Source organism: Lissotriton helveticus, chromosome 12 (assembly GCF_964261635.1).
Source record: "Lissotriton helveticus chromosome 12, aLisHel1.1, whole genome shotgun sequence".
Taxonomy (NCBI): Eukaryota; Metazoa; Chordata; class Amphibia; order Caudata; family Salamandridae; genus Lissotriton; species Lissotriton helveticus.
In genome coordinates, this window is record NC_136073.1 from 687,594,520 (window position 1) to 688,580,339 (window position 985,820).

Genomic DNA, 985,820 nt, shown 5'->3' on the forward strand with positions numbered 1-985,820 from the left:
TGATATTTTTATTTCGTCCTATTTGGACGACACAGTTCCAGAATATGCAAATCCTGTTCGTGCTCCGCCCGTCCCTGTAAATCAGGCACTTCCCGTTCCTCCAGACACCGGAGTACCTGTTACGGTACCCCCGGGTCAGCCTGCCATACAAGTTCAACCCACGTTACAATTACCGACCCTGCAAGCACGAAGAATGTCAGTCGACGATTCTAGTCTAGGGGCCGCAGGAGGAGGTCCTCCTCAAACCCCGCCGCCACACAAGCGTTTATCAGCACTCGAATTACATGCTCAAGCATCACAGCGTACTCCTAAAAGTAATAAGTCTGTTACAGAAATCAGACAAGCCCTTGCCGAATGTGTCTATGACGCAGTCCCAGGCGAGTATAATATGGTTTTATATTCCGTACGCGTAAGAAGGGTGACCGAGTATCTAGTTACCTTGCCGAATATGAAAGAAGATCTAGACAGAATATATCGTTTCATCCGTACAGGGGATGATCCAGAAAGTATTGGCGAGATTATGTCCCAAAGGAAAGCCGAGATTCAGCTCATGATATTAAAGTTCCTGATCAATTGTCTAATAAGAGAACAAGATTACCCGTCTAAAGATCCCGCCGAAATGAGAATCCTAACAAGGTGGAGTGATAATATAGCCGAGGGTAAGCACAAGACCATTAGTGCTATGGAAAGTATGTACAAGAAAATTCGTAAAGAAATAGTAAGGTTACACGAACAGCGTAAAGCAGCACAAGTAAGCGAGAAAGAAAGTATCTCTGATCCTGAAGAGGAAGACGAGAATCCCGCCAGAATAGCGTATGTAGGAAAATCCAGATTTCCAGATCGCCATTTACGTCCAGAACCTAAGTCTATTTTTCATCATCCAGCACCAGAACAAGGTTCTCTAGAACAAGTATTTCAAGCTACCGATCACATTCTGAAATCACGAGTCGGTTATAGTGAGTTAAGCACCATGCATGAACAAGAACTAGCCCGATCAGCAGTCCGATGGATTACTGATTCTACCACTTTTCCAGACGAAATAGTGGCACAAATGTTTCTGAAACTGCCCCCAGCCGAGCAACGACTGGTGGGTATGTATATGATCCAGCACCTCATTACTCTGTATGAGGGTCAACACTCTGATCCAGGCCCGTTACACGATATCCTGAACGAGTTACTCCAGTACAGATGGAGAGGTCTAGGTACCGATTTAATTATTGTTATTCTAGAACAGCGCCACAAGTATAGAACGTTCCTGAACCCGCATTTTGTTCATGTCTCACCCCCAGAAAGTAAACCATTCTACATAGACAGACAGAATCCGTTACGAGAAGTCCACCCAGTCCAAGGGGCGGGTGGCGTAATGCAACGAGTGTTTGTATACACTCCAATTTCAAAGATGGAACTTCTCGAAATGAAAAAATTAATTCCCTGTCATGACAAAGATCCAGCAGGGTTCCATAGAGAATTAAAAGACATGCTCCGTATGGGAGAATACACTTATCCAGATGTCATTAAAATGTTAAAGGTCCTGTTACCCGCAGGGGTGTATGAAAAGTTAAAAGAAAAAGAATGGGAGGTGGGAGAGAAAAAGATCGATTGGGCAGCTCTAGAAGCTGAAGACAAGGCACGAGTACCAGGTACCGGTCTTGGAGATAAATGTAAAGAGTTACCAGAATTATTGATTCAAGTTTTACCCAGATTATTGACAACTAGGAAAGAAGACTGGGATGCAATCTCAGCCTGTAAACAGAAACAAGATGAAGACATTAGTGATTTTTATTCTAGATTCGAGAAATGTTTCAGTATTAATAGTGGTCTCAAGACAAGTAGTGAGTCATACCCTCATCTTTTCGTTACCAAATTAGTCGAGAATTCAAGTCCACAAATTAAAAACCGAGTTTTGAAAGTCGAAAGCACCTGGCAAGCAAATACTCCGTCCCAGATGCTCCAGATGCTTCAATATCACCAGAATAGAATCAGAGAAGAGCAAGAACACGAAAGAAAACGTATGAAAGACACGAAAATGAAAGTGCTAGTTGCACAATCTATTCCTCAAGACAGTCAGAAGAGGGGTCCGAATCAAGCCAGTCATCCTGCGGCTCCCGTTAAAGGGAACTGCAATTATTGTAAACAGCCAGGTCATTTTATAAACGAGTGTGCAGTTCTGAAGCACAACATAGCTACTGGTAAGACTAAAGAAAGACAACGTCCGCCGAGACAAGAACAAGTTTCACAGATTCCTCAGCCACAGAATGCACAACAGACAGTTACCGTACCGCAGCCTATTGCTGCAACACAGCACGTTACTTCACAGATGTACCAGTATGCACAGTCCGAGTATCCAGAGTACCAGTCATATTCATGAAACAGCCTAGAGAGGGAGGTAGGCTTGCCTCCCATCGAGATACCTGTAGACCAAGAAGGTCCCTATGTTCATAGTCAAGTATTAGTGAAAGACAGAAAGTTTTTGATCGATACAGGGGCAAGTAGGACCACAATTAGTCACGCCGAAGTTCCAGGGGCTCCGCTCTCAGGCTCAAGAAATGTTTCCCTTGGATTTTCAGGAAAACCCATAGTTAATGAGATTTCAAAGCCAGTTACTCTAGAAATAGGTCCATTGTCCCGTACTACTGATCTGTTACTTACTAAGTCATGTCCAGAAAATTTATTAGGCATTAAGACACTGAAAGAATTAGGTGCAGTTATTTGCTGTTCCCCAGAGGGAATACGTCTGTTCCTACGTGACTTTAAGGGTCACTATGTATTACGAGATTTTGATTCAAGGTTGTCTAATGTTCCGCAGCATTTATGGGCGCAAGGTCCAACTGATGTAGGTTACATGCAAATCACACCCTATCGTGTGACTCTCAAGCCAGGTGTAGTGTTACCACGAATCAGGCAGTACAGATTGCCACCTGAGGCTGTAGCAGCCTTATCCAAAATTATTGACGAGCTCATGGCTCAAGGAGTAGTTGTAGAAACTGACTCCAATGTATGTAATTCTCCGATCATTCCAGTCATGAAACGTACTGATCCAAATGCACCCCCAGTATATCGATTAGTGATTGATTTACGAGAGCTTAACAAATGTATTATTCCTCAGTACCCAGTTGTCCCAGACATTTCTTCCCTGTTAACAGCCATTGATTCTGAAGCCATGTTTTTCACTGTTATTGACCTCAAGAATGCATTTTTTAGTGTTCCAATTCATCCAGACAGCCAGTTTCTTTTCGGATTTTGTTTAAATGGAAGGAGCTATATGTTTACACGCGCTCCTCAAGGTTTCACAGAAAGCCCTAGCATTTACAGTCAAGCACTCAAGAGACAACTAGACAACATTCACATGCCAACTGACACTGCCCTGCTCCAGTATGTCGATGATCTACTGATCACAGCCCGTTCTGAACGTGACTGCGAGCGTGCATCACTTACAGTTCTGTATTTTCTAGCCGAGATGGGGCACAAGGTGTCACCTTCGAAGCTTCAATTCTGTGTCCAGCAAGTGGTATACTTAGGACACTTGCTGTCCAAGAGGGGTAGGCAGTTGACACCCGATCGTATCCAGTTAATAGCGAGTCTTCCCCAGCCCAGAACCCAGAAGGAGGTACGTGCCTTTATCGGCCTTACTTCTTATTGTAGACAATGGATTCCCCAGTATGCATTTCTAGCCAAGCCACTGATACAGTTAACGACACAGGAGGCAGCCGTATCGACTGTCCTCCCTTGGACATCTGAACATACACTTAGTTTCAACGAGTTAAAGAAAGCCCTATGTCAGGCTCCAGTTCTAGCTACACCGAACTACAGTAAGCCTTTTACACTTTTCGTTACAGAACGCGAAGGTACAGCATTATCTGTTCTCACACAAGATCAAGCAGGTCAATACAAGCCCTGTGCTTATTTTTCGAGCACATTAGATCCAGTCGCCCAGGCGTTGCCTGCGTGCCTCAAGTCAGTTGCAGCCACAGCACTAGCTATCAGACAAAGTGATTCTATAGTTTTAGGACATTCCCTGACAGTACAGGTCCCACATTCAGTAGAAGTTCTTTTAAACCGAACACAAACTCAGCACTTGACAATTGCACGTTTAACAGGTTATGAATTGACACTGTTCCAGCCACACATAGAAATTAGACGCTGCAACGTCCTGAATCCTGCTACACTGTTACCATCAGTTAATTCAAATCCAGACCCACATGATTGTGTGGAAGTAGTTAACATTACGACAAAGCCAAGACAAGACCTGACAGATATTCCGTTACCAGATCCTGACCTGACACTTTATGTGGATGGTTCATGTATGAGAACTAGTACAGGAGAACTAGTCGCCGCGTATGCAGTGACTACTGACACTGAAGTTATTGAAACACACCGTATTGATACCCTGTCCGCTCAAGCAGCAGAGCTAGTCGCTCTGACACAAGCCTGTATACATGCCAAAAACCTGAAGGTTAATGTTTACACAGACTCACGTTACGCATTCGGAGTTGTACACGACTTCGGAGTGCTCTGGCAGGAGAGAGGTTTTATGACTTCTCATGGAACCAAGATTCAGCATGGTCTCCTTATTCAAGCTCTGTTAGATGCCATACATTTACCGACATCTATTGCTATCATGAAGTGCAAAGCACATACGAAAGTTACTGACATTATTTCCCAAGGTAATGATTTAGCAGACCGCACAGCCAAGCTTACAGCACAGACTCCAGACATTCCAGTAAACATGACGCATATTCCAGATCTGACTACATGCATGACAGTTAAGGACCCTACACAAGATGTCATAGATATTCAGTCACATGCTACTCCCGATGAAATCAAGAAATGGTCTGTACAAGGAGGGGTCCAGACAGATCAAGGATGGTTAACGAAGGGTAGAGCCACATGGTTTCTCCCCGATTCTATGGTTCAAGTCATTATCAATACCGCACATAGTCCAGCACATTTAGGAGAAAAAGCTATGTTAGACAGTATCCAGAACATTTGGTTCAACAAGCATTTACGAGCTGCAGCCAAGCAGAAAGTCCGTACCTGTATGATATGTTGTCAGTTTAATCCAGGTAAAAGTGTCCCGGTGGAACAAGGTGGTTTCCAGCCCCCTGACCACCCTTTTGAGGTCCTCCAGATGGATTATATTCAAATGGAGCGATGTCGAGGTTTCAAGTATGTCCTCGTAGTTGTATGCGCTTTGTCCAGGTGGACAGAAGCATATCCAGTCCCAGATTACACAGCCGCGACCACTGCCAAGCAGCTGGTTCGTGAATTTTTCCCTAGATACGGACTCCCTAGAGTCGTATATTCTGATAACGGTCAGCCATTCTCATCCGAACTCATGAAACATGTTTCCCTTTTGTTAGGGTACCAGTGGAAGTTCCATTGTGTACGCCATCCAGAAGCAGCTGGACTAGTCGAAAGACATAATCAGACTCTGAAAATCCGTATAGCAAAAGTTTGTAAAGACAAGGGTGTGGACTGGTTAGTAGCTTTGCCAGTCGCTCTGTTTTATATGCGTATGGTCGCACATTCCAGATCAGGTCTGTCCCCGTATGAGGTCGTTTTCGGCCGCCCCCCTAACATGTGGGGTACTCCTAGACCCCGAAGTATTACCGATGTTTCATGTAATATGCTGACAGATTACCTAGCTTCCTTGATGTCTGCCCTCAACTCATGTCGTTCACAGGTTGCCGCCGCATTTCCAGACAATACCGAGGTGGCACCGCACGAGATCGTTCCAGGGTCCCTAGTGATGATCAGAAATTTTGACAGATCAAGTCCGCTGGAACCACGTTGGAAGGAGCCACGTCAGGTCCTCTTGACCACCCGAACTGCCGTCAAGTTGGAAGGCAGGAAGGGGTGGGTCCACCTTTCTCATGTAAAACTTTTCAAAGGATCGGAACCAGACATTGCCAAGAACATTTCCCAGGATTCGAAGGATTGCCAGAACATTGTTTTAAAGGACTGTCCCGCACCAGACTTTATTACAACCCCTCCCTTGTTAGAGAAAACTCCGCAACAGGAGTATAAGTTAAAGCTCAGGTCTAATAAGTCAGCCAGTTTGATTGTATAAGTCCTCCCCTAGGTGAAACGGTTAGACTGTTTCTGACATGTATAAAATAGACCCCCATAGTGAGAGAGTCAGTCGAAGTTCACTTCAATGCATCGTTTTTCTAAGTTTCATATTATTTCTTAGCATAATGATTTCCTGCACCAGTTATGCTTTCTATCTGTGTTTTCCAGTTCCTCATGTAAATATGTCTGCTCATGCTACAGTAGAGCACACGTTTAGTGATCTGCCTCCTCACGAATATTCATACCGCCTCGCCATGCGTAATAACACATTCATCCGTATGTTACATTATTCACACCAGACCAGCAATGCCACTAATTGTTGGGTGTGTGGTCGACTCCCCCCTTTCCAGACACCGAAGGGAGTTCTGCCACTTTTTCCTTATCCATTCTCACACAATGGTTCGTGTGGAGCATGGTCCACGCTAACGTCATCCTCAACAGATATGTCTTTTCTTAATAGTACATGTTTCCCAGACAAGCAAGGTTTCCCCCACAGAACAGGTTTAGATTTAGAAAATGAAGTATATAATTTAGGAAATTATTCGTCGAATTTTATGGTTCTGAATGTTCAGTCTGATACTACTCCAGACTCACCCGCTATTTCAGTACTACCAGTCAAAGGCGAATTATGTGTCCGTAGTTATGGTTCTGTATATATAGGTCATAGTGAATGTACTACTGTTATCCAGTATAGTGACAGTGGGAAATCTATTTTTATAGCTTCACGTCATTCTTATTTTGTTTGTGGTCAAACTGCATATGTCCGTCTGCCCCTCGATTGGGAGGGAACCTGTTACATTGCTTTCCTACTGCCACCTGTTTTTCTAGCCCCACCTGACTATCATAGGAATTCTTTCTTAGTACACACTAGACACAAGAGAAATCTCCCGATTGTCGATTATACTGAAACCGCCGCAGAGCAATTCATTGATATAGATAAAGGTGTTTTCCCTTATTTAGGTACAGTTGTAAATAGTAAGCTAATCCGTAGGTTAACAAGAACCCTTGAAGCAGTAGTAGATGAGACTGCCTCCGCTCTAGGTAACTTAACTGAAGAGCAATCCTTTATGAGAATTGTCGTTTTACAGAATCGTCTCGTCCTTGACGTCATACTGGCCGATAGGGGCGGGGCCTGTAGAATTCTCGGATCCAGCTGTTGCATTTTCATTCCAAATAACGCGCCGTCTGTTTATTCAGCTATAACCAGACTCCATAAAATTGCCCATCTGTTACATCAAGATCCAGGCACCTGGACATGGTCCGGTTGGTTCTGGAATATAATTTCCGCATGGGGATGGAAAGTCCTGTCCTTCCTAGGTATTGCAGTAGCGATTATATTCAGCTGCTGCCTCTGTATACAATGTGGCCCTGCGATTTGCAGCATGTGTGCTACCTCTTGTATTCCCCGTCCCAAGCCCTGTTCTAAATCCCGTTCCAAGACAATTCGAGACGAGCAAATGGTACTGTATGAAATGATAGACGGTATCATGAATATTGATGTTTCCTGATGGAAACGTAGTGACAAGGAGGGAATGTGGAAAAGTAAATTTTGCCATGTTCTGTGTCCCTACGCCCCATCCATCATATGTTATGTGTGCATGATCAATATGCATATGTTATTCCCCATTTCTGATTGAAGACGCAATTACAGTTGTGTCCACCTCTAATATGTTAGTTTCCAGTTCTCGTGAATACTACGAATATCAGGCCTATGTAAGTAATGTTGCCACGTTTCCCAGTGTGCACGTTATTCCATTATAAAATCCCCGTTTCTAGGCCTCAAAAGGGCCCGGACCCTGGATTCAGCTCCTGTCTCCTGAAAGCCTCGCTGAGGAGCGATACAGCCCCCACCTGTATCCTCGACCTTTCACTTACTTCCTGCCTTGCAGTGCCCGGTGCACCCCGGCTCTGCCTCTGAGTCTGCCAAAAGTATGTTATAGTTCCAGCTATCAGTTCAGTCCTCCTCCTCTGCATTCCTAAGCTACTGAACTGCATCAATAGTTTCCGTCATTGTCTAGCCTTCTCGTCTCCATGTTAGAGAGATACTGTATTTAATGGTCATTTAATATTCTTCATCACGCACTACATGTAGAATAATGCATGGTCCAGTCTTAGAATCAGGTTAGCCTCTCCCCTCATGACTTCTAGTTTATATCAACATGTTCCCTAAACATTAGATACCAGATAGGGTTTAGGTACATGTCGCTCCGACCCTCCAGACTTTAGTCTCTGCTCCTAGCACAGAGTTCGTAGCCCCCAGCTTCTCCTAGTAACACGTCATTGCCAGTTTTCGCGCACCATTAGGTTAGAGGTCCCGGCTCCTTAGGTAGCCCCCTCCAATGTGTCCGCCCATTCATGACATATTCTGTTACGTTTACATCACATGTCTAAGTAAACTCCCAGTTACACCTACTTTTACTCTTATCTCTCGCGACTGTTACACGTCACGCCTTCTGCTCCACCCACTGTTACGCCTACTGCAATGTAATGCTATGTGTTTGCGCTATGTATATAAATCAATGTTATGTTATTAAATGTTAGCGCGCTCATCCCAGACCCAGCCCCAGCAGCTGCTGGGATCCTTTTGTTCTGCTGGGCCTCTTTTCCCCTGCTGGGCCCCAGTTGTCCTGCTGGGCCCTGTCATTCTGTTCCTATGCAGGTTGTCCTGATCCTGTCCTTATGCTGTAATAAAACCTGCAGAAACTCCTACTACCTCGAATCTTGACTCTTATTTATTGAGCTATCTGTTATGCTATAAGTCTAGTCAAAAATAGGGTATTATTTATTTATTTACCACAAGTTAACTGGGACAAATAGTCAGTCATCAACACATGGGGTACATCATGTAGAGGGTGAGGCTTAGGGGACCCCCCTAAAATTCATGGGCCTCCCAAAGACTTTCATGCGGTGTAAGGCCAGACCGTGTATGTGATATGGATCTGATGGAAAGCAGAGCTAGGGACAGTGCATCAGGCCATTTCAAAGACGTGGAAGCTTGTATTTTAGCCAATTTCAATTTTAGGGTGGAGTTGTAACGCTCCACCAGGCCTGCTGACTGTGGGTGAAAAGCGGCATGAAATTTCTGCTTAATCCCCAACCCTTTCATGACATATTCTACAACTTGCCCAATGAAATGAGGTCTGTTGTCCATTTGCTGGACCTCAAAAGGTGCAGTTGGTGTCACAAACCCTCCTGTTGGGGTTTGCGTTCACTTTCCAGTAATATACTGGAGACAGACCAGATAAAACTGGACTATCTTTTTAGCAGTGCCGGCAATATCAGGATGATCCCAAACTCGCATAAGGCATTTTGCTATTGAGGATGCACCAACATGGGCCGGCCCATGTGCCATGTGGATCATAGGGTATAAGTAACCTGTGGGTAACTTCGATTTGGTCATATCTTCCTTCCTCCAACAGCCCTCATCATCCAGTGCTCCCTCCTTAGACCGTTGGTCTAGTTCATCAGCGGAAGCAGATTGTTGCATGTCCAGCACCTCTTGCCTGGCATCATGCCAACATTCAGCTTGTGACTTCACCACATACATGGAGGTGGTACTTCGCTGCATTGCGGTTTCACGTGCTGTGTGATCTGCAAAGGCATTACCTGCTCCTAATTTATCAGTCACTTTCTTGTGTGCACTACACTTAACAATTGCTACTTCCTTAGGATAGGTTAGGGCAATAAGAAGATTATGCACTAATTCTCCATGCACTATCTGTGTCCCATGTGAGGTGAGGAAACCCCTTTCTTTCCATAAGCCCTGCCTACATTAGTTCGAGGTTTGCCTTCTACTCTCCTAGGCGTCCTCTTCGTTCCGCCCTCCAACGGCGGCTGGTGGTTCCCAGATTTCAACGATCGCGGCTTGGGGGGCAGTCTTTTGTGGTTAAGGCAACCACACTATGGAATTCCCTGCCAGATGACCTACGTCATACCAAGGAACTTTCCACTTTCAAAAAACTACTCAAAACTCATCTGTTCAAACAGTCGGTCTAGTTCTTTTGCTCCCCTCTGTCACTGTTCTCCTTCGCGCCAGGACACTCTCGAGTAGCAGTGCGCGGTATAAATCTCCCTATAACATATAACATAACATAAGCGACCAAAATTATATGCCACCCCGAATGCATACTGGCTGTCTGTAAAAATATTGACAAGTAAGTCTGTACAAAGCTCACATGCTCTTGTCTGTACCAAGCTCACATGCTTTTGCTAGTGAGTGTAGTCTGGAGTTCCTAACACTGGTGCAGAACAAAGAGCTTGGTTTGACTGTTGGAAGGCCTTCTGACATTCAGTAGTCCATGGGAAAGGCATCGGAGTGTCTTTAGTCAAAAAGGGCCTACAAAGGTGTAATAATGTGTGAAAAACTGCCAACAAAAAGAAGTGAGGCCAATCAGTGCACAGACATCCTTCTGAGTGCGGGGTACAGGAGTATCTAGAATAGTCTGAATGCGATCTGTTGTGGGTGCACGTCCCTCCTTAGACAGGAGGTGATCTAAATAGGTAACCTGCTGTCTACAAAATTGTAATTTCTTTCTAGAGACTTTGTGATGATGGGAGGCAAGAAATGATAACAATAACAGTGTTCCTTTTTTACACTAGGTAAGGACGTGAAAGCGGCATCCTCATTGATAAGACAGGATCTCCGAACCATTGAATAAATTGAATAATTGTTATTTAAAATAACACACACACCTTCCGGAGACCAACGTATTGTGGTACTAAAATATTAAAGTATATCGATGCCCACAATGTTGTCCGGCGTGTTAGGGGAAAACAAAAATGGACATGCTGCAGTTAATTTATCAAGCCTGAATTCAAGTGGCTGTGAAAGTGGGCTAGGTGTAGGTGTCCCATCGAATCCTATCAATGTTATCATTGTGCCAGACAGGAGAGCCCTAGGAACCAATTTTTTAGACAGCACTATGGGTAGCCACTGTATCAACTAAAAAACGATCAGTAGATCCCAGACGTTTGCATCAACATAAGGACCCATTTGATCTACTGGCACCTCAACCGGTCCCTTACCCCATCCTAGGCATCCCTATGCATAATCGGAATCTCATCAGAATAATCAGACATTTAATTTTGATTTCATCTATCAAAGGTATTAGAGTAATTTGGTCCTTGTTCAACTGCTTCAAATCTGGGGCAAGCTCCTGTACCTCCCCTGTTTCCTGAATTCCCTGGGCGTCTTCTCACACTACCCCTTCCCCGTTGGTACTGCTGATCTCGCAAAAGAGGGCACTCAGAATGCCAATGCCCGGTCTCTTTACAATAAGCACACTGATCAGGGGACAAATTTGCTTGAGGGAAAGAGGCGCTCCATGTCTATACATTACACGTCCTCCTCTTCCACCTCCCCTAAATGGTGGACCATATATTTGAGCCAACATAACTTTTGTTTTTAACTCCTTAACCTTCTTATACTCCCTGCCTTTTGCTTCCTGTTCCTGCCGCTCATAATATTTAAGCGACTAGCTATTTCCGGTAACTTATTAGCACCAAATTTATCAACAAACAAATGCCTACCCGTATCATCAGCCAATGACTGACCACTAAAATCATGGAATGTTTCCTCAAACCTTGAAAAGAAGTCAGAAACTGACTCATCCGTTCTCTGTTTACAGGACGCTAACGTAGTCCAATCTATTTTCTTAGGGGGTATGAGAGTCTTTAACTTAGTCACAATAGCTTTAGGAAGATCTAATATCTCTTTCTGAGGTTTCTGCACAGGCTCCCTTTCCTCATCTATTTGTTCTAAATGTTCCCAGGTATCACCATAAGCTACATTGTCATCTATTTTACGTATTGTTCTTCAATTGTCAGGAGGCAAAAAATTCCCAAAGAACATATCAATATCTGGCACGGTCATAGTGCAGGAGCTAATGACTCCTTCCACCTCCTCATAGAAGGTGGCAGGATTTTTACAGGGGTCGGGCAAAGCAGCTTTTTTTATTTTTATTATTATTATTTATTTATTTTTTGTCAGCAAACAGTAAAAAAAAAAGACAGAAATGGCACAAATAAATACAAAAAAAATGCCAAAAAGAAGACATAAAGAGAATATCTCAAGTACCCATAGCAGAACTTACAATCAATCCTTGATCTCTAGTTACAAGTTTTTTACACACTAAATCATTAATACATAATTTCATATCCAATTTGCTACAGGGGACCACAATTTCTGGCCGAATATCTTTCTTCTCCTACCCTTTGACTTATACATTGCCATCTCTAGGTAGTATATCCATAAAAGTCTGGATTGCTAATTACTAAAGATAGGCGGATCAACGTCAAGCCATTGAGTTGTTACGCACAGACGATAAATTGTAATGCATATAAAAATGAATCCTTCCTCAAATTCAGACCTGGGCCCCCCCACATTTTCTAGCAGCCCAAATATAACCAATTCCGTCGACAATTGTATAGAAATGCCTAAGCGGATATTCAAAAAATATTCTATGTCCTTAATGAATTTGCTCAATTTAGGACATAGAAAAAAAATATGTATAGCATCTGCGGCGATTTCACCACATCGACTGCATTTACTCCCTCCATGAGCATTCCATCTAGCTATTTTCCCTGGGGTATAATATAGATAAAATATTGACATAAAGTGCTGATTCTTCAGTGACCCATTAAATAGAACTTTAATGGACACTTCGATTATTCTTTCCATATCAATTTTATCCACCACTAATCTACCTTGCCATTTTTCCTCCCAGAGATATATATCATCCTCTAAATTATTAATCATTAGTTGGTAGATAGGACCGATTCTTGATCTTTGGCGAACAGCTTCCAAAATTTTGGTTTTATTTATTATAACCTGGTTTTGAGATATTTTCTGTTCGACAAAGCTGCGGACCTGCAGATATTTAAAAAACTTTGTTTGTGCTATATTATATTTTTGTTGTAAAAAAGAAAAAGGAACTACCTGACCCCCTTGAATTAAATCCCCAAGTGACATATACCTCCCTGATTCCATCTAGCCATTACTTGGTCTCTAAAAATGTCTGGTAATAAAGGACAGTTACTTAAGGGAGTATAATAACTCAAATTCAATTGTACACCAATTCCCTTTTTTATCTTACGCCAGACATCAAAAGCCGTCATAATAATTTTAAATTTAGTTTTTTTATAACAGCTCGGTTCGATTATACGTACCAGACATTGTCGTGCCTCCCTAACCAATACCATCTCATATATTGAAGGGGTAGATGCCTCTTCCCTGTCAACATCTGGTTGCAGCAGGACCCCCATATGTTGCAATAGTGCAGCCCAATAATATATTCGAAAACTAGGGATCCCCCAACCTCCTCTGCCTCTAGGTAATATACACCATTTCATGGACCTCCTACTCCAACGAAAGCTCCACAAAAATCTACCACACATTCTATCGATTTGTGCAAAAGCAGCCACTGGAACAAATAGGGGAATTGTGCCAAATAAAAACAAACATTTTGGAAATATGAGCATTTTTAAAACATTGCTGCGCCCATATAGGGAAAGATGTAAATTATTTAGCCGCTCCAAAGTCTTTTTTGCTGAACCCAAAATTGGGTCAAAATTTAAGCGAACAATCTCGTCAATTTTTGGAGAGATTTTAATTCCTAAATATATGGCACTTGAATCTAAAACCATATCAATTGGACGCCCAGCTTCTGAGTGAAGTGGCTGTGTCTTTGCTACATTCACTTTGTACCCCGACTGTGCACCAAATATATCTGCAGTTTCCACTATCGTGGGCATTGCCTTCTTGATGTCAGCCGTAGCTATGGCGATGTCGTCCGCATATGCGAACACTTTATATGCTATATTATGAATCCTGACAGGTTCTATTCCAGTGTTATTTTCTAGCCTAATTAAAAAGGGCTCAATGTATAAAGCAAATAACAAGGGGGAACAAGGACAACCTTGTCTCGTCCCGCTAAATAGTGCTATGTTTCTGGAAAGCCTACCCGCGATACGAATAGATGCCTTAGGCTGGGCATGCAAGGCCTGAATTGCTGTTAAAGTTTCCCTCGGGAAACCTTTCCAGACCAAAACGGACCATAGAAACCCCCAAGACACCCTGTCAAATGCCTTTTCGGCATCTAACAGGGCTATCGCTACAGGGGAGTCAGTGGCTTGAGACCAATCTAGCATGGATATAATTCTTTTAATATGGTCCGTTGTGTCTCGGTTCTTTATGAACCCATGCTGTCTTTTAAAGACCAAACTGGGCATTATGTCGTTTAATCTATTCTATTATTTTAAAATGGATTTTGATATCTACATTGAGCAGTGAAATTGGTCTATAGGACCCCATATCCAATTCTGACTTCCCCTTTTTCTTAAAAATTACTATAACAGCTTCCGACCAAGAATCAGGGGGGGGGGGGTTACCCATGAATGATTGCTGACAGATTTCTACTAATTCTTTTTTTAGGATATGTCTAAAAGTGCGGTAGAACTCTAAGGGAATACTGTCAGGACCCATAGCCTTACCTGAAGCTAGACCTAATATAGCAATCTCACATTCTTCCCACGTTATGGGTGCAGACCGAAGTGTTCTTTGCACTTCTGCGAGTTCTATAGATTCTAAATCTCTCAGGTAATCCCCACCTCTTGGACCCCCTGTCTCATCAATCGGAGCACTATAGAGTTATTGGTAGAAGCATTGAAACGCTTCTAAAACGCCCTCTTTGGTTTCTTGAAGTACATCATTTATGTCGATAATCTTGGATATATCGCTGAAGGCGGCTTTTTGCCTTAGTCTTTATGCTAAAATTCTGCCCGTTTTCCCCCCAAATTCATACGCTTCGTTTTTATTTTGGGCAGACTTTATTGCCCATTGATTAGCCATATTTGCGTAAACTGCTGCTCTCTTGATAGTAAGCTCTCTTTGAACCTTCAAGCCCTTGCCTAATTACATCTGCTAACTTATGTTCTGCCCCAAAGAACATATCAATATCTGGCAAGGTCATAGTGGAGGAGCTAATGACTCCTTCCACCTCCTCATAGAAGGTGGCAGGATTTTTACAGGGGGCGGGCAAAGCAGCTTTAAGAGCCATCACATCAGCTCTACTCCAAGGAGTATAAACCCAATTATATATAAAATATCCCTTTGCATCATTTGAAGTTTTATCATCATTTGTTCCCGCACCCTTAGGAGGAACATGCAGGGGTGCAGCTTCACGCATAGGTCTCATAGCAGACTCATTACTGCTGGGATCATTCGCATCCACTGGAATATCCGTCTTCTTTGAGATTCTGTTGTCTCAACGCCTACTTGCTGTTTTGTAGCTAATTCATTTTCCTTTTGCATTTGTAATTATCATCCCATAATGTAACCGCTCTTCTAATTGTGTCAGATATATTTTTGAAGGTTAAGTCCCATCTCTTAACTGCCTATAATCTGTCTTGAAATCATTTGGGCCTGATTTGTCAGAGATATGTTGCCAATTATATAATATCTCCCAACAGAACTTTTCTAAAAAAGATGACTGTTTTGTATTTTCCCAAGCCTGAACTGTAGTTGTGAGGATCGTCGCTGTAGTCTTCTGACGAGATTCTTCTCTAGCACTGCTCTTTAATTTATCTTTATCTGCACTAGACAGAGTAGAGCGAGTCTGACGCCCAACTTCCTTATCTTTATCTTTTTCATCTGAAGAGAAATGCTGGTTGTCAGAAACCTCATCCTCAGGGGCACTTGGAGTTGGAAATGTATACGGGGTGGGGGTCATTCTAATAGGATGCAGTCATCCTGAGGTTTATTAAGTATGGGATAAATAGGGTGCCTAATAGAATACTGGCCATTTACCTCTAATCGACATTCCCTATCTTCTTTTTTTCTCACGTGAGCTATCGCGGAAGAGATACCTGGACTCCCTTCTACTGCCACGACGTGACGCCCGATTAATTACAGGCGCCAAGACTGCTGCACTGCAAAAGCGACCTTGCTAAGCGAACCCCTTCTACTAACTTCGGGTTCTCACAGTTAAACCCCTCAAATTCAAGTAGGACCCTCGGCAAAGTAGATGTGACCGAGCGCTACTTGTTCCCTTCAGTGGAAGATCCATGCTTTCACTAAGTAAACAATTCAAATTGAGTACAGCAACATCTACTGTATTGCCAACTAATCATCCTTGCCTTAAAGAGCACCGGCAAGTTTCAGGAGGCTCATCTGTCCTGATGATGATCTAGATTAATATAGATCGAAACGCCGTCGACCCACCCAAGGAATTTCACCCGTTCTATTTGTATATAATTGTTGTGTTTTTATCCTTGTTGTTGTTGTGTGACAGTTCGTTCACTTTGATCACTTATGTCACGTCCTGCACCGTACTATTCACTTGAGCACCTGCAATACAGTATAATTATTTATGTATACCCTTAAGAAAAGAGAGTAAAATAAAAAACTCCTACCAATACCTACTACCTCTGCTCCCCAGCGACTTATTAAGCACTCGCTCTCTGTTCTATTCCTCGCTAAGGACCTCTTAAGGCCTACCCTGAACCATTGTTCTTCCAAAGCATGGGGGCGGGGGCTGGCAGGAATACACAAGAAAAGGGGGACATATGAGGGGGCATGTCGTCTGAAACGGAAGTGCGTCAGTAATGCGATAGTAAAGAAGTGGAATGACAACATCGTAACAGGTTGGAGGCTGGCACTTTCCATGAAGCATTTAGGGTAGCATTAGAATATACGTGTGGAGGGCTTTGCTGGAAAGTGAATGGAACACTATCACTGAGTGAGAGAGAGAAAGCAAAGTGTTCCTTAGCATTGTGTATGGGGTCACAGTGAAGTATGCGCTGAGAGGCGTACAAGAAACAGGCGGGCAGCTTCATAGGGAGAGAGAAAGGCAAGGACAGCATGACTGGGAGGCATGCATGGAAGCATGATCCTAGAGATGAAGTGATGTCTCCATAAGTACATGAGAAGTTGTTGGGCTCATGTAAACACTATAATAAGAACAGACGTTTTACTTTTAAACCTGTCTGCTCTTTTCTCCAGATTCTTGACATTACTAAGTAGTTATTTTTAAGTGGGGCCACAAGGGGTCGCAGATAACTTTTGAGGAACCACCTATTATAGGCAATTGCGTAGCGAGTGTCCATTGAATTTATATAAACTTACACACACCAGTGTATATAACATTTAAGCAACCATTCATCATGAATGGTCAGTGAACAGAGATTTATGGCGGCATCAGATTCACATAGTCATTTTCCGTGTATGTGGAAAACCCCTAGTCTTTATATAACTTATTTACAATTTGTTGGGAATGCTTTACGGATATATGGTCTGTCTATAGAGAACCTTCTAAAAAAGCGCTGCATATATAGTTATTAATCATTACATTGACAGTTACAAATGGATGAACAGCACAAAGATTGTTTTTACATATTATGCAGGGCCATTAGAATTATGCGGCAGAGGAGGACCCCATTGTGCAGCAGGGCTGACTAAATGTTTTGGCAAGAAAAGTGATATTTGGTGGTGTAATGCAGGACATTCTGTGATAGTATTACTTTGTTTTGTCATTTCTATTCATGGTAATACTGGCTAGGAATATATGGCCCCATATGAGTATTAGTTTAACACCCATATACAGCAATAAGCAACTGCAATAGGACCAGTCAACCTTTGATTCTCGACAAACGGCCAGTACAGTGGTTGGCATTACCATAATAATATGTACCTCCATCCTGGTCCCATATATCTTTGACTGCTGTACTGTTGAGCCCGGTGGATATTCTGTGCACCTTTGCTACTGTGCTAATATGACTGTGATGCCTCTTCTGCTCACTGCTAATATCCTATCCTCTTTTCCACTATTGAGATGCACCTCTACAACAGAACTTCTCACACAGGTGGTTAGCTAAGGAAAACATATTTAGGTAAATCTGCAGAACAGGGGTAATACAGGAATAGATCCACATGGCGTCAGCGTTCACCGTCAACTGTCCACATTAAAACTGCATATTATCTTCCACCACCTTAACACCATTCCACATTCTAAACCCCTTTCCATTCTCATTCAGCAAAAAGATAACTCAGAGTCCCCCAGGGTTACATTCTTTCCCAGTAGCCTTTAACTTCTACCAGGAGCCCCTTGGGATTCTACTTGCTATTAATGCCATCAAAATTTATAAACCTACTAATTACACACAACTCTACTTGAAACTCTCCTTCACTCCAGGCATCCAATGCCTGAAATACTTCTACACCTCACCTAGACCTGGATGTCCAGCACGTACTTGAAGCTCAGCCCAACTAATACAGAATCCCTACTATTTAATGCAAGCAATAACTAGCACAAACATTGCTTAATAACACAAAAACCAAGATGGCCAGGTTCTATACTAAAGAAAGTAAAAGCGGTCCTTGCATAAAGTGACTTCAGAACTGCTGTTCAAGCCCTTGTACTCCTGTAGACGGACATTGACGATGCCGTGTTCCACAGTCTCCCAAGACTGCCCCCCTTAAGGTCATCCTTCACACCACAGCATGCTTCATCATGGCCCTGAAAAAATACCCACATTACCCTTGTCCCGGTGGAATGCAAGAGGCTCCCTTTGCTATCCTATACCATCTTCAAAATCAGCTGCTTCATTAAACAAGCATTGGCATAGCCAATAGGTCTCGCCTTTGGGACCTTATAAGTTTTTAGCTATGCAACAGTTGATGTTGCACCAAGGATATTGTGCTGCATAATTAAATACTTATAAAGTCCCAAAGGCGAGACCTATTGGCTATGCCAATGCTTGTTGCTTGATGTAAATGCTGTTTCTTACTAGTCTGACTGGGATCCTGCTATTCAGGACCCCAGTCTCTGTGCTTTCTCCCCTAAATTGGTTTGGTAAGTACTTAGGTAGATCCCAAATTGGACAATGGTGCAACCTTATCAGTCCCTAGTATATGGTACTAAGGTACCCTGGGCATAGGTACACTTGGGGTCCCCCATGGGCTGAAGCATGTATTATGCCACCGATGGGGGACCACTCAATTTGTAACTACAGGTCTGCCATTGCAGCCTGTGTAAGCTGGTGATAACATCACTCACGAAAGATATAGGTTTCCCTATATCTAAGGTCACTGAACTTAAAACCTATAAGTCACCTCTACAGCAAGCCTTTGCAATCCTGAAGGTTCTAAGTGTGAGGGTGCCCCTGTAGGTGCAGGACACCCCTACGACCTACGGAGGCCATTCTCCTGGGTACTGCGTCATAATGTGATGGCATCTCAAAACTGGCTATTACGAATCCTATCATATTTTCTATTAAACATGTTGGAATCATACCTCCACACCATTAAACAGTGTGAGAAGTATGATTCCATGCACTGTAAAGCTCCTCTGGGAGGCCCTCTGTGCTCCCAGTACCAGTCTTCAAGACCTGGACTGCAAGCTAGGGCTGCTGCCGGCCAGAGACACATTTCTGCCCTCCTGATGCTGAGCCAAGTTCGGGCAGAGGAAGGCAGAACAATAGGTATCCTGTCACAGGGAGTTGTGACCCCTTCCCAGACAGGATTTAGTATATTGGGGCAGGGTGGGAGCGCTTGCCAGCGCCACATAGTCTGCGTGCAGGGCACACTTGGTGCCCTCCATGCATAGTGAAGTTCAAACCAGTTCAGGGAACCGTTGGCTCCCACTCTGGCGCAAACCTGGACAAAGGACAGGAGAGTATCCTCCCCCTTGTCCAGCCCCTTCTTAGGGAGGGACCCCTGTATCGTCCCAACCCTTTCCTTAGGGTATTTAAGTGCTTACCTGTGGGTGGGTCCTCAGATTCGTCGTGGGACAAGATACATTTCCGACACCATTTCTTCAACTGTCCGGGCACTCTGGACTTCGCTGAACTTCGCTCTGGGCATCAAGGCTGCAACTAGGAAGACTCCTGCTGCTCCTGATCTCGTCTCCCTGCTCATCTGCTCGAACGTCTGTGCCTGTGCACCATCCAGGAACCTTGCAAGGCCTGTGGACATCCAAGACACCTGAAGTAATCTCACTTGAAGTGAAGGAATCACTTCCCTGCATCTGCAGGCACCACAACTAAGCTGACTGGTCTGCTGATCCTGGGCTCCCACGGACTCCGAAAGGCTCAGCAACACAAGTGGGGGTTCTACACATCCCTCGAGGCCTGCCCTGTCCTCTCACCAAGTTTGAGCTCAGTAACCCTTGTCAGAGCCTCAGGAACTGAACCCCTGTGCCTTGTGTCGACTTGCAGTTGCAAAGGCTTGTTGGCTTCCTTCCACCAATTTATTTGGGCTTCAAGTAGCCCCAACCTCAAGCATCTCCAGTGATCAAGATCTTCACCCTCACTGCATCTCTTGCATCGTGGGCTTGCATCTTTGGTGAGCTGCTCGAGGTCCTCTTGTGACTCCAGTGCTTTTGGCCTGTGGGTCCTCTTGAGAGTCATCTTCGTATTTTTTGGGCACCACTGATTGTTCAGGGCCGGTCCTGACACCCCTGCTTGTGGTGAGTCTCCTGGACCTTGCTGGTCCCGACATTGCACCTTTCTCCACTTCCACGTTGGTTGCAGTTGCCAAAGCTTGTTTGTGCTTTTGCTTGACACCGACTCCTCAACTCTCGACATCCAACGTGGGACAGTTTGTGTACGGCTCCTGATCTTCCACAGCGTCGCCTGGTCCACACAGCTGCAGCTCCAAGGTCACCGTCAACTCTCTTGCAGTACCCGACATTGGTGGACATTCGTCTTCCGTGCCTCCTTGTCACTTCCAAGTGGCATAGACTTTGTCCCCTCTCCTTTCAGGTACTTCTCTACTTGAATCCACATTTGGGTTCCACCGGACCCTTTCTCCTTCTCCAGCAGTGGCATCTTCCTGAAGTCCTTCATTGGGTTCAACAGCGGTTTCCGACGCCACTTCACACCTATGCACCCGGCTTCCCTGGTGTAGGTATCCTGGTTGCTAGGGTATCCACGGGTGTGGTGGGTCTCCAACCTTCTGCCTTCCACAGAGTTTCCTCTGGGTCCACTGGGAAGAGTCCTTCTTCTTGAAAATTGCAACCTCAAGATACTCATTGACTTGCATTGATCATGTGGTTGTGTTCCCACTCTGCACACAGCCTCCGTGGGGCTCCTAGTTACTCACTTTGGGTGGTTCTTTGGGTCCCCAACACTTCTACGTCTTCTTAGTATAGTCTTGACTCGAGTCGTGGTTCGCATTCCTCTTATTTTAATATATGGTTTGGTCTCCCCCGCCCGCTGGTCACTGTGTATTACGTGCTACTTACCTGTTTCTATTGAAATGTATTGTGAGCATTGTGTGTATCTCCAGCTAGAAGATATCTGTATGTGTTAGTGAGTGTTGTATAATAAGTACATATTTTCATAGATTTTTCATATTCATATTTTCATAGGTTCTTTTTCTTTTAATCTATATCAATAAGATTATGTTCTGGTAAAACAAGCTGCTTTACACTCCTTCTGGAGTAAGCCTGAAGGCTGCTCTCCACTGCTATCTCTCAGAAGAACCACCATAAGGGTTGTCTGGATTGGTGCAGGCTGCTCACTAACATACGTGTGCATCATATACCAAGCCAGCTTCTCACACTGGGCAACAAAGACAACATGTAACATTGAATATAGAGGTATGTTTAATGTTACATGTTTCCTTTGTTGCAGTGACTGTTTCCAAATAGGATGTGGAGACAACATACCACAGGCATCTCCATTTAACATGTTAACTGACTAAGTGGGGTGTAATAATATGTTAGACTTTATTTTGAATCCCAAGAATTCCTGTTTTTATCCCTAACAGAGGCACCGGAATAAAGGGATGCCTAGGGGACATCTAGGTATTTTTTTATCTATACTACAGTGGACCCTGTCTCGAGTTACATCTCAAACGTGCCCATCCTGGTCTATAGGTACCATGATGGGACCCTCTGGTGAAGCACGACACCAATAGTTCATGTGAGGGTCAACAAAAACAACACAGGGTGACCCGAGGCAGGATTGCTGACTGATACAACACGGTCTTTAAGGTGACAGTTACAGACTGGGAGAAAGTATCCTATATCTCCACAACATTTCTCACCCCTTAGCAGAATAATTTAGGATCTGGGTATATTTTTTCAGTACCTTATCAAATACATTATAACCTGACAGCGAGAATCCACGACATTTGGCCTGACTCTTCCCCAACGCTCTTGGCATTTCGAGTCCAGGCAAGAGATCTCGTGACACTAGATTCCCCCAGAATCTGACAACGCAGCCCTTGGCATCCTCGAGCCAAGAACGGAATTTCCCCGGACTTGCCCTTAGCTGTGGTCTGCCTGTGCCCTTCTAGTCCCTCCCTCCTCGCCTGCCTCTCGCTGCTGCATTAATCCCATTGCTGTGACAGCGGATCGGGGGAGTCTGGCGGTGGGATTGCATTTGCAGCTGAACTTGGGCCACTCAAAGGGTGTCTACAACAGTGGCTCAGGGCTGCTGTGGAGAAGAGGGGCGCCCCACCGAGAAACAGGAGAAGCGAAGAAAACAGAGAAGATTGACGGGTCCTTGTAGGTAACAGGAGAAAACGAAAGAAAGACGATAACGAAAGAGAAACAAAAAGTAGAAATACGATTAAAGAGATAATCTAAACAAAAAACCATAAGTGGAAAACAAAGAGGGAGGAAGGATCGACAGATAAATGCACAATACAGAACGATATAAGGTGAAACAAAAAAGTAAATAACTCGAGGAAGAGCAGGGGGTGTGTTGGGATCTGTTAGACGCTGCTTCCGGCTGTCCTATCTAGACTGTGCACGGAGGGAGTCGGCCGTGCAGGGAGTGGGCGCGTAACCTGCAGGACGGGTTCGTGCTCTCTCGACGCTGGGGGCAGACGAGGCTCTTTTGACACTGAGGACATGTGCTGCAGACTCAGAGACGGTCATTGCCAAAGATCCGGCGAAGCCTAGTTTTCTGTGCCTGCTGCTGACATGTAGGACCTAGCCCCCGGGCTGGAGTGCAGCATGACCCTTCTCCGGAGCGCCGAAGGCCGCGCGCTCCACTGGCTGCAGTGCCTGATACTCCTGGGTAAGTGAAAGTCTCGCCGTGCTGCTGCTCAGCTGTCCAGTGTCCACGACACTTCTCGTTAACAAGGCTTTAAACTCAGCACAGTCATTTGCAGCGCACGCTTCCCTCGCGCTCATGACACGTACCGAAAGGACGGCAGCGTTAAGAAGCTTCCTTTACGCAACTATACGACGCACGGCAGAGGTGCAAGCTTCACGCACACACCCAGGACAGTTACTGCAGAGGCAACACGCGTGCCAGGCCCCGTTGGGTAGAAGAGGCACGTGCGTGCACACACCCCACGCTCCATGAAGTGCAGGGCTATCTTTAGAAGGCTCTCTGTGGAGGAAGTATTAGCAGAGTGAGTGCCCCCCTCATGGTTTTGTTCATGAGACGCCCCTTGCCTACTGGCCAGTATGATCAGGATAATTCCTTGCATTTTGCCACTGAAATGCAAGCGCGTCGTTTGTTTTGGCAGCACACCAGGTGGCTATTTTTTCAAATGTATTGTTTACATTTCGTAATTCTAGTTTCCTGAATTCATTGAAGGGGCCCAGCAAAGGGGGAGATTTATTAAACGTAGCTGTGGGAGTCGTTGATTGGGTATGACATCCCTAGAGACTTACTAAGGCTGATACAAGAACTTCATACTTCGAACTGGGCGCAAGTAATTTTAGATACAGCGGGGGCCTGTCACAGAAAATACAGATTGGAAATGGGCTGAGACAGGGGTGTTTTATTGGCCCCTCTATTATTTTCCCTATTCATTGCAGATCTACCATCAGTCTGAGGCAGAGAAAGGGGGGCCAGCCCAAAGGTAGATGGAAAACATATCTCCTGCCTTTTATATGCGGATGACCTGGTAATAGTAGACCAAACAGAGATTGGTCTACAAAGAAAGTTGAACAACTTTAACAAATACTGTGGGTATAAAAAACAAGTAGTAAACATGGACAAAACAAAGATCATGAGATTTGGAAGAAGGAGAATAAGGTTCAGTTGGTACTTGGGTCCCACAAAGCTGGAAATAGTAGACAAATATAGGTACTTGGGCATGTGGTTTCAGAAAAATATGAACTGGTCTACCCACCTCGAGGCGTTGAAAGTAAGGACATCAGCCTCTATTGGTGGTTTAAAGAAATTTAATGGAGTATATGGAGAAAAGTCGGACAGACCGGTTTTAAAAGCATATATAGCAATGGTGCCACCGCAGTTCCTATATGGAGCTGAACTACTTTACCTGAGTGGGAAAACTGGATGGGACGGAGAAGAGGGGAAGGCCCTAAAAAATGTATTATCTTTGCCCAAATCCTCAATGGTGCAAGCGGTGAGGTTAGAAACAGATATCACCTCTTGGAACATAACGGTCTGCACGGCTTTATTAAGATTCTGGCAGCGCCAGGGACTAGGTGAGGACAATAAAGTCTCACAATGGTGCAGGTACGAGATAGTGAGGAGTGATCTAACATGGTTAAAAGGGGTAAGAAAAACTCTGATAAAAGCTTGTAAAATGTTGAGGCTTAAGATTAGACCCCTGACCCTACAAATTGAGGCTGAAAGGAGGGACCTTAGGTCTCTGGGCAAATAAACCTCTTGAATCAAGGACCAGGAGTACCTCAGGGAGAAAAAATGAGTATGCTGTATGGCTTCTTCATGGCAAAAAGAAGCCATCTTCCCGTACATCGATAGATTACCATGCCGAAGACTGAGAAGAGAAGTTTTAAAACTGAGGATTGGCGTTAACCCCTGTTATACCAACTATGAAGTAAAAAGAGTAATGATCAATAGTAATGGGAAATGTAACTGTTCTCTGGGAACAACTTGTGATTTAGTACATATTTTATTAGATTGCCAAGTGGTTTTAGATATACGGAAATAAATTTTACGTCCAATTTTTATCAAGTATAGTATAAAAAATAGGGCACAGGGAGCAGAACTTTTACGTGAAATGCTTTGGGAAGGTTTATACAAAAAGTAAAAGAATTTCTGAAATGTGACTAGCATCTGAAGCTCACTTGCCTACAGGATATGGGTAGGATTCATGGTTGAAAAAGGAATATTGTTCTCACCTTGGAAGTGCAGGATTATGCATTTAAAGTTGTGCCCTATGGGAAAGTTTTAAAATAAGATAAAAGTAATTTGAAATGGGCCCAATAATGTATTTTGTTTTAAACTTATGATACGTTTAGGATGTTTTAGGGATGGAAGTTAATAATGAATAATTTTAACGTGCCTCTTGTGATGTGGTTTTATGGTGTAAATTGTGATTTTTATGAATCGTACTTTATAAAGATTTCTATGTTTAAGGACTAAATAGTCCAAATAAACTTAGTTTTGAACTGAACTGAACTGATTAAACGTAGCACAACTCCGTGCTGCAACCAAAGATGCTGCACTGCGTTGTGCCAAGAGTAGAAAGCAGGACAGCACTACATCTGTTTAAATATGGCACAGCTGCCCTTTCCTCCACTGGTGGTGATCTCTAAGAGTGACACAGGCTACGCACACCGTAGTGCAGGGTGCAGGTGTGTGCATGGTGTCTACCGTAGTTTTGTATTGGGACAGTATTCTCTCTTAAAGTACAAAATACCTTGCTTAACAATACAACTTTTCAAACCTATGTTTGCTGTACAGTGCAGAACACATGCAAAGTTTGAAATGTTTGGAGAAATTAGAATATACCTCCAAGTTAATAGCTGCTTCAAGCTGGCATTATTTTTTTGAACGAAGCTCTTTCTACAATGTGATTAGATAGGGCTTTTAATAAAAAAAAATCATAGTTTGCAGCATGGAAATGCCCATGGGGCACTTCCCTGATGCTAAGAAATGCAAAAGAGTGCAAAATCCTACTTTACCTTACTTTTAGCCAAATTTAGACCGTAAAAAAGGCAAAAAGTTTTGCGCTAGAAAAAAAGAAATCATCACTTTGCACCTGTTTGCCTCTCTTTTGGTGACATTGAATTGGGGCAAAGTTTTTATAAATTTGGCTACAGTCTTATTACCCAGCGCAGAAAGCAGACCGGGAAGGCATTCTGGCAGTGACGTAACAAAACATGAGAGGGCCCCCTGCAAGATATGCTGAAGGGCCCCCTCACACAAATCAGTAGGGACTGAGGGGACCCCTCCAACATGGGTAAGCCTGGGGGGCCCTCAGCACTGCGGGGGGCTTTGCTACACCCCTGCATTCTGGGAGCAGCACAATTTGCACAATGAAAGAGAGACAAAGTGACTGGGCTGTCTTTAGCACACTCTACTAACAGAAATGTTATTGTCCGCTGCCCAACCTTTGACCAGAATTGTTCACAGGTCCCCTGCTTGCCAGGTCCAGGTATAAAAAGCTTCCTGGCTGTGGCAGCCTTTAATTTGAGAAGGTGGGGAACTGGGGGTGGAATGCACACGTACTTCCACTCACCCATCCATACAGATATTCACTCACACCCATACATTCACAAGCACTCCCACATACACTCACCACTCACAAGCACTTATACACGCACGCACCCATTCACAGCACAAACACTAATGCACATGCATTCATACATGCACGCATGCACCAAACATTAAAAAAACTAACTGGGCTGCAGCAGTGATCTCGGGTGGTGGGAGGGAAGTCTCCGAGGTTGCTGGAGGGTTGGGATTGCCGCCACCTTGTTATGGCCAGCCAATGAGAAGAGGCCGTCCCATACTCGTCAACGAGTGGGATGAGGTCAGTGAGACTGCTCACCCAACCCCACTCTGTGATGAACAGCACTAATGGACAGTCGTCCCTAGGCACTTTGGGGCTTAAAACTGAAACGCCTAAGTCTGAGTCTGTTAGTGGCGCTTCCCCTTGCCATGAGGGGGGGAAGACCTCCAAGCGATTTGCCAGGCTGAAGAGGTCACACCCACAGAGCTGTGAAATCCTTAGCCAGGCAAAGTTCAGTTCAGGCAGCCAGGCGCCTACGTATTTAGTGCATGAACAGGCTGTCTTACCTAAAAATGAAGAGTGTCTGTTAGGCTGGCCTTTGCTCACCCTGACAGACACACTTCATATCGGTTCCATGTTTAAATATCAATAACTAAAATATAGTTAACAAAAATATAGATGTAAAAATATCGATTACAAAAATATCGACTCCATATACTTAAACAGGTAAGTACAATAATATCGACTCAAAAATATAGATGTAAAAAATATAGATGTAAAATATATCGACTTTAAAAATAACATAACTTAAATTAAATAATTAAATAATATTAATATTATTGACAAATAAATTAAATTAAATTTATATTTTAACTAATTATAACAAATAAACTTAATTTAATAAATATGAACACAAAAAATGTGTACATATACATATATTTACTTAAATACATTTTATTAACTATTATCTTTATTTAATTTATAAACTTTAATAATTATATAAAAATAAAATAAACACATATATAAAACATTTTGAGTAAAATCAAATATTCTATATTTAATTAACACATTCAAGTATTAAAAAAATAATACGTACATTTAATAACAAAATAAAAACATTAGTAGTTAAAACATTGGGTAGCAAAGGGGTAAAAATTACTATTCCCACTCCAGTGAGTGCAACACTAGGGAAAGCGCTGGATAGTGTAGGGGTAAAAATTACTATTCCCACTCCAGTGAGTGCAACAGTAGGGAAAGCGTTGGATAGCGGGAGGGTAAAAATTACTATTTCCACTCCAGTGAGTGCAGCAGTAGGGAAAGCGTTGGATAGCGTAGGGGTAAAAATTACTATTCCCACTCCAGAGAGTGCAACAGTAGAGAAAGCGTTGGATAGTGTAGGGGTAAAAATTACTATTCCCACTCCAGAGAGTGCATCAGTAGGGAAAGCGTTGGATAGCGTAGGGATAAAAATTACTATTCCCACTCCAGAGAGTGCAACAGTAGGGAAAGCGTTGGATAGCGTAGGGGTAAAAATTACTATTCCCACTCCAGAGAGTGCAACAGTAGGGAAAGCGTTGGATAGCGTAGGGGTAAAAATTACTATTCCCACTCCAGAGAGTGCAACAATAGGGAAAGCGTTGGATAGCGTAGGGGTAAAAATTACTATTCCCACTCCAGAGAGTGCAACAGTAGGGAAAGCGTTGGATAGCGTAGGGGTAAAAATTACTATTCCCACTCCAGAGAGTGCATGCAACAGTAGGGAAAGCGTTGGATAGCGTAGGGAAAGCGTTGGATAGCGTAGGGGCACAAATTACGATTCCCACTCCAGTGAGTGCAATAGTAGGGAAAGCGCTGGAACCCAAAACAATAAAAAACAAAACTATCAACATTTTTATTTTTTTTTTATTTTTTTTTAAAACCTTTATTGTGCACCAATGGTATACAGTTACGGGCCCACAACCAATCTGGCCGGCCTCGAAAGCAAGTCATTGCCCGTAAGACAACCATAAGAAAGAAATCTCAGCAGTCCCCAAGGACAAAAACAGCAAGTATCCTAAATCTCACGTAAGGGGAATGGGACCACCGAGTGTAGGAGTAAATAAGGTTCATTTTCTAAATTATAAAACAAGAAGGATCAGAGACCATACAGTCCATCGAAAAACACAGAGTGGGCAATGTACACAGCAGGAAGTCGACAAGGCAAAAGAATCATAATCAGGATAGCGGCACAAGATTATACTGGGCAGGATAAAAGCATACAATCAAATTTCGTACCTAGCATTACCCACCTCATATACGTAGGACAATCTCAATAATGTGAATGTGGACACCAAAAAAAGAAACGGCAAATGGCATAACACCCAGCCTCCATACTGACCCAAGAGAAGAAGGAAAAAGAGAAGAAGAACTAAGAAAAGAAGAGAGAAGAAATAAAGGACCATAGAAACTAAAAAGGACAAAACAAAACCCCTCCCCCCAACCCCCCACCCCGCACGCATGTAGAGGCTACGGCCCACCCCCCCCTTAACAGTGTGCCTGTCGCCCGAAAAACGAGTACCCGAAATATAGAACAAAGAAAAGAGAAAGGAAGAAAAGTTATATATAACAAACTGGAGGAGGGCCGATCATGCACACAGGCTCCCGGTCTCCCCGGCCATGTATTTATCCTCTACCCCAAAAGCCACAGTAAGCATCAATAATCGAGTAATACAATAAGAAATGGGGAGAACCATCATGCACTGCGCCAAGAAGTATATCACAGGAGCGCGCCAAACCGCTCCTCCGCCAGCCACACAAATGTCAATCGGTAAAGAAATCCACCTAGCCCTGGCCTGATCTTATAAGTCCCCCGAGGCATGCCCGCCGAATAAGTCCCGTCCCAGCCGATCTAGGAGAGCGGAGTGTCCACACATAGTAGAAGAGCGACATGGGAATCCAAAATGGACGTCGCCGACCACCGACAGAGTCATCTTCACTGACGACCCGCACCCCCAGGTCCATCTCATGACTCGTAGTCCATAGCAAGAATACAAGGGCGAGGAAAAAAGAAGCAGTCACAGGAGCCAACCGTTGCTGAAACAGTGTCTGGGCCATTAGCGGCGTTACGATAGACGAGGCCACCATCCCCTGCCGGGAAGGGAGTCCTTCAGGATAGTTGAGGGATACGGACATCTGTTCATAAGTACCAACACAGTCTAGGGTCTTCCGGTCTCCACCGCACCCATGTGCAACCACCGTATGCCCCTCAAAAACAGTAAAGGGCCAGCCCTCACGCACCGGAGAGCCATCCGATCGCAGTCGCCCCGGTGTGAGCGTAATATCGTCAAGCTTCTTCCCCAACGCTTGAAAACCAACCTTCCAAACGGACTGTAGGTCATCGAGAGCAGCCAGAATATCACCGCAAGATAACGTGGGCTGTGTTTCCCTCATCTCAGCACTACTCGGTAACTCGCAGTCCCAAGCACAGTGTGTTGCAAGAGGCAGGTTAATACGCTGCATCTCGTTCAGGCAGCCATTACGCGGTTCCATCTTGTAGGGAGAGTGAAGGTAGGACAGGGACGAGTCCGGCTCGGATGGACAACAATCCGACTCTCGGGGGCCTGCAAAACACACATCCAAGGAGCGGTATACAGTGATGGTCATCCCCACTCCGAGTCAGCGCTCGCAGCAAATTCGGGAGCATCCCATGAACACCGGGCAAAATCGAAGACGGAGCGGACACAGCGCACCCTCAGCGCTCCTCAGGCAGACAGTATTTCCAGCAAGCCCCCACCTCGAGGATGCAATCCGGCCGCGTCGTGTAGCAACCAGAGCTCCTGCCATAAATTTGCCCCCTCGGCATTCACAGCGTCCGGCGGACCGACTCCGCCCAGGCCCGGCTGGCCGTTGTTGACAAGCTAACACCCGGCCATGTTTCGCGGCCGAGGTCGCGGCTTCAGGGTCGCTGGGGCCGCAAATCAGTCTTGCGGATATCTCCGGTTAGAAGGCCGGCAGAGGCTACGGGATTGCGCGAGCGATGTCGGCGCATATTCACCGTCACCCCGCTGCAGTTCAATTTCAGGATCGTGAACAGGATGTCCGTGCGGGGCTCGGAGGCTTGAGGAGCCGGGAGCCTACACTTCCAGTCCGGTCGCCATCTTGGCTCCTCCCTTCAACTATCAACATTTTTAATAAATTTGATTTGCAATATAAACATAATTAATATATAAATTAAAATATATTATTATTAACAAAGATAATAAAAAATAATTAATTACACATTATTTAACACTATAATATCCACAACACACACCTAAAATTAATTACACAATTACATTTAATATTTACTAATTAATTAATGAAAATAAATGTATTATTGTTTATTAATTAATCAATAAACAATTAATTACTTACTAGATTTCACACCATATAAATATATAAACACCACAACACACACCTAAAATTAATTACACACTTACAATTATTAATTACTAAATAATTAATGGTAATTAATTTGAAAAGTATTTCATAATAAATCAATAACAAATTAATTACACCGTTCACACCATATACTCATATAAACTCCACAACACACACCTAAAATTAATTAAACAATTAACATAATTAATTATTAATTGACTAATCAAAGTTAATTAACAACTAATTTTTAAACTAATATTAATAAATTAACACATTAATTAATCAATTAATTTTATATAATTAAATAACTTCCCACCCTATTCCCCTATAATCCCACAACCCGCTACGGAACTAATAACGCAAAATTAAACATAAAATACATTAATAACTAGTACAATTCCAAAACATAAAATAAAATGACAAACAATTCTCATTAAAAACACTAAAATACATAACATTGTTAATAAATCGATATTTTTGTAAACTATATTTTTGTAAACGATATTTATTACAACTATATTTTTGTAATCGATATTACTTACCTGTCAGTCGATATTCTTGTCAAACTATATTTTTGTTGTCGATATTTCTTCCAAACGATATTTCTGCGGAGATATTAATGTCCCACGATATTTATCCGTCGATATTCCTGCTCTGCACCCTTCATATCAACAAAAAAGTGGGTGGGCGGGGCCACTCCGCTCATAAGGACGGGGCGATCCTGCTTGATTTGATTTTTATATTTATAGAGCACAACGAATGCCCAGAGGCGTCTTGGCGCTAAGGACTCAGAGAGCATGTGCGGCTAGAATGCAGGCAATCTTAGAGGTCAGATTGAAATAACTATGTTTTGACTGCCTTCCTGAATGCTTTCAGATCAGGGCTGTTTTTAATTGTTGATGGAAGGTTCCAGGTTTTAGCAGATCTCAACAAGAAGCTCCAACCTCCCCAACGTACTTGTTTGAACCTAGGGATTTGCAACAGTTTTTGTTGCGCAGATCTAAGGTTCTTAGACGGCACATAGAATTTTATTCGTGATGTCAAGAATGAGGCACCCTTTCCCTGAAGTGCTTTGAACGTAATGCACAATGATTTAAATATTATTCTTTTCTGAACCGGTAGCCAGTGCAGTGCTCCGAGCTGCTGGGAGACTGACTCATGTTTAGGGATATCCAGAATCAATCTGGTTGCTGCATTCTGCAGACGTTGTAGCTTTTTCAAGAGTTGAGTTTGGATCCCTAAGTAAAGTGCATTGCCATAATCCAACCTGGAAATGGCAAGGGCAATCACCACTGTTTTTAAAGCCTCAGGGGGAATGAAGGCACAAATTTTCCTAATAATTTTGAGGATTGCTCAGAAACTGTAGGTAAGGCAGTTGATTTGGCTATCAAAGGTCAGCCTACAGTCGAAGGTAATCCCCAGATTTTTTGCCTTTGAGACGGGTGTAGGGCACTCACCCAGCTCTGGAGGCCACCATTTCAAAGACCAGGCCAGGGGGTTGGCACCCAACAATAAAACTTCGGTCTTGCTGCCATTAAGTTTAAGATAGTTAGATTGCATCCAAGAGTTAACATGGAGCATGCAGTTGTTAAAGCAGTCGGCAATCTCCTCCTCATTATTGGTTAATGAGACGACTACCTGCGTGTCGTCTGCGTATGATACTACAGAGAACCCGAACTGTCTTATCAGAGCGGCCAGGGGGGTCACGTAAATATTAAACAGCGTAGGGCTCAAAGACAAACCCTGCGGTACTCCGCATTGCAGATTGAAAGTTTGAGACCTGGATTCGTTTAGTTCAACTCGAAAATACCTCTCAGTAAGTTAGGATGTTAATAGAGTCGTTGCAGATTATTGAATGCCCATATCAGACAATCTGGTGATTAAGATTTTATGCTTCTTGGTTTAGAACTTTAGATGGTGTCTGTGGTTTGTGGTATAAGTGGTGAGGTAGCAGACTTGCCAACTTCCACGGTGCCACTGTGTGTGGCACGATATCTGCTCTCTTCACAGGGTCACTCGATGAGGAGCCGATATCAAACGGTGGGCAGGTTTCCAGCTAATTGTTTGGAGCTTCAACTCAGTCAATGTCCATTACGAGGGATGGAACCTCTACAGGATATCGGTGGCAGACACACAAGCTTTGATTTTGGTTTTAGGCAGAGGGAGAGGGGTGTATCGTGGGAGGGGGTGTGTTGTCATGGGAGAGAAGGCTCTGGATTTAGATGTGTCTCGTGATGTGCTCTGCCCTAAGCCCTGCCTTCTACACGGCCACATCCCCTCCTCACACAGTGAAAAACAATGACAAGTTGGCAGGTCTGAGGTAGCATGGTGTGCCAATTTGTGTGCCACTTGGTTACAATACTGGTAGTTCTGACTCAGATCAATCAGTGGTTAAGATGTTGACTTGAGTGAAAACAATGTTCATTGAATCCCGGCGCTCTAATTTCTGTGATCCATAGAAAATCTATACACTACTTTAGTCTTAACACTATAATTTGACAAAAGTTGATGCAATGACACAAGGGCTAAAGGTAAGTATAAAAAGTGGCAAATTATATTGTTATAGGTGATTAATAACCCTGGATCCGTGCAGCACTTGGAGGAATTATAACACATCTACTTTATTATTTGTATACACTTTTTAAGTCCTGGGCAATGTGAGCAATTGTCTTAAGCCCCTACCTTCCATGGGGTCCCTTAAAATGAGTGAGACAGTAGAAAAACTTGCTTTAGCAAGTGCTTATAAAAAATAGCTTTTTTTTCTAATATGATAATTGAGTATGTTTTATACAAACTTAGAGGCAAATTGATCAATTTTTCGTGCAATGCAGAACATCAACTAAAGTTGCAGTTCTGCGTTGCCTGAAAGGGCAGTGCAGGACTGCACTATATTCAGTAATATGGCACTGCTTCTGTTTTATGGCACTGCTGCTCTTTTCCAAAGCACTGGTGATCAGACTGCCAAGCTCCACACGCACACCTTTGCACCATAGTGCAATGGTGTCTGTGTGAGTCTAGCATAGGTTTTGTACTGGTAAGGTATCTTTAGTACAAAATACCATGCTTAGGCTTACTTTTAAACTTTTCCCACTTTATATGTGTGTTGTACAGTACAGCGCACTTACAAAGTTAAACAGCTTTGAAGAAAATAAAATGTTTCTTCTGGTTTGCGACTGACTTGCATTTTCTTTGGAGCTAAACCCTGTTTATAATTTTAGTAGATATATCTTCGCATGACAAAGCATTGTTTTGTGCATGGCAGTGCCTATGTACCACTCATGGGAGACCTCCTTGAAGCAAAGTAACAGAAAGCAGCACAAAGCACTGCTTTGCGTTTAAGCAACTTTCCAGTGCAATAAAGATATATGCTGTAAGATAAATCTCCTTTCAACAATTTGCTCCAGCACGCATCACGTTTGGTAACTTCGCACTGGTGCAAAGCATTGATTAATTCAGCCATTAGTGTGCATGCTTGGCCTGCCAAGGCACAGCCCTCACAATCTCAGGCAATTGGAACTACTTTGAAAAATAATCTTTCTGCACCAGTTCTCTCTCCTTACATCACCTCACCTCGTCTACCATAACCCTATCCCTGAATGTCTCTCACTATCTCCGTATCTCTAGGTTTCTTCATCTTTGCTCTCTATCTCAGTTCTGTCTACTGCACCTTCATCTACCATAACTCTTTCTGAATACACCTAATATACCTCACTCAACTTCAGCTCTCTTTCATACCCTTGCTTCTCTCTCTGTCACTTTAAATGTCTACCCCTATATCTATCAGTCTGGATCCACTCTCTCTACCTCTTTCCTCACTGCTGTTTTCCATCTGAACACCCCAGATCTCTCTTCTACCTACACAACCTCATCACTATCTTTACCTGACATCCCTGTCTTTCTCTCTCTTAAAGTCTATGTTCTCTTACCACTCTCTCATCCCTTTCTCTCTTCCTCACCACTCTCCCCCACCTCTTTATCTCATTTCTCTCACTGTCACATCACCCTCAATACCTCGCCTCTCTCCTCACCGCTGGTCTCTCCTACACTCCCAACCTATCAATTTACCTCACCATTACTTCACTTCCTCGCCTCTGCAGCTCCTCTTACTATGTCTGCTCCCTTTCCTTCACCTCTATATAGCTTACTTCTTGCTGGCTACCTACATTTCTATAACTGTATCTCTTTTCCTCTTTCATCAGCTCCTTTTTCTCTCTCTCTCACACTCTCTCTCAAGCAAACACATATTTGTCTCTGAACTTTCTACTCCATTTCAAACCTCCACTTCAACTATAGCTCTCAACCTCTTTCTTTATAGATCTCTCTACTTCACTGTCTCTACCTATTTCTCTGTCTCACACAACTATACCTGTTTTTCAACGTCACAGCTCTATCGCCATTTCACATCCTTCGTAACTTCCTCTTTTTGCTGTCACCACATTTCTGTTTCTATCTTTCACCCTCTCTCTCCAACTTTTTTCCCCAAGTACTCTTTTTACCGCACCCATTTTTCTGTACCTATTTTTATTTTGTACTCTACCTTGCATCTCTTTGTTTTTCCTCAAGCCTCTGTTTCTGTCTGTCTCTACCTATTGCTGCGTTACCTCTTTCTGATTCGCCCCTTTTTTAGGTCTCGCCTACCGATGCAGCGCCATGCGCAGTAGCGTAAGCGAGACCTATTGTTGCCGGGTAGCTTAGCGAAGTGGGATAGGAGAGGTGTACGAGCATGGAAACACATTGGAGACATGCGCTGTGAACGCGCGCTTTTGGAGACATGAGCCGTGTACGACGGCGTTAGCAGCGTCTGTTCTTGCGCTCCCCCACGCTTTCACTTTTGCTCACATCGATGTGCACGCTTACAGCTTGTTGTTACCGCCCTTGTTATGTCCACTGCCATTGTGCTTTTCCTCTCCACTGTCTGTATTTTCATGAAGTGGTGATGACATTGCGCCTGACTGAAAAATGTTCCTTGGGCTCCCTACGTGCATATGAGCATGCGCAGATTATTAGTTGAGCCGCTCTGCTGCTCCGACTTTCCGAGCGTCTGTGTTGATGTTGTTCCCGTGGGCCACGCTCCTGGTCCCAGCGCTCCCGGCTCTGCTGTCCCCCGGTGTTTGAGCCGCCGCAGCTCTAGTGACTGTCGCGGAACCCCCTTCACCTGCCCCCCTGACAGATATGGCGGCGGCTCCCCCCGCACACCCACCCCATGGTCCAGGTCTAGCCCCGATCGGATACTATGAGCTGGAGCGGACCATCGGCAAAGGTAACTTCGCCGTAGTGAAGCTGGCGACGCACATCATGACTCGCGCAAAAGTAAGCCCCCTTGCACCCCCACACCCAAAGGTGGACTGCTTCCTACGCAGACCTTCGAACCTCACTTTCCACACCTGCAATGACCATTGCACTTCTTACAGAGGCACCCCACTGTAAAGCCTACCTGTACCTGGGGACCCTTGTTTTCTAAGTGGTTTCTTAGCTGCAATACGACAGAATGCTGACTACCTTTTACCCTTTACATCTACGAGCAAGTCAAAGAAATAGCATGTATCTTTAATTCTTTATTGTTGGTGGATCTCTGGTGCCAAAGGCTGGCTACCAGGGCTTTACTCTGTAAAAGTGCATTTGACCAAATATTAAACCGCCTTGAAAGTAATGAGCAGCCGTGAGTTACATCAAAACAATTCTGATGCATGGAAACAGTCCACATCCGGATGTTCTTTATTGTGCATGACCCTGACTCCTTGCCTCTCTTGGGATCTTGTAGAGGTGGGAGAGAGTTTTCCTTTCAAGGATGTTGGTAGGTGCCCACACAATAGTTCTAAACAGTTCTAAATAGGGGCTTTCTGCTCATTGAGACTTCCCATGTAGCCCTAGTTGAAAATGATATTTAGTATCACATAATATTGCTAATAGCCAAGTATGTCTCACTGGTTCAGTGGTTTGGGAGAAGTGTAAGGTACACGTATTGTGTTTTCTCTCCTAAACCTGCTTCTTGATTCGGTGAGGGTCTGGGGTGTATGAAGTCCCCACAGACTCGATCTCCCACACTGTAGTTTTTTTCATCTCTAAATTTGTTTGCGGCACAAAGATTTCAACAACTTTTTTTTACTGAAGCTTCCATCTGCAAGTAACGTTTTTGAGGGGGAAAAAGTTACAACTTCACAAACTGGTGTAGGGGAAACTACTTCACAAGTTTAGAATCAGAATCTGAAATAGCTTTATTTGATTTAAAGTAAATCATAAAAGCACAGAAGTAAAATACAAATTTACATTAAAAAGCTATTTTAACATAAAATGCATAAATTCTGCATGGTCCTACCTTTAATTTTCAATTACACATATATTTCATATACTTAAAGACATTTTTTAAGTTTGTGAAGTTGTACGTTTTTCACCCTCAAAAATTGTGGATGAATTTATAATTTCATTTTTCCCTTGAAATATCCCAGTTCCCCAAAAACTTTAAATCAGAATTGTTATATTTTTTCCTTGTAAAGTGTGGTATTCTCTGACTGTGGTATCTCACTGCAATGGATGAAGCTGTTGAACTTGTTTAACAGATGTTTAACAGATGTTAATGTTGAAGCTCCCTGAACAATTAATGTGCACATTCCTATCTATTCAGAAGGTTGGAATGACATATATGATTTTTTGCTAAAAGTAGTCAGCATTCTGCTTAAGTTCCATGCATGAAATTATTTTGTTCAAGTTTATAAAGTAGCGATAATGGACTAGCCGCCGAATGGAATACAGTTGAAGGATAATGTCTGCGTTTCACAAACATCCGGTTATATGTGCCATACAACGCAGTATGTGGCTACCTAAAGAAAATGGGATTGTTCAAAAGAGCTGCCTTGCTCATTTTTTCAATTTTCATAAAATTGAACAGAAATAATTGAAAGTCACATGCAAGGCACCGATTTCTAGCAAGCGTAGGAAATGTTGTGAATAGCTTATATCTGGCCTTTTGTTGAAGTCGTAATTTGGAAAAATGTAGAGGAAAGTCACAGTTGTAGATGATTTTTTTTGTATAATCAAGTTAGTTATCTGTTCGCTTAGTGAGACTATTGCTGTGGCTTTGGTGCGCGAAGGGAGACAGGAGGTGGCACACGCAGACAGGTGTTGTGCACGCGATGGTTTGTCTCCTCTCTGCCTACCATTGCGTGCTTGTTTTCTGAGGGATTGCCTCCCTCCTCCTGTCCACCGCCACAGAGGCCCGGGTGTTGTCGAAGATTTATGACTGCACTTCCTTCACTTTCCATGTGCTTCTACTCACCTGTAGTTCCTCAAGCTTGCAGCTGAGCGCTCCTGGGTCCCACACCAAGCCCCGCACAGGCCGCGGGCCCGCACAGCTGAGGGGTGTCTATTTCGGGCCTCATCGGATGACACTCCGGTTTGTATAAACACATTAGCAGAATCCGAGCGATGCCCCCAGGAAGTGAAATCTGCCCTAGGCCTAATTATGTGCCAATGCATTCTGAGAAATGTCACTATCATCCCACTGAGTCACTTTGGTAAACCGTGGCAAGCGAGTTTCCTCCTTCCAAAAAATTACAAGTCTGAAGCACGGACTGGCGGGCTCAATGATGTATACCACAAGTGCACGCAGGCTATGGAAGATGCCGATGGAACACACATGCAGGGCCGACTGTAGTGCTGGTGGCGCCTGGTGCGAAAATCATTTTTGGTACCCCCACACCCCATGACCGCCTCCTTGGATTCTCTCACTACCATCGGGCAAAAGAGCCCCTCATCTCTCCAATCATAAGTTATTGCTAAACAACAGTGCCCCCCCTTTTAGGTCTGCGCCCCCTCTGCAGATCAGTGCCCAGTGCCGCCGCACCGGTGGCACTGCCCTAAAGCCTCGGTCCCCAATTAGAAGGGAACAAGTGTGGACGCACGAAAGATTGTGACATTAAATACATCATTAGCTGAAAGATATAGCTATTGAAATGTAGATCGTCACAAGGAAAATAAATAAAGTTGTTGTACGAAATCACTTCTATACTAATGTTTAAGCGTTTAAAGAAGACCGATGGCCCAGGATCAAAATATATGTTACTGATACATTTTTTGTTAGGATTATGTGGAACTCTCTCTTCCCCCCTACCACAGGCATGTCTTGCTCCAGCCACCGGAAATAGGTATTAGCAGGTAGAAGTGTCATTTTGCATTTCAACAGGACTGTGTCTCTTTAAAGGTTGAGTTTTGTTTGTATCTTTCTCCCATCGCTCCGCAACAAGATGGTTCAAAGCACTATATGCTTGTTTTCCCTTGTGTGCAGCAGCGGAGGGGGTGAAGTAAAGCTAAGTGACAGTTTTAGTGCTGGGCTGGATCCTGCTAGGAGGGAGGGATCCTGGGAGCACTTTAGCAGCAGGAAGTGCCGTTCTCGGAGGATGCCTTTGAATGAATGGCAGTTGTTTCTTGTTATAATTTCGCAAAGTATTCTATATTCAGTGGGAGTCCTTGGGGTAGGAGAGGAAGGGCTGACAGGGTGGGGGTCCTGGTGTAAGCGAGGTAGCCGCCTTGCCTCAGGGTGGGTGATGTGTAGTTCGGTTGTGTGGATTTAAGTTGTGAAAGTGTCTCGGCGCGAGAAGTGGTGTCATGCTGGCACCCTCTGATCTCAGGGTGAGACCCTGATGCAAGTCTTAGCATCTCTGACCCCAGCAACCCTTGCCATGATGTGAGAGTGGGGGGTCTCTGCTCGGGGTGCAGCAGTGAGATCTCAGGGTTGTGACAGTCTAAATGCCTTTGTATAACACGTAATGTGTGTGGGAGGTCTGATATATTGAGCATAAAACTGGTCATGTGAATGGAAAAGTGTGCACTAAGTCTTGACCTGATTATCCTCAAAGAAGTGCTAATGTTTAATAACATTGACATTGTAGTGGTGAAATACACCTGATGTAAACCCACAGTGCTTATAACAGTATTTCACACAATGCCATTTATTTAGAATCGCATTGTCTGAACAATTAGGACCAAATTACATGCCCCGAAGGGAAGGTGCTATTTATCTCACCCCATAAAATCCAATGACTAGCTTGGGTTTGGAATGGACCTGGTGCGATCAATCGTATCTATTCTGAGTTTTTGGAAATATTTGCGGATTTTGATACTTAATGCACCAAATTCTTCATGTGACTGTATACACCGTCCATATTCTTCACCCCTGTTAAGTTGCAGTAAGTTTGCCATGCCTGCAATTTACCGAAGGGTGCAGACAAGCGGTAATTTCCAAGTGCAGTAAACTCCACACAACTCCGAAATTCCGACCCCTGAGTTAACGCTGCTTTGTGAAAGGATCAGAAAATGCCGCCCAGACAAGCAAATATTCACTTAGTTGTAATGCTTGACCCATTGCTCAACAAACCAAAGGCTGGATTATCATTTTATGATATTAAACTATTTTTTTCCCCATTTTTTGGACAGGTTTGAGGTCAGACCTTATGCGATCAACATAACGTGGCTTTGGACCCACCCGCCTGTTGATTTTCGTCCTAACTAAATTTAATGAGACAGAAGTCGTGTCTATGCTAGAAAGAAATTATCCTTGGCACACACCAGCATAAATCAAACACCCTTTTGATATCAAGGTTGTACAGGGATTCCCCATTCACTGCCAATCTGTAGCCTACGTCACCAATCCTGCAGTGAGGGACTTCCCAGTTCGGCTTCCAGGAAATTACCCAGTCTGTCTCAAGAATTGTGGCAAAATAATTGAGATTATTTTTCTTATATATATCAGAAGAAGAAAAAACAATGCTTCTAGAAGTTTGGTCCCTCTGTCGTCATAGCTGGAACGGCAACAAGTTACAGGGCTCCTGGGAGCTTAACACCTATCTGTTTCTTGCCTCATATTTGCAGACCAGCTATGTATGCAGTTTGAGAATTCGTTAAATTGGTGAAAGACTCAAAAGAAACAAGTGTTGAAACTCTTGAAAAAAGCAGTAGGAGACAAAAATGTTCTCACCTGAAGAGACCAACAGTAAATACTCATTGAATATTCATAAACATTAATGTAACTGCGTGCATCATTTATGAAGTCTCTACCGCCTCGACGCCGGAGGGGTCTCGCTCCATTGGTTTTTTTTCTCCGCTGTGAACAGGATGCCCCTTTCAATGTTTTAAATGCCTCCCTGGGAGTACTTTCAGCTAACGAACACATCATTGGATTTTGAATCCCAGCTCGACCCACAATGACAGACATCTTGAGTGACCGCAGACGAGTCACTCGTTCAAGCTATGTTCAGTGAATGGCCATGAGCCGATGGGGGAGGGAAACTGAAAGCGCGTGATGCACGCACTGTCAGCCTCCGAGGACAGGAGATGTGCACGCGTACAGGGTGCACAACTCCTGTCCGCGCGTGCCACCTCCTGTCTCCCTTCAGGACAGAAAGCGGCAGCAATAGAGCCTCGCTAGGCGAAGCAGTGCATGCGCTGGTTCGCTAGCGAGACCTAAACAATTGTAATGTATGTTTCGTTCCCTTTACATGCCAGCCCACCTCCCACGCCTCTCTGTCATGGTATCCCCTAACAGTGTTATTTATGAGCTTTTTGTCTGCAGAGCTGCAGACAGAAAACGCCCATAAACAACTAGCTAATGTTTTAGTGGTACCCAAATCTCCTGCCACGGGGGCCGAGGGCCAGTTCTCGACACTTTAGCTGCTTAAGTGGGGAGTTCCCTGCTCCTTAGGCACATACACATATTCATTCTAATACATCGTTAATTTTGTGGTGCCTTTGCTGCAATTAGGAGTACTGTGCTGCTCTTTCAAGATAAACAAGCATTCGCAATGCAATAGGTCTCGCATTTGCGAGAGTTTAACCTATTGGCATTGTAATTGACAATGCCTTTTATTTACGTTTTAAAAACCAACACATAAATAAAAGGCAGTGCCAATTACAAATGCCAACGGCTCAAACTCTAACAACTGCGAGACCTATTGCATTGCAAATGCTTGTTCTACATTACCTTTATCACTACCTCACCTCTTTGAGTACTGTACTGTTCTGACTTTCTCAAAAAGAACAATTGATGGACAGTTGTTGAACAATGTCAAACATTCACCCCAGTACAGAGATCTGGGCCTTAATCCATAGTTTGTTTTTCTCCCCATGCCATTCAAGTTTAAACCCCACCATATTCAAATCCGTCTTGATCCTGTTCCCCATGGGAACAGTCCAGCCCGAACTGCCAGGCCAGGTTCTCCCTGGACTGGAAAACAAGCAACCTAGGACCGATTTCGGGCCATCACCCCATATCAGCCAGGCTAGCTTGACTCCAATGGCATGGAGAGCATGGGACCCACATATGGGCTTTCCCGTCCCACCCGGGGTGACAAATGCAAAAAGAACAATTGATGGACAGACTGTTGAACAATGTCAAACATTCATACCAGTATAGAGTTTTGGGCCTAAATCCATCATTTCTGTTTGCTCCCCATGCAATTCCTGTTGAAACCCAGCCATATGCAGATCAATCTTGACACTTTTCCCAATGGGGACAGTCCAGCCTGAACTGCCAGGCCAGGTTCTCCCTGGACTGGAAAACAAGCATCCTAGGACAGGTTTCGGGGTTTCACCCCTCATAAGCCAGGCCAGCTACACTGCAGTGACATGGCGAGCACGGGACCCCTGTCTGGGCATACCCGTCTCTCTCGAGGTGACAAATGCAGAAAGAACAATTAATGGACAGAATGTTGAACAATGTCAAACACTCCTCCCAGTACAGAGATCTGGGCCTAAAGGAACAGGGTCAGGACTAATTTGCATATGGTTGGGTCTGAACTGGGGTGGCGAGGTGAGGTGAGGTGAGCTAAAGAATGATGATGGCTTCAACCCAGACTAGGGGTGAGTGTCTGAAAAGTTTCAGCGCACAGTCCATCATCTCCTTGTGTTTGCTTTGTTCGCCCTAAGTTGGCAGGGATTGGCCACACATGGGTCCCTTGCTCACTTTGGCACTGGATTCAAGCTAGCCTGGCGGATGAGGCGTGTTCCCATGAAACTGGTCCCAGGATGCTTGTTTCCAGTGCAGGAAAGACCTGGCTTGGCAGTCGGGCTGGACTGTTCCTATGTGGAACAGGGACAAGACTGGTTTGCATATGGCTGGGTCTGAACTGGGGTGGCGAAGCGAGCTAAAGAATGATAATGGATTCAACCCAGATCTGTGACAGGTGATGAGTGTCTGAAAAGTTTTAGCGCTCCATCCATCATCTCCTTGTGTTTGCTCCTCCGGCTTTCTCTACATTTACTTCCTCCTATCTCTATCTCCTGCACTCTAAACCCATATCTATTTTTCTACCTTTCCTTCTATATCTACATCATCCTCTTGCTACCTCTCTGTATCTTTATTTCTGAATACCATTACCTTTCTTTATTTACTTTACCTCACTCCCTACCTCACATATCTTTCTACATCTCTGTATCCATCCCTTCTCCCTCTTCTTCACATCTTTCGCTATACTATTCTCTTTATGTCTGTCTTTCTCCTATCCTGCCCCTTTCCATATCTCTTACTCAGGTGGGTCACAAGTAAATGTTTAGCCAGAGAAGTGCATATATATAAAGAGGAGAAGAGGTACAGGGCAGAAGAGAAATTAGGAGATAATTATCAGATTTTAGCCAATGAATGGTCAAATCCTAAGAACAACTTTGTATTTTTCACAGTTGCTGGAAGAACACTAGAAGAGAAGATGCATATATTTGTCATTACAAATATCTGGCAACTAAAGCTACCATTTCTAGCATTATGTCCATTTGTCTTATTTTATAATAATGCACTAGTCCACTAAGTAGCTACCAAGTAATCCAAAGCATGTTTTCCCTACAATAGGAGAAACATACTGGGTAAACACTCAATTTCACATTCAATGCTGTTATTGCAAGTGAAAAACTCTAGATCCAAACTCAAGAAGACATGGCTTTATTAATGTCTGTTCTAGCTTTCTGTTGGTACTATTTGGATGTCAGACACTAGTCAGTTGGAGTTTTCAGTTGTTTTTTCATGCATCTGTTTTTGAAGGATTAAAAAATAATCAGGGCCACTGGAATTATACGAGTCTGTGGATGCTGTGTTTTCCACATAATTATGTATTTGCTGCACTTGGCATATAATCTATCATCTGTTGCATAATCTGCAGATTTTAACACAACATATTTTGGTTCTAGCTCAAAAGGATCAAAAGTTACCAAAACATGGAAACGCATATTTCTGTATAGTCAGATGCTCTTTACAAAGGCTGATTGGGCAAGTAGCTGATTGCTATTTTTGGGTGATTAGCTGGTATTAGTAAGGTGAACTGTAAATAGTAAGGTGTGCTGTTCCAAAGGGAAGAAAAAGGAACAGGGGTGGAATAGCTCCTATAAGGAGCAAGGGCCCTCACACACCTCGAAGGGTATCATGCTTCATCATAGGGCAGCTCCTTGTTGGGCCGGCCCGGCAATGCCCAATGGGCCCCATAGGGGGGCTCTTTGCCGGAGGTCTTTTATCCTGTATTCCTGGCCATAGATGAAGCGGGTGTGTGTAGGGCATGTGGTGTATATTCAAATGTGTGCAGTATGTGAGAAAAGTGTGAGTTTAAAAATAACTATGGGAACTAGCTGAACTAACTTTAATTAGCATGTTCCATATCATGATTATAACTTAGCTGCGTGTATGCGGAGATTCTAATAATCTCATCAAGCATTAAGTGAGGATAGCGGGCAACATGTTTCATGCCTTACGTTGTCTTAAAGATTGTGGCATTTCATCAGGACCTAGAGAAACTATTAACTACTCATAAGTTGGTATACACACACTATATATACACGCACTACTCAACCTTAAGTTACCATATACCAAACATCTCTGATGGCATTGACTCAAAAAAATATTAAGATAATATCTCTGAATGTAAAAGTTATCAATCATACAGTCAAGAGAAAGTAGATTCTTGATTACTTATATAAACAGAAAAGCAACATTATTCTCTTTCAGGAGACGTAGATTGATTCCAAACATTTCAACTCATTTAGAAGTAACTTTTACTTTTAAGTGACAGGTTCTGCAGCCTTAGATAAGAAAAACGGGGTAATAATACCCATTGCAAAGAAAGCAAACATTGACCTAGTCACAAGCAAAGCTGACTTGCAAGGTAGATGGGTTATCTCTAAATTAGTTAAACACGGAGTTGTACATCACAAATATATATGCTCCAACCTAAGATGGAGGGACTCACAAAGCAACTCAAAACAATCCCTGACTCAGCCACACACATACTTGCGGTGGACTTTAACCTACCACTAGACCCAGCTCTAGACAGAAAATCACACTGCCAGTTCCGATCCAGTAAATCACTCAAAATTCTTAGAAATATGTGTAAGCAATTTAACCTGATTGACACCTGGAGAACACGGGAATCCAACAGAATTGGATTATACTTTTTTACTCGTATCCTCAAAATTTGTACTTGCGTTTTGATTACCTTGTCATAACAGGTAAATCCTTAAATAGGACAGATCAAAACTCTATTGATACAAGAGTAATATTAGACAGTTCTTGCATCACCTTATCCATCTCTGACCCCTCTCCTCATAAAAACAACCCCTTTGGAGATTCAATGATGAAGTTATCTTGTCCAAAGCAAATAGGCAAAGCATTGCAGAAGCGATTAGTAATTTTCTTAATAAAAACAAATTATGCGACACCCCTGACCTCAAGTGATGGGAGGCACTAAAAAGTACACTTAGAGGAGAAATTCTTACAATAAGAGCCGCCATGAATAAAGAAGCTAACAGCAATCTCCTGAGACAAGAACAATTGCAGAGCTTGAAAAAAAACATATCTCCTCTAGAGATGGCCTACTCCTCAATGAAATCGTGAAGAAGAAATAAGAGTATAAAAAATTGAAAGCACCGGAAGACTCTAGCCTCATACTTGAAATTCAAACTCCAGAAAAACACAATAAATGCTTTATTAGACCCAGACGGAGTTACACATACCAGCCCAAACAAAATTGCAGAAATATTTTGAAACAATTATCACAATTATCAAAATCTATATGAGAAAAAATCAGGGTTGAATATCTCTAAATGCCAAAGCTACTTGAGTATTTGCAAACTGCCCACTCTATCCAAACAAGATAAAATATCAATCAATGGACCAATAACCTCGGAAGAAATTGTTGACACAATTCAAAAACTTTAAACGGGAAAAGCTCCTGGACCGGATGGGTACAGTGCCAATTTTTTAAAGACTTTTGCTACTCCTCCAATTCTTCCTCTTCTGAACCTGTTCAATCATTTTGCCAACAAAGGCCAGGTAACGGGGACCCCGGCAGAAGCAATCCTCACGGTAATACCCAAGGAAAGAAAAGACCCTTTACAGCCTAAAAATTATAGACCAGCTCGCTGATACATTTAGACTGTAAGATATATGCTATGATCCTTGGTAATTGACTACAGAAACATATTTTGAAACTTATACAACCCTCACAAGTGATTTTAGAAACAGACTCTCCAGCGACAACACCCGAATCCTATGTCATGCTTTAGAGAAGACCAAATTAACAGAACCCTGCACAGTAGCTATTACTTTGCATGCTGAGAAAGCGTTTGACAAAGTCGATTGGACATACTTAAGAGCAACACTTGAGAAATGTAATATTGACGAGGATCTAATCCGCATGATAATGGCCCTATACCACTAGAGTACGAGCTGGCGGTACTATTTCCTCACCTTTCAACTTAAAACAAGAAACCAGACAGGACTGCCCACTTTCACCCTCCGTATTTCTACTAGCTATAGAACCCTTCTTATACCAGCTAAGGGAAAATAAAGATATTTCAGGTCTCCATTTCAATGACTGCACAATCAAGATTACTGCAAACGCTGATGACATATTAGTTATCTCGGAAAATGCAGACACTGCTATCCCGGCGTTAATGTTCTCTGTACAAGAATTCTCTGACATCTCCGGATATACCCTCAACAAAGATAAAACAGAGGTTAAACTACTCAATAACATTGGCAACAAAAATAGCATTGGAAATTTGGGCCTGACATGGCAACCAGGATGCATCAAATATTTAGGATTAGAATTTGCAAAATATCTAATCACCACCCAACAGAATAACGAAAATGCCCTTGTCAAAAAAATCACCACACATCTAGATGGTTGATCACCCAAATTTTTGTCATGGTGGGGCAGAGTTCAAACATTAAAAATCACCCCACTAGTTAACTACCTAACCAGCATGCTCCCTATGACCCTATCTGACGAATTCTTAATGAAAACAGACAATATCTTCAATTCTTTCCTTTGGCAAAGGAAAAAGCCCAGAATCTCTCTTAAACAACTCCAACTAGTTAAAGAAAAAGGGGGATTAGGTCTCCCCAATTTCAGAAATTACCAAACCGCATACCTCTGTAAACAAGTTTTCAACTGGTTTGTTACTGAACCAGAGTACCTTCCAGCATCAGTGAATATAGAGAAATCACTCATAAACAATATCCCCCTGCCCACATTATTAACAATGGAAATTTCACGCCTCCCTCACTCTAAAAATATCCTCGAGAACACGAGACAAGCCCTCCTATGCGTAGATTACCAATCTAATGTAAAAATCAGCTAATCCAATCTGTCCTCACTATGGTACAACCAGAGCCTAAAAACAGACTCAGTAACAATATATACTGGCAAAAATGGTCGACCAATGGCATAAACCTAGTCAAAGACCGGTTTGCAGACAAGCTCCCACAACCTTTCTCCAACCTACAAACACCTTTTGGTCTAGATACCATGTACTTTTTCAAGTTCCTGAAACTTAAAGCCCAATTAACGTCACACTCAATTCAGCCTTTAAATTCAACAATCCTTACACTATTGGGTCACCTTCAAAAGTTGAGCCACATCGTGTCTAAAATCTGTAAAAATTGATACTACCAAAACTGAGCAAATCGCATTCTCATAACGAATTGAAATCGAATCAGAATCAAATACCAGGAATATTTCTTTTGACAGGATTAAGATACATGAAACCCCTTTCTCAAACAAGATCTCAACCTTACTATCCTAAACAACATTTTTGGTAACCAGTAGAACATTTTGGACTCCATCTAGACTTTTTAAACTCAATCTCATTCATAACCCGGCCTGCTGGAATTGCAATCTACATGAAGGGGGCTTAGCTCATATGCTATTCTACTGTCCTACATTACAAACATACTGGAACAAAATATTTAGCTGTATAGAAAACACTTTTAATATCGGGCCCTCCAGAGAATTCTTCTATATCCTTATGGGCTTTCTTGACCTCAACTACAAAAAGAAAATCACCACCTTCTTTTGGACTTAATGCTTACACTTCCATGCAAACTAATTCTCTATTATTTTTAAGAACTCCAAAGCAGTCTCCTTCAAGATGGGGCAAGAATGGCTTTCCTTCCTCAGAGAAGCTGATGATATCTCCCTACAATCCTCACCATGGTGTTCTCCCCACAGGAATCTATGGGCCTCTCCCAATGCCTGCTCCTTTAAATATGAACCACCTTGAATACAATTGGCACATCCATTCTGGCTAATTAAGAACAAACAATACACACGGAATAAAAATATAGCTATGAAGCATAATTTAATGGTCTCACTTGGTGATAATAAGTTTTGTCTACTTATTTAATGCTGACAATTTTCTCTTAAGGCATATATTTACAATCACATTCTCCTTCTTTTGTTCCACCACACAGAGTTTGTATCAATTCAGACATGCTACATACTCCCTACCAGAGGATTTTTAAACAAAGTTTTAAGATAGAAATAATGATGAGATATGAGTGGAATATGTTAAATCTGCTAACTATTATATCTCATAGAATGTACACATAAACATGATAAGTTTAATTTGTTTGTTATATCACTCGAAATAGTGTTATGGTTTTGTTCTCTACCAGCTGTACATCTAAGCAGAATATATATAAAAAACAAATGGCCTCTGTAGGAAGCTGGGTTTCTGTTGCAGTACCCTCCCCCCCCCACACTTTTTGCCAGACTACTGATGCACTTTGACTTGATGTGCCCTGGGTCCCTGTCAATCAGGTTCCCAGGGCCTGTGTTCTTTCGCAAAATTGTACCTTATACCCACAGTTGGCACCTCTCTGGCCGCATGTCAGTCCCTTGTAAAAGGTACCAAGAGCACTGTGGCCAGGGAAGGCCTCTAAGGGCTGCATCACTTATTGTGTCACCCTGTGAGGCCCTGTACCTTTACACTCACACACACACACTGCCATTGCAAGCTGCATGTTTTGGTGCAGAACAAAGTGAAGAGTCGACATGGCACACATCCCTGTGTGCCATGCCTACAACGCACTGCCCTGGAATAGGTCAGCCACCCCTCTAGCTGGGTGCACTATTCCCGTGGTGAGGGACAGGTGCATGAGCTCTGTACCCCTACAGTGTCTAAGCCAATTCTTAGACATTGTAAGTGCAGTAATGCCATTAAGAGTATATGGTGCTGGGAGTTAGTCATTACAAACTCCACAGCACCATAATGGCTTTACTGAAAACTGGGAAGTTTGGTATCAAACCTCTAAGCACATTAAACCCACACTGATGCCAGTGTGGGATTTAATGAAAAAGTACTCAGAGGGCATCTTAGAAGTGTCCACTGAAAAAGGACCAGCCTCTATTGAGTTCCCTGACTGTTACACACTAGCCTGCCACCACGAGGCATGTTTCTGGACCCCTGGAGTGGGAGCCTTTGCTCCCTGAGCCCAGAAACAAAGCCTTTCCTGGGCGGAGGTGTTCATACCTTCCCCAGGCCAGGAAGAGCCATCTGTGGCAGTGGAGCTTCAAAGGCCTTGCAGCCTTTGTAATGCCACTCCCAGCCTCTCCTGCTATCAGGAACAGGGCCCCTTCCTGTCTCTCCTCCTTTTCATCTGGAAGACAGGCGGTACAAAAATTAGCCAGCCCAGATGGTGTGCCCACCTCTGCCAATCCCACCCGTCAGGTGGGGGAGGCGAGGTGAAACCCACTCTTCAGTGCCCACCATCTTGCAGATGGCAGGTACTCCCCAATCAGGATTAGAGATTGTGCTCACTCCACCACGTGGGGTGAGCACACCAAGGGTGTAGTCATCCTAAGATCAGTAGCCCATTTGCTACTGACCTCGAGACCTCTAAAACGCCCCCTAAATACAGTATTTAGGGGCAGCCCTGAACCAAGAAGACAGATTCCCGCAACCTACGAAGAAGGAGGACAAAAGAAGACGCTCAGCAGAGGAGGCTGCAGAGAATAGCTGACTTGGCCCCAGCCCAACCGGCCCTCTGCAGTTTTCAGAGATCCTGGACCAAAAGTCGCCTTGTCCTGCAGCCAGCGACCTCCAGAACCCCTGGGAGGACTTACTGCCTTCTGCAAAGACCAGATCTCCCTTGAACAGCAGCACCTCCTAATATGACAGCCTCCTCAGTCAGATGCGACGAAATTGCCCATTTCTTCTCTGAAAAAATTGCCAAAATTGATCAATCCTTCCTTCCCACACAACCACCCTCCAACCCGCTCCCTAACGACCCTTCTCACCCACCCACTTCTCAACCCCCCCAACCACTCCACTGGCCTCCCTCCTACCACTTCACCGGCTACCAACTCCCCTAACTCACAACCAAAGAACAATGCATCCTTGCTCAACTTCCTCCCCGTCACTGAGCTAGAAGTCCTCAAAATAATTGGCAATCTTAAACCGTCCACCCACAGAAAAGACCCTGTACCCTCCATTCTTGTCCCTACCCTTAAGCACATCATCGCCCCATTCTGGACCAAAATCATAAACACCTCTCTCTCCATGGGCTGTGTCCCCACCTCCCTTCAACTTGGACAAATCTTGCCCATAATTAAAAATCCAAATGCTGACCCAAATGACCTAAACAATCTCCGCCCTATCACCAACCTCCCCCTTCTCTCAAAGGTCCTTGAAAAATGTGTCCTACTACAACTTGACAAACACATCGAAAACTTCAACCTATTCGACCCCCTTCAGTCTGGCTTCAGGAAAGGCTGCAGCACCGAAACAGCAATGCTCAATGTCATTGATGACATCTATCAATCACTTGATAATGGCGAGACATGCCTTCTTATCCTCCTTGATCTCTCCGCAGCGTTCGATACGGTAAACCATTCAGCCCTACTTAATGTTCTTAGGACCCGTTTCGGCCTTAATGGCACCGCCTTGAAATGGATCACTTCTTACCTTCAACACCAAACTCAGCAAATCAAAATTCAAAATTGTCTCTCTAACCCCACTCCAGTCTCCCTTGGAGTCCCCCAAGGATCTATTCTCTCTCCTTCCCTCTTTAACCTCTTTATGGAACCCCTCACTCCAATTCTTAAACAAGCAGGCATCAACAACCACCTATACGCCGATGACACCCAAATCTATTACAAGATTAAAACTCATGCTGACATCTTACACCTGAACAATACCCTTTACAAGATCCAATCCTGGTTCCATTCAAATCATCTCAAACTAAACCCTAATAAAACTGAAATCATTCTCTTCTCCCCTAAAAAGAACCCTCTCCCCGTTCAATCATGGATTTCACACCTTAAACGCACTCAACTGCTCACTCACACTGTCCAACTCCATCAAATCTCTTGGCATTACTATCAACAACACCCTCACCCTTAACGTTCACATCAAAAACTCTGCCAAAGGAGCCCTCTTCACTTTGAGCAAGTCTTTATAAAATCATACTGTTTGTAGTGGCTCTGCATTGGGCAATAGACAAGAACCAACTGAACGTGTTAACTTGCACAGATAGATTGAGTTGTGAATGTTTATGAGGTATGAGTGAGTGAGTGGATTGTTTGTGTTGTTTGTGTTAGTTCTCTATCTGGTAATAAATGTATTAGAGTATGAATAATGAATTTTGTATTATGATTCATTGATGACAATTATGTATTCTTTGATGACATTTTTAAGCTGAAAATAATTATATGAAAATAAGTACTAATGAAAAAATTATTTAAAAAGAAAATGAGAAAGTAAAATGATTTTGTTATTGGATTTTGGTTGTGCCCATGTCTGAATTTAGAGGTTAAATCCCGTAAGAAAATAGAGAGGTCACGAGGGAGTTGTTTCATAGTGTTTGTTGCTTTTTCCCCTCTTCTCCCTGACCTGAAAGTAATTATATTAGAGGGGGGTCCCATAATTCTTACTTAGCCCTCTTCACTCTCCGTCACCTCAAGAAATCAAACCATTCATACCCACCGATGATTTTAAACTTGCAGTTCAATCACTTGTTCTTTCACATATTGACTATGGCAACGGCATCCTCAACGGAATCCCCAAGGTCCACCTTGCTCTAATTAAAGCTGTGCTCAACCTTGCAGCCAGGCTCATCACAGACTGCAAACGCTTCGATCATATTTCCCCAGCTCTCAAATCTCTTAAATGGCTCCCTATCGAAGGGAGATCAGCTTACAAAACTGCCTGCATTACTCATAAAGCCCTACACCAAAACACTTCGCAGTACCTCTCCAAGAAACTCCTCATCGCTGGTACCACTCGTCCTCTGAGAAGCACCAACGCCCTCCTCCTAATCCCACCTCTGCATAAAAAGAAAACCACACTATCTCGCTCCTTCTCTGGCAATGCCCCACCTATCTGGAATACCCTCCCAAAAAACCTGCGCTGTAACCCCTCCTACGCCAGCTTCAAAAAAGACCTCAAAACCCACCTCCTTAACTACTATTGGGGATCCTAACCTGTGCCCGACTCCTGATCTCTTTTCACCATACCATATTTGTTTAAGTAATATATGTCCCTCTTCCTGTACTCCACTTTACCTAAATTACTTGTAATGTATTGCTCCAGCTCCTGTTTTATTCCTTCTTGATTTGTAATTATGTTGTTTTTTACTTTGATAATTCACACTGCTTTTCCTTACCCTTGTTTTTATGCTTTTATACCACGTATGCCTTATACTATCCTAATCATGTAAAGTGCTCTGATACCTCTGGGTCTAGCCAGCGCTATATAAAACTTTTAAAATGAATAAATAAATAAAAGCAAGATTTGGAGCCTGCTGAGGACAAAGAAACCCGACGCCTGGAATTACCACTGCACCCGTTGCCTACGGCCCGAGTTAGAGTGGCCCACTGGTCTCAGCGAGGTCCCCTGGCACTCCAGAGTCCGAGTCCACAGTGGGTTGATCCCTCCAGGACTCCCCGACGTCAGGTGCAGCCTCCGCACGGAGACCCCTCCCCAACCACGAGTGACACGGTAAGGTGAAATCCAACCTCAAAAGACACCCCTGCATCCAGCCGCCCTGCGCCCTGGAGAAAAGAACCCAAGGTGCACCGACGTCCCCGAGCCCTCCAACGTACCTGCCCAGCTGTTGGTTCCTCCCGGAAGTTTTCATGGACCGAGCCTGCAGCTAAAAAACAAAAACAAAATCCCCATTGAAAAAATAGGGCACCCAACGCCAAAACAGCACCCTGCTCCCAACCGCCCCTGCGCCACTGCGAGTGCACTATGTGTGCTAAACTGGATCCCCCTTTACAGTGAGCCTAATACCAGGAGCTTTGCTCCCACAACCCAGTGGCCTGCTCGTAAGCAGCCACCAACTGGAGGCTCCCTATCCCCCATTGGATAACAATGGACCTCAGCACTCTGCACCCGACCGCCCTAGTGCTGCTGAGGGTGTTTTGAGAGTGCAACCCTTGTTCTAACCCCAGAAACACAACTTAATTTCTCTCCATACAATTTTGTCATGTAGTTCCTATAAACCTATGTAGGATCTGCGCATTTAGACAGCATACACTGGTGGATTGGTGTCCGGACTGATTCTAGACACTCCCACCGGATATGTTAGCCTGTTGTACCTGCTAGCTCACAGTGCCTTTAGAAACCTCTGTTACCAAGGAGATAATATTTCTTGGCAACTATCGAACATGACAACCCTGATCCCTCAGGATCGTGGAAACTGTGCATCACTTTTCACTCAGTCACTCGTGCTCACTGTGTCTCAGAGAGATACACGGAATAAACGGTGGGGGCGTTTTTCAATAAGCATTTATTGAGCAGTGTCATTCTAGTATAAAATAGGTGTGCTTAAACAACCACTAGACCGTAACAGATATAAATGATTATAAGCACTAACAGAATAAAAGTATGGTAGATTTCTACAAACGTGCTAAAACAATGAATACAGGCAAGTATTTAAAATACATGACAGTAGAATGCGTACTCCTACGATGCGACTAACCAGATGTACCTCAGGGTACCTAGCATGTATGTGAGTGTAAAGCCAAGAACTCCCTCTAGGATAAAGTCAACCCCATTACCTGACGTGAGAGACTGTGGGACCCCGTCTTGGGCTCGAGATGGACACCCCGCAAGGGATGTCAGACCACTGCGAGCTGGAGTGTCTGCGTGCAGGAACCTCAAGTTCTCGCGTCAGCGTGTCGGCATGGAAGTCCTTTAGTCCACTGACTACCTCAGCAAGATAAGGTGTATATATATACCTGAAGTGGTACACTCAGGGTTCTACCTTACTGTGTCATGTCGGACTTAGGATGACGGAAGGAATGACCCTTGTACATAGTTATTATGCAGGAGATGGTAGTCCTGCTGAGTTTCCAAGAATCCTCATGCATAATGGATGAGGATAGTTTTCGGGGAAAACCCCACGTTCTGTATGCAGTACCGTAACTAGGTAAAAGGTCAGTCCCAAGAACCGTTATGTAGTGTAATTGTAGGGGAGAATATAGGTGAAAGGTGAAGTTGCCACCTGAGCCTATATTGGGGTAACTATATGAAACATAACAATCCATTGTTTGTTTTTCTATGAAAAATGTTCCAAGTGTGGAGTTGATTTGTATGGAAACCTGTAAAATTACAATTGTGCAAAACTGATTTTACTTACATTCTCTCTAGGAAATGTCCCAGTGTGATATCTAGGCATATCACACTGAGTAGAAAAAGTAACTTAAAAAGTAATCTGAATGTAACTAAAAAGTAATCTGTACAGTAATTTCAATACCACGAATTTTAAACAACTGCAGTTGAACTTGAAATCACTTGTAAACACAGCATAATATTTTGCAAAGCATTTATTTCACTTCCCTGTGCCAGGCTTGGCTTGGTTCTAGAAATAAAATAACGTAATAATATTTTTATAGAAACAAAATTGGTCTGAGTTTAGTCTTTGAGTGTGTGACATCATTTGCTGATTGAGTGGGTACAACAAATGCTTAACACTACCCTCTGATAAAGCCTTACTGCTCGCCTACACTACCACAAATAGAGAGTAAGGTGCTATCTACTTTTACATCTACCTACTTATGGGATTCCACTAAAATCTGTGCACACTATACCTCATTTTGGTATAGTATATACAGAGCCAGCTTCCTACAGCCTCCACTTTGTATTTTATGCTTCTCCATCATAAGCATGTCTGTATAAAAGACCCTACCTTACTCCTTGTATTTTGCACTTATTATTTATTTTTGTTTCTTGTTTTTTTCCCCACTTTTGTTCCAATTTGGAAAATATCAATAAAGACTATTTGAACAAAAAAAGAAACCTACTCATAAGAAGGTAGTTCACATCTAGGTGATCTAGGTGTAGAAATAGAAACCATGCCCTCACCAAATACACCTTTATAAAGGACAAGGGAACCCAATATGATAGGTCAGGAACCTTGGGTAGAAATGAGTTTTAAACACCATGATCCCTAAACAAGGACAATAGAGCTTGAAAAATAAATATAGAACCAGAATCAGCACTATATTTGAAGCTGTCCAGCTGGACAGATATACTTTTAATTCATAAAATAGACACACGAAACAATAAAGTGGGACACAAGCCTGTGTCCAACTAGGTGTACATACAGTATATACGTAAAACAGACAAATAAACAGCAAAGCTCAGGCAAAGCGACTTGCTTGCAGGTTATACATTTGATTAGTGCAAGCAGAAATATCGTGAGGCACCGTTACAAATGATAAATGTACAATGAGAAAGTGTTTACGGAGTAGATGTGGTCAACGACGTTTTCGATTCCTTTTAGACAATATTGGGATCATCATCAGGACATAGTATTTACATGCCTGAGTAAAAGATGCCTGAAAAAGAGATAATAAGAGAAGGAAAGATTAGGGAAGACAGTTAGAATGAGCTTTAAAACTGCGTAAAAAGGTATGCAGATGCAAGTGAGTCGTAAAAGGGTTTACGGCATATCTATCATTCAGCGTGGGTCATCTTGAAGTGAGGACGACCGCTTGTGTCATGCTGAGAAGTGCTCTGAATGCAAAACGGAGAAGCAATGAACGGCCATGGAAGAAGATGTGCATAGGCAGTGCATAGAGTGTCCGAATGCACACTGTGCAAAGTCCTATGTGAAAGTTGAGCGTATCCTCATGCTGAATACTTTTATAACCATGCCGAAAAGTTGTGTCCCATACTTGTATAAACATGCCGAAACGTTGTCTGTATTGAATAGACTACACGGTATTGAGTGGAGGCAAATAACCATGCATAGTGAAAGAAGGTCTCTTGTACCGGTTTCCAGTAGTGAGTGGCTGAAAATGTTGTGTATCATGTCTGCGGTAACACTGCTTAGTTGAGAACAGCGAAGGATCTAGTTCATACGAGACCTAAAACAGAAAACGAGGTGTCATTGCTAGAGGCCAGTTAAGCGGCCATGTTGCATGCAGGGAAAGGGTATGAATCGTGATAAGAGGACGACCGCTTGTGTCATGCTGAGAAGTGCTCTGAATGCAAAAAGGAGAGCACTGAGTGGCACAGAAGAAGGGGTGCATAGGCAGTGCGTAGAGTGTACGAATGCACACTGTGCGTAGTCCTATGTGAAAGTTGAGCCTATCCTCATGCTGAATACTTTTATAACCATTCAGAAAAGTTGTGTCCCATACTCGTATAAACATGCCGAAACCTTGTCAGTAGTGAATAGACCACAGGGTATTAAGTGAAGGCAAATAATCAAGCTTAGTGAAAGAAGGTCTCTTGTACCGGTTTCCAGTAAAGAGTGGCTAGAAATGTTGTGTACCGCGTCCGCGGTTACACTGCTTAGTTGAGAACTGTGAAGGATCTAGTATATCCGATGACCTAAAACGGAAAGTGAGGTGTAATTGCTAGAGGCTGATTAAGCGTCTGTGTTGCATGCAGATAAAGGGTATGAACCGTACCGTAATCCTGTGGGGTTAGGCTGGAAGGTGGTGAACCGCGTTTGCGGTATAATCTCCAGATGCAGCTGTTGCGGTGAACCTTTAAGGGGGCAGGTGGAAGTAAATACAGTGAATCAAAAAAGCATTGAGGGGACTGTAAGAGTAGGGGTCGAGTACAAACCTAGTGAGGGTAAGGACTGAAGGGTGATGACCCGCGTCCACCGTTAAACGCCCAAAGCGGCGGTTGCAGTGAACCTGAAGGAACAGGTGATTGCCAAAAGCAGTAGATCGTGGATACAGTAGAGTGGTATGAGGGGTGCGGTATCAAGCTTACCGGATGGCACGAAACGCTGAAATAGCGGGAGCGTCTTCACAGCATGCAATCCCGAAGAGATTTACAGGAAAGTACGGTCCTGCTATGGGACCAGATGAAATAACGGAAGTAAAGAGTCACGTGACAAGTCATGTGAGCGGAGTGAATCATGTGGTAATTTAGTGCTCAATACGGCGGCCATATTAGAGAGGTAGTGAGGTGGAGATCGGAGGGTCTTAGGAAAGCATATAGTTTTAGGGAAATTGAAGCATGGAATACATTTTAAAAGAAACATTGCAATCAATATGGTATTTGAAAACCTTTCGACGTGGCACTGAGATATGTTGTTCAATAGAAAGAGTTATCAACAAGACAGGGGAGAAGGATACGGTTTGTGAACAATGAAACAATTGGAAAGCATAGCTCAATTTTGGACAAACATGACATTCTATATTGAGGAATTTGGGACAGATATTCCATAATAATAGGAACACGCCTGAGGGCATTTCGCATGAAATGATGAGTTAGCAAACAACACAAAGGAGAGAAAATTGGAAAAATCATTGTTAATAGTATCAGAAATGCCAATTCCTAGAGGAGCATAATTATAATGTGTTAGTGACAAAATAGCCTACAATGCAGGCAGGTGGTAACAGTCTAATACGTTGCAGAATAGGTGGGACAGACCAATGCAGTGTGGTTTATAGTAGAGTGGTCCAATGCTCAAGGCGATTAAGTCCTGTTCGTATGCTGCCTGTGCGTAGAATCCACTTTTTAAAAAAAACATATTTTATTGATTTTCTGGTCATTTCCAACACATATATTTAGAGCATTGTTTTTTGATACATTCGCATCCAGGTTTGATGTGGATTACATTTGGTTACAGGTGATCTACATTCGTTAACTGTTATTGCTCTTATCGTTTGTCATAACTGTACATTATATTCCTGTGGTTACAACTTGGCAAGAGAGTAAATTGTGAACAATATTGTTTAAACCACCCCTCCCCCCACCTACGACCTGGTAATCTTATTACCCACATGTGGGTGCTTTACGGTCCAAACTATTGAGCACGACGCTGTTAGCAATGTTGTCCGCATTTCTTGGTTGACCTTTAATATAGACTGTATCTCAGTGTAACTCAGCTATGCTATGTCCTTCTATTCTGTAGGGGTATTAGATATGGGGGCCGGATCTATCCCTTTAAATGCCTCTAGTAGCCCGTCCCACTCCATAGATATCTGTTTTTTTCGCAGCCCCGAGCCTCTTCCCTAAGGATTGCAGCGCTTTTACCCCCCCCCACGCATCATTCACTATGCCAGGCGAATATGAGGGGGTGTTTTGCTGACTTCCATCCCATAGTTATGGACCGTTTGGATAGGATGAGGGCAAGATCCAGAAATCTGAGTTGTGTTTTCTCTGGGGCCAGGCGTCTGCGTGTTCCTAGCAGGCACTCCGCTATCGAGTCTTAATTGTGTAAGTGTGTGGCTGTCTCTATGCTATGTCGGACCTCCCCAGAACCCTCTTAGACGCGGGCAAGCCCATAGCATATGGGCTAAGTCTGCCTCCAATAGCTGACATCGGGGGCAATGATGTGGCGTGTTTGGGAACATCCGCTGTAAGCGGTGTGGTCAAATAAGCCCTATGAAGCACTATGCATTGTATAAATTTGATTTTTGCATTCCCGGTTACTTTTTTGGGGTATTCCAGGATGCCGGTCCATTCTTTGTCAGTTATTTCCCGTCCTATGTCCTCAGCCTATTTGGCTTGTAGATCAACAAGGGGCAACACAGCGTGCACCCTGACACCCACATACAGCCATTTGATGAGGTGGCACCACTGTCCCATGTAATATAGAGATTTAACTAGTTCATGTGTCAGGGGTTCCTCGCTCTGGGGGGGGGGGCAGTGTTTCTGTATATATTGTAGTATTGATGCATGTAGCATATAAGTGATTAGGCACTCCATTGTCCCACAGAAAATTATTGTGATCCATTAAAAACTTATTATTAAACAGCACTCCTACGGTGTCTACTCCCTCGTTGGTCCAGGCCGTAATCCTGCGTCTTGTAAGCAGCCCACTAGGTAAGGGGATATAAGTGTATACCCATATATTTGAACGTATTGTGCGCTACTTGCAGCGAGTGTTGACCAAAGCCAATTTCCTCTGGGCGGGCCTGGTCTCAGAGGACGAAGGCAGTTGATTTTGTTTCAGTAATTGCAAGACCTGATACACGTTCAAACCAGGAAAAAATTCTGGGAATAGGGTGTAACTCTCCCAATAGGTCCTGCACTTAATCGATTATGTCGTCTGTATATTCAGATATCAGGTGTGTTGTATTCCCTATCCTTATCCCCAGTTGAGCAGCCTCCTGGCGCAGGCGCAGAGCCAGTGGTTCTAGCTCAAGTACAAATAATAGTGGGGACAAGGGGCATCCCTGACCCGTTCCCCTGCATACTGGGTACTCTCTCGATATATGTCCACCTGCACGGATTCTCGCAGTGGGGGCCTCGTATAATAGGCGCATCCATTGAAGGTACTCAGGAGGAAGACCAAACTTTCCTATAGCCTTGAACATATATTCCCATGTGAGCGTGTCGAACGCCTGCCGCAAGTCTATGAAGATGCAGCCAGCATTTTCACATCGCTTGGGGTAGAAGCCATTATGTGGTGCAGCCGCCTGATGTTTAAGGACGTGCTGCGTGCTGGGATAAAACCACATTTATCTATGTGTATGAGCTTATTTAAATAGAGAAGGAGCCTGCTCGCTAAAATCTTACTTAGTATTTTATACTGTCGCCAGAAGCGATAATGGTCGGTACCCCGCCATGTCTGTCGCAGCCCTCCCCAGTTTGGGAAGTGAAACTACTAATGCTTGCGTGGTGGTAGAGGGGAGGCGACCAAGTTCTAGAGACCTGTTGAACAGTTCGAGTTGTGGAATCAAGGCTTCAGATTAAGCATCCTAGAACTCCACAGGTAGACCATCCAGCCCGCTGCTTTGTTACGTGGGAACCCCTTTATGACCGCTTTTATTTCAGCCCCCATGATGGGGCCAGCCAATATGTCCCTGCAACTGTGGTGAGCGGGGGGAAGGGCAGGTCCGTTAAAAAGGCGTGCGTATAATCCACTTAAGTTCTTCTTTGTTGAGCAGTTGCCTAATGTCCGGCCTCTGGGGGGAGTTTTGATCACACTGATAATGGTCCAGCGGATGTCATCTTCAGTGTGTCCAGTGGCCAACAAGGGGGGCATTTGGCGTTTTGCAACGTAAGCGGCTGCGATGCTGGCAAATCCTGATACGTGCTTTCTGAGAGGTCTGTCCAATGTAAATTTTGTCACTGAAACATAGAATGGCGCAAATAACATTACTGGTGTTACAATTGGAAAATTGTTTTAACTGTACCTTAATTTTACCAAAACAAAATTCCTTAACATTCAATTGTGAATTTACACGCAATGCAGTTACCGCATTTCACACGGCCTAAAATAGGTTCAGGATCCCAATGTTCGGTCAATGTCTGCCAGCACTTCGTACCCCCTTGCTTCACTTCGCCGCCATGGTCTCACCAACGCCGTCGCTGACTTCGACAACCGTGAACGTAGCTTGGAGGCACTGCTCGTAAGTCTTGTGACACACCGCCCTGTCCCACACCGCAGTCCGGACCGATCGACGCCAGCTCCCCACAACCGGCACTGTCACCTGCACCATAATCTGTCAGCACCGCAATGAGCACTGCCTTCACTTCGCACCGCAGCCTTGGTCTGACCGATGTCACTAGATGACCGTCACCGAGCTGCTGCCAGCCCCGCGACATGAGGGCACTGCACGCCGCCCCGCTCCGCTTTACACCACAACCACGGCGGTGGCCATGACCGGCCCGCACCAATGTCATCGCTGCAACAAAAAGGTACTGTTTACAAATCTGCGAACACCCCGACCTACGCGGTCAGACAGAACCGTTGGATTCTGTTGTTCTCAGCACCATGTAGCACCGGGCGGAGCTACCAACTTCAAGGAACTGCATTTTTAAGGTTATTCTTGCAAAGTGCATATTTTTAAGTACTGTATGGTGGATTTTTATTGTTTTGATCATGCTTTGAATGTATAAAGTATTGGATATTTTTCCAAACTGGTGTGGTGTCCTTTTGTAGTGTTTTCACTGTATTACTGTTGGTTATGGGCAAATCCTTTACACACTGCCTCTGAAATAAGCCTGACCGCTGGTGCCAAACTACCAAAGGGGTGAGCAGAAGTTATTTCAGTAGTGTATCCTTCTTACCCTGACTAGAAGGAAGGGTCCCTACTTGGACAAAGGTGCAAACCATTGTCAATTAGAAACCAGATTCCTAACAGCCCACAATTACCACAGCAAATAATTTTTACGGTGGGGAAATTATATTAAAAAGTGTTTGTAGCAAACCAAAGGTCATTGAGCGTATGGGTATAGCCAATGGTTTAGCTAAAAACAAAGAGCCTCATTTATGAGTACTTGGCGTAGGGCAGTGCCGCAAGTTTTCTTGTGGCACTGCCCATGCCAATTTGAAAGGGCAGGAATCCACCGTATTTATGAAATTCGGTGCATTCCAGTTCTTTTCCCTTGTGTTAGCACACAAATTGCTGCCTAACACCAACATAAGCAGGATTGTTTTTGTACCGGAAGGGGCACCTTCCTTCATCAAAACAATCCCGAGGGGTGTTTTCCTATTTCTATGTGTGCTGCAGAATGCAGCACACATGGGAAGAGTAAAAAAGGAGGAGAAATTAAAACATTTCTCCTTGTTACACCTCCACTGGGGAGGTGTCCATTTTTGGAGCTGCCCCAGGTTTACGTGATTTTGTAAATATGGGGCTGCATCAAAATCCATGAGCTTTGTGGGGTAACCCCACGCAAAGCCCATGGAACACCTCCTTGACGCAGAGTACGGCAACGCAGTGACTTGCGCTTCAAAGGCTTACTGCATATCTATGAGGCCATGCAGGGTGACTTTGCACTGCCTCATAAGTATGGTTGAGGCGCTTGCACCACCAGAGCATCTTAAAAAGTGATGCTCTGGCGATGAAACCCTCTCATATATAAGCCCAAAATATTCTGTACGTTTTTTTAGGTCTTTCACCATCTGGTATCTACATATAAAATAATGGGCAGCATAAATGAAAAATAAATAAAAAAGTTATTGCTCAGTGGGAAATGCACTGTAGTACATTATGAAACCTCTATTAGTTAACACCATCGATGCGGTGCATTTTCCCGCTGTGCGCTGGAAAATTCAAAAACCCACGGTTCATGACGAGCTCAGCTCGTCATGAGCGTACAAGAGGTGTACTTCATGACGAGCTGAGCTCGTCATGAGCGTCAAAGGGGTTAATGCACTGCAGAGGTCTGTGTGTAATCAGAGAACCACAGAATTAAATCTTGATTGGTGCAGTGGAGAATAGTGAAGTGTATTTTTAGTGCTACGAAGTCACAGCCTGTTGACAGAAAGCACTGCAAATAGGTACATACATTTTTTATACTTGCATTACACACAGGGTAAGATAGAATGCTGCAAAACGTGCACATAGTTTCACGATGAAATGGTGCTTTCAAAATGTAGATTTTAATAATACCAGAGCGTATGTATTGCAATTTTTCTTTTATATAACTATTCCTTCAACACCTCTTTAGGGGCACTAAGGATTGTGTAAATGCAGTTAAATTTAAAAAACAAGAACTTTCCAGCCCAGTTGTTAACTCTGTGCACTTCCACTCAAAAAAAAAATCTTTGTTATCACAAAGAGCCAGAACTGCTCCCAAGCATCCTTTACACTTGCAGATTAACTGATAAGGGACATTTGCCTTTCATTCAGGCAAGCAGCTGATAATGATCTAAATTAGCCGTCCTGGGACGGCTGTCTTTTTGCAGGGCCAAGTGAAGCTGGGGAATCTGCGACCCCCTTCCCAGGACCCCACGACCCCCCTGGGAGTCGCGCCCCACACATTGAAGACCTCTGTTATAGAATGTAATGTTTGTCCACAATTGAGCTATGCTTTCCAATTGTTTCATTGTTCACAAACAGCATCATTCTCTTGTGTCTTGTTGATAACTCTTTCTATTGAACAACATATCTCTGTGCCACGTCCAAAGGTTTTCAAATACCATATTAATTGCAATGTCTATTTTAAAATGTATTCCATGCTTCAACTTCCCTAAAACTATATGCTTTCCTAAGACCCTCCGATCTCCACCTCACTACCTCTCTAATATGGCCGCCGTATTGAGCACTAAATCACCACATGATTCACTCTGCTCACATGACTCGTCACGTGACTCTTTACTTCCGTTATTTCATCTGGCCCCATAGCGGGACCGTACTTTCCTGTAAATCTCCTCAGGATTGCATGCTGTGAAGATGCTCCCGCTATTTCAGCGCTTCGTGCCATCGGGTAAGCTTGATACTGCACCCCCTCATATCCCTCTACGGTCTCCACGATCTACTGCTTTTGACAATCACCTGTTCCCTACAGGTTCACTGCAAACGCCGCTTTGGGCGTTTAACCGTGGACGTGGTTCATCACCCTTCAGTCCTTAACCTCACAGGGTTACGGTATGTAATCGACCCCTACTCCTCTAGTCACCTCAACACTTTTTTGATTCACTGTATTTACTTCCGCCTGCCCCCTTGCAGGTTCACCGCAACCGCCGCATCTGGAGATTATACCGCGAACGTGGTTCACCACATTCCAGCCTAACCCTACAGGATTACGGTGCAGTTCATACCCTGTCTCTGCATGCAACACGGCCGCTTAATCGGCCTCTAGCAATTACACCTCCCTTACCGTTTTAGGTCTGCGATATACTAGATCCTTCACAGTTCTCAGCTAAGCACTGTAACTGCAGACGCAGTACACAACATTTCTAGCCACTCTCTACTGGAAACTGGTACAAGAGACCTTCTTTCACTAAGCATGGTTATTTGCCTTCACTCAATACCATATAACATCATTCTCCTGTGTCTTGTTGACAACTCTTTCTATTGAACAACATATCTCTGTGCCACGTCAAATGGTTTTCAAATACCATGTTAATTGCAACGTCTAGTTTAAAATGTATTCCATGCTTTAACTTCACTAAAACTATGTGCTTTCCTAAGACCCTCCGATCTCCACCTCACCACCTCTCTAATATAGCCGCCGTATTGAGCACTAAATCACCACCCGATTTACTTTGCTCACATGACTCGGCACATGACTCTTTACTTCCGTTATTTCATCTGGCCCCTCATCGGGACCTTACCTTACTTTCCTGTAAACCTCCTCTGGATTGCATGCTGTGAAGACGCTTCTGCTATTTCAGCGCTTCGTGCCATCGGGTAAGCTTGATACCACACCCCTCGTACCACTCCACTGTCTCCACGATCTACTGCTTTTGACAATTGTGAGAAGTTGGCCTGATATGTGATGTCCACTATTGTAGTGGGCACCCTGTATCAGTCCAAACAACCCTTATGGTGATGGTTGTAAAGTCAACCTTATAGACCAGCTATCCTAGTGGTAGCATGGACAAAGCAGTCTTAGGCTAAACTCAAGAGGGCATGTGAAGCCAGCTGTTTTACCATATGCAATCCCTTTAATACCAAATGTAAGGACACAACACAGGATATATATAAAATATATATGTATTTATTACTAAATTAATCCTCTGAACTCTTCATGAGATCAGAGGCACAAGCACATAACAAGATACTTAATAAACATACAATAAGTTGCACAAAATACAGTAATGCCCTAGGGGCACTTTGAACCATATACTAAAATAGTGGTACAAGAACCACGTCACGAACAAAGGAAAGGCCTAGGGCCTGGAGAATCGCTGGAGCTACACTGTACTACCAAAGGATAGAGAGCAGGAGGCCCACGGGATGCACGTGCAGTGTCTGTACACGTACGCGAGTTACCATAGAGTTAGAATGGGAACGAAAGAAATGGAAACTAGTTCTTTTAGGACACTTCCAGATGGACTAGGGAAAAGCTACTTGAAACTAGGACACTAGGATAGTCAATACCCACAGGAGTACCGAAATACTCGCGTTACCTCACCCACAGAAAGCGGGTGCATAGGTGTCAAAGTGTGTCGGGTTTCGTCGCTGATTCCTATGGAGCCTTGGAGAAAGATGCTGCAGGCGACCAGGAGAGAAGTGTCCGGTTGGATCCAAGGGCGGATCGAGGATGAAGAGTACCTGAAAGCAGAGGGGACAGAGTCTGGGTCACTAGCCAGTGACCAGGATGGAACAAGGAAGGAACCAGGCAATGTCGCGAAGCAATCAGGTGATGTCGTGAAGCTTGTCTCTGCAGCCACGTGGACCAGGAGGTGTCGACGACGACCAGGCGCTGGATACGGACTGTCCCACGAAGGCTGTCGCTGTCGGCGGTGTCGGCTTCCGGATTGGAGTCAACAAGCCTTGGCAAAGGCAACCCACGCAGGAATCGAAGATGGCTTCTAGATCAGACCAGCAAGGTCTGATGGAGTTCTCCTTTTCAGGGAAGCAAGGGCCAGTCTGGAGCAACCAAATCAGCGGTGTAGATTCAAGGTTTCGTCGTCACAGAGGCCACTAGCCAACGGGCAAGTGACCGGACAGACGCGTCGAGCAGGAAAATGCAGAAGGGCCCCACGCAGAACACGTGGAGGGCTGATCTTCTATGCATTTGGTGCTCGGGCTTTTTAATCCCCAATGCACAACTTCGAGGGTGCCTCAGAAGTTGCACGGAAAGCAATTCGCTGGCTTTCCAAGATGGCCGGTCCCATGTCTCTCGTCGCCTCCACGGGTCTCAGCTCTGCTGTGACTGTGGATCGGGATGTTGGAAGTCTGGAAGTCCAGGTCTTGTCAGGCTCTGTGCTCGGGCTCCGGCGGGAGCGTCGACAAAGCAAACCGTTGATCGCTTGATGGTGCCTGCTTGTGCAGGGTGGTCACTCCTTGACCACAAGGGAGATTCTTCAGTCGTCTCCTTGCAAAGTAGATCGTCGAAGGTCCAGAGTTTCGTTTCAGAGTTTCAGTCAGGATAAATCTAAAGTCTTGGAACTCAGCTCCTACCTATATACCAAATTTAGGGGCTGGATTACCTGCTAGGTCCCTCCTATGGGTGGGACCCAGGAAGGAGGTGGTTACACCCCTTTCCCTTTGTCCAGTTTCGCGCCAGAGCTGGGGCTGGAGTGCCCCAGCACCGGTTTGAACTGGACTATGCATGGGACACCTTGTGTGCCCCAGGCAGTGTCTCATTTCATTCAACCCTCCCTGCCCTAATACACTATGGCCTGTCTGGGGTGGTGCTAGCACCTCCCAAGACAGGAAACCTATTGTCCAAGCCTCCCTCGCTGGAAGGACTCCCAGCAGCAGGAGGTCAGACTTGTGTCTGCGGCAGCAGCATCCATTTTGTGATGCTGAGGCTCTGGTTAACTTTAACCGGGATTAGTAGGTACAACATGTCTTCTCCCGCTAGAAGGGTGGAATGCTACCCCCGTCGCCAGAACTGGCGAGGGGGTAGTATTTCAAAGCGTATGACACCTTACACGACATGTTTTGATAAAGCCAAACCAAAGTTAGCATTTAACCGCGAGGTTCATAATGCACTTAAGAGTATATGGTATGACAATATCCTACACAGCTATAAGGACATGCTTCTGAAAGCTGCAGACAGGCTCAGCTCATCCTAGAGCCTCCTCTCACATAAAACCAAGCACTCTGCCTTCAGGATTGTTAAGGCCTGCCATAGGAGTGACTTATAGGTGCATATGTGTCTAGATATAAGGTTAGATATAGGAATACTATATCTAAGCAAGGGGTGATTACACAACCTTGCCCCAGCTGAGTGATCAGCCAGTTGTGTCAGTTTGGATGGCCAGCCAGGGGTGGCAAAAGATATGCTGTAGCCCCTGGTAGGCCTTGGGTGCACCTATGCCCTGGGAACCTATAGTACACTGTACAGGGACTCACAAGAGTGACCCAAATCCCAATTGGTGATGTACCTAAAGTACATGTGTGAATTTAGAGAGAGAACAGCAGGGCTGTGGGTCTGATTAGCAGGCCCACAGCCACATCTAAGTCGAAAACCAGTAAAGCAAAAAGCAAAAGGTGGGGTGACCATAGGAAAGCAGATCCTACTCTCCTACATAACCCCCCCCCCCCCAAACGCAGTGACATTAGACTAACCTTGACCAGTTGTGTCTTCATGTTCTAAGTGGAAGTACCTGGAGAGACCATCTGCATTGCCATGGTCAGTCCCTGGTCTGTGCTCCACTGTAAAGTCCATCCCCTGTAGGGAAATGGACCACCTGAGCAGTTTGGGATTCTCACCCTTCATCTGATTTAGCCACAAGAGGGGCTTATGGTCTGTCTAAATTTTGAAGTGAGTGCCAAACAAGTATGACCTCAACTTCTTCAGGGCCCAAACCACAGCAAAGGCCTCCCTCTCAATGGCTGACCAACGTTTCTCTCTAGGGGTCAGCCTTCTGCTAATAAAAGCAATGGGCTGGTCTTGACCATCTACATTAAGTTGTGAAAGCACAGCTCCCACCCCCAACTCAGAAGCATCTGTTTGGACAATAAACTCTTTGGAGTAGTCAGGACTCTTCAAGATAGGTGCAGAGCACACGGCCTTCTTCAGGTCATCAAATGCCTTTTGACAGCTAACTGTCCACTGAACCTTTTTTGGCATCTTCTTTGAAGTCAAGTCATTAAGTGGTGTCACAATGGACCCATAATTCTTAACAAACTTTCTGTAATAACCAGACAGGCCCAAGAAAGCTCTGACCTGTGTCTGGGTGGTTGGAGGAGCCCAGTCCTTGATGGTTTGGATCTTACTCTCCAGTGGTTGAACCTGATCCCCACCTACAAGGTGGCCCAGGTACACAACCTTACTCTGCCCTATCTGGCACTTTGTGGCCTTGATAGTTAGGCCTGCCTTCTGCAGGGCCTCTAAAACCTTCTTCAGGTGGATCAGGTGATCCTCCCAGGTGGAGCTGAAGACAGCAATATCATCAAGATAAGCTGCACAAAAGTCATCCAACCCAGTGAGGACTTGGTTCACCAACCTTTGGAAAGTGGCAGGTGCATTCTTCAAGCCAAAGGGCATCACCACAAATTGATAATGACCTCCTGGGGTTGAGAATGCAGTTTTGGCCTTGGCATCCTCAGCTAACCTGATTTGCCAATAGCCAGCTGTCAAATCAAATGTGCTCAGAAACGTGGCAGAAGCCAATCTATCAATGAGCTCATCTGCTCTTGGAATTGGGCGAGCATCTGTCCTAGTGACAGCATGGAGACCTCTATAGTCCACACAGAACCTAATCTCTCTCTTACCATCTTGGGTGTGAGGTTTTGGTACAAGGACTACTGGGCTGGCCCAGGGGCTGATGGCTCAATTACTCCCAGCTCCAACATATTTTGTACCTCAGTCTTTATACAGTCCCTGACATGGTCAGGTTGCCTGTAGATCTTACTCTTCACAGGCAGACTTTCACCAGTGTCCACCTCATGGGTGCACCAGTTAGTCTGACTAAGTGTCAATGAAAACATATGTCTAAAGGACTGTAGAACTTGTCTGCAATTCTGTTGCTGCTGGTCAGTGAGGCTGCCAGCTAAGGCCACACCATCAACTGAACCATAATCAGGATTCTGAGTCAACAGGTCTGGGAGAGGGTCACTCTCTTCCTCCTGTCCCTCATCTGTAGCCATGAGCAAGCCCATGTCTGCCCTGTCAACATATGCTTTGAGTCTGTTGACATGGAGCACCCGGTTGACATGGAGCACAATGGTGTGGGGTCCAGACCGTGTGTGCTGGAGTGCTGCTGGGGCCACTGGCTCCAACACCCACACCTTCTGTCCTGGTTGGTACTCAGTCAGCACAGCCTTTTGGTCATGCCAAGATTTTGAAGTTCTTGGCTAGCCTCAAGGTTTTTAGAAGACTTCTTCATATACTCAGCCATCCTGGAGCGGAGATCAAGTACATAGTCAACTATGTCTTGTTTAGGCTTTTTGAGAGGTAACTCCTATCCTTCCTTCACCAGACATAGGGGTCCCCTTACAGGATGCCCAAACAAAATCTCAAAAGGGCTGTAGCCAACCCCCTTTTGTGGCACCTCTCTGTAAGCAAACAGAAGGCAGGGTAGAAGGATGTCCCATCTTCGCCTAAGCTTTTCAGGTAAACCCTTGATCATACCCTTGAGGGTCTTGTTGAATCTTTCAACAAACCCATTGTACTGTGGATGGTAGGGTGTAGTGAATTTGTAATTAACACCACACTTCTTCCACATAGCAGTCAAGTACCCAGAAATGAAGTTTGCACCTCTGTCTGAGACAACCTCCTTTGGAAATCCCACTCTTGAGAAAACTCCCAGGAGTGCTCTTGCCACAACAGGTGCTGTTGTGGTCCTTAGGGGAATAGCTTCTGGATACCTGGTGGCATGATCCACTACCACCAGTATAAATCTGTGCCCAGAGGCTGTTTGGGGATCCATTGGTCCAACAATGTCAATCCCAACTCTTTCAAAGGGTACCCCCACCACAGGTAGTGGTATATGTAGGGCCTTTGTTGTGCCACCTGATTTGCCACTGGCTTGGCAGGTCACACAGGAGCGACAAAACTCCTTAGTATCTTCTGACATATGGGGCCAGTGAAAGTGAGGGAGAAGCCTGTCCCAAGTCTTGTTCTGGCCTAGATGTCCTGCTAAGGGAATATCATGGGCTAAGGTAAGAAGGAAACCCCTAAAGGCCTGAGGTATGACCAACATCCTGGAAGCACCAGGCTTGGGGTCTCTACCCTCAGAATAAAGGAGTCCTTCATCCCAATAAAGTCTATGGGTACCTGTAGCATCCACAGCAGCCTCAGAAGCAGCTTGCTGTCTGAGGGGTTCAAGAGAGGGGCAGTCTAACTGTGCCTGCCGCAAGTCTGCCCTTGAAGGTCCCCCTGTCCCAAGAAACTCAACCTGGTCAGGTTCAAGTTCTTCTAGGACAGTTCCTTCAGGAGTCTCAGAATCAGCTTCCTGTGAAGGCTGATCCTCACTTGTAGGTAGGGGGGAAGGGACTGCCTTAACCCTACTGCTCTTTCTCTTGGATGGCACTTGGCCCATAGTTTCAGGATCCAAGGCCTGTTCAGTTTGGCACTTTTTGGCCTGTGACCTGGTCACAGCAAGGACATGAGCTGATATGCCTAACATCTCTGCATGAGTCCTATACTCCACTTCTGACCATACTGAGGATTCAAGATCATTGCCCAACAGACATTAAACTAGGAGGTCTGCACTTACCACAACTCTTTTGAGGCCAGTTACCCCTCCCCAGGAGAAGTTAACAACTGCCACACTATGGGTAGTAGTGACATTGCTTGCATTGGTCACCAGGTAATTATCACCCAGTACAATCTGTCCAGGGTCCACAAAGTTAGGTGTCACCATGGTGACACTGGCACATGTGTCCCTGTAGGCCTGAGCCACTTTGTCATTGATTAAAGGCGTTTGCCTGTACTTGCCCAGGGTACTGGGACTCACAGTAGAGGACATAGCCATGTCCACATTACAGACAAGAACAGCATGGGTTGGTATCCTGACTAATCCAGAATCCACCTCAGTACCCATGGTTAACCCCACTATAGCCTTGGGTTGTGAACTAACACTGTTAACTGTACTAGGGGGTGCAGATGCCTATGGGGCTACAGTGGTAGGGGCTGTACCTTTCTTGGTGCACTCACTAAACCAGTGAGAGCCAGATTTACAATAATTACACCAAGGTTTCTTTGGACCTTCTTTCTCCTTCTTCTTAGAAATGTGGGTCCCCCCTTCATTAGAATTTTGGGGGCCTGATGAAGACTTCTGGTCTTTTGGTTTCTGATCCCCACCTTTTTGGTTTGCCTTTTTCTGATCACCACCTTGGACCTGGTTTTTCTGCTTAACCCTGGTTCTGACCCATTTGTCTGCCTTCTTTCCCAATTCTTGGGGAGAGGTCAGATCTGAGTCAATCAGGTGTTGGTACAACAACTGGTTCTGACAATTGTTAAGTATTTGTTCTCTCATGATCAAATTATACAATCCTGTATAGTCCTTAACTTTACTTCCCAGCAACCAGCCTTCCAGAGCCTTGGTGGCACAATCAACAAAATCAGTCCAGTCCTGAGTCTGTATCTTCTGGATATCTCTGAGCATCAACCTCTACTGTTCAGTGGTTAGGCCAAACCCATCAATCAGAGCACTCTTCAGGACAGTGTAATTGTTAGCATCATCATCACTAACTGTGAGGAGCTTGTCTCTTCCTTTTTCTGAAAAGGAGAGCCACAAGATTGCTGCCCACTGACTTTGGGGTACCTGCTGTACTTTGCAGGCCCTCTCCAAAGCAGTTATCCATTTGTGGATGTCATCCCCAACTTTGTAGGGGGGCACAATCTTACTCAGGTGTCTATTGTCATGGGACATGTCTTTATCCTTAGGGATATTGCTGCCACCAGTGGAATCTAATCCACTTAACTTTTGCTCCCTTGCTAAAGCAAGTTTTGCTTGGGCGAGGGCAAGTTCTTCCCTCTCTATTCTGATTTGGACTTCCCTCATCCTAGCCTCATGTTCTCTCTTTTGAGAGGAAGTCATTCCTCTCTGAGATTCTCTAGAGGCACTGGAGTGGAGAGATTCACCTGAGTGAGATCTTTCCCTCCTATACCTCTGGTTAAGTCTACTGACAGGTCTGTATGGGGCTTGCCCCTCTCCAGCCCCATGTAGGCTTAGGTTGGCCTGGCTAAGTCTTCTAACCTGAAACTGGCCTTGGCTACCCTCCCCATCTTCAGAGTCCTCTACCTCCACATCATCCTCATTATCTAGGATCAGGGGTATCCTCTACTGAGGGCAGGACCTCATCTGCATTCCCTGTAGGACCTGAGCCAGATGCCTTATGAGCATCATACTCCTCTAGGATTTCCATCAGGTGCTGAAGGGTAGGGTTGGAACCCTGTTTCAACCTCCTTGTGGTACACAAGTGTCTCAGCTCTTGGACGTTGAGTATTTCATATCTGTGGGGTGCCCTTGGAGGGTCACTCCCCACAGGTAGAGGCACACTTGGCTCACCTGTGGTAGACATGATCTAGTGAGGTGTGGTGACATCGTCAATATCTGAACCGGCGCTGCTGCTAAATACAAGGAGCAAGGCTTAACAACCCACGCCTCGCGGTACCCCCTTCGCGGGTCCCGCTTCGGTTTCACTTGCCTGACGTTCTTGACTTTCCTGCACCAGCTGTGCTTGTGGGGCGTGCTTGAGGCTGCAGGGCTGCGAGCGTGTACCGGGACTCGCATTCCCAGGAGTCCCGGTGTCAGTGGCCGAGTCACCTGGCCCCGCTCTCCCTGACCACCCCGCCCCTCCTCCACCCATTGAAAAGGGTCAAGGATTCTCTGCTTCGTGGGACACCCTTTGCAATATCTGAACCGGCGCTGCTGCTAAATACAAGGAGCAAGGCTTAACAACCCACGCCTCGCTGTACCCGCTTCGCGGGTCCCGCTTCGGTTTCACTTGCCTGACGTTCTTGACTTTCCTGCACCAGCTGTGCTTGTGGGGCGTGCTTGAGGCTGCAGGGCTGCGAGCGTGTACCGGGACTCGCATTCCCATGAGTCCCGGTGTCAGTGGCCGAGTCACCTGGCCCCGCTCTCCCTGACCGCCCCGCCCCACCTCCACCCATTGAAAAGGGTCAAGGATTCTCTGCTTCGTGGGACACCCTTTGAATATCTGAACCGGCGCTGCTGCTAAATACAAGGAGCAAGGCTTAACAACCCACGCCTCGCGGTACCCGCTTTGCGGGTCCCGCTTCGGTTTCACTTGCCTGTCGTTCTTGACTTTCCTGCACCAGCTGTGCTTGTGGGGCGTGCTTGAGGCTGCAGGGCTGCGAGCGTGTACCGGGACTCGCATTCCCAGGAGTCCCGGTGTCAGTGGCCGAGTCACCTGGCCCCGCTCTCCCTGACCGCCCCGCCCCACCCCTACCATATGGTCCAATGGCCTTTGGCCTATAAGTACTAGAGTCCTACACTGCGCGGGAGCGCCCGGGGTTAAGCCCGGGACAAGGGCGGGACCGTCTGTGGCCGTCCGGGGCCGACGGAGGCTGGGCTGGGCCACCGCCCTTTTATATGTTTTCGTGGGTGTTGTGGTATTGTAACCCTGACTTATTACATATCCCTTATAACTTTGTATTTTATTGTGTGTGCCCCCAATTTGTATTATCTTATGCCTAAGGGATATTCTTATTAGTTGTAGCTTTCTGACATTGCCATAAAGCAACCATGTCCACCCCAGCCTCTAACACTCTACCTAGTTCTGTTGGGGTATCTATTCTCGGCCCACTAGATAAGTACTTTGCCAGAGCCAAAATAGAGGTGGACAGAGAGATTAGTCTTGCGGAAAGGCGTGCTGAACGCAGACTCTCAATTGAATTACTTAAGAAGCGACCACCTACCTTACCGCAGATTGCTGAGACCACTACCATTACAGATTCACCAATCCAAAATGATTCAGATGCTTACTTATTTAGTACGGACAATATTCCCCTTATCTTCCAAGACACCCATATAGTAATAGACGACACTCTAACTCCTCACGATCCAAATACCCTGGAGAGAACCCAAATATCGAACTCCCTGGTGGACTTAAGTACTCCTCTGCCGAGCGAAGCAGCTCCTTTACATAACATAAATGTACCATCCCCGATATTCACCCCCTGGTTCCTGATGCCCACCTAACCAACATTTTGGGCAAAAACCTAAAAAAATCTTTACCGACAGGGACCAGTAGTGTTAATCGTTCTCCGCCTAGAAAACGGAGAAGAAAGGGATGGGCAAACAAGGGGGGTAGATTTCCACCTTTTATCACCAGTAATATGTATCCATCTCATAAGAGAATTACAGAGGTAGAGAAGGTTGATACAAACTCTGCCCCTAACTATGAAGGGTTGCTTGAGGGCATTGAAAATCTTCTAAAATCATTAGTAATTCCCCTTATTGAAAGTATTAAAAGGTTGGGGGAGGTCATGGAACAGATCAGGACAGGGAAAAATACAACACCCCAACAGTCACCTAAAAATTCTAGTAAAACACAGACTACTAATCATCCAGGTCCACAGATTGATACCAGCTCAAAGAACAAAGCCATAGTAGCTAATACACGGACCAGCCGAGTGACTAGTAACACTGCTACAACTGCACTGATTCCAGATAAAGATAAGTCACATTTTGGTGATACAAAATTTGAACATAAGAGGACTGATCCCCCACTTAGGGCCGCTAGAACACTTAAATCCAAAGTTACTAACGTGGCGGATTTACCTCCTGAGTCAGCAAATTATGTTATTATACTCACCGGTGTTCCAACTCTATCAGGTGGAACTACCGAACATAATTCTAGTCTCAGGAATAAGGTAATTCACTGGCTGAGTAAAAACAGACCTCTTCCATCCCATCTTAATGGTGACATCGTCTCTGTGAGACGTTGTAATTGGGTGGGCATTCAACCAAAAGAGACAGACGGGGATGTGATCATAGTTAATTTTAAAGATCACAGATTGGTAACATATATCAGCGACTGGTTCCCTGGGAAATGCGAGGGAGGCATATCCACACGGAACCTTAGCTATTTTTACCCAGAAACCCTGATGACGCAATCCAGTATGCCTTCACTGAGATCTGTGCGCCATCCTCTAATCATTAAAAGATCCAATGCACCACCTATACCTGATACATTTTGGAACCAGCCAGCCTCAAGTTTTCATGATACACACGACATAACCGCGTACCAACAAATGCCTACTAATGATCCATCAACGACGCGTAATTCGCATTGAGACAATATCCTGTCTCCAACCAGCGTGCCCATTGTTATGATACCCAGTATGACAACCTTTTGCCCCAGTATAGGGGTGTTAACCGACAACAATATGTGGCTCCCAATAAACACCCCAATTACATTAATCCTAGGGATTACTGGGCTCCCAATAAACACACCAATAACATTAATCCTAGGGATTACTGGGACATACCACTAGCAAACTTCTTTCACCCCCTGTCCAGTTTGGATGAAAAAAAATGACTTTATGTCTCTCATTCTAAAATTAAGGTATGTAATTCTGAGCTTGGGAAGGGTAACATCGACTATAGAAGCAGTAACTTGAAAAGGGATAAACACTTGGTAGGGAGGCAGGAACACACTGGGGGCGATTTTTGTAACGTAATTAAGGATAATTTACTGGAAGTTAATAGCGGCCCTTCTCTATCCCTAGAAGACCCTATAGGTAGGGAGAACACGGGAACCAGTTCCGAGGCCATTATTGAACATAGTGTCCAGAGCACTACCGGTGGTTCTATTGACAAATTTGATAAACAATGGTCCATTAATTTCTGGAATATAGCCGGTCTTCTGTCAAAATTAGAGAACCCTGACTGGAAGTTATTCATGGACAATAGCGACGTAATCTGCTTACAAGAGACTTGGGTGAAGAGAGATTATCATTTATGTGGTTTCAAAACAGTGTCTACCCCTGCTGTTAGTTCTATACACGGGCGAGCAAAAGGGGGGATATGTACGTACATTTCGAATCGTTTATCTTGTAAAATACAAATGCTCTTTCAGAATTCTTTCTTCCATATTGTGGGGGTTTATTTTGGTGATACGGCTTTTATATTATTGGTTAATTTTTATAATAACATTCCAACAGCCGATCTAGGGACAGTTTTCAAAACCATGATTTTCAAACTCGATAGTATTTTAAACGCTTCAAATAGATTGTATACGATAATTTGGGGTGGGGATTTTAATTTTACCCTTTGTGACAGATCTGGCACAGGAAATTGTGGACTTTCTATGGAAAGCGATGATAATTCATCCCACTTTGAACATTCATTGTTGGGGAATGCCCTAAACGAGATCTTATTTAAATATGACTTAGGGTTCGCTAACGAAATATGCCAAAACAAGACCAATTTCTACCCAACTTTCAATGGCAGAGGTTCAATGTCCATCATAGATTTTATACTTGTTTCATCATGTTACAGGGATCGTGTAATTAAATGTAATGTTTTGAATTCTCCTCTGAGTGACCACTTTCCCATCAGGCTAGTACTCAGGGATGCAAGGGTAGCCGTGCAAATTAGAGCTGCTGTTTTTTCTACGGGCATAGACATCCACAGGCAAAATGGATATGCTCTTAAATGGACCAGGGTGGTCCCCGAGGTCTTTTTAAGCGCTCTTGTTAGTACCTGTGGCTCAAATTTTGATGTTTGTCTGGATCACGACTCTGACGATGCCAAAATTATAACTAATTTCAAAGTAATAATATCAAACATCAAAAAGGGGCTTTGGGTCAATTTTAGGTCCAATAATAAACAAACCAAAGTTAGAGGATGGTTTTCACCGGCCTGTAGTAAGGCATATAAAAAACTTAAATTAGCATTGCAACAGACAACTAGAAACCAACCACTTATAAAGACCCTTCGTAAAGATTATAAGATGGCACTTAAAAACCAAAAACTCCAGCTAAAAAATAAAGCATGGTCCGACATTTTGACGGCCGTAGAATCAAAGGATATGACTTCCTTCTGGAAAGCAATCAATGCTCCCTTTTTTAAAGATAGTACTAAAGCTTGTATAGAGATTGCCATTGATGAAAGGGAATGGGTCAAGCATTTTGAAAAATTATATAACCCTGTACCGGTTAGCACAGACTCTCCTTTAGTGTCCCAGGACATGATCAAACAGTCAGCAGGATTACAACTTGACTTCACGCTCGAGGAAGTAACTAAGGGCATTAAGTCGAGCCTTGGGGGTAAGGCACCAGGACCCGATGGGGTTCCGGTAGATATTTATAAGAAGGACATTAGCCTCTGGGCCCCGTTACTCACCAGATCTTTCAATGCTGCTATCTCTCAGGGCCTTCTTGACACATGGTTTAAATCAATCATTATCCCAATTTTTAAAAAAGGAGATAGATCTAGCTGTGCCTGCTACCGGCCTATTTCTTTGCTGGATTCTAACATAAAAATTATCGGTAGAGTCATCCTAGATAGACTCCAGAAATGGGCTGAGGAATCCCATATAATTACCGACCTTCAATATGGGTTCCGAGCAGGGGTTGGCACTATCGAGCAAGCTCTAAATCTTTCGATATTAACAGAAAAGTATATAACAGCTAAGAAAGGTAGATTATACTTAACTTTTCTAGACCTTACCTCAGCCTTTGATTTTGTAAATCACAGCAAACTGTGGACTATTTTAACTAACTTGAGTGTAGACCCAAACATTATCTGTTTTTTAAGACAACTATATAGTAAAGCCAGTGCAATGGTCAGATATGGCATGAGGGGTGAATGCACAAGGGAATTTAGCATCAGTAGGGGTGTGAGGCAGGGGTGTGTCCTTGCCCCCTTTTTATTTTCTATATATATCAATAACCTGGAGGCCACACTTTTGCAGGAATGCATTGATATGCCAACTGCCTCAGCCCGTCGGCTACCTGCACTTATCTATGCAGACGACACGGTGCTCATGGCTAGAACCCCGTTAGCAATGCAGACCATGATCTCATCCTTTAGCGCTTTCATGGAGAAATTGGATTTACAGATTAACTGCACAAAGACATTTGTAATGAACTGTGGTGGGAACATTCGCCTTAAGAAAAAAACAATGTTCATCAAAGGTACCCCTATACACCATACTCCTAGTTTTCCATACTTAGGCATTTTGTTTGATCAAACTGGAAACTGGACGAATGCAATACAGGCAAGAAACTTACTATTTTCTAAATCGATCATGGCAGTCAAATCTTTTAGTAAAAAATTGGGCAAAAAACCGGTCAAAGAACTTATTTATATATATAAGTCTAGCTGTGTCCTAGTAGCACTTTATGGGGCTGGCTTATGGGGAAACTCAGATGTTCATAAATTACAAGTGACTGAAAATGACTTCCTACACTACTTATTGTCTCTCCCTAGGAGCATGTCCAATTATAATTGCCATACTGAATTGGGAATACCATCCCTAGAAGACCTAATCAGAGTTCAACCTATTTTATTATGGCATCGTGTTTGGTGTAATGAGAAATGTCATCTAAACAGACTTATACTGAGAGATGTGTTAAAACTTGATGGGGTAAAAGGGATAAAATGGTTTTGTTACATTAAATTAGTCTGTAAGAATATCAAACATCCAGAGTTTTTTGATGACCCTGAAACTCTGTTAGGGATCACTAGAAAAAACCTCAAAACTTTGTGTTTGGCTTTTTTCCTCGACCAACGAAAAGTAGGTGAATTAACGAAAAAAACTGTGATCTCTCACCAGTCGGCTACTAATGTTAACTCCATTCAACCCTATCTCAAATTACACATGAAAGAACAGGAAAGATTTTTATTAATTAGATTTAGATTTGGAATTCTCTTCAGATCACTAAGTTTCCCCGTTATGAATGACTGGGCAAGGGTCTTGACTAAATGTCCCTGTGATAGTATCTCTGATCAATCAGATATACATATATTATTTTTTTGTAGATTTTATTCGTTATCCAGAAAGAGATGGATTGTGCCCATCTTAAAAGAGATGGATGTGAGATTTTGTCGCCCAGCCTTCTTGGCTATTTTGACTTTGGAGGACATTTTCACTGTTTCTTCTATTGTGACTTATCCCAAAAGTGTATTTTATTTGCGTAAAACTATGCTAATGTGATTTCCATTTACGTTTTTACTTTCTATGAAGTATGCACATCTCTTATCTGTGTCTATAATTGTTTTACTCTTGTCTATTTTGTAATGTGATTTTATGTACTTTTATGGCTATGAAATATAGTCGAATAAAGTTTATTGACTTGAGGTGTGGTGTGTGCACCTACCTACACTAAGTGTTTCCTACTGAACCTCCCTAGGAGTTGTAGTCAGGGTGTGCTAGGCCCTTTGGTCTACAACAACTAAGTTCAGTAGAACTTAAGTATTCTAAGTCTTGTTATTTGTACCTATGGTACCTATGTGATCTTTCAAATGATATCTCAAAGATTACAATTGGTAAAACAACAGCAAGCTCAAATCCCAACCGCTGCACACCAATGTGAGAAGTTGGCTTGATATATGATGTCCACTATTCTAGTGGGCACCCTGTATCAGTCCAAACAACCCTTATGGTGATGGTTGTAAAGTCAACCTTATAGACCAGCTATCCTAGTGGTAGCATGGACAAAGCAGTCTTAGGCTAAACTCAAGATGGCATGTGAAGCCAGCTGTTTTACCATATGCAATCCCTTTAATACCAAATGAAAGGACACCACACAGGATATATATAAAATATATATGTATTTATTACTAAATTAATCCTCTGAACTCTTTATGAGATCAGAGGCACAAGCACATAACAAGATACTTAATAAACATACAAGGTTCAAAAGGTTCAAAATATGCTTTATTCGATATTCAACAAGGAAATATCATATAAGCGTACAATTTCATAAAATATCATACAAAGATACAGTTACAAAAATAATTTAAAAACAAACAATTTGGTCAATTCCTTAAAATAAGTAAATGGCAACCAATTACAAAAAAAGCAAGATCTGGAGAGCCAATCCTTTAAGATAATTAAGAATTAATTAGGAGAGCAGCAATCAATTAGGAAGGAGGATGTACGACAAGATACATATATACAATTGTTAAGAGCATGTTTGGCTTTTCCATTTTACATGTCTGGGTATAAACACATGATGGCCAGAGTCCCCTTTCACCAAGTGTTATTGTTCATTACTCTGGGGCCCGGGTAAAAATCGAACAAGTCCCAAGTAGAAATAAGGCCATCACCGGGTTTTGGTTGGAGAAGTCTTAAGAAGGGGACGATGTTCCTGTGTTTAAATCTGATCAATATCAGATCTCCCGAAATGTCTTTAGGCAATCTGCCTAACCACCCCACCCTCCTGACGCTCACAATTCCGCCATCTAGGGTGGGCGGCAGCGGTCTGTTGTTGTTAAGCCAAAAGATGGTCTTATTTAGCAGCTCCTTGCTTGTTTCGTGATTGCCCTGACCAAGTTCGGGCACCCCGGAAAGAACGGACACGTAGGGGGCAGCCTCTGGGGGTAAATTAATTCTCTGCCTTCTTGGCTGAGGATGTTTAGGGACTTTGGAAGTATGATTACTTTGGCCCCTTGGGAAGGGTAAACTCAAGGCAGGGTCAATTATTCGAGCTTTTTTAAGTTCAGTAGGAATTGAGTTGTCCGAGTTGATACAGAGTGTAGAACGTGGGGAGACAGCCGAATTTACAGTTGATGGATGAGTCATTTTTACTATTTGTTCCACACTGGACAGCCTGTCTCCCAACTCCTTGATTTTTGTAACCAGGGGTAACAGGGCAACATTCAGCAGACGTTCAAATTCGGCCAATAGGGTCGATTGAAGGGGGGAAACAGGATTATTTGATGTGGTCCCTGCTTTATGTGGCGTTAGGACAATTGGATTGGCGGGGGGGATGAAAAGCTAGAACACAATAGATTGACATTTGAAGGAGTATCCTGGTTGTTAAACAAGATTAAATCAGGGGATACAGGAACAGCTTGGGTAGTACAGGTTACGGGATCAGTGGCGTTGCCCACTCTGGGGGGGGGTTAATATATCAGGGACATAGTTAGTGCCGCACACGGCATTTAGCTCTTCCCAGACAGACATCTTGGGAGGACTATGTAGAGCCCGATGACGACCCAGGACGATTGAACATAAATAAGTATGCAGTATTATGTCTCTCTACCTCTTATGTTGGGACCATGTGGGGTGGCCCGCCCCGTCCTCCTCGGGTCCTCGGAGGGCCACAGAGGGCCCGCCCTTTGCCCGGGCTTAGCCCGGCGTCCCGCTCGCGTCCCGCGAAGCTGGGCGTGTCTCCTCTTTTGGGCGCCTCCTGGCGCTTCCCCCGTGATGCAGGAAGCTGCGCCGCCGCTAGGGCCGCCGGGAGATGTAGTCCCGGAGCGGCGGCGCTGTGGACTGCTGACTTGGACTCCTGGCGGTGGCGGCAATGCTGTGGACCAGCTCGGCACACCCCTGCTCCAGCCCGGTGAGATCAAAATGCCCCCGCGCTCCGCCGAGCGTGTCTCCCCTTTTGGGCGCCTCCTGGCGCTTCCCCCGTGATGCAGGAAGCTGCGCCGCCGCTAGGGCCGCCGGGAGATGTAGTCCCGGAGCGGCGGCGCTGTGGACTGCTGACTTGGACTCCTGGCGGTGGCGGCAATGCTGTGGACCAGCTCGGCACACCCCTGCTCCAGCCCGGTGAGATCAAAATGCCCCCGCATACAATAAGTTGCACAAAATACAGTAATGCCCTAGGGGCACTTCGAACCATATACTAAAATAGTGGTATAAGAACCACGTCATGAACAAAGGAAAGGCCTAGGGCCTGGAGAATCACTGGGGCTACACTGTACTACCAAAGGATAGAGAGCAGGAGGCCCACGGGATGCGCGTGCAGTGTCTTTACACGCACGCGAGTTACCATAGAGTTAGAATGGGAACAAAAGAAATGGAAACTAGTTCTTTTAGGACACTTCCGGATGGACTAGGGAAAAGCTACTTGAAACTAGGACACTAGGATAGTCAATACCCATAGGAGTACCGAAATACTCGCATTACCTCACCCACAGGAAGCGGGCGCATAGGTGTCAAAGTGTGTCAGGTTTCGTCGCTGATTCCTATGGAGCCTTGGAGAAAGATGCTGCAGGCGACCAGGAGAGAAGTGTACGGTTGGATCCAAGGGCGGATCGAGGATGAAGAGAACCTGAAAGCAGAGGGGACAGAGTCTGGGTCACTAGCCAGTGACCAGGATGGAACCAGGAAGGAACCAGGCAATGTCGCGAAGCAATCAGGTGATGTCGTGAAGCTTGTCTCTGCAGCCACGTGGACCAGGAGGTGTCGGCGACGACCAGGCGCTGGATATGGACTGTCCCACGAAGGCTCTCGCTGTCGGCGGTGTCGGCTTCCGGATTGGAGTCAACAAGCCTTGGCAAAGGCAACCCACGCAGGAATCGAAGATGGCTTCTTGATCAGACCAGCAAGGTCTGATGGACTTCTCCTTTTCAGGGAAGCAAGGGCCAGTCTGGAGCAACCAGACCAGCGGTGTAGATTCAAGGTTTCGTCGTCTCAGAGGCCACTAGCCAACGGGCAAGTGACCGGACAGACACGTCAAGATGAAAAATGCAGAAGGGCCCCACGCAGAACTCGTGGAGTGTGGAGGGCTGATCTTCAGTGCAGTTGGTGCTCGGGCTGGCTCTTCTCAATCCCCAATGCACAACTTCAAGGGTGCCTCAGAAGTTGCACGGAAAGCAATTCGCTGGCTTTCCAAAATGGCCGGTCCCACGTCTCTCGTCGCCTCCACGGGTCTCAGCTCTGCTGTGACTGTGGATCGGGTTGTTGAAAGTCTGGAAGTCCGGGTCTTGTCAGGCTCTGTGCTGGGGCTCCGGCGGGAGCGTCGACAAAGCAAACCGTTGATCGCTTGATGGTGCCTGCTTGTGCAGGGTGGTCACTCCTTGACCACAAGGGAGATTCTTCAGTCGTCTCTGCAAAGTAGATCATCGAAGGTCCAGAGTTTCATTTCAGAGTTTCAGTCAGGATAAATCTAAAGTCTTGGGACTCAGCTCCTACCTATATACCAAATGTAGGGGCTGGATTACCTGCTAGGTCCCTCCTATGGGTGGGACCCAGGAAGGGGGTGGTTACACCCCTTTCCCTTTGTCCAGTTTCGCACCAGAGCTGGGGCTGGAGTGCCCCAGCACCGGTTTGAACTGGACTATGCATGGGACACCTTGTGTGCCCCAGGCAGTGTCTCATTTCATTCAGCCCTCCCTGCCCCAATACACTATGGCCTGTCTGGGGTGGTGCTAGCACCTCACAAGACAGGAAACCTATTGTCCACGCCTCCCTCGCTGGAAGGACTCCCAGCAGCAGGAGGTCAGACTTGTGTCTGTGGCAGCAGCATCCATTTTGTGAGGCTGAGGCTCTGGTTAACTTTAACTGGGATTAGTAGGAACAACATGTCTTCTCCCTCTAGAAGGGTGGAAGCTACCCGAGTCGCCAGAACTTGCGAGGGAGTAGTATACCAAAGCGTATGACACCTTACACGACATGTGTTGATAAAGCCAAACCAAAGTTAGCATTTGACCACGAGGTTCATAATGCACTTAAGAGTATATGCTATGGCAATATCCTAGAACAGCTATAAGGACATGGTTCCGAAAGCTGCAGACAGGCTCAGCTCATGCTAGAGCCTCATCTCACATAAAACCAAGCACTCTGCCTTCAGGATTGTTAAGGCCTGCCATAGGGGTGACTTATAGGTGCATATGTGTCTAGATATAAGGTTAGATATAGGAATACTATATCTAAGCAAGGGGTGATTACACAACCTTGCCCCAGCTGAGTGATCAGCCAGTTGTGTCAGTTTGGATGGCCAATTAAAAGGAAAAATTCCCTTGAGCAAAGATACAATTTATAGTGCAAAAAATTTAATTTGAGTGAAAACAATTACACAATTCATATATGAAAATATGACCACAATTTATTAAACATACAGTAATTAAAAAAGTGGACAGAGTACCACTTGACACAGTTAAAACAATTTAACCAAAAAACCATAAAACAACTGACATTCAATGTTGACCAGCAAGATTGATACATAAAGACAGAAAAAACAGTAAGACAAAAACTTGTACAATACTAAGCGTATTTCCAGGCTCTATTTCTGACACCAATGTTATGTACACAGCAATACAGTGTATCCACAGGGGTATCCGAGACAAGAATTATACTGGAGAGTGCGTCGACGCGTTTCGGTGGTTTCTCACAATTCTATCCACCTTTGTCAAGACTATAATTATTGTCTGTCGTAGTTCAAGGGCCAATAAAGTCTCCCTTTAAATCCACTTTTGGCTGTTGTCAGGTTTCCATTATTTTAAAATATGATCTGACCCACGGAGAATATGCTCCATATGTCCGTTTTGGGATTGTGTCGCTTTTTCAAGTTACAGGTCCTGTTTTTGCGAGCACTAAACATACGCAGTAATCGTATCCAATAGTTTAAGCCTCATGTAACGGTTTTCTTTCCATTTGAAAAGGGAACCAGGGGCGCTTACGTCATGTCCTTGCGGTGTGAGCGAAGGTTTCACTTTAGACCCGCAAAGGACTGCCTGCTTCTCTGGTTCCGTGGCATTACACGACCTTGCCCCAGCTGAGTGATCAGCCAGTTGTGTCAGTTTGGATGGCCAGCCAGGGGTGGCAAAAGATATGCTGCAGCCCCTGGTAGGCCTTGGGTGCACCTATGCCCTGGGTACCTATAGTACACTGTACAGGGACTCACAAGAGTGACCCAAATCCCAATTGGTGATGTACCTAAAGTACATGGTGTGAATTTAGAGAGAGAACAGCAGGGCTGTGGGTCTGATTAGCAGGCCCACAGCCACATCTAAGTTGAAAACCAGTGAAGCAAAAAGCAAAAAGTGGGGTGACCATAGGAAAGCAGACCCTACTCTCCTACAACTATCACCTGTTCCCTACAGGTTCTTTAACCACGGACGCAGTTCATCACCCTTCAGTCTTTACCCTCACAGGGTTAAGGTATGTACACAACCCCTACTCCTCCTGTCACCCCAACGCTTTTTTTGATTCACTGTATTTACTTTTGCCTGCCCCCTTGCAGGTTCACCACTACCGCCACAACTGGTGATTATACCGCGAACGCGGTTCACCACATTCCAGCATAACCATACAATATTAGGGTACGGTTCATACCCTTTCCCTGCATGCAACACGGCCGCTTAATTGGCCTCTAGCAATTACACCTCATTTTCCGTTTTATGTCTACGGATGTACTAGATCCTTCGCACTTCTCAACTAAGCAGTGTTACCGCAGACGTGGTACACAACATTTCCAGCCACACTCTACTGGAAACAGGTACAAGAGACCTTCTTTCACTATGCATGGTTATTTGCCTCCACTCAATACCGCATAGTCTATTCAATATAGACAACGTTTCGGCATGTTTATACGAGTATAGGACACAACTTTTCGGCATGGTTGTAAAAGTATTCAGCATGAGGATACGCTCAACTTTAACATAGGACTTCGCATAGTGTGCATTCGGACACTCTAGGCACTGCCTATGCACCTCTTCTACCGTGGCCGTTCAGTGATTCTCCTTTTTGTATTCAAAGCACTTCTCAGCATGACACAAGCGGTCGTCCTCACTTCACGACGACCCACACTGAATGATAGATATGCCATAAACCCTTTTGCGGCTCACTTGCATCTGCATGCCTTCTTACGCAGTTTTTAAAGCTCATTCAAACTTCCTTCCCTAATCTTTCCTTCTCTCATTATCTCTTTTTCAGGAATCTTTTACTCAGGCATGTAAGTACTATGTCCTGATGATAATCCCAATAGTGTCTAAAAGGGATCGAAATGTCGTCGACCACATGTACTCCGTAAACACTTTCTCATTGTACATTACTCATGTGTAACGGTGTCTAACCATATCTCTGCTTGCACTAATCAAATGTACAACAAGCAAGCAACTCTGCCTGAGCTTTCCTGGTTGTTTTTCAGTTTTACGTATATGCTCTATGTACACTTAGTAGGAAGCAGGCTTGTGTCCCACTTTATTGTTTTGTGTGTCTATTTTACTAATTAAAAGTATATCTTTCCGGCTGGACAGCTTCAACTATAGTGCTGATTCTGGTTCTATATTTATTTTTCAAACTCTATTGTCCTTGTTTAGGGATCACTGTGTTTAAATCTCACCAAATACACCGACAGCTTCAAGGGTCCTCTCAGTTCAGGGCACTAGGTAAAGCTAAGGGAAGACCAAGGGGATAATCTTCCGTTTGGGCAGTTCCTGCGGCCCATGTCGAATCATCAGTGATTACAAAGAGCAGGCAAATACTCTCACCACCAATCTGCAATCTGACCAGTCGGAGATACCCCTCCAGAGTGGTGGAACAAGCGTACAAGAGAGCCAGAAATACCCACAGGTAGGCCCTTCTGGAAACTAGGAACCGAAGGTAGACAGTTCTCTTACATATATTTCAAACCTAACTCTACAGAGATTAAGAAAATCATAAAGAAACACTGGCCAATATTACACACAGGGAGACTAACCCTGGCATTACCACGATTTGCCTTCAAGCGCACCACCAACCTGAAGATAATATCGTATACACGAAACCAAGACGCCTCAATAGAATAAGACCCAATACTCTATGGGGTCTCCCACCTGTTAAAGGACACTACCCACGTGGGTCATGTGTATCCCACATGACAAAAGCTTCAAAAGAAATTCAGGTGAGCGCTACCAGCACATGGTCCCAGACAACCCATACGAAGTGCAACACAAAAAATTTAATCTACATGATCACGTGCAAAATGGGCACGGTGCCACAGTACTTACAATCTCTTGTCCGTCTCTATGCTCCCACTCGCCATCTACAGTTTACAACTCATGAAATTTCACTATACCTAGAGTCAAACTCTCCAGGATGGGTGGGAGATCTTTTTCCTACCTTGGCAAATCACTATGGAACTCTCTCCCCCCTGACATCCGCAAAGAAACCATCTACACACGGTTCTGCAGATCCCTCAAGACATGGCTATTTAACCAGTAACTCTGTCTTTGGTATAAATACGCTATAACCTTCACTTAATCGGTCCAGCGCCGGGAAACCCTTTTTGGGTAGCTGCTGCACTCTATAAGCTTAATAAATAAATAAATACATTGGCATGACTACCGGACAGGTGAAGACAAGAATAACAGAACACAGCAGTAATGTCTCATGTAGAAAATACACCACTATGATGAGCTACCACTACAGAGAGAAGGGCCACTCACCATATGATTTGAACTGGACAGTCCTAGAAACCCATACACCCACAAACAAAGCGGACCTGTTCCGCAGAGAATAACGCTGGATTTTTCGCTTGTCAGCGAACCTAACAGGGTTAAACGATGAGATACCTTGGAGTAAGCACCAACAATAAAACTGTGTCTTGTCTGGGTAGTTCTATTCCCCCTGAGGGGCATGAAACCCATATAATCCAGCTCTGTCCCACATTATTTGCCGATTCTGAGTGAATGATTGACATATACAATTATATATTGTCAATAACACACATATTCCTCCACCTGGAACCCCCCCACACACTTTCTGGCATGTAACTCACTCATTCACTCTGATGACCATGCTGACCAGTCCATTGTGGCCTCTGCATAACACTACACTAGGCCAGTGCTGACACAGACTAACTCAAGCCTTTAAAAAACACCCTTCTTTCTTCTCCATCCGCCTGCCCCGTCTAAATCTTCTGCCGCCATGGGTGGAATTTATTTGAGAGACCTTGTTGACCCTTCAATTTAGATACCTGCCCACTGACCCTTCCACACATAGAGGTTTTTGTGATAATTGACCAGACACTCAGTTTTTCCATTACTAACAGTGTCACGCCCTTTCCAAAATGGCGCCCGCACCACACCTTGTTTGTGGTCAGAATTCCCCCTCTGTCACGCTCTAGCTGTCTACCGAAAGTAGCAGCACTTCGGCGTGGCACCTTCCAGTTGAAAGAATTATCCTTAACACCGTAGAACCACAAGACCAAACTGGACTCCCGAATCTACATAGGGTATATTGTCCACCACAAGCGTAACCAAACGACCGTGAGTAACCTCTGAGGTTCCTCAAACCCCTATGTCCCCTGTTTTTCCTCCCAGCCTGAAGTCGCAAAGGACTCTGACTATGCGCTCTCCCCTTGACTTGCAACTTGCAGGAGTCGGTCGCGACCCGTGACTCCGGAGATTTAGGCTCTCGTAAAAGTTTCTTCCTGCTAAGTTTCCAGAATTCAGCAAAGTCTCCACCTTGGGACCTTCACTTAACTTTGTTGATGGTCTGCTTTTAGTCACTACTCTATAAATCGCCTGTCGCTTGATGGAGATCGGGGATACCAATAGGGGGTAATAATTAGACTTGCACTTCTCCCTTATGGCATCAAGTAGATTGATCACGCACTATGTTGATTGAATACGCTTACACCCAGCTTAAAAGCGCACTCCACACTCGCAGTTCTTAAATGGGAAACATCACTTACAACGCAACTTTTACCACGCAATGCTTTTACATCGCAACTTTTACAATGCAAACCATTACAACGCATTGCGCTGGGGGGCGCTCTAGGATAGGGAATAGATTTAATTTACTATCCAACACCTTCCCTAGTGTCCACGGGGACTGGAGTTGGAATAGTAAATTAAACTATTCACTATCCAGCACCCCAAAGCGCTATGCGTTGTAAAGGCATGCGTTGTAAAACTTGCGATGTAAAAGCATGCGCGGTAAAAGCATGCGTTGTAATGTCATACATCCTTCTTAAATTGATATAGATACTGCACAAGTACGAATAAGATGTAAGAAAGACATGACGGCCACCGAGACACAGGGTGAATTGCAGACGCATGCTAAGTTTTGTTGTTACTTCACCTTTATACCAAATTTATGACTCATAAAATGTTTGTCTAGTTAAGAATCTGGTCACCTTATTAAGCAGCAAATGACAAGTGACTCCATGTTGATATCTTAACAAACGTGTTGTTTACCTTCTACCCATTCCTTCCCTTTTCTTCCCCTTTGTTTCCCCTTCTTCCCTTTGCTTTACCTAGGGCCCGAACTGGGAGGGCCCTTGAAGCTGTTTGTGTATTTGGTGAGGGCATGGTTTCTATTGCTTCACCTAGATGTAAATCACCCCTTTATTGATGATTAGGTTAAAGACAACCTTTATTGAAAGCTATCCTAGTGGTAGCTATGGAGAGAAGCCTTCAGGCTAAGTCTCGAAGGAATGTAAAGCAGCTTGTTTTACCAGTCTATAACCTCCTGAATGACCAAATGAAAGGGAGAACCACACAAGGTATATATATAAAATATATGTATTTATTACTAAACACTCTCTACTAACCTCTTTATGAGATTAGAGAACAAAGCACACAATATTACTGTACTAGAACTACAGTAAATAGCACAATACACAGTGGGTTCCAGGGGGAGACCGAACCATATACTAAGAAAGTGGTATAACAACCACAACCTGACTAGACACAGTGCCTAGAGCACGTAGAATCGCTGGGACCCCAAGGAACCACCCAAGGTATTGACACCCACGTGGGACGCGTGCAGCTTGAGAACACAGTCGCGAGCTCTGTACAATCCTATGGGAAAGACGCGGTTTGAATTTTAAAGTTTAAGGACACTTAGGAGAGGACTTTGAGCAAACCCTTTCAGACTCAGAAGGTTTTAAGGGCAGCACTCTTGTGAGCACCGGAGTACTTGTGTTTCCCAACCCAGGTAAGCCGGGTGCATAGGTGTCAAATGGTGTCGGGAATCTTCATCATTTTCAATGGCGTGATGCTGCAAAGTGCTGCTACCGTAAAGAGGAAAAGTGTCCGGTGTGAACCAAGCCTGTTTCAAAGCTGAGAAGAACCTGAAAGCGGAGGGGACAGAGTCTGGGTCACTTGCCCGTGACCAGAGGCTCGGTAGATAAATGCTCACCGATGTCGGGTGTTTCAGGTGCAAACAGGTGAAGCTTGACTCTGCAGCCACGGGGACCAGGAGTTATCGTTGACGACCAAAGTCTGCAGGCGAGCTGTCCCACAAAGAATGTCAAGTGCTGGGGGGTCAGTGTCCGGATTGAACACCAACAAGCCTTGGCAACTGCAACCCATGCGTTCAGAGAAAAGATGCTTCGGTGAGGACCAGCAAGGTCCTGGGGACTCCCCAAGCGATGGAGAGTCGGGGCACGTCTGGAGCAACCAGGTAAGCCCACTGAAAGTTAAAATTTCCTTCACAGGGACCCACAGGCCAACGGACCAGGGATCGCGAAGGGACCTCGAGAGGAACCACAAAATACCATCCCACGGAACACTTGTGGAGTGTAGGCCAGAAATCTTCGGTGGAATCACTGCTTGGGGTCTGGACTACAAGTAGCCCAAAGCACAGCTTCAGGGGTCGCTGGAAAGGAGATGCTTCTGCAAATGGACACGGTGCCCAGGGGTTTGGGTTGCACGGTCCCCATGAGGGATACGGGTCTCAGGTTTGCTGAGCACACTAGTCGACCTCGGGGACCCTTGGAAACCCACCTCTTGTATTGCAAAAGTCTTCGGAGTCCTCAGGAGCTTTGGAGTTGCAAACCGATCAGATGTGTCTTTGGTGCCTGCTTAGCAGGGGAGTAACTCCTTCACTCCAAGAGAGATTCTTTTGTCATCCAGCGTCGTGCAGATCGTCGAAGTACTTGGTTTCTGTAGCAGAGTTTAGTGCAGGTAATATATAAAGTCCTGTAGCCAGGGATTCCTACTTTATACCCAAGGAAGGAGTGGGACAAACTCTGGGGACCCACCTATGGGAGGGTCAGGGCAGAGGGGTGGCTACACCAATATCTTTTGTCCCGTTTCACACCAGAGCAGGTAGCCCCTGCAACCGGTTTGAGCTGGACTATGCACAGGGACACCAAATGTGCCCCCAGTGCAGACATTAAAGCACTCTTGGAGTGCACCCACCCAGCCCCAATAACTAAAGCCTGTCTGGGAGGTGGTCACACCACCCTGTGACAGGAAACCTTTTTTCCAGCCTCCCCTGGCGGAGTTTCGTCCAGCAGCAGGAAGGCAGACTCGTGTCTATGGCTGGCAACATCCATCTTGTGATGCCAGGGATGAGAAAGCTGGTACCAGGTGTACCAGTGTTGTCATATTTCTCCCTCTAGGAGGGTGGAATCATACCTCCCACACCAGTTACTGATGCGGAGGTATGATTCCAACTTGTTTGACACCAAACACTACAGTTTTCTGTGCAGCCTTTTTAAAGTTAGAATTCACCTCAAGGTTATAATGCACTAAAGTGTATATGGTATTGCTGCATCACAGAACAACCCCAGCGAATAGATTCCGAAGGCTGCAGAGGGGTACTGCTCATGCATAGGCACCCTCTCACATAAAACGAACCTATATCTAATTAAGGGGTGCACGCACCACCTCACACAGGTTGCAGTTGCAGACCTGTGATGTCAATTTGAGTGGCCTCTCAGGGGTGGCATAATACATGTAATACATGCTGCAGCCCCTGGGAGGCCTCTGGGGTACCTGTGCCCTGGGTACATAGTATACCATATACTAGGGACTTATAAGGGTACCCCAGAATCCAATCTGGAGTGTACCTAAAGTACATGAGCAACCAATTTAGGGAGAAAGCAGATAGTCTGGTGTCCTGATTATCAGTATCCCAGTCAAACTAATTCGAAAACCAGCATAACACTAGGAAAAAAGTGGGGGTAACCATGCAGTCAGATTCCACCTTCCTACAACCGCTATCCACACTTAATGCTTGATGAGATTATTAGAATCTCCGCTTACAATCAGCAGGTTTTTAATCATGACATGGAACCCTCTAATTAAAATTAGTTCAGCTGGGTCCCATAGTTATTTTTAAACTACTTTTCTCACACATTGCTCACATTTGTATATACACACACGCCCTACACACACCTGCTTCATCTACGGCCAGGAATACAGGATAAAAGACCTCCGGCAAAGAGCCCCCCTGCGGGGCCCTTTGGACATTGCAGTGCCGGCCCAACGAGGAGCTGTCCTATGATGAAGCATGATACCCTTCGAGGTGTGTGAGGGCCCTTGCTTCTTATATTTATTTATTATTTAATTTATTTATATGATTTGTAGAGCGCCCGAATCACCCCATCAGGGTATCTCCGCGCTGTGACTACTCGTGACCAACCCAGAAAGATGATTCAGAACAGTGAAGTTTTCAGCAGCTTTCTGAAGGCCAGGAAGTAATGTAATGTATGTAATGTAATGTAATGTAATGTATCCAATATTTATAAAGTGCTCTATAACCCCACGGGTATCCTGGCGCTGAAGATAGAAGTTCCAATACACACGCAGAGTTAGTTAGCTGCAGGTGATGTAGCACTACACCCTGGGAAAAAGATGGGTTTTAAGTTTTTTTCTAGACTGTACGAACTCCTCTGATTCTCTGATGTTAAGTGGGAGGTTATTCCACAACTGTGCTGCTGTCCAACTGAATGCTCTGCCACCAAATCTAGAAGTTCGTGCTCAGGTGGTACAGGCCAGGTAAGCAGTAGAGGAGCGAAGAATTTGTGAAGGGGAGTACCAGACACATTTTTTCTGCAGAGGCTGGGGTCCGAGTCCATGAAGGGCCATGAACACAATGCATGCAGCTTTGAACTGGATCCAGTGGGCCAGAGGAAGCCAGTGGAGATCGATAAGAGCCGCAGATGCATGCAGAGTCATCCAATCTCCTCTTTAAAGCTAACTTGGCGGCTATTGTTTGAATACTTTGTAGTCTCTTGATGAGAAAATTAGGTGCTCCAAAAAGCAGGGCGTTACAGTAGTCTAGCCGACTCAAGATGACGCTTCTGACTACTAGAGCCCTGGCTGACAGAGGCAAGGCCTTGATAAGGGAGAAACAAGTACCAACTGTTTTATTTACATGTTTCTCTTTACTCAGCTTGTTGTCTAAGACTACCCCCAGATTGCGCACATCAGCCGCTGGTATGGGAGGTGTGCCTGTCTGGATAGGCCAAAATTCATCTGGAAGTGGGCGAGGGACTTTTTTCACTGTAAAGTGCAGAATTTCTGTTTTCCCACCATTAACTTGCAGGGAATTGTCCATGAGCCAACTAGCCATCTTCTGCATGCACTCGTGGAAGTCACTGAGTGACGCAGACTCCCTGCCTTCCAGAGACAGGATGAGCTGCGTATCGTCCGCATAATTCACCAGCTTGATGTTATAGGATTTAATGATGGGGATCAGAGGTCTTAAATATATATTGAAAAGGATCGGACTGATGGAGGATCCTTGAGGGACCCCATGCTCAATCGTTCTAAATTTGGATGAAAAGGGGGGAGTCGTACTGGTTGTTGCCTATTCTCCAAATAGGACTTGAGACAGTTAAAAGCGAGGTCTTCCAGCCCAAGTTCCGCAAGCCGCCTCAATAAAATGTTGTGGTTGACCGTGTCAAAAGCGGCAGACATATCGAGTAAAATCAACACAGTTGATTTACCTCTGTCTGCTCTCATTCTAAGTTCGTCCAAGACCACAACCAATGCTGTCTCTGTCCCGTGGCCTGGTCGAAAACCAAATTGCTCATCTTCAAATCTCAAATTGGTTTCACAAAAGGTAGACAAAGCTCTGCTGACCATGCATTCGAGAATTTTTACCGGGTAAGGGAGAAGTGATATTGGGCGGTAGTTGTTGGGACACTGAGGGTCAAGGGTAGGTTTCTTCAGTAGGGGTGTCATTAAAGCGGTACAAAAGGGGGGTGGTGATGGACGGAGCATCAGAACCAATCAAACACTCACACCCAGTCAAAAGATCTGGGTTTGATCCATCACCGTTCTTTAGCCCACTCTGCCACCCCAGTTCAGACATGGCTATATGCAAATCAGTCTGACCCTGTGCCTCAGGGGAACAGTCCAGCCAGCCCTGCCAAGCCATGCCTTCCCTGGACCGGAAACAAGCTTCCGAGGACCGGTTTCTGGCATTCCAGCCGTCTTCAGCCCGGCTTGCTTGAATCCAGTGGCAAAGTGAGCAAGGGACTCACGTCTGAGCATACCCTGCCACACTTATGGCGGCCAAAGAGGTACAAAAGGGGGGTGGTGATGGACGGAGCATCAGAACCCGGTCCCAGGATGCTTGTTTCCGGTCCATGGAAGACATGGCTTGGCAGTTCGGGCTGGACTGTTCCCATGAGGCACAGGGTCAGACTGATTTGCATATATCCATGTCTGAAATGGGGTGGCTGACTGGGCTAAAGAATGGTGATGGATTAAACCCAGATCTGTTGGCTGGGGGTGAGTGTTTGATTTGCTCAAACGCTCCGTCCATCATCCCCTTTTGTATTGGGGTGTCATTAAAGCCTGTTTCCAACAGGAAGGAACTATCCCACTGCTCAAGGATTGACTGCAGATCCTATGGAGCTGTGGCAGTAGCTGTCTGCCATAATCCTTCCAGACCTTGGGGGCGGAGGGTCCAAGGGGGATCCAGATTTAGTGCTCATAGCCAGTTTGTAGAACTCATCGTCTGTAGGAAGAACAAACTGGCTTAGAGTTATTAGTTTGTACTTGTGAGCCTCTTCATTTATTTGACCTGCAGATGACTGATCATAAGTCTCAGAGGCCATATTACTCGAGTTATCCTGTTTTTCTGCCAGTCCAGTTATTATCTTGGAAATTTTCTCCTCAAAAAAAGTAGCTATGCTGTCGCAGAGCTCTTTAGTTGCGACTGTTTTATTTTTTAGGGAGTCAGGTTTAGATAATTCTTCAACTATTTTGAAGACCCTACGGGTTTTATTAGGGGCCTCTAAAATAGAGTTGGCAAAAAATTCCGCCTTAGCTTTGGAGATTTCATTTTGTTTTGTAGTTGTTCAAGGTGATTTTGGAAAAGGGGGGTGGTGATGGACAGAGTTTCTGAATGATGCAGAATACTCTTACCAAGTCAATAGATCATGGTTTTAATCCATCACCGTTTTTTAGCTCACTGCACCATCCCAGCTTAGAAGCTGGCTATATGCAAATTAGTCTGTTCCTGTCCCAGTGCATGATGGGAACAGGGCAAACCAAACTACCAAGCCAATTCTTATACTGGGAAGGAAACAAGCTTCCGGGGACCGGTTTCTGGCATCACAGCCTTCTTCGGCCCGGCTTGCTTGAATCCTGATGGTGCAATGAGCAAGGGACTCACGTCTGAGTATACCCTCCCACAACTAGTGTGGATAAAACCGATTTTGGAAAAGGGGGGTGGTGATGGACAGAGTTTCTGAATGATGTTCAAGGTGACCTTCAACGCTTCTTTATCGGCAGTAGCATAGCCTTTCCTCCATTTTCTTTCTGCCAATTTGCATTTGTGTCTGAGAACTTTCAAATTCTCGTTAAACCAGGGGGCAGATTGTTTATGTTTAGTTCTTAGATTTTTTTATAGGAATAATCTGGTCAAGCGTCTTATTGATCTGCTTACAAAATTCCTGGTAGTTGATTACATTGGCGCAACTGGATGGGAAGTTGGTTCCAGTAACGCGGGGCATGGTGGGAGGAAGCTTTACCGCCCATGCTGTAGTGTAGTTCCTATCATCCCAATAGGCTCTGCGCATTGGAATAATACCTACAGCAGTAAAGGCCTAGGCCAGACGTTAACTAGGTCTACTACTGTCGATACTAGACTTAAAGTTTTGGGTTTGCCAGCTTAGCTCAGAGTTCACTAGAAACTTTCTCGAATGTTCAGGAAAGAATTAACTCCCCTGATTAGACAAGAAGGGATTTAGTTTCTGACAACCATAGAACATGACAACTTTGCTCTCCCCTAATCAAGAGTATATCTCGAGAGTCGTGTGAACAAAAGGCAATTTATTTTACTCAGTCAGTACGTGCATTCTTAGTCTCATCAGAATGTAGAGAAAAGGAAGAGACGGGCGTGTTCAATAAAAAGGTGTTATTTATTGATCAGTCTCTTTTCTCATACAAGAGAAATGGATCGATATTATTGCAATACTTATAGCTAAGTAAAGTGCATACATTAAAAGCAATAGTATAAAATAATACTGTAAAAACATTGATATGGTTTCTAAGCCATAAGATGTTTTAAAATGAATAAAATATATTACATACACATATACATTTGACTAAACGTACTCAACTGGTGTTTCTAGATACGCCTACCCCGTGTACCTGACCTAAGTCTAATGCGTGGGCGGGAATAGAAAGTTACAGTTTAAGTTAAGTTTGTTTTTGCCAAGTGAATAACTAAAGAATTCTCTGTGAGGGGTTATTCAGTTCTGTACCTGGAAGTTAGGATGAATGAGGGATGGTATCTCTCTCTCTGGTCTCGATATTCCAGGCTGCCTGCGAGGGCTACCCAGAAACGCCGGGGCTGGATTTCTCGGCAGGAGAAAGCAGCGCGTCTCTCAGCGCGTCAGGAAGGCGGGGCTGCTGCCAGCGGGGTCTGCTCTGCTCTTGGCTTCGGCAAGTATGGCTGCTCCGTCTCGTCACCACGCGTGTGTTTGCATAGGGCAAGATCGGTAATATTTATACCTTTAAGGTGCCGAGATTGACGTAAGGATGGACATAGATACGTCAATAAGGATGTCATACGACTTGCTCGTTAGCACATTCTTTTACTGAAGTTCTCGGTGAAATCAAAACAATGGCCGCAGGGTTTTGCCCAGGTTGTCATAGGTTTGATTTGTTATGAGAACTCCGTATGCCTTATCAGGGGCTGGAGGAATATCGCTTGTCTAATTAGATCGCAAGCGTTATGACCTAATCAGATAACACGTTCCTGTGCCGTAGTGTGACTGCGTCAGATAACGGTATCTGCATCATGGGGGTTTTCTGCCTCATGGGCTGACTGCTAGTTAACTTGTTGGTTTGTTTAACTAGAATAGGGTCAGGAATAGGGGGATCGATTCAGAACCTATAGGAATACATGACACCCACTCCACGCTAACTATGGACATATTTACTAATCTAGGCATAGTATAACATAGTACAACATACTATAGAGTAGTGTGTATACCTTACCACCCCAAAATACATAAATGCATTTTGAAATTCTTCAAATATACGGAAAATTTGCAGACATATATATCGTATGCACTCAAGCTATGGAATAATGCTAAAGTAATCATGCATTTGTATACATTATTGCTTATTAGGTATATGAGAATTACACATGAAATGGTTTCTTAAATACAGAAAAAAGTTTCGAGACCATTCCATCACAGAATAAAATATTTGTGAACATACCAGCGGGCAGCTAAAGTCTATAAAGTATCTAAAAATAGAAATCTTAGTTCTTTAGGAATAGTTTCTTACTTTAAGCAGAAGATAAGTGTCCCGAAAAACCGAAAAAATGAATTGGGGCTTCTGAAAGAGTTGCTGTCCGTGAACTGGAGTGAAAAATAGTTCATGTGACTTTATTATTTAAAGTTGAAGGCCGAATTCAGGGAACGCCGTGTGCGAGCTTGCTCAAAAGTCTCTATTTCTGTTCGGGTGAGAACATCATATCATTCAGGCTTTCGAAAAAACTGTCAACAGCTTCCTGGGAAAGTTCCACTAACTCGGAAATAGGTGTAATCATGCATTCTTGTGCATGATTGTCTCCATTGACATTCTGATTCGCATTGCTGACAGAAGGTCGTACCTGTTCGATGCTGCTTTCATCTTGAACTTCACTACCCATCAATCGTAGTGGTGAAGCTTCCACGAATGCCGTCATCAGGATTGGTAGCCTTTGAGGGCAGCACAAAGCATGAACCTTGATCGGGCTCAACAATGTTTCTGCATCCATCGGCGCATCCGATTGTAGCGTCAGACAGATGTCTAACACGCATTCTTCTCCGCATAGCAGACACCTTAATACAGGTAAAACACATATTTGCCACATTGGTCGAAATGATAGAAACCAAGTCATGTTCAGGTCTCTAAGCCGGGAGAGTCCCAGGATTTTTGATATCCGGTCCCGGTATCCAATGGCTAGGATTGTTTCTTCCCTTGTCGCAAGAGTTTTGTCTGTGACATGGGTTGCCATAACGAAAAATAAGGACTAAGAATAGGATTCCTGCAATTAGTCCCAAGATCAGGGGAAGTCCGCCAAAAATCGAATGGACGAAATCTGGAAAAATACCCAGTATGGCTTTGAATGGTGTTAATGCCATCGAAAATACTGTCTTAAATACCTTTGAGACCCCATTGGTATCAGAAATATTTAAGATTTCATTCAGGATTTCCGCGAAATGTACGGGGGAATTAGTTGATAATAATGTATGTATCTCTGCAGTCGTCCTTGCGACTTGTAGATCATACGTTTCTTTTGATGACGAGAGCCTGGTAGGCGTCTGAAGAAGCACTGTTTTCATTCTGCTTAAAGTATCAATTCGAATAGAAGTAATTTTCAAATCGGGCCATGCCCTTCCCTCCCTGTCTGGGAAGGAGCTGGGGAACAACGAGCGTCCACAGCACTTGACCTTCGCAGTAGTAGTTACTAGATAAGGAGTCCCGGGCATAAGACTACAACATCTGCGGTCTACAATAAGAATGTAACTCCCATTATAGAGTCTTTGAAAGAATGGTTCTATTTCCGTTGCAGGTGCGCCTTGCTGGTTACATGAAAGGTTGTATGAATTCCCTTCACAGGCTCCATGCAAACTAATTCCGTTACACAGAAGTGTGCCACTTAGTGACATCGCACAATTGTTGCCACTAAGAAACACTTTCTGTCCTTTATTACTGACACATGCATGTGAATAGGGCAGGTTCCATGTTGTTTTAAGGTACCCCTTTCCCAATTTCTCGTACATGCCAGCCTGTATATATTTTTGGCAGTATTGAAACCTGAAGGTTGAGATTGGAATATTTATTATCCCATGTATTATCCATTCACTGACAGGTCGTTCTGACATTGTCACTGGTAATCTTTCGGGTTTTTCAATGCTCAAGATTGTATAATCAGCACCCTTTTGTGCCATACTGATTTGTCTATCAGTAAGGTTAAAGATTTGGAATAGTGACGTTGTGTTGATTAAACGCCAAGGCACATAGCCTGAACGCAGATTTTGTAACGTCCAGCCAAGCTGTACAATAGAACGCAATTGTGACTGACCGTGTTGTAATAACAGTAAGTCTTGCGACAATATATCGATTGCTGAAGACACAATGCTGTCCAAAGAAAAAATTCTGGAGGACAGAGTCATTAACCCATTGTCCACTACAGAAAGTGATTTTTCCAAATTAATACGGTCAATTTCCCGTATTCTCTCTGCTGTTTCAATTTGAGTAACCTTCCAGGCCTCATTGTATGCTGCATATACAGAGGCTGCTATGAAACGCTTTTGACGCTGTTTGCGTGGTCCCATAGTGAAATCACGCAAGTCAGCACCATCAGTAAGTAAAGTTAGGTGTTGCTTAATTTCTGCCAGTGTGGAAGTTTGTAGCCATTGAAGGCATAATTTGCCCACACTGTAGGTGGTTATTATCCCTGGGTGATGTCTTTGGGGATATCTAGGGTCTGGCCTGGTCATTTTGAACCCCTGCGTTTTGTTCAGGAATCTGTCTTGACAGTTATTAGTATCTGTGGGCCAGATCAACCACTGTTTCCAATCAGGATGTGTTCTGTTTTGGTTTAATATATGGTTTACGTCTATCTCTTCATCTGTATCAGAGTTATTGCTAAACATTGTTGGCTTTGGAATAGACGGTTTATTTAAATCTTTGATTTTGGCTAAGCCAAGACAGGTGGTCTGTTGAACAGTGTCATTTAAAAATATCATTTGTTCTGGGATCATGCAGGCTCTAAACAAACCTTCTATACCCTGTACTTGCCATTCTTTTGTACCCCAAACACTTTTCAATTCAACATTTTTGTCCCAATAATCAAATCCAAAGGTATTCATTTTTTCAAAGAATGAGTCTGAATATAACAATTTTGTGTTGGTTATCATGGTCTTGGTCCCTGTCTTGTTTGACAATTTAAAATAAAATGCTTCAGCATTACTTGTGTTAAAACCTGAAAAATATGAATATTTGTCGTAAACGGTTCTTGAGCTCCCTTTTGGAGGTGTTGCACAATGTTCCCATTGATTATAATTTAAAACATTTCTAGGTTGTGCAGATCTATGTAAAAAATGGTTACCATAGTGGTTATAACAGTACATACTATCATAATTGGTAGAACCCTGCAAATAATCATGTTTGGTAAATTTAGCAGACATTACTAAATCAGACATCATATTATTAATGCTTTCGAAGTCCCAATCATCAGCAAATGAGTTTGGTTTTACAAAGTCACTCAAGGAGATCTTAATTTGGTGTGGATATTTCAGGATCTCGACCGGACCATAAATTTCATAGTCAGTGTTGTCCCAGGCTACCCCACCAGGTATCGGATTGGCTGTGAAGTTGGCTGAAGAAAGTTCTCTTTTCTCGACGTGTGAAGATGTGTGTGGTTTGAGGATCAAGTTGATTTTCTGACTTGCTGTGTCCATTTTAGCATATTTTCCCTCAATGAAGCGTCCCAAAGTAAGTACCATGATGAGCCAAAGTATGAGGATAAATGCACCAAAACCCACCCAAAATTCAATCCATGGAGAAATCAGATATGTTTCTTTCAGTTGTTTCAAAAGTTCTTTAGCTTTATCTTTAAAGGTTTTTGATGATGGCTGTGTCTTTGATTCAGTGAAGCCTTCAGAGGAATCATCGAAGTTTATGAAGTAGCCGGAAGCAGTTCTGTCAATTGTTCCAATTGGTTCATTGGTTGCATTTTCACTTGGTACTTCATTATAGATTGGTGTGTCTCTGCTAAATGTTTTTATTTGGGTTTTCAGAGGTCTGAGTTCTATTGCATTGCTGCATAGTCCTTGTTGTTCTTCTGTAGGCGTTTCGAATGTGATGAGCCTCTTTGTAAGAACCTCTGTACTGGTAGCAAACCTTGGTGTTCTGCTACTTATTGGGAGTCCACTTGGCCTACTGTTTGTTATCGGCCACATGTTGTGGTTTTACCAGGTCGATGGATACAACTCGGTTCTCCTTTTTACCAGCAAGTGGCGGTAGTACAACTGATCTTGTCCCGTTGACAGACAAGACAGGAACTGCTTTTCTGTAAGAAGGCCCAAATTCCTTCTTTACCGCGATCTTCTCCCTGACTAGATCCCCGACTTTAGGAATCCAGACAGGTCTTGCTGGGACAGGTGGTGGTTCTTCAGTGGTTGTTGGCTGTTGCTTCAACTTTATGTTGCTCAGGTCTTTTCTTGTTTTGTTTAAGTCCTGCAAAATAGCCAAACGGTCTTTGATATCAAAGCTTTTTTCTTTCACCACTGAAGTCTGACTGTCAAGGTCAGAGATAATCATCCTAGTTCCGAATAATAATTCGTACGGACTGAATCCCTTCAGAGAATTTCTTGGCAAGTTATTGAGACTACGTTGGACACTTATTAGATGTTTGACCCACCCAGCTCCCGTACCTAATATCCTTTCCGTTATAGATTGCTTTATGCCTTGGTTTTTTCTTTACACCATCCCGTACCCTCAGGAAGGAAGTGAGAAGATTCCCGCTGGGCTATGCTCATTTGGCCATGTTTCCCCCCATGCTTGAGGGCTAGAGTGGAGACAATGGTCAAACATAGCATGCTCTTAGCGTATATGCCATTTAGACTCGCAAATCTTTGTATAACAGTCCGGACGTCAGCCGAGTGCTGGTGATCTACATTATAAGTGGAACTAGCCTGTATAAGTTAATCGCAACCCTTCCTTTTTACTCCTGATTTTTCCTGGAGTAAACCGACGAGGTATTAAACTGTTTCTCTCCCCACTGCGATCTCTGTTGCAGTTTGGGCAGTTTTTTACAAACATGGTGTGACGCAGACTCATGCCTGGCCACCAGTACCGTGATTGTAATTCTTCCAGAGAATCTTTTAGTTTGAGGTGTCTGAGACCCTCGCCCATATGTGCGTCTGCGATTAACAAGTTTCTCCTGTCCATGTTTGGAATCACTCTATCCCCCACTCCAGGGATTCGAGCAAAAGGGACGGAGTTTGCATCGATTATGTATGTATAATTGAGTGGATAGTTGATCGGTAACGCTGAGCAGTCGCCTTTTGATGACGTTTTCACTGCCAGCACTGTTTCACCGTCAATGTATTTTAATGTACGCTTTTTTCGATCTACGGGAGCCGATTTAGTGGCTGCCGCTGTGGCTGTCTCAGCCAATGAATTCCCTGCAACGTGAACGCCATCACGCTGATGACTCAGTGAGTGTGTCACGTGAGTCTTTGGTAGTTCTTTCTGTAAAAGAGCTATTTGTTCCCAGAGCAGTTTCTGCTTTATTGGTGCATCTGTGTCATCTTTGTAACCGTTTTGAATCCATGTCTGCAAATCCTTGTTATATGATTTGACGCAGTAATATGAATCTGACACTATAAGTGTCGGGAATTCGCGATCCGCATTATCTAGCGCCATTTTCAAAGCTACTATCTCAGTTTGTTGTTCTGAATTAGTTTCTACTGAGGGTGTTTTTGTTAATAGAGGTTTTAGTTTACCTCCGCGCCACACTTCTTTTGTAATCCCACATGTGGGGTTGTATGCTTGTTCTCCCCAAACGGGAGGTTGAGCATGTCCGTCTGTATAGATTACACAGGCGTAATGTCGTAAAGGCAGAATGTCGATTGGCAGAGGGTATATTTTTTCATATTCTAGATTTTTCAACTCTTCTAGTTCTTAGAAAATTGTCAGCCAGGCTATACTTGATAATTCATATCCTACGTATAAGACTGTTAGATGGGCAATTCTGGATTTTTTAAAGTTGAATTTGTAACCCTCTGCTGCGAACCCAAGTATTATGGTGTTCACTCTTTTCAAGTGAGTCTCCAAGTCGTCATCTGTTAAGTAGATGTCATCGACATAAGATAATGCTTCATCATCATATAGTTGTAGTAATTCTGTTACTCTCGCTGAGAATACCCCCGGGCTGTTCTTGTACCCCTGGGCTAACCGACAGAATTGTTTTTGAGTGCCATTTATTGAGAATGCAGTTAAATATCTGCTCTCTGGTGCTATGTTTTGACAAAAGAATCCATTAGAGATGTCCAAGGTTGTTTTGTATTTTTTGCGCACTATGTTATTCATTAGTGCAGCACTGTGTGAGTTTTGCATTGCAAAAGTTTTGCAACATGTGTTAAGGTGTCGGTAATCCAAAACTAGACGATATGAATTGTCTGGTTTGGAGACCGGAAACAAAGGGTTGTTCATTTGTGAGGTGCAAGTTTCAATCACCCCCTGGTATTCTAGCTGATCTAGTATTTCATTTACCTGTTTTTTAGCTTCTTGCTTAATTGGGTACTGCCTTTGTGCAGTTGGTTGTGATTTTAACTGGATTTTGTGAGGAGGAGAGTCCTCATCCCATCCTACATGATTTTTATATAAGGCAGGAGCTAAAGCCACTGCCCATTTTCTGGCAAGTGTGTATTTTTTATGAATCGGGATATGATTCGAGAAGGCAGGCATAATTATTTCTTCGCCATGAGGGCACTCCCTAACAAACTCTGGTGGCCAGTCTTTTTCAGCTAGAAGGATGTCATAGCCCTCGGATAGGTTATCCCAAAATAGTCCCCTTATTTTCCTAGTCTTATCTCCCTCTATACGTAATGTTATCTCGTATATCTTGTGAGGTTTGCTAACTCTGGTGTCCGCAGTTTCCACTTGAAGATATTCATTCGTGTCCACTGTCTCCAGATGATTCATAAGGACTTTGCGAGCTATGCTCACTTCTGCTGCACTGTCAAGCATTGTCTGAGCCCACTCTCCGTTTTTCAGTTGTGTCCTCAGTATTCTCGCCATTGTTAACTACCTTGATACTGGCTACCTTCTTTTTTGGAAATTGTAATTTCTTTTTTAGCTGAGCAGGTTCCTTGTCTTTGGACTTGGCGTGCTCTTCTCTTTGTTCTGATCGTCCTCTTCTTTCCGATTTCTGCGAGGAAGTCTGAAAAGATTGAGAGGGACGGGTATCAAAGTCTTGATATCTATCAGGCTTTTTTATATTATCCCTATTTCTAAGGTTATATCTTTTCCCAGAGGGGTCACTCTGGGGTGACCTGTGTCTTTGGTTCGGAGATTTCTCTCTTCGCCTAGGAGACCTTCCTCTGGACTGGAATTTCTTTTCTTTAGGATTGGATTGTTTGTTTCCATCCCAGTTCTTTTTTGGTGAATTATTATTAAAAAATATTTTTTCTGGACTTTCAGTCAGTTGTGGTTTTACTGGTATTCCACCTAAACTATCTCTACCTAGTTCCTCATAGGATTTTTCTATGATTCTGGCAATTTCAGCTGGTTGGTCTGCTATATCTGTCTCTTTTAACCTCTGGCGGATCGCCACGTTTGCTGCTTCTCCCTTTATGTTGGCTAATAATATAGCCGAGACCTGCTTGAAGTCTTTTAGTAATTTCATACCAAGAGTTAAAGCGGGTTCAGGACCATATTCATCTTGAATTTGTTTTAGCACATCTGGTATTACCGAAATGGATGGAACACCGTGCGTTTTTGTGTAGATGGAAGCAAAGACTGTACCCCAAGTGTCACAGTCCTCTATGTGTGGTGCGATTCCCATTGGGAGACAGATAGTCAGAATCCTGTGTTTTTCTAGCGGGGTGGTGTCAGGAAACACCGCCTCTATTTGGGTAATTTTCTGTGCCAACCAGAATGGTATTTGTTCCCGTTTAGCCGGTACTTTACCTAGGCAGGATTGGATGTTCTGTGGTGTAATTTTATTTGTGTTCCCCTGGTGAGGGGTCAGCTGTGGAAGTTTAATCGCTGGCTGAATTGTTGATGTCCGCATCACATACTGAACTAATTGTCTATGAATTTTTATTAATTGTTTTAGCTGTGTTAAAAGGTTTGGTGCAGACATCCCATCGATGTCTGGATGTGGTGTGTATCCGGCTAGGACCCGCCACGTTGCTCCTGGTCTACCTAAAGGACCGAGCCTGGTGATGTGATTGTTATGTTTTAGGGCGCCATCAAATAAGAGCAAATGCTCTTGAAATTTGAGTGGTACTTCCACCTCCTCGAAAGGAGTGTACTCATTAGGAGGTTCCTCTATTTTGTAATAGTGGAAGTACTTTGTTACAGCATTTGCTGCTGGAAAATGTATCCATGAATAGTATACCTCTGTCTGCCGATATTCGTGTGCCTCAATTACGAATATGACTGTGCCACCTCTAGGTGTCAGTCCATTTTCTATAAGTTTCAGGGTTATAGATCTCCTTTTGATGACCGGGATGAGTATTATATCCCCGTCCGCATCTAGTGCTGCAGCATCAGCCGCTGCGAGTTCAGCTGCTAATCTAACTGCCTCTCTTTCTTCTTCATTGTCTGACATTTTACTGTCCTGAAGGTTATTTCTTTTGTTTGCAGATCAGGTTTCTTATGGAAACGAAAGATTAGATGCACAATATTTTGGAACAGTGTATCCTTCAACGTTGACTATACCAAGAACCATACATAGGAGTTCCCTCCTGCGAGGTCTGGCGGATATAACCTTTCACCCACTCCAGACGTCTTTGGAGTATTTGGGAAAAGGGGTCTGAGTGAGAAAGCACGACTGAGTTACTCTAAATGTCTTACGTTAGTTTTATCGCCCTTTCCAAACGCGTTGGGCGCCATGTAGTGTAGTTCCTATCATCCCAATAGGCTCTGCGCATTGGAATAATACCTACAGCAGTAAAGGCCTAGGCCAGACGTTAACTAGGTCTACTACTGTTGATACTAGACTTAAAGTTTTGGGTTTGCCAGCTTAGCTCAGAGTTCACTAGAAACTTTCTCGAATGTTCAGGAAAGAATTAACTCCCCTGATTAGACAAGAAGGGATTTAGTTTCTGACAACCATAGAACATGACAACTTTGCTCTCCCCTAATCAAGAGTATATCTTGAGAGTCGTGTGAACAAAAGGCAATTTATTTTACTCAGTCAGTACGTGCATTCTTAGTCTCATCAGAATGTAGAGAAAAGGAAGAGACGGGCGTGTTCAATAAAAAGGTGTTATTTATTGATCAGTCTCTTTTCTCATACAAGAGAAATGGATCGATATTATTGCAATACTTATAGCTAAGTAAAGTGCATACATTAAAAGCAATAGTATAAAATAATACTGTAAAAACATTGATATGGTTTCTAAGCCATAAGATGTTTTAAAATGAATAAAATATATTACATACACATATACATTTGACTAAACGTACTCAACTGGTGTTTCTAGATACGCCTACCCCGTGTACCTGACCTAAGTCTAATGCGTGGGCGGGAATAGAAAGTTACAGTTTAAGTTAAGTTTGTTTTTGCCAAGTGAATAACTAAAGAATTCTCTGTGAGGGGTTATTCAGTTCTGTACCTGGAAGTTAGGATGAATGAGGGATGGTATCTCTCTCTCTGGTCTCGATATTCCAGGCTGCCTGCGAGGGCTACCCAGAAACGCCGGGGCTGGATTTCTCGGCAGGAGAAAGCAGCGCGTCTCTCAGCGCGTCAGGAAGGCGGGGCTGCTGCCAGCGGGGTCTGCTCTGCTCTTGGCTTCGGCAAGTATGGCTGCTCCGTCTCGTCACCACGCGTGTGTTTGCATAGGGCAAGATCGGTAATATTTATACCTTTAAGGTGCCGAGATTGACGTAAGGATGGACATAGATACGTCAATAAGGATGTCATACGACTTGCTCGTTAGCACATTCTTTTACTGAAGTTCTCGGTGAAATCAAAACAATGGCCGCAGGGTTTTGCCCAGGTTGTCATAGGTTTGATTTGTTATGAGAACTCCGTATGCCTTATCAGGGGCTGGAGGAATATCGCTTGTCTAATTAGATCGCAAGCGTTATGACCTAATCAGATAACACGTTCCTGTGCCGTAGTGTGACTGCGTCAGATAACGGTATCTGCATCATGGGGGTTTTCTGCCTCATGGGCTGACTGCTAGTTAACTTGTTGGTTTGTTTAACTAGAATAGGGTCAGGAATAGGGGGATCGATTCAGAACCTATAGGAATACATGACAATGCGGCTAGTTTGAAGCGCGGGGTATGAAGGAGCGCTTGGTGGCTCTACCGCTAGGGCCTGGACAGTATGTATCTGACCAACTTTTCTGTCAGATAGCTTGGACCTATGTTATTTAGGGAGTTGTACACCATACAGCAGACTTTAAATTTGATTCTCTTTTTCACTGGGAGCCAGTGTCGTTTTTGAAGTAACGGAATACATGCAGTTCTGGGATGGGCATTGGTCACCAAACAGGGTGCGGTATTTTGAACTACTTGTAGTTTATTGAGGGAGGTTTTCTTTGCAGAAATCAGCAGGGCATTGCAATAGTCCAGGCTGCTAATGATCAAATCCTGGGTTAGGGTTTTACGTGTGGATAGTGGCAGGAGAGGGAAAACCCTTTGGAGGAGGCTGAGTGTGTGATAGCATGCCCCGGCAGTAATGTTCACGTGCTCCTCTAATGTAAGTTTCTGGTCTAACTGCACTCCTAGATTTTTAGCCACCTGTTTAGGGGGAGGGGCTGGTCCTAATTCCCCAGGCCACCAACTGGGGAACCATCTCACTGTTGCTTCTCCAAACAACATAATTTCGGATTTTTCAGTATTAAGCTGAAGGAGGTTTTCTCTCATCCAATGCGCAATGCCTTTCATACCCTTCGAAAAGGTGGATTGAATGTTGAGGTCGGATTTATCAAAGAAGAGAAAAAGTTGCGTGTCCTTGGCATATAAGATTGGAATGAATCCTAATTTCCTTAAAAGGCCAGCCAAGGGGGTAACATAGATGTTGAATAATGTGGGGCTCAAACACGAGCCCTGCGGTACCCCCTTGGTGACTTTGGTGGTCTGTGAGCGAAAAGAGCCCAGATTGATGGTTTGGGTTCTATCGGTTAGGAAACTGGTCAACCATTTTAAGGCCTTCCCCTGGATGCCTATGTCCTCAAGACGCTTGAGCAGGATCTGGTAGGAATTGGTATCGAATCCTGCAGACAGGTCAAGCAGCACCAGGAGTACTGCCCGACCATTGTCCGCTAGCATTCGGATGTTATCAGTGACTTCCACCAGCGCCGACTCAGTGCTGTGCCTAGGTTGAAATCTGGGTTGTGAGTGGTCTAGACGATTTGAGGATTCAACAAACTCAGACAAATGCTTCTTTATGTGCTTCTCTAAGAGTTTGCTGTGTAAAGGAAGCAGAGAGGTCGGGGGATAATTAGAAACATCTTCCGGGGCGGCTTTAGGGTTTTAGCTGTTGGGGAAGATCTGAGCCACTTTCCACTCAAGGGGGAGGCTGCCTTCCTCCATGGATCTATTAAGGATTGAGCAGATGGGAGCAGCAAGTGTCTTAGATAGCAGGGTGGAGGGCTTGGCATAAGGTCCTGGCAGGTATGGGGTCAAGTGGAGGCGCTAATATTCCACCCCTGTTCCTTTGTCTTCCCTTCGGAACAGCACACCTTACTATTTACAGTTCATATCTTGGGGCTTCTGTGCTGGACCGTTATTACCCCCGATCACCCTCTTTGATGTGTTATAATTAGTAAGGTGAAACATGTGCCCAGACAGTATTAATGTGTAAAAAATACAAAATAATGAATTTTTGACTATTTCCAAATATGCTGAATGCCACTGCATGGTTTGCCTTTTCTTGATAAGATATCTTTGATTATTTGCATATTGTGTGTCATATCTCCCTAATTAGTTGGGAAACTGGTCAATTTTCTTTACAAACTTAAATATTTCTCTCCTTTATTTTTTACTGTTTCATACTGTTATCCATGACGGAGAGTTTTTCTTTCTCCTTTAACCATCGCTTTTCCTCCAGATGGGACAGGTAATCCTTTTTAAGGGCCTTTCTGGGGATAGGTGTCATGCACTCCGGGTTTACAAAGAATTCTGGGTGGCCAATTTCATCTGCCATGTCCTTAATGTGTCATAGCCATGGGATGTGATGCGCATTATCCAGTTTTAAACAGTCCATAATCACATCCTGGTTAAAAACTGCTTCAGGGGTGTTCCATATCTTGTGCCAAAGTAATAAGGGGCAAATCTTTATAATATCAGCAATATGATTGATGCCTACTTCAGAATGGCAAATGTATGTGGCAGTTATTATTAATATTATGATTGAATTTTATACCGCGCACGGTTACCCAGGGGCATCCCAGCGCTTATAGAACCAAGGGCAGGCAACTAATGGAAGAAGAGAAGCTGTGTTTATTCTGGAAAGAGATGCGTTTTCAGATGCTTTCGGAATCTGAGAAGATTAGGTTCGGAGCGTAGTGCGAGCGGGAGGGAGTTCCAGGCCCGCGCTGTGAGGACAGAGAAACTCCTGCCCCCTGAACGGGCTCTCCTAATTCTCTTTGTCTGAAGGAGATGTTTATTTTCGGAGCGTAAAGCTCTTGTGGGCTTATAGGGCCGGATCATGTTCTTCAGGATAGCTGGTCCTTGCCCCTGTATGCTCTTATGGGCGATGCAGAGGGCCTTAAAAGTAACTCTCTCCCTAACAGGGAGCCAATGGAGTTCTTTTAAAGCAGGCCTGGCTGACTGCCTGGCCGGAACGTTCCGCAGCAGCCTTGCTGCTGCGTTCTGCACTTGTTGCAGGATCTTAAACGTTGACTCTGGCGCTCCGAGAAAGAGTGCATTACTGTAGTCCAGGCGAGAGATGATTAAGCCTTGGACTAACAGCTTCCGGGAGAGTTCTGGCAGCAGGGGGAGAACCTTGCGGGCCGACCGGAGCATTCCATAACACACGCCAGCGGTCTTCTTGGCGTGTGTCCTAAAGGACAGATCCGGCTCCAGCCAGACCCCCAGGCTCTTAATCTCCTCCTTTGGGTCTGGCAGGGTGCCCATACAATTGGGCCAGCTGCTCGCCGAGAGGGCAAAACTGGACTGGCCCAGGATCATCAGCTCTGTTTTTGATCCGTTCAATTTGAGCGATGACCTGGACATCCAATCGAACACCTCTCTTAAGCAAGAATGGAGCACCTCAGGTTGTTTCTCAAGCTGTGTCAAACTCACCACAAGCTGAGTGTCATCCGCGTAGCTTTATGGTCTTAAAGCCAAACGGAGACACCACATCCTCCAGGGGTGCCATGTATACGTTAAATAACGTGGGGCTCAAGGATGAGCCCTGGGGCACCCCGCACTGAAGTGGGAGGGGGGGAGATTTTGCGTTTCCTTCCCAGACCTCGAAGGTGCGCCCCTCCAAAAAGGAGGCCAACCATTCCAGGGCCACTCCAGCGACACCAGACTCAGCTAGACGTTGTATCAACACCCCATGGTTGACGGTATCGAAGGCCGCACTGAGGTCCAGGAGGATCACTGCCACTGACCCCCCTGCATCCAAAGTGCTCCTGGCCTTCTCCACCACTGCTAGCAGAGCCGTGTCAGTTCCATGGCCCGGTCGGAATCCCGTCTGGGAGTCCCTCAACCGCCCATTCTCCTCAAGGAAGTTGGATAACCGACGGTTCGCTAGCCTCTCGGCGATCTTACTAACTCCTGGTAACAAGGAGATGGGCCTGAAATTGGCCAAATTTTGCGGGTCCAAGCCAGGCTTCTTCAGAAGCGCTTTAACAACCGCGCTTTTCCAATCAGGCGGCACAGTCCCATGAGAGAACGAAAGATTGACCAAATCGGTCAAGGGTTCTCCTATCACCAATGCGGCCTGCTTTAAGTACCGCATTGGGACTGGGTCCCGCGGTGAGCCACTTTTCAGACTCCCGAGGACCTTCAGTACTTCACCTGAAGACACAGGGCCAAAAGACGTCAGTAGATTTTCCGGCATGCTGAGGACCTCAGAAGGAGCCACTGATCCCATCATCACAGGGAGAGAACTAATAATAATATCAATTTTGTTCTTAAAACAGTTGAACTAGGTATTGCTAGTAAGTAACGCAGGAAGATGTTTTCACAATTTTGCACACCCTGTGCATTAGTAAACTCCCATATACCTGCGCCATATGTGGCTGTTGAACACACATTTCGATTTAGAAATTGCTAGCAATTCTGGGACAGGTTGACAGCCCAATTGTCTTGGCAGACTTATAAGTGCCCCAGTAGCTCTTGAGAACATAGTTTTCCGTGCTAGTATTGCAGCTGGCCAAGTTCCCTTCTGATCAAAATGTATCCCTAAATAGGCACATTTTTCCACACACTCAATTTTTTTGCCATTAATGAAGATATTGCATTTCTTTGCAGTTCTTTTCCCACACTTCATACTAAATGTTGTGCTTATATTCACTTGAAGCCCCCTCACCTACATATTGTTAACAAAACGTGTGACTGTTTTCTGGAGACCTAGTTGAGTCCTTGACATTAAAACCGCGTCATCCGCATATAATAATATTGGGACCGGGTTTTTATTTATTATTGGGTAGTAATAAGGGAGCTTGGCCAATCGTTCACCCAGGCTATTGATATATAATGAAAAAAGGAACAGGGCAAGGACACATCCTTGCCTCACTCCTTTGCCAATGCCAGATCTGGCCGAACACTCACCATTTATCCCATATCTCACCCTTGCTCCGCCTCCCGGTAAAGTTTTCTAATAAATAACAATATGCCTTTTTCTACTCCTAGCTCAGATGAAGTGTCCCATAATTTGTTGTGTATGACACAATCAAATGCGGAAGATAAATCTACGAAGGTTAAAAACAAATTTCCGCTTTTTGCCCTGGTATATTTATCAATTATTAGGCTAAGATTCAGGCCTTGCCCAATTGTGCCCAGTCCAGTTCTAAAGCCATATTGTAACTGTGATAGCACACCCATTTCCTCTGCCCATAATTGTAATTTGTTTAAAATTACCCTCCCCACCACCTTTAAAAAAGAATCTAACAAAGATATAGGGCGATAGCATTTAGGATCATCACGGTTTCCCTTTTTAAAAATGGGTATTAAAATAGCATCTGACCAGGACTTTATAAAACCAATATGACAGCACCTGTTTAAAAAATTCATTATAAGTGGTACCCATATGTCGGTATTTCACCGATACACGTCCAGCCCTGGGGCCTTACCCGGTGCACTATTTTGTATAGCACAGACTAACTCATCCAGGGTAAAGCTGATATCGAGAGGGTATACAGGTATCCCCTCATTCTTCTCAAAAACACCATCCTCCTCATTACCTCTTTCTTGGGATATTTCCCTCTCCATCTAATTTTCTACTAGATTCACGCCGTCATTGTATAGACCACTGAAATAATGAATCCAGCTATCTTCTGTGATGGCTATATCCATATTATCACAATCCCTCTCAGAGAGGTACGGGGAATTCACTATCTTCCAAAACTTAATATTGTCTTTCTTTATACATGCTTCGTGTAAATCTTGCCTTCTCATTCAGGGGACACTCATCAATAGTCATAATCTATGAACAATACCCACCCATGTGCGGGATCCCGGAGCATATAGAAAATACATATAAATATATATGTATACATATGTGAAAACATATATTTGCAGCCTAAAACATTTCCCAACTGGCAAATCTGCCGCAACATTACATAAATTAACATACACACAGTAGTACTCTCCCAACCCCTAAGAAGGAAAGAGAACAATAAACATTTGCATACAACAATGCTTTATTACCATAGGAAAACCTGTAATTGCAGGCATTTGCCAGTAGGCTGCAGTAGAGTATAAAGAAACAAAGAAAGACTTACACCTTGCCTTTAAGGCATTAGAGTAGGGGTACCGTGCCTTTAAGACTTGAAGGCGACCCCCTGCTCCCATGATGCACCACAGGTGGCAGTTGGGTCAGTTCTTTTTTCCGGCTTCTTCTGTGAGGATCCTGGAGCTTGAGCTCTTCAGTTTTTGACTGAAATTGTTAATTTGAGTGAATTTTTTCAGATAATTCGACATCTTCTGGTTTATTAAGGCTTCTACTTTGTTTTTTTTGTGGTATTCCACAAAAATTTCCTGTCAGAATGCCTGCTTTATTCCGGAAGTGTCCGTCTTGTGACAAGAAGATGGCACTGGATGACCCACACTCAGTGTGCATTGTGTGCCTTCCATCTGCACACAACCCTGACCAGTGCCACCACTGTCAGAAGTTCTCAAGGCGGACCCTTCGTGACAGAGAACGTATCAGACTTCATGCCATGTTGGAGAAAGACAAAGGTCATCAGGTGGGTGGCCATGGAGGCCCCAGGACGTCTTCTTCAAGCAAGCATGGCCAAAAACGGCGACGTTCTGCATCTCCTGCCTCCAGAAAGAGGAAGGGAGGACAAAGATCACCGTCGACGTCGAAGTCGCCTTCGAAGAGGCCCAGACGCTCTTCTGGATCACCATCGCGACGTCGAGAGTTTCCGCCACAGCCAAGTAAGTCGGCGTCGAGACGCCACACTTCGAGCTCGAAGTCTGTGGCTGCTGGCATGTCCAAGTCTCCGTCTCCGTCGAGGCTTCCGTCGACGTCGAGACACTCTCCGCCGTCCTCGAGGGGGTCAGCGTCGAGAGTTATGACGGCTTCCAGATTGCCACCGGCTGGCGTGCCGCTGTCGAGAGGGTCGTCAAGATCCCACCATTCGACGTCGACGTCTAGGTGACGTCAGGAAGGGTCGCCGTCGACACGACGCTGAAGAAGGTCATCGTCGACATGAAGCCATGGAGGTTCGCCGTCGATCCGACGCCGAGGAAGATCGACGTCGAGGTCACCGACTCGACGCTGAAGATCGCAGTCGAGGTCACCACGGCGTAGACGATCGACGTCAAGAGCATCAAGGCCTCGCTCGAGTCCATTGGTCACACAAACATCTTCGACGTCGAAGCTTTCGCCGTCGAGGGAACAGGTCACGGTCATTGTGGAGTCACCTGGGTCCAGGTCAGCAGGAGACAGATCTTCATCTCCTGGGTTGAACATCATGGAGATCTCTCCAGAAGCTTCCCCCAGATCTGCGGACAGATCACGCAGTGTGTCATCTCACCATCCTCAGGGGGCTGTATCGGGCGGTCGCAGTAGTCCGGGCTCTGATTACTCCAGTGCATTCTCACAGTCTGGTCCAAGGACAAGTACTCCGGTCAATCCATCTAAGGCTCCTCCTCGGAGGCCACGACCCTCATCCAGACCAAGATCTCCTGCCAGATCACGCTGTCCAGCACGGCCAAGAACGCCTGCCAAGCCAATATCTCCCCCCAGGCCAAGATCCCCGTCTAGACATCGGTCTAGATCCAGGGATCGGCACAGCCGTCATCGCGACAGGTCCTATAAGAGAGGACGCACAAGATCTCCAACTTGGTCCTCTTCTACGAGGTCTACGGTCTGGGACTATTCTCTGACCTTTTCCTCTACTCCTCCCTCACGAGTCTCACCTATTGATGACATCGCAACTTTTACAGATGTGCTGGGCAGGGGAGCAAAGAAACTTAACATCTCTCTGCATACTCCTGTGGTACCCACCTCTATAATCTTTGATACCCTTCATCACCGGACAGCGCCCAGACCTCTGCTGCCTCTGGTGCCTGGCCTCATTGAACCGGCGATGGCTACCTTCCTCACGCCTGCAGTGGTAGGTTCTGTTCCATCTCGAATTGCCAAGAAGTACAAGGCTCCCGCAGAGGACCCCTTGTTCCTCAGATGGGATCCACCAGCTGACTCAGTTATCGTGGCGGCTGCCATGAAGTCCCATTCGGCCTCCACCTCATCCTCGGTACCCCCAGAAAAGGACAGCAAACTCATGGATTCGTTTGGCAGGAAGGTATGCAACACCTCAGCTTCATATATGAAGGTGGCCAGTGCCTCTGCTCTTCTCGGAAGGTACGATAGGTCCCTCTGGGACTCCCTCACTCGCTTCACAGAGAAGCTTCCTAAGGAAGACCGACAGGACTTCGTCGAAATCCTACAGGAGGGAGGGCTCATAGCCAACCAGGTAATCAGTGTCACAGCGGATGCTTCTGACCTTGCGGCCCTTGGCTACTCCCATGGAATCTGCTCACGGCGTTCGGCTTGGCTCCGCCTTACGGGCCTCAAGCCGGATCCTCTGAAGAAGATCTTGAACCTCCCCTTTAATGGTACATCTCTCTTTGGTTCACCCGCTGACGATGAGATGACCAAAATGAAATCGAAATGGACACTATTAAAGCTGTGAGTTTGGAGAAGCGTAAATAATTTAAAAAGCGCTTTCGTCAGGGGGGCAAGCGATCTTACCAGCAGAGGGTTCAAACCCCTCAATGGTCATCCCAAACACAACAGAAAACCCAATTTCAGCAGAGACGCCCTGGCAGAGGCAGAGGCAACAATAACAAACAGCAGTCTGCCTCCAAGCAGCCTCCCAAGCCCTGAGCTGTTGCTTCCGCCGCAACTGTTCGCCACTCCGGTGGGAGGGAGTGTTTCTCATCATCTGGAAGAGGGGAGATCCATAACAAAGGACAGATGGGTGCTGGGTATTGTGCAGCATGGTTACTTGCTGAGGTTCAAGTCCCCCCATCCGCAAGTATTCCCTCAAATAAATCACCTTCCCCGATTCCACAGTCAACTTCTGCAGGACGAAGTCTCTGTCCTCCTCAAGAAGAAGGCCATAGAGGAGGTTCCTTCCATGCAGAGAAATCAAGGAGTCTACTCCTGCTATTTTCTTGTCCAAAAAAGAGGAGTAGTCAAAGAATACAGGCCCATTCTAGACCTACGAGTACTGAACTTTCATCAAAAGAGAAAAATTCTGCATGCTAGATCTGCATCAGATCTTCTTGCATCCTCATCAGGGAAACTGAATGTGTGCCTTCGACCTGCAGGACGCTTACTTTCACATACCTGTCTCAGTAAAGCACCGAAAGTTTCTCAGGTTTCAGATTGGACGCCATCACTACCTGTATCGAGTGCTTCAGTTTGGCCTCAAATCCGCGCCACGGACATTCTCCAAGTGCATGGCGGTGGTGGCTGCTTTTCTCCGCAGGCGGAAGATCTTCGTCTATCCCTATCTAGACAATTGGCTGCTGAAAAGTTCCACTCCGGCTCTGCTTCAGAACCATCTTTCGTTCTGTCTCAACCTGATGAACTCATTGGGGTTGCTGGTCAATTTCAAAAAGTCAGTACTCAACCCTTCCCAACGGATTCATTACCTGGGCGCTTCCCTGGACTCCGTGCAGGCAAGCGTGTGTCCTTCGGAGGAGAGGTTGTCATCCATGCTCCTGAATTGTCGTCTTCTACTGGACAATCACAGTCCCACAGTCAGGCAAGTGTCCTCTCTCCTGGGATCGATGGCCTCGTGCATCTACATCGTGCCCAATGCACGCCTTCACATGAGGCCTCTGCAGCAGGCTCTCGAGGACCAATGGTCTCAGAGGTCAGGTCACTGGGAGGACCGTGTTTCTCTTCTACAAGGTGCCAGAGACTCAATCAGATGGTGGATGAAACGTTCCAATCTTCTCCGGGGAGTTCCATTCCATCGCCCTCCTACATCTCAGTCAGTGGTTACGGATGCCTCTCTTCAAGGCTGGGGTGCTCATATGGACCAGCTTCAGGTCCAAGGTCTCTGGTCCGATGGAGAGCGAGGCTACCACATCAACTTCCTAGAGCCGTTCATCTGGCGCTCAAATCTCTTTATCCTTCTCTGGGCACCAACTACATCCAAGTTCAGACGGACAACACGACAACTATGTTCTATCTGAACAAGCAGGGAGGCACCAGGTCAAGAGTCCTATCCCTGGAAGCGTAAGCCATCTGGCACTGGCAAGAGGTCTATCCATCGTGGCAGTTCATCTACCAGGGATCCAAAATGTCCAAGCGGACTGCCTAAGCAGAGACTTCGTAGTAGCGCACGATTGGGTGCTCAACGAAGAAGTCACACAGGAGGTATTTCAACAATGGGGCGTACCGGACATAGACCTGTTCGCAGACGCGGCAAACGCAAAATGCCTCGTCTTCGCGTCCAGGTTCCCCCAACAGGGCTCACGGGGGAATGCACTTTTGATCAGCTGGTCGCAGACATTGCTGTACGCCTTTCCTCCCCTGTCTCTGATCCCAGTGGTGATTCAGAAATTCTACAGGACCAACACCAGGATGATCCTGATAGCGCCGGAGTGGCCACGCCAGTGGTGGTACCCGGATCTCCTCCAGCTGTCGGAAGTCCCGCACCGGCGACTTCCTTGCCATCCAAACTTGTTCACTAAGGACCAGGGGAAGGTGTTTCACCCCAACCTTCCTTCCCTTCGCTTGACGGCATGGCTCCTGAGGTCATCCAGTATGGACACCTAGACCTCCCAGCAGACTGCATGAACATTCTCAAAGAAGCCAAGAGACCCTCCACTAGGAAGTCATATGCTTTCAAGTGGAAGAGGTTTTTCATATGGTTTCTTGACAACTCTCTTGACCCTATCCACGGTCAAGAGCAGGTGATTCTACCCTATCTATTGCATTTAGCAAATTCAGGCCTCAAGTACCCCTCCATCAGGGTTCACTTAGTGGCAATCACAGCCTATAGGAAGTCACCTTCTCAGACATCATTCTCCCTTATGCCTGTGGTTAAAGATTTCTTAGAGGGGCTTAAGAAAGTGTTTCCACCAATGAGGTCCCCCTCCCCTCCCTGGGAGCTTAACATCGTACTTACTAAGCTGATGGGTGCTCCTTCGAGCCTATACACAAGGCTTCTATGCAGCACTTGACCTGGAAAGCCGCTTTTTTAGTGGCGATTACCTCTGCTCATAGGGTTAGCGAAATCCAGGCCCTGTGTTGTAAGGAACCTTACACAGTGTTTCACGCCAACAGGGTGGTACTGAGGACACACCCAGCTTTTCTACCTAAGGTAGCCTCAGACTTTCATGTCAACAAGTCTATCACCCTGCCTACCTTCTTTCCTCAACCTGCCACTCCTCCGTAGAGGTCTTTACACTCTCTAGATCTCCGGAGGGTTCTGAAGTTTTACCTGGCTAAAACCCTTCCACTTAGGAAATCTGACCGGCTTTTTGTTAATTATGGGACCACTAATACTGGTCTGTCAGCCTCGAAAAGGTCCATTTCTCGCTGGATAGTCTCCTGTATAGCTCTGCCTTACCAATTAGCTAACAAGGCTTTACATGGCACACCTCATGCACACTCCACTAGAGGGAAAGCTTCTACTGCGGCTCTCCTTCGTAATGTTCCAATCTCCGAAATTTGCAAGGCGGCTACATGGCGTTCGGTGCATACCTTTACCCACCATTACTGCCTAGATTCAGATACACAGGCCGATGCCCAAGTGGGACAGGCCTCTTCGAGAAATTTATTTGCATAGTTGTATGTAAAATGTGAAGTTTATTCATGTCTCTATGTATACTTATTTGCTCGTCCGCGAGACTTTGGGTATGAGCTTGCTAATCTATTCATAGATTATGACTATTGATGAGTATCACCTGGATGAGAAGGATTAGTAACTTACTTGTAATCCTAGTTCTCATCCAGGGGTATACTCATCAAAGTCATAAACTCCCGCCCACCTCCCTGGACGAGCATGATCGTAAAGTTATGAAAGGTTTCTATGGATTTACTCAGGTGTCATGCACCTCCAAAACGAACTGACCCAACTGCCACCTGTGGTGCATCATGGGAGCAGGGGGTCGCCTTCAGTTCTTAAAGGCACGGTACCCCTACTCTAATGCCTTAAAGGCAAGGTGTCAGTCTTTCTTTATTTCTTTATGCTCTACTGCAGCCTACTGGCAAATGCCTGCAATTACAGGTTTTCCTATGGCAATAAAGCATTATTGTATGCAAATGTTTGCTGCTCTCTTTCTTCCTTAGGGGTTGGGAGAGTACTACTGTGTGTATGCTAATTCATGTAATGTTGCGGCAGATTTGCCACTTAGCAAATGTTTTAGACTGCAAATATATGTTTTCACATATGTATACATATATATTTATATGTATTTTCTATATGCTCTGGGATCCCACACATGGGCGGGGATTATTCATAGCTTATGACTTTGATGAGTATACCCCTGGATGAGAACTAGGATTAGAGGTAAGTAACTAATCCATACCTCCTCTTGCAATTGTAACCTTTTTTTTAGCCTGTTTATAGAGCAGTCTGGCGTCCCTTATCTCTTCTCTATTTCTACTGGTCTTTTTCAGGGATTTTTGTAAGTTCTGTGTGCTTTACTACATTCATGATCAAACCACCCCCGTCTTTAGCTCATTGTCGACTTCTGTTTGACCGTAAGGATTTCTTTAATTTTAGCTGAAATATTCAAGAAGGTTTCTATCACGTCTGCATCCTTATTCTCCTCAGCTAAACACCCATTAAAATCCTCTTGTGTTTCCTTTACAAGCTGCCCCAGGAAGGTGGTGGGATCAACCTTCTGCCATTTCAATGTATAACCATTTGTACTCGATACATATATTTCCGGGTTATACAAAATACCCACTTTTCCCATTCCATTGGGGGTGCAATTCTCAAGTTCAAGGCAGACACTATTAGGGTAATGATCGCTCGCCACATTACAAAATGTCAAAAATTTTCAAATCCTTATAAAATTCTTTTTATTATACTGTGTGGCCCACTTTTTGAAAATAAACGTATCCAAAAGTAAAATTTTAATTTTGAAAAGTTCTAAAAGTAGAAAATCATATAATTTTAATTGGCAAATCCGTCCTGATAGACTGGAGGTAGTAGATTCATACCTCTATTTAGGGAAATTTTTAACAAGCAGCTTGAAAAATAATCCTCACATTTTACACTGCTCTAGTAAAGCTACTTCGCGTGCCAACGGCTTGCGCATTTGTTACAGCGCTATGGGTAGGAGACATTTCATACATTTACTGACGGTTTTTATGGCAAAAATCCCCCCAACCCTGCTTTATGCGATAGAATCAATCCCTGTTAAGGACTGGAGTTTTTTGGACAAGGTTGAAGGCCAGATACTACGAAAAATATTTAATTTTAACACCTTAGTTCCAACGGCAGCAATCATATTGGAATTTGGCTTGATAAGCTCCTATACTCAAGACTTATCCAGGGTTCTACGTTGGGGTTATCAGCTAAAACATAGTGACCCTGATTCACTAAGAGGTGTCTTATGCCATGAAGTCTTTGATGTTAAGGCAGGTAACTACTCCTTTTACCGTGATTTCTCTTTGGCATTAAAAGTCTTTAGTATACAAGTAGAATCAGTGCTTACCCTTCCATCATTAGGATTTAAGTCTCTCCTAAAAACTCTGAGTGGCAGAATTAGTTTCGATAGAGACATTCAATCCTGTAATTCTAAAGAAAGATTAAAACTAATAATTACGACAAACTTTCCGAGAATTGCACAAAAATATTTATTTTGGCACTTAGAACACAGCATTCGTCGCTTACTTATTTTAGGTCGCATGAATCTTCTGCCCTTAAATGACCTTACAGCAAACTGGTCTCAAAATCCGAATAATGGGAAAATTTGTAATTTCTGTATGCTGAGCAATCAGACTCTGGACCATGTTTTGTTTGTATGTCCAGCATTGGCATTGAGCCGTTATCGTTGGCTCCGCCCGATGTTTTTACAAAACTCCATTAAAAATGTAGCATCAGCTCGAGATTATCTCTTTTGTCCTAAAAACGAAGCAGTGTGCGTAAAATTATTTAATTATTTTAAGGAATTTATGTATATATTTTAACCTGTAATGATGTTTTTATAAGATTGTGTATAATGTAGCACCAACCCGAGATTACCAATTTTGAACAAAAAACTAAGCAGTGGGACTAAAACCTTTTAATTTCTCTTGCCTTTTTAGTACACTTTTCAAACGGGTGGTTATCCCCTTAGCCAGCCTTTTAGCTAGCACTCCATCTGTAGTAGTCTTTAGTTTTATTAATCTGTATTTTGCACATTGATAGGCAGCTATTAACAGCTATTTTCTCATAATTAGGGTTAGGTTGCTTTATGGTTCCCACTATGTTCTGTTGTTCATTCTAAAAACTTATATGCAGTGGGATTCAGGAGGTTTTTCTCTTGTGAGCTGGTTGCTACTGAATTGACTTTTGCACAGGTCTGATTATGCCCATGTTTTATTCTGTCTCTAATTTTAAATTGATTCTCTAGTTTAAATGGAACTTTTGCTTTTTATTAAATGAACTGTCAGCTTATATAATGTCCAATATATCATCCTAGGAGTTATAATGTGGAAAATCTCAAGTACTGTATGATCAGGTTTTCTGATAATATTGTTTGTTTCTTCTTATCGAAATTTAGCTAATCGAAGGCAGGCTCTTGATAATTTGTATGATGGTTTGTGATTATGCTTGTTATGTGTTTCTGTTTTATTTGTAATTCTATGAATGTATTTTATGTGGACCTCCTAGGAGTTCCAAATCTTTAATAAATATATTGAATTGAATTGAATTGATAATAACACAAAATCAATCGTCGTATTACATCCTCTCCCTATATATGTGGGCTTAAATTCTACTGGAGAAATACATCATTCATTTGCATAATCTAGATTGAATTCAAACATAATTTCGTTTAACATATCTCCCAAAGAGGAGTGTGTAAAATGGGGTACAGCTTCATGTGTTTCCTCCCCTAGACCACATATACCACTCTGATAGTGCCTACACAAGTAACAGTTAAAATCCCCACCCTATATGAAGCACAATTCCCCTTTGGACCTCTCTTGAAGTTTCCTCAGATCCCTTTGTAGTTGGGTCAGAACACTCAATATCATATCTTTCTGTACATTATTATAAAAATTAATAATTATCAAACAACCGTCTCCTTTCAGCTGTAACTCCACAATCTGGTAAAAATCATTATGTTTAACAAACTTTGATTTATCGATACTTAACAAATTTGAAATATAAGTACATAGGCCTCCTTTGGGTCTGCCAGAATTACTAGGAAGAGCTGGACAGTCATTTCAGCCTGGGCCCTGTCGTTTACCCTGTCTGGCTCACTGCTTCCCCTCCATGTCACATGGCATCAGACTCTCTTTGCTTATAGTTAGGCTGTAATGAGTGAGGTTTCTTATATTTATGTTACCCTCCTATTCCTTGCTTGATTTTTCCCGCGGGTGTCATTCATAGTGGTTGAAATGTCACTCATAATTACGCTGAAATTATGGAAATGTCATAAAAAGTAATCTGAAACCATGGCAGCTGTGCCATTTATAGCAAAGGGATTCTCCACAGCATCCAGCATGGACACAAAATGAGAGTAAGCAAATTCTCTGCGCCAAACAGTACTCTGAGGTGTTAGAAAGGCTTCACAGACCATATCTTGGTGTATGGACAGTTGTATGCTAAGTTGTGATATATACAGCCAGTCTGTTGCATCTAAAAGGTTGTGACTAGGTTACTGAGTCCCTCCAACCTTTCACAAACAGTTGACCTGCAGTGAGATCTCCATATTTCACCACAGCTACCTGCTCTACATCTCTAACAAACAATGTGACCCATTTTCATAAAAGGCAACAAGATAGGTGTGAGTCGGATGAGTGGGAGAGGGCAAATAGTGTGGAAACAAGAGGAATTGGGAAGGAAGTGGTGTCTTGAACAACCTCACCCAACTCCTGCTTAAGGCCAAATTTAAACCCACCCCCTAACAACTATGTTTTCTGAAATGGACCAAGACCCTGAAGTGAATGGGAGCACTTTGTGGCCTTAATAGGGTTAAAGTGCTATATAAATTATATATTACAATGAAATAATTAATTGTTAAGAAGTTGAAGTGGCTGATCGTTGGATGCATTTCAGGAGTCCCTTTTAGGGTACTTAGTGCTGTGTAAATATAGTCAGTCAGACCATTTACATTCCTGCCCAGTAGTACTTCTTCAGTCTGTCCTTGCTTATGGACAACATTAGTTTGCATCTAGAAGTTGTAGTCAATTTTGGGTAATATAAAAATCCCAAAATGCAAAGTGCTGCTAGCTAAAACACTGATCTGGTTGAATGTCTCACACCTGACATAGTGCCACTTCATAGCATTGCATGAATAAACCGCATGTGACAGACAAGCGGTTATGTGAAATTATTTGGCGTGGGGATAGCAGGAAAATTGGAGGATCCTGGAAGGGCATGATATGAAAGGCAACAAGGGTATGATGCATTCGAATGTAACACAAAAGCCCAGAAGTGGCAACAATGTCTGTAATGACATCACGTGGGATGGCACCCTATTGCAAAGTGAAAGACATATGTCAGAATGTAGTTGGCAGTGAGAGAAGGGGTGCAGGGTGGACTTTTGTAGCTGGAGAGATTAAAGTGTGGTTCAAATTGTTGGTTATGTGCGCAAGGTGTGTTTTGTGCTTTGAGCATGCATATGCTACATCATTGGAAAACAGTCCAGGTGTAAGGAGTTGTGGACACCTGGTTGGTGCAGGAAACATGTGGTGTAATCCCACCTTCCACTCTTCATTGACCTACCTGATCTAATGCAACTCGCTCTGTTTCACCCGACATTAGACACGGGCTGTTAGCCTTGTTAAACTGCTGCATGAAGATGAACAAACGAATGATGACTCCAGCCACATGTCTGCATATTTAGGTAAACAGAGGCAGGGCAGCCAAGCTGTGTCAGTATGAAACCTCACAAAATGTGATACAAAAAGATCAGTCAATTATTAAAAGGATTTTCTTAAGTGGAGAACTAATTTACATTTGTAGCAAGTGTCCTTTGTTTAATAGTGGGCTCGTTGAATACTTGCCATTTTTAAAATGCGGCTGTTGCATGTGTAAACTCCTTAGTGGTATCTAGCTGCACACAGAAGGACCCTGGATCTTGGAACCAAACAAAAACTGTTGGCATGGGCTCGTCTCTGGCTTAGCTCTGCCTCTAAGTTTTCTGGACTGCCCACTGCTCGCACTATTTAACTTCAATGGTCAAGAACCGAAGAGTTGGCAGCAATAAAGGTAAGAAAGGACAAAGGGCAGAAATGACACTGGCATGAAAACAAGGAGTTTAAAGCGGTGCCATCTTAACGATATTTGGGGTCCCTGGCAAGCCACATTTTAGAGTCCCCTGTTCGTAACAACTTTGAATTTATTAACTATTTTCAGGTAATCCAACCCCTTAGGATGCCACACAATATTTAATTAATCATTAAACTTTCAGGAAAGAGGACACTCAAAAGCCGCCGAAAGTGGGGGGGCGGAGCCAGGCCGGCGACCAAGATGGTCGCCCGAGCTCCCGGCTCCATCGACCTTCTTCCCCTACCGCCGGATTCTGCCGTCCATGCCGCGCTGCTGCCGGAATCCCGAATGTCGGAAAGGGTGCTGCCTCTCCGTGTGCGACTCCGGCGGATCTCCGAGCCCTGAGGACGAAGATATGCCCTCCTGAGTACGATGGCCTGCGAGAGCCCCGGAACCGCGACCCTGCGTAATGCGGCTGCCGGCTGTGAATCGAACAACAGCGGCCTCTCAGACCCGGAAGGTGCCGGTCGACTGTTACGGATGTCCGCCCGCCGCTGAAATGAGCACTCGCTTCCCGCCCTATTGTGCCTGGTGTCTCCCCGTGTTACTCCGCGGCTCCATGCCAGTCATGCCCCCCCCTCTCGCTGGCTGCTTTGTCGACCAGGAAACTATGCCATTGCTCTTTGTCTCCCTGCCATGGCTGTGTGCAACCCGCGTACAGTTAACTATATTTCGCACTCTAGGGGACAGGAGCCGACTGATTTGCCGCAGCCTGATGGCGCTTTGAGACCTAGGGGGCGCATATATGACTTCCTGCGGGGGACTGGAGATGGCTCCCACCCTGTGTGCGGCGTGGAGAAACTGGTGTTGGGCCCCCCTTTTCTTGTATCTTGGGTTGGCTGCTCTGGTATACACCCGTGCGGCATATCTGCTGGGGGTCCCAGCCTGTGCGGTTGCCTTCATTGAGCCGTGCCTGCCCGGGGTGATGGTGGCGCAAGCTGAGGATTGGGGAGCGGTGATCGGACGCCCCCCCCCTTTTGTGTGCTGGTGGTTTACAATTCGGACTGGATGGCCATTGTGCTCTAACCTCAACACGTCTGTACTGAGGGAAAGCCTGATCTTGGTATCGTCTTTGGAGGCTTCGCTTCTGTTGTCCCCTCTGAAGGTATTGGTGGAGACATTGCTATGGAGTGTTGCCGTGATTTTCCTTGTGGCCGAGATGTGAGATTCCGCTCGTTGTGAGTTTCCCCTTTTTGTCCCACTACGACTCGCCCCATTGGCATCGACTTCCTTGGGTGCCTGGACTGTCGGAAAATCCATGGGCTGTGCTTGTCTTGGAGTCTCGTGCCATGTCCTTTCATCGGTGGCTGGTCTCGTCATCCACTCCTTACGCAACGCCATGACTACCCCCTTTTTTGGGACGGTACTTTGTTTATTTGCTCTGAGGCTGCCAGTTGGGTTGTGATGACTTTCGAATGTGTTATATCCTGGTGTATCGCAAGCTTCCCTGGCTTTCTTCGACCTTACTTGTTTGCATTATTTTCGATATCCTGCTTGACTGCTCCTGCATCAAATGTACTGTGATATGGCTATATTACGATTGGGTGGTTCTGGGCTCTATGATGGCTATCTGTTTCCTTTGATTGCTGCACGGGGGGCTCTCGTCTTAATTATGTTACTTGTGGAACTGAAGGAGTACCCTCTATCCTGCTATATTTTGTAGCCTTCGGCATCTTGGCAGCGGCACTGGGGTAATTGAATTGTTGTGCGGCGGTGTGTGGGGGGGGGGCGGGGGCCCGAGCTGGGGACCCCTCAATTTTTTTCTTCTCTTATATTTCTCCTTCTTTCTATATTTCCTCTTTCTGCTATATTTCGGGTTTAGGTGCTGGGCGACAGGCACACTGCAAGGGGGGGTAGGCCGTAGCCATTAGCAGAGGTGCGGGGTGGAGGGTTGGGGGAGGGGTTTATTGTTTTTTCTTTTTTGTTCCTATGGCCTTTTTCCTTGCTTTTTCGGTTTTCCTTTCACTTTTTCTCTTTTTCTGGGTTTGGGATCTGTTTATTGTGATGATCGCTGAGTCTCCATTGTATTGTCGTGATATGTGTCTCCGTTGTTGTTATATTGTGGGTGGAACTGGGTGGACGTATACTCGCACTCATCGTAATTGTATGCTGCTGTATCCTGATTCCCTGATGTAGTGCCCATGTCTTCTCCATTGGACTTTTTTGTTTTGCCTGCCTGTCCCATAGATGTGACCTGTGGTTTGACACCTGATCCCTATTTTTCTTTAAGCTATATTGCAACTTTTTACGTTTTTGTTGTCATCCTGCTCGAAACAGTAAAATTAAACCTCGCATATCCGGACTTTTGATTGATGTGTGCCTTCATATTGTGCCTTTAACGAGCTGCCGTGCCCCCGGGATGTTCGGCTGAATAGCGGTGTACACTTTTCCGTAAATAAAGGTTTTTCCAAAAAAAAAAAAAAAGCCGCCGAAAGTGCGAGCTGCCCTCTGTCTGCCTACCAGGTAGTACTGACTAACCATTAATAACGTCCTTGCTGTTTGCACTGCGATCTATGTTTTTTTTGTCTTTCATTTTTATGTACAATTCGGTGTCTAGCCAGCCTATCCCTCCCACTATCGAATCGAAAGGGTGACAGTGACGTGGTGGCTGTTAAGTGGACTAGTGCATCGTATTATAATAAGACCTATGCACATAGAACTTTAAAATGTACTTTGATTGATGTATACTTGTAATCACAAGTAAATCCACCTTTGCACCGGCCATTCTCACTGCAGCAGTAAAAATCAGATTATTAGGGGTGAAATCTATCCATTTTCTCTTTCATTCTCTGAACTTGCCTCGTCTTCCTATCATCCTTTTACATGTACACTTCCTTGGTTAGAAAGAGGTAAGGGAGGTAAGGACGAGAGAACGTTGGGGTAGCCAGAAACAAAGATGCAGAGTTAGGGAAAAAAGAGAGGTAGAGAGATAATAAGGTTATAGAGTGAGGTAGAGAAAGACTTCGAGATAAGGAGAAAGAAATGTAGAGAGTGAATGGAATATGCAGAGTGATGAGGTACAGCGAAAGCTAAGATGGAAAGACTTGAACTAGTGAGAGAAATACAGAGAAAGGCACACTTGAGAGTGCTGATGAAGATAGAAATGCAAAATGAGAAGTGAGGTATAGAAAGCTATATCTAGTAAAGAGAGCTCTAAGGCAGGCAGGAAAATATAGGGGGTGAAAGGTACACTGAGGATGGGGTATAGTAAGAGGCAAAGTAGAGAGAGTTGCGTTAATGATGATATAGGTACATTGAGATGTAGAGAGAGCAAGAGAGGTAAAGCAAGAGGGCTGAGGTAGAAGAGGTATGTTGAAGAAAGGAGACAATACCTAAAGGCGATCTTTATCAATCTGAACATTCGCTCTAGCAGACAAGCAGTGATAAGCTGGCTGGAGGGCTCGTCATGCATCTTGTCTTGCCGAGGAGTCAAGTTTATGAGATTAGTCAACAGCTGTCTATTGCAAGCAGATGATCTTTAACCATAATTGCATGTAACATATCCCCATACTTTTAATTTGGTTGGTATATAAATTTTAACTTTTCTGCTGTAACCTGATCTAAACATAGTTTTAGAATGATTTTATAATAACAGAATTTTATACACTTTTAATGTATGGGAGACAGAGTACAGATGCAATATGATCGCTGCATAATGATACTCCTAGCTGTTTGAGTAGATGAAGCTCACTTATTTTATGTAGGGGGGGTTCTGTGATGATTTTAATTAATCAAGCAATAAACATTAAACTTAAACTTAAGGTATGTTGAAGTAAGGAGGAGACATGAGAAAGAAAGATGGGTGAGGCAGAGAAGGAGAGGTAGTACAGAGAGCTGACAGATAGTCAAAGATAGTTGGAGGTAGAGAAGTTCTGCACAGAGAAAGGCAGGGGTATGATGATTGGTGAGGTACAAAGATGATACAACAAGGCAAAGAGGCAAGAGAGAGAAGTAGAGAGTAGTGAAATAAAAAGAGAAAAGAGAGTTAGATAGAGAGAGACAATGGAACAATTTTGATATAGGTAATGTTAAGGAGCTTTACTAATGTAACTTAAGAATTGTGAACACTGATATATTATGGAGCTGTTCTTACTAATGCACTGAACATTGGGACTGGGTAATGAGAAAAATGTCATCATGACATTGACTACAGGTGGATTATTCTACTTTATCGGGACAGATTCTGAAAGACTAGTAATCTGAGGGTATTAAAACCTAAACCAAAGTGAGTGACAACCCTAGCGTCCCGAATGAATGCTTGCCATCTGGACCCTTCCAAGCACAGTGAACTCCATTGGCCTGTTTGATCTTCAGTGATTACACCTGATCATCTTGCATATTGAGCAGCAATATGAATACCTGTGCAGCTACTTAATAAAGGATGCAACATCATTAAATATTTGAGCAGTACTTTTATCTGTATTTTAATTACCCCCATATAGTATGGAAAAAGCCTGTAGCATAAATCATAATGGTATTTTACTTTCTGGAACAACACTCAACTCCATCTTGAAATCTCCTCAACCAATAACATAAAAAGCCTGCCTCCAACGCATCCAGTCCTGGGTGTTAAAAAATTACTGATGCTAATCTCCACAAAGACCGAGTTCTTGCTGTTTGTCAACAATGTCAAACATTCTTTGATTCAGTTATGGCTCTCCGACTTAAACCTAACAGGCTTCACACCCAAACTGATAGAACAGGCCAAACCCCTTGGAAAAAAGTGAAACCTTTTCTCCCAGGAGAAGACTTCAGAACGGTATTCCAACCCCCAATCCTCTACCACCTGGATGGTGTCTACGACCTGTTCAGTGGCATCACAGAGACCACATCTGCTCTCCAGAAAGGCATCCTCCATGCAGCAGTATGACTCATCAAGGAGCTGAAGATGTCCTACTACATCACTCACACATGAAATGATTTGCACTGGCTCCCCCTACAAGCATGTTTCTTCTTCAAGATGAGCTGCTTCACTTCCACTGCCCTCTCCACCAAGATCCCTGTTTAAATAGCTACTGAACAAATGAAATCTGGCTGTCAGTAGAAGACAAGGAGCTCTGACAAAGCCAGATTAGAGACTAAAGACTGCAGGAAGGAGAAAACAACAATTCCCCCAGATCTGGAACGCCGCCTCCAACTTCAGAGCAACCTAATCAATTTAAGGATCACTACCTCAGACAGGCTGGCTTCTCACATGCACGTCAATTAAGGGTCTCCAGTGGTCGCAGTTGTGACATATTGCTTGTCCTGTGCTGCCCCTGGCAGAGTTTCTGTGAGCGCTAGTTCAGCAATGATGCCAGCAGATAACAGTAAAAAAAGGGCTCACTGAGAGAAGCATGCATTTTGGCTGCAGTGATGCTTGTGTTTATAACACTGTCTCCCAGGTGAAGGGGTAAGTCCCCCCTGAGTTAAGGCCCTATGACGTAAGAGCCCTTTGAGGTGAGACCCACTGTCACATCATCACAGAGAGAGCGATTCCAGCTACCCATTTAGCAGAATAATTTTTAGGTCTTGCCTAGGGTGCTCAATGCACTGTTTCTCGAGACATGCTGTATCTGCTGTGTGGGCTTTCAGCACGCCCATCCCTTTTCATTCGTTCCTTCATGCGCCTTTCAAAATTCTTTTTTTTTTTGTTGGTGAATAGTTTACATTTGTCCCTTCACTTGCTGTTTTGGTCATTCTCTGGAGACTGCCCCTGTTACATGAATCACTTCACTATCCGCTATATAAGTTAGTTTTGGCACACTGCTTTTTCTTTTGCTTGGGCTTGTTTTGGCTTTCCGAACGCACTCAGCCAAGGGCTGCAAATCATATCCTTATCTTGTTTTCTTCTGTCTTTGGTTTTACAAGCGCTTTTTCAGCTAGAGGCTAGATTGTTTTTCATCCTATAACATTTTTATCAAACGATTTACATTGTTCTTTTGACAGTGTGATTATTTGGATACGGTTAAAGAGGTAAACAAGCTGTTATTGCTCCGTTTTATGAAAATGGAAGCAACTTTCAGTTGTGCGCCTTCAACTTTGAGGCTTTCTTTTAGGTTTTAATCATTGGTGAAATAAAACCAATATCAAGGGATGCCTCCTCGTGCTCTCCAAACGTAATGCGAAGTTAACTTTATAAATAAATAAATAAATACTTAGCAATATATCCTGCAAGTAGATAGTGCAACACCCTATCAGCATCAGTGCAGCATCACTCAGCAGCACCAGAGCACCACTACAACACCAGCATAGTACCACCTCAGCATCACTCAGCCCCATTGCAGCACCACCTCAGGGCCAACACAGCACCACCTCACCACCACCACAGCATCAGCACAGCACCATCTCAGCATCAGCACAACACCACCTCCACAGCAGTGCATCACCACATGTGCAGCCCCACCTCAGCACCAGAGCAACCCCACCTAAGCAGCAACACAGCACCACTTCAGCATCAGTGCAGTACCACCTAAGCACCACCTCCGCTTTAGCACAGCCCCAGTATTCAATAAATCAATGAATCAACTAGTATTTGTATAGTGCAACTCATCACCCGGGGGTCGGGGAGGGGGGGGGGGGTTATTCAGGCGCTGTGCTGCAGTTCTCAGCTGAAGAGCCAAATCTTCTTGAAGTGGTTCAGCAGCGGTGAAGTGCGGAGGTGGAGAGGGAGGATGTTCCAGGTTTTGGCTGCGAGGTGGGATAATGAGCTTCTCCAGTGCGCTGTGGCAGATGCATGGCGTCTGAGGTAGAGGTGTGAGAAGCGAAGGTTTGTGGAAGGTTGGTGGAAGGTCAGTCATTGGTTCATGTAGTGTGGTCTTTGGTTGTGGGGGGCTTTATAGGCGTGGGTCAGGGGCTTGAACTGGCATCTTTTTTGGACGGAGAGATAGTGGAGGCCCTTTAGGTGCTATGTGACAAATGTTCTCTTGGGCGGGTTAAGGCTCATCCCAGCTGCTACATTCTGGATTGTTTGGAGTCTTTGTAGGATTTCAGAGGTTGTGCCAGCAGAGAGTGCATTGCTGTAGTCGAGCCGGCAGGTGATGAGGGCCTGCGTTATGGTTTTCCTGGTGCTGATGGGGAGCCATGTAAAGATTTTTCAGCGCATGCGATTCACGTGGGAGCAGGCTGAAGCGACTGCGTTGACCTGCCATTTCATGGAGAGTTTGCTGTCAAGTATGATGCCAACTTTGCGGGGGTGGTCTTTTGGGGTGGGTCCAAGCTCCTCTGCCCACCAGGATTCGTTCCAGAAGGCAGTGTGTCTGCCGAAGGTCAGGGCGTCCATTTTTTCTGTGTTGAGTTTGAGGCAGTTGTCTCTCATCCATGTTGCAACGTTCTTCATGCAATTGTGTAAATTGATCTTTGTCGGGGTGGGGTTTGCCGAGAGTGAGAGGACGAGTTGGGGGTCGTCGGCATAGGAAATGATGTTGATGTTGTGTGATCTGACAATGTCTGGCAATGGTGTCATGTAGATGTTGAAGAAGGTGGGGCTGAGGGATGAGCCTTGGGGCACTCTGATGATGGTGTGCTTGGGGTGTGAGGTGAAGTGTGTCCTATGAGGAAGGATACCATCCATCTGTGTGCATCATCTGTGATTTAGATCTAGCGAAGTCGCTGAATGAGTGTGTGGTGGGACGCATGTTGAAAGCTGCAGAGAGGTCCAGGAGGAGAAGGGTGGCTGATTCTCCTTAGTCAAGTAGGGCTTGGATACAATTAGTTGCTGTGATCAGAGCTGTAACATGCTGTGGTTGGTTCTGAAGCCTGATTGGGAAGGATCCAGTAGTTTGTTTCTTTCCAGATGATCGGTGAGTTGGAGGTTGATGGCCTTCTCCAGGACTTTGGCAGGGAACAGGAGGTGGGATGGTAGTTCTGGAGCTCTCTTGGATCGACTGAAGGTTTCTTGAGGAGGGAACCACCGCTTGCTTCCATGCATCGTGATATGTGGTTGTGGTTATGGAAGCATTGAGGATGGGGTTGTGTGCGATGGGCTGATGATGGTGAAGTGTACGAGGGTGTCATCAGTCCAGGTGAGTTCCGATTTGTGGCTGTATCTGATTCTGTTGCTGGATGTGAAGATGGGGTCCAGTGTGTGTCCTGCTCTGTGTGTGGGTTTAGTGACAATCTGCTTGAGGCCAATGTTATCTAGTCTTTCCGGCAGTGTTGGTGTCAGTGGAGTCGTCCAGGTGAAAGTTGAGGTCTCCAAGGAAGATGTAATGTTTGTATTCGACGGTGAGCTGGATGATGAATTTGGCAATGGCGTTGCTGAGGCGTGTTCGTGGTCCTGGCAGGTCTGTATGCAAGGCTTTTGCGTCAGCGTGGAGCTGGAAATTCATGTGTTCCATCGTCGGTGTGGGGTCGTCGTTGGTGATGGTTTTCATCTTGCAACTGTTGAAGGTAGTCATGGCGATGTCAGGTAGACATGAGGGTGAGCCAGATCTCGGTGATGAAGGTCACATTGGGGGCGATAGTGGAGATGGTGTCCCATATTTCAGTGACATGTTTGCCGAGTGATCTGGCATTGATTAGGAGGCAGTTGAGTTGAACCATCTCAGCATCAGCACAGCACCACCTCCTTAGTGCACCACCACCAGTGTAGAACCAACTCAGCATCAGCAAGCACCACCTCATCACGAGAACAGTACCACCTCAGCACCAGCACAGCATCACCTCAACATTAGCACAGCACCATCTCAGCATAATCAGAGCACCACCTCCGCATCACTGCACCAGCACCAGCGCAACCCCACCTCAGCAGCAGTTGAGCACCAATGCAGTACCACTTCAGCATTAGCGCAGCACCACCTCAGCACCTGAGGTAGAGGCTCACCCTTCACAATGTCATGTTTCTTTTAGATTCTTATTGTGGAAACCACCGCTAGCGGTAAAAAATGATAAAAAACGACTGGGTAAGCGGGGCTAGTGCATGTTCTCATAAGCACGCCTGTACATAATTAATGCTGAAGCAGAGGCTCTCCCTTGACAATGTCATGTTTCTTTTAGATTCTTATTGTGGAACCCAGCCCCTCAAAGTTATCACTCTGGTTATTACACCACTGATCCTAGGCAGGATAATTAACCTACCTTGCCTTGTGACCTTACAAGCTCCTAAACCGGTAAGGACCCTTGTCTTTCATAAAAACGAGATCTTCACCCGCACGGCCAAACTTCCTCTTTTTCATTCATCTTGTTGCCTCTTAGTGCCTTCTATTCTTTTAGTCTCGCTTGCCTCTCCCCACGGCCATTAAACTCACCAGTCCTAATTTCGTTTCGCCGCTTAACACGTCACAAATGCAATTTTCTATGTGTATACAGGGCTCACTAGCTCCTTGATAACCAATTGGTTCTTTTTCCCTCCCCAGTTTTTTCCCTCTTCCTTCCCATCGTATGGTTTGCGCCAAATGTAGTAAACTTGCTACTGAATGTACTAAGACAAGAATTATGTACTGTCGGGCGTGGCCAACAGCATGGCCGTGTAAGTCGGGAGCCTCCTCAGCTCCGGCGAGCCGACTAGATCCGACGATAAAAACGGCGTCCAGAAGTCCCGTCTTGGCTACTGAAGGAAGTCTGAAGGTTCCGCCACGACTTGGGCGTGAGTGAAAGTGGGTGCCGTAGTGCTCACGGCACTTAATTACAACAAAGGGCCGAGGCGCTCCTGAGACCGAAGTGAAAGTCCTAAGATGGCGGCGCCCTGATGAGGGGGCTGAGGCGTCCGGACCTGCTGTGAAGGGCATCGGTGGTGGCAGGCGGTGCCAGACGAGAGGCCTGGGGCTCCGGACTTGACTGTCGACGCACGAAACTGAGCAGGGTGACACCGGGCTCCGACGGCGAGCTTCGTGGCCACGTTGTGAGCGGGAGGCGCTAAGGTGACGGGAGACTGGTGGCTGGGACGGAGGCCTGGTGCGGAGATGCGGAGCCCTGCCTATGTTGCCCGGGTAAGCTGGGAGCTCGAGAGGGCCATAAGGGACGCCACGCGGCGAGAAAGGAGCGCCGCCCCACAGTTGAAGCTGGCAACCGGGGTGCAGAGGCTAGACCCAGCACGACAAAGGGAGGCCTAGCGGGCAGGTCCCCATACCAGGAGAGATCTGTCCCTCAATTGGACACTCTGAGGCCTCTGAGGGGCTTGGAAGAGGTGGGACACGTCTTGGACGTTACAATTAGAGGCAGGAGAGAAGCGCCTGAGGCCAGAAGGCAGAGACCGGCCTCGTAGACTGGTACCTGGTACCTGGGGAGGGCAAGACCACAGACTGATCGAACCTTACCCCCCCTCATTCATCGTCCTGCTCTAGCGCCTGCAGACGGGGGGGGCCTTCGGACCAGGATCTGTCCAGGAGGTGGAGAGCTGGAAGATCCAGCGGACCGGGGATCTGATCCTGGTGCGTCCTTGGCAGGAACCGGGCTGCAGGGCACAAGCGAGGCCAAAGCCCCACGCCATGGGACCCTGGATCGCTATACTACGCCCGCCCCGATACAGCACCAAACCTATATATACAAAACACCTGAGCACACCAGTTCATTATTTCCAATAGATCGGATGTATAGGTATTTCTCCAAACAATCCGATGACGTATCAGCACCCTATGTATTCTAGGTCCATATTGTCTCAAAAAGGAAAATCAAGTAGTCCAAATAGATCTTCTTAGGTTGAGGTCTGTATTTAATTTCCACAATTCACAAGAAGTAAACAGCAGCCGACGCGCGTTTCGCCCACAGGGCTTTCTCAAGGCTTATTGCTAATCACTCCAAAAGTCTGTAATTGTAACTATTCTCTAAATGGCGTTTCTCTGACGGATGGATGATAGCCCGGATGTTTGCTCAGGTGTTTTGTATATATATGTATGACCTGGGTTTGGCTGAATCCTGGGACTGAATGACACTTTGGTGGGTAGGTGTCATATACCTTCAGAGCACCCCGGCCATAGTTGCTTTTTGTTATTAATAGATGCTTTCATTATAACTGGCATAACATCGTGATGTGCGGCTCAATCTAAGCCAACCCATTCTCTGCATATGTACAGCACCAAACCTATCGGGACCGCGCTCGGATACGGAGCTCTTGATGGGAGCTATACAAGCGTCGCAGGAAGACATACAGGCGTCCCGTGCGGCCCTGGAGGTCAAGATCGGTGAAGTGGGCTCCGAGGTCACACTATTGAGACAGGACTTTCGCAATTTGACAGAGCGAGTGACCACGGCAGAGACTAGAGTGGGTGCGGCGGAAGATATCATCCACGGTCTACAGAGGGACGTGACGGAACTCTAGGCCTCGCACAAGCAGCTTCAATGGAAGGTGGACGACGCAGAAAATAGGGCCCGCCGTAATAACCTCCGCTTTGTAGGTTTTAGGGAAGGAATTGAGGCGACTAACATGGCGGAGTTCCTGCACTCCTGGCTGCTGAAGACCTTCCCAAAAGCGAAATTCTCCAACTGCTTCGTGGTAGAAAGAGCGCACCGGGCACTGCTGGTGAAACCACTGGTGGGGGCGAGACCAAGGCCGGTCATTGCCCGAGTCCTGAACTTTGCAGACCGCGATATGATATTGAGAGAAGCCAGAAGACTCGGGGAGATCCAAATGGAGAACTCGCAGATCATGATCTTCCCGGACTATAGTCAAGAGGTGCAGAAGCAGCGGCGCTCCTTTGACACAGTGAAGGCAAATTTGAGGGACTTATATATTCAATATATGCTGCTCTTCAGGGCAAAACTGAAAGGTATATACAAGGAAAAGACATACTTTTTCAAGCACCCTGAAGATGAGTGGCAGTGGCTGGAGGAGCGCCCGCCCATGCGGAGACGGGAGGAAGAGATGCGTAAGCCGATAGTGGAGGAGACCGACGCTGGATCCCAGTGGGAGTCACCTAAGTCACAGAGACGAACGCGGGGAAGCAGAAGAGTGAAGACGACGCCCTACCCTGTGCAGAGCTCGGTCAGTCGGCGGAAACAAAGTCCGGCACCCCTTGACAATGGGGATCAAGCGGGATCCAGGTATCGTTGCCTGGCTGGGAACGCCCGCTCGGAAGGAGAGGAGGAAACTGCTGGCAACTCGTCTGGAAGTGAGGACCTGGAGGATCAATCAATGCATCCGCAAGTGGCAGCAATCACCGAGATGGAGCAGGAGTCGGTCAAGGCGACGAGGGCCTCGCAGGAGGACATTCCAGATTCCAATTCTTGAACTTGGGACGTTCTGGACGGTCAAGATGCAGGCTCATAGCCGGGAAGCACGCAAGTTGTTTCACACTCTATAAACATTGTTTTATTGTTCATGGACACATGTTATTCTCATATCTGTAATTGTAAGTGAAGATAGTGTTGTATGTTCTCCGGATAGACATTTCGGAGCTGGTTTGATGGGGGTAATTCTGGGGAGGGCGACAGACTTTCTCTACCCGGTAGTCCTGTACGTAGCACTTGGCGATGATGGGGCTAGTGGGGGGGAGGTGGGGTGGGGGGAATGGGGGGACAGGGTACTTGTCTGAGGTTTGGGGATTCACGGGGGTGGGATGGGGGTTTTGGAGTTCTGCAGGGGACGGGAGTTGGGGGAGAGAGGGACAGTTACAACATGTCACAATGGTCATACATACTTGCAACCTTGATGCTCTACTTCCACAGATTTTAAGCACCTCGCACCGTGAATCAGGGCAAGATGCAGGACAACCATATAGAGGAAGCCCGGGCTCAAAAGGGGACTAAGATAATAACATGGAATGTTGATGGACTGGCAGTAAGATAAAGAGAGGGTTAGTCCATGCATACATGAAGCGGGTGGGCCCCGATGTAATCCTGTTACAGGAAAAACACTTACAGGGCACCAAATGCAGCTTTTTGGCCAGAGGGCAGTATAAAGTTCTTGCACATGCGGGATTCATCACGGGCTCCAGGGGGGTTGCCATAATGATTAAAAAGAACCCACCATTTCAGATAGCACAGACCTGGATAGATCCTCTTGGGACGTATGTGGGGGTGAGGGGCCATTGGGGAAGGCAGGAATATACTACAGTCTCGGCCTATGCACCACCAAAATTGCAGGCAGCTACACTCAAGGGTGTCACGGACATCCTCCTAAACACGTCAGATACCCTGCAGGTGTTAGGGGGCGACTCTAACGACGTGATGACCCCGGCAAAAGATAGGACGGGGGACAGGACCAGAGACCCAACCCTAACCCTGCCATGCAGGACGATAACTGCCTTAGGACTGGTTGATGTATGGCGATGGCTCCATCCCGAGACTACTGCATACTCGTTCTTCTCTGGCGCACACAAGGTATACTCTAGGTTAGATTACATCTTCATGGCTAGACATGCTTTAACTGTCAATGACACGGCGCAATATCAGGCATGGGGCATATCGGATCACTCACCTCTACTAGCGATGGTGGGGAGGAGAAAGGAAGGGAGGAGCATGTCCTGGAGGCTAACGGCCGGGGACCTCCAGAATGCGGTCATATTAAAAGGCCTCCGGGCGGATGTGAAAGTCTATATCGCTGAGAATGAGGGCTCTGTCTCATCGCGGATGGTGTTCTGGGAAGCCCTTAAGGCGGTCTGGCGCGACAGAGCACAGAGTAGGTTGGCGGGGGAAAGGAGGAAATTGCAGGAGGAGGCTAGGTCCTTGGAAGTCCAGATACTGGCTCTGGAAAGGGAGCACCAACTCACTAGAGCAACGGGGACCCTCAGACGGTTGGCGGATATGCAGCGCCAATATAGAGACTTGGTGGCTGGGGAGGCTAAGACACAGGCGTTGGCAACGCTACATCATTTATATGATGTGGGGGACAAGTCAGGAAAGTTGCTGGCATGGCTCAGCAGGAAGAAGCGAGAGGCAAGATGGGTGGAGCAGGTTAGAGATGCCCAGGGAAAACTGGTGAGGAAGGATGAACAGATAGCGGAGACCTTTGCTGAATACTACAGGTTATTTTATGAAGCGAGAAACTTAGGGACGCAGGAGGACGCAATGCAATACATGGCACACATTGAGCTCCCAGCCCTGGTGGAAGAAGATCAACGAGATTTAGAGGAAGGCATCACACTAGCTGAAATTAGAGCAGCCCAAGCCAAGCTCTGGGCGGGGAAGTCCCCTGGCCCCAATGGATTCCCTTCAGAATTTTTTTTTAAAACGACTGACTTATTGGCCCGTCATCTGTTGGGGCTCTTTGAAAAGGCGGAGCAGGAGGGGGAGTTGCCACCAGACCTCCGAGTGGCCACAATAATCCCGATCTATAAGGAAGGTAAGTCGGCGGACGACTGTGCGTCGTATCGCCCCATCTCCCTCTTAAATGTAGAGGTGAAGCTCCTCGCGACTATACTAGCTCTCAGACTGAGGCGGGTGATATCGGGGCTGGTCCACCTAGACCAGACGGGTTTCCTCCCTGAGAGGGCCATCAGATTCAACCTTAGACGGACCCATAATTGACTGCAGGAGGTGAGTGACAGGCGAGACCCACACCTGTTTCTATCCCTTGACGCAGAAAAAGCAATTGATGCAGTCCACTGGCCCTTTCTTGAAGGGTGTGCTGGTTCGGTGTGGCTTCGGCCCTAAATTTAGGACGTGGGTAAAGTTACTATATACTGATCCCAGAGCAAAAGTTAAAGTTAATGGGGTATTATCCGGGGACTTCCCGGTACGGAGGGGTACCAGACAGGGGTGTCCCTTATCTCCCCTGCTCTTCGCTCTCACTATTGAGGTCCTGGCGTGTGCGGTTCGGCAGAATGGAGACATTAGGGGATTCTAACTAGGGCAGACAGACACTACGGAAGAAAAAAAATCGTTATATGCGGACGATGTCCTTCTGTACATAACACACCCTGCTACCACAGTGGTAGCACTGTTTTCTGAGTTAGATGGATACGGAGCCCAGGCGGGATACCGGATAAATTGGCACAAGTCGATTCTTTATGATCCCCAGGGACGGGAAGAGTGGTTCGATTTACCAGGGAGGCTGCAGACGACAGGCAAGGGGTTTGTCTACCTCTGGATATTCTTGACCCTTGACAGCAACCTGTCATACGTACGAAATATCAGACGGATAGTGAATAATTTTACAGAGGATGCGGCCAGGTGGAGGATGCTCCCTCTTACAATCCTAGGCCGTGCAGCTATGTTTAAAATGATGACGCTCCCGAGGTTTCTGTACGCATTTCAGAATGATTACTACCCCCTCCCGCGACGGGTGTTCCAGGACATAAATACGGAATTGAGGGCCTTCCTATGGCTGGGTAAACACCCCCGGGTGGCACTGACGACCGTACACAGACACCAATACAATGGCGGAATCTCATTGCCTAATATCGAAGCCTATTACTGGGCAGAACATCTGGTGCCTATTAATGACTGGATACACGTAACTGCCACACACCCCACTTATGCACTAGAGAGACACGGCATGGCGAAGCGCACCTGCACTCACTATCTGTATTGGGGCAAAGGTAAAGGTATGTTGCTTCCTGCCACCAGAGTTACCCTGTGGACCTGGGACCGGGCGACAAGGACTTTAGGCTGGGAACGAAAGCCCACGAGGCAGACACCATTATGGCGATGTGCTTGCCTGAAGGAACTAAGTAAACTGCGGGGGTTCCAGAAATGGGATGACATAGGCATATCGACACTAGGTGACGTGATGAAAAAAGGGGTACTGAAGTCATTCCAAGCGCTAAGGATGGAATATGGGCTACACCACACACAATATTTCAAGTATCTGCAGTTGAGGCATGCCTGGCGGGCGGAAGGGACACTGACGGGAACACTCCCAGAATATTCACCACTGGAGGGCCGTCTCCTGCAGGAACAGATCACGAGTAGGGAAGTTTCTCTGACGTACAGAACCGTGATGAATAACATACCGGACGGGTTGGTAAACCTTAAAACTAACTGGGAACATGAGGTGGGGGAAATGGATAAGGTGGATTGGGAGACGGTCCAGATGCACCCGAGAGAGGTAGCCATTAAGTCCCGACTACGACTTATCCAATACAATATCCTGCATAGGACCTACTTTGACAGAGTACGCCTACACAAAATGGGAAGGGCTGGGGATCCGAACTGCCTAATATGTGGCTGGTAAAAAGGAGATTTTTATCACATCATTTGGTCTTGCCTGGAAATTCAGACCTATTGGGTCGAGATCCTGAAGGAACTGGGGAGGTGCTGGAGACCACCCTGCCGATGGACCCCAAATTGGTCATATTGGGAATGTCTAATGATGTGGACCTGACGCGCCCACTGCTAATATTTTTAGCCCTGGCTTTGGTGGTCGCCAAGAGAGATGTAGCAAGGAATTGGGGGGCAGCCGCATTGCCACAGCTGGAGGACTGGAGGAGAGATATGGACTTATATATGGCAGCGGAACAAGTCACATATAAGGCACGAGGATGTCCTAAAAAGTTTGGCAGATTGTGGGTGTAACGTGGGCTAGAAGTAGACTAGGACGCAAAGTGGTGGTTTGTTTATCAAGTACTTTTTTATTCGTACTTCTGACACCAAACGGAACTAAAGAATTCTCAGAGAACCCGATATGACAATAGTCCACACACTGTCTTTATCCCAGGGCTTATGGGAATTGTAGTCCACTGTTTCTTTCACAGGTCGGGGAAGTGCGTAGGGGTATCGTCTGCTGGTCCGGGTCTAGTTGTGCTCCAAATCGCAGTAGACCAAAAGAAAAGAGAAAGAAAAAGGACCATCAGGAAGGGATTCTCCTTTCCTTACTATGTTGCGGGATGCAGGGGGAAAGTGAAGGGAGGTCACCACAGTCACCACTGTGTAGCGCTCTTTGCAGCCTTAACGGGTTTCTTATGCTTCCCCACTCGTACCTCCCCCAGCCTTCCCCGGAACCCAGGCCCCTCCCGGCAATAGTCCGAGGCGCCCCCGTACCTTGTAAAGCCACGACCCTTCTCCTGGGCCGCGGCGGGCTTCAGCGTAGTGCCAGCTAGGGTCTGGCTGCCCTTCTCCTTGTTCGTCCGCGCTCTCGTCCTGCTGTGAAGGCTGTCCGGCCACGGCTGGCTCCGTCCTCTCCTCCGACGCATTGTTCCACGGCGGCACCTCAAAGGTCGTTACCAACGTCTGTTCCTCCCAGGCAGGTCCCGACGAACGACGGTCTTTCTCGGCATCTTCCTTTTGCAGAAAACCTGTACCACGTGATCCGATCAGCTGACCAGCCCCGGCAGAAGAGTTAAAGGGGCCGTACTCATTCTGTAAACATAGAACAGGAGAACAGTGAGGGGAAAAACGCCCCGACTGGGCATCCACAGAGTCCATGTCCTCACACACCCCTACCCCAGTTTGTTCACGGTCGGGGAACAAAGGAAGACAGGAAAGAAAGTCAGCATTGCCATTGTCAATTCCCTTCCGATGGATCACCTCAAAGGAATAGGGTTGAAGGGACAGGAACCATCTCAAAATGCGTGGATTGTTGCCCTTGTTGCGGCTCATCCACTGCAAGGGAGCGTGGTCTGTGTAAAGAAGGAAATGGGTCCCCTCCAGATAATACCGTAATTTCTAAATTGCCCATTTAATGGCCAAGCATTCCTTTTCAATGATAGGATATTTCTGCTCCCGAGGAAAGAGTTTTCTACTAATGAAAAGGATGGGATGTTCTGTACCATCAGATGATGATTGGGACAATACCGCTCCCAATCCATGTTCGGAAGCGTCTGTATGTAACAGGAGGGGTTTCGAGAAATCAGGAGACCTCAAAATGGGGGCAGAAGTTATGGCCTTTTTCAGGTTCACAAATGCCGTTGTGGCGCTCAAGCTGGGGTGTTGGAAATCTTTGGTTTTAACGTTCTTCTGTAGCAGGTCGGTCAAGGGAGCAGCCAGTTCGGAATATTGTGGAATGAACCTCCAGTAATATCCCACAAGGCCCAGGAAGGCCCTAACCTCTTTTTTTGTTGAAGGAAAAGGGGCCTCTACTATTGCTTTTACCTTTTCAGACTGAGGTTCGATGACACCGTTTCCCAGAAGGAACCCGAGATACTTCACCTTTCTGTAGCCTGCCCTGGATTTTTTTGCATTGATATGTAATCCTGCCGCTTGCAGGGACATAAGAACCTGTGTACAATGTTGTAAATGGGTGTCCCAGTCAGGGCTAAATATGACGATGTCATCAAGGTATGCAGAGGAATACTCCTGATGCTGTTGTAAGACTTTGTTCATAAGGCGTTGGAACGTGGCAGGCGCTCCATGTAAGCCAAAGGGTAAGACCGTAAACTCATACAAGCCAGTTGGTGTGACAAAGGCAGTCTTTTCCTGATCTTCTTGTTTGAGGGGTACCTGCCAATAGCCTTTTGTGAGGTCAAGGGTTGTAATGTATTGGGCCTCCCCAATTTCTCTATTAACTCATCGACTCTAGGGATGGGATATGAGTCACACTTTGAAATAGAGTTAACTGCGCGAAAGTCAATGCAAAAGCGAACTGAACCATCCGGTTTTGTCACGAGTACTATAGGAGAGGACCAGTCGCTTTTGGAGGGTTTTATGACCCCCAGGTCTAACATACTCTTTACCTCCTCCTCAATGGCTTGTCTCCTGGCAGCTGGAATGCGGTATGGTTTCTGTTTTACTTCTTTTCCAACCTGTGTGTCTATGGCATGCTCAGCTAACTGTGTTTTTCCTGGTAGATTGGAAAAAAGATGGGAAAAAGGATTCAGGGCATCCTGAAGGGTTTTGCCTTGTTCTTCAGTCAAATCAGGATTGACGTTTAGCTCCTTCAGGGTGGTTTCGCTCTGGGGCGAGATGCCTACGTGTTGTATATTTTGGGGGGGTGGCCCTAGCCACTTTTTAAACAAATTTATATGATACAATTGGGTCTTTTTAGGTTTGATCTGTACCTTGTATGAAGTTAACCCCACTTTTTCTGTGACCTTATACGGGCCTTGCCACCCTGACCTTGGTTTCCCTAGGTTGGATGGTAAGAGGACTAGTACCCAATCTCCTACATTGAGGTGGCGCCACTTCTTTCCCTTGTCATATAGGGTTTGTTGTTGTCTCTGAGCCTTTTCTAAATTGGCATCAGCGAACTCCCTCAGTTTTCCAAGTCGGGTGTGAAGGCTTTGGGTATACTCCAGAAAGTGTTTAGTGTCTTCTTCTTTCTCTTGTTCCCACACTTCTTTGGTGATCTCCAAAAGACTCCTGGGCTCCCTCCCGTAGAGGAGTTGGAATGGGGAACACCCTAGACTGGCTTGTACCTGGCTACGGATTACATACAAAGCTAAGGGAAGCAATTGATCCCATTCTTTGCCCTCAACAGTAAGGAGTTTCTTCAATGTCAATTTCACAGTGGCGTTATAACGTTCACAAAGTCCAGCCGTTTGAGGATGATATACGGATGTTTTGATGTGGGATATGTCCAGAGACTTACAAATCTGTCCCATCAACTTGGAGACAAAAGGAGTTCCCTGATCGGTCAGTATTTCCCGAGGGAAACCGACTCGTGAAAAGAGCTCCAAAAGCTTCTCAGAAATATTTCGGGTTGTGGGAGTGCGCAAAGGAAAGGCTTCGGGATATCTCGTGGCATAGTCAACCACAACCAAAGCATAGAGGTGGCCCTTCTTGGTTCGTGGTAAGGGACCAATGAGATCCATACCGATTCTCTCAAATGGATTACCCACAATCGGTAAAGGTTGTAATGGGACGGCCGGTGGCCTGTAGGGATTCTTTTTTTGGCACACTTCGCATTCTTGGCAGAATCGAGTGACTTGTGCAAATATGCCAGGCCAATAAAAATGGTGCAACAATATCTGCATAGTCTTTTGGGCCCCCCTGTGCCCTGCGAGTAGAAGCGAATGAGCGAAAAAAAAGGACCTGTTCTCTAAAGGCTTGGGGAACTAACAACTGGGGATTATCCCCTTGGTTTCCTATGCGATATAACAAGTTGTTTTTTTATTTGAAAAGAAGGGTAGCTATTGGGTGTTTGTTGTACTTGAGTCCATGCTGGTTGCAGGGTTGGGTAATGTTTCTGAGCGTACCTGAAACTTCGGTCAGTGACCCAGGGAGCTTGGGTTAGAAGAGTAGGCTGTGCTCTGGATGGGGAAAGGTTGTTTTGCAGCTTACTTCTTAACATATTAAGGAATGAGGGATTGTCTTGTCCTATTATCATTTGTTCCGGTAGACTAGGAACAACCCCGAGCCTAATATCTGCAGTCTGACCTTGGGGAGGAGTGACAGGGATTTGGATGACGGGATAAACCTTCACATCCCCATGAACACATCTAATTGGTACAGAGTCTTCTACTGTTTCAAGAAATGGACTTACAATTGACTGCAGAATAACTGACTGTTTACACCCAGAGTCTAGTAATGTCCTTACTTGCACTCCTTTGACTTGGACACTTACGTGGTACTGGGGCCAAGTTCTGCGGAATACAGGATGGAGCGGGGTATGCATCCGATGTCCATCGGTTCTTCGGGAGGTTTCTTCCGGGGACAATTGTGTGCAATATGACCCCACTCTCCGCAGTCAAAGCATTGTGGATTGCGTAGGGGAGGTGGTTCTAAACGTGGTGTTCTTGGTTTTGCTAACTCTAGTGGGGCTTTTATTGGTTTCTTTTCTGGTCTTACCGGACCACTGATTGGTTTTATGGACTTGTCAGAGTCCCAAGGTAAGGCCCTAGGTTGTGCCCTATAAAACGTAGTAGCCATTTCCACAGCCTGTTCAGGACTCAAGTGTTTATGTTGTTTCAACCATCTTTGAATGGGGTATGGCAGGGCCTCTAAGAACTGCTCTAAATAAATCATGTCCATGATTTCATCCTTTGATTGTGAACGAGGTCTTAGCCATTTGTCTGCTGCTGCTTTTAACTTAAAGTACAGAGTCTTGGGATTATCTGATGTGGTGCCCCGTTCTTTCCTGAAGCGTACCCTATATGCCTCTGCATCCATGCCCATATGGTCCAAAATCAAGTCTTTTATTTCCGTATAAGGAGTATTGCCATTAGGGTTAGCCACTTGGTAAGCAGCTTGTGCTTCCCCCGTAAGAAGCGGTGCTAAGAAAAAAGGTCACTTTGCTTCAGACCACCCAGATGCCCTTGCCGCCCTTTCGAAGTTAAGTAGGAAAGCATCGGGGTCTTCTCCTGTTGTATACTTCTGGAGAGATACATTTGGCCCTGTTCCTGCCCGTATCTGGAGTTGTGTTGTTAACTCCCATCTGTCATCTGCTACTTTCTGCATTTGGTCTGCATGGTTAGCCAGACTGTCTCTCATAGGTTCTCTATCTGCTTGAGCAGAAGTCATTTGTTTTTCTACTGCCCATTCCAGTTTTTCCTGCCCACGGATTAATTGCTGAATCATTGTGAGGCGAATCAGAATCCCACTTCTGACACCACGTGTAACGTGGGCTAGAAGTAGACTAGGACGCAAAGTGGTGGTTTGTTTATCAAGTACTTTTTTATTCGTACTTCTGACACCAAACGGAACTAAAAAATTCTCAGAGAACCCGATATGACAATAGTCCACACACTGTCTTTATCCCAGGGCTTATGGGAATTGTAGTCCACTGTTTCTTTCACAGGTCGGGGAAGTGCGTAGGGGTATCGTCTGCTGGTCCGAGTCTTGTTGTGCTCCAAATCGCGGTAGACCAAAAGAAAAGAGAAAGAAAAAGGACCATCAGGAAGGGATTCTCCTTTCCTTACTATGTCGCGGGATGCAGGGGGAAAGTGAAGGGAGGTCACCTCCGTCACCACTGTGTAGCGCTCTTTGCGGCCTTAACGGGCTTCTTATGCTTCCCCACTCGTACCTCCCCCAGCCTTCCCCGGAACCCAGGCCCCTCCCAGCAATAGTCCGAGGTGCCCCCGTACCTTGTAAAGCCACGACCCTTCTCCTGGGCCGCGGCGGGCTTCAGCGTAGTGCCAGCTAGGGTCTGGCTGCCCTTCTCATCGTTCGTCCGTGCTCTCGTCCTGCTGTGAAGGCTTTCCGGCCACGGCTGGCTCCGTCCTCTCCTCCGACGCGTTGTTCCACGGCGGCACCTCAAAGGTCGTTACCAATGTCTGTTCCTCCCAGGCAGGTCCCGACGAACGACGGTCTTTCTCGGCATCTTCCTTTTGCAGAAAACCTGTACCACGTGATCCGATCAGCTGACCAGCCCCGGCAGAAGAGTTAAAGGGGCCGTACTCATTCTGTAAACATAGAACAGGAGAACAGTGAGGGGAAAAACGCCCCGACTGGGCATCCACAGAGTCCATGTCCTCACAGTGGGGAAAATGGCGCCAATACCATGGTCTTGATGGAGGTCTCTCACCTTGAGGGGAGGAGAGGGTATCCAACCCGAGACAGGAGGGAGTGCGATGATGAACAGTATGGCAAAGTAGGTGAGGGACTAGGGAGAAATCTGATGGTGCTAATTGAGGCGGAGGGGAGTGACTTGCTTTTAAAGATTAATCTGGGAGGGTGGGGGGAGGAAGGGTGGGGTGTGATGATTATTGATGACATGCTTGTTATGTTTATGCACAGTAAAAAGCAAAAAAAAAGTTTTTAAAAAAAAGAATTATGTACTGTCTTGGGCAAAAAGTATACAGGCATGGAATTTCTAATGTCCTGGAGATGATTTGTACACCATATGCATGTCAATATACTGTATAGCTTTACCGGCAATGGTTTCTCCATGCTATTTAAATCTACTACAATTCTATGTTCACAGACTTTTTCCCGTTGCCTGAACCTTCTCCCTTATTTGTTGTTTGTCTTAATGTGGTAGTAGGACCCAGGTGGTGTCCCACTTGAATTGTGTATGAATGTTTCTCTCTATATATTTGTTGAATATTAAAATTCTGTCCGGCTGGACAAAGAATATAGAACCTATCTAGTCTATATTTACTATTAAGTATATCTAGAAGATGTCTAAGGACCAATGTCTTTAGCAATTATATACGTACCCAAGGTCCCTGACCAATCACATATTGGGTTTCCCTTGTCCCTTGAAAAAGAGTTGAACCATCTCAGCATCAGCACAGCACCACCTCATCACGAGAACAGTACCACCTCAGCACCAGCACAGCATCACCTCAACATTAGCATAGCACCATCTCAGCATCAGCAGAGCACCACCTCCGCATCACTGCACCACCACCAGCGTAACCCCACCTCAGCAGCAGGTGAGCACCAATGCAGTACCACTTCAGCATCCGCGCAGCACCACCTCAGCATCAGTGCAGCATCATCTCAGCACAGCACCCACTCAGGATCCCTCAGCACCATCTGAGCACCAGCATAGCACCACCACCTCAGCATGCCTCAGAACCTCCTCAGCATCACTAACCACCACGACCACATCATCACTTAGCCTCATCACAGCACCACCTGAACACAACCACAGCACCAGCACAGCACTATCTCAGCACAGCACCATCTCCTCATCAGTGCACCAACACCAGTGCAGCACCAAACACCAACTCAGCATCACTGTGCAACCTGAGCAACAGCTCGGCGCCACCTGAGCACCAGTGCAGCACCACCACCTTAGCATGATTCAGCATCACTCAGCACGAGCACAGCATCCCCTCAGCATCACTCAGCATGCCACAGCACTACCTCAGCATCAATACAGCATCACCTCAGCATCAGTCCACCAGCATATCACCAACTCAGCACCAGAGCAGACCTACCACAGCATCAGTGCAGCACCACCTCTGTAGTTACTCAGCACAAATGCAGCACCACTTCAGCATTAGCACAGCATCAACTTAGCACCAGTGCAGCATCACCTCAGCACATCATGAGCACAGCACCACCTGAGCACACCACCTGAGCACCACCAAATTATCACTCAGCACCACCTCAGCATCACTCCACACTACCTCAGTATCACTCAGCACCACCTCAGTATCACTCTGCACCACCTCAGCATCACTCAGCACCAGCGCAGCACCAGCGCAGCACCACCACTGCATCAGTGCAGCACCAGCTGAGCACCACCCCAGCACCAGCTCAGCACCACCTCAGCACCTTCTCAGCATCAGCGTATCACCTCAGCATAGCGCCTACTCACCATCACTCAGCACCACCTGAGTACCTGTGCTACATCATCACCTCAGCATGACTCCGCATCACCTCAGCATGACTCAGCCTCAACTCAGCATCACCTGGCACCACCACTGCACCACCTCAGCACACCATAATGTTACCATCAGCACAGCACCGCCTCCTCATCAGTGCACCTCCACCAGTGCAGCACCAGCTTTAGAGCAGCACCACCTCAGCACCCTCACAGTACCACCTAGGCATCAGTGCACCACCAGCGCAGCCCCATCTCAGCATTAGTGCTGTCCCACCCCCTCAGCCCCACCTCAACAGCAATTAAGCACCAATGCAGTCCCACTTCAGCATCAGCACAGCATCATCTCAGCACAGCGCCTACTCGGCACCACCTGAGTACCAGTGCTGCACCACCCCTCATTATCATTCAGTACCACTCAGCACCACCTCAGCATCACTCAGCCTCACCTAGCATCACACAGCATCACCTGAGCACCACCTCACCATCAGCACAGCACTATCTCACTATCAGCACAGTACCACCTTTACGTCAGTACACACCACGAGTGCAGAACCAACTCAGAAACAGAGCAGCACCACCTCAACATCAGTACAGCACTATCTCAGCATCAGCACACAGTGCTGCCAAATACCACTCATCAGGCGTTAGACTAACACATTTCAGTGCGGCGGTCCGCATCACCGCACTGAAATGCAAAGTCAAGCATTATAGCACCTCCTCAGCTGTTAAGCCGGATCGCTGGCTGCTAATGCTCCATTTATAGATTGAAAGCTGCTGGAGTGTCACGGTAATACATTTCACTGACCTCAGGAGCCAGTGCCCATTAGCTACTATGGAGATGGTGTCAGGGCATTGAGGGTCAAACTCTGTAATAGGTGGGCCCTGCCACCTGTGCACTAGCGGGCGGCAGTTTGAAAAAGAATACACTAGTTTTGGCAATAATCTGAAAATCACCAAAGCGTCGGTGCAAAGGTAGTCGAAGAAGGAAATCCGTCGCCGAAAACAATGAAGTTGAAGGTTCACAAAGGAGAGTTAGTGCAAAAGGTAGCTTTAATCCACAAATCCAGACGCCCACAACAAGCTGCATTCAGCTGCTTCAGATGTTCAACCGCAACTAACTCGTTACAGTTAGAATCCTTCCCCAGAGTCCGCTGCACAGGCGAGTCACACATTACAAACAATAACATAGCATGATGACGGACCCAATACATGTGCGAGCGAGGCAATCATTACAACAATGATATAGGGTGCTGCTCGCACGCCCCAGTAACCCGTGACCAGACCCTACCAGCACCAGCGACTGAGACAGTGTGTGCCCGGCCTGGCTGAGTCTCAGGAATAAAGGGGGGAAGATAGCGAATATGTCTGTTTTTGATATTTAAAAAGAACCCAAGATATAGGCAGCGTACAAATGTGCCGGATGATGATAAGTTGTCGGGCAAATACCTGGCTTACACGAGCGGATTGCTAGCTTTGTTTTTACGGTGTTTACTTACACTATCAATACAGCTGTGGGGGATTTAAGACTTGAATGATGGATTCGGTAATATGGTGGTATAATAACAAATATGCCTGTGCTTGGGCAGCATACAGTGTGCCATGTGGTGATTTGGCCTGTTGCAACGTGGCACATGTTTGCATTATCAGAGCACAGTCACTCTGAATATAGTGGTATTATGCTCCTAACTGCCCGAAGCTCTGCACCCCCTGTGTCCCGGCAGCGTTAGAGCCCGGCTCAATAGCTCCAGTGTGTGTGTGTCACAGGCAGCTCCAGTGTTGAGCCAGACCCAGGGTAATAAGAGGACTGTGGTTGGCATCGATTCAGTCATTTCAGCCTGGGCCCTGCCATTTACCTTGTCTGGCTTACCGCTTACCCTCATGTCACGTGGCATCTGACCCGCTTTACTTATAGTTAGGGTGAAATGGGTGAAATGTCTGATATTTGTTTCCCTCGTATTCATTGTTTGATTTTGCTCCCGAGTGTCAATCCTAGTTGTTGAAATTATACTGAAGTTATGGAAATGTCACACATAGCAATACGAAACCTTGGCAGCTATGAGCACAGCACCACCTCCGCATCAGTGCACCACCACCAGTGCAACCCCATCAGAGCAACCCCACCTCAGCTCAGCTCCACCTCAGCACTAGCGCAGCCCCACCTCAACAGCAAATCAGCACCAATGCAGTACCCTTCAGTATCAGCACTGCATCACCTCAGTACAGCACCAACTCAGCACCTCTCAGCATCACTTGAGCACCAGTGCAGAACCCCTGAACACCAGTGCAGCACCACCACCTCAATATCACCTGAGCATCACTCTGCACCAGCACAGCACCACCCCTGCATGTCGCAGCACCACCTCAATATCACCTGAGCATCACTCTGCACCAGCACACCACCGCCCCTGCATGTCGCAGCACCACCTCAATATCACCTGAGCATCACTCTGCAACAGCACACCACCACCCCAGCATGTCGCAGCACCACCTCAATATCACCTGAGCATCACTCTGCACCAGCACACCACCACCCCTGCATGTCGCAGCACCACCTCAATATCACCTGAGCATCACTCTGCAACAGCACACCACCACCTCAGCACCTCTCAGCATCACTTAAGCACCAGTTCAGAACCACCTGAACACCAGTGCAGCACCACCACCTCAATATCACCTGAGCATCACTCTGCACCAGCACAGCACCACCCCTGCATGTCGCAGCACCACCTCAATATCACCTGAGCATCACTCTGCACCAGCACACCACCACCCCTGCATGTCGCAGCACCACCTCAATATCACCTGAGCATCACTCTGCAACAGCACACCACCACCCCTGCATGTCGCAGCACCACCTCAATATCACCTGAGCATCACTCTGCAACAGCACACCACCACCCCTGCATGTCGCAGCACCACCTCAATATCACCTGAGCATCACCTCTGCACCAGCACACCACCACCTCAGCATCACTCAGCACCACCTGAGTATCATTCAGCATCTCCTGAGCATCACCTACGCACAAGCACACCACCACCTCAGCATCATTTCATTCTGCCCTTGGAATCTGGCATCTGTTGATTCTCCCCTAGTGTTTGTCCGCTACTTGGGTTGTAATTCAGGCACTATTTCCCAACCTCCACCCTCCCATTGTTTATGTCCCCTTCCCTCAATAACAAAAAAAAGCTATAACAAACAAGCATTAGAACAAGCATGAAGAAGTTGCCAGCATTGCAAGGTCAAACAAACTGGAAGACATTTTTTATGTTCATTCATTCTTTTTTTCTTTCAAATCTGTTTTATTGTTTTCAAATGACTTCAAGAACAGTTATCACACATAAAGCATTTTCAACAGTTGTACAGTATGTAAATATCTTAACAAATCCTGCCAATACACCTCTAATAGCCCACAGTGCCCGAGGGATCTTTTCGAGGTACAGTGGATTCAGGTGTGCGGCAATGTCTATTGAGTCTAGGCAGATGCCCCAATTTCAAAGGATAACGCACATAGAGTAGGTCATCAATAGTAAGTAGGCAGGAGAGAGAAAAGGCTTATCATGCAATCCCATAAGGTAACATTTTATTCTTGATCATACAGTTGTGGCTTACTCCATGTCACCATAAAGCTGTGTGGCAATCTCAACAGACCCACCCGATGATATCGCTATGAAAGATCTATTGCTTCTGGCCAGATTGTGTAAGGTATGGAAGCAACTGCTCAGCGCATGCTAGGTAGTAGGGCTACACCGCTCGAGTTAAGAAGTGGGTTGCAATCCAGATGCGAGATACCGTTCATGTCCCACTGTACAGCCAAACCAACAAACAAAATAAAAAGAAAGAGGTAACGGGGAAACAAAGGGGGACAGGAGGTTGGGAGAAGGGTTAGGGGTCCTTGAAGGTCGTCACCCAACATCTAGCCATAGTTGAAGTGAAGCATGGATGTATGAGACGGGTGCTGAGAGGTTATGACCGTGTCACTGGGGGTTGGGGGGGTCAGGTACAAGGTCCCTGGACTATGCTAAAATGGGTCAGCTCATATGGGGAACTCAGCCCAGCGCGGCAGAAGAATATCGTCAAAGCGTTGCAAAGCTCTGAGGCGGGGTTGGGCAAAGCAGCAATGTTCTAGCTTAGAGAGGTGATCTAATAGTAGTTGCCATGCATGTGTAAATTTGGTTTCAGAGTGTGTGATACGGCAGGTTAGGAGCTCAATTGCCATTGTGTGCCACTAGTGAGTGAGCCATAGCGAGGGGTGGGGGGGAGGGGGTCGTAGGCTTTGTCCACTGCAAGGCAATAGTTTGTTTTGCTGCTCCTAGCATATGCAGAACCGGACGCCAGTCAGTATTTGTCATAGACTGGAGGGATTGGGGCTGGATCCCTAAGATAGTTACTTGCGGCGTGTTCAGTGGATCACTGAAATAATATCGACTGCCAAAATATCGACTACCCAAAATATCGAGGAAAAAATATCTACAGCCAAAATATCGAGTTTGTATGTACAAACAGGTAAGTACAAAAATATCGAGTACAAAATATAGTTTACAAAAATATAGATGTAAAAAATATCGACTTTATTAAAAACAGTGTAAAATTAAATTAAAATGTAAAATTAATTACTAAAATATACTTACAAAGACTTAAATTAAAATATAATAATTAAATATTTAATTAAAGTTATTAAAAAATTGACAATCATATTTATTAAAACACATATATATATTAACATAATATAATTAAATAAAATCCAATTTTATTTACATACAATAGCAAAATGTAAAAAAATACTATTCCCACTCCAGTGGGTGCAACAGTAGGGAAAGCGTTGGATAGCGTAGGGGTAAAAAAATACTATTCCTACTCCAGTGTGTGCAACAGTAGGGAAAGCGTTGGATAGCGTAGGGGTAAAAATTACTATTCCCACTCCAGTGGGTGCAACAGTAGGGAAAGCGTTGGATAGCGTAGGGGTTAAATTTACTATTCCCACTCCAGTGAGTGCAACAGTAGGGAAAGCGTTGGATAGCGTAGGGGTAAAAAATACTATTCCCACTCCAATGGGTGCAACAGTAGGGAAAGCGTTGGATAGCGTAGGGGTTTAAATTACTATTCCCACTCCAAAGAGTGCAACAGTAGGGAAAGCGTTGGATAGCGTAGGGGTTTAAATTACTATTCCCACTCCAAAGAGTGCAACAGTAGGGAAAGCATTGGATAGCGTAGAGGTAAAAATTACTATTCCCACTCCAGTGGGTGCAACAGTAGGGAAAGCGTTGGATATCGTAGGGGTAAAAATTACTATTCCCACTCCAGTGAGTGCAACAGTAGGGAAAGCGTTGAATAGCGAAGGGTAAAAATTACTATTCCCACTCCAGTGGGTGCAACAGTAGGGAAAGCGTTGGATAGCGTAGGGGTAAAAATTACTATTCCCACTCCAGTGAGTGCAACAGTAGGGAAAGTGTTGGATAGCGTAGGGGTAAAAATTACTATTCCCACTCCAAAGAGTGCAACAGTAGGGAAAGCGTTGGATAGCGTAGGGGTTTAAATTACTATTCCCACTCCAAAGAATGCAGCAGTAGGGAAAGCATTGGATAGCGTAGAGGTAAAAATTACTATTCCCACTCCAGTGGGTGCAACAGTAGAGAAAGCGTTGGATAGCGTAGGGGTAAAAATTACTATTCCCACTCCAGTGGGTGCAACAGTAGGGAAAGTGTTGGATAGCGTAGGGGTAAAAATTACTATTCCCACTCCATTGGGTGCAACAGTAGGGAAAGCGTTGGATAGCGTAGGGGTTAAAATTACTATTCCCACTCCAGTGAGTGCAACAGTAGGGAAAGTGTTAGATAGCGTAGGGGTAAAAATTACTATTCCCACTCCAAAGAGTGCAACAGTAGGGAAAGTGTTGGATAGCGTACGGGTTTAAATTACTATTCCCACTCCAAAGAGTGCAGCAGTAGGAAGAGCATTTGATAGCGTAGAGGTAAAAATTACTATTCCCACTCCAGTGGGTGCAACAGTAGGGAAAGCGTTGGATAGCGTAGGGGTAAAAATTACTATTCCCACTCCAGTGGGTGCAACAGTAGGGAAAGCGTTGGACAGCGTAGGGTAAAAATTAATTAAAAGTAATTACGAATTTAATATATTATAATAATTAATCAATTAAAATTACAAATTAAATTTAATTAGCAATTCTAATTTATTAATTACCCATAAAATAAATAATTAACAATTAATTCTACAACAATACCAATAAATATGTTGACATATTTAATTAATTATAAATAAATTACTTCCCACCCAATTCCCCTATAAATCCACAACCCACTACAGATTTATTTTTAGAAAAATGAACATAATTAACAATTAATTAATTAATTTAAATTAATTGCCAATTACATTTTAATTAATTACCAAATAAAAATTAATTAACAAATAATCAAACATTTATAACAATAAATACATTTACATATTTAATTAATTATTATTAAATTACTTCCCACCCAATTCCCCTATAAACCCACAACCCGCTACAGAAAATAAATTAGAAAAATTAACATAATTAACAATTAATCAATTAATTTAAATTAATTGCCAATTAAATTTTAATTAATTACCAAATAAAAATTAATTAACAAATAATCAAACATTTATAACAATAAATAAATTTACATATTTAATTAATTATTATTAAATTACTTCCCACCCAATTCCCCTATAAACCCACAACCCGCTACAGAAAATAAATTAGAAAAATTAACATAATTAACAATTAATCAATTAATTTAAATTAATTGCCAATTAAATTTTAATTAATTACCAAATAAAATTAATTAACAAATAATCAAACATTTATAACAATAAATAAATTTACATATTTAATTAATTATTATTAAATTACTTCCCACCCAATTTCCCTATAAACCCACAACCCGCTACAGAAAATAAATTAGAAAAATTAACATAATTAACAATTATTCAATTAATTTAAATTAATTTCCAATTAAATTTTTTTTATAAAATTTTTTATAAATTTTTTTAAATTTTAATTAAATACCAAATAAAAATTAATTAACAAATAATTAAAATTTTATAACAATAAATTAATTTACATATTTAATTAATTATTATTAAATTACTTCCCACCCTATTCCCCTATAAACCCACAACCCGCTACAGAATTAAATAACGCAAAAATTTAAAAATACAAATTTCATTAATTATTATTATTTATAACATAAATACACACTTTTCACACATATAATAACATAAAACACACTATAAAAAATTCAATATCATTAAAAAATAGATAATTTTAATAACCTATATTATATACTTTAATATTTTAACTGTCTATATTTTTAACAGTCGATATTACTTTACTTACCTTAAAAACGATATTTTTGCTGTCTATATTCTGTCCAGTCGATATTTTGTCCAGTCGATATTTAAAACTCGATATTATGTCCAGTCGATATTTTGACTGTGCACCGTGTTGAGTATGGGGAACCCCACTGCGTCTTTAATATGACTCAGCAACTCCTTCTAGAAAAGTGTAACGAGTGGGAAGAACCACCAGATGTGGAGAAAGGAACCCATAACAGAGTTGCATCACCAACACAGAGGTCAAGAAGTGGGAAAAAGTTTCTGCCGTCGAGTTAGGGTGTAATACCAGCAGGTCATAACTTTGTAGGCTGTTTCGCACTGGGAGACACTTCTATATATTCTAGGGATGTCACGCCAGAGCTGTTACCATTGTTCGGGGAAATGTTGTCCATAATGTCAGAGTGCCACTGTAATTGATAGGGGTGAAGGGATGTCAGACTGTAATGCTGCAGAACCTGCTATGTACGTGAAATGAGCCCCCGGGAGCCATCAAAGGATTGCACAAGCGTCTCAAAGGAGGTGAGCTGATGCGTGGCTCCTTGTGCAGTAGTGGGTGGAAGCAGCCAGTGTCTAAGTTGAAAGTATTGTAGTCATGTTGTGGCAGGGAGATGATCATCGTGGACGCATTGAACAAAGGTCTTAAAAGTTTTCTCTACAAAGAGATCCCCGATTGTATGGCATTCCCCTTCCCCCAGGCTGGGAAGGAGTGGGGTTGCAAAGCTGGAGAGAAATCAGGGTGCTGGGATATCGGAGTATTAGGGGAGGGGGAGGAAGTGAGGCCCCTAGTGACAGCAAGCTTGTCCCATATATCCAGTACAGTTTTTGTGGGAGTGGCAATGTAAGTGCTACGAGGTCTTAACCTTTTAGTTAGCCAGGCCAAGTCCCAGAGAGGTCTGCATGCCACCGCTCTGTCCATATGGAACTATTGTTTTTCTCTCTCACGGACAACCCATTCCGAAATGTAGCAGAGATGGGCTGCCCAGTAATAAACAAGCAGATAGGGACAGGCAAGCCCCCCCCGATCTCGGGGTAGCATACTTATTTTGTTGGAGAATCGTGGATGGCCCTTTCCCCAAATAAAGCACTTTATATCCCTCTGAAGGCCCTTGAAAGATATTTGGGGATGGGCATGGGAAGGGTGTGGAAAAGATAGAGCATTTTTAGCAGTATCGACATCTTCACCACGCTAAGTCGCCCATGCTACGACATAGAAAGTGGCTACAGCGCCTCAGATCGTTCAAGACAGAGCGTCGACATTCAGGCCAATTGGCTTGGGACTAAGTAGCCTGCATGGGTGTCAGGTTGAGACCCAGATACTGGATCGAGTGAGTCGCCCATTTTAAAGGAGCGTGTGACTGCAGTTCCAAGACCTCCTGTGGCGAAAGTGTCAAGTTTAATGCCTGTGATTTGGCAGTATTAATCTTAAGACCAGAGATTTGCTCGAATGTACAAAGAAGCGAGATTAAGGCAGGAAAGGAGTTGTTGGGATTGGTCAAGGTCAGCAAGAGATCATCCGCAAATAGTGCGACTTTGTACTCGTCGCTGCCAAAGGAAATACCCTTGATACTGGACGCTTAGCGGATCGCTATCCCCAGTGGTTCCACTGCTTAAGCGAACAGTAGAGGGGAGAGAGGGCATCCCAGCAGATTTGCCCTGGAGCAGAAAGAAGACCATTGACCCGAATGTGGGCAGTGGGAGCGACAAAGGCTGCCATTATCCGGGATATCATATTCAGCCCAAGCGCAATCTTTTGCAGCAGCCCTTCAAGAAAGGACCAGTCCACCCTGTCAAAGGCTTTCTTGGGGTCCAGGGGGAGGAGGCACGCTGGGATATCCAGTCGCTGGACCTTTTACACCACGTGGGCCAGGCGCTGGATATTGTCCGCTCCCTGTTGCTGGCGAATGAACCCAACCTGGTCAGGATCAGCCAGGCCTGACAGGTTGGGCTCCAGTCGGTTTGCCAGGATCTTGGTGTAGATCTTGGCATCCGTGTTGAGGAGGGAGATGGGCCGATATGATGCACAGAGCGATCGGTCCTTCCCCTGTTTGGGTATTAAAACTATCTTAGCCTGTTGTCATTGTATGTGTCAGGCTAGTGCTAGCAGAGAAAGATTTAAAAAGATTTAGAAGGTGATCCTGCATTTAGGGCAAGAAAAAGCGATAGAAGGACACCGTAAGCCCATCTGGAACCGGGGTTTTGCCCATCTGCAGGTCTTTCAGTGCTCGGTGCACCCCATCTAGCGTAACCGGGGTTTCCAAGCTATGGGTGAGAGTAGGGTCTAGGGGCAGCCATGGGCAAGAAGCAAGGAAGGGCCCCAATGCAGCTGGGGACGTATACCCTCGGTCATAGAGGGCGGGGTAAAATTTATGAAACGCCCGCTGTTTGTCGCTTTCAAAGGTGGCCCAGATACCGTCCTCATTTTTAATCTTAGAGCTATGAGTTCTGGAGATTTGGGAGCGGATCTGATGGGCCAGAAGAGAGCTGATCTTGTCTCCTCCTTCGTAATATTTTTGTTTTAGCTTGAGGAGTGAGCGATCTGCTTTGTTTACCCTAATAGCCCGTATTTGGCCCCTTAGTAAAGCTAACTGCTTTTCATGTCGTCTCGAGGGAGCAGCATGGTCTAAACGCTCCAGGGTCTTAATGTCTTTGGCCAGCCCAGTTTCCACCAGCCGGGCCTCCCGAGTGCAAGCAATCGTGATGGATGTGACAGTTCCGCGGATGGTTGCCTGAAAGGCATCCCACAAGGTGTGCTTCTTAGAGTCGGGGTGAGCGTTAGTCCAGAAATAGGCTTGGATCTCCTGCCGGAGCACTGCAACATTGACTGGGTTGTGTAGGATACGGGGGGTGGAGATGCCTCCAACATGGTACAGAGCGGGGTGCCCTCCCAATCTCCTACAGGGTCATGTCGAGGTGTGCATGGTCCGAGATAGATATGTCCGAGATACTTGCCGATTCAAGGGCCCGAAGTAGGGAGTGTGACAGAAAGAAGTGATCTATGCGTGAGTATGAGCGGTGAACGTGGGAAAAGATAGTATTGCACATCTGGGAATTTATACCGCCTTGCATCTACCAAGCCCAAATCCGTGATATCCTTTCTCAGGGCTGCTGACTTTGCCTCCGCTTCCTGAAAGGAAGTCGCACTGCGATCCATCTCCAGGTCCCATACCAAATTGAAGTCCCCTCCAATGAGAAACTACTCATCGCCTTGCAGGGCTAGCTCCTTAAAAAGGTTCTTGAGGTATAGATCCTGCGATTAGTTAGTGGCGTAAATATTAATCAAGGTGAGGGGTCTATTATTCATCTGGAAGCTGATTTTATGATAGCGTCCTTTCCCGTCCCACACCACACGCGGCCCTTATAAGGTAATACATGCCTTGAAAAAGATGCTCACCCCTGCTGTTTTTGTTGTTGAGGGCGCACCAGTATTGAGTGGGGTATTTAGGGTGTGCCATGTGTTGTGTGTCAAAGCATAGGAGATGTGTTTCTTGTAGAAAGGAAATATCCTGGTCTTGCAGTAAAAGATAGCACCAAACTTGTCTGCGTTTGTTGGGGGCATTAAGACCTTTCACATTTAATGAGAGAAACTTAGTCTGTGCCGTGACTGTTCGTGTGAAACATAGCAATGAGCAGTAGACCCATCTCCACTTGACCCCGAAATACCCCCCCTGTCTGTAAGCATAGGGGTAAGGTGAGGAACGCTGCACGCTTAGTCGTGGACGCTCAGCGTCCCACAATAGAGCGTGCCCTCGATGGCGAAAAGGAGTAGTAGAAAGAGGGTTATAGCAACCAGCAAGCCCCCGGGCCCCGGGATCTGAGTAAAGGGAGAGGAAAAGGAAAGGGGTGGAACAATCAAAACAACTACGAAAAGGCCAACAGGGCCATAGGGGAAACATCCTTTACAACGCAACTTTTACCACGCAGTACCTTTACGACGCAACTTTTACAACGCAAACCATTACAACGCATTGCGCTGGGGGGCGCTCTAGGATAGGGAATAGGTTTAATGTACTATCCAACACCTTCCCTACTATCCACGGGGACAGGAGTTGGAATAGTAAATTAAACAATTCACTATCCAGCGCCCCAAAGCACCATGCGTTGTAAAGGCATGCATTGTAAAAACCGCGTTGTAAAGGTATGCGTGGTAAAAGCATGCGTTGTAATGTCATACATCCGGGCCATAGATAGCCATTCAAGACCTGGAATGATCCATTGGTGATACTCATTGAATATGGGGGAGCCGAGAAGATCTTCTTTGTATGTTCTGGCCTCCGAACTCTGTAGCCAGCCACCAACACCGGTGGTGAGGTGATCTCTCCTGAACCCGGGAGAGCGTTAAGTGAGTTCCAAGCGTGAATCGCTCAAGAATGGGGGATGCCCACTCCAGCCAATATGGACATCATGCTCTGCACATCTCCTGACAGCATGTCTTAGTAAGGGGCCTCCAGAGCAGGGGCCCGAGGTGAGCCGGTACATGCCTATTAATTGTCTCAGTAATCAAGGTGTGTGTGGGAGGGACGCCCCCAAGGCCGAATGAGAGCACATGGGTGACTGAGCATCAACCATGGAGCGTAGGTGCTGTATGAAGTCTTGCTTGGCTTGGAGAGTTAACTTTCCTTTGGTCTGGGGCCTGTGTCTTGGGCGCGGGGCAGTTGTCCACTCCGGGCGTATGGGGTCTCTGGGCCGTGCATGGCGCTGATCTGGCCTGGTGGGGAGAGATTCCGTCGTGATATGAACGAATTGATCTACATTTACCTTCCCATATGAAGATCAAGGGAAAGCGATGGCCCCATTGGTACTTGATGTTAAGCTCTTGCAGCTTATCAGTAGCTGATTTAAATTTCCTGCGACGCCATAGTGTCACCATGGAGAGGTCCTGGAAAATCTGGATGCCGGGGCCATTGTAGATGAGCTCCGCCTTGTCTCTGGCTGCACGTAGAAATACCTCTTTCTCTGTAAAGAAGTTCACGCAAGGGAGTATGTGTGGCACAATGTCCGCCCCCCGGGGGCCACCACCCGGTGGGGTCTATCCAGGGCAGGTGGAGAAGTATCATCGTCACCTTTAACAGCCTGGAGCAGATCCGCTGTGTACGTCATGATGTCTGATCCCTCTTCGCCCCTGGGGATCCCCCTAATGCAGAGGTTGTTCCTCCTGCTCCTATTTTCAAAGTCCTCCTGTTTCATTTGGAGTTATATATGTTGCTCCTCCAGCGTGTTCATCCTGTGCCATAGTTCCTCTTGGTCCTCCATCCTCGGATCCAGAGTACATTTAAGGTAATCAACCCTACCACTGATTACCACCACATCTCGTCTAAGATAATGGAGGCAGGCTTTGAAATCTTACTTGAGGGAGCCAATCTCCTCTTTTATTTCCTGTATAAAATTGGTCATGAAGGCTGGCGTGAGAGGATTCGAAGCTGGTTCTCCAGAAGTAGGGGTCTGGCAGGGCCGTGGCAAAGGAGCTAAATTTCAGCCACATGGCTGGAACTGTGGTGTCCTTGGAGGGTGCAACAGTTTTCTCCTTTCCAGATTTAGTACGAGGCATGTTCTCCTAGGACCTGCACTCCACGGGACCCTGTCGAAGAACTACCACCTCCAGGATGGGCGCCGCTGTCCACAGTCAAGAGTGTATGGGCTATAGATCCAGGGTCTCCAGAAGGTCAAAAGAGGAGGGGGTGGTGTGAGCATCGCACCTCCCCCGATGTTGTCCCCCTTTAGGGCAAAGTCTTTTGGGGCACAACACACCAGTCCAGCGATGAGTCCCTACGTCGCCTCTAGGCCTAAAGCAGGGGAAGAGGTGAGTAAAGTGAACAACAGAGGGGCCCGGAGCCGAGTCCGGACACAGGTCCATGTGCCCAGAGCACCTCAGGAAGGAAGTCTCGGCACCAGGACCTCCGGCCCAACAGAATGAGAGAGCCAAGGAGGGGCCCCAGACCAAACCCTCCAGCCCATGCGTGGGAAATTCAGTTTAGAGAGTCTCCGCCCCTTGACCCAAGATTAAGGCAGCAATCCAGCACCACCGACCGAGAAGATAAGGGGGGCAGGTGCACGCCGCCCCTACACGGGGATTCCGCAGCAGGTCGGGGCAGGAGGCCATCGGCTGCGTAGCAGGAGCTTGAGCGAAGAAAGGGCCCAGATACCCCCTCCGGGCAGCAGTAAGCCCCAGGCAGGCTCCATCTCCAATGTTGGTTGTAAGGCCCAGACTGCAAGGACCATTGTGCTCAGTCATACAGGAGGATGGGTGGGGGAGGCACCCGCCACCCAACAGTGCAGCCGATCACACCCAGCTCCACAGCCAGGTGTAGGAATGTCCAAAGGCAGGTCAGAGAGTAGCCCCACCGCAGCAGCTGCCTCACCTGACCTGAATGGTGGCCCAAGATGCAGGTTCAATGCTCTGTCGATGGACCTCGCCCAGGCTGCACCAGTCCCCGATGCACGAGTGTTCTGGGGAACAGGAAGGCCCACCGCTGTGGTCTAGGCCCATCGCCGCCACCAGGGGAGGCCGCTGTCCTCCAGCCTGCTCCCCAAGGTCTGGGCACACTGGCAAAAGAATGCCTGTTGCTCTGCCCTCTGGGCTCGGTCCAACCCTCTACCCTCTGAATGGGCGGAAGGGAAGGCAAAGATGCCGGGGTCACAGCCCCGCTGGGCGGCCACCTTCACACGGGCAAGGAAGCAGTAGCGGGAGGCAACCCTCCCATGCCGAGGCTCTGTAAGGCAGGGGGGGTCCTGACCGGAGGCCCGAATTTTCTCAGAGGCCAGGTCCCGGCTCTCAGAATCCGTCCCTACCTGACTTCAAAATAGCGGCTCCGGCCGGCCCCGTCTCCTAAAGTGTGCCGCCGAAGAAAGGCAGACCGCCCCCAGCGGTCCTCAGCACTTGCAGAGGGCTGCTGACAGCATGTGGCAGGTCAGTGGGGGCTCCGCCACCAGGTCCCGGGTCTCGATGCTGCACAATATGCTGAGGCGGGTTGCGGGAGAACAGAACTGCCGAGAGGCACATCCTATGCCATCGGCAGCCCGGCCACGCCCAGTTCATTCTTTTTTTTTACTAGGGTTGTTCAGTTGTACATAGTGTCTTCTTGGTTATATATAAGGTAACAGAAATGCTTATAACACTTTTTTTATTATACCTTTTGAACATGCCGCACAGTAGCCACAATGCTCTCTACAACATAGCTTAAAGACATTGGCAAACTCAATAGCTCTGGTTAAACACTTATAAGGTCCTAAAAGTGAGGCCCATTGGCCATGCCAGTGATGTGAGAGGCTGGCCTGGTATATGATGCCTACTAACGTATGTGGGCACCTTGCACCAGTCCAGACAACCCTTATGGGGGTTTAAGAGGTCTCAGACAACCTTAGAAAGCTATCCAAGTGGTAGCTGTGGAGAGCAGCCGTCCGGCTTAGTCTTGAAGGAGTGTAAAGCAGCTTGTTTTACCAGAATGTAATAATGTAATCTTATAGTATAGATTAAATGAAAGAGAACCACACAAAGTATTTATAAAAATATGTATTTATTATATAACACTATCTGGTATATTACAGTATCTCCTACACGGAGATAGACACAAAGCACACAATACTTAAGCAAAGAAATGACAGTATATATCACTAATACACAGTGGGCCGGGGGGGGAGAAGGGGGGGAGAACCAAACCATATACTAAGAAAGTAGTATCAGAACCAGGATTTCGGTCAGGACAATATCGGGAGGACGTAGAATTGCTGGGGAGCCACAGAACCGCCCACGTTAAGTAGATAGGGACCCCACGGAGAGCGTGTGCAGTGTATGAACACGACTGCAGTCTATGTGCAAGTAGTGGTTGGATTTTTAAAGATTAAGCACCCTTCCCAGTGGACCCTGAAGAAACCATGTGGAACACAGAAGGTTGGAGAGCCACCCCACCCGTGGATACTGTGGTGCTAAAGTTACCTATCCCAGGGAAGCCGGGTGCATAGGTGTGAAATGGCGCCGGAAACCGCTGTCAAACCCAATGGAGGACTTCAGGAAAGTGCCGCTGCTGGAAAAGGAGAAAGTGTCCGGAGGAATCCAAATGTGGATTCTGGAAGAGGAGTACCTGAAAGCAGAGGGGACAGAGTCTATGTCACTTGGACGTGACCAGGATACTTGGAAGACTGATGCCCCCAATGTCAGGTGCTTCAAGTAAGATGACGGTGACTTTGCCTCTGCAGCTGCGGGGATCAGGCGACGCTGAGAACAACCAGGACCCGGATACGAGCTGTCCCATGAAGGATGTCGAGTGCTGAGGGGGTTGGTGTCCGACAGGAGCACCAACAAGCCTTGGCATCTGCAATCCACTCAGGAAGTCAAGAAGGGGCACGGTTGGGACCAGCAAGGTGCAGGAGACTCACCACAAGCAGGGGAGTCAGGGCAGGACTACAAGCAATCACGGGAGCCCAAGGAAAACAAAAGTGACCCTCAAATGGACCCACAGACCGAAGGCCCAGGAGTCACGAGAGGACCTCATGCAGTTCACCAAAAGAGGCAAGGCCATGATGCCCACAGTGCGGTGTGGCCAAAGATTCTGGTCACTGGAGGTGTTCAAGGTTGACGCTACTTGGAGCTTGAAGCTCGTCTGACAAAGATGTCAACAAGCCTTTGCAACTGCAAAGGGGACGCGATACCCAGGGGTTCGGTTATTGCAGCTCCCACAAGGACTACTGGCCTCAAACTTGGTTAGAGGGTAGACCAGGCCTTGGGAGCAGAGGAAAATCACCACCTGTGTTGCAGATCCCACGGAGTCTGGAGGAGCTCGGGACCTGCAGACTGGTAATCTTTGTTGCGGTGCCTGCAAATGCAGGGGAGTGACTCCTTCACTCCAAAGGAGATTACTTTGGTTGTGCTTGATGCTTCACAGGCCTTGGAAGGTTCCTGTATGATGCACAGGCACAGGCAATGCAGCAGACTGGAAGGGAGACGAAGTCAGGCCCAAACGAAGTCCAAGGTGCCCAGACGGTAGAAGTGCAGTGGTTTCAGTTCTGAATCTTATCCCATGACAAATCTAGGGACCTACACCCAAGTAAGCCCTTAAGTACCCTAGGGGAAGGGTTGAGAAGATTCAGGGGATCCTCCCAGGGGAGGATCTGGACAGTTGGAGATTACTCCCATGTTCTTTGTCCAGTTTTGCGCCAGAGCAGGAGCCGACGGGTCCCAGACTGGTATGAGGTGGACTATGTACAGGGACACCAAATGTGCCCCTCATGCAGACTTTCAGGCTCTGGCAAGCACACCCACCCAGCCTTAATACACTAAATCCTGTCTAGGAGGTGGTCACACCTCCCTGTTACAGGATGCCTATTGTTCTGCCTTCTCCTGCTCAAGCCTGGCTCAGCAGCAGGAGGAAAGAAATGTGTCTCTTGTCGGCAGCAACCATTTTGGGCTCTCCGGGTGTAGAAGGCTGGTACCGGAAACACTGAGAGCCTAACGTAGGGCTCTCCCAGTGCTTGGAATCATGCCTCTCACACTGTTTACGGTGCGGTGGTATGATTCCAACATGTTTGATACCAAACACGATAGGATTTGTTGCAGCCGTATTCGAGATGGTCCTCGCGTGATTATGCAGTGGCCCTCTATATAGTATATGGCTGCTTCACTGACAACCCGGGAGAATGGACTCCGTAGGCTGCAGGGGTGTCTGGCTTGTACAGGGGCACCCTCTCACTTAGAAACAAGCACCCTGCCCTAAGGATTTTAAAGGCCTGCTGTAGGGGTGATTTTTAAGTTTTAAGTGCAGTGACACTTAGATATGGTAAACCTATATTTTTAGTAAATGGTGCATGCACCAACTTACACAGGCTGCAATGGCAGGCCTGTAGTTCCATTTTGAATGGTCTCTCATGGGTGGCATACTGCATGCTTCAGCCCATGGGAGACCTCTGGGGTTCCTATGCCCTGGGTACATGGGTACCATATACAAGGGACTGACAAGGGTACCCCAGTATCCAATCTGGGCTGTACCTAGGTACTGAACACAACAGGTAAGGCAGAAAGCAGATAGACTGGGGTTCTGATTAGCAGGATCCCAGTCAGATTAGTCAAAAACAGCATCACATCAAGCAAAAAGTTGGGATAATCATAAGAAGCAAATCCTACTTTTCTACACTAGTGCTTGTTGCTTTTTCAGCTGCTGATATTTCAAGAGCTGCAGGAGAGCAGTGACATGCCTAGACCGATAGGTCTCCCTCAATCTTTCGTTTTTTTTTTGCGTGCTTCGCACACTTTAGTGTGGCGGAAATAGAATGACTCCCTTATCCTGCTGCTTTGTGTCTATGAGGCCCCTAGCTGACTTTTTTCCAGGGTAGCCCTAACTTCATCATTATCATCTCTTTTTAATTTAATGTTGTGAGTCGCAGACTGGGCTAGACATGAACAAATGCGAAATCCTTATGGATTTACAGCCAGCTCCCATTACAATATGAATGTAAAAGAGTTTAAAACAATGCCAGTGTAAAAGATCTTTAAGATGATGCCCAATGAATGTAGCAGATCGCTGAAAAAAGTTTTGCGATATCCGTTTTGGGCTCAAAACCTAATTTCAAAATTAGAGTCGAACTGAACTGGAAATTACTTTGACAGTAAATATACTCAGTGTTGCTGTTTAATGATCACATTTAACTGTGTGTGTCTGGCATATTTCATACAGTATGATACGCTTTCGGTCAATACTTGTATTTTAAGTACTTTACCTTGTTTTCTGGTTAGAATACGTAGTCTTCTTGTCAACATTAGTCGCAAGGTCTTGAAAATGAAAGCTTCAAAAGTTTTAGCCTACAAAAGACTAGTTGAAGGTCTGAGATATAGCAAAGTCAATTTGGGAGCTGTGTACTTTTATCCTTCAATGAGCTTCTATTTGGCAGTTGACCACGGTGTACCTGTTTTGTGATACAGGCGTGTTCTAATGTTGCCTGTACTGCACTTAATTTGTGTGTGGGTGGCTTCTTCTGCCCCTGCTTTACATGCTTTTTGCAGTGCCTGTTGTTTTTAAGGCAGCCTGCATGGCTCTAACTTGTGCCAGAAACATGCAGTTTGCGTTTTCTGCTGCAATTGTTTTGTGTGAGTGGGGCCTGCTCCACTTCCTTCCGTGTTGTATCTGTTTTATGAATTAAGCCTGTTTTTCCATGCCATGTTTCTTCTGCATAAGTTAGGTCAAAGCAGTCTTTCCATACCTGCTTTGTGATGGAGGCTTGCAGTGCCACATCCCAAGATGTGCTTGTTTTTTAGGTCTTGCCTAAGCAGTGCTTGCGCTGTCTCTTTGAGACATGCTGTATTCAGGATATGGGCATAAAGCTCCACCCACTTTCCACCCATCTTTTTAATTGGCTCCTGTCCCTGGCCTTTGTAAATGGTGGCTTTTCATTGGTCAATAGGATTAGTAATCCCTCTTTAGTACCGTTTTGTCTCTTCTTGTAACTTCTCATGAGGACACCCCCTGTTACATGTGTTGTTACTCCCTAGGTTTTAATTACAGCCTTAAGGCACTATTTTCTTAAAAGCCTTCAGGCAGGACACACACTTGGTCCTAAGCTAGGCTGGCAGTGGATCCTTCACTCACTAGAACATCTCACATTTATATGAGACCATCTATAAGTTTCCCTTCATCAGCTCCACACAGAGTGCAACCAAATCCGAAATTAATGTAAACATTATTTTGTCACATTTCAAAGCTACTAATTGTATATATCGACATAGCTATTTGAATGTACTTGTAGTACTGTCTTGCATGCAATGCCTTCCTTATAGGTAGGGTGGACTTACCATATCTTCTGCATGGTGCCGTACATATGGGACCAAAGGAGGTCATCTTTTGGCCACATATGGTACTGCACCCTGTAACAAGGATAGGTAAAAAACATTGCTATTTATAATGCCAATAATTCCAACTTAGTAGACATGCAGTGCTGGTGCCTTGCTCGCCAGGTACATCTAGGAGCAGTTTGCGGTACTACACTTAGACATGCAGTTCTGGTGCCCTGCTCCCTAGGGATCTTTAGGAGCAGCTTGGGGTACTGCACCAAGAGTTGCAGTGCTGGTGCCTTGTTCACTAGTGACCTCTAGGAGTAGCTTGCGATACTGCATTTAGACATGCAGTGCTGGTGCCTTGCTCACTAGGGACCTCTAGGAGCAGCTTGCAGTACTGCACTGAGACATACAATGCTGGTTCCTGGCTCACTACGCAAGCATTTGCAATGCACTAGGTCTTGCATTACTGAAAGTATGAGCTATTAATGTTGCATTATTATTTGCAACGCCAATACCTCAAACTATCAGTAATGCGAGACCTATTGCATTGTAAATGATTGTTTTATGATGCAGACTGCACAGCTGGTTCCTTACCGTACCTCTTTGGTGAGGGAAACTTGCTCTGCTGCTTCGCAAACTTTAGCGGTTTAGTGTAATGGAAGCCTGCACAACTGTTTTTTGTGCCTTACCTGGGGGAGTGGGGGGAGTTTACACTAATGCATTCTATCATGCACCTATTTTGTACATGTGAAACTTGCACAGCCGATTTGTTTGCTATCTATGTTTTGTGTGAAGCTGATTTTCACATTTTCTAGCCATGTGGCACCCCTTAATCTCCTTTTCTTAAGGGCTGCTCTTGATTTAAGTTTCTATGACGATAGGAGTACATACTGTCAATTTGGTAATGAAGTAATGCTAAAAAGTATTTACAGTATACTATACTGCTACTCTTACATCAAGACATATTGGTGTCAAATAGTTATCAGTGGTTCCTTAGACCTTAATCAAATTGCTTAAACCCCCTTATATATTATTGGGGCGGATGCCAGCAGGAAAATAGTACCACACGAAAGATGGCTGAGTGACTGTATGGAGGGCACCCCTCAGCTTTCAGTATGCCAAAACCTAGAGCACATTAAGTTTCTTTCTGAGCACTGTTATTCTGAAAGAGTTAGGTTTTAGTGCTGTTGTTGGCATTATTTAAAAAAGCAGTGAGATGGCAGGTCATAGGTTCAAGCATGAAACTATTAACACCAATATCTGTGTGTCACAGAGATGTGTGTGCACACCAGGAACCAATGTGTTCTCCTCTCCCAGTGACAATCAGTTGTAACAGTTGGTCTAACTCAGTCAGTCAAAAAAGCTTTATTATCGGTTAAAAACCATAAAAGCAGAGAATACATGAAAAAAAATTACAATGTGGGCATCAGTAGGCTACATACAAAGGTACATGGTTAAACAGAATAGCTAAACAATATTTAAAAAAGTATTAAAAGGTTAAAACTGGTGGGTGGATATAAAACAGGCCATTGAGGATTGAGTTGCAGTTCCCAAATAAATTCATGAAGGAATAAAATCAATTAAGGCGAGTTGGGTATTAATTTTAGCTCCTCTTAATACACCACATCAAGAACAAGTATCTGTAGGTCGCTAACACAGTAAGAGCAGAAGTATCATATTTCAGCATTCTAAACACATCTCTCTGAAATCCCTGAAGCCCCTAGACTTGCATAACTGTAGGATCTATTTGGCTCTAGCCTTGGAGTACAAAGGGCAGAAGAGCAGAACGTGCAGATCTGTCTCCTCCGCCTGTTCGCACCCCGGACATAAGCTTGATGCGTGCTGAGCCATAGACCATTTATATGTTACAGCCCTCACTGGGAGAGAAACATGCCTAAATTGAACATATAGTTTCTTCGCCAGTGGGGGCTGGATGTTATCCAAGTATTTCTCAAAGTAGTACTTATCCTTGACTTCAAGAAAATTACTTGTCAGCCTACCCAGAGATGGATTCACTACCAGCTGGTCCAGTCGGAATTGGTTAAGCACTTTGGTCAGTGTTCTCCTCGGGGTCGAGAAGGAGGGAGGTTCCGGGGAAAGCCACAAATCCCCCCTCCCCAAGGCCTGACATACCTGTTTCACGTGCTTAAGCCAAGGGATTTTCCCCACACCCCCCAGCCTCAGTAGGTAGCTAAGTTCCTCCCTGTAGCTAGATAGGTCGGGTGTTGCCCACAGCCTCCTCCAGTAGAGAAGAGGGCGATTAGGGATGACTTCATGTAGGGGGGCCAGCCCCAGGTCAAGGCGTAGAGGGATCAGGGGTGTGCTCTCTGTGAGTCTCATTAGGCGCCTGATGAAGCTATTTTCCGTAGTAGAGAGCATAGAGGCATTAGCATGGCCCCATAGCTCTACTCCATAGAGTGCCTGTGCCTGTGCTTTTGGGGCCGATTTGTTTGCCATCTATGTTTAGTGTGAAGCTGATTTTCACATTTTCTAGCCATGTGGCACCCCTTAATCTCCTTTTCTTAAGGGCTGCTTTTGATTTAAGTTTCTATGATGATAGGAGTACATACCCTATACTGTCAATTACATACTATACTGCTACTCTTACATCAAGACATATTGGTGTCAAATAGTTATCAGTGGTTCCTTAGACCTTAATCAAATTGCTTAAACCCCCTTATAAAGTATTGGGGCGGATGCCAGCAGGAAAATAGTACCCCCCGAAAGATGGCTGAGTACCTGTATGGAGGGCACCCCTCAGCTTTCGTTATGCCAAAACCTAGAGCACATTAAGTTTCTTTCTGAGCACTGTTATTCTGAAAGAGTTAGGTTTTAGGGCTGTTTTTGGCATTATTTTAAAAAAGCTGTGAGATGGCAGGTCATAGGTTCAAGCATGAAACTATTAACACCAATATCTGTGTGTCACAGAGATGTGTGTGCACACCAGGAACCAATGTGTTCTCCTCTCCCAGTGACAATCAGTTGTAACAGTTGGTCTAACTATAACTATAACTATAACTCGCTTCTTCTCCATGCACTTGCTTATATCCTTTTATATTACATCGCTTGTACCATTTGAAATCATACCATTTATAACAACACTTATAACATCTCAAATGACATCATTGGTGAGAACACAGTGAATGGTTGGTAGAGAAGGCGAATTATTGCTGTGTGGTTAGGTAGCTGAAAACAGTGTGTACAGGGTACTAGGTGTGCTAGTAATAGTAATGTGAAGTTAGTGCATACATTCAGATTGAAAGTATAACTTTTAACATTTCTACTGTTTTTATAGTTTGTTTGGTTTGAATAGAATAAATACAATTTTTCTAACTATAACTAAGTTGTTTTTTTCATTGAATTTCAAAGTTTTTGTTCTTTTTTTAATGAAAATGTTTTTCAAATAGTCCAGTCCAGTATTGTCGAGTGGAGTGTTGTTATGTGGAGTAATGTAGAGTGTAGGAGGGTGTCATAAAGTGGAGTGTCATAGAATGTAGTGGGGTAGAGTGTAGTAGAATCGAGTGGAGTACAGTGGGATGGCGTAACATAGGGTATAGTGGAATAAAGTTTCATACAGTATTGTGGTGTCTCATAGAGTAGAGTGAGTTGAGTGGAGCGGCGGAGTTGAGTAAAGTGTAATAAATTGGAATGGCGTCTCGTGCAGTACACTGGAGTGCTGTGTCATAAAGTGTTGTAAAGTGAAGTGGAGTGTTGGAAAGTGGATTCTAGAGGGATACAGTGGGGTACAGAGTTCTACAATGAAATGTACGGGGAGTGAGTGGAGCAGAGTGGCATAGTGTGTAGTACAGGTTTGTAGAGTGGAGTTGCATAGAGTGGAAGAGAGTGTCATACAGTGGTGCCGTGTAGAGTCGAGTGTGGAATAGTAATGTAGAGTGGGGTGAAGTTTTGTATAGTGTTGTAGAATGAAGTGGAGTTGAGTGAAGTCACGTAGTATAGAGTACAGAAAAGTGTCATAAAGTGGAGCGTTACATTGTAGAGTGGCATTGAGTGAAGTAGAGTGGCCTGGCATAGCATAGAGTAAATTGTCATAGAGTGGAGGGATGTGTCGTACAACAGAGTGGTCTGGCGTTTTGTAGAGTCTTGAAAAGTGTTGTAGAGTGCGGCAGAGTGGAGTGCCACAGAGTGGATTATAGTTTGCACAATGGAGTGGCATGGAGTAAAGTGTGGTGCAGTGTAGTAGAGTAGAGTGGTATAGAGTGGAGTATAATTGAGTGGCATAGAGTAGCGTAGGCTGGAGTGCTGTAAAGTGGAGTAGAGTGAAGTAGTGTGTCAGAGTTGAGTGCAGTAAAGCAGGTTGTAGGGGCATAGAGGGAGTAGCGTAGAGTGTTTTAAAGTTGAGTAGAGTATCATACAGTGCCATACAGTAAATTAGAGTGCTATATACTTGCATAGGACTGGAATACAATGCTGTACATTGGAGTACTATAGAGTGGAGTATTGTGTGGTAGAGTGGAGGGGCATGGAATGTCCTTGAGTGGAGTAGAGTGTCATATAGTGGATTAGAGTGGAGTGGCGTCCAGTGGAGCAGTGGACTATAGAGGAGCAGTGTGTCATAGAGTAGAGTGGAGTAAAGTGGGGTGTAGTGGTGTAGAGTAGAGTGAGTTTCGTAGTGTGTCCTAGAGTGGAATAGAGTGTCGTAGAGTGGCATACAGTGGAGTAGAGCATTGTACAGTGTCAAAGAGTGGGGTCGTGTGTTGTGCAGTGGAGTGTAGGGGTATAGAGTGTAATAGAGTGCTGTAGAGAGGAACTGTATACAGTATAGTAGAATGTCGTGGAATGGAGTACAGTGGGTAGAGTGTACATTGGAGTTGCCTGTCATAGAGTGGAGTAGCGTGTTGTACAGTAGAGTAGTGTGGAGTACAGTGGAATGGCATAGACTGAAGTGGCATACAGTCGAATAGTCTGTTCTAGAGTACAGTGGACCAGCACAAAGTGGAGTGATGTAGAATGGGATGGCATACAGCTGAGTAGCTTATAGTGGAGTGCCGTGGAATGGAGTGGTGTACACTGGAATTGCTTATAATGGAGTAGCATACAGTGGAAAAATGTACAGTGGAGTGGTGTACAATACAATATCATAGTGGAGTGGCGTACCCTGGAGTGGCATACAGTAGAGTGCTATACAGTGAAATAACGTAGAGTGTAATGGCAAAGATTGGAGTGTCATAGAGTTTAGAAGACTGTCGTAGGGTGAAGTGGCATTTTGAAGAGTTGAGTAACTTGTCATACAGTGCAGTGTTGTGCCAATCAGCGAAGTGGAGTGGTGCGTCATACAGTGGAGTGGAGTGGCGTTTCGTGCCGTAGAGTCTAGTGTAAAGAGTGTGAAAATGGATGTGAATAATGGGTTTCATGAATGGTGTGCAGAGTAGTGCAAGGTAGCGACCTGTGCTGCCTTGCGTTTCTCCAGATTTACCAAGCAATGCAGGATGATGCATGGTGGCCTTGCATTACATGTTAAATCTGACTTAAGTATTGTGTTGCCCTTGCAAGGGTAATGCAATACAATAATAAATCTGTCCCTTCGTGATATATTGTGCCACGGTATACTTGTGGTACCTCCGTGGTATACTGCGGTGCATGCCGATGACAAGGCTGTATATAATTGGCTAATGGGTGCCTTTACAAAATTAAAATGGCAGGCATAATTTTTACACTACACGTTAGCTGTGTTCTGGGTTAGGTCCTAAAATATAGGTAAGTAGTAGGTTTTATTGTTGTTCCCTACTTATTACCACTTTAATAAAGTGTTAATAGGAAAGACAAAGTGTGTATATTTTTCTATATATTTTTTTAAAGTTTACAGAGCACCGTCGTAGTACCTAGGAAGCACCATGTTTTTTGAGAGATGCACTTTTTTATAAAAAAATGTTTATTTTGGGCAGTGATTTCTCTGTATTTCCACGGGACACAGTACACTTTCCGATAAACAATTCAATATTTAAAAATAAAAAATACACTGTACTACACTTTGTGAAAAATAGTGTAGTACAATGTTTTTAAATTTTTTACATTTAAAAAAAACGTTAAGTATACTTCTTAGGTAGTCTTGGGGAACTCTGTGAATTTTTTAAAAAATATATAGAAACTATATATAATTTCTCTTACTACTTTAATTAAGTGGTAATAGGTTGGCTAAAATGATAAAACCTAATACCTATATCTAAGCTCCTAACCAAGAACACAGGGAAAGTGGGCTTAAAACAACACGTCTGCCTTTAACTGTTGTAAAGGCAGTCATTAGCCAATCACATAATGACTTGCCATTGCCGTGTTCGATGTTAGTTTTGTGAAAGTTCGTGAAACAGGGCACCGTGAATAGAATCATGGGGGATGTCCCTGTAAATGGTGGAATCTGCCAAAGAGAATTCAGGGTTGAGCCGAATCCTGTAGTGAAGGCAGAGCCTTGCGTGCACACATTGCTATGTTAGCATAAGCTTATTAGATGTTTAAACACCATTTTGCAGCTTTTGCACACAACACTGCATGTAACTGTTGTTGTAAGTTAGACTGCTGAATTTCTTCACATGAGCTTGTTTTGAACATCCCTAGACTTACATCGCGACCTCAGTCTGTACAGTGTGTGCAGAAGCCTCCAAGGTTATCATAACAATGTAAGCTGTTATTCCGGCTGATCGGCCCACGCTCTAGACACAACATGCACACAGCTGCAGCTTACTGAAATTCTAGCGCCTTTAATGTTGCACTGCATGCATGATTAGGACACTTGGAGAAAATCAGTTTCCAGGGAGAGAGAGAGATCTTTTGCTGATCCTGATGTGATTCACCTCTACTGATCTTTGAGGTATGGGGTTCCCCATTCAAGCCTAAGAAACCTATTATTTTATAGAACCTAGTTCCTAGCTGGGGAGGGTGGTATACAAGGCACTATAAGACCTCTTTCCACTATCATTATAATATGATTTCTCCCTTTGTGTTTTATGGAATTGTAACAATGCTGATCGTATTATTTTTAATCATATGCCTGCTTATGTTAGCAAAAATACTGCATCTTAGAGCATGTCGTTAAAATAAACATTTTAAATGTTCCTGTGTGTCTAATTACTCATGTTGTGGACTGGTATGAGAATAACAAACGAGAGAGTTCTTGATTCCCACAATTCCTGAGAGTATCCTAAGTCGCATGTTTTGGTTTGTCTTATTATTGGTAACTCCGCTATAGGACGGAGAGCTAATGAGACACTGATGCTAGTCGGTTAGGGGTTCTAGGTACTGAGGTGAGTTTTTTGGTACACCACAATTTACTGAGGTCCTGGATCTCTGTGCACAGTTCTGTGTATGAGCAGAATCCCCGCAACAATCCAAGAACCACCAAGTGAGCATGGATGAGCTAGGACATCATGCATAAGCTTCCTTCTGAGGTACTTGCTAATTTTCCGCACCACCCTCACCAGATTCTGGGGAGATATTGATGCCCATGTGTAATTCACTGCAGGCCAAGTGTATACAGATCACTTCACCAATGCCTGCAGAGGTTTCTCATGGACAGATGCCAACGCTTCAGCAGGTAGCAGAGGCTGGAGATTATTTTATTTTTTTCCAGGTTATATTGCACTAACTCGACCCAAAGGTATTAGAGTGCTTTACATGATCACCAGTTACATTACACAAGGACACATTCATTTTTGGTAGTCTTGAGGTGATTAAGTGAGTTGCCCAAAATCATAGGATATTGAACCCACGACGAGACTCAAACCCGGTCCTCCAGTTCCAAAGTCAGCAGCTCTGGTTGTTACGCTATATCCTCTCCAGAGGATGACTTGAGATTAACGGTTGTGGGTTTTACCTGTGCTTCCTTAGTGCACAGCGCGTCTACTATTATACTCTTCTGTTTGTGCTTCCTGGGCATGTCCAATTGAGGCAAGGACACACAATTTGAAAGCGTGGAAGTATTTATATATAGCCTATCAAGCCAGAATAAATACTAACCTGAGGGAGCTTACGTTCCCTCCCCCGATGTACCAGAGACCAGACCCAGTGGCGTAGGAAGAATACCAGGGCACTAATATAAGCGAGAACATACGCCCTCTGATTCTTGAATGGGCAATAAACGAGACCCATTTATGGAGTGCAGTGGCCCCTTCGCATGGCTGGAATTTAGTGCTACTGCATCTGATGCATGAACAATAGCTACTCCACCACTATACATTGTGCCTACAATGGGGGACATTTATACAGCTATAGCATGTCGCTCAATAAATGGTGCCCATGAGAGCCTGGCCTCTGAGCTTGAGGGTGGGCATCTGCACGTAGTGATCTCAGCCAGACACTAGTCTTAAACGCTTCTATGATATAATATCAAGGTAAAAAACATTGTGATAAAAAATATGTTGGAAAAAATAGACGACAAAAATATTGACTTTATATTCATAAGTATGTTTATTTAAAAGGTAATGTTATGATAGCTATAGAAAAAAATAAATTAACTATAAAAAATGCATTTATATAAATATGATAATGAACATTTTAAGATAAATGTAATAACTTAGAAATAATAAAAAGTAGCTACCGAAATAAATGTTAACATAAAATTGAAACTATACTAAAATGAATATATAAATACCTAAAAGTATTAAACAAAATATAACCATGAAATTACAATATACAAATAATTTACGTTATAAAAAGCACACTATTTATAATTAATACATTATAAAAAATGTAAAGTGTAAAAAATAATTTCAATAATTGAAATTAAATATATGAAAAACTATTTTTTTAAATAGCAAAAAAACTAAATATGTAACATAAAAATAAAATATGAACTTTAAAATAAAAATATAAAACTATATCTAAATAGTAAAACAAATGCAAAAGAATTACCAAAATTAAAAACAACAATTATAAATATATACAAATACGACTATACATTAAATCCTACAAACTTTAATATAAATAGATACTACCTAAAATAGACAGACACATATTCACAATTTTAACTCCAATCTTATAAACCTTATAAAATACATATAAAAAGAAACAAACCATTATAACTCCATTCCGAAAGTGATTGATAAAAAAAGACATACTTCAAAGAAAATCAGATTTAATTTGATTAAAAAAAAACTGCAAAGAAAATCTGTCTTAATATTCACACTCCTGCTTGTGCAACAGTAGAGAGGTAGGGAAAGTGTTGGACTTAGGAGCTGCCAGTTGTACTATTCCTTCTCCAATGTGAGCAACAGCAAAGAAAGTGTTGGACTTTGACGGCATCAGATTTACTATTCCCACTCCAAACTGGGCAACAGTAGGGGAGGTGTTGGACTTGGGAGAGGTCAGATAATCTATTCTCACTGCACACTTAACACAATTGGGGAAAGTGTTGGACTTTGGAGGGGTCGTATTTACTATTACCACTCAACGTGAGCAACAAAAGGAACACTGTTGGGCTTTATGGGATAGAAATGTAGTATCTCCACTCCAAACTGAGCAACAGTAGGAAAAGTGTTGGACTTTGTAGAGATCTGTGTACTATTCTATCATGAGCAATAGTAAAGAAAGTATTAGAAGCTGGAGGCGTCAGGGTTATTATTCCCCCCCAAACTAAGCAACAGTATGCAAAGTGTTGAACTTTGAAGGAGTTATATATACTATTCCCAGTCCAACCTAACAACAGTAGGTAAAGTGTTGTACTATGGAATGGTTATAGTAACTATTCCCTCTCCAACCTGGCCAGTGGTACACAATCTTAAATACTTTAGAAAAAATAATGTACAAATGTCAATCCTAAGTAAGAGAAAAAAATAAAATGACATAGAATCGAACTAATATAGACAAATATAAAAAATGCTACTAAAATCATATTAAACCAAATATATTGATGACTTTTATTACATATATTATTAGTTAATATTCATTACAATTTCAATTGACCACATAACAAATATGATTAAAATAAGTTTCAATAAAAAATATTTTAAAAAGAAATAAAACATAAATACCTATAAAAACATAAAATTAAGCATAATAGTTAAATATGAAAACTAGTTTTAATCAAATAAACAGAATTGTATGAACCCTATATGAAATATTTAAACACATAATGTACAAAAATAATAAACAATTTCATCAAATAATACTTATTAAATAAATGTCAACCTTAATAACAATATAATCTGAAAGAGACACGTTAGTGATAGATTTCTTACCTTAAAATATCCCCAGGAGTCTGGATCTGGAAAGTTTTGCTTAGCAGTACCCCTGGGCGTCAGTAGGTGGCGTCCTGCGGCTTCGCGCCCGTCACTGGCGTCGTAAGTGCCGAGATGACGTCATGGAGACTACTTAGGCGCCACCCATGCGCGCTGACGTCAGTTCTTTCTTTTTCCGCGCCAGTAAGTGCAGATCTGGATTGAGCACGTACCTTAGTCACTTTTTGACTGCTATTTTGAGACTTTTGTCTCCCCCTTTTTTCTCCTGGTGCACGTAGGGATGCACGGCTTTAAGTCTTGTCGGGCCTGTCGCCGTAATATGTCGGTGGTGGACCCCCACGATGTTTGCCTCTACTGCCTGGAGACCGATCACGACTCCCGGGACTGTTAAGCCATGGCCTCTTGCGGGAGCGGCGCCGGAAATTGCTGAGGTCCAACATTCGTCACATTGCTGCTAGGGTCTAGGGGCGTTCCCGAGACCGCTCGCGGGACTGGAGCCGTCGCTCCTGGGCTCCAAGTCTTTGCCTTTGGATTCCGGTAAGCGACACCATAAAAAGAAGTCGAAGAAGCTTGTTCGCTCTCTCCAACATCCCCCGACGCTCCTTGAAGTGGACGAGGGGGACAGGGGCTCCGCCCCTGCGGCTCCTCTGGAGCCTGGGAGTCCCACGGCCTACCCCCATACCCGGGTCTATCGGTGACTCCCGAACAGCTGCAAGAGTTCCTTGCTGCCATGGACCGCCTTGTTAGGCCTCGGGCTCCCTGCGGTGTGCCTTCGGGCCCCGCGGTCTTATGTCCAAATCGTGTTGGCCCGGCGGCTCTGCCACTGGCTCCAGCACCGGCGCCACAGGATCCTACGCCACTGGCTCTGGCCCCGGGGCCTAGAGGTGCAGCGTTGTCGGCTCCGGCGCCACACTGGGTGCCATTTATCCCACCCTTGCTCCGGTTCCAGGACCATTTTGTTCCGACCTGGGATCCGCATTGGGAGGCGGCGGCGGTTCGGCCCCGGCCAGCGCCGTTCTCGGCGCCGTTCGTCCCTTCTCCGGCTCCGGCTCTGCCGCCTCGACTGGTCCCCTCTACACCAGAGGCGGACGATGACTGAGAAGGGTCCGAGGACCCGCTTGCCCGGCAATGTGACTCCGAACAGGATAGGGTGGACGACTTGGAGGATGCAGGCGACCTTGATGTCTCCTCTGACCTGGGGTTCGCCTCTCCCCCGCCTACGATGGAGGAGGGTGCCTCCTACACGATGGTGCTTCGTCGCGCTGCTGAGGCCCTCAACCTTGACCTCCCCACAGTGACCCTCAAGACCAACCTTCTCACCGAGGTGCTCCAGACGGTGTCTACTTCGTCGGAGCCATTGCTTCCCTTCAATGACGCCCTGACAGAGGTCCTCTTGGGCACTTGGTCGAGGCCGGCCACGGGGACCCAGGTGGATAAAAACGTCGCCAGACGCCACCAACCGGCGCACGGCGACTCCGCTTTCTTGACCACTCACCCTATGCCTGAGAGCCTTGTTATTCAGGACTCGACGTCGCAGAGTGCCTTTCCCACAGCCCGGCCGGATAAGGACTCTAAAAAACTGGACCAGTTTGGGAAGCGGTTGTTCTCTTCGGCCAGCTTGGTGCTGCGGTCGGTGAACACCACTTGCTTGTTGGGCCGCTACTCCCACTTGGTGTGGGATGACATTGCGCAGGTGTTGACCCAGTGTCCTGAGGAGGTGCAGGCTGTCCTTTCTCAGGCGATTGAAGAAGGTAAGGATGCTGCTAAGTTCGCCATTCAGTGTGGGTTGGACCTCGCTGACTCATTGGACAGGGCGATTTCTAAGACTGTGGCGTTGCAGCGCTACGCCTGGTTGCGTTCGACTAGGTTCTCACCCGATGTCCAGAGCTCACTCATGGACATGCCTTTTGATGGCACCCGCCTGTTTGGCGACAAGGCTGACAGTACACTGGAGCACTTTAAGGACTCGCGGGCTACGGCCAAGTCCTTGGGTCTTTCTACTCAGAACCCAGCCACTCCTGGTTTTCGTTCCTTTCGTGGCCAAGGTAGAGGCACCCAGGCACGCCCCTCCAACAGGCCTGCGCAGAACCAGCCTCAGCGCGGCCTTGGTCGCGGTTTCCGCAGGGGCGGGGAACCAGCATGCGGGTCTGTCCACCTCCATCCCTGCTGCTTCCACCTCCGAACCTTCCTAATCAGAGCTTCGGGGAGCACCCCATGCCGGTGGGTGGCAGGATCCGCCACCACCTGTGGATAGGCCACTTGGGAGAGGCGGAGATCAGAGGCCTCTGGTCTCCTGCAGAGACCCGGCTCCATATCAACCTTCTGGAGCTGCGGGCGATCCGACTTGCACTGAAGGCATTCCTTCCCTCTGTGCGGGGAAGTGTGGTGCAGGTGTTCACTGACAACACCGCTGCCATGTGGTATTGCAACAAACAGGGCGGGGTGGGGTCATGGACCCTATGTCAGGAGGCTCTGCGCCTCTGGACATGGCTGGAACATCAAGGCATTACCTTGGTGGTTCAACACCTGGCAGGTTCTCTGAAAGCCAGGGTGGACGAACTCAGCTGCCGGTGCATGATGGATCACGAATGGCCTCTGAACTCAGACGTGGTGCAGGGTCTCTTTCTGCAGTGGGGAGAGCCCTGGTTAGATCTATTCGCCACAGAAGAGAATGCGCCATGTCAGTTCTGCGCGTTGGAATTTCCATGGCGGCACTTGCTCTTTCCGCCGATACCACTTCTGCCCAGAGTGCTGAAGATCAGGCGCGACCGGGCACAAGTTATTCTTGTGGCTCCGGACTGGGCTCGAAGAGTATGGTATCCCAAGCGACTCAGTATGAGCATCGATCCCCCAATCCGTCTGCCTCTTCGGGCGGATCTTCTGTCACAGCAGCAGGGGACAGTCTTCCTCCTGAACCTGTCCAGCCTCCACCTCCATGCGTGGAGATTGGGTGGCGACAGTTGACGGCTTTCGACCTTCCTCCTGAAGTCTGTAATGTCATTCTGGCAGCCAGGTGTCCCTACACTAAAAAGGTATACGCCTGCCGATGGAACAAATTTGTGGCATGGTGCACAGCAAAGGCTGTGGATCCCCTTTCTGCCCCTCTTTCTGGGGTTCTTCTGTTTCTTCTGTCCTTGGCCCAGCAGGGCTCTGCTCTGGGCACTATCAAAAGTTATCTTTCAGCCATCTTCGCCTTTCTAAGGCTTCCTGATCAGCCTTCTCTTTTTAAGTCCCCGGTTGTTAACCGTTTCCTCAAAGGCATTAGGCACACGTTTCCTCCCGTGCCTTTCATAATGCCACAGTGGGACTTGAATCTTGTCTTGGCTTACTTAATGTGTGCTCCCTTTGAGCCCCTTGTTAACTGTCCCTTACGTCTTCTCACCTTAAAGACGGCTTTCCTGGTAGCTATCACCTCTGCCAGAAGAGTGAGTGAGCTCCAGGCTCTTTATTCCAAACCTCCCTTCCTTTCAGTTCATCCGGACAAGGTGGTTCTAAGGATCCGTCCTTCTTTTTTGCCAAAGGTTGTCACGCCCTTCCACATTGGGCAGACCATCACTTTGCCCACTTTCTTTCCGCCTCCGCATCATTCCAGGGAAGAGGAGAGGCTCCACCATCTGGAACCAAAATGTGCGCTCGCATTCTATCTGCAGTGTACACAACAGTTCCGGTTGGACAATCAGCTCTTTGTTGGCTACGTGGGTGCCAAAAAAGGTCGGGCTGTGCACAAACAGACCATTTTCCGGTGGGTCGTTCTGTGCATCGCAGCATGTCACTCCTTGGCCAAGAAGGAGCCTCCTGTGGACCTGCGTGCCCATTCGACCAGGGCAACTGCAGCCACTACTGCCTTCGGACGTGGTGTTCCCTTGCAGGACGTTTGTCAGGCAGCTACGTGGGCCTCGCTGCACACGTTTACCAAGCACTAGTGCTTTGACAGTCAAGTCCGGAGAGACAGCTTCTTTGGTTGTTCTGTTCTCCGGGACTTCCTGGTGTAATTTTGTTTGCAGACCCTCCACCGGGGTTGGTATTGCTGGGGTATCTATTCTAAGATAAAGAATCTATCACTAACGTGTCTCTTTAGGATGCACAAGTTACTACTTGTGTAACGATATATCTGTAAGAGATTAGTTAGTGATAGATTTCTTACCGCCCCACCCATCCTCCCCGTTCTGCGAACTGATTACTAGGGTTAAGGTCATCCCATTTTAGGGCCCTGGTTTTATGCACAATGGTCAGAATCTTGCATGGGTCTGCGTTCCTGGCGCGGAAAAGTCGTGTACAGAACTGACATCCGCGCGCATGTGTAGTGCCTAAGCAGTCTCCGTGATGTCATCTCGGCACTTACGACACCAGTGACGGGCACAGAGCCACAGGACGCCACCTACTGATGTGCAGGGGTACTGCTAAGCAAAACTTTCCAGATCCATTCTGACCCCTGGGGATATTCTAAGGTAAGGAATCTATCACTAACTAATGTCTCTTACAGATATATTGTTACACAAGTAGTAACTTGTGCTTTATAAACACTTCCCCTTCCCACACTACTACCAAACAAACACAATACAGCTAAATAAAAGTAAAATAAAGATAAATATTAGAATTTATCAAATATAATGCACACAAACACAATGGGCCCTATTTTGAAATCGTTCGTAAAGTCACCGACCTGTGGTCGGAGGCTTTCCGACCGACATCAAAGATTTCACTTTCAACTGCCGTTTTACAATGACGACGACCAGAAGTGAAATTGGCCAGTCATTTTGACTGGCTTCCGACGGGCTCAAGAAACCCATTGGCCAGTCGGAACCAGCACGTAATCCCTTCAAGATATAATTTTTGCCATGTGGATTACGATGTCATTTTCGCACAGGCTTTCCATGTCAGGCTTTCTGACACGGAAAGCCTGTCGGAAAGCAACTTTAGGGGCTTCTAGGGAGCCCTTTCTCCCTGCAGCCTCCGGTTGGGGACAGAGGAAGCACCTTTGGTGCTCCCTTGTTAATCCCTGCACTGTGTGGTGCCTGCCACGTGGTGCAGGGATTAACAGAAACTCCCATTTCTCTATGGGATCTTGTGCTGCAGCCGGTTTACGGCTTCAGCGGTGAACAGCCATTAGTACACGGCTATTACACCGCATACCATTAGTTTGCAAGCTTTACAATGCATGCAATGTAACAACGCGTAGCCTTTACAATGCAAGTTGTTACATCGCTTGCGTTGTAATGCTTTCTCAGCCGCATACTAATGGCTTTTCACCTCGGCGCAAACATCGGTGTGTTTACTCGATTTCAAAGGCAGGGCTACACAATACCTTTAAATATCTGTGTCTGGGGGCGTGGCCAAGCACTGGAGCTAGATGGCTGCCTAATCTATTAGCTCCGAAACAACTGTCTTCCCCACGTCTCTCCGACGCAATAATCGGGTTCCCCGAGGTAGGGAAACGCACCTGAAAGTAAACGGGGCGATTTACACTAACTCCTGATATCGAGGATTGCCTGTGTCCACAGTTGTGGGTCCCGCTCGTCGAGGGCCTGCAGAAGCGCCGGAGCCGGGGGCTCAGTTTCCGCCCGCTGCCACTGCAGAGACAGTGAGGTTCGGCCGGCGCTACGCGTGCGCATTGAGTTTTGCATGAACTCTGGGGACTTGCACATCCGGAGCAGATGCTCGCATTCAACTCCCAAAGCGTAGCTGAGCCCATCAGGAAATTGGTGACAGTGAGACCCGCCAGCAACTACCGGGTCGGAGGGGAGGAGCGGGAGCCACGACCAGCTGCTGCGATACTCCGACCGGCGGAGCACGCCGAGGGATGCAGTGAGTTGGTGAGGGGCCCCCGGTGTTGTGGCTGGAGTCGCAGGACTCACCACCTCCCCCTGTTTCCCGCTCTCTGCATACTGCCTCCATACATCGCGGGCAAACGACTGAAAACGTGGAGCCCGCCCTTCCCCCACCTTCCCAGGGACACAGCAGTAGTGCAGTGAGCTGCGGAGGCTGCAAATAGTTCTCGGCCTTTTGGACCCTTCGTGTGGCGCTGGGGGTCTCCCAGGCAGCCGGGTGTCGACTCGCCTGCATTTGAAAGCCACGATAGTGCTCTATGCTGTAGTGTGTCCGTCTCACACCGAGTTGGATGTGGCCAGATCCGTTCACCAGGTTTGTCTACCACGAGGGAGGTTGAGCGCTCGTGCAGCGGTTGGTTGCGACATCATCCTTCCTTGCTCCCTTGCCTTGGGGTTCGTCTAGTGACCGATAACCAGAGACTGTGACACAACACCGCACCGTGTAGGTTTACTGCTGGAGTCAAGAACAGAGGCATACCAATCTGGGAGGTCCTGAAGGTACAACGGAGCAGTAATGGAAAAAGGCAAATCTGCAGGTGCAAAAGGGCCCAAAACAGTGCAATCTAATAAACTGGACTGCTATGCCCTCCCCAAAGATATGCGTCAGAGCCGCCAATCCAGGGGCAGATACACCAGCGATCATGGAGGGGAAGACCAAGAGCTGTCGCTAAAGGATGTCATGGACACAATAACCAGTGTTAAGACCTCTTTGGAGCATAAAATGGATACCATTGCTATTGATGTAAACCTGTTCCGAGTGGACCTCACGAAACGTAATGAAAAAGTCAAACAGGTGGAAAGCACCACAACTAGCTTGGTGGGAGACGTCGCTCAGCTCCAGGGGGAGATTCATGACATACAATCTATCCGTAAATTTACCGAGCTCAAGCTGGACTATTATGAGGGGTGCCTACAGCGCAACAACCTAAGTATTTTAGGAGTGCAGGAAAAGGTAGAGGGGCAGACCCCTGATCTCTTCGTGGAAGACCTTATCCTAAAACACCTACAGCCCAAGGGCCTCAGTAAGTTCTTTGCCATCGAAAGGACACATAGGGTCCCGGGGGGGGTCGTCCAAAGCCAGATACTAGGGAGATTACTGAATTTCCGGGACAGAGACGTAATCCTCCAGAACGCCAGGATGGGGGGCGCTCTCCACTACGACAACACTGACAACTCCTTCTTCCCGGACTTCATGCAAAGAGTGCAGAGACAGAGAAGGACATTCACTATGGTGAAACAGAAACTCTCAGGGAGAGGGGCTTGAAGTACTCCATGCTCTTCCCGGCGCGCCTTTGTGTGGAGGCAGAGGGACGAACCTGGTTCTTCGAAGAACCGGAGGAAGCGGCTGACTGGATTGAGCGCCGGACAGATCGCGCCTCACGTGACCCCAGTGATGGTGACGATGCAGTCTCCCAGCCCCACGGCTGACAGGGCTAGAATGGACGCAGTAACTCTGCTGAACGCACTGACTCCTGGGACATGCTGAGACAGTTAATGGGCCACGCCGTGGCCGATCTCCAGGGTGGCCTCCCCCTAATGGCTGACACCCAGAACTGTGGTGCGTGACTCTCCTTGGAGACTTCATGGTTACAATTTGGGAGGGGGACAGGAAAACGGTATGCTACGTCCCTACACTTTCTAATTTTAGTTCTTCCACAGGGCGACACGCATTCTGCAGTTTTACATGGGCAGTTCTACGCCCAGAGTGCAGGGCATGGGTGGGGGAGTTGTTGGGTTGGGGGTTTGTGTTCTTTTGTTATTATGGTTTTAACATCGGTAATTGGTTTGATTCTATCGCAGAGGACACTGAGACTTACGCATTAACCAATGAGTGCACAGGGGGACAAAAATGTTAAAATATTGAGTTGGAATGTTAACGGGCTTGGGGACAAGATCAAATGCGGTGTGGTTCTCCAATTTACTAAACGGCAGGCCCCGAATATTGTCATGCTTTAGGAAACACACCTGGTCGGAAATTCATGTATAGCGATGCACAGATGGGGATATAAAATGATTGCACATGCAGGATTTACCTCCAGCTCGCGGGGTGTTGGTTTCATGTTGAAAAATTAATTCCCCCTTGCTGTAAATTCCACATAGTCGGACGAACGAGGCAGATACATAGGGGTGACGAGCACAAGGGAGGGGCGGTCCATAACACTCATGTCCGTTTACGTTCCACCAGTCATACAAAGCACCACCTTTAAAGATCTGGGCACTGTTCTACTCTCCTTACCAGATGGCCTGTTAGTCCTCGGGGGCGACTACAATGCGGTGGTTTCGGGCACACTGGACCGACATCCCCCACTGGAGGTGGGGCATTCTTCCCGATGGCTGCCTGATTTTCTCGATGCCATGGGGTTAGCAGATGGGTGGAGAACATATCACCCAGATAGGGTACAGCACACCATTCATTCCGGGGTACACCATAGTCTTTCCCGTTTGGATTACTGCCTAGCCCCCGCCTCACAAGTTACCCACATCCACGAAATCAGACACATAGCCAGGGGCATCTCCGACCACTCACCGATATGGATCCACATAGTCCTCAACCAGATTACAGTGGGAAGACTCGCCCCAATTAATCCATGGTACCTCCGGGATCAGAAAATCCGTAAAGACCTCATCAAAGCCATGGATAACTACTTCTTAGACAATGAAGGGTCCGTGGCCTCATCCCAACCATAATGGGAAGCATTTAAGACTGTAAACCGGGGTCATGCCTTGTCTTTGATCTCTGGAATGAAGAAAGATAAACAAAAAGAAGTCTTGGACATCGAGGACGAGCTTTACCGATTAGAAGGAGACCTAGAAACTGGAATTATGCCTGAGAAACTCCATTTACTGAGCCTACAACAACACAAATTTAAGGCACTTGTGACTGATAGAGCTAAAATTCTGGGCAGGGAAAGACTCGTCAGAATGTACGACCTGGGAGATAAAGCAGGGAAACTCATAGCGTGGCTTGATAAAAAAAGAGTGGGCGAGCAGACTGGTTCTGGAGCTCAGAGACAATGGAGACACTCCCCTCACAGATCCGCAGCAAATAGTTGATAGATTCGCCAGGCATTTCCGTACTGTTTATATAGCCGTAGCCCCACACACTGAAGAGGAATCTCATGAATTATTCCAAGACATTAGGCTCCCCAAACTCTCTTTAGAAGACTGTAATTTTATGGAAAGTGCCTTGACAACAGATGAGATAGCGCAAGCAATCCGATCTTTAAACTCTGGGAAAGCCCTTGGTCTCAATGGACTCCCCATCGAGCTGTACAAGCTTCGACCCGATAAACTTGCTCCATATTTAAAATCTATGTTTGAGGAATGCAGGGATGCTAGGACACTGCCCAGGGAACAGAGGCTTGCCACCATAGTCACTATATATAAAGAAGGTAAAACTAAGACTGACTGTGCCTCGTACAGGCCGATTTTCCTCCTGAATGCCAAGCCCAAAATTCTGGCCAAGCTCTTGGCTAATCGCATGGTCAAAATAATTGGGGCCCTAGTTCACCCAGACCAATCCGGCTTCATGCCCCACAAAATTACGGCCTTGAACTTGCGTAGAATCCATGGTGTGCTGGGTAGAGCAAACCACCATCCAAGTGCCAGCTGTGATCGTATCCTTGGACGCGACCATGGCATACAATACTATTGAATGGCAAAGATGGGATTTGGCCCAAAATATATCCAATGGATACGTCTCTTGTACAATGAGCCCTTGGCTCAGGTGGTAGTCAATAACAAACAGTCAGCCACGTTCAGGCTTAGTCAAAGGACCCGTCAGGGGTGACCACTTTCACCTCTCCTTTTTGCCCTAACACTAGAACCATTAGCAGCTTGGATCCGAAGAGATCCAATGATATGAGGACTGAGATGGTCCCCTGATTGGGAAGACCACATCTCACTTTATGCGGACGATATATTGCTCTACCTGGCCTCCCCATAGAAATCCTTGGTGGCTGTACCAGATATCCTGGCAGTATTCGGTAGATTTTTTTGATTCACTGTCAACTTGAGCAAGTCCCTCTTGAATGTCCTCAAAGGGGACCCACCCATCCCGCAGAGAGACTGTTCAATACAGGTTAACACAATGGGCTTTAAGTACTTAGGGATATTTATCTCCCTTGACCCCTCACTCCGATATACCCGCAACCTTCTCCCACCTTTGCATAAGCTCAAAAGGGACATAACCAGCTGGAAGTCACTTCCCATCTCTCTCTTGGGGAGGTCTGCCCTGTTTAAAATGTACTTTGCTGCGATTCTTCTATGCCCTACAGAACACCCTGGACCCTGTTCCAATTACATACTTTAGGGAGGTTGAGGCCACCAGAGAGACTTGCTATGGGATGGAAGACCTTGTATCGACCCGAATAAGCTGACATTGAACTGGTACGATGGGGGCATTAGCCTCCCGACATCAAAAAATAGTATCGGGCGGCGCATTTAGCAGCCATCAATCATGGCACCTATGGTCGCCCCGACGACTCCGGCTATATAACATGGATAGGTGGCTCCTTCCTGGAGGGAACTATAACAGGGCACTATACTCAAGACCTAGACGAAACACATTAACAGGCCCCACCAAACACTCCGTCCAAATATGACATGACGCCACTAATTCTCTTGGATGGGAACATAAACTGACCTTAGCGACTCCACTGTGAGACTCTGAGAAACTTGGCAACCTATGGAGGTCAAAAGGGTTCGACAGGTGGGACCTCATTGGCATTTCACGTATCAAAGACATTTGGGGAGAGGGAGAGGCTAAGTCCTTTACCACGCTGCAAGCACAACACGAGTTGGCCGACACTGAACATTTTCGGTATGCACAGATTCTACACTCCCTTCGGTCTCTTCTACCAAGGGGTTTTACTCCCCCCGAATCTTTACCATTGGAGAACAGAATATTAGACGGCCACATACCCGAAAAAACGATTTCCTTAATATACAAGAAATTGATAAATAACATGGCGGATCCCCTCCAATCAATACGGGAGAAATGGATAAGGGATGGTATCGAGATGGATGCCGAGGACTGGCGGGAAGCAGTATCCTTCCCTAGAGTGGTCGCAATTCCAGTGCGCCTTAGAGTAGTACAGCTCAAAATCCTTCATAGGGTGTATATCCCTGGACCCCGTCTGATACAAATGGCGGAGGGCTGACGGAGGGGAGTGCAAGAGACGATGCGGCCACATAGGAACATTCAAGCACATTATATGGGAGTGTGACTACATCAGTTCCTTCTGGCGCAAGGTACACAACACAATCAATGCAGTGCTCCCAGTCTGTCTCCACCCAGAGGTGCGGAGGTACCTCCTGAATGTATGAGAACCTACAGACCTGAACACTCATCAGACACAATGGGTCACACTGGGGTTCATGCCAAAAGAAATATCGCACAGCTATGGGGCGCAGCTCAACCACCCACGATAGGAACCTGGAAAAAAAGGCCTTGATTGGTGCATGTACAGGGAAAAGACTGTGTATTTGGCCAGGGGCTGCCACAAAAAGTGGTCCCGCTTTTGGAGCCCCTGGAACCTCTATCGTGGAGAGATATGTCCACCGCCTCCGAGTATTGAACAAGATGACCTCCTCAACCCGTAGCACCCCCTCACTATGTAATGCTGTGAACTATTTTCCCATATGTCATCACCGTGCACAATTTTGTTGATTCCTCTGCATTGTATATCTGATACCGATGTATGTGAAGAAAAAGATTTATTAAAAAAAAGAAATCTATATTATCGGTTGGCTGGAGTAATAACAAAATGTGTGCACCATTTTTTAAATAAATGACATGTTTTTGATTATATCTACGTGGCTAATTTTTCATATTTTAGAACAATTTAGTGCATTTACAGTTAGCCTCTCCCCAGATATCAATCAAGCAGGGCACATGAAAAAAGTCAACCCCCGTAACAAACAAAAAAAGCCTCAGTACCAAAGCCACTTCACCTTCAATGGAAGTAGCAGACTTTTTTTATTTCTATGTTAATACACGGCAAAGGTGGTCGTAGGCGTGCGAGATGCGTTTGCCTCTGCTTACTCACCGTTTTCAAGACTCCGTGCATCTCTGATGACGCAGAAAGCCGGAGAAGAGAGGAATCACTCTTGGGGAGAACGGTAAGAGGGGTTGTGTGGTTTTTAGGGGAGGGGGAGGGGTAGGGTCGTGCAGGGGTAGTCTTTTAGGTTTTAGGGTAGTGTAGTTGTGTTTTTGTAGTGTAGAGTAGTGTATTTGGGTTTAGGGTACTGTCGGGTGGTCGTGCAGGGTAGTTTTTCAGTGTAGGGAGCGGACTGGGGGTAGGGGCAGAGTCATGCTTGGGGTAGTGTTTTAGGGTTTAGGGTAGTGTTTGTGTAGTGTAGGGTAGTGTCTTAGGGTTTAGGGTAGTGTTGGGGGGTCGTGCAGGGTAGTGTTTGCATGTAGGGACTAGTGGGAGAAGAGAGAGGGTCGTGCTGGGGGTAATGTTTGAGGGGTTAGGGTAGTGTTGTGGAGTATGTGTTATGTAGGGTAGTGTATATGGATGTAGTAATTAGCGTAGTGTTGGGGGTTATTTTTAAAAGAATGCATTGTAAATGTATGCGGGGAATTGGGATCCATTGAAAAGACATTTTATATGCATTTTAAAGCAATTGCAAAGTAATGGTATGCGTTATATAAAAATACGTTGTAATGGTACTTGCCAACTAAAAACAATGTTGTAAAAGTATGCGTTGTTTTAGTTTGTGAAGTATCTAGATATTTTCACTGCGGCACAAGCTCCCATAGAGAAATGGGAGTATGCGGCTGCCGCATGTGTGGTCGCATTGTAATATCGGTGTCGTGACCGCCAACCAGAGGTTGGTCAATCCCGAGACCGCAACGGTGTCCCGACTGACATCGTAATGAGGCCCTAATGTATGCAAATTTCTTTTTTTTTTTTTTTTTTTTTTTTTTTTTGCGTAAGACCTTTATTAACATAAAGTAGAATACACAGCATGAGCCCACAACCCTGAGGCCGGCTCGCCACTGCACCTTGTTAGATCAGTACAATCAGAAATGAATATGCAAAGTCATCTGTTAACGGTAGATAGAACCATCCGGTATTTTCCAGTCAGGGCACGCATTGTACAATCAACATGAGTCTTACATTTTGTGATTTTATCAACCAACCTCTAACTTCCCCAACTTAAGACCTGCTATTGCCTTCAGTTACATCCTATACAGTGAGCTAAGCAGTGTTCCATAATTCCTTCTAAATAGTCTTCAGGGGCCATAACCACACGACACTCACTCACCTCACGGCGTCACCCGCACATCAACTAATCCTCCCCATTCTCCTGTAAGGAGTTCAAATAGTCTGTCAAAAAGCACCATACATCCTTGGGCTTAGATTTAGCAGGTAAGTCCTCTTCATACGTTTGTAGGTTATCCCTACAAGTAGACATGCTATGCATCCACATCTTTACAGTCGGTACCTTACGGCTGTGCCAACATTGTGCCACCTGTCTTTTGGCCAACAGCAGTGCGATAGCACAGAATTTGCGCTTCAGCGCCCTGAGTTGGGGTATAATACCGAGCAGACAGACCTGTGGTGTGCAGTGCACCTCGTCATCCAACATGCTCGACAACGCGGCTGTGACCTCCTCCCAGTAACTCGCCACACGCTCGCACTTCCATGCCAAATGTACAAAGTCTGCCCCATCCCTGTTGCAGCGCTTACATTTGTCTTCCTCTTGAAGCCCATATCTGCGCATTTTCACCGGTGTGTAATAGCTTTGGTGGATGAACTTGAAATGAATAATCCTCAGATTCCCGTTTGGTGTAAGTATCTGAGTCAGTGCGCATGAACTGTACCATTCCGCCTCCGTCAGTGGAGCCTCCAGTAGTGTATCCCATCTTTCTTTGGCTTTAAGTGTGTGGCCTGCTATGTCCGATTGTGCAGCAGAGTAAAGTTTGGATACCAAATGAGACATATCGCTCGTGGTGATCAGCATCTGTAATGGCGCTAGCGTTTCCGGCTCCTCTGGGAATGAAGGGTAATGTCCCTTCAATGCCCTAGTCAATCTGTAATATGAGAAGCGGAACATAAGAGTCTGATTTCGTATGTAATCTAGTTCATCAAGTTCTATAAATGTGCCCCCCTGAAACACGTCGCTCATTTTGTCGATCCCGGCTCTGGACAGTAGTGACATCCCCACTTTCTCGCTAGTGACTGATAAGGCCTGATGGTGCTGTAATGGCATGTTCGGTGCATATAACGGGGTCTTGTGGGCCAATTGTCCTAGTTTATTCCATGCCTTGATCGTGGTGTCTACCGTGTTGATGTCTTTTGTATGAAGCGGGGGTCTAGTGTGTGTCAATATCGCCGATAGTGGGACCGGATGGGCATCCCCTTCCTCAATGGCCACGTGTGTAATGTAGGGGACTTCGTGATACCAGTACGCTGCGTACTGAGCCTGAGCACAGAGATAATATAGGAGAAAATCGGGAACCCCGAAACCACCCTTTGCCACTGGGAGCGTTAGGGTCTGTAATTCAATGCGAGCCTGCTTACCCGCCCAGATCAAGTTTAGTACTAGTGATTTGATGCGCCGAAAGACCTCCCGTGTAGGCGTGATTGGGATGTTGTTGAAGAGATACAACAACTTAGGCAGGATGTTCATTTTGACGATCGCTATTCGATCAGCTATGGACAATGGCAAGTGTATCCAGCGATTGACCTTATCTTCCAGTTTGGCGATGACCACTCCGTAATTCGCACGTATGACTTCGTCTGGGTCCCTATGAAACATGACACCTAGATAGCGTATGGGGTCGCGCTGCCACGCTAGTGGATAATCTATTGCAAAGGAATCAGTGGAATCGGTGAGGGGTATTAGCGAGGATTTGGACCAGTTGATCGCCAACCCTGAGTGACCCCCAAAGCGGATGTACTCCCTAAGGAGCGGGTTTAAATGTGTTTCTGGATCGCGAACATAAAGCAACATGTCGTCCGCATAGAGCGATATGTGCAACGGTCTGGACACAAATTGCAACGCCGATTCCCTGTAATTTTGACGCACTATGCACGCTAGTGGTTCCAACGCTAGCGCGAAGAGCAGGGGTGACAGGGGGCAGCCTTGTCTCGTTCCCCGACCAATGTCGAATGGCGCCGAAACGTACCCATTTATCCGGACCCTCGCACACGGTTTGGTATACAACAAGGAGATCCACTGAATAAATCTTTTAGGAAAACCCATCCTATTGAGGACGGTCAACATGTATCTCCATTCTATTGAATCAAACGCTTTGGCGGCGTCGAGTAGTACAGCCACTGCTTTAACCGAGGGTTTTAGATAGTGCGCCAGAGCAAACAGGGACCTTGTGTTATGTGAGGTGGATCTCGTGGGGACAAACCCTGCTTGGTCCGGGAGCACTAAGCGAGTCATCAGGGGGGACAATCTGACAGCTAGCAATTTTGCAAGTATTTTTGAGTCCACATTTATTAGGGATAGGGGCCTGTAGGAGTCACAGTAGTCCGGGTCTTTAGCCGGTTTGAGGAGCGCAATGATCATAGCTTCACGCAGAGTGGGGGGGAGCAGTGAACCTTCAAAGGAGGTGCCGTACATGTCCACCAAATATGGGGCAATGATATCGACAAATTTTTTGTAAAATTCGGACGTGTATCCATCCGGACCCGGCGCTTTACCGTTTGGGAGCGATGCAATCACTTCAGTGACCTCCTCTACCGTGATCGGCCGAGCCAGATATTCCCGATGGGCATCTGACAGCCAACCAATCGCCACATCATGGAGGTAGTCGTAAGTTTCCTCCGCTGTAGCCGTTGGCTGAGATTGGTATAGTGTGCAGTAGGAGTCCGCAAAACATTTGACTATGTCCGCCGAATGTGTGTGAACTACACCCGCCTCAGATTTGACCCGAAGGATCGCCGAATGCCCCCGCCCTTCACAAATTTTCCGCGCTAGTACTCGCCCTGGCCTACCCCCTTCACCAAAAGCCCTTGCGGAGTGTTTGCGGTCTAGATACTTGATTTCTGACGTTAGGAAGTCGGCATGTTCTGTGTGTAAGTCTCGTAGTTGGGATAATAGCTGTATGTCCCGTGTATTTTCATATTGCAGTTCCAAATCCCTCATCTGACTTTCGCAGCGGCGGATCTGGCTCCTAATGTCTTTGAGTACACCTATGGTGGTGCTAATGCAGACGCCCCTTATCGTGGCCTTAAAGGCTTCCCAGAGTAGACATGGGTCGTCCGTAGTGTGAGAGTTATTAGTGAAGTAGTCCTTGATCGCCGTAATCAGGGTGTCAACATATACGGGGTCTGTGAGGGCCTGGGAGTTAAAACGCCAGTGAAAGGGGGGAGGTGTGTAGTGCGGAATGTCTAGTTGCAATACTACCGGATTGTGGTCCGACAATGTGCGTGGAAGCACCTTTACCGTACGAGCCCATAGTGCAATATCCCTGGACCCTAGCCAATAGTCCAGTCTGGACCAACTATTGTGCGATGCTGTAATGTGAGTAGCGCCTGGCTCGTCGGTATGTTGTAGTCTCCAGATATCCGCTAACGCTAGATCGCTCATCATGTGGTCTATCATAATCCTCGCCTGCTTGTGTTGTTCCACTGATTGGGAAGATCGATCCAGCCCGTCCCGTAGTGTTACGTTCCAGTCCCCCCCACATAAAATGTGTGTGCCAGTGTGGTCCTGTAAGTGTCCCCAGATTTCCCGATAAAAGTCAGGTGCGTCGGTGTTCGGGCCATATATGTTGAGGAGTGTAATGTGTTGCCCCCTGAGCTTGCCGGACACCAGCACGTATCTACCAGCTGGGTCTTGAGTCACATGTCTCTCTTCGAAGTGTACCCCTTTCTTGACCAAGGTGATCACCCCCCGGGAATAGGAGGAATATGAGGCTCTGTAGGACGATCCCGCCCATCTCGACCCCAATGTAGCGTGAGTATGCGGAGCCAAGTGCGATTCCTGCAGGAATGCAATGTCAATATTCCACCTGGTGAGACTGGCAAACACTTGCCTAATTTTCTGTGGGCGTGAGAACCCTCGTATATTCCACGTAAGGACGTTTAGTCCGTACTTGCTACCAGCATTGGAACCTGGCGTACCCATTTAACACAGTACCATTCAATCCTAAGCACGCAAGCAATCCACCCCCATCCCGACCCCATCCAGCTCCATGAACACCACTTGCAGACACAAGCCCCAGCAGGGCTAACACGTAACATGCACTGGTTTGCAATACCTTCGGTCTTAGTAAACAGTTAAACATCCCTCCTCCCCAGATCCCTCCCACTCCAGCAACCCCAACCTGCCGAAGCCTTACCCTCTCAGAGCACAATTCCCTCAACAGTGTAACCAACAACTTGGTGCTCATGGCAAAACTCGTGTAGGGTTGTACCCTCATGGAGGACCGCTAGTGGCGCAGCACGGCACCCGACAGACAGGTGCAGGCGACATTAACATGAATCTAACTGAAACGCAAAGTATGTGTCCATTAATCCACATGCCCACATTCCCAGTACCACCCCTGCTTTGGATGTAGGCAATGATGCCGCCCAGAGAAAACAGAACCCCCTTCCATAATGTACAGACGTGTAGGGGAGGGGCCAATCTCACTCAAAGCAGTGTGTCTCTGTCCCCGCACTTAATTATTGCCCGGCCCCACCCAACCTGGACCTCAGCCGCCAGTGCGGTCGAGACGCCTCCAGGAGTGCACATCTCTCGACGTGGGACGAAGCACAATTTCCACCAGTCTGCTACGTTATAGGCTGTTCCCCTTCCAGTTCTGAGGGCTTGTGAGCACAGAGTACACATAAGGACCCGATCCAGTGCCCCAACGTGCGGTAGGAGCAGGCGCTTCATGGCCGTTGGTTCTGAGCTCCCATGTGGGAGGTCTGGTAGTTTAGGTCGAACATGAGTGCCCGCTACAGGTCAGGGCAGGATAGGGCTCTAGTCACAGTTAGTTCAGCCGCTCCCCACCCTTTCACCGCCCAATGCACAATTCAAAAATAAAACGCCAGCAGCTCACCTCAAGCAGATGTTCATCAACAAACCTTATATAGATAGCCGAAAGTGACAATGTGGCAGAACCTCGTGGCAGTTTGTGCAGAATTCTCCACCGCTCTGCAAAGTTTGAGTGGTCTAGGCGCCTCAGTCCGATTCTCCGTTCTGGTCTCGTCGGGCTTCCGATCTCGCCTCTTGCTGTATTTTCTTGACAAGTTCGAGGGCCGCCTTAGGTGTCGGTAGCACTATCGTCTGCTCCTTCCACACCACTCGCAGCCGGGCAGGATACAACATGGAATATCCAACGTTTAATTCTCGCAACTTGGCCTTGACCGCAGTGTATTCCCTGCGTGCTTGCTGCACAGCGACCGTGTGGTCGGGGTAAAATTCCAGAGTGTTGCCCTGGTGAACGATTTTGCCCTTCTCCCTTGCAAGCCTTAGGATCACGTCTCTGTCCCTGTAATTTAGGATCCTCGCAACTATCGGCCGGGGCGTGGCACCTGGAGGCGGTTTGGGGCCTAGCGATCTATGGGCCCGCTCCACAATGAAGATCTGCGATAAGGCTTCCGGTCCAAATATATCCCTGCAGAGTCCTTCAACATACTGTTCCATGCGGCCCGTGTTGGTGGATTCTGGCAGGCCCGCTATTCGCACGTTATTGCGCCTCGAGCGCGCTTCCAAATCCTCCTCCTTTGCTTTTATTACCTCCAGGATGCGCTCCATTCCCGCGCATTTTGAGGTGGATGTGCGCGCCTCATCTTCGACCGCAGAGATCCTAGTTTCGGCTTCATCCAGTCGTTCTCCGTGCTGTTCTTGTCGGGCAGCCATGCCATCCATCCTGCACGTTAGATTGTCCAACTTCCCGTTGATGTCCTGAAGATTTGTTTGGATCGCCAGTAGTATTTTCTCCATGTTGGTAGACGGTGGCGAGGCCGAAGACCCGCCAGCCTCCGCTGCGTCATCCACTAGCTTAGCCCCCTTCCTATTGTCAAAGGAGAGTTTTGGCTGTTGTTTGTCAGGCTTGCCCATGGTGGCGGGCGGCGAAGGCGCCTTACTCAGCTGGGGTCTAGCCGCCCTCGTCACCCTGGTCGACGTCGCCGTGTTTCCGTCTTGATGGCAGGCAGTAGACGTACTCAATGGCTAGGTCGTTCCCAAGGTGGCCTTCTCCTGTTGTAGTAGCCCTGCAGCGTTATGGAAGCGATGTATATCTGCCAGTACCACAACGTTGAGGGTCGAGAGTGATGGTTGCGTACGTGCCTGTGCATATAGGGCGCCCTGTTGTCAATCCATCCGGGGCCACTGCCCCCTGTGCGTGTGGTTCGCTGCCCCCGAAGTCTGTCCTCCCTCCAGTCTCCTGCTCCTCGGCCTGCAAGTCGACGGATGCCAGAAGGCCCTCAATGCGCTGTGCCCAGCCGCTATGCGTGCTGTAGTGTGCCCAGATCCTCTATGCGCCGGTCCGCCGTTGGGTCCGCCGTTGGGGCGCCTCGTTATTCGAGCAGGGGTCCGACGGCGTTAGGCCGCCGATACCGCCACTACTGGAGGGGGTGCCGCCATCTTGTCAGGCAAAACAGGAGGTGTGGTGGCGGACTCCGCCGCTAGTGCTCAGGTATGCAGCGTTTCGTTCACGCTCTCCGGCCCTGGTGGTCCGCGTGCAAGGATGGGCGCTGATGTTGGGGTTAAGCGGCTCTCCCGCTCACGCCCGTGCTCTGCTCGCAACGTACCTCCAGGCGGCCGCCGGCCATGTTGTCAGGCAGTCCGATGCCGGTCACCGCGACCTCGGCTTTTCTCCGCGATGAAGGGGAAGCGGCCGCCTCCGCACACATCCAACTGTGCTCCACATCATCCCACACTAGAACGTGGTCTTGCAGGGTGGTATGGTGGGGTTTTAGTGGCAATGAATCACATCGTGTGATATCGCCCGGCGGAGCTGCAGTTCAAGCAGCCATTCCGCTGTGCGCCCCCTAGCGCCTCCAATGTATGCAAATTTCTTAACATAAATTAAAAAAAGAATGATCAAAACAATCAAATATTCACAACATTTTCCCAAAAACTAATTGTAATAATCTGCATATCTACTAAACAAATGTATCAATTACAAACTAATTGGTTAAAACCATACATATATGAGACAGGACGCGTTTTCACATTCTCAAAGAAATTTGATAATATAAAGCGTTGAGCGCTAGCAAATGAAGGTAGTAAAAACAGCGCATCAACATCCATAGTGCAAGCGGATTGTAATTTCTCTTCAGCGGAAATCAGCAGTGTAGATAGCAGTATCGAATCTGATGACATTGTGGGACAAAAAATACCTCAGGTGCCTACGAACTTTGCCCCAGGAGAGGAGCTCACTTTTTTAGTAGAAGGCCACCGGCAAACTCTAAGACCGCGCAATCAAGCGCAGAAACATGGAGCAGAAGGAACCAAGGAGAAAACAGAGGCGGAAACTAAAACTACAGAGGAAGGGGGAAGAAAAGCTTCAACAACAAGAAATAAGTAAGGTACCAAAGGATTTTATTGATAATACAGTGATCAATTTATCAGAAATAACTTTGTTGATCGCAGAGAAACAATTACTTTCTCTTGGCTTGTCGTACTGTCCCACCAATTGTTTTAAATACACACAAACGAGAGTAGATGTTTTTAAATTTATCCAAAAGTTAAAACTGAGAAAACATTTTCAACTTAAAAATGCAGTGAGTATTGCATCCCAAACCAGACCTACTCAAGGACTCTGTTCTAATTTACAAGCTGCTGATATTGGCACCTTGTTAGCAGCACAATCATTGGCTAATGACAATGATATATCAAGAAATTCTACAGAGGAAAACCTATGTGAAGCAGGCATTATTTGTAACACTCCGACCAATAGCCCATTCAGACCTTCATCTACCTTTATCCCAATGATGCCAAGGGACATTATTGATGTTTTTAATGATTGTATGGTTGAGGATCTAAAAACGTTGAATTGTACTGTACTGCAACAAAATAGACATCGCAAACACTCAGAAATACAGTACACAAAACTCGTCCAAAAACTACAAAAACATTCGGAAGTAATCATTAATAAGGCTGATACGGGCGGGAACATTGTGTTGTGGCCGAGATCATTGTATATGGAAGAAGCATGGCATCACTTCAATGATATTAACTGTTACAGAAAAGCTAGCTTCCAGGAACTAAGACAGAATAAAGACAACGTCTTCACAGAATTGGCACAATGGAAACGTGTGGGACTATTAACTAAAAATGAATACCGACTCCTATTTTATACTTTATCCCCAAAGTGGATAAAAATGTGGTACCAGTCCCAGGCTGACCAATCATTGCGGCACAGAAAAGTTTATTGGAGGCCATGTCAAAATATGTGGACCACTTTCTACACGAGTTTGTGGAAAGTCTGCCATCATTTATTAGGGATACTGGACACTTTTTGAGTAAACTAAATAAAGTTAAATGGGAGGATGACTATTATCTAATAGTGACGGACATTCGTTCGTTATATACCAGTATCCACCATAGCGATGGTATAAACGCAGTTCGCTATTTCTGGAAAAAGGAGTATCCATATGCACGAGCACAACAAAATGCTTGATATTTGTTTGACCCACAATTATTTCTTGTTCAACAAGGAAGTTTTCCAGCAGCTGCGTGGAGTGGCGATGGGGGCATGATTCTCCTCTAGCTACGCGTGTTTACACGTGGGCTGGTGGGAGGAGTATGTCCTGAGGGCCACTCACAAAGTTATTTTTGACCAGCATGTTCCCCATTGGTGGAGATTTATTGACAACGCTTGTCTGATTTGGAAGGGTTCTATTGAGGCAGCTAATAACTTTGTAGATGTACTCAATGTCAATACACTGAATCTTAGCAATGTTAAGGTACAATTCTTGGATGTTGAAATATATATAAGGAAAAATATGATTCGAAAAATGTTGCACAGAAAGTTAACGGCTGGAAACTCTGTGCTCCATGAGAATAGCTCACATCTCCAACATCTCATTCGAAGTATTCCCTATGGAGAATTCTGTAGTCATGATGATGATCTTAAGAATTGCCAGGCTGAAGCATATGAAAGATTTTTAAATAGAGGATACAAGGCCAATGATTTAAAAATAGCTTGTGATAAGACAAACAGTGTTAACAGAGACATCTATCCTCCTGCAATACCTAAGATCCATATATCATCAAGGCAGACCGATGATGATACTGATACCATTACTGTTGAATCAGTTAATAACATCAGATTGATAACTAATTTCTGTAGACAGGAGAGACAAGTTCCCAAGGTTCTATAACAATTGGCAGATAATTCGATCAGATATAACAATGTCATGAATCTTGGCTGAGCTTCCCACACTAACATTTAGAAGGGCACCTTCAATGAGGGATGCACTTGTAAGAAACAGTCCTGAGGTTATTGCATCCAATTCTTGGCTGTCGGTTAGATCAGGTTTCTTCAAGTGCAGCTCATGTCGCGCTTGTAAATTTGGAAAAAATGTTTCGGAATACATCACTGCTTTTAGCCCTGAACATGTTAAAATACAAGAACATTATACTTGCAGAACGGATCATGCCGTATACATTTTAGAGTGCACCTGCCATTTATTGTATGTGGGTAGCACTAAACTGCAAGTTTTTAACAGGATTCTGCAACATCTTAGAGCGGTGGTTAATTCAGATCCTAATTATCCTGTGGCGCGGCATCTAAAACTAGTACATAACAACATTCTTAATTACCTCAGGTATTATGTTATTAATTCAGTACCCAAGAACATCAGAGGGGTAACAATTTTATCATATTGAATGCACTTTAATCTGATGGCTGCTATATTTATGCTTTTTTTTATTGTGGTTAACAAAAGATATGAGCTGGTGTTGTGATGTTTTTACCTGGTGGGGTTTCGCTTTTACTTGGTTTTATCTGAGGTTTTCCTCGGTTTTACTGAGTTTTATGGAAGCGCTTGCCGGTTTTTAACATTATAATACCTGCTTCATATACTAAATTGGGACAACGGTCCACAATGTACAAAATTTAAATTTAAATTGATAACACATGAAATCTCTTTTTTGCTGCTAACTAGAATCCAATGGGTTGCCAATGTTTAAAATACATATTTTTTTCAATAGATGATATAAACAGTATTGTCTGATTAGTGGGACCTCTTTATACAACTGTCAACTGTCTCAAGAAACCAGAATAGGAAAAGATACGAGGGACGTCTGCTACAAAATGCTGCTATGTATTTATATGTATATATTTATTTTGAAACTTAGCACTTTCACGCTAGCACTTTTTTTGCACATTTTGCACATTTTATTATATCAGTTAGTGAATTAACAGATAATTTAAGGAGTACAAAATTAAGTATGTTATAGGCCTTATTTCTATACATACTGGTCAGTATAGCTCGAAAATCAGCACTGTGCTATAATTTTATTTCGAGTTATACTATTTCACATTATACAAAAAGAATAATTTGATTGTTTTTATCTGTGTTATGAGCCTAGAAGCACTAAGCTTTCAATATGCACTTATTAGCACAATAGGAAAACGCAACTTACAATAAGTATATGTAACTTGATCGGTTAGGTTTTTATTCCAGGAAATAGGCTCGTTTCTATTTCTATGTCTGTACTCTGTTCTGAACTAATTTGAATATTTGTATCATGTGCTCAACTCTGTCACTATATATATATGTACTGATAGGTCCAGCGCGTCATGTGATCAAAACTGTCGTTAGGCAGTCGAAATGCGTCAGGCTGGGCACTTGCGTGTTACTACTATGCTTTTACTTTATTATTCTTTATTTCGGTAAAATGTATTACCATAAAAGACATATGACATAGATAAAAACAATTAAAATGTTATAAAATACATCCAGACTATTACAAAAATTTTCATCACATTGTAATGTATTTTGTTTGTTAAGCGGCCTTAATACATTTACTCCTCAAGAACCACACGGCACCAAGGTACTTGGCTACTGTAAATACAATGTGGTTAGACAGGTCAGTTTTAAGGACTCTGAAAGCGGTCAGACATTCAGCAAATTTCAAGTTTCTGCATAAAGGAATAATCCATTTCCTACGTATTGCATGATATACAGGGCAAAAAAAGATTATATGAAGCTCAGTCTCATCAGCCAATTTACAAACAGGACATACACTGTTTGCATGGTCACTCCACTTGCTTGTAAACACGCGGAGTGGAAGAGTCCCATGTCTCCATTGTAAGTAGAGTTTCCTAAGCAAGGAGGGGTATAGGTTGTCTAACACTGGTTCAAAAGTATAAATGTCCTTGATCCGTAAAAATGTATCGGTTAGTGGACCTTTATTTTGGTGGCGGTACAATGCCAATAATTTGCTATCATGATATGTCTTTGCCAATAGCTTTTTGGGAAACAGTGGGCAGGTGGATAGAGGGTCGGACCACAATTTCAAAAGACCCAGACCCTCCAGCTCAGTTTTAACAAATTTCAGCCATTTAATTTCCCCCGCATTAGGGATTGCAAGCACCTCCTGAAGACCCTGTCTATAGCTGATCAGTTCCGGCACTGACCATATCCTACGCCAATATGCTATCGGTCGAAAAGCCAGTTCTTCATCAAGGGGTCGCATCCCTAGATCCATCCTTAGGGGAACAAGGGGAGTACTGGGGGGGAGAGCTACGATCCTCCGAATAAACTTGTTCTCCTCTTTCAGCAAGTCCTGACTGGGTACATGACCCCAGAGCTCACATCCATACATGGCGGCCCCCCTTGCCTGTGCCCTGTAGATCTGCAGAGGTGGGCCAACGGGCCGGATAGATGACTTATTATTGCACAGAAGCTTCATAATACCGCCCGAGTACTGAGTCAATTTGAGAAGTGCTTTCTCTTGATGGGTACACCAGGTCATTCTCTCATTTAGGATAATCCCTAAGTACTCAAAGGTTCTCACCCTTTCCAGTCTGTTTTGTGCAATATTAGGGGTGAAGCGGAATTTTGGGGGGGGATTAAACACCATAAATTTGGTCTTTGAGGTATTAATTTCTAGACCGTGTTCCCCGCAAAAACCCACAAAACCGTTGAGTACTCTCTGGATACCCATCATGGACTTTGAAAGTAACAGAGTATCATCGGCGAACATGATCGCCGGTACTCGGGATCCTGCTAGCTTGGGCGCATCGGAGTTGACCACCCCGTTGAGGTAAGGGATAACCCCGTTGACGTAGAGGCAGAACAGGGTCGGTGCAAGCACACAACCCTGCCTTACCCCCCTGTCAACGGGGAACCTATTCGACTAGGCACCCTCCTTGCCACACCTTACCTGAGCAAAATTAGCAGTGTGGAGATGAATGATCATCTCCAGCAGGCCCTTAGGGACCCCCAATTTGGCTAGTACCTCCCAAAGTTTTTTACGAGGGACCAGGTCGAAGGCCGCCCTCAGGTCCACGAATACAGAATAGAGGCTGCCACCCCCCAACTCTACCGTTTTCCAATGAATGAGGGCGAGCCGAAAGACCTGATCCATCGTTGAGATCTTCTCTCTAAAACCCGCTTGGAGGGGACTCAGTATGTCGTGTTCCAACATCCATTCCGACAGACGATCCAACAATAGCCTGGCGAATAGCTTTTGTGAAACGTCTATCAGACTTATTGGCCTGTAATTGACCGGGAGCAGAGGACAACCCTTTTTAAAAATGGGGACTATCTTTGCCCCCAGCCAAGTGGTTACTACTATGCACTTGCACGTTTGAATCTGCATAATAAAAGGATATTTACTTCCACGCTGTGGTCCGTACCTGCTTTGGATTGGAGAAGGATCGTTCTCAGGATTGTGGCATATATATATATATATATATATATATATATACATATATATATATATATTTATATATATTAATACACTTCTCATACTACTCAACTACAAACCCAACAACCTTCCCAAATAATATTAATCAAAAATCTATTAATTTACTCTATAAAATATACACTAAAATATTACTCTAAAAATTAAGAAAAATTTATTAACTATAAATGAAAACAAAAAACAATTTCTAAAGCGCGAACAGCTGCTTCCGAGGAAGTCTATGCTAACAGAATGCGGAACACTTCTACATTTCTCTGAAAAGAAAGGCCTTTAGGCCTGCCTTAAATGTAGATTCCTTTATAGCTGCTCAGAGATGTTCGGGCATGGCATTCCACAGGTTGGCCTCCTAGAAGGAGGAGGATTTAACACCAGCTCTTGCTTTGTGTGCCTAAGGTATACATAGATGGTTCTGAATTGATGCCCTATGGGGGTGTATATTTTTAACCTTATCCTCTATAAAACTGGGACCTTTTTGTGTGCAGCCCAATAAGCGATCATTAGCGCTTTAAACTTTACTCTTTGCTTGATAGGCAGCCAATGCAGCTGACTCAGTCTTTCCCGGATGGACTGCCATTTGGTAATATTCAAACCTAGTCTCGCTGCCGCATTCTGCACACATTGCAGCCTATTTAACAATTCAGCAGGTTTCCCCAGATGCAAGACTTTGGCGGAATCCAATCTGGACATGATAGGAGCATGCAAAATGTCTTTCCATGTGACAACCAAGACCTTTTTTAAAGATTTAAGGAAGGAAAAGCAGATAGCTGCAATGGACTGCACATGTGGTTTGAATTATAAGTCCGTATATAATGTCATCTCCAGGTTTCTAGCTACAGGTGCTAGGGCAGGGGGTTCACCCAGCTCGGTTGGACATAATCTCCTTAGATCCAAGAAAGGAGTCAACAAAAACCAAAATTTCCAATTTGTCAGAATTCAGCTTCAAACAGCTGCTATGCATACAATTAGCCACGGTCGAGAGACATCCCCGTAAATTACTTACCATGGTGTTATCCATGGTGTTATCCAGTTGTTGAAAAGCTAGACTCAGTGGTGTGGGACTAGGACCAATATTTAAATCCTAGGGCTCCACTTCCAGGGCCAGTCAGACCATAAAAATATTTAACAAGGTGGGGCTAAGCGCTGACCCCTCCGTGGGGGTGCCCTACCGGCATCAGCCCCTGCCCGGGCCACGTTGCTTCTCAGACCGGGAGAATCCCTGTGGCCTGGTTGCCCGTGAAATCCTCCGCGTTCACCGATGAGTGGGGGATGGGCCGAGCCTTTGGCTGCACTATTGAGCAGCGGGCTGGTGGGAGGGTGTGGGGCCCCCCCACATGGCCTTCCAGGGCGACCTAGCGTCCTGTGCGACTACATCTGACCTTACTCGATGAGACCCTGTGGTGTCCCAATGGCGCTGCATCTTGGATAGGAGGGCCCCCTCCTTCCCAGGAATCCGACGGGCCCTCCGCCTTTATCCCCATCCTGCTGTCAGGGGTGCAGGCCGGATGCTGTGCTGTCGCTCAGGCTTCGCCGCCGTTGCCCGGACCTGTGGGGCCTTCTCCTGGTGAGCCCGGCCTGCCTCTGTCGACCGCCGTGTCAGGCAGTGGGGTGCTTCTGGTGACCCGCTCCCTCCTCCCTGGGTGGTGACCGGCTGGGGGCTCACTGCAAGGGGTGCCTGTGGTTGTTGCTGCCACTTCACACCTCCCCCATCATACCACCAGCACGTCCTACCACGTGTCATCTTGATGGCTCCAATGCACCCCTTGTCGCTCTCCTGAATCAGTCGTGCCCACCTTGGTCTAGTAGCTGTTCGGTGGAGACTCTTGTGCCCACGATCGGGGCCTTCGTTGGGGTCAGCGTTCCTCCACCCAACTCCTGCGGTCCCTGTGGCCCGCCCTGTCCGGCCGACGCACATAGGCAAGGACAGGACCTCCAAATCTGTGGCTACCCCTACACAAACCAAAATAGACCAATTCACCACCTCTGGGCATGAGCCACCAGGGCAGGTAGATGGCGCTCCCCTCGTCCCGGGCACAGACCTAGCGATCATCCTGGAGACCATAGGTGCTTCACATGCATCTGCGGAAAGGAAGATAGAAGGGGTCAAGATGGATTTGTTTCTTCTCCGGCAAGATCTCCGGAATGCTACAGCCCGAATTACTGAAGCGGAATCCCGAATCTTGACGGCAGAAGATGATATTTGCCAACTTAAAGATCAGGTGGCCACCTTAAGTTCACATACCAAGGAGCTCCACCAGCGCGCACAAGAGGCAGAAAACCACGCATGCCGCAACAACCTCCGACTGGTGGGGTTCCCGGATGGGGCCAAGCAGAGCCGTGTGGCTGCTTTCGTGGAGGCTTGGTTCACCTCCTGGATGCCGAAGGATTCCCTCTCAGCTTGGTTTGTAGTGGAGAGGGCACACCAGTCCCTTGCTCCTAAACCACCCGTCGGGCCGCACCCTGTCCTATTATCCTGAAGATTCTCAATTTCAAAGACCGGGACGCCATCCTGCGCGACGCGCGCTCTCTGGGCCCCCTAAAATTCCAAAACCACACCATCATGGTGTTCCCAGACTACACCAGAGAAGTGCAAACCCAACGCCGCTCATACATAGAGGTCAAGAAGAAACTACGATCTCTGGGCCTCCAATACCAGCTTCAGTTCCCAGCTCGTCTGCGGGTTGTCTTTCATAACACAGCCCACTTCTTTGACTCTCCTCAAGCGGCCTGGACTTGGTTAACGGAGGAACAGCCCCTCAGGCCGCAGCGCAATCTGCCCCTTAGATCGCGGGGCTCCCGACCCACACAGCCCCGATCACCCGGAGACACACACAGTCCCGCAGAAGACACTGGTCTCAGGTGGCACCCCAGAGATCCTCAAGCCTTGCAGCACATAGACTCCGGGACTCTTCGAGTCCCTCGACCTCTCCTCCTGCCTCAAGCCTCTGTCCTCTGGTACCCCGCTCGTGGATCCCTCATTGCAGTCTCGGCACGTGTCCGCAGAGGCAGATACTGATCTCTCCCGTAGTCCGACTCTCTGAGGGGCAGGCGGGTGGCCGGCGTGCCTGCTGGCATTTGAGGGAATGCTCCGACCTTCTGGAGCCCGAAGATCTGGCAGACTGTTTGCTCTGACTCATAATTATTCTGCCGCAAACAACACGCATCCGTTCATAGGGAGGGGTCCTTCCACGCATCTCAACCCAAGCGTTTTAGTTTGGTTCCTAGTTTCATTAGGGGGTGCGACAGATGCTTCTGTTCTCGAAGTATAGGGTGGGGGAGGGGGTTGGGATTGTTCTTTCCCACAGTTTGTGTTTTTTTTTTTTTGTGTCCTCTCACCAACACTCACAACAAAAAGGGAGATACCCTTAAATCCAATAGGAACAGGGTGAAATCTTACAAAGCATACAAACGTCCCCAAATTAACAAAAATGTCCCTGACCACACTAGAGTGGTGTACTCTGATCTCTATTATCAGGCCACCAACCTACAACACAATCTAATACAGAAAAGGTACGTCGGTAGAGCACAGTAAAACAACCCAAAAAAACAATATTATGTTAAAAAAATATAGTATTCTTATTCTGACAATGATAAAAAGAGGGATTAACCTCCACAGTTTAAAAAAAATGTACAATACATATTCAGAAAACAAGGTTGACGCAACGTTTCGGTGAGTGTTCGATATATCACCTTTTTCAGGACAGTTTTCTATAACCTCTATACGAGGACTAGTGTTCAATCTTTAGAATAAAAACAAAGATTCAACAAGGTAATATGACCTTATGTTGGATCCCGATGATATCCAATTTTAAAACCTTATAATAAAAACAGTAAAATGGCATATGCTGCACGTTGGAAGCCACCATATTTAATTTATTCAGAAATGACGCACCATTGTTCTAGAAGAGAAATGATGTATCATGACTGGAGTTCTGCACCATCTACTATTTTCAGTGCTGGAATATACACGCACTGTCAGAATTTGATAGATGCAATCCGGCCCACCTTTATCTATTTAGGGGCCTCACTAAAATAGGACGGCCTCCCTGCTTCCACTCATACAGATTATACGACACCCTGACTCATTTCCCTGTGGGTCATCTCTGGCCCCTTCCTGGCACCTGGTCCAGCACGCTAACGTTCCCTCCCACGCCCATGGCTCCTGGTATAGTCTCCTTCCACCATTACAACCGCCTACCAGCATGACTGATACGCCCGTTCCAAGGGCCTCCCTTCACATATTGTCTTGGAACATTAATGGCATCCTGGATCGCTTCAAACGAAAGGCTGTATTGCGATATGCACAACGCCTCGTTGTAGAGGCTCTCCTACTTCAGGAAACACACTTACTAGGTAATCACTCTCCCTTTCTGGCACAGTGTGGGTATGATCAGGAATGGCACTCTGGGTTCACCAGGGGCTCCCGCGGGGTGGCAATCCTGTTGAAGCATTCCCTCCTCTTCTTGACCTCCAAGGTCATTTGTGACTCACAGGACACGTCAGTGGCTCTTTGCGGCTCATTGAACAGCAGCTGTACTTAGTATCCATGTACTCACCTCTTTCGATGCTCACAGCGACCTTGGCCAAATCAGCCGCACTCGTGTCATCGCTGCCTTTGGGTTCCACTTTCATTGGAGGGGACTTTAACGCGGTTTCCTCCCCAGACCTGGACACGTCGGACCCCCCATCCCACAATAGAACCGCACAGGCAAAGCAATTAGCGAGTCTCTGGGGCTCTGCGATGCCTGGCGTATCTGACATCCACAGACCAAACCGTTCATCCACACATTCATCCGCAGCCCATCAGACACACGCGCACATTGATGCAATCTTTGTCCCCTCGATGGACTGTGTCGCAATCCAAGATGTGCGTATTCTCCCCAGGGGCATATCTGATTCTTCTCCGGTCCTGCTTGGCGCTGGGCCCCCTCCTTCCTCCATGCGTCAGACTTGGAGACTGAACGCATGGTTCCTTCAGGATAAGGAGTTCCGTAAAGTGGTGGGACAGGAACTCAAGCAATACTTTCTGCCCAACGACGGGTCTGTGTCTATTCCGGGTACCCTATGTGAAGCATGCAAGGCCATGATCCGTGGTGTCGCTAAGGGTCATCTAAAGCGGCAGCGGCAGGAGCAACTGCAACACATTTCCACCCGTGAGGCGCAGGCCCTGCGCCTCGAACAGACCTTGTCCGTGGCTGCGGACCCGCCCGGGGAGAGACTTTTTGCTCGCCTTTGCGCTGAGATTGCCCAACTATCCACGGAGGCGGCCACACTTCTCTGGCGTTCATCCATTGCCAGGGTATACAGATGGGGCGACAAGAACGGCCCCCTCCTTCATAGAGGGGCCACATATCCCAGGGCGAACCACATTATTCCCGAAATAGTCGATCCGGATGGCTCAGTGTATCGCTCCTCTTTGGAGATGGCCCGTGCCTTCGCCTCCTTCTACTGCCAACTATACAGGGCCAGATCCCCGACACTCTCGCTCACGGGCTTGCTAGAGACCGTGGGCACTCACCTGCAGAACCTAGATCCCATCATCCAGGCGGACCTTGATCGCCCGATCACTCATGAAGAGATCGGTGAAGCAATCACCCTTACCTCCTCTGGTAAAACGCCGGGTCCAGATGGCCTTCCGCAAGAATATTACGCCCTGTATCGAGAGACCCTCATTCCATACCTTGCTGGGTTGTTTGAGGAGGCGGTTGACTAGGGCTCCTTCCCACCTGAGACAGACATGGCCACCATTGTGGTTCTTCCCAAATCCCTGCCACCCTCCCCGCAATGTGCGGATTACCTCCCCATCTCCCTTATTGATACGGAACTTAAACTTTTTGCCACCATCCTTGCCCGGCGGCTCCAACCACACCTGTCCACTCTGGTTCACCCTGACCAGTGTGGGTTTATGCCCTCCCATGGTACCCGACGTTGTCTCAGATGGCTGCACCTGGCACTGGCCCATCGTCATTTGCTCACCCCATATCTGGTGGTCCTCCTGGTGGACTTTGAGAAAGCCTTCGACTCGGTGGACTGGGGGTTTCTGGACGCCGTTCTTGCCATGATTCGGGCCTGGTCCATGTCCTATATGCCCATCCAAGAGCTTGTGTTCTTGTCAATGGGGTCTTGTTGGAGCCCTTTCCTGTCTGCCGAGGAACGAGGCAGGGGTGCCCTCTCTCCCCCTTGCTCTTCGCCTTGGTGATGGAACCCTTGGCAGCTCTGATAAGGTCCGAGCAGCGAGTGCAGGGATGGGAATGGCCCAATGTAGAGGCTGACAAGATCGCCCTCTACGCAGACGATGTTCTTATCTACCTAGCAGATCCCGCCCAGTCCAGACCGCACTACTTCCGGATTCTCCAGTCCTTCGAGCGGGCTTCCGGCCTTCGGCTGAACCCCGACAAGTCTGTCCTGGTCTCTCTATATCTCTCCAGAGAATGCTACGACTGGCAGTCCAACATACCACTCAGGCACCAATCGTTTAAATATTTGGGGATATGGGTGACTCTGCTCCCCGACTTGGGCTGGGCCATTAATGTTACTCCTTTGGTTAGGAAAGCCAAATCAGATATCCAGAAATGGCAGACGCTACCACTAAACCCCATGGGGAGAGTCGCCCTGTTTAAAATGATGATCTCTACGTTCTCCAAAACACCCCCTCTGCTTCCCGAGGGCCTGGTTCCGGGAACTGGACAGTATGGCCTCTAAATTCCTGTGGGGGAAAGGGAGGGCTCGCCTGCCCTAAACACCTGTAGGATACCATCATTTGATGGGGGTCTGGGGATGACTCACTTATATCTTTATTATCTGGCCACATGCCTACTCTCCATACTTAACTGGTTTAACAGAGGGTGGTCTGACCCGGCCTACAGGCTTGAGCTGCACACACTGGAGCTTACTGACATCCAATCTATTCTATATGGGTAACCCATTCCATCCCGACTACCAGTCGTGACACGCTCTGTGCTGCTTGTCTGGCAGGCTGCACTGCGACATACTCACTGCAACACACTCAGTGGACACGCAGACTGACCCAGTGCACCCCCCCCTGGCACTGCACCTGGCTTAAGGAGGTGAGTGACCTGCAGGACTTCCGGTCCTGGGATCTTATTGGGATCTCGCAGTTGGGTGATGTGTGGGCGAGCGGTCACATGCGCTCCTTCGCAGACCTCCAGACACAATATTCCCTACACCAGTCCCAATTTTACAAATATTTACAACTGCTCCATGCTCTCCACTTACACCTCCCTGAAGGAATGTGGATTCCTGTACATAGCCCGCCTGAGGCACAGTTCATGCTTTGGGACCTGTCAAGGGGGAATTTTTATGCATCTACCGCACATTGATCAATAACACTCCGACCACGTTAGATCGACTCCGGCAACAATGGGAGCATTGGGTGGGAACTCTGAATGAGGAGGACTGGTGTGGCGCCCTTATGGCCCCCAGGACTGTCACTGCCTCCTCCAGACTCAGCCTGGTCCGACTCTATTACTTGCATGCGGCCTACCTGACCCCGTCACGCCTTCATCAAGCTGCATTTCACCCGACCCCCGCTTGCGTCAGGTGCGTGCAGGAACCCGCTGACTTCTTCCATATGGTATGGGCTTGTCCCCAGTTGTCGCGGTTCTGGGGAAACATTGAAGAGGAACTCACGGAGGTGCTGGGTTGGGAGGTTCCCCATGACCCTCGACACACACTTCTGGGTATTACTGATGGGCTGGATGGGTCCAGGAATGAAAAACGTCTTTCACCACTGGAATGGCTGTGGCTAAAAGGGACATAGCTGCCTCTTGGAAATGCCCGGACCCTCCGAGCATTGGACGCTGGTGGAGCGGGATTGACTGATGCGCCAGGCAGGAGAAAACACTGTACGAAGCACGTGGTTGTCCCAAGAAATATCGCAGGGTGTGGGGGAAGTGGTTGGGGGAATTGGTTTAGACTTCCAGGGAATGTTTATGCATTTTATTCTGTACCTACCAGATCTGCATTTTGGGAAGTCTAACCTTTGAGCATACTTTCGCTTGTACAATGTATTGTGATAAGTGGCTGAAATCGTGTGTGAAAACAATAAAATTTGTTTCTCAAAAAAGAAATGTACAACTCGTATACTGATTTGCAGCCAGTGAGTCTACAGTAACACTGGTATTAGTGAAAGCCGCAGCACAGTTTGAAAAGTATAACTAATTTGCACACTACGGCCTCAAAGAAAACAACAGTTTTATATAATATGCAGCCTGTTTGTTTGCAGTTGTGAATCATCATAAAAACTTTCCACATGGTCAAAATTCCAAAGTTCATTAAACAATTAGTACGGCTGTTTACATGTGCCGCAGTTTTGAGTGGCTCATTTATGTCTTGATAGAGAATATCATGTGATTTCATTTTGAGTAATTCCGTTACATGTAAAATGTTTAAATGTTTCAACATTTACTTTCATTTTTTCACAAAATTTTGTACTACAGCATTTTAAGTTATGTAAACACTGTCTGATTATGCTGAAAGCATTTATATATATTCTTGGTGTGTATAGTAGTGACATACTGCTAACTAATATTGTAGTATTTCGTTCATGTTTATAAAATTTCAGAATATAAAGATGTTGAAATGATGGCGATTTGTAGATTAAAAAAGGCTGTCATAGGCGAAATGTGTCTCTCTATGTGCTGCTGGATCGGGAGAGGCCCAATTCATTACATTTGATTTACCTCTCCAGTCTTGAGTGCGTGCTCTTTTCTTCAAGGGAGTGGGAGGGAAGTATGGATATATATATAGTGAGCAAGGCGGGAGCAAGCCGCCGAAACGCGTCTGAGCAGAAACTGAATTTGAAAATAAACGCTTGAATTAAGATACACGGAGTCAGCGCCTTCTTTTGATGGAAAGTTTGGTATGGTGAGAATATATATATATATATATATATATATATATATATATATATATATATACATATATATATTACCTACTGGCGGTCGCCAGTAGGTATATATAGTTAGGATTGTTTTCCATAGGGAAATCGCAACATTCTATTGGGTATAACTTTGGCGCCGGTTGAGGAATCTTCCTGAATTTTTCCTTAACTTTGAATTTTTCCTTAACTTTGCCTCGCGACGCTCCGGTCCTTCCCTGAAAGTTTGGGGGGGATCCGTCAAGCGGGGGCCGAGATAAAAGGGGGGTCCCAAAACGTGTTTTCCCCATGTTAATTTCTATAGGGCGGTCGGTCTCACTTTTAGCCCGAACGGCTGAATGGATTTTCACCAAACTTGGCAAAATTGTAGGGACTGGTAGTCCGATGTGCCTTTGCTATGTCTCAAGATATGTGCTCCAGAGGATTTTGAGTAATTTAGGTTAAAAAAAATGTATATATCTATGGCAGCTTACCCGTGAGCTTACCCGTACGCTTACGGTACGCGCACGTATGCGTACCGTACGCGTACCTCTAGTGCGCGAGCTGCATTCTGATTGGCTGCCAATGTCTGTCAACACTCCAAAACAGAAACTGTTGGCAGCCATCTTGTGCCTCGGTAGACTGAGGTACAGGATGTGATGTATTCCTATAGGTTCTGTATCGATCCCCCTATTCCTGACCCTATTCTGGTTAACAAGTTAACTAGCAGCCATCCCATGAGGCAGAAAACCCCCATGATGCAGGAACCGTTATCTGATAAAGCCACACTACGGCACAGGAACGTGTTATCTGATTAGGTCATAACGCTTGCCATCTAATTAGACAAGCGATATTTCTCCAGCCCCTGATAAGGCATACGGAGTTCTCAAAACAAATCAAACCTATAACAGACCTGGGAAAAACCCTGCGGCCATTGTTTTGATTTCACCGAGAACTTCAGCAAAAGAATGTGCTAACGACCAGGTCGTATGACATCCTTATTGACGTATCTATGTCCATCCTTACGTCAATCTCGGCACCTTAAAGGTATAAATATTACCGATATTGCCCTATGCAAACACACGCGGTGGTGACGAGATCGGAGCAGCCAGACTTGCCGAAGCCCAGAGCAGAGCAGACCCCGCTGGCGCAGCCCCGCCTTCCTGACGCGCTGAGAACGAGACGCTGCTTTTCTCCTGCCGAGAAAATCCAGCTCCGGCGCTTCCGGGTAGCCCTCGCAGGCAGCCTGGAATATCGAGACCAGAGACGAGAGATACCATCCCTCACTCATCCTAGATTCCAGGTACAGAACTGAATAACCCCTCACAGAGAATTCTTTAGTCAGTCACTTGGCAAAACAAACTTAACTTAAACTGTAACTTTCTATTCCCGCCCACGTATTAGGCTTAGGTCAGGTACACGGGGTAGGCGTAGTTAGAAACACCAGTTGAGTACGATTAGTCAAATGTATATGTGTATGTATTCATTTTATTCATTTTAAACCTTCATATGGCTTAGAAACCATATCAATGTTTTTACAGTATTATTTTATACTTCTGCTTTTATTGTATGCACTTTACTTAACCATAAGTATTGCAATAATATCGATCCATTTCTCTTGTATGAGAAAAGAGACTGATCAATAAATAACATCTTTTATTGAACACGCCCGTCTCTTCCTTTTCTCTACAATCTGGTGAGACTAAGAATGCACGTACTGACTGAGTAAAATAGGTCGTCTTTTGTTTTCACACGACTCTAGAGATACACTCTTGATTAGGGGAGAGCAAAGTTGTCATGTTCTATGGTTGTCAGAAACTAAATCCCTTCTTGTCTATCCAGGGAGGTTCAACTCCTCCTTGCCTATTCGAGAAAGTTTCTAGTGAACTCTGAGCTAGCTGGCAAAACCCAAAACTTTAAGTCTAATATCGACAGTAGTAGACCTAGTTAATGTCTGGTCTAGGCCTATACTATTGAAGGTATTATTCCAATGCGCAGAGCCTATTGGGATAATAGGAACTACACTACATGGCGCCCAACGCGTTTGGAAGGGCGATAAAACTAACGTAAGACATTTAGAGTAACTCAGTCGAGCTTTTTCACTCAGACCCCTTTTCTCCCATAATACTCCAAAGACGTCTGGAGTGGGTAAAAGGTAATATCCGCCAGACCTCGCAGGAGGAAACTCCTATGTATGGTTCTTGGTTTAGTCAACGTTGAAGGATACACTGTTCCAAAATATTGTGCATCTAATCTTTGTTTCCATAAGAAACCTGATCTGCAAACAAACTAAATAACCTTCCTGTCGGTAAAATGGGAGACAGTGATGAAGAAAGAGAGACAGTTAGGATAGCAACTGAACTCGCAGCAGCTGATAATGCACTGCAAGACACAGACCCGGATATAATACTCATCCCGGTCATCAAGAGGAAATCTATAACTTTAAAACTTATAGAAAATGGACTGACACCTAGAGGTGGCACAGTCATATTCGTGATTGAGGCACACGAATATCGGCAGACAGAGGTATATTATTCATGGATACATTTTCCAGCAGCAAATGCTGTAACAAAGTACTTCCACTATTACAAAACAGAAGACCCTCCTAATGAGTACACTCCTTTCGAGGAGGTGGAAGTACCACTTAAATTTCAAGAGCATCTGCTCTTATTTAATGGCGCCCTAAAACATAATAATCACATCACCAGGCTCGGTCCCTTAGGTAGACCAGGAGCAACGTGGCCGGTCCTAGCCGGATACACACCACATCCAGACATCAATGGGATGTCTCAAGCAGAGCTTTTAACACAGCTAAAACAATTAATAAAATTACATAGACAATTAGTCCAATATGTGATGCGGACTTCAACAATTCAACCAGCAATTAAAATTCCACAGCTGACCCCTCACCAGGGGAACACAAATAAAATTACACCACAGAACATACAATCCTGCCTAGGTAAAGTACCAGCTAAACGGGAACAAATACCCTTCTGGTTAGCACAAAAAATCACCCAAATAGAGGCGGTGTTTCCAGACACCACCCCGTTAGAAAAACAAAGGATTCTGACTATCTGTCTTCCAATGGGAATCGCACCACACGTGGAGGACTGTGACACTTGGGGTACAGTCTTTGCTTCCATCTACACAAAAACGCACGGTGTTCCATCCATTTCGGTAATACCAGATGTGCTAAAACAAATTCAAGACGAATACGGTCCAGAACCCGCTTTAACTCTTGGTATGAAATTACTAAAAGACTTCAAGCAGGTGTCGGCTATATTATTAGCCAACATAAAGGGAGAAGCAGCAAACGTGGCGATCCACCAGAGGTTAAAGGAGACAGATAAAGCAGACCAACCAGCTGAAATTGCCAGAATTATAGAAAAATCCTATGAGGAACTAGGTAGAGATAGTTTAGGTGGAATACCAGTAAAACCGCAACTGATTGAAAGTCCTGAAAAAATATTTTTTAATAATAATTCAACATCACAAAAGAAGAGCTGGGATGGAAACAAACAATCCAATCCTAAAGAAAAGAAATTCCAGTCCAGAGGAAGGTCTCCTCGGCGGAGAGAAAAATCTCCGAACCAGAGACACAGGTCACCCCAAAGTGACCCCTCTGGGAAAAGATATAACCTTAGAAATAGGGATAATATAAAGAATCCTGATAGATATCAAGACATTGATACACGTCCCTCTCAATCTTTTCAGACTTCCTCGCAGAAATCGGAAAGAAGAGGACGATCAGAACAAAGAGAAGAGCACGCCAAGTCCAAAGACAAGGAACCTGCTCATCTAAAAAAGAAACTACAATTTCCAAAAAAGAAGGTAGCCAGTATCAAGGTAGTTAACAATGCCGAGAATACTGAGGACACAACTGAAAAACGGAGAATGGGCTCAGACAATGCTAGACAGCGCAGCAGAAGTGAGCATAGCTCGCAAAGTCCTTATGAATCATCTGGAGACAGTGGACACGAATGAATATCTTCAAGTGGAAACTGCAGACACCAGAGTTAGCAAACCTCACAAAATATATGAAATAACTTTACGTATAGAAGGGGATAAGACTAGAAAAATAAGGGGACTATTTTGGGATAATCTCTCCAAGGGCTATGACATCCTTCTAGCTGAAAAAGACTGGCCACCAGAGTTTGTCAGGGAGTGCCCTCATGGCGAAGAAATAATTATGCCTGCCTTCTCAAATCATATCCCAATTCATAAAAAATACACACTTGCCAGAAAGTGGGCAGTAGCTCAAGCTCCTGCTTTATATAAAAATCATTTAGGATGGGATGAGGACTCTCCTCCTCACAAAATCCAGTTAAAATCACAACCTACTGCACAAAGGCAGTACCCAATTAAGCAAGAAGCTAAAAAACAGGTAAAAGAGATCCTAGATCAATTAGAATACCAGGGGGTGATTGAAACTTGCACCTCACAAATGAACAACCCTTTGTTTCCGCTCTCCAAACCAGACAATTCATATAGTCTAGTTTTGGATTATCGACACCTTAACTCATGTTGCAAAACTTTTGCAGTGCAAAACTCGCATAGTGCTGCACTAATGAATAACATAGTGCGCAGAAAATACAAAACAACATTAGATATCTCTAATGGATTCTTTTGTCAAAACATAGCACCAGAGAGCAGATATTTGTCTGCATTCTCAATAAATGGCACTCAAAAACAATTCTGTCGGAGCCCAGGGGTACAAGAATAGCCCAGGGGTATTCTCAGCGAGAGTAACAGAATTACTACAAACATATGATGACGAAGCATTATCTTATGTCGATGACATATACTTAACAGATGATGACTTGGATACTCACTTGAAGAGAGTGAACACCATAATACTTGGGTTCGCAGCAGAGGGTTACAAATTCAACTTTAAAAAATCCAGAATTGCCCATCTAACAGTCCTGTTCTTAGGATACGAATTATCAAGTGAAGGCAAAAGCCTGGCTGACAATTTCCTAGAGAAATGTGCCGTACTCCAAGCACCTAGAACACTAAAAAATCTACAGTCAATTCTAGGCTTCCTAAATTTCGGAAGAACATACATTGCAAATTACGCAGAAAGGGTCAAACCCCTTTATGATCTAATAAAACCAGATTTTAAAAGAACTAATTGGACTCAAATACACACAGAAATTTTGAGATCCTTACAAACAGACATGTTAATTAAAACAAAATTAGAAACACGTGATAACACACGCAATCTTGTGATTCGAGTCATCCCAGGAAGATGCGGATTCACATACCTGACCTCTAATGAGGGAGAAAAGGTACCAATTGCATTCAAATCACACTTGTACACAGAAGCTGAAAAGAAATTCAGCATTAAAGAAAACATTGTTCATGCAGTTCAAACCGCAATAGCTAGAGAAAAAGATCAAGCAGACGGTAGACGTATCACAGTCAGAACAGCAGAATCAGCCTTTGAGGCACTAACAACACCTTGTAATTTACCAACAACAACATTGAATCCGGAATGGATACAATGGGTGAATTCAATTACAACGGACAAAGTATACTACTACTTTGATCCAGAACTAAAGGAATTGAAAAATCTAGAATATGAAAGAACATTCCCTCTGCCTATCGACATTCTGCCCTTACGACAATACGCATGTGTAATCTATACAGACGGACAGGCTCAACCCTCCGTTTGGGGAGAACAAGCATACAACCCCACATGTGAGATTACAAAAGAAGTGTGGCGCGGAGGTAAACTAAGACCTCTATTAACAAAAACACACTCAGTAGAAACTAATTCAGAACAACAGACTGAAATAATAGCATTGAAAATGGCGCTAGATAATGCGGATCGCGAATTCCCGACACTTATAGTGTCCGATTCATATTACTGCGTCAAATCATATAACAACGATTTGCAGACATGGATTCAAAACGGTTACAAAGATGACACAGATGCAACAATAAAGCAAAAACTGCTTTGGGAACAAATAGCTCTTTTACAAAAAGAACTACCAAAGACTCACGTGACACACTCACTGAGTCATCAGCGTGATGGCGTTCACGTTGCAGGGAATTCATTGGCTGAGACAGCCACAGCGGTAGCAACTAAATCGGCTTCCGTAGCTCGAAAAAAGCGTACAGTGAAGTATATTGACGGTGAAACAGTGCTGGCGGTGAAAACGTCATTAAAAGGCGACTGCTCGGCGCTACTGATCAACTATCCACTCAATTATACATACATAATCGATGCAAACTCCGTCCCTTTTGCTCGAATCCCTGGAGTGGGGGATAGAGTGATTCCAAACATGGACAGGAGAAATTTGTTAATAGCAGACGCACATATGGGCGAGGGTCTCAGACACCTCAAACTAAAAGATTCTCTGGAAGAATTACAATCAAGGTACTGGTGGCCAGGCATGAGCCTGCATCATACCATGTTTGTAAAGAACTGCCCAAACTGTAACAGAAATCGCAGTGGTGAGAGAAACGGTGTAATACCGTGTCGTTTCACTCCAGAAAAGATCAACAGTAAAAAGCAAAGCGTCCGATTAACATATACAGGCTAGTTTCCACTTATAATGTAGATCACCAGCACTCGGCTGACGTCTGGACTGTTATACAAAGATTTGCGAGTCTAAATGGCATATACGCTAGAAGCATGCTACGTTTGACCATTGTTTTCACTCTAGCCCTCCAGCCTGAGGGGAAACATGGCCAAATGAGCATAGCACAGCGGGACTCTTCTCACTTCCTTCCTGAGGGATACGGGATGGTGTAAAGAAAAAACCAAGGCATAAAGCTATCTATAACAGAAAGGATATTAGGTTCGGGAACTGGGTGGGTCAAACATCTAATAAGTGTCCAACGTAGTCTAAATAACTTGCCAAGAAATTCTCTGAAGGGATTCAGTCCGTACGAATTATTATTTGGAACTAGGATGTTAGTCTTAGACCTCGACAGTCAGACTTCAGTGGTGAAGGAAAAAGGCTTTGATATCAAAGATCGTTTGGCTGTTTTGCAGGACTTAAACGAAACAAGAAAAGACCTGAGCAACATAAAGTTGAGACAGCAGCCAACAACCACTGAAGAACCACCACCTGTCCCAGCAAGACCTGTCTGGATTCCAAAAGTCGGGGATCTAGTCAGAGAAAAGATCGCGGTAAAGAAGGAATTTGGGCCTTCTTACAGAAAAGCAGTTCCTGTCTTGTCTGTCAACGGGACAAGATCAGTTGTACTACCGCCGCTTGCTGGTAAAAAGGAGAACCGAGTTGTATCCATCAACCTGGTAAAACCACAACATGTGGCCGATAACAAATAGTAGGCCAAGTGGACTCCCAAGAAGTAGTAGAACACCAAGATTTGCTACTAACACAGAGGTTCAATCTAAGAGGCTAATCACATTTGAAACGCCTACAGAACTACAACAAGGACTATGCAACAATGCAATGGAACTAAGACCTATGAAAACCCAAATAAAAACATTTAGCAGAGACACACCAATCTATAATGAAGTAACAAATGACTATGCAAGAAACAGTAATCCTGAAGCAATTGGAACACTTGACAGAACTGCATCCGGCTACTTCATAAACTTCGATGATTCCTCTGAAGACCTAAGTGAATCAAAAACACAGCCATCAACAAAAACCTTTAAAGATAAAGTTAAAGTACTTTTGAAACAACTGAAAGAAACATATCTGATTTCTCCATGGGTTGAATTTTGGGTGGGATTTGGTGCATTTATCCTCATACTTTGGCTCATCATGATACTAACTTTGGGACGCTTCATTGAGGGAAAATATGCTAAAATGGACACAGCAAGTCAGAAAATCAACTTGATCCTCAAACCACACACATCTTCACACGTCGAGAAAAGAGAACTTTCTTCAGTCAACTTCACAGCCAATCCTATACCGGGTGGGGTAGCATGGGACAAAACTGACTACGAAATTTATGGTCCGGTTGAAATCCTGAAATATCCACACCAAATTAAGATCTTGTTGGGTGACTTTGTAAAACCAAGCTCATTTGCTGATGATTGGGACTTTGAAAGTATAAATAATATGATGTCGGACTTAGTAATGTCTGCTAAATTTACCAAACATGATTATTTGCAGGGTTCGACAAATTATGATAGTATGTACTGTTATAACCACTATGGTAACCATTTTCTACATAGATCAGCACAACCTAGAAATGTTTTAAATTATAATCAATGGGAACATTGTGCAACCCCACCAAAAGGAAGCTCAAGAACCGTTTATGACAAATATTCATACTTTTCAGGTTTCAACACAAGTAATGGTGAAACATTTTATTTCAAATTGTCAAATAAGACAGGGACAAAGACCATGATAACAAACACGAAATTGATATATTCAGACTCGTTTTTTGAACAAATGAATACTTTTGGGTTTGATTATTGGGACAAAAATGTTGAAGTAAAAAGTGTTTGGGGTACAAAAGAATGGCAAGTACAAGGTATAGAATCATTGTTTAGAGCCTGCATGATCCCAGAACAAATTATATTTTTAAATGACACTGTTCAACAAACTACCTGTCTTGGCTTAGCCAAAATCAAAGACTTAAATAAACCGTCTATTCCAAAGCCAACAATGGAAAGCAATAGCTCTACAGATGAAGAGATAGACGTAAACTATATATTAAACCAAAACAGAACACATCCTGATTGGAAACAGTGGTTGATCTGGCCCACAGATACTAATAACTGTCAAAACAGATTCTTGAACAAAACACAGGGGTTCAAAATGACCAGGCCAGACCCTAGATATTCCCAAAGACAACACCCAGGAATAATAACCACCTACAGTGTGGGCAAATTATGCCTTCAATGGCTACAGACTTCCACACTGGCAGAAATTAAGCAACACCTAACTTTACTTACTGATGGTGCTGACTTGTGTGATTTCATTTTGGGACCGCGCAAACAGCGTCAGAAACGTTTCATAGCAGCCTCTGTATATGCAGCATACAACGAGGCCTGGAAGGTGACTCAAATTGAGACAGCAGAAAGAATACGGGAAATTGACCGTATTAATTTGGAAAAATCACTTTCTGTAGTGGACAATGGGTTAATGACTCTGTCCTCCAGAATTTTTTCTCTGGACAGCATTGTGTCTTCAGCAATCGACATAATATCGCAAGACTTACTGTTGTTACAACACGGTCAGTCTCAATTGCGTTCTATTGTACAGCTTGGCTGGACGTTACAAAATCTGCGTTCAGGCTATGTGCCTTGGCGTTTAATCAACACAACGTCACTATTCAATATCTTTAACCTTACTGATAAACAAATCAGTATGGCCCAGAAGGGTGCTGATTATACAATCCTGAGCATTGAGAAACTTGAGAGATTACCAGTGACAATGTCAGAACGACCTGTCAGTGAATGGATAATACATGGGATAATTAATATTCCAATATCAACCTTCAGGTTTCAATACTGCCAAAAATATATACAGGCTGGCATGTACGAAAAACTGGGAAAGGGGTACATTAAAACAACATGGAACTTGCCCTATTCACATGCATGTGTCAGTAATAAAGGACAGAAAGTGTTTCTTAGTGGCAATAATTGTGCAATGTCACTAAGCGGTACATTTCTGTGTAATGGAATTAGTTTGCATGGAGCCTGTGAAGGGAACTCAAATAACCTTTCATGTCACCAGCTAGGCGCACCTGCAACAGAGATAGAACCATTCTTTCAAAGACTCTATAATGGGAGTTACATTCTAATTGTAGATCGCAGATGCTGTAGTCTTATGCCCGGGACTCCTTATCTCGTAACTACGACTGCGAAGGTCAAGTGCTGTGGACGCTTATTGTTCCCCAGCTCCCTTCCAGACAGGGAGGCAAGGGCATGGCCCAACTTGAAAATTACTTCTATTCGAATAGATACTTTAAGCAGAATGAAAACAGTGCTTCTTCAGACGCCGACCAGACTCACGTCATCAAAAGAAACGTATGATCTCCTAGCAAGGACGACTGCAGAGATTCATTCCTTATTATCAACTAATTCCCCCATACATTTCGCAGAAATCCTGAATGAAATCTTAAATATTTCTGATACCAGTGGAGTCTCAAAAGTATTTAAGACAGTATTTTCGATGGCATTAACACCATTCAAAGCCATACTGGGTATTTTTCCAGATTTCGTCCATTCGATTTTTGGCGGACTTCCCCTCATTTTGGGACTAATTGCAGGAATCCTATTCTTAGTCCTGATATTTCGTTATGGCAAACCATGTCACAGACAAAACACCTGCGACAAGGGAAGAAACAATCCTAGCCATTGGATACCGGGACCGGATATCAAAAATCCTGGGACTATCCCGGCTTAGAGACCTGAACATGACTTGGTTTCTTTCATTTCGACCAATGTGGCATCGATATGTTTTACCTATATTGCGGTGCTTGCTATGCGGAGAAGAATGCGTGTTAGACACCTGTCTGACTCTACAATCAGATGCGCCAATGGATGCAGAAACATTGTTGAGTCCAATAAAGGCTCATACTTTGTGCTGCCCTCAACGGCTACCAATCCTGATGACGGCATTCGTGGAAGCTTCACCACTACGATTAAGGTGTAGTGAAGTTCAAGATGAAAGCAGCATTGATCAGGTACGACCTTCTGTCAGCAATACTATTCAAAACGTCAATGGAGACAATCATGCGCACGAATGCATGGTTACACCTTTTTCCGAGTTAGTGGAACTCTCCCAGGAAGCTGTTGACAACTTTTTCGAGAGTCTAAATGATATGATGTTCTCACCAGAGCAGAAATAGAGACTTTTGAGCGAGCTCGCACACGGCGTTCCCTGAATTTGGCCTTCAACTAGAATAGCAAAATACCATGATCAATTTTCCCTCCAGTTCACGGACAGCAATTTTTTTCAGCAGCCCCAAAATATTTTTTACATATTTTTCGGGACACTTATCTTCTGCTTAAAGTAAGGACTATTCTTAGAGAACTAAAATTTCTATACTTTATAGACATTAGCTGCCCGCTGGTATGTTCATAATTATTTTATTCTGTGATGGAAACTTTTTTCTGTATTAAGAGCCATTTCATGTGTAAATTCTCATATACAAATTAGTGATAATGTATAGATATGCGTGATTACTTTAGCATTATTCTACAGCTTGAGTGCATATATTACATATGACAGTTTTTCCGTATATTTGATAATTTCAAAATGCATTTGTGTATTTTGGGGTGGTAAGGTATACACGATACTCTACAGTATGTTTTACTATGCATAGATTCGTAAATATGTCCATAGTTAGCGTGGAGTGGGTGTGATGTATTCCTATAGGTTCTGTATCGATCCCCCTATTCCTGACCCTATTCTGGTTAACAAGTTAACTAGCAGCCATCCCAGGAGGCAGAAAACCCCCATGAGGCAGGAACCGTTATCTGATAAAGCCACACTACGGCACAGGAACGTGTTATCTGATTAGGTCATAACGCTTGCCATCTAATTAGACAAGCGATATTTCTCCAGCCCCTGATAAGGCATACGGAGTTCTCAAAACAAATCAAACCTATGACAGACCTGGGAAAAACCCTGCGGCCATTGTTTTGATTTCACCGAGAACTTCAGCAAAAGAATGTGCTAACGACCAGGTCGTATGACATCCTTATTGACGTATCTATGTACATCCTTACGTCAATCTCGGCACCTTAAAGGTATAAATATTACCGATATTGCCCTATGCAAACACACGCGGTGGTGACGAGATCGGAGCAGCCAGACTTGCCGAAGCCCAGAGCAGAGCAGACCCCGCTGGCGCAGCCCCGCCTTCCTGACGCGCTGAGAACGAGACGCTGCTTTTCTCCTGCCGAGAAAATCCAGCTCCGGCGCTTCCGGGTAGCCCTCGCAGGCAGCCTGGAATATCGAGACCAGAGACGAGAGATACCATCCCTCATTCATCCTAGATTCCAGGTACAGAACTGAATAACCCCTCACAGAGAATTCTTTAGTCAGTCACTTGGCAAAACAAACTTAACTTAAACTGTAACTTTCTATTCCCGCCCACGTATTAGGCTTAGGTCAGGTACACGGGGTAGGCGTAGTTAGAAACACCAGTTGAGTACGATTAGTCAAATGTATATGTGTATGTATTCATTTTATTCATTTTAAACCTTCATATGGCTTAGAAACCATATCAATGTTTTTACAGTATTATTTTATATTTATACTTCTGCTTTTATTGTATGCACTTTACTTAACCATAAGTATTGCAATAATATCGGTCCATTTCTCTTGTATGAGAAAAGAGACTGATCAATAAATAACATCTTTTATTGAACACGCCCGTCTCTTCCTTTTCTCTACAATCTGGTGAGACTAAGAATGCACGTACTGACTGAGTAAAATAGGTCGTCTTTTGTTTTCACACGACTCTAGAGATACACTCTTGATTAGGGGAGAGCAAAGTTGTCATGTTCTATGGTTGTCAGAAACTAAATCCCTTCTTGTCAGTCCAGGGAGGTTCAACTCCTCCTTGCCTATTCGAGAAAGTTTCTAGTGAACTCTGAGCTAGCTGGCAAAACCCAAAACTTTAAGTCTAATATCGACAGTAGTAGACCTAGTTAACGTCTGGTCTAGGCCTATACTATTGAAGGTATTATTCCAATGCGCAGAGCCTATTGGTATAATAGGAACTACACTACAAGGAAAGCAGAAAAACAAACGTGTAGAACTCAAAAAAGGGGCAGGGTAGAAGCATCCTGACCCCCTAGGCCTGCTCAGGGGGTCCCACAAGGACCCCCAAGGCCCAAAAAAAAAAAAAACGGAAAATCGCGGGGTACGCTTACCGTGCGCGTACCGGTACGCGTACCGGTACGCGCACCGTAAGCGTACCTCAATTTTTTACAAGAAAAAAAAAAAAAGATTTGGGGGCCTTGTAGAAACACTCTGACCCCCCTAGGGCTGTTCAGGTGGTCCCATACGGATATTAACATATATAAATGTTATCCGCTAATAGAATTAGCATTTAAAAAACCTTGCGAGTTCACTGAAAAAAACAAAGTTTTCAGGCCTTATATAGTTAGGAATTAGCATTTAAAAAACCTTTGAAATTCACTGAAAAAAACATAGGTTTCACACCAGTTATAGTTAGGAATTAGCATTTAAAAAACCTATGATATTCCCTGAAAAAAACAGGTTTCACACCAGTTATAGTTAGGAATTAGCATTTAAAAAACCTATTAAATTCACTGAGAAAACCATAGGTTTGACACCAGTTATAGTTTTTTTTTTTTAAACCTTTATTTATCATTTTCGAAACAACAGTACAGTCAGTTAGGTTACATTCATGCAAGATAAAATACGTATTGCAATGTGATAGGTACATCTTTTCAATCATGTGGTCCGAGCAGGTACATTATCCACTTAGGCCTTCATAGCATCGCACTAACATACCCTGTATACAAGTGTAAATGCAGACACCGCAGGGGACCATCTGCGCAGTATTATAGTCTAGGCAGCTTCGCTCCCAGGAGACGGACATTTCAGTTTCTATACAGTGGATTGGTTCGCGGGCATGCAAATCAGCTGAAAGGTCAGAACCAACCCAACATCCCATGCTAAATATAGACGTGTACTCTATCTACGCCCCAACTCCCTGGACGTCAGCAGCAGGCCCCTCCCTCCTCGATGCAGTTGTCAACAAATAAGCCTGTAGTGGACCCCAGATGTCTTTAGGCCTGCTGCGTACAGGCAATAGGTCGGCATATAGGCTGTGTTGGTCCTGGCAGTAGAGCATGTCTCCCAGCCATTCCTTAAACTTCGGGGCCCTGCCTCTGCCCTACCTACATGCCACCCTTCGCTTTGCCAGTAACAGGGCCACGTCTATAAACCTCCTAATGGATTTAGGCACTTCCAATGTATACCCCATTAGCATCACTAGTGGGTCTTCGGCGATCACACCGTGCGACATAACCTGCAATGCAGCGTGCACCTGTGACCAGTAGTCGTGCACCGCGGGACACTCCCATGCCAGGTGTAAAAAACCCTCACCCTCCGCACGACATCTATCGCACCTGTCAGTAGTCGCCAATTGGAAGCGCAGCTTCCGAACTGGCGTGTAATAGAAGCGTTGCAAAAATTTATAATGTATAATTTTGAGCCTGCAACTAGCAGAGATATTGGCCGTAGCGGAGCAACAGTATTTCCACTGGTCCTCAGTTTTTTCTCTGCCTATGTCCAAACTCCACGACTCGCGCGCCGTACTCACCAGCCCGTCGCGTTGTAATCTGATATTATTATATAGACGAGAAACTAGATGGCGACCATCCGACATCAGCATGGCATGCAGTGGCAAGGCAAGTTCCGGTTCATTCGGAAAATTTGTTAAAACAGACCTCATCCCTTGTCTCAGTCTGATATAATAAAATACCTCTAAGGGGGTTGGCCTCACATCTCGAAAGAACTGATCCCGAGTGCGAAGCGTACCATCGAGGAATAGATCGCCCCATGTGACAACCTTCAGCCGCTTGCACATCAAGTGAAAACCTGTCTCCTGCAGTAGCGGAAGAAGAGGATGATAGGTTAGCGGCATCGCCAGGGAGTACAAGAACCGGGTGTGTAGAATCCGCGCCACTTTTCCCCACGCGTCTAACGTGCAGGTCACCGCGTTAGGCGGCATGTCCAAAACTTTCATCGTACCCTGTATTATCCCACTGACCGGGAGAGGACGCACTATCCAGTCCTCCGCCGCTAACTGCGGCATGAATGGGGTAGGTTTCATCCAGTGATACGCATATTGTGCCTGGGCACTTAAATAGTAGACTTCGAAATCTGGCACATCAAAGCCTCCTTTCTCGTACGGCTGTGTCAACGTGGCCCAGTGTACACGCGGTTGTTTACCCCCCCAGAACAGGCGCAGGAGTTCCGATCTCAAGCGTTTAAAGAAATAGGCGCCGGGATAATAAGGAATATTTTGGAATAGGTATAAAAATCGAGGCAACACCACCATTTTAATGAGCGATGCTCTCCCGGCCATGGAGAGCGGCAGCGACATCCAGCGTGTTACGTTATCAGCCAATTTAGTGATGGCCACTCCGTAATTAAGTCGGATAGTCTCTTCCTTGTCCAGCGACACCACTACGCCCAGATATCGAAGATCAGCGTCACACCATTCGAGAGGGTAATCGAGCTGGAACCGTGCAACCGCGCCCGTGAGCGGGAAGAATTGTGATTTTTTCCAGTTTATGTGCACCCCCGATAGCCTCCCAAACACTATAAATTCCCGCAGGATAGGATTAAGGTTGAATTGTGGGTCTTTCACATACAGTGTATCATCATCTGCGTACAAGGACACTTCTATTTGACGCTGGAGACAGTTAAATGCGCTATTCTTATGCAACTGGCGAATACGGCATGCCAACGGTTCTATCGCTATAGCAAACAATAATGAGGAGAGGGGGCATCCCTGCCTAGTACCTCTCGTGATAGGCATTTGGGCAGATATCACTCCGTTGATAATCACTCTAGCCACTGGCCTGGTGTAAAGCAGCTCGACCCATGCAACAAATATTTTAGGAAAACCCATCCGATGTAAGATAGCGAAAAGGTACTCCCATTCAACGGAGTCGAACGCTTTTGTCGCGTCAAGAAATATGGCGGCAACCGGGATTTCCGGGGCTATAGTCGGAATCAGAGAAAACAAGGTACGAAGATTATGCATGGTAGAACGCCCCGAGACAAACCCGGCCTGATCTGGCAGCACTATCTTAGTCATAAGCAGCGATAATCTCGTTGCAAGGACTTTAGCAAGTATCTTTGCATCACAATTGATTAAAGATAGTGGCCTGTAGGAGTCAACATCCACCGGATCCTTACCCGGCTTCAGCAAAGACGTGATTGCCACCTCTCTCATGGATCCCGGTAACACCCCTTCCTCCAATGACTCCTCGAAGACCTCCTTGAGCACCGGCGCCATAGTATCTATGTAGCATTTGTAAAATTCGGCGGGGAGCCCATCCGGGCCTGCCGCCTTGCCATTGCCCAGTGACATGATCGCGTCCCTTATCTCGTCCACCTCTAGCGGTGCTCCTAGAAACGACCTGTGAGCATCACTCAACCAACACAGCGCAATGTCATCTAAAAAACTCCTGTAGTCAGCACCCTCCATACGTTGAGAAGTGTACAGCTGTCGGTAGTGAGTCAGAAACTCGTCCTGGATCTGTGTCGTATCCTGACATCGTACACCCTCCGGCGTTACAATCTCCAGTATATTTGCACTAAACCGCGGCTGCCTAGTGATTGCTGCCAGTACTTTGCCCGGTCTCTCACCTTCGCAATACCTCCGTGCTGTCCAATATTTACCCCTGAATTTAACTTCAACACCAGTTATAGTTAGCTGAACATTTTACTCATACACACACACACACACCCCACACACATACCCCCACATACACACACCCCACACCCACCCCTCCCACACACACCCCCACACATACCTCACACACCCACACCTCCACCCACACCCAAACACCACACACACCCACACCCACACACACACCTTACACACCCACACCCCCACCTACACCCACACACCCCACACACCCCTACCCACACACACCTCACTCCCCCCCACACACACACACACCTCACAGACACACCCCACCCCTCCCCCACACACACACACCTCTGACACACACCACACACACACACACCACACACACACCTGTCACACACACACACCCACACACACACTCCTCACACACACACACACACACACACACACCTACACACACACACACACACCCCACACACACCCACACATCCTACACACACACACCCCACACACATACCCCCCACACACACACCCCCACACACACACACCACACACACACACTTATTATTTTTTTTATTTTTTTGAGGGGGTGCCCCACACACATACACCCACACACACACACCCCACACTCACCCACCCACATACACCCCCCACACATACCTCATACACCCACACCTCCACCCACACCCAAACACCCCACACACCCACACCCACACACACACTTTACACACCCACACCCCCACCTACACCCACACACCCCACACCCCCCCACCCACACACACCTCACCCCCCCACACACACACCTCACAGACACACCCCACACACACCTCACCCCTTCCCCACACACACACACCTCTGACACACACACAAACACACACACCACACACACCTCACACACACACACACACACACACCCACACACACACTCCTCTCACACCCCCACACACCCCCACACACACACACACCCCACACACACACCCCACACACACACCCACACATCCTACACACACACACCCCACACACATACCCCCCACACACACACCCCACACCCACCCCCCCACACACACACACCACACACACACACACTCATTATTATTATTTTTTTTTTGAGGGGGTGCACGCCCCGGTACACGTATCGGTACACGTACCGGTACGCGTACCCTGGAGAAAAAAAGAAAGACAGAGTTTTTTAAAAATGTAGCATTTTTATATAAATTGGAGGTAGTTCTGAAAATAACTGTTTTTTTATTCTTATTGTTATTTTATATTTTTTTATTGTTTTATTGTACCCCGCGACTTTAAAAAAATATATATATAATTTTTTTTGCCTTGGGGGTCCTTGTGGGACCCCCTGAGCAGGCCTAGGGGGTCAGGGTGTTTCTAATCTGGCCCCTTTGCGAGTTTCACACCTTTGTTTCACTGCTTTCTTGTGCCTTGGTTATAACAAGGCACAAGATGGCTGCCAGGGACACCCAGTATGCAAGGGGAATTAGTTCCCCCCTCTTCAAACGTGCACGGGGGCTGCGTTGCAGAGAGGTGTAAAAAAGTGTGTGGCCTCATTACACCTCTATGCAATGCAGCCATCTGGCGCATACTGGAGGCTCCTGGTGGGCTAGTTGGCCCCCAGGGACCCCCATTATGCAAGGGGAATTAGTTCCCCCTCTGCAAACGCGCCAGGCGGCTGCGTTGCAGAGAGGTGTAACAAGGGCATAGCCTCATTACACCTCTGCAATGCAGCCCCCTGGCGCATACTGGAGGTTCCAGGTGGGCTAGTTGGCCCCCAGGGGCCCCCAGTATGCAGGGGGAATGAGTTCCCCCTCTTCAAACATGATCAGTGATGTCATTTGAGATGTCATCAGTGATGTCACTGACCATGTCATGAATGATCTAATATGTGACATCATCAGCAGTGGATTGCGAGTGCGCGATATATACTTAGTACAACTAACTATATAGGAGCAATTTCAATGGTTTTGTATGAGTAAAATGTCCAGCTAACTATAACACCACTAAAACTTATAGTTTTTTGAGTGAATTTCAAAGGTTTTGTAAAAGCTAATTCCTAACTATATAACTCCTGAAACCTATGGTTTTTTCAGTGAATATATATATATATATATATATATATATATATATATATATATATACACACACACACACTAAAAAACAAAAATGTACATAAAAAATGAATTTGTTTACATAATTAATAATTGAATTAACCAAATTAAAAAAGAATTAACAATATTAATATTTAAAACAGATATAGGATTATACATTTCCCACTCAACTCCTACAAATCCAATGACCCGCCAAGATAATAATAATAATAGTTACATTTGTAAAGCGCCTGGTTACACTGAGGACAGTGTGTCCCCGCGCTAAGGTAGTAGCTAAAAGAACCAGCAACAACCGGAGCTAAACACAGAACAAATTAAGCAGCAGGAACCAGATGAGTCTTCAGACCTTTCCGAAAGACAGATTCAGAGCACTCCAGCCGGAGAGCCTGAGGAAGTGATAATAGATGTTGTTTTTATATATGTCGCAGTCCTTAAATGTTGCCAAATCAATAAACTATACTGAAAATAATTTTGTAAAAAATAACTTCTAACAGCCAGATTATTACAAGATTACAAAAAAGCTTCAATTAGATACTATATGCAATAATAAATTAAACAATATTAAATACTTCGATATTTTTAACAAAGTAAAAAAATATATATGTACATACCTGTGATATTATGACCCACGATATTCTCGACAGCATGATATGTGTGCCACACTATTAAGGTAAAACACTTTTTAAGGGGATTGACAGGGTGGGGTTGACCCCCCCTTGCTGCATGGTTGATAAGGGGAAAGATTGGTTCTCTGGGAGTGGTAGGGGCAGGGCTCGAGTCGGGGTACCACGCGGGTGGACGGCGTCCCCCCACTTATTTTACCTGGAGCTCGATAACTGGAGCAAATGGAGCCACACATTCACTCTTTGGCCTCTCTGGGGCGAGATCGGCGCTCATTCAGAACGCTGCTCATGCGCTGGCTTCTCTGATGCAATTGCATCCAAGAGGTGAGCAAGGGGAGGCAATGAGTCTGATGGTGCAAGCCACCTTTCGTGACGTCACTTCCTTTCGTGACGTCAGCATCCCCCCACTTCTTTTTTTAGGACTTGTGCACTGGGTAGGGGTCAGATGTCAAAAAGTGTTTATAAGGCGGAGGACACTTGTTCTATTGTCATTGTCCTATGCAGCAAGTTTATGGTTTGTCTTAAGACCCACTGACATTTCAGCAGTAGTTTATCATCTCTCTTCAATTTCAATCTCTCCCTCAGTGCAAGAACACCCTCTCTAGGTAGCTAGCATTGAGCTTTACAAGCATGTTAACGTAATATAACATAACAAGATAACATTACATAAGACAACCTTTTTTGTTCCTGTTTATTTGCAAGGAGATCTATAGAAAGTACAGGTTTCACATGATTTCAATTATTAGTTTACAAGGAATGTGTTAGAGTTTTCGGAATCCAGGTGCTATTTATTGCACCAGATAAATAACGAAACAGTGGGGTACATTATTTCTCAGAATAGCACCTATTCGGAGTTTCTGAGTAATACATGTGAATTTTTTGTCTTACCGCATCAACATCAGCATGATACATTAAATATCGTACACTGTTTGCCTTTTAAATTCGAGCAGGAATGACCTGTCGAAATGTAACTAAGGGTGAGATATTTACAGCACCTGGATGGAGTAAATACCACTCAACTCGTAATTCCAACCCCTCCACAAGCAGAGGTTCACTACAGGGTCGGAAAAACCAACCCACTTGTAATCTGGGGGTAATTATATTGCAAGACTAGGAATATTATATTGTAGCAATTGCTCACAACAGAAAACACGCTTGTATTTATTATCCCTTCTCTCACTCACAGTCCAGCATTAAAGGATTGAAATACAGGGTGCAAGGATGAGGTATTAAACTGAAGGGCATCTACTAGTTTTAGCATCCATACAAGCTAATGTTTAGAACAATGGCATGATTTGAGGACAATGCCATTTTAAGGATCTGATTACAAGTTTCCGTGGCGGCAGTCGACCACTGCTGCATTGAAGGACAGCGTGCAGTATTAGACAGCAGCGGTCGGACCGTCACAGGACCTCAGCAACTGCCAGGAATCTAAGATCTCGTGGTGTTCACGCAGCAGGCAGAGGCAGAAATATGTTGGTGGTGCCACAGCTGCACAGCCAAGCATATTTCGAGTTGCTTCACCACCACTCTTTTCATGAAAAGGGTGGCGGTGAGGTAACTAAGTGGGGTCTAATAGGGCCCTCTGCTGCCTCATGGCCCACGGGGTGCATGCAGGGGCACGTGTACTGCCCCCTGGACTTTCACCCCCAGTTCCTGCATGGTCTGAGATTGGCGGTCTGCATGTTAGCTCTTCTATGACCCTAACGGACTGCCGCTGTCAGACCTCTGCACGACCACCCACCAGACCAGCATTTAAGTCCTAATCTGGAAGGCAGTCGCACCAGTAGCTTGCCAGTCCTACTGGAGATGGCACGTTGCACCATTCGCTGTAGGACCGTCAAACTCCTAATCGGCCCGGCCCCTATGCCTATTTTTATCAGTGAAACATGCTCTCTCTCTCAAAGAAGACCAGTAATCACACTCATGCTGCAATGTTTGAAAATTATGAGCAGGATGTATATATCAGTTGTGCACACATGAACCTAATACTTATTCCCACCCTGGGACACTCAGCTAAGAATTGTCTTAGACACACTTCGTCAAACACTAAAACTGCTGACTTTGGAGCTGGGGAACCAGGTTCGAGTACGGGCGTCGGCCCAACATCCTGGGATTGCATTCTGGGCAAATCACAAAGGGCTAGATGTACGACGTAAAATTGCATGTGCAAATGGGTTTGCGACCCGTTTTAGTCTGGGCCATTTACTATAGTGTATTGTGACTTGCTATTAGGAATGGGCGTTCCTAATTGGGACCACAAAGCCATGTATGAATGTTTTGCAACTGCAATTGCGGTTGCAAAACACTCGCAAATTACTGCCCTCTTCAAGAGGGTGGTAATGAAGTCGCAAATGGGAATGGGTCCCCAGGGGACTTCTTCCCCTTGTGATTGTCTCCAAAAATATTTTTTAAGGGCAGGCAGTGGTCCCAGGGACCACTGCCTCCCCTTAAAAAATGAAAACATGCATCCAGTTTTCCTTTCATTTTAAAAAAAAAAGCTGCTTCATTTAAAAGCAATTCCAGACATGGTAGTCTGCTGAACCCAGCAGGCCACCATCCCTGGGAGGGCCTGTCATTCCCATTGGGCTTGTAAATTGCGAGAGGCTCATTAATATTCATGAGCCTCGCAATTTGCGACCCCATTGGGAATCGCAAACAGTGTTAAACACACTGTTGTACATGTAAAATAGCGCCTCGCAAATTGCGAGTCGTAAAAGACTCGCAATTTACGAGGCGCTATTTTGCGCGCCGTACATCTGGCCCTTAATCTCTTGGGCCTTCTGAAAAAATGTATTAAAAAAAATATGACCTTGTGTAATGTAATCAGGTGCTCATGAAAAGTGCTCTAATGACCTTGGGCCAAGTTTTCGAGGGCCCATTACCCCTGAAGACATTGATAGACACACATGCTTTTGTGTTCTAAAAGGTTCAAATCTAAACTCTATACAGTTTGGTATCCTCAGGAATTGAGTACCAACAAAAGGAAGTTTTGCAAACCTGGAACGAGCTGGCCTAAATTTGTTGTTAGAGCTAATCCCCCTGTCGTCAAAGCAACATATGTTTCCACTAACAAAGCGTTGCTACCACGGCTAGCTTCTACCTAGAATCCACCCTCAAGGCTAACAAAGAGAGGAAGGTGTTATAACTAAGCCAGGAAACGCTGCTCTTAATTGGAAACCTAAATCATTCATCATTAATGAATGTTGTTTTAACAAATTTGTGCGAACAATTATTCGTTTTGCAATTCATTTTATCAATAGTGTTTTGCGGGGATTATACTGTTTTGTTCATGGGGGCGGAGCTTGCCGGCAACTATGGCGGACGTGTGATCCCTGAGCTCCGCTTAGCTGCCCTTAATTATCCTTCATTATCCTGCATCAGCGCGATTATTTCTAGCGCCTACCTTTCAGCCTGACGACTCTGAGCTATCGGTAGACCACCGCAGCCAGTTACGCGCACAACGGGTGCTGCAACGACCAAAAAGTAATAGAGGCGAGACTGGCCGCGAGGAAGGCTGTGACACCGCGGGCTGGCGTGATCTCGAGGCCGAGCGACGTGCCTGGACGTGCGGCTGGCCTGGGAGCTGGAGACCGGTGAGCACGTAGCACTATACACCCAGGACTGCGAGCCCACTGAAAGCGGGGGGGGAGAGGCGCCTTCCATACACCCTACCGCCCCCCAGTGTCCTGCAACGCTCCGTCAACGCAGAGGGAGGTGTCTAGCCTCCGCCACCGCGGCCATCTATAAGGGACGACCCTGAGCCTTGGGGCGTAGCCGAGAGACGGGAGCCATTGCCTTGGGCATTTCGACGTAGCAGACGCGGGGCGCGACGGCACCCGCGACCATACCCACGCCGGATGGTTGAGCACTTGACTCGAGCAACCCAAGGCCCAGTGCTTCACCCTATAAAGAAGGCGGGTTCTCTATCGGGACCGCGGCCCCCGTCTTCAGACCACGTCGAGTCCAGACGAAGATCAGACCGGTGAGCGCTCGGCAATACACACGCAGTGCTGCGAGCCCACTGAAAGCGGGGGTAGAGGCTTCTCCCATACAACTTAACCTCCCCGGGTACTACGACAGCACGATGGGAGATATCCTGCTACCACCACTGCGGCCATTGAGTGGAGACGACCATGAGCCTCGGAGCAACACCAGGAGACGGGGGCCGCGGCCAGAGGGTGCTCGGCGAGGGAGACGCAGGGTGCGAAGACACCCACGGCCACAGCCACGCTGGACAGCTGAGTGGAGACTCCCGCACTTTGTAACCCAGCGCTCGGCCCTATAAAGGGGGTGAGCTCTCAATCAGGAGAGCGGCCCCCGCCTTGGGACCCCATTGGAGCTTGGCGCTCTGTCGGACCAGACAGAGAGCAACCGGGAGGCAATCCACGCAGGGCGGCACGGGCCTACAGTCACGCAAGTGGGTAGTCCGGGGGTCTTTATTGCATTGTGGACCCTGGGACTCGCGCTCAGTCACTGCGTGCCGGGAGATTGATTGCGACAGAGACGGCGCCGCTAACGCCTATGCGCTTACGGGGTGGCAGACGGGTATAGCCCCATCCTACGGCATATTGTCTCTCTGTCCGGAGGGGTCACACTAGAGCGAGGCCTGTGCTATCTGCTATCCCCCCACTACGACAACATGGGGAAAGTAGACAAGACCCAGAGTAAGCTCCCTTTCGAACAACGTCGCAACAAGACCCCGGAATCCCAAGGGGTGGGAACAGCTATTATGACTAATGGAGCGGGCACTTCGGATCACTCAGACATTAAAACCATGCTCACAGCCATGGAAAAAGGCCTACAAGACACCATGTCTTCGATAGGCACCAAGCTAGATGCCCTCACTTATCGTATGGACCGCATGGCGGAGCGTGTTGACAAGCACGCTGAACGCTTAGACATGTCCGAAAGACGTCTCACGGAGGTTGAAGAGGCACAAACTGAACTAGACTCGGATCACAAGAAAATAGAGAAGCTCATGCAATCACTCCAAGAGAAGACCGAAGACTTAGAAGCCCGCTTGCGACGCTTAAACCTGCGAATCACGGGGGTTCCGGAAACGACACAGACAGGAAACATGGAAAAGTTTGTGGAGAAGCTCTTGGTTGCCTTTCTGTGTGAAGGCCTGTTCTCACCAATGTTCGTGGTGGACCCATCATCGCCAAGCTCCTAAATTATAGGGACAGGGACACGGCACTCCGAGCTGCCAGAGATAAGAGGACTTTGCAATTCGAGGGCTCGGAAATCTCCCTATACCCTGACTTCACTGCTAGGGTGCAGGAAGCCCGCAGACACTTTGCCCCTTTCAAAAAACAGCTTCGAGAACTTGGACTGGATTATGCCATGCTGTATCCAGCGAAATCGTGTGTCAATCGGCAGGGCCATTCACACCTCTTCACAGACCCTAAAGCTCTACAGCAAGCCCTGAAGGGGTGGGCAAGGGGCCAACGCAGGGAAACCAACAGTCCAGCGGACTGCGACCACCAGAGGAGTCAGCTGGACGAGCAGGAATGACACGGTTCCCTGGCCTTCCTGGGGAGATGTGGGTTTCGGAGGATCTCAAACAAACGCTGTGCCAGGACTCCTGATGGGGGAACTAAGCGAGATGTCCTACGAGAGGCTCCTGGGCCGGCGAGCTGGCAGCGACTTCCGGACTGAGACCTGCAGACCCGGCTGAACTGGATGTGGGTGAGACACCTCTGATACATGGGGCGTAACTATGGGTCGCATTGTGTGGATGTTACTTGATGGCCTGCTCATGCAAAGACTGGAGGTGCAAAGAGGAGGATAGACAATGTTAACAACATTACCCTGCAGAGAGTGTATTACACGCAGTAATTGTTGTCCCAATGTATGTTTTTGCTGATGTTTCTATAGATGGTGCAGCTGGAAATTGGAGCTGGGCATTTTTCTAGCATTGTAACCGTATCTATTGTTGGTTGTTCGGCAACCTCGGCACCAGCGCGCGATGCCACTGGACTCCCGGATGGGTGGTCCAACAGTTTTGGGTAAAGTTGAGGGGAGGGAGGGTGGGGGACATGCATGCAAGGCCTTGTTGGGGGTGGTCTGCTGTGGGAGGGGGGTTGCGGGGTCTTTGGGTTGGGAATGTTTAGTGGGTAAAGGGGGGGTACAGTGTTTCTATTTGAGCACGCGGAAAAGCGTGGACACGTGCAGGACATTCACTCTCAGGATACACTTAGTATACCAAAATGGCTGACACAGCTGGTAACAGTAACAATATCTATAAACCCAAACTCAGGGCACTCACATGGAATGCGCGTGGTCTAAACGACCACAGAAAAGTTTGAAAAGTGCTTAGCTACCTGCAGCGTCAACAGTTCGACCTGGCTCTGCTGCAGGAAACCCATCTCCCCACGACCAGTAGAATGCTGCACTGCAGGGGCCTGGAGGGCAATATAGCAGCGCCAGGGTTCACGTCGCATGCTAGGGGTGTGATTACCTGGGCCAACCCGAAATCGAAGCTGTCCTTACAGACTCTGAGGGCGGACACGGATGGCAGATTCGTCATTTCCAAATGTACTGGACCAGGGATAGACTTTGGGGTAATTAACGCTTATGGCCCAAATTATGACTCCCCGGAGTTCTCTCAAGCCCTTGTCACCATTTCTAGACATTATGACAATGATCGTATACTATGGGGAGGGGACCTTAACTTGGCGCTTGACCCCGCACTGGATAGATCGGCTGGCCAACCCCGTAGGCCCTCGTCGGCCGCCCTGGCCCTGAGGAGTGCGATCACCAGTCTAGGCCTGGAAGATATATGGCGGATTAGACACCCGGAGCAGGGCGGGTACACTCATTACTCGGCTTACTATGATATTCACACCAGAATAGACTATTGGTTGGTGTCGTCCTCCAGGTCTGGGCAGATCACAGACTGTAGGGTGCTACCCAGGGCCTTGTCAGACCACTCCCCGGTGCTTCTGGTGCTGGACATCCCAGGGAAAGCCATCCCGCCTTTCACTTGGAGGTTCCCCCCATACTCCCTCCTGGACCCTACATTCAGAGGAGAACTGGCAGAGGCCATTGATACTTTTTTCGAAACCAACGTAGGCTCTGTGGACAGCTTCCAGGTGGTGTGGGAGGCGTTCAAAGTATATCAGGGGCATAGCGATGTCAAAGCACTCGGGTGTACTCAAATCCATTAGACAGAGACTAGCCGACCTGGAGCGCCAACTGACTACCCTGGAAAAAGTGCAGAGCAGAAGTTCGGATAGTGCAATAGGGGAAGAGATCAAGTTGCTTCTGGCTGAATACCACGAGGAAGCAGACCGGGAAGTGAAACACCTGGGAAAATATGCAATGGCTCGGACGTATGGGGAGGGTGAAAGGCCTGGTTCATTACTGGCTAGAATTCTGAGTGGGAAAAGAGGGCGTCAACATGTAACTGAAATAAAGACAGGGGACGGCACAGTATTGACGGAAGAATCAGATATAGCACAAGCCTTTAGGGCATTCTACACTGAGCTCTATTTGTCAAAATGCAGAGACCTCGAGAGCGACATCACTGATTACCTAGACCACATCAATATCCCTACATTGACAAACGCACACAGGGAATTCCTGATGCACCCGATAGAGAAAGACGAAATAGCTGAAGCCATGGCGGGCACGAGAGCTGGCAGCGCCCCGGGAACAGATGGCCTCACGGCAGGGTTCTATAAGGCGTTTCAGGGCAAACTGATCCCACACCTCTCGGCGCTCTTCGATGACATATGCGTTGAAGGCAGCATGACGCCATCAAAGAGGGAGGCCTTGCTTATCACGATACTAAAACTAGGCAAGGCGTGAGATGAGTGTGGCTCATATAGACCCCTTTCCTTGCTGAATGTCGACACTAAAATATTTGCTAAAGTACTGGCGAACCGCCTGGCGCTTTTGGAGCCTCGGTTGGTTGCGCCTGAACAGGCTGGCTTCATCCCGAGCAGGAACTTGTCGTACAACATCCGCACAGTCTTGGGCACGATACAACATGTTCGCCAGGATCGGAAGGCTCTAGCGGTGTTCCTTGACATGGAGAAGGCCTTTGACTCAGTGGAGTGGCCATTTATGCGGCTGGTACTACAGAGGATGGGCCTGGGGCTGTCGTTCATCCAAATGATAGGTGCCCTATACAACTGTCCGCGGGCTAGGCTCCGACTCGGCAATCTGGTCACCGACTCTTTCCCCATTTGCAGAGGCACCAGACAAGGATGCCCTCTGTCGCCCCTCCTATACGCCCTGGTTGCTGAACCACTAGCCTGTGCGCTGCGCGAATATCATGGCAATGAGGGCATAGGTTTCCCCTCATACAAGGTGCTGGTGTCAATGTACGCTGACGATACGTTACTGTACGTGCGTGACCTAGACAACAATTTAACCTCGGTACTGAGAGAAGTGGTACGCTTTGGCGCCCTATCAGGCCTAAAGGTTAACTGGACGAAGTCCATGGCCTTCCCCTTAACACCGGTAACTCAGAACATTGAAATAGAATACCCATTGCAGTGGACCACAGACACAGTTAGGTATCTGGGTATACAATTACACACTGATGCTGAGATCCTGTTCAGGGCAAACTATGGCACTGCCTTCGGCAAACTGGAGGATGATGTTGAAGCCTGGTGCAGGCTCCCGCTTTCTCTGCTGGGACGGATATCCATAATGAAAATGATCGTACTGCCTAGACTATTGTTTTTATTCATGACAATCCCAATAGTTCTTCCCAAGTCCTTTTTTCAACGGCTAACACAACTAATGGTTAAACTGGCATGGGCTGGTAAACAACCCCGTGTCAAGTGGACGCTCCTAACATTGCCATACAGTATGGGAGGGCTTGGTGCCCCTGACTTGGAGCTCTATTACAGAGTGGCTCAGGCGGCTCACCTGCACACCTGGCTGCACGGAGATAGCTGCATTCCACATGTCCGCATGGAAACACTTTTTGCTAGCCCTCTCATGCTTCCAAGCACAATTTTCCAACCGGTAGATCGTAGGACTGGCATCCTTGACTCGATAGCAGCAACTAACCATGAGTGGCACAATATTCTGCAGCTGCAGGGAGGCGCGTTACTATACTCCCCCATAATGCCAGTCGACTGGGCACGGTGGCTTCCTCCCATCAAAGAGAGAGGTGTGGTATGGGCGCTACACAAACTTAACGTTAAAGTTGCGGGGGACCTGTTTCAAGAGGGAGTGACAAAAACTTGGGAGCAGGTGTCCTCTGGCAGTGAAGGAACTCCCTTAATGACTCGCTTCCAATTCCATAGGGTCCGATGTGCTCTTGCAGAACTACTGGGGGAGGATATGGCAGAACCGCCCGAAGTCCCAGAACTCTCATATGTAATAAAAGCCGAGACCCCCCCAGAAACTACTGTCCAACCTGTATAAGCTGGCGCAGTCACATAGGGAGCACACATACACGAAAGCGCGGCTGGCACGGCAAACTGATCTGCAGGTGGTGATTGATGACGACATGTGGAGATACTGCTGTATTAATACCAGAAAGCTATCACTGAATGGCAGACATATATTAGTGCATTTCAAGTTTCTCAACAGGGTGTACTACACGCCAGCACGGCTACACAGGTATGGCCTCCGTGATACAGCGGAATGCGAGAGATGTCATGCCCCTGATGCGGGGTTCCTACATCTGGCATGGCAATGCCCGAGTATTGGGGACTTCTGGCAGAAGATTTTCACGGACATCAGTAACATAGTGGAGGTGGATCTCGCACCTGACCCCATGCTGGCTCTGCTAGGATATTCTAAGAGGCTCCCTAGAGCTACTCGGAGACTGGTGGACATGGGGCTGCTCATAGCTCGAAGGGTGGTTGCTTGCTGCTGGATGAGGGGCCCCGTGCCTACCCCTAAACGCAGGGCACATGATATGTTATATTGCTGTACACAGTCGGAGAACTATAGCGAGCTGCTGCCCCCCACTAACCGGCCGAAAAACTTCTGGGGACTATACCAGACATACCTAAGCAGTAAAGGTGATGCACACACCACAGTAGAGGACTAGAGACACTAGATTGCCACGGGGCGGAATGAGATGTTGTGCGGGCATGCTTTGTAGAGATGATTATCAAACTATGGGATGTAGTGGGGTACTGCATGAGTGGGGTGACCAACTGGCATTGGTGCAAATTCAGGACGGTGAGTGTAAAAATTCAGGACAAGGGGTCAAAATTCAGGACACAAATTCAGGACAGGAGGTCAAAATTCAGGACAAAACTTCAGGACAATAGGTAAGTTTTACAGACACATCAGAGGTCGCGCAATAGTATATAAGTAAGCCCAGCCATTTCCAAACATATTCAACCATTTGCAAACCTATCCATCATGTATCCTTCCATCTATCATTTCACTCATCCATCCCTTCATCCATCCTTTCACTCATCCATCATCCATCCATCCACCCTTTTACCCTATCCATCTGTACACTTATCCATCCACTCTTCATCCCATCCATCCATTCACTCATCCATCCAGCCATTTACCCTTTCACCAATCCAGCCATCCTTTCACTTACTAATCCTTCCACCCATCCACTCTTTTAGTCATCCATCCATCCTCCCTTTCTCTCTCCATCGACCTTTTCACTTAGCCAACCTTCCTTCCATCCATCCATTCATCCACCCACCCATCCATCCATCTACTCATCCACTCATGAATCCATCCATTGACCCTATCACTCATCCATCTATCATTTCACACCTTCACACATCTATTCATCCTTTTGTCCATCTACCCTCCCTTTCACTCACTCATCCATCCTTACATCCACCCTTTCACTCATATGTCCATTCATTCACCCTTGCACTTATCAATCCATCAATCCATCCATCATTTCACTCATCCACCCACCCACCCATCATCCACCCAACCATCCACCCACCCACCATCCACCTACTCATCCATCCTTTCACCCACCCATCCATCCTTTCACCCACCCACCATCCACTCACCCACCTATCCACTCATCCATCCTTTCACCCACCCACCATTCACCCACTCATCATCCATCCATCCACCCACTCCTCATCCATCCATCCTTTCACCCACCCACTCTCCATCCATCCATCCTTTCACCCACCCACTCACTCATCACCCATCCATCCTTCCCCTCATCATCCATCCACCCACCCACCCACTCATCATCCATCCATCCCCTCATCATCCATCCATCCATTCATCCTTTCACCCACCCCCTCATCATCCATCCCCTCACCATCCATCCTTCCCCTCATCATCATCCATCCTTTCACCCACCCCCTCATCATCCATCCTTCCCCTCATCATCCATCCATCCTTTCACCCACCCCCTCATCATCCATCCTTCCCCTCATCATCCATCCATCCTTTCACCCACCCCCTCATCATCCATCCTTTCTACCACCCCCTCATCATCCATCCATCCATCCTTCCCCCTCATCATCCATCAATCTATCCATCCTTCCCCTCATCATCCATCCATCCTTTCACCCACCCCTCCATCCATCCTTCCCCCTAATTATCCATCAATCCATCCTCCCCCTCATCATCCATCCATCCATCCTTCCATCCTTCCCCTCGTCATCCATCCATCCTTCCCCTCATAATCCATCCATCCTTCCCCTCATCATCCATCCATCCTTCCACCCACCCACTCATCATCCATCCTTCCCCTCATCATCCATCCATCCATCCATTCATCATCCATCCATCCGTTCATCCTTTCACCCACCCCCTCATCATCCATCCCCTCACCATCCATCCCCTCACCATCCATCCATCCTTCCCCTCATCATCCATTCATCCTTTCACCCACCCCCTCATCATCCATCACCTCACCATCCATCCATCCCCTCATCATCCATTCATCCTTTCACCCACCCCCTCATCATCCATCCATTCATCCTTCCCCTCATCCATCCATCCTTTCACCCATCCCCTCATCATCCATCCATTCTTCCCCTCATCGTCCATCTTTTCACCCACCCCCTCATCATCCATCCTCCCCCTCATCATCCATCAATCCATCCATCCTTTCCCTCATCATCCATCAATCAATCTATCCATCCTTTCCCTCATCATCCATCAATCCATCCATCCTTTCCCTCATCATCCATCCATCCTTTCACCCATCCATCCACCCATCCTTCCCCTCATCATCCATCCTTCCCCTCATCCATCCATCCTTCCCCTCATCCATCCATCCTTCCCCTCATCCATCCATCCTTCCCCTCATCCATCCATCCTTCCCCTCATCCATCCATCCTTCCCCTCATCCATCCATCCTTCCCCTCATCCATCCTTCCCCTCATCCATCCTTCCCCTCATCCATCCTTCCCCTCATCCATCCTTCCCCTCATCCATCTTTCCCCTCATCCATCATCCATCCTTCCTTTCATCCATCATCCATCCTTCCCCTCATCCATCCATCCTTCCCCTCACCCATCCTTCCTTTCACCCATCATCCATCCTTCCCCTCATCCATCCATCCATCCATCCCATCCTTCCCCTCATCCACCTATCCTTCCCCTCCATCCACCTATCCTTCCCCTCCATCCATCCATCCTTCCCCTCCATCCATCCATCCTTCCCCTCCATCCATCCATCCTTCCCCTCCATCCATCCATCCTTCCCCTCCATCCATCCCCTCCATCATCCATCCTTCCCCTCAATCCATCCATCCCCTCATCCATCCTTCCCCTCATCCACCCATCCTTCCCTCCATCCATCCATCATTCCCCTCATCCATCCATCCTTCCCCTCATCCATCTTTCCCCTCATCCATCATCCAGCTACCCTTCCACCCATACATCCAGCTATTTACATTTTCTATCATCCATCCTTCCCCTCACTCATCAATCCATACATCCTCTCTCATTATCCATTTATTCACTTTCATTCATCCATTTACCCTTTCACTAATTCATCCAGCCATCCACCCATCCCTTCACGTACTTATTCGCCCACCTTTCCATATTAATTTTGAGCTGAGCCCTTTTCAGAAGAGGCCCATCAAGAACTTCACCCTCGCTGCAGGAGCCATTTCAGGACTGGGACAGAAGCCACCCAGGGCGGAGACAGGAGCCATCACAGGTTGGGGGAGGGGGACAGGAGCCATCACAGGAGGGGGAACAGGATCCACCAGGGTGGGCACAGGGGTGGGCATGCAGTATTCTAGTATCATCTTGGGCTCCTCGCCCCCTCCTGCACAAGACAACGAAGACAGGCTCTCTTTCCAAAATGTCATCCCCCACTGTGATGTACAGTACTTACAGGAGATACTCTAAGAGAACCGTTTGTCCTCCATACTTTGTTAATCAGTGTGGGTGCGATTGCGCCTTTTCTTTATTTTATTACATCATAGACTGCATGTTTGAAGAATCGAGGTTTGCTTACAATTTAGTGACAGTAATTATGCTCGGTGAAGAGAAGCACGTGCTGCCTCCGTGTAATCTGGCTGAGCGGAGTCTAGGATGTTTGGGGCCCGGGGTAGAAATGGAATGTGTGAGCCCCCTCTAACTAGCAGATACATGATGCATTCAGGGCTGTTTGCATGTGAATAGATGTCGCTTCTCCTGGAGCTGCAGCCCCTCCTCTCAGTAACCTTCGAGCACGTCTTAACAGCTCATCAAGGGCTGGAGGTGTGAGGGGTGACATCCCGCTGTGCCTCTCCAATGCTGAAGGGTAACTGAGCTCTGGAAACAGCATCCTAGTCAAGAAGGGAGGTGGGGGGCAAGCTGTGCCGGCTTTAGGGTGAGGCGACCGGTGCCCGGCTAAAATGACGGACAAATGGTGTCCGTTAAAGAATCCTTCACGGACAACGGACAGACGGCCAAAATTACGGACTGTCCGTGAAATTTACGGACGGTTGGTCACCCTATGCATGAGGGACGGGAAGCAGCTCATCTGTGATAACACTAGTAGAGGTCTTCAGGATTGCCGCCTGCCCTGCTATGGGTTGTTGGCTAAATGGCTGTGTACAAAGCTGAGAAGGGGGTGTCACGTTGCTGTCCAGACAGACTTTGAGACTGCAGGCGAATGAGTGGGAGTTTTTTTTGTTTAATTGTAATGTTTTATGTATTGCAAACCCAATAAACATATTTTTTTTTAAATACTGTTTTGTTCATAAAGCACTATCAAATATGTTCTGGAGCTGCCTTAATGATTCATGACTGACAGTTAAAGTACAGAAAGTCAGATAGGCCATAGTAAAAAAGATAAGGGACAATGTCATATAAAGTCCTATTTAATTGGCATGTTCTGGCCTTTGCAGAACCTTAAAATAAGAACAAATGGCCAGTATTTTTCTCTGGGGAAGGTGGCAACCCCAAGCTTCGATCTGTGAAAATTGGCAGCTATGCAGATAACTTGCCAATTGTTATGCCACAAAAATCGTCATTCTGTTTCAAGGCTCTGAGCACTGCTTCTATGGATAACAGGAAGAGCAGTGGGGAAAATGGGAAGCCTTGTCTTGTATTTTGCCTGTAATCAAATGTATGAAACTTAAAGTGTTCATCATGTGTAGGAAGCTGGCTCTGTATATACTATACCAACGAGAGGTATAGTGTGCACAGAGTCCAGTGAGTCCCCAAAGGTATTGCAGGGGTTAAAATAGATAATACCTTACTCTCAATTTAGTGGTAGCTGGGCTTAGCAGTTGGGCTTATCAGAGGGTAGTTTTAAGTATTTGTTGTACACACTCAGGCAAGACATGACAGCACACATTCAAAGAATGAATCCAGACCAATTGTAAGTATAAATAGTTTATACTTTGTATTTTGTTAAAGAACCAAGTTATAATACTTTTCAGGAAATGCTGTACTGGTTGAAGAATGTCAAAATATATTTTTACGGTCTATTATTACTTTTGTAAATACAGAACAATTACAGTTTAGGTTTTGCAATGTAAAGAGTTTAATGCAATCCTATGAAGACAAGGTTAGTAACTTACAGGTAAATACTAGAGTTAGGAGTACAGTCTCAGGTTTGTACCACTGGCACAGGACAAAGGTCAGGTAGGTACAAAGAGTGCACCCTCAGTGGCACAGGGGCAGCTGGGTGCAGAGGATCAAAGGAGAGGCTGGATGCCCAATGCAATGCTATAGAGACAGGGTGTACTCCGAAGAGCGGCAGTCACAGGTAGGTACCTGCGATTTCAGGGCCTAGGTTTTCAGCACAGTGACGGTGCGAAAAATGGCATTGGGCTCCCTATGGAGGTCAATGGAGATCATTGGTCAGGAAGAAGGACATGGTGAAGGGCCCCAGTGACTTGAGGGTGAAGTTGAACGGCTGCTGGACACAGGGACATCATTGGTCGGGCACCCCAAGGCCAGGGGTGTCTTTTCGTGTCTGGTTTTCTCACCAAATCTGGTTGCGGTCGGGGGACCCGTCAAAGTAAGGCTGCAGGTATTGAAGTGGAGGTCCTCCAACATTGGATCCCAGGTCAGGGTCGCCAGAGGGACCTCACTGTGGTGTTGGGCCACTCAGGCTTGGGCCGAGGGCGTCGGGCACAGAGTGGTGTAGACCTGCGGTTCTGTCTGGATCCCGAGTCTGGACTTAAGTTTGTTGGTGCACAAATCCAGTGCCCTCTGGAGAGCAGAGTCATTCTCAAAGGCAGGGCAGGTCTCCGGGGTTTTTGGAGGCAGCTGGCTGCAGGACTCGCTGGTTTCAGCTTGCAGGGTCTCCGAAGCCGGAGACAGGTCGATGGGGCTTGGGTCTTGTCGTCGTCCTCTTCTTCTCTGCTGTACGGCTCCTAGGTCCTTCTTCTTCTTAGGTTGTCATATCTAAGGAGCAAGGTTCAGGGGTGCCCCTAAATACTAGATTTAGGGGTGTTACAGGGCTGTGCAGGTTGGGACCAATGGGTCCCTTTCCTGGGGTGTCTACACCCCCTCTTATGCCACCCTCCAGTGAGTGGGGGTATATGCCTCATCCTGATTTGGGGAGTCCCCTCATCTTCAAGATGGAGGGAACTGAGATGTGTGCTTCACTTCGCCTCCCCCAACTGAGGGGTGGGGTTGGCAAAGGGGGGCACACCTCTCTTTCTTCAAGGTTTTCCTGCTGATTCTCCCACTCAAAGTGGGGGTCAGAACCAGTTGCAGATAGCAGCAGATGCAAGGGGCAGCCGACAAAGGCGCGCCAAGCCTTTGAAGCTTCCCCTTCATGGACCCTGCCGATCCTGGGGAGGAGGCAGGAGACCTCTGCCCAGGATGTGCTTTGTTTTCTGACCCAGAAAGCGGGGGACTCTCCACCCGAGGGTCCAGAAACCTGTCTGGTGGTGGCAGATGGTGGGTAGCCACATCAGGGCTGGTTGTTTTTCAAGGTGCGTCTCTAAGTTGCCCTCTGAGAGCATTTTACATTAAATCCAACACTGGCATCAGTGTGGGTTTTATGTGCTGAGGCTGCGAAGTTTGGTTCCAAACTTCCCCGTTTCCAGTGAAGCCCTCATGGATCTCTGGAGTTTGCAATGACAAACTCCTAGCCCCTGTACTCAAAATGGCTTCACTGCACTTACAATGCCTGTGAATGGCACATACACTGTAGGGGCATATTGCTCATGCAGCTACTGGTGGTATGATGCACCCTGCCTTTAGGGCTGTAAGGCCTGCTGGAAGGGTGACTTACCCATGCCACAGGTAGTGTTAGTGGGCATGGCACCCAGGGATGGGTGCCATGTCGACTCTTTTAGTCTGCACCAAAATAGGCAGCCTCCAATGGCAATGTGTGGATGTTAAGGTGTGGGTCTCTGAGGGTGGCATAATACATTCTGCAGCTCTCAGAGTCCCTCTCTGGTTACAAGGCCCTTGGTACCAGGGGTACCTTTTACAAGGGACTTACATGTGGCCCAGAGGTATGCCAATTACGGGAACAAAGTTACAGTTTTGGGAAAGAACACAAGCACTGGGAGCCTGATTGGCAGGGACCCAGGGCACACTCAGTCAAGTTAGCATCAGGTATCTGGCAACATGTTAGGGGTAACCATGATGACACAGGGTTCCAAAAGAGTACCATGACCCTCCTATAGAAAGTCACCTAGACACGTCTTTTCAAGGTCACTAGCAGGAAGGACTCTGAATGACTTGTCAGTGCTCAGTGCAGTACCATCAGCTGGTTTGGTTGAATTCTATGTCAGGACCGGAGGCTTCAGATTATGCTTTTGTACCTTCTTCGCTGTTTTATTACAAAAGTCACAGCAGCCAAAACAAACCAAATAACAACAGCCCTACCTTAGACCAAAGGATATGGGCAAACAGAAAAACAATGTCCATCGACTACAACTCCCATGAGTATTACTAGGCAGTTCATATTATAGTCCCTTCTCAGTCTCCACTGCAGTTAGACAGGACGTCCCCTTCATGACCACTTCCTCTTTCTTCGCTGCTTCGCAGCCAGTTAAGTGTTTTTTTTTTCCTCTCTCCTCATTTTTAGTGATTGGGGATTGTTGGTTGATATCTTCTGGATTCGTTGTTGTGGGGTTTATTTTAATGCGCCGTTTTTGTTTGCAGAGCCCATTCTGGTGGCGGGAACATTTTCTGTTCCTACGCGACTTTGCCCGTTTTTCGGCCGCCTCCAGCCACTAGGGGGTGCTGGTGCGTCTCGTTCTCCTCGGCGCGTTTCCTGTCAGGGTGCGCGCTGAGGAGAACGTTTCTGCCGAGCCTTCCCCTGTCGCCTCACCCAGACGCTCGAGTTCGAGCCTGTATTGCCCCACATATTCACCTTTTACGCCCCGTTAGGGGTCTGTACTGCGGCCTGACCGCGTTGACACCTGCGGCGAGTAAGGGCACTTTCAGCTTTGCTTCCTGCTAAAAGTGTGAGCCTAGCGCGCGGGGAGGTGACGAGAGGCCTGGTCTTAATAAGAGGGCCTGCGCGCTAGTGGGGGTCAGTGTCCTCCCCTGATTCCCGGTTCTACTGGGCACCATCTGCCAGCAGCTTCGTTCTGCCCATTAATTACTGTACTGGCTTTAGCCTGCATCCCTATCAGTCAGGTTATTCTAGCCCTTCCTTAACCTTTAGGAACTTTAGATCTAGTGCGGGGCGCCTGGCACTGATGGGGGACGAATACTATGAGGAGGAGGAGTCGCATGGCTACCCCAACAACGACGAGTTCTACCAGGCTGTGGATAGCTCGATTTATAGGTGTGTCACAGAGATAGTGGGACCTATGGAGGAGCGCCTCTCGGCACGCATTATACAGGAGTGCGAGAGGGTGACTCAGGCACACTTAGGGGGTTCTGCTGGCTCTACCGCGTCAACGGGGACTACTCCCCCAGCCCCTAAGAAACCCTGTAGGGATGGGGTGTCGGGTAGCACGCAGGGTGTGGACAAAGACGCCTTTGAACGGCTGCGTGACGCATTCCTGGCTAAGGTGATAGATCCTACCCCTGCGTCCTCTCCGTCCCCGGGCCCTTCGGGCACCGCAGGGTCAGCTCCTTTGTCTCCTGGACCGACCACTCCAGCGGATACCGATGACGAGGATGGGTCGGAGCGTTCTTGGCGGCCTTCGGGCTCCGCCGCCGAACTTCCACGGGATGATTCGGGCATGTTGGACCCGGATGAGATAATGCATCCGCGGTCCGCGGCCTGGGCCCCCGGGGAGAAGGTGGCGAAGTTTGTCGCTGGCTGCCTCCGCAAGCCCTTGGAAAAGGAGGCGAGGAGCTGTTTGCGTGGGGAATGTCCTAGGCCTACACTGGAGGGTAAGGTTGCCCTGACCCCAGAGTTGGACCCGAAAATGGCCACATTCTTAGCGAAATTCGTTAAGGACCCCCGCAAAGGCATCGACCGCTCCTGGCGAGCTTGCCAGGATAAGCTCTTGGACGCCATAGGCCCCATTACGAAAAATCTGGACATGGCGGAAGAGGCCAAAGAGTCCGGGGTGGCCATTTCTCCAGAAGTCCTCTCTAACTGGGCGCAGAGAGTAGTGGTCTTCCTGGGTAACGCAAATTGCGCGCTTTCGACTGAGCGTAGAAGGTCCCTCTTAATTAAGTTAGACCCTAAGTTGGGGGACCTGGCCTCCTCTGAGGCAGGAGCTGTGGCCCAGGGGGGTCTCTTTGGAGAACCCTTTATTAAAGAATTGGGGAAGTTTATCAATACTTTCACGTCCCTAGACAGGGCCCAGTCGAATATCAAGCGGGTCTTCCACCAACGTTTCTCCAGGGGGGCCGGTGGCGGAGGGGGCCGCGCGACCGGCCATGGTGGTCAGCAAGCGACCAACAGGAATCAAGGCTCCGGACGAGGACAGTTTAACTCCTCCCAGAATTACAACACCTTCTACCCCACAAGAGGACAACGTTTCCGTGGCCGTGGTGGCTTCAAGAATGCTGGAAACACCTCCAACGGTGAGTGTTATCTCGGCGGACCAGGTCCGCGTGGGGGGTCGGTTGGCTTTATTTCCAGACGCCTGGGCCGCGATTACGGCAGACGCCTGGGTTTTGCAGACGATACGGGGTTTCCGCGTGGAGTTTTACGGTCAGCCTCGACAAGGCAGGCCGCCTCCTCCTATCGTTTTCTCTGCTGCAGACGCTCGGTTGGTAGACGAAGAGGTTTCAGACCTGCTTCGCAAGGGCGCCATTTGCCGCTCAGTTCGACACCCGGCAGGATTTTTGAGCAATTTGTTCCTGCTGGACAAAGCGGATGGTGGGAAACGTCCGGTGATCAATCTCAAAGAGTTCAACGGTTGGTTGGTCTACCAGCATATCAAGATGGAGGGTATCCATCTTTTAAGAGATGTTTTGCTTCCCAACGACTGGATGGTGCGCTTGGACCTCAAGGACGCTTACTTGGTGGTCCCCATTCATCCCCCACACCGGCGTTTTCTACAGTTCCGGTGGGGTGATCAGGTTTTCGAGTTTACCGCCCTTCCGTTCGGTCTTTCCTCGGCCCCTTGGTGTTTCACCAAGCTCCTCCGGCCGGTGGTGGAATTTTTGCGGAGCCAGGGTATCCGGATGATAGTCTACTTGGACGACATCCTGGTGACGGCGCAGTGCCCAGTACAATTGGATCTTCAGCTCCGCCAGACGGTTTCCTTACTCCAGAATCTGGGGTTTGTAATCAACAGCGAGAAGTCTGTTCTGGTTCCGTCTCAGACGGTGGTGTTCCTCGGTTTTACTGTGGATTCGGTACGGTGTACCCTGAGTCTCCCTTCCAAGAAGTTGGGGAAAATCCGGCACATCCTCCGCCAGACGGTCTTGCGATCGCACACCTCTCTCCGTCAGATTGCCCGGGTGGTGGGACTACTATCGTCCTCCATCCAGGCAATCTTTCCGGGGCCCCTGCATTATCGTGCCCTGCAGCGCCTCAAGGCGCACCATCTCCGGAGAGGCCTGACATACGATCAGGTGGTTCCCCTGTCGGACGAAGTGAAGGAGGAGATGCGCTGGTGGCTTGCTCACATGGAGGCCTGGAATGGCCGAGCGATTTTCGTACCTGTTCCCGACTTGGTGATAGAGTCCGACGCCAGCCGGGCCGGCTGGGGCGCCCGCTGTGGAGAGTTTTCCACAGGCGGCGCCTGGTCATCCGGGGAGCAGGAGCTCCATATCAATTGTCTGGAACTGCTGGCCGGGTCTTTTGCGGTTCGTTGCTGGACCAAGGACACGGTTCGTTCCTGCATCTTATTGCGCATGGACAATATCTCGGCGGTGCGCTACGTCAATCATCTGGGGGGTCCTCGTTCCACGGCCCTTTCGAACTTGGCGAAGGACTTCTGGAATTACTGCCTGGCGCATCAAGTGTCAGTGACGGCCGAATACCTGCCGGGTCGAGACAATCAGGTTGCGGATTGGCATTCCCGGTACCTGCGGGACTCCAGTCAGTGGAAACTGGATCCTCAGGTGTTCAAATGCCTGAATACCGCCTGGGGCCCGTTCTTGGTGGACCTCTTTGCATCTCGTCTGGATTTCCAGCTCCCGCGTTTCTTCAGCTGGAGGCCGGACCCTCTAGCGGAGGCCACGGACGCTTTCCTCCAGGACTGGAGCGGGGAGAAGTCTTACGGCTTTCCTCCGTTCTCAATGATACTGAGGGCGGCTGCCCACCTTCGCCGCCAGCAGGCGGACGTGGTGCTGGTGACTCCATGGTGGAGGTCTCAAGTTTGGTTTCCGGTTCTACTGGAACTTTCTTGGGATTCTCCAATCCTACTCCCCTGATTTCCACGGCTTCTTCTGAATGCGGAAGGGGAGCACCATCATCTGCCCACTCAGAGCTCCCTTCACCTCATGGCGTGGAGGCTTTCGTGCGACGTTGGTCGCTCCCGGGCCTTTCGAGACTGGCTGAGAGTTTCCTCTCGAAGGCCTGGGCAGGCAGCACCGCAAAACGTTATCGCTCTGCCTGGAATAGATGGTCACGTTGGTGTCTTCGACGGGACTTGGATCCCGTGGTCGCGGGTGTCGTTCCGGCGTTGAACTATTTGGCAGAATCGGCTTCGGCCGGGCTAGCCTACCGTACTATCAATGCGATGCTGTCAGCGATCTCGGCGGGCCACCAGCCGATTGCGGGTGTGCCGCTGGGGAAGCACCCTTTTGTGTTTCGCCTCCTACGGGGAATTCGCCTTTCCGTGCCCCCAGAACCGCGTTATTCGGTTCTTTGGGATGTCAATCTCGTTCTGAACCTTTTTTTGTCATGGCCTCAGAATAGGTATCTGTCGTTGAAGGAGCTTTCAGCGAAATTGGCGATGCTCCTATGTCTGGTGTCGTGCAGACGAGTGTCAGATGTACGCGCCCTGGATGTCGCGGCAAGAGTTTTTTCCCCTGATGGGGTAGTTTTCACGCTGGGGCGTCGCACGACGTGTGGCTCACGTACGATTTCCTACCCATGCTTCGCGGACATGCCCAAGTTGTGTGTAGTCCAGTGTTTGAAGGCTTATGAGGACTTAACCTTGGAACTTCGCCCTCCGGGCGAAAGACAGTTGCTAATCGCGCTGCGAAAGCCGCACAAGGCTGTCACTTCTCCCACCATCGCCAGATGGGTACGGTGGGTAATGCAGGAAGCAGGTATAGACACGAAGCAGTTTGGTGCTCATTCGGCTAGAGGGGCCATGGCCTCGAAGGCGTTCTCTTTAGGAGCTCGTTTGGAGGATTTGATGCGAGCAGCGGATTGGTCTTCGGACTCCACGTTTAAGAGGTTTTACTTTAAACCTGTGATTGACATTGCTCATTTGGTGATGAGTAAGCTTTAAACTAGCATAATCTGAAGCCTCCGGTCCTGACATAGAATCGAAATTTGCCTAGCAGTGTAACGGTAAGTTTCAATTCTATTAAGGACACGGAGGCGAGGATTATCCCTCCCGGTTTCCTGCGGAGATTGCCCGCCCGTACTGCAGTAAGTACTCAGGTTTTCCAGTCTTATGCTGATGTAACTTGACAGTGTTGCATTGTGTATGCTTTGGATGCCCTTTCACCGCTGACGCTGTGGCATTTTTTCTTGATAGGAAATGATGGTGCCAAGCAGGATCAGTAATGACATAGCGTGCCTCGCGCGAAGAAAGAGGAAGTGGTCATGAAGGGGACGTCCTGTCTAACTGCAGTGGAGACTGAGAAGGGACTATAATATGAACTGCCTAGTAATACTCATGGGAGTTGTAGTCGATGGACATTGATTTTCTGTTTGCCCATATCCTTTGTTCTAAGGTAGGGCTGTTGTTATTTGGTTTGTTTTGGCTGCTGTGACTTTTGTAATAAAACAGCGAAGAAGGTACAAAAGCATAATCCTCGCCTTCGTGTCCTTAATAGAATTGAAACTTATCGTTACACTGCTAGGCAAATTTCGATTCCCAGCATGGTTTATGTTGTGGCTTAAAAGAGTGGTGTTGTCAAATTGACAGTCAATTTGTCATAAATCTGGTCAGAGCTAGGCTGATAAATGATGGCAGTAAAGTACTGATTCTATTCTGTTGAATACTTTGTGATAACTCACTGATTTTTAGGTGCATTGTCCTTTATGATTCAGGATGAGTGAGTCATCACCAACTGTACCAGACATAGCAACCATAGATATAAAGTATCAGAAAAGGGTTTTGATACATACCTGGAATAAATGTATAATCAAACGTTGTGTGGAAGCAGTCAGGCAGCACATTTTGACCTGTGGCCTTACCTACTGGTAGTTAGGCCATAGGAATGAACACTTTCCTTTTTGTTCATCAAAGCCCAAATCAGTTTTGTTTGTTTAAACTTTGATATCTCAGGCAGATTTAGTTCATTTGGATAGGTGTGGAGAGCTGTTTTGCTCAGTATTGTTTGTGTATAATTTTTCATAGAAACCTTGGATAGTTTGAATGATTATTATTTTGTTTGTGGAGATGCTTCCATATGTTATGTTAATTGTGCTAATAAATTATCTTGAACCAGCTGTATAAAACCATTTTATGTCTGTAAACTCTGCCAGTCAACAAAATCCAAGGTTTGTGACCACAAAATGTTTATTTACAATTTACTGAAACCCTTTTTGTGATTAAAATGGATCTTGCGACCCATTCCACACATAGGAGAGGGTGTGAAAGGGGTGTCCCCTCCTATTTAATATATATGTACCTCTAAAGGACTCTTTTCCCTAAGACATCTTGGCTCTAAATTAAGCGTTGTCCTGAAAGCAAATAAGAAGGCTGCTATTACAACTTTAATGGAAAGAGACAGGTTTTGGTGAGCTTCTTAAAACATGAATGATTGCCAGTGTGTGATTTACTATGAGATGTATCAATTTAATGTGACTGCAATTATAGCTGAAAACCATTCAACAGTGAACAACATCTCAAAGGAGGTGGTAAGTGATTTGCAAAGGAGAAGCCATCCCCATTAGATAGCTTCCCCTTTGGGAATTATTTTGGCTCGTCTTGGAGGGAGTATGGCAGTGATCCAGTGGTTAGTCCCTGCTCTCCCAATGCCTTCCCAAACTGGAAACGTAATAAAACAAGCATTTGCAATGCAATAGGTGCCGCATTTGTGAGAGTTGGAGCTATTGGCATTGTAAATGATAATGCCTTTTATTCATTTGTTTTTAAAACCTGTAATCGGTGCATAAACACGCACTTTGAAATGATAGTCCTTGCTTACGAGAAGCAAGGCTGGCAGTAAAAGAGACTGCCAACCTTGCTTCTCATAAGCATGGACTATAAGTACAAAGTGCTTGTTTATGCACAGCTTGCAGGTTTTCAAACGCATAAATAAAAGGCATTGTCCTTTACAATGCCAATAGCTCAAACTTTCGCATTGCTTGTTCTGTCTTTCACTTCCTCTGTCTTTGCGATGTGTGTTTCCCTCTTGCTCCAGGGAAATATGTGGTGCGGAAAAATAAGTACCGGTGGCACCCACAGACAGCAACTGGCTCAAATTGATTACTGCCTGCAACCCCATAATGTCCTACTGCCCTCTTCACCCCACTTAGGCGACAGGGGTTGTGGACTATCCAAGTGCCCACAAGTATACTTTTTGGTGTAATGCCACTACCATTGCAGTGCTCACACAAGGACACATGTATTTTTGGTAGGCACGGGGAGATGAAGTGATTTGCCCAGAATCACAGGTTGTTGAGCCGACGCAGAGACTATACAACCTGTTTCCCCAGCTCCAAGTTCAGCAACTCTTGAGAAAGCCTAGGGTTTAGGTACCAACTGAAGAATATTAAGTGGAGTAGATACACCCCAGCTCACTGTTCACCTCTTTTTTTAAAAAATATTTTTATAATTTTTTTTCGAAAATGCTCACATTACAGTATTACATGTAAAGTCCAACAACCGGTGAGTGGGCAGTCGATCAGTGAACATATCGCCTATATTCGGCAGGAGTACACGAAGCATGAGTCCACTTGTCCTTACTGTAGAGCGAGTGTGAAGGGGAGGAACCAGGGGGGATAAACCGGGACTGTAACGTGGGGGGGGGGGCGTGTGGCCGGGGGTGGATCCCGTGGAGGGTATGCAAAGCGCGTCAGCATATAACTGTCAGTCCGGTTCAGTCTTGCTGCTATAGAGATATACCTGTAGTTATATATATGTGTGGGCTAGCTGCTTGGGGGCGCAACGGGGCCTGACTGGGGGTAATGGCGCAACTCAGCATATACACATTGCTCTGGATGACCTAGGGGGACCCAGAGGGAGCTGCCCTATGTCCGTCCTGTTGTGCGACTTGTGTTGTCTGGGTCGTAGGAGCGCTGTGAGGGACATCTGGGGTCGTACCCGGGTGCATTTGGTGAAACTGGTGGAGTAACATGGCCCATTCCATCGATATAGGATGTTTCCTCTGCCCTCTCGCCTCCTCCTCCCTCAGAGTTTCCTTCTCGGCTCTTGCCCACTTCCGTACAGCTCCCTTCCATGCCTCCATAGGAGGCCCTATCGCTGCTCGCCAGTGCATGGCGATGTTCCTTTTGGCCAAGAGTAGGGAAAGGGCTGCGAAGCGGATCGGCACTTTGTGTGATTTTGGCCTACGAAATATTCCAGGAGCCACCGCTTCCCAAGAGCGGAGCTCCGTGAGACCAGTAAGTGTTTGGACCGTGTCGAGGATGGTGGTCCAGTAGTGTTGCAGTGTGTATCAGCCCCAGAACATATGTTGGAAGTGCGCATCAGGGGAGTGACACCTGGGGCACAGGAATATAGTATCAGGATAGAACCGCTGGAGGCGCGCTGGAGTCTGGTATGCCCTATGCAAAATGTAGAATTGTATGTTTTTGAAATGCGCGTTCCGAGACACTTTCTTCGGGAATTCTAGCGCTCTGAGCCATTCCCTGTCATGGAACTGTCGCCCGCAATCGTCTTCCCATGTGGCCCGCAGGTCCTGCAGTGGTTTGTTTACGAGTTCCCTTATGGCTTTATAGATCCAAGTCACCAGGTGACGCCCTGTACCCATGTGCAGAATAGTGTGGATAACCGGGTGTGTCGCCGGTTCACCTACTGTGAGGTCGCCGTGTAGACGAAAGTTGTGTATGAGCCGTCGATGTGTCAAGAATTGTCCTGGGGGAAGGTCATAATCGTCCATCAGCAGGTTGTAGGGACGCAATTGCCCGTCCACGAATAGCCCCTCTGCCACTGTCAGTCCGCAGACAGTCCAGGCACGGAGCGTGGCCGGCGCGAAATAGGTCTCTCGCTTGGGCCAGCCGACCAGGGGCAGTCGAGGGGAGTAGCATGGGGCCTTGGGCGCTATGCGATGAATTCTGTGCATGCAGCGGCGCGCCACCGGCACCTGTAGCAGGTATGTCTGTCGTGGTTTGGTGCCCGGGAGCAGCAAGCGGCAGAGTTCAGGGGTAGGAACCGGCCCCTGCGCGGTGTGAGTTTCTCCGACGTGTCTGCTCACCGTCCAATATGACAGCCATTGAAGCTGTGCCGCCAAGAAGTATGACTCAAAGGACGGGGCCCCTAGACCGCCCTGCGTAGTGGGGAGCTGCGGTTTAGTGAGAGCAATTCTGTGATGACCCGTCCCCATATGAGTGTTCTAAGTAGTGTTTCAAGTTCACGAAAGAACGCCCTGGGTGGAATAACCGGTAAGTTTGTAAAGTAGTATAGTAGCCGAGGAACGATTATCATCTTGGCCATTGCTACCCGCCCGATCGGGGCCAAAGGGAGATTCTTCCAGAAGCCTACAGATGCCCTGATTCCTGCTAACATCTTGCGATGTTTGCCTTCATACATGTCAGCAGGGGAGTGGTAAAGGCGAACCCCGAGATATCGGGGAGCACCCGCGTCCCAGGTCAAGGTCTGCGTGCCCATCTGGACCGTCCGTGGCGCAAGGGAGTGGTGCAGTGGGTACACCAGAGACTTTTCCCAATTCACCCGCAACCCGGATGCCCCCGCGAACTCCGTTAGGGTCCTCCATATGGGTGTTAAGTCCATAGTAATGTCGCGGATGTACAGGAGGAGGTCGTCCGCGTAGAGGGACACGCAGTGAATAGTGTCCGCTATGGGTATGCCCCATGCAGTTCCCTCGCCGCGTAAATGGATCGCTAGGGGGTCCACTGCTAGGGCAAAGATTAGAAGGGACAGGGGGCATCCCTGCCTAGTGCCCCTCCCGATTCGGAATGGAGACGAGATGTAGCGACCGAGTCTGACCCGGGACGTGAGATTGGTGTACAGAAGACGCGTATAGTGGAGGAGGGTAGGACCGATCCCCGCACGTTGTATGACGGCAAAGAGGTAGGGCCACGTTAAGGTATCAAAGGCTTTTTCCAGGTCGAGGATTACACAGGCCGCATGGGGGTACAAGTCCTCGACCTGATCCTGGATATGAAATAGCCGTCTAATGTTTTGGGACGTGTTCCTGCCGGGGACAAACCCACATTGGTCCGGGTGGATCAAGGGGCGTAGAATTTGTTCGTAGCGGTTAGCGAGAATTTTCCCCAAAATTTTGCAGTCCGCAGAAAGGAGCGTTATGGGGCGATAAGATGACAGTTGTTGTGGGTCTCGGAGGGGCTTAAGAAACGATACTATGACCGATTCGTGTAGGGAACTTGGGAGTTCACCGTGCTCAAATGCGGCCGCGAACACTTCTGTCATTCGAGGGGTTAATATGGTAGAGAACGTGCTATAGTACTCGAGGGGGAAACCGTCCAGTCCTGGCGCCTTATGTCGGGCTAACGCGCGAATCGCGCCCGATATGTCAGTTGCTGTTATTTTTGCATCTAACGTGGCCTTGTCTGCGTCCGAGATGCGCAGGATCTGCAGTGGGTCTAGGAAGTGATCTATAGATTCTTGTCGGAGACGTGGTGGGGTGGCATAGACCGCAGTGTAGTGGTGTTGAAAAGCTATTAGAATGTCTATTTGAGAGCGCACTAGGTCCCCGGAGGGGGTGAGAATCCCAGTGATGGGTTTGGTGTCTGTGTCTTGCTTTGCCACCCACGCAAGGAGTGAACCCATCTTGTCCCGTTCTTTGTGCATGCGAGTGGCCTAGGCCCTGAAGTTATATTTGCGCAAGTCCGCGAGCGCAGTAGAGTATTTCGTTTTGGCCTCCGCTTCTTGAACCGCCGCGGCAGTATAGGCGTCTTCCAGTTTTGTGAGTGCTTGCGTTCAGTGTCAATGAGCGTGCGTTCCAATGTGCGGCGCACCCCCACTATTTGTTCAATACATTCCCCCCTGGCTACTATCTTAAACGCATCCCCTTCGACTAACCTAGTGGTTGCGGACCCTGCATTGTGAGTGAAATATTCCTGGATGCTATGTCTATGGTCATGTCGGAATACCTGGTCGGTCAGACAGTCCCTGGGGAGGCGCCACGTAGGTACCGGGGGTTGACAACTGTATGCGCATTATGTGTGCATCGTGATCAGAAAGGACACGCCCATAGTAATCTGAGTGCTGAACCTTAGGGAGCAGTGACGAGGTGCAGAGGAATCTATCCAAGCGGACACGCAAGTTGTGGGGAATGGAATGAAATGAGTATAGCTGTGTTTGAGGATGGTGTGCTCTCCATACATCTTCTAGCGCCCAGTGAGTCACCCAACGACGGAAGCGCTCTGTCTGCTTGATGGCCGGAGAGTGAATGGGGGGTGGGTGCGATCTGTCAAGAGCAATGTCAAGCGCGCAATTGTAATCACCCCCCAGGATCCACGGGATGGACGTAAATGGGGCCAGAACGCTGGTGAGGGAATCCCAAAACCTGTCCTGTTCGATATTTGGTGCGTATATACTACCCAATAGGATGGGCTGGCCATCTAGCGTCCCCTCTAGCAAGGCGTACCTGCCCTCTCTATCCACTACTCTGCACGTTTCCATAAATGGAGTGCCTGGGCGTATCCTAAGTAGTGCACCTCGTGTGAAAGCTGAGTAAGACGTGGCACATATGGTGCCTCGTCATCGAGTCCGCAGTTTGTCTATTTCGGGGGTTGTGATATGTGTCTCCTGTAGGAGTGCAATGTGTGCTTGTTGGCGCTTAATGTATGCATAGGTGGCGTACCTCTTGCGTGGTGTGTGGAGACCCCTTGCATTCAGGGTTAAGATGCTAACGTCTGCGCTTGACATTGGGATATCTGAGAGTCCTGGCCTGCGCCTCGTGGCGTGACGCTGTATGGGGTGGTCAGGTGTGTCCTGCACGGCCTAGCCCTTTGGTTCGCTCAGCTGACTGACATCTCCGCCCATCTAGTTGTGCTGGTATCGCTGCATATTGCGCCCCCCTTGTGACGTAGGGTGGAGGGAAATCGGGGAAACAAGACATTTAACTGGGTGGGGAAACCGTCCCAATACCTGGGACGTATTGGCGGGTCCGACACATCCAAACGAGCTCTCATGAAACTTGAGAGTAAACAGTCAATGTGTGGGGGTGGTGGTTCGCAGCTGCGAGGCTGTGTCCACTGGGAAGGTTGTAGGATCATTGATCGTCCGTTGAGATTGTGGTGGGCCGGTCATCTTGTGGCGTTGGATGGGAGCCACCAGTGATCTGGAGGGGCTGTTTCCATCTGTCCATCCGGGCAGAGGTGTGCTAGAGCTGCAGAGTTAGGTCCCTCAGGAGATGGTGTCATCCGTTCGTGGAAGAGCCGGTGTCAAGGTGATAGAGTCTGCCGAGGAGCGGGCTTTGTTGCTGTCATCTTCGCTTCCGGAAGCAAACAGGCGGGGGATTCCCACCGCGTCCTCTTTGGGTGGGGGGTCCGCAATTCAGTCACTGCTTGGAGGGCCTTGCGACGTTCCTGCATGATTTGTTCCACATCCGGGGAAACAAGCGTGTGGCGCCCAGTGGGCTCCCTCCAGCTCTGGGGGTTCTGCTTTTGTGGGGATTTTGTGGCGTGGTTTCTGTTACATGCTGGCCGTTGCGTGCGCCCACGCACTGCTTCCGTTGTAGGGTCGAGAGTGCAGTGGTGGTCCACCCAATCGCAAGCCTCCGCGGCGTCTGTGAAGAAGTGCGCGGTACCCGCGTGTAGCACCTTGAGGCGGGCTGGAAACAGCAGGGAATACTGAATGTTATTTGCTCGCAATCGGCGCTTCACCTCCAGGAAGGATGATCTTAACTTCTGCACCGCCCTCGCGTAATACAGGAAGATCATCACATGTTTATTTTCGACTTGGAGCGGACCCGTACGTCTGGCGGCCCGTAGTACTGCATGACGATCCTGGAAATGGAGGAATTTAGCTAATAGTGGGCGCGGTGCGTTGCCAGGTGGAGGTTTGCCGGCCGGTACCCGATGAGCCCGCTCTATGGAGAAGAAAGTGGTTAGTTCCTTGGGCGGGGTGAAGGATTTGACCCACGCCTCCACGTACTCGATGGGGCGCATCCCCTCAATGCCCTCCGGCAGGCCTAGGACGCAGATGTTACAGCGCCTGGAACGTCCCTCCAAATCGTCAATGCGCTCCTCCACTGTGGTCAGGCGCTCCAGCACTGTGCAAATCGTGTGTTTTTGCGCAGTAAGTGTGGGTTGAAGGTCAGCAAGGGATTTTTCCCTGTCCCTCACCCTGTCCGCTAGCTTCCGGTGGTCATCGCGGATAAGGCTGATGTCTGTGGTCAGGGTACCGAGGCGTTCCTCCATGGAGACACAAGATAGTTCAATGGCCGCCAGGACCTGGTCTAGTTTGTCCGAGATTGTTGGGTCAGGCTGGGTCGGGGGCGCTTTGGTCAGTGAACTGGTGCGAGGTTGATTTTCCGGCGCCGTTTCATGTCTGCTGCAGAGGTCTGGGCTTCCCCATGCTAGCAGGTAGGTTGATCTGTCTCTCGTCCTGTGAAGGATGTAGCAGCAAATGAGTCAGGGTAGAGCACCCCCGGGAGTTTGTCGCCCTATTTGTGGAGCGCTCAGAGTAGGGGGCGTAATGCGCTCGCAGATCACCGCGCCCCAGCGGGGCCTCTTCTGTCGCCCCGCCAGCCGTGTGAGTAGTCGGGTCCTCGTGAGGCATGTGCCCCCTGCGGGCGGCGCCATCCAGGTATCACTAGGGAGGGGGGCACACCACGATTGATGTATCTACAGTCCAGGAATCTGCGGGGGGAGGTGTGCTCTGATGCCCCCCAATCCGCGGTGTCCGGGGTAAAAGTAACTAGAGTGCGCCCTCTCAGGTCTGGGGTTGCTGTGATAGTTCAGTGGAGGCCGAGTGGTAGTGCCTGGGCCGTCCCGACTGGAGCCATGTTAGGGTCAGGCGCTGGCTGTCTCCATACCTGGGTGGTTGTGGCGACCAAGGGAGAAGGAGGTTGCGAGGGACGAGTGCTGGCAGGGATCAACTCGCTCACCTCCTGGAGTAGCGTGCATCTGAGGTCCCGGGGGAATCCGGCTGGCAGCCACGGAGATTGTCACATTGCCGGCGCCAACTTGGAAACAGGCGGTGAGTGGCGAGAAAGTCAGCTCCGGGGGTGGATGTCGCAGGAGGGGTATCCCCGGTGTTCGTGGCCTCAAGAGTCCGCCCCCCACGCTACAAGGGGTGTATCTCGGCTGTGGACCCTGGTGCCGATCGTGGGGGTGAGTTCCCCGTTGTCGCGGCCGCGACGCCGGTCTCTCACTGCTCCCGGTACTCCCGGTACTCCGCCAGTCAGTCCTCAGTCGGCGGTGTCAGGGCACACCACACCTGAATATCCCCCTGCTGCAAACGTGCCGGTCTTGCCCAGTCCTCTCAGTGGTCCCGGTGAGCAGTTCCCGTGTCAGACTGCATTAGGATCGGGTGGCCGCCATGGTAGGTCCCGGCCCGGATCCAGCCAAAATGCTGCTATCTTCGTTGGCGTTGTAGTTCGGATGGCTGCAGAAGCCTCTTCAGGTGCAGTCCCGGGTCCAATGCTGGTTTCTGCGATTACCGCCAAGGTTGACGATATTGAGCTGACGTTAGGGCTGCCAGGTAGCGGAGCCTCAGCAAAGCGTGACTGCCATCGTGGCTTGCGTAGCCATGCCCTTTCGCTGTTCACCTCTTATATATAAAACAAAACAACAATTATTTCTCAAGACCACTGCACGGCCTTTCTGTACTAACATTTAGCTCCTATAGTGCTTGAAATTACTTACTGCTCCAAATGCAGTCATGGGGGGGGGGGGGGGGGTCATAACCTTATAATGGTTATGCTTAAATTCTGCAAAATGATTGTGAAAAAATATGGTACCCACTCGTATGGATTTGATTAAAGTTACATTAGGAGAAACAACAGTCTCAGGAATACGGGCTAAAATGTGCACTCCTTGAATGTGCTCAGGCAAATGAAACAGCCGCTTTCAGCCGGAATGAGCAAGACAGCGTTGGCAAGGCGTGAGACCCGAGTTTTCCCGTTCGCCGGATTTTCTACATTTATCACATCTCAACACTCTTTTTTTCACTGTGAAACCAAAGTGATACAAGGAAGGAGGGGATGGGACTTGCTCAACTTACAAAAACAGACAGAAGTGTGTGGGACAAGACTCGTTTGCCGCACAGTGTGCACACAATGATCACAGCACTCAGGGCACTTGACAGTCGCAGAACAGTGAAAGCGTGCCATGCGCGCGCTGTGTTCACGTGGGGACAGGAGATGTGCTTGCGTACGGAGTGCACATCTCCAATCCCCTTCAGAAGAGACGTCAGAGAGGAGACGCCATGCGTGTGCACATCGCCTGTCTGTGCGCGCACATGGTTTGTCTCCCTTCGCTAGCAAAACCCACAACAATAGTCTCACCAAGGCAAAACAGTGCATGCGCTGCTGCGTTCACTAGGCGAGACCTAAACAGCACCTGTTCCTAAAACAGGACAGGGCACTTTAAATCTTGGGAATGCGAACGCAGGGACGGTGCAGGGCCGGCCCTTGGCATGTGCAAACTGTGCACCTGCACAGGGCCGCCAAACCCGAGGGGCCGCCACGACGACCGACCGAACGGAAGATCGGATCGGATTCGGAACTTGGATCACTGGCGCAGTGGCGGCCCCCCGGCAGGATTTGGCGGCCTCCGGGCAATTGCAGCGACGGCGCGCGTGAGCGCTGTTGTTGTTTACAGTATTCAATATTACTAGTCATGCCCAGGCAGCCAGCCAGCAGTTGGGTCCCAGGGCCGTCAATCTTCTTACCCCTATGACGACGTGATGGCCCTGGGACAGCCCCCGCGTGCTGTGCGCAGTGCGCAATTTAGCCGCTCAGTGACGCGTCACGGTGCTGTGTGTGGTTGGTCACGTCACGCTCCGCCCCGCGGCGCCTCACTGGGAGAGTGCGTCAGTGAGCGGTGCGTCGACTCCGAGCTCGTCACGGTCACATCGTCGTGTAGAGAAGATAGAATTAAAAATCATAAAGAACAAATAAATTAACCCCCCTGGTCCTCGTCCTGTCGCCCGATCATCGATAGAGACACTGGAACACCTGTCCGACTAGTCTCTTCCCCGAGAGTCCGTCGACTCCGACCCTTCAAATAACGCCGGTGAGAGACTGTGCTCACAAAATATATTTATAATGACTTGTAATAATTGCCGCTGCCTGTCTTTCCAGTTGAGCTGTCTTCAGCCTGGGGGTGGAAGATTCAGATTGTTCAGCGTTGCAGTTAGGGTGTCCACGTCTGTCCAAGTCGAATGGCACATCAAATGTTCATTGCTTTGTGCGACTGGGGTAAGATTATGGGAACACCTTGGTTGCAAAAAGTATTCTTTTATAGGCAAAGAAACTTCAACTGGAGCCCCGAGCCAACATCACTGCAACGGAGCGTGCCACACTTCACCACAGCCAAACTATATGAGGGCCCCTATGGAGCCCAAGCGGTGAGAGACTCAAAACCAATGCAGAGGAGAAAAAAAGAAAGCCCACACACACACACAACACCCACCGTACTATTGTGTTAAGCTGAATCAATCACATAGGTGAGGTGGCAGATCCGGGACCGGCTACCCCAAACAGAGAAGCAACTCTGCAACTGACCTCCGCAAAGAAGACCCCCTCCATAAAAGATTCAACAGGCGGATCTGCCCCACAAATCTACCGACTCAATAAAGAATAACACTCACCGGACCCCCGGCAGGAACAGCCTGATACGTGTGAAGATGAGGAGATAAGCCATATGTGTTCCCAGCGGCACCTCCAGACACCACTCATGACGTCAGGACATCCACCGGACCCCCATGTGAAGTGCCTGCTGCACAGCAAGAAGCGTCTGCGCATATCGAGGATCAGCTACGGGACGTAGAAGTTGAAAAAAATACGGACCCGGGCGATTTCCACCCAGCCTGCCCCCAAGATGGCGCCCAAGTAGGGACTCCCTATCTTCCTAGGAGAAATTAAAAAAGGATAAAATCTACATCCACCCTCCACGGGCCACACAGGATTAGCATTTGGTTGCACTCCGATACTCACAGATCGCGAACCAAGGAATCCGTCGATACGAGGTCCCAGCCGATCGCCCTCTTGCCTGCCCCCAAGATGGCGCTTATCTTCTTCTGGAATTCGTCCCGGTAACTGCTAGTAAACTCGTAATTGCACAGCAACTCTCTACATCACGTCGCAATAAAGGGGCAACAACCTCCCCTTTAGCACCAAGAGCAGAACGAGGTCAGAAATGGGACGAAGCAGCCGAACCAATACGGACCCAGACGAACATCATTCTGCCTGACCCCCAAATGGCGCCCAAGTCGGGACACCGCGCTGAAAAAACCTCTCGGTAATCCCTATCTGCCATGGAGATAGAGGGGATTAAAGCACACATCCTCCCTCCACAGGACTTACAGGGATAACCAATCGAGCTGCAAACTGTGGGGCATAGACTGTGACCTGAGATAAGCCGAGGAGAAGAGGTCCCAGCCGATCTCCTCCTTGCCTGCCCCCAAGATGGCGCTCAACATTCGGAACTCGTCCCGGTAATGCCCAGCTACTCCCTCCAATACGATGCAAGAAAGGGGTAAGAACCTTATCACCCTATCAGCAAGTAATAACAAAGGCTGCTCTCTGAGTATCAACTGAGGTCGCGGCTAAAACTCACGGATGGGGTCTGGCTCACTAAGCATTCCTGCTGGAGGTGCCTGACCTCAAAATGGCGTCCACGTGGTGACGGCGCTCGTACTCATCGGCCGACTCGCCCCGGAGGCTTAGAGCACGGTGCTTCAAAAGGTGAGCAGCGCGTGACATTGCCCCCCACTGCTCCTGGAAAAGCCCCCCCCCCTGTCTGGCTGGGACGCTTGGGGGCCAGATCACAGACTACCCTTGCCATGGCTGCCTGTCCTTAAGATGGCGGCGCCCGGGACAGGGCAGGCGCCTTTTGAAAATTGGCACGAATTCGTCTATTGAGGGCCCTACAAGTTCTCCACTGCAGGCAGTAGGGGGCCTTACATTGACTCAGGCCCAGGGCGCCTTGAGGAGATCTGAAGAGCATCCAAGTCAGCACCTGAGAAAACCACTCTTCCCTGTGCCTGGAAGGTGTCTGGTTTCTCTTGCAAAGCGCTGTAGTGCTCTCGAGCCAGAGTCGCGCTATATAAAACTGCAAAGATATAGGAAAACAATCTTTCGAAATTAAAGAGCCATTACTCAATGTGGATCATAAAATAGCGCCACCTACAGTCATTTATGAGAAAGGTGCTCCAAAATGGCGCCATCCGACTCCGAGCACAGCACTGCTGAAACTGCCTGAAACTGCCTGTTTTAGCTCAATCTTACTGACACAGCCTCAAACGGTCACCATCTTGGCTCAGTACTGCTGTTTCACGACCAGCCCATGCCACCTGACCTGAAATTGGCGGAATTTGAGACCTCGACGCTGCGCACGGCGGTGAGCCCGTGAAACTTTTACTCAGCGCGATTTCAATGCGCGTCCGGTGCCGCTTGCCCTTATGTTACACCGGCATACCTGCAGGCCCGCCTATTGGCACCTTAAATTGCGGAAGTGTGAGCGGAGAGCCCCTGTTGACTCCCGGATAAGCCCTATAGTTTGGCAGCACTTGCACATGTGCTCCAAAATGGCGCCGCCCGATTCCGAGCACTGCACTGCTGTAACGGCCTGAAACTGCCTGCTTTAGCTCAATCTTACTGACCCAGCCTCAAACGGTCCCCATATTGGCTCAGTACGGCTGTTTCACGACCAGCTCATGCCGCCTGACCTGAAAATGGCGGAATTGGAGACCTCGACGCCGCGCGCAGCGCGCACCTGCACGCCTATTTACCGAGCTGTATTAAGTGAGTCCACAGCCTGTCTTCCAGATGTTTCATCTTCACGGCCAGTGCTTCCTGCAGCAATCGGACAGCCCTGTGGGCGTCTGCGAGTAATGCATTCCTCCGTCAAAATCGCCATCCGCTTAACTCTTTAATTGTGTGGTATTTATTTTAAACACTTTCACAGCTGCGCAGCAAATAGTGCCAGCTGCACCGTTTAGGCCTTTTACAGCTGCGCAGCAAGTAGTGCAGCTGCATTGTTTAGGCCTTTTACAGCCTGACGGCACATTAACCTGGATTATGCGCCCCCTTTTTGCCCTCTTATTTCTCCTCACTACCGCTCTCCCAGTAACACCCCTCTCATCTTTCCCCCACCCTCCTTCGCCTCATCTTCCCAACATGGCGACCTCTCGAGTTAAGTCTGGAGCCAATTGCTACAAAATCATGTATCCTCCCGACCAGTCTAAAGCTACAATAAAACGACTGAAGCATAACACTATTGAACGTTTCCCGGACTCCCTTTTTGTGGATCAATTTTACAATGGTCGTCTTGGGAGGCTCAAAAACGATTTCATCTTCTTCACTCGCGACAAGCCCCCTCTTGGTCCAATAGTTTTTACAATTCCCTTAACGTCACCTCCTCCTCCTCTATCCCTTATGGGAAACAACTAAAAATTTCCCCCTCTGGGTGCTTCAATGGCTACCTCACTATCTCACTCTATAACAACGGTACTGTCATGATCCAAGGCAAAGACTCCTGCCTCTCGCTCTTTGACCACCTCTTCCCCTCCTTACTCCCCTTCTCTGCAACCGGGTTTCCCCTTGACTCTCCTTCCAGCTCCACCCATTACTCCCTTTCTCCTCCGCCGACCCCACCTCACTCCAATTGGCTGCACTCTCGAGAAGCGCAGGTCGACCCTTTTCCCTCCCCCCCCCCAACTCACCTCATCTCCTATTCCTCCCCCCCCACAGTATGTCCCCTCCCACATTACTTCAGCCTTACCACTAGCTAACACGCTCCTCGTCCCATCTGCACTATCACGATACTCCAATCTCTTCTCCTCCCCCATACTTCTTCCCATCACCCCCTTCTTCTCCTCCCCCATACTTCTTCCCATCACCCCCCTCTTTAGTCCACCTCTCCTCCAACACTCTCCCCCAATTAACTTTCCCTATGCTCCCCTTAGCCCTCCTTCCATCCCTCCTCTCCAACCCTTCATCCCCTCGTCATACACCCCGTTTTTGCCACATTCCCACTGCATCTCTCTCCTCCCTCCTACTCCTCCAGTACTGCCGCACTACCCCCTTTCCCCTCCTAGTAACCCCTTCCATCTCCCTCCCTCGGGCCCAGCAGAAACACTTCCCCTCCTCAACTTCCCTCTCTCTCAATCCCCCTCACTCTGCCAGATGACCGTTCCCTCACTGCTACCTCTCCTAACTGACAGGACCTCCGCAACCACTGCACCTTTTTTCCTCCCAAACCTCCTACATTCCCATAACGCCACACAGGCCTCCCCCTCCTACTTCCCTACCGACGTGTTCCGCACCTTTCTCCCTCTAAATTTGTCCTAAATTCCTCCCCCTCGTGCAACACCAACAATGACAACTCTCCCTTAACCCGCAATTCACTTACTTCCGCTCCCAACCTCCACCTTTCCCCACCTGTGAACCCCGCCCCCCGACTCACTTCCTGTCCCCCCACCTCTCCCTGCCTTCCACCACCAATTCCACCCCCCCTTATTTCAATCGAGCCACCCAACCTTCCGTGCTCTGCCTCTTTCTCACTGGAAAATACGCTAGGCTCTCTGATCACCTCCATCTCCCAGCTTACAGCTGCCATTTCACTTTTATGCTCTAAGATCTCCACCCCTCCATGCACCGCTACTCCCTCCCAACTTCCCCGGAGATGCACCTCGCCCCCTCACCCCAACACAGCTAAGCTCAACCTTTCGTCTGCAAACGTCGTTAACTCACACAAGCCCGTGAACGCCACCGTTCTTCAACAGGCATACCCTAGCAACCCCACTGTCTACACTATTCCGACCATCACCTCTGTCAGAACAAAGCGTCCACCTAAACCCTCCCGAGCACCCCCGCATATGTACAATATCCCGATCACCCTTCAGAGCCCAAGTGCCCCCGTCACCAAAACAGTCTTGACAGAGCTGCGCTGTATGCTTCACAACTGCAGATCTGCAGTAAAACACAAACTTGAAATCTCCGACACCATCACCCTTCACAAACTTGACATGCTCTTCCTCACAGAGACCTGGTTCAAAGATACCTCTCACTCTATTTTTAAACTCCTATTACCCACAGGTTATTCCATATTTAGGAATGACAGAACTGAAAACACGGGGGGAGGTGTTGCAGTCATCTTCAGAAACGCCCTCCAACTTAAGGCGTCTCCTATCAGCTCCCCCCACACCTTTGAATGCCTTTCTCTTGAGCTTCAATTGCAACACCGTTCACAGCTCAGATTCCATATCATTTACTGCCCGCCTCGTAGTGGCTCTTCGTTTATAGAAGATCTCAAAGACTTCATCAGCGACCAATACTCTCAAAGTGACAATCAGACCATCGTGGGTGACTTCAATCTCCACTGGGGCGCACCGCAAGACTCCTCTGCGAACTCACTGGCCACCTTTCTCTCTGCAAATGATCTTATCCAACACTGCACTGAATCAACCCACTCCAAAGGCGCAATCCTGGACCTTGTCATTTCTAAAGCAGGCATGCTTTCTACTACTACCCCAATTCATGTAGATTGGTCTGACCACCACCTCATCCCATTCTCTCTTCAGCTTTCACACTCTATAACTCTTGGCCAATCCAAGAGAGACATCTCCTGGTTCCGTGATGCCAAAAACATTGATGTCGGTCCCCTCTGTGAATCAGCTTTGCTATCACTTCCAAGGCTAGACCCGAACATAGCTGTTGACGATCTCACCTCCCAATGCCTCACAGTCCTTGCAGCTGAAATTAATAACGTCGCTCCACTCAAAAGCAAAAGGATAAGGCCCACCCCCTCAGCACCGTGGTTCAACAAATCCCTTTATGAGGAAAGGAAGCAGCTAAGATTCCTGGAGAAGCATTGGAGGCAATTGCCCTCCACTGACAATTTAGCCATGCTTCGCACAGCAAGATCCAAGTACCACAAGCACATCTTCCTTGAGAAAGCGACGCTCTTCAAAACCCTCCTTGATTCCGCCAAAAATAGACCCAAAAAACTATTCGATCTCATCAAGACTCCGAGCTGCTCTCCCCCAACCTCCAAGGTGGAGGATTCTACAAAGAGAGCAGCGGATTTCGCTATTTTCTTCGATGGAAAAGTGAAATCACTTGTGGATCAGGTTGCTCATCCTACACCTCCAGAGGAGCGCAAATCCTTAGCCATTTGGCAGAGCTTTGACCCCATATCTGAAGATGCCCTTCTCAAGTGCATACGCGAAACAAAGCCCTCCAACCATTCTCTTGACCCTATCCCCAGTGCCATTGCCTTTGACTTCTATACCCATTCCCTTTCCTATTGGACCACTCTGATCAACCTCTCCCTCTGACAAGGCTCCCTTCCTGTCTCCTTCAAAACTGGGCAGGTCACCCCTCTGCTTAAAAAGCCCACTGCTGATGCGAATGACCTCAACAACTTCCGCCCCATCACTAACCTTCCCTTTCTTGCGAAGATCACAGAAAGATGTGTAGCAAAACAACTCTCTCGTCATATCAAGGACAATGATCTTCTTGACAATTGTCAGTCCGGCTTCATCCAAAACTGCAGCACTGAAACAGCCCTACTGCAAGTGGTTGATGATGCGCTGAGGATACTCGACTCTGGGGGGTCCTGTCTGCTAATTCTCCTTGACCTTTCCGCAGCCTTCGACACTGTTAATCACAACACCCTCCTCAATATTCTTCAACAGAGAATGGGCATGGAGGGCACTGTGCTTAAATGGTTTGCATCCTTCCTCTCTGACAGATCTCAAATGATCAAAATAGCGAACAGTCTTTCTTCTCCTGTGGCGGTGGGTCAAGGTGTTCCCCAAGGCTCTATACTTGCACCCACATTGTTCAATCTCTACTTAGAACCACTGGGAAACCTCCTAAGCAAATCCGGGATTCACTATCATCTCTATGCAGACGACACTCAACTCTACCTCAAGGTTGCCTCCACTCATGATCTCTCCATCCTAAGATCTACTCTTGACTCCATTCAAAACTGGATGTCAACTCATCAATTGATTCTGAATTCCTCCAAAACTGAATTCCTCCTCTTCTCCTCCTCACTCTCTCCTCCCCCGGTTCAATCATGGATGGATCAGATGAATCTACTAAACAATAAACCCATCATTGTTGACAGCGCAAAATCCCTTGGTGTCATTCTAGACAAAAAACTCAATCTAACTCCCCACATCAATTCTACTGCGAAATCTGCTCGCTACCAACTGCGCCTTCTTTGGGGAATCCGTCGCTTTTTCCCGGAGCAGGACCTTATAACCCTGGTGCAATCGCTGGTCCTTTCCAGACTAGACTACTGCAATTCTCTTCTTACTGGCCTCCCCAAACCTCACCTGTCCCCACTTAAGTCTGTCTTCCATTCAGCAGCTCGTTTCATTTATGGGGCCAAAAGAAGTGATAACATCACACCGATGTTATCCACCCTCCGCTGGCTTCCCTTCGAGGCTAGAGCTATCTACAAGACCGCTTGTATCACCCACAAAGCCTTGCACTCCTCCTCTCCCCGCTACCTGGCGAATAAACTGAAACTCTCTGGAGGCTCCAGACCTTCACGCAATGCGGAGAATCTACTGCGTGAACCTCCCACTTTCAAGAAGGAAAGAACAATGGCCCAATCCTTTTCAGGCAACGCAGTGAGAATCTGGAACTCCTTTCCGCCTCAGCTCCGGACCACCGCCTCCTCCCAGGCCTTCAAAAGGGACCTCAAAGTTCTCCTCCTCCAGAGACACCTCCAAAAGTAATTCACGTCCTCTTGCTATTTGTGCGGAAAACTTCCCACTACTGATAATTTCTACTTTCCATGACCATGGAAGTGCCTTCCCAGTGTATTCCTGTGGTTGGAGTGTCTGCCTTTTGCAGTACTTTCCATGTACTTGTGTTCGGTGCCCTTTTGCAACATGCACACACCACTCTGCCCTTGTAACACACGGTTGCTACCTCTCACATGTTTTTACCTTTGATACTTGCACAAGTGCCACCTTGCCTACGTAACGCTTGTTCTTGTGCCTGAGTGTCTAGCACTTATTGCAGTACTATACCTCAAATTATACTCTGTTTTCTCTTATAACTGCACACTTGTCACTTTTCCTCTTGTGCACTTTTGACTACCTCATGTATTTTTGGTTGCTCACAATTGTCACTATTACCTTTACTACCTCATGTATTTTTGGTTGCTTACAATTTTTACTACCTCAAGTATTTTGTTTGCGCACAATTGTCACTATTAACTTTACTACCTCATGTATTTTGGATTGCTCACAATTTTTACTACCTCATGTATTTTGTTTGCTCACAATTGTCACTATTACCTTATGTAAGTAACGTATGTTTTTGTAATCTGTTCTTTTGTAATGTTTCTCATTATGTTTCATTTCTGTTCCTAATGTGAAGCGCTCTGACGCCTTCGGGTAAAGTCCGCGCTATATAAAAATGCATAAATAAATCCGGTCCTACACTGCAATGGCAACAGCGGTGTAGGATGTGCATTAACAAGAAAGCAATCATGACAGTTCATAAATTATACACCCCAACATTATGACAGCAAGCGCCTCCAGCATGCCCGTGGAGTAAGCGCTTTATAAATGTCCTATGAAAACAGTAGATACAAAACGCAAAAAGAATAAAAGTCAGCCAGCCTGCCCCATAATTTAAAGACCCAACATTACAGTGACAAGTGCTTCCACCTGGAGTTGCCACCTGACCGGTTTTCTACAGGCACTACCGGTGTTTTAATGTCCCGGCCGAAACATAAGGAAATCACTTAAAGCTGTTTGTGTGTGTTTTTTTATATACCCAACTTCAAACAGCAAGTAACATTAGAAAACACTTTTACGTGTGTTATAGATCTGCAATGAGACTACCCGGGCCTGACTAATATATAAAGTAAAGAAAGACAGACAAGCCATGATACAAATCAATACATACAATTTGACGTCATGCTTTGTAGGCTGCCTGCCCTCGCTGCCTCGCGCTGCTTGGTCACGTGCTGGTCTCGTGCAGGTCTCGTGCTGCTAGGCCCTGTTGCCTGTGAACCATTGCACAGTTCTCGTTTAGTGCTTCGTACTTCTGTAAATTTAAGGAGCTCCTGGTGTCTGCATGAGCTCTGCCTCCAGCTAGGTACATTGAGGAATGCAGCTCAAGTTATGTGTTAAATGAGGTAATTAGTGCTTTTCGCGCGCGCACTTGTCGCAGAACATAGATGCTTGTGTGCCACATTGCATTAGTCACTAAGCGCATGTAAACCCTATCCTCAATGACGTACCGTGGTACAGAGTGAGATCACAAGTGAATTCACAACCTGCTTCGTGGCACTGTGGGGTGGGTCCTGAATGCCTACAGAACTGAATTCCTCTCTTAAAAGCAAGGCTCAGTGGCATGAGATGCACAGGGAGCAACAGAAAAAGAGATGAGTGTAATGCTTGAATTCATCTCTGCCACTGTTCGTTATGCAGGCCGTGTCCCTGTGCATCCTGTTTGTGTTATCTTGCCAGTATGCCACTACAGACAGAACTCATCCATGTGGAATTCATTCCTGTTTCTACTCTGCTTCTTTAAGATGGCCTGTTTTATTGACCTGAGGATTTACCATTCATCCCTGAGTGTCCACACTTTTTTGACGATTGTTCCAAAGATATGGAATGGAACGGAAACCAGGAATGCAGCAAGTGTTCGATATTTCTACCCATGGCCATGGGGTGGCAGTGGCTGCAATTTTTCTTCATGACTTTCCCATGAGCCTTTGGAGCTGATCGAGAGTCCTGGTGGGAAGTGCTGGATTCCTTTTCTGCTTTCCCAATCACTCAGTTTGATTGTAAGTGCTGTTAGTGCCTACATTTAGCAAAACATGGCCATTTCCCAAGGTGTCACCTTCACATGAAGTATGTCATTTTGTGCATCTTCTTCTTGCATTGTTGAACCTAATGCATTCAGTATCACCATGCTGCTTACGCTGATCCCTCGTAGCACTTCCTTTTTTTTCTTTAAATATATGTTTATTTTCATTTAAGAGAAACAACACCCTAAGGTGCAAGCTTTTGTACACACGAATAACAACAGTCTGGACATGTTGATTCTATAATATTCGAGTGGGCCACAGCTGAAGATTTTTTTGTTTTTTACTTTAGACTGTTGCCTGAAGCATTAAAATAATTATATTGTAATAACAATAGAATTAAGATTGGATAAATTAACTGGAAAGAAACCTGAATTCATTTTCCCTGACAGCTGGCAGGCCCTTGTCTGAGGCTGATGTAAAACAAACTGGATTATTTTTTTTTGTATGACAATGAGGCGATCATGTACAGCATGCGTTCTCTGTCCTGATGGGTGCTGTAAATGTAATTAGATTGTACCAGCTTTTGACAACAATTCTACTATATGTGTAATGGGATAGCGCCTGCAGCCGTGAGTGCGTGTGTGCGTGCATGCACATTTGTGCGTTCGTGAGCACGCGAATGTGTGGTTGTTTGCGTGAGTGTTTGTTTCTGGCTGCCTTTTATATGCACTAGCCGTGCTTGTTGAGTTGAAGGGTGACATACGAGCAGCGAGATACGCCTTGGTTAATGGCAAAGTTCCCTCGAGCATACAATATTATTAGTAAAACACCTTCCTGAGTTCCGCCCCGTCCGGACCCCCTCTTCCGGGGGCCCCCACCTACGCTCCCTGCACAGGGCCACCATGAGCCTAGAGCCGGCCCTGGACGGTGGCAAGCTGTTCCTTGCAGGTCACCATCCATGTTTTCGTGGCCAATAGGAGGGTTTCGCATATTGTGACTTTTCTAATTTTAATAATTAGGCATGTAATTTTGCGACCCTCCGCAGCACGACATTTTGTGATGCAACCCATTAGTACATAGTCAGCTCACTATCTGTCCTCACTATTTGGAACTTGCCTTTTTGTGCATCAGAATCTTTGTGTGTTTTCAGTCTCAAAGAAGTTTTTCAATGACCTGGCTGTTCCGTTGGCCTCACAGAAGTGTTTTGCTCTCTGCAAGCCGACTGAGTATTATATTTATACTTTTAACTCTTGAATTCTGCATAAATGCCTTGGCTGCTGGAGGAGATATGTGGGACAGCTTGACGTTGGGGTTGGAGTTCTCTTTGAAACAGTTTCTGAAATTATTTTCTGTACCTTATTATGGTCCAAAAGTAGGTCCAGAATTTCCCTCTGGTCACAATCCTTGTTAGATTTAGTTTCAGTCCATTCGAAAAGCATTATCATCACCCCTTAAACCACGTGGCTTCTGATATTAGCACTTTAGTTGCCAAAGCTATTATGGATATATTGACCTAGCCTGCTGGTGGCAGTAGATTGACCCCGAACAGAAGGTCCAGTATCTGTGGTAGTTATTGCTGGTGCTGGGGTGCAAAATGTAATTGTCTCATCTGGTGTTAATTTCACTATCACCAGGCGAACTAAGAATACTACATTTGTGGTCTATGCTTCCTTTCCCTTACACCCCAAGTTATGTATGTGTGGTTCGTTGCAGTAAACCATATATTCATGTTAGAAGAGGCGTCCTTCAGTTGTTGATTTCTTTTTGCAACCCGTACACCGCAGTTACCTTAAATACGTTTAGTTATGGCTTAACATGGGTAATGTATTTGGCGGGAGCAGATACTAGCTTTTGCAGACCAATCTGCCAGTTTTGTTATGGCCACCAAAGCTCTGAGTTGGTGCGAGGTTGGAAGACATTCTCAGGTCCGTTAACTAACTGTTCCGTGGTTTCTACTTTTAAAATGTTGTATTGCAACCAATAGACCATACTTTGCAAGCAATAAATAAGATTTAAACATGCATACTAGAGCCCCTTATTTTGTAATAAAGTACAGTTTCTAACTGCTTAGCGAAGGAGAGTCCTGGTTTTGTAAGACTGATTGTTGTCATTTCCTTTGAGGTCAATTTAGAGTTCAGCCAATTACCACGGGTAAGAGTCTTTTTTGAATTTACTAATATAGATATTGACTACCTGTGCAACACACGTTTTTACTGGGTAATTGAACCCTTCTTTCAGAATTTCGCCCTTCTTGTAATTATTAAGGCTTTCAACCTTGGGCCTTCCTGGCTGTCAGTACCCTCCCCACTATAGGGTAAGTTGAACTTATATTCACAGCTGATGACTTCCAGGGTTAACCCCGTGTGCCCGTATGTATTTGAAATATTCCTCATTTCTCGTCCCCACAGTGCCCGGCTGGGCCTTATGTGGGTACTCCTCTTCCTTTTTCACCCCCACACGGTGCACACCACATTATCTGACAGTCATGCCCAGGTATGATTAGCAACTGAAAATCTACCTTTTTGATGCTTTTCTCTTATTTTTCACCACCAAACCATTACTTACACTATGGTTATTATTTTTTTAGGTGCCCCTTCATTGCTAGGTCCTGATGAGACCCCACATTGTTAAGTGGGTCGAAACGTTGTCGACTAAGTGAAGCGAACCATTGCCAGCCACTATTACTGTATTAGTAGGCTGTGAGCACATATTATGTATTGATTTAATGGTCGCTCTTGTACATCTTTGATGAAACCTTGTTTTTATGTCACAAAAAGTCACAGCCTTGAAATATAGGTTGAACAATCACTTGGGACACCATGCACCGGATTTAAAATAATGTGATTATGTTATAACAACGTATTTTCATATGAAATTCATGTTATATGCCTCTTCTCTCTCATACATCTATTTTCCTTCGATTATTGTGATTGTGTACTAAGGGGCCCATTATTATGGCGGGCGGATCGCCCCCACTAGGCCGGCGGTAGCCACTGCCGGCTTGACAGGGCGATCCGCCCGCCTCCATGCCGGAATGACCCCCCCGCTATATTAGTATGGCTGGGGGGTCCGCGGCGGACGTAAAGACCGTCCGCCACTTTTCCACCCCGGTTGCCTTGCGACCGGGGTGGAAAAGGGTTTATATGGTGGCGGTGTCTATCAGACACCGCCAGCCATATTACAATGGGCATTCCTGAATGCCTTTCCGTGGCGGCATTGAGGCATGCGGAGTCTACCTGCGGGGGCCTGTTGCGGGCCCCCAGGGACACCAGGGGGTGGGGGGTGCACATGGGGGTACCTAAGATACCCCCCAGCAGTTCCATGCACAACATGGCAGGCACCGCGAGCGGTGCCTGCCATGTTGTGCATGGAATGCCTTCCTGGCATTGTGCACCGCCCGCCACAATGTTAGGAATGCTGGATGCGCCCACCACTGTGGCGGGCGTATTCTAATGCCAGACACGGGACCCCCGCCCTTATGGCGGACGGTCCCTATCCACGATGGGATGACGGGCGGACTTTGTCCACTCGTCATCCTAATGGGCCCCTCAGTATCATTTGTTGATTGTCCACAGGAACCGTTGTTGTCTATAAGGCGAAGAATATTATCCCTCTCCTTGACTGAGAACCCTCCCAGACCAAGAAACTGACTTGTTTATTTGTCTTAGTCCGTCTTTGTTACCCCAGAAGCCTATGAGGTGGTGGCGTAGAGCGCCTTAGAAATTTGTTTTGTCGACTACTAGATGGACCCTTTTTTGACTTAAGATTATACAAGGCTAAGATTCTTCTGTTCCCGTTTGTATTTCGGTTGCTTTTACTTGTTTATGTTTTTCACTGTCTCTAATTCTGAGCAGCAAGAAACGAGGCAGTTCGTATGTAGAGCCTTTATTTATGTACTAGGAGGACCTTTCTTTGTGTTAATGGTTCCTGCCCAGGAGGGAACTATTATGCGAGTATTGTTTTGTTTTTCAGTTATTTGCTACTATAAATCTACAAGAATCGAACACAAAATATTCGCTTCTGTGTTTTTAATAAAATAAACTCTATCATTAAGCTGTGAGGAGAATCTGCAATTGTCACTTTCTTGTGTAATTGTTTTTCATAGTAGCTGCTTCAGACAAAAGAACCCCCTCACACCACTTTGTGAGACTTATGTTTCTTTCTGTTGACTTATAGTTTCTTGTAGCAGGCCAATATCACTGGTGCGCCGCCCACAATAACAGATTTTATTACAGATTTTTATTGAGTGCCAGGGGCCCTTTAAATTTAGAGGCAGATTGTTGATTACTCCTGGTTTAGTATTTGGCATAGAGTGTGAAAACAACATTGGTGGTTTGTGTGATGCACACAGAAGGGACACAGGCAGTTTCCTGTGAGGAGCGTTAGTGGCCTACATTTCAGTTCCGAAGGACCACGACAGATGCTTGCGTCTAGTGAAGGAGACTGCTCCTGGCTAAGAGATGAAGTTGGAGGAGTTGAGGCTCATCTCATTTCTAGCTAATTGAGAATGCAGACTGGAACCAATGAGGAGTATGTTTACACCGCAGATTGAGAATAGAAGTTCTACACACAATATGAGTGTGACCTCGACTACTTCGTAACCAATTACGTTTCCAACATGAAAGTTAGGCTTAAACAGCCAACCAGGTAGATCTGGGGGTTATTCGTTTTCATACGAAGGTTGTTTATTTGTGTTTAAGATGTACTTTTAGACTTGCTGCGCGCGCTTGTGTATGTGTGTGTGTGTATATATATATATATATATAAGTGTCAACTGCTTCAGGTTCTTTTTTGAGGTGTATCACATGGCCATTGTGTAATGAAGCTGTACACTTGCGAGACATGGTTTTAAAATAGCATCAAAATGGCCGCCACTGTACCTGCCATTACTGAATCGGAACATTCTTAAATTTTCCAATTATTTTGCTAATTCAGAGCTTTTGTCGTCCGCTTTTTTGCATTGCGGTGACAGTGTTTATGTGCTGCTAAACAATATATTCTCTAAATTTCTGTAAACTGGAGTGGAGTCAGGTACTTGTTTGTTAATTGTGTTTAAACAGTAATGGTGGCTGTCTGAGCAGCGTCGCAGTGAAAGAGACCCTGCTGTACTCAGGAGTGTAGGGGGGCTGGGGGGGGGGGGGGGGGGTACATGTGCTTTCTGTCGAGTATTGTGAGATGTCAGTCGGATTTCAGCAAGAATATTTGCATACACACAGACACTCTGCTTTAAAAGTCCTCAAAAATATTTATTTTACAAACATTGTATTTTCTCTCTTAGTAGTCCAACCAATCCGTATTCTTCTCCCTTTCCACTGACCCTTAGGCCCCATGCACCTTGCTAGTCGTATAATGTTTTTAAACATTATATGCCTGCCTGCTTGTCGGAAAATCTGAATCTCAAAACCCCACCGCCCTTTTTTATTGACCAAGCTACACCCCTGGCTGTACTGTAAATCAGCTGGTGACTCTGAGATGCAGCACTGTGCTTGAAAGCACCCTCTGCGAGCCGCTGCAGCCCACCAAGTGCTCTGCAGAAAGCCTGGTGGTGGCGTTCATGGCACCAGTTGAGCGGGGTGATGATGGTTTGAGTGGTAGAGTATAGGCAGAGTGGTTAAGCAGCGTCACTACAGCAGGGGCTCAATATAGCAGTACCATGAGTTTGTGAGAAAGCGCTGTGCAGTAGCAGTTATTTACTGTATGACAGAGCAGCTTATAAAGCTGCTTGTTCAGCTGTCTTGTTGCACTCGAAGTTGGAGGAGTCTGTGCGACTGTAAATATTGAAAAGGAGGGTCCCATGAATGGCTTTGTAATCCAGCATGCATACTACTCAGGTGTTCAACCACAATCACCGAAAGAAATCGGTTCCACACCATTTCATACTGAAACTCAACATTCCAAGGGGCTCACAGGAGAGGACAGTCAGACAGTGCACCAAAAACATAATGGCTCACAGTGAAGGGTGTAAGATTTCAGGGTTGAAAATCCATGGATTGATAAAAAGCTCAGGCAAAAGCAGTAGATAAACCTCCCTGGTGGAGACTCAACTAATCAGATTCCAGACCTTCATTCTCAAGCGGAGAACTGCCAGGGAGAAAACTGACCACTGTAACAGACTAGAGAAGAATGAATCCTGACGTGCTCATTCTCGGCCACAAGCAAACACCAGCAAGACCTGAGCACTGTCCGGCCTTCTCATCAGTAGCTTCAGGACAATCAAGAGAGTGGGGAAAAGCCAAAAAGAAGCTCCCTGAGATGGGGGAAAGACATGCTGTTCACCCGCTACACTTGAGCATCTAAATCCCTGAAACTATAGCCCAATACCATGGTATTCTCCTGCACTATGAAAGGGCCCAGCACAAGAGTCCAAAATCTCTGTCAAATTCTTGAAAACACGTTAAGTGACAGAGAGGAATTCAGCTTACAGAGTCACTTCAGACATTCCTTACCTTACGAATGTAAGACACCCAGATTGAGCAGATGCTGATACAGACCCAAATAGGTAACTGACTATGCCTGCCATGGCCCATTGCCTCCTGATGTCCCTGGTGTCTAGGACGACCCTTAAACATAGCAAAGAGCTTTCAATAAAGTGTTTTGGTGGTCCTTTAGTCGAGTAGTCAACTGAAATTGAAAGATGTTGAATGAAATTAATGGAGTATCCAAGATATGCTCCATCAGGCACCTTCTCACGTCTCTCACCTGGCCCTAACGGAAATGATGCCCAATGCCACTGGACAAGTGTAAAAATAAAAACAATATGGTCAGGATGGCCGAGGAATAGAAGAAGGGTAGAAATAGCCTTATGCCAGTACACTGGACTCCAAATTCAAACCGTTAACTCACGTTAGGACATGGATCTAAAAGAGGAATATACATGCCTGAATAAGGGATAAAAGGCAACTGACTGTGGTCAGGAACGATTCAGGAAATCTGTGCCTGAATGGGATGGCCAGATTATCCACCCACACCTGGCTGCTTCCGTTTCGCTTTCCTCGAGACAAGAACCAATGAGATTCTGTCCCCCTAAATAGAACTTCAAGAGTATTGTCTTTGCAAAGGGTCAGCTGCATTTCACTTGTTCAGTCAATAGTAGACATTACACTGTAGCCACAGAAACAACAGGCCAATGATGCTACTCTTGTGACCGTAATAGGAAACAGCCATAAGGTGGGCTCGTTTTTCTATAGTATCCAACAAGGAAATCTTCGGCACCCACTTTCTGCACCATCAGGAGCTTCAGAAAGTCCTTAGTGAGACATTATTTAGAGCACACAAGTTTTAGTTCTCATGGAAATGCCAAAACACTGTGCCTCCTTCACTGATGTTTCCACCTTTTTATCAATGTGCTCCACAGGGGATGCATTTTAAAATGTGCAGAGCACATAGAATTGCAAAAAGTCATTTTTTTTAATGATTGTTTATGTGAAGGAAGGAACACCGTCCTACACATAAACAATATTTCATGGAAATTAGCTGTTTCTATTTGTGCTGCACAATGCAGCACACTTAGAAACAGCAAAAACAAGGAGAAATAAAGCATTTCTCCTTGTTTCGCCATATTAAGACCATTTTCCTGGTCGTAATTATGGGGCTGCCTCCTATTTACGCCACCCTTGTAATTAGGGGGCAGCATCAAAATCAATGGGTGCTGCAGGGGAACGCTCACCGCAACACCCACTGCTCTCCCCTTTCACGATATGTATAGCATGAAAGGGTACAAATCACAGAAGTAAGGACAGGGAGCAGAAAAAAGAGGTCCAGTACCCATTTCCAAAGAACATGTATGTAGAACACTAAAGGGTAACTGTTCCTGAAGGGGAACCTGGCCTATTGACAATGCAGGTAGGATAAGAAAGAAAAGATAATTTTGAAATTAAGTGGGTCTCGGGATGAATATATGTTATTAGGGGAAAATCATCAATTTTGAAGAGATGGTCTCATACACCCGTTAAGGTGTCATCCTTCATCATTGGGTGTTTTTACTCCTCGTGGGGTTGGCGCTGCAATCCCCCACGGGACCCGCGAGAGGGCTCTTTGGCTGAGATTATTGTATGTAAAACTCCATAGTGGTAAGTGTGGGTGTGTGGGTTTGGTGCAGAGGTGGGTTAAAAATACCTTGGTAGTCCCCGAAAATTACTTTTTATTCCTGGGTCCACTTGGTATAATAAAAACAGAAATCAAACTGTGACCTTCCGCTGATGAGGAAGTATAGTTTGGTTCAAATCAAATGAGTGGTGATAAAGGTCATGGGGTCGACATGTTACACGCCCTGTTGGTCCGGAAAGGAACTTTGGCTTTTCATTAGGACGAGGTTGAATTTAAAGAAGTGTTGATGTGCTAAAAATCCCCGAATATCAAGTCTTAGTCAAACCTGTTGTAACGTTGCCAAAAACTATTTCAACAATCACCCAAGAATAATAATCCTACCGAGAAGAGACAAAAAAGAAAAGAAAAAATATACATGTGTAAATATAGCTGTGCCACATAGAGTGTAAAGTGGCAAAAAAGAATTTGGGAGGCAGATGGAGGATAAAAAACGTGATACACATAAAGCATGTAATCATATATCACAACTTAGGTCATTCATCTCAAAGGGCAACTGACGTAAGAGTTCAGTATCCAAAGGTACGAAGACACAGAGGTTATCTTAAATATGGTCAGTCACTCTCCTCTCAACGTGTTAAAAAAACTGGGTATGGGTTAGAGGATGTGACATAGGTTTATTTAATTTTATTTTACTTTATTTATAAAGTTTTATATAGTGCGAACTTGATCCCGAAGGATATCAGAGCGCTTTACAATTTGAGGCAAAGGTAACAAATCAAAACATGAGTCTAACAGGGGGAATCTAATAGGCATTGAATCAAATAGTACACACATAACAGCTCATTTATAAACCTGAGTGAACGAGTAGGAATGGGCTATACGATGGTGCATAGAGACATAAGAGGAGTATGTACAATAATCATATACAGAAATAATAACCAGTACCAAAACGATAATCAAAACATGAGTCAAATGGGGAGTCTAATAGGCATTGAATCAAATGTTGAACATCTAACAGATCATTTATACACCTGGGTGAACGAAGAACAGGCTAGACGATGGAGCATAATGACTTAAGGGGAGTAAATTCAATAATCATGTACAGGAATAATAACCAAAACAAAAATAATGATCATATACAAGAATAATAATCAATACTATAGTATGTCCGATGTGCTTAGAGCTAAAAATTGCCCCTCATGTTAAGGTAAGAACTTGGTCATGAGGAATCTTTTTGCTTCCAGTTTGAAAGCAGCCTTGGAAGAGATCCTCCGAATTTCCGGTGGAAGAGTTTTCCAAATTTTAGGAGCAGCGCCAGAGAAGGCTTGATGGTATGTTCTCTTTTTGCGTAAGATCTGTGGTTTCAAGAGGAGGGAATTAGCACTCCTTGACAGTCTACCCCCTCTGGATAGTTCTAGTTTTTGTGCAAGGTAGATGGGGATTTTGAAGTGGAGGGCTTTGTGTGATAGGCAGGCAATCTTCAGCAGAATTCTAGCTTCATAGGGTAGCCAGTTTAGCGATTTTAAAACCGGGGAGATGTGTGCATTTCGCTTGGTGCCCGTGATCAATCTGGCCGCAGCGTGCAGTGAAGCCTTTAGAGGGGCTAAGGTGTATTTGGGGAGGCCAAATAGCGTAGCACTGCCATAGTCAAGTCTCGGCAAAACAAGCGCTTGGACCACTTGTTTGAAATCTGCTTGAGGTAGGAAAGGTTTGAGATTCCTGAGTGTTCTCAGAAGGTGGTTAGCTCCCTTGCACACGTTGCTATGTGAGTCTTCATATTCAGATGCTTGTCCAGGGTAATCCCTAGAGATTTAGCTGAGTCGATAATGCGGGGGGAGCAGTTGAAGGCGGTGAGTTGGTTCATCCACAGGTCGATTTTAGGAGTATGTTTCGGGGGAAATGAGGAGGAATTCTGTTTTGGAGGTGTTTAGCAGGGGGTGGTTTGCAGTTAACCACTTTTGGGTAGTCAGTTGGGTAGAGTTGAGTGAAGTGATGTCATCCGGGGAGGAGATTTTCAGATAGAGTTGGGTGTCGTCTGCACAAATATGGAAGCAAATGTCCAAGGATTTTAGAACATTAGCTAATGGTTCCAGGAACAAATTGAAGAGAATGGGAGATAAGGAGGACCCTTGGGGAACCCCCATGCTGACTGGGGATGGCTGGGAGAGTGAGTGGTTTGCTTTAACTCTTTGGGTTCTGTGCTGCAGGAAGGACGAGAACCAATGCAGTACCTGACCAGAAAGGCCCATCCTATGCTCCAGAATGAATAGGAGGTTGTCATGATTGACAGTGTCAAATGCAGAGGAAAGGTCAAGTAGGATAAGGAGGCAGGATCAATTTCGCTCAAGCATTATTAGGATGTCATCCATCATGTGGGCGAGAGCCGATTCAGTGCTGTACCCACTATGAAAGCCAGATTGGTGTTGGTCCAGGAGATGAAAATTTTCGATGTGCGCACATAGTTGTGACTGGATGCATTTTTCAAGGAGTTTGGCTAGAGTGGGGATTCTGTAGATAGGTCGGAAGTTTTTAAGGTCTGTACTGTCGGCTGTGTTTTTTTTTTTTAATATAGGTGTTACCTGTGTGAAGGGGAGGGCCTCAATGGAGGTGACAGGCATATATAAAGGTAACCTGTAGGGTAAAGTAGCACTTAAGACGCCTTAATTTGACTGGACACCTTACTGTGTCTACTTGGGATTCGATCTCTCTTGTATTATTTGTTACACTTTATATATTAATATAATTTTTTTTGCCATACTCTTCGAGTGATTCTGATGCATTATGTGTTTTTTACCACTTAATGGAGCCCCAAATCCGCTCCAAAAAAAGGCTTTTTGTGACTCCTTTCTCTTTTGAAGATCGCCACCCACTCATCAGGACTACATCCTAGTGGGTCACAGACACACCCTCATGTGCGGTTTACTGATAGAATATCAACGTTAAAAATATAGATGTTCAAAATCTCGAGAAAAAAAATATAGACTACAAAAATATCGACTCTCATACCTAAACAGGTAAATACAAAAATATTGAATCAAAAATATTGATGTCAAAAATATAGATGTAAAAAATATCGAATTAAATATATATATAACATAAAATAATATATAAAATATATTAAATATTAATATTAATTTTAACATAATAAATCACATTTAATGTACTTTTTTCAAAATATAACTAATAAACTTAATTAAACAAATAAACACACAAACATAATAATTTATACATATATATTTGCGTTAAAATACTTAAACTATTATCTTTAATTTAGTTTAAAACTTTAAAATTATATAAAAATTATATATATATATATACATAATTTAAAATATAAAAAAAACATGCTAAAATATATTGAAACATTAAAAATGAAAAAATAATTAAAGTTAAAATGCCCAATACAATCAGTGCAACAGTAGGGAAAGTGTTGGATAGCAAAATAATTAAATTTTCTATTCCAACTCCAATGAGTGCAACAGAAGGAAAAATGTTGGATAGCGGAGGGGTAAAAATTACTATTCCCACTCCAGTGAGTGCAACAGTAGGGAAAGTGTTGGATAACGGAGGGGTAAACATTACTATTCCCACTCCAGTGAGTACAACAGTAGGGAAAGTGTTGGATAGTGGAGGGGCAAAAATTATTATTCCCACTCCAGTAAGAGCAACAGTAGGGAAAATGTTGGATAGCGGAGGGGTAAAATTACTATTCCCACTCCGGTGAGTGCAACAGTAGGGAAAGTGCTGGATAGCAGAGGTGTAAAAATTACTATCCCATTTCCAGTGAGTGCAACAGTAAGGAAAGTGTTGGATAGCAGAGGGGTAAAAATTACTATTCCAACTCCAGTGAGTGCAACAGTAGGGAAAGTGCAGGATAGCGGAGAGATACAAATTACTATTCCCTCTCCAGTGAGTGCAACAGTAGAGAAAGTGCTGGTTAGCGGGGGGGGTTAAAATTACTATTCACACTCTAGTGAATGCGACAGTAGGGAAAGTGTTGGCTACCCGAGAAAAATAAATTACTATTCATACTCAAACACTTTAAAAAAAATGTATATTAAAAAAAAGTATAACATCCTCTTTCACATACCCAGGTGTCTAAATACGTTAAGATAAGTGACTGACCATATTTAACATAACCTCTGTGTCTTCGTATTCTTTGATATTGATCTCTTACATCAGTTGCCCTTTGAGATGAATGACCTAAGTTGTGATACGTGATTACATGCTTTATGTGTATCACGTTTTTTATCCTCCATCTGCCTGCCCAAAAAAATGTAGCCCACTTTACACTCTATGTGGCACAGCTATACTTACACATGGATTTTTCTTTTCATTTTTGTCTCGTCTAGGTTGGATTATTATTCTTGGGTGATTGTTGAAATATTATTTTTGGGAAAGGTTACAAGTTTGACTAAGACTTGATACTCGGGGGGGGGTTTCTCCCCTGGCTCTTTTTAGTTAAGATAATTTGTTTTGCACATCAACACTTCTTTAACTTCAACCTGGTCCTGATGAAATGCCAAGGATCCTTTCCGGACCAACAGGACGTGAAACATGTCGACCCCATGACCTTTATCACCACACACACTATTTGAACAAAACTATACTTCCTCATTAGCGGAAGGTCACAGTTTGATGGTTGTATGACAGTACAACGTGGGCTATTACCACGCGTGCCATTACAACGCTGTTTTTACAAGGCAAGTCGTTACAACGACTTGCGCTGTAAGCGCTGGATAGTGGAATAGTTTAATTTTCTATTCTAACTCCAGCCCACGTTACAGTAGGGAAGGTGTTGGAATAGAAAATTAAACTATTCCTTGTCCAACAGCGCCCTCCAGCGCAAGTCGTTGAAACGACTTGCGTTGTAAAAGCAGCGTAGTAATGGCAGCGCGTGGTAATGCCCGCGTTGTAAAGGCTGTTCCCCCAGTTTGATTTGTTTTTATTATACCCCGGTGGACCTAGGAACAAAAAGCAATTTTCGGGGACTACCGAGGTATTTTTAACCCACCTCTGCACCAACCCCACACACACACACACTCACCACTATGGTGTCTTATAAAAAGAGATCTCCACCAAAGGGATTGCAGCGCCTACCCCACGAGGAGTAAAAACGCGCAATGATGAAGCATGACACCTTCACGAGTGTGTGAGGGCAACTCTTCAAAATTGATACTTTTCCCCTTATAACATATATCCATCCTGAGACCCACTTATTTTCACAATTATCTTTTCTTTCTTATCCTACCTCCATTTAGTCCGCAGCCTAATAGGCCGGATTCCACTTCAGGAACATTTACCCTTTAGTGTTCTACATACATGTTCTTTAGCGCATAGGTACTGGACCTCTTTTTTCTGCTCCATGTCCTTACTTCTGTGATTTGTACCCTTTCATGCTATGCAATACATACAGTGAAAGGGGTGGGCAATGGGTGCCTTATTTACATGGGGGCTTTAAGCCACATTAAGTGGTTATTGCCGCTCTGTAAATAAGGCAAACCCCCTATTGCCACAGGAACATCATTAAAAGTGATGTTCCTGTGGCGATCGGGGCTTGTAAATATGCCCCTTAGAGTGCTACTTTGTACGCCTGCTTCTCCAGCTGTAATCATGGAAGGAGGTAGAAAGTGACCCTCTCTCTTGAGAATGACACCTTTTAGTTATTTTTATTTGAGGACTAGTCTATCACCTTAACTTCACGGTTAACCGCTTAACCGCAGCGAAAATTCCGCCGCGGTGCGGCACTTTGATCAAGTTGGCGGGCCGCGTCGACAACGGACGTGCACAGCACTACGGAGGTAGGGCTCGCGATGGCCTTTGGCCGACAGAAGCAGCAAAGGGGTTATAGTTAACCATCTTACCAATCTCAGGGAATCAGAACAGTACCAAAATATGGCAGTGACAGTAGCCAGAAACAAAGGGGCTTATTTACAAAGAAGTGATGGACCGCGGTGGTAAAACCTCTTGGCTTAGCGCAGCGCTCCGCCACTTCTGAAATGCAGGGTTGCACCGTATTTACAACAATACTCTCTCGCCTGGATTATGGAAATGTATTATATCTAGGGGCCCCGGCAACAGTGACAAAAAAACTCCAAGTCACTCAAAACTGTGCCGCGCGTCTATTGTTTAACATCCCTCGCTGGCAGTCAGCGAGGACTGCCCTAAAAGAGCTTCATTGGCTCCCAGTGGCCGCCAGAACACAATTTAAGGCCATGTGCATCTTGCACAAATCTTTTCATCAAACCGGCCTGGCAGTGCTGTACCCTTTAGTGTTACCTTATGCGCCGTCTAGAACCCTTCGTTCGGCTTCACTGCATTTGGCAACTAAGTCAAAAATCAAGAAAGCCCGTTGGGGTGGCCGCTCTTTCACTCACACAGCGGCGAAGGTATGGAACTCCTTGCCTTTAACCCTCAGACAAAATAACAACCTGATGTCATTTAGGAGAGATTTAAAAACTTACCTGTTTTCAAAAGCGTACTAATCTACCCTGCAGCCGGACACAGTAATCAGTCTATAGCGCTGCGAGGCCTCCGGGTGGTTATGCGCTATATAAGTGGAATTTTTCATTTCATTTCATTTCAATACGGTTCAGCCCTACGTTTCCCCCTGCGCTTTCTCTAATTTCAGCTGCCTAGCTCCAACGCAGGCACCCTTGCACCATAGTGGAAGGGTGCCTGTTTTGGGAGGAAATTATTGTTTATGTGCAGGAAGGTGTCCCTGCCTGCACATAAACAATCTTAAATTCCAATTTATAACTTCTATGTGTGCTGCTTTGTGCAGCGCACATAGAAGTTGCTACTCGTCATTTTTTAAATTATTGTTGATATGCAGGAAGGGAAACCTTCCTGAACATAAACAATCATGCATGCCGTTTTGCTGTTTCTATGTGTGCTGTACAATGCAGCACACATAGAAACAGTAAAAACAATGAGACCTAAAGCATTTCTCCTCGATTCGTTATGTTAAGATCAGATTTTTATGGTCTTAATTTTGTCGCGGTCTTCTATTTACATCACCCTTGTAAATAAGGGGCAGCATCAAAATCATTGGGTGTTACAGCAACACCCATTGCCCACCCCTTTCACACTAAATACAGCGTGAAAGGATGCCTTATTTACACAGCAACGGTAACCCACGTTAAGTGGCTCAACACTGCCTTGTAAACGAGGTAAAGCCCCTACTGCCGCAGTAACGTTGTTAAAAGTGATGTTCTTAGGGGTGGGGGAGGGTATAGCTGTGTTCTTTTATAAATGCTTTCTCTTGACTCCTTGATTGGACGCTTGGTCCTATGCTGAAACTGTACCAAAATGCTTGGTGGTGTTCTCCTGATTGTGGGGAGCCACGTGTATTACTTGCCCGATCCTACAAATAAAATTTGTTGTGGAAAAAAAAAAGTGATGTTCTTGTGGCGATAGGGGCTTGTCGACATGTCCCAAAAATTATATCAAAGCACCGAGATGCCAGTCTCTCTAATGCACACACCACCAAACTACATCTTACGTGGTGGCAGCACACCTAGGTCTCTGCTGCTGCCAGGGCACTGCCACAGATAACATTGTCCGACTTTCCATCTACGAAAATCCAGCCCTGTGATGCTGCAAAACAATTTTGACCAGCAGATGCCCAGCACCAGTCCACAGAGGGTGCAGAAGGGACAACCAGGGGTCCAGGGCGTTCTCCCCAAATCATCTTGCCTTCTAGGTGGTGGGCGGCGCGGGAAGGCACAGAGCAGCTCAGCTGGTTTCCTGGTACCAGCTGCGTCTGCCCAACAAGAGCTTTTCAAGAACTCCACATAGGGTTCAAGAAGAATAAAGAGAATATTGTGGGATGGAGGTCTGAGGGTGCTCAGTATTAGGATGAAAAATGCCGACACGAAAAGCATACTCGGTAATCACAACAGCAGGCGGTGCGCAGAGTGAGCAACAGCTCGTCCCAACGGATGCTGGTGTATGAGGAGCAAACACGTGTGGAAACAAGAACCACACACTCAGCCACCACAGCAGGCTGCTTGTGCCCTCTAGCAACCAGTCACAGTGCATCCAGCTAAAACAAGAAGAGAGTTGCAGCTGACTTGGGTGTGGGAGGAAGGTTCACAGGGCAAAGGGCGGGTATGGTACTTAGGGCCAGGGGAATGCAACAGGTTAAGACTGTGCCTCAGCGTGTGAAGCCAACGCGCTACCCTGGCTGTACTTCAGGCAATGCTAGCGGGAAGTAGAGGACCAAAGGGCTGGGTCCTCACACTCGCAGTCAGCGGCAAATTATAGACTGAGACGGCGAGGCAAGGGTGAATTTGGCAATAGATTCTCTGAGGACCTAATCAGCATTCCTAAAATCCTCGTTGTATCATCACAGGAAGGGTCAGTGATGGTTGGGAGCATGGTCGCATCGGAGGGGGCTAAAAGAAGCAGGCTATGTCACAACTGGGTGTGAACACAAGAGTCTGAGAAACAGATTTTGACAAATATGTGATGTCCCAGTGCTTTAAGTGGGCAGAACCTGTCCGGTACTGAGTACCTGCACGTATTTAATTTGAAAAAGAGAGTACCTGCACTTCTCAGCACTGCTGCAGTGCTTTTAATGGGAGATTACCAGCACTTCTCAGGAGCAAACAGGTACTCCGAATAGTGAGCCTGAATGAGTATTGTTTTGAATGGTGAGTACCTGTAATTCTATATTTCCATTTAATGCACTGGATGTCCTACATGTTTTACTAACGAGATGTACAGACTAACATGTTGAAGAAAGGGTGACAATATATGGTATTGTCTTTGATGTGTTTTTAAAAGATTGTAGATTGTGGGTAGGAGTACTGCTAGGAGGATGAGGTAACTATCGTGGTATTTCATGTGAATAGCTGTGTGTTCTTCCTCCCAAAGCAAGAAGAGACATTTAGTGTAAGGTACTGTGTTCACGCCCCTATGAATAGGTACATTGAAGGTTAATCCTTTGTCTCGTCAGTGGATGATACACAGGGGATCACAACAATAGGATGTTCATTCAATACGTTTACTTTCACCCTCGTGTACATGTTTCAATTCTCCTCATGCTTTTGGTGTCCAAACATCAATCTATGCCCATGGCAATGCCGTGTCCCCCTTTAGCCCTCCCTCCCTTTTCCCACCATGTAAGTGGTAGGCGCCTCAGGCCGCGGCCCTTGGCTTGGACCACGGCGCCATGGGGCTCAGCATCCAGCACCTGGAGGCTTCTCTGTCTCCTAGCATTATGACTCAAACAGCTGATCCCACCAATGGGATTTTCCACTGCTGTGCAGTCTCCTCTTCCCAGTGTGAAGATCCCGTCATCTTTGCCTTTTTGGGCTTTGATGGGTCCTTCTTCGCCGGCTTCGCCGGCTTCTGTGATGGATTCGCTTTTGCGGGGTGTTTGGGCTGTTGTGATGAATCCTTCTTCCCCGGCTTCTTGGGCTGCTTTGGGTCCTTCTTCTGCGGAGTACTGGGCGGTGGTGATGATTGCTTCTGCACCAACCCCAGCGACCATGCTGACATCTGCCTTAAGTGGCCTGTCAAGGATATGGGTCCTGGCATTGTCCAGCCTCTTCCGAGAAGCAACATCTGGGTTTGCCTGACTAAGGGTGTGGTTATTTGGCGACTGGATCCAGATAGCCTGCGGTGGAGAATGCCACAACTCTGCCATCCTATCAGCCTGCCGAGCGTAGCACCGAAATATAGTATGGACGGCATCCGTCCGATCACTGTCCCCTATAACAGAAGAACACAAGAGGGAACATTAGTAGTTCATCTGGCCTGGCCTCCCACTTCTAGAGGCAAGTGTACACAATCACTGAGTAGGGTGAAGCAGAGTGGGGGAGTGCTTCACATCATAACCTAAACAATAGTTGTTGATCAAATTAAAATAGCTCTTAGTGATAATGCAACGAGGTTCCTGCATCAGAGAATAAGGACTATGACAAGCAATTGTATTAATCGTTTTATTTTCACCATATCACTGAAGTTAGTACATATCTATTATATACTCCCTAAAAAGTCATAAACGCCTAAATAAACAATGACATGCCCTAGAAACGTAAATCTATGGGTTCTCAAGGTGGACTGGATAACGCTGGACACAATGTAAACCTGAAATGTTGGCAAATTCCAGTCATGGACCCAAATTAACAACATGAAAGTTGGAAATGAGAGGCGAGTATTTGCATGTCTGACTAATTAGCTGGAGTGTAACACAACTTCAAATGTTATTATGCGGTTGTTTGTGTGGATATGTTTTGGTATCTTGTGAAATCCTGCGACATTGAGTTCATGATCGCTCTGTTCCTTGTTATAGTCATGAGGTATTATTCTACATTATAACATTCTCCCTATATGTCAGTGATAGACGTACGTTGGTTGTTGCATCAATTGTGTTACCATTTTTGCACCACAAAAAGTGGATTACTTCCATGTATTTATTTTATTTCTTTTCAATTTAATATAGTGCTTACCAGTTACACGTGGGGTGTCTGAGCACTTTACAGTAGGAAACAGCATTTCACTTGCAATTAAAAACTGATGGTAAATCATGGACTATCATACTTTGGCAGAAACTAGTAAACAATTCATAACTTGTGGTAATATATTTCTATTAATCCCTTACAGTGGACCATATTATCAAAAATAGGGAGGGGCAGAGCCTGACCGCCATGGTGTGAGGTGCGGTCATTGTCAGCTCCCGGCTGCCCTGGGGGATCTGATATTCACAGCCTTCTTTGCAGCTGCTGAGCCCCGAATGGGTTTGGACCTGGCAGTGCTACCGAGGAGGGAGCAACTGGACCGGCCAGGTGAAAAAAGGGGCATCCTTGGGGGGCTCTAGCGTTTCATTGGGGGGACCAGGCCCATTTTTGTCTTCTATTAACTACTGTCTGAGGCCCTACTCCATGTGGAAGTGATGTGGTGGGCCCACCTAGGGTGAAAGGACCTCCTACCTCACTGCGGTATTTTAGCACTAGTGTCTCCCATTCCGGTCTGCTGGACCCCCAGTGTTTGCTGCATTCTTGTCCCTGGACTTTTGACCATGGAGGGTTGCTATTGGCCTCCACGTTGTACCGCCCCTTGGGCTGAGCTCCGAGGGACTAGCATGGTGTGTGTATGGGCCCCGACCTGAAGGTGCCATGGGTGCGTGAACGGCGCTCCTGTTGAACGTACTACTACGGAAGGCTACAGGTTCCCATACCTCCTAGCTCTTGTTGCTGGAGGCCTGGCTTTGAACTAGGTTTGTTTCTGGAACTTGCAGTCCCTTGATCCTGCAGTAGTGGGGAAAGTACTGTGGGCCCTAGCGTGTGCTGTGAGGACTACTGGGCCTCCTTCTCTAAAGGCAGGCCTAGAGTATAATCAAACACTCCCTACACTTTGAGGTATCTGTTGCCCGTGTGTGTTGGAGCGGTTCAAAAGGGGGTGGTGATGGACGGAGCATCTGACCCAATCAAACACTCACACCCAGTCAAAAGATCTGGGTTTGATCCATCACCGTTCTTTAGCCCACTCTGCCACCCCAGTTCAGACATGGCCACATGCAAATCAGCCTGACCCTGTGCCTCATGGGAACAGTCCAGCCCGAACTGCCAAGCCATGCCTTCCCTGGACCGGAAACAAGCTTCCGAGGACCGGTTTCTGGCATTACAGCCGTCTTCAGCCCGACCTGCTTGAATCCAGTTGCAAAGTGAGCAAGGGACTCACGTCTGAGCATACCCTGCCACACTTATGGCGGCCAAAGCGGTTCAAAAGGGGGTGGTGATGGACGGAGCATCTGACCCAATCAAACACTCACACCCAGTCAAAAGATCTGGGTTTGATCCATCACCGTTCTTTAGCCCACTCTGCCACCCCAGTTCAGACATGGCCACATGCAAATCAGTCTGACCCTGTGCCTCATGGGAACAGTCCAGCCCGAACTGCCAAGCCATGCCTTCCCTGGACCGGAAACAAGCTTCCGAGGACCGGTTTCTGGCATTACAGCCGTCTTCAGCCCGGCCTGCTTGAATCCAGTGGCAAAGTGAGCAAGGGACTCACGTCTGAGCATACCCTGCCACACTTATGGCGGCCAAAGCGGTTCAAAAGGGGGTGGTGATGGACGGAGCATCTGACCCAATCAAACATTCACACCCAGTCAAAAGATCTGGGTTTGATCCATCACCGTTCTTTAGCCCACTCTGCCACCCCAGTTCAGACATTACCACATGCAAATCAGTCTGACCCTGTGCCTCATGGGAACAGTCCAGCCCGAACTGCCAAGCCATGCCTTCCCTGGACCGGAAACAAGCTTCCGAGGACCGGTTTCTGGCATTACAGCCGTCTTCAGCCCGGCCTGCTTGAATCCAGTGGCAAAGTGAGCAAGGGACTCACGTCTGAGCATACCCTGCCACACTTATGGCAGCCAAAGTGGTTCAAAAGGGGGTGGTGGTGGACGGAGCATCTGACCCAATCAAACACTCACACCCAGTCAAAAGATCTGGGTTTGATCCATCACGTTCTTTAGCCCACTCTGCCACCCCAGTTCAGACATGGTGTGTGTTGGAGCAGCAGAGGCTTGCTGTGTTGCTTGCCTGGTCTGGTGAGCTGTCATGGCAGGAACAGTGACAGATGGTGGTTAGTCTTGCGGAGTTGGATTGGAGAACTGTGCACGACAATGGGTAGAACTCAAAGGGAGGAGACCCAGGCGGAGACTGTAGGCCCTGGTTTGATGGCATGTATGGGATCTGCGCTCACTGCCCCAGGTAGGTCAGACACAAACAAACTGGATGTCATTATTGCAGGTATTAGATTCCCACCCTAGAGATTTACTGGAAAGCAAAATAGACGCCCTGACTCTTAATTTTGGCCTTTTACATAAAGACCATAAAAAATGCAAGATGCCTGATCCACGTGGAAACCTCTGAGGCGGAGCTGGTCCCAGTGACTGAGTACCTTAGGAGGCAACTTTCTGATACGACTGGTCAGGTCAGAATCATGGGGGGCCAGAGTTGAAGACCAAGAGGGGCAGCCCTGGAGAAACCACCTACGAAGAAGGGGTCTGCCAGAGAGGGAACTTCCATGATCTCATTTCTGGAGGACTGGCTGCAGGAGGTTGTCGCCCCAGTGGGTCTGTCTAAATGATATGCCTTCAAGAGTATGCAAAAGGTGCTGCTATGTTCACACTATTCCTGTTGCGCCACTGAGGCCAGTGGAGGCCAGAATTTTGACTGTAGGGATCGTGATTACATTCTGCGACAAGCGCACCAAGGGCCCAAGCACTGTTGACAATGCAAAGGTATCGGTGTTTGCAGACTTTACTGCAGTGGCTCAAAAACAAAGGGCATTGTTTATTGCTGTGAAGGAGATGAGGGATGTTAATCTTCAATATGTTGTTCGTTTGCCCTCAAGGCTCAGTTGCGCAGGACAATGGCAAGTTTGAATTCTTCTCCCTTCCCACAGGAGTCTTAGGACTGGCTTGATAGCCATAAGGCAGGTTGAAGTGTATCGGGGGAGGGAGGCAGAATACTCCCCCTAGGCCTCCAAAGTGGAGAAGACAGTTATCCCATAGATTGACTGGGTTGCACTACTCCTCTCAGCAGGTGAGGGCTAGACAGAACAGGCCGTCGCTACAATTCCATTGTTACAATACGCAGCGAATAACTCAAGAGGGACTCAGTCTCAAGCGTGGATTCTCACTAGGATGATGACAGTAATTTTCTGTCAGATGACATTGATGCTGCTCCTGCAGTTACGGTTGGAACCTTGGACGAGATCACTTGAACTTCATTAGTTGTTGCAGCTGTTTAATGTTCATTGTGTTTTGGCTACTGATATGAGCATTACTGTATCCTTTACTATGGATCCTTCTGGGCGGCCGGGGCGGCGCTTATTAGTTTACTTGCTTTGCTCCTTGCTGCCTGGTCCTCTCCCCAAATGGCACTTACTGGTAAGGGCTTTTCTGGTGGTGTAATATGGGTATGTTCATTCACAGTTTGGACTCCCAGGCAGAGGGGTGGGGTGGGGGGGTTGATGATTTTGTAAGTGTTGTAGAAGTTGTACTGTTTTTCTGCTGAAGAGTGATTTCTGTAACTGAGGCATGGTGGCAGAATGGCACAGGGGAAGGGGATGCTCAGTAACACATTAAGATAATTATTGGCTGGCAGACCTACTCCGGGGGTCCCTGAAGGTCCTGACGTGGAATTTACAAAGAGTCACTTCTCCCAGTAGGACCTATAATGTGGCAGTATATATTAAATGGTGGGGAGCACATAGTGCGCTTCTTAAGGAAGCGCACCTCACTGAGGCCGAGGGTCGGTCGCAGGGGGGCTAGAGTACTAAATGTCCTACTCTGCTTTGAATGTGGTGTCCTTCTCTGGAATAGACCCGGTATTGTGTTCCAACTCAAGCTGGTCAATATAGAAAGGGAGGGCCGGTATCTCGTAGTGGGCAGCAGTATAGAGTGAAAGAATATTGCGCCAATGAAAATGTACACACCCAACATGGATCAACATGTCTTCCTGGATGCTTTACCTCATCAGCTGACCTCAAGTTTACACTACCCATTCACTTTTTTCTTTTTTTAATTGTACTGCAGATGTGAACTTCAACAGGTCCCATTCTCCTCTCCTCTCCAAAAACTAAGGCATTTAAGGCATGGCAGGGACAGAGGGAAGTTGATGTTGGGTGAGCACTTAAACCACGCGTGAGGAAGCATTCTTATTACTCATCTGCACATCATTTAAAAGTCTGTCTGGAAAAAAAATCTGGGCAGTCCTTCATTTTATGATATCATTGTTGGCGTGGAATATATAAAACTTTCTTGGAATACAATTCCCATCTTACTCTCTCTACCATGGGCTAATATGCGGGCACCTACCTGACTTGAAAACTTAATGTAGAGGCGCTTGAAGATCAGGGGCCTGATTTAGATCTCGGTGGATGGGTTACTCCATCAAGACGGTATCCCGCCTGCCAAAATACAAATCCCATAGGATATAAAATGGGCATTATATTTCAGCGGACGGGATATCACCGTTGTCACGTAACCCGTCTGACAGGATCCAAATCAGGCCCGGAATTTTTAGATCTGAATTGTGTGGAATAATACATAATTGTTTTTTCAGTAAATGAGGGCACAGGGTCTTCCAAACGAATTGAATGGGAGGCTTTTACTACAGTGGTCAGAGGTCACAGCAAAGATGTCACAGTGGGCATTTGGGACCGATTCCACAGGTAGATCAGCCAACAAGAAACAGATGCTCAATGATGTGGAAAGGGAGGCAGCACACAAACCAGCGGTTGGTCTCTGACTCCGAGAAGAGAGAGAGGAACTACCTGCTTTAACTTAAAGGCTTAAAAGGTAGGATTATAAAAGTTGTCTGGCCAAGATGCATGACAATTGAGACGGGGCTGGTAGATTATTGGTGTGGCTTGTCAACCCTGATAAGAGGCGCTTCTCTATATTTGTCATTCGGGACGAGATGGGAGCTTTGGTCTACTTGCAGTTGTAAATTAATGGAGTGTTAAAATCATTCTGTGATAAACTATACTCCGTATGAGTGACGGGTCCTATACTGGGATTGCAGGAATATATTTGCAAAGCTGCGATGCCTGCTCTTCCACGGATCAGCCCTGAATTTTTGGGTTCCAGCGTGTCTGTGCAGTATTAAAGAGATTGATAATGGTAGAACACCCAGATTTGATGGGCAGCCCGTTGAATTTTACGCAATGTTTACTGACATGCTGGCTCCTAAGCTAAATGACATTATTAAAGAATCTCGCAGGATGACCTCCCCAATCCCATGAGAGGCGGTTATTGTTTCCATTCCCAAAAAAGGGAGAAACCCTACCCAGGTTTCTGCAGATAGACCTTTGTCGATTACAAAATATTGAGCAAGATATTGGCGAATCAACTATTGCCTCGAGCCAATTGCCTCAATCAGACTGGATGCATCCCCAAATGACTCATACACGTTCCAGATCGTGGGGTATCAGACCATGCTGAGGTCTTAGTGTTATCTATCGACATCAAAAGACATTCGACTCCCTTAGATATTCCTTGATGGATACCTTGGGACTGGGGCAGGGGTTCATAAAGTGTACTAAGGTACTGTACTGTAATCTGCATACTTCTATTAAAACAGGGAGAACTCATCTCTGAGGTCCACAATATAGGGAGGGGTACAAGACAGGGTTGTTCCCCTCTACCTGTTCTCTTTGCCATTGGAGTGCAGCCTTTGGCTTCCACTATTCAACAGAGAAGTTGTTACCAGGGGGTTGCTTGGGCAGTGGGACTCTTTATAAATGACATGCTCCTCTAAACCAGGGTGGGGGGAGAAAGACAATAGACGGGGAGCAAAGGCAACACTTGGGCTTTTAGGTGGGTTCTCAGGGTTGAAAATGAACTGGAGTAAATCATGTGGTTATCTCTCATGTGTACCTGTCACCGACAAGAGGCCTCTGGACCTGAGTAGCAGACTGCATTGGGAGCCAAATACCATCAACTACTGGGGGGGTGTGAGCATCGGACTAAAGAGCGCCTTTGGGAGGTAATATCAAAACAGTTGTGTTGTCCCTCAGGCAGTCTTTCAAATTCTGGCCAACTCTCCCCCTTTCACTCATGGTTAGAATAGCGCTCTCCAAAATGATCTTATTACCTAGACTGCTTTACTTCTGTTCTGCCCATATGGATTCCCCGGTAGGTATTCAGTGAGCTGGAAGGGGTGCTTATGGGGTTGATATGGAGCAATTATGGATGCAGGATAGCTTTGATCAAAATGCAACTTCCTACAAATGATGGTGGTCTGCCAATCCTGAATCCGGATCTTCATTCTCTGGTGGCACAGCTGCAATGGGCTGCTCGGTGAAGAGTGAATTTTTTGACAGATGCCACCTCCACGAGTAGTGATCATGCAACTCTTGTTGGATCCCTCATTGGTTCCCCAAATGCACATGAAAGATATCTTGATAAAGGCGCTACGGTATGTGCAGAATGACGCACTGCAGAGAACACATATGAATCCTCCTTACGCATGTCAAATTCATTTCACAGCATTGTAAGCGCTCCCTCATCAGGGCAATTAGTCTGGGTTGAAGACTTGGGAGGAAAGGAGCCTTACCCTAATAGGGTACTTGTACTTAGGGCTTGGTTCCGAGAAGAATATGGAATCCAGGGCGGGCATTTTTTTATGTCGGAGGCTGTAGCTGAATTTGTTCGCAAAATGTGGAAAACGTGTACACTAGAACCCATAGTTCACTCCTGTCTGAGCCACTTGTATACTCTGGATAGCGGAGATAAGCTGATCACTCTCCGGTATAGATGCTTACTGTCACAAGCTAAAACTGATCTTTCATTACTACATGCAAAAGATGACGATATAGGATCCCCACTGAACGATGCTGACTGGACTATTATCTTACAATATACACCCAAAACATCCTTGAACCAGAGGTTTAAACTAATTCTAATAATATTTGCACCTAGTGTATATTACCTCTAAGAGGATAAACTTTGTTTCCTGGAGCAAACGCAGGCCGCCCTAGATGTTGTACTTACGGTGCTGATTTCTTCCACATTGTGTGGGAATTGACCTCTTACTGAGCAAGTATGACTCTGTATACTCAAAAAGCTACAGATAGAAACATTCCGAATACTTCGGCCAACTGCATATTAGGGTTGTTCCCGAGGACCAAGGCTAACAAAGCCACCAGTAGGTTTATAGATCTTGCGCTTGTCTTGGCCTAATGATTGATCTCTATGAGCTAGAAAAGTGTAGCTGGTCTCAGATGTCTGAAATGATATTACAAGGTTAAGAAGTGGGCAGAGTGGGAAGAGGCAGTGCTTAAAAAAAGAGGCCAGGAGAGGAATTCGGCAACCTGAAGTTGCCCAAGCACGGGGTAGAATTGTGATGGATATGGCAGTCATTGATGGGACTGGAAGGACCATCTTCTTGGCAGCTGCGATGACGGTAAGGACGACTCTTCTTCTTTTCTGGGGACTGTTAGAGATTGTTAGCGTATTGAATGATTGTATTTAATTGTATGCACTCCACAGCTCCTTATTTATCTGTAAACCCTGCTATGCCAACGGCTTTGGTACATGCCTTGATTTAATAGTTTCCATGCTGCCACACTTGTTTATGTCCAAACAAGCCGACTCAACCGTCTTTTGAGGTTAAACACTCTGTGATCTGCTAGTAGAAATGTTTTATATTAAAAAGTATTATATTAAAAGACAGAATTAGAAAATTTACACCTATATAAGATAGTATTACAGTAATTTTTTCAACAGAAAACTACGCGTGTCATGAGCAACTTAATCCCTAGAGATATATTTTGTAGCAATATAATTGTCCCTTCCTTTTTGAAGGTCTCAGAGGGGTTTGTGAGAAGGGGGAAACGAGTCACAATTTTTGGGGTGCTTCCTGAAAATAACTCAGTTATGGTCTTTCTTTCTTGATCTGACTGTTATCGGAGAATGGACTCAAGAGACAGCCGCACGTCAACGTTTCTGCCGTCTTTAGATGATTTTTCATAAACAAAGTCATTAAAAGATGGCTGTCCTGTATGCATGCATACACATGGCGACCTTCTTAAATGTTTTTTCTTTTGCTTTAAGACAAATCATTACAAGATGCTGCTATACGTGCACCCGCAACTGTGATGGCTATAGTTTAGTGGATTAGTTTACTTTGTGTTTATTTTTAATTTACCATTCCAAGTTAGTGGACTGCCATCTGGGAATGGTGAATCCAAAAAAATAAGTATGCATGTCCCATGTGGAGCTCCCGGACCTATGGCAAAAGTAATAAAAGCAGTTACAATTAAATGAATGGGGGGGGGTGTATCAGAAGGCTGTGGGATGAAGATGATGGTGCAGGAAGGGGTCTTAAAGGTGATCCCCGGAAGCAGTGTGAGGAAACTGAAAAGAGGCCATGACGCAAGCCACAAATCTTATTTAAAAAAAATAAAGAAGTGGCAAAACCAACTGCCCTGAGTTCGGTGTGATAATGGAAGGAAACAGCATATGTGCATGACTGTCTGCATGCTTAGCACATTACCTATTAGCTTTGTCACACACAGCCCCATGCACTCAAAGCCAATCACACAGATGCATGTATATATACAGACCAACTGGTATAGCATGTATGTGCACAGAGGTGCAAATACACACACACCCACGACATATATGGCACACACACTATAAGGCTGCAAAGGGTGCATTTGAAGGTTAGTTTCTACTCCAAAGTCTGGTGCATTTTCAACAAGATGTGAATTGTCGGAAGCTGTAGAAAAGGGTGCTCTTTTGATGGGCAGGAGAAGCTGGATGGCGAACGCCATAAGAGAGAGATGGAGAGAGGGGACAAATGTGGTGGGGAAATGCCCTTTAACCCTTGAAATGGGTGGTAACAATTACAAATTCCAGTAAATAGACTGTGATTATTATCTCTCATCTAGGAGATATACTCTAAACCAGACAGGCAGCAATAGTTTTGTATATTTTTAAAGCTATTTCTAACTCTCATGAACGCCACTTCACATTAAATTAGTTCTCAGTATAGTTTACATTGGGCATGGAGAGAATATCTATAACACTCACAAATCAAGGTGAAAACTTTGGGAAATGTTGGCGTCCTTACTTATCCCTTCTAACACACGATTTCAGAGAACATGTCCGAAATATCTGCGACTCTTACGTTTGCCAGGCGCTACCCTCACCTCATGGGTAAATATGTATGCATATGAGGTAAAGCGGCTATGTATAAATTGATTATCAATGGTGATCCAGACTTTGGGGTTGGGAGGAGGGAGGGTTAATGCTGGGAATGTGTTGTTTTCCCTTTTTCTTCTTTCCCCCTTTTCTTACTTCCTATTGAGATGTTCCTCCCCTTCCTCTTATAGTTGAATGATGCCAATTACTACAGTGTTGATCCAGATGCATATAATGATGTAAATATTGCTTTGGCATGCTCTTCAATGAAACACTGGCGTGGTGCAGCATTGAGATTTCAGTCTCGAAGAAAGCCGTAGACCCAGGCAATCTCTGCTAGTTCCCAGATTCGACCAAATTCTTCATACTAAACTAAAGAATTATGTTCCCCAATTAAGGATTATTCAAGTAGCACAGTCATGGCACATACTTAAGACTCCCTTGAACCACGCCTAGTTCAATGTTTTAGAAACTTCTCCCCAGTTTGTGTTTGGCCAAGCAAGGGGGGCCCCTCCGCTAAGGTTCTGGGAGCGTTGCCCCACTGCTCTTTGAATAGGAAAAATACAATGCTAATAACGTTATTATAATTGTATTTTTCCCATGTTCGGGGCTTGGCTAGGGCTGGGTGGGGCTGGAAGCACAGGGGGAGGAGTGGTTTACACACTCCAAGTGTGCATGACTGTTTGATCAGCTGTCCTAGCCCGGCCAAACAGTCGTGCACACTTTGCAAGTTCCCCACCAGGCTGCATTACACAGCTTGGTGAGGAACATGCCCAGAGCTGCAGTCCCTCATCTGAGTGCCGATCCATGGCGCTTAGAACACTCACAGTGCTGCATTGCATTGTGATTGGCTATGGGGAGCCTGGGTGCTTCCTGGTTCCAGAGAAGCAGAGGAGAGATGCTGGTGAGGTATGTGGTATTATTATTTATTTTATTAATGTGCCAGATGGACTTTCAGTAAATGTATTTGTTAGGGTTTCTGGTTGGCTAGGGTACATACCTAAGCCAGACAAAACCCACCACTCTAGTCTGAGCAAGTAAATTACACATCAAAAATAACCTGTGCTCACCCTCTGGTAGCTTGGCGCAGAACAGTCAGGCTGATCATCAGAGGCAATGTGTAAACCATTTGCGCAACACACTCGCACTAGTGAGACAGTGAATGCACCACAAAAGAGGTCCCACGGCTTTTATAAAAATAGCTTATTGTATTATAAAGTCTTTAAGGCCAAAACAACATAAATATCACATATACTTTCCAAGTATGCAGATGCAAAGATAGGGCTTGTTATCTTGATTTAAACAAGCCCACAACATAAATCCAATAAATATATCCAGAGATATGCAATTTGTAAGTATAACTATACAAGCAGTGCCTAATCAAGCTGGGCTCATTTTGGAAGCCTTATGGTAATGCTTTTCCACTAGAAACGACAACAGTGGTTGTAGAGATTGAGAGGTCTGTCGGCAGTCTCAAGGAAGATTGAAATTTGTCCTCACAAGGACAGCGAGGAAGAACGCACTGCCATGCTGCGCTCTCCAGTTTGGCAAGCTGCGGCTGATCGTGCTCAAGGCGTGTCAAGCAGACTAACTGCCAAGTGGCTGTGATGAGCTGATCATCGTAGGTACCAGGACGGGGGAAGCAGCCATGATCAGCGCGTCTCGATGTGCCTGCAGTGGAGCCGCAGTGACGGCTGACTTTCCAGATAGAAGCATTGTCCCAGTCAACCTGTGCACGCAGCTGATGCCGGCTAGGGATCGCTCGTAGAAAAGGGGAGAACACTGCTCCTCCGGGTACTCAGCCAGCTTCAGCGCTTTTGGAAGAGGCATACCCGGGAGTGCCATTGAAACAGCTGATCGCCTTTGGGCGCTACTCCTCGAGTCAGGATGAAGCGATGTGCTAAAAAAGGGCTTTGCTCGAGGGTGAAAACAAATGCAGAGTTTTTGAGTGCAGCTTCACTGGGAAGAACTTTGGTATCCCTGAGAACTCCCAACAACAGGGGCTAGCCTTTAATGCACATTTCATAGGTAGTAGGCAGCAGAGCAGATTGCAAAGTGGCAATCCCTCCTGGCAGCACAGCAATTCCTTCTGGCAATGTGCACAGTGTAGCACCAGCGATGTCTGGTTACAGGTCCGAAACTGTCTGGTGACACCAGAGTCGGGGTGCAGCAGGCAGCAGTGCAACAAACAGAAAAACAGTCCAAATGAGTACTTTGGTCTGCGCCAGTCCTTCTGTCTGAGGTTCAAGATCTAAAAGTGCTTCCCCAACATGGGGTCAGAGCCCCTGTACCTATACTCAAAGCACCTTTGATGTAGGGGGTGATTTAAAAAGAAACCTTAGAAGTGCACAACGATCCCTTTCAACCCAGCCCTGACTGCCGACATCCGTAAGAGGTAAATCAACGCTTTGTGTGAGGGCAGGACATAGTGTGCCCTGCCTCCCTTTCTCCCAGCCCACGAAGACTATCAGTATGCAGATGTAGACCTGTCCCACCTAACCCTTCCTTTGTGATGGCTGTCTGAAAAGTGTGCACTAAGTGTTGCTGTCACCCAGCCCTAGATGTCGATTGGAGTCAGGCTGCAAAGCACAAAAAAACATAAGCACAGAGAAATGCCCACTTTCTAAAAGTGGCATTTCCAAAATAGTAATGTAAAATCCAACCACAGCAGTAAGCACAATTTATCACCACTATTCCAAACATGGCAACTCTACTCCTTTCAGATCAGGAATTACCACTTAAACATGTATAATGGAATTCCCAATGTGGGATTATAAGAGGAGGACTCACAGCAGTGAGAATCATAGGCTGTTTGTCACTACCAGGACATACAACACAATAAAGGCACATGTTCTACCTTTAAATGACACAGCACCCTGCTCATAGGTCTACCTAGGGCCTACCTTAGAGGTGACCTATATGTAGTAAAAAGTCTGCTTAAAGCTTGGCAAGTCATTTTTAATGGAAAGTCAAAGTGACAGTAAACTGCGCACGCAAGATGCTCCAATGGCAGGCAGCGCTGCAGGCCCACAAGTAGCATTTCATTTGCAGGCCATGGGTATATGGGATACCACTGTAGAAGGGACTTACAAGTTAATTAAACATGCCAATCGTACCATGTTTTAGAGGAGACAGCACATGTAGTTTAGCACTGATTAGCAGTGATAAAGTGCCCAGAGTCCTAAAGCCCAAAAAAACGATGGTCAGAAATATAGGAGAAAGAAGTCAAAAAGTTAGGGGATAAATCTGGAAAAAGAGTCAGGTCCAACAGTACTTTTGGCAAAGTTAAATGCCAAGTGGGACTTCTGGAAGAGAACAGTGGTCCTGATGTATAGGAGGCTTTCTCCCAGCATGTGGGGGCCATGTATTATTTTCCAGCCTGGTCTGTCAAGGCATGGGCATGACATGTATGCATTTGAAAGACCCCTCTACTAGCAGTTCTCCCAAAGCATCAAAGGAGGCTGCCCTATGGTAGACATGCTGCTCAAGCCATAGTCAGCTTATGTTTCTGTACCTCTAAAGGAGGTAAGGGAACTGTAGGGTCCCTGCTTCATAGTATCCACACATAATATTGTGTTGTAAATAAGGCCTCCAAAAATGTCATTGTCAGAATATCAAGCACCACAGTATTGTGAACTATATATAGGTACTTTTACTATTTTTAACTCCACATATAGGAATCTTGATGATATATCTTCAAGGCTTGGCTACTATTTTTAGGAATACTGTCAGAAAGGGAGACAGAGGTACCCAGGAAAAGAAGCTGCGGAGCAACCTAAAACTACATATCAACCTGAATGAACATGGAAACATTTATAACTACTACATCCACAGCAGGCAGATGCCAATTACAGAATATGTGGAAAATATAGCCTAACATTTCCTTACCCATAGCCAACTTATCAGTTCCTCACCTGTGCTTAGAAACATTCACTACTGTTAATCTCACCTATGTTCCTTTACACCACTTTATACAATTCTAAATATCTCTACCTAACACAGGGCTCCTGATCTCTGTTCATTCGTCCAAGTCTTCCATACTTCTGGTGTATGTGCTGCAGGGTGCCCACAGATGCCCCACCAATGGCTGTAGATTAAATCAGGCCGATGGCATCACTGCGATTCTGGCAACAATGACGCACTGAACTCAATGCCATTCTGTATTGGTGGCTTCCTGCTTGCTGAGAAGTACTTAAAAGTATTGTTGCTGAGAACCATCCACTACTAAGTAAGAAAGTCAGCTTTCGATTTAATCAGAACCTGCCCTCAAAAAATATTGACCCTTGTTTTGGTTGAGGGATCTTTTTCAGTTTATCAGAAAGCCCAAATGACTTGTATTGCAGACTTAACCAGCTTGCTCATACTTTAAAAAAGATGCACTACATAGCCAATCATCATCAAATGAAAACTCATGCCTTTCTTGCTCATGTAGGGTCTCACACCACCCCCCCTTTGGGTCTCACATGTAGAGCCATGAACTTGGTTACAGATTCCTAGAGTTAATAAAAGATCAAAGGGAATAGTCTGCACTGGTGGCAGGCGGGGCTGTGAAGATATGCATCTTACAGACACAAGGGGACTAGGAAGGGTTGTATGATAGAACAACGCAGAGAAATACATTGCATGCCTTAATCACACATTTTTTACCCTGCATTGTTTTACAACATATATGCTTTTACAACGCATTTCACTACTACACATTGTTTATATAAATATATAAAAACAATGGATTTGTGGGAGGAGACCCCCTCATCCCCCAACTTACCTTAAATGTATGGTAAAGGCATGCATTGTAAAGACATACATGTCGTAAAAACACTCATGCTAAAAAATGTGTGGTAAAGGCACAATGTGGTAAAAACCCTGTTGTAAAGGCTCTTTCCCCTAATGGTATAAACGTTATAAATGTGTTCCTCTCCCTCAAGTCTTTGAAACGCTGATTGTTTCCTGATGCTCTCAATAGGAGAAAAAGGCACACATATTCCACAGTTCCTGTTCACAGAATGAAACTATGATATTAGATCTTTTGTCCAACAACTCTAGTGTTTGCCAGCCTCTTGACCACATTTCTGAGCTTATACTAGGTACAGGCTGTGAATATGTGGTGAAGCATGCCGGCATCCAGCTTGTCGCATTTGCAAAACTCAAATCTACATGTTCTTATCTTTTGTTTATTTTAGTTGCTTCTGGCAGACTGTTTCTCTCCATCATGAATGACCTTGCATCTTTTTTCCAAGTTTACAAGTGTAGAAAAATGCCCCTTTCTGACATGCTCAACCCCATTTTGTACCTTGTGTTTGATGCACTGCTTGCACTGGGTTCCTGCTAACCAGGTCCACAGTGCCAGTGTTCTTTCCCAACAACAAGGTAACTGTGCAATTGTTCCACAAGACAATTGGCAATACTTTTAGCTCCCCATTAAGTCCCTAGTAAATGGTGCCCCAGGTACTTAGGGCATGGGTACCCCTAGTAAATGGTGCCCCAGGTACTTAGGGCATGGGTAATAATGAGGGTCCCTAAAGGCTGCCCCGCATGTATTGTGCCACCCTAAGGGACCTACCACCAAACCCATGCAGACGCCCATTGCAGGCTGTGTGAAATGGTGCAGACAAAATTGAAAAAAGAACTTGGTGCAGACAAAATCGAAAAAAAACTTGGCACACACCTGTATGCCAAGTCCCCAGGCACTTCATGTAATATATGTAAGTCACCCATACAGCAGGCCATACAGCCCTAAGGTAGGGTGCATTATATTACATGTGTGGTCATATCTGCATGAGCAGTTCTCTTCCAGGGGGTCCTCATCAAAGTCATAAGCATTGAATATTCCCGCCCACGTGCGGGGACCCCAGAAACAATATAAAAATATATATGTAAATCACATATAAACAGCCCCACATATGTGTATGCACATATATAATTTTTTCCTCACACCAATGCAGCCCAAAACTGAGGTTAAACAATGTAATTACTCATACATGCACTGAAATTAGCAAGGAAATAAAAAACACATTAGATCAAATAGCCCTTGAACTTTGTGATTTAATGAGCAAAAACACTCATTACTCCTGAAGATTGCTAATAAATAGACATTGTTAGCCACAGGCTGCATTGAAAACCAATAGCATAGAAAATGAAAGCATTTTCAACAAAAACTGGCACCGTGCCTTTAAGGCAGCCATGACCCCTGGGTTCCCATCATGCCTCAGGGGTGACAGTTAGGTCAGTTGTTCTTTCCGGCTCCTTCTGTCAGGACCCTGGTTTAACAGCTCCCACCTTTTTTGACTTTCTGTCAAAAATTATTGGTGTTTTTCTTCAATTTTTGATTTCACTCGGCGGTTTTTAACCTTAGAGAGTTAGTGCTACCTTTTTTGAGCTTCAAAATGCCTTCTCTTTTTGACAACTGCCCTTCCTGTGGGAAGAAGGCCAAGACTGATACACATCCTGTGTGTATCCCCTGTCTCCCTGAGACTCACTGCAAGACTTTGTCCAGAAGAACTCTCAAAGACAGAGAGAGGATAAGGATTTATGGACTCTCCGAGAGAGGTAGGTCTCCTAAGAGACAGAAAAAAACGAAAGACGTGGTCGACGTCGAGAGAAGTCCCGACTTGTTCTCCTTCGCGTCGGGATCGGCGTCGAAGATGCCGTCGGCGACAGCGAAGACGAATCACCTTCCTTCGACAACGTCGCGAGACAAGGTACCTCCGCTGCCGTCAACAGGGCGACGTGCAGCGTCGATAGAGAGGTCTCCGTTTGAGCATAGGAGCTCGACGTCGAGACAGCCGTCGTCGAAGCCTCATCATCAGTCTTCAACATCGCAGCTTCCTCCGTCGACGCCCAGTCATCGGCGTTCGACGTTGAAGCATCCTCCGTCGTCGTCCAGTCATCGACGCTCGACGTCGAGGCAACCTCCGTCGTCACCCAGTCAAGGCGATCGACGTCGAGAAACTCTCCATAGGCGTTCGACGTCGAGAAAGTCTCCGTCGACGTCACTCCATCGACGTTCGACATCGAAGCAAACTCCGTCGTCGCCCAGTCACCGGCGTTCGACGTCGAGAAGATCTCCGTCGACATCGCACCACCGGCGTCGACGCATCTGTCGTCGAGGCAAGTCTCTCCCTCATGTTCCCAGAGGAGGTCGTCTTCGGGACACAAGACTCTGGAGGGAGTTCATCAACCCTCGGCGCAGTCCCAATCCACAGCGTCTAAGCTTACCACGACGTCGAGTTTGCCAACTCCGTCGCCAGGTCATAGGCCTCGGTCACAACAGAGGTCTCCAAGGTCGGCTTCAGCTGCGGAAGGAGAATCCTTCTTAGGGAGAAGTCTAGATCGATAGAACATTCTCCAGTGACTATGAGCCAGGCGGCTAAAAGAAAGAGAATCAGAGGATCGTGCTTCTCTGAGCCACACAAGATCTCCTTCTAAGCACCTTCCAAGAGGAAACACGTCTACAGTGAGCCTGTCATCATCCTCTTCAGGCTCTCGTTCTTCTCACCGTAATAGATCGCCATATGTGGTCATCTATTCCTCCGACAGTGAGAGGTCAAGGCATTCTCCCGCACTTTCGCGGCATGAGCAGGCGGATTTACCACCCCCGGAAGAGCACACACAGAAGTCGCCTCCCATCAGGCTATCTCCAAGATGAAATAGGCCTCTTCATCACTGTGCTCCAGACAAGCAAACAGCGGCCAGGTTGCAAGCGATCAAGGCAGGCAAGTTTTGCAGCCCATAGAACGATCACGCTCCCAGGTGCGCACCAGTAGACGAAGGTCAAGGTCTAGGAGCAGGAGACGGGAGCACAGATCTCCAACTACTTCTTTGTCTTCCCCGACCCGCTCTCATAGAGATTATTCTCCGACCTTGACGGACAGTCCTCCATCGAGAATATCTCCAATAGACGATATTTTCACTTTTCAAGACATTTTGAGCAGAGGTGCTCTGTAACTGGGGGTGCCCATGACAACTCCTCAAGTCAAGACCTCGGTGATCTTTGAAGCGTTTCATCACAGATCTGCACCAAAGCCTCTGTTACTTTTGGTACCCGGGATTATAGAACCCGTGATGGAGGTATTCCTCACTCCAGCGACGATCAAGGCCGCCCCAGCGAGGATTCTCAAAAAGTACCGCTCGCTAGAAGGGGACCATCTTTTCCTCAGGGCCGATCCACCACCAGACTCTGTGATTATAGTGGCGGCGAGAAAATCCAGTGCGGTAGCTTCCTCCTCGACAGTGCCATCGAATAAGGAAAGTAAATCTCAGGATTCGTGGGGGAGAAGAGTCTGTAACCCTCAGCCTCATTTCTCAAGGTCTCGAATGCGGAAGCCCTCCTGGGGCGTTATGACAGATCCCTGTGGGGTTCTCCGCAGCTTTGTGTCGAAAAACTCCCGCAAGACGACCAAAAGGATTTTGAGGAGATTCTCTTGGAGGGCAGTCAGGTCTCCAATCAGATTATCGGCGCTGCAGCGGACGGCACTACCCTCGCAGCGCATGGCTTTGCGCATGGGATATCTGCCAGAAGGTCCTCCTGGCTGTGTCTTACAGCCTTAAAACCAGAGGCTCAGGCTAGAATCCTGAACTTGCCTTTTGTAGGGACATCTTTGTTTGGGGCAAGTACTGACGAGGAAATGCAGCGAATGAAGTCAGAGTTGGACACTCTTAAAGCCGTAGGGCTTGAGAAGAAGAAATAATTTCGGAGGAAATATCGCTCCTACAATAAGAGCTCTTCTAAAAAGAGGGTTCAAACCCCTCACTGGCAGAAGGGTCAGGACCAGCAGGGGCAGCAGAAGTCTCAGTTCAGAGGCAAGCGCAATTCCAGAGGAGGTGGAAATCAGCGCCAGGGCAACAATTCCAACAAGTCCTAGTCCAAGCAATGAGTCCTTCCTTCCCCCAGCGCCGTTGACCACTCCAGTGGGGGGGAAGCGTTGCGCATCATATGACAGAGTGGCAAAGCACACACAAGACCAATGGGTGTTAACTACACTTCAGAATGGATACTGTCTTCGTTTCAAACACCTGCCTCCACCCGTTCCTCCAATGCCAACATCAAATCATCAGCTGAACCTTTTGAAAAATGATATATGTGCATACACATATGTGGGGCTGTTTATATGTAATTTACATATATATTTTTATATTGTTTCCGGGGTCCCCGCACGTGGGCGGGAATATTCAGTGCTTATGACTTTGATGAGGATACCCCTGGAAGAGAACTAGGATTACAGGTAAGTAACTTATCCATATGCCCCTGTGCTGTCTTGTTTAATTACTAGATAGCACAAGTGAACAGGAAAGGCCTCTTAAGTACATGTTCTGGGCACTGGTTAATATGAGTTCCCCAGCTACATGATGACTTCACTGAAACATATGGTGTTCGGTATCAAACACCTTGTCTTAATAAAACCATACTGATGCCCGTAGTGGTTTTATTAAGACATGCGCCCAGAGGGCACTTCAGAGGTGCCTCCTAAAAACCTACCAACCTCTAATGTTCTGGCTAACAGGCGTAGAATAGCCTGACACCACAGATAGGATTCTGACCCCCTGCAGGTGAGAACCTATGCACTCTGGGGGCAGAAATAATGTCTGCTTAAGCCGAAGGTGTTGTCATTTGTTTCAAGCAGGATGTCTAGTAATCAGCATATCATGGCAGAAGGCTTCAAAGGCTTATGCTGTCTTTGATATGCAACACCGGCTTCCACAGACAGGGGTAATGCCACCCCCTGGCCCACAGCCCATTTGGCACCAGGACAGGTGCGAAAATTAGCTAGTCAGGAGATATGTTCACTATCAGGCTAGTTACACCCCTGATGTGGGCTACCTGAAGTGAACATGAAGAGAAGAATTCCACCATCTTGGTTTTTGTTGAAATCCGATACACTGGGTCAGGGTTATGCCCACTTCCCACAGTAAGTGATCATATAGGGGGTGTAGGCACCCCAAAGGTAAGTAGCTCATTGGCTACTACCTTACACTCCCCTTAATGCCCCTAAATTGAGTATTTAAGTGGCACCCTTGACACCAGGAACTCAGATTCGATGGACACAAGAAAAGAACAAAGAAAAGCGAAGAAAGCAAGAACTGATGACCAGCTGCAGATGTTTTGGTGCTAAACCCTGCCTGCACCTGTCCAAACAATCACGACAAATCAACTTGTCCTGCTGCTGTGCATCTGCCAAAAACCCCGGTGGACTGCCACCACTGCACAAATTGCCAACAATCACCCTTGGAGTAGAGGTGCTACACCTCGGCAGCTTACAGGCATCAAACAGCAAAGTATGGTGCACCATTCTGCTGCTCCCTGGTCTCACCAATTCAGCAGCTACCAAGGAAGAGTGTTTCCAAGATATAGGCAGGGATAAGGGAGCTTTCCTAAGTTGTATTCCTTTGTCTCGTGACCACATGCCTTTACTTTGGATTTTGCATGAATTATTATAATTTTGTTCCTGTACTCCAGGGTCCTTGATAGTAGTTTTAGTAGAGCTTTTGGGATTTTAGCCCCTAGAACAGTCATCTGTATGCAGTGGAATTGCTACTTTGACACTGATTTATGAAGTTAAAACCCTTGCATTTACAAAGGTTTGCCACCAAAATGGAATGATCTGGCACAAAGCCCACTGAAGCTCATTACTTGCCCAATAAATCAAAGAGTGTCATAGGCAGTTGTGTTCTTCACAGGGTCAAGTGATGGCCCGCCTAGGTTTAAGGCAATGAGTAATATTGACTCCTGTCACATATAGTAGTAATGCATTGGAATTCGTGGAGTATTATATGAGAGTTATCTAAATATCACACACACCGCTTCACAAATGGATGAGAACTTTAGTCTGTTTTACTTCCTGACACTGCTCTAATTTTCCCACAGGTGTCATGGTACAGTTGCTAGTTATTGTCAAGGTGGATGCTATTTCATTGGACTGTGTTGCTCCAGCAACTCTACACGCAAAACTGAAGTTCGAGAATCGAGTGACCTTTATGGTAAGATACCTATCTGATCCATTGACTATGCAATGTGTCTAATAAACACACACTCTGCCTTTCCATGCTGCACATGAGGCTCTTTATGCATCTCTTTTCACAGAAGACTTGCATTGCGCCCTTTACATCAAAAGGAGATTACATATAATCTCTGTACATCCGACTAAAGTTGTACCAAACCCATCAGTACACAAACAAGACCCCACAGGCTCTCCATATGGTAACGATCCTATTGTGCTCATTGCATACAAAGGCACATTTTATACATTTCCTTTTTAATTAGTAACAAACAGGAGCCAGATAAATGTTCTAGTCCCTCTATTTACATGTTAGCCCTGTTACCAGACCCACCCTTTACATATGAACCTTTTTTCTGGCCTATCACAAGACTTTGATACCATTCCTCCATAATGTGTTGTTTTGTCTTTTTAGGTTGAGCCTAGGCAGCGCTGTCTTTTCGAGACATGCTGTATTAAGTCTGTAGGCTTACAGCTCGAACATTGCCTTTGTATTCTACCCTTTCATTGTCCTTCAAAAAATGCTTACATGATAGTGGTTAGTCCTTCCTCTTTGTCCCTCCTTTTATTTCTTTTGGTTCCTCCCACGGAGCAATGTTGTTGTTTGTTTAGTCTCCTTCCTGTGTTTGCTGTTGCCTGTAAATCTTGTATCTTGTTACATTTCCCTAAAATCACCAACATTCTTCTAGCTCCCCGCGAGGAAAATTCTGAATACTGCTTTTATTCCTAATGATTCTCCCAAATTGCCAAGTCAAGACTGCCTCGCAGCAACGATGGCTCTCCTTCGAGCATGGATGGCCCCATGGTACACGACCCAGCTCCTCCAAGCCTCGACAGGATCGCACCAACCATGCAGCAGACGTACACGGTGATCTGCGGGCCTTAAAGACAAGAGACTAAAGTTTCAGAGCTGCGCGATTACAGGGAGTTAAGTGAGTGGCTGCTCCTGCCTATAGGTCCGCGGGCCAGAGCACATCTTACTGGCCATTCTCTGCCCGATAGGTCTCCCTGTCACTCCGCTCCATAATTACCTATGGGCATTTATCGTGTCATCTTGTTATCACCATTACTCCTACCAGTGCATTACAGTTAATCTTCCCTCTCCCCGTTTGCCCTGCCCCTGCCACCCTCCATAGTCTTGCTGTTTCTGCACGTCGCCCGCTTATTTTAGAACTCCTTCCAGTGCTTTGCAGTCAGTCTTCTTTCTCCCTGATTTCATTTACATCTTCCACCTTGTTGCTTGCGCTCCTCCTGCGTTGCTTGCTGCCCCCCTCCTGTATCGTTCATTTTCTAGTCCATGCTTGTTTGTTTATCGATCAACTTGTTGAGCCATTTGGTCTCCTAAGTAAGCAAGTTGTCACTAAGTAAGGAAACTATTTACTGTAACCGTTTAAGAAATGTCTTTCTAGTAAGTGAGACATCCTGGCATCAGCAGTGCAATCTACCTTACTATCTTACAGAGTGCCAGCTCTGTAACCTATACAACGCAGTGTGTGCTCAGGCGAGCATACTAATCTCATGCTCTTAAATAGTGACAGAGAAATATCAATTTCAGTGAGGTAAAGTCAACAGCCCTTCTTCAGGAATTCGACTAGTAAGTACTTCCAGGAGTACAGCCCACTTTGAGATACTTATCTGCTGCACAGAATGAATAATGGCTGCCATGACCTAGGTCTCTTCGCTGTGGTTTTTTTTGCGTCCTTTCTTGGCTGGTTGTGATCAGTTAATTAAGTGGAGTTTCATGCAGTTGAGGGACTTGTGCCTTGACAAAAGGTTGAGATCGCTCCCAAAGTCACACCATTGAGGACCTAAAAGTAATTTTACTCAAATAGTTCTGCATGATCTGGGCACCACAAGTACAAAAAAAACAAGAACAACAATGAGCATTTATTTGGCATGCTAAAGACATTTACTGTGACTTCCTTATTTCAAATTCATCTAATATTTCTTAAGGAGCGTCTTAAAATATCTTAGCAAAAAAACGCTTGCTTTTGAGGGTTATACGTGCTAGGCTGATTTGTGTGTTACTTTGTATAGTGCTACAACCAAGGAACCAACATTCAACCGCTTGTTCACTCTCAAGATATATTGTATCTTAAACATTCTGCACACTTCCATTTAATCTTCTACCTTCCCTCCATCTAGCAAACTGTTTACCTACCTAGCCCTCCAAGGCCATCAGTTAATGGAGTATTAGAGATATACCGATAAGTAAATAAATGTGAAAGAGCCCCTCATCACCATGGTTCTCAGAACAACTCAGATCTCTCCGGCAAAAATGCAGACAGAAAGAAAGAGCCTGGTATGCCCATCAAGACCCTTTAAGTAAAAACCTAGATAAGTCTGCCCTGAGAAAATATAAAAATGCTATTGACAAAGAAAAAAAAGAACTATTTTACCAAAATCACTACCTCTTTGAAATCCTCCAGGGATATTTTTTAAATTATCAATACCCTAGCCACTCCCAAATCATCTGAATTAGTGAATGAGTCGCAAGAACTATGCAACGATATCACAGGATTCTTTCATTCTAAAATCGAGGACATTTACAGCTCCCTTAAATCCTCCAATACTACATTAGACACAAACAGTACTCCCCTGCCCTCCCTCCCCTCGCCCGTACTCAGGGAGACTACTTATCCTTTGGATCCCCTGCCAAACTTTTCCAGTTTTCCCCATGTAACCCTTGAGGAACTTAACCACCTTCTTGATGCCACCAAATCCTGCTCCCCTCTTGACCCCTGCCCCCTTAAAATCTTGAAAGCCTGCAGAGTTTCTGTTCTACCTCCTCTTCTGCAAGTCATGAACTTGGCTATTGACGAGGGCTCGTTTCCAATCCCTGGAAAGCGGCAGCTGTAAAGCCCCTCCTAAAAAAGCCCTCGCTTAATCCGGAAGTCCTAAAAAACTTCCGACCAATATCCCTTCTTCCAGCCCCGGTAAAGATGCTTGAGGCCCACCTCAATTTGCATCTAACTTCCTATCTTGAAAAAACGGATTTTCTTGACATCTCCCAGCAAGGGTTCCAGGCTGCCCACAGCACCGAATCCGCCCTTACTGTAGTTGCTAATAACATCCGCACCGAGGTAGACAGAGGCTGGACAAGAATGCTGGTACTTCTGGATCTCACAGCAGCTTTCGATACCCTATCCCCTTCAATCCTGGTTGACCGGCTGAAGGGGATAGGGGTGAGAGGAAGCGCCCTAAGTCTTCTGTCTTCCTTTCTTTCACAGAGACAACACAGGGTTCAGCTTGGTAGGTTTCTGTCCTCCTCCAAAGAAGTGCAATGTGGGGTTCCTCAGGGCTCGGCCCTGAGTCCCCTGTTATTCAACATCTACGTAACCCCACTTGCCGAAGTAATAAGATCTTTTGGGTATCAAATATTATCTTATGCAGATGATACCCAAATTATTATCTCCTCCACCTCACCGATCACCGAGGCCGCTTTCAAATTTCGATCTTGTATGGAAGCGGTCTCAAAGTGAATGGTGCGCAATTACCTGAAGCTTAACGGTGAGAAAACGGAGGTCCTAGTCTTTGGAGGAAACCCCCACATCTGGTCTAAGGACTGGTGGCCTCCCTCTTTAGGAGACTGTCCCCAACCTACCAACTCGGCCAGGAACCTTGGTGTTCTCTTCGACTCGGCCCTCTCCTTTGAGCTTCAGGTGAACAGAACTGTATCCACCTGCTGTAACACCATCCGCATGCTCAAAAAAATCGCCCCCTATCTGTCATTAGACGCTCGCAAGCAGTCTACCGTTGCCCTGGTATCTTCCAGGCTTGATTACTGCAATGCGCTATATGGGGGCATAAACAAGAAAGCCCTCCACCGCCTTCAAATGGTCCAGAATTCTGCTGCGAGGATGGTTCTAAACCTTCCAAAGCTATCATCTGCTACTCAGGCCAGAAAGGACCTCCATTGGCTCCCCATACATTCTAGAATCTCCTTCAAAATTATATGTCTGGCGTACAGAGCCGTTTTCGGCTCTGGCTCCGAAGGCATGAAGGCCCTGGTCAATCCCTACTCCCCCAAGAGAACCCTCCGATCATCCTCAAAAAATCTGTTGTCGGTTCCCAGATTCAAAAAAGCAAAATGGGGAGGAAGAGCCTTTTGCACTCTGGCACCGAAATTGTGGAACAATCTTCCCCCTGAGCTCTCTAACCAACCTTCCCTGAATTCGTTTCGGAAGCTCTTGAAGACTTGGCTCTTCTCCCAGGCCTATCGCTGATTCCTTATTCTGCTGTCCGTTTTCTGTATCTGTAAATTGTCCAGTTATAGTTTATGTTTTAGTCTGCGCCTTGATGCCTTTGGGTTAAGTTCGCGCATTATAAATAATCATTCATTCATTCATTCATTCAAGTCTTATGACCGAATCATTGAAGGATCAAGTAAAGTTTCTTCTTTTCTCAGCTCATTAAAGAAAGCTATTGAGTTGGCATGGTGTGCAACCCAACATTTTTAATTGTCCTTTAATAAAACAATGTATCTACTTATCTGATTATTTTGTAAAGTGCCAACATCCCGCGTTCTAGCCACTTCCAAGCGCTTGACCGTCCTTGGTAAATAATTACGTAAGCTCAGACAAGAAAGTAAGTCGGTTAGAAAATCAGTGACCTTGCAGCCTCTGAAGTGGCTACATTATCTTTTTATTTGTTCTATTGTATGTACGTATTGTTTTTTTGTCACTGTTGTGGACAAGTCCCTGTGACATGAGGGAAAATTGGACAGTTTATAATGTTCGTCGCAGCGCACACTCTACTCAACTCTATCTAATGGCACACAAGCAGGGAATGCTCCTCCCCGATCTTTGCTCTCACCAGCACAACTCCCTACTTCCTTGTGTCACTTTAGCAAAACATGACACCCCCTCCTGAATATGTGACTGTAAACATTTCACCACATTACAAACTGCATCTTTCACTATGTTTATATTTGCACTGAGAGGCTGGGCACTGACAAAGCCAATATGTAGCTCTTTTCAGCTCAGTGTAGCCGTCGGGATAATTACTTCTGCACAATTGAGATCATGTGCTCACCACATACGCAAAACACACTATGTAAATAGTTTACGGCAAGTCATTGCAGCCAGACACAGACTGTAAACAATGCAATGCTCTTAGTACGATCGCGCATAGGCCTCATACACTGGAATAGCGCACCCTGAGACACACACACAGTAAAAAACTGTGTGTAATAATTGTATAGCTCTTCAATCCCTGGCGACACAGCACCCCAGGATAATGTGCTGCATGGCTACACACGTTCAAGGTTATGCCAATGCTTCTTTCATCTTTCAGCCATTGTCAGAGACGCCTGACTTTCCTCCTACCCCTCCATCCCCAGGGCAAGCTGCATTGACCAGCACATTTATTCTTTCTGTCGATTCCTGATCTTGCTCCCCACTAACATATGCCCCTCAGGCTACAGAGAGTCCTTTTGTGTGGATGGGCATTAGACGGGTGGTTGGTATCTAGACACATACAATGCCTTTAGGTGATCAATCCCTATGTCACATATTCACAATATGCATTAACTTTTTTCTGACAGGCCTTCCCTTTGAAAAGCCATGATGTTATGTTATGAGCATTTTTATAGCAAACGTCTCCCTTTTTAAGGTCCTTGCTATATTGTTTGTAATCTGTGCACGCCTTTTCACTTGTATTTTAGGTCTCGCATAGGCAAAAAGACCTTTTGCAATCGCTTCTGTTTTTCAGTCAAAAACGTACATGCATTGCATTGCTTTGAATGCAACGCGTGCACGTTTGGCGATTCCCTTGCGACGCCCTTTAACATATAGTTCCTGCTCACTCCTGCAAGGAAAACAGCCGCAGGCCCCCTCCTCTCCCTGCTGCCAGTGCGTGGCACGCGCTGGTTCTTTTTTGGATCCATTTCACCACCCTTAAAAACAGGTGCATTTCCTCACACGCAGCGGACTCGACAAGTAAGGCATTTGCAGGTCTTGCCACTTTAGCGGTAATTAATTAGCTGACATTCGCGTAACGTCTGGCAAAGGGCTCCACTGCTGTTCACGCTCTACAATCCTATTTCTCGCTTGTACTTTGAACTGCTGTGCTGCTCACTGCTTTAAAAACTTTTTAAACAACTCTTTCCTCATCTAACATTTGTCTTTTAAAAAAAAGATCACTGCGCCATTGTTATTTCACTCACCCCTTTCCCCGGTCCTCCGCTGAGATTCTCTCAGATTGGTGTGGAGGGAACTGGGAAATTTTTGATCGCCGGAAGTGACTACTACTTCCAGGGGTGGGGACGGAGGTTAGCAGACTAGTGCTCTCACCCTGACCACCCTTAAAAACAGATGCATTTCCTCACACGCAGCGGGCGCGCGCAGCGGGCGCGCCAGAGCCAAGCCCGTCTGCGTCTGTCCGCGCTCGACCCGCGGCCGGGGCCAGAAATGCTGCCTGTTCCATGCCAAAGTACATTTACACCAGGGAACAACTATATACTCTCAACACACAGGCTAAGGGCTGCAACATCCTATCGCCCACAAAATTAGACGGTAACACCCTGACCTGTGCCACATGCAAATGTGTGATAAACCCGAAACCTAGCCCCAAGGGGGAGTATAGTCTACCACATGAGACCAATAACTCGCACAAACAACTCCAGTGCGGTCTTTTAAACGTTAGATCACTACCAAAACATGCCCTGCATGTGTTTGATATACTAACAGATCACGCCCTTGACTGCCTCTTTGTCACCGAAACATGGCTGTCAGACTGCTCTAACCCAGACATTGCGCAGGCACTTCCCCAAGGATATACCATCTCTAGGCTAGACAGAAACGGGAAAAAGGGAGGAGGGATAGCCATTATCTACAGAGATCACCTGAAATGCTCCACATCGCACTCCACTGAATTAAAAGATGCAGAAAACCTCTGCTTTAAATTCAACATAGATACCCACACTACATTCACCGGAGTACTTGTTTACAGGCCCCCCGGACCAACAGGTAACTTTTTAGACACCAGTGGAGACTTTCTGAGTTCTCTGGTGGTGCGCTACTCTTATTTTACGATCTTGGGAGATTTCAACCTACACTTAGAGGTAGGTGAATGCCCAAATACCAAAACCTTTAGGGAAATCACTAATTCCCTGGGCCTGGAAATCCAGAACAAAGGGTCCACACATATAGCAGGACATACCCTTGACGGGATATGTACCAACGCCACCAACATAATAACTGCCTCCCCAGGCACCCTCACCTGGACAGACCATAAACGTATTCCCTTTAGATTCATCTATGATAATGGACACACTACGGAAAAACACACCATCATGGTCCCTACACGGAATTGGAATAATATGCTTGCCAATCCGGACCTACAGACCCTGGCGAAATCTACTAAACCAACTCTGACAGGCGATCCTGACATCGATAACGACCTATTCAATAAATGGATGCTCTCCATAGCTAATACCCTAGCCCTATAAAAAAGGCCAAGATCATAAGGGTAAACATCCTTTACAACGCAACTTCTACCACGCAGTGCCTTTACGATGCACCTTTTACAACGCAAACTATTACAACGCATTGCGCTGGGGGGCGCTCTAGGATAGGGAATAGGTTTAATGTACTATCCAACACCTTCCCTACTATCCACGGGGACTGGAGTTGGAATAGTAAATTAAACTATTCACTATCCAGCGCCTAAAAGCACTATGCGTTGTAAAGGTATGCGTTGAAAACTTGCATTGTAAAGGTAGGCGTTGTAAAAGAATGCGTTGTAACGTCATACATCCATCATAAGACACAAATCAGCTCCGTGGTTCACCCCCCAACTGAAAGCCATGAAAGGACAGTGCAGACAACTAGAAAAGCTATGGAGGAAACAATATGAGGCCGAGGATATGAAACGCTTTAGAACAGCCCTCAATACATATCACCTACAAATCAAAACCGAGAAGAAAATTCACTATACTAATCTCATCAAGGTAGCTGAAGACAACCAAAAAACTATCTTTAAAATAGGTAAATCCTTCACAAACCCGGCCAGCCTAGAATGTAAGATACCTCCGTCACAGGAACTGTGCGATGACATCGCAGTGTTCTTCGAAAACAAAATTAGAGACCTCAAAAAAGACTTCCTTGACAATTCACCCCAGCACCCCACAGCCCCAGACCTACGAATTAAAGAAGAACTCAAGGATTTCAAAGAAATCAGCCTCGAAATTTCCAGGAAGGCGATCCTTTCTTGCAAATCGGGCTCCCCTTTTGACCCATGCCCGCCCAAAATCCTACATTCATTAGTGGACATAGTAAATCCCGTCATTAACCAAATTATCAACACTACATTTAAATTTGCAAAAATCCCTGACCTTTGGAAAACGGCCGCGGTCAAACCCCTCCAAAAAAAGAAACTCTCGGACCCCACCACTCTCTCCAACTTAAGACCCATCTCCCTTCTCCCCTGTCTGAGTAAAATTGCCGAGAAAATAGTCAACTCCCAATTGAATGAGTTTCTGAAAAACTCAAACATCCTACACCCCAAACAATCTGGTTTCAGGCCGGGACATTCAACAGAGTCAGTACTGCTCCATACCTCAGACACCCTCAAGTTCGCACTGGACCAAGGTAGGGAGGCAGTGCTGATTCTGTTGGATCTTTCCGCGCCTTCGATACTGTCTCCCATCACATCTTGTTGGATAGATTGAAGCACATCGGGATAAACAGCAAAGCCCTCGCCTGGATAACATCTTTCTTGGAACAAAGAAACCAGATTGTCACACTTGGCAGCTATAAATCTGAGGGTAAACTGCTCTCCTCGGGAGTCCCTCAGGGTTCCTCCCTGAGCCCAACCCTTTTCAACCTGTACATGTCTCCTCTTCTTTCAGTAATTGACTCCTTCAATATTGAATCAATTGCATATGCTGATGATACTCAATTGATCCTCACCCTAGATAAAAATTCCATCGCAGCAGAAGAAAAATTCCATCTCTGCCTTACCGCAGTTATGAGGTGGATGGAAGCAAATCATCTCCGATGCAACAGCTCAAAAACTGAAATCATGCTGTTTGGAAAATCTAATGATTTCAATCCCACCCTATAGTGGCACTCAAATTCAGACCCCCCGCCCACCACAGTAGACAGCGCAAAAAACCTAGGAATTAAATTCGACCCCACGCTTTCCTTTCACAAACAGGCACTTACTGTGGCAGGTATGTGCTTTCAAACCATAAAAACTCTAAGAAAAACCCACAAGGTTGGTACTTGGGCTCCCAAAACGCGCCCCCTCAGCCGAGGCACTAAAGACTCTCCACTGGCTGCCTATCCATAAAAGGATCCTGTTCAAAGTCCTAACCATTACACATAAAGCAATAAAAGAAACCGGCCCACAATACCTGAGAGGCAAAATTAGGCCCTACAAAACTAAATGAACACTACGGTCTACTTCAGAAAATCTTCTCACCACCCCTAACTTTAAAATGAAAACCCATGGAGGAAAAACCTTGGCACCACTTGGTACTAAGACCTGGAACATCCTGACCACACAACTAACGAACCCACTTTCAGGCAACTTCTAAAAACTTGGATCTTTTTTTCACCCCGGACAATCAAACACTATCACTTATATGACCCGCCCTACCTTCCTTCTGTTGCTCGCCCCCCCCTCTTCCTCTTCCCCTCCCCCCTGCATTATTTTACTTCTGCTGATGTCCGAAAGCACCAGGATGCTCCTTGGAGTGAACGTTGCGCTATACAAAAACCCCCATCATTCATTCATTCATTCAAGCAACTAAATGAAAGAAGGAAAGAGAGGTTGTGAATCGTTTCTTCAAGTCACGGTTTTCAGTAAGTGAAGAACGAGGGGCGCGCTGGTTTTTTATAGATTTGGGGATTGTGTAGCAGGGTTTGCAAGCTTGTGCAGATTTATGGAGCAGTGTTGGGGATTACAGTTCAGAAATAGGCTTAGTAGGGAGGAGGAGCCTAGCTCGAGGACGTAATGGCCGCCTTTTAGCTCGGCTCCGTCGGCCCTCCGGACAACTTCGACTATCCTGCCATATATCCTGCACTGCGACGCTACTTCCATACAGAATTCGAACTTTAAAGACCCACTCTTACTCACCGTCTGGTCCGGAGGTCCCTGTGTGCTGTGGATCCGCAGCTGTGCCCTCGGTGGGATTGAGGCCTCCGGGCACTTGAGACCGGGACCTCGCCTGCGGGACCCGACCGGCGGAGAAGAGATTCCTGCGGGACCCGACCGGCGGAGAAGAGATTGCCGGCCCCGGCCGCGAAAGTGAGCCACTGGTGGGAACCGTTGTGCGTGTGCCCCGGAGATCCTGGACCGGCCCCGATGACTGAGCCGTGCAGCTGGAGGGGGACGAGATGTGTTGGGGGTTGACCGTGTGAAGGGGTCCCTTCGCCTTTGTCCTGTCCGGCGGTCCTGGACCCCGCGCCTGGCTCTCGCCTGTGGGGCCTGCCACTGTTTGGAGGGGGCCCCCCCCCCCATCGGGCGCTCGCCCATCCTGTGCCGATGAGGCCGTTGTTGGGAACCTCCGGAGATCTGTAAAGTCCTACATTTGGGAACTGTTTGGGGGCCCACGGTGGAGTGTGGGGCGGCGAAACTCACAAGATGGCTGCCGACAACGTGGGGAGTGCTCCGCTCTGCACCGACGCTCCTTGCCGGCCGGATTGTGCGGAGGCCTGGGTGTGTGCTCGGGCACCTTGCTGTCATTGCATGCTGTCTTGGCCCCCGGTGCCTCTACCGACCCCATGCGGCTCGCCGCCATTTTGGGCCGCCGCTCTTTCATGCACCCCTGTCGTCCTGATGCCGCCATTGCTTCGCCCCCTTCGGCTGCGCCAGGAGTTGCTGTTGTTATTGTTCGGCCGCTTGATGGGCCGGTGACTCTTGATCCACTGCTTCCTCGCCGCCTGGACTTCGAGGACTTTCACACGACGCGGAGATCTGCTCCTTCCCGGGTACCTGGAACTCATGGTGAGCCGCTGTTTGCTCCCGCTACGCTGGATTCGAACTTTTGTTCTGGAGGGGTACCTTTGTATTGTCGGATTGCGCACCTGGACTCCGGCTTGCTGTTGCTTGCCCTGTCGTTACTGCTACAATTGACTTGTTTAATTGACTATTTGTATTCCCTCCGTACGAAGGCTCTACCTGATTTATATCACTGCCGTGACTCTGGACTACGTTACGATTCTTTTGTGCTGGGTGGTACGCTCCACATTATCCTTTATTGGGTTGGTTTTGTGGTCAGGAAGGGTTGGGGGTGAGTTGCACGACATGATAGTCTGCTGGTCTACCTGCTCGTTGTATTGATGTTTGTACTCCCGACACGGTGAAACGTTACAATCTCTCCCCCCTCCCCCTCCCTGTGGTTTTTGCTGTATGTGAAGGTGTAGAACTGATTTGATACTTCTTCATTTGTTGGTCGGGGGTGGGTCGTGGCCAAATGTGTTTGCTCATATCCTCTGGCTCCTCCCTCATATTTTCTTTTTGTTTTGTATTTCCTTTTCTCCTCTTTTTGTCTTTTTCCTCTACCTTTCTTTCACTATATTTCGGGTTTCGGATTAGGGCGACAGGCACGCTGTTTGGAGGGTAGGCCGTAGCCTTCTGCAGGGGTGCGGGGTGGGACGGGTGGGTGGGGTCTTTCAGATGTTTTCTTTTGGTTCTATGGCCCTTTTCTATCCCTTTATAGCGGTGCCGCTTCTGTCCTCGCTTCTCAGGCATGGGTGGGTTGGGGTCTGTTGCTATGCCACTTTTCTCGGTTTCGATGCTTCGTCGTAACTGCCATACCCTTCTTTTCGCCAGCTTCCAATTTCTTCTGTACTATTAGCCGCGGGTCGCCTGGCCCGGGGTGGCGCCCATCTCGCACGATTGTGTTTTTCCTTTTATTTCTCTTTCTTTTGTTCTTTTCCCTTCTTTTCCCCCCCTTTCTGTCCCTTTTTGGTTTCCTCCCCCTTGTTTCCTTCCTATTTTTCCCCCCCCTTTCCTTCTTCCCCCCCCTCCCCTTTCCCCCCCCCCTCCCCCATTTTCCCAGGCTCGTATTGAAAGAAGTGGGCTCGATTCGTACAGTTTCCCGCTCCCCTTGCCTCCGTTAGCGTGTTATTGGGTGGGGGTCATGAGATCTTGGTAGCACTTGTATGCTTCTCCACTATATTTTGTGATTGTTTTGTGCTACGGTCATATCGTACCCTTACAACCTCTTCCCCCCCACCCCTTTCCCCCTCCTCTCGTTTTGGCATGGGTGTAATCCTGTTTTAGGGTTTTTCCGTATTTGTGAGTCAGTCATGAGCCTTGTCCCCTTATTATAAAATAGACCTCACTGATCCTGATGTTGGGCCGTTATTGCCGATTATCCCGTCACTAGCACAGTCCACTTATGTTTGCTTGTCTGCCAACTGGCCTTGTGTCGCTTATTTTGATTCTTGATCGTTTTTGACTTGTGGCCGGCCGGATTGGTTGTAGGCCCACACATGTTTAACCTAATAATGCAAATAAAGGTCTCCAAAAAAAAAAAAAAAAAAGAAATAGGCTTAGTAGTCCCTCCTGAGTACCGTTTTGTCTTTTTTTGTAACCTCCCATGAGGGAAAAATTAAAACGAAACAGTCTGATTTAGATGCAATAGATTCTTTACTTGACGAATTGGTCACATCTGTGGTCTGGGCTATAAAATGCAGACCGTTATACTTAAAGCGAGATTATTCAGATTCTTACTGCAGTAGGTAGTTCAGGCTACATATACGTTTTGTTCCTGTCAGAAAGGTGCGTTTCAGGCACACTTGGATTGGCATCTCGTACGCTGGCTTGGAGAGTTGTAAATTTAAAGCCTATTTAAAAAGGTAGACTTCAAGATTTAAAAAAATACAGGCAGATAGATGTTTTGCTTAGCTGGTCTTAGCCTTTGAGTTCCATAGGTAAGGATACTCACTGTAAAGCCTCTGCTGTCCCACTCATTGCTTTACAGACACCTAGAATAGCATAACTTGCTGTATAATCGACAAGCATAACATCACTTGAAAACAATCCCTTGTGCTCAGGGATTGCTGTAGCCATGGTTATGCTTTTCCTTAAGGATCGATTTTTGCAAGGAGGAGTCAACTTGTTGGTTGCACAAGCAGTTTGTTTTATGAGCAGTGTGCAGATATTTGCAATCAATGGACTATTTAGGGGACAGTACAGTTGATGTAGGAGAAATGCGCTCCCAGGATTTTATATGAGGAATGTTTTTTGCCTTAGAGCTCCCTACTAGGTGGAGAGTTTGGAATCCACCCTACAATGATGTCCATACTCTTAAAGTGAGTTGCAGTAGTCAAGAACTGAGTCTCAACAGGCGTGTGTGGCTTCCACAGTGCCTTGACATTTTATTAACAAGCATTGGCATAGCCAATAGGTCTCGCTTTTGGGACCTTATAAGTATTTAGTTATGCTGCATAATATCCTTGGTGCAACAACATAAACTGTTGCATGGCTAAACACTTATAAGGTCCCAAAAATGAGACCTATTGGCTATGCCAATGCTTATTTGGATTCCTCATTGACTGACGTCATGGTGAATAGTATTACTGTGGCTGGTCTGTAGTGGTGGTTCAATCTTTGTAGTGAGACTTTTGGTGGTCCATATAGGTTCCATGCGACAATTACATTTGGTCTTTGATTGGTATGTTGTGTCTGGTTGGTTTTTAAGTTCTTAAATACTTATGGCTTACCAGAGCCATCTATGCTTACAGGGGGTAACGCAGCAAAGGAAAAAACTTGGAGTGAGCGCTGTAAACCTGAGTTCATGCAAGTGCTCAAAAACATCTGGGTATGCATCAAAAGATGAGAAGGGAGGCAGATTTTGAACCTGGAGCTTAGGGTTGTGCAGACAACACAACTCAATGGCAAAAGTTGAGGGACTTTGCGTCAGACAATTACATGACTGCCCAGTCAGGAAGAGAATGTAAGCAAGCAAGCAAGCCCAAGCAAACACATACATGGATTACACTGGTAACTTTAGGTGGGCTCAGGGTAGGCAAGATCACATAGGTTCAGTGTCGGACAGGCAGCAAATAGGCTTGAGGTTGGACATACAGCACACAGGCTCAGAAGTGAGAGGGTAGCACACATGCTCAGTGGTGGGAAGCTAGCACACAGTCTCCGAGGTGAACATATTGCACACAGGCTCAACGGTGGGAAGGTAGCACACAGCCTTAGAAGTGTACAGATAGCACACAAGCTCAAAGGTGGTAAGGTAGGACACAGGCTCAGGGGTGGGAGGTAGCACACAGACCCAGGGGTGGACAGAAGTCAAGTGTTCAGAAGTTCCACAGTTCAGGAGCAAGTCTGAAATCTTCCAGGCCTTACTAGATGACCATTGATCTAGTAACGTGGTGCCTGAAACAAGCTACCTGTAATCCTGTTTATGTATAGATCGATAACAGAAAATCGTATAACTCCGTTCAGCTTTACGTGTGGTCTGTGTTCAAGTGTACGTCATGCCATCCAGCCTTTATTGTTCCACTTAGACATTGCTGTGGGCCCTCAGTAATATCAGAGTGGCGATTTGGAAGTCAGTTCAGTAGAGGGGCAAGTCTGAAAAGCAAGGCTTGGAGTCCCCTAGACAGGTGTCCCTTATCTCCAACATATAGAACCTGCTAAGTCATGATTCCTAGGCTTGGATCTACCCTCACTGTCCTCTAAGAGGCATCTGCCACAGTAGGTGGGTGAAAATTACTTGACTGAGGTGGGTGTGAGTTGCACTTACGACTCATTGTGCGTCTGTGGACAAAGAAGAGGGATGGGAAACAAGAGTCATCTTCACCCTCAGAAAAACAAAGGGTGGATTGGAGACCATAGATTGCGGAACTAGAGGGGGCCTCAAAAACTGCTGATGTCCGGGTACTCGAATCTCATAATTTAGCTGTTAATTTCGTTCTGGAATAATTGTCCATTGTTTGGCTAGTTTGGTTTTGTTAGAAGGCAACACCAATGCCAGCAATACACTTTTCGAGTTGTGTTGGTGGGAGGGTGGAGCAAGTTCTGACTGCAAAACTGTTGACTTTGATAGGAATGGGTGTGTGACGAAAGGGTTGTGCTGCTAGCATGGCATGCTTTGCCATCCTTATGGATATGATGCTGTGAGGAGTGCTTAATTGTGCAGATAGCCTGTGTGTTGTTATCATTGTGGACCTGATGTGTAGGAGAAGTGTGTTGTAATATTGTTGTGTATCATTTGTAAGAAATGTGGCGCTGGTGTTTTTTGTGTGCGTGAAGGTGATGGAAGTTCTGACTATCATATTTGTACTGTGAGCTAAACTGGAATGTACCTAAACATTTAGAGGAGGATGAGTTGGCCCAACCTCCAGAGGGTAGTGAGAACATTTGCATAAAGGAGGAGGTGCATTGTTTACTGGAGAAGGAATGACAAAAGGGCACACCTTCAATAAGATATGAGGGGTGGGGCATAAGCAAACACAGTAGTGCCTTGTCTCATTTACAGGAAAACAATGACTAAATCAACGTCAAACTAGAGGTAGTAAACATATTTAAAAAAAAGACATTGCATTTGTTGAATCAACTCTTCAAGTAGCATCTTACCATCAGAAACTACAGCTTGGCAGCACAACATTTTAAGACTAAGTCAGCTTAGGAGGTATACGAGTGGGTGAGGCAGAAGATACTGATCTAAGTCTTACTGTTAGAACAATTTGTTTCCCAGAGCAATAGCTCGGACAGTGGCCAGGGGTGTGAGGCTGGAGAAGGTGGTAGTCTACAAGAGGATGCCTACATGTTTTCAAAGTGGGTCCCACATCACGTCATTGAAGGACAGTGATGAGCATCTTCTGAACTAGAACTGTGTAATCCGCTCGTGGACCATGTGGCGGTTAAGTGTCAAGAAATACAAAGGTTCTCAGCATGCATTACGTGAGGCATGTTTGCATTTAGTGGATGTGGCAAGATGATGTTACAGCTGTTGCTGATGAAGGTGTTAGAGGCAGTGAGTGATGTAGTGATGACAGCTGCAGCAAGAGTGGTTCTGCCTTGCAATGTCCCAGGTTAACAGCACTGGAAACATGATGCCACGCTCAATGGCCAAAGTACCTCTGACATGGCTGGGACTTACCAGCGAAGCGAACCTTGTATTGCTATATTCAGTGATTCTCACCTATTGAAATGGAAACATAAGTGCTACCTGTACTGCTTCAGTCTCAGTGGAGACACTTGGTGCCTGCATGTTGACAGGGCTTTTGGTACTACCAGTGCATGCAGATTGGAAAGAGGACGTTCATCACACCAACTGATGTTCACGAGTTGGCCTTTCCCAAAATGGACCATAGGATTATACCAATTGAACTAGGCCATCTCGTGTGGAGAGGTTGCTGACTACAGTGCAGATTAAGATGATGATGATGAGTAAGGGAACCAGCTAAGTTACCTTACATGGACACACATTTCTTCTAGAAGAGTACTTGTCCTCTCCCATTAGCAATGTATGTCCATCTAAAGCATCGTGCACAAATGATGCCACAATAATCCTCTTGTATTGATCACCCTGACGGATTGTCTTATTTTACAAAAATCAGCTTCAGTCAGGGCACTTTGAGACTTGCTTTTGTATACAGTAAACTGCTGAGATACAAGTCTCACTGCATTTTCTTTGCTCCAGTGTAGCCATTCTGACTCCAGCTATGATGCTGCTGCTGGTGGCGCTTTGGAATTTGTGACTGCATTTGTGAGGCAAGGCTCCAACTTCGAGATACGAATTTTAGTTTTACAATTTTGTCATATGAAAATCTGTGTTTATTCAATATTTACTTGGTGCCATTAATGAACGGGAGATTATCCGCATGCTTTGTGGAGTTCTATGGAACGCCATCCAATAGTTTAATGGCTAAGGATGCAAAAGGAAATCTGAAATCTGTGTCACATATATAAGTACTGAGTGAACTGAATACTTACATAGACAGATAGAATAGTTCCACCTTTTATTTAGTGATTCGAGTGCACGGCCTTTCCAAGCCTTCCAGGGACAGAGAATATGCAGGACTGTTCACCGCCGACTATTTCCTCTTCCTTAGGAGAACCTTTGTCAAGAAAGCAACAGGGAACAAGAACAGAGTTAGAGAGAGAATAAGATATAGGGGCAGCAAACAAAAGAGTGAGGGCGTAGGGAGGTTAGTTCCAGTCCCAATGGCGCACCTTCAAAGCAGCACAAGCACTGGGTAGACGCAACAACTAGAATCACACATTGGCAACGCCGATTAAGTCTCACCTGCAAGAGCTATTGGCCTTGCCAATGTCTTTTAGCCATGGTCTACAGCAGTGCGGCTGCTGTGCAGCATTGCTGAAAGTTAGAAACAAGCACTTACAATGCAATGGTCTCGGCATTATTAAAGGTAGAGCTATTGGCATTGCCAATGTCTTTTAGCCATGGTCTACACCAGTGCGGCTGCTGTGCAGCATTGCTGAAAGTTAGAAACAAGCACTTACAATGCAATGGTCTCGGCATTATTAAAGGTAGAGCTATTGGCATTGCTCATGACATTTTTTTTTAAACATAAATAAATGGTATTGTCATTTACAATGGCAATAGGTGAGCATTAGAGAGTAGTAGAGGGTATTCGCGGACACAGAGCCACACACACACACACACACAGACAGAGTCGTGAACACACACCCAGACACAGCAGTGCACACACACACAGACAGAGCCGTGCACACACACACAGACAGAGCCACGCGCGCATACACACACAGACAGATCCACATGCGCACACACACAGACAGAGCCATGCGCACACACACACACAGAGCCACGCGCACACACACACACAGACAGAGCCACACGCACACACAGACAGAGCCGCATGCACACACACAGACAGCCACGCGCACACACACAGACAGAGCCACGCGCACACACACAGACAGAGCCACGCGCTCACACACAGACAGAGCCACGCACACACACAGACAGAGCCACGCGCGCACACACAGACAGAGCCACGCGCGCACACAGACAGACCCACAAGCGCACACACAGACAGAGCCACACGCGCACACACAGACAGAGCCACGCGCACAATCAATCAATCAATCATGCCATTTGTATAGCGCACTACTCACCCGGGAGGGTCTCAAGGCGCTTGGGGGGAGGGGTATGCTACTGCTCGAACAGCCAGGTCTTGAGTTGTTTCCTGAAGGCGAGATTGTCCTGGGTCAGCGGAAGGTGGATGGGGAGGGAGTTCCAAGTCTTGGCAGCCAGGTAAGAGAAGGATCTTCCTCCGGCGGTGGCTCTTCGGGTGCGTGGTACGGCTGCGAGGCTGGTGGACCGTAGCTGGCGGGTGGGCGTGTAGAAGGTCAGGCGGTCGTTGAGGTACTTGGGGCCCAGGTCGTGGAGAGACTTGTGTGCGTGGGTGAGGAGCCGGAACGTGATCCTCTTGTCGATGGGGAGCCAGTGCAGGTTCCTCAGGTGGCTGGAGATGTGGCTGCATCGGGGGACATCCAGGATGAGTCGGGCGGAGGCGTTCTGGATGCGCTGGAGTCTTTTCTGTAGCTTGGCTGTGGTTCCGGCGTAGAGGGCGTTTCCGTAGTCCAGTCGGCTGGTGACGAGTGCCTGGTTGACAGTCTTCCTGGTCTCGGTCGGGATCCAGCGGAAGATCTTGCGAAGCATACGCAGGGTGTTGAAGCACGATGAGGAGACGGCGTTGACTTGTCTGGTCATCGAGAGGGAGGGGTCCAGGATGAAGCCCAGGTTGCGTGCGTGGTCGGTTGGCTTGGGTGCGGTGCCCAGGGCTGGGGGCCACCAGGAGTCGTCCCAGGCGGAGGGCGAAGATCCCAGGATGAGGACTTCCGTCTTGTCCGAGTTCAGTTTCAGGCGGCTGTCCTTCATCCACTCGGCGACGTCTTTCATCCCTTCGTGTAGGCAGGTTCTGGCGGTGTCGGGGTCTCTGGTGAGGGAGAGGATCAGCTGGGTGTCGTCGGCGTAAGAGATGATGTTGAGGTTGTGCTGGCGTGCGATGGCTGCGAGAGGTTTCATGTAGATGTTGAAGAGGGTGGGGCTGAGTGAAGATCCTTGCGGGACGCCGCAGATGACTTCGGTGGCCTCGGAGCGAAACGGGGGGAGGCGGACTCTTTGTGTTCTTCCAGCGAGGAACGAGATGATCCACTCCAGTGCCTTCTCTTGGATACCGATGTTGCTGAGGCGCTGGACTAGGGTGCGGTGGCAGACCGTGTCGAACGCAGCGGAGAGGTCCAGGAGGATGAGGGCCACTGTTTCCCCCTTGTCGAGCAGGGTCCGGATGTCGTCGGTGGCTGCGATGAGGGCGGTCTCGGTGCTGTGGTTGGCTCTGAAGCCGGACTGCGAGGGGTCGAGGGATCCGTTCATCTCGAGGAAGGCGGTCAGCTGTCTGTTGACGATCTTCTCGATGACTTTAGCAGGAAAAGGGAGGAGCGAGATGGGGCGGAAGTTTTTGAGATCGGTGGGGTCCGCTGTAGGTTTCTTCAGGACGGCGCTGATCTCGGCGTGCTTCCAGCTCTCCGGGAAGGTGGCGGTGTTGAAGGAGGCGTTGATGATGTTCCGGAGTTGGGGTGCGATGGTGGAGTCGGCCTTGTTGAAGACGTGGTGTGGGCAGGGGTCGGTTGGTGATCCGGAGTGGATGGTGTTCATCGTGCGGGCTGTGTCTTTAGTGGTCACCGTGTTCCAGGTGCGAAGGGTGGCGGTGGGGGGCATTGGTTCGACGGTTGGGTGCGTGGGTGGGGCGCCGAAGCTGTTGTGGATGTCGGCGATCTTGCGGTGGAAGAACGAGGCGAGGGAGTCGCAGAGGTCTTGTGACGGAATGATGTCGTTGGTGCCGGTGCTGGGGTTGGAGAACTCCTTGACGATAGTGAAGAGCTCTTTGCTGTCGTGGGCGTTGTTGTCCAGTCGTTCCTTCAGGGATTTCTTCTTGGTGGTGCGGATGAGCTGGTGGTGCTTGGGGGTAGCGTGTTTGAGGGCGGTCATGTTGTCGGTGGTCTGGTCGAGGAGCCAGGCTTTCCCGAGGGTGCGGCAGGTCTTCTTGGAGTCCTTGAGGTCGTCGGTGAACTTAGGATGCCTTCTTGCTTCTGGGTCTGCTGGGAGGGTTCTTTAGTGGCGCGAGGTCGTCGGCGCAGGCGGTCAGCCACTGTGTGAAGTTGCGGGCTGCTTCGTTGGGGTCCGTTGTGTTGGCGGGTGGGCTCTGGCTGAGGGAGGTGGTGAGCTGGTCTGCGGTGATCTTGCTCCAATTCCTGTGAGGTACCTGTTGCGGGTGGTGGTGGGTCGTGGATCTTTTGAAGCTGAAGTGGACGCAGCTGTGGTCGGTCCAGTGGAGTCCGGTGGCGTGGCTGAAGGTGATGTACTTGCTGGAAGAGAAGACGGGATCAAGCGTGTGGCCAGCGTAGTGGGTGGGGGTGTTGACCAGTTGCTTGAGTCCGAGGTTGGCGAGGTTTTCCAGCAGGGCGGTGGTGCTGCGGTCCTTGTTGTTCTCCAGGTGGAAGTTGAGGTCACCGAGGAGGATGTAGTCAGTGGAGGGGAGGGCGTGCGGGCTGATGAAGTCTGTGATGTCTTCGCTGAATTGTGTGCGTGGTCCCGGGGGTCTGTAGACGAGGGTGCCTCTGAGGGTCGTCTTAGGGTCAGTGTGAATCTGGAAGTGGAGATGTTCGGCTGCGGCGAAGGAGTCGTTGGCGTCGGTCGTGATGCGGATGGTGTTCCTGTGGACGATGGCGATGCCACCTCCGGTCTGGTTGATGCGGTCCCTCCTGATGATCTTGTACCCGTCCGGGATGGCGATGGCGATGTCGGGTGCAGAGGAGGCGTTCATCCAGGTTTCCGTGAGGAAGGCGACGTCCGGTGATGTAGCGTCGAGGAGGTTCCAGAGTTCCACGGCGTGTCTGTGGACGGAGCGGGTGTTGATCAGGATGCACTTGAGGTGGTTGCTGCTGGTGTTTGTCTTGGCGGGTGCGGGGCAGGTTCGGAGGCAGTTGAACTTGCAGGTGCAGCAGGTGAAGGGTCCGTGGGTGCGTCTCGGGGTGGATCGGCAGCAGGCGTGGTTCCGGCCGGCATTGAGTGCGTTGAGAGTGGCGGCGTCGTAGGTCAGTCGGGTCGTCTTGCCTCGGCGGGGAGGGCCAGGGGTCCTGGCGCTGGGCGCGGGCCAGGCGCGGACGGGCGCACACACAGACAGAGCCATGCGCACAGACAGAGCCACGCGCACACACACACACATACAGAGCCACCCACACAGTCATTCACATAGAGCCACCCACACACACACAGAGCCACCCACACACACAGCCACCTACACACACAGAGCCACCCACGCATAGAGCCACCTACAAAAAAAGCTACACACACAGACAGAGCCACAGACACACACACAGAGTCCAACACACACAGAGTCCAACACACACACACAGACAGAGCAGAGGCAAGAAAAATGGGACAATCCGGGTGGTAGAGGCAAGAAAAATGGCACAATCAGGGGAGCAGAGGCAAGAAAAATGGCACAATCAGGGGAGCAGAGGCAACAAAATGGCACACCATAAATGAGCACCATAAATGAGCACCAAGAGCTGAGATCATATCAAATGTATCTACAAGAAGAACTGAGGACCGGAACTCCCTGGAGCCTGTTTGTTTGTAATACAAAGGTCGCCTGCTCTTCAAACCACAATCGCAATGATTTACTAACCTCAACACACACGAACAGAGCAGCAAAGCAAAGGAGCTTCACCTGCAGCCCGGAGCCCGCCATCTTCAGTTAAACTGGGCAGAGTGGGACACTCACTCACGGCTGGCACACACAGGGTGGGCTGTAGCACCCACAACCATGGGCGGCTTTAGAGCATGGATTCCACCCCCGTGGAAGGCGCAGAGCACACTGCACAAGAGCCGCTCCCCCCCTGCAGGTTAAAAGTCCCGGGCCGGCATCCGTGCCTAATGCGAAATACCACACATGTAAGCTCGGAGCACCGTGCCTGGCTGGCTTTCACGGGACCCAAACTGCCGAGTCCTGGAAGGGGGAGGTGGTTGCAGTTTACGGTGCGGCGGGCAAGGTCCAGCAATGCCATCTGCACTCAATGGTCACCGGCCCCAAAGTAAACTCTTGAGAGGTGAGATCATATCAAATGTATCTGCAAGAAGAACTGAGGACCGGAACTCCCTGGAGCCTGTTTGTTTGTAATACAAAGGTCGCCTGCTCTTCAAACCACAATCGCAATGATTTACTAACCTCAACACACACGAACAGAGCAGCAAAGCAAAGGAGCTCCACCTGCAGCCCGGAGCCCGCCATCTTCAGTTAAACTGGGCAGAGTGGGACACTCACTCACGGTTGGCACACACAGGGTGGGCTGTAGCACCCACAACCATGGGCGGCTTTAGAGCATGGATTCCACCCCTGTGGAAGGCGCAGAGCACACTGCACAAGAGCCGCTCCCCCCCTGCCGGTTAAAAGTCCCGGGCCGGCATCCGTGCCTAATGCAAAATACCACACATGTACAAGGTGCGTTTTCGGAGCACCGTGCCTGGCTGGCTTTCACGGGCCCCAAACTGCCGAGTCCTGGAAGGGGGAGGTGGTTGCAGTCTACGGTGTGGCGGGCAGTGTCCAGCAATGCCATCTGCTCTCAATGGTCACCGGCCCCAAAGTAAACTCTCGGCTGCAAGCAGTTTGCGTGCTCAGTTGCAGGAAGCACTTCCTCCGTCCCCCGCCCGCCCCGCCCGAAACTACCTGCACCCTGAGAGCTCAGCCAGCTTATCGCCGAGGCCATCATATGGCTGAGCCAGGCGCTGCATCAGAACACCGTCACCGTTAACGAAGAAGAGCGGGGGTGCCCCCGAAGTGATGGAGCCTCGTCGGGCTCGAAATGCAGCAATGCCCTCTGAGCCTCACTGGGCTCGAAATGACCAAATGCCCCCAACACTGGAGAACCGGAGCAGCACTCACCGGGACTCCTGGGGCGGATGCTTCTCCTCGCGCTGCTCCTCTGCTGTGTCTCCCGGTACACAGGAGAGCTCCCGCTCCTCGGGGCTCTCCCTCCACACTTCGCTTGGTTCTGCGGGCGGGGTTGGAGCGTTCCCGCTTCTCGGAGCTCTCCTCTCACTCGGCGGCAGTAATCTCTGGCAATGCAGGAGCGGCGAGTAGGCTCCCGCCGCTTCCTGCTTCGTCTCTTCCTTGGGCAACCAATCACCGCGCAGGTCGCCCGGCGAGCCTCCCGCAGCCTCAACTAATGGCAGCGCGGCTCCCGGGTGACATCAGCGGCTGCTCCCTCGGCTTCTCCTCGGTCCTGGTGCTGCGGCGGTGATATCAGGGCTACCACGAGGGGTAGGCTCCCTCTATAAATTACTTAATAAATGCCGGCAGGGTCAAATTAAAAAGCACTAAACACGGCAACATGCGGCAAGTCATCAACAAGAAAAACGCAAAATGGCAGCCGCAACTCCGAAAATTTTCGGATTCGGGGGCGTGTTTTGGCGTTCTGAGTGACGGGTGACGTCACAGGGCGAAAGAACGCCAAAAACACGCCCCCGAATCCAAAAGAGACGGGGCTTCATCGGAGTGACTCCCCTCTCCTCCAATGGCTGGCCTCCGTTTAGGAAGCCAGCCAATGGAAAAGAGGTGGAGGAGAGAGGCGGGTTCCAAGCCCCGTCTAAAAATCATTAAATCTCCGACCAAAGACTGCGCAAGCGCAGCCTTTAGGTCCTCGACCTAAAAAAAGTGCTATGACGCGGCCATAGACATCTTTTTGTTGCTGGTGCAATGGGAGGGAGAGTGGGTGGTTGCAAGCAACAAACAATGCGGGACAGGAGGGCAAACAACACTGGATAGGGTAAGCAACAAACAATGCGGGATGTGTGGGCAAACAATAAACAACGTGGGATGGGGGGCAAGCAAGAAAGAACGCAGAACAGGGGACCAAGCAACTAACAATGCTGACGGGGCCAGCAACAAACAACACAGGACAGGGGCAAGTAACAAACAGTGCAGGACAAGGGCAATCAACAACACAAGATGGGAGGGCAAGCAACAACATGGAGCATAAAAGATTAAGCAACAACACAGAATGTGACAGGAGAGAGGGTTGGGCAAGCAACAACATAGAGCACAATAGAAGGCGCGTTAGGGATTCATGCAATGACACTGAAAGTGGGTGGGGCAAGTAACAACCTGGATAGCGGGGGTTGGCAAGCAACAACACAGAGGGGGACAGCAACACCAGGGTGAGAGAGCGAGCGACACGGAAGTGGGACAGAAGCACATGAGGGAGACAGCCTGCAAACACATGCTCTCTTATGGAGTGCTTAAACTAACTGATGAAAAAAATAGCTCAGAAAGCACGGGCAGTCGAAGGACACAAGTACTTGAGCCATGCTGCAGGGGAGGGGCAAATGCAAAGAGGATTTGAAGCTGGCATGTGTTAGCCAAAGAGAAGCAAGGACATGTGAGAGATGATAAAGCCAAACAATGGTAAGTAATGGGTGGACTCTAAGGCTATTGTAAGCTGAACAAAATGTATTGCAAGCAACGGCACATATGCTGTCTCAGTCAAGGTCTAAAATACAGGCCTATATTTCCTCCTCTGCACAGCAGCACTACTGACCCACCATCTTCTTGTATTGTTTTTCTTCAGTAGATACAGACCACTTCTCACTTTTGCACAAACTCCGCCAACTTATTGAATTTGGAAGAGGTAGTTCTTAATTTGTAAATGAATGAGTGCCAGTGCCCAAAGCTCTGCTCAGACGTCTGAGGCCTGTGCAATTAAATGTCTGCACCACATATCAAAGCTGTGTAGTCTTCAATTTACTTCCACTTTCATCCACTGCTGTATACTCACTCTTGCAGGTTCCTGCTTTCTCCCTTTATGACGTTTTTTCTGTCTTTCTCTTCCGTCATTTTAAGTTTTTCCCTCTATCAGTGTAATGTCTCATTCAAATAATAAGTGCCAGTCCCCAAAAATAAGTGCCAATGGCCCCCATGTGCAACCACCAGCTCAAATTATGCCATGGAAAGAGAGACATTATTCTTCTAAGATAAACACTGTATCCTCAAAAAGCAAATATCTCTGCCTTTTCCCTTTTTCCAAATGGGGTATCTTTTTCCATAGTAGAGATGTTGTGCCAAAGAGGAACAGCTTATTATTTCCTGAAGGACCTCATGGTGAAGGCTCTGTTATGGTGGATGTTCTGCAGTTCGTCCAAAATGTCAAGTTAGTAGAGGAAAATTTCAAAGTTTGGTCCTGAGCGCCTAACATTTGGGAATTTATAAAGACTCTTATCCCTCCATTTATGGCAGTATTTTTTATCCATATAGCCTGGAAACTTAAGAGTTTGGAATTTTGGACTAAGGGGAGAGACTGAACTTTGATGGTTTCAATAGAAGTATGCTGTAAGAAATGTAAAATACGGAGCGTGACTTGGACCCTGAACATGGCAGACGCATTTTAGCACAGCTCCATCCGGTCGCCTTAAATCCTACCTAATCTGTGGCTACATTGGGGTGGCACAGCTGTAGACACAGCTCCCGGGGGCCCGCCAACCTACTGCAGCAAAGAGAGCAAGCTGTTACGGCACCCGTTTGGCTGCGGTGGGGGTCAGCAGCGGTCCTACGAGCTCCTGAGCCTACGTTTTTGAGTCCCCTGTCCTGTCTGCCAGCAGGGCCAAGATTTTGGCCCCTCCTGGTGTCAAACAGATTACACTTGGCATATATGCACAGCTCAGAGAATCCTCATCTCCTGCTGGGGCATCTGGAGAGGATGGTTCCGTTCCGGACAATGCTGCCCTCTTGGCAACTATCATATAAGCAAGGGACATGTTTGGTGCTAAAATCAAACCAGTGGGCACAGACGTGACTCTACTCTGAAAGGACCGCTGGAAAGCCGTTGAGTTGATTGCAAAGGCCGAATATAGGGTGTTTGGGGCAGAGGACTCAGTATCTGGCAGCAGATGGTGACCAAACTTACTGCTGTGACCAAGGAGCTGATGGCGATAGTGGAAAACGCTGAGGGCAAGGCTCGCTTTAATATTCTGCGGTTCGTTGACTTTCTTGAAGGGTGTGAGGGTCTCTCAATGGAACACTCTGAACCAATGACTCAGCTCATCAATACCTTCAGAGGTCTTGTCATTGCTAGGTGGGCCCACAGGACTTTGTTACGGCAACCTCCATCCGGGGCTCTCCCGCTTCCAGTCATTGCTAAGCTCCTGAACTATCTGGACAAAGGAGCTATCAGCGGGATGGTGGAGCCTCGACAGATGGTGGGAAGCTCTTGGTGACTGGGAGGACTGCCGCGCTGCTTTCTACATGACATTGGTGTATACTGTAAATCTTTCTGATGTCTGCAGTGCAACCCAGTGTCACTCTGGAGAGTATCTACTAACAGACTGTGAGAGTGGTATATTAGTCTCCCCAGCTAATTTACATTGTTGGGTTTGGGGATCCATTGGGGCGGGCCAGGGGTGGGGTTCACAGTGGAGCCTTGCTGTGGTCTACCCCGGGACAGATACTTCCTGTTCTCAAAAGTATGGGGGAGTTTAAGACATGTTTAAGTTTTACTTATTGTTATTGTTCTTTTTTTCTATTCTTTTCATATTGCACACCTGCTATATGCCCTTCCCTGGCCTTGCTTGTCGAAAATCACGCTCTGGACCTGGCAGAACGTATCTGCTATCTTTCGTCTCTGCCTTAGGTTTGGTTGACGTTCGGAGGGTGCACCATCCACTTGAGGGTGGGGGGGGGCTACACCTTTTTCTCGTCTGCACACAACGCCTTTTCCCCGCCTTTATTATTTTCTTCTTCCACATTCATATTTACATAGAGTCTCAGACGTCTCTGTCCTGGCACGGAAGCTCTCCGATGACTCCCAAGTGGTCATTCGCCTCTGCTTTGGGAGGCCATGGAACCCACACTGTGGAGAGGGGGGTGGGGGTGGATATTTGTTTCTCTACTGGGGAGCGGCGAAGTCGGGCACTGGACGTGGTGGATCTTGAGGCCCAGATGGCGAACTTAGATGTGCAGGGTCGTGCGGAGGGTGGGAAGTTGGCACATGGACAACTGAGTGTATTGCGACAACAATACCAACAGCTGGGGGCGGAGCTTGCCTGGCCTCAAGATGGCCGCAATGTGAGCGAGCTCCGTTAAGCCATCTAATATTCCAATACGTATCCTGCCATCTGTGAGCAAAAAGCGCCCCATCTCGACGCCTTAAGAAGCGCTGGTAGAGCTCCGACATTTGGTACGCCTGCAGTGTTCCCCCGAAGCAACGGAGGGCCTGAGTGCGGAGCAGTGGAGTGGGGCCTGTCACGGCCTGTTAGCGAGGCCTATTGCGTGCAAGCACTGGGCAGAGAGACGTGCGGCAATCTAGCAATAGGAGACATCGTCTGATACTTGTTGTGCTGAGGTGGGTGCGTCCTGGCAGAGATCTGAGCTGCGAATCGGGCCTGGCCGGCCCTCTGATTCAGATACGACGTGCGGCGGCGCGGACCCTGGGTGAGGACTGGCGCACTGGAGTGAGCATCGAGCGGGTATTGGAGACCCGGAGACTTTGACCTGAGTTGGCAGGGGTGCGGCGAGGGCCCACCACTCTAAAGATGAACCATTGAGTGTGAGTGAGCAGTCGGGCGACTGACCAGGTAGCAGACTGAGGGGAGAAGCGAGGACTGCCCCCAGCAAATAACCATGAGTCATGTATAAATGGGGCTGGGGATTGCTAACTACAATGGCCGGTCTGTCGCTGGAGTTACAAATTGAGAGGAGGCCATCTAAAAGCCACAACAAGGGTCCTGGAGACTAGAGATAGCACAGTGTGTCGCAAACATAGTGAGACAGTGAGGGAGCCAGTGGGAGAATGCCCGCAGAGTTGGGCGGAAGTGAGGAATCTTTTTAATAATAGTGCTTGAAGATAGAGAAGGTAGCGACTTGGGAAGCCCTCACTGCTGCTAGGGGTTTAAGTTATGCTCCTGCTCCCCATATAACTGCGAATTCCTGCAGCGTCGCATAGAAGATCAGCAGGTAGAGCCCTCCCTCCTGCAACTTGCCTGCCCTACTGGTATGAGTCTGCTGATAGCAGACAGCCTGGAGTTTCCCATAAGGGACTGGTGTTGGGCCAGAGAAGCAAGAAGACACACTTTACGGCCTCGCAGTACTTGAAAGCGGACGACGTGCCTACTGGCGATGACACGTAGTTCCACCAGAAGCTAGGTTGGTGCTGCGCCATGGGCAAGGTGGACGTCGCAGCCCAGGCTGCAGTTCCAGCAGCCCAAGTCAAGACAGAGGAAGACTGTAGCAGACCAGATGCCTAAAAAGCCGAACGAAACAGGCGAGGAAGCTGCAGGCGACATACAACACATCCTAATAGGGATTAAAAAAAAAGCCTGACCACCATAGATGGTAAAATAGACTCACTAGCCTATCGTATGGATAGAATGATTGAGCGTCTCGACAAGCATGCCGAATGCCTGGACATGGCGGAGAGAAGAGTGTTGGAAGTTAAAGATGCTCAGTCTGAAACAGACCATGCACAGAAACAGATGGGGAGGCTTCTACGCATATTGCAGGACAAGGCGGAAGATTTGGAAGCTAGGTCACTGAGAAGTAATATCCGCATTACAGTCCTTCCAGAAACCACAACTACTGGGAATATGGAGGTATTTGTGGAGAAGCTGTTGATATCGCTATTGGGCCGAGAAACTTTCTCTGCTATATTTTTAGTAGAGCGCCCACATCTTTCCCTAGGCCCCCGCCTGGTGCACTGGCGCACTGCCATGTCTTATTATAGCTAAATTGCTGAATTACAGGGATAGAGTCACAGCGCTGAGGTTGGCCAGAGAGACCTGCAATTCAAGGGCTCCTTGATTTCGCTTTTATCGGACTTCACCATGAGGGTACAAAGAGGCGCGGCGGCAGTTTGCACCTTTGAAACGTCGGCTGCAAGAGCAAAATCTAGAGTATGCAATTCTTTATCCAGCTAGACTGAGGGTTATCATGAATGGGAAAACTAAGATCTTTACGAACCCCAAAGCAGAAGGCTTTCAAAGAGTTTACCAAATCTGGAGAGCGAAGCAAAGACTCGGAGTCACTGATCGGCGCGACTGGCCGTGACTTGGAGGAGCAGGAGTAACATGATGACTCACACTTTATTCATCCTCCAGAGGTGTTGGTTAAATGACGCCTGACATATACAGTGCATTACTTGTGTCATGTGTATATTTGCCAACTGGGGCACAAATGGTTACGCTTATATGTAAGCCCGGGACAGAGACTGGTGTCGAATGTGAAGCTTCTCCACTACGGTGACATCCTTGGGGGATCATGGTCAGAGGGGCTCATCCTGACCTTTTATTAAATTGAAAATTTACCGTTTTACTGTTGCTGCATTTTAAAATCTATTGCTTTGTTGAATTTGCACATTGGCTCACCTCTGCTGAATTTTGCATCTTGGAAATTGTACGTGGGGTACTCTGGGCACTTGCACTCGAAACCGACCGCCCGGCACAAGCTGTATTTAATGCTCGGCGGGTAGTCCTGTGCATCACTTCCGGTCCTTGCACTTAAGACGCATGGGGCAGCGGTCTAGTTGCTGCACTCGGCATCGGCCCTGACGCGACCGACCCTCAGGCTTCTCCCACTACGGTGACATCCTTGGGGGATCACGGTCAGAGGGGCTCATCCTGACCTTTTTTTAAATTGGAAAATTACCGTTTTACTGTTGCTGCATTTTAAAATCTATTGCTTTGTTGAATTTGCACATTGGCTCACATTGGCTCACCTCTGCTGAATTTTGCATCTTGGCAATTGTACGTGGGGTACTCTGGGCACTTGCACTCAAAACCGACCGCCTGGCATGAGCTGTGTTTAATGCTCGGCGGGTAGTTAGGTCCTGTGCATCACTTCCGGTCCTTGCACTTCAGACGCACAGGGCAGCGGTCTAGTTGCAGCGCCCGGCGTCGGAGGAAGTAGCATAAATCCGGCCCTGACGCGACCGACCCTCAGGCTTCTCCCACTACGGTGACTTCCTTGGGGGATGTGGGGGTACTCTGGGCACTTGCACTCGATACTGACCGCCCGGCACAAGCTGTGTTTAATGCTTGGCGGGTAGTTAGGTCCTGTGCATCACTTCCGGTCCTTGCACTTCAGATGTATGGGGCAGCGGTCTAGTTGCTGCACCTTGCACCCTGTGTCGGAGGAAGTAGCATAAATCCAGCCCATGACGCGACCGCGCGCAGCGGGCGCGCCTAAGGCAATCCCATCTGCGCCTGAACGGGGCCAGGGGCCCTGGACCCCTGCATCTCCCCCCCCCAGCTCTCATCAGGTATTCCAGCGCACTACTGCGACAGTTAAATAACCCACCCGAGACCATCTGCATCCATCATATGAAAGCAGAAAACCGCTTATCTAAGTGTCCTCACTGTCCTCTCCTTCGCCCTCCATTTCCAGCCACTGTCTCCAGAAAGTGCTGCACATAGCCTTCTGCTTTTAAATTGTAGATCTCTCCCTAAACACTCCACGGAAATTTCGATTCTTCTTCAAGATCTTGCCCCGAGGCTTTATTTTTAACTGAAACCTGGCTCAATGCCAGCTCCGAACCTGACATAGTTCAAACGCTACCCCAAGGGTATGTAATGCAAAGGGTAGACAGAACCAAGAGCAAAGGTGGGGGAATTGCAATCATTTATAAGGACCACCTATCCTGCCACCTACTGGGCAGTCCCCGCAAGGATTGCGAGAGCGTACATTTCCTTTTGGAATTTTCCCCTCTCCTTTCGCTCTCAGGTATTCTGATCTACTGCCCCCCGGGGCCGGATGGCTCCTTTTGTAACTCCTTGCTAGAAACATCCATCAATCTAGCTGGCACTTCCGCTAATTTCACACTCCTTAGCGATCTGAACTTACACTTCAATGATCCAGGAGCTACCGCAGCTACTGAATTAGCCAATGACCTGGCTGCACTCCAACTGGTGCAAAAAGTCCTTCTACCCACACATGAATTGGGACATTGTCTTGACCCGGTGTTTTCAAATCTGGAGAATCTCCATAGAAGTGACCCCATCCCTATTCTCTGCTCTGATCACCACCTGGTGCCCCTAGCCTGGCACCCTAAAAATTCTACTCCCCTCGCCCACCCCATACGGACCATTTTTCGACCCTGGTCCAAGCTCCCCCAAGAAAAATGGATCCATGTACTGGAAAATAGCAGACCTCAATCAGTCACCTGCCCAGTTGCAATTCATAATAACTTCTGCGGCTGGATAGAGAACTCTTTGAACCAGGTCCTCCCTAAAGCCCGGATCATAAAAAAGAACGGCCCACAGAAATCGCCTTGGTACTCCACCGAATCACGAACTCTGAAACAGAGCTGCAAAATCCTTGAGAGACGGTGGAGGAAAGATTTCGCACCCAATAATAAGATGACCTACAGAAAGGCTATATGTAATTACAAAGCAGAGGGGGGGCGTGGCCACGAGCTGAGCATGGCGGACGTGCTCTAGAGTAGCTCCGTCCGATGCCCACGAAATAAGCGGAATATCCTGCATACCTGTACCCACAGACCGCCCATTCCACCCCTAAACCAAGCCGGAGCCTAGGGGGTCCATGTGACAGCAGCCGCCACGCGTGAGGTCCTCCGGACAGCCGGAACTGAGGAGCGACGTCTGTGAGGCCTTACACCCGATCTGAAGCCGCGGCACACAGTAGGAGAGCCGAGCCGACGGAGAAACGCCCGACCGCCTGGACGTCTCGGAGCGGCGCAGCGCGGCTAGTGGGCGACTCCTGAGCGCCGAGACAAGGTCAGCCTTAGCGGTGCCCCGGGACAGGCGGGGCGGCGGAGCGCGGAGGTGAGCCGGGTGTCGGGGAGTGATTTCCAGGCAGTATTGGCGCGACGAGCGCGGCGACATCACCCGCTACTGATCATACCCCGCCAGGGACGCTAAATACTCACCGGCCATGGGAAGGGACTGCCGGTAATCCTGGAACCAGACCCCCGACACCACATTTGCGGGGCAACTGCCTGAGGACCGACTCTGGTGGCGCGGCCGCCATTTTGCTTTGGCATACATCGCCACTGAGCCTACCGGCGAGATCTCGGCACTGCGCGACCTTTCTGGCGCTGAGTGGTTCCAGCAGACCGATATCAACACACGGTGCCATATTCGACAGGGAGACAGGGTGGAAAGCACCTTCCTTTTGATCCTCCCATTGTTCCTCGGCAAAAGCAAGTGGAGGCATTGAGCGACTCTGTGGGGACATTAGCCTTGACCATACAAGCGCAATGCCAGGTGAAGTCCGGAGCAATCCGAAGGCACCAACATACTACTCTGGGGGACAGGTGCGCACCCTCGGCCGCAGCCTGTATAGCGGGACCCATCGCCAGACGCAGAGAGAGCCATGGGGAGAAACAGAGCCAAGGCACAAGACATGGGCGCAACCACGGACCTGCAGTCCACGGGATCGGAAGACCCGCTGGCCTCCTCCAATGTGGAGATCATCCCGCCGACGGGGAAGACCACCCAAGACGCTAAATTGGACCTTATACTGGCGGAAATAAAGGCATCCAGAGAAGCGCTGGAACTGCGCATGGACAATATGTAAATGTAAATGTACAGGAATTTATATAGCGCAAATCATCGAGCGGTTTCTAAGCGCTTGCTTAGGGAACCCATCCTGGTATTCCCCTGTGAGATAACCCCGGCAGGGTATCTGCAAGGTGAAAGCCAGGCATCCCGCCGCGAGGGGCCGTTGTGGAGATTAAGCATGCTATTGCCCAGAGTCGCAGAGTGTGAGCCCGTGAATCGAGTAGGCACCGGAGCGAGAATTGTCAAGTCCATGGACATTTTAGGACTCAAGACCCCGCCAAGCCGGGAATTGAACCCTGGTCCTGGGCTGACCTCTGCTTCCAGGTCTGCCTTCTCTAACCAGTGAGCCAATATGGCGACTGGTCTGTCGCTATTACGAGCAGACCATAACAAACTAGCAGAGAAGGTAACCGAACACAAGATCGCACTGGATGACTTGATTCCGCAACAGACGGTTCACTCCACGAAGATGGAAAACATGGAGAAGCAAATCAAGCTGCTGTGGAATGAGGTGGACGACGCGGAAGGGCGGTCCCGCTGCAACAACGTTCGAATTTTGGGAATACCAGAGCGCAGCGAGGGGAGGAACCCCACTCAATTTGTGGAAGACTGGCTGAAGAAGGTTGTGGGCCCGCAGGAACTTACTCCGCTGTATAGCGTGGAGAGGGCACACAGGATGCCGGCGATACCACCAAAGCCAGGGGCACCACCGAGGCCACTCATAGCATGTCTGCTGCACTACAAAGATAGAGACTCCGTACTACGAGTGGCGAGGGAGAAGGCCCCGCTGCGATACGAGGACTAAACTATCTCAGTATACCCAGACTTTACCCCGACAGTACAAAGAGCCAGATCATCGTTCTTGGGGGTGAAGCGCAAACTGCGAGACAGAAACCTTAAATACGCCCTATTATTCCCTGCTCGACTCAAGATTCTACATGGCAACAAATCCTACTTTTTCGACTCGCCAGAAGACACGGCGGAATGGATGGGAGTGACGCTTACACCACCAACCACCCAAGACCTGTTCAAGGACGATCAGGGTGGGGGGCCTTCCCGCCGAGGCCGAGACCGAGACCGTGAGGCAGCTGGATCGGAGAATCACGCAAAAGGATCGTCTTCAAGTGGAGGGCACAAGTCGACTAGATCTGGGAGACCGGCGAATATCGGCCACTTGACAGAGGCGGCGCTAGCGGCGCACGATGCCAACGGTCACTCAGCAGCAACCAACCGTTCTGACACGCCGACGGAGGTGTCGGGCTCAGCTGATAGCCTGCAACTATTCCCCAAAATCACGGCTCAAGTGGCTAATGAACTCTGACCGCGGCTTCAGAAGACTCCGAATGGTAACGTATGCATTGCATGAGGGGCGGATGTGAGTGGGGGTCGCACCGGCTAAGGGCACAAAACAGTACCATCACCAGGCTCTGGTCCGGAGCGAGTGGCTCCCTCGCCCCACCACACAGACATGACTAGGTTGTTTAACCGCCCACGTTGGGCGGTACGGTTAGGACCCCGAGAGTTTTTACTTAGGGACCTGAAAGTTCTGGTGTTAACAGTTAACACGGCACTGGGAACATGGCAAACTCTATTAGTATTATTCGTGTTGCAACACCCACCGGCTTTGCCTACAAATGAACATGATGGGGACTACCAGTGAGTACAAGCTGTGCACCTGGAATGTTCGAGGCATGGGTTCTATCCATAAAAGGCATAGACTGCTGGCACAACTGAACCGAAGGAATGTTAAGATTGCCTGCCTCCAAGAGACTCATTTGAACAATGCGGAGAGTGGGAAGCTCCTTAAAAAATGGAAAGGACAATTGTTTGCTACCTCTTATTCTGTATTCTCGAGGGGGGCTGCTGTATGGATTCGTAATTCTGTCCCGTTTAAACTAGTGGAGAAACGCATAGATAAGGAAGGCAGATATGTATTTGTCAGTGGGATACTGGATGGCACCCCCGTAGTGATAGGCAGTATTTACGCCCCCAATTCGGGTCAGTCGGACTTTTTACAACACGTAAACGGTGTTATGGCGGAATGGGCAGACCATAGTTGGATAATAGGAGGGGACTACAATGCAGTGTTAGATGTCTCATTAGACAGGTCGCACCCACCACTACAGGCCACTGAGAGTAGGAAACAAGCGGATGCACTACAGAGGTGGGCAGAGGGCTGGGGACTGGCGGATGCATGGAGGGTCAAACATGTGCTGGATAGAGAATACACCTTTTACTCACCTCCACACAGCTTGCACACCAGGATAGACCATGTCTTTTGTACTACATCGCTGATGGGGAAGGTCGCCTTAGCCGAACATATGGGCAAGACTTTGTCAGACCACAACCCGGTGGAGGTTACGTTCCATTGGGGCAGGATTCCAACACCAATACCTACCTGGCGCCTCGCGCCGGAGCTATTGGAAGGCACGGTTTTTCGCACAACACTTGCAGATGCCATCACATCCTATTTTGATACGAACACGGGGACGGCGAGTTCCCGCCGTGTGGAATAGGACGCATTCAAGGTGACCATTAGGGGAGTGGCAATGAGCACCCGGGTAGGCATGAGGCACATTGTAATGGACAAACTGCGGGAAGGGGAAGGGAGACTGGCAGCGCTGGAGAGTGAGGCTGCTGGCACGAATGTACCGTTCACGCCGCTTCAGGGGGCACACATACAACATGCAGAGCTATTAGAGGAGCTGAGAGTACTAGACTACAGGGAATACACAGGCAGACAACACGCGCAGGCGGAGAGGGCCGGGCCCCTACTGGCTCGTATGATACGAGATGACCCCATACACGTGCCAATCATGGAGATAATTGACCAGGGAGGGTCCCGAACATTGACACAGATAGGCATAAACACAGCATTTAGGACATACTATGAATCCCTATATGGCCCACCCAACCCGAAGTCGGACACGGCATTAGGAGAGTTCATGGAAGGGATTGACCTGCCGCGACTGGCGGATCACCAACGCAAGGAGCTATCCCGCCCTATCACAGCCGCTGAGATCCGCCAGGCGATACGAGCACTGCCACGGAACAAAACGCCGGGAACGGATGGCCTACCGGCCTAGTTCTATGGTGCTTTCATTGACCTTCTTGCCCCACGCCTCCAGGTAGTATACCGAGAGGCATTACAAACGGGTAGCTTACCACAGACGTCACTTCAAGCCCTAATAGTGTCACTGCTGAAACCGGGCAGGGACGGCCTACAAATGGCTAATTATCGGCCCCTCTCCTTGTTAAACATAGATTATAAAATCTTAAGTAAGATCCTAGCGACGAGGCTGGCGCAATATGTACCGCACATGATTCACCCTGACCAATGTGGCTTTGTGCCAGGAAGAAGCACGGCAATGAACCTCAGGAGACTCAGATAACTTATGCTTAGCGGGAGTGAGGCTATGCATGGGGAGGGTTGTATTTCCCTGGACCTGAAACAGGCCTTTGACTCCATCCGCTGGGACTACATGCTGGCGGCACTTCCACGATTCGGCATACCACCTGAATATATATCATGGGTTCAATTACTATACACCCGGCCCACGGCGCGAGTCCGTACAAATGGCTGCATTTCGGCGCCCCTAGACGTAGCGAAAGGTACAAGACAGGGATGACCGCTGTGTCCGTTAGTGTTCATACTAGCGTTAGAGCCCTTGCTGGGCAAACTTCGGGGACTGGCACAACACAGGGGCATCCATAGGAACGGTGTCACGCATATAGTGTCGGCGTACGCCGACGACATCATTCTGTACTTCAGGGACTTGAAAGGTGGTCTTGATCCGGTACCCAACATATTTGAAAATTTTCGCCTGCTGTCTGGACTCACCATAAGTGAACCGAAATCACACGGGTTCTACTTCTCACTGACCGAGGAGGAGGCCCACATCCCCTTCGCACCACTTAGCTTCCAGGTAGCGGAAACTACCTTCCGATACCTTGGAGTTCAAATTTACAGGGGAACGAGGGATATGCTCGACGGCAACCTAGGGAGAGCGATTAGGGCTCTGAAATCTCAGGTGCTATTCTGGACGGCACTGTCAGTGTCAGGCAGGGTGACCATCTCTAAAATGGTGGTTCTGCCCCGACTTCTTTATTATGTTACAAACTTGCCGTTTCTAATTCCTGCGTCAATGTTTACTACACTGAACACGCTACTGACGGATTAGTGTGGGTTGTTGGGAGGAGACGGATTAGTTTGGCCAAATTGCAGCTTACTACGGCGGCAGGCGGTATGGGTGTGCCGGACCTGCGGGCATACAACTTTGCCTGCCAACTACAATGGCTAGCCTACTGGGTGGTGGCAAGGAATCTGCATGAAATCAACGTCTCTGTGACAGAATGGAGCAGGGGGGATGTACACACTTTATTGATACCAGGAGCTGAAATCCCCCGACAGGCGCCCCCACTGCTTCGACTTGCGATCCTATACTGGAGACAGGCAGTGAGATATACTTCCCGAACGACCTCCTACGCCCCCACGATACCGCTACTGGGACTACCGGTGGGTCCAAGGCCACTCTCGACTCTGCAGTTGACGGAGTGGCACGAGGCAGGAGTAACTCAGGCAGGGGATTTCTTTCATGAAGGCAGGGTCATGTCATTTGAGGATTTCCGCAACACGCACCACACATCGGGAGGGTCGTTCCTACTGCATGCTGGGGTACGCCACTATATCACACGGGTGTGGGCGACGGACGGACTGGAGCCCCCCACAAACCCCCTAATCACCATGCAATATTTAATGGGTTCCGGCAGTCACCTGACCAGATGGCTAGCACATGGTATACGGGAGGGTAGAGCAATCCCGTTGCACTCGATACGGGAAAAATGGGCACATGATATGGGGAGACCTGTCATAGACACTGAATGGGTCAAAATAATTGCATTTCCGAAAAAGGTGTCACGAAATCAGAAATTCAAATTCATACCGCTTATGATACTACACAGAGCATACCTGACACCTCGCCGCATACATGCAATGTTCCCCACTGCACCGGACACGTGCCCCCGCTGTGGTGCGGCAGACGCAAACCTGATCCATATGCTCTGGGAATGCCGAAAACTGGACTACTACTGGACGGCTGTTCATAATGATCTGGTTAGACTGGTTCCTTTCAAACCATACGCTGCATTGGAATACACATTGCTAGGGCTGGGACCTGTGGAGAGGAGGAAAAGTGTAGGCACTCGCTTCACTGATCTGGGTTTGTTACTAGCGAAACGCACCCTAACAATGAAATGGAAATCGCCAAGGCCACCGGACCCGGAACTGTGGAGGGCAGAGGTGGTAAGGTGGGGTAAGGCTGAAGGGATGACGCTACAAAGGGAGGAGCGTAGGGGACTCAGAAAGAACCATATCTCCCTAGAGTGGAATACTTTACTTGGGTCCTTCGAGGCAGGGGGAAGTAATGCATCGGACACCTCTACAGAAGTGGGTTGATAGTGCTTTGGTAGTGACTTGCCAGTATACAGCCTGTTATAAATGTAACTGGGTGCACAGACCGCGACAGACTTGGCTCAAAGGTAAATTTAGGTATGTTCTCAGTAGGAATGCCCAAGACGCACTGCAGGTAATATGTACGCATGTGGTGGATTGTGCAACACGATGGAAGATAATTACCCTATGAGTGCCGGGGCGGGAGGGACAGGGAGGGGGGAGTTAGGCCGGGGTTGTTTTGACCATACTATGAAAATGTCTATTATAGCAAAGGAACGGTAGTTCAACATTCATGTGATATGTAACTGATGCTAGTGTACTTGCTGCACCGTGTCACCCTAATACCATACTGTCAATAAAAAGATTTTTTTTAAAAAATGTAATTACAAAGCAGAGATGAAGAAAGCCCAGGCATCCTTCTATGAGAAAAAAATCTGGCTAGCTTCCAATTCCCCCAGAGAGACATTCTCCATCATAAAAAGGCTCCTTAAAAGCCCAGTTCCCCCGGCCCCTGCAGACCCCCTTGGTGCCCTCTGCAAGAAGCAGGCTGAGTTTTTTGACACAAAGATTAAGAACATCATCAAATCACTCCCCCTTATTGTCCCGCTAAGCCCAAATCCTTCCCTCGACCCCCCTTCTACTACCCATCGTCTGGAGCTCTTTCCTCCACTCCCCATGGAAACGCGCTTGACTTTAATGTCGACAGTCAAAAGCGGATAACCCAGAGATCCAGCTCCCTTGAACATCCTACTGAAAGTAGCTCCCATTATTGGCCCTACGATCAGCCAGGTCATCAATTCCTCACTAAGCACAGGAATAGTCCCCCCTTGTGGAAAAAAGCGATGGTCAAAACTCAACTCAAGAAGCCCCAGCTAAACCCTGCAGATCTGGGCAACTATCGCCCCATCTCCCTTCTGCCAGGGATCGTAAAAATCACGGAAAAATATGCTAATCATATTCTTTCAAATTTTCTGGAGACTTTCAACCTATTACATCCATCCCAAACTGGCTTCCGCCCTCGGCAGAGCACGGAAACTGCACTGCTAGCGGTGGTTGAGGAAAGCAGGATACATTTTAGATGCTGGAAGCACAGCGGCCATTATACTTTTGAACCTGAACGCGGCATTCGACACAGTGAATCAACAAATCCTGATTCACCGTCTCAGCAACTTGGGCATAGCCAGTACTGCTCTATGTTGGCTTCGCTCCTTCTTGAAGGGACGGTCATTCCGGGTCTTTGGAGAAGACGTGTGTTCCAAATCCAGGCCCCTCCTGTGTGGTGTACCGCAGGGCTCATCTTTGAGCCCTATGCTCTTTAACGCATTTATGGCCCCCCTAGCCTCGATTGTGGCTCCTTTTGGGATCCATATGGTCACCTACGCTGACGACACCCAACTGGTCGTAGCATTTAATCAGCCCACTCACTACTCTACGACCCTGAAAATATGTGTCTCGGAAGTTGTAAAATGGATGGGTGCATCCCATCTGAAATTAAATGGGGAAAAGACCGAGATCATGACCCTAGGCAACCTTGACAACGCATCACTTAGATCTCTCTGGCCAGCATGCATGGGCACGATGCCCATACCTAAATCTGAAATAAAGAGCCTAGGTATCTGGTTAGACCGCAATTTGACTTTCAAAACTCAAGCCAGAAAGACAATAGCAAACTCTTTCGGCCTGATCAGAATGGCTAGGAAGGTAATTCCCCTGCTACCCCCGAAGCCAAAAAAATCATGGTGCAATCTCTTCTTCTTTCAAGGTTGGACTACGGCAGTGGGCTTTACCTGGGAGCCCCTAGCTCTGTGATCAATAAACTGCAGATTGCCCAGAATTGCGCAGCCAGACTGCTCACAGGAACCTCGAAGTTCCTGTCTGCAAAACCAGCTCTCCGTCTACTTCGCTGGCTCCCAGTTAAAGAACGAGTTATTTTTAAATCACTCTGTATCGTGCACAGGCCAATGCAAGGGACAGGACCTCCTCTTCTCTCGGCTGTAATTCAGCCTTATAAAGCAAGGAGAGAACTTCGCTCGGATGAACTCCTCCTAGTCAACATCCCCAGAATTAAACGAGCCAGAAGTGGCGGCAGACTCTTCTCCCTTAATGCCGGCAGGCTTTGGAATGCTCTGCCCCTCCACATCTGGAAAGTGACTGGTCATCTAGCCTTCTGGAAACAACGCAAAACCTTCCTGTTCCCTTGAATTTTGATGTTTCACCTAGTCATGAGTTTGCCTAGCGCTGGGAGGCCTTTTGGTAGCCATGCGCTTTACAAATGTCCATTTCATTTAATTTCATTACAGATTAGCAGGCAGCTTAGGCAAATGGTGACTGCCAGCTAAAACTTGCTTCTAAAAGCCTGAACAATTGTTATTTGATGGCTGTACTTTGTTGTTTAGATGGCAGTCTTAATGTAAATTCAGTGGGGTAGTTAGCGGCGAGCCGGCAACATCCTCCCTCAAGTGTTACCCACTACATGACACTAAGCCAGAAATGTTCTTTTGGTAAAATGGCCATTTTTGTTGGTTTAGTTTGCAGTGAGGGGGATGGGGAGGTAGGTATTTAGGCTATGCCAAGTTGGGCAATGCATAGCGTGGGGGGGAGCTACACGGTTCTCTTTATTTGTGATCACAATGATAATTTGGTGTTTTTATATTTTCAGAAGGATTCCACAGAGCAGAAGAGGGGAGGGAGGCACTATGGCAGTAGAACGCTGTGCAAGCTTACTTACAGTAGATATGGTGCAGAGGCAGGGCAGTAGAATACGGCTACTAACATGGAATTTCTGAAGCCTAAATGATTTTAGGTAAATGCAAAAAGTGTCTGCTTATCTCACTCGAGATTGATATTGCGCTTCTGCAGGAAACTCACTTGCCTACAAATAGTAGAATGCTAACAAGCAGACAGTTGTATGGCTGCTTTCATGCGGCAGGATTCACCACGCACGCCAGAGGGGTGCTCACTTGGGTTGGCCCCAAGTCAGGAATTACAATGGAAGTGCTAGAGTCAGACCCCGGGAGCAGATTTGCCATCTCTAGTTGCCGTGGGCGAGGACTGGATATGATTGATGTCAATATATACTGGCCTAATTATGATAACCCACAATGTTATCTAGATTTATTGGAGCGATTGCGTGGGTATAAATCACTGCCACTACTTGGGGGGGGGGGGAGACCTGAACTACGTGCTGAATCCAGCATTTGATCTCTCAGGCGGCCCTCTGCTGCCACCAGGGCCATTGCGGATGCAGCTGCCCAACTTGACATGCTAGATGTCTGGCGGACGCGCTCTCCTACTCAGGGAGGCTTCTCGCACTATTCTGCTCCACATGACCTCCACACCAGGATTGACTACTGGCTTGTCTCTAGGGCGATATATCTCCAGATTTGTGTATGTGAGGTCCAACCCCGCTCTTACTCTTACCACTACCCAATAGTATTGGTTACCCAATAGTATTGGTCATGGAAAGCCCGCAGAGGAGACCTGCTCCTTTCACATGGCGGTTCCCGCGATATTCTTTGTGGGACAACGTTTTTAAATCTGAGATGTCGGAGGCCATAGATAATTTTTTTGACATAAATATTGGCTTGGTAAGTAAGTTTTGCACAGTGTGGGAAACCTTTAAGGTTTATATCCATTAAATAGCCTTGTCCAATCACTCAGTTGTCCTCCGCTCACTAAGAAGGAGGCTGACCAACCTGGAGGAACGCTTGAGAGAACTTGAGCTGGATATCTTATCTGGGGGAGGAGACCAGGCCACGGAAGAATTAGAAGTAAAACTAGAGGAATATCATGACACTGCAGATGACAAAGTAAAACATATGGGTAAATATGCAGTCACCCACACTTACGGGGAGGGAGAGAGACTGGGCTCAGTCTTGGCTGCTCAATTGAGAACTAGAAGGGACCCAATGGGTGTGACTGAGCTGCGCGCGGAAGGGGGCGCAAATTTGAGAGACCCAGTTGACATAGACAATAGGTTCAACCAGTATTATTCCGAACGACAGTAGACGAGACAGCGATCCAGGGCTACTTAGAATACATCAAGTTACCATGGTTAACCGACGTACTCAGGGAGTACTTAATGAGAACGTTCGATGCTAACGAAATACTTGTCGCGCTGAATGCTTTGCGAGTGGTGAGCGCACCAGGGCAAGATGGCCTGACAGTCTCCTTTTACAAGCAGGTCAAAGAGCAGCTTATCCCCCATTTAATCACACTGTTTGAAGAGACGAGTGAGGACGGGAGAATTCCCCCCTCTATGATGTGATAGTCAAAATATTAAAGTCAGGGAAATCCCCCAGTGAGTGCTCATTGTATAGGTCCCTGTCTCTTCCTAATGTTGTTACAAAGCTATTAGCAAAAATCTTGGCTAACCACTTGTCCCCACTGGTGCCGTTGTTGGTTGGGCCTGAACAGGCAGGATTCGTGCCAGGGCGTAACTTGACCTATTATCTAAGGACAGTGTTTGGGGCAATACAACATACCAGACCAGAGACTAAGGTGGATGCAGTTTTCCTAGACGTAGAGAAAGCCTTTGATTCGGTGGAGTGGGCGTTCATGCCACTAGAGTTGAGGCGGTCTGGGAGACGTCTTCCTACAACTGGTAAGGGTCCTATATAACTCCGCCACTGCCAGGGTCAGGGCAGTGGACATGGTAACTGCCCCTATTAAGTTCTCTAGGGGTACTCGCCAGGGGCGCCCTTTATCGCCTCTATTATATGCACTGGTGGCGGAACCCTTGGCGTGCACGCTTAGGGAGTATCATAGTCATAGGGGGATACGCTTCCCAGGCTCTAACCTCATCATATCCACCTATGCGGACTATACACTATATACTTTTGTATATCAGAGAGCCAGAGACAAATTTGACCCCAGTACTCCGAGGTAGTGAGGTACGGGGAGCTTTCTGGGCTTAAGGTCAATCGGACTAAGTCAATCATCTTTCCACTGACTCCGGCAATGGAACCCCTTGAGCTAGAATACTCGTTACTGTGGACTTCGGAGCCGGTGCACTATTTGGGCGTGAAAGTCCACATCAATTCTGAAGTGGTCTTGAATGAGAACTATCAGAAGGCGGTTGTTAAATTAGAGGAAAAGAGAGCGCGCTGGATTCACTAACCCCTGTCCCTGCTGGGACGCATATCCCTCATGAAGATGGTAGTATAGCCAAGGTTTTTATTTCTATTTTTCAATGTTCCAATGGTACTCACGGTGCACTTACAAACTATTACTGGTAAGGCTGGCCTGGGCTGGGAAGCACCCCAGAGTTAAGTGTCATATACTCACTCCACCCTACTCTATGGGGGGGGGTTCTAGGTGCCCCGGACCTATATTTATATTACAGATCCGCTCAAAGTTCCGCGGAGAACGCGAAATTGGCCAAAAGTCTGCATTCTGCGGCTTCGCGAAATTTTTTGATTGTTTGCGTACTCAAATGCGTGTTCGCAAGATATTTCCCCCCGAGCACGCAAACAGCTATTGCGAACAGTAAAAAAGCATCGCGAACAAGCAATTCCGCGTGTTCGCGGAATTTCTGCGTGTTTGCATAGATTTTTTACCATTTCGCGGAGATTTGCGTAACGCGATTACGCAAATTCTGCCCACCCCTACGTTTTGGTTGTTGTAATTACGGAAGTGCAGTTTGTGAACAGCAATTATCTTACTCTTTTGTGGGTGGGTGCACAAAGCCCCTCAAACCTTCCCTAAACCTTTCCCTAGCCACACTTCACTCATCCCCAAAATCACTCCCCTTTAGTGGTAAGTAGTCCCCATTTTCCAGGGTCCCTCCATCCCTCCCTCCTTTATTACTAAAATGTATACCTTTGTGTATGGAGATATCCAGTCGGGCAGAGATTTCCGCACATAAAAGATAGGAGAGTCAGAGGTGGGGTTCTCTGCTCATTGGTTTGTGAACAGCATTTTGTAGTACGTTAGTAATGTTATTGTAGTACTACTGAACATAATACAAAAGGCAATTTGTGAATCAGCCCTTTGTTTTTGTTGCCATGTCTAATACCTTCCACTTCACCGCTATATGCAACCACCCTCCTGAAAGTGTTAGTTTCTGTGTATGGGAATTCTTGTGGAATGCGGTTTCACCTAAATAAGTACAAATACAAATGAGGGAGAAAGGCACAACAATTAAAAATATGAACTTAACAAGGAATTTACAAAAATTCGGGCGCAATACTACTTGTTGAAGGTAATGTGTAATCTACTTTTTTCGTTTTTTGAAGAACTGTCAAATTGCTAAATAAATCAAACAATAATTGAGAAAAAGCTATTACTATTATGATATATGCTCAAGATGTATACATTCTCACATATTCAGTGAAATGTTAATTAATTCTATGATCTTCACATACCTACTGAATTAAAATTGAACCTATGGTTTTCACAGCAGTAAATTAACCCTGTAGGATAAGTAAAAATCGAGCGCAATATTGGGCAGTTTTCCTTTGGTAAAAGGTAGCAAGCCACAGTTATCAATTATCTTCCAAAGATTATCATATCTTACAACTATTTTTATAGCTGTCACTGTCAAAAGTTTAGTTTCGGCAGTACTTTAAAAAAATCTTTTGTGTGTGGTTTTGCCTCCAGGTGTTCTTACTGGGTGCATCCTTATTGCTTCAGAGCATAGCCGAGATGGCAGTGACACGTTACCCAGGAAGTCACAGAGCCCCCTGATAGTCACTTTGTCGACGAGGGTGGTGTCGCTCATGACTCTTTTGTAAGTCTAGCAGGAGGCATGCAGAAGTTGTTTTGTATTGTCTAAGAGCACTTAACTGTGCCACATGGCTCCTTCTTTGCCAAGTCAGATCACACTTTTGCTGCTTTCAAAGGTGGTCTCCTTCATGCAGATACACATTGCAAGGCTTTCCATTGGGTTGTGCAAACCTTGGACTATCTATTAGTCCATAATGCCTTGGATCTTTTTCCTGCCTCATGATATGCTCAGTGCTCCTGTTTCTTGGTAGGCAGTGTGGATATTTCCTGAGGGCTCTCTACTGAAAGCTGACCTAACTATATAGCCTCCCTCTGCCAAATATTCGGAAACACAGGAGGCATTGCAGATGCTGCTCTAGCAGCATTTTAAAAGTCGCCCTACGTTTAATCCTACATAGTATTTCAATCAAGGAATGCATGCTTGCCCCTTGGGTGTTCCCACCGACCCCTGTTCTTTCAGGTGCTGATGCAAAGAACTCTAAACTGATGTCTGAAACTGAGAACCTATTTCAAACAAGTAGCTTTTCCTTCATTATGACAAAGTAGGCTAATATCTTGGAGGCCTTTTTGGGGGGAGCAGGGTGTCCTTTTCCTCTGAATTCACCAACAGGAAGTTGTTCTTATTATGACAAATTAACAGTACCGGAACAAGAAGGAGCTTAAATGATTGTTTTCACTTTAATATATACCGATTTTGGGAGGAGCCTAGCACGGGACCAAGATGGCCGCGTGATCGTGTAGCTCCGTAAGACCCGTTCCACCGTTCGTCTATCCTGCCACATATCCTGATACCCGAGGACCGTATTCGATGGGGGAATAGTATTGCTGCGCCCTGGTGAAATTGCGGCTCGAAAGGCGTACTTCTACTCCCTCAAAACGTCGTCAGAAGTTTTGGGCCTCTCCGTCGCCTGGGCAGCGGACTCTGGTCTCAGATGTGGCCGGGACCTAATGCGACAACAGCGGCAGTGTCTATCGGAAGTGTTGCCCCCTCCTGGAACCATCCCTAGGGCCCACCTCTAATTGCTGGGTGCTTCTAAGTGGCTTTCCCTGCACGAATCAGCCACCCTTTGGTTCGGTTCTTGGAGCGTTGGAGAGGTGTGAAGTACTGTCGGGGGTGTGAACTAGTATGACAATCGACTGGTTTGCCTGAGTCCACTTTTATCACCCTCCATGGCGGCGAGATCGGACTCCGAGAAACCCTCCACCAGGGGTGGCAGAGTCCAGAGATTGGTCCAGTCCAATGAACTGGACAGATATACGCTCCCTAAGGGATCTCCTTGCGACCAGAAACAACTTCCTGCAACCGAGACCACCTCCCCGAGTGTCGGCTCCGAGCCTTCATTGCAAGATATAATGGAGGTCGTCACCAGAATTGAGACATCTGTGGTGACTAGAATGGATGCGCTTGACACCAAATTGGACTCGGTTAAGATCGACGTTAACCTTCTGCGTACAGACCACGCTAAAACTAGCGAAAAAGTGAAATCCCTCGACATCAAAACATCGAGCCTGGTAAATGACACCGCTGAGCTCCAGAGAGAGGTCCGGGCCTTACAAGCGGCACGGGAGGAGACCCGACGGCTGCTTGATGATTATGAGGGTCGTAATCGGCGCAACAACGTTCGCATTTTGAGTGTACCCGAAAATGCGGAACTGCGCACGCCTGATCTTTTCGTTGAAGACCTGATCCATAACCACCTGAAGCCTAAAGGACTCAGCAAGTTTTTCACGGTGGAAAGGGCGCATAGAGTGCCGGTGCGGCCGCCGAAAGTGGGAGCGCCAGCTAGGCCCATGATTGCGAGGGTTCTGAACTTTCGGGACCGTGATGCCATTTTACAGGCCTCGCGAACGGACGGGCCGCTACGGTATGAGAATGTTACCGTGTCCTTCTTTCCGGACTTTACGCAAGCTGTACAGAGGATGCGTCAGAGTTTCCTCCAAGTCAAGCGGAGATTGAGAGATAAAGGGATTAAGTACTCTATGCTATATCCTGCTAAGCTACGAGTCGAAGCGAATGAGCGAACTTGGTTTTTTGATAATGCGGAGATGGCATGGGACTGGTTGGACACTGTTAGACCTGATGACACTGGAGAACAGCGACAGGACACTGAGGATGGTTGGCAGGGCCCAGAATGAGAGACTCCTGTCTTAAGCGCTTGCTTGGTTTTTGATCGTGGGGGGGGGGCTATGGCCTTTTATTATCGTGTAACTGTACTGATTTGGACTAAAAAGTTTGTTCTTTGGGACGATTCTTCTGGGGGATGGGTCAGGGGCTGCGCGGCAGGCGCCTCCTCTTCCTACTTTTAGTAACCATTGTTGGGCGGGGCGACAGGCACACTGCGAGTTGGGGTCGGGGCGTTGTCCTGATGCAGGGGTGCAGGGTGGGGGGAGGACTTCCGAGTGTGGGACGGGGGTTGTTTGCTGTTACTTGGTTTCGGTTTCGTTTTGAATTGCATTCGGTGTTGACGGATGTGAGTGTGCGTGAGGGAGTGGGGTGAATGTCTTGTTCCAATCAGGGATCGGGGATTCGGGTGCTGAGTTGGAACGTGAATGGCATGGGGGACAAAAGTAAAAGGGGCATGGTCAGTCAGTTTATCAGGCGTCACTCGCCGGATGTGGTACTTCTGCAGGAGACTCATCTTGTGGGCAATCGCTGTATGGCCCTTCATAGAGGGGGTTATAAATTGATCGCACATGCAGGGTTCACGACAGGCTCTATGGGAGCTGGGATCTTGGTGAAGAGGGCCTTTCCATTTGAGGTGCAGGCTACATGGTCGGACCAGCGGGGCAGATATGTGGGAGTGTCCGGGAGGGTCAGGGGTAAAGCCGTTACTTTCCTTTCTGTTTATGTTCCCCCGGCCCTCCAATCTGACACTTTTAAAGATCTCGCTAATGTTTTCCTCTCGCTCCCACTTGGTCTCCTGGTCCTGGGTGGTGATTTTAATACTGTTCTGGATAGCAGCTTGGACCGTGTCCCGCAGAGATCGCTTCCTCCGGCGCGTCAGAGGCTTTTTGAGTTCTTGGACTCTTTGGGTCTGGTTGATGTTTGGCACCTTTTGAATGCTGTGCTTAGGAGTTATACGCATCTCTCGGCGGCACATGGCTCTATGTCACGGCTTGATTACATCCTATTGCCCGCTGCTATGGCCGACACAGTTAGGGAGGCACGCCATCTGGGTAGGGGTATCTCCGATCATTCCCCAGTTTGGGTTCGATTGGAGATGGGACGGCCTATGGTAGGTAGAATTGCACCCATCAATGCCTGGCATCTTCGAGACCCAGTTATTAAGAAAGAACTGTGTGGGGCTTCCGAACGCTACTTTCAGCATAATCAGGGAACGGTGGATTCGGCCCAGACGTTGTGGGAGGCCTATAAAGTGGTCTTGCGTGGAGAGGCGTTGTCTCTCATCGCGGGTAAGAAAAAGAGACGTTTGGCGGAAATCAATGCGGCTGAGGCTGAGATTGTCCGCTTGGAAGAACGAGTCGCCGGTGATGCGACTGCTGAGAATCGGCATCAGCTACGCCTCAAACAAGATGAATATCACGGGCTGTCTAGGGAGTCGGCTGTAACGCAACATAATGAGGTCCAGAGTAGGATCTATGAACATGGTGATAGGGCTGGTAAGCTTATAGCGTGGCTGGAGCGAGGAGATCGCGCTTCTCGGTTAGTCCCTGAGCTTGACGGTGATGGTCCCGAGTCTCTAACAGACCCTCAGTTGATCACGGACTCCTTCGGTTGTTACTATAAAAATGTCTATTCTTCGTCGGATGCACATAACGGCTCTGAACATGCTGAGATGATTAGAGATATTATTATGCCTAAGTTGTCCGATGATGACCGGAAATATATGGATTCCGTTATTACAGATGACGAAATTGGGGGAGCTATTAGGAGCATCAACTCAGGGAAGGCGACAGGCCCCAATGGTATTCCCATTGAGCTCTATAAATTGAATGCTCATAAAATTGCGTGCATTTTAGAGCCATGTTTGTTAAAAGTAAGGAGGTCGACATCCTCCCCTATGATCAGCGTATTGCTAATATTGTTGTGATTCACAAGCCAGGTAAGCCCCGTGCCTCCCCCTCTTCCTATAGACCCATCTCCTTGCTTAATGCAGAGGCCAAGATATTGGCCAAATTACTGGCGATCAGGTTGGTCAAGGTGATTTCCACCTTGGTGCACCCGGATCAGTCGGGCTTCATGCCACGCCGTAACACCGCACTCAATCTTCGACGTTTGCATGGCGTTTTGGGTAAGGCCCGTGAATTGCTACAACCCGCCGTGCTGGTGTCTCTTGATGCCACCATGGCCTTTGACCGGATTGAATGGTCATATCTCTTCGCTGTGTTGGAGAAGCTGGGCTTCGGGCCCGAGTTTATCGGATGGGTGCGTTTGCTTTATACCGCCCCTTTGGCTCGCGTGGTTGTGAATAATTGTCAATCCGGTGACTTTGAATTGGAGAGGGGGACGCGACAGGGATGTCCACTGTCGCCCCTTCTGTTTGCGTTGGCACTGGAGTCCTTGGCGGCTTGGATTAGATGGGACAGGACAGTGCGTGGGCTGCGGTGGTCCCCTGATTGGGAAGATAAGATCTCTCTTTATGCTGATGATGTGCTTCTCTATCTCACCTCACCTAGGTTCTCGCTCGATGTTTTTCTAGACATTCTCAGAGTGTTTGGTGAGTTCTCTGGCTTTGCTATTAATTGGGCTAAGTCCGTATTGTTGGTACTATCCGGGGATCCGCCGGTGGTCCCGCAGAACTGCCCTCTCCAAATTGCTACTAAGGGTTTTGTCTATCTGGGAATCTACATTGCTTTGGACGCCAAGACAAGGTATGTTGAGAATTTGCTACCGCCGTTGGTTAGACTGCGTGCTGATGTTGAGCGTTGGAGGGCGTTGCCCTTGTCACTTTTGGGCAGAGCGGTACTCTTTAAAATGTTGGCTCTTCCGCGATTTTTATACGTTCTCCAAAATGCTATGGACCCAGTGCCTGCTAAGTATTTCAAGGAGGTTGAGGCGCTCCAGAGGCTGCTCCTCTGGGATGGTAGACCCCGCATTGCCTATACCAAACTCACCTTGGCCTGGTATGATGGTGGTATTGGGATCCCCGATTTGAGGAAATTATATTGGGCTTCCCAGTTGGCAGCTATTAATCAGATAGTTTACGGCCTGCCTGGAGACCCTGGATATGCTATGGATCGTAGTCAGTCCCCCGGGGGAGATTTCCTTCGGGCCCTGTATAATCGGCCGGGGCAGTTTTTTCTTGCGGGTCCCACCTCTCACGCAGTAAGGGTTTGGCATGCGGCTAATAAGAGTCTGGGATGGGAAGGGAGATTGACTCTCGCGACCCCTCTCTTTAGCTCCGCAAAATTGGGCAATCTGTGGACCACCAAGGGCTTTGACAAGTGGGAGTTGATTGGAATTGGTCAGATAAAGGATGTCTGGGGGAGGGGGGAATTACTGACCTTCGAGGCACTTCAGCAGAGTCACCACCTTCATAACAAAGAGCACTTCCGCTACCTGCAGGTCAGGCATGCCCTTCTATCTCATGTCTTACCGGGAGACACCCTCCCTGAGGCCTCCCCCCGTGAAGATCGTGTATTGGATGGTCATCTACCCGAAAAAACCATCTCCTTGATTTACCGAAAGTTGATCAATCACATGGAAGACCCACTGAGGTCTATCAGGGAGGCGTGGGTAGCGATGGATTAGAGTTGGATGATGAGGACTGGGTTGAGGCTGTGTCTTCCCCCAAGGTGGTAGCGATACAGATTAGGTTGCGCCTGGTGCAATTGAAGATTCTACATAGGTCTTATGTTACTGGTCCGGGGCTGGTGAGGATGGGATGGAGTACAAATGGGGAATGCAAGAGAGGCTGTGGAGATATTGCGACTTTTCTTGACATACTGTGGCACTGTGATAGAGTTCAAACCTATTGGCGTGCCATACATGAGACTCTGCGAGATGTTCTGGGTTGTGAGTTGAGATTGGAGGCGCGCAGATGTCTCTTGAATGTTTGGGAACCCACGGATCTTAATCGATATTTAAAGCAATGGGTTATGCTGGCCTGTATGATTGCCAAGCGCAATATAGCACAACTATGGGGAGCCACTCAATCGCCACAACGCGCCAAGTGGGCCCAAGACTTGGACTGGTGCATGTTCAGAGAGCGTGCTGTGTATGTCGCGAGGGGCTGCCCTGAGAAGTGGATAAAGATATGGGGGCCGTGGAATGTGTACCGGGGAGATATTTGTGTGTCCCCCAGCCAGGCGAACTGCTTTGGACACTGGATTCCCTTTGATTCCAAATTTTTACTATTCTGTTTTATATCCTGTTTGCGAGACGACCTCTGCTCCGAGCACCGCAGTGATAATGCCGATGTATTCCCAATGCAATTGTTATGTTTGTTTCATTGTTTCTTGTTTAATAAAAAGAAATATAAAAAAAAAATATATATATACCGATTTGTTGTTATACCTGTGAGTGATCACCTACAGATGTGCACCTCTGAGCAGGCATACTACTGGTCAAAGTGTCCCCATTAATTCAAGACTGACCATTGGGGACTGTTCCAAGGCACACACATTAAAGTGTCCAAACCCAACAATGTGACAGCATTGGACGAGGAATGGCTGGAGGCTTTGGCCTCCCCCAGGGAAATAGTGATCTCCTCCAGATTGAGACTGGTACAACTAAAAATACTGCACAGAACTTATCTCTTTGGTCCAGCGCTAATGAATACGGGCTACATTTGCCCAAATCTGCCTCTGCTGCCCAGATCAGGCTAGAACTGGGCTTATTAAATCATGAGGCTTTCAACATCGGCACATATCTAAACTGTTGTCACAAACTTAGAAAAGCAGCTATAGGTACTTTAGAGTCTCTAGTTTGGTTGGAGATCAGTCAGAAGAACCTTGGGGGCTCGTATGGCCGCCTTTTTACAGACTCTATCTGCGAAATGGCGGCGGGTGATCTGTGGGCCCTCAACCCCAGCATGACTGCATTTAAAACATGTATCAAAAAAAGCGTCAGAATGTGCTCACTCATTATGGACAAAGCGCAACTCCGCAGACGCAGCCATGCATGGTCAGTCATGAACTCTTATGGGCGCATATCTCCGGCTACTTACCTCTCCTGTACTTATTCACTGCACTTAAAGCGGAGTTTTTTGGCCATCAGATTGGGGGTTTGGCGTTTTTTAAAAGATCTGCCCACATGGCAGCGTACCACGGAAGATCTAACTTGCAGAGGGTGCGGCATGACAACTGAAACGCGTAGAGCACGTGGTTTGATTATGCCCCGCACTTACGTTCCAATGTAGACGTAAACTCAGAGCAGAGTGGAACAGGTTGGGTGTTCAGACCTGTAGACAGGCAATTATCACCTCTCTGTGCCCAGAAAACATAGCTCTGAATATTGCCTTTACAACATATATTCGGGATGCTTATCGCATCTGTACAGCAAAGGCGGAAGGAGCAGCAATCCCCCGCTCTGTCCTGTCCAGTGGCCCAACCTAAGCTGCATTTTAGCCCTTAGTTTTAAGTTAAAAAAAGAAAATAATAAAATTATGAGTTTTAGTTGTCAAACGTCTGTACATCAATTCCCCCTGCTCTTTTACTAAGTGTTATCGCTGTCTATTACACAATTGTTTTAATTTTTAGGGTGCAATATAAATCGAGTAACAGGTCTCGATAGATTTTTACTGTTCAACTGTGGTAAAATATGTTTTGAAATTTTTTAATTACAATGTACCGATTTGTGGATTCAATTTGTAATGCTTTTAAGGATATTTTTCTTTTATCCAAATAAAGATTTATAAAAAAATTTAAAAAACGGGCTACAGGGATGATTCCGAGTGCAGGATCCGGTGGGCCAAGAGGGCACATCCACCCATATTGTCTAGGACTGCATGCTCATTAGGAAATATTGGTCCACACTGATAAAATGTATGGGGGAAGTGCTGGGGACTAATATAGAACCCAATATAGGACTCTATTAAACATCTGGGGACCTACTGACCTAAATAGTAAAGAAAGAACATGGGTAGCACTGTGAATGATAGTCGCCAAGCGCAATCTCGCCAGATTGTGGGGCTTTCGAGAAACACCGGCTATTGCTGCATAGAAGAGGGACATGGACTGGTGCATGTTAATGGAAAAGACAATATATGAATTAAGGGGTTGCCCTAGAAAATGGTCTCAAATATGGGGAAAGTGGAATGAATATAGAGGAAATGTCTGCCAGCCTCCTCGTGTGGATCAGCATCATAACATGTCGCATAGTGAGTAAAACGAATTCGAAATTATAACAATAGTAAGAAAGCTGAAGATACGGATTTGTCAAGCACGCTCCGATGTATATGTACTCTGATACCCATATATGTAACGTGTTTGTAAGTGTTGAAGTTGTCATCTAAAAGATTTTTTTTAAAACAATGTGACGGCATTGCCACACTGTTCAGGAATGGTACTAAGTAAATGTCACACCTTGCACCCAGCATTTCACCTTCCTTTTTTTTCCACAGAAGTACAACTTCCCAATTAACTACACCATTGATGTCCCTCGCATTCTGATTTTCCGGAAAAGAAACGTGACTCGACTGTTGGTAAGATCTGATTTTTTTTTTTTGTTAAACAATTTTTATTGCAGGGTTGTGTACAATATACATTGCCATGTGTAGAATCTCATAATACAGAGTCGCTATTCCCCCATCGCTTATCAGTTGTTGTGGACACAGCCATTTAGCCCTCATCCCGGAGGCAGGGCGGCGGTACTCTGTTACACGTCTCTCATTCAGTTGGGTCGTCAATAGTCAGTCAGTAGTCAATATATAGGGTCCTCCACCCTCTGCTTTTATCTTTCCTCTCCGCTTCTTGCTACTGGTCTATAATGTTCGTACATGTCCCACTGCAGGAATCCCCCTTTGCTTCTTCCCCTCCCCCTCCCCCCTCCCGGTGTCAGTGCCTGTGCTCTGTGCAAGTATGTGTGCTTATACTGTGGGATTTCGAAGTGTTATGCGTTACTGTGTGTGTTTGCCCTATGGAGGTGCTGGGGGTGCGCTCCCCGTTGCTGGGGTCACCGTGTTCACTATCTCCTCATCCCCCTCCTCCTCTACTGCGTTATCCCTTAGTGTCTGTACCAGTATTTCCCACGCCGTTGCTGCATCCTGTGCTTTTTTGTCTAAACTACGGCGGGCCAATTGATATCTTATCGTGCTTTCCGCTGCTGCCCATTTCAAAAATTCAGTTATCCATCTCCTATGCGTTGGCCCCCTCTTCGATTTCCACCCCATGGTCAGCTCCCTCTTCGCTATGAGTAAGCCCATGTCTATGAATTTACTTGTTAGTTTGTTCTTGCGTGTATGAGGGAACCAGTGTAAGATGGTGACCGCGCTATCGTATTTTAGTTCCCTGTCTGTTACTGCGTTCAGGGTGTCCCCTATTTCCCTCCAATAATTGTGTAAGCAGGGGCAGCTCCTCAGCATGTGTACTAGGTCTGCTCCTACGTGATTACATCTGGGGCATGCTGCGTCTTCTATTTTAAAGTATGCTGCTATTTTACTCGGGGTAAGGTAAGCTCTGTGGAGGATATTGAGGTGTATTAGTTGGAATCGCGCGTTTCTCGTGCTCTTTCGGGTTCTCCGCACCAGCTGGGACCATGTCGTGTCTGGGATTTCTAGTTGTAGTTCTGCCTCCCATTTATGCTTCAGTGGAGTTAGTGGTTGTAGGGTTTCCGTAAGCATTCTGCGGTAAAGGCATGTAACTGCTTTAAATGTTCCTGCGGCCATCATTGTGTATTGGCAAGCCAGTGTCGTCGCGGGTTCTATTAGGCCCTCCCGCCAGTGCACTTGTATAGCTCTCACCACTGCCGCGTGTAGTAGGTAGTCCCCTCTCGGAAGGTCATATCGCTCCTGCAAAGCCTGGTATGGGGATAATACCCCGTCCTCATACAGGTCCCCAACCATCTGCAGCCCTGCCTCCTCCCAGAAACGAAGTCCCGACCAGTCCCCGCCATGTGGGAGCGCCGTCACCATGCCCAGCGGGATTTCGGGTGCATACGGGTGACCAGAACCAGCTCGCTTTTGCGACCGGTTCCAACATAATCGAAGGGTCCTTTCCTCCTGGGATAACTCTCTTAGCAGTAACCTTTGTTGCAGGGTTATATACGCCAGGACGTGGCGGGGAGTGCCATTCTCCCTTTCTTGCTCCGGGCCTCGGTACACTCTCGCTACTTCTTGAGTGAAGAATTGCAATTGAGCTGCCAAGTAGTAGAGCTCAAAGTCCGGGACCGCTAGGCCGCCTTCATCTTTAGGGCGGGTTAGTGTCGTTAGTGCAATCCTGCGTCTACCCGTCCCCCATAGAAAGGACACCAACAGCGATCTCAATTGTTTGAACAGTGCTCCAGGGATCCAGATGGGGAGGGTCCGGAAGAAATATAAGAGGCGTGGTAGTGCTATCATTTTTAGAAGTGCAACCCGGCCTGCCATCGAAAGGGGGAGGGTGGCCCAGAAGGATATGTTGCCCCGCAATGGGCGAATGCAGCGACCTACATTACCGTCTAGGAGGTCTGCCGGTTCATGGAATATGTGCACCCCCAGGTAGCTCAGGCAGCGGGGTTCCCATCGAAGGTTCGGGTGGAGCGCAGGGCGTTCCTCCCCCCTCCGTAGAGGGAAGAGACAGGTTTTCGCCCAGTTTACCCGCAGTCCCAAGATATCGCCAAAGCGCGTTAGCAGCCTCTCTGCGCCCTCTACCGCTTCCTCCGCATCGTCCAAGAAGAGGAGATCATCTGCATATAAGGAAATGTAATGGTGGGCCCCTCTGAAGGCCAATCCATTGTAATGGTCACCCCTTCTAGCCATTGCTGCAAGAGGCTCCACCGCAAGTGCAAACAGCAGGGGGGAAAGTGCACATCCCTGTCTGGTTCCTCGAGTCACCTCATATTGGTCTGATACTAAGGTTCCAACCTTCACTCTAGCTTTCGCTGAAGAGTAGAGCACCTTCGTCCATTTTATGTAACCCTCGCCCAGGCCAAACCCCTGCATCACCCTATATAGGTAGTCCCATTCCAGGCTGTCGAAGGCTTTCTCTATGTCGACTGCCAATACTAGGGGAGCGTTCGCATCCGGCGGTGGGTCATCCACTAGTCTAAGTAGTCTACGGATGTTGTGTGTCGTGTTCCTCGTGGGTATAAAACCTGACTGGTCTTTATGGACTAGGTCTTGCATATGGGTTAACAGTCTGGTGGCCAGCACCGTGCTTAAAATTTTGTAGTCGGTCGTTAACATGGATAACGGCCTATAGGATGCAGGGTCCGTACTTTCCCTTCGTGGTTTTAATAAAGGAATCATTATGGCTTCTCGCATTGACCGGGGAAGTCTGCCCTCTTCACTGGCTTCATTGTAGATCACTTGGGAGTCTCGGGCCAGTTGATCTAGGTATCTCCCGTAGAATTCAATGGGTAAACCGTCCATCCCTGGTGTTTTGTTGCGCGCCATGCGTTTAATTGCTCCCCTTATTTCTGCCAAAGCTATTGGGCCTCCCAGGGTGTCAGCTTGTTCTCGCTCTAGCTGTGGGAGCTGTAAGTTGCTCAGGAAAGCGTCTATTGCCTCAGTCTGGTTCCCCAGCTCAGTGCTATACAACCTCTCGTAATAGGACCTAAAACAGTCTAACATGTCCGATTGCGTGGTATGGGTTTGACCATCATTTTCCTGTAGGGCTAGTATTGATTGGCTACCCCTATGTGGGTTCGCTAGCCAGGCCAAGAGCGTTCCCGTTTTGTCCCCTTCAGCGTGCGACTTTGTCAAGTATGTCTTGTAATCGAAGCTACGAAGGCGCTCCACCTCAACCGCCACTGCCTCTCGCGCCTCGCTTACTTTCTCCTGCAATTCAGGGTGGTTAGGGCGTTCTAGTTCTGCGTCCCTCAATTTACGCTCAGCTGTGTCTAAGTCGTCCACTAATGATTTGCGGGCTCCCGCAAACTTCCCTATGCAGTGTCCCCTTACTACTATCTTAAATGCGTCCCATTCTATGGCCTTGGAGGAGGCGGTACCCTCGTTCTCCTCAAAATATTGGGTGATCCGATCCCCCAGCTCTACGCGGAAGGGCGGGTCATCTAGCGTGTCAGGCCATAGCCGCCATGTTGGGATTTTTGAGGGCTCAGTCATCCAATCTAGCGCCAGGAGCAGCGGATTATGGTCAGATATCGTGCGTGCTAAATATTCAGTCCGGGCCACTGCTGCTAGTACTGTTGAAGAACAAAGGAAGGTGTCAAGGCGGACGTGTAGGTCGTGTAGGCTAGAGTAGAATGAGTAATCCCGTGTTGTTGGGTGTTGTGCGCGCCAACTGTCTGCTAGATCCCATTTTCCCTGCCATTCAGTCCTGCATTTCGCTAACCTGTGTACTGGGGAAGAGTGCAGTGGTGGATGCGACCTATCTAACGTAGTGTCTTCTATGGAGTTGAAGTCCCCTCCCATCAGTACAGGTCCTGTAAGGTAGCTGGCCAGTACCCTCGAAAGCCCTGCAAAATATGTCGTTTGATCCACGTTTGGCGCATAGATGCTGCTAAGCACTATACGTCGGCCTCTAAGTAGTCCCTCGACCGCAACATACCGCCCCTCCGGGTCTTCTATGTGCCTAGTTACCTGGAGAGGGACACCCGCTCTCACCCAAATTAATACTCCTCTGGTAAAAGCAGAGTACGTGGTATAGAATAGGTGGCCCCTCCATCTGCGTTGGAGCGCTATTCCCTCTTTCCTGGTTAAATGGGTCTCTTGCAGGAATGCAATATGTACACCTCTACGGACTAGGTAAGAGTGGATTTTGTGTCTCCTCGCCATCGTATTCAAGCCCCGCACATTCCAGGACACACATTTTAATGATCCAGTATTAGCCATTGTCCCATTGCGTTTGACATAGATCTCCAGGAATTTGCAACCGGACCACAGACCTGAACCCAGCCCTACCCATCCCCAACAGCTTCCCTTCCCTCCCTCCCCGAACTATGCTTGGAGTCTCCCCAACCACTCCAGGCCCCCCCTCCCCCAGAACAGGACCTAACTGCAAAAGAGTCGCTCCCATCCAAACTATCGAGCAAACGTGCTCTCAATCTTCTACTTCGTACTCAGTACCACGAGGGCCTTATGGGCCTTGGGGTGTGTTCGTTAACCTCTGGAAACTTCAAATGCTGTCCCCATATCCCCACCCCGCAATAGGCATTATGACTCACAGCATGTCAGTCTTACAGCGGCCTGCTCCAAAGTTCTTAGTAGTCGCTCTAGTCGCTGCCGCCTCTGCTCGGCGCCACGGCGATGGTTCAACTCTCGATGATTTCCCCCGATGTCTGTGGTGTGACCCTCGGGCCCCCGGCCCCGCCCAGTTCCGACAGTTCAGTGTCCGAGCCCGTTCCCTGGCCCTCCGAGCCCGAGTCCCTCTCCAGCTGAGTCAGCTCAGATCCTGAGACATCTTTTACCGCTTGTAGCGCCGCCCTGCGTTCGTCCGCTGTCTGGATGTCCGTTGGCTTACCGGATCTCTGTCCGCGCCCTCGGTGTCTTCTCGATCGCCTGACTGTGTACTCCTGGTGCGCCTCCTCAGCCCTGAACCGAGCCCCGTCCGTGCCCGCCTTGTAAGTATCCCACCAAGTCCATGCTTCTGCCGCCGTCGGGAAGAACAGGGCTTTGTCGTCCGCCACTACATGGAGTCGGGCCGGGAACAGTAGCGAGTATTGGATGCCTTTCGTGCGCAGTTCTTTTTTGATAGAAAGGAAGGAGGCGCGCAGTTTTTGGGTCTCGAACGTGTAGTCCGGGAACAGCGTGACTTTGTTATTGTCCACCTGAAAGGGACCCGCGTCCCTGGCCCGCTGCAACAGCCAGTCCCTGTCCTTGTAGTGAAGTAGTTTGATGACCACTGGGCGAGGTGGGAGGCCTGGTTTCAGGGGTCTTGATGGCACTCTGTGCGCTCGCTCCAGAGCGAAGAAGGGAGAAAGGCCCTCCGGGGCCACCACTGACTTTAGCCATTCGTGCAAGTAGCCCACCATGTCCGTGCCCTCTTTTTTTTCCGGAAGGCCCACAAGGCGCACGTTGTTCCGCCTGCTGCGGTTTTCAGCGTCCTCAGCTCTCTTTTCCAGGGTTTGGATACGGTCCAGTGCCTCCGCGAGCTTCCCGTTCATCGATTTCTGTGCTGGTACGACTTCCTTTAGGGTGGTCTCCGCTTCCTTGACCCTGTCTGACAATTTCGCGTGGTCGGCCCGCAGGAGCCCCAGCCCAGTCGAAACCTGCGCAATATCATGGTGTAAGGCATCTTTCGTTGCTGCGATAGCCTCCAGGATCCTGTCTTGCATTCGTTGCAGCTCCGACGTGGATTGTGTGGTGTCTTCAGGCGTCTCCGTGGCAGGGTTCCCGTCCCCCTTAACGCTTCTGGTCTTTCCCATCTTCCTGCTGAGTTATGGAGCTGGGCTCCCAAGGATGGTCGGCGGTTCCCGCAACAGGCCGTCCCCTGATCACCAACCAGGGGTCTCCGGCACTTTGCCCTCTGGTGGCGCCCACAAATCAAAGTCCGTCAGGTTATGGTGTTGCGCCCACAATATAAGCAGTCGATTGCGATATGTCCATTCCGCAGTTCCCAATCTTAGCTCCGGGACCGCTGCAGCGGGTCCAATCGTGGGTCCCGTCGAGAGCCAGGCACGGGCAGGCGGGCACAGAACCCCTCCCGAGAAGGCCGGGGTGCTTGTTTGGTTAAGTTCGGCGGGTGAGGCGGGATTCCGGCCGCCCTCGCGAAGGTCTCCGGTTCTCCCCAGGCCAGACACCTCTTCGGGCCCCACCCTGGTCGCAGTATAGGCCCAGCCACCTTTGGGTCGTCCCACGCAGCAGGCGCAGGGCGCCTAGGTTTGAAATCCGGGGCCAGACACAGCGGGATCCCGCCACCCAGGTAAGGGATTAGGGTCTCCAGTTGCCGTCCAATGCACCGAAGGATGCCAGGCCCCAGAGCCAGGGATTCAATTTCGGCTCACCTGCGGGGGAGAATATATGATGATACAACGAATTCCGTTGCAACGCATGCCTTTACCACGCATGCGTTACAACGGAATTCGTTTACCACGGATAAACTTTTCCTCGAATAATTGCGTGGTGACGTCATACGTCGTTAAGAGAAAACGGAATTTTTTCCGATTTCTCTTTAACGACGCTGATGCCGACGTGACTTATGGTGAGTTGTTTTATTTGGGGGGGAGACCCCCCCAAGCCCCCCTTTTTTTATTTTTACCTTTACCACATATGCCTTTACTACAAACATCGTAGTAAAGGTATGCGTGGTAAAGGCATTAGTGGTAACCACGCATGCGTTGTACTGCATGCGTGGTTAAAGATTTCGGGGAAACGGCTTCGTTGTTAAGGCCGTTTCCCGCGGGGGAAGGGCCTCCAAAGGGGTGTCCCCCGTTCAGGGTGCCACGTCAGCCGCACTGGGTCAGGGGGGTCGTCGGGGCTCCGGCCGGCCCCTGGATGTGTCCCGTTCCCTTCCGGCTCCGTTTTAATCGGCGGTCCAGCAGCGGGGCCGGAGGCAGAGCCGCCGTCCCCAACAAGGTAGGCCCCAACAAGGTAGGCCCTCAAGCCGGGGCACCGGCAATAGTACCCCGAGGAGGCGGAGTGGCTCCTCTGCCGCCCGCCCACAGCGCTTCTCGTCCTCCTGCCCAGCAATCGGGCCGGCGGGTCGTCGGTAGCAGGCCTCCTGGCCGCCAGCAGGCTCGCCTCACGCAGCTAGCCAGGCCACGGGGCCGACGTCGCTCCGGTCGTGGCAGTAGGCCCCAAAGCCGGGGAACAGATTTTCGGCGTCCCGGGCGGGGCGGAGTCACGCAGGGCCCCCTCTCCGTCAGGTCTCCTCACCGTTCTTGCCGCGGGCAGAGGTCGGCAGCGTGCAGATGGCTCTGGTCCCCACAGAGGTATCCCGCTGCCCCACTTCACGAGTGCAGCCAGGCGCCGGGGATGGAACCCTCGCTGCAATTAGGCGACCGAAGAGTCGGACTCCGCCATTTTGTGTTCCGGCGTCCCGGGCATTCCGTGGTGCTCAGAGCCCGCTATGGGAGAATCTCCGGCTTGTGACTCGAACCGGAGCAGGCTCGAGCGTTGCACTCGGGATCCGCCCGGTATATTCGGGGATCCCGAGTCTCGGGCAGGATTACAGGCGGATTGTCGGGCGGAGGGACGGGAGCCTCGCTAGGCTGCGACCGTCTCCATCGGCTGCTGGCCACGCCCCTCCTGTTGGTAAGATCTGATGCAGTGAGTATGACCCCTCGAGACACAATGTCTGCAAAGGGAGCAACTGTACCCACACAGACAGAAACCATACTAACAATTGTAGGCCTCAGTGTCAGGGTTAGCCCTATAAAATATTTAGCTGTGTATCTTCCTACAGCTGTATCCTCACTTCATGCATCGACTTTCCCACTCATGCTAGATAGATTGTTTACAGACCTATGCAGATTAGGCAAACTACATTTCGTTGCTAGGACAAATAACGTGCATCAACATTAACTACATGCCCCAAATGTTACACATTTTCTAAATGTCCCCTTTATACCAAAGACTATTGATCAGTCAGTACAACCAACGAACATGACCCATGTTAAGGAGGGGAAATTACAGAGAGAAGTTCAACATACCTAATACAAATCAACAAATGAGGGGGGCAGGAATGCCTAATGTGGTAAACCATACTAGAAACGCGAAGAAGATGGAGTGGTGCACTACCAAAACATTCAGGAATTAATAATGAAGCTTAATCGGTTCCTTCTTAGAAAAAAGTCTTTATTCATATAAATCCAAGTGCATGAACACAAAACAACAGCCAATGCGTTTCGTTCTTGAAAGAACTTCGTCAGGGCAAATGTTTAGGTCGAATAATATCATCACTGTAAAGTTGATTTCAATGAATCAGGATGGCGTCGCTCTGTCGCGTTACCATAGTGATGCTCGGGCCGCCATGATATGGGCCGGTAGAAAAGCACTGGATCGAGTTGGTCACGTAGTGGTACCGGATAGTGTCCAACTCGATCCAGTGCTTTTCTGAACGTTTTGGTAGTACACCACTCCATCTTCTTCGCAATTTTGTTTCCCGGTTACGGGTTGTACCCTTCAACGGTGGGTACAGGAGTTGTGTATGCACACCAAAGAAATACAGACATTCAAAGCCACTTTTGGGGAATAATAAGAGGTCAGTGCGGCATTTGGAGTCCACCGTTGGCCCTCTGCATGTAGCACAACTATACTAGAAACGCTTGGTAAAGAGACAGCAGAAAACATATGAACACTTACATGAAGAAGAGCTGCAAAGCCTTCAATATGCTCCCAACATATGGAAACATTCTAATGCGTGGGTATCTCATATTTCACCATGTTTGAAACCTTAGAATCATGCTGGAGTGGATGCCAAGACATAAGCACGATGGCACACAAGATGGCAGTGCACCCACATCCAAGCATATTTGAAAACCATTATGTCCTTAATTGAAGATGTAACAGGCAACACTTTAACCCTGAATCCCTTGACGGTTTTGTTGTGCTGCATGGGAATGAGCATTCCTTATCATCTTACAACACCTATGGAGCGATTGTTAACACACATGTTCTTCGCCACAAGACTCAACTACACCTCACTGGAAGGCACACATGCCTCCATCATTGAATGTATGTTATATTCAAATTTGGAATGTTTCCATCATGGAAACACTAACAACGAGCTAACAATGAATGTATATACGACACTATTCATAATCTCAAAAGCTTGTTGTCTCCAGTCATCTACTGTGTGCAACCTCCCCCAATGGTAGATGGAGCTGTTTGCGCCCGAAATAATAAGGCAATCTAAAATGGCTGGGATGTCTTCCCCCTTACAATTACCAATTGTAAAGATATTATATAAAGTGTAGCGACCCCTACGCCACTCCTGGACACAGACAAATTTAGTCTAGCAGAAGTAGGCGCAGCTATTGCTAGACTTGCTACTGAAAAAGCCCCCGGGTTGGACAAACTCCCTGGGGACCTATTTAAAAGTGAACCCATGATCTGGGCTCCATATCTACAGGTTCTATTTAATGCAATCCTGGAGGGGATGCCGGGGCCTGCTACTTGGCTGGGGGCAGAGATTGTTCCCATCTTCAAGAGGGGTTCTTCTCTGCTCCCAGCCAACTACAGGCCTATTAGTTTAATAGACGTCCCCCAAAAGATTTTTGCTAGGTTGATCTTGGACCCAAGATCACTCAGTCCTGAGCCCATATCAGGCGGGGTTCAGGACTAAAGTGTCCACTGTAGATCAAGTCTTTCGACTTTCCATGATATTCTGGAAAACGGTACAGCTGGAGGGAGGCAGCCTCTACACTGTATTCGTTGACCTAAGAGCGGCCTTCGATCTGGTACCGCGTAGGAAACTTTGGTCCGTGCTCTCTGGTTTGGGGGTGCCACAACACCTATTAAACATGATTATCAGATTACATACTGATAATTACGCCCAGGTAAGATGTGGCAGGGAAGGGATATTGTCCAACAAATTCCCCGTTGACAGGGGGGTTAGGCAGGGCTGTGTGCTCGCACCGACTCTGTTCTAACTCTTTGTCAACGGGGTAATAGAGCATTTGAATGGGGTTGAGAATACTGATGCTTACAAACTTGGAGGTAGCAGGGTGCCGGCAATTATGTTTGCGGACAACACCCTGCTCCTCTCCAAGTCCCCAATGGGGATTTGGCGACTTCTCAATGGCTTCGAGGCATTTTGTAAAGATCATGGTCTCGAGATCAACGCTTCGAATACCAAATATATGGTCTTCAACCCTCCACCTCGAGCTCGCTCTAATCCCTCTATTGGATCTAATACGCTAGAGAGGGTCCGAACCTTTGATTACTTAGGGATTACCCTAAATGAAAAAATGTTGTGGGTACATCAACGGGAGAAAGCGCAATTAAAGCTGGCTCAAATTGCAGGCGGAATTACCAAACTAATTGCCAAAAATAAATCTACCTTTAAGCCGGTGGGTCCCGCCCTAGAGATTTACAGAGCGCAAGCTAGGGGAGCAGTTATGTATGAAAGTGAACTCTGGGGCCACACGTGCAACCGCGATCTGGTAGTAACCGAGAACAAATTTATCAGACAGCTTCTATCACTTCCCTCTAGCACACCCCTGCTGCCTATTAGACTTGACCTGGCCCTGAGATCCCTGGATGAAGATATGGGCCTCCGGCCCCTGTTATTTTGGCGCTGGATTTGGTCAGTACCTGAGTTAGCTAACTATAGGTTAGAACTGCAAGAAATCCTTACTCTCCCAAATATTGGGAAAATTCCATGGCTAAATTTTATTAAGAAAGAACTAAGGAAATTAGGGATTTCTACCTTATAGTCTGACCCGCTTACATCTTGTCCCGGGGTTACGCGAAGGCAGCTTATCATCCAGTATCAGGAGAGTAAATTGGCTACCAACATGCAAGGAACTGCCCCCGGCACCCTAACGTCATCATTCTTAATAATCAAGGACAGCTACAGGCTCGAAACTGTGTTAGATATCATAGCCCCAATATCAATTAGAAAACTGTATCTCCAATGGAGGTATGGTAGTCTACCACTACGGGCCCTTACTAGTAAATGGGCCGAGCCATCCCCGTCTCATTGCCCAGGATGCAAATCTGAACAAGAAACTGATTTGCACATATTGTTTTTCTGTAATGCGTTATGTGCAGGCGCAGAGAAAATGGATTATCCCACTATGTAAAAATCTGGGTTTCTCCCATTGCCTGCCAGCATACAGGGTTCTAAAGACGGATCTTTCTGGGCATATTGTTTTTGCTTTAGCCAAATATTTGGGGTCCGTATGGCATAAGAGGAGACATCTTTTAAATGGGGACCTATGAAATATGTTAAAATGATAAACTCTGAGGTAGATATTTTGAGAATGTTAAAAGGCTGTTCCTTGTATTTCTATAATGCTTCTACATGTTTTAATGCTTGTATATATCTTAACCTTTACTGTTTTAATGTTTTATGTACCCTTTTATGGCACATGATGCCGAAATAAAGATGATGATGATGATGATGATAAAGTGTAGCATTCTCTATTGGAGGAAAAGATGGACACATGTTTTGTTACTTGTTGACAATATTGATGATGCAATAATATGATTGTACATTCAGGCAATGTGGAAAGCAAATATTTATCGGATATTCTGTGCCAAAATCTACAAGTTGATAAAGAAATACCCCACTTTTAATCAAAATCTCAAGCAGAGGATCGAAGTTAAAGAGCTGGGAGTGCATAAGGGTTGTAAGTACAAGAACAAGTTCAGAAACTCAAGAGTACTGGAAATGAATCAGTGCGTTATCGCCATCATTTCCACTAATCCTAGGCAATTGAGGCTATGCCAAGAATACATGCCTTTGCCTCAATCCTCAGAACGAACAAACAGCATTGCCAGCTCCAAAATGGATGCCAGAAACCCAATTTTAATGAGTTCATAGGAAAGGACATTCTGGAATAGCGCTCTGGTATATATATTTCCTGAAGTTCAAAGCCCGTTTATCACCCATACCCATATGAAAACAGTAGTACGAAATAAAGGTGGAGGGCATGGCCACAAATGCCAGTGGACAAATATAATGCCAAGGTGAGCCTCCTACCTTCACCAATGAACCAGGCACCTTCCAATTGATTTCCCCTAAACTCCACAAGGTGCTTGGACCCTTTTTAACTCATAAGCTGGTGTGTTGGTTTGATCATCAACCAAGGGTAGAGAAAGCTGCCTTCTTCCTCTTGTAGTTAGTCCAAAAATGAACAAAGATGCCCCCTTGTAGAACTGTTGATAATTGGACATGTAGATGTGGGCAGCTAGAATAACATGTAAAGGATCCCGAATTCCATCTACTTTTGAAAAGAGACCTGCAAAAAATGAGGGAAGCATGGTCCCATTTCCTTATTTAAAGTTGAGGTCCTGCAAAAAATCCTTGAGCTGTCCATGGGATCAGTCGGTCTTGAAACATGTGAAGGTATTGTGGGCACCAACAGTGCCCACAACTCTCTAAAACAACCGGCTGAGATAACTGCCACGAAAATGTTTTGTTTAAAGTGAGACACTTCATGGTAACCTAATCTGGATGTTTAGCTCCCAAGCACACATCAAGACAGTGAGCCTGCACATCCCCTACCTACCTCTCTGCATTAAGGGTGCTCTTACTCACCTTTCTTCAGCCCCAGAGGGAATAGGAACTGTCAATTTTCAAATTGGGATGGGGTCTGATCCCGCTAGCAGGTGAGAGAGGTCATTGATTCAAAAAGCTGTATCCCTTAACCATTAGAGCTTATAGTTCCAATAAAGACTATGGTTCCAAAAAAGCTGGATCCAAAAAAACTGGCTAAAACCAGCAGTTAAGTCGAATCCTAGACTGCCCAGTGGCTACTATTGTAATCCTTGTCTCCTGTAGGTGCCCATATTCGCCATGGATGACCCATCACTAGAAAATCTTAATCAATAGATTCCCAGATAGTACATAAACGTAAGGCACCTTGAGACCATATAGTGGGAAAAGATCCACTATATTCCACTATCTCCATCTTTATGGGACCCTTAACTGATCCAATGACATCAATAAACTAAATGGCGCCCCCAGCAAGGACACTAGTGACCAAACACCGGGTCACCTGGACATTAACGGGAGCAGTGAAAAACCTGGATGGTGGGATTTTGGGAAATACCTAGATTTTCTGCTGCTGGAAAAGTGCTCTGGCTTATGGTTAGGTGTATGTCTACGCTGGAATCTTTTCAAAGGTTCCCATGCTAACGTTCTGGAGGTTTCTGTGACTCTAATAAAAGGAACTTCATGGAGATGGCAGAAAAAAGCATATGAATCGCAAATTACTTTGACATTTGTGACTGACCCTACTGCTGTCATTTTGAGTACTTCTAAAGAGATTGCTATGAAACCTTGCGTGGGTGCAACTGAACACCAAAAACAGCAACAGCGAGGGCCGAGAAGGAACACACATTGTGGATTAGAGTGACGAGAAGCTCTGGGGAAGAAGATATGGAGTAGAGAGAAAGGGAACTTTAAGGCGCAGAAAAACGTGTAAAAAGAGTTAAGGCAATTCGAAAGTAAAATCGGAACTGTCTAGTACCGTTATTTCCCCAAGCAACACTTCTTGTTGTCTCACAAAGACCTACGTGAAGTGCTTCTGGGGTGTCCATTACTCTTTACAGCACCCCAAAGAGCTCTTTACGCTGCATTGTGTGCAATACGTTTTAAAAACCCCGAACATAATTCAAGACCATGTCTGCGTGTGCTGCCTGAACAGGAAACACTCACTGAGACATTCTGGCAGATGTGCCCTTACTGCAAAAGATGAGGGTCCAAGATTTAAAAAATCTTGGCAAAGCTAATTGGTCTGGCCTGGCAGATTGTATTTTTTAGAAGCCTTTGCCAAACAATAAAGAAAACATGCAACTGGCTAAATATGGTTGGCATATGCCTGCACTAAACAACACTTTAAATTAATTTAAAAAAAGACAAAAGCGTGACCAGCATGGGTGCTTCCTTATAGGCAAATCTACTTAAAACAGATATAGAAACCTTTTTTACTTTTAATGTACAGCAAGAAATTATGATTTTTTTATTGGTCCAAGGAAAATGTAGGATTGGCTTTGAATTATTGTAACCTTATGATAATGAGTCTTAGAGTTTGGCAGTCTGGATACTCAGTCACAGCCATGGCAGATCTGCCACATTACACGTGCCATAGTCTACAGTGCACTCATAATGCAGCAGATGGGATATCTCCCATATATGAGGGAAACCCATCTGCCAACATCTGTACAAGACCTATAGTTCAATACTCAAGAATGACTGAAACAAATAAACAAGGACTCGTAAAGCTAATAGATTTCGCCTATGCAAAAGCTATTGGCTCTGCCAATATGTTTTAGCAATGTTATAAACCAGAGTGGCTGCTGTTCTGCTTGGCTAAAAGTTAGTGAGGTAAAAGAGAGTGGAGAGGAGAGGAATGAAGTGGAGTGTCATGGAGTAGCATACAGTGTTGTGGAGTGTCATCTAGAGAGTACAGTTTTGTAGAGTGGAAGGGCATAGAGTTGAGCACAGAATCAAGAGTTGTGTAGAGTGTTGTAGAGTGTCGTGAAGTGGTGTAGAACAACGTTGAGTGGCGTAGAGGGTGTTGCATAGAGTCTTGTAGAACAGAGTGCCATAAAGTGGAGTAGACTGTCCTTGAGTGGAGTGGCAAAGCATAGATACTCGCGGAGATACTCCCCAGGGAGTCTATTCTAGCGCTCTACAAACACGCAAAATAAATAAATAAAAATAGATTAGAGCAGTTTGTCATAGAAAAGAGTGGAGTAAAGTGGCATGAAGTGGCCTACAAGGAGCTGCGTAGAGCCTCAGAGTGGAGTAGTGGTCTAGAAAGGCATAGAGTGGAGTAGAGTGTGGCAGAATGGAGTGGCATAGTGGAGTAGTGCAGCTGTAGCAGAGTTTAATGGAGTAGAGCATCATAGAGTGGAGTATCGGGAAGTGGACTTAGGATTAGAGTGGCCTACAGTGAAGTAGTGCAGAGTAGATTGGCGTAGATTACAGTGGCGTAGAGTGCATTTTTAAAATAAAGTGGTGTAGAGTGCATTGGCGTGGAGTGCATTTATAAAAATCAGCATAGAGCGCAGTGGCATAGAGTAGAGCAGTGCAGAGTATATTGCATTGGCGTAGAGTGGATTCACTCAAAGTGTAGTAGAGTGGCATAGAGAGATGTGGCATAGAGTGGAGTGGTGCAGGGTAGGGTGTAGAGTGGTGTAGTGTTCAGTGATGTACAGTGCAATAGAGTGGCATAGAGTTGAGTGGTGCAGAGTAAAGTGCAGTCATGCAGAGTAAAGTGTCAGATTGCAGGGTCCTAGAGTGCAGGGGGTCATAGAGTGCAGAATTGTAGAGTGGTGCAGAAAGCAGTGACAGAGTACAGTGGTGCAGAGTAGAATAGAATGGCATAGAGAGCAGTGGTGTAGTGATGTAGTGTGCAGTGGCAGAGTGCACTAGCATAGAGCAGAAATTTGTAGAGTAGTATTGTATAGTGCAGTGGATAAATGCAGCTGGTGTAGGTGCAGTGGTGTAGGGTGCATTGGTTTTTAGTAAAGTGCTGTAGAGTATATTAGTGTAGAGTGGGCTGGTTTAGAGTAGTGGCATAGCGTCGACTGCAGTGGAGTTGGTTGGAGTAGAGTCGCGTAGAGTGTAGTGGCATTGATTTGATTGTTTCAGAGTAGAGTGCAGTGGCATAGAGTGGTGTAGAGTAGAGTGGCACATCATTAATTGCAGTAGCATTGAGTGGCGTTACGTGGAGTACAGTTGCATAGATTGCAATGGTGTAGAATAAATTGTTTCAGAGTAGAGTGAAGTTGTGTAGAGTGGAGTGGTTCAGGGTAGAGTGGAGTGGTGCAGTGTACAGTAGTATGCAGTAGTGGTGTAGAGTGGAGTGGTGCACAACGGAGTGGCCTCGACTGGAGTAGTGTAGAGTGCAGTGTTATAGAGTGAAGTGGGGCACAGTAGATTAGCGTGGCATGAAGTGCATTGGCATATAGTGCAGTAGAGTGGTGCATAGTAGAGTGCAGTGGCATAAAATGGTGCAGAGTAGAGTGGCAGACAGTGCAGTACTGCAGAGTGGATTGTCGTATAGTGCAGTGGTGTAGAGTAGAGTGGTGTAGAGTGCAGTGGCGTAGAGTAGTGCAGAGTAAAATGACAGTGCAATTATGTAGAGTGCAATGTCGTAGAGTATAATGGTGTACAGTGCAGTGATGCAGAGTAGACTGCTATAGAGTTAAGTGGCGTAGAGTGATTGGTTTTGAGTAAAGTGGTGTAGAGTGCAGTGGAATAGAGTACAGCATTATAAAATGGAGTGGCATAATGTGGAGTGGCGTAAAGTGGATTGGCACAGAGTGGAATAGAGTGGCGTAGACTGCAACGGCAGAGTAGATTGTTTCAGAGTAAAGTGCAGTAGTATAGAGTGCAGTGGTGTGGAATAGATTAGAGTGGCTTAGAGTAGATTGGTCTAGAGTACAGTGGCATAGAGTGGAGAGATGCAGAGTAGAGTGGAGTGGTGCAGGCAAGAGTGCAGTGGTATAAGAGTGGAGTGATGCAGAGTAGAATGGTATAGAGTGCATTGGCATAGAGTAGAATCGTGCAGTGGCACAGAGTGCTGTGGTGTAGAGTGCAGTCATATAGAGTAGAGTGCCATAGAATGCAGAGTCAGAGTGCAGTGGTGTAGAGTGGTGCAGAGAGAAGTGACAGGGTACAGTAGTGCAGAGTAGAACAAAGTGGTGCAGAATGCAGTGACATAGAGCGCAATGGTGTAGTGACATAGCGTGCAGTGGCATAGAGTAGAATGTTGTATAGTGGCATAAAGTGCATTGGTGCAAAGTGGTTGGCATAGGTACAGTAGCATAGGATGCATTGGTTTTGAGTAAAGTTGTGTAGAGTGAATTGGCGTAGAGTAGTGTAGCTTAGAGTGCAGTCACGTAAAGTAGTGCAGCATAGAGTTCAATGGCATTGAGTTGCGTGTTGCAGAGTGGCGTTGAGTGCAGTGGAACAGGGTGCAGTTGTGTAGAGTAGATTGTTTCAGAGTAGAGTGAATTAGTAGAGTGCAGCAGCAAAGAGTAGTGGCGTAGAGTGGCACAGCGTTGATTTCAGTGGCATTGAGTGGAGTGGAATGGCATAAAGTGCATTAGCATAGAGTGCAGTGGCATGGCGTAGATTGTTTCAAATCCAGTGACTTGGCATAGAATGGAGTGGTGCAGGGTAGAGTGGAGTGCTATAGAGTTGTGGCGTAGAGTGCTGAGTGGAATGGCAACAAGTGCAGTGGTGCAGAGTAGAGTGAGGTAGACTGGACTGACATAGAGTAGGGAGGCATAGAGTGAAGTGTCAGAATGCAGTGGTGCACAATAGATTAGAGTGGCATAAAGTGCATTGGCGTAGCGTACAGAAGAGTGGTGTAGCGTGTACAGAGTAGTGCAGTGCCTTGAATAGAGTGGCGCAGAGTAGAGTGGCAGAGAATTAAGTGGCAGGGCGTTCAGTGGCAGAGTGTGCTGTAGCAGAGAGTATAGTGCTGCAGGGTAGAGTGTCGTAGAGAGCAATGGTGTAGAGTAGAGTGGCGTAGAGTGCAGTGGTGTACAGTGGTGTGGAGTAGTTATGTACAGTGCAAAGGTGTAGAGCAGAGTGGCATAGAGGGCAGTGGCATAGAGTAGAGTACAGTGGCGTAGAGTATACTGGCATAGAGTGCAATGGCAAAAACTATTGGTTTTAAGTAAAGTGGTGTAGAGTGCAATGGCGTGGTGTGGAGGGACGCAGAGTGCAATAGAGTTACATACAATGCACTGGCAGAATAGCTTCAGAATAGAGTTAAGTGGCATAGAGTGTAGTAGGATCCAGTAGAGTGTCAAAGTGCAGTGGTGCAGAATAGATCAGAGTGTCTTTGAGTGCAGTCGCATAGAGTGACATAAAGTAGAGCGGCAGAGAGTGCAGTGTTGCAGAGTATACTGTCATAGAGTGCAGTGATGTATAGTAGAGTGGTGTGGAGTGCATTGTCTTAAGATTGCAGTGGCGCAGAGAAGAGTGGCGTCGAGTACAATGGTACAGAAGGGCATAGAGTGGAGTAGAGTGCAGTAACGCAGAATAGAATTGAGTGCACTGTTGTAGAGTGGTTTGGTGCAGAGTAGATTAGCGTAGAGTGCACTAGCACAGAGGAGTACGATGGCATAGAGTGGATTGGAGTGGAGTGGAGCAGCGCGGTGTAGAGTGCAGTGGTGCATAGTAGAGTAGTGTGGTGGTTGAGTCCATTGGCATAAAGTAGTGTAGAGTGGTGTACAGTAGAGGCATAGAGTGGAGTGGTGCAGAGTATAGTACAGTGACGCATTGTGGAGTGGTGCAGAGTAGAGCGATGTGGTCTGGAGTTGTGCAGAGTAGAGTGGAGTGGGGCAACGTGGAGAATGCATGATATTGTAGCGTACTGCCAAAACAGACAACACATCTTCAAATGAAATGACCATTACAATTGCACTAACATACAGTTTTACTGATAAAAGTATACGGTGCACAAACAATGTGTGGAAATGTCATCACCCAATGTATTGATTTGATCGTCATTACAGTTCATTTACAGTCATTAAAATATTGTTGTGAGATAGAAAAAAAAATAACATCTGTACAGCCTTCCTTGAGCAGAACCCATTAGCCAGCATGATTGTCGCATAACTCCTCCTACTTTGAAGTCAGAGAAAGAATAATAAACACCAAGCTCTCTGGAAGACACAGCCTGATATTTGACCTCTGTTTTTTAATGCACACCAAATGTGTCAAGATAAGAACAAGATTTAGGAGCCTGTTTACAGAAAGTGAGTTTGTGGTAGAATACAGTAAACCAGGTTTGGACTATGGGAAGGACGACCTCCAGCTAGACAGCCTAAAGCAAATAAAGCAAGTGTTGGAAAATGGCCCTCTCTAAAGGGTCAACCCAAACTTTGCCTTCCTCTCTTCTTTTTGTTGAATCCTTTTTTTTGGCCGTAGGACTCTAGCTCTGGTTAGCAGTGGTAAAGTACTCAAAGTGCATGTGCTCTCTTCCCTAAATATGGTGACATTGGTGTATATCTGATTGTCATATTTAGTTTACTTATACGTCCCTTGTAAATTGGTATACCATATACCCAGGGGCCTGTAATCTAAATGCTACTAGTGGGCCTACAGCACTGGTTTTGCAAATCACATAAGTAGCATTTAAACCTAACTCAGAACTGCCATTGCAGGGTCTGTATGTGCAGTTTACTGCCACTACGACTTGCCATTTAAAATCACTTGCCAACCCTTAAACTCCCCTTTTATTACACATACGTAACCCCTAAGAAAGGCCCTAGGTAGCCCTTGGGGCAGATTGATGTGTAACTAAAAGGTAGGACATGTTATTTTACATTTTACATGTCCTGGTAGGGACAATCAACTACATTTGTTTTTCACTACTGTGAGGCCTACTCCTCTCTTAGGCTAGCATTAGGAATTCCTTAAAACACTGTTAAGCTGTAACTCTTGATTAGAAAGGAGTAGCTGTATCATGATTCATATCTTTGGAATGGTACTGACAAATCCTCTTTGCTGGTAAAGTTGGATTTTACAATACTGTTTGAGAAACACCACTTTTTAGAAAGTGGGCATTTCCTTGCCTTGTGTGCCATGCAGCCTGGCTCCAATTCAAGTCTGGGATGGGTGACAGCTACACTTTGTTCATTCCCTCTAGATAGCCACAAACACAGGAAGGGCAGGGTGTGACAGAGAACTCATCTGCATCCATCTACATTATGATAGCTCTTCCTGGGCAGGAAGAGGGAGGGGGAGCTGACACACCTGAATTAGTAGTGTCCTGTGTCCCACACAAAGGGCCGATTGTTCCCCACAGATAGCCTGACAGACCAGACTGGGATGAAAGTGGACCTGTGCACTTCAAGGGTCTGCTTTGAAGTCATCCCCACGTCAGAGGCACAACTGGGTATGAGTACTAGGGCGCTGACCCTACCAAAACAGTACTCTACTGGACCTGTGAAGAATTCTGGCAGGAGTACAGACTGCTGTGCCACAAGGATTGCGACTTTGCCTGACTGCTTCTCTGAAGGAACTGCTTTCTGCTTTGTTGAGCTGCCCTGCTGCCTGCTGATCTCTGCCCTGCTGAGGACAAGGACTGGACCCATCTCACTTGAAACCAGAGTGACCCCAAGGGCTTGCTGGCTTGCCCTATTTTCTGAAGTCTCAGGGCCATCAACATTTTGAAAAAAGGGTTGACGAATGGTGCATTTTCAAGCAAATTTGAGGAAGGAGGATGGTTAATAAAGCAATATGATTGAATTAATTATCACTTAGGAAACTTTAGTGAGTTTCTATCTTTCTCTGGTAAAAAAGCCCTTTGCTGTTATTGCTGTTGAGTTGCAGTCCAGCAATCTCCCTGACGACTGAAGAGCCCAAGAAAACGTACATTTCCTTCTCCACTCACCCTTGTGTGGGAATACACTATTGCACTGTCCACTGCCACATGGCACAATGAACTTGGACACCACACAAGTGACAAAAGACTGCGGGCTAGATTTTGTGCAACTTGCAAAAAAGGTTCTGGCTGAGACTGTGATCATAAATAGTGTGTGTCTGTGTGGGGAAGCGTGATTATGTTGTAGTGTTTCAACACTAGCACACTGTAGGATGTGGCATGCATTACACTAATCAGAGAGTGGCAATGCGTGCCCCATGGGTGAACAGCCATGAGGGAATCATAAATTCTGCCCATCACTCACGTGAGATGGAACCACACTGCCTGCTTGTGTATTAGTGTCCGCCTGCTCCCTGCGTGTGCCATACTCTATCTCATGTGAGATCATGTGGCGGCTGAATGTATTCTCACCGGTATTGCAATGCCACAAATGTGAGCATTTCATATTCTGGGATTGTGGTACAAAATAATGCACATTTCAAGGTTAAACATATCTTACTCTTTGTCTAATCACATTGCGCCCTAATAGCGCTGATCATAATTTAATACAATAAAGGTGTATCACGGGTTATGTATGCAACGTTGCATGATATTCACATGGTGGCTTTAATGGGGGGGTGGCGCGGTTTTGTGGGGGGGGGCGGGACGGTAGTAATTACAATTTTAAAAAAGTACCTTCCCCCGGGTGACGCACCGCCGCCTCAGCTCCTGCTGCTCCTGGCCGGGTCTGTGTTTCTTTTCCACAGGCAGCCTCCCTCCCCATAGCCAATCACAACTCTGCAATGGCAGCGTTGTGATTGGTGCGCACGGCGCCCAGCCGGGCGCCTATAGGGAAGGCGCTTGTAGGCAGGCCATTTTTTCTACATAGATAAAATGGGAGAGTGCGCATGACTGGTTTGGGCGGCCCCAAAGGGCCGACCAAACAGTCAGGGCCCACAACAGTGGGCAAGCCACTCCCCCCCTGCCCTTGAGCAGTACCACCCACCTGCACACCCTCAACCAAGCAGTTCTGCTTTCTCGCAGTGCGAGAAGCAGAAACATAAAATGGTAGTTTTACCATTTGATGTTTCTGCTTCTCGCACTATGAGAAAGCTGTGGGGTGACGCCCCAATGGAGGATCTGTCCCTGTCCTGGGCCCTTGAAAGGTGAATGCTGCAGTCCAGAACATCAATGTCGATGTAGTGATGTTTTTGCGTTGATCGTAATCCGTGCATTGCCCTTCGACGCAGAAGCCGATCAATGACATCGGCTCGACGGACTGCCGCTGCTCGACGACACAGCGCCTGCATCGTAAAGTGGTTCGGCGCCGAAACCTTCATTGACTGCACGGATTGGTGCCAATGCTTCGCCTCTATCCATTTCCATAATACGTCCATCACAAATCAGGAATGCCTAAGCAATGCTCTTCTACCTGCTAAGTGGCATTTACCTTCAAATGATAGGAAAAATAGCCTAATTTCTGGGACAATCTTGGATACTTGGACTTCAGTATCAAGAGCATCCCCGTGAGTGTGATGAAGAATATGAGTGAACCAGTCACCCAACTATATGCTTTGATGGGAAGCAGAATGTGAAAGACAGCTGAGCAGACAAATAGATGACAAGCCTCACCCTAAGCTCTCATGCATAGATGTATTTTTTATTTACAATTTCTTTACATGCGGCTGTTTAAACAATAAGGTTCTCTCCAGGTCAGATCTAAAAACTAATGCTTGAATCAAGAATATCTGAGAGGTGCTCTTCTACCAGCTAAGTGGGATTTGTGAAGTGAAAGGAAAAATAGCCGAATTTCTTAGAGAAACCTGGAAAGAAAGACTTCAGTATCAAAAGCATCCACAGGAGTGTGATGAAGAATCTGAATGAACCAGACACCCAACTGGAAACGCCCAGCACAACCAGTTGTATGCAGTGCTCCTTGCACCTTAACCTTGCCACAAAGTGAAATACTAAATGAATATAAACGCTGCATCATTTTAATTTAAGTATCTGAATGGAAGTGGGGATTTGTACAGCAAAAGGGGCTAGCAGTGTGGAGGAAGGAAGTGTAGAGCAGTGGGGTCAAAATATGGGAAGCAGAAAATAATTTGGGATGGTGTGGAGGACGGAAATGGTTTGGAATATTGAGGGGTAGGAGCAGTGCTTAATTTTATCCAGTGGGTGCAGGTGGAACCACCAGCACTCATTTTTGGGGACCGGCACTTATATTTCCACATCAGACTTTGATCGAGAGCAAGAGGAAGAAAAACACAAAAGGGGAGAAAGAAGAAACAAAAACTGTTAGAAAGGAAGCAGGATGAAAAAAACTGAACGAGAGAGATAAAATAACAGAGTGCCTGGTGTGGATGGACGAGGCATAAGGTGGAATCAAGACTACGCGGCCTTGGTATTCGGCACCCTGACATTTGATAGTGCTGACCGCAGGCATCTGAGTAAAACTGTGTGTCCTGATACTTCTTTTACATATTAAGCACTTGGGAGGAGGCGTGGATTATGGGAATGCTAGACTGTGGGAGAGGTAAGGGGGAAGAGTATGGCAGTGAAAGCCGAAAGAGGCAGACAGGAAAAAGCGGCAGGAAATTGGGAACAAATGAAGTGAAAAATTAAGGAGCAGCGACTTCAGAAGAGTCAGACCTCAATTTCTATAATGTCAAGATCGAATAAAAATGTGTTTGGTATTTTTAGAAAGGAGTGGATTGTGAAATTTGAGGCTGCGACGGGTTGACGTAGGATAATTTCGAAAATCAAGTAAGATAATGTAAGGAGGGCTTAGAATTGAGATTGGGTGAGAGGATTCTGAAGAGGGAGTATAGCGGAATAGAGTGAGATGTTTTTTTTTATTATTTACTGTTTGGTTTTCAGCTCAGTTTCAGGTTGTTTAATGTGCTTTCTTTACTCACCTACTCCTCGTGTGCCTAAGTAGCCCCTTCCGTTTAGGGCGCCAGGTCACCCTCTTGAAATTGTTGTCCCGTTCCCAGAACTCCAGCCTCTAGCAGGGGTCCTACCCGGCCGGTGCCCTGCTCTGCAATGCTGCAGCGCCCTGCTGACCGGCACTTTGTGCCTGGAGTGCGTCACAGTGGACATCTCCCAGCACCGCAAGTCATCACACGTCACAACGGTGCGGGCGATACCATCTGCCTCCTGGTTGAAAGGTGAGGGGCAGGACAAGCATGTTAAAATCCGCTATCATAAATTATCTATCATTGACCCGTCAATAAATATGACTGGAGGTCGGCGTGCTTCTATAGACCTGGAATCAGAGAAGGGCTTCCCTTTCCCCCTCTGAAGTGCGGCCTTCACGTTGCCTCAGCCTCGTGACATCATAATGCAGGGCCAGTCTGTTCACTAGGAAGCGTGCTCCCGACTGTATGTCAATGTAAAAAGCTCACAGCAGTCAAATTCCTTTCGGACTTTATTCAAATAGCGAACATCCCCTCCATTCGCATTTATGGTGCCAAGCAAAACTATAAAAAAAAGTCTTACTCCGCACTTGCAGTATCCTCCTATTACCTGTTCACGCCTTCGAGTCCAAATTAGTCTTTAGCTTTAACACAATGTTGACTGGTTTGTTTACTGCTTACTGCACAAGGTGACAATATCCACTGCACGGGGGCATTGGGTATGTAATCCATGAGTGCGGATTCCCAAGTTTGGCATCTATTACCATGGATAATCTATGTAACACTCAACATTTACTGCCCCTTTTCCCAAAAACGACTTACGCCATGGACTCAAGAATTGCTTAAGGGGAAAATGTCCACTAGCAAGGAGTACAACGTAAATGAGGCCACCACCCTCAATAGCGCCTTATGACTCCTCTGGAGTCAGTTTATCACATCTGGGAGTGTTTAATTCAAAACACTGGTTCATGCAATTGGACTGTAAACTGATACTTGTACTTGTATATTGATACTTGTATAGCGCACTACTCACCCGCAAGGGTCTCAAGGCGCTTGTACGAATACCGCTGTGGAACCCATCCTGGCTTTCCCTGTGAGGTGTCCACTCCTGGGCACCCCCAAGGTGGAGGCCAGGCATCCTTAGCGTTGTGGGGGCCGTTGTGGAGATTAAGCAAGCTATTTCCCAGAGTTGCAGAGTGGGACTCCATGATTGGAATAGGCACCGAGGCGAGAATGATCAGGTCCTTGGAATTTTGAGCCCAAGACCCGCCGAGGCGGGGAATTGAAACCTCGGCCCGGACAGACCTCTGCATCAGGGTCTGCCGCTCTAACCATTGAGCCACACTTCTCCACTGTAGGAATCAGGCGAGCAGGAACATACGGCATGTGGTAAATCTTTGTGTGTTAACACTCAATTTTGATCCAGGAGAAGCTCTACTCACTCTTTATTAAAACTTGTAATTCGGGGTATGTGGCCAAGATAGCGGACTAGCTGGAGCTTTTCGTCTCAAGTCCTAGCCCGGCTGTGGTTTTTACCACATGCAAATAAACAGCGTTCGCCCGAAATACGTGCTTCAAGTAGCATTTTATTTGACCTCATCCGTCCACCAGGTCAACTGGCCGCTCTAGAATGTCCCCTTGTGTACTTCAAGCCCTCGTAGAACCCTCGCATACAAAGGTTCCTTGACAGAACCCGATTATGTCATCCCACACTTTCCCACCATTAAGAAACAACATATAAAATGTATCACATAACCACATTGTCCTAATAACAATGACATTGTCCTAGAAACCTACTTAAGCTTGAATTAAACTATGACATGTGATAGAGCGCGGGCTCACCTGCTCAACATATTCACCTGGGCCCATATATCTATGTATGCATTAAACAGGTAAACCTACACTCAATCAATTGGGATTTTACCATTCAGGATCTATACCATTTGTCTTACCAATCCAAGCCACCGATTACCTATAGTCCTAAAGGATCAAGGGAGATACAAGAAAATAGGTAGAAAATAACATATAGCATTTTATAAATAACCACAAATTCAGAAAAGGCTTAAGTTCTTTATCTAAGAAAATCTTTGAATGTTTGAAACATGAAATTGATAACTTCTTATTCTATTTAGAACGACGCAGATTTAAACATGAACATATGCAAATGATTTGGAGAGAATATCTCATTAGACATTTAGACAAAGGGTGGGTAGAGAAAAGGGAAAACCGTACAATGACAAACCCACACTATATAGTTACCTAGAATGGTGTGGTGACCAACCCTGGCCATGGGCTGAGTCAAAGAAATAAGAATCCCAAAGTACAGGTGCCAGCAGGAAAGAACAGGTGCAGATCAGAATCAGGACAGGTTACGGGCCAAATTGAATCAGGACAGGACCACCAAGGCTAAGACCAGCACCACAGCTAAAGTTCAAACGCCAGCGTTGTAAACCCTCTCTGCAGCCAACAGTTGAACCCCGATTGGGTCATTAATCTCCTTCCCAGAACCCCGATTGGGTTATCGAATCTTCTGACAGAGTGCTCCGCCAGCAACTCCGCTCCCGATCACCTATTGAGTGCATTGGGTCAGTGACAGGTAAGCTATTCGGACAAGTTGGACAAACTAACTAGCTAAGCCTACCCTAGTTATACTATTTTCCAGGTCAGTGTACCACCCCCAAATGTTGCAAATGTGTGAATCCCACAATTTTCTTGGGCAAAAGACGAGGAGTAGTCATCACACCATATTACGATGAGGTAACTTGTCAATCATATATTCAAATTGTTCCCTCCCATAACTTTATTTTCCCATGTACTTTTATTCCGCCCGGTAGTGAAATGTAACAATAAGATATTAAAAACATTTTATTCAATTCAGCTTCCTCTGGCAGGGTAAGAAGTTCACTCTTCCCATAGTTCTTGCCATCCATGTCTGATTGGCTCGAGTTCAATGCCACAGCTTCAGTGGCTCAGGGCTTCTGTCGCACAGGCGCAATTTCTCCAAAGAGGAGCATGACAGACGCATGCGCAGTAGAAAATCCTGTGTAGCAGCGGCCATTTTAATGCAAGTGGTTTATAGTTAGTAAAAGCACATAGACAAGCTTCCCCTAGATGCCTAATATGTCGTGTAATGCAATATTAATATGACAAAGCATGTTAGTTAGTACATTAATATTATTTTCGAGAGGGTTGAGTACAAGCAAGTCACTTTACGTGTGAAACCTTGCTCCATCAATCCCCTCTTTGATGATATTTTATATCATCACTAATTAATGAAACAGATGCCTACTTTTACACTTCACCCAACTCAATTTCTTCAAACTTTCTGTTAATATTCTTTTCATTTTTCATATTGAGGTCTTTCACTTTCTTGTACAAATGTCCATTATGCTCTTCTAATTCGTGTTGGACCTGGCCCTTTTGGCAGGTTCACCCCGAGACTTTTTGCTTTTTCCTAGCCTGTTTCTGGAACCTGGTGGTAGTGATTTTAGGCCTCTGTGCACTTTTTCACTGTGGTACAGTGTAAAGTGCGTGTGCTCTCTGTGTCTGTGTGGTGAGTGACCTGCCCTCCCATAGGAATGAATGGGGAATATGTATGCCCATGGTAGTTCCTGATGTGTGGGGAGTGCAGGGTCGAGTTTGATATGTGCGGACTCGTGAGATTGAATGCTGCGAAATGGTGTATGCGGCATGATTGTGTCTAGTCTAGAAGTGCCACTTTGAGAAGTTGGTATATTTGTGTAATTTGTGCCAGGCGTGTGATTGGCTGGTGAGCCTGGCCCAGAGTGCCTGGGCCTGCTTGTGGATTGACTGTCTGGTTTAAGGGTGACAGGGGCTGCAGAGCCCCAGGAGGTTGTCTGAGTCAGCCCGTGGATGAAAGGCAGCATCTGCTGCCAGGGAAGTGGGAGGAGATTAGCACCTGATAGTGAAGGGCTGTGCCTGCCTGCCACAATGCTGGCTCCACCCCCCCACTGGGCGACTGTCACCTCTGTCCCTGATACTGAAGGGACTTCCCTCTAAACCAATCTAGCTGGTTCTCACACTGCCTACACAAAGACTTCAAAGACTTTTTTCTATATAAGAAGGGGCTGTGTCCCCTTCCAAAATTGTTCTTGTTTTTGGACTTGAATCTGCCAGGGGCGTGCTGCTGCTTGGGCCCAGGGGAATCCCTGGGCCCTGGCCAGCCCCTGGACACCTGATGGACCTTTCACTGGTTCTTGGGAGCTGCTTGCTCCATCTTTTGATGATCCTGGACTTTGGAAGGGGCTCTAGCGCCTGGGAGCGCTTATTCTTGCCATTAGCGCTGGGAGCGCTTTATTTGCCCTAGCGAGTGCCCACCTCGCTTATTTTTGATTATTTTGTCCCCTGGCAGGTGCCCACCCTGCCAGGGACCTAGGCGCTAATTTTATATTTTAACTCGAGAGAGCCCACTCCTCGGTTAATTCACCCCCAGCCTACGAGTGCCTGAAACGGGCCACCGCGCTACCCGCGACGACCCGGAAGTGGTTAGCCGGCCGGCCAATCCTGGCGCGGCCGGCTGGAAGTCCCGCCCCCGCCCGGGGACGCGTGGAGCCCCGGAGGAGAAGCGGAGAAGAGGCATCGCGAGCTGAGGCGGGGCTCCCGTGGTCTGGAGGGAGCCCCGAGAGACGGTGGAGCAATGCAGTGGGGGCGCGGGGCACATTGCCGGTGCCCGCCCCAAGTCCAGGCCGCCAGCCGGCAGAGAGGAGAAGAATCCCGCGCTGACTAGAGGAGCCCCGCCGAGAACAGCCCGGTGAGTGAAAGGGCTGGGGGCTCCGTGATGTTGCTGGCGGTGCCGGTGGAGGCACAAGGTCAAGAGCGGTCCTGTGTGGCAGTGGGCTGCTCCAACGTGGAGATAGTGGTGCGGGAAAGGCGGCCCCGGTTGGCAGAGGGTCGCCCCAACGTGGTTTAGAGCCCCGAGAGGCTCCGTAGGGGCGCCGGTCGGTGCCTGTGTAGGCACAGCGTCCGGGGGCACTTTCATTTACTTTAAGAGCCTGAGAGGCTCGAGGGGGGCATTTGTGTATTTCGAGTCCCCCAGAGAGGGACTCCAACCATGGGGCATGTTTTGTTTGGGCCTGCGTGGCTCTACTCTGGACATTCGTTTTAAAAGTCCCACGGAGGACTTGGGGGCATGTGTATTTCTAGAGCCAGATGGCTCCAACGCCCCACAGCTGTTTAAGAGCCTGTGTGGCTCCAACAGTGGCGCAGTTTGCGCCTAAGGGCCAGTGAGGGCCCTGGCGCAGTTTTGATGATTCCCAGCTGCCCAGTAATTAGTGGGCAGCTGCACCGTTTAGGTTTTGGGATGTTCCCAGGTGCCCAGCAAGTAGTGGGCACCTGCACCGTTTAGGCCCCTGACATTGAGACACAGGGCGTCTTAGCCCCAACAAGGCCAGTTGGCCTAGGGACTGCCACAGGTGGTGGCTTATGTGAAGTTTTGCGCAATGTGGTTACCTGCTATGTTTAGGATGGTAGTTGCCTACTGTGTGTTTTTGCGCTATTGAGTTGTGTTGGGGCACCTCTGAATGTTTTCATGCATCATGTGTCTTTCTTTCCCTGCGCTGCACCTCTGAATGTTTTAGGCGTCATGTGTCTTCTAGCGCTGCACCTCTGAATGTGTTTGTGATGCATCATGTGCTCTGTTCTTAACACCGCTGAATGTGTAGGTTTATGCATCATGTGTTTCCCTTTACTACTCCTCTGAATGTATATTTATGCATCATGGGTAATGTGTTCTTTCCTAGACCCCTAAATGCTGTGTGATACTTAGGTGGTTGTTCTTTTTGATACAGGTGGTCCTAGTGAGGTCCTGGTCCCCTGCGTGACATTCTCCTAAGGTGGTTAGGGTTGCGTAGGTGGTACTTACCTGTTCCCAGTAGTTACTGGATGTGATTCATAACTGTTATTTTGTTTTATATCTTATTTTCTATGATCTACAAAGTACTATTTCTAAAAGTGTTGATTCTGACAGTGGCCCATGTGGCCCTGTCCTGTAAATAATCCCTTATGAATATTGCCCGTGCCAGTTGGCACAATGTACATGTGTGATTTTTATCTGATGTGTTTTGACAATACAAAAGTTATTTTAATATAACCTTGTGTGGAGTTCCTTTTGTGGTGTGCCTAGGATGTTGTTTCTGTTGTGCGCTGGCGCAAATGCTTTACACATTGCCTCCGAGTTTAGCCTTACTGCTTGTGCCAAGCTACCAAGGGGGTGAGCAGGGGTTATCTTGGCGTGTGACTTCCTTGCCCTGACTAGAAGGGTGGTTTCTGCCTGGCTTAGGCGTCAGCTTTAGCCTACCAGAAATAGCCAGTTCTAACATTGGTGGCAGCGGTGGGATTTGGACTTGTGTTTGTGCAGTGCCACAGCGACAACTGGCTACATTACAAAACTCTGCAATTTTTAGATAGTCACATGTTTGGGATTATTGTTTTTGATTTTGTTTTTCCTCAAGAGTGTCATTTTCAGATGGTGTTCCTGTGCTTTATGTTTAGTGGCAGATGAGAGAAAATGACTGGGCGGGACGCCAGTAGAGGGGGAGATTCCCATAGATTAGGAATCCCTTGCTGGGTCCAGTGTCCAATCCCTGTTCCCTTGTGGGTAGATGGAAGAGAGGGAGTGTGGAGGAGAAATGGCTTGCTTGGGAGGGTGGTTATTCCCTAAGTGTAGTGTGTGTGTCTGAATTCCCCAGTATGGTAGGATCCAGTGGTGGCAGCTAAAATATGTCCAGTGCGTGAAGTCCCATTCCCAGTTCCCAGAGTATGGTGCCTAGTGCTCAGTAAGAGGGGTACAGGTTGAGAGTCAGGGGCAGTGAGGAACTGTCTCACCAGTCTGGAGGGGGAGTGTGTGGATGAGTGGTGTCTTGAACTGGAGGAGTTGGTGTGAGTTTTTTTAAGGAGCTTGCACGTGAGGTGTACCTCTGGTGGTGTGCAGGAGGTCCTGCAGAGGCATTGGACAAGAAGGTGGATGTCTGGCGGTGTGCTAGATGTCTTGCAGAGGCATTAGGGAGTGATTCTAAAAGTAGTGGCTTGTGTATCTGATGATCCTGTGTAGGTGAAGAGGTTCATGTTTAGCCCAGCTAGGTCCCATTAGGATGGTAGGGGTGTAGGGGCTCGTTTCCTGTCTCAGTGGAGGCGGAGTGAGTGTGGGACGGTGTGTCCCACGTTGGCCTGAAACCCTGTCTCAGGGCCTGGAGGGTTCCCTAAGGGAGCGCCAGGTCAGGGGCCTAGGCTGTATTACAAGTCATTTGAGGAGGATCTTCCTGTGTCTAGAGGACGGGGAGTGTCTGTAACCAGAACTCTGGCGGTCCTGGTGTTGGGCTGTACCGCTCCTAAGTGGAGGGTGCAGAAGTCCTGGTTCGCTGGGCATTTGACCGTCTAGAGTGCTTGACCATTTTTGGGCGGTCTGGAGGTCGTTCCCCGAGGAGGGGGCAGGCCAGGTTCAGGTTCAGCCTGACCTGGAGGGAAGGGCATCTGTAATCAGTGTCCTGACCTGGTGTTTGGCTTCTAGGGGTACCGCTCCAAGGTGGGAGGGTGCAGAACTCTGGAAGGGGGTGCAGAGGGACGGTGTCCTTACTTCTGACCCCGGTGCAACCTGAGGGTTTAGATCCTAGGTTGGGAGATTAGGAAACTTCTAGGTCAAGAGGAATCTCTGCCAAAGTAGATCAGCTGAAGAGACTGAGGGGGCTGCCCTTGCTGTGTGTTCTGGGGCCCACCTGCAGTTTGTTGTTTCCACTAAGGTAGAGGAAAGGGGACTTTGCTGTGTGCTGTGTCCCCCCACCTGCTTGAAGAGGAACTGTGCTGTGTGCTTTGTACCTCAGAAGTGGAATAGTTTCCAGGTGGTAGACCAGTGATGGAGTGAGGTCCTGATCTGGTAGGAGAGTTGTGTTCTGGTGAGTGCTTCTCTGTGAGGGTGCGGGAACCCAGAAGTAAAGGTAGGGTGGGGCATGCTTGCCCGTGACCTCTGGTCAGCCTAAGGGTGTGGTCCCTGGGTTGAAGGATCAGTGTTAGTTGTAGCTACACTGAGAGAGAGTGGAGAATGGCTATTGTGTGCTAGGGGTTACTGCCCCCCGCTCTGTGGATTGGTTAGGACCTGTGATATTTGGATGGCCTAGGGCCTGGTCTTGGCCGTGGAGGACTAGAGAGTACCAGTGGGGTACCCTAGTTGGATCAGAGAGTTCTGGTTTGGAGGTAACCATGTGGGTTCAGAGTGGCGAAAAACCGGAGGGTGTCCCTGCCGTGCGGGCCCGTGTCCGTGTTTTGTCGCCCAAAGCAAGGAAGCCCATCAGTGGAGTGATTGGTCTACCCTGCGTTTTGGCTGGAAGGGGGTTGTGTTGGACCTGGCCTTTTTGGCAGGTTCACCCCGAAACTTTTTGCTTTTTCCTAGCCTGTTTCTGGAACCTGGTGGTAGTGATTTTAGGCCTCTGCGCACTTTTTCACTGTGGTACAGTGTAAAGTGCGTGTGCTCTCTGTGTCTGTGTGGCGAGTGACCTGCCCTCCCATAGAAATGAATGGGGAATATGTATGCCCATGGTAGTTCCTGATGTGTGGGGAGTGCAGGGTCGAGTTTGATATGTGCGGACTCGTGAGATTGAATGCTGCGAAATGGTGTATGCGGCATGATTGTGTCTAGTCTAGAAGTGCCACTTTGAGAAGTTGGTATATTTGTGTAATTTGTACCTGGTGTGTGATTGGCTGGTGAGCCTGGCCCAGAGTACCTGGGCCTGCTTGTGGATTGACTGTCTGGTTTGAGGGTGACAGGGGCTGCAGAGCCCCAGGAGGTTGTCTGAGTCAGCCCGTGGATGAAAGGCAGCATCTGCTGCCAGGGAAGTGGGAGGAGATTAGCACCTGATAGTGAAGGGCTGTGCCTGCCTGCCACAATGCTGGCTCCACCCCCCCGCTGGGCGACTGTCACCTCTGTCCCTGATACTGAAGGGACTTCCCTCTAAACCAGTCTAGCTGGTTCTCACACTGCCTACACAAAGACTTCAAAGACTTTTTTCTATATAAGAAGGGGCTGTGTCCCCTTCCAAAATTGTTCTTGTTTTTGGACTTGAATCTGCCAGGGGCGTGCTGCTGCTTGGGCCCGGGGGAATCCCTGGGCCCTGCCCAGCCCCTGGACACCTGATGGACCTTTCCCTGGTTCTTGGGAGCTGCTTGCTCCATCTTTTGATGATCCTGGACTTTGGGAGGGGCTCTAGCGCCTGGGAGCGCTTATTCTTGCCATTAGCGCTGGGAGCGCTTTATTTGCCCTAGCGAGTGCCCACCTCGCTTATTTTTGATTATTTTGTCCCCTGGCAGGTGCCCACCCTGCCAGGGACCTAGGCGCTAATTTTATATTTTAACTCGAGGGAGCCCACTCCTTGGTTAATTCACTCCCAGCCTACGAGTGCCTGAAACGGGCCGCCGCACTGCCCGCGACGACCCGGAAGTGGTTGGCCGGCCGGCCAATCCTGGCGCGGCCGGCCGGAAGTACCGCCCCCGCCCGGAGACGCGTGGAGCCCCGGAGGAGAAGCGGAGAAGAGGCATCGCGAGCTGAGGCGGGGCTCCCGTGGTCTGGAGGGAGCCCGGAGAGACGGTGGAGCAATGCAGTGGGGGCGCGGGGCACATTGCTGCTGCCCGCCCCAAGTCCAGGCCGCCAGCCGGCAGACAGGAGAAGAATCCCGCGCTGACTAGAGGAGCCCCGTCGAGAACAGCCCGGTGAGTGAAAGGGCTGGGGGCTCCGTGATGTTGCTGGCGGTGCCGGTGGAGGCACAAGGTCAAGAGCGGTCCCGTGTGGCAGTGGGCCGCTCCAACGTGGAGATAGTGATGCGGGAAGGGCGGGCCCGGTTGGCAGCGGGTCGCCCCAACGTGGTTTAGAGCCCCGAGAGGCTCCGTAGGCACAGGTCGGTGCCTGTGTAGGTTCAGCGTCCGGGGGTACTTTCATTTACTTTAAGAGCCTGAGAGGCTCGAGGGGGGCATTTGTGTATTTCGAGTCCCCCAAAGAGGGACTCCAACCATGGGGCATGTTTTGTTTGGGCCTGCGTGGCTCTACTCTGGACATTCGTTTTAAAAGTCCCACGGAGGACTTGGGGGCGTGTGTATTTCTAGAGCCAGATGGCTCCAACGCCCCACAGCTGTTTAAGAGCCTGTGTGGCTCCAACAGTGGCGCAGTTTGCGCCTAAGGGCCAGTGAGGGCCCTGGCGCAGTTTTGATGATTCCCAGCTGCCCAGCAATTAGTGGGCAGGTGCACCGTTTAGGTTTTGGGATGTTCCCAGGTGCCCAGCAAGTAGTGGGCACCTGCACCGTTTAGGCCCCTGACATTGAGACACAGGGCGTCTTAGCCCCAACAAGGCCAGTTGGCCTAGGGACTGCCACAGGTGGTGGCTTATGTGAAGTTTTGCGCAATGTGGTTACCTGCTATGTTTAGGATGGTAGTTGCCTACTGTGTGTTTTTGCGCTATTGAGTTGTGTTGGGGCACCTCTGAATGTTTTCATGCATCATGTGTCTTTCTTTCCCTGCGCTGCACCTCTGAATGTTTTAGGCGTCATGTGTCTTCTAGCGCTGCACCTCTGAATGTGTTTGTGATGCATCATGTGCTCTGTTCTTAACACCGCTGAATGTGTAGGTTTATGCATCATGTGTTTCCCTTTACTACTCCTCTGAATGTATATTTATGCATCATGGGTAATGTGTTCTTTCCTAGACCCCTAAATGCTGTGTGATACTTAGGTGGTTGTTCTTTTTGATACAGGTGGTCCTAGTGAGGTCCTGGTCCCCTGCGTGACATTCTCCTAAGGTGGTTAGGGTTGCGTAGGTGGTACTTACCTGTTCCCAGTAGTTACTGGATGTGATTCATAACTGTTATTTTGTTTTATATCTTATTTTCTATGATCTACAAAGTACTATTTCTAAAAGTGTTGATTCTGACAGTGGCCCATGTGGCCCTGTCCTGTAAATAATCCCTTATGAATATTGCCCGTGCCAGTTGGCACAATGTACATGTGTGATTTTTATCTGATGTGTTTTGACAATACAAAAGTTATTTTAATATAACCTTGTGTGGAGTTCCTTTTGTGGTGTGCCTAGGATGTTGTTGCTGTTGTGCGCTGGCGAAAATGCTTTACACATTGCCTCCGAGTTTAGCCTTACTGCTTGTGCCAAGCTACCAAGGGGGTGAGCAGGGGTTATCTTGGCGTGTGACTTCCTTGCCCTGACTAGAATGGTGGTTTCTGCCTGGCTTTGGCGTCAGCCTTAGCCTACCAGAAATAGCCAGTTCTAACAATTCGATTTCATTAATATTTCTTTTCTTTCCTCTCTTATTCACTGTATATGTCCTTTTATGCTTGCGACATTTGCAACAAGTTATTATCCCTAAAATTATTAGGGCTATTCCCACCATTAGCATCAGTATTTTACCTACAAAACTTTTCCCTACGTTAGAAAACCAACTAACTATAGAAAAGAGACCATCTGTTAGTCTCTTCAATGCACTATCAACCTCCAGTGGTTTGAGTTCCTTTTCCAAGTGTGTAATACTCCTTACATACCCTCTCAGTTCTACACTTTTGTCAGGTATGTAAGTGCAACAATGTTGCGCTTTCAACATTCTGCAGACTCAGCCCTCTTTTGCCAACAATGTATCAAGAACAAGTCGATTTTGTAAAACCATTGACCTCACCGCAGCTAGTTCAGTATTGATCATTAAAAATCCTGTTGATAATTTACAAATTCTTTGAGTATTTAAAACCACTCCCACTGAAGGTATCAATGCACTAAATATATCACCTACAATTTCTGAAAAACTAGCTCTTTTACTACGTATTAGTCCATTAGTTTCTTCATTGCTTCCAGTGATTTTATTTCATGGTATACCTTTGGGAATACTATTCCAAAATAGCAACTCCCATTCCAATGATCAGGTAATTAATAATATGCTTTGTTCCCACAGATATAATAGATTCCAGGAAACACCGGCTCAGTTCCATCTTTGAAACCCCAACCCCCAATTACTTTATAATTGTGTTCGCATTCACTAGAACCAATGAATATATTGTTATAATAACTTGTTCTCTCCCTGTGGAGACAGAGATTCCCTTTCTTTTCAAAGTCCAGCAACATAGCAGCATGAGTTTTGCCATTCAAGGTGTATTCTTTATTTTCTGCCCATTTAGAAATGTTTCGTTACTGTTCTGTAGCTTTTCTCTGGAAATTATCTCTCCTTTTCTCAACTAAATTCAAAAATATCTTCTCTTCTTCATGTAAAATGCATGTTAAATTATTCTTGTTTGCTTCAGCTATATCTATTGTACCTACTGTTAGAAAATATTCTCCCATATAACGAGCTATGTTACCTCTTGTATGTACAGGAATGAGGTTACTATGAATAGGAAGTTCAGAAAAAATCACGTCTAAATTAGAATAATAATATTGTAAGCGTACTTTCTTGTAAAATAAACTAGCTAAAATACTACATGAAATACCATAAGTTAGGGGCAAATGATGGTAAGGGACGCCTTCTGCTACAAACAATGGCAGCTTCATACAAACGTAGCAATCACTTTTTTCCATTGCCTCTACATAATGTACTAACATATTTGCGAATACATTCAGGTGTGATCTATTTCTAACTTTATCGTAATGCAATCCTTCCTCATCTGATGCTTCTAATTCTACTCTTTGCTGCCTAACATTATCTATTATTCCATGTATATCTAACTTTTCAGGTACAACTACTTTCTCATGAATGTTAGTGTCATTCTTCTCACTTCTACCCATTAGATAAGGAATAGCTACTGTCAGTCCTAACCATACTATGAGTACTATTACTACACTACATGTGCATATTCTACAGCATGTTTTTAAGCAATTTCTTTTCGGTTTACCATTAACAGTATGATCAGCCATTTTTCGATTAAGGAGACTTAGCCCCTCTTTGAGACTTTTCACAGAATTTTAACCTGTGAAATTTTCAAGTTGGTCTTACTTCTTCGTCTGCTGGTTCATCAATTAATTTGACATCATCTTCATCACTCAGTACTAGATTTTCAAAGTCTTCAAGGATGACATAAGTCCATTCAGGGACTCTGAACTTATTATTTAGTCTTTTTAATCGCGGACTTTTTCTTTTTGGTTGTTCTGTGGAAAGCCCAGTTTGACTTGATATTTCATTTACTTGCTCTGGTTCTTCATTTATTGATTTAGACGAAATTATAGTCTCTTGACAAAACCAGGCCACTTATCTCCCTTTCTGAGTCTTTTAGCTGGCACTGTTCTTTGTTTTTCTTCAATACTTCTTTTATTCTCGTTCAGTTGTGGCACAATTTGTACCTCTTCGCCATCTGTATCCCTCTCTATCTGACTTGGTCCAGGTCTTGCTTCTGTTTCTTCTGCCTGTATGCTAATCTGACCTTGTTAGGTGTGTGCTGCAATTGACTTTGATTCGATTTGTTTTCTTCTTCCTGAACACATTTTTCTACATCTATCTGATCCTGTTCAGGTATCTCAATCTCTTGTTCTTCTTCTTCCTGAGCCGTCACCCTTTTACCTAACTGTCTTTCCTCAGACTCTGGAACTGTGACAAGTATCTGGAATGTCTGAGTATACTGATCTCTCCTTATATGTTCCTCCTCAGATTTACTATTGTCTTTGATTTCTGTAATCTGAGTACGTTCTTCTATTCCTGTCTCATCCTCACAATCACTCTGTCTATCTAAATAAGTTTGGCTTCTGATTCTCACAACATCTGCAGGAATGTCAATCACTGGGATCCTTTCATCCTGACTGGTGCTCGGTTGTTCATCATCAACTACTTCAGAATCACTTTCTTGAGACCTCTCAGCTGCACAACCTTCAGCTTCAGTTTCATCAGGTTCAGCCACTCTTTTAGTATGACTTGCATGGATCCAGTTCGGAATTCCTTCACATTTTACTGCTGTAGTTGTAACCAATATCACTTGTGTTGGTTTTCCCCACCCTGGAGCTAGGCAAGATTCTCGTGTATGTTCTTTTATTACAACCCAGTCATCTGGAATCAGATCGTGTCCTGGAGTTGTTTGCTTGGTGACAGGGTCTTCTCCAACCTGGTGAGAGATAGAACACACTTGGTCAGCCAGTTCTTTGCAGTACTCTAGTACTAAGTCATCAGATATATTTATCAACTTATGTCCTGGCACCCATGCCTGCCTCAGTGCTCTTCCCATGAGTATTTCATGAGGACTCAAGCCCGTGTTTCTGACTGGAATGCTTCTGAGTCCCATCAGAACAAGAGGTAAAGCATCTGGCCATTCTAGTCGAGCTGATTCATAAATCTTTCCAAACTTGACTTGATTGTGCCATTCAGTTGTTCTACCACTCCAGAAGCCTCTGGGCGGTATGCACAGTGCAGCTTTTTCTACATTTTAAATGCTTCACAGATTAGACCAATTATTTCATTATTAAAATGTCTTCCTCGGTCTGATTCAATCGTTACTGGAAATCCGAAACGAGGTATGAGCTCTCTAAGTAGTAGTTTTGCTACTGTGATGCTATCATTCCTACGTGTAGGGTAAGCTTCCACCTATTTTGAAAATAGGCAGACAATGACAAGAACATACTTCATTCCTCTGCAAGGGGGTAACTAAATGAAATCAATCTGAAGTCGCGTAAAAAGACCTTCTGCCTTTCCAATCTTTCCTGACAACACTACAGTTCTTTTCCCAGGATTCATTTATTGACAGACCAAACACCTATGGCAAAAACTCTCTGCAACATTCCTGAACTTTGAATTGAACTAAGTTTGTCTGAATAATCTTATCATGGCGTCTCGCCCTAAATGAGAATCACCATGGTACATCCTAGCCATAGGAGCAAGCATACAGTTTGGCAACACAGGCCTTCCATCAAGGTAAACAATGACACCATCTCCAGCCCTTCTCTGACATCCTATTTTCGCCCATCCTTCCTATTCTTCCTGTTCTGCATCGTTTTGCAAATCTTTCACTTCTTCCCACGTTTTCACTTTCTCAAGCAACATAAGTTGGCAGCTGTTTCCTTTCGGTTCAATTTTCTTGTTTATTGTCATTTTATTTTTGGCACAATATTGAGCTAATTGGTCAGCATATCGGTTACCAGCTGTCACTCTGTTGTTGCCAGATTGGTGAGCAGCACACTTGACCACAGCTACAGCTACTGTTTCTGGTAATTGGATTGCTTTTAGCAAATCTTTCACAACATTTCCATTTTTAATTGGAGTGCCTGATGAAGTCAGAAGCTCCCTTTGCATCCAGAGTTGGACAAAATCATGCACAACTCCATAGCCATATTGGCTGTCAGTTTAAATAGTCACTTTCAGATTTTTCCCAAATTTACAAGCTTTTGTCAATGCAATTAGTTCAGCTACTTGTGCAGACCTTACTCCAGGTAAATATGACGCTTCAACTGGACCCCATAGAGTACAAACTGCATAAGCAGCACTCAAACCTCCTTCCTCATGTCGTATACATGAACCATCTAGAAATAGCTCATGTTCTGAATTTATTAATGGCTCTTCTCTTATGTCTGGGCGTGGTTTTGTACAGTATTCTGTAAGACAAAAAAGACAAAAGGAGTGGTAGAGGGTCCGAGGGGAAACTGTTTTTATAGACCAAATAGTACCTAGTCCCCTAACTTGAGAATTAAAACACACGGGAGGTACCAACAGTCTGAATTCAATGAATCTAATGGAACCTAGTAGTGTCCCACATTCGTACTGAGACCACAAAGTTAGTCCAGAAAAATAACATTGTTATACCAGAAATAGTGAGAAGGAGAAAATACTGAGTCTGAAGAACTAGAAAAAGTAGAAAAAAGTACCCATCAGCCCACTCAAAAGTGGAATCTCGTCATCTGGGTTGCTTGTGTTCAAGAATGGTGTCCTGTAGGCTCCTCCTCAGGGAGAGTCTGAGGCTACCTAGTATCGGACCCAATGGTCAAGCATTCGACCAAAAGATGACAGTGTGTGAGCGGAAGGGGCAAAGGTTGCAGTGCTCGAAAGAAGAAAAAAGGAAAATGATCCACGTGATTTAAAAATACCTACTTTGATGTCATAAGAAAAAACTTTATTGGGTCTGACCATCAATGTGGTATCATTAAAAGCAGTATAATGATAGCATGCAAGGAATTGCTATCCATCATGTGTGTTATTTGGTCAACATGTTTCAGCCTTCAACGGCTTTCGTCAGGACCTATGATGTACTACTGCAACACTTACTCAATGTGATGTGATGCGAGATCTACACCCGCTTTCCAATTTCTAAAAGAGAATTGGTTTATCTTCTCCCTGGTTGGAGGGAGAAAGAACCTCACCTCACCTGGCAACTGCTCAGGATAAAGGAGGCCACGCACTCTCCGTCGTTGCCTCGGGTAAGAAACTGAGCCGAGGGGGAGGTCAGTATTTTCTCCTTCTCACTATTTCTGGTATAACAATTTTATTTTTCTGGACTAACTTTGTGGTCTCAGTACGAATGTGGGACACTACAGTATTCTGTAAGATCAATGTAATTATTTTCGATTTCATTTTTGACTTCTGCAAATTGCGATTCAGGCAACAATGTTGCTGGGTTCAGAATATTACATCTAGCAATTGTCACGTTCTCTGCACCTACAATAATTCGTTCATACTTAGTCAGCCGACTAGGTGTTAGGTACTGAGTTTTAGTCCTGGTTAGCAAAATCACAACTGCATGTGGGACATACACTGTTACTGGATGTCCCATAATAATGAATTCACTTTGCTAAAGACTCATGCAAGTTGCTGCTACTGCTTTCAAACATCCTGGCAACGCTGCTGCCACTGGATCTAGTGTAGAGGGAAAAATATGCAACAGGACGTCTCATCAGACCATGGGTCTGATTCAAAACTGAAAGTGCACAATTGTCTTGTGTATCACAAAACAATGCAAAATCTTTTGAATAGTCAGGCATCCCTAGTGCTGGAGCTGAACATAGACAATCTCGTAACTTTAGGAAAGATGAGATGCTTTCATCATCCCATTCTACTGGGTCTTTTGCTCTTTTCTTTGTCATTTGTATCAATGGTTTTGCTAAGACTGCAAATCCCACAATCCATTGCCTGCAGTTACCTACAACTCCAAGAAACATTCTGATTTCTTTCTGTGTTTGAGGCAGATTCATGTTTTGAATTATTCTGATTCTTTCGGAGGTAACCCTCCTGACACCTCTCTCTATCTGGTGCCCCAGATATTTCACTGATGTGGTACAATATTGTAGCTTTTGAGGTGATACGTTGTGTCCTCCTTTACCTAAATGATTCAGCAAAGCAATTGTATCAGTAACACAGTCTTTTCGATTCTTAGATGCCACCAGTAGGTCATCTATTAACTGCACCAAGACTGATTGTCCAGACAATATCAGAGATTCAAGGGACTTTTTAAAAATCTGATTAAAAATCGATGGACTTTCCGTGTACCCCTGAGGGACGCGAATCCAAACGTAGATATGGTTGTTAAATTTAAACGAGAAAAGATACTATCTGGATGTAATGGTGTGGAGAAAAATGCATGGCATAGGTCTATTACAGTGAACCAGCCTGCTGCCCATGGTATTTGATACAGAATCACAGCAGGGTTTGGCACAACTGGACAACATGGGACGACAATTTTATTAATTTTACGGAGGTCCTGTACGACCCTGTATTTTCCGCTCGGTTTCTTGATGCCAATTATGGGTGAATTATATGGACTGCTCATTATCTCCTGCAAAATTTCTGCTTCCACCAAATGTTTTATTTCTAGTGCAACTTCTGCTTTTATTTCTGGGCTCATTTTGTACTGTCGAATATTTGGATAAACTGCACCTTCTTTTACTGTCACTTTTACTGCGTCAACATTTGCCATTAATCCTACATCTTTTCCTGTGAAATCCCACACTTTAGGATCTGCCGTATGTTGTAATTCTTTTGGTAAGCCTTCTATGGTCAATTTTTGTTTTTCAGTTTCTTGTTTTGCTAACATAATTTTATAAATTCCATCTTCATCTGGGGTTTGAATTTCAACACCATTTGGTGTACAAAAGATAGTACAATTCATTTTGCACAGTAAATCCCTACCTAACAGGTTTACTGGACTGGAGTCACATACAACAAATTTATGCATTTCTTTAAAATTGCCTATTTTAACTTCCATTGGTCCTGTAACTGGGGTACTAATTTGTTTATTAGAAACGCCCACTACTTGCATCGCTTCTCCCGAGAGGGGTAGGTTTGGAACGTCTGCAGTTCTCACAGTAGAACGGGCAGCACCAGTATCCAACAAAAAGGTAACATCATTTCCTTCAACTTTCCCCTCAATGTATGGACCTGACTGATCTAACTGCAAGGATGTGCCAAGTACGCACTCCTTGTCCTTCCCCCTCAGGCACCGTCAGAAACTGTCTTCCTCAAAGTATGAGCCACTCAAAAGAAATTGGGGTGTCCCTTTTACCACTTCCTTCCCAACTTGTATCTACACTATATATAGGCTGACTCCCAGGGTTTGGCATAGGGCCAATGGTAACTGATTTTGTATTACCTGTTGTTGCTACTTTTTTGATACCTCATTCTGCGTCTGTGAATTCAAATTATTATTTTGTACATTATTATTTAATACAGCCTTACACTTGTTCTTCCAATGCCCCAACTTGCCGCACCCATGACAAGGAAATTTCTTTTTAGCTTCATCTTGGTTAAACTTTCCCCTAGGTTTATTACCATTTCCATCTCCTTGGGTCTGAATATTTTTCATTTGAAGTTCTTGTTACTCTGCTAATTTTACCTGTGCCCACATTACTTTTTCTTCTAAATTCTTTCGTTCATTGTCCAATTCATCTTCACTATATTTTGCATATTTGTGTATTTCATCTACAGGTTTGGCCTGCCAGCAGATGTTATGATCTTAAATCCATTGCAAAATTTCTGGTTTTAGCCCAGACACAAACGGATAGATAAAATGTGTCATGTCTTTGGTGTCAATATTTTCCAAACCACTATACCGTTTAAAAACTTGTAAAAGCCGTTCATAATATGCATGTACAGATTCAGCTTTATTCTGGGTAGTTCTGTCTATTCTAGTCCAATCTTTCTCTTTTGGAGGTACTTTCCCTTTTAAGTACAATATTACCTGATTTTACTTCCTCATCACCTCATCAATGGTGCTCCTGTTTTTGGGTCTCTAGGATACTCATCATTTGGCCAGTTTACTGTAATTTTGCATTCTGTCCATAAATCGACAGGAACAGCAATGTCGAATAACCCATCTAGATCTTTTAGCAACATTTTTGAAACTTTTACGAATCTCTCGACCTGCCTGTACCATTCTACAGATTTTTCTCTGAGTTTTGGAAAATCATTTGTAAATGACAAAATATCCTGTCGCGACCATGGGACGTGTATATAACCTCCACCTGGTACTTCTCTCATTGGACACAACCTTTCCACTTTTTCTGTTTCTTTCAACATATATTCTGTTACAGTGTTTTTCCCTTGAGCTTCTTCCTTTTTCTTCAACCATCTAGCTTTCCATCTGCCTATGTCACCCCATTTCTGCAATAATGATAACAATTCCTTAATCTGTAATTTTCTACCTGACACATTCATGTTTTCTAAATCTTTGTCAGAAAATTTAGCTCGATATGGTTTCCGTAACACTTTTGATTTACCAATATCAATCCCCATTTCATTTGCCAAACTCGTTAATTTTTCATGAAATGTTTTTGTATTTCAGGTGATACTTCGACATATAAACAACAATTCATCTTCATTTAATGCATTCACTCGGTCTAATCCCACATTCCCAGTAATCATTTCTTCCAATTCAACCCTTAATTTAAAAATATCCAATGTCTTTCACTGTGATTTTGTTTTTTCTATTTCTCGAGACCATCTTTCAATTTCTTCTGGGGTAACTACAGTAGCACTTGTCCTACCTGAAGAAGTTTCTATGTGTAGCTCTCTAGAATTTACAGGTGTGGTTTTCCTAGCTGAGCGACTTACTGGTTCTCTTATAGGTAACTCCATCAAAGAAATTTCTGACTCACATTCACTTGCTTGGTCATCCACTATTAATGTTTCTTTTCTTGACTGCATTACAGGTGTAGTTAGAACAGGAGGTCTAGGACTGGTTTGTTTATCTCCATATAAAGGAACAACTGGACCTATAGTCACTGGAATTGTCAAAGCTTCAGGACTGATATTTAACTGTGTAATTTTCTGAATTAACTCATTCCTTTGCTTGATTATTGCTTCTCGTTCCTTTTCTCGTAACACCTTCTCTAATGATGCCTCGTGTAACACTTTGGAACTAAAGGTGGCTTTAAAAACGGAGCACTAGGATTTGTCTGATTCTGCTCTTCATTATAAGGTGGCAGATTTTTCATTAATAAATCCCCCAAGTAATCATCTTGTGGATCAGCACTTGTCATTAAATTTTTAGTTTTCTCAGTATTTTTTCTCCCTGTTTGTTCTTCTAATGCTCGGACAGGATATAATCCTTCCACTAGCATAGACTGTCTCCATTGTTTCATCTGCTTATCTCTCGTCTCTTTAGGAAATTTAGGATAAAATTTACTTATACTTTTATCACTTCTAGATCTGTCTCGCTCAAAAGCCTCTGTTTCCCATTCCTCTAATGCCTCATATTGGGTTAACCTAGTTCTAGGATCTAAATTCATTCATGCGCGCTCTTAAATTGTACAAAACTCTACCATTAAAGGTACCATTCTCTGGAAATGCTAAAATTCCATCATCTTTTGTATATTCTATCCAATTTTCTAACCATATACAAGTATGATAGCCCCTTTCAACCAACATGTATGATGCGGGCGTATTCGGTGGTGGAATAATAATCCCTTCTCTGGTTTTTATTGGCTTATCCTTTTTAAAGACATTTTTAACTTTCTTGACAAATGACATTTTTCTTTTATCTCCATACATGATATAAGGTCTCCCTCTTATCATCTGTTCTTTATCAAAACCTAGATATTTTCTATCTGGTCTATTTCCCATGAATCCTGGATCCAAATGCCACTTATATTTTATGCCGCTTTACTTCGTGATGACACTCAGTTTGTTTACGAAAAACCTCCAATACCAAAGCGTTTCATATTTTCAATAACCAATCAACGATAAGATTTCAAAATAAATTCAACCAATGGTTGCGCGGCCTTTCTCGTGAGACAAGTTCTCACGCTCCTGTTCTCACCCCTCCTTTACAATATTACCTCAGCTACACACCCGCTGTATCAACCAATACTAGCGCGGCTCTGAGTGACATCAGCGCAGCTCCGCAACTGACTCCCTCCTTTGGCAAGGTAATACGAGAGATTTATTTTAAATGCTCATTTTTATTAATTAACAACGTGATACATTCGCCACAGTGTCTGAGTAACTATTTCAAAAGAAAAGAATGATTTTTATTCACTGCGAGTAACTCCCTTCCGTTTACTCTTCATACACTACAAGTAGATCCCTTCCGTCTACTTTTCACGCCAGCATCAGAGAACCTGTTACTCCCTTGGGCTTAACCTTTCTAGGTTATGTAAGGCCAAAGTCTCACCAATTAACCCCTTTGCTGTCAATCAAGCTCAGAAGAACCTGCTACTCCTTCAGTGTGACCCTTTCTAGGTGATATCACACCAAAGTTTAACTAGTGAACTCTTTGCTTTCAATTATTCACGCATTTATACAGAAAAGTCCCTAAACAGTGCTTCCGGTTTTACCTAACCATGCACTTCCTCGGACAAGTGACCTCACTACAGAGTGGCTTCCATTTACCACCTGTTATTCTGCCCCCGGGGTTTCCAGACAAAACATAAAACAGGTACGAACAAATGTGGTTAATGCATAAAATCAATATAATCAATAATTAATAATTGATCGATAATCAATACATAACTAACTACCTATACTAAACTAATCCCTAACCTTACCTCTGCTACCAAAATAACTGATAGAGCGCGGGCTCACCTGCTCAACATACTCACCTGGGCCCATATATCTATGTATTCATTAAACAGGTAAACCTACACTCAATCAATTGGTATTTTACCATTCGGGATCTATACCATTTGTCTTACCATTCCAAGCCACTGATTACCTATAGTCCTAAAGGATCAAGGGAGTTAGCAAGAAAATAGGTAGAAAATAACATATAGCATTTTATAAATAACCACAAACTCTGAAAAGGTTTAAGTTCTTTATCTAAGAAAATCTTTGAATGTTTGAAACATAAAATTGATAACTTCTTATTGTATTTAGAAAGATGCAGATTTAAACATGAACATATGCAAATGATTTGGAGAGAATATATCATTAGACATTTAGACAAAGGGTGGGTAGAGAAAAGGGAAAACCGTACAATGACAAACCCACACTTTATAGTTACCTAGAATGGTGTGGTGACCAACCCTGGGCACGGGCTGAGACAAAGAAATAAGAATCCCAAAGTACAGGTGCCAGCAGGAAAGAACAGGTGCAGATCAGAATCAGGACAGGTTACGGGCCAAATTGAATCAGGACAGGACCACCACAGGCTAAGACCAGGACCACAGCTAAAGTTCAAACGCCAGCGTTGTAAACCCTCTCTGCAGCTAACAGTCGAACCCCGATTGGGTCATCGATCTCCTTCCCAGAACCCCAATTGGGTTATCAAATCTTCTGACCGAGTGCTCCGCCAGCAACTCTGCTCCTGATCACCTATTGAGTGCGTTGGGTCAGTGACAGGTCAGCTATTTGGACAAGTCGGACGAACTAACTAGCTAAGCCTACCCTAGTTATACTATTTTCCAGGTCAGTGTACCACCCCTAAATGTTGCAAATGTGTGAATCCCACAATTGTATTGGACAAAAGACGAGGAGTAGTCATCACACCATATTACGATGAAGTAACTTGTCAATCATATATTCAAGTTGTTCCCTCCCATAACTTCATCTTCCCATGTACTTTTATTCTGCTCGGTAGTGAAATGTAACAATAAGATATTAAAAACATTTTATTCAATTCAGCTTTCTCTGGCAGGGTAAAAAGTTCACTCTTCCCATAGTTCTTGCCATCCATGTCTGATTGGCTCGAGTTCAATGCCACAGCTTCAGTGGCTCAGGGCTTCTGTCGCACAGGCGCAGTTTCTCCAAAGATGGAGTTGAGCGGTATATTTAGGCCCAGAATACGTAACATGTAAAAATAGAAAAGAAACAGTTTTAGAGACACAGAATAAATGAATGCACTGTATACCACTTCTTTCTACTCTATTTCCATTATTTTATTTAAACTATTGCATTAGATGTTAAGCAAAAACAAACAGCTTAGCAAAGCAGCGATGCAAGGTTCTTGCACGTTAGGACACAGAACAGCCATCTTAGTTCTATTGCGCAGAAGCAAAAGTTTTCCCACAAAGCATATCACGTGAGGATGACAGACGCATGCGCAGTAGAAAATCCCGCGTAGCAGCAGCCATTTTAATGCAAGCGGGTTATAGTTAGTAAAAGCACATAGACAAGCTTCCCCTAGATGCCTAATATGTCGTGTAATGCAATATTAATGACAAAACATGTTAGTTAGTACATTAATATTATTTTGAGAGGGTTGAGTACAAGCAAGTCACCACGTTTTCACCGAAACGCCGCGTCGACAGTTTCTTGCTTTTTAATTGTTTTTTGTAATACTATGTAATGCTATGTTTTAATAAATGATATGGAAAAATGTTTTTTATAAGACATTGGTGAACCAACAGATCAGATCCCTTTTTGTTACAATAAAATTCTGAATACAAAATGTAAAACCTTCTTTACCTCATTCTTGTTCACTTTTGACATATATCTTAAATTATCTCAAGGGTTGCAATCGCATTGTTTAGATTAATGATAGATTTGTGAATTTGGTATTTTGTGGTGTGGAACTCTAAAAATTGACCATATTCACAGTGCTACCATAAAATACGGTTTAACTGGGGGACTATTCAGTTAGTCTCACCGGTTACTAAAAACCAGGAAAAGGGATCCCTTTGATATTTGTTGATAGTTAGTAAAAGCACATAGACAAGCTTCCCCTAGATGCCTAATATGTTGTGTAATGCAATATTAATATGACAAAACATGTTAGTTAGTACATTAATATTATTTTCGAGAGGGTTGAGTACAAGCAAGTCACTTTACATGTGAAACCTTGCTCCATCACATGCATAAGAATCCTATATTCAGAAATAATTGGCATTAACGTTTTTCCTTTATACTTAAGCTAATCATGTAATACCTGTACATTTAATGTTAAGGGAGAACATAGCACTACAATAAAACATTGCAAATATAATCCTTCACGTACAGTGTCATTTTACGTGCTCTCATACTTCTTTCTCTAGTTAGACACAAATGCGCCTCTCATGTTGATCATGAACAGGGTCAGACCAAGGTTTAAGTACCACCACTGACTCTTATTCCAAATTCTTCCATCCTCCATCTTTATAGGATTTTAAAATAATTTCACCACTTTTATGTCCTCGGTGTATTTAGACCATGGTTGACATCCAACAGGTACCTTTATCTTTACAACATCACCCAAAACGACTTGGTTGTCTGCAACACATTTCCTCTTTTCAAACTGCTAGTTCCTGTAGTCCTGATGCCTTAGTTCTTTAGTTCTCCATTCACCAACATCATTATTACTTAACCCTTTATCCCATGTCATCCAACCAGAACACATCGTTGAATTTGCAGATCTACCTCTGTACATCTGAAAAGGAACATTCCCAGTTGTGGAATGAGGAGACATGCAATATGCTGTTACCCTATCTTGCAAGACTGATTCCAATTCATTTAATTTGAACAAAATTGGGGGCCATTGCCTGATAAAATATAATGTGGATAGCTTTCCCATTTGAATTTTTTTCAAAACAATTGACTACATTCAAAGTTGACATATCTCTAACACAAGCTTCCTTAATCCAGCTTGAATACAAGTCCAGTACCACTATTAGAAAAGGAGTATTACTTTCACCATGTAAAGGTCCTTCTACATCGATCGCAATTTCATTCCAAGTATATTTTGTAAGTGATCTACATACCATATGTATTTGTTTATATTTCAACACCATATCACTCACACAACAATGCATACAATCTCTCACCAACCTTTCTACTTCTTAATCGATCGCCACCCACCAAAATTGCAATCCCAACCTCTCTTTAGTCTTCACAATGCCCATGTGTCCATCATGAGCAAAACTGAGTAATTTGCCACGCACCCCATCTGGTGGTACAAGTTTTGTTCCACGAGTGAGAATTCCATTCATCACTGAAAGTTTGTTGGTAATCACGGACCAGGGTTTTTCCAAGTGTTTACCTTTCCCAGATAATGTCATTTCAATTACTTTTGAGATTTTCTGATCCTTGTTTATCTCACTCTTCCACACTACTTCCTCTATAGCCCCTAATGTGACCTCACATTCATTTACTTCAACATCCAAATTCCTTTCAGGATCTTGTTAAATTTTTTTCAGATCCACCAAACAGAAAAAAAACCAGCTAACCAATTAATTACTCCTTGAATATAGTCAACTATGAAAAATCATATTCTTGTATATAAATAACCCATCTCCTAATTATTGATGAGATGGCATCCAATCTTTTTTTTGACAAAACCTCTTTCAGAGGGTAATGATCCGAAAACACCTTAACTTTCACGCTCCAAATCAAGTTCCTTCATTTTCCCAACTCCCAATAAATTGCCAGGGCCTATTTTTTTCTATTACTGAGTAATTTAACTCATAACCTTTTAAGCCTCTAGATGCACAAGCAATTACATGTTCCATACCATTTCTCTTCTGAACTAATACAGCTTCAATACATTTGGCACTAGCATCTGTCTTAATGTAAGTCCCCTCACCTGGTAAAAATGCTTGCAAACAGGGAGCATTTCTTAAATCATCCTTCATCAACATGAACTTGTTACGGCAATCCGAATCCCACTCAAAGTTCAATGTTGTACCTAGTAGCTTCCTTATATGTTGCATATTAGCATAACCAGGGATAAATTTACAGTAGTATTCTACCATACCTAAAAGGATACTAGCTCCTCCTTGTGTCAGGGTTCTTGAATCTTTACAATGGTGTCAACAAACTTATAGGAAACACACCGTGTTCTGAGATATGATACCCCAGATAATTGACCTCTGGCACACTAAAGTTACCCTTGTCCTTTCTCAGTGTTAAGCCTGCTTTCCCCAACTACACCAAAAACCAGACACACCCTTGAATAATGTTTCTCCTTTGTACACCCAAAAAATAAATAAATCATACATGATAGTATTTTACACCTGTAAATCCTTTAAGTACATTGGACATGATTCTTTTGAACACATAAGCCACAAAAACCTAACCAAACTGCATTCCCAAAAATGTAAACTTTCCTACTGGCATAATAAATGCAGTCAACCCCTGTGAAGATTTATCTAACTCCACTTGATGGTAAGCGAATGCTAGATTTAAAGTTGTGAAAACGTTGGCACCTGCTAGTGTAGGGATTATGTCATTTATATTGTGCAGGGAAAACGTATCCACAATTACTTCCCTATTAAGTGCTCATAAATCTATGCATAAACGGATTTTCCCACTCACTTTTTTAGCCACCACTGTAGGAGTCAACCATTCTGTTGCCTCCACTGGTTCAATAATCTTCATCTCAATCATTTCCTTCTGTACGCCAATTTGTTTATTCAAAGGTATCCTCACCTTAGCATCAACCGGTTTTGCTCCATCCTTCAATTTTATAAGATATTTGTAGCCTTTTAGACAGCCTACCCATCCCGGAACACATCTTTAAATTCTTCAACAAAAGTGATTTAGGGCTCTTATCCCTGTACTTGAGGTTCTGCATTTGAATTCAGCATGACTCCTAACAAACGCTGATGTGGCCACCCCAGTAGAGCATCCCCTCTTTTTCAATACACACTGTAAAATACTCAACCCTTTTTATGGGTACCCCACCATAGCCAAACAGGCAAATATCTATTTTAAACAATTTCACTTTTCCCTTGAAGAAATTGTCAAAGGTATTCATACATATCATGGTGAGATGTGAACATGAATTCAACTTCATCTCTATGTCAAATCCCTCGGTTTCCACTTAATGTGATCAATGTTGAGTCTTAGCACCATCCACCTGAAATACAATCTCTGTTACCTATTGACGAACATCTTTCTTTGTCCTACTTCTGCTGCCCTTGGAGAAAATACATTTCTTTCCAAACATACTACAAATAACATGCATAGCTGGGCAGAAAGTTGCATTTGCCTTTTAACCTGTTTTACCACACCCAAAACATGTACCCTTAATTTCTTGTGCATATCTGCCCTTTGAGACATGAGTAGATGGATTATTCTCTGAACAGTTGAACCCTTGTTTTTGACCTCACAAACTATTTCATCTACTTTCACATTAATTTCTTTCATCTTATTCTTTACACTGCTTAATTCATCTCCGCTCTTGACCATATGCTCCACCCATTTAGCAATCACGATTACCTATTTCAAAGGTGGTTCGTCCTTCAACCACAATTCTTCTCTTATTTTGCCATGTGCAAATTATCAATACAGATTGATACCTTATCTTTCCTTTATTGCCCCTCCAAATTTATAACTAGCCGTCAATTTTCTAAGACCAGTTAGAAAATCTTCCACTGACTGATCTTTTGTTTGCTCCCTTAACTCAAAATAATACTTCTCCATGATGGTGCTAATTTGTGGCAGATAATGATGATCTAATTGCAGTATACACATTTTATATTCATTTAGCAACTTCTGATCAGCAGCGCTTAACTCAGGCAAATTTTCTAGTACCTCTTGCCCCTCACTACCTAGACAGTAGAGTGCAGTATTAAAGAATGTTTGCATTCTGCACTTAAATTTGTGTTGCATACCCTAGCATAATTCACAAAAATATTCTTCCATTTTTGCCATTTAACTGTTGATTCTCTAGGGCAACTTGAAAAGAATGGAGTTGGCATAACATTCTGCATATCCATTTATTATTGATATAGGTTGATATCACACAAATATGTTATTGTCTAGAAACAGAATTGAGAATTGCAGTTATCCAGCCTCTATTACTAAGAACTGCTTCACAAAGTAATACTAGCCGCAGAAGACACTAATTGTGTCACGCAGACCTAGAGTTGTGCTAGTCACCATCCGTGATCGGCACTTAGTCCAAAAGGTGTGTCAATTATCCAAGTTGGAAATGATCAGCATCAATCAAGACAATAGTTTGCATGATGTGCTAATTATCATCTGTAAACATAAATAAGCAAAGAGTACAGCTTTTTACAAGTTAGTCACATTGCTGCTGGCACAGTGTGCTAATCACCAAGAAGCGAAAATGGTTGGCACCCTGAGAAAATAGCTCTGTCTGCTAATATGGTGTTGTCTCACAACAGGGTCTCAATAGGAGAAATTGTAACCATTCACAGCACCACTCCACTATATATCATCTCACAAAAGATAACCAAATGGTATAAAACCTCATGTGTGTAGAATAATGTATATTGTGAAAAAAGCATTTGCTTTTTAAAGACGAGAACCTTCACTCACCACGCGGGTGACATGCTTCATCATTGGATTCCCTCTTGCACACAGTGACCGCAAGGTTCACTGTGTGGGCTACAACTCTCCCTCAAGAGAGGAGCGTGAGGTGTTTTCTTCTCCAATGTGATATGTGAGTGAGGGGCAGAGTGCAAAAAATTATAACATAATTAAAAATGTTAAAAAACAGCACGTTCTAACTATTTTGCACGCTGCCATATTAACGGAATATTTGAGAGGGAACGTAGCCCCCCCAGGACTGATAGTGTAGAATGCACCAAGACTCTTTCTAGATAATAAGAACTTTGTAACCGATTGGTCAAAGATAGCATGGCGTTGTACTAGGGATTGGCTAGTCTTGATTATTAACACAGCCAAAGAGACGGCTGATCTCCTAGCCATTGAGATACAGACCCTGGAAAGTCAGTTGAAATCAGGTATCCAGATAACCATCTACAAAAAGAAATTGGAAGAAATCTCTAGGAATCTCAGTGAGATCAAGGATGACCTGGTTAAATATAAGATCAATAAACTTAAGAAGGATCTGGATAGATTCACTCTAGAGAGAGTCTATCTGTATATCTCTGATGATTATCAAGCTGCCACAAATAAGAAAAAAAACAAGAAAGGTTCAAGAGGATGGCGCAAAGACACAGATGAATGGACATCGAACTCTGATGACTGGAGCGACTCAAGTGAGTCAGAACCGGAAAATGCAACCTCTCAGTATGTTAGGAGAGGAAGAGGAAGAGGGAGGGGGAATATGTATATACATCCTCAACAGCCAGCATGGTGGCCCCCGCAACCATGGCCATATCCCTCACATCCATTCAATCCATCTCCTTTTGGAGCACCCACTTATCCTCCTTTTTTTGGACAGGTCAGAGGGAGGAGAGGATGCCGGAGAGGCAACAATATAGGACAAGGGACGAACGGGAGACAACAACAACAAGTGAGTTGGGATCCTGCTATAGAACAGAGAGTGACGCGGAGCATGACAGCGTCTACAAGCGACCAGAATGTCTAGTGGTAAATCTCAGCTCCAAAACCCTGACTGACTTGGAACAGAAGGTTCTGTCGAAGGGACTAGGCTTTGTTCCTACCAAGTTAGGAGATGATTTCATGATCCACAAAGAGTTAGCCGATTTTTTTAGAAAAGTTAGACTAAATCTTTTCTTTTCTAATTTTGAAAATGACACTATTAATTTGACATCCAATACAGGTCTAAGGAACAAATCAACGTTTCTGCCTTCACTACAGCAAGTTCCTTCAGAAGTTAATGCCTTTGAAAAAGCAGTGCTTAAGGAATACGAGTCGAGTGTGCATCCTCCCAAGGATACATTCTGCAATATTTCCAATGCAGAACGGAAATGCAAAGAAGTCCTGGGTAATGATAAGAACATCACGATTAAGCCTGTGGATAAAGGCGGAGCTACCATCATTATGGATACCACTGATTACCGTAGTGAATGCTTAAGACAATTGAACGACCCCAAGTTTTATACACTTATCCTGCGGGATCCCACATCAAGGTTACAAATACAGATCTGGTCCTTGGTGTAGGAGGGTAAATTGTCGAACTGGATCACTAACAGTGAAGCAGATTTTCTTATTCAGAAACATCCTAAAATTCCAGCATTTTATACCCTCCCCAAAATACATAAAGTACAAAGACCACTACCAGGGAAGCCAATAGTGTCTGGTATTGGTTCAGTTTTTGAGCCATTGTCAAGATTTGTGGATCATTTCCTTCGACCGATAGTAGCTGAAAGGCCGTCCTACTTACAGGACTCTAAAAGTGTTCTCTCTCTCCTTGATACAGTACCCTTTGTCCTACAACAGATATGATGGTGACATACGATGTTGAAGCGCTATATACAAATATTCCGCAAGATGACACCTTGGCGATTATAGCACAGCTACTTGAAAGCCATCCCCGCGATGATCAGACTCCTAACACTTTTGTGATGCAGTGCGCCACTTTGGCACTTAAAGAACATTTTTTCACCTATGAGGGAGACATGTATTGGCAAACAACCGGTACATCGATGGGAAGTACATGTGCTCCCAGTATGGCCAATATATACATGTATGGCTTTGAAACTAAGGTCATCTTTGATTCCAGTAATCCCTTTGTACAACGCCTTAATTTGTGGAGACGATATATTGATGACATCCTGGTCATCTGGGAAGGTGACCAGGGGTCTTTAGATCTGTTTTCTCAATGGCTGAATGGCAAGGATCCACTGGCGTAACAAAAAGTGAGGGGGCCTCCCTGCACGGTACTTAGGGGGGCCCCCTCCGGGCTCAATCAGGAGCTCTCCTGGCCAGAGTTCAGTGCCGAGGAGGCACCTTGAAGCTAGGCCCCCCCCGCACTGCGCGGGCTGCGGGGGCCTGTGTTACGCCCCTGCAAGGATCCCAATTTGAGATTTACAGGAGAATCCACTAGAAGCACGATATCGTACCTTGACCTCAGATTATATCCCAAAGAAGGCAAAATCCATACTGAATTATATCAGAAACCCATGGCCAGGAACTCATTATTGAGTTACCACAGTTTTCATCCCCGAGCCTTGTTGAATAATCTACCAATAGGACAGTTTTTAAGGCTACGGAGAAACTGTAGTGAAATGGCTAGGTATAAGATACATCCGAGAAATCTGAGTCAAGAACTTCTGGTTAGGAATTATTCAGCCAAATTGGTACGTGGAGCAGAGAAGAGAGCTCGAAATAACCATAGGGAGGCTCTGCTAGAAACTTATGAAAAACCTAAGAACAACAGGATGGTTTGTGTTACAACCTTTAGCAATTTGACAGATAATATCAAAAGGGCTGTTAACAAAGCTTGGCATATTCTGAATACAGGTGCATTGACATTGGAAAGACCTCTCTTGCATTTAAACGAAGTAATAATCTGCGAGACTTACTAGTGCACACATGACCTAGATGCACAGAACAGGAGAATAGACAAGGCATGTTGTGGGGGTCTACACCTGTAGTAGGTCATTACCAGTGTGGAACGTGCTCTGTATGCCCCTTCACCATGAATGTTACACAATTGGACTTAAGTTTGAACACACCATGGACACTTAATTCGCATACCAACTGTAACACAAGTGGTGTTATTTATATGATTAAGTGTCCATGTCAATTGGTCTATATTGGCATGACAACCCGTAAAGTGAGACAGAGGATGGTGGAACATCATAGAGCGTTTCGCTGTAAAAAACAACAACACACGCATGAAACGCCATTTTGTAGAGAAATCCCATATAGAAGATGATTTCACATGGGTGGTCTTAAACAAACCAAGATACGACATTAATATGGGACCTCTAGATAAAGTCCTTTTTCGCAGGGAACAAAGATGGGTTTTTCGTATGAAGAGCCATATTTCAGGTTTAAATGAAGAAATTCCATGGAATGCATTATAGTCAGGTGGCATTTCAAACCATGCCTATTAGCAAGTTGTGCGGTCCACCAATCACATTATTAATAGACTTCCATATGGCTGGCGTGCATTTTAGTACTAAACTGCTACTTTGCAAATTGAATGGAGTGGTTATTCCTGCAATGCAATAGCCTCTAGACCTAAGATATGAGACACTGTCCTGTCAATACCGCATAATAAGGAAGACGGAGTAATACAACACTGTGTCAGGATGCGTACTCTTTAATTATGGCTACGTCTATAATTTTTAGTGTACATTAGATGGATATTTGAGAAGCGGCGGACGCCTTTTTTGACCTCACCTGTCATTTGTCGAGTGTCATGTTAACATGTTTGATGTGAAAACAATTATTGAGAGGTGAGGTTTGTAAATGCAGACTATAAGTCCCAGAAGCCAGCGTTCTGGTCAAATTGTGATCGCATGGTTGTATTTTGGCAAGCCATGACGATAAGCTTTTTCTATTGTGAAGCGCACTATCATTGGTGCGTTGATAATCGTAGGCTGTTCGGCTTTCCCCTGACGTGCCCTATGCGTCTATGAACCGGAAGTGGTCTTTGTTATTTCCGGGGCATAAGACGCTGGTTCCGCGACGCGGGCTACCGGCGAAGGTTTGTTTCCCTTCGGCCTTTGTTCGCACACGCGGTAGCAGTGATGGTGTCTCAGGTGAGCGGCGCCCTATGACAGCTGTTAGGACGGCAGTGTGGGTTAGGTTGCAGATGAATGATAACTTCTGACGTTTGATGACGTTGTTTCGTGTCCATTTTCCGTGTGTGAATAAGTGGTGAGAAAGGTTGATTTAGACCCGCACGAATATTTACAAAACTAAGAGCGGTTAAGCGTAAGATGGCACACATATTGTGGGCATTGATTAGAGGACAAATAGGGTATGTAATCAAGCATGTTATGCTTAACAAACTTAGGAAGATTAGGTGATATGTATGACATGAGACTATGGGCACAGATTTAATTCAGCGACTGGTCGTTTTGCCCTAGTCCTATTAGACATTTGCGTATAACATTTATATATGCTTACAAATCTATTTCTGGTGTTTGTAAAGATTTTATTTTCCCTGTAGGTACCCGCACTTAGACAAAGGACCTATGTAAGGTAGATGCAGAATTTGTTATGCTTATAGGTGAGATATTTGGCTCTACAGGTGCGTTTTCACAAAGATGGTGGGTTGGCACTTGACACGTACACTGGGGGCACACTCACTGTTGTTATGTGTGTATAGAATTACTATTGTATTAATGAAGATATGCTTTTGTTCTTACAAAGACCAGAACAGATGGAAGCTGGTCCACATAGAGTTCACATAAGTATGTTTTTTATTTATCACTAAGTATAGCAGAGTGACATGACAGTGGTCCTGATGAATGCCGCAAATTATATACCTGGCAGAAACATGTTGACCTAGTCAGATAGGATACATCTATATTCCTATCGTTTCACTGGCTTTTTACTCCATCCATTAGGGATACTGATTAAAGATAATTTTCCCTAGTTGAGATGATTTTAATTCACTTTATGTTATCATTTTTTGCACTCTGCCCCTCACTCACATATCACATTGGAGAAGAAAAGACCTCACGCTCCTCTCTTGAGGGAGAGTTGTAGCCCACACAGTGAACCTTGCGGTCACTGTGTGCAAGAGGGAACCCAATGATGAAGCATGTCACCCGCGTGGTGAGTGAGGATTCTTGTCTTTAAAAAGCAAATGCTTTTTTCACAATATACATTATTCTACACACATGAGGTTTTATACCATTCGGTTATCTTTTGTGAGATGATGCTAATATGGTGTGCCAATAACTGAGGAGTAAAGACGATCAGCACTCACAAAAGGTAGCATCACTGAGATAGCCCTGAAATCAGTGATTGTGAATGTGAAAACTCCCAAACATTTAAGATGCCCGCCGTGCGTCGTCATTCATATCATCAGGTTGATTTGGTAAGGCGATTGGTTGTGTGAGGAATGTCGGATGGAAGCCCAAACAGGCCCTTTCCAGTGGGAGATAGATCTTGTTTCCTAGCACCCTCTCCTCTTTCTATGGTCGATGGAGCTTTCAACCATGTAATGGGCGATCTGAAACGCAGTTGCGCTTCAGTTGGCGCCAGACTTCGTACACCAGACACCAGACTTCTCAGACCCTTGAAAACTCTCCAGCCAGTCTTCACTGCCTCTCATTCAAGCAGTAGCACACAGCGGTGGGCAGGTTTCTCTAGGATCCAGATGTTGAGGTGAATGCCATGACTTGATCTCGTACTCGTCACCACAATATGTGGTGTTAACAACATGTATATAAACAGCATAGCCCCAAAATACATGCTTCAAGTAGCAGTTTGTTTCACCTCATCCATTCAACAGGTCAAATGACTGCTCTAGAATGTCCCCAGTGTATTTCTATCCCTTGTAAAACCCGTACATACAAAGATTAATTGACAGAACCCAATGATGTCATCCCACACTGGCTGCTTTCTTTGGAAACTGCACCAATATCCCTGGGGCTCTGTCAATTATGGTGGGGCAGTCCCCATCCCTGGGGATTCACAATGCTGATGAGGAAGCAATTTTGATACACACACTCCCTCCCCCAGCCTTTGACACGTGATTCAGAGTCCCTGGGCACTGGGATCCATCGGCGCAAGGCTGGGCCCAGCATGTGGCAGCTCCACTCTTCGATCGCGGTGCTTCGTGGCTTGGTCGAGCCTCCCATGGTGACTGTGCCCTGAGGAGGTGGGTGCTGAGAGCCGGCACATAAGTAGGAGGTGAGCGGAGTACATATGGATATCTAGTAATATAAAGCACAGATTGAAATACCCATGTGTATTCTTCTCCATAATGTAGTCGTAGGCTGTCCACAAGTATGGATATTTCATCAGCCTTTTCTGATTTGCTATAGCATGCATGCCAACATTTTAGGACAGGGAAGTGGGAGATTTTGAAACAGAAATCAGAAGAAAGTAATTACCCCATTGACTTTCATTTAAGAAGATACATTTTCCAGACAAAAGACAGCTAAAAATTTGCTTGAAAAATTGGGATCCTTCTGCCTGAATTGGGACTATTTGCATGTATGCGATAGGCATATGGAAGATGTGGTTTGGTTGCCATAAGAGTCCCTCAGAGACAGTGCTGAGTGGGGCCTGACAGCCTGTGTTGAGATCCTGGTTTCTTCGGCGGGCAGGGACCGCAATCTTCCATTCTCTGGCCCTGCCTGACCGGCTCGATGTGTCTAGGCCCTTGGTGGAGTTAACGCTTGCTGGAGCTGACTGCATTGGGTGTTCCTGGTGAGTTCTTCGTCCCGCCGGAGGTGGTATGGTTTACCACACCCCTCTCATTTGTGGCTAACAGTACCCACGTTAATGTCGTCCTTTGAAATTGGTTGTGTTTTTGGAAAGGCCTCTCAGACATTGTGGGGCTGCTTGAGGGCCCTATATGCCCCATAAGAAGAAACCAGGTGAGGAGAGCTTACGTGCCTACCTGCATAGAGTTGTGTGTGACGTTGGTGGCGAGACAACTCTGGAGGCACATTGGTTGCCTCCAGACCAAGCCAGACCAGAACATAGAGCTTATGAAGAAAGACCTCATGGACAGCCTCAGCAGTTGTACATTTGAGAGACAATCTGCTCTAGGACTTAGATAAAAGTCTAGCTGATCTTCACTTGGACTTGCAATTCAAAATACAGGAACTGCTCATGGATATGAATTCAGTGGGCCAACGTATCCTGGATAAGGAGGGGCGCTTTGATTCCCTTTGGGAGCAGCAAGCATCCAAATTCTCTGCGACTTCTGAACTAGACAAGTAACTTAGATCTGCAGAGGACAAATTCAAGGACTTGGAAAATCGCTCTCAACAGGAGAACTTACCTATACATGGCCTGAGTGAAGAAATCTTGGAGCCCAATCGGCAAGCTTTTGTTAGAGCCCTGTTTTCTAATCTGTTGGAAGACAACCATGGGATGAGTCTGGATAGAATTCATTGGGTGGGCCCTCAGCTCTCAGGTTAGATGCAAAAACCTAGTGATATCTTGGTTAAATTTCATTACTTTTCTGAAAAGAAGTAAGTCTTAAAGAAAGCTAGGTAGACTGGTGATGCCTCTTTTCAGAATTTCAGAAGCTAGATATAGTAGGATGTCTCCCAAGCCACCCAAAAGCACAGAGCAGAGCTCCGGGAGATTACACAGAAGCTGCTTTGTTATGGAGTCAGGTAGCGCTAGACATATCCCTTTGGCCTTACATTTTAACTGAGGGATAAGCGACATCATGTAAAAGAGAAATCTCAGGTTTGTAGGCTGCTAAGCATGCCTGAGGGTATTGCAGTCCTTCAACGACAGTGAAATGTTAATGATGTCTTTTACAGAAAGTGGAATGGTGCCAGGTGGAGCCACCCAAAGGGCTGGGCATCTCCAAGGTGGGGTTCAGGGGATCAAGAACACTGCTGTACTGGGGTTCCATGAGGTGTCTTTTGAGGTCCTAGCTCGGATTGATACACAGGTCTGTGTGCCCGCTGAGGCCACTTGGCACAGGTCATGGGGGGGGGGGGGTGGAAGCTTGGGACTTTAACTGATGCTGACTGGGTGGCCTGCACTTAGACTAAACAGCGCGTGGTAGCAATTCTGATCAAGCGTAATTCCCCATTCATAGTCTCGGAGACCAGATAGTTAGGGGGTTAAATATTTTATATTAATTGTGACACTTTATGGACGTTTGATCACTTTGGCTATGATGTATGCCCCAAATGCCTCCCAAGGTACACGTTTCCCTTGACTCTAGCAGGGGTGGCAGAGGGTCCCATTGTTCTTACTGGGAACTTTAATACTGCATGGGGGCCTCAGATGGATATGGGGGCAGGTTGGCTGGGAGTGACTGGTGCTTTTTCTAGACGACTGAAAAATCCCTTGGTTGATATTGGCGTTTGGGGTGTTTGGCAAGAGGTGTTTCCACAGCAAAATAAATATACATATTACTCGCATGTCCATAAGACCCATTCTTGGATTGACTACATCCTGGTGGCCCCCCTTTTGCCAGAGGTTCATGGCGTGCTGATAGGGGAAGTAGGGGTCTCTGATCATGTGCCAGTGTCTGTGCGCTTGGTGTTGGGGTCAGGCCTCACCCACGTAGTTGGCGCCTCCACCCCTCACTGCTTAGAGATCCGGTGATCTACAAAGATATCAGCCAGCATATTGAAGAGTATTTCACCCTGAGTGAGAGCTCTGAGGTGCTTACAGGGGTGGTTTGGGATGCCTTTAAGGCAGTAATCAGAGGCTATTTGATAGCAGCTGCAGCAGATTTTCAGCGTCTCTACAAAACTAGAGGTCCAACAGCTTGAAAAGGAGATACAAGAGTTAGATCGGGCAAGGGAGGTACACCCCATGTTACAGAATACATGTAAACTAATTGTATCAATAGAACAACTTTGCTTGCATTATACCAGTAGAGGCGAGCATGCCCTCTTAATTTAAAAAAAGAGGTCTTATGACACTGGAAACATGATTGGGAGATCGGGACGCAGTTAGCGACATTGCTGCATGGCAGACAGGAAAATGATTATATAAAATATATAGTTTCTCCCAATGGCAGTGTCCTCTCTGACAATGCAGCACAGCTTGCCGAATTTCACAGTTTTTTTCTGACTTATACTCTTGGGAGGTAGGCCCGCTTTCCAACAAAAGGCACGTCTAGGGAACATAAAGCTGTTCCAAACAAAGGGGAGCCCTGGACAGACTCATGCAGCAGGGGGAAGTTAAAGTAGCTTAAAGGCCCTGAAAAATATTAAAGCCCCTGGTCCTGATAGGCAGAAAACCCACATTTATAACCTATTCTTGAGCAAGCTAATCCCTAAACTAACAGATCTGTTTACCTTTTGCGCTGAGGTGGGCTATACGACGCCAACGATGTGAGAGGCAATACTTTCTGTTCTTCCCAAACAGGGCAAGGACATGCAGAACTGTGCCTCTTATGCCTTATTGAGCTCTTGAATAATGACGCAAAATTGTATAGGGAGATTTTGGCTACTCACCTTAATGAGGTTCTCCCATCCCTGATACAACTGCACCAGAGTGGTTTTGTACAAGGGCGAGAAACTCACGATGATATAAGGGTGATCATTCACCTAATTGAAAAGACTTCACTTAAGGCGATTCTGCTGTCATTAGACACAGAAAAAGTATTTGACTGAGTGGATTAGTCATACCTGCACCTTGTGCTTCGGTGAATGGGTATCCGCCCACATTTTTTAAACATGGTCTTTTCAAACTATGCTACCCCTATGGCCAAGGTGGCCCTCAAAACTGAGGTTTCTCATAATTTTCTCATATAAGGAGGCACTAGCCAGGGCTGGGTTCCCATAATTGTCACCTATATAGGGGCGACTGTTTTCCCCTTTTATTTGCCCTTGGAGTGCAGATTACTAGAACATTGGTGAAGTTGTTCCACACTAATTATCCCTTTCTACTGTCCTCAATGTATAGAGAATTAGATTCATGGGGCTGCTTGATTATCTCTTGGATGAGAAGGATAAATGTATTCAAAATTAATGTGCTTCCATGTTTGCTTTATTTGTTTCAGGCTCTCCAAATTTGGCTCAATAAACGATACTAGAGGCAAATACACACCATTTACCAAAGTTTGTGTGGAGGTGGAAGTTGCCCAGGGTCTCCCAGAGGCTCCTGATGCAGGATAAAAGCAATGGGGTTGGCCATGCCTGATACTTCCTTGTATTATACTGCCTCACAGTCGAGAGTTGTGGTGGATTAGTCTGTGGCTATTTACAAAAGAATAAGAGGTGCATGGACCATGCCATTGCTCAGAGGGCATTGTGGGATTTAGTGTGATTGGATAGAAGGTTCAGGCCTCCTAATACATATCTTAGTGTACTGGTAGCCACAACACTTCGAGTGTGGGATGACTATGTAGCAGCCTGTGGATTAGTAACATACTCCTAACCATATACCTCTATTCACTATAACCGCGGTTTCACACCTTCTCTAGAGGGCACTGACTTCCTGGTGGTGGCTGGGAGGGGGTAACAGAATGTTGGCTGATATGTTTGAGGCCTATGCACATAAGTTGTTTCTCAAATGTAAGACTGATTTCGGTCTCTGAGCTGGGGCAACTACAATATGAGCAACTTAGACACTGCTTTACTAACCTGGGGTTCAGGGGGGCGCAATGCAGAGTAAAACTGCACTTGTAGCTCTATTCCCTAACCTAGTGGCCTCCACGGGGACCACTGCCAAGTTGTACCAACTCTTGCTTGCCTGGGAGATTCACCTGAGTTGACGCCATAACTAATACTGGGAACGGGGCCAGGATATTCAGATATAACAAAATCACTGGTAGCAATTGGACAGGGATATCCATTTGTCATCTAAATCTGTGACGTGGAGAGACATTCATTATAAAGTTTGATTTGGCTGACAATATACCCCGTCCCGTTTGCACAGAATGCTTCCAAATGCCAATCCCCACTCCTGCAGGGGGTTTTACAGCCAGGGGCAATGCTATGAGTATTTGGTCTGTGTCTTCTAGTCAGCCCCTTTTGGGAATGGTTGGAAGCCTTGCTGAAAGAGATTCTTGGATACTCCATGCCTTTTGCGGTCCTGTTGCTTTGTTTTACCGCCCTACATTAGAACCAATGTCTAAAAATGAATACCACATTGTCTTACAGTGCTTGGGAGCAGCTAAGCTAACAATAGTTTTGCACTGGAAAAGATTAGCACATAGGCTTTGAACAATGCTGCCCAAGGAATAGCTGATTAGCAATATGAGTGGTGCTCCACTGAGCTTTGCAACTAAATGGAGGCCCTTGTATGCGGTTATGTGTCAGGGGCCTCCTGAATACTATACTTCCTCCTCGATGACGAGCATTGAACTTGTTTGACTAACTGCTCGGGGGAGTCTCGTCTGCTTGGAGGAACTATAGAAATATGTCACTTATGTGGTGGGTTGGGAGGGCAGATACATTGTATGGACAAATTCCTTATATTGAAAGGGTAGACGGTTGATGTAGCTGTTTCCTTGGGTGGAGGAGTATTGGGAGTTGAGGGGTTTTGTTAGTTTGTTTGATTGTATCACAGTATTTTCTTTTCCGAATTGTGTGCCCCTTTGTGCTCTATGTCGCTGGTTGGTAATGCCTTGAAGTCGTATACTGAAACTTCATTTGTATTCTAGTGTGACATACCTGTTGCTGTGTTATTTGCCAGGCACGGTATAACGTTTTGGTAAACACAACATTTCTAATAAAAAGATTTACACAAAAAAACTTTGTAATTCAATGAGGATCTATTTTGGGCTTTCTGGGGATTGGGGTCATATGTTCAGAGAACTGAGCAGCTAAATTACAAGAGTGTATTTCGCAACTGCTTCATATTAACACAATTATAACTCAAGAATTATTCAAAGTTCAATTGGGTATGTTACCTGCTGTGTTCATGGTGCCACGAGCCAGGTTATAAATAGACCTACTAGTTGTGTCCTTTGCTTCTGGCGTCCCAGCGCTCTGAGCTTTAATAATCAAATTTCTGGGACCTTGCCATATCAAGACAATCTTCAAAGATGGTTAGTCTTGCAGAAACATCTTTGAATGGTTGGTTGGCAGTATACAAAACTAATAAATGCCTGGCTTACCCTGCTTCTGGAGTCTGGGTCTTGTGGTCATTCTTGAGTCCAGTCCATGGGCCACAGGGCTTTATTTAAAGCATCCCACGGAACATGGTCATTATACCCTCAATGGATAAGACTATATGACCTGAGATCGGGCCACACTAATGGCTTCCATACTGGTACCAAGAATGAAGTCTGCCAATGGGAGAGCAATGTCCTTCTTATTTTACAGTTTCTCCAGAATAAGTACTTTTTAGCCAAAGTAGTTTACCATTGAGTCTCTCCAGAAGGGGGACACTGAAATAGGGCATCGTCGAAGGAGCCATATGCTCTTTGACTTCGATATAGCCTCTTAGCTTCTGGTCCCCTGGAAAGCTCATAATTCACTCCAGGGATCTCCCATTAGTTGCACAGGGCCTTCAGTTTCCCCTGTTTGACATTATTACATCATATGGAGAATGTTAAGAGTTTGTTCCCAAAGGTGTTCTGTCCAATGACAGGGACTTCAGCCCAGCAACTACAGGAGTTAGGATCCACTGTTTGTAAAGTTTCCTACCTAAATTTGTTTCTTAAAGGCTCACTTTCTGTCTCACAGCTGTCTCCTTGTTCCATCTACAACAACAATTGTTTAATCTTCTTTCTGTATTAAGACCAGTTCCCCTGATGCAGCCCCACTGTACCCTTTGAATGTCCGAGAAGGTATCCGGTTATTCTTGATCAGTTTTGTGGGGATTTGATACTGCAACTACTTGTTTGCGTACATTGAGGGTCTAAGGAAGACATAGGAAATTTCTGGAACCGTAACAGTTGCATCAGAATGGTTACTTCAGTAATTTATTCTCTGTCAAAAATACATTTATCACCTGTGACAGAAGGTAGTTCAACCAGGGACATGCCAGCTTCCTTCGCAGAGGCTGGAGGAGCATCACTTTCTAATGATTGGAGGATGGTTACTTGAGCAGCTAATAGATAGGCTTGTTTTCTCTATGCAAATACATTCCAGTGGGAATCTGGCTTTAGATCTGTGTCTGCTATTTGCATGTATTTTGCCTCTCAGTTTGTATTACATTATAGAGTAATTTCATATTGTTGGGTGTAGTAGCAGTATATTTGTGGTACCAAGGTCAGGAGTCAAAGTGAGCAGGAACTTACAGTAACCGTATTCTGCTACCTTTAATATGGGTTGTTTTATTATTCCAACTATTTTTACTTTTGTATTTCATAGGTTTGTCACCAGAAACGGCATGCATGCACTGCTAGCAAAATCTTTTGTAAATATAAAAAAAGCGTAAAACGGCATAGAGCCCGCCCATTACTTACCATTGGTTGGCTTGACATCACTCTTGTTTCCTTGCTTCTTATTGATCAGTGCCTCCTGATTCCTCTTGGAGCTTCAGTCTTGTCTCTGCCTTGTTGCATGGCCCAAGTACAGCTTCCTATCTGCAGGTAGTATCCTTCCGCTTCTCCAGGTATTTTTTTTTTTTTACTTTTGGTCATGCACTCCATAAGAGTGCATGTGTTTGCTCTGTACCCCTCCCAACCCCTATCAGTTTCTCCCACCCCTCTCATTACTTTTTTGCTTGCCCCGTCCCTCCCATGACCTTTTCACTTGCTCGCCCACTCCTGCAACCTTTTTGCTTGCCCCGTTCCTTCCACCCCTTCCCGCAACCTTTTAGCTTGCCCCTTTCCTCCCATCACCCATTGATTACCCGATCCCTCTCCCCTGCTCCCGCAACCCTTTTTGTCTGCACCATCCCTCCCACACCTTCATTCAACCTTTTTGTTTGCCCCACCCTTCACACCCACCAGCATCCTTTTTCCCCACTCACTCCTCCCTCATAAAAAAAGCGCTATGACTCAGTCAGTGATGACCGTGTCACAGTGCTTTTTTAATACATTTTAGCTATGCTGCACAGCAGTGACGGCACTGCTGTGCAAATGGCTGAAAGAATAGAAAATAATAATGCTATGACACAGTCAACCTTGGCCGTGTCATAAAGCATTTTTTTCATTTTTTTTTCATGAGGCTTAGGGAAATATTTACAAGCCCCTTTGCATCGCTCTTGTACCATGCAACATGGTGCAAGAGTGACAAAACTTCAGAATTAGTTTCTGAAGCCACTCAAGCCCACCTTGCATGCCCATGAGGGGCTTCATAAATCTCGAATAATGCAATGCTGTGCAAATCACTGTGTAGCATTACACTGCACCAGGGAGGCATTTCCATGGCCTTTGCGTGTGCGAGACCTTTGGCCCAAACCTTCTGTTACTCCCAGAATGACAATCCTTTTAGTAGCATGAGAGGCGGGAGTGGGGGGGACTATCACGTTTTAACTCATCAGTACAGTACAACCAATATGGCAGCACAGGATTGTTAATTAAAGTTTAGAAATAAGTAAACCAGTCTCAGCATAATCATATAGAAATACAGAAATGTCAAATAAGTCCAAACCTCCTGAAGAGATGCACCCTATACAGTACAAAGCAAAAAATGAACTCTAAATTGATGATGCACGCGATCAGGAAAAAGAATTGCCCATTAAATGTCATCAGGCGATTATCTTTAGGAAGCATGAGCAATCTATCTTTCCCTACACTATCCTAATGTGTCAACCCTAAGCTAAGGAACATCCGATAAGGGTAAGTCTTAGGAAGAAAGCAGTCAGCCTTGAGAGTCTTCAGTAGAAGTACTTCAACAATGGATCTCAGTAGCATAAAGCCACTGAAACAGAAGCATAGGTCTGTTCTATGTGAAACCTTAGATGGAGTCCCTCCCTCACTAAGTACAGCACATAATATAAAGTACAGTTAAATTCACACTCCCACATAACTTGTTCGGTAATTTTCCATAGCCCTGACACAACTGGATACTTTCACCACCTTTCCCAAATCGATAAGTTGTAATCTTCTCTCGTCCTTCGTCATTCCTCCCCTCTCCCATGAGAACTACTCTTCTCGCTTGTTACTGTGATTCTCTTGGCCAACTCCTTCTTCTCATGCCTTGCTATCTATTAACACACTACTCCTTTATTGTAGGCGAGGAGGCTTATCCACACCTGCGATGGAAACAAAATGAGATGAAGCATTCTGAACCGAAGACTAAACACAGACAAAACATGAAGTTACAACGCGAGCTTGCACTGAAACAGAAAACATTAGGCTAAAATGAAATGACACATGAAGCTAGGCTAAAATACATATTAGGCCTCAATTTAACTGTCAACTTTGGCTACTGCACTAAGTTACAAATAAGTACCCATTTTTACAAAAATACAAAGCAAACAAATTGCAGTTTATCATATGCAGGAATATAATGCACCAAATTATGATTAATTCTGTTTATACGTATGGATGTCAAATACTAGTTGCAGACATCCTAGCTAATAATCTCACAATAAAGCATTTCGTAATAATTGTTCCAGTCACATCAAAATATGTAAGGGTTACATAACTTTTTGTTGTGCGATACTTTAAATATGCAACATCCTTCTCCCATTAGCATGATTATTTACTCTGAATATTTCTGAGTGCTCACTAAATATAATTATAACTAGGGCTCCTATTTTTATAGTATTTATTTTTTTGACATTTCCGTCTGTATCTATCCATATTTATTTTTTGCTAATTATATCTGTATTTATCCATATTTATTTTGAGTTTTGTGGGAAAATGAAGCTGAAATTAGTATATTTCCACATTTATTTAACCAGTAAATATGCACTCATGCTTGAATGCATACCATGTTTCAATGCTGTGAACACCTGCAAAAGATAAATCAATGCACTTAGAAGGAAGTATGCAAATTTCAGTATCAACCTTGTGCATATCTACTTCTGTTACAGCCTCTTTACTAAAATTCCTTTATTTTTTTAGCCCCCTAACCTATTAATCCACAGTCATGGCAAACAGTGTTTAAAATTACTCAAAAGCAACCCGATTTCCGTTTTTATCCACATTTAAAAATAAATACAGACAAGAAAATAAATGTTTTCTGTATGTATTTATCTGTAAAAATCAGTAAAAACGGAAAACAGGGAGCCTTAATTATAACACACTCCTAAATTATCTCAGATGGGATGAAGATTGCAACATTCATGGATTTTGACGCATTTCCAGTATGCATAGAAAGAGAAAAAAGCCTCAGAGGTTTGTTTTTGTGGTGCAAGGGTGCCTGCATTGGTGCTAGGCAGCCGAATGGGCGCCAGCACAGGAGAAAAGGCAGGCACTTTATTGACTTAAATATGGCACATTCCCCCTCTTTCCCTGTCACGCAGTGTATTTCCGCAAGGTGACTTACTGGTTGCACTGGACTGCGTGACTTGGCCATAAATATGCTCTTAGTGTCTTAGAATGAGAAACTTGTGACTAATTCTAAGAAGCTGATGTGTCTTGAGTTTGATAGTGCATGCGAATTGTGAGATTTTCCTCAAATGAACGCAGTTTGAAACATCTGAGTTAAACTGCGCTGCCATATGAGACTTTCACCCAATGGGCACTTCTGTATGCCACCTTGGGGGAAGGGCACGCATGCAAGTGCAATCATAGATAGTTAATAGGGGTGGAAGATGGAAGCAGGAGACCAAGCATGCTCGAACGGCATCCTTATAAAAATGCACACATCATGGTTTAAAAACGGCTTCAGGGTGATTTAGAGCTTTACACACTCCCAATAAATGTTGTCTTGGCTAAATAGCTGGCCCTCCTAACTCTGAGTCGGGTTTGGCAGTTTCTGTGGTGTTTCACCTGGCATCAACTGCACTAGATTTGAAAGAAGGCCCCCCTACATACAGATTTTACTTGCTAGATGTAGGGAAAATAACACTATAAGGGAGAAAAAAAAACTAGGCAAGTGTACACGATAGAATGCATATACGGGCAACACAACAATTATATTCAACAAATCAATGTGCAATTAGCTTCCTAATAAGCTTTAATTAATTATGGTTCTGCACTCTGTTTCACTTCTATTATGAACAGGAAGCTTTTTCATCCGATCCTTACTGTGACAGTGGCATAATCCATCGTGGCTATTTACGAAACAGTGATAGGTAACTTGGCCACTTCTACCTCACCATTGTGATTGTGAACTTTGAGCCAGTACGGGATACCAACTGCCCTGCACTATTACTATCGATTTATGTAAATGTAAATGTAAATGTTTGTATTTTATATAGCGCACTTCTACCCGGAGGCCTCGTAGCGCTGTATTCATACCGCTGCGGAACCCATCCTGGCTTTCCTGTGAAATGTCCACTCCTGGGCACCCCCAAGGTGAAGCCAGGCATCCACAGCGCTGCTGGGGCCGTTGTGGAGATTAAGCAAGCTATTGCCCAGAGTCACAGAGTGGGACCCATGATTAGACTAGGCACCGAGGCGAGAATTATCAGGTCCGGGGAAATTGAGCCCAAGACCCGCCGAGGCAGGAATCGAACCCTGGTCCCGGGCCAGACCTCTGCATCAGGGTCTGCCGCTCTAACCATTGAGCCACACTTCTCCACTACAGTGTACACTCCATGTACAGTGTATGAACAAGGAACCAATTTATCAGCTCTAAATCCTAAGACCGAGAGCACCACAAAGTCTTCATTCACCCCATTCTGTTTAGTTTCCTTGAATATTCACGTCTTTTTTCTTCGGTGCAAGGAAAATCTCTGGGGACCATCCTGAAAAAGCATGCTACTCCTTATTCCACACCATACCCGAGCACGCCGGACCCACTAGCAGTGGGCAACACTACAATTCCCAGCAGCCCCGGGTCCGGCGCAGTGGCAGCGATGTCACCAACGCGCCCGGAGGCGCATTAAGAGAAGGGAGCGCAGAACGCGCTCGGGGGCACATAGCAGGTCAACACTACCGCGCCGTGAGGGGAACGGCTGACTTACCTGCTCACTCTTCACCCGCCGTGAGGGCAACGGCACTTCCTCCTTCCCCCTGCTTCGCGCCGTGATGGAAACGGCTGCAGGGTTGCAGGGCGAGCACGCCGGACCCACTAGCAGTGGGCAACACTACAATTCCCAGCAGCCCCTGGTCCGGCGCAGCGGCAGCGACGTCACCAATGCGCTCGGAGGCGCATTAAGAGAAGGGAGCGCCAAACGCGCTCGGGGGCACATAGCAGGTCAACACTACCGCGCCGTGAGGGGAACGGCTGACTTACCTGCTCACTCTTCACCCGCCGTGAGGGCAACGGCACTTCCTCCTTCCCCCTGCTTCGCGCCGTGATGGAAACGGCTGCAGGGTTGCAGGGCGAGCACGCCGGACCCACTAGCAGTGGGCAACACTACAATTCCCAGCAGCCCCTGGTCCGGCGCAGCGGCAGCGACGTCACCAATGCGCTCGGAGGCGCATTAAGAGAAGGGAACGCCTCCCGCCCCGTGGGACGCGCGCGGGCAGCGCCGGGAGAAGCCCGGGACAAGGGCGGGCCGTCTGTGGCCGTCCGGGGCGGTCGAGGCAGGGCAGGGCCCCCGCTCTAACTCCTCATATACCAGACATGCTGTTGGCCTGATCCAACCCATGGAACTTGCACCACAAAAGAGGGCTGAGGGTGTTCTCTCTTAAGATCTGGACTAAGGTTATTATTTCTCTTTTTTCTTTTTTTATATTGAGCCCCCGGAAACCACTGCCAGTTCTATTCTGTTTGTTACTACAGCCTATACAACTAAGAGGTATGGGAAAACGCAAATCCATGGAGGGGGGGGGGGGGGGGGTTGGTAATCCCCCGAAGCACCGAAAGAGAAAGAAAACTAAGAAAGGGTCTAGTCATGGCGCTGTAAATTGTGTCATCGATCGAATTGATAATCTTGTGGAAGATTGCAGGGAGATTCTTGTGGCTGATCTAGGCCACACTAATGTTGAGGTCTCAGGAGATGAGAGTGGAGCTCAATCAAGACCAGTAAATGATGCTAGTGATCCCCCATTAATACCTGCCATGTTTCGGACAAAAAGAAGAGTTAAAGATGGAAGCATTATTGAAAGCAATAGCTGGCCAACTACAACGGGTGAGGCTCATTGTCACGTGGGTCATGACGTGCCCCCTAAAATTCTGACTGAGAAATGTTTATCTCCCTCTGTTCCTTTGATATCCTCTGGTAACAGACATGCAGTTTTGGCTGATATTCATGATGTGTCCCCCATTAGACAAATGATGCAGGTAGAAGGGGCTGAAGGGGCATGTACTTTTACTGCGACACCTATTTCAAATTCCAGCAGGGGTAAAATAGCATCTGATGAAGTTAATACTTTAACTAATCTAGTTATCCCTTTACGTGATGAAATTAAATCACTAAAATCACTAATCATAAACTTAACAACTTTGGTTAGTGTCGTGCCAGAGGGAGGAACAAATAATCTTTCCAACATTATAACTACTACACGAAACTTCTTCCCGACAAAACCAAGCATAGTAAATAAGGCACATCAAACACAAGTAAGGGATAAGCACATAGATCCACCTTTGGTACCTGCTATTGATATTAGCAAAAATGGTCGCACTACTGGAAAAGCTCCAACCGGTGGGCCATCAACACCAAGAGGTAGACTAACGGGCACTGACTTGGAACCAAGTCAGAAGCCTGGCACTTCGGTATGGGGGAGAAATACTACACCCAGGGTACTTGAGAGTACGAAAAGATCAGATGACAATGCCCCTAGGAAAAGGGGGGATACCTACGTCAATAACACCCATTGCCGAAATAAAATATATATGACTAATGTCCCTAAGCTGGATAAAGTGACAAGTGGAAGTAGAGAGTACCCAGATTCCCTAATTAATAAAGCTATCCACTGGCTGCGCCACGTCAGAGGCTGCTGCTCGGGGATTAGGGAAGATATTCTGGAGGCAAAAAGGCTAAGCGTCCCTCATGCCAAATATGACTCTTTTGAGCTAACCCTGAAATCAGCGCTTCTTGCTGAAAATCTCTTTGCATTGGAGTTCAGAACTAGCGCACCGGCACACTCACTGATCCAGCTAAGGAAATCGTGTTCCCCACCCCTGGAGCATTCTCTTCACACACTGAGTAGTGTGGGTAGGCGAAACGGTTCCGGGTTGGATAATAACGATTGACATACACCAAACCTAAGTCAAGGCATTATTGGCAACTTGGCGGTCTCCTGCGGGGAGAAAACTACTGGGGTAATAGTGATAGCCGGAAGGGCAACCATGTGTGTTGACTACCCTCCTAATATTAATAGGAAGATAAGCCTATTTAGTGGGGAGAATCCTTCGACTTACTTAGACCTGGAAACTACAGGTGAGGCAGAGTTGGTGCCATGTAGTATCCCTGCCATTGCCACTCCTATAAGAATAACTGACAGCAACAGGGTTGGTGTGGGTAAATTAGTCTCATGGAACATTGCCGGGTTGCGTTCCAGACAGCAGTCTCCTGATTGGTTAACATTTGTTAACAAATTTGACGTGTGCACCTTCCAGGAGCACTGGCTGTGTGAGCCTCATTTTGCCCATGGTTATCTGAATTACTTTGTCAGGGCTATAAAGGGCCCTAAGGGGCGACCTATGGGTGGCTTGGTCATATGGGTCCGGCAGAGTTTATCACTGAATATTAAGGAGGTAGCCACCAGAAGCAAAGACATCCAACTCATTAGAGCCGACCTGGGTTCCTTGGGACGGCTTGATATTTACAATGTTTATGCTAAGGGTAACAGGGGTGGGAGGTCAGAAGTTTTAGCGGCTCTGGATTCCCTCCTAGAAACTCACTCTGCAGATAACATTGTGATAGCTGGTGACTTAAATCGAACCTTCGAGCCTCTGGCTACCTACGATGAGTCTCCTGGAGACGAGGAGGATAGGCAATGGGTGTCCCCAAACTGGATTTGAAACCTGTTACCTGTTGGTCTGAGGATGTTATCTGTATAAATGCAATCTGCTATGAAAGTGGTCTAAGGGCATTAAATGGGAGGACTGAGAGTGACAAATCAAGGGCAAATACCTTTGACAATGGGCGTTATAGTAGCAGAATTGATTATGTCCTCTGTACCTTGAAATTATGGAAACTGGTTGGTGATATGGAGGTCAAATGGAGAATTGAAAGCGACCATAACCCACTGTGTGTAGAGCAAAAATGGTGGACACCCGAACATGTGGAACCGAACCTCGATGTGAGAAGCCCTCCTACAATTGTCCCTACAAATGATTTGCGTAGGCTAAAATGGGTGCATGTTATGGCTAATCAGGAGGTTATGGATGACATTGGGGCAGAGGCTGATAAAGCCATAATGGCAATTGAACAAATGAACCTAGATGATCCAGGCTCGGATGATGTAACCATAATCCATGATAGCCTCTTTTCAGGTATTAGGGATCACTTTCTGAAACCTGTAAAAAGGAACAATGGTGCATCTCCCAAGCTGGCCAAGTGGTATAATGCTGAATGTAGGCACGCTAGATTCGCCCTAGGCTCAGCCATCAAGGGGAGGCAATTAGAGACCAGTCGTATTGCCAGAAAGGAATACAGGAAATGTATACTATACGCCAAGAAAGCGTGGGACGAGCTCCATTGGCAAGATTTAAAGGAGGCCAGTGATAGAAAAGACTCAAGGCAATTCTGGGACATTGTAAAGTGGGGTAGGGGAGGTGTATCTGACCCTCCTAGTAATAATGTATCACAGGAGGACTGGGTAAATTATTTTAAACCCCAGTACGCCCAAAGTCAGTCTGATAATCTGATGGTTGGTTTCAGGCCTGCCTACTATAAAAAAAATTCTTTCAGCATTAACGAAGTAAAAACGGCTCTCGGTACAGTGGCTAGTGGTAGAGCTCCTGGCTTAGATGGAGTACCGGCGGACGTCTTTATTAATGATAAAGAGCGCTGGAGCAAGTACATTGTTCTCTTCGCCAATGCAGTGGCTCAGGGTGCAGCTGTCCCGATATCATGGCAGGGCGCAGTTATAATCCCTGTATTTAAGAAAGGAGACGAATCGCAGCCTGGAAACTACAACCCATAAGCTTAATTGATACCATCCAAAAGGTGGTTGGGAGGATGGTTGTCAATAGGCTTCTTGATTGGGCTGAGGAGAACAATGCTTTGTCACCCTTTCAGGCGGGGTTCCGTAAGTTTACCAGCACGGTGGATCAGGTCTTCCGCTTTACTCTACTTCAATTGAAGACTGTGCTACTGGGCAAGGGCAGCCTGTATGCGGCATTTGTCGATTTGCGGGCTGCCTTTGACCTTGTCCCTAGGTCTCAGTTGTGGCTGGTTCTGAAGAACCTGGGCCTTCCTGTAGAACTGCTGACAATGCTGATGAGGCTTCAAGAAGCAAATTTTGCTAAGATACAGTGGGGAGGGCAAGGATTGGTCACCTCAGATTTCCCGGTGCAGCGGGGAGTCCGCCAAGGGTGCGCGATGGCTCCCACGCTTTTTACATTGTACATTAATGGTGTTGAAGCCTGCATGCTTTCTGCAAATGTGGATGCTCCTTCCCTGGCTGGCATTAAGACACCTATTTTAATGTTTGCAGATTATACTCTGATTTTATCAAAGACCCCGAGTGGTCTGCAGCATGCCCTATCCATTTTTTATCAATTTTGTGGGGAGCACGGTTTAGAAGTTAACGTGGCCAAAACTAAGCTCATGGTTTTTAACCCTCACCGTAGTTTTAAAAATAAACTTACCATGAATGGTCGCCCTCTGGAGGCGGTTAATGCCTTTACGTACCTGGGGATTCATGTGACAAAGGATCTTAGATGGTCTCATCACTTAGACACTGCAGTATTAAGGCACAGGCAAACAGTAGGAGCTCTTTCCACAGAGCATAGAAGATTGTTAACCAAACCAATAAAGCCAGTGCTTCAGGTCTATGAGGCTAAAGCCCTCAGCTCAGCGCTTTACGGCGCTGAACTGTGGGATTTTGAGAAATTACAGCCACTCCAAACTTCGGAAAACAAGTTTCTCCGTCTTATTACTGGTCTTCCCAAAAGTACTCCCCTGCTCCCACTTAAGTACGATCTTGGCAGGAAGGCTATTGTAGATTTAGCTAGGCTTCGTCCAATCTTACATTGGCGTAGGCTTTGGACAACACCTGAACTTTCACATTATGCGGAAGGATTTTTAGACATTATCAAAACTGATGTCTTTCACAAAGTTAGTTGGATGAACGAACTTAGAATAGCGCTGGGTGTTCTAGGTCTCCAAACGCTATGGGAACATCCAGAGACAGCTTTATTCCCATCCAAAAAAGCACTAAAGGACATTTATTGGGAGAAGGTGGCCTGTCGGAATTGGAGTGGTACTAGCTCCTCAACTATGGCTGGAGGTTTTTTAGAAACAAAGCCCAACCCCAGTCTTGAACTTTATTGGGATGCCGTAACTGTACCAAGGGATAGGAAGCTCCTTTTTCAAATTAGAGTAGGTGCCCTACCCCTTAGATCTCTGACAGGCAGGTGGCGTGACTTGTCCACCAGTAACTGCCCTGCTTGTGGAGCAGATAAGACAACAACTGGCCATTTTTTATTTGCTTGTTCGGCCTATGCAGAACCAAGACACATTTGGTTAACTCCTTTGTGTAAGTCCTTAGGTACTACTAGTAGCACTGTAGCCTTAAGAATTATATGCACTAGCACTTTATTGCCTATATCAAGAGCTACCGCTAAATATTTAGGATGGGCATGGAATGTCAGACAGAAGTTTTTAGATCATTGATTCTGGCATTTTTGTAAACTATCATTGAACTGGTAAAATAATGTACTAAAAGAGTATCTGTATTTTTAATTTTAAATGTAATTTTTATGATGTAATTTCACTATGTTTTTATATTACTTGCTTGTATATCAAGTTTTTTAACTACTATTTTAGTGTATTATACTGGAGAATGTATATGCTTTTATGAGTGAACCTCGAATAAAGCAAAATTTGACTTGACTTGATTCACAAAAGGGGCCTCAAAAAGCCTGCGAATCTTCCAAAAGGTCATTCTGGACAGGCTGAAATCCTAGGATGAAGAAACGTTCCTGCTCAATACATCAGTTGAAAGATTTTCCACTCCTCTGACATTGGCTGCTGATAGGCTCAATAAGTTCTTCTCTGCTAACAAGCCCAATTGTACAGCTATGTGAATGAGGCTCTTGGATCAAGTGCTCCCCTGATGATTGATATTGTGAACTGTGACACTGTTGTCTGTCCTTATCAGCACGTTCCTTTGTGTCACACTGAGATGGGAGAATTCCTCTGCCCTGAAAATCACCATGAGCTTCCTCCAATTTGAAGACCTTCAATGTCCTAGAAGGGACTATATGTATTGACGACTTTTGCTAAAGAGTTGCTCCCCATTTTTGGGTACGGGCATCTGTGGTGATTACTACAGGATGCTATTGATGCAAACTCATCCCTTGGAGAAGTTCCCAGTAATCAGCCACCAACTCAGATTGTCTCTAAGCTCCTCAGTCACAGCAACCAACTTGTTCAAGGGATCTGAAGCTGGAGTCCAGTGACTGTAGAGATGCCACAGTAGAGGCAGAAGGTACAATCTTGCCCACTGGACTGTATGTACGAATGCCGCCATGCAGCCTTGAAATTATAGCCAAAGGCTGGTCGGAGCTTCTTCAATCGATAATAAGTCCAGCAGAACAGATTGAAGACGACTGATTCTCCCTACTGCTAAAAAGACTCTGGGAAGGTTTGTTCAGTATTGAGTTCCTATGAAAACCAGTTCTAGAATTGGGGTCAGCTGTCATTTAGGTAGATTGAAAATAAATTCCATCTGGGTCAGGGTCGATCTTGTCTGATCTCAAAACATCAGTAATTAGTCCTTTGACACACCATGAACCATCCAGTCATCTAAATATGGAATTACCAGAAAGCCCAGTAAATGGAGATGAGACACCACCTGAGCCAATACTTTCGTAAACACTGATGGGGCTGATTTCAAGCCAAAAAGAAGGCATTAAACTGCCAGTGTTCGTCCTGAACTGCAAGCCTCAAGAACTTGTGGTGAGACTTGGCGATCAGAATATGGAGATATGCATCCATCAGATCCAGTGTGATAAGGAAGTGATTTTGAGGAATCAACAGAATAATCTTCTGGAATATCTCCGTTTTGAATTTGACGATCTTGATGAATGTATTGAGTATTTTCAGGTCTATCACCAGCTGGTAACCTCCTGATGACTTTAGAACCAGAAACACGATGGAGTACACTCTCTTGTCTGGGGACTGGGAGAATTGCTCCTTTCCTCTCAAGATCTAGGATCCCTTTCAGTAGGGCATTCTCCTTGGATGGATCTCAAGGCAAAGGAGTATAAATGGTTCATGTAGACTTCGGCACTGTTTATCCTGTAACCTTTGGCGATGACTTGAAGAACCCATTTGTCCGATTATATTTCTTGCCATTTGAAGGAAGCTGGCTCTTTGTGTGATATACCAGTAACTGGTTATATCGTGTAAAGAGTCCAGAGATTCCCCCAGAAGTGTACAGGGCTCAATGCAAACCCAAGGAGCTCTCTTTGTGGTAGTGTGGTCGGACAGTCTTAGGCCTAACACAGGTGAGTAAGACATGTGTTATGCACACAGTGACCAATAAATGACACAAACCTCAAAAAGGAGATCCACACCAATTTTATAAAAATAAGCTTCTTTCAAGATTTATTTTAAGACCATGATGTAAGTTAAAAGGTAAGTATGTTTATCAATAAAAATACTGTTCGAGGCATCTGAGCTGCAGATTACACACTATGCATAGATCGCCTCCTAGTGTTGGGCCCGGATGTTTGCAGTTATTTTTTGTCCTGAAAAGTCTTTGGAAGTCACAAGATAGGTGACTCCTCCTTTGGAGAATAGTGCGCATAGGCATCAGCTCCATCTTTAGATTGTTTTTTTCCGCCATCGGGCTCGGATGTGTTTCCTGCGCTCCGGTTTGGAACCGATTTTCCTTCGGCGCGCAATCCTCACCCAGTTCGACGGTATTGTCTCGATCGTGCTTCCCATTGACACGACTCTTCATGACTTCGAAGTCGTCTTCGATTCCGGTCGTCGACGAAGGCCTTCGGGTTTACCTGGGCCTTACTCTCTGGCTCATGGAAAGGACGCCATTTAAGAAGTGTCCCCACACCGATCTACATGAGGTGTGCAACCTTTGCCTCTCACCTGAGCATGAGGCCAGAGACTGTTCCGCTTGTGCCTCCTTCCGCTCCAAGAAGATGATTCGGGACCGACCAGCTCGAAGAACCATGGCTTGCTCGTCATCTTCGATCCTGAACGACATTTTCCAAGAGGGCGTCAACGTACCAGAGCAGGAGCAACAACATGGCGTCGACAGCGACTCTGAGGCCGAAGACTCAGATGTTGAGGACATCACTCCGGCACAGAGGGTCGTAAGTACACACGTCGACCCCGACCCTTCCTCGACACCCTCCGAAAAGGCTTTGGTCACACCCTCGCCTTCGGACCCGGGTGCACACCGAGAGACTGCTTCCTATGCCCCGCTTTCGGGCTCGGCCAAGAAGCCTACTAAGCCTTCAGGTGACTTGGGCTCGAGTCAGCCTACCCCCAGTGCTGGCACACACCTACCAGCACCGAAAAAGAAGCCATCTTCCACCTCCACGCCAGCTGCTTCCACATCTAAACACTCGGCGCCGAAGACTGGCACCGGCTCCTCGGCACCAAAACTACACTCGGAGCCGAGCAAGAAATTGCCACTGAAAGCACCCGACTCCCATGCTTCGGAGCCGAAAAAACCACTGGTGGCGAAAAATGTTTCGGAGCCGAAAAAAACCACATGGCCCACCGGACAAAGACATTACAAAAGAACATGTTTCTAAACCCAAAGATGCTACCGGTTCGGTGCCGAAAAAGCCTATGGAACAAAAAACCTCGGCACCGAAGGATCTACCTCCCACAGAGTAACTATTCCATCCAGATCCTACACAAAAGACTCTGTTTAAAGATCCCAAAACTGGTCGATTGACTCTTAGTTCTAAAAAACGACCATTAGAGACGCCTGTACCGGCTCCTCATCCTAAGAAGAAGGAAATTGCGACTTCTCCTCAAAGAATACCTTCTCCTCCTCCTCTTTCTCTTCCTCCACCTCCCTTGCCATATCACTCCCCTACACCATCACCTACTCCATTAGAAGATGATGATGACGGGGATAACACCTCTGATGACACAGGGGATGGTGCACATAATGAGCCACTAGATAATCCTAGTCCTCCTAGCTCACCTGAACCTTGGGATGATTATAGAACCCCAGACGTCCCTAACATCCCACAAGATGACATGTACCCCTCCAGGCCTTCCCCACCAGAGGACAATATGGGATTTACAACTTGTCTACAGAGCTGCCCAATATCATGGAGTTGACCTACATACTGACCCAGTAGATGAAGACTTCCTTATGGATACCTTTGATACAACACAAAGGTCCATTTCAATTTTACCTACGTTTAAAGGGGCTATTAGCAAAACACACAAGATGATGGACGGAATGTTGCACAATGGCAAAACATTCACCCCCAGTCACAGATCTGGGTTTAATCCATTGTTATTTTGCTCACCAAGCCACCCCAGTTCAGACATGGCCATATGTAAATCAGTCTTGACCCTGTGCTTCATGGGAACAGTCCAGCCCGAACTGCCAAGCCATGCCTTCCCTGGACCGGAATCAAGCATCCTAGGACCGTTATCTGGCTATCAGCCGTCTTCAGCCAGGATAGCTTGACTCCAGTGGCGTAGGAAGCAAGGGACCCACGTCTGGGCATACCCTTCCCACATAGGATGAACAGCAAAACACACAAGATGATGCTCTCCATGCCACTGGAATCAATCTATCCTGGCTGATGAGGGCTGAAAGCCCGAAACCGGTCCTAGGATGCTTGTTTCCAGTCCGGGGAGGACCTGGCTTGGCAGTTCGGGCTGGACTGTTCCCATGGGGCACAGGGTCAAGACTGATTTGCATATGGCTGGGTTCAAACTGGAATGGCATGGTGAGCAAAAAAAACAATGGATTTAGGCCCAAATCTCTGTACTGGGGTGAATGTATGACATTGTTCTGCATTCTGTCCGTCAACTGTTGTTTTTGCATTTGTCACCCCGAGTGGGACTGTTATGCTCAGACGTGAGTCCCGTGCTCTCCATGCCACTGGAATCAATCTATCCTGGCTGATGAAGGCTGAAAGCCCGAAACCGGTCCTAGGATGCTTGTTTCCAGTCTGGGGAGGACCTGGCTTGGCAGTTCGGGCTGTACTGATTTGCATATGGCTGGGTTCAAACTGGAATGGCATGGTGAGCAAAAAAACGATGGATTTAGGCCCAGATCAATGTACTGGGGTGAATGTATGACATTGTTCTGCATTCTGTCCATCAACTGTTGTTTATGCATTAAAGGGGTTTTTAAGCATGCACCAGAGGTCTTCAAAGATCCAGTCAGAGCTTGAATCCTTAACCCCCGAATTGAGAAAAAGTATAAGGCTGCCCCCTCAGACCCAGCCTACATTAAAGGGCCTGCACCACTAGGCTCCCTTGTAGTCTCCAATCCACGCAACCGAGCCAATTCCCAAACATCAGACGAGACTCCCCCATCTGATAAAGAGTCTCAACTCCTAGACGCCTCAGGCAAGCGAATGGGGTACCAGGCAGCAAACATTTGGCGTATTGCTAATACTTAGGCATTATTAGCAAGGTCCGACAGGGCACATTATGACGAGTTAGAATCCATAATGCAGCACCTTCCTGACAAGTACAATAATAGGGCCAATGAACTTATACAAGAGGGTAAAACCATCACCAATACCTCTATTCGTTGTGCCCTAGATGCAGCAGATACCGCTTCAAGGGCAATTAATACCAGTGTCCTTTTGCGTAGGCATGCCTGGCTACACATTTCAGGTTTCACACCAGAAGTACATAGTGCCATACTCCATCAACCCTGCGATGAGCAACACTTATTTGGGCCTAATGTAAACGTATCCCTTGAAAAAATGAAAAAAGATACGGACACAGCTAAATCTATGGGAGCTTTGCAGTCGCAAGCTCCTGACGTTCTTTTCGTCGCTCATCCTATAGAAGCACCACTAGAGGCTACTGCTCAGATACTCTCTATACTTCTTACAAAGCCCCTACCCAATCCACCTACAATAGGGGCTACCAAAGAGGGGGTTACAGGGGCAACAACAATAAAGGCAGAGGCAAAAGTAACAACTCCCGCTCTGCTTCCACCCCTGCCCAATGACTTCCCTTCACTTCCCCCACCACATTCCACTCCAGTTGGGGGAAGACTACAACAATTCCTTCCTGTTTGGACCAACATCACATCAGACAGGTGGGTGCGACAAATAATTCAAGCAGGTTACTGTCTCGAACTAACCTCTACCCCCCCAAACATACCGCCCAAACAGCGTCCAATGTCACAGGAACATTTGCTACTGCTCAGGCAGGAGGTAATATCTCTCCTACAAAAAAGCGCAATAGAACCAGTTCCACTGCATCAACAAAACAAGGGAGTTTACTCCCTGTACTTTCTTATCCCCAAAAAGGACTGTTCTCTAAGGCCTATTCTAGACCTCAGACCACTAAACCTGTACATACAATCAGACCACTTCCATATGGTCACACTCCAACAGGTCCTTCCTCTCATTTTACAAAACGACTTCCTTGCCACTATAGATCTCAAGATTGCCTATTTCCACATTCCCATTCACACAGCTCACAGAAAGTATCTCAGATTTGTACTGAACGGTCAGCACTATCAATTCTAGGTACTCTCATTCAGAGTCACAACAGCACCAAGAGTGTTTACCAAGTGCCTAGCAGTAGTAGCAGCACACTTAAGAAGACAGCACATTCACGTCTTCCCATATCTCGACGACTGGCTCATAAAAGCCAGCTCATACAGTTAGTGTGTACAACACACTCACACCACCATCCAATTACTCCACAACTTGGGGTTCACAGTAAACCACACCAAGTCCCACCTGCATCCGTCCCACGTAGAACAATATATTGGTGCCACATTAAACACCTCAACAGCGCTAGCTTATCCCTCTCCTGCCAGGATAACAAATATGCAAGCTCTTCTAACCAAATTCCAACCGCAACACTCTCTTCCAGCTCGAGTGTTCATGCAACTCATAGGAATGATGGCCTCTTGCATATTCATAGTGCCTCATGCAAGACTACAGATGCGTCCTCTTCAAGAGTGCTTAGTACAACAATGAAACCAGGCTCAAAGTCAATTAACAGACCTAGTGTTGGTAGACGGTCGAACTCACCGCTCTCTGCAATGGTGGAACACCAAAAACCTTTCCAAGGGCCGACTGTTCCTAGAGCCAGTTCCTCAAATAGTTATGACAGCAGACACATTGCTTTCTGGCTGGGGAGCCCACCTCCTGCAGCACACCATGCAGGGCAGGTGGACACCACAACCAAAGTTACTCCACATCAACCACCTGGAGTTACTAGCCATTTTTCTAGCCCTAAAAGCATTGCAGAAGCACATATCGGGCAAAGCTGTCTTAGTCCACACAGACAACATGACAGCCATGTACTACATAAACAAACAAGGAGGGACACACTCTCTGCAACTCTCTCAGTTAGCGCAGCAGATATGGAGATGGGCTATACCTCTGAACATCTTCCTCTTAGCCCAACATGTTCCAGGAGTACAAAACACCATAGCCGATCTGTTAAGCCGTCAGACACAACAGATCCACAAGTGGAAACTTCATCCACAAGTTCTTCAACCGTTCTTTCAGAGGTGGGGACAACCTCAGATAGACCTCTTTGCCACCTACGAAAACGTCAAATACCCAAGCTTCGCTGCCAGGTATCCACACCCGCTGTCCAAAGGCAATGCGATATGGATGAACTGGTCTGGCAAATTTGCGTACGCTTTTCCACCTCTCCCACTGCTTCCATTACTGGTGCGCAAACTTCAGCAACATTCCTTCACTCTCATTCTAGTTGCTCCAACTTGGGCCAGACAACCGTGATACACCACACTGCTGCAAATTTCTGTGGTACCGCACCAAAAGCTATACCTGTCTCCACGCTTCCTAACCCAGAACCATGGAGAGATCAGACACCCAGACCCAGCACAGCTCAACCTAGCGATCTGGCTCCTGAGGTCCTAGAGTTCGGTTATCTTAACCTTCCTCCTGACTGTATGAACGTTATTAAAGAAGGTAGACGTCCCACCACTAGAGCATGTTATGCAGCCAAGTGGAAATGTTTTGTGATATACTGCCATAACAACGACATCAATCCTCTAGATGTGTCTATTCAACACATCATAGGATACTTACTACACCTCCAAAGATGTAACTTAGCGTACACATCTATTAGACTGCATCTTGCTGCCATTGCAGCATACCTACAAAATAGACAACATCTATCACTTTGTAGAGTACCTGCCATAAAAGTTTTTATGGAGGGCCTCAAAAGAATAATTCCTCCCAGAGCACCACCTTCACCTGTGTGGAATCTAAACATTGTTCTCACACGGTTAATGGGACCTCCCTTTGAACCTTTACATAAATGCAAACTGCAATTCTTAACTTGGAAAGTTGCTTTCCTAGTAGCTATTACTTCTATAAGAAGAGATAGTGAGCTACAAGCATTGACCATTCAAGAACCTTTTCTGCAAGTTCATCATAATAAGGTTGTTCGCCCTTCCATCTCAATCAATCTGTAGAGCTGCCCGTATTCTTCTAGCAGCCACAAACAGTAGCAGAAAGAGCTCATTATACCTTAGATGTCAAAAGAGCATTGCTTTACTACATTGAAAAATCCCATATCATGGTAATTGGGAAAGGCTCCCGAAAGAAGAACATTCCCTTACCTAGGCATTACCTTTGAGGAGAGGTGGCTCTGGAACACACAGATTAAAGCCAGAAATAGTGCTCTTGCTAGATCCTCCATGGCCATTATGGCCTTCAGCAAAAAGCTCGGGGGTAGGCCCATAGAAGCATTACTAAGCATATATAAGGCAAAGTCTCTGGCGGTAGCAACATATGGTTGTTCTTTATGGGGATATGGTGCGATAGATTGCCTGCAAATTACTGAAAACAAATTTCTGAGGGCAATTTTATCAGTCCCCCAGTCAACCACCTCCTTCTCAGTGCATTCGGAGCCGTTAATAACCTGGCTAAAGACATGGCTAAATGAAGAACTCTCCTTGAATCACTCTATTCTCAAGGATTGTCTTCATTTAGATAACGCAAACAAAATTAAGTGGTTATCGTATGTCAAGAAAGGTTTTCAGAACATTGGAAGGCCAGAGCTCTTCTTTGAGCCGGAAAAAATAACGGCAAAGGATGTATCTTTAACAAAAGTGGCAATGCTACAAAGGTTGTCACTGTGTAGAGAAGAGAATGAACTTAGAAAAATAACTGTCAGATCCCACCTTATGATTTCCAATCCTCCAGGCCCTGAGCTTTATTTGGTTTTAGTTAAGAGACCCTACCATAGATTTCTTTTAACGCGTTTTCGTCTAAATTTGATTTATTTGAACCTAGGTCAATTAAATGCATGGTGTACCTCTGATCAAGCGCCCCGTGCTCCTGTGATAATTTTTCTAAGCAGGACACGATGCACTTTTTAATGTTTTGCGGCCATTATATGGCGCAAAGGAGGACGTTTCTTGTCCCTATTCTCAAGGAAGCAGGGTTCATTCAGGTGAGACCTGCTCTCCTATACTTGCAATTATTAAACAGCCCCAGGGTCATTTCTCATGTTGCAAGTTTCTTGGTGGGGGCTGTCAGGGAAAGAAAAAAGATTCTGAATCTCCACACCTGATCGTATTCTTTACAACTTACGCTCATTCAATCTTGTATAGTATATACACTGCATAGGTATTGATCTTTTTAAACTTTTTAATATGTCTTTTACCTATTTTCTTTTGTACAGCTTTTGTGAAATTCTGTGTATTTTTTAAGCATGTAACTGTTATTTATATATTGTTCAATACTGTCTTTTTATGATATTGAATTATCGAATAAAGTACTTTGACTGACTGACTACATTGAAAGAACACAACCCCTTCATAAAACTAAACAGCATTTTGTGTCTTTCTCACCACCACACAAAGGCAACCCCATATCAAAATCTGGGATAGCTAGGTGGATTGTCAAATGTACACAAATTTGCTACCACAAAGCTAAACGTACGTTATCTGTTCCTCCTAAAGCCCATTCTACTAGAAAGATAGGGGCTTCAATGGCATTTTTAGGGAACATTCCCTTAGATGACATCTGCAAAGCAGCTACATGGTCTACACCGCACACATTCACAAAACACTATTGTGTAGGTGTCCAAACTAAAGAACAAGCTACTGAGGGCCAGGCTGTACCTAAAACACTGTTCCAAACTACTGCAACAGATACGGGTGGTCGCCCCTAAGAGTGGGTACTGCTATACAATCTATGCACAGTGTGTAATCTGCAGCTCATATGCCTCGAACGGAAAATTCTACTTACCAGTATGCATCTGTTCTTGGCATGTAGAGTTGCAGAGTTAGCAATCAATGAGAACTAGCTCTGGTTTAAATTGTTTGTATGTCTGCGGGTGGAGGAAAACCATTAGGTTTTATGAAGGCCCTCACCCACCAACCTAGTTGGTGGCATGCTTCATCATCGGGCCCCACCCGAGGTACCGAGTGTACCTCAGGTGTGCTTCGACGCCAGATTACTGCGGAGCGGGTTTTTTGGTTTGTGAGGGTGCTGTGAGTGTGCTCTGAGTGAGGTTTAAAATACTGTCCTGGGTGTCCCAAAGACTGTTTTAATGGTGGGCCCCAGGCATTCAATAAAAACAAAGGCTTTCGGACGTGCATGGTAGGCTTATGGCCTCCGACGTCCTGTGCGGTCAACTAGTTTCAGCCAGGTCTTTTCTTCTACTGGCTTTCGTCAGGACCTTATATGTGTAGGGTGTTACAGGGGTTTGTATGAGTTTGTCAGTGCCCTGTGTGTAAAGCACACGCTACGGTGCTTATATGTGCAAGAGGTGTTTCCTCTCGAGTTGTACACCTGATTTTAGCGAACAACTCAGCATGGAGCTCAGCCGGGGGCCAGGACCATGTGCACTTGCGCGATGGCCCTGGGCCCGCAATGAACCTGTTGTCCGGGCAGAGGCTCCGTGAGAGTTGCAGAGTTACACATGCCCACCCGCCTCCCCGGCTACCTTTATCTGTTCCAGTATTATCTTAATTAGATACAGCTTACATGAGCATCCTTCCTGTTTCTTACAAAACTCCATAATTTCCCTGCTGGCGAAAAACAATCTAAAGATGGAGCCGATGCCCATGCACACTATTGTCCAAAGGAGGAGTCACCTATCTCGTGACTTCCAAAGACTTTTCAGGACAAAAAACAACTACAAACATTCGGGCCCAACACTAGGTGGCGATCTATGCACAGTGTGTAACTCTGCAGCTCTACATGCCAAGAACAGATGCATACTGGTAAGTAGCATTTTCCTTTCACTTTCCTTTCCTAGGGAACCCTCTTCAGTCCCAATGCCCTAGGTACCAGGGAAACAATTTACTAGGGACTTAAAGGGGGTCTGAAGTAGTGCCAATCCTGGTAGAGTTTTAGGGAAGGAGCTCTGGCACAGGGGACCTGGTTGGCAGGGACTCTGTGCACTTTCAATCAAAACCACTTCATTTTCCAGTCAAAAGGTGGGGGGCTAACCGTATCAAAAGAGACACTTTCTTACACTACCCACCACCCCCAAATGAAAGAGTATGAAACAAACCTTCCCCTGGAGATTCTATGTCATGACCGGCGGCTTCAGATTATGCTTTTGTACCTTCTCCGCTGTTTATTCACAAAAGTCACAGCAGCCAAACACAAATAACAACAGCCCTACAAGAACAAAAGGTATGGGCAACAAATGAAAAAATGACCATCAACTACAACTCCCATGAGTCTTATAAGGCAGTCTATAACATAGTCCTTTCTTAGTATCCAGTGTAGCTAGATAGGACATCCCCTTCATGACCACTTCCTCTTCTTCGCTGCTTCGCAGCCAGTTAAGTGTTTTTTCCCTCTCTCCTCATTTTATTTCATGATTGGGGTTTGTTGGGTTTTAAAAGTGAGATTTCTGGTATATATTTTATTGTGGGGTTTGTTCTGATGCTCTGTTTTTGTTTACAGAGCCCATTCTGGTCGCGGGAACATTTTATGTTCCTACGCGACTTCGCCCGTTTTAAGGCCGCCTCCGGCCGCTAGGGGGTGCTGGTGCATCTCGTTCTCCTCGGCGCGTTTCCTGTCTCGGTGCGCGCTGAGGAGAACGTTTTTTGCCGAGCCTTCCCCCTGTCGCTTCACCCTGACTCTCCCTCGAGCCTGTATTGCCCCACAAACATTGAATTTACGCCCCAGTGGGGGTCTGTATGGCGGCCTGACCGCGTTAACGCCTGCGGGCAGTCAAGGACACTCTGAAGTTGCTTCCTGCTAAGTGAGTCTAGCGCGCGGGGAGGTGACGAGGGCCTGGTCTTGGAAAGAGGGCCTGCGCGCTAGTGGGGTGAGTGCCCCCCTGATCCCCGGTTCCACTGGGCACCATCTGCTGGCAGCTTCGTTTCTGCCCCAAAATTACTGCATTGGCTTTAGCCTGCATCCCTGTCAGTCAGTTGATTCTGGGCAAACTTAATTCCTTAAGGCTTTGGATTTAGCGCTAGGCGCCTGACACTGATGGGGGACGAATACTATGAGGAAGAGGAGTCGCAAGGCTACCTTAATGATGACGAGTTCTACCAGGCTGTGGATAGCTCGATTTATAGGTGTGTCACAGAGATAGTGGGACCTATGGAGGAGCGCCTCTCGGCACGCATTATACAGGAGTGCGAGAGGGTGACTCAGGCACATTTTGGGGGTTCTGCTGGCCCTTCCGCGCCAACGGGGACTACTCCCCCAGCCCCTAAGAAACCCTGTAGGGATGGGGTGTCGGGTGGAACGCAAGGTGTGGACAAAGACGCCTTTGAACGGTTGCGTGACGCATTCCTGGCTAAGGCAATAGATCCTGCCCCTGCGTCCTCTCCGCCCCCGGGCCCTTCGGGCACCGCAGGGTCAGCTCCTTTGTCTCCTGGACCGACCACTCCAGCGGGCACCGATGATGAGGATGGGTCGGAGCGTTCTTGGTGGCCTTCGGCCTCCGCCGCCGAACTTCCACGGGATGATTCGGGCATGTTGGACCCGGATGAAATAATGCATCCGCGGTCCGCGGCCTGGGCCCCTAGGGGGAAGGTGGCAAAGTTTGTCACTGACCGCCTCCGCAAGCCCTTGGAAAAGGAGGCGAGGAGCTGTTTGCGTGGGGAATGTCCCAGACCTACGCTGGAGGGTAAGGTTGCCCTGACCCCAGAGTTGGACCCGAAAATGGCCACGTTCTTGGCGAAGTTTGTTAAGGACCCCCGCAAAGGCATCGACCGCTCCTGGCGAGCGTGCCAAGATAAGCTCTTGAACGCCATAGGCCCCATTACAAAAATTCTGGACATGGCGGAAGAGGCCAAGGAGTCCGGGGCGGCCATTTCTCCAGAAGTCCTCTCTAACTGGGTGCAAAGAGTAGTGGTTTTTCTGGGGAACGCAAATTGCGCGCTGTCTACAGAACGTAGAAGGTCTCTCTTAATCAAGCTAGACCCTAAGTTAAGGGACCTAGCCTCTTCTGAGGCAGGGGCTGTGGCCCAGGGGGGTCTCTTTGGAGAACCATTTATTAAAGAGTTGGGGAAGTTTGTAAATACTTTCACGTCCCTAGATAGGGTCCAGTCGAATATGAAACGGGTCTTCCGCCAACGTTTCTTCAGGGGGGCCGGTCTCGGAGGGGGCCACGCGACCGGCCGCGGTGGTCAACAGGCGACCAACAGGAATCAAGGCTCCGGACGAGGACAGTTTAACTCCTCCCAGAACTACAACACCTTCTACCCCACACGAGGACAACGGTTCCGTGGCCGTGGTGGATTCAAGAACGCTGGAAACACCTCCAACGGTGAGTGTTATCTCGGCGGACCAGGTCCGTGTGGTCGGGCGATTGGCTTTGTTTTCAGACGCCTGGGCCGCGATCACGGCAGACGCCTGGGTGTTGCAAACGATACGGGGTTTCCACGTGGAGTTTTACGATCAGCCCCGACAAGGCAGGCTGCCTCCTCCTATCGTTTTCTCTTGTGCGGACGCACGATTGGTCGATGAAGAGGTTGCAGACCTGCTTCGCAAGGGCGCCATTTGTCGCTCAGTTCGACACCCGGCAGGATTTTTGAGCAATTTGTTCCTGGTGGACAAAGCGGACGGTGGGAAGCGTCCGGTGATCAATCTCAAAGAGTTCAAGGGATGGTTGGTCTACCGGCACTTCAAGATGGAGGGTATCCATCTTTTAAGAGATGTTTTGCTTCCCAACGACTGGATGGTGCGCTTGGACCTCAAGGACGCTTACTTGGTGGTCCCCATTCACCCCCCACACTGGCGTTTTCTGCAGTTCCGGTGGGGGGATCAGGTTTTCGAGTTTACCGCCCTTCCATTCGGTCTTTCCTCGGCCCCTTGGTGTTTCACCAAGCTCCTCCGGCCGGCGGTGGAATTTTTGCGGAGCCAGGGTATCCGGATGATAGTCTACTTGGACGACATCCTAGTGATGGCGCAGTGTCCCGTGCAGTTGGACCTCCAGCTTCGCCGGACGATATCCTTGCTCCAGGGACTGGGTTTTGTCATCAAGAGCGACAAGTCTGTTCTGGTCCCGTCTCATTCGGTGGTATTCCTCGGTTTTACCGTGGATTCGGTGCAGTGCACTCTGAGCCTTCCCTCCAAGAAGTTATGGAAAATCCGCCACATTCTTAGACAGACGATCTCTCGATCACATACCTCTCTCCGTCAGATTGCCCGGGTGGTGGGTCTGCTCTCTTCCTCCAGCCAGGCAATCTTTCCGGGGCCCCTGCATTACCGTGCCCTGCAGCGCCTCAAGGCGCACCACCTCCGACGCGGTCTAACGTATGATCAGATGGTGCCCCTGTCGGACGAAGTGAGGGAAGAAATGAATTGGTGGCTGGCACATATGGAGGCCTGGAATGGCCGAGCGATTTTCGGCCCTGTCCCCGACTTGGTGATAGAGTCCGACGCCAGCCGTGCAGGATGGGGCGCCCGCTGTGGAGAGTTTTCCACAGGCGGCGCCTGGTCGTCCGAGGAACAGGAGCTTCATATCAACTGTCTAGAACTGTTGGCCGGGTCCTTTGCGGTGCGCTGCTGGACCAAGGACACGGTTCGGTCCTGCGTTTTGCTTCGCATGGACAATATCTCGTCTGTGCGCTACGTCAATCATTTGGGAGGCCCTTGTTCCAAGGCTCTTTCAGACTTGGCGAAGGATTTTGGGAATTACTGCCTGGCACGCCAGGTTTCAGTACAAGCGGAGTATTTGCCGGGTCAAGACAATCAAGTCGCGGATTGGCATTCCCAGCATCTGCGGGACTCCAGCCAGTGGAAATTGGACCCGCAAGTGTTCAGGTGGCTGAGCGACGCCTGGGGCCCTTTCTCGGTGGACCTTTTTGCGTCTCGCCTGGACTTCCAGCTCCCTCGCTTCTTCAGCTGGAGGCCGGACCCCCTAGCGGAGGCCACGGACGCCTTCCTCCAGGACTGGAACAGGGAGAGGTCTTACGGCTTTTCCCCGTTCTCGATGATTCTGAGGGCGGCGGCCCATCTTCGCCGCCAGCAGGCGGACGTGGTCATGGTGACTCCATGGTGGAGATCTCAAGTTTGGTTTCCAGTTCTTCTGGAACTTTCTTGGGATTCTCCAATCCTACTCCCCCGGTTTCTGCGGCTTCTTCTCAGCGCGGACGGGGAACTCCATCACAACCTGCTCACTCAGAGCTCGCTTCACCTCATGGCATGGAGGCTTTCGGGCGACGTTGGTCGCTCCTGGGCCTTTCGAGACCAGCTGAGAATTTCCTCTTGAAGGCCTGGGCAGGCAGCACGACAAAGCGTTATCGCTCTGCCTGGAATAGGTGGTCATGTTGGTGTCTTCGACGGGACCTGGATCCCGTGGTCGCAGGCGTCGTTCCTGCGTTAAACTACTTGGCGGAATCGGCTTCGGCTGGCCTGGCCTACCGTACCATCAACGCGATGCGATCTGCGATTTCGGCTGGGCACCAGCCGGCAGCAGGGGTGCCGCTGGGGGAACACCCATTTGTATGTCGGCTCCTGCATGGAATTCGACTTTCCCTGCCCCCAGAACCGTGTTATTCGGTTCTCTGGGATGTTAACCTGGTTCTCAACCTGTTTTTGTCGTGGCCGCCGAATAGGTACCTGTCCTTGAAAGAGCTTTCGGCAAAATTGGCAATGCTTTTATGTCTGGTTTCATGCAGGCGTGTGTCAGATGTACGCGCCTTGGATGTCGCTGCAAGAGTTTTTTCCCCTGATGGGGTAGTTTTTATGTTGGGGCGTCGCACGAAGTGTGCTTCACGGACAATTTCCTACCCATACTTCGTGGACACTCCCAAACTGTGCGTGGTCCAGTGTTTGAAGGTTTATGAGGACCTAACCTCGGAACTTCGCCCTCCGGGCGAACGACAGTTGCTCATCGCGCTGCGAAAGCCGCACAAGGCTGTCTCTTCTCCCACCATCGCCAGATGGGTTCGGTGGATAATGCAGGAAGCAGGCATTGATACAAAACAGTTTGGTGCTCATTCAGCTAGAGGGGCCATGGCCTCGAAGGCGTTCTCTCTAGGTGCTAGATTGGAGGATTTGATGCGAGCTGCGGATTGGTCTTCGGACTCCACCTTTAAGAGGTTTTACTTCAAACCAGTGATTGATATTGCTCATTTGGTGGTGAGTAAGCTTTAAACTAGCATAATCTGAAGCCTCCGGTCCTGACATAGAATCGAAATTTGCCTAGCAGTGTAACGGTAAGTTTCAATTCTATTAAGGACACGGAGGCGAGGATTATCCCTCCCTGACTTCCTGCGAAGGTTACCCGCCCGTACTGCAGTAAGTACTCAGGTTTTCCAGTTATGTGGTTATGAGAACTATGCATTGTGCATTGTATGCTCCTTGGATGCTGACAGGATATTTTCCCTTTCACTGCTGACGCTGTGGTTCTTTTTATAGGAAATGATGGCGCCAAGCAGGACCAGTAACATAGCGTGCCTCGAGCGAAGAAAGAGGAAGTGGTCATGAAGGGGATGTCCTATCTAGCTACAGTGGATACTAAGAAAGGACTATGTTATAGACTGCCTTATAAGACTCATGGGAGTTGTAGTTGATGGTCATTTTTTCATTTGTTGCCCATACCTTTTGTTCTGGTAGGGCTGTTGTTATTTGTGTTTGGCTGCTGTGCCTTTTGTGATTAAACAGCGGAGAAGGTACAAAAGCATAATCCTCGCCTCCGTGTCCTTAATAGAATTGAAACGTACCGTTACACTGCTAGGCAAATTTCGATTCTTCATCTTTTAAGTGGAAGAACATGGAAAGGCCCCCTGCAATGGCATGGGCAGTCCCAGGTCGGTGTTCCACTGGAAAGTCCATTCCCTGCAGGGATATGGACCACCTAACAGTTTGGGGTTTTCACCTTTCATGTGTTGTTGCCATCTGAGAGGCCTGTGGTCTGTCTGAACTAGGAAGTGAGTGTCAAATAGGTATGGCCTCAACTTCTTCTGGGCCCAGACCACTGCAAAGGCTTCCCTCTCTGTGGCACCTCGACGCTGCTCTCTGGGGAGTAGTCTACTGTTTATGAAAACAGGTTGGTCATGCCCTTCATCATCTGTTTGGGCTAGAACTGCTCCTGTCCCATACTCAGAGGCATATGTCTGCATAATGAAATTCTTGGAGTGATCTGAAGCTTTCAGGACTGGGGCAGAGCACATTGCATCCTTCAGAGTAACAAAACCCTTTTGACAGCTCAATGTCCAGTTCACTTTCTTTTTTTTTAATGAATATTTTTATTGACAAAAGAAACAAACATAGTACATCATAAAATAAAGTGACATAGTGCATAGGTACCATAACAGCAATGATTTATCCTTGTAGTCCAACATCTCCATCACATTACAACACAGCAATTAAAACATCTGTCTAATGAGATCATGGAGTCATGTCATCTGGGACACAGGGATCGAGAAATGGTGCACACAGCATTCCACTCGCTTTGTTCCAGTCACCCCACATCTTTGTCCACTTTATAGACCACCCTTTCCGTCTGCATACACCAGTCCATATCCGTTTCCCAGTCACGAAGTTTGGGTATCGTGTCCCTCCTCCAAGTTCTAGCTATATTGCGTTTCGCCACAACATTCCCAAGGGAAACCCAGACCCTTTCCTTAGCCGTCAGGTTAGTCGCCTCCCATATGTTCAAAAGGCAAAGTCGGGGGTGACTTCCATACTTTTCCCACAAACTTCCCACATTTTTACGTCACTTCCCTCCAGTACTGTTGTATACTTAGGCATTCCCACCACTGGTGTAGGTATGTGCCCACTTGCCCACATCCCCGGGGACACTGCAGGGAGCCCAAAACCCCCATCCTTGCTAACACTACACCTGTATAATATACTCTTTGGAGAAGTTTAAGCTGGATCAATTTAAATCTGGAGCGAACCGCCACCTCACAAGGAGATGCCAGCGCTTTTTGCCACTCTTCATCATCTATATCTCCTACATCCTCCACTCATTTAGTACAGGTCTTCTCTAAGGCATCTGGGAAGTTATTTTAAATCTTCCTATATGTCAAGGAGATTGCTTTCTTCTTTAGGTAGTCATCCAGTAGCCTATCTTCTTTGGACGACGCAGCTGGGAGCTCAGCTCCCATGAGGACGGCTTTATACAATGCGCTACGCACCTGAAAGTATCGAAAGGTTTCCCCCGGGTGAAGATAATGCTGACGTTGCAGATCACTAAATGGGACCACCCTGCCCTTTGCCCACACATCACCTACCGCTGAAAGCCCAATGAGATCCCACTTGCGAAATCCGGGGCTGTGAGCTAGTCGATCCGAGTCGAAGAAGGGGTAGCAAGGGTAACCTTATATTTCTAAACCCATGGCTGCGGTCGCCACGTGCCACAGTGTCACCGTGGTTGCAGTCGGGGTATTCCTCCGCCCCCTATAAAGTGCTCGTTGGTAAGAGCCATGTGCCATATTATGCCTATCCATCCTGTAAATGGGTTCATCGATCGGCCAATGTACCCAATGGTTAGTAACCGCTAGTTGTGAAGCCCAGTAATAACTCCTGATCGCCGGAAGAGCAATCCTACCATCATACCTGCTCTTTGTCAGCTTAGTCAAGGAGATATGAGGGTTACCAGCGTTCCACAAGAGGGACCCAACCTCTGATTCTACGGCCTGAAAGTATTTGGACGGAACAGGGAAGGCCGTATTTTGTAATGCGTAGACAAATCAGGGCAGCACCATCATCTTATATAAAGCCGCCCTGCCCAATAGCGTGAGGGGCAGCGACTTCCAATGTTGTACATCGGCCTGTAGAAGGCGCAAAGGGGGGACCAAGTTGTAAAAGGCTGCCGGATACGCAGTGGCATAGATTACTAAATAGCGAAAGCCCTCCGTAACTATTTTGGCATCGCAGTGTGCCGGCAGTCTGATATCTCTTCCAGAAAGAATGTAAACTGAGGACTTATCCCAATTTATTGTATACCCGGAGTACTTCCGGAACAGGGTGAATATGTGGAGTATTCTATGGATGGCGTGATAGGGCCGGGTCAAATACAATAATATATCATCTGCATAAAGGGGAAATTCTATCTTCCCACTCCGGCGTCCAATTCAATCCTCTGATGAGGGGATCCCCCCTGATCTAGATTGCCAATGGCTCAAGGACCAAAGCAAAGGTCAAAGGTGAGAGCGGACATCCCTGCTGCGTCCCCCTATGCAGAGCGAAGGGCGCCGAACGACCCCTATTGACCGTCACTCTCGCCAGGGATTCCGTTTATAGCAGTCGCACCCTAGACAGAAATTTCAGGCAAAATCTGTATCGCTCTAACACCGCAAAGAGACAGGGCCATTCTATCAGATCAAACGCCATTTTTGCATCCAGTGACATAATTACAATGTCCTCTTGTATAGTCTGGGCTCTTCCCAGAACACCATGGAGCCTCCGCATATTAAGCGCCGTGTTCCTACCCGGCATAAATCCCGACTGGTCGGGATGAATCAATTAATGGAGCAGGGGCGACAAGCGTATGGCCAAAATCTTCACCAAGATTTTCACCTCTGGATTTAATAACGATATTGGCCGATACGACCCACACCGGTCTGGCGGCTAACCCAATTTGTAAATCACCACCACATTCGCCAGCCGTTGTGCCTCAGGAAGGCAGCCGGTGGCCAAGCTCTCTTCATACATGCCTATTAAATAGGGGCAATGGTAGCTGCATTGAGTTTAAATAATTCAATTGGGAGACCACACGGTCCCATCACCTTTCCCTATTGCAAGGCTCCAGTTGCCTTGGTAACCTCTTCTCTGATCAAATCCAGCTTGAGTTCCTCCACCTCTGTGTCGTCCAACACAGGGAGTCGTAGAGTGGACAACAGCTCTCCTGCCTCGCCTTCGGAACAAACACTCGCCGAAGAGTATACCTCTTGGAAGTGTTTCGCAAATGCCCCAGCTATACTCTTCCTATCCGTGAGGCGATCCCTACCCTCCGTGACAATCTCCGAGACCCACCTGGAGGCCTGTGGACGGCGGTCCAGTCACGCCAGAAGTTTACTCACCTTATCTCCTATTTCATAGTCTCGGCACTGCGTGGCTCGATAGCAGGCCTTAGCCGCCTCTTTGACGGTATCAATATATTCCTTCTGCTTGAGGAGCAACTTATGTTTGAGTTTGGGGGATGCGGCTGTCACTAGATCCTTCTCCAGGTGGGTTATTTCGTTTTCCAGAGCAAGTAACTGTCCTGATTTTCCTTCTTATACCTAGCTACCATAGACACACACTGTCCCCTGGCCACGGTTTTATACGCCTTTGAAATAGTGTTCTGTTGTGTCAATTAGTCCCTCCCGAACCGTAGGAAGCCTAAAATACCAGGAATAAAGCCGCATTTCACCACGATGCTCAGGGGGACAATCGCCATACGTAGCTATCAACGGGGAATGATCTGAAATCCCCTTAGGGAGGTGTCTCACGTCACTAAACAAGAAAAGCTGGTCTGCTTTGCAAAATATATAATCTATACAAGACAAACTCCCATGTACCTCGGAGTGAAAGGTGTATTGGAGGGAGGACGGATTCTGGGCTCTCCAAAGGTCCAGCAGACCCACGGCCTTCAAAAAATCTCCAAGCGCTTTTCCCGCCGGTTCCTCCGGCCTCGCTGGCCTCCTATCTCTGTCACCATGTAGTGCTGCATTACAATCATCCCCAAGTAACAACTCTCCCTCTGGTAAATTAAGCAGATGTGTACCCAGGTCAATGAGGGTCGGGAGGTGCAGTACAATGAAGTGATGTTAATTTGTCTGCCCTCCCATGTGCCGGTCAGGTTCACAAATTTACCCACGGGATTGCGGGTGATGGTCTGGAACGGAAAAGGGGAGGGCTTAGGAAGAAGGATCCCTACCCCCCTAGAGCCTTTAGTATAGCCTGCGTGTTCCACCAACTTGTTCATCCACCTATTCAAAGCGCAGAATGCAGAACCTTGTATGTGCGTTTCCTGCAACAGGACCACATCAGGGGCCTGCCTCTTTAAGTATTGTAGGACAATCCCTTTCTTAATTCTGTCCCCAAGCCCGTCGACATTCCATGACAGCAGTTTAAGCCGGTCTAGGCTCAAAGGTTGGTTAATTGTATTAGCCATTTATGTAGCACAACGGGGGGACTTAGACCCCGGATCAAAGACTGACACAATGGTATAGTGCCCGTTCTTAACTAGTAAGGAGATCAGCAACATGGTCAAATAATTTCCATCTATTAGCGTCGGACCTTCTGTTTCCAAAATAGGTACCTGTCTTGCACTGTCATAGAACAATACTACAAACGAAAATAAACATGCAACAACCAAAAAACAAACCCCTAGCAATAAACCCACTGCCTCCCTGCAGCGTGGGCTCCAAACTGCCCACCCCCCAAATGTGCAGAGCGCCTGTTTACCCAACCCCATGAAACTTATGTAGAGGGAACATGGCTCCTCCAACCCCATCCCAAGATTTTATAGTACCTCAATTTGCACCAGAATCCCCTTATAGGAAGGCCTGAGACCTCTCCCGCCAGAAGCGGACTGTGTCTCGTAGTGAGGGACGATAATCTATGGCATAGTAACATCAAGAACTTTCCCTGGCCCAACTATCCACAAGGCACCCCCCTCTCCCGAACAGAGTTACTTGATAAAGAACCGCTGCATCTCTGAGTCCCGGACAGTCTTGAACAGCACCACAGCACCCAATCACAGCTTCAGGAAACAGCAATCAATGAGGAGTCCACCACACAGACCGACATCTGAGCGCCAGAGTAGCCCTATTGGGGGCCGTCCCCGGGGTCAAGTGCCTCATGCCGATCCTCTTGCCCTCGCTCCTGCCTCCGTGAGCCGTGTTGGGAGGAACCACGTGCTTGCCATTGATCAAACCAGTCCCACGTGTCCTCCGGAGTCAAGAAGAACCAGACTTTCCCATCCGTCATTACTCTAAGCTTTGCTGGAAAGAGCATGGCATATTTAATATTCCTTTCCCGGAGCGCACCAGTTCACTTTCTTGGGAATTTTCTTGGAGGTGAGTTCTGTGAGGGTACCACTATGGACCCATAATCCTTCATAAACCTGCTGTAATACCCAGTCAAACCAAGGAATGCCTCGACTTGGGTCTGGTTTGTTGGAGCTTCCCAGTCCAGAATTGTCTGGATCTTGGGTTGGAGTGGCTGAACTTTGCCCCCACCTACCATGTGGCCTAAATACACAACCTTTCCCTGACCTATCTGGCACTTGCTTGCCTTGATAGTGAGTCCTGCACTTTTCAGATCCCCAAGGACCATACCAAGGTGGATGAGGTGATCCTGCCAGGTGGAGCTATAGATAGCAATATCATCCAGATAAACGACACTAAAGGATTCCAATCCAGCAAGGACTTTATGGACCAACCTCTGGAAGGTGGCATGGGCATTCTTTAATCCAAAGGGCATCACAGTAAACTGAAAATGCCCACTTGGAGTAGAGAATGAAGATTTGTCTTTTGCTCCAGTGGTCTGACTTATCTACCAGTATCCAGAAGTGAGATCAAATGTGGGGTAAGGATGTAGCCTTACGGCTAGAGCAGGCGACCTCAAAGCTGGGGAACCAGGTTCACGTCTTTGCAACGACACTCAACATCCTGTGATTCCGAGCACTTAACCTCCGAGTGCCTAACAAACAAAAAAAGACAAACTAAATGAATGTGTCCATCTGTAACGAAACTGGTGCTCATGTAAAGCACTCTGATACCTAATATCTTTGGGTCTAGTTTGCGCTATATAAAACTCTAAAACAAAAAAAAAGGTACTCAAATATTAGTCTGCCCCCAACCTGTCAATCAGTTAATCTGCTCTGGGAATTGGATGTGCATTAGACTTTGTCACAGCATTGCTACTTCTATAGTCCACACACACAACCTCATTTCTTTCTTTTCACTCTGGGAGTGAGGTTTGGGGACTAATGCAACTGGGTTAGTTCAGGGGCTCTCTGAGGGTTCAGTGACACCCAATTCCAGCATCTTGCTTACTTCAGCTTGGATGCGATCTCACACACTATCAGACTGCCTGTAAATTTTGTTTTTGCCAGGTAGGCTGTCACTAGTGTTCTATTCATGGGTACAACAGCTAGCCTGACCAGGGGGTTAGAGAGAAGAGCTCAGCATACTGATTTAGGACTTTCCTGCAATCAGCCTGCTGTTGGTCAGTGTCTGACATGACCACTCCATCCACAGACCCATCTTTTGGATTGCTATAGAGGAGATCAAGGAGAGGTTCACTCTCAGCTTCTTGTCCCTCATCTGTAACCATGACCAGGGTCACATCAGCTCTAGCATAGTAGGGCTTCAAGCAGTTGACGCGTATAAATCTTTTGGGATATTTGCAACTATCAAGGCCCACCAAATAGGTAACATCCACTTTTCTTTCAAGGACAGGACAAAGTCCACTCTACTTGTCCTGGAGGGCCCTAGGTGCCACAGACTCTAATACCCATACCCTTTGCCCTGGTTGGAACTAAGCCATGGTAGCCTTTTGATCATACCAGTGCATCCAGTACTCGTGACTGTCCTGAATGTTTTGTCTTGCTTTTTCCATGTACCCAGCCGTCCTGGAGCAAAGGTCAAGCACATAATCCAATATGTCTTGTTTTGGCTCTCTGAGAGGTTTTTCCCATCCTTCCTTCACAAGTCTCAGTGGACCCCTAACAGGATGTCCAAACAGAAGTTCAAAGGGGCAGAACCACACTCCTTTCTGTGGCACTTCCCTGTAGGCAAAAGCAGGCATGGAAGTAAGACATCCCATTTCCTTCTGAGTTTTTCAGGGAATCCATCAATCATGCCTTTCAATGTCTGGTTAAACATTTCAAGCAGGCCATTGGTTTGTCTAGGGTATGGGGTAGTGAACTTGTAAGTCACCCCTTATCACTTTCCCACACGTGTTTCAAGTATGCAGACATGAAGTATGTACCTCTGTCCGATACTACTTCCTTAGGGAAGCCAACCCTGGTAAAGATACCAAGGAGGGCCTTGGCCCCTGCAGGGACAGTGGTTGACCTAAGGAGAATAGGATACCAGGTGGCATGATCCACTACCACCAGAATATGTATGTTCTCTGAGGCTGTTTAAGGGGGGGGCATCAATGTCACACTTACTCTTTCAAAGAGTACCCCAACCAGTGGAAGTAGAATTAGGGGGGCCTTCAGGCGGCCTCCTGCCTTAACACTGGCTTGGCAGGAGACACAGAACTGGCAAAAGTACTTCACCTTCTGGGACATCCCCTGCCAGTAAAAGTGATTAACTAATCTACTCCATGTTTTATCCTGACAAAGGTGCACAGCTAAGGGGATATCATGGGCCAAAGTGAGGAGGAAATCTCTAAACGTCTGAGCTATTACCACTCTCCTGGTTGCAGAAGGTTTGGAATCTCTGGCCTCAATGTATAGGAGCCCATCCTCCCAACAGACCCTGAGGGTCCCACTGATACATCCCTTTGTCTGTGCAGCAGCTTGCTGCCTCATGCCTTTAGGAGTGGGACATGTTTCTTGTCCCTGGCACTGATCTTGCCTAGAGGGTCCTCTGGGACCAAAAGCTCTGTAATGTAAGGCCCACACTCTTCAGGCTCAGTTCCCTCTGTGGCTAACAGGTCCTCTTCTCCAGTATTGGGGTGTCTTTCATTGATTCACATGCCTGAATCATTCCCCATCGTCGGAGTGGGAGTCCCACGGTACATAAAAAAGCAATAATATGCAATAATATCCTTAGAAAAACTTGGTGACAACCAACCAGGAAGTAAAGTAGCCCCAGCTACCAGAGAAAGAACTTCCACACTCGTGACTATCCTATTCATTTTGTGAAGTGCGAACTGCAGACAATCAGGCAACAGCACCCACCAGAATGTTCTCCCCAAAGGCTCAGGCTCTCAGATTTTGTACCGCACGTCGTGTGAAGGAAGTCTCCCTGAGCTCTGCTCAGTTTTGCTCAAGTTTCTCAGGATTTCTTTTCTTTAGGATGTCTTCCTCTAAGAAATCTTTATTCAGGCCTTGTGAGTCTTGTGGTAAGCTCCGGGTTTTTTCTGAAGATCCCCACAAGAAATGTATTTACTGCCTGTACCCGGACTATCAGGTGAAGGACTGCAATATTTATAGGACCTTCCCTCAAAAGACCCTCCGGGACAGAGAGGGCCGCTTACTTCTGTGGCTACAGAAGCTCAAGGATCAAGATGATCCACTGTCTGAGGTAGGCAGTATTGCTTCTGGATCTACTACAGCTTCTAGGAAGAGAGCTGCTGAGGAGGTATTATCTTCTCCTGGGGCCAAGGTTGTGAGGAGACAGCAACCTTCTAAGGGGTCAGAGAGGCCTACCACTTCTAAGGCTACTCCCCTGGGTAAGAGCAAACCTTTGCCATTCACGCCCCCAAGAAAATCGACCAAGAATTTACCTCAGAAATCAACTTCTGAGAAGACTCTGCCTCAGAAGAGGACCCTATCGTCGACGACACCGTCAACGGTCGCTTCGTCTACGAAGTTTCCCGTCGACGCAACATCTACATCTATGGTAACCTTTTCTTCACCTAAACCTGAAATGATAATGTCGACGGCGTCTTCTCCGTCGACGTTGGTCTATGTCTCAGTAAGACCTATCTTGTCGACGAAGGAGTCTATACCTACCATCGTCGATGTCAAAATCGAAGAAAACTCCGTCGGCAACGGCATCATCGTCAACGCCTCCATCGACGATCACTTCATCATCGTCCTCGTCGACGACCTCCTCAATGTCGATGAAGCCTGCATCGTCGACGGACAAATCATCGGCGAAAACATCATCATCGATCAAAATTGCATCGTCGACGAAGACTGCATCTTCGGCGATGACTGCATCGTCGACGAAGACTGCATCGTCGACGAAGACTGCATCGTCGTCGAAGACTACTATCTCGTCGACGACCCCCTTATCAACGTTGTCATCGTCGAGGCTTATGCCTCCGTCTACGGGCCCGTCGACGGTTCCTCAGTCGACGGCACAACTATCTACATGTACGACAATGCAAGTTTGGTCACCGTCTACAGTATTTACATCTACACCGTCTACGGTGAAGTCTTCCCTGTTACAAAGGCGCGGTTCTGGACTAGAACCTTTATCTCCATTGCACCTGTCAGCTCGTACAGTACCTTTACAGGTCCCTGAAAAATTGCTAGACTCAGAGGACAGTGATGAATACTCTGAATTGGATGGTAGGTTTGGAGCAGCTACTAGTCCTTCAGATCTACTCATCAAATACCAGGAAGAGGATCAAGATGACCCACCTTCGCCTGAACAGGTGATGTCACCCATCACTAGTGTTCCAACAGCCCAAATGCCTGTGTCATTGTTGACTAATCTTCAGCACATGCTCGATGATTATTACCGGCGTTTCCCGCCATCTGAGTCAGCGGATTCGGTACCACCTACACCTGTGGTTCAAGCTTCCACATCTGAATTCAAGTCGCCAACACCTCGTTCGCCAGAAGCGTCTCATCAACCTGAGGAACATCAATCATCAGAAGATGAGGAGCGAGAAGAAGGGGAAGTGGATGACAGATCCTTGTTGTTGGAGTGAGATGACTATCAAATCCAGACACCTCCTTCGCCACCGTTTCATGCTGATTCACCTCCAGTGGACATTGGGGGTTTTCACCTTCTTATGGAAAGAGCAACTCAACGTTCCCATATCTCCATGGACTACGAAGGAGGAATGTTTCCTCTGACTTCAAGGACCAGCCGAGGAGACAAGTAAAGACAATTCCAATTATTGATTTCATTTGGAAAGAGGGCCTTAAGGTGATGTCTACTCCTGCATCTATCCCGCCAGTATTACAACGTAAAGATAAAAAATATAAGGCTCCGGAAAAGAGCCCAGCTTGCCTTATAGGTCACCCCAAAACAGATTCGGTGATCGTACAAGCTGCACAAAAGAGGTCCAGGAATCCTTCATCGCCAATTACAGCCCCGCCTGATAGAGACGGCAGGCGTCTAGATTCTATTGGGAAAAGGGTATCTACGATGGCAGCGACAACGGTCCGGGCGGCCAACTCCTTGGCCATTCTGGGTCGTTACAACCGGCAGATGTGGTCGGACATCTCGCCATACATTAATATGCTTCCTGAACCTGCTAAATTTGAAGCTCTCAAAATACTGCAGGAAGGAGAGAGAACCTCAGCCGAGATTATAGATTGTGCAGTGGATGTGGCTTCTACGGGATTCAGGCAGCTAGCAGGGGCTGCTGTCCTACGACGACAGGGCTGGCTTAAGGCGACTTCTTTTCGCCAGGAGGTGCAAACGAAGGTGTTGGATATGCCCTTCGATAGTGAGAATTTGTTTGGCCCGCAGGTAGAAGACGCCTTGCAAACAATTAAGAAGGACACAGAAACAGCCAGATCCCTTGGCACCTTACAGTTTCGAAAGCCGTCCTTTCGGGGTGCGAGAGGACGTGGATCGTACTCTAGTAGGGGAAGTTATGGTCAACAGTCTTCCTAAAGGTCTTATCAAGGGAATCAGCGCTACCAGTCCCAGCGTTACCAATCTTATGGCCAACATAACACCACTTATTCCCAGAATAGGAAAAAGCCTGCCTACCGCGGAAAAATTCCAATAAGAGGCAATGAATGTCTCCACCTACCACCACTACTGCCTCAGTCCCATGTAAAGATTGGAGGAAGAATCTCAAAGTGTTACTCAAGTTGGTCCTCAATAACATCGGACAAGTTGGTCATAGACATTGTGACCAGGGGTCATGCTCTCGAGTTCGTAAAATTTCCTACAAATGTCCCTCCAAAAGGTCCACCCCCAGCTCATCTCAAAGAGTTGTTTTCCCAAATCAATCTAATGTTACAAAAAGGAGCAATCGAAAAAGTCCCCCAAGGACAGAGAGGAACAGGATTCTATTCAAGGTTCTTTCTCATAAAGAAAAAATCCGGAGAATGGCATCCGATCCTAGACCTTAGTTCCTTCAACAAGTATTTGAAAAAGCTATCGTTTCAGATGCTTTCGCTTCAAGAAATACTGCATCTTCTTTCGGAGAGTACTTGGCCACCCTGGACCTTCAAGATGTGTACTTCCACGTTCCCATTTTACCCCGTGCCAGGAAGTTCCTGCGCTTCAGAGTGGCTGGCAGAGATTTTCAGTTCAAAGTCCTCCCCTTTGGGCTACGATCGGCACCAAGAGTGTTCACAAAGGTCTTAGCTCCGGTAGCAGCGTACCTCCGACTGGAGGGAATTCAAATATTTCCCCACTTGGACAATTGCATTATCAAGGCGAGTTCCTTCTCAAACACAAACATCCATGTACAACAATGTCTGTCTCTCTTCCAGTCGTTGGGACACTCAACAAGTCACGCCTTGTTCCGTCCCAAAAACAGACATTCCTGGGAGAAACCTTGAACACACAACTGGTCCGTGCTTTTATATCGGACAAAAGGCAAGAAAGAATACAAAACATGGCTCAAATGTTGCTGTCAAGAAGGTCAGTTTCAGTCCGACAGTTCAAGTCTTTTTTAGGAATGGTTTCTTCTTGCATCCCGTTGATTCCAAATTGCCGCCTCAGAATGAGGCCTCTGCAGGAAGAACTCAACATTCAATGGCTGCAAGTCTCGGGTTCAATCGAGGATCTCATTCACATCACTCCTCGGATGCGAGAAGCTTTTCTCTGGTGGACCCAAGACAGAAATCTGCAGAGGGGATGTGCGTTCCTTCAAGACGCACCGAGTTACACAATTACCACGGATGCATCTCTCGAAGGTTGGGGAGCACATCTTCAGGGGCTGAAGGTCAGCGGGAGATGGAGTCCTCAATAAAAGGCCTGGCACATCAACATGCTAGAGCTAAGAGCCATCTTCTTAGCTCTCAAATCCTTTCGGGCAATCATTCAAGGGGCCACAGTATTGGTACGTACAGACAACACCACAAGTATGCACTACTTGAACAAACAGGAAGGAACGAGGTCGGCTCTTCTATCTCAGGAAGCCCAAGAAATATGGACATGGGCGATACAACACAGGATCAATCTCTTGGCTGTTCATGTACCGGGAATTGCAAATGTGTTGGCGGACACCCTCAGCAGATCAACGGTGTCCACCCACGAATGGGAGCTACATCAAGGAACAACGGATCGAAACTTTCAACAGTGGGGTCATCCCGATCTAGACCTCTTTGCGACCAAGAAGAACAACAAATGCCTGTTCTTTGCAAGCTGGCATCCCCACAGAGACTCTAAGGGGAATGCTTTTTCGATCAACTGGTCTCAAATATACGCTTACGCTTTTCCTCCAATACCGTTGGTTCCCAGGGTTCTCCGGAAGATGAAGAGAGAACCATGTCGCCTGATTCTCATCGCCCCCAGGTGGCCTTGCCAATACTGGTTCACTGAACTTCTTCTCCTCTCGGAGTGCGAACCAATACAGCTTCGACCAATACTGAATCTCCTCTCAATCCAGAATTAGCAGATTTGCCATCCGGATCCGGCCTCTCTGAAATTAGCAGCTTGGCACCTGAACACCTTGAATTCGTGCATCTGAATATCTCTGCGGATTGTAAGGAGGTGCTAGCTAACGCATGAGCTCCTGCAACGATAAAAACACACAGGCTTAAATGGAAAAGGTTCTGCGTTTGGTGTCAATCTGCTGGGATTCACCCTTTCCAGGCAACACCGGATCAGATATTGCCTTTCTTTTTGCACCTGGCAAGATCAGGTTTATCTCATGCAACTTTGAAAATCTTTCTAGCGGCCATTTCAAGGTACAGACAAGATGGGACCACCTCTCTTTATTCTTCAAGAATAATACAACAGTTCTTTAAAGGGCTATTCAGAATGTTTCCTCCTGTACGTTGTCCACCTCCTTCATGGCATCTTAATGTATTGTTAGCGCAGCTCATGCGCCACCCATTTGAGCCAATTCATAAGGTGGATTTGAAATTCCTTACCTGGAAGGTATCTCTTCTGCTGGCATTGACTTCATCCCGAAGAGTCAGCGACGTTCAAGCCTTCACAGTCAAGTCCCCGTTCTTGCAATTCACATCCAAGGTGCCTTCGGATTTTCACCTGACTCTTTGTTTTTAGGGTTACCCTCATTCCCATGGGGGGGGGGGGGGGGGGCTCTTTTTGGCCTTTTTCTTTTGGTCTCCCCCACCAGTGGTAGTCTTGGTCACCCTTGTTTTGACCCAGTGGTCTGCCTTCTTCTCCAACACTTGCGAAGAAAGTGGCCAGGATTTGATGTACATTGTTACCATCTAACCAACCTTCTAGTGATTTCACACAGTATTCTACAAAATCTAACTGGTCTGGCTATGGGTTTTTCGAGCCTCCCTGAATCTGATCATTTACTTCTCGGTAGTGAATCCAAAGCCCTCAATTAGGGTACCCTTTGTGAGGTCATAGGATTCAGCTTCTATCTCACTGAGTGTCAGGAGTCTATCTCTGCACTTTCCTGGGAACATTTCCCACAGGATAGCACTCCATAGCTTCCTGTGGACCTGTCTGCTAAGACAGGCTCTTTCAAAAGCAATGAACCACTTGGTGATATCATCACCTTCAAAGTATTTTGGTACAATCCATTTTGGAATTTTAGGATCAGAAGAATCTACTTGCTCCCTATTTATTATTTTGCTGCTATTAGAGATGGGTCCTAAGCAATGTTCCCTCTAATTTTTTTCCTCTGTGTGCGGCATTGGAGGGTCTCTGTGCGCTACAAACATGGCTATGTGCGCCTGGAACCAGACCGCGCACATGTGCAGCGACAAATGTCACTCCAAACGTTTACTTAAAAAAGGGAAAAGATGGTAAATTTTCACATACAGCTCCACGTTAAGGGTCTTAAGGCCAGTTTGCAAATTGGATAAACACACCATTACATGAATTGGTTATACAGGCAAGTACATTTCAGGTTTAGAAAAGCACAAGACTCCAACTGGTAGATTGGGGAGGAGCGGGGTAGATTGGGTAAATTGGAGTGTAATAGATTGGGGTGGGGTAGAGTAGTGTGGGGTAAGTGGTGTGGAGGGGAGTGGAGTGTCATGGCATGTTGTGGAGTGCCTTGGAGTGGAGTAGCATGTTGTACAGTGGAGAGGCATTGAATGGAGTGGCGTGTCAGAGTGGAAGGGCATAGAGCGAAGTGAAGTGATATAAAGTGGAGTATGCATGGTGTGGTACCGAACTACCATTACAGACAACATATTTTCAATTTAAATGAGCATTACATTTATACCAAAATAGGGTAAAACTCAAACAATAATGTGTGCATAAGTCATCACCTAGTGTATTGATGTGATTTTATCATAATCAAATATTTGTTCCCAGCACACTTCAGAATAACAAAATAAATTGCTTCATTTGTACTGATAATGATCTATTTTGAAAAATCAGCACAGTTCAGTTTTTTTATGCGCTAGGAAAAAAAATCCTACACCCTCTCCTCTTACATGGATGCTCAGCAGGATTGTCGCATACATTCACTCACTATGAAGTTAGAGAAAAAAAAGTAAAAACCAAGTCCCCTCTGAAGAGAGAGCTTGACTTTCGACCTCTGTCTTTGAATGCACAGCAAATGTGACAAGATAAGACCACGATGTAAAGTCCTGTTTACAGAAAGTGAGTGTGCGGAATAATACAGTAATCAAAGTTTGGGGAACAGGAGGGACGAACTCAAGCAGAACAGCCTAAAGCAAATAAAGCCAGCTAATAGAAAGCATGAAAATGTGAGTTACAAACCCCTAAGCCAATGGAAAGCAACAGGCACAATGCATTCCTAGGTCAGCTTTCTAAAATGAAAGCTGGCAGGAAAACGACACATTGCTGCCGGTAGGCAGGGACGAAGTTCAGTGACAGACCAGGAGATGACAGAACGGGCAACATTGCTACAAGTGGGTAGGGGAGTAGTGCAGTCACAGATCAGGAGGTGGCAGAAATGGAAAACCTTGGTGCAAGGGGGCGGGGAAGAAAAAAACTTGCTGGGGTAGAGAATAACAACAGCAGTGAAAGTGGCTGGGAAGGGTGCATGGTTAGCACTGAACACTCAGTTAGGCTACCTTAAAGCAAATCATGTTACACCTCAGGGTTTAGTTTATGGATTAAAGCATATTCAGAAGATGCAATCCTTTTATGCAAAACAGACTACCATCAGAGTGGGTGAGGAAAGAGCATATTTGTAAGAGACAAGCTTGAATTTCACCTCAATGGCACTGCTGCAGCCAATTGCCGAGCTTGGGTATTGACTGCACAGGAGAAAACAGTTTGGGAAAATAAATAAATAAGTAAAACAAATGCTTCCCCCCCTCTTCAAAACACCGAGAACCAGTGCCTTTAGCACACTGTAGCTGAGAGGGACTCTAATGATACAGAGTTTTGGTGCATTGCTGACCCGCTTGTCTAGCCTTGGTGCTCTTGTGAGGAACTGTTCTTTCACTTCCTCTGCATACAGCAGAGGGCTTCGACTTTTTACACAGTTTATTATTAATGCAGTTGTTGATTAAGACTATTAGTCTTGTGGCTTAAATGCTATGCAGGCCTGGAAGGTAGATTGTCAAGGGAAAGAAATTCACAGAGAACATCATAAAGCTGTGTTGCTGGAAGTACCATGTCTTTTCCCATGGTGGAATGAAAGCAAGAACGACAGAACTGGCCAGACCAGTAAATGGGCCACGTAGAACATTTCCACAAACCAGGACTGCAAATGATCCAGCCAATGAAAGTTACTGTGTTAAAAGAAATAGAGTTGCAATCAGAAACAACCTGGACCCCTGCCAAGTTTCTGAGGCGGCACGGACAGGTACATTTTCTTTTTCTTTTATTCTAAACACCACCATCACCCCCACCCCCTGCGACAGGTACCTTTTTCCTTTTCTTTTATTCTAAACCCCACCCCTGCGAGTATTGCGAGCCACCCAAGGTACATGAACGAGAAGGAAGCACAAAGTCACCCAGGCACCATTGGCGCGAGTCTTTACTGGCCCCTGTGTGCACACAGGTGCATGCTTCTCGTAAATCCGGACATTTAGCGGTCTGGATGGTGCCAATAATTTGAGGACTCTGCACACACCAAGTAGAATCTGTATGGACATAACAGCCTTTCACTTGTGAGGCAGTGCTGGTTTTCAATGTCACACCCATCCTAGTGACACATGAAAACACGAACGGGTATCATCACTTCATCAGTAAAGAAAACAAAAAGCATCGGCTAACTAAGGCAGTCTGGGCGTTCAGTCTCATGTAAACATTCTATTTCTAGGGGGAAGTTAAGTGTGTCGCACAGAACACACTATTCAAAGGCAGCAGACAGATTAAAAGCCAGTTGAGGCGGGAGGGACTTGTGCTGAGGTGCAAATCGCTGTGTGGGCTCAGTTCCCAGACTCAGCATGGACTGGTGTGCAGCCTGCGGTTTATCCATACCATACACAGACACTTCCGGGGCCTCAAGAGCCTAAGATTCTGGGAAAATCACTCAATCCACTAGTGTCTGAAACTCTGTGTAATTTAACTTGTGCCCATGTAAAGTGCTTCAATATGTTCAGGTCACGTTTACGTTGTAAAGAAGTGCTGTTACCTCCAGATGAAGCTTCTGTAAATTGTCTGTTAATCGGACCCTGGTGTCACATGTTGTACTTGTGATTTAATTCCCTCTCTGTGTGGTGCTCTGTAATACTGGCTTTACTATGACAATTTTGCCTTTCCTTTCCTGACGGGGCAGACGCTGCACTCGCTCGCCGCTGTTCTTGGTGCACCTAATGCCTCTGTGCACACTGACTCTCGTGGCATGGCCCTTAGCAAACCTCGCTGAGTAGTGTTTTCTCATCGCTTCTATACCCGAAATCCAGAGTCTGGCATTGCGGAGTCTTGCCCTGCCACAGAAACCAGTGCTGGCTTCTCTGAGCAGTGGGCTGAATGAGTCAACTTGATTTATGTGCAAGATATTATCGGCAACACCGCGCTGCAATGGAGAAGCATCAGCGGGAGACAGAAATTCGGAGCAGTTGAGGCCCTTTTAAAGCTAAGCGTGTAGTGCATTTTGCCACTGGCGCTACTGTGCAGGTAAATGCCAGATGCCTCACTAATCCAAAATAGGGGAGAAATACTGGTTCAAGTCGATTGCTCACTCAGAGCAATTTATTATGCATGTTTTCACCCCACTACTTAGTACATTCACCAGCCGCCGCAGACTTGCTGTATTCTTGTGTTAGTAAAGCGAGGCTGCGGGGAGATGGTGCGCTTTTGTTTTAAAGTATTCATGTTAATCGCAGTTTGTAAAGGGGCTGCAATTAACATAAATACTTAAATAAAAGCACACCATCTCCCCCGCAGCCTTGCTTTACTAATGAACAATGCATGCGATTCAGGTCAATCGAAAATCACACGCGGCAGGTCTCACTACTGGGGAAAGAAACAAAAGACAGCAAGTGCCCTCATTGTAAAACTTACCTGCCGCTCCCGAGTGTTCACTTCAAGGTGGTCACTTTCGCTGTACTCCGCAATCAGGAAATCCCTGTTTTTCGCCCGCTCGCCTTTTAAAAGGGGCGGCGCGAATACTCTCGTTGGATGTGCTATGTGTGCGTGCTCCACACGTTGCACTGCGCGCTCAGCGGTACAGAAGTGCGCGGCCGCTCAGGCGCGCGGCTTATTGGGAACAGTGGTCCTAAGACCATCTCAGCTCTTTCTTTTTCTATGGCCAAACGTTTAGCCTCTAAGGCTGTCCTCTTGGCCAGTTTTGAAAGATTTTTATCTTCAGAATCTGCCTCCTCTAGAACACTGCTGGGGGTCACTTCCAGTGGTGTTGCTATCTGAGGGAGTATTGGTGGATTCCATATCCTCTTCCCCCTTTTGGGATCCATCATCTCCTTCCCCATTGGGGGGATTTTACTTGCCAGTGCCTTATCATTCTCTGCCAGCAACTGCTGCAGATGGGCTTTTGTGGGATTAGGACCCATGGCAAGTTTCTATACCTTGCACAGCTTTTTGAGTTGTGGAACTCTCAGATATGCATAGGGGGCCAGGGTGAGCTCCTGGGGAGGTCTCTTGGTCCTCAGACATGGTGTTTAAAGTAGTTGGGAGAATTTTAGGAATATACAACAAATGCTAAGGACCTAAGTACTTTACAGACTTTTAGGGCCAGATGTAGGTGGCTAAATACTGGTCGGTAACGCCGAAATTCGGTAAATTTCAGCATTACCGACCGGTATTTAGCCATTCCTAATGTAGGTAAGGAATCTGTAAATAAGGAATCGGTAAATACCGATTCCTTAATACAGATTCCTTATTACTCTTGCACTTAAGGAATCGGTAATACCGATTCCTTAAATGCAATGTAGAAAGCACATTAAGGAGTGCTTTAGAGCCTTAAGAAATCGGTAATTACCACCAACTTCAAGTTGGTGGTAATTACCGATTTACCTTAAAAAAACACTTTTTTGCTTTTTTTAAAGTGCCATGTGGCACACATCCATGCCCTTAGGACATGTATGTGCGCAACATGTGCACACATGCACATTTCAGGGGTGCAACAGGGTGTCCTTTGGACACCCTGGCACCCTTGAAATACCTCCCGGTATTACCGATTCTGTAGTACCGAATCGCTAATATTGAATGTCTTCACATTCATTCCTATGGGCCTCCAAGCCCATAGAAATTAATGGGTAGGTATTCCTGATTACCGAATCTCAATTACCGATTCGGTAATAAGGAATATTAAGGATTCTGTATTTTTTACTGATGCTTTACCTACATAGGAAATACCGAATTCTTAATAGCGAATCGGTAAAATTCGCTATTTAGAAATCTATATTTCTGATTTACCTTCATCTGGCCCATAATATTGTAAACTGTGGGGGACTTAACCAAGACACTAACAATAGTTTAAAGTAAATTTGGAAAAAATCTAAAATTAGAGTTTTTTTATAAGCAAACAACGGTCGATCTTTGAATAACCCTTTAAAGTCATCCTCTGTTTGGAGTAATTCCCAGCGTTTATGTACTATGGCCTTGATCTGTGCAGATTGGGTGGAGTATTTTGTCACAAAAAACATTCTTTCTTGCTTCAATGTGTCTTTGGTTTGTAACAATTGCATTCTAGATGTACTTTGCAACCTGGTTTCCGCTAGTTCTACAGTTTCTGAAGGATATCCTCGAGCTAAAAACCTTTGTTTCTTGTTCTGTAATTCATCGAGTAATGCTGGTTCAGTAGATAAAATGCGTTTAGCCCGTAAGAATTGTGAGTATGGCAGATTTTGAAGTAATGATCTGGGGTGGAAACTGGTAAACAGCAATGTATTATTGCGATCCGTTGGTTTGTGGTAAACTGTAGTTTCCAGTTTTTGTTCCTTAATGGATACCAAAACATCCAAAAATGGGATTTGAGAACAATCAATAAGAAATGTAAATTTGATCCTTCTGTTTTTAGTGTTAAGTTGTGCAATTTGATCAATCAACACTAGCTCTGGACCATTCCATAATAAAAAAAAATCATCGATAAACCTCTTAACCCCTTCGACGCTGATGACGAGCTGGGCTCGTCATGAGGTAGCCTCCTGCTACGCTGATGACGAGCCCAGCTCGTCACGTAACATGCGGTTTCGCATATCTCAGCGTACGAGCGGAATTCCGCCCGCACGCGGTTAAAGAACTTGGTGTGCTTCTGCCAGGTTTCATCTGTCAAAATGAAGTCGCGTTCAAATTTGGCCATGTAGGTATTAGCAAAAAACAGGAGCTCCTGCAAACCCCATGGAAGTTCCACTGGTTTGTAAAAAGTACTCATCTTTCCAGCAAAAATATGAATGGCGTAGACAAAACTGTAGTAGTTCAAGTACAAATACTTTATGTGCTGCTATTTCTGTAGTTTGCAATAGTGCCTATTCACATGCTTCCAAACCCTCATCTACTGGTATCGATGTGTATAAAGAGGTTACATCTATGGTGCATAGGATGATTTGATGTGAACCTAAGGTGACTTCTTGTAAAAGCTGTAAAAAATGGGATGTGTCCTTCAGGTATGTTGTCCAGCTTTGTACGAAAGGCTGTAGAAATTCACTTATGTATTGCCCAAGTGGTTCCAGCACTGATCCACATCAGCTGACTATTGGCCTGAATTGAGGATTTTGAAGATGTTTATGAATCTTCGGTAACATGTACAGGCGTGGGCATCTTGGAATTTCTGTTGTTAAAAAATGTTTTGTGTTAGTGTTGATCCATCCCATTTCATGTGCTTTATCTAAAATCAATTCCAATGTGTGTTTAATCTCCATTACTGGGTCCTGTGGCAATTTAAGATATGTAGTTTCATAACTGACATGTTCTGTCACTTTTGCTTCATAGAATTCAGTGTCCATGATCACCAAGGCTCCGCCTTTATCCGCTGATTGGATGGTAATTGAAGAATCATTGGCTATTTCCTTTATGATGGTTTCTTCATGTTTATTGATATTTTTCCGAATATTTTTGTTCCATTTGATTTTTGGGAGATTTTGTTTGACCAATATTTCAAACGTATCAAGAAGAACGTGCTAGGTAATTTGAAATCTTTGTACTCCATTAATTCTTTTTGGGGAAATTCTGGCATGGTTGGTGCTATGTTCTTGAAAAAATGGCGCAGTCGTAATGTCCGCATGAATTTGAAAAAACGTATTTCCGTGTCAAATTGATTACTCTTGTATGTAGGTACAAAGCTGGTCCCTTTTTCCAATGTCTGTAGTTGTTGTTTACTCAGAGTCTTTGATGATATATTTATGGCTAGGGTTTGCCCTTGCTCCATAGATTTGAGCTGACTGGTTCTTTTCCCGCGACTGATTTTTTTAGTTCCGTTGGCTCTGGTGGTTTTCCTGTTAGTGGCCCCTTGGCTAAAAAACCAGGCTGTTGTTGTAAAGTGGCTTCACTGCCAGAGGCCTGTGCTACCGTTCCTTCGGTGTGAACAGATGGAGTTGTCACCCTTGGTGGTTGTGGGGAAATGGTCAGTTCTTGGTCGGAAACTACACTCTCTTGTGAGGATGTGGCTGTTCTTGGGGGAGGTCTACGCTGCCCAGGTGTACACCTCATTTAATTTACAATCGATGGTGTCTCGTTTGTATTTCCTGAGTTTTCGGTCCTGTGTGTCTTTTCCGTATTTGTCCAATTTGTCATTAAGCTCTTTCAAAATGACATCCCATTCTTCTGTTTCTATTTGCCTGGTGAGTTCGTTTGTCAATAGCTCAATTTCTTCTTCTGGTTCTTTAATGGTTTTTGCTAATTCCGTGAACGAACACCGGACAGCCATGCCGCCCACAAGAATGCCACCCACAGACACCATCACCTCATCAGATCCGCCAAAAGGGCCTCCTTCAAAGACCGCCTAGACAACAACGCGCACAACAGCAAAGAGCTCTTCAACATCGTGAAGGAACTCTCCAATCCCAGCTCCAACACCAACGACGTCCCACCCTTGCAAGATCTGTGCGACTCGCTGGCCACCTTCTTCCACCGCAAGGTCACAGACATCCACGACAGTTTCAATGCCACGACCACCCCCACGACCACCATCCGCACCAACCGCCTGCTCTACTGGACCAACATCAACGAAGATGACACCATCAACATCATGAAAACCATCCACTCCGGATCTCCGTCAGATCCATGCCCACACCACATCTTCAACAGAGCCTGCACATCCATCGCAACCCATCTCCGGAAAGTCATCAACGCCTCCTTCGAGACAGCAACCTTCCCGGAGAGCTGGAAGCATGCCGAGAACAACGCCTTACTCAAGAAACCCAAGGCAGACCCCAAGGACCTCAAGAAAATCCGGCCCATCTCCCTGCTCCCATTCCCGGCATCCTCGACTCCACCCTCTCCATGACTAAACAGGTCAACGCCGTCTCCTCCTCCTGCTTCAACACCCTCCGCATGCTCCGTAGGATCTACAAGTGGATCCCCACTGAAACGAGAAGAACAGTCACCCAGGTCCTTGTCAGCAGCAGGTTGGACTATGGAAACGCCCTCTACGCAGGAGCCTTGGCCAAACTCCTGAGACGGCTCCAACGCATCCAGAACGCCTCTGCACGCCTGATCCTCGACATCCCTCGCCTCAGCCACATCACACCCCACCTGAGAGACCTGCACTGGCTCCCGGTCAACAAGAGGATAACCTTCAAGCTCCTCACTCACGCACACAAGGCACTCCACAACACCGGACCAACGTACCTCAACAGACGACTCAGCTTCTACACCCCCACCCGCCAGACCCGCTCTGCCGACCTCGCCCTAGCTACAGTCCGCCACTTCCGAAGAGCGACCTCAGGCGGCAGATCGTTCTCCCACCTCGCCGCCAAGACCTGGAACACCCTCCCCATCCACCTACGGCAGACCCAAGACCTGCTGACCTTCAGAAAACTCCTCAAGACCTGGCTTTTCGAGCAGTAGCAGCATCCCCCACTCCAGCCCCTTGAGACCCTCACGGGTGAGTAGTGCGCTTTACAAATGATATGATTGATTGATTGATTGATTGAATTCCTCTACCAATAATAAAATCAGGTCTAGTGAACACTTGTTGAGAATTGCGTACCACTTTTCCATGAAATGTTTATTGAATTGAAACTTACAAAGCATGGGTTTGATGGGTAGACGTAAGCCTCTGGGGATCCTTTGTACCTTGTGGTATTGGATTAAGGTGGATGCGTGCAATTTTTGATTGAGTACTCTTTTAGATAGAAATTCCAATTGGCGTAATTGTTGAGGAACTGAACCACTTTGTTTACTGAAGGTTTGGATATCTGAAAGTAAGGAATAAATGTCAGCAGCTTGGGCTGAAGTGTATGTTTTGGTATCAGCCTTGTTATCAGTGATGTTTGAAATTGAATCGAACTGCATTTTGTGGGTGGCGCAACAGTACCGTTAGCAGTACAAGACAAGAAACCTATTTCAGAATTGTACTGTGCACTCGTAGCTGTAAACTTGTGTCAATACTACCATTTGATTTTTTTGACCGTTGTTTGAACGGGGCGTGCTGGGTGGGAAGGAGGAAGCTACTCTCCTTTTAAACTGAGAACTGTATTTCAAGTATCGGCCTGATCACTTGACCCTCCCTGCACAGCTGATGCAAACCGATGGTTTGCTCACTTTTGTGAAACCTTTTCTTTTACTTCTATTATTTATACTAGATATACCAATCACATGTGTGGAACAATTGTAACACTTTCTATGTGTCAATATTTATTTACACATTACTTTTTGCTCAATCATATGATATATATACATAAATCAAATTTCATAAATGAAACAAAGTTATGCAAATCGGTCATTACATTGATATATAATCATTGAACTTGTTGAGAATCCCAATGCATTTCGGGATCGAAGGATCCCTTCTTCAGGGGAACTGAAACAATATGAAACAATATATTTTATCAGTATTACATGATAGGATCAAAGTGGTTCCGAAAATACAACATAAACAATTACAAATAATACCTCATTACTGTCATAGATCATAAGAACTTGGTGTGACAGAAACCTTCACCACAAGAAGTGCAAATGTAGTTGACGAACTGAATTATCCATGTAATCACTCAAGTCAACATGCTTACCTACAAAGAAATCTCCTACTGTCGTATGCTTCTACAACACTGTGTAACACTTGTGGGCAATAACAGAACTCTGTAAATAAAAAGTGCGGAAATTCAACAGCGATAGAAATTGATGTAGCTATCTAGCCGGCTGACAAATTACTAATATGTGGTTGCTCACAAGGCTTAACTCTTTAAAAGCAACGAGAAGTTTGTGTCTGCTGTGTGGTCACTCTAAACACTTGTTTATCAATGAGTACTGTGGTGTTATGGTGTGTATGTTGCTTATCTTCTCTCTTGCTTCTCTCTTTCTCTAGAGGGATTGGAAAGTGAATATGGATGACCTCCGTCCGCTGTGGGGATCAGTGAGTCGAAATGTCCTTCAGAAGATCCTAGCAGTGTTAACCCCAGAAAAGCACCCGTCGTGGAGTTTCACTCATGAATTACTGGCCATCATCAATGCTATGGTGGCCGATATGCCTCAGCCACAGGTAACAAAGGACTGTGAAGTCCCCATCGTTTATCTTAAAGAGAGCCTCACCACAAAAATTCTGTTTTACAATTAGTAGTTTGTGGTAATTTTTTGTCTGTGCAGATATATTTCTATAAGTGCAGGGCTTTAAGTGGGCCGGGTCTCTCCGGGTCTAAGCACGGCAGTTTTTTTGAGAAAGCCTCGAAACGGGTCTCTATCGGGCTCTGTTTTGTGCCGTGGCACAGGAGGTCCGATTTTAGGTTTGCGCAGGCGAAAACTTTTGTTTACAAGTATGTGGCTTATTCCCGCCTCTCTCTTCCATTGGCTAGCTCCATAAATGGAGGCTAGCCATTGGAAGAGAGATCTGCCCGTCATTGTCCGAGGCGATTCGTGGGCGTTCCGGCGATTTTTTCCCTCTCCGCCCCTTTTAAAACGTCATGCGGCGGTGGGCGGATGTTTTTTGGTTTTTTTGGGGACGCCATGTTTTTTTCATTTCATAGTTGCTTTTGCAGGAGTGGGCTGCGCTTCAAACTTGTTGTGCATGTGTGCAATTATGTCTGGCACTTTGTTGGTCCATGTGCACTGTTCTGTATGCATACGTGGAGTAGGTATGGTGTACGTTGGTCACAGTGTGCATGTATAGATACTCTATGCACAACAAAACAAAACCGTTTTGCTTTGTCAGCGTCTCCAGTGCAGTGAATTTGATTACGTTTGGGTCGCGTTTCAGCTACATTTTTATCGCATGCCAAAGAGTAGCAGCAAGAGCAAGAGCTTAACAGTCAATACGGTAGTATCCATAGGCAACTCCAGGCTGAGCAGTGCGGTGTGTGTGCAGCGGGGGAGCTGCAAGGAGCTCGGATGGGGGAAGGCTCAGGATCCTCAAGTGAAAAGTTAGCAACAGACGCCGCACTCACGCCCGGGCAGGCTCCGCATCATCTGCAGCAGCCCGGAATCCCTGCAGCTAGTTGTGTTTTGTAGATTTTTTTTCGCTAATCGCTGCCAGTCATCGTCTCTGCTGCCCCATCCAAGTTCTGTTCTCGTCGCTTTTGTTCGCCTTTTGTTTTTGAGACTGGGGTTTTTGTGCTGCTGGTTTTCCCACCTTCTCCTTCTTGCATGGATGAATCATGGCTACGCTTGTGTGCCGGGTCCAGTTCTTAGATGACACCGATCCTTTCAACAGCACCAACTTTCCCGAGCACACCCGGCCACCGCTCTACACCTTCCGGGAGGACATTGCGCTCGTCAACAAGGTGGCAGGGGTGCACCGGCTGCTGCAAGCCCCGCACAAGGTAAGACCGCGGCGTGGGTGTGTGGTGCGTGAGGTGCCCTCCGTGGTGGGCACTGTGCGAGAGTGGGTCGGTCCCTGCAGGAGGACAGTTGAGGGGATCTGATGATTGCAGCCTGGGGTTACGAGTGGGGGTCTTTGTGTTTATCAGCCAGGGGTCCACGGAGGGCTCCTTCACTTTGTATGGAAGCGGGGGGGGGTTTAATTCGGGTGTCACTTTATTGGAAACACAACGTGGATCTGAGACCTCCCACAGTGCGCAAACATACACTGACACTGCACCATTTTTTGAACTGTGTGATGATCACGGGCACAAGTGTGCCCACTCCCCACATCAGCCATTTACCTGTACCCCCAGTGACCACTCCTGAGCCCAGAGAACAATCTGTGACCCTTTCGGGGTTGTGTCATTTTTTAGCTCCTCGATGCCCCATCTCCCGTGGTGCACCCACCCCGTGCCACAGGCACGCCAGAGCTGGAGGGCTGAGGACAGGACGCGCCTCCGGACAAGAGTTGGTTTTGAGAGCGCCGCCGAGTACGGGGTGTAGGGTGCACTGCAGTGCTGCTCCACTGCGAGAAACGAGGCTGCCTGCCAGGCTCTGCTGCTGTGTCACCAGATACCACGACTCGCTGCATCACCATCCCGCATGTGTCGCAGCTTTCTTAGACTTCCCCTCCAGTCCGGTGGCATAGATGGGGTGCCATGACCTCTTTGCATGTAATGGGAATAAGCCCCAAACTGCTTCCTTGAGAAGTCAAATTCAGCTGTAATCAGGGTTCACTTGGCCTCTCTGGCCCTGGTACCACTACACATTCTGCACCACCATACCTACGCCTTTGATCGAGTCACCACCTCTCTCCGCTCTGCGACCTCCCAATGGGCAACCGTCACACAATTTACTTTTTTATGCAGATCTAGCATACATTCTGTTAAGACGGCAGGTCCCCCGCAGACCCACTTTCTACCAGTTGCAGTGATGCCCGCGGGCTGGCCGCCTCACGCCTGGTTATCAGTGAGCCCCGCGGCGTTATCCAGTCATCTGTCAAGACGCTGGCCCCAGCCACTTTTACATCCAAAGAGAAAGCAGTGGGGGGTCGGAAGGGACGCTGCGACAGGTGGGTAGGGGTGAGAGGTTCAAAGGTGCCACAGCTGAAGCTGCCTCGCTGGCATTTTGTTCCCCTATGCCTGCTTTTGCTGGTAGAAACAGTTCCTCGGTGGCTATGCGTTGACAGGGTTGAAAGGCATGCGTTTTTGAGTTTGAGCATCTATCTATGTCACTGCTCGCGCCTCACAGGCGTGCGCACTCTGCACTCACAGGAGCGACAGTGCCTCACTTAGAAGAGACATGTCCCCAAGAGACAGATCAGGACCGCTGGCGTTATGACAGGCATTTATACACACTCCCCAGAGTTAAGGGTTCGGGTATAGTTATGTGGCCTCAGACCCAGGGTTACAAGTGTGTGTAAAAGGCTGAGACTTTGTAAATAGCAATTTTATTATCAAGTGGGAAAGCTAATTGTGCATTTCTCGTAAACAGTTGCTGTGATAAACAGTACAAGGTGTAACCGGTGTGTTCTTTTGGCAAAGCTTTGTGTTTTGCTAAAACCTGCAGTTTGTATTTTTCACTAGCAAGAGTGGACCTGCACTGCAGTTAAAAATCTTTTTTTTTTAAAGCCCACAATGTAAAGGCAAAGCTACAAATTCTAAAAAGCACCTGTTTGAGGTGTTACACATAACATAATGACGCATCGGTGTATATTACTCTGGGCAGTGTTTAATTTCTTTAAAGCGCAGCTCAGAAGCCACAGCGGCGATATTAAATACCTGTGCACCGAATACCAAGGCTAGTACCTCTGTCATACAATGCCAGACACTCCATGGCCCCTTATCTTACTCTTGCAGGTCCCTACTTTTTTTCCTTGGTGACTTTTTTCTGTCTTTTACTTCCTCCGTTTTTCCCGTTCGTGTGCCGCTCCCCTAAAATGAACGTCGGTAGGCGCACCTGCTACCACTTACTCAAATTAAGCAAGTACAGCAGTGGGAGAGTTGTCAGCAGTAAATGTTTCTCCCATCGTCCTCTGACCTGTAATAGATATTGGCTGTTTAGGTAAGGCTGCAAGTGCTTATGAGACAGCATTTGTTGTTTTGGGTTATTAAGTATAGATTCCGATCGGACTAGCCAGTCAGCTCACAAAAGAGGCTCGCGCAAGTTCTGCTTCCCGCCTGTGCAAGACTACCTGCCATTCTCGGGTTCGGTGCCTCCATTTATCCTGGGTGCAGAGTGTATGGCGGCGCTACTGCTTCCTTAAAGTGACATTCATATGTAAAAGCAAACAATGAAGGATACAGATTCTGTCTTGCCCCACCAATCAGTGTAGATATTGTGGGCATAGAACTCGGTGAGAGATCACCATTGAAGTTATTTATGTCCTGATACGCATTTATTTATGTAGTGCATCATACATGCAATTAACCTAATTCTAAGCACTTTTGGTTTTGGGCTGAAGCAAAGAGAGATGAGTTAATTCACCTACATCACCTAGCAACAAGGTTTTGGTCAAGTGCCATTATTTGCCCCTATTTCGCCTGGGTCGAAAGTTGACAGGTAAGCCACTACACCACATTCAACATTGAGTTACTGTGTGTACATCTGTGCGTGTATAGAATGGAAATAGGTGAATAACTGGAGACAGGTGTGGTTGTGCATGTTGAAAAATATGTTGTGGGCCATTTACAAACCAATAAAGTTTGGAGTGCAAGTAGTAGTCTATGTGTAACAAGATACAGTCTTGAACCCACCCGATGTGGGTTATAAAGGCATGTTACATAGTACGTTGTGGGTTAAAGCCAATGTGTGTCGTGAAAAAACTGTGAGAAACGACAAAGCTTCTGTTTACAATATATTATCCACCAGTTGGTGTCTGGGCACATAAAATGTCTGTCTGTGTGTGTTGCTCTGTCTGTGTGTGCTGCTCTGTCTATGTGTGTTGCTCTGTCTGTGTGTGTGTTGCTCTGTCTGTGTGTGTGGCTCTGTCTGTGTGTAGCTCTGTATGTGTGTGGCTCTGTGTGTGTTTGTGCTCTGTGTGTGTGTGCAAATGCAATAGGTCTCGCATTTGTGAGAGATTAAGCTATTGACATTGTAAATGACAATGCCATTTATTTATCTGCTTTCAAAATCAACACATAAATACAAAATTTGTCATTTACAATGCCAATAGCTCAAACTTTTACAAAGGCGAAACCGTTGCATTGTAAATGCTTGTTTTTCAGGTGCTGTAGGGGAAGAGAAATCCTTTAAAGAGAGTCATTTTCTCTCTGGATTTCTCTTCTCTTTTCGGAACTCAGGAGCAGCAACATTGACATGGTGCCAGTGCCAGGGCTTTATGTGGAAGCTTTTTCAATATTATATACAAGCCACAGTTGCTGCTTATTTATGTTCTGCAACTACCTGAGTTCTTGTAATAAGAGGATTCACTTGTTGTATCATATATCTGGATGCAATGACAGAAACAACAAAATATCAGTGGGGCGGCACACTGGGATAAGCACAGATTTTTAGCTTACGTGTTATTAAGCAACGCCCTTAATTACATTGGCCACGCCCCCTTTAGAGACCCCCCAGTTTTTCCATCCCACTTAAAGCCCTGTATAAGTGCCCCAATCACAAGTGCAGTTGAGTCTTTCCTGGCGGTGTACACCCTTACCGCTCCAGTTGCTCTACCGCTCCCGACTCTGCCGTGTGGGGTGCGCATTTGATAGATATCACGGACTACATAAGCAACACATCTCTACAAGTGCCTCATTCGCAAAGGCAGAGTGGTCCGCCGGTAAATGGAGAAATGTGAACCTTGCTGGGAGAAATCATAGCGTTTTGAATGGAGATTACTGGTGACTGCGGTAATGAGTTACAGATCGGCGATTTACGAGCGGAGCCACTCCGGGTCTTGCAAGTGACCTAGTGTGAGCGCGGGAGAGCAGTGGTAACCGGCGTGCGGCAAGAACTGGGCTCCGCGAACCGGGAGCCGAGTTGACCCAACCAAGCCGAGCCGGGGCCGTAAACAAGAGTAACAAGAGCCACAGGAGGCCCGGTGAGTCGCAGCAGGGGCCAAGGCACCGGGAGCGTCAGGAGCAGTGGTGGCTGGTGACATTTGAAAGTGGTGGGGCGTAAAAGTTTGTGATGAGTCCTGTCACCGGTGGCGAGCAAGCGCCAAAAGAGGGTTTGGGGGAGGTGGGGGGGGGGAGGGAGTCGTAGTACGGGGAGTGCTGAGGCTGCAAACTACTGTGGCCAGGGTGAATATTTATTTTGAAGAAGCTTTGTCTGCAAGCGCTTGTATATTAAGTTACACAGCTTATTTCTGCAGTTAATTTTATTCCTAGTCTTTAGTTGGGTCTATTGCATACATCTGCGCCTGCACATAGGCAAGAAACAAGGGGGCCTTGTCACCTGGAGTTTTGAAACCCTGCGAATTGGCACTGCCGAAGGTGCACATAGGGTACAAGCATGCAGCTCCTTTTGATTACAAGCCACGTGACATTACAGACTAGTGTCAGGGCATGTGCAGGGGCGGGGAGGGTGCCACTGACAGCTGCCCGATGCCCGGTGCTGTCTGGAACCGGCTCTTGGATTACACTTCACTCTGGGGTGGGTTGTGGCGGTAGTTAGGTTCGATGGCTGATGCACTACTTAAAGTGAGCCTAGTCCTGAGATGTGCACTTCCTGTTTTACAGACACTAGTGAGGCACTTTGGCTGAGCAGTTCTCAATGAAAGGGGAGGAGTGTTGGGGGTGAACTTTAGAACTTGGAGCTCTGTAGAGGGGAGCTACTGAGTTTCAAGTGTGAAAGGTGTCATTGTGGGAAAACCGTATTTTCCCTCTGCAAGTGTTGTGTGGCAATGCTAAGATGCGATGGAAATGGTGACATGGAACACAAGTGAAAAAAGCTTCTTTAGAGGTCTTGGGTCTGATGTGCTTAACACTTTTGTGCTATTAAAGCCAGGCCTGCAATTCACAGAATGGCAGGGTAGGGAAAGAGTGTTTTAAAATGTCGAAACCAACTTTTTTCAGTCTGAACAATGGCTGATGCACTACTTAAAGTGAGCCTAGTCTTGAGATGTGCACTTCCTGTTTTACGGACACTAGTGAGGCACTTTGGCTGAGCAGTTGTCAATGAAAGGGGGGGTTGTTGGGGGGCGAGAAGGAAAAGCAACCTGCATATATATACACCGTGCGCTCGACGTTTTAACCAAAGTGTATATAATTCACATTTAAGCTAATCCCTTCCTGAAATATCAGTTAGCTAACTTGCAAATAACACTTTCCCATTTTACTTCAAAATTTCCCTCGTCAGCTTGCCCAAGTGTCAGGGGACGACTTTCAACTCGCGTCGGACACTTCTCTTCTGTTTACAGTGAGAGTCCTGAAAATGCTTCTGCCGGTACATCTGCTGCGAAAATCTCACACTGAGCGTATTTTTCATGGGTGTTATGTATTCTGCAGGCGCTCACCCCTGTTCCTCCCGTGCGCTGCCCTCCTCATTCAGACCCTTCTTCGGTCTCCCTCCATCAGGGGTGCTCACTCACATTCTTCCTCACTGGCCAGCTGTAACGCTAATGGAAACCCTGTCAGGGAATTTGGGGAGGGAGGGGGATGCATTTAATTAATGAAATAAAAAACAATACATTTTAAACTTACAGGATGAGGCATCTCTTCCGCCGGTCCCGCGTCCCATCACGTCTCCGAGTCACAGACGTTGGCAAATCCTAAGACAGGATGCGACTGGGGGCGCTAAGTCCAGCTAGATCCTGCCATTTGACTGGGCATCAGGCGAATGTACGTCACCGCCCAATAGGATCCTATCTTTAGACTCCTGCATTGCACTAGGCATGCGCAGCATACCTAGTGTAATGTCAATGGAGTGGCGGTGCGGAAATGAAACCGCCCTCAGCTCACTTGCGCAGTCGGAGTCTGCTGGACTCCTGCTGCTCTCGCCTGCGTGCCTGACTGCCTGACTGCGCTGTGCTTTTCACCATGACTCATGCGCGCACTTGAGACTGTGAAGTTCACAGCCTCAAGTGCGTGCACGAGACATGGTCAAACGCTGAAGCACAGGCCGGAGCAGTTTTTCTGATGTGTACTGTCACGTTGATTCTGCCAAGTAGGGCACCGCCCCGGCGCCCCTATGGACCAGCCGCCACTGGCGGGAGTATCAGGAGCAGCGGGTGAACAGCGGAGGGTAGGAGGCTGGTGAGAGTGGTAATCCATGCCTCCGTGTTACCTAGCTGCACGAGTAGAAGAGAGCTGAATTCGGAAATTGTGCTTCAATGTTTGTTCTGGTGAAAACTTACTAGCGGCTTTCATTTTATTTCATTGCCCTGTAGTTGATTCCACTCCACAACATGTGAAGAAGGGATTTCACCCCGCATTGCATGTGTGCTTTCGGGCGTGCAGAGGGACGCTCGTTGGAGGGGCTACAAGTCCCAGGACTCTTTGTGCGCACACACCTGTTTCCGATACTGAGCACCGCCCTATTGACATTGATAATATTTAAACAGCTACTGCCTCCACTGCGCGGGAGCGTCCCGGGAGAAGCCCGGGACAAGGGCGGGACCGTCTGCGGCCGTACGCGGAAGGACAGGACAGGACAGGACAAGGCAGGGCTGGGCCACCCCCCTAAAATCCATCAAACTGTAAGCTCTGCTCATTAATATATATTCAAGTGGGTTTACTACTGCATACCAGGAAATAATTTACTCGTTTGACCAAAGGAACTAATGTCAACACGGATTGGAAATGGGAGAAAGTTAGGGGTAGGGGGGAGCGTGGCGGGAACATTGGATAATTTTATTATAAGAGCTACCAATGTATTAGAACATGAAATAGCGTTGACAGAGAGACGCCTCTCGCTGGAACCCCTATACCTCAGACGATCATCAACGGGGGAGATTGCAACATCAGTCACACCTACGGTAGTAAGGGTACATGTGGATGAAATAAATCGGTTACATAGTGATGAAGGTTCCTCCTTAGATAAGACAAATGCTTCTAATTTAAAAGGCAATAGTATAGGTGAAGTTTTGAGTGTATCCAGCGAGCAGAATTCCCACATTGTAATCAATGAAAATACATCACAACCCCTGACGAGGTCAAAGAATAAAAGTAATATAAAGGCAAATAATGTAACATTACATGGGGCAGCACTTACTGTTGTAGCTGCAAATAAGAAACAAAAAGCGAAACTAATGAAAACAAGGGGAGGAAAAGTGGGTAATAAGCAAAAAGCTAGTCGAATTCCTCACATAGAGGTGCAGACTATAAATCTTAAGGAATTTATATCCCATATAACACTGACACCCCCCCATGTACCAGTAACATTAAAGCCCATCCTAACAGAGCACACAGAATGTGCTATGTCCTGTAACAAACATACTGAAGTTTTTATGGGTAAAATGGAACATATGCTCAAATCTCTGATATTGCCACTCTTAGAGAGGAAAAGACGATGGATGACAGACTGTTTAAAATAGAAGAGACAACCATGGCTAGTAATGAGAAAATTAAAAAGTTTACCGAGAACTCAGTGGCACTAGGTCTTATGTGTCCACCTAGAGACTCTGTAAATGAAACTGCCTCCTTATCTAAGCCAAATGGGGGTGACTTATTATCAAAACCATCCAACAAGATCAATCAGGGATGCATAGCAATAGAAAATAGTACAGCACATAATAAAAGGGCTGAGAACCACGGCATAGAGAAAGAGGGGCAAGAAAAGACATCTGGTTACAGGGGGCAACCTGGGCATTTAGGAAATTTGGGGGGGGGGGGTGAAGGAGCAGGTAAGGGTGTAGCTGACACGGTTAGAACAAAGAAAATACACCCACGCATCGACCTCCCACCAGAATCATTCCCGTATACTGTTGTATTGACCGGGGTCCCTGAGCTAGAAGATGGAAAAATAGAAAACTACGTAGATTTAAAAAACAAAGTGAGCCATTGGCTAAATAGGTTCAGACCAATCCCAACTTTTATGCACGGCGAAATTCTAAATGTTCGTAGATTAAGCTGGGTGGGACACAAAATAAAGGAAAAACAAGGGGATTGTGTCCTAGTCAACTTTAGGGATAGGCGGGTGGTAAGACACATTTGTGGATGGGAACAGCGGAGCGGGGGGAGTGGAATTCAAACCTTGGATTTGAGGTACTTCTACCCTCCTCACCCATTTTGCCAATCAAAAATAAACACCCAAGGCAATCAGGAAAGGGAAGTACAGAACAAATACTATAACATCTCTACCTCTAATCGTTTTGGCACTTTATATGATCTTGAGGGACTCGAAGGGGTGGATTGACGGTGTATGGGAAACTTAGGTCCGACAATCCTAGATCATAAAATGTCCTGTATTAATCCTGATGTCGTATCAGTAACAGGGAAAGAACAAGTCCCAATAACTTCACCTGCTACTGTGGATGGGACCCCCGTACTTGACGGGCTCGCGATTGCAGAGCCAGGTGGTTTAGGTTTGGATAAAATAAATAGGGTAAATAATAAAGTTAGCCAAACTGACAATAGTATGGAACAGGCACAAAATAGTTTAAAGCATGGCGGATGGTCCATAATGTTTTGGAATATTGCGGGTATTAAATCCAAACAAACTGATATAAATTGGCTGAATATGGCAAATGAATATGATATAGTCAACCTTCAGGAAACCTGGGCTAAGGAGGCTTATCACTTATGTGGTTTTAAAACGTTCTCCTCCCCAGCCATAGGTTCAGTCTCCGGCAGAGCCAAAGGAGGTCTGTGCGTTTATGTATCAAATCATTTAAAGTGTGATAAAATAGAAATGCCCATCAGTAATGAATATTATAAAATGGTTCGGATACATATTAATAAAAAGAAACACCTGCTGATTGTACATTTTTATAATAACATTGGGGCAGATGATATGGAAGATGTATTAAGAAGATTGGGTGCAGATCTTGAACATATGATGGGATGGAAAAATAAGGAAACTTTTATTGTATGGGGCGGGGATTTTAACTGTCGTTTGTGCAAAATAGGGGAACAAGGGATTTGCGGGTTGTTGCTCGACAGGGAAATAAGCTTATCACATTTTGACCATACAGACTGTGGAAACTTGTTAAATGAAATTATGTTTTCTTGTCATCTGTATTTTGCAAATAAGGGATGCCAACCAGAGGTGAGCTTTTGCCCAACATTTAATGGGAGAGGTGTATTTTCGATAGTTGATTTTATTATGACCTCTACCAGATATAGCAACCAGGTAACAAATTTTAAAATGGTTGATACCGCATTGAGTGACCACTTCCCCCTCAGTATGGAAATTAGAAACCCCAATTATGCGCATTACAAAGCTAGATTACCCAGAGAATTAGTAGAAGGTATTGTCCTAAAATGCCAAAATGGATATGCCCTAAAATGGACCAATGTAGTACCAGAAAACTTTTTACAAAAACTGATAAAGCAGTGTGAATCAAGTTTTGAAGTGTGCTTGGATGCTATTGCTCCCGACTCTTTGGTTATCAAAAACTTCTTAATTATAAGGGAGGAGATTAAAAATAGTCTTTGGGTCAATAAGAAATATGCTAAGGAAAAGCCCCCCAGTTGGTTTGATACGTCATGTACTAAGGCGTATACTAATTTAAAACATGCCTTACATGATTCAAACCGAGACCATCAATTGTTTGCAGAACGGCAGAAGGCCTATAAAAATGCCCAGAAAGAAAGAAAAGAAGCCCTAAAAAGAGAGGCATGGGATTCCCTGTGCGAAGCGTCACTGAGTAAGGATACAGCAGCATTTTGGAAGGCAGTAAATGCACCCCATTTTGAAGAAAAAAAATAAAGCCAGAATTGAGATAGCGATAGCAGGTATAGAATGGGTAGAACACTTTGAAAATGTATATAGTGAGCAGAAGCCTGCGGACCAGAAACAATCTTTGGAACTAAATGATGAGGCGACCCTAGAAGCTAGCAGGATAAATCTAAGTATAACATTGAGTGAAGTTATTACGGGTATCAAGGTCAGCTGTGGAGGGAAGGCTCCTGGATCGGATGGGGTGCCTGTTGACCTGTATAAACATGATATGGCCTTATGGGGCCCAATCCTTATGAAACTCTTTAATGCAACCTGTTCTGGTGGACTACTACCCTCCTGGTATGAGTCAATCATAATACCTATATTTAAAAAGGGAGATAGAGCAAGATATGCTTGCTATCGACCGATATCATTGTTAGACTCTACCATAAGATCTTTGGGCGTGTAATCCTCAACAGGCTGCAGGTATGGGCTGAAGACCATGCCATAATAAGTGATCTTCAATATGGCTTCAGGAAACATCTTGGCATCATTGAACAGGGCCTTAACCTACATATTCTCTCAGATAAATATGCATTGGCGAGGAAAAATCGCAACTACTTAACATTTGTCGATTTAACATCGGCATTCGATTGTGTCACCCACAGTAAATTGTGGTCTATATTAGAAAAGCTGAACGTGGAAGTGAACATAATCAATTTTCTGAGAGAATCATATAGGGGAGCCCGGGCCATAGTTAGATATGGACGGGATGGGGAATGTACGGCACAGATTAAGATTGCTAGAGGAGTACGGCAAGGATGTTGTAGCAGGGAGGCGGGACGGGATTCTGACACTACGGCGATACAGGACTGGTGGGTAACTGACGTACCTTCAAACTCCTCTCTCCCACCGCTTCAGGACACTTGGGGAACAGAGTCCGAAGCCTGGTGGACACAACAACCCATGAAATACGAGGAGTGTTCCTTTTACGGGGCCGGCTTCGAAGAAGATGGCATGCCCCCCTACGATGCGCTGATGTGTAGAATGGACGGCTTCGAGGAAGGAGGCAAGCCTCCCAGTGACGCGCTGATACGGGGATTGGACAAAAAGCAGGAAGAGGAAGAATCGGGGTGTTCCGACACTACGGAGACGAGAGGAGAGCGAGTGGAGAACGTAAAGGACGAAGTGAGAAGGAGAGCGGAGTTCGAGAAGGAGACGGGGAAGCAGTGCCTGGAGGCCAACATCACCGCGCAGCGCCCAGCCACACTCACAGGGGAGTGTGGCTCAGCCAGGTACGTCAGCGTATGTCGGTCTGGCTGGGGAGGCGTGGCGACGCAGTGTAGATTTTGTACATAGTGTGAACCTCATACCTCCCCTTCTTTCCCCTTCCCTCCATTTACCTTCTTTCCCCACCTGGATCCCTTCACTTGTACTCCACCGAACCGCTTTGTAATATACACGTGCACCGGTGTCCTCACTCCCCTGATTCCCCTGGGAGAACGTTAAGTCAGAACACCTTACTAAGAGCGTTCTCTTTCCTCCGCATGTGGCGCTGGGACGCGACGAGGAAAGAAGAAGGGGTCAGCCTCGAAGCCGGACTAAGACGGACGAGTCCCCGAAGATCCCGTGCCCTACCCGCCACGTTGGACCCTGCCGCCCTAGCAAGAGAACGATTGACTCATCGAAAGAAAAAGACCTTTGTCAAAATAAAACCATACTTACCTCGCAGTAGTCTCCGTGCCCCTCCTTCTGAACCGCCACAGATGTGTACTCGCTCCCTTCCTGTTTACTATTTATATAAACGATTTGGAAAAGGTATTATTGAGGGAGTGTAGAGACATGCCTCTTATAGGCAAAAGATCGATCCCCGCGTTATTATATGCGGATGATGCGGTGCTGATGGCCCGGGCCCTGTTGGCAATGCAAAAGCTGATTATGTCCTTTGCTAACTTCATGGATAACTTACATTTGAGGGTAAATGCTTCTAAAACTTTCTGTATGAATATTGGTCCAGGGGCTCAAACTAATAGCAAAACTATGTATATAAATTCTAAACCCTTAGAATATACCCCAACATTTCCTTATTTGGGTATTCTGTTTGAACAGACTGGACAATGGAATACAACAATAAACACCCTTAAGTTGTTGTTTAGCAAATCGATAATGGCTGTCACAAACTTTGCCCACAAAATGGGCAAAAAAACGATTGGGGAACTTTTAACAATATACAGAGCAACAAGTGTAGCGATGGCATCATATGGCTCAGGAATATGGGGGTACGCTAATGTTAAACCTCTACAAGTAGTAGAAAATAATTTCCTGAGACATCTCTTATTGGTCCCAGTGAGCACATCCATCTATATTTGCCACCAGGAACTGGGTCAACCCTATATTGAAGATGTAATCAAAATACAACCAGTCTTATTGTGGCATAGGGTGTGGACCACGGAGGAATGTGTTTTCAACCAAGAGATATGCTATGAATTTGGAAAAAACTAGGAAAATAAGATGGCTGGCATATGTAAAGATGTTCCTCAAGGAGATAGGTCGTTTAGACCTTTTATAACGATCCTCTCCTTATGTCTCATGTTACCAGAAAGGAATTAAAACAGTTATGTATTGTATACTTGGAGGATAAACGATCATGCTCAGAGATGAGGAAAAGTACAGTGGTGGCACATCAACTTGTGATGATTACTAGCGATATCCAGCCATATGTTAAATTGCAGATGAGGGCTTTGAACATTTTTTATTAATACGTTTTAGATTGAACATTTTATTCAGATTTTTTAGCTTCCCCAAAATGAATGATTGGACAAAGGAGTTTAAAAAATGTCCATGTGATGAATTGTCCAATCAATTGGACATGCATATATTGCTATTCTGCAAATGTTATGTTGCGCAAAGGAAAAGATGGATTTTGCCTTTACTAAGAGAAATGGGTTTCAATCAGTGTCGGCCTGCATTCCTGGCAATTAAGAAATTAGATATTTTTACTTTTGCTTCAGTTTCTGCCTTTTTAAAAAATGTTTTTAAATTACGTGAATCAATTCTTGATATATTGTAATATACTGATAAAGGTAAAGGAATAATGATTATGTATATATTTGTGGTTTTAATGATATTCATTTTATGTGGATGTGTATTTATTATTGTGCTTTTATGGGTGTTCATGTTCAATAACCGAATAAAGTAAGAATTGATTGATTGATTGAGTGCTTTTCTTACAACTAAACGTAATTAATTGTGTAGGTCAGAATCATAAGTGGGCTACAGTAAAGGTGGGCGGGAGTTCTTAAGGGCCTCAATGCTGCATTTGTGGGATTGCTTTAAGTGTTTGCTTTCCTATATTCCTCCATGGGATAGTGCAGTGACAGAGTAGTGGGGTGTTGATATCGAAAAAGCATGCCTATATGGATCAATGACATTATCTCCGAAAATAAATATGTGTAAGGGACTACAAACTCACAGTTGACTCATCTACCAAAAACAGTAACTTCGTCCTTAAAAAATGCCTGTACCCTCCTAATCAACTACCCACTCAAGAGTAAATATACTAGACCTCAGCCTCTCCCCTTATCTCTTACTTCCAAAAACACATTCCCCTAAGCTGCCCTGACCACCACACCATCCTTTTAACCCTAAAGAAAAGTGTGTTCTAGTTATGTCTGCCTCTTTCACAATCAACCACCTAAGGACTGATTTCCTTGTGACATGATATACAGGTGTGTTTCCCTTCCCGGAGTGTCAAACTACATTTATATCTGATATTCAAACATTTTTATTTTGGTCCTCGTGTCACACTAATCTGAGCATGTGCACCAAGGCCTAGGCCTGTTTCTGACTATGAGGTGTCCTAGCCCGGTCCAGTGACCTTGAAGGGTGCACAAAGTGTGGCCTCACTGTTGATAGTGGACGACGTTTTCTGTTATGGGTACAGTGTATATTGCAAAGGTTAACAGAAATGAATAGTGTGGTCAGACCATTTTATCTGTGTCACTGGGGATGCGGCCCCACTGCCTGGCTCGGAGCCAGCAAATGTAAAATAAAACAATGTTCTTGCATCGTTTTATTTTGCGTTTGCCAGCTTTGAGCCAGCGCTGAAGGGAGGGGCGGGCCGAGGCATGGGAGGGGGAGGAGGAGTGCTAAATGCACTCCACTCCCTAAGTGCTCTTTGTGTTTGGTCGGCCGTCTCAATCCGACCAAAGCATTGTGCAGCCTGGCTGGAGAAACCCTATATCGGCGCGCACACCATCCCCCCAAACTACAAGAACCCCATCAAAATAATTGGACAAGACAACTTGTTGTTGGGAAAAAGTAGTCGCAGGTTTATTAGCATCTCATTGCTAAAACATGGTGGGGTAACTTACAGATGATCCAAGGCAAGCCGCCCCTCGCAGCTTGCCACCTGATAGGCCTAGTAGCCACCTGATAGGCCAAGTAGCCCGCGGCCTTGGCCATACGGTGCTTAGCGGTTGTGGTGAGAGGGTAGCCCCTCACCTGTCCGGTGAACCATTGGTCCACCCTCTAGCTCACGCCCCCCCACGAGGGGCGGAGCGTTCAAGCAACCCCCGGTTGTCCAGGTAACCAACCGCCCGTGGGATAACGGGGCGCCGTCGCACCCCCAGGGTCCACCGCACGGATCTCCCAGGGATAATAGGCCTCAGCACCCTTTGTGCTTCTGCATAGGGTACTCCTAAGTACCTTTCGCCTCTGGATCATCATGTAACTCCTCCTGCAACACAAATAACAATTTATTAAGTCATAGCACCCCCCCACCGCCACTCGAGATGTAGGGCAAGCGGCAGGGAGGGCAACATCGAGGGCAGTGAGAACAAAAGAGACTGCTCGGAGGCGTGGGGGAGGCATAAATACCTTGTCCCCACGCCCCCCAATAAAGCGCGATGACGTCATGGCCATGGCAGCGGCCTCCGGCCGCTGGACCCCTGAAGGCTGGTGCGCCGGCCCTCCTGTGGCACTACGGTGCCCGCCCTCTTATGAGGGTCACCTGCAGCGCCGTGTCGGGCGGCCTGCATAGTGCCAATATCGGCGCGCACACCATCCCCCCAAACTACAAGAACCCCATCAAAATAATTGGACAAGACAACTTGTTGTTGGGAAAAAGTAGTTGCAGGTTTATTAGCATCTCATTGCTAAAACATGGTGGGTTAACTTACAGATGATCCAAGGCAAGCCGCCCCTCGCAGCTTGCCACCTGATAGGCCAAGTAGCCCGCGGCCTTGGCCATACGGTGCTTAGCGGTTGTGGTGAGAGGGTATCCCCTCACCTGTCCGGTGAACCATTGGTCCACCCTCTAGCTCACGCCCCCCCCTACGAGGGGCGGAGCGTTCAAGCAACCCCCAGTTGTCCAGGTAACCAACCGCCCGTAAGATAACGGGGCGCCGTCGCACCCCCAGGGTCCACCGCACGGATCTCCCAGGGATAATAGGCCTCAGCACCCTTTGTGCTTCTGCATAGGGTACTCCTAAGTACCTTTCGCCTCTGGATCATCAGGTAACTCCTCCACAGCCCTGTATGTGGCGACCGTAACAGGCAGGGCCCCCCACCATATCTACCTCCTATATGCAGCCTGAAGAGCTTAGTGCCTCCTGAATGTCCAGAAGAAATAAGTCCATGCCTAGATTGGACAGGTGGACGCCTTCTTCGTCAAGGCAACCAGGGGCTTTGGCATGGAGTTCCCCATGCCGAATAAAACCGAAGCCCATCAGCTCCGCGAATTTACGCATAGCGCAATTTACTTTTCTTCGCGCCCCTTCCACTGCTTGCCCAGAGCGAGCACCTAACCAACACCGGCGTGGTGTGATTTCTGACCACCAAATATCACAAGGACCCAATAGATTGCTGATTTTGATGATGTTTACTTTCATGTCCCTTAAGAGAAATCTTTTCCCCAGGCAAGGTAGGTCGTTCCCTCCCACGTGCAGGATGAGCACGTCTGGGCGCTGAGCGTTCCCTTGTAATTCACGTGTTAGCAAACCAAGCACCCCGCTCCATCGTAAGCCAGTGACTCCATGCCAAAGAAACCGAGTTCTGCTAAACCCATGCTTCCACTTTCTCTTTTCTGCCCACTGGGCCAACCTGGAAACCCCCTCGTGTCCCAGCACCCAGACCGTTGTTCCTGGTAAATAAAGAGAAGTTTTGTATGTAACTATTTATTAAACACACACCAAATCACACTGGTCAAATTACCACACTTTGAACAACACAGCAAAACAAAATACAGGTGCATGGCCCCGGGTGCCTCCTTATACCAATTCTGTTTCAAGACCCAATGCCAACATATCTAACATCTCCTGTGCTCCAGCGCATTATCTGTTACTGTCTGGTCTTATGTATCTCTTGTAACAGTCAGAAGACCATCTCCCCAACTGTTTGATGCCTTCCACCTGTACGCCTTCTGAGGCTGCAGTCGTGGCTGCGCCTATGCGGAAGGAATGGGAACTGTACTTTTTGCCCACCGTTGAGACACCTGCTGCAAACAAGCATGCGTGCATTACCTGTTCTACCTGGAATTTGGTCAAGGGCGTGCCATCTGCATGTAAGAGGAGGTAACCCAACCCTTGAGGCCGAATGGCCAGGTAATCCGACAGGAGGCTTACGGGGCAAAGTTTTGGCGCGCCAAGGCTTTGTAGCCACAGTTCAATCCCCCTGCCCCTCTGATCAGTCTTGGATTGGCGCAGAGTAATCTTGAGTGTGTCTCCCAAAACCCGCACATCCGCCAGATACAATGCTACCCCTGACACGTCATGTTTGGACTTGGCAACCAGCTCAGAGATTCTAAATGCGCCAAAGAAGGCTAGGCTAAAAGCAGAAGCAAACAAGGCAGACTCATGAGCTGACGAAGTGACCTTGGGCAAGCACAGGATCATACTCTGTAGAGTAGCAAAGTCAATGGGCGATCTGCTATCAGGCACTTTATGTTCTCCCCTGGCCCATCCTTTCAATGCTGACCTGGTGACAAATGCCCTGGTGGGGTCCGCCTGTCCTAACATCTTGGCCTTGTGACTGATAGCTGCTATGTGTCCAGAGATCCACGAATGACTCTTGTTGTTGTCTTTAGCCCACAGGATGAAGGCCTGCACTTTCAATTCTGCCGCATCCCCTGCCACTTCCCTGGTTCCCACGGTGGCACAAAATCTTTTAACACAAGCCTTGTATCTGTTAATCGTGGTCTGTGCCAGGGACATCTCCCCCAGAGCCCTCATCCTGTTCACCACTTCAGCAGGTACCAGAGGTGCGCAGGGAAAGGGGTGGCTTCCTCTCTCGCTCTCGGCCAGGCTTCTTGGAACCGTTGCCACTGAAAACAAGAGAGAGCGTCAGCGGCGATGTTCTTGATGCCCTGAATGTGACGCGCCCTGCATTCCACATTGTTATACAAGCAAGCGCGCACCAGCTCGCGCAACAAACACAGAACCAAGGGGCAAGAGGCAGAGTGGGAGTTGATGGCCTGAACCACAGCTAGATTATCCGACCACAGCAGAACCCTTTTGGCAGACAGGATGGTGGGCCAAAGGTGGAAGGCCACCACGATGGGGAAGAGCTCCAAGACTGTAACCTTAGCAGTCACTTTTTTCTTGATCCACGATTTGGGCCACTTCTCTGCGCACCAGACCCTGTCTAGAATGGCCCCAAATCCGTGCCTGCCGGAAGCGTCCGTGAACAGAGCAAGGTCAGGGCTGCCCGCCCAAGGAGCCCTCCATATCACTGCCCCATTGAAATCTCGCAGGAACTCTGCCCATATTGCCAAATCATGTCGAATACCTTTACTGAGCTTGACCATGTGGTGTTTGTTGGAGATGTTAGAAGTGGCCCTAGCAAGTCTTCTGGCAAAGACCCTACCTGCTGGAATTATTCTTGCAGCAAGGTTGAGCAGGCCTAGGATGCACTGTATACTGCCCAGGGAAGCTTTGTCAAGCCCTACCAGCGCCCGAATCCTGCAAGACAGGTCGCGCACCTTCTCCTCCGGTAATCTGGATTCCCCTGCAATGGTGTCAATCTCAATGCCCAGAAAGGTCAGGATTTGAGCTGGCCCGACTGTCTTACCGGGGGCCAGGGGTATCCTCAAATGGTCTGTAAGCCAGACAAAATTTTCCAGGGCCCGTGAGCACAGCTGTGTCCCGTCACTCCCGATGAACAGAAAGTCATCCAAGTAATGAGTCACCCCTTCTACACCGTATGTGTCTTGGAGTGCCCATTGCAAGAAACAACTGAAAGTTTCAAAGTATGCACAGGACACCGCGCAGCCCATGGGCATGCATTTGTCATAGTAGAACATGCCGTCGAGCTTAAAACCTAGCAGGTGATAGCTGCTCGGGTGGACTGGTAGTAACCTGAATGCTGATTCGATGTCAGCTTTGGCTAACCAGGCCCCTCTGCCCGCTCTCCTGACCAGGTCCAATGCTACATCCAGCGTGGCATAAGACACAGAGCATGCTTCCACATCCAGCCCGTCGTTGACCGAAGTCCCTTTAGGGTAGGAGAGGTGGTGAATCAGCCTAAACGCACCTGGTTCCTTCTTGGGCACGACCCCCAAGGGAGATACAACAAAGTTCTCTAAAGGTGGGTGCAGAAAAGGACCCCCTACTCTGTCCAGCACCCTCTCTTTCTCAACCTTTGTCCTTACTACCTCTGGTTGTTCCTTGGCAAATTTCAGGTTATCAGCATCCCTGCTTCCCAGCGGACCCGAGTAAGGAATCCTAAAACCTTCGTGGAAACCCGCTAACAGCAAGCGGCTGTCCGTCTCTAAGGGGTAATGCCTTAGTAAAGGAGTAATGTTTTCAAGTATCACAGGAGACCCTCCCAGGGCCACCTGCCGGTGTGGACTTGGTGAGGGAGACGAAGCGACTGGGGGAACAGGGTGCCCAGAAAGCTCGCTGACATGAAAGTGCTGAGACACAGAGGGCGTGAGGGGAGAAACCAAACCTGGGGAGCTGACGCCTGACTCTAACCTACTGCCCCCCTTTGGTCGCTGGCTGGGAGCTCTGCTTGGATTGGCAAGATGCTGAGGTTGCGGGGTGTGGCCCCCCGCAGGTGTTACATGCATGGACAAACTTACATGTTTTCCCCCAGGAGCAAGACCCATTATTGAACAAGTGGCAGGTGCCGGGGGGAGCACGCTTGAAGCCACCTCTGGCACCCCCTCCCCTGTGTCCCCCCCGAAAGGAATGCTTTCCCTTGCCCCGTAAAAAGGAAGTACCCCCCGAAGAAGCCTGCCCACTAGTAGTGCTGCTAGCTGGCACCACTGGCAGTTGGCCCCGAGCTCCCATGTGCTCCACCCAGAGCTGCACTTCCTTCTGATCCCAGTTCATCTCTGTGCACTGAGACATTTTTCTACGGAACTCCCTGTCGTAGTTGATCCACCCGTTTCCACCCCATTTCAATGCCTCATTGTGTATGATCCTGGAGTATTGAACAAGGCCCGGGCCCTGTTCGGGAAATCGTTCCATTGTGACAGCCGCTAATATTGAGAAAGCCTCTAGCCAGTTACCAATGTTTTTCTCCGGCCAGGGCTGGTACTTGACCTTTTTATCCTCTTCCTTAACGCCAAACTTCCTAGCATCCAAGCCTTCTTGCCCTAACATGAGAAGGGTGAAAATGTCGATGAACTCCCGTCTCCATATTGCCTCTTTGGCGGCCTGGGGTACCTGCCACGCCAGAGAGCATCGCCCCGAGAGGAGCGGAGCAGTGGTGATCGCGGGGACAGGAGTAGGGACGGGAGCAGTCAGAGTGCTGCTGACTGGGGGCAACACGGAGGGAGCGCTAGTGGGAACAGCGGGAGAGTTAGCCCCCATAGTGGTCGGCGCCGGAGTGGTGGCGGCAGACTTAACCGGCGCTGCCCCGGTAGCCGCCCCACTCGAGCTCGAGGGAGCCGCCGGTGGTGAGGCAATAATCGCTGCCTCCCCTTGCTTAGGTAGAGAGGCAGCCATAACTGAATCCCCCTGTTTTGCAGCCTGCACTGAAGACCAAACAGTGGATGCTGCCGGAACAGTACTCACATGCGCCATGCTACTATCCCCAGCTGGAATGGCGCTAGAGACAGGCAACCCCCTTTGAAAGCGTTCCATGAAATTGTTCAATGAGTCCAAAACTTTGGCCAGATCGTCTTTGGTAGCAAAATTACCTTGTGCCGCCTGCGTGTCCATGGGGGGGGCAGGAGGAGGTAGCATAGCACTTGCTCCCCCAGCCGGGACCTCCTTGGGGGTCGCCACCGACTTGCTACGAGTCAGCGGCAAAGTTTCCATGGGGAAATCCCTCACAGTGGGCTTTCTGCTCCGCTTGGGCCTGGAAGGAGCGGCATCGATATTCGTCGAGTTGTCAGACGAAGGGGATTCAGCAGGGCAACCAGAATCCTCCGGCTCTGGCGTATTAAACATACTCTGTGCCCATGCCAGGCCCTTCAGCTTGGCCAGCTCCATAAAGTCAGCCCACACTGCGTCCTGGGAGGTGCCTGGCAACGAGTCCTCCACCTGGGTATTTTCCTGGAAGAGGGGGGGGGGAATTCTGGCTGTCCATTCTGACTTCGCAACGCTTGCACGTATTCTGGGGATAAAAATTTTGGGATCAGCCACAGTACACAAACGAAAAAAGAGCCTGGCCTTCGAGAAAATCAACAGGCGCGTATCCCACACCCCTCCATACTTACATCCCAGTGATGCAACAAGCGGACAAAAGTGTCGAGCGATACGGAGGACTCCGAGGTTGAGAGTGAGAAGGGGCTACGGAGGGAAAAGGCGAACGTTAGCAGGAGTACTTGTAGGGGACAATTTCCATAGACCACAACTGACTTGTTCTCATTTCCCCTACTGCGTGCCTAAGTTCTCCCTCCATGTCAACCCCCAGAAACTGGCTCTACCAGTATACCTGTCTCTGGACCACCAAAAATCCACCTGTCCCGCTTCGTTGATCTTCCGCTGATGAATTTTACTTTGCAATCTGAAAAATAAAGCACAGTGTCACAACGTTCCTTCCCCCTCCTTGAATTGTTCTCCTTCGTCTGTTGTGCTCCCTCTGGTTTTAAGCGTCTTGCCGCTGTATTTCTGCTCCTGGCCTTCCCCACTTCAATAGCCGTATGTAACTCAGTCCTGCAAGATACGAATGTTAGTGTCACCTTAAAAGAACTCAATATCAGCCCTTGTAAGTTCCCAAGTATTCCTCAAAAGCTATACCAACATTGCTATTCCATGGCTCAGCGACTCAGGAGAAACTAGTTCCCAGTGCATGATGCACAGGGGCCGAAGCTGCCGAGGAAGGCCCCTCCCGGACAGTTGGACCCCCCCAAGGATATTGGGAGGCGTCGAGCTGGACAGGGCATGGGACCGAGCCTCACTGAAAAAACCCCAGCCCGTTCCATCCTAAAATTGTGTGCGGGACGAACGGCTAACACATCGGCCGCCGCGCAACCAACTTTGTTAACGTACCGTTTGTAATGTACCTGAGAGACAGCCCCTATCGTAGTACTTTCCCACGCCATAAACCAGTAGCACTTGTAACCGCACATTATTCACTTCTTCTACTAGTGACTAATAGTACTATCGCCCAATGACCAACGTGTGCTCAGACTGGTCCTTGGAAACGTTTCGCATAACGTTCTAAAACCGTTCCTAATGTGAGGCGCTATGCCGCCTACGGGTAAAACCCACGCTAAATACACGTGCCGAACAGATAAATGTACATGACAACCCGACCACGCCCAAATGGAAGGGCCAATTCCCCCCGATGACAGAAACCAGGTGGTGAAATTTTCCTGAATCCGCGAGGGCCAGAGCAGGGGTTGACCCGCGGCTCCCAACGACGGATGGCCGCAACTGCTGCCACATGACCTAGGACCCACCGACCCGACGGGCCAGGCGAGAGACAGTTCGGCAGGGCAAATACAACCTTCAATACCCACCGCCTGATTGCACCGCCGGTAGAGTTGCTGCCTTAAAGATGCCCCCATCATAGATGATTAACCTAATGTTATTTCCGGGCCTCGAACCCTACGCCCCACTGTCCCGAAGTCCGACGCCTCATCACTGTACCACAGAGCCCGTCGTCGAATCTCGGGCAGGAGCAGTGCGGCGCGCGCGCAAGGGCCCGTCGGGGCTGACGCAACGGAGGGTGAAGAAAGCATCAGCAGCAACACTCGCGGGGAGGTTTCCCCGGAGAAATGGACAAAATTGTCTAATCCCGCTTATCCTTGCTAACCTAAGCCTGTGGCTGCGCAGCAGGGACCGAGCCGGGGAGTTAGGTGTCTCGCTACGTGAATTGCAACACCTCGGGAGGGAGAACCTCGGGACGCGAGAACGGGCAATCCAGGGTCAATAATGCAGCCTAGAGCTATACTCAACTAAGAAGACAAAACCAAGCCCGGTGCACAAAAGCAAACTTCCCCAACACGCCGGTCCCTTCGCTATTGTGAAGGCCTGGGGCAGATGCGACCAAGATGGCCGCCCCCCCCCCACTCCTCCCCCTATGCCGGGCGACCCGCGACCCTAAAAGATGGCCGCCCGTTCGAGGGGCCCTCGTGGCCAGCGATGGCGGCCCTAACAAGATGGCCACTGTCCGACATCGGACCCCCCAGCATGTACGCCTGGCAGGCGACACCTGTGCTGGACAAACGGCCGTACCCGGGAAACGGAGATAAGGAAGCCGGGACCCCCCGACTCGAGAGGGCCACCCGCCCTGCTCGATGGACCAGGTCTGGAACCTACCTGGATGGCGCCCTCCGAGAGGGGACTGAGCAGGACACGGGAGGGCTGCCGCTGTGCGAGCAAACTACCGGAGTACCCACTGTGCAGAAGACAGTTCCTTGACCCCGGGAGCCCGGCCTGCCCGCTAGCCAGCAGCAAAAACCCCCCCAACCCCGCCGAAACCCCGGGTGGCCTACCGTTCCAGGCCTTGGAAAGGACTACAGTAGCAGAGAGTTGTCTCAATAAAGCCCCAGGGCCCCCGACAATCGGCAATCCCCTTAGAACCCGCCCCGCAGAATAAACTGTGGTGAAATTCGGCAAATACATTTGTCTGCCCCACTAGGGATCGAACCCTTGTCTCTCAGTGCGGAAGCTATATATCACCGGCCCCTTTACTCTCTGCGCCACTAACACATCTTAAAAAGAAAAGAAACATAAAACCAGAACATAGCACAACAATGTCCTTATCATCTCCTCCAACTCGCCATCCCCCAATGTACGACCACACCCCCCGCAAACCAGAACGGGAGGAGACTCCCGGAGAATTAGCCCAAGTACGCCGTTGATCTCTGCAGCCCTGCAGCCCCCCCCCGAATATGAGGCGACTGAGAGGAAAAGCCACACATAAAACAACCACAAAAGATGAAAATTGCTGTGAAGCCCCCCTGGAAAAGAGGCACAAAAAGTCCACCAACATACCCCAGAACATGCGAAAATTGGCCGACATACAAATCCCCCCAGCCCCGTGCCCAGCCCCCACCCCGGGAACCCGCAGGGCAAGCGTGCCCAAATCCTGAAGCAAGCCCCGCAGCAGTATCCCCCCCGCAGGCCGAACTACAACCACCCGAGGCATGGACCGGGCATGCCGAGAAAAAAGGAAAGGGAGGGGAGGGAAGAGGGAGGTCACTCACCTTAAGTCCTGGGCACAAAGGGCAACATCGAGGGCAGTGAGAACAAAAGAGACTGCTCGGAGGCGTGGGGGAGACATAAATACCATGTCCCCCACGCCCCCCAATAAAGCGCGATGACGTCATGGCCATGGCAGCGGCCTCCGGCCGCTGGACCCCTGAAGGCTGGTGCGCCGGCCCTCCTGTGGCACTACGGTGCCCGCCCTCTTATGAGGGTCACCAGCGGCGCCGTGTCGGGCGGCCTGCAGACTTCCTGGCAAGAGTGGTCTTTCTAGCTCGCTGAGGCCAATTGCTGCTCTGCTCTGCAGCACAGGGATTGAATAGGAATCTGTCCCAGGGGCTGCTGAGACCATGCAGGAAGAGTAAAGGCGGTGCAACGCTAGAGTCAGCCGGCAGATAAAGGTAAGATAAAAAAAATAAGTATTTCTAATCATCCCCCACCCCGCCCCGCATGCAAACCCTCCTGCGCGACTTCACCCGCCTCACCGCCCTTTGTTTATGGCGGCCACCACTGCAGCCTACTGCCTCCCATATATGAAGTTTTCCTTCTTTGTTCATAACTGACTTGGCCTGGCACCAGATATAGGGTGAGAACTGTGCACCCAGACAGTGGAAATGTATTCCCTGCATTTCTGTAGTTGGAGGGGTGAGACCAAGGCATTTGAGTAAGTGGAGTATGTATTGTATTGTGTGTATGTGTTGTATTTGTTTATGTAGTGCACATACACGTAGGCTTCGTGGCCCTAAAACCAAAAATATCGACAGAATCTAAGATTTATTGTAAATTAAACAGGTGTGACTAAAAGTATGCATATATAACACACAAAGTAAACCTGGCTAAATGTGAGAAAAAATGTGAGGAAAAGAGATATAAGTAGTGTATGTCAGAGCAAAGGAAAACATAAAGGAAAAAATACTTTTAGAACGAGAACCCTCACTCACTGTTAGGTGATATGCTTCATCATATGGGTTCTCTACGTACACCGAGATGCGGGCTACAACTCCCCAAGGGGAAGAGCTGAGGTGTTTTGTCAAAATGAGCAGTGAAAAGAGGTGAGTGAGGGTCAGAGTGCAAAAATATATATATAGTAAATGCGTTGACAAAAATTGTCTCTGTGGATCCATGAATCTTTATTGAGTAGTCTTGGGGGCAAAATTAAAAGAGAGGATTGGGGATTAAACCAAATATATGCCTATCATTGGTCAACATGTTTCTGCCCTAAGTCTGTCCCCTATAGGGATCCAGCGGCATTCGTCAGGAACTTAATTTTGAGTAGTGACTCTGCATAAGAGTGTAAAACTTAAATATACTGGCCACCACAGGATCAGGGCAGTCAGGTTGTCAACGACCCATGTAACTCTTAGGGGTTTGTCTTCCTATTGTTGGATGTGAAGAACCAACTTCTCAAACTCTAGGTACGTCTCTTTGCGCCCAACTTCATTAGCATGGGTCACCTCTAACAGACGTCCCGGTAAGAGTAAAGCTTTACATCCATTATATTCACGTTTTACACACTTATGTACTTATGCCAGTACTGAGCAGCAGGTGTGGCAGAGCGGAGCGGTTGTTGCTGGAAAGCGTGCAGGTGGTGCAAGCAGTATTAAACTTCTACCAGGACTCATGCCACTTGCCTTTTTTAGGTCTCGCCTGAGCCAGCGCATCCGCTGCTCTGTGAGACATTTAGTAAGTGGGCTTTTCAAAGTCCTACCACACGCTTTTGCTGGCCTCAGGGTTGCGGTTCCGCACGCGTGCAGCCGCCATCTAGCTTTTTGTCATGGGTCATTAAGCCTTACAGTGCGCGAATCACTTCCCTTTTAATGCTCCTCCACCCCCTTGCTCTCTGCTCTCACTACCCCCTCCCTCCATGGTTAATGTTCGTCCCTGTACCATGCCGTGCTTTCACTTTCATGAAGGCGGCAGGCGCCTTTTATGCACACCGCATTTTTCATTTAGTGTCCTGCTGCACTTAGAACACTGCATTTGTGCGCTATGCTGCGCTTTCAGTTTAATAAAGGGGGTATGTGCCTTTTATGCACAACGCATTTTTTACTCGTGCCAGGGTGCTGCAAAGTAATTGTTCCACGTGTAATCTGTCTTCCGGACCTACCCGCTGCCAGTCTTCCGGTCTAACATGACCCCTGTCTTCCATATTACCTGTCTTTTGACCCCCTGCATTACTGCTTCCTTGTTGCCTGTTTTCCAGTCCCACTGTTGTCTGTCTAAAGTCTTTGTTTCTCTGTGTAAAAAGTTGTTTTTATGACTTGCGGGAGGAGTTGGAGGAGTTGAAATAGTGGAAATGCACAACTTAAAAGACCTAAATAACGAGCTTCAAAAACAAAATGAAATGATTGATCATTTACAGAAGATTAACACTTGAGGCTCGGGTAAGGAGGCCGCGCACTTGACTCCTCTCTTTATGTGCATTGTCAGTGACCTTTTTTGAAGATTTGCACAACGTACACCTGTAAGAGTACTGTACTGTGAAAGTTGAAGCATGCCAATCATCTTGTGTGATTACATGTATACATTGCAAATCGCACACTTTGTGAAGAAAAATTACTTTGCGCCTATCCCTAGCCTTACATTGTGTTATCTAAAGCTTCCGTAACGTTACCCAAGGGTGGTCACATCCATAAAAATGTTTCCCGCCTCGGTGCTGTTTATTGTAGATATTTTGCCAGGATGACAGTGCTGCTGAACCCTCTGCAGCCGGGGCATGGCCATGAGGGTAAACGGTCCCCCCACCCCTTTTCAAGCACCTTAATTTAATTGACCTCAGCGAGTCAGCCCTCGTACTAATTTGGGCGCTGCATGTCGCCAGATAATGACAAAACCAAGCTCCGGGTCACTTGATCAACCTTTCCCCACAACCCCTGCCTGGTCCATCTGATCCTCTTTCAAGCAGAATTTCAGACAAATAAAGCAATGCAAGGACGCGTCTACCCGGGAGAAGGGAAGGTCAACCATATTGGAAACTGCCCCCAAACAAACTCTAAACAGCATCACTACAAACGTGGACAGAATAGTACATTTTATTATGTTTACAAAACGTTCAAGGGAGACGAACCCAGCTTAATGTTCAAATGACGTGATTTCTTGGAAATAAAGCGAACAGAGAACCTTCTTACGGTAAACATTCAGACAGGGCTAGTTATTGGAAAAGCTTGGCTGCTAATGTATTTCTCCTCTTGGATTACTTGGCTAAAAGTGGGTTTTTGAGTGACTCCTTGTTGCCCTTGGCATTAAAGATGCTGTTATATATTATATATATTTTTTTTAACTTTCCTTTCTGGGATGGCATCTCATCCCACCTGCAGAGGCCAAAATCTAGATATCTAAACTAATATGCCAAATGCTATGTGAAGAACTTCTATTGCACAAGGAGTTGAACATGTCTTAAAATATGTGCAATATATTCTGCAGGTGTGTTTTAAGTTTTTTGCATGAAGGTAAGAAGGGTGCATTGGTTTATTAATTTAACTTCATCCTGTGCGCCTTTCATTTCTAGAAATTGCCTTAAAATCTGTAGAGTGTATTCTACAGGTGTGTGTAAGCTCTTGGCCTGCAGGGCGCATTGGTTTGTTAATAGAACGTCAGCCTAGGCCATGCTCTCATGATGTATTCCACCACTTAACATCGATGACGGTGTTCTGGTAATTTCCTCTATCCTGCAAAGTAGAAATGTCTAACATTTTAATGATCTACTAATAACCATTTGAAGCTGAAAGCAGTATGCAGAAATCTGCAACCTGTCATGTACATTGTCTGTAAAATAATGAGGGGGGCAGGTTGGGGTCACCTACCGGGCACCTTGGTTTGTTGATGGCTCTAAGACCCAACAGTGAACTAAACTCTGCAATAAATTCAGAATGTGGTTCTACTTCATCTATCTTCTCGTGAGGACAGGGTGTGGTTCTTTGTACTGTATTATTGTAGTGTCGCTTCTGTGATGTAAGAGGCGCGTCAAGGGTTAATTCATCGAGCTCCGACAACTGGGGTGTTGGTTTGTTTACCGCCTGTTATACTCTGTAATAGTGGTTGGTTCTGCACCACGTGGCAAAAGAATAATAAATATGACCCTGGCCGGATATGGAGTTACAGGTGACGTCTGGGCCAGGGCTGAGCACCTCATTCGCTGTGTCGTTGTGATTTAAAACATATACCGCTCAGTGGGGCCCGTACCATCCAAAATGCAGTACATGTATTACACGGCACCTAACTCGCACAACATGACATATGTCTTAGTCGTATTCCCTTAGTTCTCATGTATTAAACGGCTCCTCCCAAACTCACCTGACTCAGCCTGTACTGATTCACAAGTGTATAAAAGCACTGGCAACATCAGTAGGTCTGGTGTTGGCCAATAGAATTTTGGCTTTGTAAATGGTTGTTTTCCACTGTCATTGTTTCTGCAAAACTTTCAGGAAACTGCCAGGTCTTTGTTAAGCTAAAAAAAATGGCTACAGGCAAAAATATTTTTATTAAAAAGCCACACATTATCATAGTAGTCCCTGATACTTAACGAAACTACGTTCTGTGCAGATGTGCCCCTTGTAAAAGAACAGAATGCAGACAGAGCGCTGTTAGTCACTTGGCTGAATTTGGCTGAGACATTGCTCCATGCTGTATGCAAGTGCTTAATTTGTTAAAACATTCAGTGCCAGGGCTCTCGTCAAGAGGCAACTGCAGATTGCCCCTACCAGCACTGTGAATGTTGTAACAACACAACTATTAACCATCACACTCCTACAAGTGTGGCAATTTGGACAATATCATGCCCCCAAAAGCTAGAACAATGGCTTGGGGGGCAGGTAATAGTCGTTTATGATGTATTCTGAATTCATAATTAATTGTTGTTATGGTCATTTCTAAGTTGGCCAGACGGCCCCTCCTTGGTGCACACTCTCACAAGTCCCGGTGTTGACAATTAAATGCAGGTGCCAAGCTCCGGAAACCACTGGCTCAAATTAAGCAAACATTTCTAAATCCTTCCCTCTTCTATCTCTCCACTATCCTTCTCAATCCAAATAACAGACTAACCTGTCCACCACCCAAATTGCTTTCATATTTCACTATACTAATTCTCCCCATATCATTTATGGGTTCTGGAGTAGCGGGCTACTTGCCGTTAACCCCTTCGCTGCAACCGTGGGCCAACGGCCGTCGCGAGCACTACCTCCGTAGTGATGCGCACGTCCTTTGGCCGACTCGGCCCCCCCACTTAGTCAATTTGCACCGCGGTTAAATGGTCAAAGAGCTTCACCTCATCAGGGGTAGCAAGTGCTATATAAATGAAAACTTTTTCCCTCTTATATCCCTCCACTATCCTTCTTAATCCAAATAACTCACTAACATATCCACCACTCTAATTATTTTTATATTTCACTATAGTAATTCACCACTAATCCGTTATATGTTGTGGAGTAGCGTACTACTCACCAAAAAAGCGCTTCAACACCCCATCATAGGTAGCAAACGCTATATAAATGCAGATTCTCCAGTATTAGGGGTGTCTTTCATAGATTCACATGCCTGAATCATTCCCCGTCGTTGGAGTGGGAGTCCCACGGTACATAAAAAAGCAATAATATGCCATAAATACATAGTAAATACCAATAAAAACAAACCAGGAAGTAAAGTAGCCAAAGCTACAGTAGAAAAAACTTCCACACCTATGACTATCCTAGTCATTTTGTATAGTCCAAACTACAGCCAATCAGGTGCCAGCACCCACCAGAATGTTCTCCCCAGAGGCTCAGGCTCTCAGATTTTCTACCGCACGTCGTGTGAAGGGAGTCTCCCTGAGCTCTGCTCAGTTCTTTCAACGTATGTTCCTTTTGGATCATTTCTTCAAGAATGTCTTTAAAGAAGTCTCTGTTTAGAGCCTGTGAATCTTGTGGTAAGCTCCGGCTTTTTAAAGAGGACCCACACAAGAAATGTATTTATTGCCTCTATCCAGATCATCAAGTCAAGGACTGTAAGATCTGCAGAACCTTTCCTCAAAAGACTCTCAGAGACAGAGAGGGTCGGTTGCTTTTGTGGCTACAAAGGCTTAAGGATTCTGATAATCCTGTGTCTGAGGTTGGCAGTATTGCCTCTGGTTCCACTTCAGCGTCTAAGAAGAGGCCTGCGTCTGAGGTATTGCCATCTCCTGGGGCTAAGGTTGCTAAGAAGCATCAACCTTCTAAAGGTTCTGACAGGCCTTCCACTTCTAAGGTTGCCCCCTCAGGCAAGGACTTGGAGGTTTCTTCTATACCTCAAAAACGGTCCACCAAGAGTTTGCCTCAGAAAACTGACAAGATTTCCCCTCAGGAAACTTCTTTATCGTCGACGACGCCTTCTTCTGTTTTCTCGTCGACGAAGACCTCCGTCGACGCATCATCCACGTCGACGATGACCTTCTCATCTCCTAAACCATCGATGATTATGACGACGACAGCTTCTTCCCCTACCATGGTCTATGTAACGGTAAGACCAATCTCGACGACGGCTGTCATCGACACCTCGTCCTCTGCTCCTCTGAAGGCTCTGCCGTCGACGAATAAGATGCCATCGACGACTTCGTCGGCGAGCTCCATTCCGCCGACGAAGTTGCCACCGTCGACGGAGACGTCAACGAAGGTTGTACCGTCGACGACGAACATCCCGTCGACTAAGCCCGATCCGTTGACGAAGTCCAATCCGTCGACGAAGTCCATTCCGTTGACGAAGTCCTTTCCGTCGACGAAGTCCATTCCGTCGACGAAGTCCATTCCGTCGACGAAGCCCATTCCGTCGACGAAGCCCATTCCGTCGACGAAGTCCGTCTCGTCGACGAAGTCCGTCCCGTCGACGACACCGTCGACGGAGCCCTTGATGTCTGCTACTGAAGCAGCGGAAAACACACCGTCGACGCCGCAATTGTCATCTTGCACTGCGTTGCAGGTATGGTCACCGTCGACGGTGTTCTTTACACCAAAGCCATCATCACAGGTGCCTGACCGACGTTTAGACTCAGACAGTGAGGATGACGTGGTTCATACATTTGGAGCGGCCACTAGTCCTTCTGAGCTGAATATCAAGTTGCAAGAAGACGAACAGGAGGATGAACAACCACCTGTACAGATGGCGCCCCAGATGGACAGTTTACCTGTCGCGCAAGTACCAGTTGCTTTACTGACCAACCTTCAATACATGTTGGACGATTATTATAGAAGGTTTCCACCTTCTGAAACTACGGGCTCAGTGCCTGCTACTCCGGCCACTGAAGTACCGGTGCCAGTTTTGCAACCAACAAATCCTGCTTCACCTACTTCACAGTCTCAGGTGGAGGAAGTAGATCCTCAGTCTTCGGATGAGGAGGAGCAAAGAGAAGAAGGAGAGGTGTGGGATGAATATCAGGTTCAAACACCTTCCCCTTCGCATCAAGCAGTCTCAATTTCACCACCAGTGGATGTGGTTAGCTTCCACCTTTTAATGGAACGTGCAACTAAATGTTTTCATATCAATATGGAGCATAAGGAGCAAGACTGTTTCCTATATGACTTTAAGGATCAGCCCAGGAAACAGATTAAGTCTATACCCATCATTGACTTTATTTGGCAGGAGGGTATAAAAGTCATGGCAACCCCGGCATCCATTCCTCCAGTCCTGACACGTTTGGAAAAGAAATACAGAGCACCGGACAAATCTCCTGCGTGCCTTATCGGACAGCCGAAACTTGACTCTGTGATTGTCCAGGCAGCTCAAAAGAGGGCTCGGAACCCTTCAGTTCGAGGCATGTGGGCTGCTGAATTCATATCTATAGCATAGATCGCCGCCTAGTGTTGGGTCCGGATGATTGCACCTTGTTGTCCTGGAAGAGTCTTCGAAGTATCACAAGATAGGTGGCTCCTCCCCTGGACTACAGTGCGCATGGACATCGACTCCATCCTTAGATTGTTTTCTTTCGCCATTGGGTTCGGATGTGGTTTCGTTAACTCCGGTTCGGAATCGACAAAAACTTAGTTTTTCAAGGCCAAAAGGCCTTCTTTGACCCGTCGGTATTGTTCGCGTTCGGTGCCTCCCTTATATCCAACTTTTCCAGTCGGATATCCCGTGAGTCGAATACTTCGAGGATCGAGGCCCAGTCGTCCCAGCAAGACTTCGACGGCATGGAACGAAGTCCGTTCAAACACTGTCCCGTGTGTGGATCCAAATACCCACACATCGACGTCCACCCGGTCTGCAACAAATGCCTGTCGCCGGACCACGACGAGGCCAACTGCATGGCCTGTTCCAGGTTTAGGTCGAAGAAAACCATCAAGCTTAGGGGCGCGGCGCGCCTAGAGGCCCGGCGATCGGCTCCGGCACCAGTGGACATCTTCGTCCATCTTCAAGTTTCGCCTCCTTCGGTGGTCGTCGAGTCCGACTACGAGGCGGACGCAGAGGGCCAAGACGTGGAGGAAATCGTCGAGGGGGTAGGAGACGACGAGGAGGCCTACGGGGCCATGGAAGATAGCTCGGAGGAAGAGCTATACCCCGTTCGTACTTTTACTAAGGCTCGGGTCGAAGGATCACCACATGGCCTTACCCTAGACCCTACACCAATATCCACGGCCCCGCCTTCCGGCCCGGCCACGGACACTTCGGCGGAGCCGCCATTACCTAAATCGAAACCGAAAACGAAACTGTCGGTATCGACAACAACTAAGATGGCCGCCACACCATCGAAACCGAAGACGACTGTTCCCCCATCGACGCCGTCGTCTTCGGTGGCCTCGAAGCCAAAGAAAAGTGTCGCACCCTCAACGGCGGCGAAGGTGGTCGAGGACCCCAGCTCACGAAGGACCGCCGATTCGGTGCTGAGCGCAACAGCCGACCCGAAGCCCAAAAAAAAAAACGGGTGAGGCCGTTCACACTAAGGCCGTCGAGCCAAAATCCACCAGGCCTGTCGACACAACGGCTGCCAAGGGCGCGAAGCCGAAGTCTGGCACTACGGCGCCAAAGGTCAAGGTTGCCGTGGAGAAGTCGTCGGCGTCCACGTCCACTGCTGTGGTCGGGGATCGCAGTGCGCCTCGATCGGATACGCAGAAGGTGTCGGCGCCCGAGTCTTCCTCTGGAAGTGGACCGAAGACATCGGTCGGGTCTACGAAGCCGTCCGCTTCCTTCACCAAGCAGGTCTCGGACTCCCTCAAACGTATTAAGGACAGAGCTTCCGCATCGGAACCGAAGATCCCTTCCGCCGCAAAGAAGGCTGTCCCGAAGCCACAGGCTTCAAAGCAGATCCTTTTCACGCTACCACCTAAGGTGGCGCCGAAGGCCTTTGCACCGCGACTGGTGCCCATGGACCCGGAGAGGTCGAAGTCGACTCCCCCTGCTGGGGGTTTCACGCGTCCGCAACACTCTTTGTCTGAGCAGTCGGCGCAGTACATCGACGCCGATACCGGGAAGCTGACGCTTCTGAAGAGGAAGATTACGGCGTCACAGCCTTTGGAGTCCTTCAGGATTCCCCTGAAACGCAAAAGGCCTGAAGAGGACTCTCCTGTACTGGTTGAACCCGGAATTCAGCACCCTGCAAGGGGGGCAACGCCATCACCCACCTATCCAGATGGAGAAGATGGGGAGGAGCAGGATGAGGAGTATAATTTCCCAGCCCACACTGAGCCTGATGAGCAACAGGACTCGTGGGTGGACACAGGTGATCAGGGGGATCAGCAGGCAAACCTTGACCCTCAGGTGTTCAACATCAAGATGTCTCCCACCGAGGATTCCACAGCATTTCATGCTTTGATAGAAAGGGCAGCTAAGAACCATGATGTGGATATGCATGCTGACCCTGTGGAAGCTGATTTCCTTTTTGACACTTTCTCCACTGCAGAAAAAACTGTGAAAACTCTTCCCATGCTAAAGGGGGTCCTAAGGCATGCTGCGGACATTTTTAAGGAGCCCACGAGAGCAAGGGTTGCTAACCTTCGGATCAAGAAGAAATACAGACCGGCACCTGGCGATCCAACGTATATATGGGGCCAACTGCCGCTGGACTCTTTGGTGGTCTCTAATGCTCGCAAACGAGCTAACTCTCAAACCACGGGTGAAGCTCCTCCCCCAGACAGAGAGTCAAAAGTGCTGGAGGCGTCAGGGAAGAGGGTAGCAGCATAGGCGACCAACATCTGGCGCATTTCAAACACACAGGCGCTGTTGGCCAGATAAGACAGGGCACATTATGACACCCTAGAGACCCTGTTGCAACACCTGCCAGACCAATACAAGGAAGGGGCTGAGATGCTTATACAAGAGGGCAAACTCATTTCCAATGCTGCTATCAAGTGCGCCCTTGACGTTGCTGATACAGCGGCTAGGGCAATCAATACTAGCGTGATGCTAAGAAGACAGGCTTGGCTCCGAATTTCCGGGTTCAAGCCCGAAATACAGACAACCATCCTCAACCAACCAGTCAACCCAGACAGGCTGTTTGGTCCGGAGGTCGACACCACACTGGAAAAAATTAAAAAAGATACTGAGACTGCCAAGTCCATGGGGGCTCTCCAGTCACAGCAGTTTTGTGGGAACACTTTTTATCGCTCAGGCAATCGGGGTGTTACCAGAGGCCAAATGTCACAGCAGTCGCAGTTCAACAAAAGTGGGGCGCAGTCATCCTACCCCAAACAGAGTAGAGGAGGATACCGGGGCAACAGCTCCAAGGGCAGAGGCAGAGGCAACAACAGTTCCCGTTCCTCTGCCACCAACAAGCAGTGACTCCCTGTCACTGCCCCCCGACCACCCAGCACCTGTCGGGGGGAGACTCCAGCGGTTCCTGTCAGTGTGGCACTCCATCACCACAGACAGGTGGGTCAAGCAACTTATCCAGTTCGGCTATTGTTTAGAGCTCACAGACACTCCACCCAACATGCCCCCAAAACAACGTCCTACGTCACAAGAGCATTTGCACTTATTGCAGCAGGAGGTTCTGGCCATGCTGCAAAAGGACGCAATAGAGCTCGTGCCAGTGGAGGAAGAAGGCATAGGGGTATATTCCCTGTACTTCCTAATCCCGAAAAAGGACGGCACACTCCGACCGATTCTAGACCTACGGCCCCTGAACCGGTACATCCTCTCGGAACATTTCCACATGCTAACACTGCAACAGGTTCTTCCATTGCTGAACAAGGGAGACTTCCTCGCAACCTTAGACCTCAAGGATGCATACTTTCACATCCCACTCCACCCCTCCCACAGGAAATACCTCAGGTTCACCATTCAAAACAAGCATTACCAAATCAAAGTCCTCCCTTTCGGGGTGACCACAGCCCCCAGAGTATTTACCAAATGTCCGGCGACAGTGGCGGCGCACCTCAGGAGACAGAACGTCCATGTCTACCCTTACCTGGACGACTGGCTTGTTCAAGCAAAGTCGGCCCAGCAGTGCGCGGCCGACATGTCCCACACCATTCACCTTCTTCACAGTCTGGGGTTTTCGCTCAACTATCCAAAGTCGCACCTTCAGCCAGCACATGTGCGCCAGTATTTAGGCGCGACGATAGACACTTTGGCGGCTACAGCTCAGCCAAACCCAGCGAGGATAAGCAACATGCAGTCGCTAATCCTAAAGTTCAGACCACAACACTCACTGCCTGCGAGAGTGTTCATGCAGTTGATAGGCATGATGGCCTCCTGCATCTTCATAGTCCCACACGCGAGGCTACATATGCGTCCGCTCCAAGAGTGCTTGGCGCGTCAGTGGAATCAGGCTCACGGGCAGTTGAAAGACCTAGTGTTGGTGACCGGTCGGGCATACAGCTCTCTGCATTGGTGGAATCCACACAACCTTTGCAAGGGCCGACCGTTTCAAGAGCCTGTGCCACAGATTATCCTAACAACGGACGCATCTCTCCAGGGGTGGGGAGCTCACGTGCTCCACTACACGGTGCAGGGCCTATGGACGATGCAGCAACAGAAGATGCACATCAACTACCTAGAACTGATGGCAATCTTCATGGCATTGAAGGCATTCAAAGTACATCTGTGCAAAAAAGTCGTGTTGATCCGGACGGACAACATGACGGCCATGTACTACATTCAGAAGCAGGGAGGTACACACTCTCCACAGTTGTCTCATCTGGCTCAGAGCATGTGGAAGTGGGCCATTCAGCGGAACATCTTCCTCATGGCGGAACACCTCCCGAGCAAGGACAATCAGATGGCGGATCTGCTCAGCAGGTACAGCCACCAAATGCACGAATGGGAGCTACATCCATCAGTGCTCCGCCCGTACTTCCAGCAGTGGGGTCATCCACAGATAGACCTGTTTGCCACAAGGAAAACGCAAAATGCCGACACTTTGCCGCCAGGTTCCCTCACCCACAGTCGCAGGGCAATGCGATATGGATGAACTGGTCAGGCAAATTTGCGTACGCTTTTCCCCCAGCGCCTCTAATCCCGCTGGTGGCAAGAAAGCTCAAGCAACACTCGATGACGCTCATCCTGGTTGCTCCAACATGGGCACGCCAACCATGGTACACCACGTTTCTAGAACTTTCCGTGGTGCCGCATCAAAGGCTGCGCCTCACACCCAGGCTTATGACGCAGAACCATGGCGACATTCAGCATCCAGACCCGCAACAGCTCAACCTGGCGATCTGGCTCCTGAAGTCTTAGAGTTTGGCTACCTTAATCTGCCTCCTGAATGCATGGACATCATCCGGGAGGCTAGAAAGCCCACTACCCGAGCTTGCTATGCAGCTAAATGGAAGCGGTTTGTCATTTACTGTACTAACCACAATATCAACCCGCTAGATGCATCCATTCCAGATATCATCTGCTATTTGTTACATCTCTACAAATGCAATCTAGCATATGCTTCCATTCGGATACACTTATCCGCCATAGCGGCTTATCTCCAAAACAGGCAGCATCTCTCTGTTTTCAGAGTGCCAGCCGTTAAGGCCTTCCTGGAAGGCCTGAAGCGCGTCATCCCTCCCAGGACCCCGCCGGCTCCTGTGTGGAACCTCAACGTGGTCCTCACCAGGTTGATGAGCCCACCTTTTGAGCCTCTCCATTCCTGTGAGATTCAATTCTTAACATGGAAAGTGGCTTTTCTCATTGCCATCACTTCTCTACGGCGAGTCAGTGAGCTGCAGGCGCTCACTGTCCAAGAGCCATTTATTCAGATTCATTCAAACAGGGTTGTGCTGCGCACTAACCCTAAGTTTCTTCCGAAGGTGGTGTCGCAGTTTCATATCAATCAAACCATAGAACTGCCCGCATTCTTTCCAAACCCCGAAACTGTAGCCGAAAGAATGCTCCACACTCTGGATGTCAAAAGAGCGCTAATGTACTATATTGACAGAACAAAAGATTTCAGAAAACACAACAGCTCTTTGTTGCCTTCTCAGCCCAGCACAAAGGCAACCCCATTTCCAAAGCAGGAATTGCCAGATGGATCGTTAAGTGCATTCAAATTTGCTATCACAAGGCTAAGCGCACTTTAACGGTCCCCCCCAGGGCCCACTCCACTCGCAAGTTGGGGGCCTCCATGGCATTCCTAGGCAATATTCCTTTGGAAGACATATGTAGAGCAGCCACATGGTCTACACCACATACGTTCACTAAGCATTCCTGTGTAGACGTACATTCCAAGCAGCAGGCAGCTGTAGGACAGGCTGTTCTTCGAACACTTTTTCAGGCTTCTGCAACTGGCACGGGCAGCCGCCGTTAGTGGAGGGACTGCTATGTATTCTATGCTATAGATATGAATTCAGCAGCCCACATGCCTCGAACTGAATATGCTACTTACCAGTATGCATCTGTTCTTGGCATGTAGGGCTGCTGACATTCATATCGCCCGCCCTCCTCCCCGGCGCCCGTAGCGGTTGCAGACTTCTTCTTCTTACACATACTCTTAGACATGGTCATCGTTTACACAATTGCACTCCATCTTTGCCACAATGGCTAAAAACAATCTAAGGATGGAGTCGATGCCCATGCGCACTGTAGTCCAGGGGAGGAGCCACCTATCTTGTGATACTTCGAAGACTCTTCCAGGACAACAAGGTGCAATCATCCGGACCCAACACTAGGCGGCGATCTATGCTATAGATATGAATGTCAGCAGCCCTACATGCCAAGAACAGATGCATACTGGTAAGTAGCATATTCATTTCCGCTTACAGCCCCGCCAGACAGAGATGGCAAACACCTAGATTCGATAGGGAAACGTGTCTCCACTATGGCGGCTACGACAGTTCGAGCGGCAAATTCATTGGCCATCTTGGGAAGGTATCACCGACAGATGTGGTCGGACATTGCACCATTTATTGATCTCCTACCTGAACCTTCTAAGGCTGAAGCGCTCAAGATACTACAGGAAGGTCAAAGAATCTCAGAAGAGATTATTGATTCAGCAGTGGATGTAGCCTCAACGGGCTTTCGGCAGATAACGGGAGCTGCGGTTCTTCGTAGACAGGGTTGGCTACGGTCTACTTCCTTTAGACAAGAAGTCCAAAATAAGGTGCTGGACTTGCCATATGATGGTGAATATCTATTTGGCCCTCAGGTGGAGGACGCCTTACAAACAATAAAGAAGGATACTGAAACAGCAAAATCCTTAGGTACCCTTCAATTCCGCAAGCCGCCCTTTCGAGGAGCGAGAGGACGAGGATCGTCCTCTACCAGAGGTGGATATAACCAACAATCCTCTTACAGACAAAACAATCAACGATACCATACTCAACGCTATCAATCTTACGGCCAGAGAAAGCCCGCTTATGCCCAGAACAGGGGAAAAGCGAATTACCGCGGAAAAGATAAGCGCCAATGAGACTTTTCACCTGCCACCACCGCTGCCCTGCTCTCAAGACAGAATTGGAGGACGAATATCCAAATTTTACTCAAATTGGCAGTCAATACCATCAGACAAATGGGTCCTGGATATTGTGGCCAGGGGTCATGCCCTAGAATTCGAGAAATTCCCTCCAAATGTTTCCCCGAAAGGACCACCCCCAGCTCACCTGAAGAAGCTATTTGCCCAAATCAGATTGATGATGCAAAAAGGAGCGATCGAGAGCGTACCTCAGAAGATGAGAGGAATGGGGTTTTACTCCAGATTTTTTCTAATAAGGAAGAAAAACGGAGATTGGCGCCCGATTCTAGATCTTCGCACTCTAAAAAAGTACTTAAGAAAATTAACATTCAGGATGCTATCGCTCCAGGAAATATTGCATCTTTTGGCAGCGGGAGATTACATGGTCACCTTAGATCTCCAAGATGCATATTTCCATATTCCCATTCTACCTCGCCACAGAAAATTCCTGCGCTTCAGGGTGGCTGGCAGGGATTACCAATTCAGAGTTCTTCCTTTCGGACTACGGTCAGCGCCAAGAGTTTTTACCAAGGTTCTGGCTCCAGTAGCGGGGCACCTCCGGCTGGAGGGAATACAAATTTTCCCATACTTAGACGACTGCCTTATAAAGGCCAATTCTCGAGAAGTCGTGCAATCTCATCTACAACAGTGGCTACACCTGTTCCAATCTCTGGGCCTTTCCATCAATCTCGAAAAATCCCAATTGAGCCCTTCTCAAAGACAAGCTTTCTTGGGAGCAACATTGGACACTCAGAAACTCCAAGCCTTTGTCTCGGAAGAGAGACAAATGAAGATAAAAAACATGGCGCAGAATCTGTTATCAAAAAAGTCAGTTTCTGTTTGGCTATACAAGTCCTTTCTGGGGATGGTATCTTCTTGCAACCCATTACTACCGAACTATCGCCTCAGAATGAGACCTCTCCAGGAAGAGCTAACCCTGCAGTGGTTACAGGTCTCCGGAACGTTCGAAGATCTTATCAGGATCACACCGCTAATGCAAAACTCTCTACGCTGGTGGACACAAAAACGACATCTCCAGCAGGGGTGTGCATTTCTTCAAGAGTCACCAAGCCTCACCATCACGACGGATGTGTCTCTCGAGGGCTGGGGAGCGCATCTTCAAGGTCTCACAATCAGCGGCAAGTGGACTGCTCCACAAAAGCGATGGCACATCAACCGTCTGGAGCTGAGAGCCATGTTTCTAGCACTCAAGGCGTTTCATGCAATCATTCAGGATTCCAATGTGTTGATAAGAACAGACAACACAACAAGCATGCATTACGTCAACAAGCAGGGAGGAACTCGATCTCTTCTCCTCTCCCAGGAAGCCCACGAATTATGGGCATGGGCCTTAAAGCACAATGTAAATCTTCAAGCAGTGCATGTTCCGGGAATAGAGAATGTCTTGGCAGACACACTCAGCAGGACGACAGTCTCCACTCACGAGTGGGAGCTACATCAGCAGACAGTGGAACGCATCTTTCGCCTGTGGGGTCGTCCAGACCTAGATCTATTTGCGACAAAGTCCAACAGCAAATGCCAATTCTTTGCAAGCTGGCATCCCCACAAAGACTCTCAGGGGAATGCGTTTTCGATAGATTGGTCTCTGACATATGCGTACGCTTTTCCGCCGATTCCACTAGTCCCCAGGGTTCTGCGGAAAATGAAAAAGGAACCGTGCAGATTGATCCAGATGGCCGCGCCAGTATTGGTTTACAGAACTTCTTCTTCTGTCAGAGTGCGAACCGATTCAGTTGAATCCAATCCCGAACTTACTCAGCATGCAGAACGGTCAGGTCTATCATCCAAATCCAACATCACTGAGATTAGCGGCTTGGCGCCTGAGTACCGTGAGTTCGCCCACCTAAACATCCCAGAGGAATGCAAGGAGGTTCTGGCCAGGGCAAGGGCACCGGCTACCATAAAGACATACAGTCTAAAATGGACGCGTTTCTGCATCTGGTGTCACGCAAACGGGGTTCACCCTTTTTCAGCAACGCCGGAAGAGATTCTACCTTTCTTCCTACATTTAGTAAAATCAGGCCTGTCTCACGCAACCCTGAAAGTTTTCCTGGCGGCGATCTCTAGATATCGGCAGGATGGTACTAATTCCTTATACTCTGCGAGGATTATACAACCATTCTTTAAAGGACTCTTTAGGATGTTCCCTCCAGTACGACGACCACCTCCGATGTGGCATCTTAACGTTGTCCTGGCACAACTTATGCGTCATCCTTTCGAACCCATCCACAAGGCCGATCTCAAATATCTCTCGTGGAAGGTAGCACTCTTGCTGGCTTTGACATCCTCCAGAAGAGTCAGTGATCTTCAGGCCTTTACAGTTCACCATCCTTTCCTGCAGTTTACTAGTGACTCTGTAATACTCTGCACTAATCCGAAGTACATTCCCAAGGTACCTTCGGATTTTCACCTTAACAAACCTATAATTCTGAAGTCATTTTTTCCTAACCCGCAAGCACCGGCGGAAAGGGCGTTGCATACGCTGGATGTTAAGAGATGTCTTAAATTCTATCTGCAGAGGACATCCGCCTTACGCTCTTCTGACCAACTGTTTATCACCTACGGTGCTATTCATAAGGGGCAGGCAGTTTCAAAATAGACTATTGCAAGATGGATATCTTCTGCCATTGCCTTTTGCCATATGCAAGCAGGACGACCGTTGCGAGCAGCTCCTAGAGCTCATTCCACAAGAGCAATGTCATCGTCTATGGCTTTATTTGCTGGAGTTCCTATTCAGCAGATCTGCAGAGCGGCTACTTGGGCCAGTCGCCATACATTTACCAAGCATTACTGTCTGGAGGCAACCAGCGAAGCTGATACTTCTGTGGGTCGTGCAGTTCTACGAAATCTTTTCAAATAAGGTGAGCCTCTGTTTCCCACCTCCATTACTGCTGTCAGACGCTTCATATGTTATGCTTTTTACACATGTTTACATGAGTGCATTCTCCTATGCTTAACTGATGTGTATTTTCAGTTTACACTATTTTATGACTTATATGCTGACAAGCTTTACAACCATTGGCGTCTGCCTAGCACGGATTTGTACTGCTAGCTACTCTGATTCAGGCATGTGAATCTATGAAAGACACCCCTAATACTGGAGAAGAACAATAGTTACTTACCTGTAATCTGTGGTTCTCCAGTATTGGTGTCTTTCATAGATTCACATGCAACCCGCCCACCTCCCCTCAGAGGCTTTTAGGCTATTTTGGTTACCTACACTCCTTGCGAGAAAATCTGAGAGCCTGAGCCTCTGTGGAGAACATTCTGGTGGGTGCTGGCGCCTGATTGGCTGTAGTTTGGACTATACAAAATGACTAGGATAGTCATAGGTGTGGAAGTTTTTTCTACTATAGCTTTGGCTACTTTACTTCCTGGTTTGTTTTTATTGGTATTTACTATGTATTTATGGCATATTATTGCTTTTTTATGTACCGTGGGACTCCCACTCCGACGACGGGGAATTATTCAGGCATGTGAATCTATGAAAGACACCAATACTGGAGAACCACAGATTACAGGTAAGTAACTATTGTTCTTCTTTCCCTATTCTATCCCTCCACTATCCATCTCAATCCAAATATCTGACTAACATATCCACCACTCAAATTACTTTCATATTTCACTATACTAATTCACCACTGAGGGCCATATGTATCAAGGCCAAATGGGTTCGCAAACGCCGAAATTCGCAGAATTTCGGCGTTTGCGAACTCATTTTCGCAAAATGGTATGTATGAAAGAATTTGGGTGCAAAATAAGGAATCGCAAAATTTGCCATTCCTTATTTTGCGATTGCATTTAAGGAATCGCAAATTTTGCGATTCCTTAAATGCAATGTATTAAGCAAAAAAAAATTCAAACATGCCCTTAAGGAATCGCAAATTACCACCAACTTCTAGTTGGTGGTAAGTTGCGATTTCCTTGAAAAATGCACATTTACCGCTATATGTATCAACAAACCATTTTGCATTCCCTAAATAGCAAATTTTAAGGAATCGCTATTTAGGAAATGCAAAACGGTATGTATGTACAAAATCGCTTTCCAATAGCGATTCCTTAGCATTCCTAATTTGAGATTAGCAAATTGTCATTCGCAAATTACCCCTTCATTTCCATGGGCCAGGAGGCCCATAGGAATGAAAGTGCAATTTGCAATTAGCAATTTGCTGATCGCAAATTAGGGATTTTTCCAAGGGTGCAGGGGTGTCTCAAGAACACCCTGCTGCACCCCTGAAAAAGACATTTGGGGGCATATGGCGCACATACATGCCCTAAGGGCATGTATGGGCGTCATATGGCACCTTTGATTTTTTTCAAAAAAGCTTTTTGATAAGAATTCGCAAATTACCACCAACTAGAAGTTGGTGGTAATTTGCTAATCCATAATGGCATTTTTTCCATAATATTTGTTTGATACATTGCATTTAAGGAATCGCAAAATTTGCAATTCCTTAAGTGCATTCGCAAAATAAGGATTAGCAAAGTTTGCTAATCCTTATTTTGCATCAAACTTGTTTGATACATTCCATTTGTCTATTTAGCATTCGCAAAGGCCGAAATTCGCAGAATTTCGGCCTTTGCGAATGCTAAATAGCTTGATACATATAGCGGTAAGTGCCATGTGACGCACATACATGCCCTTAGGGCATGTATGTGCACCACATGTGCACCCATGCTTATTTCAGGGGTGCAACAGGGTGTCCTTTGGACACCCCTGCACCCTTTAAATTATTATCAATTTGCGATTTGCAAATTGCGAATCGCAAATTGAGAAAAAATTCCCATTCCTTCCTATGGGCCAGAAATGAATGGGAAAGTATTCCTTAATTGCGAATTCGCAATTTGCGAATTCGCAATTAAGGAATATCAAGAAATCGCTAAAAAATTGTGTTTTTCTTGATACATACCATTTTGCGATTCTGAAATAGTGATTTCTTAAAAATCGCTATTACAGAATCGCAAATTGGTTCCTTGATACATATGGCCCTGACTCACAAACTAAATTTACTTAAATCGTTCCAAAAACAGCCAGCATTTACTTTGACTGCTTATATCAACCCTTTACACTTCCCCTGCCAATACAAAACGTGTGTTGGCACTTTTATAATTCTTGAAAGTAGAAAAACATTTGCATTAGCTCTAACTCACACCTCATGTCCGTTAAATGCGACGGGGGGGGGGGGGGGGCATCAAACTGCCGTGCATCTCGCATTTGTTAAAGTTAAAGCTCTAATCATTTAAACTAACAATGTTTTTTACTTTTGCTTTTTTATACTCATAGCAATAGTGCTATGTTAAAGTTAAAGCTCTAATCATTTAAACTATCAATGTTTTTTACTTTTGCTTTTTTTATACTCATAGCAATAGTGCTATGCAATTATTATTACTCCACTGCAAATAAAAAAAACAAGTAGAAAACATTGCCATTTTTAAAGCCAACATCTCTAACTTGAACAAATGCGAGACCTATTGCACTGCAAATGCTTTTTCAGCCTGCCACCAGTTTGACCGGAGCAGCAGGTAAAGCTTAAGGAGCCCTACGCAGGCCTGATCAGCTCCACACCCGTAGCGAGCCCCTGCCCTGGCCTGATAGTTGTATAGGCGAGGCGACTCAGTGGTAGTCCAGGGCACATGAATCCCAGCCAAAAGCTGCCTTGTAATATAGAATATATCTATGCCACGATCTCTCTCGTGTTTAAATGTAAATTGATATTTGCACACGGCAACGAAATGCAAAGTGATTTGTTTTTCCGCTTGAAGGAATCCTGGTGTTTCAACCTGGTAGAAGTGCGGATGGATGGTGTTGCTGCTGGCTAAATGATCACTTTGTTCTTGAAGTAATTTCGAGTACTTGGCAGAATGCTGTGTACAAAGCAATACTTGACTTCAAGTGGTAATGATCCCAGTGTGTAAATGGGTATGTATACATGGCCGCAGATGCTGCTGACTGCTTCTTACTTAAAGATTTCTATTTGTTTTTGAAAAAAACAAACGCTGCTTTATTTCAAACATCATATGTAATCATTAAAATGTAATGATTACATTTAATCATTGAAATAAAGGAGAGTTTCATTTTTCTTTAAATAAATAGCACTATCTATCTATATGAGCACAGTGTACGTCCAGGGCACATAAAACAACTTTTGATATTTATTTATGTTTTAAAACAGAATGAAACTGTGCCTTATATTAATGATTACATTTAATAATTGAAATAAAGCAGTGTTTCATTTAAAAAAAAAAATAGGAGTTGAGATACAGACAGTCATCACTGAGAAAATGTAGTGCACTTTAAAAAAAATAATCTTTGGGAATGTTCTAAATGGCAAATATCTACTCTTACTTTGGACTTGGGAATCCCTGTCTCCATGGAGCTAGTATCCAGCAGTTAAGACTCTGGATAGCAACTATATGGCTATGCTCATTCACACCAACCAGCAATTGATAACCATCAGAGACACAGCAAATATCAAAGCTGAGTGGAGGGGGGGGGGTCTCTTGGAAAAATGCGTAAGTTGCTTGGCTTTTTGTAGCTCATGACGAGTTTCTCTGATCAGAAGTAGCTCTCAATACAGAAAAGATTGGAGACCCCTGTGCTAAAGGGTCTTAAAAATGAGCTTGCTTTTGATTCATCCCATGTGAGCTAATAATGGTCATGCCATGCTGAATCTGCAGTTTTGCTAATTGTTTATGCGTAAAATGTGTATAGAAAACACTGGTTCTGGAAGTTAAGGGGTGGCTTCTCATTTCCCTCCTGAGACTCTGTCAGTTTGTCCTTATGCTTTTCTTCTCCTTTAGGATGCTCTGAGTTCTCTTTATGAGCTTGGCACTTAGATTTTCAAGGGTCATTTCTACTTAATTAGGATTTAAACATTTCTTATTTCTAATTTTGTAATTTTGCATTTGAGCCTTCATGGCATTTACTACATGTCTCTGTATCGCCTATACTAAGACCTTTGTAATAAAACTTTAAGTTGCATTTTGGTCTGAAACTCATGTATTGTGTGGTCCCAGTTACTATGTGAATTTTCAATGCTACCTTGGTGGGTTTAATGTTGTGGAGGGTTGTGACAAGATCAAGAGAACTGGAACCGAGCAGTCAGAGGTAAATTTGGGGTGTCTGAATTATTGGGGTTTAGACTCCCCACATCCACTTGAAACATTACATTAAAAAAATTGTTGGAAGTTTGCTACTTTTTGCTCGGGGAAACATAGAGCACCCCAAGCTTTTAATTGTTTTGCCTGCCATGCCAGCTAGCGCATTTATTGCACCTGAGCTGAGAGGATGGGGAACCCTGAGGACTCCCATGCACTGTGGGGGTACATGGCACTGCATTAAACCTCTGCTCTCAGAGAAGATGCTAACGTCAGTTTCCTTAGTTGGTAAACAAAATTCTTGCCCCAAGTCTGTACAAAGACTGCCCTGATAAACTAAAAAAGTTGAGTGGAGGAGAGATGGGATTTCTTCAAATTGATGATGGAACCATGGGACTGGGTCAACTGGCAGCCCTACGGAACGTTACAGCACCTGCTGGGGAAAAAAAGGAGACACTGACTAGCCAGTCGGTCCATCCGGACAAGGTTGTGCTCAGGCCCCGTCCTTCCTCTTTGCCAAAAGTTGTTACGGCCTTTCACATTAGGCAGACTATTACCTAACCCCCCTTCTTTCCGCCTCCACATCCTTCCAGAAAGTGAGAGGCTCCATTGCTGGACCCAAAACGTGCGCTTTCCTTTTATCTCAACCGCACACAGCTCCAGGTGGATGACCAACTCAAATAAAATCAAATAAACTTTATTCAGTTTTACAATTATGAAACCATAAAAGTTGAAAGTTAAAAAAAATCCAAATTACATTAACATACTTAATTCCATAGACTGACATCGATTATACACATGACTGGAATACATAACATATCCTCCTTAGACAGTCACTTTTTGATAAAAATACAAAGTTACATTTCAGATGGTAACACCCTTCAGGGAACAATTTTCATAATTCCATTTTTCCTTTATCCCGACCTACAGACATGCATATCATTAGTAGTCTAATATCATTATCCTGAAAGGCTACTAGTGAAGACAAGGCCTAGACTTCATCGTGGATTTCAGATAAACAACAATAAAAAAAGTACAATCATCCTTTAACAGTTGGAGGTACAGGAGTGCTGGACGAGCCTGCTTAAAATTCATTTCCTTAAAATGGGTACCAGGAAATATTTCCGGAAAACCACATAAAATTTACAAAAAAACATAAAATGTAGCAAATCCTGTGGAGACTCTCCGTCGCAGCAACGGGATGCTAACAACTGGCCTCTACTGCTTCCTCTAGGAAAAGCAAACAAGAGGTGAAACCTGGTCAATAAAAAAAAAACAAAAGGGTAAGACTCGGCTAATGGGGTTGTCTTTAGCAATAAAAATCTACGGACGCTAGGTTTCCGCAGTTCCAGCTCTTCCCTTTCCAATTTCCTTAAACTGAGGAAGGATTCCCTAGTTATCCCCACATCCTTTTTCATAATTGTTCCAGGGTTAGTGAATAAGTCAGCCCGTCCAAGCTTTTCAAAGCTACTCTGTATATATCTTAGCCAGGGTATGCTGAGCACATTATCATCAGACATGCACTCTTTTAAAATCCGCTAGCTTAATGGTAATTCCTTGTTCAGCCAGCTGTTTAACCAAAACGTGAGGGGGCGCAGTGCCAAGGTATCGCTTAAATAAGGCACTCCTTGTGTATCACCATGTTAGATGTCCCACGAGGAACACACAGAAGGCGCTTCAAGAATGTATTTTCAGCCACCTGTAAAACATCTGTAGGAACATGCCCCCATATTTCACACCCATAAGTGGCTAAAGCTACACTCTTTGCTTGGTAGACTTTCAGCAGGGCAGCGATAGGTCTATTCCCTAGTTTTAAGGCGAAGTTGAAAATGGCCGCGTTCACCGAGCCAGATCCCCCTTTTTTCTTTGTTTTAGGGACCCCCATCTCATTTGATCATCCAAAATGACCCCGAGGTAAGAAAAGAGATCTGTGCTGGGAACTTTAGCAGGGCCTACTATAAATTGAAAAGATTTTTTCGGACGTATCCCCACCTGCATTATATATGATTTGGTATTGTTAATAGATAGATCTCGTCCCACCATAAAGTTGGAAAAAACGTCAAACTGGGTTTGATGGCCCCTAGCAGTCCTCGATATGAGAAAAGCGACATCCGCATATAGCAGGACGGGAAGACCACATCACCCTACATACAGATAATCTACCCCTGTAGCTACTAAGACTCTATCTAGGTTGTTTATGTAGAGATTAAACCGAAATGGAGCCAGGATACATCCTTGGCGAACACTCCTTTTTAGGTCTCGCTGAACCAACGCGCATGCGTTGTTCTGCGAGAGTATATTAGGCAAAACAAACTCTTGAAACCAGCGAGGATTGTCCCCAGTGCATGTGAGGTACTCAAGCGCGACGCTTCCCCTGCGCGCGCTTGGCCTCACTTCTCAATCACACCCCATATGGTGTTCCTTCCCACTCGCTTGCACATCAAAGGCTCTGCTCCCCCGCCAATGCGCTCCCGTCCCGCCCCCCCCAGCAATGCCAAGAGCTTGTTTTTTTTATTGCACGCGGCGTCACTTTTACAGCCGCGCGGCGCCAATGCTTGTTGTTTTATATTTACATAGCAAATATTTTAAGGGCTCGACTTGTACACGGGCTCGAAGATCCGATCCTTCGCTCGGCTGTCCCTGTTAATTTCTTGGCTCGCCCACCTCCGTATACTTTCTTGCAAACCTCTTCCTGGGAGCAACAGTCACGACTTTTCACAAACACAGCTTTGTTTCTGCCGGTCAGCATTAATTTTGTGGCTGGGAGTGAGTAAGTGAGCGTCAGTAAATCAGGCGCTGTAATCACGCCCTGTACGATGTTTGGTAGGATAATGCTGGTTTTAACAAACGGATTAAAAAACTTTAATGGCGAAGCAAACACCACAGGATTAGGCGTTTAATTTTGCCTAATTCCGAAGTAATTCTAATTTGTTTCTGCAGTGCGCAAAGTGACTGGTGTCTCCCCAGTGCCCGCTAGAGGCCGGCAAGCCAGCAAATTAAAAAAACGAGCCAAGCCATCAAAAGATTCATTTGTAAACAAGGCAACATTTATTGTGAAAAAAATATGATAAGGACTGTTAACAAGAATAAAAAATAATTAAAAAAATATTTTTTCCAAGGGTCTGGTTGTCTCCTTTATGTATGTAAGATTATATCACTGCGTCGTGACACTTATTAAGATATATGTATATTTAGACCTCCAATTCTCCAATAGTAATATTTGTTCCACTAACATTAAAATGAAAACCAACTTCTGATGCCTCACGAACATGCCCGACATAATGTATTAGCCCAGAAGTGCAATTATGGGTTTTAAGGGGACTGAACTTGCAGGTGATTGTCCAGAAACCTGAAAATACAACGCCAAAACTCATCTAGTTTATTGCAGAGCCAGATAATGTGAAACCAATCTCCGCTGCCCACCCTATTGCACCTAAAAGACTGGTTGGGACATCCCTGGTTGGGACATTCCTCAGTCATTTTGTAAAAGTGCTTCAGCCCCCAACCGCCCCAATTGCCCCCTCCCCCTGTCGTGTCAGCCCGGGCTGAGACCACTTCCCCCCACACACACAGACAGTTCTTGAACTGCTGTGGGCAGGCCGGTCTTGTGTCTTATCGCAGCTGCACCCGAGTATTTCACAAGTCTTTAATAGACCATTTACTTATGAGGCTTTGTTGTTTTTCCACCCGTTCCTAAAGCCGCTGCATCTCCACTCTGCCTATTCCTTAAAGTTTCAAATACATTTTGCTACCACAGTGGGAGAATGCTTTTCCTGAAAAGCAACGGTAGGCTTTGTTTTTTTGCAGTTTTATACAGCTCGAACTCCACACGAGGTATTGAGGCACTCTGCAGGACGACCAGTTACATTATACAAGGACATATTGCCCCCCACCATTTCCGCCCCTGAATCTGGCTCTGCATTGCTGGAAGTATTAGAAGCCTCCCCCCACCCAAAAAATAAATTGCCTCTGCATTGCTGGCGATCCCCGAAATTTGGCTCTAGTTGCGCCCCTGGTCAGAACTACATGCCCCATTCTCAGCCATTTCAAAGAAATCCTTCCATAGACATCCACTTTATCTAAGCGCAACAAATATCTATTCCATAACTCCAATTTCTTTATAGGTGTAGCCCACAATACATTTTTAAGCAGCTGCTTTTTATCTAATAAAATCTTAAGGGTCAATCTGTGGTAGAATACCATATAACTCCTTATACGACAACTGCAACTGCGGTTTATTCCTACTAATAAGAGGTTATATTTATTTACACGTTTTCCATTTATCGTTCTCCAGAAAATCATCTAGCTTCACAAATCCTTTAGCGTCCTTTTGACGGACGAACACAGGGTCCATCCGGGCCCCACACTCCCATTCAACCTGCTGTAGAAATGTTTCTGTATTCACGTAGTGGACTTCAGACCTTTAGAAACATTATGCTTTTCTTTAAAACAAAAAAAAACATTGTAAAGTCGTGCTTCTCACTTTTTTGGGAATTTAATAACCTTAAAGGGTTATGGATGTGATTTTTGTTTGTCATTATATTGAGCAACTTATTCTGAATGGTGCTCCACAAGTAGGATGTTTCCCGCAACCTAAAAGCATATTGTGCAAAATAGTATGATTTAAAGTTTGGAAAAGCCAACCCACCTTCCTCTGTACTTCTATATAAAAAGTGTGTAGGGCTAATCTTGGGCAAGAGCTAGTCCAAACAAAAGATGAAATCATTGAATCAATGGCCTTAAAAAATCGAGAACATTAGATAGATGAAGCTGCTGAAAATAAAAAAAACTAAACAGAGGGAGCATAGTCATTTTTATTAAAGCTACCCTGCCTAGAAGTGTTAGTGTGAGAAACTTCCATTTGTTTTTTAACTTTCTCTAAAAGAGGTTTATAATTTATATCATACAGCTCTCCTACATCTTCTGTTTAAAGAAATCTCCCAAGTATGTCGAGTAGGCATGCATCACTGAAAACCTGGCAGTACATTTTCTATTGAACAATTGCAGAGGATAACCTCTGTCTTAGATTTACTAACTCTGTATCCCCCAAAGTTTAGAAAGTAGAAAACATTTCAAATACTCTAAACTGCACTGCTGTTTTACGAGCTGATATTAGCATAATGTTGTACGCATGTAGTTTGATTTTGGCCATCTGAGGAGTGGGTGCCTGAGTTCTTCTACCACTCCCCCTCCCTGTCAATCTCACCCACCCTCACACCCCCTCACCCACCCTCACACACCCTCACCCCCTCACTCACCCTCACACCCCCTCACTCACCCTCACACCCCCTCACCATCACACCCCCTCACCATCACGCCCCCTCACCCTCACACAACCACACACCCTCTCACCCTCACACACCCTCACTCACCCTCACACCCCCTCACCCTCACACACCCTCTCACCCACCCTCAGACCCCCTCACCCTCCATCTCACCCACCCTCACACCCCCTCACCCCCCCTCACCCCCCTCACTCTCCCTCACACACCCTCACTCACCCTCACCCCCTCTCACTCTCACACACCCTCACTCACCCTCACACACCCTCACTCACCCTCACACCTCCTCACCATCACACCCCCTCACCCTCACACACCCTCACACCCTCGCACCCCCTCACCCACCCACCCACACCCTCACACACCATCACAACCCTCTCACCCTCACACCCCTCACCCTCACACATCCTCTCACCCACCCACACCCTCTCACCCACCCTCACTCACCCTCACACACCCTCACCCTCACAACCCTCTCACCCTGACACACCCTCCCTCACACACCCTCACTCACCCTCACACCCCCTCACCCCCTCACCCCCTCTCGCCCACACTCACCCCCTCACACACCCTCACCCTCACAACCCTATCACCCCTTTCACCCCCTCACCCTCACACCCCCTCACCCTCACACACCCTCTCACCCTCTCACCCTCACCCACTCTCACACACCCTCACTCACCCTGACAACCCTCTCACCCTCACACACCCTCACTCACCCTCACACCCACTCACCATCACACCCCCTCACCCACCCTCACCCACCCTCACCTACCCTCACCCACCCTCACTCACCCTCACACCCTCACACCCCCTCACCCTTACACACCCTCACCCTCACCCTCCATCACCCTCACACCTCCTCACCCTCACAACCCCCTCACACACCCTCACACACCCTCTCACACACCCTCTCACCCACCCTCACACCCCTCACCCTCCTCACACCCCTCACCCTCCCTCACACACCCTCACTTACGTTCACACCCCCTCACCCTCACACCCCCTCACCCTCACACACCCTCACACCCTCTCACCCTCACACACCCTCACTCACCCTCACACACCCTCACCCTCACAACCATCTCACCCTCACTCACCCTCACCAACATAGCATAACAAAACATAGCATAGCAAAACAAAACACAGCATAGTATAGCATAACAAAAAAAGCATAGGATAGCAAAACATAGCATAACCAAACAAAGCATAGGATAGCTCAACAAACCATAGCATAGCAAAACACAGCATAGCATAGCATAACAAAACACAACAAAACATAGCATAGCATAACAAAACATAGCATAACAAAACAAAGCATAGCATAACATAACAAAGCAAAACATAGCATAGTATAACAAAACATAGCATAGCATAGCATATCAAAACACAACAAATCATATCAGAACAAAACATAGCATAAGAACAAAATATAGCATAACAAAACTAAGCATAGCATAACAAAACATAGCATAACAAAACCTAGCAAAACATAGCATAGCATAACAAAACACAACAAAACATAGCATACATAACAAAGCATAGCAAAGCATAGCATAGCATAACAAAACACAACAAAACATAGCATAGCAAAACACACAAAAAATAGCATAGCATAACAAAACACAACATAGTATAGCATAACAAAACAAAGCTTAGCATAGCATAACAAAGTATAGCATAATAAAACACATAGCATAGCATAACAAAACATAGCATTGCATAACAAAACAAAACATAGGATAGCAAAACTAAGCATAGCATAACAAAGCATAGGATAGCAAAACAAAGCATAGCATAGCATAACAAAACATAGCATAGCATACCAAAACATAGCATAACAAAACACAACACATAGCATAACAAAACATAGCAAAGCACAACAAAACATAGCATAGCTTAACAAAACAAAACATAGCATAGCAAAACAAAACCTAATAGCATAGCAAAACATAGCATAGCATACCAAACACAAAAAGCATAGCATAATAAAACACAACAAAACATAGCATATCATAACAAAACATAGCATAGCATAACAAAGCATAGCATAGCAAAACATAGCATAGCAGAACAAAACATAGCATAGCATAGCATAGCAAAACACAGCATAGCATAAAAAATCAAAGCATAGGATAGCAAAACAAAACATAGCATAGCATACAGCATCACTCAGCACCACCACAGCATCACTCAGGGGCACCACAACATCACTATGCGCTACCACAGCATCACTGAATGCCACAGCATCATTCGTTCGCCATCACAACATCACTCAGCGCCACCACATCATCAATCTGTACAACCATTCAACAAAAACTGGTTCAAATATGTTCCTTCAATGTTTCAAGCTTTATTAAAATGTAAAAAAAAGATGTTAATATTTCACTTCTGTTCTTGGATTTTCGTCACAATAAAATACACTGAACATAATCTTCACAAAAGTTATTTACAAAAGTTTAAGCTATTGCCATTATAAATTACAATAACTTTTATTTAAGTATTTATTATTAAAAAAATTAAAAGCCATTGTTATTTGTAATAGCAATACATGTAAGTCACGTAAATACAACACATATTGCTTTACAAATGCTGTAGGTGTCACATTTGCGAAAGTTATAACTATTGGCATTGTAAATGACAAAGCTATTAATTTAGCTATTTTCAAAAAACAAAACATAAATAAAAAATGTGTTATTTACAATACCAATAGCTCAAACTTTCCAAATGCGAGACCTATTGCATTGCAAATGCTTGTTTATTCAGAGACAAGTGAAGGTCCTGAGAAAATCGGACGTTAGCCTTGGTTGCCCTATGAAGGTCCTCTAGGAAATTAATGATTTTACTATCCACCCCGATGTTCTTCATGGACTGTTACAATTTTTCCCTATTCACACGATCAAACGTGGAGGACAAGTCCATGAAGGCTAATTAGATATTGCCAGAGCGTGCAACCGTGTATTTACTAAGTAACATGGTTAGGTTAAGGCATTGGGCCACAGTAGATCGCCCTGGTCGAAACCCAAACTGGACATCCGAGATTACATTGTGTTCCTCTGTCCAGGTGGACAATCTTTCCAGTAAAACTCGGCCCAACACCTTAACCACCAAGTCCAGCAGTGAAATTGGCCTACAGCTCTGTGTGCTGTTGGGATCCCCCTTTTTAAAACTGGAACTATGGTCGATGTGGCCCAGGACTCAGGGCATTCTTTCCTGACCGCCGCGTTGAGTACCGCCACAAGTACCGGGGCCCAAAATGGAGGATCAGATTTAAAAAGATCCGGGGGGGGGGGATGGGTCATCCGGTAATTTGTTGCTGGTTGGCCCAGCAAATACCCACCTCAACCTCCCCCTGTTTAAAAACTAGTACGGGGCCATCTGCCCTCACTGTCTGACTGCGAGGTATGCTCAGGTGGAATTTCAAACATGAAAGTACAGTAAAGCACCCATTCGTCCTCGGTGATAAGCGTGCCCGCTTCACTACCTACTTCGTGCTCTTAAATCGGACTGTTAATAATACTCCAAGACCTAGAGCTATTCCTCAGGGTGCTTGTGTTAATCAACTCCCGCCAGACGTCTTCCTTCAGGACAGACTTACGTTTTGCCAGTGTCTGTTTATACTCTTTCCGGCAAGCTCTAACCGCAACTGGATTTCTTGAGTTACCATTAAGAGCTCCCCTCAACTTTCTCGCTGCCTGTGAGCAGGTCGAGTCAAACCATCTAGGGGTTGAAATGGCTGATCTACGTGCCGGGGCACTTAAGAGTTCGCCAACTTTAGTTGAAATGATGTTAGAAGCGCTTATAACCTCCCCCGGGTATGTGCCTGGAGCTGTACATAGGGCTAGTTCAGAGGCACAATATTTTTTAATTGTTCAGTAAAATACGTCTGGGGAAACCTGCGTCCATCTAAGCCGGCGTCAACCATCTATTGGTCTTATCGTCCCTTTAAGCTTCACTCTTTTTAGGTCTCGCCTAGCGACGCAGCGCATGCGCTGCTCACCTTAGCGAGATCTATTGTTGTCGGTTTGTCGGCGGAAGGGAGACAGGAGATGTACACGCATGGACAGCAGATGGGCACGCGTACGGCTTGCAGCGTTAGCTCAACGCGCGCATTGCATGCTTTCGCTTTGCTCCCACACACGTACGCTTTCCCTCTTGCTCGCTCCCTCCCAGTCTCCATCGGGATGTGCACGCATGGACAGCATATGTGCACGCGTACGCTTTCGCTTTCCCTCTCCCTCTTGCTCGCTCCCTCCCTGCCTCCATCAGGCCCCTTCTGTTGGGGGCGCTCACATTCCTCCCCCACAGCACCCGCAATTCCCTCGGACCTCGGAGCTGGCCTGTGTCCCTCCCTCGGGCTTGCTGCCCCCCATGCTGTGCGCCTCACGCTGACTCACCCGGGAAATGGGTATCCTCTGCATCACTGACCAGGTAGGACGTGCTCGTACACCTCAGACTCCCACCACACACTCCCGCACCCCCTTCCGCCGCGTCCACGGTGTCAGGGTCTGACGGGTGCCTGCCCAATTTGAGGACTACATCTCCCAGAATCCTTAGGGGCGCCAGGAAAGGGGAGAGGCTACAAAACTGTGTGAGACGCTGGGGGCGGTGCACGTGATTTTGTCTATTGTTCGTTTGGTAGAGCGAAGCAGTGGAAGTCTGTTCCTTGGTGCCATTCTTTGAACGCTGATTTAGACTGCTGTTCACCTCGCTGTTGTGCCTAGTCGGTATTTCGTCCTGAGCCGGCTCAACAGCAGTGGAGGTTTGTGTTAGTACTTTGTTGGGTGCCTGGTTGCACAGAGCGGAGACGCGGGTTTCCTCTGCTTCTGCTGGCATAGGGTAAAACCCTTTTGTATTGCGAGGGACGCTGGATTTCCCCCCCTCGCGGTGCAAACACCTTTGTTTCTTGTGAACTCGGAGAGACGCTGGATTGCCCCCTCTCGAGTCACACGCACCTAAGCACCGGTAGAGAGACGCTGGATTTCCCCCTCTCTTATCCGGAGGACACACTGGGTTGCTTGAACGTTGGAACACCCGCCAGGTAGCGGCTGGCATTGCTGTTGCTGGTAAGACTTACAACTGCATCTGTAAAACAGTGAATTATCTGCTGAAACTCCGTGGCCATAACGGAGGTTTCCTTGGTTTCTTTATTTAGTTTTCTTTGGGGGTTTACTTGCTGATTCTTCCAAGTGGGTACCCTAGGAGTTCCTTTCAGCTACGGGGCGAGAACATAGGGTATGTATGTGGTTTTCATAGTGACAGGAGTTACATTGTGGGCTATCCCAGAGGAGTTCTTGGAATGTTGTTTATGTTGTCTATATCATTGCAGACACCTATCCACAAGAAGTGAGAGACGTCATCTCATATCCTTGAATAGAAGAGAGAAGGGACTAGCGGCATCTGAGACGTATCAGGTGGGCAACTGTCTCACGGGTGGTAGAGAAGTGTGGGGGAAAAGGTCGAGAACACCTCTAATGTTTGTTCTCTTGTGCTTTTGCAGATTTACCTTTCCATGACGGTTCCCGCCCCGGCTTCTCTTATTTTTTCCCTCACCTGCTGACCACGGTGCTCTGTACCTCTGTTGAGTCGGAGCACGGGGACAGCTGGAGGTGGACCCCTTTCTAGCATCTCATCGATCCTGAGGAATCGTTGGTCCGTGACAGAATCACGTGCCCAAGTAATATTCCTCCTGATCGGTGTGGGCTATGGCTACTATGGATGACGTGATGGCGGCTCTGGTATTGGTCCAACAAGAGTTGGCCACTTCCCGAGCTGAAACCGCGGCTTTGAAGGAACAGGTAGAGAGACAGAATCGGAACCCTTTCAGCGCTTCGGCAGGTGCTCAGCAAATCCAAGTCACTGTTCCACCGCCCATACCTTTAGCTAGCCCGGAGAGGTACTCGGGTGACCCCCGCGCTATTCAGGCTTTTTTGACGCAGGTGTCTTTACATTTTTCCTGTCGTCCTGCTTCTTTTCCCACAAACCTATCTAGAGTGGCTTTTGCCATTTCGTATTTATCTGGTGACGCGGCGAATTGGGCAGGACCGTTGGTTCGGAACGACGATCCGCTTTTGTCGGATTGGAACGCGTTCAAAAAAGAGTTTGAGCGTGTATTCGATCGGAGGGCCACCACTTTGAGCGCTGATCGGGACCTTCTTACTTTGAAACAGGGCAGGAACGATTTGGTGACATATATGACATCCTTTAATCGACTGGTTGCAGAGACTGGGTGGCCAGAAGAAAAAAGGATGGCGTTGTACTATCAAGGGTTGTCGGACGAACTCAAGGACGTGTTAGCACAAATAGATCCGCAACCCACGACATGTACGGCTTTGATTAATCTGACGTTGCGTTTGGATCATCGTCTCTCGGACAGACTGGGAGACAGGAGAAGAGGGAATCGTCCCCATGGAGGGATGGGAATCAGTGAGGTTGTTGGACCAGTCGACAAAGGCGGGTCGCCTGAACCCATGGAAGTTGGGGCAGTGCGGGCACCTTTGTCTAGAACCGAAAGGGAAGCACGTCGCTCACAAGGGCTCTGTATGTACTGCGGTAAAAAGGGCCATTATGTCAAGGACTGCCCAACGAAACCAAAAAGAACGCGCCCTTTTGTAGCAGGAAAAAATTATTCTTTACCGGCAGTACATACAGAGGAGAGTGAGTCCACAGACAGCATGCCGGTAGCCTTGGAGGGTGCTGGTTGGCAATTGCCGTCTTTGGCAGGAGCTGGGTCAGAGGGTGTGGTGTCACACATAGTGCTCTCAATGGTCTTACGGATAAGAGGAGAACAACATGTCGTCCACAGTATGATAGATTCAGGAGCCACCGGTAACTTCATTGATGTGGGGTTAGTTAGTCGGTTGGGATTGGTTCGAGTCTCCATGTTGAAACCAGAGAAGGTGTTGGCTGTGGACGGCACTCTGTTGAAATCTGGTCCGGTCACGGAAAGAACGGAGAGTGTAGAATTAAGGCTACCTGGGCTCCCCTTGGACCATGTAGAGAATATAACTTTAAACATCATCGAGGCTCCTCAATACGAGGTGATCCTGGGCATGCCCTGGCTAGGGTTGCACAATCCTACAATGGATTGGAAACGTAGGACGGTTAGGTTTCTGTCGGAGGAGTGTCAGGCGACATGTTTAAGAGAGACGACCAGTCCTTTGGCTGCTTTGGCGCAAGGGTTGCAGGTGTCTACGGCCGCAGAAAAAGATGTAACGTTACCATCTGTTTACAGCGAATACAGTGAGGTGTTCAGTGAGGTCAAGGCGGCGGAGTTGCCTCCCCATCGTGAATACGATTGCCGCATTGACCTCATTGATGGGGCAGTAATGCCATCATGTAGGGTGTACGCCCTTTCAGAACCCGAGACTGAGCACCTGCAGGGGTATTTGAAACGGTTCTGTGCCATGGGATACATCCGTCCATCTAGGTCCCCTGCGGCATCGCCTCTGTTTTTCATTTCGAAAGCTAATGGCGAGTTGCGTACGTGCATCGATTACCGCATGTTAAACAAACAAACAGTGAGAAACAGGTACCCTCTTCCATTGATCCCCGTGCTACTGGACCAAGTGAGGGAGGCACACATATACACCCGATTGGATCTCAGAGGCGCCTACCACCTGGTGAGAGTTCGTAGCGGGGACGAGTGGAAGACGGCCTTTAAAACAAGGTATGGCCTTTTCGAATACTTGGTAATGCCGTTCGGGTTGTGCAACGCCCCGGCGGCATTCCAGTATTTTTTAAACGATGTCTTAAAAGAATTCATCGATCAGTTCGTCATCGTATATATCGATGATATCTTGATATATTCGGTGTCGGTGTCACAGCATGCGAGTCATGTATGTTTGGTCCTGAAGAGACTGCTGGAGAACAGTCTCTATTGTAAGCTCAGCAAGTGTGAGTTTGGAGTGAGTGAAGTAGAGTTTCTGGGCGTTATGTTGAGTCCCGAGGGTTTTCAGATGGCAGACCGGAAGGTGGCTGCAGTGCAACAGTGGCCTATTCCTAAATCCGTGAAAGAGGTACAGGGCTTTCTCGGGTTTGCAAACTATTATAGGCGATTCATAGCCCAGTTCTCCTTGGTGGCTGCTCCAATCACTCGTTTATTGAGGAAAGGAGTTCCGTTTCAATGGACCGTGGAAGCCAACAACGCTTTCGAGCTGTTGAAAACTCTGTTCAGCACAGCCCCAATACTGCGGCACCCGCAAATGGATGTGCCGTTTGTGGTAGAGGCGGATGCTTCTGATACAGCGGTTGGGGCAATACTATCGCAGCGGGACAAGGCAACAGGACAGCTGCATCCGGTGGCGTTCTTGTCACAAAAGCTCTCCTCGGTGGAACTGAATTATACGGTGGCGGAGAAGGAGTTGTTCGCCATAAAAAAGGCCTTCATGGAATGGAGGCACTATTTGTGGGGTGCTAGACACACCGTAACTGTGTACTCGGATCATAGGAACCTGGCATATATGAAGACTGCTCGTCATCTCTCACAAAGACAGATGAGGTGGACACAGTTCTTTGCAGGGTATGACTTTGTCATCACGTTCCGTCCGGGGTCCGACAATAGGAAGGCCGACTCGCTATCGAGACAGGAGGAAGGCAGCGTTTCCATACAAGAGAAACCACAAGCTATCATATCACCTGAGAAAGTGCTGTGTGCGGTCTCGGCAGACAGATTTGTGCAACAGGTTGTGGATTTCCGTAGCCCAGAACAGTGGAAGGCGTGGGCCGAGCAAGGAGGTTCTCGGACTCTGAAACATGGAATTCCCCTGTGTCAAGGCAAACTGTTTCTCCCTTCACATTCGCTCAGGTTGCAGGCATTCAATTGGTGTCACAACGCTGTCATGGCCGGCCATCCGGGTAGAAGGAAGACGCTGTTGTTACTACAGCGTCAGTTCTGGTGGGAAGGAATGGCGAAGGAGGTAAACAAGTGGGTACAGCAGTGTGACACGTGTGCTCGTGCCAAAGGTGAACAAAACAAGGCGAAGGGGAAGTTGATCACTCTACCCACTCCTGCCCATCCATGGCACACCATCAGTATCGATTTCGTAGTGGGTTTACCAACAGACCAGGGTTGTAACGCTATTCTGGTAGTCGTAGACAGCCTCACAAAAATGGGTCACTTCATTCCCTGCCGTAACCTACCCACAGCCAGTCAGACCGCCCAGCTGCTTCTCACCCATGTGGTGCGGTTACATGGAATACCACGAGTCATCATCTCAGACCGAGGGCCTCAGTTTGTGGCCCGGTTTTGGCACATGTGGTGTAAGGCCATGCACACAGAAGACGCTCTTTCCACGAGCTTCCATCCACAGACCGACGGCCAAACCGAGCGAATGAATCAGACCTTGAAGAAATATCTAAGGTGTTATGCGAAGGAAGCGGATCAGTCCTGGGTTTCCATGCTATGGTTGGCGGAGTTGTCATATAACAACACTTGGCATAGTTCGATCAACGAAACTCCTTTTAGGGCCAACACGGGGTACCACGCCAATACTCTGCCAGTGGTGATCCCGGGGGAAATCCAGAATCACCCATCGGTGGCAGCTCACATGAAGTCTCTCCAACGACTCCATCGTGTGGTACGAAAGTCATTGGATCAGGCCAAGCTCTCCTACAAGAAGTGGGCGGATGTCCATCGGCAGGTGGGACCGGAATACAACGCTGGGGATCGGGTATGGCTCTCCACTCGGAATATTCGTTTCTGGTACCGTAGCATCTTTCACCCTCGTTTCATCGGTCCTTATGTTGTGGTACGTCGAGTCAATCCAGTGGCGTACAAACTCAAGTTGCCGGCCTCTTTGCGGATCCATCCGGTATTCCACTGCAGCCTGTTGAAACCGGCTGGCCGAGCCAGGGTTATGGCGTCGCCTCCGGTGATGAGGGATGGTCAACTGGAGTATGAGGTTCGGAAGATCCTTGATTCTAGGTATCGGCAGGGGAAGCTGTGGTTCCTGGTCTCCTGGAAAGGGTATCAGGCGGAAGACGATTCCTGGGAGCCGAGCACGGGGGTCCATGCTCCGGATGCTGTTCGGAAGTTCTTTCAGCTACATCCGGGGAAGCCTGGAGCTAGGAGGCACCGGGGAGGGGGGCGTACTGTCAGGGTCTGACGGGTGCCTGCCCAATTTGAGGACTACATCTCCCAGAATCCTTAGGGGCGCCAGGAAAGGGGAGAGGCTACAAAACTGTGTGAGACGCTGGGGGCGGTGCACGTGATTTTGTCTATTGTTCGTTTGGTAGAGCGAAGCAGTGGAAGTCTGTTCCTTGGTGCCATTCTTTGAACGCTGATTTAGACTGCTGTTCACCTCGCTGTTGTGCCTAGTCGGTATTTCGTCCTGAGCCGGCTCAACAGCAGTGGAGGTTTGTGTTAGTACTTTGTTGGGTGCCTGGTTGCACAGAGCGGAGACGCGGGTTTCCTTTGCTTCTGCTGGCATAGGGTAAAACCCTTTTGTATTGCGAGGGACGCTGGATTTCCCCCCCTCGCGGTGCAAACACCTTTGTTTCTTGTGAACTCGGAGAGACGCTGGATTGCCCCCTCTCGAGTCACACACACCTAAGCACCGGTAGAGAGACGCTGGATTTCCCCCTCTCTTATCCGGAGGACACACTGGGTTGCTTGAACGTTGGAACACCCGCCAGGTAGCGGCTGGCATTGCTGTTGCTGGTAAGACTTACAACTGCATCTGTAAAACAGTGAATTATCTGCTGAAACTCCGTGGCCATAACGGAGGTTTCCTTGGTTTCTTTATTTAGTTTTCTTTGGGGGTTTACTTGCTGATTCTTCCAAGTGGGTACCCTAGGAGTTCCTTTCAGCTACGGGGCGAGAACATAGGGTATGTATGTGGTTTTCATAGTGACAGGAGTTACATTGTGGGCTATCCCAGAGGAGTTCTTGGAATGTTGTTTATGTTGTCTATATCATTGCAGACACCTATCCACAAGAAGTGAGAGACGTCATCTCATATCCTTGAATAGAAGAGAGAAGGGACTAGCGGCATCTGAGACGTATCAGGTGGGCAACTGTCTCACGGGTGGTAGAGAAGTGTGGGGGAAAAGGTCGAGAACACCTCTAATGTTTGTTCTCTTGTGCTTTTGCAGATTTACCTTTCCATGACGGTTCCCGCCCCGGCTTCTCTTATTTTTTCCCTCACCTGCTGACCACGGTGCTCTGTACCTCTGTTGAGTCGGAGCACGGGGACAGCTGGAGGTGGACCCCTTTCTAGCATCTCATCGATCCTGAGGAATCGTTGGTCCGTGACACACGGGATGCTTCATGCCTCACACCCGATGCAGGACCCTTGAGCCCAGATCTGGGAGTCCAGGCATGGACTGAACCCGTTCCTAAATGAGGCATCCCGGGGAGCGGATGTAGCAAGATGCGGCGGAAAGGTGAAGACAGCGGCGGGGTTTACGTCCTCTCGGATGCTAGGCTCAGCCCCGGCCCACCGCCGTCATCCTCTGCAACCCTTAAATTGGCCTTTTTAGATGAGGTAACGAACAGCTCTGTGCCTCCCTTAAATTGGATTTTCGACAGATTCGTTGATTAATAGCCGAGAGAGGCCAAGAAGAAGAAATACTTCGGGAAGAAATATTATACCTCAGTACACGGGGCACCGAATGAAACAGAAAAAGCGCATTACAAGGCACTGGCGTGTGAGATTGCACCTTGGAATCCGCAGTCCGGGCCCGCACTAATAGATGCGCATTAGGCGGTCGTAAAGCCCAGTTCCGCGCATCGCACACGTGTGATCTGGGTAATTGGACGTGCCCCACAGAATTAAAGCAGCAAATTGAGGGGAAGCTGCCGCCTGCAGCCATGTGTCTGCTCTAACCGGAGCACGCGAGCTCCTGTGCTGTGACCAGATCCGGATACTCTCCCAGCACTGCTGGCCGTATTGAGTGATTTATTCATATCCCCTGTGTGCCCTATCGGCCGCTCTTTATAAATCCTGATTGATTGATGGATAGCTGTAGGGTCTGAACCCGTGCCCTTGGTGCTCTGTTTACTTAAAGCTAAGGTGCCTTCCTCCTGTCCTATGGAAAGTGTCATCCTGCTGTGCAGTCGGTGCCCCAGCCCTATTGTACGTTTCTCACCTGAATGCTGCCTCCTTGAGCAATGCTTCTTCCAGCTTACACTCCATGTCACTGTCACTGAATCCTGCCTGCACTCTTTGCACTCCCTCTATTATCATCAGTCCAAGGCTTCCCATTTTTAAGAATAAATACAGATAGAAAAATGCATTTGCCTGTTTGCATTTAAAACAAACAACAACAAGAAATAGAAAAAAGTATGATCCTGGTTTAGGCTTTGGTGGACGGAATTGAACCCATCATAGGGCAGAGGACATTACCGCTGCCACTCTGATGGACTCCTGTTTGCCAGATTTAGAAATGACCTCCAGCCCAATGGCTACTTGTAAACCTTGAAAGGAACCACCTTCATGGAGGTTTCCTTAAAGCTTCATAAAGTTTTGTGAATGGCCAGTGTCTTTTTTGATGGACATTCACGAAACGTTTAAACTTTTGTTTCAGAAACAAACTTCCAAAGAAGAAGTTTGTTTCTGAAAAGCAAATAACGAATGACTCCCACATCCTGGGACTTTTTTCCCAGGGTGTGGGAGATTATTAGTTGTTGTTTTCCTGTCGCTTACCACCAGCTTTTTCCTGGCAGTGACAGCAAGAAAACAAGCATTTGCTATGCAATAGGTCTCGCAGTTACGAGAGTTTAAGCTATTGGCATTGTAAATAACAATGCCTTTCATTTATGTATTTAAAAAGAAAACCCAAATAAAAGGCGTTAATAGCAATAGCTCAAACTTGCATCAATGCGAGACCTATTGCATTGCAAATGCTTGTTTTACTTGTCATAAGCAGACCACACATTTGGGCACAAAGCGGATTATGATCGCTATGAGCACTTTTCAATATGGTATGATGATGACCCCTCCTCCTCCACCAGATATAGGTCCACATTCCTATTAATTATGGAGGTTTCCGGTTACATACTGTAACCGGGTTCGGTTGTGCTAAAGTACACTCCTTGTTACTTAACAAGACAATTGCCGAGAGGGGCAAGGGAAGGGACGGGTGGTGGTCAATTGGGTGGCTAGATTCCCCAGCACTGTCCTGCATGCCCTCAATGTACCCGGTGTTATTGGTCCAGCTCGAAAGTTCAAAGTCACCCCCCAAAAGGCGCTCTTGTGTAACAGCATGCAGGGGATAAGATGCAATAGTTGGTGACCGAGATAGGCGTCTATTGACCAACTCGATCTCCTTGTCTAAACACCACTGCCGCCAGCTGTAAAAAGGAATCCATAGTAGTCACTGTGGCTTGAACTGTAGTACCAGTCTTGGACCTTGCAGGTGCTAGAGTATTCTTACACTTGACCATTTCTCAACAGATAATAATCCGATGAATGTTCAACAGACAATTAAATACAAGGTTGCAAGCTTTGTGATAAAACTCCAAGATTGTTCCGTGGAAAACAAAATGACAGTCCAAGATGTGTGTATCAGGTTGGCTTACAAAGATACACAGAACAACCACGCTGACAAATTCACAGCAGATGTACACAAGAGACAGTAAACAACTCCGGGTGTCCTACCTCCTCAGTCGTTGTAGGATTCACAAAACGACAACTACTGGAGAGGTACAAGACTTCCTCAGAAAGATGAAAACAGCTTGGCTTTCTTTTGAGGGGTACATGAAGTGGGTGACCAAGAGGGTAGGCCCAGCCCAGTCACGTCCGGGCTCGGACGGGCGCAGACGGGCCCGGGCTTCGCTTGGGCGTGGCCCAGGCATGCCCGCGCTGCGGGAGCCCTGGCGTTGCTTTAAGCGCCTCCTGGCGCGTCGGGTGACCGGTACGGCAAACTCGCCGCTAAGGCTGCCGGTATATGAATCCCCCCCCCTCTGCTCGTAACTCCCGGAGGTAAGCGGCAAGGAAAGCGGAACCAACAACTGGTGGGCGTCCCGGTGAAGAAAGCAGCACGTAATGCAAAATGAGCTCCCCTTTGTTGGCTATGTTGGCACCAAGAAAGGTTGGGCGGTGCATAAGAGGACTATCTCCTGCTGGGTTGTCTTATGTATCAAAGCCTGTTACTCTTTGGCTAAAAAGGAACCTCCAATGGGGCTGCCTGCTTATTCCACTAGAGCAACTGCAACCACTACTGCATTGGGACGTGGTGTTGCCCTGCAAGACATTTGTCAGGCAGCCACGTGGGCCTCGCTGCACACGTTTACTAAGCATTACTGCCTGGACAGCCAAGTCCAGAGAGACCGCTTCTTTGGCCGTTCTGTTCTCCGGGATTTTCTGGTGTGATCTTGGTTCCCAGACCCACCACTGGGGTTGGTATTGCTGGGGTATCTATTCTAAGGTAAGGAATCTATCACTATGTGTTTCTTTCAGATGGACAAGTTACTTACCTTCGGTAACGATATATTTGTAAGAAACATTAGTAGTGATAGATTCCTTACCGCCCCACCCATCCTTCCCGTTCTGCGGACTGATTTCTAGGGTTAAGGTCATCCCTTGCAGGGCCCTAGTTTCAATGCACCAGTGGTCAGTTTCTTGAATGGCTCTGCATTCCTGGCGCGGGAAGTCGTGTACAGAACTGACGTCAGCGTGCGTGGGCGGCGTCTAAATAGCGCCCGCTACGTCATCTCAGCGACCACGATGCCAGCGACGGACGCGGAGCCGCACAACGCCACCTACCGACAGCAGGGGTATTGCTGACGAAAACTTTCCGGATCCAGTCTAATGCCTTGGGGTAATTCTAAGGTAAGAAATCTATCACTACTAATGTTTCTTACAGATATATTGTTACCGAAGGTAAGTAACTTTTATGCCCAGGTAGCAGAATGTATCTGCTTTCCACTGCACCCTCCCACCGTTGAGAATGAGTCCTGGGTCATGATTCTCTGCGGCAAATGAATATATGCTGCTCCATATTAAGCACAGGGTTAAAGTCTCCCCCCAACAGCCATGGGATTCCACTCCACTTGGCCAGTACGTCAGCTTGTGAGTTTTGTGTAGTACCACATCCCTGTCGCTATAATTAAGCAGCCTGAACAAGAATGGGTGTGGGCGAGCACCCGGGGAGGCTTGTGTGCAGCCACCCAATGCGCCCTCTCGACCACAAACTGATGCGACAACACTCCAGCTGGCAGCAGTTCTCTGAACCAAAGCTCAGCATTAATCCTCTGGGTTGCGACCTTCCACGCCCTCCGGAAGGCACACCACGTGGACATTATTGCGGCGGGCGCGCCCTCGGCATCTTCTACTTTGTTCTCCAACACGTGCATTCGGTCTAGTAGGTTCTGTAGGGCTGCAGTATGACTCATGTGTGATGGGCTTCAGTTCTGTCAAAGATTTCTCTTGTGAGCTGACTTTTTCTGCCAGCTTATGGCAGTCATCGCACAGCAGGGTGAAAACTGAGATGACCTTGTCGATTTTAGACTCTAGAGAGGACCTCGTCTGGTCCAACGCGCCCCAATCTTTTCCACTGCCGCCAGGACTGAATCCAGTTTGGTGGATAGCGCTGTGTGTGTCGCCCCTCCAATATTGTCCCTCTCCACCTGCATTGACTCTGAGTTGACAGTGCTTGTCTGAGCTTGCTGCGTGTTTGTGCATAGGCGGGCCATTACCAGTTGTTGTGCTGTCGGCATTTGCTGGGGTGCCTAGTATTCTCTTGGGCCTCGTGATGAGGGCCCGGCAGCTAGCAGGGCAGTGATGAATCCCCAGTGACGGGGGAGGACTGACACAGCCAACAGTGGGTGACATCTGTATGTTTCACTTGTATGTCCCGCAACAAGAGCCCTGGCAGCACGTGAGGAGTTTCTGCAGGACTTGTGACAAAGTCCACCCTGACTCACCCCTCCGAATGTGAGCGTGGGCGCCCAGCTCCTGCCGTCTGCTTAGTCTAGGCACAGTATGAGCAGAGCAAGTGTGGGTACTCCCTGCGTCCTGAGCGTTACGTCCCCCCCCGCCCGAAGGTACGTTCCGTCTAGGTCCCAATGCAAGCGTGCGGGCTACTGGCACAGAACCCCATAGGGAGAGGCTGCATCCCCGCCCTGCTTTTGTACCACCCCCGATGTTGCTTCCCCCACTTTCAGACGTGGCCTGGGCCCAACCTAACCCCCACACCTACACAGCTGCACCACAGGTGCAGATACGTGCTGGAGCAGCCACTCCCCTCAACTGGTGCCCCTCTCCCAAGGAATCCAATACCCTTTGACACAGGTGTTCCACTACGGCTAATACCTCAGTGAGGCTCTTGCTTGGGCTGACTTCTATGACTGCTGCCGCTGTACCAACGCCATCCAACGTGCAGCCTTGTCGTTTTCCGGTCTTACGGCCTGGATTAAAGGCCCCCTGCCCTCTGTTGAGACTGCGGCTTGCGCTTTATGATGTCTCCACTAATTAGGCCTGTAACCCGGGTGTTGGGTATTCCCTTCCAGTGTATGCGGGGGCGCTTCCTTCTTTTCTTTCGGTGTGGGAGAAGGCACCGTAGACGTCTTGTCTAGAGTTGCCTGGGGAGCAGGTCTCTGCTGTTCGGCGTCTTCCACGGCAATGGTTTTGCGCTTCAGCGTGCACCGGGACACGGAGCCCTCACTGGTGGCGTACAGATGGCAGCTGTATGTAAGCTTCTCTCTACGCTCCACACTTGCTTGACTGCGGGGGGCGTGTCATAACTGCACTGGCTCCCAGTTTGCCCCGCAGTCTCTGTCGGGCAGTGCGGCTCTGCGTGACCCCTCCTTGGCGCGATCTCGTCTGTCATCTCACGGCAGCTCCTCTCACACGCCCATGTCCACCACCAGGGCCTCCAGTGCCTGCCCCGCCAGTTATCTGCATGTTCTCAGGGGCTCTGGGCCACGAGCAGCTGCTGCAGGTATGTTCTAGCTTACTGTCACTGTATATATGCCACAATGGTGCACGATCATGGGTCTTAGCAGGATAAATGAGGGATTGTTAACGGAGCTCTAGAAGCCCACGTCTGCGATGTTAGCTGGCTGGCCATGCCCCCCTTGATCATGGCCACTGAGGAAGGACAGGAGGAAGAGAGTGACAGATTCCCTGATCTCCTCTCTCAGAACCCTGTTGATGGGTCAGTTGAAGGAGTAGCCTTGGCAGGCAGCCTCACTGACCAGCAGCAACCTAATTGCAGGAAGGTCCTCAATCAGAACAAGCACATGTTCTCTTTGACAACCAGTCAAATCACCTGGTGTACCCATGAAGCGGACACAGCTGGCAGTCTGCCTGTAAAGAACAACATTTAAAGACAGCCTGACAATGTCAGAGAATGCACTAGGACAGAGGTCCAAAAGATGCCAGATTGGGGGTCATTAAGGCTTCAGATAGCCCTTTGGCTAGTCCAGTAGTCCTGGTACCAATACCTTACACCAAGGGCGGCAAAAGAGAGATGAGGTTTTGTGTGGACCTCAGAGGCCTCAATGCAGTCCCTAGGTCTGATGCTCATCTTATTCCTAGGGCAAATGAGCTCCTCAGCTAAATGCATGAGTACATTTGAACTGACTGCAGGCTACTGGCAGATCAGACTAGGTGAGGAGGCCAAGCCAAAAACAGCATTTTCAACCCATAGTGTTGGTCTGCAAAATGCACCTGCCACATTTCAGAAGCTGGTGAACAACGTCCTAACAGGTCTGTAAGCCTATAGTGCAGCATATCTAGATGATATTGCTGTCTTTAGCTCCACCTGGGAGGATCACATAGTCTACCTCAGAAATTTTCTGGAGGTCCTGAAGAAAGCAGGCCTTACTATCAAGGCCACCACGAGCCAGATAGGGCAGAGCAAGATTGTATACTTAGGTCACCTGATAGGTGGAACCAAGGTCAGACACTGGAGAGCAAAATCCAGACCATCATGGACTGGGTTGCTCCCACTACCCAGACTCAGATCAGAGATTTCTTGGGCCTGAGTGGGTACTACAGGAAGTATGTTAAGGGATATGGGTCTATAGTGACTCCCTTTAATTATTCCACCTCCAAGAGAATGCCTAAGAAAGTTCAGTGGACAGTCAGCTGCCAAAAGGCATTTGATGACCTGAAGCAGGCCATCTGCACTGCTCCTATTCTGCAAAGTCCTGATTACTCCCAAACATTCATTGTCCAGACAGATGCATCTAGGATAGGGGTAGGAGCTCTTTTGTCACAACGTAATGCAGAGGTCCAGGAACAACCAGTAGCTTTTATAAGCAGAAGGTAGTCCCCCAGGGAGAAACGTGGGTCAACTATAGAGAGGGAGGCCTTTGCTGTGGCCTCAGCCTTGAAGAAGTTGAGGCCATACCTGTTTGGTACTCCCTTCCTTGTTCAGACAGACTATAAGCCCCTCTTTGTTTTTTTTAAACGTAGTTTATTGATATTTAGTTGCCATTAATACATGCAATAGTTCAAACCATAATTTTGGCTTATTACATATAGGCTTATAGGTTATACTGTGTTTGCGATAAATCCTATTGATCAGTAAGGTTATCACATCAGGCATTAATATATATGCAGGTACACAATTTTACATAGTGAAAAAAACATTCATAACCAAGAGGAGCCAACAGCCCACTCCTTACTCCCTCCATCCCTAAACTAGCTTGGGCGGTCTGGTAGGCTTATAGTGTACATGCTGGGGGGAGGGGGGGGGGGCAAGGAGCCCCAGTGTGGTGGTATGGTGGTATGCGTTCAATGCCTGGCAGTCGGGTGGGAAGAATAATCGTTCCTTATGCTCTTCAAGTGTCAGAGGCATATGCCCGGAATTGCTCCAACAGATGGCCCCACTCCATCGAGATTGGCTTCTTATGAAGCCCTCTGCATTACTCTTGCCTCAGGGCCTTGCCTGCTGTGGCCCAGCTAATAACGTCCTCTCCCCAAGCCCCTTCTCATAGTGCCTTACGGGATTTCCAACGTTGTGTTAGCAATCTTGTAGTGCTAGAGGCACTCCTATGTTTTGAAACCATGTGATGACCTTTGACTACCATAATTTTAATTGACTTTTGGTGTTTTATTTTACCCTTGCCTGTATGTACAACATAAATTCCCTGCATGTTCATGTTTCCCTTAAATATTTCTTTTGTATTTCTTGTAGTTTTAAAGTGGGAGCTGTCACAGAGTAGAACAGCCTTGCTAAGAATAGAACGTGTGGGATGTGCATTTGAAAGCATCAGAGAGCGAGGTGTGGAATGTACGTTTTTGTCTTGAAGTGCAGTGTCATGACTTCGAAATGCTTGCATGGAAAGTGGCAAATTCCAGTAAATTTCCTTAACGCAAGGGAAATCCTCTCGGAACCTTCTTGTGTGTTTTGAGACTATAAAGCTGAGGTTTGTTGACACAGAAACTGGGATTGTTTGATTCTGAACGGTGGATGCATCGTCAGTGCAGGCATCTGGTTGCTGAGTCTCCTGACTCCGGCTGTGAATCCCCCAGTCTGGAGTGGGCCAGGATGAAAATTGCACCAGGTGAAGTGTTTGATTTTTTTATTGTTGCCATTGTGATGTGTGGCTGTTTGCATGCATATTCTGTTTCCAGTGGCTATAACAGTATTTGTGATGCGTGACTATCAGTGTGCACCTTCAGTTTCCAGTGGCTATAATCATCTTAGGGGTTTTCTTTGAGTATTGACTTTTTGATGTGTGAGTGAGTCGGAGTACACAACTAGTTAATCATCTGATGTATTTAGTAAATATATCTTTCTGATTTCTTGCAGAATGTCCAGTATAACTTGCCTGTGTTTTATTGTTGTGTTTTATTTCATATTATTATCCATGCATTCAACTGTTGCATTTGCCAAGTGTGTTAATATTGCATATATGTTCCCTTAAGCCCCGATATAGCCAGTGTACCAAATGGCCCCAGTGTCCCATTGTGTGAAGTGTACAAAGTAGTTCAAATGTGGGGGGCTCTTTGTTCTCCACTACCTGGTGTTGCCTGACACAGTGTAATATACTTGCATGTAATAAAAACAATGTATTGGGTACTCCATGGATGTGCACGAACTCCGCGTGTGGCATAAGGGTTTCGTCTATGAACAGGGAACCTACCGTTATGATCCCAGATCTCTCCCAGGTGGCCAGTCTGTGGGTCGTCAGACTCCACTGCGATGTTGGTAGTCCACAAAGCGAAATATTCAGGGTGGACGTATTAGTGTACTTTAGGGCAGTTTTCCAGTATTGTATAGCGGTCTTAAGCAGTAAAGAGCCTACCTGTTGTTTCGCGTCTGGGCAGAGTAGAGCTTAAAGCGCCCCTAGACGAGTTGTGTGAGTATGTAGCGATCTCGTACAAATTGTGACCTGCTAGCCAGTACTCCAACCACTGAAGTTGTCCAACTGTACAATACGCTTTAAATTTTGGGCCCCCCATACCACTCCTAGCCACTGGTAATTGTGGTTTAGAAAGGCTAATCTGACGGCGACCCTCTCCCCAGATCAGGCCTTTCAATAGAGAGTCCAAGAGTTTAAATACCCAGGCAGGGACCACTATTAGCACATTGACAAAATGATATAACAATATCAGCAGCATTACCATCTTGGCCACTTCCAGTGGACCCACGTGGATAATGGCAGTTTTACCCAGAAGGCCACTAGTGATTTCACGGAATAGATTCCCTTACAGTGCATCCTGTGTGTCTCTATTAATCTGGATGACTAAGTATCTGAAAGTGACCGGTTCCACCCTGAGTTGCACCGTTCCAAACTGTAAGGTGGGCAATGTGTATGAATTGTAAAAGGATTATTCACATGATTTGAAGGCATTAATCAGTATTCCTAAGAGAATGTCGAATCGTGTTAGCAGTGTATGTATGTCCAGGCGTAGATCTCTGAGATACAAGAGCATGTCATTGGCGTACAAGGACACAGAGTGAGTAACTGGTCCCACTGGTATCCCAAATGTTTTAATTGCCTGACAGAGATGTTGGGTGAGGGGCTCTATTGCCAATACAAAGAAAAGTGGTGATAGGGGACATCCTTGGCGAGTCCCCTGAAGTATCCGGTATGATGGGGAGATGTTTTGGCCAATTTTAGCTCTAGCCGTGGGCATATTGTAAAGCAACTCTACCCAGCAGCAATATTCAGGAGGGATCCTGTACTGTTTTAATGTTGTGAGCATGTAGTCCCTGCCCAGGGTGTTGAATGCTTGCGGAATGTCTAATACCAGACAGCTGGCATATGGGAATTGGTTGTGGGCGTAGTCAATTAAGCTAAAGAGTCTGTGAATATTTAAGGAAGTGTTTAGACGTGGTATAAAGCCACTTTGGTCCGAATGTATCAACCCGGGAGCAAGGGAAGAAGGCGACAGGCCAATATTTTTCTGAGTATCTTGTACTCCGTATTTAGGATTGATAAAGGCATATAAGAAGATAATTCAGTGGGCGGTTTATCAGGTTTTAATAACGAGGTTACTATTGCTTCCCTAATCGTGGGAGGCAAGGCTAACTCTGCAAGGAATGCTACATATAATTATAATAGCTTTGGTACTAGTTGTGATGCATATGTAGAGTAAAACTCTATGGGAAGCCCATCGGAGCCCAGCACTTTGTTGCGAGCTAGCTCCTTAATGGCTCCATGAATCTCCGCTTTTGTGATAGGGGATGCCAGGTCCTTAACATCTTTGTCAGAGATCACGGGAAGGGGTACCACAGCTAGGAAGTGCTCTATTGACTCAGAAGGGGAGAACAATGGGGCGTTGTATAGATCTGTGTAATCATTGTAAAACGCTGTATTACATTGATTGCGTAGTCACTAGTCCATAGATAGGGGTGGCGACTGATAATACAGGTATGGAAGAAAGCTGAGGTCGTATTATACGAGCCAGTATTGTGCTAGACCTGTCCACATCAGCATGCGTCCGCTGAGTGCAGGTGTTTAGGTCAATTAGTCGCAAGTGCTCTAATAGTTTTACATATCTCACTCTAGCTTCTCGTAGCTTCACTTCCTTCAGTGCGTCATTCTGGGCAGCTACCTCTAGGGATTGCAACTCTGATTCTAACTCTGTAATGTCCCGGGTGACTTCCCACCTGGACTCCACCACTGCACTCATCGAGACTCCACGGGTCACTACTTTGAAAGCCTCTCATTCTATCGGCTGCGTAGTGGTAATGTCTGCATTTTCAGAAAAGTAGGAGATGATTGTGGTAGCCAACGTGCTTCTGAATACCAAATCTTCTAATAACTGGGGTCACAAATGCCTTGTTGGAATAGGGGAAGGCACCCAGCCCCAGTGTAGTGCAAGTTCAAGCGGGTTGTGATCCGAGATAGTTTTGCCCAAATAGGTGTTGTGAGTCATAGCTGAAAGGAAGGCATGTGTGCACAGACATCTGTTCAAGCGAGAATGGAGGCCATGGGGATGTGAATAAAAGGAGTATTCTCGCATGCCACTGTTTTTAGCTTACCAGACATCGTCTAAATTTCACCCTGTCACGCACTGGCATAGGACTTTGGCCTGGTGTGTTATTGCTGTGTGAGTGGAGGGTGTGAACGATCAAGGTCTACATCCAAGGACTGCGTTAAAATCACCACTTAGTAGCCAGGGCTAGTGTGCAGAGTCCACCAGGGTGACCGACAGATGGGCCAGGAAAGCCTTGTGATCAGCGTTAGGTGCATATATAGATTCCTATACTATCTGTTTCCCATCCAACGTGCCGTTAAACAACACATATCTGCCTTGGTCAACCGTCTTGGATTCTATTACTACAAATGGGACCCCAGCGTGTACCGAGACTGCTGCACCCCTTGAAAATGCTTGGTAGGCGGTTGAATGTAATTACCCCTCCACCTTTTGTTCACTTTGAGGGCCTCTGTAGGCATTAGGTGTGTTTCCTGAAGGGTTGAACTCCTGAGGCTAATTAGCCGGGAGTAGACGCTGTTGTTTGCTTTCTTGAGATCTGCTAACTTTTAAAAATTACTGCTTTTAACTCTGTATTGCACTTACTTTGCACATTGGCACTTTGGAATCACGGAGCGGTGCTAGCGCTCACGTGACCCACACACCGGCGTCCTGCGCCGCTGGCCACGCCCACCGATAGGCCACGCCCCCTTCCCGCCCTACATAAGCGCTGAGTTGACGAGCGCTCTGTTGGGTTGAACTCCTGAGGCTAATTAGCCGGGAGTAGACGCTGTTGTTTGCTTTCTTGAGATCTGCTAACTTTTAAAAATTACTGCTTTTAACTCTGTATTGCACTTACTTTGCACATTGGCACTTTGGAATCACGGAGCGGTGCTAGCGCTCACGTGACCCACACACCGGCGTCCTGCGCCGCTGGCCACGCCCACCGATAGGCCACGCCCCCTCCCCGCCCTACATAAGCGCTGAGTTGACGAGCGCTCTGTTGGGTTGTGTGGTAAATAAATAAATAATACCCTATTTTTGACTAGACATATATCATAACAGATAGCTCAATAAATAAGAGTCAAGATTCGAGGTAGTAGGAGTTTTGCAGGTTTAATACAGCATAAGGACAGGAACAGGACAACCTGCATGGGAATAGGATGACAGGGCCCAGCAGCTGCTGGGGCTGGATCTGGGATGAGCGCGCTGACTTTTAATAACAATACATGAGCATATATACATAACGCAAACACATAGCATTACATTGCAGTAGGCGTAGCAGTGGGTGGAGCAATAGGTGTGACGCGTAGCAGTCGCGAAAGATAAAGACAAAAGTAGGTGTAACTGGGCGTATACATAGACATGTGGTGCAGACGTAACAGAATATGTCATGAATGGGGCGGAAACCATGGAGGGGGCTACCTGAGGAGCCGGGACCTCTAACCTAATGGTGCGCGCAAACTGGCAATGACGTGTTACTAGGAGAAGCTGGGGGCTATGAACTCTGTGCTAGGAGCAGAGACCAAAGTCTGGAGGGTCGGAGCGACATGTACCTAAACAGTATCTGATATCTAATGTTTAGGGAACATGTTGATATAAACTAGAAGTCATGAGGGGAAAAGCTAACAGACTCTAAGGCTAGAGCATGCATTTATTCTACATGTAGTGCGTGATGAAGAACATTAAATGACCATTAAATACAGTATTTCTCTTAACATGGGGCCGAATAGGCTAGACAATGACGGAAACTATTGATGCAGTTCAGTAGCTTAGGAATGCAGAGAAGGAGGACTGAACTGATAACTGGAATCATAACATAGTCTTGGCAGACTCAGAGACTGAGCCAAGCTGCACCGGGCACTGCGAGGCAGGAAGTAAGTGAAAGGTCGAGGATACAGGTGGGGGCTGTATCGCTCCTCAGCGAGGCTTCAGGAGACAGGAGCTGAATCTGGTGTCCGGGCCCTGTTGAGGCCTAGAAACGGGGACTTTCAATGAATTAACGTGCACACTGAGAAACGTGGCAACATAACTTTACATAGGCCTGATATTCGTAGTATTCACGAGGACTGGAAACTGGCATACTAGAGGGGGACACAACTGTAATTGCGTCATTAATCAGACATGGGGAATAACATATGCATATTTAATCATGCACACATAACATATGATGGATGACACGTAGGGACACAGAACATGGCAAAATTTACTTTTCCACATTCCCTCCTTGTCACTACGTTTCCATCAGGAAACATCAATATTCATGATACCATCTATCATTTCATACAGTACCATTTGTTCATCTCGAATTGTCTTGGAACGAGATTTAGAACGGGGCTTGGGACTAGGAATACAAGAGGTAGCACACATGCCGCAAATCGCAGGGCCACATTGTATACAGAGGCAGCAGCTGAATATGATCGCTACTGCGATACCTAGAAAGGACAGGACTTTCCATCCCCAGGCGGAAATTATATTCCAGAACCAACCGGACCATGTCCAGGTGCCTGGATCTTGGTGTAACAGATGGGCAATTTTATGAAGTCTGGTTATAGCTGAATAAACAGACGGCGCGTTATTTGGAATGAAAATGCAGCAACTGGATCCGATGAGTCTACAGGCCCCGCCCCTATCGGCCAGTATGACGTCAAGGACGATACGATTCTGGAGCACAACAATTCTCATAAAGGATTGCTCTTTGGTTAAGTTACCTAGAGCGGAGGCAGTCTCATCTACTACAGCTTCAAGGGTTCTTGTTAACCTACGGATTAGCTTACTATTTACAACTGTACCTAAATAAGGGAAAACACCTTTATCAATATCAATGAATTGCTCTGCAGCAGTTTCAGTATAGTCGACAATCGGGAGATTTCTCTTGTGTCTAGTATGTACTAGGTAGGAATTCCTATGGTAGTCAGGTGGGGCTAGAAAAACAGGTGGCAGTAGGAAGGCAATGTAACAGGTTCCCTCCCAATCGAGGGGCAGACGAACATATGCAGTTTGACCACAAACAAAATAAGAATGACGTGAAGCTTTAAAAATAGATTTCCCACTGTCACTATACTTGACAATAGTAGTACAATCACTATGTCCTACATGTACGGAACCATTATTTTGGACACATAATTCGCCTTTGACTGGTAACACTGAAATAGCAGGTGAGTCTGGAGTAGTATCAGACTGAACATTCAGGACCATAAAATTCGACGAATAGTTACCTAAATTGTACACTTCATTTTCTAGATCTAAACCTGTTCTGTGGGGGGGACCATGCTTGTCTGGGAAACATGTGCTGTTAAGAAAAGACATATCTGTTGAGGATGACGTTAACGTGGACCATGCTCCACACGAACCATTATGTGAAAAAGGATAAGGAAAGAGTGGCAGAACTCCCTTTGACGTCTGGAAAGGGGGGAGTCGACCACACACCCAACAATTAGTGGCATTGCTGGTCTGGTGTGAATAATGCAACATGCGGATAAAAGTATTGTTACGCATAGCGAGGCGGTATGAATATTCATGAGGAGGCAGATCACTAAACGTGTGCTCTACTGTAATATTAAAATGCTTATTTACATGAGGAACTGGAAAACACAGATAAAATGCGTAACTAGTGCAGGAAGTCAAAAGGCTGAGAAATAATATGAAACTTAGAAAAACGATACATCGGATTGAGTTTTGACTGACTCTCTCACTATGGGGGTCTATTTTATACATGTCAGAAACAGTCTAACCGTTTCACCTAGGGGAGGACTTAGACAATCAAACTGGCTGACTTATTTTACTAGACCGTAGCTTTTGCTTATACTCCTGCTGCGGAGTTTTCTCTAACAGGGGAGGGGTTGTGTCAATGTCATTTGCGGGACAGTCCTTAGGAACAATGTTTTGACAAGTTTTTAAATCCTGGGAAATGTTCTTGGAGACCGGCTTTAATCCGTAGAATTTCTTGACGTGCGAAAGGTGTACCCAGCCGCGGCGTCCTTCCAATTTCACGGCTGTACGGGTGGTGAGGAGGACCTGACGGGGCTCCTTCCAACGTGGCTCCAGCGGACTTGATCTGTCGAAGTTACGTACGAGGACCATTGAACCTGGAACGATTTCATGCGGGGCCACCTCGGTATTGTCTGGAAATGCGGCGGCAACCTGTGAACGACATGAGTTGAGGGCAGACATCAAGGAAGCTAGGTAATCTGTCAACATATTACATGAAACATCAGTAATACTTCGGGGTCTAGGAGTACCCCACATGTTAGGGGGGCGGCCGAAAACGACCTCATACGGGGACAGACCTGATCTGGAATGTGCGACCATGCGCATATAAAACAAAGCAACTGGCAGAGCTACTAGCCAGTCCACACCTTTCTCTTTACATATTTTGGCAATTCGGATTTTCAGAGTCTGATTATGTCTCTCGACCAGACCAGCTGCTTCAGGATGGCGTACACAATGAAACTTCCACTGGTACCCTAACAACAGGGAAACGTGCTTCATGAGTTCAGATGAGAATGGCTGACCGTTATCAGAATATACGACTCTAGGGAGTCCATAACGAGGGAAGAACTCACGAACCAACTGCTTGGCAGTGGTCGCGGCTGTGTAATCTGGGACTGGATATGCTTCTGTCCATCTGGACAAAGCGCATACAACTACAAGGACATACTTGAAACCTCGACATCGCTCCATCTGAATATAATCCATCTGGAGGACTTCAAAAGGGTGGTCAGGAGGCTGGAATCCCCCTTGTTCCACCGGGACACTTTTACCTGGATTAAACTGACAACATATCATACAGGTACGGACTTTCTGCTTGGCTGCAGCTCGTAAATGCTTGTTGAACCAAATGTTCTGGATACTGTCTAACATTGCTTTTTCTCCTAAATGTGCTGGACTATGTGCGGTATTAATGATGACTTGAACCATAGAGTCGGGGAGAAACCATGTGGCTCTACCCTTTGTTAACCATCCTTGATCTGTCTGGACCCCTCCTTGTTCGGACCATTTCTTGATTTCTTCAGGAGTAGCATGTAACTGGATATCTATGACATCTTGTGTAGGGTCCTTAACTGTCATACATGTAGTCAGATCTGGAGTTTGTGTCTGTGTCGGATTAACTTGAATGTCTGGAGTCTGTGCTGTAAGCTTGGCTGTGCGATCTGCTAGATCATTACCTTGGGAAATAATGTCAGTAACTTTCGTATGTGCTTTGCACTTCATGATAGCGATAGATGTCGGTAAGTGTATGGCATCTAACAGAGCTTGGATAAGGAAACCATGCTGAATCTTGGTTCCATGAGAAGTCATGAAACCTCTCTCCTGCCAGAGCACTCCGAAGTCGTGTACAACTCCAAATGCGTAACGTGAATCTGTGTAAACATTAACTCTCTGGTTCTTGGCATGTATACAAGCTTGTGTCAAAGCAACTAGCTCTGCTGCTTGAGCGGACAGGGTGTCAATGCGGTGTGTCTCAATAACTTCAGTGTCAGTAGTCACTGCATACGCGGCGACTAGATCTCCTGTACTAGTTCTCATACATGACCCATCCACATAAAGTGTCAGGTCGGGATCTAGTAACGGAATGTCTGTCAGGTCTTGTCTTGGCTTTATCGTAATGTTGACTACTTCCACACAATTATGTGGGTCAGGATTCGAAGTAACTGATGGTAACAGTGTAGCAGGATTTAAAATGTTGCAGCGTCTAATTTCTATGTGTGGCTGGAACAGTGTCAATTCATAACCTGTTAAACGTGCAATTGTCAAGTGCTGTGTTTGTGTTCTATTTAAAAGAACTTCCACGGAGTGTGGAACTTGTACTGTCAGGGAATGTCCTAAAACTATGGAATCACTTTGTCTGATAGCTAGTGCTGTGGCTGCAACTGACTTGAGGCACGCGGGCAAAGCCTGGGCGACTGGATCTAATGTGCTAGAAAAATAAGCACACGGCTTGTATTGTCCTGCTTGATCTTGTGTGAGAACAGATAATGCTGTACCTTCGCGTTCAGTGACGAAAAGTGTAAAAGGCTTACTGTAGTTCGGTGTAGCTAGAACTGGAGCTTGACATAAAGCTTTCTTTAACTCGTTGAAACTAAGTGTATGTTCAGATGTCCAAGGGAGGACAGTCGGTGCGGCTGCCTCCTGTGTCGTTAACTGTATCAGTGGCTTGGCTAGAAACGCATACTGAGGAATCCATTGTCTGCAGTAAGAAGTAAGGCCAATAAAGGCACGTACCTCCTTCTGGGTCCTGGGCTGAGGAAGACTCGCTATCAACTGGATGCGATCGGGTGTCAACTGCCTACCCTCTTGGACAGCAAGTGTCCTAAGTAGATCACTTGCTGGACACAGAATTGAAGCTTAGAAGGGGACACCTTGTGCCCCATCTCGGCAAGGAAATACAGAACCGTCAGTGACGCTCGCTCGCAGTCACGTTCAGAACGGGCTGTGATCAATAGATCATCGACATACTGGAGCAGGGCAGTGTCAGTTGGCATGTGAATATTGTCTAGTTGTCTCTTAAGTGCTTGACTGTAAATACTAGGGCTTTCTGTGAAACCTTGAGGAGCTCGTGTAAACATATAGCTCCTTCCATTTAAACAAAATCCGAAAAGAAACTGGCTGTCTGGATGGATGGGAACACTAAAAAATGCATTCTTAAGATCGATTACTGTAAAGAACATGGCTTCGGAATCAATGGCTGTCAATAGGGAAGAGATATCTGGGACAACTGGGTACTGAGGAATAATACATTTGTTAAGTTCTCGTAAATCAATCACTAATCGATATACTGGGGGTGCATTTGGATCAGTACGTTTCATGACTGGAATGATCGGAGAGTTACATACATTGGAGTCAGTTTCTACAACTACTCCTTGAGCCATGAGCTCGTCTATAATTTTGGATAAGGCTGCTACAGCCTCAGGTGGCAATCTATACTGCCTGATTCGTGGTAACACTACACCTGGTTTGAGAGTCACACGATAGGGTGTGATTTGCATATAACCTACATCAGTTGGACCTTGCGCCCATAAATGCTGCGGGACATAAGACAATCTCGGATCAAAATCTCGTAATACATAGTGACCCTTAAAGTCACGTAGGAACAATCGTATTCCCTCGGGGGAACAACATATAACTGCACCTAACTCTTTCAGTGTTTTAATGCCTAACAGATTTTCTGGACATGACTTAGTAAGTAACAGATCAGTAGTGCGGGACAATGGACCTACTTCTAGAGTAACTGGCTTTGAAATCTCATTTACGATAGGCTTTCCTGAAAATCCAAGGGAAACATTTCTAGAGCCTGAGAGCGGAGCCCCTGGAACTTCGGCGTGACTAATTGTGGTCCTACTTGCCCCTGTATCGATCAAAAACTTTCTGTCTTTCCCTAATACTTGACTGTGAACATAGGGACCCTCTTGATCTACAGGTATCTCGATGAGAGGCAAGCCTACCTCCCTCTCTAGGCTGTTTCATGAATACTGCTGGTACTCTGGATACTCAGACTGTGCATACTGGTACATCTGTGATGTAACATGCTGTGTTGCAGCGATAGGCTGCGGTGCTGTAACTGTCTGTGGTGCATTCTGTGGCTGAGGAATCTGTGAAACTTGTTCTTGTCTAGGCGGACGTGGTCTTTCTTTAGTTTTACCAGTAGCTATGTTGTGTTTCAGAACTGCACACTCGTTTATGAAATGACCTGGCTGTTTACAATAATTGCAGTTCCCTTTAACGGGGGCTGCAGGATGACTAGCTTGATTCGGACCCCTCTTCTGACTGTCTTGAGGAACAGATTGTGCAACTAGCACTTTCATTTTTGTGTCTTTCATACGTTTTCTTTCGTGTTCTTGCTCTTCCCTGATTCTATTCTGGTGGTACTGGAGCATCTGGAGCATCTGGGACGGAGTATTAGCTTGCCAGGTGCTTTCGACTTTCAAAACTCGATTTTTAATTGGTGGACTTGAATTCTCGACTAATTTAGTAACGAAAAGGTGAGGGTACGACTCACTACTTGTCTTGAGGCCACTATTGATACTAAAACATTTTTCAAATCTAGAATAAAAATCACTAATATCTTCATCTTGCTTCTGTTTACAGGCTGAGATTGCATCCCAGTCTTCTTTTCTAGTTGTCAATAATCTGGGTAAAACTTGAATTAATAATTCTGGTAATTCTTTACATTTATCTCCAAGACCAGTACCTGGTACTCGTGCCTTGTCTTCAGCTTCTAGAACTGCCCAATCGATCTTTTTCTCTCCTACCTCCCATTCTTTTTCCTTGAGCTTTTCATACACCCCGGCGGGCAACAGGACTTTTAACATTTTAATGATATCTGGGTAAGTGTATTCTCCCATACGGAGCATGTCTTTTAATTCTCTATGGAACCCTGCTGGATCTTTGTCATGACAGGGAATTAATTTCTTCATTTCGAGGAGTTCCATCTTTGTAATTGGAGTGTATACAAACACTCGTTGCATTTCACCGTCCTCTGTCTTAACTGGATGCACTTCTCGTAACGGGTTCTGTCTTTCCATGTAAAATGATTTACTTTCTGGGGGTGAGACATGAACGAAATGCGGGTTCAAGAACATTCTATATTCATGGCGTTGTTCTAGAATGACACTAATTAAATCGGTACCTAGACCTCTCCATCTGTACTGGAGTAACTCGTTCAGGATATCATGTAACGGGCCTGGATCAGAATGTTGACCCTCATACAGAGTAATGAGGTGCTGAATATACCCACCAGTCGCTGCTCGGCTGGGGGCATTTTCAGAAACATTTGTGCCACTATTTCGTCTGGAAAAGTGGTAGAATCAGTAATCCATCGGACTGCTGACCGAACTATTTCTTGTTCATGCATAGTACTTAACTCACTATAACCGATTCGTGATTTCAGAATGTGATCGGTAGCTTGGAATACTTGTTCTAGGGAACCTTGTTCTGGTGCTGAATGATGGGAAATTGGCTTGTGTTCTAGGCGTAAATGGCGATCTGGAAATCTAGATTTTCCTACATACGCTATTCTGGCGGTATTCTCGTCGTCTTCCTCTTCAGGATCAGAGGTACTTTCTTTCTCGCTTACTTGTGCTGCTTTACGTTGTTCGTGTATCTTTATTATTTCTCTACGGATTTTCTTGTACATACTTTCCATGGCACTAATGGTATTGTGCTTTCCTTCGGCTATATTATCACTCCACTTTGTTAGAGTTTTCATTTCTTCCGGGTCTTTAGACGGGTAATCTTGTTCTCTTATTAGACAGTTAATTAAGAACTTTAATATCATGCGCTGAATCTCGGCTTTCCTTTGAGACATGGCATCACTAATACTTTGTGGGTCATCCCCTGTACGGATGAAACGATATATCCTGTCTAGATCTTCTTTCATATTCGGCAGGGTGACTAGATACTCGGTCACTCTCCTTACGCGTACGGAATATAAAACCATATTAAACTCGCCTGGAACTGGGTCATAGACACATTCGCCAAGGGTTTGCCTGATCTCTGCAACAGACTTATTACTCTTGGGAGTACGCTGTGATGCTTGAGCATGTAATTCGAGTGCTGATAAACGCTTGCGTGGCGGCGGGGTTTGAGGAAGACCTCCTCCTGCGGCCCCTAGACTAGAATCGTCGACTGATATTCTTCGTGGCGGAGCGGGAAATTGAAATGCTGGCTGGACCGGGGGTACCGTAGCAGGTACTGCATGGGGTGCCCCGGTGTCTGGAGGAGCAGGATGTGCCTGATTTACAGGGACTGGCGGAGCGCGAACAGGATTTGCATATTCAGGGACTGTGTCGTCCAGATAGGACGAAATAAAAATATCAGCTGCGGTCGGTTTGTGACGTAGCTTGGTCGGAACTAATGGTGGCGGGAAATTACTGGATGCCTCTGGGGTCGCTTTTGGCAAGCCCTCGGCAAGAAGAGGATACATACCCTTTATAAGGGCATTCCTCTGTCTGTCTCTCTGTTCAGTTTTGACTTGTTCACCTATCTCGATTAATTCTTTTTCTTGGGCTCGTTCTTGGGATTCTCTACTTAGTTCTGACTTTCTAATTTCTTTTTCGGTTCTTTTATGAGCTTCTTTACGCCATAACTCGATGGCATCTTTCTGTGACTGTCTGGCTTTCTTTTTCCATAATGCTTCTTCTACTCGCATGATGCATTCGGCATCCCATGTACCCGATACGGGCCATCTATACTTTTCTTCTAACTGTTTGGTGTACTCCACCCATAAATCTAGATACAATATGGCACTTATGCCATGTTTCTGATACATAAAGTGACCTGGACTGTCCCTGGACGGGACGGGAACTGCTGCTTCCAGCAGACCCTTTCTAGTTTTTAACTGACGTAACTTGGAAAATATGGGCATGACTGAACTGTAATCTAGACACAATACAATACACAATGAACACGATACTTATACCCCATTCATACCACGACATTGAAATACATAAAAAACATTTAAAATAACAGTTCGAACAGAATACTACCTGGAATACGGAACACAGAATACATGAATTTTCTCGAGAACAGAACTGACTAGAACAGGAACTAGATGCACTGCTGAAACAGTACGAAACTTACCGGTCTCATAAAGAGACACGTCAGGACCCGCATCCACCGAAGTGGACACTTCGTTTGTGGGACTGTGTACCACCAACCCACAGACCAGAGTCAATTTAAATTGACCCTGTCTAGATACCACCCCAGTAACGGTACTCACCGGGCAGCAAGAACGGAAGGCCTCAGACTGGACTGCACTGCTACGACGATGACGACGAACTTCGGACTTCAGTTACGGGTGGACCTCCGGATACCTCGGACCTTGGACTCTTGGCTTGGGCTCTGGTCGGGACTCGCCGCGTTCCTCCACCGTCTCGTCTGGATGCTGGACTGCCTCCTCCGTCTCCTCCGTGGGCCTGAGGGATACTTGAGCAGAAATATCTGCCTCTGCGCAGAAGAGTTCCGTCACGACTGCAGAGGGTCAGGGGGTCGGCGTGGCTTCACCGACGCGTGGGGAAAGGGCAAGTCCCTGTTCGGGCGCCATTATGTGGTAAATAAATAAATAATACCCTATTTTTGACTAGACATATATCATAACAGATAGCTCAATAAATAAGAGTCAAGATTCGAGGTAGTAGGAGTTTTGCAGGTTTAATACAGCATAAGGACAGGAACAGGACAACCTGCATGGGAATAGGATGACAGGGCCCAGCAGCTGCTGGGGCTGGATCTGGGATGAGCGCGCTGACTTTTAATAACAATACATGAGCATATATACATAACGCAAACACATAGCATTACATTGCAGTAGGCGTAGCAGTGGGTGGAGCAATAGGTGTGACGCGTAGCAGTCGCGAAAGATAAAGACAAAAGTAGGTGTAACTGGGCGTATACATAGACATGTGGTGCAGACGTAACAGAATATGTCATGAATGGGGCGGAAACCATGGAGGGGGCTACCTGAGGAGCCGGGACCTCTAACCTAATGGTGCGCGCAAACTGGCAATGACGTGTTACTAGGAGAAGCTGGGGGCTATGAACTCTGTGCTAGGAGCAGAGACCAAAGTCTGGAGGGTCGGAGCGACATGTACCTAAACAGTATCTGACATCTAATGTTTAGGGAACATGTTGATATAAACTAGAAGTCATGAGGGGAAAAGCTAACAGACTCTAAGGCTAGAGCATGCATTTATTCTACATGTAGTGCGTGATGAAGAACATTAAATGACCATTAAATACAGTATTTCTCTTAACATGGGGCCGAATAGGCTAGACAATGACGGAAACTATTGATGCAGTTCAGTAGCTTAGGAATGCAGAGAAGGAGGACTGAACTGATAACTGGAATCATAACATAGTCTTGGCAGACTCAGAGACTGAGCCAAGCTGCACCGGGCACTGCGAGGCAGGAAGTAAGTGAAAGGTCGAGGATACAGGTGGGGGCTGTATCGCTCCTCAGCGAGGCTTCAGGAGACAGGAGCTGAATCTGGTGTCCGGGCCCTGTTGAGGCCTAGAAACGGGGACTTTCAATGAATTAACGTGCACACTGAGAAACGTGGCAACATAACTTTACATAGGCCTGATATTCGTAGTATTCACGAGGACTGGAAACTGGCATACTAGAGGGGGACACAACTGTAATTGCGTCATTAATCAGACATGGGGAATAACATATGCATATTTAATCATGCACACATAACATATGATGGATGACACGTAGGGACACAGAACATGGCAAAATTTACTTTTCCACAGTTGAACTCCTGAGGCTAATTAGCCGGGAGTAGACGCTGTTGTTTGCTTTCTTGAGATCTGCTAACTTTTAAAAATTATTGCTTTTAACTCTGTATTGCACTTACTTTGCACATTGGCACTTTGGAATCACGGAGCGGTGCTAGCGCTCACGTGACCCACACACCGGCGTCCTGCGCCGCTGGCCACGCCCACCGATAGGCCACGCCCCCTCCCCGCCCTAAGGCCTCTTACATCAATGTGCTTCTACAGAACGCGCAGCGGACGAGCGCAGCGGGAGCGCCGTTTGTGCGCCGAAGGCGGGCCAGGGGCACGACGCCATGCCAATTTTATTTCTTACTCCACGGAAGAACTGTTTAACCTCCAAGGCCACTGGCCTCTCTCGAACCTCGTTCAGAGTCACATCCTTTCATTAGGGCTCGAACCCTCTTCTGCCCCTACCTTGTCGCTCCTCCCGTCTTCTCCTCCCCCTCAATGCCCTTTTCTACCTGACCCTATCCTTCCCATCCCTTCGTTATCCATTTTCTTACTGAATACCAGGTCAGCGGTCAAGCACCATCATGAGCTCTTTGTCTTGCTCGATTCTAAGAAGCCTGACTTATTGCTCCTGACCGAAACCTGGTTCAGCGAATCCTCCCTTCCCATTCTCCTGGCTATCCTCCCCCCTTCCTACGTGGCCTTACGTGCCGATCGTGCGGCAGGTAGGGTTGGTGGTGGAGTGGCAATGACAGCTCGGGCGGAACTAAAGTTTCAGATCGTTCCCTCTCCCCCCACTCCTTCCACCGAATTCCTTATAGTCCGCTCTCTTGCCTTTTCCCCCCCCCATCACCTGTCTTTTAATGTACCGTCCTCCCCAGTCCCTGCCTTTGTTCTTGCCGGCTTTTCAAGACCTTTTGGCCAACATGGTGGTCAACTACGCATCGGTCCTGGTACTCGGGGATTTCAACTACTGGCCCTTAGACTCATCCGAGTGTACAGCCTCTAAAGAATTTACTGAGCTCCTCACATCCTTAAATTTTGAGTCACACATCTCTGTCCCCACTCACTCTCGGGGTCATATACTTGACCAGGTCTGGTCTCTTAACCTTTCAGTCTCTCCGGTATCGGTTTCCCCCTGCCCTTGGTCTGATCACGCCCTCATTTCCTTTTCCATTTTTCTTTACCAGGTACCTAAAGCCCCCTGCGCCAAAAATACCTGGGCGCGAAATTGGAACAGAGTCGACATCCCAACTTTGATGTCTCACCTACGGAACTTCTCTCCGTCTCTTTCTGGTCTTTCATCTGACTCCCAAGCCAACATGATTAACACCTGGCTGGCTAGAGGGTGCGACTCAGTGGCTCCCCTGCGTCGCATTTCCGTTCGGCGTCCCAAGGAATCCAATAGGTGGTTTAATGATCACCTGAAAGAATTAAAAATGGCCACCCGACAAGCTGAAAGGCGCTGGAGGAAAAATTATTGTCCCTTATTAAAAACCCTCTATCTGTCATCTCTTACCGATTACAAGACCGCAATCCTTGCCGCCAAATCCTCTTATTTCTCAACTAAAATAATATCTGCCGATAATAAACCTAGGGAGATCTTCGGCATAGTGCAGGACTTGGCTTACTCTGATAGAGCCTCACCCCAGATCCCCCCATCTCAGTCCCTCTGCAACCAACTTAACACTTACTTCCTGGATAAGATCACCACCATTAAGGCCAACATCCCCCCCCTCGCCTGCCTTTATTGACCCTTCTCCTCCGGCTATTCGAAACCTCCTTACCTTTATCCCTCCCCTCACTGAGGAGGCATTTTTGGAGATTCTCCCTAGAGTTAAATCAGGGTCCCCGGCAGATATCTGTCCGGCACGAATCCTCCAACAAATTTACTCCTCTTGTCCCGAACCCCCGATTGCCTTCCTTAACAGCTCCCTAGCGCAGGGAGTAGTGACCCCTACGCTCAAATCAGCCATCATAGTGCCCATTCTTAAGAAGCCTGGCGACCGACCCATCCATCTTAGCCAACTACCGCCCCATTTCCCTGCTGCCCTTTCTGGGCAAGGTGCTGGAGCGCCATGTCACCGCAACTCTCAGCACCCATGTTGAGGCAAATGGGGGGCTGGCTTCCCGCCAGGCAGGCTTTCGACCGAGGCACTCGACTGAATCAGTCGTGGTATCAGTCCTGGACAACCTCAGGAAGGGCATGGATGACAACAAACACCAGGCGCTGGTTCTCCTCGACCTGTCCGCCGCTTTTGACACGGTTGACCATACCATCCTACTGTCCCGTGTCAAGGCGGCTGGAATCGAGGGTTCCGCCCTGGTATGGCTTTCCTCCTTCCTGAGGGACCGCACCCAGGCTGTCCGGCTGGGAGATCTCACTACTACCCCACTCCCCGTCACGTGTGGTGTCCCCCAGGGCTCCTCCTTGTCTCCCCTACTACTCAATCTTTACATCTCTCCTCTTATCTTCGCTCTTCAACAGCTGGAGGTCACCGTGTATAATTACGCGGATGACCTCCAGCTCATCTTTGACCTATCTTCTTCTCCTCACTCTGTTTCTAGCTTCCAGCACACTATGACATTCATCAGGGACTGGATGAACCACAACCACCTCAAGCTGAACCCGGATAAGACCGAGATGGTTCTTACCGGTGGTTCTTCCAGTCCCTGGAACCCCCTCTTCTGGCCCCAAACCCTTGGTCCCGCCCCCACTCCTTCAATCACAGTGAAAACACTGGGGGTGAAAATGAATAATCAGCTCACTCTTCACTCTCAAATCAGTTCTGTAGTCTCTTCTTGTTTCCTTACCCTCCGCACTATCCGCACTGTCTCCCGTTTCTTCACTTCCCAGGCACTCAAAATGATCATGGCTGCGCTTGTGATATCACGACTGGACTATGCCAACGCTGTCTACAATGGCATACCAGCATATAGCCTAAGGAGATTACAGTTGGTTCAAAATAAAGCTGCTCGGCTGGTTTTTGGCCTTCCTCGTTTCCATCACTCCACACCCCTTCTTAGGGAGCTTCATTGGCTACCTGTTAAGGAACGTTCCCTGTTCAAAACCGCATGTATGGTTTTTCAGGCCCGTCAAGGCACCGCCCCTGCCTTCATTTCCTCACTTATAAAAGATTATGTTCCCCCCAGAGAGCTTCGATCCTCCACCAAGTCCCTTCTTCAAATTCCACGCTTCAGGCGCAAAAAGTGGGGTGGGTCCAATTTTTCCACCTTGGCCCCCACTTTTTGGAATTCCCTTCCTGACCACCTCTGTGCGTCTACCCATTATGTATCCTTCCGCAAGGAACTTAAAACGTTTCTTTTTAAACAGGCCTTCCCTGCATAACCCTTTCTATCTCCCGGCTCTATTACCGGTTTTCTCTTTGTCTCAGTAGTCAATACCCTCCTTCAGCGCCAAGAAACCGACAGGTGTATGCTGCGCTCTACAAATGTTTTAAATTACAAATTACAAATTACAAATTACACTATATGTGTGCGTGTGGCGTCTGTCCAATTGGGCCAATATTCTGTGTCTATTTTGGATTGAGCCCATACTACGGATATTCCAGATGAGAAAGGTGTACTATAAAGCTACAGTTGATATTGGGAATTTGCATTAGAACATAGAGGCCCGCGTGACAAAAAACATGCCTCTGGCGTAATCAAAAAACATAACCACTATCAAACTTAACAATCGAACAGATACCCAACACTCGGTCAAGAGAGTCAACATCATTCGACCAAACTGTTCAGTAACGAGAAACATGTTTAACTGTAATGTAAGGAGTGCCTTCGCTGTAGGGGCTGGCAAAGAGTTTCTATTAGGTAGAAAAAGTATGGGTTCCTTCCTTTTGGTGGTGCAATACAGCACTGTCCGGACCTCGGGGTGGTGATCTAATAGCATTATGTATTATCCCTTTATTTTGAATATATCGGCACCATAGATAGAGGGGAAGGACAGCTGCGAAAACAAGTGTAGGACCTAGATAACTTCGGCTTATGTAATTTTACACTATTATTTACTGTTGAGTTCCATTGTGCAAGGTCGATCAGTTCTGCCACCGCCACCGCCCCCTCACCCGACCCCTGAAAAACAGACCCCAGCAGTGGACAACAACAAAAAGGATATCTCTCAAGTTCTCAGATCAGCGGATCATTGCTTAGTTGCGGGGACACAGAGGAGAACAGAGCGACGCTCCCCCCGGATTCTGAGTCTGATGCTGCAGTCTGTGAGGAACTGGAGCTGATGGTCTTTCGAATGGATCGCAGCATCGATGCCGAGTGGAGTGCCTCCTGCTTGCCCTCCAAGGCCAACCTTGGGGACGGCACCCCGGCGACGCTGTCTTGAGTAATAAGCCCTCTTCTGCGCCTAAGTGGGTGTCTCTGTGATTTCTGCAGTGACTGTGCGGTGTCCACCTCTAACGGTGCTAGAAAACTGCTGTTCCAACCAGTCCCATGCACTTTCTGGAGTTTCAAAGAAATGAGATTGCCGATTGTGGAGGATTTTCAGTTTAGCCGTAAATAGGAGCACTAAGGTGAGACCTGCTGCACGGTGGTGGATTTTGATGTCTTGGACGGAAAAGCTTTTACGTTGCACTGCTAGCGTATAATCAGAAAATATAGAGACTTTAGTATTGTTAACCATAAGGGGGCCATTGTCATGGGCGGCTTGAAGAAGTTCCAAATGTTCGTTATGATTGGACATGGATTCACGCCAGGGAGTGGTCTCTTAGAGGGCACACGGTGTGCCCGTCCCACTGTAAAGAGATACGATAGTTCCGTGCGGGCCACTGTAGTTTTAAGCCAGTCTTCGATGAAGAGCATTGGTCGCAGGCCCTCCGACCCCTTGAGGAAGCCCACTATGCACAAGTATTTCTGACTGGACCTCCCCTCCACATCATCTACTTGGGCCTGGAGAATCTCCACCTGCTGGCGCAATTGATGCAGTTGAGCAGAAAGATCTTTCACACTAGGATTCACTGCATCTAGCGCCACTTCAGTAGTCTTGACTCGGTCCGATATTTTCCGATGATCGTCCTTTAATAGGCTGAGCTCAGTTGAGATCGCTCCTAATTGTTGTCCTGTGGTTGTCCTGGACTCACGGATCTCCTGTAGAATAATGCCCAATTTATCCGTGAGTGGGTTTATAGTGTCAGTGTCCCCTGGCAAGGAGTGAGCAGAAGAGGTCTCCGAAGGTGAAGATTTAGAACGGATCATCAGCAGGGGCGTCCCCACTTTGGGTCTTGTAGACCCACGGTCATAAATGGGCTAAGTGTGTTGCGTGCAGACTGCAGTGAATGAATTACATGAGACACAATGACAGCTGTGGCTCCACAGACGACGGGTCACTGAGGAACCACCAATGCACCAAAGAGATTGTGGGTTATGGTTGTGTAGTGGTGCAGACCCACAGGAAGGACGCCATTCTATGCGAAATGGGTAATGGCAAGTTTGACAGTGCACCCCTGTAATAAGAGGTGTTGGCCTAGGGTACACTTTCAGATGCCCATTTAGCAGTTGGTGCTGTTAACTTAGTTATGACTGTATACCCGAAGCCAGAAAATAACAGGCTAGTCCAAAAGAATGGAGATTGTCTTGCGTAGCACTGGAAGCGAGTGGTGTATGGAAAAGCAGGCTCCAGTCACGCAGTTCCTTCTAGTGTGATGGAGTTCCTTCTAGTGTGATGGAGTGATACCAGCCACCCGCGCGACTGCGAGTAAACAAAGTAACAGGCGTCAAGGTGGCCAAGTGTACCAGTTTCTGAGGGGGGTGGAGTTATGTGGGGGCTGACCCCGAAAGTGTGACTCGTGCTCTCACAGTCCCAAGGTGGGGACCCCAGGGCCCTCCAAGCCAGTTGATCGGTGTCTCGAGAGGTGACTGTGGGGAAGGGGGCGAGGTTCCGCTTCCAGACCCATTCAGGGGGCCTGTGTCAGGAGGGAGGCGCGGCCTCCCACTGCATCCCTCTGCAGCAGGCTGCCCATGTGTTCCCGATCAGTGCCCAGGGCCGGTTGGAGGGATCCCGGTCACTACTCCACTCCGGGAGAGGAAGCCACCGGCGAGGTCGCTCCGCTCACCAGAGTATACATTGCCACTATTGAGCCTTGGGGGTCCAGACCGGTCCCGCAAACACAGGCCTCTCTCCATAATTCAGATGGCCATTTCCAGCAGTGTGCCTCGCCTGCAGAGCTACTGGGAGCAGCAGGTGAAGTAGGTCCACACACCAGAGCGTGCACCACCTCTATCGGGCCTCTGGCGTCCAGCCCAGCCCCACGAACAAATGCCTCTCCCCGAAATTCGGACGACCCTGTCTGGTGGTAGCTCCTCCGTCCCCGCGCTTAGCACCAGCAGGGACTCCCCAGATGGCTCCGCTTCCACTCGGGTAACACTGCTCACCAGTGCCAGGTGCAGTCTGGGTCCACAGCACGGAGCATGCACAGTCTTGGCCTCAGCGCTCCATGCGGGATCTCCGTCACCTCACCATGGGCCAAATTCGCCACCGGTGAGCACTCAGGTGGCAGGTAATGCTCCGGTGCGGTTTAGAGGTACTTCGTCTCTGGATTACATTGGGCTATTTACAGGATGATTGTCCTGAGTCCGGGAGCTCGTCCCTTATGCGACCTCCATCTTGGGCTGCTTGCCAAGCCGCCCGACCATAAGCCCCTCTTATGGCTTAAACAAATGAAGAAATGAAGGGTGACAATCCAAAACTTTTGAGGTGGTTGATTTCCCTAAAGGGTATGGACTTTTCAGTGGAGCATAGGCTTGGGAGTAACGATGCCAACGCAGATGGGCTCTCCAGGTACTTCCCCATAGAAAATGAAAACTCAACTGGGCAAGGTTAGTCTCATCTACTTACGTTGGGGGGGGTTGTGTAGGAAAGTGGGATCTACTTTCATGCCCTCCCTTTTTGCTGGTGTTATTATGGTTTTCTGACTAGTCTGACTGGGATCCTGCTAATCGGGACCCCAGTCTCTGTGCTTCTTCCATAGATTGGGAATGGTGACAACTTAGGTACACCACAGATTAGCTACTGATGTAACCTTGTAAGTCCCTAGTATATGGTACTAAGGTACCCAGGGCATAGGTACACCAGGGGTCACATGTGGGATGAAGCATGTATTACACCACCCATGGGAGACCACTCAAATTGTGACTACTGGCCTGCCATTGCAGCCTGTGTAAGCTCGGGCTAGCACCACTTACAACAGATATAAGTTTCCTTATATCTGAGGTCACTGTACATAAAACCTATAAGTCACCCCTAAGGCAGGCCTTTCAATCCTGAAGGCAGGGTGTTCGGTTATAAGTGTGATGGTGCCCCTGCATAATCAGCAGGACACCCCTACAATGCATTCTCCTGGGTTGTAAGTCCATCAGCCATTACCATACATAGAGTGGCCATGTGTCATTATGAGATGGCTAACTCTAAACTGGCTGTAATAAACCCTGTTCTGTTTGGTATCAAACATGTTAGAGGTATGATTCCATGCACAGTAAAGCTCCTCCGGCAGGCCCTCAGTGCTCCCGGTACCAGTCTTCTAGACCCGGAGAGCAAACTATGGCTTCTGCCGACCAGAGACACTATTCTGCCCTCCTGCTGCTGAGCCAAGACAACAGGTTTCCTGTCACAAGGAGGTGTGACCACCTCCCTACAGGACGTAGTGTATTGGGCCAGTGTGGGTGCCCATTCCAGCACCACTAGACTGCTTTGAATGACACATTTGGTGCCCTCCTTGCATACTCCAGTTGGAACCAGTTCAGGGAGCAAAATTGGACAAAAGACATGGGAGTATCATCCCAACTGCCCAGCTCCTTCTGCGGGAGGGACCCCTGAATCGTCTCAACCCTTTCCTTAGGGTATTTCGGGGCTTATCTGTGGGTGGTTCCTTAGATTCGTCGTGGGACAAGATTCAGATTTGAAACCACTTCATCTTCAACTGTCTAAGCATTTTAGACTTCGCTGGACTTCGCTTTGGGAACAGAGACTGCAACTGGGAAGACTAATGCTGCTCCTGGTCTCGTTGCCCTGCCAGTCTTCTGCATCATCTGTGCCTGTGCTCCGTACAGGTTCTTCTACAGGACTGTGGACCTTCAAGACACCTGAAGGAATCTCTGAAGTGGAGTCACTTCTCTGCATCTGCAGGCACTGCAACGAAGCTGACCGGTCTGCTGTTCCTGAGATCCTACGGACTCCGCTCGTTGCCAAGTCTTATTGGTGCCGCCGACAGACACCGACCCCCTGGCTCTTGACATCCGATGTGGGACAGCTCGAGAACGGCTTCTGATCTTCCACAGCATCGTCAGGTCTGCACAGCTACAGCTCCAAGGTCACTGTTAACTCTCCTGCATCTCTGACATCGGTGGCCATTCGTCTCCTGTGCCTCCTGGTCGCTCCTGAGTGGCATAGACACTGCCCCCTCTTCTTGCAGGTACCTCTAATCTTGAATCCGCCTTTGGGTTCCACCAGACTCTTTCACCTTCTTCACTAGCAGCATCTTCACTGAAGTCCTCCATTGTGGTCTTCGGCGTTTTCCAACGTCACTTCGCACCTATGCACCCAGCTTCCCTAGTGTAGATAGCCTTGTTCCTGGGGTATCAACAGGTGGTGTGACTCTCCAACTTAACAACTTTTACAAGGTTTCTTCAGGGTCCTTCTTTTTTAAAACGGCAACCGCGTCTGACCCATTGACTTTTATTGAGCATGCGGGTGTGTTCCCACTCTGCACATGGCCTCTGTGAGGTTCCTGGGTACTTACCTTGGGTGGTTCCTTGGGTCCCCGGCTCTTCTTCGTCTTCTGGGTCCAGTCCAACATATGTCGTGGTTCGCATTCCACTTTATTAGTATATGGTTTGGTCTCCCCCTGGAGACCACTATGTATTTGTGCTTCTTACGTATTGTATTACTAAAGTATTGTGTGTATTCAATTATATCTCCGGGTAGGAGATATTGCAATCTGTTAGTGAGTCTTTATAATAAATACATCTTTTTATAACTACACTGTGTGCTTCTTTTTCTCTTAACCTACAATATATGATTAGTACTGGTAAAACAAGCTGCTTTATGCTACTTCTGGACTAAGTGTGAAGGCTGCTCTCCACATCTACCACTTAGAGAGCTTTCTAAGGTTGTCTAAGACCACTAAAATCAACATAAGGGTTGTCTGGATTAGTGCAGGGTGCTACACTTACATAAGTGAGCACCATATACTAAGCCAGCCTCCTACAGTGTGTGAACTATGATCAAAGATACAAATAAGTTTGCATAGGTTGCACTGTGAAACAGATATGAAATATACAGGAAGGAAATGCCCAACAAGTCAGCCTTAAACTGCTTTATCGTATTTGCATGTTTATCGTGTGTGATGCCCCTGCAATGCTTTCTTTAAACATATAAATATATTTCACACCATTTATCACATTCTTAGAAAAAACTGAATTTTTCTCTTTGTAGACCCAGTTTTTAGGTGGAGCCTAGCCCAGCATGCATGCGCTTCTCTGCGAGGCCTGTAGAATCTCCTGTTTAGGTATTCATTGTGCCTCTTGCTCCCCATTCGTTCCTTTGTCCGTTTGTGTAAATACCTTTGCTATAATTAGCCAGCTGTTAGATTTGTCCCTCCTTTCTATGGGTGGCTCCTGTTGATGGCGACTGGCCCTGTTACAAGTAGTGTTGCTCATTTGTTTATCACGTTACCTTATTTTGCACTTCTTTTTTTTTATTTTAAGTTTCTGTTGGGGAAAGTCGAGGGTGTGAACTTCATGAGATTTTCTTTTTTTTTTGTTTTGTTTTTTTTTCATTAAACTTTTCTTGCTTCATCAATGCGGCACAGCACTTTATTATTATTATTATTATTTTTTATAAATGTGGGCAAACAATCGTCTACGAATCCTCTTCTAAAATGGCTGCCTGTCTCCTGTCCCCCCCCCAGCTGTTCCTTGGCTACTGGTATGTTGCGAAAAATACTCCGACTAGCAGTTGCAGATGGTAGAAAAGTGCCGCGGTAGCAGTCACATGCCCTTTTGCGTTAATATGGCCTGTTGCTCTTGGCGTGCCAGTGGTGTTTCCCTTAGTTTCACTTTGTTTTTGGCTGACATTATACATCCGTCAGGTAGAAACAAGATATCCCTTGGTTATTTCCCAAACAGTACAAAAAAGCTCTACTTACATTAGAATCACAAATTCCAATAAATAAAACTTAACTGCCCATGTAATAGAACTAAAGATAAAATCTTAAAATCCAAAGGGTTTTTTTTATCACTAAAATATATTTTATTTTAAAAAGCAAGTTCATATATTACAAACATGTCAGAAAAACAATCACAATAGCTATCTAGCTCCAATTCCTATACACTTGTAAAAAAAATATATTTTAAAAATCAATACATGTAATACAGTTAATACAACAGTACATCACATACCCCCAAGAGAGAAAAGAAAAGACAATATGTTTTATCATTGGAATAACATATCCGTTGGAACAATTGTGTAACCAGGCCTGGATACAATATATTCTTTCAGTATCTACAGAACCAATTACTTCCACAAATTATTTACGCTATTATACATCCCCACATGATGTAGGCGGGCTGGCGCAAGCCCTGGCTTTCCCGTAAACTTCGTCTTACATCTAGATGCCTCGTACATTCATGATTCCTCCTCCCAAGTCCCCCCAAAATTAGGCGGTTATTTTGTGAAAGAACACTCCTTTCCTCTCAGCAGTGAAACCCCCGCCTATATGTCCCCCGCGTTTCTCCATTCTCCTTCCCTTTGCTTGTCCTCTCCCGTCCCTGCCAGACACTCTCCCTCTTTAATTTGTAATCATAAATAATGTGCTTTATTCACAGCTCCTGGCCTGGACTACTGCTAATTGAAGGAAGTGTGCCTTGTAAATTCCATAATGTAAATGTAAACATTATGGCACTTATTAATAATATTTTTTTTTCCCTCTGTAATAAATGATACATGTTTCATCTCTCCCCTCAGGCCCCACCTCCTGTGTTTGTGTGGACCCGGTGCGCGGCGGGGACCGAAGCCTTTTCATTTTCCCTTTCAGACATTCTGTGGTCGGTTCAGAATTCATTTTCCACGGCATAATTGTGTTGCAGTTTTTTTTATATAGCGTGAACTGCCTGCTCCACTGCTCCTGGGACCAGATGTAGGTAATCCCAGATTACCGATTCTTAAATACCGAATCATACCGATTCAGTATTTAAGAACTGGCAATCGGGATGTAGGTATTTTTACCGCATCAATTACCGAATCGGGAATATTCGGTAATTACCGAATCAGTATTTACCGATTCAGTAATTGCCATTGATTCCTATGGGCCTTGATGCCCATAGGAACCTATGGCAATTACCGAATCGGTAAATACCGGTTCGGTAAAATTACCGAATTGACAAGGGGGACAGGGTGTCACTTTGACACCCTGTTGCACCCCTGATTCAGGCTTGTGTTCCATGTGACACACATACATGCCCTCAGGGCATGTATGTGTGCCACATGGCTCAGGTGTACATGCACAGATGTGCATGTACACAGGAATTCGTTATTTACCATACAATAGTATTACATGGTAAATAACGAATTCTTAGGGGCCTGTGGCACTGTTTCCTGTGCCACCTACATATAGATTTACTGATTCGGTAAATTTACCAAATCGGTATTTTACAGAATCGGTAAATTTACCGAATCGGTAAATTTACCGATTCTGTAAAATATAGGCCCCCTACATCTCAATCAAATACCGGTCGGTAACGGCAGAAATCGGCCGTTACCGACCGGTATTTGGTGACCTACATCTGGCCCTTGGTGTTTTACTTCTCTCTCCTGCAGGCCATGTTTAGCCTTGCCCTGGGGCTGACTGGTCCTCTTCCTCCTCCTTCTAGGCCATCATTTTCAGTCCTGCAATTTGAGCATTTTCTAGCTCTCTCTCTTTGGACTTCTTTAAAAGTTTGTTATTTTTTGTTGTCTTGCTAGCTATGTGTTTAAATATAAGGAGTAGCAGAGCCTTTCTTTTCGGTAACTAAACCGCTTTCCAAATACTCCATCATGCAAGCGTGCTTCCGTACTACCAAGGAATGATGGGAGTTGCAGTCCTTTCACGTTATTCTCTTCAAATGATCTCCCAAACTTAATCCTGGCCACACTCAAATCCTTCCTTTCTTCTGTAGTTGTTGACTTGTCCGTGTTCACTGTGCCCTCCTCAGGGATCACAATTGGACATTTTGTTGATAAGGTGATTCTGTGCAAAATGCTGGTGCTTTTTTTATGACTGATGGTACTGAATTGCAGTAGGTGGATGCTTGTTGTCAGAGGCAATTGGAGTACAGTGCTGAGATTTTGCCCTGTTTTTTTTTTTTTTATAAGGCAGGCCAGGCTTTCCCTAAATAGTTGTATGATTTTGGGACTCCTTCTGACTGGTGATGTAGTATTTGTGGGTCATTTCTAAATGGGAAAAAAGGTTGTTGAGGTACTTTTTTTTTCATAAATGAGGAATGTTGATCTTCGAGGTTATGCCAGGTTTTTAGGTCTTGCCTAAGCTATTGCGTAAGCGATGCTTTGCGAGATATTTAGTGGGGCTTTCAAAAGTGCTCCCAAAGGCTGCAGGCAAATCGAGTACAGTGCATGTGCGCCGGGCTCGCGCACCATTTGTCAGCCTGCAGCCTTTGGGAGCACTTTCGCGGCCGCTTTGATGTTCTCAGTGAGCCGCATGGCCACTGAGAACATCAAAGCGGCCGCGAAAGTGATCACAAGCATGTGCGCCGGGCGCGCGCACCATTTGTCAGCTTTAACAGTGCTTGGCTCACGTTACTAATGAAACAAAGCACCACGCTTTCGCAGGAGCGCTTAACATGAGCACAAGTTATATCGCAAAAAGTTGGATTCATTCTTTACAGTCCAGTTGTGATTCAAAGAACATTATATAACTCAAAACCTTTAATGTCAAAAGTGATATCAGTTTAATTATATGGTCCTTATGATCCTCAAAGTTATTTGAGTGAGTCTGACTGAAAGTATGGTTGTTTTGGGGGTGTGGGTAGTTTTTTTTTAGAGTGATATGTCTATATTTATTGTCTGCTCCTTATTGTTTTCAACACAACGGTCTGTGATCCCAAGGGAAACGATTAAAACTGTTTAATATTTTGTGTTTCATATATTTGCGGAAATGAAGAGCATTTCGAATAAACTGAAATTACTTTTTGATATTAAAGGTTCTGAGTTATATACTTTTCTTTGACTTGCAAGGCTCGACTGCGAGATATTCCTTAGTTATTTATCCTAGTAGGCAGGTTACTTGTTTCTATTGTATTCTGATTACCCCTGATCCCTGCTTACTGTTTTGGTTCCAGGGGCCTTCTTTTTTTTCTGATGGAGAGTAATTTTTTTAGACCCCCCTCTCTTCTTTCTCTCCCTCTCTCTCTCTTTCGCTCCCTCTCCCATTCCCTCTTTCCGCTCCTCCTTCCCTCACTCTCTCGCTCTTTCTTCTCTCTCTCTTTCTCCTCCTCCTTCTTACCTCCCCTCTCTCCCCCCTCTCTCGCCCCTTCCTTCTCTCTCTCTTGCTCCCTCTTCCCTCCTTCCCCTCCATCCATCTCTCGGCCCTTTTTTTCTCTCTCTCTCCCTCACTCTTTCTCTCCCTTCCTTCTCTCTCTCTCGCCCTCTTGCCTCCCCTCCCTACCTCACTCTCCCTCCCCCTCCCTTCTCCTTCTCTCTCCCTCACCCTTCTCCCTTTCCTTCTCTCTATCTCTCGAATAGTCCGTGCGTTTCAGGCACATTTGCGAAACATACTTTTGTGACCTCTGTCACATGAAACTAGGGTGAATTTTCCCTTGTAGTTGCATATTTGATCTAACACAGTTGTTTTCTGCAGTGAGAAGATAAGAGCGCGCGTTCCCCAAATGTCTGAGCTGGGTTCCGGGTCTTCCCGGCTGTGATTGGTTGTAAGGTGGAACACAAACAGAGGCAGAAGTTGCACAGTGATGTTTCCCATATGCCGTTAAATGAGAAGGGGATGTTGATGAATAAACAGGTTACAAATCTGCCCCACTCTACGCAAATATTCAACAAACACATTGTTCAAATACATAGGATAACCTTGGGGAGATACTAAAAAAATACACTATTAGGTAGAACTGAGGCGCACAAACGCTTCAGTGATCAATGCTTTTCACCTTACTCCTTCTAAGGATAAAGAGGTAAGGAGGACTGAAGGAAGGTTACTCAATAGGGAAGAAATTAAGACTGCACTTAACACTTTAGAAGCTAGTGGCATAACGAGAGAGCCTTGTTTTAAGGCATGCATTGTGCCCTGGACTCTGCCTCCCACAAAATCGACTCCCAGCCTCACTATCTCTCTTCTCCGTCTCCCCTTGCCCTGGTGGAGTCTTAATCAAACTAGCACATCTTTGAAGAGTTGAGTTCAGAAGGCTGTCCCCTTTATCGCATCGCTGGGCCTCCTGACCTGAACCCAAGCTAACCCGGAACGGTCACTGCCCCAGGCACAGAGTAGCTTCAGCAGAGCAAAATGGACTACGAGGCTTTCCCCCCTCCACTCAAGATGAATGTGCCTTTTTACAGGCTCTGCCTCGTAGCTGGGTTTTTCATAAACTAACCCCGCCAGTGTCTACCACACTGCTTGCGTTGTATTGCTATTGCAGCAATTCTGTATATCGCAAACAAACCTGGTCGAAAGGCAGCTGCTGATGCCACAGTTGTTTCGTCACGGGGCAAGCCTCCACGTTCACTTCTCTAAAACGTGCATGCACTGAAACTAAAATCCCAGCTATTTGAGGGCAAAACACTGAACCAACCCCTCTGAATTGAAGAGGTTTCAATGCTTTGCTGCTGCCCGTTTGACTTACAACGTGCTTTCTCTTTCCACAAACTCGATGTTTGTGTTCCTTTATTTTGAGATGCTTTTAGTATTACTGTCACACATATAACCACACACACAACTACACACATACACACACACACACACACACACAACCACACACACAACACACACACACAACCACGTACACAACCACACACACACACAACCACACACACACAACCACACACACAACCACACACACATACACACACAACTACACCTTCAGTGCACACATTCGCCAGATATAGACACCATCAGTCTACATTGCACGCTTTCACCGGGCACAAACACCACCAGCCGTCAGTGCACGCTTTCACTGGGCACAAACACCACCAGCCGTCAGTGCATGCTTCCACCAGGCACACACCTCCAGACGTCAGTGCACGCTTTCACCAGGCGCACACACACCACCAGCCGTCAGTGAACGCTTTCACCAGGCACCACACACACCACCAGCCGTCAGTGCATGCTTTCACCAGGCACACACACCACCAGCCGTCAGTGCATGCTTTCACCAGGCACAAACACCACAAGCTGTCAGTGCACGCTTCCACCAGGCACACACACCACCAGCCGTCAGTGCACGCTTCCATCAGGCACACACACCACCAGCCGGCAGTGCATACTTACACCAAGCACACACACCACCAGCCATCAGTGCACAATTTCTACAGGCACACACACCACCAGCCATCAGTGCACACATCAGTTGTTAACGCATCCACAATTAACTATTGTAGCAATCGCAGAGTGGCGCACTTTACTTTGAAACATATTCATCTAAAGCGCAGCATGCCAACATTGCTACAAAAATAAACACACATTTTTTTGGCCTACAATTTATAGACTTTTTTTGCAATTGGTGTTGCGATATTTAGCAATGCCAATAGCTCAAACTTAATTAATGCGACACCTATTGCATTGCAAATGCTTGTTTTGACTGCACTTACTTTCCCAAAGGTCTGGCTCAGTTGCCCTGGGGAAGATCTCTAAAATATAGCAGTAAAAAGAAGTATGCTACTATTCCAGAAAAATAATTCTATACAATAACAGCAGGTGGTTAGCTTGGTGCAAAATTGTAATTGTTCCTTTTCATTTCTTTCTGTTATGCGGTGTGAAAGGCGTTTTCTTTTGGTGGTTAATGGATTGTAACATTTTTCTTTGAGGTTATGTAACATGGTAATGAGGTTTTACTTTAAAGTATGGTATAAGGTGGTAATTCCTCATTCTAAGTTCTCTAGGCTGTGCATTTAGCTGCTTCCCTAGTCTCACCGGTAATTCCTCATTCTAAGTTCTCTAGGCTGTGCATTTAGCTGCTTCACTAGTCTCACCGGTAATTCCTCATTCTTGGTTCTCTAGCCAGTGCTGCGCAGCTGCTTCTCTGGTCCCATCGGTAATTTCTCATTGTGAATAGCTCTAACTCTAAAAAATGCGAGACCTAATGCATTACAAATGCTTGTTATTATTACTGACCTTTCGTTACCAAATGAATAACATTTAAGCTCTCTAACATAGGTGTGTGCCCATGCTACCATCTAGTGGCCCTAACTGCAACTGCAGTTCCTTTAAAAAATATGCTAAAGCTTCACTGCTGAACAATAAGGTGTTGTAGATAGATTTGTGACCACAGCGTCCCTGGCTGGTTTTGGTGGTGCACCAGGGTACCGCAGCGCAGTTTGGGAACTAGTGGCTTATGGATACTTTTAAGTTCCTGGACTTGACGGGTCAGGTGCTCTCTCTTTTCTCGGCGTGGCTTCTTGTCTGCTGCAGATATTTGCCCCTGATAATGGCTTTTACGGATTCCCAGAGTGAAGCAATGGAAATGTCTGGATTGCCATTATATTGCAAGGAAGCTAACAATTGCCTCATTGACCTGCTTAATGACTTCTGGGCGATGCAAGAGGGTTTCCAGCTGCCGCCATGTGCTAGAAGGGGTCTGGACTGGTGGGAATGTTGACGTGAGGGACACCGCTGCGTGGTCTGACAGGGTGCGGGTCTCCAGCTCTGAGCCTGTGACTTTAGTTTGGATGTCGGGTTACCTAAAAAGTGATCTATGTGGGCATATGTTGTATGTGCATAAGAATAAAAGGCGTAATCATATGTATTTGGGTGAAGCTGATGCCAGATATCTTTCAGACCCATCTTCTCCAGCCAGAGCACTCCCTCCCCCGATAGTGCACAAGACGCTGGGCGGATCTGTCTATATCATTGTTGAAGGCCAGATCAGAATCCCACCCCATCAGCACCTGACAATCCTGTGTAGTCATGTCCTCAGCCACAGTGCGGCATAAAAAGTGTTCCTGTCCCTCATTAGAAGTAAATATAGTCCCCAATGTGAATGTGTGATTGCCCAGAGTCACTGAACGAGCGAGAAATTGACCTCTTATTTCTGCCTATTTGGGACCTATCTTGCCTCAGAAGAGGTTTGAAACTAGAATCACCACTCCAGCCATTTTAGAGGGATTAGAGGAGAAGAATTGAAGCAAACAGGATAGAGATCGCAATTGATGGCAATCACCAGCTACGAGGTGTGTTTCCTGAAGCAGGCACATATGAGCTCCAGAGTGTTCCAGATAGGATAATATGGCCCTACATTTAACAGGATTATTCGTTCCCTTCAGATTAAGTGTAAGAATTTGTCGGGTCTGATAATTTGTAATGGACTGTCTACAGGGTCACCTTAGAATACAAGCTAATCCATGAAATGTGGGCAGTGTTGCAGAGTGTGTGGGTGCAAGAGCGAGACCTGTTGAGGTGTATACGTGAGATCATCGTGTGTATCATCATGTGTAGGTTCCCCCTTGAACAAATCGAAAGATAAATGAAAACAGGAAACAACGTCCATTAATGACAATGTCCAGTGTTGTATCTGCAGGAACTGAGTCTCTGGAGGTCATTTCTTATGTCACTTGCCTTTCCTCTGCCATAGTCCTCAGATGAGCGTCACAGACGAGGCCCTTGGACCTTGCCGCTGCAGGTGTCTGCTGGCCCCTCTGATTTGGCGCAAGGTCATCTGCTGGAGCATCTTCTATGCCAAGAATCTTGCAGGCCTCCTCAAGAGAACAGACTTGATGGAGTTTGCCCTGTACACAGAAAACTAGCCGAAAAGAATGACCCCACAACTATGATATGCCTTGGTCTCTGAGATGGGCTGTGACTGGGTAAAATATTCTGTGTTTCTGAAGCATAGAGGCAGCTAGGCAGCATAGAGGCAGAGGGTCAGCTAATGTCCTCTGAACTGTATTGGATGTTGGTCTCTTGCTGCATAGAGGATTCGTTCCTTTAGTGTGTAGTCGTAGACACATATCAAAATGTTCGCTAGGGTGGCAGAGTCTGGTCTCCTAGGGCCCAGTCTGTGTGCTCTGTCCAGCTTAGCGTTGGTTTCTGGTGGGCCTGCAGAATCGAGCAGAAGAGTTCAATGACAAACAGAGTGATGTCAGACCCCTCTGCCCCAGAAGGCACACCTTTAATACGAATATTGTTACGACTGAACCAGTTTTCAAGGTCTTTGGGGTGAGCTTGTAGGTTGAGCTGTTGGTCCTGGAGGCAAAGAAGTTCTTCCTGCATCTGTTTGACCTCCTCTTTGTGCCAAAGAAGTTCAATCACGGCCTAACTAACAGCTTTTCGCTTCACTGCCTCGGAAACCTTTGATCGCTGCAGGACGTCCTTTTAGATTACCCCGTTTGGAGACATCTGGAAATATTTGATGATATTTGAATCACCTCCATGGGCTAAATTGAAGGCTGCTCCAGGTGTACCTTTCCCATTGTTCTCCAACTGCCTGGCATTTGCGTCTTGGGATAGGATCCTACACAAGTACAACGCAGAATTGCTATTAGTGGATGCACCAGACCCCTGTTGAAGCGTCAGTTACGGAAGCCTGTGGTAATTTGGTCCCTCGAGGACAACCCTCCTCCCTTGGAATCTAATGTGTCCTACTTCCATATTGATGAAAATGTCCCACTGTGATCTGTACATCCCAGCCATGATGAAGGTGTAGCCCCGGCTGGGGCCACACACACGCGCGTCAGCGTTTTCTCATTTGTGGATATCATGACTAATCTCTTTCCATCTCCCGATGACTTGTGTTTATTCATAACATCTAGATCAGCCTGTAGCTGTCATGTACTTTGGATTTGTTGTTTGTATGTGGTATGGAATGTATGTAATCTTGGTATGCATGTCGGTATGAAAGTTTATGTATGAGATTGGTATGTGGGACTGTTATGATATATAATGTTTTGATTTTTAAGAAAAATTATTATCCTGTCTGATATTTATATATACAAGAAAGTGTGTATCATGTAATAAAATCTTTATACTTTTGTATTTAACTGTTTTATGTCTGTTCCATGGGGCTTTTTTGTAAATATCAAATGACCTCTTAGTTAGGCCATGATTGAACTTCTTTGGCAGGTATCTCTATGATTTTGTTCTTTGTATTTTCCCCGCTCACCTGCCTGTAACATATTGGGGGTCCCCCTTCTATTTAGGACTTCCTCTTCGTGACTTGTTTCATGATGTAGTGAACACACTCTATCCCCCCAGGCTGTCAACGTTTCAACTGATCTCGTTTAGCTAATTAGAGTGGTCTTTCTTGAGGGACTGTAGATCATCTCAGAGAGAAGCCTCTAGTAAGGGGCGGGTTGCTGGGGCATCCACCTCTCTATAGTTCTGCCCAGGACCAAACCCATCGACGGCAGATATTCACTATTCTGTGACCCAGGTTTGATGAGCATATCCTTTAGCGTGCGTTTTTTCTTTCCCTTTCCAGTGGCCATATCTCCCAGTACTGGTGTAACGCTGGTCGTAGAATAGGAGGAGATGATTCCCTCACCCTCGCTATCCTTACAGACCTCTACTAAAGAGGGGACCAATGCAGCTTGACCGGCAGACAGTGGCCAAGCACTATAGCTGGAGAGAGTGGCTCGTGGGGTCATCAGAATGTGCAGTGGAAAGAACGTACCCCTACTCAGCTGAGTTCTAATGTCTCATCGTGCCCCAGCGACGTTGTTCTTTAGAAGGTGCACCAGGTATCACAGGTAGCCCCCATGATCTTTGCAATTGCTGATACATGAGAGACTGGGTACCAGGGCCAGAGGCTGATTCAAGTTGGTGCCTGGAGGACCACATCCAGGGTCGTGGTGGTGTGCAGTGCTCGTTCAGCCAGAGTAATCCAGACGGGGGAATTCTGCTTCCTATTGGAGAGGGCTGCGGCCCCCAATATTGTCCTTTAAGACTTCAACAGTGCAGTGGGCTTTCGCTTAGCAAGCGGCAGAACCAGAATGCAGAAACGCTTCGTTGGTGCCCGCAACCAGGCAGAGCCGAGGCCAGGCCAATGTGCACCCTTATATTTCACAGCAAAGAATGTCCGGGACCCTGACCTGGTCGCAAAGCACAGTTTCTTTTTCCTCAGAATTTTATATAGGGTAAACTTGACCCAAATGTATCGGGTATCAGAGAGCTTTACACTAGCACCAGTTGTGTTACACAAGGACACATTAATGTTTTTATTACGCATGGGGAGGTTAAGTGATATATATAAATATATGTTTGAGGCATGTGAGCTGTAGTTCACATGCTTTGCATACTCCCGGCATCCTGTGTTGGGTCCGGATGTTTGCACTTTGTTTTTCTTCGAAGAAGTCTTTCCAGTCACGAGGTAGGTGACTCCTCGGTGATAGTGCGCATGGGCATCAACTCCATTGTTAGATTGTTTTTTTTGGTCATCGGGTTCGGACGTGAATTGTTGTGCTCCGGTTCGGTGCGCAATCCATCACTACAATATCAAGGGTTGGGCGTATACTCCCTGTACTTTCTAATACCCAAAAAGGACGGTTCTCTCGGACCTATTTTAGACCTCAGAAAATTAAATCTTTACATACATTCAGATCATTTCCACATGGTAACGCTTCAACAAGTGCTCCTGCTTCTACAGCAGCGCAACTTTATGTCATATTTCCTTATTCCATATTCCTTATTTCCTTATTTCCTTATTCCAATACATCCCACTCATTGCAAATATCTCAGATTTGTGGTAGCAGGGCAGCATTACCAGTTCCAAGCACTACCATTCAGAGTCACCAGTGCTCCCAGAGAATTTACCAAATGTATGGCAGTAGTTGCTGCTCACCTGCCTTCCCATACTCGGACAACTGGCTCATCAAAGCTAGTACGTACCTAATGTGTCTCCAGTACACTCACATAACACTGCAATTACTGCACCGACTAGGGTTTACAGTCAATGTGTTAAAGTTGCATCTTCAACCTTCCAACACTCAAACATATCTAGGAGCTACTTTAGATACTCGAAGAGCTCTAGCTTTCCCCAATGCAGCCAGAATTTGCAATATTCAGACTCTAATTCTTCAGTTTCAGTCCACTCACTCACTACCAGCTCAAGTGTACATGCAGCTACTGGGAATGATGGCCTCTTGCATTATGATTGTTCCTCATGCAAGGCTTCACATGCGTCCCCTTCTGGAATGCTTAGCGGGTCAGTGGAACCAGTCACATAGTCTTTTAACCGATCTAGTGTTGGTAAACAGCCATACTCATCGCTCTCTGCAGTGGTGGAACCCACATAATTTGTCAAAAGGACGGCCCTTCATAGACCCTTTTCTAAAAGCAGACACGTTGCTCCCTTTTTGGGGAGCTCATCTCCAGTATCACACAATTCAGGGCTTGTGGAATCAAAAGCAAATGGCTCTCTACATAAATCATCTAGAGCTGCTAGCAGTGTTTATAGCGCTCAAAACCTTTCAAATTCACCTGATGGACAAAGATGCCCTAGTCCGCACCAACAACATGACAGCTATGTATTATATACACAAACAGGGGGTGGGGACTCACTCTACAAATGTCACACCTAGCTTAAAACATTTGGAAATAAGCCATACACCACAAAATGTATCTCGTAGCAGAACAAGTATAAGACTAGGGGAGAAAGAGGGATGAGAGACTAGGTCACCCTCCGAATAAAGTGTACAACCAAGAATCCAAAGTATTGGGTTCCAAGACCTAGCTCATGTCGCGGTAACTGACCAGATTGATCAGTGATACCTGCCAAGAAAGAAAAATTTCTTTCTAGTGTCCCCTCACTCACCAGGGTTGCCCCACGGTGACATGCTTCATCATTGGGGCCCTCCCACTTCTCTACGAAAAGGGGCGTGCTACAACTCACGAACTACGCAGGAGCACTTCAAAGTTTATCTGAATCTTCCACCAGACTGTATGAATATTATCAAAGAGGCCAGAAGACCAACTACAAAAGCTTGTTATGCAGCTAAATGGAAGTGTTTTGTTATCTATTGTAATAATAACAATATCAATTCTCTAGATGCTTCCATACAAAATATCATATGTTAGTTATTACACTTGCAGTGCTCAGAATTAGCTTAGGATAGGATAGGATGTACATTTGTAGAGCGCGAATTGCTGCCCGGAGGCGTCCAAGCGCTGGGAATACCGTGGCCCCACACCAAAGGCCCAGGAAGAGAGAAAAGTAGAAGTGGGCTAGACTGGATGAAATAGAAAGTTTTTCAGCTGTTTGCGGAAGGCCAAGAGATTGGGGTTACACATCTATCCGCTTACATCTTGCTGCCATAGCTGCATATCGACAAAATAGGCAACACTTACCTCTCTTTAGAGTTCCAGTTATGAAAGCATTTATGGAAGGACTAAAAAGGCGTTATGCCACCAAGACTTCCACCTGCCCCAGAGTGGAATCTTAACATAGTCCTTACACGATTAATGGGTTCAGTGGCAGAATGAGCTCTACACACTTTAGATGTTAGAAGAGCCCTCTTATATTACTTAGAAAGAACAAAGTCTTTTCGCAAGACTAAACAACTTTTTGTTGCTTTTGCACAAACTCACAAGGGCAATCCAATATCCAAATCAGGTTTTGCTAGATGGATTGTTAAATGCATTCAGACTTGTTATGCAAAAACAAAGAGAAATATAACAATACCCCCTAGAAAGCATTCCACTTGCAAAAGAGGGGATACTATGGTTTTCGTAGGAAACATCCCCATAGTTGACATTTGTAAGGCTGCAACGTGGTCTACACCACACATTCACCAAACATTATTGTGTAGATGTGTTAGCAAGGCAACAAGCTAATGTAGGCCAGGCAGTTCCTATTACATTATTTCAAACAAGTTCAACAGTTACAGGTTAGCCACCACTTTGGGAGAATACTGCTGTATAGTCTATGCAAAGCATGTGGTATACAGCTCACATGCCTCGAGCAGGAAAATGTTACCCAGCAAGCATCTGTTCTTGGCATGTAGAGCTATAGATTTACATGCACCCACCCGCTTCCCCGGGTACCTGTTGCAGTTTTAATTCTTTTCTTATATACATACGCATGGACATCTCTTTTCTACCTTTACTAACTCCATTCTCACCCTCTGCGGGAAAACAATCTAACAATAGAGTCGATGCCCATGCGCAATATAACCGGGAAGAGTCACCTACCTCGTGACTGAAAAGACTTCTTCGAAGAAAAACAAAGTGAAAACATCCGGACACAACACTAGATGGCAGGAGTATGGAAAGAATGTGAATCTACAGCTCTACATGCCAAGAACAGATGCTCACTGGGTAAGTAACATTTTCCATATATATCTTCTTCCGTTTTTGGTTCCAATGAAAGTGGATGGCGCTCTGATTAGCGGGCGGTGCATTTCTGCTCCGGCGGAACCACGCCGGTATTACATTCCAAATCAGTGCAAAAGCACCACACAGGAGCACACTCACCAGGAAGTCAGCATTTAATAATTTTATTTGAACACATAATACCCAAAGCATTTCGGTCTCAACACAGACCTTGATCACGGGTTCTTTCCAAACAAACCATTCCTTCATTTATAGTCATGTGAAATACCGTCATTTCCTGTTACCACACTGCCTGCCGGTACTTGTAGTCGGATGCACATTGACAAAGTGACAATGTGCCTTCAGTGCAAGTAATTTGATAAAGTGCATTATTGCTAAACCAAGTGTATTGTGCAAGAAAACAGAAATTAAAACCATTTAAAATTGTTTTACATAAGAGGCAATGTTTTAAGCATGTTTGCTTTTCCAGTCCAGTATTCAATGCCATGAACCTTTATTGTTTTTCTTCCAAATCTCACCCCCTAGTGGGTCATGCTTTTAGGATCAATTTCTCCTGTTTCTCATTAGGATTGTGCTTCTGTAATTTTAATTGTCCTTTTGTTACTTTAAGGGCATACTTATTTTTCTTTTCCCATTTTCATGACTTCCCAGTGTTTCATATAATTCAAATTGCTTCAGATTGTACTCTCTGCATGTGATACGTGTAGTCTTGAATTCAAATATACCTAATTTATTATGAGACCAAGGTGGGAAGATTCCCTTGTTCTATTTATGTGCTCCAGATTTAAAAGAATCATACCCTCTAGTGGGTTTGTATTTCCGGTTTATGGCATCCAGTATGATCAACAGATATGATTTAAATTTTTCATTTTTGTTACTTGCATTGCTTGATCAATTTTATTGTTTGTTTTTGCAACCCTTCTAAGAACCCACATTGTTTCCATTTGTAATTAAGCAGAACTCCATTGTTCCATGCATTATTGCATTATTCTTTTTCATACTTTCACATCCCATTCTTTTATTTCTTTTTTTTTCTTTGGTTTAATTTCTTTTTTCCTTTCTTTTTTTCTTCTCTTTTTTCCTTCTATTCTTATACAGAGCCTACTGAAATGCCTCTTAATTTTCATACATGTACATAAAGCTCTTTGTCCTGATTTAAACCTTTTGGGCTTAGTGTTCTCAAGGGTAAGATGTGTTTAGATTCTCTTTGTTTCAGCTTTTTCACACGATTCCCCCCTCTTTCAGAAACTGTAACTTGCTCAATTGCATAGTACTGTAGTTCCTCCCAATTACTATTGTTTTTCTCCTCCATACGTTTGGCAACTTACATTGCTTCGATCTTTATTTGTAGTTGCTCTTATATGTTCAAGTATTCTTTTCTTTACTTCACAAGTTGTACTTCCAACATATTTCAACGAGCAGGGACTTTCAATAATATACACTACAAAGATACTCTTACATATGTTATGTTGTTTTATATTCCTTTCAGTACCATTGGCCAAAACTACTTTCCTTTTGTTCATTCCAATTTTGTAAGCTTTGCATTTTTTACATGGCCAAAACTCTTCCGATCTGAACCAGCGTTTCGTGGAACTCATCATGAAGTGACTATGTGCTAGTTTATCTTTTAGATTAGGCGGTCTCCTGAAGGTGATATTTGGGCGCTTGCCCATCAATTCGGCTACTGTTGAATCGAATCCCAATATTCCCCAATGTTTCTCCAAGATTCAAGATAGTTTTCTACTCTATGCCGAAAATGTTGTTATTAATCTTATAAAAACAAACAAGATGATGGACGGAATGTTGCACAATGGCAAAACATTCACCCCCAGTCACAGATCTGGGTTTAATCCATTGTTATTTTGCTCACCAAGCCACCCCAGTTCAGACATGGCCATATGCAAATCAGTCTTGACCTTATGCCTCATGGGAACAGTCCAGCCCGAACTGCCAAGCCATGTCTTCCCTGGTCCGGAATCAAGCATCCTTGTGAATGGGGTGAATGTTTTGCCATTGTGCAGCATTCCTTCATCGATTGTTGTTTTTGCAGTTAATAATCTTATGGCATTTTTCTATTTGTCCATCTTTTTCCGCTTTTCGTCTTTTGATGCATGAAGTATTTGAGTTCTGTTTTTTTATTTACTCTCTATAAACTCTCCAATACTGCTCTTCTTCGACATTTCCTTTTTATGAAGTGATTGGTTGCTTCACCACTATGTCTTTCAAACCGCTCATCCAGGGTGCAGTTTCTCCTGATTCGCAGGAATTCGCCATATGGTATGCTCCTTTGTAAGTTCCCTTGATGGAAGCTATCTGCATGTGATATTGCATTTGACGCAGTTTCTTTCCTGTGTAGCCTTGTTTGTAGTGTGTTCTGGTGGATAACGATCTCTATAGCCAGGAAACTGATTTTTTCTGAACTGATTTCATATGTGAATTTTAAATTATCCAACTTACTGTTCAAAACTTTGAAATAGGCCTCAAATTCTTTTATGGTGCCATCCCAAATTAAAAACAAATCATCAATGAAGCACAGCCACATTACAGTCTTATCCATGTATGTATTGTGTTCAGTGGACCAAGTTCCCACCACCCCATTACCAAATTAGTTGTTGATAGATTGCTTTGTTAAACAAAAAATAAATAAAATTATTAAATGCTGACTTTCTGGTGAGTGCGCTCCTGTGTGGTGCTTGTGCACTGATTTGGAATATATATATATATATATATACATATATATATATATATATATATATATATATATATATATACTGATAAAGGTGGCAATGTTGTCATTATGGAGAACATAGAGTATATAAGGGAAACACACTCTCAATTGAGCAATCGAGAATATTATGAAAAACTAGAAACAAATCCAACACCAAAATACCAGCAGGAATTGGAAAATAGAATAAAAACTTGCCCACAGATGAACCTGCTTGATGATGATGAATTCAAATATCTAACAATTACTTACCCTGTAATAGCAACAATATATTTTTTACCAAAATCCACAAACACCCAACCAAACCACGAGGAAGACGGATCATATCTGTTAAAGGAGCATTATTAGAACCCATCGCTAATTATATCGATATTTTCATCGCACCTTATGTCCAACACGTCTGCTCATATCTTAGAGACCCAGTGACTTACTTCGACACTTACAAGAAATACCTTGGTCATCAACTTTTAAACTAATCACACATTACTGTATACGAATATTGAGAATGAAATTGGCTTAAGAGCTTGTGAACACTTTCTAAAGAAAAGGCACATACAACTAATCAATCACAACAGAATGTTGCTGGAAATGATTGAACCCTGTCTGACACAGAATGTATTTGTTTTCAGAAAATAAATTTATAAACAAATCAAAGGAACTGCAATGGGTTTCTCGTTTAGTCCAAATTATGCATGCCTGACAATGGGCTGGTGAGAACAACACATTGCATGGGCGTCAGAGAATGATAAACACATGGAACAAATCATTATGTGGTTACGATACACAGACGATTTATTCATTATCTGGGATGGCACTGAGGATAATTTCGCAGAATATTTCAAGATACTTAATGCAACAAGCGCAGACTTCAAGTTCACATATGATATCAGTGCATCTAGAGTGACATTCTTAGATACTGAAATATATGTTGAACAAAATAAAATTCAGACTACTCTTCACAGGAAAAGGACTGCCACTAATGCTTTGCTCCATGCTGACAGTTTTCATCAATCATCATTAATCAATAGTATCCCATACGGAGACTTTTTGACAATTGGCAGGATATCTTCCCAAGAGTCTTAAATGGATAAACATCTGATGGAAACAACCCACTGATTTGAGAAAAGAGGTTATAAACCAAATGCAATCAAATCTGGCATAATCAAAATGAAAAAGAGATCAAGAACTGACATTTTAAAAAGTAAGGAGCACGACAAAAAGATCGAAGAACAACCCAATGTGATACAGCTGATTACCACCTTTTCGGTGGAGGCAAGAGAAATTAGGAAGATTCTGAGAAAGAATTGGAACATCTTGCAACTGGGTCGAACAGTAGCTAAAGTATTGGGCAAACATCCAAATATAACCTTCCGCAGAGCCAAAAATCTAAAGGAAAATTTGGTGCACAGTCATTTTCAAATGAGAAACAACATGACCTGGTTACACCAAACTGGCTTTGTTAAGTGTAACAAATGCAAAGTGTGTCAAATTGACGTGAATAAACGTCAAATAACTACAACATGAAAGAAAATATGGTTAATTAGACAAAACATTACATGTAAGAGTCAATATGTGATTTCTGTAATTGAATGCCCATGTAACTTAAAATACTTTGGCAGCATAATTTGCGAATTAAAGAAAATAATTCTAGGACACGTCAGGGCAACCATCCATAAACATTTGGGAAATGCAATTGCAAAACACATGGAATCTAACCATGTGAGTAATTGGAAAGAACTGAGATTTTATGCCATTGAAAAGATTGAACAAAATGAAAGAGGCGGTGACAGCATACGCAAATTGAGACAAAGAGAATCCAGACACATTCTGAATTTACAAACTTTTATCACCCTTTGGGTTGAACCAGGGCGAAGAACTGTATACTTATCTGCAATGACTTGACAAAGACTTGAATACTGACTTCTCTATAGAGTATTGTAATTTTCTGATTTATTTTTCTGTAATTAATTTTTATCACGTGACTTTGTTTATATGTACCTTGGTTTTCAGTACTAGCCCAATTTCAGGAATATGGCTGCAACCGTGGGGCTTAGTTATATATTAATAATGATTATTTAGGCATGAAGATGAACTTAGTCCTCTAGGGGGCGTAATCGGCTGTGTGTTTTAGGACACATTGAAACAGCATTGACAATGTATATGTGAACACTGGCCCACCAGAGGGCATGATCATGATATTGCATGGTATGGTATTTACCTGTATTCAAATCCTTTGATCTGTTCAAAATAATTTATGGAAATATGTAATATTACCTTTTACACAATAGCATTAACTAAGAAATCATCGATGATTTGACCACCAATATATGATATTTAGTCGAAAGCTATATATAAATAATCCCCCTTTGGCAGCTAGTTATGTAATTATCAGCACCGTTTGTTAGGTTTCTCACAATAACATTGTATTATACTACGTTTCCCAGAATCCATTCTGATGGGTGCATGGACTGGGCACATGACAGTATTTAAATGTGCCTGACTACAATGGCATATCCGTTATCAAGGTCACTGCGAGACCGAATTGCGTAGGGCCATCTTGAATCCTTAACAAAATGAAAATAAAATAAGGATTATTGAATGTTCGTGAGTGCAATCCATCTTTTACTGCAGTAAAACTGTGAGGATAGTAATGGCGTGCCTCAGCCGATTCAGGGGAACGTACCGCCGAAAACCGCCATACTGTCCAGCAAATTCAAAGAAAGTTGCTGAGGCCAATTCATGGAAAGACACAGTGTTTATTCTCCAAGTGAAGAGTGGCTGCAGATAAAAAACTATTTAATTTCCTGACGCGTTCCAACAGGTACGCCTTAGTCCTTGGATCGAGGTATATACAGTATCCAGACACAGAGGCTTTAAATCTGCTGTATCACGTGACCAAAGAATAACCTACAAGTGCCAAGATGCATTGGTAAAGTCCCTCAGTGTTGTGGTGAGTATTCACTCCAGCCATCAAACACAAATCATAATTAGCATGCATCTTGTTAATAAAGTGTCCCGTGCCTTGTAAAAAATTGTTCAAAGAGTTCTGGACAGATTAAATTTTTTAATCTGTTAGCCACATAGAGCACAGTGTCTCAGGAAACGTGGAATCTGGAATCGCTGGGGAGAGTACACCTCTCCCTTCACCCTTTCTCACCTCAGTTGTTCGTAGCTGGCAAATCCATCTCTCTTAACGGAGACAAGAGAGTCATGCCCCCCAATTCATCACCACAAAAACTCCTTCGTCGTCTGGGTTGAATGTTCATAAGTGGGACACTTCTTTTACGGCGGTAAAACTGTGAGGATAGTAATGGCGTGGCTCTGCCGATTCAGGGGAACGCACCGCAGAAGTACGCCATACTCTGCAGCAAATTCGAGCCAACAAGTGAATATAATATATATATATATATATATATATATATATATATATATATATATATATCTCCAAGACGCTCTGCATACACAAAGTGTGGCGCACGATCAAGTTCGTAATATGCCAAATTACTTTATTCTTGTCCCTTTGCTGACAAACGTTTTCTGGCCATGAAAAAAAAAATATATATATATATATATATCTCGCTCCGCTTCCTTCACTTATGTAAAAGAATAGACCACACTCTGTGGTTCAGGCGACACGGATTTATTACCGTATTGAAACAACAAACAGGGCGCGTTTCGGCATCGCGCCTTTTTCGACCCACAAGTTGCAGAAGAGAGCACAGGGGAGTTAACACTTGAATATAAAGGAAGGTCATTATTTTTTTGCAAAAGGCTAAGAGCGAGTGACACAACCTAAGTTCCAAAGGGAGAGAATTCCACAGTCTGGGGCCAAGAAAGTCTGAAAGAGTGACCTCTCATGCGGGTAAGATGAACTCAGACGGAACAGAGAGAGGCTCGTTGATCTCAGCTGCCGTGTGGGCACATAAGGTTTGACTAGACTTTGTATGTAGGTGGCCCCAAGCCATGTTTGGCCCTAAACATGTTACATAAGGCCTTCAACTCTACACATTTGTTCACCCTAAGCCAATGGAGTTGATAGACCAAAGGTGAGGTTGAGGCATGACAAGGCAGCCGAAAAAGAAGGCATGCTGCCGCGATTTGTATAAGCTGTAAGCGATGGACGAAGGATTTATCAGTGCCCAGGTACAAAACGTTCCCATAATCAAATCTGGATATTACCAGCTCCTGCATTGCTGTTTTCTGAGCAGCTGGAGGAATTAACCAGATGATTTTTTTAGCCACTTAAGGACAGCAAAGCAGGTAGCGGTGACCACAGACACATGGGCTTTAAGAGAAAGATTATCGATAGTGAAGCCCAGATTTTTGACTTTAGGGACTGGAGCAGGTAAAGGTCCCAGAGAGTCAGACCAATGGGTAATTCCCCAGAATTCTGGATTGTTTCCCTGAATGAAAACCTCAAATTTCAAGTCGTTCAGCTTCAAGGTTTTGCTGGACATCCACCGAGAAATGTTACTCAGTCCAAGCTGGAGCAGGGAAGGGTCCTGATTCTGTGCGGCCGAAAGTAAAAAGATGATCTGAGTATCATCTGCGTAGAAAAAAATGGTCAGTCCTGACTTCTACGCAATATCCACCAAAGGACGGACATAAAGATTGAAGAATAAAAGGCTCAGAATTGAACCCTGTGGTACTCCAGAAGTAAAAGCTACTGGATTCGATTTTACAGTGTGTGAAAAAACTTGGAACGAACAATCCCTTAAAAAAGAGGTCAGCCACTCCAAGGCCACACCCGCAATACCTGAGGCTTCAACACGATCAGCCAGGATAGAATGAGAGACAGTGTCAAATGCCGCACTCAAGTCCAGTGAAATAAGAGCTGCTGTACCACCGCAATCAAGCTGCTGCCTGAGAGATTCAGTAACCCCAATCAGAGTAAATTTGGTTCTGTAGCCAAATCGAAAGCTGGACTGTGAAGGATAAAATCAATTGTGAGTAACCACGTGCAACAAAGTTGGGAGTTGATATGCCTTTAGAGAAGATGGAGAGAAGGATTATAGGACAAATAGTTTGCACAGCGGAGAGGATCAAGACCAGTCAGAATCAGAATATACTTTATTCGATTTCAAGACATATTAAAATCATAAAAGTCACAGTTAAAACATTCATAAAAATTGAAAATCCATTATACATAGTTATCCAAACAGCTTCTCAATTTTTTTTTTATTTGAGCAAGTTCAAACATATACAGTAGTAGGGGGGAAAAAACTACAAAAATAAATTCAGCTCGTATGTAACAGATAGCATAAACGATTAACAACACAGAAATACATCAAAAGGTTCCAAAGTCGTGATCTCCAATTATACAAAAAGAGAATAAACCAATGTACAATCATATTCAAAGTATAGAGTTCATAATTCTATCATACAAAAATCTCAAGAACCCCTTTTATTCTCATACCAGACAGTAATAGGAGCCCAAATCTGGGCCCCAAGCATTCTAGATTTTTTTCCTCTTGTTTCATAGATAGCTGTCTCTTGTTTATAAATCCCCAAAAACCGGCTTAGCCACATTTGGAAGGTAGGTGCCTCTAGAGCTTTCCAACGGGCAGAAAGTATAATTCGAAACACAGCCATGCCTAGGAATACAGACATTAGTTCCTCTTTACTATACCCCAAAGAATCGTCATGGCCAAATACATACAAGGTCAATGAAGTTTTTAATTTATGCCCAACGATTTCTGTCCAGTAGTCGGAGATCATTCTTTTAATTAGATCTAATTTAGGGCAATCAGCAAACATGTGTATAAGGTTCGCTGGAGCCAGACCGCATCTTAGACATTGATCATTAGGCCTTTGGCCCCAGGTAAATAATTTTGCAGGTGTATAGTAAAGGTCGTATATTGTTCTATAATGTTGGGCCTTTAAGTTGGACGCAAGAAACAATTTAGAAGATATCAGTGACATGTCAACATCTACATTAGGATTATCTAGTTTTATTGCCCATCCTCTCTCAACATGCTCCATATCATCACGATGGCTCTTTGTCAGTAATTCATATATAGCCCCTATCCTGGTGGTCTGCCTAGCTATAATTTCAAAAAAGGGGATAGTTTCTGACTGGATTTTGGTGAGAGTTGCCGAATGGTAGTATAGATTTGTATGTATTTTAAGTAGTCAGTGGAAGGGATCGAGAATTTTTGCTGCAGATCCCCAAATGACGCTGTTGGTCCTTGACAAAAAAGGTCGCCGACAATAACAATCCCTAAGTTCTCCCATTTTCTAGAGATGGTATCGTTAAGCCAAGATGGTAAGACCGAGCTATGCCAGAGAGGAGTATACTTGGTGTATTTCGGAATTGCTAGATGCTTTGATGTACGTTTCCAGATCTTGATAATAATCTTAAATTTAATTTTTTTTAAATATGAGGGTTCTACTTGTCTTAGTAACAGCCCTCTGGCTTTGTCCCCTAATAGCAATTCATATATCGAGGGTATGTTATGGTCTGGTGCAGCAACTGTTAATGGTTTGGTGTTAAACAGAGGGGCCATTTGCTGAAGGAGAGTTGCCCATAAATATAGAGTCAGATTTGGAATGGGTAACCCTCCCCTATGCTGTGGTAGTGTCAAATATGGCATTGCCCTCCTAATTTTCCCATAATTCCATACAAATTTAGACATACAAGAGTCCATAACTTTAATGATATTATCCTCGACCATCAGTGGAATTGCTCGAAAAAAATATAATATTGTCGGAAAAATATTCCTTTTAAGGTAGTTCCCCCTACCTAAAATTGACAAATGGAGATTATTAACTCTTATGAGATCCTTTTTAATTCATAGAAACCCTAAATACCTGCCCCAACCATTGCAATACTCATGCACTTAGCTTGATAAAATTTTGAGGATGATCTCTGGGGGCCTTTTGACCATTTTATTTGCAAAATTAATCACTGCCGTTATTGACCTCCTAAAAAGGAGACTCCTGCTCTTAATTGCTGGTCCACAGGAACCGGTACACTCGACTAAAACGCCAAGGTAAGAAAACATACTGGTTGAGTCTATCCTATCTTTCCCGACTGACAAACTTCTACACTTACTTCTCCCCTTCCCACATGACATTACAAATGTTTGTTTTTTTACATTAAGTTTTAAACTCGGCTGTCCATAAAGCTAATGTGCGTGGCAAGGGTTCTCTGTAGTCCTAACTCAGTTCTGGCCATAAGCACTGCATCATGCGCGTAGAGAAGAGATACTATTGGCTTATTGTTGATCCTTAGTGGGTCTCTCGCCCCGGCCACCAGTTCCTCCTTTAAAGCATTAGTGTATAGAGAGAAGAGGAACGGGGCCAGGATGCAGCCTTGTCTCACCCCCCTCTACACGCCGAATGACGCTGTACATTCTCCCTTTAGCCCGTACCTCACCTTTACACTGGCCTCCGAATATAATTGTTTTAAGAATTGCACCAGTACTGGATCAACTTTAGATCCATCAGGATTTTCCACAGTCTATTGTGAATAAATCCCCTAAAGACCTAATAAATCCCCTTGCACAGCATGCTTCTAAAACCCGTGTTAACAAAGGAGACCATAATGATGGGGTGGATTTAAATAAATCCATCGGCACACTGTCAGGTCCCGGTGCCTTACCTCCTTTACTAGCATTGATAGCTGCTATCACCTCCTCGTTTGTTATATGCATCTGAATATGGAAAAAACCAACAGAGCCTTCCCAATGTTGCAGTTCAGGATCTAAGTAATTTTCTTCCTCCCCTTACTGCTGTATGTATTTGAAAGGAAATCAATCCATTATTTTTCGTCGATTGCAACCTCAATCTTTGCTCCATCATCATTAGAAAAAAACAGGGCGTTTACTGCCTGCCAGAAGGAGGTGCAGTCCTTACGTAGAGAAGCTTCACAGAGAGCCCCAAGCTTGATCTTTGAATTCTTTCTTTCTAATCTTTCTGGCAAAATTATATGCCTTCCTACTTTCTCTAATTTCCTCCTGATCTCTCACAGCTCTATGGAGTGTGTTTTCAAGCTAGTATAAGTCTTGGTACAATTAGAATCAAACCAGCCTTTTTCCTTCGGAGGGGCACCCTTAGTCTGGGCTGTAAGCGAATTTTTGGCCTCAGTAGTGATTTGAGCAAATGCCCTCAAAGTGTCATCAAAAGCAGTATTGTTTTGTAGACACACTACTATATAATCGTATGCTTTAGTAATAATCTGTTTATTGACCACCTCTGGATCTTTCCTACCCCATCGCAGGGAGTAACCATTTTGGCGGACTGAAGCAATATTTTGGGTCCATGCGAAACGATTATTATTGGAGCGAGCTCACTGCTTGGGGAGGATTATATTGGTACTTATGGGCAAGTGGTCGCTCAAAACGTTGGGGTGAGTTTTTACATTTATCGAACCAAGTAGCATAGCGATTTGGAACAATAATGAAATCTGCGGCTAAAGTCTATCCAGATGGAATTATTCACCTTGGCTTGCAGGCCACTAATATTCTAAAAGAGCACATTAATACCCACAGATGCACATACATTAGGAATAGTATTGGCCAGACATTTTGGTACCTGACCCATATCTTCCACCCTCCTTGTTTCACAGATCATACTTTCATCACTGATTGTACTGGACAATAAACCATCCAATTCCTCCCTGCTACTCATTGTATTTCTCTGATCGATATTGAACTCTCCGGCATAAAATGTTGGGGTTCTCTCCCGGATAATTTGGTGGATCAGTCTTTCTTCGCTGGTACTTTGATCATTTATATCAGGGAGTCAATCATTCTCGTCTAGGGATTCAAGGGGCCCAAATCTGTTTGACACCTCTAAGTTGTACATTGAGGAGTTGGTGGGCTGTGTGGTTAGGTGCGGGCTTAATAGCCTGTTAGTTGTTTTAGGCTGGTAGAAGTATCCCAGAGGGAGAACTTGTATACCTGCCTCCATATTATTAGTGTCATTGGTTCTAAGAATAATTTCTTGAACCAATAAAGGATTCCCCAAAGAAAGAAAAACGCTGTCCATTCAGAAAACGTTCCTGCTTGTACCCACCCAAGGGACACGTCTTACCATCTTAAAGGCAGAAAACATCTCTCTTGTTAATCCTACTCTTTGTCCCAAGCAATGAATAGCACTATTCCCCTGGGTGATCCATGTTTCATTACCCCCCTCAGACATTGCAGGGACATTAGCCAGAACGACTGTATAAGGAGTGGCAGTAGGGGGCAAATTTAAATTCTTTAATTTAGATGGATATTCATACATATTTAAGCTGAAAGACCCCAAGCTAGGGCGTAAATCTCTGAACAGGGGTTCACCCTGCTGTACTTCTAATCTTCCTTTCTCAGCTACCCTAGGATCCACCTCTTTAGACGGTGCTCTACCTCTCAGAGTTTCATTTGAGCCCTTAGGTCTTAAGGCACTATCCTTCTTGGCCCTCTCGACAATCTGGTTACCAGTACTCGTAGAGCTAACTGGTATAATCTGGTTAGAAGACCTTATAATGCTAAAATCTCTATTGTCTCCATCGTCAGGTTTCTGTTTAATATTCACCTCCTCAGCGCAATTCAAATGTTGTTTCTCAATTATAGTTTCCAGCCCTGCTTCTATTTTATCTTATCTTGCCTCTAGAGTACCAATCGATTGTCTAATATACTGGGTAAGGTCTGTAATTAAACTTACTAGCCCGTGTATTTCATTAGTAGGGGGGGCATTACCCTTGCTTTTATTTCGTAAAGCCAGATCTTTATCTTTACCTTTAGGATTTAACAGGATGCCTTTCCCCTGCTGTTTGTTGGCTTTGGGCTTGTTTGTAACGGGCACAGAGGTTACCTGATTTATGATTGGCAGCCGATTCCCAAATGATTCCTTTATTTTGGAGTCACAAGATCTTTTTGGCGGAGGGAGTAACTCTGGATCTGGGTCAGTAAGAAATATCTCTTCTCCGATGACCTGGATACAACCATTCAAAGGCTAATCATCCACATTAATTCAAATACCAGCTTCCGTGGTCTCAATATATTGTGGGTCGGTAACATTGCTGTTTGGTCAAGAACCCTGTGGATGCTTAGTTAAGTACTCCTCTACGGTAGAAATTTATTTTTCGAGGGCTCCAACCGCCCCCGTAAGATATTTCAGCAGAGTTATGTTAGTATCTTTTGGTTTACTACCTGTTTGCCCTGTACTCATAATACGTAGTTTCCTCTTACCCAGTCTATCAAAACAATTAAAAACTGCAGAATACACAAGCCCTCATAACACAATAATTGTAGTGTATCACTGTCTGCATAATCGCTCCCCTCTACTTCCACCCATCCATGCTTCGGCAATAATCATTTAAATATTGCTTATTAGCCCTCTGTTATGAATATTAAAAATATAAATCAAGTGTCTAATAAAGTTGCTTACAAAAAAGTTACAGTTCTTCATCATATCCTGTACGGCGAGACTAAGAGTTGTGGCCCAGCCCAACCTCTTTCAGTCTCTGACGGGCTCAGACGGGCCCGCCCTTGGCCCGGGCTTTGCCCGACACGTCCCGCTATATGCGCCACCTGGCGCGAGTTCTCGGGCGTGGGCGACTTCTGCAGCAAGGCGCTGTGGTCGCTGTAGTCCCGCTATTTCCCCACGGGGACTAGTAAAGTGCAGTAGTGCTGGATACAGGGGCAGGGACACTTAAAAACAAGGTCTCCCCAGTCTCAAAATTAAAAGTTCAACGTGCAGCTTATGGGCCAGGAATCAACGGCCCCCGCTCCTCCAGAGTTTAGCCCCACTATATGCGCCACCTGGCACGAGTTCTCAGGCGTGGGCGACTTCTGCAGCAAGGCGCTGTGGTCGCTGTAGTCCCGCTATTTCCCCACGGGGACTGGTAAAGTGCAGTAGTGCTGGATACAGGGGCAGGGACACTAAAAATCATGGTCTTCCCAGTCTCAAAATTAAAAGTTCAACGTGCAGCTTATGAGCCAGGAATCAACGGCCCCCGCTCCTCCAGAGTTCAGCCCCCTATATGCACCACCTGGCACGAGTTCTCAGGCGTGGGCGACTTCTGCAGCAAGGCACTGTGGTCGCTGTAGTCCCGCTATTTCCCCACGGGGACTGGTAAAGTGCAGTAGTGCTGGATACAGGGGCAGGGACACTTAAAAACAAGGTCTCCCCAGTCTCAAAATTAGAAGTGAAACGTGCAGTTTACGGGCCAGAAGACCAGTCTTCTTTAGTAGAGGGAGCACCAATGCGTGCTTCCAGTCTGTGGACCCTGCCCAGAGCTTAGAAGAATCACGCTAAAGATCCACTCATCCAGAAGTCTGAACTTAGATGGAGGAAGAGGATCGAATAGGGAGCCAGACTTAATAGTTCCCAGTAAAAATTGAAAGATGGCCAAGTCGAGTGGGAATCAGGCCCTAATTTGTTGAGTCTCATCAAACGAGGAGGCCTGGGAGAGTGAGTCGACCTAGTCAGTATGATAAATGGCGGGAAAAGTAGAATTATCTTTAAGGGATAAGTCAGAATCTAGCTGACGGTTAATAGCCTCTACTTTATTAAGAAAAAACGATGCTAGCTCGTTACACTGCGAATGTTAAGGAGAAGGCAAAAAAGTACTAGCAGCAGAGAGTTGTTTCACAGCCTTAACATTTTCTGACAGTGTTGGGAGTTTGTGATCCTATCCATAAAAAACGTAGCGCGAGCTGATCTACACAAAGCATGATATTTTTTCTGTGCTGTCTGATAGGCTAACTTAGCCGGAGGCGCATAATGCTTCCTCCATAGTCTCGCTAAAACTTTTCAATGTTTTTTCACCTGTTTGAGGGAGTCATTAAACCACGGGGCAGGAGGATGCACTCTAGATTGAGGTTTGGCTGATAGTAAAGAATTGAATCAAAAGCCTCTGTGAGCCAATAATGCGATCAAACTGAGATGTAAGAGTGGATATCGTATTTGAAAGCTGATTATTAAGTGCTGGTATACCAAGTTTGGACCAGTTCCTACTTTTTGATATTGCAATCGGGCTGGAGGGATGAATCAATAAAGGCTTGATAGTGAAAGGAACAGCAAAGTGGTCCGACCAGCTAAATTGGATAGGAAATGCTGCAGACAAAGTAGACAGATTGGAAAAGATGGGGTCCAAAAGGTGCCCCGCCGAATAAGATGGGGAGGAATTAATGAGCCGAAGGTTGAGTCTTCAGGTCATCTATGAGGGCAGCTGCTGGTTTATTATTGGGATCCTCAAGATGAAAGTTGAGGTCACCAAGCACAGAATTGGCCAGGATCACAGGATGTTGAGCGTCGTTGCCGAGACTCAAATCTGGTTCCCCAGATTTTAGGTTGACCGCCCTAGCCGTTAGGCCACATCCTCTCCCCAAGTTGAGTTGATGGGGAGTGAACTCCCAGGCGATTTGGTGCTAGGCCCTGCATGATAGTGGCTAGTTCGGGACCACTGCTGTAATGTTGGCATCTTTCTCCCTCTGCAATCCGGAGCTAACTGGGTCCTCTGGCATAGGCTGCCTCAGGAACGTAATGCATGGGGTATTATCAGGCAGGGGCATCTCGCAGAGGCTTTGCTGGGATCCCAGTTGCCCCCAAAGTGTGTCTCGCTACCGCGGCGCCCTAGGGACTGTCTGGGCGTGCGCGGCTTGCCTGTTTCTCCCCACATTGCCAGTGGAGGCCTCCGACATCCAGAGAGACCCCCGCTTACAGCAGACTAGGGCCCTACAATCATCGCCTCCCTGGCCAGCCCCCAACCAGTATTGTTACTTCGTGGGGGCAAGGCCCAGCTGCTGGGTAAAAGCAATGTGGGCCCCCCCCCAGAATGTCCCATCTAGGCCCGTGTAGAATGTCCCATCGGTCTCGGAGTCACTGCTCGATAAATGCTGTTCTTCCGTTTTAACCCCTCTGGAAATCTAGCCTCGGTCTCAACTCAACTTCCACCTCGACAATCAACTGGACCCCAACACCACATCCCTCCTGGACAACCTCCACAACATTGGACTCCGCCAGATCGTGACCGAGCCCACGCACTCAGCAGGACACACCCTCGACCCCCTCTTCACTACAGGAAACTCCATCACCTTCAGCCACACCACCGAACTCCCATGGACCGACCATCGTTGCGTCCACTTCACCTTCAGAACACCCACCATCCACAGACACCAGCACCTGCTTCCACGAAGAAACTGGACCAAAATCACCGATGACCAGCTCACCTCCTCACTCAACAACTCCACCCCAACCATCGCGGAAAACGACGACCCCAACACCGCAGCCCGAACCCTGCATAGATGGATCTCGGACAGCACCAACACCATAGCCCCCCTCAAGAAAAACAACAATACCCGTGCCAAGAAAGCCAGATGGTTTACCACCGAACTTCGAGAGTCCAGGCGCACATGCCGCCGCCTCGAAAAGGTCTGGAGAAACACCAAATCCACAGAAGCCCACAACAACTTCAGAGCCGCCACCAACGCCCACCATCAACTCATCAGAGAAACGAGGAAAAAAGCGATTGAAGACAGAATCTCCACCCACGCACACAACAGCAAGGAACTCTTTAGCATCATCAAGGAGTTCGCCCAACCCACCAGCGAGTCTACCGACATCCCTCCCTCACAAGACCTCTGCGACAAACTCAGCATCTTTTTCCACCACAAAATCAAGAGCATCTACGACAACTTCGACGAAGACAACCAACACACTGAACCCTCACCAACCACCCCCGACACCCGGAAACCAGCGATTGATGACTGGACAGCCCTCACCACCGAAGACACACTGAAGACAATGAAGTCAATCCACTCAGGGGCCCCCACGGACCCCTGCCCCCACCACATCTTCAACAGAGCCGCCAACACCATCGCACCCATGCTCCGCCAAACCATCAACCGCTCCCTGGCGACCGCCTCATTCCCCGACGACTGGAAACACGCCGAGGTCAACCCCCTCCTAAAGAAACCCTCAGCGGACCCCACCGACCTCAAAAACTACAGACCCATCTCCCTGCTCCCGTTCCCAGCGAAAGTCATCGAGAAAGCCATCAACAGCCAACTCGCCACATTCATTGAAGAACACAACATCCTCGACTCCTCCCAATCCGGCTTCAGAAAAAAACACAGTACGGAAACCGCCCTCCTCGCCGCAACAGACGACATCCGCACCTTACTGGACAAAGGAGAAACAGTAGCCCTCATCCTCCTCGACCTATCAGCGGCGTTCGACACAGTCTCCCACCGCACCCTAATACGCAGACTCTACGATGCAGGAATCCAGGACAAGGCCCTCGACTGGATCTGCTCCTTCCTCTCCAGCAGGACGCAGCGGGTCAGACTCCCCCCTTTCCTCTCGGACCCCACACCTATCACCTGCGGAGTCCCCCAGGGCTCCTCCCTCAGCCCGACGCTCTTCAACGTCTACATGGCTCCACTTGCCCCCATCGTCAGAACCTACGGACTCAACATCGTGTCATATGCAGACGACACCCAGCTCATCCTCTCCCTATCCAACGAGCCCAACACCACCAGACGCAACTTTCGAGAAGGCATGGAAGCCGTCGCCAAATGGATGAAAAACAGCTGCCTACAACTAAACACCAACAAAACAGAAGTACTCATCATGGGCCCAAACCCCGACGCCTGGAGTGACACCTGGTGGCCCACCGCCCTCGGAAACCCGCCAACCCCCACAGACCACGCACGCAACCTGGGAATCATCCTGGACTCCGAGCTCAAAATGGACCGCCAGATCAACTCTGTCTCATCTTCCTGCTTCCACACCCTCCGCCTCCTTCGTAAGACCTTCAAATGGATCCCCCTCGAACACCGAAAGACAGTCACTCACGCCCTGGTCACCAGCAGACTCGACTACGGCAACGCACTCTACGCCGGAATAAACAAAAACCTCATCAGCAAGCTACAGAACATCCAGAACGCCGCCGCAAGACTGGTCCTCAACCTGCCAAAACACTGCCACATCTCCCAGCACCTGCGCACACTCCACTGGCTCCCCGTCGAGGCGAGAATCACCTTTAAGATGCTCACCCACGCACACAAGGCCCTCCACGGCACCGGACCAGCATACCTGAACAGCCGACTCAAATTCCACGCACCCCAAAGGACCCTACGATCAGCCCAGCTTTCCTACGCTGTGGTCCCCCGCACCAGAAAGACCAGATCGGGAGGCCGCTCCTTCTCCTTCCTCGCGGCCAAAGCATGGAACGCCCTTCCGCTCCACCTCAGACAGACAACATCGCTCCCCATCTTCGCAAGAAACCTCAAAACCTGGCTCTTCGACAGACCCCCTCCTTGATGGAATGGAACCTGCACCCCCCCAACCCCCCCACCCCTAGCGCCTTGAGACCCTTACGGGTGAGTAGTCGCGCTTTAACAAACTCCTGATTGATTGATCGGTCTGGGCAGGCCATCTCCGATAGCTGGGGTCCACTTTCACTCGATGAGGGGGAGATCCCTCTGCCCCATTGTCGGGGCTCAGGTCACAGCCTGGGTGTGTGTCGGAGCCTGACTTTTTCAGTGCGGTAGGGGGCGGGCTTGTGTGCAGGGGGCTCATCAGGCGTTATGGAGGCTATAGTGGTCGGTACTCACAGCCTCCTGACCACTGGCTCATCAGTCTGTAGCATCTGCAATGGATGCAGATGGATCTGTAGGCTTCACTCACCGTGGGGCCCATGCTGTATCGCCGTCATGTTGCAGCTGCCACGTGTCTCTCTTTTCCACACGGGCATCGTTCGACCACTTAAATCTCCTCCTGGCTCATCCCACCCTTGCTCTGCGACTACCCCCAGCTGGAGCGCACCAGTCGAGGCAACTTACCCCAGGCGTGGAGCTGTGTAAACAGGCTGGATCATCATCATTGGGGATGGAGAAAGTCACAAAGATGTCTCACTCATCCTCCATCTTGGCCACGCCCGCGAGGTTTTGCTTTTAAAGTATGTATGGGTTCCAAAATGCCAAGACAAAAAGAGACTGATTTTTAGTACTAGGGAAGGCGGCTATTCCCTCTGGAAGCAGAGTACATTGCCCCAACCATTCCGAGATACCTCAGTCAACCCTATTTAGAGTTGTCTAGCTAGTAGTGGACAACTCTAAACATCGATAGATACCGCGGTGACAGTGTTCAAACTGTTTCATCAAAAATGTCGGCTGCCATTGAAACTTTTACGAAGTTTTTAATTTTTCAAAAACAAACTCCCAAAGCAACAGTTTGTTTTTGAAAAATGAAAAACTAATGACCCCCAAACCATGGGAATTTTCTCCCATGATGTGGGAGTCAATCATGGAGGACCCGCAACCCCACGACACGCACATACTCCTATTGGTCTGGCGCGCATGCACTACACGTCCGCCTGGACAGGTACATGGTCTCCCCTGATCTCCTTCCACTAATCCTTGACTCTCAATACATGGGCCGCACACACTCGGATCACAACCCTCACACACTCACCATTGCATGGGATGCCCCGCATCCTCCAATCCCCACCTGGCGCCTCCAGCCGGACCTCTTGCTTGATGCGGCATTCCGAGAATCCTTGCTCACACAGTCGGTCCAATACTTTGAACTAAATGCTGGCACAGCGTCCTCTCCCCAAACCGAATGGGATGCCTTCAAAGTGGTGACACGGGGTCACTGCCTGGGAACACAAGGGCATATGAGACACCAAATTGAACGAGACCTGACGAGACTGGAATCGGAACTATTAGACCTTGAAAGCCCTGCGGGGGGGAGTGCGGACGCCCGACTGACTGCTGCTAGGGCGGAACATGACCGCCTGCTAGACCGTCTGAAAAATGTAAACTTTGCGGCACACTCGGCTCGGACCCACAGACAAGGTGATAGACCGGGTAAATTGCTAACCTGGCTGATTGCGCGAGAGGACCGTTCGGCCCCAATATCGGCCATACAGGCTGGAGATGGCAGGCTACTGTACTCTCAGCGCCAAATACATGAGGCCTTCACGGAACATTACGGTGGCCTGTACCTCTCACGCCTTCAGGCTCCGCTACCTACCATTATGGAATACCTCTCTGACATACAGTTGCCTGCCCTGACGGCGACACAACGTGATGACCTCGGAGCACTGCTGGACCCTGAGGAACTCCGTGACGCCATCTTTAACCTCTCGAATGGTAAGACCCCGGGTCCGGATGGCTTACCGGCCGAATTCTACAAGGCCGCCTCGGACATCCTGATCCCACATCTGGTGAAGATGTACTCCGCGGCTACTGATGACCTCGCCCTACCCCCGACCCTTAATGAGGCGACGCTTGTCTCCTTATTAAAACCTGGCAGAGATGGCACGCAGATGGGCTCTTACCGCCCTCTCGCGCTTTTGAACACCGATTACAAAATTCTTGCCTCAGCTCTAGCCCGCAAACTAGCCCCTTTCATTCCTACGCTGGTACACCACGACCAGAACGGGTTTGTACCGACAAGACACACCTCCCATAATATCCGACGATTATTTCGTTTGCAGGAATATGCTACGGCTCAATGGCCACGAGCGGGATGCCTTGTGCTGGACCTGGAGAAAGCTTTTGACTCGGTGGAATGGCCCTACCTGCGAGCAGTGTTGGAGAAATTTGATTTAGGTGAGGACTATCTGATGATGGTCGGCCTTTTATACAGTAGGCCCACGGTCCGAGTCCGAACTGGGACACTACTCTCAGACCCCATTCGAGTACGGAGAGGCACGAGACAGGGCTGCCCACTTTCGCCCCTGCTGTTCTCCCTAGCAGTGGAACCCCTGGCCGCGATACTCCGGTCTCGGGGAACTGACTGGGGAATACCGCTGGCAGACGGACTACATGTGGTATCCTTATATGCCGACGACCTTCTTTTATACGTTAAGGACCTCAACAATGTCCCAGACTCCCTTACTACAATCTTCGGTACCTTTGAGGAAATGTCGGGCCTAAAAGTGAACTGGGCCAAATCCGGGGCATACTCCTTTAGCCCGGATGTCCCTGAATGTGATATAGACATTGGAGGTGAAAGGTTGCGGTGGTATCCCAGTGTATTCAAGTATCTTGGGATACACATTTACCGAGACCCGATGGACGTCTTGGAAGGCAACCTGATGAGGGCAATCGCCTCTACCAGAGCGCAAGTGGGGTTCTGGAACACACTGCCGCTCAATGTCCCCAGTCGCATAGCCTTAGCCAAAATGATAGTGCTACCGCGACTGTTATACTACTTTGCAAACATACCAACATATGTACCTACCCGGGTATTCCGAGACCTTGAAACCCTGCTACGTACTCTGATTTGGAATAAAGGCCGACCCCGCGTCGCACTGACGAAAATGTACATGCCCACTGCGGAGGGCGGTCTAGCAGTCCCGAACATGGAATTATACTACCTAGCTGCACAAATGCAATGGGTGTCGGGCTGGCTAGGAGGCAAGAACCTGAATGACACCGCTACAGATACCACCACTTGGTCCCTGTTCCAAATTCAGAGACTATTCCACCCGCTGACTCGGGCTCCGAGACCGCCGCAACTGCTGCTCGCAGTGGCGCGCAGGTGCTTCCTCCGTTGCTTATACATAACACGAGCTACGACACCATATGCACCGATGTTGCCACTGTTGGGCACCCCGACGACGGCTGGGACCCTATCCGCTGTCCGGTTGGAGAGCTGGACCACCGCAGAAGTGGAAACAATGGGTGACCTTTACTCTGATGGTGCCCTACTACCCTTTGCTACCCTCGTGGAGGACACATCCCTCCCGGCTGGACAGTTCCTGACGCATGCATCCCTCGTCTATGCGTTAACCACTGCTTGGGGAGACATATCTAGTGAACCACCCGTGCACCATTTCATACAGTACATACATGTCATGAGCAACGGCACTCATATTATTCATTGGCTCACCCAAGCGCTTCTACTACATACGCACCAGGGGACTGGATGCCTGAGGGAGAAATGGGCGACAGACAGAGGACGGGACTGGACGGACAAAGAGTGGGCCATGATCCTGGCTGGTCCAGTGAACGTCCCTCGCAACCCTCGTTTTAAAATCATACAATTTTACATACTGCACCGCGCATATCTCACCCCCGCAAAAATTAATAAATACTTTTCAGTAACAGACACGGCCTGCGGCCGATGCTCTCACATAGGCGCAGTTCTCCTTCACATGCTCTGGCTCTGTCCTGCCCTCCAGCAATACTGGGAAGGAGTGACCAAGATGCTACGGCATTGCACTGGGGAACACATTCCGAACACGTGGGAGGCGTGCATATTGGGTTTGTTCAAGCGCACACACCTTAATAGGGTCCAGACTAGATACTGGGACCTTGGACTCATCACGGCCAAACGACTGCTCACCAAGAAATGGAAAGCTTCCACATCCCCACAGCTCCGACACTGGTGTCTGTCGCTGACAAACTGGGCGCGGGCTGAGAGCTCTGTCCTGCAACGGGAAGAGACGGCAAGACTCAGAAAATTCCCTATAGCACAACAATGGGAGGACATACTACAGTCCTTCCTGCAGAAATGCACAGAACAGGGAATCACATGACGGAACATGTACTGACACCCCTACTCCCCGCTGCGACACATTGATAAACACACTTGCTGCATCCTCTACCTTCCTGTCGCCGCCAAACCTGACACTCTATCTGACTTGCGCTCTCCTGCCACGCACCAGCGATCGCTTGCCCCACACCCGGAGTCACACCGTCACATATGATGCTACGACGAGAGACGAAGCCGCCCACCGGAATGCCACACACACCGGTTGCTCACAGAACCGCCCCCGCCCCCCTGGGGACTCGGCTACACAGACAGCTTGCATCCTGCTGAGTCCCGGCCCCCCCCACCTACCTATCCCGCAAGGCGCAACTGTCACGTTGACTCTGACCTCCACTTCCTCGACGCTAAGGCAAACTCTACGCATACCTTACCCTACCTTCCTCCTGTACAACCCATGCCCCTGTTTGGTAGTAAGTAGATGGTTTGGTTTCAATTTTCCCTTAGACCTTGTCCATCCATGTACAGCTTCATGCTCTACCTGCTATCACACCATGAGACACCCTAGGAAGTGACGACAAATACCTGGGCACCTCGCCCGGAGGCTGAGGTGTGGAACACATCTTTCCCACGGACTGGATACACGAGGGAGTTACACGCCCCAAACACGCACGGTCGCCAAACGCCCTCAACACTCCTTCATAAGACGGCCAGACCATCCACCTGTAACTCTGCACGAAGACACTCACTAGGGCTGCACATTAGACAGGATGGACACAGCTGCCATCGCCAGCGCTGATGAGGGTAGATTCGGCACATCCACCTTAATCCACTGAACCTATACGGAAAAAGAAAACCTATAGACCATACAATCACTAGACGCTGAACATATGCAAGTTATGATGTAAAGTGGAATATTGTCATACGCTGCCGGACCCCCGGGTTGCCGGCCCTAAAGCTGTGTTCACTTACCTTATGATTCACTAGATCCTATATCTGCTGCTGGCCCGGATGGGTTGTAAGCTATGATGCTGTGTAAAATGTGTGTTGGACAATAAAGGTCTTTTTAAAAAATAAAAAAAATAAAAAAAATAAAAAAAGATTTGGGAGTCAATATTTCTTTTTTTAGTGTCCTTCACAAACAGGTTTTACCTGGTGGTGACTGTGAGAAAGTGCCATCTTTCTTGCATGGTATGCCCCCACTTTTTGCTGAATTGCTGATGTGCTTTGACTGAGTGTGCCCTGGGCTCCGGCCAATCAGGTGCCCAGGGCCTGTGGTCCTTCCCTAAAACTGTGTTGAAACTCAAACCCAATTTGCATCTCTGGCCACGTCAGCCCCTGGTAAATGGTACCCTAGGTACCCAGGTCATTGTGACCAGAGAAGACCCCTAAGGGCTGCAGCACTTATTGTGCCACCCTTAGGGACCCTGCATCCTGCCACACACACACTGCCTTTGCAGGCTGAGTGTCCTGGTGCAGAACCAAACAAAGAGTCGACATGGCACACCTCCCTGTGTGCCATGCCCACAAACCCACTGCCCTGGCATACATCAGTCACCCCTCTAGCTGGGTGCCCTATGCCAGTGGTGTGGGCATAGGTGCATGAGCCCTGTGCCGCTACAGTACCGAGGGCCATTCCTGGGCACTGTAAGTGCAGTGATGCCATTAAGAGTATATGGTGCTGGGAGGTTGTCATTACGAACTCCACAGCACCATAATGGCTACATTAAAGACTGACAAGTTTGATATCAAACTTCTCAGCACATTAAACCCACACTGATGCCAGTGTGGGATTTAATGTAAAATGCACTACAGAGGGCATCTTAGAGATGCCCCCTGAAACCTAACCTACAATCCACGTCTTGTCTGAGAGGCTGCCTAAGTTGCTACACAGCAGACATGTTGCTGGACCCCTGGGTAGAGAGCCATCCGCTCTCCTGGGTCTGCGACAATGCACGTCCTGGGCGAGGTGCTAGGTCTCATCCCCCAGGATGGGCAGAGGAAGCTTCAAAAGCATATCGCCTTTGTGAGCTTCTCCAGGCCACTTGCTGTACTCAGCAACTGGCCCCACCAGTTCTGACCCCCACTCTGGCGGGAAGACTGGCGGAAAACCCTCAGTAAGGAAAGTAGGTGTGCCATCCTGTGCCAACTCCACCCCTCGGGTGGGAGAGGCGAGGTGAAGCACAACTCCGGGCTCTGGCAATCTCTAGGATGGGGAGCCCTGCCCAATCAGAGATAGGGTCCTGTCCCCCTCCCACAGGAGAGGAGCAGGATAGGGGGTGTACTCACCCCAGGGCAGGGACTCATTGATCCCTGCCCTCACCCTACCTGTAACACCCCTACATTTAGTATTTAGGGCCACCCTGATCCTTCCTTCCTCAGATCCCGATTTGAAAACAAGAAAGAAGATCAAGAAGAAGACCTGCTGTGCAGCTGCTAACAAGAGGACAACACCAACTGACTTGGCCCCAGCCCTACCAGCCTGTTGATCCTTGAACCTGCTCCTGCTGAATCCCGGCGTCTCCTGCGGACAGCAACCTTGAAAACCCCGGATGACCTGCCTGCCTTGAACCTCTTAAAGACTGGGTCTCCCATGAGCAGTGGTTCTGCTCAAACAGCAATACCCCTGGTGCCAGCCAGGAACCCCGAATCCAGCACGCTCTGCACCCGCCGAGCCTGGCCTGTGCCTGAGTGGACAAAGACCCTGAGGACGTCCCCCCCGGCGATGCTGACCTGGAATCCAGTGTCCAAGGACCCTCCTTGATGACCCAGAAGACGTCTGCAGCCTCAGGACAAGGGACACCTTCAACCGCAACCAGCAGAGGGTAGGATTTCCTGATGTTAACAGACACCCCTGCACCCGGCGCCCCCCGGCCCCCTGTGCCCAACTCCGGGGTGCCTACCTATCCTCCAAGAACCCAACTTACCCCTCGAAGTGTTGGTCGCGCCTTAAGAATCCCCATTCCCAAGCCTGCAGCCTTTGTTCACTTTCCAAGATCTCCATTGAATAACATTGAGCGCCCATACAAAAAACTGAGGCTCTAGCAGCATACCATTGAGTCAATTATTGATCCATAAACAGTAAAGATCAGATTAATGGGATTATTCGGTATAAATCCCTATACTAAGAGTGGACAAGACACAACAATATTGATCTGAAGTGAAGATCCAGAAAGGTCATTATTCATGCTGTTCAGCAGTCTTTATTCATGTTGTAGAATTTTTTTAAACATTCCCAGCACACAACAGCTGACACGTGTTTCGTCTTTTGCTAAGACTTTTTCAAGGCTGGAATAACAAACATAATATAATAAACATACTGTATACAATAACAAACCATTATATATAAGACAACATTAGACAATATACAAACATCACAATGTTACTGTTAACACCGCTGACTAGCCTCCATTCGTGCTACATAAAAGGATACACACAAGCCCCAAATCACCAAGATAAATGAAGAAAATAGAAGAGAATAATAAATTAATGCCCACACTAATATTGTTGTGGCACTAGTCATCTCCAAATAAAGTACACCATTCTGTCTGTGGCCCTTATTCTACGTGGCTATTGATGAGTTGCAGAAAAAGCTACGCCCTATATATTTACTCACAAAAGTATCCCAGAAAATCACAAGTGAGATCATAATATCCGGCACTAGGTGTGACAGGTCCAAAATACTTCAAAGCTGCATGTGAGCAACCATCGGGCCTGAAAGATTACCATATCAAACAATACATCGAATCAGTTTGAACTTCGATAATCTCCATGACCTCACTAAAGACCAATTATAATGGTCCTAACACACTCACCACTTAGATGGGTCAGCGCTATGCTCCTAAGTATTGATAACACATTTTTTTTTTGTGTTTTTTGTTTTTTAAATCCGAAGGTCCACATTGTAAGTGATATGTGACTAGTCAGTGGACCTTCATTTGCGATTCTACTACGTGCACTCGGTCACCTAAAACAAAACAAAACAAAGAGCCACACCAGATAGGAACCGACTTAGGGCAGTATCCCGTCCACATCTTAACTATCCACCTGTTACATATCACTCACCTATTGACAGAAGTCTGTGTGGACAGGTAAAGGTGAAGACAGGTTTTCCAAATATTGTCATCAAAACTAACCAAACCACAGTGTACATGCCAAACATTAAGTGCATATATACACTGAGTTACAAAATTTAACCCACCAATCACGTCGGAATCTAAAAGTCAGAATTGAAAACAGCTCGTGTCTGTTCTTGCTTGACGAAATATGTATGAGAACCCCAGTCCAGATATTAGTATAACCAGCTTGGCTCTGAGAAGAAAGCACAGACAAACATTACGGCGGCACAAGTTATACCTCAAGGCCCCAGACCCAATATCTTGCCTGTTACACACACAGAGATTACCTAGTGTCTCAGTCAGACTAAATATACAGAAGCAGGGGCAGTGGCAACTTACCCATAGCAAGCAGACAGCAAAAAATGTACGATAAAACATATATACGATAAAAAATATAACTGTACGTTTTAGATGTATAACGTACCCATACGCAAGTTCTCAAGGGAGTCTTAACTTCCTATGTTACGCATCCTTTGTAAGTTTATAGAGCCAACACCCGGACCACATTAAATCATGTTGGCCAACAAATGCAAATTAATGCCCACACTAATATTGTTGTGGCCACTAGTCATCTCCAAATAAAGTACACCATTCTGTGGCCCCTATTCTACGTGGCTATTGATGAGTTGGAGAAAAAGCTACGCCCTATATATTTACTCACCAAAGTATCCCAAAACCTCACAAGTAAGATCCTAATATAATATTCGGCACTAGGTTTGACAGGTCCAAAATATTTCAAAGCTGCATGTGAGCAGCCATCGGGCCTGAAAGATTACCGTAAGCAAAGAATACATCGCATCAGTATGAACGATAATCTCCATGAGCTTACTAAAGACCAATAATAATGGTCCTAACACACTCAGCACTTAGATGGGTCAGCTCCGTGCTCCTAAGTATTGATAACACGTTTTTTTTTTTTTTATCCGAATGTCCACATTGTACGTGATATGTGACTAGTCAGTGGACCTTCATTTGCGATCCTACTACGTGCACTCAGTCCCCTAAAACAAAACAAAGAGCCACACCAGATAGGAACCGACTTCAGACAGTATCCCGTCCACATCTTAACTATCCACCTGTTACATATCACTCACCTTATGCACAATCAACTTGTCGACAGTCTCCTCTTCCCTTTGCCGCGATCCATAAGACGCAACCGTAATACGTTGCAACCTAAAGCCGTAGTAAAAACAAAATATATTTGTAAACCGTCCATGGAAGGCAGTAACCCCCAGTCCTCCCCTGTCACAAAACTCCTCACCAAAAAGTTGTAGTGTGTCCGCCGATCCGAATACCTCCACAGTCACAAGAGAAATGGGTAACGCGGCAAAACCGCTATTTACGTAGACGCCACTTTCCTAGTCGAGGGAATCCCATGACCAGTAAGCATGGGGTAGATGAAATAGAAGACGGCTCACCTTCGCCTATCAATTTTGAGCTACAGTCTCCGCCATCTTTGCCTGTGCAACGGGCCATTGCCGTCCTACTTTGACTTTACACTCTAAATTAATGATGAATTACAGTATATTTGTTGAATGTGCAGATATTTCTCCTTAAGGGAACACTACTACCTGTGTGTCTATGTCAAACATTGAGCGCCCGACGGCTCAAAAGCACCCTGCACCCAGCCGCCCGAGTGCCCCTGGCAGTGCAACCTTGGTCCTAACCTACTTCCCCATTTGCCCTGATCAAGTGACCAGGAGCCCAGCTCCCACAGCCGCGTGGCCTGCTTGCCAGCAACCACCAACCGAAGGCCCCCTACCTCTCATTGGACAACATTGGGCCTAACTACCGCTGCACCCGGCATCCCCTGTGCCGCTGAGGGTGTACCAACTGTACCTACCTGACCCTGAGACCCCTGAGTCTGTGCCCAGAACCTTAACTCTGCCAGTCGAGTACTTACCCAAAAGCTGATAACTCACTTTTCTTCCATAGGCTAACATTGACTGGTTTCACTTGGAAATTCGAAGTGTGGAGTTTTAAAACTTTAAAATATTCCTTAAAAATCGCCTGTATGACTTAAATGCATTCTTTCAACTGTTTACAGGAGATGCACCAGTGCTGGATCCAGGATCCAACACTGAGTAAGAAAAAGTAATCATAACACTACTTACCTGCTAAGTGAATTTCCTCCCATAGGATAACATTGGTGATTCTATGTGAAAATGTTTTTGTGTCAACTTTTAAAATACAATAATATTCCTTAAAAATCACTACTGTAACCAAAACGCTTTTATTTAACTGTTTACAGGAAATGTCCCAGGACTGAATTTAGGATCCAGTTAGAAAAGTAATCTATAAAGTAACTAATTGCATATACTAGAAATTCCCATTGAGCTCAATTTTGCATTGTGTTTGAAATTGTGTTGCCTATTGCAACAACTGTAACTATTGTAATCAAACAGTCTATTGCCTATTTGAAAAGTATTTAACTACATTAACTCATTCTGAGAAAGTATATTTTGATACCTTGTTGGTTTTAAAAATAAAACAACTATATATTTTGATACAAAACAATTGGCCTAGAGTTCAGTTCTTGAGTGTATGAGACCATTTGCTGACTACGTGTGTACAACAAATGCTTTACACTGTCCTCTGATACTGCCTTACTGCTCGACCAAGCTACCACTTTAGAGAGTAAGGTTATATCTAACTTTAGCCTCTGCCAAACCTCTGGTAACTGTGGACTCTGTGCACACTGTACCTTACTTTGGTCCAGGATATACAGAGACACTTTCTTACAGTGGCGACCAGCAAAACAAAAAGCTATCTAGCCGCCGACTCTAAATAAGGTGGGTGGTCAGGAGCTAACCTCCAATGACTCGATTTGTCAGAGTAGTATGTTGGTGACGGAGCCAGAGTGGGCTCCAACACTGGTATACTTTCATCTACATGAGACAAGTGGCCTGCAGTTTGGCAGAGAGGGTAGTCTTTTAAGATGGAGTAACCTCCCAGGCAAACTCTAAATTAGGGCCAAAGTATTGTTCACTAAAAAGCCAGGGATGTCTGAAAGTGTCACGAAGCCATGTGGCCATTTTGCAGCTATGACATCATCCAGGAACTTGTAGAGCACTCCACTCGCATTTCACTGTCTGGAAATAGATTCATGGCCTTGTCTGAACTGAATTATAATGACTGACAATGTGGTAAGGAGGGTCACCCCCTCATGATTTGACTTAGCGTGTCCCCTGATATTGACAGTTTGCCCCCTTTCATGACAATTAACCACCTCCCAGCGAACCCTCCAGGTGGCAGATCGCTGCTTGGGCAACATGGAACAATGGTTGATACCCATCAGACTGCTACCGTATTCTGCGGTATGTACGAGGGGATGCAGTATTCTGATTCCACCTCCTCCGTTCTGGTGGCACCTGCCCTGGAGCAGTGGGATAAGCATAGCCTTTTTAGGGCTCGCATGCGCTGCATAGGAAAGAGACCTAAAGTTGTTGATTCCCTTTTTGAGGCAAACTCGTGGACGCGTTCCATTGTCTTCAATGGCAACGCGTGCACGTTGGGCGAATGGCATGCGGGTGCGAGCGGCAATATTTAATACCATATGGAGCTGTGAGTGGCAGCGCCATATGGTATTAATTATCGCCGATGGCTCCCGCAAGGGAATCGGCAGGCCCCCTCCCCCCTGCTGCCCCGCGAGGGCGCAAGCGCATCGCGCACTTTCAGTTTCCCTCTCCCCGTCATCCCTGCGAACCAGAGAAGCAAGGCCTATACAGGAGAAGGCATTGGAAGCTGGAGGAGTGCCAAAGATCATCGCTCATCCCACTTGGAAGGATTCTTAATGGGTGTTAGTCCTCTATTGGATCAGAGCAGCTAGAGGAAGGATGGGGTACTTACATTTCACATTTGCCAACCTGTGCGCGTGCCTCTTGAACATCGCTCATTCACATGAACACACATATAATGGTATAATGATATAATGGGTATAATGGGGTATCGTTTTTAGACACTTGCACTGAAAATAGTATAAACCGTATTGATTTGAAATGAGATTTGCAACTTTTTTAATCTTCAGAAGGGAGTATTTGGCATTACCCGACGGGCTCCATGCAGGCTGCTAACAAACATGCATTTCAAAGCCGCTCTGCTGACTCGGGTGGGGCTCATCAAATTTGCACAACATAATGTGTTTGTGACGCTATCCGGAGTGACTTGTTGTATGTGTACTGTTCACACGGCCGCTTTACACCATCCAGAAAGCCGTAGGATAGCAGTATTCCTGGGGACAACATGGTGAACAAATAATGTGGCAGGGAAGGTAAATGTTCTCAGCAGGTGACAACAATCGCTCTTTTAGCACTTTAAAATTACCTCCTGAGTTAAAGCACAATCCCGTTCCAATTTCCCCTGATTTTCTGGGATCCTCATTCTTCCATAAATGTTTTTGATCGCACAATGCCTTTATTTATTCAGAGTGTGATAGCGAAGGGTCGTCCTTTAGCTGGCCCTCGGATTTGGCCAGGAGTCCGCTGCCTTTTCAACTCTTGTGTTCTCCCAAATCTAAATGCTGGAAAATGACGTTTGTCTGAGTATTGCATAGTATACAGAAATGCTGGCTGAAATGCCGGGATATTGCAAACTTTGGAAGTATTCTGTTTTACATTTTGCGAAGGACTTAGGCTGGTGATCTCCTGTTTGCATGAACATGTGTATGGCCTTTTATCTTTAAAGGATTTTCACAGAGGGTTTTCCAGTAAAGGAATTCACGGCTACTTATTTTGCGATGCAGGGTATTGATACTTATGCAGTCACCTGATAATGCTGGAAAATAACTACAGAAGATGGTCTCAGATATTTTTCTCTCATGTTTTTTCCGTTAAGATGCTCTTCCACATAATGAGCATTCTCATGTCCTCCTGCAAACACCGGTATCTTCTACCTAAATTCTTACATGGTTGCACCTCTCAATGTGCACCTTTCGCTCTTAGATCGTTTCTCAGGAGCCGGACATGGATGTCATTTAGGGGTCACCAGGATCGCTGCTGCGACCCCTGGCCTGCCCCTTGTCACCCCTAGCGTCAGCAGTGGCAGGAACAGAAGCAGTCCGTCCTGGACGTCGGTAAGGGCTTCACTCGACTCTTTTTTTTTTTGTCAGAAAATGTTTATACTAATAGTGAATATAACATTATTTGCTATTAGTTCAATAAAAAGCGGGGTACAAATCGCTGGCAAATGCCTTTCCTTCGCGGCTGAGGTGAGGGAAAAATGCTTTTAAATGTATGTATGTTGTGTGCGTGCTTGCTGTTTTATGTGTGTTTATGTAAGAGAGTGTGTAAATAAGTAGGCAGAGTGTGTGTATGTATATGTATAAGCATATGTATGTCTAAGTGAAATTCAAGTGGCATGTGGAGTCACTTCTGTTAGCCCTGGCATTGTGGTGAATTGACGTCCATGGAGCCGGATCTTAAGCGGACTGCAGGCCACAGGGACCAGGTGACACAGAATGATGGCAGCAACGCTGAAGAGCTGTCTGCAACCCGGAGTGTGACGTCAGCAGAACGTAATCTACCCAACGAGTCCCCATCATGGGGTGTGACCTTACTTGGTCCATCGGGCGCAGATAAACGTGCGAGTGTTTGCTCTGAGGCCCCTGTGCGGCATTGGTGAGCTGTGCGCCTCGCGACCTGCTCTTTTACATTGATCAAGATGTGGCTGACCTTTGACACATCTCTCTTTGTCTCTCGGTTCATCTCTCTTCATCTGTTTCTCATCCTCCCCTAGTCTTCCTCCGAGAGCAGATCCATGCACTCATTGGCTTTGCAACAATGGGATAAGTGTAACATTTATTTTTGCAAAACCAATCTTACTAGTTCATTTTTTGGAGCACTCAATGGCCATTTACACACCCAACGCTGTGCTGATGTTTTTGCAGAGGCAGCCCCCAACGGGGGCATTGGAGGCCAGTGCCATAACCAACGCCATGCCCCCGCACCCAAAACCAGTTTTCTTTGGTGCCAAAAGCGCCCACAGAGTGGGAAGACACCCCGCCCCCCCACGGCAGCCGACAGAGAGGCGCCAACCCCCGAGCCAGTGGGGGCCCCCGCGCCGTATGAATGACTCCAAGTCACCCGGTAACGTCCACAAGCCTCGCGGTGTCCTCACAACGCGGCCTGCCTTGCCGTGAACCCTGTCGAAGCGGCGGGACAAGAAGGGGCAAGCAAAACAAACGCCCAGGCCCGAGCAAGGGGTGGGCCGTAGCCTTTGCCGCGAGGTCCGGGAGCTGGAGAGCGCGCCCCCCCACACGGGGGCTGTCTGAAGGGCAGAGCTGAGCCATCAGAGCAACAGGCGATGCGGGGGTTGCCTGGCAACACAGGCAATGCGCGAAGCCACGCGCTTCGTATCAGGGCCAGAGAAGCTTCCGCCTACACGGCTTGCCAGCTGACAACACTTCTGGAGGCAGGAGAACGGTGACAAGACCCCACCCAGGGGCCACCTAGTGACGCTCTGCTCCAGAAAACAAATTGGGGGTGGGAAACAGAGCACCCATACCCAGCAGTAAACAAGCATTGACAGAGGAAACACTGCTTTGGTGCATACAACGAGCGGCAGCACCCCGCTTTTCATACCGGATCTTGGCAAACGGCAAGTAGCAGCACTCTGCATTCTGGGGCCACCTCCAGGAGCAAACAAAATGCAGAGAGGCAGGAAACCCCAGCAGTAGGAGGACTTGGGGAACTACTGAAAAGAATCAGGGTGGCGTCGCAGGAGCTTGGGTGCGACTGGATGGATCGCTACTCGCTGGATAGCGATGGCGACGAGGGGACAAGCAACCAGCAGCAGACCACCGGCGGCCAAACGGATAACGAAGGCCCCAGCCAAGCTGGCAGAGGCAGCGCCACAAAAGAAGACAACACGGAGGAAGGTCCAACCACCTGGAGCCAACACTGCGGCGGCAGGCCCACGCACAGGGACCGGGGACACAGCAACGACCGGTGAGCATATTAGTGCAATAGTACAAGAGTGCATTAAATCCATGACACCATTATTGTTACAAAGCTTAGACACCGGGGCAGCCGGAGCGCAGGCGCTGGGGCAGCAGCAGAGGGGGACTCATCGGGGCTACCATGGCACCTCATAGACCCAGGGCAGGCACGGGCACAAGCACTAGGGGGACAGAATGCATCAGGGCCCAGCGGGGATAACGGGGCACCAATGGGGGATTGGGGGGACGCTGGCAGGCTGGGCGGCACCACTGCACCACCCCCCATAGCAGAGCCATACACACAGCCATCGCCAGGCCCAGCGTCAATGATCACCAGGGCGACAGGTTTGGCAAGCCTCATATCACTAGCAGTAAAGGACAGAATATGGAGAAAGGAGGTCATCGATATTTTTTCTCTGTTAGAAATACAACTGGAGGAGTGTGACTTAACGACGTGATAGGAAGGATGACGAGAGACAGGAAAGGTGAAGGGAGAGAAAAGAAAGAAGTTTCGATAATTGGTTAGATACCTTCCGAATTATGGCGTGCATCATAGTAGAGAAATTCCCGCAATGCGCAGCAGAATTATGGCTCTACAAAGCTAACATACATAGGGCACAGAGGCAATTTCCAGGCGACACCTGCCTAGAGTATGTTAAAGGCTTTAAGCTAAAAATGCAGACCCCCCCCCGAAATAGAGTGGAACGAGGAAGATGTCAGGCTTTATCCACAAGATGATGGTGGCCAAAGAGGCCAAATCTTGGGCGGGGTGGAGCAAGCAGCCCTTTCGGACCCCCTTCCACAAGGGAAGAGGGAGGACTTTTTAGAGAACCAGGCAGCCAGGGACATGGAAGACGCCACACACCAATGGTCCCCCAGCCATATGCTGGAAGTTTGAGGCAAACGAGTGCACTTACGGGCCATCATGCAAGTTCCAATACACATGCTCATCCTGTGGGGGGGCACCCAGCAGCAGCGTGCAGGCGTAAGAAGGATAACAAGGGAGACAGGAAAGACACAAAGAAACAATGAGGAGCTGACCTGAGTAGCAGGGGGACAGGTGGGGTGCACCTCCCTCAGGCTAGCATGGTCACCAGTCAACACACACCAGTTACGCAAATTGGCGAACAGATATCATAACAAGAAGGACGCAGAGATTCTAGTACATGGGTTCGAAGAAGGCTTTCCCATCCCATTCTCTGGTCCCCGCCCACCAGGCAGCACCAGGAACCTAAAATCAGCATTTCTGCACCCAGGGGTGGTAGCTAAAAAGCTGGAGAAGGAGAAACACCTGGGTAGGATTGAGGGCCCCCTCACCCCAGAAAGGTCCAAGGATGTGGTAATCTCACCGCTCGGGGTAGTTCCCAAGAAGGAGCTGGAGCAGTACCGCTTGATACACCACCTATCCTTCCCCGACGGTGCGTCGGTAAATAATGGGATATGCACAGAGGTGTGTTCGGTAAATTACTCTTCAATAGACGATGCCATCGACCTACTTAGGGCAACAGGAAGAGGCAATCTCAAGGCAAAAGCGGACATCGAGTCCGCATTCCGCCTACTCCGGGTTCACCCTTATAGTTTCCATTTACTGGGTTTCCAGTGGGAGGGGGAGGTGTACATTGACAAGGTAATGCCAATGGGTTGCTCTGTTTCATGTGCATACTTTGAGGTATTCAGCACCTTCATAGAGTGGGCTCTACATGACAAACATACGGTGGGGCCGGGGAAGCTCCATTACCTGGACGAACACATTGGCAGCATTTATGGAACTGACAGATGAGCTAGGAATTCCCCTGTCTACGGACAAAACGGCGGGTCCAGCAACAACCATGACTTTCCTAGAGATCGACTCGATCGCCGGGACCTCCAGACTCCCACCAGACAAGGTAGAGGACTTCAGGGCAGAGGTTAGGGGCCTGTGTGGACGGGATAAAGCCACACTGAGGGAGGTGCAGAGGCTCATAGGCAAACTGAACTTCGCAGCCAGAGTCATCCCAGCAGGCAGGGCATTTGCTAGGCGATTGACAAAATTGACATGCGGTTTGACCCAGAAGCACCATCATGTGAGGCTGGGGGCGGCGGTCAAAAAGGATCTACTAATGTGGGATACCTTTTTAAATAACTTTAACGGCAACCTGATATGGAGGGAAGGCTGGGTAACTAAAAAGCAAATAGCTCTGTTTACCGATGCGTCAGGTAGCACAGGCTTCGCGGCAATTCTAGGCACCAGATGGTGTGCGGGGCAATGGCCTAGCGAGTGGCATAAGGAAGGCGTGACCAGCAATATCACATTCTTAGAGCTATTCCCAATCATAGTTGCACTCACGGCATGGCGGCAGGAGATAAAAGACATTAAACTGACGCTATGGTCAGATAACAAAGGAGTGGTACAGGCAATTAATAAAGGGACAGCTAGGTGCCCAGATACTTTACGACTAATGCGCCGACTGATTAAATTACAGATGGAGGTCAACATAGACTTGAAAGCACGCCACGTTCCGGGAGTAGAAAACGAGGTGGCGGACGCTCTGTCCAGAGCAAGAATGGCGAAGTTCAGGGAGCTGGCACCCAGCGCAGACCAGAACATGCCACTCTTTCTGGATCAGCTGTGGGACCTCGGGGGGTTGACTTATCAGAGCTAATTAGCCAAGCACTCGCACTCGAGGCAGCCAGGAGATATAGAAAGTACGCCTCCACTGTGATGCAAATGGGAGGTATACAGTCCTTGGGCGACGTGGGGGCAACGAGCGTCGCAACCGAGGCGTTCATACAATGGGCATTTAACGCCAACAAGTCCAGGTCATGGGCACAAGCGCACCTGTCCGCACTGTCACACTACGTTAAGATAGCAACAGGGCACGATCTGGCAGCATCACACTACATCAAAGCAGCAGTGAAGAGCTGGAGACGTGCTTAGGGCACAAAAAAGGATAGCAGGCACCCAATAGACTATACTAACCTCGGCATACTACTAAGAGCTCTACATGGGGCCACAAAAGACAAGTTCGAACTCCTACTCTTCAGGGCAGCATTCGCGACCGCCTTCTTCGGGGCTTTCCGGATTAGCGAGCTGGTAGCGCCAGCAAAATCAGGAACAGCAAAACACTGCTTGCAGGCAGGGGATGTGGTACCCAAGGCGGGTGAAGTGGAAATCTGGTTGAGAAAGTCAAAAACAGATCAGGCCGGGAAAGGGGCATTAGTGACACTACGATGCATCAGGGACCGGGACTGCTGCGCGGTGTGTTGCTTGATGGCTTTTATGGCCGTTTGCCCAGCCAGCGTGGGTCCCTTGTTCAAACACAGAGAAGGCACGCACCTGAGCAAGTTCCAGTTCAGGGCGATCTTGCGTTGCACACTCAACATAGCAGGACTACCCACGGCGGGTTTCGGGTCCCACGCATTCAGATTAGGAGCAGCCACAACTGCCGCACAGCAGGGGATGAGCGAGGCCGGAAAACAAGCTGTGGGGAGGTGGAGGCCACAGTTGCTATGAGAGTCAGGGTCAGCGGGGAAAATGGTGGGGGCACCCCTCCCAGCAGGCCGGCAGGCATGTGACAATATTCTTTGCTGTCCTTTCACCGACAGGACGAAGACCACGCTTGGTATGGGTGGTGTGCCACTCATTCATAAACTGGATGCACACCTGGTGGCAGCGAGGTGGCCACAAGCGGGAGGGGCGGCCAGGGAACACCTGCGTGCGGTGGTACAGCCGGCCGAGGATGAGATGGGATCAGCTGCCAGCGACCTTGGCAAGCCTGCAGGCAGAAGCGGACGGGCACCCGGACATCTTGATCATGCACCTGGGAGGAACGATTTGGCAAACTTGGGGAGGAGGACACTCCTACACAACATACAAAGGGATCTCACCGAAATGGCCAAAACCTTCAGGAGCACCACCATCGTTTGGTCGGAGTTGATCAGCAGGAGGGAATGGCGGGGGCAGAATCTCAGAAAGCGGTGGAAAACTCGAGGAAGAACTGAACCTCACCGTAAGCAAATTCTGCTGAACAAACAGGTTAAAATCAATCAGACATGGGCTCATCCACACGGGACACCCCGAGTTCTACGCACAGAATGGGTGCACCTGTCAGAGGCAGGAATGGGCATGTTCTGGAGCAACCAATGGGGCGCTATGGTCATGGCAGGTAAAACGTCACACAAAAGCGAGGGGGGAGCTGCAGGAAGACTGAAGATGCCCTGGAGGCGTGGCGGAGAACAACGAGAAGAATGGTTGGTACAGAAGCACACCGGAGGGCCGTTTGTCGGGACAGGACCACTCACCTTACGATGCCTCACGGCTGGGTGAGTCGGCCTACCAAGAGGGGGTAGCAAACAGAGATGGCCCTCGCAGCCCATCCCCCGCTGTTTAGCAGGGCACAACAGGAGTCCGACAGGTAGCAAGTTGGGCCTAACTCCGGGACAGCGGCTAAACCCCCACCCTCACGCTGAACGAAGAGAAAATCCAACCGAACGAACTGACCAGATAACTTTCAGCGACAAGTAATCTTGCAAAATGATGTGTAATAAATTACTGAGTAAATATACATGTATTCCTAAATAAAACTGCGGCCAACAAATGACTACCACAAGAAGTGTGTACGTTGGCTTTATTACCGAAGGGATACAACGTGATACATGCAACTGGAGGGAGTGGGGCTGAGTGCATGGGTTATGTGACTACACCTAGTTGCGACATGGTGTTTTCTTTATATGTTGTGCTGTTTGGACCTTGAAAGTAAAGAAATGTTTGCAGTTTGGTTTCTGGATCTCAGCCAAGACCGCATTCTCTAAATGCAGCTTGGTTGGTTAATGGATTTGTGGCATGTAGTCGAACCCAAAGGTTTTTTTAATGTTTATGGTCAAATTATCTGTGTGTTTCAAGGGTTCATGTTGGTATTTACCGCCTTGTTTCGGGCCCTGGGAGGATCTTCATTGGTGGTGTAATATTCATCAGCTGCGGGCCCTATTTTAGTAGTGGTTAGAGTAAGGAAATGAATAGCTGTGTGGTTGCAGTCATGAGTGGTTTGCACTTTTCACATAGGTTTGCTGTGGTTTGCAGTGTGAACCAACCATGTGTGAACGTACACTTACAAATAGTATGTCTCAAAAACGAAAAACGTCATATTTTTTGTTTTATTATTTATTTATATGTTCTGCAGGTCTATGTCTCTATTTTGTGGTTTTAACTTTGATTTTCTATGTTATATATACTCTCATTATGTAGGCCCGTAAAAAGCACGATTCCAGCTTATACTGGTTCTCAGGACCATACGAATAGGTTTTGTGTGTCTGGTGATGTGGGATTGTTAAAATATATTCAGGATCAGGAGTTCAGACAATTGGGATCTGGTGTCCTGAAGAAAGTCTGGGACTCACTTAAGGGCGAGCAGTGGTGGCTCCTCTGCTAAGGCGGACGAGCATCGCCCCACTCCTTTTTGCAGCGTAAAAAAAGTAAAATTAAAATGAAGAGGTTATGATCATTTTAGTTTTCCCAGTTGTGGCGTCTTTGTGGGGCAGGCCTGCTCCCAGTTGTGGCGTCTTTGTGGGGCAGGCCTGCTCTCAGAGTAGGGGTAGGAGTGGTTTGCACTTCCTATGAGAGCATGAGTGCTTGGCCGGCCCTCTCAAGCAAAACAATCATGCTGTGTTCTCCATGCAGACTGCATTACAGCCTGCGTGGAGAACATGCCCACCCCAAGGGTCGGATTGGGATCACAATTCGGCCCGAGAACCCCTTAAAAAAGTGGACCACATTTGCGGATTTCACCCATTTATAAAACAGCATTTGGCTAGTCTCATTGGGCTCATTTTTAGGAAATGTTTGATAAATTACATATTTTAAAGCTCATAGAGCCAGACACATTGGTAAAAGCTAGAAGCACTACCTTTTGGCTGGTAGGGTGAGGTGAAATAAAGTGCCCGAAACTCCACAACTCCTGATGCAGACTCTTAAAACATGGCAAACAGAAGATTATTTTTTTGTTGTAAACTCAGCCCGAGGGCAGTGATTATATGAGCACCAGCCACATTAAACAAGCATTTGCAATGCAATAGATCTCGCATTTACGCAAGTTTAAGCTATTGGCATTGTAAATGACAATGCCTTTTATTTATGTTTATAAAAAAAAGGCATCTTCATTTACAATGCCAATAGCTCAAACTTGCGTAAATGCGAGACCTATTCCATTGCAAATGCTTGTTTTTAATGCCAATTTTAAACTATTGCGCTGGAATAGTGCAGTTTTATCCTCCAAACTCCAGATTGAAGACTTGTCCGTATTTGTTATCTGTATTCATTAACAACTTTGACATTGTATTACTGCAAGAGAGCTGGGCATTGGGTGATGTGCTTTTTTGATTGGTATACATGTTATAATCTGCCAGCCTCCCCAACACAAACTTGCCAGGCCAAAGGGGACTGGCTACCTGGTTTAAAGTTACAATTGATTGCAATACGGAGACATGTCCTGTGGAAGGGGATAACATGCAGGCCCTTAATTTGAGGTGGGGTCTAATTTTGGTTTGGTCTTCATTTTTATAATGATATTTCTGTTAAGAATAGTCCCACAATCTGCTGTTTATTTGATTTTGTAGATAAAGTGGTCAACAGGAACTCTTGTTTGGGTTTATCACTTAATCTTATAGTGACTGGTGATTTTAATGCTAAGGTGGGTTCTTTACCAACACTGGCACCTTCGTCTTTTTGTCCTTAATTGCCTGAGTACAGCTTCGACTCAGATATGTATTCTAGGGGGCGCCTTTAATTTACTTACTTAGCCTACATGATCTAGAGAGTGTCATGAATAACTCAACGTCATGTAGAGTTTCAACATACACTGGTAGGGGATCATGTTATGTAATTGATTATATCTAGAAGTATGCATTCTTATGTCTCTAAAGTGGATGTTCTTCACACTATATACAGTGCTCACAACCCCATGACTCTCACAACATGAATCCAAAAGAAAGGGCTGAAGCAAATAATTGGCTATAAGCAGCCCATTTCCACGAAATAAGATGAACGTAGATTAGTTTGGCACTCTGCAAATATGATGTTAATTATGCGCAAAATCATGGAAGGATGTGAGGGCCAAATTAATTCTTGCTTATCAGAGGAAGGTGGCCCTGCTGGTGTTCTGGGCAGCTTTGTAGAGTTAGACTCTTGTATTAGGGATGTACTCACATAGGAAACAGATTGGACCATAACAAAACTTGGTTTGATAAGGCGTGCAGAGAAGCAAATAAAAGCCTCAGAAGGAAACTGAAGTCTACCCATAGGGATCGGGAAGCAATAAGAGCCTACAGGAAGACATACGACCAGGCACTAAAAAAGAGAAAGGCCGATTTGAAGGTTAAAAAATGTCAAACCGTGGTTCATGCTTGCCAACCTAAAGGCTCACAGGCCTTCCGGAAGGCAGTACACGTTGAGCTTTTCTCGGTTACTACATCTGAGTCAGCACGTACATAGGTCCTGAGGAATGGGTGCGCCAGTTTGGTAAAATTGATTGTATTAATGATTGTGACCAGGAGAGAGTTGATAATTGTGTATTGTCCTTGGATATAGTTTCTTCCCCAAAGAAGCTGTTTGATGCTATTAACAGTCCTAAAAAAGAGCCCTGGGCCCGAAAGGGTTCCTGTGGATCTATTCAAGGAAAACCCTGGGTTCTGGGCCTCTCTGTTTACAAATATAAATTCTGCATGCTAAGCTAGCATCCCAACTTGCTGGCACTCATCCATAATTGTGCCAGTTTTTGAAAAGGGAACTTCGCAGTATCCAAAGTGTTACTTACCAACCAATCTCCCTCCTCGACCCTAGCGTTAAGATCATTGGGAGAATAGTACTGGATAGGTTGCTCATTTGGTTAATGGATAAAAAAAATTCTCACAGGCCAAATATGGATTCAGGAAAGGGCTCACAACTATAAAACAATGCTTAAACTTACACCTTTTAGTGTGTAAATATACCTTTGCCAAGCATAGCTCCCTCCACTTAGCATTTGTGATTGTTTCCAGTGCTTTTGATTGTGTAAATAGATCTAAACTCTGGGATATTCTAACTACTATGGGTCTAGAGGAGGGCTTGGTGACTTTTGTGAGATCCCTCCACCTGGACCAGGTCGCCTCTGTGAGATATGGGGAGGGAGGAGAGTGTTCGGCTTCTTTTTCGGTAAAACAGGGAGTCAGTCATGGTTTCATGTTGGCACTTGTCCTGTTTTTCCTTTATATAAATAAATGGTTTGGAATCAGCCTGTGTTTTTTAAAAAAAACTTTATTTATTGACATTTTTAAACAGATAATTCCATTACATTCCAACAAGCCAGTTCGATACGAATCAATAAAGGAGGCGTTAGGCCTTCTGCCGCCCCCACCGTTGTTTGCAGGCAGGGCATTCGGCTGGGTGAGAACGGTCTTCACCCCCCGCTCTCCCTGCTTCCCCCCCTCCCCCCTGAACCACACAGTGTCGCATGGTGCCGCCCGCCGAAAATCCCCCTTCCCCGTATTCCCTGGCTTCTCCGGTGCTGCTCTCAAGGGCCCCATAGGGAGCTCCCACTTGCGCTGGTCTACGTCAATCCTCTTGCTGCCTTTACCCACCAGCCCAGCCGGTCGGCCGTGTGGAGCATCCGGTTGCTTTTCCTAGCTCTAGGGTTGCTCCCCCCGCCCCCCCTCTCGAACCTGTCCAGCGACGGCCAGCCTCGTTGCCTCCTCGGGCCATTATTGGCTGAGCCACTTTCGCCCCTCCGCACCACCCCCTGTGTGGCCCCATCCCGATATCTTGACCCCCAGTTTAGGCTCGAGGGGTGCGGCGTGTGCGGGCTGTTGCGGGTAGGCGGATTGGGCAGGGGGAAATAAAAGAGCAGGGGGGTGCCATCTCTTACGGTACCGACGATCACCGAGGAATATTGATAAAGCTACGGTGCACGTCCACAGAAGTGCCAAAAGCACTCCTCAAAAAAGTCAGCTATCAATCAACCTGGCAGTTCCCCGCAGTTCTCTGAAGACAGGACAAACCAAAACCCTGGGTCAGTGCGGAGCACAAAAGAAGGGTTCAACATTGACCTGTCAGAGTCCGTCAGAGTCGCCAGTGCTGGTAGAGTCTCTAGAGTCATTGGAGCCATTAGAGCCTTCGGAGCCATTGGAGTTTCAAGGATAACAATTTTTTTCTGGTCTCCCAGTCTTCAAACCGTTCCGGGAGAGCCACTGTAGAGCCATCAGAGCCTTAAGGCCACTGCAACCCCCCCCCTAGACCTCTAATTGCTCCGATAGAGCTCTGCACTAGAAGAGTGTGTCCTCACCAGCTCTAATCAATTAATCGAAGCTATGAGATCTGGGAAAGTAAGAAGGACCACAGTGGCACCAAAACGGAGGAAGTCAAAACAGCCTGCTTCTGAAGAGGAGCTCCACCTGGGTAGCCATAAATCCTCCCGGGCCCGCCAAGAAATAGCAATTGTGGCAAAATCCCCGCCTATCTGTTAGGGTAACTCCATCCACAAAGGCAAGAGTATGGACATGCCAAATGCCTTAAAGCCTTCAAGCATGCTGGATTACTTTTAAAAAATCCCAACTAAGACTGACTTTCTTCCACAGTCCCAGCCCCAGGAGGCAACTAGGCTTAGAGCCTTGGACCAATCGGCTGAAACAAGTACGCTCCCCCCACAACCGTTATCCCCACAACAGTGGCCAATGAAAACCAAAAAGACGGCTCAACCTCCGGGAGTTTATATCTTTGGATCAACACTTAACGGTCAGTCCCCGGACTTGCCGGGGGACGCAAGCTTTAATCAAAATCCTCCAGCTAACTATCAAGTACAGCCGCAACAAGGCCAACAACCCTCACCCACAGTAGCGGACAAAGAAGTAGCATGCCTACTGCAAACCTTGTCGGTGGGCCCACCGCCTAAGCCAAGTTCTCTCACAGACTCAACACAGAGACCAGCAATCTCAGCAACACCCCCCCAACAAGATCTGGTTGCGCTAAAGGAACCTATAATGGTTCCCCGTTATCACCTAACCCTTGCGCAAATCCATGTGCAAAACACTCACGTGTGCAAAAATATCTGTCAATCGTCCAACTCACATCAAACTATAAGTACACCCAAGGAGTATCTAGTCGCGCAAAGCCCCCAGCACATTCTATTTTCACCACCCGCAGCAATAACGACATCGCCTCAAAAACTGTCTAAAATATCCGATCCAAATGACCAGCTCTTAGCGGATCTGTCATTCTTCTTTAAAAACACTCAAAACTCCCCCAAGCGAGGAGGAGCTACGCTAGCCACCAAGATGGCCATCTAGGCTCCCGGCTCCGCCGACCTCCGCCAGCAGCTCGTATATCCTGACATGCATCCTGAATTCGCACCAGACCCCGTGTTCATGAGGTGTTCCTGAATCTAAAGGTGCAATCCCGAGATCTCCATCTTCTCGAATGATGAAGATACGCCGTGTTTTCATTCTCGGCCGAACCCAGCGTGGAAGCCGGGGCCTCGATTTCTAACCCATCCGGGTTGAAGTTGAACAACATCGGCCACGGGACTTGGGCGGCGTCCGGTCTTCCGAAGTGGGGCATATTCTGATTGTTTTGGATGGCGATACTGTGCTCGGTTGATTCCGAGGATACAGCAGCGTGACGCACCGGTTGCTGTGTTCGGGGGTCTGTCGCCCGGAGACTCTGCTAGCCTTCCGGGGTCGACGGGCGTGGGCCCTCGCCGGCGGCGAAGGCGCTGATATTGCGAGACTGAGAGCGCCCATCGTTGTCATCGGCCCCACGTGTGCCTGTTACCCCGGGGAAGTTGACCTCCGGGGTTCGAGTCCTGCTCTGTCGCTTCACGAGAGGGGATGGAGCGGGCGGAAGGTACGCCATCGCTGTAGGCCGTAATGGCCGCCATTGGAGCACTCCACTCGCAGGTCACCGCCATCATCCAGAAAATGATTGTAGCAGTGGACGATATCTGCCTGAGACCGGACTACGACCCTCCGGTAGATTTTCAGCAAGCTGTGGTACCCGCGGAGCAGTGCACGCAAATTTGATGTGTTTTGTCGGTTCCCAAATAACAGCCAGCGAGCCTGGGACTATCGTAAGCTCATCCTGCTCAATCCCGATACCGCCCAAGATACACACAGATAGTTTTATACGCCGTATTGAGTTCCTCAGTGATTATTGGAGAGATTCATTATCCTTTTCCTTCCTCTTGGTTCAACTACGTTCTTGTGACTCATTTTCGGTGGACAGCTATCCTTATTTGATTTGTGGACATCGAGAACTAGTATCTTGGTTTCGATCCTACTGCACTAACTTGGACTTTTCTGAGGGCTCAGATTCTTCCATTGAGATGGCGGTTCGGGCGAGGTGGGCTCGCACGAAAAATCGAAGTGGCCAGGGTTGAACTTGACTGCCTGGGTTTGATAAACTACCTTGATTCGATACGGGAACTGTAACCTATAATGATGTGGGAGTCGGGTGGTTTTTTGCTAACCCCCCCGGTTGGCCTGCAATCATAGTTTCATACTGTCTTGATTATGTTCCGGGGCGGTCGCTTCTGGCGGGGGATAAGGGAGTCCGGGGACCTGTTCGATCTCTCCTCCTCCACTCTTTTGCTTCTTTTAGGGTTAGTTCTTGGGCGACAGGCACGCTGCTAGTGGGGTTAGGCCGTAGCCATTGCAGGGGTGCAGGGTGGGGGGTTTGGGGGGGGGGGTTGTTATTTTGTCTTTGTTTTGTTCTATGGCCTTTTTTCTTTCCTTCTTTCCTTTACAAGAGGTGGGTTGTTTATCCTAAACTGATTTTCTCACTCATCTGGGTGTCTACTCAGGCCTTAATTATTCTGTATCTTGGGTGGATGAGTCCTGCGGACGGAAGTTAAATTAGGTTGTTTTTCATATTGTTTCTCCTTCTTTATATGCCTCACTACGTTGACGTCATTTACTTCTGTGTATTTGTCTATCTACATTGCCATGTTCGCCCATCTACTACTGTACTGTATACTATACTATGACACCGGATATCTGTAATGCCTCCTCTTGTTTTCTTCAAAAAAAATTATATAAAAAAAAAAACCTCCCCTAAGCATACGCCAAGCACAAAGCCCAATAAAGAAGAGCCCACAGTAACCGGCGTTTGGCCACAACTTCTTCAAACCTTCCAACAAACAGTCAACGCATTAAACTATCACTCGGACAAACTGGAGGCGCAGGTTGACCTTTTAAACACCCTAGCGCTGTTCACGGCAGGGATCGATAGCAAACTTGATAAACTGAACAACTTAATACTAGGAGCGCAAGCCTCCACAAAGCTTATACAGTCGGTCTGTTGCTGCTCCCCAATTATTGACTCTCTTTCTTCGCTTCCAGATTTTCTATCCAGTGTCATAAAGGAAGTCAAGTTGCTGAAGGGAGGTAATCCACTCATAACTCCCTGTCCGCAACTGCAAAGCCCGTCAGCCCTGAATCAAGACCCTGCTAAACCGTGGACCACCACAAAAGAAGGGACCAAGTCAAGCGGAGGAACAGTTCCCTGCCCAAACCAGCCAAAAGAGCAGCCGAACTCCGGCCAACCTCGTACAATGCCGACGGGTTCTGATTCGACCAAAGTGATGACTGAAAACGCCGGGGCTCTAAGTGGGCGCACAATTTGTACGGATCACCCAGCGATAGGGCCAATGGCTAGCTCAGTGCCTTTGGCACCCCCAAAATTGGAAGTGTTGCCAGCCCTCCCTCCACCTTGCAGCAAGAGAGAGCGCAAACGCCAGCGCAAACATAGAAATAAAACAAGGGCAAATGTAAATGCTGTTCACCCGGAATTCTTCCCCCTTTTTGTGAAGGCAGCTAACAAAAAACCCCTAAGTGAGTGTGACGGTTGGGCCGGGGAAGGATGGACGCTACGGACTGAGGGTTTCAGATAACCTTTTATTGACAGTTGTTGTACGTGGTCAAGATAGTAAAGAAGCATATAGGTCGGCAATGAGTCCTGTAAGGGGGCTTTCCTTCCGGATTTGGGCTTCCTTCTCTTGGGTCTTCATAGGGGCTCTCCCTCTCGCTCTTCTCGGGTCCGGATGTTTGCTCAGAAAGAAAGGAAAACAAACAGCCGTGTTAATGGCTGAAATGAGGACAAGGAGTGGGAGGGGGGCAGGGGAGTGAGGGATCACCAGGGTTCCGCCACCTTCGTGGAGTAGGGTCGGTCCGGTAAAGTGACGCCGGGGACGTGATACAAGCTGTGACCACCCTCACACTACCCCGTCCCGCCCCGTGTTCCAAACAACCCTTGGAAACGCCCTCGTACCTTGTGGAGCCACACTTCTCCCCTGGAAGTGTGGCAGGGCGGCTCGTGGTTCTGTGGGCCTCCTGGCTTGTCGAGTCTCGGCTCCGGCAACCTGTGACGAGGCTCTTCGGTACTTCCGTCTTCTTCGGTCTTGGCGTGCTCCTCTCGGCTCAGCTGCTCTCCTGGAGGTTCCGCGCCCGCAGACAGACACAGGGCTTCCTTAAACGCCCCAGGTTCCAACGATTGGCTCGGGTCCAATGACGTCCTCCGTCCTGATTGGTCGAATGTCGGGAGCGCCAGGGAACTCCTCCCTGACGTCACGGAAGGCAGGGCCAGAGGCTGCGTCATTGAAGGCATGAGTACAAAAAAGGGGTTGGCCCTTACGAACTCCAGACCTGGGTCAGTGAATCATTACAAAAAAGGGGGTGGTCAGAGTTGAAAAAATTTTCAATTGGGCTTAAAGAAAGCCAATTATTTAAATGTCCAATGTTCACACAATCAACAACTTCATTTTGGATTAAACTTAAGAAGATTCAATTTAAACAATTCAAATCCAAATATTTTTTGGCATTTATTTATGCAAAGTTCCAATCAAATTGCAGCCAAAGGTTCATTATAACGACAAAGTAAACATGTAATTGTAAATTCATTACATTCGAACATTCAAAACAGTGCTCTCAGTGAGAGGGGAAGGGGTGAGTGAAGTGAGTGGGACACGGTAAAGGTGTGGTGACATTTTTGTGGCATCATTTCGCAATTAAGAAGCCTTTACACCTAAATCAATTGGCAAAGGTTCCAAATAATCATCACACATAGAGGGCGAGACACAATCTCTTATTTTAGTCCTATGGTGTGAAGTAAGCAAAGCGTAGTTCTACGTTTCGACCCCTGGATTACGCTAAAGGGTTGCTTTCAGCCTCATGTTGGGGTCTTCATCAGGAAAGAGGGGGGAGAGCCTAGGGGGCAAGATAGACACATGTATCAGTGATTGTGTGTTTAAGTAATTAAGAAGTGAGTATAAGAAACACGGGATGTGGTATTACCTACATCGATAGACGGTAGACGTCTGTGCTGTCTAGAACGGGGCCACGGTACAGCTCCCAAAGTTTATCTGAAACATTAATGAATTAAAGATCGGCGTCAAGGTGCTAGTAAATACCAAACTGCCAAGGGGTGAAAGGGCGAAAGGAGCGGGACTTACTTTTACGTTGTACTATTACCCATAGTACAGGAAACACGCTGTGGGCAAGTCCCTCAAACACGGGGACCTCAATTGCTCCTTAGCTGTAATGATAGAAAGGTAGCGCATTGAAGCATGCCGGACAAGGGCATGGATTGGCAAACAAAGTTTGTGAGAAGAGTTAGTTGTATGGTCAGGCAGGAAGGGTTCTAATCTCACCTTAGGACGGGACCGCAATGGCTGGATTCCCGCTCCAGCTGCGCGCTGCATCCGAGTGAAGACTCGTGGTGCAGCCGCTGGATGCCGGTAAAGCGAAAGAAGGGGCTCATCACACTCAGCCAATCAGCGCGGAGGTAGGGCGGAACCGTTCTGAAGGACCAAGGGAGCGTCTACTCTGGAATGACTTGGAGCGGAGGATTGCAAGGGGGGATCTGTAAAGACCTGGATCGGTTGTTACAGTAAATAGTCTCAAAGCAACCCCGTGATGTTTCAGTAAAAGGCAGTCGCTTTTGCATCAAAGGAATTGATCGAGCAGTCAAAATTGCACACATGAAACTCTAATGTACACAAATGATTATCGCATGCCATATCGAGATTTAGACAGAGCAAGGTTTGATCATTAACATGTGAACCTACATTATGGTTAAGAGGTACGTTAGAAAGTCCAATTTCAAACATTGTATCTTATAAAATCGCAAGCGTCACAAAATCAGAACACATTCAAGTATGAATAGTTATGGCACATTAAGAGGTCGGTGGTGAGTTGAGCGTGCGCTACACAACAGAATTAACAATGTATCTTATAAAATAGCAAGCGACCAGAATCAGAACACATTCTAGTGTGAATAATTATGGCACATGGTGGTCAATTCAGTGTGGGCTACACAACAGAATTAAGTAGTCATTCATGGATGTAGCGGTAACAAGACCTAGAGCAATTTAAAAAGCCATAAATTGTTGTAGGATTAAAGTAAGACAACATAAGTAGCCGCTATTCAGCTAATGCACTGGAGAGTAAATTATGTGGAGGAGGAATTTAAGAGTCTATGATGACCCAGGGTGTTCATTCTGGACATAAATTAGCCATCTGAGAGAAATTCGCCTCCAGTTCATTCAGCCCTCTCCTTATTGTTTGGAATTTTTGCATCCATTTGCATTCTCTGGTGTTGAGGATGGAGGTCAAGTTGCCTCCCCGTGGTCCCAGGCATACTTTCTCTATCACTAGCCAGCGTAGAGATTCAGGTGTATGATTCCTTTCTTTGAAATGTTCCACCAATGGGGCCCCGGTTGTGGAGCACCGGATTCTGCTGCAGTGCTGAAAAATACGGTTCTTAACCTTTTGTATAGTTTGACCTATATACATGAGGTCACAGGGGCATAGAATTGCGTAGATCACTCCACTGGTGTTACAATTGGTCAGCGACTTCAGATTGATAGTGAAGTTGTTATATTGGATTTGTTTGGTCTCCCAGCACATAGGACATGCTTTGCAGGAGGTGCATTTGAAGTGTCCAACAATTTCCGGTAGATTCCATAGGCTCTGGATCGTGGGTGCCTGTGGAGTTTCAAGCAAGGATCGTACCACCATGTCTCTAACGTTTCTCGCTTTTTTGAAGGCGTGCATAGGAGGTTCCGGCACCTCAAGGATGTCTGCCACCAGACCCCAATGTTTGTTGACACTTTTTCTTATAGTATTACTCTGGGTGCAGAATGTTGTTACACATATCATGCGTTCAAATGACGATGCTCGTTTCTTGGTTTCAAGTAGGGTTGAACGATCCTGGAACCAGGCTCTCTTGCGGGATCGCTTCACTAGGCGTTTAGGGTAGCCTCTATCGATCAGACGGTTGATGAGCTCATCTGATTCCTTAACGAAGTCTTCTTTTTGTGAGCAATTCCTTCGAAGACGCAAAAACTGCCCAAAGGGTAGGTTGTCTCTCAGTCCCCTCGTGTGGTGGCTGGAGTAGCGTAGGAGAGAATTTCTCTCTGATGGTTTGCGGAAGAGAGTGGTGTATAGGTATCCATCTTTCTCCTTGATGCTTATATCAAGGAAGTCAATCGACTCTCTATCCATATGCATCGTGAATTTGATGTCCAAGGATTGGTTGTTAAGCCAGATTAAGAAAACTTGGAGGATGTCTTCATCTCAGGACCATACCATTATCACATCGTCGATGTAGCGGTGCCAAGTTGTTATCATCTCCCTGTGTGGATTGTCTGGTGCGAGGATGCAGTCTTGCTCATACTCAGACATATAGAGAATAGCTAGGTCTGGTGCAAAGGCAGCGCCCATGGCTACTCCTTTACTCTGTATGTAGTAGGTGTTTTGGAAGATGAAAAAGTTCTTTGTCATGGCAATTTCAAGTAATTCGATCAGGAACTCTGTAGGGACTGGTGTAGGTTGTTCCCGTCTATTGAGTATTCTCCTCATGCAGTCCAGCGCTGGTCTCTGTGGAATGCTGGTATACAGCGAGACGATGTCCATGGTCACAAGAATCTGGTTCTGTTTGCTGAATGGTTTGTGGTCGAAGAGGTTGATGACTTGCATGGTGTCTCTTAAATAAGTCGGGGTAGCTTCCGCTAAGGGCTTTAAGAAAACATCAACGTACTTGCAAAGTGGTTCAATCAGTAAGCCACATCCTGATATGATGGGTCGTCCAGGTGGCTTATCGAGGTTCTTGTGTACCTTAGGTAGTACGTATATAGTGGGAGTCCTAGGGTGATCCACATTAAGGTACTGGAACTCTTTCTTCGAAAGGAATCCCATTTCTAAAGCTTGTGTTGTGATAGTCACAATGTCTTTCCGTACTTCCCTGGTAGGGTCCCTTGCCACCGGTCTATAGCTGACCCCATCAGTGAGTTGGGATTGGATCTCAGTTTTGTAGTCGTCCACATCCAGTATGACTATGGAGCCCCCCTTATCCGCCGGCTTGATTACCACAGATTTATTTTCTTTCAACGATTGGAGGGCACTCCTCTCACCCCCACTGATGTTCTGTTTTACGTATTGTTTTTTATTGATGGCTTTGAAGACATCTCTCATGACCACACTTTCATAAGTTAGTATCTCATGGGCGACTGAAGCCATTGAAGTCATAAAAGTGGACGGTGGTCGCAGATTGGTGAAGGCAGTCATAGCTGGAGTTGGTTTGTTTTTGAAAAAGAATTTCAGTCTCAGTTTCCGGAAGAACCTGGTCAGTTCAGTTTGTATGTTGAATTTATTTGGATAGGAGGTCGGTACAAAGGAGAGGCCTTTGCATAGTATCTTCCTTTCATCTTCAGTGAGTGTGTATTTAGACAAGTTTATGATGGGATCACTTCTCTCAGGTGCCCTGGTTACCACCTGTACGTCTTCCTCCTCGTGCTCCTCTCCCCGTGGTCTTCTTGCTGGAAACGTACTTGCTTGGGGGTGTTGCCCTGTTGTCTCCCACTGTCCCAATTCTGCTGTTGGTTGCCTCGATTGGGGCGGTTGTTCCATGACCCTCGGCCTCTTCCTCTGGGTGGTCTCCACTGGCTGCCCTCTAAAAAAGGGGATTGGTGTTCCTGTGGGTATTCCTGTGGTTGATACCATTGTTCCTGTTGTTGGTAATTTGCACTGGATGTGCTCTGGTCGTTCTCGCTGTCACCACTGTAAGAGGAATCCGAAAAGTTGGTATATCTTCTTGAACCCCTGTATCCTCCCCTTCCTCTGTTGGAGAAACGGCCAAGATTGTCTTGCCTATTGTGGTATATAAATAAATAATACCGGATCTATTTTTTGAATGAATAAATGAATAACAGATAGCTCAATAAATAAGAGTCAAGATTCGAGGTAGTAGGAGTTTTGCAGGTTTATTACAGCATAAAGGACAGGAACAGGACAACCTGCATAGGAATAGGATGGCAGGGCCCAGCAGCTGCTGGGGCTGGATCTGGGATGAGCGCGCTAACATTTAATAACAATACACGATCATATATACTAAAACAGTTGCATTACAATACATACGATAGGCGTAGCAGTGGGTGGAGCAATAGGCGTGACGCGTAGCAGTCGCGAAAGATAAGGGTGAAAAGAGGTGTAACAGGGCGTATACATAGACATGTGATGCAAACGTAACAGATTATGTCATAAATGGTGCGGAAACATGGAGGGGGCTACCTAAGGAGCCGGGACCTCTAACCTAATGGTGCGCGCAAACTGGCAATGACGTGTTACTAGGAGAAGCTGGGGGCTTCAAACTCTGTGCTAGGAGCAGAGACTGAAGTCTGGAGAGTCAGGGCGACATGTACCTAAGCAGTATCTAGTATCTGATGTTTAGAGAACATGTTGATAGAATCCAAATGTTATTGGAATAAAGGCGAACAGACTCTAAGACTGGAGCATGCATTATTCTACATGTAGTGCGTGATGAAGAATATTAAATGATCATTAATACAGTATTTCTCTAACGTGGAGACGTGAAGGCTAGACAATGACGGAAACTATTGATGCGATTCAGTAGCTTTAGGAATGCAGAGAAGGAGGGCTGGACTGATAGCTAGAATCATAACATACTCTTGGCAGACTCAGAGGCAGAGCCAAGCTGAGCCGGGCACTGCGAGGCAGGAAGTAAGTGAAGGGTCGAGGATACAGGTGGGGGCTGTATCGCTCCTCAGCGAAGCTCAGGAGACAGGAGCTGAAAACTGGTGTCCGGGCCCTTTTGAGGCCTAGAAACGGGGACTTTACAATGGAATAACGTGCACACTGAGAAACGTGGCAACGTAGCTTTACATAGGCCTGATATTCGTAGTATTCACGAGAACTGGAAACTGACATACTAAAGGTGGACACAACTATAATTGCGTCTTTAATTGAACATGGGGAATAACATATGCATATTAATCATGCACAGATAACATATGATGGAGGACTCGTAGGGACACAGAACATGGCAAAATTTACTTTTCCACATTCCCTCCTTGTCACTACGTTTCCTTCAGGAAACATCAATATTCATGATACCATCTATCATTTCATACAGTATCATTTGCTCGTCACGAATTTTCTGGGAACGTGTTTTAGAACGGGGCTTGGGACTAGGAATACAAGATGTAGCACAAATGCCGCAAATCGCAGGGCCACATTGTATACAGAGGCAGCAGCTAAATATGATCGCTACTGCAATACCTAGAAAGGACAAGACTTTCCATCCCCAAGCGGAAATTATATCCCAGAACCAACCGGACCATGTCCAGGTGCCTGGATTTTGGTGTAACAGATGGGCAATTTTATGGAGTCTGGTTATAGCTGAATAAACAGACGGCGCGTTATTTGGAATGAAAATGCAGCAACTAGATCCGATGACTCTACAGGCCCCGCCCCTATCGGCCAATATGACGTCAAGGACGAGACGATTCTGTAAAACGACAAATCTCATAGCAGATTGCTCTTCGGTTAAGTTACCTAGAGCAGAGGCAGTTTCATTGACAACTACTTCAAGGGTTCTTGTTAACCTACGGATTAACTTACTATTCTGGATAGGTCGTATAAAGAAGAAGAAACCTCTATTGAAATCTGTATACTGTTCTAGAGCAGTTTCAGTATAATCGACAATTGGGGACTCGATCTCCCTTCTATGTCTAATGTGTACTAGATGTGTGTTTCTATGATAATCAGGTGGGGCTAGGAAAACTGGTGGCAGTAGGAAGGCAATGTAACAGGTTCCCTCCCAATCGAGGGGCAGACGAACATATGCGGTCTGACCACAAATAAAATAAGAATGACGTGAAGCTTTGAAAATAGATTTCCCACTGTCACTATACTTGACAATAGTAGTACAATCACTATGTCCTACATGTACGGAACCATTATTTCGGACACATAATTCGCCTTTGACTGGTAGTACTGAAATAGCAGGTAAATCTGGAGTGGAATCAGACTGAACATTCAGGACCATGAAATTCGAAGAATAATTACCTAAATTATACACTTCATTTTCTAGATCTAACCCGGTTCTGTGGGGGAGACCTTGCTTGTCTGGAAAACACGTACTGTTAAGAAAAGACATATCTGTTGAGGATGACGTTAACGTGGACCATGCTCCACACGAACCATTATGTGAAAAAGGATAAGGAAAAAGTGGCAGAACTCCCTTCGGTGTCTGGAAAGGGGGGAGTCGACCACACACCCAACAATTAGTGACATTGCTGGTCTGGTGTGAATAATGTAGCATGCGGATGAAAGAATTATTTCGCATAGCGAGGCGGTAAGAGAGTTCATGAGGAGGCAGATCACTAAACGTGTGTTCTACCGTAACATTAGAAGACGTATTTACATGAGAAACTGGAAAATACAGGTAAAACGCATAACTGGTGCAGGAAATCATAATACTGAGAAATAATATGAAACATAGAAAAACGATACATCGGATTGAGTTTTGACTAACTCTCTCACTATGGGGGTCTATTTTATACATGTCAGAAACAGTCTAACCGTTTCACCTAGGGGAGGACTTAGACAATCAAACTGGCTGACTTATTTTACTAGACCGGAGTTTGAGTTTATACTCCTGTTGCGGAGTTTTCTCTAACTGGGAAGGGTTCGTAGCAATGTCTTTTGCGGGACAGTCCTTAAAAATAGTACTTTGGCAGTCCTTTGAATCCCGGGAAATGTTCTTTGAGACTGGTTTCAGTCCATAAAACTTCTTTATATGTGAAAGGTGCACCCAGCCTTTGCGTCCCTCCAACTTCACGGCTGTACGGGTGGCGAGGAGGACCTGTCGGGGCTCCTTCCAGCGAGGCTCCAGCGGACTTGAGCGGTCAAAATTCCGGACAAGGACCATGGATCCTGGAACGATTTCATGCGGTGCCACCTCGGTGTTGTCTGGAAATGCGGCGGCAACCTGTGAACGACAAGAGTTGAGGGCAGACATCAAGGAAGCTAGGTAATCTGTCAGCATATTACTTGAAACATCGGTAATACTTCGGGGTCTGGGTGTACCCCACATGTTAGGGGGGCGGCCGAAAACGACCTCATACGGGGACAGACCTGATCTGGAATGTGCGACCATGCGCATATAGAACAAAGCAACTGGCAGAGCTACTAGCCAGTCCACACCTTTCTCTTTACATACTTTGGCAATGCGGATTTTCAGGGTCTGGTTATGTCTCTCTACGAGACCTGCTGCTTCAGGATGGCGTACACAATGGAACTTCCACTGGTACCCTAACAAAAGGGAAACATGCTTCATTAACTCTGAGGAGAATGGCTGGCCGTTATCAGAATATACGACTCTAGGGAGTCCATAACGGGGGAAGAACTCACGAACCAACTGCTTGGCAGTGGTCGCGGCTGTGTAATCTGGGACTGGATATGCTTCTGTCCACCTGGACAAAGCGCATACAACTACAAGGACATACTTGAAACCTCGACATCGCTCCATCTGAATATAATCCATCTGGAGGACTTCAAAAGGGTGGTCAGGGGGTTGGAATCCACCTTGTTCCACCGGGACACTTTTACCTGGATTAAACTGACAACATATCATACAGGTACGGACTTTCTGCTTGGCGGCAGCTCGTAAATGCTTGTTGAACCAAATATTCTGGATACTGTCTAACATAGCTTTTTCTCCTAAATGTGCTGGACTATGTGCGGTTTTGATAATGACTTGAACCATAGAGTCGGGGAGAAACCAAGTGGCTTTTCCTTTCGTTAACCATCCTTGATCTGTCTGGACCCCTCCTTGTTCGGACCATTTCTTGATTTCTTCGGGAGTAGCATGTAACTGGATATCTATGACATCTTGAGTCGGGTCCTTAACTGTCATACATGTAGTCGGATCTGGAGTGTGTGTCATGTTAACTGGAATGTCTGGAGTCTGTTCTGTAAGCTTGGCTGTGCGATCTGCTAGATCGTTACCCTGGGAAATAATGTCAGTAACTTTCGTGTGTGCTTTGCATTTCATGATAGCAATGGATGTCGGTAAATGTATTGCATCTAACAGAGCTTGAATAAGGAGACCATGCTGAATCTTGGTTCCATGAGAAGTCATGAAACCTCTCTCCTGCCATAGCACTCCAAAGTCGTGTACGACTCCAAATGCGTAGCGCGAATCTGTGTAAACATTAACTTTCAGGTTCTTGGCGTGTATGCAGGCTTGAGTCAGAGCAACTAGCTCTGCTGCTTGAGCGGACAGGGTGTCAATACGGTGTGTTTCAATAACTTCGGTGTCGGTAGTCACTGCATACGCGGCGACTAGTTCTCCTGTATTTGTTCTCATACATGAACCATCCACATAAAGTGTTAGGTCAGGATCTGGTAACGGAATATCTGTCAGATCTTGTCTTGGCTTTTGTCGTAATATTAACTACTTCCACACAGTTGTGTGTGTCCGGACTTAAAGTAACTGATGGTAACAGTGTAGCAGGGTTCAGGATGTTGCAGCGTCTGATTTCTATGTGTGGCTGAAACAGTGTCAATTCATAACCTGTCAAACGTGCAATTGTCAAGTGCTGAGTTTGTGTTCGGTTTAAAAGAACTTCCACAGAGTGTGGAACTTGTACTGTCAGGGAGTGTCCTAATACTATGGAATCACTTTGTCTGATAGCTAGTGCTGTGGCTGCAACTGACTTGAGGCACACAGGCAGAGCCTGGGCTACAGGATCTAATGTGCTCGAAAAATAAGCACAAGGCTTGTACTGTCCTGCTTGATCTTGTGTGAGAACAGATAATGCTGTACCTTCACGTTCTGTGACGAAAAGTGTAAAAGGCTTACTGTAGTTCGGTGTAGCTAGAACTGGAGCTTGACATAGGGCTTTCTTTAACTCATTGAAACTGAGTGTATGTTCAGATGACCAAGGGAGGACAGTCGATACGGCTGCCTCCTGTGTCGTTAACTGTATCAGTGGTTTGGCTAGAAATGCATACTGAGGAATCCATTGTCGGCAATAAGAAGTAAGGCCGATAAAAGCACGTACCTCCTTCTGGGTCTTGGGCTGAGGAAGACTCGCTATTAACTGGATACGGTCTGGTGTCAACTGCCTACCCCTCTTGGACAGTAAGTGTCCTAAGTAGACCACTTGCTGGACACAGAATTGAAGCTTCGAAGGGGACACCTTGTGTCCCATCTCGGCTAGGAAATACAGAACTATGAGTGATGCTCGCTCGCAAGCACGTTCAGAACGGGCTGTGATCAGGAGGTCATCGACATACTGGAGCAGGGCAGTGTCAGTTGGCATGTGAATGTTGTCTAGTTGTCTCTTAAGTGCTTGACTGTAAATACTAGGACTTTCTGTGAAACCTTGAGGAGCTCGTGTGAACATATAGCTCCTTCCATTTAAACAAAATCCGAAAAGGAACTGGCTGTCTGGATGAATGGGGACACTGAAAAATGCATTCTTGAGGTCTATGACAGTGAAAAATGAAGCTTCGGAATCAATGGCTGTTAATAGGGAAGAGATATCTGGGACAACTGGATACTGGGGAATAATACATTTATTAAGCTCTCGGAGATCAATCACTAATCGATATACTGGGGGTGCATTTGGATCAGTACGTTTCATGACTGGAATGATCGGAGAATTGCATACATTGGAGTCAGTTTCTACAACTACTCCTTGAGCCATGAGCTCGTCAATAATTTTGGATAAGGCTGCTACAGCCTCAGGTGGCAATCTGTACTGTCTGATTCGTGGTAACACTACACCTGGCTTGAGAGTCACACGATGGGGTGTGATTTGCATATAACCAACATCAGTTGGACCTTGCGCCCATAGATACTGCGGGACATTGGACAATCTGGGATCAAAATCTCGTAATACATAGTGACCCTTAAAGTCACGCAGGAACAATCGTATTCCCTCTGGGGAACAGCATATAACTGCGCCTAACTCTTTCAGTGTTTTAATACCTAATAGATTTTCTGGACATGACTTAGTAAGTAACAGATCAGTAGTGCGGGACAATGGACCTACTTCTAGAGTAACTGGCTTTGATATTTCATTTACAATGGGTTTTCCTGAAAATCCAAGGGAAACATTTCTTGAGCCTGAGAGCGGAGCCCCTGGAACTTCGGCGTGACTTATAGTGGTCCTACTTGCCCCTGTATCAATCAGAAACTTTCTATCTTTCCCTAGTACTTGACTGTGAACATAGGGACCTTCTTGATCTACAGGTATCTCGATGAGAGGCAAGCCTACCTCCCTCTCTAGGCTGTTTCATGAATATGGCTGATACTCTGGATACTCAGACTGTGCATACTGGTACATCTGCTGTGTAACGTGCTGTGTTGCAGCGATGGGCTGCGGTGCTGTAACTGTCTGTGGTGCATTCTGTGGCTGAGGAATCTGTGAAACTTGTTCTTGTCTAGGCGGACGTGGTCTTTCTTTAGTCTTACCAGTAGCTATGTTGTGTTTCAGAACTGCACACTCGTTTATAAAATGACCTGGCTGTTTACAATAATTGCAGTTCCCTTTAACGGGAGCTGCGGGATGACTGGCTTGATTTGGACCCCTCTTCTGACTGTCTTGAGGAACAGATTGTGCAACTAGTACTTTCATTTTCGTGTCTTTCATATGTTTTCTCTCCTGTTCTTGCTCTTCTCTAATTCTATTCTGGTGGTATTGGAGCATCTGTAACATCTGGGACGGGGTATTAGCTTGCCAGGTACTTTCGACTTTCAAAACTCGATTTTTAATTTGTGGACTTGAATTCTCGACTAATTTAGTAACAAAAAGATGAGGGTATGACTCACTACTTGTCTTGAGGCCACTATTGATGCTAAAACATTTCTCAAATCTAGAATAAAAATCACTAATGTCTTCGTCTTGTTTTTGTTTACAGGCTGAGATTGCATCCCAGTCTTCTTTTCTAGTTGTCAATAATCTGGGTAAAACTTGAATCAATAATTCAGGTAATTCTTTACATTTCGCTCCAAGGCCGGTACCTGGTACTCGTGCCTTGTCTTCAGCTTCTAGAACTGCCCAATCGATCTTTTTCTCTCCCACCTCCCAATCTTTTTCCTTGAGCTTTTCATACACCCCTGCGGGCAGCAGAACCTTTAACATTTTAATTATATCTGGATACGTGTATTCTCCCATACGGAGCATGTCTTTTAATTCTCGATGGAACCCTGCTGGATCTTTATCATGACAGGGGATTAATTTTTTCATCTCTAAGAGTTCCATCTTTGTGATCGGGGTGTAAACAAACACTCGTTCTAGTTCGCCACCCGTTCCTCTAACTGGGTGGACTTCTCGTAACGGATTCTGTCTCTCCATGTAAAATGGTTTACTTTCTGGGGGTGAGACATGAACAAAATGCGGGTTCAAAAACGTTCTATATTTGTGACGCTGTTCTAGAATGACACTAATTAAATCGGTACCTAAACCTTTCCATCTATACTGGAGTAACTCGTTCAGGATATCATGTAACGGGCCTGGATCAGAGTGCTGACCCTCATACAATGTAATGAGGTGCTGAATCATATACATACCCGCCAGTCGTTGCTCGGCTGGGGGCATTTTCAGAAACATTTGTGCCACTATTTCGTCTGGAAAAGTGGTAGAGTCAGTAGTCCACCGGACTGCTGATCGGGCTAGTTCTTGTTCATGCATAGTACTTAACTCACTATAACCGATTCGTGATTTCAGAATGTGATCGGTAGCTTGAAACACTTGTTCTAGAGAACCTTGTTCTGATGCTGGATGATGGAAAGTTGACTTGTGTTCTAGGCGTAAATGGCGATCTGGAAATCTAGATTTTCCTACATACGCTATTCTGTCGGGATTCTCGTCCTCTACCTCTTCTGTAGAAGAGTCATTTTCTTTCTCGCTTACTTGTGCTGCTTTACGTTGATCGTGTAACCTTATTATTTCTTTACGGATTTTCTTGTACATACTTTCCATAGCACTGATGGTCCTGTGCTTACCCTCGGCTATATTATCACTTCACTTTGTCAGGGTTCTCATTTCGGCTTGATCTTTGGACGGGTAATCTTGTTCTCTTATTAAACAATTAATCAAAAACTTTAGTATCATGAGCTGGATCTCGGCTTTTCTTTGAGACATGACTTCGCCAATGCTTTCTGGATCATCCCCTGTACGGATGAAACGATATATTCTGTCTAGATCTTCTTTCATATTCGGTAGGGTGACTAGATACTCGGCCACCTTTCTTACACGTAATGAATATAAAACCATATTATCCTCGCCTGGGACTGGATCATAGCCGCATTCATTAAGGGCTTTTCTTATTTCTGCTACAGACTGATGTCTGGGCGTACGCTGTGACGCTTGTGCATGTAATTCGGCTGACGTTAAACGCTTATGTGGCGGCGGGGTCTGAGGAGGGCCTCCTCCTGCGGCCCCTAAACTAGAATCATCGACTGATCCTCTTCGTCCTGGCAGAGTGGGAAATGGAAATGCAGGCTGGACTTGTATGGCGGGCTGGACCGGGGGTACCGTAACAGGTACTCCGGTGTCTGGAGGAGCGGGAAGTGCCTGATTTACAGGGACTGGCGGAGCGCGAACAGGATTTGCATATTCTGGGACTGTGTCGTCCAAATAGGACGAAATGAAAATATCAGCTGCGGTCTGTTTGTGACGTAGCTTGGTCGGAACTAATGGTGGCGGGAAATTACTGGATGCCTCTGGGGTCGCTTTTGGCACGCCCTCGGCAAGAAGAGGATACATACCCTTAATAAGGGCATGCCTCTGTCTGTCTGACTGTTCGGTTTTAACTCGTTCACCAATCTCGATTAATTCCTTTTCTTGTGCTCGTTCTAAGGATTCTCTACTTAATTCTGACTTTCTGATTTCTTTTTCGGTTCTTTTATGAGATTCTTTGCGCCATAACTCGATGGCATCTTTCTGTGACTGTCTGGCTTTCTTTTTCCATAATGCTTCTTCTACTCGCATGATGCACTCGGCATCCCATGTGCCTGATACAGGCCATCTATACCTTTCCTCTAACTGTTTGGTATACTCGACCCATAAGTCTAGATACAATATGGCGCTTATGCCATGCTTCTGATACATAAAATGACCTGGACTGTCCCTAGGCGGGACAGGAACTGCTGCTTCCAGCAGACCTTTTCTAGTTCTCAACTGACGCAGTTTTGAAAAGAGCGGCATGACTGAACTATAATCTGGACACAATACGATACACAATAAACACGATAACTACTTCACACTCATTCCACGACATCAAGATACATGAAGAACATTCAGAATAACAGTTCGAACAGAATACTACCTGGAATACGGAAAACAGAATACATGAATTCTCTCGAGAACAGAGCTGACTAGAACAGGAACTAGATGCACTGCTGAAACAGTACGAAACTTACCGGTCTCATAAAGAGACACGTCAGGACCCGCATCCACCGAAGTGGACACTTCGTTTGTGGGCTTGTGTACCACCAACCCACGGACCAGAGTCAATTAGATTGACCCTGTCTAGATACTACCCCAGTAATGGTACTCACCGGGCAGTAAGAACGGAAGGCCTCAGACTAGACTGGACTGCTTCGACGACGGACGACGAACTTCGGACTTCAGTTACGGGTGGACCTCCGGATACCTCGGACCTTGGACTCTCGGCTTGGGCTCTGGTCGGGACTCGCCGCGTTCCTCCACCGTCTCGTCTGGATGCTGGACCGCCTCCTCCGTCTCCTCCGTGGGCCTGAGGGATACTTGAAGCAGAAATATCTGCCGGTGCGCAGAAGAGTTCCGTCACGACTGCAGAGGGTCAGGGGGTCGGCGTGGCTTCACCGACGCGTGGGGAAAGGGCAAGTCCCTATTCGGGCGCCATTATGTGGTATATAAATAAATAATACCGGATCTATTTTTTGAATGAATAAATGAATAACAGATAGCTCAATAAATAAGAGTCAAGATTCGAGGTAGTAGGAGTTTTGCAGGTTTATTACAGCATAAAGGACAGGAACAGGACAACCTGCATAGGAATAGGATGGCAGGGCCCAGCAGCTGCTGGGGCTGGATCTGGGATGAGCGCGCTAACATTTAATAACAATACACGATCATATATACTAAAACAGTTGCATTACAATACATACGATAGGCGTAGCAGTGGGTGGAGCAATAGGCGTGACGCGTAGCAGTCGCGAAAGATAAGGGTGAAAAGAGGTGTAACAGGGCGTATACATAGACATGTGATGCAAACGTAACAGATTATGTCATAAATGGTGCGGAAACATGGAGGGGGCTACCTAAGGAGCCGGGACCTCTAACCTAATGGTGCGCGCAAACTGGCAATGACGTGTTACTAGGAGAAGCTGGGGGCTTCGAACTCTGTGCTAGGAGCAGAGACTGAAGTCTGGAGAGTCAGGGCGACATGTACCTAAGCAGTATCTAGTATCTGATGTTTAGAGAACATGTTGATAGAATCCAAATGTTATTGGAATAAAGGCGAACAGACTCTAAGACTGGAGCATGCATTATTCTACATGTAGTGCGTGATGAAGAATATTAAATGATCATTAATACAGTATTTCTCTAACGTGGAGACGTGAAGGCTAGACAATGACGGAAACTATTGATGCGATTCAGTAGCTTTAGGAATGCAGAGAAGGAGGGCTGGACTGATAGCTAGAATCATAACATACTCTTGGCAGAGCCAAGCTGAGCCGGGCACTGCGAGGCAGGAAGTAAGTGAAGGGTCGAGGATACAGGTGGGGGCTGTATCGCTCCTCAGCGAAGCTCAGGAGACAGGAGCTGAAAACTGGTGTCCGGGCCCTTTTGAGGCCTAGAAACGGGGACTTTACAATGGAATAACGTGCACACTGAGAAACGTGGCAACGTAGCTTTACATAGGCCTGATATTCGTAGTATTCACGAGAACTGGAAACTGACATACTAAAGGTGGACACAACTATAATTGCGTCTTTAATTGAACATGGGGAATAACATATGCATATTAATCATGCACAGATAACATATGATGGAGGACTCGTAGGGACACAGAACATGGCAAAATTTACTTTTCCACACTATAGTAGTCTGGTTGCAGATAAGGGTAGGTCTTCTTCCTGTCAAAATACTTAATGTCCTTGGCCAGTTTGTCTAGTTTCTTTGTCTGGGTCTTTGACTTTGATGTTGAGACCCAGACAAAGAAACTAGACAAACTGGCCAAGGACATTAAGTATTTTGACAGGAAGAAGACCTACCCTTATCTGCAACCAGACTACTATAGGCAAGACAATCTTGGCCGTTTCTCCAACAGAGGAAGGGGAGGATACAGGGGTTCAAGAAGATATACCAACTTTTCGGATTCCTCTTACAGTGGTGACAGCGAGAACGACCAGAGCACATCCAGTGCAAATTACCAACAACAGGAACAATGGTATCAACCACAGGAATACCCACAGGAACACCAATCCCCTTTTTTAGAGGGCAGCCAGTGGAGACCACCCAGAGGAAGAGGCCGAGGGTCATGGAACAACCGCCCCAATCGAGGCAACCAACAGCAGAATTGGGACAGTGGGAGACAACAGGGCAACACCCCCAAGCAAGTACGTTTCCAGCAAGAAGACCACGGGGAGAGGAGCACGAGGAGGAAGACGTACAGGTGGTAACCAGGGCACCTGAGAGAAGTGATCCCATCATAAACTTGTCTAAATACACACTCACTGAAGATGAAAGGAAGATACTATGCAAAGGCCTCTCCTTTGTACCGACCTCCTATCCAAATAAATTCAACATACAAACTGAACTGACCAGGTTCTTCCGGAAACTGAGACTGAAATTCTTTTTCAAAAACAAACCAACTCCAGCTATGACTGCCTTCACCAATCTGCGACCACCGTCCACTTTTATGCCTTCAATGGCTTCAGTCGCCCATGAGATACTAACTTATGAAAGTGTGGTCATGAGAGATGTCTTCAAAGCCATCAATAAAAAACAATACGTAAAACAGAACATCAGTGGGGGTGAGAGGAGTGCCCTCCAATCGTTGAAAGAAAATAAATCTGTGGTAATCAAGCCGGCGGATAAGGGGGGCTCCATAGTCATACTGGATGTGGACGACTACAAAACTGAGATCCAATCCCAACTCACTGATGGGGTCAGCTATAGACCGGTGGCAAGGGACCCTACCAGGGAAGTACGGAAAGACATTGTGACTATCACAACACAAGCTTTAGAAATGGGATTCCTTTTGAAGAAAGAGTTCCAGTACCTTAATGTGGATCACCCTAGGACTCCCACTATATACGTACTACCTAAGGTACACAAGAACCTCGATAAGCCACCTGGACGACCCATCATATCAGGATGTGGCTCACTGATTGAACCACTTTGCAAGTACGTTGATGTTTTCTTAAAGCCCTTAGCGGAAGCTACCCCGACTTATTTAAGAGACACCATGCAAGTCATCAACCTCTTCGACCACAAACCATTCAGCAAACAGAACCAGATTCTTGTGACCATGGACATCGTCTCGCTGTATACCAGCATTCCACAGAGACCAGCGCTGGACTGCATGAGGAGAATACTCAATAGACGGGAACAACCTACACCAGTCCCTACAGAGTTCCTGATCGAATTACTTGAAATTGCCATGACAAAGAACTTTTTCATCTTCCAAAACACCTACTACATACAGAGTAAAGGAGTAGCCATGGGCGCTGCCTTTGCACCAGACCTAGCTATTCTCTATATGTCTGAGTATGAGCAAGACTGCATCCTCGCACCAGACAATCCACACAGGGAGATGATAACAACTTGGCACCGCTACATCGACGATGTGATAATGGTATGGTCCGGAGATGAAGACATCCTCCAAGTTTTCTTAATCTGGCTTAACAACCAATCCTTGGACATCAAATTCACGATGCATATGGATAGAGAGTCGATTGACTTCCTTGATATAAGCATCAAGGAGAAAGATGGATACCTATACACCACTCTCTTCCGCAAACCATCAGAGAGAAATTCTCTCCTACGCTACTCCAGCCACCACACGAGGGGACTGAGAGACAACCTACCCTTTGGGCAGTTTTTGCGTCTTCGAAGGAATTGCTCACAAAAAGAAGACTTCGTTAAGGAATCAGATGAGCTCATCAACCGTCTGATCGATAGAGGCTACCCTAAACGCCTAGTGAAGCGATCCCGCAAGAGAGCCTGGTTCCAGGATCGTTCAACCCTACTTGAAACCAAGAAACTAGCATCGTCATTTGAACGCATGATATGTGTAACAACATTCTGCACCCAGAGTAATACTATAAGAAAAAGTGTCAACAAACATTGGGGTCTGGTGGCAGACATCCTTGAGGTGCCGGAACCTCCTATGCACGCCTTCAAAAAAGCGAGAAACGTTAGAGACATGGTGGTACGATCCTTGCTTGAAACTCCACAGGCACCCACGATCCAGAGCCTATGGAATCTACCGGAAATTGTTGGACACTTCAAATGCACCTCCTGCAAAGCATGTCCTATGTGCTGGGAGACCAAACAAATCCAATATAACAACTTCACTATCAATCTGAAGTCGCTGACCAATTGTAACACCAGTGGAGTGATCTACGCAATTCTATGCCCCTGTGACCTCATGTATATAGGTCAAACTATACAAAAGGTTAAGAACCGTATTTTTCAGCACTGCAGCAGAATCCGGTGCTCCACAACCGGGGCCCCATTGGTGGAACATTTCAAAGAAAGGAATCATACACCTGAATCTCTACGCTGGCTAGTGATAGAGAAAGTATGCCTGGGACCACGGGGAGGCAACTTGACCTCCATCCTCAACACCAGAGAATGCAAATGGATGCAAAAATTCCAAACAATAAGGAGAGGGCTGAATGAACTGGAGGCGAATTTCTCTCAGATGGCTAATTTATGTCCAGAATGAACACCCTGGGTCATCATAGACTCTTAAATTCCTCCTCCACATAATTTACTCTCCAGTGCATTAGCTGAATAGCGGCTACTTATGTTGTCTTACTTTAATCCTACAACAATTTATGGCTTTTTAAATTGCTCTAGGTCTTGTTACCGCTATATCCATGAATGACTACTTAATTCTGTTGTGTAGCCCACACTGAATTGACCACCATGTGCCATAATTATTCACACTAGAATGTGTTCTGATTCTGGTCGCTTGCTATTTTATAAGATACATTGTTAATTCTGTTGTGTAGCGCACGCTCAACTCACCACCGACCTCTTAATGTGCCATAACTATTCATACTTGAATGTGTTCTGATTTTGTGACGCTTGCGATTTTATAAGATACAATGTTTGAAATTGGACTTTCTAACGTACCTCTTAACCATAATGTAGGTTCACATGTTAATGATCAAACCTTGCTCTGTCTAAATCTCGATATGGCATGCGATAATCATTTGTGTACATTAGAGTTTCATGTGTGCAATTTTGACTGCTCGATCAATTCCTTTGATGCAAAAGCGACTGCCTTTTACTGAAACATCACGGGGTTGCTTTGAGACTATTTACTGTAACAACCGATCCAGGTCTTTACAGATCCCCCCTTGCAATCCTCCGCTCCAAGTCATTCCAGAGTAGACGCTCCCTTGGTCCTTCAGAACGGTTCCGCCCTACCTCCGCGCTGATTGGCTGAGTGTGATGAGCCCCTTCTTTCGCTTTACCGGCATCCAGCGGCTGCACCGCGAGTCTTCACTCGGATGCAGCGCGCAGCTGGAGCGGGAATCCAGCCATTGCGGTCCCGTCCTAAGGTGAGATTAGAACCCTTCCTGCCTGACCATACAACTAACTCTTCTCACAAACTTTGTTTGCCAATCCATGCCCTTGTCCGGCATGCTTCAATGCGCTACCTTTCTATCATTACAGCTAAGGAGCAATTGAGGTCCCCGTGTTTGAGGGACTTGCCCACAGCGTGTTTCCTGTACTATGGGTAATAGTACAACGTAAAAGTAAGTCCCGCTCCTTTCGCCCTTTCACCCCTTGGCAGTTTGGTATTTACTAGCACCTTGACGCCGATCTTTAATTCATTAATGTTTCAGATAAACTTTGGGAGCTGTACCGTGGCCCCGTTCTAGACAGCACAGACGTCTACCGTCTATCGATGTAGGTAATACCACATCCCGTGTTTCTTATACTCACTTCTTAATTACTTAAACACACAATCACTGATACATGTGTCTATCTTGCCCCCTAGGCTCTCCCCCCTCTTTCCTGATGAAGACCCCAACATGAGGCTGAAAGCAACCCTTTAGCGTAATCCAGGGGTCGAAACGTAGAACTACGCTTTGCTTACTTCACACCATAGGACTGAAATAAGAGATTGTGTCTCGCCCTCTATGTGTGATGATTATTTGGAACCTTTGCCAATTGATTTAGGTGTAAAGGCTTCTTAATTGCGAAATGATGCCACAAAAATGTCACCACACCTTTACCGTGTCCCACTCACTTCACTCACCCCTTCCCCTCTCACTGAGAGCACTGTTTTGAATGTTCGAATGTAATGAATTTACAATTACATGTTTACTTTGTCGTTATAATGAACCTTTGGCTGCAATTTGATTGGAACTTTGCATAAATAAATGCCAAAAAATATTTGGATTTGAATTGTTTAAATTGAATCTTCTTAAGTTTAATCCAAAATGAAGTTGTTGATTGTGTGAACATTGGACATTTAAATAATTGGCTTTCTTTAAGCCCAATTGAAAAAATTTTCAACTCTGACCACCCCCTTTTTTGTAATGCGTCATTGAAGGCAGCGTAGAGAAACTCCAGGACACGTCCAAGGGTTCCTGCGGACGGGGCGGAAACGGACAACTGTTAGTAGGCACACCCCGTCCGTCCATGACAGTGTCCATGTCCTCGTGACAGTGAGACAGACGCACCTTTACCTTTAGCAAATGTAAGCGTCATTAAACCAAAAGGGGAATCACCCGCAACCGCCATCCAACCACCCTCGAGGAGTGCCCTAGATCCTAGCGAGATAACCGTGGGAACACCAACAGATGAGCCTAGCATAGTTACAGAAAATCTAAGGGTGAAAACTAATGAGGCAAGCTTAACTGGGTCCACAGTGACACTAGGAAAATCCAACCCAGTGCTGGCCCCAACTTCACCTCGAGTGGACATCGCAATAACAAGAACGAACCTCACAAAAACAATTTACAACCAAAAAACAACTTTGCCCAGTCAGAGCCAGTCGACGTCGAAGGTCCCCTATTGCCCGACACAACGGAAGCAGGAACCAGACGCAGGCCCGCTATCCAACAAAATCAATAAGACGACCCTTAGCTCACTCAACTATGAGAACAAAAACGACTCGCCATATTATTATATCTTACTGGCACCCGAATATAAAGTCAAAGGGTCAGCAAGACATCCTCAATAGATCGAATATAAATTAATAAAACTAGTGGACGGCATCCCGGGGTTTGCAGGGTTGGCATCGGACGACATAGAATCTATTAAATTCCTCCCACCCAGAGGCAATTAACCCGTCCGAGGTAACCCTGGTGTCATTCAAGTCGGCCAGCGGGCAGGAGCTTTTTTGGATTACAAGGGCACCCTGCGAAACTGGGGCATTAGAGTGTATCCATATTTCACTCCAGGCTACCCTACCTCCCTGCTAACCCAGCCAACACCACCTCGAAAAGCTGGAACCATCAGACCGGCGGCCCACTCTAGACCATACTCGATCCTAAAAAATGCATCAGGACCCGAAGATCAGCATAAAACCTCCCAAATAGAGGTCTTCAACGTTGACACAAGTCAAGGCTGGGGGTGGCTCCCAGCGATCTTGTCAACCAAAAGCTCAGAATGACCTCTCGAGGTAGAGCTCTCAGACTTTAATCACAAACTCCTGGTAAAGTCAATCCCCCTAGCAGCCTCACATACAACCGTATCTAATCAACAAGGAGATCCCACCTTCTTAATGTGTTCCTGGAACATCAGCGGCCTTCATCAAAAAATTGCTAAGTGATATTAGTAATGGCTGTGGATCCCTTTGGGGTCTTGAACAACTAATGTCTCCTTCTCAGAGGGCCTTTGTGAAACCGCAAGCCCAGTTTCATTCCTGTATCATGGTTGGGATCCATAACGTAGCCTCGCCATGGGGGCTAGTGACTGAAACAGGCCCATATATGCTTCCTAAATCAGGACATCTTGCAGGAGACACTATGAGGACAGCTTCAGCCTATGATGAGCGCTTCTTCTCTGAGGCAAAGCTGATCTTGAATAACATTCGGAATTTACAAACAGATCGACACTCTTTGACTGGGATTCAGTCACACACATGCATGGCCATGTTCCTCTATTCTGGTGCATCACATGACTCACCTTCTTCCTCTGGGCTTTCACCATCCAGGACAAGGGAGAGGAAAATTCATCTTAAAGGAGCAACTGGCGTGGCTTCTCAAATGATTCAGCCTATCAGGGCACAGGCTGAGGCTATTTGGGCTATTTGGGTGTTAGTGTTAAGTGTTTTCCTGGTGCTGGAACGCCATGTCACCGCAGTATTCAGCGCCCACGTAGAGGTTAATGGGGGACTGGCCTCCCGCCAGGCCGGCTTTCGCCCCAGGCACTCGACCGAATCAGTTGTGGTCTCGGTCCTGGACAACCTCAGGAAGGGTATGGATAATAACAAACATCAGGCGCTGGTACTCCTCGATCTCTCCGCCGCCTTTGACACGGTGGACCACACTATCTTACTGTCCCGTGTCAAGGCGGCAGGAATTGAGGGTTCAGCCCTGATCTGGCTTTCCTCCTTCCTGAGGGACCGTACCCAGGCGGTTCGGCTAGGAGACTTCACGACCACTCCACTCCCTGTCACTTGTGGTGTTCCCCAGGGCTCCTCTCTTTCCCCTCTACTATTCAACCTTTATATCTCTCCTCTTATTTTCGCTCTTCAGCAGCTGGAGGTCACCGTGTACAATTATGCCGATGACCTCCAGCTTATTTTTGACCTGTCTTCTTCTCCTCTCTCTGTCTCCAATTTCCAGTCTTCTATGACATTCATCAGGGACTGGATGAACCACAACCATCTCAAATTGAACCCGGATAAAACCGAGTTGGTTCTCACCGGTGGTTCTTCCAGTCCCTGGAATTCTATCTTCTGGCCCCCCTCTCTTGGTCCCTCCCCCACTCCTTCAACCTCGGTCAAAACACTGGGTGTTAAAATGAACAACCAGCTCACCCTTCATTCACAAATCAGCGCTGTAGTCTCCTCCTGCTTCCTCACCCTCCGAACCATCCGCACTGTTTCCTGTTTTTTTTCCCCCCAGGCACTCAAGTTGATCATGACCACACTGGTGATATCGCGGCTGGACTATGCCAATGCCCTTTACAACGGCATCCCAGCATACAGCCTGCGCAGGCTCCAGATGGTCCAGAACCAGGCGGCCCGGTTGGTCTTTGGTCTCCCACGATATCACCACTCCACACCGCTCCTCAGGGAGCTTCACTGGCTTCCTGTTAAGGAACGTTCCCTTTTTAAGACCGGCTGCATGGTCTTCCAGGCCCGCCAAGGCACTGCCCCTGCCTTCATCTCCTCGCTAATAAAAGAATACGTCCCCACTAGAGAGCTTCGCTCTTCTTCCAAATCTCTCCTTCAAATCCCACGTTTCAAACGGAAAAAGTGGGGTGGAACCAACTTTTCTACCTTAGCCCCCACGTTTTGGAACTCCCTTCCTGATCACCTTCGTTTTGCCACCCACTATCTTTCTTTTCGTAAAGACCTAAAAACGTTCCTTTTCAAACTGGCCTTCTCTGTGTAATTTCCCTTCTTCTCAACGACAGGTTAATTTTGCCTCTGTTGCCGAACTCTCCACTAGCGCCAAGAAACCGTACGGTGCACGCTGCGCTCTATAAATGTTTTAAATTAGAAATTAGAAATTAGCCAGTGTAGCCTTACTGCTGCTGTGATAGATGCCTCTTTGCTTCAAGAACTGCTAGAATTCTTCTCTAAGCTGTAGGTCTGTTGTCAGGCTTCTATTAAATGGTAATCCATATGTGGATACTGTGCTTACAAGCTTAGTAAGGACTGCTTTGGCAGTGGTTGCACTGATGAACTTCAGTATCCACTAACCTGAGACAGAGTTTCCAAAGCCTTCCTGAAGTGAGACATGTGAACTCCTACTTGTTAATTGTGGCCATCTTCTGGGCAGTAAGGAGCGCTGATTTCATTATGGTGAAGGAGCTTCGGTTTTCTGATCTCCCAGAGACCTAAAACCTTTTTTCTTTGCCTTTTAGAGTATCTGAACTGAGACAGGTTTGACGCTGTCCTTAATGGCTGTCGAAACAAGGACTTAGATGATTTTAAAAAGGTATTGCATGTAGAAGAAGCCTGTCAAAACAAAGAGGAATGTTTCTTCTCCTTAAAAAGACAATGCAGTTTGCCTTCGCTAACGGAGGGTGAAAGAGCTTTAAGCCCTCAAAAAGTATGTGCTGAGCTGCAGATTTCAGGGACTAATGCGTATGCCATTCTCTTAAGTAAAGATTCTGGCTTGCCGCTTGTATTGCTCCTTGAGAAAGCGCTGCCGCCCTTATAATGTCTACAATGTCAGGGCTCGATAAATCCTAAACATTTTACTACGTCTGCAGGTCTAGTAACTTGAAAAATCTCCTCGACCTAACTAACGTACTTGAGCTCTGTCTTTGAAAGCCGAGCAAATGTGACAAGATAACAGGATTTAAATGCATCTTTACTGCTCGTTCACTTTGTGAGAGGTCAAAGGTCAGTTTGTCTTCCTACTCACCAGAAAGGGCAAGTAGGTCCTAAAAATAGCTTGTGCTAAATAAATCTGGCTCACCATAGCGAGCGGGCGATTAGCTTTTTCGAGCCCTGAATGTCAAAGGAGATAGAAAGAAACTCAATTTGTTTCTCCATAGCTTCCACAAGTGCGGAGGATTCAGGGGATATTTCACACCGAGGCCCGCACCAATTGCTTGCTTGCCTGCCTGTTGCTGCACTGGGGTGGGACTTAGTCCCTCAGGGTTCCCTTGACCAAAGCAGGAGGACCAACCCTCCCGATGCCACAAAAGCACCAGGAGACTCCTGCAGTGTGGGACGTGCTACTGAGGAAAGCTACCTATTGAAGTCAGTCAAAGGAGAGGTATTTGGTTTGATTTTTCTTCATCTCAGTACCTTTTGCTTGAACTGAGTTTATTGCAGTGCTCCATATTTGTTGAACATTTGGTCCACTCCTTATATTGCACCGTTATTTATCACGTTACACCTTGGGTCATAATAGGGAAACATAAAACTCAAACAAGCGGGCCAACCGCCACCACTACTACAACTATCGAAGCGTTCCTCACATGTGCAATAGATATCATCAGCAAAGAAATCATGTTGCCAGAGTGCCGCCTCCTTTCCATCCACTCAAACATCACCCCATCTAATTTCACCAGGAGGGAGTTCGCCTAGCCCCACAAACTCAGACATAGGACCAGGAGTTCCAAATGAATTGACTGAAGGATGGGAGAGTTACGAACAGAGATTTCTAAATCGCCCCTGCCCAACCTGCAGGTGATCCCCTTGGAGCCAAAGTTACAGTAGTCACTCCTATTGTACAGGGTGTGACAGGGAAAAGAAAGAAACAGGAAGCTGCATCTAAATCTAAATGCCCAAGGGTCAAATTCAGCCAGTCACCTAAAAAGAAAGACTCCCTGGCAGGGGAAAGGAAAAGGTGAGCATCACCCAGGACTTTCTTCGTGTAACAGTCGTTGTTGCTTTGGACACAAAGCTGAAACCTATTTTGGAGCGTCTCTCTGCTATAGAGCAGAAGCTCAAAAAGCTAACTGGAGGGGGGGGGGCTACATAAGGATAACAGAACCGTCTTCAAAGCACCAGATGTTCCCCTTCCCGCTCCTGTGTCGTCATCATGAGCAGTGTCTGGGGAGATGCTGTGTGCTCAAGATGGACTTCCTTCCTTTCCATTCAGTCCTCTCTTATACCACTTTAAATAGTGATTTTAAGTTTGAGATCAATGACTGATATGTGTAGGCTACATAAATACATTGTCAAGTGCACCCCTGCATAAGATTTTTTTGAGTGAAGCATCAATATTCTTGTCAGTTTGGTTCTTTAAAATGCTTTCTTTAGCAATGAACGTTCTTCTGAACAAACTTGCCTCAAACGAATCTACTGGGACTACTTTCAGAAACCTCTTATCTCCTTCTTCTAAGGGATATAATAATCTTAACATTAATCTTAGTACGTTTTTCGTATCTGGGTCCTTAGATTCTCTTAAGATGAATTTGGTGGCATGGTGATGAATAGGTAGGGCTAAAGCTGGAGTTTGTTGAAACTGCCTTAACACAAGCTCTGCATATGCGCTAGAAGATTTTGCGTCTTTTCTAAGGGGCAGAATGTGAAAAAAATCAAGAGGAAGAGGTCTCTTCGAAATTATCTTTTTTTTTCTGTGCTTGCCCATAATAAATCAGGAAGATCACCACAAAGAATGCCCAGCAATCTCTACCCCAATCACCACAAACAACCTCCTCGCACACACAAAAGAATGAAGCTATAAAGACATCAGCTGTTATTATAATCCTTTTAGATTTCCTCTTTTTAACCCAACCAAACGTTTTTTGTTTTTCTTTTAAAAATGTTAACGTAATATGTATCGCATTTGTAAATGATTTTAGGTTATCATACAATAAAAAATGCATACAGACTATTAAAACATTCGAGCAAGGCCAAATACACAGCACTTGCTCTCTCCGTATCTTTTATTTATTCTTCCCCACGTCAGCCTGGGGAGAACGCCATTCAGGTGTAGTGTGGCTCACTGGTTAGAGGCGGCAGGCCCGAGAGTAGAAGTCAGCCTGGGACCAGGGTTCAATTCCCGACGCGGCAGGGTCGTGGACCTTGGTCAGCGGACTCGATAATTCTCGCTTCGGTGCTTACTCTAATCAGGGGTTCCACTCGGCAACTCTGGGCATTAGCTTGCCTAATCTCCACAACGGCCCCACCAATTCCGGGGATGCCTGGCTCCACCTTGGGGACTCCCAGCAGGGACCATCCCACAGGGAAAGCCAGGACGGGTTCCCCAGAGTTATACAGCGCCGGGACGCCCCGTTGCTGGGGCAGCTGTGTGCTTTACAAGTATACTACATTTACATTTACATTCACCTACCTGGTTGATACTCCAAGCACATCGCTCTCGCCTGTAGGACTGTCTCCAATTTCCTCCAGGGATATCTTCCTCCTCCTGTGGTAAGCCCTTATGTTGCGCTGCCCGTATCTCTTCTGTGTCGGGCACAGCTGAATCCTGGGCACTATTGTAGCAGGTCTAAGTCTGGCAAATACCTAAATTCCCTATTCCTATCCTAGTCATACACAGGAGAAAAAAACAGGAAGTTGTATAGTTTCCATGACCCTTAAGATGTCCTAGGTATGAGCACATTTGTAATTTACTTCCTGTTTCTTTCTCCTGCAAGAGATGGAGGCATCTTTCAATTGAATGGGAGGGCCCCTTGTAAACACCACATTGGTGCGCCACTACTTTTGTAAACAATTAGTCTACTTTAGTGAAACTTTGATGCAATCTTTATTTTACACTTGTTTTTTTATTTAAATATAATTTTACTGATGTCCCTTTTCATGTTGTTGATTTGAAAGAGTAATGTCACTTACTGAGATCATCTCTCAGTGAGATGTCATTTTATATAAAGGCCTGGGCGGAATTCATGCAATTCCACTTGAGATTGTTACGCGAAATTCCTATAATGCCACATCGCGTAATTACACTCCAGTTGGGGCAACATTTTACAATGAGCGTACGAAGAAACCTGAGCGCCTGTTGCTCTCGCCGTGTCTTTTTTTGGTTTGTTTTTTTGTGAAATGCGTCCTCATGCCCAAAATTGACATTTCACTTGATTTTCCCTAATTACGCAAAAGCAAGTAATGCGAATTTCACACCACCCTAATTACTGTGTGCAAATCAGTTGTCACTCCTAGATAGTCTCTAAAATGGAGAGCTCCTGCAACACATTATACAAACGTATTACCTATACAGCAGGAAAAGCAACTGGTGCTGTACAGTGCAAATCAGAACCTGGCGACACACCGCTCTTTTCTCGATGTACTATTTGAAAACAGCTGCAGAGAGATGAGGAGTCCTGCGTGGTTGCTCCTCAGTAAATATAACTTGACATATTCTAAGCTGTGGTGCGCGTCTCATCTCAAATGCTTTAAACAGTTCCCGTCCTGTTGTTTGCCGCCTCTTTCCTTGTGTGAGAGGACGGGGTCACGTGACGTCCAGTTCCAATCCCGACGGTCTTCCATTGGCTGAGGATTCGGCAGAAGCCTGCGGGTTGTTTCCGTCAAGTAGTGTCTTCATTAACTCCCTAACCCTACTACCCGCAGAGGCATCTCTAGGGTGCTTTGAGGCGGAATGTTCGCATTAGGTAGCGCTTTACAAAAATCCTACAAAACGAAGCTTCCCATCGCAGTATGTTCTATGGAATTCACGAAAATATTTAATTCTCTTGGCAGTTTGTTTTCCTTTGTGCGTTTTCCTCGTCTTTTTCAGTTCACCTTCCCCTTAAAAATGAATTCTTCCCTCTCTGCACACGCGTAAGGTGGCTACAGGAGGTGCACAGACAATATATCAGAGCTATGTGAGCGTCAGTGTTCAGCTGCAGCATTGGTGGTTCAGTGGTAGAATTCTCGCCTGCCACGCGGGAGGCCCGGGTTCGATTCCCGGCCAATGCAATAGCAAATAATTTTAGTTTTTATTTTAAAAAATGACGACATTTTTCCTGTGACATGATCCTGCTTTCAAAAAGCGCACGTTTCAAATGTTAGAACTTTAACAATATAGTATGCTATGGCAAAATGGCTGCTGTCTTTTTTATAGCGAAAAGGGAGCACTGCAGACAGTATAAGTAACCCTAAAAAAGCGGGGGATAAAACGTCTTTCTGTAAAAAAAAAAAAAAAAGTATGTCTCACTATAGGTAATATTTTGAACAAAGAAAACATTCAATGTTAAACAATGTTGAGGCGCATAAAAAAGCATTGCTTCGTCCCTAATAAAAGGGGGCACAGCCCTAATCCAGTTATTTTCTCGTTGTAAAGAAATCTGGCTCCTGTTATCATCAGGCGTCCATGTCACACAGCATGTCAAATGTTTTTGACGTCTTATTTACAAGTCGATATTTATGCTATCGTCAGAGGGTGAACAGTTTTTCAGAATTAAAAACCTGGACACAGCCGCAGACATAGAAATAGGACTATGTTTTGACCAGGGCTGGATTATGTTCAAATGACTACACTAACAAGCATTTGCAATGCAATAGGTCTCGCATTTGCGAGAGTTTAAGCTACTGGCATTGCAAATAACAAACCCTTTTTTTGTTTTAAAAACAAAACATAAATAAAAGACATTGTAACTTACTATGCGAATAGCTCAAACTCGCGTAAATGCGAGACCTGTTGCATTGCAAATGCTTAAGTAGTGGGCTGCCTCTTCGGTTATTACAAGTGGGCACAGGGAGATACTGCCACTGCTTGGCGGGGAGTGAGGAGGGCACTAGGCTGGAAAGTTGACATTGGTCTGAAATGTGAGACCTCTTCGCAGCTGTGCAGTGCGATAAGCTGGCAGCATGGATCTCAGTGACTGGCTGGCATGGGAGTCAGTGGTGAGCACTGTGAGTGTCTGGAACTGGTGGTGGTGAAGGCACCTCTTGTTAACCACACAAAACTTCGCCCTCCGGGGTACCAAAGCGGGCTCCGGAAGGCATGGCACATGAATATCCTGGCCAAAATATCGTGTGGCCAAAATATTGTATCCTAATTATCATATGCACGATACTGCTGTCCTGTTTTCTAACAATATTCTAACATAAAACCCAGAAGTAGGTCACAGAGGAGACACCCAGGGCTGTTCTGGCAGGGAAAGGGATGCTTCGGCAATCCATTCTGCCTCACTCTGCGGGCTGACCGACACGTCCCCGCAGGGGACCCTCATAAGAGAGCGGCCCCCTTAGTGCCACAGGATGGCACACGGGGCAGCCTAGTGTTCCGAGACCCTTTGGGTCCCGCTCGTCACTTCCGGCCGGGACAGGGCGCGGGGAGAGGTATAAATGCCTCCCCTGCCCACCTGGCGGCCTCTTTGTCCCCTCACCCTGAAGCCGTTTGTGTGCCCTCTGGTCACTCATCCAGAGGCCGGGTCTGGCGTCAGCGTGCTGCTGTTCCTGCGTTCGACGGGTTGGTTTTCTGTTGCGGTGAGTCGTTCCCTCTCGGGGATTTTGTGATTTCATTGCCGTTTTTAGGCTAGGGGACAGTGGGGGTGCAGAGGCCATGCAGCGGATCGCGTGCACTAAGCCCCTGCCCTACACCCTGGGAGGTACTCCGGTGCACGGCCTCTGTAATATTCGGGGGCATGTGGGGTCGCTAGAGTGGGCCCGCGTTTATTGAATTGAGTTTGCACTGGTGCTGGATTCCTCGGAGAGGCCATGGATGGTGGGCTGCGGCTTGCCGCTCATCAATAAGCACAGTCTTTCCTCGCGCGGAGATTCACGCCGTCGTCCGAGGGAGCTGCAAGTGAGGGTGAGATGTCTGTAAAGCCCCCCCCCTCTAAAAACTCGTGGGGTAGGCACTGTCCGGCCATTGCTGGATTTATGATGCCTAAGAGGGGAGGTTTAGGAGTTCCCCGGTACTTGAGCAGGCTCACAAGGTTTCGTGACTCTGAGAGATAGAACTATTGGAGGTAGCGGGCGGCCATTAATTCGGCCAACTCCGATGTGTCTTTAATCTCCGGTGAGTAGGGCCGTCCCTTCAGACTGCAAGACGTGGGCATAGTGGAAGTCGTCTTTGTCTCTGCCCTCGACGCCCCTTGCAGGGCCGAGGTTCCACGCCATCTGGTCTTGCGGCGTACTAGTTTCATCCCCTGTCTTGGATCGGGCCGGCCTCGGGAGGTTTTGTGGTGAGTCAACCACCACTCTTCAGCACGAACAGCGGTATGTGTAGGAGAGTAGGGTCTGCTATCCTATGGTCACCCCAAATTTTTGCTTTTTGCTTCACTGGTTCATGACTTAATGTGGCTGTGGGCCTGCTAATCTGACCCACAGCCTGCTGTTCTCTCTCTTAATTGTTACCCATGCACTTTAGGTGCCTAACGACATTGGAACTGGTTCACCTTATTGGCCCCTGTAACAGTGTACCCAGGTACCCAGGGCATAGGTGCTTCCAAGGCCTACCAGGGGCTGCAGCATGTATTGTGCCACCCCTAGCCTAGCCTCCATATTTGACACAACTGGCTGATCACTCAGCTGGGGTAAGTCGGTGTAATCACCCCTTACTTAGGTGTAGTATGCCTATACCTAACCTAAAATGGACACATATGTCCCTATCAGCCACTCCTATGGAAGGCCTCATCAATCCTGGAGGCAGAGTGCTTGGGAATATGTGAGATAGTGCTCTGGCATGAGCTGAGCCTGTCTGCAGCTTTCGGAACCATGTCCTTTAGCTGTTTCATGATACTGCCATACCATATACTCTTAAGTGCATTATGAACCTCGCGGTTAAATGCTATCTTTGGTTTGGCTTTATCAAAACATGTCGAGTAAGGTGTCATACGAATTGGAATACTACCCCCTCGCCAGTTCTGGCGACGGGGTAGCATTCCACCCTTCTAGAGGGACACGACATGTACCTAGCCTGAACCCCGGTTAAAGTTAAACAGAGCCTCAGCATCACAAAATGGATGCTGCCACCACAGACACAAGTCTGACCTCCTGCTGCTGGGAGTCCTTCCAGCGAGGGCAGCTTGGACAAAGGGTTTCCTGCCTTGGGAGGTGCTAGCACCACCCCAGACAGGATTTTGTGTATTGGGTAGGACAGGGCTGAATAGAATCAGACATGCCTGGGGCACACAAGGTGTCCCTGTGCATAGGCCAGTTCAAACCGGTGCTGGGGCCTTCCAGCCCCAGTCCTGGCGCGAAACTGGACAAAGGAAAGCGGGTGTAACCACCCCCCTTCCTGGTTCCACCCAGAGGAGGGACCTAGTAGGTGATCCGGCCCCCCAGATTCGAATAAGAGTGGGAGCTGTGTCCTGAGACTTCAGATCATCCTGAATCAACTTGAAACTAAGAAGACGACTGGACTTCGACATTCTGCTGCACAGAAGACTGAAGAGCATCTCCCTTGTGGCCTAGGAGTGGCCACCCTGTGAACACAGGCACCATCCAGCAACTCGACGTCTGCTTTGCCGCCGCCTCCCGCCGGAGCCCGAGCCCAGAGCCCGACAAGACCCAGACTCCCAGACTTCTCGCAGCCCGATCCACAGTCCCTGCAAAGAAGGGACCCGTGGAGGCACCGAGAGACGTGGGACCGGACCTCTTGAAAGACCCCCAAGAAGCTGACTGCGCAGTATCCGAGGCACCCTCAACACTGTGCTTTGGGGTTTGAGAAGCCCCAACCTCGAGCAGCCCTTGCACCGAAGATCAGCCCCCCAGCATCTCCACGATCTGCGTGGGGCCCTTTTGCACCGTGCCACTCGACGCGCCATCCCGGCCACTTGCCACGTGGCTAGCGGCCATCTTGGCGTCGAAAACGACAAACTACACCGCTGATCTGGTTGCTCCAGATTGGCCCTTGCTCCCCTAAAAAGGAGCACCCGCTCTGACCTTGCTGGTCCGAGTGAGAAGCTTGAATCACTTCCTGCGTGGCTTTCTTTAGCCAATGAATATGGCCTGGGATCACTAGATCACCAGGACTCCAGCGCGCACTAACTAAATGAAAATTTTCAAGGTTTTCCAATTATTGCATTTTTAATCCATATGCTTTGTTTTTTGCATCATTTCATTTTAAACACGTAAAATATAATCAAATGTAATATATACATAAATAATATACAATTGACGTATCATATCATAAATTTTTCACAAATCTTTATGCACAACACAATTATATATACAACCCAATGCATTTCGGGGTTATGAACCCCTTCGTCAGGGGCCTATAAAAGAAAAGAGAAAAAGGAAACCTATTTAATTACGATGCTTAAAGAAGGGTATTCATTTACTGTATAAAGTCATATAGCGTTCTCTTACCTAAATAACTGGTTGCAAACTTATTGCATGGTCTACATAGTTTAGGGAGGATCTAAAAAAAAATATATAATCAAATGAGTATCCAAACTAGCGCTATAAACAGCACAAGATATCATATAGTGCTTGTATATAGTTACCTCACTTCCGGTAGTTGAAAAAAGACTACCTATAAATAATTGAAAAACATAAGTTTGCCATGAGCAATCCGATAAATCATTGTCAGCAAACCACAAGGGTTTGTTTGCCATAAAATGAGCGCAAGGCTCTATGCTCACCTCAAGGTCTGTGCTTCTTATCAACGGTGTTTAAAGGGAATCTGACAGAATAAATAAATGAATAACGTTTAGGGACCTCTCATGCATGATACCACCGTGTTACGTACTGGGCAGTTTCCAAATCAAAATACTGAACGTTATTTTACCTGCGAGTCTTTTTGTGTTTCACGGAGTCTCGCTAACATTCAGCTTACTCCCATGCTACAAATAAAATGAAAACTGTGTTTAGCATTCGGTTAGTTGAACCGATTACCATCAGGTTTAAGGGGCTCTCATACAACTAAACGCTTACCGGAGATGCATAGGAGGTGGCGTTGTACCGGCGTCTTCCCTCACTGCTAACAACGAGGACGATAGTCCTTCGTTTATGTTAATGCGGTTGACCTGATGCTTCCAAAATAATAAACGGACTCTAGCGTAAACCGATGGCGGCCATATCTAAAGAGGAACTAAAGTTTGCAATTTCCGAATCCAAAAGGTTTCTCTTCAAAAGCAGAATTCGTAATAAGAATATGACTTCACCATTAGCTAGACATTGGGTTGAAAAAGGCCATACCATAGCACAGGTTCGATTTCAAATTATCGAACAAGTCCCACAATGCTTGGGAGTAGACAATGCAAAAATCTTACTCAGAAGAGAAACCTTTTGGATTCGGAAATTGCAAACTTTAGTTCCAGATGGGCTCAATGACAAATTGGACATGATATGTTTCCTTTAGTTTAGTTTAAATCAGAGATTGCAGCTAATTTCCCGCAGGGTATAACCTACACAGTGGTGCCTAGAATAGGTTGAAATACACATAGTGTTACCACTTGATTTCAGATATAATTTAATTGTCATTTGGACTATTCATATTGATAACAAAAGAATGTATATGTGATCAAATGATACTTTTTCTTTTTCTTTACTTCTCCCTCTTTTTCTTTACTTCTCCCTATCTGTTTCGCCCCTATTGGCCATAGAATGAGTAGATATGATTTCGGGTATCATCCGAATGTAGTCATTAACGAGTAAAGTCATTTAGACATCAGTTTAATATGCTCCCTTTAGTCCATTAGTTCGTAACCCATAGGTAATTAGTTGAGAATAACCCTCTTTAGATATGTCCGCCATCGGTTTACGCTAGAGTCCGTTTATTATTTTGGAAGCATCAGGTCAACCGCATTAACATAAACGAAGGACTATCGTCCTCCTTGTTAGCAGTGAGGGAAGACGCCGGTACAACGCCACCTCCTATGCATCTCCGGTAAGCGTTTAGTTGTATGAGAGCCCCTTAAACCTGATGGTAATCGGTTCAACTAACCGAATGCTAAACACAGTTTTCATTTTATTTGTAGCATGGGAGTAAGCTGAATGTTAGCGAGACTCCGTGAAACACAAAAAGACTCGCAGGTAAAATAACGTTCAGTATTTTGATTTGGAAACTGCCCAGTACGTAACACGGTGGTATCATGCATGAGAGGTCCCTAAACGTTATTCATTTATTTATTCTGTCAGATTCCCTTTAAACACCGTTGATAAGAAGCACAGACCTTGAGGTGAGCATAGAGCCTTGCGCTCATTTTATGGCAAACAAACCCTTGTGGTTTGCTGACAATGATTTATCGGATTGCTCATGGCAAACTTATGTTTTTCAATTATTTATAGGTAGTCTTTTTTCAACTACCGGAAGTGAGGTAACTATATACAAGCACTATATGATATCTTGTGCTGTTTATAGCGCTAGTTTGGATACTCATTTGATTATATATATTTTTTTAGATCCTCCCTAAACTATGTAGACCATGCAATAAGTTTGCAACCAGTTATTTAGGTAAGAGAACGCTATATGACTTTATACAGTAAATGAATACCCTTCTTTAAGCATCGTAATTAAATAGGTTTCCTTTCTCTCTTTTCTTTTATAGGCCCCTGACGAAGGGGTTCATAACCCCGAAATGCATTGGGTTGTATATATAATTGTGTTGTGCATAAAGATTTGTGAAAAATGTATGATATGATACGTCAATTGTATATTATTTATGTATATATTACATTTGATTATATTTTACGTGTTTAAAATGAAATGATGCAAAAAACAAAGCATATGGATTAAAAATGCAATAATTGGAAAACCTTGAAAATTTTCATTTTGTTAGTGCGCGCTGGAGTCCTGGTGATCTAGTGATCCCAGGCCATATTCATTGTATTATTGGGTTCTAGCAGGCACCAATCTAGTGCAGCACACGTACCGACCAAGTGATCAAATTTGAGGACAGAGTGCAATACCACCAACCATACATTTCTTTAGCCAAGGCCTGTTTGCTCCAATCAAGTTGCCGACACCGCCATCAGCGAGAGCCTACGTGGGACAGCTCGTGACCGACTCCTGGACGTCCTTGACCTCTTCGTGTCCACGTGGCTGCAGAGACAATCTTCACGACATCAACTGTTTGCCCCCGACATCGCCTGGTTCCTTCCTGGTTCCACGGTAGTCACAGGCTAGTGACTTTGAACATTGTCCCCTCTGCTTTCAGGTCTTCACCTCTTCAGATCCACCCTTGGATCCACCGGAACTCTTCACCTCGAGCCGCCTGCAGCATCTTCAGCTCCAAGCACCATCGACCTGCGTGACGAAACCCGACACTACTTCGACCCTGTGCACCCGCTTCCTGTGGGTGAGGTAACTCAGCAACGCCGGTGTTCCCACACTGGTATACACCTCTAGTGTCTGTGTCTAAAGTTTCATCATTCTAGGTCACTCGGAAGGTTCCTTAATAACTAACTTTGTAACTTTTACGCACCATTGACATTGCATTGGTAAAGCGTGCACTTTCCGCACTGCACCCGAGTCCCGCGGGCCTTTCCCGACTTCTTCACTGCTAGTCCCGAACAGCTCCAGCGATTCCCCAGGCCTTAGGCCTCTTCACTTTCCCCATAGTGGTTCTTATACCACTATTTTAGTATATGGATTAGGTGGCCCCTAGGGCTCATCCAAAATTGTGCAACTTTTGTATATTTAAACTGTGTTTTGTTTTAACGCATTTGCTTCTGTGCTCATAAAGAGTATCAGGGTTATTTGTAGAAATAAATCTATATATATTTTCAATATATATCTGTGTGGTGTCATTTCATTTGGTATTCAAGGGATTGTGTATGGTAAAACAGCTTGCTTCACATGCCTCTACAGAGTTTAGCCTAAGACTGCTTAGTCCATGCTACCCCTAGGATAGCTTGTCTATAAGGTTGACTTTACAACCTGCACCATAAGGGTTGCTTGGCATGGTACAAGGTGATCACTAGAACTAGTGAGCATCATATACCAGGCCAACTTCTCACAGTATGCCCACCTAAAGTCATGTTCCTAAAGGCCGCACTTTATGGCTCAGAAAGCTCACCGCTTTCTCAGTCGTTGGCCCCTGAGGTTTATTTATGGTTGCGGGGGTCTCGTTTCGGCCGGTTGTTGGACCCTCGTCTGGCGGTGGGGGGAGTGGTGTATGCTGGGAGAACAGATGAGTCGGGGTCGGGCGCGCTGGCTACCGCTGGAGTTTGCTTTTGTCAAATGAATCACACTCTACAGTGGCCCTGGCTCACTCTTGACCATGCGCCGAGTGGCTCGTCTGGACAGATGCTTCGGGGGTTGTGTCCTGATTCCCCCAATGTCAAACTAGGAGGCAGCAGGTCATTGTTGGACAGAGATAATCTGTATTAAAAGAACCACACGGATTACAGAGCAGTTTAAGCGTACTCCGCTCCGAAATTGCTCAGGGGTTGAGCGCGCACGGCATGCTTCAGGGTGGAGTTGCAGGTAGGGATACCAGATAAGACAGTGAATTATTGCACACGCTGTCTAGGAAAACTGTGCGGCAAGCGATGTCCAGCCCCGTTGGGTTTGAGGGGACTCGGGCCCCTACTTTTTGCAGTGGGGCAATACTGCGGGGTTGATGTCAGGGGCCGGTTGCGCGGCCGCTGGTCTGGCGAGGGTAGGAGTGTCGTGGCCATGTTGCACGCACGGGCTCCCACTGGTGTTTAGGTGCACCGCAGGCTGGGGTTTTGCCCGAGTTGGTCGTCGCAGATGCTAAGCAGTAACGGGGTGCTGGTGGCGAACAGCCCTCAGTGGGTATTTGGGCATGCTGATGCCAGTGTTTTGGCTTTTTGGACAAAGGCGGGCTGTTTAGTCGTCACCGTGAGTGGCGAAGAGCTGCCTCCTCGAATGAGCAGAGCCCCCGGTGGCAAGGCAGAGGCGTCCCTTTGTTCTCCGGTGCCATTTGTAGCTTTCTGTTCCCCTCTGGACGGAAGTAAGACATAGCTGCCAGGTTGCTATGATATAATGTCCTAGTTTTGTTGTGGTTGTGAGTGACATTGCGGAATATGTGTACAATTCCTTGCGAGCGATAAAGATGAGGTTAACAAGTATGTATTAGAAATTACGTCCAATTGAGCAAAGGAAGTGTGTAGATTAATGTGTGCAGGTTCGAGAGAGGGGTGCAGATTTATGTGTGCAGTGTAGTAAAACAGGCTGACTGACTGGCATGTTTTATAGTAGTTATTTTTGCCAGCGCCCCTCGTGATATGGAAGTATCTCCTATTACAACCTTCACACTTCCGCCGAAATATCAGCAGCTGGAAGGTAAGCGCTAGGAGCTATACTGCTTCACCATTCCTGGGGAGCGGTAGTTCGATATAGCTAAGGGTGAGGACAGAACGCAGCAAGCAGTAGGAGTGGTTAATTAGGGCTAGATTGAGCCTGGGAATCACAATGCAAGTTTTGTTATGCGCAAGTATGGGCAGTGATCTGTTTGACCTGGCCACCATCGGGGCACAGTACTTGAGTAGGGGGACTGGCATAAGGCATTGAGCAGAGTTGTCCCATCTCTCACCTTTCATCAGTGATGCCCATGGACCTGGGAGGCTTCAGTTTGCGTCAGAGTGGTGCTTTTGTGGAACGTGGATGCCTTGGGAATTATTTCATGGATTCATTCGTGACACTCATTATTGACCATACTTGGCTTCCTGGTTGTACTGCGTAGAGTCATTACTGTGTACTAGCAGGAGGAACATGGGAATGGTGCGTGTTAACCATGCTGTGTCTATGCTGTCTCAGTGAAGAGGGGACGATGGCTAATAGTTGATACACTTTGCGTGAGTCTCTTGGCTTAGTGTGTGTTAATACTCCTCTTTCAGATGGAAGGGGTGAGTTGCCTAAGAGCGGATATGCTCCTCGTAGTACACTGTGAGTTTTATACTCTGTCAGTCACAGTATGTTGCAGTTAGGCTGGACTCGTTTCTGTATTCTTGGCAAGTGAGTTGGGATCGTTAGTATGCTCACGTCAAGGTTGAGGTGCTTGCTGCATCACAAGCAATATGGTGTGTCAGCGCGCTCAAGGGATAGTTTGCAATATTATTTAGAAGCGCAGTTGCTGCTTTTTTAACTCTGCATCTAACGACATCGACAAAGCCAACTTCCCTGACTTGTCAGGTTGATGTTCTTGCTGCATCATTATCCGGATGCAATGACTAAAACAGCAAGATGCCAGTCGGGAGGCAGATTGGCTCCCGCAGGCACAGGAAGGCCCGGGTGCAGGTACTCAAGGGGTGTCTCTGGGGGCAGGTTTACACCAGGTTTTGTTTTTAGGTACAAGTACCCTAGAGGGGATGCCGGGTGCATTATTCGTGTGGTCACGGTGTGCAAGTACACACAAGGTCTGCAAAGCAAAGCATGTTTCCAGGCATTTCAACCAGCAGGTCCAGGGCTCTAAGTTCACGTAATAAAAGGGTTTTTTCTAACGGAATAGATGGACATAGGACAGATGTGCCATGACTTTTTTCTCCGTCGCCTGTCCCTTAATTACATGCAGTGAGATGTACTTAGATGACTATCGCATTTGTCACCGGCAGACGTTTGCCGATATACCATGGGGATCTGAAAATTGCAGAGGGAGGGATACATTCATATATTCCTCCCTGCCAAAATAGTCACAGGGATGCACTAGTTCAGATTCAACCCAGGCCTTTATGCACAGCTTCGGCGGTTAAGTTGCCCACGATCAGTAATAACGGGCCGAAATGTCCTACTACTGCTGTCCAGCAGATAGTTTGGCTCATTGGACCGGGTGGTTTTCGGGTGCACGGCTAGGAACAGCACAACCAGCCGGTGTATTTTATCAGGCGGTCCCTACATACCCCCCAGCTTACTTTGCTCCATTGTGTGGACTACTTTAAGTGTTCGTGTTTGTTTACAAATAGGCCACGAGGTGACGGGTGGTTGGGCAATTTATCTGGTTTCCAAATTGCAGAGATTCTCAATCATCTGTTGTCCCTCAAACTTGGGTAAGGAAGTAATGAAGTGGAGATCAATATATCAGAGGAATTAAGGGTTAAACGGCATCCCTGATCTCATGTACCTGATATGGATTGACTTTGTGAGGACATGGATGACTATCTTGTGTTTACCTACAGAACATTCTACGTTTTTTTATCACGTGGGCGTTGGGTGAGAAGACATTTGGTTTCGCGGGGATTGAGTGTGCTGGTCCCACGCAACATCCTTAGCATCTCTTAGACAAAAACAGGCATTTTATTTTAAATTTGGTGAGTATCACAGATTTAGGTACTGTAATATCAAGAGCTGCTGCTGTGTTACAATGTTGAAAACACAAGTCACTTTCCTTGTATCCGTGTTACTTGAATCAGGCATTTTAATTACAGCCTCCTGGACAGCACAAAAAATTTGGCCCGAAGGCACCAGGGAGCCTCACAACGTTGGCGAGATAACCTGTGTACTGGGAGTTGCAGTCACAATAATAGCGCATGGCTACAAATGTTTTACAAGCCATGTGTGACAGGTCACTAATTTCAGTGTAATAATACATGACGTTTCAACAAATTTAGGGCCGGCAGAGTTTGGTAATAAAGGGGGCGAGCGTATCCCGCCATAGTATTAGGTGGTATAGTACCTTTTGACATGTACTAAGGGTTAATTACATGTATACAAGTGGCAAAACTATCTCAAGCATATGTTACTAGCAGGCTATGCGTATGTATCAACTTGATAGGGCTCGTAGGATTGCATCACGTTACTAAGTGCAGCCAGTAGAATCGTTTTAATAAGCTATTAGAATTGTTTAAATCAGCTATTTTGAACTACTTTAACTTGCTGTGCGAAAATATACCTTGACACACTAAAATATTATAAAATTATATCTTTCTGTCATAGGCAATCCACCTGTGCCGCACAAGGGGGAGGGGCCCTCACAATTATCTCCGCCTAGTTAGTTGTGGGGTACACACTTGTCAAAATGGAAACTTTTAACCCCACAAGGTGAGAAAGTAAAGTCTGGACTTCCGGAAGTGCGGCCATGGCCCGCCACGGCTATTTTCAGCAGCAAGCTCTCCAGTGCTATATTTGACAGGGTGGTTGTTTCTGGTGCACGGCACCGTCCCTCAATTGTCACTAAATAGCACTGGCTGGCTTTCAGAGAGGACCACTACAAAAGGCACGGAGTAAGTCAAGATCATTGGTGACTATTGCCTTTGGAGTTAACGGTTTGTTTTAATTTCTGGTGCCCAGAATAAATTGGACACTTATTGGCACGTTTACGGCCAGACAGGGTTGTGTCTTAGCAGGGGACCTGCGATTGATTTGGCTGGGTTTTTCTTGTAGGGTCCAGATGTGGGCAGGTAATAATAACCGTCTAAAACGAACTGCAGGGGTTTACACGCTGTGGAGGGCCCTTGACTAGGTGCACTAGTAATCGTTCGGCCTGAGTCAGATTTCTTTAGTGGTATTCAGGTTCTAAGGGGGGGAGATCTTAGGCAGTATTTCTATGCCGGGAAGTACGTAGTAAGAAAGTAATAGTGTCCCAAATTGCACAACTTGATTTATACATTTGGACAGGGTTATGAGCCGCCTAGGGTCCAACAAGTGCACTATCGGGGCAACTGGTCAAGAGACAGACATGAATAGTTACTCTACGCGGTGTACTAGAAGGGAGATTGTCTAAGCAGGTCTCAAACTAGCCTTGTAGGCATGATGGAGACAATTAGTGAAATGCCTAAAGAGGTAATCCTTGTGTTATAGGGGCGGGATGCCAAGGGATAGCTTGGTCGGCTTCCACAGGCAGGTGATTTCCACAGGGGCTTAGCTAAGCTTGAGGCCAGGCATGGACTTGTACAACTAATGTGTTATGTTTAAGGTTGCAAGCATGCACCAAGAGATGGAGCCTCAAGACCATCCAGGACGGGCAAAAACACCCGCTCAATAGCCAGGGAGCTAGAAAGTTGCAGTAGCTGCCGGCTAATTGTGGGTTGCGGTGTATTAAGCTGAGGGGAACATGGGGCCAGAGCATAAGTGGGCTACAATATTTGGAGAAGGGTTGTTTTGGCGTTCTCACTGCCCAAGAAGGGACAAGTATTTCATTCACATGGTTCCCCCATTTAAATGACAAGTACACGACGACACCCGTGCTTATGTCACATAGCCCATGGCACATTAGTAACCAAAGAGGGGGAATGGGATAGCAAATAACACTAACTGGAGCCTGTAGGGGAGAGTGTTGGACTTGGCCCTCTTGGCAGGGTCATCCCTGAACGTTTTGCCTTCTAATATTCTCTCTGACCTGTTTTTGTTGGTTTAATGACTCCAGGCACTTTACCACTGCTGACCAGTGCTAAAGTACATATGCTCTCCCACTGTAAATTGCTATATGTAATTGATTTTCATGATTGGCTTATTTGGTTTACTGTCAGTCCCCAGTAAAGTGCACCAGGAGTGCCAGGGCTTGTAAATACCAATACTGCTAGTGGGCCTGCAGCACTGGTTGCGCCACCCACAGAAGCAGCCTTTTAAAATGTGTCTAAGGTCTGCCATTGCAGAACCTGCGTGCAGTCTGGTACTGTCATGCTGGCTGGGCAAGTGCACACACTTGCCAGCCTCTAAACCTTCCCTTTACTTCATGTGAGTCACCACACTGGTAGGCCCTAGGGCAATGTGCATTGTAAGCATAAGGTAGGACAAGCCCTGATGTGTGTGGCATGTCCTAATAGCCATTTTCGTTTTTCACTATTGTAAGGCTACCTGTTCTCATAGGCCAGAATGGGCTGCTGGAATAATTACACTCTATAATCCCATCAGGCTCAGGGAACATGGTGGAAGATCAAGTTTAGTATGCCTGACCTTCGAATAATAAAATACTTCTTTTAGTAAAGTTTATTTTAATATCCTGTGTTTGCAAATGCTACTTTTAGAAAGTTAGCATTTGCTTGCCTAACCATTTCAGCCCGCCTCTGCCAGGATGTGTATCTGCTGTCTGGGTTGTGTGAGTGACAGGGCTGGGGATGACAGGTGGTGAATGGAGGGATTACACCAAGGTGGGTGGTGAGAGTACTCCTTGACTCTGAATAGGGCTGTGCTCTGCCACCACAATACTGGCTCCACCTCCTGGGGAGCGACTGATGACTCTGCCCGACACCTAGCCCAGGAAGAGGGAAGACGGTCAACAAAGTGCTCCTGACTGTACTTGTCATTTCAATGCTGGCTCCACCTCCTGCGGAGCGTCTGCTGTCCATGCCCCACACACTGAAAGGAGAAGGCAGAGTCTGCACAACAAAGTGCTCCAGTGCTGTAAAGGACTATGCAAAGGCCCCCCTGGCCTGAAAAGACAAAAGAAACTGAGTATAAATGTAGGAGCCCTGCTCCTAAGAAATCAGATCCAGTTTTACCACAACGAACCTCTGCCCAACTAGAAGGACCAAGAAGAAGCTGAAGGACTGGCCTGCAGTTTGCCTTGCTGAGGAAGGAGAGGAGAAGACCAAAAGGACTTTGCTTTGCTGTGCTCTAAACTATCTCCAAGGGCTTGTCTGAGCTTGCCCCCTGAAGTGAACCCCAGGACCAGTGGGTTCTTTGTGCCTTGGCTCATCTGCAAACTGAGCCGTGTGTTTCCTCCCGCCGGAGTTGAGACTGCACCCCCTCGCCCCCTCCTAGAGCCGTGACACTCAGGAGCTGGCCCGCCCTTCTGCCCGTTGAAAGCCTCGCTCTGCCAGAGCTGCTCTCTGCCCCTCGGGTCAGGCCACCTGCTCCTCTGTCACCTCGCTCGTTACTGGAGTGCTTGGAGTGCTCCCTCGCCCCTCCCGCCCGAATCCTGGTCAAACGAGCGTACTCCGAAAGCCTGGACGGCCGCCCGTGCGCTGCATCGCATCCGGCCGCCCCGCTGTGTCCTCTGGAAGAGGCCGCGCCGCACCGCCAAGGGACTCGCCCTCGTACCATCCGTACCGGAGCTCCCGTGTCGCGCCCCGCCTGCTGGAAACCACCCGCCATCGAAGGACCCCAAGGTACGCTGTACCCCGAAGCGCACAACCAGCCCACGACTCGCCTGATCGACGAGTGGACATCGCGCACTTCACAGGTACGACCCTTCACGACCTGATCAACCCGGGCTCGGGACCCGTAACGTTCTGATTCCCCCGTTCTCCGCTGTGCATCCTCACCTGTTCTATTCCGTGCCTGCTTGCCCGCCCAGTACGCCGCGTACCGCGAGTCGCGCAGGTGACAGCAGGACTTGTCTGCCCTGCCCCGAACAAAGCGCACAGCTGTAGTGAACATTGCCCCGGTGTCCCGCCAACACACCCCTAAGTGTGTAGAACTATCGTGAAGATAAGTTGAATAACTCGAAAGCAACATAAGCCATTTTTGAATTCTAAAGAACGCTCGCCATTATCCTTACATCTTGTGGCCTCATTCCAAAAAACGTTATATCAGGTCTTGTGATAATTTGCCTACATATCTATAATTTTACATAAAGTCTACGTATTTTTATAAAAATACCGACTGGTGTCTATTTGTGGGGGATTCAGTCTATTTATTGTGTGTGATTACAAATGCTTAACTGACAGCGCTCCTGAGATTAGCCTTGACTGCTCGCGCCACGCAACCTAAAGGGTGAGCAGGGGTTATTCTTAAGGGGTAATTCCCTTGCCCTGACTTAGAGGAGAGGGTCCTTACTTGTCACAAGTACTTACCTGTGCCAACCAGAGACACGCAATTCTAACAGAGAGAAATGTTAGAAACATAGACAGGGGCGTGCTAAACCTAAAATCCATCACCAAAGCTGCGTAGGCATCCGACTCGCAGGGTCTTTGAGGGACGGGTAAGGGCATTAAAGGGCTATAGTCAATGACACAGCAGTTGCAGGCACGCAAAAGGGTCCTATCGGATCCACCAAAGGGACTACAGCGAAACATGTGACACTAAATCTCGTGGTCCGACACCATTCTAGAGTAAGTATCAAGGGTCACAAGTAGATAGCAGGGTCCGGGCATATGTGACCAGTTGAAGGGTCAGCAAGCAGGGTAGGCTGCATAGGTTGACAATTCACGAAATGGTGCAGTGTATATTGACAGGCACCATACACGTATTCCCTCTAACCTGTTGTGACACCATTGTTATGTGCACCAGGGATAATTTGAAAAGAACTATGAATTTGTCTGGTCAATGTGGCAAAGTAATGCACCAGAGAAGAAGACCACAAAGACCACACGGTGGAAAGTAGCAACCGGTGGGGGACAGGTAAACTTCAGTGGTCGTAAATAACACCCGGCTCCTGTGGCAGGGAGCTCGGCAAGGGAGGCGATGGAGCCTGCGCGCAGGAAGTTTATCTGCGCGGTCTACAACCTTTACACCACGGTCAAAACACCGCGGTGCCATTACGACGCGTCTTTTACAACGCAAGTCGTTACCACGACTTGCGCTGAAGGGCGCTCTAGATTAAGGAATAGTAGATCTTACTATTGCTAAGTCCAGCACCCTACAGCGCAAGTTGTGGTAACGACTTAGGTTGTAAAAGATGCGTTGTGATGTACCGAGATCATTTTGATCGCGTTGTAACATCGTACATCCCATCTGCGCTAGGTGTAAATTCTCTGGGCAGAGGAGACTTGGCTTTATTAGACTTGGGTGCTACACGCCAAATTCACAGGGTGTTTTGAGGACGATGGGGTACATCTGCCCAGTATAAGCATGGACCTGTTCTTGCTGGATAGGGGAGAGGCCCTAGAAATAGCAGGATGTAAGTCGGAATGCCGGCCTTGGTGGGGGGCCCTGGCTGCGACGGTCGCCACACCCAGGGCTGTGGTGGAGTTACAGGGCGATCCAGAGGCGGAAAGGTACTCAGGGGTAACCTCTTCAGGAGCACAAAGGGTGCTGAGGACTAATATCCCCAGGAAGTCTGTGCGGTGGACCCTGGGGTGCGACGGCGCCCCGTCTGTCCTACTGGCGGTTGGAAACCTGTACAACCGGGGGTCGCTTAAACGCTCCGCCCCTCGTAGGAGGGGGTGCGTGAGCAAGAGGGTGGACCGATGGTTCACCGGAAGTGGGAGTGGCTATCCCCTCACCACAACCGCTAAGCACCGATTGGCTAAGGCCACGATGCAAGTTGGCCCATCAGGTGGTAGGCCGCGAGGGGCGGCTTGCCTTTTGGATCGCCTGTAAGATAACCCACCATGTTGGCATATTTGTATCCTATTAAACCTGCAGCAATTTTTTCCCACCAAAAAGTTGTCTGCTTATTTATGCTACATATATGTTGCTGCGGGAGGGCTGGTGAGTGTGGCCGATATTGGCACTATGTCCACTAATTTCCGTAGATTTTTCACTTATCGTGTAACCCCTTTCCGTCACTCCTTTGCTCATTCCCTTCATCCTTTGCTCTCCCTCGCTTCTGCTATTTGCCTCCCTTCCTTCCTTCCACCCCACCCATCCCACCCCCACCCCTTGCTCACCCAACCCCGCTCCCTCTTCATCTCCCTCATCCCTCCCATCACCTCTCCCTTCATTTCCCCCTCAGCTCCCTCCCTCATCGCTGGAGGCCTGTTCCTCCACACTGCCCCCACCCCTTAAAGTGCCCCTTCACGCCAACTGTTCTGGCTTTAAGCTGGTGCGCTGCTCTTACGGCCTTTGGTTGTCCTGTTTATTAAATACTTCAACAGCAGCACTCAACGGCAATATAACTGTATAAACAAGGTCTCAGTACAGACCTGCGATACCCTCCTCCTCTGCCCCCAGTACTGAGCTCAAGTACGGATGTGCAGTTCACCCTCTTTGGGCGGGTACCGGCGCCAGGTGACATTTATTGCGCTACCTGCTTACCGATTACGGCCATGTAGCCTGCAAGTTGAGCACAGATTTCTGCGGCAGGTGCAGCAACCCCCTCCTCTATAGTGATGGGATTAAAATCTGGCCCTTGTGGGTCACTCACACACTTGTGCAGGAAGCACTTTAAAAACAATTTGTATTAAACGGCAAGATCTCTGCAGCAGGCGCATAGATTGACTGAGCTCACGAAGTGTGACCTGCATGTTGCACACAGACCACAGCATCAAGACAGTTTGCTCATTGATACAATTTACTGTGATTATATCCAGAGGCCGCAGTTTGCACACAGACTTCAGCAGGCGTATTTGACCAATAAGGTGTCCCGCTGACAAGATAATTTTTACCGAAAACCGCGCACCTGACGCTGCTTCAATGTGTGTAGCTTGCATGAACCCACTGAGTTGCACCGTCTGGAATCCAAGATACAGCCTGCTGAATGCACGTGTGTCTGTACCAAACACCCAGAGCAATTTGACTGGGACACAAATAAGGCCTGCATCAGATGCATCAATCTTCTAAGCTAAACGTTAGAGATACATACTTTCAGGTTATATGCATTTAGATGCTACACTTGTGATAAGCCCTTAATATATTAAACTTGTTATCACACGTGTCACCTATATGTTGCATATGGTTCTCTTTCTGCAGAAGGTGCGCGCATTTACCCATAAACTTTTATTCCGATTGGGTATGCATCTGACAGACCTCAGCAGCAGTTGTAGCTACCCACCGAGCTACCCATGTTACTACACACTATGACTCAGTGGGACGCAGGCAGGCTGTCTCTGGGCCCCCCGTTGTCGGTGCAGAGCTGTGAGGCCTGCCGCAGCCAGAGCCCAGAGGACGGTGCACTCCGGGAGCCATCCTGGTACACGAGGGAGACAACAGGCGGCAGTGACGCAGAGGAGCTCAGCTCTGTGCAGCCGCAGAGACCCCTTGGCTTTAGCCCCCACGGCCATATTCCTGAACTGCGCATCAGGCGCTCTGCCCGCCGAAATGTCAGCCCGGGGCTGGAATGTGCGGGCGTGACAGAGAGCCCTTGTGAAGACTTTTCTTATCTGCTTGTTAAAATAAACAGGCAGATAAGAAAAGTCTTCACGACAGCCAGCCCATGCCATGGTGTCAGGAGGGGCTTTCAAACAAACGGACAGGGTGGCACCCAAAAACACTCTTTTCCATTGGGAAGCCAGCGTTTGTCATAAACGCTGACGCTACCCAATGGAAAGGAGGGTCGGGGCTTAGAGTCCCTTTTATAAATCTTGTATTTACAAGATCTCTCGCAGAGGCAGAGCAGCTTCGCTGCCACACCCACGCGAGACCTAAAAACGTGTGTGTGTGTATATATATATATATATATATATATATATATATATATATATATATATATATATATATATATATATATATACATTTTCACAGAATTTAGTCACTAGTACTAATAAAGAAGGCACTCACTCGTGTTTTAGTAAAAAGTTTACAGCGACTTTATTCTTGCCAGACCCAACGTGTTTCACCTCTTCCAAAGGCTTGATCACGGGATGAGATCACCTGACAGGCTTTTACTTTTATATTAAGCACGCATCCACTTTCTATGGTTTTTACAGGTGCATTGTTGTTAGTGAAGTCTAGTTTATTTAAAGTGATATACTTTAAGTGCTGTGTGTCAATTGATTTTAAAAAACAAGTTTGGCGCATGCAATACTTTTTTCACAGTGATAACTTATATATATACTTATCGCACTTTAGTGTGCATTTTTTCATTATTTATCACTGTTGATTGCCCATTATTTACGGAGTCCATCATAAGATTTTTAGTTACATGTTCTTTTCCTTGCTCCTTGGTGAGCCATAATGTCCTTTCTTCTCTTTTTATTTTTTCTCTCTGGTGAGTTTTTTATCATATTTGTTAATGTTTATATGTTTGAAAAATAATTATAGATGAACATAAAGTTCCTCATTTTGATTCAAACCTCTCGGGTCCAGGGTTCTGCAGGTAAGAATGTGTTTGGACTCTTTTTGTCTGAGGGTTTTCAGCCGATCACCCCCTCTTTCTGATACCAACACCTGCCTATGCACAAACTAACATTATTAATGACATATATGTTTAAGACCTAAGCAAAATCATAGAGCCAAAGACAGCAACAATGATGGATTCCTTGACGCTATATTTTCAAGATTTTAATAGTTCCACACCAGCCGACACGTGTTTCGTCGCGTTGGGATCAAAGTATTCGCGAGGAGTCGTGAATACTTTGTATCTCAGTTTATCTTTGTATCTTTGGTTCTTTTATTTCTCCCCTTTCCACCTGAGGTTTGGCTTTGACTGTAAATAGGCTAGGCATTTATGCTATGCGTCTAGCTTCTCTTTCTTCCATGGCAATTATTTTTGGAAATTTTATTGCTCACTGTATTTACTACGAGTCCCAGAAGTCCCCACTATTTGTCCTGCTGACTTTCTTTTTTCACAAGTGTATTTATGCAATTCTTATTTATTTCCTTATTCAGTGTCTCTAATTGCAGCTTGACACAGAAGGATTAGAAACACTAATGACAATGGGAACAACATCCCACTCCCAAGAAGAAGAAGCCATCTCTGAACTACAAAACACAATACCCATAGAAGGGGCAAGTAAAAGTGGACTCAAATTAAAATCAAAGTTCTATCCCGTTCTACCACCCGGGAATAAAATAGACCTGTTCCATAAAGCAGTTGTGTGGTATGAATTCCTCTTCGGTACCATTCCAGATAATCAGCAGATCATCTATGAATGTGAGCCACAATATGGTTTTCTGTTTCCATTCATAGTTTACAGTGTTCCATGCTAGATTTTGCTCGAACCATCCCATCGCAAGGTTAGCATAGTTCGGACAAAATGAAAACCCCATTGCGCATCCCCTTATCTGTTTATAGATTTGCTTGTTAAATCGGAAAATGTTGTTGTTCAGACCCAATGATATAATTTCATTCAACATTGTGTTGTGTTCCTTATATTGTATATTACGTTTTTCCCAAGTAGTATTTGCAGGCATTGATTCTGATGGAATGTTCGATATTGGTATATAACGATACCACATCCCTGGTTATTAGTCTATAACCTGGTTTCCATACCACTTTGTCTAATTTTATGAGCAAATCTGTTCTGTCGTTTAAGTAAGATGTAAGGTCTTTCACTAGGGGTGACAAGAAGTGATCGATGTAATTCGATATTGGTTCCAGCTGTGAATTATTTGCGGAAACTATAGGTCTGCCCGGCGGTTTTTCTGTTTTTATGCACTTTTGGGAGGCAGTAAAAACTTGGTAGTGTTGGGTGTCTTTTATCTAGATATCTATGTTCATCCTCATCTATTAGACCCTTTTATTGCCAATCCGTGAGATGTTGTTTTATTTTATTTTGTAGTTCATTTGTCGGATCTTTCTTTAGTATTGAGTAGCATTCTGCATCTGATAATTGCCGTTCTACTTCTTCAATATATTCTGTCTTGTTGAGGATGACGATGTTTCCGCCTTTATCGGCTGGTTTTATTTCAATCGTTTTATCATCCTGTAGAATTTTTAGTGTCTCCCTTTGTTTTGCATTTAGATTGTTTTTGCTTGTATTTGGTGTCATTTTATATCATTCTTCCACAACCGCTTCATGGAACAGGTCTATTTTATTCCCGGGTGGTAGAACGGGATAGAACTTTGATTTTAATTTGAGTCCACTTTCACTTGCCCCTTCTATGGGTATTGTGTTTTGTAGTTCAGAGATGGCTTCTTCTTCTTGGGAGTGGGATGTTGTTCCCATTGTCATTAGTGTTTCTAATCCTTCTGTGTCAACCTGCAATTAGAGACACTGAATAAGGAAATAAATAAGAATTGCATAAATACACTTGTGAAAAAAGAAAGTCAGCTGGACAAATAGTGGGGACTTCTGGGACTCGTAGTAAATACAGTGAGCAATAAAATTTCCAAAAATAATTGCCATGGAAGAAAGAGAAGCTAGACGCATAGCAGAAATGCCTAGCCTATTTACAGTCAAAGCCAAACCTCAGGTGGAAAGGGGAGAAATAACAGCACCAAAGATACAAAGATAAACTGAGATACAAAGTATTCGCGACTCCTCGCGAATACTTTGCTCCCAACGCGACGAAACCCGTGTCGGCTGGTGTGGAACTATTAAAATCTTGGAAATATAGCGTCAAGGAATCCATCATTGTTGCTGTCTTTGGCTCTATGATTTTGCTTTGGTCTTAAACATATATGTCATTAATAATGTTAGTTTGTGCATAGGCAGGTGTTGGTATCAGAAAGAGAGATCGGCTGAAAACTCTCAGACAAAAAGAGTCCAAACACATTCTTACCTTCAGAACCCTGGACCTGAGAGGTTTGAATCAAAATGAGGAACTTTATGTTCATCTATAATTATTTTTCAAACATATAAACATTTACAAATATGATAAAAAACTCACCAGAGAGAAAAAATCAAAAGAGAAGAAAAGACATTATGGCTCACCAATGAGCAAGGAAAAGAACATGTAACTAAAAATCTTATGATGGATTCCATAAATAATGGGCAATCAACAGTGATAAATAATGAAAAAATGCACACTAAAGTGTGATACGTATATATATATATATATATATATATATATATATATAAGTTATCACTGTGAAAAAAGTATTGCATGCGCCAAACTTGTTTTTTAAAATCACTTGACACACAGCACTTAAAGTATATCACTTTAAATACACTAGAGACTTCACTAACCACAATGCGCCTGTAAAAACCATAGAAAGTGGATGCGTCCTTAATATAAAAGTAAAAGCCTGTCTGGTGACCTCATCCCGTGATCAAGCCTTTGGAAGAGGTGAACCGTGTTGGGTCTGGCAAGAATAAAGCCGCTGTAAACTTTTTACTAAAACACGAGTGAGTGCCTTCTTTATTAGTCCTAGTGACTAAACTCTGTGAATATATATCGTCTGGGTCCTGCCGAATGGAGATGCACCGCGCTACATTGTGAGAGCGCCAACGTCAAACAGGATCGAATTACGCTTTGATTGTATTTATTTATTCACTGAAGGAGCCAAAGGTGACTGGGTCGTTATAGTTAGGAAATAGAATTTAAAAAAAACTAGAACTTAACTAAAACAAGCATTGAAAGTGCAATAGGTCGCGCCTTTGATTAAGTTAAAGCCATTAGCTTTACTAAAGGTATTGTATTTTAGCTTTGCAATATTTAGTGTATATTTTCGATATGTTGTAGTTGTATGTAGTTAGAATTGTTTTGTTGGCTGTGTAGTAGTTAAAAGCATAGTGTTGGTTGGAAAAGAGCAGTGTTTCATATTTAGGAGGTTAATGAATAGAAGAATAGTATGTGTTTATTTCGTATAGTGAGGATTACAATAGCATAAGGCAGGCAAAAGGGGCGAGGGGAGAGCAAATATATGCACATATTGCAAATATACACTAAATAATGCAAAACTAGAATACAATACCATTAGCAAAGCAAATTGCTTTAACTTAATCAAAGGCGAGATCTATTGCATTTGCAATGCTTGTTTTTTATGAGAGTGAGTAAAACTATTATGGCTCGGGAGCCCACATTTTTCATTATTCAAGAGTGATGCATGCCAGGCTGCTGCCTATTCTGTACATATTAGTTGTATGGGAAGTTTGTATTGCAGGTACCGGTGCTATATATGCCCATTCTATTAGGTAAGCTTACACTGCTATATCCATGCTGCATCTCTTATGTGTGATGGTGAAGCTAGCACTCCTGCTGCTCAGGAACTACAATTTCTGTGTGTAAAAGAAGCTTCCACTGCTGCTTTCTGTGCTCTAGCTTTTCTGTGTTTGAGGGAAGCATCCACTGCTATTGTCTGTGATGTACATGTTTTGTATATGAGTAAAGCTTGCACTGCTGCCTCTGTTATATCTTATGCATGTGACTAAACCTTCCACCGCTACTCACAGAGATATTTCTTGTATTTTTCAAGTGAAGCTAGCCTTGCTGCTGCTTATACTGTACCTGCGTTCATACTATACCTGTTTTGTTTGAGTTGAGGGACTTACCCTCCTGTTCTCTGCACTTTGGTTTGAGTGAGAGGAACTTACCCTCCCGTTGCCTGCACTCTAGCTTTTCTGTTGGAGAGTGAAGCTTATTTTGCTACTGCCCAAGGTGTATTTCCTTTGAGTGTGAGGATAGGCTGTGATTCTGTAAACTCATCCTCTATATGTGTTGTTCGAGTTTGAGGAAAGATTACAGTACTGCTGCTTGTAGGATGCCAGTAACATTTGGGCAACACTTGCAACGCAGCTGCCCCAGATGCATTTGTTTGGGGGGACGGAGGGAGGGCGTTTTATATAGCGCAAACTCAAACCGAAGATATCAGAGCGCTTTACATGAGCACCAGTTAAGTTACAGGTGGACACATTCATTTTTTCCCCCCGCTTCGAAGTTGACCGCTTTAGCCGTTAAGCCCCATCCTCTTTGGGGGTAAGGGAAGCTTGTAGGACTGTGGCTTGTGCTGCTTTCTTTGCTGTACAAATACTTTGGGAAAGTAACTACTCTATATGAGAGAAGCAGTACCTGTTCTGTAAGCGTGAGTGAAGCTTGTAGTGTTGTGGCTTGTGCTGTACCTCTTCTGTGTGTGAATGAAGCTTGCAGTGCTGTGGCTTTTTCTGTAACTGTCTGTGTGTGTTAGTGAAGCTTGCAGCGCTGTGGCTTGTGCTGTAGCAGTTCTGTGTGTATGAGTGAAACTTGCAGTGCCACAGCTAGAGCTGTATGTGTTCTGGGGATTTGAAGGAATCTTATTGGATTGCTGATTATGCTATACCTGTAGCGTATAAAAGAGTCTTGATATTCTACTGTGCTCCCACTATATCTACCTAATGTAAAAGAAGCTTGCAGTGGTGCAGCTTTTGCTGTATCTGTTCTGTGTGTGAGTGAGTGAAGCTTGCAATGCTAAAGCTAGAACTTTATGTGTCCTGGTGGTGTGAAGGAAGCATATGGGTCTGCTGATATTATACCCATAGAGCATGAAAGAATCTTAAAATGATGCTGCCCCCGTTAAGGTTGCAGTGATGCTGCTTGCGCTGTTCCAGTAGTGTGTGAGTGAAGCTTGTGGTGATGCTACTTGCACTGTACTTGCAGTTTGTGTGTGAAGCTTGCAGTGAGGCTGCTTGTCCTCTTCTAATTGTGTGTGAGTAAAGCTTGCAGTGATGCTGCTTGCTCTGTTCCAGTAGTGTGTGAGTGAAGTTTGCAGTGATGCTGCTTGTGCTCTTCTAATAGTGTGTGAGAGAAGCTTGTGGTGATACTGCTTGTGCTGTTCAAGTAGAGTGTGACTGAATCTTGCAGTGATGGTGCTTGTACTATACTTGCAGTGCGTGTGAAGCTTCCAGTGATGCTGCTTGCACTGTTCCAGTATTGTGTGAGAGAAGCTTGTGATGATGCTGCTTCTGCTTTTCCAGTAGTGTGTGAGTGAAGCTTGTGGTGATACTGCTTGTGCTGTTCAACCAGAGTGTGAGTGAAGCTTGCAGTGATGCTGCTTGTATTATACCTGCAGTGTGTGTGAAGCTTGCAGTGATGCTGCTTGTACTATACTTGCAGTGTGTGTGAAGCTTGCAGTAATACTGCTTGCGCTGTTCCAGTAGTGTGTGAGTGAAGCTTGCAGATATGCTGCTTGCACTGTACTTGCATTGTGTGAGTGAAGCCTGCAGTGATGCTGCTTGTGCTCTTCTAATCGTGTGTGAGTGAAGCTTGTGGTGATACAGCTTGTGCTGTTCAAGTAGAGTGTGACTGAAGCTTGCAGTGATGCTGCTTGTACTATACTTGCAGTGTGTGTGAAGCTTGCAGTGATGCTGCATGCGCTGTTCCAGTAGTGTGTGAGTGAAGCTTGCGGTGATGCTGCTTGTGCTGTCCAGTAGTGTGTGAATGAATCTTGCGGTGATGCTGCTTGTGCTGTCCAGTAGTGTGTGAATGAAGCTTGCTGTGATGCTGCTTGCGCTGTACTTGCAGTGTGTGAGTGAAGCTTGCAGTAATGCTGCTTGTGACTTACATACACTGTGTGAGGGAAGCTTGCAGTGATGCTGCACGTGTTGTATCTGAAGTGTGCGAAGGAGGCTTGCAGTGACAGCCCATACTGCACGTCTAGTGGGTGAGTGAAGCTTACAGTGATGCTGCGTGTGCAGTACCTGAAGAGTGCGAGGGAAGCTTGCAGTGACAGCCCATACTGCACCTCCAGTGGGTGAGGGAAGCTTGCAGTGCTGCTGATTGTGCTGTTGCTACAGTGTTTAATGGGAGTTTGCAGTGATGCAGTGTGTGAGGAGTTTTGTTGTGATGTGCGTGCAGTCCGTTCAGTAGGTAAATGTATCTTGTGGTGATGCTGCTTGTTGTGTATCATCAGTGTGTCATGGAAGCTTTCAGTGATGCTGGTGGTGTTGTTCCTGCAATGTGCAGGGGTTTTGCAGTCTCAGCTTCTGCTGCACCTGCAGTGTGTGAGGGAAGCCTGAAGTCAATCTGCTTGTGCTCTGGCTGCAGTCAGTAAGGGAATCTTGTAGTGGCGCGTTTTGGTTCTATCTGTAGTGGGTAAGGGAACCGAGTTGTAGAGTTGTGTATGCTGTCCTTGCTCCTGTCTACGTTGATTGAGTTTTTATTCATTCCCTCAATCGTACGCTGGCTGGCCGCGCACGCTGCTGCATTTGTGCTGCTCCGCACAACGCCTCCTGTGACTCCATTTGCGACACCACTTCCTCTTGCTTCTTTTCCAAGTCTCTGCTCTCCTGGCTCAGATGGCGGACGCGTCCTTTACGGCCCAGACCAGGCGTCAGTCCGCCGCTTATCAGCCCTGGCCAGATTTACACACTAGCATCCTTTCTGCCAGGGAGGAGGGAATCATTGCCGTGAAGGGAGGGGCGGGGCGTCACTGGCTGGCGCAGGGGGCGTGAGGCAGGGAGTAGCATCTTTCCATCATGAAACTAGTGCGCACAAGACACTTTAGCAGCGGAGCCAGGGCCACCATTCATTCCGTCGGCCGTCAGGCGCTATAGAGACAGACGCTTGAAACCGCACCTCTTAGAGGCGATAGGTCGCAAGGAAGTCCTCCAGAAGGGAGGCATACAGAGAGTGACACAACATCTGTAGGGGCCAAGAGCACGACCTGAGGCGAATAAATCGGTACCAGAGATCCCAGCCACCTGCTTCAAGGAGCTAGAGTACCCCTGTATTACCAGATGGCCTGCTTGAACACAGCCTTCTTGCCCCAAGACGCTTTAACTCTCTAGTAAGAGGCAGCAGAGGGGGGAGACCAGAGCAGAGGATCCTCTGTGTCACAGGTCCTCCAGTTACAGCGTACCTTGCTTGATATCGGACAAGAGACTCCGGAGGCCCCTGCAGAAGAGGGGGCTCCCGGCACATTCTGTTGTCCGAGTGGGATGTTGGGTCTCTGCTTGCCCTCCCCTGACACCTCTCCCTCCTTCTCCACTTTGCTGCGGCGCCACCTCTAGAACTTCACCTGCCACCACATAGCGACTAGAAGAGGCCCCTCCGCTGCCCACCGCCAGCCCATCAGGAGCAGGCAACCATAGGCAGAGGAGGCGCCCCAGCATGTGCCACCAAGCTTGGGTAAGGGGAGCTGCAAAAATACTTGTATTTCACACGCAAGCACACACAACATCAAACCAAATTTAAAGATGAAATAGGGGATCAGCTTCAAGCTCCTGCTTACAGCTGAAAAAAGCACGGTCCCGAAAGTGAAAGAGGACCGTGCTGCAGCCAGAGCATGGGGATCTGTTGTCTTGTGTTTAAACACATGACCCCATAAAGATAAGAAAGTGCTTCACGACAGCTGTGAAGCAGGAGACCCAGGCCGGATCGCAGGCCAAAGGGCGGCAACCAAAAACCCTAATTTCCAATGGCAGCCCACAGTTTAGCATAAACGGTGATGCCGGCCAATGGAAATGAGGGGCGGAGCTACAAGCCCTCTTCTGAAACTCCTCATTAGCAATAAATCTCGCAGAGCGAGCTGCGCATGTGCGCAGCAATGCCAGGTGAGACCTAAAAAACAGAGGTTACAGGGAGGTTATAGTTAGGCTCAGATTTTACTCGTACAAAACCATTGAAATTCAGCAGTAATACTCACCTGAACTAACTATAACTTACGACCCTACAATGCACTGCTTATGACTTTACATATTACTTCACTCAGGACATGGTCAGTGACATCACTGATGACATCATTGATGACATCTCAAATGACATCACTGGTGATATCATCCAGTGAGTGCAGTTGTTTTGTAAACGTTTCTGAGAGCTAAAGATATATACTAAGCTACTGCATAAGTTAAATTACTATTATTGTTGTACTACTAATGAGTGATACTGTTTGTAATATATGTCATCTGAGTGGCACTGTGACTGCATCAGTGTTAGAGTGGCTGTATGGGTATGAGAGTGGCTGTATTTGTGAATAAGTGGGTGTGTGCATAGCTGTGTGGGCGAGTGAGTGACTAAGTGGCTGTATGGATGACTGGGGTGGCTGTTTGAGTGGCTCTATGGGTTGGTGAGTGTGTGTGTGAGTGGATGTGTTAGTGGCTCTATAGGTGATTGACTGGGTGTGTAAGAAGATATATGGGTAAGTAAGTGACTGGGTGTATGGGTAGGAAAGTGGGTGTGTGAGTGGTTGTTTTGCACAGTAAGTATTTGTGTGAGTGGCTGTATAGATGAGTTAGTGGGCGTGTGAATAATTGTATTGATGTGTGAATGGGTATGTAAGTGGTTTTGTGAATGAGTGAATAGATGTGTGCATGGCTGTATAGGTGAGTGAGTATCTCTGTTAGTAGCTGTATGGGAGAGTGAGTGGTTGTGTGAGTGGCTGCATGAGTGAGTTAGTGGTTGTGTGAGTGGCAGTGTGGGTGTATGAATGGGTATGTGAGTGGTTGTATGGGTGTGTGAGTGGCTGTATAGGTCTGTGAGTGGTTGTGTGAGTGGCTTTGTGGGTGTGTGAGTGGCTGTATGGGCGAGTGAGTAGTTGTGTAAATGGCTGTATGAGTGAGTGTGTGTGTGTCAGTAGTTGTATGGATATGTGAGTGGGTGTAGGAGAGGTTGTTGAGGGGTGTGAGTGGTTCTGTGGATAATGTCATCAGTGATGTCCTTTGGGATGTCATCAGTAATGTCATCAGTGATGTAACTGACCATGTCATGAGTGATGTAATTTGCGAGGTCATAAGCAGTGCATTGTGAGGGCGTAAGTTATAGTTAGCTCAGGTAAATTTAACTGCTGAATTTAAATGGTTTTGTACAAGTGAAATCTGAGCCTAACCAGAACGTCCCTGTGACCTGTGTTTGAATTTCTAGTTTTTTTTCATTCTATTTCCTAACTTTACCGTCCTTATAACCTTTTGTTTTTTCAGTGAATTTCAACATTCAAAATTTAATTTTTTCCTAACTGTTACCTCTGAGAGTGGGTGTGTGAGGGGCTGTTTAGGTAGGTGAGTTGGATGTGTGAGTGGCTGTAAGTGTCTCTGAGTGGGTGTGTGAGTGGGTGTGTAAGTGGCTGTATGGGTCTGCGAGTGGGTGTTTGAGTGACTGTATGGGTGTGTACATGGCTGTGTAAATGAGTGTAGGAGTGCCTGTGTGGATCTGTGAATGGGTGTGTGAGTGTCTGATTGGGTCTGTGAGTGGGTGTATGAGTTTCTTAATGGGTCTGTGACTGGATGCGTGAGCGTCTGAGTGTGTCTGTGAGCGGGTGCATGTGTGTCTAAGTGGGTCTGTGATTCAGTGTGTGAGTCTCTGACTGTGAGTGCATGAGTGTCTTTGAAGTTCTGCCAGTGGATGAATGAGTCTCTGAGTGGGTGGGTTTGTAAGTGTCTGAGTGGGTCAGTCAGTAGGTGCGTGAGTCTCTGAGTGGATCTGTGAGTGGGTGTATGAGTCTCTGAATGGGTCTGTGAATTGAAACATGAGAGTCTGAGTAGGTCTGTGAGTGGGTGGATGAGTGTCTCAGTGGATCTGTGAGAGTGTCCGAGAGTCTCTGAGAGGGTCCGTGAATGGGTGTTTGAGTGTCTGAGTGGATCAATGAGTTGGTGTGTGAGTCTCTCAGTGTGGGTCTGTGAGTGGGTGAATGAGTTTTTGAATGGTCCTGTGAATTGTTGCATGAGTGTCTGTCAGTGCGTGCATATGTCTCTCAGTGGATTTGTGAGTGGGTACGTGAGTGGGTCTTTGAGTGGGTGCGTAAGTGTATGAGTAGGTCTATCAGTAGGTGCACATTAATAAATGTAGGTGGGTACACAGGAGTATGTCCTTGTGCCATCTCCCCCTATGACAGCCCACCTGTCCAGTTTGCCTGCAGTCCACTACCCTCTGTTGCCTTCGATTTTGTGCCTCCTCTGCTCGTTTTCTGCTCGTGTTGCTGCACAAATGGAGCTGCTGGAAAGGCAGATCCCTATGTGTAGGAGCAATCATTTCATCTCTTTCCCTGCCAGCAAAAGAGATGAAACCTCTTCTCCCTTCCGCTGGAACCGGAGGGTTTGCTTTTGCTTGATGGGAGCCTTCAAAGGTGCTGCGAATCAAAAGCAAACAGCTGTGTCCCGATGGGCACCCTAGGACATGCAGAAGTTGGCCCTGGGGGGTGGCAGTCCTCAGGCCTTTGTATGGCTCCAGGAGGGGGGCTGTGCAGGCCCCATTTTTTTCACAGGCCGCCCCGGGGAGGTGGTGGTACCAGGGGCCCTATGTGGCCTGAGAGGGGGGCTGTGGAGCCCCCTACCCATTTAAAAAAAATACTTGGCTCTGGGGAGGACGTGATCCTGGGGGGGTCTGGGGCCCCTCGTTGTGTTATCTAGCCCTGTTTAATTGGTGGTCCCTGAGCCTCAGGTGGGGGGTCCGCGCAGCCCCCTCATCAGTGTGTGTTTAGCTCCAGAAGGTGGTGGTCCCCAGGGCTCAGGGGGTTAAACGCGGCCCTGAATCAATGTTTGTTTAGCCCCGGCGAGGTGGTGGTCCCCGGGGCTTCAAGAGTCCTCCTTAAAAAAAAAATACCCCCCGGATCTGGCCCATCCGGGGGCTCTATACGAAACTAGCGCTGAAGCCCGCAAATTAGAGATTTTTGCAAATTTACAGCTAAAATAATAATAAAAAAGTTTTTTTGCCCTGCCAGAGTCCCTCTGTGACCCCAAGGCATGGTGGTCAGGGTGTTCCTACTCTGCCCCCTTTTCTTTTTTTTCTGTTTCTTTGTGGGAATTGGCTGAAGCTGAGTCACAAAATGGCTGCCACACTTCCTGGTTAAAGTGTTGGTAGCCAATCAGATGTCTGCATTTCCCTGCACAAGCTTGTTATTATTCACGAATTAGCCACAGTCCCAGATAAACAAATTTGGATTTTCTTAAATTTCTCAGCAACTACTGAACTGATTTACACTGCATAACTGAAATCATGATCTGCGAACCAAAATCTACCTTCCTGCCAAACTTGGTGCAATTCCGTCTAGCAGTTTGGGCAGCAGCTGTATCTAAATCTCCTATGGGAATTAACATGGGAAACCACACTTTTTTTTACCCTTCCTTTTTCTCACCCACTGTTTGACGGATTGCCTTGAAACTTTCCATGCACAAGGCTCACTATGACACTTTAAAAAATGTTTTTGTGAAGATTCATCAAACGACGCCAAAGATATAGGCAAGTAAAAAAACACTTTTTCTATGGAAACATGGTCCTAACTATAACTACCTACCGGCGACTAAGTAATATTTTTTCCATCCCTCTTGTGATGACACCCAGGAGCAGGCTGCTATTGATCCTGGCTTGGGGTGATGGGACACCCCTTTAAATCCTGCTGTGCTATGTGAATAAGGCGAGGCAGCACAGCAGGAAGCTTTTTAAACAGCTGAACTTCTTTAGATTTGTAAAACAGAAACAGATAGTGGCTGGGTAACTTTTGCGCAACAACAACTAATGTAGTATTCTCCTAATAAGATGGCTCAAGGGAACAGGGGAAAGCGGCCACCTGCGTCCCCAAAAAGACTCCTCTGAAAACAGAGAATTCAATGACAAAAGATAGATTGTCCCCGAGCACATATATGCAAGTTCTTATATTGTCCCACGAGAAAAGATAACCACAATCAAATTAATGTTCTTTCAAAGTTCATCGAGTCAAATTCCTTTAATTTCCATTTCTTTTCTCTTCATATATCAGAAAATTCTTCATAGTCTCCATAAAGTTCATACAGAATGTAGCCAATAGATCAAAAAGACCAATGCCAACACGTGTTTCGTCAGAGGGTACAATTACCCAAATGACTTCTTCAGGGCAAAAGATTCCAATCCGATTACGAATTCGTACGGGCCAATTCCAGAAGTCTTAATGCAAACGGAATCCTTTTTGACGGCGTGAGGAGCACTCTTCTTGATCTAAATCATATATTACCCCACAAGAAGAACTCTGAGATAGAAAATGGATTGAGTTCTAATTATTAATTGAGGAATAACTCTGGAATTGGCCCGTACGAATTCGTAATCGGATGAACTTTGAAAGAACATTAATTTGATTGTGGTTATCTTTTCTCTTGGGACAATATAAGAACTTGCATATATGTGCTCGGGGACAATCTATCTTCTTTAGTTTTGTGAAGGGAGAGCTCTTTAAACCGCTCAACTTCTGTTCCTGGTGTTGAGAGGATCAGAGGAAATGCGAGCCTTCATCACACTTATTAATGTGCATGCTCACCCGACCTGCTCTCAGAACGGGGACATATCTTTGTTTTAGCAAAAAGTGATGGGACGCCAGGACAGTCCTTGAAACACCAGGACTGTCCGGGCAAATCTGGAACCTCTGGTCACCCTATATTGTCAACATTTGTGAACATGGAAGGAGGGACAGAAAAGTAATTTGGGGAATCTACTATTCGTATTAACTTGCAGTGTGGTGGAGGAAGTTGTCAATGTATTTGCATCATATCCTTTCGAAGAGGTGTTTATGGTGTTGCAGGCTAAACCCACAAATAAATAGTATTGGCAAAGCAAAAGGTCTTGCCTATGGGCAAGCTATTGGCTTTCCCAATTGGTTGACCGGTGGAACACAAAGGGCGGGTGGGTGGAGCATACGTGCCAAAAAATTAAAACAGGGAAGTGGGAGATTTTGAAAATAAGTCGGAGAAATGGTTTTCCCTATTATTTTTATTGAAGCAGAGGCGATTTCAGGTAAGGAAGTGGGAGATTTTGAAAATAAGTCTGAGGAATGGTTTTCCCTATTATTTTTATTGAAGCAGAGGCGATTTTAGGTAGGAGACAGCTCAATATAGCCATCTTTGGTTTAAAAAATCAGGTGTCTCCTGCTTGAATCGGATCTATTGACTTGTATGTAGGAGGGAGCAGAATGGTTAAAAGAAAGTGCTACGAAGCGGCCCAGGCAGTGCAAGAGGGACAATATGGGATGGTAGGTAACACAAGTGGGGGTGGGTGGGATGAGGTGGGAAAGGAATAAGCAACACAGACGGGCATGGGTGGGAAAAAACAACACAGTCATGATGGAAGGGAAAGAAGCAACATAGGCAGGGGGTGAGTGAGGAATAAGCAACACAGTTGGGATGGGAAGGGATAAGCAACACGGATGGGGCAAGAAGGGAAGAAGCAACAAGGACGGGAGTGTGAGGGAAAGAAGCAGCATGGGCAAGGAGGGCAGGGAAAGAAGAAAGAAAATAAATAAAAATAGTGCCTCAATTAATGCACCCACATCAGAAGGACCCTGATCCAGCTGAAGCAGTTAGACCTTGGTCTGTCTTCCAGCCAAAAGAAGAGGAAGTGAAGCTGGCCACTTAGAAGTCAGCAAATGAGTGACAATGGAGCTTACAAATGGTAAGCAATGGGCAGGCTCCAAAACCCCTGTTGAATGCAATATCTCTTGCAAGCGAGAGCACATGTGCTGACACAGGCGGATCATAACGAATATGCATACTCTTAGTGCTGGTGCATGTTGCACTGGTTGCTACCCCAGGTCAAACAGGAGGGTTCACACCTTTCCAAGAGAAAATACGGGCCATTTGTACATGTTTTAAGATTCTGCACAGACCAAAAGTTGATACATAAAGAGAACTTTATATGAAATTGTTTGTATCCATTTTTAACATTGCCTTTCTGTCTTTGTTTACTTTAATTATCAGTTAGGGATAGGCAACTCTAGGATACATTTTAACATGCTTTAGTCTTATGTTTATTGTTTTAAGTGTGTTTTGATTAGTGGAAAAAATAACTTTAGGTGATTTTCTTAATGTTTGTACTGATCAGGGTATTAAAATACTGGTCACGCCAGTAAAAGATACGACCAGGGGCAAGCCACTCTACGCCACTCCACTATACGCTATTCAACTGTACATGACTACACTCTATTCCACTGTTTGCCACTCCACTCTCACCCACTCCAGTCTGCTCCACTCCACTGTACGCTATTCCATTGTATGCCACTACACTATACCTCATTCCACTCTATGCCATTCCACTGTATACCACTCTACTGTACCCTGTTCTGCTCTGTGCATCTCCACTCTACGCCACTCCACGCCATTCCACTGTATTTCACTCCACTATATGCAACACCACTCTGCCCCTGTCCACTCAACGCCACTCCTCTTTACACCGCTCCACTGTACGTATTACACTCTACGCTTCTCTATTGTATGACACTCCAGTCAACACAACTCCACTATATGCACCTCCACTGTACACCACACCACTCCACTCTATACTATTTTACTATATGCAGCTCAACTCTACGCTATTACACTCTAAATCACTCCATACCACACCACCCCACACCATTTTGCTGTACAGTATTCGATTGTATGGCACTGCACTGTACGCCACTGCGGTCTACACCACTCCACTTAACCCCACTCCACTATATGTTGTTCCACTACATGCAGCTACACTCCACACCATTCTACACTATTTACCTCTATGTCACTCTACCCCCACTCCACTCTAAGCCACTCCACAGTATGCCACTCCACATTACCCCACTCCACTCTATGAATACACTTTTCAGCTGTACACATACTACACTCTATGCAACTCCACTTTACGCTATTCCACTCTACCCCACTCCATTCTACGCTACTCCACTGTATGACAGTCCACTGTACGCCACTCCACAGTATGACACTCCATACTATGTCACACCACTCAACTGTACACTATTCTACTCTGTGTCACTCCATTCTACACCTCTCAGTCTCTGCACTCCACTGTACACCACTACACTGTTCGCCATTCCACTGTACGCTGTCCCACAGTACGCAACTCCATTATATGCCACTCTATTCTACGCTAATCCGCTCTATGCTTCTCCACCCTGCGCCACTCCACTGTATGCTATTACACTCTATGCCACTCCATTGCTCGACACTCAACCTATGCTTTTCCACAGTATGCAACTCAACTCTATGCCACTACACTCTACGCTATTGAACACTATGCTACTCCAGTTTACGCCACCCTAGTCTGTGCCACTACACTGTACGCCGTTCCACTCGACGCTACCCAACTCTGCTCTACTGCTGTATGCTCATCTATGAAAATTGGGCTATCCACATGTGGGTGCCTCCCTTTTGTGCACTGCCGAAGTTCCCAATGGAAATCACTGTTCAAAATTAAATGTATTTAAAAATTCTAATTTACTTCAGATTTTAAATTCTCAGAATTTTCCTATTTGGAATTGATTATTCCAAAATGACTTTATTATAAGTTCAATGCACAACATATTCCTTGTAAATGCTTCATTCATGCGAGTCCATAACAAGGACTGTTCGGCATTTAATGTTGTGTATGTACCCAATTTTCCACTAGACAGGACTCAAGGTTCCAATTTACCCCCTGATGAAAGACAGAGGTATGCCTGAAATGCATTGGGGACATAAACAACATTAAATGACGAACAGTCCTTGTTTAATCAATTCCAAATAAGAAATTTCTCAGAAATTAAAATCTGAATAAAATTGGAATTTATAAATACATTTAAGTTTGAATAGTGATTTCCATTGGGAACTTTGGCAGTGCACGCAAGGGATGCTCCCACATGTGGATAGGGCAATTTTCAAGTATTCAAACATGTCTACGATCAGAAGATGATACCTTCCTGCACGCCAGCAACTTAGTATAAAATATTTAGTAAACTGCTTCTAACCCACTCGGAGTGTGTGAGTTCAGCTCTACTGATGTATTCTACTCTATGCCACTCAACTCTACGGTACTCCACTGTGCACAACTCCACTCAATGTCACTACACTCTAAGCTATTCTACTGTATACCACTACAATCTATACCACTTTGGCTTTAAGCGACTCCACTGTACGCTATTTCACTGTATGCCTCACGGCAAGACTGCTCACTTTGGAGATGGGATACCAAAGTTCGAGCCTTGGGGTCGACTCCACAACTTGTGATTCTGGGCAATTCACCTAATCTCCCCATGCTTACCAGAAAAATTAATGTGTCCTTGTGTAACGTAACTGGTGCTTATGTAAAGTGCTCCAATACCTCCAGGTCGAGTGCGTGCTATATAAATCTGCAAAAAAAAACACCAACACACACCACTCCACGCCAATCCACTCCACACTATTACACTGTATGCCACCACACTCTACCCCATTCCCCACCACTCTACAACACCCAACTCTACGATATTGCACTTTACAACACTGCCCTCTATGTTACTCCTGTCTTTACCACTCCACTCTTTCCCATTCCACTGTAAGTAACTCTACTTTTGCCACTCCACTCTATGCTTTTCCACTCTATGCCGCTCGTCTATGCCATTCCACTGTACATCACTCCACTATATGCCACTCCACTCAGCTATTCCGCTCTACCCTACTCCATTGTATGCACTCCACTGCACGCCACTCCACTCAATGCTACTCCACTTCACACTATTCCACTATGCGCAAGTCCCCTGTACAGCACTCCAATATGCGCTGTTCCATTCTACACCACTCCACTGTATGCCACTTCACAACGCTGTATGCTATTCCACTGTACACCCCTCCACTTTACTCCACTGCACTTTAAGATATTGCACTCTTCGCTATTCCACTGTTCACCACTACCCTGAACCTCACGCCACTCTAATTCTATGCCACTCTACTCTATGCCACTCCACTCTGCAGGTACGCTATTCCACTGTACGCCACTCCACTCGACACCTGAACGCTGTCCCACTGTACGCCACTCCCCTGTACCACACTCCCCTCTACCCCTCTCCAGTGTACGCTATTCCATTTTACGGCACTCCACTGTACCACACTCCACTTCACTCAACTCTACTCCACTACTGTACAACACCCTACTCCACTCTACTGTACCATACTTCACTTAACAACACTCCACTTGACGACACAGGGCTTGGAAAAAACAAAGGTTAAACCTTTGTTATACCTAGGAAAACTTTATGTATTCTTTCTATACAAACCAAACTAAAACTAAAACTACACAAACATTAGAAATTCTAAATTTATAGTTGTCCCTTAAATTTATAATTTACTTCATACTTTAATTTACTATACCTTAATTTATTCTTTACATCCAAACCGAACTTAAACTGCACAAAAATTAGAACCTCTTAAGTTATACTTATTCCATTAATTTATAATGTGTTGAACTCGGTAGCCACTCTACATTAAGTATAACCTGCGCCTTCTCCACTGCTTATACACTTTCATATTATACCACTTGTACCATTTAAAATTATAGCATTTACAGCAACACTAATGACATTGCTAATCACATGATTTGTGAGAACATAGTGAAAGGTAGAGTAGCGAATTATAGTGAACGTAGTGTGGCTACAGAGTACAATACACTGTGTATGGAGATCCCCATAAACCAAAAGCAGCGAAGGTACTGGGTTTTGGGTTTACCTAAATTTTCTCTGTTTGACCGACTTCCATTCTCATCAGTCTTCCCTTGTTGTGCCCCCTTTTCTAGTGAATTTCATTTTCTCCTGTGCCACTATTCCTGTTGCTTTGTTGCCCTCATTTGGACCTCTCCTGGGTGCTCCATTGCCCTCATGTGATTCATTCCATAGGCACTGTACTGCCATCAGGTGACACTTTTTCTGACACTATACTGTTCTCTAGTACCACTTTTCCTGGCCCTCTACTAAGATCATTAACCAAACTCCTTGAGCACTTTGCTGCCTTTTCAAGCCACTTTTCATAGTATGCACTTCTGCCCTTTAATGACATCTTTCCTGATATAATGCTGCCCTCTTCTCACCCTACTCCTGTGTCCTCTCACCTTCATGTACCACCCTCCCTGGACTGTGCTGTAAGCCCTGTGCTTCCTTTTCAGGGCATCCATCAACCAACTTCATCACACTTTTCTATGCCACATTTCTCCTTGGGCACTTTGCTATCATTCACTGCTGATGCATTGTTACAGTTCTTGTCACTCTCCTGACCCCCTGTTCCACCTTTTATGTTTGCTCGCTATGGCTGACCTATTGCACCTTATCTTGGCACTGAGGGCAGCCGGTGCCAACCCTCCACCACAGTGCAGTCTCCTGCGCCTCCTGCCCTGGGAATTCTGCCACCTTTGTATGCCAACCTTTTTAGGCACTACTCTCCTTCCATACCACATATCCAGGCTCTCTGCTGCCTTAGTGTATCTCTTACTCTACACTATGCTTCCCATCTTCCACACTTTTCCTGGTACTATTGTTTTCCTGTGCCCCTTTTTGAGAAATACATTGCCATGCACTCCAATTCTTTTTTCTTGGCACCTTACTGCCTCTTTGTGCCACTATCTTTATTCACAGTGCAGGCTCATAGTGCTCCCTTTTCTGTTCACTCTGCTAACTCTCAGTGCCACGTTTCTTGCTCATTCTGCTTCGCTCCTGTACATCCTTTCCTGGCACTCTGTTTCCCCTCTGTACTGTTACTCTTCTTGTCCCACTGTGCTACCTTTACCGACAGTCTGTGCTCTCATGTGACACTTTTCTTAGCACATTATTGCCCCATATCTCCTCACTGATTAATCTACTGCCACTCTTTGCAGTTTTTCAGGGGCAGTGCTGCCTCCCTTTGCCATCTTTATATTTACTATGCACCCTGTACCTTAGTTCCTGTTCACTCTGCTGCTTTCTCGTGTCCCCATTCGTATTCTGCCCTCTTGCCCCAGTATTGGAACTTTCATAGATTCCCATGCTTTTGTATCTGTAGGAGAGTAGGGTCTGCAATCCTATGATCACCCAGATTTTTTGCTTTTTGCTGCACTGGTTTACGACTTTCCCTGGCTGTGGGCCTGCTAATCAGACCCACAGCCTAGCTGTTCTCTCTATCCAAATTGTACTCAGGTACTGAATTGGCACTGGGCCCTCTCCAAGTCCCTGTACCCAGGGCTGAGGTGCACCCAGGAGTCTCCCAGGGGCTGAAGCATGTATTATGCCACCCCTGGATTGACTAACTAAAACTGACACAACTGGCTGCACGACAGCTGGGGCAAGGTGGTGTACTCACCCTTTGCTTTAGATATAGTATACCTATATCTAACCCTAAAAATGGACACACAGATCTCCTATCAGTCACTCCTATAGCAGGCCTTAACAATCCTGAAGGCAGAGTGCTTGGAATCGTGTGAGATGGTGCTCTAGCATGAGCTGAGCCTGTCTGCGGCTTTCGGGATCCATCCCTTAGCCGTTTCCATGATATCGCATACCATATACTCTTAAGTGCATTATAATCCTCGCGGTTATGTGCCAACTCTGGTATCGCTTTATCAAAACATGTCGAGTAAGGTGTCATACGAATTGGAATACTAACCCCTCGCCAATTCTGGCGACGGGGTTAGCATTCCACCCTTCTAGAGGGACACGACATGCCTGTAACCTATAACCCGGTTAAAAGTCAGACAGAGCCTTAGCATCCACAAAATGGATGCTGCCACCGAGACACAAGTCTGCCCTCCTGCTGCTGGGAGTCCTCCCAGAGCAGGAGATAAGGACAAAGGGTTTCCTGCCAGGGGCGGTGCCAGCACCGTCCCAGACAGGGTTTTGTGTATTGTAGGTAGGCAGGGCTTTAGAGGAAGGTGACTGCACGTGGCACCCCGGTGCTCACTGTGCATAGGCTGGCTGGAACCAGTTCCAGGGTCACTCCAGACCCTGTGCTGGGGAAAAGCCCGCCAAGGAAGTGGGTGTAACCACCCCCCTCCTAGTCCCACCCATAGGGCAGGACTTAGTCGCGTGCCAGCCCCTTTTTACAGGATAAAGGTAGAGACTGGCCCCCTTCCAAATCAGATCATCTTTGAATCCTGAAACTACTTTCTACGAAAGGAACTCAAGACTTCTTCCTAAGATTTCTCCCTTGTGACTAAGGAGTAGTCACCCTGCATCCGCAGGCACCATCCAAGAACACTGCGGTCTGCTGTAAGTCCTTCCTCCGGAATCCGACTGCCCAGCTCGACGAGAACCGGCTTCCCTGGCACCTCTGACCTCTACCCACCTCTACAGCCCAGCTGAGAACCGTGGGTGCGACGAGACCTCAAGGGACCGGCCATCTGCAAGACTGCACGACTTCTTTCCAGCAAGCCCGCCGAGTAATCTACTGGTGAGTGCTTTGGGGTCCGAGAAGCCCCGACTCTGAGCAGCTCCAGCTCCGAAGTGCAGCCCCCCAGCATCTCCACGATCTGCGTGGGGCCCTTCTGCTTTCCGCTGCTCACCGCGTTGTTTGGCTACTAGCCCGTTGGCTTGTGGCCTTCCTGACGACGCCCGACGACATTTCTGCTGCTGGTCTGGTTGCTCCAGACTGGCCCTTGCTCCCTTCCAGAAGAGGAGCACCCTGGACCCTCCTGGTCCACTCAAGACGCCATTTTGAGTCCACCGCGTGGGCTTGAATTAGCCAAGGCTTGTTGCCCAATCCTGGGTAACTTCGACGCCAACGACTTCATCCTTCGTGGGACAGCTCGCACCTCCATCCTGGTCGCCGACAACGCCTCCTGGTCCGAGAGACTGCAGAGCCCAGCAGTGCCCACTCACCTGACTGCGGTGACTTCGCCCGGTGCCATCCTGGTGCCCACTTAATCACTGGCTAGTGATTCAAGAACTTGGTCCCCTCTGCTTTCAGGTTTTCTTCTTCCTTGATCCAGGCTTGGATCCATCGAACTTTCCTTCACTGGTCGCCTGCCAGCAACTTCTTCCTTCCAGGCTCCTGGTCCGGCAACGAGATCCCCGACGTCTTTTCAGACCTATGCAGCTGCAGCCCCTGGGCTAGGTAACTTCGGCACTCCGGTGTCCCAGCATAGCCTCACTATCCAAGGGTCAGGATCCACTGTCGTTTTCTCCCTACCAGGTCGGGTTCGCCCGTGAACACTAACTTTGTGAATTCTAGCTTCCATAGACTTTGTCCCGCATCCCGCGTGAGAGTGCACACTCTGCACCCGAGTCCCCTAGGCCTCCTAGTAGTAATCTAACGATTCCCTAGTCCAGTCCTAGCGATTCCAAAGCCTATTAGAACTGTTACTTACCTGCTAGTAATTCGCATTCCACTTTTAGCGTATATGGTTTTTCGTGCCCCTCGGGCATTTGTGTAACGTGCTAACTTAAAAGTATTTTCGTAAGAGTTTTGTTGTGTGCTTAGCTCCCTGTCTCATAAAGAGCCAGGGTAGTCTTGTTATAAATAAATACACTGTTTATTTTCATAACAACTTGTGTGGTGTCCTTTCACTGGGTGTTCAAGGGGTAATGTGATGGTAAAACAGCTGGCTTAACACGCCCTCTAGAGTCTTAGCCTTAGACTGCTCGTATCCATGCTACTAGGATAGCTGGTCTATAAGGTTGACTTACAACCAATCATCAATAAGGGTTGTTTGGACTGATATATAGTGATCACTAGAATAGTGAGCACTGCACATCAGGCCAACTTCTCACATTGGTGAGCAGCGGTTGGGATTTGAGCTTGCTGTTGTTTTACCACACATGCCCTAAGAATATCTTGTGAAAGATCACATAAGTACTAAAGGTACATATAACTTAGCTTAGAATACTCTGAGTTCTACTGAACCAGCTGTTGTAGCTCCTAGGGCCTAGCACACCCTAAACTACAACTCTAGCAAGGGATCAGTAGGCAAACATATAGTGTAGGTAAGTGCACCACTTACACCTCACTAGAAAAGCATGTCGACTCAGGGGGACTCTACTGAGACTCCCCTGGTCAGTGTTGACCCTCCACAGGTCACTTCAAGATATGCAGCTCTCAGTTTTCAGGAGATGAGACAAATCTGTGTCTCCAGGAAACTGAAGCAGGGGTCTAACCCCACCATTCCCTTTCTGATAGGTCTCTTAGAGACATATGATGCCAGAAAGCTCTCTCAGTTACATGAGAGCATGCCAGCCTTAGAGGGAACCTCTGGGGATCCAGACCTCCCCAACACTGATTCAGCAGTTGAGGAGGAGGATCAGGAGGTACTCTCTGGGGATGAGGTAGACAAGGGTCTTGAGGTAGTCAGAAGGCTAACTAGGACCAACTTAGACTTACTTGGGCTAGGATCTGGGGGCCCCCCAGTACTAACCCGAAGTGGGCCTAACCTTGGAGTTAGGAGAGATAGATCTCTTTCTAGGGACTACAATAGATCTCTGCACTCTAATGCCTCTTCTCAGGGGAGAAGGAATCCTCCACAGAGGAGATTTACTTCCCCTCAGAGAAAGGAGCATGAGGCTAGGATGAGACAAGCTGAACTGAGGATTGAAAGGGAAGAAATTGCCCTGGCCAAAGAGAAGCTTGCCCTGGCAAGAGAGCAGCAGATGAGTGGGCTAGCTCCCACTGGTGGCAGCAATCTCCCAAGAGATAGAGAGAAGGGTTTAGATACTAAACACCTGACTAAAATAGTGCCCCCCTTTAAGCAAGGGGATGACATCCAGAAATGGATGGCTGCTCTGGAGAGGGCCTGCACTGTGCAGAACATTCCCCAGAGTCAGTGGGCAGCTATACTGTGGCTCTCCTTTGATGGTAAAGGTAGAGATAAGCTCCTCACTACAAGAGTGGAGGATGCTAACAATTACCAGGTCCTGAAGAATACACTGGTTGATGGGTTTGGTTTAACCACTGAGCAGTACAGGTTGCTGTTCAGAGACACCCAGAAAACTCAGTCTCAGGACTGGTCTGATTTTGTGGATTGTGCCACTAAGGCTTTGGAGGGCTGGTTGCTGGGTAGCAAGGTTACAGATTACACAGGATTGTATAATCTAATGATGAGAGAACAAATTTTGAACAATTGTCAGAACCAGTTGCTGCACCAGCACCTTGTTGATTCAGATCTGACCTCTCCCCAAGAATTGGGAAAGAAGGCAGACAAATGGGTCAGGACAAGGATCAAGCAGAACCAGAACCAGAACCAGGGTGGTCAGAAGAAAGCAGACCAGAAGGGTAATGTTAAGAATGAGCAAAATGACCAGAAGTCTTCACCAGGTCCCCAACAAACCAAAGAGGGTGGGGGTCAGGCTTCCCAGAAGAAGAAGACTCAAGAAGGCCAGTCAAAAAGGTGGTGCCAGTACTGCAAAAGTAAATCTCACTGGTTTAGTGAGTGCACCAAAAGAGGAGGACAAACTCCTGCCACTACAGCTCCTAAAGCAACTGCACCCCCTAGTACAGTCAGTAGTGGTAGTGTCACTCCCAAGGCATTAGTTGGGTTAACCTTGGGTACTGAGGGGTCTGACAACTTAGTTGGCACACTCACTCAGGCTGTCCTTGTCTGTACAGGGGATATGGATATGTCCCCTGAAATAAGTCCCAATACTTTGGGCAAATACAGGCAGACACCTTTGATTAATGGCAAAATGGCTCAGGCCTATAGGGACACTTGTGCCAGTGTCACCATGGTGACACCTAACTTTGTGGACCCTGGACAGATCATGCCAGGTACTGATTTCCTGGTGACCAATGCCAGCAATGTCACTACTAGTCATAGTGTGGCAATTGTGGCTTTCTCCTGGGGTGGAGTGAAGGGACAAAAGAAAGTCGTAGTCAGTTCAGACCTCCCAGTTGATTGTTTGTTGGGCAATGATTTGGAGTCATCACAATGGTCAGAAGTGGAGCAGAGGACTCACATGGAGATGTTAGGCTTGCCAGCACATGTGCTTGCTGTGACTAGGTCACAGGCCAGAAGATGCCCCACTGAACAGGTGCTGGATCCTGAAATTATGGACCAGACACCTTCCAAGAAGAAGAGCAGTAAGGGTAAGGCTTTGCCTTCCCCCTTGCCCCAGGTTGAGGATCAAGTCTCTGAGGAGGCTGATCTAGAAGAGCTGAGGGAAACTGAGCCTAAAGAGCTTGAACTTGATCAAGTTGAGTTTCTGGGCTCAGGGGGACCCTCCAGAGCAGACCTGGGGAAGGAACAGTTGAGCTGCCCTTCCCTTGAACCCCTCAGACAGCAGGCTGCTGCTGAGGCTGCAGGGAATGCCACAGGTGCCCACAGGGTTTACTGGGAAGATGGACTCCTGTACTCTGAGTCAAGAGACCCCAAGCCTGGTGCAACCAGGAGGCTGGTCATCCCCTTGTCTCTGAGAGGTTTCCTTCTCACCTTGGCCCATGAGATTCCCCTTGCAGGTCATTTAGGTCAGACAAAGACTTGGGACAGGCTTGTCTCACACTTTCACTGGCCCCATATGAATGAGAATACCAAGGAGTTTTGTCGCTCATGTGTCACTTGCCAAGCCAGTGGTAAGTCAGGTGGCACAACAAAGGCCCCCCTCATACCACTACCTGTGGTGGGGGTTCCCTTTGAAAGAGTGGGGATTGACATTGTTGGTCCAATGGAACCCCAGACAGCATCAGGACACAAGTTTATACTGGTGGTGGTGGACCATGCCACCAGGTATCCTGAGGCTATTCCCCTTAGGACCACTACAGCCCCTGTAGTGGCAAGAGCCCTAGTTGGAGTGTTCTCCAGAGTGGGTTTCCCTAAGGAGGTCGTTTCTGACAGAGGTACAAACTTCATGTCAGGATATCTGACTGCCATGTGGAAAGAGTGTGGTGTGAACTACAAGTTCACCACACCCTATCATCCACAATGCAATGGGCTTGTTGAGAGATTTAACAGGACCCTGAAAGGGATGATTCATGGACTACCTGAACCTCTTAGGAGAAGATGGGATGTCCTGATCCCCTGCCTCTTGTTTGCTTACAGAGAGGTCCCACAGAAGGGGGTTGGCTACAGCCCTTTTGAGCTTCTGTATGGGCATCCTGTAAGAGGACCCCTGTGTTTGGTGAAGGAAGGATGGGAGAGACCTCTCAAAAAGCCTGCAACCAACATAGTGGACTATGTACTTGGTCTCCGCTCCAGGATGGCTGAGTATATGGAGAAGGCATCTAAAAACCTTGAGGCCAGCCAGGAACTTCAAAAAGCTTGGCATGACCAAAAGGCTGTACTGACTGTGTACCAGCCAGGACAGAAGGTGTGGGTGCTGGAGCCAGTGGCCCCAGCAGCTCTGAAAGACAAATGGTCTGGGCCCCACACCATCATTGAGCAAAAGGGAGAGGTTACCTACTTGGTGGACCTTGGAACTCCCAGGAGCCCTCTCAGAGTGCTCCATGTTAACAGGCTCAAGGCATATGTTGACAGGAAGGACATGAGCTTGCTCATGGCCACAGATGAGGGACAGGAGGAAGAGAGTGACCCTCTCCCAGACCTGCTCACTCAGAATCCTGATGATGGGTCAGTTGATGGTGTTGTCTTTTGTGGCAGCCTCACTGAACATCAGCAACAGGATTGCAGGCAAGTTCTGCAATCCTTTCGACATATGTTCTCTCTGACACCCAGCCAAACTGATTGGTGTACCCATGATGTTGACACTGGAGACAGTCTGCCTGTCAAGAGTAAAATCTACAGGCAGCCTGATCATGTTAGAGACTGCATCAAAACTGAAGTGCAGAAAATGTTGGAACTGGGAGTCATTGAGCCCTCAGATAGCCCTTGGGCTAGCCCAGTAGTTCTAGTGCCAAAGCCTCACACCCAAGGTGGTAAGAGAGAGATGAGGTTTTGCGTAGACTACAGAGGCCTCAATGCAGTCACTAAGACTGATGCCCACCCAATACCAAGAGCAGATGAGCTTATAGATAGATTGGCTTCTGCCAACTTCTTAAGCACATTTGATTTGACAGCTGGGTATTGGCAAATCAGGTTAGCTGAGGAAGCCAAACCTAAGACAGCATTTTCTACCCCTGGAGGGCATTATCAATTTGTGGTAATGCCCTTTGGACTGAAAAATGCACCTGCCACCTTCCAAAGGTTGGTGAATCAAGTCCTCACTGGGCTGGATGACTTCTGTGCAGCTTATCTTGACGATATTGCTGTCTTTAGCTCCACCTGGGAGGATCACCTGGTCCACCTGAGGAAAGTGTTAGAGGCCCTGCAAAAGGCAGGCCTCACTATCAAGGCCACCAAGTGCCAGATAGGGCAGTCACAGGTTGTATACCTGGGCCACCTTGTAGGTGGAGGCCAGGTTCAGCCACTGGAGAGTAAGGTACAGGCCATCAAGGACTGGACTCCTCCAATCACCCAGACTCAGGTTCGAGCTTTCTTGGGCCTGACTGGGTACTATAGGAAGTTTGTCAGAAATTATGGGTCCATAGTGACCCCCCTTAATGACCTGACAAGCAAAAAGATGCCAAAGAAAGTTCAGTGGACAGCAAGCTGTCAGAAAGCATTCAATGACCTAAAGCAGGCCATGTGCACAGCACCTATCCTCAAGAGTCCAGATTACTCCAAGCCATTCATTGTCCAAACAGATGCTTCTGAGTTGGGTGTGGGAGCTGTTCTGTCTCAACTGAATTTTGATGGTAATGATCAGCCTATTGCTTTCATTAGTAGGAGGTTGACACCCAGAGAGAAAAATTGGTCAGCTATTGAGAGGGAGGCCTTTGCTGTGGTCTGGGCCCTGAAGAAGCTGAGGGCCTACTTGTTTGGCACTCACTTCACCATTCAGACAGACCATAAGCCCCTCTTGTGGCTAAATCAGATGAAGGGTGAAAACCCCAAACTGCTTAGGTGGTCCATTTCCCTACAGGGGATGGATTTTACAGTGGAGCATAGACCTGGGACTGATCACAGCAATGCTGATGGGCTCTCCAGGTATTTCCACTTAGAGCAAGAAGACTCACCTGGTCAAGGTTAGCTTATTGTCCCAAAGTTTGGGGGGGGGTCATGTAGGAGAGTAGGGTCTGCAATCCTATGATCACCCAGATTTTTTGCTTTTTGCTGCACTGGTTTACGACTTTCCCTGGCTGTGGGCCTGCTAATCAGACCCACAGCCTAGCTGTTCTCTCTATCCAAATTGTACTCAGGTACTGAATTGGCACTGGGCCCTCTCCAAGTCCCTGTACCCAGGGCTGAGGTGCACCCAGGAGTCTCCCAGGGGCTGAAGCATGTATTATGCCACCCCTGGATTGACTAACTAAAACTGACACAACTGGCTGCACGACAGCTGGGGCAAGGTGGTGTACTCACCCTTTGCTTTAGATATAGTATACCTATATCTAACCCTAAAAATGGACACACAGATCTCCTATCAGTCACTCCTATAGCAGGCCTTAACAATCCTGAAGGCAGAGTGCTTGGAATCGTGTGAGATGGTGCTCTAGCATGAGCTGAGCCTGTCTGCGGCTTTCGGGATCCATCCCTTAGCCGTTTCCATGATATCGCATACCATATACTCTTAAGTGCATTATAATCCTCGCGGTTATGTGCCAACTCTGGTATCGCTTTATCAAAACATGTCGAGTAAGGTGTCACACGAATTGGAATACTAACCCCTCGCCAATTCTGGCGACGGGGTTAGCATTCCACCCTTCTAGAGGGACACGACATGCCTGTAACCTATAACCCGGTTAAAAGTCAGACAGAGCCTTAGCATCCACAAAATGGATGCTGCCACCGAGACACAAGTCTGCCCTCCTGCTGCTGGGAGTCCTCCCAGAGCAGGAGATAAGGACAAAGGGTTTCCTGCCAGGGGCGGTGCCAGCACCGTCCCAGACAGGGTTTTGTGTATTGTAGGTAGGCAGGGCTTTAGAGGAAGGTGACTGCACGTGGCACCCCGGTGCTCACTGTGCATAGGCTGGCTGGAACCAGTTCCAGGGTCACTCCAGACCCTGTGCTGGGGAAAAGCCCGCCAAGGAAGTGGGTGTAACCACCCCCCTCCTAGTCCCACCCATAGGGCAGGACTTAGTCGCGTGCCAGCCCCTTTTTACAGGATAAAGGTAGAGACTGGCCCCCTTCCAAATCAGATCATCTTTGAATCCTGAAACTACTTTCTACGAAAGGAACTCAAGACTTCTTCCTAAGATTTCTCCCTTGTGACTAAGGAGTAGTCACCCTGCATCCGCAGGCACCATCCAAGAACACTGCGGTCTGCTGTAAGTCCTTCCTCCGGAATCCGACTGCCCAGCTCGACGAGAACCGGCTTCCCTGGCACCTCTGACCTCTACCCACCTCTACAGCCCAGCTGAGAACCGTGGGTGCGACGAGACCTCAAGGGACCGGCCATCTGCAAGACTGCACGACTTCTTTCCAGCAAGCCCGCCGAGTAATCTACTGGTGAGTGCTTTGGGGTCCGAGAAGCCCCGACTCTGAGCAGCTCCAGCTCCGAAGTGCAGCCCCCCAGCATCTCCACGATCTGCGTGGGGCCCTTCTGCTTTCCGCTGCTCACCGCGTTGTTTGGCTACTAGCCCGTTGGCTTGTGGCCTTCCTGACGACGCCCGACGACATTTCTGCTGCTGGTCTGGTTGCTCCAGACTGGCCCTTGCTCCCTTCCAGAAGAGGAGCACCCTGGACCCTCCTGGTCCACTCAAGACGCCATTTTGAGTCCACCGCGTGGGCTTGAATTAGCCAAGGCTTGTTGCCCAATCCTGGGTAACTTCGACGCCAACGACTTCATCCTTCGTGGGACAGCTCGCACCTCCATCCTGGTCGCCGACAACGCCTCCTGGTCCGAGAGACTGCAGAGCCCAGCAGTGCCCACTCACCTGACTGCGGTGACTTCGCCCGGTGCCATCCTGGTGCCCACTTAATCACTGGCTAGTGATTCAAGAACTTGGTCCCCTCTGCTTTCAGGTTTTCTTCTTCCTTGATCCAGGCTTGGATCCATCGAACTTTCCTTCACTGGTCGCCTGCCAGCAACTTCTTCCTTCCAGGCTCCTGGTCCGGCAACGAGATCCCCGACGTCTTTTCAGACCTATGCAGCTGCAGCCCCTGGGCTAGGTAACTTCGGCACTCCGGTGTCCCAGCATAGCCTCACTATCCAAGGGTCAGGATCCACTGTCGTTTTCTCCCTACCAGGTCGGGTTCGCCCGTGAACACTAACTTTGTGAATTCTAGCTTCCATAGACTTTGTCCCGCATCCCGCGTGAGAGTGCACACTCTGCACCCGAGTCCCCTAGGCCTCCTAGTAGTAATCTAACGATTCCCTAGTCCAGTCCTAGCGATTCCAAAGCCTATTAGAACTGTTACTTACCTGCTAGTAATTCGCATTCCACTTTTAGCGTATATGGTTTTTCGTGCCCCTCGGGCATTTGTGTAACGTGCTAACTTAAAAGTATTTTCGTAAGAGTTTTGTTGTGTGCTTAGCTCCCTGTCTCATAAAGAGCCAGGGTAGTCTGAAAATAAACAGTGTATTTATTTATAACAGTATCATTCCCCGTCGTCGGAATGGGAGTCTCTGTAACAAAATAACATAGCAGTAGGTACAAAAGAGAAAGAAAAAGGCCTCGGCCTCATTCCCTTTTGTAGCATATCTGCCTCTTTTTGTAAAAGAGACCAAACTAAGCATCAGCCAATCAGAAGAGCCTCACCCCATAGAACCCTCCTGAAGGAACATCAGAGCCTCAGATTTTCTACCGCACGTTGTACTTAGGGAGTCTCCTATGAGCTCTGCGCAATCTCTACTCTTTTCAGAAGTTTTCTTCAGGATTTCTCTTCAGAATTGTTGGCTGTCACTTCCAGGATGTCTGATAAGGAGAAGAAGAAGGCCCTTTTCAAGCCATGTTCCACCAGTGGCAAGAAAATATTGTTTGTTGAGGATAAGCATAAAGATTGTATTTATTGCCTCTATCCTGATCATAAGCCTGCGGACTGCAAGATCTGCTGCACCTTTTCTACCAAGACCCTCCAGGATCGTGAGGGTAGGCTTCTTACCTGGCTCCAGAAGTTGAAGTCCAGAAAAGACACAGTCTTCAGTGACAGTGAAGACTCTTCTTCAGCCTCATCTATAAGAAGGTCAATCAAAAGGGGTAGGTTTTCCCCTTCTCCTTCTATGGAGCATCTTTCTAAGGCCTCAAAAAAGACCCCCAGAGAGTCTGAGAGCCAGGGTCCGGTCGGATCTCCTCACCATGGTGAAAAGGAGAGGGAAGGACCATCTACATCTTCTTCTGGGATGAAGACTGATCCAGCCTTCAAAAGACCTTCTTCTCAGTCTTCTGGGAAGTCTGACAGAAGTTCCAAGTCGTCGACGACGCAGATGAAGGCTTCGTCGGCGAAGGATTCGTCGACGAAGGGGATGAAGCCAAAGCTTAAAATCTTACCGTCAACGGGCCCGTCCACGGTACAATCGACGTCGACGGGATCGTCGTCGACGACAGTGTCAGCGACGTCGACGAAGATGACGACGGCAGCGACGACGAAGAGTTTGTCGATGGTGGTGACGACGACAGCGTCGGCGTCGAGGGCTTTGACGACGACAACATTGATGACGACAACGACAGGAGTGTCGACGACGCTCATCTCGTCATCGATTGTTTGTTCGTCGACGAAGTCTACTACGTCGAGGACACCGATGACGGCAGTATTACCACATGCAGCTCCATCGTAGACGGGATCGTCGACGATTCTGTCATCGACGGAAAGAATTACTATTTCTATGAGACGAATTTCACCTGACATGACGTCTCCTACGAGAGTTACCTTGCCTCCAGCTCTGCTGTTAGAGGAGGATGATGACGAATTTGATGATGACGATCAGGACTCATATGGTTATGCAAACAGTCCATCTCAGCTTCTGGTTAAATGCCAGGAGACGGATTCCGAAGGGGAATACCAGCAGGAATGTGGGTATCATCATTCTGCCCAGCCACAACAGTATTCGAGGCAAGACATGGTGTATGTACCATCTTCTCTCTTGCAGGATCTTCACAACATGCTGCAGGATTACAAATCTAGATGTTCACAGTCTGCTGCTGTTCCGACTACGCAAGCCCTGCCTGTCCCTGCGGCTCCTGCAGTGGTTTCTCCAGAATTGCCGGCTCAGGTGACATCTCAGCCGCAGACACCGGTTCCACAGGTATCTTCGATACCACTGGACACTCATGATGATTCCTCGGATGAGGATCAAAACTTTGATGGCAGACCTGATCAAGGTGTAGAATGGGACAAGTATGTCATCCCAGACACAGCTTCACCATGTCCGGATCCGGTGGACTCCCCGCCAGCGGATATAGGGAAGTTCCATAAGCTGATGGAGAGAGCGGCTGGCAGATTCAAGCTACCAATGCCTTCTGTTACCACCGAATGTTTTTTATATGACTTTAAAGAGCCTTATAAAAAGACTACTAGATCTATCCCTATTGTCCAACATGTTTGGGATGAAGGCCTTAAGGCAATGAAGAATCCAGCGACGGTGGTCCTTGTACTACCGCGCCTCGACAACAAGTACAAAGCACCTGAGGATGGTCCGGCGTCTTTGACGGGACACCCAAAACAGGACTCAGTAATTTCTCAAGCGGCACAAAGGAAGTCACGCAACCCTTCAGCTCCTTTGACAACTCCTCCAGATAAAGAAGGCAGGAGGTTAGACAACGCCGGGAAGAGGTTCTCTTCAATGGCTAGTCTTTTGGTGCGGGCAGCAAATGCTTTGGCAATATTGGGCAAGTATGATCGCCAACTATGGTGTGACGTTTCGCCACATTAGGATCAACTTCCTCCAGAATCAAAAACAGAGGCGAAGAAGATTTTACAAGAAGGGGAAGCAACGTCAATGGAAATTATAGACTGTGCCATGGACATCGCCACAACAGCTTTTCGTTCATTGGCTGGTGCTGCAGTACTTCGTCGCCAGGGATGGCTCAAGGCGACTTGGTTCAGACCCGAAATCCAGAATAAGATCCTGGACCTACCTTTTGATGGAGAGACATTGTTTGGAAAGTTGATAGATGACACTCTCCAGGATATTAAAAAAGACACTGAGACAGCTAAGTCTCTGGGTACGCTTCAGTACCGTAAAGCTCCATTCGGAGGTTCCAGAGGCAAGAGTACCACGTACAGAGGCTCTTACCAGCAGCAACGGTACTCATTGTATGGCTCAGGTTCGCAACAGTACCGCCAGCCTTATCAGCAAAGACAAGGCCAGTCCTCGAATTTCTCAAGATCTAATAATAGAGGAAGGCAAACTCGCCAAGGACGTGAAATGTCCAAGAGACTATAGTGGCCTCCTGGCTCTTCGTACTGTGCCCGTCTCCGCAAGATCATCAGTAGGAGGCAGGGTGTCTCAATATCTCCCAAAAGCTTTCCCAACCTTGGAGAGGCAGGAAAAACTACAAACCATGTCGCTAGCCTTAAGAAGAAGAAGGTGTCTTTGAGTACGCCGTTACAAATCTCTTCTAGGAGTGATTTCTTCATGCATTCCTCTAATTCCACACTGCAGATTGAGGATGCGTCCTCTTCAGGAGCAGCTGGACATCCAGTGGAGACAGATTCACGGTTCATTCGACGACAAAGTGACCATCACCTCGGCAATGAGAAAAGCTGCCTTGTGGTGGACAAAGCAGGAGAACTTCTCCCAAGGTCTATCCTTCGTAAGCGATTAATCTCCTCAGGTTGTGACAACGGATGCGTCATTGGACGGCTGGGGGGCAGTACTGTAGGATCTGCATGTCAGTGGACATTGGTCGCCTCAGAACCGTCTGCTTCACATCAATCTCTTGGGACTCCGGGCAATCAAACTGGCTCTTCAAGCTTTTCTCCCTCGACTAGGAGGTTTGAAGGTTCTCATCCGGACGGACAACACCACGGCAATGCATTACATAAACAAGGAAGGAGGAACCAGGTCTCTCCCGTTATCTCAGAAAGCTCAAGAAATCTGGGAATGGGCGATCCTTCACGGATTTCACTGCAGGCGGAACATCTGCCAGGGATCTTAAACGAAAAGGCCGACAGACTAAGCAGGCTATCCTCAGTCAGTCACGAGTGGGAACTGAACCAGCGGGTTCTGGACAAGGTTTTCCAACAGTGGGGCAAGCCTGCAATAGATCTATTTGCCACACCGACCAACAAGAAATGCCGGTCTTATGCAAGCAGGCTTCACCATCAAGGATCACTGGGGAATGCCCTTTCGATAGCCTGGTCAGGTACATTTGTTACGCCTTTCCCCCCATTCCAAAGATCCCAAGACTTATCAGGAAAATCAAAGTGGAGCCATGCAAGATGATCTTGATAGCCCCTGCTTGGCCGAGACAGTTCTGGTTCACGGAACTCCATCTGTTGTCGCTTGTTCCTCCTCTTCCCTTGCAAACCATTCCGGACCCTCTCACAATGTCCGTGGGGCAAAGTTGGCATCCGGATCCAGCTTCATTGCACCTGACAGCATGGCTCCTGAGCAGCGAGAATTCATGAACCTTCCCATCTCAAATGAAATAAGAGAGGTTCTCTCCCAGGCTAGAGCTCCTTCCACGAATAAGACTTACCCTTTCAAATGGAAAAGATTTTGCATTTGGTCAGGAAAGAAGGTGTTGACCCTTTCTCTTCTCAACCTCCTCAACTTCTGCCTTATCGTTTGTCCTTAGCTAAGACGGGGCTGGCCCATTCATCCATAAAAGTGCACTTGGCAGCGATTTCTCGGTACAGACGTTCTGCGTCTGGACCTTCTCTTTGGTCTTCTAGGATAATTAAACAGTTTCTTAAAGGATTGTTCCATGTCTATCCCCCGGTGAGGCCTCCGCCTCCTACTTGGCCACTGAATTTGGTCCTCACACAGCTCATGAAAGACCCATTTGAACCAATACATCGAACGGACATGACTCTCCTTCTTGCCTTCACATCGGCAAGATGCATTGGGGAGTTGCAGGCTCTCACAATTCAGGAATCTTTTTTCCAATTCAAAAGGAATACAGTAATCTTAAGAACTAACCCGAGGTTCATACCCAAGGTGCCCTCGGACTTTCACTTGAATGAGCCAGTTATTCTTAAATCTTTCTTTCCTCACCCTTCCACACCAGCGGAGAGGTCACTGCATTCTCTGGATGTACAACGGTGCTTAAAATTTTATTTGGATCGCACCAAAGGATTCCGTAAATCTTCCCAATTGTTCATTGCTTTTGGTGGTCCTCGCAAGGGCCTCCCTCTTTCAAAAGAAAGTATTGCAAGATGGATTTCCAGTGCCATTCTCCATTGCCATTCGACAGCGGGTAAGCCGCTGACCAGCAGAATTAGAGCGCATTCCACTAAATCGGTGGCTTCTTCGACAGCTCTCTTCGCGGGAGTGCACATCAGAGACATTTGCAGGGTTGCGACTTGGAGCAGCGTGCACACCGTTACAAAGCATTACTGCTTGGAATCCTTGACACAGGAGGGCAAGGCTGTGGGCCAGGCAGTCCTGAGGAACCTCTTCCACTAATTGGTGAGCTTTCCTTTCTATCCCACGTTCCTTTTTTCTGCACATTTTGTATCTTCATGTAATGATGGCTATTGCAATGTATGTTCATGCCACAAAATGTGTTTTATTGCTGACTGCTTGCTACTCTGATACAAAAGCATGGGAATCTATGAAAGTTCCAATACTGGGGCAAGAAAACAAGTTACTTACCTCTAACTTTGGTTCCCCAGTATTGGTAACTTTCATAGATTCCCATGCGCCCACCCACCTCCCCGAGGAAAGCTCAGCCTTCAGCAGATATGATGACTGTTACACAACGGCTACGAAAATCTGAGGCTCTGAGGTTCCTTCAGGAGGGTTCTATGGGGTGAAGCTCTTCTGATTGGCTGATGCTTAGTTTGGTCTCTTTTACAAAAAGATGCGGATATGCTACAAAAGGGAATGAGGCCTAGGCCTTTTTCTTTCTCTTTTGTACCTACTGCTATGTTATTTTGCTACCGAGACTCCCATTCCACCGACGGGGAATGATACAAAAGCATGGGAATCTATGAAAGTTACCAATACTGGGGAACCAAAGTTACAGGTAAGTTACTTGTTTTCTTCCCTCTCGTGCCACTTTTCCCATTCTTTCTTCGACCTCCTCGTGCCACCTTTCCTGGACTGTTTGATTTTAAAAAAGTGTAATCTTCTTCATTTACAGCCTGAATTAGTCATCCAGAGAATAAGGCGAGTTTTGAACCCGAAGCCAGCGGATGCTATAAAGTCTGTGCCCCCCAAAGCACTCGTGGATAACTGCTACAGGGTCCTGGTGTTGCTCTACGAACACTCCTGTGAGTATTTCTGCAAGGGGAGGGTTTACACAGTCTGTTCCTGAACCCATCAATGGTCAGAATAAGGTGCAGGCAGGAGACAGGGGGTGCACATGGTGAGGTGAGGATCTGCCGCACCTGTAGTGTCAGTGTCAACATGTAGATGTCTCTCAGTTACTCGTCTGTTGTCTGTCATAAGCACCAAGAGGCCTTCTTGCTCTACACATACTTATGATATATTACCTTACTATACTTCAAGTCATGCTATGTGGAGTCCTAAGATGCAGACTGAGAGGAAGTGGGATGATTGTGTTGATGGACTATAGTCCGTAAAATATGGTTCGAGGCATATGTGCTGTAGATACACATGCTTTGCATACTCCTGCCATCTAGTGTTTTGTCCAGATGTTTGCAAGTTGTTTTTCCTCAAAGAAGTCTTTTCTAGTCACAGGATAAAGTGACTCCTCCTTTCGGTCATAGTTTGCATGGCCATCGACTCCATTACTAGATTGTTTTCTTTCCACCTTCAGGTTCTGACGTGTAGTGCTGTGCTCTGGGTCGAAACCGTCCCTCGGTGCACAATCCACTGTACCCTCAACGGTATTGTTATCATACGTGTTTCCCTCTCTCCGCATATCCATTCAATTGGAAAGTCTCTCATCCTCGGTCGAAAACATCGTGGGCGGCCTTCAAGCCTAGAAGTGTCGATCCACCCCTTTGCCGATGGAACAGACTCCGTTTAATTTCTGTCCTTAGTGCCACTCCATGTACCCTTGTACCGATCTATACCAGGTCTGCAACATGTGCTTATCACAGGAGCACAAGGAAAAAGACTGTGAGGCCTGTCAGTCGTTCAGAACATAAATGACTCTTTGAGATGCATTAAACCTCCCATGGATAATGATCTGAACCTATACCCTGCAAAACCTTCACTCCAAACGATAATGTATCCTATCTAGAGCTAATTTCCATGACAGCAGCATATCATGGGGTTACACTGCATAAAGAGGCCTGAGATGACGATTTTTTTATTTGATACACTAGGGTCTTCACACAGAGTTAGTCAAAGTCTCCCTATATTAAAAGGCATAACGAGAAATGCAGATGAGATTTTTAAGGACCCTGTTCGTGCACGTATCTTAACACCCAGGGTTGATATAAAATATAAACCATCACCCTCTGGTCCTGTTTTTATTAAAGGACAGCTCCCTCTAGATTCACTAGTGGTTTCCAACTCTCGTAAAAGAGCGAATTCACAGACCTCTGGGGATGCACCTCCCCAGATAAAGAATCTAAGCTTATTGGTGCATCTGGTAAAAGGGTAGCTGCTCAAGCCGCTAATCACTGGCGCATTGCCAACATGCAAGGCCTACTAGCAAGGTATGACAGGGCTCACTGGGATGAGATGGAAGGTCTACTTTAGTACCTCCCAGAAGAACACAAGAAAAAGGCACAAGAGCTAATTCAAGAAGGCAAACTCAATTCTAATTCTTCTATTAAATGTGCTCTTGATGCTGCTGACACTGAAGCCAGAGAAGTTAATACTAGCATTCTCTTACGTTTACATGCCTGGCTTAGTATTTCAGGTTTTAAACCAGAATGCCAGCAGTCTATTTTAAATCCTCCTTTTGACAAACAACATCTTTTCGGACCTCAGGTTGATGAGGTTTTATAAATGATGAAAAGAGACACTTGACGTGGCGAAATCCATGGGAGCACTTCGGACTCCTTCAAGCAGAGGCCCCTTTTGCCGTTCTTTCTATAGAGCAGGGCCTAAAACTACATCCTCAGACCCTAACACTTCCTCATATAGGTCCAACACGCAAACTTCTTCCGGTTGCGGCTTCTATAGAGGAGGGTACAGAGAAAACAATTGTAAAGGTCGGGATAAGAGCATGCCAAGACGTAACTACTCTTCCTCCAATAAGCAGTGACTTGCCTACACTTCCCCCTGATCAGTTAACACCTGTTGGGGGAAGACTTCAACAATTTCTCCCCATTTGGCAATCCATAACATCAGACAAATGAGTGTTAGACGTTATCCAGCATGGTTATTTCCTGGAGCTTACTAGCAAACCTCCCAATATTCCACCTCAGACTCACAAACTCTTGTCAGAGCATCTGCAGCTTCCCAAACAAGAGAAACAAGAGCTTTTAACAAAAAGGGCTATATAACCAACTCCATTACAGTACCAACGTTCAGGGTTGTACTCTGTATTTCTAATCCCCAAGAACGACGGTTCCTTAAGCGTCAATTTGGATCTAAGGATTTTATATATATACATACTTAAGAACATTTCCACATGGTCACGCTTCAGTAGGTCCTTCCACTGCTACAGCAAGGCGATTTTACGTCCACACTAGACTTAAAAGACACATACTTTCATATTCCAGTTCAGCCATCTCATTGCAAATACCTCAGATTTGTGATAGCAGGAAAACACTATCAATTCAGGGCACTCCTGTTCGGAGTAACTACTGCCCCCGGAGTGTTCAAAAATGTCTAGCAGTGGTAGCAGCATATCTCAGAAGACAACAGGTTCATGTTTTCCTATTTCTAGGTGCCTGGCACCTCAAAGCCAGCACACACTAAAAGTGTCTACACCACACTCAGACTACATTAGATCTACTCCACCAATTGGACTTCACGGTCAATGTTCAGAAGTCTCACCTTCAACCTTCACATATGCAGTCATATCTAGGAGCGACTCTAAACACTTGCACAGCTCTAGCCTCTCCCAATGTTATGTTAAATGTTATGTTAAAAAATATTTATTGAGCGCACTGCCACCGATTGGTTTCCTGGCGCTAAGAAAAACAGAGAGCGACACCTGGGGACGTGAATAGATGGGGATTTAGTGAAAAGCTTGTCTAAAGAGCCATGTTTTTAAAGCTTGCCTGAATGACATGAGGTCCGAGCTGGCCCTGATCTCAAGGGGAAAGGTGTTCCATAGGCGAGGTGCACTACCTAGCAGTCAGGACTTTCATGCAACTGCTAGGGATGATGGGATTATGCATTGCGATAGTGCGTCATGCAAGATTGCACATGCTTCCTCTACAAGAATGCTTAGCACGTCAGTGGAATCAGTCTTAGAGTGAATTAACAGATCTAGTGTTGGTAGACAAGCACACCCATCGCTCTCTGCAGAGGTGGAACACATCAAACTTATCAAAAGGGCGGCCGTTTATCGACCTTGTTTGACAGATCGGGCTAACAGCAGACGCATCCCTCACAGGTTGGGGTGCCAATCTTCACAACTTCACAATTCAAGGTCTATGGGACAACAAGTACAAAGCTTGGCACATGAACTATCTGGACCTTCTAGCTGTATATCTAGCTCTGAAAGCTTTTAGTCTCACCTCATAGGGAAAGTTGTCCTAGTCTGCACAGACAATAGGACAACAAAACGGGGGGGCATTCTCTGCAACTGTCACACCTCTCTCAGACCATTTGGCGTTGGGCAATTCATCACAGAGTTCATCTTCTGGCAGAGCACCTCCCATGAGTGGACAATCAGATTGCCGACCTCCTAAGCAGAAGGCGACAATAAATACACAAGTGGGAACTTCATCCCCAGGTTCTCCTTCCATACTTTCAAGAATGGTGATTCCCACAAATAGATCTCTTCCCCAAAGTGGACAGCTCAAAATGCCCAAACTTTGCCTCCAGGTTCCCACATCCTCTATCCAAAGGCAATAACCTATGGATTAATTGGTCATGAATATTTGCCTATGCTTTTCCGCCTCTCCCTCTCATTCAATTTCTAGTTCGGAAGCTCAGGCAAACATCCCTCACACTGATTCCAGTAGCTCCCACTTGGGCTTGTCAACTGTGGTTCACCACACTTTTAGAACTATCAGTAGTTCCACATCAACAGCTGCATCTCAAATTCTAGTCTTCTCACGCAGAACCATGGAGAATTCGGACACCCAAATCCCAAAGAGCTCAATCTAGCGATTTAGCTCCTGAAGACATAGAGTTTGGGTATCTCAACTTGCCACCAGAATATATGACCATTCTTAAAGAAGCAGGAAAGGCTTCTGCCAGAGCATGCAATGCAGCGAAGTTGAAACAATGTGTTATATATTGTATTAATAACAATATTGATCCACTAGATGCATCTACTCAAAATATTATATCTTACCTTCTGCATTTACAGCGTGCTGGTCAAGCCTAGACTTCCATACGTTTGTGTCTTTCAGCAGTAGCCACATATTTGCAAAACAGACAACATCTATCTTCGTTCAAGGTTCCAGCAATTAAAGCTTTTATGGAGGGCCTTAAGAGAATAATAACACCTAGGGTACCTCCAGCACCAGTTTGGAATCTGAACATTGTACTTACACGGCTAATGAGCCCACCTTTTGAGCCATTACACTACTGTCTATACGATTTCTTTCATGGAAAGTAGCTTTCCTCATTGCGATCACTTCATTAAGGAGAGTTGGTGAGCTACAGGCTTTAACCTTAGAAGAACCCTTATTTAACTTCATAAAGACAGAGTAGTTCTTCACATCAACCCAATATTCCTTCTTAAAGTGGTTTTTGCTTTTTATATCAACCGATCAGTTGAGTTGCCTGTGTTCTTTCCTCAATCTGATTCAGTAGCAGAAAGAGCTCTTCATACTCTTGATGTCAGAAGGGCGCTATTGTACTACATTGAAAAAACACTTTTTTTTGTTAGAACAAAACAATTGTGTTTTACATTTGCTACACCTCACAAAGGCAATCCAATTTCTAAATCTGGTATTGCAAGATGGATTGTGAAATGCATTCAAATATGCTACACTAAAGCTAAACAAACTTTATCTATACCTCCTAGAGCGCATTCCACTTGTAAAATAGGAGCGTCTATGGTGTTTTTAGGTAACATCCCTATAGCTGACATTTGTAAGGCAGCTATATTGTCCACACACCACACTTTTACCAAACACTATTGTGTGGATGTGTTAGCACGCCAACGAGCCAATGTAGGGAAAGTAGTGCTAAACACACTTTTTCAAACAGCTGCAACATCTACCTGTTAGCCACCGCTTTGGGATAATACTGCTATATAGTCTATGTAAAGCATGTATGTCTACACCACGCATGCCTCGAGCGAATTATGCTGCTTACCCAATAAGCATCTGTTTTTGGTATGTAGAGCTGTAGATTCACTTGCGCCACGGTATGGTGCTCTTGTACTTATAATTGTAAGTGCCAAAATATTGGGGAAATAGTATTGTTGACACTAATATCACCCACAAATATAGATTTTTTTATATAAAGTTTAAAATAGTAAATGTAAATCTTTTCATATAATAATTTCATATAAAGTAAATTAAATATATTCCTCTAATAGTTAATTCTATATAAATAAATATATACTTATATAAACACACAAACACATATTTGTGTGTTTGTGCTTATATAAATATATTATATATATATATATATATATATATATATGCACAATCAGCACTTTCTTGTACAGTGAATATTATATTATGTTATGTGCATAGCTACCTTACTCCATTGATATACCTCTTTTAGGTTTTACTGCTTCATTTTCTTTTAACCACCTGTTTTACAACAGAAATAACTTCATAATATATTCTGTGAATATAGAGAGTATTTGGATCTGCACAAAGAGCACTTTATTGTTAATTGGAAGGATGAACTGATACATTTGACAAAGTGCAATAGGTAATATATTTACAAGCTATCATCATAAGTCTAGTAAAATAGTAAGATGTTCCCTTCAGTAGCAGGATATGGTTCCTGGGAATACATTCCACACATTCATTGGGGATGAACCATTGGAAAATATGTGATGCACCTCACTGACAAAATGCAAAGGGAGCCTTATTCCCCTAGAACTTGATATAACTTGTAATGCTAATTACCTTGCCCATTGGAAATTACAATTAGTAATATCAGATACACTTTATTATGGATTAACGTTTTTAGGAACATCCAGAAAGTTTATTAAACAAATAGAGAGCAGACATCCCTCAGGTGGCTACATACGACCGTTGAAGAATGTTTTAATACCTAGGTTAAAGTCTGGGTTATTTTAGAACTTTTTCTTTACATATACTTTACATAAATAGCATACTTTATATGTGTGTATCAAATTATTTTTATTGTTTTCCTTCTCGTTCCTTGAGAATATTGAATTTAATATACATAACTACCTTGCCCCTACTTAGGGTTGTTAATACTTTACATTTGTTAATTCTACTCCTCACAATCATACTTAGAACCCTCGTTACATCATGTAAATATAACTGTGATTTCCTCACAGCATCATGGACATACAATTGTAACCCCCTAAAACTGTTCTTTGCTCTGATGTGTTATGTTTGCAATGATTACTTTGATGAGCATGTCACATTGCAAAGGATATATCCTGAGAAATTATTGGATGATTACATGTACTTTACAATTAAAAATCGTGTTGAGATTTATAATGTACTTCACACAACAGGTAATTGCCCTTGTACTAAATACACTTTTCAATGTAAGTAGGAAAAAAGGCAATGTGTAAATTGTTGTAACATTTGAGCGTGCACGCTCTAGTTGTTTTAACTAACACTGTCGATGGGCAAGCACTTAGTAATTTAAATTGAGTGGTTTCGCGCTAGGACTCTATGGTCGAGCTGAAGGCGGAAACGCCGAAATGAGTTGGCCGTTTTTTCAAATTTGTACACTGATGGTGGTTTCTCAGCACGGAAGCAGATAGTAGTGGCACTGGTGGGCTCGAGGTTGGATTACTGCAATGTACTTTATGCAGATGCCAACAAGGGGCTCACCCAGCGGCTACAAATTGTACAAAATGCCGCGGCCCGTTTTGTCCTAGCACTCCCCAATACTTCTTCTGCCACTATGGCCAGAAAGACTCTTCACTGGCTTCCTATTCAACTGAGGATTTCCTTTAAAATTCTTTGCTTAGCTTATAGAGCTCTGTCAGAAAGATCTACGCACCCTTTAAGCGCCTTGCTTACTCCCTACCAGCCGGGGAGAGCGCTTAGATCTGCTGAGTTGAACCTGTTGGTCGTCCCTCGAGCCAAAAGAGCACGATGGGGAGATAGGGCATTCTCAATTGTTGCACCAAAGCTGTGGAACTCTCTCCCCCTTAATATTAAGACACAGTCCTCTCTCTCCTCTTTTAAAAAGGCCCTTAAAACCTGGTATTTCATCAAGGCCTACCCGCAATAGTTGTATAACTGTATAGTGGTACTTTTAACAGCTGTTACTATTTGGTTATGCGCCTTGACGCCCATTGGGCTTAGTTGCGCCATATAAATTGCTTTTAATAATAATAATAAGTTTGTGTAGTGGAATAAATCATCAAACATACTTTCCTTATGTGCCGCTTTTCTTCTCTGTGATTGAAGACGGGGGGGCATTTTTATATATAGTTCCTACGAACTGCGTGCGAGTGAGCCATCATGTGGAAGGGTGGCGGAGCGGATTCCCACCAATGGGGATAGGGCAGGATTGACTTACTCAGGTGTTTTCAAGTCCTCCTGATAACTAACAGGCATCTGAGGAAGGCCGACTGAGGCCGAAATGCATTATGCCACATTTTTGAATTAAAGCATTTCCTAATCGTCCCCCGTTGTGGCCTCCGCTCTTTCTTCTGGAGGAGGTGTTGGGATATTATTTCACGCTTGGCCAGTAGCGTGATATGGAGGCCTCTGCATCATAAGTCGGCCACGGAGAAACTGGCTTCTGCTTCAGCGGGTTGCTGCTTGGTTCGAGGGATCGAATATCCGTGGCCCACCTCTACAATCCACGTAAGCAGCGAGTGGCGAGATGTAGGGCAGACTGCATTGCACTTCTACCTCCGCTCACACTGTTACTTGGAGCGAGGGGTTGATGCGGTGTTTGTGGACCGGAGGAGATGCTTTTGCAAATCATTTCAGGATAATGGACATCGAGTAACACCATTGTGAATCCTGCTTTCCGATATTTTCACTTTGAAGCGTATTTCCCCCTGCAACACTTACCGGGACTGAGTGGATTCCTGGGACATGTAGTTCCTACGAACTGCGTGCGAGTGAGCCATCATGTGGAAGGGGGGCAGAGCGGATCCCCACCAATGGGGATAGGGCAGGATTGACTTACTCAGGTGTTTTCAATGCCTCCTGATAACTAACAAGCATCTGAGGAAGCCCGACTGAGGCCGAAATGCATTATGCCTCATTTTTAGGTTTCGCCTGGCGTCGGAGCTCCTAGCTCCGCCCAGGAGAAATCTTATGTCCCTACAGTGTGTGGCTTAGTCCCGCCCTCTGTTCCATTGGCTAGCTCCACAAATGGAGGCTAGCCATTGGAACAGAGATCTGTCCGTCATGGCCGGACCAGATTCGTGGGCGTTCCTGCATTTTTTTCCCTCTCCACCCTTTTTGCATCGTCATCGGGCGGTGGGCGGAGTTTCGTTTTTTGTTTTGGTGTTTGTTTTCGTCATTATGCCGACCACGGCCGCCGGAAGAAGTCCAGGTGAGTGCCAGTTCCCGCTGTCCGTGTCCGCCCCCCCCCTCCCGCTGTCCGTGTGCCCGTGGGTGTTTGTTTTTTGGTTATGCTCATTTCTTTAGAGAGGTAGGGGAGGCGCCCAATCTGTGCTTTCCGAGATCTTCCCACGCGCCTGTTTTAAACACGTACGCAAGGGAAAGCTGCTCTGCACCGTCCGTAATTGCTCTTTATCCACTTCCCTGGTTCACGCGCTGATGGCGGGGTGGGGTCGGGACAGGGAAACCAACCGGTAGATCATAGCACAGGCCGCCTGCTTCCCCGATCCGATGTCTGCATCAGAACCTCCCGTGTAGCCGCCCGCCCCCCCTCCCGCTGTCCATGTAGCCGCCCGCCCCCACTCCCGCTGTCCGTGTGGCCGCCCGCCCCCCTCCTGCTGTCCGTGTGTGTCCGTGCAGGCGGCTCCGGTCCCAGCGTCCATGTCCCAGTGATCTGGCCTTAGCACACCTAGTTTTAGCTGTTGTAGTCTTGCGTTTGCTACGTTTATTTCCATGAAGCTTTAATACATTTTGCATACAACAGGTATGCAAGAGCCACAACGCCTTCTGCCTCCCGCTGTCCGTGTAGCCGCCCGCCCCCCTCCCGCTGTCCGTGTGCCTGCCTGCCCCCCTCCCTCTGTCCGTGTAGCCGCCTGCCCCCCTCCCGCTGTCCGTGTGCCCGCCCGCCCCCCTCCCGCTGTCCGTGTGTGTCCGTTCTTTAACTCTTTGCATGAGCGGCGGAAGAAGGGAGGATATTGCCAGAAGGCTGTAAAGTCCCTTGTCACGTTATGTTCTTGAGCCACTAAGCAGCAGACCACATGAGGTCATAGGAAGGGCCTGAGGTAACAATGGAAACCAGGCTTTAAAAGGACAGCTTGTAATTTCAGTCCTGCCTCTCAATGTGTCACTCATCACAAGATAGCATCTATATCTGTGAACTAAAAAAAGTTTAAGATCGAATCCAAACTTAAAATCAATGCTCTAATCCAATATAGATTGAAGAAATCGAGGCAGTAATGGACACTGTTAGCATGACCGTGCATTTGGATCAGCAGTACAGACATTACTGGTGAGTATCTTTTCCCGACCCCATCATCTTTTTTCACCTCCAACTTGTGGAACAGGTTATCAGACAGCAAGGTTAGTTAATGAGGTAACAACAGCGTGCACTTCAGTCAGACTTCACGCAAAGCCTGGCTGAAATGCACTCAAGCCCATACGTCTCATGCATCCTTCAGAAAGGTCAGATGTAGTTCATTTCTGGTAGAAGACAAACTACTCCCTTTGGTAAGTAAACCCATTACATTTGGGAGCTGCAGGTTGGCCTCAAGCATATAGCCAGTGAGTGGTAGTATGCTTCGAAGACTTCCCACCCTGAAAGATGTTCGCCAAAGGAATAGAAGCATCAACAAGGCCTTTCATTTTGTCTCTCCGAAGTAAAACATTTCTGAAGCTTTGAGACACAGATAAGTGGTAATAAATAGGCACTAGCAGCACAACCTTGTCTCACACACACAACAGGTGTTAACAATAGGAAATCTTGTAGTATAAACTTCCCTCGCACAAAAGGACAAAAAGGGACATATGTTTTAGGTAAGAGGTGATGGATGGTCCAACACCGCTTGACACGGGCGGATGGTGGGATAGTAACGTCCCCTGACTCGTGTACAGCTGTGTCCTCTCTCTGCATGGAGTACCCATCTGCAAGCATCTGGTATCCTGGTTTTTGAACTTTTTTAACTTTGCTCCAGCTTCACGCTAATTTAATGTGTGCTCGAGGGCCTAGGCCTGTTCCTCAGACAGAAGTGCAGTCCTGGACCACTAGGCGCGCACCAAGTGCGTTCTTTTTAATGACAGCAGACTACCGTCATTGTCTTAGGTGCTAGCATGGAAGGTGACGTGGCAGCATGTCAACTTTCATTGGTCATAGTCCTGACCAGCCCTTATCTGCATAACGGGAGCGGTGTCCTACTGACCCACTTAAGTAAAGGCCTACTGCCTCAAGCCAGACTCAGATCTTTGTGCTAACATCCCAGTATGCATGCGCCTGTGTGTGTAATCAGTGTGATAAATGCATCGTGAACAGCTAAGTGAACCACAGTGGAGTCAGTATACAGGTTCCATCTTGCGCAAGACAGTGGCTTCGCGCCAGAGACTCGGAGTACCTTAGTTTTGTAGTGTGTAGTATTACATTTGAAGCGTATTCAATTACTTTGGGCTCAATCGAGTTATTACATTTGCAGGTGTTTGATGAATGCTTAGCTTGTCGTACCACTACACTAGCCGGATTGAGATGTCTGCGCCTGCCCGTTAGAACTACCACTGACAGTAAAACGTTGAAGGGGTTGTGCTTGGCCCAGTTTGCAGATCCACAGTACAACGTTTCCAGGACATCAGAGGCAAATGACCACTGGACTATCGGCTGGGGCCCAGGAGCCCAAGCTTGCCCCAATGCAGGCAAGCACAGACATAAAGAGCCTTAGGCACAAGGAGCACAGGTACGGCGATCCAAGCAGAGGGGAAATGAATAGAAACAGGGGGCATGGATTAGGAGGCAAAAAGAAAGTGAGTGCAGGTAGATACATGGAAAAAGAGGTTTAAGGGCTGTCCACAGGATCATCAGGAACAGAGGAAGCACAAAAGGTGAAATGGGAGACATAAGCAGGGAGGCACATAGAGGCACTGAGGTTGAAGTGAGGAGGAGTTGGGGGAACTCAAGAGCTGTGCAACATACAGAAATCGACTCCCTTCTCCTCCTCTGTCTCCACCTCCCTATTCCGCACTCACCTGGGAAGCAGCATGCTCTTCTACTGTATCTTTAACATCTTTGTTTAGACCAAATCCCAATTTTAAGCCCAACCCATGTGAATAAGTGACGTACCCCTTTGCAGCCCCCCTTTCCATGCACAATTCATACACATCGTTTTGAAAATAAACACATCTGTGTGTTTTTGTTTTACATAGTACTTTTAAAAAATGTTACCATTCAGTAACACTGTAAAGAGTAGATACAGTCTATGTAGTCTGCTCAACGCAATCGAACCTTCGGGAATCTAAAGACTCGGTTGATCTGATGTGTTTCTTAATTTTCCTTTTAAAGTGAAATAAAAATAATTCTAACTAAACAAAGGCTAGCCTGGCAGCAACCAGAATTTAAATGTGTGTGATTTAGATTGCTTGCGGGTTAAAAGAAATTAACCACCTTTTGAGTGGGTTATAGGAGATACTGTATTGTGCAAAGCATTGCTTCTGGCAAAGCACCCACTGCAGACACGTGTTTATGAAGCAACTCAAGTTACAAAGCTGGTGTCATAACACGTGGTTATCGCGCGTGTCCTGAAAAAATACATGTATGATCTGTTGAACGTTTACAATAATCCAATAATAGCTCAGACAGTTAATGTGACAATATGTCACTAATTAGAATCATGGTAAAGATCACGAGCCTTGTGCAAACTACACGTGCCAAGCTGTGATCCTGGTGCATCTTCTCAGTTCATTATGTTGACACTGTTATGTTGTTCCTTCTTATCTTACATCTCTTATGAGGTGCTGACATCACTTGTTTAGAATAAGAATGCTTTTAGAGTTCTGGGAATAAGAATGTACTGAGTATTCCAGGTCAGTTAGGACCTGAAGCTGGTTGTGGATGAGGCGATTAAACTGGACTCCTTACTTTCATTGGCCTCTTTATTTAATTCATTTAAAATATACTACATTTCTTTGGCGACGATCCTACCACAAAAAAGCCTCAACACACAGCTGTCCTCAACTCGATCTACCTCCCCAGCGGCTGCACTTCAAAAGAAGGAAGCGAAGTCTTCCCAGCGGCAGATGTCTTTGATTCGACATGAAGAAAAGAAACTCCGTAGAGCGGTGAGGAGTACGGCGGGAGGTTATTTAAAAAAGGAAAGGGACACAAAGGAAAATAAATAAATAACGCGGCGCGTTAGACAGAGCACCGGTAAATGCGCTCGCGCTGCTCGCGTGTCCCAGCGCGATCCAGACAACAGTAAACAGCGCGTGTCATTGGAAAGCGCTCGCACTAAACAGCGCGTGTCATTGGAAGGCGCTCGCGCTAACAACGCGTGTCACAAGAAAGCTTTGTGGACATCACGTGATATGAGCAGGAAGTTCTACTGCGTTCCAAGCCTCGCTGCGCAGCAGAGATAAGCACATTCTAAAGAGACACAAAGAGAATGTCCATTGTTTGAAGCCACAATTGAAAGGAATGAAAAGAGAGAGAATATTCTTTTGAAAAGATTAGAAGGTGGCATTGTTAGAAAGACTAAAGGAAGATTGAGCTCATAATACAAAATAATTCTTACTGAAACAAAAGTTTTTTTTTTTCTTCAAAGGAAAAGATTGACAGAACACAGCAGTACACAAGTGTGTATATAATATAAAAGAAAGAAAATAAAAATAAATAAATAACAAATATGCAGAATGTGACCCAACCAGCATTCTTTTTAATAAGCCCAGGTGAACCAAGTGTGAAATGGCAGAAATGGAAGAAAATTTTCGCAAATTATGCGAGAGTTTGCGGCACGAACTTAAGTGCAGAGAGAAAACATTCTTTGCTATTGCACTGTTTGGGAGGAGAAGGACAAGATGTATTGGAACATTTACCAGAGCTCACTGCGGCAGAACAAAGAAACTTGAATGAGTATGAAATAGCCATAGAACAATTAGATCGGCATTATCTCCCAAGATTGAGCACGATAATGGAGAGATATCATTTTGGGCTAAGAGGACAGAAGAGGGATGAGTCGGTCGAAGACTATGTATGTGCTCTAAGAAAACTGGCTTCTTCGTGTAAATTTGGACAAACGTTAGAGGAAAGAATAAGAGATCAGTTTGTTTTAAAATGTGCTCATGATAGCATTCGAAAGGAGTTATGGCTAAAAGATGAACCACCCTTAGAGGAAGTACTAGTAATAGCGAAACAAGTGGAACACATGACTAAATGTGTAGATGAACTGAAAGGAGAAAAAGAGAAGATGGTGGAGCCTGAGAAGAAAACTGAGCCCAAAGTAGAAGAAGTTGTTTGTCAAGTTCAAAAAGAGAGAAAAGAAGACAATGAAAGAAATGATACGGGGATGAATAGAAATAATCCGAACTTTAATATGTATAACAAATTTTCTTGTTTCAGATGTGGCAACCCCGGTCACTTGGCTAATTCTTCAAATTGTCCTGCACTGAAATCTATTTGCAATGAGTGTGGGAGAAGGGGTCACTTTTCAAAATATTGTAGGACAAAAGGTAATAAAAGGGACAATACGTACAAAAAATGGACACAACCACAAGTGAAGACAGTTACGTTTCAGATTAGTAGTGGGGTATTAGAACATCCCACACATCTAGTTAAGGTAGATGATGCCATGATAGAATTTAAATTTGATTCATGTTCCCAAATCACCATGATAGATGAAGAGTTGTTACACAAAACTTTTGGAAAAAATGTAAAATTGTTCAAGAGTGATATTTTACCCTTAGGATATGGCAGTAAACCCATTAAGATTTTAGGTTATTTTATGGCCAGCTTGGAATTGGGATGCAGAATCATTCCAGGAAAAATATATGTTACCAATTTTGGGGATGCTCTAATTAGTTGGAGGGATCAACGTGATCTAGGGGTTACACTTGATCCGAATGCCACACCTCAGGTGAAAATTCATGAGGTAGAAAACCTGTCTAAAATGTTTACAGAAAAGTTTCCCTCTGTGTTTAAAGATAAGTTAGGATGTTTGATTGGCTATAAACATTGTATTAAGCTTAAGAAAAATGCAATTCCCATAGTGGCAAAAGTTAGAAGGATACCACTTGCGGAACAAGTAAAGGTACAAGAAGAAATAGAAAAATTAATTACAAATAACATAATAGAACCTGTAGAGGCCACAGAATGGTTAGCTCCAATTGTGGTAGCGAAAAAGACAACTGGAGAGATACGTTTGTGCATTGATCTAAGGGCATTAAACAAAGAGGTGGTGGTAGACAGATTTCTGTTACCCAACATAGATGAAATAGTAGGTACATTAGAGGGAGCGAAGTACTTTACCACATTAGATCTGGCATCCGCCTACCACCAAGTTGAGCTAGATATTTCTTGTCAGGACCTAACTGCTTTTGTCACACCAATGGGTACGTTTAAATTCAAAAGAATGCCCTTTGGATTGATATCGGCTGCTTCGGTGTTTCAGCGAATCATGACACACATACTGAAAGGTCTTCAAGGGGTAAAATGTTACCAGGATGATCTTCTAATATATGGGTCCGACTTACAAGAACACAATGAACGTGTGTGTCACGTGTTGAGAAGATTGACTGATTCTGGTTTGACTCTCAAAAGGGAGAAATGTAAATTTGGCTTAGAAGAAGTAAACTACCTAGGTCACTGTATCAAGAGTCAAGGGGTGTTTCCAAAATCTGATCTAGTTGCTTCCATTGGTAAAGTGGCAGAACCTGTTAATAGAGAGGAGTTGTTATCCTTTCTTGGGATGGTAGAATTTTATGGGAAATTTATCATACATTTTGCAGACAAGACAAAGAACATGAGGAGACTCACTGAGAAAAGTGTCACTTTTGTCTGGTCGGATGACTGTAAAAGGGAATTTGAGAGTATAAAAGAGGAATTGAAGAAAGCTCCGTGTCTACAAGCATTTGTTCCTGGCTTACCAACGTTCATATTCACTGATGCAAGTGATAAAGGCTTAGGGGCAGTGTTAGTACAAAATAAACACGACCATGACTCTTTAATTGCATGTGCATCCAGGTGTCTTCGTGGTCCTGAATTAAACTATTCAGTAATTGAAAAAGAGTCATTAGCGATATATTGGGCTCTAAAAAAGTTCAAAAATTTAGTTTGGGGGACTAAATTTGTTGTCAAATCCGATCATAAGCCATTAAAGGAAGTTTTTTGTAAGAAGGGGTTGGATTCTATCTCTTCTCGGATTAGAAGGTGGATCATATCCTTACAGGAATTTGACTTTGAGGTACAATATTTACCTGGTATATCAAACAAGGCAGCTGATTGTTTTTCAAGATTAGTAAAAAGTGATGATATAGGGTGTGAAGATGATTATGATGATGAAGATGATTATCTCAACGTTTGTGAGGTTACAGAGGGTGTAGTAGGTAAAGAAGAGTGGAAAGAGGAATTATTAAAAGATGAGGAGTTAGTTAAAGTAATGTCGTTATTAAAAGATAACAAATGTCTAGACAAACCTTGGTCCTTAGTTTCTCAGGAACTATCAATTTCTGATGACATGCTAACTCGTGGGTTGAGGCTTATACCTCCTTTCTCTTTAAGAAAAAAGTTATTGTCACATGCACACTCTGGACATTTGGGAATAGTAAAAACCAAAGAGATGGTTCGTACTCAGTTTTGGTGGCCAGGAATGGATTTAGAAATAGAACGCATGGTTAGAGAATGCGTTGAATGCTGTGCAAGTGACAAGATTCTAAAAGTCAGGCAAATGCCTATGGTATGTAGAGAGTTACCTAATCACCCTTGGGATGAAATAGCCATTGACATCTTAGGGCCTCTTCCTGGAGTTTCCGACACACCCTATCTGATAGTTTTAATTGATTTATATTCACGGTGGATTGAGGTTTGCGCAGTTAGTGAGATTACGTCAACCTCTGTCATCAAGTTTTTATCTGATATATTTGTGAGAGAGAGTTTCCCGAATAGCATATTATCAGATAACGGTCCACAATTCTGTTCTAATTTCTTTGAGGATTATCTTAAAAAATGTGGAATATTACACAAAAGAGCATCTTTATACCACCCTGAAACTAATGGTGCTGTTGAGAGAGTCAATCGTACATTGAAAGAATGCATACAACTCGCAAGAGCTAGTGGTTTAAATTGGAAAGATACACTAAGAGAAAGAATAGATGCTTATCGTTGCTCTCCTCACTCAACCACTGGAAAATCTCCTTTTGAATTATTCAGAGGTAGAGTTCCAAACACGAAGTGGTGTCCGGGTTGGATGAATTTGAAGAAGGGGTTTGTAGACAATCATATTGGTGCTTGGAGAGAGAGAGAATTGGAAAAACAGGCTTACAGGAAAGCACATTTTGACAAAGTTAAGTGTGTTAAATTTCAGGAGGTAAAGGTAGGTGACCTTATAAGAATAAAGGCACCTGTAGGGAGAAGGCCTTGGTCAAAATATACTAATGTCAGGCCTGTCATTAAAGTTTTTGGTAATGCTATCAAAACACAAGATGGGAGAATTTGGAATAAAAGTCGTGTGGTAGTTGTTAAATCAAAAAACATTACTCAGTCTGACTATGATATCAAATCTAATCTCTTTGGTATAAGAAATCCTTCTCGCCCAGGTGTTGACTCTTCACTCAACACTCGTGTGAGGAGTCAAAGGTTACGCAGTGCTCCAATGTACATGAAAGATTATGTATAAATGATGTTCAATCCTTCTTCTGATTAACTAACTTTCTTTATCTCTCTTTTAGGTTCATTATTTATGTTATTACTTATTGTAAAGAAGGGAGATGTGTTATGTTGTTCCTTCTTATCTTACATCTCTTATGAGGTGCTGACATCACTTGTTTAGAATAAGAATGCTTTTAGAGTTCTGGGAATAAGAATGTACTGAGTATTCCAGGTCAGTTAGGACCTGAAGCTGGTTGTGGATGAGGCGATTAAACTGGACTCCTTACTTTCATTGGCCTCTTTATTTAATTCATTTAAAATATACTACAGACACTACTAAGAACTGCATGTACCCTGCAAGGCGTAGGTTGGACTTTTCACAGTGCAAACTAAAACCTTAACTTTTTAGGTTTCACCTAAGTGAAAGCCTGCGCAGCAGGCTTTTCACGAAGGTGAAAACCTAATGAGAATAATATGTGGCTTTGGAATACGCCCTCTGTACCATTGGCTAGCTCCATAAATGGAGGCTAGCCATTGGAACAGAGATCTGTCCGTCATGGCCGGACCAGATTCGTGGGCGTTCCCGCAATTTCTTCCCTCTCCACCCTTTTCGCATCGTCATCGCGGCGGTGGGTGTGTGCTATTGTTTTTTTTCAAGCTTTGTTTTTGCCATTTTTGAAGTGTCGTCTTCAGGGTTAGGTTGCGCGATGTCCCGCACTCTGTTCCCGCCCCCCCTCCCGCTGTCCGTGAGCCCGTTCCTGCCCCCCTCCCGCTGTCCGTGTCTCCGGCCCCACTTGTAAATGCTTGTTTTATTTTTGCACTATATTTCCTTGGGAAAGCACATGTCTGTAGTTGCATTTGGGGAATGAATCTCTGAAACTGAGATCTGTTTTGAATTTGGGAAATGCTTCTCTTGGAGACAGCAGCATAGTGTGGGCTGTGAGAGGTGTGAGGGCTGTGAGGGCTGTGTGGGCTGTGAGAGCTGTGTGGGCTGTGAGAGCTGTGTGGGCTGTGAGAGCTATGTGGGCTGTGAGAGCTGTGTGGGCTGTGAGAGCTGTGTGGGCTGTGAGGGATGTGTGGGCTGTGAGGGCTGTGTGGGCTGTGAGAGCTGTGTGGGCTGTGAGAGCTGTGTTGGCTGTGTGAGCTGTGTGGGCTGTGAGCTGTGTGGGCTGTGAGAGCTGTGTGGGCTGTGAGAGCTGTGTGGGCTGTGAGAGCTGTGTGGGCTGTGAGAGCTGTGTGGGCTGTGAGAGCTGTGTGGGCTGTGAGGGCTGTGTGGGCTGTGTGGGCTGTGAGAGCTGAGCGAGCTGTGTGGGCTGAGAGAGCTGTTGGCAATGTAAATAACAATGCCATTTATTTATAAGTAAAAAAAAAAACGAAATGTCATGAGCAATGCCAATAGCTCTAACTTTTCCAAAGGCGAAACCATTGCATTGTAAATGCTTGTTTAATTAAAGCGTTTCCTAATCGTCCCCCGTTGTGGCCTTCGCTCTTTCTTCTGGAGGAGGTGTTGGGATATTATTTCATGCTGGGCCAGTAGCGTGATACAGAGGCCCCTGCATCATAAGTCGGCCACGGAGAAACTGGCTTCTGCTTCGGCGGGTTGCTGCTTGGTTCGAGGGATCGAATATCCGTGGCCCACCTCTACAATACACGTAAGAAGCGAGCAGCGAGATGTAGGGCAGACTGCATTGCACGTCTGTCTCCGCTCACACTGTTACTTGGAGCGAGGGGTTGATGCGGTGTTTGGGGCCCGGAGGAGATGCTTTTGCAAATCATTGCAGGATATTGGACATCGAGTAACACCATTGTGAATCCTGTTTTCCGATATTTTCACTTTGAAGCGTATTTCCCCCTGCAACACTTACCGTGACTGAGTGGATTCCTGGGACATGTAGTTCCTACGAACTGCGTGCGAGTGAGCCATCATGTGGAAGGGGGGCAGAGCGGATCCCCACCAATGGGGATAGGGCAGGATTGACTTACTCAGGTGTTTTTAATGCCTCCTGATAACTAACAGGCATCTGAGGAAGGCCGACTAAGGCCGAAATGCATTATGCCACATTTTTTAATTAAAGCGTTTCCTAATCGTCCCCCGTTGTGGCCTCCGCTCTTTCTTCTGGAGGAGGTGTTGGTGTGTATATATATATATATATATATATATATATATATATATATATATATATATACAGGAGCCTTGCTGGGTTCTTCTTTTGAATATATATATATATACTTGGACTTGCCATGTGATCAAGGTCCGAGGAGGACGGAAACGCGTCATGGCGGAGGTGCTGGGTGAAATATAATAAAAAATATTGCAGCACGACTTTGGGTCCGCGTCGTCTCTTTGGAGATCGTATTCCTGTGGTGAGACGACTTTCAGGATATATATATACTTGGACTTGCCATGTGATCAAGGTCCGAGGAGGACCGAAACGCGTCATGGCGGAGGTGCTGGGTGAAATATAATAAAAAATATTGCAGCACGACTTTGGGTCCGCGTCGTCTCCTTGGAGATCGTATTCCTGTGGGTGAGACGACGACGGAATTATCTTCGGTACGTGGACGTCCCAGCAACCAATGGTTCAGTCAAAGGACGAGGCAAACCCAGTATCTGGTGCGTGTTAATTTATTTTAGACCCAACACCACTCTGCCATGACGCGTTTCGGCCTGGCAAGGCCTTGATCACATGACAGCGTATGGGAAGCGGACTAGCAAATTTAAAGTGCACAGTGCCATTGATAAACATAGACATAGAGAAAATACTTCATGACATAGTGTCTTAACATCAAGTAGTATTACGTGGCAAATGTTATAATCACATTATCTCGCCATTACTGATTGCACATACTATACACAGAATAAGGTTAAATTGATTATCTTATGCAATTGAAAATAATGATAAAACACAATGAATGTCACTCTAAGATGTTTTAAAATATAAATATTCATAAATCATTGCAAAGATAAAAGACTTTGCTTCCCTAAAACCATGGTAAAATGTGTATGAAAAATACGGTTAGTCATGATAAAATATCAGCTTATCCAACCAATTTAAAACACATATTTACAGGGAGGCTAAAAACCAAATCCGTCACTAGTTCAACAGTCCCCGGAAGGTTCATTAAGCCCATATATATATATATGCGCAGTTGCGCAGTTTGTGTGTGTATGTATATATATATATATATATATATATACTCATAAAAGCACAGTACAAATGACAGATGATTAAAACTGCTCATATTGAATACTTGGATAAAATAACATAATAATAGATTTGCGATAATTAAAAAAAAAAATTAAAAAGGCAGTGACAGCGGCAGTGACCTATACTTCATCCAAAAGTTGCAAGGCCAATAGTGCGGGGCGACATTGTCTCAGTCCAAGTTTCTGTAGTACCGGGATAATCAATCTACTTTTTGGTCTAATATAGTATTTACAGAAAAACAATCTGTGTATAGTTGACTGTATGGAGACATCGTCACACAGGCATTACATAAGTCTTTAGACCAATCATTTAATTCTGGAAAACTTAAAGATCTAAATAAGATATTCTGTCAACAGAAATCGGTCATAATCGCCCATAGTTAAAGAAATATATGGCTGTATGCAAGGGATCAGCAAAGTAAGTTGATGGCCTTGGACCGTTGTTTTTGTCCATTTCATTTATGGCTCTAGTTTCGCTCATATAACAGATACAGCATAGCTTTAAGATCTTTTCCTAGACACATTGCACACAGTATATGGCTCAATAAAATATTCTCTGTGTCCAAGTTTAATTAAAAACATTTTAACATATTCTAACCATCTTATGTGTTTGACCCCATCCAACCCGAGAGCATAAGTTAAAATATGACGGTTAAAAACAGTTTCATCTGTGGTCCAAATTTTGTGCCGCAGGAGAACGGGCTAAATTTTAATCATGTCCTCCAAATAAGGCATGCCCAGTTTCAAATGGCAAATGTAATTTGAAGTACTGTCTGGGACTGCCAAAAAAAAACGTAAAAAACAAATTTGCCACAATCTGCCTAGCATTTACCTCAGCATAACCCCAAATTCCAGCTCCATACGTGGCTATTGCCACACACTTTGCCTTAAAAATGCGTAGCAATTCCACAGGGGGTCTTCTACCTAATTTATGACTAAAATTAGAAAGTGCCATCAGTGATTTAGCAAACAACAGCCGTCTAGTTTTAACTGCCTGCGTCCAGGTACTTGACCTATCAAATAGGATCCCCAGATAGGAAAATGTTTTATTACACTCAATGGGCCTTGAGTCTATAAAAACAGTATTAATCTTCCTATTAGAACACACCCCAAAGCAGCTGTCGGCAAATCCCTGCACTCCTTGACTAGAATACTTTCTAGGTTACATATGTATAATGTAAAGAGGAACGGGGCAAGGCACAGCCTTGCCTCACTCCTCTTGACACGCTAATGTGCCTAATGCATTCACCACCCGTCCCGTACTGAACCCTCGCCCTGGCCCCTTAATAAAGCTGCCTCAGAAAAGTGATTATTAAAATATCCATACCCATACTCTCTAAAATAAGCCACAGCTTATCATGAATAACACAGTTGAACGCCGCTGTTAAGTCGACAAAGGTCATAAATAATCTGCCCCTTTTACTCTAGTATATATGTCTAGAACTATATGTAAATTTAGGCCCCGTTCGACTGTGCCCATGCTCTTACGGAAGCCATATTGTAAGTCACTTATATTAGCCTGTTCCTCCGCCCATGCCTGCATTCTATCTAATAGAACTCGCCTAATAACCTTGATTGTAGAGTCCAGCAGTGAGATGGGTCGATAACAGGCTGGATTCATCCTATCACCTTTTTAAAAATTGACACAATTACTGATTCGTACCAGGTTGAAAGTAGACCTTGTGTGCATTAAAAACCTGTGTTAAGTGGCCCTCATAGTTCTAAGTTGGATTTAAAAAGATCCACCGGAATACCATCCGGGCCTAGGGATTTACCTCCCAGGCTTGCATTTATTGCTGTATTAACCTCACTAAGAGTAAAATCAAATGTTAGTCCCCTGGATTCAAACAAAGGCATAATGTCAGTCATTTTTGACACAGTTCCTTGGCGTCTGTTGCTGAATTTTCATACAGTTTTGAGTAGTGTAATATCCATTCTGATTTGGTTATAGCAATATCAACCGTTGCTATATCCTTATCGGCCAAAAAGGGTGCATTTACGGCTTTCCAGAAAGCAGAGGGATCTCGATTTTCAGAGGCTTCTTTCATAGTGCGCTATGCTTCATCTTTTAGTGCGGTCTTTCTCACTTTTAATGCCCTCTTGTATTCTCTTCTTGCCTCTCTGATGTGTTCCTGGTTCTTCACTGTAGTGTGTAGAGAATTTTTGAGGTTGGAGTAGGCCTTTGTACAGCAAGTATCAAACCAACCTTGTTTGTGGGTAACTTGCTTTATAGCTTTAACACATAGTGCTTCTTTGACATATTTTGAAATAGCCGTACAATTTTCTATAATTTCCTGATCAGTCGACTTCTCATCCAAACAAGTTAAAAACATGTCTTTACAATTCAGGCCAAGTTTTTAAATAAATTCCTTAGAATCTATATTTGCCCATCTAAGCGCATATCCATTTTGCCTACTCAGGGTAATATTATCTACAGAGTGAGATGCATCCGCTCTAGCGTTGATGCCCTGATTGTACACTATTACATCTATACTTAAGGGAAAATGATCACTTAGAGCAATATCGTTAGTATTAAGATTCTTGACACGTGTGGCATGTCTACTAGATATTAATATAAAATCAATAGTAGAGAAAATACCTCAACCGTTAAACCTGGGTCGGAAGGGGACCATTGGTGAACACAGATCATTAGCAAAACCCATGTCCGAAGTAAACATAACATCATTTAAAAGGTTTCTATATGATGTGTGCGGAAAGTGTGAAAAATTGGAACCTTTTCCAAAGGAAATACCGCAAACCTCATTGTCAGAATGTTGGCACAAAGGATAATTAAAATCCCCTCCCCAAATAGCAAATACATCATTGGAAACATGGGACTGTAAGTTGTATAAATAATGACTCATATATCTCAATATACCCTCAATCAACATTGGGGAAGCATTATTATAAAAATTCAGTATGACTAAACAGAGTGCATGTTCTAAATGGAGGCTAATAATTTGACAATGTGATTCTTTAGCATTCAGTACTATTTTCCTTATGTCCAGGTAATTTGAGATGTATGTGCAGAGACCTCCTTTTGCCCTACCGTGAGATGATGTTATTGCTGGGGTGTGGAAGGTTTTATAACCACTTATATGAATGGGATCCACCGCCCAGGTTTCTTGCAGGCTGCAAATATCAAATTTACTCACAAACTTCATCCATATTATGTTGGACCCCTTAGCTTTTAATCCCGCTATATGCCAAAACATGAGCTGTCACTTGTCTTTCCCTACTTTGCCACAATTGTTTATTCTCCCACTATCGATATCAGACATTATATGGTTAGCTTATATGGAAATGTAGAAACAGCCTGGGTGTCAGTAGCTAGATCATGTGCCATCTCTACATCTTCGTTAACTATCGTAACTACATCCTTGGGGAGGATATTTACCAGGTTCAATTTTGGTGACATAGGGCCATCATTGGGTAGTGTACCCGGACTACGGGGTGCTACAGCCTGTGATAGTACCACCGTTTGTGGTTAGTCGACTAATTTAAGGTTAGTGAGTGTTTCAAAGTGATTAAAGGTAGGGACATTAAACCGGTTTAAATAGCTTGGGGTGTGAGTTTCCCTGTGTTGAGTGACATTTCTGAATTGTAGTGGTTGGTAAAAGTAGCCTAATGGGACTAAGTTGACATCCTGCCCCGAAATGATGTGATTTCCTGCTCTGCTCAAAATCATTCTTACCAGCTGTAGGGTTTTAAAGGTCAGCACCACACAATCCCTGTTCAGGTTCTTCCTTCTTCTGCCTACCCAGTTCACTCTCCTAGCCATCTTAAATTCATTGAATAATCCCTCCATCAGGCCTGTTCTAGCGCCCAGCCAATGTAATGATTTATTCCTTAATATCTCCCAAGGTTCAACCATTCCAGTGTGTAAGCTCGGAACATTGGCCAATACCACTAAGTAAGGGGTGGCCTCAGGTGGTAAATCTAGATTTATTTTTTGCCACTCTCCCTTATCATTCCGATCGCAGGTCCTAGTAGAATTATTACCATTGGAACCTAGGGGGTACATCGGCTTATCTGGAGTCGGGTAAATATTAGTAGGTAATACCTCCAGAGTTATATTCTGTTTTACTATATTGTGGGATACCAGTGTTGGTTCTTTGCGACTTTCACGGGCAGGGTTGATAGTATGGCATTGTATATTGTTAGTTAATCTGTCTTGGCTGCTTGTGTGACCAACTATTGACTCCTCACCAGATTTCTTAGGGGTTTCAAAGCATTTAGATAAAACCTCTTCCATTTTTCCTATTCTATATATCAATTTATTTAGTGTTTCTCTAAGAAAGGTATCTAAGGTTTCCAGTTTGTCTTTAATCTTTGCCACCTCCTTCTGTGTGCGTGCATTCGAACTAGTAATGGGGTTTTCCCAGCCATCTAGTTTATGTGTGGGCAAGGTCTTATCCTATTTTGTGACTAACCGATGATCCTATAACATTTGGTATAGGGGGAAGGGGGTCTGGGTCAGGATTTCTGGGTCGCTTGGTTAGTGGTTGAGTGTCACACTCTTGGGCACTTCCTGATATGTGATCCAAAATATTTACGACGCAGCCGTTTATGCCCGATGGGCTCCGGTGTACGTCTGTATATGTATCGGGTCCCCCCTGTAGAATATTGTCCTCTCTTAAACCTCCCTCCACACCTAAGTTCCCCGTATTCAGGGACTCTTCTACTGTGATAATCTGCTGCTCAATGGCTCCCATGGCACCCATTAGATAACTTAATAAGGTCTTACACGACTGAGGCCCTGGTTTAGAATGCTTTTTAACATTGGCTTAGAATGCTTTTTAACATTGGCACATTACAGTATATATGTATATATTCAGCCTGTCAGCACCAACAAACTTTATTCGGCTACGCGTTTCAGCCTAAACAGGTCTTCGTCACGACCTCGTTTTAGGAAATAGTGCCCAGTCATCTTTTAAAAGATTTACACACTGTTAGACATAAACAAAATACCTTTGTTAAGGTCCAGGAAACAGTGAGTGAACTCCACTCGTGTTACATTATCGCAGTGTCTCAATGCGGCTTGGCACAGTAAATGTATTATAGAGCCTCTATTTTATGAGCAAAAAACTAATGTTACATTTTTGCAGTGTCTCAATGCAGCTTAGCACGATAAATGTATTTGCAAAGTGTCTGTTCTATAAGGAAAAGCGTTATGCACAGAAAAGAAATTCCTCACAGTATAAAATAAAATGTACTCAAAGTAAATTGATTCTGCATTTAAACCTAGCGGCTAAAATTTAGACCAAGCAATTCTTGCAAGACTACAAAACATGCATATAAATATTACTTTCCCACTATAGACACCTCGTTTTACATTTCAAAGGGGACGAAAATCCAGTACACAAATGAATATGTGTTAAAAACACACCCAATCACAATCGCAAGTTCATGCATCTCCTTTCTCATTATTGGCCAAGTGGTCAAAAAAGTACATATTACCAATGAAAATAAAATATCAAATAAATTCTTAGGGAACGTAAAGCAAAACAAATTGGGAAACGAAGACATCACACAAACTGTTACGTACAGGCTAAGTTGCACTATAAAAGCCCAAAACATCATATTGAAGGCCCATCGCTTACCCTGACTGCACATAAGTACAACAGTACAAACTATCCTAAACCTAACCCCCAAAAGTCACCTGTTGTGTTAAACACCACAAAATAATAAATATGTAGTTACATATATGTGAGAAAAAAATCTACGATGTCTTAAATCGGCACAATATCTTCTATATTAGAATGACTCACACAACAACATGCAGAGAGCTGTCCAAACTAACTACACTCTATGGCATTGGGAGAAAATAAAGAGCATTATGACTTCAATGACTATCACATCAGCTGACGTGTACATGAAGCTCCTTCTCCTCGTTTAAGCCTCCAGGGGATTTTCTCCCAAGCAGAATTATATATTCTGTCTCTTACTCTTAGTTGTCTCACTCTGTTTCCACCACAGATATTCTTCCCAATCCTGTCAATATCAAAAAACATCAAAAGGTCAGCATTCTGACTGTGCTCTCTGGCCCAATGTCTTGCAACAGATACATTAAAATTCCCTTTGGCCATGTAATGTTTTAAACCTCTCTTATTGATTGGCCCAATGGTGCTACCAACATATCTGTAGCCACACGGACATTGGAGAACTTAAACTCGGTGATCACTGCCACAAGTGATCAATTTGTTTATCTGCATTACCTTCCCAGTGGCCGTACTATATATCTTGATATTACTGCTTTTCCTACAAGCTTTACACCTTCCACATTTATGAAAACCTTTTTGATACTGTAACCAGCCCTCTCATCTGTTGTGTGTACTGGTGTAACTGTGTACAAGAATATCTTGTGAAGATCTAGATTTGCGGTAAGGTATCTAGGGGAAGGGAGTCACCGTATTGACTATTACAGGGTCACTTTTGACTAAATGCCAATGTTTGGCTACTATCTACTTGCCTTACTCTCACTGCTGTGAGTAGTAATTAATCTGAACACTTATTGATCCCTCTCATCTCTCTTTCTTTTTGTCAGGAATGCCTCTTTTGTGGTGCTTGATACTTTTATACTGGCTTTCTTCAGAATCCTGGTAGGGTAAACCCTGGCACTGAATCTCCCAACCATCCTGCCCCCTTTCTTCTTCAAAAGCCTGGTTGTTATTACAGTTCTGTTTGGCCCTGAGCATCTCCCCAAAGGGGATGCTCTTTTTCAGATTTTGTGGGTGGTGGCTACCTGCATGGAGAATGCTATTTCCAGGGATACATTTGCGGTACAGGCTCATGTGCAACTCATCACCTACAATCTCGACCAAGACATCAAGAAAGTACATGCTAGCGGGATGTATTTTATGTGTGAAGGCCAGGTTAAGATTGTTGCATGAAATGTACACCAAAAACTTCTCTAGTTCCTGTCTGGGACCCTCCCATATAATAAAGAGGTCGTCAATATATCTAGTCCAGAGTGTAATGTATCTGGTCCACCTCTCATTTACTTCCACCCACACATGGCTGGTCTCCCACCAGCTCATAAAAATACAGACATAACTTGGAGCAAAGCAACTCCCAATCGCTGTCCCAACCAGTTATCGAAACCAATCATCATTGAACACAAAGAAATTTCAAAGAGAAAAATAGCATCTCCAATAATATACTGGAATGATCATCTTTGCATATTGGTCAGTCACGAAGAAGTATTTACTTGCCTGGATCCCCAGGTTGTGGTCAGTGCGGGTATACAAAGACACCACATCTGTGGTTACAAGTAAGTCATTGTATTGCCAAAGGATATCTTTGACGTTGGCAATTAAATCTTTGCTATCCCTACAGTAAGAGGGTAAGGCCAAAACATAGGGTAAAAGGAAAAAATCAAGATAGATGGACGTTTGCCCAATGAGGCTATTGTTTGCTGAAATAACATGACTCCCTGGTGGGTTCTCTTTATCGTCGGGTCTGGTGGCTCAGTGGACTAATGCGTCCACCGCAGGGGCCTTTGTTCGAACTCATGGTCACAGGTTCAAATCCCAGTGGGTCCACTCAACCATTCATCCATCTGAGGTCGATAAAATGAGTACCATTGAGTTGGGTAACAATAAACATCTGTTATTCAGTGCCAAGGTGCCTCCGGGTGAACGTGCGCTTTTTAAATACACATGTTATGCACCTTCAGTAGCATATAAAAACAGGCAGCCACTGGTTTCTTCACAAATGAAACTGGTATTCTTCTATGTTGAGTAACCCCCGTCTCTCCATGCTGATATGAGAGAATGGTATGTGCCTACTGACAAATTATAGGGCTTATTGACCGGATATGTGTGTGTGTGTTTGTGTGTAAGCGGGTGTATGTGTGTGTGTGTCTTAAGAAACTAAGAACAATTCATCAATTTACATAATTACCATTGAATCAAATAATTATCAATTATTAAATAACTGTTGTTCAATTATTAATTAATTAGCTTCCCACCCACCCTTAACCCCTACAAACCTAGCAGTCCACACTTCAAATAAACCTAAACATAATTCGTTTTCCATAATTTACATATTAAAATTAAATACTAATTGTTATTAACTTCCCACCATAGACCTTCACAAACCTAGCATCTCACAACTAAAATATAAGTTAAATAAATATGTATGCCATAATTTCCATATATAAAATCCAAATAAATCATTAATTTACAAATAATTAATAGTTAATTATTATTTAATTAGCTTCTCGCCCTTTACCCCTACACACCTAGCAGCCTGCAACTAAAATAGAAGTGAAATAAATCAGTATTACATAAATTACATAATTAAAAGTCAATTAAATAATCAGCTTACAATTTATAATTAATTGTTCATAAATTATTACTTAATTTACCCTACACCCCTCTAAACCTAACAGACTTCAAATAACATGAATACAAACATCTGTATTGCATAATTTACATAATGAATATCAATCATATAATCAATTAAAATGTATTTTAAAAATCATAATTAATTAGTACCTAATGAACTTCCCAACCTATCCCCCTACAACCCCAACATTCCACCACAATACTATAAATTACTATTAATAATTAAATAAAAACATTCTAAATCACTTCAAAATAAGCTATATAAAAAAAATATAGAAACAATAGCAACACATACAATTATTATATCAAGTAAAACACAATAAAATAATTAAAAAACAATATTTTTAACAGCTATGTCACTGAAATCGATATTTAAAAATTGATATTCTTTAAAACGATATTACTTACCTCAAAAAAGCAATAATCTCTTCAACACTATTTGTGCATTTGCGTGTCACAATATTTGATTTCCGATATTTATCTCTTCTGATATTTTAAACTCAATATTTTGTCCAAGCACCCAGTATGCCAGCTCTAGGGAAGTGGCGAAGGAGTTAATACCACTGACCAGTGGCGGCTCCTCCGCCAAGGCGGAGGGAGCATTGCCTCACTGCTTCAGCTGCAAGCTGAATGCAAAAAAAAAATGATAACGTTTGTTATTATCATTTTGTTTTTTTGCATTCAGATTTCAGCTGAAGGCAGGGGGGCAGGAGAGATCTCCCCACTCATCACAGGGGAAAGAGGGCTGGCTGTACATAAAGTGCGCATGGCGCTTTGACCGGCTCTCTCGGGCCATCCAAAGCGTCATGCGCACTTTGCATGCTGTCCACCCAGGCTACATTACAGCCTGGGTGGAGAACATGCAGAGCCTGTCAGTCCCTCTCTGAGCGCGGAACCACGGCGCTCAGACCAATTACAACACTGCTAAGGCAGCGTTGTGATTGGCCAGAGGATTCTGGCAGGCTGGGTTTTTCCTGCCAAGTGGAGTGGAGGACGGAGGATAAAGTGGCAGCGGTCAGTGGAGAAAAGGTAAGTGCATTTTTTAATATTATAATTTCCCTCCCCTCCATCCGCCTCACCACCCCTGGTCGGTAGCGGCCGCCACGGCTACTGATGTGTGACAGGAAGAGGGCACTACTTTAATCTAATTATTCAGGTAGTGTGCATGTTCTGCCTCAAACTCTTAGGATCACAGCGAGGCGATCATGTGTTGGGTTTGAATCACAGTGAGCAATTCCCTATTTAAACAAATAATTAACCTCCCCCAAACCCTTTCTGCGGGTTGTGCACATTTCTAGCCTTACTGGAAGCGGTCTTCAATGGCCTCTGTTTACAAAGAATGTTTATGTTACTATTTAATAGTTTTCTCCCTCATGTTTAATTAGTCCTAAATGTGTTACTGGCTGTGAGGGGTTTATGCGCCCTTCTCTATTTCCGTTGTTTTGATTATTTCACTCTCTCTATATTTCTTTTACTTTGAGGTTCTTTTGTTTTGTTTTAATCTCCCCATTTCTCTGTATCTCTCTCTTCCTAGATCATACTGACTTGGTTCCTTCTGTTTCGTTCGCTGTTGGATAATATTACTTGCCCTCTCTCTCCCTGTAACCCACCATCCCTCTAGGTTTATTTATGCAGGTTGTTGGGTTTCCCTCGGTTTCCTACGCATTACCCTCTGTTTTATTGGTCTTACACTCTCTTGTTGTTTCTCCCTGTCTTCTACTCATTTTGTTTTGCAAGGTTGTGTTGTCCCCTCTTGTCTCCTCTCAGTGCCCCACTCTTTTACATGCTCTCTGTCCCTTTCCATCTCATTCTCTCTCTTTTTGTTTCTTTGCTTACATCTTTGCTTTTTCCTTTAACTCAATCCCTTTCAGTTGATCTGGCACTTCTCATTCTTTCTCTCTCTCTCTCTCTCTTCATTCTCTTTCCTAATTCCCCCATGTACATCATCAGTTGATTTTCTTGTTTCCTTTCCTTCTATTTCTTTCTCCTCGACTTTTTTTTCTCGTATCCTTCTAACCTTCTCCATTCTTCACTCTCTGTTCTCTATTTCCAACTTACTGATTTTGTCAAAATCCTCTTTCTTGCTCAAAGTAGCGCCTCTTCCATCTACGCCTAAATGTATTCATCTTCAGCCAGTTCTGTGATTCTCATTCATCCAGCGAATGTATGTGTAGTATAAACCATGAGCCATCCACCTCGTCTCAGAAATTGCTGTATCTTTAATCTTGTAAGATAGAGTTGAAATAAACACGTAAACGTAATTTATCTAACAATATTTTTATTTCTACCAACCCTCAAAAAGAGATTTATCTAGGCCTAAGGCCATGCCCCGCAGAGGATTTCTGACCAGTTCTCCGATTCATCCTTATTTGCGTTTTCCATTTTGATGTTTCTAGGGCATCTTCTTCCTCTTGTAATTTTACTTCTCTAGAATCATATAGTGGCCACTCTGCCTTTTTTGAGTAGAGGCCAGACTCCTGTTGACACTGCATTTGTTTGCTTCCTAAAACATAAAGTGCTGTTGGTGGCAGGCCCGACAATACACGATCTCTCCAGCTCTGTGGGGATGGTCTAGCTGCCTTAAAACATGCTGTATTCTTTGCCATTGTACCGCCTCTGGTGCCAGAGCCACTGGATACAGAGCCCTTGACTCCGGCGCCACAAGGTGCAGCGCCACTGGCTCTGGCCCTGGCGCCGTCCTTGGATCCGGCCCCAGCGCCGCCCCTGGCTCCACCACAGGCGCCACACTGGGTGCCGTTTATCCCGCCCCTGCCCCGGTTCCCGGACCATTTTGTTCCGGCCTGGGATCCTCGTTGGGATGCGGCTTCGGCGTGGCCCCGGCTGGCGCCGCTACCGGCGCCGCCGCTGACCCCGGGTCCGGCCCTGCCACCGTGGCTGGCTCCTTCTACCCCTGAGCCAGACGACGACTGGGACGGCTCTAAGGACCCCCTTACGCAGCAGTGTGGCTCTGAGCAGAATGGAGCTTACTATGGAGGAAGGTGCTTCTTATACTATGTTGCTGCAGTGCGCAGGGGAGGCCCTCCATCTCGACCTCCCTACGGTGGCCCTTAAGACCAACCTCCTTATGGAGGTGCTCCAGACGGAGTCTACGTCGTCGGAGCTGCTGCTCCCTTTCAATGAAGCCCTTACGGAAGTCCTCCTGGGTACTTGGTTGCGGCCGGCCTCGGGGGCACCACTGGACAAGAACATCGCTAGGCGTCATTGTCCGCCTTCTTGACCACTCATCCCACGCCTGAGAGTCTGGTCATTCAGGTCTCGACATCACAGAGTGCCTTTTCCTCGGATCTGCCGGATAAGGACTCTAAGAGGCTGGACCAATATGGCAAGAGGTTGTTCTCCTCAGCCAGTTTGGGGTTGAGATCGGTTAATACAGCCTGCTTATTGGGCCCTTTCTCCCACGCAGTGTGGGATACGGTGGCGGAGGTTCTGCCTCAGTGCTCTGAGGAGGTCCAGGCCGTCCTTTCCCAGGCGATTGCGGAGGGCAAGGATGCGGCAAAGTTTGCCATCAGGTGCGGTTTGGACACCGCTGATTCGTTGGGCAGGGTGATTTCCACGACGGTGGCGTTGCGGTGTCACACCTGGTTGCGCTCTACTGGGTTCTCACCCAATGTCCAGAGCTCGCTCATGGACATGCCCTTCGATGGCTCCTGTCTATTTGGCGATAAGGCGGACAATGCCCTGGAGCGCTTTAAAGACTTGCGCGCCACGGCTAAGTCTTTGGGTCTTTCCACGAAGGCCCCTATCACGTTCCTTTCATGGCCAAGGTAAGAGCACCCAAGCACGGTCCTTCACTAAGCCTGTGCAGAACCAGCCCCAGCGTGGCCGCGGTCGTGGCTTCCGCAGGGGTGGGTCGGGTAACCAGCGAGCGGGTCAGTCTACCTCCACCCCTGCTGCTTCTGCCTCCAAACCTTCCTAATCCGAGCTTCAGGGAGCACCCCACGCCAGTGGGTGGCAGGGTTCGCCACCACCTCCACCACTGGTGTGGAGTTACATCAGACAAATGGGTGCAGCAGATAATCTGTCAAGGTTACTCGCTCCCCTTTCTGTCCTCCCCTCCAGCCATGCCACCTCAGTGCCACTGCATGTCGGGAGATCATTTGGCTCTTCCTCGCCAGGAAGTCACTGCCCTCCTGGCCAAGGGGGCCATCGAGTACGTCCCCGATCAGGAAATTAGGAAGTGGTTGTTAGTCTCACTACTTTCTGGTTCCCAAAAAGGAAAAGGGGGGCTTGCGCCCCATCTTGGACCTCCTCCGGAAGGAGAAGTTCAAGATGCTGACTCTGGCTTAGGTCCTGACTGCCCTGGACCCTAGAGACTGGATGGTAGCGTTGAACTTGCAGGACGCTTATTTTCACATCCCCTTCCTGCCGGCCCACCGGCGTTACCTGCGGTTCATGGTAGGCCAGGAGCATTTTCAGTTTGTCGTGCTCCCCTTCAGCCTTACCAACACCCCTCGGGTGTTCACAAAAGTGATGGCGGTGGTCCCAGCTCATCTGCTCAGGTCCGGGGTGTCAGTCTTCTCCTACCTCGACGACTGGCTGTTGAAGGCGGGCTCGCCCCAGGCAGTCGTCTCCCACCTCCAGACTACGGCCGACCTCCTGCATTTGCTGGGGTTCTCCATCAATGTGCCGAAGTCGCACCTGAGTCTCTCTCAGTGGCTCCCCTTCATCGGAGCAGTTCTGCATTCGACGCTGTTTCGGGTTTATCCTCCCGAGCAGCGAGTCCGGGATATTTAGGCTATGATTCCGCTCTTTCAGCCTCTATCCCGGGTTTTGGTCAGGATTACCCTCCGGCTTCTGGGCCTGATGGCCTCCTGCATCCTGCTGGTGACGCATGCCAGATGGCATATGCGTGCTCTGCATTGGGACCTGAAGTTCCAGTGGGCACAGCATCAAGGCAACCTGTCCGATCGCATCCAGATCTCGGAGGGCACTGCACGACAGTTGCAGTGGTGGCTCACGAACCGCGATTGGGTCAGTGGCAGATACCTCTCCCTTCCCCAACCGGAGCACACAGTGGTGACGGATGCCTCCCTTCTGGGATGGGGAGGCCACGTGGGAGAGGCGGAGATCAGAGGCCTCTGGTCTCCGGAAGATTCCCAGCTCCATATCAATCTTCTGGAGCTGAGGGCGATCCGGCTTTCACTGAAGGCATTCCTTCCCTCTGTCCGGGGAAGTGTAATGCAGGTGTTCACGGACAACACCACCGCCATGTGGTATTGCAACAAACAGGGCGGGGTGGGGTCCTGGACCCTATGTCAGGAGGCTCTGCGCCTCTCGACATGGCTGGAACATTGGTATTGCAACAAACAGGGCGGGGTGGAGTCCTGGACCCTATGTCAGGAGGCTCTGCGCCTCTAAACATGGCTGGAACATCACAGCATTACTTTGGTGGTTCAACACCTGGCAGGTTCTCTGAATGCTAGGGCGGACAAACTCAGCCGCCGGTGCATGATGGATCACAAATGGCGTCTGAACTCAGACTTGGCGCAAGGTCTCTTTCAGCAGTAGGGAGAGCCTGTGTTATATCTATTTACCACCGAAGAGAACACGTAATCTCATCAGTTCTGCGCGTTGGAATTTCCAAGGCGGCACTCGCTCGGAGATGCTTTTCGTTGCGAGTGGAGTAGCGGTCTGTTGTACACCTTTCCGCCTATACCACTTCTGCCCACAGTGCTGAAGAAGATCAAGCGAGACCGGGCCCACGTCGTTCTTGTGGCTCCGGACTGGGCTCGAAGAGTCTGGTATCCTGAGCTACTCAGTATGAGCATCGAGCTTTCTCAAAGGCATTACACACACGTTTCCTCCCGTGCCTTTCATAATGCCTCAATGGGACTTAAATCTTGTCTTGACTTTTCTGATGTGCGCTCCCTTTGAGCCTCTTTATAACTGTCCCTTACGTCTTCTCACTCTAAAGACGGCTTTCCTGGTTGCTATCACCTCTACCAGAAGAGTGGATGAGCTCGAGGCCCTTTTTCGTTCATCCGGACAAGGTGTTTTTAAGGACCCGTCCTTCTTTCTTGCCAAAGACTGTTACGCCCTTCCACATCGGGCAGACCATCACTTTGCCTACCTTCTTTCCGCCTCCGCATCCTTCCAGGGAAGAGGAGAGGCTCCACCGTCTGGACCCAAAACGTGCGCTAGCATTCTATCTGCAAAACACAAAACACAAAGCAGCGTACACTGCAGTTCCGGGTGGATGATCAGCTTTTTGTTGGCTACGTGGGCGCCAAAAAAGGTCGGGCTGTGCATAAACGGGCCATCTCTCAGTGGGTCGTTTTGTGCATCAAAGCATGTTACTCCTTGGCCAAGATAGAGCCTCCTGTGGGGCTGCGTGCCCATTTTACCAGGGCAACAGCAGCTACTACTGCCTTGGGACGTGGCGTTCCCTTGCAGGACATTTGTCAGGCAGCTACGTGGGTCTCGCTGCACACATTTACCAAGCACTACTACCTTGACAGTCATGTCCGGAGAGACGGCTTCTTTGGCCGTTCTGTGCTCCGTGATTTTGTGGTGTAATCTTGTTCGCAGACCTTCCACCGGGGTTGGTATTGCTGGGGTATCTATTCTAAGGTAAGGAATCTATCACTAACGTGTCTCTTTCAGATACACGAGTTACTACTTGTGTAACGATATATATGTAAGAGACATTAGTTAGTGATAGATTCCTTACCACCCCACCCATCCCCCCCGTTCTGCGAACTGATTACCGGTGTTAAGGTCATCCCCTTTTAGGGCCCTAGTTGTATGCACCAATGGTCAGTATCTTGCATGACTCTGCGTTTCGGCGTGGAAAGTTGTGTACAGAACTGACTTCAGCGCGCATGGGTGGCGCCTAAGCAGCCTCCGTGACGTCATCCCGGTGCTTACGACCCAAGTGATGGGCGCAGAGCCGCACGATGCCACCTACTGGCGTGCAGGGGTACTGCTAAGCAGAAAACTTTCCGGATCCAGTCTGACGCCTGGGGAATATTCTAAGGTAAGGAATCTATCACTAACTAATGTCTCTTACAGATATATCGTTACACAAGTGCATCTATCAAGGGGCATTTTTAACATATATGCAAAGAAATTGTCTCACCCGGTCCTTTCATGGCTAGTCTACTTTTATTTGTATGCCGACAAGACTAAGATTCCCTTCTGTATGAATGGGAACCTTGGTGCAGCTGAAGCTAACTTTCTAGTGTGTATGGAGGATTTCCAAGAATAGATAGGCAGTTAAAGGCTCTAATTTTACTCAGATAAAACGTAACTTTGGCTTTTAAAGCACACCAAGAGCTGGTTCGGTCCATCTTTCTGGCTGCAGGGACTTGGAGACTGGCCAAAGTCTACCATCATTTTCAAAACCCTGGGATATAAGCTGGATGCTGCACTATCTTTATGAGCTTGAATTATTACAGAGAATCCTGCCTTGCCTTTCTCCATTCAGTTGACTTTCTTCTGTGCCATCACTAGCTGGATCTGGGTTTGTCTGCAGTAAGCCCCTGATTTGTCTCTTTCCAAGGTACTCCAGTCCGGTCTTCAAGTAATCCAAAAGTCTGTAGCTCGGTTAGACACTGGTCTGTGCAGATTGAAATTTGCTACACCGCTACCCCATGCTCCCCAATAAGTTCCATCATTCTTGCATACTGGTTATAGATAGATCCATGTGTCCTGCTCATAAAGCCATGTATTACGCAGTTCATCGTGAACAAATACTGCTACTTGCATTCTCTAGACAGTGGTCGACAGCAATCGATAGACTACTTATTATTGTAGAAAGTTCATGGTTGGCCGTGCTTTCTCTTTCTTGCCTTAATGTCTTAGAATGACATTTAATTCGTTTTCCTTTAACTAAGGAGCACCTATGATTCAGCAAGTAATTGGGTGTGTTGAGTATTATTCAAAGTTAAACATAACACTCACTTTAATTGTCCTGTACCTATTGCTTTTTTTTCTGATTGTCTTCCTCCTGCAATTTATTCATTTTCTCCTTCCCACTCCTTTCCCTTCCCCTTTTCTCCTTCTTTACTCTCATCCAATTATCTTGTCTCATTAAACCTCTTTCACTCTCCTATACTCCTCATTTGAACTCTCCCTTTCTTCTCTTTCTTCTTTTGCTCCCTCCACCAGGCTCACTCAATTTTCTTTCTTTCGCCTCTTTCAGGTAATTTTAAGGATGCCGGTTCACTTCGGAGACTATTGATGCCAACTATGTCAAAATCATCTTCCACTCCAGTCGCAATTTAAAATACTCGTGCTCCAACATTTCAACATTTTCATAGTTCCCATAGGATTGTACCAGAACAGGATCAAAGACAAGCCTGTAGATTTTGTGGAGAACGATATCTCTTGAAATCAAAAAACTAGAGAAGACGGCTGTTGCAGCTTAATCTTTCATTTTGACTTTAAGCTGGTTTAACTTTGGTATTTGTGAACACTCTTGGTGAAGATATCATTACTAGACAGAACCGTCCAGATGTCGGACTTATCCTCTTAGACATCATTGCCAACCCTGAAAATGTCTGCATTTCAGGGATTAGAAAGTTGCAAGGGTGTATCACAGATGAAGACTCTAGGTTGAGCAACTTGCACCATGTTCTGCAAAAGAGAGCAAGTGGTGGAAAAGTCACAGATCTAAGTGTGTCATTTGTAAGTAAGATACCTTCCCATGGAGAGGGGTAGAGCAAACTGCTACCTGCTCAGAAGCAGTCATTCCTACAAGAGTACATCTCTAGATCGTGTTTGATAGACTGCAATTTAAGGCTTTTGTTTCTCTTTTTGGCCCATGAACAGGGGTTTTTGAGAAAGAGTGAGAACCCCAAACATACTGTAAGCCGCTTAATACTAAGGCGATACTGTGCTCAGTCCTAAGAGACACAAAAGCAAGAACACGTGGACCTCCAAGAGACCTGAAACCATAGAGTGAGAAATGTGTAAGTCTTGAATCTTGGAGCATGGTCTCACCACTGGGCAGTTTTGATGGCGCCCATGACTTTGGCAGACTTTATAAATGGAGATCAACACTTAACCGTTGCACCGTTCTTTTTTTGTCAAAACCGTGAACACATAATCATTCTGCACATTACCTGGAGCTCATCTTTAACTAAACAAAGAGAAGGTCACATTGGTCTCCTTTAAGGGAATATATGATTATACCACGATTTCAATTACCACGCATGGCTTTACCACGCGAATTTTACATCGCAAGTGGCTTTACCACGCTGGTATTTACAACGTAGGATTTTACTACGCCTAGAAACGTCTTACCTGCACGTCTTTCTCTACGAGCCCTTACTTCCATCCTCCATTGAAACAAGCGTCAAAACACGTATACCAAAATAAAAAAAGGACTGTTTTTTTGACGTACACGGCACGTCTTTGGGGGAGGCTCTTTCCTTTTTCTTTTAAAATTATGTTCGTTTTTTTTTTAAAGTAAACTGCTTGTTATTTTTTGGGGGGGAGACCCCCCCCAGCCCCCCTCTGCCCCCCCGCTTGTTATTTTTGGGGGGGGAGACCCCCCCAGCCCCCCTCTGCCCCCCAAGCCCACGCAGAACGACTCGAAGGAATACCACATCTCCCCCCCAGCCCGTGGTAAAGACGTCGTGGAAGGCACCCTGCGTGGAAGGCACCCTGCGTGGTAAGTGTCACGTGGTAAATGTTAGTAGTGGTAATGCCTTCGTGGTAAATGATGTTTCCCCCTTTAAGGCAGCTTTAATGCATATGTCATACAACTGCAGATCACCTTCACCACAGGAACATGCAGTTAGTTTGCTTCCACAATTCCTAACTCTGGCTTGCATGCATGTTTTAAATGAGACACATCCAAGAGTGGCAGCTGAGCACACATATTAAATCTTTCAGTTGATGACCTTCGGACCCCTTCTTGGTGGCTCTGTCCACCGTGGCCGTCCCTTTGCTGCTCAATACACATAACATTTGGAGACTGAGAGGTGAGAGTCAATAAGTCTGCACCTTGTTTTTGGAAGTCCCTCCATGTTGGAAAATTGTTAGGAGTTCAACCAATCTGTTGGGTCCAAATAATCCAAGTATAAGCTTATTTCCCCCTCATAACTACAACTCAGCACCACCATTGCTTTATACCCTTTGCAATGGTGAGTGCAACTCAGACAGTGAGAGTTTCTGAGGTTTTTGAAACACTCTAGTTTCCCACGGGTTGACGAGCAAATAATGTGTATGTGTGGTTTGGGAATTTGGGGGGCAGGGGTTGGTGTGGAAAGGAAAAGGTAGGAGCTAGTACCTCAATAAGCCACAATGCAGTTAGGTGTAGCTGAAAGGGTCCTCCTGCTTCGATGGAAGGTGTTTGTTGTACCATTGACATACACTGCAGACGCTGGTAATATCTTATAATCCAAATAAAAGGTGATACTTCTTAAAATATTTCTACTATGCAAAAGTTTTCCAAAATGATTTAACACCTTTTTTTGCCTGGAAAAATATAAAAGGTGTAATCAGCTGTCTTTTCACAAAGGAAGAATGACTGTGACAACTCGATCCAAGAAGTGAAAAACGCCAGGAATGCCCCCAAAAGATCCATCTGAGGTAGTGTTCTTTTCATAGCACGCCTGGGTACTTTATTTTGCCAGCACACACAGCAGCTCAGGCCACAGATATCTGCTCTCATGCCTTATCACCTTACCTGCTGGGGGAGCAGAAAAATGGCCGAGGGAAGAAGGGCCCTTTCAGGTAAGTTCCATGGCTTTTCCAGAAGGTGCCCTGTTCACCCCTTACTTAGGGAGTTCAAGGTGGTCTTGGGGCCAACTACACTCCCTTTGTCTGCGGTGCTTCTGGTAGAAGAGCTGTGTCAATACCGAATTCCTGGACTGGTAAAAAACAGCAAGTGGTGCCTGCTCTGTTTGTCATTGTTGGGCTAAATGGTACTGCGCGTGAGAGTGGTTGCACACACCCACACTTAGGATTGGTAGCCCGCCCCTGTTCCCCACTGAAGGCTAAGCCACTTGTGTCTCAGCAAAGCAGTGACAGGAAAATGAGTCCTCCTTTGTGGCCCTCACTTTACGTCAGAGGAACAGATGGTATCAGGTACTAGAGCTTATGGACACACTGCTTAGATCTAGCAGTGTGAAATTAGGTTTTTGGACTGGATCAACCAGTTGTGTGCCCTGGTAGGAAGTTGGGCAGCTAGTTAGGATGTTTGTGTTGAGATTAATATTTACAATCTTCAATATGTTTTATCCTGTTCATTCCATAACTTTTCCCATTTTTTGACGCAGGTGAAAAAGACCAGACACGTAAAAGACAAATGTATGCGTGTCGTGCATTAAGGCCAGTTACCACAATGGGTGGAGCGGCTGGAGACCCATTCCAATGCCTCAGGACAGAATGTCCCTGGACCTGACAAGCGATAAGGCACCAAGGACCATGAGAAAAGAACAATAAGCATGTCAGACATGTAGGTCACTTTTAGAGCCACCAACCAGGGAGTGTGTCCTGCATTACCTTTCGGCTTGCCTCTTCCCTCGTCTGATCGGCCAGGCAGAAGCCTGAATGTAGTAGTAGTAATACTTTATTTCGGTCGTAAACAACCATAAAAGTACATACAAACAAAAGACCTTAAAATGCAATAATATGTTACATCAGTTTAAAAAAGTGTATATATAAAGAAAAAAATAGGACAATCCAGTATACCACATATCTTGAGTCACAAAGATAATCAACTTAAAATAACTTGGGCATCATAAACAGGTGCAAAAGATACTAAAAATTAAGCATCCAAACATATATAAAATGACAAGTGCGAATTGAACATCAAAGTCCCAGAACCGAGGCACACTCGGCTGGGGTTACACAATTCAGGCATTTAAAAGTGTCAAGTGTAACTTTAACAAAGTTCCAAGTCTAAACCTCAACTGACTTGGGCACACAAAATTCTAATTCGATACTGCGGATCCAGCAGATCAACCCAGCAGCAATGGTTTAAATTCATGAACCTCGTGCAGAATTCAAGCTTTTTTGAAGTGGCAAGTGCAACTTTGGCAAAACTATCCCAGGTCCAGCACTCAGTCGACTGGGTATGCAAGATTCATGGTTCGATAGTACAAATACACCAAGTCAACAATGATATAAAAAAGACAGTCAAAATCATTAGCGCACCTGCTCTGATAAACAATTAAAAAAAAATCTAACATTCGTAAAATAACTAGTAAGGAACACTGTATAAAATGAACTAAAATGTGCTAAAACAAATAAAAACCTAGCAGAAATGGTGATATAATCTTCGGTATATAGGGGTCTCAGTCCCTGGGTTGACCCCCAGATTGCAGAGGTGAGTGGTTATTACTTAAAAAGTGTGCATACATCGTAAATAACACTGCTGGCTAAAGTACCTATGTATAAGTGGCATTGCCATGACAGAAGTGAACAATTATACCGACACCTCTAGAAAACAGTAGGCGGTAAACAAGAAAAAAATCTCTTCCCCAGGTCTACGCAGAGCTGGATATTAAAAACTATGCCCACTTTAGCAACCGCGAGAGGGAAAAAACAATGGGTTCCAATGTATCAGATTTTAATAGATGTAAGGCCTCTAAACGCTGCCTTACACCCAAGTTACGGCACAATGGAAGAAGCCACTTCGACCTCAGGATTTTAAATCTATGGTAGACAAACAAGAAATGTGCCTCAGTTTCGAAGATCTTGTGACAGAAGGGACATCCCCCAGCTCCCCTGTTTTTTCCCCATTTGACTGAAAAGGCCTTAACTGGCAATATGCCAAGTCTAAAGAGAATGTACAGGGTCTTGGCTTCTGGAGGACTCATTCTGTCAAAAAGACATCAAATTTCTGGCTACATTTGAAGGTTAAAGTGTATCAATCATGCCATCCAACTTGGACTCGCGCAAAACTACCTCTAGCATATGGTCCCAGTAAACCCCCTTTATCCGGTTAGCTGTATTTTACCCCATTGTTCTGGGATCTTCCCACACCTCCTCTATCTTTAACAAGGAACACAGAGTTTTTACAGCTTTCAGCCAAGGTGTGGTGCAATGCTTGTCTACCAGAATTAGATCCTCAAGAGCAGCTCTAGAAGGAGTCCAATTGGCAATGTAGTAAATCCTTTTCAAATTCAAATCCCACTTCAAGAGAATTTGAGGTGTGCTACCTGGTGCGTCCAGGAGAGATCTAAAAATTTATGTTCGAGGCATGTGAGCTGTAGATCACCTGCTTAGCATGCTCCTGCCATCTAGTGTTGGGTCTGGATATTTGCAAGTTGTTTTTCTTCGAATAAATCTTTCCATTCACAAGGTAAGGTGACTCCTCCTTTCTGTGATAGTGCGCATGGGTATCGACTCCATTGTTAGATTGTTTTTTTTCCGCCATCGGGTTCAGAGGTGTATTGCTGCGCTCCGTTTCGGAATCGGTCCTCGTGTTCCCTTGGGTGCGCAATACACTCTACCCTCAAGAAATCTCCATTTCGATTGGAATTTCCGGGTCGGCCTATCCGCGTCGGTCCGACTCCTTGTCGATGGAACGGACTCCGTTCAAATTCTGCCCCGTGTCACACAAAGTATCCGTGTAGGGACTTACATCAGGTGTGTAACTTGTGCTTGTTCCATGAGCACAAAGAACAGGACTGCAACACGTGTTGATCCTTCAGATCGAAGAAAACTCTTGGTGATCGTCAGGCTCGACGTTGAGAGATGCAGCAGCAGCAGTTAGACGACACACCTTATCTCTTCGGCGAAGACTCCGTGCAAGAGGAGGTCTCAGCGGCCGAAGAAGAACAGGCTTCAGTGCCGTCTGACTCCGAATCAGAGTTGCAGATTGTCCTCGAGGATGACGATATGCTGCAGGGACAAGGGGACGTAAGTTATGAAGACAACCCACTGTCCCTAAAAAATCTAAGGCTTCAGCACCACCTCTGCCTTCAGGCCAAGGTCGGCACCGGGCAGAGGTTTCTAATGCTCCGCCTTCCGGCTCAGCTTCAAAACACTCTGACAAGCCTTCCGGCTCAGGACTGAGTCGGCCAAAACCCACTTCCGAGCCAAAACCTTCGGGCTCTAAGCACAAAATGTGCTCTGAGCTAAAACCTTCGACACCAAAACCAAAGAAACATTCCTTGGAGCTGAACTTTTCTGTGCCAAAAGGACATTTCAGCCCGAAAGCTTTGGTGCCGAAAATTAAAGAGATGCCCGTACCGCAACCAGATCCAACCATGGAAGTTGTACCACCTAAGTCGGATCAGAAACAGTAAAAGCTCTATAGTAATCCTGATACAGGACATATTCAAGCTAAACCGCAATCCAAACACAAGCGTCCTGATGACAGCAGCTCTTATAAGATTCCATTGACGAGGAAAGATCTGGGTACTAGTCTTTTCCACACACTACAATCTCCTCTTCCTCCCTCTCCACCACAGCTTGATCCTTTACACATTACACCTCATCAGTCTCCTCTACCTCACCCTGATGTAGGTGATACTGATGATGACACACAGTTACCATTAGATCCTTGGACAGATTATACCATTGATCCTCCACAGGAAACGGACCCAGATCTTTACCCTGCCAGACCATCTCCACCTGATGACAACAGGAGCTCATTGCTAGTGCTGCACAGTACCAGGAGAAGTGTGACTCAATGGTTAGAGCAGCAGACCCTGACGCAGAGGTCTAGCCCGGGACCAGGGTTCAATTCCCCGCCTCGGCGGGTCTTGGGCTCAAATATTCCACGGACCTGATAATTCTCGCCTTGGTGCCTATTCCAATCATGGAGTCCCACTCTGCAACTCTGGGCAATAGCTTGCTTAATCTCCACAACGGCCCCCACAACGCTAAGGATGCCTGGCCTCCACCTTGGGGGTGCCCAAGAGTGGACACCTCACAGGGAAAGCCAGGATGGGTTCCACAGCGGTATTCGTACAAGCGCCTTGAGACCCTTGCGGGTGAGTAGTGCTCTATACAAGTATCAATTTACATATCAATTTACATTTACCATGGGGTGGAGGTTCATAAAGAGTCCCTAGAGGAGGATTTTCTCTTTGAAACTCTAGGTACACATAAGTCCAGTCAGACACTGCCTATGCTTAAGGGTATGTTGAGCCACACACAAAACATCTTTAAAGATCCTGTACATGCTAGATCCTCACTCCTAGAGTAGATCAGAAATACAAACCTTCCCCAACAGACCCTATTTTCATTAAGGGTCAGTTACCACTTGATTCTGTAGTAGTATCCAATGCCCTACAGCAAGCTAATTCTCATGCGTCTGGGGATGCTCCTCACCCAGCTAAAGAGTCAAAGCTGATTGATACTTCTGGCAAATGTGTAGCTGCGCAAGCAGCTCATCATAGGCATATTGCTAACACGCAAGGTCTCCTAGCAAGATATGATAGGTCCCACTGGTACGAAATAGAGCAAGTGCTACAGTTTCTCCCAGATGAGCATAAGGCCAAATCTGAGGATTTAGTTCAAGAAGGCAAACTAATTTTTCAACACTTCCATTAGATGCACTCTAGATGCGGCTGATACGGCTAGAGAGGTAAATACTAGCATCCTACTCTGGAGACATGCCTGGTTTCGTATTTCAGTTTTCAAACCTGAAGTCCAGCAATCCATTCTCAACATTCCTTTTGACAAGAAACATCTTTTTTGGCCCTGAAGTTGATCAAGCGCTCGAAAAAATGAAAAAAGACATCCCTACACAATGCAGCGACACAAACTCTGTTAAACATTCCTAAATATAGTCACATGTCTGGTGCCAGTAGAGCTCTACACTGGCTCCCAGTCAAACAGAGAACAGTTCAAGGCACTCTGCCTGGTTCACGAAGCCCTATATGAGGGTGGTCCTAATGAATAACGGAAATTATTTCATTGGCATGCCCCCGTCGGGAGTTAAGATTGTTCCTAGAGTGAATAAAATCAGATGGGGAGCCAGATGAATCTCATTCATGGCATCTAAGCTCTGGAACGTACTTCCCCTCAACATTAGGCTAATCCCATCCAGGTCTCAGTTCAGGAAGCAGATCAAAACATGGCTTTTCGGGGGGCGTGTCTAGCAGCCGAAGATGGCGGCAGCATAAAGGAAAGGCTCCGTGGTTGAGGCGGCCTCTCCTACGATCCGACATACGATCCGCAACACTTTTTCATCCCTGCAGGAGGGAACCAGAGCCCAGGACCGGGCGGTGTAAGCGGCTGTAAGCGACGTGAAAATCCGACGCCTGGGAGCCGAATTCTGGTGGAGCTACGGAGCGGCCCACAAGGCGCGAGCAAGCCGGGGACTGTCCTACTAGTCCTGCCCAGCAGGAAGTGAAGCTGCTCCGGGAGTCCCGCACCGGAAGTTCCCGCCGAGTACCCGTCCTGCGGGGGGTACGCCGCGACTTGGTGTGTGTGCCGGCCGCACTGGACCCAGCCCACGACCGGCAGTGCAGAGGCGGTGACTGGCTGACGCATCCCTGCTCCGTGGCGACTAGATCGTGCACTGCGGCCCGTTGTGGGGAATGGGGATGCAGAGGTGAGCGGCCATTTTGTGGGGAGCGGAGGACACTGCTACCGGGGCCCGGCCTGCCTACAGACTACCGACGCCGCGCCCAGGCTCCAGGGAGGCAGCGGTTGCGAGCGGCGGATACTAATGGCACTGATCTGCTGGAGGTGTGCACCCAGGGCGAAAGGAGAGCGCACCTAGCCTAATTGATTGGAGGACGCATCGGTAGACTGAGGCAACCGCCCGCACCACATTGCAACCCCCACCGGTGGAACTGGCATCACGGGGCACGTGGCGCTCAGGGGGCAACGGGTCACTCTCGAGTGGATTGGATGGGTGTGAACCAACTCCACAATACAGCGGGCGGCTGCCCCTAATGCGACCAGGGAAGCGGAATATAGGGGCCTCACGCTATATGGCTGAGTCCCACAAGTGGGCCTGACCGACCGTGTCCGGGGCACTCCCTGGTCAATGCAAGCATCGGGGGGAAGCCTAATACCCCTACACAGAGCTGGGCTACGGCACTCACCGACACTCGGTCCCTGGTCTGAAACTGACTGGCAGCATATCCCATAAACGCAGGGACCGGGAAACATCCACCATTACTCCTCCTACAGCACCTGCCAGGCATAACGGGGCAATTACACGGTCCCCTCATCGCAGGCGATCCAGGGCAGGTACAACGCCCCCTGCCCAGCCACCGACACAGACTGACACGTCGGCGAACAAAATCAACCGCAAAAGGGGTAGACGCGGTCCTCCGTCACAGGAGTGCCCGGGGACCGCGGAAAACGCCAGCATGGCGGGGAAGGGCCTGAAGAGTGGCACCACGCAGACTCGAATAGATCGATATGCCTGCGATAGGCCCGCTGGGTCCCCGACGACCGGAAAGGAGGCAGCTGGTAAATCCGTGGAGGTACCAGGGAGCAAAAAGGCGACACTGGACGACGTAATGCAGGCCCTGGCGCATCTGCAAACGACGGTTGGGTCGATCTCGACTGACATTACATTGATCAGAGCTGATTTCCACAAAATGACAGAAAAGGTCAACGCCATGGAAGTGGTAACGAAATCTCTAAAGGAGGATGTGTCTGAACTTCAATTGGCGATGGAGAAGTTGGCAACAGACAATAAGGTACTGCGTGAGAACCTCGACGAGCAGGAAGGGCGCTCCAGACGGAATAACATCCGCATAATTGGTGTACCAGAGTCGGAAGGCGTGAGAGCCATGGACTTATACGTGGAGAACTTGATCACGAATGAACTGCGACCAAAAGGACTATCCACATTCTTTTCAGTAGAGAGGGCGCACCGCGTGCCGGGAGGCCAACCGAAGCCAGGAGCGGCCCCACGGCCCATTGTTGCCCGACTATTCAATTTCAGGGATGTCACCGTGCAAGCTGCCCGGACATCCCCTCCTGTCAGGATCCAAAACTCCACGGTGGCATTCTTCCCTGACTACACGGCAGAGGTGGCACGCAGGCGACGAACGTTTTTCGAGGTGAAAAAGGAACTCGGAGCGAGAGAGATCCCGTATTCCATGCTCTTCCCGGCCAGATTGCGGGTGGTTGCAGAAAATAAAACTTGGTTCTTTGACAACCCAGAATCCGCGCGGGACTGGCTGGAGGGGTGGAGAACGAACGCCCGCCCTCGGCGACCTCACCGGCAGCAGAAAGATCGTGTCGCAGGTCATCACCCGGACTCCCAAGCATCGGGAGGGGGGGGAATGGACGATGGCTCACCCTTGAGAAACAATGCGGGCGAGGAAGATAACGAAGAGCAATGACTTCCAGGTTTAACTTTTATTGGACTTACTGTGCTGCACGCCTAAGGCCCGCCACTGGACACTGGGCGATGGGCCTCCGGGGAGAAGAATGGGAGGCCGCCGACCTCGGAGAATCCTTCACCCCAGCGCGCAAGTACACTGGTTGGGGATTGGGACATGCACTCTGCTAAGTTGGGGAAGCGGGCGGGTTTGAGTCCGTGTAGCAGGGGGGCAGGGAGGGGGGCAGTTGTGGGAAAGGGGATGTTTATTTTCTTGGATCACTTGGTCCTAAAAGTTAGTGGTTTGACTCAACACAACACAATGCAACACGACATGAACATTGCACAGCGTTACGAGGCACACTACAGTACACGCGAAGGTACGTTTCTTGATGTTCCATATGTCTCGCCTCTGGTCGGACGCACTGCCCCGCACGAGAGGCGGTGGGCCCGCCCCCGGGAGAGACTCACTCACAGGGAGCGGTATGGTTCGAGTCCGAAGATCCTGGGTTGGCCCCGACGCAAGCCACTGCCATGGCCAGACTAGATCGAATCACCCCGATGGCCCCGTTGCAAATAATGTCATGGAACGTCAGAGGGCTAGGCGATAAGATCAAACGAGGTCTGGTTTTTCAGGGAATTAAGAGAGTGGGTCCCGCCCTGGTCCTTTTACAGGAGACACATCTGGTGGGCGCTACTACACAGGCGATGGATAGACGGGGATACCACATGGTTGCGCATGCGGAGTTCACCTCAGGGTCACGGGGCACAGGCATTCTACTACGAAAATCTTCCCACTACATCGTAAAATCCACCAAGATAGACGATCAGAGCCGCTTCGCGGCGGTTCATGGCCAATGGGAGGGCAGGCCGTTATCCGTGGTCTCGGTTTATATCCCGCCAGCACTACATGCCGTGGCACTGCCAGACCTCGGCAAGTTCCTCCTAGAACTCCCGGAAGGAGATTTAATAATTGGGGGAGATTTTAATGCAGTACTACACAACACTCGTGATAGATTTCCCATACGAGCACATGTAGATGGCCCTAACAAACTCAGCGGGTTCCTGGAAGCGCAGGGGTTAGTTGATGTGTGGCGCGTTCTGCACCCAGAGGAAATACAATACACCTACTACTCAGCTACACACAACAGTCTGTCCAGGATTGATTACTTCCTCACATTAGGGAACGGTCGCCTCACCATAGATGAAGCACAAATAAAGCCACGGGGTATTTCCGACCATTCGCCAATTACCTTAACTATGTCCAGTCTTGAAATGACCCGTAGAAGAATTTACCCGATCTATCCGGGGTACCTTAAAGTTCCGTCCATTCGTAAGGACCTGCAGAAAGCTACCCAACATTATTTTGAGGAAAATCGAGCCTCGGTGGACTCACCTTCAATGCTTTGGGAAGCTTATAAAGCAGCGTTCAGGGGACAAGCCATAGCAGCGATAGCACACCACAAGAAACTACAGGGGAAGGAAGCTTCAGAGCTGGAACAGAAACTCGACAAAGCCAACACCGCCTATATGGCAGTCCCGTCCGACGCTACTTTACATTCCCTGCAGATCAGTCAACGCCTCCTTGCTGACCATATGAAGCGACTGACCGTGGCGGATATTGCGGCCACCAAACACAGGGTGTATGACATTGGGGACAAAGCCAGTAAACTCTTGGCATGGCTAGATAGGAAGCAGGGGGGCAACAGGAACATACTACAAATCACAGACACACATGGGAGGGTGCACACGCGGCCGGAAGAAATAGTGAACACACTGGCCGGCCACTTCAGTGAGGTATACACCCCAGCGGTGACTGTGACAGAGGAGGAGGCTCGAGCCGCCCTCGGTCATGTGTCCCTGCCAACGTTGACGGAAGAGGCGGCACAAGACCTTGATTCCGACTTAACAACTGACGAAATTCAATTAGCTATTAATGCGATCCATCCAAAGGCCCTGGGTCCGAACGGGGTGCCCATTGAATGGTTCAAAACAATGTCAGAGTCCCTGAGTGAACCCCTTTTACAGATGTACGTGGATAGTAGAGAGAACGGCACGCTGCCTCCGGACCAACGGATGGCGACTATAGTGGCCATCCCGAAACCGGGCAAACCGCCTAATGAGTGCACGTCTTATAGACCTATCTCATTGTTGAACCCTGAAGTAAAAATTCTGGCGAAACTATTGGCAAACAGGCTCATGCCCTACTTGGATCAGTTGATCCACCCTGACCAGTCTGGCTTTATGCCGCATAGGAGTACGGCCTTGAACCTTCGTAGAGTGCAGGGAGTGTTGGCGAGAACCCCACAGTTGACGGAGCCGGCAGCGATACTATCATTGGATGCCAAAATGGCATTCGACATGGTGGAGTGGAGCTACCTCTTTGCAGTCCTCACCTCCATGGGGTTCGGACCCAATTTTATCGCTTGGATCTGATTACTGTACAAAGACCCAGTAGCGCGAGTGGTGGCAAACGGCCACATATCGCGTGACATACAATTGGCACGGGGGACCAGGCAGGGATGCCCACTCTCGCCCATTCTTTTCGCATTGGTTTTAGAACCTCTTGCGATTACTATTCGTACCTCGCCACTGCTGAAGGGGATTAGATGGGACATTAGCTGGGAGGACAGAGTGTCATTATACGCTGATGATATGTTGATCTACCTCACGGATCTGGGCAGCAGCCTCCCAAACCTCCTATCTATATGCAACTCACATGGGCGGGTGTCTGGCTACACTATTAATTGGTCGAAATCGACAATTTACGAACTCAAGGGTCCCCTCCCGGCCCTCCCAGACTCGTGCACACTGGAAGTGGCTACCACGTCCTTCAAATACCTAGGAATATATGTAACCCGAGATGCTGCAGAGTTCTCTAATCGTAATTTACAACCCCCCCTCATCAGACTGCGTAATGACGTACAACACTGGCAGGGACTTCCATTGACGCTGTTGGGCAGAGCAGCATTGTTCAAAATGATGGCACTGCCACGTTTTCTGTACGTGCTCGAAAATACCCCGACATTAATACCTTCCAGTTACTTTCAGAAGGTGACTGCACTGATATCGGGTCTACTGTGGGGGAATCGGCCAGCGAGAATCGCACACGCGAAACTCAACAGGAGCTGGTACGACGGTGGTATCGCATTACCCAATATGCAGTTGTACTACTGGGTGGCACAGCTCAAGATTCTCAACAAATGGATCCACGCTCCACAGGACGACCCGGCGTTTAAGGCAGATAGGGCCCAACTGGGTACTAGCAGCATGTTGGCGCCTCTGTATCATAAGGGTATTGCGACGAAACTGATAGGACCCACCAAACACACAGTACAGTTATGGTATAAGGCGCAATTGAAACTACATTGGGACGGGATCATCACAAAACTCACCCCGCTGTGGGACACTAAGGCTTTAGGTCATTTGAGGCGTACTAAGGGCTTCACCCAGTGGGACAACATTGGGATATCAACAGTGGGTGACATGTGGTCTAGGGAGGGAGTGGTCCCATTCGCCTCCCTTCAACAAATATATGAGTTGGGAAACACAGAACAGTTTAGATACCTACAAATCAGACATGCCCTTCTGGCAGTGATCCCACCGGGCACTACACCCCCGGAGTCCTCCCCGCTGGAAGACCGTCTGCTTACGGACTGTATGCAGGAGAGTGCGACTTCCCTAACGTCTAGTAAACTACTCAATAATCTACCTGACCCACAGGGAAAGCTAAAAGATAAGTGGGTGGAGGACGTCGGGGATTTTGACGACTCGGACTGGAACGCAGCTCTTGCATCCCCACGTGAAGCTGGCATTTCAGCTAGGTTCCGCCTGGTACAACTGAAAATCCTACACAGGATTTACTACACAAGAATGACTCTACATAAACTGCAGAGGGCGGATAATCCTTATTGTCTTAGGGGATGCGGTGAGGAGGGCACTTTCGTACATACACTTTGGAGCTGCGCATGCCTCGTGGGGTATTGGCAGCGAGTGCTCCGTACCATCGCACAGACACTAAATACCACTCTAACACGGGACCCGCGTGTGTGCCTGTTGCACGTCTGGGGGCCTACTGATTTGACATATTATAGTAAGCTGTGGGCCACGATAGGTTTCATGACGGCCAAACGGGACATTGCGCAAAAATGGGGGACGGCGGAGCTCCCTACACTGGCGCAATGGAACAGAAACATGGACACACTCATGATAAAAGAGAGGGCAGTCTACAAGCTGAGAGACAACCCGCGCAAATGGAATGGGGTCTGGTTACCGTGGAACTCCTACAGAGGGGACATGTGCGAGCCATTGCCGGAGAACGATAGCGATAGTTCTGAGGATGAGACAGAAAATGTTTAATTGTTACGGAGTGTGAAGTGACTTACACGAGGGCCTTATGCCATATATGACACAGGGAGTACAGTAGAGAGGGGTTGGACATAAGGGGAGGTGGACTCGAATGAAGCCTACAGAGGCGATACCCAACAGAATTGAACAGGTACCGTGAAGCGAGAGTACTATTGTGTCAGTTAATATTGAGTCATGTATTTAGTTCTCTTCTTTATTGTTTTACATAAAATATAAAATGCAAGCGGTTGTACTGTCCGTATACTAAATGCTTCTGGAGCTCCAACATGTTTTCTGATCCAGGAAAGGCTCACAGCCAGTGAAGGCATGCGCAATTGCTTTTATATCGAACGTATGACACCCTTTCAGCCGGCCTCCGGGTTGTAGGCGCATGCATGTAATGTTGTTGGAATCACGAATAAAGTCTTGCTTTAAAAAAAAAAAAAAAAAAACATGGCTTTTCCCCCCCTCAAAGCTATCATGCGCTTCCTGACTCTCAACCTCTGCTCTCTCTTTCTTCCTCTAGCACCAAGACGCCCCGTAAAAGCCCTTTACTTACTTACACCGGTGCAGCACAATTTATGGGATCTCTTTAATCTCCCTCTAACAGAGGTTCCTTTCTGCGCTCCTTTTACAGGGAAGGCTCCAAATCCACAAGGACAGACCATAATATTTCCTCTTACAAAAATATTTCCCAATCATCTTTTACAAGAGGATTTTTCAGAGGAGGCTATAAGATAAATAGTCCCAGGGGCAGAGGTAAAAACACCACATCCCACAATTCCCCTTCCCCAAATAAGCAGTGACTTCCCCACACTTCCCTCTGACTATTCCACACCTGTCGGAGGAAGACTTCAAGACTTTCTCCTCATTTGTGAATCAATAACATCCGACAAATTTGTGATTGTAATTATCCAACAACCCTCCAAACATTCCACCTCGATATCACAAATTGTCACCAGACCAACCAGCACTTGCTTCAACAAGAAGTACAATCTCTATTACTCAAAGGGGCTATAGAACCAGTCCCACTTCAGTACCAAAGGCCGGGGGTTTATTCCCTTTACTTTCTAATTCCCAAAAAGGACAGCTCATTAAGACCTATTCGAGATCTCAGAGAGTTAACCAAACACATACTGTCAGAAACTTTCACATGGTGACTCTTCAACAAGTACTTCCCCTTTTACAGTAAGGCGGCTTTATGTCTACTCTAGATCTAAAAGACACCTACTTTCACATTCTAATTTATCCAGCTCATCGCAAATACCACAGATGTGTGATAGCAGGCAAACATTACCAGTTCAAGGTGCTTCCATTTGGTGTCACCCCGGCCCCCAGGGTCTTCACCAAATGCCTCGCAGTAGTAGCTGTTAATCTCAGGAGACAGGGTATTCATATCTTCACTTAAAGGGATGACTGGATTATCAAAGCAGGCAATTACCAGCACTGTATACTACACCTTCTTCATCAGTTGGGATTCACAATCAATGCACAGATATCTCATCTGTGCCCTGCACAAGTGCAGTCTTATCTTAGAGCTTCCCTCAACACTCTCAAAGCTCTAGCCTCTCCCAATGTAGCCAGGATTTGCAATACTCAGTCCACAATACTACAATTTTAACCCAATCAAACATTACCAGCCAGAGTTTTTATGCAACTGCTGGGAATGATGGCATCCTGCATTACAATCGTACCTCACGCAAGGCTTCACATGCGTCCTCTGCAGGAATGTCTAGCGCGTCAGTGGAATCAGTCACATGGTCAATTAACTGATCTTGTGTTGGTAGACGGCTGCACCCATCGCTCTCTGCAGTGGTGGAACCCTCAAAACTTCAAAGGGGCGGCCCTTCATAGACCCGATTCCACACTCTGTACTGACAGCAAATGCAACTTTAACTGGTTGGGGTGCCCATCTCCAACATCACACAGGCTGTGGTAAGACAATCACAAACGTCTCCACACCAACTACCTAGAACATCTAGTGGTGTTCCTAACATGCAAAGCTTTTCACACTCACCTTCTAGGCAAAACTGTCCTAGTCTGCACAGACAACATGACAGAGATGAAACAGGGAGGGACACACTCTCTCCAGCTGTGTCGCCTTGCACAGAGCGTTTGGAATTGGGCAATTTATCACAGAATTTATCTCCTAGCAGAACGCCTTCCAGGAGTAGACAATCAAATTGCCAACCTGCTCATCAGACACAGGAAGCAAATTCACGAGTGGGAACTTCATTCCCAAGTTCTTCTTCTCTATTTTCAACATTGGGGGTTTCCACATATAGATCTGTTTGCCACAGTACACAACGCGAAATGCCCAAACTTCGCATCCAGGTTCCCACATCATCTATCTAAAGGCAATGCTCTATGGATGAATTGATCAAGGATATTTGCCTCCGCTTTTCTGTCTCTCCCACTAATTCCGTTATTGGTTCGGAAGCTCAGACAAACATCGCTCACACTATTTTTAGTAGCCCCCACATGGGCTTGTCAACCTCGGTACACCACCCTCTTAGAACTGTTGGTGGTTCCACATCAAAAGCTACATCTCACACCCAGTCTCCTCACTTAGATCCATGGAGAAATCACACTTCCACATCCTAAAGAAATGAACCTAGCGATTTAGCTCCTGAAGTCATAGAGTTTGGAATTAACCCTTTTGCATCCTGGTTCTGCAAAAATAAGAATTAGGCAAGGGGTTTTAAAGCATCACAGTATCTTTGTTTCTTTTTGGATATACCAGCTTTATTTTTGATAGAGGAACAGTACTTATCTGATGGTCCTGTGTTCCTTTGCGCATTTCTGGTGATTCTTTTGTTTTCTGGTCTCTATAGAGAAAGAAGACATATTAGTATTATAAAAGATTCCAGTTCTTCGTCAGTACAACTTGCATAAGTTTTGACCCATGCTTTTTCCCCTTTTTTGCCCTGTATCGCCTCCTGCTTAGGGGAATAAGTTTTTGGGGTTTTCCCTGCATATAGGAGTAACAGGTATATTTTTAATTTTGCTTAAGGGGTCCTCCATTCATATGGTAATTCTAATCAAGGTCAGTAGCCTATCTTTCTTTCTTGTTTCACATGCTAACTTATGCAGTCCTATTACTTATTGACCCTTGTCCATCCTTCTAGATAGTGGGGGTGTTCTATCATCCCTTGGAGCTGTTTCCTCACACATTTTGGCTTCTTCCATCCAAGGTATCCCTTAAGAATAAGGAGGGGTATATAGCTAGCCAGATTGTATTCATACTTAGTACTCACCTTGTGCTTTCTTCTTTAGGGTTCTAGAAGACTCTCTCAGAAGATCCAGCGGACGTCTACCCCTTCTTCCTTTCCTTGTTTTGTTTCCATTCTTTCCCACCTTCCCTCTTTTGTTTCCATTCTTTCCCACCTTCCCTCTTTTGCTTTGACTTAGTTGGGCGAAGTAGGCAGGTGAGGAAAGTTGGGGTCTAGCCTCGTGTTCATCCATGTTGTCCCTGCAGTAAACTCAGGTGAGCCCCTACATCTTCATAGGGAATATTCCCCTAGTCGACATCTGTAAGGCAGCAACATGGTCTACACCGCACACATTCACCAAACACTATTGTGTAGATGTGTTAGCGAGACAACAGGAAAATGTAGGCCAAGCAGTACTTAAAACACGGTTTCAAACAACTACTACCACTAAAGGTTAGCCACCGCTTTGGGAGTATACTGCTATATAGTCTATGCAAAGCATGTGATCTACAACTCACATGCCTCGAAAGGATAATGCTACTTACCCAGTAAGCATCTGTTCTTGGCATGTAGAGCGGTAGATTCACATGCGCCCACCCGCCTCCCCGGTCTCCTGTAGATGTTGTAGTTCTCAATTTACATTCATATACAGGGACATCTCTATTCTACACTCACTAACTCCATTCTCACCCTCTGCGGAAAAACAAGCTGACAATGGAGTCTATGCCTATGTGCACTATCACCGAAAGGAGGAGTCACCTTACCTCGTGAATGGAAAGACTTCTTCAAAGATAAACAACTTGCAAACATCCGGACCCAACACTAGATGGCAGGAGTATGCAAATCATGTGAATCTACAGCCCTACGTGCCAAAGACATATGCTCACTGGGTAAGTAACATTATCCTCTCTGAGCGTTTCAGCTGTCCACCATCCCCATAGCTCCTGATTTCTGCTCCATACAATGCTCCTGCAAGGGACCTCTAGTGCTGGGGATACTGCCCTACTGGATGTTGATATAAATCTTTTTATAATGGCCGCAGAACTGTGCCAAAGAACTGCATTCCTTTTTGACAACAGGAGATCCCAAGAGAGCGTGCCTGTGAGCCTTACCCCTTGATAATTAAAATTCCTGACTTACTCAATGGAATAGCCATCTACAATCAGTTTATTCCTTGATGCTCGATGGGGATTTAAGGCCATAAACGTAGTCTTCCAGTATTAATTTCCAGCCCCCTGGACTTGTTAAACCGCACAAAATAATTCTGCAGTTGCTGCAGACCCATGGGTGTCCGGGCAATACCAAGATGCAGTCAGCAAAAAGCAATGTGGGGATACTATTACCAGCTAATTTAGGAGCATCATGCCAGCATTTGTTCAATAGTTTCACTACTTCATTCAGAACTCACCCTTGTCTCACCTCCCTCTTTATGGGTATCCTTGTGGTCAACTCCCTTAGGCATTCTGCCTGACCTGTGAGTAAGTGCCTGATGGTAATTTAACTAGAATATGAAGAAGGTCTTATGGCATTCCATACCTGCCCAGCATCTGCCATAAAAATGTTCTAGGTACTAAATCAAAACCTGCCCTCATGACCATGAAGGCACCATCTATATGATCCTTATTGATGAAAATATATTTCCAACAGATGATCCTGAAGTGGAACACCTGATATATAGTGCCTGTCTTCTTACGGAAACCTGCCTGGAAACTCGACAGGACCTGCTTTTCAGCCATCCAATCCTGCAACTGAACTAGTGCTTGCCTCCAGAATATCTTCTGTGTATTATCAATAAAGCTGAGTGGCCCTTACTTTGCAGTACTGTCTTTTTTCCCCTTCTTGTAAATCGGAACTATAATGACGCCATGCCATGACTCCGGGATCCCCTCCCCGCTAGCTATGACATTACTAAGCCTATTAAAGTAGGGGACCCAAATGTCTGGCTCTGAAGGAGACAGAACCCCAGGTATACTATCAGGGTGGGGGCTTTTACTTTTTTCATTAAAGTCTGAATGTACTAGGGCCAGGATTTGATGCCTAAATGCCCTTGGGCAAGGAATCGCAGGTAACCTATGCCTCTTGTTGGCTCCTTAGGGAGGGGGAGGGGGCGAATGTATTCCTAGTTGTGATCCACATACCTGTACTGTTGCCCCTGAAATATTACTCCACACTTTCCCTATCGATTGGGTGCACCCAGAGTCAGGGAGGCCTCAGGTACCAGTGCTTTGTGCAGCCTGTTGAGATGGGTAACACCAGTGGGTTCCGATTACATCCTGTCTTTACTATACTGAATGTGCTGAAGCCTCTAGGGCTGCTTGAGAGGTTAGATTGTGTGTTCTCGTGTGAGTAATGTTTGACTCAGTTACCTGGAATGTCTTGGTTGGTGCAATCCTCCTGATGTGGATCCCGTCTTGTTTGCCCCAGTGTTAGTGCACCCGCACCAACTTCATGGAGGCCTCAATTAAAGAAGTGTTTGACACACAGTCTAGTGTCTGGTACACTGATCTAAGCATTTGCACGCTGATCTAGTATTTGGTATTCTGATCTAGTGTCTGGCTCAGTGATCTTGTGTCTGGCACACTGATCTAGTTTGTGGCACACATATCTAGTGTGTGACACACATATCTAGTCTGTGGCACACATATCTAGTGTCTGGCACACTGATCTAAGCTTTTGCACGCTGATTTAGTATTTGGTATTCTGATCTAGTGTTTGGCTCAGTGATTTTGTGAATGGTACACTGATCCGGTGTGTGGCACACATATCTAGTGTCTGGCACACTGATCTAAGCTTTGGCATGCAGATCTAGTATTTGGTATTCTGATCTAGTGTCTAGCTCAGTGATCTTATGTCTGGCACACTGATCTTGTGTCTGGCATACTGATCTATTGTTTAGCACACATATCTAGTGTCTGGCACACTGATCTAAGCTTTTGCACGCTGATTTAGTATTTGGTATTCTGATCTAGTGTTGGCTCAATGATTTTGTGAATGGTACACTGATCCGGTGTGTGGCACACATATCTAGTGTCTGGCACACTGATCTAAGCTTTGGCATGCAGATCTAGTATTTGGTATTCTGATCTAGTGTCTAGCTCAGTGATCTTATGTCTGGCACACTGATCTTGTGTCTGGCACACTGATCTATTGTTTAGCACACATATCTAGTGTCTGGCACACTGATCTACTCTTTGGCATGCTGATATAGTATTTTGTATTCTGATTTAGTGTCTGCACAGTGATATTGTGTCTGGCACACTGATCTAGTGTGTGGCACAAATATCTAGTGTTTGGCATACTGATCTAGTCTTCGGCATGCCGATATAGTATTTGGAATTCTAGTCTAGTGTCGGGCACTGTGATAATATGGCTGGCACACTGATCTAGTCTTTGGCATGCTGATCTAGTATTTGGTATTCTGATCCATTGTCTGGCACAGTGATCTTGTTCCTTGCACAGCTAGTGTCTGGCATACTGATCTAGTCTTTGGCATGTCGATATAGTATTTGGAATTCTAGTCTAGTGTTGGGCACTGTGATATTGTGTGTGGCACACTGATCTAGTCTGTGACAAATATCTAGTGTCTGGCATACTGATCTAGTCTTTGGCATGCCGATCTAGTATTTGGTATTCTGATCCATTGTCTGGCACAGTGATCTTGTTCCTGGCACACATATTTAGTGTGTGGCACAACTATCTAGTGTCTGGCATACTGATCTAGTCTTTGGCATGTCGATATAGTATTTGGAATTCTAGTCTAGTGTTGGGCACTGTGATATTGTGTCTGGCACACTAATCTAGTGTGTGACACACATATCTAGTGTCTGGCATACTGATCTAGTCTTTGGCATGCCGATCTAGTATTTGGTATTCTCATCCATTGTCTGGCACAGTGATCTTGTTCCTGGCACACATATCTAGTGTTGTTGTGAATCTATCTAGGACCCTAATTAAATATCTCCGATTCATGCCCTTATGTGGTTATAACAAAACATATCCTTATAAAGGCATAAGAATCATGTCCATATTTAGTCATAGCCCATGCAGTCCAAATACGGCAAGGCTACTCCCATAGACTCCTAGAAAGTACAACACGTTCTTTAAACAAACCAAGCCTCCAGCAGCCCGGGAATTCCCCCTGCTTTTGTTTTGATTTGCACAAGAACTCCTGGAGTCCAGAAAGAACTGTTAGTTCTTAGTGACGTCTTATGTCCAACCTTACGTCAAACCCGGGACCTTTCAGGTATAAATATACCAACGTTGTCTTAAGCAAACACGCAGTGGTTTGGAACAGAGCAGCTATCTACTTGCCCGACGCCCAGCTGATGCGAGTGCTGAAGGAAGCCGACCCTCCCATTTGACGCAATGAGAGAGACTCTGTCCTTTCTCCTGCCGAGCAATCCAGCTCCGGTGTTTCCAGTCACCCTTGCGGGTTTCTGGGAGATCGAGTCCTGAGACACGAGATACAAGAACTCCTTCATTCTATAACCAAGGTACGGAGCTGATTAAATCCTTAAGAGAATTCTTGATTCAGATTCTTGGCAAAAAAACAACTTAACTTAAACTGCAACTTACTTACTCCTTCCCACGTATTAGGCTTAGGTCAGGTACACCGGGGTAGGCGTATATTAGAAGCACCAGTTGAGTACATTAGTCAATGTTTTTATGTATGTATATATTTTATCCGTTTTAAGTATCATATGGCTAAGAAACCATATCAATGCTTTTACAGTATTATTTCATAATACTACTTTTACTGTACGCACTTTACTTCATGATAAGTATTGCAATAGTGGCAATTCATTTCTCTTGCATGAGAAAGAAGACTGCTCAATAAATAACAACTTTTATTGAAAACGCCCGTCTCTCTATTTCTCTGCACTCCTGGTGAAATTAAGCATGCACGATTGACTGAGTGAAATAGCTGTCTATTGTTTTCACACGACTCTAGAGATATACTCTTTATTCTGAGGGAGCAAAGTTGTCATGTTTATGCGGTTGTCAGAAGGTAATCCCTTCTTGTCTATTCAGGGAAGTTAACACCTCCTTGTTTACTCGAGAAAGTTTCTAGTGACCTCTGAGCTAGCTGGCAAACCTAATTAAGTCTAATATAGTCAGTAGAGACCTAGATGACCTCAGTCCTATGTCTAAACTGCTGTTTATATTATTCCAATGCGCAGAGCCTATTGGGAATATAGGAACTACACTACAGTGTGTGGCACACATATCTAGTGTCTGGCATACTGATCTAGTCTTTGGCATGCCGATCTAGTATTTGGTATTCTGATCTATTGACTGGCACAGTTATCTTGTGTCTGGCACACTGATCTAGTGTGTGACACACATATCTAGTGTCTGGCATACTGATCTAGTCTTTGGCATGCCTATCTAGTATTTGGTATTCTGATCCATTTTCTGGCACAGTGATCTTGTTCCTGGCACACATATCTAGTGTGTGGCACACATATCTAGTGTCTGGCATACTGATCTAGTCTTTGGCATGCCGATCTAGTATTTTGTATTCTGGTCCATTGTCTAACACAGTGATCTTGTTCCTGACACACATATCTAGTGTGTGGCATACTGATCTAGTCTTTGGCATGCCGATCTAATATTTGGTATTCTGATCTATTGTCTGGCACAGTTATCTTGTGTCTGGCACACTGATCTAGTGTGTGACACACATATCTAGTGTCTGGTGTACTGATCTAGTCTTTGGCATGCCGATCTAGTATTTGGTATTCTGATCCATTTTCTGGCACAGTGATCTTGTGTCTGGCACACTGATTTAGTGTCAGAATATCTTTATTCGACTTATTCCAAGTCATACAAAGAAACAAAAAACAATAAAACATAACATGGGATACATACATAACCCTGCATTACCTAAAAAGCATCAATCTTGATGATCATTATAAATACTATGTACAAAGTTAAAAAATACATTTTACATTTCGTATAAAAAAAAGACATAATAACCAGTAAAAAAAAATTTTAAGGCGAAATTTGGCCGACAGCTTTCACCCTCGCAGCGGCCACTAAAAAGTTAGCAATGCAGAAAGTTGTGCGAGGATTTGTCAGGAGCTGTAAGTAGAGCAGTGCCGGGCGCACCTGTGTAAATCCCACTTCTTTCAAAATGGGGAGCAAATATTTTTTCCTCTGCTCATGATACAAGCTACAAAACATGACAAAGTGCATTGTGTCCTGCACGGAGAAATGATCGCAACTGCAAGGAGGGGCTAGGTCTGGCTTCTGCCAGCATTTAAAAGAACCTAGGTAAAAATGTAGCAGGTTAAACCTGAACTTAGTTAGTAAAAACCTGTGATAAGGGAGTGTAACGAAGCTGAGATAAGGTGCGAGAGAGGGTACACTCACCAAGAGGTTGTGAGCCCTAACTGCTGGTTTCAGCAGTTCGACATCCTCGCGGAGCGCTTCCTTCCTATCCTTGAATGACTTTTTTATATGGCCTATGTCCAGGGCCCTGATTTTATCTGGGCAAGAAAAGAGTTCTGGTCGACCCAATTCTGTAAATGATTTAGTTAAATAGGCCAGCCAAGGAATTCTGCTAAATTTGTCAAGTGATAAAACATCCTTCAGTATTATGTGGTTCAAAGGAAGGTCTTCGTTCAACCACATTTTCAACCACAGGGTCAGGGGCGCTAAACTCAATAAGTCAGACAAGTAGGGTAGGCCCACCTCTTTATGGATGGAATAGGTTGGGGTTGACTGAGGTACAGAGAGGAGAGATCTAATAAATCTATTTTCTGCTCTCTGAATAGGGTCAAGATTTACATACCCCCACAAAGGAGATCCATAAAGTGCGATGGCCACAGGCTTACAATTGTAGATTTTTAAAAGGGCTTCCATGGGCCTAGCTCCCAACTTGCCAGCAAAACCCAAGAGTGCTGAGGAAGATCTCATTACCGCCAGCCTCTTTGCTCTTATCTGAGGTCCCCACGTACCTTTATGGTCAAACAATACACCCAAGTAGGGAAATGTGGTTACCTTTGAAACCGGGACCCCTCTACAGAAGAATGATTTATGTCTTTTTTTCGTACGCTCACGCCCCATTACCATCGTGTGTGATTTGGAGACATTAACCTTAAGGTCCAAATTTTCCATAAAGGAACCAAAAGCGTCCAGGAGGAGCTGGAGTCCAACACCAGTGCGGGCAATCAACACGGCGTCGTCCGCGTACAGGAGTGCCGGGATTTGGACATCTCCTGCCCGTGGAACATCTGCGTCCAGGCCTCTCAGGTAAGCCCCCAGGCCATTAATGTAGATGGTAAAAAGAGAGGGGGCTAAGATACAGCCTTGCCGTACCCCCTTTAGAGATTTAAACAGTGGGGTACATCTACAGTTTTTTGACACTCGGACGGCTGCAAAAAGCTCTTGATGCAAGGTGGCCATGAACGTGACCAGAGCTTCATCGATGCCCATTTCCAACAGGATCGACCATAGTTTTGACCTATTGACAAGGTCGAAAGCCGAGGAGAGGTCCATGAATGCAAGAAACACGGAACCCTCCTTGGCCACCGTGTACTTAGAGATGAGTAAATGCAAGTTAATACATTGTTCGATGGTCCCTTTTCTCTCTCTAAAACCATATTGCAGTTCTGACAGCCCACCACAGCCCTCAACATTCTCCCTCAATCTAGATAAGAGGACTCTGCCCAGAACTTTTATGGTTGAGTCCAAAAGGGATATGGGCCTATAGAACGCTGGATCGTCCCGCTGACCTTTGTTTTTAAAAATGGGGACTATGGTGGATATGGCCCACGAGGCGGGAGCTGAATTGCGGTTAACTGCATTAAACACATTAGACATAACCTCTGCCCACAGTTTAGGTGAGTACATAAAAAAGTCAGCGGGGACTCCGTCTGGACCAGGTGCCTTGTGTTTAGTGGTTGCCAGGAGAGCTTTTTCCACTTCTTGGGGATTAAAGATGATAGGATGTGCGACCGTAATGGGAGGTGGACCCTTTTTAATTCCCTCATCGTCACCCCCATATACGTTTTTGAAAAAAGACAGCCATTTTTCATCGGTAATCACACAGTCCATGGGTGCGTTGCTATCTTCAGAGAATAGGGGCTGTTTGATGATCTCCCAAAATCTCCTACTGTCCTTCAGTACTGACGCTGAAAGGAGATTATCCCATGATTCGCGTTTGATGGTATCTTTACGATTCTTTATGGCTGCCTTATAAGTTCTCCTTAGTCTCGAGATGTCATCTTTAACCCTGGGAACTTTTTTTAGGGCCTCCAACAATTCTCTGTGGGCTTTTGAGCATGCAGAATCGAACCATCGCTTGTGACCTTGGGCTCCCTGGATGGGTTTGGCTAAAAGATCCTTAGAGACCTGATCGCATATTGCCTCATAAGCTGCTACTATGTTATTCCCTTGAGTACCCGGATTTTTACAGAGCTCCACCTGATCTTTAATTTTAGGGAAGCATTTTTCATAAAAGTTTTCCGGGATCACATTCGCCCACTTCACTCGTCTATCTTGGTCAGTGGTCCTAAGGGGATGTGACACTTTTGCAGTTATTGGTGGTGCCCCCATCTGAGCTCCCCAAGCCACTTCAAGTAATACTGGGTTGTGGTCACTGTAGTGTGTAGTAACTGTGCGATAGGCCGTGGTCCGATTTAGAATGCCTAGTGAGACAAAAATATAGTCAATCACTGTTCCATGTTGGGCGCCAATAAAGGTTGGCATTCTCAGGCCACAGTCAGGTTCGTATAGGTTGTAGTTAGCAAGTAAATCTTCAAGCTCCTGGCCTTCTGCGGAATGTTCGAAGTGAGGTCCCTGTAGGGCCGCATCGTCAACCTCGTTGACTCCACTTCCCTTACAGGCTAATTTACATAAATGAATATTAAAATCGCCTACTAAAATAAACTCAAAAGCTAACTCGATATTCTGTGAGACTGTGTTTAAAATACTGTCCAGGCTGGCAATATTACAACCGCCATAATCACTGTTCCCAGAGTTATAAAAGTTGACATATAAGTCCTGCTGGTTTTGCTGATCACCCTTTCAACCAATAAGATGTTATCCGAATCAGAGCTGATCTGCCTATAACTTCCTTTTAGGTCCAAGGAAAACAAAGTCACCAAACCGCCTTTAGCCCTACCCGCTCTGCTAGGGACTGCAGGTTTTGTAAAGCTAGTGAACCCGTCCCACCAAAGATTGTTGGATGTGTCCCAGGTTTCTTGCAGAGCAATGATGTGGTGCATTGAAACAAAGCTCAACCAAGCATGGTCCTGGCGTTTTGCGTTTAAACCCGCTACATTCCAGCTTATGATCTTACAAGAGTCAGTGGGTGCCCTTAATTCATTTCCGCCCTCTGAGTCTCCTTCAGCTGTTTGTTGCGATGAATGTTCCTCGCTAGTTACCACTTGACGGAGGCTCTGTGTGTCCTCTCCAATCGTACATGGTATAGCACGAGCCACGATCCCTGATGGAATCAATTGCTGGTCGAAATTTGTAGACGGTTGAGACTCTGATGAAACAATAGAAGTAAAACGGCTAGAGTGTTCAACAACGTTAAAACCTCCACCTTTAGTTGTTGGATTGTTCAGCACCTCCCTTTCTTGGTCGACTCCTATTTCGAGTCAATCACAAGTATTTAGATCAGATAAAGGGCCAAACCTATTTCCTGTAGCAAAACCCCACTCAAGGGGAGTAGCTACATGACCCTGACCATTTAGGGCTGAATTCCACATAGGTTGTGGGGTGTTCGAACGTATCAGAAATTGATCCTTACTCATCCAGTGTGTGGGTCTATTGCCATGCACATTATGATCGTAACCCAGAGGACCCAGAGGACCAAGACCCCAACCGTTAGTTCTTGGCTCATGTGACAGGACAGGCCCAAAATTTAGCTCATTCGGGTAAATAGATCTTCCTGGCTCCCGGTAAGCTATGGTCTGAGACCAGTCATTAGGGTGTCGAGATCTAGTGCCCCCTCCCCAGCTGCTGGTATTAAAAGGTCTTTTATAAATGGGGATATTGGATAAAGTAGCAAACTGAGACTCATCATAGAAGAACTTGAGAGTAAGGGGAATTATAGAGCCACTACGACGTTGGGGTGGAAAAACATTGCTCAGAATGTCCGGGAGGACCTTGGCATTAGCAAAGTTTAAAATAACACAATCACCTTTAAACTTTTTTGGCTTACTGCCAATCCAAGATACCCTCCTGATCATGACAATGTCCCCTGCCAGTTTATCGACCCCATGTTGTGCCATGTGCATATTGTTAGTGAGCCAATGCAACGCTTTGTCTTTTAGACCCTGTTTAGACTCAACTTTATCTTGTGATAGAACTGGGACATTTGCCAGCACCAGTACTACCGGTGAGGCTTCCAAGATGAATTGGGCTGAAGCATCCTCTTGATGTATATCCGCTGTAGCGCCGGTTGTGCTGATATGGAGGTCTCCGGCTGCTACGTCCTGTCCCAGGGCAGGTATTGAAGGTGGCGGAGGCGGCAGCCCTTGTTGGATGGGCTGTGAGTTGCTTTCAGCTAGGGTGACCTCCACGTCCGTGGATGTTAAATTTTTGACGTGGGAAGATAAATTCTCTACCTCGTCAACCAATTTACAATGTACCCCACCCAACTTTTTGACCTCAGATGTTAGTTTATCCAGCTTCCCGATCAGTGGTTTAATTATGGTCCTGATTTTAATGTCTATCATATCTTGAATCCTTTTGAAAAGGTCGTCATCGATAATGCGTTTTGACTCAATATCGATATCGAGATCTACATGTTTCCCCGCCCGTCTAGGGGGTGGGGTGGCGGGCTTTTTCCTACCTAGTTGTTTCCCCCCTCGCTTTGCTGGGAGTTTTCTACAGGCTCTAACGGCCCGTGAAGCAGGCTGTAGGGGTTGTAGATCTTCGTCCGTAGCGGCTATCTGGTGGTTTGGATCAGTGATAGCATTATCTGATAAGTCTATTAAGTCTATTCTATCTATTGAAGGGTCAGAATCATCAGCAGCCTCGATGCAATTTTCTGGCGGATTGGAATCTGCTAAGTTTAATGGTGGATTTTCTAAAAGTGAATCAGGAGACGCTGTACTTAATGCGCTTGTAGATGGACTTTCTGGAGGCAAAATAGGTGATTGGCTCAGGCCAAGAGATTGCCTTCTCTTATTATTGATATTACTGACCACTTGTACAAGATAAGAATCTAAAGTATTCAGTGTCTCGGCAGGGGCAGGTACCAATTTTTTCCCCATGATTTCGGCTGTAGCTTTCAGCAACCTTTCAAGGCTCTACTCAGATGAGTTCAGTTACTGATAATAGAGCAATGTAAGATAAAAATCAATCATCAGCGGCGAAATGGCAGGCCAATGTCGTCTTTACAGTGATGTGTGCAAAAAGAATAAAAATCGAACTTGGAACAGTACCTTATAGTCCGTGCGGAAAATGTCAGGGGGGTGGCCTTGCCTAGCCTTTTCGTGCCACTGAGGGCCACAGAGGGCCCGCCCTTTGCCCGGGCTTAGCCCCGGGCGTCCCGCTCGCGTCCCGCGTAGCTGAGGGCTTGATGGTTTTGTACGCCCCTCCTGGCGCCTTGGTCAGGCGTCAGGGAACGCGCCTCCGCCGCTAAGGCTGCCGGGACCTGAAGTCCCGGGGCGGCGGTGGCGTGCCTGGTGTTCGCGGTCTCTGCGCTGGTTCCGCTGGGCAGAGATGCGGCGTGGCGTGTTACAGCTGCTATCCCCAAGTAAGCACCGGCTCCTCAAACGCTCCGCCAGGCAGTGACTCAAATGTTCTCCCCCCGCTCCACCGAGGGCTTGATGGTTTTGTACGCCCCTCCTGGCGCCTTGGTCAGGCGTCAGGGAACACGCCTCCGCCGCTAAGGCTGCCGGGACCTGAAGTCCCGGGGCAGCGGTGGCGTGCCTGGTGTTCGCGGTCTCTGCGCTGGTTCCGCTGGGCAGAGATGCGGCGTGGCGTGTTACAGCTGCTATCCCCAAGTAAGCACCGGCTCCTCAAACGCTCCGCCAGGCAGTGACTCAAATGTTCTCCCCCCGCTCCACCGAGGGCTTGATGGTTTTGTACGCCCCTCCTGGCGCCTTGGTCAGGCGTCAGGGAACGCGCCTCCGCCGCTAAGGCTGCCGGAACCTGAAGTCCCGGGGCGGCGGTGGCGTGCCTGGTGTTCGCGGTCTCTGCGCTGGTTCCGCTGGGCAGAGATGCGGCGTGGCGTGTTACAGCTGCTATCCCCAAGTAAGCACCGGCTCCTCAAACGCTCCGCCAGGCAGTGACTCAAATGTTCTCCCCCCGCTCCACCGAGGGCTTGATGGTTTTGTACGCCCCTCCTAGCGCCTTGGTCAGGCGTCAGGGAACGCGCCTCCGCCGCTAAGGCTGCCGGGACCTGAAGTCCCGGGGCGGCGGTGGCGTGCCTGGTGTTCGCGGTCTCTGCGCTGGTTCCGCTGGGCAGAGATGCGGCGTGGCGTGTTACAGCTGCTATCCCCAAGTAAGCACCGGCTCCTCAAACGCTCCGCCAGGCAGTGACTCAAATGTTCTCCCCCCGCTCCACCGAGGGCTTGATGGTTAAATCCTTAAGAGAATTCTTGATTCAGATTCTTGGCAAAAAAACAACTTAACTTAAACTGCAACTTACTTACTCCTTCCCACGTATTAGGCTTAGGTCAGGTACACCGGGGTAGGCGTATATTAGAAGCACCAGTTGAGTACATTAGTCAATGTTTTTATGTATGTATATATTTTATCCGTTTTAAGTATCATATGGCTAAGAAACCATATCAATGCTTTTACAGTATTATTTCATAATACTACTTTTACTGTACGCACTTTACTTCATGATAAGTATTGCAATAGTGGCAATTCATTTCTCTTGCATGAGAAAGAAGACTGCTCAATAAATAACAACTTTTATTGAAAACGCCCGTCTCTCTATTTCTCTGCACTCCTGGTGAAATTAAGCATGCACGATTGACTGAGTGAAATAGCTGTCTATTGTTTTCACACGACTCTAGAGATATACTCTTTATTCTGAGGGAGCAAAGTTGTCATGTTTATGCGGTTGTCAGAAGGTAATCCCTTCTTGTCTATTCAGGGAAGTTAACACCTCCTTGTTTACTCGAGAAAGTTTCTAGTGACCTCTGAGCTAGCTGGCAAAGCTAATTAAGTCTAATATAGTCAGTAGAGACCTAGATGACCTCAGTCCTATGTCTAAACTGCTGTTTATATTATTCCAATGCGCAGAGCCTATTGGGAATATAGGAACTACACTACAGTGTGTGGCACACATATCTAGTGTCTGGCATACTGATCTAGTCTTTGGCATGCCGATCTAGTATTTGGTATTCTGATCTATTGACTGGCACAGTTATCTTGTGTCTGGCACACTGATCTAGTGTGTGACACACATATCTAGTGTCTGGCATACTGATCTAGTCTTTGGCATGCCTATCTAGTATTTGGTATTCTGATCCATTTTCTGGCACAGTGATCTTGTTCCTGGCACACATATCTAGTGTGTGGCACACATATCTAGTGTCTGGCATACTGATCTAGTCTTTGGCATGCCGATCTAGTATTTTGTATTCTGGTCCATTGTCTAACACAGTGATCTTGTTCCTGACACACATATCTAGTGTGTGGCATACTGATCTAGTCTTTGGCATGCCGATCTAATATTTGGTATTCTGATCTATTGTCTGGCACAGTTATCTTGTGTCTGGCACACTGATCTAGTGTGTGACACACATATCTAGTGTCTGGTGTACTGATCTAGTCTTTGGCATGCCGATCTAGTATTTGGTATTCTGATCCATTTTCTGGCACAGTGATCTTGTGTCTGGCACACTGATTTAGTGTGTGACACATATCTAGTGTCTGGCATACTGATCTAGTCTTTGGCATGCCGATCTAGTATTTGGTATTCTGATCCATTGTCTGGCACAGTGATCTTGTTCCTGGCACACATATCTAGTGTGTGGCACACATATCTAGTGTCTGGTGTACTGATATAGTCTTTGGCATGCCTCAAGTATTTGGAATGTTGATCTAGTGTTAGCACATAGGCCAAGTGTTTGGGGAGGTGGATCATTTGAAGATGAACTGATCAGATACCCCACGCAGGCACCTTCTTCGTCTTTGCTCAGCTGAGTGTTACCACACACACACTAGTACTTAAGTTTGCTTTCTCAGCCTTGCTCTTCCACCGCCTAGTGTGGTACTCCTGGTTCCACTCTAGTGAGGAGAGAGAACTAAGGCATGCCTGTGGCCTTCCATCCGCACAATTGAACTCGACGCCACATCCTCATGTTCCTGCACAAATAAGGAGAAATTAACCATAGCAGACAGTCCTGCATTCACAACTTCTCACCATCTGCTGCTGCAGGTACAGGAAGCGGTACAAATGGGGGTGGTGATGGACGGAGCATCTGAACCAATCAAACACTCACACCCAGTCAACAGATCTGGGTTTAATCCATCACCGTTCTTTAGCCCACTCTGCCACCCCAGTTCAGACATGGCCAGATGCAAATCAGTCTGACCCTGTGCCTCATGGGAACAGTCCAGCCCGAACTGCTAAGCCATGCCTTCCCTGGACCGGATTCAAGCTTCCTAGGACCGGTTTCTGGCATTTCAGCTGTCTTCAGCCAGGCTTGCTTGAATCCAGTGGCAAAGTGAGCAAGGGACTCACGTCTGAGCATACCCTGCCAATTTATGGCGAACAAAGCGGTACAAAAGGGGGTGGTGATGGACGGAGCATCTGAACCAATCAAACACTCACACCCAGTCAACAGATCTGGGTTTAATCCATCACCGTTCTTTAGCCCACTCTGCCACCCCAGTTCAGACATGGACATATGCAAATCAGTGTGACCCTGTGCCTCATGGGAACAGTCCAGCCCGAACTGCCAAGCCTTGCCTTCCCTGGACCGGATTCAAGCTTCCTAGGACCGGTTTCTGGCATTTCAGCCATCTTCAGCCAGGCTTGCTTGAATCCAGTGGCAAAGTGAGCAAGGGACTCACGTCTGAGCATACCCTGCCAACTTATGGTGAACAAAACAGTACAAAAGGGGGTGGTGATGGACGGAGCATCTGAACCAATCAAACACTCACATCCAGTCAACAGATCCGGGTTTAATCCATCACCGTTCTTTAGCCCACTCTGCCACCCCAGTTCAGACACGGCCATATGCAAATCAGTGTGACCCTGTGCCTCATGGGAACAGTCCAGCCCGAACTGCCAAGCCATGCCTTCCCTGGACCGGATTCAAGCTTCCTAGGACCGGTTTCTGGCATTTCAGCCGTCTTCAGCCAGGCCACTCCCTTTTGTACCGCTTGTTCGCCATGAGTTGGCAGGGTATGCTCAGGCGTGAGTCCCTTGCTCGCTTTGCCACTGGATTCAAGCAGGCCTGGCTGAAGACGGCTGAAATGCCGGGGGCGGTCCTGGGAAGCTTGTTTCCGTTCCAGGGAAGGCATGGCTTGGCAGTTCGGGCCATGTCTGAACTGGGGTGGTAGAGTGGGCTAAAGAACGGTGATGGATTAAACCCAGATCTTTTGACTGGGTGTGAGTGTTTGATTGGGTCAGATGCTCCGTGTGAGAAGTTGGCCTGCAATATGATGTTCACTATTCTAGTGAGCACCTTGCACCGGTCCAAACAACCCTTATGGTTGTAAAGTCAACCTTATAGACCAGCTATCCTAGTGGTAGCATGGACAAAACATTCTTAGGCTAACACTTCAGAGAGCATGTGAAGCCAATTGTTTTACCAATAATGACCCCTTGAATACCAAATGAAAGGACACCACACAAGGTATATATCAAATATATATGTATTTATTACTAACACAACCCCTCTGCACTCTTTATGAGGTCAGAGTTCGAGATACAGCACAAGTTACTCAAAAAGCATACTATAAGTTGCACAAATACAATTCTGCCCTAGGGGCCTCATGAACCATATACTAAAGAAGTGGTATAAGAACCACTTCAGGAAAGGTGAGTAGGCCTAGGGCCTAGGAAATCGCTGGGGCTACATTGATCAACTAAAGGACTGGAAGTAGGAGACCCACAGGATGTGTGTGCAGTGTCTAAACACACACACGAGTTACCATAGACTTTCAATGGGAACGTAAAGTTTACAAAGTAGTTGATTTCGGACACTTCCGGGTGGACTACGGGAAAACCCAGTTAAACTAGGACACTTGGATAGTTGTTACCCATGGGAGCACCGGAGTACTCGAGTTACCTCACCCAGGGAAGCTGGGTGCATAGGTGTTCTTTTGTGTCGGCTTTCGTCGTCGAATCCTATTGAGAGCTGCAAGAAAATGCTGCAGGCGACCAGGAGGAAGATGTCTGGGTGGATCTAAGGGTGGATCAGAGTCGAGAAGAACCTGAAAGCAGAGGGGACAAAGTCTGGGTCACTAGCCAGTGACCGGGAAGGAACCAGGAAGGAACCAGGCGATGTCGAGATGCAATCAGGTGAGGATGTGAAGCTTGTCTCTGCAGCCACGTGGACCAGGAGGCGTCGACGACGACCAGGAGCTGGATACGGACTGTACCATGAAGGATCTCGTTTTTGGCGGTGTCGCTTCCGGATTGGAGTCAACAAGCCTTGGCAAAGGCAACCCACGCAGGAAAGGAAGATCGGCTTCTGTTCAGCCCAGCAAGGTCTGTGGAGCTTCCCCTTTACAGGAAAGCAGGAGCAAGCCCAGAGCAACCAGGCAAGCGGTGCCCGCGTCGAGGAGAAATGCAGGCACAGGCCCCACGCGGCACTCTTGGAGTGTGGAGGGCTGAGCTTCGGTGCACTTACGGGGTTGGGGCTTCTCAAACCCCAATGTACAACTTCGAGGACGCCTCAGAAGCTGCACAATTAGCAAAAAGCAGGTACTGCAGGATGTCTGGTCCCACGACTCTTGTGTCCGCCAAGGGTTTCAGCTTTGCTGTGGATGTGGGTCGGAGTCAGAGAAGTCTGGAAGTCCAGAGGCTGCATCGCTAAGTCTTCGGGATCCGGCTGGAGCGTCGACGAAGCAAAATGGCAAGTTACTGGTGGTGCCTGTTTGCACAGGATGGTCACTCCTTGACCACAAGGGAGATTCTTCAGTCTTCTAGTTGCAGTAGAATGTCAAAGGTCCAGAGTTTTGTTTCAGAGTTTCAGTTCAGGATAATCTAAAGTCTCTAGACTCAGCTCCTAGCTTTATACTAATCTAAGGGGCTGGATTACCTGCTAGGTCCCTCCTATGGGTGGAACCTGGGAAGGGGGTGGTTACACTCCTTTCCTTTTGTGCAGTTTCGCGCCAGAGCTGGGGCTGGAGTGCCCCAGCAACTGGTTTGAACCGGGCTATGCATGGGGCACCTTGTGTGCCCCAGGCAGTGTCTCATTTCATTCAACTCACCCTGCCCCAATACACTACAGGCTGTCTGGGGAGGTTCTAGCACCTCCCAAGACAGGAAACCTATTGTCCAGGCCTCCCCTGCCGGAGTTTCGTCCAGCAGCAGGAGGTCAGACTCGTGTCTGTGGCAGCAGCATCCATTTTGTGATGCTGAGGCTCTGTTTAACTTTAACCGGGTAAAGCCATAACTACATGTCTTCTCCCTCTAGAAGGGTGGAATGCTACCCCCGCCGCCAGAACTGGCAGAGGGTAGTATTCCAAAGCGTATGACACCTTACACAACATGTTTTGATAAAGCCAAACCAAAGTTAGCATTAACCGCGAGGATTATAATGCACTTAAGAGTACGTGGTATGGCTATATCATAGAACAGCTGTAAGGACATGGTTCCGAAAGCTGCAGACAGGCTCAGCTCATGCTAGAGCACCATCTCACATAAAACCAAGCACTCTGCCTCCAGGATTGTTAAGGCCTGCCATAGGAGTGACTTATAGGTATATATGTGTCTATATATAATGGTAGGTATAGGAATATTATACCTAAGCAAGGGGTGATTACACAACCTTGCCCCAGCTGAGTGATCAGCCAGTTGTGTCAGTTTGGATGGCCAGCCAGGGGTGGCATAATATATGCTGCAGACCCTGGTAGGCCTTGGATGCACCTATGCCCTGGGTACCTATGGTACACTATACAGGGGCTCACAAAGGTGACCCAATACCCAATTGGATATGTACCTAATGTACATGGTATGAATTTAGAGAGAGAACAGCTGAGCTGTGGGTCTGATTAGCAGGCCCACAGCCACACTAGAGTCTAATAAGTAATAAGTAATATTTATTGTTTTAGGTTAATAAAAACCGTTACAAAACTGTCTCCACAAAAGAAATTAAAAGAAAACCTTAAGAGCAAGAATTTAAAAGAAGTAGCAAAGATAAAAAACAGTAAAAACATGGTACGAGTATATTGTTCAAGGCTTCTTTGTCCTATCCCAAGGTATCCTCTCGGCCAAGTGCCTGGTTTTTTTGTTTCCGTTCTGCTAGTTTCAGGAATTTCACCAGCTTCCCGTTTAAGGGGGGGAAACCAGGATCAAAACAGGCAAGGACGGCTTGTCTCCGTGAGCGGACTCCTAGTTCATTGAAGATGGTTTTCAACAGGGCTGCTCTTTCCTCGTTTAACCTCGAGCAAGTACACAATAGATGTTCTAAGTCTTCAATCACCATTCCGCAGAGCCTACATTTAGTCCCGTAGTTCTGTCTCAACCATGGTGGTAGGTATGGGATGGCAGATAGAATCCCTAGCCTGTATTTGAAAAAGGCTTCTTTTGTTTTCCAGCCATACCCCAGACCAAAATATGCTTGAAGCCCCGGGGATTTGTATGTATACAGGGTCATCCAAGCGTGGCGTCTCTGAGAAAGCAAGGCTTTGTCCTCCAGATGCGAGTGACTCTTTAAACTCTTGTTCACTATGCGCTTGAATTGTGCATGAGATAGAGGAGTTTCCCATAGATCTTTCAGTCCTGTGATGGCCAAGGACTCCTCTAGATATGTTTTCGCCGGCATTCTGGATGAACTGGTCATATCTTGCCAGAGCTGTCGGTTCAAGGTGTTTTCTGAAGAGTTCTTTAATTTATGCCAGCACTTGATGTAAGAGCCTCTTCGTGCGAGTGTTTGGCACGTCAGCCCAAATTCCAACCGAATCTGGGCCGGCGAAGTATACGATGGCAGGTTAAATAGGAGTCTGTAGGCCTTTGAGATAGTTGTATCAACTAGTTTTGAGTCCGTTCCTCTTAGGGCCTCGCTGCCATATGTAATTGATGACTCTATTTTGATTTTTGCTACTCGAAGTAGTAGCAATAGAGTCTCGCCGCTCAAGTTTGACTTTAGCTGTTTCAGTGTCATGGCTATTAACATGCCTTTTCTCTTGATGGCCTCTAGTTGGTTTAAATAGCGGCCACCTTTGTCAACTTGGATCCCAAGATATTTGTATTCAGAGCAGTTTGAAATTGCTTCTGTGCCAAGCGACCAAGTGTGCGACTTTTTGTTCCTGGTTATTGACAGAACTTTTGTCTTGCTGATGTTCACTTCTAATAGATTTTTAGCGGCATAACCATGAAGCGTGTTAATAAGGTTTTGAAGACCGACTTTCGTGTGGCTGACCAAAACCACGTCGTCTGCGTAGGAAATGCTGGGCAGCCCTTTGCCTCCTAACCGAGGAGCATGTGAATTACAAGCCTCAAGGGCGGGTGGCAGGTCAGCTGTAAAAAGGTTGAAAAGAGTTGGAGCTAACACGCACCCCTGCTTTAGGCCCTTTGTGGTAAGAATAGGCCTAGAGAGGTGCGAGAGCCGTTCCCAAGCTTTACCTGGACCCACGTATTCGTGTGTAATTCAATCAGGAGGCTTAGTAAAGGCGAGGGGATCCCCCAGGAGGCCAGTTTTCTCCAGAGGATTTCTCGGTTGACATTGTCGAAGGCCGCCTTAAAGTCCACAAAGCAGAGGTGGAGAGCCTGCTTGGTCACCCTAGCCTTGTCAATGAGCAACGAAATGGCCGCCAGGTTGGTTGTTTTCCCCAAGTCTTTGCAAAACCCAGTTCGACTAGATGGTATTAAACTTTGATTTGTAGCCCAGTCTCGCAGGTGAGTTAATAGAAGACCAGCAAAATATTTAGCCTCAATATCAAGGAGTGCAATCAGGTGGTAGTTTTTTGGAAGGAGTCTGTCCCCCGCCTTATAAATTGGTGAGATGATTGAGCCCCTCCATGAGACGGGAAGGCGCCCAGAGTTATTAACGGATGAATAGAGGGGGATCAACTTGTCAGCCCAGTATTCTGGTTCCAGTTTGAAAAGAGCCGGAGGAATACCGTTTGGACCAGCTGCGCCATCTTTTCTACCTTTGGAAATTAATTTTGTGATTTGGGCCACGGAGGGTACCAAAAAGGCATCTTCTCGTGCTGAGCTTGATTGAAGTTTTCGGCCCTCCAAAGGATTATACAGCTCCCTTGTTTTGCCGTCCTGATGATTGAAATGATCATCGAGAAATGATTCCCAAGACGATTTTGTTATGTAAGATGTTATACCATTGTTTTCCGGGTTTAACAATTTATTTATGATCGACCAGAACTGGGCGCTGTTATTGCCCTTGGATGCATAGTGGAGTTTGGCCCAAAAGTCTGCTTCGTTTGTTCTTTTAATTGCCCATTTCATTTTTTGAGATCCGCTCGGTGTTTGTGAATCTCTGCTAGAAGAATTCCATCCCCCGGGCTTTTCTTAAACTGTCTTAAAGCTTTATTAATCGCTTTTTTGTGTGATTTCATAGCCAGTTTCTGGGTACTCGAGATCTTCCTTGTGACACTGTAGTGTAGTTCCTATTATCCCAATAGGCTCTGCGCATTGGAATAATATCTTCAATAGTATAGACGTAGGACTGAGGATAACTAGGTCTTCTACTGACGATATTAGACTTAAAGTTATGTGTGCCAGCTAGCTCAGAGTTCACTAGAAACTTTCTCGAGTCGGCAAGGAGGAGTTTAACCTCCCTGGATAGACAAGAAGGGATTTAGTTTCTGACAACCATAGAACATGACAACTTTGCTCTCCCCTAATCAAGAGTATATCTCTAGAGTTGTGTGAAAACAAAAGACAACTATTTTACTCAGTCAGTACGTGCATTCTTAGTTTCACCAGTTTGTAGAGAAATAAGAGATGGGCGTGGTTCAATAAAAAGATGTTATTTATTGATCAGTCTCTTTTCTCATACAAAAGAAATGAATCGCTATTATTGCAATACTTATAGTTAAGTAAAGTGCATACAGTAAAAACAGAATTATAAAATAATACTGTAAAAGCATTTATATGGTTTCTTAGCCATATGATACTTAAAATGGATAAAAGATATAAATACATATATACATTGACTAATCGTTCTCAACTGGTGCTTCTAACTACGCCTACCCCGGTGTACCTGACCTAAGCCTAATACTTGGGTGGGAGTAAATAAGTAGCAGTTTAAGTTAAGTTCGTTTTGCCAAGAATCTGACTCAAGAATTCTCTGTAAGGGGTTAGTCAGTTCAGTACCTGGGATTTAGAAGGCTAGAGGGTTGGTATCTCTGTCTCAGGACTCGATATCCCAGTTACCCGCGAGGGCGGCTGGGAACGCCAGAGGCTGGATTTCTCGGCAGGAGAAAAGGCAGCGTCTCTCTCAGCGCGTCAAAAGGGAGGGGCAGCGTCCGTGGGCTTTTCTGCATCAGCTGGGCTCTCCGGCAAGTAGCGCTGCTCCAAGCTCGTCACCACCGTGCCTCTGCTTAGGGCAGTGTTGGTATATTTATACCTGAAAGGTGCCGAGTTTGACGTAAGGATGGACATAAGGACGTCAGTAAGAATGTCATAAGGACTGGTCGTTCTTACATTCTTTGCAGGAGTTCTCGAGCGAAATCAAAACAATAGCTGCGGGGGATTTCCCAGGTCTGCTGGAGGTTTGATTTGTTTTGAGAACTCGGTGTGCTTTCTAGGGGGCTGGAGGGATAGTGCTTGCTTAATGTGACAGCATGCGCTATGACCTAATCTGAAAACGGGTTTCTGTGCCGGTGTATGGACATTAGTGAATTAATAACCGGACAAGGGTCAGAAATAGGAGTATCAATATAGGTACCTAGATAAACACACTACACCCACTCCACGATTTTATGTACATATTTACTAAACTAAGCAATAGTAAACATAACTAACAATGCATGTGTATACCGAACCACCCCAAAAAACAACTTTGTTTGTTTTGAAAAATGGCGTATGCAAAATTCACGAAATGAGTATAGGTACTGTATGCATTCAAGCAGTATAATCATTCAAAAAGGAGATGCATATTTTATATCAGCATGAATGGTTTGCGAAATTACACATGAAATGGCTCTTGATACAGAAAAAATTGCGAGACCATCTCATCACATATAAACACAATTAATTGCAAATAAACTAGAGGTTGAGGTAATGTAACGTCTCTAGAATTCCTAAGAATAGAAGCTCTGTTCTCTAAGAATAGTTTTACTTCAAGCAGAAGATAAGTGCCAAAAAGGTAAATATTTTGGAATTGGAAAAAAAGTGTTCGATATTCAGGGGAGAAGAGAAAAAATAGTTCACAGTCATTTTGTTTTCAAAAGACTGAAGGCCAAATTCAGAGTTCAGGGAACGCCGTGTGCAAGTTTGTTTAAAATCATTCTCTCTGTTCCGGTGAAAACATCATTCAAGACAGATTCTCGAAAAAACAGTCTACAGCTTCTGGTGAAAGTTCGACTAGGTTGGAAAATGTCGCTACCATGCAGTCATGCGCATGATTGCTTTCAATGATGGTTCGATCAGAACTGCTTACAGAAGGTTGTACCTGGTCGATGCTGCCTTCATCTTGTACTTCACTACTCTTCAATCGTAGTGGTGAAGTCTCCACGAATGCCGTCATCAGGATAGGTAGCCGCTGGGGACAACACAATGCATGAGCCTTTACTGGACCCAACAAAGTATCTGCATCCAATGGTACTTCTGATTGTAGTGTAAGACAGGTGTCCAACACGCATTCTTCGCCGCATAGCATGCACCTTAATACAGGCATAACACAATTCTGCCAGATGGGTCTGAATGAAAGAAACCAGGTCATATTTAGATCTCGTAGCAGGGCTAAGCCAAGGACTTTAGTTATGCGGTCCCGGAAGCGGATAGCTAGGATCGTTTCTTCCATTGTTGCTGGAGTCTTGTCTGTGACATGGTTTGCCATAACGAAGCAAGAGTAGCAAGAATAAAATGCCTGCTACGAGTCCCAACAGGAGTGGAAGTCCGCCAAAGATGGAATGGACGAAATTTAGAAAAATACACAGGATCGCTTTGAATGGGGTTAAAGCTCCTGAAAAAACTGTCTTAAATACACTTGCGATACCACTTGTATCAGAAATATTTAAGATTTCGTTCAGCATTTCTGCGAAGTGTAGGGGGCAATTTGTTGATAACATTGAATGAATCTCTGCCGTTGTCCTTGCAACTTGGAGATCATACGTTTCTTTTGATGACGTCAACTTGGTTGGCGTCTGTAGGAGCACAGTCTTCATTCTGCTTAAAGTATCAATTCGAATAGAAGAGATTTTTAAACTGGGCCATAACCTTCCCTCCCTGTCTGGAGCATCATTCGGGAACAATACTCTTTCACAGCACATGACCCTGGAAGTCACGCTTACAAGATAAGGTTTTCCTGGCAGCAAGCCACAACATCTGTGATCTACAATTAGAATGTAACTCCTGTTCGAAAGTCTTCTAAAGAATGGTTCTATTTGTGTTGCAGGTGTGCCTAACTGGTGACATGAAAGGTTATTTGAAGTCCCTTCACAGGCCCCATGCAAACTAATACCCTGACACAGAAGTATGCCACTTAGTGATTTTTCACAATTATTACCACTAAGAAATACACTCTGTCCGTTATTACTGACACATGTGTGTGTATAGGGCAAGTTCCATGTGGACTTAATGTATCCTTTACCCAACCTTTCATACTGGCCTGCCTGTATATATTTTTGGCAGTATCGAAACTGGAAAGTTGTTATCGGTATATTTATTATCCCATGTATTATCCATTCAATGACAGGTCGTTCTGACATTGTCAATGGTAATCTCTCAAGTTTTTCAATGCTCAGAATTGTATAGTCAGCACCCTTTTGTGCCAAACTGATTTGTTTATCAGTAAGGTTGAAGATATTAAATAGTGACGTTGTGTTGATTAGACGCCAAGGCACATAGCCTGAACGCAGATTTTGTAACGTCCAGCCAAGCTGTACAATAGAACGTAATTGAGACTGACCGTGTTGCAACATCAGTAAGTCTTGTTCTATTATATCGATTGCAGAAGATACAATACTGTCCAGTGAATATATTCTGGAAGACAGAGTCATTAACCCATTGTCCACAACAGAAAGTGATTTTTCCAAATTAACACGGTCAATTTCCCGTATTTTTTCTGCTGTCTCAATTTGAGTTACTTTCCAAGCTTCGTTGTAAGCTGCATATATAGAGACCGCTATGAAACGTTTTTGACGCTGTTTGCTTGGTCCCATGATGAAATCACGCAAGTCAGCACCTTCTTTAAGTAAAGTTAAGTGTTGCTTTCTGACAGTGTGGATGTATGTAGCCATTGAAGGCAGAGTTTCCCCACACTGTAAGTAGTTACAATCCCTGGATGTTGTCTCTGGGAGTATCTTGGGTCTGGCCTGGTCAATGTGAACCCCTGTATTTTGTTCAGGAATCTGTCTTGACAGTTATTTGTATCTGTGGGCCAGATCAACCATTGTTTCCAATCAGCATGTGTTCTGTTTTGGTTTAAAATATGGGATACGTCTATCTCAACATCCGTAGTGCTATTACTGTTAGGTGTTGGTTTTGGAATAGACGGTTTATTTAAGTCTTTAATTTTGGCTAGGCCAAGACAGGATGTCTGTTGAATTGTATCATTCAAGAATATAATTTGTTCTGGGATCATGCAGGCTCTAAATAATGATTCTATACCTTGCACTTGCCAATCTTTTGTGCCCCAGATCGTTTTCGTTTCAATGTTATTGTTCCAGAAATCAAAACCGAATGTATTCATTTTTTCAAAAAATGAGTCCGAATATATCAATTTTGTGTTTGTAAGCATGGTTTTCACTCCTGTCTTATTTAACAATTTGAAATAAAATGATTCTGCATTACTTGTATTGAACCCTGAAAAATATGAATATTTATCAAAAAATGTCTTTGAACTGCCTTTTGGTGGAGTTGCACAATGTTCCCATTGGTTAAAATTTAAAACATTTCTAGGTTGAGTAGATTTATGCAGATAATGGTTACCATAATGGTTATAACAAAACATTTGATCGTAATTAGATGAACCTTGCAAATAATCATGTTCTGTAAATTTAGCTGACATTACTAGATCAGACATCATATCATTAATACTTTCAAAGTCCCAATCATCAGCAAATGTGCTTGGTTTTACAAAGTCACTTAATGAAATCTTGAATTGATGAGGATACTTCAGGAGCTCAACCGGACCATAGATTTCGTAATCAGTTTTGTCCCATGCTACCCCACCGGGTATAGGATTGGCTGTGAAGTTTACTGAAGAAAGTTCTCTTTTCTCGATGTGTGAAGACTTGTGTGGTTTCAGGACCAAGTTGATGTTCTGACTTGCTGTGTCCATTGTAGCATATTTTCCCTCAATGAAATGTCCCAAGCATAGTACCATGATGAGCCAAAGTATGAGGATGAATACTCCTAGTGCCACCCAAAGTTCAATCCATGGAGAAATCAGATAGGTTTCTTTTAGTTGATGAAAGAGTTCCTTTGCTTTATCTTTAAAAGTTTTTGTTGTCCGCTGTTCCTCAGGTTCACTCAGATCTTCAGAAAAATCATCGAAGTTGATGAAGTAGCCTGATGCTGTTCTGTCAATTGTTTCAATTGCTTCTGGATTCCTTTTCGTTTTTGGAATTTTCTTTGTTTCATTAGCATAGTCTGTGGTTACATCATTGTAGACTGGTGTTTCTTGATTTAATTTGGGTTTCAAGAGGTTTAAGTTCCATGGCTATGTTGCATAGTCCTTGTTGTTTCACTGTAGGTTTATCAATTGTGATTAGTCTTTCAGTTTGAACCTCTGTGTTTGTAGCAAACTTTGGTGTTCTGCTACTTCTTGGGAGTCCACTTGGCCTACTACTTGTTATCGGCCACATGATTGTGGTTTAACCAGGTCGATGGATACGACTCGGTGCTCCTTTTTACCAGCAAGGGGCGGTAGTACTACTGATCTTGTCCCGTTGACAGACAAGACAGGAACTGCTTTTCTGTAAGAAGGCCCAAATTCCTTCTTCACCGCAATCTTCTCTCTGACCAGATCCCCGATTTTTGGAATCCAGACAGGCCTTGCTGGGACAGGTGGTTTCTCTTCAGTGGTTATTGGCTGCTGTTTCAATTTTATGTTGCTCAGGTCTTTTCTCATTTCGTTTAAGTCCTGTAAAATAGCCAAACGATCTTTGATATCAAAGCATTTTTCTTTAACCACTGAAGTTTGACTATCAAGGTCCTGGATTAACATTCTAGTCCCAAACAATAGTTCGTACGGACTGAGACCTCTCAGAGAATTTCTTGGCAGATTATTAAGACTACGTTGGACACTTATTAAATGTTTGACCCACCCAGCTCCCGAACCTAATACCTTTGCCGTTATAGATTGCTCTGTGCCTTGGTTTTTTCTTTACACCATCCCGTTTCCCTCAGGAAGGAGGTGACAAGAGTACCGCAATGCTATGCCCATGCCGGTCATGGCCTCCCTGTAATCTCGAGAGCTAAAAGCAGGACCCTGGTCAGAATGTAGCATGCCAATTGCGTATATGCCATTAAAGACTCGCAAATCTTTTTATAACAGTTCAGACGTCAGCCGAGAGCTGGGGTCTACATTATAAGTGAAAATAGTCTCTATATGTTAATATGACGCATTATTCATACTGGGTATTTTATGTCGATAACCTAATCCTTATTGGGTGAAACGCCATGGTAATACACCGTCTCGGTCACCACTGCGGTCTCTGTTGCAGTTTGGACAGTTCTTTGCAAATATGTGATGTTGCAGGCTCATTCCTGGCCACCAGTATGTTGATTGTAATTCTTCCAGAGAATCCTTAAGTGTAAGGTGTCTAAGACCCTCACCCATATGTGCGTCTGCTATTAACAAGCCTCTCCTGTCCATGTTTGGAATCACTCTATCCCCCACTCCAGGGATTCGAGCAAAAGGAACGTAGTTTGCATCGATTATGTATGTATAATTGAGTGGATACATGAGGGGTAGCGCTGAGCAGTTGCCTTTTGATGACGTTTTTACCGCCAGCATTGTTTCCCCGTCAATGTATTTTACTGAACGCTTTTTTGTAGCTACGGAAGCCGATTTAGTTGTTTCCGCTGTGGCTGTCTCAGCCAATGAATTCCCTGCAACGTGAACGCCATCACGCTGATGACTCAGTGAGTGTATCACGTGAGTCTTTGGTAGTTCTTTCTTTAAAAGAACTATTTGTTCCCAAAGTGATTTTTGCTTTATTGTGGCACCTGTGTCATCTTTGTACCCGTTTTCAACCCATTTCTGCAAGTCGTTATTGTATGATTTGGCGCAGTAATATGAATCGGACACTATTAGTGTCGGGAATTCGCGATCCGCATTATCTAGCGCCATTTTTAACGCTATTATTTCAGTTTGTTGTTCTGAATTATTTTCCACTGAGTGTGTTTTTGAAAACATAGGTTTTAATTTACCTCCGCGCCACACGTCTTTTGTAATCTCGCATGTGGCGTTATAAGCTTGCTCTCCCCAAACTGAGGGCTGAGCATGTCCGTCTGTATGTATCACACAGGCGTACTGTCGTATGGGCAGAATGTCGATTGGCAGAGGATATTCTCTTTCATATTCTAGATTTTTTAATTTTGTCATTTCTGGGTCAAAATAGTATTTCACTCTGTCTGTAGCAAGAGAATCTTCCCATTGTATCCATTTTGGATTTAGTGCCATAGTAGGTAAATTACATGGGCTTGTTAATGCCTCAAAGGCCGATTCTGCTGTTCTGACTGTAATCTGTCTGCCGTCAGCTTGGTATCTTTCTCTTGCTACAGCTGTTTGAACCGCGTGAACAATGTTTTCCTTAATGCTGAATGTTTTTTCAGCTTCTGTGTACAAATGTGATTTGTAAGCTATTGGTACCGTTTCTCCCTCATTAGAGGTTAGGTATGTGAATCCGCATCTTCCTGGGATGACTCGAATCACAAGGTTGCGTGTGTTATCGCGTGTTTGCAGTTTTGTTTTGAATGAATGAATGAATGAATGAATGAATGAATGAAAATATTTGTAAAGCGCGCGATGGCCAAACGGCTTCCTGGCGCTGAGAGCTCTAAAGAACCGGACAGACAGGGCCAGGAGGTTAGCGGGGGTAGGCCAGGGCAAAGAGGAAAGTTTTTAGCGCTTTACGGAAATGAGAAAAAATAGGAATCGAACGCATAGAGAGAGGGAGGGAGTTCCAGAACCGGGGAGCAAGAACAGAAAAACGGGTTCCACCAGTGCGAGATTTACGAAAGCGGGGAACAGTGAGAAGGGCAGAAGACGATGAACGAAGAGTGCGGGCAGGGGTGTGAAGGGAGATCAGAGAATTGATGAAAGCCGGTCCAGAGTGGTCAAGGGCCCGGTAAACGAGGCACCCCAATTTAAACAGGGATCTCTGCAAGATGGGCAACCAGTGAAGGGATTTAAGGACGGGGGTGATGTGATGGGTTTTGGGCAAGTGAAAAATAAGACGGGCAGCCTGATTCTGGATAGCTTGTAGGCGGCGGGTTTCATAGGCAGGAATGCCAGCGAACAAGCTATTACCATAATCAAGGCGGGAAGTGATGAGGGCAGAAATAATAATCTTAAGGGAGTCAAGAGAGAAAAAGCGAGAGATTTTCCGGATCATCCGGAGGGAAAGAAAACAGGAGGACACCACGGCACTGACCTGGCCATGCATGGACAGGTCCTGTCTGACCTTGATGCCCAGAGTTTTAACAGAGGGAACGGGGGTGGGGGAAGGGCCAAGAATGGGAGGCCAGAAAGCAGAGGACCAGGGGCTGGATGAGCCGCCAATCAGAACAAGCTCAGTCTTATCTGGATTAAGCTTGAGGTGGTTGGCGCTCATCCACCCAGAAATAAAAGCCATAGTGGAGTGAAAAAAGGATAGAGCGTGAGAAGAGGAGGAAAGGTCAAAAACGAGCTGGAGGTCATCAGCGTAGTTATACACAGAGACCCCCAGCTCAAGAAGGGAGGAAATAAGAGGGTGAATGTAGAGATTGAAAAGAAGGGGAGAGAGGGAAGACCCTTGGGGGACTCCACAGGGCACCGGGAGGGGGGAAGCAGAAAAGCCGGGAAGATGGACAGCTTGAGAGCGACCCGTCAGAAAGGAGGTAATCCAAGAGAGGACAGTACCTCGTATGCCCGCTGCGCTGACACGGTCCAAAAGAATATTATGGTCGACCGTGTCAAACGCAGCGGACAAATCGAGGAGGATTAAAGCCTGGGGAGAATTGACGTCGGCCTTGGCTTTAAGCTCGTCAAGGACGGCTAACACCACGGTTTCGGTCGAGTGACCTGCGCGGAAACCAGCTTGGTGGGATGCCAGAAGCTGGTTCCGTTCAACAAAAGCAGAAAGACAAGAGGTAACATAAGATTCAAGAATTTTAGCGAGATAGGGGAGAAGAGAGATAGGTCTGAAGTTAGAAGGAAGAGAGGAGTCGAGACCAGGTTTTTTAAGAATTGGAGAAACAATAGCAGATTTAAAAGAAGAAGGGACCAATCCGGTGGAAAGAGAGGCATTGAGAAGAGAGAGAGGGGTGTCAGGACAAGAGGAAAAAAGGGTTTTGAGGATGCGGGCAGGAGCACAATCAGTGGGGGAGCCAGACTTAATTTTAGAAAGCAAAGTTAAGAAGGTGTCCAAAGAGAGGGGAGGAAAAGAAGAAAAAAAAGATTTAGGCGCAGAGAGGACAGAGTGAAGAGGGGTAAAAGGAGTGACCAGGATGTTAGATTTAATATTAACAATCTTCTCGATAAAGAAATCGTTAAGAGAAGAGCAGAGGGCCTGAGAGGGAATGAAGTGAGGGCAGGCCCGATCAGAGGTGGCCAATTTCTTAACCAAGGAAAAAATTTCTTTGGATTTGTTAGCCGCGAGCGCCACTTGTTCGGAGAAGTATTTTGTCTTGGCGGTCAAGATGGCCTTCTTATACTCTCTATGAAGTAGTTTGTATTTGGCCTTATCGTCCGGGCAGTAGCCACGGCGCCAAAGGCGCTCTGAGCGTCTAAGCTCTAATTTGAGAATCTTAAGCTCCGGGCTAAACCAACGATGAGCCTCATGAGGGCGTAAGGACTTGACTAACTTGAGGGGGGCTACTAGGTCACATGCAGAGGAAAGCCAGTTGTCAACTGCAACAGCCTGAGAGTCAGGGGAGATGTCAGTTAGATCTGGGGAGGAAGAAGCAAGGGAGTGAGAGAGGGAGGCCAAGTCAACATGGTTCCAGCTACGGGTGAAGACGTTCTTGGGACGACGGGGCTGGTGAGGGGGACCGGTAGTGATAGAAAAGGAGATGAGGGAGTGATCAGACCATGGGCATGGGAGGATGCTGGGAGAGGAAACTATGTCCTGAGATGACCAGACTTGGTCCAGGGTGTGGCCAAGATTGTGGGTAGGGACCAGAACATGTGACTTCAGATTGAGGCAAAGGAGAGTGGCAGTGAAGTCCTTGGATGCTGAGTCCTCCCTGGGGTCGCCAGGCCAGTAGTTAAAATCCCCCAGCAGGAGTACAGAGGAATTATTCACTACCAACGTGGCGAGGAGTTCCTGCAGGGAGGCCACAAATAGGGGCATGTTCAAGGGAGGGCGGTAAACAAGGACAACAGTGAGAGGTGCAGGCAGGTTGGAGGAGCGGGCAACTAAGAAGTCCACTCCAGCAATGGGTGCTTGGGGGAGAAGCTGAAATTGAATAGTGGAACGGACAATCATGGCAACACCCCCCCCGATTTTGTCTGCGGGGCGATCGGCCCGGAGGACATAGTAGGAATGGGGGAGGATGGCAAGGATGTCAGGAAGGGAAGCCTCCGAAAACCAAGTTTCCGTTAGGAACAGGAAATCTGGGGAGTCTGTGGTAAGAAGGTTGAACAGGTCAAGCTGGTGTTTGCCTGCCGAGCGAGTATTGAGGAGGTAGGCAGAGACAGTGTGAGGGGGAGATAAGTGACTAATAGGGAGGGAGTCGATATCCGACATAGGCAAGGGAGTGATGAGGTGTGGCAACACAACAAGGTCTGAGTGCGGAAGATAAATATCTAGTGCAACAAGGTGCTGCATAAGAGTGTGAGGAAGAGGCACCTTAGTGAAACAAGCAAGGAGCTGTGCAGACGTATATGACAATAGAGGGGCAGGGGGTGTGGCCCCTGGTCCCGGCCTGTCGCGGACGGGCGCAGACGGGCTTGACTTAGGCGCAACTTCGGCGCGCCTTCGTCGCGCCCGCTGCGCTCGTCCGCTGCGCGGCCGGGATTGAAGTGCCATAAGTAGGGAACAGGAAGTAGCAGGGCGTGGCGGGCGGGGGGTGGAGGGACAGAGGAGCTGCCCCGCCAACCAGAGAGCAGCCCAAGATGGTCACCACGCCCGTCCCCGCCCTCGTGACCTGCCCGTCAGAGGGGGAGGGAGCGCTCGGCGTGGGGCGCTCTGGCGGCAACAGGAGAGGGAATCCCAAAAACGATGAGGGGTGCGCGATGACCTCGGCGCAGCCCCTGAAGCAAGAAGCAAGTAAGTTAAAAGTGTCCAGGCACTAAATAAAACAAAGGTTGCGCCGCGCCTCAGCGGCGTTGTTGGTCCCGGCAAGGCCTCGGGAGAACTGTGAGGTCAGTAGAGCTAAGGCGGGACTCGCCTTGCAGGAAGGTATTGCCGAGGGGGGAGGGACAGAGGAGCTGCCCCGCCAACCAGAGAGCAGCCCAAGATGGTCACCACGCCCGTCCCCGCCCTCGTGACCTGCCCGTCAGAGGGGGAGGGAGCGCTCGGCGTGGGGCGCTCTGGCGGCAACAGGAGAGGGAATCCCAAAAACGATGAGGGGTGCGCGATGACCTCGGCGCAGCCCCTGAAGCAAGAAGCAAGTAAGTTAAAAGTGTCCAGGCACTAAATAAAACAAAGGTTGCGCCGCGCCTCAGCGGCGTTGTTGGTCCCGGCAAGGCCTCGGGAGAACTGTGAGGTCAGTAGTTAACTAACATGTCTGTTTGTAAAGATCTCAAAATGTCTGTGTGTTTTTGAGTCCAATTGATTCTTTTAAAATCTGGTTTTATTAGATCATAGAGAGGTTTAACCCTCTCTGCATAGTTTATAATGTAAGTTCTTCCGAAATTCAGGAAACCTAGAATTGATTGCAAATTTTTCAGTGTCCTAGGTGCTTGGATTACAGCACATTTCTCTAGGAAATTGTCAGCCAGGCTTTTGCCTTCACTTGATAATTCATATCCTAAAAATAGGACAGTCAGATGGGCAATTCTTGACTTCTTGAAGTTGAATTTGTAACCCTCTGCTGCGAACCCAAGTATTATGGTGTTCACTCTTTTCAAGTGAGTATCCAAGTCATCATCTGTTAGATAGATGTCATCGACATAAGATAATGCCTCATCATCATATATTTGTAGTAACTCTGTTACTCTCGCTGAGAATAATCCCGGGCTGTTTTTGAACCCTTGGGGCAAACGACAGAAATTTTACTACGAGCCATTTATTGAGAAAGCGGTCAAATATCTGCTTTCTGGTGCTATATTTTGACAAAAGAATCCATTAGAGATGTCTAATGTTGTTTTGTATTTTTTGCGCACTATGCTATTCATTAGTGCGGCACTGTGTGAGTTTTGTACTGCAAATGTTTTGCAGCATGAGTTAAGGTGTCTGTAGTCCAAAACTAGACGATATGAATCATCTGGTTTGGAGACAGGAAACAAAGGATTGTTCATTTGTGAGGTGCATGTTTCAATCACCCCCTGGTATTTAAGTTGATCTAAGATCTCCCTGACCTGTTTTTTAGCTTCTTGCTTAATTGGGTACTGCCTCTGTGCAGTCGGTTGAGATTTTAACTGGATCTTGTGAGGAGGAGAGTCCTCATCCCATCCCACATGATTTTTATATAGTGCAGGAGCCTGGGCTACTGCCCACTTTCTTGCAAGTGTATATTTTTTATGAATTGGAATATGATTTGAGAAGGCAGGCATAATCATTTCTTCGCCATGAGGGCACTCCCTGACAAACTCTGGTGGCCAGTCTTTTTCAGCTAGAAGGATGTCATAGCCCTTGGAGAGATTATCCCAAAATAGACCCCTTATTTTCTTAGTCTTATCTCCCTCTATACGTAAAGTTATTTCATATATTTTATGAGGTTTGCTAACTCTGGTATCTGCAGTTTCCACCTGAATGTACTCATTCGTGTCCACTGTCTCCAGATGATTCATCAGGATCTTGCGAGCTATGCTCACTTCTGCTGCGCTGTCTAGCATTGTCTGAGCCCACTTTCCGTTTTTCAGCTGAGTCCTCAGGATCCTCGGCATGTTTGATTATTTTAATACTGGCTACCTTCTTCTTTGGAAATTGTAACTTTTTACTTTGATGAGCAGGTTCTTTGTCTTTGGACTTGACGTGCTCTTCCCTGTGTTCTGACCGTCCTCTTCTTTCCGATTTCTGCGAGGAAGTCTGAAAAGATCGAGAGGGACAGGTATCAATATCTTGATATCTATCAGGTTTCTTCAAATTATCCCTATTTCTAAGGTTGTATTTTTTCTCAGAGGGCTCCCTCTGGGGAGACTTGTGTCCTTGGTCCGGAGATCTTTCTCTCCGCCGAGGAGACCTTCCTCTGGACTGGAATCTTTTTTCTTTGGGAGTGGATTGTTTATTTCCATCCCAGTTCTTTTTTGAAGTGTTTAAATTATTTTTAATAAATACCTTTTCCGGATTTTCTATTAGTTGAGGTTTCACTGGTTTCCTACCCAAACTATCTCTTCCTAGTTCTTCATAGGATTTTTCTATGATTCTGGCAAGTTCAGATGGTTGGTCTGCTATATCTGTTTCCTTCAATCTTTGGCGGATCGCCACATTTGCTGCTTCCCCTTTTATGTTTGCTAGTAATATTGCCGAGACCTGCTTGAAGTCTTTCAGTAATTTCATACCCAGAGTTAAAGCAGGTTCTGGACCGTATTCATTTTGAATCTGTTTTAGCACCTCTGGTATTACCGCCATGGACGGAACACCATGTGTTTTTGTGTAAATGGAAGCAAAGACTGTACCCCAAGTGTCACAGTCCTCCACATGTGGTGCGATCCCCATTGGGAGACAGATAGTCAGAATTCTGTGTTTTTCCACAGGGGTGGTATCTGGAAATACCGCCTCTATTTGAGTTATTTTCTGTGCTAACCAGAATGGAATTTGTTCCCTTTTAATGGGTACTTTACCTAGACAGGACTGTATGTTCTGTGGTGTGATTTTATTTGTGTTCCCCTGATGAGGGGTCAGCTGTGGAATCTTAATAGCTGGTTGGACTGGTATAGTCCGCATTACATATTGGACAAGTTGTCTGTGTATTTTAATCAGTTGTTTTAACTGTGTTAAAAGTTCTGGTATTGACATTTTTTCAATGTCTGGATGTGGTGTGTAGCCGGCTAGAACCGGCCACGTTGCTCCTGGTCTACCTAGTGGACCGAGCCTGGTGATGTGATCATTATGTTTTAGGGCGCCTTTAAACCAGAGCAGGTGCTCTTGGTATTTGAGTGGTATTTCCACCTCCTCGAAAGGGGTGTACTCATCCGGAGGTTCCTCTATCTTGTAATAGTGGAACTCCTTTGTTACAGCGTTTGCTGCTGGAAAATTTATCCATGAATAGAATACCTCTGTCTGCCGATATTCGTGTGCCTCAATTACGAATATGACTGTACCACCTCTTGGTGTCAGTCCATTTTCTATAAGCTTTAAGGTTATAGTTTTTCTTATGCTGACCGGGATGAGTATTGCATCCGGGTCTTGCTCTAGGAGACTTCTGTCATCCGCTAGGAGTTGAGCTGCTATTCTAGCCCAAAGCAGCTAGCAGCTAGTGGAAACTCCGGTAAGCCCAAGTTTCTTCCTTTCCTTCAGTCACAAGTGTTCAGCCAAATTGTACGGGTCACTGAATTCCTTTTCGTTTACATCGTTTGGTTACATCCAAGGCGCTTTTTCTTCATGTTCCTGCATAGCGGCGGAGCTGCTCCATGTTGCTTCCTTCACCTGGCGGCTTCAACCCGCCATCTTGGCTCCCCGACCGCTAATTAGCCGCATCTGAAAAAAAAACTGTACGGCGATACTGGGCTTTCTCTTGCAGCAAGATCTAAATGCTGCTGACTGTTCTTCGCCAGAGCAGAGGATTTCTGCAGTCCTGGAAACTTGCAAGGGTGCGCTCCATTCGAACGCCGAGGTGGGTGCTCAGCGGGTCGGGTCTCGGTTCCTGCTCACTCGCATCTCAGCTGTGTCCTAACCAGACACCGCGCACAGAGTCTGAACTGCTGGTCAGCCCGGAGCTGCTCGCGGAGCCGATGACATCAAGGCAGACACGCTCCACAAGAACTAGGAAGATCGGGAAGCCAGCGAAACAAGACAATTCAGGTACGATGGCGGCGCTGGTATCTGGCGAATCTAAAACGTCATTAGGAGAACATTCTGCAAAGACTAAATCGACCACGGGCGCTAATAATGTTTGCAAAGGCTTAATTAAGGATAAAGCAGACAAACAAAAACACCCTGCTAAGTTAAATGAAAAAATCAGCAATGTATCTGAAACAATGCATTTATTTAATGAAAAGGGAGGTACCACTTTAACCGGACAGAAACTACCTTCTGTACCTGATTTAGAGGGCAATAAACAAGGAAATAAAAGTATAGCTAACAAAGCTAACAGTGCTCACAGTGCTAACAGTGTTAACAGTGCTCATACGACAGCTGCTTTAACAGAAAAAGTGGAAACTATGAATAAAAACAAAGGTACTGATAAGCTTACTAAAGTGAATAAAGTGGTACTCTCTTTAGAAAGTCATTTAAACACGGAAGCTAAAACAATAACTGAAACTCAAAGCGACAACGCAATGATATGCGAGAACCAGATGTCTATTGCCCTGGAGATGAGTGCAAACGTAAGCGCGAACGACATAAATATACTCTCTCAAGCTACTAATAACACTTATACTGAATGTATCAATCAATGTATCAATCTGGAAAAAACGCAAGCTAACATGGCAAAAAATGGATGGGGTAACAGTGGAGTCTAGTACGAAACTTGACAATCAAAATGACAAATGCATACTGGGAAAAAAAGCTGTAGATGGCTCGCTACAAGATAATATAGAGACAGCTGAAGAGAGCTCTAACCCTGAATATGAAGAGGTCTCTGACGAAGCTGAAACGGATGGAAATCCCAATAATAAATCTAGTCTTGGTAAAACAATTGGATTAAGGAAAACCAAAATGAAGGCTAAAAGCAAACAAAAAAATACGACCCGCAAACCAATGATCAAAGAACCGGCTGTAAATAAGAAAGGACGCATAGTTGATGATAGTCCATTGAGAAAATGGATTGAAGCGAAGGGTGGAGTTAAGAACATGGCTTTGAGACTTTCTGGTACAAGTCCCGAAGAAGAATTAAATCTTCGGGGAAGAAATAAATCCCTCGCAACGGAGTCTACAAAGAAGCCAACACTCCTGAACAATGATTTACCAGCCTTTCCAACTAAAACTAATGCAAATATTGAAAATAGAGACACTGGGTCCCTTATGACTATCTCTAATGACACTGCAGAATCAGCTGAGCCCGCGAATATGAAATCTCATCTTACATTTCACAATTCTAATAAGATGGGAGAGGACCCGGCTAGCTTAGTATCAAGTCTTTCACCAACTAAAACAACATTAGTGAATAGCTCATTGGAGCAGTCTAATACTGAAAACATTGAGACTGAGGGAACAGTTAGGAGTATTGTCTCCTCTGATGTTAATAAGTCACCTACTATGTTAGCTCACATGGATTCTATAAATCAGCCACAACTACAAGATCAAAGACAGGTACAAGATGCAGAAGTAGACCCCTCAAATATTATATCTATGGAACTAATTATGCAAACTCTTCTATCACAAAGAAAGGAAAGTCAACAACAATATTTACAATTAAGAGAAGATAACACCAAAATACAGGCTTTTATGAGTGAAGTTTGTCAAAGTCTTGGGGGGGTCACAAAAGAAATGGAAGACTTAAAACAACGCGTAGTAGAAGTGGAAGAAGGCGCAAACAAATCAGAACTAACTGCAAAATATAACTCAACACGCGTATCTAAACTAGAGGCCAAAGTGGAAGACTTGGAGAATCGCTCACGGAGACAGAATCTAAGACTTTTTGGAATTCCTGAAGGCATGGAGGGGGCCGATCCGAGATCTTTCATCGTGAAACTATTTCAAAGAGCTTTCAGTGAATTATCTGACTGGGACTGGGATTCCCAACTCCAGCGAGTACATAGACTGCCTCTGTTCCAAAAAAACAAAAACAACAAATTTCCTAGACCGTTTTTGATTTACTTTGGGAATTTTCTATTGAGACAAGCAGTGTCATTTAAGGCCAGACCTAACAGCCCTGTAACTGTTGACAATTTGACTTTCTTTGTGAGGTCAGATTTAAGCAAGGGCACAATGGATAGACGATGGGAACTCCGTAAAATGATTGATTCCTTTAAAGCTATAGGGTGCACGGTTTACCTACAAGAACCTGCCCGACTCAAAGTCATACGAAACGGTCAAGCTTTATTCTTCACTGAACCTGAAGAGGCAGTCCAGGCTCTAGAAAGATTTACTCTAGAAAAAGGGCAAATGAACTAAAAGCTAAATCTTTGGTTTAGTTTTGTGGATACAATGACTCAAGAACTCTTGTTTTTCTTTTTTCTTTTTCTTTTCTGCTCTTCCTTTTCTGTTTTTGGCTAATCACAGACATACTTGAAAAAGCGGTGGGGGTAATCTCCATGTATGCTACTTCACTGAGCTGCCCCTTCAGCGGCAGCAAGGGATAGAGGGGTGCTCCCCCCAAAGGGACGTGAGGGTGAGAGGGTGGAGGAAGGTTGAAGATAAGGGTGGAGGTGGGAAGGGGTGGGGTGGGGGAGAAAAAGGGAGAAAAAGCTTATTGCAAGAAACGAATATGTTTTAAAGAATAACAGAAAATATTTGTACATTAAATTATACAAACAGAGGGAAAATAAATGGAAACGAGAGAATAGAAGATTTAAAAATGCTTAAACTAAGACTACTAAGTTGGAATGTAGATGGTCTAAATAGCAAAATAAAGAGGAGATTAGTACAAGAAGAGATTCAAATGTATAAACCACATTTTGTGCTACTCTCAGAAACACACATCAGCTATCAGGAAAGGAAACTACTATCACAAATGGGCTATGAATTGGTGGTATGCTCTACATTAAATGCTTCAATTCGAGGGGTTGCCATTCTAAAACAAAAAGGAATTTCGATGGGGATGGAAATAATTAAAACAGCTTCAGATGCTCGGGGCAGATGGGCAATTGCCCAGATACACTGTGATAATAAAAAATGTGTATTTTGTGTGGTTTATGGACCTAACATAGATGATCCAAAATTGTTTGAGCAATTAAGCATAGAACTACTAGAGTGGGAGGGAGAACGTATGATTATGGGGGACTTTAATTGTGTCATTAATGATAAAATAGACTCTACAGGGCAAGGTGTCTCAAATAGGATGCGTAAGGTCAGATCGGCAATACTGGAACTGGCAAGACTAAACAATCTGAAAGACATATGGCGCTTCAAATATCCCCTAATGGCAGGCTATACTTACTATTCAGCGCCACATAGATCTTGCTCTAGAATAGACATGATATGGGCATCGGACAATATTGCAGATCATTGTGATTTGGAAATATGCCCAAAAATCACATCTGACCATAATCCATTGCTATTTGAGTTTGAAATACGAGATCAAAAGAGGGAAACACGAAACTTCACATTTCCAAGATATTTACTGGTCGAAGCTGGATTTATAACATCACTAAAAGAACATATAAAAGAGTTCATATCACTCAATATTAAGTCAGCCAATATAAATACAGTATGGGACACCTGTAAATGTAGTATCAGGGGATTTGCTCAGCAACATATATTGACATCAAATGCTGAGAATCGCCGAGTTATTAAGAAAATCACCTCCAACATATTACAAGTCGAACAACAACTTGCTAAAGCCACGCGGCAATCAAAGGCAGATATTGATGGGATACGAATAAAGCTAGCTGAATTTCAATCTTGTATTAAAAAAACTCTTAGAGAAAGATATAGTGCGAAAATTCATAAATATAAACTAGCTCAGTATGAAGGTGGAGATTGTATAGGAAAAGTACTCCCATATAAGACAGCGGACAAGAAAGCTAGAACTAAAATTAAGGCAATTATAGGGCCAGATCAATATGTGTACGAACAAGCAGATCAAATTCTAAGCCAGTTTGCTAACTTTTACCAAAACTTATACACCCCAGACAACGTACCTTCTAAAACCACAATAATGCAATATCTTAATAAACATTTACCAACACAAAGGCACTTAAACATAGAGGTTTCTAATCAATTAAACTCAAAAATAACAATAACTGAAATAAAGTCAGCAATTGCAGCTCTACCGCTAGGAAAAGCAGTCGGAGAGGACTGTCTCCCGTTGGAAATATATAAAATCTGTGCTCAGGAATTGTTACCATTGTTAGAGGAAGTGATTAATTCAATACTTACATCTAAGAAAGCTCCACCATCTTGGAAAATAGCTAAGATAATTTTCTTTCTCAAAAAAGGTAAACCCGAAAAAGATTGCGGTTCCTATCGGCCAATCTCTTAGCTCAACTCGGACGTAAATTTTTTTTCTAAAATCTTAGCTAACCGCCTCGCTCCCATCATGCCAGATATGGTAAATCTACAACAACATGGCTTTGTGATGGGAAGAGACACTACAGCCCATGTAAACATGGCAATTACAGCTATTGATGTTGCTGAGACTACTCTCACCCCACTCGGAATGATCATGTTAGATGCGGAAAAGGCATTTGATCGAGTGGGGTGGGAATATCTCTGGGAAGTGTTAAAGAAAATGGGCATATTCGGACCATACTTGGATTGGGTTTGCTCCTTATATGATAATCCGCTAGCCAAGATTAGTTATGGGGGAAAAGACTCAGCTAATTTCAATATAGGAAGAGGAACTAGGCAAGGTTGCCCTCTTTCCCCTCTACTCTTCGCTCTATCTCTGGAACCTTTCTTGAATGCACTAACGGAACAAGCTAATATTATTCCAATATACCATGGTGAAAAGAGCCTAAAACGAACAGCTTTTGCAGACGATATCGAAATATATACAATAGATATAGTTAAAGCGATACCCGAGATAATTGAAGAAGCTACACAATTCGGCAAAGTATCAGGCTACAAATTAAACGTAAGCAAAACACAAGTTATTGCTAATTATAGCCCAGAAGAACCTATTCACGCTATATGCCAAAACGCGACTTATTTAGGAATCAAGCTAGCCGCAAATACTGAGAAAATACTAAATATGAATTATGAATCTTTATTAAAAGAAACTGCTCTAACTTTCAAAAAGTGGCATAAGATACCACTTAGCCTAATAGGGCGACTTAATTTGATAAAAATGAAGATACTACCTAAAATATTATATTTATTTAGGGCTATACCTTTACAACCAAACAAACTTTTTTTTAGAAAACTAGATGGCATATGTAGTAGTTTTTTATGGGGGTTTAAGAAAGCTCGTAGGGCTATAAATCTTTTGAAATTACTGATAGAAAAAGGGGGACTTACATTTCCTGATTTTAATTTATACTTTTTAGCAACTTTTTTTCGTCGCATAAGAAGTTTAGTGAAAAATGAAAGTCCTCTATTGTACCATCAATACATGCTAGGGCCAGACAGTAACCAATTCTTGTTTCGCGTACACGACCCTAACTATTTCAAACGTGTTAAATTCAAGACGGCCAGACACATTAAAAAAATCTGGGATCAAATCATGTTTATTGACAAAAGCTCATTTTTTAATGCGGAAGTTAGACTTTGGAACAATCCTGGTCTTCCTGACATATTTTCAGACGGAACAGGAAACCGCTGGATCCGATTTGGTATTAGTACTTTGGGAGACCTTTACGATTCAAATGGAATTTTTGACTTTGAAAGACTGAAAAGAACATATGGTTTAACAAATGATATGTATTTTAAATATATGCAAATAAGAGACTATTTTTTCCGTAAAATGAAAATAACTGAAATAACCCAATCGGATTTACTAGTCTGTTTATATTCGGAAATAACAAAATCATTAATAAGCTTGGGTTATCAGTATCTAGCAAATGGTAAATATGACGATACTATTAAAATTGCAGCCAAATGGTCTGGTAGACTTAACATGTATATTAACTCTGTACAGATTGCAGCTGCATTATCCCATATAAACACCGTAGTACACTCCTCCAATCTAAGACTACAACTATATAGGACAATTACACAACTTTATTATACTCCTCAAAGAATATCTAGCTGGACACAGGGTAACTCTGCAACTGATAAAACAAAATGTCCGAAATGTGATTTGTTTGCAGCTGGAATAGAACACATGTTGTTTTCTTGTCCAAAACTAATTATATATTGGAAAGGAATAATGGAGGTCTTAAAGCGTAAACAAATTATAACTCCGGTGCTGTCAGCGCACTTGGTTCTCTTAGACATTCATGATACTAATTGTCCGAATAAGGACCTTATAACTATACTTTTTGCATGTGCTAGGTTAGTGATAGCAAGAACATGGATTTCTAAAGATCCTCCAAATATTTCAGAATGGTGTGCTTTGGTTAGCGAAATAAGAATTATGGAACTTACATTAGCAAAACATAGAGGTCCAAAAGCTTGTAAACAAAAGGAAAAAATTTGGAAACACTTTATCGAATTTTGAAAGATTGAATATATAAAGAGGGCAAACTTATTTGTGACTATCTACTATCTGTTTATAATAACTGATTTTAATATATAATGTATTGTTTAGCTTTCCCTCTCTATGATTTGTCGTTCTATTGATAGTCAATGTAATGCTATATTATTACATTCTGTTATTCTATTGATATGTGAATTGATTTGTCTTTTCTTGCAATAATAAAAATACTTAAAATGAAAAAAAAAAAATAAATAAAGAGCTGCTATTCTAGCTGTCTCCCTATCTCCTTCACCGTCTGACATTTTACTGACAGGAAGGGTTTTTGTTGCAGATCAGGTTTCCACGGAAACAAAGATTAGATGCACAATATTTTGGAACACTGTATCCTTCAACGTTGAATAAACCAAAAACCATACATAGGAGTCTCCTCCTACTAAGTGTGGCGGATTTTAACCTTTCACCCACTCCAGACGTCTTTGGAGTTTTATGGAAAAATGGGTCTGTGTGAAAAAGCACAACTGAGTTACTCTAATGTCTTGCGTTAGATTTATCGCCTATCCAAACCGTTGGGCGCCATGTAGTGTAGTTCCTATTATCCCAATAGGCTCGGCGCATTGGAATAATATCTTCAATAGTATAGACGTAGGACTGTGGTTAACTAGGTCTTCTACTGACGATATTAGACTTAAAGTTATGTGTGCCAGCTAGCTCAGAGTTCACTAGAAACTTTCTCGAATAGGCAAGGAGGAGTTTAACCTCCCTGGATAGACAAGAAGGGATTTAGTTTCTGACAACCATAGAACATGACAACTTTGCTCTCCCCTAGTCAAGAGTATATCTCTAGAGTCGTGTGAAAACAAAAGACAACTATTTTACTCAGTCAGTACGTGCATTCTTAGTTTCACCAGTTTGTAGAGAAATAAGAGATGGGCGTGGTTCAATAAAAAGATGTTATTTATTGATCAGTCTCTTTTCTCATACAAAAGAAATGAATCGCTATTATTGCAAAACTTATAGTTAAGTAAAGTGCATTCAGTAAAAACAGAATTATAAAATAATACTGTAAAAGCATTTATATGGTTTCTTAGCCATATGATACTTAAAATGGATAAAAGATATACATACATATATACATTGACTAATCGTTCTCAACTGGTGCTTCTAACTACGCCTACCCCGGTGTACCTGACCTAAGCCTAATACTTGGGCGGGAGTAAATAAGTAGCAGTTTAAGTTAAGTTCGGTTTGCCAAGAATCTGACTCAAGAATTCTCTGTAAGGGGTTAGTCAGTTCAGTACCTGGGATTTAGAAGGCTGGAGGGTTGGTATCTCTGTCTCAGGACACGATATCCCAGTTACCCCGCGAGGGCGGCTGGGAACGCTGGAGGCTGGATTTCTCGGCAGGAAAAAAGGCAGCGTCTCTCTCAGCGCGTCAAAAGGGAGGGGCAGCGTCCGTGGGCTTTTCTGCATCAGCTGGGCTCTCCGGCAAGTAGCGCTGCTCCAAGCTCGTCACCACCGTGCCTCTGCTTAGGGCAGTGTTGGTATATTTATACCTGAAAGGTGCCGAGTTTGACGTAAGGATGGACATAAGGACGTCAGTAAGAATGTCATAAGGACTGGTCATTCTTACATTCTTTGCAGGAGTTCTCGAGCGAAATCAAAACAATAGCTGCGGGGGATTTCCCAGGTCTGCTGGAGGTTTGATTTGTTTTGAGAACTCGGTGTGCTTTCTAGGGGGCTGGAGGGATAGTGCTTGCTTAATGTGACAGCATGCGCTATGACCTAATCTGAAAACGGGTTTCTGTGCCGGTGTATGGACATTAGTGAATTAATAACCGGACACGGGTCAGAAATAGGAGTATCAATATAGGTACCTAGATAAACACACTACAACACCGTGTGCTGGTGCTGAAAAGTGGAGTACAGTTGTCGAGTAGTTGTTTGCAAACTCCATCGTAAATTGTTCCCAGCCTGCTACTGGGTTGCTGGAAGGATAATTTGAAGAGCTCAATTGAGTTTTTGCAGCTTGAAGCACCTCAGCGGTATTTGCTACTGACGTTTTGATACGTTTGAGGTTGATGGAGTAACTATCCTGCGGACCTATTGCATTCAAAAGAATATCATCAGGGAGAACCCCTAGACAGACTTCTTGAGGGCGATGATCGCTATCACCCCTATCTCCTAAATTGTAGCCTAAAATGTGATGAAATAATGTAAGAGAGACTAACATGTAATCAATTGAAGAGGTAGTCTTGCCTGAGGTGAATGAGGGCACAGGTGGTGAGTCCTCTGCGAATCTTCCGTTTAGGAACCTCAGGCCCATGTGTTCTAGGTCTTCAAGTAATGCCTTTGCAGCCTTAGATGCCTTGCATTGGCTGCTAAATGCTTGAGTCTGTATATTCCAATGGAATGACTGGGCCTGAATGTCGCTATTAACAGAAGAACCTAAAATGCATTGGTTAAGGTCTCCAGACAAAATTAGGTTTGATGATGTCCGTGTAGTCATAGCATTATGTAAGTGGTCCATCAAGATCTTCCCCTCCTGTCTTTTGTTTTAAGGGTTAATGTACGTGTTGGTCAGCTGTAGCTCTTTCATCTTGCCCCCGAAGTTAAGTAATAACTCCACTGTATTTATGGCCAAGGAGTTTGAGCTGAGTGCCCGAGCATAACCAATCGTTGATATTTTAAGATAGGTTACTAGGCCTCCTGATAGACGACCAAACTTACTTTTCCTTGTGGCTGGGGTATGATGGCAGGTATAGCCCTCTAGATGAATCGGCTCTTCCAGCCAAGTTTCCTGGAGGAGGATGATGTCAAACGATTTGACATATTTTAGAAACTCAATGTCCACTACTTTATTGTAGAGCCCGTTGATATTGCATGAGCATAGGTCCATATGCGGAGCGTCCATGCGCAGATATTTCTCTGGTCGATGTCCTTGTCATTGGTGGTTGGCTTGCGAATTGCATATCCTGATGAGCCGATGTTCAATCGTGCAGTGCGTGTTTGTCAGCCTTGAGCTGTTTTCCATTTGTGGCGCCTGCGCTACTGTAGCAGAGGAACCCAATGCACCCCTCAGCACAGACCGTGTCATTGCAATTGTATTGGGGCGCTGCTGAGGCCTCTCAAGCAGGGGAAGCGGGTATCCTGCGTTGTGGTGGGCAGCTATGTTGATCCCCCATGCTTTAAGGAGACCTTGCTCCTTAAGGATTTTGTTGACAGTTTCAGGGGAAGACCATATAGATTTTGTCACCTCATTCCCATCCAACCTCTCTGTTCTTATGAATTCTATAGATAGAAGGTCCGCTGAAGATAAGTCCTTAAGTGCTGGTATAGTGGTGAGTAGCCGTAATAAATTCATTCTGTTCAGGATGTCAAATGGCCCCCTAGATTGGTACTCCGGGGTAAAGAGGATGCTGGTAGAGTGGGCGTCTGGATGGCCTAGCAGAGGGATTGGCTGATTATTCTGGGCTTGAGGACTTAAATTGTTGCAGTCAGAGTGAGGCTGGATTCCAATTGGATGCTCTCCAAAGGTAAGAGTTGTTAAAACGGGCACAGAAAAATCAGTGGTAGTACTGGCTGTGGTGAGTAAAAACTTAGTTTGAGGGCTCGGGAGCCGTGAATTCGCCTGTTCTCGGGAACGGAAGCTTACACGGGTATGAATGGATGAGTCGTCCCGCACGGAATCCGAAATTTGAGTTGGCTGCATTGTTACAGGATCTGATGTCTTTGCTAGATTAAGGGGACTTTCCTTAGCCACATTGCAGAGACAGTGTTCGTCGGTCTTGTTCTGGGATCCAGTTCTGCCGACGGGTGCAACTGCACCACCATCCAACGTGGAAGCAGTAGGACTTGCTTTTACGGATACTCCATTGGGGGAAAGTCCAGGTGCCATAGGGAGTGGATCCTTTCTGATAGGGCTTGCTGCATTAGGGCTCCCGGCCAGCTGTTCAGATTTTTTTCTTAATTGAAAGAGCGGGTAGACTTCTGGTAAGCTTATTGGTGTTTGTTTTTTCCGGCCTTTCCTTTTCAGCTGACGCCGCCCTTTCGCATTGAGAAGTGGCTTGCTGGCGTTTGGAGGAGAAGAGGAACAAATTGCCGTGTGGGCCAGTTCCGGTGGCTGTCCCCCTGATAGCGACTCCAGTGAGACTTTATTGGTGGAACTCGCTGCAGTTGACCCTCCTGTTGGTGCTACATGAGAGGCTGTTCCATCCGAGTTGGTGCGCTCGGGCTTTGCGTTTGTCCCTTTTGGCAGCCCTTCTAATAAGCTGGATACAATTTCTGGAAGTGCTGCAAGTTTGTCGATAATGGGACCGCAACTACATGCCAGCTTTGCATCTTGCTGAGCCCTACTGATTAGCGAGTTTAACTGGTCGAGTTTGTCGTCTATCCGCCCTACAAAAACAGCAAGGGTGTCTAATAGAGACAGCTGTAGGTCCATTGTATCTGATTGGAAATGAAGAGTATCTACAGTTCGTTGCATGGTGTTGAGCAGGATGTCCCACGTTTTTGACACTTCTGTTGCTTGTGAACTTTTTGGTGGCCACCTGTCGATGTCCCTTTTGTTGGGAGTTAAAGACAGTGAGGAGTTCGGCAAAGAGATTGGATTTGAGGGGGCCCCCTCCTGAGTTGAACCCGGTCTAAAGTCCTGGATATTATTTGATGGATCCACCTTTAATGCAGCTGGACTCATATCCGTAGATGGAATGTAAGTAGCAACTAGATCGGCCCATTCCTGCGAGCCTAAATAGGTTGTGTTGACAAGGGTGTCGGTCCCTAGGTTTGGTCTGTTCGGCCGGTCCTCTTTGCTGTGATCTAGCTGGTCTTTTACTGCTCCTTCTGGGGACTGCGAGTGGGATCTTATATTATCCGTCTGGGCCAGATGGATTTTATCTACTATCGGCAAGTTGTTTGGGTTGCATATGTCATCTCTGCTCAAGGCTTCTTGCCATTGGTCAAGCACCACGCCGCTACTGGTGAAAGAGTTTTGCGTGAGAGGATTATGTGTCTGACTTGGTGCACATGGGGATAAGGTTGCTGGTGCCAGGATGGCATTCGGGACCGTAACAGGGGAAAGTAGATGGAAGACAGACATTGCCCCCCGGTCTCCGACTGGGGATGATGAAGATCTGGGAGTGGCCTTGTTGGAAGACTCACGGTCGACCGAGGTTCTTGTTGCCCCTGCTCGCACTGGACTAAAAACTTGCTGAATGGCCGAAATGGGAGAGTGCGATGAAGTGCAGCTGACTTGCTGCAGAGATTGAACACGAAGCGGGTCCCCCGAGGATAAGGGAAGAAGTGAGTCCTGTAGGCCCTGAATTTTCCTGCTGGATGAGAAGATAGTGGAAAAAGGATCTTTCATGAAATTGAATATTGATGTAATTTTAGGCTGTCGCAGGTTGGGACGAGAGATCGCAGCTCGCGGGTCTCCGACGCTGGACACTCCAGGTTCCCCAGGCTCTCCTTGGGTCCCTGCTCCACTCCCAGTCAATTCTTTGACAATTTCTGTTTCGGTGATGCTTAATGTGGTCTCCAGCTTTGCCTTTGACTTTGCTTTTGATTTGAGTTTCGGCTTACTTTCGAGGTGGACTCTTTTCTTGCCCGACCACATATTGGGTTTGCTGAGCCTCTGCGATTCTGTCAGAGTTGGGCACTCTCAGTAATATAAGGGGAATAAAGGGTCAGAATGTTGTGCTGCTGGGTGCTTGGTGACCTGTGAGTCACTTGACTTTGTCCTTGCTTGCTCCCCAACTTACTGCGCAAGGTCTTAGCTGGGCTTGCAGGCCTAACCTGAGCGCCTGGCTCCCAGCTAGTTGGTAAGGTGTAGCATGAATCGTTCTGTTCGAATTAGTAGATTAGCGCGCCACAAAAACTGGTAAAGCTGTAACAGGCTAGAGTGATTTGATGGTTAAAAGTTTTTGTCTAGAGCAGAATGAGAATGAGAGTGGAGCGTAATGAAGTGTCAGTAAGTGGGAGGAATAAAGGAACCACTAACCTCCCCTTTTTCTGGTTATTTGCTGGTTTCCCACTGTGGTGTTATGAAAAGATTCACAGCCCCTGCATCCTTTTTCATGGGTCACAGACGATGTTTTCCGTGGGACTCTGCGGGTCTCAAAGTGGTTCCACAGTTCGACAGTTCCTCGGTTCCTCGGCTCGTGGGAATTGCGCCACACCTTCCCTGCCTTCCTGATGCACGTTGCCCGGTCTCTAGTTCCAGTGTTAATCCCAGGCACGTCCCAGGCACATCTGCTGCTGCTGCTGCTATGTATCCCCCAAATCACAAAATCACTGGGGGGGCTCTAGGTGCTCGCTTACTTTGCTTGTGCTTGTCCCCCCGCAAGGGCACGAGGTAGATTGTATATCAGCTTGCAGGGGCCAAGCCGTTGCAAGCCGTAGACGTGACAGCCAGGCTGGACCGAGACCGGAGCCGGGCCCCTCCCCTCACCCTCCCGGCACACGCGGCTTGACCGCACACAACCCCCAATGCACAGGAGCCGCGGAGAAGAGGACGGAGTTGCCGCTGCAAGCCTCCGCAGCTCGGCGATCCTGGTGAGCAGAGCAGAGCAGGAGCAATATGGGTGGATTTCGGACGGATACGAGTGGAGGCGAGGGTGAGCTTTCCCCCGCAGGCTCCCCCCAGCAGCTCCGATCGCTCCGATAGCTCAGCTTAGCTCAGCTCAGCTCAGCAACCGCCGGCGGGGGTTCAGGGAGTTCAGGAAGTTCGACAGCGGACCCCCACAGCAGCCGCGGAAAAGAGCGAAAAATTAGTTGAAAAACCAGTGGATCAGAGCAAAAAGTGGGGGTGACCATAGGAAGCAGACCCTACTCTCCTACACTCCGTTCCTCACCACCCCCTTTTGTACCGCTTTGTTCGCCATACGTTGGCAGGGTATGCTCAGACGTGAGTCCCTTGCTCGCTTTGCCACTGGATTCAAGCAGGCCTGGCTGAAGACGGCTGAAATGCCGGGGGCCAGTCCTGGGAAGCTTGTTTCCGGTCCAGGGAAGGCATGGCTTGGCAGTTCGGGCTGGACTGTTTCCTTGAGGCACAGGGTCAGACTGATTTGCATATGGCCATGTCTGAACTGGGGTGGCAGAGTGGGCTAAAGAACGGTGATGGATTAAACTCAGATCTTTTGACTGGGTGTGAGTGTTTGATTGGTTCAGATGCTCCATCCATCACCAGCCCCTTTTGTATTGCTTAAGTTGGCAGGGTATGCTCAGACGTGAGTCACTTGCTCGCTTTGCCACTGCATTCAAGCAGGCCTGGCTGAAGACGGCCGAAATGCCGGGGGCCGGTCCTGGGAAGCTTGCTTCCGGTCTAGGGAAGGCATGGCTTGGCAGTTTGGGCTGGACTGTTCCCTTGAGGCACAGGGTCAGACTGATTTGAATATGGTCATGTCTGAACTGGGGTGGCAGAGTGGGCTAAAGAACGGTGATGGATTAAACCCAGATCGTTCGACTGGGTGTGAGTGTTTGATTGGTTCAGATGCTCCGTCCATCACCACCCCCTTTTGTACCGCTTTGTTCGCCATAAGTTGGCAGGGTATCCTCAGATGTGATTCCCTTGCTCACTTTGCCACTGGATTCAAGCAGGCCTGGCTGAAGAAGGCTGAAATGCCGGGGGCCGGTCCTGGGAAGCTTGTTTCCGGTCCAGGGAAGGCATGGCTTGGCAGTTCGGGTTGGACTGTTCCCTTGAGGCACAGGGTCAGACTGATTTGCATATGGCCATGTCTGAACTGGGGTGGCAGAGAGGGCTAAAGAACGGTGATGGATTAAACCCAGACCTTTTGATTGGGTGTGAGTGTTTGATTGGTTCAGATGCTCTGTCCATCACCACCCCCTTTTGTACCGCAGGTACAGGAAGGGCACAATTAATACATACTCAGGAATACTTTACTATATTTAGAAATTAAATGTTGAAACATAGATACAAGATACACAAGAGTTATACAATTTCACCGCCCATGAACCACAACATTTTTCAATATATGTCCGTTGTTCAATGGCTTTTCAAGGTATGCTTCATTCAATTTGAACTGAATGTCATTTGTTGAATTTCAACACACCACAAAATGAGAGGGTTGCTTACTCAACACAGGAAATGGATACCCAAAAGGTTGGATTCAGAGACTCTCTACTCCGGTTCACCCAGGGCCAATCAGAATAGGAAGGCTTCCTTAATGGAAGAAGATGCCTTACACACAATATTGTGTCCTCGTCGCCAAAAATAATGTAGTATTTTAGTTCATACATACATGAAGAGATGTAGCCGAGGCAGATGAGGTAGAGTTGAGAAGTAGGTTTATTTAACCATAAGTAGATTTACAGGAAGAATTATGCTGGAATAAGTAGCCCCACCAGGAGCAGCCTCTTAGCTACTCAGCCCATATTCCAACTGTCAAACCTCATACCAGTCACCCAAGCATTCCATCCATGTCAATCACACTCAGATTCTAACCTGGAACACTCACACTGGCTGAGTAGCTAGATGCAGAGAAGTGCAGTAATATAAACACTAAACTCAGAACACTACACATCTCTTCATGTATGTATGAACTAAAATACTACAGGCATCCTCTCCCCACCTTAGCAAGTTGGTACTACCAGGGCGGACTCAACCTCCGCGAAGACTTGGCAGTAAGAGGGAGTTCTTACATAAAACTTACAGTATATGGTCGGGATCCAGTTGAATTAAAAATACCTCCAAGTCCCTTGGTTATGATCTTTATTAGTAAGGACCTAGGAAACACTAAAAACAGTGCAGGTGATGGAGACCGAAGAGATTAATGTCTCTCGTCCATCCTAAAACTAGCCAACATGTTTCTACCCTCATTGGGAGTCTAAACGGTCTGGGGCATTCTTCAGGCCTGTCGGATCCCTATCAGGTTAAAGAGGGTGTCCCCTACTATGTTACATGCTAATGTGAAGGAGTACACCTACAACACACCCCAAGTGTGTCCTACCGGGGAAAAAGGAAAAACACATGGCGTCATCCACCTGTGTTGAGAAAAATACAATATATAGTATACAGTGAATAGTGACTAGACACATCGTTGTCCTTACACATGTTGTGAAAAGTGATCCAGTGAACCACATGGTTTAAAAACATAGGAATTCCACCAAATATTACACCGCACCACAAAAGTGCAGTCAAAGAATTCTGGATGTGGGACGCGTATTAGATTAGAAAGGGTGTTGGTACATCAACTGCAAGTGAAACCCGCAAACTTCCGCGTGCTTAACATTAGTCAAAGCACGCAGACATCAAATTTGATGTGTAACACCATATGAAAGTGTCAACTATCTTTTATAATGACACTTATACAAAAAAGAGAGAAACCTAATCCTTACCCTAAGTTTTACCAGGACATCGGTCAGGGGAGGGGTGGTATCCTTCGTAGTCACACACTAAAAAAGGTCAGGATACATAAAACAAGGAAGGATAACATAAACAAAAGTCTTCAGGAAACAGGGGCGATTGCATAAAGAGTAGACAAGTTGTAATGGGCTATAGATCAGAAAAGTACACTCCAATTAATACTCCATACCAATGTATCGGTGGACGTCATAAGTTACAAGCATGCGCCGCATCAAGTGTAATGCATTTGCCAATTTTAGTAATAGGTTGTCTAGGCCGTGAGTAAGTAAATCTACTTTAGACTATAAGGGATGCGTGGAAGCTGACATATATATCACACAGGAGAATCGTTGTCAGACTTTCAAAACCCAGGATTAATGTAGATACTCAGGAATGTCACCACCATATGTGGTCTTCAGGTCGTTCACATCATAGGAACATAGTCAACGAATACAATGAAGGCCAACTTTGAAAACACACCAAAAAGCCCTGTAGTCCACTCGATAGTACATGATGAGCGTGAGGCATGGAATTAATGCAAATACTCAAGCGTGTCTGTACTGAACATAATTAACAGCTGAGCTGTGGTGTGTTCATCTTGGTGGGGGACAGTAGGGTTGCTTTATCTCCCCCTTACGCTCTTCATTGTGGTTATTAATACACAAAAATAACTCCCTCTGTTGAAATAAGGCTAAAGCTTCACACATTTAGAAATACCACCAAGTCCTTTGTTTGACTAGAGCCATATCCTAGTGTTACTGCTCCTATGCAATTCTAGTGCCATTATACTTCGTGTATGTTCCAAATGTTCAAATACATTTTCATTTTGTCAAACTTTTTTGGTCTGTGTCTAAAGTTTTCAATTCCTTTGAATGAGACAAGGGGGTGGGTGCAGTCAACCCCCAGTGACAACAGCAGCTTCTGAAGACTGAAAGGAACACATGCATGAGCTGCACCAAATTACACCTACAAAGTTGACTCTGCTCTGAAAAGTTAAAATAGCGAGTACACACGTATATCCCTTGTATTATGTATGTGTTATTTGTATAGCATACCATACCATATCAAGCAATTGATAGAGAGCTTGGCGATCCTGGCTGAAGACGGCTGATAGCCAAAAACCGGTCCTAGGATGCTTGATTCTGGTCCAGGAAAGACATGGCTTGGCAGTTCGGGCTGGACTGTTCCCATGAGGCACAGGGTCAAGGCTGATTTGCATATGGCCATGTCTGAACTGGGGTGGTGGGGAGTGCAAAAAAAACGATGGATTTAGGCCCAGATCTCTGTACTGGGGTGAATGTATGACATTGTTCTGCATTCTGTCCATCAATTGTTGTTTTTGCATTAGCCAGTGAAGGCTACTCAGATGAGGCATTCTGGACTGCCTGCAGCCTATAGGTAAGATAAGCTGGAAGACCTAAGTACAAGCTGTTATCGTAGTCCAGCTGCGATGTAATAAGGGCATGGATTATGGTGACCCGACAGTCCCATCGGCAACAGATGAATAAATCTTCGCAAGATTTTGAGTTTCCAGAAACATGCTCTGGAAACTTGACCAATCTGAGCCTTGGCTGACAATTTTGAGTCGAATTTGAAACCTAAATTTCTGACTGAGGTGACAGGTGTAGGAGAGGGATTCAGCTGCGCCGACCACCAGAGAACAGCCGGTGGGGTGAAGGTTGATTAAAAAACATCACCTCTGTTTTGTCGGTTATTAATTTCAGGCAATTGTCCGTCATCCAGGAGTTGATCTTATTTAGCCAATGCCTGAAGCTGTCAAATGAATCCTTAGCAGTGTTTTTAAAGGAAAACACAAGCTGTGTATCATCAGCGTATGATGTTATTCTCACTCCACAGTCTTCCACAACCGATGCCAAAGGAGCAAGATAGACATTAAACAGGGTGGGGCTAGGTGCCGAGCCCTGATGTATTACGCATACCATGGAAAAAGAGGAGGAGACACGAGGGCGCAGAAAAACCTGCTGAGACATCTCCAGAAAAGAGCGGAACCAATTTAAGATGGTCCCTGAGATACCCAGCTGTGCCAGTCGGTCTATAAGAATCGAATGCGAGACCGTGTCAAAGGCTGCGGACAAGTCCAGCAGCAGAAGCATGGCACAGCTACCCTGGTCTAGGGATTCTGGGATGGTTTCCGCCACCTCCAGCAGAGCAGTCTCAGTAGTATAGCCCGCCCTAAAACTCGACTGGGAATCATGAAGGAGGTTATTAGATTCTAGATAATTGGAGAGCTGTCTCTGATCTTCCTTCACTAGTATGTTTGCAGGAGCAGGCTGGTGGGAAATGGGCCTATTCTTGAGTATGCCAGGATCTGCTTCTTCCTTTTTCAGAATAGGTAAAACAAAAGCTTTTTTCCAAACAGAGGGGTATCTACCTGACATCAGAGATGCATTCCAGATAGCATTTAGATGGAGATTAAGAAAGGGGGCCAGCTGGCTAAAAAATCTGGCAGGGCAACGATCAAAAGGCAAGCCTGACTTAGGGGTCGATTAGGATGGCGGACGGATTGCCCCCGCCATGGCTGGCGGTGTCTATCAGGTGCACATGGGGGGTACCTATGGTACCCCCCTGCGTTTCAAAGTACAACATGGCAGGCACCGCGCGGTGCCTGTCATGTTGTGCTTTGTAACGCACAACATGCATTTTTGGCATTGCGGCGGACGGTGCTTTCAGCACCGCCCACCGCAATGTTAAAAATGCGGGATGCACCCGCCACTGTGGCGGGTGCATCCTGGTTCGAGGCACGGCCCCTCCGCCCTTATGGCGGACGGTCCATGCCCACGACCATCCGCCATCCTAATGACCCCCTTAGTTCTAACTAGGTCTAGCAGGGACAAGGTCGTACAAAAAGGTCGGAATTCAGACCAGTGACACAGAAAAACCGGAGCCAGAGAGGTGGTTGAACAATCCTCTGACACCAGGAAGGAAGAATATATAGAGTGAACCTTCTCCTGGAAGAAGTTCGACAGGTCTCTACATAAATCAGCTGATGGCGTAATAGTGCTCATGGTGGCTTGAGGTTTCATGAAATCTTGCACGATCTTAAATACTTCCTTAGATGAATTATCACACTCTTTAATTTGCTTGGCTAGGAAATTCCTAATAGCCAGACGTTTGAGGGCAGGGAATTTTTTTAGTGCACTTTTATATATGCTCTTCACCTCCAGATTATACGTTTTTTGGCAGTTGCGTTCCAACTCTTTACAGACACTTTTCTCTAAGCTTAGCTCTGAGGAAAACTATGGGGTGGAAGGCTTTTTCCTAGCCAGTTTTACCATTTTCAAGGAAGCAATACCATCTAGGGAGGATGCACCCACTCATTGAAGGTGGTTGCATCCATGCTGGGATCACCTGTCAGCAGAAGTGGGGTATTATGCAGGATGGGACCTAAGGACTCGGGGGAAACCCTCTTCCAAATTCTCTTCTCCACCAACTCTGGTCTCAAGCTTTGTTTCCTACCACTTCTTAGCAGGCTGAAAGAAACCAGCCAATGGTCTGATCACATCAATGGCAGAGGAGCCTCAACCTTGATTGTGGGACCGTTTGAGAAAATAGGTCCAACAGGTGACCCGCCCGATGTGTGGGGGCCGTGACCAGCTGAGTCAAGTTTAGTCCCCCCAGCATCTCGGTCACTTGGATTGCTAAGGCACAGTCCACATCATCCATATGGACATTAAAATTGCCCAAAACCGTAAGGTTAGCGTGTCTTAGCTAGAGATCGGCTATAATGTCACCCAATTGTGGAGAAGTGTGGCTCAATGGTTAGAGCGGCAGACCCTGATGCAGAGGTCTAGCCCGGGACCAGGGTTCAATTCCCCGCCTCGGCGGGTCTTGGGCTCAAAAATTCCACGGACCTGATAATTCTCGCCTCGGTGCCTATTCCAATCATGGAGTCCCACTCTGCAACTCTGGGCAATAGCTTGCTTAATCTCCACAACGGCCCCCACAACGCTAAGGATGCCTGGCCTCCACCTTGGGGGTGCCCAGGAGTGAACACCTCACAGGGAAAGCCAGGATGGGTTCCACAGCGGTATTCGTACAAGCGCCTTGAGACCCTTGCGGGTGAGTAGTGCGCTATACAAGTATCAATTTACATATTTTACATTTACAATTTTGAGAGGTGGGCAACTGCAGAGTCCGGGGGTCGAGAGACCAAAGTGCCCGCAAGAGTGTACCCTGGTAAGATTTGAATGGAAAAATACCTGGCCTCAATTGACCCCACGTTCTCACTCTTTTTACATGAGATTACCCATCCGTCTTTCAAGATAATCGCTAAGCCTCCTCCCCACCTATTATCCGCACGGTTGACCATTGTCACATTACCGGTCTGATATGGGGGTGAGAATGCGGAATGTAACTCATGACTACATATCCCAGAATGCCTGGATAGTGGTCTGTCTTTCCTTTCCTCTTTTCTCCTTCTACTGCTGCTTCCTTTTTATGCTCCTCCCTGCAGTTAGTCTGGTGCTTGTCACCTGTGTTTTGGGCTACCGAACCGTCTCTTGAGGAGAAGAAGTCAATCGGCTTCTCGTTCCTTTCACCGAAGATTCCTTAAGCCTTCTGAATTCCCCGAGGGCCAGTTGGAGGAACTGCTTCTGTTTTCTGAAGAATGTCGTTGAGTTCATGATCGCGCTGAGCAGATCCGTGAACTTTGACCCCGTCTGCCGCGGCTGGAGGCAAGAAGCGCGAGTCGCGCTGAAGCGCTCCAAGTTCCGGTGAGACCGGGTATTGATTCCTTGTACTTTCTTGCTCTCACCAAGGACCGTGATTACTTGCTAGTGAGGCAACTAGTAGGTCCCCGGATAGTGTATCATGTACGCGGGTCTTTTTTACTGCGAACAAAACAATGAGGATTGATTGACCTGATTTTTTCTACAAAGAGCAATTGTAGGCTCTACTTCTGAGTTGGTATCTACTTAACAGGTATCAGGGTATACGGATAAACCCTGCTACCGGGAAATTGAGTCTACTGTGGAATACTGCATAACGAAGGATGCACACATATCCAGGCAGATAAGTAGAAATCTACGATAACATTCTATGATTTTGTTTGCTTCTTTCATAAGGCTGAGAGAGAAGCATTCCAGAACTTTCGAATCAAGGAGAACCTTTTCTTTTCTTACTTTATTTTTGCCTTTTGTGCTTTTTTACTCTGGATGTGTGTGGCAGTTGTTAAAGTGAGTTTTCATCTTAACATTATATAATATATGGTGCATGTAGGGTAGGGGGGAAAACTCTTGCATGTTCATTATGTCTTTTGTGTAGGAGACAGGATGCCGACATAGGTGTATGGTCTACATTCCTATCAACCCATGCTGTAGATGGTTTCTGGCTGCCACAGTGTTATGTTTGATTTCTCCCTTTTTACCCCTTCCCCTTTGGAGGTCATATCTGTGGCGTGTTCTAATTGCAACTCGCAGGTAGGGCCGCTCATAGGAAAGGGGTGAACTAGCTTCATCATCGCTCCTGCTGTACCCGGTTTATCAAGGTTAGTCAACCAGCCTCTGATTGTGACAGAGTGACAAGCCCACGATAACCTACAGCCCGAGCGATGGATACTACTACCGTCCTAACGTCAGTATTAGAAACCCTGACTGCTTTAAGAATGGAAGTAGACGCCTTTAGAGGCGAGAATCAGGAAATGAGAAACGAGATGGGTACCTTGCGACGTGAGGTTGCAGATTTAACCCTCTCAAATCCTACAGGTTCTAGAGGGGGTCAATACATTAGAGATTATACAGTCAGTCAGTCAAATATCTTTATTCGATTATTAAAAATCATAAAAGAGCGAGCAATACATGAGAACATTTCATCAAGACACATAATATATAGATCAAGATTTTGTTTAAAAAAAACCCTAAAAACACGTTATACAAAATAAAATATACATTAATATTTATAAAGAGTAAAATCAATAAAATGTAGGAGGTACACATTAATCAGGGACAAGGTGCCTAATTCTAAAACGATGCTTATTTAAACGTGCACCAGCAACCAAGAAACTAGCAACATGAAATGCCACTTTTAAATTCGGTAGAAGTTGCAGGAACAACATAGCTGGTTTTACCTGTGTAAAACCCATATTGCGCAGTATAGGCAGCAAATATTTTTTCCTGCTCTCTTTATAATGACCACAGAACAGGATAAAATGAGTCGTGTCTTGGATAGAAAAGTAATCGCAGTCACATGGTTCAGCATTTTCAGGTCTAATCCACTGTTTAAAATTACCCAGAATGAAGGGAATCAAATCAAGACGAAATCTTGTTAGAAGGAAACGATGGTATGTTTATTTACCAGAAAGAGGTACGGTTCCATACCTGGGACAGATGTTAACGTACAATGTTTCCTAACCATAGATTTGTTTAACTCTGTGGCTTCCCTCTCCAAGACATAACGATCAGTCAGAAGATTTTTGACTATCTTTATGTCTTCCTGATTTATCGTATGTGGGGAAGAAAAAAGTTCAGGTCGGCCAACTAAAGTTAACTGCGTCTGAACATATTTTAGCCATGGAATACTGTGTGCTCTATCCAGGGCTAAACAATCTTTAAGGATGTTATGGTTTAAAGTAAGCTCCTGGTTGAGCCACACTTTCAACCATCCAATAACTGGGGCTAACTTTAAAATGTCGGTAACATAGCCCAGTCCAAGCTCTGTGTGTATTATATATGTAGAAGTCGATTGGGGGACGGAAAGCAGAGTTCTCAAAAATTTATTTTCTACTTTCTGAATTTTGTCATATTCATGATTAGTGTACCCCCAAATGACAGAGCCGTATTGAGCAACCGACAAACATTTGGCTTTATAGACCTTTATAATGCTTTCCATGGGGCGGGCTCCAAGTTTTTTAGCAAAACCAAGCAACCCAGCAGCCGCTCTTGCTACAGCGTTGCTTTTGGCCAAAAGCTGGGGGCCCCACTTGCCCTTTTCGTCAAAGGTCACGCCTAGGTAAGGGAAGGATGGAACTCTCCTAACCTCTTTCCCAGCACAGGAAAATGTTTTGATCTTTCTTTTCCTGCCTGCGCCTCCTGCTATCATTACGTGGGATTTTGCTACATTAGTTTTCATGTCCAGCGAGGACATGAAATCCCCAAAAGATAAAAGGAGTTTATTTAATGCCACTCCAGAGCGTGCTAAGAGGACAGCATCATCCGCGTACAAGAGGACAGGTATCTTTGTCTCTCCTGCACGTGGGATGTCAATGTGGGACTCTGTCAGAGCTGCCTCAAGGCCATTTATATAGAGAGTAAAGAGGAGGGGGGCAAGGATACATCCTTGCCTAACCCCCCTCTCTGAGTCAAAGTGACAGGTGCATCTTCCTTCCCTAGTCACTCTGACCGAGGTCTTGAGATCTCTATGTAGCTCGGCCAGATACCCTACCAGGGGAGCGTGAATGCCCATGGACAAAAGGACCCCCCACAGCTTAGCCTTGTTAACCAGGTCAAAAGCTGAGGAGAGGTCCATAAAGGCCATGTACAAAGAGCCCCCCTTGGCAATTACGTATTTACTTATGATCAGTTCTAAATTTAAACACTGATCTAAAGTTCCTCTTTTGGCTCTAAAGCCATATTGTGCATTTGATAAGATGCCCTTCCCTTCTAAAAACTGAGTCAGTCTTCCTAAAAGGACTCTTCCCAGAATCTTGACACTAGAGTCAATAAGGGAGATTGGCCTATAACAGGCCGGGTCTGTTCTTTGTCCCTTTTTAAAAATCGGTATTATGGTAGACTTTGACCAGCTAATAGGAAAAACAGAATCTCTTGTAGCATTAAAAATGTTAGTAAGGATTGTGGCACTTAATTCAGGGGCACTCTTAAAAAAGTCAGCGGGAACCCCATCGGGGCCCGGTGCCTTTTTAGAGTGTGTGTCGCTGATCGCTTTTTTTACCTCCTCTATGCTAAAAGAGGGAATAAGAACTGCTGCTTGTGTAGATTGTGTTCCACAGCCTGGGATATTATCAGGGCAGCTATAAATATTACTGAAATGTATGACCCACTGTTCATCGGGTATGATGCAATCTGCTCTCTGCTTGTCTAAACCCACAAAAAAAGGGTGGTTTATTATCGCCCAAAATCTTGAACTGTCTCTCTGTATATCGGGCGACAACAAATCGTTCCAGGCCTCCTTTTTAATCTCTGATTTCCTCTTCCTGATAGCGTAATTATATTTTTTTCTTAATGATGCTATCTGTACTTTATCTCTTGGTATATGTTTTAGAGCCTTCAAGAGAATTGAGTGAGCCTTGGAACAACTTGAGTCAAACCATTTTGGGCCCTTACATATATGGGGCTTTTTCCTTATAGTCAGGTCTAGATTGACCTGGCGGCAAATAGCGTTAAACGCTTCTATCAGGGTATCAACAGAGTTATTATTATCCAGGCAGATTGCAACCTCTCCTTCAACTTTAGACAGGGTATCCTGTATAAAAGTAATTGGGGTAACTTGGTCCCATTTCAACCTACGATTCTGATCTGCCAGGACTAAATCAGTCGCACATAATACTTCAGTCTCTCTCTTTCCCAGAACTCCCTGAGATACAATCTCTAAAATTACTGGGTTATAGTCACTGAAGACTGAAGTTTCTACCTTATAGTTTGAAACTTCAGACAAGATACTAGACGATAAAAAAATATAATCTACAATTGTGCCGGTGTTGTTACCCACGTATGTTGGTAACCTCAAGCATATGTTACTACTAAAAAATTCATAGAGATTAAAAGTTGCTAAGAGTGATTCCAGAACCTCTCCACGTGGTGAGTGTTCAAAATGCGGGGTGGGGAGGTAGGGGGGAAAATCCTCATATTCCACACGGCAATCCATGTTACATGGGTGAATATTATAGTCTCCCATGAGAATCACGTCAAAACCGTGAGCACTATTCTCACTGTGGGTGGACAGGAAATCCTCTAAAGTTACCAAATGCTCGTTCAAGATTTGACTGACAGGAGAATTATAAAAATTAACTAATAAGATAGGCTGTGAGTTTTGTGCAGTTAATTCAACCGCTAAAATGTTTGTTGAGTTAGTTTTAATCTGTCTTGGCTTTTCTTGAACATCTAGGGAAATATATATAGCCAAGCCTCCCTTTGCCCTTTCCGGAATTACTAGGTACAGCAGGTACAGAAAAATGGGAAAAGCCGTCTAGAGCAAGTCTGTCTGACGTTTCCCAAGTTTCTTGAAAGGCAAGAATGTCGTTGGATCTGACCATCTCCAACCAGTTCTTATTGTTGAATTTAGATCTGATGCCGGCAACATTCCAGCTCAATATTCTGCAGACCCTGTTGCCTGTGGGTTTTGGATCTAAAGGTCCGAAAGCAGGCAAAAGACCCTCATTGTTAGTGTCTTTTGTAAAAGAGAGTCAATCGTTTTGATCCATGAAGGACAATGGGGCATAGCGATTAAATAACTGAAGAGGTTCTACAAAATAATTTTGCTGTGGTAGAAGGGGATAGTGGGCCACTGCATTATGCCTTATATCTTGCCCCCATCTAGGGCCAGAGTCCCAAAATCTATCCCACCCTGGCGCAGGAGTCCTTGGATAAGTGACGTTTTGTTGCTCCCCATAAAAAAACTTCAGGGTTAGAGGAACAACAGTACCCTGTCTGCGTTGGGGAGGGAATAAATTGGCCAGTATGTTAGGAAGGACATTTTGGTTCGAGAGGCTCACTACCACACAGTCCCCTTTAAACTTTTTCGGCCGGTTTCCCAGCCAGGGGACCCTGGTTGTAGACTTAATAACATTTGCCAATTGCTGTTTTCCCCCTGGGGCTAACCGGATGTTACTGGTTAGCCAATGCAGAGCCTTGCTTGTAAGGGAGGTAGTGCTTTCCACTGTTCCCCCTTCTAAGGGAGGTACATTTGCTAACACAAGAACCACTGGTGTGGCCTCGACCAAAAATTGTAGGGGTTCTGTAGTATGAGTAGTTACTGGGGGTAAGCTGACAGAGGGAATGTCATCTGTTGGGATATTAACTAAAAGAGAGCCCTCAGTAGTGGTGGTCAATGATGTTGGTGGTTGGGGCAATAAGTTTTCAACAGGCAACTGAACCCCTACATTGTCACAAACAGCTTCACTAACCACATTTCCCCCTATATTATTGGTCAGATTTGTAACTATCGTAGTAATGTTTTCTACCCCCACCTGCAACCGTGGTGTGGAGACCACCCAACCTCTTAATCTCTGCATGCAATTTGTCAAGTTTAGATATTAAAGGTTTTACAATGGTATTAATTTTTAGTTCAAGAAAGTCAGCAATCCTTTCAAAAAAAGCATCCTCAAAAGTATGGTTTTGATTATCCTCCGATACATTTACTTGCTTTATCTTTGGGGTAGTAACCCTTTTCCTTCTAGTCCCCGGGCGTGGGCCACCCAGCTTAGGAGGATTCTTGGTACATAAGCGTCTCGGCCTTGTTACACGCCCTTTAGGTGTCATCTCATCAGGTGAAACTAGTGCATGTCTCTCCTGGTCAGAGTCAATGTCAATGTCACTTTCGGCCTGTATATTGGAGGTCTCAATGGCCGGGACTACATTATCAGGTGCGCTAGTTAATCCTAGAAGAATAGGGCCGCTAATTATGTTCTCCTGGTTGGCTTCTTGCAAAATGGTATCGTCAATCAAGATAGATGCAGTCGGGGTCAAACAGCGAAGGTCTGGGGATTGGCTTAGCCCAAGAGAGTTTCTCCTTTGTGTATTTATTTTCCTCAATTATCAAGGGTGTTCTGTGGGGCTTCCTTCGATTTCGTAGACATGATGACGATATACTCGCAGCCTTACTTTAAAAATGTATATGATAAATGGTATAAAATATTTTGGCTATGTGTCTTACTTGCATATGTGTCCAGCAGCGTTTCTGGCCCTGCCCCTGCCTCCTCGTGCCGATGAGGGCCGTAGAGGGCCCGCCCTTTGCCCGGGCTTAGCCCCGGGCGTCCCGCGAGGCGGTTTCCTGGCCGCTTATGTCCGCCTCCCTGGCGCCCTCGCGGTGTCAGAATGCGCGCCGCCGCGTAGGCTGCCGGGTTTTGTGGTCCCGGAGCGGCGGCGCGTGTAGTCTGGTGGAAGGTGACTCTTGGCGGTGGCGGCGTGCGTCGAAATGCCTGGCAGCGGTGGCGGCGGCGTCTTGCAGGTAAGTGGTAAGATTCCCCCCGCTTCGCCGGTTCCTGGCCGCTTATGTCCGCCTCCCTGGCGCCCTCGCGGTGTCAGAATGCGCGCCGCCGCGTAGGCTGCCGGGATTTGTGGTCCCGGAGCGGCGGCGCGTGTAGTCTGGTGGAAGGTGACTCTTGGCGGTGGCGGCGTGCGTCGAAATGCCTGGCAGCGGTGGCGGCGGTGGCAGCGGTGGCGGCGGCGTCTTGCAGGTAAGTGGTAAGATTATACTTTACCTCCACCCACACCTTCCGGTACAGCCTCGCAACAAGGAGGACCAGGCCGTTCCACTATTCAGGTCATTCAGCCCGTTCAATTACCTTTGGCCCATCCCGAGATATTTTTAGGGGACCCCAAAAAGTTGGGAACTTTCTTAGGGCAGTGTAAACTGCATTTCATGTGTAAACCCTCTGTCTTTCCTGATGACCAGGCGAAGACGGCTTTTATGATGTCATATTTGGGAGGAAATGCGGCGAGCTGGTCTTTCCCTTTGATAGAGAGAAATGATCCTGTGCTGGCTAATTTTGCTGATTTCTGTGATGAAATGCGCAAATTATTTGATCGCAAGGCACATATGCTCTCTCTAGATAAAGAGCTTATTACGCTCAAACAGGGTTCACAAGACCTTTTGTCTTACATTACTAAGTTTAATCGCCTTGTTATTGAAACTGATTGGCCTACTGAAAAGAGAATCTCCTTATATTATCAAGGGTTGAGAGGAGATTTGAAAGACGTCTTGGCTCAGGTTGTGCACATGCCCACCACATGTGAAGAACTTATTGATCTTACCGTACAGTTGGATCATCGGCTACAGGAGAGGAAAGGGGAGAAACAGCGTTTCGACGTTCGATATCCAACATCTAGACCCAGAGCTGTCACTGAAGGAGTCTTTTCATCGAATGACGGTACAGAACCTATGCAAATAGGGGGTGTGCGGGGTCCTCTGAGCTCCAAGGAAAGAAACAGAAGACGCAGCCAGAAATTATGCATGTACTGTGGAAAGGCAGGTCATTTCATCAAGGATTGTAAATCAAAAACCAAGAGTACATTCAAAGATGACAGGAGCGGTAGAACTGTTCCCGTGGTGGAGTATCCTTCTAGTGTGTCGGGAAACGGTTATGCTCAGACAAGTTAGAGACCCCTTGTTTGAGTCAGGAAGGAGTGGAAGAGGTCTTACACGCAGTAGCTAATACTTTGCAGCCTGCAGTGCCCCACATGAATTTGTGTGTCACCGTAACGTGGCCAGGAACAACGCCAGTGATGGTACATGCAATGGTAGATTCAGGGGCTACGGGCAACTATCTATCAGCAATATGCAAAAAGGCTTGGAGTTCCATGCATAAGGAAAGAGGTGCCCGAACCCGTAAAAGCAGTGGATGGTACTGATTTAACATCGGGTCCGGTGTGCTTTCATACAAGCCAACTCATTATGCAAGTTGGACAGAACCATTTTGAACAGATAAATTTCGACCTCATAGACGCTTCCCAATTTAAGCTTATTCTGGGGATGCCTTGGTTGACACAACACGATCCAATAGTCCAATGGGCGGCTCGCACAGTTACCCTTAGCTCTACCTATTGTCTTGACCATTGTACTCAGGACCGAGTACACCAACAAATCCGTGAGAACAATCCGGCAGTCATGCTGGCCAGCGGAGGTAGGGAATCGAGCATTTGCGCTGTCTCCACGATCCCAGAGGCCTACATACAATACCAAGATGTATTCAGCGAACAAGAAGCCAGCAAACTTCCCCCGCACAGGGATTACGATTGCGTTATAGAGTTGGAGCCTGGTGCTAGCATTCCTTGTAGTCGGATATATGCCCTAACAGAGGCAGAGACTACCTACTTGCAGCAATATCTAAAGAAACACTTAGGGGCCCATTATGATGTCGGGCGGGGGCAATCTGCCCGACATCTTTACCCGTTTTCCCCCCCCCGCCATATTAGTATGGCGGGGGGGACCTCGGCGGACGGAAAAACCGTCCGCCGCTTTTCCGCCCCGGTCACCTTGCAGCCGGGGCGGAAAAGGAAGCCATATTACAATGGGCATTTAACAATGGCCACGGAAAGGCATGCGGTCTTAACTCTGGGGGGCCCCCTGCGGGCCCCCAGAGTGAAGGAGAGGTGGGGGGCGCACACAGCGGGGTACCTGTGGTACCCCCTTTCATTTGCATTTACAAAGCAGCAGGCACCACGCGGTGCCTGCCGCTTTGTAAATGCAAATGCAGAAATGCATTTTTAGCATTGTGGCAGGCGGTGCAGAGAGCACCGCCCGCCACAATGCTAAAAATACAGGATGGGCCCGCCACTGTGGCGGGCACATCCTAATACCCCCCACGGGACCCCCGCCCTTATGGTGGGCGGTCCCAATCCCCAACAGAATGGCGGGCGTCCGCCCGCTATCCTAATGACCCCCTTAGAGTCCGGATTCATTCGGCCTTCAACTTCCACCTCTGTTTTTTATCCCGAAACGTGAAGGGGGTTTGCGGGCCTGTATTGACTACAGAGCAATTAATCCCCAACAGAATGGCGGGCGTCCGCCCACTATCCTAATTACCCCCTTAGAGTCCGGATTCATTCGGCCTTCAACTTCCACCTCTGTTTTTTATCCCGAAACTTGAAGGGGGTTTGCGGGCCTGTATTGACTACAGAGCAATTAATAGGGTGACCAAAAAGAACAGATACCCACTTCCTCTGATTCCGGTGCTGCTGGACCAGTTAAAGGATGCCAAGGTCTTCACTAAACTGGATTTGAGAGGACCCTGCCATCTGGTTCGAGTGCGGCGGGGGGACGAGTTGAAGACCGCCTTTTGCACAAAATTCGGGCTCTACGAATATCAAGTGATGCCCTTCAGCCTCTGTAACGCCCCCGCCGCATTCCCGTTTTTTATGGATGAAGTGCTCAGAGGCTTGTTGGACGTATCATGTATCGTTTACATTGACGATATCCTGGTTTATTCCGCCACACCAGAAGAACATGTCCGACACGTGGCAGCCGTATTAGAGCGATTGAAGGAGCACAATCTGTATGCCAAACTGGAGAAATGCCTGTTTCACGTTACCAAAGTAGAATTCCTGGGGTATATTCTTGGGCCTAATGGCTTACGCATGGACCAGAAGAAAATGCAAGCCATCATCCAGTGGGAGACCCCTTCCTCCGTTAAAGCCTTGCAAAGTTTCCTAGGCTTTGCGAATTTTTACAGACGGTTTATCCAAGAGTTTTCCAAGATTATACAACCTTTGACTCACCTCCTTAAAAAAAAGGGTGTTTTCCAGTGGACGGACCTTGCAGAACAAGCTTTTCAAAGATTGAAAGAATGCTTCACAACAGCTCCCATTTTAAGGCATCCTGAGGCCAATCAGCCTTTTGTATGGAAACGGAGGCTTCCTGTTACGCTATCGGAGGCATTCTTTCGCAAAGAAATCCTAACACAGGACAGCTGCATCCCGTAGCCTTCTTTTCTAGGAAATTGTCTGCTTGTGAAATCAACTATAGCATCACAGACAAGGAATTGTTGGCGATCAAAAGGGCCTGTGAGGAGTGGAGGCATCATCTAATGGGGGCCAGACACACGGTAGAAATATATACGGATCACAGGAATTTACTCTTTTTAAAGACAGCTACGATGGTCCTTGTTCTTCTCTGACTTTGATTTTGTGATTAAATACCGTCCAGGTCCATAAAATGGCAAAGCGGACGCTCTTTCAAGAACCATGCCCATACCTGAGAACAACACTTTAGCTGCAGAAGAACCTCCTGCCATCCTCCCAAAGGCTTCTTTCCCATCAAACGTTATGGCCATAACGAACTCGACAGACTTCCTGAAACAGGTGGAGGACAAAACGAACTCTTTAGATAAACAAGCCTGGATCGCTAAGGACCCATTGCAGCGATCCATAAAGAACCGGTTACTGTTTCAGGGCAAACAGTTTTACTTACCGGATGCATTCTTACAAAGACAAGCATTACAGTGGACCCATGATTCCGCCTTGAGTGGCCATCCAGGTGTCCAGAAAACATTACAGGCTGTATCTAGGTACTTCTGGTGGGAACCGTTGAAGAAAGATACAGAAGAATATGTCTCCAAATGTCCCATATGCACGCAGGCTAAAGCACAGCACCAACGAAGCAGTGGCCTGCTAAGACCTATACTGATACCTCCTTCTTCGTGGCACACTGTGTCTATGGAGTTTATGAATCACTGACAAATTATCGAATTTACAAAAATCGAAATATAAAAATATCGAGTCATAAATATCGATGATAATTAAATCGACACCCTATATTTAACTACAAAACAACATAAACATCGATTAAAAAATATTGTTATACTAAAATAATAAATATTTATTATTAAACACACTAGACCTTTAAACTATTAAAAATACACTCATATAACTTTTAATATACATACCAAACACAACTAAAAAATATATCTCCCTAAATTAATTATTTAAAAATACTACATAAAGGAAAACATTTTAAACAAACACATTTAAAATATACACATTTTTAAATAAATATAATACATTTTTAAATGCAATACATCTTCTAAAAACACTTCATAAAATAAAGAAAAGACAGAAAATCTCAAAATAACAATTTCACATACAACTAACATAATTAAATTACTTACAAAAATTCAAACTAACCAACAGAAACACATTTAAATGTATCTGACCAATGACATACAAAGACTAATTAAAGACACACTATATAAAGAATTAAACTCAATACTCTAACACCAGCAGAGAATATTCAGCTTGAAGAAACTCTGCAAAATTCTCGACAACCTTAAAGAATCATCTGATAACAAACTACAGATAACAAAAAGTAAGTAACCTAATCTTTCTGAATAAAATGTAAAATTAAATGTAACCTACAATTCATAGTCAAAACTTAAAAACTAAATTATATTTCTATCTTTTTATATTTCCACAATAGATTCAACTTTATGTAAAATAAGAACATTTTCTACAAAGTAAAACAACCAACTGAAAAAGTAAGTATACTAAATTAATTTTTTAAACACTAAGGAAAAGCTAAATAAAATGCTCAAATGTTATAACCATCAAAGAAATTCCTATTTTACTTTCAACAATGTTAAAAAATGTAAACACATGTTTAAAATAAAGAAAATCTAAAAAGATTCTTTAAAAAAAGCCAACTTCACATATAAATACAAATCATAATATTAAACATACTTTTATTTCTTTCCACAAACTTAAACTTAAAAAGGAAAAGCAGCAATATATCAAGAAAAGATCAACATTGAACAACAAATAAAGAATACTTGGTAAGTATATAAGACATGCACATGTACTATTATTTCTCTAAATAACATTTGAATGTTAATATTTAACTTGACTAAATAAGTATAATTTTTTTTAAAAACCTGTATGAAATTTTTATACAATAAATATAACTTTTTAATAATAAAATATAGTACCCTTCAAAATGTTTAACCAAAATACACATGTAAACATTCACTAAAATATAGAACAGCATCAACCAAAATAGACAAAATCTACATTGAAAGCCAACTAAATTATAATTGGTAAGTACCTAACAATAGTACATATATTGTTGATTACTCCTATATTTTAAATACATTTTCTAATAATATTTAATACATCCTTTCTAGATTTAAGAAACCAACATTGACTGAAGATGCAAAATGTATTACATCTCAGAAAGGGAAATTTTTGTTATGCTATATGGGGTATATTTATACTCAACAAACAAAAATACCTTAAAGTAAACTGGAAATGTACTAAGTATTACTCAAACAAATGTTATGGGCGTGCAACAACCAGAGAAACAAGTGTAATTAATACAACTGAACACAACCATCCACCTAATATCTCAGAAGTAGAGGTTAGATCTACTATAGAAAATATTAAAGAAATAAGCAGCACCTCAGAACTACCAACAAGTGTAATACTTAAAGAAATACTACCTACAGTACCTAGAGAAGCAAGAGGTCAATTACCAACAATAGCTTCTATAAAATGAACCATAGCTAGAACAACAAAATCCACAAGACCAACAATACCAACACCTAAAACTTTTGAAGAGGTAATAATTCCACCTGACCTTACCATAACTCATAACGATGATCCTTTTATCTTCTACGATAACAACAATAAAGATAAAGGGATAATAATGTTTGCTACAATAAACAACATTAAAAAATTAAAAGAAAGCCAAACATGGATGATGGATGGCACATTTACCATATGCCCTAAACCATTCTATCAATTATATACCATACATGGGCAATACCATAACAATTGCATACCATTTATCTATTGTTTGTTACCAAACAAGCAAACTTCAACATACACAGAAATATTAAACAAAATAAAAGAAGAAACAACAGACTTCTTTCCCCTAAAAATAATAATAGACTTTGAACAAGCCATGATAAATTCAATCCTTAAAATATATCCTCACACATCCATACAAGGATGTTACTTCCACTTTAACCAATGTCCATGGAGACATTTACAAATATCCACACTTAGGGATCGATTAGGATTGCGGTGAATCCGCATCCGCCGGCCCGGAGGATGCGGATTCACCGCTGCGGTACATGAAAAGACCCCCCCGCCACATTAGGGGGCCGATTAGGATCGCAGTTTTCCCGCATCCTCTGGGCCGGCGGAAGCCACCGCCGGCCCGAAGGATGCGGGAAAACCGCTGGGGAGGCACAAAAGACCCACCGCCAAATTAGGATGGCGGTGGGTCTCAAAATCGGTCCGCAGCTTTTCCGCCGCGGTCGCCTTCCGACCGTGGCGGAAAAGCTCTAACATGGCTGGCGGTGTCTATCAGACACCGCCAGCCATATTAGGATGGGGGTGAACAGATGCCTTTCCGCTGTGGATTCTCTGCCGTGGAAAGGCATACGGTGATTACTTTGGGGGCCCGTTGCGGATCCCCAGGGTGAGTGGGGGTGTGGGGGGTGCACATGGGGGGTACCTATGGTACCCCCCTGCATTTGCGTGCACAAAGCGGCAGGCACCGCGCGGTGCCTGCCGCTTTGTGCATGCAAATGCACTGTCATTTTTTACATTGCGGCAGGCACCCGCCGCAATGTAAAAAATACAGGATGTGACCGCCAGGGTGGCAGTCACGTCCTAATTGCCATGGAGGGACCGCCGCTGCCCATGCGGACGGTCCCTCATACTCAGTGGTGGCGGACAGACGCAAGTCCATCCGCCATCATAATCGACCCCTAGGAGGGCTGGGGGGTCATCGGCGGACGGGAAGACCGTCCGCCGCGGTCGCCTTCCGACCGTGGCGGAAAAGCTCTAATATGGTGGCGATGTCTATCAGACACCGCCAGCCATATTAGGATGTGCTTCAGGACATGCCTTTCCGTGGCGGCAATGCCGCCATGGAAAGGCATACGGTCTTTTCTTTGGGGGCCCGTTGCGGGCCCCCAGGGTGAAGGGGGGGTGGGGGGGTGCCCATGGGGGGTACCTATGGTACCCCCCTGCAATTGCATGCACTAAGCGACAGGCACCGAGCGGTGCCTGCCGCTTTGTGCATGTAAATGCAAAGCATGCATTTTTAACATTGCGGCGGGTGCTGCTTCAAGCAGTACCCTCGTAAGGTTAAAGATACGGGATGTGACCGCCAGGGTGGCGGTCACATCCTAATTGCACCGGAGGGACCGCCGCTGCCCCTGCGAACGGTCCTTCCACCTCGGGGGTGGCCGGCGGACGCAGGTCCGTCCGCCATCCTAATAGGCCTCTTAGTGTTTAATATGCAACCAACATCACATTTGCATACCAAATAAAACACTTGATAGCCCTAGCATACGTGCCAATCACCGACGTGGCTGAGCCCTATAACATTTTAATAGAAAGTCCTTTCTATACAAAAAATGAACAAAAACTAGCTCCACTTCTCGATTATTTCGAGGACACCTGGGTGGGGAGACTACACAGGTCAGGCCACAGACGCCAACCGAAATTCCAAATACCTTGGTGGAATGTATATCTACCAACCCTAAACCAAGAAGCCAAAACAAACAACGCAGTGGAGGGTTGGCATGATGCCTTCCTGTCTTCAACTGGCCGAACAACTCCTACACTACACAAACTCCTAATAGCAATACAAAAAGAACAAAGTTTTCAAGAATTAAGAATGGAGCAATCTGTTTTACAATTAAAACCTAAACTATCACACAAACTGCCCAAATGTACCAATATTTACAAAAACAAGTACAACTTTATCCTACAACAAGAGGACTAGAATACTTAAAAATGATTGCCAAAACACTAATCTAACAATACAAACAATATAAACTAAAAATAATCCTAAAAATTCCTAAAATATAAACATATACATTTCCTTTACAAATTATTAAATATTTATTTTGTCTAATATATTTAAATTTATATATAGACAAAATAAATATCTAACTAAACAAAAACTGTATAAAAATAGGACATTTCCCAACCCACAAAAATTTTTATATAAAATCACTTACCTTTCACAGCAACTTAAAGAGCAAATCCAAATGGTCCAAAAAAATCCAGGTAGTAATAAATCCATAGGATTAAAAAAAAACCAATAAAATGCAAAAATACAACTGTGCCAAATCCATCGAACATCCAAATAAATCGATAATCCAGAATCCTTCAAAAACCCGAAAATTTTTAAAATAATAAAAAACGCTCCAGTAAACCCGAAAAATAAAGGAAGTGTAAAATAAATATTCGTTGAAACAACTAAAACACACTTCCTTTAAATAAAAAAACAGAAAAGTTCCGAAAATGAAAACGCTGTATCCAAAAACCTAGAATAGAAAAATCAGCTGGGATTGCACATAAATATGTCCAAGTCTGTTCCGATCCCGGTCCAGTGCCTGTAGTACTTGGGAGCCTCCATCAATACGCTGTCAGCAAGCGTGTCTCCTTCGGAGGAGAGACGCCTATCACTCCTTCGGAAGGCTCAGGCTCTCATAGCTGCTCCATCTACAACAGTGAGGATGGTGTCTTCTCTACTGGGGTCGATGGCCTCTTGTATCTTCCTCACCCCACATGCGTGCCTGCACTTGAGGCCGCTGCAGGAATGATTGGAGGATCAATGGGACTAGAGGAAAGGGTGCTGGGACGACAGGATCCAGTTGTCTCTTCATGCCCAACAGTCCCTGAGATGGTGGTGCTCGGCAGAGAATCTACTCAGGGGGGTTCCTTTCCACAAGGATATCCCGACTCAGACTATCGTGACTGATGCGTGTCTCCAGGGCAGGGGAGCGCATTCAGACCATCTACAAATCCAGGGAACGTGGTCTCCAGCAGAGTCCACGTATCACATTAATTTCCTGGAACTCAGAGCGGTTCATTTGGCATTGAAGGCCTTTCATCCGTCCTTCCAGACCAACTCCTTGCTTGTACAGACGGACAATACGACCATGATGTATTACCTCAACAAGCAGGGGGGCTCAAGATCGCGCACACTGTCACAGGAAGCACAGGCGATCTGGCACTGGTTGCTAGCCAGAGGACTGACGATTACGGCGACTCGTCTGCCAGGTGTGCAGAATGTTTAGGCGGACGCCCTCAGCAGACTGCTTCAGGAAAACCACGAGTGGGTCATAAACGACGAGGTGCTCAGCGACGTCTTCACCATGTGGGGCACTCCAGACGTGGATCTATTCGCCACCACCGAAAACAGCAAATGCAGCGACTTCGCCTCGAGGTATTATCAGCCGGGGACCCTGGGGAACGCGTTATGGATCAGCTGGTCGAACAGCTTTCTGTACGCTTTTCCACCCATTCCCCTGATTCCGGCGGTGCTCATCAAGCTGGCCAAATCCCGGGCGCGGATGATCCTCATTGCTCAGGAATGGCCCAGGCAGTGGTGGTTCACAGACCTGCTTCACTGGTTGATCCTGCCTCATCGGCGGCTGCCGTGTCGGCCGGACCTTCTCACGAAGTTCGGGGGGGCAGATGGTGCACCCCAACCTCTCGCCGTTGAGTTTGGCGGCATGGCTCCTGAGATAGTGCAATATGGCCACTTGAATCTTCCTGAGGATTGCATGGACATATTGAAGGAGGCTAAGAGGCCGTCTACTAGGACCTCTTATGCTTACAAATGGAAGAGATTCTGCATCTGATGCATGTCAAGAACTATGATCCGACGACCTGCAAGGAGGATGTCATCCTTCCATACCGTCTGCATTTAGCTCAGTCTGGACTTAATTTCCATTCCATTAAGGTTCATCTGGCTGCGTTGACTGCGTACAGGAAATGCCCTTCGCAGACGTCCTTCTTCCAGATTCCTGTGATTAAGGATTTTTTGGAAGGGTTGAAGAAGGTGTTCCCTTCTGTTCGGCTTCCTTCGCCTGCTTGGGAACTGAATGTGGTGCTGTCCAGGCTGATGAAGGAACCTTTCAAGCCTATTCACAAGGCTTCACTGCAGCACCTGTCTTGGAAGGCGGCGTTCCTCGTGGCCATTACATCGGCCCGCAGGGTGAGTGAGATTCAGGCATTGTGTTGCCAAGAACCTTATACTGTGTTTCATGCTGCTTGAGGTTGTTATGCGTACTCACCCTAAGTTCCTTCCCAAGGTGATTTCTGATTTTCATGTTAATCAGACGATAACTTTACCGACTTTTTTCTAGAATCCTTCCACTCCAGCGGAAAGGTCTCTTCATTCCCTGGATGTCAGAAGGGTGTTGAAATTCTATCTGGATAAAACCAAAGACATTCGCAAGTCCGACCAATTGTTTGTCAACTATGCGTCGGTTAGGACTGGTCTGGCTACTTCGAAACAGTCCATCTCTAGGTGGATTGTGTCTTGTATCCAGCTCCTTTATCAGAAAGCGAATAAGACCTTAGGGGGTAAGCCTAAGGCTCATTCCACTAGGGGCAAAGCGGCTACAACAGCTTTGCTTCGTAATGTTCCCAATGCAGAAAGGCTGCCACTTGGAAGTCGGTCCATACCTTTGCTAAGCAGTACTGTCTGTACTCTGATGCCAGGGTAGATGCTCAGGTTGGGCAGGCTTCATTGAGAAATCTGTTTGCACAGTAGTGGTGTTGCCTTATTTTTCTCCACCGCCGGGTTATTTTTGGATGGGCTTGCCATTCTATTCACTAGATTATGACTATACACATAGATCCCCTACTACAGAAGGAGTAGTTTCTTACCTGTAACTCCAGTTCTGTAGTAGGGGTATCTCTGTTATAGTCATAAGCGCCCGCCCTCCTCCCTGGTGGAGAAAAGGATAAAATGATGAATGCTACAGGTCCAGCTGTATACACCTCCAAAAAGAACTGAAAGTGGAGGGAGTTGCTGTGCATTTTGGGATACCAGGAGAGTTCTGGAAAGTTTCCTTAAAGGCACAGTATCCCTTTTTAAGCCACATAATGGCAGCCTATGGGGGCTTGTCTGTCCTGTCCTTCCTCTCTATCATTCCAAGGATTTGGTGAAGGGGGGAAGTGTTTTCAATGGTGAAACCTGGCAGACAGGATTAAATGTGATATTGGTGGAATATCCTTTGCATTTCTAGTTGAAGTACTGGACAGTGTAGCCTTGCAGGTATAGGCTGCATTATCTGTCTTTAATTCTCTCTTAAGTGTCTATGCAGTACTGCAAAGAAGACAGCTTAAGAGATTATTTTTGATTGCTCTGGGGTCCCCGCACATGGGCAGGACTATTCACTTGATTATGACTATAACAGAGATACCCCTACTACAGAACTGGAGTTACAGGTAAGAAACGACTCCTTCCGCACAGTCTCAGAAACTTTACTGCTCTACAGTTCAATTGTGGATCGCTAGGTGCGAAGCATGCCACCAGGGCATGCCTCCTTTTTCGAATCCCTCGTTGATTAAACAATTGTTTCATCAGTTTCCTTTGTTCTTTGAGGAGTTCTTTACAGGAGCATAGTAAATGCAGCAGATCTTCCTGAGCTGTTCCACATAATCAGCACACCGTGCCTGCTTTATTCCGTAGCCAAGGTGGAAGATGCTGGGTGCAGGGAAGCAGACCGAGTCTATATTTCATGAATGCTGTGAGAAGCTGGCCTGGTATATGATGTTCACTGTTCTAGTGAGCACCTTGCACCAGTCCAAACAACCCTTATGGTGATGGTTGTAAAGTCAACCTTATAGACCAGCTATCCTAGTGGTAGCATGGACAAAGCAGTCTTAGGCTAAACTCAAGAGGGCATGTGAAGCCAGCTGATTTACCATGTGCAATCCCTTTAATACCTAATGAAAGGACACCACACAGGTTATATATAAAATATATATGTATTTATTACTAAATTAATCCTCTGAACTCTTTATGAGGTCAGAGGCACAAGCACATAACAAGATACTTAATAAACATACAATAAGTTGCACAAAATACAGTAATGCCCTAGGGGCACTTTGAACCATATACTAAAACAGTGGTATAAGAACCACGTCACGAACAAAGGATAGGCCTAGGGCCTGGAGAATCGCTGGGGCTATGCTGTACTACCAAAGGATAGGGAGCAGGAGGCCCACGGGATGCGCGTGCAGTGTCTTTACACACACACAAGTTACCATAGAGTTAGAATGGGAACGAAAGAAATGGAAACTAGTTCTTTTAGGACACTTCTGGATGGACTAGGGAAAGGCTACTTGAAACTAGGACACTAGGATAGTCAATACCCACAGGAGTACCGAAATACTCACGTTACCTCACCCACAAGAAGCGGGTGCATAGGTGTCAAAGTGTGTCGGGTTTTGTCGCTGATTCCTATGGAGCCTTGGAGAAAGATGCTGCAAATTTCTTTTTTGTTGGGCTGCTAAGGCTGGGACTGCGAGCTGTTTGGTTTCGTACTGCTCTTCCCACCACCACCTCTCGCGGAACCCGCTCCGCGGGTCCCGCTTCGTCTGGGACGGTGCCACTGCCCTAATTTGAATATCGCTGCCAAGAGGATCCTATCGAGCGCCCAACCACCAACTTGGGGCGCTTGTTGGAGCAGGGCTGCGAGCGAGGGTGGGCGCAGGACTACAAGTCCCAGGAGCGCCCGCCCGTCTCGATTTACAGCACCTGAGACGCTCTCCCTGCAGGCTCCTCCCCATCATCTCTGCTGTTAAACCTGTGTGGACCTGTGACACCGTTGAATTTCTTTTTTGTTGGGCTGCTAAGGCTGGGACTGCGAGCTGTTTGGTTTCGTACTGCTCTTCCCACCACCACCTCTCGCGGAACCCGCTCTGCGGGTCCCGCTTCGTCTGGGACGGTGCCACTGCCCTAATTTGAATATCGCTGTCAAGAGGATCCTATCGAGCGCCCAACCACCAACTTGGGGCGCTTGTTGTAGCAGGGCTGCGAGCGAGGGTGGGCGCAGGACTACAAGTCCCAGGAGCGCCCGCCCGTCTCGATTTACAGCACCTTAGACGCTCTCCCTGCAGGCTCCTCCCCATCATCTCTGCTGTTAAACCTGTGTGGACCTGTGACACAGTTGAAATTTTTTTTTTGTTGGGCTGCTAAGGCTGGGACTGCGAGCTGTTTGGTTTCGTACTGCTCTTCCCACCACCACCTCTCGCGGAACCCGCTCCGCGGGTCCCGCTTCGTCTGGGACGTTGCCACTGCCCTAATTTGAATATCGCTGCCAAGAGGATCCTATCGAGCGCCCAATCACCAACTTGGGGCGCTTGTTGTAGCAGGGCTGCGAGCGAGGGTGGGTGCAGGACTACAAGTCCCAGGAGCGCCCGCCCGTCTCGATTCACAGCACCTGAGACGCTCTCCCTGCAGGCTCCTCCCCTTTCCTATAAACTGAACAGACTGGCCCTGCTGCGCGGGAAAGCGCCGGGAGAAGCCCGGGACAAGGGCGGGACCGTCTGTGGCCGTCAGGGGCCTAAGGAGGCCGGGCTGGGCCACCCCCCTTACATTACGAAAGCGGGTCTGTGGTATAGCCATTACTTTTTGACATTGATCATAGCTCTATACTACTAGTATCACACATGTATCAATGATTGTTATGTCCTGTATGACTCTTTATGCTTAGTCGAGTTTCTTATTGACTTCACTCTTAGGCTATTTTTCACATCGTTCTTTTGAACTCTTGTTATATGCCCAAAATGTCTTCACTGGAAATGAATCCCCTATCGGGTACGGTAGGGGCTCCCATTTTAGGCCCATTGGACACATTTTTTGATAAAGTGAAGAGTGAAATTGACAGGGAGATTACGCTTGCAGAGAAGCGAGCTGGGCGCCGTCTTTCCATCGAGTTGTTAAAACAAAGACCACTCCCCGCCCAGAAGGTGGATACAGGTACTGCAATAGATTTAATTAATTATAAAGAACCTGATGCTGAGCCCCTTAGTACAGATGGTATCCCGCTCATATTTCAGAATAATTACCCTGCCCAAAATGATATCATAGTCATTCACGACCTTAATTCTTTTGAGTCAACACAAAATCAGTTAATCGATTTAAGCACTCCCTTATCTAATGATGTAGCACCCCTTCACGATATAAATGTACCTTCCCCTACATTTACACCCCTAGGATCTGATTGTCATCCGATTACCACACTTGACAAAAAATCTAAAAAAACCTCCTATTAAGGGATCTAATGGTGTCTTTGGCTCACCACCGAGAAAGAGAAGAAGGAAGGGTGGAATCAAAAAGGGGAATAGCCTTTCTATTAGTAATATGTACTCCTCGCATAAGATTACTAAAGAAGTAGGGAATGCTGACTCAATGAGGCATTTGACTGTCAAATCGATATCTGTTCCAAGTTATGAAGGCTTATTAAATGATATTGACTGCCTTATCAAGGCCTTGATACTCCCACTCACTGAAAGGGTCAAAAAGTTAGGAGAGAAAATGGACCAGATTCTTCAAGGGCAAAAGTTAGCACCATGTCACAAACCTGGCGATCAAAGTAGTATGCACCCGCTAGTCAGACAGCCTCCTAATGACTTACCCAAGCAACAAACTGCCATTCCTACCTTAACTAAAAAGCCCGCCGTAGTGAGATCTAATCCATTGGCGGATACTAAACCTCCCACACTTATCGATAACATAAATAAGGAAAATCCCCATTTCCACCCAGGTACCCAAAAAAGAGGTCATACTATAAAAGAACCCCCAAGTAGTCTTATACAAACAACTAGAATAAGAACTAGAAATGTTGTTGATCTGCCCCCGGAATCCCTAAACTATGTCATCGTTCTTACAGGGGTTTTGACCACGCCAGATGGTAACCCAGAACACTATTCCAGCCTTAAAAATAAGGTTATTTACTGGCTGCGGAAAAATAGACCACTCCCAACGCACTTAAATGGAGACATAGTCTCAGTGAGGCGATGTAAGTGGGTGGGATCTAGACCAAAGGACATCGAAGGGGATGTGATCATTGTCAATTTTAAAGACCACAGACTGGTCACATATATAAGTGACTGGTTCCCAGGGAGATGCGAGGGAGGAATTTCCACGCATAACTTGAGCTACTTCTATCCGGAAGCTCTCATGAAGCCCTCAAATAACAATAATCCACCAATAATGAATAGAAATCATCTTCCCCCAAATAAATGGAGATTTGAAGGCTCATACAGACCAAACCCAACTTTGAACCCAGCTCAAAGATTTCATAATGGAAATGATTCCCCTTTCTTTCAATCCATGCCTACTCCCTATCCTCCTAAGACGTATAGACCTCACGTATCCCACAGACCGGATTCACTCGTGAACCCGGCTGTTCACAACTTTCATAGCAGGAACAATAATCTTTGTTTCCCACCAATGTATCCAAACTAACCATTGTTCAACTATAACAACTCCTATGTCAATAATTCCAGGGATCACTTCCAAACCCATAATCCCAGGGATATTTGGGATATACCTTTGTCTAATTTATTCCATCCTCTCTCCGGACTGGATGAGAATGAATGACTCAATGTAATATGTACCAGGGAAAAATCACATGATAGGTACCTGACGCGTGGCTGCGCTATAGGTCAAGCTGATTCAGCCAGTAAACTCGAGGAGTAATTGAAAAGCAAGAAATCTGGGGAAAACATAAAGAGCCCTACTCTGGATCCTAACCCTGTTCCTTACCAATCCCAGACATCCATAAATGATTGTAGTCTCGCTATCCCCATGATAATAGCGGACACACCACATGCACCCCTCCTGCATGTTCTCAATTCAAAGGAGAAACTTGGATGCAACCAAGTTGACCCTAGCAAGGTTTTCCACTCGCTGCTTTCGTGGAATGTGGCGGGTCTTGAAAGCAAAATTACTCACAAGCCCTGGTTAGATTTCATCCAAAATCTCTGCCTCCAAGAGACTTGGCTTCTCGAGGAAGCACACCTGCTAGGATATCAGACCTTTCATTCCCCGGCTATTCCATCAGCACAGGGACACAACAAGGGAGGACTTTGTATTTATGTTTCAACTACTGTGGATGTTAAAGTATATACATTTTTCTCTAGCCAGCACTTTCAAATATTATCATTTAAGTGGGGTCTTACTCAGAATATTGTATTAGTGAATTTTTATAATAACATGTCAAGCAGTGAGATGGAGCCCACTATGGCAAAAATGATGAGTTGCATTACTCGACTTGCTGAAGACCTTGTAGGGGGAAAAAGGATTGTGTGGGTGGGGGATTTTAATTGTACCATTTGTTCGTTTACCGAAACAGACTTGTGTGGTCTGTCAGATTATGGGGAGGATGGTCCCATACATTTTTCTCACACTAAGATGGGGTCCCTCCTTAATGATATTGTTTTTAATTTCGATTTTTCATTTGTCAATCAGATTTGTTCACCACCTGTCCCATTTGAGTCAACCTTTAATGGCAGAGGCTGTAATTCGACAATTGATTTCGCCTTAATCACCCCTGGCAACTCAGGATTTATAACCTCCTGGGAAGTTGGGAAAGATCTATTGAGCGATCATTATCCACTGATTATTGGTGTAAATGTCACAGGGCTTCATCGTATGAAAGGGACTGTATGTACCTACCCATATAAGATCAATCTAACTAAAACCAACGGATATGTTGTCAAATGAGAAAAAATGAGAAAAAATTGAGCCCCGAGAGTTCTTGCAGAATGTGCTGCTGATGTTGTTGCTTGTCTGGAGGAACACAATGACCCAAAGAATGTAATGATTGCTTTCTCAAAAATACAGCATTACATTAAAAATTTGCTGGTTCGAGTGCCTAAAGGAAACACCAAAAGGCCCGAAGGGTGGTTCAATGGAAAGTGCACTAAGGCACTGAAAGATCTAAAAAGAGCTCTGTCCTTAAAACCGAAAAATTCAGCCTCAATACGTGAGGCTAGGAGAGCATATAAATCATCTATTAAAGAAAGAAAGCTGACTTTGAAAAAGGAAGCATGGGAATCATTGATGGAGGCATCAAGGCAGAGGAACAGTTCTCTTTTTTGGAGGGCGGTAAAATCCTTATACCAGCCAAGAGATAGTGTTAACACTATGGACTTAGCCATAACGGGTGAAAGGTGGTTAAGCCATTTTAGACAGTTGTATAATCACACAATTCCTGGAGACAGTATAACAACATTAGGGGTGTGTCAATCCACAGAAAAGGGAGTACATAACTGTGGCTCAGAATATTCTCCAGCCCATTCATTCCCTATAGATTTATCATTCACTATTGAGGAAGTTCATGATGCCATTAGGGAAAGTGCAACAGGCAAAGCCGCAGGACCAGATTGTATGCCGGTAGATGTCTATAAATCAGAGCTGGATTTCTGGGCCCCCCTGCTCACAAATGTTTTAAATAAGGGAAATCAGAGTGGGTTCATTGATACCTGGACTGATGCTATCGTGGTCCCTATATTTAAAAAAGGTAACAGGGATGATCCCACCTGCTATAGGCCGATATCCTTACTGGATGGACTAATGAAGGTGGCTGGAAGAATTATCTTAAAGAGAATACAACTCTGGGAGGAAGACCATAATGTTGTTTCCCACTTACAGTATGGGTTCAGAAAAGGAATAGGGACAATTGAACAGTGCCTAAACTTATCCCTCCTTGTCTCTAAGTATACTCACGTCAAATGCGGAGCTCTTTTTATAACTTTTATCGATCTCAGCTCCGCGTTTGACTGTGTTGACCATGTATTCTTATGGGCAACACTGGGTGAACTGGGCATTGATAGCCGTATCATTACTTTTATTAAAGAGCTCTATAAAGATGCAGGGGCAAGAGTTAGGTACGGTAAACAGGGGGAATGTACAGAGAAATTCCCAATTACTAGAGGGGTGAGACAGGGCTGTATCCTGGCCCCGCTGCTCTTCACATACTATATTAATTCAATCGGACAGCACCTTTCAACCCTACCTAATGATTATCCGACTGTTAAAGGTTCACTGGTTCCTATTTTATTATATGCGGACGATGCGGCCATAATGTCCCAGACTAAAGTTGGTTTACAAAGGGCGGTAACCAATTTTGCGTGCTATATGAGGGATAGTTATTTACAACAAGGGGTGGTGATGGACAGAGTCTCTGAATTAAGCAGAGTACTCTCACCCAGTCAAGAGATCAGGGCTAGATCCAACACCGTTTTTTAGCTCATTGCACCATCCCAGTTTCAGAACCTGGCTGTATGCAAATTAGTCTGTCCCTGGCCCAGTGCATCATGGGAACAGGGCAGACCAGACTACAAAAGCCAATTCTTACACTGGGAAGGAAACAAGCTTCCGGGAACCGGTTTCTGCCATTTCAGGCGTCTTCGGCCCGGCTTGCTTGAATCCTGATGGTGCAATGAGCAAGGGACTCACATCTGAGTATACCCTTCCACGCTTAGGGTGGACAAAATTATTTACAACAAGGGGTGGTGATGGACAGAGTCTCTGAATTAAGCAGAGTACTCTCACCCAGTCAAGAGATCAGGGCTAGATCCAACACCGTTTTTTAGCTCATTGCACCATCCCAGTTTCAGAACCTGGCTGTATGCAAATTAGTCTGTCCCTGGCCCAGTGCATCATGGGAACAGGGCAGACCAGACTACAAAAGCCAATTCTTACACTGGGAAGGAAACAAGCTTCCGGGAACCGGTTTCTGCCATTTCAGGCGTCTTCGGCCCGGCTTGCTTGAATCCTGATGGTGCAATGAGCAAGGGACTCACATCTGAGTATACCCTTCCACGCTTAGGGTGGACAAAATTATTTACAACAAGGGGTGGTGATGGACAGAGTCTCTGAATTAAGCAGAGTACTCCCACCCAGTCAAGAGATCAGGGCTAGATCCAACACCGTTTTTTAGCTCATTGCACCATCCCAGTTTCAGAACCTGGCTGTATGCAAATTAGTCTGTCCCTGGCCCAGTGCATCATGGGAACAGGGCAGACCAGACTACAAAAGCCAATTCTTACACTGGGAAGGAAACAAGCTTCCGGGAACCGGTTTCTGCCATTTCAGGCGTCTTCGGCCCGGCTTGCTTGAATCCTGATGGTGCAATGAGCAAGGGACTCACATCTGAGTATACCCTTCCACGCTTAGGGTGGACAAAATTATTTACAACAAGGGGTGGTGATGGACAGAGTCTCTGAATTAAGCAGAGTACTCTCACCCAGTCAAGAGAGCAGGGCTAGATCCAACACCGTTTTTTAGCTCATTGCACCATCCCAGTTTCAGAACCTGGCTGTATGCAAATTAGTCTGTCCCTGGCCCAGTGCATCATGGGAACAGGGCAGACCAGACTACAAAAGCCAATTCTTACACTGGGAAGGAAACAAGCTTCCGGGATCCGGTTTCTGCCATTTCAGGCGTCTTCGGCCCGGCTTGCTTGAATCCTGATGGTGCAATGAGCAAGGGACTCACATCTGAGTATACCCTTCCACGCTTAGGGTGGACAAAATTATTTACAACAAGGGGTGGTGATGGACAGAGTCTCTGAATTAAGCAGAGTACTCTCACCCAGTCAAGAGATCAGGGCTAGATCCAACACCGTTTTTTAGCTCATTGCACCATCCCAGTTTCAGAACCTGGCTGTATGCAAATTAGTCTGTCCCTGGCCCAGTGCATCATGGGAACAGGGCAGACCAGACTACAAAAGCCAATTCTTACACTGGGAAGGAAACAAGCTTCCGGGAACCGGTTTCTGCCATTTCAGGCGTCTTCGGCCCGGCTTGCTTGAATCCTGATAATGCAATGAGCAAGGGACTCACATCTGAGTATACCCTTCCACGCTTAGGGTGGACAAAATTATTTACAACAAGGGGTGGTGATGGACAGAGTCTCTGAATTAAGCAGAGTACTCTCACCCAGTCAAGAGATCAGGGCTAGATCCAACACCGTTTTTTAGCTCATTGCACCATCCCAGTTTCAGAACCTGGCTGTATGCAAATTAGTCTGTCCCTGGCCCAGTGCATCATGGGAACAGGGCAGACCAGACTACAAAAGCCAATTCTTACACTGGGAAGGAAACAAGCTTCCAGGAACCGGTTTCTGCCATTTCAGGCATCTTCGGCCCGGCTTGCTTGAATCCTGATGGTGCAATGAGCAAGGGACTCACATCTGAGTATACCCTTCCACGCTTAGGGTGGACAAAATTATTTACAACAAGGGGTGGTGATGGACAGAGTCTCTGAATTAAGCAGAGTACTCTCACCCAGTCAAGAGATCAGGGCTAGATCCAACACCGTTTTTTAGCTCATTGCACCATCCCAGTTTCAGAACCTGGCTGTATGCAAATTAGTCTGTCCCTGGCCCAGTGCATCATGGGAACAGGGCAGACCAGACTACAAAAGCCAATTCTTACACTGGGAAGGAAACAAGCTTCCGGGAACCGGTTTCTGCCATTTCAGGCGTCTTTGGCCCGGCTTGCTTGAATCCTGATGGTGCAATGAGCAAGGGACTCACATCTGAGTATACCCTTCCACGCTTAGGGTGGACAAAATTATTTACAACAAGGGGTGGTGATGGACAGAGTCTCTGAATTAAGCAGAGTACTCTCACCCAGTCAAGAGATCAGGGCTAGATCCAACACCGTTTTTTAGCTCATTGCACCATCCCAGTTTCAGAACCTGGCTGTATGCAAATTAGTCTGTCCCTGGCCCAGTGCATCATGGGAACAGGGCAGACCAGACTACAAAAGCCAAGAATTGGCTTTTGTAGTTTGGTTTGCCCTGTTCCCATCATGCACTGGGACAGGAACAGACTAATTTGCATACAGCCAGGTTCTGAAACTGGGATGGTGCAATGAGCTAAAAAACGGTGTTGGATCTAGCCCTGATCTCTTGACTGGGTGAGAGTATTCTGCTTAATTCAGAGACTCTGTCCCTCACCACCCCTTGTTGTAAATAATTTTGTCCACCCTAAGCGTGGAAGGGTATACTCAGACATGAGTCCCTTGCTCATTGCACCATCAGGATTCAAGCAAGCCGGGCTGAAGACGGCTGTAATGCCAGAAACCGGTCCCCGGAAGCTTGTTTCCTTCCCAGTGTAAGAATTGGCTTTTGTAGTTTGGTTTGCCCTGTTCCCATCATGCACTGGGACAGGAACAGACTAATTTGCATACAGCCAGGTTCTGAAACTGGGATGGTGCAATGAGCTAAAAAACGGTGTTGGATCTAGCCCTGATCTCTTGACTGGGTGAGAGTATTCTGCTTAATTCAGAGACTCTGTCCCTCACCACCCCTTGTTGTAAATAATTTTGTCCACCCTAAGCGTGGAAGGGTATACTCAGACATGAGTCCCTTGCTCATTGCACCATCAGGATTCAAGCAAGCCGGGCCGAAGACGGCTGTAATGCCAGAAACCGGTCCCCGGAAGCTTGTTTCCTTCCCAGTGTAAGAATTGGCTTTTGTAGTTTGGTTTGCCCTGTTCCCATCATGCACTGGGACAGGAACAGACTAATTTGCATACAGCCAGGTTCTGAAACTGGGATGGTGCAATGAGCTAAAAAACGGTGTTGGATCTAGCCCTGATCTCTTGACTGGGTGAGAGTATTCTGCTTAATTCAGAGACTCTGTCCCTCACCACCCCTTGTTGTAAATAATTTTGTCTACCCTAAGCGTGGAAGGGTATACTCAGACATGAGTCCCTTGCTCATTGCACCATCAGGATTCAAGCAAGCCGGGCCGAAGACGGCTGTAATGCCAGAAACCGGTCCCCGGAAGCTTGTTTCCTTCCCAGTGTAAGAATTGGCTTTTGTAGTTTGGTTTGCCCTGTTCCCATCATGCACTGGGACAGGAACAGACTAATTTGCATACAGCCAGGTTCTGAAACTGGGATGGTGCAATGAGCTAAAAAACGGTGTTGGATCTAGCCCTGATCTCTTGACTGGGTGAGAGTATTCTGCTTAATTCAGAGACTCTGTCCCTCACCACCCCTTGTTGTAAATAATTTTGTCCACCCTAAGCGTGGAAGGGTATACTCAGACATGAGTCCCTTGCTCATTGCACCATCAGGATTCAAGCAAGCCGGGCCGAAGACGGCTGTAATGCCAGAAACCGGTCCCCGGAAGCTTGTTTCCTTCCCAGTGTAAGAATTGGCTTTTGTAGTTTGGTTTGCCCTGTTCCCATCATGCACTGGGACAGGAACAGACTAATTTGCATACAGCCAGGTTCTGAAACTGGGATGGTGCAATGAGCTAAAAAACGGTGTTGGATCTAGCCCTGATCTCTTGACTGGGTGAGAGTATTCTGCTTAATTCAGAGACTCTGTCCCTCACCACCCCTTGTTGTAAATAATAAGAGGGATAGAGGCCTCAGAGTTAACATCTCGAAAACATTCACGATGCCCTGTACCCGGAAGATTAATAGAGCTCCTTGTACCATATTCCTAGATAATCAAAAATGTTTAACTACAGATACATTTTGTTATCTAGGCGTTCTGTTCGATAGACGGTGCCGCTGGCAGCCAGCGATAGCCGCTAGGAAGCTGGCCTATAGCCGCACAATAGGCGCCTTGCGTGTTTTTTCCGATGGAACTGGCGGCAAGCCCATCAAGGAGCTGATCCAGATTTATCGGGCTAAATGCGTCTCTACGGCCACCTATGGCGCGGGCATATGGGGTATTGAGAAAGACCACTCCCTACAGAGTTGCGAAAATCGATTCATTTGCTATTTTCTGGGAGTGGCCAAAAGTACCTCCACGTACATGTCACATATCGAGGTAGGAGTTACACATCTCAATGACATCATTAAGATGTCCCCCATTTTGCTTTGGCATAAAGTGTGGGTTACCTATGAAGCCAGTTTCAATAGAGATCTTATCGAAGACTGTCTGGCCTTAGATGGGGCAGCTAATGTTAAATGGTTAACCTATGTGAGATCTATGTTTACTGATCTGGGCCATCCAGAGTACTTTGATAATCCTAGAACCCTGGATGGACTATCAAGATCAGCCTTGAAAAAAATGATAACTACTCACCTAGAAACTGTGAGCTGGAACAGCGAAAAATCAAGGCGCACAGTATTAAATTACCAGGAAATCACACCAACTGAGGGTTTGCAAACCTACCTCGTTCTGGTACAGAGCCCATACCTTCGAATGTTGTTGACTCGCTTGTGTCTGGGCATTTTTTTCCGCATGGTTACCCTACCTAATGTTAATGACTGGTCCTCTAACAAATTAATATGCCCTTGTGATAACATCTCGTGCAATCTAACATTCATATTATGTTTTTTTGCAAACTATATACGAACCCCAGAAAACATTTCTTGATGCCCTTTTTAAAATGATGGGGGTTACGAAAATGTAGACCAGCATATCAAAAAATTTTACAGTTAGAAGGAGATCATATCATTTACGCCGTCTCATGTTTTTTAAAAACGGTAATAAGGTACAGAAAAACTCTGTGTTAAATTTTCTCCCTGTGGTTCATCGTCGCCTGTCACTTTTGAAATGTTTGTATTTTATGGTTTTTATTCTGTCTTCTATGAAATATTCTCAATGCCTAAGTGAGCGTCTATTTTGTATTGATTATGTATACGATACCTTTTAATCATTGTATGTATAGATGTCTTTGTAGTGCTTTTATGATTTTACTTGAAAAATCGAATAAAGCTTACTTTACTTACTTACTTACTTAATGCTGCAGGCGACCAGGAGAGAAGTGTCCAGTTGGATCCAAGGGCGGATCGAGGATGAAGATTACCTGAAAGCAGAGGGGACAGAGTGTGGGTCACTAGCCAGTGACCAGGAAGGAACCAGGAAGGAACCAGGCGATGTCGCGAAGCAATCAGGTGATGTCGTGAAGCTTGTCTCTGCAGCCACGTGGACCAGGAGGTGTCAACGACGACCAGGAGCTGGATACGGACTGTCTCACAATGGTTCTCGCTGTTGGCGGTGTCGGCTTCCGGATTGGAGTCAACAAGCCTTGGCAAAGGCAACCCACGCAGGAATCGAAGATGGCTTCTCGATCAGACCAGCAAGGTATGATGGGCTTCTCCTTTTCAGGGAAGCAGGGGCCAGTCTGGAGCAACCAGACCAGCGGTGTAAATCAAAGGGTTCTTCGTCACAGAGGCCACTAGCCAATGGGCAAGTGACCGGACAGACGCTTCGAGCAGGAAAATGCAGAAGGGCCCCACGCAGAACTCGTGGAGTGTGGAGGGCTGATCTTCAGTGCAGTTGGTGCTCGGGGCTGGGGCTTCTCAATCCCCAATGCACAACTTCGAGGGTGCCTCAGAAGTTGCACAGAAAGCAATTTGCTGGCTTTCCAAGATGGCCGGTCCCACGTCTCTCGTCGCCTCCACGGGTCTCAGCTCTGCTGTGACTGTGGATCGGGCTGTTGGAAGTCTGGAAGTCCGGGTCTTGTCAGGCTCTGTGCTCGGGCTCCGGCGGGAGCGTCGACAAAGCAAACCATTGATCGCCTGATGGTGCCTGCTTGCACAGGGTGGTCACTCCTTGACCACAACAGAGATTCTTCAGTCTTCTATGTCGAGTAGAATGTCGAAGGTCCAGAGTTTTGTTTCAAGTTTGAGTCAGGATAAATCTAAAGTCTTGGGACTCAGCTCCTACCTATATACCAAATTTAGGGACTGGATTACCTGCTAGGTCCCTCCTATGGGTGGGACCCAGGAAGGGGGTGGTTACACCCCTTCCCCTTTGTCCAGTTTCCCGCCAGAGCTGGGGCTGGAGTGCCCCAGCACCGGTTTGAACTGGACTATGCATGGGACACCTTGTGTGTCCCAGGCAGTGTCTCATTTCATTCAGCCCTCCCTGCTCCAATACACTATGGCCTGTCTGGGGTGGTGCTAGCACCTCACAAGACAGGAAACCTATTGTCCAAGCCTCCTTCGCTGGAAGGACTCCCAGCAGCAGGAGGTCAGACTTGTGTCTGTGGCAGCAGCATCCATTTTGTGATGCTGAGGCTCTGGTTAACTTTAACCGGGATTAGTAGGAACAACATGTCTTCTCCCTCTAGAAAGGTGGAATGCTACCCCGTCGCTAGAACTGGCAAGGGGGTAGGATTCCAAAGCGTATGACACCTTACACGACATGTTTTGAGAAAGCCAAACCAAAGTTAGCATTTAACCGCGAGGTTCATAATGCACTTAAGAGTATATGGTATCGCTATATCCTAGAACAGCTATAAGGACATGGTTCCGAAAGCTGCAGACAGGCTCAGCTCATGCTAGATCCTCATCTCACATAAAACCAAGCACTCTGCCTTCAGGATTGTTAAGGCCTGCCATAGGAGTGACTTATAGGTGTATATGTGTCTAGATATAAGGTTAGATATAGAAATACTATATCTAAGCAAGGGGTGATTACACAACCTTGCCCCCGCTGAGTGATCAGCCAGTTGTGTCAGTTTGGATGGCCACCCAGGGGTGGCAAAAGATATGCTGCAGCCCCTGGTAGGCCTTGGGTGCACCTATGCCCTGGGTACCTATGGTACACTGTACAGGGACTCACAAGAGTGACTCAATTCCCAATTGGTGATGTACCTAAAGTACATGGAGTGAATTTAGAGAGAGAACAGCAGGGCTGTGGGTCTGATTAGCAGGCCCACAGCCACATCTAAGTCGAGAACCAGTTAAGCAAAAAGCAAAAAGTAGGGTGACCATAGGAAAGCAGACCCTACTCTTCTACATAACCCCCCCCCCCCAAACGCAGGGACATTAGACTAACCTTGACCAGTTGTGTCTTCATGTTCTAAGTGGAAGTACCTGGAGAGATCATCTGCATTGCCATGGTCAGTCCCTGGTTTGTGCTCCACTGTAAAGATCATCCCCTGTAGGGAAATGGACTACCTGAGCAGTTTGGGATTCTCACCCTTCATCTGATTTAGCCACAAGAGGGGCTTATGGTCGGTCTGAATTTTGAAGTGAGTGCCAAACAAGTATGGTCTCAACTTCTTCAGGGCCCAAACGACAGCAAAGGCCTCCCTCTCAGTGGCTGACCAACGTTTCTCTCTAGGGGTCAGCCTTCTGCTAATAAAAGCAATGGGCTGGTCTTGACCATCTACATTAAGTTGTGAAAGCACAACTCCCACCCCCAACTCAGAAGCATCTGTTTGGACAATAAACTCTTTGGAGTAGTCAGGACTCTTCAAGATAGGTGCAGAGCACATGGCCTTCTTCAGGTCATCAAATGCCTTTTGACAGCTTACTGTCCACTGAACCTTTTTTGGCATCTTCTTTGAAGTCAAGTCATTAAGTGGTGTCACAATGGACCCATAATTCTTAACAAACTTTCTGTAATAACCAGACAGGCCCAAGAAAGCTCTGACCTGTGTCTGGGTGGTTGGAGGACCCAGTCCTTGATGGTCTGGATCTTACTCTCCAGTGGTTGAACCTGACCCCCACCTATAAGGTGGCCCAGGTACACAACCTTACTCTTGCCTATCTGGCACTTTGTGGCCTTGATAGTTAGGCCTGCCTTTTGCAGGGCCTCTAAAACCTTCTTCAGGTGGATCAGGTGATCCTCCCAGGTGGAGCTGAAGACAGCAATATCATCAAGATAAGCTGCACAAAAGTCATCTAACCCAGTGAGGACTTGGTTCACCAACCTTTGGAAAGTGGCAGGTGCATTCTTCAAGCCAAAGGGCATTACCACAAATTGATAATGACCTCCTGGGGTTGAGAAAGCAGTTTTGGCCTTGGCATCCTCAGCTAACCTGATTTGCCAATAGCCAGCTGTCAAATCAAATGTGCTCAGAAACTTGGCAGAAACCAATCTACCAATGAGCTCATCTGCTCTTGGAATTGGGTGAGCATCTGTCCTAGTGACAGCATTAAGACCTCTATAGTCCACACAGAACCTCATCTCTCTCTTACCATCTTGGGTGTGAGGTTTTGGTACTAGGACTACTGGGCTGGCCCAGGGGCTCTCTGATGGCTCAATTACTCCCAGCTCCAACATTTTGTGTACCTCAGTCTTTATACAGTCCCTTACATGGTCAGGTTGCCTGTAGATCTTACTCTTCACAGGCAGACTGTCACCAGTGTCCACCTTATGGGTGCACCAGTTAGTCTGACTAGGTATCAAGGAAAACATATGTCTGAAGGACTGTAGAACTTGTCTGCAGTCCTTTTGCTGCTGGTCAGTGAGGCTGCCAGCTAAGGCCACACCATCAACTGAACCATCATCAGGGTTCTGAGTCAACAGGTCTGGGAGAGGGTCACTCTCTTCCTCCTGTCCCTCATCTGTAGCCATGAGCAAGCCCATGTCTGCCCTGTCAACATATGCTTTGAGTCTGTTGACATGGAGCACCCTGTGGGGGCTCCTGGGAGTTCCAAGGTCCACCAAGTAGGTGACCTCTCCCTTATTCTCAACAATTGTGTGGGGTCCAGACCATTTGTCTTGGAGTGCTGCTGGGGCCACAGGCTCCAGCACTCACACCTTCTGTCCTGGCTGGTACTCAGTCAGCACAGTCTTTTGGTCATGCCAAGCTTGATGAAGTTCTTGGCTAGCCTCAAGGTTTTTAGAAGCCTTCTTCATATACTCAGCCATCCTGGAGCAGAGACCAAGTACATAGTCCACTATGTCTTGTTTAGGCTTTTTGAGAGGTAACTCCCATCCTTCCTTCACCAGAAATAGGGGTCCCCTTACAGGATGCCCACACAAAAGCTCAAAAGCGCTGTAGCCAACCCCCTTTTGTGGTACCTCTCTGTAAGCAAACAGAAGGCAGGGTAGAAGGATGTCCCATTTTAGCCTAAGCTTTTCAGGTAAACCCTTGATCATACCCTTGAGGATCTTGTTGAATCTTTCAACAAGCCCATTGCACGGTGGATGGTAGGGTGTAGTGAATTTGTAATTAACACCACACTCCTTCCACATAGCAGTCAAGTACCCAGACAAGAAGTTTGCACCTCTGTCTGAGACAACCTCCTTTGGAAAGCCCACTCTTGAGAAAACTCCCAGGAGGGCTCTTGCCACAACAGGTGCTGTTGTGGTCCTTAGGGGAATAGCTTCTGGATACCTGGTGGCATGATCCACTACCACCAGTATAAATCTGTGCCCAGAGGCTGTTTGGGGATCCATTGGTCCAACAATGTCAATCCCTACTCTTTCAAAGGGAATCCCCACCATAGGTAGTGGTATAAGTGGGGCCTTTGTTGTGCCACCTGATTTGCCACTGGCTTGGCAGGTCACACAGGAGCGACAAAACTCCTTAGTATCTTCTGACATATGGGGCCAGTGAAAGTGAGGGACAAGCCTGTCCCAAGTCTCGTTCTGGCATAGATGTCCTGCTAAGGGAATGTCATGGGCGAAGGTAAGAAGGAAACCACTAAAGGCCTGAGGTATGACCAACCTCCTGGAAGCACCAGGCTTGGGGTCTCTACCCTCAGAATAAAGGAGTCCTTCATCCCAATAAACTCTATGGGTACCTGTATCATTCCCAGCAGCCCCAGAAGCAGCTTGCTGTCAGAGGGGTCAAGAGAGGGGCAGTCTAACTGTGCCTGCCTCAAGTCTGCCCATGAAGGTCCCCCTGTCCCAAGAAACTCAACCTGGTCAGGTTCAAGTTCTTTTAGGAAAGTTCCTTCAGGGGTCTCAGAATCAGCTTCCTGAGAAGGATGATCCTCACTTGTAGGCAGGGGGGAAGGCACTGCCTTAACCCTACTGCTCTTTCTCTTGGTTGGCACTTGGTCCATAGTTTCAGGATGCAAGGCCTGTTCAGTTTGGCACTTTTTGGCCTGTGACCTGGTCACAGCAAGGACATGAGCTGATATGCCTAACATCTCTACATGAGTCTTATACTCCATTTCTGACCATACTGAGGATTCAAGATCATTGCCCAACAGATTTTCATCTAGGAGGTCTGCACTTACCACAACTCTTTTGAGGCCAGTTACCCCTCCCCAGGAGAAGTTAACAACTGCCACACTATGGGTAGTAGTGACATTGCTTGCAATGGTCACCAGGTAATTATCACCCAGTACAATCTGTCCAGGGTCCACTAAGTTAGGTGTCACAATAGTGACACTGGCACATGTGTCCCTGTAGGCCTGAGCCACTTTGTCATTAATTAAAGGTGTTTGCCTGTACTTGCCCAGAGTACTGGGACTCACAGTTGAGGACATAGCCATGTCCACATTACAGACAAGAACAGCCTGGGTTGGTATCCATTACCATTGATAACTTTATTTCGGCCAATAGACCATAAAAGTGCACATAAAATACATTAGCACAATCAATAAAACAATAAATAATCATAAAAAGTTAAAACAGCATTAAACTATAAGTTATCAGAATACAAGGATAATAGCAGTAAATATAACAATTGATTTAGTTTAAAAAAGTTTGTCTCCTACGCCACATGCCTAAAAGTTAGCGTGAGACCGCAAACACAAGCGGGGGATGGGTGTCATAGGTTAAAATCCTGCAAGAATGTTGAAAGTGCAAAAATCCCAAGTTCTTACAAATAGGGGTCAGCCAACTTTTCCTAATGGCAGAATAGGCATGGCAAAACAGCAATACATGGGTTATATTCTCTTTTTTGTATTTACATGCAGGGCAAACCTCGATGTTAGTTTTTGCCCACTTAGATGTAAAAGATCCAATAGGTAGAGTACCATGCCTTAGCTGAAGATATAATTTTCGAGCAAACGGGGGTTCAATTGTATCCAAGAATTCCTCACGTTTGGATTCAAGTTTCACTTGGAGGAATTCAGAAGTTAACCTACCCAATGATGTAGAGCTCGCTAGCATCTGAGCACTCTGCTTACTTATATGGAATAAAAGTTCCTTCTTGGATATCCCTGGGCAATAAGTCTTTGGGTTTTCCCACAGATCCGATAGACCTAGCCCGGTACTGACCGCACGAATGTGCTGGAGCCAAGGGATCTTTTTGTGTATAAGAAGGGACAAAATCTCAGAGAACTCAGCTCTATATGCGGCCAGTTGAGGAACTGACCACAGCCTCTTCCAATACATGATTGGTCTTGCACTAATAATCTCTTCTATTGGGACCATTCCCAGATCGAGCCTAAGAGGAATCAAAGGCGTACTGGGCGGCAACCCAACTAAGTTTCTCAAAAAAAACTGTTCTGCCTTTTTGAGGTTCAATACCTGCTTGTGCCCCCAAAGTTCAGCCCCGTAAATTGCAGCCATTCTCTTCTGGCGGCAATATATTTCCAGAGCTGGGGACACTGGCCTAAATGTTGATTCCCTAAGAACTTTACTTATACCTCCAGCAAGCTGGGATAGCTTAAGTGTAGATTTGGCAATCTGGGTGTTCCAATCAAAGTTCTCAGTTAAAGTAACACCCAAGTAAACAAATGTTTTTACTCTTTCAAGGGGGGTACCATGTAAGACTGGATTTGGACGTACCCGCTTAGGGGGATTAGAAATCATAAACTTAGTTTTTCCCAGATTGATTTCCAATCCCCGAAGCTCACAGAACTCAACAAATCCATCAAGAGTTTTTTGAATGCCCGATGGTATTCTAGATAACAACAATGTGTCGTCTGCGAACATCAGAGCGGGCACTCTACCCGTGACCAATTTGGGAGCATCGTTGTTAACCACACCATTTAACCCCTTCGGGGCTGATGACGAGCTGGGCTCGTCATGGAGCAGGGCGCTCGCACGCTGATGACGAGCCCAGCTCGTCATGAGCCCCACCCTCGGGGGAAGCGCCAGCGCTCCCCCCGAGTCTGCCCGATTTTCTTCTTTTCTGCGGGGATGGCAGGGGAAGACCTTCCCCTGACTCCCCCCGCCCTCCCCGCCCGCGTCATCAGACGTCACTGGAGGTTCCCTTTGTTTACCGACGCGCAGGGAAGCCATTTGCTTCCTGCGCGTCGTTGGAGAAAGAGGTTTGTTTTGCGGCTGGGGCGGGGGGGGATTGTTTTGAAACTTGCATCGAGGGAAAGGAAAGGCTTTTCCTTTCCCTCGATGCAACTTTAGAGCATTCCTGCTGCACGATCGTGGGATCGTGCAGCTGGAATGCTAGGGATTTAAATTTTATTTTTTTTATTTTCCAATTTCGTTGTTCGGGGAGCGGCCCCTTGGGGAAGGGTCGCTCCCCTTTTTGGGGGAACAGTAACTTTGAAGTGTTTTCGTGCCTCTTATGTTTATAAATGGCCGTTTTAAAAAAAAATGCTGATGGGGTCATTTTGAAATTATAATTATAGTGCTCATTTTAATCAAGGATGCAAATGCCTCTGTCCTTCATTACTTTTACTTTGTGTTTATCTGAAGTGGCTAAAAAACACACCTGTCCTGCCTAGGCAAAGCTCACTAGTGTTTTTGGGCTGATGAATGTTTTTTTGTATTTGTGCTGCAATTCGAACACATGCTTTGTCTCCAGTGACCATGTGTGTGTTACTATGCCATCGCAGCGATGTGCGAAGGGGTCCCTTGAGTGAGCTGTCCATCATAGTGGGAAGCTCACAAATGTTTTTGGGCTGATGATTGTTTTCCTGAATTTGTGCTGCAACTCGAGCGCCATCTTTGTCTCCAGTGACCATGTGTGCGTTACTATGCAATCGCACAGATGTGCGCAGGGGTCCCTTGTGTGAGCTGTCCATCATAGTGGAAAGGTCACAAATGTTTTTGGGCTGATGAATGTTTTCCTGAATTTGTGCTGCAACTCGATCACCTGCTTTGTCTCTAGTGACCTTTGTGTGTGTTATTATGCCATTGCACCGATGTGCGCAGGGGTGAGCTGTCCATCATAGTGGGAAGCTCACAAATGTTTTTGGGCTGATGATTGTTTTCCTGAATTTGTGCTGCAACTCGAGCGCCATCTTTGTCTCCAGTGTCCATGTGTGCGTTACTATGCAATCGCACAGATGTGCGCAGGGGTCCCTTGTGTGAGCTGTCCATCATAGTGGGAAGGTCACAAATGTTTTTGGGCTGATGAATGTTTTCCTGAATTTGTGCTGCAACTCGAGCGCTTGCTTTGTCTCCAGTGACCGTGTGTGTTACTATGCCATCGCACCGATGTGTGCACAGGTCCCTTGAGTGAGCTGTCCATCATAGTGGGTAAATTTAGGAAAGATGGTGCACTCCGCTAGTTGGTGGGCGTGGCCAGACGGGGGTCTTCTGTGTGAGTTCACATGCCTCTTATGTGTATAAATGGTCAGAGACTGATGAGAGCAGCAGATGGGGAGAAAGAAGCTCCTGGTCATAGGAACTGTTTTTGGATTGCGCTTGTGAAAATCAAGGATGCAAGTGCCTCTGTCCAGCATCACAGTTAACCACAGTAATTCTGCTGCCCCCCTCCCCATGAGAATCCCTGATGACGTCAGCGCGCACAGCACGCGCCAACATCTTCAGGGATTCCCAGGCGGTCGGGAAGCCATTTGCTTCCTGCGCCTGGAGGTGTTAGGTTGGTTTTGAGATTTTTGGGGGGGTTTGGGGCTGCAAAGAGGCATCAGGGGAGAGGCAAGTGAATTTCCTCTCTCCTGATGTCTCTTTGCAGGGCATTTCTGCCTCACGGTCGCGCACAGCATTGCGATTGTGCGGTGGAAATGCCCCCACTAGCACCAGGGATTTTATTTTAGATTGTAGGAAGTGACCCCTTGGGCAAGGGTCGCTTCCAGGTGGGTCGGATTTTAAATTTAGATTTTCTGCCCCCCCCGGTGGGCAAATCAACCCGTACTTTTGTCCGTTTTGCCCTTTTTGATGGCCCATCTGTGTGGATGTGATTTTGGGGGTAAATTTGTGTGTTGTTTATTCATTTGTTATGTTGTTTGTGAAATGTAGTATTCATTTTTTTTTCTTCTTTGTTTTTGATCCAGGCTTTTGCTGTTTGTATTGGTGTAGGTTGTGGTTCAGTTAATGCTGGTTTTGCAGCTTGTGTAGTTGCATGTGCTTGGTAAGTAAATGTTGTTTGTACTACTTTCCCTAGATGAATGTGTTTTTATGAAAAGTGTAGTTATTGCTGTTTGTGTGGCTTTGTGTTTCTTGATTGTTAACTTTTTTTTTGTATTGCTGCTTGATGTGTACTTTGTCTAATCTATACTTTTTTTTTCTTTCTAGTGGGATTTCCTTTCTTTTTGCTGTGTTTCAGCAGAGTAGGTGCTGGTGAGTGTTCTTATATTTGGTTAGATTTGAATTGTTTTTGAGTGTATTGATTTTTGTGTGAAGACTCTACCTTGTTTACTTCTTACTTTGCACAGTGTAGGTTGTTGTTCACTTGTGTGTGTAGTCTTCTTGCTTTGTAAGGATAATGGCTGCTCGCAGGATGACTGCTAAGCAGGTTGTTAGTTTGCTTTTTGAGTCTTCCTCTGACCATGGTCCAGACACTGACTCCGATTCGGAGCATGAGGTAGGTGCAGAAGATTCAGGCAGTGAGTTTTCTCTTCGCATGGTATCATCGGATGATGATTCTTCTTCTAGTGCTGATGAAGTGCCTGTGGTAGAGAGGGACATTGCTGTGCCGGTAGAGAGGCAAGAGCCATCTGAGCGGCAGCCTAGGTCCTCAAGGTTTCCCTTTTTTTCTCGTCGGGAAGAGGCAAGTGTGGTAAAGGCTGCGCCCAAAAGGTTTCACATTGCTGTGGTGCACCAAGGGTTATCTGGTGCTGCTAGTCTTCCTGTTGTAGAGCAGCATGAGGCATCTGGTGCTGCTAGTCTTTCTGTTGTTGTTGAGCAGCAAGTGGCATCTGGGGATGCGAGTTCTTCTGTTGATGTTGAGATGCAAGAGGCAGCTGGGGATGTGAGTTCTCCTGTTGGTGTAGAGATGCAAAATGTATCTGGGAATGCTAGTATTCCTGTTGGTGTAGTGATGCAAGAGGCATCTGGGGATGCTAGTGTTCCCGTTGATGTAGTGCAGCAAGAGGCATCTGGGCTGCAGGCTAGGGTGGCTTCTTCTCCCGATGTTAGTGATGACGTCTGGGTTGCCCCAGGCATGGTGCAGCCGGAATTGCCAGACTTCACTGGTGTTACAGGGTGTAGAGTGAATACTGACAATTTTTTGCCAATTCAATTTTTTCAGTTGTTTTTTGACGATGAGTTTTTGCAAGAGATTGTGGAGCAAACTAATTTGTATGCAGAGCAGTATTTGAGGGACCACAGTGCCAGCCTTAAGCCCCATTCTAGAGCTACCCATTGGTCTCCCACATATGTTGAAGAGATGAAGAAGTTTTTGGGATTAACTTTTTTGATGGGCTTGCTAAGGAAGCCATCAATGTCTTCTTATTGGTCCACTAGTCCCTTGATGGCAACATCTATATTTCCAGCAGTTATGTCTCGTGATCGATATATGCTTCTTCTTCGCATGATGCATTTTGTTGATAATGATTTAGCGTTGCCACGCGATCACCCTGATTGTGACCGTCTTTTTAAGATTCGGCCTGTCCTTGATCACTTTGTTGATCGTTTTCCTGAGATCTTTGCTCCTGGAAAAGAAATAGCTGTGGACGAGTCTTTGGTATTTTTCAAGGGCCGCTTGGTTTTTAGGCAATACATTCCTAGTAAGAGGGCACGCTATGGAATCAAACTGTATATGCTGTGTGACAGTGATACTGGATATGTTTATAATTTCAGGGTGTACACCGGTAAGGATTCCAGCATTAACACTTCTGCTTGTCCGTCCACTTTTGGAGTGACTGAGAAAATTGTGTGGGAACTAGGTAGACGATTATTTAACAAAGGCCACCATTTATATGTAGATAACTTCTACACTAGTGTGTACGTTTGTTCAAGGAATTGGCCAAAGTGGGCACTGTTGCTTGTGGCACGATGCGCAGTAACCGGAAAGGTTTCCCAATAGAACTTGTTTGCAAAAGGCTTGTACGGGGACAGTCTACTGCATTGCGATGTGGGAAGCTTCTAGCTGTGAAGTTTTCAGACAGGAGAGATGTGTACATGCTGACTACTATCCATGACGAAAGCACTGAAGCTCTGCCTGTTCGGGGTGAGAGTGCTGAAGTGCGTAAACCTGTGTGCATTTTACAGTACAATAAGTACATGGGTGGTGTTGACAGAGTAGATCAGAGGTTGGAACCTTATGCTGCTCTTCGAAAGGCTTACGTTTGGTACAAGAAGTTGGCTATCCATCTTTTCCACTTGGCATCCTTTAATGCTTTTGTTGTTTTCCAGAAATCTTGTCCTGAGTCAAAGCTGCCTTTTGTTAAGTTTCAGGAGACTATAATAGGCAGCCTTGTACTAGTGGAACAGGCAAGTGTGCCAAGATTTGGAGTGGTGGAGGAAGTGGCTAGACTGAAAGATCGCCACTTTCCAGAATACATTCCTCCCACAACTGCAAAAGACCATCCCACTAAAAGATGTAGAGTCTGTTGGCGAAGAGAAGTGCGGAGGGAGTCTCGTATGTACTGCCCTGACTGTCCTTCAAATCCTGGATTGTGTGTGCCAGCTTGTTTTAAATCGTACCACACACAAAAGAAGTTTTGGGAGTTTCATTGAGCTTGTAAGTGTACTGTCTGGTCTGTATTCTGTAATATTTTTTAGTCTGCTTTAAGGTTTGCATTAGTGCAAAGCATTTAGTTTTTGAATTTGTGTTAGCAGATTTGTAGGTTTCTTCATTTGATTTGTGGTATTTCTTTAAAAAATTCTAATTTCGATGGTGGTGTGTGCAGGATTGTGCTTGGATTGTTGGTGTGCGTGGACTGGCGCTTGGCTGGTGGTGTGCGTGGTCTGGTGCTTGGCTGGCATAGTGCATGGATTGGAGTTGTGCTGGGGGGTGAGTGGATTTTTGCTTGGCTGGCGGAGTGCATGGTTAGGTGCTTGGCTGGTGGTGTGAGTGGATGGCGCTTGGCTGGTGGTGTGCGTGGTCTGGTGCTTGGCTGGCATAGTGCATGGATTGGAGTTGTGCTGGGGGGGTGCGTGGATTTTTGCTTGGCTGGCGGAGTGCATGGTTAGGTGCTTGGCTGGCGGTGTGAGTGGAGTGGTGCTTGGCTGGCGGTGTGTGTGGAGTGGTGCTTGGCTGGTGGTGTGTGTGGAGTGGTGCTTGGCTGGTGTTGTGTTTGTGGAGTGGCGCTTGGCTGGTGGTGTGCGTGGAGTGATGCTTGGCTGGTGGTGTGTGTGGAGTAGTACTTGGCTGTCGGTGTGCGCTGAGTGGTGTTTGGCTGGCGGTGTGCATGGTCTGGTGCTTGGATGGTGGTGTGGGTGGACTGACGCTCGGCAGGCGGTGTGTGAGTAGTTACTTTCTGTTGGTCACTACACACACTGCTAGTTGAGTGACACTCCACACAGTCCATCATTTTGTGTAGTTGCAGTGTCAGAAATGTGGGCGTGTGAAAGTGATGGGCCCTTGAATGGCGCTGTTTGCTGGTGTGAGTGTTGAAATGTGATGGGTCCGCGGCTGGCGGTGTGAATGTTTTGTATGTGTCACGCGTACGAAAGGTGTATGAATGGCCTGTAAAGAGGTTGGTGCCTTGACGTGGCTTTACAGCTCACGAGCTGTGAGTCAGTGGTTCAGTTTATCATACTTTCAATTATACACAGTGTATTTCATTTTTGATTAAATTACTTGCGTATCCAATTGTATGTACTGAATCATCACTCACCCTCGTGCCAAATCCAACCAGTATGTGTGTGTGCTTGCGGATTAGATGGGTGTGCAGTAATAATTGTTTTTTTTCTCTTTCTGCAGTAGGGTGTACCTTGTCCCTTATTGTGATTGTTGTAATGTGTTGCTTTTCCATTCGGATGGTGTCAATGGTCTGGTTTGTATCAGGTATGAAAGGTGCGTGAATGGCCTGTAAAACGGTTGGTGCCTTGTCGTGGCTTTACAGCTCACGAGTTGCGAGTCACTGGTTCGGTTTTTAATGCATTTATTTATTGACAGAGCATTTCATTTTTTTGAAATATCTTGTTAATAAAATTTTATGTACTGAACCATCACTCGCCCTCGTGCCAAATCCAACGTGTATGTGTGTGTCTTTGAGGAATAGATAGCCGTGCTTGAATGTTTGACTTTTGAGTAACTCTGTTAAGGTGTGGTATCCTTTTACTCGGGAGAACAAGGGGAACGCAGGGTGGTAGGACATTTTTGCCGGCACGGCGATCCCACGCCAAAAAGTTTGGAAAAGTGCTATTTTTACCTAATTTTAAGGTTTGCAAGGAGTTCTGGGTAGGAAAACATTGGGGGACCCACGCATGCCATACCTCCCTGAACTCTCCCGGGTGTCTAGTTTTCAGAACTGTTTGGGTTTGCTACTTTCCAAAGAATACCACCCAGCCCCGGGCCAAAAACTCAGGTGCCCCCCACCCCAAAATCAAAGTTATATTGCTTCAGGGTATTTTAAATTCACCACCGTACGATTTGGACCTTTTCCTGTTGCAGCCACTATGGCTACCCACGCAAGTGAGGTACCGTTTTTATCGGGAGACCTGGGGGAACGCTGGGTGGGAGGTAATTTGTGTGAGACCAGTGATGCCACGCTTTCCCAGACTACGACGTGTGAACAAATTGATTTTTTTCTGCTAAAATTGAGGTTTGCAAGGGATTCTGGGTAAAGGAACGTTGGAGGATCCACGCAAGCCATACCTCCTTGGAAGCCCCCGGGTGTCTACTTTTCAGAAATGTGTGGGTTTGGTAGGTTTCTATAGATGGCTGTCTCGCACGGGGCCAGAAACCCAGGTAACCCCTCTTGCAAAATCTGGTGAATTTAACAATGGTGACAATGTCAAGTCCACCAGCTTTTGCAAGAGGGGTTACCTGGGTTTTTGGCCCCGTGCGAGACAGCCATCTAGGGAAACCTACCAAACCCACACATTTCTGAAAAGTAGACACCCGGGGGCTTCCAAGGAGGTATGGCTTGCGTGGATCCTCCAACGTTCCTTTACCCAGAATCCCTTGCAAACCTCATTTTTTGCTTGGAAAAAATCAGTTTTTTTACACGTTTTAGTGTGGGAAAGCGTGGCATCACTGGGCTCACACAAATTACCTCCCACCCAGCGTTCCCCAAGGTCTCCCGATAAAAATGGTACCTCACTTGCGTGGGTAGACATAGTGGCTGCTTTAGGAAAAGGCCCAATTCATACTGTGGAGACCAAAAAATTACCTTTAGCCAAATAATCTTATTTTTTGAGGGGGTCACCTGAGCTTTTGGCCCGGGGCTTGGCGGGCATCTTTGGAAACTACCAAACCCAAACAGTTCTGAAAACTAGACACCCGGGGGAGTCCAGGGAGGTATGGCATGCGTGGGTCCCCCAATGTTTTCCTACCCAGAAACCCCTGCAAACCTTAAATTTTGGTCAAAAACCCACTTTTCCGTACTTTTTTGGGTGGGATCTCGCTGCCGGCACAAATGTCCTACCACCCAGCGTTTCCCTTGTTCTCCCGAGTAAAATGATACCTCACTTGTGTGGGTGGGCCAAAGGCATGTGACTCAGGCTGGGGGGCTTAATTTGTAAAACTTAAATATGACTAAAAACTACTTTTTTCAAAATTCATTTTTGGCGTGTTCTGCTTTGGGGCACCCACACAAGTGAGGTATCCTTTTACTCGGGAGAACAAGGGGAACGCAGGGTGGTAGGACTTTTTTGCCGGCACGGCGATCCCACGCTAAAAAGTTTGGAAAAGTGCTATTTTTACCTAATTTTAAGGTTTGCAAGGAGTTCTGGGTAAGAAAACATTGGGGGACCCACGCATGCCATACCTCCCTGGACTCCCCCGGGTGTCTAGTTTTCAGAACTGTTTGGGTTTGCTACTTTGCAAAGAATACCACCGAGCCCCGGGCCACAAACTCAGATGCCCCCCCCAAAATCAAGGTAGTTTTGCAATAAGGTAATGTAAATTCACCACCGTAAGATTTGAACCGTTTCCTGTTGCAGCCACTATGTCTATCCACGGAAGTGAGGTACCATTTTTTTCAGGAGACCTGGGGGCACGCTGGGTGGGTGGAATTTTGTGGATCCACGCAGATTCCAGAACTTTCCACCACAGAAATGTGAGGAAAATGTGTTTTTTTTGTCAAATTTTTATGTTTGCAAGGGATTCTGGGTAACAAAACCTGGGGGTAGGCAGACGAGTCACCCCATCCTGAATTCCCCTGGGTGTCTAGTTTTCAAAAATGTATAGGTTTGCTAGGTTTCCTTAGATGCTGGCAGAGCTACGGCGCAAAAACAAAAGGTAGTCTTTTTGTCCAAAACGTGCTAAATTTCACTGGGAAATTGAGGTGCGACCATGCTGCGTTTTGCGCTGTTTCATGTCGCAGCCACTATGCCTACTCACGCAAGTGAGGTACCATTTTTTTCGGGAGACCTGGGAGCACGCTGGATGGGTGGAAATTTGTTGATCCACGCAGATTTCAGAACTTTCCACCACAGAAATGTGAGGAAAATGTGTTTTTTTTAGTCAAATTTTTATGTTTGCAAGGGATTCTGGGTAACAAAACCTGGGGGTAGGCAGACGAGTCACCACATCCTAAATTTCCCTGGGTGTCTAGTTTTCAAAAATGTATAGGTTTGCTAGGTTTCCCTAGGTGCTGGCAGAGCTACGGCGCAAAAACAAAAGGTAGTCTTTTTGTCCAAAACGTGCTAAATTTCACTGGGAAATTGAGGTGCGACCATGCTGCGTTTTGCGCTGTTTCATGTCGCAGCCACTATGCCTACCCACGCAAGTGAGGTACCATATTTTTCGGGAGACCTGGGGACACGCTGGGTGGGTGGAAATTTGTTGATCCACGCAGATTCCAGAACTTTCCACCACAGAAATGTGAGGAAAATGTGTTTTCATTTGTCAAATTTTTATGTTTGCAAGGGATTCTGGGTAACAAAACCTGGGGGTAGGCAGACGAGTCACCCCATCCTGAATTTCCCTGGGTGTCTAGTTTTCAAAAATATATAGGTTTGCTAGGTTTCCCTAGCTGCTGGCAGAGCTACGGCGCAAAAAGAAAAGGTAGTCTTTTTGTCCAAAACGTGCTAAATTTCACTGGGAAATTGAGGTGCGACCATGCTGCGTTTTGCGCTGTTTCATGTCGCAGCCACTATGCCTACCCACGCAAGTGAGGTACCATTTTTTTTGGGAGACCTGGGGGCATGCTGGGTGGGTAGAAATGTGTTGATCCACGCAGATTCCAGAACTTTCCACCACAGAAATGTGAGGAAAATGTGTTTTTTTGTCAAATATTTATGTTTGCAAGGGATTCTGGGTAACAAAACCTGGGGGTAGGCAGACGAGTCACCCCATCCTGAATTCCCCTAGGTGTCTAGTTTTCATAAATGTATAGGTTTGCTAGGTTTCCCTAGGTGCTGGCAGAGCTACGGCGCAAAAAGAAAAGGTAGTCTTTTTGTCCAAAACGTGCAAAATTTCACTGGGAAATTGAGGTGCGACCATGCTGCGTTTTGCGCTGTTTCATGTCGCAGCCACTATGCCTACCCACGCAAATGTGGTACCATTTTTTTGGGGAGACCTGGGGACACGCTGGGTGGGTGGAAATTTGTTGATCCACGCAGATTCCAGAACTTTCCACCACAGAAATGTGAGGAAAATGTGTTTTTTTGTCAAATTTTTATGTTTGCAAGGGATTCTGGGTAACAAAACCTGGGGGTAGGCAGACGAGTCACCCCATCCTGAATTCCCCTGGGTGTCTAGTTTTCAAAAATGTATAGGTTTGCTAGGTTTCCTTAGATGCTGGCAGAGCTACGGCGCAAAAACAAAAGGTAGTCTTTTTGTCCAAAACGTGCTAAATTTCACTGGGAAATTGAGGTGCGACCATGCTGCGTTTTGCGCTGTTTCATGTCGCAGCCACTATGCCTACTCACGCAAGTGAGGTACCATTTTTTTCGGGAGACCTGGGAGCACGCTGGATGGGTGGAAATTTGTTGATCCACGCAGATTTCAGAACTTTCCACCACAGAAATGTGAGGAAAATGTGTTTTTTTTAGTCAAATTTTTATGTTTGCAAGGGATTCTGGGTAACAAAACCTGGGGGTAGGCAGACGAGTCACCCCATCCTGAATTCCCCTGGGTGTCTAGTTTTCAAAAATGTATAGGTTTGCTAGGTTTCCCTAGGTGCTGGCAGAGCTACGGCGCAAAAACAAAAGGTAGTCTTTTTGTCCAAAACGTGCTAAATTTCACTGGGAAATTGAGGTGCGACCATGCTGCGTTTTGCGCTGTTTCATGTCGCAGCCACTATGCCTACCCACGCAAGTGAGGTACCATATTTTTCGGGAGACCTGGGGACACGCTGGGTGGGTGGAAATTTGTTGATCCACGCAGATTCCAGAACTTTCCACCACAGAAATGTGAGGAAAATGTGTTTTCATTTGTCAAATTTTTATGTTTGCAAGGAATTCTGGGTAACAAGACCTGGGGGTAGGCAGACGAGTCACCCCATCCTGAATTTCCCTGGGTGTCTAGTTTTCAAAAATGTATAGGTTTGCTAGGTTTCCCTAGCTGCTGGCAGAGCTACGGCGCAAAAAGAAAAGGTAGTCTTTTTGTCCAAAACGTGCAAAATTTCACTGGGAAATTGAGGTGCGACCATGCTGCGTTTTGCGCTGTTTCATGTCGCAGCCACTGTGCCTACCCACGCAAATGTGGTACCATTTTTTTTGGGAGACCTGGGGACACGCTGGGTGGGTGGAAATTTGTTGATCCACGCAGATTCCAGAACTTTCCACCACAGAAATGTGAGGAAAATGTGTTTTTTTGTCAAATTTTTATGTTTGCAAGGGATTCTGGGTAACAAAACCTGGGGGTAGGCAGACGAGTCACCCCATCCTGAATTCCCCTGGGTGTCTAGTTTTAAAAAATGTATAGGTTTCCTAGGTTTCCCTAGGTGCTGGTAGAGCTACGGCGCAAAAAGAAAAGGTAGTCTTTTTGTCCAAAACGTGCTAAATTTCACTGGGAAATTGAGGTGCGACCATTGCTGCGTTTTGCGCTGTTTCATGTCACAGCCACTATGCCTACCCACGCAAGTGAGGTACCTTTTTTTTGGGAGACCTGGGGGCACGCTGGGTGGGTGGAAATTTGTTGATCCACACAGATTCCAGAACTTTCCACCACAGAAATGTGAGGAAAATGTGTTTTTTTTGTCAACTTTTTATGTTTGCAAGGGATTCTGGGTAACAAAACCTGGAGGTAGGCAGACGAGTCACCCCATCCTAAATTCCCCTTGGTGTCTAGTTTTCAAAAATGTATAGGTTTGCTAGGTTTCCCTAGGTGCTGGCAGAGCTACGGCGCAAAAACAAAAGGTAGTCTTTTTGTCCAAAACGTGCTAAATTTCACTGGGAAATTGAGGTGCGACCATGCTGCGTTTTGCGCTGTTTCATGTCGCAGCCACTATGCCTACCCACGCAAGTGAGGTACCATTTTTTTCGGGAGACCTGGGGGCACGCTGGGTGGGTGGAAATTTGTTGATCCACGCACATTCCAGAACTTTCCACCACAGAAATGTGAGGAAAATGTGTTTTTTTGGTCAAATTTTTATGTTTGCAAGGGATTCTGGGTAACAAAACCTGGGGGTAGGCAGACGAGTCACCCCATCCTGAATTCCCCTGGGTGTCTAGTTTTCAAAAATGTATAGGTTTGCTAGGTTTCCCTAGGTGCTGGCAGAGCTACGGCGCAAAAACAAAAGGTAGTCTTTTTGTCCAAAACGTGCTAAATTTCACTGGGAAATTGAGGTGCGACCATGCTGCGTTTTGCGCTGTTTCATGTCGCAGCCACTATGCCTACCCACGCAAGTGAGGTACCATTTTTTTTGGGAGACCTGGGGGCACGCTGGGTGGGTGGAAATTTGTTGATCCACGCAGATTCCAGAACTTTCCACCACAGAAATGTGAGGAAAATGTGTTTTTTTTAGTCACATTTTTATGTTTGCAAGGGATTCTGGGTAACAAAACCTGGGGGTAGGCAGACGAGTCACCCCATCCTGAATTTCCCTGGGTGTCTAGTTTTCAAAAATGTACAGGTTTGCTAGGTTTCCCTACGTGCTGGCAGAGCTACGGCGCAAAAACAAAAGGTAGTCTTTTTGTCCAAAACGTGCTAAATTTCACTGGGAAATTGAGGTGCGACCATGCTGCGTTTTGCGCTGTTTCATGTCGCAGCCACTATGCCTACCCACGCAAGTGAGGTACTATTTGTTTCGGGAGACCTGGGAGCACGCTGGGTGGGTGGAAATTTGTTGATCCACGCAGATTCCAGAACTTTCCACCACAGAAATGTGGTTTTTTGTCAAATTTTTAAGTTTGCAAGGGATTCTGGGTAACAAAACCTGGGGGTAGGCAGACGAGTCACCCCATCCTGAATTCCCCTAGGTGTCTAGTTTTCATAAATGTATAGGTTTGCTAGGTTTCCCTAGGTGCTGGCAGAGCTACGGCGCAAAAAGAAAAGGTAGTCTTTTTGTCCAAAACGTGCAAAATTTCACTGGGAAATTGAGGTGCGACCATGCTGCGTTTTGCGCTGTTTCATGTCGCAGCCACTATGCCTACCCACGCAAGTGAGGTACCATTTTTTTTGGGATACCTGGGGGCATGCTGGGTGGGTAGAAATGTGTTGATCCACGCAGATTCCAGAACTTTCCACCACAGAAATGTGAGGAAAATGTGTTTTTTTGTCAAATATTTATGTTTGCAAGGGATTCTGGGTAACAAAACCTGGGGGTAGGCAGACGAGTCACCCCATCCTGAATTCCCCTAGGTGTCTAGTTTTCATAAATGTATAGGTTTGCTAGGTTTCCCTAGGTGCTGGCAGAGCTACGGCGCAAAAAGAAAAGGTAGTCTTTTTGTCCAAAACGTGCAAAATTTCACTGGGAAATTGAGGTGCGACCATGCTGCGTTTTGCGCTGTTTCATGTCGCAGCCACTGTGCCTACCCACGCAAATGTGGTACCATTTTTTTTGGGAGACCTGGGGACACGCTGGGTGGGTGGAAATTTGTTGATCCACGCAGATTCCAGAACTTTCCACCACAGAAATGTGAGGAAAATGTGTTTTTTTGTCAAATTTTTATGTTTGCAAGGGATTCTGGGTAACAAAACCTGGGGGTAGGCAGACGAGTCACCCCATCCTGAATTCCCCTGGGTGTCTAGTTTTAAAAAATGTATAGGTTTCCTAGGTTTCCCTAGGTGCTGGTAGAGCTACGGCGCAAAAAGAAAAGGTAGTCTTTTTGTCCAAAACGTGCTAAATTTCACTGGGAAATTGAGGTGCGACCATTGCTGCGTTTTGCGCTGTTTCATGTCACAGCCACTATGCCTACCCACGCAAGTGAGGTACCTTTTTTTTGGGAGACCTGGGGGCACGCTGGGTGGGTGGAAATTTGTTGATCCACACAGATTCCAGAACTTTCCACCACAGAAATGTGAGGAAAATGTGTTTTTTTTGTCAACTTTTTATGTTTGCAAGGGATTCTAGGTAACAAAACCTGGAGGTAGGCAGACGAGTCACCCCATCCTAAATTCCCCTGGGTGTCTAGTTTTCAAAAATGTATAGGTTTGCTAGGTTTCCCTAGGTGCTGGCAGAGCTACGGCGCAAAAACCAAAGGTAGTCTTTTTGTCCAAAACGTGCTAAATTTCACTGGGAAATTGAGGTGCGACCATGCTGCGTTTTGCGCTGTTTCATGTCGCAGCCACTATGCCTACCCACGCAAGTGAGGTACCATTTTTTTCGGGAGACCTGGGGGCACGCTGGGTGGGTGGAAATTTGTTGATCCACGCACATTCCAGAACTTTCCACCACAGAAATGTGAGGAAAATGTGTTTTTTTGGTCAAATTTTTATGTTTGCAAGGGATTCTGGGTAACAAAACCTGGGGGTAGGCAGACGAGTCACCCCATCCTGAATTCCCCTGGGTGTCTAGTTTTCAAAAATGTATAGGTTTGCTAGGTTTCCCTAGGTGCTGGCAGAGCTACGGCGCAAAAACAAAAGGTAGTCTTTTTGTCCAAAACGTGCTAAATTTCACTGGGAAATTGAGGTGCGACCATGCTGCGTTTTGCGCTGTTTCATGTCGCAGCCACTATGCCTACCCACGCAAGTGAGGTACCATTTTTTTTGGGAGACCTGGGGGCACGCTGGGTGGGTGGAAATTTGTTGATCCACGCAGATTCCAGAACTTTCCACCACAGAAATGTGAGGAAAATGTGTTTTTTTAGTCACATTTTTATGTTTGCAAGGGATTCTGGGTAACAAAACCTGGGGGTAGGCAGACGAGTCACCCCATCCTGAATTTCCCTGGGTGTCTAGTTTTCAAAAATGTACAGGTTTGCTAGGTTTCCCTACGTGCTGGCAGAGCTACGGCGCAAAAACAAAAGGTAGTCTTTTTGTCCAAAACGTGCTAAATTTCACTGGGAAATTGAGGTGCGACCATGCTGCGTTTTGCGCTGTTTCATGTCGCAGCCACTATGCCTACCCACGCAAGTGAGGTACTATTTGTTTCGGGAGACCTGGGAGCACGCTGGGTGGGTGGAAATTTGTTGATCCACGCAGATTCCAGAACTTTCCACCACAGAAATGTGTTTTTTTGTCAAATTTTTAAGTTTGCAAGGGATTCTGGGTAACAAAACCTGGGGGTAGGCAGACGAGTCACCCCATCCTGAATTCCCCTGGGAGTCTAGTTTTCAAAAATGTATAGGTTTGCTAGGTTTTCCTAGGTGCTGGCAGAGCTACGGCGCAAAAACAAAAGGTAGTCTTTTTGTCCAAAACGTGCTAAATTTCACTGGGAAATTGAGGTACGACCATGTTGCGTTTTGCGCTGTTTCATGTCGCAGCCACTATGCCTACCCACGCAAGTGAGGTACCGTTTTTATCGGGAGACCTGGGGGAACGATGGGTGGGTGGAAATTTGTTGTTCCACGCAGATTCCAGAACTTTTCACCACAGAAATGTGAGGAAAATGTGTTTTTTTTGTCAAATTCTTAGCTTTGCAAGGGATTCTGGGTAACAAAACCTGGTGAAAGGCAGTCGAGTCACCCCATCCTGAATTCCCCTGGGTGTCTACTCTTCAAAAATATATAGGTTTGCTAGGTTTCCCTAGGTGCCGGCTGAGCTAGGGCTCAAAAACAAAAGGTAGTCTTTGTCCAAAGAGCGCAAGATTTCACTGGGAAATTGAGGTGCGACCACGTTGCATTTTGTGCCGTTTCCTGTCGTAGGCACAAGGCCGACCCACACAAGTGAGGTACCGTTTTTATCGGGAGACCTGGGGGAACGCTGTGTGGGTGGAAATTTGTTGATCCACACAGATTCCAGAACTTTCCACCACAGAAATGTGAGGAAAATGTGTTTTTTTTGTCAAAATCTTAGCTTTGCAAGGAATTCTGGGTAACAAAACCTGGTGGTAGGCAGTCGAGTCACCCCATCCTGAATTCCCCTGGGTGTCTACTTTTCAAAAATGTATAGGTTTGCTAGGTTTCTCTAGGTGCCGGCAGAGCTAGGGTGCAAAAACTACAGGTAGGCACTTTGCCAAAAAAGGGTCAATTTGTAACTGCAAACTTTAGGTGTTACCACGTTGCATTTTGCGCCGTTTCCTGTCGCAGGCACAAGGCCGACCCACACAAGTGAGGTACCGTTTTTATCGGGACACCTGGGGTAATTCAGATTTGTAAATCAACTGTTATTACCAATTGAGCTTTCATGCATTTCTCCCTTTCAATGAAAGACATTGTGTAAAAAAAAATCTTTATGAAAAATGACCAATAATTCTCATGCTAGTATGAGTATTCCCAATTTTGAAAATGTGCAATTATATACTGTTTCTGAACTCTATAATTTGTACCCAATTCAGAAATACATAGGTGTCTTTCATACAGATTATTGCATGTATACATTTTCCAAGACAAAGTGCACTATACCCAGTAAATGAAAAAATACCATTGCAAGTTGCTGCTCAGTTTTTGGATCTGGGTTCTTGGTGAAACTACAAGTCCTATATATCCCCACAACCAGGAAGGTCTAACGGATGTAACGGTATATTGCTTTCCAAGAGCTGTCAAAATTAGAAAAAGTTATAGGTGAAAACGTTGAGACAAAAGGCTGTTTTTTTCAACAAATTTTCAATTATTCCAATATCTAACTGTTAGTTTCTATAACGAAACCTTCATGGATTTAGACAAATGACCCCTTTCTGAATTCAGAATTTTGTCTACGTTTCGAAAATGTAAAGCTTTCCAGGATGCATTATTGCTTTCAAACTCATGTCTACCATTAACTGGAAGGAGGTGGAAAGCTCTAAAAATAGCAAAAATAGACTATGTTCCAGAAAAATGCCAAAACTGAGTGAAAAATTTCGGTTCTCTGACAAAAGACTGTCATTCCCTAAAAGCTGAGAAAATGGAGATTTCAGCCTCACAAACCCTTTTTTGATACCATTTTCACGGAAAAACCCAGAGGCTTTCATTTGCAGCCCGTTTTTCCCATTTTTCTGAAAAAAACAAAAAAAAATCACTATATTTTGGTTAATTTCTGGGACCCCTCCAAGGGAATCCACAAACCCTGGGAGCCTTTAGAATCCACATGATGTTGGAAGAAAAGGACGCAAATTTGGCGTGGATACCTTATGTGGTCAAAAAGTTACAAGGGCCTTAGCGCGCACTACTCCAAAACGCCAAAAAAAGCCTTAGCACAGGAGGGGAAAAGGCCTAGCAGCGAAGGGGTTAAATGTTCCACAAGGCCATTGATATAAAGGCTAAAAAGTGTGGGTGCCAGCACGCACCCTTGGCGAACTCCTTTTTGGACTAAAAACTGGTCTGTGAGTTCGCCGTGCCTACCGCACCTGACTTGTGCAAAATTATTTGTATGTAGCCTGGCTAGTACATTTAGTAGGTATGGAGGAAATCCTAGGTCTGCCAACACCTTCCACAATTTGGTGCGGGGAACCAGATCAAATGCCGCCCGCAGGTCCACAAACACAAGGTAGAGGCTGCCACTCTCCACCTTTACTGTTTTCCAGTACAGGACCTGCAGGCGGAATATCTGGTCTAAGGTAGATGTTCCAGACCTAAACCCTGCCTGCAGTATAGAAAGGATCCCTTTATCTTCGATCCACCCAAGGATCCTATCAAGGATAACCCTCCCCATCAGCTTTTGTGAAGTATCAATTAAACTGATGGGTCTATAATTAGAAGGGATAAGCGGGCAGCCCTTTTTTAAAATAGGGACAATTTCTGCTCCTAGCCAGGTAGGTGGCGGGTTCTCCCCCTGCATAATGCCATTAAATAAAACGACCAGATAGGGAGCCCAGATTTTCGGCTGGCCCCTAAACAGATCCCCCGGCAGTTTATCCAGTCCTGGGGCCTTATTGGGGAGCAATTTGCCTATGGCTGTCTCAACCTCTGCTAAGGTAAAAGGTTCCACCAAACCGTGGGGCATAGGAGCTTCAGTCAACCATCCACACTCCTCGGTCCCATTGGCGCCCTGCATTTGCTGGAGTTCTACGGGGCTACGTGGCACGACGTCAGGCTCCGAAGTGCCATATAAAGCAGAAAAGTGGCTTTCCCAGATGGAGGGGGCAATATTGGGGGCGAGCGCCTGGGTATGTCCACTTATACCCGTGGTAACAATGGACCAGAATAGTTTGGGGTCTTTGTTCCTGAGTGCAGATCCCAACTCTTCCCACATTGCGGCTTCCCATTCCCTTTTAGCTTCACAGATTCGCTTTTTATAGGTAATGCGATGTATCCTAATGACCTCGCTATCATTGGTTTTTAATGCTGTAAGCAAAGCCTTTTTGGCCTTCCTACAGGAACCATTAAACCAACGAGAAATCGTGGTCCGTATATTGTTTGCCCTTCTTACTGGGTACAAAATATCTCTTAGTGTGGCAGCCAATTGGTTATGTATTTGAGTTTCCCTACCAAGATGCCCAGATTTCCCCATCTCTTCAATGAACGGGATAATGGTTTCATACAGTTCTGCAAGTTTGATAGTCGATGCTTGTAGATCTGGCCATTTAACCCTACGTCTACAGTTAGATATTATTAGTGGCACAGTGTCGGTATAATTAATCATGGTTGAGCCCTTCAACCCAAAACTCCCTGGTTTGAGTAACAAAACTAGGGCATTGTGTTCACTGTCAGACCTTTCAATGACCTCAAATTCAGACAACCTATCCCAATGTTTAGCCTCCATAAAAATATAATCGATTATTGAGGTCTGACTTAATCGATTAAACGTAGCTCTCCCTGGTCTATCAGGCTCCACCCTCCCATTGCAAGCTCTTAGTGAAGTAGCTAGCACAAACGACTGCATTTGCAAAACAAGGGGAGTCCATGCCTTGACCTGAGGGTTCTCTGGTTCTGGGATGTTCCAAAATTGATCTACATCATCCGATTCACCAAAGTTTGGGTCCATAAGGGGGTCAAAATGACAGTTAAAATCACCACCCAAAATTAATACAGTAGAGGGGTCAATCGATTGCATAAAGGTTAGCAAAGTTTCAATAGTTTTTGACTCAAGACCCCGCCTAACTGGCCTTGAATATACATTAATCAAGGCGATGTTTGGCCCATTTGGCAAGATCAGCAAAACACACTGAACATCCATTGAGTTAGTTGGAATTGGTGTTGCATTTACTCCCAAGTGCGTGCCAACCCATATAGACAATCCTCCCGAGGGTCTACCCCGAGGACCCATGCTTGCCAAAATATTGTATGTTGCAAAACCCTGGACTACGCTTTCTTTTAGTGCCCAAGTTTCTTGCAACATGCAAATATCATGCAAGGCCATTAGAGAACCCCACTCTGGAATGGGCAATTTGCTCTTAAGACCCGCCACATTTCAGGATAAGATTTTGACTGGAGCTTCAACCAAGTCTTGCTTAATTGGTTCACAATCAAGAGGTCCCGAAAGGTTATCTGAAGCAGGGGAGCTAACTTCTACACCTTGATCAAGCTCACAATTCACCAGTAGCTGTTCAACAGAATAAGAAACAGTTACAGGTAAAGTAATTTGTACTGGTTTGAAGATTTCTATTGATGGGCAAAGTTTTGCTTTACCAAGTAGGTTGTCAGTAGTGGGTAGCATGATATTAAGGGGTTCCGTCTGTCAATCGCAATCATCGAAGCCTGCGACTTCCAGCGGGGTAAACGGCAACAGGTGGTCCATCCTCCCATTTCCATTTCTGTGTCTACTGAATGGTACAGTATCCCACCTGGATAAGTTTTCGAAGTTCACAGGATTGAAAACATGCGTCCCATACGGTTTATTAGAATGTATAGGAAGGTTGGTCTGCGTGTAAGATAGGGACCCAGGGCATGTTATAGGGGTCACTAGAGATCTTGGATAAAAATATGTCAAATCACAGGGAACAATTGAGTTTCCAGTATTCCCTGGGGACCAATTTAGAATATATCTAACCACTCCGGGATCTCTAAAGTTGATAACGATTAAGTCCCCCTTTATGTCTTTTACTCTACTTCCCAGCCATTGGAGTCGCCGAACATGCAGGATTTCACCATTAATATTATAAGGGAGTGGTCGATTTTGGCTAAGCCAGTGCATAGTTTTGTTTTTTAACTGGAAGAACCCTTCCCTTTTCCCATCTGATAATATAGGGACTCCCGTAAGGACAACCACGAAGGGTACCACTTCAGGTGGTAATTCTACCTGACGGCCCCTGTGGCTACCTACTGAAACCGGGCTAGTACTTTCCATAACACCTCGGCTTTCTCCATTGAGCGGCTTTTTCTTATCATGCTTCTGTGCTATACTAACACCAGGTGGTGCCGGTTTTTGGACTGGTTTGGGTGGTTTTGCCCTGTGCTGTTCAGAATTTGTGGACTTGTTAGTTTTATTTACACCTTTATGGAGAACAGGAGTGGGAGATAGCACTATTGCTGGAGAAGATAGTGCCATCTTCGCAAGGTTCTGAATTAACCCAGCAGTATTTCTAATAGCCAGCTCTAAGTTCTCCAACCGTTGCTCAACCCTCTTCAACTTCTCTATTACAGGTAAAATAAAAGACCTAATCATGTGTTCCAGACTTTCCAAAGGAGCAAGAGACAATGCTTCCCTTGGCGGGCTGTCTGGAGGTGTAGCTAAACCTGGTGAAGTTAGTACAGTAATTATATCAACTTTTGGGGTGGGTACAGTTGGAATAGGGCCCTTCAAAGCTGGCCCAGTTGGTACAATACCCTTCGAAGGCTTGCCAAAGTCAGAATGGCTAATATTCGTTCTTGGCGGGTCGCTACCCCTTTTTCTTCTTTTGCAAGGTGGTGGCCCAAAGGCTTTGAGCGTCACAGAGTTCTTGGTCCTCTTCTTAGCGATCCCAACTACTGGTAAAGAAGGCTTAATTGTCACATCAAGTCCCATGGAAGAATTACTACTAGGGAGAGATATGACATTCATGTGTAAATCAGTGGACACATCAGGTAAAGAAGACGGTGTGTCACGCAAAAGTATTGGGAAATTATCAATGGAGAGAGGATCATCTGAGTCAATGCGAGAGCTCACATCAGGTGAAGAAGTATGTTTGGAAAGGTCCACGGGAGGTCTCATCTTCATACCTTCGGCAGACCGTCGCCGTTCAACGCGGCGCTCGGCCAATACACTCTCCTTATCAATATCTTGGGCAATCTTAATAATATAATTATCCAAAGTACCTTTACTGATAACTCCTGGCTTCACCGGTATGGTTTTATCTATAATCAGGGCCATGGTCCCACAGTCCAGGGATACAATCCAATGATCCTCACACAAATGTTAGGGGATAGGCCCAGCCCAGCCTCCTGCAGCCCCTGACGGCCACAGACGGTCTGCCCTTTGCCCGGGCTTCTCCCGGCGCTGCCCGCGCGCGTCCCGCGTTGCGTGAGACTGAGTCCGGTTTTAAGCACACCTGAGGGGGGCGTGACCTTGCGTAGGTGTGCCTCGCTGGCCCGGATGGATTGTGGGCCTTGCAGTTCGCCCCTCTTCACTGTGCCTCTGTCCCCCGGCTGCGAGCGTTTCCCGCGGAGCGGGAAACGCGAGAGGTAAAGCAGGGAACCCCCTTCAAGAGCAAAAGGGCGTGGAGTCCTCCTCTGCCTGATCCGTATCAAGTTCGCCAAATGAAAAAAAACAGAGTACTAACAGCTCCCACGTTGCCGGAGACTGAGTCCAGTTTCGAGCACACCTGAGGGGGGCGTGACCTTGCGTAGGTGTGCCTCGCTGGCCCGGATGGATTGTGGGCCTTGCAGTTCGCCCCTCTTCACTGTGCCTCTGTCCCCCAGCAGCGAGCGTTTCCCGCGGAGCGGAAACGCAAGAGGTAAAGCAGGGAAACCCCTTCAAGAGCAAAAGGGCGTGGAGTCCTCCTCTGCCTGATCCGTGTCAAGTTCGCCAAATGAAAAAAAAACAGAGTACTCACAGCTCCCTGACTAGGCCAGAATCCACCTCAGTACCCATGGTTAACCCCACTATAGCCTTGGGTTGGGAACTATCACTGTTAACTGTACTAGGGGGGTGCAGATGCCTTAGGGGCTACAGTGGTAGGGGCTGTACCTTTCTTGGTGTACTCACTAAACCAGTGAGAGGCAGGTTTACAATAATTACACCAAGGTTTCTTTGGACCTTCTTTCTTCTTCTTCTTAGAAGTTTGGGACCCCCCTTCATTAGATTTTTGGGGGCCTGAAGAAGACTTCTGGTCTTTTGGTTTCTGATCCCCACCTTTTTGGTCTGCCTTTTTCTGATCACCACCTTGGACCTGGTTTTTCTGCTTAACCCTGGTTCTGACCCATTTGTCTGCCTTCTTTCCCAATTCTTGGGGAGAGGTCAGATCTGAGTCAATCAGGTGTTGGTGCAACAACTGGTGCTGACAATGGTTAAGTATTTGTTCTCTCATGATCAAATTATACAATCCAGTATAGTCCTTAACTTTACTTCCCAGCAACCAGCCTTCCAGAGCCTTAGTGGCTCAATCAACAAAATCAGTCCAGTCCTGAGTCTGTGTCTTCTGGGTATCTCTGAACATCAACCTGTACTGTTCAGTAGTTAGGCCAAACCCATCAATCAGAGCACTCTTCAGGACAGTGTAATTGTTAGCATCATCATCACTAACTGTGAGGAGCTTGTCTCTTCCTTTTTCTGAAAAGGAGAGCCACAAGATTGCTGCCCACTGACTTTGGGGTACCTGCTGTACCTTGCAGGCCCTCTCCAAAGCAGTTATCCATTTGTGGATGTCATCCCCAACTTTGTAGGGGGGCACAATCTTACTCAGGTGTCTATTGTCATAGGACCTGTCTTCATCCTTAGGGATATTGCTGCCACCAGTGGAATCTAATCCACTTAACTTTTGATCCCTTGCTAAAGCAAGTTTTGCTTGGGCTAGGGCAAGTTCTTCCCTCTCTATTCTGATTTGGACTTTCCTCATCCTAGCCTGGTGTTCTCTCCTCTGAGGGAAAGTCATTCCCCTCTGAGAACCTCTAGAGGCATTGGAGTGGAGAGATTCACCTGAGTGAGATCTTTCCCTCCTATACCTCTGGTTAAGTCGACTGATAGGTCTGTAAGGGGCTAGCCCCTCTCCAGCCCCATGTGGGCTTAGGTTAGCCTGGCCAAGTCTCTTAACTTGGACCTGGCTGCCCTCCCCATCTTCAGAGTCCTCTGCCTCCACATCATCCTCATTATCTATGATAGTAGGATAAGTGGTATCCTATTTCTGAATCGTCATGGGTCAATTATATTTCCACTTTATATGCTATGAATGGGCAGTTGGTGGAACTTAGGGACCTCAGTACTGAACTTGATGTTCTAATAGAGTCCCCCTCTGAAAGAACAAGTGAACAGGCGATTATGGACATGCGTATGTCAGGAGCCATGGGACCAGATGAACTCCCGATTTCTGTCTTGAAGCAGGAACCAGTATTATGGAGTAAAATGCTGTTTCCTGTCTTCAGATTCTGTTTTAATAAGAAAATTATTCCTTCTTCTTGGAAAGGGAGTATACTGGTCCCACTGTTCAAAAAAGGCGATAGGGATATTCCAAAGAATTATCGTCAAATAGCCCTCCTCGATGCAATTGGAATTTTTTTTACCAAATGTCTGTTATCCTTAATCAATGATTGGGTTGATGCGAATCATATTTTACCCCTAGAACAGACTGGCTTCCGCAAAGGGCACGGCACCCTAGATACCCTTACTTCACTTCAGATTATTTCTGATAAATATGTTAGGGTTCGTGGGGGATATGTGTACACGGCATTTATTGACTTCTCCACAGCATTTGACAAAGTGGATCGTCCCTTGCTGTGGAGAAAGCTGTCGGTTATGGGCATGCCTCCACATTTGCTTGATCTGGTGCAGATTTTACATACTGATACATGGTGTTGTGTTCTGCAAGGTGGAGAAAGGGGATTATCACGCGTCATTCCATCAGTTAATGGATTAAAACAAGGTTGCCTTCTTGCCCCACTGCTTTTTTCACTGTATATTGCAGATCTCCCTGCGTCTGTATCCTCAAGTATTGGTATAGCCCCGGTAGTAGGGGGAACCCCTATTTCCTGCTTGTTATATGCAGATGACATTATTTTACTGGATTTAACTCCGAAAGGGTTGGCTAATCGTCTTCAAGCTCTACACCTTTTTGCCGAAGCCCATTTCTTAAGGATAAATACAACAAAAAGCAAAATTATGTGTATTGCAGGGAGAAAAAAGTTAAAATACAAGAACTTTGAGTGGTCAGTTGGTGGCCAAAAATTGGAGGTGGTAAAGACTTATGTTTTTTTAGGGAAAATCATTTCCAATAATTTGAGCGATAAGCCCCATACTGATAACAACACCCGTAAAGCCCTATCCCAGGGAAAAGGCTTGAGTGGGTTATACTCAGCCACAGGGAGAAGGCACTTTAATTGCTTACTGGAAGTCTTTAGGGCAAAAATCCCTTCTTCCCTTTTGTATGGAATGGAATTAGTTGACCTAAGGCAATGGGATTTTTTACATTCCGTAGAAGGGAAGTTGTTAAGATCTTTATCTTCTCTTAATACCGCTTGTTCAGTAGCTGCCTGTAGACTCGAATATGGCCTCCGCAGTAGTTGGGTGCAGGGCCTTGCAGCTATAGTACGGTGGGTTGCCAGCTTAGCTAGAGGAGAAAGGGGTTCTCTAAGAAATCTTATGAAGGTTGAACTGCTGGGCAGCTTAAATGAGTATTCGCAACTTGTTAAAAATTTTAGAAAGGCGGCTGTCCTTCTCCAATTAGAAGATAACACACTTTTTACTGTTTCTGCTGCACAGTTAAAAACGATTTTGAAAAAGGCATCCTGGGACCTTGTTTTTAAAATGGATAAGGAGGCTATGTATCTAAAAAAGGGAGATAACCATCTTACTGACTCGTATGTTAGTAAAGCTATGCAACCCTATGTCGCCTGGAATTTACCACATGGCATTCGGCGATTTTGGTTCCTACTAAGACAGGATTTGTTGCCATTAAACAATCTATTGGCAAAATGGTATGGTACTCCTGCAATGTGTAATTTTTGCAACTTATCCACCCAGGACCGCTTGCATGTTCTCTTCATATGCCCTGCGCTGCGCCCATTTCGGCGTAAGTGGTTAAGATTTGTATGTTTGCAATTGGGTATTTTAAATGCCAACTCTTTCTTACTTGCACTCTATAACCCCCCAAATGAAATTTTCTGCTTTAACATTTTTAACTTTTTTAAATGTTTTTTAGCTATATATTGATGGCTTTTGTGATATGTGATTCTGAGTATTTTATGTCTTGTAAACATTGTAGATGTCTGTCCTGCATTGAATGTATTATGTATTGTAAATGATCTTTATATGGACCTCCTCGGAGTTCCGAAACATAATAAAGAAATTAATTAATTAAGATAAGTGGTATCCTCTACTAAGGGCAGGACCTCATCTGCATTGCCTGTAAGACCTTAGCTAGAGGCCTTATGAACATCATAACCTTCTAGGAGTTCTATCAGGTGCTGAAGGGTAGGGTTAGAATCTTGTTTCAACCTCCTTGGGGTACACAAGTGTCTCAGCTCTTGGAAGTTGAGTATTTCATATCTGGAGGGTGTCCTTGGAGGTTCACTCCCCACAGGTAGAGGCACACTTTGCTCACCTGGGGTAGACATGATCTAGTGAGGTGTGGTGTGTGCACCTACCTACACTAAGTGTTTCCTACTAAACCTCTCTAGGAGTTGTAGTCAGGGTGTGCTAGGCCCTTTGGTCTACAACAACTAAGTTCAGTAGAACTTAAGTATTCTAAGTCTTGTTATATGTACCTAGGGTACCTAATGTGATCTTTCAAATGGTATCTCAAAGATTACAATTGGCAAAACAACAGCAGGCTCAAATCCCAACCGCTGCACACCAATGTGAGATGTTGGCCTGGTATATGATGTTCACTATTCTAGTGAGTACCTTGCACCAGTCCAAACAACCTTATGGTGATGGTTGTAAAGTCAACCGTATAGACCAGCTATCCTAGTGGTAGCATGGACAAAGCAGTCTTAGGCTAAACTCAAGAGGGCATGTGAAGCCAGCTGTTTTACCATATGCAATCCATTTAATACCAAATGAAAGGACACCACACAGGTTATATATAAAATATATATGTATTTATTACTAAATTAATCCTCTGAACTCTTTATGAGATCAGAGGCACAAGCACATAACAAGATACTTAATAAACATACAATAAGTTGCACAAAATACAGTAATGCCCTAGGGGCACTTTGAACCATAGACTAAAATAGTGGTATAAGAACCACGTCACGAACAAAGGATAGGCCTAGGGCCTGGAGAATCGCTGGGGCTACGCTGTACTACCAAAGGATAGGGAGCAGGAGGCCCACGGGATGCGCGTGCAGTATCTTTACACACACACACGAGTTACCATTGAGTTAGAATGGGAATGAAAGAAATGGAAACTAGTTATTTTAGGACACTTCCGGATGGACTAGGGAAAAGCTACTTGAAACTAGGACACTAGGATAGTCAATACCCACATGAGTACTGAAATACTCACGTTACCTCACCCACAGGAAGCGAGTGCATAGGTGTCAACGTGTGTCGGGTTTCATCGCTGAATCCTATGGAGCCTTGGAGAAAGATGCTGCAGGCGACCAGGAGAGAAGTGTCCGGTTGGATCCAAGGGCAGATCGAGGGTGAAGAGTACCTGAAAGCAGAGGGGATAGAGTCTGGGTCACTAGCCAGTGACCAGGAAGGAACCAGGAAGGAACCAGGCGATGGCGCGAAGCAATCAGGTGATGTCATGAAGCTTGTCTCTGTAGCCACGTGGACCAGGAGGTGTCGACGATGACCAGGAGCTGGATACGGACTGTCCCACAAAGGCTCTGGCTGTCGGCGGTGTCGGCTTCTGGATTGGAGTCAACAAGCCTTGGAAAAGGCAACCCACACAGGAATCAAAGATGGCTTCTGAGTCAGACCAGCAAGGTCTGAGGGGCTTCTCCTTTTCAGGGAATCAGGGGCCAGTCTGGAGCAACCAGACCAGCGATGCAAATCAAGGGGTTCGTCGTCACAGAGGCCACTAGCCAACGGGCAAGTGACCGGACAGACGTGTCGAGCAGGAAAATGCAGAAGGCCCCCACGCAGAACTCGTGGAGTGTCTAGGGCTGATCTTCGGTGCAGTTGGTGCTCGGGCTGGGGCTTCTCAATCCCGAATGCACAACTTCGAGGCTGACCGCGCTTTGGGAATAGACGGAATAGACGGATTCACTCTCTACCCTTCAGACGTTAGAATCAGCTGACGACGTCTGCTTACTACAGCGGCTTCTACCGCGTTGCTACCGACCTGCGAGCGGTTCAACGATTTGTTCACCAAAATTGGATGACCGCTTTGGGGTTTCTACCACTGAATTGGAGCTCTCGCGAATAGGAATATTATCTACCTCCACCTACGACAAGCGACCACCTGGTCCTGTGCCCCGCCCCCGTCCTGATGAAGACCCCGCTGCAAGGACTTTATTAACGCCTGCCACTTCTATTAGGGGTCGAAACGTCGACAGCTTCTTGTTGTTTTCAGCTCCACCCCACGAATATAACATTAAATGTATAATGTGGAGCATGTTAACCCCCAAGGAACTTTTGTGTTGATGATGGCTCTATCTAGGTCTAACTGAATGTACATAGTACAGTGTGGCTATTCAGCCTTTTATGTCACTACCTCTTACGCACTATCCTTCACCATACCACTCCCTTCCCTTCTAGGGGCACCTTCTTGAGTATCATTGAAGTATATTATCAATTCACTGTCATGATATATGTGCCTACATTGTGAATAAACAACAATGTATGCTAACTGTTTGCTATTTAATTTTGATTTATACCGTTGCCATTTTTCCTAATTTTGTTTCAAATTGCTGGGACCCCTCCTCTCAGTGCCTACAGTACCCAGGTCCCAGCGACTTATACTGGGTGAACCCCCATTGCATACTCCATCAGACCTTCCTGAGCTGATCCATAAGCCATCTTCGATTCCTGCATGGGTTGTATTTGCCAAGGTCTGTTGACTCCGAATCGAGATCCGACACCGCCGACAGCAAGAGCCTTCGTGGGACAGTCCGTGCCCAGCTCCTGGTCGTCGTCGACACCTCCTGGTCCACGTGGCAGCGGAGACAAGCTTCACAACATCACCTGATTGCAACCCGACATCGCCTGGTTCCTTCCTGGTCACTGGCTAGTGACCCAGACTCTGTCCCCTCTGCTTTCAGGTACTCTTCATCTTCGATCCACCCTTGGATCCAACCGGACTCTTCTCTCCTGGTCGCCTGCAGCATCTTTTCTCCAAGGCTCCATAGAACTCCACGACGAAACCCGACACAATTTGACAGCTATGCACCCGCTTCCTGTGGGTGAGGTAACGCGAGTACTGCGGTGCTCCTGTAGAGATTTACATCCCTAGTGTCCTAGTTTTTTTTTTTTGGTCCGCAAGACTTTATTGAAAATTGCCAACAATATACATCATTACGCCTACAACCCTGAGGCCGGCTGCCACACTTAAATCTCGTTTCAGATAAAGGATACACAGCTGTTCAGCCGACAACCTCCGGTCCGGCAGCAAAGTCAATCATAGCGGCAACCAATACCACATCACTTTTATATCAAAAAACAGATTTCGTCTCGCTTTTATATTTTATGCAAACGTAACTCAACTTATGACTCAATAGTAAGGTAGACAACGTACAGTTTCGCAGCCAGCCCGCTATTCTAATATAGTGTTTGTCCATTCTAGACAGTTATCGCACCCACCCCTACCCCCAAGTTGTCCCTAAATTAGCAGCCCGTTCCATCCAGCGGCCCCACCACCCCCCCTCAGCACTATCAATGGCTATCGACTAAAGCTATTCAATCTCCTTCTTCCTCGTCTTCCGAGCTATCAATGTCTTCCTCTAATAAAGGTGCACACAAATCCCCCCGGTAAGCATTCCATGGCAACCAGACCTTGTTCCACTTGCGAGGATTAGCTCTCATTTTATACACCGCTCATTCTGTCACCATGAGGGCGTCCATGTTCCTACACCACTGTGCCAAGGTTGGTGTTTCCACCGCCCCCCATTTCTGTGCTATGTCCCGTTTGGCGCTCATGATGCCCACAGTAGCCCACAGTCGACCCTGGTTCGTTAGTTCATTAGGACCCCATACATCCTAGTGTCCTAGTTTTAAGTGGTTAAGTTCTAGTCCAGTCGGAAGACTTCCAAATCTGCAACTTTCTAACTTTACGCACCCATTGACTTCTATTGGCGCACTCGTGTGCATTTAGACACTGCACCCGCATCCTGTGGGCCTCCTACGTCCTAACTGCTGTTAGTCCAGTGTAGCCTCAGCGATTTCCAAGGCCCTAGGCCTTACCATTGTTCGTGACGTGGTACTTATACCACTATTTTAGTATATGGTTTTACGGGCCACCAGGGCCTATCCATATTTGTGCAACTTTTGCATGTTATATTAAGTTACTTGTTATACGCTTGTGCTCCTGTGCTCATAAAGAGTTAAGGGGATCTATTTAGAAATAAATACATATATATTTTGAATATATAACCTGTGTGGTGTCCTTTCATTTGGTATTAAAAGGTTTGCATATGGTAAAACAGATGGCTTCACATGCCCTCTTGAGTTTAGCCTAAGACTGCTTTTCTCCATGCTACCACTAGGATAGCTGGTCTATAAGGTTGACTTTACAACCATCACCATAAGGGTTGTTTGGACTAGTGCAAGGTGCTCACTAGAATAGTGAACATCATATACCAGGCCAACTTCTCACATTGGTGTGCAGCGGTTGGGATTTGAGCTTGCTGTTGCTTTACCATTGTAATCTTTGATATCATTTGAAAGAGCACACTAGGTACCATAGGTACATATAACAAAGCTTAAAATACTTAAGTTGTACTGAACTTAGTTGTTGTAGAGGAAAGGGCCTAGCACACCCTGACTACAACTCCTAGAGAGGTTCTAGTAGGTAAACACTCAGTGTAGGTAGGTGCACACACCACACCTCACTAGATATGTCTGGCACAGGTGAAACTAGTTCTCTACCTGTGGTAAGTGACCTTCCCAAGGCGCCCTCCAGATATGAGATGCTCAACTTCTGAGAGATGAGGTCATTGTGTACCTCCAGGAAGTTGAAACAGGGTTCCAACCATAGCATCCAACAGCTGATAGAAGTCCTAGAGGCAGGTGATCTTGAGAAGGCCTCTAAACCAGGTCCCTTAGATAACTCAGGTGAAGGTGTCCCCTCCATAGAAGATGACTCCATAACCCCAGAAGATGGTGAGGAAGTGGAGGAAGATTCAGATGGAGATGATAGCCAGGTCCAAGTCAGGAGGCTTAGCCAGGCTAACCTAAGCTTACATGGGAATGGAGAGGAATTTCACCTTTCCAGACCTAATAGTAGTCTTTTCCCAGGCAATAGAAGTGAAAGATCTCCTTCCAGGGAGTTTCTCCTCTCTAATGCCTCAAGGGGTTCTCAAAGGGGAATGATTCCCCCCCAGAGAAGAGAACATGAGGCTAGGATGAGAGCTTCAGATAGAGAAAGAGGAAACAGCCCTGGCCCAAGCAAAACGTGCTTTAGCAAGGGAGCAAAAGTTAAGTGGATTAGATTCCACTGGTGGCAGCAATATCCCCAAGGATAAAGACAGGCCCTATGATCATAGAAACCTGAGTAAGATTGTGCCCCCTACAAAGATGGGGATGGCATCCACAAGTGGATAACTGCTTTGGAGAGGGCCTGCATGGTACAGCAGGTTCCCCAGAGTCAGTGGGCAGCAATCTTGTGGCTCTCCTTTTCAGAAAAAGGAAGAGACAAACTCCTCACTGTTAGTCATGAGGATGCTAAAAACTACACTGTCCTGAAGAGTGCTCTAATTGATGGGTTTGGCTTAACCACTGAACAGTACAGGTTAATGTTCAGAGATACCCAGAAGACACAGACTCAGGACTGGACTGACTTTGTTGATTGTGCCACTAAGGCTCTGGAAGGTTGGTTACTGGGAAGTAAAGTTAAGGACTATACAGGATTGAATAGTTTAATAATGAGAGAACAAATCCTTAATAATTGTCAGAACCAGTTGTTGCACCAACACCTGATTGACTCAGATCTGACCTCTCCCCAAGAATTGGGAAAGAAGGCAGACAAATGGGTCAGAACCAGGGTTAAGCAGAGACCCCAGAACCAAGGTGGTGACCAGAAAAAGGCAGACCAAAAGGGTGGCGATCAAAAGCAAAAAGACCAGAAGTCTTCTTCAGGCCCCCAAAATACTTCTAAGGAGGGGGGGGTCCCAAAACTCTAAGAAAAAGAAAGAAGGTCCAAAGAAACCTTGGTGTAACTACTGTAAAACTGCCTCTCACTGGTTTAGTGAGTGCACCAAGAAAGGTACAGCCCCTGCCACTGCAGCCCCTAAGGCACCTGCACCTGCACCCCTTAGTACAGTCAGCAGTGGTAGTTCCCAACCCAAGGCTATAGTGGGGTTAACCATGGGTACTGAGGTAGATCCAGGCCTAGTCAGGATTCCTACTCAGGCTGTCCTGATCTGTGATGTGGACATGGCTATGTCCACTACTGTGAGTCCCAATACTTTGGGCAAGTACAGACAGACACCTTTGATAAATGATAAAGTAGCTCAAGCTTACAGGGACACATGTGCCAGTGTCACTATGGTGACACCTAACTTTGTGAACACTCGACAGATTGTACTGGGTGATAATTACCTAGTGACCAATGCTAGCAATGTCACTACTACACATAGTGTGGCAGTTGTTAATTTCTCCTGGGGAGGGGTAACTGGCCTCAAAGGGGTTGTGGTAAGTGCAGACCTCCCAGTTGAATGACTTTTGGGCAATGATCTAGAGAACTCAGTATGGTCAGAAGTGGCGTATAGGACTCATGCAGAGATGCTAGGTATTTCAGCACATGTCCTTGCTGTGACCAGGTCACAGGCCAAAAAGTGCTTACCTGAACCTGTGCTGGATCTTGAAACTATAGACCAGACACAACCCAAGAGAAAGAGCAAGAGGGTTAAGGCAGTGCCTTCCCCCCTGCCTCAGGTTGAGGATCAGCCCTCCCAGGAGGATGATTCTGTGATCCAAGAGGGAACTGTCCTAGAAGAGCTTGAACCTGATCAGGTTGAGTTTCTTGGGACAGGCTGCTGCTGAGGCCGCTGGGAATGCTCAAGGTACCCATAATAGAGTGTATTGGGATGATGGGCTCCTTTATTCAGAGGCTAGAGACCCCAAGCCTGGTGCTTCCAGGAGGTTGGTTATACCTCTGCAATTTAGGGGGTTCCTTCTTACCTTGCCCCATGATATTCCCTTAGCAGGACATCTAGGCCAGAACAAGACTTGGGACAGGCTTGTCCCTCACTTTCACTGGCCCCATATGTCAGAAGATGCCAAGGAGTTTTGTCGCTCCTGTGTTACCTGCCAAGCCAGTGGCAAATCAGGTAGCACAACAAAAGCCACCCTCATACCACTACTTGTGGTGGGGGTACCCTTTGAGAGAGTGGGGATAGACATTTGTGGCCCAATGGACCCTCAAACAGCATCTGGGCACAGGTTTATACTGGTGGTAGTGGATCATGCCACCAGGTATCCAGAAGCTAGTCCTCGGAGGACCACAATAGCACCTGTTGTGGCAAAGGCCCTGCTTGGAGTTTTCTCCAGAGTGGGGTTTCCAAAGGAGGTTGTTGACAGAGGTGCCAACATCATGTCAGGATATTTGACTGCTATGTGGAAAGAGTGTGGTGTTAATTACAAATTCACTACACCCTACCATCCACAGTGCAATGGGCTTGTTGAAAGGTTCAACAAGACCCTAAAAGGTATGATAAAAGGGTTACCTGAAAAGCTTAGGCGAAGATGGGACATCCTTTTACCCTGCCTTCTGTTTGCTTACAGAGAGGTCCCACAAAAGGGGGTTGGCTACAGCCCTTTTGAGCTTTTGTTTGGGTATCCTGTAAGGGGACCCCTGTGTCTTGTGAGGGAAGGATGGGAGTTACCTCTCAAAAAGCCTAAACAAGATATACAGCCAGATTCATCAAGCGAAATGCGCTCGCAAAAGGGCCAGATTCTGAGAATCTGGCCCTTTGCGAGTGCAATTTTTGCATTTGGGATTCATCATCCCAAATGCAAAAATCGCTAATAAAGAATTCGCCAATTTGCGAGGATTAGCATTTAAGGAATCTGTATTAGAGATTCCTTAAATGCTATTCATGAAACATTTAAAAATTGCGAATTCGCAATTTAGGACCGCTATTTACCACGAAGTCAAACCTCGTGGTAAATAGCGAAAACTTAGAAAAATGCATTTAAATGCATTTTTCTAAGTTGCATGTTACACACACGCATGTCCTTTGAACATGTGTGTGCACAACATCGGTGTAAATTCACATTTCAGGGGTGCTACAGGGTGTCCTTTGGACACCCCTGCACCCTTGAAATCGCATCCTTATTTGCGATTAGCAAATTGCTAATCGCAAATAAGGAATAACTCCCCATTCATGCATGGGGAGTTATTCCTTATTTGCGATTAGCAATTTGCTAATCGCAAATAAGGAACATGTAGGAATCGCAATATTTTTTGCAATTCCTACATGAATCCCGTTTTGCAAGTCCTTAATAGCGATTCCTTATGAATCGCTATTAAAGACTCGCAAAACGGGTCTTTGATGAATCTAGCAGATAGTGGACTATGTACTTGGTCTCCGCTCCAGGATGGCTGAATACATGGAAAAGGCTTCCAAAAACCTTGAGGCTAGCCAAGAACTTCAGAAAGCTTGGCATGACCAAAAGGCTGTGCTGACTGAGTACCAGCTAGGACAGAAGGTGTGGGTGTTGGAGCCAGTTGCCCCAACAGCACTCCACGACAAATGGTCTGGACCCCACACCATTTTTGAGAAAAAGGGAGAGGTCACCTACTTGGTGGACCTTGGCACCCCTAGGAGCCCCCACAGGGTGCTCCATGTCAACAGATTGAAGGCATATATTGACAGGGCAGACATGGGCTTGCTCATGGCTACAGATGGGGAACAGGAGGAAGAGAGTGACCCTCTCCCAGACCTGTTGACTCAGAACCCTGATGATGGTTCAGTTGATGGAGTGGCCTTGGCAGGCAGCCTCACTGACCAGCAGCAATGGGACTGCAGACAAGTTCTACAGGCCCATATACATATGTTTTCATTAACACCTAGTCAGACTTACTGGTGCACCCATGAGGTGGACACTGGTGACAGTCTGCCTGTGAAGAATAAGATCTACAGGCAACCTGACCATGTCAGGGACTGTATAAAGACTGAGGTGCAGAAAATGCTTGAACTTGGAGTAATTGAGCCATCAGACAGCCCCTGTGCCAGCCCAGTAGTCCTTGTACCAAAACCTCACACCCAAGATGGTAAGAGAGAGATGAGGTTCTGTGTGGACTATAGAGGTCTCAATGCTGTCACTAGGACATATGCTCACCCCATTCCAAGAGCAGATGAGCTCATTGATAGATTGGCTTCTGCCAAGTTTCTGAGCACATTTGATTTGACAGCTGGCTATTGGCAAATCAGGTTAGCTGAGGATGCCAAGGCCAAAACTGCTTTCTCAACCCCAGGAGGTCATTATCAATTTGTGGTGATGCCCTTTGGTTTGAAGAATGCACCTGCCACTTTCCAAAGGTTGGTGAACCAAGTCCTTGCTGGGTTGGATGACTTTTATGCAGCTTATCTGGATGATATTGCTGTCTTCAGCTCCACCTGGGAGGATCACCTGATCCACCTGAAGAAGGTTTTAGAGACCCTGCAAAAGGCAGGCCTAACTATCAAGGCCACAAAGTGCCAGATAGGGCAGAGTAAGGTTGTGTACCTGGGCCACCTTGTAGGTGGGGGTCAGGTTCAACCACTGGAGAGTAAGATCCAGACCATACAGGACTGGGCTCCTCCAACCACCCAGACACAGGTCAGAGCTTTCTTGGGCCTTTCTGGGTACTACAGAAAATGTGTCAAGAATTATGTGTCCATTGTGACACCACTCAATGACTTGACCTCCAAGAAAATGCCAAGAAAGGTTCAGTGGACAGTCAGCTGTCAAAAGGCATTTGATGACCTGAAGAAGGCCATGTGCTCTGCACCTATCTTAAAGAGGCCTGACTACTCTAAAGAGTTCATTGTCCAAACAGATGCTTCTGAGTTGTGGGTGGGAGCTGTGCTTTCACAACTTAATGTAGATGGTCAAGACCAGCCCATTGCTTTTATTAGCAGAAGGCTGACCCCTAGAGAGAAACGTTGGTCAGCTATTGAGAGGGAGGCCTTTGCTGTGGTTTGGGCCCTGAAGAAGTTGAGACCATACTTGTTTGGCAATCACTTCAAGATTCAGACCGACCATAAGCCCCTCTTGTGGCTAAATCAGATGAAGGGTGAAAATCCCAAACTGCTCAGGTGGTCCATTTCCCTACAGGGGATGGACTTTACAGTGGAACACAGACCAGGGACTGACCATGGCAATGCAGATGGTCTCTCCAGGTATTTCCACTTAGAACATGAAGACTTATCTGGTCAAGGTTAAGTTTAATGTCCCTGCGTTGGGGGGGGGGGGGGGTTATGTAGGAGAGTAGGTTCTGCTATCCTATGGTCACCCCATTTTTTTGCTTTTTGCTTCACTGGTTTTTGACTTAATGTGGCTGTGGGCCTGCTAATCAAACCCACAGCCCTGCTGTTCTCTCTCTAAATTCACACCATGTACTTTAGGTACATCACCAATTGGGATTTGGGTCACTCTTATGAGTCCCTGTACAGTGTACTATAGGTACCCAGGGCATAGGTGCACCCAAGGCCTACCAGGGGCTGCAGCATATCTTTTGCCACCCCTGGCTGGCCATCCAAACTGACACAACTGGCTGATCACTCAGCTGGGGCAAGGTTATGTAATCACCCCTTGCTTAGGTATAGTATTCCTGTATCTAACCTTATAATCTAGACACATATGCACCTATAAGTCACTCCTATAGCAGGCCTTAACAATCCTGGAGGCAGAGTGCTTGGTTTTACGTGAGATGGTGCTCTAGCATGAGATGAGCCTGTCTGCAGCTTTCGGAACCATGTCCTTATAGCTGTTCTAGGATATTGCCATACCATATACTCTTAAGTGCATTATAATCCTCGCGGTTATTGCTAACTTTGGTTTGGCTTTATCAAAACATGTCGTGTAAGGTGTTGTACGCTTTGGAATACTACCCCCTCGCCAGTTCTGGCGACGGGGGTAGCATTCCACCCTTCTAGAGGGAGAAGACATGTTGCTTCCATTAATACGGTTAAAGTTAACCAGAGCCTCAGCATCACAAAATGGATGCTGCTGCCACAGACACAAGTCTGACCTCCTGCTGCTGGGAGCCCTTCCAGCGAGGGAGGCTTGGACAATAGGTTTCCTGTCACAGGGAGGTGCTAGCACCACCCCAGACAGGAGATAGTGTATTTGGGCAGGGAGGGCTGAATGAAACGAGACACTGCCTGGGGCATACAAGGTGTCCCATGCATAGTCCAGTTCAAACCGGTGCTGGAGTACTCCAGCCCCAGCTCTGGCGCGAAACTGGACAAAGGGAAAGGGGTGTAACCATCCCCTTCCTGGGTCCCACCCATAAGAGGGACCTAGCAGGTAATCCAGCCCCTTGATTTGGAATAAAGGTAGGAGCTGTGTCCCAAGACTTTAGATCATCCTGACTGAAACTTTGATACGAAACTCTGGACCCTTCGACATCCTACTCGACGTAGAAGACTGAAGAATCTCCCTTGTGGTCAAGGAGTGACCACCCTGTGCAAACAGGCACCATCAAGCGCTCAACGGTTTGCTTTGTTGTTGCTCCCGCCGGAGCTCGAACGACAGAGACCGACAAGAACCGGACTTCCAGACATCCAACAGCCTGATCCACAGCCACAGCAAAGCTGAGACCCGTGGAGGCGATGTGAGACGTGGGACTGGCCATCTTGGAAAGACAGCGAAGTGCTTTCTGTGCAGCTCCTGAGGCACCCTCGAAGCTGTGCATTGGGGATTGAGAAGCCCCAGCCCCGAGCATCCTTTGCACCGAAGATCACCTCTCCACACTCACCGAGTGCTGCGTGGGGCTCTTTTGCATTTTCCTGCTTGACGCGTCTGTCCGGTCACTTGCCCGTTGGCTAGTGGCCTCTGTGACAACGAACCTTCAAATTTTCAAATGCTGGTCTGGTTGCTCCAGACTGGCCCTTGCTCCCCTGAAAAGGAGCAGCCCATCAGACCTTGCTGGTCTGATCCAGAAGCCATCTTCGATTCCTGCGTGGGTGGCATTTGCCAAGGCCTGTTGACTCCGAATCGAGATTCGACACCGCCAACAGCGAGAGCCTTCGTGGGCCAGTCAGTGCCCAGCTCCTGGTCGTCGTCGACACCTTCTGGTCCACGTGGCAGCGGAGACAAGCTTCATGACATCACCTGATTGCAACCCGACATCGCCTGGTTCCTTCCTGCTCACTGGCTAGTGACCCAGACTCTGTCCCCTCTGCTTTCAGGTACTCTTCATCTTCGATCCACCCTTGGATCCAACTGGACTCTTCTCTCCTGGTCGCCTGCAGCATCTTTTCTCCAAGGCTCCATAGAACTCCACGACGAAACCGACACACTTTGACACCTATGCACCCGCTTCCTGTGGGTGAGGTAACGCGAGTACTGCGGTGCTCCTCTAGAGATTTACATCCCTAGTGTCCTAGTTTTAAGTGGTTAAGTTCTAGTCCAGTCGGAAGACTTCCAAATCTGCAACTTTCTAACTTTACGCACCCATTGACTTCTATTGGCCCACGCGTGCGCATTTAGACACTGCACCCGTATCCTGTGGGCCTCCTACGTCCTAACTGCTGTTAGTCCAGTGTAGCCCCAGCGATTTTCAAGGCCCTAGGCCTTACCATTGTTCGTGACGTGGTACTTATACCACTATTTTAGTATATGGTTTTATGGGCCACCAGGGCCTATCCATATTTGTGCAACTTTTGTTTGTTATATTAAGTTACTTGTTCTACACTTGTGCTCCTGTGCTCATAAAGAGTTAAGGGGATCTATTTAGAAATAAATACATATATATTTTGAATATATAACCTGTGTGGTGTCCTTTCATTTGGTATTAAAAGGTTTGCATATGGTAAAACAGCTGGCTTCACATGCCCTCTTGAGTTTAGCCTAAGACTGCTTTTGTCCATGCTACCACTAGGATAGCTGGTCTATAAGGTTGACTTTACAACCATCACCATAAGGGTTGTTAGGACTGGTGCAAGGTGCTCACTAGAATAGTGAACATCATATACCAGGCTAACTTCTCACAGTGGCGAGTGTTCGTTCTAGTGTGCGTTTCACCCCCACTATATGTTTGATGCATGCTCCCGAGCCACTATCTTAAATGCGTCCCATTCTACCAGTTTGGAGGAGGCGGTCCCTGTGTTATTGGTAAAGTAGTCCTGTATGTTTTCTGCATGGTCCTGTTTGAACACTTGGTCTGTCAGACAGTCGCGGGGGAGGCGCCAGGTGGGCACCGGGGGTTGAGGGGGCCTCCAATGGATGCGTAAAATATGTGCGTTGTGGTCGGAAATTACATGGCCTAAATAATCTGTGTGCTGAACTTTAGGATCAGTGTTGGGGAACATAAACATCTGTTCAATCGGATCCGTAGGTTGTGTGGGATGGAGTGGACGAGTAGAGACGTGATAGAGGATGGTGTGCTCTCCATGCATCTGTTTGCGCCCAATGAAAGACCCAACGTTGAAAGCGCCCCGTCGGTCTCGGGGCGGGAGAATGTGATGGTGGCGGGTGCGACCTGTCCAGTGCGATATTAAGCGTCTCAGTTATAGTCGCCACCCAGGATCCAAGGGATAGACGCGAATTGGGCTAAAACCCTAGTAAGGGAATCCCAGAACCTGTCTTGCTCAATATTCAGGGCATAGATGCTGCTCAATAGGATGGATTGTCCATCTAAGAGCCCCTCTAGCAATGCAAATCTACCCTCTTTGTCCACCACTGTCCAGAGCTCCTGAAAGGGGGTACCCGGGCGGACCCAGATCAGCCCGACACGCGCATATGCTGAGTATGACGTAGCACATATGGTACCGTGCCCTCTGGCCCGTAGTTTGTTGATTTCTGGTGCTGTTAAGTGTGTCTCCTGCAGAAATGCCACCTGTGCGTTTTGACGTTTAATGTATGAGTATGCGGTGTATCTTTTACGGGGGTATGTAGACCCTGTGCGTTTAAGGTTATAATGCTAATGTCCGCGCTCTGCATTTGGGTATGTGATTATCGTTACCTTTGCACCTTAGTGTGACAGAGGGTGGCTGCATCTTGGATTCTAGTGGTGTCCCAGCCCTGCGTTCGCCGGATATGGGGATTGATGACATCCACCCAGGTGTGGTGGGTGCCCTGGTGTGTGCGTTCCCTGAGTGGTAAAAGGGTGGAGTAAACCGGGTCAATGAAACAAGAAACAGGGTGGGGAGAACATCCCAATACCTGGGACCTATCGGCGGGGCCGATACGTCCAAACTGACTCTCATTGCTCTAGAGAGTAAATAGTCGATACATGGGGATGGCAGTCCGTGCCTGCGAGGCGGATTCACGTCGGGCAGTTGTAGGATCAATGTTCATCATCTGGAGAGTGGATCAGCAAGGGTGTCGGGGTGCATGACGTTGGTGTGTCCTGTTCAAATGCGACAGTTTATGACCGCCGCTGTAATCGGACATTTCTGATCATCTTCTTACATGTCCATTAATGCATATTTTCGGCTGTTTGTGGAGTGATCTTGGGCAGGGAGACGGAGTCATTCTTAGATTGAGTCTCATCGCTGTCGTCTTCTCCTTCTGAAGAGAACAGGTGGGGGGCACCGTCTATATCTTCCCCGAGCGGGGTGGACCCCAGATCCATTACGGCTTGCAGGGCCTTGCGCCACTCCTGTATGATTTGCTCCAGGTCTGGGAATTCCACGGCGTGGCGTTCTGTGAGCTCTCTCCTTCCCTGCAGTCTCTGCGTTTGTGTTTGTCGCGGGCTGCGTCTCCTGTTGCGTGGTGCTTTTTGTTTTCACTCCCGCGTGCCCTCTTCCGTGGAGCCCTGTGCGCAGTGGTGGTCTGCCAAATCGCGTGCATCGGCAGCTTTGGGGAAGAAGTGGGTGGTGCCAGCATGGATGACGTTTAGGCGGGCCGGGAACAGCAATGAATATTGAATATTTGTTCTCCTGCAGTCGGCGCTTCACCTCCAGGAATGAAGATCTTTGTTTCTGTACCGCGTGTGCATAGTCAGGGAAGATCATGATGTGCTTGTTTTCCACCTGTAGGGGGCCTGTGCTTCTGGCGGCCTTAAGCACTGCATCGCGGTCCTGAAATTTAGCAAGCATCGGCCGAAGTGGGGCTCCTGGCAGCCGGGATCCGCTGTGCTCGCTCTATTGAAAAGAAAGGTGTCTGGTCTGTGGTTTGGGTGAAGGATTTAACCCAGGCCTCCATGTATGCACATGGGTGCGCCCCTTCTGGAAGGCCCAGCGTATGTTTCAGCGCCACAAGCGCCCCTCCAAGTCATCCATACGCTACTCCACAGTTGCTAGGCGACCCAGGACGGTCTGAAGCGATTTCTGCTGTGCGTGAACGGTGGGTTGTAGGAGGGCGAGGGACTTCTCTCCCTCTTCTACCTTGTCGGCCACTTTCTTATGGTCATCTCGAATGAGACTAATGTCTGTAGTGAGGGTGCCGAGTCGCTCTTCCATGGAAACTCTAGAGAGTTCAATTGCTGCTAGTACTTGATCAAGTTTGTCTGAGATGGTCGGTTCCGTCTGGTCGTGGATAGTGTGGCCAGTGTATTGGTCCGTGGTTGGTTCTCCGGTGCGGTTTCAGGGACCGACGTCTGTTGCATATCTCTGGGCTTCCCCATCGCGCAGTTTGGAGTAAAGTTCTTTGTGCTCTGTATGAATAGCTGAAGGGATGTGGGCAGTCTGATGCCGCCTTGCGGCCTGAGTATCTGTCTCGTGGACCGCTTGATGTATGGGGAGTAGTGCGCCCGCAGGTCCCCCCTGCCCCAGCGGGAGCCAGTCACTCTCGCAGTGGGCACCTGCTGCGGTGGCCGTGACCCGTCCGTCCCACCACTTACTTCTTATCCCGTGTATATTCAGGGCCCTGCATTGGAGTCTGCTTCGGTCTACTTCTTTTGGTGCTCTCTACCTGGCAGCATCCATTGTGTGAGGCGCCCAAAGGGTGGCAATGCGTGCCGCCGGCGATGTGGCCGATGAGACTAGTGTCTAGGGTGTCCCAGGCTCTTGTCTGCTACTTCGTGAGCGAAATGGCAGCGTGTTCGCTGGTGATACTGCCTTCTGGTGGCCGCTTAGGGTCAGGCAGTGGCAGTTACTGTGTCCAGCTCCCGATTAGGCATTGCAGCGGGTGGGGGGGGAGGGGCAGAGCTGGGGTCAGCACAGCTAGGTCAGGCCCCTGTCCCTCTCACCGCCTGTGTTGTAACTTGCGGGTCCTCTGGTAGAAATCTGCCTGGTGGGCCGAGCGCTTCACTTTCTAGGCGCCATTTTGAAGTCAGGCGAGTGTGGCGAAAATAAACGGCCGCCTCGGGATGTGCCGTTGGGGGGGGCCATCAGTGAGCCCATGCACTGATGCCAGATGCTGCCCCCAGCGATTGCTGTGTCGGAGGGTTTGGCGCTTGGGCGGGGATCGCACTGCAGTGTACCCGCCTTCCCCCGGTCTTTTCTGCGGCCCGCAGAATTTGCGGCGGCCAGTGGGGGAGCCCAATGTTGAATGTGAGTCATCGCCCCCGGCCCCGACTGCTGCGTGGAACTGCGCTCTGGTGTTTTCAGTCTGGGGGTGCGTCCCCCGGCGAAACGGAGCTCGGCCGCTCCGGAGTCAGGGCAAGGTGCAAGAGTCAGCCATCATGTGTCTGGGTACCGGGGCGCATCTCTGGCAGTGTGCTCCTTCGGTACTGCAGCTTTCAGTGTTTTCAGCACCTCGACGTGTGCATCTTCAAATCCGACTTCAGGTAAGTCAGTTTGGCGCCCGAACTGACGAGGTTGCACCGTCTCCTGGGCTGCCCTAACGCAGAGCCTCAGCAGAGGGCGTCCGCCATCGCAGCCCGCTTGGCCACGCCCCGCCTGTGTTGCATGGATGTTTGTTTGTGTGCAGGAAGGTATCCCTTCCTGCACAAAAACAAACATTAATGGAGTATTGCCCTTTCTATGTGTGCTGCAGAATGCAGCACACATAGAAAAAGCAAAAAACAATGCGAAATACAAGTATTTCTCCTCGTTGCGGCAATCTAACGTCTGCTTTTGCATGGTGTTATTTTTTGGCGCTGCCTCAGATTCACAGATCCTTGTAAATCTGGGGCAGCATTAAAAAGCAATAGGTTTTGCTGCGGAACGCTTACAACAACACGCATTGCACGCCCCTTCCAAAAAAATACCTGCGTGAAAGGGTATCATATTAACAAAGCACCGTAAGCCATTCAAAGTGGCTTAACACTGCATTGTAAATATGGTGCAGGGCATTGCGCCACTGGAAACTCCAAAAAAGTGTTGTTCCGGTGGCGCAATGCCCTTACACATATGCCCCCGAGCCTTCTTGGAGTACGTTGCTTCAGTATTCAGCATTCAGGCCTTACTCAGTAGACAGGTCCAAATTATATACTATTTGTGGTTATCTAACTAACTAAACCTAATAAAACTCATGCCTTTCCCACTCCTACCTTTCTCACATCATGTTGGGCTTTCTGTTCCAGGAATGTGCTTTGTGGCATCAAAATGTTCCTGAGTTTCGTGTACCTCAAAATCAAGCTATAGACACCATGTTATTTGTGTACTGGGTCCTCTTCCACCTCTAAACTCTCCCTTTCCCGCACAGTCCAGGTCCCTGAACTAGAAAGGGAAACCACTCCCATATCCAACAAGTGTCCCAGGTCTGCCACAGTGAAAGAGCGCAGCAAGTCTCGTGGCCTTTCCCCTGCAAGGACAAGAGTGTTGACGGAGCATGTTATTATTCAGTAGCAAATGGACTCTTGACAGGCGCCTCACTCATTCTGTGCATTGTGTCAGAGCTCCTTTGTAGTAGTTGCTGGAGAACGGAGAAGTGTTGTTCTATGAAATATATGTGCTTTGAGTCAGAAAACGTGTTGGGAGTGAAAGTACTGTAGCCTAGTGCAGCCCAAATATTTCTGTGTATTTTGATGAGCATACAAGATATCTGGATTTTAACTGATCTTTTCACTCTGGGTTACTTTTACGCTGTGAATCCGTTTCCGATCACATTTCCAATCATTAGTTACACATTTAATGCCACATTACATTTTACATAGCAGTGGTGTTTGTTAACTGCAGCAACAGATGCCAGGAAAACATGCAGCATCAAATCAACTGTTTTAATTAAAAATAGGTGAGATAAATTGTTCCTTCATTGCCCACTCTAACTCGTGGCACCCCTGAAACAAGCATTTACAATGCAATGGTCTCGGCTTTGTTAAAGTTAGAGCTATTGGCATTGCAAATGGCATTTTTTTCATTTAAAAAAAAAAAACATAAATAAATGGTATTGTCATTTAGAATGGCAATAGGTGAGCATTAGAGAGTAGTAGAGAGTATTAGCGGACACAGAGCCACACACACATACACACAGAGCCACACACACACACACACAGAGCCACACACACAGAGCCCCACACACACAGAGCCCCCCACACACACAGAGCCACACACACACAGAGCCACACACACACACAGAGCCACACAGACAGAGCCACACACACACAGAGAGCCACACACACAGAGCCACACACACAGAGCCACACACACACAGAGCCACACACACAGACACACACACAGAGCCACACACACAGACAGAGCCACACACACACACACATAGACAGAGCCACACACACACACACAGAGCCACACACACACACACACACACAGAGCCACACACACACACACAGAGCCACACACAGACAGAGCCACACACACACACACACACACACAGAGCCACACACACACAGACAGAGCCACACACACACACAGACAGAGCCCCCCCCCACACACACACAAGTGTATCTGATTCTAGTGTGAGTCACCTTTCGGAAGAAGCAAGGTAATATCAAGCACATTCCCAATGATGCTGACATGATGCAAGAAAAGTCTGCAAGATGGGGTTTACAGGATTAGAGCTAATGCACGATTTTTTTTTTTACATAGCACCCAATAGTCTGCTTTTAAGCTCTGTCAATTTCTGTCAGATAGGAGTAAGTGACTTCCCGCAAGCCCTTTTGGGGCCATGTCTACAGCTTCACTCTGAAGTTTCGGCGCTGGGAAAAGTTGTTGTAACTTTAGTCAGTGCAATTATATATTTCGTGACCATTTTAGTGAAATATCTTCATTTATTTTGTTAATAAAAATACATCATTGTAATGCCAGACCGCGAAAGAAACGACTTTAGTAAACACTACATCATGTGTCGCCAACCCAGCCCGGAAGAACCCTTGTATCTCTCCCTGTCCTGACACTAACCATCGGGTGGTGGGCAGAAGACGTGTCAGCAGCCCGCGGCGCTCAGGCGCTGACAAGACCCAGCAATTCATCAGCCTCCCGAAACAGACGCCCGAGGCATGGAGACCTGCGATGCCCGAAGAGATGCGATGCCAGAGAGAAGAAAGGGTCTTTGGGAGGAAGGGGGGCAGAGAGGGGCTCAACGCAGCTTGCAGGGCAGCAGCAGCCCCAGCAATGTAAACATCCGACCATGCAGCACTGTTTGAACCCTCGTCACAGGCCGCCTTCTCCTCACTTTAGCATAGTGCCCCACTGAAGAGACAGCAGGACACCTGGCCAGCTCTGGGAGCCGTGGGACCATCCACCGCGGCTCAGTGTCTTTGTGAAAAGTGGGAAATGCTAACTTCACTTCCTCGCTCCATTCTTCCAGACCCGAATTAACAAAGAAGAATGGACTCAAGGAAAGTAATTACTGCCCACTCTACACTCCGTATCCTCCCCAGAAGGATGAATGACGGAGGCGGTTTGTTCTCAACGCTCTCTCGCAGAAGCGCACGGTGCAGAACACATCAACCAGGAAACATGCAGACTCACCTCACACTGCACCCCTCACCCCATACAGCACCACCTCACCCCACACAGCACCCCTCACCTCAACCAGCACCCCCTCACCCCACACAGCACCCCCACCCCACACAGCACCCCCTCACCTCACCCCACACAGCACCCCCTCACCTCACCCCACAGAGCACCCCCTCACCTCACACAGCACCCCCTCGCCTCACACAGCACCCCCTCACCCAACACAGCACCCCCTTACATCACCCCACACAGTACCCCCTCACCTCACACAGCACCCCATTACCTCACACAGCACCCCCTCACCCCACACAGCACCCCCTCACCTCACACAGCACCCCCTCCCCCAGCCCTCCAAACATCGCACAGTATGGGAATTCCAGCACCTCTTACCTGTGTGGGTCATGAACTTCCACCAAAAACTTCTCCTCCCTGAAGTAGAGGTTTTCCAACTGTAGCCATTGGAAGATCTGGGCAAAGAGAGAGCGCGGGTTATTGACGGTGCCCCCGGGTGTTGAACACAAGCAGCATCCTGGTGGAGCCAGTCACGGATCCAGAGCGCCCCTCTGCCCTCCTGCTCACAGGAAACCCCACACAGCGCCCACACTAGGTCCAAGCGTGTCACTTGCAAGCCAGGTGTTCACAGGAGTGCAGCAGGGCCCTGCCTGTTACAGACCCCGTTGTTGCGGTGCACCCTGCACGCTCCAGCCCCGCAGCCTCTTGCCTCCAGGTGCCAGCGGAGGGGAGGGCGGCTCGGAGGCGGGCTGGGGTGAGCAGCGCCTTCCCTCGCACACAGTGGAGTCGGCCAGCCCTCAGACGCCCCCGCCCCCCCCGTAGGACTCCACTTCCTGGCGCTGGTGTGCGCTGGTCCCTGACAGCCCCAGCTCGGAGCGCTCGGCGGGGGGAGCGCTGACCTTAATATGGCTCGGAGCGGCACAATGGGCGGGCGGCCCCCGCTCTAAAGCCAGTGTGTGCCTAGCACAGGGGGCGGGCACCGAGGAATGGGCGAAGCATGCGCGTCTAGAGGCGGCGAGGGAGTGCTGAAAGCCCCGGGATGCGCTACATTACACATGCGACACTGCAGAGGCCAAGTGCGGGTCCCGGGCCTCGGGGGGCTGACGGCAGCGGCGAGGGAAGTCAGTTATAAAAAATGCAAGCGCTCCATGGCGGGTCCGGGGATGTGAGGGTGGAGGGACGTACACGAGCCGGGAAAAGTCGGAGCCAGCAGTCTATGCACCGCTCTCTCCGCTCGCAGGCCAGAAATGAATCTCCAAAACGCCCTGTCATTTTCGGATTCGGGGCGTGTTTTTCTTTCTCTCCTCTTCCCATTGGCCGGAATGTAAAATTCCAGGCAATGGGAAGAGGAGAGAAAGAAGAGAAAGAAACGAAAAAACACACCTCCTAATCCCAAAAAGACGGGGCTTAAACGGACAGACGCCCCTCTCCTCCAATGGCTGGCCTCCGTTTAGGAAGCCAGCCAATGGAGAAGAGGGGCGGGTTCAAGCCCCACACTCTAAAACATAAGATCTCGCCGGCGAGACTGCGCAAGCGCAGCCTATGCAGGCCGAGACCTAAAAAGGGGGCTGTCAACAGGGCGAGCAGTTGTGTAATTTAGCTATAAAGGATAAGCCTCTCTTTTATACTGGGCAGTTGGCTCAGCCAATGTTGCAAATTTCAGCCATGGTAGAGGTCAAATTACCAGATGATTGGTAAAAATAAGAGTATGCTGAATACATGGAATTCAGCCAAACCTTCTGTACTGTAAGAGGCAAATCACCTCACGCACGCCTGTTTCTTTAAAGATAATACTGCACTCCTGGCAAGTTAGAATCAAGAAACTGATCCAATGCTACATCAGCTGTGCCGATGTATCGAGTTTCAGGATCGTTCTTTGCAGTATAGACTGTGTTTTTGTTAACGGTGATTTGTGTTAGGGAAAGGCGGTATTTGCGCAACATACATGTTTATTGCATGCCCATGATTCCCACCTGCTGCTCTCAGTTTCCAAAATACTTAGCGGAGACACACTCACACAAATTTGCACACTAAAATGTGGGGAACTATGTACAATGGGCCAGATGCATCAAGCTAAAAACCGGTCGCAAAGGGGCAGATTCTCAGAATCTGCCCCTTTGCGACCGGTATTTTTGCATTTGGGATGCATCATCCCAAATGCAAAAATCGCAAATAGAGAATTCGCTAAATTGCGATTGTTTGCATTTAAGGAATCTCAAATTGAGATTCCTTAAATGCAATGCATGAAAGTTTCAAAAATAGCGAATTCGCTAATAGGGCACGCAAATTACCACGAAGTACAACTTCATGGTAATTTGCAAAAACTTTGAAAAATGCACTTTTGTGCATATTTCAAAGTTTCATGTTGCGCCCACACATGCCCTAAGGGCATGTGTGTGCGCAACATATGTGCACAGATCAAAATCAGGGGTGCAACAGGGTGTCCTTTGGACACCCCTGCACCCTTGAAATCGCAATCTCAATTTGCGATTCGCTAATTGCGATTCGCAAATTGAGATTGTCTTCCCATTCATTCCTATGGGCCTCTAGGCCCATAGGAATGAATGGGGAGGTATTCCTTAATTGCGACTCGCAATTTGCGAGTCGCAATTAAGGAATTCTAAGGAATCGCTATTTTGGTAGTGATTTCTTGATGCATTCCATTTTGCTATTCCTTATTAGCGATTCCTTATTTTTCGCTAATAAGGAATTGCAAAATGGATGCTTGATGCATCTGGCCCAATATCCCTTGAACTTCCCCGGCAACTCTGTACCCCCGCACACCTGCTCCCCTCCACTCTGTTTACTTTCTCTCCTAGCGCCGTGTGCAAGGTTTGCCTCACGCTGTGAGTTATTTAATACCTACATGAAGCGCCTACACTGTCTTCTGGGCACTCCGTGGCTAGGGTTAAATACTTTGGACGACGCTTGGTTTCTCTGCTTTTGAAAAAATAGCACTCACCTGCGCACAGCAGACAGGGGGAATCAAATGATATGGGGTGCCGCTGAGCTGCTCTCTTTCCAAGTCCCTGTCTCTCTGGCCTCTGAGTTACCTCAGCCTGCCTCGACCTCGCCTCAGAGGAGTCACACACACTTTTTCCCAATGCCACTATCAGGCATCAGACCCCAGCCTAAAAAAACCAGCAGCGCGCAGACGGTGACATCTGTGCGCGGCTTGCGTATACATCATCATGGTCAGGTGACGGGTCAGGTGGTGTTTTTACAGTTTAATAAAATATAATGAGTAGGACGGCGGCCTGCCGCCTGATCATCGTAGCATACATAGCCTGCCTGTGCTGCCTTAAATTAAATTGATTTGAAATCGGCCGGCGGACACATGTCGGAGCACCAGCATGAGAATTGTTGGGCTCACCAGACCTCAGTCAGACTGACAGGCGGCCTGATTGTGCTTATTGTAAGTTTTGGTCACTGTGTGTTCTGTTGTTGGGGCCGATTTGGACCGACTGTGATTCACGGTCGGTCCAAATCGACCCCAACAACAGAACCGGCCCCCACCCCATCCAGCCTACAGGGGGATTGCCCGGTGCCCGGAATGACCAGTCCGGCCCTGCTCACATACCTTGCAAAATACCTATAGAGTGTCTTTAAAAGTTCTAAATGGGTATGATTTTAAATGTGGGCAACTTTTTTAGCTATCCAATGTTGCAAAATCACATGTAATGGTAATAGGTAAACCCCCAACAAAAACAAAAACTTTTTATATAAATAATTAAATATTGTCTGGGGTACCAACTTTTTCTTATTTAGACATACTTTTTAATGAAAAAAATTCATGGACACATCTAGTGGATGCAAGGATTGGAAGCTTTAATAAAAACGCAAAGGCCATCTTCAGATTTACAAAAAAATGTGGCTCCCGTCCAATTAAAGCCATAATAGACATCTACAAAGCATGGACATATGCCGTCGCTTTGTATGGAGCAGGAGTCTGGGGTTTCACTAATACCCTGGGGCTTCAGAGAGTGGTAAATATGATGTTAAAACGCACATTGACATTACCTAAAAGTACTCCTGTCTCTATGTGCCACAAGGAATTAGGTGTATCACCGCTGACTTTTCATATGCAACTAGCTCCCCTGAAGCTCTGGCATAACATATGGACCAAGGAGGAACCAGTCCTAAATCGTGATATCATTTTAGATTGCTTGAAATAAGATTTTGAAAAAAAGATTCCCTGGTTATCTTATATTCACGAATAATTAGGGAAACTCGGTCTGGAGGATTGTTTCAGCACTCCGGGTGACATTTCTGCAATCCCCAAAAATTATTTGAAAAGAGATTTTCTACTTTATTTGAAGCATGTAAGAGATGGTAAAGAGATGGCAAAAAAAGGGTTGTAGAGCACTCATTATTAGTCATCTCTCCAAAAATTGAACCGTACCTCTCTTTCTATTTCAATCAGGCTAAAATGTTTTATTTGATCAGATTCAGGATGGGCATTGCTCATCTACTGGCGTCGTACCCATGTGATGCATACTGCGATACTAAACTAGAAATGTGCCCATGTGATTCTTTTTCTGCACAGAGCACTTTATAATTCATTTTTTTTGTAAATCATATTTTGGCCCGAGACATACTTTTTTAAAACCATTACTAAGATTTTTAAATATTAGAAAGTGCCAATCTGCGCTATGTCACTTACTTCTTTTAAACAATAAATGTACTTGCCTAATGATAATGATTTGTAGGTATATCTCTTCTGCAGTTCGGCTTCGTAAAATTGTTAAAAAATGATTCCTGTGTTTAGATTTTGTCAAAGATGAATTTTATTATGTATACTAATGTACTTCAAATGTTTTTATTGCTCTTTTGTGGCTAAATTAGCCGAATAAAGAGCTTTGACTGACTGACTGACTTAGCTATCCTGTTCACTAATGGGGACCACTTTTATATTTGTGTCCGTGTACAACCCTGTCTGGACTAATTATTGGGAAGAATGCATAGCAGCCGTTGAGCATTGCTGGGTGGGGTCTCATGTGAGAATGAAGCATAGAGGTTTCACTTGATTTAAGAAAACTGGCTTGTTTCCCAGAGGGCTTGAATCAACGACCAGGTTTTGCACAAGAGTGCAGTTGGGATTAGGAGCAACGAGCAGTTTTGTCCTTGTTTAGTTTTACACAGTTGTTCGAGATCCACAATTACACCTTCATAAGTCCCAATTTTAATAAGCCATTCTCTCTGGTTAGCGTTTACTTTCAGGTACAGTTGAGTGTCCTGCTCTGATTGACATCTCTTTTTTTGTCTACCATTTAGCAGATTTTGAAAAGTGTGGGGGCCAGAGGAGAGGGGGAGGAATGAGACTAATGCTTCCATGTTTTTCTGTATTTCTTCACTTGTTCTTCAGAGACCTTATCACGCATAGTGCCCTGGGTGTGCAAGGGGCCTGTGTGCCTGCATTGTGCGCCCCCAGGGCACTGTGGTGTTACAGAAGAGCATCAGACGCTTGTAGAGCCCCTACTATAATACAGATTGCATTGGCACACATGTAGTACCAGCGCTATCAGAGGACCTTACCCCTGGCTTCATACAAATGAGGAAATCACTTTGCCTCTGTGTCCATGCTGTATTGTGGATGTGGGAGCAGAGACAAATCCCCAAGCCTTCTTTCACTGGTCTTGAGTGACTGCACATCTTCATTGGTCACCGCTGCCTCCTGAATTGTTGTGGGATGCAGGATCCATGTCGTAGCTTCCATTGGTGCAACTGGTGCAGTAGCACAGGGGCCCAGAGACCTGAAGGGCCAGCTGAATCGAGATTATTGCCGTATTGTAGTGTTAAAACAGCGACCAGGGCCCCATTCCCTCCATTACACTAAGCAGCGGTCCTTACAGCCTGATTCATAAATCTCCCGTTTTGCGAGCCCCTAATAGCGATTCATAACGAATCGCTATTACGGACTTGCAAAACGGGATTCATGTAGGAATTGCATAAAGAAATGCGATTCCTACACATTCCTTATTTGCGATTAGCAAATTGCTAATCGCAAATAAGGAATAACTCCCCATTCATTCCTATGGGCCAAAAGGCCCATAGGAATGAATGGGGAGTATTCCTTATTTGCGATTAGCAATTAGCTAATCGCAAATAAGATAGCGATTTAAAGGGTGCCAGGGGTGTCCAAAGGACACCCTGTAGCACCCCTTAAATGCAAATTGAAACAGGTGTTGCGCACACACATGTCCAAAGGACATGTGTGTGTGCAACATGCAACTTAGAAAAATGCTTTTAAAAGCATTTTTCTAAGTTTTCGCTATTTACCACGAGGTTTGACCTCGCGGTAAATAGCGGGCCGAAATTGCGAATTCGCAATTTTTAAATGGATGATGAATTTCATTTAAGGAATCTCTAATAGAGATTCCTTAAATGTAATTCCTCGCAAAATAGCGAAATCGCTATTACCGATTTTTGCATTTGGGATGATGAATCCCAAATGCAAAAATAGCGCTCGCAAAGGGCCAGATTCTCAGAATCTGGCCCTTTGCGAGCCGATTTCGGCTTGATGAATCAGGCTGAAAATCTTTTGACTTCTTTGCATCCTCACTGAATCATTACTGGAATCCAGGGACATCGACTGAGTCATTATTGGAAGCTAGGGACTCCTGGCCAATACATTTGCTATGATTGAAACCTCAAAACAATACAGAAAAATAAAAAACAAGAAAACACCAAACTAATACGAAATAATTTTGTTTAATTTACAGATTATATTAAAACATTTCACATGTTCAGTTTTTCTTCTTGTATACACTTTATTAATTTTCATGTATGAATTTAAAGATTATTTAATTTGTAACACAGTCGCGGACCCCCCTGAGTAGGTCTCCCGGCCCCCCAAGGGGTCCTTGGACCACATGTTAAGAACCACTGCCCTAGGGTCTATGGCACACTGACTACAGTACTATCAGGGTCCGAGTCTGCAGCTGAGGTTTCGAGGGCTGTAAACACTGTCCTCTGCTTAAGACAAAACTAAGTAAGTGCCTGCATTCTGCAAACATAAAGTCACTACATATGTGGAAAAGCCAGTTCTGTTCGTGATGTAATGTTGTCATGAGACAAAGGATGCTGCTGGGGCATGACATGTCATGGGCTAGGCCAGGGTTGCTGCATACAACAACATATAGCATTGAGTGAGTTCTGCACTGCAGACCATCTTAAAGTTTCAGGAATACATATTTTTCATGTTTTGGAAAATTTGCTCTCATGATTTTGGGGGGTGCAATGCACATGTGTGCAGCTAAAGCAGCAGCCAAGGGCATTAGGGAACGATGCAATTGAGCAAAATGCTGTGTTCGCCAGTCAGCTCTGCCTTAGTTTGTGGAAGCTTAATATAATGCAACATCTCACTCATCATCGCACAAGTGCGTCACTGCACTACATAAAGGAGGTCGATTGTGACCAGCTGACATTCCAGCAGTCTTTTGGGAAGAACTTGTGGCACAATAATCCAGCAGAGAGACGTTTTACCAGATAAGGAATTGCTGTCTAGTTACTGCTGCATGGATCCGATGTGGTCACTATCCAACAATGCACGTGTAAAATGCATTATTCGTCCAATCACTAGTAAGCGAGTACTTGCTCGGGGCACATGCTGAATAAAGTTGCATGTTCTGTAAACTGTAGTTTGTGGTTTTTCTTCTTTTGCCCTGAGGTAATCCAACATGGAGTTAGTCAATGCACTCTCTTCCATCAAGAGGAGCACCCTGTTACCCTGTTACCCTGTTGCATCTTTTCTCTTTCTCATCCTTGGAGCAAGTCCAATTGCAGGCATGACTCCGCTTGAGCATCTCAACAGGAAGGACGTGTCATTTAAAAAACAAAAAACACTTTTTATGATCTGGCTCGACAGCGCAGCTGTCGCCAGACAATTATGTGAGGATCTCCAGAGAGTGGCTTTGGCTCCACCCACATTTTGGGAGGCAGGAGTTTTGATGGGGCAGACGTTTTGTACTTCCACAAAAAAGTGCTTTCGCTCCACGCAGTTGCAATCATTTTGTCTATTTATCCAGCTGCCTAAGCTTGAAATTTCAGGGACACACGCACGATTTTGGCTATTGATATTGATATTTCCAATCTTTATTTCGGCCATTTGGCCATAAAAGATGAACAGTACACATATACATCACAGATAAATCAGTTCATACAAGAATAAAACCATTGGAATGTATATACAAGAATGCTTTAACAACTATACATCTGAAATTTTAAGAAGGACCCAACGTCTTTAAAATACGGTTGCGCGTGTACCAAACCTTAATAAAAAATTTTGTTAATGCAAAAACAGTTGGGCCAGAGACATCAGATTTTAAAATCCTATACATTGGTGCATATTCCCTACAGCCCATATTCCTTATCAGTGGGAGGAGCCAGTATTTTCTAGCTGCCTTGTAGGCTGGGCAGAAGAAAGCCACATGTAGATCGGTTTCCTCCATGGCATCACAGGCCGGACACTGCTTTGTAATGGAGCATGGTGCCCAAGTGCGTTTAAAGGACCGGAAGGGCAGCGTGCCGTATCTCCATTGGAGAAACAGCTTCCTGGCAAGTACAGGGGAGATAGGATCCAATACCTTCTCAAACCTATAAAGGTCCTTGCTTTGCAAAAACACAGAAGATAAGGACCCTTCTGCCTGTATTACTCGGGCCCTAGCTAATTTTTGTTCATGATATGTGTTGGCCAGGAACCTTTTGGAGATGTTTGATACGGCATTCGCCGGATCCGTCCATAAATCAGGGAGCCCTAGTTCCATACAAGTGGCTTGGATGTTTTTGACCCAGGGGATGTGAAGCGCTTTTGGGTGGTTCAGTAATTCGACCAATTCCGCCCTATATTCTGCAAGATCGTTACTGCTCCACAGCCTACGCCAGAAAGCTATGGGTCTCAGGCTTATTTCATCGGCTAGCGGTCTTAGGCCCAAATCAAGCCTCAAGGGGAGGAGCGGAGTACTGGGCGGTAGTGCGGCTATCCGTCTTATGAACTTATTTTCCGTTAGTGACAGACTCCGGCAAGGGATATGACCCCACAATTCCGCCCCGTACATAATCGCTCCCCTAGCCTGGGCCTTATATATCTGGATTAGTGCCCCCAATGGGCGGTATGATGAACCAGTCATCATCCGGGCGATACCCCCAGTTGTTTGTATGAGCTTGAGATTTGCCCTAGTCTGATGGGATCCCCAAGACATGGTTTTGTTAAGAGTCACACCAAGATATTCAAAGGTGGATACTCTCTCAAGTCGTACAGCTCCCAATTGCGGATTTGGCCGCAATTTTTGACTCGGGTTCAAAACCATGAATTTGGTTTTTGTCGCATTGATTTCTAGCCCCCTGTCGATGCAGAAGGCTACAAAAGAATCAAGCATCCTCTGTATCCCCATTGGGGTTTTGGATAGCAGCAGGGTGTCGTCCGCAAACATAATTGCGGGCACCCTGCTGCCATTCAATTTGGGGGCGTCAGTGTAATCGGTGGCATTTAGGTGAGCGATTACCCCGTTGACGAAGAGGCAAAACAGGGTCGGTGCCAACACACAACCCTGTCTTACCCCCCGGCCAACGGGGAATCTATCGGTCAGTTCCCCCGAACGCCCACACCTCACTCGGGCATAATTATTGTGATGGAGCCTCTGTAAGATTAATAGGATATCCGGGGGGACGCCCATCTCTGCCAGGACGCTCCAGAGTTTCCCCCTTGGCACCAGATCGAAGGCGGCCCGTAAGTCCACAAAAATTGTGTACAGACTACCGCCCTCGAATTTTGCTGCCCTCCAGTAGATGAGGTTCAATCTGAAAACCTGGTCCACTGTGGATACCCCCCTCCTAAATCCCGCCTGATAGGGGCTAAGGGCACCCACCTCCTCCATCCAATCCTGTAGCCGATTCAGCAGAACCCTACCAAACAGCTTCTGTGCTACGTCTATTAAACTGATGGGTCTGTAGTTGGCTGGGAGCAGAGGCGATCCCTTTTTGAAGATGGGGACCACCTCCGCCCCCAGCCAAGTACTAGGGATTTCCATACCGTCAAGGATTCCATTGAAAAGGGCAGTGAGGTAGGGCGCCCAGACAATGGGCTCTTGCTTAAACATATCCCCAGGTAAGCCATCCAGTCCCGGCGCCTTTCCCGAGGCCAGAGCTGAGATGGCAGCAGTGACCTCACCCAGCGATATTGGCTCCCCCTCGTAACCCGGCCAGCCCGCCTCAGTTACAGCAAGAGATTCTCCTGGCTCAGAGCTGTATAAAGACTGGAAGTGTGCCTGCCACACCTCTGGAGCAATGTTGGGCTCTAGTGCCGATTGTAAGTTCCCCGACCCCCCGCTCACTATCCTCCAAAACAGACGATGGTTTTGGATCGCTAGTGCCTTGGTGAGTTCTTCCCACTGATTTTCCTCCCATTCGGCCTTAGCGTGGGCAACAAGTTTCTTGTAGGCTCGCCTACTATGTTTTAAGCTATCCCCCCCTAGCCCCTCTTTAATTAGTCTAAGGAGTTCTGCTTTTGCCCTTCTACATGCTAAGTTATACCATGGTAGTTTGCCTTGCCGCCCCTCTCTTGGCTTTCGTGAACTGCAGGAGAGATGGGGGGCCGTAGCTTTTATAAGGTCCTCATGAGCCTTGTACAATTTGGCCTGGGAATCTTTGTTGTTTGCCTCGGTAACCAAACTCCCCACAGTTTCAAAGATGGGAGTTATCCCATCATAGAGCATGGGGAGTTTGTTCTTGCTTGTAACCAAGTGCTCCCACCTGATCCTTCTCCTGCTATTATCCAGGAGAAGAGGAGGTTTGTTCCCTTCCGCGTTGATCCCGAGAGCTTGAGGGCCAGGATGGATAAGATCAAGCTCAAGCGGATTGTGGTCACTATCGGACCTCTCCATCACCCTAAAGTCCTGAACTGTTGGCCACTTCACTATTTGGGCCAGGACATAATCCAGGCGAGACTCCCTTCCCAGTCTATTATAGGTGGTTTTACTGGGTATGTCAGATTTCAATCGCCCGTTGCAGGCTCTAATTCCAAACTTTAGGGTAAGGGCTGTGATTTGTAGTGCTAGTGGGGTCCAAGCCTTCGGAGGGGGACCTTCCACTGGGGGCACTGCCCATCTGACCTCTTCTTCCGATGAAAACCCCTCCAGAAGACCGGGTAGTGGCTCAAAGTGGGAATTAAAATCCCCTCCTACCACATAGAATGAATCACTCGGTAGTTCAGATATATAGTTCGAGAGTTCATCTATGGTCGGTGATTCCTTTGCAATTCCCACTGGCCTAGAATGAATGTAAATTAAAATAAGTTTGACTTGGTGAGGCCAGGATAATGAAACCACAAGAATGTCTTCAGAGTTAGCCAACAGCCGTGTTGCCACACAGCCCAAATGAGATGCAACCCAGGTCGTAAGCCCCCCTGATGGACGACCTTTGCCTTCCCACCTAGCTGGAATGAAAAATGACATGTAGCCTTGGTGACCGTAATCCTCTCTGGCCCAGGTTTCCTGGAACATACATACGTCTCCAGTCTCGATGTAATTTGCCCAGTCCGGGTCACCCAGTTTATTGGCCAATCCAGCAACATTCCAGCAAATTAACCTCAAGTGTTCGGGGGTGTTAGTTGCCGTGCCAGAAGGGTTAAAGGGGATGGTTTCAAACACCGTATCAATCAAGGGTTCTGACACATTACCAACAGCAAGGGCAGGTGGCTCAAGAAGTCTACAGGGGCCGTTGTCCACAAGCACTGGCTCATTCAGTATTCCAGATGCAATGTCAACATTATGGCCGGATGTATCAAAAAGTCCTGTGATGCCATTATCCGGAGTCACTGGGCCCTTTGGTGGTCCAGGAATTTGTCCAACTATCGGGGAAAATGGCTCAGAAAATGTGCAGGAGCCGTTATCCCGGGGCACTGGGTTATATACGGAGAGTCAATCAACCCCATCCAAGCTATTCAAGCAATTAAAACGGTTGAAGTGGAAATAGGGTGTGTCTGGCAATTGAGGATTAGGGCGTTGTGCAAAATCCTTGGGTCTGCGCCTATGTTCCACCCCTATCCATTCATCATGCAATGGAGCATTGTGCATGCGAATTGGAGGGAAGAAAAAGGATACTGGAAGGGTCTGAATGGTAGAATCCAGTGAACAATTAACACCTTCACAAATATGCAAGACAGTGCCCGGATCTTTAAAAGTTACCAAAATACAGTCCCCAATTATTGTTTTTCTGGTCCTCCCTAGCCAAGGGACCCTTCTAACCATAATGATCTCATTGTTAAAATGTGATGGTAGGGGTCGGTTCTAATTCAGCCATTTAATCACCTTTTTTTTTAGGGATTGGTAGTCTTCATATTCTCCTGTTCTTAGGTGGGGGGCGCCTGCTAGTACCACCGTTAAACTATTAGCTTCTGGCGGAAGATCTGGTCTCCGTGGTCTTGGGACTGGCCGACCAGGGGAAGATGCAAGGGCGCTGCCAGCTTCTTGGTGGCCATCATTAGTCCCTATCTGGGAGCTTTGAGGGGCAGCGACTGTTGGTTGTGAGGGCCTACTGGCTAGAATATTGCGCGGTGCCTCGACTGAAATAGCCATTAGTGGCTGCAAGGGGGGGGGCAATAGATGCGCTCGGAGGGGGGAGTTTGTTGGCACCCTGTGAGGCTCCTGGATTAGGAGGGTTTCCAACAGGGGGATAAGGTCCCACATTTTTGGATTGCTTACTAACTAAGGTGTTCAAGGTAGTAAGAGATGTCTCTAGTAGAGTAAGCCTAATCTCTACTTTTTTCAGGCTATCGCTGATGGGCTGGAGAAGGGAACGGAATAGGAATTCTATACTCCCCATTGATATGGGCGGGGGGTTTATATTGGATGTGTTGGCCACTGGATCACTGTTAATACTAGCTATGTTCGGACTTGGGACCTTAGAGGGGACAACAGTAGGCGCGGTCTCATTATCCTTCCCAAATTGGAGTACGTTAGTATGTTTTTCCCCAAAATCTAAATGAGAAAGTTTAGTTTTCCCCCGCCCCCCCATTGACTTCCTACAGCGTTTGCTAGGTGGAGGCCTATGCAACTCTACCACAACACTTGGTTTTGGCTTACTCTTCTTGTTTATATTCAAAACGGGAGTTTGAGTGACCAGATTCACTGGGGTAGTGCCTGTCGTGGGAGGAGTTGTATCTGTAATCTTTGTAGGCTCCATACCGGGGGTACTTGGAATTTCCCGGAGTAAAAGGGGGAAATCCTCAAGGGGCGGGGGATTTAAACTATTGGGGGGCGTACCTTCCTCCTGAGAGATAGGATACGGGGTGATTTCTGTCAAGGATCTACTCTTCATGGATTCAATGGAACGCCGTCGCTCCGCCCTACGTCTCTCTAGGGAGTTTTCTTTGGCCCCATCTCCTTTGGCAGATTTAAAATAATTGTCCAGCGTCCCTGTGTTACTGCCCCCCTCCCTTGATGGAGTTTCACATGGTGCCGGCGAGGGCATCACCTTGGACAGAATGGGATGTGCAAGTAAAATGTTGGGGATGTGGCCCAGCCCGGCCTCCTTCGGCCCCGGACGGCCACAGACGGTCCCGCCCTTGACCCGGGCTTCTCCCGGCGCGCTCCCGCGCAGCGGTATGCACACGTTATGTTATAACTGTGATTTAGTCCCCAGTCCGGTGGGGGCGGGGCGGTGAGGGAGAGCAGCCCAGGTGGAGCGGGCGCGGCTTCCTGGGACTCCTGGGATATGGAGTCCAGCCCTTTCGCTCGCAGCCCTCAGCCCCTGTTAGACCCCAGCAACCAGCTTTCAAAGAATGACAGGAGCGCCCCCCTGCGATGCGGGACCCGCGCAGCGGGTTCCGCGAGGCGTAGAGGTAAAATGTCCAAAGTATCCTCTGGAGTGCAGGGTCGGCAGGAAACAAGCAGCCAAGTGGTCCCCCGAGATGCAGGGCAATCCGGTATTTAATCCCAAGTCCGGTGGGGGCGGGGCGGTGAGGGAGAGCAGCCCAGGTGGAGCGGGCGCGGCTTCCTGGGACTCCTGGGATATGGAGTCCAGCCCTTTCGCTCGCAGCCCTCAGCCCCTGTTAGACCCCAGCAACCAGCTTTCAAAGAATGACAGGAGCGCCCCCCTGCGATGCGGGACCCGCGCAGCGGGTTCCGCGAGGCGTAGAGGTAAAATGTCCAAAGTATCCTCTGGAGTGCAGGGTCGGCAGGAAACAAGCAGCCAAGTGGTTAGATAACTAGATCATTTTTGTTGAAATTGTTTTTCTGTGGTTGTTTTTCTCTGGCAGCAGCACAGATGGGAGGAGGGCAGTCATTAAGCTACTTGGAATTTTAGGTCTGGCTACTGTCAAATAACCTTTAACCTACATCAATATTAACCTGCACTTCCTAACTTCGACACAAATGCTATCTATTCCCATGCTATTTACTTGTAATACTTCACATTACCATTCAACATTCTTTTATGGCCCGCCCTATTGGCATTGCCAATACTTATCATTTGGAGCAGTTGAGTAATGAGTATGCCCAGTACAAATTTTTGTTACACCGGTGTAATTATCAGCATTTCACATTACGCTTTTTACATGAAATTTCCAAAGTTACACCTTTATACTCGGTCGGTTAATTGCAAGTCCATTCGGGTAAAAATCCAATCGCGGGTACACGGGAACAATGCAAACTAACAGGACATCTGTTATTCTCAGCGCTTGTGTTTTATGCACTGTTTTAGTGTAAAATGTGTCCTTGTATCCAAAATGGACACGAGGACACATTTCGCCCTAAAATATAGTGCTGAAAGTCAGATTTGCATTTTACATAATTTTCACAACGTTTCACATATTTACACAAAAGGCAATTACACAAATTTGGCTCATCCCTAGTAATGACATCTAAATGCAATCAAAAAAGGAATATACAGCTTCTTTTTCAGAAATGCCGTTGTTTCCAGAAACATTAAGAAAGGTTGACAATTCATCAAACTTTTGAAGTGTGATACCTCTAAAGATATAGGGCCAGTTGTAGGAAAAGCTTATTTACCGATTCATAAATACCGAATTTTACCGATTCGGTATTTATGAATCGGTAAATATGAAGGTGTGAGATGTAGGAAGATTCGGTAATTGAATTACCGAATCTGTAAAAATCGGTATTTACCGAATCGGTAAATACCGATTCGGTATTGCCCATTAATTCCTATGGGCCTTGAAGCCCATAGGAATCAATGGGCAATACCGAATCGGTATTTACCGATTCGGTAAATACCGATTTTTGCAAGGGTGCAGGGGGTGTCACTTTGACACCCTCTGGCACCCCGAATACAGGCATGTGTGCCATGTGGCACACAGACATGCCCTAAGGGCATGTCTGTTTGTCACATGGCACAGATGTGCATGCACACATGTGCATGCACACCTGGATTCGCTATTTTACCACCCAATTGGATTGGGTGGTAAAATACCGAATCTGTAAGGCCATAGGGACTCTGAAGAGTCCCACCTACATCCCGAAGTTACCGAATCGGTAACATTACCGATTCGGTATTTTACCGATTCGGTAAATTTACCGAATCGGTAAATATACCGATTCGGTAAATGTAGCCCCCTACATACCAAAAACCTATTTACCGGTCAGTAACGGCCGAAATCGTCCGTTACCGGTCGGTAAATGGCTCCTACATCTGGCCCATAATTTCTTAAAATGCTGGAAACTTGCCATTCAGCAAAAAATGATAGCGAACGCGCAAACCTTCACGTGGCCCAGAACGTTCAAATTACACCACCGAGATGCCTCAGAACACCTCTGCATGAGTGTTCCCTATTGGGTGCAGCTGAATAATTGGCTACACCTATGCTTGTGCTTTAAGGTTACATACACCACCCAATCTCATAGTGCTTGTAAGATAATTTGCTATCTTTAACCAAATGTCGCACGTAGTTCTTTGTTATTTCGCATACCAGGACAGACTAGGTTTCCTGTCCTACCTGCAAGAACTGTGGCCCTGTTTACTTTAGTCATGGGTTTCCCATTGAATCTGTAAATCCTATCCTTGCTCTTGCTCACTACAGTGGATATCTCAAGTTGCTCTATGTTAGCTGTGAGTACCTGATGTAATAAATGCTTTTCCCCTGCATTGGGGTACATGTAGTTTTGCCTTTCCTGTACTCTCTTGGTGGACTTCCTGCTTAAATCTAGTGAAGACCCTTCTTTTACATATTAAGCCTGGTTCCCCAGGCAACCGCAGTCCTGGGTCCAATTAGGAAACACCTAGTTCAATCATTTCTTAACAGTATCTTGGCCTATATTATCACCTCAATTGCCAGAAGTATCATGCCCGAATTTATGATGTTACACTACCCTACACATACACTACAACACTACCCTAAACCCTAAACCACTACCCCCTACATTAAACATACACTACAACACTACCCTAAACCCTAACACACTACACATACACTACACACACTACAAAACTACCCTAAAGCACTACCCCCTACACTACACATACACTACAACACTACCCTAAACCCTAAAACACTACCCCCTACACTACAACACTACCCTAAACCCTAAAAAACTACCCCCTACACCACACATACACTACAACACTACCCTAAACCCTAAAACACTACCCCCTACACTACACATACACTACAACACTACCCTAAACACTAAAACACTACACCCTACACTACACATACACTACTACACTACCCTAACTACACTGCCCCACTTACCTCTCTCTGCCCGTAGTCCCTCTCTTCACCTTCAACCATGGAGCCACTCTTCTCCTGCGAAGTAACGGCATATGCTAAGTAACGGCATATGCGAAGTAAAGGCATGCTAAGTAAAAGCATGCGAAGTAAAAGACAATGCTAAGTAAAAGATGCTAAGTAAAATAAGTGCGTAGTAAAAGATGCAAAGTAATGGTTGTTTACCATCATGCCCAAATGCTGGAAATTGGGGTTTTCAAATCCCCATATAGAGATTCAAAATGTATACCCGTTCACCCTTTTACACGGCCTTAGTAAATTACTGGGGGATACAGTTGCTAAAAAAGATACAGTCCTTCCTGGAAGAGAGTAATATTCTTCATTCCAGAAAGTTTGTTTTTTGACCCACGAGGGGAAGAGAATCCGTATTGATTCTGGTGAATGAGGAATCAGGGCTCTGTTGGACGATGGAGATGTTGTGCAGTTTATCCTATTGAATTTAGCAACATCTGAAACTGTGGACCATTCTGTACTGCTGCATCTTCTTTAGGAGGTCAGGATTGAGGGTATCGTCATCCAATGGGTGGCATAATTCTTGGAAAACTAATGCTGTCAATCAAATTAGACTATTTCTATTAATGAAGTACTTCTGCATCACTGAGTGTGCTGTACTGGGTCATACTTCTTGCTCATTCTGCTCAATGTATCACTTTCAACATCTTTATGCCCCTTACAGGCAAAGCTCTATCCTATGCCGACAATACAGAAATGAGTTTTTGTTGGACAAGCACACCCCATTCTCTAGCAGTCTGTGGCGCTGTCTCTGCCTCGTGGCCATCCAGCAACTGATGTGGCATAGCGTTCTTAAGATAAATGCCAGTAAGTGGAAGCTCTTAATCAGAGGAAAGAACAACAATAGGTGAAATAGCCTACCTTGGTCATAAAGTATGGGTGACACACCCCTATCCCTCTAATATAAGTTGGACTTCTGTGAGTAATTATTGACCAGCACCTCTTACGTCTCCTTAAAGGGCAAGTTCCTTTTTATGGATGATCTAAATACCAAGACATTACCACTGAAAGGGTGGGGGTTTTAAAGAGTGGACTTACTCTAGTAAGTCCTGCCAGACCAAGCAGTCTAAATGGCCCTCCCTGTTGACCTAATACCTGGTGAAGGTGTCTACGAACTCCAATGTAGCAGCATGGCAAATGCCCACCACCCCATACCAATGTCATCGAGCCAGCCTTGTCTGCCATGTAATGAGCCTGAGGCCCTCCAAAGACTCCCTTTTGGCCAGAGCACAGCATGTTTGTATGCACAAGATCATCCACATGGACAGTGTTTGATTCTGGACCAGTTTTCCTTTTTAGCGCCAGCAAAGCCAATGGAAAGCTGATCATCTACCCCATGCTAATTCATGAACTTGAATTAAAAGCTAAGAGGGTCCGGCTGGTCCGACCCAGCATACTGGGTGGAACTGGAGGCTACGGACTCCTCACGGATCCAAGCGTTCCTATATGGCAGCCCTGTCGCGCAGACCATAGCGCCAATTACTAGAACGGTCCTCTTGGCTTGGCGGGCAGCTCTGCGCCACACAGGTTGGAACCGTAAACTCACTAGGCAAACACCGCTCTGGCACGGCACCTGGCTCCGGGAGGTTTCGGCCTTGAATGGATTCCGCCGATGGGATCTGATTGGCATCTCGGTCCTGGGGGATTTCTGGGTTGGAGATCTTATCCGGGCCTTCGCAGACCTACAGTGGTGCCATGCTCTTTCCCATGCCCAACACCTTAGATATCTGCAGCTGCGCCACGCCATGCACGCACATCTCCCCTTGCCGGTCCCTCTTCCGGAATTCAGTCCACTGGAAGCCCAGGTGATGATGGGGAACCTGGGTAGGGGAGGAGTGTCCCGCATCTACCGCTTCCTAGTAAACAATAGCCCGGCATCCCTAGACACACTGCGCGCTCGCTGGGAGGACTGGGTGGGCCCTCTGGAGGAGGCGGACTGGAGAGATGCCCTTATGGCGCCCAGAACCCTCACCACATCTGCCAAGCTACATCTGGTGCAGATTTATTACCTACATGCGGTCTACCTCTCCCCAGAACGACTCTTTCGCGCCCACCTGCGACCCTCCCCGGACTGCCCGAGATGCGGTTCAGCCCCAGCGGATTTCTACCACATGGTGTGGCTGTGCCTGAAAGTGGCGGGGTTTTGGAGGGGGGTTGGAGCGTGAGCTCACGCAGGCTCTGGGCTGGGTAGTTCCCCATGAACCACTGCGGATGTTGCTGGGGGTCTTTGATGGTCTAGATGGCTCCAGGATGGACAAGCGCCTGCTGGGGACGGCGGTAGCAGTGGCCAAAAGGGACATAGCGAGATATTGGTCTCGTGCCGCACCACCTACTGTGAAGGGGAGGAGAAGGGGGGTTGACTGGTGCGGTACCCAGGAGGAGGCCCTGTTTGAAGCCCGAGGCGCTACAGAACTGTTCCATAAAGTATGGGGAAATGGTTCAACATGATCCCACCATGATTCGTGATGTACTGCCTGTTTTATGCTTTGATATCAATGTGTCATAGGATGTAAGGATGAACTGGAGAAGTCTGACCCGATCCATACGACTTATTGATTCTAAACCGCTGTATGTGCTGATTTATGAGCTGCAACCATTGAATTTCTTCTGCTGTTTTAAATACCCAATAAAGTTGATATTAAAAAAAAAAAAGCTAAGAGGGTCCACCAGTGACGTTTCTTCTCCTTGAAAGCATAAGGTGGAATGGAAAAGGCAAAAAGATTGATAGATTGTCACATCTAAAAAGATAACATCACCACTTTCAACAAGAAGGAAGCGCAGGATCTCAGTACCAACTTATCCAGAAGAGACGGTGGTATATGAAGGTACAACTGACAATGCTTGTGGCTCACTGACGTGGTGCACCAAAGTAATTGCAATGAGGTATACCATCTTAATGGTCAGGAATCTCATGGAGCAAAAGTGAATGGGCTCAAAGGACATGCACATCAAGAATGTGAGGAGCTGAGGGATAGAATCGATTTTCCTGTAATCACAGTCATCTTTTGTTAGCGTGATGTATCTATCTGTATGTGTAATCTCCATTATACACTATAGCTTTTGTCTACCTAGTTAAGTCGACGGGGAATTCTTTTACATAATGTTTTTCTGTATTCCTTAAACACGAACCGAAAACCAGACGGACGCCATTTTGTTTGTACACATATTAGATTCAGCAGCGGTCACGTGCTGTCCTCCAAGTAGTCAGTAGGCCCCTGTTAGTTGAGTTATAAGAAGCAGCTGAATGCACACTATTCTTTCTCATCTTGAGACCCAAGGTCGCATCTGTCTTCAGAGGTGATGAGCGCATTCCTGAAGGCGCCGTGCCTGTGCTCCCAGGCACCGAGACGAAAGGGAGTCACCCCGCCTGACCCTCCCCAATAATAGTAGAAGCAGACTTTCAAACTAGCCTTGTGTGCCATATTTGGTCTTTCCTTCTAGCTTCAGTGCCAATTAATATCTTTCCATGTACGGTGATCTCATGCATCACGATAAAGGTATATATGCCATGTATTGACTATGAACCGGCAGTCTTCTCTGCGCACCGGCTCGGTGACTACGGAGAGGCTCCTCTATAGAGTATTTTGTGTTAATAAACGATTGATTTTTCTTCACTGCCAACTGACTGATTATTTTGGTAAACGATATTGGGGCTATTGGTAGGTATAGCTCCTTATGTTATTTTTGTAGTACGTCAGTTGGCGACTCTGGTGGGACTCCGTGTTTGGGGTCGTCCTCCCGTAGACGAGGCAAGAAGGACAAAGAAAGGGGAGCTCTGGTCGAGGGGGTGGACTGACTAACGATTCTGGCTGAACTCCGCTCTCGCGATCAGAGAGCCCCAGCGGCTAGTGACCCCTCGCCGGAGTCCTACGGGCGTAACCCAGGAGCTGACCGTGTTGGTCGTCAGGAGTGGGCAGTAAAGAACACGCAATCCTACCTGTGTGCACCAGGTGAGTGTATGGATTTTGGTGTCTTTGGATTACGCTGTTGAGCGGCGTCTTGGAAACAGTTAACTGTATTTGGATTTGGTGGTCGGTGTACCACGTAGAACTTTGGAGGTCTGACGGGGCGGCGTTGTGGCTGCACTGGCAGATGCTCCACGGACTTGTTTGGTGAATAATAGAGATTTCGATCAGACGCCTTGGTGTGGCACGTGTGGTGCGCACCTGGCCGGACAGTTCTCGGAAAGGCCCGCGGTTGCAACTGGGTAGCCTTTTGACACATCTGAAGCGACGCTAAGGCAGCGGGCTCAGTCAGAATAGTCCTGAAGGTGAACCAGGGAGATTGCGGGCTGGTCTGTAGGCCGGTCTGTGGTTAGTTCCTGTCTGGTGGCCTCTTGGTAGTCTCCGGACTGCCTAATTTTGGTATCTGTCGATCTGGTGTTTTGAATAAACGGGTTCTCCACGAACAGGAGTCGACGGGCTCCGTTCTTTGGTTTTGGTTTTGGAAAAAGACATGTCAAATTTTAACATTATATGTTTTTGTTTGTTCGTTTGTGTGTAATTCTGTTGAAGAAAGACTGAGAGTGTATGAACATGGCCATGTTTGAGAGAGGGAAACATCCTTTACAACGCAACTTTTACCACGCAGTGCCTTTACGACGCAACTTTTACAACGCAAACCATTACAACGCATTGCGCTGGGGGGTGCTCTAGGATAGGGAATAAGTTTAATTTACTATCCAACACCTTCCCTAGTGTCCACGGGGACTGGAGTTGGAATCGTAAATTAAACTATTCACTATCCAGCACCCCAAAGCGCTATGCGTTTGTAAAGGTTTGCGTTGTAAAAACCGTGTTGTAAAGGCATGCGATGTAAAAGCATGCGTTGTAATGTCATACATCCTTGAGAGATTGTTTTCTTGTACGTGAGTGCTTTATTGAGTGAACAAAGATGTTGTGTTTTAGTAAATTGTGTGTTTGGGTGTTGTTGTAGCCGTAAAGGCGGACGACTGGATGAAAGCCAGCCTGCCGCGCCAGAGGGTAGTCCGAGTATGTTAAACATGGCATTTCGCCTATTTTGTTTAATAATTTGTGGCATAAATATACTAAAGATAATGTGGAACTGCAATGGTCTTTAACAGGGTCATTTGATGAGAAGAAGATACAGTATTTACAGGATCGACTGTTCGCTAAGAGAAGCCGGTAAGCGATGTTCGATTCTATAAACCTATGGCAGAAAGAGGCCAAACGCAGGCGTATTAGGGAGGAAAAGTTGCTTAAAATAAAAGGAAGTCAGACCATTAACCCAGAAGGCTATAGCATATGACAAAGAACAGACTGAGAAAAATATTGATTGTACGGATACAGTTTAGGTTGCAGGTAGACAAGAGCTATACAGCTTGAACCGAGCCTGAAGATGAGATAGAGGATTTATTGAATACACGTCCACCTCCCCCGTACGCCCCGCAGCGAGTATATCCTGCGGTACCTCTTGTTACGGCTCCAGTCCCGTCAGCCCCGCAAGCTTCGGTGTCTGTTGCACCTATGGCCCCCGCTCCTACGGGACCTACTCATCCCCCTGCTAACTCAGTGCCTGCCACGGCCACCTTGTTGACTGGTACTGTATCGTCCCCAGTACATCCCCAGTGTTTTTAACTTCGCCTTCCCCGGCTTGGCCGTCGTTGTCTGCCAGCTCGACCCCTGTAATGACTGATTCGACCCCCTCCCATGTTCCCGGTACCCTTAGCGCACGGCGATTGTATACTCGATCCACGGTGGGGTATGATGAAAAGCAGTTAGTATTAAATCAAGTATCTCAGTGGGTACGGAACCCTATCTATACCTTATAGATATCTGGAGGACCCTTGGGGACTATGAGCCGGTTATGCAGCAATATGCTTTGGAAGCCATGGCCAATCGCTTGATCTCCCTATGGGAGCAATGTTTTGAAGATGGAAGAGCCCCTCAGGTTCTTTATGACATTGTAGATAGGGCGCATAAGTTTGAATTAGGGCTAGAAGATGTGTACAGATATGGTGAGACTATAACGAAATACCGAGAACGGTTATTCTCGAAATGCCCAAACTGGGACTCTCAGCACCCTACGTGAGAAGTCCATCCTATTTATCATCCTGAACTCCCGGAGTTAAGGGATGCCAATGATTAAGTGACCAGACCTCGTGTAGAAGCACGATTTCAAGAGCAAAGGGTATATACTCCTTGGAAAAGGAGTGAGGTCCTTTGTTTGAAGTCGCAACTACCTGACCCTCGGAAGAATACCAATGCTTATTACAAAGTACTCACTGAGGCTGCTTCATCGGCCGTAATTACATTAGCTGATATAGAATTGTTTTACGGTTTACTGGTCACCGTTGATGTGTGGCAACAGGCACATGATCACAATCATGCTACTGACTTGGGAGGAACTTGCGAACAGTTTAAGGACTGGGACAGGGATCGGAAACCCGGTGATAAACCAAGACCTCAAATCTTGGCATTACTGGGTCGGATTATCACGTATATGCATTCTTTAATTCCACGCCGGAAGGTAGATTGGGATAAGTTAATTGCCTGTAAACAAAAGAAGGATGAGAGTGTTTCTGATTTCTTTACTCGGTTTGAGGGGGTGTTCATTGATTTTAGTGGACAAGATCTGTCAGTAGAAGGTGGCATAAGATTGTTTGTTAATTTCTTTGTTACCAACTTGTTACCTGAAATGTCTGCACGACTACAAGCTGCCGAGAGTACCTGGACTACCTCTACTCCGCCTGTTATCCTGAGTATGGCTCAATATTATGAACATAGAGAAAATGAGAGTAAAGACTAATCTGACAAGAAAACAAAGGACCTAAAAACTAGGGTATTATTACAGCAAGTAATTAGAGGACGAGGCAGGGATGGAGGAGGAAGAGGATTTGTCCAGAGGGGAGCGGGAGCAGGACGTGGCGGAGGTCCGGTTGTCACTTTAGGAGTGAACCAATGTGCTTACTGTAAACAGAAAGGGCATTGGCAAGCTCAGTGTCCTTTGTTATTAGCTCAAAATGGAGCAGTAAGAGGAAGAGGACGGGGTCGAGGTGGAATTGATCGGAGTGATATGAGAAGAGAGGAGTTGGTGAGAGGTGCGTCCGGAGGGAGTTGTTTTGATAATCCGAGAGGGAGGCAGTACTATAATGAAGATTGCGGGACTAACGGAACAGATGGATATACTTAGGCATAGGACAGCCACGAACAGAGTAGGGGCCAGGTGTCAGTACCCGTTGATCAGCGAGGGCCTTATGTCCGAGGGCAATTAATGGGGATTGCTGATAATTTTCTAGTAGAAACGGGTGCAATGAATAGTTCGATTGCGCGTTCACTGGTCCCAGGGGCTGCTCTGTCCGGGCAAAATAATGCCTCAGTTGGATTCTCCGGAATCCCGGTAGTGAGCCCCATTTCTAAACCTCTCTCACTCACCATAGGTCCAGTTACGGTAGACGCCCCATTTTTTTTGACGTCACATTGAGGGGAAAATCTATTGGGACTGGACCTGTTGAAGAAATTGCATGCAAGGATTTTTTGTTCCCCTGACGGTGTGTATTTAACTATTCAATCGCCTGATCAGCATGCTCGGCAATGTTTTGTGAAAAATGAGCCCCTCCCTCCCGAGTTTGCTGTTATCCCGCCTTCATTGTGGGCAACTGGTGATACGGATGTTGGTCTGTTAAAGATCCCGCCAGTCTCTATTACTTTAAAACCGAATGCTCGATTACCGCGTATTCCGCAGTACAAGATCTCACCGGCTGGTGAGAAGGCATTGTTAGCAATTATGAAAAGAAACACCAGTGCACCTCCGAAACAGTCTCTTTGATCCCTTCGCTTATTTAGCGTTTCATCAGCAATCCATATCCTTGGTCAAACAATCAATTTCATAACACCAGACGCTGTAGAGAATTCAAGCCTTTATTTTTCATACTTTATGGTCCACAGCCACTTTATGGTCCACAGCTGACGCGCGTTTCGCCCCCTTTGGGCTTTCTCAAGGCTTTATAATTTGTAGAAAAAGTTTCAATACCAATATATGTTTACACGTTTTAAAGATGCAATTTGTATAATCTTGTCCAACCAATCTTAATAAGAGCATTCATAAATATTGATGCAGGATCCTATTGATTCCTCAATTCGTAGTGTCATCGATGCCGCCGGGTTGCAGGGACGGCGTACACAGCAGACTCGGACTGGAGCTAAGATTGTGGAACGTAGCATGGCTCCACAACTGTGACCGTAATTGGGGGAAACTGACACTACGAATTGAGGAATCAATAGGATCCTGCATCAATATTTATGAATGCTCTTATTAAGATTGGTTGGACAAGATTATACAAATTGCATCTTTAAAACGTGTAAACATATATTGGAATTGAAACTTTTTCTACAAATTATAGAGCCTTGAGAAAGCCCAAAGGGGGCGAAAAGCGCGTCGGCTGTGGACCATAAAGTAGCTGTGGACCATAAAGTATGAAAAATAAAGGCTTGAATTCTCTACAGCGTCTGGTGTTATGAAATTGATTGTTTGACCAAGGATATGGATTGCTGATGAAACGCTAAATAAGCGAAGGGATCAAAGAGACTGTTTCGGAGGTGCACTGGTGTTTCTTTTCATATTGTAGGGACTTCCATTCCGAATGAACTTTGGGAAGGGAGTCGTGGTTTGATGCCCGAGGTGGATGTGCATCCAACGCCAAGTAGCACTCCATATTGTTCAATGTGTACAGTGTGTTTTGTATGGATATATGACTATTGAGAACTAAGGTTGATGTGCAAATCAAAATAGCAAATCCACCATTCTTATTGTTAGCAATTATACAGGATTTGATTGACAAAGGCGTAGTGGAAGAAACAGCTTCTAATACTTGTAATAGTCCTATATTACCAACCTTGAAAAAGGCCCCTACAGAAAGTGGTCCTGATTATGCTGATACTTATCGTTTGTAATTGATTTGCGGGAAATCAATAAAATAGTGGTACCCCAATATCCAGTGATCTCAGACATCACTACGATTCTTACTATGATTCCTCCCACTGCAAAGTATTTCTCTGTTATAGATCTGAAAAATGCTTTCTTTAGCATTCCAATCCACCCTGCTAGCCGTCATATTTTCGGATTCTCGTTATCTGGGCGCAGCTTTAGATTTTGCCGCGCTCCTCAGGGGTATACTGAGAGCCTTAGTATCTATAGTCAAGCACTGAAAGCAGTATTGGATGAATTGACCTTGCCCCCAGGAAGTGTCCTCTTCCAGTATGTGGATGATTTGTTGGTGGCTTCCGATACTGAGGAAGGTTGTAAGGAAGCCACGGTTAAATTATTGTCACATCTAGCAGCTAATGGTAACAAAATATCCCTTTCTAAATTCCAATATTGTCGACAGGAGGTGACCTACCTTGGTCAGCTACTGTCGAAAGAGGGGAGGAGACTAACTCCTGAACGTGTGGCTGCTATTTTTAACGCCTGTACCTCGTACTCAACGTGATGTCAGTGCATTTCTTGGCATAACCTCTTACTGTCGCCAATGGATTCCTAACTTTTCCCTTCTTACTAAACCTCTCTTGTACTTAACTACTAAAGATGTGCATGAACCACTACCTTGGACTGATAAATGTCAGAAGGTTTTCGACTCTTTAAAATCTGCACTTTGTTCTGCACCTGGTCTAGGGACTCCTGATTACCGGAAGATTTTTGTGCTCTATGTACACGAGGTGGACGGTTGCTCGCTTTCTGTGTTGACACAAGGATTTGGTGGTAAGCAAAGGCCTTGTGCTTATTTTTCGACGGTGTTGGATAATGTCGCCAGAGCACTTCCTAGCTGTTTAAGGGCTTCCGCTGCAGTTGCGGTGGCCATTCGACAGTCAGAAGGACTTGTTTTGAATTCTGACCTCACAGTGATGGTTCCGCACACTGTGGATACATTATTGAATAAAACAAAGACCCAGCACCTTACAAAAGCGCGACTCACTGGATATTAATTGACTCTATTTGCTCCTCATATTACTATCAAAAGGTGTGCCACTCTGAACCCAGCCACGTTACTACCCCTCCCTTCGGATGAGCCAAACAATGATGTACATGATTGTATATTTCGAACTGAGGAAGAAACGAAGGGACGGGTGGACCTCACAGACACTCCCCTATCTGACCCCCAAGGGGAGTTGTATGTGGATGGCTCTTGTTTCAAGTTACCAGATGGCACAACGACAGCTGCTTACGCTATAACTACCCTCTGTACGGTGGTTGAGACTTCTCGAGTTCCCTATCAGTCAGCACAGGCAGCTGAATTAGGAGCGTTGTTACGAGCCTGTGAGTTAAGTGAAGGATTGAGAGTAAATATTTATACTGATAGCCAATACGCCTTCGGCGTGGCTCATAGTTTTGGCAAATTATGGTCAGAAAGGGGTTTCCTCACTTCGCATGGCCAAAGAATACAGCATGTTCCTTTGATTTTACGATTTCTAACTGCTTTGACTTTACCCGAAAAGGTGTCAGTGGTGAAATGTAGTGCACATAAGACAACAGTGGACGCTGTGGGAGAAGGGAATGCTTTTGCCGATCAGATAGCGAAGGAAACTGCTAGATCTAAAATGTCTCCCATGTATGTGAGCTCGGCCAGATGGGTCGAGGAGACAGATATGTTTGATAATACTATGGAAAGTGTCCGGAAAATACAGAAAGAAGCTACTCCTGCTGAATTGGCCCGTTGGGAATACGAGGTGGGAAGATTAGACGATAATGGTTGTTGGACAGATCTGAGTGAAAAGCAGAGATGGATGCTTCCCAATGCACTAGTTAACGCTGTAGGGACCATGTCTCATGGGACAGCACACGTGGGAGTGAAAGGTATCTGTGCTTTGTTAGACCCAGTTTGGAATAATCCTAATATTTACAAAACTGCAGCCCATTTAGTCCAGCATTGTATGGTCTTCTTACGACACAATCCAGGGGGGGCGGGAACCTGTTCTCAGTGAGAATTTTGCACCCCCGTCTTTACCATTTGAAGTGCTCCAGATGGACTATATCCAATTAGAACGGGTGAATAATTTTAAATTTGTGTTGGTGGTGGTTTGCGCTTTCAGTAAGTGAGTGGAAGCCTACCCCACCAAAGAAAATACTGCTTTAGCAACAGCCAAAGCCTTGATAAAAGAGTTTTTACCCCAATACGGATTACCTAGGGTGATCTGGACAGATAACGTGGGCACTTTAATGCTGATCTTATCAAACATATTTGCGATGGATTACACATAAAACTAACATTTCATGCTGCTCGACATCCCCAGTCAGTAGGGTTGGTGGAGAAATATAATGGAAGTTTGAAGTTGAAATTGGCGAAAATTCAAGAAAGCACCTGGCTCAAATGGCCTGATGCTTTGCCTTTAGCGTTAATGTCTCTCCGCATTACCCACCATTCTCGATCAAGATTGTCACCATATGAGGTTATTTTCGGATGGCCAGCTAATATTTGGGGCGTTCCATGACCTAGAAACTTCTGAGAAATTGATTATCCTATTATGACAGACTATTTGTATGCTTTGACTAAAGACCTCCGTTCTATCCATCAACAGGTTTCAGCCATATTGCAACCCCTGCCGGAGGGTCCTGGACATCGTCTGGAACCCGGGAAATGGGTACTGGTGCGGAATTATCAGCGGATATCCAGTTTGGAGCCTAAGTGGACCGAACCTGTCCAGATTCTATTGGCTACGCGGACGTCGGTAAAGGTGAACGGAAGGAAACATTGGATCCATGTTTCCCACCTGAAACGCATACCTCTCCCGCTTCCTTTTGATCAGCGGAACCAGGAAGGAGTTTTGACCCAGGAAAGTGAGCAAGCTCCTCGTTTTGTTCCTTTTTCTGACGCCCAGGAAATTGAAGAAGGGCAAGGAGAAGGAGCATTGGGCACGGAAGGGCCTTTATCATCTACACTGGAAATTGTCCCAGATTCTGTTTCCCCCATTGGTACGGGAGAGGTTCATGATAAGCCAATTGCTACGAATGCATCATCATCTGTTTTGTTTACTGATCAGGAAGTACCTGGTCATGCCCGATACAACCTGCGGCCCAGAAAACGACGTGGTACCCCAGATGAAGATGGTAGGAGATGGGGAAAGACTTGAGTAATAGGGTTTGCTAGAGTTAAGTCTGGGGTGCTGAGCGACTACATGCAAGAAAAAGGCCCAGGTTGTGAATTCCCTTTCCGAGTTGTTTGTGGAAAATTCTCAACGCAAGGATTTGTTTCTCTTATGATGAACGATAGGAGCCTGCCTGTGAGGCTCTAGACGGACACAGGAAAGAAGCACCCTCTGGCAGGTTGGACTGCGTTCCTTTAGTATAGTTTGGACTTTTAGTTAGGATGTATCCCTTTGGTCATTTTATCCCCGAGGAGGAACGCCCCCTTGCGCCTCGATATATGCCTACTTATGTACCTATGTTTTCTTCTTGGACTACACGTGTAAAAATAGCTTTTGTAATTACTATTGATGTTTTCCTGATCATAGTAATGAGTGTATTTGTATATCTAGAATTTCATCATCCTATGCACTGTATTAGGAACTACTACCCCACCACCCGAACATTTCTTTTTCACTTTGGCCCCGCATAAAGAAAGGCATCGCCAAACCTATACTAAGAATGTACTCGTTGAAATGTTGCATCAAACTCATAGTGCTACCAATACTAGAAATTGTTGGGTTTGTGGCCTTCTGCCACCGTTAATGCATAGACATGATCTCTTCATTTCGTTACCTTTATCGTATCTAGGAAGCGGTGAAGCTTGGTTTAAATTGTTGTCGATGATGTATATGCATTACATGATAGACACATCTCGATATTCTGAAAAGGACTATGAAATGATTTTGGCCTATATTGAAGTACATCAAGGTTTTGACCCACAGGGAAACAATGGAGAAGGGTCACTTGATCCAAATGCTTGTATGAACCTGTACACTGAATATGAAAACATTACTTGGCTGCAAAATGATATATTAAACTTCGCAGAGTTTAATTTTATGCAGTATTTTCAGCAGTTTCAAGATCGAAATGTTGCTAATGACAAGGCCATCCCAGTTCCTATATTAAACAGTACCTCTGCCTCTTGTGTACAAGGAGCTGGGCATATTTCAGTAGGAGACAGTCATTGCAATCATACCTATCGGCTGCGCACTTTTAGTAGCCCACCTCTGTTGACACCTCCAAATGTTTATTTTGTATGTGGTGAAAATGCCTACACTTGGTTTCCCCGAGGGTGGGCAGGCCACTGTTATTTGTCCTTCCTGAATCCACCAGTTTATATAGCACCCTCCAATTATCATAAGGATCATCGACTGGATGGGCAAGGCCTGCCTGTGGTACGGGATAAAAGAGAGATTGATACCTCTGAAATAGATCAAACTGATATTCCTGAACAGCATTTTATTGATATTGTAAAAGGAGTATATCATATCAGGGGCTCTATCATCACTAGCAAGGAAGTAAGGCGCCTGTCCAGGGTAGTTGAGAGAGTAATAAATACTACAGCAGGTATACTAACTAATTTGACTGTAGAGGTTCAGGCTACAAGACTCGCCTTGCTTCAAAATCTGAATATTTTAGACGTTACCTTAGCAGATCGAGGAGGAGCTTGCGCGTGATCGGCAGTTCCTGCTGTGTATATATTCCTGACTCCGCCCCGTCTGTTCATTTGGCCATTCAAAGGTTACACCGTCTGGCTTCTGAAGTACATGCAGATACAGGTACCTGGTCCCTATCTGGATGGTTTTGGGGTTTGTTGTCCGCATGGGGTTGGAAGATTCTAGTGATCTTAGCTGGCATAGTAGGGGTTATCTTTACCTGTTGTATTTGAATACATTGTGGGCCTGCCTGTTGCTCTTATTATGCAGCAAAAATTACTTCCTCTGTGACAAAGTCTTCTCCTGCTGTAGTAAAAGCCCAAATGGTTCAGCAAGAAATACGAGATATGATGCAAATTGATGAGGGTATTTTTGAGGACTGATCTCTTTAGTTAGCTACATGATGCTAAAAGGGTGGTTCTGAGGGATAGAATTGATTTTCCTGCAATCACAGTAATCTTTTGTTAGCATGATGTATCTATCTGTATGTGTAATCTCCATTATACACTATAGCTTTTGTCTACCTAGTTAAGTCGATGGGGAATTCTTTTACCCAATGTTTTTCTGTATTCCTTAAACGTGAACCGAAAACCAGACGTACGCCATTTTGTTTGTATGTATGTATGTATGTATGTATGTTTGGATTTATATAGCGCTTATAACCCAGGGGTCTCTAAGCGCTTTGCCTTGGGAACCCATCCTGGCTTTTCCCTGTGAGATAGCCCATACAGGGCATCCCCAAGGTGAAAGCCAGGCGTCCCGCCGCGGGGGGCCGTTGTGCAGATTAAGCAAGCTTAATGCCCAGAGTTGCAGAGTGTGAACCCATGATTAGGTCAGGCACCGAAGCGAGAATTATCGAGTCCGTGGACATTTGAGCTCGAGACCCTGCCGCGTCGGGAATTGAACCCTGGTCCCGGGTCTGACCTCTGCTTCAGGGTCTGCCTGCTCTAACCAGTGAGCCACACATTAGATTTGGCAGCGGTCACGTGCTTTCCTCCAAGTAGTCAGTAGGCCCCTGTTAGTTGAGTTATAAGAAGCAGCTGAATGCACACTATTCTTTCTCGTCTTGAAACCCAAGGTCGCATCTGCCTTCAGAGGTGATAAGCGCATTCCTGAAGGCGCCGTGCCTGTGCTCCCAGGCACCGAGACGAAAGGGAGTTACCCCTCCTGACCCTCCCCAATAATAGTAGAAGCAGACTTTCAAACTAGCCTTGTGTGCCATATATGGTCTTTCCTTCTAGCTTCAGTGCCAATTAGTATCTTTCCATGTAAGGTGATCTCATGCATCATGATAAAGGTATATATGCCATGTATTGACTATGAACCGGCAGTCTTCTCTGCGCACCGGCTGGGTGACGACGGAGAGGCTCCTCTATAGAGTATTTTGTGTTAATAAACGATTGATTTTTCTTCACTGCCAACTGACTGATTATTTTGGTAAACGATATTGGGGCTATTGGTAGGTATAGCTCCTTATGTTATTTTTGTAGTACGTCAGAGCAAAAAGGCCCAATTGAGGCATAATAATGGGCATGGGGAGGACATACATGTGTAAGCCGTTTCAATGCAACACAGCTGGGGGGCTAAATAACAGCTCGTCCTGTAAATTTAAAAAGACTGAAAACGCAACAAATAACCTTTAATGGTTCACCCGGCAACACACTGCTTGGCCAGGGAGAGAACAATCATCAGAACATCAGATGGGTTGACCTGAAAAGGATCAACTTGACAGTCTCTACACGAGGCCATGCACTTTACCAAATTGCCCAAATACATAGATGTAGCAGATGGACATATAGCTGCAAAAATAACACTAATTCTTAGGGCAGATTAATTCCGTTCAGTTGTTGTCACAAAATCTCCACAAATGAGGTGCAGGTTGTAGAGATCTGGTTACAGGATGCTGCCCTGTTGCTGCGACAGGAGATCCTCCAGAAGAGATAGTTGGACCAGAGAGCAGATGCTCAGGCTCAGTAGGTCAAAGTACTACATTTTCCTGGCCCAATCTGGGGCTATCAGGATGACTTGAGACCGGCCCTTCCTGATCTTCAGAAGTTGAGGCGGGAGTCGCAGAGGTGAAAAGACATACAGGAGCTCAGAGGCAGACGGCAGTCGGAAGGTGTCTCTCACAGGAGCTTGAGGCGACTACAAAATCGGACAACAATAGTGTCACTGCGAGTTCTTAGTGGTGGTGAAAAATACAGCCAAGGCATGACCCACTGAACAAAGATGCTTTGGACCATCTCTGGCTGAAAATACCATTTGTAGTCCACTAGGTGACGTCTGCTCGGCTTACTAGCTCTGACATTCAGCTAATCCATGAAATGATTAGCTATCAAAGAGCTCCCTTGGAGGTTGAACCACCTCCAGAGCCACAATGCTTCCTGGCACAGGACCCGTAATCACACACCATCCTGCTTGTCACAGTACCACATGGCAGTTGTGTAGTCTGTCAAAACCTGATTCAGAATCCTCTTTATGGGCAGGAGGAAGGCCTTCAGAGCCAAATAAAGCTCCATGAGGTAGATGTGATGTCTATGCTCCACTGGAAACCAGACTCCTGATCTCCACTTCTGCCGGGTGATAGCCTCAGCCCAGGGACAATGCATCTGCCATTACTGTGAGCTCTGTATGGGGTAGAGACACAGCTTGCTACATGTCAGGTTGATGTTCAATAGGCAGCACCAAGGGTTCAGATGTTTTCTAAGAGGCAGTCCCACTGCTGGGCCAATTGCTGCTGACAGGCATGTTGGGCCAGCGTGGTGCATGATGCCACTAAATCAAAAAGCTTCAGAACCATCTGCACTGGAACACAGGAGTGAGCTAAAAAAAATCGGGATCATAACCTGAATGTCTCGGACTTGTTGCAGGTGTAGAAAGGTCCAGAAGGCCAACATATCCAGGATGGCTCCTATTAAGGAAATCCTCTACAAATACTTTAAATGAGATTTTGGCTTGTTGATGAATGACCCCAGGGATGATGGGGACCAAAGTCAACATCTTGAACTTATCCTTCCAAAGGAACGTGTTCAAAATCAGAAGTTAAAGGTCTTATATCGGCCTGAGCCCTCTGCCTTTTTTGGTACCAAAAAATATCCAGTGTAACACTTCCTGTCCTTTTCCTCCTTGAGAAAAATGCAAAAAACACAGTTGATGGACAGAATGTAGAACAATGTCATACATTCACCCCAGTACAAGGATCTGGGCCTAAATCCATCGTTTTTTTGCACTCCACACCACCCTGGGTTAGACACTGGCTATATGCAAATCAGCTCTGACCCTGTGCCTCATGGGAACAGTCCAGTCTGAACTACCAAGCCATGTCTTTCCCAGACCGGAATCAAGCATCCAAGGACCGGTTTCTGGCTATCAGCCTTCATCAACCTGGATAGCTTGACTCCAGTGGTGTGGAGAGCCTGGGACTCACGTCTGAGCATCCCCAGCACACTCGGGGTGAAAATTGCAAAAAACACAGTTGATGGACAGAATGTAGAACAATGTCATACATTCACCCCAGTACAAGGATCTGGGCCTAAATCCATCGTTTTTTTGCACTCCACACCACCCTGGGTTAGACACTGGCTATATGCAAATCAGCTCTGACCCTGTGCCTCATGGGAACAGTCCAGTCCGAACTACCAAGCCATGTCTTTCCCAGACCGGAATCAAGCATCCAAGGACCGGTTTCTGGCTATCAGCCTTCATCAGCCTGGATAGCTTGACTCCAGTGGTGTGGAGAGCCTGGGACTCACGTCTGAGCATCCCCAGCACACTCGGGGTGAAAATTGCAAAAAACACAGTTGATGGACAGAATGTAGAACAATGTCATACATTCACCCCAGTACAAGGATCTGGGCCTAAATCCATCGTTTTTTTGCACTCCACACCACCCTGGGTTAGACACTGGCTATATGCAAATCAGCTCTGACCCTGTGCCTCATGGGAACAGTCCAGTCCGAACTACCAAGCCATGTCTTTCCCAGACCGGAATCAAGCATCCAAGGACCGGTTTCTGGCTATCAGCCTTCATCAGCCTGGATAGCTTGACTCCAGTGGTGTGGAGAGCCTGGGACTCACGTCTGAGCATCCCCAGCACACTCGGGGTGAAAATTGCAAAAAACACAGTTGATGGACAGAATGTAGAACAATGTCATACATTCACCCCAGTACAAGGATCTGGGCCTAAATCCATCGTTTTTTTGCACTCCACACCACCCTGGGTTAGACACTGGCTATATGCAAATCAGCTCTGACCCTGTGCCTCATGGGAACAGTCCAGTCCGAACTACCAAGCCATGCCTTTCGCAGACCGGAATCAAGCATCCAAGGACCGGTTTCTGGCTATCAGCCTTCATCAGCCTGGATAGCTTAACTCCAGTGGTGTGGAGAGCCTGGGACTCACGTCTGAGCATCCCCAGCACACTCGGGGTGAAAATTGCAAAAAACACAGTTGATGGACAGAATGTAGAACAATGTCATACATTCACCCCAGTACAAGGATCTGGGCCTAAATCCATCTTTTTTTGCTCTCCACACCACCCTGGGTTAGACACTGGCTATATGCAAATCAGCTCTGACCCTGTGCCTCATGGGAACAGTCCAGTCCGAACTACCAAGCCATGTCTTTCCCAGACCGGAATCAAGCATCCAAGGACCGGTTTCTGGCTATCAGCCTTCATCAGCCTGGATAGCTTGACTCCAGTGGTGTGGAGAGCCTGAGACTCACGTCTGAGCATCCCCAGCACACTCGGGGTGAAAATTGCAAAAAACACAGTTGATGGACAGAATGTAGAACAATGTCATACATTCACCCCAGTACAAGGATCTGGGCCTAAATCCATCGTTTTTTTGCACTCCACACCACCCTGGGTTAGACACTGGCTATATGCAAATCAGCTCTGACCCTGTGCCTCATGGGAACAGTCCAGTCCGAACTACCAAGCCATGTCTTTCCCAGACCGGAATCAAGCATCCAAGGACCGGTTTCTGGCTATCAGCCTTCATCAGCCTGGATAGCTTGACTCCAGTGGTGTGGAGAGCCTGAGACTCACGTCTGAGCATCCCCAGCACACTCGGGGTGAAAATTGCAAAAAACACAGTTGATGGACAGAATGTAGAACAATGTCATACATTCACCCCAGTACAAGGATCTGGGCCTAAATCCATCGTTTTTTTGCACTCCACACCACCCTGGGTTAGACACTGGCTATATGCAAATCAGCTCTGACCCTGTGCCTCATGGGAACAGTCCAGTCCGAACTACCAAGCCATGTTTTTCCCAGACCGGAATCAAGCATCCAAGGACCGGTTTCTGGCTATCAGCCTTCATCAGCCTGGATAGCTTGACTCCAGTGGTGTGGAGAGCCTGGGACTCACGTCTGAGCATCCCCAGCACACTCGGGGTGAAAATTGCAAAAAACACAGTTGATGGACAGAATGTAGAACAATGTCATACATTCACCCCAGTACAAGGATCTGGGCCTAAATCCATTGTTTTTTTGCACTCCACACCACCCTGGGTTAGACACTGGCTATATGCAAATCAGCTCTGACCCTGTGCCTCATGGGAACAGTCCAGTCCGAACTACCAAGCCATGTCTTTCCCAGACCGGAATCAAGCATCCAAGGACCGGTTTCTGGCTATCAGCCTTCATCAGCCTGGATAGCTTGACTCCAGTGGTGTGGAGAGCCTGGGACTCACGTCTGAGCATCCCCAGCACACTCGGGGTGAAAATTGCAAAAAACACAGTTGATGGACAGAATGTAGAACAATGTCATACATTCACCCCAGTACAAGGATCTGGGCCTAAATCCATAGTTTTTTTGCACTCCACACCACCCTGGGTTAGACACTGGCTATATGCAAATCAGCTCTGACCCTGTGCCTCATGGGAACAGTCCAGTCCGAACTACCAAGCCATGTCTTTCCAAGACCGGAATCAAGCATCCAAGGACTGGTTTCTGGCTATCAGCCTTCATCAGCCTGGATAGCTTGACTCCAGTGGTGTGGAGAGCCTGGGACTCACGTCTGAGCATCCCCAGCACACTCGGGGTGAAAATTGCAAAAAACACAGTTGATGGACAGAATGTAGAACAATGTCATACATTCACCCCAGTACAAGGATCTGGGCCTAAATCCATCGTTTTTTTGCACTCCACACCACCCTGGGTTAGACACTGGCTATATGCAAATCAGCTCTGACCCTGTGCCTCATGGGAACAGTCCAGTCCGAACTACCAAGCCATGTCTTTCCCAGACCGGAATCCAACGATGGATTTAGGCCCAGATCCTTGTACTGGGGTGAATGTATGACATTGTTCTACATTCTGTCCATCAACTGTGTTTTTTGCAATTTCACCCCGAGTGGGCTGGGGATGCTCAGACGTGAGTCCCAGGCTCTCCACACCACTGGAGTCAAGCTATCCAGGCTGATGAAGGCTGATAGCCAGAAACCGGTCCTTGGATGCTTGATTCCGGTCTGGGAAAGACATGGCTTGGTAGTTCGGACTGGACTGTTCCCATGAGGCACAGGGTCAGAGCTGATTTGCATATAGCCAGTGTCTAACCCAGGGTGGTGTGGAGTGCAAAAAAACGATGGATTTAGGCCCAGATCCTTGTACTGGGGTGTATGTATGACATTGTTCTACATTCTGTCCATCAACTGTGTTTTTTGCAATTTCACACTGAGTGGGCTGGGGATGCTCAGACGTGAGTCCCAGGCTCTCCACACCACTGGAGTCAAGCTATCCAGGCTGATGAAGGCTGATAGCCAGAAACCGGTCCTTGGATGCTTGATTCCGGTCTGGGAAAGACATGGCTTGGTAGTTCGGACTGGACTGTTCCCATGAGGCACAGGGTCAGAGCTGATTTGCATATAGCCAGTGTCTAACCCAGGGTGGTGTGGAGTGCAAAAAAACGATGGATTTAGGCCCAGATCCTTGTACTGGGGTGAATGTATGACATTGTTCTACATTCTGTCCATCAACTGTGTTTTTTGCAATTTCACCCCGAGTGGGCTGGGGATGCTCAGACGTGAGTCCCAGGCTCTCCACACCACTGGAGTCAAGCTATCCAGGCTGATGAAGGCTGATAGCCAGAAACCGGTCCTTGGATGCTTGATTCCGGTCTGGGAAAGACATGGCTTGGTAGTTTGGACTGGACTGTTCCCATGAGGCACATGGTCAGAGCTGATTTGCATATAGCCAGTGTCTAATCCAGGGTGGTGTGGAGTGCAAAAAAACGATGGATTTAGGCCCAGATCCTTGTACTGGGGTGAATGTATGACATTGTTCTACATTCTGTCCATCAACTGTGTTTTTTGCAATTTCACCCCGAGTGGGCTGGGGATGCTCAGACGTGAGTCCCAGGCTCTTCACACCACTGGAGTCAAGCTATCCAGGCTGATGAAGGCTGATAGCCAGAAACCGGTCCTTGGATGCTTGATTCCGGTCTGGGAAAGACATGGCTTGGTAGTTCGGACTGGACTGTTCCCATGAGGCACAGGGTCAGAGCTGATTTGCATATAGCCAGTGTCTAACCCAGGGTGGTGTGGAGTGCAAAAAAACGATGGATTTAGGCCCAGATCCTTGTACTGGGGTGAATGTATGACATTGTTCTACATTCTGTCCATCAACTGTGTTTTTTGCAATTTCACCCCGAGTGGGCTGGGGATGCTCAGACGTGAGTCCCAGGCTCTCCACACCACTGGAGTCAAGGTATCCAGGCTGATGAAGGCTGATAGCCAGAAACCGGTCCTTGGATGCTTGATTCCGGTCTGGGAAAGACATGGCTTGGTAGTTCGGACTGGACTGTTCCCATGAGGCACAGGGTCAGAGCTGATTTGCATATAGCCAGTGTCTAACCCAGGGTGGTGTGGAGTGCAAAAAAACGATGGATTTAGGCCCAGATCCTTGTACTGGGGTGAATGTATGACATTGTTCTACATTCTGTCCATCAACTGTGTTTTTTGCAATTTCACCCCGAGTGGGCTGGGGATGCTCAGACGTGAGTCCCAGGCTCTCCACACCACTGGAGTCAAGCTATCCAGGCTGATGAAGGCTGATAGCCAGAAACCGGTCCTTGGATGCTTGATTCCGGTCTGGGAAAGACATGGCTTGGTAGTTCGGACTGGACTGTTCCCATGAGGCACAGGGTCAGAGCTGATTTGCATATAGCCAGTGTCTAACCCAGGGTGGTGTGGAGTGCAAAAAAACGATGGATTTAGGCCCAGATCCTTGTACTGGGGTGAATGTATGACATTGCTCTACATTCTGTCCATCAACTGTGTTTTTTGCAATTTCACCCCGAGTGGGCTGGGGATGCTCAGACGTGAGTCCCAGGCTCTCCACACCACTGGAGTCAAGCTATCCAGGCTGATGAAGGCTGATAGCCAGAAACGGGTCCTTGGATGCTTGATTCCGGTCTGGGAAAGACATGGCTTGGTAGTTCGGACTGGACTGTTCCCATGAGGCACAGGGTCAGAGCTGATTTGCATATAGCCAGTGTCTAACCCAGGGTGGTGTGGAGTGCAAAAAAACGATGGATTTAGGCCCAGATCCTTGTACTGGGGTGAATGTATGACATTGTTCTACATTCTGTCCATAAACTGTGTTTTTTGCAATTTCACCCCGAGTGGGCTGGGGATGCTCAGACGTGAGTCCCAGGCTCTCCACACCACTGGAGTCAAGTTATCCAGGCTGATGAAGGCTGATAGCCAGAAACCAGTCCTTGGATGCTTGATTCCGGTCTGGGAAAGACATGGCTTGGTAGTTCGGACTGGACTGTTCCCATGAGGCACAGGGTCAGAGCTGATTTGCATATAGCCAGTGTCTAACCCAGGGTGGTGTGGAGTGCAAAAAAAACGATGGATTTAGGCCCAGATCCTTGTACTGGGGTGAATGTATGACATTGTTCTACATTCTGTCCATCAACTGTGTTTTTTGCAATTTCACCCCGAGTGGGCTGGGGATGCTCAGACGTGAGTCCCAGGCTCTCCACACCACTGGAGTCAAGCTATCCAGGCTGATGAAGGCTGATAGCCAGAAACCGGTCCTTGGATGCTTGATTCCGGTCTGGGAAAGACATGGCTTGGTAGTTCGGACTGGACTGTTCCCATGAGGCACAGGGTCAGAGCTGATTTGCATATAGCCAGTGTCTAACCCAGGGTGGTGTGGAGTGCAAAAAAACGATGGATTTAGGCCCAGATCCTTTTCCTGGGGTGAATGTATGACATTGTTCTACATTCTGTCCATCAACTGTGTTTTTTGCAATTTCACCCCGAGTGGGCTGGGGATGCTCAGACGTGAGTCCCAGGCTCTCCACACCACTGGAGTCAAGCTATCCAGGCTGATGAAGGCTGATAGCCAGAAACCGGTCCTTGGATGCTTGATTCCGGTCTGGGAAAGACATGGCTTGGTAGTTCGGACTGGACTGTTCCCATGAGGCACAGGGTCAGAGCTGATTTGCATATAGCCAGTGTCTAACCCAGGGTGGTGTGGAGTGCAAAAAAACGATGGATTTAGGCCCAGATCCTTGTACTGGGGTGAATGTATGACATTGCTCTACATTCTGTCCATCAACTGTGTTTTTTGCAATTTCACCCCGAGTGGGCTGGGGATGCTCAGACGTGAGTCCCAGGCTCTCCACACCACTGGAGTCAAGCTATCCAGGCTGATGAAGGCTGATAGCCAGAAACGGGTCCTTGGATGCTTGATTCCGGTCTGGGAAAGACATGGCTTGGTAGTTCGGACTGGACTGTTCCCATGAGGCACAGGGTCAGAGCTGATTTGCATATAGCCAGTGTCTAACCCAGGGTGGTGTGGAGTGCAAAAAAACGATGGATTTAGGCCCAGATCCTTGTACTGGGGTGAATGTATGACATTGTTCTACATTCTGTCCATAAACTGTGTTTTTTGCAATTTCACCCCGAGTGGGCTGGGGATGCTCAGACGTGAGTCCCAGGCTCTCCACACCACTGGAGTCAAGTTATCCAGGCTGATGAAGGCTGATAGCCAGAAACCGGTCCTTGGATGCTTGATTCCGGTCTGGGAAAGACATGGCTTGGTAGTTCGGACTGGACTGTTCCCATGAGGCACAGGGTCAGAGCTTATTTGCATATAGCCAGTGTCTAACCCAGGGTGGTGTGGAGTGCAAAAAAAACGATGGATTTAGGCCCAGATCCTTGTACTGGGGTGAATGTATGACATTGTTCTACATTCTGTCCATCAACTGTGTTTTTTGCAATTTCACCCCGAGTGGGCTGGGGATGCTCAGACGTGAGTCCCAGGCTCTCCACACCACTGGAGTCAAGCTATCCAGGCTGATGAAGGCTGATAGCCAGAAACCGGTCCTTGGATGCTTGATTCCGGTCTGGGAAAGACTTGGCTTGGTAGTTCGGACTGGACTGTTCCCATGAGGCACAGGGTCAGAGCTGATTTGCATATAGCCAGTGTCTAACCCAGGGTGGTGTGGAGTGCAAAAAAACGATGGATTTAGGCCCAGATCCTTGTACTGGGGTGAATGTATGACATTGTTCTACATTCTGTCCATCAACTGTGTTTTTTGCTTTTCCTCCTTGAGACCTTTTACCCCCGGAGACTGAACATTCTGGGCAAGAATGTTATGTTAATTTGCATAGCGTACTAATCACGTTCTAGGGTATCCAGGTGCTTCGGCAGGTGTGTAGGTGTGTGGTCTCCAAGGTGCTTATACGAAGAACAAGGTCTTCAGCTTCTTGCGGAACTCAGAAAGTGAGGAGCAGGCTCTGATGTGTTGAGGGAGGTCGTTCCATGTCTTAGGTGCGATGTAGGAGAATAAGTGACCTCCAGTTTTGCCTTTGCGGATGCGGGGAGTTTGTGCAAGTGAGTGTGGAAGAGCCTAGGTGTCTGGTGGGTTGGCGATAGTGAATGCAGCTTTTCAGGTAGTCTGGTCCTGTGTTGTGTAGGGCTTTGTATATATGTGTGAGAAGTTTGAATTGGCTGCGCTTGTGAATAGGGAGCCAGTGCTGCTTCCTGAGGTGCAGTGTGATGTAGGTACGGTGTGGGAGGTCACATGGGTCTTGCGGCTGTCTTCTGGATGGTCTGGAGTCTATGTAGGTGTTGTTTGGAGATTCTGGCATAGAGAATGTTGCCATAGTCTAGCTTGCTGGTGATGTGTGCTTGCATTACTGCCCGACTGGTGTTCTGAGTCAACCATTTGAAGATCTTTCTCAGCATGCATAGGATTTGAAGCAGGAGGTGCATATTGCATTGACTCTAGATTTCTTGAATGGTCTATGGGTGTGGGTGTTGGTCCTAGCTCTGACAGCCACCAGGTGGAGTCCCAAGGGGAGAGCTATGTTGTGGAAGGCGAGTACTTCCGTCTTGTTGGAGTTGAGCTTTAGGCCATTCGGTTCGCATCCAGTCTGCTACCATGATCATGCAGTTGGTGAGGTTGGTTCTGGTGGTGGTTTTCTTGTCTGTCAGGGAGAGGATGATTTAGGTGTCATCAGCGTAGGAGATGACGGAGATGCCTTGTGATTGGATGTAGTTGTTGAGCGGTGTCATGTATAAGTTGAAAAGGGTGGAGCTAAGGGACTATCCCTGTGGGACTCCCGTGAGGAAGTAACAGATCCATTTGAGAGCAGATCCTTGTTTGCCAACCTTGTGGTCTTCTGGGGAGGGTGTTGTGGGAGACAGTGTCGAAGGCAACGGAGAGGTTGAGCAGGATGAGGGCTTCTGTTTCTCCTTGATCCAGGATGATTTGAATGTCGTTGGTGGTCATGATGAGTGCTGTTTCATGGCTGTGGTTAATTCTGAGTCCTGATAGAGTGCTATCTACAAGATGATGAAGCTTGAGGTGGATTGTGGGTTACTTGTTGATGGCCTTCTCAATCACTTAAGCTGGATAGGAGAGCAGGGAGATGGGTCAGAAGCTGTTCAGTGATTTGGGTCAGCTGTGGGCTTCTTCAGGAGGGCGTTGATGGATGTGTTGATGATGTGGGTCTGTGTTTTGCTGATTGGAGGCATGATCTGTCAAAGTCTAAAGAAACACAGGGGAAAGTGAAGGAGGAAATAGGAAAGGGAGGGCATTACCATGTTGAACAACCTGCGAGACACATTGGCCTGACGTAAATGCATGCTAGTCGGGTAGATAAAAACATATTCTGTCCTCTGCCGGCGGTGCATGACCACTGAATGTTGACTCAGAGCAGCTTGGGTTTACTCGCAGCAAGCAAAGAGGAGGAAGGGGGCTGCTCTCCCTGGTGGTGGCCATAGTTTTTGACACCACCCTGGCCTCTAGAGCAGGTAAAGGGCTGTGCTGGTTGTTGAATGGGTTGAGAAGGCTGCTTGATGCAATAGGCAAAACCCCAAGAGTATCCCCTAATCTTCCAATATTGCTGATGGAACTGAGGCGGTCAGTGATAACAACCCCAAATAGTGGGCCATAAGCATGCTGTGCTTGAAGCACTCCACTGCAGAGTCTGCCTTTTTACCGAATAATCTGAGGCCATCAAATGGAATAGACACAATGGATGTTTGCAAGTCACCAGACAATCTTGTGGTGTGCATCTATGCATGACACATGATCACTAAACTGGTGCTCATGGTGCAACCCACAAAGTCCTGTGTATTCAGGCCAGCATTAAAGACATGATTTGCTGTGTTCTTTCCATCTTGGATTGTCTGGACAAAGGTATTCCTGAATTAATCAGAAATAGCCTCACTAGCCATATCCCACAGTGCATGAGCATAGAGTCCCAGCAAGCAGAAAACATTCTGGGACCTCTAGGCCAAACTGGCAGAGGAAGAAACCTTTTCTATATCCACTTTGATTCCCTGTCTGGTGACACAGTAGGGAATACTCTTGGATTAATCACGTGGGTGGAGGCTTGAACTACTAAACTCATAGGAGTCGAGTAAACGCTGGGTCCTCAGAGTTTACCCTATTTGAGCAGGCCCAAGGCTGATTTGCATAAGGCTCACTCCTTTCTAAAGTAGCATGCTGGGCAAAACAACAATGGTCTGGCATGTGGCCCAGAGTAATTACCAGTGGCTGAGATTAATTCAAGCATTCTACCCATCAATTTTTTGTTTTCTTCAGTGTGACTTCCTGTGTGTGACAGTTATGCCCAGGTGTGGGTCCCGTGTGCCACGGTAATAAAGCTGCATCCTATTGAATACGCTGTAATAGTCTGAAACATGTCTGGGGTTGCTTGCGTTCTGGTTCAGAGTGGACATGGTTTAGCAATTTGGGTAAGACTGTTCCTATTGAAGCTGGAGCAAGGCTGATTTGCATATGGCTGGTTACTGCCAGAGGTAGCATGCTTGGCTAAAAAAGAATGATCTTGCAGGCAACTGAGATTATTAATTCAAGCATTCCAACCATCACTTTTTTGTTTTCCTCAGTGTGACAGGTATACCCAGAATTGGGTTCCATGCTCATTGTGACACTAGAACCAAGCTATTATCTGCTACAGATCCCCTAATAGTCTGAAACCAGTCTGGTTTCAGTGCTCATTGTGCCACTGGAATCAAGCTGTCTTCTTCTGCAGATGCCCTAATAGTCCAAAACCAGTCTGGGGTTGCTTGCATTCCAGTTCAGAGTGGACATGGTCTATCAATGAGGGCGGGACTGTTCCTATTGGATAAGGAATAAGTCTGATTTGCTTATGGATGTGTCCTGTCTGGGGTGGCATGCATGACAGAAAAGATGATGTGGAATGTAGTCCATTGTAATTACCAGTGACAGAGATTAATTTAAGCATTCCCTTTTCAATAATTTCTTGTTTTCCTCTGTGCAATGCCAGCAGAGAAACAGGCATTCTGAGACTTGGTTCAGTGCTCATTCTGCCAATGAAAACATTTTGCACCCTGTTGTAGAGGCCCAAATAGGCAAAAAAATGTCGGAGGTTGCTTGTGTTTTCCGGTCTAGAGGGGACATGGCCTGGCAGTTTAGGCTACACTGTTCTTATTGGAGAAGTATGAAGGCTGGTTTGCATATGGCTGATTCCTGTCTGAGGTGCCGTCCTGAACAAAACTGACGATCTGGAACGTGACCCAGTCTAATTCTCAGTGGCTGAGTTTAATTCAAGCGCTTCACCCTTCACTTTTTGGTTTTCCTCAGTATCTAGACCATTTGGCATTCAGAAGCTTTAAATATAGGCCACCAACAGTGAAATATGGAGGCACTAAATTACCTGCCTCCCCCTTGTCATCTTCGTTATTGTGAGGATCTGGGTGTATTATATGATATGGATACAGGGCCTTATCGTGGAGTACACTCACATAGACCTTTCTGGGTCCAGTCAGGGTTATTTAATTATCCTTTAGCTGAACCCTTAGGTAGCTATGGCACAGAGCAGAAAGGCATAGCAAAAGAAAAATGTGAAAAGCATTTAACAGAACCAAACAACGGCAACAATTTATAAAAGGAGGGCATATTTTAATTAATTTTTAGAGGCCTTAATCATTAAAATCCACCGGGTAGGGGTTCCAGAGATACATATTTTAGAACTTTATAATTTTGTAATACAACTGCAAACAAGCATTGGCAAATGTAAAGTTGAAAACTTTTGAAAAGTTTGTAAAAGCTAGTGCAAGAGTTCTGGCCCGACATAGGCGAACAAATCCAGCATGAATGAGGTCTAAGGGGCTAGAAAGAATACTTTGGACAGTTACCTAGCCACCAGAGTGTTTTTAGAGTGAGTTCCAAACTACAGAACAACCGGCAGGGACGGCAGGGCAGGGGCAGGCGGCACTGATTGACCTGGGATCCCTGAACCTGCAGCCTCCTATTCTGAATGCCTTTGGGTTGTCCCAGCCAGCGATTGCTGGTACCTCAATCTCCAGCCTCTCCTAAAGGTTTAATTCCCAGTCGCCTTTATCCGGCCCGCAGTGTCCACCTCCGAAGAATCGTCATCCTGCAACATGTCTCTGGTGAGTCTTGTCCCCCCTCCTCCCTTTGCCCTCTACCTAATCCGACCTTTAAGAGTCATAATTCTTAACTCCCACGGAACCTTTGGGAGATTGATCGTCCTCCCCTAAGTCATTCCGCCCTGCCACCTGCTCTCTTACCGCCCTGGTACATGAGACACTCTGCTTGGCCGCGGACTCCTGTGTAGGCCCCGGAGTCTGCCTATCATGGCCAGAGCCCGGCACATCTGCGGACCCTTGGCTGGAACCTCCCCACTCCCCCAGCATGGCAGGTCCTTGCTTGACTCCCACGGGTGACAACACCTACACCGTTGTCTATCCTCCTAATCTCTCCAAAACCTCCACCAAATCCTTCAAACACTTCATCCTGAAAAGTCATCCTGAGACCCTGGTCACTGATCTGCGCTTCAGCTCTGACAAAGACGCAGTCATTAATGACCTCATCTTCTATTCCAGGAGAACATCACTATGGCGCAAAGCCTTCTCTCACCACCTTAAGGTACGCAAAACCAGGAACATTCCTTACGGCCTTGAACTCAGGGTAGCACCTTCCGCAAAACCGTGTGGTGACCTCACCATCACCATATACAAAAATGGCATCATCCTAACCCAAGGTCCACCCAAAGACCTCAATAAATTTGCGGACCTCTTCATCCTCCTCAAAAGCTATGTGCACAACCCCCCTCCGGCCACTCTCCTCCCACACCATCCCGTGCCTGTTCCTCCAAGGGTACCTAGCCTCTCACTATCCACCATACCTAGGGCTCACGACACTGGTCGACTAAGCCCCACTATCATACCACCAGCTCATGCCAACGGAGGTGTGCCTAAACCTCGGACCTCCTGCTCGCATGTTCCTCCCTCTCTCATGGTTTCTGAAACTCCCCCTAGGGATCTCGACTCTAGCCGACCTAGCCCTTCCACCATGATATCAGCTCAGGCAAATAGAAGTGTTCCCAAACCCCTAACCCACTGCCCCCAATCCCCTCCTCCCCATATGGATATTGAAACTCCTGCAAGTTCTCAGGACACCGGTAGACTTAGCCTCACTACTAGGTCGCCATCACCGCCCATCAAAACCTTTCCCTCTCCTTCGACTTCCTTCTCGCACGAACATCCTTCTTACAGAGAGCTGTCTACTTCCCATGCTCCTACCCACTCTCCCCTTCCCCTGCTTTTTTCTTTACACATATTGTCCTTATTGCTTTTCTCGACCTAACATGTAACTATGTAGCTATGCTCTAATAACTATGTAACCTTTATAACGATGTAACCTGCAACTATGGTCTGATACTCATGTAAAGCGCTCTGATACCTCCGGGTCTAGCCAGCGCTATATAAAACCTTTCAAATAAATAAATAAATAACGACACACTCCACCGCAGAGCTTCTGAATTAACCCTTAGCATCCACAACTCCATTCGGGATCTGCAGAACTTTCTGCACCTCAACGAACTATCCTTCTCGAATCTCAAGTTCTCGCAGAACCTGACTTCCCCCCTCCTTTGAGCCCCTCCTTTGCCCTCTACCGCTATCCCTGAGACACTTGCGCCCTCGCAAGAACCCTTGCTACCTCTCAGAGGAGGAAACTAAGGCCCTCCTCCTTACCTACAAACCTGCCCCTGCTATGCCCAGTCCTCTAGACCTCACAGAGGAAGAAGTTGTAGACCTCATTAGGTATGAGTCGGCTCTGATAACCCCTCGCCCTTCAGACCTTAGCGAAGAAAACCATATCCAAACGGTTGCAACCAACCCCAACAGATTAGCTACCCTCCGTGACAGAGGAGTGATCACTAGCAACCTAGCGCCAGTACCCATCTCTGCCCCCTGCTCACGACACGCACTCCGACCCCCCTCTGTCCGGCCTCCTAATTAATTGCCGCTCAGCAGTTAAATATGCCTATGATATCGCCAATCTCATTCTGAGCCTAAAGTTGAACTTAGTGATCGTGACCGAATCTTGGCTCAATGAATCTACATCGCCCTACCTAGACCTCCTAGTCCTGCCCAATTACAACATCGTAAGGCTTGACAGACTATCCAAACAAAAAAGTGGGTGGCATTGCCTGCATCTACCGTTCTAACCTCCTTGTTACCGAACTTCTGGCTGATCCCACAGACTCTTGCGAATACCTTGCACTCTCCATATGCAACAACGCCACCCAACTGTGTAGACTGCACATCTTTTACTACCCCCCCAGGCATGAATGACACCTTCACTGACCTCCTCATGGAAATCACCAAAACGTCCTCCAACTTTAATGATATTTTCCTTGGTAACTTCAACTTACACTGGAATGACCCGAAGGGCCCTCAGGTCAACGCCATCAGAGATTTCTTGGTCGACCATGAGCTTACCCAAGTCTGCTCACGCCCAACTCACTCGAAAGGCGCCACTCTAGACTGGATCATCGCTAAGGAATCAGCGGTCAAACTCATCTCTATAGACCCTTGTGACTGGTCTGACCTCCACCCTATCACCTTCCTCCTGCCGGGCTCCATCAAGACCAAACGTTGGGTTAGAGACACCAAGAACCTTGAACACGGGAAACTGTCTGTCCGCTGCGAGACTGACCAATCCCACCCCCTCATCTCAAGATGGTTAACAACCTCACCGATCATTGTACCTCAACTATGTCCAACATTCTCAATGACCTTGCTCCTCTAAAACTAAAGAGAATCCAGATCAAAGACAGAACGTATCCCTCAACAATGTGAGGAGATCCCTCCGGCAGACAGAACGTAACTGGAAACAGCACCCGCTGGCAACCCATCTAAAACTTCTCCGCCAGGCCACAAATGCTTACAACAGGAAAATTCTTAACTCAAAAAAAGATTTTTTCAGAAAAGAACTGGAGAACACCAAGAACAGACCTCGTAAGCTTTTTGATTTGGTCAAACACCAATCCAACTAACTGGCTAAAACCTCCAAAGAAAACCCTATATCGCTATTGGATGTATGACGTAACAACGCGAGTCAGTACTGGAGCGAGACTGGGACTTAGATTCGGAATGGGTCTGATATATGGAGCAAGAGTGGGTGCGTTGTTTGGAGTGAACCCCCCCCCCCCCCCCCCACCACCATATCTTGTGCTCTGTGATGTAAAGCTTTGCCTCATTCCCGGATGGCCTTCTGGTGAATCAGGAAGCATTTGTTGCTGGACTTTGAGTCATGCGCAGAGCCTTGACATAAAAAACCAACATTCTGCAGATATGGGACGAACATTTGCTTCTTGCAGTTGAGGCATGGTTTCAAGCTTGTCGTCTTTGGGGGAGACATTGTCCCTACCACACTGTCTTTTAAAAACACTTTAGGAGTAAGTAAAACACTTACAAAAGGTGGGAGTGGAGCTCCAAATCCTCGTAAGGTGTAGAAAGAGAAGAATTGACATCAGTGCGCATGGGTGTTGCATATATACTGCGCCGTGTCATCCCTTCCAGAGGCAAGTATACATAGGATCTGCTTTTATGGTTACCCCCACTTTTTGCTTGATGTAATGCTGTTTCTGACAAGTCTGACTGGGATCCTGCTAATCAGGACTCCAGTCTCTGTGCTTTCCCCCCTAAATTGGTTTGGTAAGTACTTAGGTCCATCCCAGATTGGACACTGGTGTAAACTTATCAGTCCCTAGTATATGGTACTAAAGGTACACAGGGCATAGGTACACCAGGGGTCCCCCATGGGCTGAAGCACACAATATGCCACCCAAGGGAGACCACTCAATTTGTAACTAAAGGCCTATGCCATTGCAGCCTGTGTAAGCTGGTGCTAGTACCACTTACGAAACCCGGACACCAAGCCAGGACTGCTGCAGGCCAGAGACACGTTTCCTGCTGCTGAGCCAAGCTCGGGCAGGGTGAGGCAGAACAATAGGTATCCTGTCACAGGGAGGTGTAATCACCTCCCAGACAGGATTTAGTGTATTGGGGCAGGGTGGAAGCGCTTGCAAGCACCACATAGTCTCTTGCATCTTTGGTGAGCTGCTCAAGGTCCGCTTGCGACTCCAGTGCCTGCGGCCTATGGTCCTCTTGAGGGTCATCTTCGTATCCTTTGGGCACCCCTGATTGCTCGGGCCTGCCCCGACTCGCCTGCTTGTGGTGAGTCTCCTCGACCTTGCTGGTCCCGACATTGCACCTTTCTCCACTTCCACGTTGGTGGCAGATTGCAAGGCTTGTTGGTGCTCCCGCCAGACACCGAACCCTCAACTCTCAACATCCGATGTGGGACAGCTCCTGTACAGCTCCGGTCTTCCACAGCGTCGCATGGTCCACACAGCTGCAGTTCTAAGGTCACCGTCAGCTCCCCTGCAGCACGCGACATTGGTGGGCATTGGTCTTCCGTGCCTCCTGGTCACTCCTGAGTGGCATAGACTCTCTCCCCTCTGCTTGCATGGTCTTCACATCTTGAATCCACCTTTGGGTTCCAACGGACACTTTGACACTTTCACATTCTCCAGCAGCAGCATCTTTCTGAAGTTCTCCATTGGAATCGACGGCGGTACAGACTTGATACGAGTCGTGGTTCGCATACCACTAATTTACAATATGGTTTGGTCCCCCCCGGTGACCGCTGTGTATTAAGTGCTACTTACCTCTTTCTATTGTAAAGTAGTGTGTGCATTGTGTTTATCTCCAGGTAGGATATATAGTGAGTGTCTTATAATGAATACATATTTTTATAAATATAAACTGTGTGGTTCTTTTTCAATTAATCTATACTTATAAGATTATGTTCTGATAAAACAAGCTGCTTAACACTCCTTCTGGACTAATCCTGAAGGCTGATCTCCACAACTACCACTTAGAGAGCTTTCTAAGGTTGTCTAAGACCACTAAAATCACCATAAGGGTTGTCTGGATTGGTGCAAAGTGCCCACTTACATAAGTGTGCATCATATACCAAGCCAGCTTCTCACAATCACTTTGTATTTTCAGAATTGTAGGCCCTACCATACAACGGGGAGAGAAAATGTGCAGTATCAGAATGGAAAGTACTGTTTTGAGAAAACCAGGAGTGGGCAAAGGTGTTACAGGTGACGGGGGCACACTTTAAAAATTGATGTCTCTCTAGTTACTGTTATTCGGGTCAAGAATCTAGCTTTACTCAACGAAAAAATTCAGTAGAAGAGAATCACTTCTATCTTCATTCTTCCCTAACCTTTATTTTCAATTAATTATTAGATCTGAATTTAATTCAGTGAAAAGAGGAACATCACTTATGTTTATTATTCATTTTATTTTACAAAAAATAATTATACAAATTTCATTCATATACCTTTCATTTCACAGGTTTATCCTACATAAAACATGGCTCATCTAAACATTATCCACATATCTAAAACCCCAACGCTAGGTATTCTTCCTCATTCACACCTAACTAACAATTAAATCCTGGTGAAGGGTGATTAACAGACTATCATAACACAATATTAAACATGTCATTTCAATCTGTTGCTCTTCTGGAATCTATTCAATATTGCCTTCTCTTCAGCTTTTTTATCTCAGTTACTATCAATTTTTGAGCTACATAAAGATTGGTTCTTGACTTGACTAGTAATAATTTTAGAGGCATCAATTTTTGATTGAATTTACTGTGAGTGCGTGGGTACCTTTAAAATAACAAGCATTAGAAATGCAATCGGGCTGGGATTTATTTGAGTTTGAGCTAATGGCATTGTAAATGCCAATGTATTGTTGCTATGTGTTATGGAGTGTGTTCATGTGGTGTGTACTGCCAGTGATCTCCTTGTGAGTGTGAGAATATTGCACCGTTACTGCCTGTGATGTCCTTCTTGTGAGTGTGAGAAGCTTGCACCTCTGCTGCCTGTGGTCTCCTTGTGAGTGTAAGAAGCTTGCACTGCTGCTGCCTGTGATGTCGTTCTTGTGAGTGGGAGAAGATTGCACCTCAGCTGCCTGTGGTCTCCTTGTGAGTGTAAGAAGCTTGCACAGCTGCTGCCTGTGATGTCCTACTCACTACTCTACTCACTACTCTACTCACTACTCTGCACTCACTACTCACTACTCTACTCACTACTCTACTCACTACTCTACTCACTACTCACTACTCTACTCACTACTCTGCACTCACTACTCACTACTCTACTCACTACTCTACTCACTACTCTGCACTCACTACTCACTACTCTACTCACTACTCTGCACTCACTACTCTACTCACTACTCTACTCACTACTCACTACTCTGCACTCACTACTCACTACTCTACTCACTACTCACTACTCTACTCACTACTCTACTCACTACTCTGCACCCACTACTCACTACTCTGCTCACTACTCACTACTCTACTCACTACTCTACTCACTACTCTGCTCACTACTCACTACTCTGCTCACTACTCACTACTCTCCACTCTACTCACTACTCACTACTCTACTCACTACTCTACTCACTACTCACTACTCACTACTCACTACTCACTTCTCTACTCACTACTCTGCACTCACTACTTTACTCACTACTCTACTCACCTCACTACTCTACTCACTACTCGACTCACTACTCACTACTCTACTCACTACTCACTACTCTACTCACTACTCACTACTCTGCACTCACTACTCACTACTCTACTCACTACTCTACTCACTACTCACTACTCACTTCTCTACTCACTACTCTGCACTCACTACTTTACTCACTACTCTACTCACCTCACTACTCTACTCACTACTCTACTCACTACTCACTACTCTACTCACTACTCACTACTCTGCACTCACTACTCACTACTCTACTCACTACTCTACTCACTACTCGCCACTCACTACTCACTACTCTACTCCTCACTACTCACTACTCACTACTCACTTCTCTACTCACTACTCACTTCTCTACTCACTACTTTACTCACTACTCTACTCACCTCACTACTCTACTCACTACTCTACTCACTACTGACTACTCTACTCACTACTCTGCACTCACTACTCACTACTCACCTCACTACTCTACTCACTACTCACTACTCTACTCACTACTCTGCACTCACTACTCACTACTCTGCACTCACTACTCACTACTCTGCACTCACTACTCACTACTCTACTCACTACTCTACTCACTACTCTACTCACTACTCTACTCACTACTCTACTCTACTTACTACTCACTACTCTACTCACTACTCAATACTCTGCACTCACTACTCACTACTCTACACACTTCTCTACTCACTACTCACTTCTCTACTCACTACTCTGCACTCACTACTTTACTCACTAGTCTACTCACCTCACTACTCTACTCACTACTCTACTCACTACTCACTACTCTACTCACTACTCACTACTCTACTCACTACTCACTACTCTACTCACTACTCTACTCACTACTCTACTCACTACTCTACTCACTACTCTACTCACTACTCTACTCACTACTCACTACTCGCCACTCACTACTCACTACTCTACTCCTCACTACTCACTACTCACTACTCTCTACTCTCTACTCACTACTCACTACTCTGCACTCACTACTCACTACTCTACTCACTACTCTCCACTCACTACTCTACTCACTACTCTACTCACTACTTTCTACTCACTACTTTCTACTCACTACTCTGCACTCACTACTTTACTCACTACTCTACTCACTACTCACTACTCTACTCACTACTCTACTCACTACTCTACTCTACTCTACTCACTACTCTACTCACTACTCACTACTCACTACTCTACTCACTACTCTGCACTCACTACTTTACTCACTACTCTACTCACTACTCTGTACTCACTACTTTACTCACTACTCTACTCACTACTCTACTCACTACTCACTACTCTACTCACTACTCACTACTCTGCACTCACTACCTTACTCACTACTCTACTCACTACTCACTACTCTACTCACTACTCACTACTCACTACTCTGCACTCACTACTCACTACTCACTACTCACTACTCTACTCACTACTCTCTACTCACTACTCACTACTCGCCACTCACTACTCACTACTCTACTCCTCACTACTCACTACTCACTACTCACTTCCCTACTCACTACTCTGCACTCACTACTCTACTCACTACTCACTACTCGCCACTCACTACTCACTACTCTACTCCTCACTACTCACTACTCACTACTCACTACTCTCTACTCACTACTCACTACTCTGCACTCACTACTCACTACTCTACTCACTACTCTCCACTCACTACTCTACTCACTACTCTACTCACTACTTTCTACTCACTACTCTACTCACTACTCTGCACTCACTACTTTACTCACTACTCTACTCACTACTCTACTCACTACTCTGCACTCACTACTCTACTCACTACTCTACTCACAACTCACTACTCGCCACTCACTACTCACTACTCTACTCCTCACTACTCACTACTCACTACTCTCTACTCACTACTCACTACTCTCTACTCACTACTCACTACTCTGCACTCACTACTCTACTCACTACTCTCCACTCACTACTCTACTCACTACTCTACTCACTACTTTCTACTCACTACTCTACTCACTACTCTGCACTCACTACTTTACTCACTACTCTACTCACTACTCACTACTCTACTCACTACTCTGCACTCACTACTTTACTCACTACTCTACTCACAACTCACTACTCTACTCACTACTCTACTCACTACTCACTACTCTGCACTCACTACTCACTACTCTACTCACTACTCTACTCACTACTCTACTCACTACTCTGTACTAACTACTCTACTCACTACTTTCTACTCACTACTCTGCACTCACTACTTTACTCACTACTCTACTCACTACTCACTACTCTACTCACTACTCTACTCACTACTCTACTCTACTCACTACTCTACTCACTACTCACTACTCACTACTCTACTCACTACTCTGCACTCACTACTTTACTCACTACTCTACTCACTACTCTGTACTCACTACTTTACTCACTACTCTACTCACTACTCTACTCACTACTCACTACTCTACTCACTACTCACTACTCTGCACTCACTACTTTACTCACTACTCTACTCACTACTCTACTCACTACTCACTACTCTGCACTCACTACTCACTACTCACTACTCACTACTCTACTCACTACTCTCTACTCACTACTCACTACTCGCCACTCACTACTCACTACTCTACTCCTCACTACTCACTACTCACTACTCACTTCCCTACTCACTACTCTGCACTCACTACTCTACTCACTACTCACTACTCGCCACTCACTACTCACTACTCTACTCCTCACTACTCACTACTCACTACTCACTACTCTCTACTCACTACTCACTACTCTGCACTCACTACTCACTACTCTACTCACTACTCTCCACTCACTACTCTACTCACTACTCTACTCACTACTTTCTACTCACTACTCTACTCACTACTCTGCACTCACTACTTTACTCACTACTCTACTCACTACTCACTACTCTACTCACTACTCTGCACTCACTACTCTACTCACTACTCTACTCACTACTCACTACTCGCCACTCACTACTCACTACTCTACTCCTCACTACTCACTACTCACTACTCTCTACTCACTACTCACTACTCTCTACTCACTACTCACTACTCTGCACTCACTACTCACTACTCTACTCACTACTCTCCACTCACTACTCTACTCACTACTCTACTCACTACTTTCTACTCACTACTCTACTCACTACTCTGCACTCACTACTTTACTCACTACTCTACTCACTACTCACTACTCTACTCACTACTCTGCACTCACTACTTTACTCACTACTCTACTCACAACTCACTACTCTACTCACTACTCTACTCACTACTCACTACTCTGCACTCACTACTCACTACTCTACTCACTACTGTACTCACTACTCTACTCACTACTCTGTACTAACTACTCTACTCACTACTCACTACTCTACTCACTACTCACCACTCTGCACTCACTACTCACTACTCTGCACTCACTACTCACTACTCACTACTCACTACTCACTACTCTACTCACTACTCTACTCACTACTCTACTCACTACTCACTACTCTACTCACTACTCACTACTCTACTCACTACTCACTACTCTGCACTCACTACTCACTACTCTACTCACTACTCTACTCACTACTCACTACTCTACTCCTCACTACTCTACTCCTCACTACTCACTACTCACTACTCTGCACTCACTACTCACTACTCTGCACTCACTACTCACTACTCTACTCACTACTCTGCCCTCACTACTCTGCACTCTGCCCTCACTACTCTGCACTCCCTACTCTGCACTCCCTACTCTGCACTCCCTAGTATGCACTCCCTAGTATGCACTCCCTAGTATGCACTCCCTAGTATGCACTCCCTACTCTGCCCTCCCTACTCTGCCCTCCCTACTCTGCCCTCACTACTCTGCCCTCACTACTCTGCCCTCACTACTCTGCCCTCACTACTCTGCCCTCACTACTCTGCCCTCACTACTCTGCACTCACACGGACAAACAGTTGTACGGCAACACTCTCCGTAGAAACCTTCTTTTAAACATAAATATATTTTATTTCATGTTAAGAAGTATATATAAATAAAACAAATATTGTTATTACAAAATATGTGAATAACTTTTAGTCAATGTAAGTATTTCTTTAAAAAACATTACATTATTTTAAATAAATTCTATACGTAAACTTTAAGATGCATGCAGAGGGGTGGGGGCAAACCTGAATTTGTCAATATTTGTGAAGCACAGCTTCGGCGTTTCCTCTGCACTGGGAGGGGTCAGAATTAAGGGTATGGAAAAAGTTTTTTTTTTTTTTTTACACAGGCTACTTTTGCCAAGTGTCTGGATTCCGACATTCAAGTTGGAGAAGTTCCTCAGTTTAATTGCATCTTTGCCCGTGTAAATATGAGCCACAGGTCAAGATCATTTCCAACCTGATCGAAACAGCCAAGATGGAAATTGTACACAGAGCTTTTCTTTGCAGTTGTTTTTTAATGCACAAAAGCACATTAAGCAACTGCCTCTCCAAGTTTAGCTTCTGAGACACATTGTCCCATATTTATAAGGGAAAAGCATAAAAAATTCACAACATCGTAAAACTGCCAAGGTTTCCAAAGACGTTGGCTTCATGCAATGCCTGTTTCTGCAGCGAGTTCTGGATGTCTGCTACCAACGTGTAGCATTTCCAGTGTTCTCTCCACTCTCAATGTCCTTAAATTCTATTTTTTACTGAATGTCTTCGGTGAATGAAGTACCAAGTCGCCATTTTGAGAATGAAAGCTTCGACACTCCTTAACACTATTCCATTGCCAGGAAGCCCATTAAGGAATTTCCATATGGTTCATGGCATCATCTCTCGTTGCTGACATACCATCGAAGCCCAGCATGCAGGGGCTGAAACATTTTGCACTAACAGTGTTAAGGCACTAGGATTGCGAAGGGTGCCGCGGGCAGAGAGCCGGAGCGTTAATGCACCACACTGCGCTGCAGAGTCGATAGGAACCCACTCTACATTCTGACCATTTCTCTACAGAGAACATGCCCATCCTCAAAGAAAACACGTGCACTTGTCAGTGGCCAGACGAGAACAAGACATGACCATCCAACTTGAGCACTGACATTCCAACAAGGTGCCGTGCCCCCCTGAGTGAGGATGGCTGCAGAGCTAACTTTGCCTATCGTGTTTCGACGCAATCACAAACTTTTTAATTCCATGGTGACCAATAACTGGAACTATACATGCCTGGCTATTGTAGGCTCACAAAGCTGAGACGGGTCGCCACTTATATAACTTGCCTTGAAATTCCAAGGGTCAGGGTGCCAGAACAGGAACAGTGATGGGCAAGTTCCTGGCATAGGAATTCTAGCAGACGAATTAGCTGACATTGTAACTTTGATGCTTAGATTTACTTACATACAAATTGTGACTATTATAGTCCCCGGCACAAGAATGTCGAGCACAATATGTAGTTGTCAACAGCGCTGTTGCGATGCAAAGCTCGAGTGATGACCACCCAGACAGGTAGGTTCAGAGGATCTCGGATGTTCCCTCCTTAGTTAGTGGCTATTCCATGATCGCTCCTGTGTTAGGAAGTATTTCTACTGAGCTTCGTCAATGGGACAGGTATTCTGAGGAGCTGATTGGTTGGCATCTGAATTCTATAGGACCATCAATGGAACAGGTATTCAGACAGCATATTGAAAAAGCGCCGGGATTGTGATGGGCGGGGGTAGAAGTACAGAAGCTCTCAAGATGTCCTGACAAAGCAGTTCAGATGGGAATGTTCTAATAGCACGGAAACCCACCAGAAGGGAATGTTTACCGGCTCAAATTTTGCCTGCGTGGCTTTTAATGGACTCATTCAGCACTATTGAGCTGTGTTCAGCCTCTTCCCTACTGAATTAATTAAAACATTTCACCGGCTTATCAGACCGCAAAAGTGGTCGATGTTCCCCAATCATTACGAGTGACCCTGCCTCGCGTGTGATTTTGCTTTTGAAAACCAAGGACAACGACTGTTGCAGGTTTATTTCCAAAGGTCAGAGCCATGACGAACAGGCGAGCTAATTATCTGAAATTCACCTCTTGGGAATTTAAGAATCACTGTATTGATTACCTCTTATATTGTTATCAATACAGTATTTGCACCCGTGACGAGAAGCCAGCTGGGGTGAGACCAAGTAGGATGCACTATTAACAGCGTTTAAACAAGACAAAAATAGTGCAGTGCAGCCAGCGTGCGAGGAAAAGAAGGAAATGGCGCCCTTTGGAAATGAGACTCTTCAGGAAACACAAGAACTACAGTGTGGACGAGCATGTATGAGTCATCTTCTGTGAGCCTCGCCTGCTGCCTCTCGTCATTTAACATTGAACGCGCTCACCGCTGTGAACGCGTTCGCATCATCTGGCTTGCATTACACGGGCACTCTGACAGCTCGTAATTAAGATTAATCACTCTGCCATGCTCGTTCTCGCACACAAAATGCCACATCGGGCACGCGTAAATTACTTACAGCCTATCACTTCAAGGCTACTACATACACAGCACAGGGAAGACGAATCACTGACCAGATGCCAGAAAACGCTAAGGAATGTGTGGAATTCCTCTCACCAAGGCCCTAGGAGATACTTCTTCTTTTTTTTCTCCTTTAACATTAGTTCTCGAAACTCCTCCCAGTTTTACTGGGGAGGAGTCCGAGCCCTAAAAAAGGACTACCCGATTGATTGTAGAAACATGTACATTTGTCAGCTAGGCTACGTTAAAGTGAGCAGATAATAATATATGCCTAGGCATTTATTTGGATGTATGACGTTACAACGCAGGCTATTACAACGCCTGCCTTTACAACACGTTTTTTACATCGCATACCATTACAACGCATAGCGCTTTTGGGTGCTGGATAGCGAATAGTTTAATTTACTATTCCAACTCCAGTCCCCGTGGACACTAGGGAAGGTGTTGGATAGTAAATTAAAGGTATTCCCTATCCTAGAGCGCCCCCCAGCGCAATGCGTTGTAATCGTTTGCGTTGTAATGACCGCGTTGTAATGGTAGTGCGTTGTAAAAGTTTCGTTGTAAGTGATGTTTACCCCTTTATTTCCATCTCTGATCGGTATCATTTAAGGGAACCACAAGCAGAGCAGCTCCATGAGCTCTGTTCCCCATTTTTGTATGCTATGATTGATGGTTTGCTGAGTTGTTGTCTTTATCTGACACCTTTCTTCTTTCATCTTTTCTACAGCAACCAAGTTACCTAGTTCCTTCGTTTAGCCTGTTTGGCATTCTTGTTCAAGAGCCTAAACTTTCTGCACATACCTCACTGCTCCTACTATTGTTTTGCTGGGTATTGTTTCTCTTTTCCCCATCCTATCTGCTTTGTTAGTTCCTTCTTATAGCCCTGTTTGCTGCCTGGTTCTCTATTTTTACGCACTTTCTATTCCTGTCTAGTACACTTGTAAGTATGTATGTAATTGTATTGAAAAGGTGAAGACCTACTTGGAAAGCAACAAAGTGCTGTACAAGAGGACAGAGAACTAGTCTGAAATTCTTCTCCTGTCCAATAATGGACGGACCCCCAGGTCCAAGCGCGGATAAATGTTATTGATTCTCTAAATTGCAATCTGTCCTTGGCTGACCCCGTCAAATCTCTGGGGATCAAACTGGACCCAAGCCTGAACATGAGCTGACACATAAAGAATACAATGAAGAGTGCCTTCTAAACCTTAAACTCCTAAATAAAATCAAGCCCTTCCTACCTCCGAACGATCTCAAAACTGCAAAGCAAGCTCTGGTTCTGTCCTGACTAGACTACGGAAACGCTACCCTCACAGGCACTGTGAAGTCCCACTTAGCCCCGCTGAGAATCACACTAACTGCAGAAGCAAGGATGGTCACCGGAGTCAAAAGACACAATCATATCTTCCCCTCCCTGAAAGATCTAAAGTGGCTCCCAATTGAAGCTCGCTGCTACTTCAAAACTGCTTGTCTCACTCACAAAGTACTTCACACTGGTAAACCAGCCTAACTGGCGGCCAAACTCACAAAGGCAGGCCAGACGAGAAATCTAAGTAGTACCAACACCCTCATTCTCATCCACCCCAAAAAGCCCTGGCTCTCTCCTTCTCGTGCAATGACCCCAAAAACTCCCTCCCACTATATTTTGAGGCTAACCCCTCCTTTCATGAACTCTTAAGAGACAAAGGATCTCCTTCGGCACCTTATGCCTCTGGGCAGTAATGTCTAGCACATAATGGGAATCTATACTCCGATCTATTTATATATGTTTGTTTTTCTCTCAAAGTCAATCCTGGATTCGACTCTCGGCGCAGTTATTTACTTTAACTAATTGTTGTCTGAAACTGCCTTTGACAATGTTGTAAAGCACTGTGATACCCTCAGGTCTTGCCAGCGCTATCTAAAACTCTTTAAGTAAAATAAATAAGAGAGCGCACTTGAGTCACATGGGGGTAGTTGGTGGGGTGCTACTTAGGAAGGAGCCGTAGGTAAAACTGTGTTTTAACAATGGAGGGAAAAGTCCTCCATCTAGGTACAAGTTTTTGGTTCTTTTCCACCACGCAAGAGAATTGGAGGCAGTGCTTAATTGTTCAAATAATGATTGCCGGTGCCCAAAGCACCGCTCAGAAGCCCAGCCAATGCTATTAAATGTCAGCGCGCCATATACTAAAGCTCTGTCGTCCTGAAACCAATGAAGGCCTCTTTAATCCACTACTAGACACTCCCTTCACCTTTATCTCACTGTTGCAGGTTCCTGCTTTCGTCTTTGGTGATGGTTTTTCTGTCTTTCTCTTCCTCCTTCTTTCACCTGTGTGTATTTCTCGCTCTCTTCCTCTCTGGAAATGTCTGATGAGGAAAAATAAGTACCGGTCCCCAAAAATGAGTGGTGTTGGCCCCACCCCTCAAATCAAGCACTGGATAAAGCAAGTCGCATGATGAGTGGTGGGATAGAATCCCACATCCTAGACTTGTAGTTTGAGAAGGCTGTTTCAAAGATCTTTCTTTTCTATACATTACTCACTCTGAGTTTATTAATGTCTGAGCTTCTGGTGGTGCAAGGGCCTTGTGGCACGGTTGTTTTTTCTGTAGTCTGGATGGTGCATTGATTATTACAGAAGGTCTTTAATATGATATGGCATGCAGGAGTAATCAGCATGATACATTCAGGTAGAGTGACATACCATTCCAGACACCATAATCCTGCATAATTTCAATGTCACTACTTTTTCTCTAGTCACTGCTGAACCTTCCACTGAACCTTCCAGTCACAAATAAGTTCAAGGCGGTGTATGTCTTTTAGATATTTATTGAAGCCCTCTGGGAAAAACTCCACTTGAATTTTGGGACTCTTATTACTGCCTCTTGATGGCAGAAGTATCATTATTTCACCAAAAGAATCCCATTTATTTTTTTATGCTGGGTTAAATAGAACAACGTCTCAAAAATCCCACACGCTACAGCCGAATGAAGCAATAGGGAGTTGTAGCTAGCCAACTGCAGTTTCCTCCTGGGACATGCCTGCATTATTGTTAGACCAGTGACCACGTAGTATCTGCTCCCACATTGACCAAGCACGTTTCCACCTCCCTTACCCAACTGGAGGTCCAACCAGTGCCGCTGACAAACTTGCTACCCACTATGTATCCTTCCATTCCAGTCATCAGTCACACAACCAGGACAACCAGCCTCCTTGCAAACCTACAGCCTGCCCCTTTGTCCCAAACTTCTGTCCATCAACTGTGTTTTTTGCAATTTTCACCCCGAGTGGGCTGGGTATGCTCAGACATGAGTCCCAGGCTCTCCACACCACTGGAGTCAAGCTATCCAGGCTGATGAAGGCTGATAGCCAGAAACCGGTCCTTGGATGCCTGATTCCGGTCTGGGAAAGACATGGCTTGGTAGTTCGGACTGGACTGTTCCCATGAGGCACAGGGTCAGAGCTGATTTGCATATAGCCAGTGTCTAACCCAGGGTGGTGTTGAGTGCAAAAAAACGATGGATTTAGGCCCAGATCCTTGTACTGGGGTGAATGTATGACATTGTTCTACATTCTGTCCATCAACTGTTTTTTTGCAATTTTCACCCCGAGTGGGCTGGGTATGCTCAGACATGAGTCCCAGGCTCTCCACACCACTGGAGTCAAGCTATCCAGGCTGATGAAGGCTGATAGCCAGAAACCAGTCCTTGGATGCCTGATTCCGGTCTGGGAAAGACATGGCTTGGTAGTTCGGACTGGACTGTTCCCATGAGGCACAGGGTCAGAGCTGATTTGCATATAGCCAGTGTCTAACCCAGGGTGGTGTGGAGTGCAAAAAAACGATGGATTTAGGCCCAGATCCTTGTACTGGGGTGAATGTATGACATTGTTCTACATTCTGTCCATCAACTGTGTTTTTTGCGGGTTAAATAGAACAGCGTCTCAAAAAGCCCACACGCTACAGCCGAATGAAGCAATAGGGAGTTGTAGCTAGCCAACTGCAGTTTCCTCCTGGGACATGCCTGCATTATTGTTAGACCAGTGACCACGTAGTATCTGCTCCCACATTGACCAAGCACGTTTCCACCTCCCTTACCCAACTGGAGGTCCAACCAGTGCCGCTGACAAACTTGCTACCCACTATGTATCCTTCCATTCCAGTTATCAGTCACACAACCAGGACAACCAGCCTCCTTGCAAACCTACAGCCTGCCCCTTTGTCCCAACACAACCACACAATGCCCTTTCTGTTCACCTGTTTATGCCAACCAAAACACTGAGTATCAATCGCTGAAACCCAAGAACACGCGAGTAGATAGTTACAGTACAACTTTTATTAATACTGAAATCTTCACAGTGTGATCATTAATTATTAGTGACTATTTCAGCCAGGGGTAAGTGTAAAAAATAACCAACAGAAGAGACGCAGAGAGACAGGCACACTGGGAGCAGAAATTAACATAAATACCAAGAGAATGAAGTTAACAGCAGCACCAAAAAAGTTACTTCAGTCCAAATAGGGGTTATTTTTTAATTGACATTTTTCTCTGCACAAAATGGAAAAAAATTAAATAAATAAAAGTGAATGCCCTTCCCATAAAAGCAAACGAGACAGCCCGCCTCCCTGTCCCCATTACTACCAAACCCACATATCTTTTCTGATCACAGTACAGGGGGGGAAGGGATACAAAAGACTGGCAAATGAACAGGGTTGTGGCCTGTTATAATTCTCACATACATTGAGGGTGAGGGCAGCGTGGAGTGGGGTGTCACTGCTTCAGGTCTATGTACAACATGGCGATCTGTGCTTCCAGGAAGAGGGCGGCTCGGGTGAGAAGGGATACATACAGAAGAGTGTCAGGGTTTGGGGATGTTGTGCTTTCTGACACATTACAAGCCTGGAGGGCAAGGGTGGCAGCATCTCCCTGTCTTCTTGATTCCCACTGGATCCCCTGCCAACTCTAGAACAATGAAGGCCATGTCTCTGGACGCTGTCTTGGCACTTTTTTGTTGCTCTTCTTTCCTAATTAGACACGTTCCATCTCAACACTTTCCAATCCTGTCTTGCCTGGCACTTTCTCTTCTCCTAGGCTGTGGTCCATCCATCAACCTCCTGGTCCTATGCGATCACCTTCTGGGTTGCACACCTTTTGAGTGCCCATACGACTCCATGTCACTGGGAAACTGTTGGGCCCATTCACAGAATCACTGATTCAGGTGATTTATCTAAATGCATTTGCCTTGTTTGATCAAGTTTGGAAATTTAAGAACATTCCCTTGTGACCTTGTGTAATGTAGCATATTGCAACCGGTGGTTCAGCTAAGACATATCTAGATGCTTTGGAAGTCCATGAAAAGCAAACAACCCCTCCCCCCAAAATAGGCTGCTAGGAAGTCAAAGACTTGCATAGATTTCACAGTGTTTAAGATGTAACTGCCAGTCTTGGCGCCTCTGAAGTATGATGGTGGATGGCATAAACGTTCCTCAAGCCAGTTCCATCTACAAAAGAACTCCTCACTTTCGATGAGCCTTTACTACTCAAGGATCTCGACTGGCCTTCAGTTATGGGGCCTTTCCCTGTGCCTGCTAGAGCTGTTCTGAATCTATGTATTGATATTAACAATGATCTATCATTGCAAGCCCAGGTGGCAAAAGTATCCAAGACTTGCTTCTGGCAGCTAAAGATTTTGAGATCTCTCCTCCCTTTCACAGAGGACAAATTTCACACAACAGTAGTGAATTCCCTTATCCAATCTAAGCTGGATAATGGAAATACTCTATACTTATTCTCGACAGAATCGTTTTTTCAACCTCTACAGCTAGTACAGAGAGCTGCAGCCTTACGTATTATGAGCATGCCTACAGGTGCACATATGTCCTCTGTGTTACAGCAGCTTCACTGGCTTCCCATTCAGTCAGGTGACTTTTAAATTGATGGTAATTGTCAATAGAGTGCTTTACCAGCAAGCTTCAGATTTTCTGGCAAAACAATGTTCTATCCCTCGATCACATTGTGCTCCGATCGAACCATTAATCATTTATTACAGTATTGAAGACCCAAATTTGCAGGTTTGGCGACCTACTCTTTTCAGTAGCATCAGTGAAACCTTGGAATACCTTGCCAGTGTATCTTCATGCTCTTCAAATTTAGGAATCGTTTTTAACTGGAAAGAAGTTCTTTTTATTTGCTAGCACCAATAAGCTTCAGCATTTGTTCGATCTCTAAGTAAATATTATAGATGATAGACAAGCTCATGCCCTTCTTTAAATTCACGGTCGGCTTAACTCCCTCCCTCGCCTCCATGTGCTGATACTGTGATTCTTACAACTCTCATTGACTGCGCTGGGATCCATTTTACACTCAGTATTGAACATTGGAATATAGATTTCCTCTTGGCAACAAAAATGACATTTCTTTTTTCTCTTAACGGTATCGTTATATCCCTGTTGAAATTGTTTTTCCAGGAATGACCTGTCCTCCATAAGACATCCTGAAACAAGATGTCGGCAAAGCCAATAAGTCTGATGTTGTTCACCAGTCTTTGGGCTTGTCAATGTTTGCTTTGTCATGATTTTTACACAACTTTACTGTAGGGGAAGCTGCCTAGCTCTTGTGGATCTAAAACATCATTGGGTAAAGGCAAATTTTTTGGGGCCACGAAAAAACACATACTGATGTAATAGTCACTGTCACAACTGTGCTCCTTGTGAAAGGGCAGAATGCTGGCACTCACAGTGAAGTTAACCAATGGGTGAAAAGATCTGATCCATTGATCCATGCTGTATGGTATAGTGGGTGGAAGAAAATGCAAATGACACAAAAACAGACCGATGGATGAAGAGCACAGGCTGAAAGCTGCTATAAGTAAGTATATCATATATACAATTTTAGTACAATTAAAAGGCCTTGGCTCACGCCAGACCTAGAAATATATATGTATGCATTCCTACACTTCCTGCACTTTTGACGCCAGATCCATTTGGGTGCACGAAAGGAGCCGGGGTAAATGTGAAGTCTCAAGATGTAGTCTGTTGGTGCTTACCTAATTTAATCCTGACCTTTGAACCTCCTCAGAGAGTCTTACACTGCTCTAAAGGCAAAAGTCTGCACAACCTTTTGGTAAATACATGTGCACATTGTGAGTATAAATTGCATAAAAGTGTACTCTATGCACATGTACTGTGTGCGTATTACTCTTGCGTAGATTAGGCATGCGAAAATACTACTTTTTACAGACCTGGATAAAGGTTTGGGACTTAGCATCCATCTTTCCATCTTTAGGTTTTTATTCAACAAACAAATGCGTTCCAGACAGTTCCCTCTTGAGTCACTCTGACACTGGCTGGATTCCATGAATGACAATCAGAGGATCGCCAAATGGAAAGGTAAGACTGGGGCCAGGGCCTTCCTCCCAGAGACATGGAGCCGTATGGGTAACCTTCGTGTGAAGCCTGGGTCTCTTGTCCCCTGAAGGGCTAACAGGCCTCACCTCTAAGTAAGAAAGCTTCTTGGGAGACCAGCTCCTTCTGCTTCCCTTCCCTACACCCCGCAGCGGTGGTAAAGCTGGAACCTTGCCCTCTTCAACACAGCACACCGGGCCCCTTCCTTCTCACCTCGTGGGGGAGGACCGGCACGTTCTCATCTACGCTGGTGTGTGGATCTGGATATTTCACTCTTTTCGTGTCTGGCACAGCTCTTGCCTGTCACCTTACACCCTCTTTCTCCTCCCCAACCCCAGCTCCCATACCCTAAGCAACATACCAGTTGTTACACTTTTTGAGTAATGCACCCAGGAACTCTCCCACACTCAGTGGAACACCAAGCCCTTGTCCATTCTTAGGTTGGTGCACACAGCACTTTCCTAACTCTCACCCTGAGCAATACACACCCAGCACTTCAGCCCTTTCTCACAACGCTATCACCTCTCTCTGAGACCAGCTCGCCCAGTTCTTCCTTCTTTTCCTTTCTAACAAAGGTATTTTCTCCTGTCTGGATGCCATACCCTTTACTCCCCTCTCTCCCCGAATGCAACAACCCATGACTTCATCATTATTTGGGTTACTTTCCCCTCGCTGAGGGCCACTGTATGATTGGCTCCCCAGCACTTTCTCTATTCTCTGACTGACAAACCTGGCACTTCCCCAGTCTCAAACTGGCACAGAGCTTTCCCCTCTTTTAGAGTCCATCTACAATGCCTTCTTGTATGGCGCACAGGTGTTTTCACTTTCCTAGGTTGCTCACCTTCCTTCTTTATGATAACCACAAATGGATGTTTTCCTACCGGTTCTTCCTGTCGACCCCGTTCCTGCTAGGCACGTGGAGTAAGAAAGGCGCACATTCTTCTCTCCTCTTTGGTTAAAGACCTCCCCTGCTGCACTACAAACCTATCACGTGTCCCTCTCCTCTTAGGCGGCCTGCCCAGCACTATTTCTTATTCTCAGTCACACAACCTTACGTTTCCCCTCTGTCCCAACATGACCCATGTAGACCGGGTTTCTTGCTGCTCTTCTCCACATGTAGCGGTTTTTCTTCTACTACCTCACAACACGTCTAGCACTTTCCTCGCTCCTTCCGCACGACATACAGACTTGTCACACTTCACGTTCCCAACTCCTCCTGCACCTACAACCAGGTTGCTTCTTCTGTCGATAGGCAATCTAAAACTCTGCAATCCGCCAGACACAGCCAGCACATTCATTCTACACTCTTACTATCTGTTCCACGCTTGGCTTATTCCCAGACTGGTGAAGAGCATATATATATATATATATATATATATCTATATATATATATATATATATATATATATATATATATATATATATTTTATATTCAAATGCGTGGTACACTCTACCCATCTTGTCCTTTGGCCCACACTTCATCTGATGTGGCACAACTACTGGCCTTTTCTTATCTTCCACAGTGCTACACTCATGCCGTTTTCTCGTCTTGTATGGAGCATTTATCCTTTTCTGTTTTCCAGCACACGTGACCCTTCCTTTATCTTCTGAGTCACATTCACACCTCTCATTTCCCTCATGTTTAATGACACTTAGGCCCTTTAGTCAATATCTGTGGTGTAGCCAGTGCTTACTTTGAGAAAGAATGTGTGCCAGGGCGCACAGTTTTGTTCAGAAGTAACCCTGGGAGAAGTACTATGCTACGCTTGCGTAGTTTGTGAAGTTTGCGCTACTTTGCACTACGCGAATTGACCGTAGCACAGTGCAAACACGCATAGCATAGCGGTCATTTTTTGCTTGCTCGCGGGCCTCAACTTCAAGTTGGCGACCGCGTGCGAGCAAAATGACATACCGGTGAGACTTTTTCCTCATTCGCGGTCAGCAACATCAAGTTGCCAATCATTGAGAGTGGAAAATAAACCTCCAGGCGAGATTCTCAACGCGGGGAGGTAAAGTTTCTCATTGCGAGTGGTTGCGTATGCTGGCGACCGCCCGCGAGGAGAATCTACCAGTCCGCGTTGAGAAAGCTGCTGCTCGAGTAGAAATCTACTCGAGCGGCAGAAAACAACCGCTTGCACTGTGCAAGATGCGGTTTGCACTGATTGCACAATGCGGACAAGCATCCGGCACTGTGCAATCAGTGCGATCAGCATTTTGCAAAGTGCACAATGTAGTTCGCGTAGCTCGCGTAGTGCGAAGTGCACTTCGCTTAGTGCTACTGCGCGAACTACGCACAGGGTTATTCAGAAGCATGTGGCCTGCAATAACAAATGTCAGTGCGCCGCATACCAAAGCTGCATAGTCTTCACTCCACCTCAGGCCTCTTTCATTCACCACCAGACACTCCCTATCCCTTTATGTCATTCTTTCATGTTTGTTTTTATCCTAGCTATCTTTATACGGTCTGTTTTTTTGTCTTCCTCTGCCTTACGCCCTCTTATTCTGGGTCAAAGTCTGAAGAGAAAATAAAAGTGCTTGTCCTCAAAAATGAGTGTTGGTGGGCCCCACCAGCAACCTCCGGCTCAAATTAAGCATTGGGGTGTGGCATATCTTGCCCTATCCAGGTTCAGGACATCAGATGTTTCCCTTATCCTTTGCAGCATGTCTACACTTCGCATCTTTCTTCATCTTGTGACTGCACATAGATGAAAACACTTAGCCTCGTGCTTGCCTTCTGTGAAAACGTAACACCTTCCCCGCCTGTCCTTGAACCTCAAATAGCACCTTTACAATAAATCTGCAGCGTGCACTCTCGTTTAGAAATCTATCTGGTGGTGATATGAAGAGGGAGACGCCTGGTTTGCATGACCACCCTCACTCAGTACTGCCAAGAGTGAGGTATTTACAGTGACGGAATGTCTTCTTGCATTAAAAAAAAATGGAGTTAAGATATGCGCGCCATTTTGTGTTATGCTATCGCATACTTTAGTGAACTTAGTAAGAGGATTATTGAACGTTTCTACCATCTTAGGTCCAACAGGGCATGAGATGTTGAATTAGCACAGAAGGTACTGGATATTTGGGATCTCCCTTGACTGACTGCAGTCCTTTCAAAAGGGCTGGGGATTCACCTGTGAATCTCTTCTCGGTTTTGAGCCTCGTAGGGAAAAAATACAAACAGGTCTTTCAGGCGCCTGCCTGGTCAGCCAGAGGGAATCCTGACTCGTCTATTTGGAGACTAGCATATAAACTACAGGGTCAAGACCAGTGGGGGGCAAATCTCATAATACATTTAATGGCATCCCTTGTGGAATCCAAATTTGTGAAAGTCCCAAGCTGCGTGGTATCAGTAAGCATCAATGGTTGGATAAACCATAATTTCACGCAGCACTGCCCAATTCTGCAGCCAGAGTTCATTTGGTGTACTGCGTGAAAGGGAGAGTTCAGAGTAGTGCCATACCTACTGAGATATGGCTTTGTAGCTCTTTCTACTGGCACACTTAAAGCTGCCTTGTGCCAAGGCCCACACCTTTGCATCATCGAGCGCATGATGTCTAGCATCGGTTTTATACAGGTATTGTCCCAGTAAAAAAATACCCTTCCAAGTTTGTGTGTGTGTTGGATAGCTCTGTGTGTGTGGACTGTACAGCACACAGGCCCATTTGGAAAAGTTTGGAGAAGAGAAGCCTGTTATGTAACATTAAAAAAAAGTCTGCTTCGAAGAGGCATGACATTGGATGCAAATCCCTGTAAAATCCACACTGGAGTGAGAATGCATTTCCTGCGTGGATGCGGTCCACATTCTCAAAACTCCTTTGTATTCTGGCCTCTATCTTCAACATCACATTGTAAAATGAACAACTTGCTGCTGCAATCTGTCTTGACCTGTGTCTTGTGAATCTACTCTAGGATTCACTATATCTAGTCTCTTCGCCTCTCAGTAAAAGCCCTGCTCCTTCCCCATTTCACATTTTTAAGACTCTGAAACGTGACCGTCTTCCTTGGCTCTCTACTCTGCTCTGACAATCCTCTTCCTTTTGCTCAGCCTGGCAGCGAATTAAAGTTCAGTGGTGCGTTCTTGTACCGGCAGTGGGGCACTGCATCATGGCCGTGGCTTTCAAACAGGACCCCAGACCAGCCAACAGGCGGTAAAGTGCAATCATGGTAGACCTGGCTCGGTTTGAGCTTCTGAGTCCGGAGCGAATGGCCTTTGCCAGAGAGATGTGCCACCCAATCGCTGCTTGTTCAGCGTCTGAATCGTGATCAGCTTGAAAAGTGGGAATGATTTTCTGAACATTGTTGATATGATGCAGAATTCTTAATGGTGTTAAAATATCAACATGAAGTCGTGCTTGACCTGGCGTCAAGTGGAGGTTGCCACTCCGAAGTAGACTGTATCCCACCCACAGAGTCCATCAGTTCACAGGTAGCGCAACTGGAGCCAGGTAAGTGATACAAATGTGGTCCGAAGTATTGTAATGGATGTCATATTTTGACTGCCCCTAGGTAGCCACAATCCCCAATTAACACCCCTCCCATGCCCCTGAATATACCTCCCAAAACATTCTAAGAGTTATTACTCAGAAAGAAAAGAGATTTGTCTGCTAACAAATATTGCTTTGCTGCCACATACATAAATATATATTATACAGATACTTGGGGGCTATTAAACAGAGTAGTAAATGCCCAGAGTAAAGTGCATAGAAAGGACACCCCAAGACAACAGGCCCCATAGCTAGCTGTCAAGGGTTGCACCATGCAGGGTGAGAACTCCAAATGTTGATGAACAGTCTGCAACCCCGTTGCCAGGTTTCCACCGACGGGCTCATGCACCTGGCCCAGTGGTCGGGGTGTCACTGGAATGGTATCACCTTCATTCCCACTAAGATGCCACTACTTAGCTGCCCCTCTTTTCCAGATGCCCTACAGCTACCACAGGGCCATCTCCTTCTTCGCTATTCTGTAGAACCACCCTCATCTCTGCTTCTCCTTTCTTTGAGGCCGTGCACATCCGACCGCTCCCAGTCCATGACAGTTAACACCAGCTGGAGGCCTGCTTAATGTTAAATCTTTATATCTTTTCTAAGAGAGGGACCTTGTGGCCACTCTTTGATTCTGTCCTCTGCATCATTGCCAAGGTCAGCGCTGGACCATATTATCATCCCCATATTGAAGCAGCCTCTTTAGGAGCATCTCTCCATTGGCTTCTTACAAGCTCCTCCCCTTGTGATTTTCCTCTCTAGCCACACCCATTTTTCTCG

At 46.4% G+C, this 985,820-nt stretch overlaps 1 protein-coding gene and 1 non-coding gene across 5 annotated transcripts; both read left to right on the forward strand.

Moving 5' to 3' along the window:
• The first annotated feature begins 22,428 nt into the window (after positions 1–22,428).
• On the forward strand, positions 22,429–943,388 carry IL34 (interleukin 34). Of its 4 annotated transcripts, none has more exons than XM_078671356.1 (6): positions 22,429–23,097; positions 312,189–312,301; positions 365,552–365,632; positions 481,999–482,172; positions 722,422–722,551; positions 943,228–943,388. In XM_078671356.1, the coding sequence occupies exons 1-6, from the start codon at positions 23,034–23,036 to the stop codon at positions 943,332–943,334; spliced, it is 669 nt and encodes a 222-aa protein (XP_078527482.1). In that variant the 5' UTR covers positions 22,429–23,033; the 3' UTR covers positions 943,335–943,388. The 4 variants fall into 4 exon arrangements, with proteins under 4 accessions (XP_078527482.1, XP_078527484.1, XP_078527483.1 ...); XM_078671358.1 differs by having other exon boundaries at positions 22,429–22,580; XM_078671357.1 differs by lacking the exon at positions 943,228–943,388 and adding an exon at positions 759,142–760,111.
• Positions 667,328–667,398, forward strand: TRNAG-GCC (transfer RNA glycine (anticodon GCC)). Its single transcript has one exon. It is a non-coding gene; the product is annotated as a tRNA-Gly (tRNA).
• Positions 943,389–985,820: the final 42,432 nt, after the last annotated feature.

Excerpts from the sequence above, each read along its gene's own strand:
- IL34 (XM_078671356.1), top strand. The coding sequence starts at position 23,034 with ATGACCCTTCTCCGGAGCGCCGAAGGCCGCGCGCTCCACTGGCTGCAG. Across the intron at positions 23,098-312,188 it reads GCAGTGCCTGATACTCCTGG|GTGTCATGGTACAGTTGCTA; the intron begins GTAAGTGAAAGT and ends ATTTTCCCACAG. Across the intron at positions 722,552-943,227 it reads GTTGCTCTACGAACACTCCT|GTTTCAGCCATATTGCAACC; the intron begins GTGAGTATTTCT and ends ATCCATCAACAG.